This window comes from Talpa occidentalis, unplaced genomic scaffold (genome assembly GCF_014898055.3).
Source record: "Talpa occidentalis isolate TD23 unplaced genomic scaffold, MPIMG_talOcc4v2.1 talOcc4.11, whole genome shotgun sequence".
Lineage (NCBI taxonomy): Eukaryota > Metazoa > Chordata > Mammalia > Eulipotyphla > Talpidae > Talpa > Talpa occidentalis.
The window spans coordinates 69387969-70541401 of record NW_023601104.1 but is presented as its reverse complement, the minus strand read 5'-3'; the positions used below and the strand labels follow the sequence as shown (position 1 = coordinate 70541401).

Genomic DNA, 1153433 nt, shown 5'->3' with positions numbered 1-1153433 from the left:
CTAAATTTTTGGAGATCTGAATTTTAGAAAAATGGTATCTAGCAATGTATAAATATGTATAACTAATGGAGACATTTTATTTTCTTATTTTTTTATTTACCATGTTTCATACAATAATAGTTAAAATACATTTTTAAGTTTGTTTAAAGAATGACTAAGATGTAGGATAAAAACCTCTTCTTTTGACAATCTACTATACCATTTCTTTTAAGAATCTTGATTTAATTTTTTGATTTTTATGTTAATTAAAGTATTTAATTTAAGTTTAGCTTTACTCTTCTTCTAAGCTTTTGCAACATTATAATGTAATGGAAGTAAATACCTAAAAAGAGTGATATTAATCAAATATTTACTCTGTGTTAATGTCTCAGGTCCTTTTCACATAAATATACATGCACTCTAACTTATATTTCAAATAATATGACTTCTAGACAAATATTAATGGGATAAATAATTTGTCAATGAATTTATGTTGTAACAAACTCAAATGTGAAATGCATTTATTAAAGCTGAAATTAAAGTATTTATAAATAGAAACAGATTTGCAAAGAAATCTATACTTTTCTGTGGTATGGTGAGGACAGTAATGATTTCCTACTAATATTATTTAATTGATTATATCTTAAGTGATTTTTAGATATGAGCATTTATATTTTTGTCTACACAAAGAACCAAAAAATCAGAATGACAGATGTTTCATTTTATTCTTTGTTGAACTTCATTAAGTTGCATCACTTAAAAATTAGAACTCAAGAGTTTTGCATTTTGATGGTTATTTTTTGAGACCTTGAATAAATCACCCAGTCTTCATGGAATACATTTGCCTTATCTGTAAAATGGGACATTGGACTAGAACCAGTGGCTTTCCAAACTGTTACTGACTGGCAGTTCTAGGGAGGCTGGCACTGTGAGTTTTTTTCATGGGTCTGGAGAGCTGCATGGAGCTTGCATGTAACTAGCACATAACCAAAACTCAAGAGCTGTGAATTTAATGAGTGGCATGAGAAATAATAGCTGAACATGCCCTGTGGAACCCTGGCTGGGAGTCTGCCTTTTCATCAAAACTTCACCCAGCACAATTCTGTGCACACACATACACACACACACTCACATCAGACAGTAACACCACTTACTCTCATTTCCCCTTATGTACATTACCAAATTTTATGTATGTGTGTATATATACATGTGTATATATCTTCTGCTTTTATCTACCATATAAAAATAAAATTGCACACACACATATATATATATTATTTACATGCTGTATTGTAATACTCCATATGCTCATCAAGCCGTCTCTCCGGGTTATTAGATCCTTGATAGCAGAAATGTGTCTTGTTAACTTGGCCTTCCCCATGTCTAGTGCAGTGTGTTAGAGACTTTGTCACAGTCTATAAATTTTTGTTGGGTGAGTTGTTTTCTTTTTCCTGAAATAGCCCCTTTCTCTTCTCACTTATTCATCTTTCACTTTTCAGGTCCTCTCCATCTGTCCCAAAGACATGAGAGCGGATATCTGTGTTCATCTAAACCGGAAGGTTTTTAATGAACATCCTGCTTTTCGATTGGCCAGTGATGGGTGTCTGCGTGCCTTGGCGGTGGAGTTCCAGACTATTCACTGTGCTCCTGGGGACCTCATTTACCATGCTGGAGAAAGTGTGGATGCCCTGTGCTTTGTGGTGTCGGGATCCTTGGAAGTCATCCAGGATGATGAGGTGGTGGCTATTTTAGGTACTGTGAACTTTCCTAATGTAGTAGCAAACACGTAACAGTTTTAGAGATTTTGCTTCTCAGGTTTCTTTTTTTTTTTTTTTAATTAATAAATTTTATTTTTATATTCCCCATACAATTGCAATCCCCCCATTCTGACCCCAATCCCTCTCCTCCCGCCCCCCACCCCCCAAAAAGTGTCTCTGGTTCATAGTTTTTGTTGATTTTGATTTTCACTTTCTTATAGTTATTCATTTTCCTGGTCCCTTATTTAAGTTTTCTAGATTCCTGCTATGAGTGAGACCATCCGGTATTTTTCTTTTTCTTTTTGGCTTATTTCACTGAGCATGATCCCTTCCAGCGTCATCCATGTTGCTGCAAATTGCATGTGTTTATCTTTTTTGAATGCTGAGTAATATTCCATGGTATATATGTACCACATCTTCTTGATCCAGTCATCTATTTTTGGGCATTTGGGCTGTTTCCAAAGCTTAGCTATTGTAAACAGTGCTGCTATAAACATAGGGGTGCAGGTGTTCTTTGGAATTGATGTTTCTGTGTTCTTTGGGTAAATACCTAGGAGTGGAATTGCTGGATCCTATGGAAGCTCTATGTTTAGTAGGTCCAGAAATCTCCACACTGCTCTCCATAGTGGTTGGACCAGTTTGCACTCCCACCAACAGTGCAGAAGAGTTCCTTTTTCTCCACAACCTCGCCAACATTTGTTGTTGCTAGTTTTTTTAATATGTGCCATTCTCACTGGTGTAAGATGGTATCTCATGGTAGTTTTGATTTGCATTTCCCTGATTGCAAGTGATGTTGAACATTTTTTCATATGCCTGTTGGCCATTCGCATTTCCTCTTCAGAGAAGTTTCTTTTTAGTTCCTCTGTCCATTTTTTGACTGGATTATTTTCTTTGTTGTTGTTGAGTCTCATCAGCTCTTTGCAGATTTTTGTGATCAGTCCTTTATCATTAGTGTTGGGTGCAAAAATTTTCTCCCAGTTGGTGGGGTTTCTCTTTGTTTTTGTTATTGTCTCTTTTGCTGTGCAGAAGCTCTTTAATTTGATGTAGTCCCAGCTGTTGATCTTCTCAGGTTTCTTAAGAGACATTTCCTTGGCTTAGTGATGCTGGAAATTGGGTCACTAATGAGATGATGAATCTGAGTGAAAACTAGTCATGCTGCTTCAGCAAGGAACATTAGTATTGGTCATAGCTTAATGCGCTGCAGGAGAATTTGAACTTCCTTTGGCAGTAGTTGGTCATTAACTTTAGACTAGAGTTGATCATGGTCTAAGATGATTCACCTTCATAGTGGTAAGTGCAAAAATGATTTGTGGAGTGATTTTCAGGCTAGTAAACTATAGTGTTGGTTTCAGAGAAACAAAAGAACCTGCCTACTTCAACACTTTCCTTTTGAGAATTGCAAAGTGAGATCCAGAAAGTCTAATGACTTGCTCAGTTATTGTAGATAGTACATTAGGTAGGGCTTGAGTGCAGGTCATCTTATTCTAAATTGTTTTGCCTCATCATAGTGAGCTCAATTGACATGAGGAGGTAAATGAATTTGACTCACTACATTGGAGTAATAACACTGCAAGTAAATTTAGGTTTATAAAACTGGTTATATCCATTTATGAACCAACCTGGAAAATAAGTTGGCTGTTAATAAGTGTGATGCAAAATTCAGAGACCCAGTGGATAATTGTAGTAATTTTAAAAGGCTGAGACAGTGCATGTGAGTGGCAAAATAAAAAAAAGAATAATTAAATGTTTAGAGACAATGTAATATATATTATTGATGGTAATTTGCTAAATAATCCTTGCGATCATTTTCCACTCTGCAGCAGATTCTAGAAATCCACATAGATGTTAAATGAAGAAATAATGTGGTCAGAAGAGAATCATCCTGTTTTTTTCTCAAGTAAAATAAGTCAGAATTGCAGGATGTCAATTCCATTTGATTGTATTTTTCATGGCTTGTGTCTCATGAAAAATAAGCCCAATTTTTAAATTATTGGATTTTTTAGCTACCAAGATCAACCAACCATAGCTTGAATGCCACTTATTCTCCTAAGTAAAAGATTAACTGATGTATTTTAGAAGGTGTGAAAGCAAAATCCAGCTCAAAAATGAAGAACTGATTTTTAAAAGCACAATACTTGAAAAGACAGAATTGAGAATCAATGACCCTTTGTAGGAAAACAAGTTTTATAAAATGTATGCATTATAGAAAATGGGTCAGAGCTGCAAATGACTGGACACATTTGTTTGCAAGCCTATCTTTAACTGTTTAGAAATAATATTACAGTTCTGATTAAGTTTAGGTGCTATTTTTCTTTTTGGTACTATTTCTTTTAAGTACTATTTTTGTTTTTGAATTTAGGAAGAAAAAGTTCATACAGTATTTTACAATCAGCACTCTGAGTATTTTTAATGCTACTAAGTGCTCATGCTGCTTTGTTTATTGGAGTAAAAAGGAGTTATATAATCTTTCATAAAAAGTGTACATTTTGCCAGAACAATCCTTTGTGGTAAAATGGAGCAAACACATTTCAACCAATCTTATTTGCTTAAAGAAGATGATAAAATACAAACCCCCAACAGGTGTATTTTCTTTCTTGTACTGTCTTTTTTCTTTTTATTGAGGTACAGGTGTATTTTCTTTGCCTGCATATCTGTGTCACTGGTGGGTGGGAGAGCAGACATCAAATATATTACAGTAATGTGAGCACCATGGTGATAAATTACCTCAGCTGTGTACTCATTGTCATTTGCTTTGCCCCATTTTTTTATTACAGTTTCACCTTGGTAGCTTCTTTTCTGAAAAGGATAGCAAAAACCTCAAGTGCAGTGCCTCTGGCTTAGCTTGCTAAACTAGAATCATTTGCTCAGTCAGTGAGACAGAAAAAATGCATTTTCTTTTTATTTAAAAATAAAATGGAAGGTGGTTTTGTGCAATGACACAGTAAAAATGAACACAGCTCTCACAGCGATATTGGACCAATCTAATTATGTATCTGTCATATTTTATTTGAGTATGGGGGTTTTTGTTCATCCTCCTTAAGTCTAGGATTCTGAGATTTCACCTCTTGGATTAATGAATCAAATTATATGAACAACTCTTTGGCAACCTTTCTTTTTTTCTGAACAAAAACTAGTTCTACCAAAAGGGAGTCAGATGGTTTTTGTTTAAATAATAGCCCCCCAAAATAAAGTTTTGACCTAGAAATGATCTCTCAAGGTAGAAGTAGACTGCAGTCTCTGGGAAGTGGTAGTAGTAGCTATAACTAGAAGTTGGGAGAGGATACAAGCCCTGCCGGTGGAGTTGCCCAGGCACCATAGAGTCTGCCAGACACACTACATGCAATGAGCCTGTAATCTGGATTATCGAAGACAAGGCAGACACATAGACTGGTACTTTGGGAACTGGCCTGATGGTGAGTCTTGAGGCGAGGCAATCTGAGGAGACCATGACTTTCTGTTGGAGATGGAGCATGAATGGCTACAGTGGAGGTTGTGCACCGAGGCCCTCTCTCACCTTTGTGTTCATACTGTGTTTTTAGTCTTGAGGCAGCTGAACTGAGAGGTGGTGGCCACTGTAGCATGTGCCCCGCCCAAGGGACCTGGAACTGCCTTTTCTTGATTTGGGGATCTCCTGGATGGCCAAACAACTCCATTTTGTGGCTCTCAGTGTGGGTTCCATATTTTCAGACGTTTCAAAATGAAAAATACTTTCTTTTCTGGTTAAAAAAGTTCTGGTTTGTTAACATTAGAAGTGTTTTTAAAAAAAGGATTGGAAAAAGATAACTCTTCCATGTCCCTTCTCACATTTTGGTAACGCCCCATTCCTTTTCTGTTCCTCCTCTTTTATCTAGTCCTCGTCTCATTTTTTGGGTAGCTTAATTTTTAAAACATTTACAAATTTAAAGAAATGCTTCAAAAAATCAAGGTATGAAGATTGATATAGATCTTTAAGTTACCTACCTTAATGGCTAGGTCTTCTATATATTTTTTGTCTTCTTGTTAGATCTGAAATATGTCCTTTCTTATTATGTCTTTATTTTTTTGCCTTAAAAGGGTCAGGCAGAAACAGTATCCCTCATGTCTGAGTTCACCTTGGAAAAGTGAGAATTTGTCTAAGTTTGTCTGGAAGGAGAAATAAACAACCTTTCTCTAGCACTGATTCATGTACCTGCTGAAAGGTAGAGAAGGGAGGTCATTTAAAATTAATTAAAATTCCTGAATCCAGAAAACAGGTGTAATTCCATCCTCTTGAATCCTTGCCTCTGAACTGTCTTGGTATGAGCATAATTCTTTATGTGTCAAAGTGCTGTGGTGTCTAATGAGTAAGTTCTGAAGCATAACTAATTAATGGAAAGATAAAAATGTAGTCAACAAAAATATCTTTCTTTTTTTTACACTGAAAGATGGTTTCAAGATGTTTTTCTAAATAGGGCATATGAACATAATTGCAGTTCAAGTCTTATTCCAATTTGAAGTTCTTTCAGTTCTTACACCTCCACTTTTTTTTTGACCTTCCCACTTTTTTGAAACACAAAGAATTCCAAATTAAGTTCATGATGCATACATAATATTTTATATTCTCTAATATCTTCTTGGATTTTAGTTCCTGCTCTATAATTACTTAATGTGAACAGATTTATGGGGATGGTTAAAAGAACCAGGTTACTTGTGTCTTGATAAGGTATATAGTATCTTTTGGAGATTATAGAAAATGGTATTTCCTCACCAACAGTAGACCTGACTTTTAAGATATTTTTGTTTTGCTGCTTTTGGTTGGAGTTATTAATCTAAGACACTCTGCATCTAAGTCTCAATTGCTACTTCAGTTACATTTTCAGGAGAAATGCTTGTTCATGTAGTTTTGATGGAGGGGTAGAAATTGTTATGGGGTTGAGGGAAGGGGCATAAGTAAGGAAGGGAGAGATAGAATTCAGTGAGCTTAATATTAAAATAAAAGATGATTTCTAGTACTTGGGTTAAGTTTTCGTTTTAATGAGAATGAGTTTTTTAGAATCAGCCCTTATGAACATTTGTGTATTATTAAAGGAGACTTGTAAATTGTTCTTAAAATTCAAATTCTGCTTCTTATTTTCATTCCAAAAAGTAATCTGAAATGTGAATGAATAATATTTTTCTATTTTGAGAATCTGTGAATGTGACTTTTATGCTGCAGTTAAGATTTCTTCCTGTATACTGCTATTAGAAGTTAAGTGTTTCACACTTTAAATCCTTAAAAGGCTTTTCCGAAGCTTCGAAAAATTATTTTCTTTTGCGTTCACATTTCTGTGTTTGAAATGCTGAACTATGAACCACTAGATTTGCTCTACATATTGTGATGGTGAGTATAGTTAATTCAGACATTTTTATAAAGGGCAAACCAGTTATTGCTTAAAAAAAAAAAACAACAACTGCACACTTATCTTGTTTTAAACTTTCTAAGTAGTGATCATAGCATCATTTATCTATGGTTCAAATTATACATTTTCACAGTTCCTCAGGCTGTGGGTTTTTTTGTTAAAATATGGATCTTTACAATTTTGATAGTTTAGAATCAAATAGAAACCCTCTTGTCAGCAGCCTTCAAAACTGTCTTTTGTATTCTCTCTTTGGTGTGTCTTTATCCTATCCTTAATATCTCTTCACACAGCCACTGCTCTTAAATTTTTGGTCCTGGACCATCTGAAAGACCAACCTGCTCAAAAACTATCATCAACTTTAACTTCCAATTGTATGTGACACTGCCACTGCTATAATATTTCCAAAATATCACTTCTCATGCCAATTTCCTGGTTGGGAGTGACTTATTAGCACCTTGAGGATATAATGTAGCTCCTGGAAACCAATTTAGGTCTTAGTCTGTCTCCCGTTCCATTATGTCCTGTGTTACTCCCACTGTTTTCACCATGATGAATTGTAGGAAGTATCCTGACTGTCATCAAGTTCTCTCTTACTGGCAAGTTTTTTGCATATACTGCTTGCTTCTTTGTTTAAAACACCCATTCTCCTCTTTGTAATGTTAAGTCTGTCTATTGTTTCCTTTTCTTTTCTTTTTTCTCTTATGACCCTAGTCTGAATTAGGCAACTCTATTCTGGGATTAATCCCTCCTACTTTTAGCTTTTATTTTCCATCCTCCTACTACATTGTGAGACTTGAAATGTCTTGCTAATTTTTGCCTCACTGTCATTTGTGATAAGACCCCTTATTTGGTTCCCTTTGCTAGCACTTTATTTCACCATTAAATTGTTTTTATTATTTTTTTAATCTGAGTATCCATGAAAAATATGTTGTATTCTGTTGAAGTTGTCCTTTCCTCTGTGTTTTATCTTGAGGTACTGACTGCCCTCTGCTTTACCTAGATGATTATAATACAATTCGTTTTCCCGAGACTCTAGCATTAACACCAATCTGCTGTGGCTTGAGAAGATATTTTCCTACTCTTCATTGGGTATACATCTCTTTTGAAAAGGAGAATTAAAAAATAATTAAAGGTGAAAAAAGGAGAATAGAAGAACTAAGCATCATGTATCTCAGGCCATTTACAACTCTTCAATAAACCACTCCTTCTTTGTTCTTTGTCATAATATTCCAGTGTAAGAAATAATCTAAATTATACCCCAATAACTGGCCATGGTTGGAATATGAAATTGTATCTATGAAAGGTGATTTAGCTTTAATTGCTACAGGTTGCATTACTTTTTCTATAAACTGGAATAGATAATTCTTCAAATCAAAATAAATTTTACTAGAAAATAAACATTTAAGAGTTAAAAGGAACTTAAGGAAAAGTCATATTTGTAGTTAATAAATGAGCCCCCATGCTTACGTAAAATTTAAAATATTTTGTTGTACTTTTAATATGTGCTATTAATACTTTAAAGTGTTTTTCTAAAAAAAAATTACTTCAGTCACCTTCTAATGTCAGTACTTATTATTTTATATTTATTACTGTGTTTTTGTAAGTAACACTGATCTGCCATGTGCCCCATTCTGAACATGGAGTTTAATTTATCTGTTATGTGCACTCCTATGTTCACTGTAGTCCTATTTACAGTAGCCTATTTATGGCATCAACCTAAGTGCCCAAGAAAAGATGAGTGAATTAAGATGTGCCATATATACACAATGGAATACTACTCAGCTATAACGAAGATGAAATGTTGTCATTTGTGACAGCATGGATGGAACTACAAGGGACTATGCTAGGAAAAATAAGTCAATAGGAAAAAAGACAAATACCAGATGATTTCACTCACTAAATGAATATAGAGAAGTAAAAAGGGTCATACAAAACCAAACAAATAACAAGCCCTAGAATTTGACTGTAGAATTGAGGCTTCCAGAGAGAGGGAGAGGGCAGACAACAAAGTATGGAGAGTGCCCAGTGGTCAATGGAGGAGGACAGTGGGTGTCTAGGTGGTAGGAGTGATCTGGTATCTAGTCAGAACTGGTTTTGAACAAGTTTTATCCAGTCAGAGCCAGTTTTATCTGAGCAGGTCCACTTTGAAACTGTGAGATTGGTTTGAATCAGTATTTTCTAGTCATAATGAATTTGTGCCAGTTTTATCCAGTCAGAACTGTTTTTTCTAGCCAGAACCAGTTTGAAAGTTTTTTTTTCCTGGCCAGAATTAATTTGATCTGATTTTTACCTGTTCAGAACCGGTTTGAGCTGGTTTTATTCCCCAGAACTCTTTTGAACTGGTTTCATCCTGCCAGAATTGGTTTGAGCAGGTTGTATGAGACCAGAACTGGTTTGAAGCTATCAGAGATGGTTTCTACTAGTTTTATCTAGTCAGAACCAATTTTAAGTTCTCAGAACCAGTTTTAACACTTTGGCCAATTCTCTGTGTGTGTAAATAAAAATCTATATAAGATAAATTGGTGATTTTTTTTTAATACATAAGAACTATTTGCTGCTCTAAGAGTGTCTTCAAGTTTATATCCATTATAATTTTTTTTAACAGAATGACTTTGAACAAATATTACAGAAGAAACACAGGCATCATTTCTAAATTCTTTAATCGACTCTATTTTAATATACCTATATACTTTCTTAATATTCACTGTCTTTTTTTTTGCTATTTTCCTTTAAAATATTAATTCATGAAAATTGTAAGTAAATTTCATTTAAAATAATACATTTTAAAAATAGCATTATTCATTTATGAATGAATATTTTGCACAAATGTATTCATAATAAAGTTTATGAGCTTACTGTAATAATTATAGTGAAAGCTGATGACATGGACTAAATTCATTGTAAAGAAGAACCATCAAATAAAACCATCATTATACTTCCACATACACTCATAAGAAACTAAGTAAAATTCAGATACTTTAATTTTGCAATCCATTGGCTATGCTAGATAGGTATAGTCACTGATAAGTAACTGAAAGAATTTTTATGTATTTATTTTATCCATGTCATTAACCCACTAAATAATGTATCTCATATACTTAAAAAAAAAATTCTGGTTATAAAACTAGTGCCTCAGGGGGCCATAATCCCCCAAGCATATCTTGGTCTGTATTGCTCCTTCATTGATGCTGTAACTCTTTTTCTCTGTTTTGTCTTTTTATTTTCCAGTTTCTAACTCTATGAATCTTTAACATTTACTTCTATTTTACATTCCTCTTTCTTGTGGCTTAGAAGTGAAATACTTCATAGGACTTGATGCAAAGAACTGAGAAAATATAAATAGACCAAACAACAACTTTCATGTTGAGTGTGAGCTTTTCTTCTAATTTTAGGGCTTTGGGGGAAGGTTAGTTTTCTCAAGCTCTAAAATGTTCATAGCTAAGACTACTTGCACCCAGTGGGAGTTGACCTAAAAACCGGCATCAACTATTCTATAGTCATGAAGATGAACAGGAATTCCCAGCCCTGAAAGTGTACAAAATGTTTGAGATGAAGGGAAAATGCTCTCTATTGGATATTCCATGCTAATCGATTCTATGTCGTGCAGTCTGATTTCTGTGGATTACTTTCTGTAGATATGCATGACATATCTTGAGATAGACATTAACCAATACACTGTGGCTGGTAAATTAATTGATTTACTTGACAACTGTCCTCACAACCATGCCCCATACAAAGTTTGTAAATTACGTGACTATTATGTGTTATAGAAAGCTGGATCAAGGAAAAACATTTTGAGGGCCTCCCTGGTGGCTCAGCGTTTGAGCGCTGGGTTGCGAAGCTGCCCGCAGCCTCCTCAGCGCTGGTTTGATCCCTGGCCACCAGGTGAGGGTCCCACATGGCACGCAGACCTCTCCTGCCACCCGCTGCTCCCCTCAGCAATGTACTTTGGCCTTCTGCCTGTTCTGCTCCCCGTTCTGGCTCTGGTGAATTCTCTCGCCCTTCCGCGCTTCTGACTGTACCCAGTGCTTGTAAAAATAAATAAATAAATCTTTTTTTAAAAAAGAAAAAAACATTTTGAAATGATTAATATCCAATTTACAATTATATATCCTAGTGGAAATTCTGTTATAAAACAAATAGTATTGCTTATTATGTAATGTGAATTCTGATGTTGGGAGCAGCAGCATTTACTTTTGTTAATTTTGTAATGCTTTCCTAAACTTTTTTAGGGAGAGGAGTAGAGGATGAGTTTTACTTTGGCTGAATCAGTTCACTTTTCTGTTGATTTTCAGCCTTGTAATGGGATTGGGAGTTGAGGTTCTAGATTTTAAAATCTTTTTTGTTTGTTTGTTTGTTTGACCATGAGACACAAACACATGTCCATGGAATTATAAATGTAGAGAAACCTGCAACATTGCTTTTCATTCATCTGGTTCCATTTAGAATCAAGACCTGGTAGCATGGCCACTTGTCTGGCCACACTCTTAGTGTAGAGTCTCAATTCTCACTCCTGTTCTACAGTTTCCCAACTGTCCTTCTTTATCTTTCTTTGCTTTCCTTTCTTATTCATGTATTTTTTTCCAATAAATATTTGCTGAGCTCTTGAACTGTTTGAGATTTTGGGGTTAATGGCACTGGATGAAACAAAGAAAATTTCCTCCCTTCCTGAGTTTATATTGTAGTTTGATGCTATTCTTTCAGAGCATAGATTTTATGATTGAAATATGGTAAGAATTTTAATTTCTTCAGCTGAGTAAAATAAAATATATGAGATATGTTGACACCTCCACAATTAAAAATAGCAAGGGTAATTCAATTATATCTAGATTGTCTTTTTTATCTATTGACATTGCACTTATCAGTGAATAATTACATACTGTTCTGCAGATCTGCGTACATATTTTATTAATTCACTTGTATTAAAAAAGTGTAAGGAAAGACTTATTTAAAAAGTGTTCTATTTTATAATAAAAGTCAGATTCACAACATAAAAAATACTTTGGAAAACAAAGTAGAAAGAAGAGAAACAAGAAACATCATTTGAAGTCAATTGCCATATTTATCAAATACATTTCCTTTTAGTCATATACCCCTTATGAACACAATTTATTATCAGTTGACAATAATACCATAATATACTATGTATAAAAACAGAATAAAACATATTTTCTATCAATATTATTTTTCTTTAAGAAAAAGGAAAAAGTAGGCTTGAAATTTCTTTTAGTCTTTGAGATTTCATTTCATTTTTGTGTACTTTACTGTGGCTCTTACCATAGTCATATTATTTTTTGTATATTTAGTCACTTAAAATTATCAGGTATTTTTGCATGTTATTTTTATAAATCAATTTTAATTCAGTATGAGTTCAGTTTTTTTTGTACATTTGTGTTCTTTCCCGTTAATGTTGGACATAAAATTTATAAAATTTTAATTTTTTCTGATTGGAGCTTGTGATTAATAGTGCTACAGTGAATATTACATGTGTTGGATCTAAATCTTTTGATTGATTCCCAGAAGTGAAATCATTGAGTCAAATGCATTGATTATAATTGTAGTTATTAAACATGAAAATTAATAGTTGAAAAGTAATGAGCACTTATAAATGGGTTAGCATTTGTATTATGTGACAATTTGAAGAAGAATCACAGATAAATCAGAAATGTAATCCTCTTTCTGTTTCATCAAGGAAAAGTCCAGTATAGAAAGAGTAACAATGACAAAAGAAGGGAAGAAATAAGAAGTAGATTAAAATAGTCCTTTGAAAGCCCTGTTATTTTCATGGGACAAGAGACTATCATAATATATCATTTGTTGATCTCTTCTGTTTCAAAAACAGAGTTATAAACTTTAGGACAAAGTAGAACCCATTCATATCCCATAATGCAGAGAAGAAAACTTACTGTTTTGATATATTTGCAGTATGTTCACATGTGGGTGTTTCTGGGGGACATAGGGTACATGAAATAAAGTCATACTGTATGTATGATTTGACATCTTGCTTTCATTATTTTATGTTATGTGAACATTTCTCTGTCACTTTGTTTCAATTAATGATATTTAGTGGTTGCATAATATTCCATAATTATTTATATTTATCTTGTTCTGTTTTTTGGACTATTGTAACTGTCTCTCCAGTGAACCTATCTTAGTAAAATTGGTATATCTCATAGTACAATTAGCATAAAAATCTATAATTTAAAATAGTTCAAAGAGAATACCATTTACAGATTTCTGAAATTCATCTCTGCATGGTTTTTCTTACAGTTTTTCTTTCAAAATTCTATAACTAGTCTCACTTAGGTAATTATGATGTTATGTGCTTGAACAATTTATTTGGGTCACTAATTATTTTTCCTTTGGCAAATATATGGCTATCAGACAGCTGAGTCATGTCTTTTGACAAATTATTAACTAAAAGGAATTGGGGGGGTTGTCCAGAATCATATGACATTGCTCAAGATTAGTTAAATATCCATTATGGTTATTCTGTGCTGATCATATGCTCACATAACCACTTCATGTATAAAATGCATATTTTCTTTTTCTACTCTGGAGTGTCTGGGGTTCTCTAAGAAGTTGCAAATTGCCTGTCTAATCAGTAATGCCACTCAGCGCTCCCCCCTTCCTTCCTGCTCTTGTTCTTACTCATCTTTTGTCTCTGGTTTGACTGGTTTGAAAATTTACAGGAAATCTTTCTTCCTTTTCCTTTACTCCTTTCAATTCTGACTTTAATCCTCATGATGAGGCCAGATATTTGCTCATCTTTGAGGTAAGGGTGCAGAAAGAAGATTTGGCAGAGTGCCTCAAAGGTTTTCCCTACTCGGATATATTCTGCATGTTTTCCACTCTGAGAAAGGACAACTTTTCTTTCCCACAGAACAAGGAATGAACAGGGCCTCTGATATAACTACCTCAGCTGAAAGACCTTTAGTTCCTTATAGCTAACTATTCCTTGCTTGGGCAAATATCCCATTATTATTATTATTGTTGTTATCATCATCATCATTGTCATTATTATTAAGGTAAAGTTGATCTAAATCATTGTATTTACTTTAGGAGTTATAGGCTCAAACCTCTGCAAATGTATGTTTCCACAACATGCCATGGACTCCTTGACTTGGAGTGTCAAACAATTGCCTCAGGCTGTCAGTGGATGCTGCTCTGAAATGACTAGGTGACTTGTGTGTGGTTTTAGAATGTTAAGGCAACATACACTATGGAATAAAAAAAATCTCAGCTTCCATGTTTTACTGAGTTCAGTTCTTCAGACTTTTAAATACTAAATGGAGAACTCTCAGGCTGGGCCCCAAAACTCCTTCTAAGATTTGGATCAGTGGTGAGGGAAGGGCATACCTGGGTAATAAGTCATGATAAACTTTAGACTACACAGGCTTACAAAGTTGCTGAATAGTGTTTAATATGTTTTGAATCAGTTCTAGATTTATCAAGACTGTAAAAGTAGGTCATATATTGTATTTTACTGTCTTCTTTCCCAGAAGAAACTGAAGAAGGGATGAAACTAGGAAGACACCTTTGCTCTTTCCAATCAGTCAGGGAAAAGTTAATATGGCAGAAGATAATGAAACTATGTATTAAAGTGAGGACTTTAACTTTTCTGTCGGAGTTCCTTTATTTTTACCACTCCACATTTCCATCAAAAACTCAATTCAAGTTTATGTTGTAGTACTGGATTTATATAAAATTTAACAATTAACATTGTTATATGTAAATACATTGTTATATGTATTTACATTGTTATGTGTATATACATGGAGGGATATATTATATGAAAGTTAACAATTTACATTGTTATATGTGTTTACATTGTTATATGTATATAGGGAGGGTTACACATTCAGGCTCTTAATTTTGCTAGAAGATCGATACCATAATGTGGAGCAGAATTAAAATAGTGGTAAAGTATGAACTGTTGTAGTTACTTGAATACCTATCTTATGCTATTTTCCAGGGAAAGGTGATGTATTTGGAGATATCTTCTGGAAGGAAACAACCCTTGCTCACGCATGTGCCAATGTCCGGGCACTGACATACTGTGACCTCCACATCATCAAACGAGAAGCCTTGCTCAAAGTCCTGGACTTTTACACGGCTTTTGCAAACTCCTTCTCAAGGAATCTCACTCTGACGTGCAATCTAAGGAAACGGGTATGTTGTTTGAATCCACTTCCCCTTTTATTATCTGGAGGGTTGATATGCTCTGCTCTATGAGCTTAGGATGGAAAAGCTACTTGATTTTACAACAGTTCATTCCCATTGATGTGAACCAAACAATTCTCTTTCCTTTTCTTTATATTTCCTTTACTTTGTAAAGGAAAAAAGAACTGCTGAGTACATTGATAAAGATTTACATCATTACATTTAAATGCAAAATGAAAAATGGATTTGAGGAGAAACAAATTGTAGTATAAAATAGAAATAGTACTATAATATAGTTACTTGTTGGGTTTTATAACACGGTCATAAAATTATTATCAGTGCTTCTTATGTGGATTTTTTTACACTGTTAAGGTTAATTAAACTGGTTACCTTATATATATTCTTGACTTTCTTTAAACTCTCCTCATTTAATAATCAATTCTTGAAGCTTATCACTCATTAATTCTGTCAAGGCACACTATCTCAAAAAATTAGTCACACTAATATAGCCTAAAAATAGGTATAGGAATTCTTTATCCTGCAGCTGCAAATTTAATCTCTATTACCATTTTCTTTTTCTTTCGATGAGTGTATCACAAATTTAATTTGCATAAAGAAATCTCCTAGCTCTGACTTACAGGTCTGTGGACATTGGCTAAGGCTCTTTTATTACCAAAAATTAAATAGACATTTGGATAAGAGCACTTAAAGAATTTCATCTAAAATGATTGCCTGTGATGAAGTATTTTGAAAAACAAGCCTTCTCTTCCCCAACTCCTTAAATAGAACCTTCCTTGTGGTTAATGTGGAGGGAAAAAAAGCCAAAAGACAAGCTGACATCTATATTGTAGCAACATAGAAATGGATTTAAGCAAATCAATATAATTTCCTATTCTAGATTCCAAGAGAACAAGATTGCAGGTGTCACATTTATATTAGCTGTGTCAAAACATCTGATCTATATTTGAGTTGCATTTTCAGTTTATATTTTTTTGTTTACAAACAGTTATTAAGCATTTGTCACCTGCAAAGACAAATATAAATTGCTGTAGAGAGCACAAATAAATACAGAGTTCCAGTGCTCAAGGAGCTTCCAGTCAAGTGTGACTCTTATGTGAAGCACAGATATGTGAAACTTGTATTTGTGGAAGTAATTGAAAGTTAAGCTAGTGGTGGAGGTGAAAGAGGGGTGTCAGCTAAGAAGTAAATATGGGACTTTCTTGCTTATTTACTAGGGAGTTCAGAATCCCTTTTATATTAAGCAAAAATATATGTCCTCAGGTGAGTGTTCTACTTTCTGCAACAACAAATTGCTCTCTAAGGCAGACTGTTTGATATTTGAAACTCCTAAATTGTGTTAAGTCTTCTCCATCTTAATTTTGCCAGTTTTGGAAACTCCCAACCTGCTGCAGGATTATGGAAACCCCTGTCATCATCATTAGCTTTAAGACAGGGCTTATTTGTCATTGTCCTTCTCAAAACATGTTGTTTATAAAGTATCTCAGTGGATGTTTGTGGCATTCCTGTGAAATAAACTGGGCTCCTCTCTTCCTTCAAAACACATGAGGATACCCATGTCTGGGAGGATTAAAATCAAATAACCAACTGGTATATTTGCATTGTAAGGTCTCAAACAGGAACAATTAAGACAACTTACCAGTAGAAAATAAGATTTGGGTTCTTCAAAATAAGTTCCTCATAAAGCTCAATCATCTTTTTCTTACACATTTGAGCATGTGCAACACACACAAACACACACACTTAGGGAAAAATGCATGTGCTCTAGTTATGAAAGCTGAGTACACATACCAGTGTGGCTTGCTTTGACAGGAAGAGAAACTATAGACAGAAAATTCATGTGTTTTTTCACTGGGATCGGCACTGGTGTGCCTGCTCTGTTGGTGCCACTGTGCCATTTCCATTAAATGACTTCCCCTTTCAGTCTCTTCTCAGTTATAGTTTCTATTGTTATAGTTATAGTTTTTTACCCCGCAGAGAATTGTAAATTTATATGTGAAATCACATTAATTGGCTAATTGATTTGTTTTTTAAATACTATAGTCAAATAAAATAAGCCTGCTTATTATTAGTTCAACAGTTTTGTCAACTGAATGGGGTTATTTAATGAACCATGCTCTCATGCTACTAGAAGCCTGAAATTTTTACTTGGGACCTGTTCACCTGAATGAGAAAAATAATGTATCTTTATTTTCTTTAATTTCTACATGGCATTTAGCTTTTCCTTCAATTATGAAGGTTGGTAACAAACTATACTATTATTTTAAGTACCAAAGTAGTTGTTGATTTTTCATATTTATTGAAGATATCCTGAAATGTCATCTTTACTCATATCTACTTAATAATTATGGTCATTATTCAATCTGCTGCTAGATAATGATGTGATTACATTAATAAAGAAGCACATAGATTACTATCTTTTAATTAATTTTAATATTTTGATAACTGTATTTCAGTATAATATACTGTCCTTGCAGTACTATGCATTTTATATTGTGAATTTAAATCAATTCTTCTGAGATGATTAGTTACTATTTTGTGAATTTAAAACAGCTCTTCCACACGTTTTTCTAGATTACAGCTGAAGGTCTGTTGGCTGGGGGGGGTGCATCAGCAGCAGTGTGCAGTATCATTTTTCATAATTTCTAGGCAATGCATAATTATTCTAGCAAAGTATTCTTGCACTCATACAGTGATTTAAGAAAGAATTCCTGTTTATACTTAGAAAAACAACACCCAAGAATGACCAATACAAATTGAAGTTTGGAGGAATAGTGCATTGAGGTACTTGTAGCTCCGCTCACAACCCCAACTCTGAGTCTTTACCACCAATGACATTGTCCTTGAGTAGAGAGCAATTGAACTCAGCAACTATATGGAAAAGAATACCACTGATCTTATACCTTAATGTTCCAATAGTAAGAAATAGTGGCTTAGGACCTGTCTTGCCTTAGCACAGGGTCAGAAATCAGCAACTGTTTTTATTTCTTCCAGAAAGTCTTCTTAATCATAGTGAATCCAGCAGCACAAAGTGTCTTTATTTCTGTGAGCAATGAAGCAACTCTATAGCAATTACCTTTCATGGTTGGAAAACATACTAAGATTGGATATCAACCAGGCCTAGAGTACCTGCTTGGTCTGCACAGCCTGCACACTGCATGCATTTCAGAATTCAGTGCTAGCATCTTTGAAGGAATGGCCTAGAATGTGAGGAGAGGATACGTCCCCCTCACCTGGTATATCAATTACACAAACTATGGTAGCACATTTATTCCATAAAACTGCATTTCTTTTTATTCCATGAAAAAGATATCCCTAAAACATTGTCCACAGTTGGAACAAAAGATAACATGGTCTCATAAAACTCAGAAGTATTCCATGGTATCGATGCTTCTCTTTTAGCACTGATTGTGGTACTTTGGTATCCTACTTACATTTTTGATTTTACAGCCCAACAATGGACTCTATAAAATAGGTATGTTCTGTAACTCTTTGTTTCCAGTGATCAGAGAAGTGTCTGCTATGTAATTGCATAATGAATCAGTGAGTGAATGAAACTTGAATCATACCTGCTGCCCAGCACAGTGGTTATCCAGAAGAATAGATGATATCCTTGAAAACTTTGGCAAAGAGCCTTATGAAATAGGGTTATGAAAATGACCATTACTAATTAGTGTTAAATCGCAATTAAAATTCACTTCCAGCTGCAGTTTCTAACCATTTCTGCCTGCAGATTCTGTACAATGCAGCAGCTTCTCTATTGCTTTCGGAGTAGGACAGCAATTTTGACATCACTGCTGAGTGAATTAAGATCACCTGATGCCAGGGGCTGTGATGACCAGAATAGTATCTTAGTCTCAGTCTAAAGGACTTTGAAGAGCAGGCTTTTTTCCTACAGTCTCTTTTTAAAAATCTACACACAGTGCTTGAATGTGATCAGAGTGTAGTTTTAACACATTACTCTATCCTATCATCAGCGTTACAAACCCAGTATGAACAACTGACATCGCAAACAACTGCTTACTTGTTAAAGTTTCTAAAACTTTCACCTCCTAATTGATTAAGCTTGCTACCTTGTAGTTTATACACCACAAGCATCATCTCGTTTGTGCTTGAAATCAACACTATGAGGAAGTGAGCTAAGCTCATGATCGCACAAAATGGTAGCTGCTCAGAGGCTCCAACTTCAGTCCCCAACTTCGTGCTGGATCTCATTCCACTGATAGTGTAGAAAGAGGGAGACTTTCAGCAATTCCACATATTTTTCATGTGCATTTAGATGAAGCAGAGACCTCATTATGTGGTCTTTTGAGCCCTTAAGCTGCTGCTATTTAGAGCTCTCTGTTGGTCCTCTTCCAGACAGAATAGAAACTTTTCCACATTTAGTTACCAGGACACAGGTTCACATATCCCTTGCTCTTCAATAATGCCACCAAAGCAGTTATTTAAGGACAGGGTTTCCTAAGTTTCAAAATAGAGACTGGATTCAATAATTTACCAACATCCTTGACAATAGATTATACTCTGTTTGACGGCTTCTCTTTTCTAAACCAGTTTACTTGTATTGCAAAAAAAAAAATGTATTTTAGTAGTAAGCAAGAAGGAAAAACCTTTAATAGAGTATTTAAAGAATATAATATAGAAAGGTTGACATTTAATCAATTATTTTATTAGGACTCCTCCAACCCATTTGTGAAAAACACTTGTTTTTATTTTTGGATTGAATCTTGCCTTATAATGGTATCTTTCTAGGGACATCATAATTAAATGCCAGACCACCCAATATGTCTACTACTTCTTAATCCTCAACAATTAATATTTGATGAGATGCCACTGGTGCAATATCACACCATCTTCATTTAAAGGAGAATGCTTTTTTTGAATTGAACATCAAGGCTTTCTATTAATGTTAAGTCTGAAATGAATGTATTATTTTCTTCCCTATCGCTTGTTGGCTTTGATTTGAATTTGGAATCCATGTAGTTTTTCCTGTCCTAAATTCTTATGTCTCTTTTTCCTTCTCTGTTGTGGAAAAGAAGTCAAAGGATAGTCTCTGTGGTTAAACATATAACATATGCTATATAGCATATATCATGCAATATGTGTCTACAATGTGTACAATGTAATATATAATACACAATAAATAACAGTACATTTATATGCTATTTACGTAATGTTAAGTTTGGATATGTCCATAGACTTGTATTTTCACATATTTTAAGGTAGAGTTCTTTCAGAGGAGTCCTTCCTTCCCAATCCCCAAGACAACATTTAAATTTGATCACATGTTGTTTGTTATTCATGTTTTATACTGAATTGGCTGACTCAGCTTTTTCTGTCTGCTGAGATTTCTGAGAAAGTATAGAGACCAACAACTTGTGTTCAAAAGGCTTCCTTCCATGCTGATTCTGAGGAGTAGTAGCTTTGTGACATTTTACAACAGGATGTGTTTTGAGAAACACTTGGTTATTCAAAGGAGGGATTCTATAATGTTTGCAGTAAATCCACACTATTGCTAAAAAATTAAAGTATTATAATAAAACATATCAGTTTATACAGAATTGCTTAGAAAGTGCTTTAAAGCATTATGTGTACATTTTGCAAATGAAAAAATTGAGAACTGCTCTGGGGGAGTTTGAGTTCTTAGTAGGTGACTCTTATGACCAAAGTAGCATCTACCTTCCATTTTTTTCCCCAGGTGGGAAGTACATCGCATAGAGTTGGACATTCCACTCGAGTGATCTTTTTCCAAAGGAACCTATCAAGTCATTTACTAAATAGTGAGAGACACTCAGATAACCCCAGGGGACTACAGTAATCTCTTGAAGAAAATCATCCATTTTCTGCATCTTCTTTCTGAATTAGAGTAAACTTGATCTACACAATGCTGTTAGAAGTTGGCATTTGATTTCACTGGGATTTTGCCTGCAGTTTAATCCTTTAGAAAGTGATGTCATCTATGGAAATTCAGCAGAGGCACTATCCCTTCCAGACCCACAGTCTGGAAATGGCAGAGTAAAAACTTTAACTGCTAGTTCTGCCGGGGCTGGAATGAGGGGCGTAGCCACTGTAGAGTGTGCTAATACACAGGGGAGGTCTGAACATGAGCACCTAGGTCTGGCCTACTGGAGTTATGACTGCATAAAATGGGCTGACTGTCTGCTTGTTCGTAGTAATATTCCCACACCTAAAAGTGGCTTCTTACTGAAATCGTACACTAGGAGGCTTTCTTTGTAAGCTCTTTGGAGTAGGATTGAGGGTAAGGGCCTGCCAGGGCCACATCGCCTTCATTCTAACGCTGTTGATTTCTCCAAAGGATTCTTGAAAAAGGTCTTAATATGGATATTTGCTCTGGTGAGAATTTATAAACGTAGATTTGGATTTGACAGTTTTTCTAAGCTGAAATATCTGTTGTTGGTTTCCTAGATCATTCTACTTGGCAAATTTCTTTAGATGAGTGATTTTAATTTCGAATTTCAAACAGTGTTGGGGGTGGTGGTGGCAGAGAGCACATTAAAATTTAAATATCAATCAGGATGAGCCTGTCAACAGAAGACTTGTAGCAAATGTTTACTATGCCAAACAGAACATCCAAGATTTGAATTTCCAGCTTTTGAGCAAACTTTATAAATAAAACATGTCAATGTATTTCTGAAGCCCTGGCACCTCTTTATTGTCCATGGTCAAATATCCATCACCCAGAAGTAAATTCATATTTGATGCTATAGAATTATCCACATTTTCTCATTTGTCCAGATTATCTTCAGAAAAGCCTGCCTGACTTAGAAAAATGCTACTGTTGTCTAAATTGCAGGTAGTGTGGAATACCCAGCTATGTTCTGGTTTGTAAAAAAATACAGCTAATTAATTTTGATTAAAGAAGATCAGAGATGCATTCCCTGTAGCACTAAAATGAAGCCAAACTAATCTGAATGACCAGAGCTATAACAAAGGAAAAGTATGGCCATTCATACAGAGCAGTAAAAGTGGTTGGTTATTTGAGAACAAGAGCAAAGATATTCCTTTATTGAGAAGGAAAAAGACTTTTGTTCTCAAAACTTAAAATTCGAGTTGGCGACTGGTTAACAGTAAAATTGCCAGGAAAATATTCCGTGGAAAAAGATATGTGTCAATTGAATTGCTATTTTCGGAAAGAAACCAGCCCTGTAACTTCTGCTTCCCCCTCAGGGATCAGCTTTGACCCCACCTTTTCCATTTGCCTCCCATGTGCTTTAGTTCCACATGCTGTCCCTTCTTCTGTACAACTGTGCCATTTGTTTGGTATTTACTCTATCTTGCTTTGTAGGGTAATATATATATATAATGAATCAATGCTATTGCATCATATGCTGGAAAAGAGGAAAAAGAGGTTTCAGATTTTTTTTTTTTAATTCTGAAAATTACTGGGATCATTTTCAATATGACTATCACAAATTTGCAAAAAACACATTTTTGAAGAAGTAGAAAATTCTTTGCATTACTGAAGATAAAAATTTAGACTTGGTCATTGAATTGCTATGAGCTAATACATTTTAGTTGGTTCAAATTTATTCAGGGGAAATAGTAATATCTGGAATTCTCCAGGAGGAACCTGAATTCTTTCTTTGTTAACATTAGGTATTCCATTCAGAATGAATCCTTGATGGTTGTGTTGGTGAAGAAGAAAAGGGGGAAGGGGCCTACATGCATTGCTCCTTAGAAAACTACAGGTAGAAGTGGACCATAGCTTCCTCTTAATTCAGAAATAAATGCTATCCTATTTAAACCCTGTCAAAGAGCGTCTATACTCTTACCTAGGGAGTGTTCCCTGGCATCACTTTGTAAGAACTAGATCCACAGCTTTGGATTCATCTGTACACCTTGGACACATGAGTCATGTTCATTTATAGTCAATAAGTGCACAGGGAATGCCTCCTAAGTGCCAGGCACTTTTCTAAATGCAGAACACCTAGAAGTGAATAAGGCAGTTATGTTCCCTAGCCTCAGGAGATTTAGGATCTCATGCCTACCTCATAGAGTTATGAATATTCCTAATGCCACATACTTCAGAACTGTTCAATATTATGAGCTGGTCTTACTGCAATAAAAGAAAAAAAGCTATTCCAGGTGAGGGTTTGGTGAAAGTTTGCAGGGATGATGGCAGTGATAATGATGAGAATGGTAACAAAAATGTGTTTCATAAGTGACACTACCAGATAGATACCCAGAACCCTTTCCTAAAATTTTAATGGGAAGAGAAAATCAGACTATAGTCTCAGTATTACTGAGGTCTGTCAGTCTCTGGTGACAAGAGAAATGTTAACAAGGAACCCAGTTCTGATGTTTTTAGAAGGTGGAATTCTCCTCTATGTAGTGGCAATGATTTCCATGAGCAGTGGAATATGCTGAGAAGTGCAGAACCAAAGACTTCTACACTTGTCCAGGAAATGCTGACTCTCTTCTGTTAAAAGCAATATCTACCTTCACTTCTTTCTAAACTCTCCATATTCAGCATAACCTCTATTAGGGGTAACCTCTCAACTGTGATCTCTAAAGTTTGATGAAATGATTTGGCTGATGATACATATTAAAATAACTGGCAGAGGTTGTGATGTCAAGTCCAATTCTTGGCACTTCAAGCCATGGATGGTATCTTTCCAAGGTAGGTTAATGAACAAATTCGCATGCTCTGTTTTTCTATGATTGCTAAGACTAGCATTAGCCAATTTATTTTTTTTTTCCTCTATTTAAACCTACTCAAGCAAAGTCTGGTTCTGGTTTCAGATAGTGAAGTAAGGGGATCCTAAATCCAATTCTTCCCACAAACACACACACCAAATCTACAGCTTCATATGGAACAACTTCCTCTGGGAAAAACAAGACAAAGAAAAAAAAAAAACCTAACTTGCTGGATGCCTATTTTTTTTTGTTTGTTTGTTTGTTTTGTTTGTTTTAATTTTATTTTACATATTTTTAGATCATTTTTCATTTTTGCACAATGTATGCATTTTTATCTTGGTTATATTCCCCATACAATTCCTACCCACCCCTTATTTTGACCCTACTCCTTCTTCCCCATCATTACCCACCCCCAGCCTGCAGGAACACATCCTTGCACAGTTTAATTTGACCTAAAACTTGCACTTTAACTGTAAGTCCTAAACTCATCCTGAGTTATACCTGTCAAGTTTGACTGTTTGAGCGCTCTGCTGTCTCTGAAATGCTGTTCTTTTACCCATGCCCCTGTGGCTATAGGACAGAGTTATTATGTAAATGTTTTCCTCTTAATAGGACACACTCAGGGAAAGCAAGGAGAAAATGGAAAAGAGCTTTTCCAATCTGTGCTTAGTATTAACCCAGGAGTTTGGTAAACCAAGTGTTAAGTTCCCTTTTTTATTTATAAATTCAAGCTAACGCTGAATTGCTTTTTTAGAAGCAAGAACAATGGCACTTTGCCCTCACAGATTTTTTAATTTCACCTACCCTTAACACTATGGAAACTTTGATGACTTTATTAAAAAATACTCTTTGCTTATGAAAGAATAGTGATAGAGGCCACTGGTTTGGGAAGAAAGGAATATTGCCTCAACAAGCTCATTCCAGTAGTCAAATTTGTCAAAGGAAAGGTGAACTAGTATCTTTCCTTTTTATAATATTTTCTGCAAGAAAAAGTTGCTCATTTTATTCATATTTGACATTTCATAGTAAAGGTAAAATTCATTTTTAATGAAGACTATTCCACAGTTTATAATTAAAAGAAATGTAGGAAAGAGAACAGTCATTTAGAAAGAGCAAATCATGAATTAGAGAAGGTTTCCAGTCAAAAATAAAGCTCAGTGAAGTTTTCTCAAAATCGGTGATCAGCCAAGCAGTAAAAATGACCTTGACCCTATATTCTGGATGCCACTTATGTGCTCTGGGCATGAGATCCTTTTGCATCAAAGCTTTGGTAAACTTAGAGAAGTAGCTCATTTAGCTTATTGCTTGAATATTTTATTACATTTCTTATTTTTGGTCCATTGTTCTCATTACATTGTAAACTATTGACATCACACTATATGAATAATATAATCATAGCACCTGGAGTAGTTCTTTGTACTATAATGTTAAAAAAATGTTTGGCAAGTGAACGAATCAATATTTGAGTGCCTCATATTTGCAAGAAGACTGAATATAATTATTGCATGGATTTATATCCCTTAACACAAATAATATCCCTAAGAAAAGATCAAAGTGACTAGAATTATTTAATTTGTTAAAGAGAACCTAAAGCTATAAAAATCTACAGTAAATCCAGTGGTAGGAAAACTAATGTTAATTTTCCCTTTGATGAGTTCATTCACCTCCTGATTCCCCACTTGTCACTGCTAGGACTTTCAGTCTTGACTACATCTCCTCTCCCTATATTTTATTCTTCGTTCAGTTTTTTGGTGCTTAAAAGTACCCTGTCTTCTGTTGACCCTAACATGGATCTTTTGGTGTGTTATAGAGGCTTTCAGGGTCCAAGAAAATAATCCCTAGTTCCACCCCTTATTTGGGATCCATCAAGAGATTAAAATATGATTTTATTGATAAAGCTGATTGGAGGATATGGGTATAAGGCTTTATTGAGTGGATTTTTTTGAGCTTTATGTCTGAGTCAGATTTACTACCAGACACTGGTCTGGTGGGTTAACAGCAGCTCTCCCCTAAAAGGGCAGATAAAATCATCCCTTAGCAGATAGGTCCAAATACTACTTCTCTGCAGGAAGGACAGCTTCTAAGGGGTACAGGAGTATCTAGGTACAGTTTTTAACTTCCAGCTTCATCAACTAGAGAGGTCACTCCTTTCCTGGGGGTAAGGAAGTGAAAAATGGAAGAAAATGATGGAATATTCATCCCAAGGAACGCTTACCATTTGAATGAATAGTAAGGGGAAAGTAAGGATTCTCTCCTAATGAGTCAATGGAATCACAGTATTTAGGAATTATTTATAACATACAGGTCACATGCATGTGTACAAAATATATAATGTCTGAAACATGCTACATTTACAATGTTCAACATTTTAAACAAATTTATAAATATAATACATATATGTTTATAGCACATATATTTACATTTCAGAAGATGAGTCAGCAGAATTCCAGACCAAGGGATTGTGCTCAGAAGGATTGCAGGCAACCTGGAGGAGATGCCATAGGGTCGTGAATGCTTTGCGGGACCTCTTAGATCTGACTAATGGGAAAACTGAGGATCACAGACTAAGTAGATCAGAATCACCTGGAAGCTTTTTCAATTTGCAGATTCCTAGGTCCTACTTCAGAAATGCTGAACTGTAGTTACCAGGTGGTAGGGCATAAGAACTCCAGGTGATTCTCATGGACATTGTTGGAAAGCCCTCCCTAAAACAGCAACAGTTTGACTGAAGGTAGTGCAGAGAATTGTCTCCGGCTATTAAGATTCCCTATCCCCTACCAAAAAGAGATAGAGAAAACAGCTTAGCTACATGGTGATTTATTTAGCTTACAAGTGAAGACTAAATGACAAGGGAAATTACTGTTCTTTTTGGAACTTGGGAATAATTCTAAGTGTACAGCATTTCCTACTCAGAAATTCCTGGCACTTACCTGCATGCCAGGGCATATAGTCCATGTGGGAAGCAGGGAACCTACTATTATCCAGTCAGTCTGGCATTTATGTGCCTCCATAATAAATACCCTAGCCTCTCACCAACTCTCAACCCACCCCTATAACCCCACTCAGCCTTTACCAAACTTCCTCTTCTAAGGATTGTTTAAATAAAAATTAATAAAATATATGTGATTAGTTCTCTGAAAGTTTTAAACCATATAATGTATAGGTAGTAAATTTATTTAGAGATTTGATAAACTTAGTACTTTTGAGCCTTTCCATACAATTTTAGAATTTCTGATATTGTTAGAAAGCTCGACTCAACTTCGATGTTAGGTTAAAGTTGCCTTTTTCTAGGATGTTGAGCTGAGGAAATCATGTTCCTTAGTGGTGTGGCTCCTCTCGCTGGCGCAACACCTGAAAGGGGAGCAAAGAGGTTTGGGGCCAGGATCAAATGACTCAGACTTTCCACCTCATGAGCTTATGATCCATATGGACGAGTTCAGCCACTGCACTAATTTGCTACACACGATTACTTTTGTGTCTGGAGATTTAACCTTGCTGGCAGCTTGTGTAATGTCAGGTCCCACAGGGAAGCAAATGGTAAAGAAATCTCTGGGCCTCCCTGGTGGGGCAAGAGGTTAAGCACAGCCCTGTGAAGCAGTCTGTAGTTTCTGCAGCACAAGTTCAATCCCCAGCCTGCCAGGGAGCTACCCACATGGTGCAGCCTACCTCTCCTGTCTCACCTGCTGCTCCCCTCAGCAGTGTATTTCAGTCAGTTTGCCTGTTCTGTTCCCCACTCTGTCTCTGGTGAATCCTCTCACCCACCACACCTCTGGCCTGTACCCCAGCTCTTGTATGCCTAAATAAATAAATCTTAAAAAAAAAAAACAAAACTCTCTTTGCTCAAGATCAGGTCAAAGCAAAATGTAGACACAAAGTTTCAATTGAAGAAGTGTGCTGATGTTTCCTCAGAAGGATGGCCTTTTATATTCTCCTTGGATACTTGTCCCAATTTGTTGCTTTCTCCCTTTTTTATACCTTCTTCCCACAATTATTTGGATTAGAGGAAATTCTAAAAGCTATGTTGTCTTATTTCATTTTTAACCAAAGACTCTGATTCTCTAGTCCTTGATAATAGACATGTAGTGCAGAAAACCTCTGCTGTCTTAGTTATTTCAAATTACAGGTTTATCCAGAGGCTTCTGAATGATTGGTTTGGTGAGGTGGCAGGCAGATCATGGTTTCTGACCATGGTGTGTAGTTTGGTGATATATGCAAAGGGACTGAGTTTTCATTTAGGTTTTCTGCTTGTTACTTTGAAATATATAAACTCATGTGGTTATACTTCTTCTCCCAAAGATATGGTTGAGATATGAAAGCTCTTTTTTCTCATTGCTTAATTTCCCAGATCATGATAAGTTCTCATTTTTTTTATTTGATTTGATGTCACGACATCTTTTGGGCAGTATTCTGTAACTTTGTGATAAGAAAAAAGCATATTGATCAGGAATTAGAAAATCTATATTTTAACCATGGTAATATTTCTTACTTAATTCTTTACCTTGGAGGACTAACTTAGACTCCTGTGTCTCACTTTGATCATCCTTAAAGTTGGGTTAATTATAACATCTGATACTTTCATAGCTCTTCCACTTAAGAAATCTGTTCAAAATGCTCTATCTTACATGTTTTTCAAAGGACATATTATTTTCTCTACTTTATAAGAAAAAAAAAAAAACCCAGAGCCAAAAAAAAGGGAAGTAATTTGCCAAGATCCTTCATTATGAAAGGGCAAAGTCATTCCTGGAAACAAACCCCAAGTCTTCTGAACATACACTAATTTCCCCCTGATATGAATATGTCTGACAGAGTTCAAGGAATTATTGAGAGAAGTAAGTGAGTTAGTAGCAAAAGGATTTTTTAAAAAATCAATAGTTACACAAGAGCAAGTTAATTTTTTTTTTTTTTTTTAAGATTTATTTTTTATTTATTTATACAAGCATTGGGTACAGTCAGAAGCGCGGGAGGGTGAGAGAATTCACCAGAGCCAGAGCGGGGAGCAGAGCAGGCAGAAGGACCGAAGTACACTGCTGAGGGGAGCAGCGGGCGGCAGGAGAGGTCTGCGCGCCATGTGGGACCCTCCTCCCGTGGCCGGGGGATCGAACCAGCAGCCGGGGATCGAACCAGCGCCGCAGAGGCTGCGGGCAGCCCCGCAACCCAGCACTCAACCGCTGCGCCACCGGGGAGGCCCAGAGCAAGTTAATTTTTAATGAAGCAGAGTTGTCATTATTAAGGAAAGCTTCTTCTTCAATACTCTTACTATTCTCACTTTTCCCTTTAGTTTCCTGAGGCTAAAAAAATTCAAAGCTCACATGAAATAAATTAGTATAAAGAGCAACCTCTGTATAACAGCTTAAAAATGTAACTTGATTTTTCTTTCCTGTGTTAACTAGTCATTCCCAACCAGGCTGAGACCGTTACTTGGCTTTTGCAGTGGCGAGTCAGTCCTGACAGCCCCTAACTACCCAGAGGTTACTGGGAACCAACTTTCTCTTCCTTGTTGAAAGAGTTTTCTCTTTTAAAATCTGTATCATTCCACAAATTTCTAGTGGTTTCCACAGTTGTGCTCAGGAGAAACATTTGCTGTTGTTCAAATTGATATCCATTACTGCTCATCCTGAAACCACCTAGAATTGTCTAGATGAGGAAAGAATTTCTTTGCTGATTGAGCCTACCATTTAAAGCGCCTGCCCTTGTGTGTTTTGATTTTGACCCATATTTGAACCACTCTGTTTCTCTGACTACAATGTCCTAATACATATAACCCATTCTTCCCATGTAGCAGTCACATGGGCTTCTGATTGCATCTCAGGTGCTCTGGAGGAAGCTTGTAGCTCTTCACGATGCTCCCCAATTTTTGAGTTTCATGTAAACCACATAGTGAGTATAGATCTCAAATATACCTTCCAAATTTGGTGAAAATTATTTCTAATCATATAATGGTAGATGAAAAGATAATTTATGTAGATGTAAAAAAAATAAAACTGTCAGTAAGTTTTTAAGTTGTAACTTCACCTAAGGTGGTATGGTGCTTCAGCTACCATTGTGGCTTTACATTAGAATAGAGATATAATATTTTTAGTCTTTTAAAGACATAGAGACTGCTATGGATTGAATGTTTATGTCACAGAAGGTGACGATATTAGAAGGTTAGGCATTTGTGAGGTGATTAGGTCATAGAGAAGAGCCTCCAGATGGAATGAGCACTCATAAAAGAGGTCTAAGAACCATCTCCATCCCTTCACAATAAGAGGGCACACAAAGAAGGTGCTATCTATGAACCAAAGAATAGGTTCTGACCAGATATGAAATCTGCTGGTGACTTGCTGTTGGTGTCCTCAGTCTCTAGAATAAGAAATAAATTTTGACTTATATCACCCCAGTTTATGATATTTTAGTTAAAAATAGACTAAGGTAGAGACCCATATTCAATCAACAAATGTGTACTGAGTTATGAATTTTGAAGTTGTAGTGGAATAAAGAAATAATTATCAAGTGAAAAATCTTTTGAGTATCAGTTGTATTTGGGGCACAGAATTTCCCACAGTGGGTGTGGAGTTGAATGGAACACATTTAAAGATTTGATCCTCCATGGATATGGGCAACACAGTGAGTGTGGGTGGTCGGGGGCCATCCTAACCTCAGCAATAAGACCCAGCTGGGCGTTTACATATAAAGGCAGAATTATGTTTTGATACAGATTCCTAACCTTTCCTTGACAGATGAAGCAGAAAATCCTGAAGTGCTTTGAAGCAATGGTTCAAACTTCTTCAAAGAAGCAGATTCTACACTTTAGTCAATTGGGGAACTTTAAAACAAGTATAATGTTGGACCTCACCTGTAGGGATTCAAATTTAAATTGGTTTGAGACATACACATATATGTGGATATATTCATTATATATTTTAATTATATAAATTATAAATATAATATATATATTTAATTTTAATTTAACTTTTAATGTTCCCTGAGTGCTTGTAATGTGTACACCCAGGGTTAAAAGCCATTGTCCTAAATCAATTATGGGTCACAAATCAGACCCTATAAACAGATGTGAGGAAGAGCCCAAAGAAAGGCAGACCCCTCCAGCTTGGTTGGTAGCAGTTTAAGTGAACAAGGGAGGGGACTTATGAGGTTGAATCTTGGGTGTCCAAGTAGGAGAGTTCCCCCCACAAAACTGCTCCCCCAAGTCTCAAAACTTTATGTAGAAGCTTTGTCTGTATTTGCTCAGGTATGCAGTCCAGATGGGGCCAACAATATATTACTCACTACAACACATTTTTCCAAGGCTGTATCCTTGGGATAGCTTTGGGGAAGCACGCTGCAATGCACAAGGCTACAATGCACATTCCAAGGGGTGAGGGTTAGCAGCACAAGGCTACAATGCACATTCCAAGGGGTGAGGGTTAGCAGCCACTGATCACCCAGGTTCAGCACCCAGAGTTAGTAGGCAGACATATTCTTGTGATTGTCTTTCCGAGGAGTCAGGGTTTGTAAAACTGTGTGTAAGAATCACGAATGGGGTGTTGGTTAACCAATTCCTGGAGTTCAACCTCAAAGAGTTTGATTTGATTGGTCTGAAGTAGAATTTTACCTTGTATGATTATAATTTCAATACTTCTTTGAAAACACATGGAGAAACACTACTTGTGAACTTCAAGTATTTATAATCTGGTTGACTGTCCTTATATGAAGCAGACTAGATATTTCAGTCATAAAAATGGGTAAACTCAACCTTTTCCTCTAGCTAAAAGAAAAGACTAGAACCTTTTATTCCTTCTTATCTTTTAAAATTTCTTGCAATCTTGGGTCTCCCCGGTGGCGCAGTGGTTCAGCGCTGGGCTGCAAAGCTGCCCACAGCCTCTACACTGCCGATTTGATCCCCGGGCTGGCTGGCCAGCGAGGGTCCCACATGGCACACAGACCTCTCCTGCCGCACCCACTGCTCCCCTCAGCAGTGTATTTTGTCAGTCTGTCTGTTCTGCTCCCCACTCTGGCTCTGGTGAATTCTCTCACCCTCCCGCGCTTCTGACTGTACCCAGTGCTTGTATAAATAAATAAATAAATCTTTAAAAAAAAATTTCTTGCAATCTTCTTCACCTATAAAATGAGGTGTTTGCTGTGCCAGAAATTTTTACCTTTCATACATATGCTTAATATATAAAATCTTTCATAGTTTCAGCTTTTAGTTTTTAATGAAAATTTTAATTGAATTATTTTATTCAATTTAATATAATAATTCATTAAAATCTAATAATAAAACCTTAAACAATGAAGATTTTTTCAAAAATCTAAAGTAAGCTTAATCACATACAATGGTGTGCCTTATACTCTTTTGCTACTTATGATAATTGCTGTCCTAAAGCTTCTGAAACATGCTGTGCACTCTTTAAGCCACCAGCTTTGAAATGTTATTTCATTTAATCCTACAGGTTTTTGGGAAAGATATTACTGTTCCACTTCATAATCCAGAAAACTGAGATGTATAGAACCTAAGGCTAAGAGCCCCCCAAGATAGTAACCCTGTAAACAGCAGAGATGTAATTTAAACCTCAGGGACTCACTTTGAGACCAGTGGTCTTTATTTTTTATGCTAAACTGTATTTAGGCACAGAAAAAGCATAGAATTTTTTTGTAGAACTAACAGATTTATAGTGCTTTTCATATAAGCCACTAATGCTCTTCTTTCCTTGTCTAGATATGTGTTAAAACATAAATGTAGAGGTTATTATAAAACAAAAGAAGAAAACAAAACTATCACTGCATATAGCTAGGGAAGGATTGGTAATGAATTTCTTAGAAAATATCAATTTATATTAGTCAAAAGTTTCTTACTTTCTCTTTCTCTCTGGTATTAAACTGAAAAGTCATTCCACATAAATTTCAGATGTCACTCAAATGGTTTGATCCTCTTTCCCATGTCCCATATTATTCTTAACTATCATTGGGAAGGGGAAGGAACTAAAATCCATGTCTTTCAAAATTTGAGAAAAGATGCAAGGGCTTTATAATCTAAAATCTGGATAACTCAATCATAATTTTAGCTGAAAGTTGCCTTGGCATTTTCAATTCATTAAATGAGTGAGCCGTGGTATGCTAGTGAGTAGCTATCTGCAGGCAATGTGTACTACAGAGTAAGAAGGTCACTTTATCCACACTATCATGAGCTTTCCCCGAAAGCTTATCTCCCATCCTAATCTAGCCAATTGATAGAGCAGATCCTTGTATTGTCAATCATCTTCTCATTTGAAAATATAATACAGTATTTACTTCCCAACATCCAAAGCATTAAGTACCTTATAAAAGTTCTTAAGGAATAAGTAGAAGCCTCTTCATCTATTAGTACATTTATTTTGCTGGAAAACACTCCTATGAGCCTTCTTCACATAGCAATCAATATAGTTTAAGATTATAATGATTGCCCTTAAAGATGTGAGGGGTGTCTTATATTCTTAGCCATTTTCCCTTCTTCCTCCATACTCAAAAAAAATCAAGGCATGTGTTTAAATGACTTTTACTTAAAAATAAGACATGTCTGGAAATAAGCAGATTAAGTTTAGTAAAGTAAGTCATGGGAGCCAGAAATGAGACAATTAAAACCTTCCCATGAGTTCTTTGTTTTAAATTGCCACACAGAGCTCATCAGTCTGTATCACTCTAGAGAGACAAGGGGAAGGCTTTACATGTTAGTGGATATTAACTCTGTTCTTACTAAGTATTATCCAAAAAGTGATTTTTGACTCTAAACAATTTGTTTTAATGGTAGAATTGAGAATTGAGTACACTTCATTTCTACCTTGATATAATATTCTGTATATGCATATCTACTCAAAAAATATGAATGGCAAGACCACATTAATAAAAATATACAAAAGAAGAAAATTAGTACGAGGTTAAAACATGGTTGTACTCTCCTTAGAGGTTAGGTCTCTTAAATGCCATGTTTTTTAGCCCAGGAAGAATTATGTTAGGGTGGCATGAAAGCAGGGGGTAAACTTAAGTGTAATGTGAGAGCCTGTAAGGAAACAAAATAGGATAGCGGGCTGCTGAGCAAAAGGAGAGCAATAGATTAAATAGCACCTAGAACAAGGCCAGCTCTGCCTGACCACCTAGGTAAGCAATATGATGGCCAATAATTAAACAAATAAATCAAAAATAAATTGCAGTAATGTGTTTATGAGATTACATGAGACAGAAACACACAGGGGCGCACACACACATGCACACACACACTGAGAATGCACAATGAACAGATGGGGGAGGACAAACTGTGTTTTTCTATACTCAAATATATCCTCACAGATACCCATATATAACCATCTATATGTTGTGGCCACATGATTGTTTAATGACATACATTGATGTCTTGGTTCATGTAATGATTCTATCACAGACTGACTTGAACCTGATCTTCCTTCTCCATTGAATTTACCAAACCTGACTTGTTGAAATGTGTGTTCTACAGGATGGAAAGAAGCTTCACTATCATCCTTTGTGTGTCAAGAAAAAGGATTCTAACAGTGCTGATTCAGATGTTAAAACATTCTCATCCCACCCTTCTAAAACATACCATCTACTTTGCTACAAAGGTTTACATTTGATTATGTTTTATGTTTATAGACTATCCTATAAAAAGCTATTAAACTGCAATGTAAATTAAAGATAATGTTCTATTGGAATCCTTGAGCTCTGCAGCAAAGTTTCCCTTTAATTCTTCAAGCTCCCTACAGGTTAATGTGACAAAAGAGTAACACTCAAATCCCATGCCCTGGGTCTATAAGAACCTAAATTTTTTGTTTACTTGTAATGTTTGTGCAGAACTTTCTCATAGAAGTATTTCAGTCTGTACAACAGCACCATGGTTGAAGCTGGCTGGCTTTGGGAATTTATTGTTACAGTGGGTCACAGAACTCCCTAGCAAAAGTTTTCTTTGTTAAGATAGCAAATGTTGTCATTCAGTAGACAATATCTTAGACATTCTTAACACATTGACAAATAATTTCTCATTTTTTTGAATGAAATAAGTGTTCTTTTAGGACTTCCCTCAAAACTTTACTACTTGATACCCTGGAACAAAAACAAACACAAACTCTCCAAACAAATAATCTTGTCATTTTGACTAGAGGTTCTGAGTCTGGGTCCGAATGCAGATTTCAAAGAAATCTATTAGACTTTAAATTAAGATTTAAAGTTTTCTATATCTGGATAGCTTGTACTCTAGAAACTTCTGCAAGTTTTATCAGATCCCAGAACAAGTGTGTGACTCCAGAAAAATTGAAGACTTCTGATTTAGTTAATAAGTTGTCTCTGACTATAGGACTGTAGTGTAATTTGTATTGGAGGGACCATTTACCATTGACATTATGAGTTTCCACAGATTAAGGATGACCCCTAAATATCTAAACTGCCCTTAAAATCTGCTTATAGATATAAAGTTATCACAAATCTTTCTGTATTCTCAAACCTTCTTATTGCTCCTGGTCAAGTTATTCCCTCTGCCTGCATGACATTCTCTGTGCCCCCATTCTCTGCCCATGGAAGTCCTTTAAGACCCAATAAAATAGCAGCCTTTCTAAATACTTCCAGAACCCCTCCATCAGTTTCTCTCTTTCATAATGTTCTTTTTTTTTTTTTCCCTGTGAGGATTTCTTTTACTAATGAGCCTCATAAATGACTTGTATTGAGGCCCTGCATGACTGTGTAACTAACTAGACTGTATAACTGGTCTGTCAACTACTATAAGAGAGTTATAGCCTGGGGTATTGTTACAAATAGATACTTAAGAAATGCTTCCTCTTTAACTGATGAATGCTAAGTTGATACCAGACACCCTAGGAATGATTATATGCTCTGATAGAGAGCTGAACACAAATATACTATCTTATCCACGGAGTACTTCAACTTAAGAGGAGCATATTAGTATATGTAAATCATAGTGGGCAAGGTAAATTAAATAAACCATAATATACATTGAAAAATATTTTCTCCTGGTTTTTTTGAAGTGATACACTTCTAAGCAATCATGCTGAGTCTCATTCACGCATAATGAACTCTTTGTGGCACCAAGAAAGCTTCAGTGTCCAGAGTTCCTTTAAGTATTCCTCTCTATCCATGCAATTCTATTTAGTTAGAAATATTTCAGAGTAATAGTTATTAACAATGAACATTGCATTTCACAGTTTTAGTTTTTTTAAAAATCTGTGCTCGACAAGGATTCCTTTTACTTTTTCTTTTTTAAGACTTATTTTCAGGAAGCCTAATTCTTAACAATTAAGAGTGTCATCTTTTATTAGTTTCTTCTTAACATACAGAATTCCTTTCATTTATAAAACTGAGTATGTTTATTTTAATAATAGCTCATATTTATATAACTGCACAGATTGCAGATGTACTTTTATAGCATCCGTTAACTCAAAACAACACTGTGAGGTAGATACAGTGGAAGCTAGTCTGCTCATGAATAAACAGACTCAGAGGTTACCTATCTGGGCCATTTAAGACCCAATAAAATAGCAGCCTTTCTAAATATTTCCAGAACCCCTCCATCAGTTTCTCTCTTTCATAATGTTCTTTTTTTTTTTTTCTGTGAGGATTTCTTTTACTAATGAGCCTTTTATAAATGACTTGTATTGAGGCCCTGCATGACTGTGTAACTAACTGACTATATAACTGGTCTGTCAACTACTATACGAGAGGTACAGCCCGGGGTATTGTCACAAATAGATACTGGTAAGTCATTCAGTGGGGTGTACATTCCAGGAATTCTGAATCAGCACAGAAGACAGCTGACCACTTTGCCCCAGCTTTCCCAATTAACAGGCCATGATCATCTGCTGAGAGTGTGATCTGGGTGATTTTGAGGAGTGTTACATTTCCTTGAGAATCATTGTAGGAGAGAAGTAAGCAGAAGAAGGAGTTGTCCAGGAACAAGAAATGTCCATTGAAAGCCCAGTTGATATTAGAAATTCTGAGCTATAATGTGCCCTAAATGCATGACTAAGGGATTTTCTCAATTGGCACGTGTGCACAGCAGCCTGAGTAACTCAAGAAGGCCAGTTGAAGGGATGAATAAGGATCATAGTTTTGTCAGATTAGTTCAGGAATAGGGTAGAAACAAGGGAAATGAGGTCACGATCAGCCCTCAAAATCCATCTTACACAACTGAGAATATTTATTTCCTTCTTGTTCTTTGGGGTGTATTTTTAAAATACTTTTTTGCAACATATTTAACTCCTTGATAATGGTAACATTGTAAAATGAATTTATAAAAATTTAGATGAAATCCCTGCAAGTATTATAATTAGCATTTCATACTCTGTATAACACATTTCATCTTAGGGTTAAAGCAGAAGGTTGCTTTTCATACAGTGCCCTTTCCTACTGGTAAGGACAGATTTTAATTGTTGATAAAGTCATCCCAGTAGAAATGAAGATCTCTGTAAGTCTATTATGTTCTCAAATTTATTTAACAAATAAATACTCCCATGTTGTTATTCTTGATTAGATGTGGAAAGAGCTTTCTTGATTCTTTAATATTAAATAAGACAAAACAATTTGGAGAGGTTTCTTTTCATATAGTGAAGAGTAACAAAAGGAAAATAAAAAGAGGCTTGTGAGTCATATAAATTGATTACTATGCAGTTGATTATAGTAATTGAGCCATGGTGGACAATACTGCTATAAAATTATTGATTTTGAACTCTTGCAAGCATTTTCCCTCTAACTATCCAGGAGGTAGGGTAATCCTATCTATAGAAATCACTAACTCTAAGGCAATGCATAAAATTAAATAGCTATATTTTAACAGCTATTTTATTTTGTCCTTAGTAAAATAACCATCAGAAGTTAATAATTCATGTCAAATTATAAAAGTAAATGACTAGAATAGCTACACATCTTGAAAAATCTGAAAAATGTGAAGACCTGATTTGCATGCAGGGTATAGATTATTTTAACTTACTCTTTGACTATATGTTATATATGTGTGTGTATGTGTGTCCACATGGAAACTCAACTTATCCAATGACTAAATCAAAAAAATAATTTCCCTCCACTGAGCTGCAATATGACCTACATCATAATTCAGTGCCAAAATATGTATGAGTCTATTTCTGAACACTGTGTTCTATTCATTTGCTTATTTATCCATTCTGTGCTGCAATAGACTGAATGTTTGTATCCCCTTAAAATTCATATGTTGAAATCTAATCCTCAATGTGACAACATTTGGAGGTGAGGTCTTTGGACGGTGATTATTTCATGAGGGTGGAGCCCACAAGAATAAGATTAGTGGCCCCAGAAACTTCCCTTTTCCCTATCATATGTGAAGATGCAGTGAAAAGAGTCATCTATGAGCCAAAAAGTGGGGCCTCACCAGATACCAAATCTGTTAGTGCTTTATTCTTGGGCTTCCAACCTCAGGAACTCTGAGAAATAAATATCTGTAGTTTCTAAATCATCTATTCTGTTCTATTTTGTTATAGAAGCCTGAAAAACTAAGACATGTCCTAATAGCATATTATCTTAATTATGTAAAAATACCTTGTTAATTTCTTAAAAAGATCCTGCTAGGATTTTGATTCGTTATAATCTATGAATTAAAGGAAAGAGGCTCTTCCATCTTAATAGTAATCAGTCTTCCATACATAAATACGATATATTTATTTAAATCATTACACTTTGTGTCCCTTTTGCTTTGTATAGGTTTAGAACTTAGCAGAGTTAAAAATATGAATTATCATTCTTTCCTCCCACTTTTGTGTTCTCAATCAATTAGGAGCTCTTATACTTTCAGCTTTTATACTATGTGATCACCAACTAAAAAGATTCAGTTCTCTCCTCAGCGATTTCTTTCCCTCAAGCCAAAACCCTGAAGTGTAAATGGAGCTAGTGTAATCTGTGCTTTCTAGGAAAACACATCAAAGACTCTTCTCAGGTTTCCTATATTAGTTATTTTAGTAGGAGACAGTGCCTCCAATCATAGTAATAAATGAAATGTGAGATTCTACTTGCTAACACAAGAAACTAATGATAAATATTCAGATAAGTAGAATATGATAGTGGGAGATCTATCTTGACTGTACAATGACACTTCAAATAGGCTACATAATAGACACTTACATTTTAACTAACAATTATTAAATTTGCCACCAATTATATAAATGCACTTAAATAGGAAGCTGCCAGTAAAGTTATCATATATTCTAATGCAATATTGATGTATAATTTTTCACAATTTGTGCCCTAATAATTTCCAGAGCTAAGATGTCTTTATCTAGACTTTCCAATGATGACAGCTCAGACTTTTCTTCCAAATATATCTGCTGACTTTTCTGTGCGTGTATGTTGCTTGCATGGTCGTTGGCATTGTGCTGGCATATCTCAATTATTTCAACAGCTCTACTCTTTTTAAAATTGTAGCTCCCAACTTCTGTCAATTGCAACACTAAAGAAACAGCCTGCCTACATTCTCATACTCTAGAATAACTCATTACAGTTCAACACTGTAGGGACTGTAACTTATTAGCTAATATTCAACTCTAGACACTGCAATTCAATTATTGGCCAGTAATGTTTAGAAGCACAAACCTTGGTAATTAGCAACAAATTCTCATCTTCTTTCAGCACAGCATGTGAGCAGTTGCCTCCAGAAGAAGCAGATAAAACATAAATAAAAGCAGCACCTGTATCCTAGATCTGTAATTGTTACTGAGGGTCATGGAAGACTCAGCAGGCTTTGATGCTAGGAACTTTTGACACCTGAAAAGTGGGGCAAGCATGTTATCGTCTAGCAAGAAATTATATTAGGGATAATTCAAAGAGCATAATGTATATTTAATGTATATTGTCTTTTTCAAAGTGTTTTTTTTGTTTTTATTTTTATTTTTTTAGTATCAGGTACTGATCTCTTATTTTACCAGTTGGAAGATAGAACTGAAAAGAACCAACTTCAGCCAAATGAGCCAAACTCTCCAAATGACACATCATTGTTCTTCCCATTAGACCCTCAAAACATCAAATTTCCTGCAAAGGAAGTTTTTAAGTTGGAAATGACACTAATTACCATTTCTGTTTCTACTAACCTTTTGCTAAATTAAGCCTAAAAGATTATATTTGGTACACTACCTTCTAATTTGTGAAAGGCAAGGAAGGACTGTTTCCTTTGCGTTATCTATGTGTGTTGAACACATCCTTTCACTGAGATAGAGTATAGATGGTCCAAATAGGCACAGATCAGTCACTTGCATGTCTTGTTTTGTTACATTAGAAAGTTCAAAAATCCAAGTAGTAAATCAAATAGAAATTTTTCTGTGGAAGAATTTAACTGTTTTGCAATTAACAAATGCTTATGTAACCCATTGTCAATATTGGATCTGTGTGAACACATGCTATACTCCTGCCATTGATTAGATTCAACATAAACAGTTGAGATCTATTTTATATTTACATGGAATAATAAATGACCCTGATAAAGTATAAAACTGTTTATCTTAAAAAGATCTTTAAGTATATCTGATATTTAGAAGGGCTGTGTGACTTGGTTAAGTATATACAAGTAATCAGTGTCAGAATTGGTATTTAATCTCTTGTCTCCTGACTTACAGAAGTCTTTTCATGGAAAAGAGAATGAGAAAAACCATTTAACTACTCACTGTATACTTCTCAGCAGTGAAGAATTTGTGATAAGTAAAAGTTGCATTATTTTTATAGAAATCAAATGCAAAATTTGATAAATATACTCATGCTGGTTTTCCCAACAGAAGCTGCAGAAAATTTCATTCATTATGAAAAAAAAATCTTTAAATGTATTGTAGCTTGCCTAAGTTGTAATTGTTCTCTCTAAGCTCAGCAATTATCTTACAAGGCAAATCTAAAGTCACATATTAGATGTATTCCTGGGGACAAAGGCATGGTATCAAATGAAATCTTGTAGGGTAATATAGTTGAAAGTGCATTGTAAATTACAAAACAAAATTATGCATAACATTATGAGTGTCAGCATGGAATAGTGGAAGGAACACTGGAGCTGGAATCAGGACATACATTTTAGTCCCAGCTTGGACATTTACTTACTAGGTGAGCTTAGGCAAATGGCGTAACTTCTCTGACCCTCATCTGTCTAATAGGGATGGTTATTGCCTTGCCTGATTCATAGAGCTGCTGGGGAGAAAATAGGGTAACATATGCTAAAGTTCTTTGTAAAATATATTACATTTGCTGAATGTTAAATAATGTTATTTTCTATTTATATGTTGAAGAGTCATTACATATTCATATAGTGTTTAAAACAATGTTACCTCAATTTAAAAAAAAAAAAACAGTTACTAGAAAAAAACTTACTAGTATGTGGAGGCTGTGATTGGTTACATTTTGCAAGATATGAAAAGAAAAATGTGGCCTCAAAGGAGAGTTGACTGATTTTTAAGAACATGTGGAAAGGAATAACAACAGAGAAAAAGTGAAAAGAAAATTGAAAAGTCATTCTACAAGAAAATCTATTTAGATTCAGTTTTGTGAAAAGGATCAGATAAGAGATGAGATGTCCTACATAGTCTGATGTCTTCAATGTAGTTGCCATTAGGAGACTGGAAGAGAGAGGGAAAGAGAGATTGGGGGGGGGGGATGAAGGGAGGGAGAGAGAGGACAGGAAAGGGATAGGGGAGAGGAGCTCAAAGGATTACACCAGATTAATCGTTTCATTTAGGACAGAAGTTTCTTGTGAGATGTGTTTTAGCACATGAAATTAACTGTAAATATATTAGAAACTTACTAAAATGTTTGGGAGAATTATATTGCTGAAGAAACCACAAACTTAAACTTTAAAAAAATCTTTTCTCTGCGGGAGCCCCAAACCAACCTTAGACCCTCAATTTCACACAAACAGGAAGTAGCTGAGGAAGCTCTACTTCTGAAATTCAAGAAATTCTTAGATATTCTCTCTTAAATCACACCTGACTATAGAGGATCACAGACAGAGAACCTCCAGGTAGATGAATCAGGAGCCACAGAGAACAACAGAATGGAGAACTTATTCCAAATAACAATATAGAAATTTACCCAAATGTGAGGTCAAAGGGTCCTTCCAGAATCTGCCTGTCAGATTGCATTATTGCTGTGGGCCAGGAACTGTCAAGTTTCACAATCATTATATCCCTCCCTTTTGAATGAGAGTGTTTAATTCATTATCCCATATCTGCTGCGCTTTTGTTTGTTGTGACTGAGTGATATATGCAGGCCTGTGTGTGTTTGTGTGTGTATGTAGATTCCTTAGGGTTTTCCATGTACTTAATTATGTATGTCTGAATAGACATGATTTTAATTCTTCTTTTGCATGCTGCATATCTTTTATTTCATTATCTTGGCCATTTCCTTGGCTGTTACCTTCAGCATGATGTTGAACAGAATGGCAAGATGACTCATGCCTATCTGTTTTCTGATTTTCGGTCAAGAGCTCTCAATATTTTACTTCTAAGTATGGAGTTAAAAGGCTCTGGGATTTTGTGTTAGATGGGTCCCACTCATTATGCAGTTGGTCCCACCTTCTAAGGAAGAGCACTGTTGAACTAAGTAGTAAAGGATAAGTAGGTATTCCCAGCAGGTGAGGAGAAGAGAGGAGTATGTGTCATACCACAAATAGATTCTGAGCTTCAAAGTGATTCACTGTGGCTGATGTGCAGTGAGGGGTCCAGTGAAGAATGAAGAAAACAGTGAGGTAGATTGAACTGGGCCACAGTAAAATTGCTGACCTGAGAGTTATAATTTTTTTCTTTGATTTTGTTAACCTAGGACGCTGTCATATTTGATACATACTGGCAAAGAATGAAATGAAAAAAAAAATGAGACTAGAAATTGAGGCATGGCAATCAATTCATGAATTAGTGTAATATTCAGGTCTGTGAATACCAACCCTGACAGCTTTACCGTGGCATAGTTCTGTTTTTAGTTTGAGGGCTTTGTCTTCCTTGTCATTATTTTTTAAATGAAAAACCTTTAGTAATAGAAGTATTGAGCAACTATACAGATGTACGCTAATATCAGTAATGGAGTTTACAATCTATGTTTTGTTCCTTGTGAAAATGTATTTTCATATTAGAATTGAGATGAGTGATCTTTTATATGGTTAAAAAAATGGTGCCTAGACACATTTTCATTATATGTAGTAATTGTATGTGAAATGCTAGATGTTCTGCATTTGTAACTTATCAGCCACCCTTGTTCATTTTAGTCATTACCCAACACATTAACAAATCAAAAGATATTCCTTTCATCCTTCCTTTCTTTTTCCTCTGAACCCTTTTTTTTTTTCTTACATTAGTCAATTAGTTCCTTCACTCCTCAAATTTATTTAGGAACTAAGAAGCTGAGTTAGATCTCATGCTTACTGACTGAGCTAGCTGGTTCCTTTCTGAATTAGATCTATATCGCCTTCCTTGCCCCTGAAGAGCTTATAGATTTATGAGTGTCCTCAGTAAATCAAGGCAGTTGTATTTCAAAACAGTGTGATGTGTCATCACTGCCCTTCCTTTACACATCTAAATTTGTAGAATGGCCATCTGCCACAGCCCCGTCACTGTGGTCTTTGTTAATAAGAATTTATAATCTCAGATAGATAGATGATGTGTTTAATAAATATCACTTTGTTATATTAGTATGAGTTGGAATGGAAGGAAGGACTAGAGTTAGAATTATTGACTAAGTTTATAGAACCAAAAAAACAAACCAGCTGGATCCCATGACCTGAAACTACAGTCAAGTTGAGTCTGCAATTCACAGATCTGGAAAATGATGGACATCTAGCCTCCTTCAAATTATGTAACATTAAATCCATGTCATTAAACAAATGATTCTAACCCTTTTTTCTCCTGCCTTTATTGGATTTCAAAGTTCAGTACACATTCAAATTATTCAATTTTGATATCACTTTTATGATCAAATGTCCTACTTTTGAAACAGAAAGCTCAGTTGGCTGTGTTCCCTGTTAAGTTTAAGAAGCTTTTATCATTTAAATAAATTAAACCTTCCAGCACGGGCTCCGCAGAACATAATGAAGCACAAAGAAGAAAAGCTTAAATGAAATAAACCTCTTTGCTGATAGAAGGAGTACAGACTATTGTGCATCCCCCACCCCTCCATAAAGGTATGACTGAAATCAGCCAGATTCATGATTTTTCATTTTAAAGTTTGTCCTTAATTTTTGTGATATTCATTTGCAATCTGACTTACCACTGAGCAAAATATAGAGCCCGAGTACACCAAGTGCCAGGAGTTCTGGGTTAGTAAAACCAAGAAAAAAACAAATATTAGATTTTTAAAGCTGATTTCTTTTAATACCACATACACAGTTTTCTTTATAATCATGTATATCCAAGATGTACATTTTTTGTATATCCATGTTTTTTTTCCTTTATATGATTTAATTCTGAATATACTTTTTTTAAAATATGGTTTAATACATATAAGGTCGTCCCCTGTGAATTTCACTCAGATCCCTCACTTTCTAAAATTATTTCTTTGGGGATAATTCTTAATGTCTGATTTCTGAAGAAAAATTATAATTTCCAAATACTGATGAAAAAAATTAATCTATATTAAGCATATGTATTGCACTAGCAGAAACTTTTTACTTTCTGTATGACACATAGTCCAGATAGGAATAGTTTATAAAAACTCCTGTTGCTCGCATCTTATTTCAATTGTCAAAGAGAGTAGCATACAGATACTTGTAAGTTCTAAATTAAAACTAGCTATTTTCAAAACTAGCTGTTTTCAAAGGCTTGACCTAAATAAGATAAGTCAATCTTTCCATCATGTTAAGTTGAACCATTTTATTATATGCATGATTAATAAGTTAAAAAGGTATAAAGCACTTCTTAAAAGGAAAGATTCAGCAAAATTTGCTTAAGAATAGTCATGATCATAATGGTGAAAAAGAATAACAGCCACACTATTTTCATGATGACATGCAGTCTCCTTGGTAGTTAAAATACATTGTTGTTCAAACTTAGACTGTAGGGTGATAAAACTATCTTAAACACTATGAGGACTTACAGAAAGGACTTATAGAAAAATTGTATTTAATGTATTTGAAATACCATGAGTTACTTACATTAGAAAACCCTGCAGCTTTGCTTTCTTATTTGTTATATAATGCATTCTTATAACAAGACAAATAAAAAGCTGTCTATTGCTTTATATGTAAAACACAGATCAACTGATTCTGATGCCTCAGTTGATTATTAGTTTTGTGAACCTTATGAACATGAGAAAATCATCTCTTCATTTTTGTTTTGTTTTAACTTCAGTGCCTGTGTTCTCATACTCTGCATTAAGAAAGTTTTGCATTGTCATCATCTGGAAAGATAAATACTGGATGGTTTCACTTATTTTTTGGAACCTAGAGAAGCTAAAGAAAGGATTTGACAAAGACAAACTGTAAGACTGACCCTTGCAAGCAGACCTTAGATCTGAGGCACTCAGGAGGGAAGGGGAAGAGGGACAGAGTGTGTGGGGGTGAGTAGGGAATGAATGGGATTTGTGGACGGGGAAGGTAGAAAGAGCAGTGAGGTGTGGTGGAGGACCGTGGGCACTTTGGTGGTGGGAAAATTGTTGACTGCACCTCCGGGCGGGGGGTGGGGTGGAATCCTACATTGTGAAAAAATAAACAAGGATGTTTTAAAGCAAAACAGAACAAAAAAATCTTAATGATTGTTGCTGTATCCTTATAAAGTATTTGAAGGTAGGTTCTGATTCAAATTCTGTAATTTGTACAAGTTTGATTTGTTGGTCAGAGTTTGATTTGAAATTCTTTCTATTTGGCAACCATTTCTTCACTGTATAGTTGTGCCTGGCACTGGGTTAGCTGCTTGGGATGCCAGAAGGTAGATGATAACATGTTTGTTTCCTAAGGAGGAAACAGGAGTAGATAAATATTGACTATCTGTGATAGTAATACAGGTAATGTTCATTGTTTGAAGAGTAGAAAATAATAAGTAGAAACATTTTCCTCTTTGTAGTTTTCTCTTCATAGATCTGCCACAGAGATATATTTACAAAATATATGAAAAGTTTATTAAATTAATAAGTTATTTATTGAAGATTTACTCAGTGTAGAGGACACTGTTGTAGAGACTGGAGATAGACAAAAATCTCTGTCTTCATAACCAAACAAATTAGGGGATCAAAAATGATAGTAAAGGAAAAATTACATTTTGACCCTCCCCACTTACAGGTTTTCAGTAAATTTAACATATGGAGAAGCAAACTAAAAGAAGATTTAAGAGCCAATTGGAAGAGAACCAAAAGTTACAAAATGGTGATATGTATTTTGACAGGAAATAGAGTGAAGAAAGCCTACTTTCTGATTTTGCCATTGAAAGTGAGAAGAGTTTAGAGATTGCTTCCCTTCAAGCTTTCCCCCACTTTTAGTGAAGGCTACCAATTACCCAACTAGCATAGAACTTAAATCATTTATTTAAGTCACTTCTTTCAAGGGATGGTTCTCTATGACAAATGCTCTGTGAAGAGTGAGTTACCTGTTGAGTACCTGTTTTTTTGCTCCCTATTTCACCTACTCAAATATCCAAGTTTTCATAAGGTCCAGGAAAAGTGTCAATGTTATCCCATGAAGTTGCCGTGCTATGAACTGGTTCCAACTGTTTGGTATATGACTCCTGGGATTTGTATCCTGACTGCGTGTTGGTTGTATAACCCAAGTCAAACAGCTTGAACTACATTTTAGTCACTCCATAGAGGGATGGCCTTTTTAGCTGGCTGCCCCCAACTGCTGGACTCTAATTTTTACATCACATATTTAATGACCTGGGAGAGGTACACTGTAGGATGCTATAACTTTTCCCACCTCATAAAATACCCTTCCTTCGTCTTTTATGGGATTGAAATCACAAAGGGCTACCTTCTGTGGCATCCTGGGCCTGAGAGATCCTAGCTCTGCACTTTGGGGCTACACAGGAAGTGAGGATAGGAACGGGGAGGGCAGCTGCCTTTCCATTACTCTTTGTGGGTCTTTCTGCTCTGAAAAGTCCAGGTCAGGGGGTTCATAAGTACCCCCAAAACTCAAGGAGTCTATGTCTAATATCATTTCATCCTCTATCCCCCTGGAGTAGGGAGATGGGAAGAAAGAAACAGTATACGAAATTCTTAGAATCACATCTTCAAATATCCAAAACCTCTATTCTTTCTCTTTCCTAATTCCTATTTTCATCTTCTTAGTGTCAAAATATGCCAACCCTGTTCTATCTTACTTTTCCGCTGGCAGCCAGTCCTGTGACAGGCCCTTTATACTAGGTAGTTTGGCATTTGTTCTCAGCTTAAAGTAGCAATTCACACAGATTTATTTGTTCTTGATTGGTGGAAAGGGACTAGGACAGATCAGGAAAGCTGGAAAAAGCTTTTTTAAAAAATTAATGCCTCATATATTACACTCTTTATTTTCTACCTATCCCAAACTTGGTACAAAGAATTTAATTGTAAGAAATTAGTAGCTATTATATTGAAATTCTAAAAAATAAAATTCTGACCTAACATACCCACAAATTCTCAATCCCCAGGACACCAACTCTTTCACTATAATTTCTGTGATTTCTACAAACTGTGAACTTCACATGGTAGCACACATGGATGTTACAAAGAAAAAGACATGTCTGCTGCATGCCAACAGGATTGAAAGTTGAGCAAACCAAAGTGCAGGACACCCCGTGAAATTTGAATTTCAGAGAAGTGGCAAACACTTTTAACATATAACTCATTCATATACTATCAATATATGATTTTTCAGTAAAAGCATGCCCCGCATATTGCCTGGATGGCCTACATTTTATCCAGCATTCTTACGTGCCAAGCCCCTGCCCTCCTGCACCTGAGAGATTCCAATGGACCTTTTCCCTAATGTGAAGGCTACTTTCAGTTACCACACTGCACCCAAGCTACCTCTAGCCAAAACTCAGTCACTACTTTTATAAAAACAAACAAACAAAAGGATCAGGGGTGAGTGGGAAAGAGGATGAGGACAATCATTTCTCTTGGTCCTCTCATGTCAGTTCATAGAATGAAAGTGTGTTCCTTTTCCATGAAAGATGATGAAATAGGAACATGGTATCTGTGTTTCAATGTGTAGAACTGTGTGGACCCAAAGAGTGTTAATATTTTAAAAGCTTGTTAGCACAAGCCCTGTTTGTTTAGGCAGCATAATATGTCAACCTTTGAAAGACTTCTAATTAAACTGTTGGAACTTTGAAGTCAGACTTTGAGATTAGTATTGCATCTTTAAAAAAGATCCAAATCGTGTGCCACTAGAGAAGGGAAAATACGATGATCTTTACAGACACCTATTGAACTTATGTAATTTTTTAAATAAAAATATGAGTCCTGACCCCTTGATAAGTTGCATTTAGTGCATCAATCTGAATTTAGAAAATATGTTGGTAGGTGGAGCATTGCCATCCCCCTGATGTCTATGTTACCAGTGACCATCATTAGTGTTGGTTTCTGGTATAAAATCATGATTATATGTTACTCCTGGATGCTGCTGGATCATCAAGAGGCCATAAAATGTTTTCAAAAAGAAAGTATTTTATGTGAGTTCAAGAGAGGGAACCAACATATTTTTGAGTGCCTATTATATGCCAGGAACTGTGTACTTCACATATATTTCCAATATAACCAACAATTTAACAAGAGGTGATGGAGGTAAGTAATGTTGCCAGTGTCATAAAATTGTCTGATTCTAAAAGCACTCTATCTAATAACTCCCTTTTGAATTTTTCTGACAACCCTCACCTGTAGTTATATTGCTCTTCAGAAGGACTCTGAGCAAAATTCTCACATTTACTAGATTTACATCTCATTCTAAGAATGCAAGTGGTAATTTCTTACATAGTCAACATTTTCATTTCTCTTAAGAGTTTTATGTTCTTCCCAATACTATTTTGAAAGTACATTTTCCATGAAATTTCTACTTAATTATTTGTATATACCCACCTATATGTAAATATAGGTATACTCACTTAAAATGTTAAAATTTTTGGAATTTGAAGAGTTCAACATTCTATCAGTGCAGCTATTACACAAACAACTCCCCTAAATATTTTGATGGTATAAGATTTATGAATTTTTATGAACGTTTATTCAGTTAATATATCAATTTGAAATGAAATTTGTATGTTGAACTGGTATTTTCCTCCTAGAAGCTTTCATATATAGATCCTCATTATGGTCTCTGGAGACACATAAATAAATTTAATCCCTCCTGCCACCATAACTAGATGCTATGTTGGTAAACTGTCTAAACAGCCTAGAGCTATTACTCTTTGACCCATATGGAATTAAAAATAAAAAAGGAAAACATACAAAAAGTGATTCATTACAAGGAAATGAAAAAAATATTTTCTTACGCATGTATGTATCCGCACATGTTTAATGCACTGGATTATGTATATTTGCATATTAATATTTTCTATTAAGTGGGAACATAAACTAGAAAACAAATAGCTCTATTCAGTTGTCCCTTTTCTACATTTACCCTCTGATATGCAAGTGATAAGCTTGGTCAATGTTGTTCCATCAAATTTTAAATATTATCGTTCCTGTTAAAAAGTATTTTAACATTTTTTCCTTTCAGAAATGACCTTATCCTATGTTTAGGAATTTCTTCCAGTTAAACATAATATCTATAGTATACTGTGAGGCAATTATAAATTCCTCTGTATCTTAATCACACTTTCACTATCCCTCCCCCTCCACAGATCATATTTCGTAAAATCAGTGATGTGAAGAAAGAGGAGGAGGAGCGTCTCAGACAGAAGAATGAGGTCACCCTCAGCATCCCCGTGGACCACCCGGTCAGGAAGCTCTTCCAGAAATTCAAGCAACAAAAGGAGCTGCGGAATCAGGGGTCATCGCAGAGTGATCCCGAGCGGAACCAGCTTCAGGTAGAAAGTCGCTCCTTACAGAATGGAGCCTCCATCACGGGCACCAGTGTGGTTACCGTGTCCCAGATCACACCCATCCAGACATCGCTGGCCTACGTCAAGACCGGTGAATCCCTCAAGCAAAACAACCGTGATGCCATGGAGCTCAAGCCCAATAGTGGTGCTGACCCCAAATGTCTCAAAGTCAACAGTCCCATACGGATGAAGAACGGAAATGGGAAAGGGTGGCTGCGACTCAAGAACAACATGGGAGCCCATGAGGAGAAAAAGGAAGATTGGAACAATGTCACTAAAGCTGAGTCCATGGGGCTGTTGTCGGAGGACCCCAAGGGTAGTGACTCAGAGAACAGTGTGACCAAAAACCCACTAAGGAAAACAGATTCTTGTGACAGTGGGATTACAAAAAGTGACCTTCGTTTGGATAAAGCTGGTGAGGCACGAAGTCCACTAGAGCACAGCCCCATTCAGGCTGACGCCAAGCACCCCTTCTATCCCATCCCCGAGCAGGCCTTACAGACCACACTACAGGAAGTCAAACACGAACTGAAAGAGGACATCCAGCTCCTGAGCTGCAGAATGACTGCCCTGGAAAAGCAGGTGGCAGAAATATTAAAAATACTCTCAGAAAAAAGTATGCCCCAGACCTCATCCCCCAAATCCCAAATGCCACTCCAAGTACCTTCCCAACTACCATGTCAGGATATTTTTAGCGTTTCAAGGCCTGAGTCACCTGAATCTGACAAAGATGAGATCCACTTTTAATATATATGCATATATATTTGTTAATATATTACAAACAGTATATACATCTATATACATGTGTGTATATATGGTATATACATATATATATTTTCACTTGCTTTCAATATGATGAACACAATATGGATTTTGATATGTAAATATTGCATGTCCAGCTGGATTCTGGCCTGCCAAAGAAGATGATTATTAAAAACATAGATATTGCTTGTATATTATGCAGTTGACTGCATGCACAATTTACATTTATTTATAATATCTATAATAACAAAGGTAGGATTTTTGTTAACCAAGGCAATGTAATATTTGAAGAATCAGGGTCCAACCTGCCAATGTTGCCATGACAAATTTGATCTCAGGCTGAGTATTTCGAGCTGTCATTTCCTCACTGTTCTGTTAAGTTCAAATTACAGATTAATATCAAGGAAAAGTTCAGCTTTTCAACTGTTAGTACCATTTTATGATCTCTTTCCATGGGGTGTTTTTCTGTAACTTAGGTTGTTTTCCCCAACTGGCAGTTTGTTCCATTGAAATGACTGTTCTGTTAAGTCAGATAGCAGTGTGGGATATTGAGAACTTAGTGCTGTGGATTTTGTGCATGAATTGCATTTTTATTCAACTATACCTCTCATTTTTTAACATTATACTTAGATAATAATCATTAACTCTTCTGTAAGGAAATCCCCACTCCCTCCGTCTTGGAGAGCAGCTACCTACCATCTTGTATGATGATTTTGTCAACCCCATAAATATTAAAATACTAATATAGTGTATGTTATTATAGAACTACTGCACCACAGGGTAAAAAGGCCTTTTAACAATTCATGTTGAAGAAGCTGATTTTCCAAAGATAAGAATGTTCTAAATTTGTGTTTCCAAAACTTCTAAAGGGTGAAGTTGAATGACTCAGCAAAGAAACAAACACACATGAAACATTTAAGTAATAATCATGTCAAAACTTAACTGCAATGATGTGAAAGGGATAAACAAGTAATTTTTTTTTTTGGGGGGGGGGGGTTGGTAGCATGTCTGTATTAGAAAGAATGAAAAAACAGGTCCAGGATTATTCACACATGATTCTTACTGTTTATAGAGATAACATGTGAAATGTGGTTTAGAAAACAACTAAGAAATAGATGTTAAGTTGCTCAATTCAGATAACTGCTTTTCTATAGTTTTATTCTGGTTACCATTTTCTGAAGCTTTTTTGCACACAGTTCAATTGATGGACTTCTGCTGAGTTGATACAGTAGACCACTACGGTTCAGTTAGCTCCATTTATGAAAGAGGGGTACTACAGACTGAATTTCAGAGTACTTTGGGTCACAAATCCTCTTAGAAAGTGCCTATTATTAACTGAAAAGAGTAACAAAGAATTGTGTATAACTAGTTCCTTAAATGATATGTATCAAGAGCAAAATACATGTATTCATTTCCTTTGATTACCTTTTTAAAGACATTGAAAAGAGAGGCATAGTTCTAAATTGGTGCAAGCATAACATTTAATAAATGGCACAGAGCAGTGAGTGTTTGAATCAAATTGAAAATATATACCAGGAATTTGTACATTATAGGATCATCTGTGTGTGTATGTATGTATATGTGTATATTACATATATATATATATATATATACCTGTGTGTATAGGAAATCTTTTGATCAAGTCTACCCATTTTTATGAGCTTTCTAATTATCTCCCAGAACTGAACATCAATTTATCACAATCAAACTGGAGAAGTTCAAAAAAAAGTAATTTATTGAAACACTTGATATTTTATAATTTTTATTGTAACTTCTTCATATGCCCACAAGATGTGCCTCATTAATTTAAGAGCCTCAGACCAGATGTTATGTATCTGGGGTTCCATTTTCCTTTCTTTGTGCCCATAGCTTCGGTTACCCACAGTGGAAGTATTCAGGGGTGCCTAAATGCCGTGCTACAATATCTACCTACCATAGGCACATGAAAATGAGGAATCATGGAGTAAAATAATTAGCCTTGAAATTGGAACTTTGTTGCTTTCATGGTGAGGATGGTACCTTTTTCTTGACCTCTGACATTTGTTGAAATTCAGGGTATTTTTCTATTTAATCGTATATGAAACAAATTTGGCCAAGCTTATAAAGGCTAACAAGTAGTAAAATAATCTAAGCATAGAAATGGTCAGTTTAACTTTAGCCACATGCTTCAACAGTAACAGTTGCTGTAAAGCTATAAGAGAATGACCATGAAACAGCAGGGCGGTTTGAAGTTACAATCCACACCTTTGTTTATTACTGGTGCAAATAATACCTGTGTTCTGACATCGATTCAGAGCTTCACCTAATTGGCCTACAGTATCATTGTTTATATATATGTGGGAAAGAAGTATATGGTTTTGAGCTTTTCCAGTTTGCCACAAAGGGGGAAAAAGTATCTGTTGTTTATTTATGGTGCAGTTTTCTTTTCCACCCACCTCTATTCCTGTGTGCATGACTGACCAGGTGCTGAATGCACTCTGCTGTTTTCAGCAGGATTGCATGTGTTCAGCAAACATTGTATATAGAATAGTCTTTTAGGTTTCCAGATTTCACAATTCTTACCAGTTGAATTTGAATAAAAGGGTGAGCACTTGCTTAAATACATGCAATAATGATATAATTATGTTCTGTGTTGCCTCTACCAGCACATAAATAGTAGATTCTCTTTTGGGGGACCAGATGACTGCATGTTTTATTCTTACACTGCATAGATGTTCTCAATGCATCCAGAATAAAATTTTTATGATTATATTTCTGAACAATGTAATAATAGAAGTAAATAAATATGTAGTTAAAATCCAAATCTTTTCCAAAGAAACTTACACACCTTCAGTATTTTTCTATAACATACAAGATCAGATGCTGGAGCCTGGTCAGGTGGCTATAATGTAATAGCAAAAGTAAAAATAAAAATAAAATGGAAATGCAAGCCTTGCATTTTAATGGCAAGTTTTTTCAGTCTGTATCAGCATATTATTGCCCTAAATGTGATCTAGTAGAAGGAGGGAACTTTGATAAAAGGCAGATAGGCACACAAAGGCAGATGATGATGCCAAAGTCACCAGTGTCCCATATTGATATAGCTAATATTTAGAATGGTTTGGGCACAGACATTGCATAGAGACACATACTTTATTGTTACAGTGGAAAATTTTTATTATGTCTCTGGTCTCATTTCATATTGAGTACAAGTATCACAGATACCCAGTTTAAAAATTCTGTAGATCTAGAACTAGAAAATTTGGGATTTTGAATTGTTCCTAGGAATAAATATATACTTCTGGAGTACCCAGCACTTTAATAAGAATAGTAGTTATGAGCACAAACTAAAGTGCCATTTTGAAAATTAATCTTATCAGAGCCCAAATACAAGTCATAGCTTCTCTTAAATTTAAGGAGATTTTGTTCTCCTGTTGAGATCTGGCCCATTTGCCATGCTAATAATGAAATTCTTTTAGAAATCTTAAAAAAAAATGCCTTTAGAGCAGTGACTGTTTTTGAAGTATGCTGTGGCTGGTCCTGGTGAAATTATGTGTCATATTCCTAATGAATTCTACTATCTTGTATAATTTTTACCTTTAAGCTATTTTCTGAGTCTTTTCCAAAACTTTATGTAGGTAATGAGAAAATTTATCTAGAATGTACATATCATACACAGATACTTTAAAGTGTGAATATTTTATAATTATCTGAATGTTCTGTTTTACTAATTTGTTACATAAGTATTTATCTTGTGGTCTTGATAGAAAGGGAGAGAAGATGATCTTTTTGGAAGACCCCTAGGATGCATATCTGAGCTCTGTCTGGTTTCTGAATCTAGCTTTGCTGCTAGAGTGTAAACCTTAGGCAAGTTAACTATTTCTGGTGTAACTGGGGCTCAAATTTCCCAGCCAATAAATAATAAAATGAAGATAAGAGCTGCTCTCTTCTTATGTCACAATGAGACTAGGTAACTGGAAAATGAACTTTCAAATTAAAATTTCATTGAAACAAATTATCTTTTTTTTTTTTTTCTAGTTGAGATGTGCTCCTTAAATATTATCCTAGGTTTTAAAGATTTCTCTGGTCACAGGTTGGTAAAGAAATAGTTCTAGGCAATAGCATGTGAGTATAAGACTTGTAAACAATCTGGGATTTTAAAACTATTAATCAAATAAACTATTAATCAAATGAAGGTCTGTTGGGGGAAGAGGAGAAAAAGACATGTTTTACAGTTTTTCTTATTCTTCTTAATACTACTACTCAGCAGAAATTCTCAGCTGTGTTAGAAAAAGTACACATTTTGGTGGATAGTCAAGGTATAGATAGTTTATCATTCAACTTTTTTAAGAAATATAATCATGACTTACTCAAGATTTATGACTCCACATGCAGAGATGTCTTATAACAAAATTCTAAATTATGAACAAAACCTTTCCAATGATTTTTCAATGTGTATCTTGAACTTGAAAAAAATAGGTTAAAAATTATATGAATTACATTGCAAATCAATAATATTATGTCCTAAGTGAGATTGCATTAATTTAAAAAGTTTCTTTTTATAGCATATGATTAGTAATGTTGGTAATTCAGAAAAGTGGCATGTGGCATTAAATGCTTTTTTTTAATGAGATGCATTTTTTAACTATGTTCATTATGCAGAGAGACTTGTGAGAAAATTAACAAGAGCACATAAAAACAAGGAAAATTTCATGCACCACCAGAGATATTTAGTTCTTGTATTGAGTTTTCTAATCTTTTGTCAAATCCAAATTTTAAAAATTTGCAAATTTGTTGCAAATTAGGAATTAGGCATTATTTTGAAAGCACACTCAATTTCTCAAAGACAGGTTAGTTATAAATGCTAACTATATTGAGAAGAATTAAAGGAGATTTAAGGGGCTTGGTCATTCTTGATGATGACTTTAGTACCCACTGTAATTCTATTTATTTACTAAATGGTTATATATTTTTCAACTGTGATAGGTCCACTGCATTCCAGGTCACAGTTGCATTGCATATGTATCTACACATATGTAAATAAATATTTTCAAACAACTTGCTTTCAGTGTAAACTTTGTATTTACAGCTTAAATGTTGTTAGCAGATTAGATAATAGAAACTCTTATGCTATGGCATGACTTTTATTATTTTGGAGGGGGTTAATGGTGATCAATTTGACATTTTAGGAAACATTCACCGTATCTTGGTCTAGGATAAGTAAACTGAGGTGTTGTGCTTGGGGCCTCACAATCAGAAAGAAATTTGTCCAGTTTTTAATAGGTGAGTGGTGTAAGGCTATAGGAGCACATGGTATCCAAATGAGAATATGTATTTTCATGTTGGAATCAAATCCACAAAGAAGAATAGAAAGTAGGTAAACTTTAGATGCACATGGACTTAAGCATGTTTATTATTACTCATGAGGACAATCAGATCTACTCTGGTGAGTTTGTATAGATTATTCTTTTTATTACCTTCCCTTAACTTTACTGGCATACATTGCTTTACAGGAATTTTATTGACTGCTTTGTATAAGTATGTTCAGCCTTCTTAATGAGGAGAATTCATTAAGTCTGGACCAGCCATTAGCCATTAAACAAAGTATGGATGGATGGGGTAACAACAACAGGGATAACTGAACAAATACAGTTATAACATCTACATTTCTATAATTATGATTATTTTCATATTGTTATATCACCAAGTAAAAGAAAAGGACAAAGTCAGGTGCATTTCAAAGTGTCAAGAAATCTTTAAACAAAATAATGAGAATTACTAACCTTTGTTAATCTTAGGATTTGATAAATAATAAATTCAGAATTCAAAATGTTGTTGCATGCAATTAAAAAAATTAATTGAGTTAACTGGTCTGTATCATTGTTTGTATACTAGAAGTATAGGGTCTTCCTTCCTCAGGTGTTGTTAATGCTGCACCCATCTCCAGCTCACCCATGTTCTTCTACCTGTCCATTGTGTTCCTGACCCACCTTGTTTTCCACCTTCTCTTCTTCACTCCCCTCCCCCACGAACTGCCCCAACCTGGATTCCTCAGGTCTATAGTCAGCTTTCTGGGCTTATGGTTAGTTCTTAGTTTGGCTTTATCTGACCCTTTGATTGATTTCTTTATGTCCATCCACATGTAAGTGAACCATACAGTATATGTCTTTCTCCTTCCATTGCATACATTCTAATTTGGTGTCAGTTGTTCTCATTTGTAAGTAAAAGATTGCTTATATGTAATGTTTCTAGTGCCCCAAAATGAATTGTAAAAATTCAGTTTTAACAAGTCACAGAACCACCCTCATTAAGAGGGATAACATGCCCAGCTTTTCCAATCTCTGTTTTGTGAACTTAACCTTCAATGAAACACTTTTCCCAAACTTAATTTTCATAGAATCATCACCCACAAGCATAATATTAGTTAAAATTTGCATTCTTTTTGGCATTTGCCGGTCTCCTTCCCCCCTTTTATAAGGATATTTATTAATATTTCATAGATTTTAAAGTCTTTTGTCTACTGGATTTTATTCAACTTTTATCATTTAGATTATTTCTAAAATAAGTGATTTAGATGCAAAAAATAATGACTTTGCTAGTAGTTTCTTCCTGGAAATATGAGCTATTCATTATACTTAACATTTAAAAATCAATACTCTTATATTGGAATAAAATGTTTGCTCTGAATTTCAAAATATCTGGTGATGTTTTCAAATACTATTGTGAAAAGTAGTTTGGGGTCATAAAGATTAGAAGTGCTAAAAATGAACATTCTTTATTAACAAAGTAACTAATGGAATTAAGATTCTTAATTATATCCAACTGTTAAAAAGTGCCACTGCTAATATTAATAAGTTTAATCTTCAAAGCATTTTATGTAAAATAATTGGTTCTTAGCCATCCAGTGAGGGCAAAAAGATCTCTTATCCAAGGTCAAAAGACACTAAAACATAATGGAATTCCACTACCATGCTACATAATTACTGGCAAGCTTCACCTCTCAAAACACTTGGGTGTGCACATACACATACACACAAACACTGTCATACACAACAAGCAAAACATCATCTTTTTCTCTGTAGAGGAAGGCAACTAACTTTTTCACTGCATGATGGAGTTTGAGTGTGTTTAATTGAGAAATTATTTAAGAAAACATTTATGTTGATACAATTGTTTGGATGTGGTTGGTCATAGATCCTATTTAGAAGTCTGAGTCATGTTGTAAAAGGAAGGGGGACAAGAGCTAGAATTCTTTAATGCGTACTAAGTGCTCTAATGCCTATAAATGTTATGAGAATACTGTTCTGGAGGGTTTTTTATCTTGATTTTTATGATGAGACCAATGCGGTACATGTTTTGTGAGAATTTAGACTGGGAGACAAGATGGTGAGGACAAAGGCTGAGAGAAATTTATCTGCTTCTTTACCTTCAGGTTTAGATATTAAATAAGTTAATTCATTTTATATTTATTGAATATTTGCTCTCTATATTAATACCAAGACATTATTTAGATTATTAAACTTAAGTTTTGTAGCATTTCTATGAAAGACCAGCTTAAGTAAATTGTCCAACATAGCTTTGTTCTTGAGTGGTAAAGTTGAGACCCCAACACAGGCTGTCAGACCCTAGAGACTGACCTGCAAGGGCTGGCTAGCTCATCCACACATTCCAAATCTTTCAAGATATGTATTCTTAAAGGTTCCTGAAAGTAAAAATAATCTAAAAAATTAATTCTCTAATGTAAATGTAAATGGTTGATTTTTTTTATGGTAAGTTAGATTAAATGACAGAAGTTGAAGTTATAACTTACAAGCAAAAGGTGCCTTGTCCCAAGAATAGAATTTTCCTTCATTTCTTCCCCAAATTGAAAGGCATCATGGGAGGAAAATTGCCAAATGGAGTCATTAATGAGAGGCAAAGTATGGTGGGCTGCATCAGTGTTTCCATTGTCATTTGAATTTTAGCCTAAATAGATAATGCATCATTGTTAAGGAAATCAAGAGTTATCTGGGAGTTTTTCTTCATTTTTAATATAAATATTTGGATGAAAATTCAGTAAGATATAATTTTAAAATTTTATTTTTTTTATCCATTGAGTTTTAAGTAAATCAGGCATATCTTTTTGTTGATTACATTGATGTTGGCTTATTAGCCAAACCACTATTAAAATCATTACCCAAATGACCTATTTCTCTTTAGATGGCAATTTGTATTATCCAAATTTAATGAGCCCATTTATGTGTCTGTGTGTATATATATTTACATCAGAGAGTTTTAATAATTTTCTCTAGTAAAAATGTTAATTTTATGAATGCAACATTTTTGTTGTAAACTTTGAGTTTTTTAAAAACTTAGATATTGAGATGAGGAAAAAAAACCCACCTATTACAACATTACACTATGGTATCCTCAGCCAAACCACCTTGTTTTCACTTTGACAGAAACATAGCCAGAGGTAACAAAGTAGAGTGAAACAAACCATTCTACTTTTTTTTATAACAACCATAGAGGAACGACCCCAGTGATACTCTACAAACTTATTATACTTAGTGTGTTTTCTTCTCTGGCTTTGACATTATCATTGCATTATTATTTAAATGAGGTCATGACTTGTACTATATCTCACGTCACTTGGCCAAAAATAAAATGACAAAAAAATGCAGCTTTTGATCAGAGTTATAATTGAGAGAAAGGAGAGAGAAGATGGTTGGGGAGAGCAGTTGCTTTCTCTTAGTGTGTTTTCTGTGTGTGATGCTTTGTAACAATGTTTAAAAAATAAGTTAGTGTTCCACACCCAATTATAGAACCTCTAGTTCTGTCCTAAAAGTTTTAGAGACCTAAGCTCTTGGCTTGTTGGGCCTCCTCTTGATGAAGTAAAACCAAAGTATAGAATCACTGTTTCATTCACACAGAATCACAGAACAAAATATTCACACTGATGCTTGAATAAAGCACACTCATACTATCTAATTTAAGCGATTCATTCTTAAATATTTTATTCTTCTATGCTAAATCATCTGATAACCAAGTGTCACCTCTTCCATTATCTCACGAGGGAAATTGGACTCTGTGACTAAACCAACATCTAGAGCATTGCTTGCTGAACACAAAGCTGCTGATGTCATGATCTCTCTTTTGCTATTCAAGTTTTCCCAACCAAAGCTTGGTGGAAAAGCTACCCAACGAGGCTGTGAACAAACAGGAAGAAGAGCTAGCGAGCTATGCAAATCCCAGTCAAGATTCATTTTGAATTCCATGTCAAGAACTTGATCAATCTGAGTTGTGAATATTGGCATATTATGTCACAGTCACCAATTATCTGTATGTACAAAAGCCAAATACGCTTTCACTTAAAATTAAGATGACAACACATTCCATAATTGAAAAGTAGTGTTGATAGTTACTGGAATGTTTTCTTGTGATTCCTGAGATTCTTTTCCAGAGAGAGGATGAATGCAATGTTTGCTTACATCTTGCTTTTGGGTGGTGGCACTGGTGCCTTCCAGTCAGCAGTCATATTTCACCTCAGGATACATTCATAGTTAGAGCAAAACAGACATGCATCTCATATTAGCAACAGTAGGGTTGCTATCACATCAAAATTAGAAATTAGTTTAGAACCATTTTGATCCTGAAAATTCATTGTAGTTTATTGAAATAGCAATGATTCCTAGAAGTGCTTGGTACTCAGACAACACAAACTAAAATGTATGTATTTATCATATACTGAAAACTATAGATTTCTTTTTATTCTAGGTTGTTTATACTAGTTGAGGCATTTTGTATACACGAATGCAAATTCCTGACTATAACACTAATGTTACTATGGGAATTTATTTTTTTGCAAATTTGTAAATGTTTTTGCCACTGCAACCATATTTGTGAAAATTTGAGGTAATAAAACTGTCCATAAGGGTTATTTCACTCAAAACTATTGATTCATGTAGTAGCCAAGGAAACAATGCAAAAACCTCATGTGATTTTTTAGTACTTGCTAAGTAGTACTTGTTTGCTCTTTTCAAAATTGAATTCAAGCTTAGCAAATCATTTTTTCTACCTAAGCAAAGGTATTGCAATGTGTAATATAGAAATTTTGTATGTACTGTTGACCCATTGCCTGGTTGCCAAGAGGATGTATGAAAATTTTTAACTCTGTGACTATAGGGTCAATTCTGGAATATTTGTGATCAAAATTTGATTGCTGCTGGGAAGTTTGTGGTGATTATCACTTTATTTAAAATTTGTTCTCAAGAAATAGTCATTTAAAAAAGTGAATTGGCAGATAGAAGTTTCTAACCCAAAAGATTTCTGGGTTTCAGCACAATAAACTGTATTTCATCAGGGAGGATTAACTTTGATTTTTTTTCACACTTTATTTAAATGTGAATATTTTTTCATGATGCAGAATAAAATGTGCATTTTATGGAACTTGTTTGAATCGAGTCTTTGTTGAAAAATATTGTTTTGAATTTTGTTTAATAAAGGAAAATCTCTCCTTTACAAAAACACAAAGCAGTGGGTTCAGAGAAAACTTTTTTGATATATTAGCTTTGGTAATGTTACTTTAAACTTATATAATTATTTTTCTCTGATAAATGGTGTAAGTAATATTATTACAGTAGTGTCATATCAGATGTTAAAATTTTAAACTCCAGAAATAAATGTCTTTGAAGTCTTTGGTTCTATGAAAGAGAATGATAAAATCTAGATCAAATTTTAGTGAAAATTTTATTTTTAAAATGGGATTTTTAAAATTTTCTTTAATTCTGCTAAGCTAATAAAATATTATTGTTTTCCCAACATTACAGATTTATCTTAGTCTGTGGAATTTAGAAGCAGAAGGGAGAAATGTTCATGAAACAATAAGTACTTTTATTTTGGGGAAAAATTCTTAGATGGTTTTATCACTAGCCCTTGACACATTGAAAGGCAATAGCTGAATATGTAATTATAGGAAGGCTGCTTATGAGCACTTTTATTTTTTCTAATTAAAGAAACAAATTTAAATGATGCATTTTTGGACATCATTGATAAGTTATTCATATCTCTTGTTTTTCTGTGTAGCAACATTTTGACTGGAGGATAACTAAGTAAAGCTTTGTCTTTGCTGTAGAGCATATTAGATTATATTTACTGAGGAAGGAGAATGTAGAATCAGCTTTCATTTATACAAGGGTCAAGAATATGTTGGTCACATATAACTAAATGGGTCATCGATGTGGTGAAATACTTTCTACACAAACGTTCAGTAACTATTATTTCCTCCTCTCTGCTCTGCTTTATCTTCATTCTTTCCTAGTAACATAGTTGAGAAAGAATCTAATTTTCAAAACATGATAAACCTTGTCATAGGTTTGTATGAGTAAATACTGAAGTTCCAAATACCACTAAGGGAAGGATGAGACAGAACTTTACAACCCATAGTATATTTTCTCCTGAGATGGTGATGAAGAATAAAACATGCTGGATCGCTCCAATCCTTAGTCTTCCTGTGTCAGCATGCTTCTCACCAGCAAGAAATGTTTTGTGTTTTTTTTTCTGTAAGATTGTTGAGACACCTGCTTGATTATACGATCAGATCCAGATCCATTTTATTTAAACTGGGCAAATGAGCATAATCTGGTTTGATTGGATTAAATCAAAATGTGCCCCAACACTTTATAGCTGGAAGAGACTTTGGAAGTGAATCAGATCAGTACCAGGCCTACTCTGAGGAAGACAGAAAGCAAGAATTGGCGATGGTAAGTGATTCTCCTGTTATATGTTTAGTTACTAGAGAAGCTGGGATAAAATCCAGTTGTCTGGGTTCCAATGTTTTCTTCACTTTAATACACTGATGTTTGGGCTTTCCACAGTGTAACACACACTGACACTCACACACTTCAGACAAAGTCACTGAAAATGTGTCTCATTGCTGTTCCAAAAGGCCAGTTGTATTTCCAAATATTCTTTTTTTATAAAGATGTGTGTCCTTTATTTTAGTTTCCTTAACTTATAAAAAAAATACCATCTCACAAAATGTGCTTTCTCTCTTTGATGTTAAGGTTGCTATTTAGTTTCCTGCAATCAAAACCGTTTGTACACCTAAGAGTTTTTGATACAAACAGATCATCAATGTATTTTATCCCCTAAGCCTGCACAATTGAGTCAGAGTTCAAGAAGACTGAAAAAAAATTTTGCTGCCTGTTGACATCAGGTCCATGCTTGAGGAGCAGAAACTGGGACTCGGGCATCTCTAAGCCCCTATGGGCCCTGTTGGGTCACAAAACACTACTTTCCCTCCCAACTGACTCTAGTGTCTTCTGGTGCTCAAATGTAAGTATTTCAAAGTGTGTGTGTTTAGAAAAGATATCCTCCTTGGTTTTTAAAATTCACCATTCCTATGAAATTGGAAAATGTATGTCTATGATAGCGGTTTACAAATAGGTGTTCAGTGTGGTCAGTGGTTGCAGAAACGTGCTGGCATCTTGTCACTTGAGGTCATTCTCCCAAGCCACCCACATTGCTACATGTATGCTACAATGACACCCGACAAATTCCGCTTCCCCTTCAGGGCACACCTCAGGGCTGTCTTCCACATTTCTAAATATTCTGTTCTAGACAAACAGCAAGAATTTGAGGATATCCCCTTCTTGCTAATGACATTTGAGCTATTAATTTACTGAATAGAAGGCATGCTGGGAATAGTACCTGGGTTTTAGACAGAGGAGGGATTCATATCTCTCACACTTTCGTTAAATTTCCATGTTCACCACTCTTAACACCCCAAGTCCTAATAACTTGGGAAAGTAGGAAAGGGAGCAGATTCAGAATCCTGGATCTTTCCCTGCTGCGTGTGTACACTATCTTCTGTTCCCTGTAGTTTTCCACTGGGCTCTAAGCAGATTGAGGGAAGAAATACTCCGTAGGTGACCTTAAACTGGTGGCTTAGTGGCTCCCTGCCTGTCTAAAGAAAAAAAAGAGGGCACTAAAGACAGACATCCCACAATCACTATTAACCCTCTGAAAGGCAGGGTCTGGGAGAAAGGAGGGCAGGGAGGGGTTTGGTCTTCAGCACATCAGCCACAAATAAGACACTTCTGTGCTGGTGGAGTTGCCAGGAGTCTCTGCTTTCCTTTGCTAGGGTACTTTATTCTTTGTAGGTTGATCAGATCAAATGAGATAATAGCAGTGAAAGTGCTTTGAAAAATACAGTGGGTTATACAAAACTCTGTATTTGCCATTGATTTTCTCAGTAGTCAAGATTCCAGAATTTATTGGGGAGTTATAAATATTAATAACATGCACTGGCACCCACCTTTTAGTAATTCCCAGGCTTTTCTCAGATAGAGAGAACATCGGACAGGATCAAAATATGTTTGGGCATGGCACGTGGCTGTATGGCTTTTACTTCCCTGCCAATCATAAAGGCAAACACAAATGTTACACATATCTTCTCCTGTCTCCTCTTTACTTTAAGAAATAAAATATTTAAAACTCAATAACATATTCACTATCATAAATATAGCTCTAGCTTCATTAGTTTAAAATTCTCAAGAAGGCGCTATCTGACTTTTTCACTTTCAGAGTTAGTTATCAGTCTACCATGAGAGTTCTGTTAGGTAAATAAGCAATTAGATACTATTTTAGAGTTCTTCCTAATTTATGATTCAAAGCAGTAAGACAAATTCTCCAAGTCAATGTTAAAGCTGTCAGGAGGCTTCTGGCTATTGAGTTAGTTCAGGACTCACCCAAGTTATGTATATACAAGTGAAGATACAAGGGTGGAGTTGACAATATAAAGTGTTTACACCAAATTTGAGATAGGGACCAAATTCCATCACCCACAACTTCATCCTTACACCAAAGCCTCCTTTCTCTACGCTGACAGGATATCTGTATTTTAACAGATCAGCATCTCTTATATTTTTGCTGCTGTTGTGTTTTTTACTTGAATTTACTTTGAGAACCAAAACTCTTATTATTTTGTGTTTTGTAAATGAATGGAAGGTGGATAGTTATATAAATAGAATTATCTGAATTCTAGATGCTCTCAAAGCTCCCATTAGAAAGACAATGTCACAGACTCTGGGGTGACAGTCTTTTCTAAACTCATATAGCCTGAAATACTGGAGAAAGTTTTCAAACTTGACCTCCAAATCGGGTATTTCTTTGTCTCAAAGTAACTCTCAGAAATGCATGTGATAATTGGTTTCCATATCAACACTTGTAGAAATAAAATATTAAAATTACTTTTGAGAGGATTCTTTATTGGTCCAGGGTCTTCATTACAGAACGTCGTGGTCTGACCTTGTGCTGGAGTTTCCAAGGCAGAAGAAATGCTAACGCTGACCTTAACATGTGGTCTGCCTACTTACAAATAAGGAGCATTGAGGTTCATGCCCTCACCTTAGCTTGCCTTTGCACAGTGAGCTATGTGGAAAAGCGTCACAGGACCTTCGAGATCGGTGCAGGGCACTCTGGTAACAGAAATGGAGCTACTTAAAGGAGATGTTGTCGTTTTTGGAGTTGGTGCAGGGTCCTTGGGTTCACTCTGGGACAGTTTTCACCAGTACTCCTGTTTCAGCGACACACGGCGAGTTTCCCAGGCGAGTTTTTCCATGAGACAGAGACGTTAGTTATATTTAAAGAACAGTTTCATTAGGGAAATAGAAGAATAAAGGAAACTTGCATAGACACAAGCGTGCAGAAAGAGCTGCTAAGAGACCTGCATGGTTGCAGGCAGGCAGCCTTGAGGAGAGCGGCCTCCACTGAGGGAGGTCAGTGAAGAGAAATCCCAGCATGGGGCAGGTCACAGGCAGGCAGGAAGGCTGCTGCCCTGCAGAGGATAGTTAGTGAAAAGAAGCACCTGCATAGTCACAGGTGGGCAGAAGGATTGCTGCCCAGAGCCAGTGCAGAGGCTGCACTGATTTAGTCTTTTTCTATTTGGGAGGGGCTCACTCCTTGTGAGCCTTCTGGTTAGTTCCTGATTTTGGATAACCATGCAGAATCTGAAAGGGACTAGAGATTCCACAATGGACTCAATCTCCATATCTTTACCTTTGGGGTCTGTTGGGCTCAGTCTCCCTATCTTTACCCTTGGGCCTGTGCTCTAGACAGCAGTCTGATACCTGCTTGGATGCCATGCTTTGTAATCCAGGCATGGGCCCTAAGGATCTTGGTTTCCATAGTTGTGTCAATGGTTATGTTAATCCCTTCTGCCCCCACCTGTGTGAGTGAAGTGGCAGGAAGGCCACTGAGCAGGTTTTCTGATCCAGCAGACCAGGTAAAGGAGGAGTCCTGGAGGCCTCAGTGGCTTTTCAGGCTTTGGGATTTACCAGGTACACCGCAGGTAGGGGTGCAGGCCTCCCAGCTCCCAGCAAGTCTTCACTCTTTCTGAGCTCTCTGGTGTTCTCTCTTTCTCTCTGCTTCTCTCCTGGTCCTGCTTCTAGCTGGTGATCTCATGACGACGCCCTTATAAGCGCAGTCTTAGCCTAGGTGATTCCCATCTACATAGGTCCACACCCTGTTCCAGGTGCCCGCCATCAGGCATGCATTCAGGATCGCACAGGGATCCATCATCAATCCTAATGGCGGGAGGGCAGAAAAACCTGATACTTTTTACCTTACCCTACAGTGAGCCAGGTTTCTGGTCTTGTGGCACACCTCCTTTTCAGTTTTTTTTTTTTTTCCCCTATTCCTGTCCTCCATTAGAGAGCTCTGAGTTTCGTTCTTCCTTTAGAGCTTCTGACAGTGTTTAGAGGAGTGCGCTGTTCCCTGTATAGTTACAACAATTAAAAGTCTAGAAAGAATGCTTGACAGGACCTCCCCGGTGGCGCAGTGGTTGAGCGCTGGGTTGCGAAGCTGCCCGCGGCCTCTGCAGCGCCGGTTTGATCCCCGGCTGCTCCCCAGCCACCAGAGGAGGGTCCCACATGGCGTGCAGACCTCTCCTGCCGCCCGCTGCTCCCCTCAGCAGTGTACTTCGGTCCTTCTGCCTGCTCTGCTCCCCGCTCTGGCTCTGGTGAATTCTCTCACCCTCCCGCGCTTCTGACTGTACCCAGTGCATGTATAAACAAAACAAACAAACAAACAAATAAATAAATAAAACATGCCTCTATTAAAAAAAAAAAATTAAAAAAAAAAAAAAAAAAAAAAAAAAGAATGCTTGACAGAGCTCACACATAGTTCTTTCAGATTTGGTTCTAGCCAGAGCAGCTTTAACACAGCTAACTCATGCAGGAAAGCTAAACCTGCCATTGGACTTCTCTTTGACTTCAAGGTGAGGGAGACGAGACATCACACATCACTTCTGTCTGTCAGAGAATGTGTATTAAGACCAAAATAAAATTCCATTGCTACCTTGATGTCATATCCCCCAGAAGGCTGCATGATTTCTCCAGTTCTTGCTCTACAAGCAACCCTCCCACCAGCAGGAGAGGCTCGACATCTGACTAATTCATTGCACCTGGTCCTCAGCCTAACAAGATTCCACTCCCTGCCAGCTCATGAATTTTCTCCAACATGTCAACACATCTTCATCTGGGAGCTGAATTTCATCATATCCTCCTGGTACTACAAAGTCTTCTCGTAACCCCTCATGTTCTGTCCCTGAATACAAATCCAGTGAGGCCCTGGCTGCTATGTGAAGTCCTTTTTCCCTATGCCATGAGCACACGAGACTAAAACCGCTGTTTATTTCATCTGTCTGGTGTTTGGGGCTTCACTATCTTGTGCTAATTATAATAGGGGAAATCCCCCACCACACACACCCCTAGCAAGGTGAATAAGAGTCAATTGGACAGATCAACTCTATTGGAGAGAATTTTAATGTCTCTCAGCTAATACTACTTACTCATCAAAAGTAAGCACATTATATCTCTTTTCATTTTGACAGTTATATAAAGTGGGGCTTTTTAGTCAAATGCAATAAAATTAGTTTAGATATAAATTTTGGATTTTGTTTTTTGACATGTTGCTAATATTTCACAATTAAAACAATTTGTTTAGTGTAGATGAAAGTCATATGGAAATCAATCTCTAACCCATTTTAATGATTAGAAGAAACTTACTGGACCTAAGCATATGCCTTATAAACATTGGATTTTTTTTTTTCATTTTGATATTTAAGTTTTCATATATTTACACTGGTTCTTTGAGTTGAAATTTACAAATTGAAAAATAATTCATGACTTCCTAACTTGTATTTTGTAAGAATTTCTCAATAGTCAAATGACTCTTTTAAGTGTCTATCAAACTACAAATGAGCCTTTTAAAAAATAGTGCCCAGAACATCACTGCTTCAATTGTATGGGATAAAGTGTCGCAACATGACTTCTCAATCTCATTACAATCATTTAAAAAAGGGAGACACCATAACTTAACCATGGCGAAAGTGCTTCCCTTCCTGCTCCTTCCCTTTCCAGGTTGTACGAAGCTCTGACTGACTCATGAACAACCTTTGGAAGAAAAGTCTGGCTTAGAGGCAGAGATATGGGCTTCTCTGTACACGTAGTGAAAAAGCTCATTGAGAGCCCTGTTCACATTCATGTTACTATTATTGCAAATTTTGACTGACCGTAATAACCCGTATGTAATGACCACCCATATACAGCACATTCATGTGAATAGAAGTCTAAAAAAAATAATCTCAATTGAATAGCCACCATTCTCATTCTGAAGCAAGAAACTCCTCTTGGGGCTCCAGTGCTTGACCCCAGAGCACTGCTTTCAGGCAGTGCAAGCAGCAGCAGGTGTTGGGCATTTTACTGCTTGCATCAGTGGCCCCACGGGGGCTCAGGTTGCTGGCCAGGATGGTGGGTGGCGGTGGTTCCCCAGCTGCACCATCCCAGGGCATGCAGCTCCTGGGGCCTCAAGGGGCCAGCTCCATTACTATGGCTCCTCCAGCTGCAGGCAGTAGAGAGGCCCGTGGACATGGTGCTTGGACCATAGAATGAACTGGTCAGGTGTGAGTTGTGAGCTGGTTGGTAAATGGTCCAATTAGCAGTAGGATTGAAATTGGTCCAATCAGACTAGTAGTGGGGGTGGGAGAAAGAACGAGGCCATAAGGCGTGGAGTCATTGGGATGGCCTCTGAGTGTCTCACTTGCTGCCCGAGAGGGATTCTAGGTTCCTGGCCTCAGAAGAGAGATGCTCAGATTCTCAGACTTTGGCAGACACTCATGCTTACTCTGGGAAGGACGTTAGTCCTGACCTCCAAAGAAGAAAGAAGTCAGAAGAATCCAGCAGCTGACCTCTGAAGCAAGAAGAGAAGCCAAAGAGCTTTGCAGAGACCTGGCTGCCCATACCTGCCTCCAGCCCTGCCTCTGACACCACCTGAAAGGAGTAGCTAAGTCCTAGGGCCCAGTGGCTGAAATAGCAGCTTGTTGTTGGTGTGGGCCAGCCCCTCACAAAGCACTGTGATGCTGGTGACCAGGTGACCTGCACAAGTGGCTGTGCTACCCAGCACTGTTGGTGGGTGACTGCACTCTGTGTTCTGGTCACTTTTGAGAACTGTTAACTTCTCTTGACTGTCCAGCACTGCCTCCTGATGCTGTTGCCTCCACTGCTGTCTATCCAGCATCCATCCCGACCTCCAGACTGTGGCTAGGGCTGCTGCAGCTTCATCTCAGAGGCCTGACCTGTGAGCCTATCCAGTTGCAGTGAGTTGGGATCTGGCCTGCTGCCGGCTGCCACGAGCTCCAGGCCCCCGTCGGGGGGACAGCGCCATCTTGGATACAAGGCCTTTTGTTTAGGACTTCTGGACACTAACTGAGGTGAGACAGCTGACCACTTGTGGCCTTAGACATTCTTTGTTTCCCCTGTTTGTTAAATAAAACCCATTGTTGTTCCTTGAGCCTGAGTGGTCTTGCAATTGTGCACATTGGTGAGAACCCACAGTGACCTGCTACCGGCTTTGGAAGCTATAGTCCCCCCAGAGGACTGTTTCAATTTCTTTGTGAATGATTCCTAAAAATATTTCTTGACTCCAGCAAATGTGCCTCCCTTAGCCCTGCTAGTGATTCAGTTTGTTTACAAATGAGTTTGCCCATTATTAAAACATTGTTTACAGGTGCAGATCGATGGAGAAATTTTCATTGGAAAAGCTTCATTGCTTCTTTGCAAATAACTTTTCTGGAAGTACAATTTAAACAGCATAAAACGCATAAAATTCATTCATCATAAGTGTACAATTCAATGATTTTTAGTGAATTTATAAAGTTGTGCAATCACCACCATGATCCAGATCTAGAATATTCCTGTCCCCTGCCCCCAATACTGTCTCTCGTGCCCATTAAGTGAATTTTCACTATCACCCCAAGCTGCAGGCAATTGCTGACATGTTGCTTCTGTAGATTTGCCTTTACTTGAAATTTTATTGAAATAGAAACATACAATATTTAGACTGTTTATCATCTCACTGACAAAATGTTTTGGAGGTTAATCCATGTTGTTGCAGGTGTTAGAGATTCATTTTTATTGCTCAGTAGTATTTTAATATATAGTTATATCCCGTTTTACTCACCAGTTTATAGATATTTAATTGGGGGGTTATTATGAATAGTATTGCTCCAAACATTTGTATACAAATCTTTGCGTTGACATATATTTTTGTTTCTATCATTTTGCATTCTTACCACCAATGTACGTGATGGTTCTAGTTTCTCCACACCCTGGCCAATGCTTAGTATTAGCAGTCAAATAGCAGAAAGTTTTTTGAGGGTGGGCATTGATTTTGAAGTTTTTGATTTTTTTTAAAGCAAAAACATGTTTTGTAATTTAAACATTTTTACCTTTTCATTACTTCTTTGTTAATCAGTAAATTTATGCTTTCTTATAAATTCTCTTTGCCAAAAGTTATCAAACATTTCCATTGTAAGAAAAAAACTTCTATAGAAATATCTGTTAATGTTTGAAGAGATTCTTTAGACCAAATCAAGGATAAGTGGTCAAGAGAAATATTTCTAAATGTCTTATAAGATTGACATTAAATATTTAGTACAAAAAATTTCTGCTGCTTTTATTATTATTATTTTTTTAAGATTTATTTATTTATTTATACAAGCACTGGGCACAGTCAGAAGCTCAGGACGGTGAGAGAGTTCACCAGAGCGGGGAGCAGAACAGACAGACTGACGAAACCCACTGCTCGGGGGAGCAGTGGGCGGCAGGAGCGGTCTGCGGCCATGTGGGACCCTTGGCCATGTGGGACCCTCGCTAGCGGCAGGGGATGGAACCGGCGCTGCAGAGGCTGCCGGGTTGTGGGCATCCCGGCAGCCGGGCAGCCCAGTGCTCAACCGCTGCGCCACCAGGGGAGGCCCCCTTCTGCTGCTTTTATTTAAGAGTTACATAGGATGAAAATTTTGTCAGATATTTAAAAAACAAGCAAATAATAGACAATCTGAAAAATGGGGCTATAGTGAGTAGTTGAAGCATCTTTCTGCTAAATCATGTCATGAATATTTCCTTCACATGCAGACTTAGGGGATTTTGTTGTCATGACAACAAGTTTTACAAGAGCATTTTTAGCTTCTGTAGTTAGAATTACACAAAAAGAGTTTGTTACAATGAAAACAGGTGAGCTTTAGTTATTATATTTGGATAAAAGCCTCCTTCTTTGTGACAGGCATATCCTCAAAAAAATTAAAAATGTTACACTTCTTTCCTTTTGAAAGAAAGGTCATTTTACTATTAAGGATTTTTTTTCCCCTGAGAAAATGAATTTAAAAGACTACAAATTTTTCTCAGTTTAAACACTATTAGATAGAAAGGTAATTTATAATGAATAGGACATGATGACATTTTATACATAAAAGGACTTTGAAGCTATAATCTATTATGGAGATGAATTTTGATGGGTACTAGTAGGCCAAATGAAATTGAAATTATAGGTTGAACAATAAGTTACTGTTAAGACTGTGATGATAATAGCTGGGTGTATTATTTTTCCTTATTTGAAAATCTCTTTAACATAAAAAACATGTTATATTTCTCTTTTACGAGAAGCTTAAAGAAAAATGGTAATTTTACATTACAGGTAATCATCTTCAAAATAATCTACACATGAAGTTTTATCTTTGTCAAAATAATTTTATTTATAGAGAGATAAAAGATGGCAAATCAAAATTGTGCTTTTGAAAAAAGACATTTACTATTCCTGCTTCTTGAATAATCAAAAATTATTTAGACCATGAGTGTCACTTTATCATAGCAATTTAACTAGATCTAATTTTAGTACATTTTTTCCTTTTCCAAGTCACTTTAAGAATGCTTCATCATATTTTTTTTCTTTTTATTGCAGTAACATTAGTTTGTAACACTGTACAGGTTTCAAGTGTACAGTTTCTCACTTCAGCCAGCACCAAATGTTTACCACCATCCACCACCATCCTATCCCCTTGTCCCTACTTCCCTCTAGTAACCACCTTCTGTTGTTAAGAGTTTAAAGGTTTGTTTTTATTTTCTTTATAGTCCACAAATAAGTGAAATCATATAGTATTTCTTTCTCTTTCTGACTTATTTCCCTGAGAAAAATTCCTTCCACCCATGTTGCAAATGGCTGTGTTTCATTCTTTTTATGGCAGAGTGGTGTGTGTATGTACACCACATCTTTATCTACTTGTCCCTCATCAGACCCTTGGGTTGTTCCCGTATTTGGGCTACTGTGAATATTGCTGGTAATGAATCTGGGGGTCTCTATATCTTTCCAAATTAGAGTTTTCCTATTCTCAGGTAAATGCCCAGCAGTGGGATTACTGGATCAGATTTTAGGTCTATTTTTAATTAATTTCAGAAGCCTCTCTACTGTTTTCCATAGTGCCTGCACCAATTTACAATGACACTGACAGTGCACATGGGTTCCATTTTATTTATATCCTCTCCAACATTTATTCTGCACGGCAGGAGAGGTCTGTGTGCCATGTGGGACCCTCCCTGGCCGGCTGGGATCGAACCAGTGCTGCAGAGGCTGCGGGCATCTCTGCAGCCCAGCGAGAAACAGCTGCGCCATCAGGGGAGGTCCTATTCTGCACTTTTTGAAAATAGTCATTCTAACCAGTCTGAGGTAAAATGTCAGTTTTTTGATTTGCATTCCCCTAATGATAAACAATGCAATGACCTAGAATATCTTTTCCTGTGTCTTGGTCATCTATATATCTTCACTAATAAGATGACAGTTGGATCCTCTGCTCATTTTTTAATTGGACTGTGTTTTTGTTATTGAATTATACAAATTTTTATGTATTTTGCATATTAACCCCTTGCATCAAATATGGTTTGCAAATATCTTTTCTCATTCAGTAGGCTGCCTTTTAATTTTAAGGATGGTTTCTTTTGCTGTGCTGAACTTAACAGTTTGATGTCTCATTTGTTTAGCTTTTTTCTCTTGCTGTTGGAGATGAATCCACTAAGATACCACTAAGGTCGATGTCAAAGAGCTTGTTACTTCTGTTTTCTTTTTCATATATTTTATGATTCCAGGCCTTACATTAAAATGTTTAACCATTTTGAATTTATTTTAGTATATGGTATAAAATAGTAGGCTAGTTTAATTCTCTGTGAGATTTAGAATTATTTGATTTTGTATGTTATAAAAAGGTGATGAATAACTATAAGAAAGTGAAAATCAAAATCAACAAAAAACTATGAGCCAGAGACACTTTTTGGGGTGGGGGTGGGTGGGGGGCGGGAGGGGCGGGATTGGGGTCCGAATGGGGGTTTGCAATTGTATGGGGAATATAAAAAAAAAATTATTTAAAAAAAAAAAGGTGAACCTATTGTTGAAGGAATGTTTTATAGTGTGAGCCTTTTGCAAGGCTCTGGAGATGCAATTTACAAGAAAACTTGGGTACACACTCAGAACTTTTTTTTTTTTGGTGGGACCCTCGCCGGTGGCCGGGGATCGAACTGGCGCTGCAGAGGCTGTGGGCAGCCTCGCAACCCAGCGCTCAATCGCTGCGCCACCAGGGAAGGCCCCACAGAACTTTTTTTAAAAAAAATCTCATTTAGGTGAAAGGCACAAATAACTGGAAGCTTGCGGTAATCTTTTGAAGTTTCTGCATGTTTGACAAGTTGTTAATCTTTATTTTCAACAAAAATTGAAAACTTTTCAACAAAAGTTGTTAATCTTTATTTTCAACAAAAATATCATATTATTATATGATAATCTAGCAGTTTTCAATTTCCACATTTATTTTTCATTCACATCAACCAATAAATGTTTATTGGTCCTTTACTCTGTATAGGTAAAGCTGGCTGCATTGGGAGACATAAAGAAATAAAGGATTTCTCTTTCATTGTGTGCATGAGACAGCTGGACTGTGAGTAATTTAAATACATTTTCTAAAACACTGGAGAAATATACCTATGGCCTTTTGAAAACATAATTTGTGCTACTTTAGTAGAAAGTACATCTTATTTGCCTAAAGACGTACTTTTTTAAGTTAACATTTGTTTACAATACCATATGATTCAAAAATACAGAATCTTTCAATTCCTTGTTTTCAGAATTGTTCAGTGATATCCTTATTTTCAGCTGATTAATTTACTCCAAAAATTTCAGAGTGCTACAAATGGACACATATATACACCCTTGAGTTATATTAATTATTTGGAAAATATTCTAGTGGAATTATATCATATTTTAAAAACTATATTTTCAAATAACTTGAGATTGCAATTCATTGTTAAATATATAAGTAAATGTTACATCAGGCTCATTTTTTAAAAAAATTGTGACTTAATGATTTTTATTTGTAAATAGTTTAAGGCTGAATTACAGAGCTACAAATATGAACTTATTCTAAGTGACATCTTGCTGCATGTTGATATATGGAAGAAAAATATTGTGCTTTTTTTTGTATCAAATAATGTCTAATGGTCAATAGCATCTGTGTGTAAGACTGTGGCTGAGAGGGTCGATACCACATAGCAGGCAGCATCACTCTAGACCCATGTGGCAATGATCTTTGATTTGTGGTTGAAACCATTGTCCATTATAATTTTTCATCAGATAGATTTCATACATTGTGTTTGAAAATTACTGGTATTTCTTATTCAAAGTCTATATTCTCAATATTTATGCAGAATAAATCAATTTGCAATCAAAATAGTCTCTTCCTAAATATTTCTTATAACTTAATGAGGAATGAGGCTGTTAGGAAGAGGGGATATACAGGTCTTATTAACACTGTAATTACTTACCATCACAATTCTTATAGGCTTAATCAAGACCTGAGATCCTATTCTTCTAAATCACAAACAACGTAAACCAACATTTTCTCAATTTAAAAACAAAGGCCACCTTCTGTCTGTTCAGTTGGTTACCTGTGCTGTTTCTCTACCAGAGCTGAGTCCAGAGACAACTGGTAAATAAGCAGAGTATGCCTTTGGTTCTCCAGAACTTTTCTTTTCCTCCTCATACCCCATTCTCCTATCATTGTCCAAGGGCTTAGTATCTACATAGAAATTCAAACCAATATACAGAAGCATATGACTTCTTAGCAGATAAGATCTGTCACATCTCCTCTAAAAACTATACCAAGCCAAATAAAACAAAGCAAAAACTATTCTTGCATAGGCTATAGTTTTCTACAGCTGTATATGTTATGTTTTAGTGAGTTGATACATTCCTTCTTAAATTGAAAGAGCTAACTTCAAGTTACCAAATCTGTGTGCATCAGTATGGAGACATCTGAATGTCTTCTGACACCAGCTATTTTATTTCCAAGAAATTTCTTCCCTGAAGTAGCAGCTCATTTCAAAAGATGCTTCAAAGCAGTCATTTGAGAAGATGCGATTGATAACTGTATTCCTTCCTCTCCATTTTCAAATAGAAACCATCTACATTGGATCATCAAAATATATATGAACATTTCTCTTCAGGACCCTCAATTCCTCTCCAGGACTTTAGGGTTGCAAACCTATCTTGTTTCTGGATACTTCATTCTTCTTTCACTCTTGGTGAGCTCCTATAGTATAAGAATGATTTCCTAGTGTCTAGGATAAACTTTGACTTTTGCAACAGATATTTGGGAAGCTTTAAGCTACTGTCATGGGAGACATATGGTGGTCACCTAAAATTTCTCTCTGACCTTGTGTGCTAGTTCATGTCTCTCATTGTTTCAAAGTTTTCATTCCTTAGATCTAAGTCCTGAAATTAGTTTCATGATGACATTCCTTCCTCGATGTTAGCATTTTACTTCAATTTATTGCTGTCTTCAAACTCCAGGCTACTCTAATGATCCTGTTCTCTCCTCACAAATATCCCAACTTCTTCATACTTTAAAGGCAGATTAATATGTGAAACCCCGTTGTCATCGAGAGAGAAGCATTCTCGAACAATGCCAACTGTTAAGAGCTATGCTATACTGTAGGCAGCAGATGGAGTCACTCTGTAGTGCTTTCAATATGTGTGAATATAATCTCTCAGACATATTATCCACCAGACTATGCTATCACCAAAACCTGGTGATATATTTATCTACCGCTTATTGATTTATTTGATTAGTAAAAAATGATAGTTAAGGTCTAAACACATTTAGACCCTTCTTGAACTCAGGCGAGGCATCAGAAAAGATTCTTTTAAAACACCTTGTCTCTTTCTACTTTCAACTTCATCTGCTCATTTGTAAAGTCATGGAAATTTAAGTGTAGATGAAAAGAGGGGACAATAAAAGCTGAGTTCTTATCAGCTATGATCATGACTTGCCTTTGAACTTTGTTTTTTCCTAGGGTATCACACACCCCTATTCTCATATGTACAGGTGAAATATTAAAAGGTTTTTGGAATTTTCCTAGTGGCTATGCTTGTGTGTAGCAACCAGTTGTAGCTATATTTATATATTTTGTAGCGTTAAATAAAGCAATAACAAAAATCAAATTAAAAACTCCTGAATTATATATTTGCCTTATGTTTATATTTTTTGGGCAGGCATGCCCAATTTTTTTACATCCTTATTCAATGCTAAAAATTTCCAGTGCAACAAAACAGTTGTTTTGAATGATTATCTTTTATTAGTTAAGTACATACTCTGCTACCAGGGGAAAAAAAAATGTCATGAAAGGGATGGGGATAAAAATCACAGATGGTATAACTTAGGTGTGTACCATAGGTACTATTAGCAGGCAGGGTGAGGGGTACCCCACAACCCCAAACCTGCTCACTTTAGTTTCTAACATCCTCTGCATTAAGACAAAACATAATCTAGTGTGTGAGACCTTCAATGGAAAAGAACTTGAATACAATTAGTGTGCAATAGAGAGACAATTAGTATGCCGCAAAGAGAAGACAAAGAATATAGTTAAAATAATTTCCAAATGAAACATGCACAGTTATCCATCTCCTCGTGGGTAAATGCCCTGCCAAATGGTTGGCCCAAAAGCTTGCCACAAGTCTAAGGCATCTTCTGGTGGGGAACCATAGAAAAGGGGCAGAAGGGCCCAGGCAAGATTGGAAGGAAAAGAGCACAATCAAAATCCAGGTCAAGATAAAGGTTGGCATTGTCAGCTTCCCCACAGATCTCTCACCCACATCTCTATCTCTTTTAAGTGTCTCCTCCTGCTCTGTCCCCCAAGTTCCTGGTACAAGTCCAATGTCAAAAAGCAGGCATGGCTTCTTCACAAGTCTCTGCTCCATATACCTCTTCCAGGTCTTCTCCCTTTCCCTTGCTTCTTCCTTCTCTGCTTGTTCCTCCTCCCAGTCTTTTCTAGCTTTACCTCTCTGCCCAAATCCACCCTTCCTTAGGGTATGGCAGGGAACCCGGAACTTCCCCTTCCCCTGGGATTACCCTGTTACAGAACCACTGAATCAGCGTTCAAGCAAGGGTTTGGGCAAGCAGGAAGCTGTTCTCTTCTCACTAGCTTCAGAGAATCCTGAGTCATACTTCACGGTCTTCACAAAGCAGTCTTGTAAATTGTTCACAAACCAGAATGTTAGATGGGGATTGAAAGGGGATATCACTCTGCTTTTTGTCCTACAAAGGCAATGAAAAAACATTATTATTTTAAGAATCCTGTATCTTCTTTATACAAAAATCAAATTATTGATCATTTGGGATAAGCTATTAAACATAAGTTATTAAAAACGATATTGATCACATCTATACATTTGAGGACTCTGTGCAAGTTCCTGCGACTTTAATTCTCTGGAGGATATAACTTACACAAGGTGTAAACCATTGTATCAAAATATGGGGCCTCCCTGGTGGCCTACGGGTTGTCTCAGCACTATTACCACTATAGCCTGAGTTCAATCCCCAGCCAGGAAGCTACCCACATGGTGCAGCAGACCTCTCCTGTCTCTTCTGCTGCTCCTCTCAGCAGTGAATTTCAGTCAGTCCACCTGTTCTCCCCACTCGGTCTCTGGTGAGTCCTCTAACTCCCCTTCCGCACTGCCCCCACCCCACGCCATACCTATGGCCTATAACCCAGTTTGTCTACATAAAAAAGACTGACTTTAGTCAGTGTATTAGAGTATTAGATCCCTGGAGCAGACCATTTCCTTAGTGTCTCTTTCCTCTGTATAATAATATGTATGGTAATAAAAATTTAATCAGAAATAATCATTATTTTCATATTTCCTTTTCAGTTTTACAACAGATAATTAACATTAAATTGAAAAATAAAAATAAAGGAATTGTTCAAATTCAGTAAAATGTTTTATCCATGAATTAAAATCTGCTCTTACCAAAGAAAAATTTAATACCTCACAGTTCAGACTTCATTGCACTGTTTTAAATTATAAACACAAAACCAAGTTTGATATATATATATATATACACACACACACTAATATATACTTGTATATACTATAGTATTTAATTATATATTATAATTAAAGGTCAACAGTAACTGCAGGATTTGTTTAGAACTTAGATGAACCAAAATTTTTTTTTTTTTGAGAGGAGTGTCTGTTAAAAATTGCCAACTAACGGAGCTTATAAAATATAAACCCTCTCTTAGTTTTATTATTCTGTTCAAAGCTGTTCAGTAAAAGCATGTCCTCATCTCTTTCTTGTTGTATCAGGACAGACTCCAGCCCCAGGACCACTCTGTTTATGTTAGATTCCCAGCAGCTGACGTTAGCATCTCCTATGCCCTTCCGCATGACTGAAAGTACTTTAGGTCAAATGTGTACATTTTGGTGCACAGCAGCCAGCTGTTTTCTCTTCTGGCCAACATAAATCTATCCTTTCACATGGCAATATGAATGATCTTCATGGGATCAGAACTTTTACTAGAGAGGTGTCTTTCTGAAACTCCCTGTGAGAACTGGAGTTCTGTCCAATCTAACAGCCAACCTGAGGATAACGGATAATACTGGCTATGATAGGATTTATTCCCACATTTTTGCTGGAAATCAGTCTAGTCCAATTCTATACTGTGCATCATGCTTCTGTGCTAAGAAACCTAGAAATGTCTTCTCTGCTCATATTCAATTAGAGAACAGTTTTCCTAGCCCAGATTAAATACATTAAAATTGTGCATAGATGAAAGTATAATCAGCTAATATTCATTTTAAAGCTGTTACCTCCAGTGAAAGGGAACAGGATGGATGTAGAATATCTTTAAAAAGGAACATGCATGAATATCATGTTAATAGCTTTCTTGCTGGTTAGAATGGAGTGAGCAAATAAAAGTAAGTGTAATAATTCAACAAATCAGTGGACACAAAATGAGTCATTATTGAAATGGGGCTTAAGTCAATATTGCTGAAGTAGATTTCTTTTGAGAACTTTATCATGCGTGGACAATGAGAGTTTTTATTTGCTGAGTCTTGAAGATCTGTATTTGCAGAAATTGTTATTAAGCAAGGGATCTAATAATTCAAAAACCAGAAAGTTGCCATTGTCATAGCTGAATGTTTTACAACTATGTCCTTTCTGGATTTAAATAGCAGGTTAGCTGTGTGAGAGTCCTTTTTTACTTCTTTGAAAAGGAACATATGAGTTCATGAGTGTGTGTGTGTGTGTGTATATATATATATATACACATATTATATATGTGTATATATATATATGTGTATATATATATGTGTATATATATATGTGTATATATATACACACACACACACACACACATATACACATCCATCTCATTAGCTTAGAAATCCCTTTTAGAAGTATTCGACTCCCAAATGCTAAGTTTAATCAGTATGATTGAAATTTCAAGAAACTGGAAAAGCAAAATCTAATGTGAGAAAATGGATCTCTGTAACTACAGAAGGAAAAAATTATACTCATGTAGATAATATTTATGAAGTTATTTCACCCGACTGTAAATAGTTCAGGAAAGCTAGCTGTTCTTTGATTTCAGGAAATTGAGCTAATCATGAAAGTTTAACTTATGCTCAACTCTACTAAATATAATGTTCATGAAAATGGGGTCAATATATCTTCTTTACATGTATAGGAAATGTGCATAATTTCTGTTATGTATGTCATATATCATATGCAAATATATATATATATGAAATTCAATTAAGTCACTATTCATTTTGAATTTCAGGATTTATTTACAATTTACAGATTTATTCATTTGTAGCTTAGTTTGTAAGCTTTGCAGCTTTCCCCCCCTTTGGGTTCCCTTGTTTTTCCTAGTTGCAGGAATCACTTGACCTCAATGTATGGCACTGAAGAGCCCAAATCTGACTTCTCATAAGAGGGACAGAATCTCAGAATCTCAGAGCAAATTCTTTGAAAATTCAACATCAGGTCCCCTGGCTTGCTTCTAATCTGGCTTTGAGCCTAAATCCTCATGGATGAGTGGATTTTCATCTTGCTTCTGATACCTAAATCTCAAAATCAGACATGGGCTTAGATAAAAGTGAGTCACTGAGTTCAGTCACATTTAATAGGAGATAAAACTCCACTGAGAATGATTCTTGGCCTCAACCCAAAATCCCCGTGTTTGAGGCAAAAAAGGCCATTCTCTTAATGCATCCTTCTGAACATTCTCCTGCTCCTTCAATCCTTGCAATCTGATCCTCAATTATGAGTTTACTTTGTTCTGTCCTTTAAAGTGCCTGGCCTCCAAATTTACAGAAAGTAGCCATTCATAAAATGTTTCATCTCCTGATTTCCAAAATTCTATGCTGCCTTCTTGGTGTATTCTCTCTCTTACTGCTTTAAGCTGAACCCTTCTCCCATGCTGTGAGGGTGTTTTTCCTGGAGAATCTTACTGAGAATCCTTGCTATCCAAAGATTGAGAACTGTTTCCCTGATCCTTAATTTTACCTTGATTTCCTTTTCAGTTCTGCCCTACTCTTTTTAAGTTTTAATATAAGTGAAAATTTATTAGGAGAAAGCTGCCCAAGTATTTTGACTATGTGAAAGACAGGAACATGAGTTTATTTTTATTAATATTATTAATTTTAATTCTCTTAATATAGATTTTAATATGAAATTTTTTTAAAGATTTATTTATTTACTTATGTAAGCACTGGGTACAGTCAGAAGCACGGGAGGGTGAGAGAATTCACCAGAGCCAGAGTGGGGAACAGAACAGGCAGACTGACTAAATACGCTGCTGAGGGGAGCAGTGGGCGCGGCAGGAGAGGTCCGTTGCGCCATGTGGGACCCTTGCCAGTGGCCGGGGATCGAACCGGCGCTGCAGAGGCTGTGGGCAGCTTTGCAGTCCAGCGCTCAACCTCTGCACCACCAGGGGAGGCCCAGATTTTAATATGTAAGTATTTTTAAGTAATTAAATATATGACTGCTATTATAAGGAACATCCATAATTTCTGATAATACAAGGAACTTCTCACTATTAAATTTTAGATTCAACTGCCATAGGATAAAAGACTATCTGAAGATAATTTAATTAGAATAGGAATCAGATGTTGAATCCTGAATTCAACATTACCTAGTTGTGTGGCCTTGGGCTAGTCATCTAAAACAATAATCCTAATTTCTTAAACTGTGGGAATAGCATCTTTTACCTTTGTGCATAGTTTAAAATAAGGAACAAATTAGCGTATGTGAAATCATTTTAAAATAGTATTGAAAATATGATTCAAAATTATTTTCATTGAAGTAACATTGCACTATAACATTATTTTTCATACTTTCATCATTGTGAATCAACACGCATATATATTATACTGTTTGCCTCAAAAAATCCAAATCTATCCTTAACCATACCACTGTCTCCATTTCTCCAATTTCCCCACTGGTTTCCCCTCTCTGGTAAGCACTGATTGGTCTTTTTTTTTTTTTTTTTTTCATTTTTTTTTAAGTTTTTTTTTTTTTTTTTTAAGATTTATTTCTTTATACAAGCACTGGGTACAGTCAGAAGCGCGGGAGGGTGAGAGAATTCACCAGAGCCAGAGCGGGGAGCAGAGCAGGCAGTACACTGCTGAGGGGAGCAGCGGGTGGCAGGAAAGGTCTGCACACCATGTGGGACCCTCCTCCGGTGGCTGGGGAGCAGCTGGGAATCAAACCAGGGCTGCAGAGGATGCGGGCAGCTTTGCAACCCAGCGCTCAACCGCTGCGCCACCGGGGAGGCCCAGCACTGATTGGTCTTAAAGTTCAAAGCTTATTTTTGTTTTGTTTTCTCTATATCCCACAGATGGATGAAGTCATATGGTGTTTATCTGTCTGGCTTATTTCACTCAGTATGATTCCCTTTAGATCCATCCATGTTGTTGCAAAGGGCAAGACGTCATCAACTTTTTGTCATTTTTTGATAAAGGAATATAGATGAGACAAAATAATTCATATCTGGATTGTGCAGATTAATTTTTAGTGCTTACTAGGACTACAGACATGCTTTTCAGACTTTAGCCATTTAATATGCTGCCTTGGTTATCAGTTTCTGTGTAACAACCATTTATCCCATGACTTAGCAGCTTAAAACAAGTATTCGTGATCTTACTGTTTCTCAGGCTATATTGTACATTATAGCCCTAGTGCTAACTTGTGCTGTTTGCTACTTTTGACTACCTTCCTCCAATTTTCTTTCCTACATGCTCTGCCTCTGGTGAACACAACTCTGGACTCTTTCTTGTTTTACTTTTAGATTCACATATAAATGAGATTATATAGTATTTCTTATCTCAACTTGCTGACACCTGGGACTTTCCATGAAGCAGCTCACAACACAGCAGGAGCTGCCTTTCCCTCAGAGCCAGAGAATGAGAGAGCTAGGTGGAAGTCAATCTTTTGTTACCTGATCTTGGGCTGCCCCATCACTTTCATGTGCTCTGTTCATTAGTAGTGAGTCCTGATTTCAGTCATCAGTGGAGTCAGAGGGGGACTTGGGCTATTTAACTATGCAGCATAACAACATCATCACAAATTTAGTAGTTTATACACCAAATATATATCCCAGTTTCTGTGGCTTAGAATCTGGCATAGCTGTTGGGCCCCTCTGTTGTGGGACTCTCAGACTCGCTTTGAAGGTGTCTGTCGACCGCAAATGCAGTCTCATTGGAGGTCTGACTGGGAAATGACTCTTTTCCAAGCTCACCCAGATTGTTAGCAGAACTAATCCTTGTGGTCGTAGGACCCAGAAGCTGCTTGTTGCCTACTGGGGTCACCCATACATCCATGTCATGTGGGGTTGGCTTGTTCCCCCAATGCCATCAGAGGGGAGACTCGGCAACATTACATGATGTGGTCCCAAATACGCAGTCATCTTAGTTGTGTTCTGGAGGTCAGAAGCAAGTCCCTGCTCCCACCAACACTCAAGAGGGGAGGATCACACCTCCCAACACCAGGAGGTGGGGACCATGAGGACTACCTGCTGACTCTGCCACAGGTTAACACAAGGATACAAAAATATAGAGGTAGGGATTATTGGGAACTCTCATGGACTGAATTGTGTCCCTACAAAACTATGGTTATGTTGTAACCATAACTCTCAATGTGACAGTTTTTGGAGATGGTCCCTTTAAGGAGGCGATTAAGGTTAAATGAGGTCATAAGGGTGTGGCGCCAGCCAATAACTCTAGTATCCTTATAAGAAGAGGAAGAGACTTAGAATCTCTCTGCCAGGGAGGATGCAGCAGGAACGTACCAAGTATGAGCCTAGAAGAGCAGCGTCACCAGGAACCAGCCCTGAGTCACCTAAATCTTGGACTTCTGGCCTCCAGAACAGTAAGAAAACAAATGTCTATTGTCTGAATTTCCCAGTCTGTGGTGTCTTATTCTGGTAACCTGAGCTGACTCAAATGGGCGCTATGTCAGCACTGATTATTGTTTCTTATGAAATGATTTTAGATATATAGAATAGTTGTAAAGTCATAAAAAAATATATGTATACTCATGCCCTAATATTAAACCAAGGTATCCTGTTCTTTTAGACATGCTTTTTGTTCTGGTAAAATTAAGCAAAACTTGATACTTTGTTTGCTTGGTTTTGTAAGCACCTGTCACTAATAAAACACCAAATGCTTTCATCTAAATATCCTCTTAAGACAATTAGAGGCTACAGGTGTGCTATCATTCCACTTTCCTAAACAGCCCTCTACTGAAACTTCTAGCCTGTGCCAATCCTTTGCCAACTGAATTCCATGTTGGGGGATACAGCTGGCATCTTGGAATTTCTCAGCACGGTGATCCTGGAGTGTCCACATCTTACTCGCTCTGATGTAGGCTCATTTGTTTAATTTTCCTGACTTCCTCTTTCCCAACTTACTCTCACTTTGGTGGAAAATTCTCTGATACAGGTTTTCCCTGCTCTCCAAAAGTAGAATGTTCCTACTCGCTGTGATTTGATAGGTTATTTTTGGGGTCTGGAAATGTTTTTGCTGGTAATTTATATAGAATTTGTTTTGAGTATTTCCATACCCAGAAAATAACAGACCCAATTATACAAAATAGGGATGTTCTACTTCTGGGTTGCAAGAGAAAACCCCAGTTTTGTACCAGCTTTACTGAGAAATAAATGGCATACATTGTTGTATACATTTAAGGCATAGAGCAGGATGGTTTGATGTATATGTATTGTGCAGTGATTATCGCAATAATTTTAGTCACCATCCTTTTTATATAAATACAATAAAGAGAAGGAAAAAAGATACAAGGGGGAAAAATTCTCCTTAAGATCCTTTAGGATTTACCCCACTGCCTGTCCTACATATCATACAGCAGTGTTAACTGCAATCATCATATTGCACATTATAGCCCTAGTGCTAACTCACAGTGTACTTTTGACCTTCTTCCTCCAGTTTCCTTTCCTACATGCTCTGCCTCTGGTGAACACAAGTCTGGACTCTTTTTCTTGTTTTACTTTTAGATTCCACATATAAATGAGATTATATAGTATTTCTCGTCAGTTTGATTTGTTTTACTTGCCATAATGCCTTCCAGGTATATGTTGTCACAAATAGGATTTCCTGATTTTTATGTGGCTGAATAATAATCTGTGTGAGAAACACACATATACACACATGTTTTTATATATTATGTATATCACAACTTCTTTATTCATTCCTCAGGATACTTAAGTCGTGTCCTTGACTTGGATATTGTAAATAATGCTGCTATGAATGTGGGGGTGCAGATATCTTTTTAAATTAATGTTTTCAATGAAATACCCTGAAGTGGAATTGTTGAATCATATGGTTGTTATATATATGTTATATATAAATGTTATATATGTTTTATATATATATATATATATATATATAGAGAGAGAGAGAGAGAGAGAGAAGAGCTTCCATATTGTTTTCCATATGTACATATATAGAGAGGATTTTCCATACTCTTTTCCATAGTGGCTATACCAATTTACATCTCCACCAACAGTACACAAATGTCCTCTCTTCACATTCCTGCCAACATGTGTTACCTCTTATATTTTTGACAATGACCATTCTGACAGGTATGATGTGATATCTCATTGTGGTTTTAATTTTTATCTCCCTAATGACTAATGATCTTGAATATCTTTTCATGTACCTGTTGGTCTTTTGTTACATCTTTGGAAAATTGTCCATGCAGGTTCTTTACTGATTTTTTTTTTAAATTATGATATTTATTTTGTTATTAAGTTGAGTTCTTTATATATTTTGGATATTCATCCCTTACCATATACATGGTGTACACACATTTTTTCCCCACTCCTTAGGCTGCCCTTTTACTTTGTTGATGGTTTCTATTGTTTTACAGAAGCTTCTTAGTTTGATATAGTCCCACTTGTTTATGATTTTGTTGAATGTGCTTTAGGTGTCATATCCATAATCTCAAAGCTAAGCTATGTGTGTTAAGAAGCTTTATTCCTTATGTCTTCTTTTAGAAGTTTCATGTTACATGTAAATCTTTAATCCATTTTGAGTTAATATTTTGTACATGGTGTAAGATATGGTTTCAATTTCATTCTTTTATATGTTATTCAATTATTCCAGCACCTTTTATTGAAGAGACTGTTTTCTCCATTTGAATTTAAGTGGGTGCCTTGTCAAATATGTTGCATTTATTTTTAGGCTTATAATTCTTTTCCGTTGCTCTATTTGTTTTTAAGCAAGTATCTTACTGTTTTGATGAGTACAGCTTTATAGCATAAGCTTGAAATCGGGAAGTGTAATACTTTTTGCTTTGTTTTTCTTTCTCAGAACATTTTTAAATATTCAACAACCTTTGTGGCCCCATATAAATTTAGGAGTATTCTTTCAATTTTTGTAAATGATGACATTGGAATTTGGATAGAGATTGTACTGAGTCTATAAATGACTTTTGGTAGTACTAACATTTTAATAATATACTTCCAATCCATGAACAAGGCTACCAGTCCATTTATTTGGGTCTTCTCTGCTTTTCACTCGCCAATGTCTTGCAGTTTTAAGCATGGAGGGCTTTCCCTTACTTAGTTAAACTTATCTCCAGGTATTCTATTATTCCTAAGTATTCTATATGTTTAATGCTATTGTGTGATCCATTTCTTTTTATCATTTTCAGAAATTCATAATGTATAGGAATGCTATTCTTGTAGCATTTCTGTACATGTGTGTTAACTTTGTATCCTGCAACTTAATTGAACTCAATATCAGATCTAATAGGATTTTGGTTTAAAAGTAACTGGTTTTTTTATTGAGTTTCTAGGAATTTGTATGTATAAAATCATGTCATCTGTAAAGAGACAGTTTCACTCCTTCCCAAAATTGTTACTATCTCATTGTTTTCTTACCTGGAGACTTGAGCTAAGACTTCTGGTACTATGTTGAGTAGGAGTGGTGAGAGTGGGCACATTTGTCTTGTTTCTGATCTTAGAAGAAAATTGTTCAGCTTTTCACCTTTCAGTATGATGTTAGCTGTGGGCTAACACAGTTTCCTTTGATAGTGTCCTATTTACCTGCTTTTTTGTAATTTTCAATTTTTTTACTTTGACATTTGAATTGGGCTTTTCTTTCAGACCTTACAGGTTTGCTTTAGCAGAGACAATTCTTCACTAGTCCAATTCTTCACTAGTCAGCTCAGTTTGGGCTTCTGGGTATGTCTGCTGGTAATTTCCTTAGGCAGGTGGTACCTGCTACTATGGCTCATTTGGGGCAAGGCAACTATTTGAGCTGTGAAGGCAGGGATGGGTATAGTGCTGTGCCACTGTCTAAACACAGTTGGAGAGGACTGCTGGCTTGGCTCCCTACCAAGTGAAGATGTAGAATGAATTATGCAGCTGCCTGAATTCTCTGGTCAGGTTTACTAGGTGCTTGGGACTGGGTCCTGCGTTAGTAAATGGGGCTGTGAATTAGCTTCCTTGTCCTGGCAGGGCTTACATAGCACATTGAGGGCATGAATCGGAGTTCCCTGGTTAGAGTGGCCTTCGACTTCATTCTGTAGATGAGCAAAGCTGCTGGTAGGGATTACAGCTTAAGCACTTTAGACATGAGCTCATTCTGCTGAGATCTCATGCCCAGGCTGTTGCAAGGCCCTTCCCCTTTTCTCAGATTCTCAGTGTCTGAGCCCTACGGATTCCCCTGTGATCCCCATGGTACAAGATCAAAGTAGGGGCTCCCACAGTATGGTCCATACTTCTGGGACTGGTTGTCTATTCTGGGTACTCTTTTCTCACTGGAGGAATTTGAGGCTGATAGGAGACCTCTACACATGGTGTGGCCCTGGCCAGAGGGAGGGGCAATGGTTAATGTGGCTTACCTTTCTAATTTAGTCTATCTTGGTCTCTGAGATACAGGGTGTAATTCAGCCTCTCTCCCCTTTTCTGGAATTCTCTTAGTGGTGTTTGTTCCTGAATTGCTGTAAGGTTGTTTCTGATTTTGTTCCTTCTCATGAGAAGAGCAACTAAGTCACCATCTTGGTGACATTACTCTTATTCTGCTCTACTGTAATCAACTAATTTCCTTCTAGATCCATCATTCTAGCCTTGTTCTTTGCTTTGAGTTCTTTACCTTATTGTAGACATTCCTAAAACTGATGTTTAATGTGCTTTGACTGGAGATAAAGTGTCTTCATCAAGCTTATGTGACCCAGGAAACTAGCATAAAGCTTGAATTGGATGCCATCGAAACTTGTATGGCTTTAAGCATTTCAACAATTTTGGTTTTCCAGTTTACTTTAAAATGGAGCTTTGTGAGAGTTTGTGAGAGTTTAATTGCACAATGTATAGCAATGCACCTATCACAGGACCTGGCATGCCTTCTGTGCCACTATGGATTTGATCAGTGCAAGTAAACCATCAGAAGAAAGATAGAAGAGATTTATTAGAGGAACTTGATACTGTGCAAGCAGAGATTTATGTGTGTCAGTTGCTTTTTAATTGAGTGCTGGGCCTGAAGTGGATGGAGAGTTGGAAAGAAGAGATAGGTATGAAATATGGGAGAACAAGACAAAATGGAATGCAGGATATTCCGGATCCTACAAGGTTGTGCTGGAAACAGAGATGATCTGTCACCACCTCCAATCTTGTTATTTGGTTAGACAGGTGACCTGCAGGGAAACTTATACTCTTTCAGAATTCTAAAAATGTACCTGGACTGGGAGTTGGAGAAACCCAGGGAGGAGATGAGACATAACACCAAGGTAACCAGCATATCCACAACATATGTGAGCTGTACTGTGGCTCATGCTACATGCAAAATAAGATCCCTGATTTAGATCTGGAGTCTATTTGTCTCACAGGTGTCTCTCTAGTCAGCCTTCATCAAGAATCATACAGAGGGCCTCTCCTGGTGGCGTAGCAGTTGAGCACTGGGCTGAGAAGCTGCCCGCAGCCTCTGCAGCGCTAGTTTGATCCCTGGCCGCTGGCAAGGGTCCCACATGGTGCAACAGACCTCTCCTGCCGTGCCTGCTGCTCCCCTCAGCAGTGTCTTTCATCCGTCTGCCTGTTCTGTTCCTTGCTCTGGCTCTGGTGAATTCTCTCACTCTCCCGCGCTTCTGACTGTACCCAGTGCTTGCATAAATAAATAAATAAATCTTTAAAAAAAAATCATACAGAAAGAGGAATTGTGGGAAACATACCAAGTTTAACTTAGTGGCATAGTACAGAGAAACTAGATCTCATTGGTCCTAAGTCTGTGGTTCAAGTCTATAGCTTAAAAGGTGTGTTGAAAATTATATATAAATTTAGATAATTTTTCTTTAAAATGCTTTATTTGACAATGAATAAAAGGAAAACTAAAGTATACTATCATAATATCAAAATACCACCCCAAATGAACACATTAACATTTCAGATTAAAAAAAAAAAAATACTGATGTACCATTCATTGTTCCACATCCTTGCCAGTATTTTGATGGTATAGGACTTCACCCCTTAGGTGTAGTCCCCATAGAACTCTGACCACTGAAGCACCCCTGGCCCTCCACCGTAGTCCATTGTGGTCTCCCCTCTCTTCCTCCCTCCCCCTTTTCCCTTTGAAAGCCACAGATCTATGGTCAGATTTCAAGGGTTGGTTTTAAGTTTATTTTTGTCTGACCCTTTTTATAGCATTTCTATATTCTACTTATAAGTAAAACCACCTTCTGTTTATCTTTTTCTGACTTACCTCACTTAGCATAATCCCTTCCTGTCCCGTTCATATTGCTGCAAATGGCAACATGAGTTGATCTTTTTTGATTGCTGATTAGTATTCCATTGAGGATATGTTATACGTCTTGATCTGGTCATCTGTTCTGGGGCATTTAGATTGTTTTTATATCTTGGCAATTGTAAGTAATGCTGCTATAAAAATAGGAGTGCAGGTCTCAGATAATGTTTAAATGACCTAATTGAATTAAGTAGGGTTGGTTTATTCCATTTTGCAGGAAATTGGACATCTACTTACCTCTAGTTTAGTCTTTGCTCTTTAAGCTGGACCAACTCATTTAATTTCTGTTGGCCATGTTAAAGTCTCTAGGTCTAGGATTTGACACTTACCTTCATGGGTACAGCTACAACAATTTTGTACTTCTTTCAGGCATGATGGGAGGATAATTGGCTTATGACATTTGAGGCCCTTTTAAGCTTCCTGAGTGAGGGGGGAGCACCATGCCACCAAACTTCATAAAACGGCTCACTTAATTGTTTTATTCATCCTGGCTCACCGCTGGCAATCCTGGCATGAGCACCATGCATCGTTCTTCCCAGGGAAGGGTTATTTTAGTTTCAGAAAGGTTTTACAAAGCTTTTTAAACCTGTTTGAGTTCTGAAGGTCTGGAAGAGCAATGCATTTTTCACCATGTTAAATAATACATTCAAGTGTAAGTGGCTTTCAAAGTAAGGTACTAAAGAAAAGGGCACTGAATGAAGCCACTCTTGCTGTGTCTCCAAGGTGACTGTTTGTCATGTAGCAATAGGCTTACCCCCCCACAAGGCTGGTAACAGGGATGTGGTGGAGGGACTATGTCATCAATAGAGCCCCCTTCAAAGCTGGTTGTCCATAGACCAGATCTTACTAAATTCCTCAAAACATTGAGTTTAGGTTTGGGGAGAAACAATATTTCCATGGTAAAATAGGAACTAGCCCTCCACATTTAAAGTCAGAGATGGTATATTAATTTTCTGTAAACGAGCCTTTTAAGAACTTAGATTTGCAACGTTGGTGAGTGCCTACAAGAAGAATGTGGCTAACACATCCTTAACCAACCTCTAAACAACAGAAGGATAGAATCTCTCATTCCTGCTTCAGTCACATATCTCAGTATCCTTTTTCCTGAAAAATAAATGAATTTTTCTGGGAATCCTGGAATGTCTAATAAAAGAATTTATCTGCCAGCCCTCTGAATACTGAATGTAAGTTTAAGCACCACATGGAAATGAAGCCAAGTGCTAATTTTATTTCTAGTTTCTAAATTAATAGTTTCTAAAGCTTTTTAGCAACAAGTCTATAATGTGTCATCTCTAATTTATTAAAAAACAGAATACTATATTATCAATGAGTATGGCCAAAAACAAGTCCCATTCAGGGAAACTCGAGGTGTGGAAACAAAGGGAGGGCACTGTCTGCGGTTTCCAGACTTCGGCGGGTGGGAGCACAGAGAAAAAACAATTTTGTAGATGGTAATGACATGGTCTGAGGAAGAAAATGCAGGAAGAGAAGCAGGTGGGAGGTGAAAAGATCAGTTTGGAACTAAAATCTGGAACTAACTGCGGCATTACTCTGCACATCTGCTCAAGTTCTTGGTGATGGTGCCATCAGCAGCCGTCCTGAGCACCAACTAAAAGACTCACTTTTCACCACCTGCATGTAGCGCGGGGAATCGCAGCTGCTTTCTGGGTCCCCACAGTCAGAAAGCCCCGCGATGCTGTCAGCGTTCAGAGAGGTTGGCTGGCATGCATTCAATTTGTGGGTGGATTTCATTGTTTATAATAATAGTTGTGTTAGCTGCTTTTAGGGCTAGTGATTTGTCCGCTGTTTGGCATATGAAGCAAAACTGCTGAAATCAGGGCACCCGGGGGAGCATCTTAAAATCGTGTCCTTTTAAAATGTTAACTAATGAACTGCAGTTTGATGTGTTACCAGAGCCTGTGGGATTATGGGTAATAAAAACTAAAACTGTAAGGCTGATGTGCTGGAAGCAATGATAAAATTTGCTTTTTATGCACTTTTAGAAAATGCATAAATGTTCCAGGTCAGGCGGCACAGGAGCTGTCACAATGTGTTGGCATCTTGTCACTCTGATGCTTTATCCCCCGCATAGGACTGTGTTTGTTCAGACTCTGAATTGCATTAAGCTGCTCCGTATTAGAATAAAATATACTCAGTTCCATAAATACTGAACTAAATCCATTTGGGTATTTTAAAGCTGATTTTCAGTCCAACCTCTTTCTTTTTATGCACAGTCTTAATAAACTTGGATGCATTGAGTGATAACTGAGTTGTTCCTTACGTTCTTGTGTAATGAGTAGAGAATTTGGTGTCAAGAATATTGACTTACTTTGTGGGTGTGTTATAATGGACATTTCATTTTTGTCCTGTCTACACAGGAAAAGTATAACTTTTAATAGTGTGGACCTTGTCTTCACATACTTTCATATATTCAGAATACCTGCCTATATATAGTATGCATTTAGAATATCAGCTATGTTTCTATTTGAAGAAAATATATTGAGAAAGAAAATAGGGCTTCTAAAACACCAAGTTGGAAAAATTAAGTGAAATTATACCTTTAAAAAATATCTGACCATGTCATCTTTCAAAACCTTTCATCAGCTCCCCAGTTCTTCCCAAAATTAACTTATAATAAATAGAATTTTGATTTACTTATCTTTAACATTCTATTTACTTTGATGCCATGAGCATCCCTTTGCATCACCCCTGGACAGTCACTGCATATTTAATTCCTACTTCAAGTGCCCTTTCTTATCCATCCATGGTTTCCCTAATCACTGCACCATTGCGGCTGTGTCACATCATCTCTGGGATACTGAAAGGCTTGTTAGCAGGACTTCCTGCTATTTTTCTATATATTCTTTATCTTATAACAAATTGATCTTTGAAATAAAGATCTTTATACTATCCTTTTCAGAAACCATCACAGGGTGTTCCTATTTCTTACTACACAGATATGAAGTTGAAAGCTTCCATGATCCAGAGCTATCTGCCTAATTCAATATTTGAGTAACTCCTCCATTACTCTTATAAACTCATGTTGTTATTATGCAACAATGTATCTCTTTGCCTTTCCCCATCACTTTTCCTTGCCTAAAATGCCCTCCCAGCTACTCTGCTTACCTAAACTGTACTTCACTATCCTGCTTTCAGTCCCATCTCCTTTTTGACACTCCCCTTGAATGTTCTCTGACTTAATAATCTCTACCTTGCAGTTTAGTACCTAATTAAATGCTATTTTAACACCTAACACTTTGAGGCAGAAATACACTTTCAGCTTAAAAAAAAAAAACTTTTTAATTGTGGGAAAACATTTCAACAAATGCTAAAGTAGGCAATTTGGTAAAACAAGTATCTATTTTCTGGCTCAACAATGATCAAGTTAGACATCTTCATGTTTGCCCTGTGTCCCACCTGTTTCCCTCCCACAATATTTCAGAGTAAATCTTGAAAGTTATGTCATTTATTTATAAAACTCATAGTGTGAAATAAGGTTTTTGATGGCACCTCTTAACATAATTTTCATTGCCCTGGGTACCTGAGTCCATCCTGCAATAGACAAGAGGCACCTACCAAATCCAAACATCTGCCTCTATTCATAACCATGTCTACAATCATACCCATATCTGTATCTATATTCACACACATATCCACGCACATTTTTCACACTGATATCTTCATATTTACCTATGTAAATAGATATATATGACTGTATCTCTATATTTTATATCTATTTACTAAAAGGAGTTTACATCCAAAAGATTTAACAAACTGGAACTGCCTTATGGAATAAGACCTCATGTTCTACTTTTTATTTGTCACAACATAATTAGATATTATAAATGACACCTTTGCCGCAATCGGTTTCACATATTGGTTTGCTTCCTCTTAAGGAAGCAAGTTCATTCTTTATTAAGTAATTAGTGAAAACTTTTCTATCCAGTGCTCTGCTTCTGGAAATGTCTAATTACCTCTCCTCTTACATTATACAAATTGTTCAGATCCTCTCTGAGTGTTTTGTGCTGTTTTTATCCCATATAAATCTATCCTTGGATGCCTAGCAGTTTATCAGGGTTCTTGCTAGGTATTCTTAACTGATACATCAGTAAATGCTTCAAGTTCACTTTTACACCCCTAATATTACAAAAAACTCAGGTCCCAGTAAGATGCACTACACTGTCTTGCACTGATTACTCTTATTCAGGGAATGATTCTCTCCATGCATCTCACTGCAACTAAGGTTGACCTGAAATCTATGAAATCTTTGTCGAGTGGCTTCTTTGTTCCTCCATTTTGTTTTTTGTAACTATCTGCTCTGATTGGCAGACAAGAAGCCACATGAATAACTTTGGAGTCCCTCTCCAACAACAGTTCTCCCATTTATTGGAAGGTAGACATACAGTAGCCGTGGCCCAAGCACGCCTGTTCCCACCTAGGGGATTCCTGTTAATTCAGGGGTATTTGGTATTTGGACTTTCCTTAGTGAACCCCTGTCAATGATATTATTATACCCCCAACTCCTTTTCTGGCAGCAAACATGTTTCATACTTCAATCTAAAGAACATTTCTTAGTACTTACCCTGTGGCAGATATTTTATTAATCTGGATAGTTTGGATTTTAAATTATCAACAGTATAGTTTGTTTCATTGTCTTACAGACAGTTAAAAGAATTTGTTTAACATCATATTGCTTATACCATTTTTCTTCCATTTCTCTCCATCCTACCACTCTTTGTGACCTCTGCTCCAGCTTCTTCTAACCTCTTTGATTATTCCTCTCTTGTTCCAGTGCAGGATCCTCTTTCTGTTGAATTCCTACTCGTTAGTGTGCTGCAATGCTCTATGTCTTTTTATTGTACACATTCTCCTAGAGTGATCTCCTGTATTCCATCCTGCTGATTAACAGTGACACTTCTCACTAAAATGTCTTTGTTGCACTCCAAATTAGTACGTATCCAATTTACGGACAACCCTTCTTTTTCCACCAATTTTTTTACTCCTCTTCTGTTGTCCCATCCCCCCCCCCATACCTCTACACAGTGTGGCTGTTAGCCCAGCATCTCCTTCCACCTCTCCTCTGACTCTATGCATATAACTAATGGTAAAATCCTACCAATTCTTATTTTTCAGATTTTCAAATCTTTCTCCCACTTTTCCATTACAATACACTTCCATTATTCTTTTCCATTTTCAATACAATTTCTCTAGCTCTGGCTTCCTCCTCTCTCCTGGGATATTATCCAAATCTTCTGCATCCTTTTGCTTTCTTCAGTTCACTGCTAACACAAGAACATACTCCATAAAACAAACCACAAAAATAAAAAATAACATTCCTCTGATTAAAAACTAATGATTCCCTATTAACTGTATGATAAATTCAAATTCCCTATTTGGGACAGGTGTTCAAATTTTGATAACTTCTCCAGCTTTGTTTCATGATTCCGCCTCTCCCTACTCTCACCTCCTACCTCTACCAACACATGCACATTCACCCATTTCCAAATCACATGCAGCTACTAGTCTTTATTCACACCTGAAAAGCCATTCTCACACTTTCCCAAGAGAATCTATCTTCATTCTCTAACAGTGAGATTTTTTTTTTTAATTTTCTTTTTGCTTGAATCGGCTACTTCCACTATGCTGTGTACAGACCTGCACAAGGCACCTCATCTACTCTACTGCATTGTCTGTTTGCACCTGCCTTCTTGCACTGAGGACAAGAACAGAGTCAAGTTCATCTCTTGAGTTCCCATTACCTAGCAAGAGTGTCTGGTCTATAGAAAACATTATATAAGTGTTTATTGATGGACCAGATGGAAGGATGATAGATTTCATACTTATTTAAGGGAAATTTTTCATGTTTATAGTATTTGCATGTTTCAAACACATTTATGCTTGCAAACATTTTAATACTATGTATTTTATTTTATTTTTAAAAGATTTATTTATTTATTTATTTATTTATTTATTTATTTATTTATTTATTTATTTACACAAGCACTGGGTACAGTCAGAAGCACGGGAGGGTGAGAGAATTCACCAGAGCCAGAGCGGAGAGCAGAACAGGCAGAATGATGAAGTGCACTGCTGAGGGGAGCAGCGGGCGGCAGGAGAGGTCTGTGCACCATGTGGGATCCTCCCCAGGCGGCCGGGGATTGAACCAGCACTGCAGAGGCTGCAGGCAGTTTCACAGCCCAGCGCTCAACCGCTGCGCCACGGGGGGAGGCCCAATACTATGTATTTTAAACATATTTGTATATGTATAAACTTTGTGGGTATAAATATTTACCCAGATTCTAAGTAGTATCAGTTTACTCTCCTTAAAACTACTTATTATGAAATGATTTCAATAATCAATGTTACTTTTTGTTATGGTATAGTACATGTTAAAAATTAGCCATTTTTGAGACGATAGACTCTGAAGAAAAAATAATTTAAACATTGTCAGGTCTCACCACTAGTGTAGAGGTCACTGAAGGATCTTTTGACTGCCCAGGATCTGAACCAATTCCTATGTCTTCACACTATGTCTTGGTGAGAGGTGTCCTCTGAATCCCACTCAAGGTCTAGAAAGCCCAGTTAATTCAGAATCAGGCTTGTCTCATGACATCTAGGCTTGCCAGTTAAGACTAAAATCCTCTTGGCATTTTAAATTTGAAGGAGTGACACAAAAAGCAGAAGTAGTCACTATTCAGTAGCCACCCCAGTTTCCCAGGGTGGGTAATGGTGGCTATGTCTGTTCCTCCCCAGTGGCAGAGGAGGCATTATATCTTCACAGGATAGTTCCTATGGCCCTGACACCTACCTGATATTTCCTGGTTCCAGCTCATTTACCAGACCTCACACTCCTAAGATTTCTGAGGAGTTTCTGAATTGTTCCAATCCTTTTGATAAAAATCTGTCAGCTTCAATTGGCCAGAGTCAGCTTCTGTTTCTTTCCACTATCCAAATTAACTAATGAATATTGATGAATTTTACACAGTTGTTTTAAGTGGAAGGCTGTGTGCTAGTATACTTTTAATTTAAAAATGGATTGCTGAATTCACTAAACACATTGGGCCCAGCCATCCCAAGTAATTCATAAAGAAGAAAAATATGCTTTGCACAACACCAGGGTAAACAGCGTATGTAATTTATGGGCAGTAACCACTGCTTGGCCTTCAGATATTTATCTCGTTTGCATGCCTTTCCCAGGTGCCATCTGAAAGGGGACTAGTAGGAGGTTAATGAAGGTGTTCTCAATGTAGCCTTCAGGATAGGGAATGGAGCAATTGTCTGCAATCAACCAGATGTTGCAAAGCTTTATAAGTCTTAATAACTATTGTTTCAATATAGTTTTTTTTTTAAAGAAAAAATATCAAAATCAATTATGGGAAGTGTTTACTGGGTATTTTTCATGAGAAAATTATGTAGAGACTTGTGTCCTGTGGATATAGTTTGGAAGTTGAAAAGCCGAAGAATGTGGCTTTTGTAAGAAGTTTTATGATTACCATTGAGACATCTATAGAGACTTTACTACTGAAAACTCTGCATGCTGTTGGGTTTTAAGCAACTTAAGATACATGAAAGAAAAATGATATCCTATTGAATTGCAAACATGTAGTACTAAATGGAACAGATGTGGGGCCTCAAGATTTGAATATGTCAAAACTATAAATTCTTCCCTGCCTTAATTGGACCTTTGGTGGCAAACAATAATAGTGAGCAATCTGTGGATGAAGCCACCCAGATATTTTCCTCCTACACAGACACCAGATTCATGGACAGGTCAGGCTGTATCTGAGCCATATTTTTAAAAGTGAAACCTTCAAATATCTCCTAGTGTTTCCCAAAGGACAGCTCTTAGGCTACCTGTGTTAGTCACTTAGAATGCTTAGTACATTCCTGGGTCTTATTCTACATGCTTAAATTATAATCTCTATTAGTATAGTCTGTTCACATCTCTCTGATGTTTCTTGGGTGATGGATCTATAAAGTATTGACTGTTAATAATGTCTCCTCTTAGAAGAAGTAGAGATTTATATGTAGAATCTTCTCTCCCCTGACTTTCTTCCCACATTCTCTCTCCCCTTCCCAATTCACTTTAGCGGTCATTTTCTTACTCATCTACCTTTTATACATAATCCATTATCTGCTGCCTTGCTGTCTCACTGATAACTCCTAATGCTGTCTGCTATCCCAGATACTCATAATTTGGCCATCACATTCCTCAAGATTTATTTTGCCATTAAAATGATTATCGTGGATTTATCCCATAGCCATATCAATTCAAAGTATAAAGGAACAATTGAGAAGCTCTTCTGTCACTAATAGGAGAGGGCTAGAGAAGATTCCCAACATTTCTTGAATGATACCAAGCATTTAGCAGGATCTCTCCTGTGCAAAGCACCTCATTATCTTGTCCATGTCAGTTCTTAAATAAGATTTTGCAGATAAAAAATTTTTAAATATTTATTTAAAAGAATGGTGGACACTTCAATCCAGGTTACAGGGAATGATAATGTGATGGAGGTCAATGAGAGAAATGAGGTTTAATAAAGGCTATCAGGGCAGATAAGTGATTTGATAGATGTGAAGTGAGAATGCACTATACCAAAAGCTCCAAAGAAGTCATTAGCCAAGTAAAACAGAAGGATATAGTACAGTGTGCAGCAGGTACAATAATTTTTTAGGTGTGTCTTAAAGGAACAAAGGTAGGATTGTAATATATATGCTTTGAGGGATTCTAGATTAAGGAAGTAACATGAACAAAGGCAGAAATAGGAAGGGTCTGAACTTGGACATCTACAGGTCTAAACTGGAGATAGAAAGGATGGAAGGGGGCCTCCCCAATGGCGCAGTGGTTGAGTGCTGGCTTGCGAAGCTGCCCGCAGCTTCTGCAGCACTGGTTCAATCCCCTGCTGCTCCCCGGCCACTGGAGGAGGGTCCCACATGGCGAGCAGACCTCTCTTGCCGCCTGCTGCTCCCCTCAGCAGTGTACTTCGGTCGTTCTGCCTGCTCTGCTCCCCGCTCTGGCGCTGGTGAATTCTCTCACCCTCCCGCGCTTCTGACTGTACCCAGTGCTTGTATAAATAAATAAATCTATCTTAAAAAAAAAAAAAAGAAAGGATGGAAGGAATTGATGTTGGAAGCAACAAGGAAGAAAACTCTGAAAGAGACTAACTAGTGTGTGGGAAGGGAGACTGCTTTCAAGTTCAGGTGACACTAAATATATTTGTAATTTAAGTGTGATATTAAACCTTATCTTTCATTACATATAAAAACTGTTCTCTCTGAAACCCTTGCCTATGTAGAGTTTGGCTGACATCTTACTCATGTAACTGATGCATTACTGAATGTGCAGCTCCTATTTTTCATCTTTTACTTATTTGTTGCAAGTATCAACATGGTGATTGCCTTACTACTAAAATTGTACAAGTGCAATTTTTAGGAAATGGAGAGTCTCTTTTTTTCTTTGAAATGCAAAACATGACATTCTCTATGATACTAGAAACCAAAGGTCCTGCATTTGATTTCTTTCCACTGCAGACAAAGAAAGACCTATTTTGTGAATTGGCAAAGGAGGAAGCATTAGCCATAGGCAAGGAACTTCAGGAGAAAAAGGCAAGACAGTTAAAGAAAGAAGGCAAACCACATTTGGAGGCATCATTCCCTACCCAGAAAGCATTTAGTGCTAAGCAGTAGAATCTGTTAATATAGTTAAAAAAAAAAAAATCTTAGGAAGAATAAATCCTTCTCCCTATCAGTTCAATTAGCATTTCATATATTTTTGCAATTTTTAGATTTTAAAAATATATCTCCAAATTCTTTGCTTTTTTGAGGCCTGAGAAATTTTCTCAAAAAAAAAAAAAAGGGGGGGCCTCCCCTGGTGATGCAGTGGTTAAGCGCTGGGCTGCGAGGCTGCCCGCAGCCTCTGTAGCGCCGGTTCGTTCCCCGGCCGCTGGCAAGGGTCCCAGAAAAAAAAAAAAAGGGTGAGGGGTTATCTATTGGGTTCAGTGACATTTGTTCTAGGATTAGATTCTTTTCAATATGAAGAGTTTTGCATGAACAAAACACACCTGAATACTGATGAATCCATCATATCAGTCACCAGACCTTCCTCATTTCAGTTTGACCTCAACTATAGTCTCCTCCTTGCCAGCCTGTCTTGCTGTTTCTTTAGCTCCACATAAAGAAACACATTTTACTTGAGAATGGAAGAGATTGTTTCTGAAGTGTGTATATTTTTAGTTCCTAAATTGCATAGGAAATAAGAAATTTGATTTTGTTTCCCCATAACACAGTTAACCATGTCTCATAAACAGTGAGATCAGACTAGGAATACAGAGAAAGCAGCCAGTTGTAGTCAAGATTTTCAACTGCCACAAAAGTAGATTAAAATTTTAATACTATATTAATTATAATTAAAGCAAATTCTTTACTCCAAAGCAAGGGGAGGACCTCATAATTAAGCGTATTGATAGTTTAAGCTTCTATAAATGTTCAGAATTATCAAACTATATTTTATGATTATAAACTAATCTTTACAACACAGGTTAGGTAAGACAGGGCAGATATTATTTATTATTGATGCATGTTAAACTGAGCAGGCATATGGCTAGGCTTAAGTCCTAAAGCTAGTAATTGGCAAAGCCAGAACTCAAATCCTGATGATTTTCTGAATTTAATGTATCAAAAAAGTAAATAAAGTTATCTCCTGATTTTGCAACTTGATTTTTTTTAAATTTTATATATTTTTATATCATTTTTCATTTTTGCACCATGTATGCTTTTTCATCTTGGTTATAGTCCCCACACAATTCCCACCCCCTTAATTTGACCATAATCCCATCTTCCTCCCAGCCCTGGTAGTGTGTCTCTGGCTTATAGTTGCTTTTTGATTTTGATTTTGATTTTACTATAATTAGTCTTTCTCCTGGTCCCTTATTCAGATTTTCTAAATTCCTGCTATGAGTGAGACCATTCGGTATTTACCCAAAGGACACAGAATCATTAATTCAAAAGGGCACCTGCACCCCTATGTTTATAGCAGCACCATTTACAATAGCTAAGCTATGGAAACAACCAAAATGCCCAAAAATATATGACTAGATCAAGAAGATGTGGTACATATACACCATGGAATACTACTCAGCAATCAAAAAAGATAAACTCATGCAGCAACATGGATGGAGCTGGAAGGGATCATGCTCAGTTAAATAAGCCAGAAATAAAAAGAAAAATATTTTCTGATTTTTTAATAGAATTCAGAAAAGGCTATCACTAATGTAAAGGTGCAATTGTATTTTAGCAGTAACTCTTTCAATGTATTCTTTTATGAAATACCTTATGAGAATAGATTTTTTTCAATTGTAGATAAAAATTCATTTTTTAAATATTAAAACATTAATGTTAGGCAATTTCTTTCCAAGTTATCACAAAATGTTTTGCAAATTTAGAAACTGGAAATGAAAATAAAATTGTACATAGTAAATACATAGTATTTACATAGAGGTACATAGTAAACCATTGTTAAGGAACTGAGTAGTAGATCGTAGTAGGACAGATTTTAAGTATTCGCAAATGGGTGGAAGTCAGGTAAATGAATTAAAAACCCATGTATTTCAAAGGAAACACTGCAGTGAGTCTAAAATAACTTTATTGTAACTTTTCAAAATTTCTGACAATATCAAATTCCAATCCTTTGAAATATACTAAATTAAAAACTCAAACTGAAGCCAGTAATCCATAAAAATTTGAACAAAATCCTTCACATTTTAAAATCATGATATATTTTAGCAGTTCTTGATCTAAAAAAGGAAAATTATCACAAGAGATTATTTGCGTTAAGTCACTTGTATCTTTTCATTTGAACATTTCAAGCTTTTATGCCAAAGGTATAGAAACAACAGATTGAAGATATGCTAATATCTCAGGAAAACTACCAAAAAAAGATAAGAGGTTGGTAGGAGTGTATGGGAAGCTTCCATTCATTGTTTCATGATCAAAAACGCCAAACCACCATTTTAATATGAGAGAACAAATAACATAGAGTGATATTGGTATCAACTTCCAAATTTTTTGTCTAAGGATACTTCAGTGTGTTTGGGAGAAGCATGTCTTCAAATCTTATCAGTCATCTCTTCATGGCTTAATTTTGAGTTTCAGTGTTTCAAACGGACTTCTCTGGAAACGCCAGTTACTTGGATAGTGTGAGCACAACAATTTCAAGAAAACTCTCTGCATTTTCAAAAAGTTTACACTTTAAAGACATTATCTGTTTTGTATTTTGCTTTTAATTTTCTCTATGCAGTTCTGAAAAATAGTTTAACTTAAGGTGGTGGGTAATTGAACTCCTTCACAGTTTGTTTTCTGTAAAATTGTCTGCAGAGGTTCTAGCCCAATGAGTATAAATAGACTGTCCTGTCTTTTGGTGAAGAGTGTAAAAATTCCATCTATTTCCCCCACTCTGCCATATTACACAACTCATGGAGACCTTATTACCTCCCCTGGTGCAGTTCAGAAATCCCTGCTGGCACAATCGGCTTGGGAGTACATCATGATATTATTTATGTCTCATGATATTAGCGTGCTTCATGTCCGTCTTGAAGAGCGCCTTCCCATTATTTCTTTAATTCATACCAACATATTATAAAAGGTACTGTCCTTTCAAGGGAGGGAAGGCTTAGTCTGAAAAAAATGAAAATGAAATTTCAGGCATCAAGGGCTAATAAGAAGATAGTTATGAACAAAATGAAAGAGCTTTGCCTCATGTAGAAAATGATTCATTCTTTCTCTAAACATCATCTTTAGAAAATCTGCCAGGTTTCCATGATTTGCCTACTTAAGGCTATATTTCCTCCTATGGCTGTGAAGAGGAATATGATAGTATTGGCTTCTTCCAGTCAAGTACTTTTTTCCATGGACAAAAAGCAAGATCAAACTTTCTCACTTCCTTTGGAAAGAGGAGGGATCATATGACTTGCTTTGTCCCATAATCTATGAATGAAAGTGTCATGAATCATCTACAACAGGTACTTTGAGTCAACACACTAGCCACTATGCTTCCTTTTGGCCACCCTTGTAATCATGGAAACACGGAGAGATAGAGTACCCTTAGCCTGGGTCCCAAAGAGTCAGTGATGTCGCTCAAGATTTCCTCCCTAGATGGCCCATGGTAACGAGTAACATGACCAAGATGTTCCTTTGTTGTTTGAAGCCAGTGATGTTGTCAAGTGTTTTGTTACAACAAAACCTATCTTACCCTGGCTACTGTAAGAATCAAGTTAAATAAAATCAAAAATTATTTCAAAAAGTTTAAAATCCATAAACCTTCATTTCCATGTGAGATATTTATTATCCATAAGACATGATCTAAGCTTATTTGATTATTGTAAGCAATTTGAATTATTAAGTTCAGTCTTATTTATCAATCAACAAGTTTTCTGCTAGTAAACATATTGAAGAGCAGAGGTGTCTGGAAGCTGCCTATGTAGCTTTCTCTGAAAATGGAACATCTTCTCTCAGAGAAGCAGAAGCAGAGTAACCCATTGGTGGAAATAGGTAGTTATAGGGTAAGGTAATATCCTTATTTTCCATTCCAGGGAGCCATTGTAATTCATTAATGGAGATGGATGTAGAAGTTATGGATAGCTTTCCTCTCCATCCCAGAATCCAAAGCCATTTGACCTTCATGTGTCTTAGTTTTCCATATCATTGTCTTCAGGTTTGTTGTTTATAGTTATCCAATGTGTGCTCGCACTATGCTGGAACAGAGTTTAGGATAAAAAGGAGTTTCAGTGAGTAGCAGAACTGCCATTCTAAGCTATATTTTAACTCACAGGTAAAACTATTTGGAGGCTAAAGAGATGAAGAAATGTATAACAATATAATGATTGAGAATCTAATGAATTTTAGAAAGCATTAAATGTCAAAAGGATAAAAGACTATATAAGATGCTTTTCCAGTATATACTTCTGAAAGGCTAGTATTTTCTCCTTTCCTCATCCATCATTATAATTCTCTTCACGTAATTGAACTCCATTGTTCTGCTCCATTAAACTTCAAGGAAACTCTGCAACTAGTATTCAATTCAAGTAATGTCAGGGCCCCAAAAAGTAATGCATTAAGTAATTAACAAACACACAAAATATGTTAACAAAAGATTTTTTTTTTATTTTTTTATTTTTTTTTTTTTAAAGAGGCATGTTTTATTTATTTATTTATTATATTTGTTTGTTTGTTTTGTTTATACATGCACTGGGTACAGTCAGAAGCGCGGGAGGGTGAGAGAATTCACCAGAGCCAGAGTGGGGAGCAGAGCAGGCAGAAGGACCGAAGTACACTGCTGAGGGGAGCAGCGGGCGGCAGGAGAGGTCTGCGCACCATGTGGGATCCTCCTCCGGTGGCCGGGGAGCAGCCGGGGATCGAACCGGCGCCGCAGAGGCCGCGGGCAGCTTTGCAACCCAGCGCTCAACCGCTGCGCCACCGGGGAGGCCAAAAGATTTTTTTTTTTAAAGAATGGCTAATAATTGGGTTTTTTTCCAGTATTGTCTTACTTATTTAATTTTGGGTCAATATATGATTTCTCTCCTGTGGTCACTTAGTTCTCCCACCACCAAAGCACCCCTAATCTATCACCATATTCCCTTGTGCTCTTTCATCCTGTTTTTACCCCCATATACCTAATATTTATGGTCAGCTTTCAAGGTTTTTCTTTGATCCTTTGTTTGGTGTCTGTATCTATATGCAAATACATATATATATATATATATATATAAATAAGGAAGGTGCAAAATATTTTGCAGTGTGAAAAGCAAAGTACAAAGTGTTTGTTTAATGGGTCAATATGTCTAGAAAAAGTTCAAAAAGGATGAGATAGAATATCTCTAGGCAAATAAGTAAGTAAATGGTAACAATGACTACTTTCTGGTGGATCTGTGGGATGGGAAGGAGGGGTGGAGATTTATTTTCCACCATAGACTTTTGCATTTTTAATTTTTTATCAAAAAATGCATATAAAATTATGAAAATACACTTAAAAATTAAAACTGGTGATGTTAAAAGTTCAGTACATAATGACAACTGTACTTCTTATTATACCTTGAAAATAAGCAACATATTTATTTTACTAGAGTAAAATATTGATATAATACATTAGGTTTAGGTATACACCATAGTGATTTTGCATTTCATACAAAGTGAAATGTCACCACAGTGTCTATATTTTATTAGCCATGCTTCAAGTTTGCACTGCCCTCATTGCCTATGGCTCTCATGATACTATATTCCTGTGACATTTCATAACTGAAAATGTGTACCTCTAGATCACCAACTTGACCTAACCCTTCCCCCATAGCCACCAATATGATTTCTGTATCTTTGAGTTTTATTTATGTAGCCTTTTACATTCTACATATAGGGGAAATCATATGGCATTTTTCTGTATCACAATTATTTTACTTAACACCCTCAAAGTCCATCCATATTGTTCCAAGTAGTGAGATTTCATTCTATTTTTGGCTGAATAGAATTCTGTTTGTGTGTGTGTGTGTGCGCGCGCATGTGTTTCATCTTCTTTACTTACCAACAGACACAGGTTGTCTATTGTGAATAATGCTGCAATGAACATAAGGGTGCATTTATTCTCTTGATCTAGTATTTTTTTTTTTTTTTTCAAAAACTGGGGTACAGGCCAGAGGTGCAGGAGGTGAGAGGATCCACCAGAGACAGAGCAGGAACAAACAGGCAGATAGACTGAAGTACCTGCTGAGGGGAGCAGTGAGCAAGCCAGGAGAGGTCTGCTGCGCCATGTGGGTAGCTCCCTGGCTGGGGATCGAACTCACGATGCAGAGGCTGGAACAACCTCACAGTGCTGCTCTCAACCCCTTGTACCACCAGGGAGGCCCAATCTAGTATTTTAATATTCTTTGGATCAATTCCCAGGCATAGAATTGCTAGATCATATGCTAGTTTTAATTTTTTAAAGGAATGGCCATACTGTTTTCTGTAGTGGTTGTACCAACTGACATTCCCACCAACAGTACATGATAGTATTCCCTTTTCTAGAGCCCTTGCCACTCTTATTATTTCTAGTTTATGCTTGCTTCTTTGTTTTAGAGAATAGCCATTCTGACAGCTGTGAGGGGATGTCTCATTGTGGTTTTGATTCGCATTCCCTAAGAATTAGTGATGTTGAGAATTCCTCGTGCCTGTTGGTCATCTGTGTGCCGTCTTTTGAAAAATGCCAGTTCAGACTCTGCCCATTTAAAGTAACTTTTTTTATTGAGTTGCATGGGTTATTTATACATTTTGGATATTAAACCTTATTACATATATAATTTGTGATTATGTTCTATAATTCACTAGGTTACCTGTTTCTTAGGCTGATGGTTTCCTTCACTGTACTGAAGGTTTTAATTCTGATGTTGTCCCATTATATTCTTGCTTTTCTTGCCTTTACCTTTGGACTCAGACCCCAAAAAACATTTTCTAAGACCAATGTCAAGGAGCTTACAATCTATAGTTTTTGTTTTGTTTTTTAAGGAGTATTATGGTTTTAGGTCATATTTGTTTTTAACCTATTTTGGGTCAATTTTTGTGTATGAATTGAGGTAGTGGTGCAGTTTAATTCTCTCGCATGTGGTTGCCTAGTTTTTCCACAACCATTTATTGAAGGACTTTGTTATATTGTTATTTTCTTGGCTCCCTGTTGTAATTAATTTACCATATATACCTGGGTTTATTATTTAGTGCTCTATTCTGATCCAGTGATCTAAGTCCATTTTTTTTTATCCACTTCCATACTGTTTTGCTTACTACAGTTTAAAATCAGGATTTGTGATAACTCCTTTATTTCTCTCTCCTGATTACTTAAGCTATTTGGGATCTTTTGCAGTTCCATACAAATTTTAAGGTTTTCTTTTGTTGTTCTGTCAGCATGACATCAGAATTTTGATAGTAGGTACATTCCATCTGTAGGTTGTTTAGGTAGTATGTGCACTTTAACAAACGTAATTCTTCCAGTCCATGAGCACAGAATGTAAATAACTTTAGATTACTACCTATCTCTTCAATTACTTTCTTGGTGGAGTTGTTAATACATAAACTGATGTTATCTTGAACATCAACAGTTTTAATTCTTCCTTTCTAATTTCAGTGCCTTTTATATCTTTTTCCATGTTAATTGCTGTAACTAGGACTTCTAATATTATGTTGAATAAAAGTGGCAAGAATGGGCCTCATTTTCTTTTTCCTGACCTTAGTGGAAAGGTGTTGATTTTTTTTAAAATATTAAATAGAATGTTAGCTGTAGGCCTGTTATACAGGGCTTTATTATGTTGAGAAGCTATGTCTGATCTTATAAAGTTGACTTATTTAGAACAACAATTTTGACACAATTGATATGTTTTTCTGCCATTATTTTTAAGCTGTGGGACTTTTTCTAAAAAAAGATTTATTTATTTATGCATACAAAAACTTGGGTACAGGCCAGAAGTGTGGGGGATGGGTACGAGGATTCACCAGAGACAGAGTGGGGAACAGAACAGGCAGATTGACTGAAACACACTGCTGAGGGGAGCAGCAGGTGAGTAAGGAGAGGTCTGCTGCACCATGTGGGTAGCTCCCTGGCCAGGGATCAAACTCGTGCTTCCATGGATATGGATAGCTTCATAGGTTGCATCTTAACCCCTTGAGCCATGAGGGAGACCCTGAGGGACTTCTTATACTCTAATATAAATTGGCACTTAAACTATAGGTAATTTTTAAAAAATAGATATTTCTAATATGTAGATGTTTCATTTCTATAGTAGTTCATACAGGAAGAAAATGGTAATCTAGCAAATTCTTCAACTTTTGATCAGAAAAGCAATCACTATATTTTTGTCCTTTTAAAAATTTTAACCACACTCTGATTTCTTTTTAAAAAAAGAAAAAAGACGTTTTTGATTTTTTTATTTTTCTCCAAGGGAGATTAGCAGAGCACTTATCATGGAGAGGCACTATTTTGATACTTGTTACGCACAATATTCTGATCTCTTAGTTTTAACAAGCAGTTATTTTAAAGCTCGACCAAGCAGTAAAAGCATTTCTTCACTAGGATGCCTGGGAATCTGAATCTAATCTGAATAGATTAGAGGCATTCTGCCAAACCTGAAGTAAAATGCAGAATCAAGAAAATAAACCTATTGGTTGAATTGTAGGAAATGTGACATGAAATGCTTTGCTAAAAAATCAATAGGAGAAAACATTTTCAAATTTTACTATGTTTAGTGCTTTATTTTTATTTACCGCAGTGCCACTATGGGTGTGGAAAGTATATGGACAGACATAACCAACTGCTTAGAAAATTTATTTAAAATACAGATAAAATGTACAATGTTTACCTATCAAGGCACACACTCACATACACAAGATTGATATAATTTAATTTTCTTATAAAATTTAAATTTGTAAGTCTTTCTGATCCAATAGCTGATAGTATTTTATTTAAAATATTTATGCATACAAGAACTGGGGTACAGGCCAGAGTTGTAGGGGGTGAGAGGATTCACCAGAGACAGAGTGGGGAGCAGAACAGGCAGATCGACTGAAACACACTGCTGAGGGGAGCAGTGGGCAAGTCAGGAGTGGTCCGCTGTGCCATGTGGGTAGCTCCCTGGCCAGGGATTGAACTTGTGCTGCAGTGGCTGCAGATAGCTTTGTAGTGCTGCAACTTAACCCCTTGTGCCACCAGGGAGGCCCCCCAATTGCTGATAGTTTTGATTCCATCTTCCAGTTGATTTCCTTTCCTGGTATTTGTGCTTTTCTCACCTTGAAGCAAGTCAGGTTTTGCTTAGATAGTCATTCTAGTATTTCCTTTTCCCATTTTTAGCGCTGAAATAAAAATTGGGATGTGGCCAAGTTTGATGATTCAGGGAACTCAGAGAGAGAGATTCTTTTACACAAAATGGTTATACTTCTTCAAAGAAATCTGGTGGTTTATTTTTCAGTATGTTTTCAGGTTGTTACTGTCTTCCTTATCAAAATTCAAAATCATATTTTGAGATGGAAAAAGTATCTAATTTGGGTCCACAGGAAAGTACAATAATCACAACATCAAGAACATAAGAACATCATGAGAAAGGAGTTATAATTAATGACTGAGTAAGTCAGCTAAAAGATTATTAACAAGTCTTTTCATCACATCTGTTCAGAGTAGTTTTACCTGATTTTTATCCCAAAATACTGTTTTTCTACTCCAGTAGTGAAGATATTGTAAGCTTTAAATAGTGAAGGATCAATGTGAATAGTAGGATTTATAATAGCTCCACTAATTGGAAAAATAAAAGACCAAGACATTATTATACTTATCAAATTGTAAATGTGTACTAAAAGTTATTGCAAAAAATGTTTAAAATTGACTTTTCATAGTAAGTGGGAATGATAAAGATATTCATTTAAGTGCATTATTTGATTATATTTGTAAAACAATGTGCAAAGAACTATATGATCTTTTACATAGACAAATAAAACCCCATAAAAGCAATATAAATGTTGGATAAGTTTACTAAGAACTTCACAATGAGCACTGACACAAAATTAGTATTTATTCAAATTCTCAATCAAAAATTTTTCAAGAAATTCTTGAGAGAGCCAGAAAATAAACTTATAAGAAGAGAATAAGTGATTCTGTGGAGTAAATCTATAAAATTTAATATAATGAAATGGTTCAGATTCAGATAAGTACTGTTGATCGTGACTGAACTTAATCACAATCATTATACCAAGTAGTCAGTAGAAACCCCTACTATTTACACTGATGGATAACGATCATTACCTTCCAGATACTAGTTGTACACTTACCTCTGAGCATCATTTTCTTCATCTCATATAAAGACTTTATATGAGGACTGACTGAACTAGTACACATAAAACAGTAAGTCAGGTATCAAGGCTATTGGAAGTTCTTTCAAAAATAGAATTCATATCACTTCTCTGCTATGGTTTCCTAATTGCACTGAGAATAAAACCCAAACACTCACCCTGGCTGTTTAGGTCTCAAACATCGGGCACTGACCTGTATTTCTGTGCTCACTTTTTTTTTTTACCAGGTTCTCTTGGCTCATTATGTGCTAGTCACATGTTCTGCCTTCTTCTGGAAGCTTGAACACATCAAAAACATTCTCAGTTTGGGACTCATGTCCTTCTCACTAACTCTTCCTGAAATTATCCTAATCTTAGCCTCAGAGTGCTCCATTCATTGCCCAGGTCTCAGCTCATTGGCGAGAGGTCTACAGCTGTCCAGCCCCTCCCTCATCCTTTCTCATCTCTCTCTGCCACATTAAGCTGGCTTATTTCCTTCAGGGACGTGAACCATTATTCAAAGGTAACTTTCAGAGAAAGGCAAAATGATTAACTTCAGGTGGAAACAAAAATTAGTATTTTAAACAGTTCAAATGATAATCTGCATATCATAAATTTATAGATCAGGAATATTTAAATGAATATGCAAATAGAAACAAAATTGGCTTTATTTTTAAAGGATTAGGGAAAGATGGAGACATCAATTTCACCTCTTCCAGACAGGGTAGAATTTTCAAGTGTATAAGAACTATTTTGCATTGCTGAGGTAAAGCTCAGAAACCAATCAGATTCAAGCACTTGTTTTATGAATTACAAAACTAATTTTGTACAATGATATGCCAAAAGTTTTCAGTACTTGTGGGGTCTAAACCTTACTCTCCTGATAATCTATCAAGGATTTATTCCCCAACAAAAGTTTTTTTTTTTTTTAAGATTTATTTATTTATGCATATAAGAGCTGGGGTACAGGCCAGAGGTGGGGGGTGGCAAGAGGATTCACCAGAGTGTGGAACAGAACAGGCAGAATGACTGAAGTACACTGCTGAGGGGAGCAGCAGGCGAGTCAGGAGAGGTCTGCTGCGCCATGTGGGTAGCTCCCTGGCTGGCAGGGGATCAAACTTTTCTGCAGTGGCTGCGGATTGCTTTATAGGTTGCATCTTAACCCCTTGTGCCACCAAGGAGGCCCCTCAACAAAAGTTTCTTAAACCTGAGTAATGTATAATCCAATAGTAACTTCAAAGTACTAAAAGTTACTTAAAGAGCTCAGAGTCTCATCAAAATATATTTTGGTTGTTTATTATCACTCCCAAAAGGCAAATTTGTCTTTATAAGTGAAAATATTATTTTTAGATAATCATCAAAATAAAAACTACAACTTACAAGAAAGATCCTCTTCTCAAAAATCCTTGAGACTCTGTGCATGGATTCTGGACTAATGAACACTACTAAATTATGACCCTCCAGGATCTGATTTTATAGCTTTGTTCTTTTTTTCACCACTATTTCCTTCAAATTTATTTTAATTCTACAAAAGTCTGTAGTGCTTCACTAGTAAAAATAAGGTACTATGAGACAACAAACATAAAAGTAAAGAAGTTATAGTTATTATCTTGAAGAATTTTTAGTCTGATGAAAGGGCTAAGACAAATATACTGTAGTAATAACACCCAGCAAAAATGTCCATGAGTCACGGTTGTCCACAAATGGAATCAGCAGAGTGTAAACATAAAGATTTATCATAAGGAATTGGCTCACTCATTATGGAGGGTGAGAAGCTCCAAGAGCTAGAATCTGCAAGCTGAGGACCTGAGCTGAGAGTCCAAAGGCCAGAGAACCAGGAGAATCAAGGTGTAAGTTTCAGTCCAAAGGATGACAGGCAGGAAACCCATGGAGAGCCACGTTTCATTTCAAGTTGGAAGGCAGGAAGAGACTGATGTTTGACTCAAGCAGTAAGCAGCTCCCTCTCGCTTGCTGGAGGCTTGGTCTTTTTTGTTCTGTCCTGACTGACTAAGCCTTGCACAGTTTAGAGGGCAATTTATGTTACTCTCTCCACCACTACAAATGAAAGTACCACCCAAAACATTCTCACAGGCTCCCATTATAATGTTTGACCAAATATCTGCACACTCGATAGCCCACCCAAGTTGACAGAGAATTTACCAACACAATTTGTACATGATCAGAAAAAGTAAAATTTAATTGCAACAAAGATTTAAGGTTTAATTAAGTCCACTTCAGAAAAACACTATAGACTTTCCTCATCTATTCTTCAATACTATTGTTCACTCAACAGATATTTATTGAATCTTTTCATGGGAGAGGTGCTATTTTAAAGGCTGGGATTTGAACAGAAAGCCTCACCCCCACAGAGAATACATGTTCTGGCAGTACAGACAGTGCTCTCACTGAGAATCAGGCACATCCTTCCCTGCTTTCCTGCTAAGACCTTCACTGTGGTGTCCCAATTCCCACACTTTCCACAGCTCTAACCTATGCTCTCTTGCTTTCAAATGATTGATGCAAATTAGTCACTCCCTTCCTCCTCTGCATTCACTATTACAGCATATTCATTAAAAAAATCTGTGATTATCAACCCAGTATGGGTCTGTGGTCCCATTGAGCCTTTCCAATTTCCCCTCTCCTATCTATTGTGGCTGCTGTGCCATGCCTGCATTTTCCTGTCAAGTCTTGCTGCATCTAAACTGCAAAGGACCCTCACAGTCACTGTGGAAGACACCAACTAGTAACACTGTAAGCACCTTGCTGTCCATCACCCACTCAATACTATTTTATCCTTTATGTACTTAACACAGGCCCTCTTTGTATGCCTTTTAGGCATTGTCACATTCTCATATCCTAGGAACTTCCAAGGATGAGAGTTATTATGATCTCCCTTTTGCAGATGAGAAAATGGAAACTTTATGTGATTTTAAAAAACCTTCAAGGTCACACTTCTCATAAATGATAGATCCAGGATTTAAAGTCTCATAGCACAGTTCTGGATTAAAATTCTTCCAGCTGTGCAATTCTGTCTCCCCTATTATTATCCTCCTCACAGGGCAACCTCTGGCTTTCACCTTGAGTTTCCTTTCTATGTGCCTCCATTCTCTTTTTATTAACTCTTTCCTCACTCCAAACCTTTACAGTTGCCTTTACTTGAAGAGACAAAAGTTCTAAGTTAAACACTTATTTGTTCAGCACGGCATTCAATAAGACACTGAACCCCACCAAATATCACCTACTTTTGCTTCTAGCCAACCTGCAGAAAGGCAGCTAATCGTTAGGGAGAAATGTCATTTTTTCAAAAACAAACATTGGCTCCAGCCTTTCTGCTGGTTGGCAAAAAGCAAGAGAAGTAAGTGATATTTGGTGGAGCTCAGAGTCTTTTTCCTCTCACTCTGCCAGAATTAAGTCTTTCCATCTTACAGTGTCCACATTGTCTGACAGAATGACTTTTACTGAGCCTTTGTTCTATATGACCCCTGTGAACTAGTCATTTGGAATATTTTAGCAATTTAACCTCTGAATAGGTGTTTTGCACATGGGCAGAGGTGGAGGGGAGGCAATTTCCCCCCCAGGAAAAATTTGGCCACCCAGCCCAAATGTGACTAGTAACAAAGTTGAGACTCCTCCAGAGAGATGATAAAGGGATGAACACGCTTGAAAATTTTTGTAGTTTAAACTTCCAGCAGATCCTGGTTTAAACTGCCCTAACTTGACTATAGCAATGTTCTTCTACCTTGGAGGACCCAGAAGTTTGATAAAATGGTTAAGGCAGCAGAGAGGACATTGTGACCAGCTCCGGGTATGTGTCAGACTATAATATCAGGTGCATATGTAATATATATGTTATTATTTAATAGCATATAATAAAACATTATATATAAATTAGCATATAATATAACACCAGCTACAAATTCCTAAGAGGTTTGCAGCCTGTATGCCTTTCAAAATCTACCTGTGGGTATGATATTCATGTCAGTATAGTACACCCATTAGCAGAGCTCTAAAACTAGCTTCATGAAAATAATGATGGAATTTTTTTCGCACAGAGACTTGTTCTCCCTATTTCTCCTCATTGCTGAGTTGATTTGAAAAAATAGAGCTTTAGTTTTCTGGACATCACTGCTCAGGGATAAGGAATTATTAGTAAACATTGGTTATAAATAAGACCTTATTATATTGTGGAATATATAAAGAAAATTCAGCAATGTTTAAGAAACTTGCTTAGTTCCTAATACAAGAACTGCAAATGTCCTATACAGTTGTAGATTCTCAACAAATATTTGTTAAATAGCTATAGTCTTCCTATTTTGATTCCAGAGATTGGTATCAAATCCCCATGCTGAACTCCAGGGTGTTTTCAATCTCAGAAACTCTTCAGTTACATCACAGCCTGAATCAAACTACCCAAACTACTTGCTAGTTTTATCTATAAACCTCTATCCTATTCAAACCTAGATAATTAAAATTTCAAAAATACTAATCTGTTGCCATGAGTCTTTCAAAAGAATAAAAATCATATAAACTTTATGGAAAGAAATTCTCAAGGAGGCCAAATATTTTTTTTATTATTTTTCAGACAGATTTCCAAAGTGTTAGGTTTTACTAATATGATTTACAGTAAGAAATTACATTGCACAAATTGGAAAAAATTAAGAACAAAGATGAACTTTATTAAAAAAAATACAATATATGTAACAGAATCTGTTACCAGGAATCTGATGCTAGAACACATGGAATTTGCCTTTTAGATATTAGACAAGTCAACAAAGTTTGCCAAAATGTTGAAGTATGCTAACAACCCCCCTTTTTTCCATCTATTTCGTGGCTTTCTGCTAGAAATACACAATGCATTTAACAGTCTCTATTGATATTACTTTACCTGTAATTAAAATAAGCTCTACAGAGTTGATTTGTTTGTTAAAGCTACCTAATCAAATTACCCTACTTCCCTTTGTTTTTTGCCCTGTTTATGGACACACCTTACTCTCCTAAATATCTATTGTCCTTCTAAGTTCATCACTTCTCAACTCTCCCATTGCCATTGATTTTTTTTCTTTTATGTGAAATCCTCTCCCTCCCATGAAGTTCATTTCAAAACAGTTATGCTGAGATAGTATACTACAGTGGTTAAGAGCATTTGGTTTTGGCATGAGATATTTCTGGAGCTTAGTCCCTGTCTTGACACTAGTTGGCACTTGAGACTTCTCAGCCTCAGGCAAGGTGGTTACTCCTTTAAGCCTCCATCAGTATTCCAAGTCCTAAAATTAAAGCTCCTTTTCTAACAAGCTGTTATCTTGGAAGGGATGCATTCTCCAGAACCTTTATTATATCTCATTGGCTAGAACAGGGTTATAGGGCCAATTCTACATTAAGAGCAAAACTGGTATATTTTGTTCTCCCTGTTATATTAGAGGATGTTGAGGGGTTGAGAAAGAAGGCAGCTATAATAATGCCCACTGAGCCACCCTTCAATCTGCCATGGTAGGTATCCATCAATAAGTGTGGGAGCTGCACCCATATAGGCTTGATTTAGTGCCTTTATTCAATTTTAGCATATTAAGTATACACATTTACATACTCTTGGTAGGTGGATTTATGAGTTTTATTATCTAATTACTGAAAGAAACTTCACATATAGGCCAGAGGTCTTAAAAATGATAGTTGCAAGGAACCTATGATTTCAATATATTAATAGAAATCAAATAATCACAAACTATGTCAGTATCACACATATTCTGCAGTTAAAATGATCAAACCCCAACAGATCAGACTAAAAGTAGCCCTAAAATGTTGATTATCCAAAAGATTTAAGGCTGAGCCTCACCTGCATTGTATACTAGCATAAATCATCATTTTCTCTGGAAAAACACTCAGAATTTAAAATATGAGCACCAAGCATGTAGAAATGAAAATAAACTTCTATAGATTTTTAGCAATGTTTAAATTAATGAAATTCTCAGTTCATTACTTTAAATTTTTCAGTGAATTTGATAAATATTTAGAGCTTTCCTATGAACTTTTCTTATCTAGGAGGGAAAGAAATGAGACGTCAGTAAGGAAACACTTAGTCCTTTGTCACAGAAAAGTTGGCTGAAATGATACATAGAAAATAATGTGATAAACTAAAATGCATATTTCTATCAGTCAGTACTACTGGAAGATGTATGGGTGGGGCGGGGCATCCCTCCTGTGGTTTGGAGAAGATAGTATTTGAATAAGTTACCCAGGGTGAGAAAATGCCTGCAGAGTTGGAGAAAAGTAAAAATATTTTTAACCTCTCCCAGCTTGAAGCATTTTTAAGATTCTTTTTCAATTATAACTATAGAATAATTGCATCTTTGTGAACTACTGAAGGATAAATGTACTAGAGATTAGATGGTCTCACCATAAGATGAATTATTTAATGTGTTCATCAGAAGAAGCTGTGCTATAATTTGGTCATAAATTAACTCAAGAATTTCAGTGGCTTAATATATTAAATGTTTATTCTTTTGCTCATACTAGAGCTACAATGGGTCTAATGGCTTAGTCTTAAGGGATCTATCTTTCAAGCAATGACCTAGAGATCCAGTGTGTTTCCACTTTTGTCCTCCATCTCAGCACAGGGTTGCCAGGTCACTGTAGCAGTGATATAAAGAGCTGGATCTTTTTTTTTTTTTTTTTTGTGGGACCCTCACCGGCGGCAGGGGAACAACCGGTGCTGCAGAGGCTGTGGGCAGCGCTCAACCGCTGCACCACCAGGGGAGGCCCAGTGCTGGATCTTTATGCAGGTGCTTCATACTGTATTGGGCAGGAAATGACTGCAATCACTTCCACTCATTCCATTGGCCAGAATTAGTTGGTGACACCATCAGCAGCAAGATGATGTGAAGTATAGTTTCCTGTGTTGCTTAGGAAACAGAGGGGAAATGAATCTCAATGACCACTAGTAATGTTTTCCACATTTGATAAATACATGTTTTTAAGGAAGGAGTGTGTGAGCCTCAGAGAGCAACTTCTTTGAGCTGTAAGATCTTTCCCAGAAATTATGAATTAGATGTTTAATAAGTAGGAAAATTACTTTTGAAAAAATCATGTTATAGAGAGTACTTTGAAGACTGATAGAAATTCTTTGTTCATTATTAAAAACATAGGAATATTGCCTACAAAATCAAATATATTCACATATACTTGTGATATATGTGTACATTATAGATTGGATAATGACTAGATGCATTATCCAATTCATTATCAAACTCTTTTCTTTGGAACTTCATATCTATGTAAGTATCTTTCAATGCTTGGTAATCATTGAAACAAAATGTCTAAAATCTAGAACTCTTTGTACTTATATAAAAAACATTTACTAGAAAGCAGTGGTGGTAGTCAGAAACCAATAGGACTGCTTAGTTTAGTTACAAAAGTCCATCTAAGCAAGTGGGGTTGCAAGATCAGAAATAGGAGCCTGGTTATTATAAAGGTCAATCTAGGGAGAGTAAAATCACAATTATGACAAAAAAAAATTCAAGCACTCAACAAGAATTTATTTTAGGGATTTACTTAGATATTAACAATACATTGTGACAATATTGTTAACATTCCTGAGCATTTATTATATGCTTAGCACTTACTTCTGTGTGTATGAACTTATTTGTTGACTCAGAGTCCAGTCGTTTAATACGATTTTTGTCTACATGTTTGTACGCCAAGGTTGCAAAATATATCCTTCAGATCCAGCATCACTTTTTTTTCAGTGTGCAACAATTGGGTTTGTTAACAAAGAGGAGATTGGGGAGCCAGCATCATTTTTATATTCATCATAGGGATAAATGGAGGTACAAATAATCAGAGTGATCCTATTGTTTATAAACACACACTACCTTTGTGTAGCTTCAAGATGGCAAGGTGATTACATTTTTTTTCCTTCCCAGATTTCCTTGTTGGTATGGTAGCATGTAATCCAGTTCTAGCCAAAGAGATGAAAGAGAAAATTTAGAGTTAAGCTTTAAATCAAGTCCTCTAAAGACCACTTCTATCTTTCTATTTTTTAATTGAATTTTTTATTGAGGTAATGTATTTTTTTATTGAGGTAATGTAGGTTTACCACATTATGAACTAGAGGTATAGGTGCACAAGATATGAGATATGTTATCACACCACACCTGCCACCAAAGCACCCATAATCCTTCACATTAACCACTGGATTCCTCAGCCTTTTGTTCTCTGCTCCCACACATTTTCCCTCTAGTAGTCTCAATTCTAATTCATACTTCTAAGGATTCCTTTGGTTTGGTTAAGTCTGTTCTTTGTTTCTTTGTATCTAAATTTGAGTACAATCACCTAGTATTTGTCTTTCTCTTTCTGACTAATTTCACTTATCATAATCCTCTCCAGTTCATGAAAATCAGAACCGCAATGAGATACCACCTCACTCCTTTGAGATTAACCCACATCGTAGAAATCCAGAAACAACAAATGTTGGAGGTGTGAGGAAAAAGGAACCTTTGTACACTGTTGGTGGTAATACAGACATAGGTAATCAGAACCTATGGAAAACAATATGGTGGATACTTAAAATATTAAGAATAGATATATCTTATGGGCCATCAATTCCATTTTTTGGCATTTATCCAAAGAATAAAAAAAATGCTAATTTGAAGGGACATATGCACTCCTATGTTCATCACAGCACTATTTATAATAGCTAAGTCATGGATACATCCTGAAGTTTTAAATGCACATTCTACATTATAGATACAAATTCCTTGTCAAGATATGTGCAAATTTTTCTCTGTAGTGGATCACGCTTTTTCTTCATTTTGATGAAGTGCCTTTTGAAGAGAAACATCTTAAAATTTTGATAAGGTCCAATGTATCTTTTTTATGAATACACATGATTATTGTCATATCTTAGAACTTTTTTAAAAAAAGATTTATTTATTTATTTTATACAAGAACCAGAGTACAGGCCACATGCATGGGAGGGTGAGAGGATTCATCAGAGTCAACAGGGAACAGAACAGGCAGAGTGATGAAATACAATGCTAAGGGGAGCAACAGGGGAGACAGGAGAGGTCTGCGGCGCCATGTGGGCCCCCCGATGGCCGGCCGGGATAGAACCGGTACTTCAGAGGCTGCTGACAGTTTCACAGTGCGGTGCTCAACTGCCTGCGCCACCAGGGGAGGCCCCATATCTTAGAACTCTTAATCCAATCCTACATTAAGCTTTCTTCTGTGTTTTCCTCTAAATGTTTTAATTTTATTTTAACATTTGGATGCATTTTAAGTTAATCTTCCATCAGGTAGAGCTCTAGATTGAGGTTTATTGTCATTATCATTTATGAATATCCAGTTATTTCAGCACCATTTGTTGAAATTACTTTCAATGTTCCATTGAATTGCCTTAGCACCTTTATGGAAAATCAGTTGATCATATTTCTGTGGGTATATTTCTGGACTCTTTATGCTATCCCATTGATTTGTGGGCATTTATTCTTTTACCAATATATGGAAGCATAATGAAAATAAGTCACAGAAATAGGGGGCCATATAGAATATTTCAGTAATTGAGGAAATAAATGATGTTGTCTTGATATAGCTGGTAGCAGCCAAATGGGGGGGTGGGTTATCATACTCTAGTATAGCCAGAAGAAAGCTGTTGCTGTTCTCTGAGACTAAAACACCAGGGGGGGTAGATGGTTTGAGATGAATAAAGAGTTTTGTAGAGGGCAAATAGCATTTCAGAGTCCAAAGAGTGGAGGGCAGATGTGAAGATGGTTATGTGTATGTAAATATATGTGTGTGTGTGTGTTTATTATGAAAAGGGTACCTACACAGACACAGATGGGCAGTCTTGGGGCCAGAGTTGCTTACTTTTATATATTTGAGAAGAAAATTCAGGGTAGAAATTGATGCTGAAGATATGCATTTGGCTGTTCTCATAAAATATTAAGATTCACAGGATTGGATGAAGTAATCTAACATGCTTATACAAACTGTATGTGTGAGACCAAGATGTAGGGCACACAAACATTTGGACATCTAGGAGAAAAGGGATATAGAAGAGCATAGAGAAGGTTTTCTGGAGTCCAAGTAAAAAAAAATTCATCACTTTTCTATTAATGGTTTCCGATAGGATGATAAAGATCAGGCCTGAGAAACCATAGTGAAATTGATAAAAAAAAAAATTTTTGGTGTGGTGGGTTGATGAAAACATACTTGGGATTGATTTGAAAATAATAGGAGGAGTTGTTTTGTGAGAGTAACTCGTGATTTGCTGTAATAAGTGGATAGTAGCTGGGGTAGAAAGTGGGATGGTAAAGGCAGTTTTATATTAAAGTGGGACAAATTAGAAGTGTGCTAGTGTAATTTTGAATGATCCAAGGGTGAGGCTGAATTTGTTGCTTGCAAAAAGTGACTACTGTGAAAGGATATGAGATGTCATGCTCCAGCGCAGGTGTTGACATCAGGTCTTAGAAAAGAAAGGTATGCAGGTGAGTTGGAAATTTTGGCAGCAGAAGTATTGATATTCTCTCCTGGTTGCTCTTATTTTTCTCAGTGAAATAACAAGGAATTTATAGAAACTGAGCTTGAAATAGGCAGCAAAGGTATTGAAAGTCCAGGAAAGAAGAGAAAGTATGAACTCATCAACATGGAGAATGAATGTATTGACAATGGAATTCAGGAAATGTCTGGTTATCACTAAAGATCTTGTAGACTATTTAGCTTGGTTGCGTTTTTTCTCTTGTCATCTTTAACTACCCAAATGCAGGTGCAGAGTAAGTGAAGAGTTGGATTTAACCAACTAGGACAACCACGATGGCAAGAATCAAAAGTAACAGAGTAAGGGAGATAAAAGGGAGTAATTAAAAAGATATACCACATACTCTAAGCCAGGCAAAGAGAGAGGTGAAGGGGTTCATGAATGAAAATGCAATTCACTTTGTGAAGATACAGATTAGTAATTAAACATTTGCAAACTACTAGAGTATGAAGGCAATTCAGTGGATAATGGCTGACACTTTAAAAACAAAATAGAATAGGATAAATTAGAATTACAAAATACCAGAATGCATCACAAGTAATGTAAACATTGTTTAATGAAGTATTTTAGTTCTATATATTCTATACAGAACTTTCTAGTTGTATACAAACATTTGTTACACATACACACATTTTATATCGCAAAACCCAGCAACATGTTTTTGAGTGTGGGTCCTGCTTGTAACTCTTTGTAATCTACCTAGTTAAGGGGAGGAGGTTGGTAAAGTTCTGGGCATATCTGTTACTACAAATGCAGCTTTGCTGCTACAGTTTATAACTCTTCAACTCTATTAGGCTCCAAATATTGGCACTCTCATTCAATTTAGACCTATAGGCAGGGGTAGAAAGTATCTGTCTTAGCAGTGCCATCTTCCTTTCCATCTTAGCTTTCTTATTGCTGAGGTCAAGTTTCAGTTTGTATTTCTCTATCAAGACCTTCTTGTTGAAAATGACAAGATGTGATCAGAAACTACCAAAAAATATCTGGATTTCTTGTCATTTCCCCTACCATTGCAACTGCAGTAGAAACATGGCTTATGTTTCAAGATACAGCAGGTGAATGCTTGGCTAAATGTTTCACCACCACATAATAAAGATCAACAGGACTCTAGTCTATGACACGTGTGTTCTCCTTCCTAAGGTCCTGCTATGTTAATTCCACATTGTACCATTCTACTTCCCCTTACCAAATTCTGTTTGAGGCAGATAGTAATCAGCCAAACACAGCAGAAAATATAAAAAGCAGTTGCTTAAACAAATGGGCATTTTTTCCCCATGAAACAAAATAGACCCCAGGCTGCAAAAGCACCTCCTCAATGCCACCAACTTCCAGAAGTCATCTTTCTACTACTGCATGCATCTTTGGTTATCTGTTTTCTATCAGCGTTATGCCTATTTTTTACTCTTCATTGAACTTCTGGCAGTGGGACTCTGAAAACTGTTTTCCAGACTCTTTTGGCAGCATACTTCTTGTTGAATTCTGCCCAAAAGGAGACACTGGTAGAAGATTTTAAAGTGGGAGGAAGGAAGAATAATTCTGGCTCTGAAAATATTGGCTGTTACTCTAGCAGCGGGTGGTTGTAAGAGTAGTGAAGACCAGATGGCTGTGCATTTATTCCAGTGGCCAGCTCTTTATGGATCCCAGCTCTGGCATGAGGAAGAGCTCTTTGGATGTTCTAGCTACTGCATGCTAGAAAGTGCATGCAAATAGGCTCCATTATTGACATAACAGTTTCCTGATTTCAGAGTGACACCTTTCCTGCCTGCTGGCCCTTCACTCAGATTTAAAGTTTTCCTGTATTCTCTCTGCTTGAATACTTAAGTTTTTGTTTGTTTTTGTTTTCTTATATAAAGCCCGAGTGATCATTGATAGCAGTATATGTATCTCAGCAAAAATATGATTAAAAATAAGAAGCTGAACTGACTAAACAAAATGATGAGAGCATTACCAGTGGTATTGTTTCTTTTCACAATTACTTTATTTTTTTAAAGATTTATGTATACAAGAGCTGGAGTACAGGTCAGAGGTGTGTGTGTGGGGGGGGGGAGATGGGGGGGTGAGAGGATTCACCAGAGACAGAGTGGGGAACAGACCGGCAGATTGACTGAAAGACACTGCTGAGGGGAGCAGCGGGCAAGTCAGGAGAGGTCTGCTGCACCATGTGGTTAGCTCCCTGGCCGGGGATAGAACTCGTGCTGCAGTGGCTGTGGATAGCTTCATAGGTTGCATCTTAACCCCTTACGCCACCAGGGAGGCCCTTCACAATTACTTTAAATATTATCTGTTTAAATCTAGGAGAGTATGCCTTGGAAGACAGAGCTTGGGAAACCAGTTAGACACTGATTCAGACCATTATGTGGTAATGATGGTGGAAGGAGGATGAGACGATTTGGGCAGGTCTGATAGAAAATAACATGCTGAAGTCATAAAATTTTCGTAGGAATGAGAGTTGAAATTTGAAAGACTCAGAATTTTTTACTACAAACTACAGTATCAGTAGCATTCATGGCCCTCCCTGGTGGCTCATGGGGTTAAGACGCAACCAGTGAAGCTGTCCGCAGCCTCTGCAGCACAGTTTGATCCCAGCGCCCTGCTGGCCAGGGAGCAACCCACATGGCATAGCAGACCTCTCCTGACTCATCCACTGCTCCCCTCAGCAGTGTAATTCAGTCAGTCTGCCTGTTCTGTTCCCCACTGTCTCTAGTGAATCCTCTCACCCCCTTGCCTGCCCATGCCTCTGGCCTGTACTCCAGCTCTTGTATGCATAAATAAATAAATCTTAAAAAAAATAAGTAGCATTCATACACTTTCCATTTCTCTCATGTGCAAGATAGGATCTTTCTCCATCACAATTAAGGCCCTAAGAATTGGAATGGAGTACATAGGTACAATCTGATAACTGTGAAGCTCCAATTTGCTGAGTAAACCTTGGAAGTAGAAGACACTCTCCCTCCTCAATTAAGGGCACTAATTTACTTGCAGATTCCCTGAAACAGGTGTCTTGCAAGAAGATTCACTTTCTCCCCAATACATACTCCACTACTTTTAGAATCATAACAAGAGCCAGAATTAAGAATGCTCTAGAAAACAGGAGAGTAGAGTCTGAACTGTAGATAAATGAAAATTTAAACAGTGGAAACCTGCATGATGTTCTGAATTCTAAATGTCTTTAGTCAGATTTTTACAGAGATCCACATAAATGGAGTTGCCCAGAGTCTATCTCAATGTAAGCCTAATGGATAACTCTTTGTTGATTATTTCCTCCATTCCTAAATACACAATTTGAATAACATACTCAATCAACAGCAAAGTCATCACATTGGTTCAAGGACTTCCCCTCTTTATGAGCATGTAAACGGGAATCTAGTTTTTATCTTTGGGAATACTACAGAGACTAGCACCCCTATCAAAGACTTGAGGGTTGCGGGGGCAAGGATTTCTATCACATTCTTATCTGACTGTTCCATTTGGCAAGCAGTTTATAAAGAATGACTGTAGAGTATCATAGAACAAACAAGGTGGTGATTTCATTTTATAGCTGCTGTTGAAGCTGCGCTATATTCAAAGCATATTAATACAACCCTTGACAACTGATATACATATTGAACAGTCAAGTGCTTTTTTTTCTCCCTATCAACTTAAGGACTCTAGAAGTAGTTCATTTCACCTGGGGAGGGCGAGATTTGTTCACTAAATATCTGGTAGTGCATCCTGGCTATCACCTCGAAACTGCTGGGGTTATATACTGGAACACGTACGACTGGCCTTTTCATGGGGCCTCAGTTACATTACAATATTATGGCTTCTGCCCTGGGTGAGCAAGATAAAGTAGAGAGACAGGTGAAAGCTGTATGGTCTTTGGTTACCCAGTCTTAGAAAACACAATTTTCTGCAGCATTCTATTTATCCCAATTTCAATAGGAAGAAAAATAGATTATACCTCTCGGTGGTCCAGCATCAATTTTCTAGAAGACCACATGAGACCAGAAATATTGCCATTTTTGGAAAAATACAATCTGCCACACTACAGTAAGCTAATTAAGCAGTAAAACTAAACTTAGTGGTTTATATTCCAACTCAGCCAGAGTTAATTCAGGAACTAAGGTGGTTTTTTAAGTCCATGGATACAGGAAGCTGAGATGATGTCCTGTTTCTTAGATATAAGAAATTCCTTCCTGGTTCACCATCATTAAAAAGAGCCCATTTTATTAGTTTATCACAACTGTGGAGCACCATGCCCAAGCATCTGAGTGGAATAATACCAAATGTTATGAGGATGAGTTCTATGAGGAAATAGCATTGTGTCCCTACCCTGTTGTAATTACCAAGTCATTTAATAGTTACCTGACCATTTAATAAAGACATAAAAGCTAAGAGAAAATATAAGGAAATTGTGTCATGTACAGAGAGTAAAGGCCTGTCTTATTATCCATCTTTATTTCCTCCCAGAAGTTGAAGAGAGATGTAATCGCTTGATACATGGCATGCTCCATGAGCACTGACATACTAAATAAGTAACAGGGATGGAATGGCAGTAAAAATTGGGGAATGACACTCAGTGATAACTTGAATAATTCCTTGACCTAGTAAAGCCAAGTTTCCCCTGGACTCACTAGTTCAGTGGTTACTGCCCCATACAACAACCTAACCTGCTCCATCATTAGCCTAGTATCACAGGGGGCCTTACAAAAGAGCATGGAAATCTCTATAACTTTTGACATTTTACTTATGTATATATGTATATAGAAATATATATATACACACACAGATACCGACACACAAATATATATATTACTATTACTATATACAATTATATATGTACTATATATAATTATATATATACTATACATAAACTATAACTATACTATAACTATATACTATATATACACTAACTATATACTATAACTATATACTATATACTATTACTGTTACTGTAATATATAATTACTGTATATTACTATTATTTTGGAGCTCTCTGCATTTCCTGTTGGATAACTATCTGTTTCCTCAGGTCCTCAGGTTAGGGACGTTTGCAAACACAATTAATTTCTTCAAAATAATTTCTGCTGCCTCCTTCCTTCTTATTCTGAAACTCTTCTAGTTTGCTCATTATTTTTCTTGATGTTTTCCCATAAGGATGTTTTCCCTTAAGAAAATTGCAGTTCTTCTAATTTTGTTTTTCTTTTTGCTGCTTTATTAGCTGAGCAACTTTGCTTTATATTCTAGCTCACGTAGTTGTTATTCAGCTTCTGCTAGACCAAAGTTAAATTTCTTTAGTGCAGTTTTTAGTCCAGGAATTACAGTCTTCAGCACTGTGACTACTGCTGGGCATTTTCTTATCTCTGTTCAAGTTTTTTTTTTTTTTTTTTTAGAGGCTTTTTTTTTTTTTAATTTTATTTGTTTGTTTTTTGTTTATACATGCACTGGGTACAGTCAGAGGTGCGGGAGGGTGAAAGAATTCACCAGAGCGGGGAGCAGAGCAGGCAGAAGGTCTGAAGTACACTGCTGAGGGGAGCAGCGGGCGGCAGGAGAGGTCTGCGCGCCATGTAGGACCCTCCTCCGGTGGCCAGGGAGCAGCTGGGGATCGAACCGGCATGGCAGAGGCCGTGGGCAGCTTCGCAACCCAGCGCTCAACCGCTGCACCACCGGGGAGGCCCTCTCTGTTCAAGTTTTCACTTTGCTCATTTATTCTTTTCCTGAGTTCTATGAGCAACTTAATAACCATTGCTTTGAACTCTCTGGTAGTTTACTTATTTTTGGTCCCTTAACATATTTTTCTGAGGCTTATTATGTTCTTTTGTTTATAGTAGATACATCTGTTTCCTCATTTTGTTTAATTCTCTGTACTTGCTTTTGTATTACTCAAATGAGCTGCATCTCTCAGTCTTGAGGGTATTGCCTTGCATAGGTGATGATCCATTCTTTTCAACCTAGCCTTTGCTCTTGGTTGCCTCTCAAGTCTTTGTAGTTGACTAGGCAATCTGATTTCTTGATATGTCTCAGTTGTTGGCATCATTGATATAAAGGAATACACCTCCAACAGCACCTAATATCAGGTTTTGAAAGCATGCAATTGTATGGTTTTATGGAATTACGATCATAACTCATTCTGGCCTTAGATCTGGAGGTGGCCTCTGGGTGACAGCTGCAAAATCAGAATTTCTGACATGTACTTAGCTCTGTACTAGGAGGTACTAGCAAGCTGTGTGGAAGTCCAGTAAAAGCACAAAGATGGTGTCTCCTGTCTGTAGTCTGAAAGCACCCTGTTATCTCTAGTTGTGTAGCAAATATGAAGCCCGCACCTTGGGTTGTAGCTCTAGCACAGGTTACTAGAGTTTTCTCACAAAAACCTGGAGGTTATCTTCTGTCTCTGTATGAAACTCTTGGCAGTCTGCCAAGAAATCTCCCTCCAATTGTTAAAAATCTAGTGGTGCCCAGAAATGCAAGCTCCCCTGGAAACCAGGGTCACATGATGAAAGGGCCATCCCCTCTGTGGCTGCCAGCCACAAGGCTTTAGTTAAACTGCAGGAAAGCATAGGGTATGAAGCATGACTAAACGAGGTTTTCAGGCTCATAGAGGGCATGGCTTGTCCTTGTCTTTAGCAAGACTGTAGTTAAGTGAATACATAAGGGGCTGTAACATGTCCATGATTTTAATTTTGATCGTGCCCGTTAGCCTTAGCATCTGCACGCTAGTTCTGGTCTTAGCAGTTAAAGGCAGTGCCACTTTGTTCCATGCTCTGTCTCTGGTGAATCCTCTCACTCTCCCATGCCTCTGGCCTGTATCCCAGCTCTTTAAAAAAAAAAAAAAAAAGTAGTGTCACTTCTATACACATGTATCCTCCCTCAAAGGCAAGGTGTAATATTAATATTATTTTTTAATACAAGAACTGGGGTACAGGCCAGATGTGCGGGAGGGGTGAGAGGATCCACCAGATACAGAGCAGGGAACAGAACAGGCAGACTGATGAAATATACTGAGGGGAGCAGAGGGCTAGGCAGGAGAGGTCTGCTCGCCATGTGGGTTGCTCCAAGGACAGCAGGGATGGAACCAGCACTGAAGAGGCTGCAGACAGCGCCACAGCGTTGTGCTGAACTGCCTGCGCCACCAGAGAGGCCCAGGTGTAATATTAAATGTTTCCTATTAGCACCTTCTTCCTAGACAGAGTTCCAACTGACCCCCATATCCATAGCAGTCGCCCCAACATTAGCAAATGAATTTCCTTCATACATAGTCCTGGTACTTTTCAAACTGCATCTCTATTTTGGGTACCAGGGTGAGTGATCAATGCTCAAACAAAAGTAGTTTTAGTAATATTTGTAGTAACTGTCAACTACGTTATATGCCAGTCAGTATAGTGTTTCACCTATACTTTACTGTTTCTTGCAATTTTCCCCTTTTATCTGTCAACATTCTTAGAGGAAAGCAACAGAGCCCAATTTTGTCTAACTGAGGAAAAAAGGTTAAATAGACATGGGGAATCTAACAGAGTCTGTCTGAAAGATGGAATAGAAGCCCTGACCCGATGGTGGTCCTGAGAGCATGGGACCAGGTCAGATGTTGTTTTTGACTCCACTGCTCCTGGATGCTCCCTGCTGTGCCCTGGGCTGCATTCATTTCTCATCTCTTACTTAAGTGCACATCTCCCTTCAGGGGAAAAGTCTCAGCAGGATTTGTTGGCTGAGAAGAGGTCACACACTGGAGCCTTAGCTATGGTATTGAGAGGTAACTGGGCCAGACAAGTGGTGGATTTCCTCAAAAGGAAGTAAAGGAAAGTTGTGTGTGTGGAACTAGTTAGGAAATGGGGGTGGGAGAAAGAAAGAAAAAAGGAAAAAGAATAGAAAAATGAATCATTTATTCTCATTTAATATAACTTCCTCTAAGACTTATAGATAAGGAGTAGAGCCAAGATTCAATACCAGGCGGTCTGATTTCAGATTTTGTGCTTTTAATCATGCTATGTTCCGGCACTCCAGACTCTGACAGGTCAGAAACATAGATGCGAATGTATTAAATAAAAATTTCTTCTGCTTTTCCAAGGTTGTCTTACTGCTTAGACTCCCTGGCATTCCAGACTGAGTGTACAAGTACATGCTGGTTTGATTTGAGCACTACCTCTGATTTAAAAAAAACAAAAAAAAAACATACTAATTGAGAAAACAAAGCTCCCTGAGTACATGATGCAACTCAGAAAGAAAATACTCTGATTCTAACTTTAGTGTGAGATATCTTAAAGTATACTTGCTTGTAAGCAAACCACAACTTCTGTTTCTATCAAAAGAGTATGACTCTCCTTGGGAATTTTTTTTTTTTGTCCCGCACATTGATACAATAGTCTACCTTCCTTAAGTGTTTAAACTAAACACTCAATTTTCTAAAATGAAATCTGCCAGTAGGACAGTGACTTTCATGGCTTAACAAAAATATTCCTCATCATTTCACTTACTCAACTCTATTACTTCCTATAGATTTTTTCATTCAAGTTCCTTTTGTCACTCTCAGCTGTCTGGAATTTCATCTCATAAAGAGTCTGGCCATTTGAATTTCCTTTTCTTAAGAGACACATTTTCCATTTTTGTTCAATGTGGCTCGTATCATGTTAAGTTCCAGAAAAACTAGAATTGTTTCAGAAATGTTTGTCAAAAGCCAGAGGAGAACTGAAATCAGGATCTAAGTAATCATCCTAGGAATTGAAGTCATGGAGGTCTTGAACGGGTGGGTACCTTGGTGTAATAGAAAGAGCTCTTTCCTGCTTTGAATTCAGGAGATTTGGGTTTGAACCCCAGTGACATGGTCAAATCATAAATCTTTTCTGAGCCTGGATTCCCTTATAAATGACAAAACTAAACTGTGTTTCCTGGAGTGGATGTGAGAGGTTCAAGCTGCCCAGTGTGGGTGGATGAATTTATAACTGGAGAGTTAAGTACAAATGATGTTTCTTTTGCTGTTGTGGACCGTCAGGAAGGAGTCTCAGAAGCTACAATAATAGGTTTTGAAAAATAAAGATAAATGAGCATTGAGTCATCCCAAATCTGGGTAATATGCGACCATTGCCTGGAGCCTGTGGCTCAGGTGCCAGACACACCCAGGGCTGCCCATCCTGCATGTTGGGGCACACACAGATATAGCCAGAGCTCAAAAAATGAAACCAAACAGGCAAGTCATGTCCAGGATTGAAATATGATCAATCACCACTTGGCAAAATTTCTACCAAACCAATCAGAGCTCCTGATTAAAAATCTCATTTGCGTTCAGTGAACCTAGCCCTACCCCCTTCACCTATAAAAGTACACTCCCTGCCAGAACTCCTTGGGCATTCAGCTCAGTGTGCTTGAGTTTGTATCCCCAATAAAGCCCCAGAAACTTTTGCTGAGCTATCACTGGGTTGCCATAACTTGATTGGTGAAAGAATGGTTGAAACGTTCCTTAGGTTTCCTGTAATAGATCTGAGTTGGACCTTGCTACTTGGTGGCCTATTATAGGTAGTTCTGAGCCAGCATGGGATGGGGGAATCTTTGACTTGTAGATTGTGGAGTTCTCCCCAGTTGATTCCTGGCCTACACACTAATGGACCTTCACTCAAACAAAAGAGTGGGCTGCTCTGCCCACACTAGGGCAGAGAAATTGTTAGTTGTGCCATTTCTGGGAGCACTGTTCAGTACATCTGTGCTGGGGTTGGAAGAAGAGTGGAAAAGAATACTTGATGTACTCACATTCTGCTCTTTTTATTCATACCCTTTATCACAAATCAAAATTATATTTACTTATAATTTATTGAAAAATTTGTGTTATGAAAAAATCTAATGCTGGTCTCTATTTGTATATTATGATTATTGAAAGCACTGGAGGTGTCTTTTTTTTAACAGTTTGGGGTTCTTAGTACCACATTAAGTGTCTGTCATAAAATAATAACTTAAGCCAAGTTTACTGAATAAGTGCATCAATAGAAAATGCATTAAGTAATTTAGTAATCAAGTGCAGTGCCACACTGACTGTATCTTATGTAGGATTATTTAGCTTTCCTTTTAGCATCCTGTAAAAGTGGAATCATGGGGGGTGTTTAAAAATTGATGTGGATACAATATTCAATGTAAAATTGTATTTTATATAAGTATAAAACACTTAATAGAGAAGCAATCAATTATTTGAGTGGCTAATATTGACTGGGAGACTATGTGAAACGTATGGTTAGTTTTTCCTTTTGTCTGTCTCCTTTTTTTTTTAACTTCTAAAGCATGATACATCAAAGAAGTATTCAAGCTTGGTTTATTCTCTTCAGAGACCCTTTGGGAATACTGTACTTTTCGATAAGTCCCCACAATCTTGGGGACGCTGTTGCATAAGCATGTGACTGGCATTCACCTCCTTGCTGAAGAAAGAGAGCAGCATAAAAACAACCTGAAGCCATTTATGGGGCTTGCATAGATTGTTCCCAGCTCACATTCCTTTTTCCATGTGCAAGTAACTCATGCAGTTAATGACAGACATAAATATTGGTGAACTGCTTTCTGTAAAACATTTCTTGAGAATGCCTACAATTTACTCTATCAGGGAAGAAATAAGATTTTTTTTTTTTTTTGTTTTTGGTTGTTATAAACAAAAATGCTTTCTCAAATTCATTCTGACATTGATTGGGAACAAAAATGAATTTTAGTAGCTCTGAGATACATTCCCCTTCAACTATCCCTATTAAAATCCTATCAGAAACTCAGAATTATGGTGGTTGCTTGAACTGGACTAATCACACTATCACCGTATAGAGCTTTGCAGGCCTTCTGCAAGCCCAATGACTAATGGTTTACAGCTGTCATGGTGCTCCAGTGGGGGCTAGTAAGGAAAGCTCTAGGATGTGTGTTAGAGCAAGTGGAATGCAAAATAAGAAAACCAGGTTGAATATTCAGTTAGAGACAAGGGTCTGATTTAATAGAAAAGCTGGTGCTTTAATGCCACTCAGCCAAGGCATGTACCGAAAGGAGGCATTACATAAATAATGCCCGCGTGCAGCCTGGGTTTCTGCCAGAATGCAAATGGGTGCAGGGAGAAGGGAGATAGAGCAGCATGTCACGAAGAATTTTACCACAAATACATAAATAATATCCCTGCCCATCTGCAGACAGGGATGCTTATTTTAGGAATGATACACGAATCGTTAAGGCCCCTGGAAAATAAGGGTAAAGCTGAAGCTATTCATTTACATGTTTATCAAGTATATACAGTGTGCCACATACTATGGTAAACACTGGAGACTAAGATTTCCTGGCCTCAGGAAGCTCTTCATATAATGAAATAGATGTAAACAAACACTACACAGGATGCAAAAGGAACTACACTAAAACAATACTTCATGAAGGGAAGTGTTTGTGTCGTCATCTTTCATATGTATAGCTCTTAGCTCAATGCCTGCTATATGTATTCCATTCCTAGTAAATACTGGAGCTGGTGAGAACTGACATGCTATTACAGAGCTTCATAAAACAGGGGCTCAGAGGAAGGGCACTAAACCCTCTGTCAGGTGGGAATAAAGAGGATCAGAAACAACTTTCCATTCAAAGTCACAATTGAACAGAATTGTAATGACAAGTGGGGTTAAACAATCGAAGAAATGGATTGATAATATTCTATACAGCAGAGAAATTTTGTCCAAGAGATAAGAGTGATGGGAAGCAGGCAGTTTCCTAGAATTGCAAATACAGTATCTGCAGTAGAAGATGGGAGGCAGGAAATGGACATGAGTTGGACAGGGACTAGACCTTGAAGACTGTCAGGCTAATCAGTTTGAATTTTAACCTTAAGGCAACTGAGAATCCACTGAAATATTTTAAGTAGGAAATGGACATGATTAGATTTAGGGTGTTGAGAAAGTATGATAGTTTTGTGGTGGCTCACATAGAGTGACAATAAGATTATAGGCAAATTGTGACTAAGAAGTTTGGGAATTATCTAGACAAAAACTGATGGGACTTGTGGCCTCCCTGGTGGCACAGGGTTAACATCTCAGCACTATCAACCTATTGCTGCCACTGCAGCATGAGTTCGATCCCTGCCAGGGAGCTGACCCACATGGCACATAGACCTCTCCTGCCTCGCTCGCTGCGCCCCTCAGCAGTGTATTTCAGTATATCTGCCTGTTCTGCTCCCCACTCTGTCTCTGGTGAATCCTCTCACCAGCCCCCACACCTCTGGCCTACAATCTAGTTCTTGTATGCATAAATAAAAATAAATCTTTAAAAAAACTGGAGCTTGATAAAAGGTAGTGGCAGTGAAGATGGAAATAAGTGGACTTAATCTGAGAGATATATAGGAGGTATAAATAGAAAACTTACTGATTATATGCAGAGGTGAGAAGGAAAGGCATCAAGAAACATGCTCAGGATTCTAACTTGTTACCTGGGAAAAAGACAGCACCATTTATTGCAGTAGTAAATACTGGAAGGGTGAGGTCTGGACAAGGGAGAAAAAAATGGGTTCTCTTCTTTATGTGATGAGCTTGTGGGTATATGAAAATTCAAATTAAAGTACCCAATATGGTTATGAATATTTATGTCTCTAGATTATAGCTTATAAGAGAATTCTATTATGTAATGTTGAGGATCATTGGCTTAAAACTTGTAATTGTAGCAGAGACTAGATGAGGAGTGTGTAGAATGAGAGGTAAGGCTGAGAAAAAGCTTTGATCAGCAGAATGAAAAGAAAAGCTCCTTGGAGTAGCTGGTATGCACATAGGGAACATATGGTCACCTGCATAGCCATAAAAGGAAATAGCACTACAAAAAAATATGTGAATCAACAGTTTAGCTTTGAGGATATTGCTTAATTTCACACTTATTATCTCCAATATCCAGCCTTCCACATCATAGATCAAACATGTAAGAATCACAGAGTCATTTTGTTTTTCCACTGCAAATGGCATCAAAATATACCCGGTAGATGACAGTGGCGTGAGAGGAGACTCAGAAGAACAGTGTCTCCCACTTGGGAATCGGAATACAACACCAACTCACTCCTAGCTTTCTGATAAAACTCTGGTTGCTTATTTTAGGATATGTGTTGCTATAGTGATGGAGGTAGAGTGAATGGAGTCTAAAAGGAGGGAATTGTAAGAGATGCTATGAAGTGTAGAAATGTTTAGCTTCTATGTCTTAAAAAATGTACACCTTGTCAAGGCCATATTGATGGTTGTTTCAGCTGTGCTTGGGTGATGCTGAGGACTTGTCTGAGTAGCACGGTTTCTGTCATCATTTCAGATGCTGGGGCTTCACAGCTTGTCTGTAAACGTGTGTTCTGAGAATATCTTTTTAGAATACTCTCTCTAATTAATTTGGATATTTTGATGATATAAAGCCTATTTTATTTGTCAGGCTTAGGCCCTTAACTTGATGCCTCCATTCCCACTGTGAATGATAATTGGCCATGACCTTTACAATGGTAATCACCAAAATGAAATTGAAAGTATTCACCTAATATAAGAAGCTCGGAAACTAAAATAGCCTAACTTCAGGAAGAACAAGTGTTGATTAAAAAGGATATAATTCCTGCCTTATTCTATAACTATGTTCAATACTATAGTTATCTTTGAATATAAACACTTAAGAGTATGTTTTACTTACAATGAAAGTAGTATGGGCTAGAAATGCACCAGAATCGAATAGTGAAACAAGAATTGAAAACAAGAAGGAAACAAACTTACACACTATACCAAGAAACAGACTCAAAAGTTGAAAGCTAAAAGAAATGACAGCAATATTTTCAATCAAAATCACTTTTTAAAAGTCCTTTTACTATCACTGTTTTCTAGGCAAGTATTCTCCATACTGGATAGATGCAGCAACTGAAGCAGGGATATTAACTTGACTAAAGTCAGAGTAGAGATCAGAATTCAAACTCAGTTCTTTCACAATCACTGGCAAGTCATGATATGCAATCTTGTTATTCAAGAAAGGATGGGAAATCATGCACTTCCAAAGTGCATTCAAAGTCTCTGAATTTATCATTCTTAGGAACAAATCCTGTCCAGATGAACACACGTTTAGGTGTGGGGGGGTGTGTGTTCTGCAGCTGGTGTAACTCATATATAATGCATACATGCATATTCTGCACATAATATATACATTTTTATATATTTATACATAAATAAGTGAATATATATAAAATATATATACAGAGAGACAGACACTCAAAGGGTAGAAGATTCTGAAGGATTATTCTGAACAGCTTCTTAGTCTTCTAACAAGTTATTTAGATCAATTATAGATCAAGTATGAATTGAAAGTCTAATCAATTTTGTATAATACTGAAGATTGATATTTGTTCATTTCCAGGTGAAATGAAGTATCTATTTTAGAGCAGGTTTTGTAATAAACCTTTAAGAGTTTAGCATTTAATTCATATTGTTTAATAACTAAATCATGCTAAATTTACTGCTTATTCACTTGATTCTAGCTGGCCAGGCATTTTCACATTCACTTGTTTTTCAAGTCAATATATAAACCAGGAAAATGTTTCAAACTTAAAACACATTTGTGTTACTGTGGCATTGCAATGTTTTAGCAAAATTAGCAGGTCAAGCATTATATATATATTTCTAATGGTTTAATTGTGGAGATATTCATGTTAAAATATTTCACTTTGTATATTTTATATTGAACGTTTATCAATCCTCCATCCTCAGAAATGCAGTTTAGATGATATAACAAATGCCATGGTAACACCATGGATTTCAGTTCTAAAAGACCAGCATTTGGCATGTTATTGTTACCCTTATATTTCAGAATTTTCCTAGATAGATTTACTTCTCTCCAGAGTTCATGCTATTACTTTTTAATTTTAATGATTTAGAGTGTGCACTGATTGTTTTAAAATTTATTTATGCATATAAGAGCTGGGGTACAGGCCAGAGGTGTGGGGGAGGTGAGAGGATTCACCAGAGACAGAACAGGCAGATTGACTGAAGTATACTGCTGAGGGGAGCAGCAGGCGAGTCAGCAGAGGTCTGCTGTGCCATGTGGGTCACTTCTCTGGCTGGCTGGGGATCGAACTTGTGCTGCAGTGGCTGTGGACAGCTTCATAGGTTGTGTCTTAACCCCTTGTGCCACCAAGGAGGTCCGCTAGTGTGCACTGATTTTTAACTGAACAGTTTAGTTTTGATAAATATGCACAACTACACATTTCCTCCACCCCACAAAGCTCCCTCCACTCTGGACCCCAGCAACTATCAATCTGCTTTCTATCACTACAGATTAAAACTTCCTATCAGTGGAATCATGCTGTGTATACTTTCTGTGTAGCTTATTTTGTTCAGCCTAATAGTTTTTGGCATTATGTTCTTATATATAAAGTAGTTTGTTTCTTTTTGTTCCTAAATATCAGCCTAATGTAAAGAAGTCACTTTCTTATCCATCTTAGAAACATAAGACATTCTGTTGTTACTAATTCTTAAAAAAAAAAATTATTCATTTACACAAGAACCGGGGTACAGGCCAGATGTGTGGGGGGGTGAGAGGATTCACCAGAGACAGAGCAGGGAAAAGAACAGGCAAACTGACGAAATACACTGCTGAGGGGAGCAGCAGGCACAACAGGAGAGGTCTGCCACGCCATGTGGGACCCTCGCCAGCTGTCTGGGATCGAACAGGCGCTGCAGAGGTTGTGGACAGCTTCACAGCGCAGTGCTCAACCACCTGCGTCACCAGGGGAGGCCCTGTTGTTACTAATTCTTAAGCCAGTCTATACTGAACCTCCAGCAGTTCATCAGAAATGACAGTATTCTCACTTGATGCTGGCACAGCTGTGAGCTTATGCTGTCTGCACATTTATTCTATTTTTCTTTCCAAATTTCAGACCAGCAGTTTTCCCTGTGACCTTAATTATCTGATAGATGTAAGAATTGTTAATATCCCCAGTTTGTTCAACTTTTTACTTGTGAGAAAGGTAATGACAACTTCTAAGGTCTGTTATCTTGGAAATGGTTCCACAGTTCTCTTACATTCACCTGGTGATTCTAATTTTCTTAAAAGTTTTCATAACATAACTCTTAAATTGGTATGTTTAAACTGTTTACTTATATATAAAGATTTTTTTATAGATGGCATAATAAGGCCATGTCTGCACACTGACAATCTCTGTCTTTTAATTTGAATATTCAAGATATCTACATGTAATACAATTATATGGCTATGTTATGTCATCTTGATAAGTTTTTTTCTGTCTGGTCATGTTTAATATCTTTCTATTTTACTATTTCTCTCCTTTTGGTTTAGTATCTGTATCTACTTGAACTTATTTTATTGGCTGCTCTAGGGTTTAATCTATGCCTATTCAACTTATGATCTACCTTCAGAGAATACTACACCATTTCCCAAGCACGCTTCCACTAGCCCTGCCAATTCACTTTTGAAAATGTTTTTATAACTTTAATTTCTATATATGGTTATATAGTTAAAACATACTGATGAGGTTTGTAGTTTCAAACAATTACCTTTCAAAGACCTTTAGAAAGGAGAAAATTGTCTTTTATATTTACCCACACAGTTATAAAACTCTGTACAGATCGAGGTTTGCACCTAAAATCATTTCACTTCTCTGGATCCTTTCTCTTTATCATGACTTTAGTAATTTGATAACATCCCTTAATGAGTTATTTTTTGTATTGTTTATGTATACAAGGGGTGGGGGGGTGAGAGGATTCACCAGAGACAGAGTGGGGAAAAGAACAGGCAGACTGACTGAAATACACTGCTGAGGGGAGCAGTGGGCAAGACAGGAGAGGTCTCCCTTGCCATATGGGTTGCTCCCTGGCCGCCTAGGGATAGAACTACTGCTGCAGATTGCTCCATAGTGCGGTGCTTAACCCCTTGCGCCACCGGGGAGGCCCCAATGAGTTATTTTTAAAATGTGTGGAGTTCATTGATGGTTTTAGATATTTAGGATTAATCAAATTTGAAAAATTTCAGCCATCCTTCTGCTTTTAGTGACTCCAAGTAACCTAACAGATAAGCTACAGCTATTTTTCCTATCTTTGTGCTCATTGTGCTTCAGATCCTATACAAGTCAGTCATTCCAAAATGTATAGAAATTTTTTATTAGTCTTTTGTTTCTACATATTGAAATTTTAAATTAGCAATCCAAAATATGTATTTGATTTTTAATTTATATAAGTAAAAATATGAGGAAAAAAACATTTCATATAAGCAAGAAATAGTATTTCTAAATAGATTTATGATTATAGCATCTTTCAGAATATTGCATATGCATGCCAGTTATCTTTCATTAATTTAATATCATTAAATCAAAAGCAAATATTTGAGGAAAATAGAGCAAATGAAGTTCAATGTGAAGAAACAAAATAAATGCTCCTGACAAAATGAGATCTCTATGAAAGAAAGAAATGTAATTGACATGAAATTTAACTGATATATAAAGTTAAGTCTAATTACCATCAACTACCACACAGAGTTGCAAATGTTTATGAGAATTTTTTTTTTCACTTCATGGTTTGTTTTTTAGGTTCTACATGTAAGTAATATAGAGCTAAGTGAAGTGAAATAAGTCAATGTCCTTAAGACACTTCCATGTTGTCACAAATGGGAAGATGTCATTCTTTCCCATGCTGAATTATGTAAATATAGTCAGGTATCACTTCTGTCTGGGGCTACAGACTAGGAAATGGTTCATTACATGATTTTGTCTGGTTACTTTAAGTTTTTGAGATATTTTCAAAACTGTTTACCACAGTGGCTTTACCTACTTAAATTCCCATCAAGAGTACACAAAGGTTTCTTTTTTCTGCACCCTTGTCATCCTGATAATAGCTGTCCCAATATGAGCAAGGTGTTATTTTATTGTGGTTTTAATTTGCATTTCACCAATGATCCATGTTGAGCATCTTTTTAGTGTGCTGATCATCTATATGACTTTTTTGGAAAAATATCTATTCAGCTCCTCTGCCCATTTTTAAATTGGATTGGGTTTTGTTTTCCTGCTATTGAGTTTTCCCCTTTAGGTTGCTACTTCACTTGATTTTGAAGCTTTTAGTTGTGAATATAGTATTCTGACTACAACATAGAAAGCAAATTAAACAGATTAGAAAACAAAAGAAATTAAACTCATGGCGAAAGGATTCTATAAGATGGGATTTAAAATTACAGATAAACTACCTATGGTTCATTTCAGCATCCTAATTAATGCTCGTCACCTACAAATATGACAAAATGATAACAAAAGGAGGAAGAGAGATTAAAGGATCATATCACAACTCAATGTAATTTTAATATTACTATAAAAATAACCATAAATCTTCCTTGGTTATCCAAAATATTTTGGTGAAAAAAAAAGATGCTACATTGCAATGTTTTATGAATGGTGATAGTTTTTCTTCTTTTCCAATGCCTTTTATAGCCCTTTCTTGTCTTATTCCTTATTTTTCAGGTAAAACAAATGAAGCTAGCCAGACAACTGACTCAACTTATACTATCAAGAAAAGATATTCAAATAAGGTACGTTGGGGCATGGGGTAAGTGCTTTGATCCCTACCACTTAAAACTATAATGTCCAAAATGATAGCCACTAACTTCAGGTGCCTTTTAAAATTTAAACAAAATATTGTGAAAATCTAATTCATTGCAATCACCATGTTTTAAATGCTTTACATGGGCATATGTCTCCTTTATTGGACATAAAAAATTGTGTCACTGAAAAAACCCGTATTAGATAACACTGACCTAGAAATATGAATTAATGCCTTCATCAAGCAAAAACTAACAATTCTAACTAAAAAGCAAAAAAAAAAAAAAACTACTAGACTACTATCATAAACAATCATAAAACCAGGCAAAATGCTGAAGCAACTGTATTCAGGCACTGTACACAGGTAATGCAAGAGAACAATCACTGAGGACAGAAAAACTGAAGGTGAAAGCCATAAGCCTGGGTATATATATTCTGAGTATAGCACATGGGACAGAACGATGAAGAGCATGAATTGATAATTGTGCTGAACTGAAGAGTCAGATGTCAGGTCTGACTACCTTATTAGAGATAAGGTAGCTGCACAGAGGATTTTCTGGTGGATTCTTGGCAGTGGGTTACAAGTGTGTTTGGGCAAGACAAGCAACTAGGACTATCATAGAGCAGTGGCTATGGAATTGAGCCCAGGTGGAGCATAGAAAACTTGGCAACATCCTTTTGGTAGTCAAACACCTGAGAGATCAGAAAACCTCCACTGGAAAAAAAAAAAAAAATGACCTAGTCTAGATCCGCCATAATAAAGTGTAAAACCATATCCTGGCCAGACATGCAGGGGAGACAGTTTACATGTTGAGTCCTATCAAGTTAGATGGGAAATGTAATGAGATGCTCAGATCTCCACTAAAAAAATTAAGAGCACACACAGGTCACACGCTCCATCCAGGAACTGAATGTGAACTCAGACAATAATTATTGTTTTTCTGGGAAAAGATAACAGAAATCAGAGCTTCTTGAATGTATCATTGACAATGTTCAAACTACAAAGTAAATCAATAGATATTCAAAGACACAAAATTGTAGCCTGTAGTCAAGAAAATAAAACTAGTCAATAGGAGCTAACCCATAGTGGTCAGATGTTGCATTAATCTGACAAAAATCTAAAAGTAGCTATTATGAAAAAATATGTTCAAAGAAGTAAAGTGAGGGAGTAGGGCAGACACAAGATGGTTGAATAGGGAGAACCTGTGCTTACCTCCTTGAGGAACAAAGACACGGCTAAATGCACACTAATCTGCAAAGAAATAGACCTGAAACCCAGATGACTGGAGCTTCCCCAACAAAGGATAAAAGGGCAGCATCCAGATGTATAGGAGAGGTGGAGTGTTGCTCTCACCAGAAAGTAACCCCATTGTGTGGGGCTGGGGTGGGGAAGAGATGCCAATGGGAAAGCTTATCTAAAGTGTGGAACTTTCCCTGGGGAGCAGGAGGAGGGTTTTACCTAACACCTGGTACCCCAATCCTGTGATTAAACAGAGTGGATATGAGCTTCTTGAACTCTTGTAGGGAAGGTCAGAGGGAAGTGAACACAGGAAAGTTGAGGAGAAAGTAGCAACAGGAATCAGACTTAAGAGGGCCAGGAGCAGACTCACTTGCCCTGGAACCCAAAATGGTAACACCCGTCTGACAGTGCACAGCCCACAGGTGAAGAAATGTGATACCATTCTTATAGTTCTTGCCTGGGAGGCAAGGGACAACGGGGAATACTCCAGGGTCAGAGGCACCATCTTGGCAACCTTGCTGCTAAGAGTGAGTTGGTACCGTTTTGGAACCCATTCACTATACTACTGAATCCTGAGGACAAATCCCTGACAGAGCTCCACCCAACCCTGGGAAGTATCCAAACAGGTTGGAGGCCAAAAGTCCATCCCTGGTAGACAAACAGCTACCTACTTCCCTGAATGCAGGCAAGCCACACACCTATAGCAAGAGAGCACCCAAAGACCTTCCAAAGCACAGATGGTTAGCAAGCAACTTCTGCTATCAGTTGCATTCACCTGAAGCCCAAGGCCTATCAGGCACTCCCACCTCGGCCAGGCCCTGAATGTGCTTCATCTCTGAAAAGCTCAACTCCAGCCCTTATGCCCCACAGCAAAAGCTGTAGCAGTACAAGTAGCAGCAATCCTTGGTCAAAACACCCATCAGCAGTAGGGATGTAGGTGCCTGGCCTTCATGCCTCCTAGCCAAAAGTGGCAGCGACCCCAGATCTGTACAACCCACAGCAAAATTGCCAGGGGCCCTGATCCATGCAAAATGGCCCCTGGCTTCATAGTCACAATGCATACCTCTGAGGCCTACCCATGTCTACCAGGCCCCGCAAGGGGTACAGGCAGAAGCTACCCTCCCAACCATCCAGTTACCCCAGTACATCTCCTGTAGCCTACCTGGCTAGCTGAGGGCCATGCCTCTAACAGGTAGCCCCTCTCTGACACAGTGGGCTGATGCTGACACTGCCACTTCTGCTGACTTGGCAAACATCAATGCAGCAGGAGGCCCAGACACAGTGGTGCATATCATGTAGCAACTCCAGGCAATCAAGGCTTGACTCACAGCACCTGCCACTGAAAACACCTGAGTCCAGGGCTAGTGCCAAACCCAACCTAAGCACCACTGTCTGGCAAGAATGATACCCATATCCACAGAGCTGTCCCCAAAGGGGATACACCTTGAGTGATGACTAACTTGGGAAAGCAGGGTGATGAGGCTTCAGGACAGCATAAGGCATCACCTGCATGAGACCAAACCCTCATTATTAGAACAGGTAGCACCATTACCTAAAACACAGAAGTAAACACAGAGAATCAGGCATAAGATCATGCCCAAAGGAAAGAGCAAAATAAAACTTCAGAAAAAGATCCTAAAAAAATAGCAAAATTCCTGAGAAAGAGTTCAAAATTATGGCTACAGAGATGTTCACTAATCTCAGGAGAAGAATGGATAAAACAGAAAAATGAAAAACCTCCAAACACAAGTCACAGAGCTGAAAGAAATATAACGAAAATATACAGTACAGGAATACTACTCTCGTATCCACGTCCAAGCAGCACAGAGAATTCCATATAAGAGAAACCAAATGAGAACTGCACCAACACACATTATAATTGAAATGTGCCTGAAATTTTAAGAGTTCACAAAAGCACATATACGAGTGATCACGAGGCACACAAGATGCTTGATATAACTAGTCATTAGATAAATGCAAAATAAAACCACAGGACAGCTAAAGTAGTTCTAAAAAATGATGATCTCAAAGGTCGGCAAGGATGTAGAAGATTGACAACTCTCATAGATTGCTGGTTGGAGTGGAAAAGCATCCAGCACATTAGAAAACAGCTGAGCAGTTTCTAATACAGTCCATCCTACACATACTCTGTGAGCCAGGAATTTCACCCGAGATAGTTATCCAAATACATTCAAGATATATTCCCCCCCAAAAAAAACAAAAACAAAAACACATACACCAAACCAAAGAACATATGCACACAAATACTAACAGTTTTATACCTAAAAACTAGAAAGTATCAACAGGTGAATGGATTTTTTGGTTTTGGGGAAGCACCTGTAACATGTAGAAGGGAGAAGGAATAAGATAAAAATCCTTGAGATAGGGCCTCCCCTGGTGGCGCAGCAGTTGAGCGCTGGGTTGTGAGGCTGCACCAGTTCGATCCCCGGCCACGAATGAGGGGCCCACAAAAAAAAAAAAAAATCCCTGAGATAATGACACAGGCTCACATCTGTAAAAAGCCAGGGAAAAGGAAAGAGGGTTGGATCAGAATCTCAGTATAGTGCAATTCTGAGCAAGTCTTGGATCATTTTAGCATAAAAAGCCAGATCCTTGAATGCACTGCACACAGTCATTGCCTGGCACTGCCTAGAAAGAGCATGTGTCGCAAAAGACCTCCAAAGACCTCGAAAACTTTGCAGCAAGTCTGTCACTTAACTGCATTGATCATGACTGCATCTTGAAAAAGATCTAAGGAGCACGCCTCCATGGTTGCCATTATGGGTAAACTGATATATTCATAAAATGGATTACTCCTTGTAATAAAAAATGATATATATGCACAATCATGAATGTAATCTTAGAAAACATGTAAAGAAAATGTTAACTTTCCTAATTACAAAAGCATGAACTAACAAAAATGTTAGTGGATTTCTTTCCTTTGTGTATTTTACATAATTACAAGATTGCATTATTTCCTTGGCCTTACATTAATATTACATGTATTTCTCCACAAAAATCAAGGTTATTTTAATGTCTTCATAATTTATTTACACAACAATATGTATTTAATTGTTCTGAAACTCAAAAAGACGTTCTCTACTATAAAAGGGTTTAGAAACTAGTGGGGAGGTATAAGTGGATATTAAGATTTCCTCCTATTTGTCGATACTATAGATAATACTATAATGAGACATATTGCTTTATCTTTGTATTTGATTATTTCCAGAGGGTAGGCCTAGAAGTGTAATTCCAAATATGAATACTTTTAAGTTTTTTGGTATATTTTTTAGATTTCTTTTTAGGGGTATTATACCAGAATATCTGAGTCTATATTACTATATATTCCCAATCTTAGAGAAATCACGTCTTCCTTAGTCACCTACTAGAGCATTTTTCTCTCTTTTGGGGTCACAGTTTCAATGTTTTTCAAATTAATTTCATGAATTTTATGTATTATGATGTTTTAGCATATGTCCTTATATATTACCAAAGATGTTTTGATATTGCAATGTTTTATCATATATGATGCATTGTAGGTCGTTTTTAAAACTACATGTTGTATAATCAGTGTCAATGGCTCAAAAATAAACTATTTCTTGACTCACTTAGTCATGGAATTGTTATTTTTATAACAGGTTACCCATAACCTTATCCAAATGCTTGCACTTGATATCTTTGCAAATCTTTGAGGATATTTATTATATAAAGCTCAACATTTGTAGTTGTCATATGAATTCCACTGGCATGTCAAGTATTATTTACTCAAAATGTGTTCACTCTTCTTTCCATGTCCTTTTCTCTCTGAAAGTCCCACTTTCCCTTTTATCCTATAGACAATAACTTGTGTAATATTGCTCAAAATTTGTTTGACCTTTTTTATCTCATTACATTAATTCAGGCCCCATTACTTTCTGTTTAGACCCAAGCTACCAAATGGTCTTACTTCCAATCTGCTCATTTCATATCTTTCTCTTTCTGGATTCATCTTCCTAATGCACACCTTAAGTCATTGGAGAAACTGACTAGTCTATTTCACTAGATTCCGTATGAGATAGAGTAAGGAAAGAGAAGCCATTCCTATTTCTCCAAGGTACGTTACATGACTGAGTTAAAAAGTCAACAAAAAATATTTAGCCAGGTATATGTACATATTAGTACAGAATGCTTTTTCAATGAAATTTTTTATAATTCTTATTTTTTAATATTTTATGTATGTTTGGATTATGTATTTTTGATTGTCCAATGGATAAAATACAAATTAGTCCAGAAATAGGTCCTTGCAAATATGACCAAATGATTTTTGACAAAATTACAAAGAAAACAAAATGGGGAGAAGATGGTCTTTTCGACTTACAGTGTTGAAACTGGACATGCATATGCAAAAGAAAATAATCTCAAGAAATACTGTCTTATACAAAAATTGATAGATCTAAATATTTAATTTCTCATTTTAAAGAAGAAACCATAGGAGAATATCTTTCTGACCTAGGGTGCATGAGGGTTTTGCAGACATGATGTTACTGAAAGCACAATAAAATTATGATAAATTGGACTACATCAAAATTTAAAACTTGTGGGCCTCCCCGGTGGCGCAGCAGCAGTTGGGCGCTGGGTTGCAAGGCTGCCCGCAGCCTCTGTGGCGCCGGTTCGATCCCCGGCTGCTCCCCGGCCACCGGAGGAGGGTCCCGCATGGCACGCAGACCTTTCCTGCCGCCCGCTGCTCCCCTCGGCAGTGTACTTCGGTCCTTCTGCCTGCTCTGCCTCCCGCTCTGGCTCTGGTGAATTCTCTCACCCTCCCGTGCTTCTGACTCTACTCAGTGCATGTATAAACAAACAAAACAAACAAATAAATAAATAAATAAAAACATGCCTCTATATTAAAAAAAAAAATTAAAACTTGTGATCATTAAATTTCATCACTAACTATATAGCAAGATATAATAAGAAGGTATATTTGAAATGTACTGGTGGTGTTGAAGATATATAAAGGAATGAATATATATATATCTACAATTTTAAATGAAAATACAAATTGACAAAGTTTTGAACACTTCAGAAATTATGCACCTGAAAAATGCTCAATATCATTAATTCCTGAAAAAAGCTCAATTAATTTTCATGTCATGGAAGTAAATATTAAAATCACAATAAGACACTACTACATACCCACTAGAAGGACAATATAAAAGTCTTGTATAGAATAATACTGAATTTTATCATATAATCAAACATTAGAAAGAGTAAGTTTTCATCACAAAGAAACAATTCAACAGCATACTACTCAACAGTAAAAAGAACAAACTACTTAAACAACAAGATAGATAAATCTCAGACACTGAGTGAAGAGGTATTACAGCGTGTGTACACACACATACACAGGCACACACACACACATTATGACTCCATTTATATAAAGTTCTAGAACAAGCAATGTTAAGCACTGTTCAAAAATACACCAGAACAGGGAAGAGAACTTCCCTCTAGAAACTGGGATTAACTGAGAAGGCATGGGGAAACTTTCTAGGGTTTCCTTATCTTAAAAGAGAAGTTAGACAGATAAATATTGCTTTCAAAATTCATAGAATAGTATACCTAAAAAGTTCTCATTTCATTTTATGTAAATTTTATCTCAAAAGAAATGAAAATGAAGATGGCGCATTAGTTAATGTTTGCACATTGAATGTATCTTGCACTATGGGATAACTGTATTAATGCTTACACTGACAACACATAAAAATTAGATGGAATGATGTATGGATAGAGGAATACATATATGGGCAGGTATATAATAAACTATAATGTATAATGTTAATTACAGAATATAATTGCTGAGTACATGGTTTTTACACTAATATTCTTTCAAATTTACCTTTGGATTTGAACATTTAAATAATTAACTGTTGGGCCTCCCTGGTGGCGCTGGTGGTTAAACTCAGCGCTATGAAGCTGTCCTCAGCCTTTGCAGTACCAGTTTGATCCCCACACGGTGGCAGAGCAACCCACATGGCACAGCAGACCTCTCCTGTCTCACCCGCTGCTCCCCTCAGCAGTGTATTTCAGTCAGTCTGCCTGTTCTGTTTCCCGCTCTGCCTTTGGTGAATCCTCTCACCCTCCCGCACATCTGGCCAGTACCCCGGTTTTTGTATAAATAAATCTTTAACAAAATAATAATTAACTGTTGGTGGAAGCACTATTGATTACACTTCATTAGACACTGTAAATACATTACAAAAGAAGAGCTAAGATCTGAGAACTTTGTTAGAATACTAGTCAGGGAAGAGATTTCTCTAAAGGAGAAAATATTAAGATGACTGGCATAGTCCTGCATTGCACTACCTAAAGGGGATATCTTTGCAACAGGCAGTCAAGATGGAGTTAGAGTAACTATGGAGCATTCATGCTCATGTGCATAGTTTTATACCAGTAGGTATATTTATTTCCATAAGCATAATGCCACTGCTTCATGACAATACCTTTCCATAAATTCGACTAAAAATCAACTTTTGTTTCCCCAATTTTTGAAAATCAGAATTTTGGAGAGGTTTACAATAAGGGCATATATTCTATTATGTAGCTAAAGGATTTTAATATTTATGGAACTTTTATTTAAATTCTTTTAATTCAATACATATGTGTAACAATAAATAATTGAGTGACACCTTTTAATTTTTTGCAATATTTTGCAACCATCATGAATACTTGATTTTGGGACAAGTAAAAATAAATATAGTTTATGTCTGAAGCATTATTGGACCAGAAGTTCTAGAAGATATATCTGTAATCTTCTAGGAAAAGTGAAATTTCAAATTGCTTATGATATATATTCTTTGCTTGTTTACAAGATTTCAATTCACTGCTTTATTTCATAGAAGTAAAGGTATGCACCCTTCAAACTTAAAAGGATACACCAAACAACTCTTCTTTTTCTGGGCTCCTTTCATGAATAATACATTAATAAGTTTTCAGAAGTTTACAGTCATGTCTTCCACTTAAAAGTAAGAACAGGATGAACTAATTTGTAGGTGGCAGAATATCTGGGTTCTTTGACTCACTTTATGGATTCAAATGTTTGCAACTCTAGTTGTACAATGTAATGGCATAAGGCATATACTATCTATATTACTATGAGTATAAAGCTTTAAAACTAAGAGTTTGGCTTAAGGGATGCTTCGTCTTCAGGGAAACCTAAGTCTGTTGCACAAAGTGATAAAGATTTTAAAAGATGTGTATTAACATTTGTATATTTTTTGAAAAGTATGATGTATGTTGTAGAAACTCATTATATTTGTACAAATAAATTACATGGGATAACAATATAGCACATTTGCAGAGCTATATATAAATAGGGTTATACATAAATATAAATCTGTACAAAAATATGTTGACAATGATATTTAAGAGCTTATATTTTTCTTGTCTCTCTCCCCCATCCCTAGTGAGCTAAGTGAGTCAGATAAAGCTAGTTCCCTGGGATAACCTGAAAGGTCTCATCAAGCTTGGCATGTCTGGGATTAGATACAGGGAAGGGAACTGACTCATGGGAGAGAGGGAATACTGGGAAGGAAAGAACAACATTCAAGGCAAAGTAAGCAAAAAACTGACATAATACTATGTAGCCAACAGCTCTACTATGAGACCCTTTTGATCTTGCTAAGGATTTAGGTCTTTGTCTTAAGATGAATGGGCAGTCCTTGAAATAGGATACAAGATACAACAGGACTTGATTTCTGTTCCAAAAACATCACACCTATTATAATACAACATATGAATTGAGTGAAGAGGGTTGTCAGAATGAAAAATGAAAAAAGAAAAGATGATGAACAGTATAGGAGGAAATGGAAGGAGCAATGGATTTGGAGTTAGCTGGGCAATTAAATTTGGTAAGTTTTAATAATGAACTGATTATAGCCAATAAGGCTGAGATCCGTACTACAAATGTCCTTCAGATGTCTGGATGGATGACAGAGACTTTTCTTAACATAAAGAACACCAGAAAAGGTCTTATAGGATTTGGGATAGAGAATCATACTTCTATCTTGGATTTTCTGAAGTGCTAATATGACATCCAGTAAGAGATATCAAGTAGCTGTAGATATATAGACTCGAGCCAAATCTACACTTTGGGAGTCATTCCTATCAATATAATGGGAGGATTTGGAACTGTGGAATGAGAGAAAATGCTTAAAGCTGTTAAATTTACAGTGAAATGAGAAGACAGCCAAGGGCCTATCCTTGGGGAATTTTAACAATTGAAGGCTGGGTGAAGGGAGACAAGCCTGCAAAAAGAAACTACAAGGGAGGAGGGATATGAAAGAAAGGAGGAAATTTAAAAGAATATGGGGTTATCAAAACCTATAGAAGACAGTTTCAAAAGGAATGAGTAATCAACTGTCTCCACAAATTAGATACAATGAGGAATTCTTTAAACTGATCTTTCAAAGAATGTGCAGGTCATCAACAACCCTCAAAAGAGATTTTGGGAGGGTGGATCAACATGGCGGCAAGGAAACGCTGAGAGTAAGATCTCCCATTAAAAAAAAGTTAATAGGGAGGAAAAGCAGCAGGTCCCAGTGAGAACTGGGACACGTAAGATAAACGGGCAACTCTGGCAAACTGCCCGAAGAAGAAAGTTGCCATAAAAGAGGACTGGAAGGGAGGAAAGCTCAGAACCCTGCTACCCTCCCCCACCCACAAAGTCGGCACTCTCCGACCAACAGGAAGGAGGAAAAAACAAAAAAACTAAAACAACCAACAAGAACAAACTACGCATCAAGCGGGACTGTGAGTGGAAAGGAACTATTTCAGCCACCACAGCCCGTGAACTGGAGCTGTGGAGAACCCTGCAGAATTAGCCACGGAGGTAAGCAAAGGGCTCCAGGTGCCAGTAGAGAAAAACAAAGACTCCCGGGGACCTACAACAGTCCCAGGTCAGCTGGTAAGCTTGTGCGGAAAAGCTGTGCTCTTGAAAATGATACACAGATACACGGATCTGATCGTGGCTGCCCTAGTCCCTGCACCTGCGACCTAAGCTTGCGGGGAGATGCGCGGGGGCCCTCACTGAGGTGAATGTCCCTCACTGAGTAATCAGAAAACCAGGCCCCTGGACACGGGAGTGGGGTGCAAAAGGCAACATTTCTGTGGCCACTGAAGTGGGCTACAGCCCGCATCCTGGACCTGAGGGCTTTGGAACTGAGACCCAGGGCACAAAATTCGGGGCATGGGATCCCCACAATGGTGGGGCACAAGGCAGACACAGCACCCCAAAGCCATTGAGGCTTTCCCCACCACTCCCACTCTGTTCTCCTGTCCCACGGGGTTAAAAAAAAAAAAACAGCTCCCCAAGGACACTAGGCGAGATCTCTGGCGCCACCTAGTACCCAGAAAAAAAATCACCAACAACCCATAGAATAGGTACCTTTCTTCAGTAATGACTGCTTGAAACCAGCAGAAGGCTCCCGGAGGAGTCAGAGGTGAGCTGAAGGCCCCCATAAGCCCTGTCCCACCTGGCAGGAAGTCGGAGCCCAGAGGAGGATCCAGAGATTTGGAACCCAGAGTGCAATCCAGCTGCCCCACCTCCAGGGAAGTCTGTGGGACTTCAAGACACACATTTGTAACTAAATACAGAAAGAGGAGAGATTCTGTGACAGTGACCATTAACAAACTCAAAGTACCACTGCCTCACTAGACTTCTGGCATAATAGTTTTTGACTTATTTGGATTGCAAGTTTCTGAAACTCCCAAGTGAACACACCAAAAAGATGCCAGCCAGTACCAGCGGCACAGTGTCCCAACGCATAAGGCAAATAGGAAGACAGGCAGCAGGGAGAAGAAAAACTACAAGTAGCAATGCCTCAGAAAAAAGACACACCACCAAAAAAAAAAGAAAAAAGAAAAAAAACAAAACAAAACACCAAACACCAAACACCCACCAGCTTACAACTACGGTGACTTGGAAGAACTTCTGAGCCTTCCAGAAAAAGAATTTAAAATTGCCATGATGAAAAAACTGATAGAAGTCATAAGGAAAACAATGCTCAGAAGAATGAAATTGAGTCCCTAAAGAGGGAAGCAAAGGAAATGCAGGAGATCAAAGAATTAATGGAGGCGCTAAAGAACTCTGGGAAAAGCAATGAAAGCAGAATAGATGAAATGGAAGAACGAATAAGTACTCTTGAAGACACAGAAATAAAAAGAACCAAAACAGAAAAGGACAGAGAAGTATGAAGGAAAAAGACCGAAGAAAGACTTCAGGAACTATCTGACTCCATGAGGAAAGGAAATACAAGAGTTATAGGAATCTCAGAAGGAGAGGAGAGAGATGTAGGAACAGAGAAAATATTCAAGGAAATAATTGAAGAGAACTTCCCAAACATGAAGAAGGAGCTGAAAAGTGATATACAAGAAGCAAGAAGAACACCAAATGTCCATGACAAAAGGAAAAATACAGCAAGACACATAATAGTAAAGCTCCCAAGAATCCAAGACAAGGAAAAAATAATGAAGCTGGCAAGAGGGAAGAAACAGATAACATTCAAAGGAAAACAATCAGACTGACATCAGACTTCTTTGAAGAAACACTATGGGTGGGCAAGGAGAGAGTGGAGGGACACAGTCAACAGACTCCAAGAAAACAGATGCCAACCAAGAATACTCTATCCTGCAAAGCTCTCCTTCCTGTATGAAGAAAGAATAAGGACCTTCCCAGACAAACAAACTCTGGAATTTCATTATGACTAAACCCCCACTCCAAAAAATACTACAAGGAGTCCTAAAGCCAGAACCTCAGAGGGACGAATAACAATGAAAAAAGGCCAAAAAAAAGTTATTGAAAGAATAAATATAATCAAAGGAAAGACAAACACAATGGCAAATACAGATGCTAACATATCAACATTAACTCTGAATGTAAATGGACTAAACTCTTCAATAAAAAGACACAGAGTCGCAGGCTGGATTAAGAAACAAAACCCAACCTTTTGCTGTCTTCAGGAAACACATTTAGCTACAAAAGATAAAAATAGACTCAAAGTTAAAGGATGGAAAACAATCCTACAAGCAAATGGGCCAAAAAAGAAAGCATGAACAGCTATACTTACATCAGATAAAACAGATTTCAAACTCAAAAAGGTAAAAAGAAACCCCAGTGGTCACTACATTATGATCAAGGGGACAATACTTCAAGAAGAAATAACATTCATTAACATATATTCACCCAACGAAGGAGCACCAAAATATATCAGACAACTGTTGTCCTCTCTGAAAACAGACATCAGAGAAAACACATACGTAGTGGGGGACTTCAACACACCACTATCAACAATGGATAGATCAACGAAACAAAAAATAAGTAAAGACACTAAAGCTCTAAATAAGGATCTAGAGTGCTTGGGCTTAACAGACATCTATAGAACAATAAACCCAAAAAAATCTGAGTACACATTTTTCTGAAGCACACACGGATCATTTTCCAGGATCGATCACATACTGGGACCCAAGACAAACATCAACAGATACACCAAGATTGAAATCATACCAAGCATCTTTTCTGACCATGAAGGCATTAAACTAGAAATAAACCATAAAAAGAAGGCAAGGAACTCTCTACCTCATGGAGGTTAAAACCCACACTACTGGAAGACAACTGGACTAATGAGGAGATCAAAGAAGAAATTAAAAAATTCTTTGAACTGAATGACAAGGAGGACACCAATTTCCTAAATGTATGGGATGCAGCAAAAGCAGTAATAAGAGGAAAATATATAGCAATAGAGGCTCACATTAAGAAACAAGAAGGAACTGAAAGAAACAACCTAATCTCGAAGCTCAAAGAACTAGAAAAAGAACAAAAAAAACCCAAAACCAGTAGAAGAAATAATAAAAACCAAAGCAGAAATAAATGAAATCGAAACTAAAAAAACAATCCAAAAGATCAATGAAACCAAGAGCTGGTTATTCGAAAAAAATAAATAAAATAGACAAACCCCTAGCCAGGCTCACAAAGGAAAAAAGGGAGAAAGCACAAACAGGATCACAAATGAAAGAGGAGAAATCACAACGGACACAGCAGAAATCAAAAGAATAATCAGAAACTACAATGAACAGTTATATGGAAACAAGTTCAACAATCTAGAGGAGATGGGCAAATTCCTACAACTCTACAATCACCCAAAGCTAGATAAAGAAGAAATAGAACACCTAAACAGACCAATTACAAGCAGCGAAATTGAAATGGTAATCAAAAACCTTCCCCAAAAACAAAAGCCCAGGACCTCATGGATTTACAAACGAATTCTACCAAATGTTCAGAAGCAAATTAGCTCCTATCCTTCACAAACTCTTCCAAAAAATTGAGAAGGAAGGGATAATACCAAACACGTTCTATGAAGCCAACATTACACTGATACCAAAACCGAACAAGGACAACACAAAAAAAGAAAACTATAGGCGAATCTCGCTAATGAACACTGATTCAAAAATCCTCAATAAAATTTTAGCTATAAGAATCCAACAATGTATCCATAAGATAATTCACCACGACCAAGTAGGATTCATTCCAGGGTCACAAGGATGGTTCTACATTCGAAAATCAATCAACGTTATCCAACACATCAACAAAAGGAAATATAAAAACCATATGATAACATCAATAGATGCCGAGAAAGCTTTCTACAAAGTGCAACACCCATTCATGATAAAAGCCCTTGAAATTCTTGGGATACAAGGAACATACCTCAACATCATAAAGGCCATCTATGACAAGCCAACAGCCAGTATCATTCTCAATGGTGAAAAGCTGAAAGCATTTCCATTAAGATCTGGAACAAGACAAGGATGTCCACTCTCACCACTGCTTTTCAATATAATACTGGAAGTCCTAGCCAGAGCAATAAGACAAGAGAAAGACATACAAGGAATCCGAATAGGAAGAGATGAAGTCAAACTATCACTATTTACAGATGATATGATAATATACATAGAGAACCCCAAAAAATCCACAGAAAAACTAATTCAACTCATCAATCAGTTCAGTAAAGTGGCAGGATACAAAATCAACGTGCAAAAGTCAGTAGCCTTCCTATACACAAACAATAAATCTGAAGAAGAAATAAAAAAAAATCCCTTTTATTATCAAAACAAAAAAAATCAAATACTTGGGAATAAATCTAACAAAAGAAGTAAAGGACCTATACAAAGAAAACTATAAAACACTGTTAAAAGAAATAGAAGAAGACACAAAGAAATGGAAAGACATCCCCTGCTCATGGATTGGAAGAATAAACATTATTAAAATGGCCATCCAACCAAAAGCAATATACAGATTCAATACTATTCCAATAAAAATTTCAATGTCATTCTTCAAAGAAATAGAACAATTATTGATGAAATTCCTATGGAATCACCAAAAACCCCGAATAGCCAAAGCTCTCCTGAAAAAAAAAAAAAAAAAAAAAAAAGAAGGGAATGGAGGCATCACACTCCCAGACTTCAAATTATACTACAAAGCCATAATCATCAAAACTGCATGGTATTGGAACAAGAACAGACACACAGATCAATGGAATCGAATAGAAAATCCAGAAATAAACCCATAGATTTATGGTCAACTAATCTTTGACAAAGGAGCAAAGAATATGTTTTGGAGCAAAGAAAGTTCGTTCAATAAATGGTGCTGGGAAAACTGGGTCGCTACATCAAAAGAATGAAGCTTGACTACTACCTAACACCATGCATAAAAAACAACTCAAAATGGATTAAAGAACTAGACATAAGACCTGAAACCATAAAATACATAGAAGGAAATATAGGCGAAACACTACATGATATGCACATCAAAGACATCTTTACAGACACATCATCCAAAGCAGTGATGGTGAAGGCAAAGATAAACAGCTGGGACTACATCAAATTAAATTGCTTCTGCACAGCAAAAGAGACAATAACAAAAACAAAGAGAGGGGCCTCCCCGGTGGCGCAGCGGTTGAGCGCTGGGTTGTGAAGCTGCCCGCGGCCTCTGCAGCGCCAGTTCGATCCCTGGCTGCTTCCCGGCCACCAGAGGAGGATCCCACATGGCGAACAGACCTCTCCTGCCGCCCACTGCTCCCCTCAGCAGTGTGCTTTGGTCCTTCTGCCTGCTCTGCTCCCTGCTCTGGCTCTAGTGAATTCTCTCACCCTCCCGTGCTTCTGACTGTACCCAGTGCATGTATAAACAAAACAAACAAACAAGTAAATAAATAAATAAAAAACATGCCTCTATATAAAAAAAAAAAAAACAAAAAAAACAAAGAGAAACCCCACTGGCTGGGAGAACATTTTTGCACACAACACTAATGATAAAAGACTGATGACAAAAATCTACAAAGAGCTGATGAGACTCAACAAAAACAAAGAAAATAATCCAGTCAAAAAATGGGCAGAAGAGCTAAAAAGAAACTTCTCTGAAAAGGAAATGCAAATGGCCAACAGGCATATGAAAAAATGTTCAACATCACTTGTAATCAGGGAAATGCAAATCAAAACTACCATGAGATACCATCTTATACCAGTCAAAATGGCACAAATTAAAAAAAACTAGCAACAACAAATGTTGGTGAGGTTGTGGAAAAATAGGAACTCTCCTGCACTGTTGGTGGGAGTGCAAACTGGTCCAACCACTATGGAGAGCTGTGTGGAGATTTCTTGACCTACTAAACATAGAGCTTCCATATGATCCAGCAATTCCACTCCTAGGGATTTACCCAAAGGACACAGAAACATCAATTCCAAAGAGCACCCGCACCCCTATGTTTATAGCAGCACAATTTACAATAGCTAAGCTTTGGAAACAACACAAATGCCCAAAAATAGATGACTGGATCAAGAAGATGTGGTACATATACACCATGGAATATTACTCAGCATTCAAAAAAGATAAACACATGCAATTTGCAGCAACATGGATGGCGCTGGAAGGGATCATGCTCAGCGAAATAAGCCAGAAAGAAAAAGAAAAATACCGGATGGTGTCACTCATAGCAGGAATCTAGAAAACTTAAATAAGGGACCAGGAAAAAGAATAACTATAAGAAAGAAAGTATCAGAATCAACAAACTACTATGAACAAGAGACACTCTATGGGGGGTGAGGGGTGGGGAAAGGAGGGATAGGGGTCATAATAACAGGGTTGTAATTGTATGGGGAATATAAAAATAAAATTAAAAAAAGAAAAAAGAAATAAAATACATATTTTGAAAAAAAAAAAAAACCCTCAAAAGAACTCTTCGGTGGATTGATGGAGGATAGATTGAGGAATGAGTATAAAATAAGAAAATGTACAGAAAGTAGGTTAATCTTAAAGAATCTGTGAAGGGGAGAAAAATGTGGGGTAGTGAGTAAATTTGTGATGGAAGGAAAGTTTATCTGTGAGACCTGAACATGTTTTTAGTGACCTTTAGAAGGATCAATATAAAAGAGAAAAAGGACAACTGGTATGAATCCTGAGGAGGCCAGAAAGTGTCAAATCCAAAGCACTGGCTGAGGAAGAAGATTTAGATAAGGGGGAGGGACACTCATATGATGAAATGGGAAAAAAGGAAGTGATGAAGAGATGTGGGCATTCTCACAGGTGTGAGATGGTACCTAAGTGTACTTCTGATTTTTTTTCCCCTGATGATAAGTGATGAGTATTTTTTTAAAGATTTATTTATTTATACAAGAACTGGGGTACAGGCCAGATATGTGGGAGGGTGAGAGGACCCACCAGAGACAGAGTGGGGAGCAGAAAGGCAGACTGACTGAAATACACTGCTGAGGGGAGCAGCGGTCAAGACAGGAGAGGTCTCCTCACCTTGTGGGTTGCTCCGAGGCTGGCAGGAATCGAATCAGCACTGCAGAGGCTACAGACAGCTTCACAGTGCTGCGCTCAACTGCCTGCACCACCAGGGAGGCCCCTATGAATATTTTTTCATGTATCCATTGACCATTTGTATATCTTCTTTGGTGAAGTATTTTTTTTTTTTTAGTTCGTAAGCCCAAGTTTTAATTGGGTTAATTGTTTTCTTTTGTTGAGTTGCATGAGTAATAAAAGAATCAGTTCAGTAAAGTGGCAGGGTACTATGAAATCTACAAGAATTAGAGTTGTGTCTTTGCATGTAAACAACTTTGAAGAGAAAGATATTCAGAATTCAATCCCATTCACAACAAAAAGAATATCCAGGAGTAAACTTAAGAAGGAGGTGAAGGTCCTATACAATGAAAACTATAAAACATTGTCAAATAGAAGAAAAACCAAAAAAAAAAAAAAATGGAAAGATATTCCCTGACCATGGATTGAAAGAACAAACAGAGTTGAAATACCTATCTTACCCAAAGCAATATACAGATTTAATGGAATCTTGATCAAGGTTTCAATGTAATTCTTCAAAGAAACAAAATGAACAATATTGAAATTCATATGGAACCACAAAAGACCCCAAACAGCCAAAGCAATCCTGACAAAAGCAAGGAAGGGTAGCAGTATCATATGCCTAGACTTTAAACTATACTATAAAACTATAGTAATTAAGATAGTATGGTACAGAAACCAAATAAGACAACCAAAGTAGAATTGAGAAGCCAGTAATAAACCCACACCAATATGGACAGTTAATCTACAGGATAGGAGCCAAGAGTATACACCAGAGAAAGGAGAGTCTCTTCAACAAATGAAATTGGGAAGTCTGGACAACCGCCCAAAGAATGAAACTAGACCACTATGTCACACCTTACATAAAAATTAACTCAAAGGATATTAAAGACATGGATATGACCCAAAACTATAAAATACATTGAAGAAAAAATAGGTAAAACACTCCACAGCATGGGCATCCTTGGTGGTGCAAGGGGTTCAGACACAACCTACGAAGCTATCCACAGCCACTGCATCAAGAGTTCCATCCCCAGCCAGGGAGCAGCCACATGGTGCAGCAGACCTCTCCTGACTCACCTGCTGCTCCCCTCAGCAATGTATTTCAGTCAATCTGCCTGTTCTGCTCCCCACTCTGTCTCTGGTATCCTCTCCCCCCCCACACCTCTGGCCTGTACCCCAGTTCTTTATATATATATATATATATATATATTTAGATTTATTTATTTATTTATTTTATACAAGCACTGGGTACAGTCAGAAGCGCGGGAGGGTGAGAGAATTCACCAGAGCCAGAGCAGGGAGCAGAGCAGGCAGAAGGACCAAAGTACACTGCTGAGGGGAGCAGTGGGTGGCAGGAGAGGTCTGCGCACCATGTAGGACCCTCCTCCAGAGGCCGGGGAGCAGCCGGGGATCGAACCAGCGCTGCAGAGGCTGCAGGTAGCTTCGCAACCCAGCACTCAACCGCTGCGCCACTGGGGAGGCCCTGTATCCCAGTTCTTGTATGAATAAATAAATAAATCTTTAAAAAAAACATTCCACAACATTGCTTAAGTGGTATCTTTGTGGACTGGTTTCCAGTGGCAAGAGAATCAAAAGCAAATATCAACAAATGGGACAATATTAAAACAAAAACCTTCTGCAGAGCAAGAGAATTATCAATAAAATACAAAGAAATCCTACTGAATGGGGGAAAATATTTGCACATAAAACATCTGACAAAGTGCACATACCAAATCTTCTTAGTCTCCCATCTGTCCTTGGGTACTTAAGTTATTTCCATAACTTGACTATTGTGAATAGTGCCACAATGAACACGGGAGTGTATAGATCCCATAGGTCCTAAAAATTCTGCAACAAAACTGGATACCATAAAATGTAGAACCCACATAAAATTATATAAAATGCTCTGCAGGTTCTAAGTTACAAAATTTAATTAATTGGTCATAACTGAGCACTCCAGTAGATAGTCCTTTCAAAATAGTAGTTGATAGCTGATTAGAAAACTTCTTTTGTTTCTATCCTTACAAAGCCAAAATCAGTGACAAAGGGAATAGAGTGAGGAAAGACTTAGCTCTAAAAACATATAACTTTTAAAATGTTTTTCAGAAAACTTCTTTAAGTTTGAAACATAAATTTATGTATTGCTTGCATGTAACATATATAGTATGGAGAATTTTAAAACTGAACATTCATGAATTTACCATCAGCTAAAAAAATAGAACATTCCATTTTTTCTGTGTCATCACTGAAGATAACTTCAGAGAAAGGGAAATGGAAAAAATAAAAAAAAAATGGAATTACTTCAGACCAATTCCTGCCCATGTGAAGGTGACCTCAATTACCCATTACAGCTTAACCTCCAAAGTAATATGGCAGCCTTCTTAAATTACATGACTGTGACAGAACCTTGGAAAAAGAACCAGCCACAGAAAATGGGCCTCTTGAAGCTGCAGAAAGCACTGAGGTGCTCAGTCTCACTATTTTCCAGCTCCTAAATAACTTGGTAAAAAATGTTTCAGGTGAGATAGAACAGAAGCTGTCCCTTGATAACCAGCTGCTGAAAGAAGCAGAATGATGGCTGAATGACTTTAACATTCCTTCTACAGAATGTTGTTTTTATTGCTGCCCAACTGATGACATATTCTCCTTCCCATAAAATGAGGAAGAAAACATGTCAGAATTTAATAAACGTTCCTCTTGCTCTCCCATATACTATTCTAAACCAAATGAAACAAGCATATTCTAGCAGATGGTATAGCAACTCTTTAGCAATGGTAACCCCAAAGCGCTCACAAACCAATTTTCAAAAGAAAAGTTTGTATTTTAGTTGTCCATGTAGGACTGAGTCATTAAACCCCAAATTAAAACATGCCTCAGGCAACAAGAAGGATTGTGTTGCTACTTTCTCTCTAATGCTTGACTGCAATGTGGGATATGTCAAAAGATCTTTGACTATCCAAACTGTAAGTTTCCACTAAATAATTAATAGTATCAAAGTGTGGTTTCTTTTCTCTCCAGTAATTCTTCTCAAGTCTCCACAGTGTACATATTTTGTACAAAATAGGAGTTTAATAAATGTATTTTGTTGGAAATGTCACTCTTGGGATGGTTTTTCATACCCCTGAGTTATACCAACAAATCAGCTTAGTTAACATAACAATCGTCTCTTCACATGTGTAGAAGTGCTAAATTCAGAATGAAAACCTTTTGGTTATGGGCCATCCAAATTTCTTTAACTTATGTAAAGCTATTTAGTTTGCTGGGTTTATGAGCACTGCCATTAATATTATTATACTAATAGCTCAATAAATATTTGTTGAGCAAATGTCAAACAAACATATTGGCACAGAGGTTCATTTTGTTTTTGTTTTTGAAAGTGAAGAATTAGATTACCTTAGAGAGAATTTAAAGGAAACTTTTCAACCCAAGTTCTAGAGGAGGCTGTTTTCCTTTCACACCTGCCTGATAAAGTGCTCCAGGGCTAGTTTCCAAGAACTGCTTTCCTTATCCCACAAGGCAGCTGCTCTCCAGAGAATGGCTTCATATTCTCACAGCTGTCGTCCTTCAACCTTATTTTAAAAAGTCAGTTTTATGGGGAAAAAAAACACCTGCTTTTCCTGCAGGTGCATAGTGACAGCCTTTAGTAGGAGCTAGCAGGAGTGGCTTCCCTAACATGATCATTTCACATAGATCAGCCAAGACTGCAGATTGGTGCCTTTACCATTCAGGTGCACTTAATCGAGTGTGAAATTCATAGCCACTGCAGTGTAACAAACACTGCTTGTGACATCTCATATCAACCTAATTATCAGGTTGGAAATGCACCGTATTTTGAGATTCTGGTTAAGTCCAAGTCGTTTTTCTTTTAGCCATGTACTGTTTGACAGCAAGGATACATTTCATTAGCAATAAGAATGACTTTCACTTTTTCTTTCATTTTCAGCTTTTTGAAGAATTCTTTGAATGGAAATGCTAGCAAAACTTGATTTTCATTTCAACTCATTGTCACTTTGATTTATTTCTCCAAGCAGTCAGTGAATGGGAACACAGAGCAAGCAATAAAAATGGCATCCCATTTTTTATTTTCCTTTTTCTTTTTTAAAGGACACTCTCATTTGCCTCTAAGGAAGCTGCTTCTTCAATAAACCAAAGTATTGATCTACTTGGGCAGATCTGAAATCAACAAAGTCACCAAGGCCAGAGGATATTTAGTACTGAAATTTTCTATTCAGAATGCCTCCCTCTCTATATTTATATACACATATATACATATGTATACACACACTACATATGCCCATACACATATATAGTAAGCTATGTATCCTATACATGTATGTAATGTATGCATATGAGACACTAAACATTTATATGGTCCATATTCTGTACAAATTTTGAATAAACTAAGGCAAAAATAATTTTCAAATACATCTTATTTTTATTTTTTTTTTTTACTTCTTAATTATTTTACTCTGAAGTTGTTTATAAATGATCTTACATCTCTGAATCATATACAGGTTTTTTTTAAGGAGCATAACCTTGAATTTTTTTTCCCTTTCTATGAATATATATGTGTAAATATATATATATTTTTCATATATCTGATTTACAACTCTGTATATGATTTAGAATTATGGGATCATACCTGCTCAGATATATGTCATCACATAGCACCTATCACCAAGGTACATGGTATTATAAGCCAATGTTACCTTAATTTAAAACATTAAAAATGGAAGATAAAAAATAAACAATTTTTCTTTATCAAAAAAGAGTACAAAATTGGGGTCTTAGAACTTAGAAAGATCTGGTAAAAACTCTGGTTATGTACTTCCTAGTTCTTAATCTTGTCCATTTTACTACCTTCTCAGAATCAGGTGCTTAATCTATAATAGTAGGATAAGTTTTCTTACTGTGTGACATTTTTATAAACATCATGTGGTAGCATATGTAAATCATTTAATACTGAATATAGAACACAGAGGCAACTAGAAAATGGTGATTGTGATTAATCAAAGTATTGACATGTGAAATAAAAAATTGAAAAGGTAGCCTGCGTAAGTGGAGGCTCCATTGTAGTCACAACCCACTCTCTCACTGTGTGGGCTCAATTCCTGGGACTGATTAATAACAAAATAGCAGCTCTGCTCTCAACTTTAGGAACTCAAGATTGTAAAACAGCTTAAAGATCACCTTGCCCAAAGAACCAGTTAGGGTACCCTCTTCTACATAAATTCTTCTCAATTAAGAATTGTCATCCAGGGCCTCCCCGATGGCACAGTGAGTTGAGCTCAGCACTGTGAAGCTGTCCGCAGCCTCTGCAGTGGGGGTTCGATTTCCAGCCAGCCAGGGAGATTCCCACATGGCGGGGCAGACATCACCTGTCGCACACACTGCTTCCCTCAGCAGTGTATTTCAGTCATCTGCCTGTTCTGCTCCCTGTTCTGTCTCTGGTGAATCCTCTCACCCTCCCATGCATGTGGCCTGTACCCCAGCTCTTGCATATAAATAAATAGATCTTTAAAAAAAATTGTCATCCAATCAATGTAGTTGGGATTTACTTTGCAAGAGATCATGAATAAACCTATGATTAGTCCTAGTTTCCTATTTTCTAGCATCTCTATTTCCCAGCCAATGATTATTTTATTAGCTATACCTCCAAAATACATCCAAAACCTGCACCTTTCTCATCACTTCTACTGCTACCATTCTTGATAGTTCCACAACCACCTTTCATATAGGTTCCTGCAACATCCCCCTAACTAACAATTTTGCTTCTAATTTTAATTCCCTACAGTCTTTTTATCACATTGCATTCAGAGTGATATTTGTAGAGAACAGTTCAGAACATGGCAGACTCTTAATGGCAAACTCCTAACGATTTCCCCTTCTGCTTATAATAAAGTCCATATCTTGCCCAATGCTTACCAGGTTCCCCTGCCCCCGCCATTCTCACTTGAAAGGTCAAACACCTGTCACCCTCTTTCTCATTTCCATTCATTGCTTCATTCGGTTGATCTAAATACTCACCTCAAACTAACTTAGTTTATTCCTGAATCACCTTCCACATTAATAAAAGGAGAAAAATCATATGATCATATCAAACTATGTTGAGAAAGCATCTGATAAGATTCAACACCCATTTATGATAAAAGTCTTCAAAAAACTGGGGATAAATGGAACTTACCTCAATATAATAATGGTCATATATGACAAGCCATAGACAACACCATACATAATGGTGAAAGAAAAGTGTTACCTTTAAGATCAGGCACATGATAAGGTTGTTCACATTCACCGCTATTAAACATAGTATCAGAAGTCCTAGCTAGACCAATTAATTAAGTACATTACTTTTAATAATACCACCACATTTATAATGAAGAATAAACATTTTAGGGCAAGATTTTTTTTCCTTTTTTGGACCTTCCATATCATAACAGTCTCAAGTGGTTATCTTTCATAATTATATCAACAAACCAAATGATGACAAACACATACTTTGTTAATAGTGTTTATCCTAGATCCCTGCTTCCAGTATCTCTTCTTTCATTAACATCACATTCCACATATAAGACATCTAGAATGAACATATACCTGGAAGTGGATAGGCTATTTTTGCTAAAAAGCCAGGAAAAATAGAAATGAACTTGTTATTTTTATTAGAATGAACAGATATTTGAAGATACCATGCATTCTCACTGTCAGCTGACTTAAGAGGAGTTGGAAATAAATTGTTCATTAGAGGACATGGTATTCTATGGCTCAGAAACTTGCTATAAACATATCATAGCATACAATATTAGATGTTAGGAATAGTCACAGTGGGATATGCAGAATAAACTTGACAAGTGGAGCTTTCATGCAGAAATCAACAAATAAAAACTTCTTAAAAGGACACTGAGTATCTTTGACCTTTCTTTCTCTCAGTTCACTAACCTGATTAGGGGGTTCTGCTGTGTCATGAATTTGAGCTATCTTGGAGTAATCTGCCTGATCTATGTTTACCCACCATTTCTCTGCACTTGGTATACTTCTGGAGATGTTTGGAATGACCTTTACCAGAGACAGATTGAGAGGATGGGGAAATGGGAACACCAAAGCCCTAGTGACTGGGAATAACATTCTGGGAACAGCTTTATTCTTTCAGGCTCTCCTGTGACAATCTACAGGGGACAAGCACATTAACCACAGAATCATGCTGCTGGAGAGTGACTGTTCCTGCGCTTGCTAACTGAAATACTTAAACTCCAAAACTCAAACAGTATTGTCAGTTGACAGTCCAACCAGGTGTCTATAAATCTGAAAACAGATGACTTATGCATGCAGTCATTTATATATTGAAAATGCTCTTCATGACAGTTTATATATTTGATTATGTTTTCCAGACTTTATGGATCTTCTGTGTTCTGGTAAAATTTTGTTGGGTTTTCCACTAACTTACAGAGTAGAAAGTTCTTAAAGAATATTAACATTTTTGGTGCAATTCCATTTTTAATGAGCTTCCATCGTGTTTACTGAATCCTAACTTTGAACTATCTTTCTTGAGAGTAATTTGACTACATATATAAAAACACTTAGGGTTTTTCTTCTATGAATTAGCAATTATATTTTTAGAAATTTATCATCAAGACATAAGAATGTGAAAAGATTTAGCTATATAAATGTTAAAGGTTTTGTTTATAAGAGAGAATGATTTGAAATATCATAGGTTGTATTTAGCTGTAAGACACAGAAAAGCATCACAATCTGGGGACAGTCTATTTCTAGTTTGTTTCTATGCTCTCTTTGAGGAGCCAGATTCTTTCTCTCCTCTGCCATTCTCATTTGACAGAAAATGCCTCATGTCAGCATTTTGTCTTCTCTCAGTCATAAAATTATGGTTATAGATCCAAACAACACATAGAAAAGAGAAGTAAATGGTAAACGAATCTCTTGATCATCAAAAGGGGTGACACTTCCCAGAGGCCCCCCTAACCCAGCAGCTTACCTTGACCTCTCATCTGTCACAAGTGGGTCACATGGGAAATTCTGGTTGCAAGGAGGCTGGCAACATGGGTACCTGAAAAACAGAGGCAGAATTTTCATGATGAATTTGAAACACTGTTGAGTCATTTTCTAGGGGCAACACACAATGAAAACCCAAACAAAATCAGGGTTATAGTATCTGGAAAAGGAGAAAGTGGCCGCTGGGTAGACACTAACACAATTTGTCACTCATGTTTCTAATAACTACACCCAGACCCAAAATCTCTGCAAAATTATGTTATAAAACATATTTAATAACTTGGAAAGAAATTTTATATTAAAGTATAAATATTATAAATTTTTGCGTTATGGAATATTAAGGAAAAAAGTCTCCCTGGCCCAGTGTCATGAAAGGAAGACAGAAAGGGTCTTATCTCCTCTCTCCCCACTATTTCTTTGATGAGATCTTCATTCAAAATTAGCTATCCAAAAATATTCTGCCCTTTGTAAAATAGAGAATTTTGGGCCTCCCCGGTGGCGCAGTGGTTGAGCTCTGGGTTGCGAAGCTGCCTGCAGTCTCTGCAGCGCCGGTTCGATCCCCGGCTGCTCCCCGGCCACCGGAGGAGGGTCCCACATGGCGCGCAGACTTCTCCTGCCACCCGCTGCTCCCCTCAGCAGTGTTCTTCAGTCCTTCTGCCTGCTCTGCTCCCAGCTCTGGCTCTGGTGAATTCTCTCACCCTCCCACGCTTCTGACTGTACCCAGTGCATGTATAAACAACAAACAAACAAACAAATAAAAAAAAAGTCTCTATTAAAAAAATAAAATAGAGAATTTTAAGCTTATGCAACAGGCCTCTTTTCTTCTGGGGTAGGTTTCTTTTCTGCCAGCTTCTTTTAAGCTGCTGGTTTCTCAGTAGTTACAGTCATCTTTCCACCAAAGGCTTTTCTTGTTTCTTCATACCAACAGCCTAGTTTCCTTTCATTCCTACCACAGGCTTCTTTTGTGGAATCCCCTTCTCATATGACTTCACTTCTAACTCAGCTGTTGTCTTATCCTTCTGGAGCTAGTGATTCTTGGCTTGAAAAAGAACATAAAGAACATAAAGCATATGGCTTTAGAGTCAACATGACTCTCAGGTTCTTCACTGGATTCTTCAGGACACTGATGAATCTTCTGGCATGATCCTCAGAGGGTGTTTTGGATTTCTGGGATTTCTGAAATTCTGGTAAGGTCTGTAATGGGAAAGATGCTTCCTGAGGGTGGTAGTGTTAAGCCAAATGCCAAACAGATCATCTAACAATGCAAGACAATACTTTAATCCACATGCAGAAATGGCCTCCGTGCCCACCAAGAGCAAGTTTCAGGAGGCTCAGTTTGCTTAGGTTAAGGAAAGCAATTACAGGGATGTTTCCAAAGGTCTCGATGATACCATTGTCTTCTTATAGATGAGACAGAGTCCCCTGCCCTGGATATGACAATGGTTTCTCAGAAGCATAGACCTTTCTGATATTATTCCAGGCCTTAAATTTTTTAAGAATCAAAACATCCTCCTTGATCCTTTTGTATCAGTCATCTTTATCTTCAACAACTAATGGAAATTTGGGCACTTCCTCAATATGATGACTTTAGTCATGACCAGAGTTGGTAAGGTCAAGGCAGCCAGGGCAGAACTCATGGCATATTGTTTTTTGTGTAGTGTTCAATCTGCAGTGACAATGGCCCCAGGTTTCGGTTGGTGCAAACATTTGATTTCCCCTCCTCCCAAGACACATTATTTCCAAAAGCAGGTGGCCAGAATGTTGAATTCCACCACTGCAAACACTGGGACTAAAAGCCACAGTGATGCTAGTACCTTAAGACTCAGTACTAGTTTGATGTCCTGATAATTCACTGAAAGCATAGGGCTGTTATTTTCTGCCAAGTTGCTATGAACAAAGTTCACTAATATCTCGTGAAATGGAAGCCTTGAACAGAACAAAGTTTGTTTTGTTTTGTTTTTTTGCCAGATGACTCCCCTTTTATGGAGTACAGAAATACTAGGGCATGAGCATATACTATATGGGGAGAGAAGACCATAATCCTCTCTCACTGCAAAGACTTTGCACTAAAGTATGTCAGCAACCATTACTGGACAGAGGGAATTTTTAGGAATCAGAGTGAGAATATGGTATCAGTAGAGAGAATTTGACCAAGTAATCAAATAATACCAGACCTCTGTCCCATTTTATACCCATTCTTTTATAAATGTCTTCCAAATCACAAATGAGACAACTGCTGGTTTACCTGAAAAAATACCAATAGGCTGGTATTCCTGGATAGATCTAAAGTATCTATTAAAACTATGGATACTAAAGTATCCATTCTAAACCCAATGTCCACTGAATCCTCTCTGCTCTCTACTTCAGAGCCCAACCTACATCTGAGGACCTTCTGGGTATGGTGACAGAAGAGAGAGGGTGAACGTTTGGGGTTCATAGAAATCCTGAGTTTACTTACTACTGCTGCCTCCTGCCTGGAGGTGTGGGGAGAAAGAAAACCACATCCAGGGCTTAAATTTTTTTAAAAACAACTTTGAGAACTAGAAAATATGACCTAGCTGCTTTCGAGAACATAGCCTGTATATTCAGGCAAGAAAGTGAAATGGAAGGAAGAAAGGAGAGAAAAAATGTTCCTCTTCCTTGGTCCACAGAAATGATTTACATTTCACTTGAATCTTCTAACTTTTCTGCAATGAACATATTTTAATTATATAATAAGGAAAACATTATAACAGCATTGAAATTTTGGCACAAGTTGCATATTTATGAGATGCTATCTCCTGAAAGAATGCCTGTTTCCCAGTCTTGTATTTTCTTAGTCATAATTTTTCCTGCAGTAAATAACATGCAATAGTTACAGATGTAATGATAGATTTTGCAATTGATATTTGTAACAACAAAGGGAAATAAATGAATTTTTTATAACTGAAAGGAATAGAATGAGGAAAAGCAATACAAACAAAGGAAATTAAACATGACAGAAAACTAACACCTTCTATTTGATATGAAGTTTAGAAACCTTCTACTTATTCTAATTTTTCACTCTCAAAAAGTAAACACTTCCACAACCCTAATATAGAGTTATTTAACTTTGCTTTCAGTAGGATACTATTCACTCATATTTACATCAATATAACTTTTATTTCCACTATTTATTACCAAGTTATTTCTTAGGTTGTCCCAAGGATTTTGCTTCGAGAGATGGTCCCTCTCCATCTCTGCGTCCAAACTTGCAAAGTCCTTCCTAATATATTTGGTGAAATGGATGCAGATGGATACTTTTCTAACAGTTTTATTTTTGTTTAAAAGGTCAACATTTCCATCTTTGACCCTAATATAGTATATAAATCTTATTCTCAATGTTACGTGCAATCCTAAAATCCCTACTGATCCATTATTAGATCATTTTTCTCGATTTTCTTCTTATATGAAGAACTTTTTTTTTTTTTTAAAGATTTATTTATTTATTTATACGAGCACTGGGTACAGTCAGAGGCGCGGGAGGGTGAGAGGATCCACCAAAGCCAGAGCAGGGAGCAGAGCAGGCAGAAGGACCGAAGTACACTGCTGAGGGGAGCAGCAGGCGGCAGGAGAGGTCTGCGTGCCATGTGGGACCCTCCTCCGGTGTGGGGAAAGCAGCTGGGGATTGAACCGGCGCTGCCGAGGCTGCGGGCAGCTTCGCAACCCAGCGCTCAACCGCTGCGCCACCGGGGAGGCCCAGAACTTACGTTTTTATGTGTCTTATAAGGTTTGTTTCCCTTTTTATTGTCACCCTTTTGGTGACATCCTCCATATTTTAGATATTATATTGTGAGACCATGGATTATATTTTTACCTTCTTTTATTAATAGACAATTCTTGCATTGAGCTGTAGCACTAGGGCCAACTGAGAATACATATTCAGGTCCTTACCTATGGATATCAAAGAGGGGCGGGAGGAACAGAGTGCCAAGTACCCCTGTCTCCTCCCATCTCCTTCTACTTCATGCTGAATGGGGGCTCTCTGATTCCCCTCCTGGGTGACGGTGGTAAGTGTATGAGGTGATCTTCCATCCTTGCTGGTCTAAGCAAGGCTGTGATCTAGTATTCCCAGCAAGGGCAGTGTCAGCGGAATTCACCAGCAACTGAACTTCACTCCTACCCAGTAGTAAATAGAGTATTGTGGGACTAGGCATCATCAGGCTTCACTCCCCTGCTCTCTGGTGGACTCAATAGGGTGACTGATATTCTGCCCCCATTTAACCAGCAACTGAACCCTCTGGGCCCTTCCCTCACCCCCAGAAGTGCTAAGTATTGGTTAGTTTTCACTGACACCTACTGGAAAAATGGACGCTCTAATCCTTAATGCTTAGATAATAATGGGGAGATAGAAAAAATACAAAAAAAAAAAAAAAAAGGCAACTGAGTCCTCAGGGGACTACTGCACCACACACAGAAAGCAAATCTCAAAAATTCAACCAAAAAAACCACGACAGATCTTTAATAAAGGTTTATTTGCATTTCCATTTTCTCAATAAGATAATTATTTAGCTGCAATGTTGTAAACTCATTACTTGAGAGGATCTCAAGGCCTTTTAGTTCTAGGAATCTTAAGCAACCTATTATTTTCTGTTTTCAATCCTCATAAATATTTGTTGTGATAACCAGCATTGCAACTTCTCACCTGCGTATAATTCAGCCAGATTTTATTAGAACTTTTAAGTATCAATGTAAAAATTGACTGTCAGACAGTCACTTGAGACCAAATAGCACACTGGAAGTTCATGAGAAACACTTCAAGGATCAATATAATTTTTTGACATTGCTTTAAATTCTTCTGGTTTTATGCATGTCCCTCTAGTCCAAATTAAAAACTGAATCTTAAATATTTGTAATTACTATCAAATTGTTTTTGATATTAATCACACAGTTTTGCCCTCTAAATGTGCAAGTTGTAATTTTACCCTCTGAATGTGCTACTAGCAAGAGGAAGGCAAATGTTGGTGGTCCCTGAAGGTTTTTTTGTTTGTTATGCTTTGTATTATCTGTTCTTACACAGAACTAAAGCTCATTAATGGCAATAATAGAGCACTAGATGAGACTGAAATTCAACTTTCCATCATATTCCCATTAAAAATGACAGTTCTAGTCAATTCTTTGTTCTTATGAAGCCTGTAGTATTTATAAGGATGAGCTTAATTTGAACTGTTATAGCACTGTTAACATTTTCACACTGCTAATGATTGTAATGGTAACTGCTATAACCTCTTATAATTTTTATATTATAGTTAACTGCTGAACCACAAGCATCGGATAGATCATAAGTAATAAAAATTTGGATCGTAGGTGTAGTTATTATTATTTTGCTTTTGGGAGAATCAACTTTGTAATATATGAAATTTATTTGAATATGAACTTGCAGTGGTAACACACTCTGCTAAGGATTTGAAATGCTGTTATCTAAAGGAGCTTCACAAATAATTTAAATTATTGGACACTCTTAAAGCAATATTTTATGTTTTAATATGTGAAAGTAAACTTCTTATGATGGAGTGCAGCTCATTAGAAGGAGCTAAATTAATGCAGATTTCATGAAAGATTTTAATCTGGCTCATTGCCTAAGCCTCTGCTTCAGAAAATGCTGGAAGAAGACAAGGAAGCCAGACTTCACTAAGTCCTAAAACTTACATTCCCTCCACCGGCTAGAAGCTTCAATTTCTCCCTCTGGTAACTCTGGTTTTCAGCATGAATAAAGGCAGAGTTTTTCTTGTCAGCAGTAGAGGAACATTGTTTACGGAATTTCTTTTGCTTTTATATATTTTGCTTTGAATGTCATAAAAAGAGTAGTGGATTCTAGGTTTCAGGCATGAAAATAGCTATGGAGGAAATTACCACTATAAGATTTCTTTTCTATGCAGCAAATCTAGAACCTACCAATCCGTATCTAAACCAGTGATATTACAGTCAACTGATAATAATTCTTGAAATGAATGTTTGCCACTAGATTTTTTGATTTTGCAGTATATTTACCTGTATAATAATTGTGACAACAACATGAACAAAACAGAATAGAAATGAAATAACATAATAAACTATAACAACACTTACTTCAATGTTGTAAGTAGAATTAAAATAATGGCATAGAAAACCTAATTTATCCAGCAGCTTTCTTAAACTTGGTGGAACAAAACTCGGTTCTCTTGTAAAGGGTAGACCCACCTGATGGGAGATGCTTTTAATTAGATCTAGTCACAAAGTGGGTCACTACAAAAGGGGGCCTAAGAGAAAAAGCATATAAGCTTCCTCAGAACCCATCTTCCACCTCTGCTCCCCTGAAGAGGCCTAGGAAATAGTCCAAACTTTCTCCTTTGGAAAAAAACAACATATATTCTGTTTATGAAAATATTGCATGGTTGGGCCCCCTGGTGGCGCAAGGGGTTAAGATGCAACCTGTGAAGCAATTCACAGCCACTGCAACACGAGTTCGACCCCCGGCCAGGGAGGAACCCACATGGTGCAGCAGACCTCTCCTGTCATGCCAGCTGCTCCCTTAGCAGTGTATTTCAGTCAGTCTGCCTGTTCTGTTCCCCACACTGTCTCTGGTGAATCCTCTTACACCCCACACTTCTGACCTGTACCCCACTTCTTGTATGAATAAAATTAAAAAAATAAGTTTAATTTAAAAAAAACGAAAAAAAAAAATTGCATGATCGTAACATGATTTTCAATTCAATTAAGAAACACTCACTGAGTGATATTCTATGTTGAGCATAATTCCGAATCCTGGGCCCCCATATAAATAAGGCACAATTCTAGAACTTAAAGAATCTAATTGACTATGATAGAGAAAAAACTTTTAGCACTAACCAAAAAACAAAGTGACACTCTGTTTCATGAAAGGAAAAATTCATATTTATGGTATCCCAACTGACTTCATCAGCTGTCACTCATTTTTTCTTTGTCATATTGTTTTTATGTTAATAGAAGGATTTAGGATGCTGTGCTAGAGAAATAATATATAGTCAAACTATAAAAACTAGCAATATCTCAGTAATTTTAGATCCTGATGATCAATTATACAAAAGGAAATTGATAACAAACAATATGAAGCACATATATAAACAACACAAAGTGACTTAGAGATAGAAATGGAGCAGATTACTCAGCTTTCAGATGGGACTGTTAGAAAGATGGCTTTGGTCTCTTGCCATTTCCTTTAGAACTAGGGAGTAAAAGGTTATTTGAAGTATTGGAAGGATAAATTCCTTAAGTAGAGATGTTTTTCCTTTTCAATCTCTAATTGAATGAAAGGGAAACTAAGCCAATCTAAAACTGTTTTAAAAACTTGAACTCGGGCCTCCCCGGTGGCTCAGTGGTTGAGCGCTGGGTTGCGAAGCTGCCCGCAGCCTCTGCAGCGCTGGTTTGATCCTTGGCCGCCAGGTGAGGGTCCCACATGGCACACAGACCTCTCCTGCCGCCCGCTGCTCCCCTCAGCAGTGTACTTCGGTCCTTCTGCCTGTTCTGCTCCCTGCTCTGGCTCTGGTGAATTCTCTCACCCTCCCGCACTTCTGACTGTACCCAGTGCTTGTAAAATAAATAAATAAATAAATCTTAAAAAATTTAAAAAATGAAAATAAAAATGTGAGCTCCCTGTTATCTCATCCTTGACCTTCACTAGTTATTGTTCATCCAAATTCTTGATTTAGATGGTTTTTCTGGACCCTTTTCCTGCAGTTTGATATGACCTTTATTTTTCATTTTTAAATGAATTGACTTATTGGGAGTCATATTAAATTGAACACAATAAGAATGGAATTCTACATAAAAGATTCTAGATTTCTGAATGGGCACTAAGGACAATGTCATTTGAAAGAATTAACTGAAAGTAGATTTTTTTTTCAATAAATCTACCTTGCAGATCAAGTGTGAAAATGGTTTTTGTTGCAGCTGTGACTAAGGGAGATATTTATTCCCTCTGAAGATTCAGGGTTGCTTAAGTTAGGAATTTTAAAAGTATTAACATTCTGAGAGAGAAGCATGTCATTGTCCATATTACACAGATGACCAACTGCAAATCCAACCTAATTGGAAGCAGAGTTTTTGTAGATGTAATTAGACTAGATGAGGTAACAATGGAACAGGGCGAACCCTAAGTCCAATGACTGGTATCCTTAGGAAAGCAGGAGAGGACACACAGGGGCTTGCTCAGAGGAGAATGATGCCATGTGTAGAGGGCGGCTGAGACTGCAGGGAGGCTGAGGATGGCTGGCAACCACCAGACACTGGGAGAGAAACTGGGGACACTTCTCCCTCAGAGACTCCTGAAGTCACCAACCTATCAACATCTTAATTATGGACTTTGAGCTTCCAAAACTGTGAGACAATGCATTTGTTGGTAGTAAGTTGTTACAGCAGCCCTAGGAAACTGATACAGTTCCCAGTTATCTGTGCAACCCAGATCCCTCAAGCCTCATTAATATCTGGGTAGGTAAAGAATCACCCATATGGTAATAACTCAGATTTAATTGGACTTTTCCCCCATACTTTTTGTAATAGTCTCCCCTCCTCAAATTAAAACCATGTTTTATTGGGTATCTCTAGGGAGAGTGTCAGGTATGTATGGCTAAGTCTGCTCGGATAGCTCCTTCCACAGCTTCTGGGGACACCATGCTCTGCAGGCACTGTAACTGAAAGACGGGAGAACACAGGATGTCAAATATCCAGGGCAGGTGACACAGGAGGGTGGCAAGCCTTTCAAACCCTGCTGTCAGCACTGAGATAAACAGGTCCCACATCATTACAGAGTTGAGGAAATCACCTCCCTCCCCACTTCTCTGTCAGAAATAAGTTTTAGTTCATGTCTATATCATTCAACAGCTGAACAGTTGAATTCTTCTGAATAGTTAAACAGCTTTAAAATATTTTAACGTTCCTTTCTCTCTCCCAAGAAAGTAGGCAAACATCTATGAAGAAAATGGGGGGAAATTCAAGTAATACCCATCATCCAAACCTATCACCGCCCTTCCCATCAGTTAAGGAATTGAACCTGGCTCAACTCATCATCCTTCTCTTGGATATTTCCCTTAGGTTTTTGATGTGCTAACATATGGGCCTTGGTGAGTCCAACTGCCAATTCAGGGATGTCCAAATTCTAACAACAGATTAATGAAATAAAGGCCCCATTGATGTCTGGGTGATTCCAAAGCAAAGTTACCTTTTCCTTTCCCTCCACAGAAAATATTTTCAAGACTCCTCTGTTACAGTCCATGTTTTCTCCTCACATGAGATTCTGCAGAGGCTCTGAGACAATACTGGGAAAGTTTTTTTGTACCTACATTTTTCCACACACACACACACACACACACACAAATAAAGCTGAATAAAGAGAACAAAAGTAGGCTTACTCTAAATAAAATTGGTAGCAGCCATTATTATCAAAGCAAATATTACACCAGCTACAAGCTCAAGTACTGACACTCCTATCAACTACTCCCCTGTCAGCAAATGTATAATTGCAGCCACTGCAGCACAAGTTTGATCCCCTGCCAGGGAGCTACCCACATGGTGCAGCAGATCTCTCCTGATTTGCCTTCTGCTCCCCTCAGCAATGTATTTCAGTCAGTCTGCCTGTTCTGTTCCCCTCTCTGTCTCTGGTGAATCCTCTCACCCCCCCCCCATACCTCTGGCCTGTACCCTAGTTCTTGTACACATAAATAAATAAATCTTAAAAAAAAAAAAAGAAGAAGAAAATATGTCCAGTGTAATAGCCATTCTGGCTGACTTGCTCTTTTACTGGGGAGAACTAGCCCAGAAGTGGTAGAAAAGGTGCAAAAGAGATCACAGTTATGTATTGATCAAGTGCTTTATAATGTTAAAAAATCCAGCTCAGCATTGTAATGCTTGAAAAGAATAAGTTTTCTATGGTCATGGTGGGTGACTTTGGGAGAGGATGAAAAGCCTAAATTACAAACGTTAGGCTCTGCATGGCAATACAATGCTTTTCAGGATTTGTCTCATTTCTCCCTATTGTGGCCACATGGTCCTTCCAAAAGTTGATGGCATGGGGGCCCTCCTTTGGACACCTAAAGACAAAGTTTACTTGAAGGGTTTTGGAACATGTCTCTCATTTCTACCTTCACCTCCATTCCTCATCTTGCTTTTTACTTATTTTGGGGTGACTGAATTCTAGTTTTCCCTCTTATCCCTTTGATTCATCTAGAACAACCTGGTTGTTTTTTTCTTTTCCCAGGACATGTCGTCTTATAGAGCTGCTCTACACTCCATATACTGCAGCCTGGAAGCAGTAAAATACTCAACATTGAGATTTCCCCATGGTTACTAACATCTAAGTTCCCCTTAACAGGGAGGTGTGGAAATCGTACCTGGGAAGTTACAACAGCTGAAGAAATTTTCATAATGTATTGTTTTCTAACAGTGTTTTCATTTACTAAGCTTGCTTAGTAATCATAAAGACAAGTCATAGAACTAGACAAATAAAAAAATAATGGGAACAAAGTTCCTGCATATTTAAAATACTGCATAGTATTTTATTTCAGGGCCAAGAACTGCTTTACACATGATCAGAAGTCCAATGACTCAATACAGGAATATAATTACTTTCACTGCAGCAAAATAAATGATGACTATTAGTTAATCTGTCACAATTATTTTCATGATTATATTTCTTAAGAACTGCTTAAAGAAAGTATCTTTTTGAAACAATAACATCAATAACAAAAGGTAGTGAGCATCAAAGCAAAGGCTAATTTTTAATTGAAATGTATGAATCAAAATAAAGCGTGGTTGAGTTCATCATATCACTATAGAAGTCATCACATCTCAAGTGGTTTAGATGTGTGTGTGTATTATCTTCTGGGATCCACTTCTTCTGTGGCTAATGGTGGACAACAGCCTTTACTTGGGCATTAGTCCCAGCAAATGTAGTGACAAGAAGTAACTTAAACCAGGAAGCCTGAATTCTACCATATATCTTTCTGCAATATCTCTGTGCTAGATCAACTTAGCAAAGCTAGACTGTGTTTTCTGTAACTCCTCTGCATAGTTATAGGTTTGCATGGATCACAGAAGATCTTCTGTACAAGACTTGAAAGATGGAAATAAGACAGCACTGAAGGCTGGGGTCGAGCACCAGGAATTTGGGTTATGCACAAGTTCAAGTGAAAATTTGGTGAAAGCACCAGCTTCACCTTTATACCCATGGCATTGTGGCGGATATGGTAAGAATCACACATGAAATTCAATTTGTCTTCACTAATTCCAGTTGCTATGTGCCTCTTTCCATCCTTACCATTTCCAGTTTGTCCCTGCTCTCAGCCACACCCGGTTTTCCGAAAGCCCATACCTATAGTGACCTGAGACTCAACATTTGACACAGAAACTTCCAAAAATTGCATAGCATCCAATTCCTAAATAAATTACTCATTAACAGCAGTTCTGCTTCCATGAAATAACCTTGATTGATAAACCCTCTAATTAGGTAAATATAGGTATGCCTTAATTTCTAAACTAAGGATATATGTTTACTTTGTATTTACCCCAACTCTTGTGAGACTAGACATCTCATATGAAAAAATTGTGAAGAATATATAACACACAGGTGAAAAATATTACATATGCATATACTTGTATACACATTTTAAAATACAAATTGGTGTATTGTCTGTGAGCTCTCTTATCTAGGAATAAAATAATCAATACTTTAATTGACGCGATTAAAGACACAAGCTAATTTTTAGCCTTCCCAACCAGTGCCCTGAGCAATCCCATGACATATGCAAATAATATTGAAGATAATTAAGGAAGATAATGAAAAACTATGAAAGTATCTGAAAATGTGAAAGATTATTCAGTTGTAAGATTATTTTTTCTTTTTATATCAAATTTGTCTTTGCAAACTAATTGCATTCAGGTTTTGATTTCTGACATTAAATGCTACTTTCCTAATTTTTCCTCCAGGACTTTCATTTGATCTCTCATCTGTCATTAATGAAGATATGAGATCTTTGTACTTGTTAAAATCACCATAAACACTTATAGAAGTGCTGGCACATGATTTATATTAAGTAATGTTTGCCAAATGAATGAACAGATCAATCAGTTAATCAGATTATGGTCTGGTCTGCACTTAGATCCTTTCTTAAATTGTTGACGGAGAGGAAGCACCTAATTGCTGATAAATTCACACATCATTTTCCAGATATAAAATGTGTCTCTTCAGATGTGCTTTAGGGTACTGTGGTTGTGTAGTTCTCTGGTGAGCAAAATAGACAATAAGACAGGGAGAACTTGGTAAAAGCAATGTATTCTCTTTATTTTTATCCTTAGGTACTTATTTACATCTACTAAGATTCATCAATGACTTTGGTTTGATAATATAAAATGCCTAGAGGAAAGGCCAAATTATACAACTTTGTGTACCTTAGATGCTGGAAAATTTCATGAGTATGAACTAAGAGTAGTTGAGAATCAGGTCACTTTTGAATGAGAAAGATAAAGTTCATCTAAAATATCACCTCCTCCTACTTTAAATACCTGGATTTTTTCCCTTTTTTTATGCAGCATGAGAAACGCAGAGTAGCAGAAGACTTCACATCCCCTTTAATTAAATATGTAGGTAGATCTGTCTGGTCAATTGTGTTAGACTAGTCTACCACAATTAGCACCAGCAACGAAAGCATGTGGTCATTAAAGGGGTTAAAGTCAAGGTAAGAACCTTCATTTTAAATTCGTGCTCTTTGCTTCTTTTGGGATACCAAGATGGATGTAATGGATGAGGGGATAGTAAATGAAGTTGCCATGCACATGTTTCCCAAGAGTTTTATGTAATGACATGACATTTAAAAACTTAAGCATGGAGCAATACTTCAACTACTTAAGGGATTTATTTTCATATAAAAGTTTGAAACTGATCAAATTTCAAATAAAAGTGACTAGAGTTAAAAACTAAATTTTTTATCTTGATGACCTTGGTCTGAGTGTTATAATAAATGTTTTAATTTACATATTAATGCTGACTCTGCCTTTAGGTAAAATTAATATAAAGATCCCAGGAATTTCTTAGTCAACAGGATTACATTTATAGCCTGTTAATATTAAGCAGCTACAATGTCCCCTTTCACCTGTTATAATGAAAACAATACCTTAATGAGAGAGATATTTGCGCTGAATGATAGTTATAATGAAATGTCTTCAATTTTAGGTTCTTTAGAGGGGCAAAAAAGTCAGTTGGATAATGGAAAAACTCCTCAGACAGAAGGTCAGGTTGCTTATTCAAAGGTCATACCATTTAGTATAATTGATTTAAAATATCCCTTGTTTTAGTAGGCATTGGTCAGAAGTGGGAACTGAGCAGAAAAGGGAGATTTTATGTACAAGGAAACTGGATCATTAAAGCCTGATGTAAAATGTTATTTTAGGAGAGTAGGAAGGCCAGACAGAGGGTAGTTGACATATCCTAGTACCATGTTACCTGACACTTCATAGTTCATTATATAGCTATTCAAATTAATATTATAGTATTTTCATTCCAAAGTGAAAAATTGGATTCCTAAAGAATTTTTGTAGGAGACTTAAACTTCATGATTAAGAAACTTAAAGCTTATTTTGTAAGACTAATTTATTAAGCCAAAGTTATTGTGGGAGTTTTTTTAAATATAGCCCAAATTCATTGAGAGCTAGAGTCTATGGCCTCTCCCCTTGAATTTGGGAGAATTTGAGACCACAACAGAAAAAAATATGATTGATTCTAGGTCATAAAAAGAAGAGAAGCTATTGTCTTGCTCGCTGCAGCACTTTCACAAGCACTCCAAGGTTGCCATGCTGTGAGGAAGTTCAAACTAATTCATGCAAGAGTCAGCATGGGTAAGCCCCAGCACTGTGTGAGTGAGAAGACAGACTTCCAGCTGCCAAGGCCCCATCTCTTCCAACTCCATTCAAGTACAGCTTCGTGAAAGACACCAAGGTGGAACTGTGCTGCCTTGCCCTTTCAGAATGCTTCACCTCAGAAATGATGCAGCTCATAGCAAAACGATTGTTATGTTATGACATTAAGCTTTGAGTTAACTTTTCATGAAGAAACCGATTACTAGAACAAAATTTTCTCTCTGGAAGTAGAGTGTGTCTGTAACACACATCTAAAACAGCTGCTGTTGCTTTTGGCCAGAAGAGAGGGTAGAAGTTGAGCTGCTTGAAGAAACTGATCATGGAAGCTAATGGGCCTCAAGGAGGTTGTTAGTGAGGGCTTAAAGAAACTTGGGGAACATGTTACTTGAAGATAGAGAAAAGGAGACACATTTTATGTAGGACACAAGGAATGTTTTGTGATTGAGGCTAGTTCCTGAATGGCTTCTGCTTTCACAGGAACCCTCAGCTACCATATAACAGGCCTGAGGCCACCAAAGCTATGAGGAAATCCAAGTTAACTCTTATGACCAGACAAAATGGAGATGCTCTGGAACTACATAATGAGCAAGAGAGAGAGCCTTGGCAGACCCTAGATTTCTCCACTGTTGCAGCTCCACCACTGTCTAACAGCTACCTCATGAGAAACCTTAAACTCAGATTGCTCAATCTAGTCCCTCCCAAATTCAAATGTCGTGAAATATAATTGCGCAGATGTTGATGTTTAAATCATGGGTCTTGGTTGATTTCATACATGGAAATAAATAACCATAATGGCCATACTTAGATGAAATAATGCCCTTTTGTTTGTTACCCACTAAACATGTGGAATAATAGCCTATTTAATAAAAGACTATCAATTACATTATGTACATCTTAAATTAGAAGTACTAATTATTATCTATTGCTTTTCATTTATTATATATTATTCACTAAAACTGCAAGATTTCCTCTCTACTGTATTTCAATGTGAGGCTATTAAATGATTTTGTACATTTGTAGAAATATGCACGAATAGACATGCTGTTCTCTGAGCAAACAGTGCATTTCTTTCTGACTTTCTCATTCGGAGACATTAATGTCTGGCTCAAGTTCCAGTTTTCAGAGATAGGAACTTAGAGGCTTTTAATGGATGACACATTAAAATATTTACAAGTACTATCCCAACAGGAGTGTCCTGAATTTCAAGTATACTAACTAGAACTGAATTCTTGGAATGTGAGAATAGTTTTACAGAAGTGTGTGTGTTTTCATTTGTTTTGATTTTTTTCTTTGCACAAGCTAGATTTTTGCAAAACAGAAATTCAAGGTTACAAAGAGACTGAGAAATAATACTAATAAAGTTTCCAAAGTTTATCTTTAAATTGTGAAAAATAGTATCTCCAAACTGCAATCTCTTCCAACAACCCCTATCTCCCCACTCACTACCCCAGAGCCAACTGGGAGACAAGTCTCAGGAGGCTATGTCAGCCCTGCAGGGATGAGAGGATATGCAGTCTGGAGGGGCTAGGGTGGCCATGTGCTTCACCCCATTTTGCAATGGTGTGACAGCAGGTGATGCTGGCTCTCTTCCCTAAGGGAAACATGGAAAGAAGCAAGAGCAAAACATTCCCAGTGGCACGATTTTAGCAGGCACTATGACAAAAAAGCACTGTGCTGAGCGTAACAAAAGTGTCAGCAGCAGCAGTGAGAAGAGTTATGGGTAGGAGTGCACCTGTGTGATGCCTGTGAGGTCAGTTTGAAGCAGTGGGAAGACAGGAGGTTTCTGAAGTCCATAGTTGTCTGCCACTGCATACAGAGAGTATCAGGCATGGGATGAAAGTGGAGGAGGGGTCTTGACAGTTCTAGCACTGAAGCTAAACATTACCAGGGGGGAGGAGGAAGAGAGAAAGGGTAGAGGACCAAGGTTTGCTCAAGAGGAGAGATGGCTTACAACCCCTTGACTTCCTTGCTGGTTTAGGAAATTATTATACTAACATAGAAAGAAAATAAGTGTTTTTCCCTCTTCCTTTCTTAACAGAACTAGAAAGCCCATGGGGGAAAAAAGAGAGAAAAACAGAAATATTGGGAAACTATCCACCCACATAATGGCTCCTTAACATTAAAATTCATTATATCAACTGGACTGAAGGCCAGTGAGGAGACTTGCTTTCCTGTTTGGTGGACATTTCTTTTAAATTATATTTATTCTGTGTTTTCCCCCCCCCACTATTATTCTACTGTATTTGGGGTATATAAAGCAGTTTATGTCCAGACAGCTCTAAATATTATACAAGTCATCTAATTTATTTTCAATCTCTGGAATTTTATATCCATGTGAAAGTTTTCTAGTCAGATCCTATAAATTCAAAGATGTGCATTTAGTACACTTACCCCAGGGGCTTTTAGATGCTGAGAACTGTCAGGGATTATTTTTAGATGGAAGGCAGGCAGCATTTCTATAAATAGAGATGCCACAGAGTGGAGCCCTCTGCATTGCTGAAAGCAGCCTTTGGGGCAGAAGTCATGAGCCAGAACTCAATAATGCCTGAATGAAGGCCATGCAGAGGCACAGGAGCTGACATTCCCTCCTGGGAGTTGGTAAACGAGGCAGATGGCTCTGCTATTAAAGACATATTTTGCCCTACTTTTTTCTGTAGTGATGGTAGAAGAAAGTGAGTCTATCACTTTTAGGACAGCCTCTAAAGCAGACATACACCATAATTAGATTTCAGTTAGCCAGAAGGAATCTAGATGTGTTGGGAAGAGTTTGGAGCTTAATGAGAATTCAGTCTTAATTCACACCAGCTTTTTTTTTTTTTTCAACAGCGGGACAAAAGCAGAAAAGTGTGCACCTAGAAGTTACTGCAGGGAACCTTAGTTTTTAGAACATGGGGTGAGCAGGTGCATGGAAAGGTGGGCAGTAGGTAGTGACAAAGGTGAAAATTCTGGATTTTATTCTGAAAGCAAACTTAGGAAAGAGGTTTGGGCTAGGAAATTCCAGTCTAACCCCTGAAAATAGAAAATATAATTCTGAAAGTCTGCTGACAAACACTTCTGTCCAATGATGAACATCTTTACACATCTCCCTGTGAAACATACACAAATATCCCACTTCAATCTATCAGGTCTCTTCTCTTAGCTAAGTAGGTTCAGTTCAGTTCATAATATTTTTCTTAATTAATGTGGTTTTGAATTCCTTCATTTCCCCAATTTTTCTTCTTTGAATAACGCTAGTCATTGGGCTTCAGTGTGAGCATCGCCCCCTCTGCTGCAGGCCAGCTCTGTGCCTTGCTCTCCTCGGGGCCGCTCACCAAGGCAGAGCAAGAGGTCTGCAGCCCCATCCCTGCCACCTGCAATCTGGTTATCCAATTAGGTCACAATCTCCAGTGGTTAATTCTCCTTTCTGTGGTCTCCAAACACAGTTTGAAGTTTCAGAGGGAAGTGGAGATTACTGCCCGGCCCAGCCACACCCTATGCAGACAAGTGAACTGTAGAGAGAGCCATCACTCCACCCAGAGTTCCCCATGAGAAGAGGTAATCTGTATGTTGATTGTTAAATTAAAGTCTGTAAAACAGGGCATCCCTGGTGGCACAAGAGGTTAAGCACAGAGCTGTGAAGCTGTCCACAGCCTCTGCAGCACAAGTTAGATCCCTGGCTGGCCAGCAAGCTACACACATGGCACAGCAGACCTCTCCTGTCTCGCCCACTGCTCCCCTCCCCAGTGCATTTCAGTCAGTCTGCCTGTTCTGCTCCCCACTCTGTCTCTGGTGAATCCTCTCACCCTCCACCTCTGGCCTATACCCCAGTTCTTGTATGTATAAATAAATACATCTTTCAAAAAAAAAATTTAAAAAAATCTGTAAAACATTTGCCAAGAGTATCAGGTAAGTGGGGCAGACCTCACTCTGCTCATCATCTTTTGCCTCAGTAATCCTGAAGGATTACTGCTTCTTAATAGGAAATTCATGTTGCTGCCTTACTTCCAGCTTCATCTCAAAGCACTCAGGTTTTCTAGTGGGGTATATTGAAATAGACCTCAATTTTTTTTTTTGCATCATTTCTGGACTCCATGTTTTAAGTTCTTTCATAACCTTATTAGGTATTTTTAGCTAAATTAATATAGTTTGAATAAGCTACCCAGGCACTGTGGAATTCACATAAAACACCATGATATTTCTTATTCTATATGATCCAACCAACGCAACTTTAAATTTATAGAGAAATTCAAGGAGTTATTACAGTAGTAAGAGTATGGGAAGCACTGCCCCGGGGGAGAGAGAAGGCATCTTGTTCACATTGACCTTTTTATGATGGTGAGCCATCGTTCAGCCAGATTGCTTGATGATTGGTTAAATCTTATTAAAGAAATTCTTTTGTGAAGAACCTGGATGTTTTATTGCTACTGAGTTGTGGGTCTTGGCAGAGTTAAGTGCTTGTTGTCCTAACATTAACTGCAAGTGGAATGAAATATGAAAAGTCAGTATTGTTCACTAGATAAAAATATTGTGGCGCTTTTAACAGCAAGCAACTTTTGTATTTGGAAAAGTATTATCCAAAAATGAGGCTGTGTTTCAAAATTCCAATGGCTGTTGAAAATAGCTGTGGTATTCAATAAATCTGGGGGGCCTAATGTCACTGCCTTGAAAGTATAACTTGGGACAAGATATAATTTCGCTCATATTGGTCAACATAATTGTTTGGTAATTAAGTCTAATGAAGTTTCCATAGGAGTATTGAAAACCACTTTTACCAGGTTACAAGCTTAACATAATTGCAATTTCTATGTTTTGGATACAATCTACCTGTTTGGATACTTAACCAAATTTTTCTTTTTGTTGCTCATTTAATATGTATTTATCATTTGTATTTATCATCTGAATGCTTTTTTCCTGAAATTAAACAGGGTTAAATTATAAATCTTCTTTAAATCTATCTCATGTCAGAATCTTATCAAAATACAAGTTAGAGATAAAAGTGCCAAGATATTCAACACAATAACCTGTATAATTTTAGTATCATAGCTATGAACATTCTAGACCTTACGTGATTTTTTTCCCAGACATTTCAAACATTGAAAGTAGGGTCCTATAAAGTATAACTATTTGTCTACTCATTGAATAGTTCATATCACATTTTTGTACTAATACAGATGAGATTTGCACAACCATTGATTTTTGTTGGATTTCTACCAAAGTTATGATTATTTAATGCCTTTATATTAATCTCTTTTTGTGCTGTTATGGAAAACATTCATTTTGAAAATCTATATTGTATAGAAGCACATGTCTTTAATGAGTCCAAATAGAACAGTCTTACAGTTCATCTAACACTTGTACTTTGTGATGTAAATTAACAGGGAGAATCTGAAAAGAACAGAACTGTATTTCAACTATTTTTCATGAAAATGTAGTCTTTGTCTTGTGCAGACCATGTAGATATGTCCTTTTATTTAGTAAATATTCTTAAAAGATAGATATGCTTTATTATAGTTAAAATAATTTTCAATTATAGTTTCTGAAATTCTTATAATTTTTTCTATACATATTGAAAGTTGTTTACTGACTTATTTTTATTTGAAATGTCATTTTCTTCCTTTTTTGCAAAAAAAAATTCTTTCTGCTCATGAATTGAGTGGACATCTAATATTTTCATATGTAACTTAATATTTGGACAGTCCAAGCATTTTTCATCGGATACACTGTAGTTATCATCTGTAAATGTTTAATTTACACCTTTTTTTATGTCTTCCCCGTGCTTGAACATTTGGTAATAATTATAATAACTGCTTTTAGTTTCATCTCCTAATCCCAGCAACTGAATCAGTTTTGGATCTGTTCTGATATTTAATTTTTTCCTCACTATGGAATATAAAATGCCTTTTGCTCATGTTTAACAATTTGTGGTTGGGCATTTAGTGAGAATTTTACCTCGCTAGGTGCAGCATATTTTTGTGTCCCTTTGAATCTTGACTTTTGTTCTGAAGTACAGTTATGTTATTGGGAACCCTTTGATCTTTTCAGATTCTCATTTAAGACATTTATGTCTATAGCTAAATTATTACCCATTATGGAGGAGTCAAGATATGCCTGACAACTTTACCCAATGACCTATGAAGAATGCTATTTCCTGGTCTGATGGATGGTAACAGGCACTATTCCCGATGCTGTGAAGGGGCCACACAGACTTCCTTCTAATACTTTGGATTATTTGGTTTTGGACTCTTGGATTTGGTACTTTCCCCAGCCTCAGGGAGTTTCCTCACATGCATGCATATTCTAATCAAGACTTGGTTGAAAAAATGGGTTGACCTTCTGCAGATTATTGGAGTTCTTTCTCTCTGCTACCCTCTCCTCTATATTCTTCTTTCCTGTGAACTGCAATTTTAGTTTCCTGGATTCTCAGTTCCATTTCAATTTCAGTTCTTGGTGAGAACCAGCTGTCCAGGTTGCAGTAGTGGGGATATCTCACAACATGAAAGTGGGACAACTTATGGGGTTCACCCATTTGTTCCCAGTGTCTCAGGGATCACTGTCCTGCATTGCTTAATAGCCAGTGTCTCAAAAATCACTGTCTCCGATTCCATCGTTTTCTCTCCCTCTATGACTTCAAGTGGAATGATAAATCTTCCATCTTGGCGAGCAAGTGAATCTCATTCTGTCTTGACTTACCAGTTTCTCTTTTCTGAAAGTGCTCCAATCAAAGTCACCCATAGGCTGCACATTGCAAAATCCAATGATGAGTTCTCAGGTTTCATTTTACACAACCAGTCAATTATAGTTCGAAGTTAACTCATTTTCTTTAAAATGCTCTTTTCACTTGTCTATAATTCTCTTGGTTTTCCTTTAACAATTTAGTCCTTACACATCTCCCTTGTATCTCTACACTCAACCCCCAAGTGATGGTACCAAGTTTCAGGTTATTTATCTTTGGATACTAACTCCTAACATATATCTAGTCCTCCAAATATGAATACTCAAGTGTCTACTCAAAATTTTACATGTGGAAAGGCATCTTAAACTTGATATTTCTGAAACTCAACTCTTAATTAGTCCATTCCTCTTCGTAGAAAATGGCAGCTGTTTTCTTCTGAGTGCTTAGGAGAAGATTTTATAGCTTAGGAGTGCTTTGATAGCTATTTTTCTCCAGACATCTACTAGCATGTAGACAACTCTATCTCACAGTCTCCATCTGTTTCCACCTAATCCAAGTCATGAACACCTCTCGGCTGCCTGATTGCAATAGTCTTCTAGCTGGCCTCTCTGCTCAAGCTCCTGGCCCTCTAGAGTATAAATTTCACATGACTTCTTAATTACTAATTTCAAAATGTGGATTGGATGGTGTCAATCCTACACTTAAAATATGATGGTGTCTCCCATGTCACATTAAGATAAAGTTTTAACTTTTACCAGCAAGGGACTATATGTCACTAGGACTCAGAAGCTTCCTTATTCTCTATTTACAATGACCTCCTTATTTTCTAAAATATGGAAAGCACACGCCTGTCTCCAGATCCCACTGGAACTTAGTCTTCCTTCTGCCTGTTCACTGGACCACTGTCCTCTGACATGGCTGATTGACTTAATTGTTTCTTCCAGGTCTCAGCTCAAATGACAACTACTTATAGGATCTTTCCTGATCATCTAATATGAAAGCACACTGTCCATTACAGACCCTGCCATGTCACTTAACTCTTTAATTGAGCCATATTTTTCTTCACAGCACATATCTTATCAGACATCTTAAATACTGGTGAATTCCCTGCTTTTTACTCTGGATTGTTCTAAGAAGCAGGGCTGTTTATAGATACATGACTAGACCTGGCACTCAGTAAATACTCAATATATATTTGTTCAGTGAATGAGTGAAAATCCGTAGTCACAGACACTTACGATCAATGCAGCTGCTGCAAGTGAGACAAATTACCAGGTAACTTTTGAAGCTGGATGTAGCAGCTTCTTTTGAGGTTCTCTAAGGAATTCCTGAAAGATATCAGTTAGTGAAGCCATATGTGAACATGTCTTCTGTTACTGGCACATCAGAGTATTTGAAACAATTCAAAGTCATCATATAGAAGTATTTTCTTCTCATGATTTCAAGAAAATAAAACTTTTTCCAACTGAGTAAATGTCAGCCTTTAAGTCCAGGGGAGGAAAAGAATTATTTTCAGCTACTTTCTAATATTTTGATTAGGTCAAAAAGGTCCTATTTTCCTTCCAAAAGAGTCAGTCACCTGGGCACATGATGAAAATATTCTTTCAGTGTTATGAAAATTCACCCATTGTCCTGACTTGATTTCAAGCATAAAAGAATGTTTTACTTATTCTATTGCAACAAGCAGCTCATCAATCTATTCCATTCTTTTTATCCCTGATATTATTTCCATTTAGGACATAATTTATGTAACACTTAAGTTTGAATATGTATTATTATTTTTTTGTTGTTCTTAATGAAAATCTTTCTCCTCAATTTTGGCAATTGAAGATTTTTTTTACCAAGACAATGTTTAAATGAAAGTTCTCTGTGTCTCTGATATGGCTCCTTCCATTGAAATGGATGATTTTTTTTTAATTGACAAACCATTGATGTATAACACTATATAAGTTTCAGGGCTATAACTGATTTCTTGCATATAAAAAAGGAACTAAGTAGGGGAGGCAACTTAATATTTTCTTATAATATTAATGACTCTATATATCTGGGAAGACATGCTAATGCACAAAAATAGGGAGAGTATGAGGCTATTAAGTACCTAGCACATCATTTTTAAAGACCAGAAGAAGAATTATAAAGGGTAGTGAGAATGTATATCAGAAAGGGACGGCAAAATGTGCAAGAGACATAGTAGCCCAGTGACAAAAAGATACTCCATGTTTAAGAAAATGGCAAAAATAAAAACACTGCAATCTTTAGTTAGATCTATGTACCACCAAAATATTACCAAATTATATAAGGACATATATGCAAACCAACAACAACAACAACAAAAGCTTTAGTTAATTGTCAGGAGGCATTATAGTCTTATTATTACAAGTAAACATCCTTTCAATATTGAATTATATCTTTAGAAACTGTATTTTCACAAATCTTAATCTTTCTAAGGAAGTTAGCAAAGTATATCATTCCTATTTTACTGATAAGAAAACAGGATCACTTAGGAAAAGTGATTCTCCCATGTTATGTAATTAGCCCCTGTTCTTTGCAAATGGTTATAGAAGAGGCTTTCCTGCTGTAATATGCGGAGGAAGACGCAATTAGAATCGTATGTAATGGTACACGTCAGGGTCCGCTTAATGAATTGCAGAGCCAACAATCAGACTTTAGTTATTAATCAACAGGATGATCTTTTTGCTTTGGGGAAAATAGGGAAAACGTTTGCAAGACCTTTCTGACCTGCCTCAATCAGACAATGAATCACCTTAGCTTTATGAGTGCTTGCCTCTCGCTACTTCCCAGCCATTTCTCTAGGAAGAAAACAATCCCACTTAATGAGACCACTTTCCTCTCTGCTATAGATTGTAGGTCTGGAAGCAAAAACTGTAGCTCCTTCCAGGATAGTCCCCAGAGTTAGATGTTTTGTGCTTGTGGTTTCTGCTCCTAGGGCTCCCTGTTACATTACGCCCCCTGCTTCACCAATGGACTTTGCCCGGCTGGCCTAGGAAGGCATTTGAGTCTGACCCAAGACACTCAGACTTTCAACACTGCTGCCCTGCTACTCCTTACTGGGCTGAAGATGATGCCTCCCTTACCTTTATTTCACCCTTGACCAGAGTTAATGCTAGTTTGTTGACTATATCAATCAGGAGACTCCACTGCCACCATCCACACACATCCCCTAGATCACTTCCTTCTAGCATTACAGAAAGCTCTTTTTGAACAAGATTGTTTTTAGAAATGCAACACAGTGATTTTTTTTCTAAAAGTAAAGTTAGAATTTCCATTTTATTTAAAAGCCTTAGGGACATTGTAGCTGAGGAAATGCATTCTTCAGTCAAAAGACTTGATCATACTGTCCTTAGAGATGACAGTGGGTATTTTGCTAGAGTAAAGATAATAAAATTAGACCTATAATTTTTGCTTAGATATGTGGGAAGTAAATGTATGGCACTCACAGTGCTGGCTCAGGCTCTTAGACCTGAGCCAAAGGAGCGAGGACTCCATTTTCAGTAGCAGACTCTCTGATCTGAGTGCCTTCTGGGGAAGGTCACGATCCAAGGTCACAATCTCAGTTTTTCCTAAAGAAGCACATTGCAATATGTAGAGGTTTTAGCATCTTTTTTAGGTCATTCATAGTTGTTTTATTCTATATCCAAGTGCCTAAAGCAAAGTCCTGGATGACCACTGGTTCTAACTTTCCTGCCAGCAAACAACCACTCATGATAAACCTTGAGCCTGTCACTCTAGACAGTGCCTGGATAAGAGGACTGGTGTGCTATAAGAAAACACCAGAATTTTTTTTTTAAAGACTATTTATCAAGCAAGACAAATAATTCAGGCAAGAGTGAGACCCAAGCAATACTAAGCTTCAGAGTGCACCCTAATGTACATGTTTCAACAACAAAAAGATTCATGTTTGATGATATGTATTTTTGTTCATTTCCATGGTTTGAGTTAATTTCATCATAAAGTGTTCTTTCTATATAGATGAATGATTTTCATACTATAAAATTTTATATTTATTCATACTCTATTATCCCATCCTCAGGCATTTACTCAAGTACACAGATATATAAAAAAGAGACTGGAACACAAAGGGTAATATGTTCAGTAAACATAACCCTCACATTTTACATCGCACAGACTGTGTTTGAGTTCATGCTCTATAAGTGGTGTCATTTCTTAAGAGATTGTGGCTTCTTCTATTATACTTCAATGTTTCTATTGGCTCATACATTTGTATATTATAATTCTTTGCACCCAACTATTAAATTATTAATTGTCATATCTTCCGATAGGTGTGGGTCTTATTTTGCTAGAGGACTGGTTTATTTTGTCTATCAATTCCGAGGAATAGGAATTTCAAAAATATTTTATTTGCATCTGCAACACTTAAGATTTTACTTAAAGGATAGCATTTTAACTTAATACTGTATAAAGATAGCAAGTGTTTTTAGTTAAGGTAAACAGAATTCACGGCAGAATCTACAAGGAAATTTCTGGATATGCATATGTACACACAAGCGAACACAATAAATATGCAGTGTGGGAATTCAAAATTAACCACAATTCTCTCTTCACTACAACATTAATGAATCCCTGAATATCAAATGTGTAAAGAAAATTACATTTTCCTCATTACCCTTATTCTGGTATCTATTAACCTGCTTCTCTGTAGCCACAGAAGTCCTAGTTAGATTTATAACTTCTTTGCAGTAGAAAATAAACATTAACTCTATGGTTGGTTAGTTTGTTACAAATGGTTAAAATTTAGAATTCTTAAAGGCAAATTATTTAAAAAGTTCTATTTGTGTTTTGTTTGATAAGGCATGGATTTCAATAAATGCACCAAATTCAGGTTGTAAGGCTCTCTCCTACTTACTACAATGTCTTTTTTCCCCCCTTCTGTCAAGCATTGAGAAGAGATTCAGAATCTTCCCTGGTTCTTTACAGAAACTGGAAAAATACTAGTTTTAGTGTTCTCAAGAGTATAGTTACCCAGTGTGTTCATTTTTTAGAAAGCTCTCTGTTTTATAATTATTTCCATGTATTTCTTATACCACCTCCTTCTGACAAATCAGTAGTGGGAACTATAAAATAAAACTATCAGTACTATATAATATTGAGCATTTTACATTTAACTATTTTGTTACTGGGAATGCTCAAAATTTTTTCCCCACATAAATTAATGGTAATAGTACATCTAGATCCAAAAAATAGCCTACTAAGTAATACCAAATAGGAATGTTCTATTTTCAGATAGTAGGGGGATCCTATATATTAGGAGAAACCTTCATTCTTCATCTTATCTATTATTTGCATACAGGTAACTTACTACAAGAGATGACTTCAGACTCAAAGAGAAACATTCTGAAGCAATTGACTGGAAATAAGATGATAGGATGTCCCTGTTTATAAGGCCATTAGTCTTTGAGGAGCATAGGAATGGACAGATCCCTGAGAAAAGATGGAAAACAGATTCAAATGTTTCTCTTCTGTTTGTTATACCTCTCATTCTATTTTACTCTCCTCATGTGATTTGAATATACTTTGATTTCTTTGCAGTAGTCATTACACTTTTGACTACTACTCATATATCACCCACTTAAAGCCTTGCTTATTAGGAGCAATCCCTTCTTGAAGAATGGTAGCAAGCAAGGCAGCGGTCCAATTTGTCTGAAAACAAAATCAGCTTACCTTTCAGGATAATCTTTTAAAAATTCTCTTACTCTGTATTTAGTAGAACTGGCATGACCCAACTTTATACCAACGAAGGCTGTACTAGTGCTTTAGTGACTGTTTCAATTACTTTCCAAAAAGTTCATGTGCCAGAAATACCCATAATGATACTCACTGTGCAGCTCTCACAAGAACTTTGATATCACAATCACCTGCCACTGAAAATACTTCAGCACACAATGCTCCATGCACATCTATAATTTATATCCCCTGCATTGAGCTGCCTGTTTTCTGTATTAGAGGCATTTTCCTTGAGCATGCCCATGTTAGAACTGATTAAAGCACTGAGACAAGGACAACTTCCCCAAAGTCCAAGGTATGGCAAAAAATGACAGGAAAGTTCTGAGAAATCAATGTGGACCTTCAGTCACATAGCCACATGGTACATGTTTAACAGAGGATTTGTCAGCATTCTAATCTTGGTTGTATTCCTAGTTCTGGACAAGAAAAAAAGATGCCATTACAACATGAACTGCTAATGAGGAAAACTTCCTATCACACCAATGATCTTAATTTACTTTCGTGATTTTATAAGATACAGTAGGGACTAAATGCAAAACATTTCTGGTAAAATAGAACATCATCAAAACAAGGCCAATCTCCTTTAATGATTTGTTTTATAATGAACATGGAGGCCATTTGATAAGACTGGAGCTAACTTAAAAATTCTCAGGCAGGGCCTCCCGTGGTGGCACAGGCAGTTGAGTACCATGCTGTGAAGCTGTCTGCAGCCTCTGCAGCACTGGTTTGATCCTGGCTGGCCGGCGAGGGACCCACATGGCAAGCAGACCTCTCCTGTCTCGCCCGCTGCTCCCCTCAGCAGTGTATTTCAGTAGATCTGCCTGTACTGCTCCCTGCTCTATCTCTGGTGAATCCTCTCACCCTCCCGCACATCTGGCCTGTACCCCGATTCTTGTATAAATAAATAAATCTTTAAAAAAAATTCTCAGACAGATTCAGTGTATTCTGAGAAATCTAGCTTCAAGAGAGCTATACAGGCTACCGACCCCTCTCTTGGGGATTCTGAATTAATACAATGAAAACTCTTTTCATAAAATCTGATTCACTACCTTTTCTTGACCCATGCCTTGTCATTTTCAAGTACTCTCATTTTAGCTTTGACTTTGACGTCATCCTTCAGAGATAATAAGATAACTCACAAGTAATTCCCTTGCCTTAATCTCTAGACATCTTGTTGCTTACTTAAGTCTAGCAGGTATAAAGAGGTAGATTAACTGAAAATACCATCTCGTTTCTCTCTGTATATCAATACCTTGTCCTAAGGCCACTATCCTAAGCATTGTTTCTGAATTCAACACTCTAAATGGAGTTAAGACAGAAGCTGAATGTCTAACACACATGCATTTTGTTCATTTGTTGTCAACATTGCATTCAAGTATCCAAGGAAAATAACTACCCCATAGGAGTTGAAAGCGTATACTCCAAGGAGGAAACTGTCAGTCAAACTGATGAATACATTAATAGGACCCACGGGTTTACTTAGAATTTTGAATTGGATTCATCTTTCCATAAAAACATTTCAAAATCCAGTTAAGATTAAACCACACTTTTCTCAACAGGAGTCTTTCACCTACTCACTGTTCTTTCACAAAGATCTAGACAATGAAATTTCAGCTTTAAAGATTTCTGAGGTATCTTGTGGGGGCTCTCTAGAATTAGAGGAGTGGCATGGTATTGACCTAATAAGATCTACAAATAATAAAAGACTTCTCCAACTGTGGCCCAAAGACAAATATACAGATATCCACTGGAATAAAGGGACACACCGGGACAAACTTCCACAAGCAAAAGGGGAAAAACAGGACAGGGATATCAGTATCTGTGTCAACTCTATCACAGGACCCAAAGAAACCACATTTCCATGACATACCTTGGAATCCGAAAATTAGGTATCAACTAAGTACCACTTTGGGTAGGAAAAAGTCTTGGTATTTGACACTGGTCAGGTATGTAACAAACAGCCTTTCAAATTTATTTTGAAGACTTGTCCTTGAGCTTGTTTGCACTTTTTGAGAATTTTCAATGCCCAAATGATTTTTCTTTGGATTTATAATTAAAATCATTATAAGTGATTATAGATTGAAGACAGGAATAGTGTAGATCAGTACCAATAAAATGTATTGATGTTGAGAAAACACTGCAGTTGAAGTACAGTATGGATGCTGATACCAGTAATAGTGTTATTATTATTAAAATAATTTGAAAATTAAGTGATTTGTAAAATGCAGTTGGTTGACTTTTCTTAAAAGTTGCTTATATTACTATAAGTAAAACAAATCAACACAGCATCTTAAACATTTTAACTTGAACAAGCTAGTCAAGTTAAAATTTTGTTGAAGTGACTTCCTTAAGTGCCTAAGCCCATGCGTATCAGATTGGTGCTGATTTCTAAAAATTTGATGGCAAGTGCCTTTCTCCACATCCCTATATCATTTCAATATCATTAATGGTTTCTTTTTTTATCTAGAGATAAAGGCCTAACAACCATCAGAAGTGATTGTTTTGAATAAGCCTTTCATTTTAGTTAGAATTCATACTGTGAAACAGGCATTAGAGTCAGGTAATGTGTTGCTTATTACTTGTTGGAAGATCAGGTTCTTTGCAAAACAGTATGTTTCATACACTATTGGTTTCTCTCATTAACGTATGTATCATCTCAGAGAGGAGAAGCAGGGTTCTATTCTTACAGAAACAGTGCTGAGTGTTAGCTGTAGTTCAGTTTAACTACCTTTTCAAATTAAGTTGCAATGATTGGTATAACAGAGTATGATATGTAGCTTATACTAAGGGAACTCAGAAGTTTGTTTCCAAAGATCAACTGTAATAACAATGCTAATTTTTTTAATCTTTTGGAGGCTTTTAATGTGGAGGGTGTTACATTTAATGACTCTCATGATATTAAAGAGAAAGATATCTAACTTAATGATTGTTTTTGCTTTGCTCTACAACTTTAGCTGTGTCATATTCAGTTATCCCATGAAACTTGAGACTACATTACACAGTGGTTTTCTCTTTCAAAGAAGTATCAAGTGAACAGATGTACCTGACACCACTGTTTACTTACCATTCCATTTCACCAGATGAAGGTGCAGTGAATGTTAATTGTGAAGGTGAAACAAATGAATTATCAGGTGGAGCAAATTAGAAAATATAGCAGATATTTATAAGAGACTTCTGAGAGTAAGTGGTCAAATGCCTCATTATATCCTAAGGATTGCTGGTATGCTTTGGAGCAAATGACAAAACTGAAGAACAGATGACCTAATCTTGGATGGATACATTCAAGTACTCATTGAAAAAAACTTCTCCACTGGTCCATAAAAAACTCAACCACACAATTTAATGAGATTGAGTGTTTTCATTTCTAGTATTTTCACTCACTTTTCTTAAATTATTTTGACAATATTTTTTACATAATGATGTTCACTGCATTATCTTCTCTTATGAAGCATGACTTGTTGATCAAATTTATCCTCACAATTTCAAATTATTGAATTTCTAAGTCTATTACTTCAAAATACAATTTACACCCTTAACTTCTGCTAAACACATGGATAATCTCTTGCCATTGCAAGCATGAAAATAAAATGGTACAAAACTAGGAGTGGAAGTCTTCTGCTTGGAATTATTCCAGTGGTCTGGAGGATGATAGCATCAGAACCATGGGAATAGAATGTAAAGGAAGACACAGAGGAAAGAGATATTTCTAAGATTTAAAATCTTAGGACATTGAAAGCTCAACGTCATAGATTAATGAAATGGGAAGGAAGATGAATGGGCTTATTATGACTCCTAAGTTACTGACATATCAAATTGCAAGTGGTACAGAGAATATAGGAAATAAAAAAAGATGCAAGGGTATAGAACAGATAATGAGAACATTTCTGGAAGTGGGGATTGAGAGATGTTGAGGAAGCCTAGGTGAAGATACCATTTAAGGAAGAAAACACAGGAGTGTGAAATTCATGACAGAATTTTAAGCTTGAGTTGAAAACCCTGTCATGGATAATATTACCCTGAGAAAACACATATTGAGAAATTGACAATGAATAGAACATTCAACACAGAATCTCTCATTTTACTGTTCCTTTATAATCATGACCTAAGAGTTTTATCATTTGTTGCAATTGCCTATAGCTTTCAAAATATCACAAATGCTTTATAAATGTATGACTAAGAAAGAATAACATTCACTCTATACTATTTCATATTATTACAATTTTGTAATATGTCTACATATTGCTTATTTAATAAATCACTTAAGAAAAAAAGAAAATGAATAAAAATAATTTAACCTTTGCAAATGTTACATTTATAATATGTAATAAGGTTATATCAGAATTAGACATGGCACCTTTTACCAATATTTTATATCCATACTTAATGTTTTTAGAAGAAAAATGAAGCAATATATTTACATACAGTTTAAATTGCTAAGAGGTGTTTGATAGGCAGAAATTAGTTCATAATTACTTGTTTTGAAATTTTGCTAGGCAACTAAAGTTATCATCTCATTCATATACAGGGATTCATCTAAACTATGAATATCAGAAGTAAAAACAGTATACTATTTTCGGGATCTTCACAGTAGGCAGCCCTACTGCAATGAGTCAAGGATATGAGTTAAGTTAAATGCAAAGGAGGCTAACTAAAAATTTTGAAAACATCATTGTTCAAGCAAGTAATTTTTTTGATTTTTTAAAAATATTTTTTATTTTTATATTCCCCATATAATTGCACCCCCCTTATTTTGACCCCAATCCCTTCTTACCCCACCCCCCATAGTGTCTCTTTGGTTTATAGTTGTTTCTTGATTTTGATTTTTTCTTTCTTATAGTTATTCTTGCAAGTAATTAATGTTCTTCTAATGTTAACTTTCTGAAAGGCTGAAAGAAAAGTTGGTGTTCCAATAACATCTACTTCTTTCCATCTATAAAGTCATTAAGAAAAGCTCTATCATCATTCATGTGAGCACATGTATGCCTGAGGATAAATGTGCACTTTTAGGGAAAAGGAAGTGATCAGCATTTTTCTCATAATTATATATGCACACATTGTCTATTTTGTATTGATAATTAGTTTCTATAGAGAAAAAATGTATTCAAAAGTCACAATGGTTTTCATTTGATTAGACATAAAATATATCTGAGATTAGTAATGCCAAGTTTGATGTACTTTGCACAATAAGGAATGGACACTGATTTTGAAGAAACATAATAGTCAAGGTAGCTTACTTCAATGCTTTGCCTCTTCCAGATCTGTGGAATTAAAACCTCACTTGACTTAGTTCCTGCCATGTGTATATTACAATAATGGTGTCCTTGTTAATTTTTCCCTCTATGCCATGAGCAGCTCAGATGGGAACTATGTCTTTCTCTTCTTACTTCATTAGAATGTAGAACTAGAATACTACATGTGTTAAGAAGGTGCTTGTTGAGGTGAAAAATGAAATGCATGTTCTGAAATGACATTATAAAGTTCTATCATGGTATTCACATTTGCTGTTTCTTTTATAAGCTTTCCCCCAGAAATATGTAAGGGTCACTTTTCAACTGCTCTCAGGGCACGGTTCTAATACCGTCTCTTTGGTGAGACTGTCCTAACAACTACATGGAAAACAGAACCAACACATTACCTTCTATCCCTTACCCTGTTTCATTTTCTTTCATAGCTGTATAATCCCTATGATACTGCATTATGTCTTAAATAGATTTGTGAACAAAATACAAGTTATATAAATACAGAGAATTTGCCTTTTTTGTGTGTTTCCAAACTTATCTTCAGAACCTAGAATAAAACTTAACACACTATTTAAAGAATAAACAGGTGATAAACATTTTGAGTAAAAACTGCAGGTAACTTAAAAATGTAAGTGAGAAGATGGATTTATAGATTATTTTGTAAGCTCAAAAATCATGGGGGTACTGTCTGTGAGTGTAACTATTGTGACTATGCATTAGAGTTTGAAAAAGAATCTTGTTATATATTGTAGTCCTAAAAATTACTGACATTGTTCCAACACCTAAAGGCAAGTTATAAACTAGTTAAAGAATCAATTCTTTAGCCATTGAAACTGCAAGTGACTTTACTGGAGGTCAATCTACACTGTAATCATTACAATCCCAAATGTTCCAAGAGCCAGGTAACAGGAGCGTGTGGATTACTTAGAATAAGAGTAAAGAGCTGTGAAGACTAGAAAGGTAGGTTTCCATGTCTCATCTATAGGGGACATTTGCTATGAAATCACAGTCAATTGTATCACCATTTTGAAAAATAAGCCCACTGGTGCAGTCCCAATATATTTTTCAAAAACTTTAAGTCTAGATTTTTTATATAAAATCTCCAAAATTTTAAATATTGACAACTAATTGGGATGGGAGTTTTGATATCCTCTTAGTGGCATCACCTTTATCAAAACACAGCCAAGATGTGAAACTAAAATCATAGTTATCTTTATTTAAAAATTCTAATAACTACTCAAAATTTTGGGGAAAGGTTGTCAAATATTACTCAAGCAAAACAAATCACATCTTTTGTCAAGATACAATCTTGAGTTTCTCCTAATTCCAAAAAATTACCTATGAAAAGATCATGGAAATATATTTGAGGTTCTCATTTCATGCCTATGAATGAGGAAACTGCACTTCAAAAGAATCACATAGGTTATACTTCCCATTTAAATTGATTCTTTTCAGGATTTCCAGATTTCCTTGTCTGTATGGGCAATATAAAATTTTACCATTTCCTTATAAAAATCTTTCTTAGATGTTTCAAGGATGTAAGCTTGACATTATTTTGTTTTAGATTAAAAAAACACAAATTTTGGAAGCATTTGACCAGTAACTTCTCTCCACATTCATGGAATGTTGAATAATCAGCTTGGTGCTCAACTGCCTGCGCCACCAGGGGAGGCCCTCCTGTCTCGCCCGCTGCTCCACTCAGCAGTGTATTTTGTCAGTCTGCCTGTTCTGTTCCCCGCTCTGTCTCTGGTGAATTCTCTCACCCTCCCACACATCTGGCCTGTACCCTAGTTCTTCAATAAATAAATAAATCTTTTAAAAAAAAGAAAAAATAAAAAAATAAAAGGCTGAGATATTTCAAGTCAGTGGAACAATGTCACAATATAAGAAGACAAGAAACAGAAGGATGAAAAGGATGACAGGACAGGAACATCAATGAAAGAATAATGGAAAATTATGACACAGAAAGGAGTGCTGTAGTGACTATACCTGAGAGAGGAAAGCCTATACTTCCAAAAAACACTAACAAGGATGTAAACCAAAGGTACTTCAATAAAAAATAATACAGAATAAGTGATATATGCAATACAGTTATAAGATACACAATATATTTAGTTGGAGTCCCAGAGGATTAGGAGGCAAAGAATGTAAAAGCAGTATTGTAAAGACAATTGCTAAAAATTTCTAATAACTGATGTATTCAACCATTCACAAGTACATACATGCATGCACACGCATGCGCACACACACACACACACACACACACACACAAAAGCTGCAAATACAGATTGGAATAAAACTTTAGAAAACCAGACAGAGAGAAATCTTAAAAGCAGCCAGAAAAACAGATAAATTGCTTACAAAGGGATGACTGACTGACAACTGATTACTTTATATCATCAATGGAAGCCAGAAGACAATTGAAAAAATACCTTCAAGCTAATAGAAAGTAGCTGATGAGCTAGTTTTCTACCAAGTAAATATACCTTCAAAAAATGAAAGCAAAATGTAGATATTCTCAGAACCAAAATCCAATCAACCAAACAAATACTAAGAACGTCTCATTAGCAGACTAACCCATACTGAAATTGTTTAAAGTTTTAGGCAGAAGGAATATGATCACAGATAAAAATTGTTACAGTATATGGATTCTAGAAAATTTTGTGTCAGTTAAAATACTAGCTTTATTAAGTTTGAGATAAATACGATAAACTATAAACAAATTTTGATCAAGTACAATAAAAAACATTTAAACTTTAAAAAACACATTTGGTTATCTTACTTGATTCAGGAAATTTCAAAGTATAAATCATAAAGCTAGAAGTGGTATTGCTACTGACAATAAGGATATTTTGAACCCCAAGTGTCTATTGATCACAGTCATTTTTGCTATCGATGTTCTTGCTCTGAACTGTTTCAGAGTAGGAGAAAGTTTAGGAAATGAGAGGTTTTTTGATTTCCAAAATAACTCTCATTATCCAATCTTCCACATAGCTTAACTTAGCTAAATATATGTAATTTGAATTTGAGTTTGAATGTGGGATATCCAGGACAGGAATCTTCAGGACATCTGTTCCACCAATATAATTTCAAAGAGACTAAAAACTGAGATAACTTTTAAAATTGCATAACTACACATATTTCTAACCTTCTAAGTTAGAATATCTAAAGTTAGGACCCAAAAATCTGTCTCTATAAAAATATCTCAAATTCTCAACTCAACATTAAACTGACAACAGGTATTTGAGAAACATAATTCTATACCCATTCTAACAAAATCTGCAATTTGGGGACTTTGATTAGATCAGAACAAGGACTAAAAAGAGGAAGCAACCAAGACTATCACCCTAATGGAGTTTTTAGTCTAGTTGGAAGTTGGAAGAAAGATGTATAGAATAATTTATATGCTTATAAAGACTATGGGGCCTCCCTGGTGGTGCAGCACTGTGAAGCTGTCCATAGCCTCTGCAGCACAGTTTCGATCCCCGCCGGCCTCGGAGCAACCCACATGGCAAGCAGACCTCTCCTGTCTCGCCCACTGCTCCCCTCAGCAGTGTAATTCAGTCACTCTGCCTGTTCTGTTCCCTGCTCTATCTCTGGTGGATCCTCTCACCCTCCCACACATCTGACCTGTACCCCGCTCTTGTATAAACAAAAAATAAATCTGAAAAACAAAACAAAACAAAAAACCCTTCCTTTAAGAGATAGTAATGTTATGGATGGATACATGAGGGTGGTAGCACCTAGTAAATACTGAGGAATGAATCTGTGATGGGTAGAGGTTGGGAGTGAGGAAGAGACCAGAGAACATTGTAATAGCTGGATTTTCAAGACAAAAAAAAAATACAATATAAAAGCAATGTTATTTCTTAAGATATAATCTTTCTGTATTTTATAAGCCTTTTAAACCTGGAGGTAAATAAATTTCCTCAAGTGCAACATTAAGATTTTCAGTTTTAAGTGAAAAGTTAATGCATACTAAGAACTCATGAAACTCTATGCATTTGGCAACTTGTAATAAAGTTTAGAGCCTTCTCTAGTGAAATACTTTGTTAAAATACTCTCTTGCATGCACTCTCATTGTGACCCATCTGTCTTGCAACTCAACTTCTTATTATAGACAATTTGAGGAACAAGAGAAATTTACAAGTTCAAAGAATAGGGTGCTGCTGTGGATGCTGCTGTTGATCAGATCTCACCCATGAATAACATTGCCATCCCTTGCTGCTCTGTCTATAAAACTGCCCAAGGATTCAGGCAGATGGGAGGCACTTGGAGAGATATTGGAATGAGCACACAACATAGCCTGTATCTGATGAGTTCCACAGCACTGTACCTGGGATCAACACCACATAAATCTGAAAGAGAGGCATTGTCAGTCTTCACTCCATGGGTCAAAGAGTTATACATCTATTTCAAAAATAAGATAAAATAAATTCTCCCACATTGATTTGAATGGAGCTCTTGCACCAAGACTTGGCAATTTCAGTGTTACAGAGGAGACTGTTGCTGTTGCTATGGTTTCCATGATGTGGATGCTGTAAACCCATGTAACTGCACCAGTATAGTTATGCAACACTACTGCAGCACATCACAATTAATTATTTTTCCTGCATTTTTCTTTTACTTTGGGCATCAGAAAAGCTCAAACCCACAACTTATAAATCAATGAAATCAAAATAAATAAATTCCTTTATTCCTGTGATCCAATTACAATTTCCCATATACTTTAGGGAAGAACTGTAAAATGTACAATTAAACAAAACTGTATTTTCACATATTCTACATCTTTCTTGATACTATTTCCTTTTTCCAACTTGAAGGGACACACATTTTAATATCAAAGTGAATGTTATCAATATTTTACATTCTGTTGGAATCTGATATCATCCTTCATTGTAAACTAAGATATGTTTGGGTATGTTATGTTCTTTCCTAATAGATATAGGGATATATAGATAAAGTAGTTTTGTATATAGATAAGGTAGTTTTAAATCACTATCAGGCTCACCAGTAATTCATTAAGGTTTAACATTGTAATAATTAAGCAGTAAGAGTTCTTGCTTCCGTTACCTTTATGGATGTTTAGGTGACTATAACTTAAGTGTTATCTGTCACTATACCTTATTTCATTTGCCATAAAAGTGACCATTGGATGACCAAGCTCATTGGTAGTGGTAATTAGTATTTATTTAGTATTGTGATACTCATACCTATTTAGTATCCCAGAAGTTTAAGTAACTGTTTCTCACCCAGGAGAAATAATTTTCAAGTACATCTCATGGCTTCCTTTTAGATTCTTTATTATATTCATGTTATATCTATTATATTCATCTTCATATCCATGTATTCACATTTATGATTATTTCTTTGCAACTAACCAGTAGCAGTAACCCTTTAATAAAACTAGTGCCATTTAATTCAGTGGACATTGTTTTTTTTAAGATTTATTCATTTATGCATACAAAAACTGGGGTACAGGCCAGAGGTGCAGGGGATGTGAGAAGATTCATTAGAGACAGAGTGGGGAGCAGAACAGGCAGACTGACCAAAAAATACTGCTGAGGGGAGCAGCAGGTGAGACAGAAGAGGTCTGCTGCACCATGTGGGTATCTCCCTGGCTGGCTGGGGATTGAACTCATACTACAGAAGTTGCAGACAGCCCCATAGCACTGCACTCAAACCCCTGTGCCACCAGAGAGGTCCTTCAGTGGACATTCTTTAGAAAAAAAAAAAACTGTTATGGAAATTATGCATTGTTGGGTGCTGTGGAATACACAAAACACATATGTAAACATACTGTCATCTAGAACTTGAAAGAGCTTATGATCCAGTTAGGAAAAAAAGTGTAACTATTGAACAAGATAAAGCAGATTATTATCCAAAGTTGAAAACATTATGTAAGATAATGTACTTTCTAGATTTATGCATTATAGCTTTGTTGGCATTACTGCTCAAATGTTCTATTCAGATAATACCTAGAGTACTAAGAAATAAAGGCAATGATTTGGGAACTGGTGGTTTCATGCTACAAAGCCATTTTTTTCTTTTTCTCCTCAATTTGCACTAATTATTTCTTTACCCTTGTGGATATTTCATCATCTCATAAACTTCCAACTTGTCATAGAATAAAAGACTCTCCAAACAGATTTTTAATAATCTGAAACACCTATTTTTCTCTTATATTGGCTAAAACATGTACAAAAATGCTGATTCATCTATCGGTCATTTCTTTTCGGAGGCAACATGACTTGCCTCTCATTACAGTTTGGTAGGACATCGAGTCACTTTAAATAAGTGCTGATGTCTGGTTAGTGTCTCTTGGGACCTGCAGCCCTCAGTCTATGTGTTCCTTTGATTGTGCTATGTAGCATGAGCAGGTATATTTCTCTGCAGGTGGGGGCACTCATGCCATAATACAGTGCATAACCCAACCTCCAATTTCTCTCCTTCCTAGTAAATACAGTATTGATGAAAATACAAGTATGCTAATTCTCTACTACTAATACTTTTCTTTTGCAAAAGAAATGTTAACAATGTGCTCTTTAATCACACCAAATATACTGCACTCTTGAATTCCAAACTTCCACTTAATGTCCAGAAACTCACTAAATTCTATATACTGCAACCTCTGATCCTAACCCAATTATTTTTATTGTGGTAACAGAGAATCACAACACTATATAGGTTTCAAGTATGTATCATTATATTCTTGAGATGATATTATCACCGAAGTATAAAATTCATTTGGTCATAAGTTAAAAACAAACAAACTGGTGGCTCTTCTCTGATTTTAAAGATGGTCCAGATTACATTTTGCAAAAAAATAACTCCCATTTAGAATATGCTAGAATGGCAAACACTTATTTTATATGTTTTAGTTATGTTTATCTTCCCAGCATCACATAAACCCCTTCAGTAACATTTAAGTAAGTGCCTTTCATTTCATGAGATTTTGAGAGTTGTAAAAAAAAAGTTGTAAAACAACAAACCACATCTATAGGAATTAGTATGTAAGTCAGACAAGGGAGATAAAAGCTCTGCCTTAATATTGACATACAACTATGTAGACATATAATTGTTAAAATACACTGGATGTTGTGATAATAGGGGCCTGGGGCATCCAATGACCATCCTCACTGCCAATAAGGGGGAAAAAGGGTAGAACCACAATTGGAGAAAAGGAGGTAAGATGTTATGATCTGAGTTCATAGAATCAACTCTGCCAGATAATAGATCCACTCCTCTCTTACACTCTCGAATGAGAATCAAAACATTTCTTTCTCTGTCTAAGCTAGTTTGAATTGTGTTTCTACCAGAGGTAAATTCAAAACATTTAACCACTAGTCCAGCAGCGGTACCAAATAATCAGAACACCACCAATGAGTTCAACTCATTGAAGCTAATAATAATAATAATAATAAACAACCAGAAGCACAAGGCCTGTGCACCATGAATGCACCCCATCTGACTTCCAACAGAATCAGTTCTGTCTAATATAGATCAGGGGTGCAGGACCAAAGGGAGTTAACATTTACGCTATACTTACTATGTAGCAGATACCATGCTAAGGTCTACAGATATTATGCTATACACTGCTCACAGTGGCAGAGTGAAACCAGATATCCCCATTGTACAGATAGGTAATTTTCTTAAAACCATAAACCTGTAAACTGGTGAATTTCAGATTCTCTCCCACACTGTTCAGTCTCAAAGTCCAAAGTGGAGAAATGTGTAAATATGGTAACTGTATAATTTTCATGGCTCTTAAATTCCCTGTATGTGAAAGACTTTACTCTGGGACACTAATAATTCTAAGCTCCGTGATTAATTTAGTCTCTATGTTCCCTTTTAGTCTAGGTTCCCTTTAATATAGTCTCTTGAGAGAGCAGCTTTGATTAAAAAAATGTTGCATAGGTCACTTTGGTTTTTGGTTAGTATCAAATGCTAAATACAATTCTGATTTCTTCAAATGACAAATATTTCCCCCATTTTAGTCAAGCTCACTTACAGGACAAATGTCATGTCATATAACAATGACATAAAACTACTTCCTAGTTATACATGCTATAAAAAATCTAAGTGCCTTTAATATTGTTGAATATTGCATTTACTACATATAAAATAGGACTAATTATATGTAGGAGATAGAGGGCTTAATACAGGCAAGGGTTTTGTCAGTTTTTCCACTGACCATTTGGAATGAAAATTGCCTATATTCTTCCACTCATATTTTCTGCTGGAAGTGCCTCTTACCTATACCAAAAAAATCCAGTGCTCTTCTGTCCCCCCATTTGATAAAATGCAAGAGAGAGAGAGAGACAGAGACAGAGAAATGAACTAAGAAAAACCTGAAATCCCAATCCTATCCACATTGTCTAGAAGTGATCACACACATAACTCATTTGTGTGAATGTGTTTAAATACCTCATCTGAATTTAAAGATTATTAAACACAAATTATTCAATAGACAGATGATGCATTTCTCAGTCTTAATAAAATTTTCTAGTTGAGCTAATCATAGTAAGAAATTTCTGTAGTGCTTTGTTCTGCAGTTAAGACACTACAGACCTCTCTAGTCTGTCACTCTGAAGTGCTATATCAGTAAAAATGTCCCAGTTTTAACTAAATTATTTTTCCAGCATAACTAAATTCTCTAAAAATTAAAGATGCCCTAATAAATGTACACCTTTGTGCACAGCCTGAATTTTTATGATGTCATTGTGCCAGCAGGACCTGCTGGGAGACTGGAACCATTTAGATTGTCAGAATTCCTGAATGATATACTTTCTGGGTTCTTTTGGCAATTAATGGGCAGATTAAGAGACAGAGTTGGGACAGTATTCTAAGCATGACTGAATTCATATTCATGCCATTACATAAAGACCAATTTGTTCTTTATTGCTTAACCAGAGCAGCAATTAGGAAAAGTTAGAATCTCTATGAAACTCATCAGAAGATATATTAAATAATGCATTGGATAGCCTTTCAGTATTCATAAGAGGTTTCAAACCTCCTACATTGTATTTAAAATAAACTGAAGTCATTAGTTACATAAGCATCTATCTGAAAATATTATGGAGTCCATAATGTGTTCTCAGCACAGCAGTCTTGGTTCCTATGTTTCCCATTACAAAAGGGCTTGCAGCTCAATGGGTTAAGTAATACTGACCTTCCTGACTCAAGACTTGACTCTGCACAGACTCTGTGATACATGGTAACATTAATCTACTTTGGTAATGTGACACAGTTAATATTCAGGAAACAGAAATTAAAATTTCAGTCCCACCATGCAGATTAATTAATTGGCCTCTCTATATCGAAGGTCCTTCAGGTCTAACATCAGAATAACAGCACCAATTTTATAGGATCATTGTGAAGAATAACTGAATTAAAATATGTGAGGTACAGAGATTATCTGGTTCAGAATAAGTGCTCAGAAATTGTCAGTTGTTACATTATTAATTGAATACATTTTGTTTGACATGTATTTAAGCTACTTATTTATTGTATCTCATTCTATATTCTCAAAGGCCCTGTGAGGTTTAGATGAGGAAAACAAAAATAGAGAGATAATGTAACTTTCCCAAATTTACGAAAGTGTCTAAATTAAGGTTTGGATGGAGGCAGTTTGAATAGAGTCCATGCTCTTAAATGGTATACTTTGTAATATGTTGCCCAGCTTCCTTAACTATGTCACTTCTTCCTGCAAGCATCCAGAACAAAAAAACAAGAGAAATCTAGCTGATAGTACTAATAGTACTAGCAGTTGTTTTCATAAGAACACCATCAGTGGTGATTGCAGCCATAAAAACTAGTTTTTTCATATTTTTCAGTTATATTGTCTTTAGGAAAGGTTATTTGTAGGAGCAAATGACACAGTTTCCCACTAGGAAACATTTTTGGCCAAGAATCAGGATAGAGGTTTATTTAGAGATAGAGGACCTGTGACATCCTCTAGTCAAAGATGTCAGTGGTCACCACAGGGAAAAGTGAACAGGAATGTCTTGACATCTAAATAGGAGCTACAGTCAGAAGATTAGCCAAAGCAGGAATGATTAAGCACCCTTCCAGATCCACGAAGATACCTCACAGTCACTGCTAAAAATACAAAATAGCTGCAACTGAAGAAAAAGTGGGAAGGGCTAGGGGACCAACAGCAGGCTTGATAAATAATACGATGGCAAAAGCAAAGCCCCAAACTCTGAATATAATCCTTCAGCTACATTTAAAATACACTGGACTTGTCATAGTAAAATAATTGTCATATATATAATACATATACTATATCATTCATGGGTAGATCTAAGATCCTGGATAAAATTTAGGATTTTTTTCATTTTCCAGATGAAACATCCACAATCAATCTCCAGTCATTCTCAACCTGTACCTCTTCCCCAAACTTACATGCACAATCTAGTTGACTTTCCACATTTCAACAATACCAGAGAATGTTTAACATGTAGTCTGTATAAATAAACATGCGAACATAGACACAAAACAAGATTATGTCAGAATCACTAAGAGTTGCCCCCATCTCTACCCCAAGTGATAAAAACAACTTTAGGTAGGAGCTTTCAAAAATTAATCTAATCAGAAAATATTTAGCAGTCTGATATGATCCATTACAGTTGCTTAAAGGTGTTTCTTTAACCCTCTTTGAACACTTGAATAAGACTTTTATCTATGTCTACTGTAGGCCTCTTTAAGAATAAACAGAGCACTATGATTTTTTAAATCATATATTTATAATAACATTTTCTATAAATGAAAGGAAACTGGGAAAGGTGGCTAAGCACTCAGACTGAAATTTGGCTGTGGTAGGAAGTCATGAGAATTGGATAATTTGATGCCATTTGAATCAGATGAATACAACATTTGAATCAGAATGGAGGGAAGGAACTGTTGCCACTGTAGCTAGACAATGAAAAGTCTTAAGTGTTGTGGCAAATGTTTTGACCAGTTGAGTCTCTTTTACTGATAGAAAATCAAACCCATTTCTTTTATTGACTCATGACTGAGCTGCTCAGTGATAATAACCCAAAGTCAAATAGAGCAGTTACTGCTATTACTATTAAAATTTAATCAAAGAAAGTTTTCAGAAAATTCTTAGTTGTGGCGGTTCTGGACAGGAAAAGCAAATTGGTACTCAGTCTAAGAATTTAACATATATGATGACTTGCATACTTAAAGGTTTTTCATGACACTGAAATTGGGGTCTTGTTGCTATGAGGCCTATGTTTGAGGTCATAATTTGTAATATATTCTATAGTCCTCATCACATTCATAATGGTGGGAAGTGAGGTGTTTCTATTGTAAGCAATAGAAAATTATAAAATTCAAACATTATTATGTCTTTTTATATCAATTTTTATGTCCATTTTACAAAGGAAACACTAAGACACAGGTAACTTTGCCCAAAGGATACAGTTATTAAGTTGCAAACCAGGATCTGAACTTAACAATTTTGGCTCCTGAAATACCATCTCTTGTCCACTACATTAAGGACTGTTGTTTTCTTCATATTGTACAACAAATCAAACATTAACATCAACTCATCTACCAAAGGAAATACCTATCCAGGGACATTGAAATTTTGATAGTGATTGCATTAAATCTGTACATCATTTTGGATAGTACAGACATTTAAATATTCTTCCATTTCATGAACATGGTATATCTTTCCATTTATGTGTGCCTTCCTCAATTTCTGTCACCAATATCTTATATTTTCAATACACAGATCTCAGCTATTTGATTAAGTTTATTTCTAAAATTTTATTGCTTTTTTATGCTTACTAATTTTCTCAGAAACTGACAATATGGAAGAACAGCCTGATTGTTTACACTTGTATTACTAGTGCCTACTACACCTATTTTAAGAAATATGTGCTAAATTAGCAAAAGAAAAATCAGAATGCTTTCTCTTGACTTTCATGTCTTAATGAGTTCACTAATCTGTATTTCCCTAACAGACCTGCCTACTTTACTAATATCACTAATCTCATATAAATGCCTATTAACTTACTTGGCTTCCTTACTTGGGCTTTATGTTCCTTAAAAGGGAATGCAATATCATCTATTATTTTAATTCTACCATTTTATTTAGTTTCCTGAATCCAGTAAGTTCTTAGGCATTTAGCAGATAAATGAATGGATAGTTGTTGCTAAGGGTCTGAAGACAAATCTAAGATGTTTTCTAGGAGCTTTGTTTTATTGAATTCTGCTTATAATTGATTTTTGTCTAATTAGAGACTCCTTTATTAGTACTGCAAGGAATACCCATTATCAAGAGAGGAGTTGCTACCTCAGGAACTGCACTTCCCAAGATGTTGCAGATGGCAGAGTCATGTGTAAAGGGGAGAAGGTATATGGCAGAATTTTTCCATATAGAAAATGTCATGCACATAGCTCTCAGACTATGTAGTTTGCTAATCCTAATTGTAAAAAACTCCATGGAGAAGATAAAAGATTCTTAGTTGAAGTCATGGATGAGAAATCATGAGAAAGGGTTATTTAAAGTATTTTTAGAAAGTCATGTTACATGGTGTACTGTATAAAATTATTGTCACACTTCAGGATTTAGTAAAATTCTGCAATATTCTTCACAGTTTTAAGAATCAGATAACTATTTAAAGGGGACATACTGACAATGGGCCATGAGCATTATGGAGTTTACAACAATAAGTATTTGAATACTTGCTAAAAATGTAGTTTGAAGCGATTTTTATTACTAAAAAACTTCACAAATATCAATTTATTAGAAAAACTACCAAAAAGCATTTCATCATTCATTTATTTATTCAATAAACATATACTTGGTGATCAATATATATACAGACAGCATGCTGGATACTTTGAGGGATCTGATGCTCTAAGAAAGGTAGTGGTATTGTTAGAGAATTTAATGAACTAGTGAAGGAGATTCCACATGTTTTTAAATAAGTATTATAATGTGAATCAGGATGGGTGCCATAAGAAATGAATAAATCAAGATGTGTGAGAATCCAGTATATGGAAAATGTAGCTATGGTCAGAGTGTGGAGGTTTTACGAAACAGCTTTATCAGAACAAATGGATGGAATTAGGATGGGCAGAAATGGGAGTGCAATGCAGTTCAGGGTTCCTAATTCACAGAATCTGACAACTTTCCACCACAGAAAGTAGAAACTGGCCTCCACTGAGATATAAGTAACCACATTTACTATGAAAGACAACTATTGCCTCATCATGTCACTCCAACATCCAGGCATTGAATGATGCAAGCTATAGGACAAAAATACAAGATCCAGATGATCTAAAATACAGTATAAGAAACCTAGGCCTTATTTTATCAAAGGAATGTTTAATGTACTGATTATTAAAGGCTTAGAGAACTGAATACGAAAATGAGTCTGTCCTGGATAAGTAATAGAAAATAAAGAAAAGCTGCTCTAAGAAAAAAAGAGAGCACAGAAGAAAATGCTTGGAGTATAACTTATCTATTGTGTCTTTAAATTATGCAACCAGAAGAGAAATGAAATCATAGAGTACCTCTAGGCACAAAAAAATATTAAAAAATAAAAGATTTTTGTTGTAAAATAATTTCTCGGGTACTTGTAATTCCAACTGGAAAATAAGCACTTGAGCCAATGAAATTAAGTGTATTTTTAAATATAGAAAAACCTAAAGAATTACAGATGTATGCTAAAATTTGCTCAAAGTACTATTAAGATATTTCTCATCAACAAAAAGATAAACACACACACCCGTAAATCTAAAACAAATGAGAGCTTCAATAATCAGATTGAGCATAACAGTGAAAAATGAAAGGTATTTTCCATTATTTGTATGAAAATATAGGTAAATAATAACATTATCATTGTGAACTAGTATTTCATATTTTATAAAATGCATGTGCAGCTTGTAAGTTGACAGCCTTAAAGTATTTTACACAAGTGGCAGAAAATAGGGAGATCAAGGACCTAAATAACACAAAGGTCATTTGAAACATGACATATTCATTTGTTTAATCATTATTTAGGTATTATATATTTTCCAGAGTGGTGACCAACTAGCAAAATTTATCAAGGTCTTATTCATTCTAGGACACCAAATTATGGACTTACTATAGTAAGGAAGGAATATACAGGAGTGAATAATAAACCTAAAATATTCCCTATGACACTAATTGTTTTTCACTTTGACAATAAAGAGTTCATAGATACAGTTATAAGATATTCTAAGAAGTTGCAAAGAGGACTTTTATACTCTCTGAAAATTAAGAATAAATCACTCTCCAATCTACCTGGGAAAGTGGGGCTGCCTGTAAAAAGAGGATTTATATCCATTAGTGAGAAAAAGAAGGTAGCAGGAGAGATTTAGAGCTATTCTCTGAGTTCAGCATGTTTTCAAGTTACCACCACTCCTTTTATGAAAACAGCATAACTGAAGTGTGATTTACATAAATAAACACGTTTTTAAACTGTACATCCAAGTGCCCTACAGGATGTGAAGTCTTGCACAAATGCTTTTAAATCACTATCTACAGCTGGTTCCTCTAAGTTTCTACTATCGACAAGGCATGAAAAAGGTGTTGGAATGCTGATCACCTAAATTCTTACCTCATGGCTTCACGTTTCTTAGTTCCTATCTTCCTAAAAGCAACCTTATGTAAACAGCATTATTGCACCCATTTTGATTACTTTAGAAAATGGCATCTCAAAATGCATGGATGAATTTTCCAAGTTACTGAGATAGTAAAGTGGGACAGGGCATGGTTTGAACCCAGATCTGCCTAGCTTTAAAACCACTGCTATTTCAAAATAGCAGTGTGGTCACCACATCCACCCATCTCCCCAGTTCTCATAAGAGACAAATTTCCACAGGGATTAAAATTAAGATGGAACAGAGGCGATTCATTGGTGAAGGGGCTTAAGGAAAGGAGATACAGAAAAACGGTTGAGAATGTGGGGCTCAGACTAATTAGTGGATAGGCCAGGAGGGTGGCAGTGACATCATGAGTAGTGTGACAGAGAAGGCTGGGGATGGCCTTCTTTCATTGAATTTGATTGTAGAAGATATAGGATTATTGTGCCTGTGAATGAGTTCAGGGAGGAGTTTTTCATGGATTAAACTCATTGGAGCAGTACTCAATTTGCAGCAACACAGATGGCGCTGGAAGGGATCATCCTCAGTGAAATAAGCCAGAAAGAAAAAGAAAAATACCGGATGGTCTCACTCATAGCAGGAATCTAGAAAACTTAAATAAGGGACCAGGAAAATGAATAACTATAAGAAAGTGAAAATCAAAATCAACAAAAACTATGAACCAGATATACCCTATGAGGGGTAGGGGGCGGGGAGGGGAGGGATTGGGGTCAAAATAAGGGGGTTGCAATTGTATGCGGAATATAAAAATAAAATTTATAAAAATTAAAAACAAACAAAAAAAACAAACAAAAAAAGAAGTAAGGTGGAAGTGTCTTTCATATGCTGGTACTAAATAGATGACCATGTCAAAGTACCAAATAGATGAGCTACATCCATTCTCTTTAACCATCATTCAATCATCCTATGTCAATGGAAGATGAGTTACAACATATGGTAAGAAAATATATTTAAACAAGGTAAAACTCACAGGCATTAAAACATAGAGACTTGAATGCATCCATTTTAATGTGAATCTGGATTTATGAAGATATCAAGTATATGTCTGCAAATGAATTTGGATTTATCTCTTCCTATTTACAGTTTATATTAAATACTATAAACTATTTTTACCAGCTTTTTAATGAATTTTATATTACAGATTGTATCAGTAACTATGACATGGTCACACAGGTAGTTATGTAGTTACTAAAAGAAAGAATTTTGTTAAGGAGAACTTTATTTAATTCTATAATCTGCTAACATAACATACAGTGGATTATCATCCATCTAAAATTATTTGGAAGTTTGAGGTCTTAGTTGTATGCAGTTTCCAGCCTTTCTTTTAACTTTAGTTGAAAGGGAACCCCAATTTTTGGTCTTCAATGAAGACAACACAATATTAGATTTTTTTCTACTGGAGCACCAAACATTTTAGCAAGTCTGTAGGCCCAGATAACTATATATAACTCCAAATTATTTTCAAAAACACTTCTGAAGTCTGCCTGTTTTCATGTACCTAATTAATACAAATGGCCTGCTCAAAAGTATTCAGTTGATTTCAACATATTTATGAAATTATCTAGTTAATTTCTCTCCAATTAGACTATAGGTCCATAACAGAAAAACCTACATGTTTCATAAAATTAATTTTCTAGAGAACATAATACCTTGAGAAAATGTCTTGATGAACCTTGAAAGATGACCTTCTTTGATATGAGACATCCTATAGGAATGGGGGAGGAAGAGGAGAAGGGGCAGGTTGGATTGTTGGCGTGTTTGGACCTAAGGGAATATGGTGATGGACTATGGGTACTTTGGTGGTAGGAGAACTTTGGGTGACTACACCTGAGGGGAGAAATCCTATATTATCCAAATATTAAATTAAAAAAAGTCTTGAATTAAACATTTGCATTTGAGCTTTATCATATTATGGAAATTACCATCAGAACAGACAATCCAAACATTCCAGCACTGCCCAAGGAATGAGAAAATAAATAGAATTTTGAAAAAAAAAAAAACCAACAACTAGATTGAGATATAATCAGATTCTTTGTTCTTTTTGGAGGTAAACAACTATTCATTAATGGTTTAGTTGTATTTATTGGAGACCAGTTAAAGCACAAGGCTTATCCTATCAGTTTGGGGAACTTCATGAAAAGGATCCTAGAGTTCACCTACATCAAAAGTGTCTGGGGAAGAAGCTACACTTCTGAGAGTAAAATGTAAGTAAGAGTTCCTTTCATTCCTTTGGCAGCCACAACATAACTTAATTTGGTTGTCCGCTCTGAAAAGAAGCCAATAATAACAAGATAGATTGAAAGAAATTAAAGAAGATCTAAAAGTTAGCAGCATTGCAAGTTGATATATTAAAGACTTAACATTATTAACTTAAGCAATTCTAAAAATGATTTACAGATTCAACATATTCACTTTCAAAATTCATGTTATTTTTTTGCAGAAATAGATAAGCTAATCCTAAAATTCATAAGAAACGCAAGTGACCCAGGATAATAAAAATAATCTTGAAAAACAAAATCACAAAGTTGGATGACATACACCTTTAAATTTCAAAATCAATACAAAATATAATAAAAATGTTGTGCTATTGATTTAAAGATAGACCTATAGAGCAACAGAAAAGAATTAAGAGTTCAAAAATAAACCCAGTTCATTTTTGACAGGCTACCAAGACAACTCAAAAGAGAACAGATAATCTCTTTAGCAAATATTGCTATAATATCTGGATAGGAGCATGCAAAAATGAATTTGGACCCTCATCTCCTATCAGATAAAAAAAACTCAAAATATATCAGAGACATAATATTAAGAAAAAAACAATAAAATTCCTAGAGGCAAACAGGAGTAAGTCTTCATGTCAGTGAGTTAGATAACATTTTCTTAGATATGACATCAAAAGCCAAAGTGACAAAAGAAAAATAGATTAGAGAGCTAAATCAAAATTAAAATTTTGTGTATCAAATTAAAACATTGAGAAGCAAAAAGACAACTGGCAGAAAGGAAAAAAAAATTTACAAATCACATAACTGACAAGGGACTTTATGGCACATACAAAACTTTTACAATGCAGCAATCAAGGGACCACCCAATTAGGAAATGAGCAACAGATTTGAAGATGCATTTCTCAAATAAGATATAGACATGGTCAATAAATACATAAGATGCGCAACCTCAATAGTAATTAGAAAAGTCTAAATGAAACCATAATGTACATCACTTCATTCCCACGAAAATGCATAAAATGAAAAAAAAAAAGATTATAACACGCTTTGGCAATGAAATAGAAAAATGAATACTTCATAAATTACTGGTATGAATATAGAATGGTGCAAGAAATATAAAAAGTAATTTTGCATTTCTTCTAAATGCTAAACATACAATGACTATGGTTTAAAAAATAGTACACATAAATTTGCCATGTGATCCAGAAGTTCCACTCCACTCCTGGTTATATACCTACACTATGTCCACAGAAAAATTAGCAAATGAGCATTCATAGCAGTATTACTCATAATAGTTAGGGAGTGGAAATAATCCAAATGGCCATTAATTGATGAATAAATAAAATGTAGTATGTTGCTATTGTGGAATATTATTTGTTGATTAAAAAAAAAGTATTGGTGTTTGGTGCAACAGGAATGAACCTTGATAATTATTTTAAATAAAAAAGAACATCACAAAGAAACGCAATATGTGTGGTTCCATTTATGGGTAATGTCCAAAACAGGCGAATGCATAGAGAACATAGATTAGCAGTTGCCTGAGACTGAATGGAAGTGAGGAAGGAAATAGGCATGGGGGCTGACTGCTTATGTGCACAAGGTTTCTTTTTGAACTATTGCTATGTTTTAAAATTAGATTTAGTGATGGTGGTACAACTCAGAATGTTCTTTTAAAAGCAAGAAACGGTAGGCTTTAAATGAACACTGTTTATGGTATATGAAATATATCTTAATAGTTTCTTAAAATGACACAGAAAGAACAAAAATGAATGATGCTAGATCCCAGTGAACATGGAACAATAAGGCTGTTATAATCCAAACTGTATAAAATACTGTTTATTGAATCAATGTTTCTGTGTCCTTTGGGTAGATCCTTAGGAGTGGAATTGTCGGGTCATATGGTAGCTCCATTTTTAGTAGACTGAGGAACCTCTGACAGCTTTCCATAGTGGTTGGACCAGTTTGCACTCCCACCAGCAATGTAGGAGAGTTCTTTTTTCACCACATCCTTGCCAACATTTGTTGTTGCTTATTTTTTTGATATGTGCCATTCTTTTTTTTTTTTTTTTTTTTTTTTTTTTTTAATTTATTTATTTATTTATTTGTTTGGTTGGTTGGTTTATACATGCACTGGGCACAGTCAGAAGCACGGGAGGGTGAGAGAATTCACCAGAGCCAGAGCGGGGAGCAGAGCAGGCAGGAAGACCGAAGGACACTGCTGAGGGGAGCAGCGGGCGGCAGGAGAGGTCTGCGCGCCATGCGGGACCCTCCTCCGGTGGCCGGGGAGCAGCCGGGGATCGAACCGGCGCCGCAGAGGCCGCGGGCAGCTTCGCAACCGAGCGCTCAACCGCTGCGCCACCGGGGAGGCCCTGATATGTGCCATTCTTATTGGTGAAAGGTGGTATCTCAATGTGGTTTTAATTTGCATTTCCCTGATAATAAGGGATGTTGAACATTTTTTCATATGCCTGTTGGCCATTTGCATTTCCTCTTTGGAGAAATGTCTTTTAAGTTCTTCTGCCCATTTCTTGACTGGATTGTTTATTTTTGTTTTTGTTGAGTCCTGTGAGTTCTTTGTATATCCTTGTGATCAGCCCCTTATCAGTTGACTGGGGTGCAAAGATTTTTTCCTAATCAGTGAGGTGTCTCTCTGTTGTGGTTAATGTCTCTTTTGCTGTGCACGGGTGCACTGGTGAAGGAAACTCTATGGGGACTACACCTGAGGGGGTGGGGAGAAGCAGATATTGTTTAAAAATGAACAATTATGTAAAAAAATAAAAATATTAATATTAAAAAAAGAAAGAGTGCAGTAAGGGAAAAGTCCAGCAGATCTGCAATTCAAGTTACATGAAAACATTTCATTTAATACATTAATGCACTGAATTTGTGTAAAAGTCAACCTTTTATCCAAATGTATTTGGAAAGGTACAAAAATAAATTTGAGGTTAAAACTTTAAAAAAATAAAAATAAAATACTGTTTAGTGCAAATCTGTTGTCTAATGAAAATAATATCCAAAATACATAAGGAACTTCTACAACACATTAATAAGTAATAATTGTAACAACCTGGTTAAAAAATGGACAAAAGACTTGAATAGACATATCCCCAAAGAAAACAATCAAATGGCCAACTAGTATATGAAAAGGTCGCTGACACATCATGAGCCATCAGAGACATAAACATTAGAGTCATGAGACAAAACTTCACATCTGTTAAGGATGTTATTACTTAAGAAGAAAAAGGGAAAGATAACAAATATTAGCATAGGGAAACAGTTGACACTATCTATGGTAATGTATAATTGTACAGTCACTGATAAAAGTATAGAGGTTCCTCAAAACACTGAAATAATCCCACTTATAGGTGATTATTCAACAGAATTGAAAACAGGGTCATGAAGGAATAAATACCTGCGCTCTGTGTTCTATGCAACATTTTTTCATAATAACTAAGATATGGAAGTAACCTAATTCCCAAAGATAGGTGAGTAAACTAACAAATGCAGTTTACTTTTGTTTGCTCCATTGTGTTATTTATTTACATTTCACATGAATGAAGTCATCTGATATTTATCTTTCTCCTCCTTATTTCACTTAGCATAATCTCTTTCAGTTTCATCTCTGTTGTTGCAAATAGCAATATTTCATTGTTTATAGCTGAATAGTATTCCATTGTTTATCTATACCATGTTTTCTTTATCTACTCATACAGTGCTGTAAACCAACATTACCTCAATGAAAAATAATACAATTATAAAAAAAAATGCAGTTTATACATACTATGGAATACTATTCAGCAGTAAAAACAGAAGGAAATTCTACCATATGTGATGATATGGAGGAACCAACAGGACATTATTCCAAGTGAAATTAGCTAGACACATAATATTACATGATTCCACTTAGCTGAGGTTTCTAAAACAGTAAAACTTGTAGAATCAGAGAGTGGAATGGTAGTTGCTAGGAGCTGGTGGCAGGAAAGAGGGTCGGAAGTGAATTGTTTTTCAATGGGTATAGAGTTTTAGTTATGCATGATAAAGTTGTTCTAGAAATGCACTGTACAACATGGTGTATAGTTAACAATATTATGCTGTACACTTAAAAATATATCAAGGGTAGAAATCAAGGTAAGAGTTCTTCCTAGAAAAAGAAAAGTAAAACATGTGGTCTTAGTAAAAATAAAATATCAAATTCTCTTGTAAAACTAAAAATGCAAGTGTTGTATTACTCAACAGTTATATTCTTGGATGTTTAACCAAAATAAATAAAAAAATATGCTCACATACACTAAAAAAACATGCCAAAGATGTCCACAGGAGTTATATTTATCATAATCCAAACCTGGACATTCCCAGATGTCCTTCCATGGAACTCTCCTTAGCTGTTTAAAGGGGCCTACAACAAATTAGTGACTATCCAGGGAATAACGCTGTGTGAAAAAAAAAAAATCTCAAAATGGTGCATACTGTATTATTTATGTAACATCTGGAAATGACAATGCTTTAGAAATGGAGGATAGGTTAGTGTTGACAGCATTAAAGAATGCAGGGTGGACAGGAGAGAAGTGGATAAGGGTTATTCAAGTTAGTCAGTATGTGAGACTGTGGTATGGAAACTATTTAGTATCTTCACTGGAAAACAGTATGCAAATCTATACAGGTGATAATACTGTATATAACAATACACACATGCACACACACAAGCACAGAGAAAACTGGGGAAGTAAATCTGAGTAAAACTAGTAGATTGTGACACTGGCTATGATATTATAGTTCTGTTTGATATATCTATCATGTTATATAGTGTCCCTATCTTGGTTGTGATATTATGCTATATACACTTCAAGAAATAGTTTTAACACTGATGTGAAGGATATAATTGAATATTATGAGGGGCACTTATTTGTAGTCAAATAGTAAGTTCTGTTGTGTGTTGTGGACTCTGAAAGCTGGAACGATAAGTTAAACATTTCTTTATATTCTTATAGCTTCATTACAAAATGGTATCTTGGTCCTCCCTGGTGGCCTAGGGCTTAAGTCTCAGCACTACCACAGCAAAGGCCCACCTCCATAGCGTGAGTTCGATCCCCAGCCAGAGGGAGCTAACCAAGATGGCATAGCAGATCTCTCCTGTCTTGCCAGCAGCTCCTCTCAGCAGTGTATTTCAGTAGATTTTACCTATTCTGTTCCTCACTCTGTCTCTGGTGAATCACCCCACCACCCCATACCACTGGCCTGGACCCTGGTTCTTCTACCAAAAATAAAATAAAATCTTTAAAAATAAAAAAAATCTTGAATTCTGCTTTTAAAAATATTATGTTTAGCTTCTTGCCACTCTAATAAAAGGGATAGATAATTTTAGTCCCTTCTTGTCGCAAGAACTTCTTATTTCCCCCAATACTTGTACAATTTCAAAGCTGAGTCTAGGTGACCTTTATTCTAAGTACTGGGTTGTTCAACATGGAAAATTTCTGCTGCCCACAGATTCATCTCAAAAATACAAAGCAAGAGTGTTGCAGTCCTCTGTTGCAGCAATTGTGTGGGTGATGGATGCTGTGGTTTATCTTGGCCTGGAATGGTATTGGACAACTCTGCCTGAAAATACAGCACCCTGTGAGATGAGCAGGGTTCATACAGTTCTTGTTATGGCACAAACTGGGGTATGAATATGACAGAATAAATCACCTATGGAGCATACACATTTTCTCCTATTTATGGTGTTAGTAATATTGCAAAATATATGTCTGTCAACAGAAAATAAAGTTAGGCAATGTTTGAAATCCCTCTATGGAACAAAAGAGATCTGCTCACAGTATCTTTGTAATGTTTATTGCTGCATACTCCCAGTAAGCCAATTCAGCCTGAGGTCCTGCTGACTTGCTTTCATTACTGAGCTTCTCTTCATAAAGATATACTACCAAGCCTTGTGTACCCCAGAATGTCATTAATTGGGACTGAGAGAGACCTTCAAACATAGTGCAATAAGAACAAGTGTTTGGGTCTTCATACAAGCAGTTGTGTTGGAAAGTGAGGCTCTTTATTTTTAATGGTATTTTTAAGGTAACATTAATTTACAACACTGTATATGATTTGGAAATATAGGATTCCATCCTTTCTGGAGTATGATACACTTCTGCTCCCACCACCCATGCTCTTTTAAATCAATGAGATGATGGTCAGCTTTCAAATCCAGGGCACTATGGAAGAAGCTTCCCTTGGCAATTCATAGATGTTCCTTTTGTTGTTTTAATCACTTTCTTATTTTAATAAACTATGTCAGTAAAAAAATTGGGCTGCCAATTAGGTGATTTTGGGCTTTCTTTTCTTTCTCTTAGGGTCTGGTACTCTGCAGATGTAAGTTCCTAAGAGTAGGAATCAGGCTGGCTTATCCACCTGGTAGCACCAGCACCTGTCATGGTGCCTGGAGTCCAGAGAACACACAAAGAGCTCAGTGAATGTGGGCTGCTCTGGAGGGATTTAATTTTGTTTATATTTTAGTTCATTTTGTTCTTTCATTTTCATCATAATTCCTATTTTAGACTCTATATGGTGATGGTGGTTCTCTTTTCATAGCCCAAGATGACACAAGGATTTTAAGATGAGGGAGATAAAAGTAACACTGTCAGGGTCACCAGCTATGTATTGGCAAAAAAATCATGCCATTTCATTCGTCAGCTGCTCTCAATGAGTATTTGAGTGGCAACCTTCAGGATCTCTTTAGTCAGTGCAGTATTTTTGTAAATTAAATTAAATAAATCTCTGTGGGCTAGAATATCAATATCTTGGCCACCTGAACAACCTAGTTCCTAGAAGATGGCATGTAGCATTATGATTCTGTGCTTCTGAAGAATCTTTGACCGGTGCATTATGCCTAGCCTCACCCAAATTCTTACCAACTAGATCTGCAATTTATTAAATTGCAGAATATGCTTGAGTTGTGTGATTTTTTCCATCTGGCTTTTAAAACTGCATTTTTGAGGAAGAACATCTGTTACTTCACATCTCAGTTTTTACAGTTGGAACATCAGATCACTGTTGGGATGTTTTCTTGCTTGGACTCATCTACTGTCCTGGGAACTCTTACAACTTTTATAATCAGCTATCTGAAGTGTTCTGCTGGAAGCTGCATTCTGCCAAGGGTAAATGAACTGGGCACACAAAGTTTGGTGCTTAATTAAAATTTTTTTTAGCGCATGAATTATTGTAGGTTCTAAACATAGCATAATGTCTTTCTTGAAACCTAATATGAATATTAATGTGGGACAGACTGGGAATGCCAGATCAGTTAAGGGTGGGTCAGCTACTCCACAGAAGCTAAAAAATTTGAATGTGTATCTACTGATCTATGAAATGCCTTTATATAAATTTTCTGCCAGTTTTTCATTAAAAGGAAAAATCATATCTGCATTGGCTAAATCCCATGTGGACCATTTTGCTCATCTTTGTTAACCAACCAGTGACTTTATATGACACAAATTTTTTTTATGTAAAAAGAGAGACCTTAATATGCACAATTTCATATTATACATAAGCAACCTAATTTAACAAATATTTTTTGACTCTGCTATGATGGATCAATCATCAATAACTTGCTTAACCACTTACTAGTTTTATAATCGATAACATATTATATGACATTCTTAAGCTTCTGCTTTTTATCAGTTAATTTTATGTACACACATACATATGCACAGTCTCAAAGGGTTGTTCTGAGAGTTAAATGAAACATATATGTATGAAAAATCAGCCATATTATTATCGCCAGCCACTTCAGAAAAAAATGAACATGATCCTTGTTCTTTGTGAGTTAGTCTCTCAAGGGGAATGCAGACTTTAGATCATCAAAAAATATATATAATTTTGATCACTGGTACTTGCGTAGCAAAGGCTGGTGACGAGATGACCATGAGGACATATGCCATGTGCCAAGGATGACAGCAAAGGCATCTTGTTCCCCAATGGCTACGCAATTGTCACCTCCACCTTGAATACCTCGTGTCATTTATGCAATAGAAAAACAAAAGCATCTCTTTAAGCTACTCTACTTTAAAAATTTATAAATAAATCAATTCACTTTGGCCTCTGCAAATGGAGCATTATTTGAAAACAAGATCTTTGCAGACTTAGTCAACTTAAGATTAGCTCTAAATCCAGTATGGCTGCTGCCTTTACAAGGAGAGATAAGCATGGACATAGAGACATTAAGGAAAATAACTACATGAAGATATGGGAAAACTGGAGTTATGATACCAAAAGTCAAAAACACCAAAGATTTCTGGCAACGACCAAAAAAAAAGAAGGGACATGGATGAAGTCTTTTCTGGACACTTCAAAATGAGCAGTGGGAAGGAAACAAGGGGCAGAATGAAAGGGATGTAAAGAAAGACAAAAGAAAGGCGGAAGAAGTAAAAAAGAAAGAGGGAAGGAGGAAGGAAAGGCAGGCGAGCTAGAGGGAGGAGGGAGGAAGGGGAGGGGATGAAGGGCGTGTACAAAAAAGACAGAGAGAATCAAGGTCATGACCTACATCTAGAACAAGTTTCCTCTCTACTTCAAAATCCTGGTATGTAATAAGAAGTAATAAAACATCACCTCCTTCTCCCTTTTGCCTAGGGACAGGGGATGAATTTACAAGCAACACATAGAGCGTATATGAGAGAATAAGTGAATCATTCCCGTTTAGTCTGGATGACAATGTTTAGGAATCTAGGAAAAGACCATGTTGAAATCAGAGCAACGGGACCAAAGGAGAATATCCTTTGCCTCTAGGGTGTGCCTCATCGTTCCTCAACACAATTAAGATAGACACTGCATGGCTAGAAAGTCCAATAGAGCCTCCTTCAGGGACTAATTTCTCTTTATAAACTTATCAGTCTTGGCTATCACTTGTGATATAAATGCATTAAAGAGAATACAAATGTCAGCCTCCAGATTACTTCTTATCCAAATCAAGTACACTCCTTTTTAAAAAACAGATCCTAAAAGGAAAGCAGATAGAATTCTAATAATTTCAAGTTATATGCCCAAAATATTTATTATTTAAAAGAAACACAGTTATGTTAATATAAAACTAAAATATTAAACATACTGAGCACTTTTTTCTTCTGCTTTGCCTGTTAACTTTAGAAACTATTTTATGTGAATGAAATATCCTACCTACAAAGAATGAACTTGAAATCCAGTTTTGATCTAATAGCATTATATTGGTGAAATAAATCTCTGGTGTGTGTGTGGTGCCCTATAATGTTATTGTGTTTGTGGTTACTGTCACGCTCCAGGGGAGTGATGGATGGCAGTGGGGCTTAACCCAATTTTACATCAAGTTCTCACTAATCTCACACCACCCCTTCATAAATCTGAATAATTTGTTACTGTTCGGCAACCCTCATGTGAGGTGGTTTTGGCCTGAAATTACGCATTATTGCAAACCCCTTTGAAAACGGTGAGGACTTTTATTGTTTCCATAACTGAATTATGATTTCATATCTTTTACACTGCTGTAGTGGGGATTGCTTAGCAACAAGTCTCTGAGACCCTGGGACATGAGCACACCTCCTTAACATGCTAATCCCCAGTCTCTCCACCACCTGGGTGAACTTACTGCTGGCTCCTCTAACTGGTCTAGCTCAGCAGAATGGTTCCTTTTAACCTCCTAAAGTAAGTTTGTGTTTCTGTACGATGAAACATAGCAACTCTTGGTGATATGGCAGCAAGTATTAAATATTAAGCAGTGAAGATCACCCAACGGGGACATACTATACATAAAAAGCTTTTTCACATAAAAACAGATTTGTTTTAATTCGTATCCACAAATGCTACTTAATGAGAGAAACCCATGCCACAGCACTGCATTTTGCTACCCTTTAAGAAAATGACACAAACGTAAACTACAAATAGAAAGTGCTCCCTGGAGCAGTGGCTCAACTGAGAAATGTGGGCTATTTCTTTTGGCTGCTTTGTGTATTAGAGTACACTTTTGGAAGACACTAGATTTTAGGGTAAGCCCAGGGCAAAGAAAAATAAGTTTCCGTTAAACAAAATAAACAACTCTTTCTATGTAGATTCATTGTGACTTTGATCTTGTTAGAACAGACGGAAATGCTTCTAAAAATACTTACCAAGATTCACAGCTCATTTTAAAAACAATTCTGCATCAACCAGAAGTTGTGTAGGATAAGCACGCAACATGGACCTTTCCCACGAAGGATTTAGTTCACAAGCTGTGCAAACATATTATGATAATTTCTTGGCATAATTTCTTGGTTAGCTATTTTTATCTTCTGTTTGGCCCAGACATCATGTGGTTCTGTAGGGAAGATTGCTCAGTCAGTCCAACCTGCGGGCCTCCCGGGTCACATATGGAGAAAGGCAAGATGTACTTTTCTCAGGGGGTTAATTTTTTAAAGTGGGTAATGTGCTTTAAAACCTATTAATCGGAGAAGGGAAGAATTGTGTGAGACATTATGCTAGCCTCAATGGAATATGAGAACATTTCAGAAGTCTGGAAGTATCACTCCTATGAATTTGCCAACTTCTTTTGAGAAATTTTGTTAAATAGCATATCACAAGCGTGGATCTCAATTCTACTGTTTTTTTTCTTTCAAAGTACTAAATTTCAAATTTAAAAGTAGTTAATTCAGCCTTCACAGGAATTTATATAGATGTATGTACCTACAAAATGGTTCAACCAGTCCCTCCCTCTGCACCAACAAATATTTTGGAAAAGGTAATAAATTGCTTAAGCCAATTGTCAACTGAAAATTAAGTTTAAAAGACCACTGGGACTTTAAGATAAGCAATATTGTAGAATAAAGTAAAGATTAATTAAAACTAAAGTATGAAATGTCAAAATATGGCTATATTAGGCTCCTATAATTTCTGATATTCTAAAGTTTTTAATGGAATTCAAAACAATCCTGTGTTGGTTTCCTGTATTAAATTATACATATGAATCCACTCTGAAGGAAATGTAATTTCTTCCAAGCTCTTGGATCCTGCCATCCATAATGAATAAAATATTGTGGCATGCTTTTATAAAGTTAAATGATTTTTTTTTATGAGGATCATTTATCACTTAAAATCAGTGACGGATTTGCTTTCCTTCTCCCACTTTGTCTTCATTTAAAATTTTTTCCTGCTGTTTTCTGGTTATTCCAGTCTCTGTTGTTAATTACATAGGATTATTGACAGGTTATCAAATCACTGAATGAAATTTCTACTTTATTTTGATATTGACTCTAATCATTCCACAAGCCCATAAGAGTATTAACAAGAAGTCCTCAAAAAAGGTTTAAATATATGATAGCCAAGTCATTTGGTCCTTACCTTCTTTCCTTTCAAACCTCAAAGATTCATCACTATTCTAAAAATCATGTATCTATCTATCTATCTATCTATCTATCCATCTATCTATTTATCTATCTATCTATCTACCTACCTACCTACCTATCTACCTACTATCTACCTATCAATCAAGAGAACAATAGCCACAATGGCAAAATGTCACAGTGGCTATATGCCATTATGTAAAGACAGATAAAAGATTAGGATAGAATAGGTGGCAGTTAATGAAGATTTTTTTTTTCTTCTGAAAGAGAATGGGGGCCTCCCCTGGTGGTGCAGCAGTTGAGCACTGAAGCCTCTGCAGCGCCGGTTTGATCCCTGGCTGCCTGCGAGGGTCCCACGTGGCGCGCAGACCTCTCCTGTAGTGCCTGCTGCTCCCCTAAGCAGTGTATTTCATCACTCTGCCTGTTCTGTTCCCCACTCTGGCTCTGGTGAATTCTCTCACCCTCCCGCACTTCTGACTGTACCCAGTGCTTGTATAAATAAATAAATCTTAAAAAAAAAAGAGCCCTTCTTTTATTGAAAAAAAAAATAAAAATAACAGAATGGGCTCCATTTTGAAATGTCAAAAATATTATGTGGGAGAATTAAATTCCACTGTAGACAGGGATCATAAAGGAATATCTTCAAGTTATAAACTGAACTAGGACAGATTATATCCTATAGCAATGGTGATAGAAAATATATATTTTTTTAAGATTGATTTATTTATACAAGAACTGGGGTACAGTCAGAGGCACAGGAGGGCAAGAGAATTCACCAGAGACAGAGCAGGGAGCAGAACAGGCAGATGGACCGAAGTCACTGCTGAGGGGAGCAGTGGGCGAGGTAGGAGAGGTCTGCTGCACCATGTGGGTTTCTCCCTGCCCGGCAGGGAATTGAACCTGCACTGCAGAGGCTGCAGACAGCTTCACAGCACAGCACGCAACCCGCTGTGCCACCAGGATGGCCTGATAGAAAATATTTCAACAATTTCATGTAGCATCATGTAAACACTCAGATCTCCTGTCACCAGGAATGTAAGTGCCTGATGGCCCAGCTACTGTTACTCTGGATCTCCATCTATGTCCATGCTAAGCCACTCAATGCTCAACAGAGGAAGAAGACATCATTCTGAGTGGAATATGTGTTGTTTCTTAAAAATCAGTTTTTTCAATTGCTAAAAATTTTCCTGGTGGCAACTTAGGAAAACATTACAGTGGAGGAGCTATTGCTTTTCAAAGTCTATGCAGTTGAAATGGCTCAGGCAATTGAAGGTCATGCAGGGCAAGGTACTGGAAGACATAGTAGACAATGCATATGATAACATCAGAGATGGCTGGTTATTACAATGTTGTATTCTCCTCTTAGAGGGATAATCACAAACTGGGGAGTCATTAACAGATGAGGGCCTCTTTGGTAACCTACAAAAATGTTATTTCTTTGGTAGAAGAGGAGATATTGCTGAAGAACTTACTCAAGTGATGATAGATCACAAAATACAGACATTTGAATCCTCAGTCAAGGTAGGTCCGCAATGCCATGAATAGGGTCCTTGGTTGGGAAAATACAGTCTTGAAACATGGTATAGTAAGAATTGGTAGGTGGTCCTGAGGAAGCTGGCTCTGAAGAGCTCACAAGGCTTACAAAGGGGGCCAACATTACTACAATAAGGACACCATTATAGAAGCTACAGAGACCTCTCTGCAAAGGAACAGGTGTTTTCCCTCAGAGATATCTACCAGTTCTCTTGATATCTAGGATATAATAGTGTGAAGTCCCAGCATAATCAGATTAGAATTTTTTGGGTCTGTAGGGGAGTGAGAAATCCAATAAGCCAAAGGAGGTGTACTGGTAAGGTACATACTAGAAGGAGGCAGGTGAGAACCCTGGGATCTGATTTTGAGGAAGCGTCATCAAGAGGTCCAGAATATAAGACAATATAAGCAATAATTCACTGATTTTGAGGTACTTCTCTAGGACTTGGCCTGAGGCAGTGATCCTGAAGCATCAAGCAAACTCATTATTAACATGGCTATTTGTGGCCTGGAAAAAAAGCAATGAATGATGCTAAGTGGAAAAGATCAAGCTTCCCTGTCAGACAGTGAAGAAAAGAATCAAAAGGCTGAAGAACATATGCATTGTGGATGAATTAATTGTGTCATCAGAAGACTGAATAGACTCACTGTGCTCCATGGAAGGATACAGAAGATGCAACACTCACCAAGGCCACTAGGATTCTGGAGAAAATCAGAGAATTATATGCCTTTTGAGGAGCAGTTCCTGCTATATTAATTCAACTCTGGTAAAGATAAGACGGTTGGCCATGGGACCACCAACTGACTGGGAATCTGGACAGTAATCATGAGTTGGATCTATCCGACCCACCGAATCATAAAATTGGATGGTCACAACAGTTTTTCATAAAATGGAAATATGCATCTCAGAGTAAGCCCAATGGGGGCTGAAGGGTATGAGTAAACTGCCTAGACAGGCACTCAGGACCCTCTATCAGCTCACATATTTGGCTGACTTGGTTAGGGGTATTCGTCTATGATGAACTACAGGGTAAGGAGGGAAATGCCTAAATTTCATTTAGAATAGTTTAACTTAATAAGTGAGCATATCTGAAAATTGTCAGTGTCTATATAAAATGCATGTGGAGGAAGTGGCTCTAGGTGAGAATGTACAGATTTCTGGTCTATGGTAATGGTCTGGCTGAATGTTCAGAGACATGGAAAGTACTAGATTTAAGAAATAAGGAATTATTCTAGGGAGACATGTGGGTAAATAGGGTATGGATACAAAATTATCAACATCCACAGAAATCATCTGTCATGAAAAAGGCAATGATACCCACACAGTAACGACCTTAAACTTATGGTTTATCTTAATGTCTTAGATTACCAATGTTAGCTTTTGTGATTGCTCATCTCAGAACTGCCACTTCTGGGCCTCCCTGGTTGCCTACTGATTAAGTGCTTTAATCACGATGGCCTGAGTTCCATCCCTGGCCATGGAGCGAATGCATTTACGGCACAGCAGACCTCTCCGTCTTGCTACTTCTCCCCTCAGCAGTGCATTTCAGTAAATCCACCTTCTGCTCCCCACTCTGTCTCTGGTGAATCCTCTCACCCCCACACCTCTGGCCTACACCCTAGTTCTTCTGCACATACACAAAAAAAAAAAAATATTAAAAAAGAACTGCCACTGCTGGTACATGAAAGTAGCAGCTATGGAAGCAGAAACAGAGGCTATTATGGAGCCAACAGTATGTATCCATTACCAAAGCAAATGCAGCTATTCATGCTTCCAAACATCCTATCCATTAGCAAAGAGACAAATGCTGACTGACCCTCCAATATGGCAAGATTCCTGGAAGAGACCAGTGGATAACCTGGGGATGAATTGACTACATTGGGCCTCTTCCAACCGGGAAAGACCTATGGTTGATCTTTTCTTTTTTAAAAATATTTATTTATTTATGCATACAAGAAGTGGGATACAGGCCAGAGGTTTGGGGGTAAGAGGATTCACCAGAGACAGAGTGGGGAACAGAACAGGCAGAGTGACTGAGATACACTGCTGAGGGGAGAGCGGGAGAGTCAGGAGAAGTCTGCTGCGCCATGCGGGTATCTCCCTGGCTGGGGATCAAACTTGTGCTACAGTGTCTGTGGAAAGCTTCATAGGTTGCATGTTAACCCCTTACACCACCAGGGAGGCTCCCTATGATTTATTTTAACAGAGGTAAATAAATATCCCAGGTAGATATTTTCCTTTCCTGTCCATAGAACCTCCGCCTGTACTATCAGTTCAGGGTTTTATAGGGATGCCTAATCACAGGCATTGAACCCCACAGCATGTAGTATCCACTTTATAGGCAAGATGTGGAAGTATGCCAACTCAGAGTCACATTCATCATAGTTCACACAATTTAAAACAACAACAAAAAAGGTCCATGTTTTAAGATTCCCTAAGTCATTCAGATGATGCGAAGCTTGACTGCATACCATTTCAGGGTTTGTTTATTCCCATTCTATTATTTTTACAGCCTAGCTCTTCAGGACCAAAGGGCATTTAAAAGAATTGTACTACAGCTGCATCCCAAGTATAAGTTTTGTCTCCTTGTAATTTCTAGGTCCCAGAAGCACAGTTCAGCATTCCAGCTCTCTCTTACTGATTGATGAGTAATCTCAGATATAAAGGAGATCAAGCACTTTATTATTACTTTATTTTTACATCCATAGTTCCTTTGTTACTAGACTGATCATTTTGTTAGTGTTTTGAAAAAGATGATTTTTTTTTTGCCCCAAAATGATTATTTTCAGAGACAAGTTTAATCAGAATTGCCTAATCTAACACTGGTGGAAGTGGAAGTCCTGTGATACTTCCATCCTAGGAAACCAGTCGATATCAGCAACATTTGAAAAAGAAAAGAAAATGTGGTTTGACAATGCGAGAGAGGAGTGTTTCTGATTTCAATTCAAAGCCATAAGGCTATTATGTGAATATAATAATCTATACTTTTCCCAAGTGGCTCCAGAAGATAAAACAAAGAAAAACAAGCTATCTTTCAAGGAAATAATTGAAAAAGAGTAATGTTAATGATTAGACTGTCAGTCTGGGGAAGGTCGCTTTTGGAGTTAGTGAGCTACCTAACTCTGGATAGATCCAACTAGGTACCCTTTGTGAAGGACTCAGACATGTCCTAGCTGATCTCCAGGGTGCCAAGTAAGTGAGATTCCAAGATCATCTCCAGGAGATCATGGAAATGGCCTCTGAGTTATATGGACACTCTTAGTAGTCCAGAAAACAGTCAGTTATTTTGTAAGGAGTAACTCATCTCAGACTTGGACTTCAAAAGTGTAAATTTTAAGACCCTTGTTTTGCACCATCTCTCTGATTGATATGTCTCACAGGCAGAGTTCTAAAAACAACATGCATTCTCTCTGCTTCTGTGAACATTAATTTGCATGTATATTTGTTACAGTTCAAGACCTGGAATAATGTCCTATAAACAAGGAGTAGCTATTAGCACATTAATTTGAATTCTCTTTAGAGTTCTACTGAGAAATACAATTATTTGTTAGATTAAATCCTTTTCCTTGAGAACTCCAATTTTCATTTGGAGCCAGAAACCCTGTTACAACTACAAACTGCAATTCATACACTAACACATTTTTACACACTTTCTATTTATTTCAGTACTATCTCTCCTAATAAGAGGTACAAATGACTGTAAAGGAGGAATGAACCTTAAATTCATGCTTTGGGTTGGCAATACTCTCTGGGTTGGTAAATGTGACCCAAGTAAAATTTCCTAAGTGATATTACTGAATATCTAAGTGCTTGAAAGCAAGTCACTTAATTTACTTTTCAAGTATATACAAGCCAGAGTTTATTCCAAATTGTCTTAATTCTCTCAATTACTGTTATCAGAAATAGGGAAAATGAAAGCTCTTTATTTCTTAAATTAGAATGTACATGTGTACATGAGGAAATATTATTCCCTGGAGTTATTTTAATGGGCAGAGTCATCTGGAAAGAATTCTGATCTCTTTATTCAATGGGAGCTTCTGTTGACACATGTGGAAACATTATTTCATCCTAGGCTTTTAAGAAAATAAACTGCTGAGAACTGATTTTTCTTAGACAGGTTTACCGAGTTAATCAGAAGGGAAAGTTTCAGGTTGTCATTCAGCTTTCTAAGAATGCATTTGCACATTATGGAGATGTAAGGATTTATGCAGTGCTTTCTCTAGATAAAGTGTTTCCAGTTTGAATGGAAATGCATTGCTAGTTCTGTCCAGCTATATTGCTGATGAACTACTCATTAGCAAAGCTGCAAAATATATCCTTGCCTAATTTTTATTTCCTTCTCTTTTCTGGGGTTTTTGTTTTCCTAGCAAGAGAGACCTCTCAGGTGCAAAGGATATGGTTTTGCCCTTGTCTGACAAGAATATATCATCTGAATGGTGTACTTCAAATGTGGTCGCTAGTAAAACATAGCTTAGTAGTTTTGGAAACAACTCAAATGCCCAAAAATAGATGACTGGATCAAGAAGATGTGGTACATATACACCATGGAATATTACTCAGCATTCAAAAAAGATAAACACATGCAATTTGCAGCAACATGGATGGCGCTGGAAGGGATCATGCTCAGCGAAATAAGCCAGAAAGAAAAAGAAAAATACCGGATGGTCTCACTCATAGCAGGAATCTAGAAAACTTAAATAAGGGACCAGGAAAATGAATAACTATAAGAAAGTGAAAATCAAAATCAACAAACAACTATGAACCAGAGACACTCGATGGGGGGTGAGGGGCAGGGAAGGGAGGGATTGGAGTCAAAATAAGGGGGTTGCAATTATATGGGGAATATAAAAATAAAATTTATTTAAAAAAAACATAGCTTAGTAGCTGTCACGACAACAACAGTAAAAGGAAGTAGGTGGGAATGAAAGACATACAGGAGAGAAAAAACAAATACTGCATATGCACTAAAGTCCTACAGTCAATGATTTTGTAAGAATAGAAGGCAATAATAAAAAGTTAATCTCTTAAATATGTAGTCTTTTATTTTGTGATAGGTATTCTAACCAGGTAATTTCAAAACAATCTTTTAGTCTTTGGACTACTTTTTTACAATTGGGTGATAATATATCCACTTTATACAGAAAATAACTGATTCAGAAAGAGTAAGTGATGTTGCCAATCACATAAGCAGATGGTGATAGTAAGCACAGCTCTTGTACACCCGGAATTCCATCCACCAATTCCTGCTTCGATGCTTCATTATATTTCATTCTACATAAACAGCAGTGAAATGAGAGATAGAATGAGATCCACAACTTCAGCCTTCAGCAACAAGCCAAAAAAAAAAAAAAAGTGAATCTAATTTATCAACTGTGCTATAGAAATCATAATGATTGTATGGGGAATATAAAAATAAAATTTATTATTAAAAAAAGAAATCATAATGAGACTCTGCTTGGAATGTTTTTTTTTTTTTTTTTTTTTTTTGTGGGACCCTCGCTGGCAGCTGGGGATCAAACCGGCACTGCAGAGGCTGTGGGCAGCCTCGCTACCCAGTGCTCAACCGCTGTGCCACCACGGGAGGCCTGGAATGTTCTTATATAAAAATAAAGGTATAAGAGAAGTAGCTTACTATGTGGATGGAACTAATATACTATAGTTTTAAGAGTCATTCTCCCATAGGGCTGTACATTCTATCTTCCTTGATAAATTGTAGATTTCCCAGCATCTTATCCCTCCTTAAGTTTAGAGATTTTTCCATCTTAGGAACCTGGTGGAAAGTACAACCTGCTTCTCATAATAGAAGCAATAAAAGATAGACACTATTTTTCCAGCTTTATTGAAATGTAATTGTAGATGACATGAGAATATACACATTGAAAACCCTAACATTATAACTAAAAATGTTTATTACAAACTATAAATCAGTAAAGTTGCAGGCTACAAAGTCAATATTCAAAAGTCTGTTGCATTCCTATATGCAAACAATGAACTAGAAGAAAAAAATTTTTAAAAATTCCATTTACAGAACAATCATAAAATTTGTACAGAATCACAAAATACCTTGAATAACTAAAGCAACACTAGGAGAAAAGAAGAAAAAAGAGGTATCACACTGACTTCAAACTGTACTACTCTGCTATAGTAATAAAAAAAGTACAGTATTGGAACAAAAACAGAAATACAGACCAATGGAATAGAATAGAAAGTCCAGAGATAAACCCAAACAAATATGGACACAATCTCTGACAAAGAACCCATGACGATATAATCAAGAAAGGAGGGCCTTTTTAACAGATGGTGTTGGGAACATGGATAGACAAATTAAAAAAAAAAAACAAAAAAAACCAGAACTGGACCCATACTTAACTCCATACAATAAATGAATTCATAGTAAGTTAATGATTGGGGTATAAGAATTGAAATAATAATTTTTTTTAAAAAAAAAAAGCATAGGGGATACACTATAGAACAACTACTGCAAAGATGTATTTGGGGCAAGGGAAACAAAAGCAAAAAAAAATCAACAAATGGTGATTACATCAAACTTAAAAGCTTTTGTACCTTAAAATCATCACAAAAGCAAAAAGGCACCCTACAAACTGGGAGAAGATATCTGGATATTACACATCTGACAAGGGGCAAATTTCTAGAATATACAAAGTACTTAACACAATTGAACAACAAAAAGAAACAGACTACCTAATAAAAGAATGGACAAAGACATAAACAGGCACTCCAGATGCATCATTGTGTTTAAAATATTATCAGGAACTTCATAAGAAAATTGAATACATCTTATTAATTGCTTTTTCCTCTTTGATTTTTCTTCTCCAAAGCACCATTATCTTACTTTTTGATAAAAGTGCTAAAGACGTCTTCTTTCATGTTCAATTTCTATAAGCTGACTAGGTATAAAGACAATGGAATCACTCTTGCTCTTCCTTCCTCTGTCTCCAATTCCCATTAAAGGTTATCAACTCCAACTTCATCCCATATTCCATCCAAAATAGTTCTAATTCTCTGTTGCTATCCTAATCCTTTCCTTTCTCTAAAATTGGGGAAATTATGCATGTATTTTTCTAAAACCCATGTCCCCATAAGACTTCCAATTGCTTTTTTTTTTTTAATGTTACTCTCTTTTTTTTTTTTTATAGAGGCATGTTATTTATTTATTTGTTTGTTTATACAAGCACTGGGTACAGTCAGAAGCGTGGGAGGATGAGAGAATTCACCAGAGCCAGAGCGGGGAGCAGAACAGGCAGAAGGACCGAAGTACACTGCTGAGGGGAGCAGCGGGCGGCAGGAGAGGTCTGCACGCCATGTGGGACCCTCCTCCGGTGGCCGGGGAGCAGCCAGGGATAGAACCAGCACCGCAGAGGCTGCGGGCAGCTTCGCAACCCAGCGCTCAACCGCTGCGCCACCGGGGAGGCCCCCAATTGGTTTTTATCACGGTAAGAACTTACACTATGGAGGAAAGGGAACTTCTCTCTGACATTTAGAAGCAAGTTCATCTCTCTGAAGTTCAGTTTCATTTAGAGTCTAGTCTAGTTCAACTGCCATATAGAAAGACATAAGAGTGTGTGTTTTTTGGCAATTTCAGTATTCCAAATCACATGACATTCTACTTTTGGTAGATGGATATATCATTGTGTATGCAGGAACTTTTGAAAAATAATCACTCTGTACTAATATCTTCAGAATTACAAGGTATAATTCCTCTATTTTCTTTTTTATTCTGTCTCTGGTTATATACTCATTTTGGAATTTGTACCTGTTTTATACCAGAGCAGTCAATCAAAAGTGATCATTTCATTTTATCTGCATATATATTTATCAACATCTTTCTAAGGGAAAAAAGTTTCAGTTCCCTCTACTGGGCATACTTCTGCTAAAAGGAACTGCTTGGAGATGTTCAATCTTGTCCATGAAATTCAAATTAGGTTACTTTATTTCAGGATCTTTATATATATATATATATATATATATATATAGAGAGAGAGAGAGAGAGAGAGAGAGAGAGAGAGAGAGAGAGAGAGAGCGCGCAGGTGGGGGGTAGATCTGTGATTGGCAGAAGGACAGTAAAGAGAGAGAAAAGATAAAAGAGTAAGTGGTGTCCTAAACTGTTCTTATTACTAATCATCTAAATAGTTTTTGACAGACAAATCAGATACAGATTTTTAAGACTGAATGTGAGAAACTGAATGTTAGTGAAAGGTGGAACTGATCTATTGCTTTCTCAAGGTCAGGAGCGTATAAGAATGAAGTAAAAATGATTACTCACTTCTTCAAGAAGGTACCTAAAGTACATGTGATAAACTAGGCTTCCTTAAACCCCGGGGATAATAACGCCTTTCTGTTTCTGCAGCATTCATTCATTAGTTGTAAGTTATAGGAAGCAAATCACACCTGCTTAGAGAAAGAGGGGAAGTTATTAGTTCATAGAACCAAGAAAAGATGAGTATTGCGGAAAAAGTCTAGAATTAGGGACCTGACATGATTCTTCTCAAAGCACCCCATCTCTATTTCTTGTGGACAATATATTCTCATACTACAGATCAGCTTCAATAAATGATGTGAACATTTTTTTAACTTCTCTTTATACTGAATAAACCAGAGTCCAATGTCAATCAATTCTATGCTTTACCAGGTACAAAAAATACCTATTTGCATAACTATAAAAATCACCTCACTGCGGTTATCTTAGAGCCCTAGAATAATATTGTGAATGATTAAACAATTATATAATATGAAATAAGAACATTTTTCTGACAGTTTCCCATATCCATGTACTTAGCAAACATTAATAAAATGTATATGGATTCACAAATGCCCATGAATAGTCAAAGTAATTCTGACAAAAAATAAAAATGGAAGCATCACACTTCTAGGGGACATGGAAAAAATGAAATTACACAACTATATCACATCATACACAAAAATAAACCCAAATGGATTAAGGACTTATATGTGAAACTTGAAACCATAAAATATACAGAAGACAACACAGGATAAACACGGCACAACACCGACCTCAGGAGTGCCTTTGGAAAATCCATTGCAACAAGTTAGGGAAACAAATAAAACATAAATGAAGATTACATCAAACTAAAAGCTGCTGCACGGTGAAAGAGAACATCATTAAAACCAATGACATCCTACTAATTTAGACACTTCTTTATACATTGTACACCTGACAAGGGGCAGATATTCAAGACTTAAAAAAAATCCTCATACAACTCAACAAAAAGAAAACAACTCAATCGAACAATAGGCGGAAGAGTTAATAGACACTTCTCAAAAAGAGACACACAGATGGCCAACAACCAAACAAAAAATGCTCGTCATCCCTTATCATCAACGAAATGCAAATCAAAAGCCAGTAAGATACCACCTCATATCTTTGAGAATGTCTTACATCAAAAAGACCAGAAACAAGTGTTTGTGAGATATTTAAGAAAAGGGAACGCTCCTACACTGTTTGTGGAAATGTAAACTGGTTCAACTCCTATGAAAATCACTAAGAAGGTGTCTCAAAATGTTAAAAATAGAGCTACTATTTTATCAAGCAATTCTGATAATTGATATGTATCTAAAGAATACGAAAACACTAATTCAAAGGGATATATGCACTACTATGTCCACTGTAATACTATTTTCAGCAGCCAAGTTAGAAAAACCTAAGTGCCCAAGGACAGATGAGTAGATTAAGATGATGTGGGATCTCTACATAGTAGAATACAACTTAGATATTAAAATGAAAATACAAAATCTTGTCGTTTGCGGCAACATGGATAGAAGTGGAAGGGATTGTGCTAAGCAAAAAAAGTTAGAAACAGGAAAACAAGTATCAGATGGTTTCACTCTTATATGGAATATAAAGGAACAAAGCAAAGGAACAGGGCAAATTAAACCAAACAAACCCAGACATATGAGTGCAGAATTGAGGGTCAGTGGTGGGAAGCAAACAGGAGGGATGTACAATGGACTATGGTGGAGAATTGCGGGGTTGGTTGTGGGCGTGGTGAGGTAACATACATCTGAAGAGCAGTGTATCTGTACCCTGTAAACAATACCATCTCAATAAAAAATAAGTAAAATATAAATAATTGATCTTCACTCCTACTCATGCACAACAGTTGAGATTTATCAAGTGTTTAATTTCTGGTTTACTTGTATTATCTCACTAAGTAAATCCTCACAACAATTCAATGATTAATAAATATTATTCCCATTTTACAGATAAGAAATTACAGCATGGAGACCTTCAGTATCTTTTTTCTTTAGTCCACAATGCTAGTAAGCGATAGAGCTGGGATAATAGAAGCTTTTTTATAGAAAGTAATTAACAATAAATGTCATATTCGGGGGAGTTTTTAAATTATAGCTACTCCATCAGAAGCTAATTTATGTTTTCCTCTACATTCCAGTCTGTTGTCTTTTCAGTTCTAGAATGTTAACCTTAAAAGATGAAATCAATCAGGCATGCTCAAAATAGTACACTTTCAACACTAATCTCAGCTTTTAAAAAAGCACAACAGAGAATAAAGAAAACAATGAAGATATTAACATGACCTGGTGGCAATCATAAATATAACATAGAATCATGAAAAATAATGGCATTTTTTCATTTTATATTGGTGTCTTTCATGCATGTTTGTTAACAGAAATGGTACATGATTTCTGGCATACCAACAGGGCGTCAGCTCAAGAAATTTCAGTTGTTTACTTGTCAGTCATTACATAGTGAAAACAAAGTGGTCCTGGGCCTCCTGCTGGTGGCACAGGGGTTAAGTCTCAGACTATGAAACTATTGGCAGCCACTGCAGCATGAGTTCAATCCCTGGCCAGGGAGCTACCCACATGGTGCAGCAGACCTCTCCTGTCTCACCCACTGCTTCTGTCAGCAGTGTATTTTAGTCAACCTGACTCTTCTGCTCCCTACTCTGTCTCTGGTGAATTCTCTCAGTCCTGCCCCACACCTCTGGCCTACACCCCAGCTCTTTGATGCATGAATAAAATAAATCTTCTTTAAAACAAGTGATCTTCTCTCTAAGGCATAAGCATGCCACTATCCTAAGCGCTGAGAGCAAAGAAATAATTATTTTAACCCTGATAAGAAAGTGGAAAAACAGTAATTTTCCACTGATTCTTCTGTAAAATTTCTAGTGTTCACCATATTATAGTGGAAAAATATCTTCCGCTGATTGACTCTTTAAATATTAGAAATGAATAAAGCTCCTAATAGTATTGTGCTAATGTTCCCCTTTATTGTGATAAAGTGTAAGAGAGGCTACCAGAGTGAAGATGTTCCACATTACACCTTTACTCTTCCCTTCTTCACCATGTCAAAATATTTTGTCATGCAACAGTATTTCTTTTGTGAATGAGTACAGCATTTTTTCTCTTAGCTTATCACAGAAGCAGTTTCAATTAATAAAACAGCCGCCTTACATTTGCAAATGAAGTAATTCAAGCTGATGCCACCAGCAGAGCAGGAGCGCCATGGGACCAAGTGCTACATGATTTAACAAAGTGTTGTAATTAGAAGTGTATCGTTGGGGAAATTACCTAGAATATTCTCATGAACTGGCAACCACCTTTGCTGTCACCAGCACAAATGAAAATTTAACATACTTTTAATAACCTGTGCATACAAATTTAGAGTGTATTATTCAAAATTCACTGACATGAATCACATGCCATTATTTAATCTACAATGCTTACTTTTACTTTCATCATTTCATGCAGTCAAAAGGATAGGATGTACTTCTAAGTATTTTAAATAAGCTTGATGGAAGATTAAAAATAAAAATGTTTACATGCATGTGTGTGTATCTATCTTGAAATAATTTTTGTCAAAATTTCAATGTATATTTCACTAAATTCCTTCCTTTTACACAGGCCTGAATTCAAAAATTTCTTGATCCTTCATTCTTTGACAAATAAAACTCAAACTCAAAAGTAAAAAAAGTAAAATAGTAAACATTATATTTACTTAAGTTGGTTAAGTAATTTCATTTAGGCTGATCATTTTTAAAATTAATATCAGGCAAAGATAGACATATGGTAAAAGCCAAAATCCATAATGGAGATCCTAGAATCTGAGTATCATTGGATCATTGCTTAAAAGGTTACTTTTAAAGTACATTTCTGAACAGATATATCAGATGGCATTGATACATTAGGAATTTTCAAATCTTCTGCTAATTTTGTTTTTATAAATTTTCTAAAATCCATAATGGTACAAGGAAAGGAAATGAGAGAATAGTGATGTACTAGAATTTTGGTGGTGCATGTGGTGTGGTACCTATATTTATAGAGGTCTTAAGTTGAACTCCTAAACTCCTAAAATTTATATACTATTTGTAAACCAATGATATATCATAAATATTTAAATGTTAAAAAAAAATCTGTACCTCAGTTTCTTTTTTTTTTTTAAATCAATCAGTCATGAACTAACCCAATAGAGTAACAAAAAAATCTTTCCAATAACATGAAGCATTTGGTGCACATTTCTTAGTGATGATTGAGAAGACCAAAATAGTCAAATCTTGGGGTAGTTTACTGCTAATATTGAGAAAATTAGTAGAGCTCTGATACTTATATGCAAACGTTAGCAAAAATTGTATATCCATTATTTTTTTGTGAATGGAATAAAAAACAACTATGGCTGTTAAAACACAAATGCAAAACTGGGATATTAATAAAGTTTTTCCACAAAGATATCTTTTTTTTTTAAAGATTTATTTATTTTATACAAGAACTGGGGTACAGGCCAGAATCGCGGAAGGGTGAGAAGATTCCCCAGAGACAGAGTGCAGAACAGAACAGGCAGACTGACAAAATACACTGCTGAGGGGAGCAGTGGGTGACACGGGAGGGCCTCCCCTGGTGGCACAGACGGTTGAGTGCTGAGCTGTGAAGCTGTCTAGAGCCTCTGCAGCACTGGTTCAATCCTGGCTGGTGGGCAGGCAAGGGTCCCACACAAAGATATCTTTAATGCTATTATGCACTTTTATGTATCAAATCAAGGTGGATTATTTTCATTACCAAAAAACGTATAGTTGATTTAACAAAGGATTTAGTGCAAATTTTCTTCCTTTTGTATAAGACTATTTGTTTTCAAATAGTAACATAGTCACAGACTTTGGAAGTCACTACCAAAGAAATACATTATGAAATCTAAACAAACTATTTTATCATACAAGTTGGTAAAACAAAATGGTCAACGAAGCACACAAAAGTCTTTTGCTATCTCTAAGCTGAATAAAAACACAGCATATATGTAGTAAGATGTTTTGGGGGATGGTTTGTGACACTTGCTGTAGGTTATGTATCTGATGTGATAGCAAACATATGAAGAGGTGTGATCCTATACCTCTGAATCATCTACAGTGTTGTAAAGCAGTATCACCTCAATTAAAAAAAAAAAGGAGTCAGATGATTTTCTGGTCTTTAATTTTTCAAAGTAGCCTTAATGACCTGTTATTGTGGTGCTGATTTTGCTGCTTTACTTCATATCCGACTAGCTAAAATACTTAGATTTCCAGTGAATGATTTCCACACCAATGATTCCTACAGTATTTAAATTTTAGTGTTAAGTTTAAAAACACACTAGCTGGATGAATCCTGTGTTAAGCATCATTAATACTTCTTATAGTCCCTTGATCTGTAATTATTTTGATAATGTAATATTTTCTTCTTAGTATCAGATATTGTCTAGTAGTTAATTTTACATGCAAATTATTAGAAATATGAAAAATTCAAAATCAAAGAACTGAAAGAATAACAGTATCAAATCTTACATTGTTTTTATTTACCAGTAAAATTTTATTAATTTTTAAAATTATTTTTGGTCTATGAACCAAGTTATTTGTATAATCTGTTTCAAAACACAAACTTCTGGAACAACAAAATAGCTTGATGTTTAAATTTATGGCAACATCCTAACTGTGAGGGACAGAGCTATTTCCAATGAGTACTATACAACTACTATCATGTAAAAGCAATAAATGACACAGTGGTCAACGATAAAGTCTGCATATACTCATTTTCTCACCACATGACCCTTGAGAAACAGGTTCCATGAATGGTCAGCACAGATTTGTCAGGCGCCACATTTGATGCTCTTCCAGCTGGACACACCTGAGTCTGAGCATTCTTATTTTCTTTAAAGTCCATTTTACAATAGGCTTCACTGTGCTGTCACTAGTATCAATTATCCTGGTGGCCACTTAAAAGTTCTATAATTACACTAACCTGACTCCATTTGATGTTGACTACAGGTAGCTTTGCAGATGCATCTTCACCCTCACATCTAGGCAGACTGCTAAGAAAGGTGCTCCCTCCAGGGCCTCCCCTGGTGGCGCAGCAGTTGAACGCTGGGCTGCAAAGCTGCCCACAGCCTCTGCAGAGCCGGTTCGATGCCCGGCCACCAGCGAGGGTCCCACATGGCACGCAGACCTCTCCTGCCACACACGCTGCTTCCCTCAGCAGTGTATTTCTTCAGTCTGCCTGTTCTGTTCCTTGCTCTGGCTCTGGTGAATTCTCTCACCTTCCCGTGCTTCTGACTGTACCCAGTGCTTATGTGAATAAATAAATAAATCTTAAAAAAAAAAAAAAAAAAAAAACACCTCTTTAAAAAATAAAAAGAAAGGTGCTCCCTCCTGTGGCTTAGGTGGGAAGTCCTGTCCTACATGCAGAGCCCCCCACCCCAGCCTCAGTCTACCTCCTAATTACAATAAAACCAAGGTGCTCTCCTTTCCCTGCTCTCTCATGTCATTTTTGAACCTGCTTGGGAGTCCATCCAATTCTCTTCATTTATGTAATTAACTTTTTCATAACCTCTGAGTGTGAAGCATGGCCATCAGCCTCCACACTCAAACTCATATCTGTGTGTAAGTCAGAGTCTATCCTGCCTCTGTGAGGTGTTCACAGCAGAAACACAATTTTACCATCTGTTATTTGCAAAGCCAAGAAAGAGATGTCAAGTATCGAATAACCTGAGCAGTCTTGGGCTATTACATTAACCAGGCCTAGCAAAGATCTTCTATCACTAAGAGGTAGACTCATTTTATAGTGAATTGACTTAAAGTACAAGCAAATTGTGATCCAAGGTAAGCCTTCTCTTAACAATTACTGACTAGCAACCTCAGAGACTTTTGGGAGGTAATATAAGAATCTCTAGATCTAATAAATTCTAGCCTAACTAACAGTAGCAGCTTCAGCTACACTTGTATCAGCAGATTGCTTTGGGAAAGGAACATGTGGTATTTAAAAACTGTCAAAGAATTACATATGCTTTCCCTAATCAAAAGCCTATGATTTAGTTCTAGGAAGCCTACTCCCAAAGCAGGAGTAGACTCATTATCTCCAGATTTGCCATTTCACCTTTTCTAAACTTTACCTAGAGATTCTTAGGTGCAATATAAACATTGACATTAACCATCATCCTAAGTGATGCATCTTATGGACCACTTGACACTATTATTTTAGAACTAGCAAAATCCATACCTTACAAACTGTTTGGTGATATGAAAAGATCAGGAAATAAGGTCTCTTGACACAGGTCCTGGACTCTCCCTCTTACTCTCCCACACTAACCAATTTTAGGCAAGCTTGAAAGCATTATTTAACTTTTCTCTAAGCTAATCTGTGATGTCTCTTCCATATGCAAAAATCTTCCATCTTGACAAATATAAACTGGCCACAAAAATGTGAAAGACAGGGCCTCCCCTGATGGTTGAGCGCAGCGCTGTGAGGCTGTCTGCAGCCTCTGAGAGTGGGTTTGATCACGGCTGGCAGGAGAGATACCCACATGGCACGGCAGACCTCTCCTGTCTTGCCGCTGCACCCCTCAGCAGTGTATTTCAGTCAGTCTGCATGTTCTGTTCCATGTTCTGTCTCTGGTGAATCCTCTTACCCCCCCCCCCCCGCCGCACCTCTGGCCTGTACCCTGGGTTCTTGTATGCATGAATAAATAAATCTTTAAAAAAATGTGAAAGATAAAAAATACTGTTGTAGTATAATAAAAACAAATGTTGATCTTACATCAATGGCAATCTTAGGTCATTCAAATTTGAGTTGAAAGGAATCATAGCAGGCACCGCACACCTTCTCCCTTCCCATTTTCTCATGATATCAACTGTCCAGGGTGATACTTCTAAATAAATAGAGACCAGAATTGTTATGCAGCTAACCTCACTATTGAAAAAATGACTTATGGATATGGGTCTTATATCATAACATGGTTCCTCAGATGTTTTCCTTTGTGGTCTTTGAGAAGTATCCCAACGAGTCATAAAATACTATTTCCTGGGTTAACTTCTTCCTTGCTTGTTGATTCTCCTCTTTTTATTTCAAGTGCTTCTATGTTTTCATCTCTTAACATTCCAAAATTGTCTCTAGTTTAGTACCATTTTTAAGCTATTTTTTTCTGCTTCAAATTCCCTCATCAGATGTATAGAAAACGTTTGATTTTAAATTTGTATAAGGTGCCAACTTTTTGTTTCCTTTCCTCATGGCAAACTTCCCCTACTGTAAATTTAAGCAGAGAGCAGGGATTTTGTCATACCTTCAATTGGTAAGAGTATTTTTTAAATTATTTTCCACATCTTTCCCTTTAGGCACAGCCTTCTGTGAGGTCTACCTAACACAAGCTGAAGCCTTATATCTGATACCAGGGTGTCTATTTCTGGGTGTTTGTTCCTAGCAAACCCCCACATTCTTCCTCATGCTAGCAGTGTCAGCTTATCTGCCTCATTTGCCTCCCTCTTCATTTCTGACACCCATGAATTTCCTATTCTTTCATGTGAGTTCACCAGAACTTAAAAAATTAGAGTAATTTATGCAAGAGGATTTCTGTGTTACCTGATCCTAACTCTACAAAGTAATAGATGAAAATCTTAAAAGGCATATTTATCCTTAAAATAGATTTTTTTCCCAGATTCTGTCAAGTGTTAGGATCACTTTCATTTTTCTGTTACATGGGTAAGATCTTTTCAGTCTAAAAATAACCTTTTTTACTGAGGTCAAGTAAACTTTCTCTTGCTATTTCTTTGCTTATGTTCTCAAAGATTTGATCCACGGTCAAGAATTTAGACAGAACATTGTATGAGTGGATATCTATGCTTCATGCTGTCTGGAATCTCATGCAGAAAGACCTGAATGCCTGGTAATGAGGCAAGTAGCTGGACAATGAAACCAGCAGAAGTTTTCTCATTTATGTATCTGGTATCTGGGTGGGAAAACTCAAAGACTGGACTTTTAGCAAGATAACCTAACAGGTTTTTCCATGTGGCTCCCATAAAATGGCAGACAGTTTCCAAGAAAAAGAACTCAGAGGGCAAACATTCCAAGTAACTGTGGTAGAAACTGCAAAGTTTCTTTTCAACCCAATCTCAAAAGTTTGGGAGCATTACTTTCACTGGATTCATTTACTACAATTTTCCACCGAAGGGGCCCCCAATTCAAGCATAGGGAACTATATTCCACCTTTTTATGGAAAATATTACATCAAAAGAAAAAGTGGAATGGGAGAAATTATTGTGGCCATCTTAGTAAACACGAATTCCCATAGAAAACAATGACACCAATGATTCAAAATGACTCTAAAAGTTACTGGGCATGGTCTTGAATTGGAATGCTGAAAAATTCACCTGATTTGTCTGGATAACTCCCTGATATGTGACACAATTCTATGTCTTCACATTGTTTAAAGAAGATTCACTGTCCAGTATCATTGTCCTTCACCACAAGGGGATCTTGTACACCATAGAAATACCCTGATATTGAACCAGGGCAGGGGTGGAGCAATCACTGAGTCTATTACTTCTTTCTTTAAGCATTAAATTCCGACAAGGTTCTCTTTTGTCATTTCACAGAATGAATATTGTTCCATTCCTTTGTCCCATGTGGTTGAATAGAAAATATCCTATGCATTGTATAATTTCCATTGTAATAAATGACAGATACCCCCTCAAAAAAAAAAAAAAAAGAAAGGTGATATAATTTTGGATGCAATTATTTTTCCGTTACATCATACCCTCTCTGCAGGCACATATTTGTGGATTAAGTAGGAAGGCAGAAAAAAAAAAGTATGTGGAGATTTTAACCAGACTAAAAGAATCATTTTACAATGAAAAAGAAAGGAAATAAAAGAATGTGCAGCAACAGAAATCCCAATTTGTGCTGATGGTAGTTTTCATTTTAAAAGGAAAATTTTTGTCCAAAAACAGTTGACTTGAAGCAATTTCGTTAACATTTAGAAAAAGAGCACAAATTGATCCTCAGTCAACTGAACACAATCCCAACCATGGATCAGTTACTGCAAAACATGTAATATATTCACCTAAGGGCAAAGATAGAGAAATTAGCAGTAACACTGTGGAACTCAACTGCCCTTTTAACTAGTGCACTAACCTGTTCATTTAGAAGAGAACACAACTTGATGTAAGAAAAGGTCAATGTAATGGAGCATTATGACAGTAATGACGTACCTCCTGCTATTCAAAGTGTCAGAGTAATGCTGAACACTGTGATTTGATAATTAGAAGGAATATGATGACCAGATACTATTCTGCTGCAGTGACGATGTTTACTATATTCTACCTAGTTAGTAATATACTTTACCTCCTTGGTCAAGAAGCATTCCATTACACCCTACTCCAGTTCATGAGTAAGTTGTTGAGATGTATTTCTAATGTTATTTGACAACCACCTCTCCTACAACCCCAATCTCCAAATAAAATGATGGAAGTATATATGTAACTAAAATTCTTGGCTCACCAGAGATCAATAGAAAACAAATATTATGTTCCATATGTTGACTATACATCAATCAATATAATATAAATATCATTGATTAATTTGGGAGGTTTTAGATAATTACTGGATTTCATAATACAACAGTGGGACTGACCTAGATTCAAACCCTGGGTTCTATCTATTTGCTATGCAACCATGGAGAAACTGTTCCATATTTCTGTGCTGTAAGATCCTCATCTGCAAATTATAATAATATATTAACCATATGTTTTTGGAGGGACTGTTGAAAAATATAATGCATACAAAAAACAGTATATTTCCTTGCACTTTTCATGCACTCAATAAATTACATTTGTTATTACTCCTGATGGAATCTGTAGCCCATAAAACATCATATTTTACTAACAGTTTTTAAAAATTTAGAATAAAACATTTCTACTTAGAATATAGAAAACTGAGGAAAGTTTCATACCTACCCACTCCCCTCAAAAACACCTTTAAATCACAAGACTAAATCAACATTATTTATTGAACCCGTAAGAGAACAAAAGTTAAGAAACAACAAAGTTGGGCCTCCCCATTGGTGCAGCAGGTTGAGCGCTGCGATGTGAAGCTGTCTGCAGCCTCTTCAGCACACGTTCGATTCCCAGCCAGCCAGGGAGATACCCACATGGCGTAGCAAACCTCTCCTGCTTCATCAGCTGCTCCCCTCAGCATTGTCTTTGGTCTGTCTGCCTGTTCTGCTCCCCACTCTGTTTCTGATGAATTCTCTCACCTCCCCCGTACCTCTTACCTCTACCCCAGTTCTTGTATAAATGAAAACAAATCTTTAAAAAAAAAAAAGAAACAACAAAGTTGACTAAAATTCAAGACAAAAATAGGCTTCTTCAGGAAGACAGCTGATGTGAGCACTGGATTACCTGTGACAGAACACTGGAAGCACTAAGCACCCCACAAGTAGGTAAGAACAATCAACTTACAATATGAATGAATTTGTAAAGGATGAATATAGTGAGTTAGTGTAGCAGTCAGAAACAAAAGGAGAATTCCAGCCTTGTGTGTGTGTGTGTGTGTGTGTGTGTGTGTGTGTCCATGCATCCACCAGGCACAAATAGGAAGCAAAATAACTCCCTTTGTCATAAAGATCTCCATAAGAAGTGTGGAGGTTGCTTTGAGAAAGGTATGGTAGACTTAAAAAATTCTTCCCTGAAAATAAAGTAAAAAGCTTATACCACTATGGAGGAGTAACAAACCGACTACCCAGGGAACAATGCAGCAGAAAAAAATTAAAAGGGGATAAAAAGCAACCATCATACAGAAAAAGTCTTAGGTAAACAAAACCTGACTAATATCAAGGCAGGGCAAGGAAAAAGGGGACTCCTATTAACCTGCTCTCCATAATCCTTTCAGTCCTGCCATCATCAGTAATAAACATGTGGAGAGAGGCAAAATTTTAGAGACTCACTTTGTGGTGAATATTCACAGGAAAAGTTGGAAGTTGTTCAGTAGAGTGTGGACAAAACCCTCCTTCCAAGCTCCCACCCAAAGCACACATTAACACTTGAAAAACTGGAATCCAGTTAGGTGCTGAAAAAAAACAATATCCATAAAAAATTCCAAACTGACATACTCCTGGTTAGATTGACTCCAAACCCTAACACTAATGGCCTACTGGAGGAAATGAGGCTATTTTTCTCTACTTCCTACACAAATATCCAACTTCAATTGCAAATGAGATAAACAAAAGAATAAAGGAAAAAAGCAGTCAAGAGACTAAATAATTTCCAAAAACAAACAAAAAACCCTAAAACTCAGAAGAGATGACCCAGATAATGGAAAAATAGGACAATGAATTGGAGAGAACTGTGATTAATATGCTAAAGGCTCTAGCGGAAACTGTACAACATGCACGAAACTATGAGATATTTCACAGGTTCATCAAAGCAGTGACACTACTGGCGGTGGTGATGGGGATGATGGCGCAGATAATGTAAAAAAGAATTCCTTCTACTGACTAGTCAGCCAAGGAAAGAATCTGTGGACTTGAGGGGAAAAAGGTCTTAAATAAAAAGTTGAGATCACTCCCGCGATGTGGAATGATAGATAATCTAACAGGTAGAACTGAAATCCCAAAGTAAGAAAAAGGCAGAAGTGACCAAGAGATTTATTTGAATCAACAATCACACAGTATTTTTTAAAAGTAATGAAAGAACATAAATCATAATAGATCTCAAATAACAAACACTTAGACATAGCATATTTGAACAGTTGAAACCAAATGAAAATCACGAAAACAATAGAAAAATTACATTAAAATGGAACAAATGTAAAAATTACAGCAAACTTACAGTCAGCACTTCTCTCCCCAGGAAGTCATTGAAATTTGAATGTTCACAAACCCTTGAAAAGCAGACTTAACTTCCCTAATCAGCACCATTTTTCAAATCTTTGTTTTTGTTTTTTTGTAACATAAGAAGCCCAGACCAAAAGCAGCCATGCCTTGCCATCAGCCAGGCTTCAGGCTTTAATATTTAATTAAGGATGAAAAGAGAATCCTATGATTCCTCATCCCATCAATTATTTTTGCTTCAAACTGCGAGAGAGCTAATGTACTTCAGAAGAGGACCCTATTAGTTAAATCGCATAAATATTGAACAATTTGCACCTATTTTCTGTAATCATTGCCTACACATAGGTCACAGTCTGCCCAGTGGGGTGGAGGAAGATGGATACTGTTACACAACACAGATGCTGCAGAAAGGGGTTTGCACAAATACTCCTATTGTACTAAATAAAGCCCACAGGAACAACACATTTGTACTTAATAATTGCTAATAACATTTATTGCTACATATGCCAGGCACTTGCATTTCACTAAGCATTTCAATTGTATATTATAGTCCCCATTCCTACTCTTTGAGCTATTATTTTTTATTGGCATCATAACCTTCATTTTATATATAAGGCAGCTAAAACTCAGAGGGCATAAGACACTTGCCTAAGATCACAGAACTTATCAATGAGGAATGGGTCACATTTCAAACCCAAATTTGTTTTGATTCTATTGTGGGTAAGCTGAAGTACTACATAGTATGTCCTCCCTATTTAGTGTTCTATCCTGTTCTTTGAAGGATCCTTTGCCTAAATTTCAGTTCTGGAGAAGAATCAAAAGAATGCCAGAAGAAGCAAGCACACCTTGGTGGGAAGAATATGAACTCTGAGTAAAGGTGCCACATCTGTGTGGGGTTTTTTGTTTTTTTTTTTGCAAACCTTTATTTTTAGCTTGTAGTTTTATGCCTGGCATATATTAGGCACTTAATATTTGCTGAATCGAATTGCTGGAGTACAGTCTTTCTTTATTCTCTTTGAGCTCACAATTATTTTATTCAAAATCATGAATATGCAGCACTCTTTATAGGAGAAGCAGGCAAGTATTAAATGTGTTGTCCTGAGCTGCACTTATGGAAGACATTGCAGTGGCTGGTCAGCTGGAAGAGGTGCAGATCCCCAGGGATGCCTCTGTATGTGGGTACAGTGGCATAAAGGACTGCAAGTGTGCCCCCAACACAGTCAGCTAAGGGGTCTTGCTGAAATGACAATTTGATTGTCAGTTAGTGGGAACGTGTCACAGTGATTAATTCAATCACGCAGTCAATTCAGTTAGAAAGTTGATGCTGTGCCCATGCGGAAACACAGTGGAGACCCTTTCCTACCATGGCCATCACTCACCCTCAGCTCTCCTCCTGCTGCCTCTGAGGCACTGCTCAGTCCTGGCCCTTGCACAAATACAGAAGCAACAACTTCAGCCTACAATTAAGCTGGCAGTAGAAGCGCTCAATCATTTTCAATTAGTTGTCAGATCAGTTCTTAAGCTACCAAACACTGGAGACTTGCAGGATGGCACATCACAGGGAAAGCTGTGCCCAAAAAAGGATCCTGTGGGATACTATCTGCCTCTGGCAGAAAGATTCAATTTACTTGGTTGGTAGAGAACTGAATCCTGCAAGAAAATCTCAGGTTGTGGTGATATACAGTTGACTCACCAACTACAGAACTGACGTGCTTTGAGAAAATACACACAGACTTCATGGTTACTAGGGCAGTGGGTATGAGCCCCAGGCCATAGAACTCACATCACTAAACTAATTGTACTTGAAAATTAAATTTACAGTACTCATTAACCAGCAAGTACTACAGAGAGCTCCTACCTGACTAGTACTGTGACGGGTTCTGGAACAAGTGAAAGAAAAAAGATGGTATACTGTAAAGAACAATGAACATTTTTTTTTTTTTGGCAATTATGTTTATTGAGGTAAAGCTTGTTTACATCAATGTATTTGTTTTAGATTTGGATTTATAAGTTCAAACCTCTACAAATGCATATTTTCACACCGGGTCCACCGCCAAAGACCCAATAATCCTTTACCACGCTCCATTTGGCCTCCTTCCTTGCTCCTACCCCACCACCTTCCCCTTCTGGTTGCCTCGGTTTTGCAGGAATTCTGCAAGGGTTTGTTATTGTTTGGTTTTGCCTGGCCCTTTGTTTTATTTCTCTTTTATTTGTCTTTCTCCTTCTGACTTATTTTGCTTAGCATTATTCTTTCCAGTTCCATCCATGTTGTCACAAATGACAAGAGCTCATACTTTTTAGAGCTGAGTAATATTCCATCATGGATGCATATATTTTTCTGATCCACTCCTCTACCCTTGGATACTCAGTTTTCATAACTTTGTTATTGTAAACAGGGCTGCAAGGAACATAGGAGTGGATATATACCTTCAAATTAATATTTTTGTATTCCTCCAATATATACCTATGAGTGGAACTGTTGGGTCATACGGTAGATCTATTTTTAATATTTTGAGAAACCTCCATACTATATACTATTTTCCATAGGAGCTGAACCAGTCCACATTCCCACCAACAGTGTACATATCAGACTAGGTATTGAATCTTGAATCTACTAGTAGCAGCTTTTAACATTAGGAAAGGCATCTAACCTCTCTGAGCCTCAGTTTTCTTATTTGCACAATATTACAGAATTTTTTAAAATGACATTCAGTAATGAGTAAAAAATACCCATTTTTCAGTGAAGAGTTAACAAACATGGGTTTGAACTTTTTGGTCCATGTAAAATACATATAAAAGCTATGAACTCAATCTCAGGAAACTACCAGTTCATGTGGAAAGATAGCATTATTTGGAGATTTATGAGTATGAAATCATATTTTAAGTTGAACTGAATTTTACCTAATCTGCATGTTATTATTCACATTGAAAATGTTTATCTTGGGCCTCCCCTGGTGGCACAGTAGTTGAGCGCTGGGCTGTGAGGCTGCCCACAGCCTCTGCAGCACGAGTTCGTTCCCCAGCCACTGGCGAGGGTCCCACAAAAAAAAAAAAAAAAAAAAGTTTATCTTATTTTTGTTTTATAATCACTATTTTCTCCATGAGTTCTAACCAGCTATTTAATTTACAAGGTATTTAACATATTTGTAATCCCAGAGCTAGATTTTGAAATCTAATTTGTCTATCATTAAAGACTTCTTTTGGTTAAAGTACTCAAATCTAAGAATCAGCCCTTAAGTAATATTTTCTTAATTTTCTATACCTTTAGATTATTCATATAATTTTCCTGCATATAAAATGTTATATTACTTTATACTTTAACAAATCTACATCACCTTTAAGTCGTTTTAGCTATTCTTTTTTAGTTTATAATTAAATTTACTTTCTTACATTGCTGTTAATTTCTGGACAGTACGTGATTTCTCCCCTCGGGGTAGTTTCTTTAGTTCTCCCACCACCAAAGCACCCATGATCCATAACCAGACCTTTGTGTTCTTCTCTCCCATTTTGACAGCTCATCCATGCTACCCCTCCCCTGCTGTATTCCTCAGATCTATGATCAGCTTGCAAGTTTTGTCTTGACCCTTTGTTTTGTTTTCTTGACCCTTTGTTTAGTTTCTCTATATTCCACATGTAAGTGAAATCATCCAATATTTCTTTTTCCTTCTGACTTATTTTGCTTAATATAATCCCTTTCAGCTCTACCCAGGTTGCTGTAAATGGCATGAGTTTGTATTTTTTGATGCTGATTAGTAGTCCATTGTGTATATGTACCATATTTCTTGATCCATATTTCTTGTTTTGAGGTATTTGGGTTGTATCCATATCTTAGCTATTATAAATAGTGCTGGAGGAAACTTTAGTGCAGATTTCTTTTGGATTAGTGTTTTTGTGTCCTTTGAGTAGATTTCTAGGAGTGGAATCACTGGATCATATGGTAGATCCATTTTCAGTGTTTTGTGGAACTGCCACACAGTTTTTCATATAAAAATAAAACTTAGCAAAACAAAAAGGAAATTTATTGATAAAAGACCTACTCTACAATAAATATTAAAAGAATTTTCTCAAGTAAAAATAATTTGAATCAATCAGAAATATGGATCTTTACAAAGAAATGAACACTGGTTATGGAATAAAATAACAAAATAAAAATCATTTAAAATGTATAGTTACTCAAAAAAGATAACTGTCTAAATAAAGAGTACCAAGGTACTGCATGATGATAGCATAATTAAGAGTAATATATATACAACAAGAGCACAAAGAATGAGTGAAAAATTGACAATATACTGTTGTAATCCCTTATAATTGAAGGAGCATTATATTATTTGAAGGTAGACTCTGATTATTTAAAATGTATATTTTAAACCCAAACTTCAAAAAGAGGCAAGATCATGAGTACACAAGCGAATAAATTGATTCAGAACAATATGCTCAGGTATCCCAAGACAAGACAGAGAAAAAAAAAAATTAACAAATGGAGAAAAAAAAGTAAGATAGTAATGGTATATTTTAATCCAAACATATCAATAATGATTTTGAATATGAATAATCTAACCTCACCAAGAATAAGAAAAATCTTTTCAGATTGAATTTTTAAAAATCAGGACCTAACAATGTGCTTTTGACAAGAAACTCACAACTATCAAAAGGTAGAGAAACAGAAAGAATGAAATGCAGCCAGAAATAAGGTGAAAGACCTATGTCAGTACCAGCCTGAGCAGATTTAAGATAAGAGAACCTGGGTGAGATAGAAGATGGGAAGGTAGTTAGGTCTACGTCTGATATTTTCCACCTTGGCCATAGCCAAGGGCAATTCAGCTGAACTGGGTAGTTATAGGGCCAAGATTGTCCTTACCACTGCCTGTTAAGGAGATATAACTTCCCAACTAAAGGCAGAAACTTTCTCTTTTAATTGATCAGTTCTTCTGATAAAACTGAGGAAATGAGAGATTCTGAATGTTTTGTGCAGAGTTAACATAGTCTGGGTTGTCCTTGTTCCAATCTGAGGGGAGTCACCCAAACTCAGCTTTCTACAGGATTGATGTCTCTTTTTTTCCCAAAAAGGAGATTATAATTTTCCATGGATCTCAAGTTTTCCTTGTCTGGCTACATAAGCTAGTCCTGTAAAGTTCAGATTTCTGGAAAGTTTCAGATCCAAACCCAGATGTCTTTCATCAGTCTTCTCCAACAAGGTTATTATGTTGCACTGACTGTGTAGGGGTTGGGAGAGGATGGCGGTCTCATCTGGTGGAACTGACTCACAGATCAGGACTCACAGAACCCTGGCCTCTCTGTGGGGTGAGAAGATGCAGGGTAGAGGGGGCTTAAACTTTTCCCCCTCCTGCTTACACTTGATTTACTAGTTTCCACTTTTCCAACAAAATCTATTCTTAGCCCATATAGCCACTTATGTTGTGCAATACACTTCTAATCATGGTGCATGTAGATAGACCAGCCCAACATGGAAACCTCAGGTTATATTTTACTGTGTTTTAATCATCTACTGCCTTCATTGAAGCCATCTGAACAGCACCTTACATAAGCAAAGTAAGTATACTTAAGAAGCTCTGAGCACCTTAAAAATATCACATAAATATTTTAGATGTTGATGGATGTATTAATTAGTCTATCATGGAACTTCCCTGTGCTTATGGTAAAATTGGGAAGCCCTGGCATTTAAATTAAATGGGAATGTGATAAAAGGGAAGGGCCCAGGGCCTCCCTGGTGGTACAAGGGGTTAAGCACCATACTAAGAAGCAATCCGCAGCCTCTGCAACATGAGTTCGCTCCCGGCCGGCCAGGGAGACCTCTCCTGACTCACCAGCTGCTCCCCTCAGCAGTATACTTCAGTCAGTCTGCCTGTTCTGTTCCCCACTCTGTCTCTGGTGAATCCTCTCACCCACTGCACCTCTGGCCTGCACCCCAGCTCTTATATGTATAAATAAATCTTTTTTTTAAAAAAAAGAAAGGGTTCAATGAAGATGTGAAGGGCTAAGAAATTCAATCTCATTCATAGATCAGAGTAAAGGTTCCCAAATATCCCTGATTAAAAGTAACATACTATGGCCAGGTAATAAATGGGATTAATATTCCTGCTCTACTGAAGGATTAGCAATCAAAGCTATAAATATTAGGAAGAAGGCTTAGAAATTTCAGATTTGTGGTGATGGTAACCTTTGAACTCAGAGAAGGAGAATAGTGTATAAAGTTTTACTTCATTTTATTTCCATAATTCCTATTATGAAGTCGATTTCTATAAACCATAACGTAGCAACAACTTAAAATGCAGTTGCATTATAAAGGGCCTCTGGTCACTGAGAATCACTTAGAATAAGGTGTCAAAGTTAATGACAACTTCACCACCACTTCTACTTTTTTTTTTTAAAGATTTATTTATGCACAGGGTATAGGCCAGAGGTGTGTGGGGTGAAAGGAGTCACCAGACACAGAGTGGGGAATAGAACAGGCAGACTGACTGAAATACACTGCTGAGGGGAGCAGCGGGCGAGACAGGAGAGGTCTGCTGCACCATGTGGGTAGCTCCCTGGCTGACCAGGGATCGAACTCGCACTGCAGTGGCTGTGGACAGCTTCATAGGTTGTGTCTCAACCCCCGTGTCCATACTTCTACTTTTTTATGATCCATGAGGATTTCAGTTCAAGATGAGTTCATGAAAGTCATAACTAAAATCAATCCCATGTCTTCAACTGAGTCAAGAGAGGAAGAATCTGTGGCAGAGCATAAAACAAAAAATGCTTCCCCCTATAAATTCCAGTAAGAACAAAATCAAGCATATTAGGATCTAATGCAATTAGATGCATTTAGATAAGGCCAGGCTGAAGCTAGGAAAAATTTATGAATGTATTAGAGAAATTGTTTTATAATTTCATTATTTTCAGTTAATCAGATAATGATAAATATCCAAATTGAGAAGTAGCTTATTTTTTATTCTTCCTGAAAGCTGAGCCTGAGACCAGGCCTTGTGTGTCAATAGTTTTGGGGGAATTGATTCCAGGAAGGAACACGCTGGGAGAATAAGATGGGGAGGAGGAGGAACAGACTCCCATGGCTTCAGAGAAGGCTGTGCAGCAGCAAGTATGAAAATACATGAAGCTTGGGATATGGGATGCTGTCAGCATGGAACTCATCTAAACTGGTACTCTGGCTGAAATGAGAAGCGGGTGGAGGGGTTGTAACTGGGGCCCCAGAGGATCCACTCCAGAGCTTCATGAATATGCTTGAATGAATAAAACCAAGCATTCTGGATATTTGTATGAAATGTTGCTGATGCTGTGAAGGTTTTTCATAAGGCAGTGACTATGTTAACTCTTTCAGCAGTATGCTTAAAATCAAGTTTGAATAAATATTATTTTGTGACTTCTGGGTCTCCAGTAAATTGAATATGTCCACATGATCACTGAAACCAGATTCATTTATCAGAAGCCTTCTTGTACTGGGAATACTCAATCTCTGGTGGCCTTTTTAAGAAATTGGGGTGATGAGAATTGCCTGAGTGGGTAACTCTGCAGATGGTGGGAATGTAACAAAATAAAAACTCAAAAATATATTCTATTTATTTGCTGGTGCTATAATCAGAACAGAGAGAAAAAGAAGGTAGCACCAACAGGGCCAGGCTCACTATTTCCATGGCCTTAGCATGCTTGTGAGACTGAGATGAGAGTTGCTCCCCACCTTCCCAGAGCATGCTGTTTATCCTCCCACTCCTACCTCTGACCACATCAGAGTGTGAAAAGGAATAGGGATCACACACACGCCTCTGTTCACGTCTCACTCATGGGGCAGCATGGGGCCTGGATGGAATAAACACCCAGTACATTTGTGTTTAGGAAATTCTAAGAATTATCAAAAGTATTCCAACAAAAACAGTCTCCCCCAGGTCCTCACAGGTCATATAGGGATGTGCAGAGATAAGAGATGTTACAGAGAACACGCTGGCACAGTGTTGCCCTTGAACTCAGGATAGGTGACACTGACAGCTGAGCCTGTAGCAAAATAGTATGTTCTCACATCAACCTGCATTTCCCCCAAAGAACTGCATTTTCCTCTGAAGAACATCAAGGGTAAAGGTATGAGAATTAAGGAAAAACAGAACAGTTCCTTATAAAAAATACTTGCAAAAGAATAGCACAAGATTATACAAAACCGTGTACTTGCATTAGTAACACTGGACTGGGATATTAAAATTATATATTTGATTAGAGATATGTTGGTATTATGCATTTTGGGTGTTGTGTTTTTGGAGTAGTTGTAAAATCTGAACAATAAATAAAACGTTCTAAATTATTTTAGAATGAAAATAACCTCACTCATGACTCTAAAGATGTAAACCTATCTGCTATAAATATATAATGCAAACAGGCATTGGAAATTTAGCATGAATATTTACTATTCCTTCCATGGTTTAAAATAAACATGAAGAACACACTTATAGAAAGAAAAAGAAAAGACAGTCCCTAGCACTCTTGATGCAATTCTAAGTCAATTTCAGCTCAACCTTCTGAAATTCCATAAACAGTCTAGAATTACCAACAGTAATCATTTTATCATCAGCATAACAAAAAGGGACTATCTCTGGGTACAACAATAGTATTGCCATTTCTGAGCCAGGAATGGAATCATAATCAGCTCCAACTCTTAAAATGTGTAGACACTGTTCTTAGAATGACTCACTTGCTACTGTTTCTCTCAATCTTGACAAGAGATTTTTAGGCTCACCATTTATTCTAATTGCTGGAAATTAATCAGGAGTGATTGAAGCCAAGTGCTACCATGGTAACCTGGTTCTTAAGGAGTAACTCTTTCCTATTTCAAAGAATTAAATCTCTGTTAATAAATTAGCGCTGAAGTCAACTCCATCTTGATACCTTACCACCCCCTATGCCTCTGACCCAACCAAACCAGCTTCTACCTAACCTACTCATGAGACTAAAATAATTCACAAGCTATCCTTTCAACATTGGTCAGTGGTCAGTAAATGGGTGGCTCAGGGATTTGCTTTCAGAATTCCATCACTTCTCCTAAATAAAGCAGAGTTTTTCACCCTCAGCATTTTGGGTTAGATAATTTTTCTTTCTTTGGAAGTGTCCTGTGTATTACAGAATTCCTGACCTCAACCTCCCAGATGTCAGTAGATGTTTTGTTTCTGGAGTTGATGCAAAATCTCAATAATAAATATTTTTTAAATGCAAATCACCTTACCTACAGCACTGAAGATATAAACCCATTATCAGGATTTGGCATTATGTTATAGACACCAAATAGGCATTGAAAATTTACTTGCAATAACCAAAATATCTCCAGAAATTGCCAAATGTTCTCTGGGGAGCACAATCACCTCTGATATGACCCACTGAAATAAAGGAAGGTGCAAGGCATGAGATGCTTTTATAAGAAATATAGAATACTGGTATGTCTGTGTGTGCACAGGTTAGGATCCTAAGGGAGTTTTAAAGGAAGTACATGTTTAATTTATATTAACTGTATGGCTTGTTTCCTAATCATTGGGTCTGCCCACCTTTTAAGTCTATTCTAACTTGATGAAAGGCCAAATCTAGGTATTCATTCTGCATTTTCTTGAATTAAAAAAATATATAAAGAAATTTGAACCCAAATTAGACCTTTGAAGGCATCATTTAGATGTTAGAGTCCTGAAAAGAGAGGATGTTTGTTCATTCTGTATTTGCTCATTTATATTATACTCAGCATAGTGCTTCATAACACCTGGCAGGACATTCTGAAAAGGCTTTAGGACAAAAACAATAGAGCACCTAAACTAACCTGATGGCCTTGCAGATTAAACAGCTAAGTGGCTCAATTCCAAAACCATCTATTGAAAAGGACACTTGTAGATACTGTAGACAAATGGCACACTGAAAAAAAGAGACTGCTCCATTTAACAAAAGAAAAACCAAAACAAAACAAATTAAAATCCTTCTATTTAGATCAGCGAGGGTTCTCCAAAGTAGAAAAGGACACATTCAATGGGTTCAACCTAACCCTTAAACACTCAAAGTGAATTAACTATGAAAATAGGTGGTCAACCTTACCAAGTCCTACTATATATACAAGTGCTATTCTACCCCTGACACCTTTGCTCAAATTCTTCCTAGGAGTAAATATAGCAAACAGGTAATGGGTATTTCAAATAACCCAGATTTTCACTTTTCTCAAATCTTAATTCTAACCCTTGTGACCATGATTGAAAAACATTCTTTTCTGTTTTGTGATTCCACACCTGGCAAAATTAATAGGGACAGACACTTTTCAAATGAAACTGTAATATTAAATACACATCAAAGAGAGATTGTTTCTAGAGCTCCAGAGGGCTTCTCCATTTATAATCAAGTTGTGCTTGCTTTGGATATTTTGGTCCACTCTGTTATATCAGATGCATATTCAAAATAAATATGTAGACACCATACCTCACTCTGGTATGGTGTGGTATAGACTATGGTATTAACTAAGGTATGGTCAACACAAACACCTTAATTAAAAATACCTTATTGCTAAAGAATGCTAAGCATCATCTCAGATATTGGGAACATGGTGCCAGTATAACTGTGACTTGGGCTGGCCACAAACCTTCAATTTGTAAAAAGTATACTGTCTGAGAAGCACAATTAAGCATGCACAACAGAACGAAGTGTTCCTGTACTCAAAGGAACACTTGTACTCAAAATGTTGCTTTCACTTGGATGACTTATGGCTTACTCAAGGTGGCCACTACCTGGTACCTAATATTCCAAAATGGGTATGTCTTCATGAAACTACTCATCACAGTACAGAAAAAATTGGTTACCATCTTAAGTCAACATGGCTTGCAAAACTTCATAAATCCAGGTGAGGATATTTGTCAGGTAATGTAGCATGGCCGACATTATAATCTAATCCTAAAGATACTGTCAAGAACCCAAGCTGCAAGGGCCCTTTCAACATCTTCACCTGATTTTATTCAAATACTGTATCTAAATATTTTTCAATTATTTTTTGTCTTTTCTTGCTCAAGAACTCCAACCTTTAGTCAAAAAAAAAGTATGCCCTTTTTTTTGTGTTTCCAAACTGGGGATATCAACTTTTATAGGAAGTGACTGAGGCTCATACTTTACAGGAACTACTATAAAGGAACTCTAATATTATTTTACCCTTACTCAAAAACTATGCTACCCTTATTATCAACTGCAGTCTTCTGGAAAGGCTGAAAAGAAACAAAGGGATCCTTAGATTAGAACTGGTAATTTCTCAGGAAGCTCCTTTATCCCTACACCAAAATGGCCCCTAGAGATACACAGTAACCTTCCAACAAATTGGTATTTGGATGGCCCATATGTTCTGCAGGAATCCTCATCCCTCAGTAGTATGAGGTGGCTGAACACATAACATTTGGACCAAACAGATGGGATTTGCAGCAGTTCATTAGTCAGGTGTAAGCACAACCTGGAGAAGGAAGGTATCTCATCCCATGCAGGGCCACATGGGGACTGTACTTGGGAATTAAGTAAATCAGCAGAGGCTGTGGGAGGCAAGCTTCGCTGTGGAAAGAGGGTTAGGTGACCCTTGGTTCCTGCAGGAGGAGGCGATTAGCATATCTGAATAATTTCACAAGACATCAAGGGAGGTGAAACTCCAGTGGAGAACTGAATGGGGTAGAGCTCATCTGGCATTTTTTAGAGAACTTGCTGGGTAGAGAGCGTTTCTGCTATATGAAGGGGCATACCCGACAGGAGCTGGAGAGCTCACAGCCAAGCATTTGAAGTTCTGTTAGGCTCAAAGATGTAAAAGGGAGTATGTGAAATTTTAGGTCTTATGTTTAGTAAATTAACCTGCAGTGCTACATTCTTCCCTACTACATGCAAACATGGCAAAAAATTATAAAAGACTCATGCACTTTCCCATTCCAATCAACAATAGATTTAGGCTAACCTCCCACATCTTCCTAAACCACCTCTATGTGGTCTTGAAGCAGATTCCACCTACTTGGAGAGACATCAGAGAAAAACTGTTCTTGAACCTTTTTGAAAATACTGTTGACAACCAATATAACAGCGAAATTTCAGAGGCAATCCTGGAATTCAAATTGAAGAGACAATCCATAATGCCACACATTGAAAGGACACGCCAATAGAGTGTTGAAACTCAGGATTCTCCGAATTCTTAAGAAAGAATATGGTTTGGGGAAGTGATTTTTGAAAACAGCACCTCTGATAGTGGATTGCTTCTGCCCAAGATAGCATACTGAATTCCTGCTTTGCTTTCCATCTGTTTGCTTATAATTGTTCTTCTCATTTAATAGGTCTCTTTTTATGACCACTTTTCTTTCCCTTTATGACAAAAGTTAAGTTGAAACATAATCACTGTAATGCCTTTCTCAGATTGTTGCAAACAGTAGCCACTGCCAACTGACAAACTGCTGGTTATGTCATTTATCACCAGACTCTAATTATAAAAACCTCTGAGTAATTTCAGTTTCATCAAATGAAGCCATAGGGAATTATAACAGATAGTATTTTCTGCTTGTGCCTATATGGGCAAAAGGCCTTAAATTATTAATTTGTGATTTTCCTAACATCACTCTGAGAGAAAAATCAATTATTACAATCTATTGATCACACCACAGGTAATTCTAATTTGAATTCAATAACTTTTACAGGGCAATAAGCCAACTACTTGCCACAAGGGAAGGAGAGACTCAAATGTGTAACCCACCTAGACAGACCTCATGCTGTGAACAATTGCTATTTTTCCTGGTTTTCACAGAACTATCAGGTACTAAATCCCTTATGGGTAGAATGCCTGACCCTGTTTGTCCCACACTAACACTTCATGTACTTTAGGAAAGCTATTCTAAGATTTGTCTGTACACTTGTCTGAATCTATAAATCACCAGGGCTGGAAATTCCAAACTCAGACACAAACTCCAAAATAGGAACAGCTTTGTTTATTCAGATACTCACCTAGGGGACATACTGATTCACAATTTATGCAAACAATTACAGCAGTGTAACCAAGAGTAGGAACCATTTTAAAGAAGAAACATTCTCTAGGAAACTTATCACTAACTGACAGAATTTATTGTTGATACCTCTCCTTCTCTAGTTTGCAGGTATAAGTAGTGATGGACAGTCAGAATGCTCTAGATTTATTCTTGGTTAGTAATGATGGCATCTATCCAACTGCATACATATCTCACTCTACTTGAATCACTGAACTAGACAAGAAAGCACAACCCATATATCACCTTAAGGAAAACACTACTTGGCTAAAGCTGGACCTGATGCCCTACCTGATTTTTTTTTTTTTTTTGACCTGTATCGGGAAATTCGAGTTCCTAATTCTCAACCATCTAAAGGCATCTAGTTTCTATAATGGTGGTCATGATGCTCATACTGTGCATTCTATTTGGGGTTTTAATTTTTTAAATTTATTATTATTTTTTTAATTTTATATATTTTTATATCATTTTTCATTTTTGCACTATGTGTGCATTTTCGTCTTGGTTATAGTCCCCATACAATTCCCCCCCCACCACGTTTTGATCCTACTCTCCCCCCCCAACAGTAGTGTGTCTCTGGTTTATAGTTGCTTGTTGATTTTGAGTTTTACTTTATCGTAATTAGCCTTCTCCCTGGTTCCTTATTTAGGTTTTCTAAATTCCTGCTATGAGTGAGGCCATCTGGTATTTTCCTTTTTCTTTCTGGCTTATTTTGCTGAGCATGATCCCTTCCAGCTCCATCCATGTTGCTACAAATTGTATGAATTTAACTTTTTTGATTGCTGAGTAATATTTCATTGTGTATATGTACCATATCTTCTTGATCTAGTCATCTATTTTTGGGCACTTGGGTTGTATCCACAGCTTAGCTATTGTAAATAGTGCTGCTATAAACATAGGGGTGCAGGTGCCCTTTTGAATTAATGTTTCTGTGTCATTTGGGTAAATACCTAGGAGTGGAATTGCTGGATCATATGGAAGCTCCATCTTTAGCAGGATGAGGAATCTCCACACAGCTCTCCATAGTGGTTGGACCAGTTTGCGCTCCCACCAGCAGTGCAGGAGAGTTCCTTTTTCTCCACACCCTCACCAACATTTGTTGTTGCTAGTTTTTTAATATGTGCCATTCTCACTGGTGCAAGATGGCATCTCATTGTAGTTTTCATTTGCATTTCTCTGATTATAAGTGATGTTGAACATTTTTTTCATATGCCTGTTGGCCATTTGCATTTCCTCTTTGGAGTTTCTTTTTATCTCTTCTGCCCATTTTTTGACTGGATTATTTACTTTGTTTTTGTTACATATCATCAGCTCTTTGTAGATTTTTGTGATCACTTCTTTATCATTAGTGTTGTGTGCAAAAATTTTCTCCCAATTTGTGGGGTGTCTCTTTGTTTTGGTTACTATCTCTTCTGCTGAACAGAAGATTTTTAATTTGATGTAGTCCCAGCTGTTTATCTTTTTCTTCACTATCATTGCTTTGGGTGATGTGTCTTTAAAGATGTTACTGAGGTGTATATCATGTAGTGTTTTGCCTGTATTTCCTGCTACATATTTTATGGTTTCAGGTCTTACGTCTAGTTCTTTAATCCATTTTGAGTTAGTTTTTGTGCATGGTGTGAGGTAGTAGTCAAGCTTCATTCTTTTGCATGTAGTGACCCAGTTTTCCCAGCAACATTTATTGAACAAACTTTCTTTGTTCCATTGCATATTCTTTGCTCCTTTGTCAAAGATTAGTTAATTGACCCTAAATCTGTGGGTTTATTTCTGGATTTTCTATTTGGTTCCATTGGTCTGTGTGTCTGTTCTTGTTCCAATACCATGCAGTTTTGATTATTATGGCTTTGTAGTATAGTCTGAAGTAGGAGTGTGGGAGTGTGATACCTCCATTCCCTTCTTTTTTTTCAGGAGAGCTTTGGCTATTCAGAGTTTTTGGTGGCTCCATATGAATTTCATCAATATTTGTTCTATTTCTTTGAAGAATGTCATTGAAATTTTTATTGGAATAGCATTGAATCTGTAAATTGCTTTTGGTAGGATGGCCATTTTGATAATGTAATTCTTCCAACCCATGAGCAGGGTATGTCTTTCCAATTCTTTGTGTCTATTTCTATTTCTTTTAACAGTGTTTTATAGTTTTCTTTGTACAGGTCCTTTACCTCTTTTGTTAAGTTTATTCCCAAGTATTTGATTTTTTTTGTTTCAAATAAAAGGGATGGTTTTCCTGATTTCTTCTTCAGATTTATTGTTTGTGTATAGGAAGGCTACTGATTTTTGTGTGTTGATTTTTTATTCTGCTACTTTACTACATTGATTGATTAGTTTGATTAGTTTTTCTGTGGAGCTTTGGGGTTCTCTATGTATATTGTCATATCATCTGCAAATAGTGATAGTTTAACTTCTTTCTTCCTTATTTGGATTCCTTGTATGTCTTTCTCTTGATACTATCATATGGTTTTTATATTTCTTTTTGTTGATGTGTTGGATTACATTGATTGATTTTCAGATGTTGAACCATCCTTGTGTCCCTGGAATAAATCCTACTTGGTTGTGGTGAATTATCTTATGGATACATTGTTGGATTCTGTTAGCTAAAATTTTATTGAGGATTTTTGCATCAGTGTTCATTAGAGAGATTGGCCTGTAGTTTTCTTTTTTTGTGTTGTCCTTGTTCGGTTTTGGTATTAGTGCAATGTTGGCTTCATAGAAGGTGTTTGGTATTATCCCTTCCTTCTCAATTTTTTGAAAGAGTTTATGAAGGATAGGCACTAGTTCGTTTCTGGATGTTGGGTAGAATTCATTTGTAAATCCATCAGGTCCTGGGCTTTTGTTTTGGGGGAAGGTTTTGATTGCCATCTCAATGTCACTGCTTGTAATTGGTCTGTTTAGGTGTTCTATTTCTTCTTTAATCTAGCTTTGGGTGACTGTAAAGTTGTAGGGATTTGTCCCTCTTGTCTAGATTGTTGAATTTGTTTGCATATAACTGTTCATAGTAGTTTCAGATCCTTCTTTTGATTTCTGCTATGTCTGTTGTGATTTCTCCTCTTTCATTTGAGATCCTATTTATATGTGCTTTCTCCCGTTTTCCCTTTGTGAGCTTGGCTAGGGGTTTGTCTTATTTATTTTTTTGAAGAACCAACTTTCGGTTTCTTTGATCTTTTGGATTGTTTTTTGAGTTTCTATTTCATTTATTTCTGCTTTGATTTTTATTATTTCCTTTCTTCTACTAGTTTTAGGGTTTTTTGTTGTTCTTTTTCTAGTTCTTTGAGATGTGTGATTAGGTTGTTTCTTCGAGTTTTTTCTTGTTTCTTGATGTGATTCTGTATTGCTATATATTTTTCTCTTATCACTGCTTTTGCTGCATCCCATACATTTAGGAAATTGGTGTCCTCCTTGTCATTCAACTCAGAGTATTTTTTAACTTCTTCTTTGATCTCCTCATCAGTCCAGTGGCCTTCCAGTAGTGTGGGTTTCAACCTCCATGAGGTAGGAGGGTTCCTTGCCTATGGTTTATTTTTAGTTTGATGCCTTCATGGTCAGAGAAGATGGTTGGCATAATTTCAATCTTGGTGTATCTGTTGATGTTTGTCTTGTGTCCCATTATGTGATCAATCCTGGAGAATGATCCATGTGCACTTGAGAAAAATGTGTACTCAGATTTTTTTTGGGTTTAGTGTTCTATAGATGTCAGTTAAACCCATGAGGTCTAGATCCTTATTTAGAACTTTAGTGTCCTTACTTATTTTTTGTCTCATTGATCTATCCATTGTTGATAGTGGTGTGTTGAGGTCTCCTACTACATATGTATTTTCTCTGATGTCTGTTTTAAGAGATGATAATAGTTGTCTGATGTATTTTGATGTTCCTTCATTTGGTGAGTATATGTTAATGAGTGTTATGTCTTCTTGAAGTATTGTCCCCTTGATCATAATGTAGTGACTATCTGGGTCTCTTTTTACCTTTTTGAGTTTGAAATCTGTTTTATCTGACATAGGCATAGCTGTTTCTGCTTCTTTTTTGGTCCATTTGCTTGTAGGATTGTTTTCCATCCTTTTACTTTCAGTCTATTTTATCTTCTGTAGTTAAATGTGTTTCCTGGAGACAGCAAAAGGTCAGGTATTGTTTCTTAATCCTGCCTGCAACTCTGTGTCTTTTAATTGAAGAGTTTAGTCCATTTGTATTTAGAGTTAATATTGATATGTTAGTGTCTGTATTTGCCATTTTGTTTGTCCTTCTCTGGTTTTATTTTTTTTTTTTAATATTTTTTTGGTCTTGTTTTGTTTTTACTCATTCCCCTGTTGGTTCTGGCTTTAGGACTCCTTGTAGTATTTTTTTGGAGTTGAGGTTTAGTTAATGAAATTCCAGAGTTTCTGTTTGTCTGGGAAGGTCCTTATTCTTTCTTCATAGAGGAAGGAGAGCTTTGTGGGATAGAGTATTCTTGGTTGGGATTTGTTGTCTTGGAATTTGTTGACTATGTCCCTCCACTCTCTCCTTGCCTGTAGTGTTTCTTCAGAGAAGTCTGACATCAGCCTGATTGGTTTTCCTTTGTATGTTATCTGTTTTTTCCCTCTTATCAGCTTCATTATTTTTTCCTTGTCTTGGATTCTTGGGAGCTTTATTATTATGTGTCTTGCTGTATTTTTTCTCTCATCAAGGAAGTTTGGTTTTCTTCTTCTTGTATGTCTATTTTCAGCCCCTTCTTCATGTTTGGGACGTTCTCTTCAATTATTTCCTTGAATATTGTCTCTGTTTCTATGTCTCTCTCCTCTCCTCTGGGATTCCTATAACTCTTATATTTCCTTTCCTCATGGAGTCAGATAGTTGCCAAAGTCTTCATTCTTTTTACTTCTTTCTTCATTCTTTGTACTTCTCTTTCCCTTTCTGTTTTTGTTCTTTCTATTTCTGTGTCTTCGAGAGTATTTATTCACTCTTCCATTCCATCTATTCTGCTTTCATTGCTCTTCCCAGAGTTCTTTAGCTCCTCCATTAATCCTATGATCTCCTGCATATCTTTCACTTCCCTCTTTAGGGACTCAATTTCATTCTTATGGTCCTTGATTAATTTTTCTCATATCATTGATTATTTTTCCCATATCGTTTTTGACTTTTTTCAGTTTCTTAATCATGGCGACTTTAAATTCTCTATCAGGAAGATTCATAAGTTCCTCTAAGTCACTGTTGTTGCAGTCTGGTGTTTGATTGTCTTTTGAGGTGTGTCTTTTCCCTGGGGACATGCTTGGTTGCTTGTAATTTTTCTTCTCCCTGCTGCTTGTTTTCTAATTTGTCCTATGCATTGGGACACTGTGTAGCTGGTACTGGCCAGCATCTCTTTGGTGTGCTCCTTCTGGGATGTTGGAAACTGGTGGTCCAATCATGTCCAATGCTGTTATGCCAGAAGTCCAACAGGGCAGTGGTACTATGGATATGTTAATGGTTGCTGTCCCAGAAAATCTCTTCCTTCTGTATTTGTTTTAGTCCAGAGGTGGATCTTGAGGTCCCACAGATTGTTCTGGCAGTGGCTGGATTGCCCGCTGGGCTCCAAATCACTGGATACCCCTCTGGGTTCAAACTCTCTGCCAACCATGGCCTGGCTTGTGGGGGCCTGCAGCTCACCTCTGGCTGTGGGGACAGCCCTTTCCCAGTTCCACACAGTCTAGGTGGGCTCCAAACACAGAGATCCCTGTTCTAAAATGGCAAGTCAGGAGAGCACACCTATTTGGGGTTTTAAATGGTTCTATACAGCTACTCTCTAATTAGATGATCATCATGGTAATGCAAAACAACAAAATTGACCTTCTAATACAATTAACTCTGGAGATATCGTAACAATTCCTGAGTAATAAAGGTCTGAGTCTGTAGCATTTCCTGAATTGGGTCTAGTGAACGACACAAATGGGGACAACGACTGAATATACAACCAACCAATAGCCACACAATAAATGACAATAGAATGCTACACACAATCTCTTCAACAACCAACTTGGGAAGCTAAACCTCTGCTGCAATAGTCCCAGTATAGTCAGAACTTAGTCAATGACTTGCCTATGTTTTACTCCATACTCTAACACAGGACCAACCAGAGTAAGTCAACTGTCTTTCCCAAACAATCTTATAAGATGTCCTCCTGCTAATTAGCCCACAATTAGCTTTCTTCTGATGACATCGACCAGTTCATGCTTGAAGCTTTCCATTTTTTATCACTATAAATCTCTCCCACAGCATTGCCTGCCTTTAAATCTCTGCTAAGTATGAGAGATGGTGACTTGTTGCATTGACAACACTACACTGACAATCAGTTGTGAAAAGCATCAGTTGTGAGGGGAAGGAGGGCAAAAAGAAAAGGGAGGGGTGAAACTAGAAAGTGTGCTCTGTCATCCATAGTATCAGAGTCTGATAGTATGTGAGTCTGCCCTCCAAGCACTTCTCATCTGCTTGATGACTTTGTTCTGTAATTGAGATCAAGCCCTAGATCCCCAGCCACAGTTTCAATCTTATCAAAAAGGCTTTCCACTGATCAGCTACTGAGTCCCTTGTCATACATTGCCTGTGCCCTTCCCCTCATTGCCGATCATACACCGTGATGTATAAGTCCGGAGTAAGTTTATGCATCAGTCTTTAGCACCCGGATGTTCCCCATCATACCTGAGGATGCGATGCATACCCTTCCCTAGGTGATCAAGCTTTATGCTCTTGATTGATTTGAAAGGCACCTTATAAGCTTTAGCTATGACTGATTAGGAAGCAGTATAGGAATGCAGAACTGCAGGTAACAAAATGGTGGCCAAACAGGCTGCTTAGGAGTAGCAGACACATAGTGACTAATTCCATTGCTACAGTAAATTCTAAATAAATAGACTATTAATAAGGACATCTTATTTGTTAGTCTTCCCACAAATAAGAGGTGACTAGAGAAAATGAGAGTCACAGACAAAGGAAGAAGCTGTTGCAAAGACCTCGACATATAAACAATTCTGAAAGTGTGAATGATTAAAATAAGACCATTATGATGGAACAGAAAGAGGTATAAAAAGGTATGTTAGGTGTCCCACAAGCAAGGACCTTGCTTCTTCCAGGGCTTAAGATAATGGCAACTTAAGCAGATTCTTGTAACTTTTAATTTTGACTCAAATTTACTTTAATTTTAGTATCAAACTTAATGAAAAGTATAAAATACTATAAGGAACTTCTGAATATTCTTTAATTGCATTCACCAATTATTTATATTTGCCACATTTGTTTTTTTATTCTTTATGTGTTTATAAGCTTGACAATGACTGGGATAGGTCATATGCCATTATTACTATGCATTCCAGTGTGCATTTCCTAAGAAACAAGTTTTCTTAAATAACTATGGTATGAAGACAATAATCAAGAAATTTACAACTGTTATAATACTATTATCTGACCCCTAGTCATTTCCAAATAGCCTAAGTTATCCCAGTAATGTTCTTTATAACTTTTTCTGAATCCAGGATTCAATTCAGAATTAATCATTACATTTAATTTTAATATACCTTAATTCTCTTTAAATTTGAGCAGTTCCTCTGTCTTTTCTTAACCTTGACATTTTTGAAGAGTTTAGGTGAATTACTTGGTAGACAGCCTCTCAATGTGGTTTGTGATATTACTTTATGATCAGATTCATGTCATAAATTTTTGTTATAAATAGCACAGAAGTGATAATGTGTTCTCCTTCGTATTGTATCAGTTTGTCCTTATGTTGGTAATGTCGTCTTTCATCCTTTGGTTAATATGTGTCTGCCATATCTCTTCCCCATAAAGTTACCATTTTTCCCCTTTAATGAATAATAAGTAATTTATGGGAGACATTTTTAATATATAAATATTTTCATCCACTAGTTTTAGCATCTATCAGCGACTTTCTAAATCTATCATTTCCTCTATATTTAACAGTTGTCATTTTACTTAGTAAAAAAGTTCCAAACACTTGAAGCAAGAAACGATAGAACTAAAGGGAGAATAGACAAATCCACAATAATAAAAGGAGATTTCAATACTCTAACTCAATTATCAATCAAATAACTAATGAGAGGAAAAATCAGTAAGATAATGTATCTTAAAAAGTATTATTCACATCTTGACCAAATTAACTTCTGTTAAAAAGTACATTCAACAGTTGCCAGTGCAATATTGCAAGTGTATAAGTAATTTTCAACAAGACAAAGACATATACTGGGTCATAAAACAAGTTTCAATGAATTTCAAATAATTCATTTTATTTTTTTTTTAATTTTTTTTTTTAGAGGCATGTATTTTTTATTTATTTATTTGTTTGTTTTTTGTTTATTACATGCACTGGGTACAGTCAGAAGCATGGGAGGGTGAGAGAATTCACCAGAGCCAGAGCAGGGAGCAGAGCAGGCAGAAGGACCGAAGTACACTGCTGAGGGGAGCAGCGGGTGGCAGGAGAGGTCTGCGCACCATGTGGGACCCTCCTCTGGTGGCCGGGGAGCAGCCGGGGATCGAACCGGTACCGCAGAGGCCGCGGGCAGCTTCACAACCCAGCGCTCAACCGCTGCGCCACCGGGGAGGCCCCTCAAATAATTCATTTTAAATTAAAAAACTTAGTGTCTCCCTGGTGGCGCAAGGGGTTAAGACACATCACTCTGAAGCTATCCACAGCCACTGTAGCATGAGTGTGATCCCCGGCCAGGCAGGTGACCCACATGGTGCAGCAGACCTCTCCTATCTCACCCGCTGCTCCTCTCAGGAGTATATTTCAGTACATCTGCCTGTGCTGCTCCCCACTCTGTCTCTGGTGAATCCTCTCACATCCCACACCTCTGGCCTGTGCTCCAGCTTTTGTGTGCATAAATAAATAAATCTTTAAAAAAAACTTAAGTCTTACAAAATATACTCTTGCCACAATAGAATTAACTTAGAAATAAGCAATAACTGCATAATAGAAGTAGTTTTTAAAAGTATGTCCACAAATTTAATAATACTCCTCACTCCTGGTGGGAAAGCCTTAGTTCTCTTGCCATTGACTGTGAGCTGCACCAATGATTCACTTTAAAGGGCTAGGATTTGGCAGAAATGCCACATTTAAGCTCCCAAAGTAAATGACAAAAGGCATTGCAGGTTTCATCTTTTGGATCACTCACACTGGAAAACCAACCACCATGTCACAAGGACACTCCAGCATCCCTAGGAAAAGATCATTCAGGCAAAAATTGAAACCTCCAGCCAAACACCAGCACTAACTCGCCATGTTTGTGAGTGAAGCAAGTTAGAAATTAATTCTTCAGTAATGAAACCTTCAGGTATCTGTACCCCAGTTTACAGTTTGACTAGAATTTCATGAAAGACCCTGAGCCTGAAGCACCAGATAGTCATCTGAAATTCCTGACTCATGGAAATTGTGAGAATGTTTGTGTAATACTAGGTTTGAGGTTAATTATTGTGTAGCAAAGGATTACTGTATCCAGAAAATTCTCAAATGCTTAAATACAAATAACATTTAGCGAAGTCACAAATATTTGAATATTGAAGCATGTAGTTCTAATTAAAAAATATATTTCTAATTAGAACTACATGCTTCAATATTCAAATATTTGCAGACCTCTCCTGCCGCCCGCTGCTCCCCTCAGCAGTGTACCTTGGTCCTTCTGCCTGCTCTGCTCCCCGCTCTGGCTCTGGTGAATTCTCTCACCCTCCCGCGCTTCTGACTGTACCCAGTGCATGTATAAAACAAAAACAAACGAACAAACAAATAAATAAATAAAAACATGCCTCTATAAATAAAAAAAAATTAAAAAAAAAATATATATTTCTAAGCTTTCCGGGCAGCAGACATCTGAGGCTTGCCTGGACTAAAAGATTCACTTCCATGATGACTCACTCACATACCTAGCAATCTGGTACTGGCTTTAGACCAGAAGAAAAAGTCACAAATTATTTCATGTTGTAAATAGCATGGGATAGAAAAGCCAATGTATCAGAATTTGTGGTATGTAGTTAAGCAGTCTTAAAAGATATAGGTTATTATTTAGTCAACATGTTTCCTTAGACTTCTCTTGGTTGTGAGATTTCCCTTGTTCTTGATAGTTTTGAGTACTGCTAGTCAGTATCTTGGAGGATTTTCTACATTTGGGCTTTGTATGTTTTCTTCATGATTAAACTGTGGTTGTGGGTTTTAGGCTGGAAAACCCAGTAAGAAAGTGCTTCTCACCACATCACATCAAGAACATATCCCATCAACAGGACGTATCACTGTTGGTGTTGACCTTGGTCACGTGGCTAAGATGGCATTTGTCAGGTTCCTCCAGTGTAAAGCTATTCTTTTTTTCCCTTTCTATACAGTTTTCTTTGGAAAAGAGCCACCACATGTAAACCACACTTAAGGAGCAGAGAGTTGGGGCCTCTCTGGTGGTGCAAGGGGTTAAGTCAGAGCACTATGAAGCTATCCACAGCCACTGCAGCACAAGTTTGATCCCTGGGCAAGGAAGTGACCCACATGGCACAGCAGACTTCTGACTCACCTGATGTTCCCCTCAGCAGTGTATTTTAGTTGATCTGCCTGTTCTGCTCCCCACTCTGTTTTTGGTGAATCCTCTCACCCTCCACATCTCTGGCCTCCACCCCAGTTCTTGTATGCATAAATAAATAAATCTCTTTTTTTAAAAAAAAAGGGAGCAGAATTATCATGTACATCCCAGAGGGCAGAATATGTACATAAATTATAATTCTTCTCTAGTGAAAAAGAGAACTTTGCCAATTCTTCCCCATTTATGTATGCATTCAATCATCTGTTGGTATCATTGTACATACAAGCATAGTTTGTACTTTGAGTTATAATCTAATAGTATTTTATTTTGTTGTGAAAATTTCCCTGCTTTGACCATTGGGAATTCTTTCTATTGACCATGTGTCCCTCTAAAATACCCATGGGTATGAGTGTAAGAGAGAGAAAGAGAGCCAAAGATGGGAGGGGACCTTTGCCTGTTAATGGAATGTATAAACTATTGAAGAGTAAGAATAGCACTCCTTTAATTATCTCAGAGCTCCTGGAAAGCTGTCATGCCTCCTCCAAGCAGGATGGTGAGATGTGTGACCTTAGTGGTTAACTTCATCACTGTCTGGTGGTGTTTTGCAACAATATGACAAAAGCCAAGTGTTACTGCCACAGACAATAAAACATGTCTGAGATCTGGCATTTAATGAGACTCCTCTTCCATTTTTGCCATTTTTAAATACTGTCATATACATTAATAAGAAAAAAAAGTGAATCAGGCCTCTTTGGATCTTGCAGATAAAACATTTTTTTTTCTATTTGAAAGAAAAAGTCATAACATATCCAACCCTAACTAGACAAAATTCCCAGCTTTCCCACCTCAGGTAGGGCTCCCTTATTCACATTCACATTTTCCTCTCGGTAATCACCACATCTTTCAACCTCAGCATCTCCTGCCTCCAGTTCCTTAGTTCATTAACTGGATGATTCTGAATAGACTATAGCTGAGAACTCCTGCCCGAACAGATCCCTGTCATGTTTGTCATTAGCAGTAACGCTAAGAGCAAGTGTCAGGCAAATACAGCACACAAAACAGCACAGAACCGGACGCAGGACCTGCCCAATGGAATCAGTATCAGAATTAAAATACTAAAAAGAAAAAAAAAAACCCAAAACCTATGGGGCCAAAATGGCAATGCCCCTGTGGAGAAAGGGGAAATTCTTTGATGGGGCAGAGATTTCTGGGGGCTCTGTCAAATTGAATCACTCCTAACTTGGAAATGGTTTGTACAGATTGAACTGGTGAGCACTTGCAGGAATAGAACAATAGCTAGAGTTTGATTTGTTCTTTTCCTTGTGTTAAGTTCAGCAGTAATGGGGGAAAAGATGTCACTTACCCAAGGAGATGGCAGGCATTGTCATGCTAGGAGTTTCTTGCACAGATCACAGCCCAATGACCCGACCTGAAGTAGCTCCTAGTCCCGCCACTGTACCACTCACCCTCGCTCCTCCTCAGCTCCCTCTCTGCTCTCAGTTCTCCCCCTTGGGTTTGAAACTTTAAAGCAATTTTGAGATCATATTCTAGCATTTTACTTTGAAGTAGTTAATATCACCTGGGAATTGTTCCCTACAGCAGCCTCTCAGACAATTACTAATCTTTCTTGGGGGTTCAGGGTTGCACAACAGGTAAATGTGAAGATGAGCATCTGAATTTCCACAAGCTGCCTGTAACCTGGGTCCCTGTGTGAGTCCTGATGTGCCCGGTCAGCTTTGACTCTGGTCCAGCTAATTATCACAATTTCTAGCCAGTTCATAAATGAAGCTTGCTGCTCCCCTTTCATGAACATGTCAGAATATATATGAGATAATAAAATGTCCTGATCAGAGAAAAATAAGTCCACTTAATAAGCTTTGATTATTCTTATATAAATCTGGACAACTGCAATCTCCTGACAATCTGTTGTAAAACTTTGACAATGCTGAAGACATTTTTGTAAATTAAATAATGGTATTTAGCATTAAATTTAGTCTACTTGACATTTGCATGTACTATTATTGCACCACAGCATGAGAGAAACTACAGAGTATGTTATTTTGGGTCATGGGTCTTGAGGACTTAAACTTCAGTCCTGCTAGTATTTCTGCATTTGATCACAGGCTAACACTGTCCCGAATATGTTTAGACTTCCAATTATCAGAGTAGGTTTACACTGGTGAAGGGAAATGGATTCCATTAACATTCACAGAAAATGAAATTTCTGGGATACTTGGAAAAAATGAGCTTAAGAGGCCATGGCATCTTAAGAAATATTATAAACACAGCTATATGATTTAGGGCAAGCCAGTCTATTCTCCTTCAGCCCCAATCTCTCCATTTTTCCAATTTCTATTTAAAATGAGGCTAAGATTTTCTGTACACACATATTCTCACATATTCTGTGAGAATAAAATATGTATGAAAGAACACACCAGTGATATAACTTGATATATCAACAAAATCCATTCACTTATCACAGGGTGCTGATTCCAACTTTTTCCCTCTACCTTCTCCCATTCTACCCAAGTTCCTCACCATTCTACCCAACTTCCATGTTATTCAAAAATAAGCATATTCTTTGGATTCAAAAGGTAAACCCCAGTGCATACTCAAGGCTGTCCTTTGGAAATGTTCTTTTCTACCTGTCCACTACCTGTACTTTCTAACTCAACAACCAAACTGCATACCCTATAGGTCTATTCTAAAATGTGTAGCTTCTCCTGCTTTGAAAGTTATTTTCTTTAACCACATCCAAGGATTCAGTTTGCTCTCTCTGCAACCACTGAGCGCTTTGCTGCCTGCACCGTGTCACAAGAGCACCACTGCTCACCACCTTGCCCTAAGGAGTTCTTCTGAGGAACCCACTTCCCAGATGTTCATTTCCTCCTTGTGGCACTGTGGTGGAGGAGAAGACACTGTTTTGCACACATCAACATGACACTAACAGACATCTAATAAGTTCCTCAGAGCAACAAGGAAGGCAGATTTGTCTGAGCCCTGCTGCCACCATCAATTACACTATTGAATAAGGACAGCACCGTCAATAGCAGTGTTGCTTTATTAGTTCCCTAATGAGAGCTGCTTAAAGGGAGTCTCTAAATGGCTGCATTAATGAAGGCGCCCTCCTGTCATGATGATGGAAGGGCACCAGCAAGACCTTCTCACATTGGAACTTCAATTCTCTGTCCAAAATAGAAAAAAAAAAAAAAAAAAAATGTTGAAGATTAAAATATAAAAATCCTAAACTAGGCAGAGTTTGTTTTACCTAGGTGCACAGTTATTAATAGTTTTGTTGAAGGACATCTTTAAGGATCAGGGAAATTTAAACATGTTTGTAGATTTGAGGGATAATGAAGGAGAGAGGAAGAAAAAAATACTGGCAGGAATGACTCCAAATACTTGTGTCAAAATGGAAGAATTTCATTTGAATAGAATAGTGGGTAATCTGCTCAAAAGACTCAGTGTCTTGAAATGCTTCAGTCCACTGGCAATATTGTGTGAGGTGCAGAAAGGTTAGAAGCAAGCACTGGGATTGAGCTAGGGAAGTTCTCATTCCAAGTCTTTCCCTTATTAGGGGAGTGACTTTGCACAGGTCAGTCCACTTCTCTGAGGCAAAATGGGGATGATACGAATCACGAGATGAGAGGGATAGTCATCTCATAAAGTTGCCAGGGAGTGACTTTGCACAGGTCAGTCCACTTCTCTGAGGCAAAATGGGGATGATACGAATCACGAGATGAGAGGGATAGTCATCTCATAAAGTTGCCAAAGGATGAAGTGTCATGCGTCATAGTGCAATTATGGTTAGAACACACTGTGACTTTGTGAGGAGGAGAAAAATACTGGCCTGGGTTTCTATGCTCATACTATGATCATATAAGTTGAAGGTACCACTTGCTTGAACGCTCCTGAATCTTCGAGACTGGATCCAGTAGAGACCAACAAGTAAATTAACATCAATTACAGTGGGATTTGACTGTGAGCAGGCATTCTACAAGAAACAAACAAAACATACTTTGAAAAATTCTATGGCATTTCAACAGGAGAATCTTGAGTTGATGAGGGAAAACTACTAGGAGGTAAATTACTCAGCAGTGGCATCCGACAGTTGAATTCTAGAGCAATATTAAGACTTGGGTCTCCAATTTTGTTTGTAACTTTTCCATATTTATGGGGTGTTTTTCTTTTTACTGATACTGGTGGAGAAGTGCATTAAAGGTGAGAGAAAAATGCTGATTAGAACATTGGGCAAACTTTGAGTTTTATTTCCTCTATAATGGTTTTCCTCTCCTTATAAGAATGAAGAATGACCTAGCAAAGTCACTATTTTTGGTGATGTTGTCTTCTCAGCTGCATCCCAAACCTGACTCTTTATCCGACTATTCCACATAGACATGAAATTCAAAACTTGCTTTTTGATATATTAATGACAAAAGTTGATCCCCTGCTAGAAATCTGAGGACTGCTATTGTATTGCTAGATTAGCTAGGGGTGTATGTGAGCAGGCAGGAGCCCACACACTGTGGTCAGGACATTCCTGGTACACAGTTAAGTAAGCACAGATGCAGCTAACTAGAACTTCACGCAGACTTTCTCCATTTAAATTCTACTGAAGAAAACATAATTTGTTATCGTGTTAATCTCATCCATACATTCCCCACAACGATCTCTATTTACTTTATCTTATTTCATTAGATATAATCACTTCTCTACACTCCCATTTAGTCAAGTAAGTACAAAACATATGTTTCTGCTGAAGAAATTATGATGTTCATTTCATTTTTATCACAGATTGATAGTTTGGGGGAGAAGTCTTTATTTTAAATATACTACACTGATTTTCTTTGATATTTTTCTGCTGGTTGCAATTTTTATCTCAGAGAAACATTAATGAAAATAATTACAGCAATAGCTCTTTCAATAAATTGTATTCCTCTCTTCTTACCACCCTTCATAATCTCTTAAACTCAGAAGTAACTGTTTCAATGATCTTAGAACAATTTTCCAACAGGGGTTTCTAGTTAAGACTAGGAAACTTCTCCTTCAATAAGCTTGTGAATGGGCACTCACCAGAGAAGTAACATGTCATCTAAATATACAAGATGTTAGGAGAAAAACAAAATAGTCAGCTATTCCTGTAATTGACACATGACATGCTCCTACAATTGTCCTACTAGAAAAGAAAAACATCATCCTTCTTGACTCCTATTTCTATTTATTTCACTCCTTTAAGTAGGTTCAACTTTCCTCGGTGACAAGTGGCAGAAAGAGTTATTTGGGCCCTTGAATCAATGTCTAGTAACCCAATCCAACTTACAAAAGTCACAGCAACCTGGGCAATGAGCAATATTATTTTCTAGACCTTGGTTTCAATCCTTAGAGTCCTACCAACCAGGTAAAGGAGGAAAGAATATGCAAACACAGTAATGCCTAGTTTATTTACACACTATGATCATGTAATTTAGCCATAATATCTATCCACAGAGCCTAAGACTTTTCTCAAATCTACTCACTTCATTAATTAGCCAAGACTACCACTTTGTGCAGGTCTTAAGGTCAAATATTTAAAAATTATTTCAGTTAAAGGCACTGAAACCATCAAAATTGAGCAGGAGCAGAGAATTTGAAGGCTGCTATGTTAAGACTTGCTAGTTTATGGATTAGTCCAGGATGTCCCTTGAAACAAAAGCTCTTCCTTACATTGCTAAAATGGCCATCTTACCCAAGGCAATATACAGGTTCAATACAAACCCTATCAAAGTTTCAGTGATATTTTTCAAAGAAATAGAATGGACATTACTGAAATTCATGTGGAATGCTAAAAGAAACTGAAGAGTCAAAGCAATCCTGATAATAAAGAACACTGGTATCACACTTCCAGACTTCAAACCATACCACAAAGCTGTAGTAAAAACAGTACAGCACTCAAAGGAAAACAGACACACAGACCAATGGAATAGAACGGAGAGTCTAGAAATAAACCCACACTATATGGACAGCTAGTCTACAAAGGAGACAAGATAACATATTGAAAGAAGGAAGAGAGGTAGTAGGAAAACTGGGCAGCTACCTGCAAAAAAATGAAACTAAGCCACTATTGTATACCATATATACAAGGGAACTCAAAATGTATTAAAGACCTGAAACCATAAAGAAGACAATGCAGGCAAGACACTTCACAACATTGGCTTCAGCAATGTCTTTGTGGGTTCATCTACAATAGCAAGAATAACTAAATACAATACAAAGCAATGTGACTACCTCAACTGAAAAAAACTTCTGCATAGCAAAAGAAACTATCATTAAACAAAGACACCCTACTGAATGAAAAAAAAAAAAAAACCACACATCCAATGGGGGAGCTGATATCAAAGGTCTACAAAGAACTCACATGACTCAATAAAAGAAAACAATCCAATCAAAAAATGGGCAGAATAGCTAAGCAGGCACTTGTCCAAAGAAGACATATATGTGGCCAATGGACCCTGAAAAAAATGTTCACCATCACTTACCATGAGGGAATGCAAAGCAAAACCTCAATGAGAGCTCACACCTGTGAGAATGGCCCATCACAAAAAGACCAGAAACAAGTGTTGACAAGGATGTGGAGAAAAAGGAATCCTTGTACAATGTTGGTGGGGATGTAGATTGTTCTAGCCCCTATGAAAAATAGTAAGGTATCTTCTCAAAATATTAAAAATAGATTTTCAAGATGAAGCAGCAATTCCACTCCTTGACATACTTCCAAAGAACACAAAAACACTAATTCAAAGGGATATGTGCATTCCTATGTTTATTGCAACACTATTTTTTTTATGTTAGTCTTTTATTAAATATGGATGATTGGATTTGATAATTATAAACTCTGATAATGTCAAGTTTTTTTTGTTTGTTTTTTTTTTAAATAATAAATTTTATTTTTATATTCCCCCATACAATTGCAAACCCCCCATTCTGGCCCCAATCCCTCCCCTCCTGCCACCCACCCCCACAAAAGTGTCTCTGGTTCATAGTTTTTTGTTGATTTTGATTTTCACTTTCTTATAGTTATTCATTTTCCTGGTCCCTTATTTAAGTTTTCTAGATTCCTGTTATGAGTGAGACCATCCGGTATTTTTCTTTTTCTTTTTGGCTTATTTCGCTGAGCATGATCAGTTCCAGCGCCATCCATGTTGCTGCAAATTGCATGTGTTTATCTTTTTTGAATGCTGAGTAATATTCCATGGTATATATGTACCACATCTTCTTGATCCAGTCATCTATTTTTGGGCATTTGGGCTGTTTCCAAAGCTTAGCTATTGTAAACAGTGCTGCTATAAACATAGGGGTGCAGGTGTTCTTTGGAATTGATGTTTCTGTGTCCTTCGGGGAAATACCTAGGAGTGGAATTGCTGGATCATATGGAAGCTCTATGTTTAGTAGGTCCAGAAATCTCCACACAGCTCTCCATAGTGGTTGGACCAGTTTGCACTCCCACCAACAGTGCAGGAGAGTTCCTTTTTCTCCACAACCTCGCCAACATTTGCTGTTGCTAGTTTTTTTAATATGTGCCATTCTCACTGGTGTAAGATGGTATCTCATGGTAGTTTTGATTTGCATTTCCCTGATTGCAAGTGATGTTGAACATTTTTTCATATGTCTGTTGGCCATTTGCATTTCCTCTTCAGAGAAGTTTCTTTTTAGCTCTTCTGCCCATTTTTTGACTGGATTATTTTCTTTGTTGTTGCTGAGTCTCATCAGCTCTTTGCAGATTTTTGTGATCAGTCCTTTATCATTAGTGTTGGGTGAAAAAATGTTCTCCCAGTTGGTGGGGTTTCTCTTTGTTTTTGTTATTGTCTCTTTTCTGTGCAGAAGCTCTTTACTTTGATGTAGTCCCAGCTGTTTATCTTTGCCTTCACTATCACTGCTTTGGGTGATGTGTCTGTAAAGATGTCTTTGATATGCAAATCATGTAGTGTTTCGCCTATATTTCCTTCTATGTATTTTATGGTTTCAGGTCTTATGTCTAGTTCTTTAATCCATTTTGAGTTGATTTTTGTGTATGGTGTGAGGTAGTGGTCAAGCTTCATTCTTTTGCATGTAGCAACCCAGTTTTCCCAGCACCATTTATTGAACAAACTTTCTTTGCTCCATTGCAGTCTTTGCTCCTTTGTCAAAGATTAGTTGACCATAAATCTGTGGGTTTATTTCTGGATTTTATATTCAATTCCATTGGTCTGTACGTCTGTTCTTGTTCCAATACCATGCAGTTTTGATGATTATGGCTTTGTAGTATAGTTTGAAGTCTGGGATTGTGATGCCTCCATTTCCTTCTTTTTTTTTCAGTAGAGCTTTGGCTATTCGGGGTTTTTTGTGATTCCATATGAATTTCATCAATTATTGTTCTATTTCTTTGAAGAAATGACATTGAAATTTTGATTGGAATAGCATTGAATCTGTATATTGCTTTTGGTAGAATGGCCATTTTAATAATGTTTATTCTTCCAATCCATGAGCAGGGGATGTCTTTCCATTTCTTTGTGTCTTCTATTTCTTTTAACAGTGTTTTATAGTTTTCTTTGTATAGGTCCTTTACCTCTTTTGTTAGATTTATTCCAAATATTTGATTTTTTTTGTTTCGATAATAAAAGGGATTTTTTTTTTATTTCTTCTTCTTCAGATTTATTGTTTGTATATAGGAAGGCTACTGACTTTTGCGTGTTGATTTTGTATCCTGCCACTTTACTGAATTGATTGATGAGTTGAAATTAGTTTTTCTGTGGAGTTTTTGGGGTTCTCTATGTATATTATCATATCATCTGCAAATAGTGATAGTTTGACTTCTTCTTTTCCTATTTGGATTCCTTGGATGTCTTTCTCTTGTCTTATTGCTCTGGCTAGGACTTCCAGTATTATATTGAAAAGCAGTGGTGAGAGTGGACATCCTTGTCTTGTTCCAGATCTTAATGGAATTGCTTTCAGCTTTTCACCATTGAGAATGATACTGGCTGTTGGCTTGTCATAGATGGCCTTTATGATGTTGAGGTACGTTCCTTGTAACCCAAGAATTTCAAGGGCTTTTATCATGAATGGGTGTTGCACTTTGTCGAAAGCTTTCTCAGCATCTATTGATATTATCATATGGTTTTTATATTTCTTTTTGTTGATGTGTTGGATAACGTTGATTGATTTTCGGATGTTAAACCATCCTTGTGTCCCTGGAATGAATCCTACTTGGTCGTGGTGAATTATCTTATGGATACATTGTCGGATTCTGGTAGCTAAAATTTTATTGAGGATTTTTGCATCAGTGTTCATTAGGGAGATTGGCCTGTAGTTTTCCTTTTTTGTATTGTCCTTATTCGGTTTTGGTATTAGTGTAATGTTGGCTTCATAGAACGTGTTTGGTATTGTCCCTTCCTTCTCAATTTTTTGGAAGAGTTTGTGAAGGATAGGCACTAATTCATCTCTGAATCTTTGGTAGAATTCATTTGTAAATCCATCGGGTCCTGGGCTTTTGTTTTTGGGGAGGTTTTTGATTACCATTTCAATTTCACTAATTGTAATTGGTCTGTTTAGGTGTTCTATTTCTTCTTTATCTAGCTTTGGGTGATTGTAGAGTTGTAGGAATTTGTCCATCTCCTCTAGATTGTTGAACTTGTTTCCATATAACTGTTCATAGTAGTTACTGATTATTCTTTTGATTTCTGCTGTGTCCGTTGTGATTTCTCCTCTTTCATTTATGATCCTATTTGTGCTTTCTCCCTTTTTTCCTTTGTGAACCTGGCTAGGGGTTTGTCTATTTTATTGATTTTTTCAAAGAACTAGCTCTTGGTTTCATTGATCTTTTGGATTGTTTTTTCAGTTTCAATTTCATTTATTTCTGCTTTGGTTTTTATTATTTCTTTTCTTCTATTGGTTTTGGGTTTTTTTTGTTGTTCTTTTTCTAGATCTCTGAGCTTCAAGATTAGGTTGTTTCTTTGAGTTCTTTTTTGTTTTTTGATGTGAGCTTCTATTGCTATATATTTTCCTCTTATTACTGCTTTTGCTGCATCCCATACATTTAGGATATTGGTGTCCTCCTTGTCATTCAATTCAAAGAATTTTTTAATTTCTTCTTTGATCTCCTCATTAGTCCAGTGGTCTTCCAGTAGTGTGGTTTTTAATCTCCATGAGGTAGGATAGTTCCTTGCCTTCTTTTTATGGTTTATTTCTAGTTTGATGCCTTCATGGTCAGAAAAGATGGTTGGTATGATTTCAATCTTGGTGTATCTGTTGATGTTTGTCTTGTGCCCCAGTATGTGATCAATCCTGGAGAATGATCCATGTGCGCTTGAGAAAAATGTGTACTCCGTTTTTTTGGGTTTAGTGTTCTATAGATGTCTGTTAAGCCCAAATGCTGTAGGTCCTTATTTAGAGCTTTAGTTTCTTTACTTATTTTTTGTCTTGTTGATCTATCCATTGTTGATAGTGGTGTGTTGAAGTCTCCCACTACGTATGTGTTTTCTCTGATGTCTGTTTTCAGAGAGGACAACAGTTGTCTGATATATTTTGGTGCTCCTTCGTTTGGTGAGTATATGTTAATAAGTGTTATTTCTTCTTGAAGTATTGTCCCCTTGATCATAATGTAGTGACCATTGGGATCTCTTTTTATTTTTTTTGAGTTTGAAGTCTCTTTTATCTGATATAAGTATAGCTGTTCCTGCTTTCTTTTTTGGTCCATTCGCTTGTAGGATTGTTTTCCATCCTTTAACTTTGAGCCTATTTTTATCTTTTGTAGCTAAATGTGTTTCCTGGAGACAGCAAAAGGTTGGGTTTTGTTTCTTAATCCAGGCTGCAACTCTGTGTCTTTTTACTGAAGAGTTTAGTCCATTTACATTTAGAGTTAATATTGATATGTTAGCATCTGTATTTGCCATTGTGTTTGTCTTTCCTTTGATTTTATTTATTTATTCTTTTAATAACTTTCTTTGGCCTTCTTTTGTTGTTATTCGTCCCTCTGAGGTTCTGGCTTGAGGACTCCTTGTAGTATTTTTTGGAGTGGGGGTTTAGTCGTAATGAAATTCCGGAGTTTCTGTTTGTCTGGGAACGTCCTTATTCTTTCTTCATAGAGGAAGGAGAGCTTTGCGGGATAGAGTATTCTTGGTTGGCATCTGTTTTCTTGGAGTCTGTTGACTATGTCCCTCCACTCTCTCCTTGCCCGTAGTGTTTCTTCAGAGAAGTCTGATGTCAGCCTGATTGGTTTTCCTTTGAATGTTATCTGTTTCTTCCCTCTTGTCAGCTTCATTATTTTTTCCTTGTCCTGGATTCTTGGGTGCTTTACTATTATGTGTCTTGCTGTATTTTTCCTTTCGTCATGGAAGTTTGGTGTTCTTCTTGCTTCTTGTATATCAATTTTCAGCTCCTTCTTCGCATTTGGGAAGTTCTCTTCTATTATCTCCTGGAATATTTTCTCTGTTCCTACATCTCTCTCCTCTCCTTCTGGAATTCCCATAACTCTTATATTTCCTTTCCTCATGGAGTCAGATAGTTCCCGAAGTCTTTCTTCGTTCTTTTTCCTTCGTACTTCTCTTTCCTTTCTGTTTTGGTTCTTTTTATTTCTGTGTCTTCAAGAGTACTTATTCGTTCTTCCATTTCATCTATTCTGCTTTCATTGCTTTTCCCAGAGTTCTTTAGTTCCTCCATTAATTCTTTGATCTCCTGCATTTCTTTTACTTCCCTCCTTAGGGACTCAATTTCATTCTTCTGACCATTGTTTTCCCTCTTTAGGGACTCAATTTCCTTCTTCTGATCATTGTTTTCCTTTATGACTTCTGTCACTTTTTTAATCATGGCAATTTTAAATTCTCTTTCTGGAAGGCTCAGAAGTTCTTCCAAGTTACTGTCGTTGCAATCTGGGGGGTGGTTTTCTTTTTGTGGTGTGCTTCTTTCCTGAGGAGTTGTTAGGTTGCGTGTGGTTCTTCTACTCCCTACTGTCTGTTTTCTAATTTGTTGTATGCATTGGGACACTGTGTTGCTCAGACTGGCCGGCATCTTGGGTGAACTTCTCCGCTCCCCTCTGGTTCCTCCAGGAGCCATCTCTGGCTTCTAGGGGAGCTTTCTGCTGGTTTTAGGCAGTCTTTACTGAAGAAATGTCCCTGATCTAAAATGGCCAAGCGGGGCGCAATCCCTGTGCATCCGGTCCCAGGCACACTCTTCTGCGCGCCCGGTCTGCCCCGGACGTGGGTGCCTTCTCCCTCTGTGGGCTCAGACTGCTGGTTGGAAGGGGCCTGGTGTGGGCTAACTTCCCAGCTGGCCACTGGGTCCTCCAGAAGCCTTCTGCCCTTTTCAAGAAGTCTTTTCTTAAGAAATTTCCCTGTTCTATGGGGTGTGACTTTTTTTTGTGGTCGCTAGGTGGCGCCAGAGATATCTCCTATTGTCCTTGGGGGGGCTGCTTTTCGACGCCCCCCCCCTTGGGACAGGGAACAGAGCGAGAATGGGAGGGTAAACCTCAACGGCTTGGGGTGCTGTGTCTGCCTTGTGCCCCACCGTCATGGAGAACCCACGCCCCGAATTTCGTGCCCCGGGTCTCAGTTCCAAAGCCCTCAGGTCCAGGACGCTGGCTGTAGCCTAGTTCAATGGCGCGGGAATGGCGCCTTTTGCACCCCGCTCCCGTGCCTGGGTGCCTGGTTCCTGCTTACTCAGTGAGGGACTCTCACCTCAGTGAAGGCCTCCGCACGTCTCCCCGCAAGCCTAGGTCGCAGGCTCGGGGACCTGGGCAGCCGCGATCCCGATCCGCATTTGCTTTTCAAGCGCACCAAGCGCGCTGCTTTTCTGCGCAAGCTTACCAGCCGGCCTGGGACTGAGTGCAGGTCTCCTCCAGAGTCCCTTTGTTCTCTAATGGCGCCTGGAGCCTTTCGTTCACCGCCGTGGAGAATCCTGCAGGATTCTCCACAGCTCCCGTTCATGGGGTGTGGTGGCTGCAATAGTTCCTTTCCACTCACAGTCCCGCTTGCTGCGTAGTTTGTTCTTGTTGGTTGTTTTAGTGTGTTGTTTTCCTCCTCTCTGCTGGTCGGAGAGTGCGGACTCTGTGGGTGGGGGAGGGGAGCAGGGTTCTGTGCTTTCCTCCCTTCTAGTCCTCTTTTATGGCAACTTTCTTCTTTGGGTAGTTTGCTGGAGTCGTCCGTTTATCTTCCGTGTCCCAGTTCTCACTGGGACCTGCCGCTTTTCCTCCCTATTAACTTTTTTTAATGGGAGATCTTACTCGCAGCGTCTCCTCGCCGCCATGTTGCTCCGCCCCCTTGCAACACTATTTTTAATAGCCAAGTTATGGAAACAACATAGGTTCTCAAGAAGAGATGAGTAGATTAAGAAGATGTGGTGCATATATATGTGTGTGTGTGTGTGTGTGTGTATATATATATGTGTGTGTATTTATATATGTATATATGTATATATATATACACACGCACACACAGTGAATGAATGCTAATCAATTATAAAAAATGATGAATGCCTACCATTTGCAACAACATGAGTAGAACTGGAGGTAATAATGCTAAACACAATGAGTCAGAAGTAAAAAAGACAAATACTGGACAGTTTCATTCATATGTGGAGCATAAAGAAACAAAACAAACAGACAAAGCCAAAAGAAGACAAACTCTGGAAATATGAGTACAGAATTTTAGCAAAGGTAGAAGAGGAGGGTGAGGACCCAAGGCAGGAGGGGGGACAGTGGACTGTGGTGGAGGACTATGGGTGTCTTGATGGTAGGTGTGATATGTAACAGACGTTTGAAATGTATGATCCTATACCTCTACAGTGCTGTAATACAATGCTACTTCAATTCATAAAGGGAGAACAAAACTAAGCATAATTCTGGCTTAATGAAATTTAAGTAGATTATATTTTCAATAAAAGAAACATTTTGGCTCAAAAAAAAAAAAAGTCAAAGGCAAGAGCCTTTGTTCTGTCAGGGACATAAGCATTTTAACAATTTGTAGATTACAGTAATGGAATACTAGACCTCTTCGTGATCTCATCCTTCATTACACAGACTCTCCTAAGTATTTTATCAAACCACCCACTAATTCCTGTGGGAGAATTATTCACAATGCATGCTAACCCATGTCTAATTGCTGTTTCTTGTTTGTATGTGGATTTTCTCATTGCATCATTGACCTAACAAGAAAAGCCCATTAAGTTCAGTGTGTGTCAAATCCACATGGAGGAATCAGCTCACTGGCTCATTTCTATTTTTCCATTGCATAAATATAAATATGGCCTAGGTATCACTCTTGAAATTAAGACGTTAGCACACTGCAGTTTTTCTAACTTCTTATAATAATGTTCTTTATTCCACTACTTTGTTCTTTCTTCTGATAAAAACTGGATAAAAATACTCCTCCAGATTTCCTGGTTTTGGTGCATGTATCACCAAAACATTCTTGATATCTGTTGCATCATACTGCAAGGTGATCCCCATTACAATCCTGGCACTAAAATGTTAACCTTAAAACAAGAAAATTTAACTTTCAATGATATTTACAAATATATAGTTATATATACAAAACTTGCAATACAAATATACAAAATATAAAAATATATATATACACACACACAGAACACAGTACTACCGGTTTTCAATTTTTGTATATCCAATTAAATGTTTTTCCAGATTTATCGAGATATAATTGACATATGGTATGCATATAATGTGTTTATAATATGTAATGTACATTACGGTGCTTTGATACAAATATTACAAAGTGATTATCACACTAATAGTAGCTTCTGCTCCATCATCACCTCACATAATTGTGTGTGTGTGTGTGTGTGTGTGTGTGTGGAGAGAGAGAGAGAGAGAGAGAGAGAGAGAGAGAGAGAAAGAGAGAGAGACTATATAAGATCTATTCTCTTAGAAACTTGAAGTATATAATATAGTATTGGAGACTATAGTCACCATGTTGTTTGTGAAATCTTGGAAATGATTCAGCTTTTAGTGGAAGTGTGTATCCTTGACCAGTATTTCCCCTGCTCCCCGCTGGCAACCATAATTCCTTTTTCTTTTTCTTTAACTCTTGATTCTTTTAGCTTCTACATATAAATGAGATCATACAGTATTTGCCTTTCTCTGTATCTCTGTATGAGTTATTTCACTTAGTAAAAGTTCAATTATCTTTCTGTGCTAAAACAACAAATACAATCTTAGGAAGTAATTCACACATTACTTGAAAATGTACTCCAGGCATCTGGGGAAAAAAATGAAAACTTAGAGATGGCAAGGTCACCAGTATTTAGTTACACTTTAACCCATTATATTGTTATGCCAAGTAAGCTTGGGAAACTCTCAGGTTAGTTACGGGTCAAATTTTAGAAATTCACACCTAAAATTGGTCTTCAAGCCAACAGACAGTGTGAGTTGAGAGCATTAAGAGGTATCAACAACCTAGGCCCTGTGCAGAATGTGGTTCCTCTGTGCATCCTGGGGACCCCTAGAAAGGGGGACATTGTGGAGGGATGTATTGGAAAGGGGTATGGAGTCCCTGGGTCAGCTGATCTGTCTACACAAACTCAATATAATGTATCCCATGTATGTCTACAGCTGTTTTTCAAAAGTGTAGAGATGCTTCTATCTTTAGAAAAAAATAAAAAATACACTCAAAACCAAAAAAAAAAGAAATCCTTAAAATTCAACAACAAAAAAGGCAAAACAAAACCCTGCTAGAACCAAGTTAATTTGGCAAGATCATAGGATTCATGTCTACATAAAAATTAATTTCATTTCTATACATCAGAAATGAACTGGAAATATAAGACACAAAATTTAAAGAGAAATACACTATATTTTAGTATCAAAATTATGAAATAATCAAATATAAGTTCATCAAAAGATAGACAAGTCCTTTATATTAAAATCAAGCATAAAAATAAATAAATATTTAAAAATAAATAAAATCAAACATCATAATTAAAAAAACCTATATAATAGTCATGTCATGTTGAGTAAAAAGTTAATATAACTGACAATTCTGTATGAATTGATATTTTTTTATTTAATGTCAATCCCAATAAAAAGGCCTTTTTTTTTTTTTTCAAAGATTTCTTTCTTTCTTTATATAAGCACTGGGTACAGTCCGAAGAGCTGGAGGGTGAGAGAATTCACCAGAGCGGGGAGCAGAGCAGGCAAAAGGACCAAAGTACACTGCTGAGGGGAGCAGCGGGCGGCAGGAGAGGTCTGTGTGCCATGTGGGACCCTCCTCCTGTGTCCGGGGAGCAGCCGAGGATCGAACCGGTGCTGCAGAGGCTGCGGGCAGCTTCGCAACCCAGCACTCAACTGCTGTGCCACCCAGGGAGGCCCTAAAAAGGCTTTTTTGCAATTGGTAACCTAATTCTATAATTTGAATGGAAATTTTAACAATCTAAACAATCAAAATGATTTTGAAAAATAACAAAGGACCTATACTATCTTTTTAAAAAACTTTCTATTATGCTACATAACCTAGAGTGTAGTGAATTTGTTAAAACTCTTCTAACCATATTCTTCAAACTGTGCATGCTTGTTTGTAAATTACAGAATCACAAAATTCACTGAAAAGGCCAAAGTAAATATAGATTTCATAATTAGTAAGACTTTTATGATTCATGTTGAAAACAGTTCTTACAAGAGTATATGCCATATAAAATTATAACCCAAGTTTAAGTGTCAATATTAAGAAAAATGCTAACTTAGCTAATTACTGTTATATTAAAACTGTTAATTTCCAGACATAAGATTTGAGAGGGCCCTATATAGGTAATAACTAGTAGTGTCATACCTCAGATGTAAAGTTTCACAAGATGGAAATAGATATTTTTTCTTTTGTGAACAAAAAAGAAAAGAACTCTTAACTTGAAATTTAAGACATTATCAAAATATCTTTCTAGTGTTAAATGTCAGCAAGAACAATTTGGAAAACACTATCTGCATTCTTCTGAAAGTGTCCTGGACTCTAACTTTGGTAAATGAGTTGCTCTGTGCTATATGTACATAGGATTCTCACACCTTCCTCATATCCCCTTCCCTGTGGGAAGTCAAATACCTTTCTCAAAAAGCACTTTGCTTCCAACTTCTTCTCACAGGAAGAGGTCTGTTTAAAAATGCAGAGTAGCTTCATAGCAGCAAAGAAAGTGGTAGAAGTCTTTCTCAAATTAAGTTATAACTATTTCATTAAAGGACAGTATCGTAGACAATTAATTTCTCTTTATTATAACATTAAGTCCATTAACGGCACTTCTCTCAATGTAGCAGCTGATTAGAATGCTTTTGAGCATTCTACAGATCTTGATAGGTTAAGAAAGCAGCAGGATAAATGTTAAAGGTGAAACTGATTTGCATTTATCCCTATAGCTAAAGGAATAACATTTGGTAGTCAGTTTAAATATTACGATCTTTTAGATTGTCCTGGTAATATTTAAAAGGTATGACCCAACATCAACATGGTAAATGCTAAAGGCACTTTCATGTATTAAAGAAAGAAAATTAACTGCACAATGCTTCACTTGATGTTTAAAACCATTTATTATTTTCTCTCTTGATGTTGCAACTTTGTAAATGTAATAGAAAAAAAAAGGGGGGGAGGCTCAAACACTAATAATAGAAAGATCATCAGAGGCTTGAAGTTCAAGATGGTTTGCTTAGTATTCTCTCTTCCTTCCAAAAGAAACACTAAAATGACAAAAGGAAATTTTAAGAAACAATACTATAGTTTGGAAAACCTAATATAGTGGTACCATCATCAGACAAACCATAATATCATGAATTGCAGAGAGATAATGAGATGGAGTAGGGCCTCCCCGGTGGTGCAACAGGTTGAGCACAGCGCTGTGAAGCTGTCTGCAGCCTCTAACAGCACAGGTTCAATTCCCATGTAGGCAGGGAGATACCCACATGGCGCAGTAGACCTATCCTGTCTCGCTCACTGCTCCCCTCAGCAGTGTTTTCAGTTAGTCTGCCTGTTCTGTCCCCCACGCTGTCTCTGGTGAATTCTCTCACCCTCCTGCACCTCTGACCTGTACTCCCATTCTGGTATAAATAAATAAATCTTTAAAAAAAAAAAAGATGGAGAAAAAGTGGTAGTTTAGCCACACAGGGCTGGAAGCCATGAATCCATAATCCCTAACTGTCCAAGAGAGAACTGCAAAAAAGAGTGAATTTTTCGGGCATAACCTTAGACTAGTATGTCACCAGGAATACCTACCCCAGTCATTACTGACCCACAGTTACAGAAGGACAAGCCACAAAAGAAGTGCAGACAATACTATTTTTTCTCATCACCATTACAATAATCTCCCCTCATGCCTCACAGTCCGATTTACCCCATAACTTCCAAAACCTAAGTTATCCAGGTTATCCTCTACTCTTGTCCCATACTGCATGGTCAGTGCACATATCCTATAGGGCTGACCCAACAACATTCTGTATCTCCCTCCAAAATCTTTCATTGTATGCAATGCTGTTCCTAATCTAAAATAAGCACTCTCTCCTACTAGCTTCAAGTGCTAAATAAAATGTCCTTCACCTTCTTTCCTTAAAGAAAACCTGGAAGCCTCCTAAGCACAAGATATCTATTAAGTCTCTCAAGAGAGGCTTCTAGAACAGGACATGAGTAGATGTTCCCTCTCCTTCCTTCTTCCCTAAACTCACCTCCCTTATTGGAGCTCATTCGAAGAGCTTCAAGTAGTTCTTTGGGTCTACAACCAAGCTACTTTATTCTTATTATGTGCAGGTCGCTATGTCCTATAAAGTTACAGCAAATGATGAATTAGCAATTATCGAACCATCGCTCCTAGGGTAAACTTGCAGTTAGGTTTCCATAAGCCTCTGGTCACATTTTCAGTCTTAAAAAAGAAAATACCATATCTGTGCCAAATAGCAGAGTGGCCACATCTGGGTAACCAAACTACTGAACTGGAAAACTGAATTGAAATGTTTACTCAAAATATAATTCCATGGGCACAAAGGGGAAAAATACGAAATAACAAAGATAAAGAAGATAAATTTCATATTTTCATAATTCAACCACAGAGAAATGGGAGAAAGACATAAGAAAATATTTCTAATCTAAACAAAAGCATGCATCTTCAGATTTAACGAGACTATAAACACATGATTATAATAAGAAAAGTATGAAAGTTAGAAACATCCCAATGAAATTTCATTTCCAAACATAAATTCCTCTAGAGAAATACAGGTTTCATACAAAAAAAGAAAACATCTGATATTAAGTCAGCTTGTTTGCAAAAAAAAAAAAAAAAAAAGAATAAAAGGCTATTAGAAGACTATGAGCCATTCTTCGAAGTGCTGAGAGAATAATGTTTAATCTCCTGTAACAGGCAACCACTGAAATAATCCCCAGGGATTCCCCACTCCTGGTATTCAGGGTCTCTGTAATTCCCCTGTCCTTGAGTGTCAGCTAGACTTAATGACTCGCTCAATCAAGAAGAATACAACAGATTGATGGCATGTCACTTCCAAGATTAGGTTACAGTCTTTGTCTTCAGTCATGAAGTACACTTTCCCTTTAATTTCCCCTAGTTCTGAGGGAAGCCAGCTTCCACGTTGTGAGAAACTCTATAGAAAGTCTCACGTAGCAAGGAAAAGATGGAGGTATCCAACCAAGACCCTCATGGAACTCAAGAACCACATCGCTGAGCTTGTAACTTGGTCATTCCCTTGGTGATATATTTGCATATGACCACAGTCCAGACTGCCAGCTTCATTACAGCCACTTTAGGACTTGGAACTAGAGGCAACAGCAAACTTGCTCCCAGATTCCCAATCAATAGAAATTGTGAAAAACAAAGGTTTGTTGTTTTAAGTCTCGATTTATGGTAATTTGCAATAGGGCAATAGATGACTAATAGGCAACCATGCATAATCACATAACAACAGGATTGCAAAACTATAACTTCCCACAAATCTTTTTTTAATTTTTTTTAATTTTTATTTTTATATTCCCCACACAATTGCAACCCTGATTTTGACCCCAATCCCTCCATGCCAACAAAGAGTGTCTCTGGTTCACAGTTGTTTGTTGATTTTGATTTTTTCCTTTCTTATATTTATTCTTTTTCCTGGTCCATATTTAGGTTTTCTAGATTCCTGTTATGAGTGATACCATCTGGTACTTTTCTTGTTCTTGCTGGCTTATTTCGCTGAGCATGATCCCTTCCAGCGCCATCCATGTTGCTGCAAATTGCATGCGTTTATCTTTTTTGAATGCTGAGTAATATTCCATGGTGTCTATGTACCACATCTTCTTGATCCAGTCATCTATTTTTGGGCATTTGGGTTGTTTCCAAAGCTTAGCTATTGTAAATTGTGCTGCTATAAACATAGGGGTGCAGGTGCTCTTTGGAATTAATGTTTCTATCTCCTTTGGGTAAATACCTAGGAGTGGAATTGCTGGATCATATGGAAGCTCTATCTTTAGTAGGTTGAGGAATCTCCACACAGCTTCCCATAGTGGTTGGACCAGTTTGCACTCCCACCAGCAGTGCAGGAGAGTTCAAAAGAGACAATATCCAAAACAAAGAGCAACCCCACCGACTGGGAGAACATTTTTGCACACAACACTAATGATAAAGGACTGATCACAAAAATCTACAAAAAGCTGATGAGACTCAACAAAAGCAAAGAAAATAATCCAGTCAAAAAATGGGCAGAAGAGCTAAAAAGAAACTTCTCTGAAGAGGAAATACAAATGGCCACCAGGCATATGAAAAAATGTTCAACGTCACTTGTAATCAGGGAAATGCAATCAAAACTACAATGAGATACCACATCACACCAGTGAGAATGGCACATATTAAAAAAAAAAACTAGCAACCACAAATCTTTTTGAAAGAATTATTGAGAATATATTCTAGCCAAGTGAAAAATTAATCACGAAATGGGGCATGTAAAAGTAAATATAATGAATTTTTAAACAATAAAAGATACAGATAATTCTAAATGCACAACTGCTGAAAGATGAAATGCTGATGAGCATTTACAGCACAATGAGAGTAGTGTAAGGGAGTTAAGTGTAGTAAAGCCAGTCAGAATGACAAAGGCCAATACTGGTATTTTCATAGCAAACTATTCAAATTCTTATAAGAGTAAGAGACAGTAATAAATGAAATTTCTGAGGATAAAGAGGTAGGGGGAGAAGGGGCAAAGTGGGTATAAAGTATGGTGGTGGGAAAAACTAAAATTTGAGGAAATACTACAAAGTTTGATGTAGAACAACTTGTTGGTGACAAATATCTGAAAACTTTTACCATAGCAGGATGAAAAAAATTAAGGTCAGAAAAATAATCATCATAAGCATTTCTTTGACACGACCAAGGGCCTAGGCTCTTGTCCCAGGGTATTTATTAACTTTCACTTAATAATGAACTGAGTCATCACACGCATCTCAGGCTTCTCAGTTGTTAAATAATCATAATGTGAGCTGTCTTGTCTATCCAACAAGGTCACTGGGACGGAACAATGAATGGCAACATGCTTTCAAAATCTGCAAAACACAGTGCAAATACCAGGGATATAGGAAACTGAAATAAAAAATAGGAAATACCCTCAAGAGGAGATAAAATATTATATGTCTTCCTTCACTCCACTCCTTGTAAATAGACACTGATTTTTCTGACAACTGAAAATATTAAAAAGAAATGTGCAGACAGAGGTAGAGGCAGCAATAAGTTTGAGAAGCAGCTGCTGGAGGAGATGGTCAGAATCAGTCTTTGAGAAGACATGGGACAGAGAAGGCGTGATTTAACACCTGCAGAAATCAATCAACTAACCACCATTATTTTAAGAGCCCTCTTGAAATACTGTATATATAATTTTCCCTGTTGAGTAAAGGTGTTGTTTTAGAGTGCAAAGTGTCTCAAAAACATCATTGTAAGAATTTTTCATAAATATCACTTTAAAAGTCTTCATTTTAGAAGGTCAAAGGTGGATCCCAAATACCAACTGAACTTTGTTATTGAGATGAAATTCAGTTTTAGAATCAGATTCCAAGAAATGCAAAAGTGAGTTGATGACTCTATTTGTGTGCAAATTTTCCCTGAAATTTATACTATAGAGAAATCTCCCACTAGTGTCCTGACAGCCCATAGCAATAAATACATACAGAAGATTAATGTCCCAAGAAAAAGTAAGTAATTGTAAACCTACATATCTTGATGAACACCTTTATTTAAAACAACCTTTTATACTTGGCTGCAGGACATTAAGCTTTCAGGTAGAAAGAGACAGTAATATGTAATAGATGGCAAGCTTATGAGGCAAAAACTATCATTTTTTTTCCATTTTCTGTACCACCGCCAGGCCAGTGGTGCTAAATAAATGTTAAATTATTACAAAACTTGGCCTTAAAGGAAAGACCTGTAAGAGAGAATACATATCATCTTGTAAACTTGAAATTTACAAGACTTCTGGTGTTTAGTGGAAGCATTTGAATAAAAAGAAAAAGAAAGAACCTCCATTGTGGGAAGATCTTCCTCAGTTCCTAAGCCAAGCTTTCAGGTCTTCAGATGAGTGGGCTATGAACACATCTTTACTGTGTTGCTGTTGGAGCTCCCTTATCTAACACAGTATGTGTCATCTAACTAGCTCACAATAGCATTTGTTAAATGAACATACAAAGAACTCCAAAAATCAGGATTTATAATATACATATGTTTTATGGTCCAGATATTTGTACTGCCATAGGCAATGCTAGATATCGATCTATTACAAACAGAATCCTGACTTTATATCTCACACAATTCCCAGCAATCACTGTAGCTGATGCAGACACTAACATTTTCTATTCAAGGATGTATAAAAAAGAAGTTGTTACGGGGGATTTCCATAAAAGCTCTTTAAAAAGGAGACAGCACTGCTAAAATAACATTATACCCTTTTACCCTGTCCTCATGATTTGGTATGAGGCCTTGATGCCCTAGGTTTTTCTTGATAGACTGTGAGACAAGAAGACTTGGTTATGCCAAGGGTGGCTAAGCAGAAACACAGAACAAGCTTCTATCTCTTATGGAACTATAAATTTGCTCCACTAGCCCCAGCTTGCCAATCTCTAGATTCCTCATAAATGTTAACTTCATTTTAAACCATGGTTCATTCAGGTTTCTGATACTCACAGCCAAATATGCTCCTAACCTACTCATCTGCCTTTCTCCCAAGCTACCTTTGTCACTAGTGAGGTGGCCTCTTCGACTGTCAAGCTCAGCTACTTATTGTCACCAGAATGTACCATGATCTCTGTGCTTTTGATTCTCTTATCCTTAATCCTGGATATAAGTCCCCTCTCCTTCCTATCTAAATATCTAATTCCTTCCTAGTTTATTGTGTAGGACTAAGGTTACATGCTAGAAAGAATGTGGGGTTTCCCAACAGCCTAGCCTAGATTTAAATCCTAGCTCCACCACTAACCAATATGATGATTTTGGCTCCTACCCATCATGCTCCTTGGTTCCTACCCATTCTCTTAGTATCTATTTCGTCAGATGTTTCTGAGTACAGGTCTGCAAACTATAGCCTTTGAGCAAAGCCAGCCTGTTGTGTAAACAAAGCTTAATAGAAACACAACCACTGTTTACGCATCATCTATGACTGTGTCCATGCTACAAAAGCAGAGTTGAGCTGTTAGGGAAGATTTGATGGCCTGTAAAATCAAGAATGTTTACTCTCTGGCTTGAGAGCTGAGTATCAAGGACAGAAATGCGTGGTAAGAGCGAGTCTAATATCAGGCTGGAGTAGAATGCTCAGGAAAGGCAAGTGAGCTCACAGACAGAGGCGACGTGTCAATGTGCTGTCTAGAAGACGGAGGCACCTGTGGCTGGTAGTACTTCTGGGAAGTCTTTAAAGATACAGAGTGGGGGTCTCAACTTCTCAGGTCTACAATGTGGTAAGTGCCCTAGGGAAAGGATTTGGTCTCAGTGTAGATAAAAAAAAAAAAGCAAATATGCTCACAAGAGACTAATGCATACAAATGATGTAAACTTGCTACAGGAGGTTCTCGCCATTCATGAAAAGTTCTTCCAACTACCTAAGTAGGGTTACTTGAGAGACAGTAACATGAAATAGCAGAATTTGCATCCCCTCAGCATACAGAAACAAGATACTTGGCTAGTGCGCAAATCTACCAAGCACTGATGTGCATCTTGTGTGTTCATTCCTCTATGCATCACCACCGAGTTGTTAAGTCCGGGGATGTTCTGTGATCAAGACTTTATTTCTAAAGTCTACACGATGTCTCCTGCAACCTAAAAATAAACACAGAAACCAAAACCAACTGATCATGTTGTGACAGGAGTAAAAAAGAAAATAAAGGAAAATCAAGTAAAGTGAGGTTTCATAACCAAGATAAAAAAATTTTCTGTTACCTAATAAGTAGAACTTCCTAACATATAGGCTCATTATACTTTTTTCTAATGGGAAAAATATAAAATATACAATCGAGAAATTCCTTTGTTTTATAAGAAAAACCACATTATAGGATATTTGCCAATGAAGGATGGCAGGGAGAAAGCGGGTGGAAGGAAGGCCTAACAAATACCTGGAGCACGTTCTGATACATGTCACCCCTGACCCCGCATTTTTTCACTCAATTGTAATCTTTAAATATGCATCAACAGGAAAGGATCACTTAATCAAAGACATTTGGAAATGCTTAATATTTGCCTCTCTTCAAGAATCTCCATGAATATTAGCAGATCCAACGAACTGAAAGGCCAGGAGGAAAGAATTTACATATTTGATTTGACCTAGCATTTTTCAAATTTATTTCACCACAGTAACCTTTTAAAGCTAGTAACATCTAAAGAAAGAGTTACGTAAGTGTTTTAAGTATGTATTGGTAATTTAATCTTAAAATGTATCCAGACTTCCATGTGATTCAAAAATCATGTTCTTGTGAAGAATTGATCAGGTTTGAATCCAATGAGTATCTAATTGAGATTTGAGTGTTCCCATTATCAACAAACACACTTAATAAAGCTCAACATGGCCTCAGAGAAGTTTATATAAACCACTCTTTCCATTTTTTTTAATCTTCCCATTTTCCTCTCATTTTTATAAAGTGGTAAGTACAAAGAAAACAAAGTAGTGAAACCTTGGCTCAGACATCACTATCTAGCCTAAAATAGCAGCATTTCAGAAACTGAACTGTTGGCAACACACACTGACAAGCCCATTTCTAACTGTGGTGTGAAAATAAGAATTTCTCGAAAGACTAACATACCAACATCGAGAAACTGTATATAAGGTAAAAAAGGCGCTCAAACAAAGATGTGGTCAGTGCCTCCTAGATGTTACCAAACAATAAAAAGGTACCACTTGGGCTGGTATCTGAAGATAAGCCAGAGCAGAGAGAGTGAAGGAGAAGGGCTCTGCAGTGAAAGGAGTAAGGACAAGGGTCACAAAACAATTGGATCCTTTCAAGGAATGGCCGGTTCAGGTACATAGATCATATCAACCCTCCATCCTGACAATGTTGCATTAATGGTTGATGTTGGCAAGTGCTATTTTGATGGTCCTCAAGCACAAGCTAGTATCTAGCTTAGGGATATATTCTTCATTTCAGAGGAGTTCACGATCAGTTTCATACTGAAACTACCCTTCCCCCCAGGCTCTGTTAGATCTACTCATCCTGTTTTCTTGCATGGTCTCTTCCTCTTCTGGACACACAACTCCATGGCCACTTGCCTTTGGTGCTGCTTTCCTAAACTGTACTCTGGCTCTCTGCACAGAAATTTCCCAAAAGTCCCATATTGATCATCTCCTCTGGGAAATACAGCATTTTCATTTTCCAGGACCGATTATCTGCCCAATATAACCAAGTTTTCTCCATGAATCGCCAAGTCAGATGCAAACTAAAATAATTTAAACTAATTTAATGTTTTGTTCACAAAACTGTTTCTGGAATTCGATCCCTATCCCATACCTCCATTCACTTTTCTTTATTCCTTACCCAGTAGCTGTTTCCAAATCTCTGGGTAGCCCCTCACATTGCTCTAAAATGCTCTATCCCTTCAAATAGCATATAGGATATATTCTTTCCCATAATTAAGCTATTGTCTACTTCAAATTTTCATAGTAAAATAATGTGGGTAAATAGTACAAATTCTAGCAAAGACACTGAAACAATTGAGCTTCCCATGAGGTTTCATCAAATCTGCACTCCACCCTTTCATGTAGCATAGTAACAGACATGGAACGATACCAAAGGGTTGTGATGATCCAAAATTGGAGAAGTAGATATGATTATCAGTGGCTGTGTTGACAATAGGATTTCACATGAAATAAACTACTGATGCAAAATAAGCACTGAAAATACCCTTGAAATATCACATTAGATTAAACTGAAATCCATAAAGGTTTTAGTGAGAGATCTACATAAGCCATGGTTTCTCAATCTGAGCATTACTGACATTTGAGCAGGACAATACATTGTTTGGTGGGCTGGCCTGTGCCCTGTAGGTTATTTCCAGCTCCCCCTGATCTCAAACCACTAGATGCTAGTAGCAATGACAGTTCTCCCATCGTCACTCCAAATTGTGTGTCAAAAATATCACCTAAAGACTTCACGATAATACCTGAAATCGTGAAGTATATAGAAAAAAAAAATGGTGATAAGCTCTTCAACATCAGCCTTATCATTATTTTTGTGGATACATCTCCAATGCAAGAGAAATAAAAGAATAAAAAACAAATGGGACTATATCAAACTAAAAAGCTTCTGTAAAGTGAAAGAAACCATCATTAAAATGAAAAGCAACTTACTGAATGGGAGAAGATATTTTCAAATCATTTATCAGACAACAGGTTATATCCAAACTATGGAGACAATTAATATAATGCAACAACCACCAAAAAAAAAAAAAAAAATTCCAAAATCCACTAAAAAATGGGCAGAGAATCTGAATAGACATTTCTTTAAAGAAGACACACAGATGGTCAACAGTTACATGAATGAAAGATGTTCACTTATTATTCAGGAAATGAAAAGCAAAACAATGAGATACCATACTCATAAGAATGGCCATGATCAAAAAGAAATGAAAAACAGACATCGACAAGTATGTGGAGAGAAAGGAACCCTTGCACACTGTTGGTAAGCATGCAAATTGATACAGTGATCATGAAAATCGGTAAGGAGACGCCTCAAAAAATTGAAAAAGAAATAGCATATAAAATACAATGATCACATTTCTGGGTATCTGAAGAATATGCAAACAGTAACTCAAAGAGATACGAGCAATAACATGTTTTTCACAGCATTATTCATAATAATCAAAACTCAGAAACAACCAAAGTGTCATCAACACACAAGCTGGTAAAAGCTGATGGGCATTTATACACAATGGAACATTACTGAGACATAAAACAAAAAGATGACGTTGTGCCATTTACAACAATGTGGATGGAAAAAGAGGCTATTATGCTTAGAGAAATAAGCCAGATAGAGAAAAACACAGTAGTAGTATTTCACACATGGTGGAAAAAACAAACAAATGAACTAAATAAAACAAAAGCATACTTTTAGACTTCAAGAGCAAAACTGTTGCTATCAGAAGGGAAGGAGGAGGCACCAGGGTAAATCAGGTAAAAGAGATCAATTGTACGGAGATAAATAGAAAATAGCATTCTGGTGGCATACATAGAATTTAATTTAAAAAGCTGAAGCCTAAATAATGTTACAAACCAATATTCTGTCAATAAAAAAAATTTCAGTGATTGCCCAATGTCGTCTGGGAGGCAAAATTTTTTCTGGTTAAGAACACTGGGATAAGAAGTTGCCTATAGGTCAAATAGCTACAGAATTGTGTAAAATCCATAATCTCTCCTTAAATAAGAGTTCACAGGTATCTACTGAGCACCTACTATGTGTAAGATCCTGTTCTAATATGGTGAGGGGCGGGCCTAAAAAAAACAAATGACTCCTTCCATCAGACGTTAAAAGATAATTGATTTTATTTCTGAAGTATCTATTTCAATGCTCTATGTGTTTAATTTTTCTTATATTTTTAAACTTACATTTTTTTTATTTTCTTATATCACTATCCATTTTTGTATATTTGATTTCTCCCCTCAGGTGTAGTCCCTATAGTTCTCAACAGATGCTACGGAAACATTTGATAAAGTTTAATATATGTGTTTATTTGACACTCTTTGAAAAAGATGCTGAACATCAAACATCTTTTGAGTAATAAAATGTTGGTAAGTATTCTAGATAGAATGGTCTGAAAAAAATCAAGTATAAGCACAGGTCTCACAGATATTATTCTACTAACAAATATTTGATGAATAGAGGAGTCCATACAAATTGTGAAAGAAAGGCTTCAGAGGTGCTTTAGAGGAAATGGATTTTTTTTTTTTTCTGGGTTAAAGCACACGACAGAGAAATGCTGGTCCTTATCTGGGGATCAAAAAAGGACTTATTGAAAAGTCCCTACTTTAGCTTCGGATTTATTATATTTTTCTTTAGAGCTTGGGATATTAAACATGCACAAGTAGGAGAATTCTGACACAAAGCCGGAGCCTAACTAGGTGGAGAGCTAAGTCTAGTCTTTGAACAGAAGGCCCGAGACACGCTGCTCTGGGTCCCAAAGAGGTAACATACAGAGGATGAGAACTGGCCTGGACAAGGGAAGACCTTGTTTCTAAACTTGCTTCTGACACTAATCTGCAGTCTCATAGTTGCACGTGTTTTTTGGTTTTTTTTTTAGGTCATTTGAACCCTAAAATGTGCTTTCTCTGTATGCGATGAGAATTGTATCTTCTCAGATCTCAAATTAAATTTTGTACATAAAAACATGAGCTAAAATTGGCTATATACACATCAGCGGTTCTTAATGATCTACAAAATGGACGATTGTGCTGACTATCCTCTTAGGGTGCTCCCAGCTCTGAAAAACATACAGCTTTACCATAACGCTGGCTCAAGTTTCTAAGATAGTATGTGTAATTTAGAGGTATCAGCCTCTAAATACTCGCTCGTCAACTCCTCTAGGCAAGCTAGAATGAGATCTATGTAAAATTTTCCGGCAACTGGTATTTTTGTAAAGGACAAAAGAACTACAAATGGCCAGGTTAGTCACAGGGTGTGGGGAAAAACCCCGTATGAGCTTCAACATTTAGGAGGAAAATGTGCTCATATGGTTTTTCTCTTTAAGAGACAAACTTGCAGGCAAACTATAGATCTGAGGAAAATGGGTTAAAATAGGGGAGGGTAGAGCACAAGGGATGATGGTGGCTATTTACCGGTGATGTGGTGGTGAGAGAATTATGGAGGCTACACCTGAGGGGAGAAATCAAATATTGTACAAAAATGAACAATGATGTAAGAAAATAAATAAGTAAATAAAATATTTTCTCTTTGTTCTCTAACTTCTAAGTACGAGTAATAGTAAAGAATCATAACTCAGGTCTTGGAGGCCTGAGTGGGGAAAGAGCCACGAAACGTATTTTAGCTCCTCTAAGAGGCACTTTGATGAAATAGAAAAGCCCCACTGATTTTATTGCTGAGGTCAGAATAGCCCGAACACTCGAGAGTCCCAGGTGTCGTCCATGCCCACCAAAGTCTCAGTATCTCTTCTTGGGTAGTAGAAGATTTTGTGGTCTGGAAGAAGGAAGCTACTAAGTCTTGGCTTAAACCGAAAGCACAGGACATTCTATTTACAGAGCAAGAGGGTCTACATGCATTTGGCTGCACATTCTCAGGAGACCTACTAACTAGAGCAACAGCATTACTGTCACCTGTGGGTATTTTACAGTCTCTTTATACACGTTCATGTTCCCTGTCACTTTTAATAAGTGATTGAACTCATTTGCTGAAACTGATTTTTAATTTTTACTTTTTTGCTCCCCATTAAAAGCAGACTCAGTTTTGTGAATTTTTCTTCATTTTTCCTGAGAGAAACCAGCCGACTCAAACAAAAGCATCAGAAGCTAGTGGGCTATTGATAGCAGATTTTTAAAATTATTCCTAACTGAGTTAAATCTCAGTCAAAATCAGGTTTCCACTTCCATCTGTTCTTCAGGATTCATGGGAAGTAGGGGTGCCAGTTGGATCAAGAAGTTCTAGTGTGAGATGAAATTTTCTTGTAAAAACCCTAGACTTCATAGCCTGTCTGCAAACATAAGGTTTAGTTATTTTGTGAAAATATTTCCTCAAAATAGCCCATAGTATGTTGCTTGGGAAATGTTTGAGAAAGAAGGCAGAATTTAGTAAGGGAAGTTTGGGACCACAGAGGACAAAATGCTCTATCGAAGTTTCTCCGTTTGACAGATCATACATCAAACCTGTTTCCTTCTCTTACGCGAATATTCTCTTTTCTGATGCAGCAGCTCAATGGGGGCACATCTATATTTAGTGTTTTCTTTGTAAAATGGGAATTTGTAATCTCTTTGTACTTGGCAAGGATGATTCACTTTATTTTCTTACTGTTGTTACTAATTGAAGAATTACTTTACTGCAGCACAGGGCACAAAGTAAGATTCCACTATGGGTGAAATCTTAGTGAGGTAAGAGATACTGGGGACGACAACTGGGGAACCACAATATTTAACTCAAAACATTGAACTAAAAACACTTTGCAATGAAACCACCACTTGGCAATTTTTATAGAAGCTTTTCAAAACACAAAACACTTAAAAAATAAACACCTAAAAAAAAACAAACCCACGCTTATTTTAAATACAGTCACTATGTGAATATTTGAGCATTAATTTTACAGATGGGCAAAAAACCTCACCACCAAATATTTTATTGAGCTTTCATTTGCCAAGGAATAGTGTCCTGAGGGATAAAATTCTGTCTGCTTACAACAATGGTGCTATGTGGTGGTGAGAATTCATATAGCTCAGAAAGTTTAGGGAAAAAACCAGAACTAAAGAGCAAATTAACCAAAATTATAAGAGCTACCTAAAATACTACTAGAAGAAAGTCTGCAACTGAGTTCAGGACTAGATGAATTCTTTAGACACCACCCTCCATATGGGGAATATGGGGAAAGCAGCACAAGAGGAGGACTAAAGCTGGGTCTTGAAGTTGGTAAACTTTGTCCAGGTAAAGTCCATCAGTCTAATTCTGTTCACAGTACTCTGGGCACACCATTCTGTAGGCCCCAGGCTGACAACAGTGCCTTGGAGGATGTAGTTATCTGGCCCCATAAAGCTTACCCAAGGCAAGTACTAAGGAGGGTGAATCCACCAGCAGACAAAAGTAGATATGGTCTCTAGGGACAAGGTGGGGGATGACCTACAGGAAGCAGGAGAGAGAATGCTGAAGATTATGGCAGGAGACAACAGCTGCCAAAGGACTGTCAGATTCTTGCAGTTGTACTTCCTCCTGTTCTTGGTTTAGGAACCATCAATTTATCACTAAGCACTTGAGGGTAGTTAATAATTAATGGGGCTTTTAAATGTAACTTTTCAATATAAGAAGTACATTTAGAAGCAGCAGAACCTAAAGCCTCTTACTCCTCAGGAGAAATGTGAAAGTGATGGACATACACTTGGAACTTCAGCGAGTACTGTTTTCCCATGTATGTCCAAAGAGGAACACAGGCTACAGTAGAGAAAGAATGGAAGCAGTTAATAGTTTAAGAACTATCACTATCACTAAAATACAGACATATGAAATTACAACATTGAATGGCTATTAGCAATTGTCCCAGTCATTGGTTTTCTAACTCTTATTCAAATAAAGCTTTAATAAGCATCCCAACATTCTATACAATAAGAAAAGTTGCTCTGGCTGAATTTGTGGGAGGGATCTGAAATTCTGCCCAAACTCCAAACTTTGTCTCCTACCCGCAAGCTGTCCCTGGGATATTGCCCTAGAACCCTAGGGCTCGGAAGAATTTAACTTGAACATCATGTGGTTTTAGGAATGAAGGCATAGGCCTTTAATTTTTTATTTACACATTTAATTTCATGTTTAAGAAACTGAGATCTAGTATGCCTAAAAATGAACTATGCCAGGGAACTTTTGTCCGACTATAAACATTCCAACATTCCCAAAATAATGAGTTCATTGTCAAATGTCTCATCCTTACCTGGAGAACTAACCATGATAAGGAGAGACATGTGCATGAAATCCAGATCTCCTGGCTGAGGTCACTGAGCTCTGTTACCTCTGCCCCAAAATAGAAACCAATCACAGGCAAGCCCATTAATCTGCACATTGGAAGCACTTTTTTTTTTTCCTATTTTGAATATCCTTTGCTAAATCAAAAACTGGAGGATTCCATGATAGAATTATTGGCATGGAGCTTCAAGCTGAGCTTCAAGATGGGCAGGGTATATGGGGATGGGGGATTAAGGGAAGACAGTAGCAGTCAACAGTCACTGTCACATTTCTGCTAAGAATGCTAAAGCAGATTCACTGTCCTTAAACAATACAGGACACTAAAGCAAATGGTCTAGAGTTTTCAACTAGTCAGTTTTTGCTTATATGTACAAAAGAAAGCATTGTATTATCTGAATTAAAACAGGAGGGGTATTTATTGAAAAACATAAGATTTTGGATGATTCAGCTTAGAAATAAGAAGGAATCAGATTAGTCACTACTAGGGATATTTATAGTATCACCATTTCTAGATGTACCCAATTACAGCCCTACCCACCCATTCTCTTTATCCTATACACTCAAGATTCACCCTCCTGAGGCAGAAATATCTAACTGGTTAAGCTGCAGTCATATGCTCCTACCTTGCTGCCCTGGAATATGGAGAGAAGGAGAATTCCAGGTGTCTCACTCATAGCCACCTCATAGGGAATCCCCCAAAGCCAACAAAGAAATTACATAGATTCCAGGCAGCCAGAAGAATGGCAAGTGCCCCACTGTCACTTTATCCAGACAACATGAGTCAAAAGATTGCATTATTAGTCATAGCCATAACAACAGAGAAAGAGATAACATTAGAAGTTTCAATTCCAGGAAGAATGAAAATTCTTGGACCATAAAGAACAAGATGAAAGAAGTTTTAAGGCTTCAGTACATCCATTATTTTAGTGTGTGTGTGCGTGTGTGTGTAACACTGCATCATAACATTGCATGTTTCAGATGTTAATTGATGAGAATCAACTTGTGTAGATACTACGTTAAGTTCATGACAAAAGTCCAAATCTATCCTTTACCATAGCACAGTCTCTCTTTTTTCCAATTTACCTTTCTTCCTCCTTTACCTTCTGGCACTGATTAATTGGTCTTATAGTCTGTTTTATTTTTCTATATATGCTACATATGAGCAGTATCATATGATATCCTTTTCTGTCTGCCTTATTTCACAAGTATACTAAGGATAATATATTTGTTCTGTAGAATAATTTTATCCCAAAGTTTGTCAAATAATATATACGCCTCATGAAATATATATTTCATATATTTCTATTTTCCAGACTCAAAGTACTAGTTAGTTCATTAAACATTCTAAGAGTTTATTTCATTCAGTATTTTCCCAATTTCTTCACCATGGAGCCCTCAGAACCCCAAAAATCAGTTTTCCACAGAGCAAACTTTGTGAAATGCTGCTTCTGATGAAAAAAGAAACCCTTTAAGCCACTTTAATGCTAGGAAACATTTGAGGTCATTTTATGGGAGTTTAGATCTTCCTGGCTATGCAGGGAGGACCTTTCAAGTACAGAGTTCTTGAAGTAATTTAATTGACATTCATTTTCAATCTCTGAGACCATGAAAGTAATAGCTGCTTGCTCGAAGTTGGATCACAGAACTTTCTCAAAGATAAGGCAGGTAGAAGGGCCATCTCTCATGACCAATGGGTAAGGGGTGGATTCTTCTCCACAAACTAAATTAGCAGAGATTGACAGAATAACAGGAGACCCTTGAAAAGGCAAGTAAAGATGACAGGTAAACACCAGGATGTCTGGCTTCATGTGAAAGTCCTGTCCTCCATTCCTTTGTCTGCGGTAGTCCTGGGTCCACCTTCTCGAGCAACCCACACACCACGTGCCCTATTCAAATGCTTTGCCAGCCTTCATGTGGTCCATTTCTTTGTGATTACAAACATGACAGCTGAGAGCATGAGACAACACTGAAATCACTTCCTTTCATTTTTACTCCCTTTAATTAAATGGAGATGAAAAAAATTAATCTTCATCATGAGTTGAGTCCAAGACTGAGAGGTATCAAGAGTGTTGTTATCACATCCTACCTACTCGATACTTGGCTTCGTATCCAGGCTGCAGATTACTGAAGCTTGCCCATCAAACATGATTAATAACTCAGTCAGAGGTTTTGCACTGGACATAGTGTTTGCCAAAAATGGCAGAACTCAATGGAGCAAAGGGCTCTGTAGTGACAGTTACTTCCCTGACACATGACCCTTCTTTGTAATTAAAAACCAAACTCAATTATGCAGCAAACATTCAATGACATAAGTCTTCTCCTCCCTCCTTTAAGTGATAATTGCTGATACTGAGATAATTTTTGTAGCTTTAAAAATGAAGCCAAAGAAAATATGGTGATTTTTCAAACTATAGTTTGGACAATGTCTGCAGCCCCAGAGACCCATCAGCCTCACAGCTTCTATAGCCTCACAGAGATGTGGGATGTTAAGTGCCTTTGTTGGGGAGAAAAGAAGTCATGACTCTGCTCTCTGTGCCCCATTTCCTGGCATTGCTTGAAAACTTTATGTGGCAGAAATTAAGGAAAATCACGAGGCCTTACTATTCCCAGACACTCTGCAAATGAGGTGATACAGTCAGTGATACAGTCCAGGTTCTGTGGCTATTTCCGCTGCTGAACAGTTTTGTCAATTGTATCATTTTCCCCACTTTAGCACAATTTGTTCCTGACTGTTTAGTGTGGTTTCTTCCCTGCTGAGGCAGCTTCCAAACAGCAGCTGTGATACCACCCACCAGCATCCCAACAATGTCACCCAGCTCAAGTAAACAGGTTGTGCGATCTGACCCTCCTACACACACGTGCAAGGAAATGCTCCCTGATGCAGATTTCAGCTGGGGATGCCTCTAAGGGAGCAGCAGACCCACACAAGGGAGGCTAAATCTTGCCCCGTTTGATTTTGAGGGAATAATCGCTTTATTTATAAAGTTCCCCTCCTACCATTGCCCTGGAAAGCAGTCACAATAATGACTAGATAAAAACGTTAATTAAGACATCATAAGCCACCCTGAAGGCACAGGAATAAAAATAAAAGAGGAGGTTTCAAAAGGGTTGTCTAAAGAGAAATAAAGCAAGGGAGATACATTGCTGAGAGCAAAGGGCCCATGATGCGAGAGAGCTCTGAAGTATAGCACCAAACCCCCAGGACCTCGGCCAGACAGCAGAGAGGCGAGAAAGAGAAGCCTGGGCTGGCGTAAATGGCAGGTGGGGCATGGCGAGCTCGGCCATGTCTCCTGCAAAACTCAACCAATGGCACACCAAACTGGATGGGTCTGAGCACCCAATTATTTCCTCTAAAAGTTAAAGGAACTAAGCAGGAAAACCAGTCCCATTATTTGCATAATTCCTGTGTAAAAATAATTGTCTGATTCATGCTAAAATATTGAGTCTGTAATTTTTCAACCCTAAACTGACAATCATCAAATATCCCTTCCAGTCTTCAATGATGATAGCGATTTCCCAGCAGAAAGATAAAATCCATCTATAATCAGATTTGTAAGAAATGATATTTAGGAAAACTGTGTAATTAGAAAGGGTGATTGTCCATGCACACAAAAAAATACAAGCAACTCAGTCTCAAGATTTGTTCTTGCTTTGACTCATTAATATTGGAACCTAAAAATGTAACCCATCATGTTCAGTCAGGGGGAAATAAGTGACACATCATGGAGAAGATCACTGTCCGGCATTTTTCCTTACCTTCTTCATCCTGCTAGGAAAAAAAATTCTAGTTCTCTTGAATAAAGCAATGACTCATGTTTCAAGTACCTCTAGAAATAGGAAGCCATCCAACAATTAAGATTACTATAAATTGTCATAATATAAAATTGTGTATTATGCATTATAACACGTTAGAGTCAGCCCACTAACCGTAATAGGTAAAAGAACAAAATGAAAACTCTCCATCATGTTCGTACTGATTTGTGAATGCACATGCAGCACGGACTTCATGAAGACGCTTATGCAAGATGACCTCTTACTTGATTTGGCCAACTGTAGGGACCCATAATCTTGATGCTAATTATCAAGTAGGAACCACCCAGTCCAAGTACCTATACCAAGGGCCTAGAATGATTCTTGGAGAATGACAATCTCTCATTCTGTAATGGCATATGAAAGGCTAGTATATGTACTTCATATACAGTGACCTAAACAGTTTAGAACAGATTCAAACTTCAGATTGCAGCCCATCAGTACTCAGGGACCATGCCAGGGTAATCATCTCTGTGTTGATCCAATCTGTGTGTTTCTCATTAGTGAGTCCTGATCTTTGTGGAGATGCCAATTTCTTACATTGAGGCCTCTATGATTACATTCAAGTATTTGCTTATACAGTTACTCAGTGAATAACCCTTGATTATTGAGCAGTTAAAACTAAAAAGAGAGCGCCGGCCTTGCCTCCTACCTGAACTCCCTCTGCTGGGGTACTTGCTGTGGAGAGTAGCATCCTGGACTCAGGTGGCTGCAACTGAAAGGAAAAAATACCTGCTTAGAAGTCTCCCTGAAGATGCATGCCCTCACGAACCCTACGAGCATGGCCTCTGTGACCATATTGTGAGAGTACAGTCCACGGTGATAAGAGGTCCACAACCTACATAAAATTTAAATTTTAGCTTATGCAAATTAGTCCCCAAGTCTAATTTCACAGAATTCAAAAAAGGCAGTTGTCTAAGATAAAAACCTATTCTTGGCTTTCACTTACTCAGATTTCTGCCAATATTTACCTTCTTAGATTCAATAATGATGGGTTTCATATAAAATTAAGGCTGGTAGTAACACAGATAACACATAAAAATCAATCCTATGAGTTTAAATTTGTATCTTATTACAGTGAATTATTCTCAGCTACTTGAGAACCATGGGTTTTATGGACATAAGTGTAATATTCATAATTACAGTTATAATCATCAGCAAAGAGAAACTGTCTTTTGTATTAATACTACAAACCTCATAAATTCAAAAATAATGTTTTGATCTTCTGCTGTGTGCTAAAGAGCAGGCTCAGTGCTGGGAAAACAAATGAGCAAAGTGTTCCCTTATCTCAGACTAGTGCTGGGAACTGAAGAGTAAGCAGCAATTAAAAACAGTGACAAGTATGTTAGTGGTCAGACATGAATTTGACAGCAAGAAACAATAACAACAAAAAATTAATGGTAGCTTTAAAAGAAATTTATTTATCTTATGTAACAAGAAAACCAGTGATAGTCCCAGGGTTGATTCCACAGTTTAATCATGGCATCAAGGTCTTTTCATCTCTTGATTCCATGATCCTTTGTGTGTAAGTTTCATCTTCATGGTCACAAAGTGGCATAACTAGCACTCTGCATGCTATTCACATACAAGGACAAAAGAAAGAAGGGAGAGAGACCAAAGAGAAACATACCAGTCAATTTGCCCCATTTGGAAAAATTTCCTAGAAACTACCCAGAAACGCCTACATTTCAATGATCAGAAATGGATCAGCAACCTATCAGAAGAGAGTATGGAAAGATACGTATTTTAGTTGTACCTTGATATTCTCTAATTAATGAGGAGGATGTGGAAAAGTACAACTGTAGACAACTAGCAGAGTCTGCAACAAAAACTATGGAAACACCAAGGATTACCAACCTAGTCCAGGGTGGGTTTTTTTTTTTTTTTTTTAAAGGAAAAGAGAATTAAGTTTAGCACTGAAATGCCAACAAAAACAAGTGAGGTCTGCACACTGAGAGAAGCACTGATGGCAAGGAGAGATAGGAACAGCATTCCAGCCAAGGACACTCAGGTGCTCCTAGCAGGGCAGGCACTTCACCATGACCTGAAACACAGTTCCTATCCAGAAGTGGACAAGACAGAAGCAGGTGAAAAGACCAGATGCAGGGAGGCATATAAAATATTTTGAAGAGCCTGGTGGACTGCACCTCACTAAGTAGTTTTGACTTTACCATGGAGTTTAAAAGAGATCATCGGGCCTCCCTGGTGGCACAAGGGGAGAAGCACCGCACTATGAAGCAACCCACAGCCTCTGAAATACATGTTTGATTCCCGGCCGGCCAAGGAGAAACCCACCCACATGGCGCAGCAGACCTCTCCTGCCTCACCCGCGGCTCCCCTCAGCAGTGTGTTTCAGTCAGTTTGCCTGTTCTGTTCCCCACTCTGTCTCTGGTGAGTCCTCTCACCCCCTGCATCTCTGACCTACACCCCAGCTCTTATATGCATAAATAAGTAAATCTAAAAAAAAAAAATAAGAGGTCATCATGTCCTGATAGGCCTTACAGATGTGTTACAATCTCACCTCATGTCATCCTGCAGTGCAACCACTAGTGAGAGCACATTTTCTCCCTCTCTTCCTCCCTGCTTCTCTCCCTCCACCCTCTCTCCCTCCTTCCTCCTTAGTCACTTCCCTAAGAAAAGAGAAACTGACATGGTTGGAGAGTAGTTTGGGTGAAGGAAACAGAAAGAGAAGCTTGGGCACCTCTCCCTCCGTCTCTCGCTCTCCACTACCAGCAGAATGCTGAGACCATAGCTTCTTCACTTGTTTTGTGTATACCTGTTCTTATTGAGATCACTTTGGCTTATAATACTGTATATGATTCAAAGGCATGGGCTCACACCTCTTCAGATGCATGTGACCTCACTATACCCCCTCACTATACCCCCACCAAGGCACCACAGACCTCCACCACAGCCTCACCCCCACCCATTGCTCTCCTCCCATTTCCTCCTCCCCATCTGTAGCCTCAATTCTACAGTCAGATGCCAAGGGTTTGTTTATAATTTGGTTCTGTCTGACTCTTTGTTTTGTTTCTCTATATTCCACATATGAGTGGCATCATCCAGCCTTTGTCTTTCCTGGCTTATATGGCTTAGCAAAATTGCCTCCAGATCCATCCAGATTGTCACAAACAGCAAGATTACATCTTTTTTAGAGCTCAGTAGTATAGTTTTCTTTTTTTTTTAAAGATTAATTTATTTATACAAGAACTGGGGTACAGGTCAGATGTGCAGGAGGGTGAGAGGATTCACCAGAGACAGAGCGGGGAACAGAACAGGCAGACTGATAAAATACACTGTTGAGGGGAGCAGCAGGTGAGACGGGAGAGGTCTGCTGCATCAAGTGGGATTCTTGCTGGCTGGTCGAGATCGAACCCATGCTGCAGAGGCTAGGGACAGCTTCACAGTATGGCGCTAAACCACCTGCGCCACCAGGGAGGCCCTGTTGTATAGTTTTCTTCTGTTGCCTATCATAGCTGAGTCTCAAGCTCTTTCTCTAAAACCCCAACTGTTGTTGGTGACTTTCTCTCCTGCCCCAGTATCTCCAGTCATGCCATTTTCTCCTGATTCTGATGCTCTTAAGCCACACAGCTTCTCTGTCTTTCCTCCCCTCAGTGAGCAAGCAGGTGCAGGGAGACTGGAGCTCCTCCAGGCTGGCATGTGAGCTTTGCTGTCCTCTGCCTGATGGCTGGGTGGCAGGCACTCTTCACAGGAGCATTTTGTACGCCTAGTTGTTATTTTTCATTAGAAATAAACTTGGTTGGAAACTGAGCCTGGCATTCTCATCCTGCAGAATTTTGGCCAGAACTCTCCAGTGTTTCCCAAACAAATCTCTTCCTTAATTGTCTCTGGCAAAATATGTGAAAGTAAAATCCAAAAACAAGGAAAGTCTATGACATTGACAGTACCCAAATTGACACATTTGCCTGGTTCAAAGAACTTGTGTCAGAAAAAAAGGGAAAATAGAAATTGAAGCCACATGATCCTTACCTGGGCATGTTCTCTGGGTTTGTGTGGAAAGCTCATTAGTATATTCCCTAGCCTCTCTTGATTGGAAAACAAAGGCTACAGCTGTACAAACATTGCTCCAATAGTTTCCAAGAATATCAGTAGAGAATGGCGATGTCAAATAGCAGCTTTAATGAGAGCACTGCTGCGCAGAGATAGGAAACTTGCAAATGTTGGGTGTGAGGTGGAAAATATAGAATCACACAGAAAAGCTGAATGGTCAAGACAAAGGTTGAGATGAACCAATTCCAGCTCAGGGATGGAAAACAAATGGAACCTCTGGATTTCGCCTAACCAAAGATGCAAAACATGTAATCTTGGAAACATTTCCCACCAATGAGTTATAATCCAACTGCATATATTGTAACACCAAGAGTCCTGAGAGTTTCTGTTAATAGCAAGATAAATGAATCTGCAAATCAGATGTAGCTCTGATGTCACCCACTCTTCCCTTTGTCATGTCATTGCACCGCATCCCTCCTATTGAATTGGCAATGCATTTATCTACTCACATGGATAACTGGCGGTTGTTCATACCCAGTCAGAAACAACACTTGGTCATAGGCCAGGTGTGTTCTAGTGAGGAATGTTCACCAGCAAGATTTTTATTCCTGCACCTTTTTCTCTTGATTATGCCTCTTCAAGAAGAAAGAGACAAAACTAAATGTTCTTTTGTCTTTCTCTCTAGCCAGAATGCCTTAAAACTAAATTTCAAATAGCTATACCATAAATCACTTATACCATACAGAAAATATAGTCACCAATTACAAGGGCTGGTATGGTAGTGTAGACTCCTAGTTGAACTCCAGTTTGCTATGTCTGCATGTATGATTTGGAGCAAATTAGTCCTCTTCTCTTGGTCTCAGTTTATTCATACAAAAGAGTGAGGATGGATAATCACACACTCTTATAAGAATTGTCATGTGGATTAAAGGAATGACTAGAAAACAGCCTTGCCCAGAATAACCCCAATAAATTCTCATGGTATTAGCATTAGAAGTCTTATTTAATATTGAGGGTAGAAAACTAGGCTTTGTTGATTAAATATGTTAAAACAAAACTAGAAATACAACCAATGCTATGTAACTGCTATGGAGTTTGTGATGACTGTCTAAAAATGGAATTTTTCAAAGGCATGTGTCATATTTTAGGACCCAGCATCAGTTCATGGGTTGACCTCTTGCTGGGTGCTCCAGGGTGCCTAAAAATGACTACGAAGACCAAGGTTGAGGAACAAACACTTCAAAGGTCTAGATTGGCAGTTGTTAGGCAAGTATAATGCAATTTCTACAATTGTTTTTAATTAAGTTTTTAAAAGACTACCAGCTAACTAGGTAGAGAATTCAGCAAAATGCATACAACATTCCTTCAACAGATCACTAACATGAGGACATTTGAGAAACAAGACTTACCAAAACCATTGCTTGCAGAGTAAATAAATGCTCAGTACATATAGAAGGAAGTCCAGTCTCCCCCTTGCCTTGTGTCAGATAGAAAGAATAAAGGATTTGAAAAGGGTCTTCCAAGATTTTCAGTTTAAAAAAAAGTTGCAACACTTTAATTTTAAAAAAGGTTTTTGTTTTTTTTTTTTAACTAGAGAAGTATCATGAACATTAGTTTTTGACTGCAAAAAAAAAAAAAAAGTAGAGATATTTAGGTTGTGCAGAAACAGCAAGTTTTGCCTGTGGCAAATTCACAAAATTTCATAATTCCACCAGAGGCAAAGTGTCAGTTTTCCTCAGAGGAGCTGCAGCCCCAGTTGGAAATGTGAATTTTTAGCTCAGAAAGAGAACTGGGTACGTTTTGCAAAAAGTTAAAACTAACTCACTTATTTTGATTCAAGATGAAGCCAAGATAACCCAAGATGAGGAAAGTAATCACGAAGAAGTTAAGGTCTGGAATCAGAAAAGGCAGAAGGGGTGGGGAATGGAAATACTACTTGGCAGAATAGATCCAAGAAAGATAAAAAGGGAAAAAAGGGAAAGGAAAGTACATGATAATCAATACATGGTGGCCGCGTAGAATTTAGGTGCCTAGAATGTTGTTTAAAGACCAGGTTCAAAGGATCAAATCCTTCAGCCAAGACCCTAAGACTAACATTTCTTTTCACCTGCCCTATTTCTATGAAATCCAACCTCTTCTCTCTGTTCCTGCCTCTGGTATTTTCCTTTGATGAAAACTGTGCCAGGTTTTATTATATAATTTCAAAGAGAAAGGATTTTGCTTTTGTATTTGGACTGAATTTTCAAGATGTAATTTCCTAAAACGAGCTTTGAGAAAGAGTATGAAAGTAAAACTTAAAGATGTTTCACAAACATCTGATCCTTTTTTCCAAAGGATTGCAAAGCCTCATAAATCTTCAGCTTTGTTTTCTGGGCTCTGGCTCTTTGTCTCACTCCACATTGTATATATGGCACAGAAACTGGACTGGGAAAGGTTGTATGTTTGGGAAATTTAAATATATGATTTCAATCACATCAATAAAGTACCATTGCTAGAGGTGGGCTTGAGATGTTGGAAAAGACAGTAAAAATGGTTTCTTTATTAAGATTGGCCTTTCACTATCCCTAAAGACCCTTTTTACATTCAGTCATTTTCTTTCTGACCTGGACAGGATTGCCTCCTTTATTCTTCAGGTAGAGCAAATAATGTGAAGACTTTTAAGCATCAGAAGATTCAAGAGTTCATTTGGAGTACATGCAACCTTCTCAGGCTACAGCTAGAAATAAGAGCCCATACTAAATACAGTTCCGCTTGTCAAAACTGAACTACCTCTGACATAAAGAAGACTGGGCTCATAAAACATTCAATTTACTTCCCCTCTACCCCCCTGCACAAACTACCTATCGAAACCAAGAAGAGACAAGTCTGGATGGCCCTGACAGTTCTCGCACAGAGGACATTTCAGGACACGCAGAGGGGGCAATTGGATACAAAGATGGAAGTCCATTCTCTGAGAGGTCTGCAATAGGAAACATTCACCAGGAAGTTAGAAATGAATTAAGGCATTGTCCCATCTCACAGTTCAGTAGAGAAGTTAGATAAATGCTCAGCTGCTTGAGACCATAAATCATTCGAGAAACATGGAGAATGCAGGCAGCATATGTCACACCCTGAATTAGATAAAAGAAATGAGAACTTAAACTAGGATATTAAATGCTGCTGAAGTTTGTAAATAATCACTTTAAAACTCCTCAGTAGTGAACCTTGAGTTATTTCTCTTTTAAGAGGAGGACTTTCACTGATGAAGAAGAGTTGACTGCTGAGTTTGAGGAAGGGAATTTTCATAGGCATGGTAAGTGGTCAATTTAAAGAGAGATCCCAAATTACTCATGATACATAAGAACACTGGAGAAAAAGAATATGCAGCAAGAGTAAGTGTGAGCCTGGGTACCTAGAAGGGGCTGCGATCCAGAGGACATTCACAGAAATGACCATTTTTGAGAGAAGTCATGCACAAATATACTGGTAGCTTACTGAAAAAGCTAAGTAACAGAGGGTAAGATAATAAATGAAAAATGCCAGCAACAATTCTACTGAAAAAGGCAACCATGTGGGCCTCCCCTGGTGGCTCAGTGGTTAAGCGCTGGGCTGCGAAGCTGTCCACAGCCTCTGCAGCGCCATTCAATCTCCGGCCCCCAGAGAGGGTCTCACATGACACACAAACCTCTCCTGCTGTGCCCACTGCTCCCCTCAGCAGTGTACTTTGTCACTCTGCCTGTTCTGCTCCCTGCTCTGGCTCTGGTGGATTCTCTCACCCTCCCGTGCTTCCGACTGTACCCAGTGCTTGTATAAATAAAGAAATCTTTAAAAAAAAAAAAAAGGCAACCATTGAAAATTGACAATGAGCAAATAAAAAAGAGGTGTTCCTACATGAGTTAATATTAATTCAGACCTGTTGTCACCTGATGCTATCCTAAGTGTTCCTGAAGCTAGAGTGTGTGAGTGAAAGTGTGTAAGTGTGTAAGAGTGTATGTGAGTATGTGTGTGTGTGTGTGTGTGTGTGTGTGTGTGTGTGTCACTTGAGAATCTTGTCAATTACAGGTTCTGATTCAGGAAGTCTAGGGAGAGGCCAGAGATTTTATTTCCAGGTACTGCTGGTGCTATTAATCAATAGGACATGCGTTGAGTATCAAAATATTCACGTTTGAATCTCTTGAGATTAGTGAAGTCATCACAAACCAATAAAGGAGCCCTGAAAGGCCTTTAAGATAATGAAGCTGATATATACACAATGGAATATTACTCAGCAATCAAAAAAGATAAGCTTATGCAATTTGCAGCAACATGGATAAAGTTGTAAGGGATCATGCTCAGTGAAATACGTCAGAAAGAAAAAAGAAAAATACAGGATGGTCTCACTTATAGCAGGAATTTAGAAAACCTAAATAAGGGACCAGGAAAATGACTAATTATAAAGTAAAAATCAAAATCAATAAGCAACTATAAACCAGAGACACACTATTGCTGGGGTGAGGAGGAGGGAGCAGGATAAAAACAAGGGGGGTGGGGATTGTATGGGGACTATAACCAAGATGAAATGCATACATTGTGCAAAAATGAAAAATGATGTGTGTATATAGATATAGATATAATGATAATGATAATGAAGCTGCCTGGTCTCTGCAGTATTTCTGGATCTGGTCCACTTTCTGTCCATGTGACTTGATTATCTTCTTGTAAGGGTATGAGACTGAAATTGCGATGAAAGTGGCATCCAAATTTTCTGAGCCTGAATTCTATAAAATGGCAACACATATAATCCTCAATAGGGCTATTTTCAATATCAAAACTGGACCAAAATATTAAGTACAGAGAACTCAACAAATAGCAGTTCTTCCTTCTCTCCTCTATTAAATAATGACAAGAATAATTATTGCTAAGAAAGCTGACAATGGAAAAAACACTTTTATTGACATTTTGTCCCTTCAAATTGTTAAACAAGATCCATGTTATCATTGACTAGACTGAAGCACAAAGAAGTGTAGTGCACTAATGAAGAGTCTAAAGTTTGAATGGAGCACATGTGAATTCAGATGCTATGTTTATACTTTGTGGAAATGTTATTATTTATAGATTGACACCTCCATTATGTAAAATAATACAGGTAAAGACCTACTAGAACTTCCTCTTAAATATAGATTGTCCCTGTTCCTTTCTAAAGTGTCACAACAAAGATGATAAATAATTTGTTTCAACTGTCATTATATTATTTCATAATGACATATCTTATGCTGCCATAGGACAATGCTACAGACTGGGGGAATAAAATAGAAATTTCACATTTCTGGAGACTCTGAATTCAAAATCAAGGTGTTGAGTGAATTCTTCCTTTTCAGGACGTTTAGCAAAGGATCTGTTGTAGGTGTCTTTCCTCAGCATTTAGACTGCTGCCTTCTCCAAGTCATATTGGACTAGGATCCATCCTAACAACCTAATTTTAACTTGACTATTTTTATAAACCATATCTCTTAGTTCATATTTTGAGGTGCAGGGTTAGGACTTCAAAATATGAATTTTGGGAAGACCCAATTCAATGCCAAAATTCAACCCAAAAAGACATAAAATGAAAGTGGAAACAAAAGTCAACAGGGTTTTGGAAGATAAAATATGGACACAAGAAATGTGAATATCAGCTGTATAAGAGGCAGGAGATAAAAGCAAGAAATAAGTCATTTTATAACTAGAATACCAGAAGTCTGGGGAATAGTATTAAGTTGTTCTCTCAAACAGGAAAGAGAAACAAATACCTGAAAACAAGGTATTTGTTTGAAAATATATATTAGGCACAGTTATATCCCCAGGCATTCTCTCCTCAACAAACAGGAGATTTTTTGGGGGAAAATTAAACTACACACATCCAAAATACAACGAGGATTGGGATAAGAGAAGCATCCTACTGAAAATGGGCAGATGAAGTGGAAATTGGCATACTGAGTGACAAGATCCTCCACCCTTTTCTATACTCTGCTTACGACTGCTGGCAGTCTTGCAAATACTGCCTCAGGCAAGCAATTGCTAGATTGTTCTCTAAAATAATTGAATAGCTCAAGGAGGAAAAAAAGATGAATAATTATTGACATTTAGGGTTCCCTCAGGAAATTTCTAGATCCCTGTCCATTAGCCTTCAGTGAAGATTATAAGTTGCCCAGTTTTGACCATACACATAGAATTTCCAACTATTTTTAATTTTTAATTCTTTAAAAAATGTTTGTTGTAAAATATAACACACATATAGATTACCTAAAATAAATGGAAAAATTGAAATATAGGTTTTCACACAGTGAAAACCTACATAGCCACCAGACAAGTTAAATAATGGAATACTTCCAGAAACCTACCTCCCTCATGAATTTTCTAGGACATCTCTCTCCTTCTCCTCAAATATAATTAATATTCTGTGTGTTAACACCATGGTTTAGTTTATTTTTATTAGCCTAGTTTTGCCTGCTTTGGAAACTTAAATAAATATAACATGTATACTCTTTTTTGTCTTTATCCCCCCAAATATCATCTTTGAAAGATTGACTTGTAAGTGTGGAAGCCTCTAGAGTTCATATTTTTACTTCTACATAATATTCCTGTGTGTCAATGCCATCATTTAATGTGGCTAATGGCACATTATGGCTAATGGCAATGATATATATTATACACATTAATATATTTGTGATTTATTCATATATTTGTACATAACTATAGTTTTTTCAATGCTGTATAATATTCCATCATAAGAACAATTTATCAATTCTATTACTGATGGACATCTCATTTGTTCCACTTTCTATATATTATGAAAATTGATCCTTTGGACAGTTTTACATCTGTCTCTTCATACACATGTACAAACACCTCTGTTGGATTTCACCTAGCAGTAGAAGCACAGGATCACAACCCAGGTAACTCTATAGATAAGCTAATTTTACCAAACCATTCTGTACCAATTTACCTTCCCCAAGAGTCAAAGGAAATTCCTATTTCTCCATCTCCTCACCAACATGGGCAGTTACAATCTTTTTTTAAATTTGGAGCAAAGTGCCTTCATCTTAAATAAGAAAGTAGAACAAAAATGAATAGTTATTACAGGAAAAACTCCAAGATAACAGATTGATAAAGATAAAGAAAAGCAAAAATAAAAACGCAGATTGCAAAATGCATAGACAATAAAGAAAGTAAATGAAAGTATTTTTAAATATTTAAGTAGCCTCAGAGACAAGAGAAGCTAGTAATTCCATATAAAAGCAATGCTTCTTATTGAATAGAGGAAAAAGCACTAAAATTCAACAGAAGAACTGAAAGATAAATTTTAAAGATTTCTTCCAAACTGGGGAAAAAGAAAGAAAATAGTTGGTAAAATAGGGAGAAAAAATAGATAGGAGTTCCAGGAAGAAAGCAACACAAAAACCAAAAGCAGAGGGGAGGAAATGATCAAAGAACATGTGCAGGGAAGATTCCTAGAACTAAAGAACATGAATTTCCATAGAGAAGAGGCTCTCTAAGTACATAGCACATGAATTGACACTAAACAAAAACCACACCAACCACGGTGAAACTGAATTTCAGAACACCATGGGTAAAAAGATGCTAAAAGATTCAGATCATAAGTTATAGACTATCTACAAAGGAATTGGAATACAATTCCAGGGACTACACAAGGGCAACATGCAAGTTAAAAGACAATGGGAAAATAACTTCAGAATTAGTAGGTTAAATAATCAGCTATCCAGGGGAAAAAGGAAGGGATCAAACAAAAAGATCACACACACAAAAAGCACACAGGGTTTCGTCATTTTGATATACTGAGGTCAAAATAACTGCATGGGTGTGTTTGTGTATATTTATGTATATTATGAAAACTAGTAACATTTTTAGAAATATGCTGAGATTATTCTAAGAACTCTCTATCTGGCAAAGACACCAATCATGTGAGGGTTTAAGATGTTTTCAGAAGATCAACATCTTGTAAACTACATCCCATGTATACCTTCTCAGCAAGTTGCAACAGGAAATTCATAATCAAGCCAAAACAGAAAGACAATCAAGCCAGGAAAACAGAGATGAGTGGAAGTCCTAAGACAACATACATGTAGCAGGTCCAGAAAACAACTAGTCCAGGGTTAAAGAGGACAGAAAATTCCAGAAGCATACCCCTAAGAAAAAAACAAAACTTTATTAGCTGGTATCTTCTCAGAGGATTTGTGAAAAATTAATGATAGTTATATGCATCGAAATCTAAGCTCACTAAAATGAAAAAAGAGATACAGAAAAGAGATACTTTATAACTTCAGCAGAAAAAAGAAGGAAAAAGTAGGTGATGACTGAGCAGGTGATGATCTCTACATAAGTAACAACACTAATATAACTATGTTGGGATATGTACTATTAGATAGAAATGGAAGTGCTGGGAGTATCCAGGAGAGGTGGGGGCTGTGGTGTGGGGGCGGGAACAGACTTACTAAGATCCAGTCTAAAGATAATACATAAAACCATAAATCAAAAGACAGTGCAATATTTCCATACTTGAAAATAAAAACTAGAAGAAACAAGTTATAAAGCTGAAAGTGAATGTCTCTAGGGGGTGGAATTGAATGGGGTGGGGTGGGAAGAAGAAGTGAGAGCAAAGGATTTTGTCGCTGTCATATGCCTTACAGCGCTTGAACTTTTAAACTATATATATGAGCTACTATGAAACTTGATTAATTAGGGAAGTAAAAATACAAATTAAATGTTTAGCATAGTACTCTGCATATAGTGAGCACCAATTTTGGCAATATTGAATATTTATTCTAAGCTATACATGCTATGTGCATTACTTGAATGAACTAATTTAATCCTCTTAACACATTACTAGTTTATAGGTAAGAAAACAGGGTGACTGAGAGGTTCTGTTACTTTATCAGGATGACATAACTAGCAAATGGAGCTGCCAACATTTGAAAACATTCCATCTGAAGGATGACCCTGCTGCAAAGCCCACTGCACACAGAAATGAAGGTGCCCACCATGATCAGGCTGAAACACCTGCTAAGAAGTGACATGGCCACAGCTTCTCATTCTAAATCCTGTGTTATAGACTATTTCATTTCAAAGATCACTTTTATTTTCAAATTAACTCTAGTGTCAATTTGGAAATGAAATATCTTTTTTTATTGATTGACTTTTTTTTAATTTTAATTTTATTTTTATATTTCCCATACAATTGCAACACCCTTATTTTGACCCCAATCCCTCCTTTACCTGCCCCCTACCCCCCATAGAGTGTCTCTGGTTCATAGTTGTTTGTTGATTTTGATTTTTACTTTCTTATAGTTATTCATTTTCCTGGTCCCTTATTTAAGTTTTCTAGATTCCTGCTATGAGTGAGACCATCCGGTATTTTTCTTTTTCTTTCTGGCTTATTTTTCTGAGCATGATCCCTTCCAGCGCCATCCATGTTGCTGCAAATTGCATGTGTTTATCTTTTTGGAAGGCTGAGTAATATTCCATGGTGTGTATGTACCACATCTTCTTGATCCAGTCATCTCTTTTTGGGCATTTGGGTTGTTTCCAAAGCTTAGCTATTGTAAATTGTGCTGCTATAAACATAGGGGTGCAGGTGCTCTTTGGAATTGATGTTTCTGTGTCCTTTGGGTAAATACCTAGGAGTGGAATTGCTGGATCATATGGAAGCTCTACCTTTAGTAGGTTGAGGAACCTCCACACAGCTCCCCATAGTGGTTGGACTGGTTTGCACTCCCACCAGCAGTGCAGGAGAGTTCCTTTTCCTCCACAACCTCGCCAACATTTGTTGTTGCTAATTTTTTTAATATGTACCATTCTCACTGGTGTAATCCCCATCAGGTATTACCACCATAGTGCACCCACCACCACAGACCACTCACTGGAGGCATTTGCTAAAACCACAAAAAATTGTTAAAGAAATTACCACAACTTTCTCCTTGGAAATCCTTATTTCACTATAGCCAGAATGTCCTATCAACTTTCCTCAATCAAAAGTGCCCTCCAATTATGCTAAGTGAAGTAAGTCCTACAGAGAAAGACAAACACCAGACAGTCACATGTGGAGTGGAGATCTTATACTTCTAATACACAAAGATGTAAAATCAAGTTACTGCAATTAAAAATATAATTTAAAAAACCTCCAACACCACAGCAAAAATATATTTGACCATTCGACACAGTTCCATTCAACTTGTCCCCTAAAATGGAAAGGCGCGGGGAGCAGGAGCATGCAGAATGCTGGGAACAACTTAAAGCAAGTTATTTATCTAAAAGCACCTACTAATAAAGACAGAGTGCCGTTTAGGAGATGATACAGCTAACTAAACAGATTGCATAAACAAAAATAATGAAAAGTAATTCAAGTCCTTTCAGTTACCCACATGATAGAAATTATGATTTAAAGGAATTCGCTAATTTATGAGGTCCAAGTCATCTGGACACTCAGACATCTCCCCTTCTCCCACCTGCTGACACCCTTGTTGTCCCCCAACTATATCAAAATGTCCCCCACCTCACAGTCTTCACATTTGTCCCTCCTTTTGTCTGAAACATACTTTCTCACCTTCATGTGGCTCATGTACCAAGCAGGGGTCATGGATACCATCTCCACAGTCAAGACTTACCTAACCACTCTCCATCAGTGAGACCTGCCTGTTCCAACTGATGTGTCTCACTGAACCCAGTTTTATGTTTCTCAGAACTCTGAGTGAACTCAGTATCTCTATTTAATTATGTCTCTGTCCTCTACCAGAAGATAGGGCCCATAATTTTCAACATCTTGTTCACTGATGAACCCCTGGATCTGGCATACAGTAAGTGGTAGATAAAGGTTTAAGGAGGGAAGGGGGGGGGGAAGAAAGGGGTTCAGGACCTCCCTGGTGGCGCAGGTGGTTGAGCGCAGCACTGTGAAGCTGTATGCAGCCTCTGCAGCACGAGTTCGATCTGGCCGGCTGGGAGCTACCCACATGGCGCAGCAGACCTCTCCTGTCTCACCTGTTGCTCCCCTCAGCAGTGTATTTCAGTCAGTCTGCTGTTCTGTTCCCTGCTCTGTCTCTGGTGAATCCTCTCACCCTCCCGCACATCTGGCCTGTATGCTGGTTCTTGTATGCATGAATAAATGACTCTTAAAAAAAAGAAAAGGGGTGCAGATGTGAATGGGAGGAAGGCAACAGGAAGGTGTATATCCTAGTTAGCATTCCCCAGGCTGGGACTTAGTCAGCTTATATCTGAGGACTTCCAAGGGCATTATCAATGTTAAAGCAAGCCCACTCCAGATCTTCCCTGATCTCAATGTGGGCAGAAGGGAGATTCAGAACTACAAAAAACCCCAGGTAAGTAAAATGTGTCTTGGCACCAGTTAGAGACACAGAAGCTAATGAAAATGGTACTCATTATGTTTAGTTATTGAGCACAAAAGATATTTACAGAAGAAATATGTCATTGTCTTTTAAACAAATCAAGAGAACTTAGAAAGTAGAAAATAGTAGTTAGAAACAAGCAACCATTTGGAAACTAGAATTTCAGATTCAGCTTCTTGATGCTAGTGTCCAGGAATATAGCTGATCTCTATTTTAAGAAGTAGAACTGTCAGAGAAGTGATCCAGAATAGTAATTTAATAATAGCACTTCGGATGAGAGGAACTATAAAATCACAAATTTCTCTGAAGAATACCAAGGCTTAATTTATATCAGACACCTTAAAAGGACTAATTCTAATTTGGAAAGACATACAGTAACTCCTTCCAAAACTGAAGAAAGTTTTTCTAAGTCAAGAAGTTAATGCCCAGACTACTCCAACAGAGTGAACAAGAATCCTTTAAACTTCCACCTTAGGTAAAGGACTATAGGTGCTTTGGGGGTGGGTGTACTGACTAACATCTGAGGAGATGTGTACCTACACCCATGGTAAACCAACGCTACCTCCATTTAAAAAACAAACAAACGGGCCTCCCGGTGGCGCAGCGGTTGAATGCTGGGCTGCGAAGCTGCAGCCTCTGCAGCGCAGGTTCGATCCCCGGCCACCGGCGAGGGTCCCACATAGCAAGCAGACGTCTCCTGCCATGCCCACTGCTCCCCTTAGCAGTGTACTTTGTCAGCCTGCCGGTTCTATTCCCTGCTCTGGCTCTGGTGAATTCTCTCACCTTCCTGCGCTTCTGACTGTACCCAGTGCTTGTATAAATAAATTTAAAAAAACAAACAAACATACCATACCACTAAGTGACAGTGAAACTTAGGGTGCTGTGTTACAGGTGTGGCCAGGAGAAGACCTGTGAGTCCCTCACCTCCTGTGAGGTGCAGAGGACCTGCTGGCTTCTCACTGTTATCCAAGACTCAGCAGCATCCCCTCTAATGCAGAGAAGGTCTCCAGGCTGAATGCTCCATAGAGGCTTAGACCAGCAGCTTTCTCTTTTAGGGAAATGGAAGAGCAGAATGAAAGGTGGAATAATTACAAAAGTTAAGAACCAGGATCAGTTAACTCACTCCTCTGAGATGAAGCTTGATGAATTTTAATTCTCTTTTCTGGATCCATTTTAGTACTGAATATAGCAGCACTAGGTAAAATCAGTCAATACAGAAGCACCAAATGGTCCTTATTACAGTTGAATTTCACATTTTTGAGTCCATGCTATAACTATAGAGATCATGAGCCTCCCTACCCTCTCATGGATTATCAAAGTGCAGTTCCCACACTAGCAACAGCAGAATTATCAGGAAGCTTGTTAGATATGAACATTTCCAGGCACCACCCCAGATCTACAGAATCCAAAACTGTGAAGGTAGTACCAAGCAATGAGTGTCTTAACAAAGCCTCCCGGTATTAATCTGTTTAGGCTGCAGATTCTGATGCAGCCTAAAGCTGGAGAATCTGAGTTAGAATAACATTAGCCATTCTCATCAATAAACTCCACTACCGCATTTTCAGTGACTTTTTTTCGCATGACAGCTCAGTGTGTGTCATGGCCAGCGTTGACAGCACGTGACGACTCAGGTGCAAGGCTCGTTCCAGCTTGAGTCTCCTCTCCCTACAATGACCTCAGAGTGCTTTGCATTTTTCTGATGGATAGAGAAAAAGGGCAGAGAAGCCCAATTCTCATCTTAAGATCTCTGGCTCAAGAGTAGCATAAGTCACTTACACTCACATTCCATTGGTGATAAATAGTTAATGGGTGACATCTAGATCCAAAGGGTACTAGAAATATTTTCCCTGGCTCCCCATCACAATTACCTTAGTGTCTCCAAATAGTCATATTAAGAGTTGGACTCCAACATAGGAATTAAGAGTGGGGGGGGGGAACACTGTGCAGACCAACATACAAATGAGGCTTATGGGTGGGCATGCTGAATGTGAACATGTGCAAGTATGTTCTCTGGCTCCAAAATTGTTAGGTTTATTTTTAATTACACTTATGACACATTTTCAAAATGAGTTTCTTTGTCTTTTACAGGAGCCCCACTGCTATCTTCTCTCATTGTGGTGATGAAGTTTCAGGGTGCGAAGTGTCAGGGACTGCAACAGAGAGGATGACATGATTTGGGGGGAGGCAAAAAAGTCAACATCTACCCTTACACTTTGAAAATATAAGGGTCTGCGGTTTCCCCTCAGCTAAACAGTTTTCCTGCAAATAGACTGTCACTTATAATTCCATCTGAAAATGTTACCAGTTAGGAAAATATGCTAAACTATAAATATTTGTAATCCTACCTCCCTCCTCTTTGGTGGGGAGAGGGATCCTTGGCTTCTATAAATGTCAGACTTTCATTGTGCTGTGGGAAGTTAGAGACGGGGAGAAGCAAGGTGGGGGTGGAGGCGCTAACTGTCCAACTTCAGAGAAGCTGCTATCAGGATGGGAGGGGGTAAGAGGCAGATGATGGGAACTGGGGGTTGGAGATGTAACAGTAGAAGGGACAACAAAAGAGGTAAAAGGTACCCATGAAAAGTTCAGAGTTGTGATAACAATTTTTGAAAATGGACTTTGAGGGAGGTTTAAAATGGTTTATTAGGAAATAACACTCTGTGAAAATTAGCACTCTGTCTTCCAAAAATAATCTGTCCAGTAAATATTTGCATTGTGCCTTGGGAGTGTGAGCTGACTTGTTTTTTTTATTAAACATTATCAAATAGCTACTTCTGCAGATCAAAATTGCTTGATAATCAGCAATTTTAAATGGTCAAAGCCAGTATTTTTAGCTTGTAGTGATTTTTATAATTCAGCTGATGGCAAGAGAAAGGGGTTCCAGATATGCTACAATCTAATGCTCCACAAGACAGGCCACAACATATGGCTTAGGATAAAGGCCCAGATATATCCTTGTTACACTCCAGCCAAAAGCCAAGTCCCACCATATTCTGCTGTCCCAAAAGAAAAAACTGAAAATAAGAGTCCCATCTACCCCTGTTCCTCCTCACAGAAGAGGGGCATGGCGAGAGAGGCTCACTGACAACTGACAACACTGTACACATGGAATAAAGCAAGGAGAAGGGGCACGTTCACATAACACTTAGGGGATATGGTGGCATGTTGGAATCTGATGAAGCAGATGAAAGGTGCTCCATTTAAGGACATAAATAATGAAGGAAAAGCTGAGATAGGATTCTTCTACAGCTCTGGCAAACAAATGTCCCCATACACTGAACATAAGAATAGTAAACTAAGCTCTTCACATAGCCATTCATTCATTAATCAACTCAATGAGCATGTTCTAGTGCTTATTGGATGATATATATGCCAATAAATTATCACATCTATGTTTCACATCACCCCAATAAAAAATTAGCCCTCATTTATCGAAGAAATCCCAGGTCTTCCAGCAATGGATGACTCATTCACTATTAGTTGGGATTTGAAATGATTGCTGCTAGGAACCTCATTCTTTTCACCAATGCTTAAACTTTTTCCAGTTCAAGTCTCTGGAACGCCTATTCCACTGCCAGCTTGCACTGTGCTCTACCTTTGTGGGGTGGCTGGAGAAACTACTGCCAGAAGCACTTGCTGGGCAGAAACTGCTGTTATCCCCTCCTGAGACAGTAATGGTTCAAAGCTCCAGAATTCTGCTTCATTAACACAGAACCACAGGTATAAATAAATCCCAATTTCTATTCATTGTCTTTTGCTAGTTTCCTAGACTAAAGCTAGGGGTGGGACTAAGACTCAAAAAATGAATTTAAATAATAGGTCAGAGAATATTATCTAATTCAAGTCTTTAAGTAGAAGAGAGGGCCAAAAGCTACAGGAGAGGCAAGTAGGACGACTACAAAAATTGCATAGGGATGGCTGTTTAATTTTTCCTTCATTTACTGTTGTTCTCCCTAAGGGAGTTTCAAAATCTTTGATTAATATATCTGCAGATCCTTCTGAATATCTGGTGAGCACACCAAAAATAAATGGATACTCATAACAAGGGGTGTGAAAGATAAAAGAAGATTGTTTTTACAGGTAATTCTTTTTGTAACAAAGTTTACTTCAGTGATTTGGTAGTTCCACTAATTTTCATGCTTTTACAGATGCTTAACTAAGGAAGTTGCATTACTGTCTTTACATTTTCCTGTATTGCCTCCCCCAAAAGACTTTTCCATTAGATTTAATTTTCTGTGTCAATTCTTAGGTTAACTTTCTACCACTGTGATCCAAAGGTAAAAGCCACTAGATGCCTACGCATTCAAAGTCTCTTATAGACTAAATGTTTGTGTTTCCTCAATATTCATATACTAAATCTCTACCCCCCAATATTTGTAGAATCTGGAGATGGGGACTTTGGAAGTATCAGGCCATGAGGGAGGAGTTATCTCTTTTTCCCCCCATCCACCTCTCCCCCTCCTTCACAAACCTCCCTCCCTCCTCTCTCTCTCCTCCCTCTGTCTCTCTCATTCTCTCTTTCTTCCCCCACCCCTCCCCCGCCACATCGGGACACACTAAGAAGGTGGTCATCTACAAAACAGGAAGTAAAGTCTCACTAGAACCCAACCATGCTAGTACCCTGATCTCGGGTACTAGCCTATTTTAGGAGAAAAGTTTATAATATAAACCTCCATCTATGGATTTTGTTATGGAAGCCTGAGCAAACTAAGACAGTCTCTATTTAACTTTTCAGTGTATCATCAATTTCTATGGTGTGAGAACTTCATGCAAGTCACCTTATTCGACACCATGAGCTAATAAACATTAATCAAGAAGGGGTCTTGAAATGCTACATAGTTATTGAGTATAATTCTATACCTATCTTAAAGGAATTAATTGAACTAATGCATTCCAAATGCTTATGACCATTATTAGTGTGTGCCAAGTTTTCAAAAATATTATTTTTTAAAAAAGTAAAGGGGAGGCAATATTTTGGAAGCATGGTATTGCAATCAGCTTTCTAATTGCAAACTATAGAAACTGCATCTATTTTAAGCTGAAGGGAAACATTAATAGGTATTAAATATCTCTCAGAATCTCAGATGTACTAGAACATCAGGCTTAAGGGCTATCAAACCAGTAATAATGTCCCCAATCACATTTTAGATCAGTCTGTTGGCGATCTAAGTGGTCTTTGCCACCACTGGGCAAAACTATTTTAACCTCCTTTTCACCTTGGTTAATGCTGCTAGAATTCTTATATAAATATATAATTGTCACCTCTGTACATTGCATGTAGCCACCACCACCTTTGCCAGAATGAATGCCTCATAGTGCTAGTTTCTTTGTACCCCAATTTCCAATTCAAAGTTCAACATATACATATGGATCTACCACCAGCATCCTAATTGCCATGAGCACAGTGCGGTTTGTCCTGTTAATTTTATCAGAAGGTGAAGATATTACAAGTCAAAAATGCATTTAACATACCTCTCCTACCATGCATCATAGCTTGGCCTAGTCTATATTAAATGTGCTCAGAACACTTAACAGTTGTAGAGGTAATGAGATGGGAAAATACATTATCCAAAAAAACACTGACAACACAGTACACTCTATAGTGGAGGTCATTTACCCTTATGATTGCATGACTGACAGAGAGCTGTGGCTCATTGCCACTGCTGAAGAGTATTGTACCATGTAATAACAGCCAGAAAAAGATCTAAATTAAAAATTCAAAGTTTAGTACCTACTAAATATATAATGCTTTTGCACTGTAGAGTCAAAAATCTTAAGTCAAAACTTCATAAGTCAGAGACCTTGTAGTAGAAAAACAGATTTTGAATATCACTGAGTCTGAAAATGTAGTAAGTTTTTAAAGGTGGAATGAGTAATCAAGTATCTGTAAAACCAAGAAAAATACTTGGTTTTAAAACACTTGGCACTATATGGGAGTGCCAATTGGGCTGATCCTGGATCCACCTGATCCATGGCAGCTTCTGGGAGAAGAGTCTTCTAAGCCAAGTCCATTTTCACCATTTTACCTTCTTGGGATGCCTATTAGATGATTTTTTGATATTATTTTATCTTCCATAACTTTTTTTTTATTTCATAGTTTCTCATTTTCATAGTCATTGACTCTTTGTTTTACACTGCTAAAATAAAAACTATATATACCAGTCTTTCTCAGAAATAGAAGGGTCCATGTTTCTAAATGTTTACCAAAAATATGTGAGAAAGTAGACATGATACTTCTGGGTTTGTATACTAAGGAGCTAAATAACAATGTGTCTGCATCCCAGCTTCACTCCTACAGGAGAAAAAAATGCACTATGGACTAGCAGAGTAATGAGGTAGGAGATATGTGGATCTGTACCATGTAGACCAAAGACATGTGCAACCTGATTCATTATAATTTTAGACCTGGTTGTTACAGCAACATAATTTCTACTCTAAATAATCTTTGGCTATTTAGCTTATTTGTTAAAATCCATGTTTGTCCAAGTGTCTTTTCTATTGAATGAGTAGATCTTAAAATAGTCAATGTAACTAGTGAATTATATCGAATGGTTAAAAAAGAATTAACACCAGTCCCTCTCAAACTCTTCCCAGAAATGTAACAGGAGGGAATATTTCCAAAGTCATTTTACAAAGTCAGCAGTACCCTAATGCCAAAACCTGACAAGGATGCCACAAGAAGACATGGATACCAATAACCCTTATGAACATTGATATAAAGATTGTCAGCATAATATCTACAAACTGAGTTTAACAATACTTGAAAATGATCATATGCCTTGATCAAGTAGAACTCATTCGAGGGATGAAAGGATAATTCAACAATCACAAATCAATGTGATACACCAGATTAACAAAATGAAGGATAAAAACTATCTGATAATTTCAATAAAAGAAAAAAGCATTTGACAAAAATCAAAAGCTGCAACAATTCAACAAGGGCCTCCCTGGTGGCACAAGGGGTTAAGTCTCAGCACAATGAAGCTATCCACAGCCACTTCAGCACAACTTCGATCCCAGGCCAGGGAGCTACACACATTGGGCAGCAGATCTCTCCTGACTCGCCCGCTGCTCCCCTTAGCAGTGTATTTCAGTCAATCTGCCTATTCTGTTCCCCACTCTGCCTCTGGTGAATCCTCTCACCCCCCCCCATACCTCCAGCCTACACCCAGCTCCTGTATGCATAATCTTAAAAAAAATTCAACAAAGGGGGTAGAGGGGAGATGTACCTCAACATAATAAAGACAACAGACATATATATTAGAAATCCAGCCATAGGATAAGGTAATAAAAAGCATCCAAATTGGAAATGGAATGGTAAAACAGCCATTATTTGTAGATGACATGATTTTATATAGGGAAAACACTCAGCCAAAAAAAAAATTGTTAGAATAAAAGATTTCAGTAATTTTGTAGGATAAGGAATCATAAAAATGTTGCATTTCTATATGATAAGAAATTAGCATAAAGAGAAATTTAAAAAATTATGTCATTACAATTATACCCAAAAAAATTAAATACATAGGAATAGAATTAACCATGGAGGTGAATGACCTTTTATACTGCAAATTATAAGACACTGACAAAACAGTAAGTGGGAAGATAACCTGTATTCATAGATTGGAAGAAATAACATTGCTAAAATGGCCATACTCCCTAAAGCAATATACAAACTCAATGCAATCCCTACCAAAATTCCAGTTGCATTTTTCACAGAACTACAACAAACAATACTAAAATTAGTATGGAACTACAAAAGACTCCAAAAAGCCAAAGCAATCTTGAGAAAGAACAGACTAGAGGCAAAACTCCCTGATTTCAAGCTATATTACAAAGCTATAGTAATCAAAATTGATTGATATTAGTACAAAAGCAGACATAAGATCAATGGACCAGAATGGAGAGACCAGAAATAAAATCACAGAGTCAATTTCTGACAAAGGACTCAAGATATACAAAAGGATGAAACTATACAATTATCTTCACACACACACACACACACACACACACACAAAGTCAAATGAATTAATGACTTCAAGATAAGACCTGAAACTAAAAATCTCTTAGAAGAAAACACGGGTAGTAAGCTTTTTGGCAACGGATAATAGCAGCAATATTTAGGACATGACAGAAAAGGCAAAGGCAACAATGAAAAAAAAATAAACAAGTAGCTATAAATAAAATTAAAAATATTCTACAGTCAAGGAAACCATAAACAAAAATGTAACTTACTCAATGAGAGAAAATATTAGCAAATCATCAGATAAGGTTAATAATCAAGATATATAAGGAAAGCATATAACTCAATAGCAAAAAAATCAATTTAAAAAATGGGTATAGGATCTGAATAGATGTTTTTGCAAAGACATAAAGATGATCAGCAGGTACAGGAAAAGGTGCTCGACATCATCAGGCTTCAGGGAAATGCAAATCAGGTCACAATGAGACATCACCTTAGACCTGTTAGAACGACAAGAAGGAAGGAAGGAGGGAGGAGAGGAAAAACAAGTGTTGGTGAGGATATGAATAAAAGAAAACCCTAGTACAATGAACATGGGGGTGGAGATGTCTTTTTGAGTTAGTTTTTCAATTTGGGGGAGAATAAATATCCAAAAGCAGAATTACTGAATCATATGGTATTTTTAAACCTTTGAAGAACCTACTTACTTTTTTCCATAGTGAATGTACCAATTTACACTCCCACTAACATACAAATAATAGTATTCTGAATCACACCAATAAAAATGGGATTAAGTTAAGGATAATTTCATGACAGAGTCAAGAGAGAAGCTATAGAATGTGGCACTGAATAGGGAAAGTGATGAAATACTTAAAACCAGACACTTACCTGTTTCCAATATACAAATAGAGGATAGGTATACGATAGAATTTCTCATTTCAAAAGTGAGAAGTAGGAAAGAAGAAAGGAGATACAGGTCCCAAGTAAGTAATCAGGGAAAACTACATTAGACCTAAAGCCTCTAAAATAAACCTCTTTGGGGCCTCCCCAGTGGCGCTGTGGGTTGAGCGCAGTGCTGTGAAGCTGTCGCAGCCTTTGCAGTGCTGGTTCACATGGCATGGCAGACCTCTCCTGTCTTGCCCGCTGCTCCCCTCAGCAGTGTGTTTCAGTAGATCTGCCTATTCTGCTCCCCACTCTGTCTCTGGTGAATCCTCTCACCCTCCCACGCCTCTGGCCTGTACCCCAGCTCTGGTATAAAACTAAATCCTTAAAAAATAATAACAATAAATAAATAAAATAAGACTCTGGCTTAATGCTTTACCTTTCAGACCCATGGGGACTTCCTGTCCCTGAGCCTGTGCTAGGCAGCAGCTGCGTCCCCACGGCTCTATCCTGGTGCGCCTAGCCTGCCCTGCCTCCAAAGCTTTCGGCAGAGGTCTTCTGACCTTTTGAAAGTAAGGTGAGAATCCCCATTTTTGAAACCAAGGAGGCATTTCCGATAATCTCTGAATCATCTTTAGGGTCATTCCCCTCTTGTCTTAAAGAATATCAATTATTTGGAGTTGAAATGTTCTATGGTCCTGCCCATAAAATCCAAGAAGTCCAACAGTCTTTCTTCACCCACCCCTATCTCTCCTTCAATCTGAATGAAAATTTTCCTCCTGGGGTGACAGGTTAAGGCTAGGGATCATATCTATCCAACATAGACTCATGGCCATATATCCTCTTTCAAACTTACTTTCTCGTTTTATAATATGGATAGGATTTAAAAATTCCAACTTTTAAGTTCTAATATCTTTTTGCTTAATAATTCCTTTTTCAAGTCATTCCTCTTCTGCATTTTACTACAAGCAGTATTTCAAGATACAGCTTAGAAATAACCTCAGCTAAATATCCAATTTCATTGCTTGCAAGTTTTACTTTCCGCAAAACACTAAGACACAAATATAATTCAGTTATTTGCCACTTTCTAACAAAAATCCCCTTTCCTCCAGTTTTCAATAGCATGGTCCTAATTTCTGTCTGAGACATCATCAGAATGTTGTTTTTTTATGTTAAAGAGAATTTTTATTTTATTGTGTGCATGCTTAATACCATATTTTTATTGAGGTACCACTGGTTTTCAACACTGTAAGGCAATACTTATCAGAATGGTCTTTAGCAAACATATTTATACAAACTACTGTTCAGGACTTGAGTAATATATAAAGCTCTCTTCTCTTTCTGAGCTTTCACCATAGTAACATTTAAAGATCTGTTCAAGGCATCACTGGCCTTTTTTAGCATGTACCTCAAAACACTCACAACTTCCAAGCACTACCTACTTCCAAAACTGCTTCCACATTTTTCAGTATTTGTTACAGCTGCACCCTCACTCCACAGTACTAACTTCTTAGTGAAAACTGCTATAACAAAATACTATAAAGAAAATACTATAAACTGGGTTACTTGTAAACAACAGAAATTTATTTCTCACAGTCCCAGAGGTCAGAAGTCTAAGATTAGGATGCCAAGCACAGTTAGGTTCTTCCTGGATTGCCAACTTCCCCTGATCCTCACACAAGCACTTGCATCCTACAGTATCAATATCCCATTCATGGGACCACTGCTCTCATAACTTCATCTAGCCCTAATTATCTGCTATCTGTATAATTCCTTGCTAATACCATCACAGTAGTAGATAAGGTTTGTCATATGAATTTGGGAGTACATGAACATTAAGTCCATAGCAAGCACCTATTACACAGGGCAGTTTAATATTAGACAAATGTACAAATTTAATTTACCACATTAATAGGTTAAAGGAAAAAAAATCATATGACCATTTGAATAAGTGTCAATTAAATTCAATGCCATACATGCTTTGGGGAAAAACAACTATCAGGAAACTAGGAATTTTAAGGACTATGCTTAAAGTCATCTATTGTGTCACCAAAAAATGCCTAAATCGCATTCAGAATTATTCTCTTGAAGACTATGAAAAAGATAAAGGTGCGTTCTAATCACTTTCATTTAGCATTTTACTAGTGATCTTAACCAATAAGACAATGCAAAGTGGCACAGTCACTTTAGAAGGCATTTTGGCAGTTTCTTACAAAGCTAAACATAGTCTTACCATATGATCCAGCAATCACACTCCTACATATTTACCCAACTGACTTGAAAACTTATGTCCTGCACACAAATGTTTATAGAAGCTTTAGTCATAATCACCAAAAACTGAAACAACCAAGATGTCCTTCAAAAGGTGAATGGATGAACATTGACATACCCATACAATGGATTTTCCAGTAATTAAAAAGAATAAGCTACAAAGTCACACAAATACACAGATATTTCTTATGCATATAGCTAAGTGGAAGAAGCCAATTGTGTACTATATTACTATAATTATATGACATCATAAAAAAGGTGAAACAAAAGATAGGGTAGAAAGATCAATGGTTTTGAGAGAAAGCATGGATTAACTAACAAAAACAGAATATTTTAGGGTGATGACATTAGTTTATATGATACTACAATGGCTGATACATGAAAGTATGTGTTAGATAAAACACAAAAGAGTGAAATTTAATACATGCAAATATTTAAAAATAATTTAGGAGGTCAGCAACCAAGGATAGAATGAGGTTGTGACAAAATAATCTAATTGTATTACAAATATATGGAAAACTTCATTGAAGAGAATAGGAGTAAAAGGTTTTGACCTAAATAACTTTGGAAAATATGTGGAATCTACCAGACTAAAACCAAAAGGACCTGTCCATTAGCACTGTATTCTAGTTAATAAAGTTCTTTCCTATAGGTACACAAAAATAATTGTTTAGAACTAGTGTTATCTGTATGAATTCAAGTTCCACTTAATATATCGATATATATAGATTCAATATAAAACATTTACCCTTGTGTATGTGTATTCACTGATTAGTATGTACACCTATATTCCTTGTTCTGTCAGCTGACAGCATCTACAAGCAATGACTTCCAGTAGCAATGAGCATTAGTGCCTAAATCTTGGTTTCTAAAGTTATTCTTCAATAAAAAGGAACCAAGATCCCTTGGAGAAATGCTAGTTCTAGAACCATGGCAGCTAAGTATTTAAGATGAGCTTAGAGTGCATTGTAGTGCCAAAAGGCAAGAAGTGGTAAAAATAAATAAAAGTGTATCAAAGGATGCAGCTGCCAAATGGAAAGCTCTCCATGGTTAAACTTGAAAAATTTGAGCAACAAAATGAATTGATTTGTGTTGGTTTATGAGACAAAGTACAAAATAAGTATCTACAAGTCCACAGTAATGACTTGATTTTTTTAAATCAGTGGGGGAGAAGAGACTTCCTATGAAGAATTTCAAATAATGTGTGTAGATACTCTACCCTAGATGAAGGAGTATGCTCTTCATAAGAGTGAAGTGTATAACTGCACAAAGTGATTTCCTTCCAAAGTTTACAGCAGGGGAAAGTGAAAAAAGGTAAACCGACAGTGCAACAACCTGACAAACACTACCTCAGTCAGGTGATCAAGGTCAACATCAACCAGAATAAGTGTTATTACCAACAGCATAATCTAGAAATGGCATGGTGTGATAAAATGGTACATGACATCTATGGTCTTCCTCCAAAATCCCCCACCTGCAATCAAATCATTAGATAAACATTATATAAATTCTAGTCAAGGAAAATTCAGAAAAATACTTGACAAATATCCCTCCTGTCAGTCATACAAAACAAGGTAGGTCTGTGAAGGTAGGTCTGTAGCCTAGGGATGCTGTGGAGACAAAAAACTAAATATAAGGCATTATATATTTAGTATATGGATGATATACTAGAACAACAACAACAAAAAAAAAAACCCACAATATTATTTAAGAAACTTAGATGAAGTATGACCATTCATTAATAATACTTATTTTGGTTCATTAATTGTGACAAATGTTCCATACTAAGGTATTAAAAATAGCAGAACATGAGTATGAGCTATATGGGAACTCTGTGCTATCTTTGCAATTTTTCTGTAAATCTGAAAATATCTAGACTTTTTAATGTCTTAACTGAGAAAAAATGAGTAAATTTAACATGCTTAATATAGCTTGATTCTGGATATATCCTGAAGATGTACTAATACCATTTCCCTAAGGACTAAATGTAGAGTGGGAGAGTTAGAGAGAAGTCAGGCTGATGCCAATGGCTCTGGCCAGTGTAACCAAACTTATGGCATTGGTATCAACCGAGATGAGAAAGACAGTGGGGGTACAAATTCAGAGAATACCTTCAGCTTGGACAAGTTAGCTGTGAAATGTTTATGAGCTATTTAACGGGGAGAGTGAGCACAGCATTAAACGCTTCTATTAGCCCAGTACTTCACAGGTCCTCGGGCTGTGCTGTGTAGAAGAGCAGGGGACAAAAGGCAAAGATGTGACTCCCATAATAACAAACTGAGACCCATAAACATGAAAAGGATATTTACTCCACTCAGACCTTAATCAAGCATGTGACCTCCTGATTCTATTTGCGGCTATGTTTCGATCAGCAGGCTTCTGTGGGCTCTTAAACCTTCCAGTGACTCTTCACCTATTTCATAATAACTGAGAGTGTCAAACTAAGCCACTGTCCATTATTCCACTCTAGCAATCCAGACTAGAATTAAATGGTTTGGAAGTTATATTTTGGAAGTTGCTTTAATTCCTCTAATAGTGAAAATCTATTATGACCTTACTAATGTCAACTGGGCATGCTGATATCTTAGTGTATATATGAAGCTCAGATAAAATTAGTTCAGCGTAGAATTAAGTTTATCATAAATTCAAACCTGTCATTTTTATTTTTCACATGACTGTTTCTAATAAAAATATTGTTAACCATTCAGTATATTTTGCAGTATGAAATAGCCGAATGGATTGTGGCATTATATACTTCGAAGTGCTCCACTGTAAGCATACACTAGACATTAATTAAATATATGACTTCTTGATACTTAACAGGATTATCTGTGGACTATGGCTTATTTAAAAGAAAAACAAAAAGACAAATTCTTCCAAACAGAGCCTAGTATGGTGACAGAGACTTGTCTGGCACCTCTGTGACATGTAAGTATGACTTCTTTTAATGCCCTTTGCCAGAAAGGATCTGGAAATTCAACAAGCACACTCAGTATTTTCACCAATCAAGAAAATATTTCCATTTTTCTTTTTCTTCTGTGCTTCTCATTGGCCATAGTTTTGGATTCTAAATTAGCCTTTATAGGGGAAAATGTTCCCAAGGAATCAATGTAGGTAACTATTTTAGTTGTGAGCTGAAGAATATTCTCAGTATGGTATAGTTCTAAAATAATGGACATATTCCAAAGATGCATTCACAAGCCTCACTCTTGCTGCCCTGGTATATCTTTGTTTAAAATGTGTTTAAATATTTGCTCTTTGCTATCTTAAATTTGTATAACCCAAATGGCTGTCAGAGTTCCCTTGCCCCTTAGAACTCCAGATCTGATTAGCTCAGATGTCACCAATTCTCCACTTTGTAATGACCAAAACCTTCATTATAGACACTAATTTCTATGGGGTTTAATTTTGCCTATTGTTCTCTGACTATAGCCTTTGCATATAATTCTACTCAATTTTTAGGCTCCTCACCAAATCCTACGAGAAATCTACCTACGCTGAGCAGTGACCAACATTAAAAAAGTGGCGAATGGAAACATAAACCTGATGGTTTGGTTTTGGGGCAGTGAGGGGTAAGGAGAGGGGGAAGTTAATAGTGCGTGTTTAACAGAGTGGAGGTAGCCTGAAGTTTGGGGCAGTCCAGAGTAGCTAGTATGCTCAATGCAATGAATGTGCAAAATGAAGCATCCAAAGGATGCTAGTAGAAGGAAGGCAGGAGGGAGGGAAGGAGAGAGGGGGAGACACAGAGAAGGAGGGTAAAGAATCAGATAATGGACAAGAAAAAGGGCACTACTAAGATCTGTAGGCAGAATACAAAAGTTGTCATATCATAGCACAGGACAGTAAGTTACTGCCTGGCAGCACTGAGGTCCCAACAATGTGAATTAAGGGCATGAAGTCCCAGATCCTTGGTGGGGAAGGATTTATGATCAAAGATAATTTCATATTTATGTAGAGAGTTTATGACTAATTCAAATGTTTAATATAACCATTTAGTAAATTCAGTTGTTTGAAGTCTACAATATCTATCCTGCTTGTTTGAAGATCTAATAAATACCCCTAATTAAAAACTATACACATAAAAAATAATTCTACCAGTCACTGAACTGGAACGTAACCAAACGTAAACCCTAACCCAACTTAGGAGGTAAAGTAGCAAGGCTGGACATTTTATAGAATCTGAGTTTTCCATGATTGCTATACTAGCAAAATGCATATTAAATGTAATTTTCTAAATACAGCTCCATAACATTATTTTCTCTCTCTGGACCACACACAGGAATAACTGCTGCAGAAGTCTGAAATCACATCTTCCCATAGCACCCTTGTTTCTCTGTTGCCATGACAACTCCAGAGAGAATGAAATGAGGTTTCAAGATATGATCAAATTCATTGATTTTTTTGAAAATCAGGTTATGTATTTCATGAATAGCAAATGCTGAATATACTCAGTTAAAATTAAATTAGAGCATATTGCTTGGATTATCTTATTATACATATTCAAAATAAGGGAATTTACAATCTAGAATTCAAAAGGACAGCATCCCTAGAGTAGCTGAAATAAATCTAGTATCATCTCCATTATGTTTTTACAATGAACATTGAATCATCTGAATGGAAAAGATGAAGGGCCTCTGCTGTCTGCAAAGACAATGAGTTGTCACTTCCTATCACCAGATGCATTCTAGAAAACAGGTGTTCAATAACCAGCTATCACAGCTCAGTGTTTTGATGCATTATTTACATGCAGATTGGGAAAGCTGATAAACAGTGCTGGAATATTTAGCAAAAAAATAAAAAATACACAGTACAAATTAGAACAAATCATAAGTAAATAATCTTGGGAAATATCAATTAATACATAACAATTAAATACATCTAGACATAACCATTACTGGTTAAGGCCACCTTTGTTAGACTTTGGAGAAATCTGTGGAAAATAACTGAACTGAAAATTTTGTTTTCTTTTTTAAAGATTTATTTATTTATGCATAGAAGAAATGGGGTATAGGCCAGAGGTGCAAGGGTGTGGTGGTGAGAGCATTCACCAGAGACAGAGTGGGAAGTAGAACAGGCAGATCTACTGAAATACAATGCCAAGGGAAGCAGTGGGCAAGACAGGCAAGGTCTGCTGCACCATATGTGGGTTAACTCTTTGGCCTGGGATGGAACTCAGGCCGCAGCAAAGGCACTGAGGCTTAACTCCTAGGCTAACAGGGAGGCCCTAAAAATTTCATTTTGCACTTAGAAAATATTGTGTATTATCTATTAGCCTGTAGAAGTTTTAATAGTAATTGACATTTTAAAAATTTCTGTCTAAACTTACCAATATCTGATGTTACATCTAATGGCAACAGTTTAATAGCTTAGACAAATGCTGTAAATTTCCATTTTAAAGTCTGGGATTTTCAGGGTTGGACTCAATTCCTCTAGACTTAGTCTCATTCTTTTGGTCAATCTTTTTCATAGATTAGGTATTGTGGGACTAGTGACAAATTAAAGGTTTTTAGCTGGCCCATTTCATAGCTGAGAGTTTTATTTGAAGTGTGAAAGGAGGCTAGTTTGCAAGAAGCACTTATGAGGATTCAAGTGGGATGATGTGTAAGAGAGCTATTCCCTGGTTTTTTATAAAATACTAATGAGGTTTTATTTTTGGCGTGTGTATTTATGGATCATGGTAAAATGAAATAACCATGGGTTCCTTATACTTTGAAAACCAGAATAGTACCTAAGCCTCAAAATCTGGAAAGAATACGGTTCTGATGGTCTCCTTCATTGCTCATTGTAACTTGTGAACAAGGCAAACTGCCTGTAGCTAACTGTTATGGAATTGTGTCTTTTCCCCCAAACCCAAATTCACATGCCGATGGCCTATCTCTCAGCACCAATGACTATGACTGATTATATTTGGAGACAGGACCTCTAAAGAGGTAATTTAAAGAGAAAAATTTAGTTAAAATGAGTCCATTAGGGTAAGCCCTAACCCAACCTTACTGGTATCCACATAAGAGGAGGAAGAGACACTAAAGAGATTTAGCACAGAAGAAAGCCCAAGTGAGAACAAAGAAAACACAGAGGGATGGTCATGTGAGGACAGCAATGAGGCAACTGTCCGCAAGCCAAGGAGAGAGACCTCAGGAGAAACCAAATCTTCTGACACCTTGATCTTGGACTTCCAACCTCTAGAACTGTGATAAAATTAATCTATACTGTTTAAGCCACCCAGAATCTGGCATTGCATTATGATAGCCCTAGCGAAGTAATACCAATTCTGAAAAATGAAAATCAAGTCAGTCACTTCAACCTGGGAAACTAACGTTCTGTTCAAGCATCTCAAGTAAGAACACTTGACTGCTGCTTACTAACCTCTGTCAAGTTGGAGGAATAAAATAAAAAACAAGTGGGTTATCTGTTTTAAAAGGTAAAAAACAAAGGGTCAGATTAAAAACCCTAGAAATCTGACTGTAGAATTGAGGTTACTAGTGGGAGAGCAGAAAGGATAAGAGTAAAACTGGGAGGGGGCACAACGGACTATGATGGAGGACTGTGGGTGCCTTGATGGTGGGTAGGTGTCAGTCCAATCCCACAAATATTAATTCAGAAATTTCCTTCTAAATTCCCACTCTATTGTTTTTTCTCAAATTCAATCAAAAAGAGGGTGAGGATATGCACACTAGATTTAAACTGCCCTCTAAATGCGATGTAGCCAAGGACACACGTGGTCATGCGACCTGACCGGCCCAGACACATTCCCTCTCTCAAATGCAGTGACCATGGCAGAGATCTTCCCTTATCCACCAGGTCAAAGCAGCACTAGCGAGCCACCAAGCCCCGCAGAGGATGTCCCGGCAGCTGCTGTTATCCCCAGCTGTTACATTTGAGACACAAGAGGGGATGCGGGAAGGAGAGTGAAAGGAAGGAAATCATTCAGAATGCGCGACAAGGCATTGGAATTAAATAGCCTTTTACTTGATGGTTCACTCATTAATTTTACCCTTTTAGAAATCACGTGTGCCACCTATTTTAGTTTTTAGACTAAAGGGAAGCAAAGGCTCACTGGCATCCAATTACTATGGCAACATTTCTATCCCTGTTAGAACTTTGATTTAGGACTTTTTGTGCATTACTCACAGTGCTTAACATAGGTAGGGGGGCTGCCTGAGCAAGAATTTTCAATCTTGCCTGCCTCTCTCACATTAGTTTAGTGCAACAAACTAAACTACATACCTACAAACTGAACTACATATTACCTACAAACTCTGCTACATACCTGGATTACATTCTAGGGATGCAAAGATAAAGAAGACAAAGCCATGCATGCTGAAAGCCAGCCGGCTGCCAGGCCCATTCCCCTGGAAACAAACCGAGAAAGTATTACTCTCTGCATCTTTCTTCCAGACTTCTCAAATCACTCTAATCTATCCTTTCTCTAGTTCCTTAGGATACACATACTAAAATTTCCCGGGATGTCAAGTCTATACTTAGTATATATATTTAAAATATCAATTTAAGTACTGAATCACAAGCCTCACTAATATTCAGTCATGACTTACTAATACAGAACACAGCATAAACAGCTGACTTGTGCAAGAATGAATGCAGTAAAAGGATGCATTGACAGACTTGGGAATCATCTCTACGTAGATCAATTCCTGAACACCAGACCCCTATTTTGGTTCTTCTTAGCTTCCCTGTGAGGATCAGGTATTCAGCTTGATCCTAAATTGGGAGAGGCTGATGGATAACTGTATCTTCTTGTTGACAGTGAACCTCTTCCAACAACTTTGGACTAATTTAAGAGTGTGTAGGAAACCAGGACCTTTGACTAATCCCATTGTACTACCCAAAGGGTATAGGAAAACATGAACTATGCTAAAACACAACAGAAATGGTGTGGTGATTTACAATAGCCAGTCTGGAGAAAACACTGTATTTGCATCTTGCGAGTCACAGGGGTGAAAAGTTGAAAAAAAAAAAAAAGCTATTATCTTAAGCTTACTCTTAACAAAAAGAAATTATTTTGTTAATAAATTCCTAGATGTGTGGTGGGTCAATCATGTGCTCATAATCATATTCAGATCATCCAGTTCTCATAGAATAAAATCAAGACAACACTCCCAGCTTAAAGTCTTCCTCAAACTGGCCCTCACTTGCTATTTCCCCTGCTCTCTCCTTACCTCCACCAGCAGTTTCGCCCAGCTTGGCTAATACATTATTCTTGTTCAGTTCTGCTGACACCATTCATTCTACCTGGAAGGCTTCCCTACTCCTCTGCTCCTATTCCTGCAATAGCTGTTCTCTGAAGATCACAAGCATTCTTGCCTCCCAGTGACAGTTCCCAGTGATGCTCCAGCTCAGCTCTGAACTCAGAGTCTCTCTACTCTCCAAACAACTCTTTTGACTAGCATATCATCCTGTCCTGTGACAGTCTAGTTTCAAAGCTGCATAGAATTATTTTTATTTCTGAACAATTTAGTCTCTAAAATGTGTATGTCCTGGCTCTCCTAAATTAGTCCAAAACTTTTAAAAATCAATGGCATTTTTATGATTTTCCACAATAATCAAACACAGCACTGCATCCTAGTTGATTGATTGATGGACAGGCTGATAGATTTTTAATGTGTGCATCATACAATTATGAGGTAGAAAGAATTACAAATTCATTTCCTAAACACCACTACTTAGAGGTGTCTTAAAAATCACATCATTAAGGACCAAATATAAAATATTTAGAGGGAAGGGATACTGTTGATTTTTCATGTTTTTTTTTTAGCACTATCCATTTGGAAGTGGATGTTTCATAAATTATATGAGGTATTTCATATTTTATGGAGACTTAACAAAGGGGTACACAAAAAATTGTTTGCATGTAGAAGCAAATAAAAGTATTCATGTTATTTTATCTTGAAATAAGGAAAACTACCACTAGAGTTCTTAAATAAGAAATAAGATAGTTCCATCCTTTGAAGAATCGTTACAAGGAGATAATTGGTAATTCTCCTATCACACTACTTATGCTAAACTTATCTACCCAACACTGTATTCCTTTATGGAAATTTTTTATGAGATTTTCAAGGGTCTCCATTAATGTTTTTGTTTTTTTTTTTTAAATAATAAATTTTATTTTTATATTCCCCCATACAATTGCAACCCCCCCCCATTCTGACCCCAATCCATTAATGTTTATTTGTTTCCTTGAGCTCAATATCTGAAAACTCGTTTCTTTAAATATCACAGAGTGATACACAGTAAGTATTCAGTAACTACTGACCCAGTCAAGTAATTAAACCATGAAATCTGCATTTCCCTGTTTTTAAAATAGATGATAATATGTAGCTCAAAAGAACAAGAAGCATTGCTTGAATATCATTATGTATCTGGCTCGTAACTTGTACTCAAAAGATATGTGCAGAAAGGTTGTAGAGCAAGCAAGCAAGTCTCGGGAGGACAGAAGAAGAGGATAGAATGTCCTATAGTCTATGGTGCGGAATATAAACTATACCTTTATATTACTAAGGGTAGTATGGCACAAATAGGGTAAACAACATTTCCAGAGTCAACAGATAAAGTCCCTTTACTCTTTTATTCAACCAATTATTATAGAAACACATATCAGCTTTTTGCCCAACACCTTTCTATCTACTTAGATATCAGTTATTTTCTTTCTACCTTTTCAGTAGCAGAAACAGTATTTTAAATAACTTTAATACTAGCAAAAAGAACATTTAACAAATAACATTTGCATTGGGGGAAAAAATTGACAACAAAAACACCAAATTGCTGAATAGCTGACATACAGCATTAGAAGCCAAACACACGCTGAAATGTTGTAACTGTGCCCAGAGCTACATTTAAGCAAAAGAATCATTACTTCTACTTTGAAGAAAAAGCTTCCAAATCAGCAAAGCAAAGAAAGTCAGCAAAACCTTTCTCTGAATTATTTGACAAGTAGTACATCTAGTAATATTTTGTATACACCACCACTTTTCTGAGGTGCTCAAAATACTTTGCAAGCACCTAGCCATCATCAGAGCATCAACCAGAGTATTTGTACTTTTTCACAGGTATGAGACAACACCCATTTTAAGCAAATTGTGTAGCAAGCAAGGCCAGAGCCCTTCTCATACCCACTTCCTTTCTACACACCTATGACTTGGTCTGTTTCCAGATCCTGCACTAAAATAGAAACTGATTTCCCTACCTGGGACTTCTCACGAAAGGTAAAAGAGCAAACCTAAGCATCTCTGGCTGCCACTCAGGAATAGACTGACTCCAAAGGTGAACTTAAGGACATTTTCAACTGGAACAAACTACAGCTGGTTTTATAGATAAAAATTACTTACTGATAATTGTGGTGTTTGCAAATAACTACTGCTTCCAGGGATATCCACAACTCCCCAGAGCTTTCCAGGTCTCAGAGGAAATATTTGGCAGTCTCTTTTCCAGGACATGGTAAAACAGTTTTTAAACATCACTCAAAATTAGACACTGATAGTTAAAAAAAAAAGTATATGAAAAGATGGCCCCCACATCATATGTCACTATGGAAATGCTAATTAACTATGTGATGATGCCACTGCATACTAATTAGAGCGGTCAAAACCCAGGACACTGAAAAAATAAAATATGCTGGTGAGAATGTAGAGCAAGCTATAGGAACTCCCATAAATTGTTGCTGAAAATGCAAAATGATACATCCACTTTGGAAGAAAGTTTGGTGGTTTCTTATAACACCAAACATGTTCTTTCCATATAACACAGCAATCAGGCTTCTTGGTATTTCCCAAAGAAGCTGAAACTTGAGTCCTTGGTCTTTATCTAAAGAAGCTGAAACTTGAATCCCATAAAGAAGCCTGCAAAAGGATGCTTATAGCAGATTCATTTATAATTGACAATAGTTGGAAGCAACCAGTAGGTGAATGGATTAATAATCTATGGTGCAGTCAGACCGAGCAATACTGTTCAACACTAAAAAGAAAGGAGCTACCAAGTCATGAAAAGACATGGAGGAATAAAGAATGCTTATCACTAAATGAAAGAAGCTGACATAAAAAGGCTTAAGTATTATATGATTCCAGCTTATGACATTCTGGAAAAAGAACTAAGGAAACAGTAAAAAAAAAAAAAAAAAAAAAAATCAGTGGCTGCCAATGGATGGTGGGGAAGGAGGGATGAATACGTGGAACACAGTTGTTAGTACCACGAAATAATCCTATAGACACAATTTTGGCAGATTTGTCATAAATTTATCAAGATGCATAGAATGTACAACACTTGGATTGTGGGTGACAACTGATATATCAGTGTAGGTTCATGGACAAGAATGGTAAAAAGTTGCTATGTGAGTGATGTTGATAATGGGAAGGCTTTGTCTTGAGGTGAGGGCTATGTAAGAGATCTTGGTGTCTTCTGTTCAATTTTATTGTACACCTAAAACTACTCTAAAAACTATTATTTCAAACATTTTAAAAATATTTTTAAATATTTAAAATAAATTATTTTATGCCCACCATCTTCATAGAAGTCACAGAGACCAGTGATTGTGGGAAGACAACCACTCTTTCCCCTGCAAACATCCACAGAGACCCTTGTCCCTGGTTACACCCGTATGCTCCCCTTTTCATCCTAGAAGACCCCCTGTAACTCTTTCTTGAGTTCTTCTTAGAGGGTGCCTTTTCCTATCACTCACCTAAAGATAAACCATGATGCCAGCCACCCGACACCTCTCAACCTGTTCATTGATTTTATTTCTGAGATTGTGGCAGGGCAATATAGTCTTCCAACTTCTGTGTTTGGATTCTGGAGATAGTTTTTACTTGTGAGGTCATACTCTTCTGAGGTGAAATATATCTATGCATTGCATTTCATTGCCCATTTTGCTACTGAAGTCTCCCTTTTATTGTTTTAAAAATATCGTTAGCAGTAACTTATATTTCCCACAGGTGATGCCATGGTTTTGTTTGATTGTATTTATTTTGACCATTTCTGTATCTATACCACATCGTCTTTATCCCTTCCTCAGATGATAGGTATTTCTGTTGTTTCCAGTTCTTGGCTATTGTAAATAACACTGGAACAAACAAGAAGGTGCATCTATCTCTTTGAATTAGTATTTTTATGTATTTAGCTAAATATTCAGAAGTGGAATAACCAGATTGAACAGAATTTCTACTTTTAATTTTTGAAGAATTTCCATACCACTTTCCTTAATGGCTACACCAATTCACATTTCCTGTCAAGGTATACAGCGTTCCCTTCTCTCCACATCCTCTCCAACACTTGTCTTTTAGGTAATAGCTATTTTCACAGGCATGAAGTGATGTGTCATTGTTTTGATTTGCATTTTCCTAATAAAAGATGAACATCTTTTGTGTGCCCATTGGCACCTGCATGCACTCTTTAGAGAAGTGTCTGTTCAGAGCCTCTGCCCATACTTTAATTGGGTAATTTGTTTTTTATTTTGAGTTTTATGAGTTCTTTGTCTATTTGGATATTAACACATAGGATGCAAGAGGTAGGATATGCAAATACCCTCTCCCATTCAGTGGGCTGTCTTTTCATTTTGATACAAATTTATTTCATTGTGCAGAAGCTTTTTAGTTTCAAGTAGTCCTGTATGGCTAGCTTTGGTTTTGCTGCCCCTGATGTTAGAATTAAGGCCTCAAACATCTCTGGCTGATGTCAAGCAACTTGTCACCCCTGTTTTCTGGTATGTATTTTATGATTCCAGGCCTTACACCCAAATCTCTAATCCATTCTGAGTTGATTTTTACATATGGTGTTAGATAATTTAATTATTTTTCATGTAACTGTCCAGTTTTCCCAACCATTTATCAAAAAGATTTTCCTTGTTCCACTGTATGCTATTGGCTCCTTTCTTATAAATTAGTTGTCCATAAGTGTGTGGTTTTATTTCTGGGCTCTCAATTCTGTTCATCAATCTATGTGTCACTCATTCCAGGTGAATTTTGTTCACTTTTTTCTCAGGATTGTATTTGTTACTTCAGGTTTTTTTGTAGTTCCAAACAAAGTTCATGAATTTTTTTTTGTTGTTGAATTTCTGTGAAGGATGTCATTGGGATTTTTACAGGAATTGCACTGAAACTGTACACTTCCTTAGGCAATACAGTCATTTAAAAGTAAACTTCAGACTTTTCTCCTTACAAACAGGCTAGTACACAAGGTTGGTTCTATTTTAGGATATGAGTAAGGGGAGGCTAAATTATTTCTCAAAACCTAACCTTTATCTCTCAGCCTCACGCTGCACAGGAATTTTCCAGTTGCATTTCTAATATTAGAGTAACACTGTCATTATTTCAATTTGCTATAATATCTTACGCTTATCTCCCCCTTACACACCCACATTGTTTCAGAATTGTCTATAAGTCTCTTTCTTTTTCTTACTTTCTCCTCTCCATCTTGACTCTGATCTCCCAAGGACAAACACATTGTGCTGCTCTCATCTCCAGACCCCAAGCAATGCCTGGGACATGGTGAAAGTTGAATAGATATTTGCTGGTAGACTCAATGTGTGAGTAAAAGGTTAAAAGAATGAATAACATTTGCAATAGAATATTCACTAAACACATGTCAACTATATATTTTGTGTGTGTGTGTTTTGGTAATTATTGCCAAAACATGTAGGACACACAGAAACAAAAAAATGTAGATAATAGTGATTGAAGTGAACAATGCGGGTTCCACAGACACCAGCAGTCTTCTCCTTGGTACACTTCTGTGAAGTCCAAAATGAAGAGGAGGGCAGGACAAGGATTGACTTGTATCCCCAACGTGCCCCCCTGAAAAAAAAAATCGTATATATGTTGATGGCTGACCCCAGGACCTCAAGAAGAGCAAATAGTGTATCCTTTGGAAATAGTTAATCAAGTTAGAGTGAGATGATTAGAGTGACCCTAATCTAAAATGACTAGTGTCCTTTTAAGAAAGGGAAATTTGGACAAAAATAATGAAAAGAGAGAAGACTATGTGAAGACCCAGGGATAAGTCAGCCATGTACAATCCAAGAAGAGAAGCCTTGAAGCAATCACCTTGATTTTGGACTTCCTGCCTTCAGAACAGTGAGTAAATAAGTGTGTTAAGCCACCCATCCTGACACACTTTGTTATGGCAGAATGAACAACTAGCTCATCAGTGCATGGGGCTAGAAAGCACCAGAACTTCAGATGACAAGAAAGAATATTTCAGACAAGAATATTTCAGAAAGTAGAGGTGAAGGAAAGCATGATGGTTGCTTATTTTATGCCAGGGTATAGTGCTATACTCTGTTTCTCACAAGAATCACGCTTTAAACACCCCTGTCCCCCCAAAAAAACTTATGATGTTATTAAACCAGTTTTGACATTTAGTGAAGCTCACAGATTAAGCAGCATTATAAGGACACTTGGCTGATTTATTTTAGAAGCAGCATTTTTGTACGTGCCTAGCTGACTCCATACTCTATATCCTTTTATAGTACTATGACCCCCCCAGGATAGACGGTGTCTCAGAGTCTGGACATGTCCACAGGTCAAGAGAATCTCCACACACACTCGGGAAGGGAAAGCACGTAGATCATTATTTTGATCACATATTTTAATTTAGTATATTTGCCAGAATATATGATTCATTTTCCCACACAAGAAAGAGAGAAAGTAGCCACGCCATGAGCAAGACCAGGGAAGGAGGGAAGGATCCAAAGATACTTTGCACCGATTGAGTTATTATTTTGGTAGTTCCTTAAGATAAAATAATCTTAAGATAGAATAAACTAAAAGCAAAACACAAAACCTCACCATTATACAGTTCCAATTTAACAATAATTTTCTTAAAATTAGAATCATGTCAACTGAAATGGAAATTAGGTTATCCCTGGGATATATTAAATTTAAATCTATTCCCACATAATCCATGAGTCAAAAATGCAATGGAGACATAGCTATATTTTTATTCAAATTAAATTTTCTGTCATTTATTAAGTACAGACAGGTAGATACAGAGACAGACACATGGGTTGTCTGTCTCTATTTCTCTACGAGTTATTTTGTCCCTAGGAAACATCATGTCTCAAGACATTCAACGTCGTCAGCTGACAGAGGGATACTCTGATCCCACATCACACAGGACAGCACCACATCCCACCAACCACAAAGAATTATCCAGTCCCAAAATGCTGACAGTACTGAGGACTCTTGCCCAAGAATTCAAACTTATTATCTGTGTCACCTTACTTTGTATTAGCCTTAGTGATATATTAGTTTTGAGTCTAATTAACGTACTTAATATAGATTTCATTAGATGTATTTATATAACTTGTTTGCCTTCTTTTTCAATTAACCACATTTTCAGCATCATATTACCAGTATTTGTTTTCACAGAATCAAACGCATGTATGAAATTGCATTTACCAGTTAATATTATGATATATAGTGAATACATTTCTTTTCTATGTGATTTTATTTTTTTTTTCAGGATTAGTAGAGCGCTACTAGCCATAATATCATATTCAGAAAATATGACTTTTCATGTGGATTTCAATATATAATATGTAAAAGATAATCTATTACTTAAAATAGATTTTTATGACTTAAAATAGATTTTTGACTGTATAGCATGAAATAATTTTTTCCTCAAAATTAGCTTTAAAACATTGACATGTACCTTTATATATTTGTGTCTTATGTGATAACATATATAATATGGAAAAAAATTAGGGATATTTAAATTAAAATCATTTTTCCCCTTTCCTGAAATGTACATCAACCAGTTTCCACATACCAATATTTTTGTAATGCATATAGCACTTTATAATTATAATTATCCCAAACTAAATTATCCCAAACTAAAAACAACCAATCAACCAAATACTGAAAAAATTCATATAATCATAGTGGAGTACTAGTCAGCAATGAAAAAGAATGAACTACTAATATGCACACACAACCTTGTTGAATTTTAAAGTGTTAATGATTATTGATGTTAATACTGTTAACATTATATTGAGTCAAGGTTCAACATTTGCTAAAGTAAATTTTAATCATTTAAGACATTTTGATTATTTTCTATTGTTCTCAATAGAAATGTTAGAAGTATGTGGAACTTACTTTTCTTTTAGAATATTTCCTAAAAACAAATAGCAGAGGAGTGGGACTGCTGAGGCAAAAAAGTGTAAATATGTTTATGGCTCTATAAGTGTATTGTTACCTATAATACCACTGGGCCAAATTACATTGCCCTTAGAGGATAATAGTGAAAAAATGTCATTGCATACTTTTCAGCATTTAGTTTTACAATGCAAAGGAATGTTTTTCAAAAATAAGCTTTCAGTCTGCAAGAACAGGTTACCAAAATGGAAGAGGTTGGGTAAATCAGGTGAAGGATAGAACTTGACTTTCAGTGGTAAACTTAATTAATATAGATAAGTGTTGATTTGCACTGATTCACACCTGAAACTTACATAATGTTATAATGCAGTGTTACTTCAATAAAAAAAAGAAATTATATTTTAGAAATATGGACAGATGTAAAGCAGCTACATCAAAATAAACACTTTCCTGCTGCTATTTATACTTAAGTATTTTTAAATGGAGACGTAGTCTTTCAAAATGCTAATAAAACAGAAATGGAATAATTTCACAATGACTGCAGAAGAATTATATGAAGAAACTAAAAATGTTAAGTTTGCTTCTGGAAAGACAACCATTTAAATAATCTGTAATAGCTATCATTTTTCCGGATGAATATCCTCAACATTTTAATACCAATTTTTTCATATTTATTTTATTTTACAATCAAAATTCTAGTTGGATTTTTCTGAGCTTGATAAAAACTCAGAACTCTAACAAACCATACTGTTAAGAACCGGAACACACTGAAGGTGAACATAATAAGAATTACTACCTGTGATGTTAAAAAAGCAAGTTGACTTAAATCAATAAAACAAAGTATTTTGAAGTAATTCAGTGGCAGACCAATGGAGAAAAGGGGTGACTTTTTTTAAAAAAAAAAGTTCCAATGAAGTATGGATCCCAGTTCATAATTATGAATAATTGTTTTTTCATAAGTGATGATAAATGTATCACATTAATGACAGTTGTTAACAACAGGGGGAATTGAGTGTGGAGTATACCGGAACCCTCTGCAGTCTCCTTGCAAATATCCTGTAAATCTAACACTCTTCTAAAATAAAGTTTCTATTTTAAGAGAAAGAACTAATTAGTTTGCTTAAAAGAGGCAAGACATAATTTTATGTAATACATGTTTTGTAACTGAATGACATTTTAAATACACCTTAAAATTTGTTTAAATTTTAAGTCTCTGATTATTGATATGGAAGAAATGTTTCTACACTGATATTTGCATTTTTTCTGAAAAAGAATACTTATGTCCTATACTAATTTATCCATTAGAGTCCTAAGATTTTTCCATAAAATTAGACATAGAAATATTACTTATTAATCAAATAGTCCTAACGCTTGGCTTATTACTCTCCAGACACTATTGTACTGATGACACATTTATTAGGTTTTGAGTAACTGAAACTGGAATCCTGAGAATATTCAATACTTTCCACAAAGAGATTAGATGGGGGGTGGGAGTGTTTAATAACTATGATAACAAAGACAGTTAGTACCAGTTATTGCCTTACCAAAGAGGCATGGTTTGGTTTCAAAATGATTGTAGTAGTCACATTTAAAGCACATAGGCAAGGCGGATGTGGGGAACGGATAACCATCTGCTGAGAAATTTCTTTATTCTTGTCTTTTCCTCCTTTCTGCTTTCTCTGGGTGAGTAGTCTAAGGGGAATAATGCAACATCTGAACATGCTGTTTTGCATTGAGTTCTCTTAGTCTTCTTCTCAAGTCCTTGACCCAGATAAAGAAAGATATGATTTCAAAATTCAATGAAAGCTTATATTCACAGGAAGGGGAAAAATGCTATCTCAGGTGAAAGTCTGATTTCTCTGCTGTCCTACAGTTCTAATTGTAAACTAGAAGTTCACTTAAAAATACGTCCCTTTGTTTAGTCAGTTCTCACAGAAATCATTACAGGGCAAGGGATTAAGGGGATCCCTTGTGATCAAGGGGAAGCCATTTGTGATCAAGGTCCCTATATCCTGAACCAAAACTCAAAACAGGCCAACAAAGGACTTATCTCACTTTTTTTGCCAATGTATTTTTAATGATCTTTAAAACGCTAACATCAGACAAATGTATACACAAAAATCACTGCCTAAGCCTCACCCATTCCTCTTAATCTTTAGGCAATCTCTTCTAGCATCAAAGCCTCAATAAGTATGTGCTGTGTTATCTCCAACTGTGTTTTCAGCCCTTTTCTCTCTCCTTGAGTCATTTTACTCAAGGCTCTGTCAGCATCTCTTCATGTACACCCAAAATGGAAATTCTCTTCCTTTCCAAACCAGTTTCTCCATCTCCTATCCCCAGAAACACCACCACATCATTCTTCCTGGCATTACCCAAGCCAGAAAGCTGAAAGCCCACGTCGGCCCCTTTCTCTTGTTCATACTCAGTCATTGAATACTATCAGTTCTATCTAAAAAGAATAAAAGCATTTCATTCTCTTCCCTACCAATGGTGCCTTAATGCACATATGCATAAATTATTGAAAGTATCTCCTTGTTGATATTCCTGCTGCCAGGGCTCATCACCAACCAACCACCTGCTTCTATGTGCCACCCATTCACCTATAGAGATCTTTAGAAAATATACATCTTATGCCCACTGTCGTCACAGCTCATCCAGATAAGGATGGAAGAGTCAAATCCAGGAAAAGAGCAAACAAATTATGGGCAACTCAAAACTGTGTCTATTATTATAAATATTACCCACGGAGTCACTACTCCATGTGTACAGGTTTCTTTTGAGGGTGATGCAAATGTCCTTAAATGTATTGTGGTGATGGTTGCACAGCTCTATGAATATGATAATCTCACTCAATTAGACTTTAATTGAGTAAACAGGATGGTATGTAAACTGTGTCTCAATAAATCTGTTATTTGGGGCCTTCCTGGTGGCCAAGGGGTTGAGCACCGCACTATGAAGCGATCCACAGCCTCTGCAGCATGAGTTTGATCCCTGGCCAGCCAGGGAGCAACCCACATGGCGCAGCAGACCTCTCCTGCCTCGCCCGCTGCTCCCCTCAGCAGTGTACTTCAGTCAATCTGCCTGTTCTGTTCCCTACTGTCTCTGGTGGATCCTCTCACCCCCTGCATCTCTGGCCTGTACCTCAGCTCTTGTAGGCATAAACAAATAAATCTTTAAAAAAAATAAATCTGCTATTTAAGATAAAACCATAAAAAAAAAAAAGAATATATACATCTTAGGTGACTGGGACCTCCACCCTTGCTGCAAATCTCCCATGATTTGAAGTAAACACAGTAGTCAACATGCTTCATGAAACTGCTGTCACTTGCCTTCCTACATTATTATCCTGCCATATCCCCTCAGGAGCTCTAGTCCTTAACTTACATAATGGAATTCCAACCCTTTCTGTGAAGATCACACTTCAAGTTTCTCTGACTTAGCAAGCATTTCCCGTGCCCAAAACGACCTATGCATTGTCCAGGATGGTTGTTCTATCAGTCCCACCTAAAAGAAGTTCCCCTGATATCTTTCGCTGGCCTCACCTCTGCACCTCAGTACCGCTCTGCACTCAGCACATTGCCGCATAGTCTGTCTGTTAACCTGTGTCTCCTCACTGAACTGTGTAGAACAAGCCCAGGAACTGGTGCTCTGTTGCCAGTGTCTAGGCCAGTGCTGCGCCGTGGGACTATGTCATGAATGAATAATTCTGTAGCAGGGTCTTGTTAGGTTAAAGTGGAACTTTTCTTTCTCCCCAAAGAGAATTTCATTTTCCAGGTAGAGAACTTTTGGCTGCAGGGGCAGCCACTTCCCAGCAGGGATGATTAGTCTCATGATGCCATCACACCAACACTTCTCACCCCAACACAGGGGGAGGTGGCTGATTGGAGCACGCTGGTTTTTTAGACTAATGATAACAAAAAGAGGTCCCCCCTCCCCATGAACTATGCATGTCAGAGCCTCAGGCATCCATGAGAACAATCACCTGAAGTTTGGGGACCTGAAAAACGGAGATTTGATATTTCTTTCCATGACTGGATATTTGTCAAACCATAAGGCACTGGGGAGAGATCCCACCCACAAGTTCTTGACGGATGAGACCCTGAAAACTCTGAAGGCCAGATCTTTCCCTACCCACAGGCACCAGACATGAAAGCCATGTGAAGCAGAATACTAGGGCTGAGGCCTCCTTCTCACAAGGTTACAAAGAGAAGTCAATGTTGGAAGAATGTCATGTGATGCTGCCACTCATCTGGGACACCCAGATGATTCCACAGAACAAAAGCATCCCATCAATCACCAGGGAAGTGGGCACCCCTGCCCATAGCAAAAGGAGAGCTTGAGCATTGGCTGGTTATGACAGAAACTTCACTGAGCTCTCTCTTCCGCCACCACCAAGCCAGAGCAGAAGAGAAGATTGAGTGTGTGGCAACAAATATCTAGCCTTCACTGGGGTGGGGAAAATGTTGAATATGAAATGTAAGCTTTTAAATGAATAAAATTAAGCCTAAAAAAACTAAAGTAAAACCTGACAATCATACATAACTGAAAAGTTAGGGAGTCAGATTTTGATGCTTCATGATGTTTAATAAATACAGCTGGTCCAGTAGTTAGAAAAAAATCTTTTGTATTCATGCACTAATAATTCAGAAGCCTCTAGCAGTTATAGAGGGAGAGAAGGTAAGAGGGAGAGAGGAAACAAAGAGAAGAGAGAAGAAAGAAGGGGGAGAAAGAAAAGAAATAGATCACAATAAGAAAATCCATATGTAAGAGATCCCTTAATTGTTGGTTTCTTTTTCCCCCTCTTTATTAGGGTGACATTGGTTTACAGCATTGCATATGATTCAGGGGAGCAGGGTCATATCTCCGTGGATGTGTGTTACCATTGCACCCCAAACATCCAAGCAGCCAGAGACCTTAACTCTAGTCCCTTGTGCCCCCTCCCTTCTTGTTCTCACCCCATGTTCCCCTTCTAGTAACCTCAATTCTTCAGTCATATTTCTAGGATGTACTTTGGCTTAGTTTTGTCAGTACCGTTGTGGTTTTTGTTTTTTTCCATTTATTCCACATAAGAGTAAAAGCACTTGGTATTTGTCTTTCTCCTTCTGACTGATTTCACTAGCATAACTGTCTCCAGTTCCACCCATGCTGGCTTCTTGCACAGTCCATGATAAATGTTATCACTGTGCTGGAACATATCCTATGTACTGTATCACTATTATATATGTTGGTGATGTAACAGAATCCAGAACATAAAATGCTGGCTCCAAAATCCTGTAAGGGCTCTGTTTTCATCATTTTTTTTTTAAATTCTGTCATGTGATATTAAGGACAGGATTTGTGTGTGTGATCTCTAGCTGTAGATTAGAAAGACTTTCAAAACACCAGTTCCTAAACTCAGTCTTTATGAATCTAATTTTAAAGATCTGAATTTTCCAATGTAACCATGATAAGTTATGAGTAAATCTCAAATTTGCCACAACAGGAAAAAATATGAAATTTTGCATTTTTATAAAGAACAGTTGCCAGGCTGATATTCTCCCTAAAGCAGGATTTCTAGGACTGAACATTGTGAAACAGCTTTGTGATCCTGCTTGTATTCTCCCCATCCTGCTCCATGCCTCAATATCACTTCAGAGAGTCTCTCACCTTCAAAACACAGTTCGTGAACCCAATGATAAAACAGACAGAAGCAATGAAAAATATGTGCAGACTTCAAAAGCTACAAATAGGGTCCAGCAAACAGCTATAACACATAATTGTTCAGTTATAGAAACTGACAGATCCTTAAAGAAAATCCCCCTAAACTAGTATCAATCATATTCAATGATTCTTTCTCCTTTGAGGTGCTCTAATCTTTTTATAGAAACCCACTCTTGGCACAAGTTTGAATACATAAACAGAGATCACAGGAATAGTGAATATATTTTTAATCCCTTTTTCCCTTTTCCATAGCTAGAGAGAATGCCTTAGGTATTAACAACCAGGAGATAGGAGACTATTAATTATTGCTTCACTCACATATACCTAAATTTTTCCAGTGGTACTTTTTGAACTCTAATGGGCGACCCCATTAGTGCCAGAGAGCATCTCATTTTTTCTAGGAGTTTACAGGGGCAGAGACTGTACCTGGGAATCCAGGCCTGACACCAAGCCTGGATTTAATGTAAGTCATTGGATGAGTATGAAAGGAAAGTAGTTGCCAACTGGTGAGCTAATGCTGGAAAAAAGGCAGGTATTAAGTGCTGATCCAACTGACAGTGAGGACATCTGGGGACAGGAAGGCTTCAGGACAGACTGTTCTAGACATGGCTTCAAGTTACAAGATAGCTCGCATTGTTCCCATTTCTAAAAATGCCCTTACCTATTTCTTTACATACTAAACTCTTACTCATCATCCAAAACCTAGATGGAGTCTCAACTCCTCCGTGAAGCTATTCTGAACCATGCTCTCCCTACTGAAATCTGTGCTCTGAGTTTTCTGGAGTGCTTTATTTATATACATGTTTATATCCAAGTCCCCACACTATGTCCTTTGTACACATCAATGCTTTTTTGCTTACGCACACAGCACTTACAGTACCCTTTGTAATACTGCCTCATGTAATCGTCACAGCAGTTCAGAATTTTTCTATAATCCCCATTTTACAGCTGAGGAAATAAAAACTCAGTAGTCATTTTGGAGACAGTTTATTGAATTCTCTTTTATATAACCTCCCTCAACAGCAAAAATGCTTAGTGAATTATTTCTCTCTCAGAAAAATAAGAGAACCAATAATTAGTGACTGTTAATTATTGTTCTCAAGCCTGTCAAATAAAACTTATCAAGATCTGGTTAACCCATTTACTTCAGAAAGACAAATCTTACTTTGGCAAAAAAGAGGGGGCAGGGAAGAGTTGTAGTGCTTGCAAATTTTCTGTTAAGAAATGTCTGTTCGAAATTGTGCCAGTCTGCTCTTTAATGTACTATTGAGAAAATGGAGGTGCTCTGATTTGGGGAAGTGCCAAGAGAACACGTAATCATATAATATATAAAATATATAGTACACAATGCTGAATCTATTACACCCCTTTCCAAGATTATAATCACATGCATTTGGGCGCAAGTCCCTGTTTTAAAATGTCAGTACCCTAAAAGGAGGTAAATTTTAAGTCATTATCAGCTCACACATTGGTTTCTCCATTAAATCCTTACCAGAGCTAAGGAAAAGTAAAGAACCTAGAGTAACGCCAAGGGAAAGGAGAAGACTTGGAGGTGGCTGGAGGGGTGGGAGAAAGAATTATGACCACTGTTAAGAATGAGGAAAGTCCAAAAGTTCCACATCATGCATCGCCAGGACAGACCTGTGCATGTATCTAGGGCAGTTTTCTACCCAGGAGAGAAAAGTGCTTCCCTTTTTGTGCCTATCTAAAAATAAATAAATAATGGATGGATGAGGTCAAGGGTTACTGGACCAACACCCATCATGTATGGAGAAAAATTGAATATCCAGGAGAAAGTACGAAGTTCTGACGTGAGGCTGATGGGCAGCATGTGGTGAGACAGAATTCAGAACTGGTCAGCGACTCAGTGTTGATTCTGTCTCATAGTAAGACAAGATGCATTATCGTTTCCTGTATATCCTGATTGGAAAATGCTTGTTTCATAAATGCTATGAATATATCATTGAGACACTGTGCATGGTTTACTTCTGTTCACACAGTGAGATTCAAAGAAAAGAAATGCAGAAGATGGACTTCCCTGTCACATTCTGATCATCCAACTAATGAACCGAAGCTGCCCACTAAAAGGAACTTTTAAAATGACTGAGTGTGGGTTTGGGCCCCAGCGCAGAAGTGCAAGAAACTTTCAGTTTAATTGAAAATGAAGAGTTGAGTAAGCACGTAAGCACTACTTTTAGGACCCAGGACATAGATGCTGTATGTATGTGCTGGGTGGGGGGTGAAGAGGGACAGATTTCTAGTCCTCCCCACCACACAAAGGCCAAGAGCCAGGGCTATTCTGAACTGCTGTGCAGGCTGTGGGCCACACAAGCGCACCAGTCCCAATGGACATGAGTGGGAGTGCCACTCCTTACTGCAAGCCAAGCAACTGCCTGGGCAGGCGTGTGCCCGCTCCAGGAGAGATACCGTTTTCATACCTTGCCCTGTCCAAGGTGGGTCCTCTTTTAGGTTTTTTTATCTTAATGGGACCAAGAGCATATGCCCTTTCTAAAAACCAGGATTATCCTGCTTGGGGATTCTGTTCTGATTTCCTGTGTTCATCTCCTAAGCCTGGAACTATCCTCAAAAGGCAGGAGGAAAGCACATGTGGTTTCTCCTCCTTGCTGACAGCAATCCCTCAACCCCCAGCTGGCATGCGGAAGAGTCTAGCTCCCTAGAAGCCCCCCTCACCTGAGCCTCATTCTTTTGGTCTTGAGAGCTAGCTCCATTGGAATAAAAGTATTTATGGTATGATGTAGCTAAGGTCCTGAAGTGAAGGCATCAGCCAGCTTGCCTGTGAATTTTGCATTTTAAGCACCTCAGATCTCAGCTTAATTAAGAGCATCACTGCTCCCAGAGTGATCTGGTGACAGAAAAGCAGGCTAGCAAAAAAAAAAAAAAAAAAGCATAGCAGCTCAGCAACCTGAATTAAATTTCTTCAAGCAAGCTTTTCAGAAACTGCTCCTTCCTACTAGGGCACATGTGCTGCCAGGGAATATGGAAGGACAAGACAGAGTCAGGAGGCCCAGGGCCAGTGCCCACATGTACACAGATCAGCACCCAGAGGGCAGCTCTGTGAACAATTTATAAGTGTGCAACACTCGGTTTCTGCCTGAGTGCAGAGGGCACAGAGGTAACAAAGTTTCCTAGGGGGATAGCGCTAAAAATAAGTGAGACAATTAAATGGGCCAATGTCAGAAAGTACTGAGTGCAGATTTGGCACATTTGATTAGCAGCTACTACATCTGTTATTACTTGCCCCTTAGCCTCACCCCACTCTGTTCCAGAGATCCCAAAGGAGGCCTCCAGAAAGGACTATGCTTGTGGCTAACAACTTGGTCTTCTTCTGTGGGTGTGTTTGGGATTGGGGAGAAAGAAAGTGGTGGTAGAGACGAATGGACCAGCCACTTCCCTTCTAGAAAAGCTTAGCCCAGGAGAACTGATAGAAAAGGTTAAGCTGTGCCATGATATGTCCTTTCTCTGACAGCTGACACTGAGTTTGGAGCATTCAGAGCTGCATAGGGTCATGTCTGGGAGTCAGAAAACTGCTTTCTCTTCCCCACAGTTTCTGGATCTGTGTAAGTAGGCATGCATGCCGAACACACTTTTCTCTGTTAGCGAGATGATATTTTACCTACCAGCAACTAAACTGCATTCATCTGAACCTAAAAGATCGGAGAAAGAGCTAATGCTTTATTGGCAAGGCAGAGTAGCAAAGGAGTGATGTTGGTGGACACTGGAAACAACCCACCCAGATCTAAGCTCCATCCTTGGCACTGACTAAGCAGGGGGGCTTGAGCAAATCCTGACCTCATTTGTCCAATGAGAACAACAGTACCTACCCGATAGGGTTGATAAGTATCAAAAGAGCTAATACATAAGAATGCTTAAAACAGCAGCTCACACAGGTTCTTTCTATACATTATAATCTCTATATTCCTTCGCTATTATTAACCCATAATGAAATTAAGAAGTAAAAGCTATGACTGCCCTCACTTGCACAGCTAGTAAGTGGAGGGCCTGATAAGTGAACCCACTGCCTGCGATCCCCATGAGCCACATTGGTCTTCAAACACTACATTTCACATCTTGAACATATCACAGTAAATAAATTTCTCCTCAGGTACCAGAATTGTAATTGTTATTTTATTTCCTAGTATCAAACTCTGCCCATAGACATCAAATCCTTTTCACAAGTGCTTAGCATCCTGTTGGTCTAGATGCAGGCCCCTTATCTCCCATGAATCTGATAGTAAGCACAATACCTAGAGCCCCACCCCAAATCTGTCAAATCTGACTTTTTTGAAGGGAACCTAGGAATCTTCATTTTATCTAACATCCCCACACATACACAGCCATCTGTAATACTCCCACCCCTTGGGTCCCATTGCACCCTGAATTTGGGTAGTTTCTATTTGGCTTTGTTTTGTTTACACATGCTTAATCAATACCTGAAATGTTCCTAGATTTCAGAACATCAAATGCAAAGCCTGAAAAAAGATCACTGCTTTACTTGTCTTTTACAAATATTGAAGTTTCACATAAAAGCACAAAATCTGTGAAGATGCAGGTTGGAGGAATTCCCATTGCTGCCATTTATCCAGACCATTTCCATTAGGAAAGAAAACATTAACTTCATAATTATCCCCACATCTCCAGGTCTGCAGTGGTTCTTTTAATTGCTTGTTTTAGGTGGAAAAGTTAACCCTCTCCAAACTCACTTGCAGTTTCCAGCTAGAAGGAATGAAAACAGACTTACCCCTTGTCAAAATAGGGCTATTTTGGTGATCTAGGAACAGATCAACTGTTCAAAGAAGAGTGAACACATTTGCCACTGATAGTTTCTTTTTTTTTTAATATTTATTTATTTTATACAAGAACTGGGGTACAGGCCAAATGCATAGGAGGGTGAGAGGATCCACCAGAGACAGATTAGGTAACAGAACAGGCAGACTGACGAAATACACTGCTGAGGGGAGCAGCGGACAAGACAGGAGAGGTCTGCCCTGCCATGTGGGACCCTCGCCGGCCTGCCGGGATTGAACCCACGCTGCAGAGGCTGCGGGCAGCTTCACAGTGTGGTGCTCAACCGCCTGCACCATTGGGGAGGCCCAATTTCCTCCTATCCCTCCTTAATTGAAATATCACCATGACTGGGCCTCCCCGGTGGCGCAGTGGTTGAGCACTGGGTTGCGAAGATGCTCACGGCCTCTATGGCACCGGTTCGATCCCCGGCTGCTCCCCGGCCACCAGGGAGGGTCCCACATGGTGCGCAGACCTCTCCTGCCGCCCGCTGCTCCCCTCAGCAGTGTACTTCAGTCCTTCTGCCTGCTCTGCTCCCCGCTCTGGCTCTGGTGAATTCTCTCACCCTCCCGCGCTTCTGACTGTACCCAGTGCATGTATAAACAAACAAACAAACAAATAAATAAAACATGCCTCTATAAAAAAAAAAATTAAAAAAAAAAGAACTATCACCATGAGGAGCATTTTTACGCCTAATGTGTGTATTACCCCAAACAAGAATGTATTGTTTAAATCACTAAAAAACTGCAAAGACAAGCTGACCCATTACCAAGTCTGTGACCTCCTACCAAAGCTCAGCCATGCATGTGGATTCTGGGACACTGAGTGATCACGTTTTGAGAGATAAGTACTGTTCTCATAAAATCATAGAAAAAAGTAATAATTAGTATTCAGTAAGCACTTAATTCCTAAACTTTGTGCTCAGCTTTTCATAATAAACTGACATAGGGGCAGGGGAAAGAAAATAGAAGAAGGATAAAGCAGGTCATATTTGAAAAATTACAATGAGTTCACAACAAATTTTTTCTAGTGAAATGTATGGTATACAATTTTTCAGTTGATATCCATAGCCTTGTTCTCCAGTGAGCTGTTCCTATGCCCCAACCAGCATGTGTGTGATCTTCAGATAGCTGCCCTGCTAGATTGTCTTTGCTGATCAACTAGCAGACATGTGAACAGATAATACCTTCAGATTATGAGAAGTTCTCTGTGGGACTTTTTTCCAACACGACCATTTATGGGACTTTAGTAAGAGGCTTGTGGGCTAGGGAGAGGGCAGTGGAATTACCTCACATTGAAAATGAAGAGAAGCAAGATATGCAGAAGGCCAGCCCCCATTAAACAACAGTTCTTTGGTTAGCAGCAGTCTGAGTCTTCAGCATTTAGGTGAAGAGCAACTGGGGTGCTCATTATTCAAATAAAAATTTGCAAACAAGCTGCTAATAAAGACAGTCAATGTGCTTCTCTACCAAACTGATTGTGGAGCATTTTTGATTTATTATCTGATTTAATTGTCTAAAGAAACTAATTGTCTGAGCTCATTTGCTGAAATTTATAAAACTTGGATCCTTTCCTTTGTTTGCAGAGCAGGCCAGAACATTTTGGCACTGAAGAGTGTATATTTGATCTATGAAAATAGTTTTTTGAATATGCATTTTTACTATGGTGGAAAATTTATTTATGCAGAAGCTCATTAGTTTATATTGGAATGTCCTTTGGATAGGGATCAATAAAATATTTATTCTCTAATCAGAGGTGTCCAACTCATTGGATCAGGAAACTACTTTGCCTAAGAAGTAGATTCTTCATCGACAGTACTGTGCCTGTAAATGATGATGACTATGAGGAAGAAAACAAGCAAACAGGATTTTCCAGTCCCTCAGACCTATGTTCAGACCTAAATTCTGTTACTGAGCTTCATAATTTTTATCTATAAAGTGATTGTTACCTTACAAAGTTGTTTCAATAAATATATTTTTAAAGATATATTTTTATTTATTTATGCATACAAGAACTAGGATCTAGGCCAGAGGTGCAGAAGAGGAAAGGAGTCACCAGAGACAGAGTGGGGCAGAACAGGCAGATCTACTGAAATACGCTGCTGAGGGGAGCAGTGGGCGAGACAGGAGAGGTCTGCTGTGCCATGTGGGTTAGCTCCCTGGCTGGGAATCTAACTCATGCAGCAGTGGCTGGCAATAGCTTGATAGCACTGAGACTTTAACCCCTGTGCCACCAGGAGGTCCTGTTTCAATAATTTAAATTGTTAATATATATAAGGTTTTTGACCCATAGTAGAAACCTAACAAAATTAGTTCTTTTCATAACTAGAGTTGCCAGGGAAAATATAGGCTACAGGTACATTAGTTTCCTATTGCTACTCTAACTACACATACTTAGTGACTTAGAAAACAAGACAAATATATTATTTTACAATCCTGGAGATTAGAAATGTAAAATAGAACTACACGGCTGTGTTTCTTCTGGAAATTTGAGGGGGCAATCTATTTCCTTGCCTTTCCTAGTTACTAGAGGCCACTTATATACCTTGGCTCATGGTCTCTTCCATCATCTTTTCTCCCTTTTAAGTACCCTTATGGTCATAAGGCCTACCAAGATAATTTGAGATAATCTCCCCATTTCACAATTCTTATTCATATCTGCAAAGTTCCTCTTCCATATAAGGTAACATTCACACTTCTGGGAATCAAGACACGGACAATTCTGGAGGCCACTGTCTACCCTAAACAGTTTATCCTCTGTTTCCCAAGGTATTACAACCACTTTTATGCAAAATACATTTACTCAGTTACAATCACAGAAGTCCCAACTCACTTACAGCATCAATTCAATTGCAAAATCTCATTTTCAACCCGAAAGTCCTAAATCCCATTATTTAATTTGTGTTTGTGGCATAACTCTCAATAATATTTGCCTGGGGTGAAATGCCTCCTTATCTGTTAAAAATAAAATACAAGTTATTTGATCCCCAAGCTACAGCAGTAGGACAAATAGATAGACATTGGATAACAGTTATAGTCATTCCCATTCAAAAATAGGGGTGTGGGATAAAACAAACAAAAAAAAATAATCACTGGTTCTAAGAAATATTGAAATCCAACTGGAAAAAAAAAAAAAAAAACTTGCCAAGTTTTAAGGTCTGGGAATAATCTTTGTAACTGCAGCTCTGCTCTCCGGGCCCGCAGTCCCATCCCTGAGTATGAGACTCTACCCTTTGGGCCAACAGCTGGGCTGCCTGAGCCATCCTTCCTTCTTCATGAAGAGGAGAACATCTTTGCAGCTGAGTAATTTATAAGCCAATTTTCTGTACATAGAATTTTTGGAGCCTGACAGGTTTCTTCCATTTCTACCTTTCTCTGTTCCTTCTAGTCCAAGCTGGCAGTGCTGCTGCAGCTATAACAGCCTCAAGAATACTGTGAACATATAATGTTTCAGAGACCTACTCCCTTAGACAACAGGTGTCTCCACAGATTGTTCCAGATAATATCATCTCAATCTCTGACTTCTAGGATGGTGGAGAGAATGTGAGTCACACAGAGAATCTCTTCAAAGGGATGTTTACCAAATGATTGAATATTTCAGTCTTTAAACCCTTCAGAGGTTGCTGAGCCACGCCTTTCCCTCCAAAGCAGGAGTCAGTCTGCTGGAGTCAGTCTCCTAATTGCAGCATTTCTGAAGTCTGTATAGGCTAAAATTTTCCCAAAACATCAAGTCTTGGTTGTTGTCTGCTCAGTTTTTCCCTCAAGCTCTTTCATCTTACATTTTATTATAAACAACAGGAAGAAACCAGGCTATATTGTCAACTTTTTGCTTTGAGATCTAGATAACAGAAGTATAAAAATCAGCTAAATTTTCTTTAACTATATAAAAGGGATCCCCTTTACTTTACTTCAGTACTGCACCTAAATTCATTTTTCAGTTGAACAATGAATATTTGGTATAAGGATGTCCTAAATATGACAATGGACACACACACTAAAAAAAAAAAAAAAAAAAAAACACTACTTAAATGAAATTCAAATGTAACTGGGGCAGTCTGAATTTTTATTTGCTAAATCTGATGTCAACTAGGTGCCATGAGGATGCTGGGAGAATAGGATCCAGAAGGAAGAGATGCTGAAAACAGAGATGAAAACAATAGAACAAACGCATGGCATAAAATTTGTGGAAGTGGTGGGCAGGGAGGATAATCCTTACCAAGGAGTGAGGGCAGGACATCTTGAAAAGTCAGGGAGCTCACTCTCCTGAAAGGACCAAAGAAGGTGAAATACTGTGGTGGAGGATAAATCCTGAGAGAGACGAAGGTCTCAAGGATGAATCGTTCCCACATCATTATTTTGCTAGAGGTAGTACTGTTAGGGGAAAAGGATGTCCTACAGCTAATTCCATACAGGCTTTGTGGACTCCACCCCCACCCCAGGCCAAAGCCAAAGACACTGGGAACTCCAAATCCCATCCCCACCAAAGGGAAGGTGGCTGGGACCTGAGGGTGGGGTTAAGCAGCCAGGTGGGTATAAAGCCAGACACGTGGGCTTTGGGGGATTCCCTTTTTGGCTTTCAGCAAGCTCGCAGCACTTGGCCAGCTCTGAGAGTACTTTTGGGTTTCCAGGTCAGGGGATCGGGTAGGACGCATTAAAGACTTTATTTCCCTATTTTCTCCCTGAGTTGCACATTTCATCATTTCCCTTTCCCTTGTAAATAAACCTTTTATTAACCTTTTGTGTGTGCCTGTAGTGGAGTATTAATAAGTCCCTTGTAAGCGCGCGGGTGAGGACCCACAGCCAGGCAACCAGTTTTATATCGGGGCTGCTCCGTTACACTACCTGTCAAGAAAATCTTATTTTGTCAAAACTTTGGTCTAGGCAAAGATATTCCTTATTCTCAGGTCTCTTATGTAAGTGCATGTACATTCACACTCACACAGTCTATGTACATGCCAGCACCATGATGATTGTGGTTAAACATTAAAAAAAAAAAAAAAAAAACTTTTTTCCAGTGGGAAGTCAGCATCTATACACAAATCTGTGAGCATGGTGAGTATATTCTTAAATGAATTGCTTCCAAGGATATAAGTAGGGGTCAAAAGAAGTATTGCTAATGCCTCTTATTTATATGTGAGTTTTCCAAAACAAAGGGGATTTTCAGCTTATCAATATCATCTATTACACTTGTTTGTTTCACTGTCCTTCCCCACGCCTAGTAAACAAGGAAAATCTTTCCATTTATAGCATTTCAACTTCCTTACTACTTAAGAAGAGATTTATAATCCACTTAGTTGAGAGTGACTTTATAGCTATTTCACATATGACCCACCCCTGCCTGGTGGCCTTCAAGGTAAAAATTGAAGGGAAGTTAGGATGGAGAAATAAGGCCACCTTCTCTTGCTTTCTCCTGAACCCAGCGCTCAGGGAAGCTTTCCATTCACAACAGTAACAGCCACACTTGCTCAGTGCTGGCTCAGGTGCTCTTCTAAATACTTTACATGTATTAACCTACTTAATTCTCACAACAATCCTATAAGGAAAGTAGTAGTGTCGTGCTTATTTTATTAATGGGAATGCTGAGGGTAGCTATCTGGCTCTAGAATCTAAGCTCCTTGCCACTCTACACCTTGTCTCTCCCACTATTTGAAATGAATCCCTAAAACATCAGGCACATCTGGAGTCAACACTGGTGCCAAGCCTTCATCCTGCAGAGGTCAATGGAAAGAAGACTTAGGTTCAAGTTCACTCCCTGAATTAAGATCATGAAAAATTTCCCCAGTTGGTAAAGAAATGGAGTTCTGGAGTGACACCTACCACGCACGATTCAGTGCTGGTTCTCCCCAGTCATGTGACTTGGGCCATCATTTAACCACTCTAAAACTCAATTATCTCATCAGTAAAATGGAATAATGAAAGTAAAAACTTCTAGATTGAATTTAAAATGACGTATTATTAAGAACACAGTTATTTTTTTCTAACATACATCAAATGAATTTGTATGATAGAAGAACAACCAACTTGTTTCATAAGACAATGTTAGGAGCAGTTATGAAGCACAAGCAACAGCCCCTGCTTCCATGACTTCACATTCAGCGCCAGCATTTAGAGAATCCAAAGGTAGATATGAAGGTACAGATATGAAAGAAGATAGAGACCCTCAAAGGAAAGATTGTAAAAAGAGCTGCAGTGACTTAGCCTCCAGAAGGGGAAAGGATGACTAACAGTGTTTACTCAAGGGCATGAAGGGTAACTATTACAAGCTGCTTCTCATCACCATTAAATCCAGAAAATTTAATCTACTAGATTAAATTATAAAGCATACATTCTTGCTAGAAAAAGTCCAGGCCCACTGATAAAAGAACGGGTCACCCTGGGAGATACCTTTCTTGTGGAAAATCTAAAAGAGAAACTTCACATCTCCCTGGAATAATGAGCTCATGCTGGCCTAGAGACAAGGAGCTACATGAGCCTGAGGATTCCTTGAGAATCCCACTCAAAGAATAACCACAATACAGTGGTCAGTAATTTCCTTTGAGGGATAAAGGGTTTTTTATTACAGTTTATTTTTCTGGGAATATTATTGTGAGCCTATTTATTTCCTTTTCAGTCACTGTTTAGCTAGTAGAAATATTTTTTAATGTAATCAGTGCATCCATCCCACAGCTCATATTCACTCAGTCTGAATACCACATACCACTTGGACATGGTTGGATTTATTCTGCCCCTATGATTGCAGGAGAAATTTTTCTAAGTATACTTTCACTTTTATGAGTAGGAAAACATATTCCTTCACTATAAACATTTTTAAAAATAAAACCAAAAGAAAAATGAAATGACCACAATGCCAATTAAAACTTCTGACTCCTCAATGATTATACAAATAATTTTTTTTTCAGAAGAATGTTTGGGGGCCTCCCCTGGTGGTGCAGCGGTTGAGCTCTGGGCTGTGAAGCTGCCCACAGCCTCTGCAGTGCCGGTTCGATCCCCAGCCACTGGCGAGGGTCCCACATGGCGCGACAGACGTCTCCGGCCACTCCCGCTGCTCCCCTCAGCAGTGAATTTCCTCAGTCTGCCTGTTCTGTTCCCCACTTGACTCTGGTGAATTCTCTCACCCTCCCACGCTTCTGACTGTACCCAGTGCTTGTATAAATAAATAAATAATTAAAAAAAAAAGAAGAATGTTTGGTATCAGCAAAAATATGGTAGATGAGGCAACATGATCTACTGCTGATCAAAGTGCTGACAGAAGAGATCAGATCTACCTTTCTGAAAAGTACTTTGCCACAATGACTCTAGAGAACTAAGATTTTCATACCGTTTGGATCCAATAATTCTAATTTTTTTGTTTTAATTTTTGTTTTTAAACATTCTTGCTTATTTTCTCACAATATAGGACTTCTCCCCTCAAGTGTGGTCATCATAGTTCTCTGACCACCAAAGCACCTGCTCCACTCCACCTCAACACACTGTGCTCACCTCCGCCCCTGTTCTCTACTCTTCCCCTCCCCTCTTGATTGTCTGAGATCTAAGGTCCGCTTTCAAGGTCAGTCTTACAGTTTGTCTTTGTGGGATCTTTTGTTGAGTTTCTCTAGATTTCACATATACGTGAAGCCATCCCATATTTTTCTTCTTCTGGCTCACTTTGCTTATAATAATCCCTTACAGTTCCATCCATGTTGCTGCAAATGGCATGAGTTTCTTTTTTGATCACTGAGTAGTATTCCACTGTGGATATAAACCACATCTTCTTGATCCACTCATCTGTTCTGGGGCATTTAAATTGCTTCCATACCTTGGCTAGTGTAAATAGAACTGTAAATATAGGAGGGCAGGTTTTCTTTCAAATTAGTGGTATTTTTCTCTCTGGACAGACACCTAGTAGTAAAATTGCTGGGTCATATGGTAAATTCATTTTTAGTCTTCTGAAATACCTCCACATGTCTTTCCATAGGGGCTGAACCAGTCTACATTCCCACCAAAAGTGAAATAGTTCCTTTATTTCCCACACCTTCACCAGAAGTTGTTGTTTGTGGGTTTTTTGACATGGCCATTCTCACAGATGTGAGGTGGCATCTCATTGTGATTTTTTTTTCTTCTTTAAAAAAAAAAAAAATAGCTAGCGTACAGGCCAGAGGCATGGGAGGGTGAGAGAATTCACCAGAGACAGAGCTGGGAGCAGAACAGGCAGATGAAGCGAAAGCACCGCTGAGGGGAGCAGCAGGTGAGGCAGGAGAGGCCTGCCATGCCATATGTGACTCTCCCTGGCCGGCCAGGAATCGAACCCGCGCTGCAGAGGCTGTGGACAGCTTCACAGCGCTGCTCAACCCACTGTGCCACCTGGGAGGCCCCTCACTGTGGTTTTGATTTGCATTTCCCTGATAAGTGATAATGAACATTTTTTCATATGCCTATTGGCCATCTGCATGTCTGCTTTGAAGTGCTCAGTTAGCTCTTCAGCCCATTTTTTTTGTTGTTGTTGTTGTTGAGTTGTGTAAATGCTTTGTAGATACTCAGTACCAACCCTTTGACATATTTATGTGCACAAATATTTTCTTCCATCCAATAATAAGGAGTCTCTTTGGTATTTTGGTCACTGCCTCTTTTGCAATACAGAAGCTTTTTAGTTTGATATAGTCCCAGTTGTTTATTTTTCCTTTTTTTTTTTTCCTTGCTGCTTGGGATGAGTCCACAAATATTTTTCTGAGGTTTATGTCATGCAGTGTTTTTCTATGTTTTCTTCTATGTTTTTTTATGGTTTCAGGTCTTATATCCAATCATTCTAATTCTGAGATTATCCTAGGAAATTACCTTATTGAGCATGCTTTATACAGAAAAATGTTCATCAAAGCATTATTAAGGACATTGACTATGACAAGTGTACAATTACAATATTGTGTATATTAATTTAAAATCATGAGTTCTGATAATACCATGAAAATTGATCTAAAAGTTTAACACCATTCCAAGGCCTTCTCAATATTACTAAAGACCAGAGCTCATTTCAATAAAATAGTGATGAACTGGCAGCCGCAACTTGAGTTGAAGAAACAGATTTGTTCTTTACTTCTTTCACAAGGGAGAAATTATTAAAAAAACAAGATCACATGAGGAAATCTGTTTTCAAAAGAACCTCTTCCCTAGAACATTCTGGTGTCACCAGTTTCACCTCAATCTTCTACTCTGCTTTTATCTTTGTCCTGGTACCAAAGACCCTGCTTTTCGAGTGATGACAGAGGGCAGCTCTGTAAGAATTGCCCTCATCAGGACAGAGGACACCCTACACACCAGGCACTCCGAGCAGAACAGCAGGTTAGTCAGCTCTGTAAGGATTTCCAACAGCCACCAACATTTAACAAGGTACTCCAGTCAAGTCAGAGGGCCAAAAACACTTTTCTAAGCTGTTCTGATTTCTTCTGACTTGAATAAGGGAGGTTTGTAATTGGGGGTAGTACATGCTTAGAAATATTCTGAGAAGAAAAAACACAAATTAAAAATTGACACTTTAGGTTATTTAAACCACTAAATTCATATTGCCAACAACCCCCTCCTATCTCTTCAAATGTGCAAAGTACCTATCAAAGAACTGAGAGGGGCCAGTCATCTGAATGGTAGTTGGACAATTAGCACTTCAAGAGAATATATCATATCCAGGCAGCAGACTGTAAGAGAAAATCTCTGTTTTTCCTCTGAGCATCGGAATATTAGCTGTTCCTGCCACTTAATCCATGAAATTAAAGTTAATGATCCCAGAATGGGCATCCATACCCTGGGCTTAATTATAACAGGAAAATTTATTAAAGATTACTGTCTCTGCCCTGTGAAATGTACCATGTACATTTTTCTAAGCTACAAATTTGTTAACTTTTACACACAGACACACACAATGTAAATGTTGCTGTGGAATTAGCTTGGATTCTTCTTTACCAGGAACCAGTGAAATTCATCAAGAGAATTGTCTCTACCTAGACATCATCTGAATCCTCTCCTTCCCTCTTTCTGGTTTTACTTTTATCTTTACTGACCCTTTCACTTCTCCCTCTCCATTATAAATTGAGAAAAACTTACTATCCTTGGTATATATCCTGTAAGAAGACCTGCCACAGCCAGTTATCTAAAATGGTTTCCTCCACTACCACCACCAAGATGGCAGGAATTTGTCATATAAACTTTTCAAGCCAACTGTTCCTTAAATTGGAGCTGTACTTAATTTTAGTGACACATTGGATTTGTTCTAAACAAAAGTTTCATGCAGCCTGAGAGTTGGTAAAATACAAGTAAGACCACTTCCAAGGTAGCCCCATAATAAATTGTCTAGTAAGAATTTTCTCTACCAAGGACAACATAAGGAAAATAAAAGGAAAAGCTGTAAAACTTGACCCAAAATAGAAAACTTCTGGTCCCTGTGCTCTACTCTAGCAAAGGAGGGATCACCCCTTGCAAATTATTTGGCATCTGCCATGATGCAGAAAACAATTAACTGATTTGATGATCCCAGGGAATAATATAGTAGTAACCATATTAATAATAAATGCCATTTATTTAATTCCTGTCTTTCACTGTAGATTACTTTTACAACCAAGCCAAATGGGTATCATTTATTTATCACTTATTCAACAAATTCTTACTGATCCTTACTGTGTTCTAGGCACCGAGCTAAGAGCCAGGTTGCAAAGGGGACCATAAAACAGACATTGATGAGAACTGGTTGCTCATGCGAGTTGCAGACACAGGAAGATGTAGAAAGTAATATGCTAAGATCAAAAAGGACTTCCTTAAGACCTCAGCATCTGAGATACCAGAGGCAGCATGACCACAAAGAGCCTATTGCAGAAGTTCAAGCAATGGTGACTAAAAGAGGTATGAAAACATTGTCAGTATGAACCAATAGTTCATGGTGTTCAACTGGATTTAAGGAATAGAAGGGTAGAGAAGCCTTGGCCTGTGAGATGAACAGCAATACCAGTATCCAAAATAGGGCCTTTTTTTAGCAAATATGGTAGACGGGGGAAGAGAAATTCATCCTCCTCATTTTACACATGAACAAACTAAAGCTCATATTGGCTAAAGACTTAACATGCTGTTAATGGCCAAGTTAGAATTCAAATATGTTTTGGTTACCTGTATTCAATCATCTGTCAATGAGAAACTGTTTCCAACTCAGACCTCTCCTGCCTCACCTGCTGTTCCCCTCAGCAGTGTCTTCATCCTTCTGCCTGTTCTGCTTCCCGCTTTGTCTCTGGTGAATTCTCTCACCCTCCCATGCCTCTGATCTATACCCTGGTTCTTGTATAAATAAATCTTAAAAAACAAACAAACAAACAAAAAACAAAAAAACACCATAAATATATGGGGGTGCATATAGCCCTTTAAATTGTTTTAGTACTCGTACAATATTAGTGGTAAACTGTACATTCATTATAGGAAGCACTATATTGCCCAATTTTAAAGGCTTGATAATTTTATTTTTATGCTGCTTCGTTTGTGGTATCTAAAAGCAAATGCAGGTTGTAAAGTCAGCAGAAGAGATCACACATTTTGCTGACAGTAGAACTCACTCATAAATCTTACATAGTGAGTGGAAGACTAAATTTAGGCTTTAAATCAATTGACTTTTCCAGAAGGTTGGAATTATTGACCAAGTGAAATAAGAGGTAACCCCTTTTGTCCCATTTTAAAAAATATTACAACCACTTACACTTTTCTAGGAAATAGTACACCACAAATATGGAACTTTTGCAAGATTTTATATTGAATTATATGTGTAAATATAAAATCAGAGGATAAAAATGCTCAGAATTACAAAATTTTCCCTTAAAATTAGGGAAAATTACTTCTCAGTGTCCAAGGGAAACATAAAAATTCAGGATTTTACTACCTAAAAGTTTTAAAATCATCTGAAATCACTAAGGAAACCTCTTAACCCATTATGTTAGAGGAAAATTTGCAGTATCAAGATTCTCTGGCACTTAACATGAAATGATATATAATAATAATATCCCAAATTAAAGAATAACATAAATTCCATCCATCAACAGGCCAAATGAAATAACTAATTTGCTAAAGAGACAAACACCCAATTATACAAATATAAATTATACTATTCACCAGTATAAAATTCAGCACAATTCACTTACAGGAACACAGTGCAAAAAGTACTATCTTTAGTCACCTAATCTACTGATACTGATTAGTATAAATAGTTGATTGAAAATGTATTGCAAAGGAAATGCCACAAAGAAAATTACAGTTATTTACTGAGAAACTGACCCTTTTCTCCAGAGTTCTGAACAATTAACAAAACTAAAACCTTATAAGAAAAAAAAAAAAAAGTTACAGCATACCATCTCCTGAGTCATTCACCAGGAAAGCTACATCTGACCCTGAAAGCTACATTCTGAGGTTAGATCATAAGATGAAGAGACAATCAAACTTAAATGCGAAAAAGGGACTTGCTCTCTAGTCATCCAAGTATGTTTCTGCTTACTGCTATCCATCATTCATTCACAAATACTTACTGAGTTTAAACTTATTTTGCTAAGTACATCGAGTTCTTCAAGAAATACCCAAGGAACTCCCTGGTGGCGCAGGTGGTTAAGCACCCCACTATGATGCTGTCCGCAGCCTCTGCAGTGCAGATTCAATCCCCGCCGGCCGGCAAGAATCCCACATGGTGCACAGACCTCTCCTGTCTCTCCCGCTGCTCCCCTCAGCAGTCCATTTTGTCAGTCTGCCTGTTCTGTTCCCCGCTCTGTCTCTGGTGAATCCTCTCACCCTTCTATGCATCTGGCCTGTACCCTGGTTCTTGTATAAATAAATAAATCTTTAAAAAAAAAAAAGAAATACCCAAAATGATGATTTGTAAACTAATTTGGGATATTTTGCCCAAATACTGTATTTCTGATATTCACATAAGATGAACATTAAGTATTTGGCCATTGGAGTGCTTGAGCAAGTTTCTTCAGCAGAGTGAAAAAGACACACACATGAGGGGTTTATTGTCTAATGGAGAAAAGAAAACTATAATGGAAATATAGATACGGTACTGTAGTTCAAGCTGCTTGCAGTTCCCTCATGAATTTGTTCAAGGACTCTTATGGAAGAATTGAATTTTAGGCATTTGACCTGAGCTTTGGAAAAAGTACAGGGTTTGAACTTCTAAGGATGGAAGAAGAAGATACAGAGCGGTCTGTCAACATTGACCCCTTGAACATGGGGGTCAAGAGTGGGAGAGGAACAAAAGGCAGAGCCTGAGGTTCCCATAGCAGTGACATCTCCCAGGATGGAAATTCGTGAATGAGGACCATAAATGTCATTTCATGGCAGAATCTGCAACATCCAATGTAAATGCTAAGCTTGTTTCTGAGGGTTGTTGTAGCCTTTTTTTTTTCTAGGAAAGAGAAGCTAAAATTAATGGCCTCAGATTTTTCACAGGAAAACTTTGTCAGTCAGGCAGATTATCTTGAAACTATGCTGTCAAGCCCTTAGAATTAGCTTTTATAAAACTTTAGTCCTCTGGAACAGAACAGAACTTCACTTTCTGTACAAACTTAAACCAAGGATAACAGGTGTCCAAAATCACCCAGGGATTCTAGAAGAAATGCTCCTAGGTAAACAAACTTCCCACTAGAATACTCTCAGAGGAAAAAAAGGGGGGGCGGCTTTTTGAGAGACAGTTGCTTCTTGTGATGTTTCATTGGCTGAGCTCCAAAATCTAGGCTAACTTCTAGCGAAGCCCAACCCTGGGTAATCAAATATTAAAAGTGATGTGAAAGGTGGTGTGAACAAGTGTGTTGATAATAGTATGTTACATTTCTATCTCACTCCTAAAATGCAACTAGGAATAGACTCATTATTTGCTCAATACACTACTCACTACCAATATATATTTTAAAATATTTAGATAGGAGTACTGACTACCAATCACTGCTGCATCAGAAAATCAAAAAGCATGAAGATTTGAATACCCTTGTTCAGTGTGTAGTCAAATTAAGAGACTTAAGGGAGGAAGCTTATTAGTGAATCACTGCTCAGCTCATGGTAACAACAAAAAGTACAAGTCCCAATATAAAGCCCGAATGCAATGCTAAAAACAGAAATATGACACTGACCACTCTTGGAGATTTGGGTTCTGCAGTTAAGCACTCAACAGGTGCTAGAAGCTGTACTTTAATGGTGACATGATTAACCAATAATGCCTATGTAAATTGCATACTGACAAATCAAGATGGTCTACCAAAATATTTTATCAATGATAGCAAAATTAGTGGGGTAAGAGCCTCTCCATTCTGCATCCAGCTGACAGGTGTTAGACTGGATTTTAAGGTAACTACTACAGACCCCAAGTCACTATTCTATTATGCCTTTTAGGAAAGGAAGGTTTAAAAAACACTTACAAAAACTAGGAAAGGTGTTCCTGAAGAAATTATGTATTAAAATGAATGAAACTATGTCAAGTGATTTAATGATTGACTTAATTGGGTTATAGGACCAGATCACACCGTGTGTGTGGGGATGGGGTAAAGCTAAAATAGATGTCCATTCTGGAAGAAGTACAAATAAATCAAGCCAGCCCAGTGAGAACTTGAGTATGGGTATTAATAGGGTGGTAATTATTAAGTTCTAAGGCCAGATTGACACATTAGGAGGGACAGTTAATGAAAGACAGATACCATCTAAGTAGGGCATGCTACAATCAAGGATGCAATAGTTACAGAGACCAGAGTAAGCTAACCAAAGTAATATTTTTTTTCATAAGTTCATGTGAGGCAATAATTTGCCCAAGTAAATTCTCAGAATAGATTCTCAGAATCTAGATCATGGGACATAATAGAGTATCTTTTCAACAAACAGTGCTACAGCATCAAGATTTGTTGGAAAAATGAAATTGAACATTTACCTCAAGTCATATGTAAAATTTAACTCAAAACCAATCAAAAATATAAATGTGAGTTAACACTTAACATTCTTAGAAAACATAGGAGTAAATACATACAGAAAAGGAAAATGCTCATCAGCAGATAACTGGATGAATTTTAAGATATCTGTACAGTGGTATACTATTGATACTACTCATAGGCAACAACAGGAAAGAATTTCAAAGTCATTATGCTGCACAAAAGAAGCTAGAAACACAAAAATGTATGCACTATATAATGTAATTTATATGACAGTCTAGAGCATACAAAACTCTGCTTTGATAGAATTCAGATTAAGGTCAAAGTGGGAATTGCAGCATGAGGAAATTTAGGAGGAAGCTGAAAACATTTTATAATCTAGAAGGACAACAGCTGCATGGGAAAATGTTCAACACAGCTTTTAATAGGTTAGATGTAGGTCAAAAAACCACAATGAAGTATCATCACCCCCATGACAGTGACATATTAAAGACTCCCAATAACAAATTGCAGATGGGATTTGAAGAAAAAGGAATCTTAATACATTATTGGTGGGAAAGCAAACTGATACAGCCATTTGGGAAAGTAATAAAGATTTATCTTAAGAAACTAAAAATAGAAATGTATAGGGCCCAGCAGTCACATTTTGGGGCATCTAGCCAAAGAACATGAAACTATCAGCTCAAAAAATTATATGCTCTACAATGTGTACTGCAGCATTATTTACAACAGCTAGGACATGGAAATAATCTAAGTGTCCATTATAGAAGAGTAGATTAGGAAGATGTGTTATATCTACCCAATGGAATACTATTTAGTCATAAGGAAAAATGATTTATTACCATTTACAACAAAATGGAAGGAGTTCAAGAACATTATGCATCACAAACCAAAGAGACACATAATTATGTAACACAAGACAATGAGACATGTTGGACATTTACATAGTGAACAATTCAACAAAGCAAAATACTTAAAAGCACTAATGGAACTAATAAATGAAGTGAGGTTTTGGGGGTTAAGAGGTAAGCGTGAGGGAGAAAATTTCCAAAGTGTATAAGGAAAAATGGCTAGAAAAAGAAATTAACAATGCTTCAGGTATCTGACTGCAAAAAAAGATAAACCCAAATAAGTTTCTTCCCAGTAACATTATAATCAAGCTGTTGTAAACTAAAGGAAGCCAAGAAAAATGATGCATTCCCTATAGGAAACATGAAATTGAGAGCTATAAATTTTTCATCAGAAATAATGGAAGCCAGAAAGAAAAGAACATTGTTAAATTGTGTTTTAAAAAGGAACTGTCAACCCAGAATTACACATGCAGCAAAAATATTCTTCAGAGATTGTAGTGAAATAAAGATCTTCTCAAATGAAGGAATTGGTTGCCAGAAGATCTGCTTCAAAAGAATTGTTAAAGAAATGTTTTCAAACAGTGAAGTGAAAGGAAATGGAAATGTGGAACATGAGAAAAGAAAAAAGCAAAGACACAGTAAATACCCTGGTAAATATAAAAGATATGGTCTTCTTGAATTCTGTAAAATACATCTGATGGTTGAAAGGTATAACAGAAACACTGACTGGATTTTCATTGTACTTAGATATAATTCATAAGAAATTATAGTATATCATAGAGAGGTGAAAAGGTCCTATGTAGTATTAAAATACCATCGTTTCACTTAAAGTGGTAAAACATTGATTCTAAGTATATCATGAAAATTCAAATATCTAATGTGTAGATTGAATTGATCACATGTTTGTTATTGTATAAAACAGCAAAGCTAAAGTCGGGTGCTAAGGAAAGTTCAAATAATTCTAAAAGAAATAGAAAAGGGAAATAAAAATGGAGGGAAATAGGGAAAACAAGTACTAAAATAGTAAACCAAAATCTAAACTTGCCAAGAGAAAAAATACACCTGAAGATAAAAAATACACCTTTTTTTAGATGCATTTAGACAATTCATTAGAATAGAGTATGCCATAAATCATAAAATAAATTTTAGTGAATTAGAATTTAATTCATACAAAATATAATGGAATGAAACTACTAAGAAAAAATAGGAATACCTCAAAACAACAAAAATTAAGTAACATGTTGAAATAATCTGTAGGTCAAAGAGGACACCTTAGGGGAAATTAGGAAATATTTTGAATTGAACAAAAATTAAAAGACAGCATATATCAAACTTTATGAGAAGCAGCCAAAACACTGATCACAGGGAATTTTAGAGCTTTAGATGTTTATGTCAAATTAATAAGCCAATTCTCCACCTTCACTGGAAAAAGAGAAAAACTGATTTAAAGGAAATAATATTAGAACAAAATTAATGAAAATGAAAACAAAAACATAAGAATCAATGAATCCAAAGACTGCTTATATGAAAACATCAATAGAGGATATCATTAAAGACTGAGGTAATATACAACTTACAATTAATTCCTCAAGAATCAGAAACTACCAAGAAGAAATTCAATCATGATTAAATATATCCTGAAAAGTCCTACAACTATGACAGAAATTGAATCCATAATTTAAAAGTCCCCCCAATAATCTCCAGGCCCATGACTTTAATGGAGAATTCTGTGAAACATTAATTTTTTAATGTGTATTACTTTTTTTATTCAGATAACGTTGGTTTACAAGGTATGAGTCAGAGATACAGGTTCAGTTTGCACCTCTTCAGAAAAATACCAATTCTTTACCAAACCTCTGGCATCATTCTCAGTAAACTTGAATGGGACTGAATAGCTGGTCAATGCTGTATGCAGGAACCAGATAGTGGCAGACTGGCACAGAACCTACCACATTACTCATTGATACTTTATTAGTTATGAATGTTAAAGAAAGTAGGGTCGGGGACTCCCCTAGTGGCGCAGGCAGTTGAAGCTGTGAAGCTGTCTGCAGCCTCTGCAGCATTGGTTTGATCCTGGACGGCAGGCGAGGGTCCCACATAGCAAAGCAGACCTCTCCTGTCTTGCCCACTGCTCCCCTCAGCAGTGTATTTCGGTCCATCTACCTGTTCTGCTCCCCGCTCTGTATCTGGTGAATCCTCTCACCCTCCCGCACATCTGGCCTGTACCCCAGTTCTTGTATAAATAAATAAATCTTAAAAAAATAAAAGAAAGTAGGGCCCATATTCTCGTTAAGCATTCAAAATTCACTGTGAAGAAGGAAAAAAGAAAAATATCAAACAGTTTCACTTATAGGAGGAATATAGGGGAACAAAATAAGGGATCAGAAAAAAAATAGTATTAAGTAAAGTTAACAGGCAACTATAAATCAGACATTCTGCAAGGGAGGAGGAGGCAGAGGGATCAAAACAGGGGAGGGTAGAGCACAAGGGACTATGGTGACGATTCACAGGTGGGAATTCTACGGGGACTACACCTAAGAGGAGAAAGCATACAAGAATACATTGTACAAAATGTACATCATTGTACAATGATGTAAATGTTTTTAAAAAATCATTGTGAATATAATGGCTTGCCAAGCAAGAGTAAGCCATGCCAATAGGGATAAGATAGTAGAAGGCTAAGAGGCAGTACATTGTGAAGTTTCAATTTTCAATAGCCATGGATTGGATGAGTTTATTGGAGAGAAGACAGGCTGTTAAGGCATATAACACAGAAATCATTTTTTATGAACATACTGGTCAAGTTCTCCCACCACATCTAATTAAGGAAGGAAAGTGGTCCATTAGCTCTTATAGTATAATCTTGCCTCCAAAATAAGAACGGCTCTAAGATCTCAAAAATATACTTCAACTGTAATGTTCTTTGTTTTTTCAGTAAAGACACTTCTTTCCTTTCTATAAGGAAACTGCTAGAATAATTTAGCCTGCTGAGTTCTGCAGTTTTGTTGACATAAACACAATAGAATAAAACAAAGTTTTGCTCTGCAGGAAAACAAAACTCTGACCTTATCTGTAGTCATGTGTTACTGAGACCAGGAACACACAGGTTACAAAAAAGAAAACAAGTAAGACAAATACTGTCTTCAAGGGCTTAGCAAAGGACAAATACATGCTCCAGACAGAGTATAATTAAGTGCCTTGAGAGAGGTATGAATTACTGCAAATCTCAGAAGCAAGAAAGGTTCATCTGGAGGAGGTAGGTGGGGTCAAGGGAAGCTTTATTGAAGATAATCCCTTTCAGTCTTTCTTCTGTTCTAACAATTGTCATTTGTAGGGTAGTCTCTTGATCTTTCATGAATTTAGCAAATAAGGACTTCCAGTGTCCACTCAAATTATATTTTCATTTTCCAGAAAGTAAACTGAAAAATTCGATAAGCATATCTATGACTTGTTTAACTGCCATTTTTCCAGAGATGGAAAACAACTCCTTTCCTTTTCTTGCAGTGATACACAATGTGTTACATTCCCACTAAGTATCAGGCATGTATTATACTCCCCACAAAACCCCCCTGAGCTAATTATTATCATTTTACTGATAAGAAAACAAAGACTTGGAAATAAAGTCACTTGGTATATGGTAGAGCTCTGATAGGAACTCAGGTTTATCTGATCTCAAATGCATTTATTAACTTGATATTTGAGACTTTTCTTATTGTCTAAAGACCAATATTGAAAGTAATAATTAGTGATTCTAGGAAGAATTGCTAAACATTTCCACAGAACTAATAAAGCTCTGCAGAGACCATCACTTCATCAGCCACTTCCAAATGACAGAAGTCAAAATATGAAAAAAGAATTGCTATACAAGTGCCACCAGAGGCAGAAATGGAGACAGGGCAAGGGACAGTAACACAGGTCACCTTGACCAGGGTAGGGACTCTAGTGTGCAACCCAATGCATGTGTCTCACAAAGTCAGCCCCAGAAGGCTCCAGCCAGGCAGCATTAGTCAAGACTCAATGATAGGGGCCTCCCCGGTGGCGCAGCGGTTGAGCGCTGGGTTGCGAAGCTGCCCGCAGCCTCTGCAGTGCCAGTTCAATCCCTGGATGCTCCCCGGCCTCCGGAGGAGGGTCCCACATGGCGCGCAGACCTCTCCTGTCACCCGCTGCTCCCCTCAGCAGTGTACTTCGGTCCTTCTGCCTGCTCTGCTCCCCGCTCTGGCTCTGGTGAATTCTCTCACCGTCCCGAGCTTCTGACTGTACCCAGTGCTTGTATAAATAAATAAATAAATAAATAAATCTTAAAAAAAGAAAAAAGGACTCAATGATAGGACTAAAGAACAACAAATAAAGAGTTTGCCTTTCTTCTCCTTCATCCTGTCAAATACTGAAATGTCACGTAGAGGGAATATAGGAAAACTGAAGCCCGACATGTGTGCCCTCTGTAAGGGCCCCAGGTTTAGCTATGATCTGGAGTCAGAAGGGATCAGAGAAGCTAGAAATCAGGTGTGAAACTCAAGCTTTGTTTACGCTGGGTAGGAATGTAAACACATGAAATCAAGTCTTAGCTGCCGAAAGTAAACATTCTTACAACTCAGTCAAAGCTACAGGATTTGCCCAATGTATCATCAGAAAGGAGTGGCCAATAGAATTTGTTATAAGATAATGTTGGGGGGAGGATGAGTCCAATATGCCTCCTCCAACAAATATACTTAAAAAGAAAGCAGTATTTGACAAAATGATACTGATTAGTGCTAAAGGAAACCATATAAAGTGGTATGAAGGTTTTTAAAATATGTAAAATAATAAAAGCGTTATTTTTAAAGCAACATGATAAAGTAGAGTGCTAGTAAGGAACGGGAGGGAGAAACACTTTCCATTTTACACCTTCCCACCCTGTCTGGAGTTTTACCATGTGCATAGGCTGTATTTATAACTAAAATATCAATGAAAAGCAACAATTCCATTTATTTCTAGATAAATATAAAGGAATAAAATATAAAGGAATCTTTCATAACATAAAATTCAGCCAAGCTTCTTGCTTTGTTATGTGCTTCTAAAGAATCAGAACCTATATAACAGACACTGTCTTCACAGAACAATTGTATATTCTTACTCTTACTGTAAGTAGTTAGAGAAACCACTCTGGTCTGTCATGGAAGCCCCCTCTGCAGTGAGTTGTGTCTAACTGCAGCGTGTGGCTTATGCAAGGCTGGAACAGCCAGCGCTGTGGCCACACTTGGGGTGAGGGCTGCAGGAGGCAAATTGCCTGGTGAATGTGCAGCAAGTTCCATCTGCTGACAAAGGAGTTCCGGAGAAACGCCAACGCTGTCACTGAAACCTACAACACAGATCCTCAAACTCCAATTATCACTCATTTTCTCCACCTTCTTATCATTTGTGCTTGACAGCTGTTCAGTGACAATGAAAGAAAGGTTTTCCATCTCCAGGAATTATGCTGGTTGGCCAGAGGAACCCTGGAAAGATTTCATTATCTTGGAGAGGCCAGCCCTTCTAACAACATCCCTTTATCTTGTCCAAAATGGTATTCGCTTCAGTGATTCTCAGCCTGCGACTCTGCTCCCCTGGCACCATCCACTGTGAGTGGGCTTTGTCAAACACCAGAAACTTAGCCTCTTTTCAAGGAGCCACAATTCCCTGGCTGCCAATTTCCAGCTATATCTTGATACACCAAAAATAGACTTGAGCTTGTCTATCAGAGTAAGCATTAAAATTAGGTCACAAACAAACAGGTTACACAAACCCTTAACTTCTGACAGCAAAACTGAGGCAACCAGAGGGGAGGGTGGCGGGGCCTCAGTGCAGCACAGTGGAGGGGTACTGGGGCTTTGGTAGTGGATGTGGTGTGGAAACATACATTTGTAGACGTTTGAGCCTCTAAACCCCCAAAAATGAAAAAGATTACAAAATAGTCTGTATGGCATGAGCTCTATGGAAACACACAGCAAAGAAGTCTAGAAAAAATGCATCAAGATATTATCAGTGGTTTTCACTGGTGGGGTTATTGATTATCCGTGTTTCATGCTGATGTATTTTGTCTTTTTCATTACACATACATTGCTCTTCAATCATCAAAATTATTGATCTGTATCCAATGTTTGCTACTAGAGTTAGGAATTTTAACTTGAAAAATAGCTCAAAAACCACCTTATTTTGACATTGGCAGACATGACACTCTACCAAGTTCTGATTCATTTGATTGCTGAATTGTTTATTTGAAGCAGTCAGCTTCCTGGCTTTCTAATTGAATTTCTTAGCAGAAAGGAATGGGAAATGGTGGGGCCTCAACGATTGAACAGCAAGTCAACCAGGTACAGAGCAGAATCTCTGTGGAGAGACTGTGCGAGTGTGTGTGAATGTGTGTAAAACCTTCTCAGTGGGCAGGGATGGCAATCAAAGTAAATGAACTCCTCCAGCGTCCTTAGCTATAAACAGCAGCAAGCCCAGGAAAAGCAGTTCTCTCCAGGACCCATTTCTTTAGTAGCAGAGTATTTGTTGAGTCCAGAGCTTTCAAAGCAGGAATGTCTTCTCATGCTGGTGGCCCATGACGTTGCCCAGAACCAGAGCAATGGTGGGAAGAAATGGTCACAGTTGCCTCTGGCCAATCCTTCTAAAACTGGCATTTATTTTTTGCAGTATGTCTGGGGTATTTTTCTTCCATCAATATGCCAAGGATTATTGTTCCTTCATAAGACAATAGACTGATACCAGAGTTTGGAGGGACCCAATTAGTAGTCTGATATTTCCTGCCTGAGTTTAAAGTCTAGAGTAACTGGGAGGCTAAAAAGATGAAAATCAAACTATTAGATTTTTGTGAGGGCTACTGAAGAACATGGCTTAGATGTGTCAATACTGAACTACCTGACACTGAACCCAAAAATGTAGATAGTTCTTCACACCCAGACATGGGCAGTAGTGACATTGCAGTCTTGTGGGTTGGGGCACCCCCCCAAAGTCCACACCATGAGCACAGCAGATTGCTTTCTCTCTACAGGTAGGCAGACACCCACTTTATTAGAGAACAGAAGAGGGAAAGATGACAACTTAAACATACATAGCTTCTCCACACACAAATTCAATAATAGAAGCTATCCACAGCCACTGCAGCATGAGTTAGAGCACTGGCCAGGGCCAGGGAGCTAACCACACGGTGCAGCAGACCTCTACTGTCTCACCCGTTGCCCCCCCCCCAGCAGTGTATTTCAATGGATCTGCCTGTTCTGTTCCCCACTCTGTCTCTCTGTCTCTGGTGAATCCTCTCACCCCCATGCCTCTGGCCTACACCCCAGCTCTTGTATGCATGAGTAAATAAATACTTAAAAAAAAAAAAAAAAAAAAAACAGAAGCATATGAGGAGGTTAGGGAGAAAGACTAGGCATGACAGAAAATGAAGGCCCTCTGGATAGAAGTCAGAACACAAAAGAATAAACCATTCCCCAAAGTGTGTGGTCTTATCTGGATTCTAATACTCACCACAAAGATGGCAGAGAAGAGGTTCATTTAATGAGGAAACTGAGCCTCAGTTTTCCCATTTTTACAATGTCATCTTGGTCCAAATCAGTGATGCCTGAATAAAACTGTTGTGTTGTAATCATCAGGGGAGGCCTTTGCCCACATTCGGAAGTGGCTTGGGAACCACTGGATTCATTGACCTCTGGTTTCTTCCAGGACTGAAACTTTGTTTTTCTCTATTTTCTTCCCTAAGGTATCACCACCCATTACATATGTTAAGCAACTTTGAATATAAACTTTAAAAATATTTGATGAAATATAGGCTAAAACATTTTAGAGCAATTTAGCATCATTATTAACTCAAAAAAATGTGAAAAGCTAAATGCTAAATCATTTGTAAAAGTTGATTAATTAAACATTCAAATAAGAGCAACATTAAAATGTGATTTATAATTCTCTTCTCTATGGAAACACAGTGGACTAGAAGATAGCTTAGCAATTTTATCCATATCCATATCATGTAATTTGCTCATATCTATTACTCTAATGGATTACTCACTTTGAAACTTGACTCATATGGGACTGAATATAAATAAACAAGACCCATGTTAGCTGCCAAATTTGAAGCAAAATGCAGATATATGAGCCAAGCAGAGGTGGCGGTAGCAGGGATATTTCCTATAACAACACCTGAATCTTTCAGAAGAATAAATTTCCCATTGCTATAATCTAAATATGTGTGTCTCCTAAAATTTACATGTTGAACTGTTAATACCCAGTGTGATAGTTTTAGAAGGTTGGATCTTTGAAGGTGATTAAGTCATGAGGATAGGATTCTTATGAATGGGATTAGTGCTTTATAAAAGTGGTTTCACACTTGATGGAAACAACCTAAATGCCCAAGGATAGATGAATGGATTAAGATGATGTGTTTTATATATATATATATATATATATATATATATATATATATATATATATACTACTAAGCAATAAAGAAGAGCACAAAAGAATAAAGCACATTTTCATTTGCATGAAGGGGTAGACTATTTCAACAGAATTTGTGACATGGATGGAACTGGAGGGTATGCTAACTAAAGTAAGTGAGAAGAAGAAAGACAAGTATTGCATGGTTTCACTTACATGTGGAATATAAAGAAACTAAACAAAGGGTCAGTCAAAACCAAACTAAAAACAAATCCTAGAAATAGGACTGTGAAACTGAGGCTACCAGCGGAAGAAGGATAAGATGGGGGAGAAGCACAAAATGGATTATGGTGGAAGACTTTGGATGCCTTGGTGGTGGGTCCAATGTAGCAGGGTACACATGAAGAGGGGGATCCTGTATTCTAAATCATATGTAGTGTTATAAATCTATGTTACCTTAATAAAAAAATACTTTTTAAAAAGGCTCCAGAACATTCCCTAACCCCTTCCACCAAGTGAAAATAAAGTCAGTCACCCAGAATATTCTTAGTACCTACCATGTGCCAGGTAATTTCTATATTAAGAATTAGGGGCCAGGAGAATAAGACTTAGTTCTTATTTTAGATTTTCTCCCAAATGAGACATTTTAAAAACTAATGAAATAAAGTGAACTATTTTAATCAGGACCATGATATGGCATGAAGGGGTAGACTATTCCAACAGAATTTGGTGTATTATTGATTCATTATCATTTCCCAGACTCACAACAAAATAAAAAATCAGATATGTGTGATGTGTGTATGTGTGTGTGTGTGTCAGGTAAGGTGACCTCCTTGAAAGAATTATTCTTTAGTCTAATCCTGGGGTTCTGAATTTTTGTATAAAAAAGGTCTTTATAAAGTGTGATAATAGCAAATGGTTTATTTTCTCTTTGATGCCTTTATTTTGCAAACTAAAAGGCTAACAGTCTTAAGTCAGTACCAAAATGTTTTAGAATTTTACTTGCTCCTGATTACTAAAGGTTTGGGAATTCTATGTTAAAAAGGTGGAGGAAGATGTGCTGGCTGAGTTGGCAGATGTAATACATCTTAGGGGAAAAGAGAAGCTGTTAGACTTCAGATTAATGGATGTTGACATGGTAGGAATAGCAGGTTGACACACAGTAAATGTAAAATCATTTAGCCAGCTTCTCTCGGGTGTGTTGGTTGACTCTCAAGTCTTAGTCAAGACATGATCACATCACATGCTCATTGTAATATAGGTTACATTTTTCTTCAAGAGCTCAGCATGCCCTGATCATTCATGGTCAGTTCTTATTGTCTGTTCTTCACCTACCCTTGGGATAAGACATGGGAGAGAGAAACTAGCAAAATTCTTAACAGGAAATACACAAATCTTGCTCTGAACAGAATAACCCTACTGTGCTATTACTGAATAAGCCCAAATTAAGTAAATTATAAGAAACTAGATACAAACTTAACAGCAGAAATCCAGAGCTCCTGTTTGAATACCTTCCTTATGGACTAAGAGTCCGTAAGACTTTGGGGAGATCTCCTACAATGCACTCTCTCCTGGACTATGCACAGTCCTGGTACTGATAAATGTTCTCTATTAAATGTGATAAGAATGTGAAAAAGAGAGAAAATACTACCAGTGAATCTGAGGCATCTGAGTAAACCAAAAGTAACAGAGCAGGACTTGAGACTCAGTGGTCTTAAACCAAATATCTTATATGCTTAATACCCCTCTCCCCATCATGCACATTATGACCCTACATTCAAGCTCACAATTAATTCCTGCTTTTCAGGTGCAGCTTTGCCATTTTTCATTTAGCCCCTTTCCTTTCTTCCCTCTTCCAAGTACATTAGTTGCCATGGGAACCATGATGCTAATCCTATGGGTAGAGTCCAGAGAGTCTACAAACACAGAGGAAAGAGATTTAATCTCAGGGTTTAAAATCCAGATCCAAAGTTGGAAAATTGTACAAGTTAAATAAACCATATGTGACTTCAACCTGGCAAATACATCTTGCTTAAATCAATTCACCCTTTTAGGCACATGAATCAATTAATAAAATCCTCACAGTAAAAGCATCAAACACAGGCAGAGGTTTCTGTGCTACTCTTCACTGGGGCTTTTTACATGAATTAATCTATCAAGGGAAATGGTTCCCATAAAAGCATCTGACTGAAAGATTTATGTTTCCTTATTGGTCAGGTGACAGCAAGAATCATGCTCTCACAAGCCACTGCCATCTTTTCTATGGACACCAATGTTATACATTGTCTTGTGCTAAATGCTATCTAATGGGAGCCCTCAAATCCTTCAAAATTCCTCAGTCACTAAGAGAAGGATTCTCCTATGAAAAGTGACCTTCTCAATGGTCAAACTCAGCCATGCCTCTCTCTCCAGGCTTTGCCTCGCCTGTGAGCTCAGGGGTTCAACCCGGCCATGTCACCCTCACCCTCTCATACTAAGGCATCAAGTGTTTGTACCAAAACAACAGCCTCATGTTGAGAAGTTAGTTTATAACCCAGTATGTTCTAGAGTCATAATAAACTTGTGTACACACAAATTCATTTAATTTCTCTTTGGGGTTTTTATACTAGAAAGAAAATTTAACCATCTAGTAAATTTGTGTCCTGTCCTTCAGCAAACTCTGCATGTCATGTGGACCTGAACTTGGAGAAGGCTGAATCTGAACCTCGTGATTGTAAGATCAGGTTGAAAATCTCCCAGTTACTTTCTACCAGTAAATATGTAGGGAAGCACCCACCTTGTCCATGTGCATGAGCGACAAACAGTGCACTTGAGGGAGGGAATTAGAAGCCAGAACTGCAGGGGGAGGCAGCAGGTATCGCCACTAGAATCCCAGTGATCTTTCTCACCACTCATAATAAAAATTATGGAATTCAGAGCATCTGCTAGGGTTTGCTGGAGGAAGTGACCACTGGTGTTTTCACAGTTGGCAATTCAAGACGCACAATTTCCAGTCCATGGAGTTTATCCAGCACAAGCAAGGACCCAATTTAGAGGGAAAAAAATGCTGTTTTCTAGAATCCTGAGAAACTTTGAAATTTGAGATTTTGTGGGACCAGATTGTGGTTTTAGCCCTGTAGAATAGGGAAATGTAATAACTTTCCAACTGAAAGGAGATTTTCTGAGAGGGTAAAAAGCTAACTCTTCACCTGGAAGAATGTGCTCCTGTATTTGTGATTCACACAAAGGAGCTAAGGAGAGCAAAAAGTCCAGCTTTGTTCTTGCTCTGTCGGGCAGGGAAGCCAGGCAAAGGGCAGTCAAGCTGTAAGTATTCCTACTCTTTCTTCTATTGTCTCCAGAGTAAAGCACCCTCACTAAACCTGTCACCTTCTCTCTCTAGACCTTCTTTGAAACTCAAGTTACTTCGAAGATAAATTAGTCCTCCATGAACCCTTCTCTCTCAAATTCAGTTTCTACCTCTACCAATTCCTGACCATCGCAGCCTGAGCGCTCAACCCCATCCTACCCTCCACCACCTCCTCATTTCTGATAATGCCATCTCCTCCAATGGAGATTGGCAGCTGCACCTCCATGCCACACTATTCCATACACCTCAAGGGGGCAGGGATGAGACATTCTTTTTCTGTGTATCCCATAGTGCCTCAGAGATTAATATGTTTTCATTCCATAAAGAGAAGAGAGCAGATGATTAATAAAAGGCTTCTCAATGTTTTTATATTTGAAGCCCCTGGTCTAGTGATTTCCACTATCCACTGAAAAAAATGACATCAATTTCCAGAAGTGCTTCTGTGTCAAGTGAGCCAGGTGTCTGCTTGGGTATAACAGACCTCATAATCTCTGTCCTATCTCTCTTAAAAGCTAGGGCAAACCCCGTTTTGAACTGCTGAGCAAAAGATTCCATTGAACAAAGGGTGAAGGACCAATTCCTGGAGTTCACCCATTACTCACTGATCTCAAACCTAGCTTGGTCGCCAGGGTAGCCATCTGCAGACGCCCCTGTGTAACACTTACAGAGGCACACAACAACTCAACCATGGTCTGTGCAGGAGCCAACAGCAAAATCTGCACCTGTCCCAAGCTCCTCATAAACCTCCCCCTCATAACCCATTCAGACTCATGAAAACCATGTGTTTTCATGAAAACCACGAATGATTAAAACATTGGGTCTTCTTTTAGGGGACAATTGCAGACACATTAATGAGAATACCTAGCAGTCAAGGAATATTACTAACTTGTCAAGATTTTATCCCAACCCTCAGCTTCTAGGTGAACATGAAGGAGGATTTTGCCATTAACACTTGGAGGAATTAGATCCGCTACTATGAGCATATAAAAAACAGACTTAAAGAGTAAATCATATGTAACCAATGACTGGGAGCACCAGTGTGGGGCCAGGTTAAGAGGAAGTGAGCTCTCCTGTGGACAGTGGGGCTCACAGCCAAACTTCGGAGGGGGAGTAGAATTCTGTGCTAAGGAGAGGAAGCAAGAAGCCATTCAAAGTAACTGATGGCTGGGGAAATGACAGGATATGAACCAGAGTGTAAATTATGCCTTATGGCTAAAGAAAAAGCTCCCCAATGCTCATCAAGTCATAAATTTCTGTATTAGAAAATTATGTGTGTGTTTCTTAAGCCTTGACTTAGCTGGTACAATTATCACCTGGGGAGCTTGATAAACTCAATCTGTGAGGGAAACAAGTCCCTTGGAATCTTCCATTATCACCCCCCACCCCCACACACATGCCCTGATGGTGCAAGTCACCTAAGGACCATGCCTGGGAAAATGTCACTCTCGAGGGCGGGGAGGTGCTATGTTATCAAAAAGACAGATTAGGGACCATCCACCCAACAGTGCACCAGAAAAGCAGGGGCCAAAGAGGGAGAGGAAGAGGGGAAAAGAATGTAAAGAATTTGACTTTTGACATTTGAAAAATGTCAAAATAGTCTTATGTGAAAATCAATATTGTTTATCTTAACTTTCTTACACTTACATTTTGCTTACAATTTTTTTATATTATTTTGAGCTGCATGACAGGGGTTGGCACTGTCACCTTTCCAGAGCTTTGAGTCTCTAATGATGTCACTCTAGCCCTCAGTGAGAATGAAAAGGTGGCCCCAAATACGAAGGCTGTTCCAGCTGCTTGTTCTGTGGGAGCAGAAGGATACACACACACACACACACACCCCTGTGGTGTGTGTGTTCATCTTAAAAGACAGAAAGTCTCACCTTTTTGTTTCAATGTACTGAGATTTGGCTAATCAGATCTTGCTTTTAATGAGGAAAACACTATCTTCAGAGCAAGGTGGATCTTCTGGTGGGAAGCAGAAGGCCTTCTGCTCATGAACTACTGCAGGGTGGGTCTCTCAAGGGCTCACTGGTCAGTGTCACAGCACAAGAATCTACTTCCTGTTGACAGAGTGTCCTTGTTCAAAGACTAGCTTCTAGTACTAGATGGTGGCCCTCCTACCTTAAGCTGCCAGAAGGCAGGTCCACCATTCCTGCTTTCTAATAACCTGCAAATCACACCCAGAGCTGGAGGCTTTTAAACAAAGAAAACAGATTTTTTAAATGATTTGATGTGTTTTGTTTCTTCCAACTGACAAGTACCTAACCTTTAGTAAGAGAATATTTTGGATGAACTCAGACTCCTAAGGATTAATCAAATTCCCACATTAGAAGGTCAGCATATTCTGAAAATCAGACAGTAGTTAGCAGTGGTGACAGTAGTTAGCCTCTGGATGATGGTGCTCCCCTTTCCACACCCAGGTAACTGCAATTGGTCAGCCTTTGAGCATCAGATGGCCCCTTTGTTCATCTTCCTGTTCCCCTTTAGCAGTCATGATTCTATGGCTAGATACCCCCTACTTGCACAGGTATGCTTCTTTGTGCTTGCAGAACACAAGTCTCAGGTCAGAGAGACAATCTTGAAACACAAGGAAACTAAGCCACAGAGGGAACCAAGTCAATGATCTCAGCTTCTGCAATGCCAGGCTCTAACAGACTCAACTAGCCAACCAGCATAGGGAACAGGCACAACTCTAGACTGCATGGCAGTAGCTTATGGGGTAGGTAAGCAGTAGGACCAAAAATTGCAGAAATAGTCATCAGGCACTTCATGTCTGCTCTTCAGGTAAAAGACTCAAGCCTGGAGAAGTTCAGGGGCTTTTCAAAGGTGCTACAGCCATCTAAGAGCAGATCTGGGAACAATGCCCATGTTCTGGTTACTAGGTTTAAACTTTCTTTATAACTTATTTATTATGAAAGTAATTAAGAACTATATGCCTTCATCAAAAATTAAAATATCACATATAAAGACCCTCTATTTCATCCACATGCAAAAATAATGACATCATTAATTCATTTTAATTTTCCTACAGGAAGAACTTTAATAATAACAAAACTAATTCAATATTTACCACATGTACTTACCACTATGTTAAGAACATGGACATTATTAACTCCATTTTAGAAATAAAGACACTGAGGAATTACATATTCATACAACAAATAAATGGCAGAGCCTAAATTCAAGCTGCTCTTCTCCGTCTTCAAAGTCAATCCTTCTAACCACGCTACACCTCACAGAACCACATTATCCTCCAAGGACAACTGGACTTATTTAGCTTCTCGCAGCTCGCTCAGGTTCCTGCCAAAAAATGGATCCTGTCCTTATTACCCACCTCTGACTTCCCCGCACACACACTGGTGCCCATCAACAATATCCACTCTCAGTTCACCAAGGGAAAGCTCTCTGCACGATCAAATCAGTGTAATCAGTGTCAGCAGAACCCTTGCTTAAGGGCCACTTAATGCTACATTTTCCCCAATAGCATGAATATTCCTTGAGACTTGAAGTGTAGATATTTAAAATGGCTTCAGAAGGGAATGGGGGGGGGTCTCCCCTGGTGGCGCAGGGGGATGACCATCGCGCTGTGAAGCTGTCCCTGTCCGCAGCCTCTGCAGCACTGGTTGGATCCTGGCCGGCAGGGGGAAGGTCCCACATGGTGCGCAGACCTCTCCTGCTGCCCGCTGCTCCCCTCAGCAGTGTATTTCGTCAGTCTGCCTGTTCTGCTCCCCGCTCTGGCTCTGGTGAATTCTCACCCTCCCGCGCACCTGGCCTGTACCCCGGTTCTTGTATAAACAAATAATTTTTAAAAAAAAAAAAAAAAAGAGAAGGGAATGGGGAGCTTTAGAGCATGTTGGAGGATTAGGCAAATGTACCACCTCCGTCACTACCTTGCTACAAATCAGCCCAACTTGGGAAGACAACAGAAATGAAAGAGTCAACCCCCCAAAGTTCTGGTTTATTTAGGAATCTCACCTTCCTACCTTTATTTCGCCTTACTCTCCTCTCAAGTCTTGGGGTCTTTCTGACTCCTTTCTCCATCTCAGCAGTTGACCTACCTGGAGACATTAGGCCACTCAAACTCTCCCATCTAACCAAGGAAATTTTGATAGTTTAAGGAGGCACTATTAATAAATACTTCGAGACCTCAAACATAAAACAGGCTATTCTAGGACAACTCAATGAATGGTCACCCTAAAACATCTCCCAGTTCCCTTCTCTGCTGGACCCATTTTTAATGTGTAGTCCTTCCGCGGAAGTAGTGCTTCCCCAGCGGGGACTGGGTCCTGTGTTTCTTCCCCAGGGGATCTCCCCAGGCAGCCACTGTCACTGGCACAGAACTGATAAGGGCAACAATTGACAAAGGAGGCTGACTCATTTTAATTCGACTTCATTCCTTCTACCTAAATCTAATTTCTTCTGAAGGGGGTGCAAGTTGAAGATAATGTTTATGGAGGTGAATCACTTAGCAAACTACATTCAAAAGGAGTCAAAGAGAAAATGGGAGAGGAACAAAGGAAAAGATTTGCTGCCACCTGCTGGTAAATATGAGTCCCTGCCAACAAGGGACCACAGCAGGGCTCAAGAAGTTGGGGTACTTGAGAATGTCCCTAGGAACCCAGAATCCTCAACTCACACCAGAGTAGAGTCGAGGGCTAGCATTCCAGCATTATTCAACAAGAATTTACCATGGTTATCTGTATCCTAAGCCATGGAGAAACATAATGATTGAAGTAAGAAGCCTGCCCCTGATGAGCTTAAATTTTATTATAAAACAGAAGGTTGAGATATTGTCTAACACACCCATCTCTTCCACAAAAAAAAAAAAAAAAAAAAAAAAAAGCTGAGACCTTGATAGACCAAGATAATTAGGAGTTTTCCCAATGAAGATGCATATTGTAGTAATTTCTCTTTCCATTTTGATTAGAAGACAAGGGATATGGCAGTTCTCCTGCCCACCTGTGACTATCCTGGTATCTCTTTTTCTTTCTCCCTTTCCTAATAAATTTCACCTTTTCAAAAAAAAAATCCTAGAATTTTTGATGCTAGAAAAATTTGCCGAGTTTAGGTTTTATTTATTCCTACCTGTTGCTTTTACTTTCCTTATTCCCTCTCTTCTTTGTCCTATTTCCATCATATCTAGGTACCCAGGGGTCTGAGATTAAGAGGAGAAAACTGATCTAATAAATTTATTTCTAAATTTTTATGTTAAATCTTTTCCAAGCATGTTTGCATTAAAAATAACTTGGGGGAGAACAATTGGAAGGAGGAATAGAGCAAACACAGTATTTACAAACTGGTTAAAGAACAAAATGCCATGAGGTATCAAATAGCTTTTTGCTTTGTTTTTTCTGGGCTTTTCTTTTTACCTCAACTACAAATTTTGCAGCAGAATTTGGCATGCCAAATTGGATTATGTCATTATCAGTGGAGTTTTTAAGGCATGAACTTGTATTTGATTACTTAGTGCCCAAACCTGGTAAGAAGATACTTGGAAAATGTAACATGCTATATTAATATTAATTTTATAATGTTATTATATTATTATAATTATAATCATAGTATATAATTATGACATAATTAATATAATATGGTATGATTTTATAATAGTAATATTAATTTTATAATATTAAGTTATTAATGAGCTGTATTAATATTCTGTTGTTATCTCCATGGAAATAATCAGAGAATTAGAAGGATTAATATATATGAAACATAAGAAGAGTGTCTGGCATGTAGTGGGCACTCAAACTGTTTCTGTATGGACATGCCTGATGCTTTACTATGCCTATTCTGTCAGGGACCTAAAATCAGATAATCGGGGAATGAACCAGAACTTCTATTGAGGGTTCAGTAAGTTGATATTACCCAATGGCCACGCGGCTCCTGGAGCTGTGATAGTTGTCATCAGCAGTCTATAATCTAGAATAACCTCCATACTATTACCTGCTGCTTACCTTGTAGGAGATCACCATCTTGAGCATTTGTGAGTCAACAAATATAGGCTACAGGAACTGGTTAAAAAGCAAAGCCCTATAGAGCACCAAATGGATTGTTTTAACTGCTGAGATTGGTCAGGAAAACTGGTAGAGCAAAACAGAAATAACAACATCAGGTTTTCAGCAGTGGGAGAGATGAGTTAGAATGTACTTTAGCTGACAGTCATTTTCTCCTTCCCCAAAACAACAGGCTTATAAAACCTGTCTACCTCTGCAGCAGACAGCACTGGATACAAGAAGCATTTTCAAGGAGCTGCCTTGAAATCCCCAGCTCTGTTTCAATACTAACAGAAAAACAGCTGATGAGAAATGAACTTAAAACATATGTCCTGAACAACTGAAGATGGAGAAACTGAGACTGCTCTGAAATTGGTAAACTGACCCAGCAGAGGACCTGCTGAATGCCAGTGTCCTCAAATCAGACGGCAAAGCAAGCAGGAGAGGTTCTTAGAAGCAGGGGGAGCAGACAGGTCCTGGCAAAGGAAGGAGATGCACAGGGAAACAGGGAAAGGCCCCCTCCCCTGGCCAAGGGCTGGCCTGGCCCTTAATGAAGGATCATATTTAACTACAGCCGTGTGATATGTATCATGCATTTTGTTGGTATATTTAAACCTGTTAAGAAAAAGAAACATGAATCTTTCCAAGATCTCTTTGGCTCTCAATTCATTATTTAGTGGCCTGTGTAAAAATTCCGAGTATAAATTATTTTTAAAGTGCAGAAGATGGTTACGGAGAGGAAGGGAGAGAGATGGAGCCAAAGGATAAAAGGGTCCAAGGGACTATGATAGACGGTCACTGGTGCTTTGGTCGTGGGCGTTGAGTGTGAAGTTGCACTCATAAAACATATACAGTGCTGTGAACCAATGTTACCACAATAAGAATAAAATACAAAAAATCTGGCAACATCAAAGAAATTTGATTTCGTAGTGATTATGTGACATGATGACAATGTTAATGGTGAAGTTAAAGTGTAATCATTTTGTTATATAGGTGTATCAAATCAACATTTGATCTCATTTTACACCTTAAACATGTCATGCTATACATCAATTATATCTCAATAAATCTGGAAATAAATTTTAAAAGACATTAAAAATAGTCCGTTTGTTTAAGGGTATATGACATGTTACATTTGCCTTTTATTGGTCATTTTTATGCCCCAAATGTAATTTTTGGACTGTCAGACTGGTAAACAAATCTTAAAGACCAGTAAGAAACTATTTCTATGATACTGGTCATCAAAATGTTAGGAACAGAAAAAAATAAGAAGCCATGCCTAAAAATATCAACTCCACACCTTCAGACTCAGTATTAATGACCTGACAACTTTTTCTGATGTTGCTTTTATGCAAAATAAAGAAACAAATCTCTTCTCATCTCACTTGAAGGATAAAAAAGCAGAACGAATTGTTCATTCCCAAAGATATAGCCATTACTCACAAAACAGTTGTCAGTCACCGACCACTTGGTGAATGTCATCAAGTGGTAGGTGACTGACAACTGTTTTGAATTTTGATATATATATTTTCATATTATTTTGATATATATTTTGATATATACTTTTGAATTGAATGTTGAATATATATTTTTGATTTTAATATATACATCAAATTTTGATAATTTTGATATTTTCATATCTTTGAATTTTGATATATTTTCATATTAAATTTTATATTAGAATACATTTTTCATGGCTCTAGTAATGTTTCCATTGAAGGCAGTTACTAGAAATGGGAGGAAATGCCAGATTCCATTCTCATTTGTATCATAAAGAAGAGTTGATGTGGATGGTGAGGACAGTTCATCCTGCCCCATGATCATTTAAAATAATGCAGCTTTCAGAAAAACCCAGCATCATTTTATTTATTTATTTATTTTTGTGGGACCCTCGCCTGCAGCCAGGAAACGAACCGGCGTTGCAGAGGCTGCAGGCAGCCTCGCAGCCCAGCGCTCAACCGCTGTGCCAGCAGGGGAAGCCCCCAGCATCATTTTAGACCTAGCAAGAATTTCCAATTTAATAGTGTGAGGTCAAAAGTGTCCACTATTTAATAGTGTGAGGTCCAAAAGTGTCCACTGCCCCATCCAACTTCGTTGGTGAATACTCTTAACCTGTGACAGGACACCTCAGGCTAACGTTTCTTTCCTGACCTAGAGTTTAGCTAATCACCGGAATAACTGTCCTGCACGTGATAGATCAATCACTCAAAAGCTGCCCTTCAGCACCCACCTCAGGGCTGAGATGCCTCACCTCACAATGTGGTTATTACAGGTGAGGACAAAGGGAGATGCAGAATCTTCGATCCAATATTGTTTCTTTCAGAGGAAAGATGGGGAGGAAAAGAATATGTCAGTGGAAGGAAAACAAGAACTTTATTGACTTTTCTTTCCATCTTATCAAAGAGCACAAATCATGTCCTTGTGATTTCAGCAGTGACCCCATATTGTGCAATGTGACTATTTCCTCAGCTTCCACTTCTACATTTTTTTAAAATTCTTTCTATGTCCTATTTTCTAATCTCTTAATTATTTCCTCTAATCTGTAGAAAAATTGATAAACTAGGGGTGATGACATGAGGAATTAGCAAAGTATACTGATGTTCCCTTGAGACACACACAATCTAAGTGCTCAAAGTTCAGAAGAAGTTCCTTCTTGCTCTAGTGAACACGCATTTAACAGAAGGAAGAGAATGTGCATTTGGCTATTAGAGGCCTGGTAGAGCCAAAAGATGGAAAAAAACACTCCAGACTTTTAAGAGAGCATTAGAAAGCAAGCGAGGAATTTGCCGTCTTTAACAGTTGGCAGTAAATGAAGAATCCTACAAAGAGGTGGTATCTCTAAGCTCACAGTGACATTAATCAAGTCAACCAACTGGAGAGTTCATTGATAGCAGAGTGACAGTAGCTATTTGGTGCCTTGTTCATGTGAACTGGAGAAAGAAGACTCCTGGCCCCATCTAGAGGAGGAGTCAAAAGGCTGTGAGCAGTGCTCCCTAGGAAGGGGAAACGTTTACTGATGGTGTATGCAGCTGGCATGCACTAATAACTAAACCACTTGCCCTATATTTTTATCCCCGGTAATGGCTATTTTTTTTTTTTTTTGCCTAAATGTCCCTTTGGTCCTTGTACTCTCCAAGCTTTTATCCATTTTTGCATTTATTCACTTAATCAACAATTGTGCAAGATATTGTGAAAGTGCTGGAAAGTACTAAAAGATCCAGAGCAACATACCCTTAAGTATCTCCACCTACTAGACAGCTCTACAGATAATTCCACTTTATAAAATCATTTCAATCACAGATTATAAAGATGATATATATGCACACACATGTGTACACATATGTGCATGTGTACATATAATTTTTTTTGAGAGAGAGACAAATACACTAAGAGGCAAACATCTCTGTCAGTCTGGGAAATTCAGAGGGCATCACAGAAATGAGAAGGGATATTTGAGCTGAAACTTGAGGACTGAGGAGATTTTTGTCAAGTTAGCAGTGGCAGGAGCAAGGCAGGCTGCGTTCAATCAAAGATACATCATGTGCAGAAAAACGAGAGCATGAGAGCCGTTCTCCTCCGGGAACAACCAAATCTGTGACCACCTGACATTTCTCTATCTCTTCTTTGCTTGAATGATGATGAGCAACAATCAACTTCATAGAATATCCTAAATAAATTCACCTATTGTGAAAAAGTAAATGCCCTGGACTTTCAGAAGTCTCTTCTTGAGCGCATTATCAGTAGCAGCTTCAGTGATTCAGTGAGGACTTGCCAGACGAGCACATGGGCCAGTGGAAGGAGACAAAGTGGCAGGGCACTGAGGTCACTGGGGCTGTGAAGTCAGGCTGCCCTGAGGTCACTCTGCAGGGTAATGAAACAGACCCTGAACACAATGTCTGCTACAAAGAAGCTCATGATAAAAGCCAGATGTTATCACTGTTACTGATATTAATAAAGTTTTCATTATTTGGAGATTGACACTACAGTTATACTGTTACATATGAATTTTTGTATTTAGCAACACATGTAAATTTATAGGACATGAGTATGACTGAACAAGATGAGTAATATGAAATTAACTGGTGATATCTCAAATGAACTTAAATCTACAAATCTCTGCAAACTGTCCTAACAAACTCCTAGGCTCCATATTATCTAAGGCATATTCACGTGTGTGTGTGTGTGTGTGTGTATTTCTATCTGCAGCAGTTACTCATAGCATAAATGAGAAAAATAGGGATAGATCAGTCTGATATTGTTAAATGACATCGATGAACGGTTTTTAATGGTGCTTCCTAAGGTATTTTTACTTTATACTCTATTTCCTTATTAGTTTGACAATATCTAGCAGAGAAAAGACAGTATATGTCAGCTTATTTGTCCTTTTTTTATATATAAAATGATTGCTATTATTAGAGTCTTACCCAAAAAAAAATTCTGAAGAGGTCAGATATTTTAAGGACAACATAACTTACATTTTCCATTTTGCATGCATTATCCACTCTAAGAAACAAAACTTAGCCACATGCATGAAAATGAATTTTAAGTTGCCTAGTAATTTAAGATGAAAAATGTGTCAGAACATTCTCTAAGAAGCCTCTTAATATGCCTTTCTCTTGCAGTTACATTCAGGGACCCCAGCTGGAAACAGTTACATCAGGAGTGAGAAGGCAACAGCAAGATGAGAATTGCAAACTGAATCACCTGCCCAGCTGCTGGCAGTAAGGACCCTCCTGGGACAACAGAAGCAGCACAGACATCCCTGGTGGGAGTGACCGAGCAACTGCTGACACTTAATAGCTGGTGGACAGAACCAGAAGAAGGGAATGCACTTGCTGGATTTTGAGGGGAAATAACCACGAGGACAGTGGAATAGGTAACTATTACATCTGTTGAAATTCAGGGAAGATAGCAAAAGCTGAGATAAATTGGCAATTAAAAGCTAAATATAAAAGGCTGGGTATTTGTAGTGGAAAGTAAAGGGGTTCTTAGCACCTAAGCTTGAAAACGGAGATATCTGTGGGCCCGTAAGAACAGCCCAGTGTCCTAGATTAAACCCCCAACCAGGGCCAATCAGCTGTGCCAAAGTCAGGTCCTCATTTAAAAAAGGCTAATGACACATGTAGGGGAGCATCTAGGATGATGGTCTGAAATCTTGAACCATGAGATGGCCACCAATTCTCTAAATGTGCAGAAGTGACCCCTCCTCCCTTTCTCTCCCCAGAGACCTAGATTCTTCTTTTGCTCGAAGATCATGCAGAGACCCCGCACACGCAATGGAACACTGCCCACTCCGGATCTGCCCTGCTTTCCATCCTAGCCACCAGACCAATAGCTACAGTCAAAATACAACATAACTTAGTTGCAGAAATGCTGGACAGAGAGGTACAATACAAACTCCCCTCCCCTCAAACACAACCTTTATGATGCAGTAGTAGCCAGAAAATATAAAGGCTAAATAAGACTGGATTCTGAGTGTGCTGGACAAAGGCAGGTAAAATAAATTTGAATAAAAGTCTTCTTTTCTGACACAGCATTCTTCACTCGCAAGGACCCTTGGAAAGGGCACAAACACAAGGAGCATTAATAAGGCGATGGTCCAAACTAAGTGAGAGAAATACCAGAATTACTGGGCCAGACATGGAAAAGGTGGTTAAAAGATGGAGACAACTGGTTGTGGCCACACAGGCGCCATAAAGCCAGAAAATCTGCCAGACCACACTGCTCACACAGGAGCAACAGGAGATACCCTCTGACAGAGCTTTCAGGAATGTCTGGCGAGAGAGGGCAAAGCACGACTAGAGGCTTGATGGTATTCTCCCATGAAGCCCAGGGCAGATGAAAGGGCGCACAGACACAGCTCACTTCGGACAGCAATGGGCCTGCTCTGTCCCCCAAACCATCAAGGCCCTAAGTCAGCACTTAACCACAGCAGCCAGGTGGGTGGAAGTGCTGTAATGAGCAGCAAGGCCAAAGCAGAAACAAGGGGAACACCGAGGAGCTGGGTTATGAAGATGGTTACTAGAAAAGACTTCAAGGAGGTTACTTTTCAAATTAATATTAAAAGAAAGTGAAGGTGCTAATCAGGAGCCTGAAGGCAATCATCCCAAAGTCCTGGTTCCTTTATCAGTTTATAGACCTGGTCCAGGTTTCAGAACCATAACCCAGTGACTGAAGGAGAAGTCAGCACTCCAGGGAGAATTCAGCCAAAGCACGGCAGGCATACAAGGAATAAGGCCCTGTCCCCCACGCAAGCTTTCCCCCGACGAGCCCAGGCAATTGAGTCTGCAAATTTTACACGCGAAAAAGGGCCACCCATGACAGTGACACGTGGATTCAGAAGTCAAGATGCTGGTTCAGATGTCCAGTTAGGTGACCTGAGTCAAGTGACTTCACCTCCACGCGCCTCAGTGTCCTCATCTAGCGGGCGAGAACAACGATACCAAACCCTGCTTCGGTGCGCGTTCACTCTAAGCAACAGAAAATCTGAATCAAACTGGCCAAAACAATAATCACATTTACCTCCTTGTGCAGGAAACTCAGAGGCTGTGAAAACGCTGAGGGAAGCACAGTCAGAGCTCTGGCACAATTTATCCACAATGTCTTGCTTTGTTTGGCCTGCAGTGCCGCAAAGCTTTCCTGTGTGGGCTGGTATCCTCCATTGTTGGAAAGAAAACCTTGAACAGCACCAATGGCAGGGTGCTTTCTGCTTTCCGTCGAGGACACGAGAGCGCAAGGCTCTTTCACCTGAAGCCCGTAATGATTAGGTGCTGCCTTTGGCCTGATTGGGCTAGTCGGACAGCTGGACCAGTGAAGATTGCTCTGATTGGCCAAATCCTGGGTTCAGAACCAATCACTGGCAAGGGGAATGCAGTCCCGTGGTTGACCCAAACTCATTAGGATCCTCCCGACACCTGGCGTCTCAGGCCGCTGCACTGAGGGGCTCAGGTGAGCTCCATCCTGTGGCGAGCTGGGGGCTCCGCACCTGTGTGCAGGGGGCCTGTGCTCCAGGGAAAGGCTGTCATTCCCTGCTGTTCATTTTCATAATCAAAACCAATTGGGTTCGGTCTCCACCTTGTCTGAGTTGAGCCATGTATTTGTGATGTGTGCACCTTTCTTAGGTACGCTACTAAGTAAATACAATTACAACTCAGCTCCCATTCCCCAGCCGCTCCTCTCTCATTTGCTGTTCTCTGGGAGCCTATCCAAGAAGAATGTGCCACCCCCGTTCTCCATCTCCCACTCTTTCCTTGACCCACACTTCACAGGCTACTTGCTCCCCTGTTTTCTCATAACTGCTCCTGCCGTGATCACCAATAACATTCATTTTGTTAAGTCCATGGACTCATTTCAGTTTTCACTTTGACTTGTGAGAAACATCCCCCACAGTCGACCTCTTCCCCAATTTGGCTCCATGACTTCAGTTTTCCTACTACAACTCTTGTCCTTCCTTTGCATCCTTTGATGACTCATCCTCCTCTACAAAACTGGTACATGCTGGAGCTGCATTCTAGTAGTCCACAAACTAGCATGAATCAGAAGCACCTGGCAGCTTGTTAAAGTGCAAATTTCTGGACCCCACTCCGAGAGTTTCTGACTCACTATGTCTGACCTGGAGCCAAAAGAATATGCATTTTGGAGAAGTTCCCAGGTGGCTGCTTGTCTAGACATCACGCTTTGAGGATCACTGACACCCTTCCGGACTCAGGAATTACGTAGTTGAAAATACAACTTAGAGATTTCCCAGGCATTATAGATGGTACTTGTCTAAAGTCGACCTCATAATCTTGTATCCACACCTGTTTCCCTTTCAGTCATCTATGTCTTAGTAAACACAACTACAAGCTAAAGTCAAGATATCTAATGCGATCCTTGAGTATTCTCTCTTATCCCCCATTTAATCACATCCTAACTCCTGGTTCTTCCACCACTTACATCTCTCAAGTCCATTCACTTTATCCCCTTTCCACCGCAACCCTTTTCAGGAAGCCTACCTGCCTTTCCAACCAGCCTCCCAATATTTGTACAGGGAGCCATTATCCACATATCTTCTAGCAATCTTCTCTCAATCAAATTTGTTTCCAAAACAAAACTGTAAAGTGAAGAAATTCTCTATTAATTTATATGGGGAAAATGGTTGCATTCCAAGACCTAAAAATATAACCTATTAAATCATGCCAAACAACACATAAAACCTAAAATAACAGTATATAGTAAGAACGGCAATGCTATGATTAATACCTGGCCTGTCGAAAGCAGGGCCCTGGGCTGGAGCTTGGGGCCATTCTCCCTATACAGGGTACAACATGCAGCCTAGCTGGGGCCTCCCCGGTGACACAAGGGGTTAAGATGCAACCTATGAAGCTATCTGCAGACGCTGCAACACGAGTTCGATCGCCAGCCAGGGAGCAACCCAGATGGCACAGCAGACCTCTCCCGACTCGCCCGCTGATCCCCTCAGTTCCCCTCAGCAGTGTATTTCAGTCAATCTGGCTGTTCTGTTCCCCACTCTGTCCTCACCCCCGCCCCCACCTCTGGCCTGTACCCCAGTTCTTGTATGCATAAATAAACAAATCTTTAAAAAAAAGCAATAACATGCAGCCTCTGGATCAGCTGCTATAAAACATTGAATGCTGTTTTGGTTTTCATTTCCGTTTATCATGAAAGTGAACATCTTCTTCTGATTTCTTCTGGTTAGCAAAAACAGAATCTACATTAAGATGCAGATCTTAATGCAAACTTTTGAAAAGCATGGGAAATCTGCACTTCCTTATTATTTTATTTTTAAGCCTTCACATGGTTTTCCAGATGACTTTGGGTAAATTGAAAGCCAGAAAGCAGAAACCATGTCTATCTTGTTAGCTGTGAACCCCAAACACAGCCAGCACTCAGTAAATATTTTTGAAGGAAGAATGAGACCCTGTGCTTGGGAACATAATGGAGAGGGTTACTATGTGAATGGAGAGGAACAAAGAGAAGTGGTGCAGGGACAAGCTATTTGAGCAGAATAGAGACCTGAAAGAAACACATTTTACCAGGTGAACTAGAACTAGGGCAGTTTTCTCAGTGTCCATCCTGAAAGAGTAACAAGAGCCTTCCTTACCTTTCCCATCCAAAGCACTTTTTCAATGACCATAAAGAAGCCTCAGGAGAAGCCAGTAGTTTTCATAGTAAAATTCAAATTCTGCTCTATTTACTCAAGAGAGAGAGAGAGGCATGTGAGTGACTTGTCGGGCCATGGATCCTGTCCTAGGAGAAGTAAGATTCGCTTGCTTGCAGATCACTGGAGCCCAGAGGCGAAGACCCTCCTGGGGCATCACAGCTGGCCATAGGGAGGGAAAGGAACACTGGCAAGTTCCGCTGAGAAATAAGTTGTGCTAGGGCAAGAGTTGAAACCACCTAGTGAGTGGGAGTTTCTTTCCACCTTTTTTAAACAGAATCTGCAGCATGACTGCAATTTTGTAAAATATTTACACCTTTCCTCAGAGGCATGTCACCAAAAGATAATGCTAAGAGAGAACTGGTTGAGTCTTGGCCTAGAATAAATAATGCTTTAAAGGCAAGAGTTATGTGATCACTCCATTGTTGTCGCCTGTTTTAGTAAAGCCACAACATACCTGCAAAATACTGCTATCCACGCTGTGTACGAGAGCAGGCCGCTAACATGAGACAACATCGCCACCTAGCGTGCGAGAGCCCGTACTGCAGCCTGCCACCCAAAGAGACCGCAGAAGCCTACACCGCCCCCCGCAACCCCACCCCAGGCCCCCCGGAGGCAGTAAGGACTGGTGCGAAAAATCTTACCATCTGGGTACCCGAGCTTTCAATGCCCCTCCAGGAATTTATTTTGTAACTGACGTCAACAGATCACCAATAATCATTACAGAATTATAGGTATGCAAATTCTAAAGTTTGGGAAACGATCTTAAACGCTAATTAAGGATACACATTTATATATTTCTTAGCAGCCAGGTACTTGTAATGACAAAAGAGTTGAAAGATAATAATGGCCAACAATTGAAGTTTGTAAAATAAATTATGGAACATTTTATAACCACTAAAAATAATATTATGAAAGAATATTTAATGACTTAAAAACATTTTCACAAAATACAGTGTTTGTGTGTACATGTAAAAACTCCAGTTAGAAAAAAATAAAAGCACATCCAGTATCACCTACTCCTGGGAGGAAATGAGGTGAGGAAGGAGAGAGAAATGGGGGAAGCATGGGATGAATCTCTGTTAAATGCAGATTGTTATTATCTCAGTGGTGGATTAAAAACAATTTTTAATTCATTCCTTATCGTTACTTGCATTTCTCAGATTTTATACTATAAACATCAGTATTGTCACTGAATGGTTTATGTTTTTATTGACAACAAAAACAGTAATCTGACAAAGATTTTATGAGCACAGACAGGTTTGTGCAACAATGGCAACAACGCTGAGCCCGCATGTACACCCAAAATGCTAATATAGAGAGGAGAATTCAGTCTCAATCATCAAAGTAACTGTAGGCCCTGGGCTAGAAATACTCTTTAGGAGGCCTCTGTAGCTCCAGCAGAGATGTAACTGGATTCTGTCAGATGCTTCTCTTTCAGGACAAGGTAATGTTTGAGCTAGCCAAGGGACCCCGGGCTCAGACCTGCCACACATGATGTACATTGTACGTGATTTAGAGGAACAGGTTCATCCCTCTTGGGAGGCACTTCACCGAACCACACCCCTTCAAAGCACCGCAGCCCTCGCCACAGCCAGTGGGCCTCTTGCCCTCTGCCCCCTACCCTCTACCCTCCCTCTCTAGGAGCCATAGTCCAGCAGTGATCCCCAGTTTTGTTTTTTTTTTTTTTTTTTTTGGTTTAATCTGGTCCTTTGCTTTTTTTCCTTTGAGTGAAATCATCCTCTTTTCCAGTATTTGTTGGAATTTCTAATTTTTTTGAGGAACATCCATATTCTTTCCCATAATGGCTGCACCAGCTTACATTCCCACAAACAGTGCATAATGTTCCCTACCCCTTAGCCCCCACCCCCAGGCTCTAATACTTGTTCCTTATCTTTTGGATAACATCCATTATCACAGGTGTGAGGTGATAGCTCATTGTTGTGTTGATTTGTATTTCCCCAATGATAGATGAACGATTTTTCATCAACTTTTTAACTATTATTTTATTGTTGTTGCTGAGTTTTATGAGTTCTTTGTATATTTTGGATATTAATTTCTTTTCAAATATGTGATTTGCAACTCTCTTCTCCCATTCAGTAGGGTTGCTTTTCATTTTGATGACAGTTTCTTTTGCTGCGCAGAACTTTTTAGTTTGATGCATCCTAGTTGTTTATTTTTGCTTTTGTTTCCCTAGTTGTTATATAATTGAATCCCCAAAGACATCTATAAGGTTTATGATTTTTTTTCTATTTATTTTATTGTCTCAGGTCTTACATTCAAGGATTTCACCAATTTAATCAAAGCATTGAATAAATTTTGTGATGGTATTTGTGGTTCCATTTAATTATTTTGTTTCTGGTTATCCTGTTTTCCACTTTTCCCAACACCATTTATTGAAGAGATTTTTCTTGCCACATTATATGCTTTCATCTCCTTTGTTGTAAATTAGTTGTCTGTATGTATGTGGTTTTACTTTTAGGCTCTCAATTCTTTTCCACTGATCTGAGTCTTTTGTTCCCAATACCATGCTGTTTGGATTACTGTCACTTGTAGTATATAGCTCGAGGGAGGGAGTGCATGGTACCTCTATTTTTGTTCTCTTTTTCTCAAGGCTGTTTTACAGACCCTGAGTTTTCATTGGTATCTAATCCATCTCACATTTCAAGTCCAAGGGTACAACATATGACCTAAAGCCAAGTCAATCAGCTCATGTTGCAATTCTGTTTAGGAATAGGTTTTGAGTTGGATTCATAATGCAGGAAAAATAAATAAGAGCTAATAAGGAGCAGTTCCCAAGCTTTTATTTCTAATCTCAAAGATGAGGAAACCCTCTTTTCCTGCTGGATTGAGTGAGGAAAAATATAAGATGAAAAGTGCAATCATACTGCCACTACAGAAGGAGATGTCAGGGAGCAGAGACAGCACAAAGGAAGCCTGATGTGTACAGACAGAAAAACTGGCACCTGCAAGATTGTCTGAGCCCCCATTCATTTTCCCTGAAACGAATTCTAATTCCAGAACCTTTGTGTTGTTTGAGTCAATGTTTTCCCTGTTTGAATTATGTTTCTGTCACTAACACCTGAACATGTGCAAATGGATAGATGAAGTTCAGCAAGTCATGGAGATTTACAGTCACCAGGAAAAGATCCCCCAAAGTATGAATGTGGTCACCAAACTAAGTGAGGAGTGGGAGAATGATCTCAGGAGAGGGAATGGCATACACAGGCAAAAGGGCCATGAAAGGAGGTAACCTGCTATGATTTGTCAACTGTTACCTACTTCCTGCAACTGTTTGATCAATATTGTTACTAGGAAGTGATCACTGTCTACATTCCTCAATTTCAGATTAAAAAAATAAAACTTTTCAAAGACCCTAAACAACTTCATCATTTTTTATTGAAATGCAGTTGGCATAGATGTTGTATTAGCTTTAAGTATGCAACATAGTGATTTGACAGTTGTATACTGTAAGAAATGATCACCAAAGTCTATTTCCCATCTATCCTTAGCAATTTTTTGAATTTGCAATACAGTCTTATTGCCTATGGACCCCATGCTTCCACTACATCCCCATGACTTACTTATTTTATAATTGGAAATTTGCACCACATGATCCCTTTCATCCATCTTGCCATGCCCTTAATCTCCTCCCCTCTGGTAACCACTAATCTGTTCTCTATGAGTTTTGTTTTTTAGATTCCACATGTAAGTAAGTCCTAGTAAGAAAGAATGAAGAAACCTATGCAGTAAAGAAGGAAAAAAAAGGAAACAAAAGAAATCAGGAATAAGGCATACCAAAATTGTGTGTTCCAGAATCCCCTGCAGAGCCCCTTCCCAGGAATAAAGCAGACAGACAGACAAACACTCTGTACCACACATGCGCACATGTGTACACGCTCCAGAGGCTTGTCCAGCTATAATAGTGATGGCTTACTATGCCATTTTTCACAGAAATATAAAGAAATTGTGTTACTGAGATGTGGTGATAATGTGCATTTTCAGATACAAGCATACCTGGACCATAAATAAAACTTTATTTTATTTATATCACAATAAAGAGAGTCACTGGAGTTTTTTGGTTTCCTAGTGCATCTAAAGGTTATATTATGATGTTTACACAACAATGTAGTCTATTAATTGTGCAGTAGTAATGTCCTTAATTTAGAAATACTTTACTGCTAAAAAATTAAGCAATTCTCATGAGCTTCCAGTGAGTCATATTGTTTTTGCTGGTGGAGCATCTTGCTGCTGACTGATCAGATGGTTCGGTGAAGGCTGAGTTGACTGTGGCTATTTCTTAAATTCAGGCAATAGTGAAGTTTTTCACACGAATGGACTCTTCCTTTCACAAAAGTTTACTCTGTCACTTGTGATGCTGTTAGATAGTGTTTTACCCATAGCATAACTTTCTAAATTGGAGTCAATCCTCTCAACCCCTGCTGCTGTTCTATCAACTAAGTTTATATAACATTCTTCATCCTTTGTTGTCATTTCAACAATTTCCACAGCATCTTCCCCAGGAGTGGATTCTGTCTCAAGAAACCACTTTTTTTTTTTGCTTATCCATAAGAAGCCACTCATCATCCATTTACGTTTGAGCATGGGAGAGCAGCAATTCAATCACATCTTCAGACTCTACTTCGAATTCTAGTTCTAATTATTCCCACCACTTCTGTAGCTACTTCCTCCATTGAAGTCTTGTGCTCCCCAAAATCTTCCATTAGAGTTGTAATCATCTTCCTCCAAGCTCCTTTTCATTGTGATATTTTGACTTTCTCCCATGAATCACAAATGTCCTTAATGGCATCTAGAATGACCCAGTAGACTACCACCAGCCACCCACATAGGGGTCTTTTTAGCACATGCAGTCTTTCTTGTGAGAAAGTAATGACTCCAGGTGTCTGGCAGACACGTCATACTTGTATTTTTACTACAAAGATCAATAGAGTTGTGTGTAGACCACGAGTACACATTGAAGAAATTGGCTACTCTCCCAGAGTAGGGCAAGTATAAGACACAGGATAAAATGGTGCTGATACAAGATGTAATCACCTTGGTTTTCCCACACATGGGAATTTAATTAAAGGTAAAGGTTGTACTTCAAATGATAGAACTGAATGCCTTGGGGGACACCGGTGATGGCTGCAGAGTAATCAGATAAAGAAAGGCTCATCATCTCTGTGCACCTGACTCCCAACAAAGAGAATTGCTAGATTTCTTTATTTAGTTTATTCCACACAGCTCAACTTAAAAGCAGTAAAGGAATGTTTACAAGCACCAGAAATAAAGAACTTATTTCATTAACTGGGAGTTGAAGGTCCAGAGAAATATTTAGATTTGATACATGCTTAGGAATTTTAATATTTGTACCTGAATTATTTAAGAATCAGAAAAATATGGATCTGTCAGGAAAATAATGCCTGCCAACACACAACTACAGACCAAAAACCTCATGGTTATTGTTGGAAGCACAGCAGACCTCAAAGTCCTTCCATCTATATTATCTTCCTATCAGTAAGGAAGATGCAGCAGAAATCAGTCTGTGGACACTATACAACTGCCAATGATGCCAATGATGCTATTCTTGACTGGATTCAAAAACTGACCAAGGTATATGTCTGCAAAGCTCTTGCTTTTCCAGCTGAGTAATAGCTCTAGTTTAGATAATGGTGATGATATTGATAATGACAGAAAACCAATCTTGATTTGTGATTCCCAAATAAAGTTTCAGTACTTTCAATCATTAGCTCAGCTTCTCCTCTTTTAGAAGACACAGGTGAAGGCCAGACTAATTAGCAAGATTGTGTATTGTATTACTCATTTCCTCAGATTTGAAAATGCCCTGAGTACTGAACTGAGAATTCCTAACCAATCCCCATATCCACTTCCTTCTGCACACAAACGCTGCCAGAAATTTCTGCCATAAATGATTGACTATAGAAGAGTGTACTAATGGATAAGACACTCATTCAGTTGGCTGAATATCACCATCATCATGGTGAACACACTTTTTGTTCTCTTGTGTTGGGTTGTCTGATGCTCAATAAAGCCCACAATGCTTCTTTGCTGTATCAAGGTCAAGTGCGGCTTGCAATTTATAGGTTGATGCACCAATAGTTTTAAAATTGTCCTCTATACAAAACAAAAACAAGCTTTTGGACTCTTACATTGATTAATGGTTCCTGGAAGGGAAGGGGAAAAGAGGGTGGTAAACTGAGTAAAAGGTGACAATGGTAAGATGATGAACTTTCAGCAGTGAAACTAATATGTTATATTCACATGTTGATCCTCAAAGGTGTGTGTTTAATATAATGTTACAACCAAAAAAAATCCATAAAAATTGAGGTATCCTCAATTACCAGCTTCCCACTATACTCCCAGATGAAGAGCTGCTCAAAGTTACTGAAAGACATATCACATCAAGCAACAACACCACAGCTGTTATTAAGGACATGCCTGGATCACACTTGACTGATGTGGGATACACATGCAATTTGTCACTTATGCAATGATAAAAGGTTAGAGGCACATAAAAACATGAATCATGAATGTTCTAGAAAGATTTTTGAGGAGACCCCAGAAGGAGGCTAAAGGAGAAGACAAAGCCCTATCATATTATCTTGCCTCCGGTTAGATTTACATTCTACTGTCTTAACTGAGTTATTTCTCTTATCTATGCAACCATGCTCTCTGAAATAATATCTGAAAGTTATGATTCCAAAGTAAATGTTGGAAGATAATACAAACCAACAGAACAAAACATCCATGAGGTCAATCAGGAAGTTCCTGTTTTCCTGGAATAGAAGAGGAAAAAAGGCAGCTGGCAGAGAAACTCCAGAACATAGATGTCCTTAGAGGGGACCCAGGAAACGCACTACATTACCAGAAAGTACCTTCAGGTGCACTCTCCAGAAATGTATCCTGAAATGAAAATAATTATTGGGAAGAATGTTCAGTAAAAAGGGAGTGAGGGAAGCAGGGCAGTTAGGGGAAGGTGCTGAGCCAAACATAGTCTCCGCTGGACACGTCTCAGCCTGATCCCCCAGGGAGCTCTGGAGCAGAAATGCAACCCCAGAATTTTTCCCCACTTTGAAACAAGGGGGCTGGATTTTTGTGCACCTGAGTCAGAAGGGTGTCAGCTTCCTGGATGAAACAGCTAATGTCCAGAGGGCTGTTGTGAGCTTTAACCACTGACATTTCAGCATCTGGAGGGTGAGCGTCGGGTGATGGAGACCTGAGGCATCCACTGCAATTGTCAGAATTAAAGGACTATGAAATGACCGGGGGTGGTTAACAGTGCCCTGTCTTTAGCATTTTCTGCATAGTTCTTCTTCTTTTTTTTTTTTTTGAGCTTTCATATTCTTTTTATTTTACAGTTATAGGAAGATACAATTAACTTATCATGTAGTGCATCCACTTACAGTTATGATTCAATGGTTGTATGATACGCATGGAATTGTGCAATTATCACCACAGTCCATTTAAGAACATCTTCATCACCCCCAAAACATAATTTTAAGCATTATTCCAATCAATTCATTTCCAAATTATTGTCATTTATTCACAAAACATGCATAGCTCTTTTTAAACTAAAAACTGGACCTTGACCTAATGAGCCTCGCCAATGATTGCTGGACCTCCAGAATGGGAGAAGCACAAACCCAGGCCAAGAGAAACAGAGTCTCATGTCTAGTGGGAGATGAACAAGAATGGTACCTTGAAAAGTAATGTTTCTCCTTTATTCTCTCTTATAGAAAGTCAATATCTGAAATCAAGTAAGACTGAAAACAAATTTATTCTTCCATTTTCCCAACTGAAAAACATCTAACAGGATGGCCTATGATAAATGTGTAGCTCTTTTCAAAAGATTATAAAATTAGATATTTTCAGTGAGGTCCAACTGGGTCTGCTACAATACCTGGCATACAGTGAGCACCAAATAAATGCCCAGTGGCTTGTCAGGTGATTACATTTTAACTTTCACCACATGCTTAAATTTAACCTCCTAGAGCTTTTTTAGAATGGTAGGGACTCTCATTTATGGGTGAACTTTGCCATAATTACTCAATACTGCATCAGTCACATCTTGATTTTTCAAGGAAAGAGTTTTGCTGTTCATCAACAGGTGAATGAATAAACAAGACGCATTTTATCCATGCAATGAACTATTACTCATAAGAAGGAATTAAGTGTTGAGATAGGCTTCAAGTTTCATGGATAAATTTTAGAAACATTATATTAAATGAAATAAGCCAGCCACAAAGGACTACATACATATATTATGGGTCCACATATAGAAATGTTTAGAACAAATATGTAGAGATGGAAAACAGATTAACGATTTCCTAAAACAGGGGAAATTAGGTGGGATAGAGGTGATTCTTAATGGACAAATGGTTTCTTTTGGGGTGATAAAATTATTCTACATGAATCGTAATGATGCTTGCACAACTCCACAATATATTAAAACCATTGAATTGTATACTTTAAACTATTGACTTAGAGGATATACAAGTTATATCCCAATAAAGCTATTATTTTTATTAAAAGATAATACAAGACTTCATTTTCAATAGTTTATCCAGGTTTGTAACCACATTTCAAGTTTCATTTATACTTCATTTGTGTTGAATAGATTTCAGTGCTCACCCACTACTTTTTAATGCCAACTTCCCCATTCTAGATTTCTTACATTCGACTTGGAATTTCAAGTAATTTTTTGTGAGGTTGCATTATATCTATTGTGAAAATATACTCAATTTTCATCCCCCCTTATATACACATATTCCACAACATGTTTTACAGACATTCCCAGTAAAAGCAGAGTCTATTTTCCAACTTTGTGTCCTTGTGACTTACTCTGAGCTAATCAGTACGTGGAAGTAGCATTGTGTCAGCCTTTTAGGCCCGAAAAGACCTCATGTGCCTCCACTTTTGGAACCCTAAAACTGCCAGTTGAATAAGCCAGGAGTAGTCTGCTGAGTGTTGAAATATTCAGCATTGCTGAATATGTTACTCCCTTACCACAGATGTCTCACCTAGTAGCCAGCCAACCATCAGACCTGTGTGTGAGGCCATCCTAGCCTCAGCCAACTCATCAGCTGTCTGAAGAGACATTATCAAGGTCATCTGAGACAAGCTCAGCCCCACAGAACTGCCTGGCTGGGCTCTAAAGTTAAACACAATAATTAGTGGTTTTGGTGTTAAGACATCGATTTTAGGGTGATTAATTAAGTAGTAATCACTAACTGATCACTAAAAGAGAATAGGGTGACAGTTTCTAAGATTTTTTATACATGAGAATATGTTTATAACTTGACACTCAATCTAACTCACATTTGAAATTCTTGACATGTGAAGTTCTTGTCTCAAAACTCTATTGCTCTGTAATCTTCGGGCGTTACATTTTGTCGGGTTTTTAGTTCTTTCTGTCTTTATACTTCATGTCTGAATGTTCATGATATTTTTATGTATCATTGTAATGAAATATGTTTCTGTGATTTGGCTTTTTGTCAACATTTCCTCATGATGAACTCTTTAATGTGTATGTTGAGAAGTATTTTCCACAGTGATTTTTAAATATCACTCCTGTTCCAACTGCATTCCTCATTATATAAACTTGTTAAAACTTCTCCATTATATATCCTTTATAAAAATTCTTATTCATAAAATTTAAAACTTTAATTTTTGCCTTTGCATTATGGGGAAAATCACTAAATTTACTTTCCTATTAGTATTCTTATTATTCATTTTATATTGACTCTGCTGTTTCCCATAATTTTAACCTGCATTGTATTTTTAACTGTTTTGCAATCTTTTTTTATCCCACCCAACTCCATCTTCACTTTAGCTACTGACTTTTGAGTTCATCTGGCCATCTTTTCTTTGCAAGTTTTTCGCCTTTATAGCTTTCTGTTCCTGTCCTATAGATGCTATATCTTTCCATATGTGACTATAGAAACTAATTTTTCTAACTTCAGAGATTAATTATGTAAAGAGATTTCTACTTCTCTGCATTATAAGGATTATGTAACATTTGTTTTATTCTGAAATAGTTTTGCATGTTGAGCAACACTCCAGCTGTTGTTTTTCAGTTCCTGTCTTGTGGAATGAGAAAAAAGCGGTTTAAACTCAATGTTTGCCAATACATAGGGATTGTGACTTAGTTTGTAGAGCTCATTTCCATAGAAAATTTTATTGATATACACAGTATCTAACTCAATTTCCAGGATGAGGAGATATTCCTCTATTATGGGTCTCCTGGATTTCAGTGAAATTATTAATGAGCCCCTATTCTTGCTATTTAATTTCTGAAATTATGAACCATTGGTGTATTAGTGCTGTTCTGTTTTCACTTATTTGGACTACATCGATAATAACAGAAAGCAAAACATTTTTCCATCTCTCCCTCATTTCTTGTCCCATTGCTCACTGGAAGTTTCAGCATCCAAATTAGTGTGTAAAAACAAGTACTAATGAGGGAACTGAAAATAGGAGGAGAGAGGAATTCAGATAAGAAAATAAGGTAAATAAAAGGAACATTATGCCAAAATTAAATTATTAAATAAGGAGAGAGCAGTATATACTAATTTTTTGGTAACATTACAAAAGCTCATAGTAATAGAAGGATCAGGATTGATATTACTTTTGTCCATAGCCAGGAAAAACTTCAAAGAAAAGATAGGGTTTTAGATGCAATCCATTGAAGTAAAGAAACTTACACTGGGCATCAGTAATAAGTAAATATGCAATTTGGGGTTGTTAATTTCATACCCAGAAGAAGTTCGTTGCCCTTGTAGGTAGACCCTGATATTGTATATTTAATTATTTTATTTACCTGTTTGAAGATTTTCTCTAGGTTTGACCACATCAGCACCAGCTATTCTCCACAATGTGCCTATAAAGGTTAGAAGTTAGGTCTGTTTACTTTACCTGGAAAGCAACTTTTCTAGCAGCAGATGCATGTCTTTATATTCCATTTTATGTTAGCTGTCCATTCACAGTATTGATTCTCCTCAATTATAAGTATCTAATGAACAGAATTTGTGTGTTTTGTTCCAAGAACCCACTTTCACCATTATTTTCACCTGGAAAGCAACTTTTCTAGCAGCAGATGCATGTCTTTATATTCCATTTTATGTTAGCTGTCCATTCACAGTATTGATTCTCCTCAATTATAAGTATCTAATGAACAGAATTTGTGTGTTTTGTTCCAAGAACCCACTTTCACCATTATTCTAATAATGAACTTTGGGCCTACTTGAGTTTTACTATGTGGGATGTGCTCTGTATTAGGTTCATGTAATTAGGGTCTCCTCGTTTACTCATATCTATTCATTTACTCATTTAGAGACATTTATTTAGTTCCTGAGAAGAAAAACAAAAGAAAGGCAGTCTTTCTCTTGGGGACCTCGTAGTCTAGAAAGGGAGAGAGACAAAAATCATTCAGGGTAACAGGGTTATAAAACATGCTTAATGCTAAAGCATAACACTTAAATTCTCTAGCATGTATTAATGATGTTAACGGCATAAAAAGATTATCACAATTCTGAAGAATGTTCAGATCTGGTAAAGAGTTGAAATTTCTGGTTTCAAATACAGTTCCAATCATGAGTCACTTAACTTGGACTTGATTCTCTCTAGAAATGAGAAAGCTAAGTGAGGTGACCTCCACAGGTCTATTGTCTGTAACAAGCTACAAATCGATGACTGTAAAGGTTATAGAAAAAGCTCTTCTACAAATAGCCCAAACTGTAACCTCTGAATAATGTACTTTTAGCACACAGCTTTGAAGTTCTGATTCACTGCCAACCTGCCTAGCTGTGTTTATCTCCTCTCAAGATGAATTATTGGAGTGGGAATTAAAATTTGGACACATCATTGGTGACCCTACCACATTCCTGTGAATCAGACCAATAGCCATCTGGCTCTTGAGTGTGTTCGAAAACACTGCCAAGCTTGGGGAAGGGCCCTCACTTGGGCTTGTGGCCACAAATGTTGAGACTCTGATTGGAGTCCTTTGTTGGGAAGAAGCTTTGTGTCTGAGTGGGCTGTGGTGAGGACTGCGTGATGGTGTACATCATTGAGTTTGTAGAAACGTGGCTTGAAAAAGACACAGGAGGAAATATTGCTTTGATTTTTGCCCTCCTGAATTGGTTTCTTTCATTCCTGTGTGCTATGTGTGCACATAATATGTGGTGTGTGTGCACATCATGTGTGGTATGTGTGTACATTATGTGTGGTATATGCACATCATGTGTGGTGTGTGTATGTGCAGATCTTAGGTCTCTTCAGTACATCATTGGCAGGAGAGAAGACCTTATCTTATTTTGAAAGCCTCCTACATAGATAATTAATAAATACACATTGACATAGAACAAAGGATCTTTAACAGAGAAGAAATAACTCGTGCTTTGAGAACTGTCAGAATTATTTGTTTGGAACCTTTTATCCTTGGCTTTTTGGAAGAAGTAGGGAACCCAGGTTACCTGGAAAGCTAAAGATTATTCCTGAATTATTAACAGAAATTTGCTTAACTGGATTATAGATTAGCATTTTTATCTGACACTTTATTTGCTAAATTTTTATTGAGCAAAAATCTCAAGCTGGCCTGGTAAGAAGTGGTGTGTATGCATTCACTCTTGTGATTCAGACTGGTGAAATAATTTTTCCTACTCTGTAGGAATGTACGAAAACCAAAGTTTAAAAAATCTTAGAGGGGAACATCCCCAAAGTCCTGCAAATGTAGGAAATGGAATTAGGCCTTGGAATGGGGTCTGATTCCAAAATCTATTTTCTTACAAACTATAATATGGTCCCTCATATTGAAACTCTAGAAGTTCCAGTTTTGGCTCCACCACTTGCTGGATAGCATTGGAGAAGTATCTTAAATTCTCTGTGCCTCAGTGTCCTCATGTATACATTGGTGAATAATAAAATATAACTCATATGGCTAGTGAGAAGTTAATTAAATACTTACAGAACAACCTGGGAGGTTCTGATTCAAATGGCAAGGTAGGAAGATCCCAAACTCACCTTCTCTCAAGGACACACTGAACCTATAGCTACAAATGGAAAAATTTCCTCCGACAGAAATTTAAAAACTGGCAGAGTCACTCCTTCACATCTGACAAATGAGAAGAAAACCACATCAAAGTAGGCAGGAAAGACCAACACACAATCTCACCATAAATCGCCCCTCCAGCCCACACAACCCCATGTCCACCCTAAACCCCACCCCCACATGGCAACTCACAATTGGGAGAGAGCTCAAAGCCTGCAGCTTCTCCCTGAGGAACAAAGGATTCTATACTCCAGTAGGGCACTCCAATTTTTAAGGCCTTCAGCTGAGCGACAAGGTCCCAAAGCATCTAGCTTTGAAAACCAAAGGGACTTGCGTGCGCACCAGACTTGCAGATGATAAAGAACTGAGAAACTGAGTGTTCACCCACACCAGGGTACAGCGGAAGCTGCTGTCATAAAGCATCCAGGCTTCCTGGAAAGAGAAACCTTTACTAATCTGAAAGCTTTGGCCTAGAAAGCAAACATTCAATAATAGGCTCTGCAGGGATGAGGCTGGTGGATGCCACCTTCATACTCAGCTGGTGCCATCAATTTTTCTCTCTTTACTATAGACTTTTATTTTGCAGGTACCACAATCACACTCTTCCTCTACCTGGTTAAGCCAGTAGGTGTCATCACTTTTTAATTTTTTTTTCTTTTATTGAGATATAATTGACATATAAGATTATAGTACTTTTAGGTATACAACATAATGAGTTGATATTTGTATATATTATGAAATGATTGCCACAGTCACCCATCACCATATGGAATAACATTTTTCCCCCTTGGGATAAGAAATTTTATATACTGTGGCAACATTCAAACATGCAATACAGTACTATTAGCTGGAGTCACCACATTGTACATCACATCCCCTCTGCATTTACTAAATAACTAGAAATTTGTACCTTCGACCAGCTTTACTCATTATGCCAATCCCACGCCTCACCTCCAGCAACCACCAATATGTTCTTTATATTCTTAGTATTCAGTTGGGTTTTCCTTGATCTTACCTGGAAGGCAGCTCATAAAGCATTTGTCCTCTCTGATTTATATCACTTAGCATAATGCCTTCAGGGTCTTTTCACATTGTCACAATGGGTAGATCTCCTCATTTTTATGACTGAGTAATAGTCCTTTGCAAACAGATAACACTTTTCATCACCTATCGAGGGTCATGGATTGTTTCCATTTCGGCTATTATAAATATGCTGCAAGAACACAGGGGACATATATCTCTCCAAATCAGTGGGTTTTTTTTCCCCTTTGAATATGCACCCATAAGTGGGATTACAAGACATATGGTACTTCTTTCAATTTCTTAAGGAATCTCTACACTGTTTACTGAACCAATTTACCTTCCCTGCAACAGTATACAAAGGTGTCCTTTCCTCTACATCTTCATCAACACCTGTTATTTTCTGTTTGGAGGTTTTTGGTCATTCCAAGAAGTTTGAGGTGATATCTCATTGTGGTTTTGATTTGTATTTGAGTTGTCTGCAATTATTTTTTACCACTTGCCAATGTTTCCTTATTGACATCATGCGTGGATGTCTGTACAACCCTGTGCTCGCCCCACCTACTTTATCCCAGGTCTCCTGCACTTTGCTAGTTATTTCCATCTGTGGGAATTTGAAATTTAAAAATTTTTAAGGATAAACACACATATGGAAGGTCAAAGAGGCCTGCCTATGCCATACCAGACATAGAAGTAGGCAAATGATTTCTCATGTACTCAATATTATTTTGGGTCATTTCCACCAATTCTACAAGAGCTGACAATTCATTTTATGACTGCCTCACCCACTCAAACTTCTCCCAATTCCAGATTTATCTTTTCAACTGCTTGACATTCTGCTTGTGTGTCCCACTCTAAGTACAAGTGTTAATATTTAAGCTGGTGCTCATTTCTCCATGTGCTCTATCCACTATTGACCTAGCTCTCTAGAGACCAAACAAGCACCATCCAACAGAAATATAATGGGAACACAGGTGCCATTTTAAAATTTCTAGTAACCACAATTAAATGTTTAAAAGAAACATTTTAAATTGATTATTAAATTTAACACAGTGTATATAAATTAGCTGTTAAATGAGTAATCAATATAAAATTAGATATTTAAATTCTTTGATGAAAAATTCGAAGAAATACAAAATGTATTTTCACTTAAGTAGATCTTAATTTAAACTACCTATAGTTCAAGTGCTTAATAGCCACATGTGGCTAGTGACCTAATGGACTATGCAGGTCTGGATCTTGGACTTGCCTTTCACTCTCGCCTTTCTTCTTCCATATCCAAGCATTTACTGTGTCTCTGCAATATCTCTAAGAATGATCTTGCCATTTCCATTCAGCACATTATTTCTACCTACAAGCACCTAATTATCTCACAGGTTGACCATTTTATTCCATTTCCCTGTTCCAACCCATCAAATAAGCTTTTGATGCACTAACCTTCCCAAAGAGCTCCCAAGAAACCACCAATGGCTCCAAATTAATAACCAAATACCATTCAAAAGCCTCATCCTGAAGTTCAAAGTGCTCCACAAACACCCCCTATTCATTTCACAGCCTTATTATTTTATTGTTCTCCTTGTTTTTGCTCATCCAGAATGCAGATTGTTCCCAGTCATACCCCAAATCTGTCCCTTTGGTCATCAATGCCTTTCTCCGCCTATTAAAAATTTTAACCTTTCTTCAAAGTTGTTGTTCAACTTCACTTTTTAATTAATATTTGTCTTCCTAACAAGATAGAAAAGTTTTATTCTTTGATAGCAAATCCTGTATTTCTTATGAAATTTAGGCAAATCTGCTTTGATTTAGAAACTTGAGTGTGTTTTATTTTTATCCCTTCTGTATTTTAGCCTGTGGGCCAAGATAGTATCCTTAAAATTTCAATATCCCAAGCAGCACTCAATGGGTTCCATGAGTTTATAAATAGATAGCTAAGAGAAGAAAATCCCTGAGTAGCAAATCTACTGATGGCAGCAATCAAAAGAATTGCTTCTCATTATCCAGACAACAATAACTACCCAGAAAGACAAAATATTTAATGTGATAAGTTGTTCCTCCAAACTTGAACTGGAAGCCAAGATTCAAAATCAACACTTAGCCCACATGCATTCTTGTGGGATGTGTTTTCTAGGTGGAATTGTTTTCAGAAGTGTTGAGTATGAGAGAAGGGATTACAACCATGACTGAAGTGTTGCCATATTATAATTCAGATACAAAATATATGTTTCCTCACTATGTCCAGGAGCATTGTACCAATACTTTAATCTTGATTTTGGCTAAAGATATCACCTAATTGTCCCAGTGATGTCAAATGCCATGTCCAGAGTTTGGGTCTTTGTTCTGGAGCAACAGGACATGAGTTTACAAAGTAGGGGGCAGTGGTATGTAAAGACGTATTAAAGTTCCTTCAGATGAAACCAAACCAATGAAAATGATTTAATGGTGCAATATACAAGTTAGAATAACAATCATTTCAGCCATCTGTCTGAAAGGCACTCTTACCTTTAGAGCAATTTCAAAGAAGGAAAGACAACACCACCAAATTTTGAATCCATGCCCAGGGTCCTTTTCTTCTAAATATGGAAATAGATATTTAAGTCCTGATGCAATATACCATTTATACCCTCTGTCCAGGTTGCTTCCATCTTTCTGCACCCACCCCCCACAGCATAACGGCTGCTTATCCCCAGGCGGAAAGCTCTCTGCATCTATGCCAACTGCATCAATTCAATTATGCAAGGGTCCAGGAAAGTGGACATAATTCAAGCCAGACACAGTGAACTACTTAGTGTTTTAGATTTTTCCAGTTCCTAATTGCCTATCAACTAGAGTAGAGTGAAGAGTTTTTATCGTTCGCTCATTTTGAAAACTAAACAGAGGCAACAGTTGCTGGTTTATTTAGGTCTCTTAATTATTTAATATTGACAGTGAAAATTTCCTTAGGGAATTTGACATGAGAAAAAATTTAGCCTGTGTGTGTTCTATAAAAATAGGGCAATCATATAAGGTTTCACTGCAAAGAGACAGATTCCCTATTCACTGTAAAGAGACAGATTCCAGGGCCTAGCCCTAGATGGTCCTGGTTTCCATGGAGACACCATGCTGAACTACTGCAGCCTCTGTGGTTAGATGAGCCTCCTTAGAGGGCCTTTCTTTCTCTTGATGGACTGCAGCTGGCAAGAGACCAGTGAAAAAGGCCCTGGAGCACCTTGGGAAAGCCTTTCCCAACAGAAAAACTGGACTTCCTGCCAATGAGGTCAAGTGGGAATAAAGTAACTTTATTTTCATCATTAAAAAAATTGTGACCTATTTTATATCACAAACCAAAGAGAAGGGAATAAGAGACCTATAGATAAAACTTCCATATTTGACTTCCTCAAAACTCTAACAATGCTATATGCCTGTAATTGGTCAAAGGGTGTTATTTTCTACTTGGCCATACAAACCAATAATAGTTTGCTAAACTGGTCCAGCCCTTATGGAAAGCAGTATGGAAGTATCTCAAAATATTAAAAATGCATCTGCCACTCGACTCAGTAATTCCACTCCTAAGCATCTGCCCCCCAAAATTCAAAAATACTAATTCAAAAAGAAAATTGCACTTCCATGTTTACTGCAGCCCTATTTACCATAGCTGAATTTTGGAAACAACCTAAGTGACCCCAAACAGATGAGTGGTCAAGAAGATGGGGTATATATACACAATGGAATACTACTGAGCAATTTAAAATGATGGATGGAGCTTGAAGGAATAATGCTAAGTGAAGTAAGTCAGAAGGAGAAAGAAATACCGGATGGTGTTACGATTATGTGGACTATAAAGTAACTACACTAAGAGTCAGGTAAAGACAAACTTAAAAACTAACCCTTGATAGCTGACTACAGACCAAGGAAGGAAGTGTAAAGGAGGTACGTGTGTGTGTGCACATGCACACACATATGTAGTCTATAAACCTTCAAATAGGAAAGAAAATCACAACCACACTTTGGGAGCCAAAAGCAGAACAACCATACTTTTGGAGTCAAAAGTAGAACACAAATGGGTAAAAAAAAATATTTATAAAAAAAAAAAAAACTAAGCGTCACTTGGACCTCAGCATTTATTACCACAAAATACATACCAGACACTGTTCAAGGCACCTAGATGACATAGAAGGTTGTTTTTTTTTTAACTCCTGTAAAAGGCCAATTGGTTCTTTATGTTACTATCTTAGATATATTTGTCTGGATGTGCTTAAGTTTCTATTACAGTGATGTCTCTGTAATTGGCATGGGTTGAGTAATTCTTGTATCTTTAATCAAATAACTGTATCTTTAATCAAACTGTATCTTTAATCAAACCTATGTCTTGCTTGGATACACAGGTCATTAAAATACATACTAAGTCAATGGATGATAGGGGACTTCACAATCAGTGATTTGTTCCTACTACAGAGAATCTATCTCCCTGGTGAGTTGCAGCTGTCCACCTTACCTAACAAACCCGTGGAGAGCTAGTAGGCACACCTACTGCTGTTTCCTGGACAGAGAAATTATCTTTGACTATGAGACTTATGTTTATGACATTTGAAAAAGGTCTAAACAGGGTGAGTTATACTATGTTTTCTTATGACTGATACTAACTAAAACATTTCACAATGAATTTAGTGAAGAAAATTTACCAGGAGATCAGGAATATCTTCCAAATGCTTCAGCAAACTTTGTGTTGAAAACAAAAAACTGAAAGAAATAAGACCATAAGCCTCAAAAATCAAATCTCTGACACTGAGGGTCTTAGAGCAACTGCCAGAAGTTTAAGATCCCTCCCTCCCCGATTTAATAAAGGCATCTATATTTCACCAGAAATAAAATTTTATTAGTAACATGTCAAATATATTTTAAAATACAGTTACCTTTCTTCTTCCTCTCAGTTTAAAAAACAATCCAATAAAAACTCTAAATCATGACCCAAATATTTTTAAATGTGAAAAAGACATATTTTAGATTATGTAACAGATACACATTTTCCCAAATAAATGCTCTAGAACACCATCTGCTTGATATTTGGGTGCATTCCCACAGAACTAAATTTCTGCTTTTCTCCCTTTGTAATGGTTTATGACAAATTTATGACACTATATTTCACAATAGCTATACCAACAATTTATGACCCAAGGAGAGCCTCACAAAAATCACTTGGCATGCTCAATTAGACAATTTATGTGACTCTCTCATTTACACCAATCCTCCACCCCTCTCTCGATGCCGACGGTGACAACTGAAGAGAAATTGGAAGTCTATAGCCAGGGGAGGATGTCTTATGTAATAAGCTCAAAAAAAAAAAAAAAAAAAAAAAGAGTTCAGAACAAGAAATTGAAGATCCAGGTGCCATTTTTCAGCTCAAGTTTACCAAAATCTTCAGTCCATACAGTCACCCTTTATCTGAATTTAACATAGAATATTCTTAAGACTTTCTCAGATTTGACCAAAGGAAGAAATTGCCAAATTCTTGTTAACCATGAATGAAATGTCATCTTTGTTCTAATCTTAGCAAATGGAGCTCCCTGACAGATAAGAATGGTACATGATACACCCATATTCCTTTCCGCACTTGATGTAGACAATATTTTTAAGATAAATCATTTTCTATATATTTTACTAAGTAAAATACTGTAACATTTGTGGTCAATTAGAAATCAAGTTTGACATTTAATTTTTGCCTGTTATTCTTTAAAAAAAATTCTATGGAAACAGACATGAAGACATATTCTTTGAAAGTAGCAAGAGTATAGGCTTGAGTATATATTTTGATTTTCAAAGTGACATACAGTCTCACCACTGGTCAATGAACTGGCAGCACTCACCAGCAGGGAGACTTGAGAAATGCAGAACTTTGCGCTCCAATCTAGACCTACTACAGGGGATCTGTGTTTTAACAATATCTCCAGTGACACATGAACAAGAATATTTAGAGAGCATTAATGAAAAGACATGCTCTTTATCTACCCATCTATAGCATGGGTAGATACAGAACTCAGGGAAAGACAGAACTAGTTTAAAGAAGTACTTGTTCTAACAACTTTTAGATGATCCACTTAATAAACAACAACCCCAAAGCATGTCATATTGCTGATGTAGTGGTGAAGTCTGAGAATAGGAAAGGAAGTTCAAATGCAATATATTACATATATGCTTGAATTATTACACGTAACCTTCCATCCTAAGGGATTTTCTTTAGCAAAAACAATACAACTGATCATTTTCCCACTGAACTGTAGAAACAAGGAGATAACCTTAGACCATTATTTAGTGGCTAAGTAGTTTTTAAAGGAATTGTATATACTCTGGAAATTCTCTCAAAGGAGTTCAACCAGTACAATCAATTACTGCTCCCTTGTATCTATGTCAATGGTGGGGGAAGCGGAAAGGGTGAAGAATTAGAGCCATGAGCTCCAGTTACAGTGAACTACAGAGGCTGGGGGTCCAGAGAGAAAACCAATGGGAAGGGAGCGGGAAGAGGGCTCCAGTAGCTGTTGTGAAGAAATTTAAGCAGCTCACCAGCACAGGGCAAATTAAAGCCAGCTGCCCTTCCAGCCTCGAACACATGGTATACAACTCTCGTGCTTCAACGGCCCTCCTGTTTCTTCTCTCAAGGCTCTCCTTGACATAATATTAACCCAATTTTCCCTGCAACAAAACATGAAAGCTCGAGAGGTTGGGAGAAGGAATTGCTTTGTCCTTACAAGTATCTCCCCACCTTCTCTGTGACCTTCTCTGTGATCTCCCCACCTTGTCTTCTCTCATGACCCAGAGAAGAGCTAAGGCCAGTCATGCCTCCCTCTGCACCATGGCTTTCCACTACGCGTGTAAGTATAAAATATGCTGCCAAGCAGAATGTACCCTCCTGCTATAAGATCAGGGCCCAGAGTCCTTCCTTCTCCCTGTGCATCTTCATGGCTGCAAATGCCTTTAGAGATAAGTTTGAGAATCACTTCATGGTTTGGGGGACAAAATGCGGTTGTTACAGCAACTAAAGTGCTCTTCCCTTTTAAAGCAAAACCAAACATTTCCAAGTTCCTTCCTTGTCAATGAATACCTTGAACAAAGGGGCTGTGTTCCATCCACCTCTATAGCCCCAAGTCCAGTACGTAGCAGACGGTCAGTAAATGGTAGGGGATTGCACTTAAGTCCAAGTCCTCAAGCACAGAATAGATTCAGTCTTGGGCAGAACATGAAATCTTATCATGTGCTTGGATTTATCCATGTACACACAAGCTTACCATTTAGTCTTTCTCCCAAGTTAATAAATTTCTATTTTTCCTTTTCTCATCTGCCTAGGGAGTTCAGTTTCAGGAATATTTCACAGTAATACCACATTTTAAATAACACTTTTGCTGAATGTAATCTAGTCATCATTGGTGAAAAAAAGAAAAGATCAACATATTATAGATTTCGAGTTTTGAGGTGTACACCTGACACAGGTAAGCAAAATTGAGTATAGCAAGCAAGCAGCCCAATAGCATATACAACTTTCTCTTTCACTTACTAATCCTATTCCTTATTCCTCTGTCTCCTTCCCTACCTCCTTCCTATGCTCTTCATTCTTCTTATTTTTTTAAATTTTTCTTTTTTACTAGGTCTTTAGACTATATGGATACCACAGAAGTGATCAGCATTACCAAAGGCACTCAGATTTTCCACCCCACATCTCTCATGCTAAGGATGGTTTCTGTTATTAGAGAGAGGATGCCCAGTTTCAAAACAGTAGTAACTGGTACCCCACTTTTTTGCGTCTCCCATAATAGCATGTGGGATGATATAAAAAGAACACATCTATGCAGGATCTACCTATCAGTTTGCCATGGGAAAAATGATACCAATCTCATTGGTTAACTCATACTAGTTTACATCATTCAGATAATTTTTTTAAGTCAAGATAACATTAGTCAACTACTTACATATGAATTGTTCATTGGAAAAAAAATTTGAAATGTCCTAAAGGATATTTTTAAATAAACTGTTTTGAAATCAGCACGTTTTTAAAAAAAGCTTATTCACAAATACCATTTGTTTCTAAGACAATTTCCCCCCTATATATGAATTACTATAGAACAGAGAGCTCAGATGAAGATGTCACCAAATAAAATAAACTATCACCAGTTACTGGCCCAGAAGTTCTTGCTTTGTTTAAAATATCTGACCAAAAAAAATTGCAATTTCACACATCTTTTTTTTTTTTTTTTTTCATTTTCCTCCTTCCTATTCCAAAGTATGTGCCTTTCTAGCCTTATACAATTTCAACCTGTGGCATTTTAAGAGACTTCTATCATCACAGCTGTTTCTCTTAGAGATACTGTTCTAAACCAAGCCAAACGTTCCTTTCAGTAAAAGACTTAAAACTATTAGAGAGCTAATTCTATTTTTAAATCATATGATAGTGTAATTATCCTATCAAATTTGGACAAATTAATTCAGTTAATATCCCTAGTGTTTAAGAAATCTGCATTTTAAAAGAAGTACTCTGAAAAAAAATAAGGTATTTTTAAGTAGTAAAAAAACTTTTGAACTTTGGTGCCGAATTTTCCCCTTAAATTAATTTTTAAACAGTAATATGCATACTTCAAAACTCACTAACCATTCACACCAAGTTGCCTTTAAAAAGTAGTCACAATTAAAATTTTCCAGTTCATTTATTTATTTTAAAGCCTAAGTATTTTTTCCTAATGCTGACTGAATAATTAAATATAAATCTGATACTCTCATCAACTATATAGTTAAGTCGTCTTCAACATTGCATGCTAATTGGGGCACCAATATTGTTGATACTCAACACATCCATGGTAGTCACCCTAATGATTCATTAGAGGAAGCCAATAGAGAATCAATGCTAAAAACAAAATTCTCTGGAACAGAGCAGGACCTTCTTGGCTCCAAGATGGTGCTCAACTTGGGGAGCTAGAATGTCGACAGGTCACCATTGTCAAATTTGCAAAGGCATATGATCATTGAAAACCAATACTATCTTCTTTTAAAGCAGTGCCCTTGGTCATCATCATGTATAAAGTGTTCTGAAAGCGCATTAGAAAGGGAATCATTCCACAACTCCTTAGCAGTCATGTGCAATCCTTATTTTAGATTCTTCATTCTCATAGTTGCTCTAACACTTGTCTTTGGTCTTTGGTATTTTCTTGAATATACCTTTGGCACCTAGTTTTCCCAATATGTTTTCTCCATTAATGTCAAGTCTTTAAATAATATGCTTCATAGGTCACGACTCTGGACATTGAAATCAGACATCTCACTCAAACCTCAAAGAACCACTTCAAACAATTCCAGGAATCTACCCAACTTGTTAAGTAATTATCTTTCAAAGTGCAAAATACAGGGACTTATCTAAACTTCACCACCAAAGGAATTTAAAACATTTTGTCAAATAGTGAATGATCAACTACTATACAAAAAATCAGTGCAGTTTCACCCAGGCAGCCCTAAATACACTTTTAGAAGAAGAAATAACATCATGTAGAATTTCTGTTGCTCTCACCCATTTGTGAGAAGAAAATTTTTCAAATGACCAACCTACTATAAGCAATTTTCACCTGCCTTTTTCCTGAGCTTCACAGTCTATAAAAATGACATTACAAATAAATTTTTAACTAAAGGCCCACCACACATTTTCAACAACCCCTAGAATTTACCAAGAAACCCATTTGCAAGACTATTTTATTAAATTTCATGTTTAGAAGAAAGTCTAGCAAGCCAAAAAAAAAAAAAAAAGTCAAATGGGTCTGTTTGTGGCAGTCTGCTCATTACACTCAGCAGTGGGCTTGGTGTGCTTGCTGCCTTGAGCTCCACTCGTGAGAAAGGAGAATGGTGTCAGACAATAATTTGGCACAATGCTTGATAAGCCAAAGCATTTCAGAAAGAGCCTACCCTTCTCCTCATCATTCAAGAAAATTAAATTTGCTCTGAATTTCATCCTCAGAGATAAGACATTATCAATTTAATCTGTTGCTTTTTTTTTTTTTTTTTGGTTACTTTCCACTCAAAGTGGCAGAATTTGAAAATTTGGGACTTGAAATGTTTAAATCTATATAAGAACTTGATGTAAGTCTCCTCCTACATTCCTGATCTTTAAAAAAAAAAGTTTTTGCTCCTAAAGCATTTATTTGCTGCTGTATAATATGTGGATATATTTTCAATTTGACTTGCTATATTAAGGACTGCTGAGTGATAGCCATGGCTTTCTCCACTCAGGTCAGCATGCATTCCGTCTGTGATCTCAGCGCACTGTTAATTAGTGCCTTAGGTTAACATCTTCACTATAAACAGTTCAGGCATTTAGAAACAAAGTATCAATGGACTTAACAATTACTTTAATTCATTTTATAAATAAGCAACTGAGAATTTTGCTCCAAGTGGCTGCCAGTGTAGCCCATTCCATAAATGGCATTCTCCGAAGCATAAGGCACAATATGATACGAATGCAGCTCTTCATAATAGAGAGACTGAGAACAGCATTCCTGTACCATAAACTTCAGCCGTTTTCTTGTATCAGAATAAGCAGTCTTATAACAGGGAGCTTCTTTAAAGTATTCATAGCTCTCTTTCTCCGTCTCTAGATGTATCTTCCTCAGCAAATTGTTAATTAACACAGACCTTCTTAAGTAGGTTTCTGGGTCTTCAAGAAACCTGAGCTTCTCCAGAGAAAGTTTGAGAATGCAAGTCCTGTCCTCAGGCAATATCAGGTGCTGAAAGCAAACACAACATTAAATTTCCATCTTAGAAAAATGAAATCTAGAGTCTTTGGCAAATGACAAAAAAATAAGTAGATCCTTACTTTTGGAAAATACCCATGGTAATCTTGATGTAAATCTTCTTCTTCTGCATATTTTCTCTTAAAGTAGGCTACTTTCGACGTTGTTAATGAATATGTTAATACTTTTGTTGGATAAGCTAAACAAAATAAAATAATTGAAGAAAAGTCAGATTTTATTGTGGCAAAGAGTATTCTACAAGTCTAACTTGTAAAAATAAATTGGTAACTCCAGATATTATTATTCTTTCTTTATTCACTAAGAAACATGGCAAAGCAGTGAATGGCTATTGTATTACAGCTAAAAAAGCCTTTTTTTTTTTTTTTTTGTGGGACCCTCGCCGGTGGCCGGGGAACGAACCGGCGCTGCAGAGGCTGCGGGCAGCCTCGCAGCCCAACACTCAACCGCTGCTCCACCAGGGGAGGCCCTAAAAAAGCCTTTTTACAGAAAAATGCCACCATTCATAGATATCCTAGATTGGAGGTTTATATTTATTTCCTTATTTAGTCCCTCAGAAATAAAATACTTACCAATAATCTACTTAATTCCAAGCCATTGAATGGTGGAAAGAGATGTTATTTTTCATCATTCTTTTAATGAAGCTGCCTGATTTACAGAAGGCATTTAATGTTACTGGGTTAATCAAATCAAGTGCAAAATATTTAATGGCCCAGCTATACCTTAAGGAAATAACTTTGTGCTTCTATACACAGACCCAATGATATCATCAGGTTTAACCATCCCCATAACATATCACTTAAAGGAGGGTAATCAAAAGTAGACGGAAATTTTAAGTAATATTATGACCAGAAAACTTGACTTTACTACAATATCTGAAATCTTTGTTCACGCTTGTGAAATATATGATTGCACTGGAGGTTTCTGACTTGCTTAAGGGAGGAAGGACAGCATTCTAAAAGCCAATTTTCAGGAAAGAAATGGTTTGTTTTAAAGAGAGTTCCTAGTGTGTACACTAGGTGGTGCTCAGATTACAGAAAAAAGGCAAGTTCAACCTTAAAGACAGGTAGTTCCTAGTAAAAACATTGAAGGAATTTAGAATACATGTTGAGTCCATTTAGTATTCATTCAATCTCAGGGTGCCAGGCCAGAAAGATCTTTAAACAACATCATCTATTCTACCCTTAGTTCACACCCTCAAATATGTCTAGTTATTGAAACCATTTGATTGATGTAAGTAATTTATTAATGTGTTGGTTAAAAAAATTTAAGGTTAAGATATGTGATGTTCATTTTTGAAGGCCATAAATGTTTTAAACCTTAAGTATTAAAAATGTGCTCTTTGAGAACGTGCCTCTTCTAGTCTCTCCTCCAGCTGGGTGCCCTCTTTCTAATGCTTCCTCTGGATTTTTGTAGCTGGATGGTTTACCTAAACCTGTAGGAGAGGTTACAAAAATCACACTAAAACATTCCAAATTTTTACTGGTATCACTGTGTATGATAACCCCAACTGAGCCTTAAATTAGATTCAGCATGTTTTGTAAGGATGGAATTTCATAAAAATTTGAAACCACTGAGAATGTCCGAGATAAAGGTACACACAGAGCCACTACTCTATGTGTACAATCTCTGAATGCAATAACAAAACTCAGTTGATATGGAGTTTTCACAGATTTCAAAATGTTGGGGCCATCCTAAAACCCATATTTCTGGGTCCCAAACCCAGAGTTTCTAAGTTAGTAGATCTGGGCTCAAGCAGAGAATTTCCATTTCTAACAAATTTCCAGATAAACCTGTGCTGCAGGTCTGGGGTCTACATTTTGAGCACATCTATGTTGTAGATTTGGCAGCAGTGGTGGTAGCACGCCACATGCCAAGTTAAAAAGCAGAATGTCCAGCCAATCGACTGATTGCCTTATCATTAGAATGCCAAGCAATTGGCCTGATTGAATTTTGTTGTCATTGCTACTGTAACATTGGCTTCATCAGCTTAGCTGCCTTAGCCTCATGGACAAAGCCAGAGTGCCTTTTAACTAAGCAGCAAAAGAGAATGAGGTCACTTCTCCACATAAATTCCTAGGTTCACATTAAGAAATATCACTGATGTAGTTAGCATTATGGTTAGACAGGTCACTGTTTCTTGTTTTCTTTTTTAGTCAACATCCATTGAATTACTGCAGTGCAGGAAAGACTTGGAAATGAGAAGAGTGATTACAGATAGGTGAAATATAGATAGATAGATAGATAGATAGATAGATAGATAGATAGATAGATAGATACATAGATACATAGATACATAGATACATAGATACATAGATACATAGATAGATACATAGATAGATAATGATGGAAAGTTATAGAGAGATGACTAAATATATATACATAAAATTTTTTTAATGTCTGCTCATTTTCTTTTCCAAAGTGTCTACAGCATTTATGGCCAATTAAAAACCCTTTAATGAATGGCACAAGTAAGGGCTGGTGGCAGCTTAGAGAACCAAATGGTCACATAAACTAAGTGATGCTCTGGGGAAGATATTAGTATAGATTGAAACCAAAAAATTATACTAAATATCTCAAGGTTCATGAAGACTGCTTGACTGTATTCAAGCAATTAGGCTAAGGTACAGAAATTATCTGATATAGAACAAATCAGATCATGAAAATACAGAGTAAATTCTCAGGGGTCTAGATCTGAGTCTCATCACCAAGAGCAACACATTCAGTCACTTAGTTTATTGCTCTTAAAAACACCCCCGTGGGTTATTGAAATGCTGAAAAGCTTTCACAGCTGGTATCGGTTTGACAATCACCTCCTTGCAGGCTGTTTAGCTATTTGCAATGTTTTCAGCATCAAATCTTGGAGAAGCTTTTAGCCACTTTGAGACTAAAATATATAGCAAACACAAGTTCCTACATCTGGCTTATTGGCTGGACTAGAACTCAAACAAATCAGAGTTGGAAACTTTTGATGACCTGATTTAATCTCCAAGGTTTACAGAAGAGAAACTATAGCCCAGAGAGGTTCAATGGTTTACAACATATTGTGTGGCTCAGTTTGGGTTCTGAAATCATAAGAAAGAGGATTTGAATTCCAACTCTGATACTTCTTTTATGTGACAGTGAGGAAATCATATCAACTTGCTATAAATCTCATTTATAAAGTGGAGATAGAAATAACACTGACACGAAGGATCATTGAAGTAATTCACGAAAAGTGTCTGGCTCTGTGCCCGGCATATAGTAAGCACTCAATCAAATTTTACTTCTTATTATTGCCAATAGGTCTATCACGTGGAAGCAGATGCCAGACTGGTCTCCTAGCTCTGACACTAAAACTCTTTCACTACCCTACCTCCCAGAGGGACTGTGTTATAATTAGAGAGTTAAAAGATAGTGGAAGACTCTTTCAAATGGCCAAGTTAAAAATATATAGTACACGTGCCATAAAGACTCCAAGAAAACATTTCTGGATTTATTGTCTCTGTTCTTACATATGGATGAAGGAAATATGAATTGTTTTGAAATAACCAGATGGAGAGTTAAAGTTACTCTGAATATAAAGACATGTACATGTTATAATCCAGTAAATGTGTAAGTAAATTTGTTTATATCATCCTCCTGCAACTAGGAAGCCAAACTCAACCTAACCTGTGATTCAAATAAAGCAGATGATGAAATAGATATGAAAAAACTTTTTTAAAAAAGAAAAAAAGACCACTTTGTCTTCATACTCAATGCTCTGTGCTCTGAAAACAAATAAAGATTATAAAACTGAAGTATACTGAACTTATATTTATCTCTGAAAGTAAGATGGCTAATGCTGACTTGAACATTCAAATTTTCTTTAATGCCCTAACTTCTAGGCACATGAAATACCTGTAAGGGACTCAATGCACTTGAGAGGGTAAAATTTCAACAAGCAACAAATTAAGTCACAGAACAGAATGACCGTCCTTGTCATTAGGGTTCTGGCAGTACAATTTACACGTATATCTTCAAATAAATGTTTAAATATAATTACAAACAATTGCTCAAATACTCTTCCTTATTGTTCTGCTTCTGCCTCCAGACAACTAAATTCTATTATTGTGCGAGTGATTTCATTTGGTACATGACCCAGGGGCAGTACATTAAGGAAAGATCATCAGCAAATTAATTTACAAACACTTTGAGAGAACAGACAACAATGAAAGAACAACTTCTGTCAGTGTCATCCATTCATTGTCCATGACTGTGAAACAGTCCAAGAGAGGATGAAGTGACTAGGAGTTTAAGGGATCTTGATTTGGGTAAGGTTTTCATTTTCTTCCCCGTGACACATTAATCAAAATACTGCAGAAGCAGAGTGGAGACCATCATTTTAGACATGTGTATCTGTAGCCACAGACAAAAGGAGAGTTTGGGAGATGGGGTGAATGAGGTGGGTTCTAGTCTCAGATGGAAAATGCCTCACATCACAAGCAAGTCATAGACCTTGGCATCCATGCCTCACTCTTTTCCCTTTGTATGGTGTTAGCCTGGCTTGAGCCTTAAAAAGTATGTGTCCCTTCTATATAAATGATGCTTTGTTGGTAGCAAAGCTAATGGACATGCTGCCTTAAAGGCCATGACCACTTTTGTTTTTCATCGAGTTGTCTCACCAGTCACTGTTCCCCATGTGCTACAGTCTTGCTAACTGACTTAAATTACTTCATATGACTTCTAGTGCTGGCCCACAGTACCAATTTCAAACCCCAGTTCTACAGTTCATTTACTTAGTGACTTCAAGTAAAGTAGTTAACCTCGAGGAGCTTGGGTTTTCTCATGAATTAAACAGGAAAACAATATCCAACTTATTGAATTATATGTGAATTAAATAAGATGATGTTTAAAAACTACAGTGACTGTCCCATATTCACGTATTTTCTGCTCAGTAAATGTAAGGTATTTGTATGGCAGTGAGCTCATTGTTTAAATCACAAATATACATCCTGCTCAGCAGTACAATCTGTATGTAGGACACTGTCCTCTCTTTAGAGGGAAGCACAGGGTACATTCTGAGTGTGTCCAAGAAAGTAGACAGGTGCCAACCTTCAAGGCCATGATGCTGTGCCTTCTGTAAACTGTTAGCTTTGCTGATGTCTAGCAATAGTCCAGCAATCTTAGCCCTCATAACCCCTTACCCAGTACTTTTCTGGATAATTTGCTCTATGGAGTAGAATACAATACCAGCTTTTAGCTATGAATCAATGGAATAATCTATTTCTTCAGATTTATCACCCAACCCAAACACAAGATTGAGTCTACAGGCAGTTTAATATTTCCTGTAACTCCAGGAAGACTTTCTTAGGAACTTCCAGAGTTACTGACAGCTGGTGAACTAGGAAGGTTTCTCAAAAGACCAGCAGCATTGGCTAGCACTAGGTTCCACTAGGTTCCATAAAATACCACCAGTCCCACAAACCTCTCCTATTCCACTAGTGATGGGCTCTGAGGTAAAAAGGACATCATGGAATAGCACCAGCCACGTGATCATGAAATTACTGTAGATGCTACACCGAACCCTGACTTCTCCCATAATCTGAGCCAACTTACTATAAAGACCCCCCTTCACCTTGGTATGTGAGAATAAATCAGGAAAAAAAATGTCAAAGCAATCAAATTGCTAAACATAGATTCCAAGAAATGACCATCAAAAATATCAAGGGAGATGTTATAACTTCCTTATATACCAGGTCTGTTGCTTAGAAAAGAGGGTTTGTGATTCTAATAGGTGGGAAGCAATTGTCTTTCAGAAAGTAATGAATCTACATGCATCGTCTTCCACTTTGATACACCATTGGATTTGGGTGTATCGCCAGTGTCGGGCACATTTGCCAGGTATCACAGAAAGGTTGTAGAAAATCTAATGGCACTAATCAACAACTTCACTCCCTAAGAATATATCTGAATGTGCTCTGGGGCTGGGTGATGGTGCCTGATCTGTGTCACCACCTGAAGATGCTCTAGCAGTGAAATATTCTTCATTCACAGGATACCCATTTTCTAAAGAACTGTATGTGTTTCATTAAAAGTCATTGTGTTCAAACTCAGGAATGGAATTTAAGTTAATAAATGCTCTCATCCCCATGTCAGATATATTTGTGGTCAGAACCACAAAGTGCCTGAGAACGAGCTTAACACTATGCTTTTTGAGACTGATTTCTCTTTTTAAGATCCCCAAATTTTCTTGCTGTTTCTTATCTTTTAATAATCATTTGTAAAATAATATATCCACTGATGCACCACTGTAGGGGGATGTATATCCCACTTCAAGCCTGTTGCTCTGCCCCTTGTAAGCATCACTGGTACTTAGAAGATTCTTGTATCTCTAGCAGGCAAGATTTTTTGTTGCACTTTTCCTAATTTTAATATGAATATTTTTATTTTCTAAAATTAAAACTATATTACATGCTGAATAGAACCTTTAGCAGAACTTTAGCACTATACATTAATATCCTTTATCACCTCCAATGAGAATTACTTCTGTAAACCAGATGGCTGTATTATTAGGCTGATTGTGTAATTGTAGTCATGTAATCAGGAAAAAAAATTAATAATTGTTAAGATTAAAAACTCAAAATATTAAAACAAGGTATTGACACTGTTTAGACAGCCAGCTTATTCAACTTGAGAGTGGGAGAGTGAAAGATAAGAGCTCTTCCTAAAACCTGAAGGTATACTTATTTTTCAGTTTTAGTGCTGAGTGATTGTGGTCAATTTACTCCTTCTGAAATCATTATTTTACTTGAGCTTTTTTGGGGTTTCTGAAGCATTCTGTTTGGCAAACAGAGCAATCTGAATTGCTTACACCTTGGCTTTAGCGCTATTGCTGGGATGTTGGTGTTTTGACAACGAAAGCCAGCTGGCATGAATAAGTCCTCAGTGTAGAGTCCAGATGTGGAGGAAAGGGCCTCAGCATCTTGATCAAATCTTTCAATAGTTCCCTATTTCAAAACATTTTCTAAATCTCACGAAAATAACGACATAAAATTGAGCATGGAACACTTAAAATCTTTCAAATAAAGCCTATAAGGAAAAACAGAAATTAGAACTTGGTTTCAGCTATAACCTGCTTGATCTCAGCCTTACTGTCCTTAGTGCAACCCCCCTCTTTATAACCCATGATACCTACAAATATTGCTGGTGTTCAAATGATAAGGGCAACTAGATCCTTAACTACAAATTGTTGGAATTTTATTACACATTCCAAGGATCCACCAATATCTCTAGGATTGATGCTTATATTATAATAATACATTTGATTATTTTATTTAAAGTTAAATACTATAGTACATTCTGATGAATAAAATGAAGCAGATATATTCATGCACTGTATGTACTCTGCATATTATGCATTCATGATAGTGTCAAAATTAGAATTTTAAGACCATTCTTCACTTGACCTTTTTTATTTTAATGGTGGTCTCAATGAAAGGGCAGTCTGATTCATATAAATTAAAGGGCTCTGAATGATTTCAAACTTCTATGCATATTACATAAGTGATAGGATGTGTATAAATTGCTAATGCATAAGATTAATGCATATACATGAACCAACATTGTGGTCACTTTACTCCAACTTTCCTCAGATTGATAACATGAATAGAATACTATGTACTATCTCATGGTAGATGACAATAGATCTTACTAGTCTCCTAGGATTTGTTTTTCACCATAAAACATAGTAGCTAATGATGGAGGAACACAGGAGGGTTGGTGGTGCTGAAGACAAATGAAGCCAACATTTTAATAGCTCAAATGATCCTCTTTAACCCTTAAATTAATTAAACTTTAGGTATTTCAGTAAGTAATTATAAAGAGTGGTACTTTTAAAGCCTATTAATATTCATAAAAACCAGATCAGAGGAAATTTTCAAAGAAGTTTCTGAAAATGTTTATCCAATCTATTATTTTCATAAAGGGAGGTAGAGGGAAGAAAAGAAGCCTGGTATATCTTTATGAATTTAATTGTAGTTTGCTCGGCTGTTTACCTACAGGACCTGCACATGGATAGCTCGGTGCATGTGAAAGTTACACAACACTGGGGGCTGAGCACTCATTAAAATACTTCATTCTGTTTTGAAAATTGAGTTAGAAATGCTTAACACTAGTAGTTTCTATCATCATGACCTTAATGTAAATGAAATGTTAAGCACCAGCACAATCTTTTTTTGCTACTTGGAGAGTTCTCTTCATTTCCTTCATTCAGACATGCACCTCTGCACCCAAAAAGCTCCCACTTGATATGTTCCCTGAGCCAGGTTACCTAATTTGGTCCATCCTATTCACACGGGCTTTAGAGAGGAAAATATGCCAGCCCACAAATGTCCTTTCTACAGAAAACCTCTATTAACTTCTACCCAGCAACCATCTATATAAACAACCCCTTATATTGATCTTGTAAGTTATGGTAATGCTACATTAGCATTTATTTTTCTGGATACATATTTAAACAGTAATTTCTTTTCAGCTAGTGATTACCTGGTAATGCTGAATCAATCTGAAAAATGTATTTCTAGGAGAGCTTCAGAATATCTGGTGAGAGTTCCCCTTTGCACAGAGAGCATTTCTCACAGCCTCAGGCTCATGAATGGTTACCTGAGATTTTGAAACAAGGAGACATTCACAAATAACATCAAAATACTGCCCAGACTTGAATTGGTTATCAAGTCAATAGAAAGCATGCACTAGGAAGCCACTAAGATGTTTGAGGTGGGGTTAATCTGGACCAGATAGATGAATAGGTAATTAAACAGATAAACCTTCCAACACATAAACACACTTTAACGTCTCCCAGATTTAATTTTAAACATAAGGAACCTTAACTATCCTAAGAAATTTGGAAGTAACTGAATAACTGACCTCACTAATTATTTACAAGATGATTATTTTAAGATTATCTGTAGATTGATTTTATTCAGAATCAGATGTACTTAATTTGTTCTTAAATGCCAGGTCTTGGATAATTTCAGAAAATATTCCTTCTAAAGTTAACAATCCAGCAGTTAACTCAAAACAGATTAACTCAATCATTCTCTGAAATACACACTATTTCTCACAAGATTTGAAATAACCAAATGGTACTTTTTCTGTGAAAATGTTTTTTTCTTTAAAGGACCATGTTTAACTGTACCCTTTCTGCATAGATGTATGCTTACAGATCTCATCATCTTCTATATTTAGAGAGATGAGCTTTCCAAAGGAAGATAGGCAGCCAATGAGGAGGATCCCATTAAAAGAGGTGAGTTACTATGGTTACTTTTCAGGAGGTTGAGTAACATTGAAGGGCTGCTCCTGGCCAAATGGACCTTTTCCAGAGCAGGACCTAAAAAGACTGTCACTCTCCATATGTATTGATTCAATTAGTCAAGATTATACTGTGTCGTTTTAACCTTAGCCACAGACTTTCTATGGTGCTTACAGCTTCCAGATCTCCTAGCGCACATTAGCATCTAAGTCTAAGGAAAAACAAAAAGGGCTGAAAACTTCCCAACAAACCTAACAGCAGCGGCCAGGGGAATCCTCCAGAACCAATCTCAAGATTTAAAAAAATCAAATCAGGCTACCAGGAGTCACCAGCACCCCACTTTTCAATAACTAGGGAGGGCTGGGGTGGGATCCCAAACATGTCCCTATGCTCAGCCTCGATGATGAAAGAGTCTTTGCTGAGCCTCAGAGGAAGGTACCTAGATGGATGAGTCCAGAAGTACCTTGTGAGCTGGGTCTACTCACCAGGCGTTTGGCGCATGCACCTGTTTCCTAAAGGCGCGGAGTTCGATGCTCCCTCCAGATTTTGCAGCGCTGTCACTCTTCAGACCCGCGCTGGCAGCGGCGGCTGGGAAGCAGCGGCAACTGCAGCTCAGCGGGCAACCCAGGCTCCTGCAGGTCTGTCGCTCCAGTCTCTGAAGCGCCTTTCGCTCGGGTTCCGAACGCGAGGCGGGTGCTTAGCTGTTCTCGGCTCGCATTGGACCAGAGGGAGCAGATGTTACCCGGTTGCTAGGAGCGTTGCTAGGAGGCGATGACGCCCCTCCGCAGCTCAGGAGCAACTTTCCTGTAGGTCGGGTGCGCTAGCGGGGGCTGCTGGGAGCGAGGTTTGAGAGCGGGAACCTGGAAGGATTGGCGAACAAAGAGTCCCAAATAAGGGGGTCCTGTGCTCACCCCTAAGTTGGGTCCCTAAGAGCGGGAAGCTGGGGGTAGGTGAGCGCTGCGGCTCTCTCCTGGGCAGCCTGAGCGGGGGCAAAGTCTATTGCTGTAGCCCCTGGCTAGGAGTTCCCTGTTGGAGGTTGAATTTGAGGACAGGAGTGGGGTGGGTGGCACTTCGAATAGCTGTGGAAGCAGTAAGACTTGGCCTGTGCCTTTTAGACTCCAAGACTTTTGCTAGGATGGTCTTGCCTTAGGACAGGGCTCTGATGAGTGGAGATGCAGGAGGGTACCTGTGACCTGGGGTGAGGCAGAGCCGTGAGGAGTATAGGATCTTCTGTTCTCTGAAACTGTTTTCCCATCAAGTTCCTGTTTGTATCTGCAGGTTTGAGCGGTTGATAGATTTTGAAGGGGAAAATACTAATCCATGAAAACCAGACTAGCATCTAATTTCTCCTGGCACTGTAGCTGCTGATTGTTAGGGTGTCTAAGATTTCGGAAAACTGTCCTTTATTCAATTAGAAAGTCTTCATTTTGATCCAATGGTTAATTAAAACCTCAGGCTAATATGCAAATGTCTTTAAAATAAAAATACACAAAAGTCTTCACAAAGGAGACTGGAAAAGTATGCATGTTTCAGTCATTTACATGTTAGTATAATTTCACTCAAAATATTGTATCATTTCTGATATTTAAGTTATATTTTTATTTTTAACCACTGCTTGTTGTTGCTATTGTTCAATGGGGTGGTTATTTCTGGGAGGGGGAGCTGATGAGGCTATCAATGTGGGTAAAATGGGTAGTCAGTAAACCAAATTTAAAATCGAAAGATGACAAACCTAGTAGAGAAAATTTGCCCAAAGCTATTCTTTAGAGACAATTCTCATTGAAGGAGATACACCACTTGCCTGATCTCTTATGGGGTCAGACCAGGGCCTGGAAGGAAGAGAGCACCCCTGGGATTCAATTAAAAAGAGAAGTTGCTGTCTTCAGAGCCAGGGCAGGCTGCCATGCAAGGTTCATGTTGACTCCAACAGTGGCAGACATTCTGTGAGGCTGAAGGAAATACACAAAGCGGCCCTACAAATCCCAAGGACCCCTGTACTCTCAGGCACCCAGTACCAATTTAGCAATACTGTGACTGAGTTATGACAAATTTAGTTAGCAATTTGCTAATGTTATAAACCCTAAGATTTATAATTTATAATTAAGATTTATAATGCTGAAATCTTGTGTTAATTAGTTTCATTGTGAGTGGGTCTCCTTTCATTATACCTATGTCCATCAAGTCTTCACTTTGTATACATTAAAAACCTTAAAATTTTTTCAATTCTACCTAAATCAAGCTAGGGAAAAAAGTTGATAACTTAAAATCTGCCTGGAAAAAGTAGTAACAAGCCAAGGTAGGTTGAAGATCTGATGGTACAATTTTAACTGTGAGGTATGAAAGGGGACTTTGAGAAAGGTCCACTTCAAAGCTAGGAGATGGTCAAGCCAGAATTACATTGCTGCTACTTCTTATTCAAAGTTAGGGAAGAAAGTTGTTGACATCTCAATCCACCTTATCTTTTTGGCTAGTTTATCTCAGGTTTTCCTGTTTGCTCCTAAGGGTCCTGCATGCTGGATGTTTTTCAGTTTCCTTGAATGGGAAAGATTCTCATTTATCTCATATACTTTGTAGATGCTATTTCTTCTTCCTCAACACACCCCTCTTTCACCTGGTTTATTCCTACTCATCCTTCAAGTTTCAGTTTAAATGTGTCTTCCTCTTAATGGCTTCTCCTTGTAATCTCCACTCACTAGATTAAACAACTAATTACAGTCCCCAATCAACCTGCTGACTCCATTTCACATGAATCCTCACACCAGGTTTTACTCCAGTTCCACTTTGTTAATATTGTGTCCCCAGCACCTAGCACACAGTGCCTAGTAAATCAAAAGCTTAGTGAGTGGATGGAGCATGGGAGTAGGTGGAGCCCCCCTACCTGGCTCGATGTCCCTCTTCTCACCTTAGCCATGTAACTGTCAGTGAAATTACACAGGCCTTGGGTGCAGTCACTAGTTGCTGTTTTGTAATCAAGTAGAGGAGAGGACAAAAGTCTATTATCCAGATAATTTTCTGCCCATAATGAGATATTATGTTGATGCAGCAATGTCTGTCCCTTCTCAAAGCATCTTATAAAGGTCAGGACTTGGATTTTAAGTACAATGAGAAATAACCTAACAGTCCTTTATATATTTTCCTCATTTCCTTTCTCTCCCTGGAGGCGTTTGAATTCTCTGAACTCACCTTTCATATTTCCTTAAAATACTCCTCCTCTTCAGGTGAAAAGCAACCTCCATTGTTAAGTGTTTCATCTCTATGGAACAACAATAACAAAATATTTATTTATAAAAACACTAGCTAACTTGACTAATATGGGTAGCACTTACAGTATACTTTAGTGGAACAGATGAGAAAATCTTCTTTGTTGTTGTCAATATAATTCACCAAATAATTGCCAAATCCCTCTTTGTCTGGGACAACCCTCAAGGAAAAGACATTTGAAGACGTAAATGAAAGGTTTAAGTAATCTCGAAATGAGAACTGTTTGGTGGTAAAGCCAGAAATAGAACATAGGTATGAGTTTAATCTTCCTGGACTATGAATGCAGATATAATTTTATATAAATTCTTCAATTCTCCTTCAAGTGATTAGAGCAAGTCTCTCAAAAAGCAATTTTAGATTTTAAAATTAACTATCAAAATACCATTTAATCTACCTTAGCATTCATCTGAATTCTCATCTCACCAATGAATCTTGTCCCTTGTTGAGACAGCCACAGATGTAATACTAATCCTGTCTCCTGCTTCTTATCTGTTTGCTAAAAAAGAATCAGATGTTTTATTATGTAGTAGAATGCACATTAAAATTCATCAAAACTCTGAATTGTCACTGAAGCTGCTGCTTGAACCATGTCTCTAAATGTCCCTGGAGAAACTCTTGAGAAACTGTAAAGTGACTATGAAGCTTATAAGACACATAATGACATAATGTGATTTGATTCATCAATAAAATGTTAGTCAAGTTAGTTATGATTTTTTTAAATCACTACAAAAGATAAGAACCAGAGTCATAAATGGTTGTCTCAATAATTTTAACATTTAAAGATGGCTAAGTCTCTTTTGAAGCAATGTCAGAAGATAGCAATCATTTGTCAAGTTTTCGGTTCTGCAGATGGTTTATTCTAAGATTAAAATACTGGAAAATCTGTTCCCTCGGCAATATTGTGCTTTGCTCATTTATATTATCTGCTTTGGTGTCTTCAATATGTTACATGTGTACATATTTACTAGTGCACATCCACATGTGGAAATGCTCAACCTTGCTCAGGCTCCCAGCTCAAAGCTCTTGGGGGTGCCCTTGGAAACGTAAAGTCAAATGATCTTCATTTCTAATAGCAGCTGTCCTTCTCATGAAAGTGTGGAGATGCTGTGGACTAAGGTGAGCAATTACTACAAGTCTTAATTGGTCCATAATGTTGTAATGCCACCACTGAGTGTTAAGAACTTAAACACCAAATGAGCTTGCAAGTTAGCAAATTCTTAAGTAATCACTACTACTACAACATTTGATTTTTTTTTTTTTTCAGTGAATGTGTTAGATACTACCTGGGAGGTACTCAAACAACTGATGCATTTTTCTATACATACAAATAAACTACAATTCCCAGCCTTCTTAAAGCGGATTTATGTTATTAGTTCTGGACAATGGAATCGAACAGAAATGAACATGGCCACCTCTAAGCCCAACTCAAACACACATTTGATCCTTATGTCTTTTCTTCTTCCTTCATTTGCATAGCAAAATATTTCTTCAGCGTCACTAAGGCTGGGCTTCAATCCCTAAGATGCTAAGAAAGAAAGCAGCATGAGCAAAAATAGATTATGGAGAAATAAACCTTTTTGTGCTCTCACTGATATTTAGGATTGTTTATTATAGCAGTATTATTACCTCAACTAATAAGCAACTAGTAGACAAACATGATAAAAATGGATTTTCCCAGGAACAAAATTTTTCTGATTTGTTTCTGAGGCATGTCAGTCATTTGTTTACTGCTATGAAGGCCTCTGATTAGAGCCCCTGTTCTCTCTACTGCCTCCTGCATCTCTGCCATATAAACTTGTTAGAACTGGGTGGACATAGAAGGGAAAGACCCTGACAATTCTCAGTGATGAGTTATTATATACACTTAAGTGCACAAATACTGACATTTTTTGCCTTCTCAGAACACTTTTCAGATGTGATTTAGTTATTTCAAATGATATTTATAGTCACATGGCTCCTTACTTGTCCAATATTCTTATTTTAAATTCAACATTTAAGCTAGCATTGGAGTTGATTTGTATACGTGTCCACCATGAAAGCCTATGACATCCTAAAACCAAAATAATTTAGCTGGATCATAAATATAATACTTCAAGTTCTAACATCTATGTCTGTAGTTGGTATGGTTTTGGAGTTAATGGGTTTTGTATATACTAAAATAAGCAATATCATTTGAGCCCATAAAATTTGCATGTTGATGCTACAAAACTGTATCTTTTTTTAACATAAAAAATTTCACACATATACATATAAGCCATCTGCTTAAACTTTATTGATAAAACCAGTAGCAGCAGTTTTACAAAAAGGAATGATTTTCAGCTTCAAACTACCATGAGTTCAGTTGCAGTAGACATTTTGTACAAACTGGGACTAATGCTTCTTCTATGTTTCTGTTTTAAACAAAAAGCAATTAGAATGTATCCTCATGCATTTAAATATCTAATACAGAAATAGTTTTTAGGCTGCATAAAATATGCTTCCAACATCACTGTGAGACCGAACTGCCTTAAGCGTTATTTGCACAAGAAAAACAGTATAATTTTTCTAATCATGTACTTATTCTTTATCACAGGTAAACAACTTTTTATGTTCTAACATAGTTTCAAAGGGTTTTTCTAACAGGAGTTTATTTCACTGACTTGCCCAGTTAAAACACAAGACATAACAGTGCAACAGTGACACACTGAAACCAGCATTATGAAATTTTGAACATTACAAAAGGTAGAGAGGTACTCTGGATTTTAAGTGTAACAATTTAAAAATTTTCCAAACCTTTTCCCACATGCTGATTAGTTACTGGTAAAAGTAATTTTAGAAACAGGTTGGCCATTGCATTTTATAGCTGTTTGCTCTGATAACAGCAAGAAGATACATTCATGCTTCTTAAAGAGGAGACAGCAGAAGTCAGTAAGTCATATGGCGAGAAACACAAGGACACTTCCATGAAATGCTCTGGAGATTTTCAGAAGTTGCTTTAAAAAAAAAAAAAAAAAAAAAGGCTCAACTCTTTGGAGGAGGCTTTATGTTTCTTTCTTGAATCTCTGGACCACCCAGGGATTCCCTGCTGGAAAACTTGCAAGGAAGAAATAGACAGCAACCAGGCCTGCAAATGCCCAGGAAGCAGTGGGAGAGGTTTGGGAAGCTCCTACCTTACACTTGACAAATCTGACCTTGAACAATGATTTTGCCCAAGAATGACTTCTAGTGACTTAGAAATCTGAAGAACAACTGGGTTTTATACTAAACCATGTTACATTGAGCTGTCTGCACAAGTGAAATTCATAAAACTGCTGACCACCTTCACAACCACCAAAAATTCAGAACAGTCAAGTACACATAAATAACTCATTAAAGTAAACATAGAATACAAAAAGTACAGGTTTGCAATATTAATAATTCCCAGCATCCAGCTGTGATTAGAACAGAAGTACAAATCACGCTCCTCGGTAAAAACAGGATGCTCCATGTAGGGTAAGATTTCCCCAAAATAGTTACATATGTTCAAAATGAATGAATCATTCACATTTACATTTTTTTCATGCAAGTTCTTCAAGGACACCCATCAAAAGTTGAGATAAAAAGGAGAACCAATAAAATATTTTAAAACAACAGAGTTGCACACAGTATGCATATGGTGGAACATAAATGTGTGAATGCGAACAACTGTTTCGGATGCCATATGAAGACCAAAAAATCAAGAAAGAGTCAGATTTATCTTGCACTGTGAACACAAAATATTGCTATGAAATCTTGGATGTACCTTGAAAATGATTTTTTAAGTCTCTGCTTTTTTTTTTCTGTGAGATAATAAATGGTACTCAGGAAGAAAATGATTATGAGAAAAATCACTTAAGAGGGAAGGGATGGAAAAGATAGATTCTTCAAAAGAAGAATAATAATGGAGACTGAAAGGCCTTTTGGGGGGTGAGATACATTTTACCAATACTGTATTAAAATCCTACTTTATGAAAAAAAAATGCTATTCAATGTAATATTTCTCTTGTACTCAAAGTTAATTTATTCTAAAGAAGAAAGGTATGTGTTCAACTCAAGGACTGGAAAGCCTGCTGAAAAGATGGATTTGTAATTTGTTCTATGGTTGGGGGGTCTGAACAAAAGAATTAAAACCTATCTTCACAGAGACAAAAATGACATTCCAAATGTAACTTTTAGTCAAATTACTGATGTATGAATAAAGCACAATGGTTGGCAAAGACCTGAAAGTGTGGATTCCTTTCCTACAGTAACATAAAGAACTGACTTGATTTTAACATAAAAATAATTAAATACCTTTAAGTCCTCAAAAACTCTTCTGCAAAATGTTTTCCCATCTGTTACCTTGTCATACCTATGACCTTGGTACAAAATGGATGCAAAATAAAGGCCTGAAGAACCTGTGACTTGACATTCATTTTAGAACTAATTAGGGGAAGACCTGTTACTAGACTATCAGCCTCATTAATTCTCATTTAAACCAATATTTTTTTCCACAGCCATACACTCATCTCTGCAGTAATGCTAGGTACCACAGGTCACTGCAGCTATAACACAAAAGGCAGTCAGTCCACATATAAATGTCAACAATTTTACTGCATCTTGCTCATCCTCATTCACCCAAAGTGACTACCAACACTGTCCCTCCAACATCCACACTTGCTCATTTAGTCTGCGCATTGTCATGGGTCATCCTTCCATTTATAATGTAGAGTTGCTGTATGACCCACATGCTTAGACACCACTTTCAGTTTATTTGTACAATTAATTGGCTATGACAGTGTGTGATCACAAAGCTTCCTTTCTTTTGGCACCAGCGGTAAATGTAAAGTCACATACACTAGTAACAGAAGGTGGTTTTCTATCATGAATCAGTAATAACATAATTAGCACTTTTTAATCAATGTATATTTAAATCATTTTTCCACAAGAGATAACACTATAGAGTTGCTAAATTTGGAGATCATCATCACATGGCCATCAGAACTTTGTTGAGATTCCAACAGAGAGGGGGAAAGCTTAGATAGGTTAACATAAATTATGAAAGACTGTGCTAGTTCACATGAATATTCCACTCAAATGTAAAACCAGTCCAGTATCATAGGTGGAACTGACTCCAGATTGGAAGCTGCTAAATTATAGTTGATGAATCATATCAATTAATCCATCTGTTTTTCTTGAGAATATGCACATTGAAAAACATACCATAGCAATTAAAACTAGAAATAAGACAGATAATAAACTGATACATTCAGACAATGGGACATTATTCAATGCTAAAAACAAATGAGCTATCGAACCATGAAAAGACAAGGAGAAGCCAATCTGAAAAATCTATATTCTATATGATTCCAACCATATGACATTCTGAAAAAGGCAAAACTATGGAAACAATAAAAAGATCACTGGTTGCCAAGGATTATGGGGTGGGGGAATGAAGATGGAGAGTGCAGAGGGCTTGGGGTAATGATCACCAAGAGTGAGCCCTAATGCAAACGATGGACTTCGGGTGATAATGATGTCACCATTGTGGGTTCATCAAGCTCCCACCCAGATGTCAAGTCAATGGTGTGGGGAAATGAAGGGGTGCAAGTCAGGGCACTGGGACTAGAAGGCAACACTCAATATTTTCTGCTTATTTTGATTGTGAACCTAATCATTGTTTATTTACTTTTTGAAGAGTAAATAGATCCCAAAGATCATGATGCTTTTTCCTGAAAATGGAAGTCAAATCTTACTCCCATAAACATTGCTGCAGAAATGTTTCAGTCACAGTAAAGTATGCAAGTACTAATTCCTATTCACTAACAAAACAATAATCTGCAATAAAATTAAAATTTTTAATTCTGGAAATGACTTTCTACTTTGTAATAATAAAATTTAATTTGTAGCTGCATTAGGATGATGCACAGTAAAAGACCATGTTATCATTTGGTGTAGCTGTGACTTAAAGATTATCACGCCACACAAGGAAATAGGGAAAAATTAGTCAGCTTTACCTACGGTGCTAGTTATAGGGTTTTCACAAGGAAATTCTTGAGACATATGACACCCTAGAATTGATTCTAGTATACAGAATAACAAGTGGAAATACTGTTCACTTAATATACATGTTCCTCACCATCAGAGTTTTGTTTGGGTAGTCATTCACTTCGCTACCTTTTCCCAGATATCAAGGGCTTTACCACATACAAGATGTGAACTTTATTATTAGGTGCCATCCACCAGGCAACACTAAAGGGATGTCTTCAGTAAAAAATGTTAGGTCACAGAAGATTCTGACTTAACTTACATGGATTGAGATGTGTTCCATAGATATTTGATATAGGTTATTACAATGACAAGAATTATAAGCATTAAATCTATTGGGAAAAACTCCTGTTATCTCCTATTATAAACTTGAAATAATTAAGAGTTAGATTCAAACTGATTTAAAATTGAGACTAGAAAAGAATTAGAATTCCATCCCCCAGGTAAAGACACTCCTGATAGTGATGTTAAGTCATTCTTTAGGGATATTAGTTTATAATATCTAAGACAACGTTTAATCAAGAGGAATAGAGGGGTAAGCAGGCATTTTTGTTCATACCATCACCCCTTTACCTGCTAACTACTGTCTCCAGTTCACTCTTTCTAAAGCAAAAGGCATTCCAACCACTAAAACACAGAGCTTATAAAAATTGTATCATGCTTGTTTGTACAGATCTAATATTCCAGGATCTAACTTACTGCTTTGCAAAAGCCATTCAACATTCAATAATAAAAGTAGAAAATAGTAAGTACCTAGCTTCTACTTCATGCTAGAACTCCTTTCATCACTAGGATGGTGGCTGCCATTCTTCCCTCAGACATTAGACATACCCATTTATTTTGAAGAGAAGTATAGACTGACACAGTATATTTCTTAAGGAAAGGCAAAATAATAACTTCTAATTTCCTTAAGTTCATTTCCTTTCAATTCTGGGGAAAGAGACCATTACAAAATATATTGACCCAAAAATAATTTAAGGGATAATAAAAGACCTTATTCTTTACCTGCAGCTTTTATCAGAATCTAGTTGCTGTTGTTGTTTTTAAAGGACTATTAAGAAACAAAAATGGTGTTGACCTCAAAGTATGTTATTCATCTGCTATTCTCCAGGCCCTAGCCTAGATTCTGGGATATAACATACTTGATGTCTTTTGAATAAGTAAATTTTGTATAAAGGCAATTTTAAAAAACAAGTAAATATTTAAGTGGAAAATGAAGCAAACAAAAACAATGCATAAATAAGGGGGTACCAAATGGGAAAGCAGCCTTATCTTCTGGAAGGTAGAATTGGGAGGACAGTGGCTCAAAGGCATGAAGTGAGAACTCCCATTGAGACACCTGCAGGCAGCCACGAGTGAGCACTGGAGAGCAGTTAGATATATTAAGCAGTGGTTTTATTCTAAGAACATCCACACACCTCCACAACGGCCTCGGAGTTCGTTCTATAAAGCCTCAAGCTGTTTCACAGGTTCCAGAGTGACTATAAATACAGCTGATTATTGTCTATGTGTCTAGGATCCTGCTTTGTGACCCAAGGGAAACAAAAGCAGTGAAAGCACCATAGGAGAGGAAATTCACTTGGAGCCCGCGGGCATCCCCAAAGTCACCGAAACATAGCCGTTCCGGGCTCCCCAGGGAAAGCCTTCTGTGATGAAGAGAATAATCAACGTGGAAAAAAAGTCTAACAGGGAAGAGAAGAGGCCTAACCTTTGACTATTGATCCTGTTTGTGGGTTACATACACATTACACTTAGAAGAAATTTTATGAGTTATCTTCCTGGGAGGTCTCCTTTTCTCCTTTACACAGAGCCCACACCTCGTGCACACTTTTCTATTTTAAAAGACTTCCATGGGGACAATTCTGTGATCTCCCATGGCAATTCCCCCCTTCCAGGTGACCAAGCCTCACTTTAAGTGCCAGGCTTCTGACACACTCTCTCCAATAAGTGCAACCAATATGTTTCACCTCCCAATAACCCATAACAAGGAACTGCACTTTTTATGGCATGTAATTAGACTAATTTAACAATTGTTGGTAAGCATTGCTGTTTGTACTATGATGACTAACTGCTTCAATGTGTAGTCACAGCCCTGCAGAAAGATTTTAAATCCTCTGCTGACCCAAATAGCCTGGGGCTCAACACAAAGAATACCAATGGCTACATTCTGAGTTAATGCAAAACCACCATCATACAATTCTTGTTATATCTAAGTTAAGCCCTCCTGACTTGATCTAGGAAGAAGCTGGGATTCTGTTCACAAGATGAAGAGGAGGAGAGAGCCAACCTCTTGGTAAGCATGCTCTTCACTCTTGATGATTGTCACAAGAAATCACTCCACTCCTTCACAATCCTTTAATTTCTTTCCATGTTGAATTAGTCCAATGAAAACTCCTAGTTAAGTGACTATTCCCCAATTTTTCATGTTTCTCTTGATTTTGGAAGCCAGGAACTTGAGTCAGCATTGCGGCAATGTTGGGAATGTACCCTCACGCCTCCCCACCCCACAGGAAGCACCCACTGGTGCCCAGCACCTGGCTACAGTCAACTTGAGGCAGTTGGTTGCCATCCACTTCTCCAAATCGAATGTCTGCAAGATTTTTCCTAATTCTCAGGAAATGCTCCCATTTCCTCAAGGGTTGAATACTTAAGAGGAACTGAGCATGCTTTCTTCTAGTTCTTAAAAATCTATTTTTGAAAAGAAGTATCAGCTCTGACAGAAGTTCTTTCATGTTAACCTCTTAAGGGAAACAGTGATAAATAACTGGTCCAGAACAGAACTTTCCAGTCTAGTAGATAAGTTTTGATAGCTATATTATTAGATATTTAAAACTTTTTGCCTGCGAGGACATAATGAGAATATGTGATACAGACCCTATATAATGTTATGTTTCTTAAAAGTGCCACAGAAGTGTACCTTTTCAAATCAAAGTTTAAATAACTACTCAAGTTGGCATCTGGACCAGCTCTTAGTGGGAACAGGTGTTCTGCTCATGGATGAATAGTAGAGAAGAGCTGGGGCTGAGGAAAACCCTCTATCAAGAGGTGTACACCAGCACCCCTCTAAATGAAGGGAAGAAAAGACACATATTTGGCTATTGGGATGTACTGACTCAGTTTCCTCCACATGCCTGGCTTTTCTCTGTTTAGATTGCCCCTCCAAAAAAAACTTCCTTCCTTTACAAAATCAGAGTAGTTTCATGAGCTTGTCCTTTTTAAGGTATCTGGAAATAGTTTCTGCTTTTCATTGGAAAGAGAAGCAAAGCTTCAATGATTTTTTCTTTTTTTAACCATGATTGTGAGGGACAATATTAAACGCTTATGATATACCAGGGTCTATGCTGTTATTTCCTCAATGTCTTCTTTAAAATAAAAACTAAAAACCTTATGAGGTAGGCATTATTTTCATTTTCCAGTTCAAGAAACAGGGACACAGACTGACTTATTTTCTTAAGGCCACACAGTGAGCCGAGCTCCATCCAAACCCAGACTCAGACCGCAACAGCCTGTGCCAACCTCTCCAAGCCATGTTAGAGCAGTTTCATTTCTGCCATCTGTAAAGATTTTCCAGAATTCCACAAGTGTGAAAAGAGGACAGCTACTCAACCTGAAATGTCTTCCACTTATTAATTACTCTTCTGGGATACATGCTGGCAGTTGCTACAAGTATCCAGGTACTTATCTGTTCTCTAATCCTTCCATGCACACACTATGTGATTTTTTTATAGTTTTGTTTAGCTTTTTACTTTAGAAACAACTGAATTATTTTTTAATAAAAATGCTTTAGCCATCTCAGGATTATCTTTCATTTACTTTTATTGAGGACAAGATAGAATGGAATATCTTTTAGCCACAGTTCCCTCAAAGGTAAAAAAAAAAAAGTATTACAAGTATTTTCTAGTCCTGCTTTTTATTATTAAAGTATTTGCCTCTTCTTGGCTTTATGTCATCTACAAATAATGCTTTCCTGCTCACATTTCCAATCTTAATGTGCGGTGTCCTGTCCTGCAAAAGGGCCACCAGACTTGGGGGAAAGTAGGGGTCAGTGTCCATACTGAGACATTAATGTAATTAATTCATTGGCCATCAGAGAAACACTGTCAGTTAGCCTGGTGGTAGTTTTTCCTTAATTAACACTTTACTTGCAAAGAGTTTTGGTTCGTAGAGAAGACCATTTAGTAAAGCGAGGATGTAAAGCACAGTGGTTGATCAAGACTATGATTGACCAATAATAATAATTTGCAAAATATTGTGAAAGTTACAAGTTACAAAGGCAGAGGCTGTGTTTCAGCCTTGCTGTGACACCTAGTATGACAGAGAATATCAACAACTGAGGTCATTCAGCTACAGTCTTTGAAGGAGGAGCAGGGTGAATGGTGCGGAAAGTGAACGACAACGCAGCGCTACCCGCGGTTCCTCTTGCCATCGTGGTGAGGATTCTTTCTCAAATTGTATGCAGGTAGAATGCCAAGCAAAATAGATGCAAAGGAATTACAAATTCTGTTAAGAAAGGCAAGAGTTCCTCTCCCAGTTATGCAATATCAGCAAAAGCAGGGTCCAAAACAAACGTGCGTCACACTGGGAGCCAGCGAAGGAGACAGAATTGAGAGCAGGTGCCAGGCTGCCTGGTGAATGGCCCATTTAACAAATCAACAATAGCGAGAGGGGGTCAGGAGCACAAGAGCCGCCACTGGGATTGGTGAAACCAGCACTTGTGAATTCAGTGTAAACCCATGCCAGGAAAGAAGGCACACTATAAAGCAGAGTCCCATAAACCTAGCACATTATTTACCTTCCACAATATTAGTTAAAAAGCATTCTCTTCAGGAAAATCCATGGAGAGAACCACACAAGCAACAAACCTGGGTGCTCCTTCAATTTCCAATGTCCCTGTGAGGTATTATTTATTAGCTAGATAAAACAGACAAAACAGTCCTTTCACTGCAGATCCAACTAATTATCTTTCATAACTCCTTTGAAAAGCAAATGTAGATATAAAAGCGTGAGTGAAAAACATGTTAAATGCATTGCATCTAGACTTTGCCAAGAAAATAAGGGAGTTTAAGTGCACAAAACTCAGAGATCTCACTAAACCAGAACCTGAAATTAATGTAAAAACATTCAGCTTCATATTTTAATGTCTCTTGTCATTAGCATTTTATATTTATACCATCAGTTTTAAGGAATATGATGATGCCCATTCAAGATGCACATGCCTCCTCCATGGCGAGTAGCAAGTATCCCTTCCCTTTAAAATGCTGCACATCCCTGTAAAACTATTATAAGCAGACTACTAGAAAGCAGATCAAACACACAAGGATACTGTCCACATGCCAGCCAAATACCCTGAAAGATGGGTGGGTTAGGGCAGCAGGAAATGAAGCACAGGTGATTCTTCGGTACATGGGAGTCAAGGAGTGCAGAACAGCATAGATGGGGAAAATATGAGGGAGGACCCAGGGCTGTCCAATATATGCAGCTTTTTTTCAGATGTAAATTTTTATGTGAATGCTGCTTTTATGTTACTGCATAAAGGAAAGCATCACACGGCTGCTCTGTTTCCCTTTAAACACAGGCGCATAAAGGGAGTAAGGATGTGAAAAGCCAACTCTTTGTGCCACGATTTCATCAATCGCACTCAGTTCTACTTGAGGACACAGTCACACTGCGAAGACCACTCAGCAGTTCATGGATATCATGTCAGAGAAGCACTTTGAGGTCTTCCAGGGGCAGGTAGAGCAAAAACCTAAAGGAGCATGGTTTTATTACTTATTCCCAATAACTGAAGTGTTATCTATAAAACCTCCATGCCCTGAAAAATTATGAATTGATTTTGCTCATTCTGATTCTTGCATATGAAAGCAATTCTTTCAAAAGTTAGAATTAGAAATCATAGTAGAGTTACCCTGCGCCCTTGTCTGGTCTTGTCAGGATAACCATTCCACACTGTATGGAATAAATATGCTCCTCAAATGTTACAGCCTACGTTTACAATCTGACAGAATGAAGAGATGAGGAGGAGTTATGCGTTTTTGACTGTACACATCCATCACTATCTATCACTCTTCCCACAGACAGCAGAAAGTCAACAATGAAACAGAAAAGCTAAAAATAAGTGACTGAGCCATTGCTCAGGGACCTGTACATGGAGCAGTGTCACACATACACATGCTCCTTCCCTTTTAAAAAAAAAAAAAAATCACTGCCCATTTAAAGTAATTAAAATTATGGACTCAGCTCTAACAAAAAGAAAAAAATCATGCATTGCACAAATATGTAAAAGTTGGTTAGAAGTAAAATTTCATGCTCATAACCATGTAAGCCCAGTGTTCTGAAGGGCAAAAGCCCAGAATGGAAGTAGTGGCTGATAGATGTCCCCATGAGAAATGACAATTAGAGGCACTTCCAATGCTCAAAGGAGAAGGTAGTGTCATTCCGTACAAGCTGAAAATATTTCTTCATTCACAGGTATTATATCATGTTTATTTCTAAGAGTTAATCAAATCAATATTTATTAAAGACCCACTGTGTACAATATACTACACTCTACTGATGAAAAAATATTGCATAAAAAGAGTATGGTTCACATGCAGGAGTACATTCAAAATATGAGCCTCATCATTCAATATAGAAAAAGTATCTCAAAGAACACTAGATTCAGAAAAATCAATAAATCCATGACATAGATTTTTTGGTTTTCTTCTCATTCTGTAATAATTTAAGAAAAAACAGCATAAAAACCTTAAAAGTTACAACTTCAAAATCTTACATATTCAAAAGGAGACAGTCATCTCTCAACAGTATTTGTTAAACTCCATTTTAGCTTCAAAAAGATTCATCTAATCAAATCTCATAGGAAATCACAACATATAAGTGAGACAAACAAAGAGGTATTTAATTAATGCAATTTGTTTTTTGAGTGCAAATTTATAACATTATTTGTTAGGTAAATAAATGAGTGCATTTTTTGATAAAGAGAAAAAATGAAGTAGGGTATTATTAATGGTAATCACATTCTTCTATGAGCCTGGACATCTGATTCATTTCTGTATTTAAGAATTCTTTGCACATATAATTAAAGTCTGATTCACACAAATAAATGGCTGCAAATAGTAACATTTAAAAGCTCCCTGAAAATCTCAGGGTACTCTCCAAGTGAACAGAGACAGCAGGAGAAGCTTCATTCCATAGCCTGAACCAAAACTCCATAACTTATGAACACAAACTAACTCATCATCACTGTTCACAACTATGGTAACATTTTCCATAGAATATACTTGACTATGTATGCATGGTTGTTTTTTTTTTATTACAACAATTAAGCCCAAATCAAACTTTTGAGAAATTTAAGTTATCTCCAAGAATGTCCTAGGAGCTAGTAGACTCCAATGCCTATTTGAAAACCTGACTTTAAAAAGTATGTGCTGAGTCAGCATCAGTTGTTGACAACATGAGCCACCAGGGTGCATGGAGATCACAAATACCTGTTAGCACACCTAGGACTCAAGCAAGGCGTGCCATCTGCAGATCTGCTGACCTTTGGTCTCCTTCATTTCTTCCCAGTGGTCTTGTTCCTCCTCTCCACTACTGTTTTGGCCAAGAGCAATCCAACCAATCATCTCTTTACGCTTCATAGTACGCCTGTTATAAATGGAAATCATCAATGTGACATCAGAGAGCTGGAAAAGAGCCACCTGGAAAACAAAGGTCTCCTTGTAGACAGGATTGGGCTGAGCACGTCGGATGGATGTCTTGCAGCGGGACATCTCTTGACCCACAGAATTGAGTAGAAAGAGTTTTCCGTATGTATCTAAGAAAAAACAGTGTAAATGAGAAATCATTGATGCTTTCTGTTTTGCTAGTTTAGTCATTATATTTATATGGGTAGATTTTTCTCCTCTTTAGTGTACCACTTAAGCCTGTACTTGCTGTAGGACTAACACATCTTATCTGAGTTATTAAGGAAAAGGGTTATTACCTTGATGCTAAATGATTCATGTGACTTACTACTGGGCCTCTTGATAACATTCATTAGAAATTCAACATGGGGCCTGCTTGGTGGCACAAGGGGTTAAGCACAGCACTGTGAAGCTAAGCACAGCACTGTGAAGCTGTAGGCAGCCTCTGTAGCATGAGTTTGATCCCCAGCCAGGGAGTCCATATGGTGCAGCAGACCCCTCCTGTCTTGCCTGCTGCTCTCCTCAGCAATGCATTTCAGTCAGTCTGCCTGTTCTGTTCCCCACTCTGTCTCTGGTGAATCCTCTCATCCCCCATATCTCTGGCCTGTACCCCAGTTCTTGTATGCACAAATAATCATTAAAAAAAGAAAAAGAATTCAACATGGACGAAGCTAGTAGGCATATGTGCAATGGTGTTTGTTGACATGCATAGTTCTTCATCCATATTTAATTTACATAACAAGATAAATGTATACATTTTGCTCTATGTTTGTTTTCTCTCTTCATAGTCAAATTTCTGTTTTATCTCTGGGTGAAAGAGTCTTCTGACTCCCAATGTACTCTTCGCACCATATCAACTACTTAAAGATGACTACCAAATCTGGCTTCAGTGTCAACTACTAAATCTATATTTCTGCCTGAAGTTCTCTCACAAGCTCAAGATTTAACTGAATATATTTCTTTGCCCCATCTCACTTGCAATATGTTTCCGACTCTTAAAAACTTGCTGCTCTAGTGCTCCCCACCTCTGTGAATGGTAGAATCATTCATTAAATATCCCAAATTAGAAATCCAAACTATATTTTTGTTAAGACTTGCTTCCTCACCCAGTCCAGCCATTCAATCACCAAGTTCTGTTGATCTACTTCCTAAGTATCTCCCAAATCCTCCTGCTTCTTTCCATCCCCAATGTACTTGACTATCATAAACACCTCTCACTTGCATCACTGCAAGTTTCATCTTCAAACTCCAGTCACTAGATTACCCAATCTCAGTCAGAGAGCCTTATGAAATATAGTCCTAGTCATGTCACTCAACCTAAAAATAAATTGAAGTCTTCAGTACTTCCCATTAGTCTCAGGATAAAAACAAAATTATTCAGTACAGATAACATACTCTGACCCTCTTTATTTCCCAGCCTCATTGGGAAATAAACAGTTTTGCCACCTTTGCCTTGATGCACTGCACCCCATTACCCTAGACGAATTACCTTCATCCCTTCAATTCACCCTTGTTCTCTCTCCCTTTCACTTCTGCACAAGATATAGAGCCCTTCTATCCCAAATGATATCAACCTTCATAGGGCTTCTATTCATCAGTTCGGTTTGAACATCACTTTATCCAGGAATTTTTATTTACCACTTCTTCTTCCCCACTGCTCTAACTCCAATAACCCCTCTGTGGACTCCATCAGAACTTAGTTTTAGTCCTTCTTGCACTTCACACCCAGTATTATCAGTGCCTGTTTACTTGTCTGTAAGACTGTTAGGTCCTCAATGGTGAATAAAAAAGGGACTTCCTTCTTTATCATTGTACCCCTGATGTCTAACCTAGTGTCTAACATGCAGCAGACATTCACTAAATAGTAAATATTTTGTAATGAATTCTCATGACTAGCCAGGAAGCTCAACTCACTTTTTCTTTTGGTCTCAAGTTTTCAAACTTACAAAATAAAGCCACACCCCTCATTTTAGAATACCTGCACTGGAATGCTATAATATGGGGACTAGTAGCATCATATGTTTAGTCATTTACAGAGAGGAAAGAAAATATCTAAATTTTACTGGCAGAGTCTACAACTTTGCTAAAATTTATGAATGGATCATTTAAAAACATCTCATAAGACATTTATATTTTTATTAAAATCACTATTAAAATCTTGACTTTTAATTTCATTAACCATTAACTTATAGGTGTTCAATTCTTTCTTAAAAATCTAAACTTAGGGTGTTTTCCAAATTCTGTCATTCTGTACATTCTATTCAATGCAGGCTGAAAGCTGAAAGTGTTTACTGCTCACTTTCCCACCTAACAACCAGTCAAACTTTTAAAAGTGTAAACCTAGATCTCTGTAATTTACTGTTCTCTGCAAGAGCATTGTAAGATAGGAAACAAATTACAACCTGCAGTTTTCTTTCAATGTTGATCTTTTTCTATTCCTGTTTGATGTGTTATTTTATGCACTTATCTGCTGAGAAACACAAGGTGTGAAATTACACTTCAGGTGTGAAAACACTTCTCTGTCTTAGAAACAGTGCTCTCCACTCTCCAAACTGCTCTATGGAAAAAGCTGTCAGAAAACCGACAATGGGGGAGTAAATGTGTGTTTCCACAGCTGTACAGTTACATGATTCCTGTAGGAAAAGTACAACAGTCACCAAACTGCCCTAGCAATCTGGCTGCCAGTTATGGCAATGGGAATTGAGTTTATCTTGCAAACAAAAACCTGCTTATGTCAAAGAGAGCAATTTCAAGCTTTCTCCTGATACAAGGTCATATTCTAATTACAAGAAAGTCCACTTATGTCAAATTTTTTTTAAAGATTTATTCATTTATACAAGAACTGGGGTACAGGCCAAAGATGCGGGAGGGTGAGAGAATTCACCAGAGACAGAGCGGGGAATGGAACAGGCAGACAGACTGAAGATACTGCTAAGGGGAGCAGCAGGCGAGACAGAAGAGGTCTGCCACACCATGTGGGCATCTCCCTGGCCAGCCGGGAATCAAACCGGCACTGAAAAGGTTGTGGACAGCTTCACAGCGCGGCACTCAACCGCCTGCGCCACCAGGGGAGGTCCCCTTACTATCAAATCTTGACCACTAAAGTTGAATTGTAAGTACATGACAAAAAGAGAATGTAATAATCTTATAAACAATCCAGTGTGAGGATATGTGACGAAAGAAGGGAAATTTTGCTGATTATTCCCACTCAAAAGGGAATCTTTTATTAGCAGTAATAAACAGCTTACATTTTTTTGTGTTCTGAGCAAAGAGTTAAGTAAATAACTAGTTAAGTAAATATCCAATTTAACTAGTTTCTATTTTAATTTTTAGGAATTGACAGTGTTCACTACAAAGCAAAACAGAGACAACATGATAATATATATGGAAAACCCAAAAGAATGCACTGAAAAACTTACTGAAATAATAAATCAATGAAAACTATAAGCTATAAACTATAATAATCAAAATAGTATGCTACTGGAATAAAAACAGACACACAGACAAATGGAATAGAATTGAAAACCTAGAAATAACCCCACGTGTATATGGAAAGTTGATCTACAACAAGGGAGCCAAGCCATACACTGGATAAAGGATGGTCTCTTTAGTAAATGGTATTGGGAAAACTGTATAACTACATGAAAATATAATAAAACTAGACCACTATCTCATACAATACACAAAAATTAACTCAATATAGATAAAAGACTTGGACATAAGACCGGCAAGAATAAAATACAAAGAAGAAAACAGGCAAAATACTCTATGACATAGGCTTCAGTGATGTCTTTGTGGATTCATCTCCAACAGCAAGAAAAACAAAAGAGAATATAAACAACTGAGTCTATATCAAACTCAAAAGCTTCCACACAGCAAAAGAAACCATCACTAAAACAAAAAGACAACCTACGAATGGGAGAAAATACCTGCACACCATATATCAGACAAAAGGCTGATATCCAAGATCTACAAAGGACTCACACAATGTAACAAAAAGAAAATAACCCAATCAAAATATGAGCTGAAGAGCCAAATAGGCACTTCTCAAAAAAAAAAAAAAAAAACCACAAAAAAAGCCAATAGGCACACACAAAAAATGTTATTCATCATTTAGTGTCAGAGCAATGCAAATCAAAAGAACAATGAGCTGCCATCTTACAGTTGTGATAATGGACCATAACAAAAGAACAGAAATAAGTGTTGGTGAGGATGTAGGGGGGAAGTAATTGTTGTTCACTTTGGTAAGAATGTAGACTAACCAGCCCCTGTGGACAACAGTAGAGATTTCTCAAAATATTAAAACTGAATCTCCCACACAACCAGTAATTCCACCTCTAGGTGTCTATCTGGAGAATGCAAAAACACTAATTTAAAGGAAGATGAGGTACATAGACACAATGGAATACTACTCAGCTATTAAAAAAAATAAACTCTTGCTCTTTGCAAGAACATGGGTGGAACTGTAGGGGATTATGCTAAGTGAAATAAATCATGCTTAAACCCTATAATAAACAATCTCTGCCTCAAAATACCTAAAATCTTTTCTGTTTTCCTGAAAAATGTTGACTGATACAGTAATTGGCAATCTGAACTAAAATGTTATGAGAATTAAAAAAATAAATAAGAACGGGCCCTGGCCTAGAAGTTGGGTGCCAGGTGATGGAGAAAATAATATCAGATAATAGAAAAGTGGAGATCTTTAATCCACAGTTATGTGATGGTACAAGTGCCATCTGCTATAACTTGGAAGCAGGAGCATATGCCTAATGAGTTTGTTGCTCTAGGGAAACAGATTGAAAAACAGAATGTTAGAAGTGTGTATCCAGCACTACGGCTTCATTTTAGAAGGTGAGGGTATGGGGGAGGAAAGGTTAGCTTGGGGAAAAACTGACCAGTGTAGAAGAAAAATAAAAAGAGAGAAAGTAGAGAAATTCAGACTTTTTATGACTAGCCAAACTGATTGCTTTCAGAACTCCAAACTGTAAGAGAAGGATTTGAAAAGGCTTTGAGCAGCAAAGACACAAAAACCTTCTCAGGAGAATAATACAACAGAGATTTAGGTCAAATATCTAATCAATGTTGTAGCCTTCTTACCAGATTTGAGTTGACCGGGCTATGTAATTACTTTCTGAATAACAGAATATGAAAAATGATCATTTTTACCTTCAAATATGGCTAAATTTAACCACTCCCACCCAAGCAAGAAATTTCCCTGCTATATTTTGCCCTTCCATGGCAACAATCAAGCCCCCATTTTGAATATAACATTTTCATTGCCTCATTAAATAAAAGGAAACTGCATGCCTTAGTTACAGCTTAGAGGAGAGTTACTTGACTCACATTAGACTATAATACAGGGGAGAAATAAAGCTTTGCTCTGTTAAGCCACTGAGACTGCAGAGTTTGTTATTGCATCATAGCCTAGTCTACAGTAATAAACATTCTATTATTCATCTGTTGAGTTCATTTTATCAAAATGGATAACATTTTATCAAAAGCTTCTTCTGCACCTATTGAGACATCATGCTTTCTCCTAAATAATTTAATATGAATTACACTAGCAGATTTTCTTATTGTCAAAGCATTCTTGCATTCCTGAGGTAAGCCCAATTTGTTGGCAATTAGCATATTTCATCATTTATGAGTCTAGGTGGGCCCAATATTAGTTGCAGCATACGAGAGGCTGTAGGGAGAGGAGAGAGGGAGAATAGAAGAGAAAAAATAATTTAATTGTATATCTATCATTTATATAACAATTTTAGTCTTTTTACATTTATTATGATCACTGGTCTATTTTGATTTTTTTTGGTTTGTAGTATCTAGCCTGCGATTTCTATGCTTATAAATTTCTGCTTTCATTGGATGCACAGAATTTTCCTTATTCTAATTTATTTCCTCCGCTGGTTTGAAAAGCAGAATTAAAATGCTAATATGCATACTTGATTTAATGTCCAAAATTAATGAATAGCTTTACCTGACCATTAGGCAATATAAAAAACTTAGAATTCTTTGATTTTCATCTCCCTTCCCATCCTTCATGTTATGTCTGCCTAGAACTTTATTTCTGCTTTGCAGTTGTACTCCCAATATTAGTCACTTTCCCTGCTGTTGCTATTTTTGTTTCATGCAGTCCAGACATGCTTATATTTACCTATAGGTTTACCATATTTTTTGTTCATTAGTCTTGAACTCACTCTTTCCTTCTATCAAGGTTTTCAGGATATTCTCTCCATTGACCCCTGGTTTCTAATGTTACTTTTTTATTGTTTATTTTATTGTCTTTATTTTTTTAATTTCATATAATTCTTACATCATTTTGCATTTTTGCACAATGTATGCATTTTCACTTTGGTTATAATCCCCATACAATTCCCACCCCACCCCCTTATTTTTACCCTAATCCCTCCTCTAATGTACTTTTGAGAAATCTGTCCTCACTCTTTAACTGTCGTTCTTCTGCAGGTAACTGTGGGTTTCTTCTAGAACAGACTTATTGAGATGTGACTTATATACCAAGGTAATGGTATTTTCTCCCCTGTTGCTTTTTGGATTTTCTAACTTTGATATTGCTGTGCAAATTAAATTAGTTGAGATAAGTAAAGGAATATAACATATGTATTTCATAATTTAGTGCCATATATTAAAGCAATATGAATTCATACAAATGGGTCATAATTCTATGGAGAGCTAATAATAAACACTACATTTAACTGATAATTGGACCAAGATTTTAAAAGAAGGTAATATGCCCACTCTCTGCTTATTTCACTTAGTCCTTTCTCTCCTGCATGCCTTCTGCAGCACACCCCTGCACTTCACTTGTTCTTTACACTACAAATGGGGCAGCTCGATTTGCTTTGCTTTTCTGTGGCCTCTGCTATTGTGAATGCCTAACAAGGTTAATATGCTGCTGCTACAAGTATTACCATTTAGGATGTAATTATCATACGTGGCTAATCATATACATGCCAAGAAACTGGGGGACTAATTTTTAACTGGAGAGGATATCTTGATGGTGTGTGACAAGGACTATTTTGTGTGTCTACATATACACAGATATACACAATGCAGTAGAGCATTGTAGAAAGAGACATAGTGAAGTTGAAGATGGCAAAAGATAACCTGCCAGTAGAAAAGCTAACATTTTTTAACATAGCATTTGTATCTGCAACTTTAGCTTGTTAACCTCATTTAGTAGGGAAGGAAATGAAATTCAGAGAGGTTAAATCAAAAGTTGAGGACAATACAATAGGGTGGCAGACCTAGAAAACAGACAACAGAACAGAGTTGCTAGATTGTTAGTGAATTGCTCTCCCATGAAGTCAAATTGGAAAGATAATCAAATGATTCTAATTTCCAAAGGCAAAGTTTTCAAAAAACATTTGTAAATGAATATCAATATTTCCATTGTCTACCAGCCACTGTAAGTAACTGTTAAACCTGGCCAATCAGTCATGTATAGACAGGGAGACCATTTCTAGACCTTTGGATGTGGTTTATAAAGGGTGTTACAAAAGACGTCTTTAGGTTCAGCTGCTTTGTATCCCTTCCCTCTCCCCCACTATTTTAAATTTTTTTAATTGAAGTAATATTACATTGTAGAAGTTTCCAGTATGCACTATTGAAAATCAACATGCATATATGCTACATTAATTTCTCCACTAAATATACAATGCCATCCTTCACCAATACCATTGACCTCTTGTCCAACTTACTTACTCTTTTTCCCCCTTCCTTTCTGTTTGTTTTTTAATATATATATACACTACATATAAGGGAAACCATATGGAGTTTTTCTTTTTCCATCTGGCTTATTTCATTAAGTACAATAACCTCTAAGTTCATTCACGTTGTTCCAACAGGATGGGGTATATATATATACAAATGGAATATTATTCAGCTAATAAAAACCATACAATTTAATATAGAAAGAAAATCCATTTTTAAATGGATCGAGGACCTGAATAGACATTTTCCAAAAGAAGATACATGGATAAAAGGACAATAGGTATTTGAAACACCACTAATCATCAGGAAATTGCAAATCAAAATCACAATGTGCTATCAACTCATCTGTTGGAATGGCTATTATCTTAAAGACAGAAAGTAAATGTTAGTGAGAACATAGAAAAAAGGGAACCCTTGTGCACTGTTGGTGGGAATGTCACTTGGTATAATCACAATGAAAACAGTGTGGAGGCCCTTAAATAACTAGATCTATCATATGATCCAGCAATTTCACTTCTGAATATTTATCCAAAGATAAATACAAACACTAACTTGAAAATAAAAACACTAATGCAAAAATATACATGCACTCATTGCATGTATACATTGCAACATTATTTACAATAGCCAAGATAAGGAAACAATTTGTCCATCAATGGATAAAGAAAATGTTTATTATAGTGTTTAAGTATGACATTTCTCTTAGCACAATCCCTCCAGTTCTACCCATGTTGTCACAAATGTCAAGAATTCACCTTTTTTTTTTAAATAGCTGAGTAGTATTCAATTGTGTATACATACTACATCTTCTTAATCCACTCATCTCTCCTTGGGCAGTTAGGCTGTTTCCATAGCTTAGCTATGGTTAAATGAGCTTCAGTGTACATAAGAGTGCATAGACACCTTTGAATAAGAGTTTTTTCATTCTTTGGGTAGATGCCTTGGAGTGGAATTGCTGGGTCACATGGAATACCTATTTTTAATAGTTTTAAGCACCTCCTCATTGTTTTCCATGGGGATTGGACTAGTCTACATCCTACCAACAGTGCAGGAGACTTCTTTTTTTTTTCCGCACGTAGGGTGACATACGTTAACCAGACTTATTATGGTGATCATTTTACAATAATCATTTCACAATATGTTAAACATCAAATTATTTTGTAGCATACCTAAAACAAATAAAATGTTATTTGTTGGTTTATATATTTATTTATTTGTTCATTTATTTATTTATTTATTTTAAGGTTTATTTATTTATTTATACAAGAACCAGGGTATAGGCCATAAGTGTAGAAGGGTGAGAGGATTCACCAGAGACAGAGTGGGGAACAGAACAGGCAGACTGACGAAATACACTGCTGAGGGGAGCAGTGGGCATGACAGGAGATGTCTGCTATGCTATGTGGAACCCTCGCTGGTCGGCCGGGATCAAACCCGCACTGCAGACGTTGCGGACAGCTTCATAGCGCTGCGCTCAACCACCTGCGCCACCAGGGGAGGCCTGTTATTTGTTGGTTTAAAAACAAAACTGCTTAGGCCCTCCCTGGTGGCCGAGGGGTTAAGTCTCAGCACTATTACCACCATGGTCTGAGTTCAATCCCTAGCCAAGGAGCTAACACGCATATGGCACAGCAGACCTCTCCTGTCTCACCTGCTGCTCCCCTTAGCAGTGTATTTCAGTAGACCTGCTTGTTTTGCTCCCCACACTGTCTCTGGTGAGACCTCTCACCTCCTGCACCTCTGGCCTGTACCCCAGTTCTTCTATGCAAAAATAAATAAAATCTTAAAAAAGAATTAAACTGCTAAATTTTTGGTGCATTTTTAGTTAAATAGGAAATTATTAGACCTTTCCCCACACCCTTGCCAACACTTGATGGAATCCACCTTTTTTAATTTAGCTACTGGGGGGAGGGGCCAGAAAGATTTGTATCTCTCAAAGTGTCCCCTTCTAGCTCCTTAACAAGAGAGCAAAACCTAGTTCTCACTAAACCCTCTCCCCAAAAGATACCTCAGAAGTTTGGGGAGGTAGCCTTTTATTTTAGTCATTTCTTCTTTGACCCTAACAGAGAAGAGAAACTTGATCAACTATTTGTCCAACTTCTCTATCTTGCTTAGGAAGAAAAGTTTAAAATATTAGAACTGTCATATGACAGAATAAAGTTGGCAAGTTCAAAGGTATCTTTTGTTTCAATATATTTTGAAGCAAAAATATTCTTACTTCTAAATCACAGCCTTGTTTTTTGTTTCTAGTAAGATTAAAACCTTTGACACATTCTACAGATGAAAAATTCCCTACTCAGTCTTAACTTTTTTCCTTTCCCACTTGCCTAAGAGCCATTCTTCACAGTATCACAGCTACCCCACAAGGGAGGATGGATGTCTTCTCTTCACAGGGGAATAACTGTACCTGAGCAGTATGTCTCAGGCACAGAATTTATGACCTTTGCACACATAGCTCTATACATGTCTCTAGCCTGACAGCCTCCCTCCTGGTTGACTCTTATGCAGGTCTATGGGGGTACCCCTCCCTTTCCTCACTTGGCATGCTCCCTCCAACATTCTCCATTCCCCACTCCAGTCCTATTTATCCCCAGCTTATATCTTCTCTCTCTTCCCCCTTTTTCTTCCAACACTGCTCAGTTACATCAAAAAATTCTTATTCCTTTCTTGCTCTTGTTCTCTTCCTCCTGGAAACTAAAAATGTATCTTAAGGTTTCCTGATGACGGTCAAAGTATTGCTAGAGCCATAATGAAGTGAGACATAATGAAGAACCAACGCCATCAGCACCCAAAGTCCTTGAAAGTACCAAGAGGTCCTTTCAGAATCACCACAAAGAAACATTCTACTTTCTCAACCCCTCCTAATTAAACTGGCTTTTCCTCAAGTACCAGCATTCTACTTGAACAAAAAACTTTTGTCTTCACTGTTGGGTTTCTGTTTTAATTAATAGTATCACAGTAACATTGTCTTCTATTACTTTGGCTGCAAAGATACAGCATGTCAGTTACATTTCACATTAACTTGCAAAACTAAGCTTATGAAAAATCATGTAATAATCGCCAAACTGACTTAATCTTCTGGAGTAAAATTAAGGTATAAATTAGAACTTGCCCTTTTTTCCCTACTCTGTTTTAAATATTTTTTATTAGAATTTCCTCTATGGGCATCATTTCTTTTATACAGAAATGTGTGGGGAAACCATAGTACCTCCTCAGCAACACAGCTTTATATGGAATACTCTGACATAGAGTGTATAATGATGACCCTGTTTCACAGAGGAGCCTCAGATTCTGAAGCTTTGGTAACTCACAGCTAGTAAATAGCAGAGCCTGCATTCACACCTTAATTTGTCAGATTCCAGCTGATTTTTCCTTAGCCACCATGCCATCCTTCTTTTCTGGAATGCCTGCTTCCACCCAGCATACAAATTAAAGTTTCCCAGCATGGGCTGGAATAGGCCACAATGCGATCAACCTCCCCATCATTCCCAGCAGCTCCACCATGTTCTCCCTAAAAAAATTGTTTAGAGGACAGGGAAAGAGAGCAGCAAAAGCTCTGAGTGAAAAGCAGTAAATCCAATTCTTTAGTAAATCCCAGCTAATTTGGAAAACAAAGCTGTATCTAGCAAGTAACTCTAGCTGTGCAATTAATAATCAGCACTTACTGTGCATTTTGAATAGCTCTTACCTGGCTCTGAGTGTCAACACAATATGGCTTACGTGTCTGGTTTCTTCTGTAGTCTAGAGTATTGAATACCTTACACTAATGGCATTCATATAGACTGTCTGATAAGCTACTATGAACAGAAACTTTGTGAGTTGCATCACAGTTAAAGTCTAAAAAGAATGAGAGCCCAGATGTGGTTGTAGAAGTTGACCTTTGTTGCCAGCTTGGCTGACTAGTCAATTGATGGCTTCATGTAAGGCCAGATCCTCTGAGTCTGGCAGCCTACCATACTGTTAGTCACTTCATCCTTAATCCAGTAAGACCTTGGGGCCTGTGGTAGACAGGCTCACTTCACCTCCACTCTACTACCTTTTAGTTAAACTTCCTGCAAGAATGGAAACGCAACATTTTCAGACTCTCTTGCTGCTAGACTTCTAGGTATGAATTTGGTTCTTTTGATTAGATAGAGTTGTACAAGATCCTCAAAGCAGGATGGAGGCAGCAGCCATCTTCCTGCCTCCTTTCAACTATTTTTTCTAGCAACAATATCATCAAACAGCAAGCTAATTTTTTAACAGTATTATTCCATTGTTCAACCTCCTAGAATGTTGGAAAGAAGATGAGGCAGTTGGCAGCAGTTTTGTTTTGTTTGTTTGTTTGAATTTTGGATTCCTGAGCCCTGAGAGTGTGGTTTTCCAGAGGTGATCTCAGAAGCAGTAGCTGCTCTGGTGAGCGATGCTTTTATTATCCCAGACCTCCCTCCTCAGCATTCTCCTCCATTCATACCATGGCCACTAAAATTTCCTGCGTGCTTATTCTATGCTATTTAGGCACTGTTCTAAATACTTTACATAAATTACTATATTTAAACTCCAAAAACATATGAGGAATGTGTGTTAATATCTCTTTGCCCTAAATGAGCCTATTGGGATTTAAAAAGAGAGAGATTGCACGGGATCAGGGCAAAGAGCGTTGGCAAGCAGGTAAAGCTGAAGTTCAATCTTGCATCTGCCTCACCCCAAAGTCTGACTTCTCCTTCTCCTTGAGGACCTGGGACCTATAAGCTGATTCCAGTTGTCCATATGCAATACGTTACTTTTTATTTTATACAATAAAATACCCTATGTGAGGTATTTTTTGCCAAGAGTCATCTAGATATCAAGGTAGCCTTCAATCTAACTAATGGAAAGCTATCTAAAAGATATTCTAAAAATCCAGAGATATAACTTTGTAAAAACTTGTCTAACCCATACTAAGATTACTTTATTGCAAAAATTAAAGAATTAAGATGAAAGTAGGCACAGCCTTCTTCGTCCCCCTGCAGGATGAGAATTGGGAGAACAGACATGCTCTTACCAGGCGCTCTGTTAACAGCGAGGTTTCGGAAATGGCTGCCTTTGATCATTTCCACAGATAATCGCCCCGTTGTGGCATTATAGGAGAGCCCCACCAGCAGCTCTGGCGCCCCTCCATGAGACAGCGACTGTGTGGATGAAGCACTATCACTGTGAGAAACTGCAGATGGGCTGAGCGGAGACTCTCCACTCTGGAGGGGAAGAACAACAAAGAATCCATTGGCCCACACGGCACTACTCCCTCTTACAGAAAGCCGATATTATGTTTGGTGAAATTGTGGACCAATCTCAACTGCTGCCAAAGATTACTAACGGCACACTCGGCATGAATGATAATGGGCCTGGGAGAACAGTCATGGATGGGAGCCCCCGCAATATTAGTTGACGTATTTGTTTCAAGAGCTGTCTCCATTCAATATTTCCTCTCTGAAGACAAAACGGACAAAGATGTTATTACTAGTGTAAATCAAATCCTCCAAGATACATGGAGAGTTAATAATACATTTAATATAGACCAAAATTCCCTCCTGTGTAATTTGTGCTCCAATGTTTCTATGGAACCCATCCACTGCAGGCATGGGCTTTGTTTCTGTTCTCTGCAGCTTCTTGATGAATGTAGCAACACAGGAGGCATTTTGTCCTTACTAGTAAAGAAAGACCACTGGACAGCTAGCACCATGTAGAACACTTGGCACCTCATCCTGCTTCGGAAGGTTGTCAGGCATACGCTCAATGCTAAATTTTTCCTCCTAAGGAAATGAATTGCACTGGAAATGAACACATTTACAACTGTTTGATAAAGAAGCTAACACGCAGACTATGGATTAGAGCTCAGTGACCATGCAGAAACTAAGTGAGCTCAGAAGAATCCATAGTTTCTGTTAAGTTTATTCCCCCACACTTCTCCAAAGTACCTGCCCTTATGCTCCAGACACATTGGGAAGAGGAGAGCAAAATAGATCAGAATATTGACTCTCACTTGGAAAACAGGAATTGGATTTGACTCAGTAGGGACAGGCCAGCCAGCCTGCCTTCCAGAGCTACCACCTCCTCTACCAGAAACAAGCGGGGCTCAAACCTTTCTTCTCAACAACTGAAATCATTCCCTAGAACCTACCAGGAACCCTGATAAGTAAAAATACTGAAAGGATTTAAATAGTCTCACACCTGTGGGGAAATAATGGGAACGGTCATACCTACCCCTGCACTTTCCTTCCCGCCCCCTGTGACTTCTGTGTTCCATTTCAGACAGACTTGACTCAAAGCTTAAGGGGATAAAAAGGTAGCTTGAGAAGAGACAAGAAATAGTCTGACTTACGTTTGGAACAGCTCATTCTGATCCATGTGTGTGACAGTCTGCAGGGGCAGATAAACAAGCAAGGAGACCACTAGGAGGCCATTTCAATAATCCAGCAGAGACTCAGCTGCTGGTTGTTTTGGGGAGATATGGTCAACAGGGATTCAGGTAAAAAAGAGAAAAATCACAGGTGGCTTATAATATTTTTGACCTGCACATGTAAAAGGGTTAAATTGCTTTTTCTCCAAGATAGTGAATCCTGCAGGAGGAATAGTTTTAGGAATTAAAAAATCAGAATTTGAGTCTGGGTATACTAATTTTAGGGCATCTATTCAAAATGGAAGTGTCTAGATCGCCCATTACCACACTCCAGACTTTCTGGCTCCTTTCCCTTCCTGAAACATGACAAGTTCTTCCCACCTCCTGACACTGAATATGTCACTCTCTTCTCTGTCTGGAATCTTTGTCTTCCGCATGTCTTGCTCCCTCAATTTCTTGACTGTTGTGTTTTATTACTGCCACAAAGAGACTTTCTCTGACCCTTCTAAACAAATAGCAGCCTCTGTCACTCTTTCCACGCCTACAGTGGATTCTCTCCTGTGGCTCTCCTCCGGTAGATTGTAAGCTCCCAAGGACACAGACATCTCCATGTTATTTTTCCTGTACCCCTTTTTCCTAAACAACACCTGACATAAAGTAGACACTCAGTAAACATTTTTAAATGGATGGCTGACTGGCCTAATAGCCCAGGATAGCTACCTGATCTTTCAATGTGGTTTTTGAAACCATCTCACACCAGATCTCACACACATACACACACACACATACACACACACACATATGTAGAGAGGGGGGAGGGAGAGAGAAAGGGGGAGAGAGGGAGGGAGTGGGGGAGAGAGAGAGAGTTGGCAATAGTCAGCTGTCTATCTTATAGACATGCAAGTCGTCTTTCCTTGAAACTCTGAGGCACACAGAGGATGGGGCAGATGAAAGGAGCCTGGTCAGCTAAATGGAAGGTCTTAGAATTGGCTGGAGTTCAGGGCTTCAATTGCAAATGTCTCGGGCACACTTGCTAAAGAACCTCACCTTCAAAGTCTCATCTCTGAGGTTCATCCTAAAGGATATGGGGGGAGGGGTTGATAGTACCACTTATCCACTAACCAGAAGGCCAAGCCATCTCTCCCAGTTTTTCTATGCCCTCCATTACACTGCTGCTGTCATCTCCTAAAATGAACAGGGAATACATCCATCAAGTTACAGGAAAGACGAGTGAAAAAAACCCATTGTACCATGAAGTGCAAATCATGGCTTATAAGGATGAGAAGAGCCAAATGGAAAATTAAATTAAGGTGTTTGAATTCACAGGCTGAATGTACTAAATCAAGGGCTGACAATTCCAGATCCTCAAATACACCACGTCATTAGCAGCACCATTTAACATACTCACACTGATATTACTTCTTGGCTCCAGGACCAGAGTCACTTTCATTTCCCCTTCTGGGTGCAGGTGGCTGAGATGGAACAGCTTCTCTCCCATCATTCTCTCACGGGTCATCTTGCGGGCAGCATACAGGCGGAAGCGGACAGCACAGGCGGCCACATCTCTGGGTTCCAGCTTGGCAAAGGTGACCTTCTCCTTGAAAACAGGGTTGGGCCCTCTCTGTATGCATGTCCTTCCCCTCTGTTTCCTACTGGGTAGCAGCACTACATGGACTTGCCAGGAGTTGACACCACTTCGGTCCTTATCTGGGAGGCCCCGTGCTCTCACGATGGTCACTGTGAGTTTTTGACTGGGAGCTCTATACTCGAAGATGACATCTAGGTCCCCACATTTTGAGATGGGCTCTGGGACCCCAGATGGTACCTGAAAATTGGTCCCATCATGTTCCTGTTGCAGGTAGAGGAAAAGATTAGGCATGGAAGTGAAAATTCCCAATTTCATTCAGGGGAGATGCCGTCCCTCTGTGCTCCTTCAGAACCCCAGCTTCTAAATGCCAGGACATAGCCCCCTGCATTAGAAAGGTCCATTTACTGGTGCATCTCTCCATTAATCTATGGATTCTTTGAGGACACAGTGCCTTGCACGTGGAGAGCCTTCACAAGTGCTTTTGGAATGAATAAACAAAGCTTTTAAAGTTTGCAAAGTATTTTCATATACACTGTCCCTCAAAAAGCACAAGTGATCACCACCATTTCAATCTCTAAGAGAAGCTAAGTCAACTATGCAACAGCCAAGAGGTGATTTTTCCTTGATTCTCCAGGAGAAATGACTCCTCCACATAGGCCCGAACTCCTCAGGCGAGAACCTCTGGCAAATAAGAATTCCATAGGGGGTTAGGGACAAATGATCGTCTAGTTTATTGCCAAATTATGTGGAAGAAAATGTTTAGGGCAGTGCTGCTCAAATGTTCATGCACACTTGAATCATCAAGGGATTATGATATAGTAGGACTGGGGTGGCATTCACAGGAGATGTCCTGCTGAGCTCAAATCACATTTTGAGTAACTTTGAGTGGCAAGGGTGTCATCAGCCATTTAGCAAGTAGCAGCACTAGACCTGGAGACAGGATGCCTCAGTTGAAATCATAGCTCTATCACTGACTAGCTTCTTGACTCTCACCAAGTAGGCCAGTCTCTTTGACCTCTAGCTGAAAATGAGCATTAGGATGCCTAATTGATAGAGTAGTGTTGTATGGTTTTAATAGATGAGAAAAATACCTGGCTCAGAAAAGACCCTATAAATATATTTTTCCATCACTGGCTTACCTATTTTCAAATGTGGCTTCTCTCATTATGAACTATCACCCTTAGACAGCAATTTACCTGTCGTCATTCAGATCTGACGACCTCACTGAGAAAACTGAGCTGAACTGCAGTAACTATAAGGAACCACGTTCTAACAAACTATAAATAATGTCACATAATGTTATTTTTCTTCTGAAGGTATGACTTTTACCATAACTTCGGTCTGATTCTATTTTATTTTATTGCACTAATGTTTGTTGGCAACACTGTACATGATTCAGAGGAATATCACACCTCTTCTAATGTATGTCACCAGACCACACTCCCCACCAAGGCACTCATAACCCTCCACCATATCCATTGTGCCCCCTCCCACATTTGCTCTCCTCACACCCCTCCCCACTCTGGAAACTTCAATTCCAAAGTCAGATTTCTAGGGCTTGTTACTGGTTTGGTTTTGTCTAATCCTTTGTTCTGTTCCTCAGTAGTCCACACATAAATGAAATCATCTGGTATTTGTCTTTCTACTTCTGACTTATTTCACTTCACATAATCCCCTCCATTTTCTCCATGTCATCACAAGTGGCAAGAGTTGATCTTTTTTTTTGTAACTGAGTAGTATTCCATTGAGTACATTATCAATCACAATCAGTTCTTATTTAAGTCATTTAACACCAGACTGTGCTAATTAAAAAACCTCATTATTTTAAAAAATATAACAAAATGCCCCAAAATGTGCTCTTATTGACAAAAATTTTGCACAGAGTTCAGGTGAAAATGCACAGTGCTCTGGAATCAGACATCCTCAGGAATCCCAGTCCTGCCATGCACTACCTCTGTGGCATAAGGCAGGCTATCTCATCTTTTCTATGGCCTGTTGTCTTCAACCAACTTTAGAAGGTTGATGCAAAAATTAAAGGACTTGACACAGTAGAAATCTAATAAATGCCCTTCTCTTTAAAGATTCAAATTAGTCTCCCAAGAAAATTGAGGCTTTTTGTAAAGTAAGGGAAGTTTCTTATATCCTTTCCTCTGAGTATGCATTCATGTGTGAGAGTTTCTATTCAGAGGTACTTAGTTTTGAGTGATAAAATGGTTGCTATAGAGATTTTTGAATACAACTAACTAGTGTAGATATAATATTAGAAGCAAATCTCCAAGGAGTTAGGCCAACTCAAAAATCAAGTCACAGTCGTCTGTTAAAACTCCCATCTATTTTAGTCCACTTTTGATCATCTGTGTTACTTGCTGGACCAAAAGTAATGTAGCTACATTACAAAAGTAATACAGCTAACATTTATAGCTATGCTAGCATAGCTCCATCAGCCCTACCCTTATGACAGACACCAAACTAAACCTTTCAAAGACTGTACAAGCCAGTTCTTATCTACAGATGTTGGCCTCACCTCTTGTCCCATCTTTCTCTACAGGTGCAACCTGCTTGGGCTCTAAGTGACTTTAGCGTGGCACACCTTGACAGGTCTTATCTCTGGCCCATGCAATGTAACTCTCAGCTCCCACCACAGTCCTCTCCATTGATGTCAAAGCTTGGAAATCTACAGAATCCTGTTTGGCACCATGCAAAGTCCAGAGAAGCTGGTGGGTTCATGCCCCATCTCCCTTGGATAGATATCCCTAGAATGCAATCCCACAAAATCAAGCTGTGATTCTCACAGGGTGGTCACTCATTAACATTTTCATACCTGCTCTCCCTTCTTCCCCACCCGACTCCCTGGTCACTTACTTTTAATCTCAGGATTATACTTCCCAAGAAAGTAGAACAGAAGTCTTGGCCTGAGGCTCTGCTTTTTGTGGAGTCCAGCTAAGATACATTTTTTTAAATATTCCTGTGAACCTAACAAGGTAGATATTTTAATATCTTCATTTTACAGAGGAGAAAATTAGGCTTAGAAAGGCTAAATAACTCACTCCTGATCCCCCCCATCTCCATCATAGACCCAGACAGGACTATTCAGGATTTTTCAGTATTCAATACTCAATATCCCAAACCTTATATTGAGTCTCCCTTCTGCTCCCCCAAACCTTTCATCATGGCTATTTGTGTCCAAGGTCAATGTGTAAGGTCCTTGCTCTTAATACTAGTTAACAGTCCTGAGTTTTCATCAGCTTCAACATCAAGGTAAAAATATCCTAGGACTCCACATACCTATCAGACCATCTTTTCAAATAAATACTCACTTCACCTACAGTTTTTTGTGAAGCCCCAGGGAGAACTCTGAAATGACTGTCCTAAAAACTCTGAAGAAGACACAGCCAGGTCTAGAAGGGGTCAATCCAAGCTGTGGCCCAAGAAACCAGCTTTGTGGCCCCTTCCTGGATTGTTCTGTGACAAAGATTTGTGGAGGCAGGTATTTCATAGCAATTAATTATTTCAACACACTTTACCTATCACCAGGCAACTAAAGGCGCTCCTCGTGTGGGTACTGTTAATACCACTAATCCAGCTGACTTTCCTGTGAGGTAAAAATCTCTTCATTTTTATCCCCATTTGGCAGATTTTAATTAACTTCTCAAGACCAACCAGTTAATCAGTAGAAAGCAGAAATGAAAAGTGGGACACCTGCCTCCTTGTGTGTTCAGAATCTCCAGGCACCCTTCCACTGTCTCCTCACCCACCCTCGGGGCTGCAGGTAAACATCATGACCTCTTCCAGCACAGAGAACAGTGAGTAGAAATCCATCAGCCTCACAGGTAGGCAGGCTGCATGGCCAGTTTCCTTCTGAGGCAAAAATAAGTGATTCTTTTAGCTCTAATATCTTGAGTTTGTTTGTTTCTTTTAAGGATGGGAGCACTTGCACCCTTGTCAAGACCCACCTAGGTTTATAAAGATTGTCTGCCAATTGAAAGCCTTTCTGTGTTAGTAATACACTGCTGATGTCGTCTGTGTGGCCCAAAGTAAACATCCCCACAGTCTGTTCCCAGTGCCAGATACTCAGGGGAAGACAGGTTCTTAAATACAGCTCAGGAGCAAATAAATAAATTCTTAAAAGGTGAGCTAAGCCTGCAAAGCAGACAGGTACATGAACTGCCTCCGAGCTGTGTTTGAGGTTCTACTGTAGGAGCACCAAATTACAGTTTTTGTCTCAAAATAGATAAGAAGTTGAATGGAGCACACAGAGATGTCTGGGTATTTTTGGAGTCTGAGAACATTTAGTACCCTCAACACCAAGTCTTCTATTAAAACTCCATGAGGCAGGCAAATAGGAGGTTACCTGGAAAAAGTAATTCCAAGCCTAAAGGCACAGTTATAAAGAGAAAGGACTATGAATAGGCAGGTAAACAGTTATGTTTTGTTTTTGTGGTGAGCAAACCAAAAAGAGTATTTTTCAATGTTAAATGTTATTGTGTGGGATTTGATATGATTCTTAGAAGTAAACTGACAGGAAAGAGCAATTTTTTTTTCCCACAAGATGTACCAGGTTAATAGCCCCGGCTGCTGCTTTCTGAAGGGCTGTTTTTAACAAGTCACAAACAGCATTATCTGCATTATCAGTGCTCAGCAGTAACACCAACACAAGGGCACACACACATGCACACTCACATGCACGTCTCCTCATGGACCCTCCACTGCCCCTGTGCCTCAGTAGTCAGGCTTTGGAACATGATTTTCTGTGTTTTCATTCCTTCTTCTCCTAGATGAGCATTTAGAGTGTCTGACAGTCAAGGTCTGAGTGAGAAAGTCATCCTGTATAGTTTCTCCTCCAGGCTGATGCTTACAAAATCATCTTCCTTCTTCTACTGCCTCAGTTTCCACAAATTAAAGTTTTATGTACTTATACAACTCAATATATCAAAACTAGATTAAAAGAAGTAGTAGATACCACTATTTTAAATTCCCAAATATATGGATCATAATAGGTAATAACTAACAAAGAATAGCTATAAATACTTGTATGGAAAAATAAAGTTTTTAACAGCCTTATACCAGTGCTTAGCACATAGTAACTGCTCAGTAAAAGGTAGTTTCTATCATCATCACCTTCAGTCATAGCTCTGGATGGTTAGGAACATTCTAGAGTAAGTTTCAATCGAGAAAGAATTTAGAAGAACCATCTTTGATCAGAGATTAGTTCCAAAAGGCAACAGAATTTAAAAAAAAAAAATGGCAAGATAGGACCAAAGGGTCATTACTGATGCCTATCATCGTGGGACCCTCGCCCGTGGATGGGGATCAAACCGGCGCTGCAGAGGCTGCAGGCAGCCTTGCAACCCAGCGCTCAACCACTGCACCACAGGGAAGGCCCCTCATCATAATAACTTGTATCGTCTCATCTGGAGGACCGTTTTATTTAGTTTAATTTTCAAATAATTTTCCTATTCAAAAAGTCATATCTCAAAGTTTGGGGTTCATAAGAACATATTCCTCATAACTGAAATCATGGAGGAAATAAACCAATCTCTCTATGGAATTAAAAATACTTTGTATAAAAATCAGACTGTTAAAAAAAGGCTTTTTTTTAAAAAAAAAAAAAAGAAGCTTGATTGTTGCTTTCTCCCATTATTCTTTTATTTTCCATTTTGAAAGAAATTTACCTATGATTCTTTTATAAACACACATAGCAGTTGTGCCTTATTCATCTGAACAAAAATTTATTTCAAATTAAGGCCCTTTAGTTTTTTGGTTTTCAAGGTTGCAAGACAATTCTTCCTTTTGGGGAATTTTTTTCTTGGGAGGAGGGCATGGAGAAGGAGAGCAGGAAGAGGGAGAAGAACCAGCCAGAAGGCACACACACCCCAGCAAGGGAAGAATGGAAACAACTTGCCTCTGGACTCCACGCAGAGGAGCTGTCTGTGGCATATGAGTCTTCAAAGCCCCGGCTATTAAAAGCTGTCTCAGTGTCCAAGCTGCCCTCGGTGGACTGGCGACTGAGACTGCGGACCACACTGCTCTCCGGGGAAGATGTGTCATGGCGCCGAGCATCCGCCTTCTCACATATGGACCGGGAGTGGGCAGAGATGGGGCCATCTTCACTGTAAGACAGGTTCTCAGAGTAACTCAGCCGGCTGGCTCCATCCAAATCTAAATTGGCAATAAGGAAACTATTTCAAATGTATTGTTTTTTACACTTTTTACCTAGAGAAATTGAGCAGTCGCAACCACACCCATCAAGACTTTAAAAACAAAACCCATCAAGTAACACCTGTAAAAGTATAATTCCAATCATATCGTGAACTTGGCCCATATCATCAAGAACACCAATAGTTCATTATGTGGGATACAAGAAGACTTACTATTTTCTAGTAATATGCATATAAGGAATGTGTATTTATGTCTCAGGACTAATATAAACATATTAGCTAGTGCTAAAAGAGCAGACAGAGCAAATTACCGTGGAGGTCATTCTTTCTTCTTGCTCCCTTATCATTTCATCCCCTGCCCAAAAGGCTCAGTGGTTCTCTCAAGTAAAAATGTTTCTATTAGCTCTATGGCAAGAACATTGGAGGTAGACTCAGCTAACACAGGTTTAAATCCTAGCTCTACATTAAGACTGGAACAACATTTGAACTGTCTGAATCTTTGTTTTCTTAACTGTACAATGATATGGAAGCCGTCAGAGAGTCACAGAGTAAGCCTTGCTTACCTGTGTGACCCACACTGACCTCACCCCAGCAAAGCTCATTCATACTGCCGCCCAACTGGCTGTCACTCACGGTCTCCCTGACTCACGAAAATGTTGTGTGTGTCTTTTCACAGTTCTTCTCAGGCCCTTGTCTTTTTCACCTTGTCCATTCAAAACCCCACCAACACCAAAATTTTCCCTGACTCCTTCAGACTCAGTGGTTTTCTTTAACCTTAGTGTTATTCTACCTTTCTACACCTTCCACGTCTATCTGTCTATTCCCTTCCCTTGTCCCCTGCCTCTTTCATGTCTAGGTTACCCTGGGATGGTAAAGAAAAACTGGCAGGCTCTTCTTAAGTAATAACTTTCACTGTGATTTGTTTCCCACACCCAAAGCAGCCAAGGTGTGATCCTATAATTCTGAATCATATACAGCGTTGTAAACAAATGTTAGCTTAATTTATAACAATTAAAATAATAAACTAATTGAGGTATGAGGGGGGAAAAGTAGCCATAGAAGTCATCTCTTGGGCTACCAGTATCCTCCAGCAGCAACACTCCCACTCAGAATGAGAGAAAATTGAAGAAACAGACAGGATGAGTGAGTGGGATGACAAAGTGCATATCACAAGTCAGCTCTTATTTACACACTGGATGGTAGCAATTTTTTCCACCATTAGTTTCAAAACCTCTGCTAGAATATAGGCTCCAGAATGGCCCTATGTCTACTGCATAGTCTTCATGTACCAATAGGTTTCACTAAACCCTCAAATAACTCTAAAGCCTAGGCCAATAACAATTTGAACCAGCCAAGTTGCAACATGGAGGTGGTGACAGAGGTTTCACAGAGAAGTATATGACCTATTTATAGTAAACATGCAATCTTTAAGATATATTATCACCCTATGCAGTCCATATAAAAACATCTCCAGGTAGGTTACTCAGAGCACAAGTTCAGACTCCTAATTTAGAATTTTGTAAAACTATGACAAGTCAGTGAGAAGTTCCCCTATCTGCCTTATTCTTAATATTTTAGTTCAGGCCCCTTGGAAACACTTTCATATGACACTACAAAATTTTTACATTCATGCTTACAGTTATTTGGCAAACACACTTTTGAAAAGCCACAGAAATGACAGAACAAGGGATATTCTATATGCAAAACCCTACAACATAAAGCAGAATTCTTTTCTACAGTTCTAATTAGCACCTCCATTCCTCACTTATATGAACACTAAAATGTTCTATTAAACAGTGGGTCATCCATCAACATGTGTAGCACCCAGCAGGATTTCAGCACAAAACCTAACTTTGCCAAGAAATTACCCCCATAAAATTGTCTCATGACTTTAACTCCTACAGTGATAATACCTAGATCAGTAATAAGGGAATTTTCAAAAGCTACATTAAGCCTTGAAAAGCTATTCATAACTGAAAAACATAAGAACTATATTAATGTAACAAACCATTTTCCTTGACAGACAAGCAAGGAATAAATTAGAAAAGCAAATCTAGATACAAGTCAAGCTGCAAAGAGGAGGAAAGGGACAGGTGATTCACCATTACATAAAGCATTCTTCCTGGGCATTAAAGATCATATCACCTCAAACATACAGAAAAGTAATTTTTTGTTGTCAGAGAAATGTATCCTGCCTTCTTAGAAATTATAGGACATAATTATGTCACATCATGCACATTAATTTTAGTAGAGCAAGTACTGAACTTGCTTATTCCATATCTCACTTTGCTGGCGTGTAACCCTCTGATTCAATTTCTTTCTCATATACTCCCAAACCCCTCCCTTCTACCACCATCCATGCTTTTGCTTACCATCTATAATGGTCATTTTCACGTGTCAGCTTGGCTAGACTCTAGGCCTCAATTATCCAATCAGACACTAATCTAGCTGTTGCATAGAGGTGCTTCGTTGATGCAATTGAAGCCTTTAAGGGGTTGGTTTTAAATGAAGGATGTAATCCTACATAATAGTTCCACTGAAAGAATGTTAACAGGAAAGGTAAGGGGTCCCTGGAAGAGCAGAAATTTCACCCATGGACTCAGCTCAGACATAAGCCCTTAGCCTGCACTTCCCAACAGCCTGTCCTGTGGCTTTCACAGCTGTGTGTTCTGCTGCTCAGCCAGCCTCCACAATCACATAAGTCAATTCATTGTAATAAATCTCTCGAAATATAAATACCCACCCTGCTGTTTCCATTCTTTTTTATTATTATTAACTTTGATACACTGTCCAAAACAAAACTGAGCACAGATTCTGGGGCTAATTTAGCTGATTTTAGTGACAGTAGGAAGGTAAGTTCTGGCTTTTATGAAATGTCCTAAAGATGAAGTGTTTCACAAGCAAAAGTAAGGTTTTATTCAAAAACAAAAGAAAGCCCCAGTAAGTACACTGCTGTTCTGTGGCCTGTTTTCATGTTATGCAGCCACTGATCCTGGTCACTAAGCCCAAACCATCCCTGACAGTAGTGCAGTGATACTTAACACACAAGGATAATAAACTACACACAAGACAAGAGAGACTTGCCTGCATCACGAAGATAGATTTATCATCTTGCTTCTGACAGACTCACATCTCTTCTAGCAGGATGGATCTCACTTAAGATGAAACAAGAGACAACCCACCAGCAACTCCTTCATGGTTCAGTTTCACTTGGATTTGAACCTTTGATTTTACAGGACCAACATTTTGAATACAGTTTTAAAGTAGAAGAATTATCTACAGTTAAATTTGATCTTAGGAAATCTTATTTGAGGTAGCGTAAAAAGTAGCTAATAGAAAATGGTCCAAAAAATCCTCCCTGGGATGCTTACTTAATCCCTCTATTATTTTTTATTGATGGAACAAGTTCACTGATCTAAAGATGAACAAAAAGAAATGACACAGTAAAAAAGTTCATGCATTAAAAATTACATTAACATTTCCATGGCATTTGCTAACCTAAAATTTAGCATGCAATTCTTCATTGTTATGAAAACTGCTAATTTTCTTCAAAACCTTTAAAATCTATGGGTAATTTATGCAATGAAGTGGACTTTTTCCTTTCTCAAGTTAAAAAAAAAAAAACACCTAACTTTTCTATCACCACCTGTCAAAAAAAAAAGTCAGACTCACCTGTTAGGATAAAAGCCGTTGCTCACCCCAGGAAGGGTAAAGGTTAAAATGTCAGAAACCAGACACTGAGTTTTGGGGAAAATGGGGCCATTAGTTTTAGAATTAAACAAGCTGCTCCTCGGGAATCAACTGCTATTAACTTTCATTAGCTAACACTTGCCCTCCTGACGGAGACAGAGGAATGCTGGGCGGTAACACCACAGAAAGAGGAAAGCAAGCAAGGCTATGAGGACATGACAGAGGTCAGCTATTACTGATGTCATGCTTTGGTTACATAAAGCATTTATTTCTTGACTTATCTTGGTAGAAAAGAATAGTAATAAAATGTTATGTTGGCCTATATCAACAAGAATAATTACATGGTGGATACAAATTATTATATTTCCCTAATGGAAAATAGGGTTCTTCTCGTTAATTCTATCCTTTTTCTGTTTGGTTCTTTTTCTGCTGGCCTCATCCACATCATCAGTTCAGAAGACAAACACCTTATAATTTCACTCATGTGTGGTATGTAGAGAAAGGAAACAACAAAGTGGACTAAATGAGACAAAAATAAACTTTTGGACCATAAAACCAATTAGTGGTCACTGGAAGGGAAGGTGGGGTGTATAAGCTGAAGCAAAGGGGACAATGGTGTGGAGAAGGACAGAACTGAATGTTTAGCAATGAACTTACTGTGTTATACACACATGTTGGTGCTCAGTGAAGCACAAATAAAACTTATGTAACGTTATAGAGCAATGTTACTTGAATTTAGAAAACAGAAATTTCCCCTCTGTTAGCTTTTCTCAACTTATGCACACTCCTCTTTCCCTTCCTAGTGCTGGTGTTGAAAAACATGAAAGCTCTATAGTCACGCTCCCTTTGGCTTGACTGGCCACCTGTCCCAAAAGAAAGGAGGAAAAAATGAGAGAGCCTAGGACACCTAGGCCAGCTTACTCAGATGGGTAGCAGGGCACTTGCTCTAGCTTTTCATCAAATACACTTCACAAATCCTTCCCTATCTGGATTTCTGTGACTATTCGGGGTTCTGGGCACAGAGGAGTCAGATGCCCGATGTTCCCTTGGGAAAGCACAGGAAATACTGTACCAGTCTCTTTGCATCCCATCTCCAGATTAGGGAAGGAGGGAGACTCCTGACAAGGTCTACCTGTCAGCACAAGACAGGTTATCAGTTATTCTGCCTCCAAATATCTTCCCTTACCCTTTGTGAAAGATAAAGTTAGTATGAAGTTGCTAAAGGATGACTAAAGACCTGGCTCTTGCCCAGTTTGTCACTGGGCAGGAGAAGTGGCTTTAGAAACTATAGGAAATGAGGGAGTGTTGGGCGTGTGTTGCTTGAAAGCGGTTATTCAATATTATTATAATATGTATTTTTTATCTGGAAGATTAAACAATGCCTGTGACTTAGTAATACAAAGCACTAAAAGAAAGGCTTCAAAAAGCTTCTGAAGTTATGTAGATATAGGAAAAATAGAGTCTATTATTCCAAATGGGAGAAAAGGTGCAAAATCTCTATGTTAGCAGAAAGGTATTTTAAATTTTTGTCCTTATCAGGAGGATATAAGATTTTATAGAGCTTGATAAATACCATTCTAATCATTAGTGTTCAAAATATTAGAAGGGGTGCCATAAATCTGGGGTGCAGACTTCTGTACTTCTGATCCACTTCCTCTCCCTGTCCTCTGCTCGACAGGCCCCCCTAAGGCGGGAAGCAGCCCTTGTGCCTGCGCCAGACTGAGTCCTGCTCCATTTTCTTTTCCTGTCCGGACTTGCAGATACAAGCACAGTGACTCAAAAACACTTTTTACATTGGTCATCCCCAGTATAGACAAAGGCTTTGACCAAAGAATACCTTCACAGGCAGACACTTCAGTGCTATCTTCTTCATGGGTTGATAGTAAGCGGCTGAATTTTGGTTTCTGCTCCAATCCTGTCTGCTTTCCTTTCTCAGAAGCTCCTGATCGGAAACTCTGGGACCGGGACACCGAAATTTCAAATTGTTTGATCACCTCCTCGTCACTGTCGGAAGATGTGGACAGTTCTTCATCCTCTCCAAAGCTGTTAACTGGGAGCAAACAACAAGAGTCATGAGACTGGCTCCTGGGGCTTACAAGAATACAGAGACAATTTGGAGAAATAGAAGAGAGGAAATGAACCATTAGTCTGGATCAACGCTGACACAAACTGGATGGGAAGAAATAAAGGCCTCTTTGAAATACAAAATTTGGTTCCAAGGAATAAAACAAGAAAAGGTTTATGAGGGTAATTCAAAATATGTGAGTGGCACCCAGGAGGAGCCATTGAAACACCCATAGTCAAGCTAATGAGTAAAAGAGTACACTCCTGGAGCTCCACAGCCCCGCTGGCTTGTCATGCTGCGTCCCTGAATTCTAACAGGGAAGGGAACAGTGATCTACACAGTCGCCTTACATGCAGCTCCAGTCAGTGATGATGGAAATGTGGTCCTTGCCTCATCTTATTTATTAAAACACACAGGGCCAAGCCCCACTTCAAAGAAGAAATAAATATTTGAAACAGATTTTCCAAAAGTTTCCTGATTTTAAAAAAGACCTTCATACTGTGTGCATATTTTAAAAAAAACAAAACAAACTAGTTTATACTAAGAATGCTCACATGTCTTCCTCAGTACCAACAACCCAGCCCAAAACCCTATGAATTATTCACTCTGCTTTTCCCATTCCCCAGCACACTGCTCCTCAGTTTCTTCATCCTGCTGAGATGGCTCCTTCCTTTGAGGTCTCTGCCTGTGCTGTCCCTTTGCCCTGGAAGTGCCCCTGTCCCAGGGGGTTATACATGGCTGATTCCTCTCACCACTCATGTCTCCGCTTAAATACTGCTTCTTCCTCAATGCTTCTCTCACTTCCTACCTTAAAAAGTTCTCTTCATAGGAGTTTCCATCTTTCTCTCCTCTCCTCTATAGCTTCTATGAAAATAAAGAGAGCACCTGTTTTGTTAACTGACATCTACCCATTGTGTAGATGGGTATAACATTGTATAACAAAACACATATAGCCACATAGCAAGTGCTTCAGAAATATTTGCTAAAAATCGAATACATTGAGGAATTCCTAGTGTTTTCTTCTGAGCACCCTCATGTACATACACTCACACATAGTTCCTTGTGCCTGGGACATTCTTCTCCAGGCCCCATCTAGACTAGTCATGAATCTAGCTCATCTAGGTCTCAGCATAGACACCACTTCATCCAGGAAGCCCTTCCCTGACTCCTTAAATGAGGTTCAGGACTCCTTCCAGGTGCTGTGGACCAGCTCTCTATCCTGCCCTGCCAGTGCTCCTGAGTATTGTGACAGAATCATATATTTAATTTCCAGTCAGGCTGAGTGTGGTAGCTGGTACAAGGGTAAGCACACAGAGCCTTGGTCTTTGAGACCTATGTTCTACCTAACCTGACAATCATGCATCACTTAGTGACTTTTTGGTCAACAAAGGCCCACATGGATGATGGTGGTCCTGATAGGCCACAGCAGATAACCTAGGTGTGTGGTAGGCTATCCCATCTAAGTTTATTAACTATCCTCTGACATTCCCATGATGATAAAGTTACCTAAAAAATGTTAGGCAATGCCTGCTTGTATACACCACAACGGTAAAGGGCACAGCAGATTCCTGCCTTCATGTCCTCCAAGCTCCAATGCTGTGCCAGGCACATGACAGACTACTCAGTAAATATTTGCTGAAAGTGAACTGGAAATGATACTTGGGTAATTATTTTTTAAAGATTTCTTCTTTCCATCCAAGAGTCACAGAGTGATTCCAGAGAAGAATATGGTTGCTAAATCACAGATGGGTCCTGAAGATCACTTCTAAACCAGAAGCAAAGAATAATCAGAAAACAATATTTCAAGTGAGAGAAAATACTTTAAACACCAGTTGGGAAAAACATTTATTCTCTGGCTTCAGAGGCAGTATGCCATTTCTGAGATTCTTTAGAAGACTAGCAATAATAACAACACTTGTTGAATGTTATGTGTGTTGCACATATTATCTCATTAATTCACGTGAAACCCCATTTTTGTTCCCATTTTCAAAGTAAGAAGATCAAGGAAGAGAAATGTCTATAACTGATTAAAGATTATTTGGTCAATAAGGAGGAGAACCAAGATTTAAATCAAGACAGCCTGTCTCCAGAGGCTCAGGTGGTAGAAAGAACTCTCATTCTATATATTCATGTCAATTAGCTGAGTTCATGTGGCCGGACCTAACCCCTCTGGCCCAGTTTCACCATTTGTGGATCAGTTCAAACACCTGGATCACTTTCCAGGTCTTTTCCAAATCTCAGTTCTCAACTCTACACTTTCTGTCTGACAGGCATCAACATTTTTTACGTGTGCATTTTCTATGTGTGTCCCGCTTTGTGCAGTGGCTGATCAAGAATCAGAGATCACAGTTCCCAGCTCATTCAATTCTGCTGGTTGTGTCCAGCACCACAGTAGGAGCTGAAAATTCAAAAGACACTAGATATTCCACCTACACTGAGACTAAATTTTCCACAACTACTCCCAGGCCATCCCAACAGAAAATCATCACAGTGGTTTTTATCATATTGTCTTGACATGCTGGGCTGAGCACACAGGCGTGGGGTGGCCATCACCTGTGGGAGACCCAAGAAGAGCAGCTTCACAGACCTTCCATTTGGAGAACTGGGTCATTTAGAGTTAAGTACCTGGTAGGTTGTCAGGAAGAAATATGCACAGGACGGCAGAGGGTTGCATTTGACATCCATGGGAGAGCTTTCCAACTCTGAGATCCCATCCTATTTGTATTATTAGGCCAGTTTCACACATTTCAGTAGTCATATGTCATCAATTTCCAATTGAGTCAGTCCATAGATGCTTTTTGATCCATAAAATCGGTAATTATAATTCATTATTTTTAGTTTGTGGTACTTGACTTTTTCCCCCAGTGAGTTAATGATCATCCACAGAACAAATATTCCCCTCACTACATAGACTAAGTAATAAAAGTAATAACATTTCTTGTTTAGTAACCATATACTACTGTCATATGTCACTTAATGGTATGCAGATATATTCTGAGAAATGCATCATTAGGTGATTGTGTCATTGAGCAAATGTCATAGACTGTGCTTCCACAAACCTGGATGAAAGCCCACTGCCCACCTAGGCAATATAGACACTGCACACCATCCAATATGCAGCCCGCCAAGAGAAACTTCACTATGAGGCGCATGACTGTCCATGCCATGAGCCATCTTGGAACTTTGCATGTTAGTCATCATTTTCATTTAATCATCACAGCCATACCATGAAGTAGATTATTATTACTACTATTCCCATTGCAGATATTGGAGAAAGAAGCATGGAGAGATTAAATAACTTGCCCTAGGCAACAAAGTTGGCAAAGTTGACAAAGTGAATGTAGAACTTATATCCTTAGCCACAGGGCATATTATCAGACATCATTGCATCAGGACACTGGAGCCACATTCAGTTTACTTTCCATTGTGGTGAGAGACAGCTCTGCCCCTTCCACCAAGAAACCGACCAGGAGAGTGCTACCTTTGTGAGAAGAGCAGAGCAGTGGGAAGAGCAGTCAGTACTCGGGTGTGAACGCATACAGGAGAGACTGCTTGCTGTAGAACTGGACTACTGCACCTCATGGGATTAGAGCTACAACAACTGCCACACTATTCTCACTTCCCTCCCCAAGAGGCTCAGGGAATTCTAGCTAAGAAGGAAAGCTGCCATCCCTCCAAAAGACCACTGGGCAGCAATAGAAGTCAGTGCTGGTGCTATCGTTAGGGAGAAATGATGTCCTGAGCTAATTCCATGCAGGCTTTGTGGACTCCACCCCCACTCCAGACCAAAGCCATCAAGACATTGGGAAAGACAAATCCCGTCACCACCAAAGGGAAGGTGGCAGGGACTTGAGGGTGGAGTTAAGCAGCCAGGTTGGGTATAAAAACCAGACACGTGGGCCTTGGAGGGCTCGCTGTCGCTCCCCTCCTGGCTTCACGGCTCCTGGCTCGCGGCCAGCTCTCAGAGTGCCATTTGGGATTCCAGATCTGTGGATCGGGTAGGACTCATTTAAAACTTTGTCTCCCACTTTTCTCCCTGAGCTGTACATTTCCTCATTTGCCCTTCCCTTGTAAATAAACCTTTTATTAACCTTTCGTGTGTGCCTGCAGTAGAGCATTGATAAGTCCTTTTAAGCATGTGGATGAGGACCCACTGTCAGGCACCCCGTTTTGTATCGGGGCTGCCCTATAGCACTATTACAATAATAAAGGTAATCTGTAGGTAGCATTTATCATGTGCTAGACACTATCCTAGATCTTTGCATATATTAACTTATTTATTCCTCACAAGAATCAATGAAATAGGAAATTTATTATCCCCACTTTATGGGTGAGGAAACAGAGGGAGAGTGAAGTTTGTACTTTGCTACAGGCTAACAGTTAATAAATTGCGGAAGCAAAATTTCAAACCCAGGCTGCCTTGTTCAAAAGTCAATGTTGTTAATGACTAATGCTCCCTCTACCATCTGCTGTCTCCAGGGAAAAAATTTCTTAAACCGGGTCAAAATCAACTGTGTTTAATCATGAAGAAGAAAAAAATCATGTAGTTAGACTGCAAAGGATTTTCATGAATACCTATTCTGGCATCTTCACACAGAGACACCAAAGCCAAAGAGGCATTATATTTGCCCACGTTTATACCAAGTCACAACCAAATGCAGATCTCCAGTGTTCCAAGTCTATGGTTTGGCAACCTCATTTTCCCAGCTCACTCCCCAATTTATTTTTTCAAATTTAAATTTTGATTCTTATATTTTTGAAAGATTCCAGCCACAAGTTTTGTAATGAACCTATTGTTATCAGTTAAAGACCTAATCTGGACTTCAACTGAAATCTTTGAAAGTCACAAAGGCTCATCTAAGTCGTGGCACTTGTTTCAAGATAAGGTAGCATTTTCTGAAGCAACACACAAATACCAACCTCAAACCCTTTTCAAACTAAGTACCTTGGAAATAGTACAGTGGACATTTTTATTAAAACCTTTACCCTTTATCCAATTTACTTGCTAAAAGAACAAGGGACAAAGTTGCACAATTACTATGGCAGTAGACGCACCTTGAAGTTGAGATTGTTCATTTCACTCAATCACAGAATACATACAGATCTTGGATATCACTGAAATCTCCACCACCAGAACAGAAGCAGACTTTTCTGTGGTCTCTCTGATGTCTGGCCACTTGGGCTTGAGCCTTTGTACACCTCCTCCCAAGGTGCTACTGTGGACTTCTTGCACTGGCAGAAGTTCATGACTTTGACAGGTAGAAAGAACTACTTCTTAATATGACAATATCAGGACCCTTTTCAAAGGAGTCAGAATGTCCCCTCTCCCTAACTTTCAATGATGTTTCTCCTAGTTTAAGTAAGGAGAGGTAGAGGAAATGTCTTTCACGTTTAGGAGACAGAAGCTGTCTGTCAGGTGCAACATGAGTTAACGATGTCAAGAGTAAGAGGACAGAATCTGGCATCAAGCTGCCTGACATTGAATCTGGGATCTTCCATTTGCTAGTTTGTGACCTATGCAATTTAATCTTTCCAAATTTCAGTGTCCTTATCTTGACATTCCTTCCTCACTTCTTAAAGTTTTTGAGAGGACTAAATTATATAAACTATGTAAAGGTATGTAGCGCATGCCCGGCATATGATAAGCTCAGACGTGTTAACTATTATTATTACCTCCCAACACAACCATGCCCTGTGTGAAAACCCTTCTATGAAGCCTGAGAATGCACGCGAAGGAAAGAATTGCCTGTTCTTGCAGAGTCTAACTTGAAAACTCACCATCAGGATGGTTGTAAGGGATGAAACAAGGGCTGGGACAGGAGAAGATTAAGCTGACACTGTGGGCTGTATCGCCCTCCTTATCTCACAATCCTTTTTCCCAAGTCTGGAGGTGGAGCACACTGTAAGAGCTGGCAAATCTGTCTGGATGTGGGCAGTGCCCAACACCTGCTCATTTAGTTGTTTCTTGTAAGGCAACAGAACTACCAACTGGTGATGCACAGAGGATTTCTTAAGGCTGTCTGCTGCTATTTTACAGATGGAGAAAGAATTTATAAATGATCAGTGCAGTTCCAAGCTTATTAATTCCTTCCCACCCACACAGGAGCAATTAGGTAGAGGGAAGGACTGTTCACATCTTATAGATGGGAAGCGGAGACAGGTGGGGGTGGGTTGTACTCAGTGATGCCGTACCTGGGTGCTACTTTTGGCTACCATTGCAGGATATCCCTGATATACCAAATTTCTCAGATATCCACAGAAAATGACTGTCCATGGTACTTAGATAAAGATAGAAATAAGAAAAAGAAGTTGGTTAAAATAAAAAGCAACAGTTTCTCACTTCAGATTTCAGGGAAATGGTCACATTTCTAGAAGCACAATCCAGCCATTCTTGGATGCAGACACAACAGGAAAAGATTTTTTTTTGGCAGCTCTCGTCCCAAGACTGCCCACCTGTGATAATGCAGGTGTTTCTTTTCACAAACCTGTCCCTTTCAGGGCAGCTCTTTCTGCCTATGCAGAAGCATCCTTTCCTCCTCTTTCCCTTTTTTTAAATCTAGCAAACCTTCTCTTTTAGATATATAAAAAAAATTTTAATTGCCCCATTTTGATTGTTTGTATGACGCCCTATGGAGGTCTAGATTTCCCAAAAGAACATCAATATCACTGCAGAAGCAATGGTGGGGGTTATACTAGCAGACTGGGCTCTCCATTCTTCATGATCACAGGGCTAGTTTGCTTTAATATGATTTATATTTTTATAACACTCTGTTGGGTGGAGGAATAAGAGTCCTGATACATTTAAAAAGTTTGAAAAAGAAAGATATAACCCAATTCAGAATAAAACCCAAGGTTGAGACTACATATGGGACTTACCTAACCTCAAATAGCTAGTGGTAGAGGAAGGATTAGCATCCTGTTCTCCTGTGCACAACTACTGTGTCACACTACACCTTGCCAGGATGTTTTGACACTCCATTTCATATGTGAACAAAGAGATGGCACTTTAATAGCTAAATTCAAGTGAGTCAAATAGGAATCTTTTATGAAATTCAGTAACACACAAATCATTATACGAGGGCAAAGTAAGTTACAATATAGGGGACTCTGGTTCTGATAGCAGCAGCATAAGAGATTTGAAATAACAAACTAATAAGTATTATAAATTCATGGGAAAATTAAACTACTTGAAGGCATACAGAGTGAGCAAGAGCAGGAGGAAACTGGAGGGATGCAATTTTGAAAGAAGGAAATTTCGCTAGCTACATGGTTATACTGCTTTTCTGCTACAACTGCTCCGGAGTCAGTGAGGCAGGGGCAGCAAGTTCTCAGGAGTCCGAAGCCTTACTGACTTGAAAGGTCAGAGGACAGAATTCAGGGCAGCCAGAGCAACTGGACATAGAACATGAAAACTAACACGTTGTTACAGAAAACATGTCAACAGCTACCTGGATTGAGAGAGATGGAGTCCAAAAGGGACACAAGAAGAATTCTGGAGTGATTTGGATTTTCTTTTCTTGGTGATGATGATCATTTTACATAATATGCCAACTTCATCAAATTGTATACTTTGTCTACATGAAACTTTTTGTATTTCTATTGCACCTCCATTAAGTTTTCTTTTTAAAAGTGAGTTGAAATAAAGTATATCCCATTGCAGTCTTACCTCTCCCCTGCTACAAATTTCTGAGGACTTCCCCTTATTATCTCAAACAGTCCAGCCTTTCTGCACAGTTGAGAAGATTCAAAGCCAGTGAGGCTAGAACTTGTTGTCCTGCTCCGATCCTAAGCAAGAAGTCTGAGCACCAGAGTAGCTACCAAATGGAGCATCTCTTTACTCTCCACTGTATCTACCTACTAAATTCTCCTGGCTTTCTGATATATATTCTGAATTCTTTAGTAGGCCTTTAAATACAGCCAACAAGTTAGTTATTGACATATCTACATCACTAGTTAAAGACCCTATTCCAAACTGACATCAGTTAATTGAAGTCAAATCTAACTAACCTTGAAGAAAGATAACGCTGCTACGACCTGGACTCCCCTGCTGCCGTTGTTGGCCCAATGTATTTATTGCCATGAGCAAAAGCATTTGCCTAGATCAGTTCCAGACTTTCCTGATATCTCTTGACAGGAATATGTATTGCTAGTTATTCACTAAAGGGATCAGCCCTACATCCAGGGTTATCTTAGCCTCTCTGACACTTATTTTTCTTCCCTGCCAGGCCAAACTCATCCAAGATAAGAGCAGCAGCATCCTGAAATCATTTGAGGTTTAGGGTGACTAGTTCTGGCTGGGAGGATTGTCAAACAAGCCGGCAATATAAGCAATATTCTAACAGACCTGGGTCCTCACTTCTCACTATCTTCACTCTCTCAAGTACAAATGTTTTCTGAACATTTGGCTTTCACAATGTCAACAGCTCTAAGCTATTTTCTCAATGCAAGAAGGCTCACCTGAACAACAGCAAGTACTAACCTACCAACCTTCCGACTTTTTTAAGCTCTTTTCTCTAATATGTATGTCTCCTACACAGGAATTTCTTGATGGAAACCTAATATTGTGTTGTTTTCCTACTATGCTGGCATTACATACAAGTGATGGCCATGTCTATAAATTACTTTGTTGAGAACTGAGGCGACCTGATAATTAAATTTCTGCATGTGCAGAGAAAACAAAATAATAGTTGTTCTTCTTGCTTTATTCTTCCCCTTCCCCCAACAGTTCTCTATCACCCCAATGAATCCTTAAAAGAAATGTGAACCAATATTTCAATTTATAAATGTTCTGATTAGAAAGACAAAAAAAAACCCATTGTCATGGATACTAAAATGAAGGGTCTGCAATACATAAACAAGGCTGAGAGAGCTAATGAACAGATCTCATAATTTGCAAATGATGTGAGTTTTTGAATTTCTGTCTTTTCATTCACTCATCTACCTACCCAGTGCTGCAAATCATCCTCCAGGTAGTTTCCAAAGTTACTGTTTAATCTTGCAATAGAGTCCAGTAAAGTTACACAGATAATTTCTTTATAAGGCAATTTCAAAGCCTCTTCAGCACCAAATCTATAGTAAATATACCCAAATTTATCATGACAAATGAAAGGAGGGCTAAAAACACTCACTTAGCTAAGTAAAAGCTTTTTTAGAAGAAAAATGAAAGCTATATTCTAAAAACTCACCTCATTTATACATCAGATCCATTCAGTGGGGTATGCATATATTAAAATAGCATTCCCCAATGATGTGATAAAATCAGATAATGAATAACTTTTCTCTGTTTGCAGAAAAATTAATGGAAAAAAATCCTAAGTATTCCATTTTTCCCATAAAGTTTCAGTGCCTTGGGTGCTGTTATTACACATGCTGACAAGCATAAGCAGGTAATAAAACAAATGAATATTAACAAAGAAATGTGAAAATAACTAATTATACTTATTCCCTCAGCTTGTTTTGTCAGGGGTATACACACTCGTGACTGTGACTATTATATGGCTTACATAATCATATTTTCCGCTGGTGAGATGCTTCCTGATGAAAACAAATACATTAAAATTTCATGGAGTGCCACAAAAAGCACCTTGACTTCCAGTTATTGAACCACCTGAACATCTTGGCGCCATTGGATTAGAAATGTGTTCCTATATAATGTATAGGTATAATAATGTCCCTTGTTCCATCCATATTCTAACTGTCATGCAGAGTTTCCTTCTATTACTTTTCTTACCTACATTTTCTAAATGGGTTTCTGTAACAGTGACCCCCCTAACATCAAAGAATTTGCAGTCTTAATTCATTATATCCTTAATGTCCAAAATACTATTTGGAAGGAAGCAAATGCTTCAATAATGAGTGAAAAAAATGAATTTAAAATTAGTAGTGTACTAGTCAGTGTTCTCCAGAAAAGCAGGACAATAGAAGATGGTGTGCGTGTGCACACACAGAGAGAGAAATAGAATTGTCGCACATGACTATAGAGGCTATAATGTAAGCTAGAGAGCCAGGATAGTCAGTGTGTAGTTTCAGCCCAACTGAAAGCCTATGAAGCAGGAACATTAGGTTCTAGACTGAGTGCAGAAGACCGGTGTTCTAGTCCAAGCAGTCACACAGGCAAAGTTCCCTCTTTTTCAGCTGCTTGGTTGTATTCAGCTCTCTAGTTAATTAGGTAAGGCACACCCACATTAGGGAGGGCAATCTGCTTTAGTCAGTCACTAATTCAAATATTAATCTCATCCAGAAACACATGCTGAAGACACACCCAGAAAATTTGACAACAATCTTGGACAAATTGAATCATAAAATTAGCTATCACAAATACCATGCAAGACAAATGCAAAACAGAAAGAACACCAATAAGAAGCAGCTCAAACACAAGTTTTAATCCCAGTTCTAACATAAATTTGGGTGGTTTACTTCAATTAACTCACTTTTAAAAATTAAACCAGCTCTTGGTTTTGGCTGTATAGAAGTCTGAGATCATATACGAGCCCTCTTGCTACAAACTCATAGAAATACTGATACCATTAGAAGAACAACTGATGCTAGTCCAGAGGGACAATCGACTTGTGTATAGTCCTCATAGGCTGATACATAGGATATCAGTGCTTTAAAGTTCATACAAGGCTGGATTCAGGACCACAGCATAAGATTACAAATCCTTAAAAAAGGTTGTCCTTTCTTTGAAAAAGGGACTAGTAAAATTCCATCTAATAGTTTGGACCTAGAAAAGTAGCAAACAAGCTTACTATTTGTTGGGGTTGTGAGTGTGAAAAATTGTATCCTATGAGAAATAAAAAACATCAAGCTTTTTCCTCTCACAGAAATACAGCATAGTGCAGACATCTGAGGATGAGAAATTAATGAGAAATGGCTACACATTTATGAAATCCATGAGACCCAATAGAAGCAAGTGCAAAATTGCTCTAAGGAATACTTCCATAAACCAACGTAATTACACTCCTCACCAAGCACAGAAACACCCCTTCTGAAGATGAGCTCACTCCACAAACACACAGAAGATAATACACAGTGAGATTAAACCAGTATGAGGTGGGATAGAAAACAATCTAAAAACACACAGTAATTTCAAGCACATGTGGACAACTTAGAAAAATTAGTCATGTTATCAGGCCACAGAGGAGGCTTCAAAAATACAATTAAACCTCACTCCAATTTCAATACAGTTAGAAAGAGGAAAAAAAGACCCTTTAAAATTATAAAAATGCTTCTGGTAACCATATTTTTAAATAATTGATGGGTCAAAGAAGAACCCCTAATTGGAATGATGAAATATTTATAACTGAAAATAATGAACACATTATATATTACACACTTGTGGAATACATTAAAAATGGTGCTTAAAGGAAATTTATGGATTAATTTATGTATGTTTTTAAAAGACTAAAAAAATAGTATGATAAATCACCAGTTTTTAAGATGTTAACAATCAACAGTTTAAACCCAAACAAAATATTAGGGAAAAAAAGAGTGTTTAACAAATAAAGTACAGAAGATAAGAACTGTGTCTTTTAAAGATAAATCACTAACAAGATTGAGAGTCAGACAACAGCAACCCAAAACAAACCCTGGAAATCTGATTGCAAACCTGAGGCTATGAGAGTGGGTGGGGAAGACAGTGAAGAAAAGGAGGAAGGGCAGCACGGCTATGGTGGAGGTATATGGTGCCTTGGCGGTGCATGTGGGGTGTGAGCATACACTTGAGCAGGTGGGATCCAATATTTCTGAATCTTATATACAGCGTTATCCATCAATATTACTTTAATAAGAATAACTATTTAAAAGTTTAAAAAAGTTTGAGGCATAGAATATATTAACCATTATGGCCATTTAAGTCACAGAGGAAAATAACAAGTTAAAATAATTTTTTAAGAAAAAAGTGAAAACACATAGACCAATAACCATGAAAGAAATAAAATTTAGGAAAAAATTTCACAGAGACACTTCACATCCAGATGGTTTATATGACTTTTTCTAACCTTCAAATAATAGGTAACTTCTTTATACAAGCTGTTCTAGAAGGAAAATTTTCCTGCATCACTTTATGAAAATAGCATAAACTCTAGGAAGGTACTTCATACAGTAATTTTACAATCGTTGTTGCAACTATTCTAAACAGCAGCAAACCAAATTGATGATACGTTAAAACCAAATACATCAACAATAAGAATTTATAGCAGACACACAAAGAAATTTAAGTATCAGGAAAGTCTTTTAGAGATAATCTGTCATATTGACAGATTAAAGATGAAAAATATAATCATTTCAGTACATGTGTAAAATCATCAGAGAAATTTCAGCACCCACCTGTGATAAAAACTCTTAGCAAACTAGGAATTAAAGGAATAGTTTCTCAATCTGATAAAGAAAATCTACCACTCATCACAGTCAAACATAAACATCATTCCTTATAGTACAAGACAAGTATTGCTCTACTTTGCAATATTCATACTTCCTTGCAATTCCAAACTGGAAGTCTTGAAAGTGCTATATGACAAGAAAAAGAAATGAAGGGTGTGGATTTGAGAACAAGAAATGAAATTCCAAAAGATTGAACTTTCTACATTAAAAAAAAAATTAAAGAGAAGTCAACATCAAAATTTAAATTATTAAAAGTTCATTAAGGGGACCTCTGCCTCTGATCAAGATGGAGTAACAAGTACAAAATTCACCTGCATACATGAAGCAACTAAAAACCCAAACATAAAAAAAATACTTCTCAAGATATAAACATCATGCAGCAGAAGAACAGGGAATCCTGAGAGACACAAAATAAGCAAATCCTTCTGTTGTCCAAACTGACTGCTTGGAGAAAGTCAAAGTCACTGTGCAGGGAACTGGTGCAGCCAACTTGGTGGTCTCCCTTATTTGAGGCAATGGAAGTAGGAGGTGGTGAGGCCTGGGCTGTGAGAACTCACCAAAACAGTGTTGAAGAGAACTACAAGAAGAGAGGAGCTCCAAGACCTGCTGTATTTGACTCTTCAGCTGATTCTGCCAAGTGCATGCATGTGAAGAACTAGATGAAACCATGGGAAGAGCCACTGGAAACAATCGGGGGTAAAAGTACTTGGAGCTGACACAGAACCAGGAAAGGTGCCGGGTTCAACTAGCTGGAATACAGAACCTCACAATCAATGGAGCATCGGGTATATTACAGTAAGTTGTTACTTAAAGTCATGGGTAGGTTCTTGGAAACTGCAACTTGAAATGAGGCATATCAAAACCAACTTTGTGTAAGTTAATTGAAATAAACAAGAATTACTTTTCTAGGGTGTATTTTTGGTCACACACACATCATCAAACTTTCAAATAAAGACCCAAAAACTTCTCGTGTTCAACAGTAATCAGTTAGTCACTTATTACAGTTTAGGAGGTCAGCACCCATCCTGACAGCTTGGGTATAATACTGCAACCAGCTCTGGACAGGATGCTTCCACACACACCCTCACTCAGATGGGAGCCCCTCAGACATGCCAGTTTACCTATGTGTGTATATCCTTGGGCTGTAAGAGGAAACCACACGACCCAGAGAAAAGCCACACAGACATGGGGAGAACATGAAAACTCTACAGACAGTGGCCCAGCTGGGAATTGAGTTTTTCTAATCAATATTATAAAACATTGAGTGAAATGATGTTACAATAGGACCTGCTGTACTCACAAGGGTTTTGCCTCAATAGGGAAGAACAAGCCCCAGATATAACATTACTTTAGGCCTACCTGACAAAGCTTAAAGCTAAGCTTTGTTTTAGTTTAAGGATTAAGCTGCTTCCAACTAACATCTCAGGGCAAAACTCAAGAATATTTATACATCAAGCATGGAACAAGGTAAAATTCACAGTGAGTGACATCCAATCAAAAGTTTCCAGGCATATACAGAAGCAGGGGAGAAATTACCCATAATGAAAGAGGGAAAGGCAATAAATTGAAATGGAGTAAATAATTACACAAATAACAGAATTTTAAGCAAGCAAATTAAAATATTGTATTCAATTATATTCTGTATTCCATATTATTACTATAAAATATCACTGTTTTCCATATACTAAATAAGCTAGAAGAAAAATTGATTAAAATAAGTAGAGATCTGAAAGATTCTATTTATTTATTTATTTATTTATTTATTTATTTATTTATTTATACAAGCACCGGGTACAGTCAGAAGCACAGGAGGGCGAGAGGATTCACCAGAGCGGGGAACAGAACAGGCAGACTGGCGAAATACACTGCTGAGGGGAGTAGTGGGCATGGCAGGAGAGGTCTGTCAAGCCATGTGGGACCCTTGCCGGCGGCCGGGGATTGAGCTGGCGCTGCACAGGCTGCAGGCAGCTTTGCAGCCTAGTGCTCAACTGCTGCAGCACCAGGGGAGGCCCGAGATCTGAAAGATTTAAATGAAACTTATGGAGATGAAAAGGACACTATCTAAAATGAAAAAAAATAAAATAAAAAACACAGCTTGGGCAATGAGAAGAAAAGCCTAGTGAGCTTAGAAGCATAGCACAGAACCCTATTCAAAATAAAACATGTAAGTAATCACTGTAAAAGAACATGAAGTAAGCATGTCTGAGGCAAGATTAATTACTAAAGACCCTGAAGGAGGGAAGGGAGCAGAAAAAATATCTGCAGAAATCATGATCAAAACTTTTCATAGTCAGTGAAAATTATAAACCCACCAATTCAAATCCTACATCCAAAATATAAAGTAAAAACTATACCAAAGCTCATCATAACCAAACTACTGAAACCAGTTGGCTAAAGTCTGGGACAGAACAACAGAATGAACCTTAATGTAAATTGTGGTCTGTAGGTAGTAATAATGCATCAATATTGATTCATCAACTATAACAAACATACCACATCAAATCCAAGATATTAATAATAGGAGCAACAGAGAAGGCGCTCTCCATTTTTCTTCCCACTCTTTCTATGAACTTGAAACTGCTCTCAAAAGTAGTCTAATAATTTTTTTTAAATAGAGGGAAAAAGACACATCATGAACAGAGGAACGTAGATAAGGATGACAGATGTCTCATTGTGAACTCTCACAGCAAAGAAATATTTTTAAAGTGATGAAAAAAACTGACAGAATTCTATACCCAGAGAATATATCTTTCTAAAACAAAGGCAAAATAAAGACTTCTCAGAAAGAATTTATCACCAGATAACAAGATATTAAAAGGAGTTCTTCAAACAGAAGAAAAATGATGCCAGATATAAAGCTACAACTACACCAAGTATTGAAGAACACCTGAAATCACTGTGCAGGTAATACACAGGTATTATACATAAACTAGGTAAATGCATAAAACTTGGGTTATTATTAAAATTTATTTTAAATTATATATATATATATATATATATTCTAGGATACAGATGTCAATTCTGACCTTCTAACATCTTTCCTTCTTTTTTGCTAATGACATCCTGTTTTCTTTTAGGAAACCACTCCTATCCAAAGCCATAAAGTTTGGGCGAGGCTGAACCCACATGCCTTCATTTTAGGGTAAGCAAGCAAGTCAAGTCTGGCCAATGACAACCAGCCTCAGGACTTGGCTGGAAATATTGGAAAAGCATTGTCAACCCCAGAGATGGGGTTGAAGCTAGTGGGATAAAACCTGTATCTGCCATCACCTAGGTGATAGCCTGCCTGAGAAAGCAGCCAACACAGGAAAGGCAGAACCAAGAATTACAGATTCTTGACACGAACGCCCACTTAGCTGGACTGATCATTCTCATTCCTATACCTAGCGTAACCCACTGGGCTTTGCATTTTCATGAGTCAATAAACATGTGTGTGCATGTGAGTGTGTGTGTGTTGAATTTCTGTCACTTAGACCCAGGATTGTGACCAATCTGACTAATATAATAAGAAAGTACAGAGTATTATGGATGAGAGTGAACCAATCTCCATTCGAGACTTGTGTCTGTCAATACATAATTATGAAACCTTGACCAAGAAATTCTCTATCCCTTTCTCCTCTGAAATCTTACTACAAAGGCTGTCTGAATAAGTCATTAAGTAAATATGTGTACTACTTTATGTTATATCTTCTGTCTTGACTAGCTACACAAAACTTCATTAACATTTTATTCACTTACATCTCATCTTCCCAGCCAGGTTATATGTCCTTGATTCCTCCCACACCGTGGATGCTGTTTCCCTGAACCCCAAGGCACATAGAGAATATTCATACAAGTGAGCTGATCTCTTACAGTCCTTTCAGCTTAAAATATATTTGTGATTCTGTGAGAATACCGCAGCCACAAATATCTTGACTGTTCTCTGATTCCATGGCACTTTATTCATATTACCCAAGTCACCCCATGACTGGTCCTGACATACCATGACTCCCAAAAACAGTCTGCCCTTGGCCTTTCCAACCCCAGGATGGAGCACAGTGTCCTTGACACTGAATAACAAAAGCATTGGCTGAATTGAACTAAACTGCATCCAATTTTCCTTTCTATCCAGAAATACTTCCTTTCACTGAAGATGAGCAGAAGTGAAGATTTAGAAAAGGATTTAGAATCAAAAGACTCAAGTTTTAGTCTTGGCTCTGCTACTTGTTAGCTGTGTGACTTGCCATTTTTTTACTTCTATGAGTTTCCATTTCTTCACATGTAAATGGAAATAATGGTCCCTGCCTGGACTTTTAAAATTGTTAAGAGGGACAAAAGCAACAATTTATAGGCAAAAAAGGACTCTAAGCACTCTTTACTAAGCACAATGATGTACTTGCTACATTACATAAATGTCCCATTTAAAACATATAATATCCTTGAAGATAGCTATTATATCCTCGGCTGATAGATGAAGTTACTGAGGTCCAGAAAAGTAAACTATAGGTTCTGACTCCCAAGTCTATATTCCTTTCATCACACAACTCTAGCCAGTATGTGCAAATTGATGTACAAAAACCAGGTACAAATTCCCTAGGGGTCAGGGGACTAGGAAAGATCACCAATGGGCAGGATTTCAAAATCAAAATGACAACAAACAAGAATTAAACTAGGACACAAAGAATTCTTACCCATCACAGAGGCTAGGAATTACAAGACCCACTCACGTGCCATTGTAACTTTTTTTTTTCCATACCCAAAGCAAAGGCTTATGGGACTCTTTCCTGACAATCTGGGATGAGAACTCAGAATCTGTAAACTGCACTTCCAACAGCATAACACCGATCAGAGCTGCCTTCAGGGTGAAGATATACTTGAGCTCTGTCAAAACCCTGCCTACATCCTGTTTTGAGACTTCAGAGTTACAACCAAGTCCAGATTTTGGATAAGAAAGAAAATAGAAGGAAATTCACTTATTTAAAGTCCATCTGCTTAATAAATAGTATTGACTCCATGACACAACAGGTCCAGGGCTTCATGTCAGGCGTACAATGGTGAACAAAACCAGACCCCTGCCCTCCACTGGCAATTAGAATCCATCCCAATTCTCTCTCCTATGACATCAAAAAGGTGTTCAGCACCAAAAAATAGGGAGGAAACATGGGCCCACTTCAGAAAGCAAACACAGCTTAGAAGTGTCAGTACCTTAAGAGACTACCAAGTCCATTGCTGGAACCCTCAGTGTTAGATCTATTTCAGAATTGGGGTTCTCTTAGATTTTAAAATGGCAATATGGTAGACTTTGTATATATTATTTAATACACCCGTGGCATCTGGAAGAACACCTCACAATAAGGCACATTAATAAGTAAAATACCTGAATATTCACTCTCTGAGAGATAATAACTTTATCTTAGTTGAAGTTATCCCACATCCTATTTAAAAAATCCAGTTTTACATGCTTTACATGATCCTGGGATTGCAAATATGAGTTTGTACACTATATTAAGGATAATGTTAAAAATTCAATTTAAGATAAAAGCTGATTTTGTTTATCTGATTTCTAGACGAGACATCTCAAACCATATGCTGGAATTTAATAAAGCTATGAACACCCTTTATACACAAGATTTTTATTGATTTTTACATCAATTTAATATATTAATTTTAAGATGCAGGAATCTTGAATATTCTAAATACTTATTTGAAGATATTAAAGAAGGTCATCTATAAGATAGGGTCTGGAAAAGCACAGAATAGATGCAGAAATTACACAAATACAATGAAATCACTAGAAAACTAAAAGGACTTTGTAGACAGAGCTCCTGCCATGACTAATCTAAGGAGCAAAAGCCCACATGTTTTCCTTCTGTCTTCTCTGCTCATGTCTTGACTCCAATGCTCAAGTTTCTACCCTAAGGCTTTGCTCAGTCCACACACTCTGCCTACAGATCTCAGACCAGCCACAGCTCCTCCTACCCTCTCCACCTGGTGATCAGGAGAGAAGCTCCACCTTCTTCCTGAGCACTGTACTCACGCATTAACCCTTGCCTGGAGCCCTGCTCTTTCCGTGACCCCTATCTTGCCCATCCTGCTCCCATCTATTCCCAACTAGTCCCTTTATTCACAACCTTGTGGCTCTATGCCCAAAATGACATGTGCTCTCTCCCTAACTCCCATTCCCAACTTTAACCTCTTTCTTTAAAATGCTTCCAACTTTACCTTCTATGGGATCTATTTTCTGCCACCTACTACACAAATCTGAGCTTGGTTCTTTCCCTTATTTTAGCTCCCCCTGCCCTCTGTGCTTAACCCTAAGGAAGCACTTACCAAAGTAATTTAGAACATACCATTTTCTTGTACATGTTCCCTTTAAAATGACAGCTCCTTAAAGGTAGGAGCAGAGTCCCTCTCTTTGCATCCTCAGCACTGAGTTAGAGTAGTCTCAGACCCACAAAAGCTACTCAATAAATTTTTATTGAATGAAAACCCTAATTAATTAGCCCCATCCTACTGTACTGAACGATGTTGGAATGCTAAAAGCATCTAATATGGAAAAGCACCTAGCACCATAATCAGGAATAGAGTGGGTGCTTAATGCAGCTGTGTTGAATGAATCAATTATATATTTCATTATATACAAGGCTCTTCATCTTATATTTCAGAAACACACAGATTAGATATGATTTTGTGGTCTGGACTTTAGCCCAATACTTACAGCAAATGCCTTTCAAGTTTCAAATTGTTTACAAAGCAAGCCTTGGACTAGAACCCATTAGTAAGCAGGGGCTGTGTGTACAACAGGAAAACAGCTTATCCAATGTAGCTTTTAGTAATCTATTTTCATTTCTTTTCACTAAACCTGCAAATTGATATCTGTCTCCTTAATGAAATTACAAATATTTTCTCTCTGTATTTCTTCCCTCCTTTTTCTTTTTTTTTCTCTCTTAATTAGACAGAGTCAACATTGTTCAGAGCTATTATAATATAATAAAGAGATGAAAAGAATCATCTGACGAAATAATTAGGACAAGGTAAAAATCAAAGCAGTATGCAGCACAAGGAGAAACAATTCTTTTCCAAAATAAAATGTTAAACAATTGGGCTATGTGTCCCTGGAACTACTACCCACTGAGTTCAAGAACATCTATTAAACTGGTCATGATGAAAATTAGATCAAGAGGCCTACGGTATGGAGTATCCTGTCAAATAACCTGCATCTAGGAACCTTGAGCCAACAGTGTCATAGGAACAATTTGTGTCTAAAAAATTTGAAACTCTGTACTCAAAATATTGACTTTGCTTACCCCAAAATGACCCACCTAATGGACCCAGGAAATCAGACACATGTGTGCACAAACTCTTGAGGTCACTTCAAAAGACACTGCATCATCTGTCACAAAAAAAATAAAACAAAACACAAAAACCCACAAGGCAAACTAAGACATCTGTGGCCTGTCCTTATTTTGTTCCATCAAGGCCACCTCAACAGTAAAACCTTTGTCCTTTTTTTTGAAGATGGCTTTATAGAACAGTTTTTGTTTTATTTTGTTTGGGAAAAGGGTTGTGCTTAAACAGTTGATAGAGATCATTTAAATAGTGTGCAATTCACCAATTTTTAGTGTACAATGATTTCCAGAACTATGCAAGCATTTCCACAATTTGAGGACATTTTCATCAAATCAAAAAGAAACCTCACAGCTCTTCCCCATCACCATATGCGCTGACACCTCATTCCCTCAGTTCCAGCCAACCATCCATCTTTCTCCCTCTATGTATTGGCCTACTCTGGACTTTTCCTACAAAAGGAGTCATCAATATATGGTCTTTTGTGACTATCTTATTTAGTATAATTTTTTACAACATTCATCTATGCTGTAGTGTGATTCAGTATTTCATTTCTTTCTATGTTCAAAAAGTAAGAATATATCATATTTTGGACATCTGGATACTTTTCACCTCTTTGTTGTTACGAATAATGCTGTTATGAAAATTCATGTACAAGTTTCTGCGTGAACTTGTGTTTCTGTATCTCTTGGATATATACCTAGGAGTAGAATTTCTGAGTCATATGGTGAGTCTGTGTTACCAGAGAGGCTATACCATTTTACATTGCCACCATCAGTATATGAGGGTTCTAATTTCTCTATATCCTTACCAACAGATTGTTATTACCTGTCTATTTATTATATCTATCCTAATAGTTAAGAGGTGGTATCTTATTGTAGTTTTTATTTACATGACCTCGATGGCTAATAATGCTGAACATCTCTCCATGTTATTAGCACATGGAGAAATGTCTCTTCAAGTCCTTGGCCCATTTTTTAACTGAGTTGTCTTTTATTACAGTTATAAGAATTCTTTATACATTCTAGATATACAACTCCCTTTTTAGATATATAATTTACAAGTACTCTCATTTTTTAGGTAGTCTTCTCACTTTGTTGATCGCGTCATTTGCAGCACAAGCATTTTAAATTTTCATCAAGTTCAATTTACATAGTTTTGTCATTTGTGTTTTCAGTGTCATATCTACTCAAGTTTTGGCTAAGCCAAGATCATTATTCCCATGTTTTTTGCAAGAGTTTTTTGACTTTTATAGTTATGTCTATGACCCATTTTGAGCTTATTTTTGCATATGCTATAAGGAGGTTTTGTTTTTTAATTGGACATTACATATCCATAAATTATAGCATAATCTACTCCTTCTCTCTACCTTGCCCATAGTCTCAAATACTCTCTCTCTTTCTTCATATTGGCTTACGAACTTATTCTTAGTAGGTGATTCATTTGGTGTTCACTCCAGAACATGTGTCCTTGCTTTGAAATTTTTAAAATGAGGTATGCTCTGGTAGTGTCTATGCGTAGTGCTTTAGGGTGGAAGAGGGATATTCGTGGTTTAATGACCAACGATTATAATTAGTGCATTTATTTGTCATACTGTCAAGACATTTATTTCTACTTTTGATTGGCAAGAGTAAAACTTATTTTCTTAGTAGAAAAATCTGAAGATATATTTTTATCTTTGATTTTTATAAAATACAGCACCTACTCTTTAATTGTGTTACGTTTTTGTGAGATGAACTTTGGGTCTAATGTTTTTTTAACAAAATTAATATTTAGTCTTATATATAGTTTTCTGTGATATATTCTCTGAAATATTTAAAAATAAATATTTTTCCTAAGTTTATCATGCTAACAAGATCAGAGATACCACTTCTACCACCATCCCTTGTGTTCCCTTTTCCCTCTCTCCCCCGCCTCCCCCCTTAACTTCATAGCCCTCACTGCATTTATTAATGCCTACTAGTTCTTATAAGTGTTTTATTTTGTCAAATTGCCCATTATGTAAATGTCTAGTATTTGTCTTTGTCATTCTGACTAGATTTTTCTCTAAATGACTGCACTGACTCTTTCTGATCACTGAGTGGTAGTCCACAGTGTGACTAGACCACACCTTGAGCCAAACATCAATTAATAGGTCTTTAGGCCACTTCCATGTCCCAGTTAGTGTAAACAGTGCTGAATATCCGAGACCCTTTAAGATTCATGAAACGTAACATCTTTCAAAGGTTGTTATGATAATGTGTAATCATATTAGATTTATATTTAATAGTTGTTTTTCTTAAACTACAGAATTTAAAATAAACCAATTCAATCACTAAACCCAAAATAATTTGGAATAAAAAATTCTTTCATTCCTTGCGATGACACTTTTATTAGATAAATGAGCTGGAAAAATTCTGTTTATCAAATATTCCTGGAAAGACCCCAACCATCCCCACTTTCTTTCCTCTTCAAATAAGTTTTTTTAAACCATGTTATCTTAATGGATTTTTTACTAAATTTGGGGACTCCCCAATCTACCAATATGATGTTTAAACAAATTTTAAAAACTTCTTTGCTTATAAAACTAACCAGACATTTAGAACTAAGAGGTCATTATCATTATTCATAGCAGGAATTTAGAAAACCTAAATAAGGGGCCAGAAAAAGACTAATTATAATAAAGAAAAAAATCAAAATCAACAAGCAACTATAAACCAGAGACATACTATGGGGGAGGGGGAAGAGAGGAGGGACGGGAATAAGAGGGGTGGGAATTGTATGGGGAATATAACCAAAATGAAAACGCATACATTGTGCAAAAATGAAAAATGACATAAGAATTACATAAAATAAAATATATTTTTAAAAAGTCATTATCATTATTCAGTATCATTACCCTATGTGGATTCATTTTACACAAAAACACAACATATTTATAAACACAAATAAGAACATGCTGTGTGCTGGGTAAATAAAATGTCTTCATCTAGTGGATATTACAAAATAATATATTAGAAATTGTCACTATTTGGAGGAATTTTTAAGTAAATGATCCTTGATTCTTCTAAATGTCATGGAATAACAGAACTTTAGCATGATAAGCTATTAAATTCTTACCTTACACAGGAAGGAAATAAAACCCACAAAGATCAAATGACTTTTCCACAGTAAAGAAAATGACAAGAGTATCTTAGTAGCATCCTATATTTCTATGAAATTTTCAACTTGATGAAGATGTTCTTTGCTGGCAATAATGCCAACTGTCACCCTCTAATTTTAGGATCCTACCATTTTTCTTGTGTAACTTGACTTTCCTTCCACTTCACATGTTCTAGCTTTCTTTCAATTTACTGGGTCATGAATCTCATTCTTGTTTTATTCATCTACGCCACCAAATTCCCTTCTAACCTCTCTAGCCATTGCCAAGGTAATTCACTTGCTATCTTGCACTCCATTAAGTTCCCTTCTACTTTTATAGTTTGAAAATTGTGCTGCTCTCTTTTTCAGATTTTAGTGTCACAGTCTCTTACTTTTAGGGTTCAGCTGAAGTGCATACTTCCTGAATAGGCCTTTCCCATGTCCTAAGAGCCTTTCATTAACCATTAAATCCAAAGTCCTCCTCTTTGAGTCAAACATCAACCCACTCTTGTCTTCATAGTATCTTCAAAGGTGTCAAGGATAATTCAATTAGAAGACACCACGTTATCAAGATTTTCCTAGGAGGCGCATCTGATACTGTCATTGTAGAAGCTGTGTATGTCCCTGTCACCACCTTGTCATATGAATTAGAGCAAGACCACCAAACTCTCTGGGTCTTTTTTCCCCACTGTAACAAGAAAGGGCTCTTCTGCTTTCTAAATTACTTTTAGCCATAAAACACTACCATTCTTTGCACTTCTAAGTTCATATTTCCCTTTATTATTTTCATGATCAGTGGAAGTAAAAAGATGCCCAAAAGTTCAACTACCTGTTCATGTAGATTAGTAACTATTTGCCTTTCAAATGAGGTTGAACTATTTTTTTCCACCTTTAAAATATACTGTGAACATCATCTCCATTTCTGAACAGCTCCACAGTGTTTTTCTAACTATAGTGTTTGTGCTAAATGTGAATAGACCTGCAAATTAATGCAGTTTAACTCACTCGAAACCCAGATTGGCAAGTCTCTTTCTCTGAACTCAAACAAACATGATTCTAAGTTTTGAGGACACAGTTGTATTTAATCTAGAGGGACCAGAACTTATTTGTGCATTTTTCCTTTTAACACATTACATACATCTTCAGAAGCATTCAGTTAAAGCAAACTGTCAAGTTAGTAAGCAATTTCAATAGTTCAAAAAAATCTGTTCTATGTAGCTTGTGAGCTTTTCAATACCGGAAGTGTTCTTCACAACAATGCTATGAGACAGGGACTATTGCTTCCTCAATTTTATAAGTAAACTGAGGCACAGAGCAGTTAACATGCCTAAAGCCACCAAGGCTTCAATCTCAGACAGTCTGATTACAGAGTACATGTTCTTCAACAAAAAATCAAGCGATAGGCATCACTGAGGCTTATTAATAACCAAATGCAACCAATGTAACAGATAAATCATGACCTTGGTATTTTTTCCTTGGAGCTTTCCATTTTGTAAATACAAAAGGCCACTACCTGAAAATCAATTTTATTTTACATGTTTAGCTTTAATCTATGATAATACGCTCTATTCGCTGAGAAAAGGTTAAAGCCACCTTAGAAATTGATTAACAAATAGCAAAAGGAAAATTTCCATAATCTCATTACAGATTGATCAAAGCTGTGTCTGCTCAGGGAAAGAAGAGGAACAGATAATTCAAGTGTAATTGTGTGAAAGAGAAAGTGAGAGTTATAAGCAAAATTGACAGCCCCAAACCTGTCAGGATTTGGATTAGTATTGAAATGGCCTCTTTGTATCTAGACTTTATTTACCAACAAATTATAACAAACCAGAGTCACACTGAGCTCACTAGAAATCATCATTCAAAAACATTTCAAAATGATTTCTGTGCAAGGAGTCATTCCCTTTTGCAATGGTTGAATTCTCAATATTCTATGAGCAAGTTGTGTTTGTAACACTTCAAAACTATTTTTTCAAAAGCATCACAATATAAAGTGAACAAATCTACCATATTATTGAAAAGGAGCTGATCAGAAAGGGGGGAGGGAAAACAGTCACAGAAAGATTGGCCAAAATGCCTTTACTCCGGTTCCATTGGCTTTGTATTGAATCTTTCCAAGGATGGTCAAACTTTCCTACTGTCTGAGCCTCCTGAACAAAGCTAAACATCCCAAACCTTTTCTGCACTATCTGCTGATGCCCCACAAGGAAGAGGGTGGGAGAATGGGTGGTGAAGGGCGGTCACCAACCAGCTGCTGTTAAAATCTGTCAACTGGCAAGTGAAGCCTCCTGATTTGTGAGCAATTTCCAAAAGAAAAAAAATCAGAACTACCATCTGGGAAGTGGGAAGAAGATAACACTTGGCAAAAATGTTTCAGAAAACACAGGCAAACACAGAAACACACACAAGCACACCAACGTGTACACACATACACACTCAGCAATGCAATGCCCACAAGCTCATAAAACCTGCAAACCCTCCCTACTTTGAAACTGTTTTCCCAATTGCCCTAACATTCACAGGAGAGAGGAACAACTGGATTCTATTGGGAGTCTCACTGCTGATGCACTGCCCGACTTCAAGCAAACCACCTGTTATAAATTTAGGGCATAGTTTATCAATTTACAAAGCAGGTGTGAGGATTCTCACCTTCCACAAATCATGAGGCTCATTTAAATGAGGATTTCAAAGAACTGTACTATTCTGGAACTAGAATTCCCAAAAGGAAGTGTAACATATCATTTTTAGAATTCCACATGATCTCCATATACTCAACAAGACTTCACAGTCAAGATAAAACCACCGGTGGGCATTGCTGTTTGTTCACACAGGTGCAGGGGGAAGCCTGACTTCTTTTCCCAGTAAGACCTGGCCATGCCATATCAGGAAAATATGATGCCCTTTGTAGCTCCTTTCCACTTCACATTCACCCAAGACGTTGCTCCAAGAAGACCACTTTATTCCTACTAGTCCTCAGTGAACCATCCAGATGAAAAGTGGTGCCCTATGGCAACCCCTCAGAAGAAAGTAATAGTGCAAAGCATCACACACTGCTTGAAATTCTGACGGCTGACTAAATTGTTCACTGGAGTGATGTTACTTTGGCTTTAAGAAACAGCTGTCAGAATCTGATACTGACATGTTCTGTATTTGTTTTTTGATTACACCTAGTAAATAGTTCCTCTAAGCTACTTTGTTGTCTTGAGTAAAGTTCAAGATACCTACTGGTACTTTCAAATTCACATTTATAAATTATTAATTTCCCTTTTAAAACTTTCTTTTAAGCCCAATTTCAAGATGATTTCTGTGCAAGGAGTTGTCCCTTTTTGCAATGGTTGAATTCTCAATATTCATTTTAAAATTTCTTTTAAATCCAATGAAAAATAGAATATTTCTTTCCACAATGATTGAAATAACAACATGAAATGTTAACCTTTCAGAAAGTTAGTACATTGGTGATTTTCCAATTCAAGTAATTCTTAATTCTATTTTGATGACTATAATTAACATGTAATTCAATATAAAAGTCTCCAATTTACCTTAAAATTTAAACAAACAGAGCGATGCCATGGGTTATTTACAGAGGAAATATCCATCACATTGTTGTTAAGAGTCAGACTGTATTCAGATTCTGTTTGGTGATATACTAGCTATGTGTCCTGCATTTAAATCCACTGTGCCTCAGTTTCCTCTTTTGTAAACAGAGTACTTACAGAATTAGTACTTACAGAATTATTGGAATGATTAAGTGATTTGATACATATAAAGCACTTAGCACTGCTTCAACAGAGTTAGCTTTCAGGAAACATAGATTATAGTTCCCATTATCAACACCACCAACATTGCACTGTTCAATATTATCCAATATATACACGACTCACACAGTGTTTGAGGTGCTGATCAAATAGTTGTACTACAGCTAGTTGCAGGCAGAAGCTAAACACAAATGACTCTTCAGGGCATTGTATGGTGGCAAAACCCAATTCAGCAATTTTTTTTAATAATAAATTTTATTTTTATATTCCCATACAATTGCAACCCCCTTATTTTGACCCCAATCCCTCCCCTCCCGCCCCCTAGCCCCCATAGAGTGTCTCTGGTTCATAGCTTTTTGTTGATTTTGATTTTCACTTTCTTACAGTTATTCATTTTCCTGGTCCCTTATTTAAGTTTTCTAGATTCCTGCTATGAGTAAAGAGCTGATGAGACTCAACAATTCAGCAAATTTTGCCTTCCAAAGCAGGCATGCCACAGTGATGGCCCCTGAACAAGGAAATATTTGCATGGAACTTTAAGGAGAAAAAAGATAGCATGTCTTTTTGATGTCTAAAACTTCAAAGCTTCTCATTCCTAAAAATCATATCCCACAATCCCCAGCAGTGAAGAAGGCTGCAATAAATACAAGCAACTTTTCACTGATATGTGTGAGAAAGAGTGGAGAAAATATTCTGACTTGTATAAAATAATCTGGATACAGTGTTTATGTCTTTTTATCACTATTGGATCTTGATTTCTCCAGGGGCTGAATGAATAAACCTGCAGCAGAAATTCATTTCTGGCACAATATACTTTTTGATTAAAACTCTTCTGTTCATATGTAAAAACAAGTCAGTGAGGAATATTATAATCTCCATATAATATAGGTATTACATATCATAATATTATAATCTCTCACCACTTAAAAATAGATAACTAAAAAGTTGATGGTAGAAAAAAAAAGTCTTAATGAAAGTATTTGATTAATTTAAAAGGTTAGAAAGGAAATAAAGGAACAAAACACACAAGATGAGAGGATGAGTCTAGAGAATAGTTAAGATGCCTCACACTCAATTTATTAATAACCATATTACATGAAATGGACTGCATACTCTACTTAAAAGATAAATACCATCATGCTAGATAAAAGTAAAGAAAATTCAACTACACATATTTATGAGAACTTCTTTAAATTTCTACAACTAGAGGGGGAAAAGATATAGCATGCAAAGAGTAACCAAAAGTAATATGGCATAATATACTAATGTCAGACAAAATAAGCTTTAAGGCAAAAACACTAATTGAAATGGATACACATACTCTTATGCTCATTGCAGCACTAGTTAAAATAGCCAAGCTATGAAAACCACCAAAGTGCCCAAAGAGAAATAGAAAAATCTATGATCAAATGATCTATAAAGCTGAAAAACTTGAAATAAACCAGATTGCATAAAAATTGAACATGGTTAACCAAATTTCCTTAATATAGAGATACATATATATACACTCACACATACACACATATACATATATATATTATAGAGTATATAATATATGTGTGTGTATATGTGTGTTTATATATATATATATATATATATATATATAATGCATAGCCCTTCATGATATGCATTCCTTCCAAGTTTGCATGGGATGTTTAACAAAATAAACTTTTTGCTGCATCATAAAGCAGGGTAAATGTCAAATTTCAAAGGATTAAAGTCACAAGTATATTCTTTGACCATGATACAGTTAACTAGAAAACAGTGAAAGAAAGATAAACACAAAGATACTTGGAACAAATTATAAAATGTGTTGAGCTTAATTATAATGAAAATACAACACATTATGTTTATGGGAGGAGCTAAAGCAGTGGTTTTAAGGAAATTTATAATTTTAAAATAAGTATTTGGAAAAAAGTCAGATATTTGAAAAGATATAAGCCTCATTGTTGAAGAAATTTAATCAACTATTAATTAATCAACTCCATAATTTAACTTCTTTTCACAATGCAAACTCTAAATCCAGATGATTTCACCGGTGAAATCTGCTCTTAAAAGAAGCAATAATACCAAACTTACATACTAAGAAAATAGAAAAAGAGGCAAATATAACCTTGGTAGTACAACCTGATCAGGACATTACAAGAAAGGAAACTGACAGGCCAATATTTTTCTCGAATAAAGGTGCAGAAACCATAACCAAAATACTTGAAATTCAAATCCCTCAATATATAAATAAGAACATATAATAACAAAGTGGGGTTTATTACAATAATATAATGTAGCTGAACATTTAAAAATCAACCAATAAGAATCCAAGAACAATAAAAAGAGGGGGGAAATCACATGGTTATTTCAATAAATGAATAAAAATAACATAATAAAATTTATCTTCTGTTCCATTTCTAAACAAACCAGGCATACAATGAAATTTCCTGTAGCTGTGCCAATAGAACAGAGGTTACCTTAGGGAGCAGACATGAGGGAGTCATCTGAAGTAACTAACTTGATGTGGGTAGTAATTATTGAGTGGAAACATAAATAAACATTCTTCAAACTGTATACTTAAGACTCCCACACTTCATTGGATATACATTATATCTCAACAGAAGAGAAAATAAAAGACCACAAAAAACTATATACTATAACAAAAATTAATCAACAGCTAATAGATATATAAGGCATACCTTAAACAGATTAGCAGACAGAAGAAGTTAATAAATGGCAAAAGATGATCTATAGATTTACAAAAATCAGTGGGGAAGGAAGATATCATTCAACCAATGGTACTAGAAAAAAAATATATTACCCATTGGGAAAAACTCCAAGTTAGAACTTCACTTTATACCATAGACCTAAATGAACTCCTATGGAATTAAATTGTGAAATATAAAAATAAACCCCTCCCCACCTCCCTATCCCTATCCCAGTGGGGAAACATGTAGCTGAGCAGCCATTGTATGCTCAGTATCAGGAGGAAACATTGTTGGGAAAGCCAAGCTCAGAGAGTCCAAGCTATTTGCCCACAGGTCACACAGGAAATAAATAAACGGTGGACCAGAATTCCAATCCAGATTTCACTGGCTAATTTTCACTGTGACTTCTTGCTGCTTTGTGGTGATACCTTAGGAAATGGAACTTCATATAAAATTGTTTGAGGTTTTGATTTTTACATTATTATAATTAGTCTTTTTCCTGGTCTCTTATTTAGTTTTCTAAATCCCTGCTATGAGTGAGACCATATGGTATTTTTCTTTTTCTTTCTGGCTTATTTCGCTGAGCATGATCCCTTCCAGCTCCATTCATGTTGCTGCAAATTGCATGAATTTATATTTTTTCATTGCTGAGTAATATTCCATGGTGTATATGTACCATATCTTCTTGGTCCAGTCATCTATTTTGGGCATTTGGGTTGTTTCCATAGCTTAGCTATTGTAAATAGTGCTGCTATAAACATAGGGGTGCAGGTGCCCTTTTGAATTAATGTTTGTGTCCCCTGGATAAATACCTAGGATTGTAATTGCAATAAAGTAAAAATCAAAATCAACAAGCAACTATAAACCAGAAACACTGGTGGGGGGAAGGAGAGGAGGGCTTAGGGTTAAAATAAGGGGGGTGGGAATTGTACGAGGAATATAACCAAGATGAAAATGCATACATTGTGGAAAAATGAAAAATGATGCAAAAAATATAAAAAAATAAAAAATAAATAAAATAAAAATGAGGAAAAAATTGAAGTTTTATTGTTGCCTTCTAGAGTGATTTTTAACTTTAGAACAATCACAATCATCACCCCCAAAATGACTAAGTAACATTATATAAAATCATATTTGGAAAGTTATTGGCAAAACATGACTACATCTTATAATAAACGCTAGGTTTTTTGGGGGAATAAGAAGAAAACTCCCAAAAATGAGGGGAAGGCCTATGGGAAAAGCGCCCGCGCTGGACAGCTACTAGACACATTTTTTAAAATCTCAAACAGCTCACACTCCAATAAAGCATAAAATGTCGCCTCTCGCGAGTGAGAACCTTTGCAAGTTTCCTTTTTCTCAAATCTCTTGCATCCTGAGAACCTCAGGACTCCAGTTGCCAGTGAAGACCCACGCTGGTCGCGTCCATGTGAATTTCTGTGCCCGCGGTCACCGCCAAGGGGCGCACGATGCCCGCACCAGTGCTGGGCTCCCGGGTTCCCTAATCAGCCTGGTGGCCAGGCTTGCGAGAACCCGTCAGGACCGAATTTCCAGCTCACAGAGTAATGTCCAGTTTAATTCGGAGCGGTTCCTAGTGTCCACGGGGAATTTTAGCTAAGCTTCGCAAGACTGTTACATGCTTTAATAAGATCACATCCCGGCTGAACAGAGTCTACCGCAGATGAAGCCAGAGTTGGCAGTTCTGATGGGATTCAGGGATGCTGGTTGGTGTGAATAATTTGCGGAGGGGAAAGTGAAAACAAGGAAGCTTTTCTGGAAGATGGAGAATTTCCATCGCTACCTACACCATTCTTTCCTTGGAAAATATGGACAACTCTGAAACTGAATCCTCCAAATTCAGTGCAACAATTCCAGGGAGAATCATTAAGTAAACTTAGCAACTCTCCAAAGATCTGAAGAAGAAGAAAAGAAAGAGAGAGAGCGCGCAAGAGAGAGAGAGAGAACAAGAGAGAGAGTTGCTAAGGTTTTAGGTTGTAGAAGTGCTCCTAAAAATGAAATAAAGTGATAGGAATGTATCTATAAAACCTGTTGTAAACCTGAGTGAGAGCATATGTTATTTACTTTTACCTATCTAGTGGGGGAGGGGCTGCTTTAAGAAAATGAAATCAGTGCAAGTTTTAAAGGTTTTAGAATCTCTAAAATTGTTTCCAACTCACTAAAATAAGGAATCACAAAAAAGAGAAATCTTCATAATTCAACATGAAAATTTCAATATAGTCAGGCCAAAGTCTTCAGAAACTATCAGATGTGATTTATAAAGTGACCTAGATATAATTGACTGTCTTTACTAACTAAATGTATATCTATTAAGTTGGGGTGGGGAGAACTAAAGGGATTTATTTAATTTTTAATCTTTGCACTAATTCCCAGTGCTGCCTATCACCAAGATTTCAAACTCAGCAATAATGGTCTTTGGTGGGGTGGTGATAAGGCACCATTTGGAACAGGGTGTCAGATCAATCCTTTTCAATGAGGCAGTGACAGCCTCATCTTCATGAGGAGCCCCAGGATGAAAGGCTGGTGCACCCCTCCCCTGTGCATACTTCTCCTACAGAGCAGAAGAGGCCACTCCCTGTAACCTAGACTCTGTGCCAGTCACAGCTTGACAATGGAATGGAGTTATCAGCAAAAGAAGACTCACTGTGTTTGCAAATGTATCACACGAAAAAACATCTGGGAACCTGCAGCATGTCCTCCGATTCCAGGTTACACTTTAATATGCGAAAGGCCATAAAGACAAAAAGCAGGAATATTTGAGAAACAGAAAATGTATTTGTTACATGCCTAATTCTGTGCCTGGTTTTGTGTCATCTCTCACACTAAAAGAGCATCCTCCAGGTTAAGTGATTTGCACATACTTAAACAGCAAGAAAGAAGCAATGTTGGCCTTTGAGTCCAAGTAGCTCCAAAGACCAGAGAGTTCATACACATGGTTCACCATGATAATTCAAAAATGGAAATGCTTTGTTCCATGGGAAAGTAGTATAAAATATTTTCATTTGGGTGATTTCTTCCAAGTTCCCAGGTTCTTTTAACAAGCATATTTTAATTCAACTTGCTCAACTATTAAAATATAGGCCTCAAAATAAAATCTTTTGCTTTACTCCATGTGGATTATTTCTTCTATTAAAGTGTTAGTGTGGATTATTTCTTCTATTAAAGTGTTAGTCTAGTCCTTTCTAATATATTGTGAACAATGAAGAAAAGTAAACCGCCCTTACATTTCAATAGCTATAGTTCTCTTTACAAATCCAAAAGGATCTCACAACAAATTCAACCACTCAATTTGTGGATTTTATTTGAAAATAGGACATGGCAAGTTTTTTTTTTTAAGTACTCATTCATTTATTCACCAAATATTTATTTTGTTCCACCATAAAGCAAGCACTTCAAGATGCAGGGAATATACAAGTGAAAGACAAATGCCTATTCTGAACGAGACAAACAAGAGAGTAAAACAGGTCAAAATGAAAAATGTTACAAATAAAAATATATAAACGAGATGGAACATCTGGAGAGTAGAGGGATACAGTTTAACTTCTTGTTATCGGGAAGATCTCAGACAAGGGCCATTTGTACAAAGACCTGAAGGGAGTGAGCAAGCAAACTCCAGAGACATCTGGAGGACAGGTTTTCCAAGCAGAAGAAAGAACTCACAAAAGACTTCAAGCAGAAGCACATTTGTTATTTAGAAGCATATCAGGGGCTGGGGTTGTTAAAGCAGAGAGAACAAGAGGGGGAAATAGAATGAGGTCATAACAGAGGCATGGGGCTAGCTTACAGGAACTTTCTAGATACAGAAAGAGCTCTGGCTTTTACTTTAAAATGGGATGGACACTTTTGATAGCAAAGTTATGACACAATCTAACTTTTTAAAAGTAACACTGAGGACTGTGTTGAAAGCAAACCATATGAGAAGAAAAGTAGATATAAGAGATTAGTTAGAAGGGAAGATGGTGGTTGCTCAAAGTACTGTGGTAGCAGTGGTGGTGGGAAGAAACAGCATGATTCTAGATATACTTTCATGGCAGAACCAACAGGATTCGCAGATAGAGGTACGTAGGAAATAAAAGGGAGAGGTGTGAATGATGACGCCAAGATTTTTGGCCTGAGAAATTGGAAGAATGAAGTTGCTATTTAGAGATAGGCAAGACTGTGGGAAGTGCAAGATTTTGAGAGGAGACTGCAAATCCAGATTTGGACATATTAAATTTGAGATGTCCATTAGACATCCAAGTAGTTACAAGCAAGCACTGACTTAGTTCAAGAGTAGGCTGTAGACTCATTAGCATATGCATGTTATTTAAAACCTTGAGATTTGATGTGATTAGTGAGAGAGACAAATCCAAAGGCTGAGCTCTGGATCATGACATTTAGAGGTCAGTGATGCTGAAAGATCAAACAAAGGAAACGAAGAGAAACTGAGCAATCAAGTAGGAGGAAGCATTTATATTCCCATACCAGCAATGTAACCTTTGGACCTTTAAAGAATTGTTAATAAAACAGGTATTTGATGAAGATCAGCTTTGCAATTTTTTTCTTTTTAAAAAATCCCATTTCAAAAATTCCTGAATACAGAATAGGCCAAAAGAACAGGTCCCTAAGTATTCTTTCAGCTTGTCCTCCAGAATTTTCCATTTTGCCTGACAAAGCTATGCCAAAACCTTGACAGTGCCTAACATTCCCAGTTTTTAATTGTGAAACATTTACTGCAAATTTAGCCTATGACAGGCACAGTGCAAAATACAGTGTTGATGAGAGCATTAATACATGGTCCCTGTCCTAAGGAGTTTACATCCTATCAGGGGAACTCAAATATGTATATCCAAGAAAAAAACAATACAAAATTAGTATAGATAAAATCATAGCAGTTTCAAAACATGTGGAGTTTAAATACTTTATAATTTGACAAGAATTCCATCAAAATCCATGCTACCACTATAAACTTAAAATATAACTTGAATAATTCAAAGACTCAGTGATAACCAGCAATATAAATATTCTTCTGCACTGATAGTGAATGATAGCACCTCTCTAGGATGTAGGACTTCGCTCCCATATCAACTAAAGAAATCTTTTGACGAGGAGACACCTCTGGTGAAAATAAACCTTGGGACTGTGCCACTGGGAACTGAAATATCATGACTTTATTTCCACAGCTGGAGTAACAAGGAAGAGTTATTGCTCCCTTGGTCTTTTACCCCTGGCACATGCTCAGGAGATAATGCCAGGATCTATCAATACTGTGGCTTGTAGTGCTTTTACTATTGCCAAGTTGTCTGAGATGGGCCCTTTCCCAGCTTCCTATATGGTGACTCCTCAGTAACCTCCCCTGTACAACCAAAGCTCCCTGTTGCAACGGTAGAGGCAAAACTAGTGTGCCTTGCCTGAGATAGTCTCATTAGTGCTAGATAATGAAAGTCGAGATACTTTTCACTCATGTGCACTTCAACACAAACTGTCAAAAGTGTTAAAGAGGTGGAGAGTGCCATTGCACAAATTTTTCCAAAAATCTGTAATCATTAATTACTTGTTGAATATCTTCAGGTTAATAATTTTCGTGAAGGTGATAAGATATGGTCCTGACAGCTCAAATTTGGTTTGTGTTCATTCATTCATTAGTTTTTTCATTCATGAAACTGATACTGTGCTAATTTCTAGGAATGTGAAGACAAAGCACACACTCCTGCCATCAGAGAGCATACAGAGTTGGGTACATATACTTATTTTTTAAGGCATATACAGTATACAATAGATATTTTTGGGAAATGTGATGTCACTGGAAGACAAATGAGAAAGTAGAAAGCTGTCAGAAAAAAAAAGTGCAGGGAATGGGAGCAGAGGGTGGAGCATTGGGGTGTTGGGAATGTGAAGGAACTGGAGAAAGGTGATATGGAAGCCTTCTGTTTGAATTGAATGTTTTGCCCCCCATTCATATACTGAAATTCTAGCCCCCAATAGGACAGTTTTAGGAATTGGAGCCTTTGGGAGGTGATTAGGTCATATCACAGAGTGCACATAAATGGGATTAGTGCCCTCATAAGAGAGATCAGAGTGCTCACTCTCCCTTTGCCATGTGCAGACACAATGGAAGTTGGTCATCTATGATCCAGGAAGCAAGCGCTCCCCAGACACAGAGTCTGCTGGTACCATAAACTAACTCCCCAGCAGCCAGGACTGTGAGAAATCTGGCTTAAGCTACTCCATTTCTAGTGTTTTTGCTACAGCAACCTGAATGGACTAAGACAGTCACCTCGAGAAAACAACACTTTTGACAAGTCTTGTAAGATGAGCAGTTTTTAACTAGGCAGGTACACAAGTAGGGAGAAGCCAAAAGTTCAGGTGTGAAACATGCTTAGTATTGTAGGATGCTGGAAGACAGTGCCTCATGAAAGAGGCTTCTTTCAAAGGAAGGAAGTCTTCCTGGGAGGCTTTTTGTATGAGAAGATAGGAAATCTGATGCAGAGTTTAAAATGAACATTCTGGGGAAAATCTGAAGAATGGCAAGAGATGGAAGGAACATAGAAACAGAATAGTTAAATATCAAAATACATCAAGCAGAAGAGAACATATATCTGAATTTAGGTAGAGATTTTGGACAGATATAAGAGAAGTAGTGGCAGAATCAATAGGATTTGATACATCCTGGAAAAAATATAGGTGGGATTGGGGAGTTGTGATGAATAAGGAGCTGAGAAAGACATCTATCTTACTTTGATGACTCACTTTCCATTCACTAAATAACAGAGAAAGATGGTTAGTTATGTTTTAATTATTTTTTAAGATTTTTTTTTTATATACAATAGCTGGGGTACAGGCCAGAGGTACGGGAGGGTGAGAGGATTCAGCAGAGACAGAGCAGGGAGCAGAACAGGCAGATGACCTAAAACACTGCTGAGGGGAGCTGAGGGGAGCTGAGGGGAGCAGGGGGCGAGGCAGGAGAAGTCTGCTGCCATGTGGGAATCTCCCTGGCCGGTGGGGAATAGAACCCACGCTGCAGAGGCTGCGGACAGCTTTACAGCGCTGTGCTCAACCCGCTGCGCCACAGGGGAGGCCCTGGTTAGCTATGTTTTTAATCAAGTTGAGTGTGTGATACCACCCAAGCAAAGGTAGTTCTACATATGAGCCCAGAGCTCAAGAGTGAGGCCTGCACAAGAGACAAAGTTTTCTATCAGGAACAATGGGAGAGTGTGTATAAAGGGAAACTAGTACTGAAAGGATAGGCTGAGGAGGGTGAATGAAAAGAAGCAGCAAGGGGAAAGCCAAGAATAAGCAGAGTCCAGAATCCAGATGAGGAATGAGTTTCAAGGGAGAATATCCACTGCCAAAAGTTGTCAAGTGAAATGCAGAGAGGAGGCTGCTGGAGCTATAACGAAGTGCAGTTCATTGACTTAGCAGATAGAAGCCAAACTGCGCTGAGAAAACCAGCAAGCAGGAACTAGGAAAATGGAGAGTGCACACACAGCCCTTTCCCACCAATTCCTTAAACTCAATGAAGGGACATTTAAGCCACCTTCAGAAGGTGCAATTACTAGTACTTTGCTGCAGTCACTGCTGTTGAGTTGGACTCCTTATAGCAGAGGTGTGGGATGGTAATGAAAACACTTCAAGCCACTTTGGGGCCACGGTACCACGAGCAAAGCACTTTGATGTTCTGAGTTAGACTTAAGTGGTTTGGAAACCCAACGTTAGTGCCAGCCAGAGACATTGAACAAATTACTAAATCTTGTCCTTTCTTTAAAAATAGAACATTCACCTACCCTCCTACTTGTAAACATGCATCACAAAATTATTGAGGTGATTAAATAATACATCTATATAATATCTACCACATAAAGATACAATTTACTGAATATCTGTCACTGTTATATTTATTATCACTGATACTAGCTATCAAGATCTTCACCTGGAGCTATCTCCAAAGTCAATAAGGACTCTTGGCAAGGCCTCCTGAGCACTGCCCAAGAGAAAGCATGTTCTAGTGGTGTGTTTTCCTGTGAAGTCTGTATTCCCTTTACACTTCTTTACCATTTCAAAATTGATTCAGTTCTATAGATTTAGCTTCTAGACAAAATCTCTTTATGAAAAATTCCTGGATGTACCATTTGCAGAGTAGCCAAGATAAAGGAGCAGCTGTTTTTTAAGACAAAAAAAATTTCCTGATTTCAAAAAAGTCTAAGGGTAAATAACTCATGTGAAGGCATGTAAGCAGCTGCCCCTTTGGTGCAGTTTATCTACTTATTAAATGATGACTCTAGAATCCTATAGTGGACAAACTCTAAGATGCTCAACCTCTCCATTCCCAGTATACTTCTTTGCGTGTTCACACCGTCTTCTCTCTCCAATAGGAACAAGAGTTGTGATTTCTAATCAGTAGAACATGATGGTGATGGAATTCCATGCCCATGATTGCATTACATAAGATTTCTGTTGCTAGAAGGTTCTCCTTATCAGTTTAATGTGATAAGAAGACATATCAGGGAAGCCCAGGTGGCAAGAAACTATGGGCGGTCTCCAAACAATAGCCAGCATGAAGCTGGGACCTTCAGTCCTACATCTGCAGGGAAACCAATTCTTCCAATGAACAAGAGAGCTTGAAAGTAGGTATTTCCCAGTCCAATCTACAAGTGAGACTGCAACCCAGCTGATATTTTGCAGTCTGTGTTGCAGGTAACCCAGCTAACTCAGGTCTGTATTCCTAACCCAGACAAACTTAGGAGTTTGTGTCATTTGTAGTCATCAAGTTTGTGACAATTTGTCAAGCAGGAATACTAATATGGATTCCATACAGTTATGTGTGCAGTTAAGTTAGTCTAAAAAGATCAGTTAGAAAAAATTTTCTAACAGGAGAGGAGCCATCATCTAAATCACCAGTATGAAATGAAACATTGCATTTCCCGATTTATAGCAGATGTGCCTCTCTCAGCACCAAGAGGCAGGTGTTCATGGCACCTGTGGTGACATATGGCCTGTGTAGTGACAGAAAGAATCTAGACTTTATCGAATCTGAAGAAGAAATCAAAAAAACCATCCCTTTTATTATTGAAACAAAAAAAATCGAATATTTGGGAATAAATCTAACAAAAGAGGTAAAGGACCTATACAAAGAAAACTATAAAACACTGTTAAAAGAAATAGAAGAAGACACAAAGAAATGGAAAGACATCCCCTGCTCATGGATTGGAAGAATAAACATTATTAAAATGGCCATCCTACCAAAAGCAATATACAGATTCAATGCTATTCCAATCAAAATTTCAATGTCATTCTTCAAAGAAATAGAACAATTATTGATGAAATTCATATGGAATCACAAAAAACCCGAATAGCCAAAGCTCTCCTGAAAAAAAAAAAGAAGGAAATGGAGGCATCACACTCCCAGACTTCAAACTATACTACAAAGCCATAATAATCAAAACTGCATGGTATTGGAACAAGAACAGACATACAGACCAATGGAATCGAATAGAAAATCCAGAAATAAACCCACAGATCTATGGTCAACTAATCTTTGACAAAGGAGCAAAGACTATGCATTGGAGCAAAGAAAGTTTGTTCAATAAATGGTGCTGGGAAAACTGGGTCGCTACATGCAAAAGAATGAAGCTTGACCACTACCTCACACCATACATGAAAATCAACTCAAAATGGATTAAAGAACTAGACATAAGACCTGAAACCATAAAATACATAGAAGGAAATATAGGCGAAACACTACGTGATTTGCACATCAAAGACATCTTTACAGACACATCACCCAAAGCAGTGATAGTGAAGGCAAAGATAAACAGCTGGGACTACATCAAATTAAAGAGCTTCTGCACAGCAAAAGAGACAATAACCAAAACAAAGAGAAACCCCACCAACTGGGAGAACATTTTTGCACCCAACACTAATGATAAAGGACTGATCACAAAAATCTGCAAAGAGCTGATGAGACTCAACAACAACAAAGAAAATAATCCAGTTAAAAAATGGGCAGAAGAGCTAAAAAGAAACTTCTCTGAAGAGGAAATGCAAATGGCCAACAGGCATATGAAAAAATGTTCAACATCACTTGTAATCAGGGAAATGCAAATCAAAACTACCATGAGATACCATCTTACACCAGTGAGAATGGCACATATTAAAAAAACTAGCAACAACAAATGTTGGCGAGGGTGTGGAGAAAAAGGAACTCTCCTGCACTGTTGGTGGGAGTGCAAACTGGTCCAACCACTATGGAGAGCTCTGTGGAGATTTCTTGACCTACTAAACATAGAGCTTCCATATGATCCAGCAATTCCACTCCTAGGTATCTACCCAAAGGACACAGAAACATCAATTCCAAAGAACACCTGCACCCCTATGTTTATAGCAGCACTGTTTACAATAGCTAAGCTTTGGAAACAACCCAAATGCCCAAAAATAGATGACTGGATCAAGAAGAAGTGGTACATATACACCATGGAATATTACTCAGCATTCAAAAAAGATAAACACATGCAATTTGCAGCAACATGGATGGCGCTGGAAGGGATCATGCTCAGCGAAATAAGCCAAAAAGAAAAAGAAAAATACCGGATGGTCTCACTCATAGCAGGAATCTAGAAAACTTTAATAAGGGACCAGGAAAATGAATAACTATAAGAAAGTGAAAAACAGAATGAACAAAAAAACTATGCAACAGAGACACTTTGGGGGGGGTGGGGGGCGGGAGGGGAGGGATTGGGATCAGAAAGGGGGTTTGCAACTGTATGGGGAATATAAAAATAAAATTTATTATTAAAAAAAAAAGAGTGAAGACAACACAAAAAAAAAAAAAAGAATCTAGACTTTATCGTAGGAGCAGGCTTGCAATCCATGTACAATGTGAACACAGAGGAGATGCCCATGAGGGCACTGGCTACTCTGGGAAAGCAGCTGTTTTTCGCTATCTAACATAACTTCTTCCAACTTTTGGAATCTTCCAGCAACCATCTTTCCTCCATGTTTAGACCTGGAGTAATATGTGACTTAGGCTGTCCAATCAGAGTAAGGACTTCAGTGACTGTTGATGTTTGCCATATAACCCAAGCCAAACTAAGCAAACCATGCAAAGCAATTAGTACTCACCCCAAGATTTTTTTTTTAGTTGCCAGAAAGGGTCTTTTTTTTCCCCACTAGATCATAACCTGGGAGGATATTAACTTGCATCTTCTGGCAACAGTCTCATTACACATGGGGTCTAAGAATAGAACCAGCACAGACAGAAGCAGAGACAAGAGGCTGAGGGGGTCAAGGGGAGAAGAGAGGCCAGGTCCCAAAGATAATCTTTGAACTAATGGATAAAACTCCTCTTGAAATCAGATTTACTCCCAGATTTATCTTGAATTCACAACCTTTTTTCCTTTGCTTAAAATAGATTGAGTAATTCCCAGTATAATTTAAGTTCAGTTGTGTGATTCCTGGTACCTCAGCAGCTTTGCCTCAACTATGGCTAAGAGGAAGCTCAACCTTGCAAAGGTAAGTATCAAGGGCAAGAACCAGTGTTTCATGCACAAACTATCTAACATGGACTCAAATGAGAGTAACTTCTTGTCATTAAGGATCTAAATACAGGGGAACAACTTTCCAACTTTCATATGTAGTTGGCAGTGGCTGCTTTTTGCAGCATCAAAGCAAAATAAATACCAGGTAGCCCCAGGAAAATCTTACAGTCTTATTTTGGTTATGAATTAAGTTCTGATATTATAGCTTAAGAAGATAACGCTTGAGCTTTCAACTTCAAAATTGCATCTTCCCCCCCAAAGAAAATGATTTAAAAGTCTTGAAGTCTTTCCATAAACAAGAACGTCTCCTCTGATAATCCCAAATCAGACATTTCAAGCAAAAGATTTATAAAGCATCAGACAATTTCAAGAACACCTGAAAATTCAGGCTAATAAATGGGCAGTATCACTGATGACAAGATGCTGATAAGCTTGGACAAGTCATACTTTGCAATGACTCAGCCAAACATTCTCCTCACCCATGCCATCCCTTGCCCACTTACTTCTCCCTCAGCAGGCAATGTTCTCCCCTTGGACATTTGCATAGCCCACTTTCCTCAGGTCTCTAATTAACTGCTGCCTTTTTAGAGAGGTCATTCTATATAAAATAGAGTACCACCTTATATAAAATAGTACTCATCCAATTAATTTTTATTCCCTATCCTGCTTATTTTGTAGGAATATGGCACTTACCACCTGACATATTATATTTATGTTAGCTGGTGAATATAAAATATGGGTAATATTTAGATGTCTATTTTACTGGTTCCCTATCTTCTCCAGAAATTCTCCGCTTACCTGTAGATTTTAGCTCTTGCATAATTTATATGTACTAATTCAAAATCTATGCACATGCTTTAATAATACTTTAATTACTATATAGGTCAAGGCCCAGCCAGGAAAACAAAAACCAGCACAGGTATTTCACCAGAGGAAATTTAATATAGTGAGTATTGGTTCTACAGGTATTGGATACTGAATGAATAGAAAGAACATGGAAAAAGCCCAGGGTTGTGACAGCAGGAAACAGCTACCACCCTTCAGGATGCAGAAGCAAAGGGAAGCAGTTGAGGTTATCAAAAAATTGAAGCTCAGAGGAAAGGCTTTACAGACATGAGGCCCAGATACCTGAGGAAGAAGCATCACCTGGCAGTAGCCAGTAGTTTGGATTTCAGAAGAAAAATTCAACAGTTTAGGCTCAGAATCTGAGAAGGGAAAAATTACCTGTCCAGAGCTGTCACCTGTGAGTGAGGTGGAGTGAGGCTGATTCTGGAATGCTGAAAGAGGCTGAGAACCAGAACCCAAACTGCTGATAGTGATGTGAAGGGCTATGTGGTAGTGCCAATAATAGGAACAGTGGTAAAAGCAGAAAAAAGTAAATCCTTTCTTCCCACCTCCATCTTGCAGTATCTCTCTAGTGCCCCTTTTGTCACAACACAGGAGAATACTCCCTGGCAAAGATGACCTGTTGTTTACAGAATTTCAGCCCCAACAGTCACAGCAGGATATATTAGAATGGACTTTAACTGAGATAGTGGTTTGAAAACCAGCATGGATCCTAATGCATTTCTCCAATTTTATTTTATTCAGAGGAAAGTCCAATGAATTGATACAATGACTGTCTTGCTACTGGCTGTCTTATGAATTTTGTACCTGTTAATCTAAAGTATCACGGATGAATTTTGGGTGGTGCCTGACACCGTGAAATTTTACTACAAATTTTTTTATGTATAGTCAATGTATTTACCTGAAAAAGTAGGTTCATAACTTGCATTAAAGTTAGTGTTATACAACCTAAGTGCCCCAAAATAGATGAGTGGATCATGAAGATGTGGAATATAGATACAAAGGAATACTACTCAGAGATCAAAAAAGATAAACTCTTGACATTGGCAGCAGCAAATGGAGGTGAAAGGAATTATCCCAAGTGAAATAAGCCAGAAGGAGAAAGATAAATACTGCATGGTTTCATTTATAGGTGGAGTATAGAGAAACCAAACAAAGGATCAAAGACAAACTTTAAAACAGACTCTTGAAAGCTGAACATAGGTCTGAGGCATCCAGAAGGGGAATGGGGAGGAAATGGGAGAAAATGGGGGATGGAGAACCCAATGAACTAAGGAAGAAGACTATGGATGCTTTAGTAGTGGGGAAACCATGGTCACCACACCTGGGGAGAGAAATCCTATAATGTTAGAAAGTTAACAAAGATGTAAAATAATGGTACTTCATTAAAAAAATATTTTAAAAGTTGGTGTTATAAACTGTTACCTCAATAAAAAAATACAATAAAGTTTTAAAGGAACTTGTAACATCCCTAAAATTTAGTGTCACTGCTCCATGTCACTGCTCCATGTCCTCATTCATTCATTACTTAAACTTGTTATGGAAAACAAAGACACCTTTGAGATTCTTTTACTGTCTTAAATATACTATTAGTTGTGATTCTTTTGGTTATAGGACAAAGAAAGCAATTTGAACCACTTCAAGAAAGTATGGGAGGGCAAGGGAATCTATTCAAGGGACCTCAACTAGGAAAGAAATTACCTAAAAAAAGACACTCAAAAATAGGATTCTTTTTGATATGTCCTATTTATATAATCTCCAGTACATATGCTCAAAGTTACATTTACATTGCAGAATTATTTGTAACAGTGAAAGTGTAAAAAATAGACATTCATAAAATTGACAAATTTGATTCATATAAGAATGGATAATAGGATACTAATTAGTAAAATAGACTACTATATAGCAGTTAAAACAAACCAAATCTACATGTATCTTAATAACTTCAAAGTATAATACTGAGTGGGAGGCAAAAACAAGTTGTAAAATAATATGCTAAAAATCATAGCATTTGTATAGTTTTAAAACATGTAAAATTATGTTATGTGTAATTTACAGATACATATGCTTGTAACAAAAGAATAAAAACACAATGGGAATCCTAACCCCAAATTTGGATTTGTTTCACTCCTGGAGAAGAGAAAAAGGAAAGAAAACAGAGGAGCTTCTCAGAGAACTCCAATTATATGTGTGCTAGATGGTTTCTTTAAATGAATCTGAGTTAAATACAGCAAAATGTTAAGATTTGGCAGAGTTAAGTGGTGGATTTGTGGGTGTTTGCTATACACATTATATTTTTCTATGTTTTTAGATGTTTCATAAATCTTAAAAAATAGGAAATGTAAAGAACACTAAAAACTCCATTAGCAATGGCCTTGGCCCCTGAGCATAATTAACAAGAGCTCAAAGAGAAGAGGAATTTATCATCAAACCTCATAAACTCTCTCTAATATGAGGCTGCTTTTCAGAAATAAGACTGTTTCTCCTCAGGGGTGGATACTGGAAAAGAGTATAGGGGAGGAAGAGGGAGGACATGTCAAAGAAAGAATAGAAAAGGGGAAAAAGAGAAGATGATAATGTCTCTGTGGTACAAAGATAAATAAACAACACAGGTAAAAATCTCACCCGGTAAGAACAAACAAAATAAATGGGAAAAAAAGGCAATATTAAGCGTGTAGTTCCAGCCTGGTTCCAGCTATTTTCCCATTTAGCTAGACAACTGCAGACAAGACACACCTGGCTCAAGTCGTATCTGAGTTTCAGGACAAGGAAAACTCCTGAGCTTTTTTATTATCAAGTAACTACATAGTTTGAGACAATTTTCTGGGTTCTTGGATAATTAAAATGGACTTTAAACTTATTTGGAGTCTGTTCTTGATGATAACAATGGAAAAATTAAGAAGGTACTTTATTTACTCATTTTAAACCTATCCTTCAAAATGCTCCAGCATTCTATTCTAGCAAGACACAGAAATCAAGGTAAAAATTTCACCCATATTTTGATTAGGTACAAGGTAGATGTTCTAACTTCTGTTCATATAGGATTTTGTTTCATACCTGAATTTCCCTTTAAAATTACCAAAAAATGCAAAATATATAACAACAGCAGTAACAACCTGTTTGCCTTAAAAGTCAAGACTCTGAAAACACTAAGTCAGCTTCTAGCATTTCAAAAATCCTAGTTATTCTAAAACATGCAAATCAACATATTAGGAAAATTAAATTTATCATGTGTTTAGAAAACAAATTCTGAAGGTTTTGAAGAATACTACACCTTTTTAGTGAACAATTTTGGATAACCTAGGAATGTGAAAGTGAATACTATTAAGGATCAACAAATGAAAAGAAATTTAACTAGGGACAAGTTTACTTTCAAGAACACACTTCTGAAATGAAAAGCAAAGTTCCAGGGTTACAAATAACACTGGGCAAGATGCAACATATCACAGATAGTAATGTATCCTATAGAAAAGTGAAGCTGGTATGACTTGTAAGCCAACTGCATTATATTGCCTGATACCATGTACTCTCAATTGCCACAAGCAATCCCAAGAACACTGACATAACAAAATACCTTCAACCCATAAAAGCTCCAAACCAACTAGCAACTAAGAATGCTAGGATTTTCCCTTCCATGGTACATTAGCCTCAGAGCAATCTGATTGAAAAGTCAAATTATATCACCATGATTTCAAAGCCTGCTGTTCTATTTTTTAAATACATTCCATCAAGCCAAAGAGTGTTTCTAAAGTTCTATATGCCAATGTACTTGGAACACATTAATTCCATTAGCAGGCTATTTCAGGAAATAGTGAGCATATTTCTTGGAAACAAATACATGTGGTTAAAAAACAGCCTCAATAAAAAAAAATGAGGTGAAAAACTGAAAACAGAAATGATTTTTAAACGCAATTAGAACTCCTTCCCATCACATATCAAAGGTGTCATAACTGCTTCTCTACTGAGAAGTTCGTTCTTTTAATTTGGGTCTTTAAACCAAAAAGCCTATCTTGAGATGGCACTATAAGGAGTCTATCTGCTTCTTAATCATAGGCAACTGCTAAATGAAGTGTATCTATTTTCTCTGTTACATTACTATTGGCAACCAGGTCCTCAGTAAGTGCCCAGAAATGTTTCCATGGTTACAAAAAGCATTCAGCATCCCTCTTGTTTTGGGCCAATTTAGCTTAAAATCTATTGTGGAGAAAAATATGGCACATTAAGGAACATAAAATCAAGATACAACGTTATGAAAAGAACTCAAGGTTAAATGGGAAAAGCAGGCTTGACAAGGCTTTTTAAAAAGCGCATATAAATCACTGATTAAAATGCTTCCTTTTCCTAGTGTACCTCCAAATACATCTCTTTAATAGAGTGCAGAACAGTCCATGTACTACTGGTGTGATTGCTTGATATAAAGGAAAAAATGAACATATTAGGATAATTTAAGGCTGTTAACCAGCAAGTAAAATTCCAAAAACAACAAGTGTTTGACTATTCATACAGCTGGCAGTCCACTCTCTTATCCTAGTTTCATAGTACCCTTGGGGTATTTAAGTATTTTGAGGAAAGAGGAGAATAAGAACTTTTGTTCATTGGCTATAAGGCATTTGAAGTAAATTAGTGAGCTATATCTCATCAGGGAGGGAAAGATGGAAGCTCCCTAGAGGCAACTTAGCAAAGCTCTCCATCTATAAAACATGAGTGAATTGGGCCAACAAGACAGTCTCATTCTAGATCTGTGCCACATTCCCAACTCCCAATGCCACCAAAGAGCCAGGGCATTAAAAATATGTTTGCAACTTCTGGACCATATTAAACAAATGGTATAAACTTTTCAGTCATTGGCAGGAGGTTGTACTGTGTGTATGTATCTGTTCCTCACGGTGCTTTGTACATGGTAGGTAGGAATTCAACAAATATTTCATTAGCTGAGAAGGGCAAGGCTCCCATTATAAAGAAATGTTGTCCTTCATAACTACCTACATATATATGATCCCCTTTGCTCTTGCTGTACATTTGGCTATCTGGAAGATTTGGAGGGAAGAGGTGGTATTTTAAATCATAAAGCTATTAAGGACTAATTTGAAGGCTTTCACTTCCAAGTAAATAGAGCAGCTGTCCTTTTTTCCTAAATCCCCAGACATTGTACATAAACAAAGAAAATGGAAAGGCTCATAGAAGTCACCCCAGCTAGAGACCATGAGACACAAGGAGCAGCATGAGGGTGAGATTCCTGGGTTCTTTTGTCTCATCCCCCAGACTTGAAGCTGAAGAAGCTGGCAATCCAGAAATGCCAATGAGCAAGGGCATTGACCAAGACTTCAAGAAAAGCCTGTTCTCTCTGCCCAAATGACCAGGAAAGGGCCAGCTTAATAAAACAGGAAACTTTCAAACCAACTCAAACAGCAAAGAAAAAAACAAATCTGTGTTTCCCACCTTCATCCCTGCCAGCAAAGGCCAAGTGGGGAGCCTAGACTTCCAACCTCACTGTGCTTTAATGATGTACCTTAACACCCCTACTTGGGGGTACAGCAAAACCAAATACAGATCTAAAATTTTCATGCTTTATGACCAACAATGAGCATTTTGCACTCCCAAAGTATCTGTCAAGACCACATGGGAGGGCCTCCCCAGTGGCGCAGCGATTGAGCACTGGGCTGCAAAGCTGCCCGTAGCCTTTGCAGTGCCGGTTTGATCCCCGGCTGCCAGGCGAGGATCCCACATGGCGCACTCACTGCTCCTGTCAGCAGTGTATTTCCTCGGTCTGCCTGTTCTGCTCCCTGCTCTGTCTCTGGTGAATCCTCTCATCCTCCCGTGCTTCTGACTGTACCCAGTGCCTGTATAATAAATAAATAGATAAATAAATAAATAAATAAATAAATAAATAAATAAATAAATAAATAAATAAATAAAAGACTGCATGGGAGCCTGGACCTCCCAACCCCAGAAGTAATGTGTTGCTCCTATCCTGCCTACTTAGGTGGTCTCAAAATGTGTCTGGAGAAGAATCAGTAATGACATTAGTTACACCAATTTGGTGTCAGGAGAGACCACATGGGAGGGAACACACCTCCTGACCCAGCATTAATGAGGAGCACTCACTTTAATAATTAAGGGGGCTGAGAGGTAAACCTGGATGACTGCCTCTCCCAGTATAAGATAGTGCCTGATGGCCTGTCAACGAATCTGAGATGACTTGTGGGGGAGCCACATCAAAATAATGAGAACTCTTCTTCTCTATATGTTCATATTTAGCTTACATATTGCTTCTTCTTACAAGCTATAAACAATAGCTCCCTAACAAATACCCTTTCCTTCAATTTAGCCTCCAAACTGATGGTAGAGTTATCCTTCTAAAGCAGAACTATTTGATATCACCCTTAAGATTTTTTTTTTAAATATTTATATATTTATTTATACAAGCACTGGGTACAGTCAGAAGCACGGGAGGGTGAGAGAATTCACCAGAGCCAGAGGGGGGAGCAGAGCAGGCAGAAGGACTGAAGTACACTGCTGAGGGGAGCAGCGGGTGGCAGGAGAGGTCTGCGCACCATATGGGACCCTCCTCCGGTGGCCGAGGAGCAGCCAGGGATCAAACTGGTGCTGCAGAGGCTGCGGGCAGCTTCGCAACCCAGCGCACAACCACTGCGCCACCGGGGAGGCCTTTAAGATGTTTTTGAGAGTCCCAACTGCTATAGGATAAAGCTAAATCCCTAACACAAAAAAAAACTAAGAGCTTCCCAGGTGCAACTTAATCTTTAGTCTCCTGATTCACCCTTGAAAATGTCAGGTTGTTCACATGTCTGTGTTCATGACATTGCCTCTATCTCTCCACTTACCTGTTAGATTCTGCTCATTCTCAGTTTTGCAACCCTATATCATCTGCTCCACAAAACCTTTTCTGATAACCTCCGGCAAAATCATCTCAAAAGCTACCATGTACATAAATGTTGTGACTTAACACAATTTAAAATAGGACCTGTTACATGTAATTATTTCTTAGTCATTAAGAAGTCTTTCAGGAAAAACCTCTAACTTATTTGTACATTTTTCTCCCAGTCAAACAGGCTATCCAAATTAATGAGACTGTCCAATTAAATTTTAGAGAACAGTGTTAAGTGTATACAATCTATGTTTCAATTTCCATTTAGGATATAGAAAATTGGGAATAATGTTCTCACTCTTTAAACAAAAAAAAAATCTAGGTAATTTATAAAGTGACACATTTTCTTAAAGTTATGAGATAGTGGAGATCATAAAGCAAACAACTAATCCAAAAGTTAAAAAAGAATATTTTTTAAAGATTTATTTATTTGTGCATAGAAGAACTGGAGTGTAGGCCAGAGGTACAGGGAGTGAAAGGATTCCCCAGAGGCAGAATGGGAAGCAAAACAGGTGGATCTACTGAAATATACTGCTGAGGGGAGCAGAAGGCAAGACAGGAAAGGTCTGCTGTGCCATATGAGTTGGTTCCCTGGCCAGGAATCAAACTCAGGCCATAGCAGTAATAGCGCTGAGACTTAACTCCTATGCCACCAGGGAAGCCCTCCAAAAGAAAATTTCTTTCAAGGGGAGAAAGGACACAAGTATTTGGCTACTTGGGACATTACTGGATTCAAGTATGTTGGTAAGAATAATTAAGCCCAAATTTCAAGGGTGTTCTAAAGGTCAAGTGTGAACTAGCCAGCAGTACAGAACCCATGGGAGCCAAATACACAGAGGAAATTGAGATCCACTTAAATGTTTTTCCCCCATCAGACTCACATGCTATTCACAAGAAAGATGGGAGCAAGGCAGGAATGGAGAAAGCTTCTGTCATGATACAGTCTGGAAGTAGGGGGAAGACAGCTGCTACAAGAAAGGTAAAATGTCTTGCCAAGATGCCATTCTCACATTTTTACTATGGAGCCACTTATGGAAGGGCAGTAAATCCTGTCACCCTCACACCACAGGTAAATACACATTTACATGGGTGAATGGAATAAAATAAAAACTTCCACCAACCTCTGCAGAAGGGTCAAAATAAAGTCTTGGTGTCAGAACATTGGAGATCCCTATCTCTGAGGATTCCTAAGACATGGGAACAAAGCATCTACCTAAGACTAAGGCTACCCCAGAACACAAGAAAACAGAAAATATTGTAACACAACCACATCACATTAGTAAATGCCAATTAATGAATAATAGCAGGTTCCTTTTCGGAAAGGGACAAAAGCCTGAAAAGAAAGACACACCCCCTCCCCAGCTATAGGCTAAAAAGAAGAGCCTCAGAATTGAATATGATGTCAATTCTGACAAAACTCTGTAGCACCTACCCTAAACTCAATGTAGTAATAAAAGATTTTGAAATCTATATTGCACTGAAATTATCACAACAGACCAAACTCAAATTCTGATTGACTTAACCTCTCAATGTAAAGACCCAGCATTTGAAAAGGCTAACCCATTTCTAAGAAGAAACATAGCATGTTTGATTTTTAATCAAAAATTACTAAAAAATGAAAAAATGCAGTCAAGAAACAAACCAATCAAGCAAGTTAAACTCAGATATGACTCAAATGATGGAACTATCAGAGAGGGAATTTAAAATAACTATGATTAACATGTTACAAGTCATAGTAGGAAAGGGGGAAGACATAAATGAATTAATGAGGAATTTCAGCAGAGAGATTGAAATATTTTTAATCAAATCAAGATGCTAGAAATGAATAAAATGGTAACAGAAGTGAAGCATGTTTGTGATGGACTCTTCATCAGACTTGAACAGGCAAAGAAAGTATCAGCAAACTTGATGATTATGTCATTAGATACTAAACTAAATATAGTTAAGAATGAAAAGTAAAAGATTGTCAGATTGGATAAAAAAATCAATACCCAATTATATGCCTAGTATAAGAATCCCATTATAAATATACAGACATTTAAAGTTGAAAATGGTGGGCCTCCCTGGTGGTGCAGCGGGTTGAGTGCCACGCTGTGAAGCTGTTTGCAGCCTCTGCAGCGTGGGTTCGATTCCCGGCCAGCCAGGGGGAAATCTACATGGTGTGGCAGACCTCTCCTGCCTCACCCGCTGCTCCCCTCAGCAGTGTCTTCAGTCTGTCTGCCTGTTCTGCTCCCCACTCTCTCTGGTGAATTCTCTCACCCTCCCATGCCTCTGACCTGTACCCCAGTTTGTGTATAAATAAATAAAATCTTTTAAAATAAAATAAAGTTAAAAATGGAAAAGAAAGCATGATGCCAAAACTATCCCCCCACCAAAAAAAAACAACTAGTGTAACCATATTAATATCAAAGTGGACTTCAGCTCAAGATATCAAGGTTTTTCTTTAAAAGTTTATTACATAATGAACAAGAAAGCAATTCATCCAAGGGGACATATTTTTAAAATGTGTATGCACTTAATAACAGAGCTTCAAACTACATTAAGCAAAAACTAATAGGACTGAAAAGATATTAGCCATATCTACCACTAGAGTCAGAGATTTCAACTTTTCATTCTCAATAATCAACAGAACAAAGTCAGTAGGCAAAAAAATAAGTAAATATATAGAAAATCTGAAAAAGAGCCTCAAACTACTTGAACTAATTTATAGAACATTGTGCCTAATAATAACAAAGCAGTCTTTTTGGGTACATATGAAATATTCAACAAGTTAGAATGTATTTCAGGATGACAAAGAAAACCTCAATTTTCTAAAACTAAAACAAATGTATTCAGACACAATTAGTTAATATAGGAATTGGTAAGCAAAAGTTATCTAGAATATTCCCAGTATTTGGAATTTAACCAACATACTTTAAAGTAATTCATCAAGGAGGGAAGTCAAAGGGAAATTGGGAAATATTTTTTAAAGAGGGAAAATAAAAACAATGTATTGATATTTCTGGATGTAGGTAAAGCTGATCTTAGAAGACAATGTGTATATTAAATTTTTCCACTAGGGAAAAAGAGACTAAATTATATTCAAGCAAACAAGAGGAGGAAAATAATTCATAATAGCAGGAAGCAGTGAGATTAGGAAAAGAAAAATAATAGAGAAAAAATAACATTTAAAAGGCAAGTTCTTTTTAAAAAGATGATATAGATTAATAGATCAATGATAGAATAGATAATCTATCCAGTGAGACCCCTTCCACATAAGAAAGGAAACCAAAAAAAAAAAAACACGACATCAGGAAATGAAAACGGAGACTACTATAAAGCCTACAAACATCAAAAAAAAAAAACCACAGAAATACTATGTCCATAAATTTAACAACATAGACAAAATTTTTTTAATCCTTGAAACGCACAAACTGCCAAAATCATTCAAGAAACACAGACAACTTGAATAACTATGCATTTTTTTAATTAATCTTGTATTATATGATCTTCACACACACACACACACACACACAAAAAAAAAAAAAAAAAAAACTCCAGGTTAAGATGGCTTCACTGAAAAACTCTAACAAACATTTAAGAAATAAATAATACTTAACACAAATTTGTCCAGGCTGTAAGAAGGAGAAACATTTCAGAGCTCATTTATGAAACCAACATTATCCAAATACCAAAAACAGCTTAAGATATTGCAAGAAATGAAAATTATTAAGACTAATACCCCAAATTAAAATAGATTTGTAAAAAAATACTCAACAAAACACAAGTAAATCAAAAACAGAAGCATATGAAAAGAATAATATACCATGATGGAGTAGATTTTTATTCCAGGTATGTAAGACCAGTTCCACACTCAAAAATTAATCCATGTTATTCATTCAACAAATTAAACAAGAAAAATCAATCTTCTCAATAGATGCAAAACAATGTTTGGCAGAATTCAACATCCTTTCTGATAAAAGCTGTCAGCAAATTGGAATAGGAAGTTCTTGAGTATTGAAAAGAAATGTTACACAAATCCGTACCTAACTACTAAGTAATAGTGAAAGAAAAAGTTTTCCTGTTAAATTTAGGAGAAAGGCAAAAATACCCACATTCCTTCCCCTTTATTCAACATGATAATATAGCATAATCAGTCATGAAAAATAAATAGTATAATAGAAGACATGAATATTGGAAAGATAGAAATAAAGTTATCATTTTTCTCAATAATTATATTTTTGTCTATAGAAAACCCCAACTTAGCTATTAAAAAAAAACTATTTGAAACAGTCAGTGAGTTTGGGGATGTTGCATAATACAAGATTATACATACAGCAGTGGTATCATTATATAATAGCAAGTAGCAATTAGAAACTGAAAGTTATAGAAGTACTATTTAAGATAGTATCGGAAAAAGGAAATACTTGGTATAAATTAGGCAAACTATGTTTGAGTCTTGTATGCTAGAAACTATGAAGTCAATGGGGAAGAAAATTAAGAACTAAATACATGAAATGATACACCATGTTCATGAATTGAAAAGAAAAGCACTATTAGCCTACTTTTCTCTCTAAACTGATGTATAGATTTAATACAATTCCAATCAAATTCCCAGCATAATTTTTAACAAAAATCAATGAAGCTTATTTTTTTAGATTATATGGAAAAGCAAGTAAAGTAGAATGATCAAAACAATTTTTTTTTTTTAGAGGCATGTTTTTATTTATTTATTTATTATATTTGTTTGTTTTGTTTATACATGCACTGGGTACAGTCAGAAGCGCGGGAGGGTGAGAGAATTCACCAGAGCCAGAGCGGGGAGCAGAGCAGGCAGAAGGACCGAAGTACACTGCTGAGGGGAGCAGCGGGCGGCAGGAGAGGTCTGCGCGCCATGTGGGACCCTCCTCCGGTGGCCGGGGAGCAGCCGGGGATCGAACCGGCGCCGCAGAGGCCGCGGGCAGCTTCGCAACCCAGCGCTCAACCGCTGCGCCACCGGGGAGGCCCCAAAACAATTTTTTAAATAAAAAAGTTGCAGGGCTCACAGTACCTGATATCAAGAGTTACGATATAAAGCTGCAGTAATCAAAACAATGGATACTTGAGACAGAACACAGTTATTGATTAATAAGATGATATACAGAGTTTAGAAATTGACCTACACATTTATAGATTGAGATGTCTGACAAAGATATCAAAGCATGTAATATTTATATCAACAAATGGTGTAGGAATAATTGGACATCTTTGGGAGGAGGGTACCTCAAATCATATCTTGTATCACATTGAAAAATTACCTTAAAATGATAATATCCCTAAATGTAAAACTCATAACCCTAAAATTTCTATAATAACAATGGGTAAAATTTTTATCCTGGTTAGGAGAGATTTCTCACATATGATACCAAAAGCACAATTCATAAAAGAAAAGCTTGTTAAGTTGAATTTTATCTAATTAAGAATCTCTGTTCTTTGAGGGATACTGTTGAGAGAATGAAAAGACAAGCTACAAAATTGGGAAAAATATATGCAAATCATATACCTAAAAAGTACCTCATACCAGAATATAAACACAACTCTCAAATCTCAAAAATAAGAAAACAAATCAATAAAATGGGCAAAAGATTTGAAAACTTTACCAGAGAAGCTGTACAGGTAACAAATACATGAAAAGACACTCACTGTCTCAAGTTATTAGGGAAATTTCAAAGTAAGATTTTAAAACCTACAACAAATCTAAGATTTTACTCTACTTGCATGTTATCAAGTTGCTGCTATCATTTTATGAACATTGGCAAAGACACAAGACTTCTGGATCAGAGACAAAGGACCATTTATTAGTCAAGGTATCACAAGTAACACAAGCTGGGCTGCAACCAAATCTTCCCTCTGCTCTTGGGAGACACACTCCCTCTTATCTCCCAAAGCTCTTTGTCACACAAACATCCTTGAAAAGATCATTCAAAATAAAAGATTTTCTGTGGCTCATGGGACACACAAAATGTAAGAGACTAATGGAGAAATGTCTTCCAATGATGAGTTACCATCACACACCCACAAGAATGGTTTTTAAAAGTTTTCTCCTTTTTTTTCATAATGCTAAACTACAAAGAGGATATAAGTGGAAATCTCATATATCACTTTTAGGATGCGAAAGCAAACTTTTTAAAATAAAGTTAAACAGGGCCTCCCCGGTGGCGCAGCGGTTGAGCGCTGGGTTGCGAAGCTGCCCGCAGCCTCTGCAGCGCCAGTTCGATCCCCGGCTGCTCCCCGGCCACCGGAGGAGGGTCCCACATGGCGCGCAGACCTCTCCTGCCGCCCGCTGCTCCCCTCAGCAGTGTGCTTCGGTCCTTCTGCCTGCTCTGCTCCCCGCTCTGGCTCTGGTGAATTCTCTCACCCTCCCGCGCTTCTGACTGTACCCAGTGCATGTATAAACAAAACAAAGAAAGAAAGAAAGAAAGAAAGAAAGAAAACATGCCTCTCTATATAAAAAAAAAAAAATAAATAAATAAAAAAATAAAATAAAGTTAAACATATACTTTCTATATGACTCAGCAATCCTACTTATAGGTCTTTACCTAACTAACATGAAAATCTTATAGTCACATAAAACACCTGTTTTATAAATGTTTACAGGAGTTTTATTCACATTGCTAAAATTTGGAAACAATTCAAATGTTGCTAAACTGATAAAATGATCAAGCACAATATGGCACATTAATGAAATGGAATACTATTTAGCAATAAAAAGAGCAAACCACTGAAACACACAGCATAAATGAATCTCAAATGCATCATAATTGCATGATGAAAGAAGATGGACTTAGAAGGCTAAAAACTGCATTATTTCAATTATATGACATTCTGGAAAAGACAAAATAATAGAAACCAGAAATACTCGAGCAATTCCTAGGAACTGGAGGTAGGGAAAAATACTGGATACACAGGAAATTGGTAGACTATTTTGAGCTGATGAAACTGTTTTATACCTGGTGTGATGGTGGTTCTAACAGTGTTTGTCAAAACTTACAGATCTATACGCTTAGAAGGATGAATTTTATTGCATGTAAATTATACTTATAAGAAGGGGGTGTAGGAGAGTATTTGTGTTACTCTAGAGTCAGAATACCTGAGCTCTGTATCTTTCTAATTGTGAATCTTGGATGTATTCTCAAATTCTCTAAGCATCAATTTTCTCATGTGAAATAAGAATATAATAGCATCTACCTCTGAATTGTTAGTTTTCCTTGTTGCTGCTCCATCATTAATTATTGTCTGATGTCCTATTAGATACCTAACAGTCTGCTTGATGTTAAGGATAGAGCTATGAATCAATGACATAGTCCCTGCCTTCTAAGAGGTCACAATCTAGTGAATAAACATCTGAACTGACAAATGAACACAACTGTCTTATTGTTTTAAGAGTATGGCAACAATTACAAAAATTTTTAAATTCTAGTTTTAGGCATCTATTAAGATAAATCCATATTAACAATCTGAAATGCAACTCAACTTTAGCAAGACTTTTATAAAATAGGAAATTTCAAGTCAAATATAAGAAACCCTATTGGTAGCCCAAATATTCCTAGAATTATCCTATAAATAATGTTCAAAGACTTGAAACTGCTTCCATAGTTTACCAGATTCAGAAAGAATATCAGCTTATCTAATTTTCACTAATTTATTCCAACATGTCATTTTTACTTTAATTTGACCAAGAGATCAAGAAGACATTATTACAAATAGTAAGAATAATGTTTCCCCATTCAACAAGGCTTCTGTGCCTAGATAAAACATTTCCCTAAAAAATGATAAAGCTAAGAGGAGTCATTAAAAATTATTATTATCAAGTATTCCAGAAAAGTCTGCTCCCTCCAATAAGTAGAGAATTAATGACTTTTCAAGACCGTATTGCATAAATATGATCCAATAATCCGCATGCCTACGTATGCATTACAACCACACATCACATTTACACACAAAACACCTTTCTTGGCATATCATGCACCTCTGTCCCTGAAGGAGGTGGAATGTTCTAATTCGGTCTTAGAGCATTATAAGCATGAGAAATTCAAGCCAGAACATACTACAGCTACTTTTACAGAATTAATTACATTTTCACACCATATTCATTATGCATCTATTGAAGGCCATTACATGCTGCGTTCTGACAGGATAAAGCTCTAAATGCAGTTTGTTTTAAGTATGTCCTTTCCATTCAAGGCTAAAAGAAAATCAAGTTCTCATTTCAGAGATTTCCTATCTACTGTCATCTCACATCATGTCCCAGTGAAACACTGTGAGAAGTGTTCTTGGAGTGTTATCAACTAAAATTTTGCAACAAGTATGGCTTTTTGCACAGGATTTCACACTGAATAATATAGTAACATCTAGAGATTTTTAACCTAGTGAAAAAAAAGAGAACATTTTAAAAGATATTTTTAAACATGACATATGTACAAGGGTCTTCTCAAACAGTACCCACAGAATTATTTTCACCATTCCGCTTGCTCAAAACTGTTGTTTTGGAATATGGAGCCCATAAACATGAACCTTCAAAAGTTTTATATATTGAAAATATTCCTAAGGATTTCATTTCTCAATAAGAAGCCAGTATATAGAAAGGTGTAAGAGAGAGAAATATAAAATTCATATGATAACTAAAACAAGTCAAAATAAAATATATAGAAACATCCTTTGGGAAGAACCCGGAGAAAATGATCACTGGCTAGCTTACCTTGCTTTTTTCCATTAATATTTTCTAAAGTACCAGAGAGCTGGCTGTCAAAGCCGTGTTGAAGGCCACTCCTTTGCTTTTCAAGGTGATGTTCTTCCTCAGCAATAGAAGAAAGCACATGTGGTGGCATTTGGTCATCAAAGGTCTGATTGGGCCACTGGGATATTATAGAACATGAGTCCTTTGCATGTTGGCTAAGTCTGGGACTTGAACTTTGGGCAGAGTCCTGCAAATCACTATTACAACAGGAAAAATGATCCACTTCAAAAAACAAGGAATTTGCATCCTCTTGAGTCCAAGTATTGCCATGTTCTTCATCTTCAAAGTAAGTTTCCTGAATCTGAATATCATCTAAGTCCTGGTCTAGCTTGTCACTCAATTTAGAGTCTTGTTTGTTTAAGTTAACCAGCGAAGCAGATAAGGTATCTCCTGCTTGCTGGAGAGCTTCATAAAGCCGAGATATCCAGGAAGAGAAAGGTTGGAAGAAGTTCTGAGCATCCTTAGATGCCATGGCCAACACCATAGCCAGCTATCTGATGTCTACAAGTCCATTTGTTCAGTTCCTTCTGTACTCTGGACTTAATGTGAACTACAGAATAAGCATGATGAGAAATTAAATTGGAGGTCTCTTAATGGCTGTGAATATTTCACTCTCAAAACTTCTCAGCTGAAACAGAGGAAAGAAATGCTTATACCTGTTAAAGTTATAACCTTGAACCCATCACCCAGCCCCTTTTGGAGGGCAAAAAGAGATCATCATTGAAATCTTAAGGCAGCTAAATAAAAATGTCAACAAGTAGATAATTTTGATGACTTTCACCTTCACAGGCATGTGCAAAATTTCCATTAACAGTAATGGGCTCTACTCATGTGGACTGAGAGAAGTGTATCCTCCATAGACCATACTTAACAGTGTGAAAAGGATAAATGAATCTTCATTAAGAGGCAGTTGGACATGGCATTTCAAAATATAAGAAAAGTTGGATGCTTCACCTACAAACCTGCAGATCCCAGAGAGCAGGATAATAAGCATGCCTGCTTTGTGACACAAAAAAAATTATCCTTTCAAAGGAAATGTGAGCCTAGAATAAAAAGCTTTTAACAAATCTTAAAATAGGATTTTATATTTTTTTTCATTTCTAGAAATTATATCTATTCTTGCAAAGCAAAGAACCACTGAAAAACTGAGGGTGGCAAGTTAATTATGCAGTTAACTGGAGACAAGTCCCTAGCATCTCATTGTCTTTGTAAGTGCACCAACCTCCCAAAGACAGCCTTTATCAGTCTGCAAGATTCCTGAGAGATATATCTTTCTGCAAGATCTACAGCCCATGGGGGCAGCTACAGGCCATCAACACAGCCACAGGACATGATGAAGACTCTGGAGCTAAATATCTACACATTTACATGGATGTCTACACATAAACATATATATTTATACATGCATATGTATGTGTCTTATGTGTGCATATATACCTTATTACATTTACAGCTCAAGATGAGTGTTTGCACTTAATTATTCCATCTCTTTTATAGCCATAGCTTCCTTCTAAGCCTACTAGCGATCGTTAAGTTTCAGCCCTCTTGACCTCAGGCTACTACATTTGTTAAGATTGCCTATCATCTCCTAAAACTTTAACTTTTGTTGATAACTACCCATGTATGCATTGACTCATTCAATAAGTAAATACAGATTAAGTGCCTACTAAGTGTAGGCATAATGTCAGGTATAAGCTAACTCTGAGGTTTCTGTCTCCATGGAGCACACATTTTAGTCAAAGGGAAATGAGGTCTCAGTATTTCCCTCATGCTCAATAATTTGTTTTCCTTTCAGGCTCTTCCTGTCTTCCCACTAACTACATATATGTAACTGCTCATAGCCCTATGGCTCTTCTCCTCCTTTATATTCATGAGCTGGGAGAGTTGATCTATCCAGAAGTTTCATTCAACTTTTTTTTTTTAATACCACAATATATATTCCAGCCTTTATCTCAATCCTTCTTTCCAAGTATGTATCTTTGATTATCTAAGTCAAGGGTCTCAAACTTTGCTGTGTCAGAATCACCTGGTGATCTAATAAAGAACACAGAAGCCCAGGCTGGGTGAAGAAATAGGTCCTGGACCTCCGTATGTTTGTCAAGTTCCCCAAATGATTCTGACACCCTACAATGTTTGAGAAATACTGACCTATGAAAATAGCTACACTTGGATGTCTCACCAAAATCTCAAAATCAGGAGATCAAAACCTAGCGAATCATTTTTGCTATAACGAGTGTTCAGCACTCAACTCTCAACCTTCTAGAGATTACAAATTTCTCTCTTCACCACTTGCTCCTCTCATTCCAAGTTCTGTTAGTTTAAGAACTATGAAAATTCTCTTCCTTTACGTTTTGTATAATGGTCTCATTTCCCCATACTCTACTTTCCTCAGATATTACATACTCATTGGTTTCAAACACTATTAAAGTCCCAAACTTTAATCAACCCTCTAGGTTTTCTCATCACCACCTGACTTTACATCATGTGTAATACCTGTCTCCTCACCTACAATGGAAGGTCCATGGAGGACAAGGATTTGTCCTTATTCCTCCAACTTATCCCCAGTGATTACAGGTACACTAAATACATAGTAAATTCTCAATTAATGAATTAACTAATCCTATTAAAATTGTACACAGAACAATGTCTAACATGTAGTATGTACTCAAATTTATTAAAATGATGACTAAAACCTACTCAGAATTGTTGAAAAGATCATAATGTTACTACACAAACCCCATGTTTGGTGACATAAAGGAGTTCTTTCCGCAATTGTTCCGCCCTCCTCTCACCATTCATGGTGTTTTGTTTGTTTCTCCATAAATATTTTTGCTTAAGTTAATATTATTCAGGGTCTCACAGAACTAGAAAGTTCCCTGAAATATCACCACTGTCATTTTGGCATTTGAAGCTTTTTAAGAAGTGATGTATCTTTTTTAATGATTCAATAATCCTTTATATTATTTCATTATACAGAAAAAAACTTTGCAACACAAAATCTTTTAAGTCAGCATTTTCTTGTCCAGTCTTTGAATAATATTTATCACAAATTCTTTGTCTCATATCTCTTTGTCTTCTATAATCTCTGTTCATCAAACCTCATGGAGATTTTTCTAAAAACAAATCTGCATCACTCCCCTATGTAACAAACAAAATCCACTATGTCTCCCTCCTACTTATACTACAAATTTGAACATCTGTCAAAACTATTATTTATGCTTGTTGACATGGAGGTTTAAAAAAATAATTTTAACGTTTCCAACACACTATAGTCCTCACCTCTCCCTATTGTTTCATTCATATCTCTGTGGTCTGTTTGACACCTACAAGTAATTTAATTTTAATTTTAATTTACTCCTATAGAGTAAAAATCACATTCTTGCCTACAGGCAAATAAAAATGAAGATGCTAAAACAAAAATAAAAAAGACCCTAATAATCAGCACCCTTTAGTAGGCCTTAGCACTTGAAGTAGACTAAGGCCCTCCTGTGAGGGAGCAACTCTTCAATTGCTAAATTACTGGGTGTGAGGACAATTGGGCCTGGGAGTGGACTTCAGATCAGTGGTTATTTACCAACCAGTTTGCAATTGTTTCGATTTATTCCCCAATCAGGAGCTCTTCCTTTTGTCCTCGCTGACTATGTAACTGTTCATGAGCTGTTCCCTTAATACTACCCTGCCTTGAGGATTCGGCCATACACACCACTTCTCCCTGCAAAATTCTATGTGCCTGTTGCATTAACACACTAAGCATTTTCTAAAATGACTGAGGTCTTGCCTGACGTGTTTGCTCAGCCCAGAAAGCCTTCTCTCCCTAGCCTGCCTGAGAAACCTTTCCTTGCTCATTATGATGAAATCCCTATCACTTCCTATGTCAACTTTTCATATGCTATTAAAGGTATGACCTCAGAACTGCTTTGAATATGCCTTTATGATATAAGGTTTCACTTCATGTGGTAAATAATTATCAATGTTCCTCTTCCAAGCAACTGTGAGACTGTAAGAGCCACGAGTGGGTTTATACTTTATAGCTCCAGGACCCACACCAGATAGGGACTCTGTAAATGTTTGGTGAATGAATGAATAAAGTTTTTACTGAACATTGTAATGTTAATTGAAATTGTAATGCTAAGAAGTTATGTTTCCTGCATTTTTCTTTTTCGGCAAAGTGGAGTTAACTCACTAGAAGATCTCTAGTAGTTCTTTTAGGCTTTAAAACCCAGGAATATACCGATGTGGGAGAAATATCACTGTAACATTGAGGCTAGATATATTGAGCAGTAACTTGCCTTTTCAGGGATTGGACCTAAACTTTTCTCAATAACCACTGTCAGATGAACTCAGAGTGAATGAAAAGACATCAAATCTCAGCCTATATATGAAAGAATGTCCAGTCATTCAATTTTAAAATATTCAAAAAGGATGAGAAACTACAGAAAGAATCTGAAAAACTATGTAGGCAGCAATGTTGGAGGCCTTTCATTTTATACTAAAACATTCTAAAGCCAAGAGGGGTAAGTGCTGGCAGAGTAACCATGGAGATATATTTGTTGCCCAGGTAAAGCTCAATTTTTTCTCAGAGCAAGAGTAATACCAGACATATACCTGCTATCCTAGGTTTAGGGGTGTGGGGCTGTCTTACAGCTGAGAAGACAAAGTGGCTTCTGCTGTTATACTAAAAAATATATATATATATACCTAAGGAAAGAAAAATAGAAAATATAGTTCAGTTCTCTGAATTATAAGAAAAAGTACATACAAGGTCTGTGGCAACTGAGAAGTCATTATTTGAAGTAAAACAGTTTATAATACTTCATTATTAAGAGAAGTATAAAGCAAAACAACAAAAAAGGTGTGAGTGTTTGACATACAAGTTCCCATCACACACATGAGTAGGGGTGGTTTATAACCTCTCCAAGTCCTTAAATTAACAATCTAATAAAGAATTAATAACAATTGATAAATGCAAAATGGAAGTCATTGATATAGTCTTAAGATCTGAATTTCTTTAAATTTTGTTCTAAATAGAATAATATTTTAATTATAACTGTTTAAAGTCACTTAAAATAAAGGAAGTGACTAAACAGTAAACATTAAAGAGTTGTACTTCTGCAGCAGTAAAAACTATCAAATTCCTGAGCCATATGCTTTATCACATATTTTGATCATCCTCACCAAGAGTAATTGTGAACAGAAGTGTTCCCTACCCAGAATAACACACATGGTCCTTTAAAGGCTGTTAGTTAAATCTTTCTGACCCCATTTTTTATCTGATGACAGATGCTTGGAAGGAGCGGGACAGTTATGTCTTAAGAAGAAATACCAGCTTACATGAGTTGTACCTTAAAAAATCTATGAAATTTTGATAAAAGCTGAAGTTAAAGTCTATATGCACACACAATTTTTAAAGGATAATCAGTTCCTGGAGAGAGTCAAAATACATTCTGAGAGAAAAGGAAATGTTTCTAATAATATGGTCCCTGGATAACCAAACCCCAAATCAAAATTTTACACAAGTTCATCTACTGAAGTATGTCACTATTTAGCATTTTTTTCATGGATAAGTTACCTTTGAGAATATACTCTTTTTATTCTCAACCAAGACCTGTAGGGCAATCCTAAATTAAAGTGGGAAAACTGGGTTTATTTAAAGTGTCTTCTCACAGCCATCAGATCATTTCCTTGTGTCATTTATAAGATGTGGGTTATTTATTACTGAGTTCCTAAAGTGGTCATGAGGCAAATTTGGGCTATAATTCTTTCATAATTATCACACCTTTTGGAGAAAGTCATTTTGCATTGCCTAGTGCAAACAAGAAAGATGAATAAGGCATGGAACTAAATAAGAAGTATAAAAGGGCCACAATCCATCTTTAACACAATTCGAAAGCATCTACAGGTATTTTCTTTTAAGAGAAAATGTGTTCCTTGGCTAGAAATATATGCCACTGAAGTGAAATATCTTGTTGCATTTGTCCAAAATGGCATGTTAAATACAAAAATGGGGTCACATTACAGCCACAGTGTCACTGCTGTTACATGGGAAATCCAACAGACCCTTACCACTGGGTTTAGGAAGGGGGCAGGGCAGGCAGTAAATGTAAGTGAAATTGCCCTATAATTAAAATATACTCTCATCAGTAGATATTGAGAAAAATAAGTCAGTGTAAAGAAAAAAAATCACAATGGCTTTGGGATGACACAAAATGGTTCAGTGTTGGAACTTCCTTCAGCTAGGCCACAGCATGGGACAAAACCTGTTACCTGTGTGCACATAAATATACTCACCTATCTGAGGAGCATATAATTCACTTACAATTCACTGTGGAAATCAGGCTACAAAGTGTGTTCAAAGCACCTATAACAGGGCCCAGCACATGACAGGGACTCAAAATCAATTATTCACTACTAAGCTAAAATGGGAAATTTAAAAGGTAAAAATATATTAAATTCCTGCAATCTTTTCTCTAAGTGTTAATACCTCAGAAAAATTATACTTTCATTATAGCTATCATTTGCCAAACACTTTACAGTTTACTATGCTCTTAAATAGTTAATAATTTTAAATAGTTAATAATTTAACTTAATAGTTAATAATCAACTTAAATAGTTAATAATTTTGTAAACAATATTAGCCTTATATTTTATAGTTGAAAAACTAAGGTCAGAAAGGATAAGTGACTTGCCCCCAAGGTTTACATGCGTAGGAGAGTAGAATTGATAATTCCAATTCTATTTTCCTGAATTCCAAATTCTTGCTTTAACCACTGCTTCCATCTTACAAAATGCTAATAAGACAGTGACAACACTAAAAACCTAGTAAGTGGCTGATGTGAGGTTCAAAGATAGGTTCTTCTGTCTTCAAAGTTTATTCTTATTCTGTTTCCACTCCACCATAGCTGCCTATTTCACTAATAAAACTCTTTTTTTTAATGAAAACTGTTGCAATTATTTTCCCAACATATTTATAATAAAGTAAAAAATTAAACAATAATTTAAGTCAAGGAAGCTTCATTTTAAAAAACATTTTTCAAACTCTACCCAACAACAGCTTTGTATTAGCACATGTTGATCTCAAAAAGGATAAGGTTGGCTTAACAAGAGTTTTAAATTGCTCAAGGTCTTTGCTATTATAACTATCACACCTTTTAAACATTCTTCAAGTTTAATAAGCCCATTGACTATTTCAAAGCATCTATTATATCCAAAGCAGAGATATAAATATATTCCACAAATGCTCGGTGATTATATAAACACATCAAGTCTTCAGCATTTCCAGAAGGACTATTTAATGTGACTTTAATGACACAATTTTCTTAAGAGACTGTCACAGTCCTTGTACAGAAACTCATTTTCAGACTCACCTATAATAAAATTTGTGCAAAAAATTTTAAGAATGAATTATATGTAATTTTTATCTTTTTAAAGACCCAACCAAAATGAAAAAGGATCTCATTTCACATTATGCTAACTAAAATGATCACAAGTCTCCTGATGATAGTCTGTGTTGCAGGATCATGGGCACAAACCACTGGCCCCAGCTGAAGGAAATTCTGAAGTTTCAAATAATATCTGCAGTATAAATGAATGTAATTAGAAGGGAATAAAAATAAACTGAGCAAGGCAAAAGGCAGGAACAACTAATAGGATTACTCCCAGTCTAGGAGATTGACTAGATTGGTGATTTTTGTCCCAAGAAAAAATGCACCCCTCTGAAGGTAGATTACATAATATTGGCAGCCACTCAGTGCTTGTTAGCTTCTTTATTAATTGCAGAAGCAACATGATCCCTATAAAAATTGGTAAAAGAAAAAAGAGGGTAAAGCAATTTATAATTTCTCTGCCTTAACACAACTCTAATTATTTTTGCACATTTCTTTTATCATTTTCCTTGTAATGTACATAGACCTGTAATTATGTTATATGAGTCTAATAATTATCTTGAACAGTTCCTTACCCTTCATCTACAGTTTATCACCTAGGCTACCCATTCTTCCATCTAAATAATTCAAATCTTAGGGCCTTTTTCCACCTACATAGGCAATACCCAAATCCAAGTCACCATTATTTCTTACCTAAACCACTCAAGAGCTTCTTAAGTAATCTCCTTGCATTCACTCCTACTCCCGAACAGTCTTTATGATCTTTTTAAGCACATATTCAATCATGTCATTAACTGTTTAAAACTACTTTCCATTGCTAATAGGATAGTCCAAAATTCTCCCCAGGACTTAGAGGGTCATGCAAGGTTTGATCTTTCTTGTCTTTAGCCATTCTTTATTTGATGTTTATTCTTTATTCACCTCCCCCTTTCAGCATCTTATTTCACCAGGATCTTCTGACCATCTGAGAAAGCTCTACTCACTCTAGGCTATCTTCATCTTCACCTACTTTCAGTCTCAGTTTACACTTTATTTTTCAAAAAGATTTTGCTGATCACCAGTCCCCATAATGCACACTCAATTACATTCCCCTGAAATAGTCTCTGACAGCACTTCTTATTAACACTCATTATTGAGCTTATTGATGACTCTCTAATTATTTTTACTCACTAAACTAGAAGCTCCATGAGATCAGGTAGCAAGTTAATTTTTTTTTACTTTTCCTTCTTGTCAGCATCTAGTTTCATGGCCACCATGGATAGGCAATCAATAATTTTGAATATTTGAATAAACATACATAATATTATTTACTACTTCATTTAACAGTTTAATGTATTTTGCTTGTTTTCAGTCTTCTGTGTTTACCATTGTCATTATTTAATATTTTAAAAACTAAATTTTCAATTAAGAACCAAAAATGTTTCCTAAGTCCAAATTAGTGAAATTATAATAATATGCAATCCTTTATCTCTCAAGAAAAAATATCTAGTATTCTCCCCAAAATGAGAATATAAATTATGAAATCATAAATTTGACATATGAGAGTTTTGACAGAAGCTTAGGCTAAAGCTTACTTCTATATTCTCTGTCAAAATAAAACAAAAAATGTATTGCTGGCTAAACAAGATGATCATCATCATCAAAATATTTCAGGGGACTATTTACAACTATTTATTTTTTCATTAAGAGTTTAGGAGGACAATAAAAACATTTCTAATCATCTCTAAACACTGCCGGCCCATCAACACACAAAGAGCAGCAAGGTTTTATTGAGGTATGATTTACAGATCAAAAAACTCACCCATTCTAAGTATACTGTATAGTACATTTTTGTAAGCTTATTTAGTAAGTTGTGCAAACCATGATTCTAACCCAGTACATTTCATCACCCCAATAAGATCTCTCATGATCATACACAATGAATCCCCATTCCCACTGCTAGCCGATGGCTAATAAGTTTGCTATCTTTATAATTTGCCTTTGTATTTATGTTTATGTAAATGAAAAAATTTAAAGGCTATGAGGGATGATGGAAATAACACTAAAATGGATATGAGTTACCATAAGTCAATTCCATTTCTACAACTAGCTGTGATCTTGGGGAAAATATTTAATTCCCTGGGCTTCCATTTCCTCACCTCTAAAATAACGTAATTATACTTGGTAAACCATCAATATTCCATGCAGATAACATTCTAAAGCAAGATTTGGGGAAGCCTCCCTTAGCCACCCTCCTTTGGGTTTTTCACTATAGTTGGCATTTAACACACATGAAATCATTTTGCTTCAAACATATCGATGATACAAACTTATCACAATTTCTAGAATCTAGCAACTACATCAAGCATATAGAAAATAGTCAAGAAATGTTGATTGAATCAAACTGGACTAAATTCCATTGGCCTCCATAAATTAGGTTTGCTTAATCTAGAGGCTAACATCCTAGGTCTAGACATAGTTTTCATACATTTTAAACTTCTTTCAAAATGTTGGATGATGACCTTATATTTTTCTAGAAAATGATGATCTTATCTTTTTCAGTCTAGAAAGAGTACTATTCCCCATTGCCACCAGTGCCACAGGACAAATTGGTGAGGTTAGTCAGTCTGTGAGAGATCCTGCAACGAACAGTGACACAAGCAAGCTTTAATCCAATTCCCAACGTATTTGTGATTAGGGAAATATGTAACTTTCATCTTATGAAACATTTATATTGAAAAAACATTCTAGAAAAAATCATCAATACATTATGCATGTTTCTGTCAAGTCCTAGGAAATAGCCCCACGTCTTTATTTATTTGGGCCACCTTTTATGAATGAACATATCAATACTCTTAAGTTGGAACTCTAAACCTAAATCAATACTAACAACTGTTCAATATTTTTTTCTTATGTTTTCCATACATTTGTTTACACAAGCCTCAAACTAAGCAGATAGTAAAATTGTTCATTACTAAAATGACTATTGCTACATGTTTTATCTCCTTCATTAGTGGTTATCAAAATGAGATCTCTTGGGGTCCTTCATCACTGAGTTCTTAGAATAGTAATGTTAATAACATGACAATGTCAATACTGCTGTGTCTGGCAAACATTAATAATCAGATCCCCTGGGATCCCATCAAAAGCAGCAGCCTTAATGGGATCTCTGTGGTTGCAAATGTAAGTAGGTTAAGGGAGGACTACATGATGGCTCTCAAATCTGCCCAGCCAAAGTGGTCCCAACCAGAGAAGATCTGAAAACAGGCCATTTACATTTCCTTTTCCATTGGCAAGGGGATTTGACATAAGCACTAGGAAGCACTGCTTTCTCTACATGATACTAAATCTAAACATTCTTAATTGAATCTACATACATGTGTGACCTACTTTATACCACTATGTATATACAATGGTATAAATATATATAGTTGTATAAATATATAAATACATATATAGTTACACAGATTGTGTCTATTTGGTTAAACAAAAATTTTAGTTATATTTCTATTTTAAGCCAACAATGCCTATCTTCTATTTTTTCTTCTCCTTCTCCCTTAATCCTCCCAATTTCTCACTAAGAGATATTGTAGCTTTCTCATTGAGGAACAGCAACTACTTTTACAATCTTCTGTTAACACAGTTCAGTTCAACTAGGATTTACTCCTATCACTCATGATGAGTGGGATTCCTAGTAGCAAAATGCTAGCATTTCAAGAACACCAGTATAAATATGAGTACTGCAATAAAGCATTTACTGGAAAGGAAAATCCTCCAGCTGATATGGAAAATGACATTTCACACTGGCATCCCATTTCTACATAGAGTCCCACACAAAATATACAGTTAGGTTAGTTTCAGATTCTTTAGAGAAATTCTAAATAGAACTCTAGCTCTAAAATGTTCTTAAAACTAACACAAAGGAAAGAAACCCTAATGACGGCTATAATTAGAAAGTCAACCCAGGGGCAAAATAAAAATGTACGATGACTCTGACATGTTTCTAACATAGAATGGTGAACTTCCAAGTACAGGTTTAATCAGCATTCCTCATTTAGGGGAAGAAAAGTGATGCAAGGACTTGGGAAGATCAAAGACCAACTTTGAAAAAAACAGTTTTCTGTGTAAGAGTCCAGATAAGACAGTGAGTGCTTCACTATCTTTCTATAGTGTTCCTTACAATATCATGATTTCTATTTTGCTTCTAAGAGTTAGCACCCTAAAAGTAAGGTTTTCTCCACCAGCCTCAATCACATCAAGTGGCCTGCACCTTTGTGGAATGACAACTGTAAATTACCACTCTGTAGTCAGTGTTCACTGAGGAGAAACAAAAAAGAAAAGCAGTTTTTAAGCAGACAGCAATTTCATTCCATAAAAATGACATTAATTGTTCCTAAGTATTAAGAACTGTTTTGAGGATCCAGAGTATTGAAACTAAGAAAATACGATTCAAAATGTTTTTTTTTAATTCCTTAATTCACACATTTCAAATAACACAATAATACCTGTCACCTTGTCATTAAGCCTCAATCAGAAAGCCTGGAATAATATATGCTTGCAATGATTATGAGTTTTCATGAATAAGACATTTGCTCTTTTAAATGGGTTTTAAAAGAATGTAGATACTCTAATGGCTCTTTTTATTTTGTTTTAATCTGTAAGACAAAGAAAAAATGATGAGATTTTTAAATTTATTACTCCAATAAGTACTTTAAAACTGATTACTCAAATAGCTAGCTAAGTACATGAACCCGCACTTTCAACTGACATACACTTCCATGCAGAAACAGTGATCTCTTCTACTAAAATTTTACTAATACTATAATCTTTTCACCTTGCTGCCTACCCATCAACTGAACTTCTTGAAAGGCATGCATCTCTTTCAAGCATAATGAGCAATACTTTCTTCCTGACCAGAGAGACACAAAAGCCACCTCTTTTTTAGAGACTTAATTTAAGCCACACCACCCATGGTATCCTCTCAGTAGGCTCTGTCTCTGGAAGACATCACAGAGAGAATGACTATTGTTAGTGATGCCATTCTTTCCCAGATGCAATTACACAAGCCTTAGACTTAAGAGCAATATACTCATCTGTAAAGAATAGTGACATGTTCACCTCTAATACATTAAAGTCCCTCAAAGCTCACCAAAAAGTTAGTGAGATAGTTTCACCTATCTCCAGCAAAAGAATATGTGTTTAAGATCTCTCAGATCACCCAGGGACCCGTACTGCTTAATACCTTGAGAACTTCAGTCCTCCAAGCAATAAACATTTACTGGGTGCTTCTACATGGCTTCCCAGGTTTATCGAGATCTAGATGGAATTCTCAGTCATAAAATTCCACCATATAGTTGGAACACAAAAGGGCTCTAGAGTTTCTGCTGAAAATTAAGACTTAAGACTATAAATGTAATATACATAGACCCATATGTTATGCAATCATTGGTGAAGTGAAAAATCATGAAGAAAATTATCTGCAGTTTTTGAAATAGTAAGGTATATTTAGGGAGTTCTCAAATCCACGTCTTAAACATTTCCACAGCAATTCATACTAAGGGAGAGCTTCAGATTTGTTTTTATTAATAGCCTAGCATCACAGAGGAAGCTCAAATGCCACTAGAAGAATCTGTTTCTAAGGTAACTCACATGCACCATTATGTAAATAGCTCAGAAAGCAGAGTTGCGCCTATTCCAACTGTAAATCTGCCCAGATCTGTCAAAGGACTTTCATTTCCTCCCAACATTTAATGTCTCCCATATCCAACAATCAGCTAGCTGTGCAACATGTTTATTTCTGGGTTCAAATTCTTGAGTAGGGGGCAATAACCCATCCTGAGAGTTGCAAGGAAACAAATAGTAAAGGATGGAAATTTTTAAATATCTCTTCCCTCTTGAGCAAGGAAAACAAATAGAGACAAAGGGGTATAATTTAGAAATAAACTGTCTGATAATAATTGTCAAATCTGGGTTATGGGCATATGGAATTCATTATACCATTCACCCTCTACTTTCCTGTATGCCTGAAAAATTCCATAATAAAATGTGGAGCTTTTTTTTTAATGTGTGTGTGTGTGTGTTTTTTAATGAAGATCTCTTCCCAAACTCTCTACCACAACATTTTTTTTTTCTACCATAACATATGAAGGAAACAAGACCACAAACACAGATGCTCAGTCAGCTCCCATGGTAGTTAATTCTGTGTGTCAACTTGACCAGGCCACAATGCCCAGATGTTTGCTCAAACATTTTTCTGGGTTTTTTTTGTGTTTTATGGATGAGATTTACATTTAAAATGGCAGATCTTGTGTAAAGCAGTTTATCATCTGTAATATGTGTGGGTCCCATTCAAGTTGAAGATCATCTTTTTTAAAGATTAATTTATTTATGCATGTAAGAACTGGGGTACAGGCCAGAGGTATGGGGGGAAAGAGGATTCACCAGAGACAGAGTGGGGAACAGAACAGGCAGACTGACTGAAATACACTGCTGAGGGGGGCAGCAGGCGAGACAGGAGAGGTCTGTTGCGCCATGTGAGTCACCTCCCTGGCTAGGGATTGAACTCAGAGTGCTGTGCTTAACCCCTTATGCCACCAGGGAGGCCCTCAAGTTGAAGATCTTAATAAAACAAAGAGTGATCTCCCCCAAGAGAGAAGGAATTCTGCTAGCAGATGACCTTCAGATTTCAACGGAAACATCAACTTTCCCTGGGTCTCTAGCCTCTCTGCCCACCTGCAGATTTTGGACTTTCCAGCCTCCATAATAGTATAAACAAATTCCTTAAAATAATTATTCTCAGTAGTTAAATGATACATAGATGGATGAGAGAGAGTGAGAGAGATAACAAAAAGAGTACGATAACTGAGTAGTACTTAGGAACTTTATTAGTAAGGGTTCTCCAGAGAAACAGAATTGAGAGAGAGAGAGAGAGAGAGAGAGAGAGAGAGAGAGAGAGTGTGTGTGTGTGTGTGTGTGTGTGTATCTATGTCCACCCAGAAATTAGGAAGAGGGTCAACCCTATCCAAAAAAAAAAAAACCTCCATCCTGTCAATTAGTCTTTTTTAAAAAAAGATTTAGTTTTATTTATTTACGCATAGAAGAACTGAGTTGTAGGCCAGAGGGGTGGGGAATGAGAGGATTCACCAGAGGCAGAGTGGGGAGCAGAACAGGCGGATCACTGAGATATACTGCTGAGGGGAGCAGCAGGCGAGACAGGAGAGATTTGCTGCGCCATGTGGGTAGCTCCCTGGTGGGGGATCAAACTCATGCCACAGTGACTGAGTGGGATAGTTTGACAGTGCTGAGACTTTAAGCCCTGCTCACCAGGGAGGCCCATATCAATTAGTCTTTGTTTTAAGCTCTTATGACGTTTTAACAATTTATACTTATTTGCCTTTTTACTTTCGTTTTGTCTATTTTTTTTCTGTCTTTATCCAAAAATGTAATTTCCAAGAAAGTAGGGACTCTGTCTCACTTTCTCACCATTTTATTGTCAGCACACTGGGAACGTAACAGACTCCCAATAAATACTACTGAATGGATGAATAAGCACTCTCAAACCAAAAATTTCTCAACTGTGTTCTTTAGAATTTAGACCCATCAAACAGTGTTCAATTAATCATGCTTTCATAATCTCATTGAGAATATTCTTAGTATTTTTGACTTAAGATAACAATGAGACTTGCCTACCCCTTCTGTCAGTGGCACACTACCTTGGCCACACTATTAGAACACATGGCATTATTTTTAATGCTATATTGTTTGCCCTGCCATGGTCACTCCCATTACTGATTTAATTCCTTTGCAATGGGTTTGGACACTGGTACTTTTTAAAAGCTTCCCAGGATAGAAATCCAGTGTAGTTCAATGGGACTTACAGTTGGAGAGCACTCTGGCTGCTGACAAGAACCTACAGCAGAAATGGCAGATGCACTTTTGTTATATTTCTTTATAAGAATCCTGCTAATGCCAGTCAGGGAATATGGAAGTAGCACGGTTCAAAGAAAATGGAGTAAGGGGAATCTTGTATCCAACTCTTTATCAACTCTCCTAGTTTCGAATAACCAGAAAGCATTCCAGGTGATTTTTCCACCTTCTTCTCCCCCTGCAGCAGGCTGAAGACTGGCCCCCAAAAGATATGTCCATGTCCTAATCCCACCTGCGAATGTCATAAGGGTCACTGCCAATGTAACTAAATTACAGATCTTCAGGTGAATTTTCCTGGATTATCAGAGTAAGACCTAAATCCAATGATAAGTGACAGTGTGAAGACGGAGGCTGAAATTGAAATAGTGCAGTTGCAATTCAAAGAATGCCAAGGACAGTGGACACTAACAGCTAGGAAAGAGTAGAGACCTGCTGACCCTTTGAATTTACATTCCTGGTCTCCAGAATTATGTGAAAAATAAATTTATATTGGTTTAAATCACCAATTTTGTGGTGATTTGCATGGCAGCCATAGAAAACCAAACCACCAATGCCACTTTTTCCCTGTTTTTTTTTTAACTTACTCCAGAACTTCAAAAGCATAAAATAGTGGATTGCATTGGGAAGATTAGGTGAACAAACCAAAAGTGCAATGAATATCCTGGTGTCAGGCATTAGATCGTCTTGAATGTGAATCCCAGCTCTGCTACTTAACTTGGGGAAAAGTCCCTTCCTATACTCAGTTTTATTGTCTGTGAAACTGAAATGATAATAGTACATACTTCATGAATGGTATAATGGGAAAGCTGTACTTGAACAGATTCTGACTAAATGCAGAAGAGAAATAAAAAATATTTGACAACAGTAGTCCTCATGGCCCAATTTGGGAATTGGGGCAAATTGGAGGTCCCTGTTGATCAGAAACTAACCATCTGGTTGTAGGTAAAGAGACAGGAGTTGTCTTGGAAGGAAACTGTGGTTTCGGCCTTTATACCAAATGTGGAGAGAAGCCAGCTCAGTTCAGTTCTTGTCACACCTGAGCTCCGGCTCATAGGTTGACTGCAGAGTCCTGAGGATCAACTACGCCTAAATGTTCAAACACCGAGTTCACATTTTCCAGGGTGCTCTCCTCTTCCTCTGGAGCCCTCCTTTCCTTCCTCAGCATCAAGAAACTAAAATGTGCTCACTAAAAGTAATTTGGTCCATTTCATTTGAGATAATCAGTCTTTCAGATTTTCACTCCAACTCCCATTCCTGTACCTCAAGGATCGTGGCGCGTAGATATACAGTTATTTATCATGATGTGTTGTTCTTGATTTGGTTCCCCTGATTTCCAGAGGAACTGATCTCTGCCCCTACAGCATTCCCTGTGAAGTGTCCATACCTGCAATACCTCATGGTGACCATTCTAGGCAGCATAAGTTTGATTTGCAAGATCCAACACAAAATGAAAATGCAGAGCCCATGGTTCAAAATCATTAAAAGCCAAGCATAGGGTCCCTGCTAATAGTGGGGTCCTGTGCAATGGCACAGCTTGCATGCCCATGAAGCCAGTCCTGACTGCAGGGAGCCTCGGCTGTTCATCTCCAACCTTTGATACAAAGGTGCCCCAGCCCAGGTTGCAACAGCTCCCCAGTGGGCATATCAACTCATTCCTCTGCTGTTTTTTCTTCCCCACAGAGTCTTGCAGAAACCTCTAAAATCCTTGGCTGCCATTAACTTCTCCCATGAAAAACTCCGGGACAGTCTTTTCAAGTTCTCTCTACTTCTCTCCCTTCCAGGACATTCTATGCCACTGTCCATCCCAGGCCCACTCTCAAAACATTTGAGATAGACTCCTGCCACAGCTTCAGATGGGAAGCACATGGTTCTCTGCCTTTGCCTTGTCTTCAGGCCCCACACTGGATTCTAATCTTCTCATCACAACCACTCCGATCCCGCCCCACATCTGCCATCCTTCCCAAGAGCCAGGCAATATTTCAAGTCCTCTAAATCTCTTTCCAAGCCATTCCTGCTTTCTTACCCTCCCTGGCTGTGAGGAAATGCCCTCATATCCTCCTTTCTAAATGCTCTCTCCTTTCTATATTGTTGCTTCTTAACATGAAGCTCTTTGCCCCACTCTTGAAATTATGTCTTTGATACGTAAAGAAAGCTGGGGGTGGGGAACAAAGCAACAGTAATAAAAAAACACAATTCTCTCTCCACTAGGCTTCCTTAAAAACTTGTATCTCACTGCAGAATTTTTATTTTTACTCATTTGTTTATCTCAAAACTGAACAATGGCTTCTTTGTTCTAAGAGGTATACACCTCTCACCACAACAATCATTACCAGTGAACAAAACTACCTCGTATAAAGAAATCAAATAATGCAGATAACATACTTAGCAGGTGCATGGCAAGAGTGGATGTTATATGATAGTATCCATTATCATTATCTAACTATTACTACTACCTGTGTTATTAGGAAGAAACAGTTTCAGTTTCTTTTTCCCCTTACTGAAATAGAAAACATTACCCACTATAAGATTTTTTAATGGGGGGAAGAGAGAGGAGGAGGAAAAACGGTGGGGGGGGGCCGGACAAGACCACATTCACATAATTTTTATTATAGCATGTTGCTACAAATGTTCCATTTTATTGTTATTCGTTGTTAATTTCTTACTTTGCCTAATCTATAAATGAACTTTATCACAGCTATGTGTATACAGAAAAGATTTAGTACTATCCCACATTTCAGGCACTCACTGATGGTCCTGGAACATATTCCCCATACCAAGGATAAGCCTAAAGAAGGTAAATTATTTTCATCAGGTAAATTCCTGACAACATGGTTTCAGAAAATAAGTCCCCTCTTGCTTCTCTTGTGCTAACACACAAACAAACGTAAGTAACTTTATTCCTTCAAACCTCACATATATTAGATCATAAAAATTATAATTGCTGATATTTGGACAGTTTTTGATCTATAAATATGGCAACTCCATATGGTTCAATTAAAGAGCAAGATGGTCTAATTGGTTTTAAGTCACTTTTAATGTGGCCTCTCCCCTTCATAGACTTAAACCAAAAGAACAGATTGTGATGGTCAACCCTATGAAACAAAAAGATCACACAACAGGAATCAGGAGAATGCTCTTCAAGACCCATCAATTCACAAATTTGGACTTAATGCCCAGAGAGAAATGATTTTCCCAAAATATCAGGACTGATTAGTGACAAAACAAGTTCTCGCTAGCTGTCTGCATTGTGCTTCTTCCCACCACACCAGGCTGCTTTCCTTACTTCTTTACATTTGTCAAAATACAGTTAAGAATATCCCAGTTCACAAAGAAATTAACGCTGTAAGGATGATAATTAAGGCAAATATCAAAAGTTAGATAAAATCTACACATTTTTCAAAGATTTTTGATCAAATGATAATCAAACTTTTAAAGGGAGAATGTCAAAATGAAGGTGTTTGCTTCTTAGACATTGTAATTTAGACATTCTTCTGATTAAACTATTTTTAAAACTCCCTTCATATGACCCCACTGGTATTTTGAGACATGGATTTTTCAGTATTTCTTGAACTAACAGCTTCTGGTTCATGCTTTATTGTTATTGTTTCGACATTATCTTCAAACCTCAACTTATTTGCAAGTATAATTCATAATTGTCTCTAAAATACTCGGATAACATGTCAAACATGACAAAAAGGAAATATCTTAAATAGCTCTAACTTTAGTTCCTTGTACCTTTTATAGTTTGCAAAGGAGAAAACATCACCAACTTTAATCTCCCAATTTAAGAAATGATATAATGTGTTTGTGTGTATACCTGGAAGCCATTATTTGACTGGTATTTTGTTAATGCTACACAACCAAGGCTAAAGGATTTGGATTTAGGCACGGGCACCATGCTGGTATCCTTACAAAATTAATTCAGTTACTCTCCATCAACTCTGGAAAGAATATATTGCAGATAAAGAAAATGAAGCTCAAAATGATTCCATGGATGGAGCAGGAAGAGATTATGCTAAAGCGAAATAAGTCAGAGAAAGGTGTCACTTATGTGTAGAATATAGAAAAAACAAACAAAGGTCAGAAAAAGATAAACTTTAAAACCTGCTCTTGAAAGCTGACCAGAGGTAGAGGCGAGAACTGGGAGGGAAGAGAGCGCTCTGGACCTTTATGGTGGAGGAGTATGAGTGCTTGGGGGTGGGTGAGGTGACTACACCTGAAGGGAGAGATCCTGTACTTCCAAAACACTAACGAGGATGCAACCAATGGTATCTCAATTAAATAATAAAATCATAAGGAGAAAAAATATTTACAGTAATATACTATATTTACCAATACCTTAATTTTACATTGTCCATTTACAGGAAAAGCCAAGTATATAAATGGATTTGTGCATGTATATAAATGTTGTTCAAGGCTCACATACCCATGTGTATTTTAACAATATATTATTTCAATGTGCAATCAAAATAAAAGCATATTGATGAAAAACAAAAAATGGTCCTATCATTTCCAAGATCACACAACTGGTGACAGTCAGCTGCTAAAGGGTGTAATTGCTATAAATTGCAAGAATCACTATGAATCCTCACTCTAAAGCATCCCATGACCAAGCAGAAGTGAGTTCATGCTACTTACCTATGTCTTAGCTAGAACATTAGTAGCTAAACCACTTGTATGTCCCAGATTTTATCTGACAAACTAAGACCTTCCATCCCGTTTTCAAGTGATGAGTCAGATGTCCCAAGCAGAGTTCAAAAAATAAGGCCACAGAAACAGCAGCAATGCCAAATCAGTTGCCAAAATTGCAATTTATACTCCTCTCCATTATCATCTCCTATGGTGATTTTAAAATATGTCCCTGCCCTCTTTGATATTCTTTGCTCCAAAAGTTGAACCTAATTCCCTTTCCCTTGAACGGTGGGCTATATTCCATGAATAACTAGAATGTAGTAGAAATGACAACATGTGACTTCCCAGACTGGGTCATAAAAGGCACTGGAGTTTCCTTCTTTGCTCCTCACTCTGGTTTCTCTCCCTCTGGGGGAAGCTGGCTACCAGGTCATAGAGATTCAAGTAGCTGGTGGAAGGCTCCACGAAGACAGGCTCTAAGACCTTTTGCCATGCTGACGTGAGTATGCACGCCAGTCAAGCCTTCAGATGGCTGCAGCCAAAATTCTAATTGCAGCCCCGTGAAAAACCATACTCTATAACCAATCCCAAGTCAATCTCAAATTCCCGAACTTCGGAAGCTATCAGATAATAAGCACTTATTGTTTTAAACTCTCAAAGTTGAGGGGGATTTATTATGAAGAAACATATCATCAATACACATGCATTCCTGAATTATGCCTTTTCTTAAAGCAAAGCAAAAACTGAATCATGGCTAAAAAAACTGCTGTATCAAAAAAACAAATATTGCCTACATCCAGGATCACTTAGAACATACCAAGGAAGTAGAATGCCTAGAAGGTCTGCCCCTCAAGGCCTTGCCTTTGCTCCATATAATAATGTAAGGTTATTCCTCCACTAGTTGCCCCATATTGGAGGGGAGGGTGAAAACCAGAGTAATTTCTTTAAAATAGAGCAAAGCTATTACGCAATAGGTAAGAGCACTATCTCTAAATGCCCAGTTTCTGTGTGGTTATAGACATCATTCTGTAATACTACCCTTTATCGCATAATTCTACACTGCCCCAAGTGAAAATAGAATTTGTCCTGTAAAAGCAGGAAGCCAATTATTCCTTTAAGGTTTTTTTTTTTTTTTAAGGCAGTTAGTAAATGATGTAGTATATTCAGAAAGCTTAATGAGAAAAAAAACCTCCCTTCGGAAAAGTAAATGCTGCCACGTAAGATGAGAAGTGGTCCTGAGCACCGAAAATCTCAAAAACAGCTAACTGAAGTGAAATGTCAACACTGTTCCAACATAACAAGACTAAAACATAACAAGGTTCTTGTCAATCAAAAAATAATTTTTTCCTTCCAGCATTAGTCAGAGGGAAACTCAGCACAGACATCTAACAAGCTAAGAAGACGGGAAGTGGCGGTCAGCCTTTTCCCATCTGCTCTTCGAACTCTGAGCAGCGCGTTGCTTTCATAAAGCTAATGTACTCTTCAGTAATAGCCATTCATCATGTCCGCCGCTGTGGCTGCCGAGCAGCTCATGTGTGATTTCTTAATGGCCCCATCCTGGAAACAGTGTCACTCCTTCCCCAACCTAAACCAAAGCAGGTTGTCAGTCTCAGAAGACTGTGAAGCAGAATGCTTACCCAGCCCTTCGTGGATTCCAGTTTTGTCTTTAGAGTACTTTCTTTTCCCGTGTTGCTCCAGACAAGGGAGGCCTCCTATGGTCTCAAAACACAGCTTCTTGTTGATGAAGAGGAAGAGGACGGCCAGAAGAACAATAAAGACCCCAACTGCAGACAAGAAGCCAATGGCTTCAGGAGGGACTGAAAAGATAAAAAACAGCATCACAATTTAAATGACCCAATTTTTAGTTCAAATAAATGATCAAAGTTATTGGAAATCCTTACATTTATTAATTTGCATGGCAAATTCTCTAAAGTCCTGTCTATTGCCAGCATCCCCTGTGAACAGGGGAAAGGATAAAGACTATTGGCCGGTACATCCCACTAACATGGGCTACTCAAATGATAGACTGACACACCTTGACACACATGGCTTCTACCTGGACTACAACTCTTCTTGCTCCTCTCCTCAACCTAATTTTCAACTTTAAACATGCAACCGCTAAACAAGAGGTAATGTACGAGAAAAAAAAAAAAAACAGGCAAGATAATAGCTTTGTAATGTGCAGTATTTGCCATCAAAGTTAAAATACACCAAAGTACAGACGCACTGATTATGCCTCTCCCTTCAAAAGGAGACGTGGTGTTGACATGGCTTGTTGACACGGGTGCAGCAGTGTCACTACCTGGGAGGAAATCACACTCCACTATTTATTATCTGCATGGCAAATTACTCAATCTGTCTGTGCTTTAGTTTTCTGAGCAATAAAACAAGACCATAAATATAGCTATATCAAAGATCAAATGAGTAACTCACGGAAAATAATCTGTGTGGCACCTGTCACTTGGAGAGGCCTCAAACAGGAGTAACCACCTTCCTCAGAGTCACCATCATCATATTTACAGAGCTGCTAAAATGTCTAGAAGCCATCAGATATATGTATTGTCAAGTTCAGGCTGCGCTCTGGACCTCATTCCCCACCCCTTCATCAGAACACAACAATTATCTCCACCTTTTTGCCCCTCGTTCTTATATTTTCAACTACTTCCCTTTGTGGCACAAGGTCTTTCTCATTTGCATGAAAAATGTTCCATGTCTCCCATTATTTAAAAGCCTCTCCTCACCACCAGGTTTGTCCTCAGTCACCACCTGCTCTCTTCACCCCTTGACAATAACCAACCATCCTCACAATACTTTCTCTACTTATCTCTGCTTTCTTTCTCTGAAGCCACTAATATCCCACTGATCCATATGTGCTCAGTTTTAGCCCCTCAAATCCCTTATCTACATGGTAGACAGAACAATTAATTCCTCTGAATATAAGTCTAACTCATTCAAATTCCCTGTAATATTGAACCATAGTCCCCAAAGGATACATACACCCTGAAGTCAAAATATGACCTTAATTATAATAAAGGCCTTTTCAAGCTTCTGTACAGCAAAAGAGACAGTGACCAAGACAAAGAGACAACCGACAGATTGGGAGAAAATATTTGTACTCCATAAAACTGGTAAGGGACTGATATCAAAGATCTACAAAGAGGTTACACAGTTCAACAAAAACAAAATAAAGAATTCAGTCAAAAAGTGGGCAGAAGAGCCAAAGAGACACTTATCCAAAGAGGAAATGTAGATGGCCACAGGCACATGAAAAAATGCTCAATATCACTTATAACAAGGGAAATTTAAAAACCACAATGAGATATCACCTCACACCAGCAAACTAACGACAGCAAATGCTGCCAGGATGTGGAGATAAAGGAATCCTCTTACAGTGCTGGTAGGAATGCAAACTGGTCCAATGGAAAGCCATGTAGAGGAAACTTAAATTACTAAAAATTGATCTGCCATATAACCAAGTGATTCCACTCCTAGTAATCTACCCAAGGACAAAAAAACATTGAATTCAAAAGAATACTTGCACTCCTGTATTCATCGCAGCACTATTTACAATAGCTCAAATATGGAAACAACCTAAATGCCCCAAAACAGGTAACTGGATAAGAAGATGTGCTATATATGCACAATGGAATACTACTCAGCAATCAAAGAAGATAAATTTACGCCATTTGCAGCAACATGGATGGAGCTGGCAGGGATTATGCTCAGCGAAGTCAGAAGGAAAAAGAAAAATATTGGATGGTTTCACTTATAGGAGGAACATAGGGAAACCATACAAGGAATCGGGGAAAAAATACAAATCTAGCAGTCAAACTATATATTGAAGACATTCATGGGGGGTGGTGGGAAAGTGGGATGGAAGCGCACAAGAGTCTATGGTGAGGTTCACAGGTGTCCTGGTGGTGGTAATTTTATGGGGACAACACTTGAGAGGAGAAATCAAATATTGTGCAAAAAATGAACAATGATGCAAAAAAATTTTTAAAATGCCAATAAACCACTGTTGTATGACAGGGAAAAAAAAGAATAAAGTCCTTTTCAGATATAATTAGAGTAGGCACTCAATGTGAGATTATTCTAGATAAGGGCAGGCACTAAATACAATAAATGCCCTAGAAAAAAATGGAAAAAGAAGACACTGAGGAAAGATATGTTAATGTATGGGAATTGAGAGTAATAAAGCCTCTGGCTGAAGAATGTCAAGAGTTGGGAGCAGCCACCAGAAGCTGGAGAGAACATGAAGTCAATTCTCCCCAGAGATTCCAGAGGAACCAACACCTTAATTTTGGACTTCTGGCCTCCAAAACTTTGAGAGGATAAATTTCTGTTGCTTTAAGTTGCGAGATTTGTGGGTAATTTTTAATGGTAACCCTACGAAATTAATACGCCTTCCAATGGTTTCTCATTATCCATAAGACAAAACTTGAATTCCTTAGCCTATTGACAAGGTCTTGCATGTCCAAACTACTGATTTCAGCCTTTATCATACATCACTCTGCAATAGCAAACTTTGTTGCTGGTGTATTCATCTGTTCCTGGTTCCCAAGCATAGATCACCCCTGATCTCAGCAAAGACTATTTCAACTTCATGGAACAATGATTCACTAAATCTTCTGACTAACTGTGATACTGCACTTCCTCTGAAAGCCCTCCTAGTTCCCCTTGACCAGGTTGGTCAAGAAAAATATTGGATGTTCCATCCAATGTTGTGTACTGTACGTTCCATCCACTGCCTCTTTGACAGCTTTAGCAACGGTTTTCAAAGTTTCAATTTTAAACTGCATAAGAATGGGGACTATGTCTTAGTTATATGTCTTAGTTATTCACTGTACTCTAAGCAGCAGGCATAGGGTAGCCACTCTTTAAATATTTGATGACCACGTAAATGTTGAATTCTTCCATGTTTTGCAACACTTTAATAAATGTATCCATCAAATGAAAATTTCTGAATAGAAAGGATATATTTCAAGTGGGTCAGATCCATCTATCATTCATAAACAGAAACATCTGTGCTTTCTAATGTCATTAATTAATGAAACCAAATTTTTATTTTTGGATAAGGTACACTTTCTATTATAAAGCAACATGAGGCTAATTACATAAAATCTGCAAGATAAAAAAAGAAGGCAACCACTGTTAAGACTTCATGCTTTTCCTTCTAGTCATTGTAACTACAGGACAAATACTAAATTGTCTATATTGACTTTACCTTTTTATGGCTTATGAAATATTTTAATTAGATAAAAAAAACTATTTTAAAAACATTGAAAACTAAGTAGCTCCTACGTATAGTAGAGCATTTTAAATAGAAAATATTTTTAAAAAGTCATGTTGAGTATCACCACCCATCACTTTTAATGTTTAATATTTTTTTACAATTTTTTTCTTAGCTTTTATTCAATCATTGGGATACTAGATCATATGCTAAATGTTTCTGGATTTTTTTCATTTTAACATACAATTTTTACTCAAATAGTCTTTTTTTAAAGTATCTTTTATTGATTTGTCCTGGAATCCAAAATTTTCACTAACATATCCCTGGCTTTTCTAGTGCTCAGGAGAGTTTTCTTCAATTACGTCTTTGGTAAAGTTTCTGTTTCAAAGGTTCTTGTTTTTTTCTTAACCGGGTTATCATTTTTGGCAATCAAGTATTATTTTTCCCTTTCAGTTTTTTTCCATTGTATTCTGACAGATCTTCTAATATAATCTCAATTTTCATTCAACTAAATAGATGGCACCACTATATCACACTTACTACTATAAACTCTGAATTATGAATTCCCTGAATACCAGGGAAGGTACTCTTTCTCCCTCCTTTCCGTGGGTGGTGAAAACTAGGAAGAAGCACAAAATGTAACTAAAGCAGAGAGAAAAGCTTAGTTTGGCAAATTTTGTTCTTTCAACAGAGTTCATGTCCCTCCCAGAATTTATTGATTCCATCTTTTTCTATATATTTATGGGTATTTAATGGGAAGTCTGAAGAGTTGCATAAGGGACTATTATCCAAACATATTATGTAAAACTGCAAGTTAAATATTTATGCACTTTCTACATGAGTAGAGTACCATGGAAATGGTACTAAGGTTGGCAATGACCACATATGTATAAGGGTTGCACACAAACTATAAAAACTGTCCTTACTTTAAAGCAATGTAAAATTCCAAATATAACCAGCAGCAGAAAGCCCCTTCTAGGTATATATCCAAGAGAACTGAAGATATATGTTCTCATAAAAAATATGTTTGGATGTTTATAACAGTATTATTCATAATAGCCAAAAAGTAGAAATAGCCTAACTGTGCATGCACTGGTAAGTGGATAAATAAAATGTGGTATATTCATATAATAGAATATTATTCCACAATAAAAATTACTAGTACAGGGCCTCCCTGGTGGCACAGGTGGTTGAGTGCAGCTCTGTGAAACTGTCCGCAGCCTCTGCAGTGCGGGTTCGATGCTGGCCAGCAGCGGAGCTATCCACATGGCGCAGCAGACCTCTCCTGTCTCGCCCACTGCTCCCCTCAACTATGTACTTCAGTCGATCTGCCTGTTCTGTTCCCCATTCTGTCTCTGGTGAATCCTCTGACCCCCACCACCACATCTCTGGCCTGTACCCCAATTCTTATATGCATAAATAAATATTTTTTTAAAAATTACTAGTACATGCTATAGCATGTGTGAACCTTGAAACCATTATGCTAAGTGGTAGAAATCAAACATGAAACCACATATTATATGATCCCATTTATATGAAATGCCTACAGATAAAAATTATAAGCAAATACTTATACACAGAAAGCATATTAGTGGTTCCCAGGAAATGGAGAGAGGGAGAAATGAAGAATGACTGCAAAGTGGTATGGATTTCTGTTGAGGGTAATGAAATTATTCTGGAATTAGATGTGATGATTATGCAATTTTGTGAACATACTAAAAACTGCTCAACTATATGCTTTATAAGAGTGTGAACTTTATGGAATATAAATTTTATCTCTATAAAGTTCAATTCCAAATATATCATTTTAGTAAAGTAAAAGAAAGTATGTGAAAATAGTTCCCTTGGATTTGGTTTGAAAGTGATTTCCTTCATGTTTAATTTAAGCATTCTATAATTTTATTATTCAATATTTAGAATTTTTTAAAAGTTTAAATTTTCTAGGTTATGAGTATTAGAGTTAGCACAGTTCTACCATCAGCGACTACACTGAACACAGCAAGCCAACAGCTCTGTCAGCTAAAGTCAAAGTGGGTTTGATGCTGCATTTGAGTCTATACAAAATTAGAGATTTTGGCAGGAAGGCTTAAAGTCATTTTTTATCCCCTATATACAATTGCTGTAGTGAAGAACAAGCACTACATATATCATCTGCTATAGATGACAAGGGCACATGTGTCAAGAAACTTAAGTGCCATCTGCAGAGGAACTCATCTAATTATTCCAGTAATTACTAAATTGAAAATAAGATGACTGTGAAGTTTGGTCACATAGTTCATGCTGAAAATGTCCTCAATGTTAAATATATCTCTCACATGCTACTGGATAGCCCCATCTGTTGCTTTTCAAGCAATGGCTCAAAGAAAGAATATAAAATGACATAAATAGAGAAACCTCTACATGTCACACAGTCACTACATGTTTGTAAATTTCTTTCCATGGTTGGTGAAGAGGTAAAAGAAAAAAAGGCAAACCAATGGCAGCCATCTGACTCATAACAACAACCAGAATTAAGCAGAGAGAAACTGAAAATCTAACAATGGTAAAGGCGGGAGTGCCAGGATTAAATGAGCAATGACAATGGAAATAATTAAAAGGTAAAGTTATAATTTCTCAGGAATAATTTTTCTTGGCAACACTCTGGGAACTGTGAGGAAACTCAATAAAAACATGAGGGACGCCTGAGTAAACCTATAACTACTCTCACTTTTACACTCTGTCATCTCTGAGTCTCCATCAACATGTAGGTCCCATGTTCATTGATAACCTTAATTTCATTCATGTTTTAAGAGGCAGAATGAATTTGAAATTGTTTCAATAGAGTTCTCAAGCATCATCACACAGAAGTCCTTGACTTGGCCCTAAGCTTTGTTTGTCTTAGAATTCTGGGATGGATCAGATGCATGGCACAGTGATTAAAAACAACAAAACTCTATTATCAACTTCAAAATTAGTAGAAGATGAGACCTAAATTGTTCTCACCACATACCAAAAAATGATAATTATGCAACTTGACGAAGGTGTTAGCTAACTTTATAGTGGTAAACTGTGAATATAGCAAAATTTTCTGGGGACCTGTCCCACCTCTCTCCACAGTCTAGCAGACAAGAGAGCAAAACCATCTTCACAAATTTAAGTGTGAACAGGCTTTCTCCTGAAGCTTATGCAGGAATTCCACTGCCTAAAGGTAAAACCAGTCTTTTCACACCCAAAAAATCAGATGGAGAAAAGTTAACAATGGGTTTCATCTTGCATATTTGCAGTGCAATCTTTGGAAAGAAAGAAATTAAATCCTGCATTACTCTCCTCAAGTATCAGCATATCTTCAGGTTGGAGCAACTTAAACTAGATGTCCTTCCTATCAAGAGCAATTACATTGTTAATGTCAATGCCTCATTGTTTCTACCTATGTAAGCAAAATTCAAACTGGTGGTTATTAGAACAGCTCACATAGAGTAAAATCTGTCAGACTGCTTCCCAGGCTCAAATCTTCAACTATCAAGGAAACTTTATTCCCAGTTTACATATGCAAATGTAACAAATAAACACATTATGCATATTCAAATTACACAATGTTATATGTCAACTATATCTCAAAAATAAATTTAAAAATATACTTCATGAGGTCCTCCCTAGTGGCGCAAGGGGTTAAGTCTCAGCACTATCAAGCTATCAGCAGCCACTAGAATATGAGTTCAATCCCCGGCCAGGGAGCTAACCCACATGGCACAGCAGACCCTCAACAGTGTATTTTAGTACATCTGCCTGTCTGCTCCTCACTCTCTCTGGTGAAAACTTACCCCCCATACCTCTGGCCTACACCCCAGCTCTTATATGCAATAATTGATTAATTGAAGATTTAAAAAATACTTCATGAATTGTCTGGGCTTGTCTACATCCTCTTCCAGTGATGCATCTACCTGAGGACACAAGAAACCTCCGAGGAAGGACAGTGAAAAAGGTCAGAGTGGAGGTGACCAAAGTACAAGGTTTTATCACTCAAGTTTACCCAAACCCAGACACCTTTGGTCCCAGGACTATGAAAACAATTGCATTAGATACCATAAGTTTTTGCTAAACAAGAACATGTTTTCAAAGGCAATTTCTACTCAGCAAGAGTTGAGGCCATTGACCTCAGAAATCAGCAGGACAAAGCAGAAGCAGAAGTTGGCTTGAGCAGCAGAGTTGGTAACTTTGATTGTCACCAATAATAAAGAAGCTCAAAGAGGAACAGATAGTCAGGGAGAATGATGAGAATCAAATACATGGTCTATGGGTTACATGATAGATACTCCCTGGAGACCACCAGGTCTGCTTGGCAGGCATTGCATGAATGTTGAAGTTTTCACAGAGGAGATGAAACCAGAATTACTGGCCCTTTTCTCAACTTCTAAGCCAGCATGATACAGAGGCTATAATTTATTGCTCACACTTTCTTTGCAACCACCAAAAAATAAGCAAAGATAAGAAAATGACAAACTTTTAAGAATTGAACACCAATGCTCCCCTTTCCAGAGGCTGCTTCAGTGCACAAACTCAAAATACCTGTAAAAACAATTATTTATACCACTAGCTGGATTTTTGCAATCAACTACAAAATTAGTCACTTAAGTACACCTAAGTTAATCAGAAAAAGCTAAATGGAGATTTTTTTTTTCCGACAGTGATTTGTAAAACTAACAGAGTCCTTGATAATTAGCAGCATATTACTGTACCAGTGTCCCAAATTTAAGCCTAGTTATTATTATTATAACCTCAATAATATTCATGTTGTTCTAGGACTATGAAATGTAATGATATATAACTATGAAGTAAAGGGAATGGCTACTTCCACTTAAATTTTCTTCCTAGTAATAGCTAACAAGGATATGTAAGTAGAACTTCAAACAAATTCTTTGGAAGGAAAAAATAGACCTTTCAAAAAAATAGGAGGAAAATGGTTTAATGAAACCTAAGTGAGATTTTAACATGTTCCAAAATAAAACATAGCAACATATGGAGTCACTAGCAACCAATCATTTTTCAAAATACTTGACAACATAGCATTTGGGGGTATACATGGGGTGCTATCTTTAATACGGTAATATATGTATGTTGAAATGTGCCTGTCTTCTGGGAACTTAGTAACTTAACCTGACTGCTTTATATGTTTAAAATATAAATAAAAATTCTCCCACAGCATTAAGACACACACACACATGCACAGACATTTCTAGAAGCCAAGAATTATCAGCAAGCTTGCTCTCCTTTCCCTTAATACTCAGATTAGCTCAAAAGTAGCTTTGAATGATTAAAATGGATGAAAATCACCAATAGCTCCTTGAATGGAATCTCTAACACTATCTTCATGTGTCTAAGTTTTCCTGAACAGTTCAGCTCTTCTCCCCTACCCCCAGGCAGCTCCATTTTTCTATAGCTTCCCATATGAGGAAGAGGATAGAAAGAAGCAAAAGGAACTAGATGTGGATGATTACAAAACCCTTTTGGACTGTTGAGTTTTTAATGACATGTTTATAATGCTAAATATAATCAAGCAAAATATGGGGATAAAATTAATGAGTCAGCAAGGGTATTATTCATAATTGAACACCAATGAACTTAATAAAATTAAATAAATTTATAAACACATGCCAATAAAAGCATGTCAGTTGAAACATCAGACCATATACACTTACATGACTTGGGTGGAATGGTTGTTGAACCAACGTAAAAAAATTTAGCTTTTAAGTAAAGAGAGAAAATCAGAGACAAATCTACTTCAGACATCCAACTCTGCAAAACAAATGCATTTGGAGAGCATTTGGAGTGAAAGATAATTTTGATTTGTTTATAACTTTTTTTTCAACTCACAGAAGACTGCCCACACAGTGAGACTGAAATTCTAACAGAATTGTTTTTCACCAAGCCAATACTCTCAAAAAAAAAATTTCTGTAGTCTAAAAAATTAAATATTTTTGAGATTAGACTCATCAAATTTTAACTTTTGACCCCAAAATGCAATATGTAGAATTTATGCTCAAATTCTTTCCTGAGTAGCATGTGGGACATCTAAAAACAAGATTTCAAGGGTCTCTAAATCCCCAATTTCATGGACAATAAAAATATTTTCTTGTGCTCAAAAAGCTATCTGTCTATACTGATACAAGTTAACCTTTACTAAGATTTTGTTGGGAACACTCAAAATCCACTGACATTTCAACTAAGAACATAATGTATAGCCCTAACAGTAAAATTGATTAGTCTGTGTTATCATCCCTTTCTAAAGTTCAGACCACATAGCAACCATTTAGGTAAGAACAAATAAAAAACTATCATTGTATTCAAATAAAATAAGTAGCTGTTACCTATTCTAGTTCCTTACTAAAAGCTTTGCCTGAAGAAGCTTCTTTGGAGTTAATTTCTGAATAAAAAACCCCTTCCAAACAGATGGGATTCTAATCAATTCTCAGATTTCTCTACTGGAAGTATTTACTGGTTCTTTTTAATTACAAAAAAAAAACAAACCCAACACCATAAATTGTCTGTTTTACTGTCTGTGCTAATTTCATTTCATTATATCCTTGGAGTAAGCTATTATTTTCCCACTGGTTCCCATGGCATTCTTCATTATCAGCTGCTAATTGTCTAGCATTCACATAGGACTGTGAACCAAGTAGGCTGCTGCGTGGGCTGAAGTTATAGGGGAAGCTGAACAGCAATAGGATTCTGCATTGTTATTATTGTGACACATTAGAAAGTTTCCACCCACCTACATGCCCACATCACTCTGCTGCACAGCATCCGCACGCAGAGGGGCTGCGCACTGAAGCATGGGAGGCCATCTGCACCAGGCATTCCACTTGGCGATTATCATCACACATGAAAGGAAGATCATACAGGGCCAAACAGTTGCAGCCATGAGAGCCAGAGGTCTGGCTCCATATGGCACACATGAGTATTGATCTTAAAATATAACTATGACAGGGCAACCTAAAAATGTTATTTCCAACCCTTAGCACAAGTACCTGACTCAGCCCAATTACTCCCTCAAATTTCTCCCCATTTACTCTTCCAGATTCAAGGCCAATTTAGAATGTTAAACATTTTTTGAAAGACGCAAAGAGATTGGAGACTTTTAAGTAAATTTTGAGATGTACTCCTCCTTGAAAGGATTCCCAAACAAGAGATGGATATCTGGATCTAATTACATTTGACCTTATAAATCCAGAATGTGCCAAACAAAGCTATTAGAAGAGCCAGAAAATATGCAACGTTTTACACATTTAGGTCAAGAGGGAGTTGTGAAAGTCTCTTAATTAGCAAAGCAAACAAAGACTATAAAAGTAGAACTTTGAGGCACAGGGTAGTACTTTTATTCAAATGGTTTGCAGGCACCATGTGGCAAACTCTCGTGAAGCAAAGCTCTGATTTCATGGTTTGCAATGTGCTGATCGCTTTTACCAGAAAACTGTGCCTCTGGAGACACCTGTGCCTCCTAGGGGTACATCTCAGGATACTGAACTAATACACCAGATCAGAGTTGCAGTGAGCTAGAGTTCTTTCCTAGATGAACCATGATCGTTCCAAGCTGTAAAACATGAAAGATGTCAGATGATGGCTTCATGCTGAGCTTCACTGTTGGTGCATCCAGATGAGGCCACCAGAGTCCACCTACTCTTCCAGAGCTTTGAAACTTAAGGCCTTAAGAACACTCAAAGTTTACTAGAGATGATCAGATTTTTGTGGAATAGTTAACTCTAATTAAACCAGTCAGAAAGGTCTGAAGGCAGAGTGGATCTAATAAGAGCACTTGGCCCTAAGGTAGAAAGTTTAAGTTAGCAGGTTCAAGGCCAGTTTAACCATAATCCAGGGTGATATGAAGTTCTGAGGGAAGGGCTGTGTCCTGACTACTTTACTTCTGTGTGCTTTTCCTGCATTAATATATGTAATAAATCAGGACCCCAAATTTTGTAATTATTATTCATATTTTAGGAAAACTTTTGAATCTCTAGAACTATATCCATCCTTGTATCTGGGGTTTGCTCCACTTAAGATGAAATTATCAGTCAAAGGCTTAAAGCAAAAATAGTTAGAGCTTCTGTAGTCTACTTCCACCCATCTATGGGATAGATGACTCAGCTCTCTCTTCCCAAGGACTCTTTCTTTCAGATCTCAGAATGGCCACTTAAAATCAGAAAACCCAAACTTGTAAAGAGTGTTAGAACTCGTGTCACATATCCTTACTCTTCAACTTTACTATCTATATGCCTAAGTCATCACCAGCAACTTCTGGTTTAAGTTTCTCTTCCCAGCACTTCAATGACTATCTCAAAGTTCCATTTCTCTTCTCACCTCTCAGAGTGTTTATATTATTGAAGATTCTGTGTTGCGTCCTATTCCCACTTTTACAAGCATTCCTTCAGATATTTTATGAATTCTCATGGCATCACCATCATTGAGGGCTACTAAGTGAATGCCTACAAGTCAAAAAACTAGTCTCACACATGTCACTACCAGTATATCCTATCATCACTGCCAAAATTATCGCACTTAGGACCTTTCTCTCTGGTAGAAAGAACTTAGCGAGACAAAGCTACTTTAATAAATTTACAAGATAGTGAGTTTCAGAGAGATCATTTTATGAACATGGTTGAACCTTGATTATTATACACATTCGTGCTCACACTGGATACACATACCTATCCATTCTACTAATCCTTTCTAGAGTTAGTCTTATAAACCATAGATCCATTGCCATACATAAAAAATTCTAAGGATTAACCTGACACTTGAGATCTTTTCCAAACCAGCCCAAACCACATTTCGAGTGTGGTTACCAAGCATATCTCCCAGGTTCTTTGGACATAGCTTTACCAGATACTTACTGTTCTTTAAACATACCACGTACTTTCAAAACTCTGCATTTCCTCATAATAATCCCTCCTCCAGTAATGAACCAACAAGCCACCTTATAAGGACAACCAACTCCTTTGCAAACCTATCACTGACCCAAAAGGCAGACTATAGTACATCACTTTGCACAAGTTTTTATCTTTTCACTTAACTTGTGATATTACATCATTTTTAGTTTAATTCAGCTGTGATCCTCACTAGACTGTAAATTCACTATACCTAAGAAGGTATCTTCTTATTTATCTTTATTTTCCTAATGTCTTGCTCATAATAGATCCATGATGCATACTAGTTTAAATTTAATATTACAACCTCCAAGGTTACATTTTATTTTAAATTAGTTAAATGCAACAACCAATCAATGAACTATCACTGAATTAGAGTACAGAATGAGATAAGTCTCTGGACGATTCCTTACAAACAAAAATTCCATTGTCCTTGTTGGCCTCAACAAGCTTGTGGCTCTGCCATTCTTGCTTAATCAATGGCTAAGGCTCTTCAGTCAACTATCAAAATGTCCAGGTTAGGAATACTATTATCTTGAAAATGCTGTCTAAAATAACCTGAGGGCTTTGATTAAACTCTTCATTTTACAAGAATAAAGACTAAAAACCAAAAAGGCCAAAAATCTACCCCCAAAATACCCAAAGCAATATTGGCAGAGCTGAGACCAGAGCCCAAATTCCCCCATGCACCCTAACAGTGCTGACTGCCCCACACTCTGTACTTCTCTCTGAAATCTTTACAAATTCAGTCACAGATCTTTGCAATAGTGTCCTTTTCCCCAGCAAGAACCTCCAACACTTCACTAAATAAGAGAATCCAGAAGATGCCAACCCTGACTGATGATCATCAGCATGTATTTAAATACTTGCAGTGACTGGGAAGCTCACCACTCTGCAAGCAACCCATTCCTCCTTAGTCCATGTTTCTGGTGACACATTCTTTTTCACAGACAAAGCCGGTATCAACCCTGCCAAAAACTAAGGACAGCAGTTATGCCTCTCAAAATTTTTCTCTAGCTGGGAAAACTGTAATTTCTTCAACCACTTCTTAAAACATATAGTTATGAGTCCTCAGTTTTACTGGTTGTCCTCCTCTGCCCCCCAAAATATGACCTAGCTCTAAACAGCTTTTGTTTTTGAAAAGAAAACAGAAATAGTCTTAAAAAGAAATTCAGCGATTGTTTCTCAAATTTTCCAATGCAAAATTGCCATTTCCATCATTTCTATGGGTCCTGAACTGTAATACGCAGGACCCTTCAAGAGAAAATATTCCCTGAGAATGGTCTGTGTTCAAACAAATTTACATTTGGTAGAGAACTAAAGAGTGGAAACTATTAGCATTATGAACATATCTGGAAAAAAAAAAAACTAGGTCCACAATACCCTAGAAATACCCTAGTCCACAATACCCTAGTCCATATTAAACTAAAACTCTTCAGAATGAGTCAAACTATTTCAAGACAATCTCCCCTATTTTTCCCCTTTTAATCCCAATCCAAGACTAGGAAAGCACTCAGTAAAATCCAAAAGGCAAAACCAAAAATATGGAGCATATAGCTTTGATAAGAATACAACCATCTAAACTCCTGCAGATTGTTTCAGAATCCCACTGTGAGTAGAAAAATAGAAGGAATATATCTCTTAGCCCATCTAACATCTCTCCAAGCTAAATCTCATTATTTAAGCCTAATAAAGTCCCATTTTGATAACACCACTGATCTCTCCTCTGAAGAGAGTAAAGATTGAAGAGTCTATTCTGCATGGAAAACCAACCTGGAACTCTCCTGTCAATAACTTCCTTGCATTCTGAGCACTACCGCCTGACTCAACTTGATTTCTAATGCCAAGAAGTTTAACAAAGATTTTCAAGAATGGCTTCATACATCAAAAATTTATTCTATACCATACAAGACTCAAATACTGGGATATAAGTATCAGTTGTAAAAATTAAATTAAAGCAAGTTGAGAGACTTAGCAAGAAACACTCAAACAACCTGATTTAAGAACATCCCATTCTTGACATCTGCAAGTGATGTTTTATCTTATTAACAGTACTAAAGTGAAAAATAAGATCAATGTCTGAAATTTATAATTTATATATCTTTTCATATTGCAGGAATGTATATACTCTGCCAATATTTTGGACATCTTTAATATTGGTAAATAAATTAGTTTGATTGATGAGTAATATTTTTTATATATGGCAAAGAAGCCTTGCCTGGCAAAGGCAAAGGACCTTCTCAGCTCTTGAATCAATATCATCTGGCTCCACATACTTTCTGAAATTTGTTGACATGACTTTAGATTTTTGTCTTTAAGGCATTTCAATTTTCCACAAACTGGAAATTAAAGTCTGCCCCACAGTTCATTAAGCAGAAACATAGGAACTTACTGCAGGGGAAGGGACACAGCTGTGGCCCTGGTAATGGAATTCGTCCATCTAGGGAAAGGATGGAGACTGTGGAGAGGACACTGATGTGAGCCACAGAGCTAAGAAGAGAAAGGAGATATTTCGTCTGACTCAGAAAGGGGGACACTACGGGCTGGAGAGAGAGAGGCTGCAGAAGAGGCTTCAAACAGAAGACTATCTCTGGGAGGACAGGAGTCATCAGAGAAAGAGAGGGATCAAGAACTTCTCACAAGGAAAAAGATAAATACTGATGGTCTCACTTATATGTGGAATATAGAGAAACCAAACAGAATGTCAGGAAAAAGGCAAAGCCAGCAAGCTGACAATAGAACTGAGGCATACAGCAAAGGAGGGGAAGGGAGGGGCTCAAACTAGGGGCGGGAAGAGCGTAATGGAATATGGTGATGCTCCGTGGGTGATATGGCAGCAGGAGAACTATGGGGACTATAATGATGTAAGACAAAACAATTTTAATAAAAAAAAAAAAGAAGAGGAAAAAGAACTCATAAGTCACTGAGAATTGTGAGAAGACTCTCAGATTATAGGAAAGAAGTAGAGGTTTAAGAATACAAATTTCAAAGATTGGGGGAAAAATTTCAAACACCAGCTCGAGGCCACTGGTGTTGATTTGAAATACTTCTAACTTACTTACACATGAGTGGTTGGCGCCTTGCTGGGGGAGCTGTGACTGTCAGAGCATGGGGGTCCTGTGATAATGGAATATCTCACTAGGTTCAGTAGTCAGTGACCCAGAGGTCCCCAGCACTGGTCAGCCCAAGATAGGTCCCCAGGACAGGCTAGGAGGAGAGAGTGGTGTCCGTGCAACATGACGGTGATGGCACAGCAGCCTGTTTGACATCAGAGTCACAGAGGACCTGATCTCCGGCGGCAATAGGGATGTGTTTGCTCTGTAAGATCAAGGCCCCCAGATGGCATTACCATCCCTGCCCATTGTGAAGACCATTCCAAACTTTCTCTTGGATCTTAGCCGACTCTTGACTCCAAAAAGGCCATTCATCTGCAAGGGGAAAAGGGCAAATATCTGCCAAGACAGAGAGGACTGGAGACAGCGCCTTCTGACAGAGACGCCTTCTAGGACCCATAGTAGCTGTATAGGGAAATATTCTCCAGGCATCATCCCAAGGGGAAGGCAAGGTCTAAAGGAGAACTTGTCTGGTTGTTCCCAAAGAACTGAGCCCTGGGAAGCACAACTCATAGACCTTGCCAATTGCTTCTGGTTATTGGTGGGAGGCATGGACACTTGGTCTGAGGATTCCATGGAAGTCTGCCCACCCCTCCAGTTCAAAGGGAGATAAGATGGGGGGGACAGAAGGAGCCAAGCAAGTTCTAAATCTCCAGGAAATCTACTTAGAACAAAGCATCATAATAATTATTATATTTCACACTTGCATGGCATTTACTATGTGCCAGGCATCTTACACTATTTAAATCGCACCGCATTCCTCTGAGGTTGGAACTATTATTATCACCACTTAGAGATGAGAAAAAAACCTGAAGCTTGGAGAGCAACTTACCCAAAGTTGCAGAGTAGTAATTGTCAGGGCCAGGCTCTGTCCCTGGCAATCTGGGTGGAGTTCCCCATTTTAACCACTCAGCTATTGTGCCTCCCCACAGGATTTTTGAGGCTGGAATGTAGCAGACACTGTTAGTAGGGGGATACGGTGACTAGGAGGAAAGTAGCTTCGTTTTCCAGAATAGCATAAGAGTCTAGAAGGGAGGACATGAGGACCTGGGCCTTGCTCTGAGCCAGCAAAATGGAAACAGAAATGAAAAATATGCCCTCCGAGGTTGAAGTTAAAGAGATTAAAAATGATGTTCTAACCCTATAAAGAGGACAATAATGAAATCTCTGTAGTTGCAACATATACATCAGTTTATTCTTTATCTTCTGTTCATCTTCAGAGATTCCTTCCCAACATTATTATAATCATGCACATAATCAGATGACTGTAAGAAATTAGCATTGCCGGAGAAGTTTAAAGGAAAAAAAAAAAAAAAAAAAAAGGAGAAAGACTGTTAATCCTAAAATGGGAGTTGAAAAACCCCCAGATGGCATTACCTAAATTCTCCTAGAAAAGCATGACAGTGAGCTGGCTCAGGGAACTTTCTGGGGTTTTTTTTGTTTGTTTGTTTTTTTTTTTTGTGGGGGGGAGGGGAGGGCAGGGTGGCATTTTACCATAAGGGATAAAGAGCAAAGGCTAGACAAGGGGTCAGGGAAAGTCTCAATGTATATGTTCCTTTTGCTTCTTGTCTTCTTCCTTGGTTTCTGAATCATGTCCCCCAAATTACTTGAAATTCCAATGCCCTGTACCTCAGAATGTGACTAGAATTAAAGATAGGGTCTTAAAGAGAGTTAAGCTAAAATAGTGCCTTTGGGGTGCCCTAATCCCCTATGATTGTGCCTTAGAAAAGGAGGAAATTTAGACACAGGAGTGTGTGTGCTCAGAGAAACAATGACAAAGAGAGAGCAAAGGCTGGAAAAGGGGTCAGAGATTATGAGCAACTAGAAGTCATAGGGAGAGGCTGCAGAGTGAGTGCAACCTGCCAGCACCTTCTCTGGGACTTTCAGTTTGTAGAACTGCAAGAAAAATTAATTTCTGTGGTTTAAATCACCCAGCCTGTGGCACTTGCTATGGTAGCCCTATCAGACTAATAGTAGGTGCCTTCCCTAGAACTGCAAGTGTACATCAGAGAATTGTTACTGTCTCACTGGATAAACATTTATGTTTCCTGACCTTAATACACACTGACAATCAGTGTGTAGAGGGGATTATGCATCTATTGGGGAGAGAAGAGAAATGATACCAGACCCTCCAGGCTGCGGCTGCTAAATTTCTAAGCACCACAGTCTCTTCATTCATGTCCTTCATATCTCCCTGATGAACTGCCCCAAAATCCCTTTAGATTCTGCTTCCATGTACTCTCAGACCCCTAAACTCAACCCTGTTAGTATTATACCTAATTCATCTTTACCAAGTACTGTCTTTAAACTTGTCACTCTCCCTCAACTGGGGTTAATGGTTCCTCATTAGGCACATGATAAAGCCCAAATTCCTTTGTTTATCTCTTAAGGCTATTTGGGATCCAACCTGAAGCAACTTTTCCAAGCTTATCTCATTATGCCCCCAAGGCAAGCTTCTTGCTCAACAAAATTAACATCCTCAGTTCACTGCCCCTGAACAGAGTGGCACTTACCCAGTTCTAGACCACTGAACCTGTAATTCAATCCCCTCCCCAAGGATGCCTTCCCAATCAAATGCTACTCCAAGGACCGTCTTACATGACTCCTTCCCAACTCAATTCTCAAGGTAATACACTATATAGCATTTCCACATCACTAACCTGGCAAACATTTAATACCCAGCAGGTTGGGCAGCTTTTTACAGCTAGAATATTTCTGCATTGTAAAGACCTTGAAGGTAAATATCACATCCTTCATACTCTAGCTCACCCTTGATCTATGTAGTGCCTGTCATGCTGTTTGGGTACAGTACCATCCACTGAATGCCAAGGAAGGAGTAAGGAGGACAAGGTGTAAAGACAATCTTCAGTAGTCTTTGACTTATTTAAGCTTCTCATTTCAGAACGTTTTCTTTATCCCTAGGGAATTAATTGATACTTCAAGTTAAATTTCCCATCTAGCTCTCAATCCATGTGTGATTGCTTCCCTTCAAGTTTCTTCCCTAAAGCCCCATATGTGTGCGTATAGGCAGAGGATGGGGTGGCTCAGAACAGACATCAGACCAGAGTTAAAGTGAGTATTCTTCATGTAACTACCAGATTCCTGAAGGTAGGACACTAACGCATCAAGCTTACTCCTCTACTACCTATGCGAGCAGGTATTCCTCCAACACACTTTGCATGGACTTGTGGGTAAATGGATAGATTCTAAGCCTGACCATAAACATGTGACTTGCTGGGGTTTTGCACTGTCACAACAGGGAGAAGTTCCTATGCCTCCTCTTTCTCCATTTCTCTGATCCAATCAATCCAAAAGCCACATCATATCTGGGAAGTCTGGTACCAAATATGGGCTTCTATTTCTCTCATTGAAACAACAACAATCTGCTCTTCCTGGAAACAGTGCCAAAACTCCACAGGTCTGCATGCAAAGGCGAGGGAGAGCTAATGCCCATCTGAACAGACGTAAGCCAAGACAATTGCCTGACTGGCCCCAAGGTCATCAGTGACTTTGTCAGCAAATGCTTCGGTGATCTTAACCAAAAGAGAAGAGAAAGGTAAAACATAGGTAGGGGTTGACACCTGTTCATATAAAATCTAAAAGCTCAATAAATCTTATAGTTCATAGACATTACTTTCAAGGGACTTCCCTTCCCTGACAACCGTGAAGGTCAGGATGTTAATCTGCTCCTAAAGCAAAGGATCACCTTGACTTTTCTAGGACTTATTAAATCACTTAATTCTGTTAAATAAGCAGAGGAAACCATTTAAAGCAGTCAGGTATGGTTGTTATTCAGTGTTTGCCCTAGCGATTATGAATCATAACCAACTTTAAAAATCATGATGGGACATTATTTCAAAACAGAACCAGTTCAAACCAAATGTAAATTTAGAAGTTCTTGGAAATGAAATAACAGAGACATCACTGCCCACAAGGAAGTCCCCTCCCAACCGCCACAGAGGTGGGTGATAACAGTGTTCCTGGCACAATCGATTTTGCTGGCTTTGCTGTCTATAATACAAGTCCATGCTTGTCTGGATGGCTGCTGCTGAGGAGGCTTTTTAGTGCTCTAAATTCACCAATGAGAACAAATTGTTCAAATTTTAACAAAACAGCAATGTGCAGGTACACCTTGTGACATGAGGTAAAATGTTGCTGTTTTTAGAAAGCCTGAAAACAGGCTGAATTGTTACAAGGAAGGGAACGCGCTAGGTCCAGCAGCCAAGGAAGATCAAAAGATGCCAGGGACAGTGCCCAGGTATGACCCCTTCTCTGAGGGACTTAACCAGCATCCCACTCTACAGGCTTTTGCCTTCAGGACAGCTGAGACCACAGCCATAAGGGCAGACTCAGAAAAGAGATGGGGAAGAGGTGGGGCAGGGAGCAGAAGAGAAGGTCCAAGGAAGTAAGAGATATGGAGAAGGGGAGAAGATGGAGGTGGTGCAGCAACATCAGTGTTTTCTCAGTTGCAGATGCTGATGCGTCTCAGGGCCAATGTGGCAGCAGGGTCTGAGCCTGCGTCAAGTGCCTAGTATTTCTTTGATATTACCCTTGGATGATCAGTAACACATCATCTGCCTTGTGGGGCTGAGAGTCAGCCACCTTTTGTGGATAATACCACCCCACCCCACCCTCAATGGGCAGAACAAATTTGGAATGATGTACGTGCAGCATTTTCATTTAGACTGAACCATAGTTACCAGTGCTCTTCTCTTTGCAGGAAAATTATGGCAGAAAATGATGACTCCTCATGTATTACTATGGAAACCTTAAAACTTCTAGAAACCATCAAAAAAGGCAGCACATAACCCCACTCTGACTTTCAATCACGATTCTCTCCAAGGAAGAAAACTGAAAATTAGATGAATTCATTCCGAGTTCCCTTTTCCAATCAAACAGATGGGATTTAGATAAGCTCTTAAAGCAAATTGTGATTCATATAATAACATGTAAACTTATTTCAAATCTCAGAGGTTTTTTCTAAAGAAGATTCCAATAATTAAAATGTTCCTGTAACAAATCAAATTCCATTAAAGTGATATAGTTAAAGAGAGGCTCTCTCGGTCAGACTATTCCAAGTCCTGGCCAAAGGGCTTAAATATGTGTTCCCATTATTCAGTTCATTAAAAAGCTGATGATTGTGAAAAAGTGTAATTCTAACTGGACCCCTATAGCAAATTTTTCCTATGTACTTATTTAATTGTTTCAAAGATCACTCTAAAGAAGTTGTATTTAGAAGGCACCACCTAAATGTAAGAAATAACAAAAAAAATGCAAAGAAAGATCAAGAACAAACTAGGCACGGTTATCAGAAACATCCTTCTAAGTATGTGAATTTCAAATCCATTGGTGACAAATCCAGATGAAGGTACTAAATTCATAGGCCAAGCACTTTGGAAATGAGATGTCAAGAGTGTTCATTCTTCTCTCCAGGCATGTCGACCTGGTGCTCACGCCATCATGTGCTCAGGCTTATCTCCCCCAAACAACCTTGCAGATTGGCTCTATGACTCACTGACTTGGGTTAGGACACACAGGCTTAGAGAGCTGAGGCACCTGCGCATAGGTCAGAAAACCCTGTCAGTTGCAGAACCAAGACTGGGGCAGCACAGGAATGAAGGTTGGGGTTTTTCTGTAACAGATGGCACGAAAGTGAAAACAAAGTGTGATGAAAAGACATGTAGAATCTACAGATTAGAAAGAAAAAGGAGCAAGTTAAAGACCAGAAAGTGAGGGCAGTTTGGGTACGTGAACAGGAAGGATGAGTGGAGCTATCATTGGCCTGAATTAGCTTTGACTGTTAAGGGCCTGAGTCTCTGCTGAAGAGAGATGAGACCTCTTCACTGGAGGGGCAGGGCCTGATTGATAGTAACACCCAAATAGCTATAACAGGGAGTGGTGGCTCCCCCAGGCAGAATTAGGAGGAAAAATGAAGTGGACACTGGGCAAGCAGAAATATTCTTTCACTACTGAAATGGAGTTCATTATAGTCATTTGCCCAGGCCAGTTTTAAACTCTTGGAGGTACATTAAAAGCTCATGCTGTTTTCTCCACAGGTTACTGCAAATGAATTAAACAGAGCAGAGTCAGTTTCAAATGACTGATTTTTAGGTCTAAAAGGGACCTCAGAGGTCAGTTAGAACAATTCTATCATTGTGCAGTAAAGAAACCAAGGACATATACAAAATTCTAGAAGCTCATTAGTGGTAAAACCAGAAAAACTGAACTTGTCCTACTCCCAGGCCAGTTTCTGTCCTCATCACGCTGCATTACATGCTGTGGGGTCATCACAAAAAAGTCTCAACACAGTAAAAGAACATGGTCATCAACTTGGCATCGGATATGGTGAAACTGAATATACCTTGCAGCACATTTTACCCACCAGTGTCATTCTAAACCATATCATCTCTTCCTAAATTTCCCTTTACATGATCCAGTCTCAATTCTGGAGCTAACAAGGCAGCTTCAGGATTTAAATGTTCGTAAACTACTCTATGTTTTCAGTTATTACAGACTTTTTCCCTCAGGTTGATTAATCAGTTTTAAAGAAAAAAAGAAAATTTAGGTAACTAACATTGAATGGGCACTTGCAATTTGCTGAGCACCTTTTAAAACCATTCACACATGGGTGTATTGTAAGCCCAGAATTGTTTAAAGAAATAATCAGAAATATCCTAAATGCCAAACATTGCAGGAAGGATTGAATTAACATAGTAGGTCTACATTGATTTTTAAAAAGGTTAAACAATCATTAAAGTTATAGGCATGGGAATATCTGATACATGGTTGAATAAAACACTGATGCAGGAAAAGTGTAGGTAAAAAAATTCCATATTTCTATAAAAATGATAGGAATGCATGTATACCTGTGTGTATACACATGTGTGTATATGTATATATATTTCAAAACAAAACTTGTTCCAAAATGTTAATTTGGGGTATGAATGGATGGAATATAAGTGATATTTAAATTTTCTACCATAGACATATTATATCCTCCATAAATAGAAAAACTTGAGGTTTCTTTTGGACCATCAAGGCAATCCTAGATAATCTGATAACCTAGTCTTCACTATCCACATCAAGCTCACTTGTATTAAAGAGATTAGGACCCTCAGGCTGTGCACAGCCTGCTGTTTGCTCTGGGGAAGAACACCTGGAGTCTCTGCCTTCTCGGAATACAGGCAAGAAGAGGTAAGCTCCCCCATTCTGAAAAGACCAACTTTGTTTTGCTTCTGCCAATGACTCTTTAGTTTCAGAGTCCACAGATTGAGGAGAACAGCTCTTGCACCTTTTGAACTTTTAAGAGAAAACAACACAACTGCCTATTCCTACATCCAGGTGGAGGTGACATTGAGGTTGGGAAAACAGGAGAAGAAAGACAGGCTTGGAGGTTCCAACTTTCAGTGATTTTCTTTTGTCATTTTAGAGGTACTGAGTATTACATCTTGCTCCAGATACAGGTGCATTCTTTCCAAAGCCAGCTTCTTTGTGAAAGGAAACAATGAGGAAGGAGCTTTGAGGCTATGCCTTTGCCTTCTCCCAGCTCTCATCTCTGACAGGCAGCATGGTGATTTATCTGTCAAACACTAAACAGCACATCTTTTTTCAAAAGGCTCCACAGACCACTCCAGAAATCAACAAAGAATACAATAAACAAACAAATGCCTGAGAGCTTCTGTGTTGCCATGGAAACTAGCCTAGCTTATTCAAACTCAGGGTAAAAACTATTCCACCAAAAAAGACAATGCAACTAATAAACTCAGTATTTTATAAATTCTTCTGTACATACTAGATCAATGTTTTCAAAAACAGCCACAGCCAAGGCTAACTGCCAAAAGTGTCAAAGATGACCTTGATTTAGAAGTCTAGCAGTAGGTTTCTGCTGTCAGTGTCAAGTGAACGGATCCACTCAGCTGGCATTTATGGGTCTAACACCCCACCACAACAGGAGGCTTCTGCACTACATTACATGCAGCGCCTACAGTCATGAGTCTTGAGAGGCTCAACTTCATGAGTAAATAAGGTCTAAAGCAAACATTGGGTAGGTTGGAAGCTTCAGGGAGAGAGGGTCTCTGTGTCTCCATACCAAGTTTCTAGTGCAGACTCCTGTCAGAGATCAAAGTCCATAAAAACTAAAGAGGACATGATCCCACCCTTAGGTTCTGGCACTTGCTGTAGTAGGAAGGGGTAGACCAGTCCATAAATTTTTCTGAGTAGGGATGGAGAAATGACAGGCGGATGTCACAGTTATAGAGGAGCTGGGTGTACGGGCAGCTGACCACAATGCCAAGCCTGTGTTCAGCTTGTTAGAAGTGCCCACATCCAGTGCAAAAGTATCCTCTATCACCTTCCACATCATGTGTCCTAGTCCTCCCACAGATCCAAAAGGTGGCAAGAGCACAATGGTCAACAAGGAAAGGATGTGGTGGTACCATTTTCCCAGAGGGCAGTTTTGTGCTACTTGTCAAAGATAGCCTAGAGTCTTTGACCCAGCTACTACACTTAAAGAATTTATTCTAAGGAAACAGTCATGGACAAACACAAAGACACTACAAGGATACTAATGGTAATGTGTTTCATAATAGAGAATATTGGAAAAATCCTAAGGGTTAGATAATGTGAGAAAGATGTTAAATAAATTTCAGGATAGTCACACACAGGAATTCTGTACAGCCATTACAAAGACTGTGGGGAAATGTTTACATTATACTAAGAGAAAAGTTTTTAAATATGTAAATGGTGATCCTTTAACAATATATGGCTATAAGATAAATAAGAAAATCAGGAAGTTACATAACAAGATAAGAACAGTGGTCATCTCTGCGTGGATTCATTATGGTTTATAGTTTTCATTTATCAAGTTGGTAACAATGAAATGCTATTTAATAACTTTAAAACAAGAGAGGCTTTAAAGAAAAGACAAACAGAAAGGACATAATAAATTTTGACTTTATACCCTTCCCAGAAAAGAATGTATAAATTATATGATAAAATAGATTTTAAATTTATCTCCTCAAAGAAAAAAATCATGAACTGGACCAAAGTGCTGGGAAAGAGGCTGCTTTCATTTGTTTACTCAGTGTTTATTCATTGTCTTGTATGTACAAAGTATTGAGTTGCTGAACAATGTAGGTGTGGGAGCCACTGAAAGGTTTTAAAGACAAGGGCATAAGCATGTGGATGAGATGGTGGTGCACAGAGAGGTCAGCAAATCCTGTAATTTGTGTGCTGCTGCCACAAATTATCACAAATTTAATGAATCAACAAAAATGTATTATCTGAAGTTTTTGTATGTAAGAAATCCAAAATGGATCTCACTGTGCTAAGATCAAGGTGTGAGCATGGGCTGCATTCCCTTCTGGAGGCTCTAAAGGAGAACACATTTCATGTTTTTTCCAGCTTCTAGAAGCAGCTCAAATTCCTTATTTCTTAGCTTTTTCCTCCACCTTCAAAGCCAGCAATGGTAGGTCATGGTCCTCTCCCATCACACTCTGACCTCCACTTCTAATCCCTTTTCCTTTTGTATGGATGTTCATCATTACTTTTGTCCTACTTATATAATCCATGTCATTCCATATTGTAAGGCCAGTTGATTTGCAATCCTAACCCCATCTGAAACTTAATTACCCTGTGTTATAGATCCCAATACATTCACAGCTTCTAGGGAGTAGAATGGAAATATCTTTGGGAGCCCATTTTTTTCTAGCTACTACTACCAGTTAGGAACTCATTACAGAAATCCAAATGGGAACCTGAGGAATGGCAACAGCAACAGGGATGGGGAGGAGAAGGCAGATCTGCCAGATACAAGGTTGAGAACTCTAGGACTTGGTGGCGTGTCAGATATGGAGAGTGAGTTGGGGCCTACATGCCAGAGAACAGCTGTTACCACTCACAAAGGCAAGGAACACATGCAGGGGACCAGCTGGAAGTGGTATAAATTCAGAATTTGGGGGCCCATGGGACAGGGCTATGTGAGTGGGTAAAAGGTCTTAACCAGTAACATAAAGTTTCTGAATAAACAAGGAAGACAAGCAGGCTATGCTATCATGCTCTAGTATGAATCACATGGAAAAAACAGAAAAGCTTTATATGTGGATATCGTCTATCTGCACTTAGCATCCACAGGTTGAGAAGCCCTAGGTAAAATGTGAGCACTTCGGGGGAAGGAAGGATTATTCTCTAGTTGGATTAAGCAAGTGTCCCCTTTCCTACTCAATTAAAGCAACAGGAAGAAGTGCCTTTTGTTTCCAGAAATTGTCAAGTATTTCTCGAAGTTAACCATCACACATACCTACCTTATATGTAATTCAGTCAGGTGAACTGTATAATATAAAGTCTTTGGTATATTTCTGGCAGTTGTAACTACTTTTTTGAGTTAAAAAATAAAAGCAATTGAGCAATATTTAAAAACCTATTTAAACCACCAGAAGTTTTAAATAATTTAGTGAATTTTGGGAATGCCTTTGCTAAGACACTCTCTTTTTAAAAGAGCTCATGGAGAAAAACTTAAAATTCCATTTGACCACTCAAAGCCCCATTAAAGTTTCTCACAACACATATTCTCCAGACTTGAATGATCAGACAATATAATAATAACATAAACCTAAGATATATCAAATGTGGGTGTGGTAAACTCAGGGACCGAAGACAAGAGAAAAAAATGTCATTTGTATCCATTTTGTTTGTTCCATTACTACTCAAGCAAATACTCTCCCCTGAAACATTTAAAATCTGGAAAGAGGGATGGGAGCAGTAGTTAGATCCAGAAGGGTCCTAAGAGATAATCTAGACAATTCACCCACCTTATAGGAAGCCACTGAGGAAGAGAGAATTAAGGACTTGCCCAAGTGGCATCTTCAAAGACAGCATCAGACCAAGATGCTGCCCCAACCCCACATTAGTATTCTTCCCAGGGCCCTTTGTGATCTCTCTCTCTCACCTGCCCCCCTTACATTTTTCCCTACATGCACTCTTCACCTGCTCCCACCCTCCATCTGCTCCTGCCCACCTCTCTGTAGGATTTATAAATGGCTAGGATTGCCTTTATTTCATCCCTATCACTCCAACAATGTTTCTCTAGGCTGCCAAGCTTGCTAGTGTCCTGAGCAAGCTTAACAATCAAACTTCACAGAATCTGCTCCTCCAGTTCCCACAGATGTGCGCTGAGCAGAGCTGGAAGAACTGACTGCATAAATAATAACCAGAGTCTTTACTAGCAAACCCTAGATCACTATCCCTTTGGGCTCAGAAAAGCAGAGGTAAGAAAAGCAGAGGTAAGCCAATGCCAAAGGGGCAACCTATCAAAGATGTGTATAGTAGGCGGCTTTCTCAGATTTGCGTGATGTTTTTGCTCCATGATACAAAGTGAATTACCTTCCCTCACAGAGTGTCACTAATGACTACGCACACAGGAAGTGTCAAGCTTATGTCTGTTAAATCACCGTTCTTCCTGCTCCAGTCGGTGCTCTGAGATGTGCTTTTATCCTTATTTATGTACTTATCCTCATTATCGCGTTCCTGATAACGAGTTGTATTCTCTGCTCTAGCTCCCAGAGGAAACAAGGCTCGGTTACTAACCCAGTTTATTAAAAAATCAGTAGACACCTCCAGTGTGCCTTTGAACACAAGAGCCAACATCTGCAGACATAAGCTGGCCTTACAGCAAAGACAACTTTTGCAAACCAGAACAAAATGTTACTGCCCCCACCTGCTGCTGCCAATTCCCAAAAGACTGGGCCTCTCGCTTAGACGTAAAAGAATCGGGTGTCCACAAACGCCGGTGTTGCCACGGGATTTCTGAAGACAGATGACTAATCTTTGTTTACAACCCCACGTGGTGAGATATTTAGACACACAGAAAGGAAGCTGCACATAGGCCACTCAGTTCAGAGCTCTGTGCCAAGGTCAAGACAGGCTTGGAGAGTGAAACGTGGGTTCCAGACTTACCAAGTGCTACACAGCCAACACCTTTCTCTACCTAGTTCACTTTGGGACCCTCAGTTTCCATTTCTCTCTCTGGCGATGGTAGGGAAAAGCAGAAGAAACCCACCACTGTTCACTTCCACAAGCCCTCCGTCCTTCCGAGCACATGTCCCTCAGCTCCAGCCTGTCTGACCCCAGCTCTCAAGCCCCTTTCCTGTCCTAGTCAAATGAATTCATGATCCAGATCTCTAAGTTTTCAACTTCCAGCCCTAAAAGATTCTCAAATGAATTTAAAACAAAGTTTCAGATTTACAGCTATTACAGTGTTCATGCCATTTTTAAAGAAAACTGTCCCTTTCCCTCAGAACAGCAAAGTTAACCTGCAAGTTGTGCAGAACAACCAACTCGCCAGCTCTGTGGAATTCTCCCCACGGCACAGCCGGTTAAGCCAGGCTGGTGGTTCCTAGAGAGAGCTGATTCAGTCATTGCTCCGAGGATACCCAAATCTTGCTTGAAAAAGCATTCCATGTCCCCTTCTCCTAACTCTAGGTTATTAATATTTTTCTCTCTCTGGGTCATAATGAGATTTTACCCTCCATGGTGTTCATAATATGCATTACAACCGTGTAAAATGCAATCGTTATCAAAAGGGGTAAAGGAAAGCTACTTGCTTACTTGAGTATGAGAATCACCAAAGGAATGTTTGCCAAAGTGGAGGTAGAGAAACCAGGCTGACTCACCATAATAGCTATTAGAAACTTCTGCCTTCATAGTTTAATCTTTTGTTTTTTCAGCAAATATATAGCCACCTGTTCAGTGGCATTACTAGTTCTCTTTTATGGGCAAAATTATCTTCCTGATAAATTTGCTACAAATTATTACTCCTTTGCTATCAAGCTGTAAGTAATTATTCCCTCTAGGTAACAAATGTAATTCACTGCCCTAACTAAACTCAGACTCTGGCCATAAATATTTTGGTTAATCATAAAAGTGCTTTGTTTCTCTTATTTGTGCCTACATCCCCCATAATAAAAAGCAAGTACAAAATCACAGCTGGAATTCTGGTGGAGACAAAATACCTACTCTCTTGTGAATATCAAACCTTGGAATAAAAATACAGTATATTCTAAGTATTAGTCACTTATTTCTTCACTGAACAACTCTATAGAATATTAGGATGAGATGAAGCCATGCCTCCTAGAATTTAAAGCCTGCAGGCTTGCAAAGTTCACAGAAAAACTGTGAAGACAAAAGAAAAAAATTGTGAGCTGTTACTCCAAGAAAACTAAAAATGTAAAGTTTTAGGGCATGAAGGACCACTTCTGCTGAGTAATAACAGATTTTAGCTACTCCTGCCTCATAATTACCACTAAGAAATTGTCACAGAATGACTAATTAGTCTATTTTCCCTCTGTATAAAATAATTGGCTTTTTATTTTTGTAGTTATTTTTCAAAAAACAGCATAGAAAAATCACTTATAGAAGAGGTAACTTCGTATCTCTGGAGGCCCTTGAATTGATGAAAGTTCTGAACTCTCTTCCAGGGAAAAATGAACAAAATTTCACCAATACACTCATAGAATATATTAATGCTTCCTCAATAGCCACCCAGAAAATGCTCTGAGGTCGTCAAACTCCAGTGTAAGACTTTCTCTGTAGAGGCAGTATCTGGCTCATGCTTCAGTCCAATTCTCCCGCTAAGTCAACACAAAAAAGCAATTCCTTTTCAAAAGTGAGAAAGCTGAATTCTTTCTATATGACCTTAACTAGATATTATTTTAATACTCCTTTATTCTCCTGGTCACACTTGTCTTTTCCCAACACATAGAAGCAGAATATTCTAGAAAATGAAATGGTATGCCTCAAACAGAATTGAGTCGCCCACTGGAAATATGAAAAGACTTGACTCTTGTTTGTTAGGGGTGTGGCAGAGATGCAAGAATCAGGAGAGATGGAATAAATAGCTTCTAAGGTCCACTCCAATCTGAGATTTTTATGATTAAGTTGTACTCCAGGGCCTATGTGCTATGTCCTTCACGGAGCAGCACTAATAACTAAATACTGTACTTCCTGAGAGGGTCAGCCAGGCAGGAACATACTCTTCTTGAGCCTCCACATTAATTGGGACAGAATTAACCTTATTTGTAGCCACAAAATAAACAAACATCTAAGGTTTTATTAATTTTCCATATGTCACAATTTGACTCCTTCTTAGTTCTAAGTAGATTAAAACTTATGTATCCTCAGATGTTGATTTAAATGATACATACCTGAAGCATATAATATTATAATGAAATACTACTTCAATAAAAAAATTTATCTTCAAATTTTTTACACATTTGTTAAGTCACATCACCCACCGTTCTCAGCAATTCATTTATTCAATTTGTTCATTAGACAACATATTTTTTTAGCAACTGCCTCCTAGGTACCAAGCATAATCTAGAAAATATTGCTACGTTTGAAGCAGAAAAGTCCCTGTTCTCCCAGATTACATAGAGGTCCCACATAGTCTGAGCCAAGACACTGGTCTGAGAATGTCCAAGTTTTCTTTTACCTTTACATTCTTGTGAATCATACAAAAGAATAAAAAATAAAATACCTCCCTTTCCTTGAGGGCAAAATAGCAATTATATGTTTACTTGGACTTCACCTTCAAGGTAAAAGATTCTGACTCATTCATTTCAAGTAAAGAGCAAGAGGAACATCACTATTGCATCATAGAAGGTTAGAAGAAAATACAGCAAAAATGTGAAAGACAGTTACAATGTAGGCTAACCTTGAAATTCTCCTACAAAGAGAACAAATAATGTGTGCACACAGGAAAACTGTAATTATGTACTCCTAAAAATCCTGAAGAATCTCTTCCTCTTTATATATTAATTACAATAGGTCTATGCAGCGCTAAATAGTTTTCGAAGTAATTTTGGAAAGTGTTTGTTTTCCACATTTTTGAATGCTGAGAATATAATTAGCTGCTTAAATGCAAATGCTAATATATCAGTTTGTGTCCACAGTGAACACTCTTTGCACAACACATGATTTGATATTATTCTATGCCAAGATTTTCTTCCATGATCACAAATTAACTGAAACTGGCCACAGGAATTACTTCCTTACTGCCAAAACGCTGTCTTTCAAGCTTAACACTTTCCAGTATAAACATGAAGACTCATCCCAGGTGCAAAAAGCTGAAAGAAGGGAAAAGGAGAAGGAAATGAGCAATTGAGGACATCATAGGTCTGACACTTTCCTAAGCCACCATGCCAGGCTAACTACCATGCCCCTACTCTCTAGTCTCTCCTTTGGAGTAGATCCACCAATTATTAGTTAGGCAAATGGCTGTCCCTGAATACAAAATGGCATTTTTCAGGACCCCCATCAACTAGATGAGGCCATGTGACCGAGACTGGCCAAGGAAATAAAAGTGCAGATATTATGGGCAGCTTAGAGGTGTTGACAACAATAAAATCAGAAAGATTAAAAAGCCTATGTCCCTAATGACCAAGAAGCCAACACAGTGGCCCCAAACTAAACTGCCTGTGCATTTTGCTTATATGAGAGAGAAATCAACTTCTACCTTATATAAGGCAGTATTATTTGGGGGTTTTCTGTCCCTTGTAGCTGAATTTAGGATGAGCAACTTATTTAACCCATACAATCCTTCTTCTGGGTAGGTATTATCATCACCCTTTTATGCAAGAAACTGAATCTATTGCTGCTAGGTCCCTTGTGAGCAAGAGAGTCCCATACATGAAAAAGTATATGGTATGGCAGAATGAGAAGAAGCGGCAAAATGGATAACAGCACAAAATAGACCATGATAGAAGTTTTTGTGTGTGGAATTTTGAGGGTGAAATACCCCAAATCAATATTTAATTCAGGTATTTAATACTGAAATGAAATACACACTATTTCTGAATGTGTAACAAACTAGTTGTTTACACACTAAATTGCTGCTGCTATTAACACCTTTACTCACAGGCTAAACAGCAATGAAGTTTCCAAATTTTGCTTTACAATTTCATCCAAATGATAACTCTAAACCTTACCTATCATAGTGAAATATTCCACATATAGTGATGATGTAAGGAAAAAATAAATTTTTAAAAGTTTTTTTTAAAAGTCTCAAATTCGCTCAAATATTTTCCATGACCCACCAATCATAGGTGTCCTGCAAGGATTTGGTTTCATCATCTCAATAAATAAGCTACACCCAAATTACTCCACCCTAAGCCCACTCTCTTATATTCTTTCTTTCTCTCCATGGCTCCTGCAATAGTGCTAGACATATCAAGGTCATCAAAATAATCATTTGAAAAAACTATCTAATATGCAAGTATCATACCTCGATTTTTAATATCAAAATTCTCCAGTGACTTTACCTCCCTTTCTCCCCACTCTGATTCAGTGATCATTAGCATCCAGCATGGTATAGCTGTTAACTTTGCTTGAGTGAGATGTAACCTTAAGGAAAACTATTTCTCCCTCAAAAAAAAGTCTGAGAGCAGTCACTAACTATATTGTAGTCTTAAGAATGTAGTCTTGTGATTTTTTTTTGTCAATATGATTTTGAAAGGAGGTCAAATTACTTCCAAGTAATAGTGTGATGATTTTGAATCTTTATAAATGAGAACCTGATTTTTAAGAACCTTAGAAAAGATTCTAAATACGAGATAATTAAGCTGTGATGGTCAAACACGTACCTTGAACACCCATTTCCATTTTTTCTGGCCCAGCATGTAACTGTATGGCACCCCAGTAACTGCATTAGGGTGTGCAGAGGCAACAAATAAAGTTTTGCTCCTGACACAACTAGGACACCTAGTAGGATACAACTTGCAACCATTAGCTCAAAAGTGTTTGCTCTCACTCAATGGCCAAGGCACAGAGTTGTCATGTAGTGGTGAAGTCAGGAACTTAGAGAGTTGAGGAAGAAATGTTTGGGGTCTGTGGGATGGTGGCTTCACTCTATGCAATAAGCCATTGCAGTAAGAAATCAATGTAACTTATCACCCAGATCGATACAGTTCAAACCACATGGCCCTTTTTTAAAAAAGGTAAAATTAAATAAATTATTTTGATTTCATTGATATACTTCCTATGAATGAGTTTGGTATCAGAGTTCCCATAATTTGTGGACCAACTAGTTAGTATATTTGTTACCTAAACACATTCCACATCATTGAAAATTCTCAAAGACCGCTCTCCAAGCATGCCAGAATGATCAGGAAAAAACAACACAAATAATAACTCCAACTCTTTCTAACTTTAGTTTCATCACCACCAATAAGTGTTCATAAAGCCTGCCTACTTCATTCTACATGGTGCTATGCTGGGCTCTCAGGGTGTTTTTTCTTTTGAAAACATGCATTGATATTGAATATGTGTCAGGTAGACTTATTTTAAACATAAGAGCCTTAGGTTTATATTAAAGTCAAGGGGAAAAACTCATAGAAGTATTTGCTGTGGGTAAAGCAACTAGTATTTTATAGAAGCTCAGACTTGAGAACAGTTTGTCTGCTCCAAAATCCTCTCTCTTTCCCACTGGACTATTACTGATTCTTCGATCTCACTTCCACTAGGACATGCATTTGAAGTTGTTGCCCCACAGGTGACAGACTGGCAGTCTATCTTGCTGTGTCCCCCAAGTGGCTATTAACATCTTCAGAGCTGCTGGCTTGCATTAGACAATATTGAAACAGAAGAGGCCAAACAAATTTGTTCTTCTATGGCTCCAAGTCCCTTAACTCTAATCAACAACAAAGCTATCACGGCTCAGGGAAGCAGCTCACAACCCACAGTGACACTACTCAACATGGAATACAGACACCTAAGGAAAGAATCGAAGAATATATACATAGGGCAGAAATTAAATTAAATACTGACACTGCCTCTAGAGCAAAGGTTATCAATACAACAGAAACATAGAAGTTTCCTGCTAGAGAGAATGGGACTGAAAAATCGTCCCTCGCTTAAGCTTCTCAGAGGAGAATTTCAGGTGCTGTAAAAATGAGTAAGTGGCTAAGTGACCTTTGCAATAAAAGGTGATGATGTTGAATCTCATTCAAAGGGCAAAGTGACAGCCTGAGCATGAAGAAAAGATTTTAGGATAACCCACTGCTACAGGAACATGAATTATGTGATAATAATGAAGCAAAATGGGAGCACTGATTTGGTTCAACAAACAAGTTTCTGATGCTTCCAGTGCCGGGCTTTGTGTGAGAGGCCGAGGGAGCAAAGATAAATAAATCACTGTATATTCTCCAGGAAATGACAAGAGACAAACACAGGTTTAACTGTCACAGGTAAACTATTGGGCAGGAAGTGAGCACCGGGGCTCACAGAACATAGTGGGGGCACTTTTTAAGTGGGGGCACTTTTCAAGCTTTGAGCAGTTTCCTGGAAACAAGTCTGAAGCCAGTAAGCTGTTTAACCTTGGAACTGAGAGCAGGAGACACAGACTCACACTGTAATGGTTAAAATCCTAGCTCTACCACTCACTGCTTTGTAAATAAGGCAGATTATTTAACCTTTCTGGGTCCAAATTTTTTTAATCTGTAAGATTAAAATGAGAACAAGATTTCTTCAAGAGGATGTCCTGAAATTAAAACTGAGAAAAGTCAGGCACATGCAGTAAACAATAAAAGCTACCTAGTTGTACTACAGAATAATGATATTCATTCACCAAATGAGTGAATGAATTCAGCAATATGGGGGTGAGAAGAATCCATAGGAAGTCTGTCTTGAATGCCAAATGTCTAAAATGCTTATGGAAGGCCCAGGTCAAGATTTCCATCAGGCAGTTGTCTATGCAAGTCTAGACAGAAGGTCTGGGCTGAAGATAAAAATATGAGAATCCTCAGGTGGTTCAAGTCATGACAATGGATGAGATCATCTAAGGAGAGAGAGAGAGAGTGAGAGAGAGAGAGAGGACAGAGAGGAAGGTTATGACCAAGCTGTGAAGAGCTCAAACATTTATAAATCAGGAAAGGAAGGAGAACCAGCAAAGGAAAATAAGGAGGTAACAAGAAAACCAGGTAACTGGTAACGAGATGAAGTGGCAAAGGGACCAGCAAGAGTGAAAGCACAGGGCTATGAAACAGCAAGATGTGGAGATGAGGATGGAGAGGGAGGGAGAAATTACTATGATTTCAGTACTGCCAGAGAATAAACTGAGAGACCGAGATACAGTAAAATTAGAGGGTGACAAAGCTTGTATGTCAATGACTTAAAACCTCTTTGAGGTTTGACCAGAGAGAGGACAGAGGTCTGACCAGGTGTGTATACTAGAGAGATTATTCTGGTAGTTATGTGGGTGATGGCTGTGAGAGACAGCAAAATGGGCCCCCAAAGATGTCTATGTTCTTAACCCCTGGAACCTGTGATTATGTTAGGCTACATGGCAAAGGGACATCAAGTTTGCAGGTAGAATTCAGGTTGCTAATCAGATGACTTTATAATAGAGATATTATCCTAAATTAGCCAATGGAATCACAAGACACTTTCCCTAAATGTGGAAGAGGGGATCAGAAGAAAGGACCAGATTAAAACAGAGAGCCAGGGGAAAAAAAATGATAGGCCCAGAACTCAACCTACTGTTCCTCGCTTTGAAGACAAAGAAAGAGGGTCCTGAACCACAGGGTGTAGACAGCCTCAAGAAGCTGGAAAAGGCATAGAAAATTATCCCCTAGAGTCTCCAGGTGGAAATTCAGTCCGCTGACATCTGGTTTTATTCCAGGGGAACATAATTTGCACTTCTGAACCATGATACTGAATATTAAACTTGTATACCTTTAAGCCACCAAGTTTGTGGCAATATGTTAATAAGAAACTACTACAATGTCCTTAAAGAGGTAAAAAGATTGGAACCCAAAAAACCAAGTAGAAAGCTGTTACATTAATGCAGAGGAGGTCTATCTTAGGAGAATAGAAAAGGGTAGGAAAGAGTAAGGGACTTCTCTGAGCCTCTGTGATACTCAATACACCTCTCTCCGAAAAACAGGTAAGTCTATGCATGGAAAAATTTATCTCAGGAATCAAATATATCGTCATAGAATCATCTTCATTCCCATTTTAGGCAGGAGAAAAGACTTTTAAAAATTCAAAGTACTGCCAAAGGAAGGTTAAAATAGTGGTGACCCATCATCACACTGAAACTTTAAGACTGGACCCAAGGATTTGCCATTTTTTCCATGAGACCTACTCTTATGTTGAATTTTATATTATTTTCAAAAGTTAGAAGTGTTTTTATGATTTTCAATTCTCTCCTCCACATTTCTCTATACCTAGAAATGCCTCCTTTGCCTACAAGCTTGCAACATTAATAATGTTCTCTCTCAGGAACCACCTTCTGCTTCTGTTTTTTTACACAAGTAATTCATATTCATTGCAGAAAAATTAGAACACAATCAAAAGGAAAAAAGTAAATCATTCCAATCCCACCCCCTTGAGATAATTTTTTGCATTTTCAGAGGTACCTTTGAGAATGCAATATTAATATTTATACATATTCATGTATTTTGTTAAAAAATGTAATAAAAAGGAAACATACTCTTCTAAAATGTCATACTTTTCTTGCCAGGCAATATATCATGAATCTTCCATGGATGTAAATAAACATTTAAAATTCTCCAAGTCTACCTGGAATTTCAAAATAAGAAATATACTATATTTACTCAGTCCCCTTGTCACTGGACATTGGGTTTTGTTTTTTCTTGAACACCCATCTTCTGTGATCTCCCCTCCTCATCCTCTTGGACATGACTACCTGCTGCCTTCAGTCAGTCTCTCCACAATGTTCCTGCTCCCAGGACTGCTCCCTGTAGCTGCTGTATTTTCCCCATCTGATTGACTTCTCAGATCCCCTGGACCTGTCTTACAAGCATGGTACGGGGTAATATGGAATTAAAAGTGTGATTAAATCAGAACAACAAACACAGCTTTTGTCATTGATATTAATAGTGATGGGCAATATACACCAGTCTGAAAATTGCCTTGGTGTCAAAGTCTTGAGGCTACTGAGACCACAAATTTTCCTACTTTGTTATGTTATAGCTGACAGTTTCTAGTTTTATGTTTATTTACAATTAGGAAAGTCTTGTTACATAGTAGTCCTGACTCATTTGCAAGTGACAAAAGGAAAGCCACCTTAAGTAGCTTTCAACAACAAAAAAAGGTTGTTTCATATAATTTAAAAATCCAACATGATCAGAATCAGATAATCAAACACTATCAGGAGGCTGCCCGCCTTGACCTCTTCCTGGCGCTGCCATCATTTGTGCTGGCTTTACTTTCAGGTTGGGAGGGTTTCCCTTAAAGAAGCCGCAGTAGTTCCAGATTTCTATCTTTGTAGCTCCAAGCCCAATAGTGGACTGATTCCTTCCTCAGTATCTCCAAAAACTTGTTGGAAAAGGCTCTAATTGGAACACATGTACTTGTGCATGTGGCCTAAAGGCTGAATTGGCTCACTGACTTAGAGATGGGTCAAAGGCTTCCCACACTATGTACTAAGTATGGCCAACGATACCAAGTACAGTTACCAGAAGGAGGGAAATGGATGCTGTGTAAAACAATACAATAGAATTCCGTGCAAGAATGACACTCTCTAGAATTGTGACCTTATCTTTTTAGGGTCACAAATTCCTCTGAGAATCTAATACAAGCTTTCTAAGCAAGAAAATGAGCAAAAGCACACACCAGCATATTTGGCACAGAACACACTTGCAGCCTGCACCTTGACTTGCTTTATATAGGCAAAAATGTAAGCAGCCTTATGGCATGTTTCTCATTGATTTTTCAGGCACACAAATTAATGGGGTATTTCCTGAATAATAATTGAAATAAATACAAATTTCACCCCTGAAAAAATAAAATCTGCTCAAAGGTAAATTTCAACAAGAAGGTTGAAGTTGTTGAATAAGAAATTGAAATTATGAAATGGTTTCCAAATAGAATGCAAGTCATCTTTAATATTTAAGCAACTTTTCATTTTGAAAGCAAGTAATCCTGAAAAAAAAAAATGATTCACAAAGACACACAGTAGCCAAGAATCAAAGCACCTCATCTTTCACCTTGACAGACAGGCTGGTATCAAGGAACACAAGAATGCTCAGAGATTTGGGCTGAATTCATATTGTACCATTTTCTTTGTCCTCAAGTCCATGAGATCATCTTTGGCAAAGATTGTATTATTGATGCACTGATGTCAGCAGGGAAAGAATTAATAATCCATGCTTTAATATAAAGGTCTTCCAAGTAGAAGCAACCTTCAAACAAATCTGCACTGTTTCCAGATGTCTGCACATTTCTACCCAAAGAAAAATCAACAGACAAGGCAGAGTCACACTATGAGATAAAGGAACAATTTCTCCACCCATAGAATTCACATGGTTATACACTCCTAATATAGTGGCAACCTGATCAAAAAATAACCATCTATCATAGTGAGTTGGAAAATAAAAATATATACCTAATTCACACATATGACTATATAATTCATATGTATAATAAGATCTTCACAGAACTGGGAAGTTCCGATTTCCTACTTGGATGACTTCTAGGTATGCACTGAAAGAAGTAAGAAAGCAGCAAAGGTGCAAAGACTGTCTAAGAATGACATACTCGTGGTGAACGTGGGATCCCTGTCAACAGGAGGAAGAATTAGTGCAGTCAAGGCTGATGCAGGCAAAGTTGTTTTGACTAATCCCATCTGCAGAGAAGTAGAAGAAAAAATTGCCCTTGAGTTGAGAAACATTGGCATTTAACTGGTCGGAGTCGAAGAAGAAGAGGAATGACAATCAAGCCAACAGTAGCTGATAACTAAAGAATTCGAGTTAAATCATACATTTGGATGATGTCGGAATTTCTCTTTTAACAACCTAGGGGTATATTTTCAAAGCAGTACTGGGAAATTAATTTCACAGCTCATTACTTAGTAGGAGCTGTAAGGTAATTCTCATTTTTGGTGATTTTTAACCTCTAGTACAAAAATAGGTCTACAATAAATGTAAGAATTGGTGTGATGTTGAATTGAATCAACATTTTAGCAGAAATTAATTCATTTCCAAACGTTTAATTTACACATCAATGCAGGCTTAAAATGAAACTGTTTGCTACAACCAGCCTTTGCTGTAGCATACATGCCACTGAACCTGCTTAAAATAAAGTTCATCTTATTTTCATGATGGGTCATGAGTAGCTCCAGGCTTGAGGGACTGTCATGTCAGTAAAAACTTGAAGACACAAAATCTCCTTGAAGGCTATCCCTCTTTTGCCCCATATTTTATGTTGCTTTTTCTTAACCGCTTAATTGATATGATTACAATATAGATTCTAATATTAGTAATCTGTGGACGTTTTCAGAGGTAAAGATGTTATAGAGTAAGCCCTTTGATTTTAAACTTACTCATGTTCCTGTATATTTCCTGTGCTATGCTTTTAAAATCTTATTTTATTTTAGGACTCTGTTGGGGCAGTGGTTCCCATTCAGGCTGACATTAGAAGTGCTGCATAAGCTTTTAAAAAAGGTGGTCCATAGACATTCTGATTTAACTGGCTTGTGGAGCCCAGGCATTAATATTCTTAAAACTCCCCAGTGTTGAGAAACATATTGAGAGAGTTGAGGAGTAGGTATATCAAATAACAAAGATTCTTACTGAGTTTCAGTAGTGGATCATACTCTAATTTGCTTTGCTTAAATTTGCATTTAATGAGGGATTTGATGCCACAATCATCATATTGGGTCTTTGTGTTATAGAAGCTGCCTTGTAGAAGTGTAGAAGCTGTGACTATGAGTTGTTATTTAAGTCTTGAGGAAGCATGTTAATGTTGCATACTTGATTGATTTTTGAGGGTTGTGTTAAAGCATGAGGAACATATTCAAATAAAGCAAGGCTGTAATCCAAACATTAAAAAATGAAGGAAAAGAAATTGAAGAATGAAGGATAACTCCAAGGTTTGGGTCTCAACAAACAAATGTCGCCACTTTACACAAGTGGAGGATGCTAGGAAGAACAGGTGGTGGGCAGAACTGTAGCAAGGTGTTGGTGACTTCTTGTCTCATGCCATGAAAATCAAAGACACAGACCATGAGGAGTGAATTTCAGAGTTTCCTCACTGATAGGAAAATAGAAAGTTTGCTTTAGTGACAGGGAGGGGGCACTGGAATAGGTACCCCCCAAATGTTCATTTCTAGTCTCTTATACAAAATATAGCTCACTAAAGGGCCTCCATCTATCGAATGTACACGTGGTAAGGTAGCCCAATAAAAACTGACACACAGGCAGCTAAAAACATGAGAAGTTGCTAGAGATTAATACTCTCAACCCAAAATACAGGTTCATCACTCCACTCCCTCCTGCTTTTCTTATCAAACATTTTTGGTGGTATCCTCTCACAGATGCAGTGCCTGTAAATCTCCATCTTTCTGTAATTTTCCTTCCTCCACCGTGGGGCCTCAACCCTGCCTACCTAGCCAGAATCTGTCTCATAATCATAAGTCTGTCTTGAGTGTGTCCAATTAGAGATACCTGCTGGACACCCAAGCGAAGATGTAGCTTGTAAAAAATGAGTCTGGATTTCGAGTCAAGACTGGATAGAAAACAGGGAATCCTCAGAATGTGCTAAATAGTATGCCTGGGGCTAAAGGAGATGCTTTCTTATGGACAAAGAAAGAACTCAGCAACAACACAAAATGTGGAGCTTTTGCTTCTCCAAAACAGCAAAAATAGTTATGTTTCATCTGTGCTTCATCTGAAGTCAGTGGCCAAGCTTATCCTTTTACTTGGAGTTTTGCCTACCCAAGAAACTTTGTTTGGACCTGAGCTTCAAAAGTCATAAGGCTTCTCCAGTTCTGAATTGATGCAAAAAAAAAAAAAGCATTAGTGAGATTTATGCTATCCCAAACTGAAAGAATTATAACTCCCTATGGCATTTCAAATTAACTTCTAAAGTTTCTGAGAAGGACTCACCAAATAGGAAAAGCAGGAAAGACTATCCCAAGAGATCCCAGTAATTTCTCCCATGTCTTTGCTAACAGAGATGTGACCTAACTGACTGTGTGTGTGGCTTCTTCTCCTTGGCACGGCAAGAAGTAAATATGTAGACAAGCCTGTTGTGCTGGGAAAATCAAAATTTTGGCCTCCTTTCATGAAGATCTATTTGCCTGGTGAATTTTCAACATGCACAGGTATAAAGTCCTCCCTTCAGCTTTATCACCTCAAACTTTCTTCAGGAAAAAAAATTAAATAAGCCACCCAAAGAACGATGATCTTATTTTCCTCTCTGTCACTTTTGGTAAAGGATAATCCCAGTGTAAATGCATTCCTGTGTCCATAATCACACCACAGGGTATATTTTCTTTAATTTTTATCAAGAGGAAACTTTAATATCAAAACATAATAATGGCAATAATTGTATGTCAACAATATCGGCATTTCATGCCTCTCTGTTTCTAAAGTATTATATGACATCAATTTTTTTTTTTCTGAATGGCAATTTTAAGGGTAGAGGAAAAAAAACCTTTTATTTTTTTTGGCCAGCTCACCATTCTCAACAAGACCATAGACTATCTATAGTCTTTGAAAACTAAAGTGTCAGGTAAGTCCTCATCCTTTCACAAGAGCAAATTTTATTTCCAGAGCCCATTATTCAGACATCCTTCAATGACTATTTGGTGAGCACATACCATGTGCTGGGCTGGATGTAAGGATATAGCAGCAAGTCAGACACAATTCCTATACTCGTGAGCTCACATTCCAGTAGTAGAAATAGATAAACTAGTGAAAAATAAATGTGTCATATTTTCTCGTTCTAAGAAGAAAAATATAGTGAGGGAAAGAGATCAATGGATTTGAGCTATCATCAGAGTAGAGGTGAGGAGGAAGAGAAGATATTAAATGGTTGTCACATTTGAGCCAAGATCTGAACGAAATCAGGGAGGACAAAGAGTCCTATAGCCCCAATGGAATTCATCACTCCCTATTTCATGTTTCTTTTGCATTTTATGTCTCTATTCATACATTTCCTGAGAGCCTGAAACATTGCTGGCACTATTCTCTGAGCTCTAATGTAAGTTTACAGTTCATCCTGTCTCTTTGTGCCCCTATCAAGAGATTACAGAGGTGGAGACTAGTCTTAGTAGTTCCTTTACTGCTTTTTATCTAGGGAAATGAAGCTTTTGTTGAAGTGATGCATAGTTGGATAAATGGATGGAGAGACCAAAACTCAAAAGACTTCCAAGAGTCCAAACAGTTATTTTCTATTGCTTCTTCCTCAGTCATTGCTCAGCTTCTCTCAGAAGACAAGGCTCCATACACTCCTTCTAGAGAACTAGCATAATAAATCAGGTTAAACCTTCTGGGAAATAAAGGATTTGAGTAAAAGGAAATTTTTGATTAAAAATGTAGTTTATTATTCAACACTCCTTGCTAGACAGCAAATATAAAGGCCATAAACTTTGTCTTAACTCAATAATTCAAAGAAGTCCCCAAATGCAGTATAATATTAACTGACTCTTTTGAAATCATACCCAAAAGTGACTTATTAGTTGTAAGTACATGCAATGTCACACTGGTGTGTCATTCTATCAGTGTGACAACAGTATTCAGAAGTCAAGGTAAACTGAAAATGAGTAATCATATCCAACTCTCCAGTTTTGAAGAAACGTGCATATTCCCCATTTTTCCTGCATAATGTTATGTCTCTCAGTGTTTAAAGAAATTTTTTTAGATCAGAGGTGAGGTTTGATAAATTCTAAGATCCAGTAAAGTGATTGATCAAAATTACTTATAAAATGGTATTAAAACCGGAAAATACATCACTCCCATCATCATACTAAAAAGAACACGACATTAATAAATTTGAAGTTAAATTTTTGCCAGCATCTTTGGTAAGGTACAACCAAATGCCTTCCCAATAATTTTCTGCCTTTATAATCATTTGATAAATTGCAGCAATAATATGCTTGCTTCCTCCTAACTGCACTTTTTGGGCAATGCAGATAATATTCTTCATGTAAACCCCTGTTTCTGTTGTTTTAAAGATCAAACATCCTTTCACCTGAGAAGCACAGAAAGGCTGGTTTCCCTGGCAACATAATTTGCTTCCAGTTCAATTGAACATGGAGTTCTCTTTCATGGGTTCACTGCATGGAGCGGCCAATCCCAGCCCAGAGAGCCCCACTTCCTTTGCAAAGCACTATAAAAAAAAGTCTGTTGCTAAGGTGGTTTTGTTATGGTTAAATGAACCTCTTAAATATTGATTTTTAATGCTTTCAATTTTTTAAGCTGCTCTGCTTTCAGCTTTTTCTTAAACACATAGGACACAGTTCCTCTGAGCTTTTTATTCATCTGCTGTGGCTCTTTTATTTCAGTGATGCAAATCCACTGGCATCTTCTTTTGTAGATTTTTCAACTGAAAGCAACAATCATTTGACTGAATAAGGATGGGTTTCAGAGAGCACCTGCTTCCCCAGTCCTGGAATGATACAACCATAACTGGAACAAAGTGAATGCCTCTCTAAATTGGCCAAACTTTGACTTCTAAGATACTAAAAGGTGCATTTATCAAGACTGAGTTTCTGTTAAAGGTAACAGCCTTGAACCATTATGGTAAATGCATAGTTCCAAGAGCATATCTCTAAGCCTAATCTGCAGCCAGTCCTTTAAAATTCAACCTCTGTACCTATTTCAGGGGTATCTAGTTGCCCAGTTGGAATTCCTGTGAAATATTTGTCCATCAAGGATAAAAGAAATCTATAAAGGGAAATACTGTACAAAGTTAGGAAAGTTCAGGTGGGTAAATTCAAAGTGCTCTCCACATACATAGTAAGTAGCCCAAAAACTCTTCACAAGTAAATTCTCAGTGAAAAAGCATGTTCTTGCCAAAGGACAAGCAGCAGCTCAAGATAACACATGAAAATGAAATAAAACAAACAGGAAAATCAGCTTCTGAAAAATGGTGCAAGTCATTCAATACTCTCTCTGTGTTGAAGTTTATCACCTCATCTCACCATTGCTAGCTTCAAGTTTTGGAACACATATAAATACAGTGGACACTCTCACCACTGCTTTCAATATAATACTGGAAGTCCTAGCCAGAGCAATAAGACAAGAGAAAGACATACAAGGAATCCAAATAGGAAAAGAAGAAGTCAAACTATCACTATTTGCAGATGATATGATAATATACATAGAGAACCCCAAAATCTCCACAGAAAAACTAATTCAACTCATTAATCAATTCAGTAAAGTGGCAGGATACAAAATCAACACGCAAAAGTCAGTAGCCTTCCTATACACAAACAATAAATCTGAAGAAGAAGAAATCAAAAAAACCACCCCTTTTATTATCAAAACAAAAAAAATCAAATATTTGGGAATAAATCTAACAAAAGAGGTAAAGGACCTATACAAAGAAAACTATAAAACACTGTTAAAAGAAATAGAAGAAGACACAAAGAAATGGAAAGACATCCCCTGCTCATGGATTGGAAGAATAAACATTATGAAAATGGCCATCCTACCAAAAGCAATATACAGATTCAATGCTATTCCAATCAAAATCTCAATGGCATTCTTCAAAGAAATAGAACAATTATTGATGAAATTCATATGGAATCACCAAAAACCCCGAATAGCCAAAGCTCTACTGAAAAAAAAAAGAAGGAAATGGAGGCATCACACTCCCAGACTTCAAACTATACTACAAAGCCATAATCATCAAAACTGCATGGTATTGGAACAAGAACAGACATACAGACCAATGGAATCGAATAGAAAATCCAGAAATAAACCCACAGATTTATGGTCAACTAATCTTTGACAAAGGAGCGAAGACTATGCATTGGAGCAAAGAAAGTTTGTTCAATAAATGGTGCTGGGAAAACTGGGTCGCTACATGCAAAAGAATGAAGCTTGACCACTACCTCACACCATACACAAAAATCAACTCAAAATGGATTAAAGAACTAGACATAAGACCTGAAACCATAAAATACATAGAAGGAAATATAGGCGAAACACTACGGGATTTGCACATCAAAGACATCTTTACAGACACATCACCCAAAGCAGTGATAGTGAAGACAAAGATAAACAGCTGGGACTACATCAAATTAAAGAGCTTCTGCACAGCAAAAGAGACAATAACAAAAACAAAGAGAAACCCCACCTACTGGGAGAACATTTTTGCACCCAACACTAATGATAAAGGACTGATCACAAAAATCTGCAAAGAGCTGATGAGACTCAGCAACAACAAAGAAAATAATCCAGTCAAAAAATGGGCAGAAGAGCTAAAAAGAAACTTCTCTGAAGAGGAAATGCAAATGGCCAACAGACATATGAAAAAATGTTCAACATCACTTGTAATCAGGGAAATGCAAATCAAAACTACCATGAGATACCATCTCACACCAGTGAGAATGGCACATATTAAAAAAACTAGCAACAACAAATGTTGGCGAGGATGTGGAGAAAAAGGAACTCTTGTGCACTGTTGGTGGGAGTGCAAACTGGTCCAACCACTATGGAGAGCTGTGTGGAGATTTCTGGACCTACTAAACATAGAGCTTCCATATGATCCAGCAATTCCACTCCTAGGTATTTACCCAAAGGACACAGAAACATCAATTCCAAAGAGCACCTGCACTCCTATGTTTATAGCAGCACTGTTTACAATAGCTAAGCTTTGGAAACAACCCAAATGCCCAAAAATAGATGACTGGATCAAGAAGATGTGGTACATATATACCATGGAATATTACTCAGCATTCAAAAAAGATAAACACATGCAATTTGCAGCAACATGGATGGCACTGGAAGGGATCATGCTCAGCGAAATAAGCCAAAAAGAAAAAGAAAAATACCGGATGGTCTCACTCATAGCAGGAATCTAGAAAACTTAAATAAGGGACCAGGAAAATGAATATAAGAAAGTGAAAATCAAAATCAACAAAAAACTATGAACCAGAGACACTTTTTGGGGGGTGGGGGGGGGAGGGGAAGGATTGGGGTCAGAATGGGGCGTTTGCAATTGTATGGGGGAATATAAAAATAAAATTTAATATTTAAAAAAAAAAAAATAAAGTATAAATGGGAATAAATTCCAATAGCCAAACCAAAAAAAAAATAAAATAAAATAAAAATAAATACAGTGGACATTTTGGAAAACATTAATATGTCACATTTGAAAAAAAATAATAGAGAGTTGGAATGCCTGTATTTATAGGGATATGTATGCATGGTAACAAACAGAAATAGAAATCGCTATCATAACAGAAATATATTCAATAGTTGTTAAATTTGGGGCAGACATTGCCTCTTCTGTAAGATTGAATTTTAAGAGAATGCAAACAGATCAAAGACTCTCTCTAAATAGCGTAACAGTCACTATGTCAAAAAGCAATAAAACCAGTGTGATACACTGTCTAACACAGAGTGTGAAAATGGACAAGGCACATCAGAAAATGATGCAGAAGTAGCCTAGAAGAAAAAAAGATGCATCTATGAATAAGACCAAGGACATGGCTAAATGCTGCCTCAGCCATTCTGTCCCCATAATCTCAAAATTATAAGCCCATAAATAATCTGGTAAAGAAAAATTGGTAACTCCAGATATCACATCATATATTATATATAGTTTGCTTTCAGTTTTGCAGTAAGTTAGTAGAGTGGGTTAAATGGTATCTCCCAAAAAGATAAGTCCTAACCCCCAGGACCTTGAAGACGACCTTACTTGAAATAAAAAAATTAAGGTCTTTGCACATAAAACTTTACTTTGCAGATGTAATTAAATCAAGGATCTCAAAATAAATTCATCCTGGAGTATCCAGATGAGTCCTAAATCTAATGACAAGAACCTTCTAAGAGACCCAGAGGAGAGACACAAAGGATGAAGGGCCATATAAATGCAGAGATTTGAGTAGTGCAGCCACAAGTCAAGAAGCCCCTCCAGTCATCAAAAGCTGAAAGAGACTAGATTCTTCCCCAGAGTTTTCATGGGGAGCACAGCCCTGCCACACCTTGATATTGGCCTTCTGGTCTCCAGAACTATGAGAGAAAAAGTTTATATTGTTTCTGTTGTTCAAGGTTGGTATATTATGGCAGCCATAGGAAGCTCAGCAAGGGCATCTACCCTTCAATCCAGTAGTATCCTTTGCGGGGTTTAAAGTTAGAGTGTAAAGCAAAACCTGCTTCTAACCTAAATTACCTTGAAATTTCCTTGTTATTGTTCTGAAAGTACTCTCGAAAACATCCAGTATAGTTCATTTTTATATCAGTGTTTGAAATGGATTGCTGCTTCTTGGATGAGCACCAGATGCAGAAGCTGGTTGAGTTTCAAGAACACTTCCATATTTTTTTTAAATCCTGTATCTCTACACAGTAGATTTTCAATATGGTAGATACTCACAATCTAGAAGGCACTACAGAAACCAGACTACCCAGAGCAACCTTTCCTGCTCATTTGAGAGCACATTTCATGAAGAAAAAATAAGAAGGCTAATTTCCTGTTTATTAAAATTGCTCTCTTTTTAATTTCAATTACCAAACACATATTTGAACCCACTCACTTGACTGCCCTGATTGTCACTTAACTCAGTTTTTTAATCTGTGGGGCCTAAAAATTACCTGATGTGCTTTAAAAAAAAAAAAAAATTCAGGTCTCTCCTCAGAAGATCCTAATTCAAGAGGTCTGGCCAAGCTGAAAATCTGTTTCTAACAAGTGGCAAGTAATTCTTATGATCAGGCAAGTTTGTAAATAACAGATTTAGTCTATGCCATATGCTTGATTCTCCTCAGCTTGGTGTTATTGTCTCTATCAAGTTTCAAATTAAAGGAACACTTTAGGTTGTACTACATGGCTAAACTGCTATACCCAAATCAACTCTACAGCAGCTTGCTGGTGGTAAAAACAAACAAAATAAAGACAGGACAATCACCACCTTTAAAGACCAAAGGCTAGTCTGGTCCTGTGGGGGTTTCACAGCACCTTACTCAAGTGGGATGTGACAGGAGGGGACCCATGTTAATTGATCAACCAGGACTTGAAGTCACAATAAATTTGACAGAAGAGGCTACAAAATCAAAATTGTATGGCTAGGCACATGCTTCCACCCAAGACAAAAGGCGTCTTTCACACTCTCTGTCCTTTGTATGTGGTCCCACGTGTCCTCGGAAGGCCTGACTCTCTTGATAAGAACATGGTGATACACTCACTTTATTGAAGTGGTGTTTCTATGAGTGGAAAAAAGTTATGCCCTCTACATCCTGGTATTCATGGCCACTGTGGTCTCCCCACAGGTGGTCTCCCCATCTGTGTGATGAACAGAATATAGGAAAGAGGGATGTATGTCTGAGGCAAGGTAATAAAGGATATCGTAGCCTTCCTCTCTCTCTTGGATAGGACACCAGGAGGAAGGGGAGCAGCCACGTTGTGAGCAACCTTATGGAGAGGTGACAAACCACAGGCAGCAGCCAGGTAAGTGAGCCTGCATGGAAGTGACTCATCCTGCCCCAGTCAAGGCTGCAGATGTCTGCAGTCCCTGCTGACATTCTGCCTGCAGCTACATGAGGGACCCTGACACAGAACTATGGAGCAAGTCACTCCTGCATTCCTGACATCAGAAACTGTGAAAAAATGTTTGTTTTTTAAACTGCCAACTTCTGGGGTCATTTGTTACAAGCTAAAAGATAACTAAGGCAGATTTCATTCATAAACAAAGTAAATTTTCACTGATAATATTTACTCATAAGAACAACATCTCTAGTTAATGTATAAGTCTTACTCAGGAAGTACAAGTAGGTGTTTTACTGAAAATACACAAAGCAGCGATAATCAAGACCAAAAGGATATGATATTTAAAAGTCATTTGCAAAGGGCCTCCCCCAGTGGCACAGCGGTTGAGCAGCTGGGCTGCGAAGCTGCAAGCAGCCTCTGCAGCGCCAGTTTGATCCCCGGCTGCCAGTGAGGGTCCCACATGGTGTGCAGACCTCTCCTGCCACGCCCACTGCTCCCCTCAGCAGTGTACTTCGTCAGTCTGCCTGTTCTTTTCCCGCTCTGGCTCTGGTGAATTCTCTCGCCCTCCCACACTTCTGACTGTACCCAGTGCTTGTATAAATAAATAAATCTTAAAAAAAAAAAACTTTAAAAAAAAAGCAAAAATAAATTCTTTAAAAAAAAAAAAGTCATTTGCATGGTACACTTGGATTTAGGTCTCCACGTATCAGGCAACTATTGTGGGAACTGAGCCACTCTGTTCAGTTCCCATCATTCGTAGTGTTAGTTGAAAGAACTCTGTCTCAACCAGGTTTTTAGGGCAGAAATTTTTTGTGCCAATATCCACCATAACTTCTAGCCCAGGGTACAGGTAATAGGCATTCAAAGTAAACATTTGCTTCTAAAACGATTTCTTATATCTGTAACATGAACTTCATGTGACAAGAGGTGCTGTGTGTCTCATTTGTCACTGTGTCCTCAGGACCTCACAGAACTGCTGGCACATAACGCGTGGTGAGCATGTGACAGGGATGGATGGGCGAGGGGAAATGACTAGATGGATGGGTGAATAATACATCCAGAGCTATGTAGTGCAATTGTTTTTCACAGAAGCTTAAAATTTTGACATGGGAACCAGGAGAAGGGAAATTAAAATACTTGTGCTTCAACGGGCTATTGTGGCGGACTATGGGTGATTCAGTGGTGGGTACACACAGTGGTAATAACCAATGGGGGGGGGTTCTAATGTTATCTCAATTTTAAAAATAAAGAAATATATATTTTTAAAATTCATGCTTACAAATACAGGAGATGATTTACAAATATTCACGCCAAACTATAAATATGCTTTTCTTCTCTTATACTCAGTGGAGAGTATACTGAGCATTCCTGATGCTGAGGCGAGGAAGAATCTTAAATGCTAGCTCAGTGAGAAATCCCTTTTAACCCATATGCCACATGCAATTCACAGTCCTCACAAGGAAAATCAGAAAAGGCAATTTATTTCGTGGCCCACTACTTGCCGTTCCACGCATTTCCATCTTCACCAATAGCCACAACTTCCTCCCTCTTATTTCCTGAGGAACTTGGCTGTCTCAAATTATCTATCAAAAGATATTATTAGAAAGTGTTTTACCACTTTATTTGTTAGGGCAGCACTAGCTGAGATAATAAGGAAACCCCAATCCTAGTGACTTATCACAACAGAAGTCCGATTGTATAAGAAGGTGGGGGGGAAAGGAGCTGTTCCACATAGATACCCAGGGAACTAGAGTGATGAAGACACTGTTGTCATCTACTCTTAGTTGGTGGACAATCAGCCACACCTTATCAGCATGTGTGGAGAGGGTAAGTTGATAATTACATAAAAGGCTGTCAGAGACTAAGCCTCCAAGCTGCTTACATCACTTCCACCCACATTCTGCTGGTCACCCCTCAGCCCATGGCCCCAGATAAACACAAGGACTGGGAAATGTAGTTTCTGCCTAGGCAGCCACTTCCCAGCAAGTCTACACTATAAAGGGAGAGCATGAATCTGTGGAATACAGCTCTCATCTCTTTTGAGCTCAGAACTCACTGATACAGAGATGTTCATCCTTGATAACAAAGCTTTCCAAACATTTATTAGCAAAAATCAAAACTTGAAGCAATAGGGTGATTCGATTAGAATTTTAGGCATCAGAGAATAGTATTAAGTTTCACTCATCCTTCTAGCCCTGAGGTATAATAAATTGGTGCTGGTAGGTACTTTAATTAGGTCTTTGAAGGAACAAAGTCGAAATGCAATGGAGACCTTTTCGAAGTGGATGATCAGTAAATGCATGGCGCGCTCCTTTGACCCCAACTGTCACAGAAGCAATTAGATGGCATCATGAGTCTGAGGCTGCCGAAGAAAATGTGTTCATGGCTATTCCTTCATCTCCTGTAAATGAATTTTAATGATGTCCCTCTTTCAATAATTGCTATGTTTCTAACCTCCCAGTGGTACCACATATTCAAGTGATTTATGATTAGGAGCTGCTAATTATAGTAATGAGGTATAGGGAAGAAAAGACAAAGAGAAAAATTCACAACATAATACATGTGACAAAAGTGGGCCAAAGCCTCAGTTAATCAGCTTTTGGAGGCCCAGTGAGAAGAACATCAGTGACATTCCCAAGCTCGACTTGCCGCAGCAAGGCATGCACTGGAACTTAAAGGGCACACGGATTTCCTTTTTCTCCAGTAACTCCTCTTAATCTGAAATAATACAACTATGGGCTCATGGTATCTCATCAGTCACTCAAATGACCACACAGCACATAGGAAAGAGCACACTTTATCAAATGAGACACAGCCTAGCCATGAACCTCTGAAAGAAGGCAAGACATTTTCTTATGTTCTCAATCCTCAGATAAAAACTAATTTCTGCACTATATTCCAAGACGCAAGACTCAAACAAGGAAATATAAATACTCAAGTTTTCTTCATAAAAGTCTGATGTAAACATAAAATGATTATTAATAAACACATACCTCATAACATCAAAGAAACCTAAGAAATTGAACCTCCACTGCCTTTCAGGCACAGGGAACCCCAGATTTGCATTTCACACTATACTGAGCTGCTCCCAAGGAAGTCCTAAAAGGAATTTTGCATCCTGCCCTCATTGGTGTGATGTGGGGTGGGGTAAAGACCACACAGCTAAAGAAAAGGAATACAGTGGGGAGACAGGGAAGAAGGAAATAAAGAAAATATAACCTCCTCAGGGTTGATAATACTAAATCAATTCTCAAAATGTAGAATAACCAAGGGCTCCAGAGTACAAACCTACACAGAGGTGGGGGCCCCAAAGAAAAGTCAAAGGTGGGTGACTACAGAGGGACCAGGCAATTATCATTTATGCCAGGTAATGGATAGGGATTGAGCTAAACATCCAGTTTAGAAAGTACACGGGAGTAACTTTGGGTTTCAGCCTTCTAAAATTAGGAATTTTCAGGAATAAACTGAAAAGGGTCACCTTCTCTCAGGATTTATTGGCAAAATTTCCCTAATTGGAGATACCCTCAAAGGACATAAAGAAGCCCATAAAGTCTTCAGGAGGATGCTAATCTACAGGTTAAAACAAAAATCAAAAAATCATATGGAAGTTTCTATAAATATTAAAAAGAACCGCCAGATTCCTTGGTATCAATCTGAAGGATGCACAGAGCACTAATTCAAAGGGATAGGATAACTCCAATGTTTTTTGCAGTGCTATTCACAATAGCAAATCATGGAAACAACCTAAGTGCCCAATGACAGATGAGTGCATTAAGACAACATGGTATCTATACATAATGGAATACTACTCAGCTCTAAAAAAAATTACAAAACAGACTCTAGAAATTTGACCACAGAATTGACACTACCAGAAGGAAAGGGTGTGTGGTGAAGAGCAAAGGGAGAACAGGGCCCAATCAACCATGATGGGGATTAGGGGTGTATTGGTGGTAGGTGGAGAGAGGTAACATACATCTAAAGAGGTGTGATTTTATGTCCCTGAATCATACACAGTGTTGTAAACCAATGTTACCTAAATAAAAAATGATACAATTTAAAAAATAAAACTATTAAAAATCAAATACTTTAAAAATAATAAAAATTATCTCATATTAACAGTTACATCATTCTTAATGATTGAGCAAAAAGCCTTTTGTTACCACTATTTTTTATTTGTTATTATTTAATAGTATTCCAGATCAATGTAATTAGAAATAAGACAATAAAAGCTAGAAGCTTTGAAAGAAAAATAAATAATCCAATGCCTTTAGCACCCCAGCAGTGGTTACCTTTATACCAGGTACCTACCTTCTGGCTGTCAATTAGCAAGAGACAGATTTACTTGCTAAAGGTTTTAAATTCATCTAAACAACCACAGCCAATATGCAGCTGAGACAAAGACAAAGTGTTTCTAAAATTACTGTGTTTACTTCCTATAATCTTAATCTACTCATTCAAGAGTTTTTGCCCAATTCAAAATATATAAGTATTTATGGTGAGGCAGACCTCTCCTGTCTCACCTGCTGCTCCCCTCAGCAGTGTATTTCAGTCAATCTGCCTGTTCTGCTCCCTGCTCCGTCTCTGATGAATCCTCTCACCCCCTGCATATCTGGCCTATACTCCAGTTCTTGTATAAATAAATCTTTTAAAAAAAATTCTTCAAAAAACTATATGCATAAATATTTAATAAACATCTATTCAGTGCCTACTCTATGCTGAACATGTTCCGAGCACAAAGGAAATGTTAGTCAACCAAACAGAACTGCTCTCATGGAACTTACATGATAATGAGAAGACATCCTAAGTCACCTTCTGCTTCATTCATTCCCAAATGAAACACAACTCCTCTCTTTCCGTCACTCGCTGTATTATCTCATGTAGGGAGATAAGCACTTACCATACATTTAATAATGAGGGCCCACTAAGGAATAGAGCACCTAACACAAAGATGAATAAGAAATGCTCCACAGTCCATCAGGAAAGCCCGCACATTCACCAAAGGTTACAATGGAGCCAGGTGTGATGGGTGTGACCCCACTCCCAAAATGACATGTGACATCCTGACCTCCAGTACCTCCAAGCATGACCTTATTTGGAAACTGGGTGATTGCAAATATAAGTAATTAAATGTGGTCATACTGGAGTAGGGTGGGCCCCTACTCCAGCATCCTTTTAATTCGTATCCTTTTAATTATCATGTGAAGACTTTTACGCAGGCAGAATGTCATGTGACTGCAAAGGTAGAAATTAGAGTATGCAATGGCAAGCCAGGGAATGCCAAAAATTGCCAGTGAACTACCAGAATCTGGGTTTCAGAGGAAACATGGCCCTGTGACATCTTGATTTAGCACTTTCAGTCTCCAAAACTGTGGGAGAACTTTTGTTGCTTTCAGTCACCCAGTTGATGATACTTCATTATAGCAGCTCTAGGAAAGTAATACACCAGGTAAATGTTGTAACACAGCTAAGGACAGATATGATAGAAACACTGTACCTGTGGATAGGGGCAGAGCGGAGGCTTCCCACAATGCTATTTGCACAGGGCCTTGGAATATAAACAAGACTTTTGCCAGTTACATGGGGGAATTCAAGGCACAAAAAGAGCCTTTTAGGTTGTGCCAAATGGTAGAGCTGTCAAATGATAAAGCACTTATTATGCCCCAGTCTCTCCCCTAAGCAACATGCAGAAGATGCATGGAGGTAAACTAGAGACAAGAGTGGATAATGCAACCGGGAAGTAAAGTTAGACACAAATTACGTTATTAAAAGCATATGAACAATCTGATCATGTTTAAATTTCTGGTAAGACATCTTTGGCAACAGGGTAATTGAATACACTTGAAGAATTAAGACCAGTTAACACACTACTCAAGCAGATCATAAAGGAACCAACTAAAGCACAAGTTGTGATATAATTATATAGGTAGAATAATCAGATAGATAGATAGACACACACATACACACAAACACATATACACACATATTCGGTCTTTGTCCCATTCCCTGGCAAAGAGCCTCTAAGACCTTTGATACAGACACCATGGAAAACAGCATGGAGAGCCCTCAAAAAATTAAGGACAGGAATACCATATGATCTGGCTATTCCACTTTTGAGTATTTATGCACAGAATACAAAAACACCAATTGGAAAAGACATATGCACTCCTATGTTCATTACAGCATTACTTGTAATAGCCAAGCTACAGAAACTACTTCAGTGTCCACTGACAAATGACTGGTTAAAGATGACGTCATACATATATACACACACACAGTGGAATACCACTCAGCTGTATGAGATGAAATCTTGCCATTTCCAATAATATGGGTGGACTGTGAGGGAATTATGCTAAGTGAAATAAGTCAAAAAGAGAAAGACAAACACTAGCATGATTTCACTGCTGTGGAATGTGGAGAAACAAAGCAAAACAAAAACAAACATTTAGATACAGAGGACAGATTGAAGGTTTCCAGAGAAGGAGAGAAGTGGTAAGAGGGTAAAATGAGTAAAGGGCGTCAATTGTATGGTGATGGATAGAAACCAGACTTCTGGGGTGACCATGATGTAGAGCATACAGATGTTGAATGATAACACTGACAACCTGAAATGTAATGTTACAAACCAAATTTATCTCAATAGTTATTGGTGCCTGGATGGCGGGTGTGGTGTGGTAATATACATCTGAGGAGGTGTGAACCTATACATCAAAATAATACAGTGTTGTAAACCAATGTTACTGCTATAAAAAGCCATAATACAATGCAAAAGCCAAAGCTATTTCAGTAAAAAAACGATTATTTTATTTAAAAACGATAAAAGTCTCAGAATTTCCTGAGTGATTAGGGCATAGGGAGTGTCTTTTATTGTTCATAATAAGCCCCTTTCAACCACACCTGAGTTTATGCTAATGAGGCTATTCTTGGTGACTGGTGGTTGGCACCATGGTGGTGGGAGTAGAGGAGGGGGAAACAGAATTAACAAATTAAGAGATAGAACAGATGTTGAACCAGCAGAGGGCATAGGAAACATGAAAGAAGGTCAAGACTAAAACAGACTCTGCAACCAGAAGACAGATTTCAAACTCTGCTCCAGTTATTTAGCAGTTGTTTTGAACTTAGTTAGCTTCCTTTGCCAGTTTCCTCATCTGTAGAATGGAGATACTGACCGGATAGGACTGTTGGAAGGATTCAAATGAGCTAATGTATAGAAAGTGCTTAAGAAACCCCTGGGACCCATCAAGTGCTTTGTCTAAATTTGCAATAGCAACAGCAATACAACATAGAAAATGCTTGCATCACAAAAATGGAGATAAGAAGATTTCCAAAACCAAAAACTTGTTTTAGATTAATTTATTTATGCATACAAGAACTGGGGTACAGGCCAAAGGCATGGGAGGGTGGCAGGATCCACCAGAGACAGAGTGGGGAACAGAACAGGCAGATAGACCTAAATACACTGCTGAGGGGAGCAGCGGGTGAGTCAGGAGAGGTCTGCTGCTCCATGTGGGTTGCTCCCTCACCGGGGATCAAACTCATGCTGCAGTGGCTGCAGATTGCCTCAAAGGTTGCATCCCAACCCCTTGTGCCACCAGAAAGGCCCCCCAAAACCAAAAACTTGTATGAGAGCACAAATGAGAAAGAGCCGAGTTCCAGAGGAGAAGCTGATATTAGAGTAGATGGAACAAAGACAAACAAATCAGGTAACTTAAGTCACAAGAAGGTGGCAAGACCCTGAGAAGGCGCCCCCGCAGGTACATCCAGAGAAGAAAGTGAGAGCCAGGTCACAAAGCCCTTCCAGAGCCTGCAAAAGACTATACCAGAGTCAACAGAGCTTTGGGAAGTGGGTCCCTTCCAGCCAAGGAGCTCCTGGGGTTACCACACCTTCTTGTGGGAACCCTCCTTCATAGCAGAGTGACTCGCCCTGGGAGTCATCTTGGGTTAGAGCTGAAGCGTAGCCCGTGGCCCAATAGACCATCCTTCTCTGAGACAGAATTGGGAGGAGAGTGCTGAAGAGACTGAGTAAGCCTGGAGTTAACTGGCTCCAGCAGCAGTGCCTAGAGAGAAATGTGGAGCTTTTCCTGCCTCAAGACCTCCCCTGCTTCCTGGTGCTCACATTTCCAAGCAGCTATTTCTAGCCTGTGAGCTCTCCTATATTGTCCTATGAAATTCCCCTTTGACTTAAATTAACCAGAGCGCTGTCTGTTGCAAATCACCAATCTGTAACACCCTAATATAAGCTCAACAAGTGGGCCTCCCTGATTCTTCCTCGCTTTCAAAATTGCTTTTTTCCCCCTTTTCACCAACAAAACAACAGCAAAATTCTGGAAGATGATGTCACTGGCTGGCAACTGAAACCATGACTTGGGGTCTGCCTAAGGTATAAGGTCGACACCAGCTCACATCTCTCCCTTAGAGAAACCTGCTCTCATTGTATCCTGTATTCAATGGTATATCGCATGTGCCATGAGAAGTTATAATATGACCAAGATTTTCTACCTACCTCAATCATTTTATTAATCATTTTATTAATCATTTATTAATCATTTAATTAATCAATCATTTAGTTTTGTGGAGACCAAGAAGGGATGTGGTTTCTGGAACTGGGTCCTTCCCCTGATCACAGTTCCACCCTGGGACACCCACCTCCTGACTTCCCTCATCAGCACCTCACTGATGTTAAGAAGAAAGGCATGTGTGCATGTGCTGCCTTATTTGCTTACAGGACTTCCCAGATCAAATCAGCCCACCTCTCTGCTCTGAGCCTAGCTGTCCCTAGGGTTCTGTTCAGGTAGGTTTAGGTCACTAATTGGCACCGCCTAAGGTAGAGACCACTGAGGTCAAATCCATATTTCCTCCTGAATCAGTGTTTAATTCTTTCAAGTTATCTTTCTGTAAGTGGAGTTGCAGTATTTCTGGTGGCACATCTAAAATTAAACAATCTTCCCCATACTGATACTTAGTACCTTTCAAATTTACCCAGCCACTCCTTACTACTTGCACATGGTACAACCAAATGTAGGGAGACTGTTACAACTCTGGAGGGAAAGAAGGTTATTCACTTAGCATACAGTGCCTAGCAGAGCACCCAGCACAGTAAGAGGCCGAGGCAGGATTCCTTGTCAATGGAATGGTTTGCTTCCTAACAGACATGTGATGTGCAAAGCAGATTTCAGTGGCCTACCATGGGGTGCTATCTGACCCTCAAGTATTAGGGTATGTGGAGCAGGGGGTACTCCAGAGTCATACTGCCTGGCCCAAAATCATAATTCCATCCCTCCTGACTACATGACCTTAGGCTAACTAAAGCACCTCTGAAAGCCTTAGATTCCTCTATAGAATGGAATTAGTAATACGTGCCTCCCAAAGTCATTAAAAGAATTTAATTAGAAAAGGCATGAAAATCACTTAGTGCAATACCTGGCACATAGCATTTCATAAATATGACTATATCTGGTACCAATTTTATAATCACCAATTCTGATGGGCAAGAAACAATTTTATTTCTTGTAACTCAATTTAATTTATGACTTTGAGCCATGACTCTGCCCTATATGAAAGATAAAACTCAGTTAAAAATGATCTCCTTTGTCCCTCTCCACTCTGAAATTGTCCCTAAATTCCAGACGAAGCCACCTTAATGGTGGTAGAATACAAGGTAATGGCCTCCTTTTCAGGATTTAACTCATCCAGAACACAACATAGAAATGGGAGGGGACTGTGCATTCTTAAATGGTTCCCCACAGCTAGTGACCCTCTGAGCTGCTGCAACACCATGGGCAGACAGTCCAAGTCACATCTTTCCAGCATACATCCCCCTGTACTACCTGAAAGACCCTTTCTGGCCCTGAGCATACACTCTCTTTGATGCCTGTGCTCTGCTGAAGGAAGCCATATGACTTCTGGTATGGCCTGAAGTACTGGTAAGAATCTGCAGGGATCTTCCAAGGCTTTCTTCAGCCTAGGGACATGTAGCAGTTGGTTCTCCATGAGATGAACCATCTTCCTGAGTCTCTCCGAGAGTGCCAGGTACGGACCCTCACTACTCTCATCCTTAGACAGGAGGCAGAAGCAGGTGTAATTGTGTCCCCAAAATACCTGGACTCTGCTTAAAGTGGGGGGCAATAACAGGGCACAAATATGGGACAGAGGAGTAGAGGGGAGAGAGAAGAGAAAGACAAGAGGGAGAGAGGAGAGTTAGGAGAGTGAGAAGGGTGAGAGGTAGTTTAAAGAGGGAGAAAGGAAAGGAGGAAGAGAAGGGAGAGGAAAAAAGAGGTCTCTCTTGCTTCTTTCCTACCTCTCGCTCACTCTTTTCCCAGTCTGGAGGTATTTATCTACTGCAGGAGGATATCAGGGATGGGATGAGAGAGGAGAATTTCAGGGAGAAACTCCATTCTAGAGAATTGTTCCAACTCATCACATTTACTTCCTCAATCTTTCACTCTTTGCATGCAGAAGCTAATAATTGCCATAGATTCTGCAATTCGCTTCTGACAACTCCTCTAGGGGGGTAAATGTTGGCTAAAAATGGTTAGGGAAAGGAAAAAAAATAAAAGATTAATGCAATCATTAACCTTTGACATAATTAAGATAAATGCATCCCCAAAAATAGACTTGACTCCAGATGTTGAGTACCTCTCTGAACTGAGTATCTTTAGGGAGCTCCTGTGCAGAGGTGCAGCAACATGAGAGGTAAAGTTCTGTAACTTAAGAAAGTCAGCTAGAAAAAAAAAAAAAAAAATGGGCCTCCCCTGGTGGCGCAGCGGTTGAGCGCTGGGCTGCGAAGCTGCCCGCAACCTCTGCAGTGCCAGTTGAATCCCCAGCCACCAGCGAGGGTCCCACATGGTGCGCAGACCTCTCCTGCCGCCCGCTGCTCCCCTCAGCAGTGTACTTCGGTCCTTCTGCCTGCTCTGCTCCCCGCTCTGGCTCTGGTGAATTCTCTCACCCTCCTGTGCTTCTGACTACCCAGTGCTTGTATAAATAAACAAACAAACAAACAAACAAACAAATAAATAAATCTTTAAAAAAAAAAAAAGGAAAAGAAAAGAAAGTCAGCTGGACTCCAGAACAGAAGACCCAAAGCTTCAGGGGTAGAGGATTCAGGAGAAGACAAGCTCTGGCCCAGTCCTAATCAAAGGGTGCGGATGGATTTCAAATGGCTCTCAATTTCCCTGTATCTTCCAGATGGCTCCCGCCTGCCTCCCTTATCCTGTCAGTACTGAAATCTCTTCAGTAGTTTCTTGACTTAGGGAGCAAATCAGCGGTTTGACTCTTCTGCTGTGTGCTAGCTCCCTCAATCACATATTCCAGGACTGTTAGCTGCTATTTATTTTTCATCTGCAGATGGCTTCATAAAAGCCATTCTCCTTATTCTGAAAAAAGTCCAAGTGGTGGCTGAATATTCATTTAAGATGCAAATCAGGTTATGCAGGTGGCATAAAATAACAGCGGGCTTTAAGAACCACGGATGAGGGGTGGAACTGACACAAACACCATGCGCGGCTCCATGAAAGCATAACTTCTCTTGCCTGCTTCCCTGAAGTTCAACGCCTCCTCAGTGGGCTGTTTTGCTCTTACCTGTAGACACTATAAAGAGAATTCTAAACAGAAGTCCCCCCTAAATTCCTCTCCCTGTAACCTTCTCACCCTAGACCAAGGGTCAACAAACTTTTTCTGTAAAGGATCAAATAGTCAATGTTTTCAATTCTGCAGGCCATATGGTCCCTGTTGCAACTCCTTCACTCTGCCAAAAGAGTGAAGCAGCCACAGACAATAGGTAAACATTGTCTGAGCATGGCTGTGTTCCAATGAAACTTTACTTATAAACACTGAAATCTGAAATTCTCATGTCACATAATATTTCAAGATAAGTATTATTCTTTTGATTCTTTTCAACCACTTGAGACGGTAAGAACTGTTCTTTGCTATCAAGCTGTACAAAGCAGGCAATGGACTGGGTTTGGCCTGCAGGCCATAGTTTGTCGATCTCTGGCTCAGATTTTCACAATCTAGTGGGATATATCTTAGTCTAACAAACAGCTAATTCTGGTTCCAAGTAAGTCATGGACATTTTCTCAATCCATCTCTTTTTGGATATATGATAAGGGAGCAGGGAAGCTAGAATTTACATATTTTCTTATAAATAAAGCAAAATTAGGGCCTCCTCTGGTGGCGCAAGCAGTTGAGAACCACGCTATGAAGCTGTCCGCAGCCTCTACAGCGCCAGTTCGAACCTGAACAGGCGGCGAGCAGCAGACCTCTCCTGTCTCGCCCGCTGCTCCCCTCAGCAGTGTACTTCGTCAGTCTGCCTGTCCTGCTCCCCGCTCTGTCTCCGGTGAGTCCTCTCACCCTCCTGTGCATCTGGCCTGTACCCCGGTTCTTCTATAAATAAATCTTTAAAAAAAAAAAAGGTATTGTTAAAAAAATAAAGCAAAATTATAAGTGAGCATAAACTGCATGCAACAATTTTCAAGCACAGTCTGTAAATAGAAATTCATTCTTTTTTCTTCATTAAAAGAACTGTGACAGGGTCTCTATTTGGCAGTATTTTATTACCCTGTGTTGTTGAGTGGGTTTGTATTAAGTCAAAGAAACTGTACTGCTTGGTGTAGCCTATAATCCAGAATTCTCACTTGTTCAGTTAACCTGGCCACCACCACCTATCTTCAGTTTGAATTGGTAAATTGTCCATAAACAAGAGTTTTGTTCTAGGGCCTCCCTGGTGGTGCAGGCAGTTGAGCGCAGCACTGTGAAGCTGCCCGCAGCCTCTACAGCGCAGGTTTGATCCCGGCCAGGGAGATACCCACATGGCACGGCAAACCTCTCCTGTCTGGCCCACTGCTCCCCTCAGCAGTGTATTTCGGTCAGTCTGCCTATTCTGCTCCCTGCTTTGTTTCTGGTGAATCCTCTCACCCTCCTGCATATTTGGCCTGTACCCTGGTTCTGTCCTGTACCCTGGTTCTTGTATACATGAATAAATAAATCTTAAAAAAAAAAAGAGAGATTTGTTCTATTACTATGGCTGACAATATACTTAAGCCCTCACTAGTCATCTCTGTGCTATGATATCAGAGGCAATGGTTAAGAATTTGTCCTCCTCTCAATGCCCTTCACACACACCCCCCCCCCCACACACACACACACACTATTTCCTGTTCCACATTTGAATTCCCTCCCTTTGATTTGGGAAGCCGGGAAAGAGGGAGAAAATAAAATTTGGAGACTGCTGTATTTGTGCTAGGTTGTGAGATGAGGGAAATGCACAAATGAAACAAGGAATTATAAAACCTTCCTTAAATTTGGGGACCCCAAGACAAGACAGTTGTGCCTCATTTCCTGGGCTAGAGCCCAGACAGTCTGCAGTCCAACTTGATGCCATCAGCATATGCTGGGGCAAGAAGCCCAAGCTCAGCCTTGCAAAGCATGAGGCCTGTGTGAAGCCAGAGAACATCTGAAAATGTCTCATTGATGTCTGTCCATCCATCTCCACCAGGGCAAACGTGGCTCATAAGAGACCAGCACACACCTCAGAGATGTGAAAGGACAGAGGCCAAAGAACAAACTTCAGTAAAAACAAGATTCCCCAGTAGAGATGGAACAAGAATGATTATGAACCATACTGTCCTGCCCCACAGCAGGGTCCACAGCAAACACCTGAATGATTGGTTCATCCTCTGAGTAAATGGAAAGTGGCTGAAAGGAGAGTCTTCCAAAATAGATGATATTTATTTGAAAATCCAGAAAAGAATAAATTTATCTCACACTGAGATTTTCTGCAATAAGGAGAATTAGGGGGAAAAAATCCAAATTAAGTCATAGAAGTGACACAGTAGTAGGGTAATGTGCTAGCACAATGGTGACAGTAGAGTGGCAGTGACAACTGGGGAGCAGTGTTCATAGTCATGGTAATTCAGCAGTAGTAGCAGTAACTGCACAGTAGTAGGTAGTGGTGCTAGTGGTGAGCGTACTAAATAGCAGCTGACATTCATTGAGTAATTTCATGTTTGACAGACCTTGTTTTAAGTGTTGTATATGAAGGTGCTCACTTGTCCAACAACAATCTTTGAGACAGACCTTGATCCCCATTTTACAAATGAGAAAAATCAGGGACACACACACAAAAGATAAAATCTTGAGCAAAGACAAAGAATTATTTGTTGAGAAGATGAATTGGTTAAGAAACATAAACAGGAAGTAGTTACCATATAAAATCAAAAGGTTATGGACATCCCAGTCACTAAAAGAGCCTTTGACAGCTCTGGATTTGAAAGCCAAAGGCAGGGGAAGAGCCTTTAAAAATAAGACTACAGAAATAAGGACAAGTAACCATCTCAGGCTCGCTTACCAACTCACCTTTTTTATTTTTATCATTTCGTGTCTCCCTTCACATTCATTCACAGTGGATTCCTTATTCTTCCTCTGACAACAGCCACACCAACTTCCAGAATGAGATTTCCAGAGTCAGTGTTTCTGCTATTCTGCACTGCAAGGAGCCCGCGCGGCTGGCAGGGAGGAGATGCCTTTCAGCCCAGATGCGCCCGTGATTTGAAAGAGAATTGGAGCCCCCCACAACACCCCCACTCCCAAATCAAGGCCCATCTCTTTAGTGATTTGACCCTATCATTTGATTGCCCTTCTTCCATGTAAAAGGCCTTCGTGGTATTTATTTATTTTATAATTAAAGTGATTTTAAGTTGTTTTTAAAAATGGTGGTTTCCTACTCAGCCATAAGGAAGGCTTGTAGTCCTGATTAGGAATGAATTGAAGTGATTCTGCAGCGTACACAGAATCCAGCCTCCCTTGCTGAGAGCCAGGCGCCGGCCGGGGTGAGCGCGCCACCTAGCGGCCCGCTGGCTCTTCTGCACGCCGCCCTCTGTCTGAAAGCAGGGTGCCCAGCCATCAGTTAAACTATTCCCTCTCACAGCCTATGAATTTCAATAAATATACCATCTGTTCACCTTCTGTGTGGGAGTTCAATCATCTTCCTGGCAGCAGTATTATTCTCCAGCAATTACCTATGTCTTTATCACCTCTCATTGAGCTGCAGCAGCATCTCTATAAAAATGACAAGTTTTAAGCCACAGCTTCTGCAGAAGGACAGTGTCTCTGGTTAGAACACAAGAAAAATGTCTACTTTATTGTGGGGAGCCCCGCAACCTCATGGAATGAGCAGGCTTCCCTTGGAGTCATGCGTAGAAGACCTGACACGACTTCTATTCAGGCTTGATAAAATAAGACTGGAGGAAGAGGAGAGGCAGGTCTGGAGAGAGGCGCCTCGTGCTGTAGACCTGGAATCAGGAGAGTCAGGATCTGTCTCCCACCCTGCCACCCACCAGCTGTGAGCCTCGTGTCCTCTCTGAGTCTCTATTTCCTGGGCTGACAAATGAGGACTATGGGATGAGTGAGCCCTGAACCTTGCTTTAGCTTTGAAATTGTAAGATCCTAGAGGGTGGGTGCCCCCAAGGGAGCCCACATCCAGGTGTCCCACTGAATTGCTAGGCATCACTGAGCTTCTAGTTAAAATTATGGCTAGAAAACAAAAAACCACATCCATCAAACTGACTTGCATGCTTTTTAAATTTGGATTATTTTTGAATATGTGTGGTGGAAAAGTAATGGGTAGACTGAAGGACAGGAAGGGTAATAGTGTCTTCATTTTCACCTACCCTGTCCCCTTTCTTCAGAATCTCACCCCCAGTTCCCTCTCTCCAGCACCTTGATCTTCCTCAACTTCAAATCACATGGTTCAAAAAGGGAAACCACCCCCTCTCCTTAGCTCAGTCCTATCAGCATATTCCAACCCCCACATCAGCCAAATGAGACACAATCCTGGCACTTTTTACAGGAATTGTTGTGAAAGAGAAATTCTTTTTCTACTAGGAAAACTAAAGTGAATAATGTAAGTCTGGAGCTACAGGGAGGTGACCATGGAAGAGAACCCACCCTAGAATAAAGGTAGCACAGGGGACAACGGAACAGGCGTGACAGGAGGGAGAGGAGTAGAAGCAGATCAGGGCTCCCCCTGGTGGAGCAAGGGGTGAAGATGCAACCTATGAAGCTATCCCCAGGCAGGGAGCAACACACATGGCACAGCAGACCTCTCCTGTCTGGCCCGCTGCTCCCCTCAGCAGTGTATTTCAGTGGATCCCCCTGTTCTGCTCCCATTGTAACAGGGTGGTCCCCAGGAAAGAGGGAGGTTCCCTGCCCCACCCAAGGGAGGGTGGAGCTGAGCAGGGAGAGGAGAAACTGCAAAAGAGACTGAGGAAGGAAGCAGGATGGAGCCAGGAGACCTGGAGGAGGCACATGGAGCCTAGAGACATGTGAAGAAACTGCGCTTGTCTTTTGGTCGTGGACTGGGTGACACAGATGTGGGTGAGACCCGTGGAGAGGTGACCATGGCAGCTTTTATCTTGATGTTGATTTTGCTCTTTTCCTTCCGGGCTTGTTTGGTTGTTTCTGACTCTTTTCTGTGGGTCCCCACTGGAAGATGCTGTAGACTTGTGGCAGGTTTTGGAGCCTTGCTCTGGGCCAATCCCATTTGGATGGAGTTTTACCCACGAGGGGACGGGTAACTTTGGGTTCTTGATTTAGAAACTAGACTCTTTGCCTTTCCTGTGTTGTTTCCTAGTTTTATTAAAGTTCCTTCCCATTAAAGTCTCCTATGTTTTGTGTTGATGCGGCGGATGGCAGAACCCATTTAGAATAGGCAGGTTTGCGGGGTTTGGGCTGCCCCTCTCCCTGTCCTATAACACCAGCTCTGTCTCTGGTGAGTCTTCTCACCCTACCAGCCCCACCCCCACCCCTGCCCTGCACTTCTGGCCTACACCCAGTTCTTACATGCATAATAAATCATAAAAAAAAAAAGCAGCAGCAAATCCAGAGAGAAAATGAAGGCAGAGAGGCAAATGGTGACCAGAGGTGCAGAAGGTAGCAGAAGAGAAAGGGGTGTGAGGTTTGAAGGGTAGGAAAGTGGGGAAGTTGACTGGAAAGTTGATGGAAAAGGAGAGGACGAAAGTTGCACCGGAAGGAGAGGGAGTGGAAGGAAGAGGGAGAGAGGCCGGCACCAGAGAGGGAAATTGGCAGGGACTCCGGAGAGACTGGCAGACACAGAGAGAGGCGTGCAAGGAGGTGGGGGTGGCACGGCGGGAGGGGGGATGTCAGAGAGTGAGAGAAGGTCCAGGGAAAGAGAAGAAAGGAAAAAGAGGAGAGGATTAGTGGTCGGAGAATGGGAGCTAAGGGAAAGGGACAGCCAGCCGAAGAAGCAGGGGACTAGAAAGGGGGAGAGGAGGAAAGAGGAGAGAAGAGTGGGGGAGCCTCCTTTGCCTCGACGGGTCCAGTCACACCTAGTCAAGCCTAATCAGCCTGACCTGGCCGCCCTCTTACATGCGTCAGATTCTCTTTTGCCTTTATCCATTTTAATTGGGGTCCTGCCACTTGCTACCGGGATTTTTTCATATTTTCCAAAACATTCTTAAAAATAGATGAAAGGAAACTGTAAGTGTCAAAACATAAACACACAATTATAAAATACATTGGACAAAAAATAATTGACTAGCTTCTACCACAGTGAGAATTTTCAATATGCAAATCATCTCTATCAACTTGTCCTTTTGGCTTTCCCAGTTGACTTCTTCAGTCCACTCCCAGCCTGGGAGTACATTCTATTATGCTTGCTGGCTTGATTCTTTTCTCTTTTTCTCCTTTCATCTTGTTCCCAATCCTAATAACATGTTCTGTTTTTATTACCTTTTCCCCATGCAACTTGCATGGTTTCTGTCTTTCACATAATCATTTGGAATTCTGTAAGGGTCCCAAGTATGGGTCCCTTCAGTCCTATCTCTATTCTCAGCACTGCAGTGGCAGCTTCTAAAGCACATGAACTTCATCCCACAGGCTGCCAGCTCTAGCTGCTGCCATTCAAATCACCCATCATGTCAACAGTGAGCTGAGAGTCATTGTTCTGTATCTCCCTGAAGTCATATTCTCAATAGCAGGAGCCAAAGACAACCAGCTTGAAATACAAGTCAATGCTGAAATCTGCAAGGGTTGGGGAAAAAAAGATACAAAGGCTCTTGCTATAAGAGCCAATGTGAGCGAGAAAGAGACAGACACACACACACAGAAATTATGTATGTCCACACAGAGCACATATCCTAGAAGGAGTGCAAGCCACACCAAAGGATCCTGTTCTCAAATGTTCGCCCAGGAATACAACACTGGCTTTCTCTAGAGCCAGAAGAAAAATAAAGTGATTAGTGGAATTTTTAAAGGCAGAGGATGGAAAGTCCTCTAGACAAAAGCCAAAGTTTTATAAGTTGAGGACAAATATCACTCCTCTCAGTGGGAGAACCCCTGAAGTGGAGTCGCCAACAGGGAGTCCCTACGTTGCAGGGACTTATTTTCTTGGGATATTTCATATTCATGCAAGCAAAACAATAAGTGGGAAATTTGGGCACAGGGTCCTTTTCAAAGAGAAAAATCAACCAAGTCAAGCTCGTTTTTCCCATTCACTGGCCACAGCCCACCCACCACCAGCCTGCCTTTCCCTCGAAGAAGCACAGCCAGGAAACTTCAATACAATCGCAGAGACTTGGTGTTTTTCTGCTATTCATGCATAATTAACTAACGTGCACAATTACTGTCAGCAGTGGCCTTGGTTTTTCATGTATCAATGAATTTCGAGGCTTCATAAAAATCTGGATCTAGATGAAAAGATACTGTTGATGAGGAGCTCACGTTTTTGTTTTTGTATTTTTCTAAAAAAGGAGTGGGCCTCCCCAGTGGCACAGCAGGTTGAGCGCCACACTGTGAAGCTGTCTGCAGCCTCTGCAGCGCGGGTTCAATTCCCGGCCGGCCAGGGAGATTCCCACATGGTGCAGCAGACCTCTCCTGTCTCGCCCGCTGCTCCCCTCAGCAGTGCTTTTGGTCCATCTGCCTGTTCTGCTCCCCTCTCTGTCTCTGGTGAATCCTCTCACTCTCCTGCGCCTTTGGCCTGTACCCCAGCTATTGTGTAAATAAAAAAATATAAATATAAAAAAAAATAAAAATAAATTAAAAAGGAGTGACAATTGCATTTTCTATAAAAGGTTAACTGTGTTATAGTTTCTCATTAAGAAAACTCTCCTGACCAGATTTAAAACTACCCAGCTCCTTCCTTTATCTGAAAATTCACTTTAGAGATGTGAGGGATAAATGTAGCCCCTCCACTTTGGAAAGGGTAGTGAACCTTAATACTTGACCCTCTTTCTAATCTGTGAAATGATTTGCACAACATGAGAGTCCCCAGTCTTATCTAGTGGTCCCAAGCATCTGCACCCACAGATCCGGACCAGCCCCAGCCCCTCTTATGAGGGCAACAGCACTCCCTCTCCTATGCCCAGCCCAAATTACCCACAGCTACAGGTCCCACCCCCATTTCTTCTATCATCTACACTTCCACCAAAGGTACCTACCTAGTCTTGCAACATCTGATACTAAAGCAGGGAGAAGGACAAGGAAGGCTTGCCTGTGTCCCTCCTCACCTCATCCTGTTCTTAATCTGTCCCCACTTGTAAGAGGGTGATGCCCACTCACTAAATGATGGCCTGAGTTCTATGACCCCTGTGGTGTGAACCCTTTGTTCTCTGCAGTGGCTACCAGATCCTCCCCATGGACCTTCTAAGGGCAGTGGGATCCTAATGCCCTGTACCAGTGCTGGCAAAAACTCAAATGTGAGTACTACATGAGGTCAGGTTATTGAGGGAGCCATTAGCTTTATTCTCATCACTGCAGATGATAGGAAAAACAATAGGTAAATATAAGATCGATCTTCCTACTAAGACACAATAAAACACAGATTCCATTTTATTCTCCAAATATTTGTTAGTTTTGTCAAATCTCAGGTAATCATTTACTATAGACATTAGCCTGGCAGGCAAGGATTCATCGATCCACAGATATTAGCGCTACACTGCATTTGCTTTTGAAGGAGAACTTCAGCTATTCCCCAGTAACTGCAATAACAAAAGTAAGAACCATCACAATCAACCACACATATTTTATGAACTTAATGACCACAAAAACACTCTGTGGGTAGTACTGTTATTCAACTCCATTTTATAAAGAAACCTAGCAAAAAGTAGATAAGTTACTCATCCAAGGTGACACACACAGCTAAATCAAGTTTCCAATCCAAATCTTTTGCTCAAGAGCCCATGATCATGAGCATTCCACTCTGTTACCTCCCTGTGCCTATCTAAAATAAGGTATTCTGTTACAAAATATAAGAGCTAATGCTCCTCTCGTGATATTTTATGAATCAATAGCATCTAAAAAGGAAAGAAAGCTGAGTGTGATCCCTCCAAAGAAGTCAGTTGAGACTATTTTGCTCGAATCTTTCACGGGAGAAATCATTCCACTATGTTTATGGCTGATGTCGAAAGAGAACAATTTGACTTTAATTCCTGGGATCTGCTGGTTTTTAGTGGGTCCCAAGTGAGAAATCTGCTGGAGACTTTCAATGTTGCATAATACCGCCAATCACATTTATTGACTTTCTGCCCTACAAGGAGTGAGGAGAGTGACTTCATCCCCAATCAGCGTAACAGATCTTGACATGGAATGAGCAAAAGCTTTTTGCACTCCAGAAAAGCAATTATTTTCTAAAAGAAGAAAAAAAAAATTCAGTCCACTTCTTAGGCATAATGAACCTACCTATTAATCTTGTCGTGCTACTCTTGTTAATTCTGCAAACAGGAACATAGTCACGCCATGTTGCCCTCAAATTTAAAAACCATGCACTGTCATCAAAACAAAGGACTTTCAACTTTGTCCCTCAACTGGTCAAGGTTTTTTGTAAGAAACTACATTGGGGGTCTTCCAGGTGGCCTGGGGGTTAAGTCTCAGCACTCTCACTGCTGCAGCCTGAGTCTGATCATGGCCAGGTTGCTAACACACATGTCAGAGCAGACCTCTCCTGTCTCACCCGCTACTTCCCTTAGCAGTGTTTTTAAGTAGATCTGTCTGTTCTGCTCCCCACTCTGTCTCTGGTGAATCCTCTCACCCCCCTCCCACAACTCTGGCCTACACCCCAGTTCTTCTATGCGAAAATGAAAAAAAAAAAAAAAAGAAAGAAAAAACTACATTGGCACCAACTGAGAGGGAAGCTGCTGCATTATCACTTTGAACCTAGGTTTTGGTTGATGTAGTAAGGCATCTAAGTATCACTGACTAAGGCGTAGAGCCCTTTAGCAATAACGAAATATACTTCCTTTACTAGTTGAAATCTATCTCTTAGAAAGTAAGGAAAACAATAAATTGACTTTGGATCACCTTCAACAATCCTAATGTTAATGTAAAGAGCCTCAGCAGTTTTCTTTCCAATGTTTTACAAACCCATTAATGTTGATGAATGAATTCCCAGGTAGTGCATCAGCCACAGACAGCTATTTCTGCTCATTCATATCCTCCTAATGATTACTGCAGCTCTGGCCTGTGTTATTAGAAAAGAGCCGACAAGCTTTAAGTACAAGAAAAGGTAAGTACAAAAAAAGAAAAGTACCTGATGGGTCAATATGTATAAATGGTACAATAGTTGTAGGGAAATCCAAAGGATGACTTGAAGATATGAAAAAATAATATTAAAATTAAATAGCAAAGACTTACCAAGTCCTACACTATTCTACTTACTCTGTTAATTCTTTTTGTTTGTTCATTTTGCATTTCCCTAATGACATATGATATAAAGCATCTTTTTGATATGATCATTTATCATCTGTATGTCTACTTCAATTTTAGGTGTTTAAGGCCTTTAGGTTGTTGATTTTCTTATTATTGAGTATTTAATGTTCTTTGTAAATGTTGAATAACTGTCCTTTATCAGAATGTATCCCTTTTATTATTGAAGCATAATTGGTGCATAACATTTCAGCAATGTTAGTTTCAGGGATAAAACATAATGGTTTAATATTTGTATATACTGTAAAATGATCACCACAAAAAATTGAGTACCAGTCAACATGCAGAGTTACAAAAATATTTTTCTGGGAAGAGAACTTTTCAGAGTTACTCTCTTGGCAACTTTCAAATATGCAATTCAGTATTATTAACTGTAAACACATGCTATACATTATATACTTATGGCTAATTCATTTCATAGCTTTTGATGCCTTTCACCCATTTCACCCACCCTCTGGCTACCAGAGGAGGGAAAAGGTAGAGAATAGGGTGTGAAGGGGGCCCTGTAAGCTGTGGTAGAGGACTGTAGGTGGCTTGGTGGTGGGTGTGGGGTGGTCACATACATCTACAGAGGTGTGTCCTAAAACTGAATCATGTACAATATTATAAATCAATGTTATCCCAATAAAAAAGAAAAAGAAAAACAAAAGAATTTCTCACACACAAACACAAATGCACTTGTTTTTTTATCTATGAACTTCGATTTTGTTTTGTCTTTTGCCCTCCATATATAAGGGAAATCATACAGTATTTATCCTGTCTGACTTATTTCACTTGGTACAATGCCCTCATGGTCTGTGCATGTTGTTGCAAATGGCAGGACTTCATTTTTCTCTATGACTGAATGTTCCATTACATGTATACCACCATATCATCCTTATCTATTCATGCACCTATGCACACTTTGCTTGTTTCCATACATCTTTATGTTTTTGCTGAAGTAAATAATGCTGCAATGAACATGGGAGTACGTATGCCTTCTCTTGTCAGTGTTTTTCTTTTCTTCAGATAAATGCCCAGAAGTGGAATTGCTAAATATAATGGTAGTTCTATCTTTAAATTTGGAAGAATCTTCATACTGTTTCTCACCTTGACCACACCAATTTACATTCCTACCAATAGTTTAAGAGGGTTGCCTTCTCCACACATCCTCACCAACACTTATTTCTTTTTTGATAAAGCATTTCAACAGGTATGAGGTGATATCTCATGGTTTTGAGTTGTGTTTCCCAATGAGTAGTGCTGTTGAGCCGTGACAATGAAAATGTGATCGGGCCATGGATCAGATGCCTGTTGGGTCACAGTCCCAGAGTGGCTGAGCTGGAAGGATGGGATGGGCAGCAGAGTATATGTTTCTTAAAGTTGAGATGTTAGTGATGCTGCCATTTTTTGTGATAAAAGTTTAAGGGACCATGGAATGGGGGATCTGGGGATCATGTTACTTACGTCACAAGATCATGGGTAATAAAATATTAGAGCTGAGATACAGAGAGGGAAAGTGGCTTGGCAAAGGTGGTAAGGAAGAGCACAAATTAAGGTTTTACAATTTTCCAGGAGCAGAGATAAAGATGTGACTGGCATCCCTGGCACATTACTGGAAGAGGTTCTTTACTTCTTGAGAGTTGCCATCTGTCTGTTACTCAATTTATTAACTTGCAGCTCCATTAGGAGAGGTCTGAAAAGGCATACTTCTCTTTTTTCAATTTTAATTGTGACTTTTTTTTTTTTTTAAATATTAAATTTTATTTTTATATTCCCCCATACAATTGCAAACGCCCCATTCTGACCCCAATCCTTCCCCTCCCGCCCCCCACCCCCCAAAAAGTGTCTCTGGTTCATAGTTTTTTGTTGATTTTGATTTTCACTTTCTTATATTCATTTTCCTGGTCCCTTATTTAAGTTTTCTAGATTCCTGCTATGAGTGAGACCATCCGGTATTTTTCTTTTTCTTTTTGGCTTATTTCGCTGAGCATGATCCCTTCCAGTGCCATCCATGTTGCTGCAAATTGCATGTGTTTATCTTTTTTGAATGCTGAGTAATATTCCATGGTATATATGTACCACATCTTCTTGATCCAGTCATCTATTTTTGGGCATTTGGGTTGTTTCCAAAGCTTAGCTATTGTAAACAGTGCTGCTATAAACATAGGAGTGCAGGTGCTCTTTGGAATTGATGTTTCTGTGTCCTTTGGGTAAATACCTAGGAGTGGAATTGCTGGATCATATGGAAGCTCTATGTTTAGTAGGTCCAGAAATCTCCACACAGCTCTCCATAGTGGTTGGACCAGTTTGCACTCCCACCAACAGTGCACAAGAGTTCCTTTTTCTCCACATCCTCGCCAACATTTGTTGTTGCTAGTTTTTTTAATATGTGCCATTCTCACTGGTGTGAGATGGTATCTCATGGTAGTTTTGATTTGCATTTCCCTGATGACAAGTGATGTTGAACATTTTTTCATATGTCTGTTGGCCATTTGCATTTCCTCTTCAGAGAAGTTTCTTTTTAGCTCTTCTGCCCATTTTTTGACTGGATTATTTTCTTTGTTGTTGCTGAGTCTCATCAGCTCTTTGCAGATTTTTGTGATCAGTCCTTTATCATTAGTGTTGGGTGCAAAAATGTTCTCCCAGTTGGTGGGGTTTCTCTTTGTTTTTGTTAAGGTCTCTTTTGCTGTGCAGAAGCTCTTTAATTTGATGTAGTCCCAGCTGTTTATCTTTCTCTTCACTATCACTGCTTTGGGTGATGTGTCTGTAAAGATGTCTTTGATGTGCAAATCCCGTAGTGTTTCGCCTATATTTCCTTCTATGTATTTTATGGTTTCAGGTCTTATGTCTAGTTCTTTAATCCATTTTGAGTTGATTTTTGTGTATGGTGTGAGGTAGTGGTCAAGCTTCATTCTTTTGCATGTAGCGACCCAGTTTTCCCAGCACCATTTATTGAACAAACTTTCTTTGCTCCAATGCATAGTCTTTGCTCCTTTGTCAAAGATTAGTTGACCATAAATCTGTGGGTTTATTTCTGGATTTTCTATTCGATTCCATTGGTCTGTATGTCTGTTCTTGTTCCAATACCATGCAGTTTTGATGATTATGGCTTTGTAGTATAGTTTGAAGTCTGGGAGTGTGATGCCTCCATTTCCTTCTTTTTTTTTCAGTAAAGCTTTGGCTATTCGGGGTTTTTGGTGATTCCATATGAATTTCATCAATAATTGTTCTATTTCTTTGAAGAATGCCATTGAGATTTTGATTGGAATAGCATTGAATCTGTATATTGCTTTTGGTAGGATGGCCATTTTCATAATGTTTATTCTTCCAATCCATGAGCAGGGGATGTCTTTCCATTTCTTTGTGTCTTCTTCTATTTCTTTTAACAGTGTTTTATAGTTTTCTTTGTATAGGTCCTTTACCTCTTTTGTTAGATTTATTCCCAAATATTTGATTTTTTTTGTTTCGATAATAAAAGGGGTGGTTTTTTTGATTTCTTCTTCTTCAGATTTATTGTTTGTGTATAGGAAGGCTACTGACTTTTGCGTGTTGATTTTGTATCCTGCCACTTTACTGAATTGATTGATGAGTTGAATTAGTTTTTCTGTGGAGATTTTGGGGTTCTCTATGTATATTATCATATCATCTGCAAATAGTGATAGTTTGACTTCTTCTTTTCCTATTTGGATTCCTTGGATGTCTTTCTCTTGTCTTATTGCTCTGGCTAGGACTTCCAGTATTATATTGAAAAGCAGTGGTGAGAGTGGACATCCTTGTCTTGTTCCAGATCTTAATGGAATTGCTTTCAGCTTTTCACCATTGAGAATGATACTGGCTGTTGGCTTCTCATAGATGGCCTTTATGATGTTGAGGTATGTTCCTTGTATCCCAAGAATTTCAAGGGCTTTTATCATGAATGGGTGTTGCACTTTGTCGAAAGCTTTCTCAGCATCTATTGATATTATCATATGGTTTTTATATTTCTTTTTGTTGATGTGTTGGATAACGTTGATTGATTTTCGGATGTTAAACCATCCTTGTGTCCCTGGAATGAATCCAACTTGGTCGTGGTGAATTATCTTATGGATACATTGTTGGATTCTGATAGCTAAAATTTTATTGAGGATTTTTGCATCAGTGTTCATTAGGGAGATTGGCCTATAGTTTTCCTTTTTTGTGTTGTCCTTATTCGGTTTTGGTATTAGTGTAATATTGGCTTCATAGAACGTGTTTGGTATTGTCCCTTCCTTCTCAATTTTTTGGAAGAGTTTGTGAAGGATAGGCACTAATTCGTCTCTGAATGTTTGGTAGAATTCATTTGTAAATCCATCAGGTCCTGGGCTTTTGTTTTTGGGGAGGTTTTTAATTACCATTTCAATTTCGCTGCTTGTAATTGGTCTGTTTAGGTGTTCTATTTCTTCTTTATCTAGCTTTGGGTGATTGTAGAGTTGTAGGAATTTGTCCATCTCCTCTAGATTGTTGAACTTGTTTCCATATAACTGTTCATAGTAGTTACTGATTATTCTTTTGATTTCTGCTGTGTCCGTTGTGATTTCTCCTCTTTCATTTATGATTCTGTGTATTTGTGCTTTCTCCCTTTTTTCCTTTGTGAGCCTGGCTAGGGGTTTGTCTATTTTATTTATTTTTTCAAAGAACCAGCTCTTGGTTTCATTGATCTTTTGGATTGTTTTTTTAGTTTCAATTTCATTTATTTCTGCTTTGGTTTTTATTATTTCTTTTCTTCTACTGGTTCTGGGGTTTTTTTGTTGTTCTTTTTCTAGATCTTTGAGCTTCGAGATTAGGTTGTTTCTTTGAGTTCTTTCTTGTTTTTGATGTGAGCTTCTATTGCTATATATTTTCCTCTTATTACTGCTTTTGCTGCATCCCATACATTTAGGATATTGGTGTCCTCCTTGTCATTCAATTCAAAGAATTTTTTAATTTCTTCTTTGATCTCCTCGTTAGTCCAGTGGTCTTCCAGTAGTGTGGCTTTTAATCTCCATGAGGTAGGATAGTTCCTTGCCTTCTTTTTATGATTTATTTCTAGTTTGATGCCTTCGTGGTCAGAAAAGATGGTTGGTATGATTTCAATCTTGGTGTATCTGTTGATGTTTGTCTTGTGCCCCAGTATGTGATCGATCCTGGAGAATGATCCGTGTGCGCTTGAGAAAAATGTGTACTCCGTTTTTTTTGGGTTTAGTGTTCTATAGATGTCTGTTAAGCCCAAATGCTCTAGGTCCTTATTTAGAGCTTTAGTTTCTTTACTTATTTTTTGTCTTGTTGATCTATCCATTGTTGATAGTGGTGTGTTGAAGTCTCCCACTACATATGTGTTTTCTCTGATGTCTGTTTTCAGAGAGGACAACAGTTGTCTGATATATTTTGGTGCTCTTTCGTTTGGTGAGTATATGTTAATGAGTGTTATTTCTTCTTGAAGTATTGTCCCCTTAATCATAATGTAGTGACCATTGGGGTCTCTTTTTATTTTTTTGAGTTTGAAGTCTGTTTTATCTGATATAAGTATAGCTGTTCCTGCTTTCTTTTTTGGCCCATTTGCTTGTAGGATTGTTTTCCATCCTTTGACTTTGAGCCTATTTTTATCTTTTGTAGCTAAATGTGTTTCCTGGAGACAGCAAAAGGTTGGGTTTTGTTTCTTAATCCAGGCTGCAACTCTGTGTCTTTTTATTGAAGAGTTTAGTCCATTTACATTTAGAGTTAATATTGATATGTTAGCATCTGTATTTGCCATTATGTTTGTCTTTCCTTTGATTTTATTTATTTATTCTTTTAATAACTTTTTTTTTTTTTTTGGTCTTCTTTCGTTGTTATTCGTCCCTCTGAGGTTCTGGCTTTAGGATTCCTTGTAGTATTTTTTGGAGTGGGGGTTTAGTCGCAATGAAATTCCGGAGTTTCTCTTTGTCTGGGAAGGTCCATATTCTTTCTTCATGGAGGAAAGAGAGCTTTGCGGGATAGAGTATTCTTGGTTGGCATCTGTTTTCTTGGAGTCTGTTGACTATGTCCCTCCACTCTCTCCTTGCCCGTAGTGTTTCTTCAGAGAAGTCTGATGTCAGCCTGATTGGTTTTCCTTTGAATGTTATCTGTTTCTTCCCTCTTGTCAGCTTCATTATTTTTTCCTTGTCCTGGATTCTTGGGAGCTTTACTATTATGTGTCTTGCTGTGTTTTTCCTTTCGTCGTGGAAGTTTGGTGTTCTTCTTGCTTCTTGTATATCAATTTTCAGCTCCTTCTTCTCATTTGGGAAGTTCTCTTCAATTATATCCATGAATATTTTCTCTGTTCCTACATCTCTCTCCTCTCCTTCTGGAATTCCTATAACTCTTATATTTCCTTTCCTCATGGAGTCAGATAGTTCCCGAAGTCTTTCTTCATTCTTTTTCCTTCGTACTTCTCTTTCCTTTTCTGTTTTGGTTCTTTTTATTTCTGTGTCTTCAAGATTACTTATTCGTTCTTCCATTTCATCTATTCTGCTTTCATTGCTTTTCCCAGAGTTCTTTAGTTCCTCCATTAATTCTTTGATCTCCTGCATTTCTCTTACTTCCCTCTTTAGGGACTCAATTTCCTTCTTCTGATCTATCACTTTTTTAATCATGGCAATTTTAAATTCTCTTTCTGGAAGGCTCAGAAGTTCTTCCAAGTTGCTGTCATTGCAATCTGGGGAGTGGTTTTCTTTTTGTGGTGTGCTTCTTTCCTGAGGAGTTTTTAGGTTGCGTGTGGTTCTTCTACTCCCTACTGTCTGTTTTCTAATTTGTCGTATGCGTTGGGACACTGTGTTGCTCGGACTGACTGACATCTTGGGTGAACTTCTCCGCTCCCCTCTGGCTCTTCCAGGAGCCATCTCTGTCTTCTGGGGGAGCTTTCTGCTGGTTTTAGGCAGTTTTTACTGAAGAAATGTCCCTGTTCTCAAATGGCGAAGCGGGATGCAGTCCCTGCGCCTCCGGTTTCAGGCACACTCTTCTGCGCACCCGGTCTGCCCCGGACGTGGGTGCCTGCTCCCTCTGTGGGCTCAGACTGCTGGTTGGAAGGGGCCTGGCGTGGAATAACTTCCCGGCTGGCCACTGGGTCCTCCAGAAACCTTCTGCCCTTTTCAAGCAGTCTTAAGAAATTTCCTGTTTTATAGGGTGTTAGTGACTTTTTTTTTCCTGGTCGCTAGGTGGCGCCAGAGATCTCTCCTATTGTCCTTGGGGGGCTGTTTTTCGCCTCCCCCCACCCCGTGGGACAGAGAACAGAGCGGGAGTGGTAGGGTACACCTCAACAGCTTTGGGGTGCTGTGTCTGCCTTGTGCCCCACCGTCGTGGAGGACCTACGCCCCGAATTTTCGTGCCCCGGGTCTCAGTTCAAAGCCCTCAGTTCCAGGACGCGGGCTGTAGCCCAGTTCAGTGGCGCGGGAATGGCGCCTTTTGCACCGCTCCCGTGCCTGGACGCCTGGATCCTGCTCACTCAGGGAGGGACCTTCACCTCAGTGAGGACCTCTGTGCCTCTCCCCGCAAGCCTAGGTCGTCTCCCCGCAAGCCTAGGTCGCAGGCGCGGGGACCTGGGCAGCCACGATCCAGGTCTGCACTTGCTTTTCAAGCTCCCTGAGCGCGCCAAGTTTCCGCGCCAGCTTACCGGCAGCCCGGGCTGTGTGCGAGTCTCCCGGGGTCTTTGTTCTTCTCTAATGGCGCCCGGAGCCGTTCGCTCACCGCCGCGGCGGATCCTGCAGGGTTCGCCTCAGCTCCCGTTCACGGGGTGTGGTGGCTGCAATAGTTCCTTTCCACTCACAGTCCCGCTTGCTGCGTCGTTTGTTCTTGTGGGCCGTTTTGGTTTGTTGTTTCCTCCTCTCTGCCGGTCGGAGAGTGCCGCCTCTGTGGGCGGGGGAGGGGAGCAGGGTTCTGCGCTTCCCTCCCTTCTAGTCCTCTTTTATGGCCACTTTCTTCTTCGGGCAGTTTGCTGGCGTCACCCGTTTATCTTCCGTGTCCCACTTCTCACTGGGACCTGCCGCTTTTCCTCCCTATTAACTTTTTTTAATGGGAGATCTTACTCGCAGCGTCTCCTCGCCGCCATGTTGCTCCGCCCCCCTCCTTAATTGTGACTTTATTAGTCTTTTCTTTGTTCAGACAGGGGTCAGGGGAAAATGTCCACTAGGGGGCTCACTTCTCCTTTTTTTCTTTTAAATCATCATGGAAGCCAATGCTGGAAAATTATCAAGTTACTAAGCATTAGCTAAGTGGCAACACTGGTAGCTGCATTGGTAGTGTCCTGAGGTGAACACAGTTGATCTCCTCCTTAGAGGCACATTAAGACCACTGGAAGAAATTGACTCACACACACACACAAATATATATTAGTAGCAGGAAATGGTGGGGGAGAGGTAGTGAACACTGTATATGAAAGATTACTAGTAGCTTACTTGGGGGTTATCAGGGAGTTTTCAGTCAACATTCTCTTGATTAATATAAAATGTGTGTGCTACACAGACAAAGCTTCTAGACACATCCTCCAAAAGTTCCTTGACTGCACCCCAAGCCCTTCTACTCATCAGTTCTCCATCTCCCAGGCTGACTAAAATCCTCCCCAGGGTCTCTTTGACTGTTCCTAATCCACATACCCCCCCCCAAAAGAAAGAGCATCAAATTCACTTTGACTTCTATGTTGTTATAAAGGAAGGAAGTGGGGAGCTGGGGGAAAAAAATGGAAAATTCCAATGACTTTGAAACACAGGTTTCATTGTGAACCTCACTGACATTTCCTTTTTTCTTCCTCAAATCATAGTCCTTCAGATCCCGCAGGGCAGTGTGCGAGGGTGAGTTTTCCTTCAGATCCCACAGGGCAGTGTGAGAGGGTGAGTTTCTTCCAAGTGTGGCCATGCAGCCATTGAGACTGATTTCAAGGCCAGATACACCTAAAAATCAGACCTGTGATGTGTGCTTCACACTCCTGCCTGAGGTGTGCAAGCTAGAGCTGCTGGCTGAGTTCCCTTTATGCACGTGATAACAGGGCTACATCTCAGCTCTCTTTGAGATTTCTGGATCAACACTGGTGTTCCCACAAACCGTCGTTTATGTAACTGAGCAAAAAAGTGCCAAGAAATAACTGCCTTTGGTTTGTGGCTTTCTAAGAGGAATGCTCAAAACTCCTATCATATTGAGAATGTTTTAAAGATTTTATAATCGCCTTCATTTTCAAATGAAATAATAATCACTGACTTTCTTTCTTTGTGAAGACCCTCAGAAGAAAGGTAAATAGAAACAACATCTCATTCCTTCCTTAAGCTATTTACTACTGCAACTATAATATTCTTATTTCAGCTATTTGATTTTCCTCAGACCTCTAGAGAACAGTGAATGGAGTTTAGTGCTCACATACCCTGAGCGTCCTGCTCAGGCCTCCTGATACATTTATGAAGTGTGCTAAAATGTTCGGCCCTTATCACTCTTCTTGGTCATAAACACTCAGGGGTTCTACTAACCAGTTTCTCATAATTTAGATATCTCCTCAAATTTTCCAGTTTCTACCCAATTACAAGACTGTTCTTTAAGTGCTCTTGAGAAAGTGTTTCCCCCGCTGGTAGGAATGTAAACTTGTCCAGCCATTATGGAAAGCTGTGTGGAGGTTCCTCAGAACACTAAAAATGGATCTACCATAATGATAGGGGCTAGGGAGGGGGAGAAGATCGGGTGAGACACTAAGCTGGTATAGTAGGAAAACGGCATACATATATTGCTTATGGCTTGTGTGCTCTGAGTTAATTTTCCAGCCCAAGGACACATCCAGGGGAGTGCAGGGAGCCAGTGCTATCTGAAGACCAGCCTCAGCACACTGGGACAAGCCTGAAGTCAGGTGTCCAGAAGGACGATAAGGAGCTCCAGGGGCTGGACATCACAATCTCCTGGCAGCAGTGAAGGCCTGCTTACTGCTGAACTCTCTTTGTTCAACTCACTATAAAAGGACAGCTGGAAATGAAATGTTAAGGGGGTTTCTTTAGGGTGTTAACCCCCCATTTTCCAGATTGCCAGCTATCTGGTTAAAATGCACTTTAAAGATTCAATTACTGTCTCTACTTTATCGGCATTTGGTGGTGACAGGTGGCCCAAACTCCGGTCTTCTGGTTACAATATGATCCAGCGATACCACTCCTAGGAATCTACCCAAATGACACAAAAACACTAATTGAAAAAGAAAGCTGCATTCCTATGTTTACTGCAGCACTATTTATAATAGCTAAGATGTGGAAACAACCTAAATACCCCCAAATTGATGACTGGATCAGGGAGATGTGGTATATATACACAATGGAATATTACTCAGTGATCAAAACAGATAAACTCATGCCATTTGCAGCAATATGGATAGAGCTGGAAGGATGCTAAGCAAAATAAGAAGAAGGGAAAGGATAAATACAGGATGGTCTCACTTATATGTGGAATATAGAAAAACTAAACAGTAGGTCAGGACAAACACAAAACTTGCAAGCTGACCATAGATCTGAGGTATGCAGTTGGGGAGGGTGTGAGAGGGGGTCAAAACAGCATTGGGAAGAGCACAAGGGACTGTGGTGATAGCTCACAGGTGATGTGGTTGTATGAGAAGAATTATGGGGACTACACCTGAAGGGAGAAATCAAATATTGTACAAAAACAATGATGTAAGAAAATAAATTCAATTATTAAAAGAAAGTGTTCCCACCTACACTGTGAAAACCAAGGAACCAGCCACACAGGAACCATGTCAGCATCACTGCCCAGGGCCTTCTGGGAGAGGACACAGGGCAGACAGGAATAAGAAGCCACCAAGTTCCTGCCGCCAAGGTCATGCCAGGCCTTTCTGTCCCCAACCTGGCTCTGGAGGTCCAACACTCTTTAGCAGGGGATGAGCAAGAGGAAAACTGAACTGACTTTTAAGTTGTTCATTACCTGGGAAATTTTTTAAACTTCCAGAGGCCAAGGTTGTACCAAAGACCCAGTGAATCAAAATGGGCGTGGCAGTTTAAATCTCAGGAATATAGATTGTGTAATGATCCAGAAGGGGTTCATATACACAGATACGTCTTCAAATCTTTGCCCTGCCTTCCTACTAACAGTACTTCCTACTAGGAGGTAGGACCCTCAGACTTCACAAAATATCAGTGTTTCTGCCTCCCTGCTTGGCTCCAGATCTATACGTGGGAATGTGTGAAAACAACCCTCCCTGGAGGTGCAGGAAAGGATGCTGACAAGACATCACAAGCCACACGCCATTTAGATGGAAGGCTGAGCACTCCACTCCACTCACATGGGCACCACTGGCTTCCTGGTAGAGAGAAGCCCAATGGCCAGCTCCTGAAGAAAATCTACTGGGGTCCCCACACCCTCCCCAGCTGATACAGACTTTTGATTGGAAATTTTGAGATAATACACTAAGAGCAACAGAGAAGTTTGCTGAGTGAGAAAAAACATGGGGGTCTAATGCAAAACCCCTTCCCACCCCTGAGAAGCCAAGGAGAAAGGAGGGCTCACTTCAGCTGTTTCGATAACCAATAGGTGAATTCTGGAAGTAAATGACCTGGTTTCTCCAGCTAAAGCAGAGACACAAGATATTTCTGTTCCTAAGCAACAGACAGATGCCTTTATTTTCACATCATTGCTCAGGCTGGAATAATTCAATTCCCTGTTTCCCTTACAGCACAACTTCTGCTTCCTACCTGCCTGCAAAACAGAAGCTGGAAATGGGGCCTTGCCCCTCCCTGATGTGCTCTCACACACAATAATTTTCTGAGAGACTCGATCCTGTTCTTTTTGGGTACAAGGAAAGGAACATAATCTAGAACACCATCTGTCATCCTGAAATAGCCAATAGTGGCACTATTTTTACCCAGCAATTATCAAACAAATGTAGTCATTTAAAAGAGTCACAGCTGTTCCTCGGTGTTATCTCAGTACAAATATGAAACGGTGCATGCTGATTTTGTTTTCTGCTTTGTGTCTCTTGTATACTGAAACAGTGATAATTTCTCAGCCTCCCATCAGAACACAAGTCAAAGTGTGTACTCCACAACTGAGTGACTCAGGCTAATTAAAAATCCCTTGTTACCTTGATTACATGGCCAGGGTTTTGCTAAATGTGGTTCTCATTTAGAAAGCAAATACAGTGTACTCCGTATTCAGAGTGAGTGGTAGGAAGCTTTTTAATCTTACTAAACACATTGTTTGCTTCTGGTTAAATGCAACCTAGAATAATTGGCACTGGTGATTTCTATCTATGTTAGCACTTTTAACAAAAAAAGCAAAATTCTGCATAATAGAATCCCATTTTCCCATTATTGACATTCATCATAAAATCAGAAAGATGTCTATTGAAGTAAGTGTCTAGTGAATTGAACACACACATTCATTCACACACACACACACACACCTCACAGGCAGGTCCATCAAACATCTATCATTCTTTTGGTCAACCTGCATCTCAGCCTTGTTCCTATGTACAGAAGAACTCCCCCACCTAATGAGGTAAGGCTCACCTCCCATAATAACAGTGAATATGCCAAAGACTGACTTTCCTGGTTTCTCCTGCAGTGGGACAAAGGCACACGATCCAAGCAGGCACCAACGACCAGATACAACCACCTATAGACCTCACCCAGTGGCCCCTCTGGGAACTGAGATGCTATAAGGAATAAAGCTATCCTGCAGAGCAGGTATGGTATGGGTATGCAGTGTCCAGTAGCAGTGGTGCCAGGTTGCAAGCTGCAACCTCTAATGTGCTTCAGTAATAGTAATATTCACCAGACCAGCTCTGCAGGCTGACTTGGGCTCCCTCTCTGGTTTTATAGCCACAACCTGACTCTCCAATCCACCCAGAGACCCTGGGAACAGGCAACATCCTTTCAAACAACTGACTTGCTACACAAATGAACCAGTACTGGCTTATGGTTACAACAGAGAACTGTAAGTCAATAAGCATTTTTTCTTATATTTCAACCATGGTAAAACCAATAACATGCTTGAAGAGTTTGCCCTTCTTCAAAATTCTTCAGAATTTTCCAGCTCTTTTCAATTCTTGAGTTTCTAGTCTTTATGTTATATACACATAATCCACAGAAATTTCTCTAACTTTCATCCCCAAAAGCCCTTGATTTCTCATTTTCAACTAGGAATATAACCAAAAGTCATAGGAGGAAGATGCAGGTCAATACACTTTCTTGAAGACTTTTCCCAAGGGAATCAAGAAGAGTAAATATCTAACATGCTAAAGCCACAGCCTACATGGCCATCAGGTGACACCTAGGTAGCAGGTACCTACATCTTCGAGCAGTGCCTCTCTGACTTTAAGGTGCTTGTGAATCTCAAGGGGATTGTGTCCAAGTGCAGACTGATTCTGCAGCCCTGAGGCTCTGCAGCTCTGAGCTCCTACCATGATCCCCAGTGAAGCCCATACAGCTAAGTCTACACCCACACTCTGCACAGCAAGCTCGTCGGGTCCTCAGGCACTACTTCTGACTCACCAAAGGAAACTTTCCCAAACAAACAGAAATTTTCAATATGTTCTCTATTTTCTGGAAGGCATATCCTCTATTTTTCCTTTTAATGTTATATTTAGAATAGATTCTAAAGTGGTGATATATTCCATCATCTGACGCAAGATTCACACCAAATGGAAAATTTCTTATGTGCAAAGTCTTAGAACATATAAAACAAATTCTATCTTGCTTCATAGATTAAGTTCTACAAAACTGACCTATGTAATACAAAGGCCATTTATTCAGTTCGGATTCTACAGAGCAAATGGGAATGAGGGACCTCTGCCATTTCATGGTTCCCAAGAGTCTCACACTTGGATTAACTTTAATTTTTAGATCAAATGTAAATTAGTAGTATAAAGGGTTATTTGAATCATAAGAATTCCTGGACACAAAGGTGTGGGGACACAAGGAAGAAATATTCTTTGTACTTCATCCCAATGTAAAAAGCATGTTTCGTACTTTCTTGTCTCATTTTCTTCTCATGCATTTGATGGAGTTTTCCACAGCAATGTCTTTAAAAGTGGGGGCTATTTCTTTTAAAGTGTGAACAAAACTGTCTTGCAACGTGCCATGTGATTGGCGTTTGTATCCACCACCTTCTAGAGAGCTCACGGAACACTTCAGCATGGTATTGTTGATGAGAGTTTAATTATATGTTGCTGAATGATAATCAATGCAATTTCTGAAGGACAAACATATTCTGTTTTACTTATAACATTCTAATTCTTCACCAAATGTGTCCACAATTTCACAATACAGAAGAATATTAAAAGGGAGCCAAAAGAACTTTTTTATACCTCTAGAAACAAGTGTAGTCAGTCTATCATTTCCTAGAAAGCCACAAGTTAGTTAAGAACATCACATTACTTTTAGCTACCCCAACATAAAATTGTTTTTTATGTTTTGATGGATAGCTTGGATTAATGGTCAAAATTAGGAACTAGTTCATAAATTGGGGCCATCTTAGCACTTCTACTATGAATATTAACCCTTTTTGTGTTAAGGGGAGAATCTCTGCCCCTTTGCCCTGACCCTAACTCAGATGAGGGTATATTTTTAGAATAAAAAGTACATCAGTTATTCTATGAGTAACAATTATTCACAAAGGAGATTTGTTCTCTGGTAGATATTTTAAACAGAATTTTTTTTAAGATTGATTTATTTATTTATACAAGCACTGGGTACAGTCAGAAGCGCAGGAGGGTAAGAGAATTCACCAGAGCCAGAGTGGGGAACAGAACAGGAAGACTGATAAAATACACTGCCGAGGGGAGCAGTGGGTGGCAGGAGAGGTCTGCTTGCCATGTGGGACCCTCACCTATGGCCAGGGATCAAACTGGCACTGCAGAGGCTGCAGGCAGCTTCACAGCCCAGCACTCAACTGCTGCACCACCAGGCCCTCTAATAGATACTTTAAAATGTTAAGGTCATCAGCAATGAGACGGATCAAAAAATACAAAGGAAGGAAGACAAGTAGCAGTCAGGACCCTGGGGAGAGGGGATATACCCGGAGGAAGGAGAGGGTACACTAATGAGAAGCCAGGCAACCCCTACTCTGACAAAGGGAGTGGAGATAAACCCGCAAGAAACGCCTGTCCATGCTCTTCATCCCAAATTCATTCTTGCCTGTCTGTGGGCATGGTAGGGTCCTTTCAGATAATGTCCTAAATCTTTGATTTTTTTTTTCTCTCCTTGGAGTATAATGTCAGACATACACTTAACCAAGGATTCTGCAAGTTTACAATAGCAAACATTAATGTGCATCACTTACTGAAATGTCTGGGTTTTTACAATTCACGTGTTCTCTTTCCCCAGGAAGGACTTATCTACAGCCAATATTTTAGCCAATCCATTCTAAGTAAAACTGAGCCTTCCTTAACAAATAATTGCCTTTCCCGAGAAAACCAAACACATAAGGCTATAACCTGCTAATGGTGCACCTTATCTGGAGACACACTACAGGTAGGGGAGGAGGGAGTAGGATCAAAACAAGGGGGGGCAGGAATTGTATGGGGACTATAACCAAGATGAAAATGCATACATTGCAAAAATGAAAAATGATATAAAAATATATAAAATTTAAAAAATAAAATAAAATAATTTAAAAATAGTACACCTTATCTATGAATATAATGCTATAGTATATTTTCTTCTATGTTCTATTCAAGCATCAGATTCTGTAAACTTAATTTATATCAGAAATGACCAATGAGGACTTTTTACCAATATGTACATGAATTGTGCAAAGCTAAAGGCAGTTCTTAGATAATAACACATCCAGACAGTCAAAAACTAAGTCCTCTCCTGAAAGAACAGTAAATAAGGAACATGCGCTGTGATGAAGGCGTTTAAACCAAAGTCATTCTTTGCCAAACCTCAGGATAGAGAGCAGAGAGAGTTCAGAGTTAAGAGTGGGACATGCCCGTGGTCCCAGCAACCCTAACCCTCACTGCTCAGCCCTTCTTCTCAATGACCACAGAAAGCAGTGAGCAAAAAATTTTTTCTGTTAAAAAGAACAAGGAAGGGACAGGAGAAGCAACAGGATGAATTGGAACTGCTGAGAGTCAGTTAATTTTAGGTGAACTAGTATTGGGAAATTGCTTGTAGAGGTTTCAAACTGAAACTGATGTTCGAATTGGCCATATGAAGGATTTCTTACTTAGTTAAGACCGCTATGGGTATGAAGATGCATTATGTTCATATGAAAAATTATACATAACCCAGACATATTTTATCTCAATAACCCTATGTGTGGTTATACACTTGATAATCCATTATGCATAAGTACTATGAAACAAATTATCAAATGTTTATAATTGGATTTAAGGTCAGGATTTGGAGTTGTATACATTGTGTAATTATAACTGTTAATAATTACTATTTATTGAAAATTTCATATTTTATTTTCAACCCATACATATTATATAGGTTATTGCAAGCATGTTACAATTTTTCAGACATCTTACAAGCAAGTAAACAAGACCTGAATAAGTTAAACAACTTGCCCAAGATAAAGAGTAAAAACAAAAAGCTGATAATGGGAGGATAGAACAAGTCCAAGTCTCATTCCACTAACAAAACAGCCTAAAATTTTCATAGGGAGAAAAAAAACTAGAAGGAAATGCACTAAAGATGATAGCATTATTTATAAAATAGCATTATATTACTTATCTTCTATCATCTGTAAGTGGTATTAATACCATTCTATATGGAAAATATGATTTAAGGAATCCAGTTTGCCCATAATGTAGAAATAAGGATCAAATGTATTCTCTGCCTTAGTGAACACTAGACAAAATAAATGAAATCATGGTTTCAAAAAAAAAAAAACAGGTTTCATAAAATCATGGTTCCATAAAAAAACAGACATTATAGAAAAGTGATCTCTGACAGAAAGGAAAAGTATGAAGTGATCCCTAGACAAGTCCCCCAGCACGTTCAGAACCCAAATGAGCCAGAACTCTGGTTGCCACATTATTTGGGGAAGGCAGGGTGACTAGAAGTCACCTATAGAAGTCACAAAGTACTACAGAAGAGAGATCTTCATAGGCAGTGGGCTCTGGAGATCAGCTAAGAGTTTTCTTCAAGTCTCTGACCCAGGCATGTGATGACAAGACTATAAAGACCAAGGAAAAAGCCTCCAGAAAGGTACGGTCAAAAATAATCCCTAGAGTTCCCAAAAGACTGAGAATAATATGTATTCAAATTAGCCAGTGTATCAAAATGTGAACACAGAGGATGAGGTAGCATCCTTTGAAGTAGATTGCCTCAATAGGAAAGCCAAATTAGCAATACATAAAAAATTTATCTATAATGTGTAATAAAGATTCGGAGCAAGTGTCATAAGATTAGACTAATTTGAAATAACTTAACTGCATTCCAGGACAAAGCCAAATATATTTCATGAAATGTACTACTGCCCAATGATATAAAATTCACAATGTTTGATATCTACTCAGAAATTATCAAACAAACAAAATAGTATAATCAGAGGGGAAGCCATTACACAGAATCAAACCCAGAATGACAGAGTTCACAAAGAGGTTAAAACGACTATTTTAAGTGCACGCCACATGAGCATAGTAAGGACAGAAATAGGAGATAAAAAGAAACTTAAATTTATGGAGGCAAATAACAAAGGGCTTAAATGGAAGTAGATCGGGTAAGATTACCAGAATATTACAGTGTAGAAGAAAAGATTAGTGACTTTGAAGATACAGTGATAAAACTATTCAAAATAAAACACACAAAGAGAACAGAGATTCTGTGGCCGTGGACAACATCAGCTAGAGATGAGCTGGGCAAGAGAAACAGTTAAAGAAAAAAGTAGCTAAGTGATTTCCAAATTTGAAAAAAATTATGAAGTCCATAGCTCTAGAAATAACCTCACACATGAATTGCCCATTAATTTCCAACAAAGTGGCAAGACACTTCAATGGGGAAAGAATAATATTTTTCAACAAGTGGTGCTAAAACCATTAGATGTACATGTGCCCTAAAAATGAACCTTGACCCTTCACTCACAACATAAAGTATAAAAAGAATCATAGATTTAAATGTAATATATAAAGCCATAAAACTTTTATTTAAAAAATTGAAGAGGGCCTCCCTGGTGGCACAGGGTTGCGCTGGATTGCAAAGCTGCCCGCAGCAGCCTCTGGAGCTCCGGTTTGATCCCCGGCCACTGGGAGAGGGTCCCACATGGCACGCAGACCTCTCCTGCCACCCGCTGCTCCCCTCAGCAGTGTATTTCGTCATTCTGCCTGCTCTGCTCCCCGCTCTGCTCCCTCCTCTGGCTCTGCTGAATGATCTCACCCTCTGCGCTTCTGACTATACCCAGTGCTTGTATAAATAGATAGATAGATAGATAGATAGATAGATAGATAGATAGATAGATAGATAGATAATTGAAGAAAACACTTATGACTTGTGCTTAGGCAAGTTTCCCTAGTAATCACAAGGTATACAATTTTTTAATTGAAAATCAGATTTTGTAAAAATTTAAATTTTTTTACTCTTCAAAACACAAGGAAATGAAGACAAATGACAGTCTACAAAAAAAAAATTTTTTCAAAGTGCACATCCAACAAAGAATTTATATACAGAATAAACAACCTTCACAATACAATAAAAAGAAGACAAGCAATTTTTAAATGGGCAAAAGATTTGAACACACACTTCACCATGGAAGATGTACAGATGGCAAGTAAAGATATGAGAACATGTTTAACATCATTAGTCGCTGAGAAAATGGAAATTGAAACCTCAATGAGATATCTCGTGCCCACTAGAACAGTTAAATTAAAAAATAAATGGAGAGTATCAAGTGTTACAGAGGATGCAAAGCAAATAGAAATCTCATAAATTTCTGGTAAGAATATAAAATGATACAGTCACTTTGAAAAAGATCTTGGCATTTTTTTATAGAGTTAAATGTACACACAATTATCTTATGACCCAGCAACTCAACTCTTAGGTTTTTGCTAAAGAAAAATGAAGGCATACATCAAAACAAATGCTCATCTGTTAGCATTAATAGTAGTTTTATTTATTCATAATAGTCATAACTTTAAACAGCGCCAAGTTGGTCAGCCAACTAGTAAGTGGTATGTCTACACAATAGAATATCCCTCCACATAAAAGAAACAAACCACTGATTCATGCAAGGACAATGATGAATCTCTGAAGCACAGTGTTAAGGAAAAGCCAGTCACAAAAGACAACATACTATAGACCTCCACCTATATGAAACTTTAGTGATATTTGGGGGAGGAGACAGTCAGCCCAGGATCACAAGTGAAATTTGGGTGGTAGGGAAAATGTTCTAGATCATAAATGTGATGGTAGCTATAAAACTGCATAAATCTGTAAAAACATATAAACTGGTGCACTAAGGTTAATTTGATTGCCCATAAATTACAGTCAACAAAGTTATAAGAATGTAAGAATGAAACATGATACTATCATACTAAGTAAAAAAACAACAATAATTCAACCATCCAGACACTACCATGATTAAGAATTCTGTACATTAAAATGTATATACACCTGTGGCTCCATGCAAAATTATAGTTTAATTAATCTACCGACAGGCATATGATAAACTTGCTCCTTGAACTCTCCTTAGGAAACTGACTCAGGGTCAGATAACATTGGAGCGAGGGTGGTAGTGCAAATATGCCTTCCGCATGTTGCCTTTTGAATTGAAGGTCTTTGTTTTGGATTTGCAATGAGTGGATTATAAAAAGAGGAAAGCATTCTGGACACCAAGCTAACCATCAATAAATTTACTTGTGTCCCTGCCAAGAAGAATATTTATTCAATAAAGTGCTCAGAGTACACATAATCTTGCCTCCTCCATTTCTTATAAAAGCAAACGTGATGCGAGAAGAATCCAAGAGAGCCTTTAACTTAATAACCAAGGAGCTAGAATCACCATTACTATGAGGTAAAGATACCGAAGTCATCTGCATATACCAGGGAGCCAGGGTGGGAGGTACTTGCCGCATATGTCATGGATATGCAAGTGGGGTTAAACATGAGCAACAGTTTTTATAAACCTAAGGTAAGTGTGGAGAAAAACATACTTCAGAGAAGCTGCTGCTGTGTGAATGTGTGTACACATACCCCCATGATGGGAAAGCGCGCGTGGTGCGTATGTTTCCGGGAAGTCAATCAAATTTGGGTTCCTCTCTTTCCTCATTCTGCTAAATTGGTCAAAGGAACCCAAGGAAACCAGTTTTCTCCCTAAATAAATCCACAAGGACTCCCAGATGGACTGACTTGGCTGGGTTTGCAAACCAAAGCAGTGACATTGTAAACACTGAATATGTGAAACGAGGAAAGGCAGAAGCACCCGCCAATCAACGCAGTGCTTCTCACCAGCGTCCAGGGCCGCCCAGACAAGGGGCAGGCTGTGTGCTGTTTTGTTTGTTTTGTTTTGTTTTGTTTTGTTGACATTGTATGTGTTTTCCTGGCATCTTAAAATATGAAGAAATGCCAAAAGTTTTTTAATTGTATTAGTTTTACTATTTATTATTATTATTATATTATTTATGTAAAATTTTCTCATTCAACAAATTATACCCTTTTGGAAAAAGGTGGCAAGATTATGCTATTAAATAAAAATCCACAGATTTATAAACATATTAATTTACAGTACAACTGGAAAGGTATGATGTGGGCCCCAAGTCTGAGGCTGTAGGAAGAGTACCAATACCTTCTTTCAATCTCATGAAGGTGTATTGAGAAAGGGTACATACACATACATACATACACATACACACACACACACACACACACACACACACACGTCATTTGAACATAACATCAAAGTTCTAAATTTGATGCTTTTGGTAAAAAAGAGATCCGTGAAAAATCCTAATAACTTCAAAGGTGATCACAAACCAAAGGCCCTCCAGAAATAAATTCTGGAATAGTCGGCTATCATAAAAAATAGTCTTGCCATTCGCAGCAACACAGATGGAGCTGGAAGCAATAGTGCTAAGTGAAATCAGTCAGAGGGAGAAAGACAAAACAAAGGTCAGATAAAGCCAAACTGAAAAACTAACCTTGAAACTGACTGTGGAAAGGGGGCAACCAGGGGGAAGGGGGAGAAGAGGGAGGAGCAAAAGCAGGGAGGGAGCACCAGGGTCTCTGGTGATGACTGTGGTTCCTCGGTGGCCGGCACACCATGGCAGTCATGCCTGAAGGGGGATCCTACCCTTCTACGGTGAAAAACAACAATGTGAACCAATATTAATGCAATAAAAATTATTAAATAAAAAAATCCTCTCCTGATACTGGGAAACTCCTAAAGGACTCATTTGTTCTTGGTTCTTAAGTTTCTTCAATTTGCAAAATGCAGGCTTCCTATTGTATGTTAAAACTTGACCCTGAATATAGTGAGAGAGACAGATGCAGAGTCTCAAGTGGGCCCACAGAGGCATAGTCTCAAATGGTCCAGAATGATTTCTATTCTTCTGCCTTTAAAGTTGTGTTTATTCAGGACAAATAAAGGACAACAAAAAGTCCAACTCATCCTTTAAATTATCAATAATTCAACAGGCAATAAAACTCTGTATTTATAATATCAACTGACAAAAAAAAAAAAATCCCAGTTAACTCTCATTCAAGTGAAAAAGATGGCTTGAGCTTTCAAATAATGCTTCAAAGCAACTGTCATTTTCATTACAGCCAGTTCAGCCCCTTAATCCTGTCACGAAGTCAAAAAGATGACATAATGTTGGCCTCACAAGTAAGCAAAAGAACATTCAGGTTCACTAACTACCACCAGCACACACAAGAGCAACAGAAGGACTAAAGAATGCTCTCATTCAAACCAAAGCAACAGATTTTTGTCTGATGCGTCTGGTGTAGACAATACCAAAGGAGTAAACATAAGAGAATCCTCTTCTTCAGAGCGTTTACAATTGAATTATACTTGGTAGATATAATAACATTAAAATATATTTTTTCATTCTAATGATAATAAATTAAAATTAATTTCCAGTTAAACAGACTTGGATACTCCACAAAAACTTAAATGGAAACTGCTAATCTTGGAATTTCCTATCGCTTCTAATTGCATGTTGAGTACAAAAACAATGACACAGGATAAAGTCATTCCTTTTTCCTGTAACCAGACCAGATTAGTTGGGGAGCCACCAAACCTTCTCAGTCACATGAAACAGAAATCTGGGATGTAAGTGTGTCCCAACAAAATGGCTAAGAAGAGTGATACTTGTGAGTCTGACCTTTTTTTTTTTTTTTTTACTTGAATTACCTATGGCTCTCCCTAATAGCATCCTGATGGTTCTGGGAGGCCAAATAACTACCTTCAGAAAAGCTTAGTAGCCAACTTTGGTTACATCCTGCAGTAATTGAGTTCAGGACAATGCCAGGGGGTTCTGCCTTACCCCCTGGGTAAGAGAATTAGTAGATTCTCAAGCCAGTTTGGCCCCTGTTCCCAACTCTGTTTCTAAATAACAGAGAAGCACGGGGTTAACCTGATCTCACTGCTACCTCCCACCTGGGTGACTGTTCCATTAATTATCCCTCATTTTTCACATCTCTTCCCCTCCACTGTCTTTTCCACAAAGCCTATAAATACCCTCAAGTCTTTCCTTCTTAAATAGAATCTTTTATTGGAATGCTGAGCTACCCTCTCAAATTCCTTGACGGAACCCACAGCACCTCCTCATCTCAGTGTACCTTAATTACCCTGATCCAACTGCTTCAGCTAAAATAACTCACAAGTCTCCAGACACATTGTTTCTGCTGCTCTGAAGACCTTCTGCACTTCTCCCTGTTAGAGCTCTCTCCTCTCTCCTTCATGACTTCAAAATTGCCCTCCTTTGGCTTCTCATGACCACATTTCTCTGGGCTTCACCCTCTACTCTAGCTACTCTTTTCTGCTCTCATGTGTCATGTTCTCGTTGCCCGTCTACACACGAACACGAGGCCCTACCTCTCCTCCTCTTCTCTCACTCCCCCAATGGTCTCATGTGTGTGGCCGCTCTAAAGCTCAGTCCCTCATGTCTGCCGCATCTAAAACCACCAACTCTGTCCCAAGTTCCAGACACATCTCTCCAATATCCTGCTCTTCCCTCCACCGACCTGCCCCACATGCATCTTAAATGTCCCCCCAAATAACTCATTATCTCGCCCTCCAAATGTGACTCTTCTCTTACCTTCTATCTCATACAATGAGATTTTCATCTAACCAGCTGTCTAATCTTGAATTCTCTCATTTTTCACTTCTCCTTCACCCTTTATATCTAATCTAAGATCTGGAAGCCCTTGATTCTATCTCCAAAATGTCTCTCACATTGGCTGTGCTCAGCCCTAATACTTCTTGCTTGGCCTGGTCCAGCAACAGTTAACTCATATCTAAACCTACCCCCTTCCTTATGCTCCCCCTTTCCTTCCTCTCTTCTGTCTCCTCTTCTGGGCTCCACAATGTCCCTCCAACAATTTTTTTATTGAAGCAACATTGCAGTATAACATTATGTTTCAGTGGTCTTGAGCATTAACGTCTGTATATACTATAATAAGCTCAACAAATAGTCCAGATCTATCTTTCATCTCATCATTGCCCACTTCTTCCCCATTATACCCACCCTCGTTCCCCTTCCCTTCGGGTAACCACTAATTGGTCTTTTAGTTCAAAAATTTGCTTGCTGGCTTGTTTGTTTTCTCTATATACCACATATGAGTGAAATCATACAGCATTCATCTTTATCTGTCTGGCTTATTTCACTAAGCATAATTCCTTCTAGGTCCATCTATGTTGTTGAAAATAGCAGGATTTCTTCACTTATAGTTGCATAGTATTCCATAATGTACATATACCTCATCTATTAGTCAATCAATGGGCACTTAGGTTGTTCCCAGTTGTTAGTTCCTATCAATAGTACTGCAGTAATCCCTGCCATATCAATGATAGTTTCTTGAGCTGGAGAGCAAAAGGCAGAAGCACAGTTAGCCTTGAGGGACTGGCATTTCCCTAAGTAAGCCCATGGGAGTTGAATGAAAGAGAAAATAGGCTGTGACTTGCTGATCTAAAAGATTAATTAAAATTTTCTTAGTGGAATAAATGAGGTCCTCTGTGACTAGGCCCCACCCAGCTCACCTTCCTCACACCTTGAACAATTCCTACATGCACATCATAGGGGGGCCACAAAGCATTACCCCCATGTAGTTCCCATGGCCTGGGCTGTGCTGGGCCTCACTTCTTTCCCACCATGTGGAAGCTTCCAGGCCCAGCTCAACGCCACCTCCTGCTGACATCTCTTCCTGACCCATCAAGCAGGTTGCCACTTCCACGGGACTCTGGGGGTGCCCCTCTCCCAGCACTTAGGACCGACATCCATTATGTAATTGTGACAGTGAGGCCTCATCCACATTGCAAGAACCCAGGATAGTGGTTCATCTGATGCAAACTCCATAAACAAACACCTTTCCCAGTGCCAGGGCTGACCCAGGTGAGAGGTGACTTCAGCTGCAGCTGCCTCACACCTGCTGCCTCCACCAAATACAAAGGAGAATGACAGAGATACTAACTTGTGCTTTCTTCCTATCGTTGTTGCTGCCTCAATCGTTTCTCTTCTCCCTCCCAAGCAGGGGAGTTTATTTTGGGCTTTCTTTCTATTTGGAATTCTGAACTCCTTGGCCAGAGTCACAAGAGATTTTTAGTGGCTTTGTGTAACTCAGGGTCATAAATGGAAGTTGCACAGTATCCACTTAAGTTTCCATCCAGAAAGCAATTTTGGAAGACAAAAAGGGGGAGGATGTGGATAGTCCTCAAGGCCAGAAAAGAAATGCATTTGAGAACTTGTCCTCTGTCAGCTGCTCGCTCAGGCCCCTTCCCACTGAGCCTGCATGGCAGGAGTGGGTGCTGCTCCCAGAAGCCTAAATAGACAGGAACTATGCATGGTCCCCCAGAGTGGCCAGTGTGAAGGGTCATGTGGATGTTGGTGATCCAGACTTCAGCTTATGAGCATATATAGTCATGATGGAACAGACTATGGACAGCAGACTGGGCCCCACCTAAATTATAGTCCTCCTTAGCCTGAGATTCCTGTATGATTCAATGGGGTGGGCGAAGGTACCTCATAAATGATTAAGATTTAATTTCCCTCTAGTCAGGCAATGAATTCAATTTAATCTTGAGAGATAAACCTAAAATAAGATTGTGATAAAATAACAAAAGTAATAGCTACACAGGAGCCTCCCTGGTGGCCTAGGGGTTAAGTCTCAGCACTATCACTGCTATAGCCTGAGTTGGATCCCTAGCCAGGGAGGTGACAGCAGACCTCGCCTGTCTTTCACATTGCTCCCCTCAGCAGTTTATTTCAATAGATCTTCTGTTCTGCTCCCCACTCTGTCTCCAGTGAATCCTCTCACCCCACCCCACCCCCAACCTCTGGCCTACACCCCAGGTCTTCTACAAGAGAAAAAAAAAAGCAATAGCTACACAGTGATCATTCCCATACCCAGGAAAATCAAAGAAGCTCTTGGAGAATCTTTGTAACAATTTTGGGACATCACATTGGCCCATATTTTACTTTAAATATACATTACCTAACACGCCAAGATGTTATTACACAGGAAATGAAATTTCTTGCATACTTATTTCTATCTAAAGCTACTAAAAATATTCTCTAGGTATGTGCTCTGATAGATCTCTTCAAATCATATTGATTTCCAAAGTCAAAGGCAGAAACAACGCAGGATGACCAATTCCCGCTTTGCAGGATACTCGATCTGGGAAGGAAGCCCACAGCTGCAGTTCTCAGACATGGCCACACGGTGGCAGAACGACTCTGCACACCAGAATCACGTCCTCCACCTTTAACAGTTCCAGCACCCAGGGTGTTAGAGAATCTAGGAGACCTTTAACATAGAATTGCAAAATCTGTGCCTCGAGGACTTTTCTGCTGCGGGATTTATTCTCATCTTATTGGTTCATCACTAGAAGTAAATAATAAGGTGGGGTAAAAAGATCAAATATGTTCATGGTAGTATTTTTGTAATCCTAAAAAAAAAAAAAATGCCTTGTCCACCAGGAGGTGTTTGGTAAAAATACATCACAAAGTCATCACCTTCAGGAGACGACGTCCAGGGCGTGCTGTGCGGCGAGGCCAGGAGCACAGTGCCTGTGTGTGTGTGTGTGTGTGTGTTTGTGTGTGTGTGTGGCTCTGCGCTGCCAGAGCACCAGGCTATGAACCATGGTGACACGTGTGACAGGCGAAGCCCACGCACTCGCTCCTTCATTGAAAATCTTTTGTCACGACAGATAATGTGGCAATTTCTTCTCATCTCAGTATCTCCATATGCTCGATAAAGAGCAGACTTTGTAAAACGTCAGTTTCTTAAGACCTTAATGAATAAGAGATGTGAAAGGGAAAATCATCGCCAAATATGGGCGGGTTTGGGGCGGGGAGTGTGTCACTGCAGCGACACCACCTGGCCTTTCCAGGTAAAGGTGAGGGGTGAGGAGGCGGAGCAAAAGGAGCTCACACACTGCTGTGGAAAGACAAACTAGTACAGCCTTGGAGGACAGTTGTGTGGCTTCTTACAAAAATAAACGTGTTCTTACCACGTGACCCAGCAACCACCGACCCCTCCCCTGGTATTTAGCCACTGGAGCCCAAACACAGAACTTCAGGGTGTTTCCAGCTACCTTGTTGGTAGCTGTCAACATTTGTAACTGACCAAAATTGTGTTTTACTAAGTAAGTATAGCCAGAAGATGGAAAATTATTCCAGGCAAGCAAGAAATAAGCTGTCAAGTCTTGAAAAGACCTTCGTAGATGAAACTTAAATGTGCATTTCTGAGTCAGCCAAGCCAATCTAAAGAGCTCCATGCTGTATGATTTCCACTATAGGATATTCTGGGAAAGACAAAGTTATGGAGCTAAGATCAGTGGCTGTCAAGCAGGGGCTGGAAGACTAACTAGGTAGATAATTTGGAGGCAAGAAAAATGCTCTGTACAATATAATATGCTATTACATATTTATCCAAACTCACAGACTGTATAAGACCAAGAGCGCTAATGTAAACTGCAGACTTTGGTTGATAACGTTGTGTCAGTGTAAGTTCATCCTTGATAACAACTGCACCCTTCTAAAGAAGTTGATTACAGGGAAGATTGAGGTGTGGGGGCATGGGGTACATAGGGAATCTCTGTAACTTCTCAATTTTGTTGTGAACCTTAAACTGATTTAAAAACTTTGGAGAAAAATCCACACCTAGATACATAATAGGGTAACTTAAAAGAAAAAGAGAAACTCTTAAAATTAACCAGAAAGGAAAGACAATTTAGCTTTAAAAACTATGTTATGTGTGACACCAATGATAGATGCCAAAGGACTTTTAAAAAGTATCAATACATTAAAATGTTTGAGGAGACTTTCATTTCTGGACAAGAAGGAATAAATGCTTTTAAAACTAGAAAAGAAAATGACTTACCCAAGAAGTATCTACTCTCTAGTTTAAGGGTTCTCACCTTGGCACTATTGACATTTGGGGCCAATTTGGGGGGTGAGTGCAGGATACTCTGTGTTGTACATATTTAGCAGCATCCTCTTCCCATTAAGTGCCACTACAACCTCCCAGCCATTACAAGAAATGTCATCAGACATGGTCAAATGTCACCTGGCCACCACATCATCCCCAGCTGAGAGTCACTCTTGCTAGTCATAGGACTTAAAAGAGAAAATCCCTGGGGACAGAGTCCCTTTTAACATGTCCAGCCCACTCCAGGCAAGCGCTATGGAAGAGACTCACCCCTCCCCAACAACCAGGCCATGTGGAAATGGAAGGCAGGAGCCTGCTGACTGTCCCCACCTTATACTAACAGAGCAGAGGCCACATGTCTGCTCCCCAGTGGGTGCTGCAGAGACAGTGGGGTAAGGCCTGCTGATCCCCCCTGCTCAGCACTGAGATGACATCAGAAAGAAATAAAGCCCCTTTCTCTCTTAATGGGCACTGACCACAGAGGCCACATAGTTAGAAGCACTAGATTGTCTACTTGCACTGTACTAAGTGGGGGTAGCAGAGAGGCAGCTCCCAACCCCCCTCAACCAGGGCAGAGAGGGTTGAGAGAGAAAAGGAAACTGGATAAGGAATCTTGAAATATGTGCACAAAGTCCTGAGCAAAACCCTCAGTGGGTCCATGCATAAAATCAATCTGAATCAACACGGGAAAATCTTAAAAACTGAACCATGGTTTCCAGGTAGCCTCTGAGTAACCAAGTAGGCCCGAACAGAATGGCATTTCAAAGGTTATGAAAACTAAACTGACATGCAAACCACAGCCCACAAAAGTAGATGAAAGCATGAGTTTTGAACCAAAACAGATTGTCTCCAAAACTGTAATATTGAAATAGGAACCAGAGTCTCATTATGTAATATTCAAAGTGTGTAGGATACAACCTCACATTATCATCCCAGGAGCAGAGAGGGGGGTGGCGAGGGATGTGGCAGGGTTGTGGCACTGGCAAGCCTGTCGTGTGTACACACAAAGGCGTGACGCTGTAACCCCCAAATTATAGTTATGTAGACTAGTGGGAGATCAGTAACACTTGGGAAAAATGAATAAAGTAATACATCCTAATAATAAAACTGAAATGAAACCAAATACATAAAAATAAAACATTGAAAATATGAAAGGAAAAAAGAAGAAAATCTCCATTAAGAAGACAGTAACACCAAGATGACACAATGTTGGAATTATGTTGTGATGATTTTAAAACAATTATCATAAAAATGCTCCAACATAAATTATAAATAAATATAATTATTTTCCTTCTTCAAGGAAATACTCAGAAGTCTCAGAAAAAAAATATGATGATATACAGAAAATGGAAATATTAGTACTGAAAAATACAATAACTGAACTAAACAACAACAACTCATTGGTTGGGCTTAGTGCCATAGTGAAGGGGTAGGAAATAAGCAGAACCTCGGGAAGCTATGGTGCAATAACAAAAATCTGACATCTGTTTCACCAGAATCCCAGAAGGAAGAGAGAAAGAACACAGGACTGAAAAACTATCTGAAGAAAGAATGGCTGAAAAGATCCCAAATCTGGAGGAAGTCACAAACCCAGAGATTCAAGAAGCTCAGTAAATCCAAATAGGAGAAGCCCCAAGAAATCTACACCTAGGTATATCATAAATTAAATTTCTGAAAAACTAAAAAAGATAAACCTTGAGAAAATTCAGAGAGAAATGATGCATTATTACCAATAGTTGGATAACAACTGAAACAATAGGCATTTCTTATCTGAAATCATGGAGGTTTCATTAAAGACCCTCCAAATACAGCTACCTCCTGAGGTCCAGGATGATAAGATTTCAACATATAAATTTGGTGGCAGGGGGATGAACTAAATGTGAACATAAAATAACTAAAAGATATGTGCATCTCGGGCCTCTCCTGGTGGCGCAGCGGTTGGCATTGGGCTGCGAAGCTGCCCACAGTCTCTGCAGCGCCGGCTCCATTCCTGGCCTCTGGGCAAGGGTCCCACATGGTGTGACAGACCTCTCCTGCCTCGCCCACTGCTCCCCTCAGCAGTGTACTTCGTCAGTCTGCCTGTTCTGTTCCCCGCTCTGGCTCTGGTAAATTCTCTCACCCTCCTGTGCTTCTGACTGTACCCAGTGCTTATATAAATAAATAAATAAATAAATAAATCTTTTTAAAAAAACCATAGCATTTAAAAAAAAAGAGAGAGAGAAGTGCATCTGGGGTAGGGATTTATATAGTGTGAACATTCCATTGAAATGGTAAAATATTAATTCCAAGTGGAGTAGGAAAAAGTTTGTGTGTATATGTAAGTCCTAGTGTAAACACTTGCAGTTTAAAATATAGCAGTAGATAAATTTAAAAGGAATGCTAAAAAAAGAGCAAATAATCCAAAAGGGAAAACAGTACCAAAAAACTATCATGACCAACAGACCAACTATCAGGTCCCAATCATGCAAGTTTGGCTTAATTAGAATATCTATCAATAACTCATTTCCAGTTCAAAATGGCAGATTAAATACATTAATTTATCTTCATTTCTGCATCTCACTGCATTTAGGAAAAAAAAAACATGGACAAAAAGAGTCAGGTAGAAACAATAGCAAATGAAAAAAGATCAACATATTTTTTGGAAGATTAGAAGGAAATGGGGAAAAAAAAACCCAGTCTTTCTCATCTTTCTCCACTCAGCCACACACCTACATGGGAGATGCCACAGCAAGCTGATTCCTGCTTAGGATGCGAGAAAAGCTCTGCAATTGTGGGCACCCATTACTCAGAAGGTAGAGAAGAGGGAATGAGGACTAGAAACAGGAGAACTGGCTGAAATACGGATAAAGCACTAAACTTCTAGAAGACCTACCTTCACGAATGGAGCCAGAAGACTATTTCCTTCCTCAGTGTTATAAACTGAATTGTATCTTCTCCCCCCAAAAAAATTCCTAGGAAGAAGCTCTAGTCCTTAATAGGACTGAATTTACAGCTAGCACCTTTAAAGAGGTGATCAAGATTAAATAAGGTCAGTAAGGGTGGGGTCCTAAGGACTGATGTCCTTATAGAAGAAGAAGTCCTTAGAGGAAGAAGAATCTAGGGGTAGATTTCTTGGGGCTTCTCCTGTTTGGATTTACTGAGCTTCTTGAATCTCTGGATTTGTGACTTTCTCCAAATTAGGGATCTTTTCAGCCATTCTTTCTTCAGATAATTTTTCAGTCCTGTGTTCTTTCTCTCTCTGTTGTCTTGCAGACAACAGAAAGCAAGTTGTCTGCAAGTTAGGAGCAAGGCCTCACTAGAAACCCACCCTGCGGGTTTCTTGATCTTGTACTTTCAGCATCCAGAATGGCTAGAAAGAAAATTTCTGTTCCTGAAGCCACCCAATCTGTGAAATTGTCATGGCAGCCCAAGCTGACCGAAACCCTAGCTGTGGTGGGGACATCTGTTTAGTGGCCAAAGAAACTAAAGCAGAAATGTACTGGTGCAGGGACCCCTCCTCAAGGGAGAATGCAGATGTGTGATAAAGACAGAGCATTAGGGGAAAGCCCATTCCAGGTCTCATCGCCTCCTGGACTCTCAGCCATGATAGCTTGGCAGCACACGTGTGTGCTCACAGGCAGAGAGCTAGCTGAGGAGGAACCACAATGTATGTCCATGAAGACAATGCCTGGACCCAGGAAAAATGTCTAAAACCCAAGAGCTGGTCCACACTCAAAAGGCAGCCTAAAGTGAGCCAAGATTAAATAAGATTATTTATTTAATAATCTTATCCACAGCCATCCACAGCCCACCTGCACAGAGAGCCATTTCAGTGTGTCTCTCCAGGGGAAGCTGACAGCCAAGGATCACACCTCCTTTCTCAAGAAACTTGTGGGAGCTTTGTTTCAGCAATACCTACATAGAGCAAGATAGTGGTTCTCAAACTTTTTGGCTTTGAGCATTTTCCATTACAAAAATTGATGGACCTCCAAAGACTTCAGTTCACAAGTTTTGTTTTGCAAGTTTTGTTTATCAATATTTACCAAATTCAAAATTAAAAGTGAGAAATTATGAAGACAGAACAACACGTGGCTCGCAGGCCACTAGCCACAGTGTGATGATGTCACTGCTGCTCCTGTATCCACAGCAAACTCTGATGTGGCAGGAAACCCAGAATAAAAAGATAAATACAATCTTGGAATTATTATGAATGTAGTTTTGATCTTGCAAACCCGCTAAAAGTCTTAGGATTCCGTCACCCTGGTTCCTACCGCCACACTTTGAGAACTGTTGGAATAAAGAACAGAAGCCAAGAAAAAGGAGAGCCTGAAAGTAAAGAAATAATCTGAACTTGGCAAATGTTTGCGTGGTTACTAGCTAGTGAGTCTCCATGCTTATTCAATAGAAAGACAAAGTTGAGGAAATACTGTAAAAGTAGATCGTTCTTTCAAGGAGCATATAGATTACAGAGAGGCCAAAGATAGGAAAAAATAACTTAAAGGCTATGGATAACATCAACAATTGATTCTATTTGGGAAAGTTGATAAAGACTTCAGGGGGGAAAGGCATGTTATTCAGATACAATGGCGAAAAGTGTCCTTTTTTAAGAAAATAATTTCAGGCTCTTCGCTCTCTCATTTTATATAGCCTGATTTTATAAGATAAAAAGAAATGCTGTCTCTGGGATCCAGCTCAGCTTATAAAGATGAGGATAGTCTTACCTTGATCGCCAGCAGCTAGTGACCCTGGTTACCTCTTTCACTACAGAACAACTGGCTTTCAGGTGTTCAGAGTTACAAGAGAGAAACATACATTTAGAAGTCAGTATTTATCCATTAAGCAAACCTCTTTAGAATAGTTTCATAGTCTAAACTCTGTAAGTCAATAATTTTAAAGTTTGTCATCACACAGAACAGTATTACCAGACATCAGAAAGTGTCCAGTTTCCAGGCATCTGTCATCCTCCTAGTGAGTCAAAAACAATAGCTTGAAGTGGCTAAATCATTATTGAGTATACAACACAAGCACACAGGGCCTTCATTTAGATCACCCCATACCCCCCTACAGCAACTCACACATTGGCAAATCACATTAATATAAAACCACATTAATAAAAGCCACTTGCCCGCACAAGGGAATAGCTTCCGCTTGGTACCATCTAGTCTCATCACCCTTATTTTTCTCACTGTGTCCTTCATCAACTTTCAACCCTAATTTCATAACTTTGCCCCAACTTCGTTTATTTTTTAACTTTTTAAAAATTGAGACTTTGGGTGTTTCATTTTTATAAATTTGTAAAACTTTTCATACAATTTACAACATGTGTGGTCTTCCGCTTATTCACAGCAGCATCTCCTTCAGACATGGCTTTACCAGTAACAGCACAAAGACCAACCATCATCCTTCCCTGGCCCCCTCCCACTGCCATCATTTCTGTACCATGACAGCTCTTGGATGGCAAGAACAATTTATTTTCCAAGCGAGGCAATTATCATTTCAGCCTTTATCATCCCATTGTTATGTAAAGTTTTAAAGAAGAATGTGATAGTCCCAACAAAAAATCTAATTGAATAAGTAGATACTAAAAGTTTCTTGGGGAATATGGAAGACACTCCTAGACCATCTCAATGGTCCCCACCTTCTAGTACTCAGGCCCTTATTCAAGCTCTTCCCTTTGAGTTTAGGTAACTGTCTACTTTAATCCTAACCAACAGAATATGGCAAGAGTGATGGGATGTCACTTCCAAGATCCTATCACATCAGATGTTAATGCCTATCAGACTAGGAGGCTCTACCCTTTGCTTGCTTTGATGAGGTAGCCATGTGGGGCAGAACCATGTATTAAGGAACTGAGGGGTGGCCCCCAGCCAAGAGTAGAAATTGAGGCCTTTGGTTCCTCAGCCCCCAAGTGTCTGAATCCTGCCAACGTGGCATGAGCTTGGAAGCATATATTACCCCCCAATCAGGCCTCAGGTCTTCTGATAAATCAGCCCTGGCTGTCACCATAATCATAGCCTCACAGAGTGTGACCCCCAGAACTGTCCCTAGATCCCTGGCCTACAGAGCTGTGAGATGACACGTATGTGTTGTTTTCAGGCACCAAGTTTGTGATAATGTGTTATTTAGTGATAGATAATGAATATGGGGTGATGGGGGGGACACATAACAATTATTGTGATTGTAATTATCACCAATGAAATCTAACAACCGATTTTATTCTAATGGACTGGTCAGGCAACACATTACAATGCATCTCTAAAAAACCTGAGGTCAAGATGATATTTAAGGGGTGAAGGTTTGTCCTCTCCCCACTCCTCAACATCCACCCAGTGGAGAAGCCAGGCAGAACTGTCGAAAGCCGCCTAGCTGCTGGAGATTACAAATCTGAGACTGACAGAGCTCAGCTAAAACCTGAAACCACAGTGAAATAAAAGAAACAAGCACGTGGGCAAATATACAGATTTAGAACATGAAGTGGGAAGCAGAGAAAGAGGGAATGTCAAGATGGACAGTGGGAAGGCCTCGGAGCGCAGTAGTGTGAGACAAGAGAGGCTACGCTCAGACGGATGGCCAAAGTAAAGACCTGACAGAGCAGGCAGATGAGGCCATTAATGCATGAATGTTACTAGAAGATTAACTCAGTGATGGACAACCAGTAATTCCCTCACTTACTGACATCATTGGACAGGCTTTATAAGACTTTAGAACCAAGACGGCATGAAACTTTAAGAGGCACCTGAAGTCACATGCACCCCATGCTACAGGCACCCAACAGTCATGGCCAAAACCTAGAGAGATCACCAAGAGCACGTCAAGAGAGAGTTCCAGATTATTCTTGGATTTTCAATAAAAGCGGCAGCTATTGTAGCCCCTCCAAGAGCCTATCACTGAAATCTTCCAGGTTTATTAAAAGTTGTATTTGTGCATTTGCACACCATGCCCACATATTTGTGGTAAATGCTTCAAGCACACTTGTGCAAAATGTTGAACATCGGGGAAGAAAACACCATAGTTAATGCTTTCCTTTGAAATGTGAGCTCTGCACCTTTGGGTGATTTCTCCTAGGTTGTCTTCCCTAGAGTCTTACATCTCTAACCAGAACATTTGGTTTTTATTTATATATTCTTCACAAAAAAAAAAAATGAAGTGACTACAGACCCCATTTCTGAAGGTCAGGTTGTGCTTGTAACATAAGGCACATAGCACAGGAAGGATAGTGTAGGGAGGAAGGAGACAGACATTTACTTGATGCCTACTGTATACACCATCTCATTTAATTCCTGCAACTTTTCAGAGTGCAACAAGCCAATGTCTCAGGGAAGCTAAAAAAAATTTACTCAAGATTAACCAAGTCAGTGAATGGCAGGGTCAGATTTCAGGACCCAGGTACTTCTGAAACTAAGCTTGCACTTTCTTCCACCATCCACATTGAGTTCATCAGTCTTTCAAAATTTCTATTGAGCTAAGTCCACTGAAAAACTGTGATTGTAATAGACTGTGTTTAAAGCAGTATGCAAACATACTTGGTAGCTAACTGGGGGATTTCCACATAGAGTAGGTAAAATCATTTTATGTCTTTTAACCTCTCCACTGCAAGTCAAACTAGAAAATACAACTTATTGCATCTCTAAAATTCGAATTTTTAAGAATATTGCACTCTAGAAGAAAATCTATTGCAAAGGTAAAATATCTATGTGTAAATTGAATTGCCTAAAAAATCAGATATGTATAATCCTTAATGGAAGGATTTATGATTGCCTCTGAATTTTATTTGCTATATATGCTAATTTGCTAGAAAAAGCTGTCAGTGAGTTTTATCGTTTTAATATACAAAAATAAACATTGTTAAAGTGTGCAGAGGGCATCTTTTTATCTATCCATAACACTAAATATGCTCTAATTTCTGAATGATATCCTGATGACCTAAAAGAATGAATGCCATCCAAACCTGCCATACTAGGGGGAGGTTTATTCCTAAGAGATCTGGCCTATTTCTATTACAAAACATATAGAACAAGTTTTATACACATTTACAAAGTCAGCTTGGCCAAGAAAAAGCTTCACTGGGTTTACTATTTCAAAGATGTCACTTTGATATTAAAACATGAAATTCTACTCAAAGAATATGAAATTGGTCATTCTGACTTTCAGAATGTTTCATTAGGATACCACTGAACAAGCCAGTCTGACCAGAATACTGTCTCCATACCCATTTTTATATACTCTTCAAGAATTTAATTCTTAGTTTAAAAACAGGAGGAGTTTGGAAAACAAGAACCAGCACCTTTGCAGACCCTTTCTTCTATAAACTTTATAATTACCAGGTTTAGTCAGCTTTTCAAACTAAAACAAGTACACAACCCATGTATGTCAAATCAAGGCATTTCTCAGGACCTGATTACTATTCTATACCACCAAAAAAATCTAAATGCCATCATATCTTACTGCAGAATTGTTACTTTTCCCAAGTGCAACAGCAGCCCTACAAATTAAGAGAGGAGGAAATAAATGCACACAGCTGAGGAAGCCATAATGTCTTGGATTGGCTTTCAAAATACCTCCTCCCAAATAAGTAGGAGCCAGACAGATATAATAAGACTGGCAAAATAATATTAACTGTTACAGCTGGGTTAGCTGAGTACATGGGGTGGGGGGCCAGTTATTAAAATATTGTCTTGTGTGTGTGTGTGTGTGTGTGTGTGAGAGAGAGAGATATGAAATGTTCCCAAACCCTAAATACTTCATATATTGCCTGCTAAACATCAATAAAAAAATCAAATTTAGGAAATTTAACATTGGCATAAGTCTATTTTCCACTGTACAATCCATATTCAAACATCAATTATCACAATATTGTCCTTTGTAGCAATTGTCCCCAAGTCAGGATCTGATCCAAAAATCATCCATTGCATTTAGTTTTCTCCTTAGTCTCCTTCTGAAACAGTGGATCTGAAACACTGCCTCTGCCACCTCAAGACAGACATTTGTGGTGTGTCTGTCAGTCTGGACTTTTAATGATATTTCCCCTTCATTGGAACGTTATACATTTTGGTAGAACAAGTGGCATTGTGTCTTTCTCAGTGCCTCATATCTGGAAGCACAGGATATTAGTTTACTCCACTACTAAAAATGTTAACTTTGATTATTTGGTGAAGGTAGTGTCACCCAAGTTTTTCCATGTAAAATTACCACTTTCTCCTTTGCAATTAATAAGCAACATGTGGGAAAATTCTCCAAAGTGTAAATACTCCAAGTTTCATGTTTTCACATACTAGTTTAACATCCTAGATAATTCTTGCTTGAGTCAGTTATTACTATGATGGGTGCAAAGTAGTGATTTTCTTAGTTTGTCTATATTTTTTTAGTTGGCATCCTTTGTAGGCTTTTTAATAACTACTACAATTGGAAATAATTTTACTCAAGAATTTGAGCCTGTCAATCAGAGTCAAGAAATTTTCTTTTAAATTCTGAACATCTCAAGCAACTGCTTGGCAGAGGGTCCTCATTTTTCCTGTGCAGACCTACAGATCATTTTCCTTTTCCTGCTCTCTCCTGCATCTATCCAGATCACTGAGCTCACAGAAGAGATTACTGATGCTGATGTGGTTGGTAGGATGGGGAGAAGAAACTACACACTGATGACCAATAAGAAGGGCAGGAATGACCTGTGAGGTAGCATCAATCAGCTTAAGTGTGGGCCAGGCAAAAATGAACCAAAGTCAATCAGTAAACCAGGAACTACTATGTGGGGGCTGGATGTTTCCTTTCAGACCCAAGTGATCATCAACAACATCCCCAAGACCCAAGCATCTGAAAACTGCCCAAGATATCTAAGGCATAATACAGCTGCTTATTTCCAACATTGCCCAAATATGCCTGGCTGTTCCTGAGAAATTATTCTTATAAACAGATCACAGTGACTTCAACAGTAAAGACCTATAAAGGGAAATATTAATAATGTTAACAAATGACATAAGTGGGAGGAAAAATACTTCACTATGATTTGGAAACACAAAATTATCTGGAATACTAGTGACTAGGGAAATTATTAAATATAGTTCAAAGACCACTGCTTTATTTAATAAACAGGGCTGTTCACAGTAATAGGGCTGTTTTTCCTACTAATTTTTTTAATATTACAATCCCTCCCAATTTTTCAACCTTTTAAAGATCTTGTAAATATGAATTATCCAAATAAAAATATTAATAACTCAAGGAGAACTTGGTTTGAGGATCTCAGATTTCCTTACCAATTCACAGTAACTCACTGGAAACCAAATGGAGGCTGTCAGGCTCCCCATTCCCCCTCTGGAATCTGCCTTTACCATGCTATCTGGACATAAGGATATTTTCTATTTGTTAATTTCTTCTTTTGTGTTTGTTATAAGCAAATCAGGCATTGGCATTTGTAGCAATTGTCCCAGAGTTAGGATCTGATCCAAAATGATCCACTGCATTTAGTTTTCTCCTTAGTCTCCTTCTGAGGCAAATGTCCAGCCAAATCTTTTTAAAATACCTCTGTGTTTTATATACATTTACATACCACATTCATAAAGAAGGTCCTTCTGGATTCAGTCCTTCAAGAAATGACATTTTTCTCTCAAAGGGAAATTTCTTGGGGGAGAAAAATGGGGAAGGCTATGGCTCACTGTGCCCAGGTCTGCTATATATCAATAAAGCCATCTACTCACTGCAGCACCCTGGCAGGTCAAGACTGATGAAGAAGTGTCATTCTGTGCTCCCGTCACCTATCATTCCCTCAACTTCAGAAATAAGGACAGAGAGCGCAGTAGTTTAACATCACCAGGTGTTTGTTAGAAATGTAAATTCTCTGAATCATAAACTCTGGGGCTGAGGTCCAGTAATTGAAAAAGCATTCCAGGTGATTCTGATCCACATTAAATCTGAGACTTAAGAAAAACACTGTCTGTATTCTAACATTCAGCCACTTGACAACTAACCAAAGAACGCTTTTTGGAAGCAGCCAGTGCCCTGTAGTTTCAGGATCGCTTCTATGTTACCCGTAAGAGGGCTGTGGGTCTTTAAGATGGAGATATGGTGAAGATTTGGGGAGAATTTTTCAAGACACAGGCTAAGAATACTTCCTTCTCTTTATTTCCATAGCAGGAACATATAATCTTTCATATTATTTCTGGATAAAAATAAAGATCAAGTAATCATCCTCAACATGCTGGAACCCTTTAGATTTCCAGTTGCATCCCAGCTGAGAAGAAACATAATTAAAATTGTGCCTAAAAATCAGCTCAAGAACTAAGCTGGTTGAATATCATAATTTTATTTTATAAACAGAATTAGTGGGCTAATGTTTGGCTCTTCACTGGAGTCAAATATACCATGTAAGGAAGTGGAAGAAACATTTATCTAAATAAATTGGAGCAGAGACATGGCCAATTATTTTCAAAACAACAAGTACATCATATTTACACAAAATAAAAGAAAATGAATAAAAGATTAACTGCACTTTTGTGCTGTACAATTTGCCAGTAGATACTTCAAATCTCTAAGCATTTATTTTTCTTTTTTGAAAAACGAGGTCAAATGTAATTATCGTCCTCTTTGTTAAGTCTGACTTTTTAATCAAAGCCCAATCCATAATTTCTTTTCCTCAGGAAAAAAAAAAGTTTAGTCAAACTACACTTTTTAGAAATGGGCAAAGAAGAGTCTAGTCCAGATATACAGATTATATCATACACATCTGATCTACGTTTATTTAATTTTAAAAAGGGGGGAAGAGCATGTTGGTTTTCTCCACTTACATAAAATGACAGCAAAGAGGGAGGGAGAGGAAACTACCCATTATTGATGGCTTTCTGGGGCCCATTACTGTACGTAGGACAGTTTTGTCCTGATTCCACAGATAAAGATGCTGAGGACACTTTCCATGTCCCATTGCTAATGAATTTTAAGAGGTCTAAAATAAGTTTTGTTTGGCTGCAAAAACCCATGTACTCCGCACTGTATCAAAGCTGTGTCTTGGCCGGAATAACAGTTTATTTAAAAGAAAAATAAATTATTACAGATATGTTGACAATAACCCTATTTACCCATTCTGTTCCTTCTCACCTCAAAAATGCCCCCAAAAGGTTTATAACCATGACTCCTGTGCTTCTCACTTCTGTTGTACTCCATTTACTCATTCATTCACTCATTCACTGTGCCAGGTCTGGGGTACAGAGGGTCCTCCGAGAACCTCCCTCCTACATGTCAGGTATGGGGCAGGTGTGGCTGGCGGTTTTTACTCTGCCCTCCTTTTGACGCTCCGCTAACAAGCATCTCGGCTTCCCATACATCTAACTTAACCCCTTTCATCGAGTGTTTCCATTTCCAAAAGCGCCGAGCCAAATAGCAGTGGCGCCAGGATATCAAAAGCAGGCCAACCCAATGCTTTCCAACACTTCCATTCAGTAGTTTTAACCTGGCATTTTCACGGGCTGACCTCATTCTCTGTCTATGGTGGCCAGATGCACCCTCCCACTGGCCCGCAGCTGCCCACTGACAACATGGCCCAGGCGGGGCCGCCAGGCAGTCAAACAGTCAAGCCACCCTCATCCCCAGATGGCAGACAAGCAAACCCAACCCAGAACTCGAGGCGAACCTTGAACTCACCTCGCCAAAAGCGCCCCCAAAGGCTGGCTCTGGGCCTGGGGGCACTGTCCACCCAGGCTGCGATGTCAGGCCCTGCTGCCGGTGGCATCCAGGGTGCCCTCCACTTCAGTGCCTTGTGCACGCCCTCTGCCCCATCCCTCCCGGGCGGGCGGCCAGTACCACCTGCGCCCCTCACGTGCTGCCAGGAGAAAAGGGTGATGGGAGAGGGACCAGGGCCCTCCCAGGGACGAGGGGGGACCCCGGCCTCTGGTCCCGCGAGCCTGCACAAAGGCAGGCGTCGGGAAGAGAACTTCCCAGCCCTGGGCCGCGCAGCCTCCCACCCGGCCTCCCGGGTAGGGGCGCACTTACTGTCAGTCGCCATGGTCCGGTGAAGCGCTGCCGGGCGACCACCCGGGGCCGGGGTACTCGGCGCCGAGCCCGGCCGGGCGCGCGCTCCTCACCAGGCCCCGCGCGCTCGGGGGCCGCGCCGCGCACAGCCGCTCCCGCCGCGCGCCCCCGCCGCGCACCGCCGCCCCGCGCCCGCGCCGCCTGCCGCCGCGCAGCCCCGGCCCCGCGTCCCGCGCGCCCGGCCCACCCGCCGCGCGCCCAGCCCTCCACCCCTGCCTCCCGGCATCTGGGCATCTGTCCTCCTCCTGTCCCCTCCCCCCGAGAAAAATGACCGCAGCAACTTGGAAACACGCTCCTGGCCACGCCAGGGTAGCCTAGGCTACCTTTCCTACTGTATTCTTTATTTTCCAGTCATCTTTTCCAATTTCCACTCCACCCTTGCCTCAAGCTTCCTACCTGTGGCTTTGGATGCAAGCGTGGGTGCTCAACCCCACCTGGAAGGTGCAAAATAGGATCAGAGGTGAGAGTAGGAGTAGGCTCAGCCAGGTGGGGGACGTTAATCCTCCAGGGTTTGAGATCTCCCGGGAAATCATCTTAACACAGTCCTGGTGGGTTCCCCGGGTTCTGTGCTCCGCACGTTACCTACCGCCTGTTTTGTCTCCAATGTGAAAATGGCTGTGGCACTTAGTAGGCTCTCTGTGGTATCTGTTAGGTGGAGTTTTGGAACCATATCAGTAGGTTCACTGTTGGTTGTAGCGATTTGAAGAATTTTGGAGCCCTTGGCATCATTTTCACAGGTTTTAATGGTAGCAGGGCAAACAAGCCAGAGGGGGGACAGCAACTTGAGCCCCAGCAACTCTCTCTGTAAGCCCTTTGCTCTGAGCGCTCTCTGGTGTTCCCTTGGGGTCTCTTTGTAGCTGATCTCTCATAGCCATTCAGCCTAATTGTCGCTAAGTGACGACGTTTACTGACCTCTAGGCCTCAGGTGTGCACATTTGCACATGCGCACACACCCATGCTCAGGTGTCCATAATCAGACAAGTGTGCCCCATGCACGCTCCCGCCCTCTACATTAACAAGATCAAGGCTGCAGGTGATGGCCAGAGGCCAATGGGGTAAAAACGGTGATGATCTACATTTACCCTACAGGTGGTTAATGGCTGAATGGACGACGACTGACTGACTGGCCGCTACATTAATAAAGGATTGAATTAACGGCAAACTGACGGGATGCCCACTAGAGGTGCCACTGACAGATAACTACAGGCCAAACCACAACCAGATTAGCTCGCTAGGGTTGGACATGGAGTAAGTGGATTAGCCTCAATGAATTTCTTTTTCTTCACAGGCTATCACGGTTCAGGAGGGCTCAGAGCTGAAGATGGCTTAAATTTTTACACATTTTCTCGAAGTCCAGAAACCAATTTCAGAGGGAATCTTGGTATGTCGGGGGAGTGGTGCATAGGCCCCAAAAACCCTTGTAGAAAGGATTAAATGGCTCGAACATATGTCCCAAGGCATATGGCGTGATATTTAGTTCTTACAGATAAAAATCTATTTGATGAATTTTGGGATACACATTCACTACACTCCAACCAATGGTGATTGCAGCAGGACAGTGCAGCCTCAGCTGGACACTGAGAACACACCCACGTAAGTTAGGGTCTGGGAGCAAGGTGAGAACAGCCCAGTTGGCCTTTCAGAGCACAGATGAGGGAGGCCTTGATGTTCTGATTGGGGGCCACATCCAGAGTGTGTACATCTGCTGTGGGAACTGGGCACTGATTTTTGTTTGTGTTTAATCTTTGTGTGTTCACCACAGATGATTTGGAAGCACACATCTAATTAACATCCAGACCCCTGGCTTATTTGTCTTTCAGAACACCCCTCTGTGGTAGGCCCAAAAAGCAAAATGACTTCAAATGGGTTCGGTAGGGGAAAAGAATAAAAGATGACTCTGGAGATTTGAACCTATGTGAAGCCCACAAACCAGGTTAAGTAGTCTGAAGGGGAAGGTGGTAAGTTGGTTGGTTTAAACTCATGTGAAGAGTCAGTAGAACATGGAAGATTATTTATTCATTAGTCAAAGTTACTTTTCTAAATCAGAAAGAGAAAAAATAGTAATTCAAAGTATACAAGGTCAAGAAGTATTTTCTGAATGATTGAACTGTTAGATAACTAGTTTATCAACCTGGAACTAGGTGACAGATGAGAAGGGATTAAAGAATAAGTAGATTTCATACAGGTGAAGGCCCCAGGTATAAATAATTCTCTCAAAAAGGTTGACAGTGTAGAAAAAGAAGGGAGATGGAGAGTTTTAGGGAGAAGGATTGAGGTAAGACTCACTTTTCGTTGTTTTTTTTTTTTTTTAAACAGGATTCTTCAGCAGGAAATACAGCTGTATCTTTCACATATTTCATATATTCAAGTATGTGAAAGGGATAATCTTCGCTTTTCTATAACTAAAGTAAGGTTTTAGCCCAAGCGCCCATTCCATCTATAGTTAGGAAGGTTGGCTGTAGTCAGTTCAGGGAAAACTCCATCCATTCATTGGCAATTCAGAGCTTTCCCTCCCCCTTTTTCCCAGGGTTGCACCCAAGCTTGGAGGAAAGGGCTGGATCACAGCAGGGAAGCTGAGGTATCTGGCCTCAGCCAAGGCCTCCTCACTGTGATGGGCCTCTTCTGTCTGGACTCCAGGGGCTCATGTCTCCTCAGCCTTAGTTGTCACCCACTACTCCATGCTGTCACCCACACACAGAGCCTCTCCAGGTCTTTTTCTCGTAGACATTCCCATAGCTCTTGAGGGGAAGTGTGGCCATTTGTCCAGGCCATTCTGGGGAGACAGAGACAGAGGACTTTGTGAAGGAGCCTCCATCCTTTTCTAAAGGTTACATAACGTCTCCTTATTTCTGTACCATGGTAAGGCATGCTGTGCCAACAAACAAGACGATCAATGTGATGTGAGACAAAGGTCCACTTGAGTCCCAATTCCTCAAAGCTATCTAGAAGTTCCGTCCCCTCCCTCCCCACACACACACACTCATGGCAGTAGGACTTTCCTCCAGAAGGGAGTGGAGGAGTGGGATTAGGATATTTTCTGTATAGGGCAAACTTAAGCAGAACATCTTACCCCATATAACAAGGAATCAAAGGTGAATGACGTGCTTGCTGTAGCATCTCCACAGTGTCAGTGAAGACTCTCCATCTTCCTCATCCTCCATCCATAATTTGTTTACAGCAACCTAACTGCCCCCCTCCCACTGCCACCCCTTGATCACTGTTACAGCTCAAGACCTCATATCCTCACATGACAACAGCCCCCAAGTAGGGAGGGATATTTCTTCTCATCTCTCTTTTTAATCAGTGAAGACAATCTTTATAGAAGCTGCAAGAGCCTCCCTCGTCAAGTCCAGCTAAGTCGAGGCTGGAAAAGCAAGTGTCTGTTGTTCTTAGCTTCTGTGACACGAAGTAGTCTCTGCCAGCAAGGAAAGAGGTAGGGAAGTGCTGTTGGACACCAACATCAACATCTGCCCTTGGCTTTTCAGACCCCTCAAGTATCCCTCTCACTGTCCTTCTCTATGACCCTTCACCTCTCCCTGGCCATGGAAATGATCCCCTAAGGGCCTGGAAAACCAATGCTTAAAACATCCTGCATTCTTGCAAATCTGTGTATCTCATTTGTGGACCTTAGCTTTAAAAAATCTAAAGCCAAGAGTCTTTCCTCTTTTTCTACACAACCTAAGGTCGTAAAAACCTAGGTCTAGTTAGAACTGAGAAAACCCACATAGTAAATGAAATGACATAACAGGAAGGAAAAATACATGTCAAAACCAAGAGAGGAAAGGGGAAAGGAATCTTTGGAAAGAGCTAAAATAGAGAATCAGAAATGGGTATTGGGCAAAGGTGTGAGTGGTATCACCAGTATACGAAGGATTTCATCTCAGAGAGGAAGACTTCTGTTCAGTCTCAGGAATTTCATTGAGAAAGGATTCTGTGGTTGAGAGAGGAAGGTCGAGGGTGCTTAAGCATCTATATGGTCCAGGGTTGTCCACATTCTCCCAGTTCCTCTGCACTCCCACTGTGGCTTCACTTATCACTCCAACCCCTTGCCCCTCCTGTCCCAGGACCTGAAGAACAAAGGAGGGCAAGCAGGAGGATATGCTCCTTTGACTATATATACATGAAAGGGTCAGGACAGAGAAAGAACAGGACCAAGCAATTTGCCTTTAAAATGTTTTAGCTCCAGCAATTTTTGATTATTGCCAGAATCTTTTGACAAATTATTTGCCATAATTGTGATTCAATTGTCCTCAGCCACCTTGTTTGATTTCATTTCCAGAAGAGAATAGGAAAAATATTTCATAAAACACTGTGCAGAAATTACCCTATAGGTCCTCTGACCCTTGGCCTCTGACCACATCCTGTTGACATTATCCATACTCTGGCTAAAAACAAGAAATAAGAGCAGGAAAGGGTGAGGGGTTGTCGTCACATGCTAAGTGGGTCTGCATCTCTGCGGAGACTATTTTTGGCTGACATAGCTATTGCTTTGTCTCTTTGTTAGAGTAGGTGAAAATAGAAAAATTATTTTAACTACGATTTGTGCCTACAAGCAGCTGAGCATTTTGTGACGAGAGTTTTTGATTGTCTGTATAACACCTGCCTTTGATTTTCATTCAATCTTTGTATCTAGCCTAAGCCTCTGAACTCAAATGTTTTAGAACATTCGGATAGGAAAATAGGACATGGATAATAAAAAAAAGGCTTTTAGGAATAGCCACTGAGTAGTAAGAAGCATCATGTTCTGATTTAACTCTTGCAAGCTTGCAAGTCACATGGGGATGGGCAGCATTAAGGCAGGGTCAGTTAGGTAGAATCTGATCTGAAAAAGAGGCAAGGCCTGTGTCCTGGCCCTGCAGTTGGGGGATTCGAGTTCCACAGTTCCCTGGACAGAATCAATGACTTAAAACCAGAAAACCATAGGGTTGAAGGTTGCCTGACTCACTGCAGGTTGCCCCTTAACGTGTCCATATATGATGCAAGGCAAATGTTAAGGAACCTGTAAGGCAGGAATATAGAAGAGGTAAGGAGACTAATCAGTCTCAGGAAAAGTAAGAGAGTTGCAGACCAAGCAAATAGGTCAAAATGATGGTTTTAGGGCTCAAAACCCTATGTGAACATAGCATTCGTTTCTTTTTTTTTTTTTAAATAGGGACTAAATGCAGTCTATTTTTTAAAGGACTTCAGCAGTCATTTTTTTTAATCCAAGAGTATTACCAATCCATTTCAGAAAGTAATATACAATTATAGAAATAACAATAAAAATCTCAAGCAAAACATATTCACCCTGGGATCAAGAATGCTTGGAGGGGAAGAGTGCAAGAACCAAGGGAAAATTAAGTTTTAAACTGGCATCTTAATAGCTCGCTCTGTATGCCAAAGTTTGCAAGTTGAGACCAGCTCTTACCAACAGTGCACCTCAGATTGCCTCTGCAAGAATCTAGGGAGCTTGTAGAGAGTGCAGATTCTCAGACCCCAACTAACAGATCGGAACTATAGCAGTGGGACCTTGAATATTCATATTACTGAGCTCCCCAGGTGTGTATACAACCAAAACGTGAAGAACCTCTGACCCCATGAAACAGCAGCTGTGTTTTTATTACAAGATAATAAAATTGCTTAGAGACCTGAAATTTCAGATCTCAGAGTTTCTGGTTCCGTTTTCTTCATCTACAATACAGAGTAAAATTATTAATAAGCTACTAAATGCTGAAAATTCAGCCATTGGGAATCAAATTCAGTGCTAGCAAACTTTTTCAATAAATGACTCTTAGATCTTACTAAAGATATCCATTAAGAAAGAAAGTCCATTCCTTCTTTTTATCTTTCATAAAGACTTTGTCACAATTCTCTGTCATTAATACCTCATATGGTGATTAAAAAGCTCAAAGAGTTCATAGGTCACATAGTTGCTTTCATTTCTCTGATAATTTCAATTCTTTGTCAAAGTACTTGTTTGTTTACCTAAAATAAAAGAATATAATTTTTCAAAGCTCTGTTTTATTTTAGGAGTAACTCCTAGACAAGGCGGGCCTTATGGGTGTCAAGAAATAAACCATTCACTTTACCTCCAGGTATTTAATATTTTTTCTTTCTACTCAACACAAGATTGGAGTTGGAAAACTATAAGGAGAAATGTAATTGAGTTTTAAAACACTGCTCTGCAATATTATTTCAAGCTAGAATAAAAGTTATGGAATTCATAACTTGCATCACTAAGGAATTCATTTCTTGCATCATTCTCTTTAGTTCTATTTTCTCAACAGTTTGACCTCTTCATTGTGTACTTTCTTCTCACTAAACAATTTAGTTTCCCTTCTCATGCAAAATTCTGAAAAGAACAATCCATACTTTCCATCCACAGAATATCATCTCCAATGTAATCCTCAACCCACTACTAAAATTTGCCCTCCATCTGAAACCATTTGAGCTGCTACAGCAAGAAATACCATAAATTGGGTGGCTTAAACAACAAACATTTATTTCTCAGTTTAGGAATCTGGGAAGTCAAAAGTTCAAGGCAACAGCATGTTATGTCTGGAGAGAAGCCACTTCTCTGCTTCACAGAGTCATCTTCTGGCTATGTCTTCACATAGCAGAAGGGACAAGGGAGCTCTCTGGGGCCTTTTTAAAAGGATGCTAATCCCATTTAAGGATGTCACCCTCATGACCTAATCACTTCCCAAAGTTCCCACCTCCAAATGCCTTCATTAAGATTCAGCATATTAATTTAGGGGAGATACAAACATTCAGTTTATTATACCCTCAAAGTCTTTATTGTATCATATTGCTGGACAGATGACACTAACCACTTCCTCCTTGAAATTCTATTCCCTTGGATTTTTTTAACACAAAATTTTCCTAAACTACCTCCTGCATTCATATCATTATCAATAGCTCTTCTCCAAGCCTCCTCTTCCCTTCCACTTACTCTTATATATGATGTTCCTTCCACCTTTAGTTCACTGCTCCATCTACCAACTCTCTGGCTGTCCTAGATCTCTCATGATCTTAACAACCAATTCTTTGCAATACTGTGCAATCTCCCCTGAGATTCACACTCACATATGTGAGAATTACAAGTGTAGACACTGGAGCCAGACCACAGCTTCTGATAACACTTGGGCGACCTAAATAGATTAATAAACTCCTAAAGAAAACTAAGTGGAAACTTGGTAACCTAAAAGATACTCAGGGTACAGATTCAGCAAGGAACTTTTGATTAAATAGAAGCATACAGTCTCATTCCGTTTTCTAACAAAAACTGTGGGGACTTCAATCCTGGAAAGAGAGAGCAATCTGTGTTTACAACTACAACCCTGACTGCAGGTTCTGTTCATGGAACAGGGTAGTAGAAGTCAGGCAGAAATCCTGACTCTTACTGACCCGAGGAGTCAGAGAATGAGTTTTGGGCTATAGTGTGGTTAGAAACTGGGATGGAAAATCTCAATTAGAGAGAGGCATACTCCAGATGTGAGCGTAAAACCCCCTCAGATCTCAGGATACAAGGAGGGCAAGAACTCCAGAGATTCCAGGGCTTATAACAATGGAGAGCTGAAAGGGTTGAGCGGATATTTCAGCAGCTGTCACTCAAGGATCTCCTGACATTAAAGTTTAAGCCCTGGGCCTCCTGGGTGGGGCAGGCGGTTGAACGCCGCACCGTGAAGCTGTCCGCAGCCTCTGCAGTGCAGGTTCGATCCCAGCCACTAGCAAGAGCCCCACATGGCGTGGCAGACCTCTCCTGTCTCGCACGCTGCTCCCCTCAGCAGTGTATTTCAGTCTGTCTGCCTGTTCTGATCCCTGCTCTGTCTCTGGTGAATCCTCTCACCCTCCTGTACATCTGGCCTGTACCCCGGTTCTTATATAAATAAATAAATCTTAAAAAATAAATAAACAAATAAATAAATAAATAATAAAGTTTAAGCCCTGTCAGGACAGAGTGATGTGGCAAATACTTTAGGCTTTCCATTAAAATTTCAGGAGGGCCACACCTTAGAAATAAGGGGCACATACTTGGACTAAGAGATTTGCTCTAAAACTACAGATAAAACTAAAATAGACGTGCAGTAACAAAACCTATAATCAAACCTCTATAAGTTCAAGTTAAACTGCTACCTAGAACAAAACTCAGTACTCTGGAGGGAGTTCATGGAATCCAGAGTCTCTATCATGTATCATCATACAATAAAAAATTACCAGAGAAATGTGACCCATAGTTAATGGAGTGGGGGGGGGGGGGTAGAGTCAGTCAACAGACAGATATGCACACTGATGACTGCCAATGTTAGAACTAGCAAAGATTTGAAAATAACCCGGTTCACTTGGAGATGTGATATTAACAATAATACGTAACATCATTATCATTTTAATCAAATCCATGATTGTACTAAGAAATACATGAAATTCTAAAAACTTGTCCTGCTTCAACCCCTTCTAAGAAAAGCTGCGAGTTGGGTACTTTCACATTATTTGTGACTTGTGACCCTGCTACACCTGTCACAGTTGCTTGTACCACAGGAGTCTATGTTCTAGTTAAGGGCAATAATCCTTTGGCTAGACATAAGGGAGGCCAGACTGACTAATTAGTAATCTCTGCCCAATCAGGGGACTCTATTTTGAACAGTAGTAGAATCAGAGATCTTTCAGGGACAGAAGTAGCAGAGGGAGAAAAGCGCAGAGAGAAGTTGGTAAGCACATTAAAAGCATGAACATTGTGACTTCCAGGCTTGTGACCCAGTCATATGAGGTGCTGTGTTCATTATGTGGCAGTCATTTGTCCAGCTCCTCAAGAAGCTGTGCTCTAAGGAAATGGTCACCTTACTATCCTCTGTATTCTTAAAATAAGCCTCCAGGATTTAAGATGCTGTGAGTGAGCCCTTGTTCCTTGCAACCTAAAGGAGTCTATCCAAACTTACTTTTAAGAATTGACACCTGCAAAATGCAGTAAATTAAACCAAATAATCAAGAATAAAAATGACTACACAGAAAGGGATGATACATTTAATACTTTTAAAAATGTGCAATGAAAATTACTACATAATTGTTTGAAAGATTAATGAAAATGTGAATAGTTAAGTACCCAGAGTCCTCTGAATGTCCTCAAAAAGTTAGCGTTCTTGGAACAGTAATTTAAGAATCAAGTGTGGGTTGGAACGATGTTAATAACTCTGCCTATTTTCCTAGGCTCTTTATGTCAAAGCAAAAGTAATTTTCAGCCTATACTATTTAATCTCTATATATGTGAATTTTCTATAACAACCCAAATAGGTTATTAGGAAGAGTATGCGTATTGGAACTAATTTGACTTGAAAAAAGAAAATAGGCACTTTCATGTTGTCAGCCATGAGAGCTTTGTCTCATATAGATCTCAGGATCTATGTAAACACATAAGCTCTCAATTATGACTTGAAAAAAATCATATAAAGCACTTACGATACTTTCTTCGGCATCCAAGTACTTCCCAGCAGTAACTATTGTGAAGCTTAGCATTCATATTTTTGCATTTTCAAAGCACTATGCAGTTTTTCCTATTTTTGGACAAAGCTATAAAGTCAGTCTGCATTATCTTGAATTTACAGCTGAGAAGGATTAAAACAAAAAAAAGGAAATAGATTAAGCATATACAGTAAGTCAATGACAGGTTGAAAATACAATTTTTTTTTCATTTTTCAGTTCCTAGGTCATAAAATTACAAGTACTTAAACCATTTAAAGTTTTTAATACATTCCACTATTATGTCACTGTTCTGCAAATCTCTGTAGAAGAAAGTCTGCCCAAAAGTTGGTTCATTAACTCTCCTCTGGCAACAGAGGACACCTGGCAGATGTTACAACTGTGTCTGTTTCAGAGAACAAACACTTTAATTGGGTTTTTAAAAGACTGGGAATGATTCCTCACATTCATATATCCACTCACATTTAGGAAACCTTTAAGGCATTCAGAGAAAGGGGTTATAAACCCAGAGGGGATCTCAGGTGTGCTTACAGTATCATAAACCTGTACCACCACCAATGAAGAAAACAAAGAGAACACACTATGATTTCTCAGAACAGCACATTTCCATGGTAGTTTTCATCTGCAGAAATTAAATTACAATACTTTATTTTCAAGGTGAAAAATATTTCCCTAATAAACTTCCATACAAATTTAATTTTCTCTTCAAGGTTTGTTTAGCTACCTCAAGTAAACCTAGCATATATCATTAAAGTTAACCATAATTCCAATTCTCTAATTTGAACAATACTTCACATTTCTCAAAGTAGCATTTTATTTTTTTTTTTTTTTATAAATTTTATTGTTATATTCCCCATACAATTGCCGCCCCCCATTCTGACCCCAATCCCTCCCCTCCCGCCCCCGCCCCCCTAAAAGTGTCTCTGGTTCATAGTTTTTTGTTGATTTTGATTTTCACTTTCTTATAGTTTTTCATTTTCCTGGTCCATTATTTAAGTTTTCTAGATTCCTGCTATGAGTGAGACCATCCGGTATTTTTCTTTTTCTTTTTGGCTTATTTCGCTGAGCATGATCCCTTCCAGCGCCATCCATGTTGCAGCAAATTGCATGTGTTTATCTTTTTTGAATGCTGAGTAATATTCCATGGTATATATGTACCACATCTTCTTGATCCAGTCATCTATTTTTGGGCATTTGGGTTGTTTCCAAAGCTTAGCTATTGTAAACAGTGCTGCTATAAACATAGGGGTGCAGGTGTTCTTTGGAATTGATGTTTCTGTGTCCTTTGGGTAAATACCTAGGAGTGGAATTGCTGGGTCATATGGAAGCTCTATGTTTAGTAGGTCCAGAAATCTCCACACAGCTTTCCACAGTGGTTGGACCAGTTTGCACTCCCACCAACAGTGCAGAAGAGTTCCTTTTTCTCCACACCCTCGCCAACATTTGTTGTTGCTAGTTTTTTTAATATGTGCCATTCTCACTGGTGTAAGATGGTATCTCATGGTAGTTTTGATTTGCATTTCCCTGATGACAAGTGATGTTGAACATTTTTTCATATGCCTGTTGGCCATTTGCATTTCCTCTTCAGAGAAGTTTCTTTTAAGCTCTTCTGCCCATTTTTTGACTGGATTATTTTCTTTGTTGTTGTTGAGTCTCATCAGCTCTTTGCAGATTTTTGTGATCAGTCCTTTATCATTAGTGTTGGGTGCAAAAATGTTCTCCCAGTTGGTGGGGTTTCTCTTTGTTTTTGTTATTGTCTCTTTTGCTGTGCAAAAGCTCTTTAATTTGATATAGTCCCAGCTGTTTATCTTTGCCTTCACTATCACTGCTTTGGGTGATGTGTCTGTAAAGATGTCTTTGATGTGCAAATCACGTAGTGTTTCGCCTATATTTCCTTCTATATATTTTATGGTTTCAGGTCTTATGTCTAGTTCTTTAATCCATTTTGAGTTGATTTTTGTGTATGGTGTGAGGTGGTGGTCAAGCTTCATTCTTTTGCATGTAGCGACCCAGTTTTCCCAGCACCATTTATTGAACAAACTTTCTTTGCTCCAATGCATAGTCTTTGCTCCAAAGTAGCATTTTAAAATAGATATTTTATGCTTATGCACACTGACAACCCCTATACTCTACAAAACATTACTTAAAGTATTTAACATTAAAATCATGCATATACGTGTTGCTAGTTATTTTATTATGATCAATTATCAATTTGACAATACAAACAGCTTAACAAAAAACTAGTATTTGAACTCATTTTAATTCTGAAAATCTGTTATTAAACATGATTATTTTCTATTAAATTCTGTCCAGTATACTTCAATTTCACATGTAAAGCAACCTAAGAACTAATTCATAGCATATGTTCAAAATATATTCATGAAAAAGGTGCCATCAGCTAAAGTGCTCTGTCAGATGTAACCATGTGACAGCTCACAGCTGCTTAGTACAATTTTATTAATTTTAACTCTCTACATTTTTCTGTTAAGATTCAGGCTATATTCGATTAGCAACAATTACAAAATTGATATTCAGTGCAATAGACATGTAGGGATTATTATCAGTGGGAATGTAAATTGGCCATCTTTTGGAGTTCGGTTTGGCAGCAAGTAACAAAATTTTATATATACACAGTTTGACAAGCAAACAATAAATGAGTAAAAATATACACATAAAGGTCACCAAAACATTGAAATAGTGAAAATGAAATAAACCTATACAGGGAAAAGGTAACATAGAAGTCTTGAGATTGCTTACTTGCAAGGTTGGCCTTGATCCTTGGGAACTGACTGGTGAAGAGTTTCCTATACAGCTATTAAGCTTTCCCTAAAGACTCAAACCTGTGTACATGAATCCGTGAGGAAAATGATATACTACACAACCAGAGCCACCTGACACTGATACGCAACTGAAAGTCTTAAAATAAACTTTACCAATTGTTTAAGTCACTTTGAAGTGGGGTTTTACTACAGGCAGTCAAGTCTCTTTGAATTTCCATTTCTATTGACTTATGTAAACTAACCCTGAGATTATGGGGCAGAGCTCTCTGTCTTTTTATTCCAGATGCATCACTTATTGATTTTGTGAATATGGGCAAGGCACTTACCATTCTGAAGTAGTTTCCCCATTGTACAAGTGAAATAATACCTAGTATTTTGTAAGAACTATTGGGGAAAAAAAATAGTGAATTTTCATGATCAGACAAATTCTAGCAAATAATCTGGCATACAAGTAGTAGCCAACGATGTATCCATACCCCCAAGTGCACCAACCCTAGAATATTCAAATCCCAGAAGCTCTGCTCAAAATGTCTACTTTCCAAAAATGCCCCACCTATTACCAGAAACATCTGCATGTCAATCAAGGGAAACAATATTGTCTAGTAGCTATGTGGTAGCATAGATTCAAATAAAGGAAAGTTTTATGTGGATACCATAAGCATTTTGATTTTACAACATTATAGATATCACACCATTTTCATACACAAGATATTTACAGAATTCCTAAATATACAATGCTGGAAAACAACATAAAGTGTAATCAACTGTTAAGACAGGATAAGCCAACCAGATGAAATGTAGATGGTCTGCTACTGAGAGCAATTCAACAACATGGCTCACGTAATTTCCATTTAAATGTCTCAAATGAGAAATTAATGGAGAAAAACATTCACAAAGGCTCAGCATTTTTTTTCTGTGGGTACCAATTCTATACCATTCTAGAATTTACATTACTACTCTTAAGGTTTTATTAGAAACAATATTTAAATGTTGTACTTACAGAATGTATTACATGTATATTTAGGGATGTACATATTCATGTATATATACATGTAAATATACATATACAAAAAGGTTAGGCCAAAGGGAACTTTAAAACAAGTACTAAAGATTATTTAATTGATTACAGAAGTAGAACACAAACTACCTAAGTTACTGATCATATAAGTTACTCACCATATAAGATTCATATATTGAAAAAACAAAGCAAATAAGGCAAAAATTTTATTGCACTTAGAGTCATATAAAATAGTTAAAATAATATCGCTAAAAATGATAAAAAATAAAATATAAATGAATCCATTATCAGGCTATAGATATAAAAGAGCCATTGACATGTAATAAACATTAGTATTTCAAGAAAAAAAGATTTTAAATACAATAGTTAATATGACCAGAACTATAGTAATCAGTATAATAACAGAAAAAGTTGTGGGAGATAGTAATAATCTGAAAATTACAGGATTATTTCTATTATATTCTAAATCCAAATTTATCTCTATTTGTGCAAATGTCATAAAAGAAAATGCTGAAATTAAATTCTGGAGTAAACCCTTATTCTAAGTTTTTGTACTTTTATTCTAGAACCATATAAATATTGCCATTTCAAAGAAATAGCCTACTTTCCCAGAAGAATTATTTTTAATACTGGCAATCTTCCTGTACAATACACAAAATATAAATCTTTTCTTCTGTCAGAAAAAGTTCAAAGTTAAGAACTCTATACCCGGCTCTTCATTCTGTGCTTTCTTTTCCTCTTGGGTGCAGTAAACTCTAAAGACATAAAATTAAGATATCTGTTAGGTCTTAAAAAAAATGATAATATGTCTTTCAACTATATAGATGTTTAATTTGTATACATAGTAAGAATGTCTTCATAGCAAAGATACAACAAGAAATCTTAAAGCAGATATATACATAATTTTTTTTTCTTCAAAATGATATTGCACTTGAGAATTTGCTCATGGAGAGCCCAGTCATCTAAATCCTGCTTAATAAGCTTTTATGAAGTTGTTTCATGTGTGCACACCCTCCCCATAACTAGCATGGACCCAGTGTGCCAAATCTTTAGGCATGGAGGTCAGTGCCAAGAGAGGTAAAGTGACTGAGATTTCTAGTTCCTTTCAATTAAGCCTGAAAACATAGCACAGCACTGGTACCACACCTCTCTTTGCCTACCACAGCAGATGCCATAGCCAACACACAAATGTAAATGCCTGTCTATCTAAAAGTGAACCTAAAAGTTAATATTAAAAATAAATAATGGAAGATACAAAGACATGAAAATTGTGGAAGATGTAAAGATAAACTCCCCATCAATGAAAAACAAAAAAAAAGAATGACAGGGAAAGGGACAAGAAAAGACAAGAAAAAACTGATAAGAAAAGGGAGCGTAGCCAGCACAGTGAGCGATAGGCTCAGAGAACACACCATCCAGGTAGTGCAGGGCAGGGGCCTGGGAGAAACTCCTTAAAACTAATAAAATACCTAATGTGTCTGAAGAGCCAAGAGATTTATATAACTGAGGAATAGTTTGGGGATAAGTTAGTGATAAGTACATGGAAAAAAATTGTAAGGCAAAAAAAAAAAGGTATTAGCTATTAAGGAAAACAATAAATGTATACAGATAGTATATTAAATGGTTCTGCTATCAATGTTTTATGCTGTAAATGCTGATTACTGGTCTAACTAAAATAATGATTATATCTGGAAGGCAGGAGATGAGAAGTATATAACTGTTTGGGATAGGAAGCTAAGGGTATATTAAAAAGAACTGAATCCTTGCCTTTCTAAGTGGGAAGTCAACAGATAATCCACAGACTGAAATATGGAGTAGTAGTAATACTACTGTCAGAGATGTGGAGGTAAACACTTAAATAATTAGTAAAGAGTTAAAAGCAGTTGTCCCTAAGGAGTAAGAAATGGGAGTCACAGAAGAATTCAGCTTCTTATAATGAGCATTATAAAAATTGTTTGAAATATTAAATTATATACATACGTAATTATGACTTAACAAAAACTAAATCTTTAAATTTACCAGCTGACAGATTTTGGAATGTTATCTTCCAGGTAGCCATAAAGGTGGATATTAGTGTTTTAGTTGTTTACTCATAATAAAAGTCACCAACCAAAACCAAAAATTCTAGTCTAGAACTCAACACAAAACTGAAAAGGGCTGTTAAATGCTGACATACGCAAACAAGCGCTCCGATTTCTGAAGGAACAATAAATATTCTCCTTTACTAATCATCTGGCTTTTGGCTTTACTATGCTTCTATAACACCCTATTTCTCTTCACCATCATGTACTGAGTTGGTTTTCTCTTTGGCACAGACTAGTGTGATGCATTCAACAAATATCTACTTGGGTCCACTATGGGCCAGTCACCATGCTCAGATCTGTGATCAAAATTAAAATGGTTCTTATATTCCTGTAGCATATATCTTTATATCCCTATCCCTATCTAAACGTTTGAAACCCTGCAAGCCCTCAATAAACTTACTAAATGAATATAGAACCAAAATGAAAAAGAAATCACTAGGCAGTATTCTTAAGATATACTACATTCACTATCATTTATGGGTTCCCAATTATCAAGTCTAGCCTGCTATAAATGTAATTTATTTTCTCTACTATTATAATTATTACTAAAGATAATAGTTATTTAATTTGTAGTTATTGTTACAAATTATGAAAATCACAACAATGAAATGTCTATTTCCTTTAATTCATGTGCAATTTACTACTACTTAGAAGTAAGCTGTTTTAGTTGTTTTCATAGATGAAAATTTTACATTTTACTTGAATTTAAGATAATTTTAACGTTAAAATCTTTTTGAAATTATATGCAGAAATTTGTATTTTGTGAACCTTGTCCTTTATTAGAAATACTTTCTAGGCATCCTCATGATTAGAGACACTAATATTTTCCCTATCTTTTACCTCTCACCTCTACCATCCCTTGCCTTCCCGATGCATCCATTTATTGTATTATCATTTACATTAAAGTGCTAGGATTGACAGCATGATTAATACTAAAATTCTGCCAATATGCTAAAAATAAAACATAGTCAACCATCATGCTTTTAGTGCTATACAACATAACTTTTCCTTGAGCAGTTTGATAAAATTTTATCTGTACCTGGTTCACTAAAACTTTCATTCTCCTCTTCCTCCTCTGTAATTACAGGCATACTCAGACTTAAAGACTTATCTTCTTTAGGGACATTCTGTATGTCATCTGGAAATAAATGAAAAATCATTTTACATGAAAATATACACTATAGTAACCCTTGAGAAAAATTTGTGCAAATAATGTCATCATTATAACAACATAAAAAACACAAAAATATTTAAAATGAAAGCCAAAATTAAAATGGTAAAGAGAAATATACATTTTAAAATACATATTTTTTAATATGTATTTACTTTGAAAATAGTCTCTTGATCTAAAGTAAATAAAACAGAGGAAAAGGGAAGAAACAAAATTAGCCACACAGACATCGCTGTCAGTCTTTACCACACATAGTACAGGTTAAGTCAACAGGCAATAATCATGTGTCACTTCAACTTTATTACATTAAATAGTCAAACGTAATTTAAAATTTAATACCCTTGTTTTTAAATGCAGATACATTCTCTTTTACCATCACATAATTTCCACAAGGTTTATTACTTCTCTAGTCATTTACTTGTCAATTTCCAAAACATTGGAGGCTTCTACATCAACCTTCTGTTGTTGAAGAATTGAATGTGTCTGTTCTCACTGAACACATACCTTCCGTATCTCAACCCCCTGTATTGCTAATGCTGCCTTATCTTCTCCACAACACTGTTACCACTAATATGTTATATATTAATTTGTTTCTTTATAGTTAATTTCCCTCTACTAGAATGTAGGCTTCAGAATAGCAGATTTTGATTTGTTTAAACTGGTGCATCCCCAGCTCTTACAAAAGTGCCTGGCACTTTTGTAGAGCCTCAATAGAAATTTATTAAATAATTAAAAGTGGATTCAACTATTTTAAAACACAATATTTATCACAGAGTACTTAAGTTAACAAGCACCTGTCAGTATAGGAAGAAAGACACTAAATAAAAATGAGTTTAAGCTTTCTGCTCTCAACGAATGTGTGCTAGGATCTTAATGGGTGTGCAAATTTTAAGGCATGATGGCTTGCTATAAGGAGTTGAGGGCCTCCCTGGTGGCACAAGGGGTTAAGATGCAACCTATAAAGCTGTCCTCAGCCTCTGCAGCACGAGTTCGATGCCCAGCCGGCCAGGGAACAACCCACATGGCTCAGCAGACCTCTCCTGGCTCACCCGTTGCTCCCCTCAGCAGTGTACTTCGGGCAATCTGCCTGTTCTGTTCCCCGCTCTGTCTCTGGTGAATTCTCTCACCCCCCACACCTCTGGCCTATACCCCAGCTCTTGTATGCATAAATAAATAAATCTTTAAAAAAAAGGAATTGCATAAACTGTAGCAATCATCTTCCATTTTAAACAGTTCAAACATAATAAAACACCAATTTCACATTAAAACAGAATTTTATCTTTACTGCAAGTCCCAACTATTACAATTTTTTATATTATTTTCAAGATGACAGATATTCCTTTAGAACATCTTTCCGTATCTAATCACATTTTTAGACTTCAAATTTCTAAAATTTTTCAGTTCACAAAATTATAATCACTACAATCTATACAAAATCACTAATATTGCTCATCCATATCAATTATTTATGATTTTTTAAAGCCATATTTATAACCTAACAAGATCTATCCAATAATATCAAGGGCAGGATTTCTTTCTCTCTTTTTTTTTTTTGGTGTAGAAGAACTGGGGTGTAGGCGAGAGGTGTGGGGGAGGTGAGCGGATTCACCAGAGACAGAGTGGGGAGCAGAACAAACAGATTTACTGAAATACATCACTAAGCAGAGCAGAGGGTGACACAGGAGAGGTCTACTGTAACATATGAATTTCCTCCCAGGCCAGGGATTGAATTCAGGTTGTAGAGGTGATAGAGCTAACTTAACCTCTAGGCCACCAGGGAGGACCTCAAGGATAGGATTTCAGAGTTAAAAACTGACAGTTGAGAAACGACCCTTCATGAAGTCACATGATGGTTAATTACGATTTAGAGATCTGTTTCTACATTAAATAAATTTTTAAAAACAAAGCAATATTCTTTAAAAGGTCTTAAAAAACAAATGCAAAGCCACATAGTCAGAACACTTAAAATTGAGTACACAAAAACTTCCGGCTGTTAACCTCTAAGTCTACATACTAAAGAAAGCTCATGAATTTCAGTCACAGGCTATGCTTCTCAGACCTTTATCCAGAACCCAACCCAATTATATTTATTTTACATAAAACTGAAATGAATGGCCAGCTCATTTTCTATACCATTAGTTAGTAAGCAGAAAAAGGGCAAGAAATATTGCTACAAGTCTGTACACTGAGAACAAAAAGAAGATACCTACTACAAACAAAGCGACAGAAAAACTATTTTTAAAAAAGACTTATGAACTAACAAAGTACTGCAGCACAAAAACAAGTTATAAAGATAAATCGACATATATCCTTACAGTATTTCTTGATGGGTTCATTAAATTATAAAACTCAGTCAAATAATAAGCTCATGATGATAACCCTGAGTCATAGGAGAAAATTAAGTTATGTTCAGGATACACTGTTCCAGAAAATGGGAGAGCATAAATTACATTTCAGTATTTTTTTTTTAATTTTTTTTCTTAAGATTTACTTCTTTATGTATACAGGAACTGGGTACAGGCCAGAGGCGTAGGGGGTGAGAGGATTCCCCAGAGTGAGGAACAGAACAGGCAGGTTGACTGAAATACACTGCTAAGGGAAGCAGCGGGCGAGTCAGGAGAGGTCTGCTGCGCATGTGGGTAGCTCCCTGGCCAGGATCAAATTTGTGCTGCAGTGGCTGTGGATAGCTTCATAGGTTGCATCATAACCCCTCATACCACCAGGGATGCCCTCAGTATTTTTTTTTTTAATTTAAAAAATGATAAATGCACATTGTACAAAACAAGAAACACATACAGAATGTATGTTTTAGAAAGACAGAGACCCGAAAAATTAAACTTTTAAAAAGTATAATTTGACATTTAAATCATTCACCTCAGTTATCCACACAATGAATTCCCTAAAGCGCACCATGGAGATAGTTTTACTGGACTCATATATAATCATGTGGGATGCATTTATCAGTAACAGACCACTGCTCAATCTCAAAACAAATGACTATTAGATGTGCAGCTGGAATACAAAGAACAGACTTAAGTGCATGTCTTATTAGAGTATCGGACCCATATATTTCCCTGAGAGGTAGTATAGGATAGCAGCTAAAGATTCAGGCTAGAATTCAGATAATCATTCAAGTTTCAGCTCTATATATCAGCTAAGTGATCTTGGACAACATGGAAAATGTTTGGCAGATATTGCTACATAAAAACTACGTGTTGTCTTCACCATCATATCATTTTTACCATCACTGATGTTCTTCCAGACACTTGCATGTAATATTCCAGAAGTGATGAACAGGTATAGTTGAAGTTTAACTAATGCAAGCTTAGATAAATCCAATCATTATAGTATGAACCTATTTATGTGCTGGACAGCTATTATAGGAATTGACCCAAGAGAGGCAAAATCCTTCCCCCAAATGAAGACTTTATCTTGTGATTCTTATTTCTGTTAAAAGCACTAGTATTCTCTTAGTTACTTAGGCATTAAAAATCCTTGTCTTATCCCTCCCCATCAGCCTTTGTAGACAGACACTGATTGGCCCTCATATCTGTTGGTCAGTTTGACTAACTCCTACAGACCCCTGGCCAGACACTCACTGCTGCTAAATAGCCTTCACTTAGGGTTCCTCCTCCAGTTCGTTCCCACCTACCTACCATACTACTCCCAGACTGATTTCTTCAAAGAAAACCAACAATGTCATTTTCTTTCTCAGAAGTCTCAAATGATTCCTCTGCCTAGAATATAAAGTTCCCCTTTTTTAAAAAATTATGAAATTGAAAATACCTTTCAACTTTAAAGAAGTGAACTTTTGATTAAAGAAACTATGAAGTAACAATGTAACAAATTAACTCTGCTTTAGAGTATTTACAATATCTTCTAAGCCACAAAGTTGATTAATTGGAATAACTGAGCTATGATCTAAGATCTAAATCAGATCATATTTTAGCATACTCTCATGGGTTAAATTCTCCGTGACACACCCAGGTAAATTCATTAACAAATTCCAGATATGCTACAGAGCTGGTCCTTCAATGTTAATTTCAGAGTTTATGAAATGCTTTAGGCAATTATATTAAGTAATCAAACACCCCAAATGAAGGACGTGATAGTTTGTAAACTATAATTGTTAAGTATTTAAGATACAATGGAACTTCCATTTCTTTCCTATCTTGCATTTGCTCCTCCCTTGTTCCTAGACCACACTGAAAAAAGTAAAAAACACTTGTTTTTTAGATGTTAAGACAGTTTAATCAACTTATCTTTTCTGCTACACTTGCATAAAGTAAAGCTGATTATCAATAAGAAAAATGCCAATAAAAAAATCTAACTATCTTTGACATTTTAGTAAAAAATTAACATAACAGAAGATTTTAAAATATAATCTAACTAATCAGACTTTTCCTCAAATTCTCTGGTTTTGTTTTGGTTGTTGATAAGACTAAGTACTGGTAACAAAAAATCTGCATTTTAACATGCAAATCAAAGGGTTGGACCAATACACAAATGGGATTAAAATATAGAATTGTTCTATCAGGCCAAAAATTCCCCCTGGGCCCCAACAGTCAACACCTTCCAATACCCGCCAGTTCCTAGTAACTAATGATGTGTTTTCTGTCTCTATAGATTTGCCTTTTCCATAATGTCTCTTACAAATGGACTCATACAGAATAAATGTAATTACACAGTATGTAGCTTATTGTGCCTGCCTTCTTTCACTCAGCACAAATTCATGTGAGACCCATCCATGTTATTACATGAATCAGTAGTTCCTAAATTGTTGAGCAGTATTCCACTATACAGTTATACCAGTTTGTTTATTTAATGCCTTTAATGCCAGCTGAAGGTATTTATGCTATTAGTAATTTTCCTTAATTATATTTTAAATAAAACCAGTATAAACTTTTGTATACATATTTGTGTGGATTATAACTTCTTATTACTCTTGGATAAGTATCAGCAACATTTATTGAAGCTATCCTTTCTCCACTACATTGCCTTTGAATCTTTGTGGAAAATAAAATCAACTACATGGATGCACCTATTTTTAGACTCTACTCTTTTCAACTAATTTAGAGTCTCTTTTACACTGTTTTGATTTCTGAAGCTTTATAATTATTTTTCAAAACTATTTTGGCTACTCTATTTTCTTTGCATTTCCCTATTTATTTAGGAATAACTTGTCAATTTAAAACACAATAAACCTCTTAGGGTTTTTTTGGACTGCATTTAAAGTATAAAACAATTTGGGATTATATGACAACCTAACAATTTTGGATCTTCCAATGCAAGAATTCATTCATTTAAATCAACTTTGATTTCTTTCATCACTGTTTCATAGTTTTAGCATACAGATCCTGACAATATTTAGTTACCTACATGCTGAAATAATTTGTGAGTTTAATGTTACTGTACTTCAAAAAGTTTCAATTTCTAATTTTTCATTGTCAGTATAGAGAAATACTAACCCTGCATGTGATAATCTGTTAGAACTCATTTATTCATTGTGGTAGATAAAATCTAAATAGATTCTTTTAGATTTTCTGTGTAAAAATGTCTCTAAAGCTATTTTCATTTGCAAACAAACACAGCATTATTTCTTCCTTTCCAATCTAATTGTCTATTATTTCCTTTTATACCAACTAAGACCTCCAATATTTAGTGTAATAGGTGCCAAGAGAGCAGGCATTCTTGTTTTGTCCCCAATAGTAGTGGGAAAGCATTCATTCACCATTAAGTATATTAGTTGTAGTTTTCCACAGAAGTTCTTTCTCAGTTGAGGAAGTTCCTTTCTAATCCTAATTGACTCATTTTTCGTCCTGAATAGATGCTGGATTTTGTAAAATATTTTGTTTACATATTTTGATATAATTATACATATTTTTTCTCCTTTATTCTGCTATTATGGTGAATCATACTGATTTATTTTCCAAACAAGTCAACCTAATATTCCTGGGATAAACCCTACTTTTTCATAATAATTATCCTTCAAACATATTTTTGGATTCAATTTCCTAATATTTGGTATGGATTTTTACACTTATGTTCATGAAGGATATTGGTTTTTAGTTTTCTTTTCTTGTAATTTTAATAAGCTGGAAAGTGTTCCCTCTTATATTTTTTGAAAGAAAGGGACTGTCATTAATCTGTTCTTATACATTTGCTAGAATTCCCAATAGAGTCATCTGGGAATTTAACTTATCTAGTAAACATAGCACTATCCAGGTTTTGTTTCTTCTTATGCTTTTAGAAATGTGTGTCTTTTAAGAAATATATTTTACTTAAGCTATTTAATATATTGGCATAAATCATTCTTAATTGTTCCTTAATATCAATAATTTTTATAAGGTGTACAGTGGCATCATTTAGCTTACTAAGTTTTATTCCTTTCAGTAAATTCTCTTTAGGATATTTTCTAGGCTTAAAATCAGTTTATTTGCAAATCATGACGACTGGGTATCATTTCTTTTTGAAATTATATCATACCTCAATATGGGGCCTCCCCAGGTGGTGCAGCGGTTGAGCTGGGCTGCGAAGCTGCCCACAGCCTGTGCAGTGCCGGTTCGATCCCCAGTCACAGGCGAGGGTCCCACATGGCGTGCAGACCTCTCCTGCCATGCCCGCTGCTCCCCTCAGCAGTGTATTTCGTCACTCTGCTTGTTCTGTTCTCCGCTCTGGCTCTGGTGAATTCTCTCACCCTCCCGCGCTTCTGACTGTACCCAGTGCTTGTGTAAGTAAATAATCTTTAAAAAAAAAAAATTACATACCTCAATCTGCTAATTACCTGATAGTCATTTTCAAGAGCAATGGCAAGTAAGATTGTGATACTTGTATATGTTACCATCAAACATGAGGTGGTTTTTGGTCTAATAACCCTCACATACTTTATAAAATTAAAGATATAACCATCTATTTCTCCTATCTGAAGCAGGGACTAACAAACTATTGTCCCTGACCACATCTGGCACACCACCTGTTTGTGTAAATACTATTTTATTGGAATGTTTTCTCTATGGCTGCCTTCACCTTATAGTGGCAGATCTGAGTAGCTGTCACAGAAACTACAAGGCTGGGCCTCCCTGGTGGCCTAAGGATTAAGTCTCAGCACTCTCACTGCGATGGCCTGAGTTTGATCCCGGCCAGGGAGCTAACTAACATACATGGCGCAGCACACCTCTCCTGTCTCACCCACTACTCCCCTCAGCAGTGTAATTCAGTCAGCCTGTTCTGCTTCCCACTCTGACTTTGGTGAATCCTTTCATCCGCCGCACCTCTGGCCTACACCTCAGTTCTTCTACGCAAAAATAAGTAAGTAAAAATCTTAAAAAAAAAAGAAATCACAAGGCTCATAAAGCCTAAAATACAGATGATCTGGTCCTTTATAGTAACAGTTTGTTGACCCCCCTAATCCAGAACATTTTTTTTAAAATCAAGATTGAATGCTGGATTTTACCAAATGTCTACTTTGATAACTAATAAAATGAATTCATGCTTCCCCTTAATCTGTTTATATGGCAAAGTATATTCAGACATTCCTAGCTTCCCCATCCTCGCATCCAGGAATGAATGCACACAGTCAAGCTATTCTATATCTGGGATCTTTTATATACATATATAATTTAGAATTTTTTCTATAACACCTCTAAGTGAGACTGGCATAATAGTTCTCTCCACATTGTCTGTTAGCTTTGTAAAAGGAATTAGGCAATTCTTTGGAAATATTTCCAGACTATCCTTAAAAAAGTTAGTATCTTCTACTCTACATTCTCAGTGTGCTTCAAGTAACTGTTAAGGTACATAATCATAACTGTAAAATACTAAAGGTATTTAAATTCAGTTTTTCTTCTACTATATCAATATGGAAAAAATAAGTTAAAAGACTGTAATATATCTTCATATACCACTGCAGCAGCTAGGTGTCTGTCTTATATCAGGCATTAATATTTTTGTTAAAGATTTATTTATTTATGCATACAAGAACTGGGGTACAGGCCAGAGGTGTAGGGGTGAGAGGATCCACCAGAGACAGAGTGGGGAACAGAACAGGCAGATCGACTGAAATATACTGCTGAGGGGAGCAGCTGGCGAGACAGGAGAGGTATGCTGTGCCACGTGGGTAGCTCCCTGGCCGGAGTTCAAACTCGTGCTGCAGTGGCTGCGGATAGCGTCATAGGTTGCTTTTTAACCCCTTGCACCACCAGGGAGGCCCTATCAGGCAATAATATTTAATCTTGTTTCAAAGCTCATTCCCCCGCCACCACCACCCCCAGCCTGCTCATCACATTCCTACTTTATAATAGTGAATAAATATTATGTATATAATTTTTTAATGATACATTTAAAAGTCATTTCTTTAAAAACCAAATGCCAAATATTTTTGACAGATACACTGTTTCAAAAGAAAAGCAGGGGCCTCCCCGGTGGCGCAGCGGTTGAGCGCTGGGTTGTGAATCTGCCTGCAGCCTCGGCGCCGGTTCGATCCCCGGCTGCTCCCCGGCCACCTGAGGAGGGTCCCACATGGCGCGCAGACCTCTCCTGCCGCCGGCTGCTCCCCTCAGCGGTGTACTTCGGTCCTTCTACCTGCTCTGCTCCCTGCTCTGGCTCTGATGAATTCTCTCACCCTCCCACGCTTCTGACTGTACCCAGTGCATGTATAAACAAACAAACAAACAAATAAATGAATAAAAATAAAACATGCCTCTAAAAATAAAAAAAAAAAAAAAGAAAGAAAAGCAGGTACAACTTCATTAGTGTAGCTAATGGGAAATGCAATTCATAGAACGTATTACTTATACTTTATTGTACATACAATCTGGACTCATACACAAAAATTACTAATAAAATTTGCTATGGGGGTCTCCGTGGTGGTGCAGGTGGTTGAGCGCAGTGCTGTGAAGCTATCCACAGCCTCTGCAGTGCCGGTTCAATCCCCGCCGGCCTCGGAGCAACCCATATGGCAAGCAGACCTCTCCTGTCTCACCCGCTTCTCCCCTCAGCAATGTATTTCATCAGACTGCCTGTTCTGTTCCCCACTCTGTCTCTGGTGAATCTTCTCACCCTCCCGTGCATCTGGACTAAACCCCGGCTCTTGTATAAATAAAATCTTTAAAAATAAAATAAAATTTGCTATGAAGAATTCTAGTCTGACTCAATAACTACTTACCTATATCACTTTTGGACAAGTTATGTAATTTGTATGGGCCTAAATCTCATCATCTACAAAATGATGAATTTATTACAATGCCTAGGGTCCTTTCATCAATAAATCCCAAAAATTTAAGATAATTTATTTTTAATGTTAAATCTCACTAGGTTCTCCATCAAACAATATATAATCTTATTTAACAAAGACAAAATGGTAATGGGAGGTTGAAAGTAAGACTCATCTTTTCTCAGAAAGACTTTTAAAAGTTACCTCTGGTGCCTCCCCGGTGGCGCAGCGGTTGAGCGCTGGGTTGCGAGGCTGCCCGCGGCCTCTGCAGCGCCGGTTCGATCCCCGGCTGCTCCCCGGCCACCGGAGGAGGGTCCCACATGGCGCGCAGACCTCTCCTGCCGCCCGCTGCTCCCCTCAGCAGTGTACTTCGGTCCTTCTGCCTGCTCTGCTCCCCGCTCTGGCTCTGGTGAATTCTCTCACCCTCCTGCTCTTCTGACTGTACCCGGTGCTTGTATAACTAACTAACTAAATAAATAAATCTCTAAAAAAAAAAAAAAAAAGTTACCTCTGGAAGACATCTTTCTTCCTGCTGATTTCAATGTTTCTTTATTTCTTTTTTTCCTACTTGCTTTAGTTTGTCCTTGACCAGAAGCAGAATCAGAGTCAGAGGAATCAAGTTTGACTTGACGATGCCGTCTTGACTTGGACGCCTTAAGAGTTAGAAATCCAGTCAAGCACAATGAACCACAAAATGAATCCAAATGACAGATCGTTTTAAAAAAAAAAAAGGACAATCAAGATAAGATTTACACAAAAAGATTTGTCCTAGAATACTTTTCCATATTGGTTTGCTTAATACATGTCTTATATATACCCTCTCTTATCTTTATAACATGAAAAGTTTTCTGTATCTGTCCTCACCATTACTTCAACTGAATTAAAATGTGGTTGTTGAATTAAAATATAGACATAGTTGCATGTGAAACTGAGGTGTAAAGCACAATTGGTGTTTTTTACTTCCTAATAACGTTTTCTCTTTTACTTCTAATAATATTTTATTTTCCTCAGATACCAACATGTTTTTTGAGTGGAATTCCTTACACCTGGCTCCAGGCTATGTGGTCCAGATATGATCACAATGAGCTTTACATCCCCATGGCCACTGTGATTTGTTCAAGAGTGCAGATATGATCTCTATAATAGAATTCTGTTGACCTATTAGGAAGAAAAATTCTCCCTTTCCTAAGGCCCTAAAAGCTGGCAAAACACAAGCTATAGCTATCATGAATAGCACTTGAAAAGAGTGAAAGCAACTTAACATTGAGAAATGGAAGGACAGTCCAAGGACTTTCAAGTCACAGAGTCAATGTATTCCCTTGTTTGTTTAAGCAGAGTGCTGACTAACGCAGGAGTTTTCAGTTAATGTGACATGTACAGTGCAGGTATTAACAACTGTTAAAAAGTTTCCATGCAATGACATACACTTACAACTTAAGAGAATCATAACTTAACTGCTTAATTAATTTTAAAGAGCATTTCAAAATGCCTTAATATATTATACAATGAGTGATAAAAATAGTTTAAAAATCATTTAGTGCTTTTATTCAATAATACTTTGTGCTCAAGCAGATATAACACTAAACAACAGTCACTTTCAATATTTTATTTCTTTTACCAGAAAACGATAATTTCCCACAGGAAAAATGTAAAATATTCAGGAAAACATTTGGGATTAAGCAAGTTAACTCACCAGTGATCCCTCTTGAAACCCCATTAACGTGTATAAAGGAGTGAAAGACAAAACAGAAAAAATAGGAAACGACACAGCTGTAAACAAAACAAAATTCTGGAAGATGGAAAGTGGGAAAGTGAACAGTAGCAAACTTAATGCAATGAAGATAGCTGAAAACTAACTGAATATTACCACAAAGCAAGCTGATCCAAGTGGATCAGGAGCTGGGACTGAAAGAATGAGTAGATATGTTGGAAACCCCCATGGGAAGTAACAGAGTTCCAGCCTCAAAGCTAAACTACTGACCTTCCCTGTAGCAAACAAGAGGTTCGCTCTCTGGAGAGGCTAAACCAAGAAAAGTTAGGTTTGAGGAAATTGTATTGTGACAGCTGAGGAGGGAAGCCCTCCTAGTGAAAATAGGAAAGGTGAGTGAAACCCATATAAGAAATGGTGCACCTCTTGACTGATTTTCTGTAGGCTCCCAAAACATTAGCAGCCAGACTATTTGCCACTTTCCTGCTCAAAATAAAGGATTGCTTTCAGGTAGAAATTACTGGATCCAAAATCAAACACACAAACAAAAATAACCAGTGAATTTAAAAGAGAGAAGGTTACTGTATTCAGCAAAAAAAATAAGAAGATGCATTTTTTTGTAAGAAGAGGTTCAGAGAAGGAAAAAATATTAGTAATAAAAAAGTGAGCAGAAATTAAAATTCAATGTAACGGTCCAAAAGTCCAAGTTAAAGAGATGTCCCTGAAAGTAGAGATTGAAAGCAGGAAAGTAAAATAAGAAAGTTTCAAGCAAGATAAAAAATACTACCAAAGAAATAATGCAAAATATCCCTCAGAATGAAGATTATCATGTTGAAAGTAAGTTCACCATGAGAGCCTAGGACAATGGCTGAAAAAGACGTATAGCAAGTTACTTGATTGTGAAAGTTTAGACCTCCAGGGGTTAAAAAAAAACCAAGAACCTCTCAAAATTGGAACTACTAGAAGCTGGAAGACAAATGAAGAATAGGGCATCAAAAGTCCAGATAAATACCAGGAGAAAAAAAAAGTTAAGATGATGCCGCTGGAGATTAGGAATGCAGGGGTGGGAAGGGGTGGAGCAAGGGACTGCGTGTTTATATAACCTACATGGTGTTACTGGACTTTCTTAACTATGCACATGTATTACTTTGAGGAAAAGCACAAATTGAATTTGAAAGCAATGAGTTCAATCCCAAATTACCTTATTAAAGAAATAACTTACCTGAACAACAACTGAAAAGGCCTTTGATTTTATTTTCGCTAATGATTCTGCCCTTTCACATCTCTGGAAGTAAAATAAATAGAAAGAGTGGGGGGTCAAAACACATAAACATTAAGTGAGATTATGAATTCCCAAGTATCTGTTATCAGAAATAAGATTTGAGAAAGATGGAATAAAAGAAACTAACCTTTACTGGATCCGTATTGAGTACAGACACACACACACACATGTCTCCAGCAGGTGCCAGGATACCTTCCCCATAGTTACTGGCTGTTTCACTCAGAATTTAAAGAATATGAACAAAAAGCTTTGGTGATCAGGCCATTCCCTCCTTAGGCGCCTACACACACTATCTCATCCACAAAGATGGATAGATGGGAGAAGCAGTAAATAGAAGCTTGGGCTCCACAAAGGTCAACAAGAAGAAAAACTAATTATAAAAGCCTTACTCTGCCCCTGTCAGGACTAAGGCACATTCCATCATCCTTTCCTTTCCCTGCTAAACACAGTTAACATCCTCACACCCAATCTATAGCTGATGCAGTCTTTCACAAGGCCGCCAGTAAAGCATGTTTCAAAACTTTCTGAGATATTTATAATACTGACCAAGACTCACAAAGCTTAACATATAAAATCAGTCATACATAAAATGAAGGAGTTAACCAAACTATTACTCCACAAGCAATTACAAAGCAAATTTTTCTGACCTCTGATTTTTGGGAATTCTTGTCCCTCTTTTCTTCTCCATCTTTAACCTTTGATTTTAAGGAAGGATTCTGAAAGAGCAAAAAAAGTTATATTTATCTATACACACACACAATTACAACTCAAATGAAGTACAACTACAGAACAATGAGAATCATTTACTTTTAATTACTGAAACACTGAAAGATTGTTTGAAGTTAGTGCTGTTCACCACCTGACATTATTAAGATCACAGCTAGGTTTCAGAATAGTCCTAATGATGAATAACATGCAGATTATGTAGTAGTAAGAAAATTAGTTTATTCTCCTTTTCTTTAGGTTTTCAGAAACCTGAGTAGCAATGTTCATTAAAAAGCCTTTATTGGGCCTCCACGGTGGCAAAGCGGCAGACCTCTCCTGTCTTGCCCGTTGCTCCCCTCAGCAGTGCTTTCCGCCTGTATGCCCGTTCTGCTTCCCGTTCTGTCACTGGTGAATCTTCTCACCCTCCCGCGCCTCTGGCCTGTACCCTAGTTCTTGTATAAAAATAAATCTTGTGTGTTTCATCAGTCTGCCTGTTCTGCTCCCCGCTCTGGCTCTGGCAAATTCTCTCATCCTCCCGTGCTTCTGACTGTACCCAGTGCTTGCATAAATAAATAAATAAATCTTTAAAAAATAAAAAATCTTTAAAAATATAAAAAGGAGATTTTTAAAAAATAAACAAATAAAATAAAAAGCCTTTATTTATTAAAGGACAGCACTCTGCCTATGAATACACAGGTCATTTGTGTGACCCACTTGTAGCACCCCAACATCCTAATATGTATTATCTCATAATAAAATAAATGTGGGTAGAGGAAGCAAATTAGTTCCTTCTTTCCAAGATTATCAACATCTTCTCATTTTCCTTATTTCTTTTCTAAAATTAAGTGTTTTTTTTTTTTAATTTATTTATGTAAACAAGAACTAAGGTGTAGGCCAGAGGTGTGTGTGTGTGGGGGGGGGTATGACAGGATTCACCAAAAAGGGAGCAGAAGAGGAGAATCTACTGAAATATACTGCTGAGGGGAGCAAGGGCAAGACAGGTGAGATCTGTTGCACCATGTAAGCTGTCCAGGGGTCGAACTCATGTAGCAGTGGCTAGAGATAGCTTGAAAGCACTGAGATTTTAACACTTGTGCCACCAGGGAGGCTTCTAAAATTTAGTTTTAAAGCAGCTGCCTTTATATAATGAAAAGCCACAAAGTAGCAACACATCTTTCAGAAAGACAATATGTAAGATAATATCTATCTAGCATTTTCAAAAACAGACACACTATCAGACATAAAAGTAATCAGAAAAATGCCTATATCTTACTTTTTTAAATAGAAGTATTTACTAAATTATTTGACAAATTTAGCAAGACTAGTCTTTAGGTTTCCAGAGTAAAAAAAGGCTAATGTGGAATACAGGCAAATGTAACATCAATATTTGAATCAGAAAATTAAACTGAAGATCTGTGTTGCTGAAACGTGTAAGTCTGGGAACCAGTCAAGTAGAGCATGTGGTGAACAGAGAAGCACATGCCCTGTCACCACTTCCCCTGCTGCTGTTGCCATGAAGCAAAAGCAAGACTAGTGGCAGCAGACCTCTGATTTTAAAAGAAGCTGAATATCTAGACTTTTTAGCGATGTCCACAAATACTTAAATGCTGGTAATTAAGCCAATTTTTTAAAACAATATTATGATCAACACTGAGTCAAACAAAACATGTCTGCATGCAGGACTTGGCCCTGAGACTGCCAGTGTGCAACCTCTTAGAAAATGCTAATAAGTTATAAAGATTCTAATAAATCTGTGGTACACCAAGATTTTTATTCCCCCAATTACATATATTAAATATAATGAACATAATTATGTAATTATTAATAATCGCTTAATTACATGTTATGTAATTTTATGTAAAAGCCACTTGAAAAGTTAAACAACATTATATACTAAGTAGCAAAGTCAGAACTGGATTCACATATAATGTAAATCAAAGGTGAGATATAAATCACATACTTTTCTGTCTTTGTGCCATTGCTGATGCTCCAAAACTATGTTCTTGATATTGTCAAAAAAATCATCCTTTATCAAACTGAGGGCTTTGTCTGGATTGGATTTATCAGCTGAAATTATATGTTTCATGTTCTGATAGTGATCGTGAACATTCAGCATTTCCTAAAAGTGAAAAGATGAATCCTTCATTTCAAGTTTTGAGGAGAAACGTAAAAGCAAAACAAAATAATATCACCTTCCAAAGTAACTGAGTTGATAAGGAATAACATGTTACAGTATCTTGAAAATAACACAATCGTAACATTATTAATGAAGAGACAGCTTTCCAGAGGTATGAAATGAGTTCAATTCAACAAACATCAACTAATAAACACGGTACAGAGAAACAGTGGGTAAAGACCAATCAACACAGGGCCTCCCCGGGTTGAGCACAGCACTGTGAAGCTGTCAGCAGTCTCTGCATTGCAGATTCGATTCCCAGCCAATCAGGGAGATTCCCACATGCGGACCTCTCCTTATAGCGCCTGCTGCTCCCCTCAGCAGCGTTTTCGGTCTTTCTGCTTGTTCTGCTCCCCACTCTGTCTCTGGTGAATCCTCTCACCCTCCTGCACCTCTGGCCTATACCCCAGCTATTGTATAAATAAAAAAATAAATCTTTGAAAAAAATAAATAAAATGTATCCCCCATTAACTTTTATTAAAAAAAAAAAAGACTAATCAACAGAGGATTGCATTCTAGAATGTAAGAAAATTTAACTGTAGTATATCATTAAATATCATGACTAATAACTAAGATCATATTTTCATTTCATATGATCACATCAAGGATATTTACACATTTCCTGATGCTCAGCTGAAAATTCCTATAAAATGACTCTCATTTATCCTCCACAGAGATGTGCTGCCTTTTACAAGTCCTAAAGTTCATCTGCTATTCCTCATAAACTTCATCAAAGATTCAGCATTAAATGAAATTGAGGGTGATGTATGACATCAGTTGAGGTATCACCTAGGCGCCAGGACCTTCATCCCCCAGAAACCTCCAGGCAAATGGTCAGGTCGATGGGGTAAGGAAAAAGATAGTACATTGCAGGCAGACTTAAGAAATTATACAAAACCAACATTGGGGCTTAGTGTGAAGGTCAGCAGAAAGCTACGGACACATCTGTTACAGATCATCACTGCAACACCTGAGTCAGGCCTAAATTAGGCTATTCAACTCATTTCTAGTGGATTTCGATGGAACTGACTGACATCTGTCCAAGGAATCAAAAAAGACTAAGTAGGGCCTCCCCAGTGGCGCAGCGATTGAGCACTGGGCTGTGAAGATGTCAGCAGCCTCTGCAGTGCCGGTTCGATCCCCGGCCGCCAGCAAGGGTCCCACATGGCGCGCAGACCTCTCCTGCTGCCCGCTGCTCCCCTCAGCAGTGCATTTCGTCAGTCTGCCTGTTCTGCTCTCTGCTCTGGCTCTGGTGAATTCTCACCCTCTGCGCCTCTGACTGTACCCCAGTACTTGTATAAATAAATAAATAAATAAATCTTTAAAAAAAAAAAAAAAGACTAAGTAATAGTGCATGCTCATGCTCACACATGCTGGATCTTCAAAGGAGAAAGAGTATCCAGACATGGGGATCACCTAACTTTTTAGTTTATTGTGTGCTATACTGCCATTATCTTATCATAGGCAACAAAATTCAGGGGAAAAAACACTAGCTAGACCAGGTTTTAAGTTTCACTTCTGTCATTTGCAAGATTGTGACCTCTGATAAGCTACTCAGTCTGAGAATCACATCCTACATTTGTTTAAAATGAAGTAATGCTAAACTAACCTCCTTTAAAAGTATTAAGTGAGCTTGTACAAGAGTTCTAAGCAATGTCAAGCACTATATAAATTAGAGGATTAAGGAATAAAAGACAGTGCTTTACCAACCTGGACATCCAAATCCAGTGTCTGCACCTTAGTGCATCTTACTTCATGCAAATTTAACTTCTCTGAGCCTCAGTTTCATCATTTTTAAAATGGGGGCTATATTAACTCCTCTGCAGGGTACCAGGATGAGTGAGATAACACATGTAAAACAACTGAATATTCCACATAGGTCATTATCATAAATGTATAAATGAAGAAACTGAATCGGAAATGAAACCATTTGCTGAAGGTTATATTTAAGTAGCAAAGGTAGAATTAGAAATCAAATGTTTCAATCTATCAGTCAGATGAATCAGCTGATTCAAGACCTACGTCCCCTCATTTTATTAACCACAGACCTAGAACTAATAAATGCTAGTATGATAATCAAAACTCAGGTCTGCTGATGGAGACTTAAAAGCATCTTCAGGCAGTAAAAGAAAAGCAGAGAAGTATTAAATTTAAAGAGTATCAATGAGAATGGATCATAGTCTATGCTAGAACAGGAGAAATAAGGTCAAAACGGTATTGAACGAAAAGCTCTCAAAGCAAACCTGTAGCAAAGCAGAGCTTTATCAAAACAGACTCATTGTTTTCAATGGTTTTTAAATAAGCATTGTAAAAAGAATCTTAAATTGATAAATGCTGTCTTAAAAAAATTAAAACTCAAATAAAATGGTGGTTTCAGTAGTCCTGAGTTCAAGGGCAGCCTTCTACATCTTTCTGTTTCTCATTGTGTGTAAAGATTTATTCCATAAATCTCAATACATTTAGGATGTATTATTTCTTATAATACCTGAGAGAAAATAATAGTATTCTGTAGTTGGTTAAAATCACAAAAATTTTCAGTATCCAGCAAGTGACAGTATAACCTCAATATATAGCTAACAATAAAACTTCTTTTAAATTTAAAAGCATAAAAGCATATTTACCTCTAATACATCAGAAGTAATAAGTTTCATTACACGATCATTTGGATCTTTAAATTCTTCAGTAACTTCAGTTCGTTGAATTTTTTTCTTCATCCTATATGACAGCTATATAATAAAAGTCTTTTAAAATTGATGCCTTTTAAAGGACAGTTTTTAAGTGTTGAAATATAAACCTGCAGTAAAAATGGTCTATCACTAAACAAAGGCAGCTCTGAGTGTATATTTATCATACAACTCATTTTTTAACTGAAATAACCTGTAAGATGCCATACCACCTGCATGAAAATTCAGATAAGATTCAGAGAAGTTACATGCTTTGCCACCTAATGGCAGAACGAAAACTAGAATCTTATGTACTATCAACCTAGTATCTCAACTGTCACAAGACTGAAGAAATACTGTATTTCATTAGTGGAAGTTTCAACTTGCCACCAACTGACATTAAAACTCTTGGTCCCCTTTCAGTAACCTCTCTAAATGTTTGAACAAAGGAATGAACAAATGCATCGGATGCTGAATCTAATTTTCTCTCCTAACAGCTTTCCTAGCAGGCAGCATCCACAGTCTCTAAAAATAGAGACTGAATTTGCAAACTATAGAATATTCTTTGCACTTTGAGGAGATTGAGGTAATTAATGCACATTGAAACAATTTCTCATTTTGAAAAAACAAACAGTTGAAGTAACATACCAATTTGGGCATTGCTGTATAGTGAAATGCTCTGTCTACTCGTAACTTCCTGAAAATATAAGCTGCATCAAAATGTTGCGCATTTATCAAATCTTGCTGAAATTTTAAAACTTCATCCCAGTCCTTCAGGGCAACTCTAATCTGCAAACAAAAAGTAAAAAAAGTTGTCACTAAATGTAAATCTTTTTGCACAGGTATACTTTTAAAACAAATTGCTATTTGTCAGTTTGTCACAAAAATATTGTACTTATACAATATTTTTTTGTATAGTAGGTACTTGTACCTACTATATAGTACTTGTACCTGCTATATTTCTGCTGGGGTAAAACAAGTCACCAAGTATTACCTTTTGTTTTGGTTGACACAGTTGGGTGTTATATAATCCATACAGCAGATATAAAGCACCGACTCTGATCTGAAAGGTATATGGAGGTAAAAAGTATCGCCAAGCCAAAGCTAATGCTTCTTTTGTAAATGTGTTCTTTTCTAAATTTCTCATTCTACCACTAGAAAACAAAGAGAAAATATATTATGACTCTAAGTAAATAATTAGAACAAAAACTATAAAAGGTATATATATACTTGCTTAAATAGCAGTTGCTAGAAACTGGATGGACATTTCCACCTGATCCCTTCATGAAGCACAAAGACCTAATTTTCTGCCAAGCTACTTACACTAAGCAGAGGCATTTGTTAAGAAAATATGAAACATCCTTCCAAAGCTTCAAGTTTCCTTGCTGAATTGGAAAGTGAAACAAGAGGGTTTACAAATAATTACTAGTTAAGAATGTAAAAGATTTAACATATTAAGGTAACCAAATAAAATACAAAAATGACATGCATTTTAATATAAACAAGATTTTCCCCAAGACTCAAGTTACCTACATCACATTTGTCCTCAAGATACGTAGGTGAAAAAATAAGAGAACAATACAATGAAACCCTCCCACCACCATCACCCTAGCCCTGGGTCCTCCCAAACCTGCAAGGTAAAGTTTATCAAAGTGAAAAAAGAAGCATGGTTGGGAAGCAAACCCCCTTATACTCTAAAACCTTGGCTTTTCAAATAAAAATATACTGAAAGAATGCAAAATACCTACTATAATACTGACAGCAAATGCAATCTTTAAAGAAAATCCACACTCTTCAGTGGTCTCTACTTTTTTCTAATTTTAAATTTTCTTCATTAGGTAAATATCTGGGTAATCTGAGCAAAATTTCCTTGAACTGCCACTTTTCCCAAGAGGGATACAGTGAAAGATCTTGGGTTTTGGTAACAGGCAGAACTTAGGTTTCTGCTCTACCACTTACAAGTTATGTGATCTTGGAGAAATTACTAACCCCCTTAAGCCTCAATTTCTTATCTATAAAACAAGGATAATAATACCTGTCTTTCAAAGTTGTTCAATCCACTAAATACATTAAATTGTAAATGCATTACATTTAGTAACCAATTACAAAATTAGTTCCTCTCCTTTCAGTAACTGTACAAATAATTTCCATCCTTCATCCCTGCAATATACAAACTATATAGGTAATTATTTTATATCTACATGGAGGAAAATGAGAACTTTTACATTTTATTAAGCATAATACCAAGGACTATACACTTGATTATTTATCCTTTTCAATAGAATACATACTGTGCTAATATGGGTACCAAATTCATCTAGAAACTACCCCTAGCAGAGGGAAAGTTAAAAAGTACAATAATAAGAAACATTTATTAAGCATTTAGAGTGCACTTAACATATACTAGCTCATTTAATTCCCAAACTAAATTATAAGGCATTATCAGTCCTTTTTTTTAACAGACAAGAAAACTGAGGCAAGTAACTTGTCCAAAGTCAGACATTCTGCTTCAAATTCAGGTAGTTGGAGGCCACTATCTGTTCTTAACCACTACACCGTACTGACTTTTGAACTACACACTTATAATAAAATGTGTTAAGTTGATAAAGTAAGCATAAAGTGCTCTAGGGGGGAAACAGCAAGAACACATTATAAGCCTTCCCTGAAGAATGTGAGCTGAAACCTGAGGGAAAAATACAGCAGATGCTGGAGCAAGAAAGTGAGTGCAGGGAGACCAAGCTGCAGATTAAAGGGCCCAGTCACAGGAAGGGCTGGAGAGCCACTAGCATTATTTGAGCTTTATCCCCAGGGCAGGGGATACCACTGAAAGGCGAGTAAGCAGGAAAGTGACGTGATCAAATGTGCACTTTGGAAAGATAACTTTGGTTGTTGCATGAAAAATGAACTCAGTCGTGCCGGGTGTAGTTCTAGGAGAACAAGGCCGGAGAAGGGCACAGAAGGGCGACCCAGGTGAGGGCGCGGCAGAGCAGACCCGGAGGCCATCAGGCAGGGACACACTGGAGAAGAGGCGGCCAAAGGATGCAACCGAAGCCGGTACCACCGCCGGGGAAAGCGCGCGGCGTGCACGCCAGTGAAGCCCCGGGGAAGGAGGAGGCAGCGCTCGGACTGTCGCTCTCCTCAGTCCCACCCGGGTGCGGTGATGGAGGGGGAAAGGCAGCCACTTGCGACGCCGTCTCTGAGCCGGGAGACAGGCGGAGAGCAGACCAGAAACACCCACCAGAAGATGGCCCCGAACTTCATGCTCCTCCAGAGCTCGGAGAAGTCCTCGAAGCGCACGCTGTCGGTCTCCTGGAAGCGGCTGAGCAGCGCCTCGCAGTCGGCCTGCAGGCCTGGAGGAGTCCCCATGCCCACCCGCCGCGAGCGGCCCAGCCGCGGGACGCGGGGGAAAGGCGGCCCCGGCGCCCCGCCCCCGGCGTGACGCACGGAGACCGCGACGCGCTTCCGGCCTCTTTCGCTCCTCCTTCTGCCCCCAGCGCGCGGTGCCGACTGCGCCTGCGTGTGCCGACCGTTCTTTTCTACAGGATTAAGCTGCACTTAATTTCTTTGAAGAGATTGATTTATCAAGTGTCCCAGAGCCCACAAAGGATTTTGGTCTTCATTTTTCGCTCGTTTATGTAATTGGTCTATCCTTATTGTCATTCTCTTTTAAAGTGATCCCAGAGTGACATAAGCCAACTTTGATGGCTAGGGAAGAACTTTCCCCTCCACTCATCCCCATATGAAAAGAGGATTACAGAAGAGTTTCCTAGGAAATGGACTGGATTCGTTCTTACAGGTTCCACCCACATAATATGGTACTTAATATGTGGCTCTTTTATAACCCTGGCAGCCTTCTACAATCTTTCTTGAGAAACTGTTGTAAATATCATCCCACCACTAATCCAACATTTCTTCACCTAGACTATAATCTAGCACAGTATAAACAAAATGCATGCACTTAGAGATCTAATTAACTAGTGTTAGGACTGTGATAAGATATCCAGGTATCTCGGGAATGAAAGATTGCAAGGAAGATGGTCCTCAGTTGTCAGTGTTGGGGATTTTCTAGACTGAAGAAGTCAACCTTACTAAAGGTCATGTCTTTTTCTGTGGGCAGCCCACATAAAAATGACTGATTGGTGTAGGAGTGTAAACACCCCATCCTTCCCTATAATTTAATTCTCAAGACTTATCCCAAGTTGAGAGCTCACCATGTAACTACTAGGGGCCTCTGCTGGGACTCCATCTCAGCTCAGTTTTTCCCTCTGCCCACTTCTGCCCTTCCCATATATTGTTCCTTAAAGCACTCCCTAATAAATCACCTGCTATCTCCAACTCAGAGTCTATATCCCTGGGAACCCAAACTGCAAAAACATTGTGTCATCATTATACTATTCTCTTTACATTTTAACATGTTCTAAAATTTCCAGCATGAAAATTTAAGGAAAGAACAGTGCCAGCCTGGACTTGGTAGATAAGGGCATGAATGAAAACCAACCTCTAGAGTTCTGAATTTTTAGTTTTTCTGTTTGTATTGATATAAAGAAAGGAATTTAAAAACCCAATCAAGGATTTGAGCAAAGAATTGGGCAACTGACCTGAGGTACACTCTTGGCATGAAAGTGGTAAGGAATCATTGTTTTATAGAGTCATTCACCAGGCAGAGTAGCAGTCAAGCAGGATGGAGAGTCTATTTCTCACTGGTGATTGGCAACAAGAGGAAGATAACAATCAAGGATCTGACTCTAGGGTCCCTGCAATAAACTCAGTAACAGGGAGGTCTCAAGTTCCAGGTACCCTATAAAGTTTTGGATGGTGCCATTCACCAAGCTGGGTGTGCAAAAGGAGGAGCCATTTGAAGGACAAATTAATTCATTTTGACAGGTCAAATATGAGGTGCGTGTGGGGAGCTGCCTGGTCTCGATATAGATTATCAAGTTAGAGATAACTCATAAAAAGGAAAGGTCATGGTGACTAAGAACATCTTAAATGATCAATAAAAATTCTATTTAACTATCAACTGTATTTGCCCAGTCACAGCTGAATGTGTACACACCTTGTATAATGGAAAGTTAGCTACACTATTGATGGCAGACATATTCTAGAATATTTCCATTATCCACTAATATTTCCATTAGTCCATTCAAGCCAACAGCCTAACAACAGACCTTAATTCCTCACAGTTCTGAAGGCTGGAAGGCCAAGATCAGAGTGCTAACATAGTGAGACCAACATTCTGAGACCTTTCTTCAATTTGCAGAGTGCTGACCCTCTTCTTATATCCATGAGCACAGGAGCAGTGGATCTACCTAGATCTTTTATGAGGGCTCCACCCTAATGACCTAATGACCTCCCAAAGGCTCACCTCCAAATACTATCATTTTGGAGTTATGTATCAACATATGAATTCTGTGGGGACACAAACATTCACTCCATGGCAAAATATCTTGGACTTAATCTGTAGTAATTGCTTACTGAATGAATGAACTTCAAAGGAAAACCTGGAAATAGGTCCTGTTTTCCCTGTTCCATTCCTCCCAACATAATTCTTCTCTAGTACCATGTCACAAGATTCTCCCCCACTTTCAATCATGTCAACTGTCCTAGTGCAAGCAGGGTGGGAGATTTTAGAAACCATCAACTATCAATCAAAGAGATAACTGCTCTGAAGGAACTAAGAGATTAACTGAGAAGATAAGACTTGCATAAAATATCATAAAAGGTAAACAACAACTGAAAAAGTAAGGTAAGAAAGATGAAGGTGACTTGACCTGGAAGTTCACAGGGGTGGCAATTATTTGCAATTTAGTCTTCCAAAGAAAAGGAAAACCGTCCACCCAGGCTGTGATGGATTTTCTGATGTGCTGTGCTGTTAGTAGCTCACTTTGGTTAGGTTTTTGCTTTAAATATTCTTCACACCACACGAAAATTAAAAATAAATAAAAATATTGTACCACTAGACTGGGAAGTTCAGCAACAGTTTATAATGTTTGTCTCAGTTTGTCCAGTGCTCCTATAAAGATTTTATCAAAGCAGTTACATGTAGAACCATTTTAAAAAATCCCTTTCAATGAGAAAATATTATCTAGAAGGATTTGGAAAGAATCTGTACATGGTGTGTATAAATGTTTAATATTTCCAAGATTTCTAAAAAAAATAGACTCATCAGAGTCCTAATCTACTTGTCAGGCTGTTTCTCACTCTTTTCAAATGCATTGCCCCTTATGAGAAATATTACAGGCAAGGCCCCTTCCCCTGCTCTAGGCCCCTGCCCTTCTTCCTGGAGAATCATCAGTTTATGATTTATTAAACTCCTCTGGAGCCAAAAGAATTGTAGCTTTCTCCTGAAATGACACTTTCTAATTAAATGCAGACACAGAAAATGACTGGAGCTACAGATCAGTTTTATTAGAAAAAGCTTTTTTAAAAAACGTACCTCATTTAATAAATTTTTTTTTTTTTTTTTTTTTTTTTTTATAGAGGCATGCTTTATTTATTTGTTTTGCTGGTTTCTTTGTTTTGTTTATACATGCACTGGGTACAGTCAGAAGCGCGGGAGGGTGAGAGAATTCACCAGAGCCAGAGCGGGGAGCAGAGCAGGCAGAAGGACCGAAGTACACTGCTGAGGGGAGCAGCGGGCGGCAGGAGAGGTCTGCGCGCCATGTGGGACCCTCCTCCGGTGGCCGGGGAGCAGCCGGGGATCGAACCGGCGCCGCAGAGGCCGCGCGCAGCTTCGCAACCCAGCGCTCAACCGCTGCGCCACCGGGGAGGCCCTCATTTAATAAATTTTATTCGAAAACCATAAACAATGAATTTTTCAAAAGGAAACAATTTTTTAAAAAGTGTAAAATGTAGTCACCTGTGGATATGTAGATGTGAGGTTATTCATTCTAAGTAATACCTAGCTTTGCACTTTACATCAAACTGTACAGTCATAACATGCTAATTACAGATTAAATTTAAGGCTTTAAGCTTTTCCACATTCCGTAAACTCACCCCTCTTCTATCTAAAATGATTATCTTCTCCCAACGAACTCTCAATAGCTGGCCTCAAAAGGTGTAGGTATACTACAAATTTAAAAACACAACAAGCAAAGGAAAAAGAAAACACCAAACCACTTGGGGTAGGTCAAGTTTCAATTTAATTAAGTATATCAAAGCGCATTCATTAAAATAAACTAAGTCTTTGGGTGCCTTAAAGGGAATACATATATTATTATATTTACACATATATTTAACTAGGTCAGTAGATGAAGACTAATTTTAAAAAACTTATACAGTTAACCACGTCCAACCAGCTAAGAGATCGGAGGTATTTTTTCTATTCTACAAAGCACACCAATACTCCAAATCTTATTCTTGGAATTTGGGAAACAGTTCTACTGTTCACAGGGGGCTGTTTCATTCTCCCAGTATCTCCCCCACTCCATCTAAAAGTTTGGGGAAAGGCCAGATGTCCGAATTGAATATCACTAAGACAAAGGGCAGTGCTGAGCCCTGGCATACACCCGCCCAGCCCATTCAAAGGCAGGCGTGGCCTCGCTTCCCACATGCGCTCTCACACGTAGGCGGCAGCCGAGAGCAGCTACCCGGCAGCCAGGCGCGGCCCCCTGCAGCGACGGAGCTCTGAGCCCAGGGGCGGAGGGCGGGCCGGCAGTAGTGCTGCGCCAGAGCACGTACCGGGGCGTGGTCTGCTGCACGGCGGGAGGGGTTTAGGGAGGCATCTTCAGGCCGCGGTGTTTCGCATCCTTACCGTGTATTAACAGCAGCACCAGGCACAGAGGGGTGCCGGGTTCCTTTGGTATCCCTGGTATTTTTCCCCCCCGCGCTGTCGGTCTGACCACTACTGCTCTCAGGCACCTGTTTTTCCTCTCCATCCCAGAAGGGAGCCAAACAAGGAAATAAAGGAAATTAAATAGTACCAGGAGATCGGGTGTCTGGGCAGCGTCTTGGATAAAACCTTCTACTACAGGTAAGAGTAAAAATTACGACCAAAGCTTTGAAAGGTGTGAACATAACAGATCTCCAGAGGCGCCCGTAGGAGGAGGATTTATGGTAAGGTGTAGCTCTTATCTTACAGGGGAACTCTTTTCTACCAGATTCTACAGATTGCACTAATTCTCTGTGAAATGATCTGAGACAGCAGGTTCAGCGCTGTTTAAAGGGATGAAATATGAACACAATGATTAGTTGCAGGCTTTGAAAACCGAGTAAAATATTTGTTTTTACGTTTTTGATTCCAGCTAGCAATGTTTGCGAAGGTTTTAACAAAACCCTATTGTTAAAACAAACAATTCTTATTTGCAACTTTTTAACATTGCTGTTAAAAAATTTAACTTATAGAACGCTTAAGTTTCTTCAAAACGAGCAACTTTAAGTTCATCTTTTCTGTATTTTTAGAGACTTTAAAGAGGCTGTATGGGAAAATTAAGATTTAGAATGGTACTTGTGAGGTTATACAGACTTAAACGAAAAACATGTCTATTATGTCATTAAATTAGACAGCTCTGGGATTCACCTTTCTTGCTTTATTAATGTTTGTTTCATACACCATCTCATTTACATGTGATGGTAATGTGAGGTAATGTCTCCATTACCAGAGACATACTCTCTAGTTCAAACTCCCTAAATAGCATGACAAAACACCACTTTCAATCATTTCCTTTGCCTTGTCATTACTTTTTTAGAACCTTCCCTCAATGTCTTGTATTTCATTTCCTTCAAGGGACACCCACTTTCAGTTCCCACCCCAAATGATTTCTCCTGTTTGCCATTTAAACAGTTAACTCTGGGGACAGGGGTTAAGCCCTGTGAAATTGGCAGCAAGGCAGGGTAGTTAGCACCAAGATTATGGAGCTACCAATGGCCAGTTCAAAACTGAACCTTAGGCCAACTCTCTAGAAAGTTTTCTCATCTACAAAATAATGAGATAAAGGTACTAATTAATTCATAGGGATTTTTTTTTTAATGTTATGAGATACATGCAAATGTTGGGCCCAAAAGACTAGCATACAGTAGTACTTGATAGATGTTAAGTTTATCTTAACTCCTAACTTAACTCCTAATCGAAGGGTCATTGTACCTAGTGGTAGCTTCTCAGGGGAACTATTTGTAGCTCCAAAGTTAATAGTAAGGTTTAAGGAAAAAAAGAACAAAATGCACTAAGTTTCAGTACTTTCTTCAGATGTGAAAATAATAACTGTGGTCATTATTCAGCAGCACTAAAGAATGGGAAAGTATATGCATGCAAAGGGAAGAAAAGCTAATAAGGATTACATTTCTTGGAAAAAAGCATTAAGAAAGGGCACAACACTGGGAAGAGCTGGTGGTGCTATTTTGAACAGCTTCAAAGCTCCAGGGGATTTTGTTTTCTGAATGGCCAAGAGGTAGGTGCTGGTTTTCTTCCAGCTCTCAAGACTAAAGCAGCTTTCCTCTTTAAATCATTTTGCGCACAGATCATATTCCTAGACTCCTGCTCATTACATAATCTGACCATTTACTAGTATTTGAAAACTATAAACAAGTTTTCTAAAAGCCAGTTTGCTAATCAAAATGAGCAGAAATTTTAACATTTCGACTTTGGAATAATAACCATTATTCTAAAACACCACCTCTAGGACTATCTTTAATTAAATGCAATTAAATGTAATTAAATGCAAAAGCATTTTGGTCTTAGTATTTGCACTGTACACGTGCCCCCAATATCTTAGACTGAGTATAGAACTGAAAAAAATTTGTTAGCAAATTTTTGTATACTCATAATAAAAACCTCTTCATTCTAAGATAAAAACAACCACCTAAGATCTGTGGCTTGGTTCCTTTTGTTCAGAAAATTTTGTTGCCATAACCTTAGGCTGTTACATCTAAGACTCTGGTACTATCTATGTAATTGTCCATAAAAATTATCTGCTGCTATCTCTAAGTATATGGATTCATAGTGAGTTTTTTATTTTTCATCTTTTTTCATCATGTGCTGATTTAAAAAAAAATAGCTAAGTATTATTTTTGATTAAAAGTACAGCTATTTCATTCAAAAAGACAACATGAATAAAAATTTTAAATATACATTATTATTAAAACAAAGATATTACTGCCTTTAGGGTATATTATGTAAAGTCTTTAAATTTCTTCATCTATGAATGGGAAAAACTAAAATCTTTAGAGGGATTTCTAGTCCTTATAAGATAATTATAATGTTCAGGATTTACTTCATTCATCCCATTCATATTAAATTTTAAGATTTTGTTTTACCAAAAAGGCTCAAAAATTTATAAATGACAAGTTTCCTTTCTAAAAGCATACTTTTTTATAGTAGGACATGGTTTTTTTGTCACTACATATTACATTTAGGGACACATTCACATATATTTAGGTGGTGGCAATTAGATAAAATATGTAAATTGTCAATGATTTTATGAGATAAGGTATTGAAGCAAATATTTTAAGCTGATCAAAGGGGACCTGGTCCACAGAAGATGTTTATTTGATATAACAAAACAATACAGTTTAGTGTTAGATCCAACCACAAAAAGCAAAAGGAATGAAAAATTTGTACAATGCACATAGAAAAACAAGATGTTTACTGTGACAACTATATATTTCTAAAATAATGCTTCTAAAATTACTCAATTATTGAAATCTATATGAAAACATAAGGATGTTAATAGCGACAAAGTGCATAAAACCAAACAATCAAATTTTGAGCAAATTAACGTACTAGGCAATTCTGCTAACAAAGCATGATTTTTTTTTCATGTTCAGAATCTGCTCAAAACATTTTATACCAACAGGGTGGGCAGAACATTTAGGTTTAATATCAATTACACAATATTAGCATAACTTCCACAACTACAAATAGGGTTTTTTTTTTTTTTTTGAGCTGGCAAAGTGACTACAGAACATCAGATTGTTTCTCTGAATTGAGAATTTTATCCAAATAAATGCCACATACCTTCCAGATATATCTTTCTATATCAATGTAAATGGCTTTACCCATTTAAATAATAAACCATACAAGCATATAAGAATCATTATTATATGATTAACAATGTCATGTTCCAGGTTTAACAATTTCATACGCCAAAAAAAATTTCTTCTTAAAAACTAGTTTTATAAATGCAGAATATATTGCATGAGTAACTGCTGGTATTTTTTAAGAAAATATATTGTGCAATTGTGGCTACCATGTACTGCTGGCAAATCATTATTTATGTAAAATGTGAAAAACTGAGTAAAAATTTTTCAAACTGATCATGATGAAAGGTTACTGCCTTCTTTAAAAAATTATATTGGCATTTTATTAAAAATAATCCAATAATGGAAAAACTCCCTAGCCCAAAATAAATAAATAAAAGGTGCATTTTTAAAATGAAGCTATTGCATTGCGATGGTTTAAATACCAAAGAACTGTGAAAATGTGGTGTCTGTGATCTGGCATTAAAGAACATACTTAAAAAGAGCACTAATGTAAATTAAGTACAAAGGGGATCAAAGTTGAACTAACCAAGTTTGTGCAGTATTGTAGCCAGGCTTCTAAAATTAGATATAGAAAATATAAATAGACTGCTTTAGGTAATGAGCCACCAGTGTCCAAAATAAGGAATGAGATTATGAAAAAGCTCAGTTAACTTGATCCAAAGCTCTGAGTAATTCTTCACCCTGCAGTAGGTTTCTGCTGCCTTGTACAGGAGCATTAACTTCACAATCATAACTGGTCAGCTGTGGTAATCCACTCTCATCCATTGATTGCCCCAGCAGTCTACATGCTAAATCTGAAAAACAAAGAGATGCCAAGTATTCATTCTTCTAGGCGATAAATATTAAATACCCACTATGTGCAAGGTATTAGGGAAAATAAGGCAAACTCTGGAACGGTTTACAGCTATATGCAAAACCACAGCTATGTGAATAAATAAATGCAGTTTAAGTGCTACTATTGCTAAGTCAGAAGTGTTTATAGGATATAGTAAAGGCAAACTCAGTGAAAAATTTGGAAAAAGGCATAAAAATTTACCAATTTCAGCCTCTATTCAAGATAGGTAGCACACAGCCATAGATACAGCAAAGATAATTACTAAAAATATAAATTCTATCTTGAAACACTATCCCTCTGTTACACCTATTAGATGAAAGAGATTCCTAACCTAGCTAGAATCACTCTTTCATTTGGAGTAAAGCTCCTAAATAAAAAGGTTTGCTATATTTCAGCTGTCTCTGTGGTATTCAAGGAAATAAAAGAATAAACTAACCGGAGGGTATTAAAATAATTGTCTTTTGCTCCACTCCACTCTGTTCACTAGATTTGCATCCTTTAACGCGTTTCCAAGAGAGTGATGTAGTAGTTGCACGATCGTCTGACTGCTGTAATAATGTTCCCTAAAAACAGATAAAGTTATTTCAATTTACTATGGTGAATTTTCTTAGATTAAAAATTAAAATAAGTGTAGTAATAATAAGTAAACAGTTTTCTTAAGTAAAATACTACTCTCTGTTAAATTCATTCTCTTATGATCAAGTTAGTTAACATTCATGACTAATGTATCTATAAATGCTTTCCAATTAATCTGGTCTGAAAATATCAGAATGAATTATAACAGCCCTGACTTATCCCCCAAAACACGTACTTATGTTAATAAGGGAAATTAAAAGAGAAATAAGACTAGTGACAATACTAGGAGTGTATTAAGGGAAGAACTTCACTTTTTACTCTGTATTATTTAGATTTTTATATATTAAATATATGTATTTATAATAAATAGTATGTACAAATTAAAAACCCAACATGTAACCTGAAAATCTAACTTTAGTAATTGAATGGAAGCAAGGAATTTTGTTTGTGTTTGTGTGTATACATATATAAAATGTATACACACATACAGAAATATAGCACATTAACTAGATTGAAAAGTAAACATACTCTCAAACTTACAATTCCTACTGCTTGAAAAAGTGAACCATCATGTTCTATTTTTCGTTTTCTCTGAGCATTTTGCAAAGCTAGTATCTTTGGATTTAGTTCTTCCTCAGCAACGGTAGTTCTAAAAAAAAATGTTCAATAAAAATATAGTCATTATTATTTAAAAAAAAATAGCTAGTTCTTAAAACTAGTATTTTAAAACAATGCCTGTTTTCTAACATTACGGAATATAATATACATAAGAGAACTTTCCTAAGCTGCATCACCTTAAAAGCCAAAGGTCAATTTTTAAAACAGAAAATTTCCCAGTTTCATAAAATAGAACTGACATTTGTATAGGTCAAAACCAGATAAATATTGATCTTTCATTCTACTTAAAGCAGTAACATACAGATGTTCTTGGGACTACTGCAATACAAAATTCATTTGATATTTATATAGCATTTTCAGTTTGTAAGACATTTCATTAGTTAATTTTAACCTCCAGTTGAAACCTGTTGGGTAACCTGTTCAAAGTTCTACTAACTGTTGCAGACAGGGAAGATACTCTCTCAGTGACCTTCCCATTTTACCATCAATATTGACATGGCTATGAAACTCAATCTATCCTGCATCTAAAATTAATATTAAATAGTAAGCAACTGTTTCATGAGTCAAGTACACTAATTTTGTTATATCTACATTATCTTTCAAGTACCATAATCACAGTTGATATATGCTCTATTTAATATAGTTAGAATGCCATATATTACTTTTAAACTGTTCTACATTTAGTTTTGTTTTATATTAAAAATTCTATAGACCTCTAATATATAGATAGGTTTTAAACTCTTACACAAATATATTACCTTTATAAAGTATAACTCAGTCTAGTATATAAATACTATCTTATTAGCAAACTTTTAATGGTTTATCTTTGCTTTAAAGCTATAGGTAAATCTTCTGGTTTAGTATCGCACTTTGATTTTATAAATCATTACCTAGGGAAGTAGGGGGGCAAAAAGTCTACATAAATTTCCAGAAAGTTAAGTTCATCCTTTAAAGTGTCCAGTGAATGCTATTGATTTTTAGAACTAATGAAAAGAAATTGCTACTGTGATTATTAGATTTTTGTTTTGACACATACAAGGGGACAGCTGTTCAAAAAGCTTTATATCCCACGGTCTTCTATAGCTAATAGTAAACTATAAATTACAGGTTATTGCTATTTTTATTACTATATTAATTCATCTGTCCATCTAGTTACCACTTATTGAGCAAGTACTACATGTTAGATACTGAGTTAAAATATCCAAGACATGTCATTGCCCTAGGAACTCAGAGTCTAAAGTCAGTTGGTGACATAGTAAATTTAAAAGTAATATAAAGCACATCTTTGTTAATCTAAAGCATAAAGTTATTTTCTTAGCTCTGTAAAAAGGCCTTTCCCAGAACTCGAGGTCAAAGTAGTAATGCAGGGCAGGAGAAACAAAGTCATAAACTTTGGCTATGGCAATGCTGTTTCCAGTTGATAAGGATATCTGGGCTTAGTATAGTCACCAACAGTAGAGAAGGCATCACTCCTCTTCTCCACACACAGCTACACTGACCACCTAAAATGTGTTTATCTCTAATTTTAGCCTTAGATTTAAAATGCCAAATGCCATTACAGATTACGACCTAAAAATTGGGTGGTCAGATGTCTGTTCCAATGAATTCAGCAGCAGTGTTGTAAATTGTGCTTCGATTCCTATAGTAGTTCTTATCCTAGTTAACTAAGAATATAGCTTATGTTCTATAAAAATGTAATGAAAAATAAAGGCAACTGTAACACAAGTAACCACATAAAATTTAAAAAGAAAGCGTCTACGTATGTATTGAATATTAAGGATTGAAGATTGAAGCTCAATGTAAGGAAAATTGGGAAAGCCCTTAAATTGGGAAGAGATCTCCAAGAGATGTAAAAAGTGAGTTAACTAGTCTGATTTAAACAACTGCAAACTGGGGTGATTCTTATACAAAAACGAACTTACTGGTGGTATTTTATTTTTCAAAGCATTATAAAGGCCCTCTGCCTCCTACAGAGGGTAATGATTAGATAGTGGTAATGATTATTAGATAGTGGTAATGATTATTTTGGAAAAAATATACAAGCTAATCTACAAACAATTTCTGGAGTGCCTGCTTTAAGTTCAGAATTTATGTCAATTTCATTTCATAAATTATATTTATATCAGAAAGTCTGCTATAATTTCTCATCACACACATTTTTCAACAATAAAAACTATAACTTGAAGTGTTACACATAAATACCTTTGACTCAAAGTGACAGATAACACATTAGGGCTTCTTGGATGAGATTTTTCTGTCTGTTCTATGACTCCTTTTCCTGCTCTGTCTGGTGAGGTGGATCGACTTCGAGTTTCACTATATGGTGATGTGGCATTAGTAGTTTCTTTAGAAACGTGGGTAGACGATGGAGATGCAATCAATATTTTAATGTCTTCCATACCATCTTTTGTCAATGTTTTTAATTCATCAGCGGTGGCAGTGGTAATAGTAATAGTAGGCTCTTGGATTTGGGAAGGCTGGAATACTGGAATTGTGCTTGAATTCTGAGGACTTGTAGAACTGCTTTCCAATGGTGACAACTGATCGAAGGAACGCAACTGGAAATCATCATCCATTGGGATATAGGGGGCTAACATCTCCAAGTCTAAATCAGTATCCTTTAAAACAACAAATATATGAGTTTTTATAGTGGCCATACTTTATAAAAGAAAAACAAGTAAAACCTAAAACTAAAACCTAAAACCTAAAAACTTTGTCTAACAATTAAATACAAAATATAATAAACAAGTTCATATACCTGAGTGGAAAATGGATTCTTTGCTTCTGTGTCTTCAGCAAAAAGTTTCTCTACTAATTCCAACTTGAATTCATTGACCATATCACTATCCACATCAAAAGAATATTCATTGGGACTGGTAGGCTATGAAAGGAATGAAATGTGTTTACTTTTACCTAAAAAAGCTTCCATATGTTTTACTAGTTGTTAGAATTATCAAGCCAGATCTTAGGGAATACATAACAAAGTCCATTTGTTCTAGATAGTTATTTTGAGCTTACACCTGTAAATAATTTTGTCAGTGTATATATTTCTGACTATATATAACATCATTTGTAAAATTAAAAGATGTCCTCATCTGCTTATTCTAAAGAATAAAACTTACCAAATAATTCAACTCTCACATGGTACTTCATTGGTCTACTAAATAGACCACATATATAATGGAATATACCTTTGTACTGACAGGACACACTCCTGATCTACCAAAAAAGTCTCACAGCTGTTCTGGAGGGTAAAGGTAAAGACTGCAGTTAGTTTACTTGCATTCACCTTACTGAATGTATTACTATTTTAGGAGTTCTGAACAAGAATCCTAATAAAAGGGGTCTCCCTGGTGACACAGGGGTTAAAATCTCAGCGCTATCAAGCTATCTTGCAGCCACTGCCACATGAGTTTCATCCCCAATAGGGAGCCAACCCACATGGTGCAGCGGACCTCTCCTGTCTCGCCTGCTGCTCTCCTCAGTAGTGTATTTCAGTATTTCTGCCTGTTCTGCTCCCAACTGTCTGGTTAATCCTCTCACCCCCGACACCTCTGGCCTACACCCAGTTCTTATATGTGTAAATAAATAAATGTTAAAAAAAGTAAAAAGAATTCTAATAAAAATTACTATAGTTAGGTATTCTAAGCATAAACTTCTGCTCTCATGTTAATCTTTTTGCTAGATTTACTTTTCTTAGTTTAAAAAACAAAATGCAGGGTCTCCCCGGTGGCGCAGCGGTTGAGTGCTGGGTTGTGAAGCTGCCCACAGCCTCTGCAGTGCCGGTTCGATCCCCAGCTGCTCCCCGGCCACCGGAGGAGGGTCCCACATGGCGCGCAGACCTCCTGCCGCCCACTGCTCCCCTCAGCAGTGTACTTCGTCAGTCTGCCTGCTCTACTCTCCGCTCTGACTCTGGTGAATTCTCTCACCCTCCCTGACTGTACCCAATGCTTGTATAAAATAAAAATAAATAAATATTTAAAAAAACAAAAACAAAAACAAAATGCATCAAACATTTTGTGTCAGGAAGGTATGCAATTTAATCATTCTAGATTTTTTTTTTAAGATTTATTTATTTATACAAGAACTGGGGTACAGTCAGAGGTGCCGGAGGGTGAGAGAATTCACCAGAGACAGAGCAGGGAGAACAGGTAGATGGACCGAAGACACTGGTGAGGGGACCAGCGGGCGAGGCAAGCGAGGTCTGCCCCGCATCATTCTAGATTTTTAAGAGACCTGCATGATGGTACTTTTCATCTTGGTCCAGCCTAGCTTTTTATAGACTTTGTTTGCAAGACAACTGATAGCAAGATAGAACTAGAATTTTAAGAAGTTATTACTCTGTATTAAACTTGTAATTTCATGTTACATTTTCCTACAATTTCAAAACAGTGATAGAAACTGAACTAAAAGTGGGCAAAGAATTAAAAAGGCCCCTTCCCATGTAAAACTTGTCTGGCTTTTTGCCACTGAACAATTATACAATTCAAATGGTGAGAGCTATTTTAGGCACATATAGTATTGTTTACTGAGGGAAACAACTGATACATAAAGGAACAACAAGTTTTACTTTTTGCTTTATGTTAAGCCAGTTCCTTTCCATATTCTAGCCTTTGAGCATAAAACATGCGCTGTGGTCTAAGTTAGGCTCATAAAAAACTTTTTAAATAATTTTAAATCATGACATGTGGTTCAAATTAAAGTTTGAGTCAAATTTACAAATACATTTCTGAATATTAAACTCTAGAAGTTATCAGTTTTTTTAATTATATCTTGATACCTACCTCAGGTGAACTTTGCCTAGTGCTTCCATCAGAAGGACTGGCTGGCTGATCCTGAATCTGAGGCATGGTAAAAGAAAGTTCCAGCGACTCTGGATTTGGTTCTAATTTCAACGCGACTTCCTGATTGAGTGCAGGGTCAGCACTACTTCGAAGTGGCTTTGGAGATTCAGAAGCAGGTAAGGGAGACATTGCCAAATTTATATTCTGTAATTTTTCATTGGATGAGGGAAGCATTACATCATTATACAATGGTACTTCCTCAAGTTGTTGGTCATCAGTTTCTGTGTCTATAGGTGGGAAAAAAGCCAATTAAAAGATTATCTAGATCTTTATATCCCCCTTTACAAAAGGTTTGTTTACTTCATGCAAACAACAAAAACGGCACCAAATTTTTCTTAATGCGGAAAAAGTACAGATATGATATAACCATTAAATCTGAGTTATTGTTTCAGCCCACTACTAACAGTTCCTATTACTTTATACAGCACAAAACCCTGAAAATCCAGCCTTTTCAGATCATTTATTCTTAAAATTTAGCCTAGTTAAAAACTAGTTTTTATTTTCAATGTTTGGTATCATAGTGTGGCTGTTTATTTCTCCTTTATTACAATTTAACTGAAACTATGGAGAAAATATGACAGGACATACAAATAGCAGAGCTGAGAAAAATTAAAGTGGAAAGAAGAAATACCTTAAGGGTATTTTGAAGCAAAATTTCTAACAATGTGACAAAAGTAGAAATGTTGAGAAATTATAGGGGTGAAAATATTTAAGCAATTATTTTTAAGATGATGATGAAAAACAAAATATATAAGGCAACAACATCAAATGACTTCCAACAAAATATGGTATAAAAAGTTCAGCTTACAGTAAGCTGATAGCAATAGACATAGTTTAGGCAATTAACAAAATAAATATTCACCATTACTGCCAAAATCTAAAGATATGATTGTGTCTCCAGCAGCTGGGGCCAGTAAAGTTAAAGCATCAGGTTCCTTCTTAAGTTTATCAAAGAGGCTACTTGTATCTTCTGATCCAACTTTGGTGAATATCTGAGTCATTTTCATATCTGAAGATTCAACTGGTTTGAGGATACATTCTGTTTGTTGAAGGGAGAAAATCAAGTCGTGCTGAATAATACCACTGTCAAAAAAGAGAGATTAGCAATTCTTAAATGAGTACTTCACAGGGGAGAGGGGAGGGGGACTATGGAATGCCTTTATCTCTCAAAAAATTTCTGCTTTTTCAAAAGGAACATTTTAAGATTTCTTGACGTAAAGACATTATAAAGTCTATGATAAAAGATAATTCAAATATTTGGATTAATTTCAATTAAGAACCTTCAGCTATCCCTTCGCACAAAGTACTGGTGACAAAGAAATGTAACAGTCAGATACCTGAAGGACATAAACAAGAGCTTCACAATTTTTGTGTTCACTTACATATCATAAGTTTGGCACAGAATAACTCTTGGCACTAATATATGAGGCATGACCTAAGGATGGTCCTAGAATATAGATATACATAAATGACCAAGGTATTTCTAAAAAGACTGCCATATTTTCTTTTATGGTAGGAAAATAATATGGTGGCATTACCTATAGGGTAAAGCTGAAGAAGATTTATGAACAATAATTTCAGCTTCATGTTTGGCATAAATATAAATTTCCTTTAATCAACAAATGTATACTAAGTGTCTACTATGTGAAATGAACTGAGAACACAATGATTAGAATACCTAACCCATGCCCTCAAGAAGTTTTAACCCATGTGAAAGCAGACACGCAAATAATTTTTTAAAAACTGATAAATGCTAAATCAGGTTTTCTTCACAGAGAGCTCAACAAATGAAATTTAGGTTCAAATAGGATTTCCTAGGCATATTGGTGTGGGGGGGAAGGATATTGCAAGTTGGTGATTCTTATATCATGGCAAAGTCACAAAATGGTGACAGAAGTGGGAAAAAAAAAAAAATGACCAAAGTTTTCCTTAAAAAGGGTGACCACAGATTTTAGAATAAAGGCCAAAACTATGAAAACATGGGAGTAAGGAAAGTGATGGTAAGAAGCGAAGCTATGCAAGTAGGATTTAAAGTGGATAATAAAGGCGTCTTTGAAACAATTTTAAAGAAAATTAATCAGATATGTATGCAAGAAAATTTAAAATGGTAGAAAATGGACTAGAAGAGGGCAGGAGTCCAATGAAATACATTACAATGACAGATTAATATTCACAAACCAATCAACTAAGAGAAGAGTTAATATATGAGACATATGTCACATTATAGCCTTTTATAGTAATCTCACAAAGAATTTCATGGAATCATTACTGTAACAATTTTAAGCTGCATATTATCTATATAACCATTTGAAGTATTAGTCATCTCTGCTGTACACATGAAATTCAGAGAAATGAGAAGACTTCCCCAAGGCCAGGGAGCAGATGAGTGACAGAGCTAATAAATCCATCCCAAGGCCAATATTCTACCTGCAACTGAGATAATTATGTTTAAGTAAGACTGGAACAAACTAGTCCATGAGATTTGGTATTTTTTTAAGATCTTTTTTTTAAAGATGGGGTTGTAAAAGATGGGATACACAGCTATTGACAGTAGTTATTGGACAGTGCAATATGTGGCTTGAAAATCCAGGTCAGAAAACTGAAAAACATAATTCTAAAGAAATGTGAAACTAAAACACTATTTAGCTAATGTTTATAATTTTCTCTTCCTATAAAAAAGCAAAAGTATACAAAAAATGTTATTACTGCTTCCCCAAAATATATTTTTCCCAAAGCTTACCTCACAACATAATTTACACATACAATACACTGTGGTTGAGAGTTCTTATTGTTATATATGACCGTTGCTTGAGTTTCAACCCAGACATATCCACCTCTCTTGGCAAGCATCCTGTACTGCCCTGTGGTGACTTGTCCTTTAGTAAACACTAGGAATGAAAAGGAAAAGTCATGCAGAGAAAATAACTGAATTTTCAAATGAATGGATATTAAATATTAATCATTGTTTTAGAAAAGGGAAGAAATGCTGATTTTAATGGAATCAGTTGTTAACTGTTTAAATGAGGGAAAAAGCCCCAGCATAACTGAAAATATAACCATTTCATTCTTCTAACCCCCTCCCCCCAAAATAAACACCTTTCCTGCTAATTTTGACTTTAAATAAAATGAAGGTAAGGAGTGAGGGAAACAGTAACAAAAATTCCTTTTTATAGTTGAAAGTATCAGAAAAACTAAACAATAATCTTGATTGTAAAGAGAACATTCAAGAAAGTGGTACTGTTATCACTCCTTTAAATTCCTACTAGTTTCCAAAGAGCCAAAGATGCTTCAAATATCCGTGCTAGAATATGTGAGTTTTGACTATATTCTAAATAAGATTTCTGGCAATTTAGGCAATCTAAGTTATTTATTTGGGAGAAGGTACTGCATAAATATCAATAGTAATATTGTCATGAGTTCTAGGGCCCGAAATACAGACTTGGGCCACCACTGCAGTTCAAAGCAAATCACTCTGTCCCCATTCGCATTAGGAAGTTATGTTTAGGTACAGATATAACAGGCAAATAAGAAATTACAAAGCTTTACTTACCATGGGACACTTAAGTAACATTGATTTGTTAAAATTCAGAATTATATTTTAGGTTAAAGGTACCTGTTACCACTAGTACATGAGGATTGATCCCCTTCATGTCCACAGAGCAATTATTTTCAGAGTGCCTTCTATCTACCAACCAATTGTGTTTTGTATTGCCAACCACTGTTTTCATTGCTTAGGTTTGAATTCTGAAATGTTATTATAGTCTATGATTTTTTGAGTCTTTGTATTTAAAATGCCAATAAAGCTTCATGTATTATTAAACAATTCTATTTTAGTGGTATTGGTTGTAACAAATACAAAATACAGATTTAATGATCAAGATTCCATATGAAAAGTTCTATTAAGATAAATTTAAATCTAGGAATACTAGTTAACTATTACCAAAAAGTCAGATGTACAACCAAATAGTAAAGAGATGGCAAGAGTTAAATAATTAGACTATGTATGAGTTCTTTCATTGTACTTACTATCATGATGAGTTTTGGTCAGGTGATCAGAGTCCAAAGCATGATAATATTCATAAATTGAGCGGCCCAACAGTTCTTCCGGCTCATATCCCATCAATTCAGTAATTCTGATAGGTAAAACATGAAAGAAAGAGACTAATGAAAAATTCTGCTTCTACAGAGTAATTGATATGTATTTTTTTATAGACAAGTGAATGTTCAAAAATAAAGAATGCCTTTTTCATGTACAGTGAACTTATATCTCACCACCTTTAAGTATTTCTAGCTACTAAATGCAGTGCCATGTGTATCTTTAAGTCTCTGGGTTCATCCCACTTTTCTGACCCTTTGATCCCCTTCAACCAATTTTTTACCTGTTCTTACAATACCTTACTGTATACACTTTTGGTAACAAGACAGGATATAAACAGAGGAGAAGAAATACTAAATTAAGTTATAAAAGTAATCATTAGTAATTAACTTAAAATATAGATTAAATTCCTAAGATTACTTTCATCATAAAATCAATTCTTTATATAATGGTGCCCTTAGGCAAGGCTTCATTTTGGGGGAATCAATATCTAAAAAAAATTTTAGAATCATCAACCAAAGAGTATTCACACTAAACAGAAACTAAAGAAATAATTCTTATGTTGGTTTTAGAAGATGCTATTGTACTTAAGTTTCTGAAATTATATAAAATCATAGGAGTTCATGTGCAATGAAACAATGTTTCCAAATAGCTGAACTGGAAAGTAATCCAGTTACCCCATCTATTACCCGGAAGTTCCTTTAGGACAGACACCATATCTTATTCTCTGTAACATAGTCTGAAATGGATCCCATTTCACGAGGAAGAGAAAGCTATCTTCTTAGTACGATACTAAAAGAAATATTCTCTTTCTTTGTGGGAAGCAAAACATGAGTTAAGCTTTTATTTCTCAGTCTTAAATTTCAAAGCACTTTATAACTGAGATTATGAGCAAAGTTATGTAATATACACCCCACCCCATCACGCTCCAAAAAACTACAACTAACTCTATACAGGAAGTACATGGGAAAGATTTGCTTTCCCTAGAAATGTATAGAAGCAACACTATTTGTGTTGTATTCCAAAATAAATATAAACCTTTGTATTTGTAAAAGACCAAAAACTAAACCAAGCCAAGCCCAAATCCAGAATATTAGAGCTATCCCTAAACACACCAACACTAGGTGGCAGTATTACAAAGGAAACGTTAAAAACCAGTACTTCTTTTTAAAGATAGTTAATTGGTTTTACAAAAGCCCCTCAGAATTAATTTTTTGTCATTATTTAAATTTTCATATGCTTATGTATGCCTATTTTTGTTCTAGGAGTGAAAATGCAAAGACAAAACTCAACATATGGCTAATCTGGTCAACATCACATTACTTATGAAAGAATGTGGTTACAAGCAGTGATGAGAATCTACTGCAGAAATCAGAGGAAACACACTGTATCCATGAAGAATGACAGGATAAAGGATAGCTTCTTATAGGAGACTTAGAAGTTGAGTACAGGAGAAAGTAAAGAGAGAGCAAAACCATTTCACAAAGAAGGTATGTTACAAGCAAAGACAAGAGATGATAAAAAGTTCAACACTGTACAGCAACAAATAGTCTGTTGTGGTCAGTGGGAGCAAATGAAATGAAGCTAAAGAAGTAGGCAGGAGGACCAGGTTAATGAGGGTTTTGTATATCATAAAGATTTGATCTCAGTCAATGCTTTTTTCTTTTAAAGATTTCTTTATTTATACAAGCATCGGGTACAGTCAGAAGCACGTGAGGGTGAGAGAATTCACCAGAGCCAGAGCGGGGAACAGAACAGGCAGGCTGACGAAATACACTGCTCAGGGGAGCAGCGGACGCGGCAGGAGAGGTCTGTCACACCATGTGGGACCCTCGCCCAGCGGCTGGGGATCGAACCGGTGCTGCAGAGGCTGCGGGTAGCTTCCCAGCCCAGCGCTCAACCGCTGCGCCACCAGAGGAAGCCCCTCAGTCAATGCTTCTTAATTTGAGCTGTGGTATGTCTACCAATATCAGATGCAAGACATCAAACTATAAACTATGTTTTCCTGGAAGATCATATTTACTCATATTTGAAGAAGATAAAGTTAACTTAGAGAATCACATAGTTTATATTCTGTACCCAAAAAAAAGGAGTGATCCAGAAAATCTGATCAAAAAGTGTTTTTAACAGATAAGGAAATATATGATCTAAAACAACTATGCAGCCCACCATTACTTTACTGTGTCTCTGAGGGCAGGAAGTACTTACCTTTATTCCTACTTTAGTGTCAGTTACCATACCACAAATATAGAAGAAACTCAAATGTACTGAATAACTACTAAGTGGAAATCAGTATAATAAATAATAGTAGTTTTTAAGATATTCTGTATGTTATAAGATTTTCTTAAAACTGGGCAAAAATTTTTCTGTATCTTGGCTCTTAGGGGTTACAGACTGAGAAGGTCCTACAAAGGGTTCTAACCAGAAAACAAATCTGGTCAAATTCAAAACCTTTAGTTGATCGCTAAAGCTGGCTTTGTACTTCTGTCATGGTCATTTTGTTAATTTTTTCATATAATCCAAAAGAAAAAGATCACTTTTCTCTTTTTCTCATTCTAGCTCCATCACTTTAATCCAGCCTACTCCTATACTTTATCTCAAAAATTAAAAAATTCCTTAAAAAAGAATGGGTAACCCTGTTCTGTAATACATTCGTATGAATAGGACAAGAAATACTTCTTAGCTTTCCTATCTTCATTTTTCTGAAAGCTGACACCAGTGATAAAGTACTCACCATGTGCACTAGACATTCAACAAACTCCTTTAATTCTTGTTGTAGTCTTCTGACCCTTATTTTACAGATAAGGAACATGAGATTTAGAACAGTTAAATTCTGAGGCTAAGGCCACAGTGCAAGAGCCAGAACTGCAAGTCAGGATTATGTGTGAATCCAAGGCCAGTGTTCTGTCATATTTTCTTGTCTGATAGGGTGGCAAATTCTTATCTACTGTATTATGGCTAGTGCTTAAAATTGGTTTCCCCATATAATCTTCAAGTTGTTATTAAAGATGAAGAAACTGATGCATACAACAAACTAATGTATCAAAGATCATATCCAGCTATAGCTGGATATAGGCAACTAAGTCAGGATTTGGTAATCAGGTATAGAATCTATGCCCTTAGCCATTATTACATAGCCTTGAGGCAAAAAAAAAAAAAGGGAGGGGGGAACAAGCAAGCAATTATAATAGTAGCATAAGTGCTATGACCATAGGTATGTATAAGGAATAGTGTAGTTTTTTTTTCTTTTTTTCAAGTTTTATTTATTTATACAAGAACTGGGGTACAGGCCGGAGCCGCGGGAGGACGAGAGAATTCACCAGAGACAGAGCAGGGAGAAGAACAGGCAGAAGGACCAAAAACATTGCTGAGAGGAGTACCAGGCAAGACAGGAGAGGTCTGCTGTGCCATGTGGGTATCTCCCTGGCCAGCTGGGAATAGAACTGGTGCTGCAGAGGCTGCAGACAGCTTCATAGCGCTGCGCTCAACCCGCTGTGCCACCGGGGAGGCTCAGGAATAGTATAGTTTCTTTAACAGGGAAAGTTCCACAAAGGAGCAGATAAGGTAGGTGGTTCTTAAAAGTATGTGTTAGGAGGTGAAGGAAAGGTCAATGCAGAGTGGAAACATACACAGAGTGGAAAGGAACGAAGGCAATAAACACGTGGAACTCTCTGGCTATAGGTGTTAGGAACCACATTAAAAGGGGTCCCCTGCTTCTAATTAATTTGGGGAAATGTGCAGGGTCTACATCACAAATATCTTCGTTTGCCATGCTAAGAGATTTAGATTTTATTGCATACACCTATTTTTCTTTTATTCTATCAAAGTGCACATTCTTTTGGTTAGTAAAAATATCCCACCTTCCTCTAATATCTTTATAAACAGAACAAGTTTCATTGTACATGCAAATGAGGGGAATCAATGGAGTCATTTTCAATAGGAGAATGACATGATCTGATTTTCACGTCAGAAAATCCACTTTTTGGAAAGCTGGATGAGAGATTGAAATGGCTCAAATCTGGAAGATGCAGTTTAAGATATTGGCAACAGTTCAAGCCAAAGGTAATAATGAGCTGAGTGGCAGGAGTACAGGATGGAAAGGATCAAAATCTGTATGTAGATAGCAAATCTGTAAAATTTTTAGATCAATGGAGTGTAGCTAATGTGGGTAAAAGACAAGTGAAGGCAAGTTTTTGCTGGAATCATGTTAATAGTAATGTATTAAGCATGATAGATATTACAAGAAGAAAAGCAGTTTTTAAGTTGTCATTTTGGACCAATAATGGTATAGTTTAGTTACATAAATACTTAGTTTATGATACAGAAGATTATCCAGATAAAAATATTAAATTAGCCATTATATAGAAAGTGTTACAGATATAAATTTGGGAGATGGTAATAGAAACTACTTAAGGAAAATATGCAGGGAAAGGTGATGAACAAAGACTTTCCTTCCTTTCTAGTCCTTAACCAAAAGTAACCTATCCTTCCTCAAATTATGCAGTGTACATCTTTGAGCTATATTTATTCTCTCTTTTAAGTATATGAGAGCCCCCAAAGGAAAAATGCTTCATACATAAGTATTCAATCAATGTCAAAATTAATCTACAGAGTTAATATTACTGATGTATGAGTCAACTGAATTTAGTGGGAGAGAGCATATATAGTTCTTACTATAGTGAACAGCAGAAAATGCTATGGACCTATTAAAAATTTTAAGTCATATTTTATATCTAATTTACCTTTCATCACAATAAGAAAATTTCATGTCCAGGCTGTGACGACTGAGAAAAGTCTTGCTATCTAAAGGAATTTCAATATTTGACGGATGAGGAATGGGTTCACAAATCAGCACCAGGCATGTCATGGGTGGTTTCTTATATCCACACTGAGACTGGTTACTGTTGGTGTCGTACACATGAATATGGCCTGTGCAGTGAAGAACCTGTGTAGGAACAAAGCAGTTTAAAAAATATACAAACTGGGAAAGCAAGATGTAGATAAGTAGTTGAGTCTGGCATGTAAGTGGTAAGTGTTTGTTTGTTTTTTTTTTAAGATTTATTTTTATTTATTTATGTATACAAGAACTGGGGTGTAGGCCAGAGATATGGCAGGGGAGAGGATTCACCAGAGACAGAGCGGGGAGCACAACAGGCAGGTCTGCTGAAATGCACTGCTAAGAGAACAACGGGCAAGACAGGAGAGGTCTGCTGCACCATGTGTGTTAGCTCCCGGCTAGGGATCGAACTCAGGCCACAGTGGCTGGTGATAGCTTGGTAGTGCTGAGACTTTAACCCCTGCACCACCAGGGAGGCCCGGGCATGTAAGTTTTGAGAAAATTTACAACCATTTATAGATTAACCATATTTTTGAAAATCATCAAAGTTCTCCCTAGGACACTACCCTCAGGAACTATACATCACTGTTTAATTTACACATTTTAGTTTGTGTCTCAAAGTTTGGATTTTAATTCTGCAAATGCCAAAAACCACTGTAATTTTCCATCACAATGTTAAAATGTATGAATATATCTATAAAGCAAATGTATCACCATTCACGAATCATTTTTACTTACCTTCCATGTTGCTGACTTTATGTTCATAGTTCTCCCCCTGCTAGTTAGGGTACATTTCATTCTGAGAAAAAAGCTTCTCTGTGTGTTTTGTTCTTTACCCTTTTTCACAGGTCCTAATGAAAGCATGAAATAAAATTTAAAAACATGACTATATATTCAAGTTTGTTATAGTAAGAGACACACAGGACCTAGATGCTATTCAATTAAAAGTTTCAGCAGCATGAACGCAGTGATTCCCAAGTTCTTTGCCCACTCCAACACATCCAAGAGATCAACACACTCCAATCAAGAACAAGGGTTCATGACTGCAATGATCCTGAGTTGTCAGGAGAGAATCCATATTTGGGACAACAGTCAGTCATTTTTGATTCAAGACAAAAGGCTTTGTGAAATTGCAAAGAAACATAAATTAGTATAACTTTGCGCCATAAGTGCTATCAGTGTACAAGCACACCTCCCAAAAAAAGAACTTCTGCAAACTCTTATGAACCTTTACTAACTGTGTTAGTTCAATTTATAGTAAGCATTTCATGTATTTATAATACTTTTATGAGAGCAAATTTCTTTTCAATGGCAAGTAATATTTTTTTATATCTGTTCTTTCCTTAAATCGCCTTGCAAAGCAGGCAGGAAATTAGTTCCATTTTGTTACTAGGATTAAAACAAAACATTTGCTTTACAAAGCAAAGTTAGGAGTAAATAAATTCAAGCCTCTATTCACCCACTCCAACCTTAAATAACTAAAAAATTAGATTACATCAAGTGACAAAGCAAATAGCAACTTGATTTCTTATCTTCATTGATCAGTATGATTCAAAACAAATACAAAAATATTCATTACTCAGAAACTGAACTACATATTATAGGCAACACAAAGATGAATAAGTCACACTCTCTGTCTTGATAAAGTTAAAAAAATTAGTAGACATAGAAAGGCCAATGACAATGCAAATGCAGAGGAGTATGCAAGACTTACAAGAACACTTAAAAGAAATACAGATTAGGAGAAAATGTCTAATCAAGAGAAAAATCAAGAAATGCTTCCCAGAAAAAGACATTAGAATTTCAATGAGTAGAGATGAGTTAGAAGGGTATTCCTGGCAGGAGAAAAGCATGAAAAGCAGAGGTAGGCAAAATAGCACATGTTGGGGGAACAATAGACAATCGGGTTTGGCTGCAATATAAAGTACTTGCAGAAGAGCAATGAGACAAAGTTAGAAGGGAAAAGTTAGGACCATGAGGGCCTTGGATGCTGAAATCAGTACACCCATATATAACATGAAGACTCTAAAAAATCTGAGTTGGGAAATAATCAGAAACTTATGGACCTTAATCTAGTGAAAATATATATCATATGTTAGAATAAGAATACAATGGTGATAATGAGGGGCTGAGCAATAGCAGCAATGAAAGACTGGTGGTAAAAGACAAAGAGAATCCATAAATTGATGGAACTGAGGAGAAAATTTTAAGTCAGCTAGAGATTTTAAGGCTAGTACAATGACAAAACTAGTTAGTTTCAAGTAGAAAAGAAAGGTGATTAAGTTCAAATTTAGCTAGAAATACTGTACTGTGAGGAGGAAGAAGATGAGTTCTACTTCATTCTCTTATTTAATAATGAAACTAGGGTATTTGGAGGGCAGTTTTGGTGTTGATGCAAGTTATTTGGTTTACTTAAGGATGAAATGAATTTGCCTTCCTTAGAAACATTTGAGGAGGGATTTTTGAAAGATGTCACAAAAACCATACTGCTCTTGATGATAGTACAGGAATACATGTGGTAGTAGGCATAGTGGTAGGTGTGGGGATAATAGTGGCAGCAGAAATCCACATGTAAACTATGGAGTATTTTCAGTGCTTCATAACCTAAGGTTGAATTCAGCTGAACTTCAGAAACCCAAAGTCTTTGAATTGAGACATGAAAATAAATTTAAAAACCAAGGGTATTGACATTTTCCTAATGAAAAAAATTTTTTAAAGTACTTAATTTTATGTCCCAAAAAATAAAATCATAGTTAATAATAATTGAACATACTTATTAAGTCATTTTTTATAGAATTTAAATGAAATGATCATATATTGTGTAAATACATAATGGCTCTCACTGTATCAAAATGCAATGTATTGCAGCAGCTCATTTTTTTTAAATAAATTTTATTTTTATATCCCCCATACAATTGCAACCCCCTTATTTTGACCCCAATCCCTCCCCTCCCCGCCCCCCACCCCATATAGAGGGTCTCTGGTTCATAGTTTTTTGTTGATTTTGATTTTCACTTTCTTATAGTTATTCATTTTCCTGGTCCCTTATTTAAGTTTTCTAGATTCCTGCTATGAGTGAGACCATCCAGCATTTTTATTTTTCTTTCTGGCTTATTTTGCTGAGCATGATCCCTTCCAGCGCCATCCATGTTGCTGCAAATTGCATGTGTTTATCTTTTTTGAATGTGCAGCAGCTCATTTTGTCTCAAAGTGAATATATGCACTTTTGTTTCCCAATGAAACATCAAAAAAATCATTAACTGCATTAGGAATGATTTCAAAAATGTTCATGTGCTTAAAAAATCATTTGGCTAAAAACACACATTTAAGCTGTATTAAGTAGACTGTATGTGAGTTAGTATATAATGCATTATCATTGTATCATTGTTACAAATCAAGATTTCCTAATGGTCATCCATTCATTTATAGTTTAGCCCAGGGAAAGCACTGAACAGACAATATAAACCTCCAAGTCTAGATATTAGAATTCACATTAAACTCACTGACAATTCAGACCTTTGCTCATATACATTAAAAAGTAAGCATTTGCTTTTTCACAGTAAAAATACCAGTTTGAAATTAAAAGACAGGAAAAGGTTATTACTGACAAGGTGAAAATGGCAGTTAAGTGTAGTAAGAGTTGAAGAACATGAAAAGAGTTAACAATTGTGGACTCTGTCCCTAGTCTTCTACCTGGGCTTAACCCACACTACGCAATTTACTAACCAACTATTCTTGGGCAAGTTACTCAATAACTCTGTGCCTCCCTTTCCTCAGTAAAATAGAAATAGTAACTTCACAGAGTTGTGAGAAATAAAGGAAATAAAGCACATAAAATGCAGGTCTAGACCTCTGTCCTGGCACAGAGTGATCACTCAATAGAGGTAAATTATTACTATAAATGAGATAAAGAAAATCATAAAAGAAAACCAAAAATACTCTAGACCTGAGGCTGTTTAATACAGTAAGCATACACATTTAGACACTTAAATTGGATACCTGCAAAGAACAAGTGCAGAGCAAGATGACAAGCTTTCAATGTAGTAACTTTTAGTCATGAATGGAAGGTCAGATTATGAGCAATATACCCTGTTTAAGAAGGTAAAGGAGTGAAAAGACTTTAAGTGTTAAGTTTTTATAATTAAAGAGGTAATCTTCCAAAATCTTAGAGTATCTGATCATGTTTAACAATTCATTTTGGAGAGTAAGAGGTCTTATCAGGTCATTTTTATTATTACTAATATTGGGGCATCCATGATGTTAACACTTTGTTATCTAATACTTTGTAATAGTCTCAGATGATCATGAAAATCCTGAGAAGTCAAATAAGCAGATGATCTTTAAATGCTGGTGAACATTCACTTTTCTTTTTCTTGGGTCTTAAGAAAGCTTGACCTCAAACTGGCACCTCAACTTTAATAACTAAAATCCTACTACCTGCCATTTGTATTATGACTTCCCCTTGCCTTTAAGCTGTATTTTTATTTATAATTTCCTTGATGCTGCTTTTTATTTTTCCATTTTATTTCCTCTATTTTTTATTTGCATAATTATTTATGGATGAAGTAGGCTTTAAAAAATTTCAGATACTTTATGAAATGTCTAAAAAAAAGAATATGAAAAGATTTAACAAAGTACTGAGTGACATTTTATTAAATGTGGAATGGTATTATTGCTTAGATTAGAACAAGAGCAAAATTTTTAAATTCCTAACCATATCTGGTTAAGTAAAACCATCTGTCTCATTAAATTAAACAAAAGATTTTTCTTCTTACCATTTCTGTGTGTAAGCATTTCTCTCATTTCCTCATGGTCACATGGATGAGTAAAATCAAACACACTGTGTCCAGTTAGTTCAAACTGTAAACACATTTTAAAAAATTAGATCTACATCATCTATATTGTAAAAATCACAAAAGCATACAGAAAAGTTTTGTGTGTGGGTATGTGGGTATTTCACCTGAGTTAATCCCATGTATTTGTTCACATTATCAGAAATGTAAATCATGTCACCATCATCTGTGAGAACCATAACAAAACCATCTAAGGCTTTCAAATAAAAGCAATTCATCTGTGCCTTCATTTCATCTTCAATATCCAAATCACCTTAAAACACAAGAGAAGCAAAATAATTAAAGAATTATACTTAAAGAACACTAGTATTTAGATGTTTTTACAATTTTTTCTCCACTTAAATATACACGGTATCTATTTTTTCTGTGTATTTTCTTGTTACTCTTTTTAAAATACGAAACAGTCAAGGCCAGAGAACAAAACTAAAATTAGATTTACCAGCTGTTTCTCCCTGCTTCTCATTAAAGTAATGCACCAAGGAAAACCATTGAAAAGAGAAAGGATCATAGGAAAAAGATAGGTAGGCAGGCAGGTGGGAAAAAAGCCAGTATCTTAAAAAAGTCCTGGTTTAATTTTAAGTTTTAAAAACAGGTATATCATATTAAAGAAATATGAGCACCTTCTAAAAATAATTTTTAATTATTTCAATTCTAATTTGCGGGACTATTTGTCCTTGTAAAACAACTCACCAGCATCCAAAAGTTTCCTCACACGCAAATAGCTGATGGTAAGCCTCATAACAGAAGCCTTATCAAGATGAGAGCTCACATTATGAGGAAGGGGCAACTGATGAGCAAGCTCATAAAAAACTTCAGACTCTTTACTTCGACGAGATCTGGCTGCATCTCTAGATTTTTCTTTTCGACGTTCAGAACTTATCCTATTTAACAAAAAAAGAACAAGGAGAGAAAAGATACAGAACATTTACATAAGTTCGTTTGTCTCTGCTTGAACACAACTAATTTCACATTTTTCTGCTTACGATTAGAAAATGACATGTACTTAAATAGAATTCTGTCTACTACGTGAATGCGTTTTTATAAAAGTCAACTAAACACATTTTTGGATTACTACAGACATAAAGAATTCTCACAAGAAGTCTGAAATGAAGCTTAATTTAAACCTGTCCAAAGTAGGTTTTTCTTCCTTGGCATGTCAAATTGAAGAGGATTTTTTTTTTTTTTTAAAGATTTATTTATTTATTTATTTATGCAAGCACTGGGTACAGTCAGAAGCGCGGGAAGGGCCTCCCCTGGTGGCGCAGCGGTTGAGTGCTGGGCTGTGAGGCTGCCCGCAGCCTCTGCAGTGCCAGGCCACCGGCCAGGGTCCCACACACACACACACAAAAAAAAAACCAGCAACACGGAAGGTGAGAAAATTCACCAGAGCGGGGAGCAGAGCAGGCAGAAGGACCGAAGTACACTGCTGAGGGGAGCAGCGGGCTGCAGGAGAGGTCTGCGAGCCATGTGGGACCCTCCCAAGAAGCCGGGGATCGGCAGCTGGGGATCGAATCGGCGCTACAGAGGCTGCTGGCAACTTCGCAGCCCAGCTCTCAACCGCTGCACCACCTGGGAGGATGTTTTGTTTTAACCAGAATCTTAAGGAAGTCTGTATATTTAAGGCTGCACCTTCGCAGAAATTCAAAAATAGTCTCAATATAAAGTCTAGAGAACCTGAAGTATACATAATAAAACAGTTGTTAAAACACAACAGTAAGAGCAACAAACTGATTAGTTTCTTTTGGCTCCAGTATTTTTCCACTCTCTTCTCTACCATATCAGACCATTAGCTATATGAAATTATATTAGGTATAACAAGCTACTGTTTTGAGTTTACTCCCTAGCTGCCCCCTTATCTATTACAGGAACAGGTAGCAAATAAATGCAGGATTATGGAACAAAAAGGATGTGGTAGAATACTAAGAACTTAAAAGAACAGGTTAGCAAAGATTAATAAAGATATCAATATAATGATATAACTTTAGGGAACTCTTCCAAGAATAAAGTCAGTCAGATCTTCATAAGCCATACCAAGCAGAGCTATTGTCCTTTGCTTAACTGTCTAGCAACATCTAATTCTTTTTTTTTTCCCAAAGATTTGCTTATTTATTTATTTATTTATTCGAGCACTGGCTACAGTCAGAAGCGCGGGAGGGTTAGAGAATTCACCAGAGCCAGAGGGAAGAGCAGAGCAGGCAGACTGAGGAAGTACACTGCTGAAGGGAGCAGTGGGTGGCAGGAGAGGTCTGCGCGCCATGTGGGACCCTCGCCCGGCAGCAGGGGATGGAGCTAGCGCTGCAAAGGCTGTGGGCAGCTTCACAACGCAGTGCTCAATCGCTGCGCCACCGGGGAGGCCCTCTAATTCTTCTTGACCAAGTTAAAGGTAAACAAGGTTAAACTTCGTCCTAACATTAGCTTCTTCTTTAATAGCTATTGTTTATTAAAGCCTACTACGTGCCAACTACTACCTTGTAATCAATGACTATTTCTCTCATAACAACATATAAATAGGTTAAATATTATTCCTCTTTTACAGTGGAGGAAATATTATCCCTCTTTTACAGTGGATTCAGCAGAGTGAAAACAGTCATTATGTAGCAGAAGGGATTTGAATTTGGTATTTCTTTTACTCCAGTTGTTGCTATTCCACAATGTCTTGTCCTCCAGAATGGAAAATACTGATTTTACCTCAAATACTCAGCTGCTCTCCTATGCCCCTCAATTCAACCTATTAGGTCAATTACTTATTAAATGTTGAAAATAGCTGTATACCATTTGTGGCACATCATGCTAAGAATTTTGCCAGTATTATTTTACTTAATCCTTCTTACATCCTATGAAGTACTTAAACTGTCTCCGCTTCAAATATCTCCTCCCTTCAAATGATCCAAAAAGTTGCAAAGTTCCTGGCCTCCCTGAGGGTGTGCAGAGGTTAAAATCTCAGCTCTATCAAGCTATTGCCAGCCACTGTGGCATGAGTTCCATCCTGGCCAGGTGGCTAACCCACATGGGCAGCAGACCTCTCCTGTCTCAAACACTGCTCCCCTCAGCAGTGTATTTCAGTAAATCCACCTGTTCTGCTCCCTACTCCGTCTCAGGTGAATCCGCTCACCTCCGGTACCTCTGGCCTACACCCTAGTTCTTAAATGCATAAATAAATAAAAACAAATCTTTGAAAAAAAATTTGCAAAGTTCAAAGTTCAATTACAGAAGCAACATTCTCCAAAAACAAGCACTGTTCTCAAAGTGGGTGCTTGGTATAGTGTATAATAATAACAAGTAAATATTAAATAGGCATCTTGTGATTTGTGACATTTATTTATTTATTCATTTATTTACTTACTTACACAGAAGAATTGGGGTGTAGGCCAGAGGTTTAAAGGCACAGTGTGTGTGTGAGAGGATTCACAAGAGATACAGTGGGAAGCAGAACAGGTGGATTTATTAAAATACACTTTTAAGAGGCGCAGCCGGTGAGACAGGAGAGGTCTGCTGTGGCGTATTTGGATTAGCTAGCTGGCTGGGGATCGAACACAGGACATAGTGGGGATAGCACTGAGACTTAACCCCTAGGCCACCATCATATTTTTAGCACTTAAGTTTCTGTGCTTATCTGACTTTTATGCTTAAATGAGAAATGTTAACAATTGTTAATAGCCAAAGTTCAATACAAAAATTTCAAATCAGACACCTGAATCAATTTAAGCTGCTTAAAAAGAACTATTAAAAGCTATTACTACTTATAACTACTTTAAAAAAAAGGATATGAAAAGCTTTTTAAGCCATCTACTTTTCAGACCACAGTAATAGAAATACTTTTAAGAGAGTTGGTTTGTTTTAAAGTCTATTCCATGAACAAGGGCAGTCACAACTTCTAAGAGGTATCAAAACATGTTCTGGTGAAAATATTTTCACTTTCCTAAAATTATAGCCTGTCTTCACGTCCAACTACATTTTACACACACACACACACAATTTGATCTTTTTCTGTCAGCAAAAAAAGGGGAACAATTTTAACTCCAAAACTGATTAATATTAGAGTAGAAGGAAGGTAGAATTTTTGATTGGTTGTTTTTTATAATTCAGAAGAGAGATGAAATCAAAATATCTGCAACTGTCCCTAAATTCACATCTTTAAAAGGTCCTTTTCTCACTCACATAAGCTCATCCAAATCACTGACATCCTGGATTGAAGTAATAGTCTCAACTTTGATTAGAGATGAATAGATCCTAAATTTATCTATTTCCTTCTTCTTCATCTCTTCCTTTTCATTTCCTGAATTTAGGCTTTTTTCTTTCCTCTCTTTTTTTTTTTTTTTTTTTTGTGGGACCCTCCGGCACTGCAGAGGCTGTGGGCAGCCTCTCAGCCCAGCGCTCAACCGCTGCGCCACCAGGGGAGGCCCCTCTTTCCTCTCTTTACAATCCCAACTTTCTTCCTCTGCTGTTAGATCTGGGAACTACTCTGTTTTGGTTTTTTCGATCTAGTTCAGGATGTGACTCACTTTCTTCTTCACAGTCACAGTTTTCACATCCCTCTACCTGTGAAAGCCTATCTGTCCCACATCCATGTCAGCTGTTTTCTTCAGGTTGGCCAGGGACACACAGACCACAGTGACAGTTGTTCCCTTTGCAACCATGAATACTAAAAAGTGGTCACAGTCCATCAGCACTTCCTTTGGAATGTCTATCTTCTCTTCTTTATGCTACTGAAGATACACATGAGTTGAGGAGAGTTTGTCCACATGAAACCAAGTATCTTCAGGCCAGCCATGCTTTATTAAGATCTTCACTTTTGCATTTATCCTTTCCCTGTAAATTATGTAAGCAGATGGAATGAACACTGCTGCCGAAGTAGAACATCAGGATCTAGCTTGAAGCAGCAGCTCTCTACTCCCAAGCTCCTTATCTACTGCTATTACCACTTGTAACTACTAATTTACATGAATCAGGACTTCCTTAGTGCTATACAGCAGAACCTTAAATAATGTTTTATTGTAACACTGATGAGAAAAAAAAAAAAACAATCCAGCCAATATTGAAAGAAACTGTGTTACTCTACAATGTGATTTCATTATGGTCATTTCGTTTAAAGGCACAGTTTCCAAGAACTTATTGACCATGTTTACTACTTATCTGTACAATTTTCTAAAAAGCATATAAGTAAATTAGGCCCTTAGGCTACCATGAAATGCAACAATGTCAATAGTCTGTAACTTTATTTTCGATGCGCATCAGAACTGCCTTATTGACTTCAAATGTCTTAAATTTGAATGTATAAAAGATGCATGATATTAAGTCTGAAAAAAAATCTGTACTATACATACATTAGATTTTCTGGAAATGGTATGAGAGATCCAGTGTGTCCCCACAGGCCCTAAAATGTCAAATACTGTTTCTTCTCACATGTACCCCTTTTGAATTGGCTAGCAGGAAGCCGTGGGACACAGATCCCTATCTGATTCAAGTAAAATCACCAAAAAAGAATGAGCAATGATTTCATGATAAACCTGAATATTAGTTAAAAAGCTACAATTAGTCTCGGTATTCAGAACTGTATCAGCAACTCTTCCATCCTTCTTTCTCTTAATTATGCAACCAAATCTAAGCTACTAACAAATGACTATCCAAATGAAACATTTGGTAAAAAATTCAAATCCTTACTACCTGCTGTATTCTTTTAAGGGTATCTAATCAAGTTAAGAATAGCTCCATATCTTTAGAAACCTTGTTCAGACTTTGAAGAAAATGATTATTCAAAGTTTACAACCAAATTTATAAGACAAATTAACAAGAAATTTGAGCTTGGATAATAACATTTAAAGGAGTAAAGAGTGAGAGAATAAGAATTTGAGCCTAAGGTAGAATTTGGGGGGAAAAATAAGCCTTAATGAAATAAGTAATATAATTCAAAAGCTGACAAATCAAAATTATAGAAGTAATGTCCTTTATCACTTTAACCTAGTCATAAAGGAGAACTGTAATAGAGATTTAATGAAGTTGTTTAATGATATTCTTTACATGTGATTATGGAGTTCTTAAACATTTCTTAAATTTAAAGCCAAAGGTTCCAAAGTTCTTAAATGTTTTATCATCTGACTGTCTAGCCTATCTACTCATGGGGAAGCTATTTTTATCAGATCATAGCCCCACTGAATTATAGTACTAACCAAGAATTATTTTCATTAGACCACAGGCCCACAGAGATGAATCCTGCATTGTTTTTTGTTCTTCTTAGAATACATAATAAAAAGTTTTGTAGACCAGAAGGAAACAGACAGGTTTTCAGTGTGCAAATAAGGTCACTTTAATTGATCAATTCCAGTTATGTTGTTTTTATTAAATACAGATCAAGTGATGTTCTGGTATTGAAATGTCTACAAAAGATGGTATTTCAGAGTCTGTAGTCAAACTGGAAGTCAGCTAAGAATATGGTCAAAATTCTGTCTTTTGGATAGTTTACTTAACCATTTCCATGACTGTTCTAAAACTAATGTTTAAGTAAAGTAGCAAAATAGCTCAATTTCTGATATTGTAGTTTTCACATTATTTTATGATTATTTAACAAACCATTGGACAAGAAGCTAACAACTGTATCTTGAAATTATTTTGTGCAGGAAATATATTTAGGAAAATAATTTAGAGTTGTTCATCATATGCTTTTTGTGTACAAAAATCATGAATAGTTGTTTTACACAAAATGCTTATTATCCTTTAGATTAACTAGAACACAAAATACAGATATTTTAAGTCATCTATTTGTTGTTTACTAATTGCACAAGAAAAGCCTGTTAGCAATCTTGATTGTAAATATGTGACTTAACTAAAATTAGGGCCTCCCTGGTGGCGCAGGCAGTTGAGCGCCATACTGTGAAGCTGTCCGCAGACTGCAGTACGGGTTCGATCCTGGCTGGCGAGAATCCCACATGGTGGGGCAGACCTCTCCTGTCTCGCCCGCTGCTCCCCTCAGCAGTGTATTTCATCAGTCTGCCTGTTCTGTTCCCCACTCTGTCTCTGGTGAATCCTCTTACCCTCCCGCGCATCTGGTCTGTACCCCAGCTCTTATATATATTAAAAAAAAAAAAATCTTAAAAAAAAAAATAACTAAAATTAGATCATAACCATTCAAAAGTTAACAATTGGACTTCTTTATAATAAAATTATTGTATAAATTTTTAAAACTCTCTCAAGTACTATTTGGCAATTTAAATTTTGTCTTGAAATTTTTGGGGTTTTTTTTTACAATTCTATGATACTATCTCTATAAGGTGTATGTTCTGAAGTGAAATTCCATGATCTAAAAGATGTAGCATTTAAATTTTTCTCTCCATTGACGTGTGTGCCCATTTTTGTCTTCACCCATCAATGAATATGTATAGATAATTCCTCATGAACCCCATCTATAGCGGTATGGATTATCATATGGTATGGATTTTTAGTATATAGTAGCATGGATTATATAGCAACATGAATTTTTAAGATTTTTTTTTTATTTTTGCCAATCTGACATGTGAAAATTGTATTTCACTGTACCAACTGCCCTATACCTCTTAAAATCACAGGTCAGAGGAAAATGCCAATGAAATTTGTCTGCAACTTTAAATTCAAACATCTATACATGGTATTTACTAAATACACAGTGTATTATAAACATTTCTGTTCTATTAACTTTTTTAATCTTTATTATCAGCACCATGTTACTCTATAAATAACCTGGTTAAATAGCTTGCCCAAGATAACACAATTAACAAATGGTAGAGCATGCATTCAAGCTCAAGCAATCTGACTCTAGAACCCATGATATAAACAATGACTATGCTGCCTCTCGGGATCTCATTCTAATTACCAAGATAAGTATTCATGAGCTCAGGCCATTATTATAGAGCTCAAAATTTGTCTACTTTATATTCAAACACATAAAGGAGAGTTGAAAAAGTTGGCTTAAGAATTTAAGGCTTGCCCCTACCCTATTCAGAATCCCATAGGGAGACTCTTTCCTGGAGCTGGCTTGTAAATTAAAAATTCTAACTGAAAGGCATCTACTCTGCTCCACTGTCCAACCACTAAGAGAGGAAATGAGAACAGTAATTCAATTTAACCCATATATTCCCACTAGGCTTTATCTGAATATTTTAAGTTAATATTATTGGTGTTTTATTTGCTTAACATATAGATCCAAAAGTAAAACCAATCTGCATACCCACTTCAAGAGATGTAGCTAAGACTCTATATAAGCCAAATGTGAATATAATCATACAATGTGCCCTGTGAGCAAAGTGTGTTCATGTATTAAATCATTTAAATATCATAACTTTATAAAGATCCAAAATACTAGATAAGATACTATCCTCAGAGTAACTTCCTTCAATCAAAAAACATTCATTATTTATTGAGCGTCTATCAAGCCATGCATTGTGCTAGGAATATAGAGATAAGCAGAACAGACCTCACAGGTCTGAGAAAGCATCCCACTTAGCTTACTGAAATAGTTCCCTAATGCTATAATTTCAAATGCTCCAAATGCTCATAATCACTTAGCAACAGTCCCAATTTCTGGGCTCCATCTTTATAAATTCTAATTCAGTAGATCTGAAGCAAGGCCAAAAATCTGGATCTTTAAAATCCCAAGATGTACATGATCTAGATAGTAAGATTTGGGAACCACAGACTAAACTAATTTTCATTGCCACTTTAATTCTCCCTTTAAGTTAACATAATTATCATTCTTAAAAATAATTCTGATATTATGTCCTGCTTAAAATCCCATCAAAAGTACACAGGACAGAGCCTATTTTTAAAGGGGAATTCTTCCTTAGTTGCCCGTCCATTTCTTTATCCTCATTATTTTTTACATTCTTTGGTCATGCTGCAGTTACTCAAAAGCAAAATATTTCACTTCTTTCTGGCTTAGTCACCTCACTTGCTCTACACCTAGGCCACCCTTTTCAATGCATGGTTTGAAAAACTACGTGGGAAATGTTCAAGATTCAACTCTAGCATTGTTTTGTCTTCCAAAATGGCTCTTCTCTCCTATATCAGACCACTCTGGTTATTTTGCTATATTTATTTTCCTCTACAATACTTAATATCTCTGCTGGTCCAGAAACGGTACAGAGTCTCTCAAAAAATCTTTAACACCCCCCCACCCCACTTACTATATAAAGTATTGGATAAACGAAAGAAAAATGTACATGTGAAGCTTTTAAGGTAAAGGCTGCTCAACCTTGGATTGAATCACAATTATCTAGAAGGGTTCAGGTTATTATGGGTCTTATTGCCACAGCTTCTGAATCCAGAGAGTTGGATATAGCCTGAGAATAACCATTTCTAACACATCAGCATGATGCCGGTCTGGAGAACACTTTGAGCCCCTCTGCTCTAAGTAAAAGACTGCTCATCAATACCCAAAAGTAGTTTAATAAATACTTTCTCTTAAAAAATCTACCCAAATGCTTCACAAATACAGGAAAACATTCAACCTCTAAGACATTAATACTGCCACATACTTAGAACTCAGTAACTATAAAGTACATGGACTAAAACTAAACTGACTAGTCAATGGTTGACCCATGTACACCATTATCACCAATGGAACTTACTTCCCTCCAGACATATATACCTAGACCCCAACTGGTTTAGCAGGTTATTTTGAAAAATAAAAAAAGTTTACCTTTAGTTGCACCAACATACACAATGACAATATCCTCAGTCATTCTATATCCTATGACTATGCCAGCCTGCTACCATATGCCTAAACTAGAAATAAAATTTTAAAAAGGAGTGGGACAGTTGATGGGACAAATGTGTTGGGCTAGGCCTGTCCTTCACTAGCAGATAAACTATCCACAGAAAGAAGGAGAATCTAAGTACGTTGATTTGTTAATACTGGGTTTTATTCAAAAGAAGGTTGGAATAAGAAGTGAGAAGTAAAACTCATGGTAAACCAGAAATAAAAGAGTTCTTAATAAAACATAGTAACTTTGCTTCAAAAATATAAAAGTATAATTAGACTTCAAAGATGTGATTACTACAGAATTTTTTTCAAGTCTTTAAACAATTTTTTCATCTTTTAATTTCTTTATGAGTGCCATAAACATCAACAGGTTCAGTCACTGTCCGTGAGCAACAACTATGTGTTACTGGCTTCCCCCATATCACATTACCTATTCTATCACTTTTCTCCATTTGCATCCCCTCATCCTCAATTTGAAAATGTTTTCTGTTGCCTTATTATATGCTATGTTATATCACACATAGTAACACATATGTTATATCTGATCAAATAGGATTAGAACTGAGACTGGAACTGAAGGTAACACTAAACTCTATAAAAGTGTATGTTCAGAAGAATGTACCTTTAATTGGAGATATGTAAACTATATTATCAAGTAATTCTCTAATAGGAAAAAAAAATCACATGTATCAGAATAAATGTATATGCACAGAAATCAAATCCTTAAGACTTTTCTGATTTAGTTCTAAATCCTGACCGTGATGAAGATTCTGTAAACCATAACAATGCTGAAGTTCTCTTGAAACAAGTATCTGGTTTTCTACCTACACAAATCCTTTCTAGACAATGCTACCAAAAAAAAAAAAAAAAAAATCCCCCAAATAGCTCTCTAATTCTTTTTTATTATCTATTAAAAAGGGATAAGTAACACTATTAATAACTGCCAGGTGTCAGGTGCAACTAAAATTGAAGCCCTTCCCCCTACTTAATTATACAGTTCATGCCTATGAGCTCTACACTCTTTAAATTAAAAAATTAAAGAAATTTGGGGATGGTTTAAATCAGAACAGAAGGAAAGGTCATAACAGCTACCTGTAGATACTGAAAGGAATGTCTTATGTAAGGCAGATTTGATATTGAAATTGGGAGTTACAACACTGCAGGGTTTTGTTCAGTAGTTCAAGCAGTGTTGCAGGTAAACTGAGAAATTAAAAATTGTGCTCTTATTCTGGTGAAAATGTAAAAAAAATAAAAAGCATATTCTGGATCATCTGAATGATCTCTGTATAGGTTTATATTCTTGCTACAAGTTTTCTGTACTTGTGGCTGCATTTGTTTAGAAACAAGTTGGTACCGAACGACCAATAAAAGGATCAGGGCCTCCCCCGGTGGCATAGATGGTTGAGCACAGCGCTGTGTAGCTGTCCGCAGTCTCTGCTGCGCGGATTCAATCCGGGTTCAATGCAGGCCAGCCAGCGAGAATCCCATATGGCATGGCAGACCTCTCCTGTCTCACCCGCTGCTCCCCTCAGCAGCGTATTTCAGTCTGCCTGTTCTGTTCCCCACTCTGTCTCTGGTGAATCCTCTTACCCTCCCGCACATCTGGCCTGTAGCCTGGTTCTTATATGCATGAATAAATAAATATTTAAAAAAAATAATAAAGGATCGGAGTTACTTTTTTTTTTTTTTGAGAAAAGACAAACTTCAATTGCATGCACACAGAGGCCCACACATAGACAAGTGAACATCCAGAGCAATGCTTTTAAAATGCGGCATATAGCAGGTCCTCAAATAATGTTGTGTTCAGTGTTGTTTCATTATAATAAGAAGAGAAAAATATTGACTCCCAGCTGGGCCACCATCATTGTGGAGTTTCATGTTTGCCCCATGTCTCTGTGGGTTTTCTCCAGGTACTTGGTTTCCTCCCATTTCCCAAAGATGTGTGAAGATTAGGTTAACTGGCTATCTCAACTATTCCAATCTGAAGCAGTTTGGAGCCAAGTGCACAATGTGATGGATGGGCTGTCCAGTATTGATTTCTACTTTGTACTCTGAGATGCGTGGGGTAAAATCTGACTACCCATGATTCTGAAACAGAATAAGCAAGTGTGAAAATGAATGATTGAATGAATAAAACTTATTGTTTAACATTACACCTGATTTAGGTCTTTATTTAGAAGTTCAGTGATTTTTTTTTTTTTTGACCAGAAAAATGCTGTAGGAACTTACCTCCTATCTATATTAATTTATGTATCATTTCACTTGAAGTTACAATCTTTTTAAAAAAAGATTTATTTATTTACATATTCATAGAAGAACTGGGGTATAGGCCAGAGGAGTGGGGGATGAAAGGATTCACCAAAGACAGAGCAGAGAGCACAACAGAGACAGCGAAGAGTGGCAGCTTCCCTCAACAGTGTATTTCAGTCAGTCTTCCTGTTCTGCTCCCCACTCTGTCTCTGGTGAATCCTCTCACCCCCTGTACTCTGGCCTGTACCCCAGTTCTTGCATGCATAAATAAATAAATCTAAAAAAAAAGTTATGGATGAATCAATTAAAAACAAAAACTGAATATTCAATTGTGGCCTGAGTTATCAGTAATTCAAAGTTCTGCTTAATAAATTAGATGCACAAATACCTGTTAAATAAAGGAATATACAATAATCTGTTACAGGCCATAGTTAGTAGATGCTAAAGCAGTGATGTGCAATTGAAAAATTTTTTTGAACCACTAAAATAAACAACCTTACATATTACCCAAGAAAATACCCTTTCTTCTATTTACAGTGAAGTGAAGGTTTCAACTGCAAAGACAGGCAATTTTCAACTTTCCTAGGCAAACAGGGTTAAGAGACATTTAGTGAATTCTTGATACCAAAAGCCCTTAGAAAAGTAGATTTTCTTAGTTTTCAATCCTTTAACAGCCAAATGAATACTCTTGGGAATATTTTTCTTCCTTTATTATCACTATGGAAAATGATTATTTTATAATATGCTTATACAAAAAAAAAAAAAAAACACCCATCTTTATTTAACTTGAAAACATCAGACATTCATGGAGGGAAAAACCAAAGTTAGATTGTTCCCAAAAAAGGAGAGAGTGATTCTAGAAATATCAAGAGACATCAACTGAGTGCAAGTCTTCTTAAAACAGCTTAATAAATATTATAACATGAATACAATGACAGTCTTTATTAAGCCCTTACTTTGTGTCAAGAACTGAGTGTTCACATGGGTTATTATCTCACAACAATCCTGTAAGGCAATTATTTTCATCAACCTAATATACAGATGAAGAGAGACCTAGAGAGGTAAAACAACTTGTGCAAGATCGAACAGCTAGTAAGTGGCAAAATGAGCAGCCAGCCTCTAGAGCCTAAGCTCTTACTCATTAGTTATTACAACTTCTTTCTTAAGCAAACTGAATGAAAGCTATAATCCACAAAAGAGATTGGAAACTTCCCAAAAGGCATGAGAATAGCTGAAGAACTATGTAGAAAACTTTGCAAAAAATGTCATAAAATATAAATTCAGGTGATTTGCAACAAAAACCATAGCCCATTACAATACCAGCATTGATCAAAGTCCCGGATATGTGAGGAGATGATAATGTATAACAAGATAATCAAATAATCTACAATGAGGCATTTGAATCAGGTAGTTATCATGTAGTCAAGGAATACCACTGACATGGCTAAAAATAAATGTCCAAGGTCAAAACGGTGTTCACTCAGGGAAGGGATATATGAGTATTAGGAAAAAAGAGGGTGTTCCCTTCCTTCCTCACTTCATTTTTGGGAAAGAATTACCTTTTTTTCAAAATCACAAATTTCCTGAATGCACAATGCTAGTCATGATCTCTCAAACTATTAAGATAGCATGTCAGCATATGAACAAAGTAATAATTAAGAGAAAGGCAGGGATTACACTTTGAGGATGTCATTGCTATTGTTTTGAATTAAAAACAAACTTTAATGATGATAAAGTACAAGAAAATAGCATTCTCAAATGTTGTCATCAAGTATAAACCAGTTCAAACTCTAAAGGCATGGAGGCTGATGTTTTTGAAAGCTTTAAAATTTGTGGTAATTCAATTTTTCAAGTTGTATTACAAAATAATCAGTAATATAGATAAAAAGCTATTAACTACAACAGTGGGATTAATAGTGTGATTAGTAGGGAAATAGCAGATTCAACCTAAGTATCCTAAATAGCAGAATGATGGAACATTTATATACACTACCATATTCAGCCTTTAAAATTGTTATAAAATATTTTAATGATCTCAATAATATTACTTAATGTTACGATCTACTAAATGTTAAGTACATACTGAGGGGTAAAGACTTTTAGTTAATCCTTACAACCCATGCAAGTAATAAATTACTGATTCCTTATTGAATCACAAAAATCTCAGGAAAAATATAGTCTCAGAATTTCTAATAAATGTGCTTATCTTTATTGAAGGCAGGTTTTAACTACGTAATAATGGTAAAATAGTCTATGCCCAATACGCAGAGAAAATTAAGAGCCATATACCCCACACAATTGTCTTCTCATTTTATCCTCACAATAATCCTATAAAATTCTAAGAATTCCACTTTTATACAGAAAAAAAGATAAAAAATCTTAAAAGGTTGAAAGTACACTCTAATCCTACATTTGCTAAAACACACACATCTCTATCATCTCTACACAAAGAGCAAGACAGAATAACTGCACCAAAATGCTGACAGTGGTTTCTAGGTAGTGAAATAGGTGACTGTGTTGCTTTGTGCCTTTCTCAACTTTTTCCCATAAATAAAATTTCAAAATCTCAAAAAGCATTTTACAAAGTTTGCTTATAGAAAGCTTAGCCACATCAAATGATTTTGAATATACCCAGAGAACTCTTACATAAATACCATAAAGCAATGAGAATTATCAAGCCCCAACTTTAGAGCAGGTTTCATTAGAACAGAATGTTAAATGTTAAAAAGAATGTTAAAACAATGTTAAAAAGAGTTCTTCTAAAATTATTATTTGTATTATCATTGTATGGTTGGGATGGATAGGTTTCATTTTTTGGCCAACTCCATGATTGCTATAGGTGCTTGGAATATTTTACTGAAGCCTATTGTGGTACCAATGGGAAAAGGGTGATGCTAAAGTCCATAAGGAGTGTGCAAGAGGTGTGGTGGCAGGTTTACTCATATTTACGGCTCTTAGTAAGGCTGAAGTAAATGTTGTGGGACGTTACAAAGTAATGTAACATACTAAGAACAGTCACAGGAGATTCTATAACTTTCCTCTATCAATCAAAATATCTGAGAGAAAGATACTGAATTATAGGAGAAAATAACAGTAAATACAATATTAAGAAAAATAAAGATGACGCAAGAAAACACTCAGACGTAGGAGCTTGATGACTAAAAGAAGTAAGTAGGTCAGGTGGGGTAACATGACACAAAGGTTATGAGAAACACTGAACGAATCTAATACAAAGGCTCTGAAGTAAGCGCCAAGGATCCTGGAGTTGGGGTATGGCTCATGGACTTTGCATGGAGATAACATAATCACAATTAAAGGAGAACAAACAGAACACTTCCTTATCCCCAAACTCCCATTTTCAAGCAGTAATCAGGTGTCTTCACAGCATTTGAAACAGTTCATGTTATGTTATACATCTCACAGACTTTAATAGTCTTAAGGAATTTTAAAAATTATTTCCATCTTGGACCAGCTGCACCAACTGTAATTTACAATCTTTGTCAACAACGAATTGGATTTCCAGCTAATGATCACCAATTCTGCTTCAAATTATAACTTCAACATTAAATAAAGTATACATCTTAAAAATTCAAAATCGGAGAAGTCATACTTTCGTATTAGATAGTAAATGATACTCATTTTTACTACTTAAAAGCACAGTCATTTCTTCAAAAAGATATTCCCAAAAATGCATAATATTTAATCAGGATGATTAAATATCCATGCTAAGAAATACTATGAGTCAAAGAAAATGAAGTAGTTCTGGTTTCGGGCAAGGAAAAAGATAACCAAGTTATAATGCTAAAGGAAAAGGACTGAATGTATAAAACACTCAGAGCTATGCAGGACACATATGTACATAAATTGTGTAAATGCAGAGAAAAGGGTCCATGAAAAACACAAACACTATGAAGGATGATTACCTAAGCAGGTTGGTGAAGGGAATTTTGAGTTTTTACTCCATATATACTTCTCTGTAGTTTGACAACTTTCACAAGAACAGATTTATGTATTATTTGCATAATTTAAAATGTCTATCAATAAGAATCTTAAACACTAACCTATTTTTTTATAGACATTAGGAATGCCGGTGCTTATGTATTCACAAATGTGTAAATCACATTCTCTGAGAAGGGCTGGACTGCAGTCAGTCATACGAAACGTAAAGGTTAAATCTGAAGTATATTTAAATTCTCTGATATCGTGAAACATTCTTGTTCTACTATAATAGATTTTTAACTACTAGACACCTTCCTTAAGACTGTAAACACTCTACAATAAAATAAACTATGGTTGTATTTAGATTAACTGCCCCATAGTCTAGACTATGAACTTTTTGAAGGCTCTATCTTAGTCATTATTACAGCACCAGCACCAGGTACCTTCACACAATAATAGTTATCACTTATATTTATTATGTCACATACTGTTCTAAGTGATACACACATACAGTAAAATCCTCACAACACCGAATACTGAAGCACACAGAGGTTAAGTCTTTTATCCAATGACAGAATAGTGGAATTGCTGGCAGTACTGCAAAACTATGTGCATGCTGGTGTACGTGTGCATGAGCGCTTTCTCTCTCTCTCTCTCTCTCTCTCTCTCTCTCTCTCTCTCTCTCTCTCTCTCCCCCATATATTTTATATATATAGTACATATATATGCTAAAGATGAAACAAAAATATTCCTACATATTTACCTAGCTTATTTTCCATAACCATACTCATATGCTTTTTCAATAATTTTTTAAAGTCAATATTCTGAATGTATAGAATTGGCAGACACTGGCTTTTTACATTTTTTTAAAGATATATTTTATTTATTTATGTGTACAAGAACTGGGTATAGGCCAGAGGTGCAGGGGGTGAGAGGATTCATCAGAGACAGATGGGGAGAACAGGCAGATCTACTGAAATACACTGCTGAGGGAAAGCAGCGGGCCAGACAGGAAAGATCTGCTGTGCCATGTGGGTCAGCTCCCTGGCAGGGGATCAAACTCAAGCCACAGTGGCTGGTGATAGCTTGATAGAGCTGAGACTTTAACCCCTGTGCCACCAGGGAGGCCCTTTTTACATATGTTAAAGGAACACATCAAGTTACTTTTAAGACCTAGTACATGTCACATAGCTGTATTTGTTAACAAAATATGTTTTTTATCCTGATTCTAGGATACTATAAATATTTTAATGATAAAAAACTAAATTTCAAGAGTCAAGAAAGTTTTAAAGTAACACAGAGGATTCCCAAGCTTAAGAAAATTTCCTATGAAAATTGGAACATAGAAAGGAGACCATAATGACTTCCAAAAAAGCTTCCAAAAAAATCTTCAAATCTTTTTCTGTTGTCTCTTCTCAATTATTCTTTCATTGTTTACTCAAATCTTAAGAGCTCACTGTGTCCCATCATTCTCTTTTATAGCACAAGTTTCAAATTTGGTGCGTTTGTGATTTTGCTTATTGAAACATGTATCCAAATTTATAATGGAAAAAAGGGTAGGAGTCATTTAGAGAAGTTTATTCAGCATCTAAATTTATAAGGAAATCTGTATGAAAAGAAATACAGCACAACCTATAAAAATGTAAAATGTTCGGCCTTTATACCTCCTGGCATTTTTTTTTTCTTTCTGTAGTATATTTTCCGCTGGAAAAACAAATCCTCACAAAATATTAGGAAAACCACAGAAGAACAGTCATTGTTAATTAGTAGACACTTTTAGTGTCTAAATATATTGTGACTTCTAAAATAACTGGGTGAAGAACTACTATAAGACTAGTTCTACAACTAGATTTTTGCTCCATTTACATTTTGACAATCATACTTTGAAATAATCTTTATGTTTAATATAACCAATCAAAATTTTAATGAAGATTAATAAGTGACAGCTGAGATCACCAGAACAACTACAAAGATAACATCATGGGGTTAGTTTTCTTAAAAATAAGTCATCTTTTTCTGAAATTGTACAGGCATACAAACTTTTAAGTCACTAATACTAATTATTTAAAATTTAATTCGTTTTAGAAGTGCTTAACTTCATTTTTTATAAGGATGTCACTGGCAACAGTTTTTTATCACTCACTTTAAGTTGCTTAATTATTTACAAATTCTTAAAAACACAACATTTCAGCACACTTATTGACTACTATCAGAAAAGCAGAAAATAACTGTGTTGAAGAGGTTGTGGAGAAGTAGAAACCCATGTGGATTGTTGGTGGAAGTATGAAATAGTGACGCTATTATGAAAAACTGCATGGTGGCTCCTAAAAAAAACTAAAAATGGAGCTATCCTATGTCCCAGCATTCTTGGGTATAGGTTAAAAAGAACTCAAAATGAGTTCAAAGAGATGTCTGCACACCCATATTCATGATACCCAACAGATGAAAACAACCTAAGTGTCCATAAAAAAAATGAATGAATAAACAAAATGTGGGGTATATGGTGACTATTATTCAGCCTTAAAAAGGAACCTCTCATACATGTTACGATGTGGAATAATCTTGAGGACATTATGATAAATGAAATAAGACAGTCACAAAAAGACAAAAATAATGATTCTACAAGTATGAAATATTTATAATTCAGTTGCATAGGAAAAAAAAAATAAAAGAATGATGTTTGCCGGGGAATAGGAGGAAAAGAAAACTGGGAGTTGTTTAATGGTAATAGAATTTCAGTATTGCAAGACCAAAATCTTCTGGATAGTGGTCACACAATAATGTGAATATACTTAACACTATTAGACTTAGAAATGACTAAGGTGGGAAATTTCATGTTACATGCTTTTTTTCTAAACCACAAAGAATAACCACATTCACTTCAAAAACCATAGGGAAGTCATCAGGTAATCATTTAATACATTGTTATACATTTTTCTAAAAGGGCCCTGTCTAGCAAATGGATAGGGGTTTACTATTTTTTCTTGTAGAAAATACACAAAATAGGTAATTCTTGATGCTTCAAAAGACAGAGGGATACAATTATTTTCAAGATTTTAAGATCAAAAGTTAATTTTAAAATTCTCATAATACTTCTACCAAAAGTTCTGAGCAACAAGAAGACTATCTTACCTCAATTTTTTTCTCTACCTCCCTAGTTAAGCAAAAAAATTTTAAAAATATGACCGTACATAAAACATACAAGTAGAAGGCTTGTTAAAACCCACCAACAGGACAATTAAACCCAACATTAAAAAAATAATACAAGAACATTCTTATGAATTAAAATAAATTTCTTAAGAAAACTAACCAACACATTTAGATTTTTTTCCTAGTTCCTATGTTACAATCTTAGATATGAGAAGAGTAGTTTTTAAGATTCATCTAAAATTTAAAAATTGTATTTAAATGGAACACTTGGAACACTTGTATGAACAAGGATAGTAACTTAACACAAATCTTTAACGTCCATGCATGACAGGTTTTTAATTTCACCACCAAACAGCATAAAGTATTACAAATTCTTCGGAAAAAAAAAATCAGTCAGGAGATTAACTCCCCTCAAGCTTCCTACACACACCATTCTTAACATAAAGCAACAGATTGTAACCACAAAATCTTAACCTTGAGCCCAAACACCATTAGACCTGCAAAGATAATGGAAGCTAACAAGTAGAAAGATTGGATGTTGTCCAAACTGCACAATATGTTTTGTAGTGGACCACAGGAATGAACACTTTAATGAGTCTAAAATAATATGATAGTTCAGTGAACACATAAATATGGAAGAGTGCTCTAATAAAGACTTCATATAAACTGAGCCACAACAATCAGACTAACAATACAGGCTTGAAGCCTTGCCTTAAGCTGGAAGCCAATGGTATTAACTCTCAAGAAATCCATAAGCAGAGGGCAGTTTTTCTACCATGTAGGTAGAGTTTTACTGAGAGTATTTCATCAACACATCAGGCTTAGCAAAGATTAATATTTATAAAACTGTCTACTCTAAACTGTAGGATTAAGACAAAAAAATGTTACTGCCAGTCCTAAGACTACAGTGCCTTGCACATACTGTGCTGAAATGAACTGTATGACTACTGTATGTTTACGACTCTAATCTATATAGAGTCCAGGTTAAATATACTGTGTGGCCTATTTGGGGAGGAAATAAAGGGGTAGGAAATTGCAAAAGGTGGTTAGCCAGTAGATCAATGCTCACAAAGAGCACTGATCTAAATGACATTAGATATGTCAGCATTACCAAGGGAAGTATTGTTTTAACTAAAAAGAACCTCTTTTTTTAAAGCTTGAATTCAGGGCCTCCCTGGTGGCCTAAGGGTTAAGTATCACTGCTATAACAGGTATGGCCTGAGTTAGATCCCAGGCCAGAGAGCTAACAAACCCACATATGGAGCAGCAGACCTCTCCTGTCTTGCCACTGCTCCCCTTAGCAGTGTATTTCAGTAAATCCACCTGTTCGGCTCCCCACTCTGTCCCTGGTGAATCCTCTCACCCTCCATACCTCCAGCCTACACTCCAGTTCTTCTATACAAAAACAATTTTTAAAAAAGTTTAAAGGGCCTCGCTGGTGGCGCAGCGGTTGAGCGCTGGGTTGCAAAGCTGCCAGCGACCTCTGCAGCGCCGGTTCGATCCCCTGCTGCTCCCCGGCCACCTGAGGAGGGTCCCACATGGCACGCAGACCTCTCCTGCCGCCCACTGCTCCCCTCAGCAGTGTGCTTCGGTCTTTCTGCCTGCTCTGCTCCCCGCTCTGGCTCTGGTGAATTCTCTCACCCTCCCGCGCTTCTGACTGTACCCAGTGCATGTATAAACAAAACAAACAAACAAACAAATAAATAAAACATGCCTCTATAAAAAAAAAATAATAAATAAATAAATAAAAATAAAAAAGTTCAAAGCTTTGAATTCCATGTCAGTCTTCATTTTTTAAGGATATAGAAAAGATGCACAAAGAGGGAGGAGACAAAAATCTAAAAGTATTTGAAAGACTTGAAGCAAGTTTTTAAGTGTTGTAGAAATTTAAACCAGAATTTTAACAGATAATGCCAATTTCAAGTATACAGTATTACCAAGACTCCTAAACCAGTCCCTGGACATTATCTCACTGAATCTTCATGATACCAGCTAAGATGGGTGCTATTATTATCATCATTTCAAAGGAAGGAAATAGGCTCAGAAGCAGTCAGTAAGTTGCCCAAACTTAAAATGCAATAAATGAGAAAATGAACTCTAACTCACAAGTATCTGGCTGGAGATACTATGAGCTTCTTCAAATAAGAGCAAAATCAAAGTAAAACTGTAACAAGAAAAAAAATTCACTAATAAATGAGAGAACCTCGATTTTTAATGACCAAAGTTAAATAAAGAAGTTAAGGGATGTCCATTCTCAGAGATTTTACTTTAATGATACAAAACTACTTGTTTTGAAAATCTTTGAAGGAATTTAGCTTGAAAATTGAAACATAACAATGAACCGCCTAAAATTTCTTTGAAATCTAAAAATCTACAGCATTAAATCCAGTCCCTACCACTGAGGAATTAACATGAAATGTGCTATGCTAAATCTATTATAATTATACACCTAATTCTCTGTTCTGATTTCTTCTGATCTTTTAAGCTTTTTAGTTTCCTAGACTTTCTTTTAAAAAGACAAGTTTATCTACCCCACTTGGACTCTTGAAGGTTCATTTAAAATGGAAAATTCCAAGGACAAAATCACTGCTCCTCAACCTCTCAGTTTTCAAAAAGTTTATAATTCTTTAATTATAAAAACCAGACACTGAACAAACATCTAAAAGTTGCTGAGCAGCCACCATTTATAGTCTACCCCAATATTTCAATGAAAATCTTTATATTAAGAGCTACCATTAAATCTGACACACATTTGGTAAATTTTCAAATGAGAAAATGGGAAACAAATGATGGGATAAACTAAATGCTAATTTAAAAACTGGGGCTGATGCACACTATCTAGTTAATTCATCTATATTAAAGCTGTTTATAGTATTTTCGACTGACGAACTGCAAAGGAGAAATAACTACAACACTACATATAAAAAGGAAGTGATTGGTGCATAACTTGATGCACAGTATTAAGTATGATTCAGCATATAATTAAGGACAGAAAACTGGCACTACAGAGATCATCTGCTTTAGATTTACAATCTAGTAGTCCCATTTTATCAAAAGCATTGCAATCACGTCTACAAAATTAATTGCAATTAGTTCTTGGCAACTCCTGGAATTCTATCTAGATGTGTTTACTCACTTTTTGAATTTTACAAGTGCTTTCTCTGGCTTCTACAAACTGGGACTATAAGAAGGAACAAAAAGAGACCTACAAAATAGCAAGAACATAAACAAGTTTATCGTCTACTGATAACTGATTAGGGAAGTTAATCTCCACCAGCAGAGTGGAAGGACTGAACAGTAAAGCCAGTCTACCAACCACAACTCTTACTATACATCTTCAATTCCTTAAAAAGATTTCCTCAAACTACCAAAATGGATCAAATTGAGTGTGTATTGGGGGAGGGGGGAAGGGGTGCGGTGGCAGGGAATCCCTGGATCCCACTGATTGAATTCACAGTTCCTATAAAGTACCCCTTAGACTCCAACTTCAAGGTGTTTTCACGACTTGCATTAGTTCTAACAATGATTATTTCGGATATAGGCTGAAGGTTTTCTTTTAACATGTTTCAATTTCAGGAAAATAAGAAGTCTAGAATTCTACAGTATTTTAGCGTTGGCTTCCTTTACTCGTCTCACATACTTTCATTTCAATCTCATTAAAATGGCTTGGTTAATTTAGTCAGTCGCTATGTTTACACTATAATATTGTCAAAAATGAACGAGGCAGATTTGCACTTAGAACATAGCCTGGGCTCTCTTGACAGATGATAGAATCACACGCATCTAATTCCGATGTTCTATTTAAAATGTTGCTGTTTCTCCACATTCCCGTTACTCCGACTGACAATCTAGGCAAGTTTTTCAAGGCGATTAAAACAAAACAAAACCTGCACGTGCAAATTAAAAAAAGTTCACATCTGCAGGTACATCCAGGCAAAGCCCCAACGCACAAAGGCAAACACACCCGCCGCGGCCGGACCGGCGCGGGGCGAGCCCGCCGCGGACCACGCGAGCCTCTCGGCCGGGAAGCGGGGGGCCTGGGGGCCCACAGGGCAGCCAGGACCGGCGCGCGGGGTCCGCCCCGGGGCCGAGTTTTCAATGGAACCGGAGAGGATGGGGGCGGGAAGGAACTGCAGCTCGGGTGCCAACCGCGGCGACGGAGCCGCAGCTCGTTTCAGTTCCCGGGGTTTCCAAGCGAGGGGAAGTCCGCCCGCACCCCACCACCCGCCACCCGCCACCCCGCAGGGTTCCTTCCAGCGGCGGAGAGGGAGGGCGCGCGAGGCCAGGGAGGGCGCGCGAGGCCTGGGCGGCCGCGGGGGAAGCGAGGCCAGCGCTCAGCCCCCGGCCCCTGAAAGCACTTTCGATGGGTCTCCCACCCCCTACGACAAGATGGCGACGTGGACAGAGGGGGAGCCCCGCCGGCGAGGTCGGGGGAAAGCGAGGGGAGGGGAGAGAGAAACAAAAAGGCGCCCCCCACCCCCCGCGGACGCCCAGGCCGGCCCACGAGCCCCGGGCGGAGCCGCCGGCGGGGAACGCGGCGGCGGAAGGAACGGGGGGAACGGGCTTACTTTTTCTTGTCGTTCGCGCCGCCGGCGCCCTCCATGGCGAATCGGTCCCCGCGAAGCCTTCGACGCCGGAGGCCCCCAGGCTGCTCCGGCCTAAGCGCAGGCTCCCTCCACACGCGGAGAGCGGAGCGGCACGTCCAGAGGTGGGGGCGGGAGGCGGGAAAGCCCTCGTGAGGCCAGCGGCAGGGGGAGCGGGCGGCAGCGGCCGGGGTCCAGGTCCGGCTCCGAAGAGCCTCTGCTCGGGCGGCTTGTCAGGGCCCGGCCCGAAGCGGCGGGGAGGGCGATCCTCGCGTCCCCTCAGACGAGGCGGCTCTGTGCTCTGAGGAGCTCAAGCAGCGGCAGGCGGCGGGCGAGGGCGGAGGCGCGCTCGGGGGCGCGCCCGCCCGCGGACCCGGCGCGCGCTCTTGCAAACCCGCCTCACCTGAGGGGGAGGCGGGTTCCTCGAGGACCAATGGGGAGCGACGCAGGCGGCCAGGCCCCACCCCAGCCCACGTCGCTCCGAGCCAATCAGGGGGCGGTCAGCTGAGGCACAGCTGGGACGCGCTCACGTGCTGGTCTGTGTGCTGCTGCGGAGGGAGGAGAAAGGAGCTGGGCCGTGGCCAGCCTGGACGCTGTGCCTTCTCCTAGGGAAGGCTGCGGCTGGCTTTGGGAGGCGCTGCCGAGAATGGATCTCGTTTGGGGGTCCCAGAGGCTGCATCACATTTTCTGCTTTCTGTGCACTAAGTCTTCCGCACTCCTTCTTCTCGGCGGCAGTGCTGTGTAGGATTGCTGCCAGCTCTGTTGAGTCCCAGTTCAAAAAAAAAAAAAAAAGCAGACTTTTCCAGTCGTGGCAGTAAATTGTCCCTTCGCTAGGCTGTATTACAATGGGGTCTTTCTTGTCGGGTTACCTAACCATGGTCTGTGTCACCGACCACACTCTTTGCCAGAGAACTCAAGGGTAGGCTCCTGGTACACTAGATTTTTCTGTGATGAAGTTTGATTACAAATCCAAATTTAAAAAGTACAAAACAAACTCTTGCTGTAAACCTGTGAGGGAAGTACTGAAGGTAGAAAGGAAATCTGAAATAGCTAAAGTTAATGGTAGCATTTACAATCGGTATAAGTGACTTTAATAAAAGAGCATAAAACTCAATTTCAGGGAAAGTATAGGAAAAAATGGATTTCCATAGACTTATATTTACTCTCTTGTGGCTCTCAAAAGAGCTAAAGATAATCTTTGATTGGTTTGGAAAAAGAGGAAGGTGACGCTTAGTTTGAGACTGACCTCCTTGACTTGAGTCTGGACGCGAAGGAGGGATTCCTGAGCAGAGTGTATGGTGACAGCCCGTATTGTCTGTTTGCTGACATGACTTTGCAAGCTACAGAATAAAGACATCTCTTTTCGAATGTAGAAGCATACCTTTCAATTTCATTAATTTTTTTAATATTTATTCATTTATGCATAGAACTGGGGTGTAGGCCAGAGGTGCAGGGATTCACCAGATACAGAGTGGGGATCTACTGAAATACACAGTTGAGGGGAGCATCTGGCAAGATAGGAGAGGTCTGCTGCGCCTTGTGGGTTAGCTCCCTGGCTAGGATGGAACTCAGGCAGCAGTGGCTGGTGATAGCCTGATAGCCTGAGACTCTAACCCCTGTGCCACCAGAGAAGCCCTCATTAGTCTAATAAATGTTTTTAAAAAATATTTTGAGCTCAACAAAGGATTATACATACTTTACTTGACACTAGATTCTTTCACTTCTCACCTTTGTCTTATTATAGTGTTACAATGTAGCTTTGGGTTGAATATTAATGTGGATACCTGTAGATTTCAATTATATTGTTTTGTAAAACAATGGTCTAGATAACATAGCATTAAACTCTGATAAGAGGACAAGTGACTCACAAAGTACCTGTTTTTAAACTGATCAGTAGACCCATACAAATATGCGTAAAGAGTGGTTCTACTTTTACTCCCCACCCTCAGATCTACAACACTAAATAACGTGCTATTAAAAAAAAATGGGAAATGCCTAAAAAGAGAAATGAACCCAAAACAATGATTGTTTTTTTAATTGCATAAAAAATAACAAGACTTTTAATTTAGTATTTTGAAAACTCAGTGTTAAGAACACTGGCACCAGAGTCAAGAGTAAGTTTAAATACAGGTTCTGACAATTTCTAACAAGTCATCTAACCTCTTTGTGCCTTGGTTTACTCAAATGTGTCTATGGCGTGGTTAAATAAGATATAACATACAAAGCACTTAGAACAATATCTAACATGTTGTCAGCAATCAATACATGTTAGTATTGTTGCTGGGCTTGTTATCATTATCTTATTTTTGTAACCCCAAAGTATGTGCTGCTTCTGGCAGTAATTACTTGGGCTTCTGCCACAGTTTAGCCACTTTCAACTATCCAAAAATGCCAATTATGTTAATATAAATTTACATATACTCTCTATTTTCAACTTTCAAACAGCTCACAGAGTACCCACCTCATATATGAGCATGGTTGCAAAGATCTTTAATCATTTTCTTTCTATTATATTTATAAAAAAAATTCTTTGGTCTATGATTATAGCTAAAGAATAAAATGTTTATGACATAAATGAGCATTTTATAATAGCAAATTAATTCATTTTTAAGTTTCTTAACATTTCAAAACTTAGAACTAGAAGGATAATTCAATCAGCAGGAGATATTTTTGAACATTCATTAAATTTGCCCCCAAATTAAATTTTCCTTAGCAAAAATGAATAAATGATATATATATACATACATATATGAACATGGAAGCAGTTATGTTGAACCAAACCTTATAAAGTATGCTGTATGCTTAATTACAAAGGAACCAAATAGTATTTTCTAATTCAATCAATCCTTGTTAAATAATAGAATCCTAAAGAGCAAATTTTCTATGTGATAAAACTTTAAATAATTTTCTTTACTACCACCTATTAATAGATGAATTTAGGTTGTTAAAATATGAGTAAATTTTATTGAGCTGTCTCATTTCTAATCTTTGTAAGTGTCCAAATTTCATTTGAAATCACTTTGCAGAACTTTCTAATGAGACTGAAAAATTACTTGCAAATGACTTGGTTGATACTTAACCCATATTTAGTAGAAAGTTGGGCAGTGATTCAGGAGGAAGAAAGGTTAAATTTGAAATATGGATAATTACTAAATAATATAAAGTACTTAAGCTTTTAAAGAGTGAAACATAACCGATGTGGATAATCCCAAATATATCAAACTATATAAAAGCTGTAGTAGTCAATAAGTGATTGCTGCTTTATTATTACCCTTTATATTGTTCCTCTTCTCTTTGACCTATGTATAACAACAGTAACCAAAAAAGCACATCAATTTGAAGGAAAGTGATTAGAAGATAACTTACATTAAAATCTTTTTTCTTTTAAAGATGAAAACAGAAAATGTGTGTGTTTTATCTGAGTTTATAGAAAACATGAATTGACTGAAAATTTAACTTTTCAGTTATAGATATTTTAAGCATAAATTTACAAAAGAATGCTGAGGGATTTTTCCGGCCCAACTTAGAAAGAACTTGGAAGTTGTCACTCCCATCGCACAAGAAGAAGAAAAACTGAACAAACTGAAAACCAATAAGTCTTAAATCCAACCATTCTCAAATCCGGATAGTTGAGGTCACAGGGCAAACTGCTGCCCCCACAACTGGAGAGACAGACAGTGGTTATGGAGAATCACAGCTTACCAAAGGACCATGGTTTACCAGGACTGGAAACCAGCAGCTGAAGTCAACATCACAACTGGAGCCAATATGACTAGGACTGCTTTAAAGTTTAAGTGAGGAAATATGGCAGACTCTGTGTGGACTAGTTTGAGAGTTAAAATCTCCAAGAGGACTCAGCCTTAGAAAGTCCCACAAATTTCCTGAGTTTTATTTCTAGGAACCCCAACAGATTCTCACTGTTAAGATCTGAGAAAAATCCCCTATAGCTTTTAACAGTAAAAGAAACCAATTTTTAATTACTCCCAGAGCTCTCTATTCTTAACAAGTTCTTTCCTCAAGGGAAACTATTTTATCAGAACCTAAACAACTGGAGCTTACCAAAGCCTAACCAAGCTGGGCAAAGGGAAACACCCAACTCCAGCTCCCTCTTGTCTTCAATAAAGTGTAAAGGAGGGAAAACACAACTCCACTTATATTAGCACCCCCAAAAGGAAATAGCTATAAATCTAACTTAATATGTACAAGACCTATATGAAGAAAACTATAAAACCCTCATGAAATAAATCAAATAAGAACTAAATAAATGGAGAGAGATTTCATGTTTATGGCTAGGAAAACCTCTAGTATATGGAGACTCCTGAAAAAGAAAGAAATAGAAATGAACAGACCAATTACAAGCAAAGAAATCTAAAGTCTCCCCACAAACAGTAGTCCAGGAACAGATGGTTCCACTAGTAAGCTCTACCAAGCCTTCAAAGATTAACTAACACTGATCCTCAAACTCTACCAAAAAATTGAGAGATTTTATGAGGTCAACATTATTCTGCTACCAAATGCCGATAAAGTTATCAAAAAGAAGAGAAGAGTGGGAAGGAAGGAAGGAAGGAAGGAAGGAAGGAAGGAAGGAAGGAAGGAAGGAAGGAAGGAAGGAAGGAAGGAAGGAAGGAAGGAAGGAAGGAAGGAAGGAAGGAAGGAAGGAAGGAAGGAAGGAAGGAGAGGGACAAGGAGAAAGAGAAGATTACACTAATACCACTAATGAACAAAATCTAGCACACCAAATTCAACAATGCATTAAAAGTATGATACATCATGACAGAGTGGGATTTATTTCAGGGAAGCAAGGATAGTTCAATATCACAAAACTGATCAATGTAATTCACCAAATCAACAATAACAATGATAAAATCATATGATTATATCAACAGGTGTAGAGGCTGTTTCAAAGTCAAACAGCATTTCAAAAGATTCAACATTCTTTTTTATAAAATTAAAAAATATATAAAAAGGGTTAGAAAGAATATATCTCAGCATAATAAAAGCCATCTATGATAAAACCTCAGCTAGCATCATACTCAATGGTAAAAAACTGAAAGTTTTTTCACTAAGATCATATACAAGACAAAGATGTCCACTTTACCTACTATTCTTCAATGTAGTATTGTAAGTCCTAGCTTAAGCAAGGCAAGAGAAAGATATAAAAGGAATACAAATTGGAAAATAAATAAAAATATCAATCACTGTTTGCAAAAGACATGGCAATATACATAGAAAACCCTAAGGACTCCACTAAACTAAAAATTAGAAACAATAAACAAGTACAGTAAAGTGACAGGTTACAAAAATTAATTTATAAAAATCACTTGTATAGGGCCTCCCCGGTGGCACAGCGGTTGAGCGCTGGGTTGCGAAGCTGCCCGCAGCCTCTACAGTGCCGGTTCGATCCCCAGCTGCTCCCCGGCCACCGGAGGAGGGTCCCACATGGCGCGCAGACCTCTCCTGCCGCCCGCTGCTCCCCTCAGCAGTGTACTTCGGTCCTTCTGCCTGCTCTGCTCCCCGCTCTGGCTCTGGTGAATTCTCTCACCCTCCCGCACTTCTGACTGTACCCAGTGCTTGTATAAATAAATAAATAAATAAATAAATAAATAAATAAAATCTTTAAAAAAAAAAAAAAAATCACTTGTATTCCTGTATGCAAACAGGAATCAAGAAAACAATATCCTGTATAATCACAACAAAAGTATTAAATACCTAGAAATAAACTTAGCAAAGGAGGTAAAGGACCTGTAAAATGGAAAGTATAAAATATTTCTAAAAAGAAATAGAAAACAAAGTAATGGAAAGATAGTTCCTGTTCATGGATTGGAAAAATTAGCATTGTTAAAATGCCCAGCCTATGCAAAGAAATATATAGATCGAATGAAATCCCTATCAAAGTCTCAATGGCATTCTTCAAAAAAATAGAACAAACATTAATGAAATTCAAATGGAACCACAAAGACCCTGAATAGCCAAAGCAATCCTGACCAAAAGAGTAGACGAATGGAGATATAACACTCCCAGATTTCAAGCTATTCTACAAAACTATAGTAATCAAAACAGTGTGGTATTGAAATAAAAAATATACATATCAATGTAGTGGAAGTAAGACTTCCCCAAATAAATCACATTCAAATAGATAGTCTACTACAAAGGGTTTAGGGGTATATATTGGATAAAAGAAAATCTCCTCAATAGTTTTGAGAAAACTGTATAGTCAGATGCAAAAAGAATGAAACTAGACCACTGTCTTATACCATATATAAAAATTTACTCAATTTGGATTACAGACAGATGTAATACCTGAAGCCATAAACTGTGTAGAAGAAAACAGGCAAAACATTCCATGACGATGGCCTCAGTGACGTATTTGGGTACTCAACTCCTACAGCAAAGGAAACAAAAGAAAAATAAACAAATGTACTACACAAAGTATATTTCACAGTAAAAGAAACTATCATTAAAACAAAATGATGCCCTACTGAATGGGAGAAAATATTTGTTCATCACACATCTTACCAGAGCCAATATCTAAGATCTACAAAGAACTCATGCAACTCAACAGAAAGAAAACAAATAACCCAATTTTAAAAATGGACAGAAGAATTAAATAGCTATTTCTCCAAATAGCACCTACAGGTGGGCAATAGGCACATTAAAAAATGTTCATTATCACTTATCAGGAAAATACAAATCAAAACCATCATTAGATACCATCTTACACATGTGAAAATGGCCTGTATCATCAGAAAGAAACAAGTGTTGGGAGGACATGGATAAAGGAAACCCTCATACATTGTTGGTGGGAATGTAAATTGGTCCAGCCCTATGGAAAACAGTACTGAGATTTCTCATAACATTAAAAATAGATCTCTCATACAATCCAGCAATTCCACTCTTAGATATCTATCTGAAGAGTACAAAAACTAATTAGAAAGGATATTCATTTCTATGTTCACTACAGCACTATTTATAACAATAAAGTTATGGAAACAGCATAAGTGCCCAATGACAGACAAATGAATTAAGAAGATGTGGTATATCTATCCAATGAAATATTACTCAACTACTAAAAAATATGAATTTGGCTTATTTCACTGAGCATGATCCCTTCTAGCTCCATCCAGGTTGCTGCAAATTGCATGAGTTTATCTTTTTGATTGCTGAGTAATATTCCATTGTGTATAAGAACCACATCTTCCTGCTCCAGTCATCTATTTTTGGGCATTTGGGTTGTTTTCATAGCTTAACTATTGTAAATGGTGCTGCTATAAACATAGGGGTGCAGGTGCCCTTTTGAATTAATGTTTCTGTGTCCTTTGGGTAAATACTGAATGGTCTCACTCATAGCTGGAATTTAGAAAACCTAAATAAGGGACCAGGAAAAAGACTAATAATAAAGAAAAAATCAAAATCGACAAGCAACTATAAACCAGAGACATACTATGGGGGGTGGAGGGGAAGAGAGGCGGGATTAGGGCTAAAATAGGGGGTGGGAATATAACCAAAATGAAAATGCATATATTGTGCAAAAATGAAAAATGATGTAAAAATTATATAAAATAAAATTTTAAAAAATTAAAAAATATATAAATTTGTGCTATTTGCAACAACAAGGATGGAACTAGGAAGAGACTGTGCTAAGGAAAATAAGCCAGAAGGAGAAAGACAAATATCAGATGGTTTTGCTCATATGGAGAAACAAAACAAAAAGGCAGACAAAGCCAAACTAAAATCCTAGAAATCTAACTGTAAAACTGAGGCTTCCAGTGTGTGTGTGGGAGGGGAGGGGGAGCAGTGGAGAGCAAAGGTGGGAAGGGAAAAATGGAACTAAAAAAAATTAAAAATAATAAAAAAAATCTGAACACAAATATAACAACTCTATCAATAATTGCCAAGTATTGGAAGCAATCAAGATGGAAGCAACCAAGTATTGGAAGCAACCAACAAATGGATGGATTAAAAAAACTGAAACATCCAGACAATGGAATATTATTTACCAATAAAAAGAAATGGGCTATCTAGTCTCTAAAAGACACAGAGGAAACTGAAATGCATATTGCTAAGCAAAGGAAGTCATTCTGGAAAGGCTTCAGTATGACATATATGGAAAAAGCAAAACTATGACATTCTGGAAAAGGCAAAACTACAGACACAGTAAAAAGATCTATGACTTCCAGGGACTGGGCAGAGGAGGGCGAGGGATACTCTAGTGGAACTATCCTGTATGATGTTCTAATAGTGGACATAAGACATTAAGCATTGGGCAAAATCCATAGAACTGTATGGCCAAAGTGTGAACCCTAATGTAAAATACTGACTTTATTTAAAGTTGAATTGATATTGTTCAGCAATTATACCAAAACAATGCATTATGTCAATACTGAGGAAAACTGTATTTGAGGATGAGGGAGCAGACCCGCCACTTTATTTTTTTTGCGAACCTAAAACTACTTTAAAAATAAAATCTAAGTCCTCCCTGGTGGCGCAGGGGTTAAGTCTCAGCACTATCAAGCTATCGCCAAGCACTGTGGCATGAGTTCAATCCCCAGCCAGGGAGCTAGCCCACTTGGTGCAGCAGACCTCTCCTGTCTCGCCAGCTGCTCTCCTCAGCAGTGTATTTCAGTAGATATGCCTGTTCTGCTTCCCATTCTGTCTGGTGAATCCTCACACACACACACACCTGTACCTCTGGCCTACACCCAGTTCTTGTATGCATAAATAAATAAATAACATAAATCTTTTTAAAAAAGAGAAAAAGTCTATTAAGTTAAAAAGAAAAAAGGAATACCCTCCCAAAATCAAGTTTTCCTGTCTTCCTGAATAAAACAAGAGCTTAACACTTGTAGGAATGAACCTTGGTTACATATCCCTTGCCTATACAGGAAAATGATACATGGATATTTTTCCAACATCAAAGTTCACTAGAAGATTCTCCACACGATTGTCCATTTCCAGGAAAGAAAGACCTAAGAGATAACAAAGTCTCGTTTTTGAAAATTAATAGCAATACTACCTCATTCAAACACTTACAGAATTTCAGCTGCTTTCTTCACCTGTAAGTTGGCACATTAATAAACTAAAGTAAGATGATTCTTAAGAATCTGCCTTGCCCACTTCCTAGCTCCCATCCCAGACCACAGCAGTGTGTTAGCATACGTTACACTGTATCATTGTATCATTCACTAATTCAATTTATAATGTGTCCTTTCTATTATGAGCCAGACACATAAATTTTGTTTAATCTGCACATCCTTGTGTTTTTGTAGATTGTGAGCTACTTATGGACAGGAACACTTGTATTTGGCAGTTGCAAACCCAGAATGGTGCCCAATACACAAGAACAACCATCTCTTGAGCACCCGCCATAGTCTAAGCACTGGGCTAAGCATTATATATGTGTACTTTTAGGTAAGCTCTGTGACAACCCGAAGAGGCAGAATTGTGGTGACCATAATATGAATTATTAAGTTAATGGTCAAAGAAATAAAAATACAAAGTCACAAACCTGGAAAGCAGGGGCGTTGGAATTACAATCCTGCCACACCTTCACATTCCTCAAACCATGGTGTATGTGTCCCGGAATGCTCAAAGCTATGGAAGGTGAGGGTGGGAAGGACAGAATAGAGTTCATCTTCCTGGATAGTCAATTTTGGAATGAGGAGAAGTTGAGTAATATGACTGCATGTATGTGTTTTGTGGCTATGTTATACATTTGGTTTAAAAAATTCAAGTACAGTAAATAAGCAAATGTAAAATATTCTGATTTCCCTGGCCTCTTCCTTCTCTCTAGAGGAACTACTGTTACTAATTATTTGTGCATCTATCCAGAGATATTCAATTAGTATACCAAAAAATCTTTTTGTTCTTTCCTTTTTTGTAAAAATGATAGAGTTGTATATACTTTGTCATACCTCTAAATTTATTTAATTTAATTTATTTTTTTAAAGACTATTTTTTTTAAGATTTACTTTTATTTATTTATACAAGCACTGGGTACAGTCAGAAGCACGGGAGGGTGAGAGAATTCACCAGAGCCAGAGCGGGGAGCAGAGCAAGCAGAAGGACCGAAGTACACTGCTGAGGGGAGCAGCAGGCGGCAGGAGAGGTCTGCGTGCCATGTGGGACCCTCCTCCGGTGGCCGGGGAGCAGCTGGGGATCGAACCGGCGCTGCAGAGGCCGCGGGCAGCTTCGCAACCCAGCGCTCAACAGCTGTGCCACCGGGGAGGCCCTCTAAATTTATTTTAATGTAACAATGTTGTTTGGAGGTTATCTCATCAATTTGGGGATATATATATAATATTTATAATATTTTCAATAAACCCATGTACAAATGAAAAAGTCAAAAAAAACATGGATTTTAAAATAAAATCAATGTAACATTGATATCTATGTACAGAGATCTTTTAAATTTAATCACAAATAAAATTAGATTTCTTTAGGCTGGTTAGAAAAGAGACATGTAACAGTCAGAAAGATGAGCTTTCATTTTATACTTTATTTTGGGAAAACTTCACCACATCAATTTCCTTACCTGTTTGAAAACAGGTATTTACCCAAATGAGTTGAAAATGTATGTTCACATTAAATCTGATTAAAGAATTTGTAAATGAATTACAAATAGAGAAATTTGTTTTCTATTTATGGTCACCACTTTAACCTGTTTAAAAGTTTTTCTTTGTTTTATCCTTACTCTCTTTAGAGCAACTATTCTGATTTTTCATGTTATGCATAATTTTTTTTCAGCTGCAAGGACACAAAATCTCTTCGTTGTAAGTAACAATTTCAAAATCCAGTTCAAGCTAGCTTAGTTTCATCTGTTTTTCATGAAAATGAAAAAAGTGGGCCTCCCCGGTGGCGCAGCGGTTGAGCGCTGGGTTGCGAAGCTGCCCGCAGCCTCTGCAGCAGTTCGATCCCCGGCTGCTCCCCGTCCACCGGAGGAGGGTCCCGCATGGCGCGCAGACCGGTCCCGCATGGCGCGCAGACCGGTCCCGCATGGCGCGCAGACCTCTCCTGCTGCCCGCTGCTCCCCTCAGCAGTGTACTTCGGTCCTTCTGCCTGCTCTGCTCCCCGCTCTGGCTCTGGTGAATTCTCTCACCCTCCCACGCTTCTGACTGTACCCAGTGCTTATATAATAAATAAATAAAATAAATCTTTAAAAAAAAAAAAAAAAAAAAAAGAAAATGAAAAAAGTACACTATGAATCAAAGAATTCTGTAGAAGGAGCTTTAAGAATTTACTTGCTAGAGTTTGAGCATTTATGGTTGTGATATGGATATATAATTATTCTTTATTTGGGGTCACAATTCAGATTGGTCTACATATCACCAGAGAAGCATCTTCAAGTTCTCTACACAGCCTGCTGAAGTTCTGCCTAACCACTGCTAACCAAGAAATTCTTGCTACAATGTAACATTCCAATATTTCCATCTATTTCTAGCCAACTTTGTTTCAATGCTATAAGGAAAAATTTTATTTACATAAAATTATACAGGCAATCAGATGATGAAGGATAGGTGAGAGAAACTCAAGATAAATCTTAGGACAGAAGTGTCTGCTTTTTTAAGCTGGTTGTCGAGATAGTCATTCTCTCCAAAACAACTATGTTTTCTAAAAGGAAGAAAACACTAGCAGACATTAAACTTGTCAGTGAACATTAAATGGTATTTTTCCTCTGGAAAAATTAGGTATATTTTATCCAGGAATTTTAAATAACCATTTTTACATGAAAAATGATAGAAGAATTAGAGCAGAAACTAAAGAAGGATCACACACTACTTAATATTTATCTTATTTTGGGTTTCGTTCCAAGTGGACTAACCACTGGCAACTCATATTTTCCAGATTTGGGGTGGATAATATTTTCCCTTTGATTTTTTTGTGGGTAGTGCAGAAACACTAGTTATTTGGCTCTTAAACTGGAAAACTTTAAAAGGTTCATTTGGTTAAGTGTGTCAGAACTTGCCTATAAAGAATGAGAAACAGTCATAAAAAGTTGATAAATTTTATACCTGAACCTGCAAAGACAGGTTAACTGCTCTCCATGGAAGTGTAAATTACATGGCAATACTAAATTAGCCAAAGTTTCACAGTATTATCTTATTATCAGAGCTCATGATACTAAACATGTACTAGGTGCCAAGGTTTGGGGTACACCTTGGGAATTGCAGACATTATCTATATTTACTTCAACCAACACCTTCTGGTTTAGACTATACTTTCACTCTCCATTTTCTATCCACTCTTCTGGGACCATGAGGGACAGAAAGAAGACAATCCCCTTGTTACAAGGTTTTGCATTTGAACAAAGAATCATGTGGACTGTGCACTGACTGTTCCCTCCACATTTCCCATGTCATCATCCAGGCAACAGAACATCTCTAATCCTTGTTGCATGGACATTCTCCAAGCCCCTTCAGATTCTGTTAGCAAGATCACTGACAAGTGGGTTAAGGGACAAGTTTATTTCAAGGTCTTTTTGCTACTGGTACTTATTGATAATTTCATGTGGCACAAAGATAAATCCCAGAGCTTGCCTACCCTAGGACCTACCAAAGGAAATAGCTGAGGAGATCATGTTATGGGCAAACAGGAGTCCATCCTAAAACACTGTCATATTGGTGTGGTTATGGATGAGTGTGCTCATATTTCAAAACACACTGAGCTCATGAAACATTTTTTCTTCTATGTAAATACAGCTCAATAACATTGTTTTAGAAATGACACTATCATAAAGAGGTTTGCCACCTGTTCACTGTACCACACTTCTCATTTCTGACTCTTTCCTTGGTATCATCCTCTCCAGGTTACATTTCCACTAATACTTGGTTGATCACCCAAAGGTCGTGTATAGCACCCCTAAACTGATTGTTCATCTTGGCTCTGTTCATCTCGACTCTGGGTCCTGGATTCAGAGCTTTACACACTCTTTTCTTCCTAACTGAACCAGGGGTGTGTGTGTGTGTGTGTATGTACACACACACACACACACGGCAGCTAATTGAATTCCCTGTGCTCCAAAATGTGGAGGGAAAAATGAAATGACACCACACAGATGTTAAAAGCTGGTTCTTTGTGACTCCCTGCTCAACCAAGAACTTCTCTGTGTTGAACTTGTATCTTGCAAGTATATATATATTTTGCGTGTATCTGTGTGTGTGTGTTTGAATAGCCCAGTAAAATCTTTTACCTCTAATTTCCTTTGAGAATATAATATAGGCCATCTTAGCTTGGCCAAAACTGAGATTTTATTACATTTATAGGCAGAGACAAGCAATTTGGATCTATTCCATTTGACTTCTATGGATGCTGACCAGTCTTTTGGGAATCTAGTTGGAATATCATTAATTATTGGATTTCAGGCATATAGGCACCTATACATTATGAACAACCCAATGAGAACAAATTACAATAAAAGGACAGCTGAATCTTAAAGAGAGTTTATCTTATAGGGGAATAGTCTGGCATGGATTGGATTTAGCAATGTAAGGTAAGATATTGAAAAGCAGTTCTAATTTAAAAAAAACACATTAGAGCTTAAAAGTTTGCTGTGAGAACTTCTAAGAACTAACAGAATGATATAAAAGGGGAGAAAACTTTCTCAATTTGCAGCTCACTCTGCTGTACTATATATGCAGCCAGAGTTGAGCACACTAGAGCTGGAGCTGTTGACAAGGATTTGTAACTAGTGAAGACATCAACAGGGCAGAAGCAAGTACCAGCACATAAGCAGATCTCCAACTGGCTTTTAACCACAGCAGAGTCCAGAATAGCAGAGATTAGCTGTAGCAAGAAAGGTAAATAACTTGGGCCAAGTAGTTAATGAATGTAATACATTACTCTGGAACTCTCAGAAATACTTTGGGGGATTGGAATTCCTGCCTAAATCAATGGGGATTTCTACTAACAAAATGTCATGTGGGATTATAATAAGTTTTTTTTTCCCCTGGGGATTTTGCCTTTTAAGCCATGCTGTTTTAACTTGCTTTCTGATTAGAAGTTCGATGTCTTAAACTAGCTGAAAAATTCTTAAGCTTATTTTCATTGAATAATCCATTCATTTCCGTTAACTCCTGAATACAGTGAAATCATTTTCTCAGTAAATTGCTTCAAAATATTTACAGTATTTCACTTGAAGTCAAAATTACGTTTCATTAAGTTTCTGAAAAATTCAAACCATAGTATATAAACTTTTTGTGTTTGCTGATGCCTTTACTAAATCTGTTATATCTGCTTTCTGAAACATGAGTTAAAAGATTTATAAATCTTGTTAATTTCCTTCAGAAAGTGAGTTGACTTCTGTTTGTAGAAGAGATCTCACTTCTGTTTGTTCCTTATCAACATTACGTTTCTGAAATATAACCCTATTTTTTCTGGGTGACTTTATTTTAATGATAGCTATAATTCCAATAGTGAGATAAATAACTGGACTTTTTACAACCATTTGATGTTGATGTACAATGCAGTTTGTTACAAAAACTTCAGGACATATTCCCTTATGTGGGCTATAAATCTTCATGTCTCTCAACCAGGCAATTTGCTACATCAGAAGCTGGGAAATGTAATTCTCTTCTAAACAATTTATCAACATCCTTCTTACAACTTACACTCATCATAGAAACAACAAATTGTTGTCTTTAGAAGGCTTTATTGTCAATAAGGATGCTTCATCAATCTGAATAGAAGTTTTTCTTGTTTTTAATGTGCTAGTTAATAGCTTTTCAATGTTAAGTGACAACTATTGCATACATCTTTGAATTGAATCATTGCTCAATTCTTTTAACAGTGAATTTTGCTACATCACTATTGAAATTTCAAGCTCCACACTCACAGGACAATCTCAGCAATTAAATGAGTTCTACCAGGTTTTTCAGTGATTGCTTCAATTTTAGAAGACCCAATCATTTTTATTGTCACTGGTTTGTGTGTTCTTAACTAAGGTGGTAGCAGTATTACAATGCTCAAAAGTCTGCTTTAAAGTTTTGAAATATTTTAGAACTTTACTTACCTTATCAGGATATTTCCTTTGCAAGTGATACAAAAGTCTTAATGGTTTGATAACCTCAGGTAAAAAAGATATATTACAATAAAAAACACATAGACTATCTTGAGTTAAATGGGCTTTCCACAAAACCACAGACTGATAGCAAGATAATGTCTACGTCTTTTCTTTTTAGCATTTGGCATAATTTAAAATGCGTTGAAGGGATTTCATAGAATTAAATAATAAAATACAACATATGTTTACTTAATTCTCAAAGTCCAGGTTACACATATACGCACTGAGTGTCAAACAGACAATATCCACAAGGTGGCTAATGGTAGCCCATAGACACACAATTCACTCTTTGTCACATGATCTTCAAGATAGAGCCATCCATCAAGAGAAAAGTTGCCTATCACAACCTTTAGTCACTAAAGGTTTATGTATCTTTTGTGCCTTTTTTGCGAAGGGAATTTCAGTGTTGTTCATGTGACAACATGAAAATTCAATAAGAGTAGAAATATTAAGAAACACAATTTTTAGGTAGAGTTGAGTTTTGGAGAATCAAAAACTGTTAAAATATCTAAAATATTTTTCCACCCGAGAATCAACATTTGCTCTCTTGTATTCGGTATCTCCCATGTTCTACATGCATATACTAGAAGTACAGTAACAGGAAGACATTATTTTGTAGTTCATGGCAAGTCCCAAAAGCACAATCACAACATAGACCTCTGGGTTTCTGGCATAATGCCATACCTTCTTCCTCAAAGACTATAAACCATTCAAAAAGTATTTTGGTGGGTTATTGGGTCATCATAGAGAGAGCATATGCCTATTAGACATCAAATAGCCATTTGGTTAGACCTGTCCTTTATAAGCTGGATTCTTTCGGATGCACCTAGGGCCCCACTTTTCATAAAAGTAATGTAGCAGTGGCACATGGCCATGGGCACATTAGTCTTATCTCATGTTGTATTCCCCAGAATCCCACGACCTGATAACAGGAGGTAGAACCTCCTGTTAAAGATGCATCAGAAGCTCCATCCTGGAGATTATATCATCTCTCAGGATGCTGTATAAATCATAATTACACACATAATATAGTACTTGTATACTGCCAATAGGTATAACACAAAGGCCTGAAAATCAAGGAATGGAATGGGGCTGTCCTTTTATATCATCACTCCCAGTGACCCAACTGAGAAATCTGTATGCCTCATCTCTGTTTTGGGTACTGTGGGTCTTGAGGTCCTGTTACTAGAGCCCCTGTTACATTTTAAGTTTCAGCTTTCCCCTGGTCACTTTGGGTTCCACATGCCAAGAGACTAGCAGACAAGGAAAGGAATCTGTGGCCTCTCTACCACTTGGGGCCTCTGCACCTGTGTGTATGGCCTTTCTATGCACCTGTGTGTGTGTGAAAGAATTGGATGAGGCATTCCTGCATGACTGCCTGAAGACAATGGCCCACGTCAAGAGAAACAGGTGGGGATGCCTAGGTAGCTGTTGACTGATTGTGCAGCTATGGTCTGAGGTGGTCTGGGAGTAGCTCAAAAATTACACCAAGTACCTGCACGGCTATGTATACATGCTGACATGTTCCCTCCTGTTCCCCATAAAGTTGATTATCTTTTGTCTCCCTGGACCCTGCTCCTCCTGCCATTGTCACATAATCAATCATGCTGGTTTATTACTGCTAATAAATAGCAAGAGGAATGCTCACTGAGCAGCAGAGTCTTGCCTTGCAAGCCTGCTCCATGACTTATCCCTCAGCGTGTCCCTAGGGACATGCTGGTGCATTCCTGACCAACAGGAATCTCTATCTTGGCAAGAATAATTGTCCCTAATCATGAGGAGGAGGCAGGTTCAAGAAAGAATATGTTTGACACTTTATAGGTGATCTGCTGGAGCCCCTCTTGGTTTTCTCACACCCTCTTACTGAAAGGAAATGGACATCACAGCAGCCACCATTTAAGGAGTGGTGGTAACTAGAAGCTCAGTTTCCTCAGAGATAGGAAGTAGCCTAGATCAATAGTGGTGCTAGTGAGGGTGGATGGTGTAAGAGGGAAATGAGTATCACTCAGGACCTCAAGATCACTTGCCACAGCAAAAAAGTTATACATTATCTCACCAACCTTTCCAAATTGCCCAGAAAACAAGGGGTTTCCCACCGAATTCCCGAAGAAGCTATTCCCAGTTGGAGCAAACTTGTTAATAACAAGTGCACTGCTTGTACACTGGTGAGTTTTAGAGAATTCTGTGGCACTCCATCCAAGACCTCTCTTTAGGGCAGGCACATCCAATCCCAACTGTTGGGAATGTCAACTAACAGTTTTCAACTAGTGTCTCAGTGGGCATTGCCCTCAGTCACAGAGAATGGTTTTTGTCACACATTGAACTACTTTTTATGGACTGGCCTGTAGTCAATACCTGGTTGATGTCAGCATACAAAGGTCCACACCAAGTGCCTGAATTTGAGACAACTCTAAAGGGCTATCCCAGTTCCAGAGCTCACTGTTGGATTAGCTGAAGTCTGTATGAATGCTCTGTGGATAGGACTTTCCCTCTGCCTAATACTGTATTTCTCTGTTTATTGCAAGTATATGTCCTGAGAGTTCACCCCAGAAGCCTTCTGCATGCAACTTTTGGTTTTACAGTATGTGTCTAAGAAATTCAATCTCAGACACTATCTTAGAATGTAACCCCAAATTTCCCTATTGACCAACACTTAGTAGTGTTAGTACCTAGTTACCATCAGTTGCAACTAAGTGGACAAAATCATAAACTTTGCTTCTGACATTATTAATGTTGACTTCAGACAAACAAATGTTTATTGTTTCATTGATATTTTAAGAAATCTGTTTTTAAATGTACTTTATGTGAACAAAAATGACAAATATTTCTAGAACATAGCAGAGCTTTCGTTTAAAGTATAAAGTATAAGTACTTATCATTAATAGGGTGAGATGGTGGTGGTTAAAGGGCAGAAAGGATTTGTCCACTTTCATCTATTTATTTAATGTATGTTGCTTTTAAAATAAAGGCTTTGGCTGCCTTTAAAAATAAAGGCTTTAGTTACTGGTTAAGTCACATTAAAAATAAAAGAGATCCCCTTAGATGTATAGTAGTCTTAGAAAGGTTTTGTAATTAAAACTTGTGCCAATTTTTAAATTGAAGACTTTTAGGTTTGTTGTTCATTCTTCTAAAATGAGCTTTTCAACTTCTTATCTCATATCTACAATAAAGAAATGAATTTTCTTAAACTCAATCTGACTTCTATTTTATGTTGTGGTATTTAGGAGCTTGATTACTAGGTCACGTACACTGTCATGGGTCCCTGACCCAGAGAAGGTTTATGGCATGCTAAGGGGAAGGTGTGTTAATTCAAGAAATTCTTTGAATACTTGTTAAGAAAACATCATCAAAAACACTGCTCTAGGGCCTCCCCAGAGGCGCAGTGGGTTGAGTGCAGTGCTGTGAAGCTGTCTGCAGCCTCTGCAGTGCGGGTTTGATTCCTGCTGGCCAGGGAGATGCCCACATGGCACGGCAGACCTCTCCTGTCTCGCCCACTGCTTCCCTCAGCAGTGCTTTCGGTCGGTCTGCCTGTTCTGCTCCCCACTCTGTCTCTGGTGAATCCTCTCGTCCTCCCGCACCTCTGGCCTGTGCCCCAGCTCTTGTATGAATGAAATAAATCTTTAAACACACAAACAAAAAACACTGCTCTAAGACCAAGGCGTCCTGTCCATCGCATCAGTGCAGCAAAGGTCTTTAACATCTATGAACCATGAGAATTAGACATGATCCACCTGGCTGTGGGCCAAATGTTTTGGTTTACAGATGATTATCATGAGGAGGCAGAGGGAGGCTATTTCTATTAACCAGCACTTCTTCAAGCAGACATTACTGCATTTACAATTGATAGTTGTAAAAATAATTCTCGGGGGGCCTTCCTGGTGGCTCAAGGGGTTAAACACATCACTGTGAAGCTATAAGCAGCCACTGCAGCACAAGTTCCATCCCTACCCACATGGCACAGCAGACCTCTCCTGTCTCACCTGCTGCTCCTCTCAGCAGTGTATTTCAGTCAGTCTGCCTGTTTTGTTCCCCACTCTGTCTCTGGTGAATCCTCTCACCCCCCACACCTCTGGCCTGTACCCCAGTTATTGTATGCATAAATAAATAAATCTTTAAAAAAATAATTCTCAGGCAATGAAAACCTTAAAGAAAGATTAAATTGTGTTGTGGATAGTTTTGTATCACATTAACTACATTTTACCTTACAGTTTTCTCATTGCACAGCACATATGGCAACTGCTAAGCAGATGGTTCCAGGCCCTCACATTCTTGTTTGCATTGTTGTCCCCTCGCCATCCCTCTCAGAAAGCAAGTGGCTGTGATTCCACAAGAACTCTAATTCTTACATCCTCCCTGACAAATTTATCTCTATCACTCCCATTCTTATCTCTTTGTGAGAAGAGATTTCTCTCCTGATGCTCGGAGCTTATCTGTGCTCTCCTGTTTGAATTTCATCACCTGCCTTTTCTTCAGGAATCTGGAAAGAACATTTATCTCCTCTCTCACCTGTGTCTTTATCCTTCACCCTAATTATTTCCCCTCAGTATATAAACAAGCTCAGATGCCTCCCATCTTAAAAGGAAATGCTTTCAATTGTATAGTCCACTCTAGCTGATATTGATTTCCCTTCACTGCCAAATTTTGTTAAGAGTTTTCTGCGCTCATTGTCTTCGCTTTTTACTTCCAGATCACTGCTGATTCCCTCTGCCTTCTATTACCATCACTTCATGAAGCTGCCTTTACCTAGATTTCAGTTGCTTAGTTCAATAAATGACTTAGAGTTCTTATTTCACTTTACTGATCTGAAGATTTTGACCCTGTTCATTACTTTCTTCTTGAAACATTTCCCTTCAGTTTTTAGAAATGCACTCGTTGCTAGTTTTCTATCTGCCTCTTGAGAAGCTTCTTTATTTTGTCTTATTTTATTCAGTTCTATTCTATTATTTTTTTAGCCTCATCTTACTTTTTCTCTGAAAATTTTATTATGAAAAAGTTTAAATTAGAGAAAAGTTGGAAGAACTGTGCTGTGACATCCATATACCCATCGCTCTCTCACTTTATCATTCCCATAACCCTTCCATTCCTTAGCTGCAGTTTAGACCACTCTGAGTTCACATCTATATAGTCTACATGGACATCTCTATTTTGATGTCTGGCCCAGCGTCATCTCATACCCAGTATAGTAAAGTTGAACTTTACCAAATTCTGTCACGTCTATGTCTTTAATATCTTGTCACTCTACCCCAATTTGGGCCCTAATTGTTTGCTGTCTACAGTCAGGCTCGCTTGTCTCTAATTCACTCATCACACTGTTGTCAGTGTGTCATTTGTACCTACAGGTGTGATCATCTCAATTTTTTGTTTGATATCTTTCAAGAATTTCAGTTTGAGCATTTAATCCTTCAGCAAGGTCCTTCCTAACCCCTAGTTAGCCTGATCTTTTACTATCTTCCCTCTCCAACTTTGTGAACCAGGCTACATAAAGCTACCTAGAGCTCCTGGAATATGCTTCTGTGTTCGAATGATGTTCACTTTTGTCACTAGCATGCTTTTCCTGACTTTATCATATCACTGTCATCCTTCACACTTAAGACAACTTTTCTAGGTTGTCGTTAAAAATACAGCTTTATACTACCTTCTCTTCCACACATTTCCCTTCCTACCATTCTAACCCCCCTCAGACAGGGCGAGACACTCCTTATGGGCCCCATTCTCTAGTCCCTTGTGTTTATTAATTAATGAAGTGAATCACTTCCAAAGACTTGAGGGTCTATGATGTGCTGGGAACTGTGTGACATGAAGCAAAAACAACAGTGAACAAATAGAAATCCTGCTCTCAAGGAATCGACATACTATTTGGGGATTTAGAGCAGTGAAAGGATAATTGTGTTAAAGTGTGGCTTGTTCTTGAAAGAAGTTTGCCTAAGAAACTGTAGATATTTCAAGAGGGAAAGACTTGGAGAATGAGGAATGGCTGCTTGAAAGAAGATTTATCTAAGACATGAAGGAAGAATAGAAATAAGTGAGAGGAAGGAAATGGGTGAAGGAGGAAGGAATGAGGAAGAAGATACATGACTCAGGGGGCTGGTTAGTGAGCAACTGGCTCATTCAAGGCGGTGTGTGCCTTTAACTTGGCCCAGTGCCTGACAGAGATTTACTGCATGAATGAGTGAGTGAGTGAGTGAGTGAAGGAAGCTGAGGAAGGAGGATCCAGGGAAGGCCCTCATATGGAAAGAACTTTGAATTTTATTCTGAGTATACCCCACTGGTACCTGACAGAACAAAGATTTTATTTTTTAAAAAATTTTAATTAAAAATTTTTTTCTTCATGAAACAAATTTTTTTTCTTATATGTAATTCTCCAGGTCATAATCTGAGGTTTCAAAATTGTACTTTATCAAAAGTAAGAAGGAAGATTTTAAACAAGATGTTGACCATCATATTTGTGCCTTATAAAGATGACTCTGGGTAAAAATGAATGGAAGAAGAGCAAGAGGAACATCTAGCAGTCAAAGATTAGTCAGAAGGTTGGTGTGTTTATTAATATCAAAGAGGATAGTGATCTGAAAGAAAGATGTGCAGATGGGATGGAGACCAACAAATGTTTTGAGAGATTAAGAGGACAAAAGTCAAAGGATTTGGTGACTGATTATTAGAATGAGGATGAGAGAGCAATCAGGGATGATATTCAAGTTTTTTATTTGGCAAAACTTGCTAGCAATCACTAAATTAGGAAAAAGAGGAGGATAAGAGATTTCTGGGTTTAGGGTTGGGTTTTGAAGGAGATGCAAAGGTCAGTTTTGAATAAGTTTGGGCATTTATTGATCCTGGACTCACTTGCCCACAGACCATTTTCCTTGCGCTGCCCTATTCTGTTGTGTGTGGCCAGGGGCTGCTTGCTGGTAACAATCCCCAGGCTCCCATGTTGACTGGCTTCTGACTTGGTTTGGACAAGGGGAGGCACTGGCAACAGATTAGAGAACTAGAGGAGGGGACACTGTTCCTCTTCTCATTCCGCCTCTGGCAGTATCTCCAGCAGTGGTTGCATCTGCTCTCTGGCCACAGTTCCCTCCTGACAGGCTCATTCCATTTCCTTCCAGTGACCACATATCTTATACTCCAGTGACACAATCACCTTCCTTTGACTCCTGTCTAAGGGTAGTAGTGGCTTCCTTCCTTCACCAGACACAGGATTACCTCAGACTCTTGTTCAGATTCAGTTCTTCTTTTCTCCATCTAATGTTAAAATCTCACTGTTTTAAAAACCAGAGTGGTTTTATTTTGTTGAGAAAATTCTACATGGAGATATCCAAAAAAGCAGCTGAGTATGCGGAAGAGAGCTATAGGGCAAGAGTCATCAGTACGCAGATAGCTGGGGTACTTCTCATAGTGCTTACCTCTCTGGAGGACAACTATTTCCTAAACTGCACCACACTGAGAGATCCTTAAGTGCAGAAAGATTTTATCTCTGTCTGTATTTCCGGGGCCAACTCACTATCTGATCTGGAATAGGAACTCAATAATATTTGTTGATGAAATGAAGAAACAAATGTATAAATAAGCCCTACATATTATTTGTAGGTGATATTACTTGGTAGAATATATTTTTACAATAAAACTGTTTATATATTTTTACAATGAAACAGTCAGCCTGGTGAATGCCCACTCTGAATTAGTAAGAAATCAGAATCATTGATAATTGTTAACATATACAATTTTATTACCTTCATTACCTGTCATAGTACAAATAAATGAATAGCAATATGTTACCTGTAGTTGTTAAAGTCTTTATTGATTAGATAGGAATAATTATAAATCATGGCAGTTGTATATACATCTTTGTATATAAATGGTATCTAAATAAACTGAAGATAGCAGGTTCATTAAAAAAGATTAAACATTCTCCTGTATTTGCTAATCTTGCACACACAATCAATTTCCCTGAAAATAATCCGCAGAAGTAACTTCAGCCAACTCTGAGATGTGGCTGAACAACTCAGATGTTGCAAACAGGGCATTACAAAGTACAGGTGTTGATTTTGGCCCAGAAGAGAGTCAGGCTTGTCCTTGAGAGATATGGATTGTGGGTTTTGCTTCTATTGCCAGTGGGAAGGCCATGCTGGGTTCCAGGGGCCATGCATCTGTTGGATGCTACTAGATCTGTGGTTGGGAGGCAGGAATGAAGCCAGTGACTGCTTCTGTTTGTCCTCTGAGTTCTTAATGTTTGCGAACCCATCAGAAATACTTCCTCCTGCAGCAGAGACTTAGGCCCTGGCCTTACAGATTTGTTCTCTCTGATGGCCCAAGGCCTCTTAAATCCTGTCAGGCTAAGCAGCATCCTGGCTTGATACCCACTTTGTATTTATTGGAGCTGGAGGCACTGGAGGAGCCTGTATGTCATGCATTTGATTGTTCAATCCAGTTGTCAGTTGGGACAGAACAACCTAGAACTCTGTAACAAACTGGGTCCCAATGATCAACACAAATTCCACTCAGTGAATGTTGATTACAACAAACTGAGGAAAGAAGGTCTGGACTTCTAAATGAATTATTTTATGTTAGAGCTGCTTGAAATGAAGTTCTAGAAGCCATCCCCACAATTTTCCACTTACCCAGGAAATATGTCTCCTCTAAATGCATGAAATCATGTTGGTGTATTGTGTAGGGATTTTCACTGATTGATAATTATCTGACACTTGAAAAAAAAATATTTTCTCCTGCTTCATTAAATATAGAAGTGGCACTGAGAAGCTAGGGAAGGTGAATTCTGGCTACATTACTTTGAGTAGCCATGATGCACTTTGTATTTTAGAAACATTTTAATTTTGTTGAAAAAAGAAACAGATTTATCACAAAACTAAAAATTACATATAAAAATGAAATTAATCATTTCTAATTCTACTAAGTAGAGGCACTCTCTTCTGACAGTGTGAAATAAATTCTTCTAAACCCACTGCAAGGCAAATTGTAATAGGCTAAATGTTTGTGACTTCCAAAATTCATACGTTGTACCCCATTTTGTCAAAAAATGGTTGCACTAGAGGTTATCTGATATTCCATTTTATAAATTTACCATAATTTATTTAACCAACTAAGACATGTTGAGAGACCGTTGGGTCAGCCCCAGTTTTCACTACTGCAAACATACGATGAATTATTAGCAGTAAATTTTTAGGGTGAATCTTCAAGCATTTGTAACAAGATGTTTTGGAGTAGGCTGTGGAAAGGATGGACCAGGGATGTCAAAGAGCCTGGGGGTAGGAAGTTTTTATGAAGTGACATTGTTATTGGTATATATAGGACATATGTATACAAATGAGGTGGGAAAGGATAGTATGAAAGGAAAATGAGAGGTATGGAGAGAGGGGCAGGGGACAGAGAGAGTCAGACAACAGATTGACAGACAGACAGAAAAAAGAGAAAGAAAGAATGAGACTAGAATAAATAGAAAGTCAAAATTATCAAGGCAGTTTAAAGGGGAAAATGTAACAATTGCCAAAAAGGACAGTGACAGTTACACCTTTCAAGTGATGAGTCATTGCAAGAATGAAAAGGGGATTCTTTTGTGAGACAAAATTGCTCAAAATCTGAGGGGGACATTGGTTATCAGGATAGATACAAATAGCCTTTTTAAATCTCTGAAACAAAGGAAAAATAATTAAGAAATCATACTCTACTTCACTTAATTCAGGGCTCCCCCCCCCAACACACACACACAGAAAATATGTTGAACATTGTCTTTTCAAAAATAACTTTTAAAACCCCTGTCTCTGATACTTTTGTGTTTTCTCTTATGGTGATTGACGGGGTTAAATTATTTTGCATCACTGCTTTGCATCACAGCTCTGGAGAAATTGAAAGAGGAAGGAGTTAGCTCCCTTTCCCCTACTGTCACGCCTACTTCCTGTGTCAGAGATATAAAATACTGTGTGAACAATCACTTTCTCTTGTAGAGCATTCTCTTGTATATTTTGGGGGTAGGGTGGGGTGTGTATTTTGGGAGTTTATTACAAAACTCCCAATATATACTTGCAGGGAACAATGCAAATCATTCATATAATGTATATCACATGTACATATATTACTGTTAACTCAGTTTTTTTAAATTAACATATAAAGGGAACAATTCTGATTTATCTCATGGTAAGCTATGTGGCACAAATGAAATTATTTATGAGAAAATGTTCGGCAAACTTTATAAGTCTGAGGTCTTCTAAATTACTGGAGATTCATCGTACTCTGCCATCTGCAGAATCTTATCAAAGACAGAAATTTCTGCCACTTTCTCACATCTGGAGGCATTCAGATGGGCAAATATATCCACAAATATTTGTCTTGTCCTTCATCTTTTCCAATGTGACATTTTTCACATATAGAAAAATTAGGAAAATGTCTTTTCCTTTGTCAAATCTATTAGAAGTGGTTAGGTTTCCCTCCTTTAACTGAAAAAAAAAAATCTACTAAGACTGGCTTATATTAATCATATCCTGTGTAAAACACTGTCCTGTGTCACTTACACACACACATTGAGCAAAGAAGAGGGCAAGTACTCCTACCAATGTCCCTACGGGTGCTTTAACTAAAGCATGTTAGACATGCTACATGTCTAACAAGTTTACTATGACTCAGTAAGGTTAGTCACCTACACCACCCTGCCCAGGAGGATATGAGTATGTTCAGTCACATGACTTTGGAGAATAGGGGTCTGCATCAGACAGATTTAGCTCTTTCAAGTTCCTCCTGGAATCCTCTTCACAACATTCCTCTATCCCACAGCCTCGTGCGTGCCCTAAAGTGTGCCAGCCACTTCCGTACAGGGCGCAGAGGCAAAGCTCCTCAGACAGATTCTGATGTTATCATCCACTGGGAGAGGCCTTTTACTTTGTTCATATTTGGGACTTTTTGTTGTTCCATTCAAGACTGATGCATTGCACACACAAATGAAGCCAAGGTATTTTAAGTGGAAAAAAAAGCTCCAAGTCTCACTTTCATCGACTCCCCTACTTCATTTTTTCAAAGTTGCACATAATTTAGTGCTTTCTCAGCATTCTGTTCTTTCTGAAAGCATAAGCCCATATGTATATTGCAATTTGCTTATTATTCTGAAATTTTTTTTGTGCATAGGATTGAGACATCCTGTTTGTTCAGTGTGTAAAAAGCCAGCTTATTTACTGTAAGAGATATGCTTCTCTGTTCTCCAGGAAAAAGGAAAAGTAATGTGACACCCATTTAAGCTGTTCCAGTGTTCTGATCTATTGTAATAGAGGCTGCGGCTGAAATACTTCAGCGTCATTTCAGGGAATTCCACAATCCTGTTTCCTTTTTAAACATGGTGCATTGTTTAATTACTATAGCACAGGATAGAAGGACATTTTTAGTGTCTGAATGATGCATAGTTTCTTCACTTTGAAAATTTCAAAATTAGTCAATTCTGAAAACGAGAGGGATCAAGAAAACAAATTGCATGTGGTCAGTTGTACTTTTATGGCTCGGTTTTGTGTTTCAGAGAGATTATGGACTCAGATGAAAAACAAATGTATCTGCTACTGCTTGAAGCAGTTCCTATACGATTCATACATATTTGTGAGTTTAGCTGTGGATGTGGAAAGGAAACCGCTCAGCAGAATTTGTTTTTCTTTTGCTTCTGGGAATTTTTGTATTCAGCTTAAAAATCACTAATATCTGCTCCCTTGGGCTTAGGTATCTCTCAGACTCTACTATGACATGTCTCCCCCCTTCTCCCAGTCAACACGATGGATGCTTTGGAATGTTCTCTTTATGAATTCCAGTGTTCTGATCTAATAGAGATTTTGCTTCTTTTTACTCTTTTCCACTAGATTGTCCTTAAATAGCCTAGCGGCTCATCCCCTGACATATGCAGATCTCAGAGTATAATCACTGTGGTAGATAATATCTGAAATTATATATATATATATGTGTGTGTGTGTGTGTGTGTGTGTGCGTGTATATATATACACATATTGATTGTATATATACATATACATGTTGATTTCTGACAGCTTGGAAAACTTGGTCCTTAAGAAGTTCAGAGGTTTTCAAATACCAGATGGTTTCAAATTTAACATCATTTCCTTTGAGGTTTTTGCTAGGAACAATTTGAGTAACAAGTCTAGTCATCACCATATCCTGATAACTACCAGAATAAATTACTTCCTGTAAAGTTACAACATTTCATCTCTACCTGTGGCAGTTCATTATATTACCAGTTGTCTTCTAAGTAAGTGATATTTCTGAAAATTGGTAAAAGGAATCCAATTTAAAATATACTAAATATTTGCATAAGCACAAAAACAGATAGTATTAAAATAATATTAAACAGTCTTTTTGCCCTTTAGATATGTCAATTGCTAAAGACTTCTATGGCATGTCCATCCTAAAAGGTGCCTCAGAAGCCATTTCATGCATCCCCGGAGATCCCAACAGTCCAGCTAGCACGATGATCATCTTCCATGCATGTAACCAAGGTTCCTTGTGTCCTTTATAGTTTTGCTTTAAGCTGTCTTGGTGTTTTCTTTTTTTTCTCTCTCATTTGAATATATCTGGTTGAGAGTATGGAGCCAATAACAGGTCTCACCTAAAAGAGTGGAAAATTTTCCAGGGCAAACTTACTTGGAACAATCACCATATTTTCAACTGGAGATTGTTCTCAAACCACATAATATATAACCAGACAATGACATGCAAACTATTATAAACAATGTAAGTGTGGCCCTGAAAATGTTTTCTAATGGTTCCAAAACCTGGTTGGTGTTCCCTTTCCACCCTTCTGGAAAACTAGCTCAGAAATAGTGTTTTCACAGCTCCATCCAAATGCTGAGGAGTAACCTGATAATCTATGTCACAATGACCCAGATGGGCTATATATATTAGGAATAGAAGAGACAGTTCATTAAATATATAGCAAATTTGTTCCTCTTCTGGTCCAACCTGTCAGGCAGGCCTGTGGCTACATCATAACTGTGTGTGCTTCTTGTCTCATACTTTCTTTTTGGCTCTTTGATGCCTTTTGTGACTTTTCAATGTTCAAATGTAATTGAGCTCTTTCCAAGGATTATACTTTTTAAAAAAACCTCTATTTTTTGTGCTTGTTGTTTTCTGTAATGTAGTTGCTCTGTGATCAGAAAATCTTCTACAATGTTTGAACAGATACTTGACTTATTTAGGATTAATTGATTCACTTTGAATTTTTTTTAGTATTTGTGTTGTTTTCATAAATATATTGCATTTTTATCAAAAGAGACTCTACCTAATCCATTTTTTTTCTCATTCAAGTTTGAAAACACCCCACCCAGAGAAACTTCAAGGTTAGTAGACCCTGGGGGTGTTGACAAGAGTTGAGAGTATGACCTGAGTTCAGGGATTTTTGTCATAGAGGGAAACATTTTTCACCATATGATATTCCTTGTCACAGAGAATTCAAAAATCCTAACAATATTTTAAATTAGTGGCTAATTTGTGCTCTAGTAATTGAGATTTTTATAAGCAATTCTTTAATGATTTAAAATTTAGCACAAATGGGACTTCCTCCCATTTGAAAGGAGGTACAACACTAGATCCACCAAAAAATATGCAAAATATTTATACTTAGATGGGTATAGTGTTGAACCATTTAACTTGCTAGTGATCATTCTGGTCCGGAACTTGGAATAGCTATGTTCACATTTTATTTTCCACTCTAAAGAATACAAAGCAATGTCTACCATCTCCTTGCTTAAATATCACTATAAAGAATTTCATAAAAAAGCTCTTCAAATATATAGCATTGAGGAATTCAAATTACATCAGCAAATCTATACAACATACCCTTCCATACCATCACTCTCAGAACATACTTTTTTATGTGTGTGCAAATATTCCACTTAAGAAAGAACTCCACCTAATTTAGTGTTCCATCTAAAAACAAAGTACTGTGTGAGTCCAAAAACAACCAGGGTGAACATCAATAAAAACATCTAGAAAATATAAATGGGAAATCACTTCCAGAGACCATTTGGTTCTGAATAGAACTCTGTGAATATCCTGAGCACTGTTTCTGCCATCTGATAGTTCTTCTGAAGAGACTCTTTGAATTAAAGTTCTCAAAAGCAGCTATTTTATTTGGGGGTGAAGTATCACAGACTGGTGTATTTGGATGTTTTTGAATATAGATTCACTAACTTGTACTCCTCTTAGGAATCAGAAATAGGGCTTTAGTGGATTCAGATTCATCTCTAGGGAATTTAGGTGAGATGGGCTTGAAGTGAGTTTCTCAAACTAGTCATTTGTCAATCACCTTTATGATTCTTGCCACTTCTAATTATATGCCACTTATACATTTCTCACAGATATTTTAAAGTTGTTTTAATTTAAAACTGAATAAACGGGTGTTTATTTAAAAAGAAAACTGTCACTCCTACAAATTGGAAACTAGCATCACTTGTCATAATATATAGTATTTGTGAAAATAAATAAGATGAAAATAAGAAATTATTTTATTTTAGCTTAATATTGTTGCCTCAGAAGTCATTATGCCCAAATCACAGATAAAGTAGCAAATATCAGAGGAATGTGAAGAATGAATTTGCACTGAAGTGAGACATTTTTCTTGAGACAATCGGAAGGATGGAAGAAAACAGGAAAAGGGAAAACCTACTTCTGAAATGTCGTCTCCTGTCACTTTCCTACTCCGTGTCCTGAGGCCTCCATACTGTTCAGACCATTTCTAGAGCTTACACCTGTCTCAGTGCTGGCAAATTTGCTGTTCTCTTCCACTGGAGAGAGTTCCCCTAGATCCTTACAGAGTTTTCTCTCTCACTGACCTTTCTTATAGTTGACTTTTCAGAAAACTTGTGTGATTGGCTACAATCAATAAAATAGTCATCCATTCATCCATCATCTTATCTGACTCAGTTATTCTCTGAATAGCTGGTTTAACCTTTATGTGTAACCAACTCCAAAAAGTAATTTGTTCTCTTACTAATTAAATTCTATTATTTGCCATGTTTAGTCTGATTAATTTTTTTGTAAAAAAAAAAAGAGACATGCAATATAACAAATGTAGAAGACTATATATCTTAACTATTTAATCTTCAAGTAATAGAAGTTATGGTGATTTTCATTTCCTTTGTTATATTTTTCTGTGTTGACTGATTTATTCCCAGCAAAACCAGTCACAAGTGACAAAATCTCTTTTTATAATCAGAGAAAACAATAGTGCTAGCTCCATGTGGAACAATAACTACTGTTTAACTTAATTCTTAGCACATTAAATTAAGGAGCCAGTGAGAACAAAGGCATAGAATCAAGTCTTGTTTAGGTGAGTAAATTTAGGGAGAGAAACATCTAGTCTACAAACTACAATTTACACTCCTTACAACCATTTCCTAAATAGTTTTCTTTGGTTGCATAAGGTGACTATAGGTCACATGGGGTGAAGTTAGAAAAACAAATCAGGGCTCTAATTAATGGTATCTTTCCCTACCATGAAGAAAGGCCAGTCTAGAAAGCCAACAGGCTTGTTAAGTCTTCAGCAATTAGCACTTCCTATACTCCAGCCCCCTAGATCTATTTGTTGCACTGTAGGACAAATGAGTCAAATAAAGTTAAAATCTGCTATATGAACATTTCCATTTTCCCAATTAAAATTTTATTTTGTAGTTTTGATTTGCATTTCCTTGATTGCAAGTGATGCTGAACATTTTTTCATATGCCTGTTGGCCATTCGCATTTCCTCTTTGGAGAAGTTCCTTTTTAGCTCTTCTGCCCATTTGTTGACTGGATTATTTACTTTGTTTTTGTTGAGACTCTTCAGCTCTTTGTAGACTTTTGTGATCAGTCCTTTATCATTAGTTTTATGTGGGAAAATTTTCTCCCAGTCGTTGGGGTGTCTGTTTGTTTTGGCTACTGTCTCTTTTGCTTACACCAGTGAGAATGGCACATATTAAAAAAACTAGCAACAACAAATGCTGGTGAGGATGCGGAGAAAAACGAACCCTCCTGCACTGCTGGTGGGAGTGCAAACTGGTCCAACCACTATGGAAAGCTGCATGGAGATTCCTCAACCTGCTAAAGATGGTGCTTTCATATGACTCAGCAATTCTACTCCTAGGTATTTACCCAAAGGACACAGAATCATTGATTCAAAAGGTCACCTGCACCCCTATGTTTATAGCAGCACTATTCACAATAGCTAAGCTATGGAAACAACCCAAATGCCCAAAAATAGATGACTGGATCAAGAAGATGTGGTACATAGACACAATGGAATACTACTCAGCAATCAAAAAAGATAAACTCATGCAATTTGCAGCAACATGGATGGAGCTAGAAGGGATCATGCTCAGTGAAATAAGCCAGAAAGAAAAGAAAAAATACCAGATGGTCTCACTCATAGCAGGAACTTAGAAAACCTAAATAAAGGACCAAGAGAAAGACTAATTATAATAAAGTAAAAATCAAAATCAAGAAGCAACTAAGCCAGAGACACACTATGGGGCAGGGGGAAAGGGTGGAGGGAATACAGTCAAAATAAGGGGGGGTGGGAATTGTATGGGGGCTATAACCAAGACAAAAAAGCATACATTGTGCAAAAATGAAAAAATGATGTAAAAATATATAAAATAAAATATAAAAAAATTTTATTTTGTTCTGACAAAGTTGAACTTTAGACTTATTTTTTTTTAAAGCAGGAACATATCAGTGAAGAATATTTGTCTTTTCCATTTATGCATTTTGGAGCTAAGTTTATTTATACTCAGTGAAATGATGGCTTTCTGGTAATTTTTCCTTTCCCAGCAAAGAAACCTTAATCTCCTTTCTGAAAATGATTCTATCTCAGCAGAAAATCCTACTTTGAAAATTGCTCCAGGTCTCAAGTTACATAACATGAACAGATGGCATTCATATGGCTTTGACATGTCAGGCTGCAACCACGGGACAGGCTGGAGAAGCAGCTCAAGCCTTCCAGTGGACAGGCAGGCAGCCTCTCATGAGTGAGCAGACATGTGTGACTGTGGCTAAGGTTAAGAGCTGCATTCTGGCTCAGTTTCCCATGTTCACAACCCAGGAACAAATTCCTCAGGGTGCTGAAAGAGGTACAAATAGTCTTAGAGAAAATAGTGGTAAATGTGGTTGAATCATAAAAATAAGTAAGAAGTCCCTCCTGTGAGAGAAAACAAAGTCTCACAGGGAATACTATGCCAAAAGAGTGATTTAGTTTATGATAATAGCTGAAATGTCACAGGCAGGACACTGAACTGTATAATGTTAGGTTGCACCCTAGGTTTGAACCACAGAGGAGCAAAATAGATAAAAATCCCCCTCTCTATAGAACTTGCAATTTAGTGGGGGGAGAAAGACAGTCAATCAATAAATCAATCAACAAATGAAGAAACACACACACACATGAGAATAACAAGTATCAAGGATGAAAAAAATGTAGAACAGGGATCAAAATAAGTACATATGAAATTTTAGGTGGTGTGGCTACAGAAGTCCTCTTTAAGAAGCTGACACTTGTGTAAAGACCTGAAGGAAATAAGAAAGCAAATCATGTACGTATTGGGCCTCCCTGGTGGCACAAGGGGTTAAGTCTCAGCACTATGAAGCTATTCGCAGCCACTATCACAAGAGTTCAATCCCCAGCCAGGAAGTTAGCCCACATGGCACAGCAGACGTCTCCTGTCTTGCCTGCTGCTCCCTTCAGCAGTGTATTCAGTAGATCCACCTGTTCTGTGCCCCACTGTGTCTCTGGTGAACTCTCTCCTCCTCCCTGCACCTCTGGCCTACACCCCAGCTCTTGTATGCATAAATAAAATAAATCTATTAAAAATTATGTACATATCAGGAGAAGAATATTCTAGAGAGAGGGAAACAGCATGTGCAAGTGCCTGGAGTCAGGGGGCTGTCTGGAGTGCCCAAGAAACTGGGAAACCCCAGTGTGGATGAAGTAGAGCACAGCTCCAGCATAGTACAGCAGGAAGAGCTATGCAAGATGAGTTTGACCAGTAAGGAGAGAATCAGATCATACTTTTAAGATCTTTCTTTGCATTTTCCTTTTCTTCTGAGAGAGATCAAAATCATTAGGAGAGTTTTGAGCAAAGGTCATGATCCAAAATAGTATTGTTAGGCTCAGTCTCTGTAGGAAATAAACTGTACAATATTAAGGGCACATGCAAGGAGTAGGAGTAAGGGGGCAGGGAGTAAACATTTAGGAGTTTATTAAAAGATAATGAGATGAGTGATAATGGTGATTTGAGCCAGTGTGGCAGAAATGGAGGTGTGAGGAAGTGGGCAGACTTGGGCGATATTTTGAAGGTAGAGCCAATAGTTCTGTTTAATGGGTTCAGTGTAGTATGTAAGAAAAAGGAGTCTAGGATCCTTCCAAGGTTTCAAACAGAATGATGGGATAGAGCTGAGGTGCTTAATTAGAAGAAGGATGTGGGAGGAGCAGGTTTAGGGGATATCAGGAATTCAGTTTGGGATGTATCAATTTTGAGATATTATTCAACATGCAAGTGGAGATGTTCAGTGAGCAATTAGATGTAAAAATCTGATGTGTCAAGGAAATATTTGGACTGGATATTTATAAATTTGGGAGTCAGAAAGATACACAGTATACAGTATTTAAAACCACAAGGCCTGATGAATTTATCTAGAGAGTGAGTACAGAATTAGGTAAGTATGGCTACAGTGACCATCTATATGGTATGTGGCTGATAAGTACCACAAGGCAAGCTCACTATTTGGATTTATTCATAGCAGGTCAGCAAGCAGCTATATAGAGTCGAGGGCTAAAGCCTTGTTGGAGAGAATGTAGCTCAGAATAGAGATATTGGAAAGAGTAAACCAAGAACATTTTTAAACATATTTCTTCAAGGAGAGAAGTGGTTGCTGGATGAGGATGGGGTTAAAATGGGATTAAAAATTTTTTTTCATTGAAGTATAATATACATGGTAAAATGTATGTTTCTTAAGTGTATAGCTCTATAATTTTCACAACCAAACACATGGAGTAACTAATACCCATTTATCACTCAACAGTCCCCCAAGAAGCCACATTACTGGCCCCCCAGTCACTGCCCCACCCCACAGAAGGGCAATAACTATATCACTTCAGAAACCATAGATACTTTGTGCCCACCCTAGACACCAAAAAAGAAAACAAAAACCACGAATTCATTTTGCCTGCTTTTTATGGCAAAAGGGGAATCGTGCAATTCAAGCTCTTTTGTGTTTGATTGTAAATATAGTTTCATCATCCTTTTGCTGTATAATAACCCTTTCTGTGAAATAGATGAAGTATATCTTTTTTACTCTTACTGGACACTTCGGTACTTTCCAGTTTTGTAAATAGTGTTCTAATGAACATTCTAGTCATGTCAGTTTCCCTGATCCGGATTCCAACGTGTGTGGACTCCACACACCAACAAGCAAGCCATTCTTGAACACCAGTAGGGGGCCTGAGAATTCAACCCAATTCTGACACAATCTACCTGGAGAGATATTATTACATCAGATTACACAAGAATAGGGCTCAGCCTCCCAAGACCACCCTCCACTTTAGGCACCAGTCACAAGTCCAAACCATTATTTGTGCTTTTAAACAATCAGCTACAGATCGAACGTTCCTCTGACCTTTTCCCAGACTTGGAGGGACACTCACAAGCCCAGACTGTTACCTTTTCTTCTAACCAACTGGTTATGAGCAGAGATACCCAGGAAAACCTCCCTCAGGTTAAATTAACTTGCTAGAGCAGCTCACAGAACTCAGAAAACCTGTTTACTCACTAGATCACTGATTTATGACAAGGGCTATAACTCAGTAACAGCCAGACGAAGAGCTGCATGGAGCAAGGTATGAAGAAAAGCCCTGAACTCCCATGACCTCTCCAGGTGTTTTGTTTTCTCCAAGTCTCCACCCGTTCACCAGCCTGGAAGCTCTCTGAAGCTCCTCCTTTTGAGTTTTTATGAAGGCTTACTTAGTCACAATTAATTGAGTCATTGACCATTGGCAATTGGACACACTCTCTAGCCCTCTTGCCTCTGGAAATCACAGGGAGGGACAGAAAGTCTCACCTTCTATTTCAGTTGGTTTCCCTGGCAACAGCCTCCACCCTAGGTGTTTTCCAACTATTACCTTAATTAATACAACAAGAGGCATCTTTTAGTACTCTGAACAAAAGAAATCCCAAGACTTTTGGCATTTGTGAGCCAGACATTGTGAAGACCAAATAAACAAATATATATTTTGGTGATCTGAGTGACCAAAATATACCTATTTCTTATAAATCACAATATTGCATGGTGTACATGTGTACATATTTTATTGGGTATAATTTGGTGAGTGGAAGTATGGTGCATAAAATAGGGATGTGTTTAGCTTTGGTTTTCGAAAATGGATGTATCAATTTATTCTATCTGTGCTATAAGAGAGATGATCAGTAATAGGAGTGATATTATTTCCATCTGCCCTCTTTTGTCTTATATCTCAGTTTGTTAAGAATTAAAATAGCGAAGAGGGGGTGTTGCTACCTGAACCCGCTCAAAACCTTAAGCATAAGACTCCACTACTCACGGATAGTCATGATGCTTGACCACCAGCAAAGTGCCTGCCTGGAGCCTGATGCGGATCCAGTATGTTAGTTGTGACGCTTGTTTGTACTCAACCTCTCAGAACTTCCTCCAGTTAAAACTCAGGTAAAGCACTGAGAATTGCAGGCACCTTCTTCTCCAACTCACACTTACCCATCTGATCTTGCTTTATGGAATTGGGGAGGGGTAAAGACATAACATATTCCACTGGCTATATTATAGGACCGAGAATAACAGAGAAGCTCAAATACTCCTCTCCTTAACACCCACTGCAGCCTTTTATCTGTGCCCACATTTCACCACTTGTTGGAGGGGCTTAAGAAAAGTAGTGAGCTGAAGGAGTTAGGATACATTGTAAAATAATCATTTAATAAACCAACTCTAGAAAAGGATACTCTAGCAAAGCACTTAAAAAAAACACAAACCCATTTCCAATATCTATATCCACCTGAAAGGAGTATGTGTGACTAGAATCATGTCCTATTTTGCCTTCCATCACTACATTGAAACATTTTAGAGTTGATAAGAAGCAATATCTCTAAACAAATTTTTACTGGGAATCAGCATTGCATTATGTAAGAGGCAGGAAAGGACCACAGGGCAGGTGATCCAGCAGACCGGGTAAAGGAGGAGTAAGAGTCCTCAGTGGCTTTTTGCAGGCTTTTATTGGGGTTTACCAGGCATATGGCAGCCAGGGGTACTGGGGGGCCGGGAGGCTGGCAGTCCTCCCAGCCCCCGGCAAATTCTCACTCTATCTGGGCTCTCCCGCCTTCTCTCTGCTTCTCTGTCTTCTGTTTGTTCTGCTGCTTCTTGGCTTCTTCTTTCGGCTTCTGCTGGCGTCCCCGTGACGCCGCCCTTAAAAGCCCAGTCTCAGTCCAGGTGAATCCCATCTACCCATGCCCACACCCCACTCCAGGCGCCCGCCATCAGGCATGCATTCAGGACCTCAAGGATCCATCATCTATCCTCATGGCAGGAGGGCAGAAAAGCCTGACATTGTTCCTTACCCTACACATTATAACATTCTATGAATTCAGGCGTGCATCATTAAATATCAACATGACACAACACATTAAGTTGACCACTAAAAGTCTAATTTTATCCTTCACCATTCAGTTGGCTCCTTTTACTCCTTGACCCATGCCCTCCCCTGGCAACCACTAATTCGGTCTTAAAGACTAAAGCTTTTTTTTTTATTATTATTTTCAGTTCATTTGCTTGTTTTGTATCTTTATGTATCACATGAGTGAAATTATGGTGTTTGTCTCTCTCTGATTTATTTCACTGAGCATAACACCATCTAGCTCCATCCATGCTGCAAATGGCAAGATTTCATTTTTTTTTTTTTTAAGTAGCTGAGTAGTGTTCCATTATGTATATACAACAACTTACTTTCCCAAACATCTGATGACAGACACTTAGGTTGTTTCCAGCTCTTAACTTTTTTTTTTTTTATTTTGGGGGTAAATACTCAGAAGTGGGATAACTGGGATCACCTGGAATTTCTGTTTTTAATTTTTGAAGACTCTCCATACTGCTTCCCATAAAGGCTATGCCAATTTACATTCCACCAACAGTGTACAAGGGTTCCCTTCTCTCCACATCTTTCAAGGCTTGTTTCTTCATTTTTTGGGAAAGATTTATTTATTTATGCATACAAGAACTGGGGTGTAAGCCAGAGGTGTGGCGGTGAGAGGATTCACCAGAGAGAGTGGGGAACAGAACAGGCAGTTCTATTGAAATACACTGCTGAGGGGAGCAGCAGGCAAGGCAGGAGAGGGCTGCTGTGTCATGTGGGTTGCTACCTGGCGGGCCGGGAATAGAACTCATGCTGCAGTGGCTGGCGATAGCTTGACAGTGCTGTCTTTAAGCCCTGTGCCACCAGGAAGGCTCATCAAGGCTTGTTTCTTTTAGATAATAGCCATTCTCACAGATGTGAGGAGATATCTCTTTGTTTACTTTCATTGCATTCCCCTAAAAATAAGAGATGATGAACATCTTTTCATATGCCTATAGACCATCTATATGTCTTCTTTGGAGAAGTGGGTATTTGATTCTTCTGCCCCTTAAATAACAGGTTTTTACTTTTTGTGTGGATTTTTATTAGCTCTTTATACATTTTTGATATTAATCCCTTGTAAGCCATACGATGTGCAAATATGGGAAGCAATATCTTTTAATGCTATGATCTTCAAGGTAAATCCAAAACTTGCCCCATTTTAGAAAACTATCCTACATATGTAAGAGTAGTTTTGCATTTACAAAAATTACAAAGATAGTACAAAAAGTGCCCAATACTCCAAATCTATTTCTCCAACTATTAACATCTTATATTAGTATGGTGATTTTGTTATAATTAATGAATCAATATTAATATAGTACTATTAACTAAAGTCCATACTTTACTCAGATTTTCTTAGTATGTATCTAAAGTTCCTCTTTTATTCTTAGGATCTTATCCAGGATACCACATTACATTTAGTTGTCTTGTCTTCTCAGTCTTCTCTTGACTGTGATAATTTCTCAGACTTAGTATGTTCCTGAGGGATATTGATCAAGTATTTTGTAGAATGTTCCTTAATTTTGATTCATCTGATGTTGTTCACATTATTAGACTAGGTTATGGATTTTTAGTAGGAAGACCACAAAGATAAAATACTTTTTATCACTGTATCAAGCATCCATTCTATCAACATTACCGACTACTGTTGATGATGATCTTGATCACTTGGCTGAAGTATTTCTTATGTTTCTCCATACTGCAGTCATATTTCTCACTATGTATAGCCCCCCCCACCAAAGGAGTGGGGCAATATGCTCCAGTTTTTTGAGGGTGGAGTGTCCACATAAATTATTTGGAATTCTTTTGCATGGGAGATTTGTTCCTTCATCCCCTTTTACCTTGTTAATCAATCATTTGTTTATATTAGTATGGATTCACAGGTATTTATTTTTATACTCTGAACTATAGTTCTATACTACATTATTTTATTGCTCAAATTATTCCAGGTGTAGTTGTTGGGAACTCTTTCAATTGAATTTTGTATCCATTTGACAATCCCCTATCATTGTGTGTTTTATTTATTTGTTTTTAAATTTTTAGACATTTATTTATTTATTTATTTTAAACGATTTATTTTATTTATGCATCCAAGAACTGGGGTATAGGCCAGAGGTGTGGGAGGGTGAGAGGATTCACCAGAGTGGGGGGCAGAACAGGTGGATTGACTGAAATACATTGCTGAGGGCAGCAGCAGATGAGACTGGAGAGGTCTGCTGCACCATGTGGGTCAGCTCCCTGGCCGGGGATTGAACTTGTACTGCAGTGGCTGCAGATTGCTTCATAGTGCTGAGATTTAGCCCCTTTTGCCACCAGGGAGGCCTTATACATTTATTTATTTTGGAGCAAGACTACTATCTCTTGTGATTGCTCTTGAAGGAAAGAAACAAAAACCCAGATGATCATAGATGCAATTTCAATACATTAATATCCATACAAAACAAAGGTGACTGTAGAATTGTGGTTGAAAGTACAAATAATTAGACTTACAAGAAAGAAGTGACTCTGTTCCATTCTCACCCCTGCCAGAAGGCCTCAAAGAGACACAGCTACCAATTTGTGTGGTGTGAATGTGTGTGTGTGGTGTGCATGTATGTGTGTGTGCATCTGTATGTGTTTTCATATTTCCTTACTTTCTGGTTCTATAGGATCCTTCAGGACCATCTTGTATGTTTCCCGATCTAGTCCTAGAATCATTCATTTCTCCAAAGATCCCTGGTTCTTTTCATTACAAAATGGTATTAGAAACCAAGATCTTGGAACTAGAAATCCTCCTTGCTACTGGGGTATCATTGCTTTTAGGCTTTCTCAGTTGACTGAAAAAGGAAACATTTCTTTATGAAATCATATGTATCTATGTTAAGCTAAACATGAGTTCATATCAATAGTGCCAAATCTAATCCATTACCCTGATAGGCCATTCTAATCTACTGCCATCCTTTATGAAGGAATTCTCATTCCAACAGTGAGAATCTGACTCCAATCCACTATCCATTTACTTCACTGTTTGATGCCAGTATACATGTAGAACAGTATTATAATTGTTAACCTGAAATCCCATGGAAAACATCTTTACCCAACAAGTGTGCAGCTTGATATACATTTTCTCTTGCCTTTAGTCTTATAGGATCTACCCAGACCCGCACTCAGGTCAGGAATTTTTCCCTTTACTTACTTCAGTGAAGTTGTTTTATATATTTTGGACACAGTCAGATTACTCTGTCACTTCCTGCATTCCACCCTAAGATCCTTTCACCTCCTAAATGATTTTTAAATTTGCATACACTTAGGTTCACACTGTACTGTAAAGTTTGGTTGACACATGCATAGTGTCACGTACTTATAATTAGAGTATCATGAAGAATAGTTTCACAACCCTAAGAAATTGCCTATGGTTGCATTTTACCTCTTTCTCTCCTCTCCCAGACATTAGAAATCCCTGATCTTTTTTACACTCTCTATAGCTTTGCCTTTTCCAGAATGTCATACAATGGAAATCATCAATATTAGCCTTTTTGGGCTAGCAGCATGCATATAAGATTCATCCATGCCTTTTTGTGACTTGATAGCTCTTTCACTTTTAGATCTGAGTAATAGTCAAGGACATGGATGTACCACCATTTATTTGTTTACCAATTTGTCACCTATTGAAGGATGTTTTCATTGTTTCCATTTTTAAAAAACATGATAAAATATGCTATAAACATTCATGTGCAGATTTTTATGTGGATGTAAATTCTTGGTTGGGTAGATAAGTAGGGGTACTTGTTGAACTGTATGGTAAGTTGAACTGTATGGTAACTGTGCTGATCATTTAGCTAACATGTGCCACTCCTCAAAATCATGGGGTGACTACCCCTGCAATTGTTGACAAATATCACCATCGGCAATCTATTTTTCTTTTTATGCTAATTTTCAGTACGTGAATATACTTACTAAGCTTCCCTCCTATGTCAGAATAATCATTCTTTATACTTTACAAAGTCCTTTCACACATGTGATCACAGTAGTAGTATAGTAATCTGTTCAAGGCTGTGCTCCTAACCCACTACCTGAATCAATATCCTTTCATCAGTAAAAGGGGATGTTGCTAGCACCTACTTAAATCTACTTCAGTGTGTTGTGAGGACTTAGTAAGTGCTGCAGAGCAGTGTCTTTCCGTGGACAACTGCTGTTTGAAGGCCTGGCAAGATTAGATTATGAATGTGGCTTCCTATTCCTATGCTTCTTCCATTTGAGCTAACATCCCAACTTTATTTTCCTGCTGCATAACCAATAAGTAAACCTCATTTGAGCAATTGATTTAACCAGACAATTTAGGAAAACTTCTAGTAATTTTTGTGTATATGCACGGTAGGCAAGGAATCTGTTTTTAATTAAATAAGATGATCCAATAAACATTGGCAGAAATAGTCTTTTCTCATCTTCAAATGAAAGAAAAAGAAGAACAGATTTCATTTTAAAGTATAGACTCTTAGGTCAATGAATGAGCTAAGCACTGAAGTAGTTTAAAGATCCATCAATTAAACTGAATCAACATGAATTAGTGCATTAAATTCTATGGACATAAAACGAATCTGTTCAGAAACAAGTTTAGGCAGTTCACATCTGTTACATAGTGTTTTCAGAGTAAGGTTTAATTATTTTAAGCAGTTTTAGAGCTCTGTACCCCAGCCAGAGAATGCTTATCTGCTTTATGCTAGTTTTTACCTGCAGAGTTTTTGTCTCTATGACATCATTTATTTGCTCCTGTATTTTTAAATGCATTGCACAAGGGTGGGAACTGATCTAAGAAGGTTAATCATACCTGGCAATCCCTGAGCATACTGAAAGTTACTTAGAAAATTTTAAGAAGATGTTATTTCAAGATATACTATGCATCTTCAATGTGGTCAAATTAACTTCCTGTGATCATTTGCTTATGTAAACAGTGAATGTGCAAAAATCTTCAAGAGCTTCCAGGCAGAGATTAATATCGCATTAGCAAAATAAGGAAACACAAAGGAAACACAAAGAAATCCACCATGCTTTCACAGACAAACACATGTGCATACAAATATAAACATACACACATATGAATGCACAAACATACCTTTGCTGCAATCTGTTTGGCATGGACTAGATGTATGTGTGAGACGTGACTGGCATTATCAATGAGGATCATCAGGTTTCCTAATAACTTGCAGTGATTGGAATCTGTCATAAAAATGCTTGAATTATCCAATTGGTCAGCGTCATAGTCTAGCTCAGAAATCATTTATGGGTAAAATTATGCTCTAGATACAATTGAAAAATTGAAATACATAAATATAGTTATAAAGATATAAGTATTTAAACTAAATACTAATTATACCGTAATGTCTTTAACAGGGAAGACTAATAATCACATCACCCAGTGTTTTGTTTACAATTTGAATAAGAAGGATACCGCTCCATTGGGTGGGTCAAATGTTTGTACAGGGATTGTGTCAGAACCTAAAGGAATTTACTGACCTATATACTCCTATCAGGAAAAAAATGGAGGCATAGATTTTTTTGTTAATTTATTTAGTTCATTCATTTTACAAATATGCAGCATTTACTGTGTCCCTGAATTGGGGAACAGACATTCCAATGGTGACTGGGGAATTGAAGCCATTATAGAGTCAAGTGATTTAAATGGTTAAATGTTACTATTTAAAGTTGAAGGCTTATGCAAGTCAAAACAACCAAAAAGTTTTGACCAGATCTACTTGTGCTCACCCAATTTCCCACACCCTCCTTCCACTAAACAGCTCTTGGAATACTTGCCCACTGCCTAATGGTTTTCACTCCTACAGGCATATTGCCTATAATCGACAAAATTGAAGGCTTATAAATGTAAACAATCTTACTCCCTTCAAATACTCTTCAAGTACAACGAAAGTTAAACAAATGTGTCCTTTCATACCATGAATTCAGGTTTCCAATGTTCACTTAAAAACATCAAAATAGACCCAGAGATGAGCATAATAGAAGCATGTAGATGATCCTTAGAACCTTTTCCTACTGACCATTTCCTGGCTCTATTTTCCTATATCTTATTCCTTCATTTTGTAACAAAGATGACTATTTGGTAACTGTTTAATTCCCCTGCAATTAGATTTTTAGAACATATTATTTGATTTTAATGAAAAAGTTTTTGAACAATAGCCAAATTGCTGTAGGACAAGCAGATTTTGTTTTCTTACAATTTCATTTGTAAAAAATGAGGATACCAATATTGAAATGTCAAGAAGATGGAGTTTTAAGTCAGACATCTGTGTTCCCTGAAAGAATATCCTTTCTGAAGCCTAGGAGTGCCCATTAGTTAGTAAATTAAACAGACATTTGTCATGAAGGAAATTTCCCATTAGCTTGGCTGACTTCTTTTGTTTTATTGCAGATTTATTCCATTATTATAAACTTAGAAAATGATAGGGAAAAAATACAGAAAAATAAGAAAGAAAACAACCAACTTTGGCTCCATTATGTAAATGATTCAGATGTGCTTCACTGAGCACAAGATGTAACCCGAGCCCCCAAGAAGCTGGTTCCTCTCCCAGGCTTGAGAGAGCATCTGTTTCTCACAGATGCCTGAAAAAATACCCCACTTCTCTGGATTGTTGGCACTCATTTCTGGTCATCATATTACTATTAGTAGAGTGTATTCTGTAGGTAAGGAATGGAAGGCTGTAAGTGATTGAACTGAATGTACTTCAAATTCTATGGAAGCTCAATATAATGAACTGACTGGCTCCTTCCAAAATTCAGATATTGAAGCCTTAATCCCCAACATGGTATTTAGAGGTGAGGCATTTGGAAGGTAATTACCTTATGAGGGGAGAACACTTATGAATGGGATTTTGCCATTATAAGACAAGACTGAAAAGAGATGATGTCTCTGTTTCTACCCTGTCAGGAAAAAGCAGGAAGTGGTTCCTCAGCAGAACCCACCCAGAATGGTTCCCTTATCTTGAACTTCCCAGCCTCCAGAGCCATGAGAAATTAAATCTTGCTCTTTAGCACACTCAGACTATGATATTTTGTTAGCCCTAGCAGACTACCATTCTCTAGTAGCAAAGAAGAAATAAAATCACACTTAATTCAAGGTTGTATGAACCATGAATCAACCATGGCTATGTGAGCAATACAGAATGCTGTCTCTATGTCACAAAAAAAGTGAAAGAAAATAATCATCTGTTATTTATAGTAGTAAAAAGCTCAGTTGCAGTACAAAGGAAGGGATATCTGCTCATCTTAGTACTGTCTTTAATGATGTTGGAGAGTTACTAACACTCTGGATGGGGTGTACATGACGGTCGTGTTCCTTCCTCAGTACACAGCCCTGGCGCAGGTGCCCAGTGGGCACTCGTAAAAAGCCTCTGGGAGAGTGGAAGGAGAGCAACCAGAACTGTGGTGGAAAACAGGCCATTTGATTAAGAAAATGAAGATACTTAGCTGGGGAGGAGGAAATTCAAGAGGCACAATTGTTCTCTTCAAAATATTTGAAAAAATTTCAGTAGGAGAATCATTGAGCTCAACTTAGGGACCAAAATAAATGATTGCATAAAGAGGAATTTATAATTAGCTGCTCCAAATGAAAGAGTGACTGCTGTTAGAACTCTTGGTAAATCTTTTTTTTTTTTTTAAAGATTTATTTATTTATTTATACAAGCACTGGGTACAGTCAGAAGCATGGGAAGGTGAGAGAATTCACCAGAGCCAGAGCGGGGACCACAGCAGGCAGAAGGACCAAAGTACACTGCTGAGGGGAGCGGTGGGCGGCAGGAGAGGTCTGCGTGCCATGTGGGACCTTCCTCCAGTGGCTGGGGGAGCAGCCGGGGATCGAACTGGCGCTGCAGAGGCTGCGGGCAGCTTCGCAACCCAGCGCTCAACCACTGCACCACCGGGGAGGCCCTTGGTAAATCTTGACCATCTTAATCCTTAATTTATTCCCACAACTTCCTGTCACTGGGATTGCTCACTCATTCAAAAATCTATACTGAGCGTCTTTGATAAACCAGACACTCTAGTAAGTGCTGGGAAACAACTGTGAAGACCACAGACACAGCTCTTCCCTCATTCAGTTTTATAAGCTAATGAAGGAAACAGAAACTAGTGAAAGCAGACAGTGCAAAGCGAATTGCTTAAGCTGAAGCTGTATGATCATTCCTTAAGGATAGAAAAAAGAGAAATCCCAAATCACAGGTAAGGACTGGACAAAATAATCTTGCCGTTTCTTCCAAGCCAGCAGATTCCTGGGATGTTCCATTTCCTCCCTGTATTTCTGTCTTTTAGGAGATGCCATATGACACCTTCCCCTTCATCTTCCTCACTCCCACGTTCAGGTCACCACTGAGTCTTAACCATTTTCACTCCAGTTCCCACACTTCCATCACAGGGTCATTTTTGTGGTCACTGACACTTCCTCACTGGGCCCATATTTCTGGTCCAGTGGTGTGACAATGACAAAGTGTGGTATTCTAGGAGATCCCAATGTAGCTGGTCTGCTGACCAAAAGTTGAAAACTTTGATTTTTCTGTGCGGTGGAATGAATGATGGCTTCCCAAAAGATCCATCTATGTCTAAATTCTTGGAATCTATGAATGTTACCTAATTTGGAAAAAGGATCTTTGCTGACATAATTAAGTTATGGATCTTAACTGGTATCATCTCATACACCCCAAATGGGCCCTAAGTGCAATCACAAGTGTCCTCAGAAGAGACAGAGGAGGAAAATACAAACATAGGAAGAAGGCCATGTGAAGGCAGGCAGAGATTAAAGTGACATGGCCACAAACCAAGGGTTGCTGACCGTCACTTAAGGCCAGAAGAGGCAGGGAAGGATTCTCCAGAGAGTCTCCAGAGGGCTGCCCCAGTAGCCCTCTAGCCTGATGATATCTTGATATTGGATTTCTGGCCCCTGAAACACTGAGAAAATTAGTTAGGGAGTTTAAAGTTACCTGCTCTGTGGTATATGTTACAACCTCCAGAACAAACAATTCTTTACAATGCTGTCAGGGGCATCGTGCTAAAAGCAAATGTGACCCTATTGCAGCCCTGTTTTAAACCCTTGGTGGTCTCTCTACGGCTGGTAGCACCACTTCCTTCCCTTGGCTTGAGTCCAGGAAAGACAGTGTCCTCATGAGTGACACACACCCCTGGGGCACATGTGTCATTATGTATGACAACACGAATGAATGGCGCTTTCCCTGTCATTCAAGAATCCCTATCAGAATGGAACTGAGATGGAACTTGCACAGGGATAGATACTCTGATTTGTTATTAAACAAATTAAAACCATTTTCAAGCTGCTTGCACACCTTTAGATTGCTCAGGACACACCTGTGCTGAGTCACTTGGTGACAGCCTGGCGTCTCCTGGTCTGGTACATACTTTTCCTTTCAGCTCCCCCCACCCCCCCATGTATGTCATGCTTAAGCAGAGCAGACTCACTGCTATTGCCTCAGATAATTTACTTTTTTGTTCCTCTTTCCCTTTGCAGGTTGTCTTCCCTTTGCAAACATTGCCCACCCACAATTAGCCACCTCAGACTCCTAGTCACCTTTAAAAGCCAAGTTCATTTGCCATTTACTCCAGGAAGCCTTTATGTTCACATCAGGTTTGACTAATCCTTCTTTATACAGTTACCTTATTTTTATGTAATAAAAAGTCATAATTTACTAATGCTATGCAGTGATCCTTTGTTTACAGGCCTATTTCCTTGAGAATCTGCCCATTTAAAACTCATCTCAGTATTCGTAGTGTCTATCACACAGAAGAAACTGAGAACCGGTCAAATGAATTATATCAATATCAGAACTTACACTCTGGAATCCATCATCATGTTTCCGGCTTTTGATTGTTCTTTTATGGTGAAAACAGCACAAATATCAATACTTAATGGACTTTTTCATGATTTTAAGTCATGAGAGGTTGGTAGAAATAATGAGGAAAATGCATTTATTTCTCAGAACAGTCAATTACTAGGAAGTCATGCTGGGTCAATGTGAGAATTAATGTGAGAACTGAGAACACGATGATCTACTTTACCCAGGCCTGGTGATAAAATGGAAAAGGAGATACTTTAATGCTCAACAAAACAAAAAGCAAAACAGAGTTTTGAGGGGAAATGGTATTTTTTCTTCATGCTTTACATGCAGATTTGTCCCGGGCCCCAATTCTCCTAAACTACCATCTGCCTGTGTCCTGGCGTGCAGCGATCTCAGCGCTACCAGAATAGCCCTGTTTTCCTCAGAGACAGAGAAGGGCATTATAACCCCAGGCAACTTTGGGAATGGATGTTGAGAATAAATATAATGCAACAATAAGATTTCTACAAGTCTTCTCTAAATGGCTTAAGAGGAAGCCTCTTGCTAAAAGCACCATTTCTATGCCCATCCTAAAGCTGGGCTGCGGCTTGAGCTATTCTTGGAGATGTTTCCAGTTGCCTCTGGCCAGTGGCAGGATTTCACACTTGGCTGCCACTTCTCATTACTGCCCACTGCTCCCTTTCCTGTTAAGGCGGCATCTCCCAAACTGATGCATAGGCAGATTCAGGGGCCAGGCACTGGCCCTGCCAGGATCCTGCAGGAGGATGCCATGGGCAGTCTAGTGCGCTTGACTTGCTTAGGCACAGCCCACACCTGACCTACCAGAAAGACAGAGCTTTCTTCCCTAAGGTTGTGAGTATAAGAGATTGAGTCACTTTCTTAAGAAGTTGTGTTCAGAAATTTGTGTATATAAATGCACAGGAAGCAGATGTCTTTTCGCTGAGACTTGGATCTGTGTGGACAACTTTGGTAGTTTTCCTGGCACTCTGGTTTCTGGTGGGACTCTGCCAATGGGGAGCCCCAGCTGGACCCTGGAGGCAGGGAAGTGAGGTCAGGATATATTTCACCTCCCTCTGTCCCTCTGAGATGGCCTTACACTGCTGCATTTATGACCTAAGTCCCTGCTCCCCTCAAGACATTTTTCTACACAGCACTCTGCCCTGAGTTGCCATAACGCTTCCCTTCCTCTGTTCTTGCAGGTGTAGGTGTGGGAACTGCTCTGCAGCTACTAACCTGGGGTTTGTGCACTATCCCCTGTGGCTCTGCTTGTCCCCCTCCCCACATCTTTGTAAATCTTCAAGTTGATTGTGTCTTCTGTTTGCTGTTGACGAATTTACCGATACCCTCACCTAGGCTGGCATTATAGTAAAAGGCTTAGTGAACAAGGGTCTTTTTGATTTAAAGGGATTATTAGGTTTCAGGAAACAGAGACTCAGACTTTTAATGAAAAGAGCATTGATTGAACAGATACAAAGGAATTGAAAAACACATGAAGTACAATCAGGGCGGGTCATCTACTCAGAGAACTAGAAAGGCTATTCCTGGAAGTCATACCTTGCAGTTTCTTGTTTGTGTCATCTGCTCCATTTTCTCTATAGAGCAGCCTCTCTGTTTTGTTTTGACTCTTCCTTCATACCCCAGCCCATAACTTCACCTTTGCCTGATTTTGACTTGGTAAGATACTGTCTTTGTTTTCACCACTGACCTGGCAGCTCCCCTTATTAATCAATTAAGAAATGATCAGATAATAAAGCAAATAAATAAACTAAGAAGATTATGGCTATCAATGATAACATGAATGAAAACTCAACTCCTTTATGGAAGAGCTAGTATGTAAATGATGGAAACTTGAGTTGATTAAGACAATCACTTTCCTGTTTCAATAGGATCATAAATGGTGGCATGTGGCTACTGTGTACTTGTTTTTCTCAGAAATGAAATTTAACCCTTACAGGCACCTGAAGTGAACATTGTTGTTCTCAGACACAATATTTTAGGGACAGGGTGGGATGGGAAGCTAGAGTTGTCTGTACATAGCAATCTAACAACTGCCTTTCTCAAGCTGATCTAAGTATCTCTGGGAGTTAAGGATATATTTGAACTTCAAAAATGGCGATAAACCTAATAATCCCTTTAAATCAAAAAGACCCTTGTTCACTAAGCCTTTTACTATAATGCCAGCCTAGGTGAGGGTATCGGTAATTTCCTCAACAGCAAACATGGCTTTGCAATGGTTGAATTTATTAGATTTCAAGAGAGACTTTGCAGAGACCATGAGAGGACAGCCAATCCTTCTTTAGAGTGTGTCCAGGTCATAGGGCAGAATTAAAGAAAAGAGTATAGGGTTAAAATGGGGTTGGTTTCAGCAAAGACAACATTTATCGCTAAAGATAATTTACTTTAACTCTCTTATCTTACATACGTGAGAAAATTGAGACCAGGAAATTTACATGGCCTACCTAGAGTAACAGAGAGTTGATGTATACTGTTCCAACTGCTCCTCTTTAGTTGGTTGGCTGAACTACCAAACATATTTTCAAATCTGTGATGTCCAGGATGATGTCAGATTTCAGTGTTCAGGAAAACCTTTGGGAGAATAACTCCCATAGGAGGTTAATAGAAAGTGGGATAAACAAATAGTCTATTGTTCAAACTGAGACCATTTTGAGAGTGAAAATGAGCACTTTTAATCATTGGGGACAGAACATCAGGAATAATCTGAGACTGTCTCTCTAATTGATAGACCATTGCAGAGAAACTTATGCTAATCTATGAACCCAGTTATGCCTATATGGTCAAGTCTTTGCAGCAATGTGTGTCAAGATGGACTCATTCAAAACATAGAGCCTTGGGCTGAGGTTCTTTATATAATTGGGGGTTTACTGTTCCCTTTGATGGGAAAGGAGAACCATTTATCTCTCAAATTATAGACCACTAGTCTGTTGGACAGCTCTCAGAGTATACATGTCTTCTCAAATTATAGAGTCAAGTTTTTCAGTCGGTCTAATACTTTGTGTGAGGAACAAAGAGGTTATAGTATCAATTCGACTACTGATTTTACTCCGTTCTTTTATTTCATAAAAAAAAATACGTAAGAGTAATGGAAGTCCTTTTATAGAGCACATCAATTCCCTGATTTATATCACTCCATAAACAGAGACCAATGTATATAATCTATCTCCAGTCACTAGTCATTAATGCTTCTTTTATGTCATGGAACCACTGTCAAAGTTTTGGCTAATTGAACTCTAGCTCTAAATTGTAGAAAACTGAACTGTGTTCTAAATCCTCTATCTCTTCACTGTATATTTAAATAACTTGCTACCATTGTGCAAAATAATTGGATGTATGCCTTCTAAGTAGAACAAAAAGGAAGACAAGTTCCTTCTTAGGATTTGGTTATATTTTTTCAAAATGGAAGCAATGAACTTACTGATTAATAATTTCCAAAATAAAGCCAATTTCCAATGTAACTGAAACAAAGCTAAAATCTGTTACTGATAGACAATCTTCTGAAATATACTGATGGAGATATTAAACAATTCCATCAAATAGATCATTTATTCATTTATCTGTTCTTTCTTCCCATCAACAACTCTTGAGCACTTTTTGGTCTGGCCCTGAGCTCCATACTAGGTGTTAGTTTTATTTATCGTGCTAAATTTTTATATATTTTTCTTCTAATCTATCCTACTTAACAAATCAAGGGAAAATATTGTGGAAAATTATTCCCCAGAAGACTTAATGTAGTTCCTTATGATCAAAGCTATCAATTCTTAACATCTATTTTTTTTAAAGATTCATCTATTTATGCATACAAGAGCTGGGGTACAGGCCAGAGATGCGGGGGGTGAGAGGATTCACCAGAGACAGAGTGGGGAACAGAACAGGCAGACTGACTGAAATACACTGCTGAGGGGAGCAGCGGGTGAGTCATGAAATGTCTGCCACGCCATGTGGGCTGCTCCCTGGCTTCTGGCCGGGGATTGAATTTGTGCTGCAGAGGCTGCAGATTGCTTCATAGTACAGTGCTTAGCCCCTTGCGCCACCAGGGAGGCCCTTAACATCTACTTTTAATATTTTTTCATATCACAATTACATTTTCCAAGTTGGCACCAAACTCTACAGTGTTAATCAAGTACCTGTCAAGATGCATGGATTGATTCAAAGGTTTCCTTTTGGAAAAACATTAACGTAACTGCCAGGTATCCTCATAATTTTGCCAAAATTGAAGAGAAATTAAATTTTCTCTGTCCATCTCTGAGTGACAACTCTGCTAACCTCATTCTTGCTTTCTCAAGTACATGAATAAACTTCCTTGTAGTCAAAGATAGTGTCTCTAAACTTTCCAGTGTTGGAAAAATGCCCTTTGACATTTTCCTTGAGGCACCTGATACTGAAAAGGTACCATCCAAAGGACATTACCTTGCTCTCCCAGGTTGTCTAAGTTCTTTCCTGTGTTGACCTAGAACAGCTCCTCAACCACAGATCACACATATATACCCTTAGGAAATTTGCAGGGTAATCTAAACCCGGAAGGCATTCCAGGACCATTCTAAATGATTTAATTTAATGAAATACACTTTTAGAAGATATTTAATGTTTAAATACAGTTATATTGACATAATTTTATATCCTCTATGAAATAAAATAAATCATATTTCTGTCATTTACTTTTCTACTGAAGAAAAGAACATTACTCCCTCCTAATCCTCCCAAGTCTAACATGAAGTCAGGCTAGTTCATATTTTAACACCACTAGGAAAATATCCAAAGGAGGAAATCATGGGGAAGGCATGGATTTAGGATTTTTTAGCTTGTGACACTATTAGGTAAACTGTAGTTCTTTCTGAGTCATTCTCTCAAATCCTCCTACTTTGGGGGTGAAGTGGGTATCAGTGGGCCACTCTTTGTGTCTTAATTCCTACCAAAATTCAAGTAGAGAATCTAACAAAGCTGTCATTTGCTATAGCTCTACTGTGAGTAGAGAATCAGGTAAAGTTTAAGACAAGAACACAATCAGGTAAGGAGTTTCTTAGGGGTAACACTTGTCTACTTCTTATGATAAAACATACAAGTTGTACCAAGAAATTAAATTGTCAATATATTTTGGGCCTCATTCATAGATAGTAAATAATTCTGTCTACTACATGATCATCACTTAAAAAATTAAACATAGATTCTTTAAACAATTCAATATTTAAGTTGAAAAAGATCATTGGAATAGAAGAAAGGAGGACCATTTTGGAAAAGATCTCATGTTGCAATGTTGCAAGTAATTTGATATTAATAATTAGGCAGCTGAATTTTGCCAATGGTATGTCTCCTTTTCTAAGTTAAAATAGTATTAAGATTATGTCCATAGTAATGTCTCCTTAATTTGCTGTCATATGTGCTTTCTTAAATGGGGACAAGAGAAGGAAGTGATGCAGAAGGAAATAATTATTCATAACTGTAGAAGCTTTGTGACAATAAATTATACTTGTTTTTTTAAAACTTTTTTTAAAGATTTATTTATTTATGCATACAAGAGCTGGGGTACAGGCCAGAGGTTTGGGAGGTGAGATGATTCACTAGAGACAAAGTGGGGAACAGAACAGGCAGATTGACTGAAATATACTGCAGAGGGAAGCAGCAGGCAAGTCAAGAGAGGTCTGCTGCACCATGTAGGCTGCTCCCTGGCTGGCCAGGGGATCGAACTCATGCTGCAGAGGCTGCAGATAGCTTTATAGGTTGTGTCTTAACCCCTTGCACCACCAGGGAGGCCCAATAAATTATACTTGTAAGCACATATGTACTTCTGTTATGTTAGAATATAGAATTAAACCATTAAAAATAAATTTCTTAATTAATGTCATATAATCTTTCCAATAATATGCTTTGACTGAGTTACAATTCAATTTTATAATGAAGTATCACCAGTTAAACTGTGGGGTTGATGGGAAGTTAAGCTGCTGTTCTTTGTTTTGTTTTGTTTTGTTTTGTTTTGTTGGTAGTCACGCCACTGAGGCTTGGGCAGTTAAACAGCTGGCCTCTGGACAATTAAACCACAGGCCAGGAAGTATATCCCTGAAGAAGCTGCCATATATGTGACTACGGTTTAGACCTTGGTCTCTGCTCAGAGGATGCTGGTCAGGGTAGGTCACATGCCAGCCTATAAATTCCCTTTTTAGGGTTTATATAGGCTCAATAAATGAGAGTTCTCTAAAACACTTTCACAATCATATAAAATTGTAGTTGAAGACATTGTGTCCTAAATGCCTAAGGACCACACAGTAATTCATATTTGATTTCAGATTAATTTTTTTTAATTTTATGAACATTCTGTTTATTTATTTTAGGTAAAGGTACAATTTATCTCAATATGTTTTTATTTTTACCAAAGTTACTAAAAATCTCCAGAGTCCAGCTGCAGCAATTCATTTAGTTCAAGTGTGCTTGGTAACTTTTATTTCTCTCATTTTAAATATTGGGAAGTTAAAATATAATTTAATTTGCCATTGAAATATACTTATTTCATTGAAATGAAAAAGGTAAAAATGTGAAATAGAGTAGACATTTATACTAATAAATTGGTTGCTTTAAAAAATTCTCATTCTCCAAAAGTCACACTGTTTTTGGCAACATGCATTACTTAAAAGATAGAAATATTATTTCATTAATATTGTAAATGGGGGTCATTATAAACATGCATTATAAATATGAAGTTTTTTAAAAAATACAAAAATGGTTTCTCTGACCTAACAGTTATTAGAGGTGATCATAAAATTAACTGACAATCTTTTGCCAAATTGGCCAATGTCAGGAATAAATAATGATTTGTCAATTTTTAGGCCTTTACCAATATGGTTTGCCTGGCTATTGTTCTTAAAAATAATTATGAATTTAGATTTTGTTCAACACTTCAGAATTCACATTGACAAATGAATACATTCTTTCCTTTACCATGTCTTTAAGGAATAGGAATATATTTGCACCAAAAAAGTAGCATATTGCCTAGAGAGAGATAAGCCTTGACTAAAAAAATAGAATTAGTTTTATGTGACAACAGCTGTTTTGCATTATGTGTAGCAACCTCAACTAATTTGGATCCTTGGAAAAAGTATGCTCCAATTCCTCCTGACTTCCAACCACAGTCATGTTTAAGTAGGGGCTATTGTTCCCAAGAGTAGTCACTTCATCAATATTAAATTTAATAACTATAATGAAAATACATGTTTAATTTTATGGTTTACAATATAAATGGATAGACAAGCAGTCAAAATTTGTCAGCTTTATCAGTTAGTATTAAATTTGGCCACATAGACAACAATATTATAGGAAAACACCCATACACACATGCACAAATTTAAAAGCAACGTATCACTTGCTGAAATAAACAGAAGGGCAATTCTCTCTGCCTAAAAGATCTGAAGTAGGTTGTCTGCAGTCCCTGTACTGACCAATTCCACAACATCTTGCTGCTTGGTCATCCCCATTAAGTCACTTTTTAAGTCCATACTAGCTACTAGCACTCCAGTCTTTCAATTTATATCCCAGTCAGAAGGAGGAACAAGAGAAGGATATGTCTCCCTTCTTTTTTTTTTTTTGCTTGCCATTAAATTATGTTTTTCTTTTATTGGGCTTTACAATTCTATAAAATAATTTGGTTTCGTTTATTTTTTAATTTTTTAAATTTTATATATTTCCTACATCATTTTTCATTTTTGTACAATATATGCATTTTCATCTTGGTTATGGATGAAGCTGGAAGGGATCATGCTCAGTGAAATAAGCCAGAAAGAAAAGGAAAAATACCGGATGGTCTCACTCATAGCAGGGATTTAGAAAACATAAATAAGGGACCAGGAAAAAGACTAATTGTAATAAAGTAAAAATCAAAATCAACAAGCAACTATAAACCAGGGACACACTACAGGGGGGAGAGAAGGTTGTATCCCTTCATTTTAAGGCAACTCCTTGGAAGTACCACAAAACTGTATCACTTACACACATTGCTTAGAATTTAGTTTCATGATCTAGCTGCAAGCAAGGCGAGGAGCTTTACTCAATGGGGGCACATTGTCACCCCAAATATGTGTGGCATTCTGTTATAAGGAGGTGGGAGAGAATGCATATTGTCCCAGGCACTGTTTTGTTCCCTGGAAGAAGAGTGTGATGTAATGAGTGGTTAAGGGCAGAGGTTTGGTGATCGGCTGCCTGGTTTCAGGTGCTAGCTCCACCCATATATTATACCTTTGTAGCCTCGAGCAAACAACATAATCTTTCAATGCCTCAATTTGTAAAGTGCAGTTGACAATGGAACCTAACCCTCAGGATTATTGAAAAGAATACAGATCACTTAATACAGTGCTAACGTATAAAATTATCAGGGACATCTATTTAGGTGCTTTTTGAGGTATATCATTAAGTCTTCAGAACTCTATGAAGTACAGATTTTTATCCTCATTGAGGATAAAAGTCATTGAGTTTAAATAATCTCTCTATGGCATTAGTCGGCAAATAGCAGAGACTAGACTGGAGGCCAAGTCCCTTGACTCCAAATATTTATTCTTTCAACTATGCAGACTGCTTCATTATTAGATATCAGTTACATGATATCTTAGCCTGTGTAAGTTACCCAGAAAGCAGATTGCATTGTAAAATCTGGATAAAACTTGTTACCAAATGCAACTGATTCCTTAATCTCCAAGGACTGTCTCATGAAATGTCCTATGAATTGTTGCATCTAAGGAGAGCCAATGAAAGAGGTAGAAGAGAAAAAAAGAATGTATTCAGCAGTGCCAGTCTCCCATTGATGAAAGGTTTGCTGCATGTGTAGGTAGTTAACTGGTTTCACAGCATCACATTTCAGCAGCTGTAAAAAGCCCCCAGAAGAAGTTCAGAAACATGTACTATGGACACAAAGCAAGGAGTTGTCATGTTGTTTCTGGGCAAAATTGATTAAAGCCTGCATAGAGTTGGTCCACAGAAGTGGCTGCAGCAGAAACAGTGTCCAAGGAAACGGGTGAGGTCAAGAGGATACAGGGAGTGCATATGAAGTGTTCAACAAATATAGCAACTGATACTCCCTTCATAAATATTTTACAGCTCTTAGCTTGTAGCTAGGTCAAACAGGATATTGCTCAGAGTAATTGTTTAGTTTATGCTTACCCTTGGGGGTTAATAACATGTAAATTAAACAACAGTAAATACATAGTTTAAGGCACCATGTAGCTGGGGTTGCGAGTAAAGTAGAGGATACCCAGTTAAATTCAAATTTTGGACAAACAATGAGCACTGCGATATTTCATGGGCATCATATTAAAGCTGACTTTTAGGTAAACAAATAATTTTGTAATGTAAATATGTCCTAGAAAGTACATAGATACATTTATATTTTAAAAGTTCTCTTTCTCTATCTGACATTCAAATTTAGCTGGGCATCCTCTATTTTTTCCCCCTCATCTTTATAACCCTAATGTTAGCTCATGTGATCATTTAGGATTCTAGCTAAGAGCCTAGACCTGGCTTGACGAAAAAGTAAGCAGACATAAAATAGATGTGATTGAAGAAGGTAATAGACCTTTCTACATAAAAAATATCTCTTCCATTAGTGTGCAATACAGGAACTGAAATGTTTATCATTTTAAATCTTTTTGTATTATGACATTTTGTCCTCAGAGGTTTTAATTGAAATGTAAAGTAACACAGAAGGGTTCCTGCCATCTGCCACCTACTACCACATTAGAATGGCTTAGTTATCACCATGTAGCCATGAAATATGTAATAAGTTGATTTCCCGTTAGAGGAGGAGAGACTGGAGAACCAGGCATGGAATTTACTCTCCTCTACATTTCAGTGGCTAGAACAACTCACAGGGCATGAAAGCTGAGCAATAGTCTTTCTGTGTCCAGGAGGAGAGGAGAACTGGATGTTGGTGTCTCACAGAGCTCTAAAAAATTAGCAGAAGTCCTGTAAAGTTAAATTAATTATTTTTATTAAAGTAATGTTCATTTGGGCCTCCCTGGTGGCGCAGCCGTTGAGCGCTGGGTTGCGAAGCTGCCCGCAGGCTCTGCAGCGATCCCCGGCTGCTCCCCGGCCACCGGAGGAGGGTCCCACATGGCAAGCAGACCTCTCCTGCCGCCCGCTGCTCCCCTCAGCAGTGTACTTAGGTCCTTCTGCCTGCTCTGCTCCCCGCTCTGGCTCTGGTGAATTCACTCACCCTCCTGCACTTCTGCCTGTACCCAGTGCTTGTATAAATAAATATTTGAAAAAAAAATGAATAATGATGTAAAAAATATAAAAAATTTAAAAAAATTCCTCTGGTAAGGATTTCTGAGTAATATTGTTTTCTCTGCCTTGTGACATTTCCTGAAATGTTTTATCAGTCCAGTGATGTTTTAATGTCTTTGTAGATTGATGATGTCCCCAGAAGGGCCCATTATTTAGCTGAAGGGAGGGTACCTTAGTTCTAAGGACATGAGTGCACATGCATGAATGCCTTCCTCTTAAGTGATTAAAAATCTGAGACAAAAGATTAGATGAGTTGCCCAAAGTCGCAAAGCTTACGCAGCAACATGGATGGAGCTAGAAGGAATTATACTCAGTGAAATAAGCCAGAAGGAGAAAGAAAAATATCGGATGGTTTCACTTACAGCAGCAATATAGGGGAACCAAATAAGACATCAGTGTAAAAAAACAGTAACAGTACAAAACACAACATTGAGGATCATTATGTTGGAACTAGAGAGAGGTAGCACATCAAAACTCCACAGGTGACCACTCCAGACTATTGTCCTATAATACTTACTGGGACTCTTGTGCACCCACAGGTTGATGCAGTTTGAGCAAATGAATGTGAGAGTTGTGGGTGATGGTATAAATAGAGTAATCCTCCTTGTTACCTCCCTAAACACCCCGATCATGTGTAATCACCAGGATATTAGGCATTCAAACTGAATGAATGGGGACAGTTTAATGAAGAGTATGTATACAAGGGCGAAGGCAGGGCTGAAGGATAGTGGAAATTTTCTGTGCTAGTAACAGCATTGTGCTGTTACTACTCCTATGACTGCCAGTCTTTGGCAAGAAAAGTAGTCTACTCAACAGAATCTGTGGTATCTGGTTGAGGAATGCAGCCACCACCCTGATTTGCGAATAAGCAATCTCTGTCTCCCCTTACTCCTTCTGATCTTTTCCTGGTGATGCTCACAAAGACAACTGAACCAGAAATCACAAGGTTAAGGAGCAGAACTGAGGCAGTTCACAGAGCTCAACCTCTTGGGGGCACAGTGCAGGGTAGAGAAGGGTGGAGTATAGTTTTGAATCAGGCAAAAGGAGAAGATCCAGTTCAACATATATCACCATCAATACTGACTGTATTTTGCAATGACTGAATCCACTCACATCTTAAACAGAGAGTGTAACTTTAGAGTCTAACAATTATGTGCAGTCACTTATGAGTAAGTATTAATTGTACAACATGGTTGAAGTCACTTGTCTTGTCTATACATATTGCAGATATTTTCCATAAAATTTCTGAATTCATCTTTCAGGAAGAGCTGTACTTTTTACACAAGTTTCTTAAAGGAATCATTACCACATCAAAAATATATACTATGGTATGTTCACAAGAGGCTGTAATTAATTTTAGATGACTTACAGGCTTCAAAATGCCTTGTTGAAAGGCCAAAATTTCTAACATTTTCTGGGATGAACTTTGCCCAACAAGCAAGATAGGGAGATATTGTGGATTAATAATCATCTGTGTAGTAGTGTGATTCATCAGTATCAGGAAAGTGTCTCCCATCTGGATGCTAGATAGAATATTAAATAATTAGAAATTCCTTTTTATTTTTTAATGGTTTGTTACTGCTTTTTTTTTTCAGTAAAATGCAAACATTTGGGGTGTTAGCATATCATCTATTCATTCATTTAACTCTTGCTTCACCAAACATCTACTGTTACTACTTGCCAGCAGTTGGTTAGACATTGGAGTAACAAACATGAACCAGAAAGTTCTGTCCTCAAAATGCCCAGAATCTGGTAGAGAACTCTAGAACTGGGTGTTCCTATGGTAGAGGTAACACAAGATACTGTGAGGGAATATCTCTTCCTTGGAGGATAGAGGAAGAAAAGGAAGATGGTGAAAATAAAGACTCTGCAATGCTTAACTAATACCTGAGCTCAAGATAAAAGAGAACGCACCAGAGGGATGAAGCAGAGTGTGGAAATTAGATTTTGCAAGGAAAACAGGCCCTTCATCATTTGAAGCTAGAGGATATGAAATAGAAGAGTACTCTGGGGTGAAATGGATGCCATTCAGTTCCTTGAATGCCACTGAAAGGGGTCAATGAAAGTTTAAGTGGAGGAATGGCTTTTTAATATTTGACCTTCAGAAAATCATCCTTGAGGCAGGGCAGAGGATTAAACAAAGGAGGCAAGTTAGAGAATAAGTCAGTTAAGAGGGCCTTACAAGAGGTGCAAAAGTGAATGAATGACATGGCAGTGAGAGCACAGAAGATGGAGGGATTCTAAAAATATTTAGGAAGCTACTGAGCATTGGTCTGTAACCAACTAACTGGGGTGAAGACTCAGAGGGTAATTAATTGAGGAGGAAAGATTAGAATGACATTCACATTTTTGTCACAGGTGACTAAGTAGAGGCTGTACCATCCACTAAGATGAAGAATACCTCATGAGTATATTTATAAAGGAAAATGATTGAGTTTAGTTTTAAATATCTTGATTCAGAGCATGGTAGTGAGGTTTGAGGGCCCTGTCAGAGCATGGGTGGTAATTACAGCAGTGGTCTTGGGGGAATTTTGCTCAAAGACCACATTGGGTAAGCAGAGAAGAACTTTAAAGATTAATCTTTTGAGAAGCATCTGTATTTGAGGGATCTGTGGAGAAAGAGAAGTACATAGGTGAGAACCAGAGCTGCTTAGAGAAGTTTTAATGGAAAAGTAATCAACAATATTAAATGTTCCAGAGAGAGCTCATACTCATTAGGGTACATTTGGCTAGAAGCAACTGAATAAAAGTGACATGTGATCTGTCACTAGAAATGATTCATCAAGAAGTCTGAGGTAAGTGATTTCTGGATGGGTTTTGTGACCCAACAATTTCATGGAGGACACAATTCCTTTCCATCCTGCTCTGCCACCTTCAGCATGCCACAAATGTTTTTTCTGGTCACATGCTGGACACTCCAAGCAACTGAGAGCATCTAAAGCAGAAAGAAAGGGGAATGGAGACAACAAGACTTTCTCTTTCCATGACTCACTCTCTTCCAGGAGGAAAATCTTTCCCAATTGTTCCACCAGACTTCCCCTATGTCTCATTGACTCATTCTCACTCTGCGATTAATTGTGGCAAGGTGAAAGGTGTTGCCATTCCTGGCTTAGATCAAATCATGACTCATCCCTGGGGGCTGGGCAAATAAAAGAGGAGTTCTGTTAGCGCAAAGGATGAAAAAATGGCTGTTTTCATTGTTGTCTTCTATGGGAGCAGAGAGAAATAGGACTGAGGAGAAGTCATCAGAGTCAGCAATTCTGAGTTTCTTGGTGGCCTCAGAAACTGAAGTTTCAGTGGGGATTTGGATTAGGGATTGATATTGGAACTAGACTATGATGGGCTGAACAGTGTACAGAAGTAGGCCATAGACTTCCCTTCAACTAAACGTAACTATATTTATCAATCCTTTTTTGAAAACCTATCTTGATGAATGGAGAGATGACAAAAGTTATCCAAGGGTTCAGAGAAAGAACCCCAGAAATAAGAAGTTGGAACATGAAAGACAAACTTTGCCTGATTCATTGAATAAGGACCTCTGTTTTGGCAAGGAAGATAGCTTTCTCTAAATTTCCCCGAATTTGAATTTCTCCTCCTTACTAGGAGCAGCCACAGGCTGTAATTTTTAGAAACATGAGTCAATAACGTGAAAGAAAAGTTGCTTTGAACTCTAAATAGAGTCTTATTATTCCACAGTTGTATACAATTGGGGGAAAATGTGATTAAAAGTTTTCTGCAAAGTACTTAAATTAGCTTGGAGGAGATTCGATTTTGAGCTCCTTCCAGATTTTCAATAGAGAGATTATATATTTCATTTTAAAAATAAGGCAGAGTGGGGAGTGATACTTGGGTAAGAGCATAGATTTTTCTGCTAGGGCAAGGCATGATATTTTTTCCTCTGGTACTTACAAATAGTTTGCATGTGACCCCACTAGCCTCAAAATATATTGTTCACTGTCAACCCAACACTGAGTAGACTGGCTATCTTTTCATATCAGCCACTTCAGAACAGATAGGACCCATTAATCTTTTTGGTTGATGAATCTCATTCTTGTCTCCTTTTTTAATTGAGATATAATTGATTTATAACATGATATTAGTTTCAAGTATATAACAACAATTTGATATTTGTATATGCTGCAAATATGTACACAATAAGTTTTGTTAACATTATGTTTGTTTTAAAAGACTATTTTTCGATCTATTTTAAGTTCACAGCAATATTGAGTGACAGATGCAAAGATTTCCCATATACCCCTGTCCCACACATGCACAGCATGCTGCATTGTCAACATGCCCCACTGGAATGATATATTTCACTATGGATGAACCTACTTTGTTATACATTATCATCCAAAGTACACAGTTTACATTAGAGCTCAGTATTGGTGGTGTACATTCTATGGGTTTGGGCAAATGACATATATATCTATCATTATAATATCTTACAACAGTATTTCTGCCCTAAAAATCCTCTGTGCTCTTCCTATGCTTTTCTCTTCCTACCTCTACTAACTGGCAATCACTGATCTTTTGACTGTCTCCAGAGTTTTGCTTTTTCCAGAATGTCTTATATAGTTGGAAACATATAGTAAGTTGCCTTTTCAGATTGGCTCCTTTCAATTACCATTGTGCAATTAGGGTTATTCCATGCCTTTCATGATTTGACAGCTCATTCCAGTTTAGTGCTGAGTAATATTCCATTGTCTGGATGCACCACAGTTTATTTGCTTACACACTGAAGGACATATGCTTCCAAGTTTATAGTTATGAATAAAGCAGACCAAAACAAACATCATCAGCCAATTTTCTTAGCTCATGAGTTTCCTCTTATAAGGCCCTGGTCACTAGAATATTAGCCTTTGAAATTTAAAAAAAAAAAAAATGGAAAGCAGTTGGGGCAAGGTTGTGGCTTGTAGATAAATATGCTGGTCAGACTGAATAGAAGACAACAGATGATCTCTTTTCCTAGTTCTATGCATTATATCTAAATATGCATTTTTAGTGAGTCTTAAGTACAGAGCAGTAAAATACATGGTAAATCAGTCTGACTACTGGCTGGCGCCATTTGAGCTGCTTTGACCAATTTGGAACTCTGGGATTTAACAATTTAAAAGTATAGAGTATCAGAGATGAGGGAATCTGAGCAATCACATGATAAATATACTAAAACAGAGATCTACTAATCTCTGCCAGACACAGCCCCAAACCAATTCAGCTTTTGCTCTATTTTACCTGGTCTCCTGATTTCAATTTAGCTTTTGCTTTATTTTACTCGGTGGCCTCATTTTTATAACATCTTTTTTAATTAAGACAAAATCCTAGGAAAATATTAAAATCTAAATCATTGTCAACTCACTTTAATTTTCAGGTGCTTCAAATTGCTTCAAACCCATGTTCATCTTGTACCTCTAGTCCTAGGCAATGGCAAACTGCCAGCTCTGGGAAGCTTTATACATTGATAAAGGAAAGTTAAGCTGCTATTTATTTATTTATTTATTTATTCTATCCCTCAAATTTCTTTTTTTTTTAAATTGAAAGTTAAGCATTGCTTCATCTAGTCCTTGTAACTATATTTTTTGCAATACCAAACAGAAAGCTAGGCATTGATCCAGTTGGGGTCCTTAGCTGCAAGCAACAGATACCAAACTCTGATTATTATTTAAGCAGAACATGCAACTTAATAAAAGGATACCGAATGGTCCAAAGCTCTCCACAGGGGTAGGAATCTAGTTTAGGGGATACAATGACCAAAACAATGCTGAAAATCATGGCATGGAACTAGTTACAAGCTGCCACTGCTGCTGGGTGGTAAACATTGCCAACGACATTCTAAAAATCACCAGAATTGGATGCTGGGTGTTGCTACTTTCTCTGCTGACTGTAGAAATAGCTGCAATTCCTGCCACCATCTATTGCCAAAAAGGATTTGGTTCATCCCTTCTTTGTATCTCCAGTTTTGAATTTAAAATCTGGGGCAAGTGCATTTGATTAGCAGAACCTTGGTCATGTGCCAATAGCCTAGCAGCAAAGAAGGCAGGAAAAGTATCTGTGGTATCATATTCAGTTTCCATAGTGGGAAATTAACTCTTCCTGATCAGGTGAGTGGTTTCAATGCAGGGCAGCCAAAAAGAACAAATGTTGATTTTAGAAACCTGTCCATTACAATAGTTTTGTTGAAATATTTTTACTAGAATTTGTTATTTTGTTATTTAGTATTTACTAGCATTTATAATTTATAACATTTATATGTTGCAAAATCCAAAAATTAAGACAAGTAAAAAATAAATCTTACTTTCCTCTAACTCTCAGCCATCTCCCTTGTATGGAAGAATTTTTATTGTCACCAATATTCACTTCCTCTCCCTAGAGAGGGATTATATCCACGCTCCCATCCTTTTAAGTCAGGCTTGGCCATGTGACTTGCATAGGTCAATGACATGTAAGCTGAAGTGGCTACATCATTTCTGGGTAGATCCTTAAAAGCCAGTTTATATTTTGCCTCTTTTTCTTTCCTTCTACCATGTTGACTGGCAATATTCCAAGTGGTACTAGTCTGGGTCCTGGGTCCTGGAGTGTATTAGATATTTACCCAAAGATTCCATCCTTTCTATGAGCTCTATGTCCAGGGTAGCTGCTTTTTAATGGGATATAGCAAAGGACCCCTTTGTCCACTATCTCTGATTAGGTGTGGCCAGAGAGCAAGAGGGCAGAAGGGGAATGATGTTGGCATGTTTATCCTCTTCCTCTTTCCTTTTCAGGTCTCCACAGACTGGCTGCACCAGAGATCCTCCACTCCAGTTGGGTGACACCTACTCTTTTCAGGTTCTGGAAGAGGCTATTGCTGGTCCTTCCTGGGGTACTGCACTATGTTTTGTTGATTTCCCTCAAGCTTAGACGTCACCTTTGCAAAGGGTCCTTTTATTAAGCTCTCCATTACTTATTTGAATATGCCATCTATTTTCTACCAGAACTCTGACTAATACAAGAGCCAAGGACAAATATTGTGACCAGACGACCCTTCACTATTCATGTAGCATAGACAGAAGACCCTTCCCCATCCATGTAGCATAGAAGTGACATTTCTGGGTTGTTTATTACCACAGCACACCTAGCCTGCAATGACTAATACCCTGTTATTCTAGCTTTTTATAACACAGTTTTATTTTAACCAGCAATTGGTGTCAACATCAGCATGGAGCTTAATAAAAGTAGACATTTTCAGGTCCTATTCTTGGAGAGACTAATGCAGTAAGACTTAGGTGGGGCCCAGGCTTTGAATATTTAATAAGCTCCAAACCATTGTCTTGGTGGATTTCAAATGTCAAAAAAATATATCATATTGGCCTATAGTTGTTCATATATGCGCGCTCTGACTTGTAGAATATGGCAATGTATTAGTCAGGGTTCTTTAAAGAAGCAGAATCAATAAGGTATATAAATATATTGAGAGAAAAGGAGGAAAGGAGGGAGGGAGGGAAGAGAGAGAGAGAGAGAGAGAGAGAGAGAGAGAGAGAGAGAGAGAGAGAGAGAGATTTAAGAAATAGGTTCATATGATTATGGAGGCTACAAGTCCAAAATCCGACATTTAAGTCTGAATGTTGTCTGCTGGCAGAATTCCCTTTTGCTCAGTGAAGATTAGCAGTTTATTCTTTTGTTTTATTCAGGCCTTGAATTGATCAAATGAGCCCCATACATATCATGGAGGGCAGTCTGCTTTACTCAACAGCCACTAATTTAATCCTTCCATTCTGCCTTCCTTCCTTCCTTCCTTCCTTCCTTCCTGCCTTCCCTCCCTCCCTCCTGCTCCTTCTCTCTTTTGTTGTTTTATAAATTTGTCACTCATTTGCACATCTACATAACTTTGTTATTACATTTTTACTCCATATGTGCACATGCTTCACTCACGCTTCACCAAATCTCCCATGCCAATGCCCTATTCCCACCTCCTCCCCCATGTCCCCTCTGGTTACCAGTATATTTTTCACTAAGTCTAAGACATGTTTTTGCTGTATTTTGCCAGCATTTTTTTTTTTTTGGTTAGCTATATTCCACAGGTAAGTGAAATTGTCCAATGTCTGTCTTTCACTTTCTGACCTATTTCACTTAGTATAATCACATCAAGGTGCATCCATTTTATCCCCCAAAGCACTATTTCATCTTTTAAAGTAACTGATTAGTATTCCATTGAGTATATATTTCACAATCTCTTTATCCAGTGTCAGTCATGGGGTACTTAGCTTGGTTCCATGAGGAGGTAATTGTGGATTAGTGCTGCTATGAACACATAAATCCTTTAATTTTAGTGTTTTCATATTCTTTGGGCAAATGCCTAGCAGAGGTATTGCTGGTTACATGGGATTTCTATTTTTATTTTTTAAGGTTATCTCCATGTTGTTTGTCATAGAGGCTGCACCAAGTTTTATTCCCATCAACAGTGGGTGAGTGTTTCTTTTTCTCCAGATCCTAACCAACATTTGTTGATTTCATTATACACACACATATTTACATACACATGCCATTCTCACAGGGGTGAGATAATATCTCATGGTGGTTTTGATTCGTCTCTATCACTATTCACAGATGACATAATTATATACATAGAGAATTTAAAAACACTCTGCCAAACAAGTATTAGAAAAAACAAATGAATACAGTAAAGTAGCAGGATAAAAAATCAATACACAAACAGCAGAGGATATAGCTCAAGGTTAGAAATCTTGGTTACAGATGAAAATCAATAGACAAAAATTAGTTGCATTTCTATATGCAAACAATGAACTAGAAGAGCAAGAAATTTGAAAAACAATCCCATTTACAATCGTACCAAAAAGAATGAAATACCTGGGAGTAAACTTAACAAAGGAGGAGAAGGACCTATACATTGAAAACTATAAGACTCTGTTAAAGGAAAGAAAAGAAGCCATAAAGTAATGAAAAGCTATCCTGTGCTTATGGATTGTAAGAATAAACATCATTAAAATGGCCATCTTATCTAAAGTAATTTACACCTTCAACATAATACCTATTAAATCCCAATGACTTATTTTTTAAAGGAAATAGAACAATTATGAAGTTCATATGGAACCACAGAAGAGACCCTAAATAGCCAAAGTAATCCTGAGAGAAAAGAAGAAAATCAGAGTATCCACTTCCTGACTTCAAACTATGCTACACAACAGCAGCAATCAAAACAGTATGGTATTGAAACAAAACCAGAACTGTAGACCAATGGAATAGAATAAAAATTCCAGAGATAAGCCCACAAATAAGGACAGTTAATCTTTGACAAAGGAGCCATGACCACACATTGGAGAAAAGAAGTCCTTTTTAATAAATGGTGTTGGGAATATGGATAAGGACATTAAAAAATCAAACTAGATTCACACATAACTCCATACACCAAAATTAATTCAAAATGGATTAAAGATTTGGACATAAGATATGAAACCACAAAATGGTTAAAAGAAAACAGAGGATACACTACTGGATAGTATGTATTTGGAAATACAACTCCAATGGCAAGAGAATCAAAAGGAAAAATAAACAAGTGGGACTACATGAAACTAAAAAATTTTTGTATCTCAAAAAAAAAAAAATCACAAAAACAAAGGGCAACCTTCAGACTGGAGGATATCTGTACATCACACATATGACAAGAGGCTAATTTCCAAAGTATATAAGGTACTAATCCAATTCAACAACAACAAATATGCACAATTCATTCAAAAAATGAGTGAAAGACCACAATAGACACTTTTCCTAAGACAATCACATGACTTACAGGTACATAAAAAATTGTTCAATATCACTTATTATAAATTAAATCTTAACTGCATCCTAAAGCACCCTTACAGAAACATCCAGAATAATTTTTGATCACATACCTAGCTACTGCAGCCCAAATAAATTAATACATTAAATTAATTATAATAGGGGGTTATGTGACATGTGCATAAGTTATAAAGTATTACAGGGAGTGGTTACCTGATTTCATTGGCAGATATGACAAAAAAATTAGATACTTGTATCAGTCAGATTAAACACTGACTAAAGTCTAAGTAAAATTTCTTGATTCATTATGTGTATATAACTTCCTTTCTAACCTGTACAGAACAACTGTAATTGAGTAGCTAGAAGGATGGGTTTTGGCATCAGACTAAGCTGCTTTTGAGCCCTGGTTTGACTCTTGCTGTGTGGATTTGGACAAGCTCCTTGAATTGTTTTGGCTTTAGTTTTCTCATCTATAAAATGTTCTCTTTAATGTGAGGTTTAAATTAGAAAATGTGATAAAGCACTTTGTGCAGTACCTGAAACATAGTTGATGTTCAGTATGGGTATTATTAAATAACAACTTCAAAAAAGTTTGAGTGCAAAACTGTATTTCAGTTCATATTCATATAAAAAGAGACAAACCACTCTAAAGTGTTTTAGACATTTTTTATCTTTGAAACATTAATAAATTGTAGTAAATGTAACCCATCACTTTCAGACTTTTCTCTAACATGCACGCATCATAAGAGATTCCTAGAATTGGGGCTTGGTTAAGTGGGTGGGAGAATAGCTCAGATGTCTTCGCATTCACAAACCTTATGTCTGGGAAGAGTTTCAGATTTGGGAGAGTGGATATATTGGCAAAGAAGGCTTTTCTCCTTTAACTAAGTACAAATTATTTATTCCTGACCTTAATGAGAAAAATGAGAAAGTGTGAGTCCAGTGTTGGCAGGAAAAGTCAAAAACATTGGTTTCTGCCTTCCAGCAATCAAGTCTTTAATGTATTACATAAATCTCATCACTTTTTGTTTTCAGGGCAGAGAAAATGGATGCTCATTGAACTAGGGATCTATTCAATTTGACACAAAGGGTCAGGGAGATCAGCAGCAATCTTGTGGCTTTTATAGATAGAGGTAACCAGAGTTAATGATGCACTCTCCTGGATCATTTTCTCGACCTTTGCCTTGCCATTTTATTTATTTGCATCTTATGGGCATATTCTGAGATCATTAGTCTGTGATCATCACAATGTCTTTGTTAAATTGATTTAATTCCATGGTGCTTAAGATGGTGGATCCGAAACAGCAGTCTTGAAACTCTTTGGGTAAAATTCCATAGCTTCTTCCAATGCTCTGCTACTGTATCTAAGAAAGCTTTGGCTAAAACAGTCAATAAATGTTTTCTCCTTTGTGTGATACTCTCAACTTTTCTTTACTTATCACATTTTCTTTGCTCTGTTGATTAACTAGGTCCTAGGATATGGCATCAAAAGATTCTGGTGAGAACAGCTTTAGATCTTTTGAGTCATCTTCTAAATATATCCACAAAAAAAAGATAGGATTTTTCAGAAATTCTTCTGTTTAATGTTTTCCCACTCTTTAATTTAAAAACACAAAGTAATGATCCCATGAACTTAGTGTGAGAGAATGTCAGCTGGTTGTAAATATTTCACATTATAGTATTCTATTATCCTTTCAGAAGGAAATTCATTATATTTTTGAGAGAAACCCTTCCTCTGGAAGCATCAACACTTCACATTTGATTTATTGTTAATGAGGGTCTTTCTTCATTTATTCCTTCCTTTCCTCTACTACCTATTCTTTCAACAAAAATGATGTTGTACTGGGGAAAGGAAGAGTTGGTGGAGAAGTTGGGAAGGCAAGGAAAGCTGTAGGACTTAGCTTTCCTCCACCACATAGTTTGGCATTTCCTCCACCACACACTCTGATGGATTTTGTGAGACAGCATAGAGTGAAACTACATCACCTGTAAGTCTCTCCAGTTCTTTATTTCTATGAACCCCTTGAGATATATAAACAAGAACATTACCCACATTAAATGAAAAATACATTTCATAAGATGTTGCTTCATCCAAGGCTTAGAGTGATCCCTTAATGGTACATAATTTTATCCCTGAATTTTAAAAACAGGGTATTCATTGACATTTAAAAAATATAGAATATTTTAAAATATTGATATATGAATGGTTAATATTTTACAAGTTTATCTTTTTTTGCATTTTTTTCAATTATGGTAAAAAATACACATAACATAAAATTTACTATCTTAACCACTTTTAAGTGTACAGTTCCATAGTAATAGTGTGAAGTAAGCTCACATTGTGGTGAAATAAATCTCCAGAAATTTTTCAACTTGCAAAGCTGAAATTTTATACTCATTAAATAACAGCTCCCCCTTTCTCCCTCTCCCCAGTTGCAGGTAGCTGACATTCTACTTTCTATTTCTACAAATTTTACTACTTTAGACATCTGATGTGAGTAGAATCATAAAATATTGCTATTTTTGTAACTGGTTTATTTTATTTAGCATAATGGCCCGATGGTCTAAAATGTGATAGAAATTCCTTCCTTTCTAAGGCTGGATAATATTCCATTGGTGTGTGTATATCAATCAATTCTATTTTTCTTATTCATCCATTGGTGGACATTTTGATTGCTTCTACCTCTTGGCTATTGTGACATCCCTTTAAAAATATTGGAATTTAATAGATTTTTTTATTTCTTTGGGCAGATTTAATAAACACAATATCATCTGTAAGGCACAACTGACAATGAGGGAGAGTATGTGCCAGGAGAAGAGAGTTAAAGACAGAATCCTAGGGAGGCCAATTTCTTTAAGATGCCAGGAGATAAAGAAGAAAGAGGCTGGGGAGTATGTATCAGTGGGAAAGAAGAAGCCAGAGACTGGGGTGTTTCCAAGAAGAAGTAGACAAATATCAGAGAATATAGGGACATCAAGTAATATAATGAAACGAGGGTGTTAGCAATAACAAAGCTGACAGGAATGCTTGAAGTTTCAGAAGACTAAAGTGGGTGGAGGAGTGAGTGGGAGGTGAGAAGGCAGAGAAATCTGTTGAAGACCATTCAAAGAATATAGACAAGAGCAAGAAGAGAGAGATTGCTAGTAGCTGGAGGGGATGTGGTGTTTGCTTTGCCATTGTTGTTTCTTAAGCTAAGAGAATCTTGAGAAGGTTTAAATGGTGTTTTCATTTATATTTAAAAAAATCTTAAAACTGAATGGCTTTAAATATCCATTTAAGTTTGCCTCATGATTTTGTGGGTCAAGAATCCCCACTGGATGGTTTGGTTTTTGATCCATATGGTGTCAGCAGCAGTGACTGGTACTGTGAGGTCCACTTCCAAGATGGCTATGTACCCACACTGTGGAACACTGTGTGTTCCTTGGTATCTCTCTTTGCTCCACAGCCTCTGAGTGAGGGTGATCTTCTCACAGAATGGTGGTCTTAAGGATAATTACACTCATTACCAGGCAACTCTCTTTCAAGATTAGTCCAAGAGACTCATATGGAAGCAGACAGGCTTCTTGACCTAAGCTTGAAAATCTGAGAATTTCACTTCCAATTCTTTCTACTGGTCACACAAGTGAGCTCCTGATGGGACATGGCATAAACTCACTGAGAGGGAAGGACTTGAGGACAGCCATCTTGGAAACAAGCAGAGAAAGAGGGTTTGAAGTTTCGTGGGTACCTGTGGTTGTAGGAGTGGATGAGTCTTTTGAGATTTTAATGCTAAGATGAGTAGACTGAAAAGTGTGGCAAGAGGAGGGTTGTCCTTTATGACCCTATAATCCTCTATAACCTGTACACTGGAGATGCTTTTCAGTATGCTGCAAATTCATAGACTTCTACTTACCTTTTCCATGCACTTGGCACTGTCTGAGAGGAAGTTTGAGTGCAGAGGAAGCCCTTTTCTAAGCTGAAAGGTATTGCCAGAGGATCACAGGTAAATATACTAAATGGCCCAACATCTTATGTTGATCTTCCCAACTCTCCCACTTCAAGTACTTGCTGAGGAAATCTGTCAAATAGGCACCAGTAATTTCACAATAGCTTCAAAGGACTGCAGTGAGAATAAAATGGTGTAATTCATGTAGCGTGGCATTTGGTAAGCTTTTGGTAAAGGTTAGGTATTTTTATTATTAAAACAGTCTATCCTTCAGATGAGTTCTTCAGTTTCATGGGATGGGAAGCAGAAGTTTAAATCATTAACATCCAAAAGCATGTGCTGGACAAGCTGGAAATCATTGTGACTCATTCTTCACAAATGGTGCACTTTGAACAGGAGTGGAATTTTACCGCGTGTGCCACAAATGCTTTACAAGCTTCTCCAAGGGTAGTTTATAAGGAGAAAGTATCTTGGACATTTATATAAGATAATAAAGCTCTCTGAATCAGAGAGGTAAGAAAGGGACTTTGAGTGTCTAGTTTGATTCTACCTAAGCCATCATAGACATGTGAGACTTTATCTTTGTGCAAACAACTCCTAAGGCTTACTAATTCCACCTCCAGCTCCCTCCTCCCCCAGCCAGCTTGCCCTTCCTGAACCTAGTCAAGCTCCTGCAGCCCCGCTTAGCCTGGGTTTGAGCCCCAGACTTCCTTCTAACTCAGGAGCAAAATCGGAAAAGTGGCATTCACCAAACTTTTGTCTTATTTTAAAATGAGCTATGACACTCAAGCATACGAACAAGCATTTTAATAAATGCTATAAAGGCAACTCTTCCTTGGGACAGTTTCAAGAATTTAGGGCACTGTACTGGTAACCAAGGATGCAGACTGACTTGATCTCTTTGTTTTGGCTGCCAAATACCCAGGGCTGCTATAACCACCTTACTGGTTCCTCAACCTCCCAGGGCTGTAGAGCTACAGTGGTTTGTGCAGTCAAGTGGCTTCTAACCAAGGCTTCTGAGCACTCCCAGGGCCCACCATTACTCTCTGACGTCCATCCTAAAATGGCCTGGACTCAAAGCTTCCTGAGCCGTATGGGGACTATAACCAAGATGAAAATGTATACATTGTACAAAAATGAAAAAATGATGTAAAAAATATATAAAGGAAAAATTAAAAAGAAAAAAGCTTCCTGAGCCTGCTTTCATAGTCTGTCTTTGTCGTGAGAGTGCAGGGGACTCAGGTGGGTCCTGGATGACTCCTCTCCAGCCCGTGTGTGACCAGAATCTCTCCCTTTCTCAGTTATCAGGAAGTTTCCAGACCAACCCTCTGTTCTTGTGCTCTTCATTCCTCACAATGCGGGATCTCTTCCCAGTTTACTCACTCTCAGAAAGACAAGAGTTTCTGTGTATGCTTAGCTTTTATTTTCTTGCTGGAAAAAAAATTAACAAAAATCCCGATTCTAGATTATAATCCAAAGTGATTCTTCCCAGATTTTCAGGAAAGGGAATGAGATGAAGGAGGTGGGCTGGAGAGAGCTCTGGTATGTGGGGTGGGACTGAGGTGGCAGGACTCCCCAGTCATGTTGGAGATTGGGGTTTGTCCTGGGGTCAGAAGAAACTTGCTGGTTGGGTCCATGTCTGTTTTTCTAGTTTTCAAAATTTATTATGTTATTATTGTACTAAGTCAGGGGGAAAATTGAGGTCAAAATTCATATTTGATTAGTGATTTTTACAAACAAAATATATTTTCAAAGATTTATTTTTATTTATGCATATAAGAGCTGGAGAGCTGGGTGTAGGCCAGAGGTGTGGAATTTACCAGAGACAGAGCAGGGCGCATAACAGGTGGATTGACTGAAATACACTGCTGAAGGGAGCAGTGGGTGAGTCAGGAGAGGTCTGCTGTGCCATGTGGGCTAGCTCCCTGGCTGGGGATGGAATTCGTGCTGCAGTGGCTGGTGATATCTTGACAGTGCTGAGACTTACCCCTTACTCCACTACCAGGAAGGCCCCAGACAAAATATTTTTGTCTGAGGGAGAAACAATAGTATCTCTCAATTTTTTTCATGAGCCCCCTACGAAATCTTTTTAGAATTTTTTTCTCTTAATCTCCCTCTCAATGAATTAATACCACAGATATACTGCAAATTGTTTAGGGCACTGTTGTATATAGCTGTGCTTTATATAGGAAGAGTAAGATCTCTTACTCCACCCGTGTAGCCAAGTGTCACCTCATGGGGTTACATCACCCCTACTGAGAATATATGCTCCAGAACCAAACCCACACAAGGCAGGTAGTTTATTTAGGAGATGAGGGAAACACTGGAGGGGGTGGGAAAGTCAGACAGAGAAGGCAGGAGACCAGTGTGGTGTGACTTACAGCAAGTTGCCACAGCGAGCAACTGGAATTTAACCTAAGTGGGGTGCTCTGGGAGCCAGGGTGGAACACCGCCCCTGACATGTCTTGCCTGAGGCCCTGGTATGTGTTCAATCACTTTCATAAGTCAAGGCTTGTTCCTTGGAAGATATTATTTCTACAGCCATTTTATTTTGTCCCTCACTTGGGGAGAATGGGCTATGGAGGACTGAAGGGTCCTCAGGAGGTCATGGGTGCTGGCAGTGACTGGCTTAGGTGCTCATCCAGGGACATGAAATAATTCTGGGGGATGGAGGGAGGCATTGACATTTGTATTATTTTTTAAATAGTTTCTTTTTTTAGAGGAGTTTTAGGTCCACAGCAACATGGAATGGAAAATACAGAGTGTGCCCCCCCCCCACACACACTATCTACAGAGCACAGTTGTTGCTGTCAATGAGCTACATCACATCATCATCACCCGAAGTCCATAGCTGACTGTAGGGCTCACCCTCGGTGCTGGACAGTCTATGGATTTGGGCAAGCGAGTCATGACAGGTATCCACCATTAACTATCATTCCATTGCCCTAAAAAGCTCCTGTACTCTGCCTTCTTCCCTTCCTCCTGCTACCTCATTTTTTGTTGTTCTCCAGTGTACATTACCAATGACATGTTACACAATTTTCACATAGTTGTAATCACAGTGAGGAGGTACTTTTAAACGGTGCTCTTTTCACTTCAAATATTTTCTCAGATTGCTGCAGTTTTCATACAGAACTTTATAAGGCTGAATAATTAGGCTTTACATATGGACATTGTAATTCCTATAACCACCCCCCTACTGTTAAGTAGTTAATATCATTTTTCCTGCTATTAGAAATCACTAAAATTCTAGAAAAACACTTATTAAAACATGACAAATTGTTTATATGGTTGTCTCTGTGATAAAATTCTAAGATTTTTGTTTGCCTCTCTATTTTTCTATAATTGTTATTATAACAGGAAAAATAACAGCTTTGTGTTAACTCGGCTAGATTAAACCCAGTTCTTCAAACTAACATGAGGTGAGGTGTTTCTGTAAGGTGTTTTGTGGATGCGAATAGCATCTACAATCAGTTAACTTTATGTAAAAAAGATAATCCCTCATAATCTGGGTGTGCGTGATGCAATCAGTCCAAGGTTTAAGAGCAGAACTAAAGGTATTTGGAGAGGAAATTCTGCCTTGGACTGCAGCCTCAGCTGCTGAGTTTCCAACCTGTCCTTTGTAATGTTCTATGGGTTTTGGACTTGCCCTGTCAGTTAGTCCTCACACTCACATAAGCCAGTGAGTTACACCCTTCTCTCTCTGTCTCTCCTAAGTATAGAATAACCTCTCACTGCCCATAACACCTTAATGTGTGTGCATTTTTTTTCTTCCTTTGTGCTCTTATGTCTTCTGAGGATTGACATTTTTGGATGTGGTATGGACATATTTAACCAACATTCATGTTCTTTATTATGAGCCCCAAATAACCCAGGAGCCAAATTAGAAGATAAGCCAGATTGGCAGATAATGAGGTTCAATGTAAAATGCCCCGTAACATCTCTAGAAGTATAATAATATGGGAAAAATTGTGTTTACCAGGAGCCCTGTCAGGGAGATTACTGTGTGTGATTAGGAGGAATAATCTGATAAATTGCTTGGGCTGGGAACAATGAAACTTGCAAGGAGAATGTGCAAAGAAGCAGGGGACACTAAAATGGGGTTCCTATTAACTGTGGGAATTTTTTTGCTGGCTGGGGTGTGCCAGTTTCAGACCAGAACAGAACAGGAAGGGACAAGAAAAGGAAGGCAAATCTCTGTTCCAGTGGTGAATGTGCTCCCATGAAATGCTTAGCTTTCCCTCCCTAAGAAAATGTGAACAAAATGCCTATAGAATGGAGTGTAGAATATTAATTGGTTTGATTTGCACACTTGCATAGGCCATTCCTTATGAAACTCAAGTTGCTACCTGAACTAAGTGGATTCACTGCATGCAGTATACATGAACTACTTTGAAAAAGTGAGAGACAAATGTTAAGGGTTTGGAGAAGAGAGGTGCATAGTGTTGGGGAGAGGAAGAACATGAATCCCAGACGGTCTCAGTAAAGACAACTGATATCCATTTGTTCCCCAATATGTTACCAGTATCAGACTCCATACCAGTACTAAGGACTAGAAGAGTCTGGGGAAAAACAAACAGAGATTGCATAGTGATTACATGCAAAAATATTTGGTAGCAAGCACAGCGAAACACCCATGATGCTGTGAGGACACAGAATAGATGGAGCAGATGACTCAATGAGTCAGAATGGTTGAGGCAGCTTTGCAGAAGCAGAGGAAGAACTTAGACAGAAAGAACTGATAGAGGATGTTGACATTTCTAAGTTGTACCTAAGTCCCTGAATTAGAGGAGTGTGTGTGTGTGTGTGTGTGTGTGTGTGTGTGTGTGTTGAGGGAGTGGGAGGGAAGAGCAGACAGGAATAGGTTGCAGAAATTGGTACTTGTGGTTATTCATCTTAGTCGTCAGAAAGATGATCTAATCATCACCTCTGAGCAAAGCGGCAAAAGGAAGACACAGCAAATGCGAGTAGTTTTCCAGGACTCAAATAGTTTCCTTAAATAGTTCTTGGTCCTTTGCAGATGTTTACTAAAGACTAAGTGAGGGGAAAATTGCTTAGGTGTTGCACTATGTGTCGGGAACTGTATTTAGGTACTTCACAAACTTCCTTACTTAATTTTCCCATAATAACATCATTATCCCAATAGAAATGGAGGGAGCCTCAGTCATGAAATTTTAAAGAACTTGTTAATGTCACAGAACTTAACACAAAAGCAGGGTTTGCTGTAGCTACAATGGATATGAGGATCATTTTGGAAATGAATTCATAGACTGAATTTTACTCCGTCTTGTCATGTGTGTTAGAATGAATGTTTATCTGTTGCTTACAGATGAGGTTTCCATTCCTTTGATCCAAGAGTTTTCAGAGTAGGGTAAGCAATTAAGAAAAATAAATGGTTGAATGAGACATGCTTAATTTGACTTTTAGACTTTTGTTGACAAGTTACCTTCTGTTTCTCTTTTATTTCTATCATTTTTGCCTTTTTCACAACTCTTACTAGATGTTTTGAAATTGGTTTTTGCCTATTAACGTATTTCAAATGGAGTAAGGTCTATGAAAATCTCTCTAGCCAAAGAGAGTCTCTAGCTGTTGTCTTGCTGGATCTACTAAGATCTGGCCAGGATGGTCAGGGACAGTAAGTGTATGAGATAGTCTTGAAAAATTAGGAGATATGCTTTGACATTGCCAGTAAAGTTAATTAGATTATTATTTGTTCCAGCAGCTTCTATTTGGTCATTGTCTAGCAAAACAATTATCATGGGCTTCAAAATTCACCCTCAAATTATTCATATGAGTTAGGAATACCATAATAATTCCTGATTGCAAATAACACAGACTCTATCTATTGAGAAGGAATTTACTAAATGAGTAGCAGGGAACTCAGATTGTCAACTACAAGCCCAGTGAACCAGGCTTGACAAACAGGCAAAAACTAAGGTACCTAAGGACAAATGTACAGTCCATATCACATGGCGGAAGGGTCTGGTTAGATATCTCTACTGCTGCAGGACACTATTCCACACCTTGCACCATTACCACCCATACAAGAATGGATTTCAAACTGTCCTTGTAACTTTGAGTCACTTGCTCCAAATTCAAAATTTCAGGTGGAATTCTGCTATCTAGTGGGCCAAGCTTAGGTCAAATGCCAATACTATAGCAGCTGCTGCTCAGAGAGCATAAGCATTTGTATATTTTGGACATACATAGTCAGAGGCACAGCCAGGAGAAGGGTGAGGCCCAAAATGTAAGGAAGCACTCACTTTCAGGGTTGTTAGTTATAAACAATAAATACATTTCACCAAAGAATAAATTTTAATTCTAAAGATTCAAATTCATTAAAATAGCTCATATATGAACTGAAATTTGCACAGAAACAAAAATATTACATCATACAGCTTGCAATCTGTTTGTCTTGAATTTAAACCCAAATGAAAAACCATCCTGGTCAAATATAGACATAACTCGTGTTCTCTTTCCTTTTGCGATCATTACTTATTTTGAATCTGTTTCAGTTCAGGAGCTGGAGACAAAACATGCTGAAGGGACCTTGAATGATTCCAGCTCATCAAAACTTACTTTCAAAAAGAACACAGAGGTCTGGCAAGACAGTGGCAGAGCAAAGACCCTGGGTGGGCCTGCTCCAGATACTCTCAACTCAGTTGCAGGAAAACAAAGCCAAAAACCCAGAGGGAAAAACAAAGGACCACACAGCACCACTAGGAGCCACAGGTGGCAGAAAGAGGCAACAAAAACTTCCTGAACTTTGTTTAGAGTGATAATGAGGAGGGTTCTACAGTTCCCAAGAGGGGAGTGGCTGGGGTGCAGCGCTCCCTACAGCTAGTGACTGCAGCATACACTGACTTCCAGGCTCTAAGACCTGGCACTGCAACTGGACAAGGGGTTGCCTGATCTGGCCCCTAGGGTGCAGGGTGCACTGTTGGAGAGCTGCAGGGTTGGGAACGCAGAGCCTGGACTACTGGCTTGAGCTTGAGGCTCTCCCTATAGAACAGCTGGAGTCTGAATGGGCAAGAGAAGAAAAGTCAGAGCATCTGGGCCTCTGGACAGGAGGCTAAACTCCAAGCCCAGGCTGAGCTATCCAAATATCTGCACCCCCCCCCACCCGCATCCCAGGGCTCAAACCAAAAATGAAGAAATGCTTGAACAAACTAGTGCTCAAGTACCTGCCAATAACAGAGGCAAACACCTCAGGGTAAGACTGGTGGAAAAGAAGAGAAAAAGTCCTTGCTGTGACCCCCATGTCAGCTACACTGCACCCAGCACTGCACCTGGTGCTCACAAATAACCTCGAGTAGAAGGGGACATGGACTATCAGAGATGCTAAGACCGAGGAGCTGGCCAGGAGGAGGGTCACTGTGGACCTCGGCACACATCTCTGGCAGCTACAGCACAGGAGGACAGCAAACTCCTGAGTCTATTGGAGGCAGTCCTTCGGTGCCCTTCTGCCCGGTGCTCTTCATACCTCAAGAGGAACACCTAGTCTGAGCCCACCTGTGTCAGGGGCAACAATAACACAGCATTTGTAGAGAGCATTTTTACCACAACACTGTTTAAATTGTCAGCATGGTGACCATAAGCAGCAGACTGACATGTCAGTTTTACTGCTGTTGTTAAGTACTCTGCAGCACTTCACCCCTTATTGCCTGTACCTGCTCCCTCCCAGAGCCCTGCCACTGTGCACCTGGGTAGACCACTGCAGAGGAAGATGGCAATAGATAACCGCCTCCGAGGGAGAGCACTGGAGTACAGCAGCAGGAAGGACTGGTTTGTGCCAGTTCTGTGTATTGCTTACCCAAATGATGGCTTTTGGGGTGTCCTAGTACTAGACCTTTCCTCTGCTGAAGCCCAGAGTTCATGAGCCAGCAGGCAGGTTGTGAACCCAGGGCCATGTGACCCCGTTAGCTGCCCTGGTTCAGCACTGGCCAGCTGCCTGGGAATCGGAAAGGCCTCTGGCCATGCTGGCAACAGAGGCAGGGGAATCATCAGTTCAGTTCATGCTCATTATTATAGTGAGAAAGACAAGAAGAAACACACTGTCTGCCATGGTGTGTCCTCATCTCTGAAAGATGGGACACTACTGATTAAAATCAGATTTCTACCCCGAAAGCAATTCTTCCGCTAATTAGGCACATTAGCTTTGTGCAAGGTCAAATGTAAAGTAACTTTCATTTCACTCATTGCAGAAGACAGGGCTGATGAGAGCAAGGGGATATGCCCCACATAATAAGAGCTACGGTTTAATTCTCCAGGAAGGCATTCCCAGTGCAAGACAATAGGATTTTCACAGCTGGACAAACTCCCAACGATAATTTATAAATCGTATTCTTGTTTTTTATCTTTTGCAACTTCATGAGAAAAAAACCAGAGTTCCCTAGCCCTAGCCCTACCCAGAGACAAACAGACAAAACTGATTCCCAGACGCAGAGACTTGGCAATGTCTGCTTCACCCCTGAAAGTGTGCTTTGCACTAAGAACTTCTGACACTAATGTTCATGCTTAAGCAAACAGATTACTGAGAGAGAAGAATGGCTCTGTCAGCTGCCCCGACGCACAGCGCCACGGGAGCTGCAGCTGCCTGGAGTTTCATGCACACAGGTGCAAGGAGACTGTCCCCTCACACACAGGGATCCTCAGATACACACACATTTGCTTACACACCACACACCGTCAGCAACCAACAGTCACTTCAAGAAGTTCCTAAAGAGAAAAATATCTGTGGCTATTAATAAGCCAAAAATATTTGCATTTCTCTATTCTCTGCCATTAACTCTTTCTTTTCTATTTTTCATGAAAATGTTCAGATTTGTGTAAAAAAAAAGCCTGCTGGAGAATCAAATGGCTTCTAGACAGCTATATTTGGGGCCTTTTCATAATTTTTTCCACTGTAGCTGCTTCCTTGGAGTGTCTGCATTCACATTAGCATTTCTGTCTGGGGCTATGAATTATGCTGTCAAAAGGAGTTTCAAACTGAGTTTGTTACCTGGATACCCACAAATATGCTTGGTCTGTTTGTATAAATCTGAAAAACCTTCCTTGTCCTTAGGAAACCAGGACATTCTGCATATTAGGAAGGGGACAGTGAATCCAAGTTCCTGTTGGCGCTCTGGGCCGACAGGGGAACAGTGCCTGGATAAATAACCTAGGAAGGAGCCCAAGGTCCATTCTTGACTGGGGTGGTTGTATTCCGCTCACAAGGAGGTAGACTTTTCTGTGGCCAGAGATGCAGCATTGCGGTGCCAGTCAACTTCCCTAAAGTTAAGCTTAAGATCAAGCCAAGCCTGCCTGCCACCACAGCAGTCACTGTTGAAAAATCTCCTCCACATGGTTCACACTCTGCCACAAAACAGCCTGAACCAGAAGCAGGGACCCAAGGACACGTGACAGAGCAGGCACTGATGGGATAACAGGACCCCTGGCTGCAATCCTGGACCATTTTCAGGAAAGAGGCCACTTGGAGGTTGGCTGAAAGATGATGCAACTCCTCCTCTCGTCAGGCCAGACTCATGTATTTGCACTAACAATGTCCCACATGTGTCATTCTCACTTCTGCAAAGTCCTTTAAATTCCTCTGCAAACTGACTATAAGGGGGATTATGTCAAGTTCAGGACTGCAGGAGGCACGATGCCCACAGCACCCAGGTGAAGGAGATGGCTCCAGGGGCTTCCTGTCCACAGATGCACTCCCAGACAGCTGTTGTCAATTTCCATCACCCAAAACCCTCCAGGCCAGCCCTCATGGGACTGGCTCACAAAGAAGGTAGCAGAAGGCAGGCGGTCCCTGCTGACAGGTCCAGCTGCCTGAGCATCATTCCCTTGCCTCTGGTACTGGCCAGATGTTCCAGGCTATTCTCCTTGCCTACTTGATGCTTTTCACTGAAACTGAGTTTACCTAGTTTAGGGCATCTCCAAATGTGGCTCATTCCACTGACTGGAGAATCATCTAAGAGATATGTCTACAATGCAGGTTCAGATTATCTGGCCCAAAATTTGTTCTATTAGCAGCCACTCAGATGATTCTTGTGCATGTTAAAATAAGAGTTACTGGAGTTCTTGCCCACTGGCCTTATGTGTGTTTCTATTTTATTTAATTCAGGCCTCAGGAAAATGGAATCCAGTCAGTCACTCATCAGTGTATGCACAGCTGTCACTTAGTACCCTCTTCACTCAGGTATGGTTGACATGAAAAAAAGTCACATTTAAATGTACAGTTTGATAAGTTTTGACATACATGTCTCTGTCAAGCTGTCACCACAATCCAGGTCTCTATTCTGTGTCTTCCTGAAGCTCTGTAGCCTAACTTGAGTTTCTCCATATCTTCCCAACCCATGTCTACATGTTAGATAACTCTGTGGTGCCATTTTGTGTGTGTTCTTACTTCACAAATATGCTTCTGTACTGTGGACCCCTTGTGCTTCTTCCCTGTCTTAGTCATCATTAGGCTGTGGAGGCATCCATGTCACGAAATCTCTATCTATAAATCTCTATTCTGGTTAGCCTGGTGTCCATATTGTTTAGTTTAACCAGAGGATTGTCTTATTAGTAAACACCAGGTTGCCTCCAAGTCCTTACCCACCCAATGCATCCCCCACCCCCAAACACACACATGCTGTGATGACACTTTGCACATCCTTATGACCTGCACACTAGAGTTTCCCTGGGCATATACTCAGGACTGAGACTAGTCCTTGATTTCTCCCAGGACAGAGAGCTCTGCAGAGGCTCTGCCAGTTCATGCTCCAGCATTTGGGCATTTTTGCCCTGTTTGATATTATCCAACTTTCTTTGATATGATTTTTCATTGATGTTTTAATTTACATTTTCCCAAGGGCTATTGATGGTGAGCATCTCTACACATAACTATTGGCCATTCAGAGGCTCCTCTTCTATGAATGGCTATTCATATATTTTGCCATTTTTTCTTCCTTTTTCCTGTCTTTCTCTTACAGTTTACAGGATTTTCTAGAATTTCCATGCCTGGGTTTGGGATGTTAATAAAACATAATATCTTCTTCCACTTCACTATCTACTTGTTGACTTTGTGGGATTTTTTATTAGTATAAATCTTCCTAAGATTTGCTTTGTAGAAAAATCCATCAGTTTTCTTCAGGGTTATGGTTTGCATCTTTGGGTTTTCTTTAAGTTACAGGTTTCCACTCAAAAGTCACAGAGATAATCACCCATAGTTCTTTCTACTACAATACAGTTTTACGTTTAGCATTTGCATTTAACTTTATGTCTTTAATACATTTGGGGATTTTTTTTAAAGGATTCTCTGAGGTGGCATTAAATAGAATTAATTTTCCCAACACTCACCTCCTAATCTATTGCTTCTCCAGTAATTTACTATGCCCTTCATCATGTCAATTTGACTTTTCCTTTCCCAATTCCTCTGTTATTCTCATTTTTGATGGCTATTTGATTGGACTTTTCCACCTCTGGTGTTTTCCTCCTTCCGGATTTCTTGTATCTCTTTGGTTTTTATAGCCTCTTGGTTTTACTTTGCCTTCACGGCGTCAGCCCTCATTCTTCTGCCTCTTCAGTTCAACCTCCTCCTAGAATTTCCTTAACCTATAGTTACCTGTGTGCCCATTTAGATGTTCTTTGTTCAGAGAGCTTTAGAGATATTACCTAAAGCCACATCTGACATGTAGCCCAGGATGATAATGAGACATGTCTGAGAGTAGACTTAACCTTCATGGGGGTGAAACAGGACCACTGACCTCCTTACTCAGTGTTAGGTCACAGAATGCATAGGAAGTTGAATTCATTCCAAAGTGTAACAATTAGAGAAAATATTTTGGCTCCTAACATATAAAATTCAAATAATGACAGGGCTAAATAATGACAGTATTTATGATCTCACAAGAATAACAAGAAGTTTAGAGATAGTTCAAGGTTGGGAAAGAGGTTCTGTGAGGACATTTTGATGATCTAGTTGCCAGGGTTCCAAATGTAACATCTGCATCTTACAACATTGAGAAGGGAAGGTTATGGGCAGAGGAACCATAAAGAAGCCTGCATCATGTTCTTTCCACCAAAAATGCTCCCCCAAAACCCCTTACACTTGTCCAGATATCCCCCAGAAGAGATCGGGAGGGATGTGGAGGATGCAAGGACTATTGCTCCTCTGCTGCCACAAGAGCCCCAGCTAATCTCCTCATATATCCAGATACCATCTTAGGGGACCTGAGAAATTTAAAGAAATATTCAAAGTATTAGGTCATTAGAAAATGAGTGGCTTAGACAAAAATTAAGGTTCTTCCCACAGTACTCAGTGGAAGGAGTCTGTGAAGAAAACTAGAACAGATACTAAAAATTAAACTGTTCACTACAACTGAATTAGTATAGTTGAGTCAGTTTATTTGAGTCCCCAAAGCAATTATGTGAGGCGAATACTGTATCAACTTCATTTTATAGACAAGGATATTGAGGCTCAAATAAAATAACATAAATTACTTGGATAAAGTAATTTATCCAAGGTCATTAACAGATGATTGATTTAGATTTTGAACCCACTGTTGTTAGCAAATGATTGAGAGGTAACCAGAGGCTCCCAAACTTGCATGCTCTAAAATGGGGTCCTGCCATCTACCACATCATTCCAGAGCAAACCCTGAGTATAAAAGAACTTTAATGGAATTAATGTACATTGAAAGGGAAGAGAGAGGATATTTTTCCCAATAAATCACTGAAAATTACCATGTCCTTGTAGGCAAATACATAGCTGAGCAGGATCGCCCCAAAGCAAGGCTGCTGAGGTCCAAAGTCTTGCCACAAGTCTAAGGCACATTCTAAGGGAAAACCACAGGAAAGGGGCAGAAGGGAATCAGGCAAGTCTGGGACAAAAAGAGCAAAATCAAAGTTCAAATCAAGTTAAAGCCTGCCATTGTCAGCCTCCCCATGCATCTCTTGCCCATGCGTCTCTTTCAAGTGTCTCTGTATGTCTCTCCTCCATGTCTTCCCCTCCATGTGCCCTTCCCAGCACTACCAGAGTACATGTTGGGCTGCAGGAACGAGAGCTTTCTCCTCCACGTGTCTGTTTCCAGGTCTCCTTCATGGCAATACTAGGGTACAGGTCAGGCCACAGAAGCTACAGCACTCTCCTCCCTGTGCCTTCTCTACAAGGCAGCCGCAAGTGGCCACTCAACTCCACCCCATGTTAAGTGGTGGTAGGGAGGTACTTTCCTTAACAATGTGATCTTAAAACCTCCTTGCTTGTAAGCACTTACAACTACTTTATGAGGTGGTAAGTACAATAAGAAGTACAGATAAAATTTCAGCTTGTGTAGAAGAGAAAAAGATAATTTCTAAAAATGGATAGCCAAAGAAAGCTTCATGGAAGAAGTGGCGATTGATGCCATCTTTTCTATCTTATCTTTTTTTTTAAAAGATTTATTTATTTATGCATACAAGAGCTGGGGGATAGGCCAGAGGTGTGGATGGTGAGAGGATTCACCAGAGACAGAGTGGGGAGCAGAACCGGCAGACTGACTGAAATACACTGCCGAGGGGAGCAGTGGGAGAGTCAGGAGAGGTCTGCTGTGCCATGTGGGTAGCTCCCTGGCTGGCCAGGAATCGAACTCATACTGCAGAGGCTGCGGATTGCTTCATAGTGCAGTGCTTAACCCCTTGAGCCACCAGGGAGGCCCTTATCTGTCTTTTTTTTTTAAAGATTTATTTATTTATGCATACAAGAACTGTGGTACAGGTCAGAGGTGTGGGGGGTGAGAGGATTCACCAGAGACAGAGCAAGAAGCAGAACAGGCAGATCTACTGAAATACACTGCTGAGGGGAGCAGCGGGCGAGTCAGGATAGGTCTGCTGCACCATGTGGGTTGCTCCCTGGGCAGGGATTGAACTTGTGCTGCAGTGGCTACAGATAGCTTCATAGGTTGTGTCTTAAGCCCTTGCACCATCAGGGAGGCCCTCAGTCTTATCTGTCTTTTACTCTTTAAAACACAATGGTAGTTAATTGTCAGCCCTTGTCAGTTAACTCCAACATTTGGATAACCTGCCTGTTTCTAGTAAATCACATGATTTATTAAAGACTTTTTTCATTCCCTTAGTCTTTCAGTCATGTGATGCTGTCTTTTTGGTGTATTTAGCAAATTTTAGTTGAACGCTGGACATCCTGTATATGAGGTTGAAGAGACTCCAGATGGCTTCTTTAAGAACTTACCACTACCACCCCCACCCCTTGTGCCATGATGCCAGAATGGTGGCTGATCATGCTGCTCTACTTGGTGATTTGCTGAGTCAAGATTGAAGTACAGCTCTAGTAAATTCCAAACTTCCGCTGGTTCATCTCTGACTTGAGTTTTCAACAAAAAGCCTATTGTTTTCTGCAAGGCACCTCCCCCTCTGGGTACTAAACTATAATGTTCACTTTTAAGACTGTAGAAAATTCCACTCTGCTTTTCATAGGCAGGTTTTCCACTTGTATTTTAAAACCCCTGCACTGAACAGCCCCAGTGTTTGACAAAAGTTCTTGGAGGGAAATGGTCCTCTGTTCAGATCTCTCCCAGGTCTTTCACCCAAATTCTGCTGGTATCTCTCTCTCCTAGACTGCTGTCTATCAGACTGCACTGCCAAAACCTTTGGGATTCTGAGGGGAAAAGTTCTTTCCTTTTTAGGACCATGGTTCTTCCAGTTTTTCTTTTTTGAGCAGCTCTCAGCTTCTTTCAAAGAGATCATTCCTGCATTTTATTTTGACTTTTCTAATTGTTCTAGTTGGGAGTGCCAGTCTATTGATAGCAAGTCCACCCACCCAGAAGAGGAAGCAATCGAGATGGGAAGGCCTGGTGGGGCTGAGTATGGGAAGGAACCTACTCTCTAGAGCAGCTGTGATCTCCTGTCACCAAATCCATTGGTCTTCCCCTTATCCTCAGTCTCATAGACTTTTCTGAGTTACTTGCCCCTCCTCAGAGATTCTCCACTGTCCATTTTCATTCTTCTGTTACTCCTCCTGTAGTTTCCCCTCCAGCTCCTCCTCCACACTTTTCTTTGTTGGTATAATGCAAACTTCAGCATCCATGACCCTTCTTCACACATTCTTCCCCGTAAAATGGTCTTCAGCAGCCATCTCTACGTGGATAACCCCTGCCCTATCTCTGAAAAACAATCTTACTTTCATAGCCTGGAGAAAAGTGAAGATTTACGCGTGTGTGTGTGTGTGTGTGTGTGTGTGTGTGTGTGTACTTGTAATCTCTTCTTAACAGGGAAGAAGAACACACCATCTTAAACGTAGGAGCATTATCTCTGGGAAAACAGAATGCTAATGCCAAGAATATGAGAACAGTTTAGGAGAAACTGACATGCAGAATATATTTTTTAAAGACTTAATTCTTTTATAGAAGTTTTAGATTCACAACAAAATTTAGAGAAAAATAGAGATTACCCTCACATATGGATAGCCTCTTCCATTTCACGCCATCCCTGGACAGAGTGGTACATTTCATACCCCTACAGAACCTACATTGACATCATTATCACCCAAACTCCATGGTCTATATTGACATTCGTTTCTGGTAGTATACATTCTATGGGCTTGGACAAATTTATAATGTCATGTCCATCATTTAGTATCATACAAGGTATTTGCACTACTCTAATAATCCTCTGTGCTCGTCCTATTCATCCTTCTTCCCTGTCATCACTTCATGGCAACCACTGATCTTTTTATTGTCTCCAAAGTTTATCTTCTCAGAATGGAGGAATCATAAAATATGAAGCCTTTTCAAATTGGCTTCTTGCACTTTGTAATATTTACGATTCCTCCATGTCTTGTCATGGCTTAATAGTTCACTTCTTTTCAGCACTGAATATTGTTCCATTGTTTGCATTTATCACAGCTTATTTATTCACCTACCGAAGTACATCTGGGTGGCTTTCAAGCTTTGGCAATTATGAGTAAAACTCCTATCAATATCTGTTTGCAGGTTGATATGTACACATAATTTTTCAATTCCTTTAAATAAATACTATACTATAGCCATGGTTGGATCACATGGTAAGAGTATGTTTATTTTGTAAGAAACCATCAAACTGACATCCAAAGTGGTTCCATCATCTGCATTCACACCAACAATGAATCAGAGTTCGTGTATTTGCTCTACATCCTTGCCAGCATTTGTTGTTGCCAGTGTTCCAGACTTTGGACTTTTTAATAGCGGTAATATTGGCATCTCATTATTGAGTCAATTCGTATTTCTCTATAACATATAATGTGGATCATCTTTTCAGATACTTAATATTTGTATAGTTCTTTGGTGAGGTCTCTGCTAAGATCTTTGGTCCATTTTAAAAATCAGATTGCTTTCTTTTTGTTGAGTTTTAAGAGTTTTTTTGTATATTTTGGATATCAGACCTTTATCAGATATGTCTTGTACAATTATTTTTTCCCAGTCTGGTTTTGTCTTCTCATTTTCTTGATACTGTCTTTCACAGAGCATAAGTTCTTAATTTTTAGTAAAGTCCAAATAATTATGGATTGTGACTTTGGTGTATCTAAAAGCTCATTGTCATGCCCAAGTTCATCTAGGTTTTCTCCTATGTTATCTTCTAGGATTTTTACTTTTGTATTTAGTATTTAGGTCTACGACATATTTCCAGTAAATTTTTGTTTACGGTATAATATCTATGTCTAGATTCATATTTTTTTTTTGTATCTGGAATATCTAGTTGTTTTAACCTCATTTACTGAAAAGAGTATTTAACTTTATGTGAGTTTATTAGTGAACACTCTGTTCTTTTTCATTCTTTGTCTCTTCTTCAACCAATACAATATGTTTTTGACTTCTGTAGCTTTATAGTAAGTCTTGAAGTTGGGCAGTATTAGTCTTCCAATTTTGTTCTTCTTCAACATGCTCCTAGCTATTCTAGGTCTTTTGCTTCTCCATATAAATTTAATTTGTCTATATACACAAATAACTTTCTGGTATTTTGATTGAGATTTTATGAAATCTGTAGATGAAGTGGGAAGACCTGACATCTTAACAATATTAAGTTTCCCTATCTGTGAACATGTAATATCTCTTCATTTATTTTGTTCTCCTATTTTGCTCATCAGGTTTGTAGTTTTCTATGAAATTACAAAATGAGATCTCCTATAGATCTTGTACATATTTTGTTAGATTTACACCTAAATAGCTGATTTTTTTTTACTAATGCATGCAAGTGGTTGTGTTTTTTTATTTTAAATCTACTTCTATTTTGTTGCTCTCTAGGAAGGCAAGGAGGTTTGTATATTCACCTTGCATACTACAACTTTGTTAGAATCACTGGTTAGTACCAGGAACTATTTTGTTGATTCTTTCAGATTTTCTACAAAGATAGTCATGTTACCGGCAACACACCTATTTCCTTTGGTCTTACTGATTAGCTGGGACTTCCAGCATGGTATTGAAAAGGTGTGGGGAGAGGTAATGTCCTCGTCTTTTTCCCTTGCTTGAAAAGCCTTTAGTTTTTTACCATGGATTATGTTGTAGGATTTTTGTAGAAAATCTTTATCAAGTTGAGGGAATACCCCTCAATTTCTAGTTTTGTTTTATCTTGACAAAGTATAAGATTTTAAGGCAAAGCAAAGAGCAAAGAGAAAATTATGAAATTGGGCCTCCCTGTTGACACGAGGGGTTAAGATAAAACCTATGAAGCTCACCACAGACACTGCAGCACAAGTTTTATCCCTGGCTGGCCAGGGAGCTACCCACATGATGCAGCAGACCTCTCCTGACTTGTCCTCTGCTCCCCTCAGCAGTGTATTTCAGTCAATCTGCCTGTTCTGTTCCCCAATCTGTCTCTGGTGAATTCTCTTACCCCCCACAACTCTGGCCTGTACCCCAGTTCTTGTATGTATAAATAAATAAATCTTTTTAAAAAAAGAAAATTATAAAATTGTGATTGTCCAGTGGTGGTAAGAAATCATTACAAGATTTGTGGAGCTTTTGAGGGCATTTGTTATGATAGGAAAAGTTTTATTATAAATTCTAATGTGAATGCCTTAAAAATAAAGATATTATTTAGTTTTTCAAGTCAGCAGGAAAAGAAAGATTATTTAAAATATAATGTTAGAGGGGGCCTGCCTGGTGGTGCAAGATGTCAAAATGCAGCACTGTGAAGCTTTTTGCAACCTCTGCAGCACAAGTTCAATCCCTGGCCAGGGAGCTAACCCACATGGTGCAGCAGACCTCTCCTGTCTTGCCTGCAGCTCCCCTCAGCAGTGTACTTCGGTCCTTCTGCCTGCTCTGCTCCCTGCTCTGGCTCTGGTGAATTCTCTCACCCTCCTGCGCTTCTGACTGTACCCAGTGCATGTATAAACAAAACAAACAAACAAATAAATAAATAAATAAAACATGCCTCTAAAAAAAAAAAAAGTTGATAATGCTCTTTTAGTGAAGATGTGAGGAAACAGGCTGTTTCTACATGAATGGGAGGTCTTTAAATTGGTGCAATCGCTAAGAAGGGAAATTTAGCAACATCTGCCAAAATTACAAATGCTCATGTTGTATCCAGCATTTCCCCTTCTAAAACTTTATTTTTTATATAAATTTACTGCTGTGCAAAATAATTTATTAATTACGATAGTCTGTGTATTGGCAAAATTAGGACAATAAAGGTCCATCTATAGGGGCTCCAGTTAAATAAAATGTATGCTGTTCAAACAAGAGAGTAGAATGAAATGCAGCTGTAAAGAATGAGGAAGCTCTTCATGCATGGACACGGAATATCCATAAGATGTATTGTTAAGTCAAAACAACAGGATGCGGAACAGCTCACAAAAGAACATATGTGTGGACCAGTATTTTTAGCTATGTCTAAGACAACTCTGGAAGGGTATATAAGAAACTAGAACTTGGTTCTCCCTAGGACAGGGGACCAGGTAGTTGAGGACCATGGGTGGAAGGAAGATTTCTCAATATATATCCTTTTGTACATTTTGAAATTTAAGCCATATGAATATATTTTCTATTACAAAAATAAGCTACAGAGTATCTTTAAGAAACTTAACATATCTTTTAAACCTCATGATGTCAGATGGAAGATTATTTTCTAGAGAATAGATTTCCATAAGGGATGATTGAGAGCCTGGGTGACTTTTAAAGAACCCAGTTTGAGAGTTTTCTCAGCAGAGAAAAGAAAACACAAACATATGCACCACCCTCCTCAGATTATCAGTGTTTCCTCCCATGCCTTGACTATAAAAAGCTTTTCTCCTTTGCTGTGCTCCCAGAGCCCCACACATTTCCTGCTTCTCAGCTGCCTGCACTTGCTGGTGTCTGACCTAAATGACCTTCACAAAGTCACCCAGGCTGAGTTGAGAGTGGCACTTCTGAGAAACATCTGAAACTTCTCTTGAAAGTTCAAAACTGGGAAAATTGCTACTATTGCACATGTTGCGTGCTACGAGCTTGCATGCTCTCTGTTTTGAACATTTATGGTATTTCTTTTTTTACTCAGTTTTCTAAGGATTCGGTCAGTTAACAGCAAGGGCTCCCACCCATTTAACTCACCTGTCAAGTGGTGCTATAGAAACAGCTTATTTCGCTACAAGTGTTAGATACCGGAGATCTAGAACAAAAGGCTCATCCTTTTACCAAATCTGTTGTCCTTGCTAGACCCTCACTGTAGCCATTTTTATCCAGTATGGTTGTAGGGGAATATACCTAATTAGCTTTGTTTCTGGTCCTAGTTCTTGTCTCAGATTTGTGCTGCTAGTTGTGTTCATCAAGAATGAGTCAATATTTCTAGCATACACCTGTGAAGCTAGGGGAATGGAATAGGTCTTCAGGTTTTTTTCATATCTGAAACTCTGACCCAGGGAAAATTTCTGTCTTCCACCACACCTCCAGAGTGACTAACTACACCTTTTTATTTCTAGTGAAAAATAGCAACCATTATTCTAAAAGCTTGAAGGGTTTAGAGAATAAGAATTTATCAATCTGGACAATTAAAATAATAGATAGTTCTAAAAGACTAATAGACATGGATTTAGGGTTTCAGAGAACTATAAAAAGGCAAGTAACAGAGAGCTCAATATCTGTAAGAAATGTGAGGATGGCACTGCAGTCATTAGAAACAATATAGACTCGGCCTCCCCTGGTGGCACAGGCGGTTGAGCGCAGTGCTGTGAAGTTGTCCGCAGATTCTGCAGCACCAGTTCGATCCCAGCCTGGCCGGCGAGGGTCCCACATGGTGCAGCAGACCTCTCCTGTTGTGCCCGCTGCTCCCTTCAGCAGTATATTTAATCAGTCTGTCTGTTCTGGTCTCCTCTCTATCTCTGGTGAATCCTCTCACCCTCCCGCAAATCTGGCCTGTACCCTGGTTCTTGTATAAATAAATAAATCTTTAAAAAAAAGAAATAATATAGACTATTCATTCTAAGTGTTAATGAGACAATTTAGGAACAAGGGTGGGGGTGAAGGGGGGTGGAATTTAGATCCCCACCTCACACTACACATCAAATAAATGCCAGATGCCTTAAAACATATAAATGTAAAAAAAGGATAGAAAAAACCACAGGATTCAGAGGCAAGAAACAAGAAAATTATTGATACATTGGTTATTGATACAAGCAAAACAAATGAAACTGCTGTTTAAACTACATCTTCAAAGTTATGAAAAATTAACAAAGAATTTACAAGACAGGGCCTTCCTAGTGGCCTAGGGGTTAAGTCTCAGTGCTATCACTGTTATAGCCTGAGTTGATCCCTAGCCAGGGAGCTACCCACATGGTGCAGCAGACCTCTCCTGTCTCACCCACTGTTCCCCTCAGCAGTGTATTTCAGTAAATCTGCCTGCTCTGCTCCCTACGCCGTCTCTGGTGAATCCTCTCGCCCCCTGTATCTCTGGCCTGTACCCCAGTTCTTCTACACAAAAAATAAACAAATATTTAAAAATTTACATTTTTTATGACAGCATGCCAGCAAAGGGTTAATATTTTTGAATTATGAAGAACTTCTTAGAAATCAATGAAAAGATAAAAAACACAATAAAAGTATAGTTGAAACATGGTCAGGCATGTTACACAAAAAAGCAGAAATGCAAATGGCCAATAAACATGAAAAATATTTTACCCACCAGTAATAAATGAAATGCCAATTAAAATAACAATGAAAATTCCTTTTGACATATAAAACTGGAAAAGTTTTAAAGGAATGATAATAACTAGTGTTGATTAGGGTGTGAGATAATAGATACTTTCATATACTTTAAAGGGGATGTAAATTGGTTCAAACTTTCTGGAGGCAATTTGGAAAACTGATAGAGTATTTTAAAATGCGCATACTGATATTTTAATGTTCACATCTAAGGGCTTTCCCAAAGGAAATCCAGAAAAAGTGTACAAAAATATCTGTACAAAAATGTTCTTTAGTATGTCCTTTATAATAACAAAAGATTGGCAAACCTGAATATTAGTCAATAGGGAAAGAGAATGCTATGAGATAATTTTAAAAGATGGACAGAAATGTCCTCAGCCTATTAAGTGAAACAAAGGATATGCAAGAAGGATATAGAATGATCATATTTTTTTCCTTTATGTTTATAATAAAAATGAAATCTAAATACCACATACTAATAACATTATTTCTGGACGTTCTGAAGAGTAGGTAATGTTTACTTTCTTGTTTAGGTTTACCTATAATTTCTGATGATTTAAAAAGTATGAGAATTTATTAAATTTATTGCTAGGAAAAGTAGTAAAACTATGGCCCTCCTTCCAAATTCATGTATGATGCTTAGAGATGAAAAGTAAACGGCTGTAGATGGGTGATGTGTGTATTTCCATGACATGAATTTTGTTACCATAGCAAAGTAAATATAGCAGTAATGGCCAAGACTGAACAACTCTGTGTCTGTCAAATGTCTCAGCAAGATTTGTTTCCTCTCTTGCAGATGGAAAGCTGAATTTTCCAGTGAACTTCCTACAAAACTGCCACTTCACCAGGTGGGTTCCAGCAATATTTTGAACAAGATCTGCCATCGAAGTGGTCTTTGATTTCTACTTTTTATAGTGAGAAGATGTCTAAGGCAGAAGCAACATATGGTTATTCCTTCTGCTTGCCTCTTTCACTCTCTATCTACTCTGCCCCAGTCTGATCCTATCCATTTCTCCCTTTACCTTTCTCTCTATACTTTCATCTGGTTCTCATTTCCTTTTCTCCCTGTTTCTTACCTTCTTCCTTTTTAGTGATTCTCTCACCAGACACTGCCTGAGACATTTCCAGATGCTAAGCATTGGGCTAGGTGCTGAAAGCAACTTCAGAATCACCATGGGATCATGGACAGGAGTACCTTGCCAGCTACCTGCTGTACCAGCAATTCCAAGCAAATGATATTACCAGGATTCCCACTTTACTTCATTTAATGGTGAAATACTGGGATTGTTACCATTGTATTTTTAAATATTTAGAATTCATAAAATTTAACACATCAGTAAAACAATGAGTGAAGCAGTTTTTGAAAGCACACATTTGTAAGTCTGCTTCAAAACATTAAGCAAATGTGTAAGTTATTAAACATTAAATATATAGTATTCAGCTATTACACATTAGCTTTAGTTTAATGTTCAAATATAACATTAAAAAAAGGTACTTGTAAAATGAAAATTTAATTAAATTCAAAAAAAATTATAATTGAAACACCTTAGTAAGGTTACAGGAATTTTTAAGTGATGTCATTGTTGAATTGCAATGTATTTTTATGCAAATTTCCCTACTTATTGAAAATGCTCTTACGAACTCTATGCTAGGGATAAATAGAAAGGACCTATTATAGATTAACTTTAAATTAGTTCCTTCTGAATCATTCACCTTCAAATTAAAGGATTTGGAGTTCTGAGCACATGTGTGGTGTGTATACATGTTTGCAGCATGTGTATGTAAGGTGTGCCAAGGGTGTGTGTACACATGTCATATGTGGTGAATGTACAAGTGGTGTGTGCATGTGAAGTGCATGGGGGTGTGCATGTGCATGTGTTTGTAAGTAGCCTGTGTGGTGAGTTGGGTGTGGTATACGTGCATGGGTGTGGTATGGGTGCTGGGTGGGGAGCAGGCAGAGACTAACCAAATTCTCTAGCATTGCAGTTTGACTATGGGTCATTCTCCACCTAATCTAGGTTGACCATGACCAGAAAGTCGTGTTCTGGAGCTTTGCTTATCCATGCAGAGACAAACTGCCACAAGACTGATGCGGGTTTGTGAGTCCAAAGGACTGATAGGGAGCATCAACCTCCAAGTCACCCCTCACAGCTGCCAGGAAGGGGCAGGCTAGACACTTGCCCTGCTAGAAGGAAACCTCAAAGAGACTCCAGGCAGCCCCAGGAGTGGCAGAGAACAAGGGCTGAAAGGTACCTTGGAGGGTGTCCTGTCCAGCATTTGTCAACCTAAGGATTTCAAATGATAGTGGATTGTAAAATCAATTTAGTGGACTGCAAAGAGCTTTTTCATAGAGTAGAATAGAAAAAATGTTTAGTACACTGGGAAGGAGAAGCACAGATTTTTGGAACTTTTGTTTCAATTCTATGTGTGTGTGTGTACATGTGTGTGCTGGATGATAATGTAAGATGAGTTTATTATTATTAGTTGTGGGCCACATTCCAGTTTTAGTTCACAAGGAGAAAATAGAGGGTACCCGAAGAAAGTGGTCTGCTTTTAAAGGTCACAGCTACTTAGTGACAGGAACAGTCTTTCCATTACAGCACATGTGATACAGAGCCAGCAATGAGTCACTAGAAAGGACCCAAATAATGACTACTCTTCTGTTAATGGAAAATAGTACTTTATGTCTTTTTTTTTTTAATAATGCTTTTCAATTTTTTCAGAGTTCCTGCAATTTCCCAATAGGAGGATCAAACAAACTAGCTAATATTTAAGATCCCCTTCAATTTAGAAATTTCTGAAGTTCTATGGTTTTAAGGAGGTCAGAGAGAGAGAAAGAGAGAGAGAATATTGGGTGACTCAGTTGTGGTCTGTGGAAAAAAAAAGTTTTAAATCTAGAAACAGTGAATGTACATTCACGTGTCCCCTCTGTCCCTGTGGGACCTGGAGCAAGTCATTGGACATCTTTCCCACTGTTATAAAGGTCTCTCTATTTCACAGCTATTTTGTGGGAGTCAAAGGTGATTGCTGTGTGGGATTGCTTGGGAAAGCACAAGAGGTTACAGAAGTGTTGCTCTTAGTGACCCCCTATTTCCTGGCCCGTTCTTTGCTTGCCATCTTGTACCCAGTTTGCAGGTCAAGTATGGACGCCTAAGAACAATCTGGGCACCTTCATCCCTCTACACAAGATAACTGAGTATGCCTCTCATCCTGGTAAAAATCATGCCATGTAATAGCTGATAATACAACATCTAGCTGTTAAAAGACCTCCCTTTGCTTTGCATTGGCTTACAAGTTGTTCTAATAAGATCTCATGAAGCTTTCATTCCTCTAAATTTATTTATTTTCTTATATCATTGTCATTTTCATATTTTAAAGATGTTTAGGTTATCAACATGCAGTGATAGCATCTCCTAGGGCCATCACAATTGAAAGAAAACCTGGGACAGAGTGAAGCTGTGCCTGCCTACCTAATGACGCTTGAGAATGGCACTACCCTGTCCACCTCAACAGTCTGCATGGTCACCACTGTGCCCCACACTGGGTTTCTCTTAACTCTTCTAATATCCCACACTTCATCTTCACCTTTGCAGATTGTTTCCTCAGCCGGGAACATTCTTCCTTCCATGTTCTCCTAAATCTACTTGCTCAGGCTTCAGATCTCAATGCAATTCATAGGCCAAGTCAGGGCACTGTTGGGAATCTCCCACAGCACCATGAGCCTTGCCTTTGAGGAGTTTCTGCTCATACATGAACTTTGAGGGCCCTCAAATTTTTTTATCTCTAGGTTTCTCCAAAACCTTTGGACACAGACTTTGGTTCTTACAGAGAAATAGAAAAGCCATCCCTGAGGGCCAGGACCTCACTGTCATTCACAGCCAGACCGTGGTGTTCTCCCATTGAACATAAATATTTCCATAGAACACTGATGTTAGACAAGGCCACTCTGTGACCGTGATGGAACAAAACAAAAACAAGATTATTCCACAATCACGCCTGGGCCCAGACAAAAATAAGAATATCCAAACCACAAAAGTGACTGAAGACACCGCTTTCTTGAATAATATGCTACTTCTTAATTAGAACTTTAGTCTTGCCTCATTCTACCTTGACTTCTAGGTAAGAATTAAGATACCCAATCATAGAATTACCCTGCTTCCTGATAACATGCAATCTAGAGCAAAGTGCCGCTTCTTCGAACCCTCCCTAACTCATCTCCCAGGCCTAATGAGTGACTCCTCTGTGATGGTCTCTCACTGTGCTGCCCCTCTGTGATGGTCTCATCACTGAGCTTCAACTGGTTGATAAACCCAACATTGTTCGATTCTAGTGATCCTGGGGGTCTGGGGCTGCAGTCCTGCAGACTGGAGGGCAGGCCCAGTTTTGCCATCTGGAGGAAATACTTAGTTGTGCCTGCTGGTTGGCTAGAAAATCCTGAACCACCCTTACAGTGCGAAAATAATGTTGCATGCATCCTGGGTGATATCACCAACTTGTGTAAGACAAGGGCTGGTGGGGTTCCCGGTGGAGCTACTTCTGTGTAGGTGCATGACCTGAGGAGTTCAGCAGGTACACTCTGGGTCTGCAGCTTTCCTCAGGGATGCTCACTCAAAGTCCAGCTGCTCCCTATTACCTGTCTATACAAGTCAATCTCTTCAACACAGGTCCAAAAGTCCCTCACATCTCCCCTCTTTTACTTGCCCCATTCCCCATGTTTCTTATAGTCCACCTTAAACTCTATTCCCTGCCTGAACTAACCCCATTGTGGTTCCCCGCCATGCCACTGCCAGCTTCTCTGGCATGGGTTTATGCTTCTGTGCCAGCCAGGTTCTGACCTCTGGGGCCACCCCTCTGCTTTGATGATTGGGTTACCTCCTCCCCAAAGCCTTCTCAGTTGAGCCCTGCTGGCTACCCAAGCCTACAGCTGCTGCTTTCTACACTTACCAAGCAGGCTCAGATTACAGTAGCTGGCTGGGTTGATTCATAGGTTTGGGATAATCATGTGGACAGTGAGTGCTTTGATTTTGGTGGGGTGGAGGGAGCAGGATTCATATTATTCATCTCCCCTTCTAGAACCTAAACTCTCCCAGGAAAGAGGCCATGCCTACTGGCTTCCCGCCTTGTTTTTCCTTATTTTTTTTTTTTATTTTTTACATCATTGTTTATTTTTAAACAATATTTACTTCCCCCCCCACCCCCTCAGGTGTAGTCTCCATAGAATTTCCTTCACCAATGCACCCGTGCACCATCACCTCAGTCCCCTGTGCTCCTCCCTCCCTCCCTCTGATCCCTCTCCCTCCTCCTCCCCTGCAGCATATCTCTGGTTTATAATTGTCTGTTTTTGTTTTGTTGTGTTTTGTACTGTTATTATTTTTTTACACAGATGTCATATTTGGTTTCCCTATATTCCTGCTATAAGTGAAACCATCCGATATTTTTCTTTTTCCTTCTGACTTATTTCACTGAGCATAATTCCTTCTAGCTTCATTCACGTTGCTGCAAATGGCATGAGTTTATCTTTTTTGATTGCTGAGTAATATTCCACTTTGTATATATACCACATCTTCTTGATCCAGTCATCTATTTTTGGGCATTTGGGTTGTTTCCAGATTTTACCTATTGTAAATAGTGCTGCAATAAACATAGGGGTACAGGTGCTATTTTGAATCAATGTTTTTGTGTCCTTTGGGTAGATCCCTAAGAGTGGAATTGCCGGGTCATATGGTAGCTCCATTTTTAGTAGACTGAGGAACTTCCTGACAGCTTTCCATAGTGGTTGGACTAGTTTGCACTCCCACCAGCAATTTAGGAGAGTTCCTTTTCACCACATCCTCGCCAACATTTGTTATTGCTTGTTTTTCTGTCATGTGTCTTTCTTACTAGTGTAAGGTGGTATCTCAATGTGGTTTTGATTATGTGCATTTCCCTAATTATAAGGGATGTTGAACATTTTTTCATATGCCTGTTGTCCATTTGCATTTCCTCTTTGGAGAAATGTCTTTTAAGTTCTTCTGCCCATTTCTTGACTGGATTGTTTATTTTGTTTTTGTTGGGTCTTGCGAGTTCTTTGTATAGCTTGTGATCAGTCCTTTATCAGTTGAATGGAGTATAAAGATTTTTTCCCAATCAGTCGGGTATCTCTCTGTTGTGGTTAATGTCTCTTTTGCTGTGCAGAAGCTTTTCAGTTTGATGTAATCCCAGGTGTTTATCTGTTCCTTGAATATATTTGCTTTTGGATGATGCATCTTTAAAGTTGTTATTGCGATGTATGTCTTGTAGTGTTTTACCGATATTTCCTTCTATGTATTTTATGGCTTCAGGTCTTATGTCCAGTTCTCATCCACTCTTCTCCCCAACTACCTGAGCTCAGAATGGGGGGTGCCTAGCATTCCACAAGCTCTCAATGCTCATGGGATGCAGGTCAGGAACTGGTATTCTTCGGGTTTTAGAATGATACCTGCTTCTCAGATGATCCTCCCCTTCCCACGCTGGCCAGCATCGGACAGGAGGAAGGAGCCAAGGGAGACTTTACAGGGACACAGCAGCAGATGGACTTTCCTGTTCTGACTAGCCCAAGTTGTTTATTTCAAACACTTAGCCTTATGCCTTTCTAGCCACAAAACATTGATCCTAGAATATTTTTCTTCCTAGAACTGGCTGTTTGCCAGCTCAAGACTCCAGGGTTAACTCGTTTCAGTTGGAGGTAAAAGTTAATAGCTGACCCTTTTCATCAAACACCCCTGGTAAACACCTGATGACACTTTACAGCTCAAGGTCAGAGATACAGCCAAATAATTTTTTTTTCAAAAAGGGAAGCACTGGAATAAAGGCTACTCTGCTACCTTAAACAGAATGAGGTTACTCTAAATATACATATGTGGGGAAAATATCCAAGATATGATGGAAAGAAAAGAAAAGTTGCAAAATATACCTATATCATGAACTCATTCTTATAAGTCTATGTATTTAATATAGTTTTTATATGATAAAAAAATTGAAAGGATATTCACTAATTTGTTATATAGAAATAGAGGACTTTTACTTTCAATTTTTTGCAGTTATGTTTGATATTGTTGCAATCAGTAAAAAATATTTTTTGAAAGAGATTTAGGACAGCAACTCTAACTATCACACTCATGTTTTCATTATTTCCTACAAAAATGCATTTAGATTTTTTTCACCATTAAAAGAATTTACTTAAGTGAAGTTTTATGTTGATCTTTCTTTTAAATGTTATTATCCGTCATTTTCAAGATACTCTCTTTTAATAGCTCAAAGCACTCCAGATTTCCTGCAACTTTCATTCTGATGCTGACCTAGTGGAATCTGAGAAGAGGGATCATTCTACAAGCCCTCAGAGAAACAGTTCTTGGGGAAATGCTTGAGAGGCAGTTCTATTCATTGTATTCTTTCAACCTGTATTATTGAGTGCTACTGACTACCCAGCCCAGTGCTAAATGCCAGGGCCAAACAGCTGACAGAAAGGGGATTAACATTTCAAGGAAACACTCTAGGCTATTCAATTGCACCAGGGCCACAGGCTTGTCCCAACAGTATAGGTTGGTGAGTAAGAATGTGGCTACTGGAATTTGGGTCCTAGCACCACCACCTAACAGCCTCCAGGGTTTGTGCTGGTCAGAGACTGGGTCAGCCAGTGATAACTAAAACCAGAAATAGCACAGACCTAAATAAGACAGCAGTTTGCTTTTCCTGTATTTAAACAAACAAGTCTGGAGGTAGGCAGCTCGAGGCTGCTACAGCATGGGCATGAGGGCCTAAGGCTCCTGCTGTCCTGCCTTGCCATCTTGAGCTTGCAGCTTCCTTTCTTGAGGTCACAAGTCGGTGCAGAAGCCTTAGCCAACAAATCTGCATTTCAGGCAGGAAGCAGGAAACAAGAGGGGAAAAGAGCAAGAAAAAGCCCATGTAAGCACTTATGCCCTTTGAAAGCAGCTTTTTTGAAGTCTAGCCTGGTGAACTCTGCTTCTGCTTCATGGGGATAGCTGCCTGCTAGGCAGTCTGGAAAACAGATTTGAATTGGTCATGTTACCTCCCCAAGTCACGTTGGGCTTCTAATAACAGGTGAGAAGGGGAATTTTGATCCTGGCTGGGCAACCAGCTGTCCCTGCCACCGGGTAGTAATATTGTCTACCTCCTCAAATACAAGGAGACTGAATAAAATAATACTTGAAAAGCCCTCAAATGTCACCCTCATTTTGAAGTCTTCCTCAGGTACAGTTGCTTACAGATCAAATAGCAGGTTCTTTACTCCAAAATCCTGATACTAAATCCTAATACTGTAATTTTACATGACTGTCTCCCCCACTGGACTTTGAGGTCAGGTTCGAGGTGTTATTCACTAGTGTGCCTGGGGAGGCCTTATTGCCACTCAATAAATCTTTGTGGAATAAATCGAAGAATTTCCCTCTCTTTCTTTCTTGGTATAACTTCCTGAAGCATTTGACTTCCAAATCCAAATATCTTCTAGGCACTAAGTCTTCATCTTTGCAAAGTCACCTTAGCTTTTAGTCTCCTCAGGCCTGAGAGAGAGTAGTTGAGTCATCTCTTTTTCATCTCAAGTATCTGCCTTGTTCCTAATCTGCTGTGTGACATTAGGAAAATTTCTTAGTCACACTGAGCTTAAGTTTCCACTGAGATATAGGGATAATATTGGTAACCAAGTGTGTGTAATGTAAAGTTTAAATGAATGTATATAGCATGGACCTGGATTCAGTAGGACACATACATTTTTATTCTCATCTCCTTTTGATATTTTTTCCTCCCACCATAATAGAGCTAGCTCAGGCTAGTTAAAAATAGCTAACACTGTTTGAGTAATCTGTGGTAGGTGCTACCTTGAGGGACATACTACTAATACTCCCATTTCATAGATGAAGATACTGAGGATCAGGGAGTCACTCAGCTAGAGGACAGAGGCAGAGCCAGGGCATTCTGGCCACAGAGCTCATGCTTTATCCTTTACACCAAACTGCTTCCCTGTTGCATTTGGTAACATTCAGTCTCAACACAGCCCCTGCCATCTCTTCCACCTATATCCCTTCACTGACAACCTCTCTGGTACCTCAGAGCTCATGACACTCTGGAGGTGAATCAGGAGGATTTCAGGTCAGCTTACCCACAGGAATAGTTTTCTCAGCTTAAAAGTTCCCACAGAACCCTGGAAGCTACTCATACTTCCCAGAGAACATTATGAAAAGTTCAGTTTAAGAGCCTGAGGACAGTTGTGACCTCAGACCAGCCATCATTGTAAGTAAGAGGCACTCCTACCTCATGAAATTTCAACATGTGAAAAATCCAAATTTATAAAAAGATCAGTGTGTATGTGTGGGAGGGATGGTGTGCATCATACAAAGAGAATTTATAAAGTGTTGACACTCCAGGCTTCCTATACTTAGCAGTCTTTACCCGTGCATTTGCAGTAATTTAATTTTTAAAATTCCATTTATATGAAACTTTACAAGGACATGGCTATTAAAGCAAGATACACTCATCCAATTCTAAGATCTCGAGGTTGCCAATAAGTTGCTACAAATCTTGCCCTATCTGATCCTTTTCCTTGTAATGTTTCTCTTCTAAATTTTCCTCTGAGGAGATACTTTCTGAATCCAAGTACAGGAAGAACATCATTGAAAATTGCTCATAATTTAGAAAGAAGTAAATTTTGGCTGTGCTAGGAGATCCCACTAATCATTCCCACCCTTTCCCAGCGCTGGAAAATTACAAAGTTTCTGTCCCTAGAGTTTAAAACTTACAGAGCCTCTGGGAATCAGCATCTAAGGGTTTGGCCACCAGCCAGGGACAGTGAGGCAACAACAGACCACCAGTGAAACCCCAGAACTCGGAGGCCAGGGAAGGAAGAGGCTGTCCAAGGAGCTGGGCGCTGGAGGCTGGCCTTGGCCTTCCCAGGTGAGCTGTTGTGGTCATGGCCTCTCTGGAGAGGGCCTTTCTCACCAGACTGCCTGCAATGGGGCAAAAAATCACCAACAAGAAAGGGAAAGAGCAATGAGGAGGAGAAAGGGGAGTGGGGATGAGGTTTATCAGGCCTTGGAGGGAAAAGTGAAGCTTATGCTGTCAGTTAAAATCATATTTGAATATGAAAGAGAAACTTTGGTTTGCCAGAGACTAGAAGCTGTTCAGCTATCACCAGTTTGAACTGAAAAAAAACATGCTTGGGTCCTTCATTCTTTAATTTTTTATAAGTGGCTTTCTAGAGGGAATTTGGTGCCAGCTGCAAGTTTTCATTTCAAGAAACCTTGGCCTGGTGAAGCCTCTCCTGACTCACGCTGATGAGCTGGGGCTCATGTCCATTGTTGGAAAAGTTGATATTTCCTTTGTAAAGCAACAAAGGACAGAGATGACACCCAGGGCTGCTCAGAAATCCCCTAGAAGCTCTTTTCTAAGATTCTGCACTGGGCTGACAATGTGGTCAGAGGTATGTGGACTAAGAATTAAGGAGGCTTCTCTCTCAGGGTCTGCAAGTGTACGGTCGACCTTGAGAGTGAGGGCTTCCTAAAATCTGGCTCCCCAGATGCTTCCCCTATTCTGCCATTCACACCCCCCATTAGAAACCCCTCCCCCATTATAAGTTCCTTGATTTGGGATAGAGGGTGCATTTTTACAAGCTCCTCAGGTGATTCCAAGGTATAGCCAGGATGGCGAGACATGGCTTAAGTGAATAAAGGTTGATGACAAATAAAGCCAAGAATCAACCTTGATTTTATCTTTTCCTCGAATGTTCACTGGGGGATAGGGGTGAGGATGGGTGGGAATTCTTATCAAATTCATTTTCGTTCAGTCTAGTCACTCTATTATAGGTCACAAAGAATTCTGTTTAGGGTTGCCAGATAAAATACAAGAAACTCAGCTGAATTTGAATTTCAGATAAAAAAATTCAGATAAACAACAAATGATGCACATAGTTAGGCATCCTGTAATTTGGTTTGCTAAATCTGATTACCCTCAGCCTGCACGACAGACCAAACAATGTGAACTTGACAATGTAGGGCAGTGCTTCTCAATTTGTATTACAAAGCACAAGATTGGATTCTATCATTGGATTATATCTAATACAGTGGATATAATCTGTACTAGACTGAGAAAAAAATTCTACAGTCAAATAAATGTGGCAAACACTGGGTTAAACTAGTTAATCAGGTGTTTTGATTATAATGTTTATAGAAACATTTCATATGCACATATACACCTGACCCCTCTCAGGTTGGAGATTTACTGAGTCCCAAACTTACATAACTAGGGACATCTTATAGAACTAATGTTCTAGAACTCACTACAGTGAGAGGTGGGGTGCTAAGCAGGGAAATGACAGTCACACTAATGCTTGAGATAGATAATTCTACTTTTAGAAATGTAGATTTCAGAGGTACAGACTGAAAGCAGGAATCCAGATAGATGATTATATATTATTAGTTTGCTGGGGCAATCATAGCAAGTACCACAGACTGGGAGGCTTAAACAGAAACTTATTTTCTCTCTGGATCAAGTTCTGGATCAAATCCAAGATAAGGACTCTGTTGAATGGTTTCTTCTGAAGCTTCTCTCCTTGACTTGGAGGTGACTGTGTGCTCCCTGTCTTTGGGTAGTCTCCTCTCTATTAATGTCTGTGTCCTAATCTCCTTCTCTTCTAAGAACACCAGTTACACTGGATTAGGGGTCACCCATAAGACCTCATTTTAAATAAATTACCTCTTTGCAGGCCCTATCTCCAAATATAGTCACATTCTGTGGCACTGATAGGTAAGTCATCAGCATATGAACACAATTCAGCTCAGAAATAAGCTACTGCAATAATCCTATTGAAAGATGATGAGGTTGTAAATGAAAGTAGGAATGCAAAGAAGGGATTTGATCCCAGAAATATTAAAGAGCCACAAGAAAAAAGACAGATGAATTGATCAGGTGTGGTGAATAAGCAAAAAAAAAGCACATTTCCTAGCACTGAGTAGCATTCACATATATTTTCTTTCAACTCTTTACTTGTTCCCTAAATAGAATCTTTCATGTAACAAAATTCATATCATAAGCAGTTTGGATTGAATTTATTTCAGGGATAGAAGCATGAACAACACAGTTATTAAATATTTCCTATTTTTTTCCAAAATGTCCACTACTTTTTATATTGGGATGATTAACTAATCTCTGTGTCATTTCTCTCCACTCTCGGAAAGAAATATCGAGGAGGGAATGCCTGGCTTACCCATGCCAACTTTTTTCTGCTCCAGTTGGAGGAGTCCTGGTGGTTTACAAGGAGAAGAAAGTCTTGGTTAGGCGCACTGGCTTGGTCAGACCTGGCTCCCTTGGGGGCGGGTTCCTCATTGTGAAGACACAATGAATTCAAGCCCCTACCTTCTACCTAGCAGCCAGAATAGCCAATAACTTCAGGGACTTGAAATCTTAGTCAAATTTTAATAGTGTGAAAAATTACTGGGTTGTGTAGACAGACAAAAAAGTAGCCAAAGACCATTTAAATGGGGGCCTTTAGTTCTTAGGATCTAGAGAATAAGCTAACTCCACAAAAAAAGAAAATCTTGGGACTGCTGAATCTGGGCTAAAGAGGGTGTGTATTAGTCATTGGGTTCCTTTCTGGCTGCAAGGAGTTTCTCTGACTCTCCCCCAGTTCTAGCACCTTCCTTGATTATAGTAAGTAGGCAAGTGTGTACCAAGAACACCAACTCAATGACTATGGTATGAAGGTGGTATCCTGGTTATACCATGAAAATCTGCCAGAGCTACCAGAAACTCGGACCCATCTTTGCTGAGGCATTCAGTATTCTTGTTGATATGAATATTCTTTAAGTTAAAAGCCACAAATTCCCCCTGGTTGAAGAAAGAGCTAGGAGAAATTGAACTCTTTCCTTTGTCTCCTCAGGATTGGTGCATGCCTCACCCTTTGGGATTCCAGCCAAAATGCCAATAGTCTTTTTAGTCTTTAAACTTTCCTTAGCTATTTCTTTTAGTCGACATTTAAAGTCCACCAATTCCAAAGATTTCCCTGGACCAGTCATCTCATAGCATTACTCTTCTGCCTTGTTGTAGAGTTGGAGGTGTGCCCTGCACTCTCTATTCAAGTAATGTCTCTTTGAAAGGCAGGAAGGAGTTTCTCTGCCTCTCCCCAGCTCTAGCACATAGCTTGATTATGGTAAGTATGCAACTGGTTGTCTTGAATCTGACGCAGAGCCTCTACACTACCTCCTCTAACGCAATGCTCAAAAACTACATGGATGCACTAGTGTTGACAACTTTTCTCCTTATATCTAATTTAAATTTAGCCTACAACAGTTTAAGTCAATTTCATACCTCATTTGTAATATATTATTTGCAAAAATGGCCCAAATTATCCATGCTCCTTTATAATGTAGCTCCCCATCTCCTCCCATAAAGAGATAGAATCTCTTTTTCTACCTTTTGAATGTGGGCTGACTGTGTGACCTGCTTTGACCAATAAATCACAGCAGAGGTGACTGTGCCACTTCCAAGCCTAGCCTTAATAGGCTTTGAGAATTTCTGTCCCCTCTCTTAGAACTCTGCCCAGCTACCATGTGAGTAAGCTTGAGCTAGCCTGACAGATAGCCAATGACCACATGGCAAAGTCACCCCCGTGGCCCCTATTAGCTATAGCTGAGAATCAGTTAATCCCCGGAAGCAGAGCTGCTTAGCTGACCCGTAGCTGACCATGGATGCATGAAAGAACCCAGCAAAGAGCTGAAGAATGTACAGCTGATCCACCCTAAATTGCTGATTTGCAGAATCATGAGTTAGGTAAATGATCACTGTTTACAGCTACTACTTTTAGAGTTGTTTGTTACCAGCAACAGTCACCTAATACTCTGACCATCCAAAATGTTCAGGTGTTTGCAGAGCGTGTTGAACTTGCAATCCATTAAAATAGCTCCACAAATTTATTCTTTGACACAATTTTCGTGCTCTAAACTCATAGTAATAAGTATAACTGACTCAAGGATAAACATTTCCACAAGCCAGAAATCTACTGTGCAGGGAGAGGTCACTCCACAAGTAAAAGGATTAAAGAGCTCCACTAGAGGCAAAGTGCGAAAGTTATTTTAATGCTGGAAGCCAGTTGTTGGTGAGTAGATAACATCCCCACTTTTGTCTGCTCAGAAAGAAGGCTTAAAAGTAATTACTGTGCATTACAACTCTAATCAGGCACACCTCCCCCTCCCCCCTTAAGCCTCCTCCATTCTTCAGACTTTGTTTAAACCAGTGATCAGATCTCAGTCACATTTTACTAAACTGACTTTTGTAGACTTGATCCTTTTAGATGGCCTTCTTTTCTACGTGAGGATACACTTTCCTGTGCCCCCCCACCCCTGACTTTAATAGTCACTTTTCTATTTCTTGATGGTTTCCTCTCTTCTTAATATTGGAGAATGTTCAAATTCAGTCTTTTGTTCAGTTCTTTATCTCTATTCATTTCTAGTGATTTCATCCTTGCTTATGGCTTGAAATATCATCTGCATTCTGACCACTTCCAGTATAAATCTCCAGCCCAGACGTGTCTTCATACTTTACGTCCATATATCCAATAGTCTAGTTATTATCTCCATTTTGAAGTCCAACAGAAATCTCAGACTCAAATGAATTATTCCTGATATTCCTCTGTCCTAATATCTGCATCCCCTTAACCTTCCCCACCGAGAGTAATGGTTCCTCCCTTTTTATATCTGAAGCCCCAAAATTTGATATAAACATCCTCTCATATATAAAATAATGTTGGACTACCTTCAATGTTTATTCAGAAGCTGATCATTTCTCATTTGGGATCATGTCTTGTGGCACACTGGGAGCTTGGGGAAGTAAGAGGACATGGACAGTCTCATGACAGAAAACAAACAGAGCTACCTGCCGGCTCAGTGAAGTCTCCAATCTCATGGAAAGACAGGAGCCCCACCTGACTCCTGGTCCAAGTGAGGCAACTGCAAAACTACTTTTGGGGGAGGTAGAGAGAGAACAAATAAAAATCTTCTCAAATAAGATTTGGAAAGCCTGCACACCCAAATTCCAAATGTTAATAAAGTTAGTCAACAAGGTAATTAGTACTTGAACTCAATCCAAATAAAAATTTTTAGAACATTTTGAAAGATATTTTAAAAATATATTTGAGTATTCAACGAAATAAAATGAAGCACCAGCTTTCAAATTAAAAAAAAAAAAAGCATAATTGGAAACAAGAAGGCAGAAGTGAAATAAGATTATGTGAATATGAAAATAATTGAGCTGTCTCTGAACTAAAGTTCAATAGCTAGGATAGACTCTGGACTGAACAATCCTATAGAGAATTAATGAGTCGGAAAATAGCACTGAAGAATTCACCCTTACACAGTCAAAGATATAGAGAGATTAATTAAAAAGAAAAACTAGAAGGACTACAAACATAGTTTGAATACAGGGCAAATCAGAGTTGCAAAAGAAATAAAAAGCAATATTGAAGGGATAAACTTCAGAGACTTTCCCATACTGATAAAAGAGAAGAATCCTCACACCAAAGCAGCATTCAGAGTTTTGACTTGATTACTAAGGAGCATCCACACCCACCAGACACACTGATGGAAATCTGTGGAGCACTAGCATTAGAGGGAAGAGCTCAGAGACTTCACTGACAGTACATTTCTTAGAACAATAACATAGTCAAAAACCCTGCTAAAAGAAATATTAAAGAATGTTATTCACTAAGAAAAAAAGTGAGCCAAAGGCGTGAAAAATAAGAAATAGTAATACAAAGATTGATAACATTCATCAGTAAATTAGTTAATTATTGACTATAAGGACATACATATGGATCATTTGTATTTTAGAATTCAGGCTCTCAGGCCTCTCTGGTGGTGCAAGGGGTTAAGTCACAGCTCTATGAAGCTATCCACAGCCACTGCAGCATGAGTTCAATCCTCCGCCAGGGAGGTGACCCACATGGCACAGCAGAACTCTCCTGTATATTTCAACAGTGTATTTCAGTAGATCTGCCTGTTCTGCTCCCCACTCTGTGTCTGGTGAATCCTCTCAGCCCCTGCACCTCTGGCCTGCACCCCATCTCTTGCATGCATAAAAAATCTTTAAAAAAAAATTCAGGCTCTCTACAGCAATGATAAGATGGAGGAAGAAATGCCATGTTCGGTCTCTGAGGCTTATGCAACAGTAAAGAGGACAGACATTTTGAATAACTTTAGCCTTTGTTAGAAAAGTTCATGGTTAAATATGTTTGAAAATGAAAGGGAACAACTGAAATCAATAAATTTGTATTAATTAAAATAAGCATATGGAAACTTTACATAGTAGAGTGCAGAAAAGGAGAAATTTATGAAGCAAAGAAAAAATTATGGTAATGAAAAACCCCAAATAAAAAACCCCAAATAAAAAATATTGTATATTACAATAAATATACATTGCTTGAGTAAAAATGGTAGAGTAGACTTTCATAAAATACAGTTATATGCATTTTAAAAGAAGACACAATTAAAACCAAAAGAGAAAGCTTGCATATATGTGCCTTTTATAAGGAGACAATTAAAACCAAAAGAGAAAGTTTGAATATAAAGGAAAAATGATGTATCATGAAAATTTAATCTGACTAAATGGAATTTAAGGCAAAAAGAAAAACACTACATAAAACAAACAGTCCCCCAAGATGTACCATTTGTGAATCTGTATGTTCTTAATAGTATAACTGAAATCTATAAAGCCAAAATAGAGAGAATTATAAGGAGAACTCAACAGATATGCAATCATAGTGAAGATTACTGAGATGAAGTAAAATCAAAACTTAGCAAGAATTTAAAAGGTTTGAATGACAACAAATCTACATATGTATGTACAAAAATGTCCATATTCCCAACAGTAGATTCAAAGCCATAGTTAAGTAATTTTACCTCTTATTGAAATCACAAAGGTCGTCTCAATAATTGTGAAAAATATCTTAGAGACCATATGATCTGACTAAAGTGCAATTACATTTGAAATCTAAATTAAAAGAAGTTAAAAAATACTTACAATACATAAAAGCAATACGTAGTTTCCATGCTTGGAAACTAGTAAAGCAACTTTCTAAATAATTCATGGATTAAAGAGAAATATATTGATATAATAAAAATGATAAAACATTTGGAAGTAAATTATAATTACCTATCATAACCTGGAAGAGGTGTACTCCCTGCCCCCCTCAAAAAAAAAAAGGCTATTAAAGATATCTTTGGAATAACTGGTAAAATTTAAATAAGTTCTGTAAATAATGGTATTATATTAAGTCTCCTGATTTTGATAATTATACTGTGTTGTCAGTGAATGTCTTTTTCTTAAAAAATTACACTAAAATAATTTGGGAAAAAGGCACACAAAATTTATTCTCAGCTAGATATGATGATGGCGATGAGATTCAGAGGAATAACGAAATGTTGAATGGTGAATTTGGATGAATGGATACAGGAGGTTTTTAATATCATTTTTGTAAACTTCACATTATTTCAACATATAAAATTTATAAAAGGAAAACTCTCTAAGATGCAGTTAAAGCCAAAGGAGACTTTAAAAATCTGAATAGTTCTATCCTTTTAAAGGGATAATAACTTGCTAGACTGATTTCCCTTCTGAAGGTTGTTTCACTGATTGGATAAAACAAAAACCTGTTAAGTGAGAAAACTGCATGTTCTACAAAAGAGCAAAGCTGACCACCTTGCCTGTTGAGTATGAAATGGCATCTCATAGTGCTGGCACATTAGTTAGGAATTGCCTTGGGGATAAACATAGACTAGTGACTCAACAATGATGTCACACAATTGTTTTAAAACAAATGAACCAAAAGGGCAACTTGTGCCACATTCCAACTAGGTCATAAAACTTTATTTAAGCAGCTCCAGCCCTAGGATTTCTCTAAGCCTTTTATACATATAATTTTTTTTGACTCCTCTCTCCATCTGCCATAATTCAAAACAGTGAAACCAACCTCCTGTTAAATGTTTCCTGAGAAACCTGCCTCTTAGCTTCAAGCTCTCTATAGAACTCCAAAGTGCTGAAGTGTCAACACATTACTGAGAGATTGTTTCCAGATGCTAAGCATTAAGTAGAAAGGTTTTATGCTGGAGGACAAGAGCAGGAATATGTGAAACATGGGGGGCTCCCAAAGAATAAGCTTGAGGATGGGAGAAGAGAGAAGGAGAAGAGAGGATCAACATGTGATTTGAAAAGAGCTTTAAGGATACATTTGGGAAAATCTACCAGCCCCTACATGTTCACAAGATCTCTCCACTGCCAGATAAACCTTGGTGAGTAAGGAGAAAGTTCTAGAATGAAGGCCTTAGGAAGATTGCACGGTAGAGAGTAATTGCTGGAGGAGGAACAGGAGAATACGTGTGGGAGATATGCTATGTCATGGCGTTTGCCCTCAGCTGATACTGGTGGGCAGGATGGACATGCCTGGTGGATTGTTTTGGAACTTCACTTGTTTTACACTAGACTCACTTTGGGGACAACACCCTGGGATACCACAGTCCCAGGCCCAACAGACTCAAACTCTAGATCCTGCAATACTCGACAAAGTCACAGCAACCTTCTTCTCAGTGGCACTCACTGTGTTTTGACAATGAGAAGGAGACAAGCAAATTCTAAAAGAAAGCAGTTTACATTGTCAAGGAATTCTCTATTTTTTTATTTTATGTCAAGGTCTGTGTTTTAATTAAAATTACTTCAGAAGACGAAACATGGAACCAAATCCTGGAAGTATACATTGCATTAGTGGCAAAGAGAGGTTCAGGCGCTACAGGCAAATTTCTAAATTGTGCCTAAGCAGCATCCTCCCTTGGGAAATGGCCATGCTTGGGCCCAGCACTGGTGCCTACTCCATTTGACCAAACTCCCACAATAGCCATTTCCTCCAGAAAACCTTTCTGGACTGCATGGATCCAGCTGAGAACTCCGAATCTACCAGACCTGAGAGTCATGGCATCTTCTTTACCATTGCTCCCCAATAGGTATTAGCTTTGAACAGAAAAAAAAGAAGAAAAATCTGGCTGGATGAAAATAGATAATTTATAGCAGCAATCAGTGAGGATTCTAGTGGACTTTCCTGCCACAGAAAGTTAGTATTAGATGATAGCAGTGTTCAAACTTTTCCTATTAGCCCACATTTTATAAAGATGCCTAGCAATAATAATACTAATGATAATGATAACAATAGAGCCCCTCTCTATTAGCCCCACCAACGTTTTCCATGAGCATCATTTGAAAACCTCCAAGTTCAGAAAACAAGACCCAGAGAAACTGGGCCATGCTGCAGGCATGTCAGCAAGCTGGTGACAGCACTGGGACCACAGCCCTCAGCCCACAGAAGCCTCTACTCACTGCCTGGAAGTCCCTGCTGCACAAGAATGGATGGAAGAAACTAGTCTCTGCCCTCAGTAATTTTCAATGGACCAAAGACACTGTCAGAGTTAGCACACACACAAAGTCCTTTGAGAACAAGCAGCCAAGGGCCTCCCTGGAGGCGCAGGCGGTTGAGCGCAGCACTGCGAGGCTGTCCGCAGCCTCTGCAGTGCCAGTTCGATCCCCACCGGCCTCGAAGCAACCCACATGGCACGGCAGACCTCTCCTGTCTCACCTGCTGCTCCCCTCAGCAGTGTATTTCATCAGTCTGCCTGTTCTGTTCCCAGCTCTGTCTCTGGTGAATCCTCTCACCCTCCCGCGCATCTGGCCTGTACCCCGGTTCTTGTATAAATAAAATAAATCTAAAAGAGGGCCTCCCCGGTAGCGCAGCGGTTGAGCGCTGGGTTGCGAAGCTGCCCGCAGCCTCTGCGGCGCCGGTTCGATCCCCGGCTGCTCCCCGGCCACTGGAGGAGGGTCCCACCTGGCGCGCAGACCTCTCCTGCCGCCCGCTGCTCCCCTCAGCAGTGTACTTCGGTCCTTCTGCCTGCTCTGCTCCCCGCTCTGGCTCTGGTGAATTCTCTCACCCTCCCGTGCTTCTGACTGTACCCAGTGCATGTATAAATAAATAAAACAAATCTTAAAAAATAAAAATAAAAATAAATAAATCAAAAAGAAAATAAGCAGCCAAGCTAAAACCTTTGTGGTATTTATGTTAACATTCAGCACACTATGCCTCTGGGAGTTTGTATTGACTTCTCCTCTACCCCAACATGAAGCACAGGTCTTAGAGAGAGTGTAAAAAGGTTGACAAAGTAGAGAGGCAGGGTCTGTGTGTTTTTAGGAACTATGGATGGGTCCCACGGTACTGCCAGTCATCTACACTCCTGCCAGGACTTAAATCAGGCACGCCAAGTGCTAGCAGTTTGGCAAATTTTGTTTCTTTGTTTTTTTTCCCAGGGAGACAGGGAGAAAGGATGGGAAAGCACTACTTAACGTAATTGCATAGTTACGTGATGAACTATTTTAAAACTTTGCACAGTTCAACCACGTGTTGCCCATTAAATAAATTTCACAGTAACTCTGTGAGAACATAAAGCAGTATTTCCCCTTACTCTACAAAAGAAGGAAAGGTAGGAGAGATGTCATGTGTCTTACCCAAGGCTACTCCACCAACAGATGGGGTGATCAGTCTGTCAGAAGGACTGATCCCTTCAGTACATTTGTTTTCCAATCAAACTCGACTGGATTCAGAGTCTGCCCTTTGGTGAACATGTCATAGAGCCAACCATTGGGACCATTCTAATTGGGAGGAGCAAATAAAGAAAACATTCTAGTGGTGCCTGGATCAGAAAGAAAAAAAATCAAACGTAGAAAGATGATAGCAGACATCATAGAATTCCCTCTGACCTGTGTATAAGAATTGCTTATAGATCACTGATCTCCAAACATAAATTCGTGTATGTGGATTCACACATGGTGGATTAGTTCTGGCACCACAGATTCACATATCCTTTGAATCTATTTACTGGTTGAAGCCATCCTTTCCTATGAAGAGTTTAAGTCAGTTTATTTTACCCTTCAAGGAAGCCTGAAAATTTTTTTAACGAAGAGTGGATTTTGAAAGGAAAGATTTGTGGCAGTGCCAAAGCAAGTCCCAGGAGTAAGGGAGCTAATTTGGCAGCTGATAGGACAGATCAGCTCATGGGGTGAGAAGTGGGTTGAAGGGAGGGAGCTCTGCTTGCAAGACAAAGCTGGGGGGTAGACCCAATTTTTCAAGCTGCTTTTTCTGGGGAAGCCCACCCATAAAATCCCACATGCCTTGTCACCTAATCTAAAAGAAACAGCAGTGTATTTCAGTCACTCTGCCTGTTCTGTTTCCCACTCTGTCTCCGGTGAATCCTCTCAGCCCCCCACACCTCTGGCCTGTACCCCAGTCTTGTATGCATAAATAAATCTTTACAAAATGATGTTAAAAATAATAAAATAAAAGAAACAGAATGTTACCTTGCTCACAAAAGTCATTTCTAACTTCAGCAGTATTACTTGGACATTAAACACCCTTGTTCGGAAGTCATTAAATAACATAGGTTTTTCAATGGCTCGTCTGAGCACTCCTGGAATTCTAAAGTGCAAACAAATGAGTAACCCTGCATCTATTTCTGCACAGCCTGCCAACTGCAAAATTTGTAACGGAAATCTAATGAGCAAATGATTACTTTTCAGATCAAACCTGTTGTGGATTAAGATGTCTTTCTGGCAAATTGGGTTTGTTCATCTGCCTGCTTCAACTGTACCAGGAATTCCAGGAAATGGCAAAGTGGGGCAGCAGCAAGAAAGCCAGCATCATCCACAAAGGATGATTTTTCTCAGGCAGAACCAAATTTGGTTAAAACAGCTTTTCAAATAAGGAATCACTTAAGGAAAGTGTCTAACCACCTCAGAAGACGATCTTGGGGATTTCTGAATCTTAGAAAACCAGATTCAAGTGTTTTGGGAACACAAATTCTATCTCTTTCTAAATGGCCCATATTAGAAATCTTCCCCAGCCCCCTCCCATTCTGGAGGAGCACATCTGCCTTGCATGCAGGCAACTGGAAAACTGCTCTTCTATGGAGCTAACTTGCCCACTGACCTTGGGCTAATCATTTAATTTGGGATTGCTGATTCACAGTGGAAACCATGATCACTGTGATCCAACAGAAGTGAGCTTGCCTGGGCATGAGACCCAAGAGTTATAATTTTAAGGATTTATTCCATGGGAGTAAGAACAAAATGCTGATGGAAAGAAAGCGGCCCACATTTGAATGCATTAGTAGTAAATTTTACCAGCAAACTCCTCCCCACCCCCACACCTTTTGCCAAGCCCTCTGGGCTTTTCAGTGGGCCTGGGGAGTCATAACCCACTTTGGCTCAGAGGTATGGCTGGTTCATTATACCAGACATGAGAGACTTGGAAGAGACCTGAATAATGATGTTTCCACTCACCATTGTCTCACCAGAGCAATCTTTTGGCAACATAAATATAAAGTTCTCATTCCCTGCTTAAAATGGATTTCCTTTGTTTCAAAATAAAAGCCCAAATCCACAATACCTTTTATACATTCCCACCTGCTTCAGTCCTGCCTCTCTTCAGAGCCTTGCTTCCTTCATTCCCTTTAATCCAGCCATTAGTATGTTATCTAAACTAAGGTCACTCTATCTAAAGCACTCCTTTAGGTCTCTTTACTTTTTAATTGTTTTTCTTTCAGTGCTCAGCTCAAATGTCACCTCCTCTGAGAAGCCCTCCCTCCATCTTACCCTCTCCAACACCATTAGATCAGATAAAACCTCTTACAATGTTCTTACAGAGCATCTTATTCATTTCCTTAGGGCCCTTATCACAGTTGATAATTATATACTGCTTATTGGATTAATTCCAGTCTCTCCCACTAGATTGTAAGTGATGTCTATTTCCCATTGTGTCGCTAACATCTACCAGCATGCTTTGCATAGAACACAGCGATCTCATTAGGACGCAGGTGATGTCAAGTGAAAGAAAGCAACCTTACTGCAGAAGCCCAGCCTGCTGCTTTGATGCATGCTTGTAGGCCCTGTTGGCCAGTGACCACCATTGCTCCAGCTAGCCAAATGATTGTTTTTTTAAGGAGCATTAACAACTGTGAATTGAACACATTAATTCTTTTTATTAGTTTTGACCCTGCAGAACACTAGGCTAATTTCAGAAGAAATGGACTCCCCAACTGTCCTGTTCACTTTCCTTAAGCATATAGACCCTACTTGAACACAATCCACCACCTGTCCCAGCTCTGGGAGCACCAGGACAAAGCAAGGGAGTCTTTCTGTAGGGACTCTGGCCTACAGTGGGAACCAAGACAAGCAGATGCTTTAAACATATGCTGACGAGGGGGTTGTGTCTCTTCAATGCATTGGAAGCAAAAACCCTTGTTTTAAAAACAAAGCATTTATCCAGGGCCAAAATGTCCCTGAGCCAATAGTCCTAACCTTTTCTCCATCTGCCAAAAAGGCCCCAGGTCTCAGATGGATGAGCCAAGGACCTTACACTTAAAGATTACCATCTCAGTAAACCCAACTGACATTGGTCAAGCACAGACTGTGTGTAATAGGAGCCTAGGAGATAGCAGGAGATGCCAAACATAGAAGGTTACTGCTCTATCTGTGCAGACAGACAAGAACAAAATAATTAAGGAGTAAATCCAAGCTTGCCCAAAAACAAAAGTGTGATTATGTGGTCAACTCTTTCTGAGCAATGAGTTTCCTCTGTATTAAAGAGGAGAGCCTATGAACTAGATCATTAAGAAAGTCTTCCTAGAGGAGTTCAGTTTGAATATTAAAGAAAAGAAAAAATTGGGTTAGCAAAGAGAGTTAAGCACTGAGTAGCTGGGACCTCAGTAACTAAACTGCCTGGACCTAAGAGGCTGTATTAGAGTTCTGATTGGAATGCTTCTATTAACCATTTTGGGGAAAGTAAATCCCTTTGCAGCATCTATAATAAACTGCCCAAGATGAAGGTGATGGGCTAAAGTTTTGTCTTTCTTTTCATTTGGATTATGGAATGCCATGCAGTCCCTACTAGCTCTCTGATTCTCTCACTAATTGAGGATTCTAATAATCACTTTGTCCCACCTGCTGAATCAGGACCAAAAGAAAAATCTTATAAGTTGCACTGTGTACTTCTGCCTGCAGTTACCTTTTCTGTTTTCTGAATCAATCAATCTCTATGGAAACATTTAAGTCCTACTGAACTTTAAGCAGCAGTGTCCTCTTAGCTCCTGATAAAGGCAAAGGGGCAAAAGTAAAAGGCACAGGCACAGCCACAGCAGCCATTACTGTCCACAAGGAGTCAGATCGGAAGTGAGCCTCAGCACCTTCAGCTATGAGAGCAGCTCTTTTAAGGCAAGCTGTTTCGCCGAGAGTCTGCGGTTCTGAGCAAAGGCAGGACAATAAAAGATCAAGGATGTCTTTCTAAGGCTGCATACAGAGCAGCTGACACCTTGATGTTGGTCTTCCTTTGACCCCTTTGAAAGCCAGGAAAGCATCAATGTACCCACATCACATTTTCTATAGGCTGGCAAAACGTCTCTTCAGTCATAAAACCCCAGTGTTTGTAAAGGCCAGGCAGGGAGGGACACCAGGAGGTCAGGCCCCTGTCTCAGCAGGGGGCACTCAAGTCTCTCTTCCCTTGAGCAGTTTCTGCACTTCCCTCCCAGCTTTCTCTTCTCTCTGCCACTTTGGAAGTCACTGGCCTGACCTTTCCTCACCTCCCATGGTTTCTGCACCTTTATTCCCAAAGGCCAGTGAAAACAGTGCTGGCTTGTGTGTAGGGGCAACTCCAGGATTTATCTTCCCCCTGTTTTTCCTCAAGGATTTGGCACTTAGCTCTTGGATGTGATTTCAGCAGCTCTGAGAACAGAGCTACTGCTAAAGCTAAAGCCAAATTTGATTTTGTTTAGGAGGTGGCCCCTTGTCATCTTCATCTCCAGATAAAGACCATTTTCCCCAAAAGACAAAATAATAAAAAAGAAGTACCTCTGGGTGGGTGGTTCTGCAAACAGGTGGGTGAGGTCTGCTCTATGGTTGGTGAGGAGTGGTTTATGTCTCCCCGGTCCCCCTTGTGATGGTGGCCATCATCTCCTGCAAGCAGCACTTGGCGGAATGTGGTGCACCTGTCGTGATTTTCCCAGGTGCAGATAGGGCTAACAGGGGCTCTACTAGTGACGATTATCAGCAGACTCTCAATTAGGTTTCTCAAACTTTAACATGCATGCGGATCCTCTCAGAATCTCTTTGAAGTGCAGATTGCCTTTCAGTCAGGCTGGGCCAGAGCCTGCATTTCTACCCAGCACCAGGTGATGTTGGTGCTGCTGGTTCCCTCCACATTTTGAGTAGCAAAAGGTTAGGTTTTTATTTACTGCCTTCCTTCCCTGGCTGGGCTGTCATTTTATCAAAACAATGTGGTAGGAGTGAGGGCCAATTACTAGCTTCCTGAATCATCCATTGTTAGAGCAGTTTCTTGCAGTTACATTAGAAAGGTTCCTCCCTGTAGTTTCCTATTGCGCAAGAGGCCCATCTGTAAGAAGACATGTGGGCAAGCAGACCCCCCTGCAAGCCAGCCTTGGCGGCCTGGCCCCTGCCAGGTGCTGCTGATTGATGTTAGAGTAGGAAGCTTTACGTGATAGCAGTGCTGATGGTGGTAATTCTGAAGGGGGGGGTACTCTGCTGCCAAAGCTTCAACCCCCACTCCCCAGTCCTTCACCCCCACACTTTTCTTCCAGCTTGAGGTGGAGACTGGGAGGGAATCATCCAGTGCGGTTCTGCAGAGGAGGGGGCAGGCATTCTTTTTCACTTTCTCTGCTACGGGAGCACCCCATATCTTCTATAAATATTTGTAGGACAATTTCCTCCTTGAGGGTGCCCAGTCATGGGGGGGTGGTAAGCAGGATGGCTGAAGGGAGAAAGGACAAAGGTGGTGCTTTTGGGGGATGAGGATGCGAAGGTGGGGAAAACACTGAGGGCTTGTTAGTGTCTCCTCACATCTCAACGTGAGAGAAGTTGGACTACACAGGCGATGGTAAACCAGGGGTCTGCGGTTTAAACCAGTAATTCCTGCAGTTGTAAACAGGATGTAAATTTTTCCAGGGCAAGAGTCCATAAACGTCAACAGATTTAATAGGGTCCATGATTCACACAAAGTTAATCAGAATCTCTGCAATCAAGATCATTTTCAAGTCTTTCCCAGAATGGATATCTGGAGCACTAGGTTTCTAGAAACAGCAGGCATCATATTCAGGCCACCACATTAGGAGGGCAGGGCAGGGCAGCCATTTAGAATGATTTTCCGGCAGAAGAAGAAAGGGGTCAGCTCTAAACAGCCCCATTTTACAGAGGGAAAGTTGTTGCATCAATTCAAGTGACTTCTCTAAAGCATGGAGTGGCTGAGCCTGATCAAAAGCCCAGGTCTGACAGAAACGGCACCGTCAATCAGTCCCTTGCTTGGAAGAGCAAGATATTTGTGGCCACCATGCCAGGAGTCCAGCTGGTTATTTCTAGCTCGCTGAATGTCAAAAATCCAGGCCGCTTCGCACAGCGGTCTCCACTTGTCAGACCAAATCAAGGCATGAATGCGTCAAGCAGGCAAATCAGCTGCCTTCAGCGGCCACCTCTCTGCACAGGAGTCCCGCCCCTGCGCTGCACCTGACCAGTCCTCCCGCACCCCCACCGCGCTCCGCCCCCCGGCCCACTCCCACGAGCAGTCCCACACCCTCCCTCGTGCGGCTCATCAGTCTTCATCTGTGTGAAGCCACGTGGGCAAGATACTCCTCCCTTGTCTGAGTCTTTTTTGGGCCCTTCCATTTTCACATGCTTTTCTCCTTCTCAGCAAATCATCCCAGTTCTTTTCTAGAACCAGATCTATGAGCTTGTTTGTGTCAGCAGAATCCAGCTTTACAGGAACACAGACAAACACCCGTCCTGAGTGACTGAAGTCAGTTTCCAAGTCCTGCGCATAAAACAGTGGCATAGGAGACAGACACATTGGCCCCCCAGGGAGCTGGCAGTCTCCTGGGGGAAGAGAAGGCTTTGGTTTTAAACTGTGATTTGATGGCCGGTGGGAGTTTGCTAGGGGAAATAAGGGATGTATCGTGAACCTTGCAGACAGAGCACCAGGACGGGCAAGACGGAACACCTCAGGGTGTCAGACCAAGAAAGAAGGCAGGGTGACCTGTGTGTAGAGATGGGAGCGGTCACAGGTGATGAGCTGCGCCCCAGGGAGCCAAAAAACAGACTGTGAGCCAGAGAAAGGGGCAGAGACTTCATCCTGACAATGCAGGATTTAGGAGGTTTTTGCTTTGTTTTGTTTTGATTTTTGCTTCGGAAGGTTTTGAACAGGAAAGCATCCAATCAGATTTGATTTCTCAGGTGAACTGGAGGGAGAACTCCTGCAAGTTCCAACACAGACAGCAGCATCCTTTAAGGGAGCAGCATTCAAGGGCAAGGGCCCTGTTTACCCATTTGGGGCTCAAATGAGCCAGTGTTCATCGGCTCATCCCCTGCCCAGCAGCTTTATTCCCATCCCTAGGCCCACCGTGCATCCCCCTGGCCCTTACCTTGCCTTTAGGTGAGATACTAGGTTGACCGTCCTTTCAACCTACCACCCTGTTTTCAGCCATCCATTGGTCAGTGACTCAGCACCTGCAACACTCATGACTCAGTATTCATCCAACTTTGTAAGTGGTTGCAATGTGCCAGGTATTGTGCTAGTCATTGGAGGCAACAGAAGGAAGATTCACATGTTTCCTGATCTCAAAGAACTCAGATTTTGTCCAGTGCTTCCCATTTTTGCCCATGAGAATCATCTGTAAAATTTTAAAAAATGCAACTGATTAAGCAATACCCAGACCAAGTAAATCAGAATCTCTGAGTGTTTGTTTCAGAGAGTTGTATTATCAAAAGTCTCCTCCAGGTAATGCAATTGAACAGTGAGAACCACTGATTCTTAGAGGGATACTGAACTGGAATTTCTCTGGTGGCTGATTCTCTGTATGATCAAGAGAGGAAATCAGGGTCTGAACCCTGGTCATAAGGGAGTTAGGGAGCTCCAGAGAGAGAGAGATGGGGATACACACAGCCTGCCTGAGCTGTAAGCCTAGGTCTGCTCACATGCCTTCAAAGAAGCTGGAGGCCAGGAGGGATGGCCGGCTGGATGGAAGAGTCAACAGTGGTATGGGCTGTACCTGCCTGCAGTGGAAGGTACCTCTTTCTGGATATAAATTATATAAATTGCCCAATTAGAAAGCAGGAGACCTTACACCAACACTCCTTTCTCCTCTGTACCACCTTCCTGCGAGTGCTCAAGAGCTCAGGATGATTGCATCAAGGTTCCAAATGGTGGCTATGATGAATAATCAAATAAAAATCTCATCAAGAGCATTATGTACAAGTCCACAAATCTCCACCAATTAAGTCTGAGTGCCGGTGCAAGAAAAGTGAGTCTGTTAGCTCAGTGTCCCCAGCAATGACCCCACCTCCACGTATATAATCACTCTCTGAAAGACTCCAGAAGGGGTGAACCTGATCATGCCTGGAACCTCACACCCTGGAGGATGGGACGTCAGGGGGCTTGACAGGATTCAATTTCTGGTTCCATTTTTTTGTCTCTCCTGAGAAATCTAATTTGTTGAGTATTTATTGTTGAGAACTATAGGCCAAGTACTAGGAAGCCACAAACAGGAATATACGTAGACAGGATACAATTGTGTATAAAAGCAAATATAAAGCTTAGATATTCCCAGACCATTCTAGAAAAATTGGTTTTGTGGGTGAAATTCTGTATGCCGACCACTTGTTCACACAGCATGTGTCTCAGTCAATGTGCTCTGCGTAAGGCATACTCTGCCCTCAAGAACCTGAGAATCCTCTAAGGATTCTAAGGATAGATAAGCATAAAATGTAAACGGAAGTAGTAGAGACTGGGGCAAGTGCACCATGATTCAGTCAGCATTAGCCTCAATAAGTTTTGTCCTGAAATACTCCATTCTTTTCACACCCTGGGTATATTTCAGGATGATGTTCTGGTCACTTTGGTACTCATCTCATTGGAATTGTTGGACAAAAGCTACAGCTTCTTATGGCAATATTATCAAAAGCCACAGTCTAGCCTAGTTGCTGACCCTTTCTTACCATGCCTGAGCATCACCTCCATTTCAGTTATACACCCATCTTTTCTACAAGGAGCTAAATCATAGTTGGTGGGAGAATGAGAAAGAAAAATTAATACATGTCCAACTCCAGAAAAGGGGTCAAGGGAATGTTACTTGACTTAATACAAATGGCCTTGGATATGCTAATAATGGGAGCCTTTCAAGGGCTTTTGCATGTCTCAAATACCTCTTAGAGATAACTCTGTTTAAAATAGCAGGAAACAAGAGCTTTGAGCCTAGAAAGACGATTGACACCTGAAGAACATCACTATCTCTCTGCAGATGTAGGTTCCTGATCCTTCTCTGAAAGCTGGAGTTGCTGGGTCAGAAGAGGCCGGTGGAAAAGTAGGTCACTTAGTGTTTCCCAGGGAGAAGGTGAGGAGTCTAGCTCCTGGTTTAAAACCTGTGTGACTTTTCAGACCCAGCCACAGGCAACTACAGAGGTTCTGCCTGGCAGGCCTGGGGGAGAACTGCCCTCCCCACGGCAGACTTGATGCATTGCAGTCTCTGGAGGGAGGTGTGATCAAGGACTCAGCAACCCCCCTTACCCCCAAGACACCAGTCACTAGTCACTGGTCATGGTCTTTAAATATTTACATTCCTAGCTCAGAGGTGCCTTCATTCCTAGCTATGGCCTTGGGCAGAGATCCTCTACAGCCACCCCCCTCTTCTCTCCTCACCCCTGTGGCCTCCTCATGGGGTGGGGGGTGAAGGGGGGAGGGGAATCAGTGAAGAGACTGCTTCCCCCACCCCTTAGTACTTTTCCACTCCTGGCCCCTGCCCTTCACTCTCTTTCCAACCTCAGGGTTCACAAAACTGCTGAAGTCTTTTGTTCTAAGATTCACTCAACAACTAGACAAACCCCATATCCGTGCTGATCCACCTGACACTGGTGGATGTGCAATTCCGTGGAGGAGGGCAGGGGTGAATGAGAGAGTGGTTCAAGACTTTGCCCATGTTTGGCTGTCTGCCACCTGAGAGCAATGCTCAGCTCTTCCTCACCCAGCTGAGCTCAGTGACAGGAGGGCTCCTGTTCCCCCTCTGAGGGGGCACACTCAAGGAATGGCCCATTTCTACCAGAGACTGTGGCTTCTACGTGTTTCTCCTTCATTCTAGATTCAATTTCTGTCTCTCACACATGGACAACCAGTAGCTGAGGACAAGAAGAACCCCAGGGTTTCAAGGGAACAGGATAGGGAGGGAGTCAGCAGGAACAATAATAACTTGGGAGCTGGCCAGATGCAGACTTAAAGAATGTGAAAACTCTCCTAAACCTCAGAGGTCCAATTTTTTCCACCTATACCAAAGAGTTCAAGAGGTAAGTAAGTGATTTGGCCAGGGTCTAGACCCCAGTCCTGGTTACCCCAAGACTTCCTCCCTTAGTCTTCCACATTCTGGTTATAGATTCTGTCAGGACCGTGCCCCTCAGCTACAAGGCCACAGGCACCACTTGTGCCCCCAGATGCCCAGAATCATGCTAAGCCCTCTGTAGCGAGAAGCTCGTGGAGTCTGCAGCCTCGCTGGGAAGAGACTAGAGCAGTGTCAAACCTGAGCTCACTTTAGAATTAATTGGAGAGCTAGTTAAAACAGGCTGCCCCTCTAGGTCTGGGGAGGCGCCTGAGGAGCTGCATTGCTAATAGCTTTCAGGTGTGGCTGATGAGAACCAGTGGACCAGAAGTCAACCGAAAAGAGAGAAAGAATAGAAACTGAGTAAAAACAACAATAACAATAACAAAAACATAGGAAGGACTTGAGGGGGGAGGTGTCCTTGCTCTCTAGAGCCAGTAATGAACTCCAGGGGCTGGCCCTCAGGAGGGTCTTTCTCTTCCACCCTGACTACAGGCTTATCTATAAGTTTTCCAGAAGCCTTTAAGTCCCACCTCCCTCCCTGCTGAGAAGCTCTGGCCTATAGGGCTGAAACAGGGCGTAATAGTGTTATGGGGGGTATAGCTAGTCAAAAGTACAGTGCCAGCTGAGGACAGGGACTGTGAGTTCTTCACCTGTGCACAACTGCACGACTACTCAGGTGCAGGGAACAACAATAATGGGGCTTATTTAACAGACAGGGCATGATGGACGGCACCGGACACTGGATCCAAGAGCAACGGCACAGCACTGGGAGATGGTACCAGACATCCAAAAGCTCTCAAAAGGTGATCGGGACACAGAGTGGGCAGTAAAATGCCCACCACCCACTGCCACTTGCACTGTCCTCAAGTCATGATACCAAGGAGGGTAGTCTCTGGTTTCAAAACAAAAACCTCCACTTAGATTTGATTCCTTAGAGCTACTGCTAAAAAAAGAAAGAGAGAAAGAAAGAAAGAAAAGCCCAGATCTGGGTTTTCTTCCAATAGCCCTCTTTTCCAATTTCTGTTTCTCAGGACGTTGGGCTGCACGGCTGCCTGCCTCCCATGAGGCCTGGGGGCTTATGTTCCTAAGGCCATGAGGAGAAAGTCTTGGACGGGTTGTGGCCACCTCCCTCTGTCTTCCCTGCACACTCCAGGGGTGCCCTGGTGACCCAAGGCCACTGACATGCAGAGAGAGGTGTGTGTGTGGTGGGGGGGGCACCTTTCAAAAGGATGGGTGGGTGGATTAAAAACTCCATAGCTCAGAGTGACTCAGCTCCTCTTTCAAGTTCTCCTGAATCATCAGGGCATATGGACATGTTCCCATGATCATTGATTCTGAATACAGGTCACTGAGTTCTGAGTTGGGGTTTGAATGGATCAGTATAGAGGTGAGCCACATATGGAGGGGTGAGTATGGAAACCCGCGAGTGGCCCTCTTTTCCAAACCCACACCCCGTGTCACGGGTTTCCTTTCGCTGTGGAAAAACCAAGGCATAGATGGTAAGTCCAGGGTCCCAGTGCTGTTCAAGCAACAACAGTATTTGGGAGGAAAAGGGAGATTGGCCAAGGCAAAGGCAGGGAACAAAAACCCACCGTCTAGAGTTGAAAGGCCAGAGGGGCAGGCCAGGGCACGGGCAGCTGGGGCTGTGTTCTCACTGCCCACAATTTCCCCCAAGACCTCTCGAGCTGCCCAGTGTCCTGTGGAGAACTCACCCACCGCTTTGTCAAGCTTCTCAGGCTCTGGCTGACTCTGCGGGGGAGAGACTGACACCATGTTTGAGGCAAATACAAACCAAGTCACTCAAATGTACAGATTTCTGCCTACTTTGGTGGTGGTTGTGAAGGCCAGAAAAGGAAAACAGAAACCTCAGTGAATGCATTTTCTGACCCAAAAGTCTGAAGATGTTTCCAAAAGGCCTAGGTAGAGTCTGGGATTTAGTGGTCTCTCATCTTTTCCCTTTATTCCAGCCCTGGTGGTGGGGGAAAAGGAGGGGCTGCCTTAGGCCCCCCACAGGCCCTATGACCCCCATCAGTCCCTCCCAGAAGAGCCTTATGTGGTGGTATTTTTCCCTGGAGAGAAGGTGGGTGAGGCCCTGGATGTGTTTCCCAAAGCCACAGGGAAAGGGGAGGCTGCTGATTCAACACAGCCGCTTCCTGGAACGGCAGGCCCAGTTGGCAAACGAGCGGTATTTTTCCAAGGTGACCCAGACCTGTTACAACATTCTTGCTCTATCCCCATCAGACCTTCCTGTAAGTCAAACCAGAGTTGCCCAAACCATGCATTCCTGAGCAGTCAAGCACGGGAGAGTCCAGACACAGGGTTTCTAGCATGCCTTAATCCTCCTCTCGCAGCCTGGGGTCCAGCCCCAGCCCCTAGACTTCCTTGGAGGGCCCAGGGGGCTGTCAGCCTGGCATTGGAGTCACATGGACACAGGCAGGCAGCTCTGGGTCATCTGGGAAGTGCATGACTGGCCTGATTACCCTAACAGGCTCTCAGCTGAGAAAGGAGCGGAGCCCTGAGCTCGCTTTGTCCTGCCTTTGACAAAGACCTTTTCTCTGCTCCCTTGCCCTGCTCCTCTGCCCAGCTCTCCTGCTGGTCTGAACAGAAACCTACCACGTTCACACCGAATCCGTCTTGGCTTATTCTCAGAAACACGGAAGCACCCCTGCCTGACCCTGCTGTCTGCTTTTGGCCACTTGTGCCCATTTCACCCACTCTCCACCCATGTCTGACACCAGCAATCTGTTTCTGTGTAAGTTCAGGTTTTTTCAGGTTTCATAAAAAAGTGACATCATACAATATTTGTCTTTGACTTATTTCACTTAGCATAATGCCCTCAGGGTCCATCCATGTCACAAATGGTAAGATTTCCTTCCATTTTATTGGAGCAATTATTATTTTTAATGACTGAATTACATTCGCACGCATATGTGAGTGTGTGTTATGTGTGTGACATCCTTATTCACTCATCTGTCAATGGATACTGAACTTTCCATGTCTTGGTGTAAAGTCCAGGAATGGACACAGTGCAGGTTTTCTAGGATCCCATGCAGACCGGGTAAAGGAGGTGTCAGAGTCCTCAGTGGCTTTTGCAGGTTTTTTATTTAGATTACCAGGTACACGGCAGGCAGGGGCGCTGGGGGGCTCCCAACCCCCAGCAAGTCTTCACTCTGGGCTCTCCGACCTTCTCTCACATTCTCTCTGCTCTCCTCTTAGCTCTGCTTCTCTCTCGGCTTCTGCTGCTGCTGGCGTCCCCATGACGCCGCCCTTAAAAACCCAGTCTCAGCCCAGGTGAATCCCATCTACCTATGCCCACACCCTACTCCAGGCGCCCGCCATCAGGCATGCATTCAGGACGGCAAGGATCCATCATCTATCCTGATGGCGGGAGGGCAGAAAAGCCTGACATGTTCCTTACCCTACACTTGGCTATGGCAAACACACTGCCCTGAACATGAGATTGCAGATATATATGCAAGATAGCGATTTTGTTTCCTCCAGAAAAACACCCCAAAGTGGGATTCCTGGATCATATGGTGTTTAATTTCCTGAGGACCCTCCATACTCTTTTTCATTGTGGCTGTATTAATTTATACTCCCACTAACAGTGTACACACACGTTCCCTTTTCTCCACATCCTCCCCAGCAATTGTTATCTCTTGCCTTTGATGATAATCATTCTAACAGGTGTGAGGTGTTATCTTACTGTGGTTTTGATTTGCATTTCCCTAAGGATTAGTGATGTTGAGCACATTTTTCTGTACCTACTGGTGATTTGTATGTGTTTGGGAATATGTTTATTAGGATCCCCTGTATATTTAAGAAATCTGATTCTTTTCTACTAAGTTGTGTGAGTTTTTTACATAATTTGATCTTTGCCCAATTCCTGGCAAATATATATTTTTCATGGCTCTTTCTATTATCTTTTTTCTACTAACTTTTGCCTTTAGAACTTTGTTCTTTTTCCAGTTTTTTTTTTTTTTAAAGATTTATTTATTTATTTATGCAAGCACTGGGTACAGTCAGAAGCGCGGGAGGGTGAGAGAATTCACCAGAGCCAGAGCGGGGAGCAGAGCAGGCAGAAGGACCGAAGTACACTGCTGAGGGGAGCAGCAGGCGGCAGGAGAGGTCCGCGCGCCATGTGGGACCCTCTTCCGGTGTCCGGGGAGCAGCCGGGGATCGAACTGGAGCTGCAGAGGCTGCGGGCAGCCTCACAACCCAGCGCTCAACCGCTGCGCCACCGGGGAGGCCCTCTTTTTCCAGTTTAAAGTAAGGTTATTTACTTGAGATCTTTCTTGTTTCTTAAAGTAGGCCTTTATCTCTATGAAAGTCCCTCTTGGAAACATATTTGCTTCAATCTATGTTTCAATGTATTTCCATTTTCTTTTGTTTCAAGGCATTTTTTGATTTCTCTGTTCCATTGGTTATTCAGAAACATGTTGTTTAACTCCACATATTTGTGAATTTTCCAGTTTTCTTCTTGCAGTCGATTTCTTGTTTCATACCATTGTCATTAGAAAAGATTTTTGATGTGATTTCAATCTTTATAAACGTAGACTTGTTTTGTGCCCTAATGCATAATCTATGCTGGAGATTATTCCATATTCACTTGAGAAGAATGTGTTTTGTTGCTTTTGTCTAACATGTTTAAGCCCAATATTTCTTTTTAATTTCTGTCCCAATGTATCTATTGATGAAAGTGGGGTAATGAAGTTCCCTACTATTAACTACACAGTTAATCTATTTTCCTTTAGATATGTTAATAATTGCCTACATGTTCCTATGTTGGTACACAAACATTTACAAATGTTATAGCCTCCTATTGATCAAATCTTTTATAATCATACAACAGCTTTTTTGTCTCTTGTTAGTCTTTCTGTTAAAGTCACTTTTGTCTGATAGAATATACTATTGCAGCTTTCTTTTGTTTTCCATTTGAATGGAATATTTTTTTCCAGACTGTCACTTTCAGTTTGTATGTGTCCTTAAAGCTGAACTGAGTCTCAAATATGAAAGCAGCATATAGTTGGATCTTAGTGTTTGCTTGCTTTTCATCCATTAGATCACTATTTGTCTTTGATTCAAGAATAAAATCCATTTACATTTAAAGTAATTATTGATAAGTATAGACTTACTGTCATTATGTTTTCTGGTTGTGTTGCAATTTCTTTTTTCCGTCTCTTGTTCTCTTCCTTTGTGATTTGGTGATTTTCTGTAGTATGTTTAGATTCCTTTATCTTTTGTGTGTTTACCATATGTTGAGTTTTTGCCTTGTGATTACCGCGAAGCTTACATAAAGTAGCTTATATTTAATTACAGTCTGCTTTAAATTGATAATATAAAATTTGAATATATTCTAAAGTTAGACATTTCTATGCTTCCCATATTGTATGTGTTTGATTTCACAATTCACATTCTTAAATCTTGTATATCCATTAACAAATTATTGTAGTAAGACTATTTTTACTCCTTTTTTACCTTTTAAACTTCATAGCAGATTTATAAGAGATTAACATACCAACATTACAACACTAGTTGATTCTGAATTTAACCATACATTTCCTTTTACCTGTGAAATTTATACTTTAATATGTTTTCCTGTTACTAATTAGCACATTTTCACTTCAGCTTAAAGAAGTCTCTTTAACATTTCTTATAAGGTTGGTAATGAACATCTTTAGCTTTTGCTTGTCTTGGAAAATAATTTTCCTCTCTCCTTGAATTCTGAATGACAACGTTGTCAGAGTATTCTTGGTTGGTAGTTTTTTTTTTCTCCCCCAGCACTCTGAATATAATATGCCACTCCCTTCTGGACTGCAAAACTTCCTTTTGAACAATTTGCTGATAGTCTCATGGCATGGAGGTTGGGGGTCTGAGGGATGATGACAGGTTCTCTTGTATGTAACAAATTGTTTTGCTCTTGCTATATCTAAGATTATCTACTTCCCTTTAACTTTTGAGAATTGAATTATAATGTCTTGGTGTGAATCTCTTTCAAGTCATCTTATTTGGAATTCTTAGGATTCCCAGATACATATATTTCCTTACCCATGTTTAAGTTTGCTGTTCCTTCTCCACCTCATGTATTCATTGTGCTGTTGAGCCTTTCATGTCAGTGAATTCTTCACCTCTTTGATTTATTACTTTCATACATTTTCCATCTCTTTGTTTTTATCACTTTGCTCATATACTGCTCCTTCACATTGGAGGGTATATTTATGACTATTATATTGAATTCTTCATTAGGTAATTTGTTTACCTATAAAAAGTTATTTATCTCCTTTTCAGTAAGGCCCTTTTCTGGAATTTTATCTTGTTCTTTTGTTTAGAAAATATTCTTATTTGTTTATTTTCCTTGGCACTCTGTGTTGGTTTCTATGCATTTGACAAAATATCCATCTTTCCTAGTCTTGTTTTTTTAAAGGTTTATTTTTTTAAAGATTTATTTATTTATTCATTCATTCATTCATTCATTCATTTATACAAGAACTGGGGTACAGCCCAGATCCGCGGGAGGGTGAGAGGTGAAATACACTGCTTAGGGCAGCAGCGGGCGAGACATGAGAGGTATGCTCACCATGTGGGTTGCTCTGAGGCCGGTGGGGATCGAACCGGCACTGCAGAGGCTGCGGACAGCTTCACAGCACTGCGCTCAACAGCATGTGCCACCAGGGGAGCCCCCATCATTCCTAGTCTTGAAGGAGTGATTTCATGTAGGAGATGAGACTTATTTTTAACTCTGCCTTAACTCTTTGTTGTCCTCAAACCTTTGTGATTTTCCAATCTCAACTATTAGGAACCACTATTGGGTGGCTACGATATACCTGTCAATGTCAGCAAAGGGGGAGGACCTCTGTCAACATCTGGATATAGGCTGATGAGAAACCAGACCCTAGGGTAGCAGCATTTAAAAGATTCTAATATACATCTTTTGCGGGGAAGATGGGAGATGGGTATTCTGTCTGTTCCCCTGAATTCTGTCCTGGGGACGACAGACAACTCACAACCATTTCTTAGCTTGGTACTGTCCTATTGAACCTGTAAACACAGTCCCATGGCCACCAGAAGCATGATATCAAGGGATGGGTCCTCTAGACAGTAATCACAAAAGCTAAGACACCAAATATATACACAAACTACTTTCTTAGTGACATTGGTGACTTGCATTGGGTCAGAGGGAAAGCATGAAGATGGTATGCTGCAGCCTCCCCCATCTCTGGTCAGTACAGCATTTGGCCCTTAGAAGTGTATAAAATTAGAAGCCTGTTCCTTAGGCAGGAGTTTTAGATCTCTTTCAACTGGGAAATGGAAAAACGGGGCATTTCATTCTCCTGTTTCTGCACTGTGTCCTGGGGGGGCTGGTTTGGGGAGTCTATGGGGCCTGTTTTTTAGTTCATTATACTGTTATGGATATAAGCCCCGTTGGCTTTCAGAACTAGGTGTTTTGGGGGCCCCACCTCTTAAGTTGGAGTACCAGATGGTGGATCCAAACCTTTCACTCTTAAGGGAAAATCTCCCTCCTGTTTGTGTAGAATCACACTAGGTGTGGGATTTAGAGTGATTATGTCCTACTCTCCTACTTGTTTTAATGGCATTTTTTTTCTAGTTCACTCAGAGTCTATGAGTCACTCAACTTGTTTTGGATTTCTATCAGAGCAAGTTCTATATGTAGCTACAGATTTGGAGTGTCCATGGGAAGAGAGGGTTTTGGGAGCCTCCTTTAGCACCATCTTGATCTTTTCTGTCTCACCCATAATTTTCTCAAATCTTAATCCAATATACTGTTTTCAAATGGTAGAGTAACTCACTCGTGGCATTTCTTAATGGCTGTAGTTTTCCCCACTGGGGGAAAGAAGACTACAAGAGAATGGAAACTGATGCCACTACTTGCTGGTTATCTGTTCTCTTCTACCACTCCTATACTCCTGGAAACCTTCTGCTGCTTTCTATACTTGTCCTTCAGGGGAGAATGAATTCCTTGCTAGCCCTAGGGGGATAAGTCATAATTTGTTTAATACTTAGATTCCAAGTCACTGGTTCTATATATTCTAATTGTACCTTGGAAACATCTGGGGTGCCTTAAAAATCCCACCAATCTAATACAAAGTAAAAAGCAAAATCGACAGGCAACTATAAACCAGAGACACACTACGGTGGGGTAGGGCGGGGAGAGGAAGGATTAGGGTCAAAAAAAGGGGGGTGCAATTGTATGGGGATTATAACCAAAATGAAAATGCTTACATTGTGCAAAAATGAAAAATGATGTAAGAATTATATAAAATAAAATATTAAAAATAATAATAAAATAGCAAATGTAAAAAAAAATATTCCCACCAATCCCACCTTGGATGTCAGGGCTTCCCCAGGAGCTATAGCTTGGCTTCCATATCCCTTGTCAAGTTTTATCTATATTGGTCAATGGGATATGAGGCTGGGAATCTAACCTTGGGAGTTGTCTGGTATGCCCTAAGGCGAAGGAACTTTAGTTAGTGATCTGTGGACACTATCTCATTTGATTGCCACACTACCCTCTGAGCTAGTTAACAGGCTGATTTTCATTATCACCCCCATTTTATAGACAAGGAAATTATGATTCAAATAAGTTTTAATACATCCTTTCCCATAGCCACATTTAGCAGAATAGAAGCACAGCCAGGATAAAACCAGCTCAGCCAGGCTCTCAAGACCATGATTTTCTCATTATTCCCAGGGGTATTCTGGTAGGCTGTCAAAAAACAAAAGCAAAACCCTGATTTGTAGCATTTGCTAATTTCATGGTATAAATTCTCCTATTGAGGCCAATTTTAAGCTACCATTGTGAGCTCCCTGGACCCCACCTTGGGAAGAGATGTGTGTAATCAGTTTTTTTGTGCACCAGCTCCAGCAAGCTGCTAAAAAAAGGGGCCAGTGCTCAAACCCAGTGTTTGATGCTAAAAATCACATTTCTCCCCAGCCTTCCAAACAGCTTTCTTTCAACAAGTATTTTTCTGGAGCAGATCTTTAGGTTGGAGTTCTGCATTGTTGGGAAGATATTTAGCTCTTGTTCCTGGAAGGCAGAATAAGGATGATGAGAGGGACAAACAAGTATGGGTGAACGTCAGAGATTTCCTCATGCCTACTAATGATGCAGACGGGAGTCCCGAGGACTATTTATCATTCTGCATGAGGATCAGCCAAGAGTGCCTTTACCATTTGCTTTGTCTCTTTGCCATCTGAGCAGTTATGCATTTTCTGCACACTTGCTGAACCCCATGGCAATGCTGAACACAGGTGCTTGACTGTGTGGTACGGTGAAAAAGCAAGGGCCTGGGCATGTGGCCAGTGGAAACATTAAGGTGAGCCAACTCCAGCCCTGCCCCAGTGGGCCAGGGAAGCAGCACAATTACAATGTGTTTGCAAAACTCATTTCAGACTGTAGTATGATATTTCCTTGGGATTAGAAGACACTGCTCTGTGATCATGCAGTCTGACCTCCTGTCCATCATCCAAGGGTTGTGGACTGTTTGGAGATTTCCAGTGAATTCCTTCCCACTCAAGAACGTTGACTGCAGATTTGAGTATCTTGTGGAAAATTGTTCATTTTTATGTTAAAACAAATTCCACAGCCCCGGTTATAGTCTGACATGGCCCTACTTCTAATCTTAAGTGCTGGAAATTACCAGAAAGTAGTCCCTCCCCTTATGGTAGGGATGTTAGTCAGGATGGACTAGGCTATGCTGTAGTAACAAACTGCCACTATAATCTCAGTGGCATTAAACACCAATACAAATAATAATTTGCTGCTTGTGCAAAATGTTCATTCAGGGTTGTCTGAGGATTCAGTTCATGCTGACCACTTAGGGACCAGGCTGTCAGAGCCCAGCCATTATTGCTCCACCTGGTCATTTATTGTAGTTTTAAAAGTCTCTAGCAGCCCTGAGGTTTTCTGGCTTGCACGTGTTACACATCATTCTGCTCTTAACTTAACTCATTGTCTAGGATTATTCGTGTGGCTGCACCTGCCCATTCACTCAGCCACCGATGGACTCTTTCTACATGTCCAGGAGACAGAGAGCTGGAAATATTAGGAGAGTAGCCTTAATGGCCACAATAGCTCTTTGTGTGTTTATACTGTGGTTGTGATGTCATCCACCTTTTCTTTTCAAGTTGATGGCCAGTTTACTTACTAGATGCTGTGTTCTGTGCTTGTTACTCCCTTCATCACTCAGTTCCCTTTCCTTTACATACGATCGAGTTTTGTATCTCTGTGTGTTGGTGTCTAGATCCGAGTTCAGCTTCCCAGGTACAGTCTAATTATGGCACAGTTCAGAGGGACTCATTGTCCCCATGGGAGATACCTCAGTTGGAACTCTAGAGTCTAAGATTACGTGTCTATTTGGGGGCGGCAGTAGCAGTGCTCTGATGCTGTTTGTCGATTAGCCTGTAATGCAAGGATGGTGGGAGTTGTTCCGTTGTGGTGTTCCCATCCCTTGGGGAAAAGTCTGATCAATCCTAATATTTGCTAGATGAATATATATATTGAATTTACTCTTTGCCTCTGCCTAAATTTTTAGTTGCACTGTCAAGTCCTATCACTTCTGTCTTTTCTTGATATAATTAGCTTTTTCAAGCACAAGCAGAAGTTATATTTATTTTTTAAATTTATTCTAGCATAGAGCTGTTCAGTATTATTTCTGGAATCCCAAAGTATGTGTCTGACATCAACTTCGATTGTATCACTCAGCAGTACATATTCAAAATGCCTACATTGTGCAAGGTGCCATGTTATAACCCTCTAGATTAGGATGTACATCACACAAATGTAGGTTTCTTTGGATATTTCTTCACTCTAGTTTTTCCAGCCAAGAGAACATGCCTGGCATACAGTTGGTGCTCAACAAGCATGAGTTTAACAAGTGACTGGATCTTTAAGCTCCAGTTTTCTCTATTGTATCAGAATGACTAGGGAGGGGGGGTGGTTACATTTTGAAAACAAGGTGGCATTTTGTCTCATTGTCTGATTTTTGTGTTTGGTCATGATGTTGCGTGTTGGGAATTTAAATAAGATTAAAGGAAGATGTGAAAGTTGTCTGCTAATTTTAGGGGAGCAGTGGTTACCCAAGGTTATAAAACACTATTCTAGATTTATACTAATCTGTTAATCACCATACTTTGGGTACCATTGTTTACCAAATCCAGCTTGGTCCCAGGGAATTGCAACTCTGTCATGTATGTGGTCGAAGCTCAGATATGTGAAGTTCACCACATATTCCTAATCAATGTAGTAGCCATCAAGAACCAAAATTAGACTTTCCTGACTTATGAAGCCCTGTGCAGACTTAATGACCAATGCCCCTTCCCATGCTCACAAGTTACTGCTTCATTAAGTCTGTTCTGCTATTTAGCTTGTGCTCATCTGAATGCTTTATATAACCTCTTTACCTATCCCAGGCCACAATTCATTTTATTAATGACCACTGTAACCTTTTCATTTTGAATCATTTTCTTTGAGGAAAAAACTGGGGTAGAGTTGAGAAATTCACAAATGCTTTATAATTAGTGCTAGAAGGGAGTTTGTCCTGGTGATCTTGTGCAATTCTTCATTTCAGAAAGCCTTTTCCTCTCCATATATGAACAAGCATGAGAAATATGAAAGTCAACAAGATTTGAGATATCAGAATGCGGTTTTCAGGACAGGTGATATCTGAGGACTGAAGGGCACTTTCCGTGGAGGGGAACAGGAAGGATGTGCAGGTGAGACAGGGTGTGAGGGCTGTGCAGAGAGGGACAAGGAGGAAATTCAAGTGATGGCGCTGTGTGTGCAGAGAGTAGTTTGGGGCTGGTGTCTAATGTTCAAACCTCTGCTCACTCTTAGTCATGAGAGCACAATCTTGGAAGAATTTTAGGGACCATCCAGGTTACTCTGATACTGTCGGGTCAAATGACAGCTAGACTAGCCCTGGCTTCTGATTTGAAATGTCTTGGGCCTCCCCTGGTGGCTCAGCAGTTGAGCGCTGGGCTGAGAAGCTGCCCGCAGCCTGTGTAGTCCCACATGGTGCGGCAGGCCTCTCCTGCCTCGCCCGCTGCTCCCCTCAGCAGCCTGTTTCGTCAGTCTTCCTGTTCTGTTTCCCGCTCTGGCTCTGGTGAATTCTCTCACCCTCCGGCGCTTCTGACTGTACCCAGTGCTTGTATAAATAAATAAATAAATATTTTTTTTAAAAAAAGAAATGTCTTGAGAGAGTTTCTTATCTCAATCTCCACAACCCACTTGAATGTCTGACTATACCCGGTGCCTGCATAATCATCACTTTGCCTAGACTCTTCTGTTATGGTCCCAGCCCCTAGAAGAAGGAAGTCTCTGTGAGTTAAGAACTGACAGGTGGCACGAAAAGAAGGTTGCATATAGACAGGGGTCTCTGGTTCAGTTTCTAGCCAGCAGACACAGGACTATCGTGGTCTCCAGTTTTACTAGAATACTTATTCAGTTTTCTTAAGAAGAAAGAAGCCCTGGGTTCTCCCACTGGCCTCAATTCCTCAAGTATCCAGGACTCACTGAGCCTCTTGAGCACCTGCCCTGTCTCTGAATTGTTCCATCCCACACTGAGGCACAGAAGGGCTCCACCAGGTAGCAGTGGTAAGATGTGCTTCCTGGGCCTCCCCTGGTGGCGCAGGCAGTTGAGCACCGCGCTCTGAAGCTGTCCGCAGCCTCTGCAGCACTGGTTTGATCCCCGCCGGCCGGCCGGTGAGGGTCCCACATGGTGCAGCAGGCTCTCCTGTCTCACCCGCTGCTCCCCTCAGCAGTGTATTTCGTCAGTCTGCCTGTTCTGTTCCCCGCTCTGTCTCTGGTGAATCCTCTCACCCTCCCATGCATCTGGCCTGTACCCCAGTTCTTGTATAAATAAATAATCTTTAACAACAACAACAAAAAAGATGTGCTTCCTCTGTTGTTTGGTGAGGAGTTAAACATACCTGCTGGCTAAATCCAGAACAAAACAATTCCTAAAAGGCTTGAGAGAAGAACCTTTCAGGGGAAACTATGGCTATATCTTCGCCTCTCCTTTTCTGATGAACTGGGGTGTGAAGCTTGCACTGAATGGACTGGGACAAAATCCAAAAGATAGTGTGGGGAGTGGTGAGAGGGGTATGGAGTTCCAAGCTTAACTGATCCTGCATGTCAATCAGGGCAGGCTGGGCTTAATACATCCTAGGAGAAATTTTGAAAAGAGTGCCCTGAGAAATGTTTGCAGTCAATTTCTTAGAAAAGTAAAACTCCTCCAACTTGGAGCTGGCAGAGCATCCCCCTCAGGTGAGAAAGGCGGCATAAAGAACACGGTGTCCCACCCTGACCATTTTCTGGCAGGTATCACTTGCAACCTTCCCCCTGCCCTCTGGAATAGCTGACAGTAGTAACAACTAACATAGCTGAACATTTTCTACAACCCAGGCCTGTGGTAAGTGCCTGACATAGGCAATCACGGCTAATCCCTGCAGTGATAGCACCAAGCAGACAGGTGCCATTCCCATATCCAGTTCACCGTTGAGAATGTGGCGATCCCTGAGGGTGACTACCTGTCCTCAGCAGCGGACAGTAGGTGGCAGATGCAGGGTGAGGTCTGCACTGTACTCGGGCCCCCTGTGACCTCTCGCCTCTCAGAGCTGAGGTGGCAGTGCAAGCACTATGGCTGCTCTCGTGGGTAGCCTTAGTGGTTTATGCAGCTGCTACATTCCCCAGATGCCTGGGGAAGAGGCAGCTATACAAGGGAAAGGAGCTGCTGTTTATATGCAAATCAAGATTTTATGACATCTCGGGTGGCTGGAAAACTAGCTATAGCATGGCTGGGGCTCTGAGAAGCAAATGCTGGAGGAAGGGAGAACAGAGCCTGTGTGCTGCACGGGGGCATGAGGAGTGGGAGGTAGGGGGAAGGGAGCGGAGGTGATTAGGGGGCAGGGACAGGATGAAGCTGAGAGTGGCACCCTTGGTTTTGGTTCCAATTCAAGCCAGGAAGGCAAGGAGACTGTGTAGTCTCATTTACAACTGCACTCTGACCCGCTCTCAATTCAGGGCAATCTATGACCACAGGGCTCATTTCGACTGTGAAGTCTAAGGCTGTGTCTAAGTCTTATCCTCAGATGACGTCAAAGGAGAAGTTATGGGACTCGGTGTGACTAAGCAGGGGCAATCGCAGTGTGCTATCTAGTCACTTTAAGTCAACACGGCCTGATGAGGCAGTCAGGTCGGTCAAGCCTGGAAAGAAAGGCATAGGGCTTTACGGCACTGGCCTGTGAAATGGTCACAGCAAATTCAGGGCTAGAATATTTGCAAGGCAACACGTACCCAATTAAGATCAACAAATGATAAACAGGGAGTTTTTATTTTTGCTCATTTCTTTGCTGCCAAGTCACTTCAGCTCTGTAGCTGTAAACACACAGCAATGGGTAGGCCCTGGACTAAGTGTTCCCTCCTTGGTGATGCCACTTGAGGCGGGGGCATGAGGGGTGGAGGAGAGGAGTAGGCTGTGAGGAAGTAACTGCAGCAACAACAACAAAGAAAACCTCCTTTAGGAAAAAAGAGAAAAGGACTAGAACCCCCTCCCCCAAGGCTTAGAGGTTACCATAAGGCTTCAGATAGATTTATAGGATCCAGTGTACCCAAACTATTTCCTTCTTCTTGGGAGGCCCAAGTCCAGCTTGCTTCACTCTGGCCTGCCTAGTCCCCTTAAGGGGGGTTGGAAGTGCCAGGCGCTTGACATGCAAATCCCATAATCTCACTGCTGATGTCTCTACAGACAGTGACTAATACTGTCCTGCCCTGTTGGCATTTTATCTTGTGCGCCTGCAAATCTTAGTTTCTACCCTTTTTTATTTACAAAATCTGACAAAAGTAAGAAAAATAGAATTGACTTTAATAGAATCTCACCAAATTAGGCTAAACAGAGACTCTGGAATTAAACTGTCTGGTCCAAACCTACTGTTGTAGTTGTGTGATTTGGAACAAGTTAATTTCTCTATACCTCGGTTTTCCACATTTTTACAATGAAGGATATTGAATGAGTAAAAACCTCTGAAGTACTTGGAACACGGCCTCACACATGATAAGAATGCAACAAATGTTAGCCATTATTAAGTGAAACATTTGCAGTCAAAGCCTGACGAGAAGCTTAGCGCAAACCCTTTGTAGTCATTCTCCTTTCCAGTATTCAAGACCATCTGCCCTAGTTTAGTCATCTAGGTTAGCACGGGATGGCTTGGGGAGTAGGAGGTGTGGGGGTCAGGATTAGGACTGGTTGGGAAGGAAGACAGGGTGACAAGGTCTAAGGATTTCTCAAGATTCCTTATCAAAGAGGCAAGATGGTCCTAAAAGAAGGAAGGATCAGTGTGACCTCATCTTGACCTCCATGCTACCCGCTGATCTCAGGGAACTGGCCAGACCCTGCTGATGGAATGGCTTGCCAGTCTGCCAAGGAAGAGCAGGAGGGCAGCCTTGTGAGCCTCAGAAGATGCAGAGTTTAGGAGATGATGGAAAATGGAAGGCAGAGCTCTACCCCAGAGATGGAGACTCTTTGGGTAACAGGTCTGTACCTCCTCTCTCCTCACATATAAAAGAGGGACAAGGAAGGGGCACTAGAAATCCTATCATAGTAAAATTGCTGGTCATCAGATAGTCTGTTAGATATGGAGTTACCTGAAAAGAATGGACTTAACCCTAACTGGGGGCCTGGATGGCGAGCTTCAGACAGACTGTGAAGATGGAAGCTGCTGAGTGATTATACAGCCTCATCAAAGCAAACATTTGGATCCACTGCAGGGTGATGGTGATGGATTTTCTAAATGAACAGAGGTGTACTTTATTCTTCGTGGTTTTTTGCCAGTGTGGAGTGAACCATGTCAATTAGCAAATCAACCCCAAAGAGAACAGAAGACCTCAGGAGCCAAGTGGCTCCAAAGGTCAAAAAGCCTGAACAATCTCTCCTTTTCCGGAAGTCTGTAGGATTAGAGCCTTGAAAGATTTAGACTCCAGATCTACTGCTTACTGAGTCCCAAACCTTTGGGCAGCCAACTTGGTTATAAATAAAATGTACCACAGCCTGCCCACTGGACGTCTGGTGGAAGGGTATTGTGATGGGGGAGTGCCAGTCACAGAGGTGAGAGAGCCAGAGTTAAACACGTGCACAAGGGGGCTCCCTGGGGCTCTGTGCACGCCAGTCACTTTTCACCTTGGAATGCAGAAAAGAACCCCTGACAGAGACTGACACGACTGGCTAGTCCCCAGGCCTGCTGTGTCGTGGAGGGAGGCCAGCCAATGTGAGCAAAGTCATGAGGTGTGATCACCCCACTCCTGGGAGAGGTAAGCAAGCAGCAAGCACCTCTTCATGCTCTCTCTTCCTTTGCTATGGCATCCTTGGGAGCTACAAGAAGAAGAGGGCCAGCGGACACGAACTATATGTGAATGAGAAACATGTCTAGCCACTGAAATTTTCAGGCTCAGTTTGTTGCAGTAATGCTTAGCTGTCACTGTCCTGGGTTGGAACAGAAGTTTTGGTCAGTACAAGACAAGCGAAGTCCAGTCAGGGGATACACACAGAAAGGTATGCCAACCTTTCCTCTCTGGAATTTGCTTTAAGTCAACAGTTCTACCCATTCTGCTCAAAGCTTTTAATTTCATTATATACTCTTCCAGTGGGGTGGGAAAAATTCTTCTAGACAACCAGTTCCTTTTGCTACAAAATGCATTTATTGCCAGCCAGTTAAAATCCTCCCTCTGCATATATGGGTACATATTATACAGTCTCTCCATGTTAAATGTACTGCTTACAAGAGCAATGTATTTTTAAAATGCATACCAAACAAGTATCTTTGTCTCTTTTAACATATAACTTAAATAACTGCTAACGTATAAGCTGTCAGTCTGGTCACTGAAACGAATGGCATGTGACTCTTGGCTGATGAGCCCAGAGCAGAGGGACACCCCACGAGGAGCTCCCCTGATCCCAGGAGAAGAGTTCCTCCTGGTCGCCTGCTGGTTGTGCGGATAGAGACTGTGTGGCAGTGAATCTTCTGTGGAAAGTTAAGTGCAGACAAAGAAGTATGACCTGGGCAACATGGAGAGGCATTTCACAGAATGCAAACACCGTTCCAGTACATTAATGGATCCTACGTGGAAAGCTGTGAGAACACAAATCTGTTTACACTTGGTATTGTGGCACCTTCTTACCGGGCACTCAATAAATATCTGTCAATGAAAGAGGAATAAGAGAACAAGCAATAGCAGTCGTCCTGGTGTCCAACATCTGTTTTCAAGACTGGGCTTGAAGATGAGTTTTGTGGATACCATTTTTTGTTTCTTCGGCATAAATCATTCTACTTGGCCAACCATCTGTTTCCTTATCTGTAAATTCTTCATGAGTGTTTAGAGACATCCTGCAGTACTACATGTATTGGGGCCCATTGACTTACAGGAGAGCACAGAAAGATCCATACAAAGTTTTGATTGTCTCTTTAGTAAAAAGCCTGTTTGGCTCAGAATTTCTAGAATCTAGTTTTGTTCTTCACATCTTTCTTCTATCCTTTTGGTGCCTGTCAATATCCTAAGTCAGAAACGCCTAGGTTGAGCAGTACATTCCTTCATGAAGTCTCACTTCGGTATCAACTATTTCCAGTGCCATGCTGCTCAAGATTTGAAATAGTTGATGTCATGAAGTTCTGTCCTTCAGAGTTTTCCATCTGCTCCCTGAAGGTAAGGGTCTTGTTCTAAGGCTGATGTTCGGGAGTTCCCCGCAAAGGAAAATCTCTGGCCCCTTTTGATTCTCATAACACCTCTCATTCCTCATAAGGCTATGGTTGTAATTCTGGAGACACAAAGGAAAAGTTTCTAAACTCATCCTGGTTAATCATAGGGAGATGTCCCTCATCAATGGGAGTTAAGACTGGCTCTTCCTTTATGAAGTCAGGGTCAAAGTTACTGACATCTTCTCGGGATTTCTGTAAAAAAGAAAACAAGGGTCACACTTTCTGTAAGACTTAGCCCATTCCAGTGAGTTCGGAGAACTTCTTTGCAGCTTGTTCAGAAGCTTCTATTTTCTTAGAGTTATGAGTAAACGGCATGTTTTCATAATTCTGCATTGCGAATTATTATGGAATCTGGTAACCAACAATTCACTAGTTCCACAAAAATCCTGTAGAGCAGGCCAGCCACAGACTGAAGACGAAGGCTCTGGTCAGCTGCAGCAGCCAGCTCGCTCACCCTTGACACTCTACACTCACTGTCAGTAGAGGCTGAGTTTACACTTGCCCCACCTGTTGTTCATATCCAGGTTGACATGACTGAAGAGGTTTTCTGAAACACTTCTTGGAAACCCTGAGTTTAGGAAACAAGTCGCTCCCAATTTACTCACCAGATTCCTGACACTGTCTGGCAAAGCTTTCCCTAATCCCAGAAGAGCTGGCAAGGGGGTTCCAATGGAAGGAAATGGCTTTACAATAGGCTTTTACCGGCACCTAATGTCCAACCTCGCAGGCGAAGATGGGCCAGGCTAGCTGTATGGGAGTGCTGCTTGCTTTACATCTGTAGATGCTAATGCTGAAAAGATCACTTCTGCCAGTGTCATGCAGCTCTTCCTTCTCTTGCCTCAGTGAAGGATACTTCACTCTCCATCTCTGCTGTACCCATTGGCCCCCTAACTCTGGGTCTGCTGTCAGACCAGCTTCTCTGGCCTCCCAGTGTGGATCTCTTGACTCAGAGATGAGAAGGGGCTCAACTCTCAGACCGTGATCACCATCAGGAAAGTGACCCCACTAGGCTGCCTCATGGGAAGAGGTGCCAGGAACATGCAGTCGTCTGAGCTCTGTGCTGCAGCAGCTGTGACCTGTGCTCTCCAAGCCCAGGAGTCAGGCTCCGTGAGATGAGTAACAGTTCATGCCCTTTCTCTACTTTCCCGGAGGCTTGGGGGAAAGCTCCCTAAGAAGTGTGAAGAAATTGGTCAGGAACAATGAATTCTGTTAGCCAAACTCTTTTGGGAAAAAGTAGAAAGTTGCAGGCCTCTCAGACCCCAGGAAATTTTAACTTAGTGTAGAAAGTTGCAGGCCTCTCAGACCCCAGGAAATTTTAACTTAGTGTAGAAAGTTGCAGGCCTCTCAGACCCCAGGAAATTTTAACTTAAGGGAGGACGGGGCCAGGGTGAGCGAGAGGTGAAGACTGCGAGAGTAAACTGAGCACATGGAGAGATGCTGCCTCAGCAGCCAGCAGAGAGGCTGCCCTGCAAAGGGTCAGGCTGAACTTTTGGTGGGGAACACTGCAACATTTTAAGAAAGAGGGGAGTGTTGGGATGGATTAGACACTTACGATTCTGGGTCTGAAAGGTGGTTCCAGTTGGCGATGGTTCAGTTGAGTCCAGTCGATTTCCTTGAAGAAAGGATGTCTCAGGATGGCATGCTCACCGCCCTGACTCAGGCTGCCCAAGCGCATGGTGGGGTTTTTGGTCATGAACTGAGAGGGGGAAACAGAGGCAATCACTCAGTTATACACAGTGTGTCACAAGATGGAAGGCTTCTGCTCTGGCAGAGAAGTAGTGTGAAGTTTTCTGGCTGGTCTTGCTTAACTTGCTGCATTTTCCAACTAGGGGTACGCGGCCAACATGAATCACCCCTCAAGGGCCGCAACTGCCCGTGTTGTCTTTCTGGCCTTCCCCACTTCCGCTTTAGACGTGGCCTCTCTAATAAAGCAGAAGGATCTAGTTCTCTTTTCTGTAAATACCACGTATGTTCCTTTGCTTTCTTAAAGACACCCTTTATGAAACAGTGTGTCGTTCTCCAACTCTGCAGTTGGAGAATGTTGACATCTTAGGAGCCAGAGCACTTTGAGGAACAACAGGGCCGTTTTCTGAGCCATCTGACTAGCCAGTCAGGATTCCTAACAACGCAGAGAGCAGCATGCAAATCATTATTCTGAAGATGGGTGAGAAGCAGCATCACTGGTGACTATTTACTTCAGTGTTTGGCAATAGGGAAAACTAAGTTGACCACTTTTGTTTGTTCTTTCACACAACAAAGATAACCTAATTTTAGGTGAAATGTTTTGCAAGATCCTTCTTTCTCTGCACCCTTTCATTTTGAAATGTTTAATGACTAAGACTCTGTAAACTACCAAAAAATTAAAATAAACACTGCCACATATTCAAACAATCTGTGTATATAAATTCTCTATAATCATTTGGGGAATTTCCCTGGGACTGAGCTCCAATCAAGATGTTTTGGGTTAACTTCACTTTTACAAAATGGTCAATAAAGATTTTCTGCTCACATCATCGCAAGGACTATTCCAGGATAATTCACTTTCCATGGCCAGAATGTGATTTTCAATTTCAAAGACATTCAATTTAATTTCCCATTTATCAATAGAAAGTTCCCTTGGAGAAAAAAAAGTTTTATTTGGGTTTTCATTTCAAATCAAGTTACATTTAAACAAATTTCCAACAACTTATAGTCTCCAAAGCCCCTTTGCTATGCTGTGTTCATAGAAATTACTTTGGAGCAGAATTTCCAGATTAAAAGAAATCTTGTTGAAGGTGCAGGCATGAAAAAAGAGCACAGAGTTTAGAGGTGACCACATGCCACCCAGGGGCCAGAGTGGCAAAGCCTCCATTATTGCTTCAAATGAAAATGATCCTGTGGAGGAAGTGGGAAAACCCCCCCTAAGCAAATCTAAGAGGCTATACCTCATAAAATGCTTAAACAAAACAAGGCTTCAAAGGGAAGTTAATGAATAATGAAGACACAATGGGGTCATTAAACTTCTCTCTCCTTTTGACAAGGAGTGAAAGACCATAGGGGGTGCAGGATTGGAGGTGGAGCTGAACATAAATAGAACATTCAGAGCTACAGAGGTCCCACTCCAGTCACATACAGTGGTCAACACAGATTTAGAAACAACACATTTCATAGATGAGTGAGTTCTGTAAGTGCTCATCATCTCTGCTGCTTGGGCTCTCTCTAGAGAAGCCTGTGCAACTCAGAAGAGGGGAAAACATATATATATATATATATATTTTAAAGATTTATTTATGCATACAAGAACTTGGCCAGAGGTATTCACCTGAGACAGAGTGGTGAGAGGATTCACCTGAGACAGAGTGGGGAGCAAAACAGGCAGACTGACCGAAGTACACTGCTGAGAGGCGCAGTGGGCGAGACAGGAGAGGTCTGCTGCGCCATGTGGGTAGCTCCCTGGCTGAGGATCAAACTCGTGCTGCAAGGGCTGCCAATAGCTTCATAGGTTGCATCTTAATCCCTTGTGCCACCAGGGAGGCCCAGGGAAAATATATATTTTTTTAAAAAAGGAGATTCTCTCCTTCGGAAAGTCAATGGGACACAATTCCTGATGGAATAGCAGTGTGCAGGTTAAATGCTAATTAACAAAAACCAATGCTGCAAAAACTAAGGATATAAGGATGGCAGAACAGGCCCAGATGGCTTGTGGGAAATTCCCAAGCCTGCCAATGATGTGAGCAGAGGACATCTTGTGAATGTGTGGGTACAACTTGTTCTTCTGAACAAGAGGAATAGTTGTAGGGCTCTGGATGCCAGGGTGGCAGAAGCCCTGGTGTCCAAGAGACCTTGCCCGTTCTTCTTGGCCCTTGGCACTGAATCTAAGCTTCCAAGGGGCACTGAGGAAAGGCTTGTCCAAAGAAAAGCTCAAATCACAGCTGTTCCTTTTTTAAAAACTGCATCCCTGGAAATGGAGACAGCTAGTGAAATAACCCTTTCACTAGCTTTGATACTTTTTCTTAAGTCCTGATAAATCCTTTAAGTTTGTTTTGACTTCTATTTTATTGTGGTAAGATATATTCAATATATAACATAAAATTTGCCATTTTAATCATTTTAATTGTAGATTTGGCTTAAAACATATTATTTTACAATCATCACCATAACAAAATAATGTATTTATATTTTTGACTATAGTTCTGAAGCTCTACATTCCATTCCATGATTACATATTCTTATAACTAGAACTTTGTATACCTCCACCACCAGCAGCCACCAACTTGTTCTCTCTCTTTTTTTAATGGGTTTTGGTTGGTTGTTTGCTTATTAGATTCCACATATAAGTGAAATGGTATGATATATCTTTCTCGGGATTTATTTCACTTAGTATTGAGATACCCACAATGTCCATCTATGTTGTCACAGATGGAAGCTGAAATCCATTCTTTTTCATGCAATTGTAATGGAATTTTTTAAAAATTTCTTTCAGATAGTTTGTTGTTATTGTAGAGAAGTACAAATACCTTTTGTATATTGATTTCGTACTCCACAGCTTCACTGAGTTTATTAGATCTAACAGTTTTCAGTGGAATCTTTTGGGTTTTCTCTGTATGAAATCATGTCATCCACAGTGACAGTTTTATTTCTTTCAGTTTGCATGCCCTTTATTTAATTTTCCTGCCTAATTGCTCTGGTAAAGGAATTCAAATACTACGTTGAATAAAAGTGGAAGAATGAGCATACTTGTCTCATTCCTGATCTTACAGGAAAAAGCTTCCACCTCCTCATTGTGGGATGTGATGTTAGATGTAGACTTGCCATATGGTCTTTATTATGTTGAGGTACATTTCAATCTATACCCATTTTGTGGAGGATTTTTTTAATCACATACAGGTTGAATTTTGTAAAATGCTTTTTTTCTGTATGTATTGAGAACTAGCATTTTTATTCATTTTACTAATATAGTATATAACATTGATTCATGGATGTTGAGTTATCGTTTCATCTCCTGGAGTAAGTCCCACTTGATCATGGTGTATGATCCTCTTAATGTATTGTTGAATTTGGTTTGATAATATTTTGTTAGATGCAAAATCGTATGTTCATCAGTGATACTTATCTGTAATTTCCTTTTTTGTGATGTCCTTGCCTGGTTTTGGTAACAGGGTAATGATGACCTCATAAAATTAGTTTGGAAGCATTCCCTCCTCTAATTTTTCAGAAGAATGGAGAAGGACAGGAATTAAATCTTCTTTGAACATTTGACAGACTTGCCCAGGAAAGCTGTCTGGCCCTGGACTTTGTTTGTTGAGCGGTTTTTGATTACTGAGTCAATCCCCTTATTAGTAATTAGTCTGCAGAGATTTTCTATTTTTTCATGATTCAATCTGGAAAGATTGTATGATTCTAAGTATTTATACATTTCTTCTAGTCCAATTTGTTGGTGTGTAGATGTTCATAGTAATTTCTTTCTGCTTTCGTGTCCATTCTTTTTTTTAGTTAAAGGCTCATTTCTATTTTTTTCAAAGCTTTAGTTTTTAGTTTCACTGATTTTTTTTTTTTTAGTCTCACATTTATTTCTATTCTGATTTTTATTCCTTCCTTCTATATACTTTGGTGTGTGTCCTTTTATTCTAATAGCTTTAGGTATAAAGTTAGATTATTTGAGTTTTGTCTTGCTTCCTAAGATGATGGTTCTACAAATTACTTTTGCTACATCCCCTTTTCATATTTGAAAGTATTAATTTCTTAATATAAGCATATCATAAATTACATAAAAATATTTAATTATAAAAAGAGGTATTTTAAAATTTCTTCTTTGATTTCTTTGTTGACCCAATAGTAGTATGTTGTATAGTCCTCACAAATTTGTGATTTTTGCAGTGGTCATTTTATAATTGATTTCTAGTTTTATAACACTGTGGTCAGAAAACATGTTTGTTTTTAATCTTCTTAAATTTTTTGAGACTTTTATGGTTTATTGTGATCCACCCCACACATTCTTCCATGTGTGAAGAATGTATATTCTCTTTTTCGGTTGGGATGTTCCATCAAGACTACTTGGTCTAAAGTGTCCTTGTTTCCTTGTTGATTTTTCCTGTAGGTTATTTATCCACTGATGTTAGTAAGGCATTACAGTCCCCTACTTCTATTGTATTACTGAGTTTTAATGTTTTCAGCCCCTCAGATACAGACATCCACCATTTGAAAAAATGTTTATTTCAATTTTCAAAGGCCAACTATATGCAAGACAGCACATGAGGTTTTCTGGAGATACCCAGATAAGGACAGTATTTCCCCTGATCAACAGATGGCGGGGATTGGTGGAGAGGGTGGTAGAAGGAAAGCAAGTATTATTTTTTGTACACCATGGCTGAATGACATGAAAGGAGGCAAAGCAAAGTGTGTGTGTGTGTGTGTGGAGGGGGGGAGACTGGGCAAATGCACCGGGGCAAGAAGGCGAGCAACAATCTCAACAAAGAGATGGTATTTGGTGAGAGAGGTGGTAGATCAATATAATTAAAGTAGGTATGAAGGAACAACAGTCGTGCCTGACAAATGCACACAAGCATTTATTTGTTTGTAGAGGAGAACAGAGCATGGATATGGGGGTAGCCAGAAGAATCCCTCAAAAGTGTATGAAGAGACAAATGAAAAGTGTGATGTCATGATTCAGGAGATGACCTAGGCAGTGTGGTGAGCGAGTTTCTAGTGGAGAGGTCAGCGAATGGTGGCAGAGATTGGTGTTCACCAAGATCAGTGAACAGTTAGGAGGTTGACACAATAGCTAAGAAGACATGACAATTCAGAAACTAGAAGAGTTTCTGGTTAGTTGGAGGGAGAAGTTGAGAGTTAGTCCTAGAATGCTTATAGGAAGAATGAACACAAGTCACGCTACCTGAAGCTGGGATAAAGGAATAGGAGTGAGAACAGGGCACAGGGTCTTCTCTGGCTGTTAAGTGGTGGTGTTGGTTAATGGAGACAGGTAACAAAAGAGGGCAACAGATTATCATTGGTAGTACTAGTACAACAGTGAGGTGGCAAGAGCAGTAACAGCAGTGCAGAAACACCTTGTTTTATCACAGATACTGTGCTTTTTTTTACAAGACCCTCCACGGGCAAAAAGGTTGTAACTTGCCAAGGGCACAGATAAAGTTAGTATTTTTTTGCCAAAGGCACATATAAAGTTAGCAACATTTTTAAATTAAGGAATATGAATTAGTCATAATGGCATATCACACTTAATAGACTACATTATAGCATAATCATAACTTCTATATGTACCAGGAAACCAAAAAATTTGTGACTTGCTTTATTGAGATACTTGCTAGACTGCAGTGGTATGGAACTGAACCCGCACTATCTCTGAAGTGTATGACTGTCAGGGAATGAAAACAAAACAAATTCTAATGTTTCCTGAGATTGGGGGGGTGGAGGGGAGTAATGAGCTCAGCTTTGCATCACGGTGTGTAGACATTCACATGGAGATGACCAGCCCATGTAAACCTGGGGCGCAGGTCAAGGTTAGACATCTAACTCAGAGACATCAGCATTTGGTGACAAGGTGAGAAGAAGCTGCAAGGGGAGGTAAGACTGCCGAGAAACAGGGCTGAGACCAGCACAGGCACATTTGGCCTACATAGTGTATTATAAATTTATTTCATTTACTTGTTAAGAAAGTCACGTTTTTCAACTTTCTTGGAAAATGATATTCTGGAGCACTGGGCCTGCCCAGTTGCTGAGCAGCAGCTGCCTCTCTGCGGGCTTAGGCCCTGGCAGTCATGTGTCCCATCCCTCCAGGGCCTCCTGACATCATGAGAAGAAAGCCAGAGTGGCAGAAGGAAGGGCTCATGAAGAAGACAGGAGGATAAGTATGTTGAACCGGGACAGGGACTATACCAAGGAGGAGGAGGGGGCCATCGGCAGTACTAAGGAAGTGAAATGTTTGGGTGACAACCCCTTTTCCAGAGAGGGAAGAGGGGAGTTAGGGAACATTAAACATTAGTCCAGGTCTGAAATCATTCATAGTGCAATGGGTGGAGATGTGTAGGGTAGGGGGGGCAGATGGTGCTTGCTGCCTAGGCCAGGCCTCTCCTTAAACACCCGCTTCCTGCTATTGTGAATGGTGATGGCATGATCCTTTTGCAGAAGATAGCCTCTACTTGCCACCGTACCTACTGGGATCCACATGCTAAACAAGCTAGTGACAGTGCAGTTTAGAGCCATCATTTGTCCATGTCTAAAGTCACACTGGAAACTTGCTTCACCTCAATTGACCTTCTTCCTGACTCTGGTCCAAAGGAGGAAGTCAGCCAAGGAGAAAAATAAAGTGATTTCATGATAGATTCTGGATACATTTACTGAAGGAAACAGAATGTTTTCTAGAGTCAATAAAAGTACTTTATAGATGGCAAAGTAAGAGTGAGGAGGTCAGGGTGGAAAATTTGATTCTATCCCAAAATAAGACTCAAGTAAACTGGCAAGCAGGGCCTGGGGAGGTGTCAGGAATTCATGGACTCATTTCATATTCCCCAACTTGGCTCCATTAAATGGAATTTAACTAGAGGACACTGAAGGAATCAAGGCATACCTGCCCTGAGAATGAGCAACGTAGCAGGTCTCTAAGGCTGCAGAGACGGTACCACTGCTGGGCAAAGCCACGAGCCACGAGATCTAATATGAAATGCAACAGATTTCAGGCCAGGTTTGCATAAGAATGTCCCATAAGGCCTCCTGCAAGCCAGGGAAAGATATATAAAAGATGTCAAAACCTCCTCTGTTACAGAAAGCACAGAAGTTAACAGGTAAGGCCGTGCAGTTCAACTACCTGAATGTCAGTTATACCACTGATAATCAGGGTGCCCTTGGAGAGTTTCCTGTACTTCATAAGGTTGTTACAGTGAGATAATCAAATGCCTGACAAGGGCCTCCCCGGTGGCGCAGCGGTTGAGCGCTGGGTTGCGAGGCTGCCCGCGGCCTCTGCGGCGCCGGTTCGATCCCCGGCTGCTCCCCGGCCACCAGAGGAGGGTCCCACATGGCACGCAGACCTCTCCTGCCGCCCACTGCTCCCCTCAGCAGTGTGCTTCGGTCCTTCTGCCTGCTCTGCTCCCCGCTCTGGCTCTGGTGAATTCTCTCACCCTCCCGCGCTTCTGACTGCACCCAGTAAATGTACAAAACAAACAAACAAATAAATAATTAAAAAAAAATACATGCAAATGCCTGACAAACATAAAGCTCTCCACAAATGTTAGTATCAATATCTTGTTAGACACTTGTAGTCCATCCCATTTGACCTGAAGGCAGGGGAATGGACTTTCTAGTTCATTCTCTGAGTGACTGAAATCTGAGGTCACTCCTGACCCTGAAACTCAGCTGGCTCTCCCTGCTATATTTGTTTCACCCTCCCAGGTTCCAATAGAAGGGGTTACCGATAGTATCAGGAAAATAATTTTTTGAACAGCAAAGATTTCTAAAACAATCTTAAAAACAAGAATACAAATCATGTATCTGCTTTAACAGAAAGGAGATAATGAATGCAAGATGAGGGGCATGAGGGAACCACCTCTGGAAACCCAGGTGAGGTGAGGTACTGCCTGTGTTACATCTAATGGGCTCTGTGACACACGAGGCTTGGAGAGTAAGTTTAAACTAACCCTGTGCACTTACAAGTATTGAGATAATAGGAACTAAATATACCTTGCAATGCATTAAAATGTAGGCAATGGCTAAAAAATATTTTTTCTGTTTTCAAAATATGTCTGATTCATAGGAAGAGGACTTGTTGTCTAAAGAAATCTGCCTAAAAAGTGTTTCTTTCAGGAGCAAAATAACACTATTTTTACCTAATAGTTGGATTAGACTGTTGGACAAACAAAATGACCTTCTCCTTTCATTCAATTTCAGACTAAAGGGCAAGAGAGAGTTAGCAGTTAGTGCTGGCAAGCCAAAAGGGGAGGCAGCCACGGCACAGCACATTTCCATCAATATCCCAGGGTGACAAGTCCTAAATGGAAAGAAGGCTTTTTATGGTTCTAGAGAACCCTGGGGACGAAGAGCAGAGAAAGAGAGTAGGACACAGAACAGAGTAGGTTTCATGGCCATGATGGACAACTTCACCTTGGGGGTTGCGCCAGTAAGGACCTTGGGGTTGAGAGATACACACTTGCATGTCTTTGTACTGGCTTTAACCACTGTCACTGGTAGAGTCTGACCTACTTACAAAGTCCAGTTGCCAAGCTTCTCCTTTCACACCTCTTCACACTAGCTGTGGTGCTGAGGCACCAACATTCCAGTGGCACCATCCACTCAGGGAGGTGGTAAGAGGGACCAGGGTGAGCAGGGAAGGAGAGAGACATTGGGGCTTTGACTTGGCATTGATAAGCCACTTTCCCATAGAGAAGACAGAGACAGATATTTAACCTGTAATGAGGCAGATAATACTTCACTGGGGGTGGGTGGGAAGCACACACAATGGATTTTTTTAATAGCTTTGGGGAAACCAATGATAATCTTCCCAAGTCCAAGTTATTTTACAGAATGGTATCACTACAGACTATTAGAGCAGTCCAGTTGCTTTAGCTGTTTCAGATTGGATCTGAGTGTAATTTACCAGGCAGAGCTGTAACTACAAAGCTGCACCCCTATAGCAAGGCCCCTGCATTCTCAGGACACAGGGGTCCAGACTGGTTTGGGCAGAGAGAGGGCAAAGAATGGTACAGTTTTTTGTACATGTTATAGCTTAATAGGTGGTAGGTATTACTGTAAGCACATGCTACATACTCTGGTGTTGCATCAGGCATTGACTTAACTGTTTCAGATTCTTTCTATCCCATTTTACAAATTAGGAAACTGAGGAACAGACTGAGCTATAACCATGGGAATGGTGGAGTTGGGAACTGAACCCAGGTCTGTCTGACACCAGATGTCTTTAGTCTGTCACTGAGCATTCCTCCTCTTGAGGTGAACATCTTCTCATTTGAATTCAGGGACAGTGTGCATGGCACTTGGGCTGACAGGCCAGGGGGAATCCTGGGACACCATCAGGACTTTATCTCAGGAGGATTGTAGAGTGCCTTGTGTGTTTTCTCACACTTCCTTTCCTGTCTCATGTGACATCCTTTTTCTGACTGTAAGGATGGAGAGATGGCTGAGGAGCGCGCCCAGAGCAGGTGCTCAGAGAAGGGAGAGTCTTGAAAAGAATCTGAGTAATCCTCCAGTCTTGGTTTTACTTCAACTGGGGTTCTTCATGTGGGAAAAGAAAAGATAGGAGGACACTGCTGACATTTTGAAATAGCTTAAGCGTTGTTGGCCAGAAGGATTAGATGGTTCCAAATGGGAGGAATAAGTTCAAGGAGACCCATGTAAGTATAAAGAAAATTAAATACGAGTTACCACTAAGTGAAAGATAGAAGGGGCCTTCTTGCAGGAACATGACTGTCTTAATGGAAATGTTTGAGGAAGAACATGAATACTGGTCATGGGTGACAGACTACCTGTCCCAGGGAAGGTAAGAGGGGAGACCCAAAGCCTCCATGGGCCATGCCAATAGCAAGAGTCTATAATTTTATGTTCTTTCTCTCTTTGGATTAAAATTCTGGGAGAATTTCAGTGCTCTTAACACTCCATCTTTCCTATGTGTTGTAACCATTACTGTGTCCATCTTAGTAGCTTTACTCAAGTTATTTAACAATGTTGGTTAAAGTAAGATATGAATCTCAGAGATGGAAGTCCAAGTACAGGCACTTATGCCAATGCTAACATTGTTAGTCAATATGCTTTTATTGCTGGCAAACCAATCTCAAGCAGCTCCAGTAACACCCAGTGCTACAGGGAAAGGTGGATCAAATCACTATTGCTACCCAACATACCAAGCTGCACAAGCTACTCTTCAGGTGCAATCCCCCAAAATGTAGCTATTGAAATTAAGTGACCACTTGCATAACATGGATTCCTTGAGGGTATTATACTAAGTGAGAGAAGTCCAACAGAGAAGACAAATACCATGCCATCACCTACACATGAAATCTTAAAACAAAAGTCAGGAAACAGACTGGTGGTTACTGGATGGGTACAAATTTCCAGTTCTAAGTCATGGGGCTCTAGGTGCAGCATGGGGTCCACAGGCAACAAGATCGTATCACAAATTTGGGAAACAGACATATTATGTATGGTGACCATTTCACACTGTATACAAAGGCAAAATCGTTGTTGAACACCTGAAACTAATGTACAGTGCTCTAGGCCAAGTGCACATCCAGGAGGATCACCCAGAGGCAGACGCCCCTGCGCCCTTAATTTCCTCCAGGCCAGTGACCCTGAACACACAAACCAAACCTGCACATCAACAGCTAAATACTATTGATCTTTAATGTGGGGAAGGACAAATGAGAACTGTGTCCTACTTCTGTTCACCATAATTTTTCCACTGTAAGACACAAAGCTCCTACTACACATATTGATTAGCAAACCTCCAACAGAGGAAGTTTCCATGCTTATTTTGCAGACCTCTGATATCCTTATCCTCTTTGCTGAGACTTGCAAATTAAAGAGGTATGTGATATTAATACTCTATTATTAAAAAAAAAAAAGAAAAACAGGGTCTTCCCAGTGGCGCAGTGGGTTGAGCAAAGCGCTGTGAAGTTGTCCGCAGCCTCTGCAGCACGGGTTTGATTCTCAGCCAGTCAAGGAGATGCCCACATGGTGCAGCAGAAACCTCTCTTGCCTCGCCTGCTGCTCCCCTCAGCAGTGTTTTCGGTCATCTGCCTGTTCTGCTCCCTGCTCTGTCTCTGGCGAATTCTCTTACCCTCCCGCACCTCTGGCCTATACCCCAGCTCTTGTATAAATAAATCTTTAAAACAAACAAAAAATCCTTCATATTTTTTAGCCACAAATAAGACATTAGAATCTCTAACCTTAGAAATCTTACAATCCAAGAGGAGAAAGGAAGTTGAGAACAATAACTTTAACAAAATAATATTAAAAACACCAAATATGAAGTCACTGAGGCAATCTACACTAGTGTTTTTGTTTTCTGCCAACACTAGTCCTGACCTGTCTGAGTATATGGTGCATTTCTGAAAGGAGTTAATTGTACTAGGAGCTTTAGTAAAAGACCGGGGGAGTAGCTCCATTACCTTATGTTGGAACTCCAGGCTGCATGTTAAGCATCCTTCTCCTTAAAGGATTTTTCAGTAACTTGAAAAATCAGCTCTAAGGGTCCAGGGTGGGTCCTCTGCAGTACCTGGAGTACCAGTTTATCCCCTACTTCTAACCTTTGGATGCGACTCAGTCCTGCTCCAATCAACTGCCTGCTGACAGTTGTAGGACCTACTCCTGGCTGAAAAGAGGCCTCAGAATTACCTGCTATTCCCCTTTTGTGTGTAGAAGAGGCAAATAGGCCTCCTGCAGAAAAGGCACAGATGATGAAATCTCATAGGTCTGATGAAAGACAAACCCCCACACATACACACTTCAATTTCCATAGTTTAGGAACAAAGGCATTCTGAGGCCAAGTTTACAATGGCTCCTGAGCTGACACAGGTGACTCAGGAGAACGTGCCACCTCCTCTCAGCATCTATTTAACCCAGTGACCTGTGTGAGCTCAGCGGCAAGGGTGCTGACTTCACCTGAGTCAGCACTGTGCCAGGTGATCTCTCACAGGAGATGATTTAGCACAAAGAAGCACTCACCTCGGAGAGAAGCCATCCCCTCCCTAAATTCTGTGGACTTGTGAGGTGTTTCCTCACAAGTATCCTGGAGATAGCTGAGGGCAAACTCTGCCGAAGGGCTAAGAAAATTGTTTTGTCATATCAGCATTTGGGGCTAATTTGGCGCCATCTTAGGAAATTTGGTCACATAGTGGCCAAGAGAAAATGCATTTATTACAAACCAAGTAAAAAATATTAAATATTTAAGGTTAGCGATGTGGGAAGCCTATTATGTGTTCTTTACACAAGTGTGTATCTCCATTTATCTTTTCTGGGTTAGCTTTCCTAATTTATTCTCGGGGCAGGTAGAGACGAGAAATGAGCTACAAATGGGCAAGTAGAAAAACAGTCCTTCCATGCGTGTTTTAGGTGCATACCATGGTTATTTATTTTTTTTTAATAGAGGCATGTTTTATTTATTTGTTTGTTTGTTTGTTTGTTTTATTTATACATGCATTGGGTACAGTCAGAAGCGCGGGAGGGTGAGAGAATTCACCAGAGCCAGAGCGGGGAGCAGAGCAGGCAGAAGGACCGAAGTACACTGCTAAGGGGAGCAGCGGGCGGCAGGAGAGGTCTGCGCACCATGCGGGACCCTCCTCCAGTGGCTGGGGAGCAGCCAGGGATCGAACCTGCGCCGCAGAGGCCGCGGGCAGCTTCGCAACCCAGCGCTCAACCGCTGCGCCACCGGGGAGGTCCGTACCATGGTTATTTTTAATTGTAAGGATCACTGGTTTAATGATTTAGGATTTTTTTTTTCAGGTAGAAGTCCTGGGCTAAAACTACATATGCTCCAACTCTCCCTCTTCCCGAGTCAGTACTCCCACAAGCAGTAAGTCCTCTATCTAAGTTCTATGGGATCTGTGGACATCCAACCCAAAGACCTCCACGTATGTAATTGTGGAAGTCAAGGTGATGATGTGAAGTGGTTGGGTAGAAAGTAACCCTGACTTAGGAGCCACACAGGGTAAGGTGTGGGCGTCCCTCCTGTTCAACCTCTCGCTTCCTGTAGAATGCTGGACAATGTGCCAAATTCAGGGGATTCACTAACACTATTTCTATCATCTGAAGCCCTTGGGTCTTTGACTATGTTCTAAATGGGTAGCCTGTTTCTACGTGTATGGAATCATGATTTAGAAGGAAGAAGGAATTCAGAAGCCATCTTCCTTTTGAAGAAAATAAAAAAGGGCAAGTAAAATATCGAGGAGACCCTCATGTTCACTGTGGCATTATATGCAATAGCCAAGAGTTGGAAAGAACCTAAATGCCCAAGAACAAATGACCTCATAAAGATGTGTGTGTGTGCACATGCATGCATGTGTGTGCACACACATGATGGAATACTAATCAGTTATTTTTTATAAACCCCACCATTTGCAATGTGAATCGACAGAGTATTATGCTTAGTAAAATAATTCAGATGGAAAAAGACAAACACCTTATCATTTCAGTTATGTAACACATAAAGAAACAAATGAATAAAACAAAAATAAGCTTTTACACTATAGGACCAAGTTAGTGGTTACCAGAAGGGAGAAGAGATGTGGTTTGGGTAAGAAGGGCCAATCGTATGGTGAAGGATGGATTAGAATTCTAGTGGGGAACACAATGCATTATAGACATATGTTGATTTATAATAATGCACACCTGGAACTTATGTAATATAATGTTACTTCAATTAAAAACACACTCTCTCTCTCTCTCTCTCTCGGCCTTGACCATAAAAAAGTCCAGCAGGCACCAGCTCCCAGGATTGGTGTTCTGACCTATGTTCCAAAGAAAAGATGATCAGGAAATCGCAGGAAGTCAAGTAGGGGTGACCCACCATGTGAAGCGGTGGTGAGAGCGGATGTGAAGGGCTGGCCCAGAAATCTCAGCCTTTCCTGCATCTCTGGCGGGAAAGGGCAGAACCAGTCTGGTGGGAAAAATCACTCAGGGTCACAAAGGCAGCAGTTTGGGGGCAGAACTCACCAATGAGAAATCTTTCCTTTTCTGTTCTGTTAAAATACCCTTCTTGGGGCCTCCTCGGTGGCACAGCAGTTGAGCCCTGGGTTGCAAAGCTGCCCGCAGCCTCTGCAGTGCCGGTTCGATCCCCGGCCACCAGGTGAGGGTCCCACATGGTACGCAGACCTCTCCTACTGCCTGCTGCTCCCCTCAGCAGTGTATTTCATCACTCTGCCTGTTCTGTTCCCTGCTCTGGCTCTGGTGAATCCTCTCACCCTCCTGCGCTTCTGACTGTACCCAGGGCTTGTATAAATAAACAAATAAATAAATCTTTAAAGTTATTGTGTTTTTAAAAAAATACCCTTCTTGGGGGTAAACTTAAGTCCGCAACTTAGAAGTTGGGGGACATTTCTTGAGAAGGTAAGGAGACTGTTCATGGATGTTTCGCGCCACAAAACCCTAGAAAAAGTCCTGATGGCTGTCATTTTAAAGTAATGTACCTCACCTTGACCTGGAATGGTACACCAAGATGAAAACTTAATTGTCATTAAAACGTTTTCTGCTAACTCCTGGCACACACTCCTCAAGGCCTTAGTTGTCAGCCCTAGACCATTTGTTCCTTCTTAGAACCACTCAAAAGGTACTGCAGGCACCAGTAAGTTACACTGCTTAACCACTGGCCTATTTCACCTCAAGTAAAACGTGCAGATTCAGATGTTCACACTGAAATCATCCCTTCCTAACCCTCTCACTGGCTCTTCTTCCACTGCTGCCCCTTAAACACTGAGGTGCCCAGATCCCACCCCCTATCTTCCTTTCACCCTCATCCCTACTCCCATTCTCACTCTCATGCGACAGCGAGCATCTCTAACCTCTCTCCTGAATTCCACACCCATGAAGTCAACTGCAAGGCATACACTACTTTCTGAATGTCTCCCTGACCCTTCAAAGTTCACACACCCTAAAATCATCCTTTGCTGCATATCTCACACTCTAATAGTACAGAAATGGTAACTGCAGCTCTTTGCAAATGCACATTTCTTGTCACCTCTGAAGCTCTATACAAGCTATTTCCTCTGCCTAAATACTCTTCTCCCCTTTGTCGACCCTTTGTTGTTCCTTCATGCCCAGCTTAAATGCCACTTCTTCCGTCTTGTCCTTTTGTTTCCTTCCCTGTCCTTGGCCCTTGAGAGGGTCATTCATTCCTCCTTGACAGTGAGCTAAGTGTTCATTTACATGTTCCTTTCCCACCCTGAATAACACAAGAGTCCTCATCTTTTCATCTTTGTATCTGGGACACTTAGCACAGGTCAAGCAAAGGGAAAGCATCTGACAAGTATTTGCTGAGTTGAACTGTAAAGGAATTTTAATTTCCTCATCTATCAGTTTCTCCTTCCAGCATCACAGATGCATCTTTGGTGAATAATAATTATTTCTGATATTGTGACATTATTCAAATAAGCAATTTTTAAAAATAACATGAAAACTGATTATCATAATCATGTTTTTTTAAATCTTACTAAGCATCCTTATCTTTTTTTTTTAAGATTTATTTATTTATTTATATAAGCACTGGGTACAATCAGAAGCGTGGATGGGTGAGAGAATTCACCAGACAGAGCGGGGAACAGAACAGGCAGATTGACGAAATACACTGCTGATGGGAGCAGTGGACATGGCAGGAGAGGTCTGCGCGCCATGTGGGACCCTCGCTGGTGGCCGGGGATCAAACTGGAGCTGCAGAGACTGTGGGCAGCTTCGCAGCCCAGCGTTCAACCACTGCACCACCGGGGAGGCCCCATAATCATATCTTATGTTACTTGATTTATGCTGCTATGTGGGTAGGAAATATATAGCACTCTGGTGTGCCCTCCCATTGCTGGTGTTTCTGTCACATCAGAATAATTTGGATGCTAAAAATGTGGGGTTCTGAGGGTAAAAGTCACTTGTTAATGGGAAGTAGGAGAAAAATGGGGAAAGGCAAGATGTTGTCTAGCTCAGAGCCCTAAACTGGGAGTCAGGAAAATCTGTATTTTGTTCCCAGGGTTTCTGTTTTCTGATTTTGTTTTTTAATTGTGATATAAGATAGAGAACATAAAATTTATCTTAGCCATTTTTAAGGGTCCAGTTCAATGACAATAAATACATTCAGGTGTCTGTGCAGCTGTCCCCACCAGCTATATCCAGAACATTTCTCGTTTTCCAAAACCAACCCCATACCCCTTACACACCCTCTTTCCCCCAGCCTCTGAAAACCACCATTTTACTTTTTGTTCCTATGAATTTGACTATTCTAGATATCTCATCTAAGTGGAATCATACATGTGAACTTTTGTGTTTGGCTTATTTCATTATACATGTTTTTAGGCTCATCCATATTGTAACATGTATCAGAATTTCCTTTCTATTAAGCCCAGTAGTATTCCATTATAGATACATGCCATATTTTCTTTATCTATTATCTGTTGATGGATACTTCCACCCTTTCCATATTATGAATAATGTTGCTATGGACCTTGGCATACAAACATCTGTATTCAAGTCACTGCTTTAGATTCTTTTGGATACATATCCAGAAAAGGAGTTTCTGGATCACATGGTGGTATCATTTTCCTCAAATTTTTTACCATATTATTTCCCAGATTTTATATGCCCACAAGTAATATACAAGGATTCTAATTTGTTTGTTTAAGAAAGGTGCTAAATGGGCCTCCCCCGGTGGCGCAGCAGTTGAGCGCTGGGCTGCGAAGCTGCCCATAACCTCTGTACCGCCAGTTCGATCCCCGGCCACCGGCGAGGGTCCCACATGGCATGCAGACCTCTCCTGCTGCGCACACTGCTCCCCTCAGCAGTGTATTTTGTTGGTCTGCCTGTTCTGTATCCCACTCTGGCTCTGGTGAATTATCTCACCCTCCCGTGCTTCTGACCATACCTAGTGCATGTATAAATAAATAAATAAATCTTTTAAAAAAAAAGAAAGGTGCTAAATGGCCTTTAGTGAGTCATAATTTCTTTGGGCCTCAGTTTCCTTACCTATAAAATGAAAATATTGTAATGGATAATCTTTAAGGTTTCTTCCAGCAATAAATTATTATATTGGTCTAATTAAATCAAACTGCAATTAGAGCTGGAAAGGAGTCAGCAAAATCAGTTGGGGCAAATCTAGGTGAGCACACTTCCTTTCCAGAAGTTAAGAAACGTCAGGACACAAATCCACAGACAAGTCCTTCCCCTGATTTCTTGTTCACAAATTAAAAAAGCCATATTCTTCATTTCTTCAGTCTAAAATTTTCTACTAAATATACAAAATGTTCTTATGAAAACATGCTAGACAAGAGACATTTGGTAGAATTCAAATGTACTTCACTTTAATTCTATATGAAATTAGTGTTTCCTCACTATCAGGAGATAATTGGCACTTGAACTTGAGAATCAAGTTATGTTTTATGTTTTCTGTTGCCTAAGAAGGCTTTCTATGATTATCTCTCTTTTTGTGATGTGGAGAACTGTCAGGGACAATCGTGCCTTTAGCCCTAGTACACAGAGATCCACAGATAAAATGTTCGTGAAATGGCACTGACTGTATGACTAGAGATTTCTACAGAGAGAAATCTTTCACCAAAACCTACTCAAATTTAGTGTTTTTGTCTCAAGACACAGAAAAGGATAGGACTCAGAGAAAGTAATTCTTAACCCTAGAAACTATCCAACAGAAAGTGTATTATTCTGATTTTCCCTTCTTGAAGAGCTGAACTTTTGTTTATTTCTATCCCCCCTGCACATACAATAGGTGATAACATATGATTTTCAAATTCAACCAGTATGGTTACAAATTACATGGGCTTTCTTCTTTTCAACATAAAAGCATCAAATTCATGTTTCTTCCTCACTTCAAATAAGGCTTCTAGCAATATGCCTTAAATGCATGCCAAAAAGATTTTTCAACATCATACACTACCACACTACACCTGCTATCTGGTTTGTAGAAGGGTAACATGAAGCAAAAGAATTCAGCAGAGGCTTGGGAGATCTCCCTCCTCCTCTCCCAGCACAAAGGGAAAGGCCCTTCCTCCTGATTCTTTGACATCACTGATAGCAATGCAATATGGTAACAAGCTGAGAACAGTGTTTACCAACACCCTGGTGTCTCCTAACTGTATGAAGCAGTCATATCATTTCACATATATTAAAGCCACAAGTGCTAGAAATAAAGTAAGTCCTCACCTAACATCTATGACATGTTCCTGGCAACTAAAATGCCAGCAAACACACAAGAAGACCAAGGTGGTTTACTGGAAGTCAAAAGCTGGCTGGATAAGCCAACTGACGGATTTCAGAGGAGGCAAAGTAAGAAGTGCTTTGTGCATCTGATTAACTTTATATAAAACATCACAATGTATAATGAAAAAACCAGGTCTTTGAATAATATTTCCGTCAATGTCAGTCATGACTTTTTTCCCTCATCAATATTCTAATAAAACAATGTTGAATGAACTGATGTAATGTGAGCACCTACTGTGTTTGGTATTTGGCAAAGAAAGCTTTGAATTGCTATCACAATTGGTTCCAGAAATAACCATTGTGCAAGAGAAGAAAATTGCCCAAGAGAACGCTTATTCTTTGATTTTACAGATTAAAACACAAATTTCTGATAGGGCTATGAGCTACGTGGTGGGAGCAAATACAAGAAGCCCTAGAGGGTTTACAGGAGGTTAAGAGGCGGCTGGATAAGCCAAACTTACGGATTTCAGGATGTCGGTGGCATCTTCGTGGAGCCATGTGGGGTAGACCACCTCATCGTTCAGGATGGCCTCAAAGAGGTCATCTTCATTCTCGGCCTCAAAGGGTGCATGGCCACACAGCATCTCATACAGCAGCACACCCATTGCCCACCAGTCCACTGCCGGCCCGTAGAGCATCTCCTGGAGGATCTGTGCAGTGGAGGCAAAGTGAGAAGTGCTCTGAGTATCTGATTAACGAACGTGTCCTAGGGACTAAGGAAAATGATGGGTCAGGGAATAAAATTTTGAAAAAAGGAATTTTCTGTGCTAGCTTGGGTATCCCATTCCATTTCTAAAGCGTGGTCTCTTTTCCCTGTGATCAACCCAGAGGCCTTCTACAGCCTGCTTAGGTCAAACTAATGGCCTGCGCAGATCCCAAAGAGAAGGGCTTCTGCAATTACATCCATGCAGACGAGAGAGGTGGTTGGACTCGCTCATTTGTGAGCAGAGACAAAGAGGAAAAGAAATTAAGCCTTATTCAGGACAGAAACCTAAGGGAACTGCAAAGTTTACAAAAAGTTTTAACTCAAATTCTTATTTAGTGGAACCTAGGACATTTCCAGCCAGCAATCACCCAATGAGTCATAAAGGAGTTTGGTGGTGTCAGCTTTCAACGCCATGCACATAGCTGCCACATGAGAAAGCAGCCCGTGGCAGCTCTGATTGGGGTTACTGAAGAACTGGGGTTTCCAAGGCAGCTCCAGTGGGGGCGCTCACCTCTGGAGCAATGTAGTCGGGCGTGCCGCAGAAGGTTGCTGTGGTGATTCCATTACAGATCCCTTCCTTGCACATTCCAAAGTCGGCCAGTTTACAGTGACCCTCGTGGTCCAGCAGTACATTGTCCAGTTTCAGATCCCTGGAAGAAAGAAAAAGCAGCGCATGGCAGGGCAGCCCAGCCCTCCCCCAGACAGGCTGGCCCACAGGTAGGTGATCAGACCACGGGGTATGCACACACTTCAGAAGAAACAGACTTATGGTTATTCAGATGAAAAATTTAGATTGACTCTTTAAAATTTGCCTCATGGCTCCCAGATGATGGTTCCATCCAAATGGGTTAACCACGTATACGCGTGTCGGCTGTCCTTCAGCTACTGAGGGTCCAGGCGTGGGCCCATAAAGCCTACCCCCATGTCCACTATCCTCCATCCTGCCATCTCTCTCTGCCCACTGGAATTCAGTTTGTAGATATCGATGAAGTAAATAGTCACTGTGTGCCAGGGACTGTGATAGGAGCAAGACTACAAATGGTCTTTATCCTCAAGGAACTCATAGTGTAACTGGGAGGTGAATATTCACTAGACTATATGCTCCATGAAGGCAAGATCATGTTGATTTGTTTGCCATTGTGGCTAGCATAGAGCAATTAATAAATGTTCAAAATAGACACACACACACACACACACACACACCACCCCCCACCCACCCCCGGGAAGGGAGGGGAGAGAGAGAGAACCATTAATTCCTTCCAGTGGGAGGAGACAGAAAAGGTTCTACAGTAGAAGTAGAAATTGAGCCGGTTCTTAAAACATGAGTCAGTCTTCCAGACGGGGAAGGAATATGAGAAGGTCACCGTGGGCAGATGGCACATAGAGGCAGGGATAGTGATGTGATGTGCAGATGAGCTCAGGACCCCCATGTGGTGCAGCAAGGCTAGAGAAGGGGACCAGCATGGGAACAGTGGGACCATCAAAAATGTCAGGGCTAGAAAGGAACTGAAGGTACCACGCTAAGGAATTTTGGTATTTAGATATCAGGCAAAGGGAACCCACTGAAGCTCTCTAATGAAGGGAGTAGCAGGTTCCCAGCTAGACAGAAAAGATCAAGTAGGGGCAGCTGAAACTGCCCAGGGATGTTTCACACCTGAAGTAGGACAGTGACAAATGGAATGAAAAATAAGGGGCCAGTTGGCAGCTCTTTGGTGAAGACACAGGGGATAACAAGGCTGGGGGCTCATTTAGAGAGGGAGATAAAGAGCAAGCAGGTCGATGAGTCCTGGGTTTCTGTCATAAATTTAGTGAGTCAGCGGGGACATTAATAACCAGGACAAGAGAAAACAGGAGGAAGAACAGGTCTTATTTGGGTGCATCCCAGGTACATAGAAACTTCAGGAAGCCCAGGGAACCATGGTGAGACCAAACAAAGTATCTGCCATCACTCCTTTAACCCCTAGGAGCAGAATTCACTGAAGGAAACAATCTCCAGAAGCAGAGCTCTTTGGTAAAGACCTCAGTGTAGGCAAGATGATCAGAAAATGATAAAACTGTCTGCCCAAATAAAAGGCAGTGCTCTCCTAAAACACACCCTTCCCCAAACAGGCTTCTAGCACCTGCTTCTGCCATATCTGGGTATGGCTACAGAGACTGTCAACAGGGCAGGCTGGGGAGAGTCCTGTGCACAGACATGCTGGCCGGCCAGCCAGACTCAGCCTGGAGAAGACAGAGATGCAGCCTTGGGAGGGAAGCTTTCATGCTCTGCTTTCTCAGGAATGAGGTGCTCAAAGGCAAATTACACGGGCTTGTCATGAGGAGTTGCTGCAGTTGGCTGCAGTGTGTTAGGCTCCATGGTGTGGCCTTCTCCAGCACATGGGGCTTTGCTGCTGAGAGTGATGGTGGCCCCTCACCATGGCATCTTCACCGAGGCTGCTGTCCTGGGGTGTCACACCCACAGTGGCCTGTGTCGGGGTTCTCATAACCCTGCTCTGAGAATAGAGATCTGTTGGCCTGCTAGTCCCAGTCTGGTCTCTGTCCAGCCCAGGATCCAGAAGAGGGAGGTGATGACAGAACTGGCGTGGCCAGTTTCCACACCGTGCCCTGTGAGTTGATACAGCCTGGCCACACAGGTCTTACAGAAAGTGGTCACTGGAAGACATCCAGGAATGAAAACAAAGTCCTGTTTTCCAGGAATCCCAGATAAGTGACGCTAACGCACCACTTTCCTTGGCACAGATCAATGGGACTCAGCACAGAGCTTCTGTGGGTTCTGGTGCTCCAGGAGTCTCTCCCTGTCCAAGGTGAAGGTGTGCTGAATACCTGTGCAACCACTACAGAAAAGCAAGCCTTTTCCATCTCTGAACCAAACCCAGCTTACCCCTCAACCACCTCCACCCTTCTCCACGCAGAAGCCTATTTCCCGCACAAGCCACAATCTGCTGTTTTCAAAGGGCCACGGTGCATGCAAACTGTTTCCTCTGCCACTGCCCCCACTATTCACACAGCATTTAACCCACAGGAGCACACAGTGGGGGGTGAGGAGGAGGTGGCCATGGACACTGGAAGGAGACATTGCCAGGGACTCAGTCTCTCACAGTTCCTCCAGACTTGGTTGCACCCCCGGGGGGCCCTATCAGTGCCTATTTGTTTGGCTCCTCTGGGACTGACAGCAAAGGGGAAAGGCTGCAGCCAAGGCTACAGATGGGAGTCTACAGCCCAGGAAAGAGCAGGGCTCTGGGGAATCGGAACCAGGGGGGGCTGGCTTTCTCAGCATAAGGTCTAGCCCAGTGTCAGGCCTGCATGGACCTGTGCCCACAGCACTCTGGTGCTCACATTTCCAAACAAGGTTATGGGATATTTGAATTCTCCTGAAGCCGTTATGCCTGCAAAGTGCCCAGAAAGGATTTTCGTGGGTAACAGAAACAAGTACTAACAGAAACCCACAACAGTCTAAAGAGCTGACCTGTGATTGCTCAAGTTTGTGACTAATATGCTAGGGAAGTTTTGATTGTTTATTACTCAGGTCCTGTCACAGGCAGCAAGAATTGTTCCAGAAGAGAAAAGTGCTTTGCTGTCAGTTTTGCAATTCACCCATCCCAATGCCCTCTGCGCAGAGTAGTCTTGGAATGCAGCCCAGGGCTCAGAGACAGACCTGTGCAGCACAGGGGATGCCCAAGGGCACAGAGGCAGGTTTTACACCTCAACCCGGACTTTTCAGTCTAATTTTAGGCATTCTCAGAAGCCCCAAAGGAAATGCTGGTTTACACCAGGTGCTATCTAATAGGACAAAATTCTCAAATTAGGTTCCCAAAGGGGTTCAATTAAGAGCATGATAAAATCCTGGCTATCAATTCTGTTCTCAGCCCACACACCTCCTGCCTCCACTGAGAAGTCTGTTCTGATGCTCCCAAGAGTCAACTCTGCCCCTATAGCACCAAGTTCATACCTCAATGAGCTACAGCACACCCTGTACTATACTCCAGAAGGTTCCGTCTATTTACCTGTCTCTCCTGCTTATCTGGGGCTGAGTCTTACTCCTCTATAGTTCCAGGTTGATCCTAGTAGAAGAGGCTGGTCAAAGAACTCAACAGAAGCATTTCAGATGGACAACAGTGAGCTATTCTGGCCAATTCAGGGCTTGTCTTATTTTTAGGGGAAAGAAATAAGTTTCATAAACCTCATTGGGACTCTTGTTCCAAAGTAATTAAACTTATAAAAAGTCATGTGCCTTATCCTGTACTGACAGATTCCAGAGGGAAAAGGAGAATTCTGAAATAAATATATGTTCAAATTCCTCGCTTTAGTGAAGCTGCAGGAGAAAACTGATTTTTGAGGGGCATTTATAAAACAGAGATGGCCCAAGCATAATATTCTCTACTGGCTGGCATCCAGTTGGTAAAGCAGAACATTGAGAGAATTTGCCAAACATATCCAAAGGTCATAGAGCCATTTATGGCCCTGGTCAGCTTCCACTTTAAGGGCAAATCATTATATCTATTTAAAAAATAATCAAAAGCAAAAAAATTCACCTATGACTCCTGACTCTAATTTGAAATACACAGTAGTCAGTTTTTAGCTTTAGAGTCCCTTAGCCTCCTATGCCAACATGTAACTCAGCAGCCAAACTTAACAAGGCCACACAAATGAAGATTACAAGTTCATACAGGGTAGAAGCTTAGAACCCAAAATGCCAAATACACAATTACAGGCTCATCATTCATTAGCTCACTTAGTATTTAATAGCTATGCCTTTGTCATGCAAGCATAGGAGGGTAGACAAGAATTATTTTATCCTTTCTAGGTGCCTGAAAGGTACATTGTTCTTGCTGGGTAATCAGGGTTACTTAAAATGCCCAACAGTAGTTTCAGAAATGATTCCCAAGAGGTTGAAGACAAAGGAAATTCAGAAATTGTATTTATTTAGTTTCTACAATGAGCTATTCTGAGAGTAATGAAATAGAATGGCATGAGTCGTACTGCTTAGATCACTAGAATCAGTTACTCTTCCAAAAAAATAAAAATTGTTGACAGCCCACTTCTTAAACAAGAACTAATTGAAGAAGCTGTTCAGTAGTCATTTACAGTGTATTTTAAAAACATTTTACCATGGAACATTTTAAAGATAGACAAAAGCAAAGCGACTACTCTAACCCACAGTGATCATGCAGCACCAGCAGTTATCCACACAGACCCCAGCTTCTTCCACTTAGATATATACTCCTTCGGATCCATCTATTCCACACATTTTAGAGCAAATCCAAGATGTAAAATCATCTCTATAAATACCTTAATATCTGAATCCAAAAGACAATTATTTAAAAAAAAGACAATTATTTGATATTAGTTATCAGAAAATACATACAGTCAATCCACTATTGTTAAGTATAGTGATTTTTATCTGTTTGGTCAACTGGGGGGTTAAGTGTGTGTGTGCCTCTCCAAACAAACTAAAAGAAGCTTCACAGTGTCACTAGTAGCTAACATACATTGAACATTAACCAGATGATAAGTGCTTTATCCATATATGTACATTTTATTATTATTGTTAAGGTAACATTGGTTTACAACACTGTATATGATTCAGAAATATAGGATCCCGCCTATTCAGATGTATGCTACCACACCACACCCACCACAAAGACTAACCAAGTAATACATAACAATGGAGTAACATGCAGATGCCTTTTTTATACTTATATTTATTCATATTTTATCCTCAAAACTACCCCGTGAAGCAGGATCTAGTTTAAGATCATACAGTTATTTAGCCAGGGGTAAAGTCTAGATCTGAACTCAGCCAGCTCACCTTCCTCCAAGACCCAAGCATATAACCACTGTAGTAGGCACATGCTCTTCTATGTAGTAGTGGGGTATCACTGGCTAATCTTCCTGGAAAGATTGCGGATAACTTCACCAATCAAAACAAGAACCATCTGAGAGAATCAATAAATTTTTGTGCAAATCATTCTGAAATTCATAATCAAAATTCTGCAAACAAGTTATTTTTTGTTTTGGTATTTAGCTTCTGCATGGAGAAGGGGTTTTTATACAGTCTTTGAAGGTAGAGTAGTAGGGAATGCACAGCAAGTTTCTCTCTAGGGGCTGAATATTTAGAAGATACTGTCCTCTAAAGAGGACAAGAGAGGTTGGCCTTTGGGCAAGTGCTAATAGGTGGCATTTGCTAGAGAGTGAATTTAGAGTATGATCTTCATTTCAAAACAAAGCCATTTAGGACTAGTTTTTGTTTTGAATATCTGGATTTATGTTAACCTGAATTTTTTTTCCAAGCAAGACTACTTGTGTCAAACTAGTAAAAGACTTTAGAAAAGTCACTGAAACAGCAATAGTCTAAACTTGAGCTTTATCATGAGTTACATGGCAGTGCCATTCATGTATAATCTAATGCAAGACATTCATTCATTCACCCACCCGATGAATCTCTGAGTACCATCCATGAGCCAGGCAATATATAAGAAGCTCAGCACACTGAAAGAGATGGGAGAAAGTCGGAGACTAATAAAGCAGGGAACAGTGAGGATTTCAGTTTTGGCCTAAGAGGAAAGAGAAACCAATGAAAAGTCTTACACAGGAGAGGAAGGTATTATTTTGTGATTTTACAACAGGGCTGCAGCTACAACATGCGTAATCGATCAGAAGGGATGACAAAGAACATGAAGAGACCAGTTGGAAAGCTTTTGGAGTATCCAGAAAAGAAATGATGGTGGCCTGGACTACCATGGGGCAGTAAGGTAAAAGAACTATTATGGGGAAAAGGAAATGGGATTTTGTAATGGAAGGCTATGGAGGGTAAAAGACAAGGTATTTTTGTGTTCTGGCTCACACATTTATCTTGGAAATATTGTTCTATTTTTTAGACATCCATGTTGAGATGTTTTATAGCTGAATATACATGGTTAGAACTCAGTGGAAAGGCTGGGCTGAAAAAATAAATTTGGGAGTCATTAGCTAGGCATGGACAAGTTCACGTGGAGAGAGGGAATGGAATAAATGACAAGAGGTCTTGGGACTAAGCTTTGGGAAGGGCATCCTGGGGATAAGATCTCTGCTCTTTTTTTATACTCAGACCATGAAAATTAGCAATAAATTTTACCAAGGTGGTAACATAGCTGAGTTACCTGGACTCGATTTTTTTGCCTCCACATGAGACACCTATAGTCTCAGTAAGGTTTAAAAGAATTCAAAAAACAATATTTTACATCCAAAATATTCCAATGAATTCTTTCTAGGTCAAATGCTCAAATTCTGCTAGATGTGAAACTCTGGTGCAAACTTATTTGATTTTACAAAGGTGTGATGATATATTACATATAACAGCAAAAATGGAAAACAAGTTACTTATTAATAGGGGAATTGCTAAGCAAATTATGGAATATCCATGATAATTTTAAGAAAGCTGCTAGAATTTTATGAAGGACAGGAAAATGTTAATGATAGAACTTTTATGTCTTTTGAAAAGTATTTCTTTTCTGAATATGAAAGTATTATTTCCATCATATAAAGTTCAATCATTCCTGAAAAAATTCACTGCCACACTAACATGGTATTATGAGGTAACTTACTTTTCTCACTCAAATAATTTGGACAAATTTCTCCCACTTGTTGATCTGCCTCATTCTCTGTGATAGGTACATAAATTTCCATCATAAAGTTGTAGCTAATTTAACTAGCTCCTCCATAAACATTTAGATTGTTTTTAACTTATTGCATCTTCAAACAATGGAATAGCATTTGCACATTTGGAGTTTTAGGATAAATTTTTAGTAGTGGAAGTGCGATGTTTAAGGCTGCACATGTTCAAAAACAGATGTTGTATAACTGCTCCCCCAAAAGGCTGCATTAATTATACTAGCAATAGTGTACAACAGTGTCTACTGGCTCCCTTAATTATCCTCATGTCCTTGCCGATCACTAGAGAAAAGTGATCTCATTGCTTTAACTTCACTTCTTTACCATAGATGAGAATAAATTTAAAAAAATATATTATGTTTAATGACATGTATTTCTTCGGCTTGTTGGTTATTCACATTTTACCCATTTCAAAATTTTTGAGTCATTTGAGTCATTTGTTATATTGGTTACAAATATGACTGCCTGGTTTGTTTTTGAGCTTTGTTTATGGTAACTTTCATATTTTTATATAGTCCAATCTATCAACTTTTCACATAGAGAAGCTGGGTTATATGACTTATTTATAGGCTGATACAATTCTAAACGAAGAAGCAGGCTACAAAATTGTATTTTCAATATTCTCATAATTATGCTACAATTATGGGGGAAGGCAGGAGGAAGACAGACAGACATGAAGGGAAAAGGAGAGTGGGGAAATATAAAAGAGAAAGGTTAAACCTCTATTTCTAGGTGACAGGTCTAGGAATGATTTTTCTTTTTTGTATTTTATGTATTTCTTCCAGGAATTATGCATTGCTTGGATAACCAGGAAGAAGTCATTACAAATATGTTTATACATTTTGACTTTAATCCTTTTCTTTTTGGAAATTTTAATAATTTAATCTTTTTCTTCTAACCCTTTTACATTTAAGACCCTAATTTTCAAGGAAGGAGGATCCATGGGTAGGACTGGAAAGGAGTTCTTTTGGAATCCAGGCTGTCAGGTCATTTCGAGAGAAGTCACTTTGCTTGTCTAGGGAACCTAAGTATTTGTGGAATCAGCATTCTCAACCTGTTGTTACAAGTTCATTATTCACTCCCCACCAAGTTACCTAAAGTGTCCACCATGTACAGGATTTTCAAGGGTGGAATTTATTATTTTCAACGGCTCCACAATATTTCCCTGTCATCTGAACAAACTTACATATGAAAATGGGGCCCCTGCTAATAGAAGCAACATTCCTAACTATTAAATGAAGTTCTCTGCCATTTCTCCTCATGAAGTGACAGTTTATCTGGTGTTTATGGTGCTGATTTAGTGGATTATCTGCTTAGGGACAAATATATGACACATGAACATTCATCATTAGGAAGCTGATATAAAAGAACTCATTTTCTATTGAATGAAGAAAGTCAATAAAACAATTTCCAACCCAGGAAGTATTATTAAGTCTCCTCTGAGGCACCCTGCTCCTTACCTTTTCATATTTCTTCCCAACATCTTCTTGAGATGGGAGGTGCTCATTAAAATGACTGTGCAAGCCTCGCTGTTACCCTTTAAAACAGGGCCAAGGACTCACAGACTAAGTCCACAGGTGAGGCTTGGTCTCTAGCCCTCCCTGGTGTTAGATGTGCTTGATGCGCAGGCACATGGCTCCCCCCTGCACCACTGTGTATACCCAGGATCAGCTTAACCTGCGCAAAGGGATCAGACATTTCCCCTTGTCTTGTCTGATGGTAGAAAAAATGAACCAAGAAAACAGCACCGCCTCTCTGAGCAAATGCAAGAGACAATAAACTTGATTAACATCCAGCGTCGTGGGTTGACATTTCTTAGGACCACCAAGTAAATGAGCGTTTAAGCTGACAGTTGAGTCATCTCTCTATTTTCACTTCACACCCCTCCTCTTACCCCCTACTCCCAGAAGGGTTGAATTCCCAACTGACGTGGCGCACATTTATTTAGTAGCTCTTTATAGTACTTTCATTTTATTGCTGCCAAGAAAACCTCTCTGACTGCCTGTATGCCAGATCATTTCCTGCGTGGTACCTGGCTGGGTTAGCACACAGATGCTCCTGGCCAGGGCAGCGAGATGGAGGGCTTCACACAAAATGCCAAGGAGATGGAGACGCTTGGTGGCTAGGGGCCTCCTGACCACTGCACCTAGCTCTGACAGGACACAGGGGCACACTTGGACTTGATAGCTGTAAAGAAGTCAACATGCAGAGTCCTGCTTACCCCTCAGACTTCCTGAGTGCAGCTGACCCACCTGCCAGCATGGCCTCACTGCCCGGCTGCAGAGCTCCAACAAGGAAATGAGTATGTTGTTAAGCAAGACCACAAATAGGTTCAGTGAGTCAGGGGGATCCTGAGAGCCTGCAAGCTAAGAGCAAGATAGGCAGAAGAGCTCCTTACTGGCTGACTGCTTGCAGGTCATGTGCATGGAGATGAAGTAAGGAGGATTTCCAATGAGGAGGAATCAGAACATGATTTCCCAGTTAGCAATAAGATCTCAATGTCAATAGGAGCAGCTGTGGAGTGCAATGGGGATGGGCAGAGGCAGATGGATCCTGCTAGATTTATGTCAGACACATGGCACCATTACCAACAAGTAGGTTCAGAGAGTGAAACTGGTAAGGCTTAGAGGGCACCTGGCACTAGGTAAATGCCAGCAGTTGTCATTGTTGTCATTGCTGAGCGGATAAATACTATGGCTCTTGTCCTCAGAAAGATAAGCCAGATTATCAAGCTATCAACACAAATACACAGAACAACAAGCAAAAGGACAAAGAGACTGCCCTTTGTAGCCTGTCTAGCTATGACTGGTTCCATCTAAGGAAACCCAGAGCTGTTCTGACGAGGTGTGCTAGATACTGCCAATACCTGGAGATGTGCCATTAAGAGGAAACAGCCATGTCCTTGCTTTACCAGGGTTAGAACTTCTCTTAAATTTGGAGAAAACGAGCAGTGAAAGTTGTAGCTGACAGCTGTCCAAGCGTGCATCCTTGCAGAAAGCATGAAGTACCCTTCCTGCATGGGTGCTGCAGGAAGGGGGTGATGAGGAATGCTTTATGACAGGAAGCAGTGGAGTTTATAGCACCACCTCAGGAAGGGACATGCAGGTTGATGTTGGCAACTGGCTGAAGACAAGCTTTCACCAGCATTAGTAATGCCTTATGTGCCTTATTGGAGCAAAGGAGGAAAGGGAATCTTCTGACCTGAACCAGAACTTCTGGCCACATCAGCAGGTCTAATCTGGTTACTTGCTATCCCACTGGAGATTAAACTGGAGCCATCTAAACAGAAGTCTGTGAAATTCAAGAGGACATCTGTAGTTCAGAACTACTCCAGAGCCTCGGAATTGAAACAAGCGCCACATTTAATACTGGATTAGAGTAGGTATTGCTCTGTTATCTGATATATTTTATATAAAAAACTGTATTTTCCCAACTGGGTCACCAACTCCAAGGGTAGGCCTGGGATATTTCTCAGACCATTTCTAGAGCATGATCACAGGCTGGTCACATGACAGCAACACACTTGAGACCCCTTCCAGGAACTTTATGCTTCACTGATTTTCTCCTAATGCTGGGCATATCATAGCAAAGTCTGCATATGATGTCGACGTTTCTCTTAAGAAATTCCCTTTGGGATAACTCACTTGACAATTCCTGAGCACTACTCTTCCCAGCACTTGGTTTTGCCACTGAAGTGCCCAAGTTCCCCAAGTTTGTCATTTAGTTGTTCATTCTTTAAACACTGGAGTACTTTTCTTAGAAACCTTGTTCAAGGACTATTTCTAACTTTATGTAGTAGTATTATTGATAAAAATAATATATTAAATGTATAAATATGAGCTATTATAACTTTCTAAGTTCTTAAAAGTAAATAAAATTCATGAATCGGGGAAAATTAATGCTTAGCCTATGTGCCATGTTTTTAGGTTAACAGACCTGTATGTAAAAGCAGTAGATGAAGAGACCTTTTGAGAAGTGACTAACATTCTTTTCCCCTAAATGCTGGATTAATCTTGATCTAATAAATGATAACTATTTCAGTTTGAACAATTTTCTAGAACCTCAGTTTTCTCTGTTAAGTCATTAAGATTGAAAAATGATAGACCCTAATCTAACTAGTCACAAACCTGGATTTCACTTTGTAAGTAACCTGGGTGCAATAATATATGCTCATATGCACAGTACAGAGGTAATTAAAGGCCTTTTGCAAATATAAGGTTTCATAAAGCAGTAACAGTGAGGTATAGTTTTTTACAATGCTGAGGGAACTAGAGTTCATGTTAATTCTTATCTGGTAACAAATCCAGAGTTAACAATTATGGAGAGAGAGCAAATCCAGAGGCATGGCCAAAAATGGATTCATATACCCCCACACAGATAGAGGCCAAGGGCAAACTTTCTATTGAGCTCTTATGTAGCAATTTAGTTCCCATTTGCCTCCCTCAATCTGTTTCCTTTCCCAAATCCTAATTGACCTTGGGGAGGGCATTCAACCAATTTATCTGTCCTTCTGATTCTAAGAGATAGTATAATCTAAGGTTAAGGGCATGGACACTGAGCCAGGTTGCCTGGGTTTGAGTCTTGGTTCTACTAGTTACTAGCTGTATGATCTTGGGAAGGTTATTTAACTATGCTGTACCTATTTCCTCATCATGAAATGTAGTTAACACTACCTCCTGACTCATGGGAAATATGAATTACTGATGTGAGTTGCTTAGAACACTGCTAGAATGCACCAGTGCCATGAAAGTCTTAGCTCTTAGCTCCTTTTCAGTAACAAATAATGCCCACATTGCCTATTGCTTAAGATTTTTAGAAGAATCAAAACCAATAGAGTATACATGAATTTTGTAAATTCTAAATAGCCATTGCAAGTTTTTGAGTTTGGGGTAAATAGGTTTATTATATTATTAAGTGATACAACTTATAGGCAACAGAGCAAGGAGTCAAAGTGGTTTGGTCATATGGAGCCACAGACTGGCACCAGGGAGTGAGCAAAATGTCTCAAGAACTGGTTAAGCTCTATCAGCCACAACAGCTTTGTCTACCTCACCCTGTTGAGGTCAAATTCTTCTGTTTTCAGATAATGGAATAAACATCTCTACTCAATATCAGCAGTCCTGCTCAGTACAGTAAGAGAAGGCTGGTTTTAGCTGAGGATCATCCAGTTCCACCCCAGTCTGTCAAGTGTCCTGCAGTTCACCCCAGGTGGCCCATTCTTCTAAGCAGAAAAAAAAAAAATGGAAGGTGAATGAGGGAAGTGACTTGAGACATTTATTTCCATTCTGGAGAACTGAAATTCTCCAGAGATAAAACACACAATTTCCAAGAAGTGGCACTATCTGTACCTCTCAATGCAATCAAATAAAACTCAACTGGTACAGCCAGTCCTCCTTTTCTGTGCTCTCCCTTCTTAATTATTTAGGGCAGAAACCCAATAGTGGATGTGGGACTCATACATATAATGATATGATAATACCCAGATCCAGCAAGGCCACTTTGGAGAGATGTTTCCAATTTTTCACTGTTATAAAACATACTATGATAAATGAAGCTCTCTTATTTCATGTTCAAACCTATTAATATTTTTAATCAGGTGTTTTCACAAAAAAGCAGTTAACACCAGGTACCATGTTCACATTTAAGAATGTCTATCAATACCACCACACTGGTAGTGTTCACCTCTCTTTACTGCAAAGCCAACAAGGGTCATGGGCAATCAGAATGTAGGGCACAAATCCCCAAATCTTGCCTGGGACTGCTATTTTATGAGTCCTAATTTCCCAAATAAAATGTGATCTCTATGAGGAGAGGTGTCTCACTCTCATTTTTTATATTTTAGAGTTCCCTTTGTGCCTATCACAATGCTTTGCACATAGTACACACCTAAAAAAAAGACTGTTAATCTGAACAGTGAGTCTTCTTTCTGCCCTTTGGCACTGATTTGGTTCTGAGATGCCAGTAAGGATGAATTAAGGAGGGTGTGGGGCACTATTCAGAAGTTAGGTGAATGCTGGTTTGTGCTGGTATCATGGTACCTGCTGGGCACCTCTGGAGCCAATATGAAGAGCCATTGCCTGCTAGGGTCCTCTGCCTGGGGTGGGGGGGTGACCCAGGACAAGGAAAATGGCCCAGGAAATTCTGTGGCTCTAAACATAACCTCAAGTGCACTCAAGTCCAGATATCATGGAGGTCAGTCTGGAACCAAATCAATTGCAGGAAATACAAGAAAAATTTGTCCTGCTTGGTGACTGACTGTTCATTTGGTTTATAGGTGGAAGCACCCTTTGTTCCTATAAAAGAAGGATATTAAACATTCCGTCAACTGCCTAAACAGGATTTGTATGGATTTAACTGGCTTCTGCAGAACACAGTGGACCTTGGAGTGGCTTCTGTCATTAAGACAGCCACTGTGAGCACAAAGCACACCAGGGCCAGCTGGCCGGGTAGTGAGGGTGGAGGGGTGTCTGTGTGCAGGCTGGCATCGATGTGCTCCTTCTCTGGAAGTGACCTGGGGAAACAGGGGCAGCTGAGGGTGGACAAGCTGGACAACTGGTGTTATCTGGTACACTGTCTGATCAGTTAGTCCAGTGAAAAGAACGCTTGTTCTAAACCCTAAAGAGAGCTCCTGGCTTCAGTTCTATCACCTCTCTGGACCTCAGTTTCTTCATTTGTAAAATGAGATGGGAGCAAATTATACACACTCCCTATTCCTCACACCCAGTCAATCACTAAGTTCTAACAGTGACTCCTCCTGATTCTATAGATTTCAAACTGGATGCCTTCTCTCCCTCACAACCCACAGCCTAAGCCCTTTCATTCCCCACCTGGATTAGTGCATTTCTTAACCTGTCTCCCCACTTTTTTCTTCCTTATTCTCTATGATATTGTTTTTCTGTAGTACAATTCTAATCCTGTCCTTTCAGAATCTGAACCTATAAGAGGCCCCATCAAGATTTAGCCCCCAGGGGCCCTGCCAGCCACATTTCTGCTGTTCTCTGCCTGCTCCCTATTCCAGAGGAGCACCAGCTCTCCAGGGCACCCTCTGCCCTGGTGTGTGTTCTCCTTTGCCAGGGGCGGTGCTATTCAAAGTGTGATCTGCAGACTAGTAGCCACCTGCAAACTGCTACTGACCTGCCATTAAGTAGAAATACTGAGAGTTTAGAAACTTTTCTGTTTGACAATAATTTTTAAACTACTGAATCTAATAACAAAATTTGAGGCATTGTTTTTGTGCTTCTTAAAAAAGTTTCACTTTTGGGCCTCCCTGGTGGCGCAGCGGTTGAGCGCTGGGTTGCGAAACTGCCCACAGCCTGTGCAGCGCCAGTTCGATCCCCAGCTGCTCCCCCGCCAGTGGAGGAGGGTCCCACATGGCGCGCAGACCTCTCCTGCCGCCCGCTGCTCCCCTCAGCAGTGTACTTCGGTCCTTCTGCCTGTTCTGCTCCCCGTTCTGGCTCTAGTGAATTCTCTCACCCTCCCGCACTTCTGACTGTACCCAGTGCTTGTATAAATAAATAAATAAATCTTTAAAAAAATAAAAATAAAAAAAGAATAAATAAATCTTTAAAAAAAAAAGTTTCACTTTTCTAGTATTTCCTTTTATTATACTTTATAAAAGTATCGGTCCTACATGGGTTAAAAAAGGAAAAGCCCCACTGGTTTCCCACCACAGACGGTTTAAGGAGGTCAGGCCAGCACTTTTCTTTCTTCCTCCCTTCTGGGCTGACGCTAGTCTCAGGAAGCCTTCCGCACCCTTCCCAGGAGGAGCCAGTGTCTCTGCTCCAGGCTCCCTGGTATTACAGCACTTACTGTAATTGCTGGTTTCCCTGCAGGCCCCTCCCTTGCTTCTTTTAGCTCTCTGACCTCAGAACAAGGAGGCTGGCCCAGTGCTGAGGGACAATTAAGCACTGATTCAACTGAACTAGCCCTAAGTTTCTCACCCTAAACTTTGGTCGCATTCCCTCTATCCATACACTCCTGGGGGGTAAAATCCTTCTGGCCAGTGTATCTTCCTCCCATGCCTTATTGTTTTCTGTTCATAAGGGTACTGAGGAAATGAAGAAGTGATGAGAACAGTTTTCTGCATCTGGTGGTGAATTTTTTATGCCATCCACCCAGTCACATTCAATTCTCTAGTGCTCAATCGGGTGCTAGAGTTGCCAGCAGAAAGCTGGGCTTGCAGGTACAACAGCAGGTGACTAATGTGGGTGCCTGGGGATTAAGCATCATTACAATACCTTGGTGATTATAACCAGACAAGATCAATCACTCCTGTACATCTTGCATAAAATTAAAAGGTCAATCCAGGAAGAAGAGAAATAATGAGATTCCTGAAGTCCTTTATCAAGTTGAAAAGCTCATTTGATTTTTTTTAAAAAGCCATTTGACTGGATCAAGAAGATGTGGTACATATATTCCATGGAATATTACTCAGCATTCAAAAAAGATAAACACATGCAATTTGCAGCAACATGGATGGCACTGGAAGGGATCATGCTCAGCGAAATAAGCCAAAAAGAAAAAGAAAAATACCGGATGGTCTCACTCATAGCAGGAATCTAGAAAACTTAAATAAGGGACCAGGAAAACGAATAACTATAAGAAAGTGAAAATCAAAATCAACAAAAAACTACGAACCAGAGACACTTTTAGGGGGGCGGGGGTGGGAGGGGAGGGATTGGGGTCAGAATGGGGGGGCTGCAATTGTATGGGGAATATAAAAATAAAATTTATTATTAAAAAAAAAAAAAAAAGCCATTTCATGGAAAACTCCCAAGCCAGAAAGATGGAATATTGGATAAGAAATAACCCAAAAGTTCAGATAACGCTTTAAGCCCAACTTGAGAACATAATCCCCATCATATGGAACTAATTTCTTTTTGAAAGTTGATAAAGCAAAATTCTCACTGGGAACCAGTTGGTTCCCTGCCTTACTCCTAGAGTTTTCCTCTGAAGCCCATGGCAAGGTTTTCTCCCCTCCTCTTTGCTTCACAGTGCTTTCTTTTAAAATGGGCAACACAATCACCTGCCTATGTATAGGATATAGCGTGAAATCTCCCTGAGGGCTCCCCAGGGCACTAAAGCACCAAGCCAGGGTGGCTGTGCTCACTTCTAGTCGGAAAAAAAGCAAGCAGGAGACAGGACAAGAGATCTTTCTTTCTCATTAGAAAAGTGACTATTTATCATTCAAATTAAGACCTAGTCAACAGATGGAAAAAAGTCCCAAAATTAGTATGTGAAAGAAAGTGTATTATTTTACAAACAACATTTTGATTGACTGATCTAGGTCATGTCCCAGCAACCAAGTTCCAACCACTCAGATAAACTCCAGTCTCACTGAGTTCCATGGCCAATTCCGAACAATCTTCTATCTACCCAATCTACAGAATCTTCTATGTTCTGTAAGCCTGGCGGCCACTGACAAGAGGTGAACTTAGGATTTTTGATCTGGGTCACGTGACACATTCCTGGCCAGGAAGATGTGATGTCTCCTCCTGTAACTTTCCACTGATGCAAAAGAGATCACAAGTGCCAAGAGGCAGCAATGACAGGTCTGTGTGGGCAGAGGATCACGGGCCAAGGCAGAGCACATGCTTTCTCTTCTGCAAGAAGCATCCGGACCATCCTGTTGGCACACGTGGGTGAGGCTGTAAGTAAGCCTTTGTAGTTTGCACCACAAAAGAGGCAGGACAGCCTCCAAATCATCACTCTGCAGATGCTGCTTCTTTCTTTTGTGGCTCAGGAGCTTCTCTGCCCTGCCAGGCGCTCAGAGATCAGGACTCAGAGCCACCTGAGAGGCTCTGCCTGTTCTGAGCTGGGAGGTGCGTGAGTAAGCCCTGGCTGGCCAGAGCCAAATGCAACAATCGTGAGCGGCTTTTCCTAATGGCCTGCCCTTTGGGAGCCCGCGGGCAGGTTCTGGACCTGGCATTCTGGAGGGAGCAGCTACTGATACGTAATGCTCACCTGCCAGTGCTACTCTCAAGGCTTTAGCCATGGGTTCGATAATTCTGTGCCTAAACTAAATGGATACAGTCTGCTTGGGGTCAAGGCAAACCCAATGGCCTTGTGAAAAGGGAGAATGGGTAGATATTATTAGCAAAGGCTCTAGCTGAGTCATTAAACCAAAGTAAGATGAGAGTTCACCGTGTGTGGCTATGTTTTCAGGTAAATTCCAAGGCAACTAGACACAATCCTACTTAAGTCTTTAGCCACTCCCAAGTGTCTCCTTTGTGGGCTCCTTCTCCACCACCCTCCCTTAAAGGGTAGGTGGTTCCCTGAGGTTCTGTACTTGGCCCTTGCTTAGGTTTATTTCCAGCACTACTGCTAGACCACATGGCGCCTTTGTAAAATTCTCAAGACATGTTACCACCATCTCCTAGAAAATTTATAGTCATTATACCAACCTACAAAGTCTATGATGGAATGGCACTCCCTAGAGTTGCTCTATCTGCCCAGTTAGCACAGGCATCTTGCTTGGTTCTGTACCTGTGCAGTTTAAACCCATTGATAAGAACATTACCCCAGATAGACGTTTCCCAAATCTAAGTCTCTACCCTGACACCCCACTCCAGAGATCCAGAACTGTGTGAGCAATTTGAAATTAACTGCTTTGGGGGCATAGCTATGAGTGATGTATCAATCCTTCAGATACAAAAGGATAAAAAACTGGACTTTCCTCAATCCAGTCAGTTAAAAGCTTTAGAGTTCTCTGCTGAAATTTTCGAGTCTTCTTTAACGGCCACCCCTTGAGCCCCACCTGCAATTCCTCACAGAGTCCTCTCAGCTTTTCCTCCACTGGGTCACTTTTCCTCCACTGGGTCACTCTTCCCACTGTCAAAGGCTTGCTTAAACCTATGACTACTTCTTGACTGATTTATTCTAAGGCTTCCTCTCTGAATTCCTCTGCACTCTATTAAACACACTATTCTTATTTCCTGTTTGTTTTGTTCTACTGACAAGCAAGTAAAGTCCAAACTTCCTAGCCTGGCATTCAAAATCTTCCATGTTCTCACCCCAACTTCCTTCAATTACCACCTCCCCCTGCTCCAGTTCACTGGGTCTTTTCAATTCTTTAGCACAGGACATTTTCCTGTCCTCAGGCCTCTGTCCCTATTGTTCTATCTGCCTGGCATGTATTGCCATATTTTGCTGCTGCAAACCTGTGCCTCAAATACTATCTCTTCTCCAAAGCCTCTCTGACCCTCTCCATCAGATTTAGTCTTCTCCTCTCCCGTGCTCTCACAGTACTGTTTATATTTTACTTTGGGTATTTAAGGTAAAGTATCTTAAATTGTCAATTTATGTATGTTTTTGGAGCTTCCAAGAAACTAAACCCTCAAGCACAAAGATCCTGCTTCAGTCATCTTTTGGCCTCAAAGCCAAACCCAATATGAAACAAGTGCTTAAGAGATGTGGAATGAGTGACTTGAATGGTGGAGGAGTCTCCTTCGTGGTCAAAAGGCGTCTATTAATAATGTACCAATGATCTACTCTGAGCCTGGGTCATTCAAAACACCAGCCACTCAAGGGCAAAGGAGTGCACTGCGGTATGGCAGGTGGGGGTGAAAAGTCCACTTAACATACACAATTATGCCACAACTCACAACTGCATCAAACACCATCCCCAGTTCTGACAGGGGACTTGGCAAAGGGTGGCAAGATTTAGGGCCTCTTTATAGAGTCCTCTTCTGCCTCTGAACAATAGTTCAGGCCCTTGACTGACCTGGCACCCACTGCCCATGTGATAATTAACTGCAGGAATCTGCTTACTCAGAATAACACCCACCTTGGGAAGGCAAGAAACTGGATGCGATGAAGTAAAGCACGTGGGAAGCTCACAAATTCAGTTACTAGCATTTTTGGGGGAATAACAAAGCACTTGGCTATAAGCTCCAAATATCCTCAAGCTTTGTTCTTTGAGACACATTCACAGAGACAAGCAACATAGCAAAAAAGACCATTTATAATACAGGACCTCATTTGCAAGATAAACTCAACTACCTTATCATCATTTTTCATCTTTACTCCAGGTAATACTGGGATATTCAGCTCATTTTTCTGGGAGATGGGATGCCCCAGTTCCTGGTAAAGAACTGACAAAGAGCACAAATCTACCTAGATGGGAAGAGGGGAGGGGGAGACTTACTTTGCTTTTCTGACACTATGGAAAATGTGGGTGTCTGAAAATACTGTTTACTCTTTCTATAAGCTCCTTCTCCAGAGGTCTGACTGGGAAGACATAAAACATAAAATAGGGAAGAGCATTCAAATCCAGCTAACTACCATTTTTCCAAATATCTGGGCTTCTGCTTTCACTGTCTCTAGGATAACCTTAATAATACCATTCATCTGGCCACCCTCTAGCACCATGCCTAGAAAAAAAACTCTACTGCTCTCTGGATAAAAGAACTCCAACTTCTTTTTTTCCCATGATTCTATGATCTGTGCCTATTCCCTCCACTTTAGTGTTTCTGAAACAGGGAAATCATTAAAACCAGTGACCAAAAAATCGGCAACTACCAATACTCACATTTTTCTCAAGCCAGACATCATCAGCACCTTGTGCTTTGCTGGAATAAGGGAAATATGGTCACTATCAGTACACACTCCGCTTGTCCATTGCTACGTTAAAGACTGGGGACCCAAAGGGAATGCAATATTTATAGGGAAATGTGGGCGTATGCATATAGATTTACCTTCTGAGAAAACAGAGTCTAGATAAATTCATTTGAAGACACCAATGCCTTGTACGTAGCTTTGTAGAAGTCCACTGCCTCAGAACTTTCTTACTCTAGTAAGGCCTCACTATTTCAATAAAAGGTCTGTTCAGAAAGAATCATTTCCACAGGGAAGAAGAGTCAGTCAGGAGCCCCCTTCTGCGGGTTTCTTTTTTTCCTTTCTCATTCTGAGGTCAGAGAGCTGCAGTTCAATGACTGGGAGTCTTTCCCATTATTGCTGGAAGTCTTGGGAAAGAAGTGTGTCTGCTACTCTAGGAGATTCACTGTGCACTGAAGAGAATCTTTCTGGGAGGGTGGAGAGAAGAAAGAAGATGAGCTTTCGAGAGAGAGCCCAGGGACTTCAAACTTCCATGTCCTGGGCTGGTGTGGACAGTGCCGCCACTTACCCCACAGCCCCAGCTGGAGCTGGAACTTGGCCACAGCCCCACTGATTTGAGGCTTGAGGCCTGAAGCCACAAAGTGGTGACGTGCCTCCTGCCGACTCACAGGAGCATGCCAGCAGTGTGTAGAAATTCCATGATGAAAGACCATACTCCTGACATTTCTCTAAGCACTCAGATTTTCCAGCAGATTTCCTTAGCACAGTCTTCTGTAGTCCAAACTGCAGAGAGTTGGCTCACTGTTTCCAAAGTGAGGTGGAAAAGCTCACTGTGGTTGTAAAATTCTAACAGTGCCCTCATTTTCTCTGAGAGAGCCCTCAAGGGATCTGAAAAGGAAGATTAAACCAGGCCTGATGGCTGTTTTGGCATTTTGGGGATGCTGGGGACTTTGGAGGAAGTGAACTGGTGACCAGGGTCTTCCTGCTGGTCTGGCCTCAGGCTCGTGTTTGTTTTGAACTGCACGTACACACCTGTGTCTGTGCGCATGTGCGTCGCTTACACATAGGAAGTCCATTTGGTCAGAACCCAGAATTGGAGTGTTTCCCTTGGTCCCCATTCTGAAGATATTTGACTTTGAGACGCCAGGTAAAATGCTGTAGACAACCGAAGACTGGGGGAGAGAGGTGAGAGGAGGAAGGAGGCTGGCTGTCTGTCACCTCCACTTCCTTCAGTCTGTGGAGTGGAACTGAACCTGGCAATTACTTTCAAGTAATTTTCACAACTGGTACTTTTACTTCCTTACATGTTTACATTAATACACATGCTTCCTGCAGGCAGGGCCCTGGCTGATGTTTGTCACTATTGCATCCTCAGGCACAAGGATGTTTCAGTGACTATTTGTTACCTGAATAAATGAATGAATACATGGGTAAATAGATGAATGTGGTCCCATAAATTTGGGGCTAAAATTTAACTCTGTAAATATATTTATGTGTCGTGCAAAGGAAATAAAACATGGGACTCAGGGGAAAGGCAATTTTCACTAGTATGTCTTTGAAATTATGATAGTGACTAATGCTGAAGGAAAAAAAAACTATTGGTCTAGTAACTCAATTTTCAATCCATGAACTAGGGGAGAACAGTCCATGAAAGGAAAACTGGGAGAATTCCCTTCCTACCGGAGACCCTTCTCAATTTGTAAAAATACCGTTTTTCCTTTAGTTCTACCACCTCACAGAAAAGCAGCAGCAGAGCACAGACACCTCTTTGCAGGATGACTATGCAAAGTTCTGTCCAAAATAGGACTCTGGAAGGGCAATGGCCGCTGGAAAAGGGACCAGGAGCAAAGCGGGTTTAACCTACACTTCACATAAATGAATCCAAACCTATTCTGAGTTAGAGCAATTTCTTGAAATTCTCATCTGTTCAAAGTGTTTGATCTTGATTGAAATCTTCTCATCCTAGACTGCTTGATGATGATTTTTTTTTTTTGAGACTTGATTCTTAGAAAGTCTTGAGCTTCACTGACTAGTTATTGGTTTTGAAGTTAATTATTTAAAGGCAAAATGTGATACAAGCCATATTTCTTCATCTATGTATCGAGGGAAAAATTATGAAAATGCTCTGCATGGTAAGCCCTCCATTTGAGTTCTTCCTTCTTATGAAAACAGAATATAAACACATACAATAGCTGCAGCCAATCAAACAAAGCACAGCAGACCCTCTCGGGCCTGGAGCAAAGTGCTTTTTAACATACACACTTCCTTGGGCAGAGCCTCAGCACAAAGATTACACTCAGTCTTCCTGGCCATAAAAACTTCAGTTTTCCCATTCTTGCTGCCAAAGCTGAAATGCCAAGAAATGCTGGGAACTGTGATTATACACACTTCATATTTTATATTCTGAAACCCCAAGGAATAAGCTGTGGAGAACAGAGTCCTATTTCTTAAATGGCAGCTGAACAGACACCGCACTCAGCTCCCCTGAGCATGGCTGCATATTTGCATAGGGAGCAACAAACAAAGACCTCACAGATTCTTCCAGTCTGTGTGTACCTTCCTGGCATCTGTGGCAGACCTGGGCTAACTTTTCTCATTTATTGCTCTTCAGTTATTTTTTTAACTTTCTGAATTACTCAACCAGATTTTTACCGGGGGGTGGGGAGGAGAGGAACATCACCACCACTTGTATAAATCAGTAATAAGGAGCTCAGTTACCGCTTATGACAGGTTTGAACCTGTCTGTCACAGATGAGAACACAAACCTTCACTGTTCTTTAGGCCAAAATCCTATCCCCTCCTTTGGCTACAATGTATTTTTCTCAATTCCATCCTTTAATGTAGAAGTTTGAAAAAAGAAAAAGGACTTCCTTCAAGAACGAACACCAGAGTCACCGGCACTTCAGGAAGAGCTCGTGACAGGACCTGTTTCTCTAAAGGGTGAATTTTGTGACTCACTGTCACCTGCCTTCCTCTATTGCTCCCATTTCTTTCTCAAAGGAGTGATAAAATCCTCACTAGGCAAACTTGGGAGGGGCACACTTCTCATTGCCTGGCTTAAATTAAGAGTTAATGCCCCTTTCTTGCTCACTGCACAAGATATGGGCTGTTCTCAGAGGATAGGCTCCTCCTCTGAGGAGGGGGGCCAGTGGTCGTGCTCCAGGCCCTGCAGAGAAAGGGTGTGAGCTCTGAAGCCAGTGAGCTCGTGTGCTGTAGCAGGCACTTGCCGCCAAGGTGGACGTGTGCGCTGCGCCTTCAGTTATACATGAGGACTGATGCAACTTCTCTATGTGTTGGGCTGGAAATAAATTTCTCTTTGTAGCTATGTAGCTGCAATAAACTTTTACAAACCGGTTACTGAGCTGAACAAAACTGCACAGTTTCTCCAACAAGAGCAGAATTCTTTGCAGTTTGAACCCTCACCCACAGGCCTTTCTCAGGAGAAGAGGTTTGATTGCTACCTTTTTATAGGAGTTTAGAGCTGGTCTTTCAACAGGCAGAGGAGAAACCTCTGTTTTTCAAGGGTATCCTATATTGCCATTTGTTTTCAGTAGGAGATACATTCCAACACAGAGCTGATGTATGCACACACCATTTCTGGAAGGACATACACAAAATGGGTAATTGGTTGCCATGAGAAACAGGAATTGGGAGATTGAAGACAAAGAGGGACAAGGAAGACGTAGTTACACTGTAATCTTAGAAGAGCTACACATTTCCCTTTATTAGCATGTGTATGCATTAATTGATTTATTAAGTTACAGTAACATTGCTCTTTAATTAATAAGCAATTAATTTAGTTAGTTAATAAACAATACCCTGATTTTACCCAATTGCACATTACATCTCTCCCAAGGTGTTCCCCCAGACCAGAATTAGCTCAGTTGCTAGAAATAAAGCAGACATGAAGAGGAAAAAAAGAAATGTTGCTATGTCTTGTGCCAGAAATTGAGGGATACTAGATGAAAATGAGTAAAAAAGCAGAGTTCTCAATATGAAGCCCAAATGAAGCTATAACAAAGGAGAGAAAAGGGCAAGTTTCTTAGCTTTTCATTCTGCACCTTATAATATCTCTTCCCTTTCTAACAACCCTTTCTCATGCCTTATGATTACTCCTCTTCTGCCCATTCCCAGCTCAGTTCACTTTTTAAAATTTGTTTTCAAAATTCACAAAAGTAACACATTCTTACCACAATCAGTGATACAATATTAACGTACACAATGAAAAATCAATAACTGTCCACCCCATCCCAAACTATGGGTTTTTTTTCACCTCTTCCCGGGTTTCCCTACACACACATCTATGTACAGGAGGCTTTTGCTAATTTTTGACCACCCCGGTCAATAAATGTAGCTCTAACTCATCCTTTCTTTTAATAGTTTCATAGTGTCCCACAGGATAGGAATAACCATAATTTATTCAACCATTTTTTTCATTAAATCTGTCTACCTTGTAAATGGATTCATTGTTCAAGTTTCTTCCCTGAAACAATTTTCTGCTTTATAATTGTTAATGTGCATGGAGTTTTAACTGAAACCAGTCACTAATAAACAAGTCACATGAATTAAATCCCCACCATAGCCCCACAGGACTGGGAGTACTGTTATCCCCATGTTGTAGATTAGGAAATCAACACAGAGAAATTAAAGAGTTTATCCAGTATCACAGAGCTAGTACACTGTGGAAGTAAGTTTCAATCCAAGTTTGGTTCCAAAGCCTTGCTCTTAACAATAAGTCAATACTGCCCCACTTTCACACTATTGTGCAATAGTTTATGGCTGCTGTCTTAACATCAGACTGGTATTTACAATATTGAGAGGGAACATTTGACCTGAGGTTCCACAGATACCTGTAACAGTAGGTGTTCGTCTTTCTCACCCCATCCCTTTGCGCATCCTGTGCCTCATTTGGACAATTCACCTTGGAGCAAGTCACTAACAGACTAGAGAGACAAGCCTCTACTTTTTCAGTGTGGACAGTGGACAGACATCCCTATTTCTGGAGCTCAGGACCACCTTCTCTGTTTTCATGTGCACCCAGAGGTTGAAGCTATACTCAGAAATTTAGGCACAGATTACATCCCTCTGAGTTCCACACAAAATGAAACTTTGAACTCCCTATTTTGATACTACACCAATATACCAATATCTAACTTCCCACTGCCCTTGCTATCTCTGATTCAACAGCAACAAAATGAGATTATAGCCAAAGTCTTATTTGGAAGAGCTAACATAAGCTACTAACAACACATATCATATTAATTTACTTGGCCAACAAGTAAATACACTTCTGATTTTACAAGGGAAGAATGTAACAGGTCAGCTGGATAGCAAGACAAGAATCTAGAACAAAAAGTTACATGGATGACTAATAATTGCTCAGAGATTGGTGATTGCAAAACGACAGCCAGAATGAACATCATATTAATAGTATTTCCTTCTTTGATAGGCAAATGAGATAGGAAGATCCAGATTGCCTCCAAGAATATGAAAGCTTACTGGTAGAAGATTTGCATTTTTTTTTTTCCAGTCTGTTTCTTAAGGGTGCCCAATACCAGCACAGACAAGCCAGTGTACAGCAGTGTCTGGTTCAAGACAAAGGTACAATTTTCAGTAGTCGAAGATGCCTAAAGGTTAAGCAAACAAGTTTCTCTTTGCTTGGAGCTGTTTAACCACAGTAAGAATGACTGCTCAGCAGGTTGTTAGGTACTCATGCTTTGAAAGAGAAGGGTTTATTTTATACGTTTGAATCTGCTTCCAACCCTGAGTCTCTGGAATTTTGTCAGTGGCACATAGGGCAGATAAGTTTTGAGGCTAGTACCAGGAATGTTGTGGAACAGTGAATCTGTACAGGAAATAGTAAGCTAGATGGGTAAAATGGAGGTGGGAGAAGCAGTGTCAAGGGAAAGCAAGCAGAAAGGAAAGATCACACCGCAAAATCACCACCTCCCACTGGGTGCACCATGCACAAGCCTCTGGGGCCCGATCCCTCCATGTTGTCCTTCTCCAGGGTACAGAGCAGCTTCCCTGCCAGGTTTCACTATTCTATATGTTGTATCCAGTTTTTCTAACACTTATCAAAAAGAGTATTCTTTCCCCACACTATCCTTTGAATATTCTTGGTTCCTTTGTTGTAAATTATTTGACCTCACATGCATGGACTTATCTTTGGGTTTTCAGACATAGAGAAAGGAGTTAAAAAATGCATGTCATCACTTATATGTGGAATTAAAAACGAAAAAGGTGAACTCATATATACAAAGCATAGAAGAGTGGTTGCCAGAGATTGCTGATAGAGGAAATAGGAAGAATTGGAAAAAAGTTACAGATTTTCATTTATAAGATGTATTAGCTCTGGGGATTTACTGAATAACATAGTAATGACCATTGATAACTGTATTGTATAACTGATGTATACTAAGAGAGTAGAATTTAAGTAGTATTCCTCCCTGTCCCCCAAAAAATAAATGTGAGGTTAAAAAAAGGCAATGTAAAAGATTTTCATGATAGTGGAAGAAACACTGGCAGACAAGTCTTTTTCCTCTGAAGTATCTTTCATTTGGGAATTACAGTCTAAGGAAGAAATTGTTGTCTTTATAGCAGATGGAAGCTTTACATTATCATCAGAATGAAATCTAAAATTAAAAATCCTTGAAACAGCAGAACTACTACTAGAAATACCACTAAGGATGCTCCAACACCCTTTCAGATGATTAGGAAAATATTCAAAATGTTAGTGATGTACCCTTGTGAAGGGGATGTGCCATTTTCCCCACCCCAACTTATAGGCACCTGCCTTGAATTATAAGTCCCAGCATGCCAGGAACTGGACTTCCCAAGCTGGACAGCTACTGGGTACTAGGGACAGAGCTGAGTGACCAAGTGGATCCATATAACACAGGAGGCAGGTGGGTCACTCTTGCTTTCATGGCCTGACTTGCTTTCCTGCTGTGAAGGAGAGCTGGAGGAGACACATAGAGGAGAGACATATAGAGGCATCTGGGGTACTTGGACAGACACATGAGTGAGAGCATGTGGGAAGGCTGGTGCTGGTCCTTGGTAGAGACAGCTATTACCTTGATTTGTACTTTGATAGTAAACTTTCTCTCCTTTGGTCCCAGCTCGAGAAACTACCTAGCCCTGTTCTTGAGGCTGCCCTCTAGAAGGTAGCTTAGAGTTGTCACAAGCTTTCAGGTATCAGAAATGCAGCCCCAGGCTGAGCCTGTTTGATTGGTCATTTGCCCATGAGGAGATGGATAATTTTCAGAGTTTCATTAGGAATGCCCTTACTTCTCTCTTTTTGTGCACACCAATACTATTAAAAATCTTTCAGACTAAGAGTCTGCTTCCTTTGCCTTTGTACATTCGGATGGAAGAATCATTTTTAGAGTGTGTACCCCTTAACAGTTTGGGGTCCCTGAGTATCCCATGGTTTTCCACTAACAAAATGGCTTTTATTTATTTTAAAAACACTAAATTTTGAGAAAATCAGGGCTTGGATAAGGATAATGTTGGGATGGACAGCAATGGGCCTTGGTTTATGAGGCAGTCCACATATGGAGGGGCACAGGCCAAAAAGGTGCCATGTGAAGGTCCTTACAGGATGCCATGAAAGCAGAGAGGATGGACATTCAAGCTAGATTCAGGTTGGGTGTGTTAAAAAATAGAAACAGGCCCAAATGGAGTGTTTCAAGCTGGGCTCCCACCCAGACTTCAACTTACTTCAGTTTCAACCTTTCTCCAAAGTGTCATCCTAAAGTAATCAGTCAGAAGTCTCCTAGTCAGCACCAGTGAGGTCATCTGCAGGACAAGAGCCCCCTGCCTTCCCCTAAGGGAAGGTAGCTTTACCTAAAATCTATCCTTTTGTGTATAACCTTGTCCCACCCTCTTTCTGTCTATAAATAGACAGGGTTTTTGTGTAAACCCTTGCAGTATCTACATGGGATGCCAATTCATGAATCATTTAATGAAGCCAATTAAATCCCTACATTTGTGAATTTTGGTTTTTTAAATGGGATTAGGGGGTGTCAGGCAAAATTTCCCAGAGAAGGTGACAATTAAACTGAGGCTGCCTGGATTAGCAGGAGTTAGTTTGACAACACAGAAGTGTTCCAGGCAAAGGGAAGTGTTTATGCAAAGGTCTATAGGTAGAAGGAACTCAGTGGTCAACACTGAGGTGGAATTATAGAATTCTACCACATAGTGTTTGCCCGTGAACAAGTTATTTTACTTCTCAAGCCTCAAACTTTCTTATGTATAAGAGTAATACCATTTAAAGTGTAGAGATGTCATGACTGGTTAAAATTGAATCAGTTAAAAATTTCTCATGGAGAAGTTTGTCCTTAAGGGATACATGCTCCAAACATATAGCTATTGTTACAGAATCAAAGTGAATGAACTTGGATCCAGTCCCGCTCTCTGCTTATGAGCACCGTCCTCAAGCCCACTGTTCTTTTTGCCAATCCTTAGCGAGTACACACAGTTCCCAAAGACTGTGCCACTGTCATTCCTTCTGCCCCAAATGGTCGCCCCCCACACTTCCCCCAGTCTTCCCACAAAAAGCTTGCTTCCTCTTATGCTCAGGTTCCTGCACTTAAATTTCTATGTAAAAGATAAAAACAAAACAGAAATGCATGCATTGTACAAAGATGAAAAAAGATGTAAGAATTATATAAAATATTTAAATAAAAATTAAAATAAACAAATAAATAACTGGATACTACAGTCAAGACAACACATAAAGCTAATCATCATACCAAGGAACTATTTATAGGGAAGTGGTAACCATAGACAAAATTTTATGTTCTAGAGGTGCTCATTGCTCTTTGGTTGATATTGTTTCTTAGTACTTTCAGCAGATTTGGGGTGGGGGGGAAAGAGTCAAACCATTCTCCCCAGCCTAAATGTTATTTTCCTCTCACACAGCTCTTTCTCCACAGAATTCTCCCAAATTCAATATATTTCCTTTTTGTTTGTCTGATTACCTGCTAGAATTTAAGCACTTAAGGGTAGGAGTTTTGTCTGCTTTATTTCTTGAATACACCTAGAGCTTAAAAGAGTGCATGGCACACAGTAGGTGCCTCCCTACATATTTGTTAAAGGAATGAACAAATACCCCAAGCAAGGGTAGGACCTTTTTTTATTCTTTTACTCTCTGAGGGCCTGACATAAAGCTTTGCACTGAGTAGGTATTTCAAAAGCATTTGTTGAACTACACAAGTAAATCATTTCTTACAACAGGCAATGTTCATCTGATACCTAAAGGTCAACTGACTGTATTTTTTTTTTATTGCTTAGCAAATATATCCAAGACTGTGCTTAATTACAATGAAGTAATAGTTTGCTTCATCAATTTGGTGGAGAGAAGAGCAAAAGTGGTGGTCTGATTTCATTAGCCAGTGAAATCCAGTGCCCCATTTATCAATTACTCCCAAATAACCACTGTCTTTGTTGATGCAAAAGGTCGAACACTGATGAGAATCAGTATTCTGATTTAATAAATGAGGAACAGAAAAACAATTATAGTGTTCCAGGCCTGAAATTTCCTTCTACCTGAAACTGTGATGCTAATACTCTAAGGGTCTAAAAAGGTTCTTGAATATTTCCTCAAGTTGATAATCAAAAATGTGCTTCAATTCCAGAAAAGGTAAACTCAAAATGGTGTGTAACTACTTCCCCAAACATTAGAGAGACAGCTGTAATTAAAGCAAATTTCAAGTTTTACAATCAGTGCACTTGGACTTCCTAGGAATTTATGATAAACACATGCTAGCTACATTAATTACACAGTATATCAAGGTATTGCTAAAATGCAAAGAAAATGATCTGATTTGAAAGGAAAACAATCAGATTTCATGTACCCTGAAAAGACTGGTCCTTAGAGGGCTGAAATTACAAGCTAAAACTCCACTTTCTATGAAGAATTCCCTATTTCAGAGGAAGAACCTTGAGGATAATTTTAGCACAAGCCTAAGCTACAAAGAAAACCCGAATCATCCGACAGCATGCAGCAAAGAATAATCTCTTACTTCGACATGGCATGTTTCAAAGAGCTTTCACATTGTCGCTTCTCTGATTTGAGAGTCACCTCTATAGGGAAGCTGTGGCAACACCACCCCCAATTGTGCAGCTGGGCAAGCAGGCTTGGGCATCAGTTCTCAGGTCCACACCCTGCCCAGCATGGAGCAGGGCTGGGTCCAGCACTCAGATCTTCTATTCTGCCACTCACACTTACTTAAAATAAATGACCATTCCCTACTCTTTTACAGCATTATATTTAATGTTATTACATTTTTGGGACACTTACTCTAAATGATGCAGTTATCAATTTTTTTTTTCTTTAACCCCAAAGTCAAATGTAGGCAGATTTATAACAGACCCTGGCTCTCTGCCATTCTGTCTTTGGCTCACTGCTCCAATTAAGATACTCATGTTAGGTGATCTCATCAAGTTCCATGGCCTGAACTAGCTATATTCTGATGATATCCAAATATTTTGTTACAGTCCATCTCTCTTCCTTTTTAAAAAGATTTATTTTTATTTGTTTATTTGTAGAAGAACTGGGGTATAAGCCAGAGGTGCAAGGATTAGAGGATTTACCAGAAACAGAGTGGTGAGCAAAACAGGCAGATCTACTGAAATACACTGCTGAGGGCAGCAGCTGGAAAGAGAGGGGAGGTTTGCAGCACCATGTGGGTTAGCTCCCTGGCTGGGAATCGAGCTTGTGCTGCAGTGTCTGCTGATAACTTGATAGTGCTGAGACTTTAGCCCCTGAGCCACCAGGGAGGCTCCCTACAGTCCATCTCTTTATTGGGCTTCAGACTCATATTTTCCTGCCCACTGAGCATTGCTGTTCTACTGGCATGTGTGTGAGATACCTGACATGCTGTTTCTAAATCTCAGCATCTTTTTCTTCTGCATAGATTGCTTTCTAGGTATAGTCTCTCTCCCAGCTAATGGGACCATCATCCATTTAACCTTCTAACTAGATACCCGGGCAACTCTCTAGGTCCACTCAGTCAGTAGGTGCTGTCCGTTCCACTTGCTACTATCTCTGGATAAACATACCTTTCTCCTTAGCATCACTATCGTAGTTCAGGTCCTTTTTACCTTCTTACCCAGAACACTGCAACAGCCGCAGATTGAACCTCCCCCTGCCAGCCACATGCCCACACATTCTTCCCCCAAATAAATATAAAATATAAATCCACTCACATCATGCAACATGATGACAATTCTTTGAAGATTTACCTTTATTTGGTACATAATGCCCAAACTCCCTGGCATGGAGTTTTATGTTTGACACCATGAACTTCCTATCAAATAACTATTCTCCCCTTTTTTTCCTTAGGAAGAGAACCCTGGGCCTACCCTGGTGGTGCAGCGGTTGAGCGCTGGGCTGCGAAGCTGCCCACAGCCTCTGCAGTGCCGGTTCGATCCCCGGCTGCCAGCGAGGGTCCCACATGGCGCGCAGACCTCTCCTGCGCCCGCTGCTCCCCTCAGCAGCGTACTTCGGTCCTTCTGTCTGTTCTGCTCCCCACTCTGGCTCTGGTGAATTCTCTCGCCCTCCCACGCTTCTGACTGTACCCAGTGCTTGTATAAATAAATAAATCTTAAAAAAAAAAAAAAGAGAGAGAGAGAGCCCTGATCTTCAGCTGAACCATTCCCTGGTAATAATTTCCTAGCCTCCACTGCACTTAGGTGCAGCCATGTAACCAAACTGTAGCTAATTTCACAGTAGATATTGTGTAGAATTTCAGGAGTCTCCTTAAAGGGAGCTGACTACTGGGAGGCGTTCCCTTTCCCCTTCTTATTGCCTGGAACTGGAATACAGAGATGACCCCTGGAGCTGCAGCAACCATCTTAAGACTATGAGGTGACTTTAAAGATGACAAAACAGAAAATCTGGGTTCAGATGACTGTATGGAGCTTTTATAGCAGAGCTGGATTGCCTACCTCAGGACAGTTTACAGAACAGAATTCATTTCTATATGTCTTAAGTCACCATCATTTTACAGTTCTTATGAAAGGTAATGGTATCAAACTAAGTGATACAGAATTCAAAAAGCTCAAGAATGCTAAGTCTTTCATAGCTTCATTTCTGCCAAATTTTCTAGTTCTATTTCCACCATATTTTCAAACTTACATTCTAGTACTACCAAAGTTTTTGTAGTTTTATGCTCTATCCACCCACATATTCACCATGAACTTTCATATTTCTCAGCTTTTGTTCAAACTTGCCCCTTACCTAAATACCCTTCTTCTTTTCCTTGTTTTTTAAAAGATTTACTTATTTATATAAAAACTGGGGTATAAGCCAGATGTGCAGGAGGGTGAGAGGATTCACCAGAGACAGTGCGGGGAACAGACCAGGCAGACTGACGGAAATACAACTGCTGAGGGGAGCAGCAGGAGAGACAGGAGAGTCTGCTGTGCCATGTGGGACTCTCGCTGGCTGGCCGGGATCAAACCTGTGTTGCATAGGCTGCAGACAGTTTTGCAGTGCAGCACTCAACCGCCTGCACCACCAGGGAAGCCCCCTCCTTATTTTCATTCAGCTTTAAACTTTCCACACTCAGCTCAGGTGTCACCTCCTCCAGGAAGTCTGCCTTAACCTATATCTCAGGCTAAGTGGCTATTCTCCATGTTCCATGCCAGCTACGAGAAGACAGGTTTCTTAGATTCTAACTGCACTGTCAAGTTAAAAGTTTTTGAACTTTCCACACCACTCCAATATTGGGCATCTTCATTGGCTGTCCTTTCTGTTGTGAAAGCCCTCCTCACTAGTTAACTCAGTTTAAGAGTCACTTCCTTAGGGAAATCTTCTGCCTTTCCCTGATGAGACTGAATCACTATGTTAGAGATTCTCATTCACTGTGTCACATTCCTCTTTTACCTCACATTGGTCACAGCTGTGAGCTTCCATGAGCATGATCATTTGATTGATGTCTTCTCCTTTACAAGGGGACATCTTGTTTTTGTTCATTCCTGTACCATATTCTTGGCAGAGAGTAGATGCTCAATAAACATCTGTTCAATATCTCCGAGGGCTATGCCAGGGAGGAGAAAGTGGCCAACTAGTTTCATCTGGGGGAAAGTCAAGCTATTCTAGTGAGTTAGAAATGCCTGAGCTCTCAATCATGTCCCTGAAAAAATCATCTTAGGTATCTGGGATGGGGACCACTTTTCAGTGACAGTAGACAAGCAAACACTAAAGTCAGCCATCATTTGGCAAAACAATCTATGTCAGGCTGAGAAGAGGAGAGTGAGGAAAAAGACTAATAGGTTCCGATTTTCAGTAGAAATCCTGATTAAGTACTCACAATTGAAATCTTATGTGAATGTTACTAACACCGAGAATCCCTAGCACATCCTGAAGAAAGCAAAATTATATAAAAATAACAAATTACAACTTCAAGTTGTCTTTGCAGCAACAGATTAAAGCAGGTAGAATGATGATGGCAAAGTGAAACAGCTCCTAAATTTGACTTTCACCTTTACCTAACAAGAAGATTTTTATCACAAATGACCAGAATAAATATAAATAAGGAATCATATTCCAATATAAGTGAGGTAACGAGTCCAAAGTTCCAGGCTCAAATGCAAGACATTTGGGGACTCTGAAAGTCTGCTGTAATATAAGAAATACTTCTAAATAAGAAAGATCACAAAAAACCCCGAATAGCCAAAGCTCTCCTGAAAAAAAAAGAAGGGAACGGAGGCATCACACTCCCAGACTTCAAACTATACTACAAAGCCATAATCATCAAAACTGCATGGTATTGGAACAAGAACAGACATACAGACCAATGGAATCGAATAGAAAATCCAGAAATAAACCCACAGATTTATGGTCAACTAATCTTTGACAAAGGAGCAAAGACTATGCATTGGAGCAAAGAAAGTTTGTTCAATAAATGGTGCTGGGAAAACTGGGTCGCTACATGCAAAAGAATGAAGCTTGACCACTACCTCACACCATACACAAAAATCAACTCAAAATGGATTAAAGAACTAGACATAAGACCTGAAACCATAAAATATATAGAAGGAACTATAGGCGAAACACTACGTGATTTGCACATCAAAGACATCTTTACAGACACATCACCCAAAGCAGTGATAGTGAAGGCAAAGATAAACAGCTGGGACTACATCAAATTAAAGAGCTTCTGCACAGCAAAAGAGACAATAACAAAAACAAAGAGAAACCCCACCAACTGGGAGAACATTTTTGCACACAACACTAATGATAAAGGACTGATCACAAAAATCTGCAAAGAGCTGACGAGACTCAACAACAACAAAGAAAATAATCCAGTCAAAAAATGGGCAGAAGAGCTAAAAAGAAACTTCTCTGAAGAGGAAATGCAAATGGCCAACAGGCATATGAAAAAATGTTCAACATCACTTGTCATCAGGGAAATGCCAATCAAAACTACCATGAGATACCATCTTAAACCAGTGAGAATGGCACATATTAAAAAAACTAGCAACAACAAATGTTGGCGAGGGTGTGGAGAAAAAGGAACTCTTCTGCACTGTTGGTGGGAGTGCAAACTGGTCCAACCACTGTGGAGAGCTGTGTGGAAATTTCTGGACCTACTAAACATACAGCTTCCATATGATCCAGCAATTCCACTCCTAGGTATTTACCCAAAAGACACAGAAACATCAATTCCAAAGAGCACCTGCACCCCTATGTTTATAGCAGCACTGTTTACAATAGCTAAGCTTTGGAAACAACCCAAATGCCCAAAAATAGATGACTGGATCAAGAAGATGTGGTACATATATACCATGGAATATTACTCAGCATTCAAAAAAGATAAACACATGCAATTTGCAGCAACATGGATGGCGCTGGAAGGGATCATGCTCAGCGAAATAAGCCAAAAAGAAAAAGAAAAATACCGGATGGTCTCACTCATAACAGGAATCTAGAAAACTTAAATAAGGGACCAGGAAAATGAATAACTTTAAGAAAGTGAAAATCAAAATCAACAAAAAACTATGAACCAGAGACACTTTTAGGGGGGCGGGGGCGGGAGGGGAGGGATTGGGGTCAGAATGGGGGGGCTGCAATTGTATGGGGAATATAACAATAAAATTTATTATTTAAAAAAATAATAAAAAAAATAAAGTGATTGTTGAAGGTATATACTTAAAAAATAAATAAATAAATAAATAAATAAATAAATAAATAAATAAATAAAGATCTCAGATGACAATCAGACAATTTTCAGACGGGGAAGAGTAGACATTAGAGAGTAATAATTCAAGCATGTGCTCATCATCACTGACACAACAGACAAATTGAATTGGGACCAGGTGACTTGTGGATTCTTGGACACAGCAGCAATGCTCACAGAGATGGCCTCCCCAAGGGCTTCCCAAGCAAAGCCCTGCTCAGATAACTGGTATCTGCAGTCAACAAGGCACCTGATGGTACCTTATAAAACTCTTCAGAAGCAAGAGTCAGTGATATAGAGATAGGTATATTCAAGTAGATTGACAGCTGTGTTCAGAGACAATTTCATTTTGGAGGGAGATTAATACTCTTCCCAAATTCTAAACTTAAAAAAGTTTAAGTAAATTTAGATTTTCTCTCAATTTGATGAGAAATCAGAGGTGATTTTTAAAACAGTTAATGTACTACATAAGGGTATGAAAACTATAGACAATATCTGAGGTCTGGTTGTCAGCTTCTGTGGACTGTGAAAAATAGGAGAGCAAAACACCACAGTCCAGACTTGGAACTTCAGCAGAAATGACTGATTATCACGCACCCAAGGACTCAGCAGGCCAAGACCTGCATATGGCACAAAGCAGTCAGATGCATGAGTTGGAAAGTCAGTGCTGAAATGCGTGGTGTGTTCAAGTGTGACATGGTAAGAAGAAGCAACATTTCAACTGTGCTCTTCTATAAATCATTCTGCTTCAATGTATTTTAGATACAGTCCAAGCTTTGTCAAAAAGAGTAAATCCAATGTTTGCTAGCTTGCTTTAGGAGTTTGAGGTTGAAATGTCCATGATAGCTAAATTCTCTCTAGTACAGCTTATGGAACATGAAGAAGAAGCTGGCTGGCAGGTAAATGGGATGCATGCCCTTTTGTTTCCTCAACTTTTCTGTGGCACTTGACTCTGGAGAAAAGTCAATGCCAGTGTAAATTATTCATGAGTACTATGGGGCTTCCCATCAGCCAACAAGCCCAGGACAAATGAATGAATACTCTTTTTTTTTCCTCAGCAAAGCAACTCATTGACAGCTTACTTCCCAGCCCTTGGTCTCTGGACCGTGGCAGGCTCCAGACCTTCCAACCAAAGGCAAAGAGGCAGAGCCTTCCTTGCTGTATCTCCTAGAAACTGGGCTTCTGATTTGCCAAGAAATGCAAGTGAATATATCTGAGAACTAGGATCAGACATATGCAGAAAAGCTGATAACTGTAATTGGCCCCTCTCTTCTCACACACAGCATAGTAGGCTACGGGAGAGAGGAGACTTGTGTCAGAGGAGGCCTAATACTCTGCCTTCCTACATCCTACTGGACAATGACCTGCAAATGGTTCCATCTTTATAACTTGCTGAAAAGTAAGCACCTGGAAAACTAACAAACAGCCAACAACTTTGTCTGGATAGATCAGAGGCATCACCTGGGAGATAATTTAGCTGAGAGAAGGCCATTCCAGGACATGTATGATAAATGAAGCTGCTGAAACTCCCAACTTCCTCACTATGCTCTCTGGATCAAATTCACACCCTCCTTGACCCAAATATGCCCTTTACTGTACACGAATTCCAAGGACTTGGCTTTCAAAGGCTTATCTTTAAGACTTGCTTTCAGGCCAGAACCCTGAATGGAATTAAATTATCCTGTGAAATAAATCCACAGGATAAAAATAGCATTTTAATCTACCCTAATTAAATGTGTTCCTTTCAAATTCAACCTTATCAGTTAGAGCTGGCACATAGGATTCAAGCTGAAGAACAAATTAAAATAATTCTCAGAAATGAATCATGGACACCAAGAATTGAAATAAAACTTCTTAAGATATGGGCAGACAGTGGTTCATTAGCAATGACACCATGTTCCAGCACCCACATTTCAAGACAAAGGTTACATGTGTATGGGAAGATGGTCATATCCCACACAGGCAAGTGTGGTGAAAACCAGTTTGAATTTTGGCTTCCCGATAGTTAGCAGACTGGTTATAAAGTCTTTCTAAGACTCAGTCATTCATCTAAATACTGCAGATCCTTGACAAATGCCTTTCTGTTCAAGTTGTTTTGCTATAATGTTGATGAGGGGAAAAAAAAATCCCTTGACACTGAATGATGTTATTTGAGGACCTAGATTCATTATATACAATTTGAAAGTCACATTTTTTTAAAGAACCTATTGATATTGATGATGTTAGGTGAGGATTTTCTGTGCTATGAATACCATGATTGTTATAGAATGATATTGTTAGGAAGGTAAAGGGAGCAGTGGAGGTAAAGGGCTGGGCTGGTACTGATGCTCAGTTTTGCTCTTGCTGCCATCATGTTTTGATTTGCAGCACAAGTGTCCATCAAGCAGGGACATCATTCTATGAAATGCAATGAATTAAATAGGGGTAAGACTCTCTCTGGGGTAAATACAGCAGAGATGGATGGGAAAACAGTGGAGGGGAACAAAAGCAGGAGCTCAGGGCTCAGAGTCTCTGACACCACCACCAGGAAGGACCCTGGCCTCCTTCCTCTATGAGAGATTGTGTCACAAAGCGCTTCTGGTCAAGCACTGGACAGAAAGCTAAGACAGGAAAACTGTGCAGTAGGGCCACGAGAATATCAGAGAGCCTGGTTAAAAAAGCTCACATCACAGGCGTCTAGGGCACCTGGTGGCAGGTTTGAGAATTCAGAAAGAACAGAGACAATTCTTGGTTACCTTCAGGTTAAAGAGTGCAGCTGCTGGTGGTCCCAGTTCCCAGCCCTGTACTCTCCTTCTCGACCTCACAGCTGTATTCCTATCAAATGGGTTATATCTGGTTGAGGTTTTAGGGCTCTGAGCTGAGAATGAACTAGAAGGCATTTCTGTATCATGCCTGGCAAACCTCCTGTGCCTCCCCAACCTTCCCGGTGTCTGTGACCAACCCTGTGCATTCCTTACTTCTCGTGTTCTCGTTGCCCACTTCCTATTTTGACTCCCAAGATAATTAAGAATATGCACTTTTTCAAGTTCTCTTACATTTTAGTAATGATGTCAATTGTGTCATAAGCTCACAAAAGGAACAGTATTTAGCAAGGTTAGTCAACAGTATATTTCCACCAGGAAATTCCTTACTTCAACATTTACGTTCCCATTATGGAAGAGAATTGAATTTTTTTCCTCAAAGGAAAGCAACAATTGCATCTCTGGAAAAAGAAAGAATATTTGTGGCAACGAAGTTATAACATGACTTAAAGAGTAGGAGGACATTGACAACAAGGGAAAAAGGAAATTTTAAGAATGAAAACTGCCTAGTACTCACACTTACATTTCCCTGTTCACCCCCTGCTCTCTGACTAAGATCCTGGCTGAGAGTCCTGGAGCTCTGGGTTCTAGCAATGTCAACCAGTAGAAAGGTCTGTTATGATCAGGAGATTGAGTGTATTGAGATGGAACCAAACAGTATTTGGGAGGGGACTGAAATAATAAATATCATTAGCTCATCAACAGTTCAACTCTTCACTTCCCTCTGGTAAACTGCAGCCCCTTGTGACTGAGTGTTATTAATGGCATCTTAGGGCAACAATTATCCATACTCTTCAGTCTTGGTAGGGACATTAAACATGGAAGGGATCGCTTTAAATGTCACAGCAGGAAAAGAGAGCAATGATGTATTCAGTGCCTTCCAGGGTTTGGCTGAAACAGGCCCTTAGTAACTCTGGCTGATGGAGTTCATGAATAGCCTCTTCTGAACTTCTCAAGAACACACAAGGGCAAGTAACAGTTTGCAGGCAACGTTAATCCCTGTTATTCATTTATGTTAGTGGACTCAGGTCTTTGTGAATTTAATTCTAAAACTATTTCAAGTGACCATCATGAGCGAATGAAGGAGGCACTAAGTCAGGCACTAAATGAACAGGGGATGGATTATGAGAGTAGTTTCCGGTAACCAAAACTCACCTATAGATTATTCCTTTCTCGTGGAGGAACATGAGTGCTGAGATGATTTCTGCTGCATAGAAACGGGCTCGTGCTTCATCAAAACGACGAGACTTCTGAATGTGAAACATCAAGTCACCCCCATTCACAAACTCCATAACGAAAAACAGCCGATCCTGGATACAAACACAAGAGAGGATCCATTGTGATGTAGCAATTGGCAAAGTTCAGTCAGTGTCTTATATCACCTTGGCTGCGGCATGGGAAGAAGGGATTGTCAAGTGTTAAGAGACATCCTGACAGCAGATCTAGGCAAGGTAGGATGGGCCTGGGAATTAGATCCCTGGGATACAGAAGGGGAATATCTGGATCTCTCTTTAGGTAATCCCACACAGCCTTGAATGTCTACATGAGAAGTTTTTGGTTCTAGTTCTAGCTGTGTGATGAAAACACCATGTAACCTTGAACTTAACACTTTTTTGATGTTCAACATTAGAAAAGTGAGAACCATGATATTATCCTTCCCCAAACCTCAGGCCTTTATAAACTGGAGGAGAGCAACTTAATTCCAAAGGTACATGCTTTTGTCTGGAATACGCAGAGCTAACCACAGAATATGGGACATCTGATATATGCGTTAGTCCTCACACCTGGCAGAGAGCAATCTCAGAAAAAGGAAAACACTTTAATCAGCCAAACAGAAGTATAATGACAGCCAGAGTATTTGAGACATTAGAAATTCCACCTGCAGAATATTCTTGAGTCAGGAGTGGGAATGTAAAAAGGCAAGTGAGTTGCCATCTCTACCCTGAAGGACCTCACCACACAGCATGTGAAATGAACTCTTGAAGTTACCCATGCTCTGTATTGAGTGCTGTGCAAGTGATGTGAATAAGAGCTGTGCAAATTGAAACTACCGAATGAAAGAAATATATAAATCTCAATTAAAAACTGATTTAGGCCTTTCCCATAATGGCCTAAATATCTAAAAAATACATAAAACTCATACAATTTAACAACAAAAAAATCATGGCACCTAACCAAAAGATGGACAGAGGGTTTAATTAAACACTTATTGGAAGAAGTGATAGAAATAGTTAACGTGAAAAAAATGTTCAACTTCTCATATATGAGAAATGCACATCAAAATCACAATAATACATCACCTCACATTTTTAAGAATAACATATCAAAAAAGCTGTAGCAACATATGTTGGTGAGGGTGCGGTGAAAAGGGAACTCTCATTCACTGTTGGTGGGGACATAAATTGGTGCAGCCTCTCAGGAAAATGGTATGGAGATTCCTTAGAAATCTAAAAATAGAAATACCATATGACCCAGCAATACCTCTCCTAGGTACTTATCCAAGGAATATGTAAACACTGATTCAAAAAGATTTATGCCCCTCCATGTTCACAGCAGTATTCACAATAGCTAAGACATGGAAACAACCTAGCTGTCCATGGGCAGGTGAGTACAGAAAGAAGTGGTGGGATAGTGCTCACCTATTAACAACAGATGAAACCTTGCCTTTTGTGACAACATAAATAAATGGAATTGGAGTTGAGTATGCTAAGAGAAATATGTCAGAAAGTGAAAGACAATTACTAGATGGTTTCTTTCACATGTAGAATAAAAACCACCAAAGCAAATGAACTAACAAATCACAACAAAAAGAACTCATAGATTCTAAGATAGATGTAGTGGCTACCAGAGGGGGTAGAAAAAGAGAGGGGATAGGAAGGATAGAGGGCACCAACCCAATAGGGGGAAGGGCACTAGAATGTTGGTGGCAGGTTAGGCTTATATAGACAGAGACGTGAAGATATACCCAAAAACGCATATAGGTGTGTGAATCAGTACAATTTAATTTTTTTTAAAAGGTGATGCTTTTAAGATTGACAGTATAAACTGCAGTAAAAAAAATGCAATTGATTTCCTTACTCCCTCCCCTGAAAATTCACTAAGTCCTTGTTTAGCCAGGTGCTGAATTAAGTGCAGGGAATCTAATAGAAAGCAAAACAGGCATAAGCAGGCCATGGAGAGTCTGAAGTAGGAGACACACAGTATTTTATGAAAAATCATTAACAAGAAAATTTACAAATTCTGTTAAATCCTGTGAAGGGAAGTAAAGAAAGCAATGACAACTGGTTACCTGCTTGGGCTCAGAGGTGGTCTCTCTGAACAAGTACTTGCAGGACTTTTGGAGGGTAGGAGGCTGGGAGGCCATCTTGTAAGGAGGTGGTGTTTTACAAAAGATGTGCACATGCAGAACCCCTTTATTTGTGGTTTTCAGTGCCACCAGCTTTGCTCCAAGGGTTACCATAAGTTTATGGCTCAATAATGAACAGAGCTCATGTGTGTTCTCATGTACTTCCCAATTCATCACAGGGTTAATCAGACCCATTCTCTCAGAATACAATATAAGTGATGAACTCCCATTCCTGAATTTAAGTAAGGCTTTAATTAGAAGGGGGGTAAAATTCCCTCTATCTGTGAAATGTCTCTCTCTGCGAATGAGAAACAAGAATCACGTGAACAAGGAATGGCAAGATTTACATATACAGAATCAAACAAGCAGCACACAGCTCTTTTGGTTGGCCAATATAATCCAACAGAGAATGGAACACAGGAAGTCATGTGAGGGCCTTTGTGTGTGATGGTGGAACAAGCTTGGGGAGCGGCAGTGACCTGCATCTTCCAAGTGGGAAGAACTCAGGTGACAAACAGGTAAGCAGTGGGGGGCTGAGGGGAGAGGGCCTGTATGTGACAGAGACACATCTACAAGCTCCATATGTCTGCACAGGAGTTGTGTGCCAATGCTGTGTTCATTGGGGGGTGGGGGCTGGACATGGATGGGAAGCAAAGAAGACTCAGACAGTAAAGTCACCCCAAGCCATCATTTGCAAGTAGGTCAGCCTTAATATGTTTTTGTTAACTGACCTGTTCACATCATAGATGTGACTGGCAGTTACACCAATCCCAAAAGCTTTAAATACCTGATTACTGGAACTAGGTCAGTAGGTAAGTGGCTATTCCTCAGGCCTTTGGAAGCAAGTTTACCTGGAAAGAGTTTCTAAGGCTGTAGGCATTAAAAAGATGAGGGTGTTTTTAGGGAAATTTCTTCCATTTCAAATCCCCCTATTTACCCCGTTATTCTCATATCTAAAATCTGAAAAGCCAAACCCTGGATTAAATTCCAGATCTGGAGGGGCAGAAAATACAACCTTCTAGTCTCCCTCTTTCTCCTCTTCCTGGGCCCCACCCCCAGGCCTGAAAGCTGACTCTCAGATAATGGAAGGGGTGGGGAGCAGTGCTCCTGTGATGCACAGCCAGGAAGTCATAAGGTTTATGACTCTCAAAACAAGGTTTCTTTTCATTCAGAGCTCATTTCCAACCTCCTATATGGTCACACCTAGCACAGAGGGTACAACTCCTGAAGCAAAAGAACGGGTAACGAGGACTATAATAATGTCAAAAGGTGGAAATATTAAAAAGCATGTTTATCCACTAGCAAAATATTTTTGCTATGGGAATACCTTCTGTTTATATCTACTTCTGTTCAACCTATTTTAAAGCGTCTGTTGCAAAGGCAGTTAAATTTTTTTAAAGATTTATTTATTTATGTATACAAGAGCTGGGGTACAGGCCAGAGGTGTGGGGGGGGGGTGAGAGAATTCACCAGAGACAGTGGGGAGCAGAACAGGCGGATTGACTGAGATACACTGCTGAGGGGAGCATCGGGCGAGTCAGGAGAGGTCTGCTGCACCATGTAGATTGCTCCCTGGCTGGCTGGGGAATCGAACTCGTGCTGCAGAGGCTGCAGAGGCTGCGGACAGCTTCATAGGTTGTGTCTTAACACCTAGGCCACCATGGAGGCCCAAGGCAGTTAAAATTTGGCAGCAATTTCTCTAAGATTTCTTTTGCAGAGGGGGAGATATATGACAAAAATCTCTAGCTTTTAGCAAAGATGACCCACTCATCATTAGGTAGCAGAGGGAAGAGGAGTGAGAAGTCATCAGCAGCAATAAAATTTCATTAAGCATGAGTGCAGGTGAGGCTTCTAGAAAGATTGTAATCAATAGTTTCTGCTGGTGACTGTGACAGTAAACAAGTTTTCAGTGAAAAAAAGATTATAAATGTGTATTTATGTATATTACATATCTGGGTATTTGCAGAATATGAAAACACCAAAGAAATATCTGCATGCATGTGCATGAACACACACACACACACCCTGCTGTGGTTCAATGCAGTATTTGTTACAACAGCCAAGATCTGGAAACAACTTGTGTCCACTGGTGAATGTATATGTACAAAATGGAATACTACTCAACTACAAAAGAAATTACAAGAAATCTTGTCATTTGCACCGATAGACCTAGAGGGGATTATGCTGAGTAAAATAGTCAAAGACAAAGACAATTACTGGATGGTTTCACTCTTATGTAGAAGATAAACAAGACAAACATACAACACATAAACAAACCCTTAGATTCTGACAACAGAATGGAGGTTACCGGAAAGGGGGATGTGTCAGGGCAAGGAGAGGATAAAACAGGTAAAGGGTCAATTGCATGGTGGTGGATGGAAACTAGACTTCGGGTCTAGTAAGTAGCATGTGCAGATGCTGAGGTACAAAGCTATACACCTGACACTTTAAAAAAAGAGAGATCATAAGCATGAATATGCACAATGATGTCCATTATCGCCAGAGATGCAGATGTGCTCGGAAAGGACACACAGACTCCCTGTAGAGTGGCAAGTCAGCTTTTGGTTGCAGATACTGGGGTGACACTGATCCCTCCTTTATCCTTTTAGGTATGTCTAAAAGTCTCTACAGTGAAAGGAGATACTACTTTTATACTTGGAAACAAACCAATCACACGTTTCCCCCCTATTTTTCAAATTTTCATCTAAAAGATGGGACACTGGTACAGTGCGGGTTTGAGGCCATAGTAGACAGCATGTATTTAGTGGGGTGGGTGAGGAGGCAGCCACAGACAGAGGCACCTTCACGTCCTTTGCTGCCCACTAGTAAGTAACCACCTGCTTCTTTAAATGTCTTTCTGATGCTTCAAGGAACCAGGCCATCTGGCTTGTTGGAATGACATCCAAAATGAGACTCGGTCGGCTCCAGTCTGGGCCCCAGGATCCTACTGAGAGTGAAGGGTCTGACTTCTGGAATGCAGCTTTAAGAGCTGAGGCTTTCAGAGATCATTTACAGGCTCTCTCATAAACTCCCTCTTAGGTTCTCAGCAAGAAGGAATGTTTACTGAGCACAGACTATTCCAGGCCCTGGGTGGGGGCAAGTGTAGTGGCACGAATGAGCCCCATGCTTGCTCTCTCCAAGCTAGAACACATCACCCCGTGCACTTAAGTGCTGTGGAGGGGCACAGAGGATGTATTCGGTCACAGAGCAGGACCCCTGAGCAGCCTGGGGGCTGGGGTGGGACTTAGTGAAAGCTTCTAGGATAGTTGATTCCCTCTTCTTGAAGGCTAAGAAAGCAAGAGTCAGGCTAGAATGAGGAGGGAGGAGGTGATAGCACAGTGAGGCAAGAGGAGTGACTACAAAGGGAGATAGTCCCAAGCGCTGAGGCAGCTGAGCTCAGGCATCACTGTAACACACACCATTACTTTCTAACCAAGTGTTGGCAGAATAAGCAAAAAGCTGGGTGTGCCCCCTCGCCCCGCTACTGAGAATTGCAGGATCTTGGTCCTATAAATCCACACCACCACTCACCTATTGGTCTCTACCAGAACTACAGACTTAGTGCCTGGGTTAAAACAGGTAGCAATGATGGCACCTGGCTTAAGATAACCTCTAGCAAGCGTGAGACCTGCCACATGTAATAAAACACCAGTAACTACAAAGGCAAATCTACTCCAGCTAAATTTTACCCCTATGGGAGGAATTCCACCAACCTAAAGGAAATCCTTCACTTTTAGCCAATGCTCTCTTCAGAGCAGAGACCTGAATATGAAGTTCTGAAAGGAGGAGGGAAATAACCTCCCACCTACAACCCCACTGGCCATCTGGGCCATTGAAGAACTAGTCTCATTAATGAATTGATAGACATTGTCATGCTCCACAAACTGACTGGGGAGCAATGAGAGGAAGCCTCTATTGGGCTCCCTGCATTTGGGAAGGTGCACACGATGTACTAACATTGCCCTGAGTCACTCTGGAGCAAGGAAGAGCTTCCCACTCCTACCCTGAGCAGTGATGGTAGAGGCGACTCTTCCTATGGTTAAGCTGTGTAGATAGACTTTCCAGTTGTTCTAAAGTCTCATTTCCTAGAAACATCCTGGACACCTGCTCAGCTTTCCCTCAGGCCTGTGGCTCCTCTAAGGTAAATTTTGCCCTTACCTGCTTGGCAGCAAACCTGAGGTCCAGGAGAGACCGGTTTAACCTCAGTCTTAAAGCCAAGTGGCCCAGCCCTTTGTGCCTTGTTCCTTTCTTTCGTCCCTGATTCAAACAACCACAAATGCAAGCCATTAGCACAGGGTGAGGAACACCTGAGGGAAGAAAAGCAACTCAAAAATCCCTTTTTCCCACACCCTCCGCTGGTGTGAGTTACAGGAGAGGGGGGGCTCAAGAACTGGGGCCTAGTTAATAATAGAATTCCTGTCATCGCCTGCTTGGCTCCATTAACCCACTGCAGCCTGGGCCAAGTCTGCCCTGGCTATCAATTCAGAGCTGCTACTTCCCCAGACCAAAAGGGATAAAAATACCCGTGACCTGGTTGAGGCCTTCAGATTAAGCAGTGTGCATTCCCTAAAGCCCTGTAAAGACTGTTCTTTGGAGTTAAAATGCACCCTTGAGGTACCTATTCAGCTCACGGTGAGCACGTCCTCTGAGAACCACCTCGGCAGGCACAGTGGGTAAAGGCTGGACATCCCGTACACAGGGAGTCAGACTCAGAAAACTGGAACTGAGATAGAGAGGTTTTAATTCAGGCCGTGCTATGATCAGGAACTGAGAAAAAAGGCCTTGTTGCAGACACATCTCCATCAAAGGGGGAGGGGCGCTAGAGCAGTGACCTGGCTTCACTTTCCCTGGCCCCACTGCAGCCACTTCTGATTCCAAGTCCCAGGGTGTCTCAGACAGGACTTCCTGATCCTGGAGCTCACAGAAACCAGGAGTAGAGATGAGCAGACTACATACCATCAGTGGGACTGACTCTGCCTTGCTTCTGCAGCCCCAATTTATACCCTGGTACTGCTGGAAGGGGACCTACAGGAGACACATGGAGGAAAGACATCCAAAGACATCTGGAAGAGACGCGGGTGAAAGACCCACAAGAAGGCTGTCCTTGGGAGAGTCAACGGCAGTTGTGTTTCTCATTTGTACTTTTGCATCTCTGCTTTTGTCCCAGACTTGACCGGCCCCTTTTGCGCCCTCCTTGCTGTTCCCTACCAGAAAGTACCTTAGACTTTTGGCAAGCTTTGAGGCCTCCATGGCCCCATGTATGGCTGATCCTGTTTGGCTAGGCATTTGCCTACAAAGAGATGGGTAATATTAGAAGTTAGATTGGGAAACCATTAGTAGGGATATCCTTTCTTCTCTCTCTAGGCACACTAATTCTGTTAAACATCTATCACACTAAGAATCTATTTCCTTTCCTTCCTTTGTGTGCAGACAGCAAGATCCCTTCCCTGGGTACCCCTCAGTTACAAACTAACAGAATTGAGGTACTGATACTGCCTTTGTGGTGTGAATGTAAAATGTTCTGGATAACAAGAGTAGTGAGAGTCTGAATGGACAGTCGGAAATGGGAGGAGAATGAAGCAGAAACACAGAGCGAGATGGAGATAAGTGGTAGGGAGTGTGAGTCACTGAGCCAGACACTACCTAGGCTCTTCATGGGTTTCCATTTTCAGACCCCCAGGAGTCCTCACCAAGTTCTGCCCAAGGGTTACATGTCATACCTTTGGATCTCTGAATCTTTCTTTTCTTTCCCTGTGATTATGCTGACATTGGTTTACAGCTCTGTATATGATTCGGGGAACTAGATTCCACCGCCTCAGAGTACATGTACAGGCCACCTCCACCACCAGAGCATCCATGCATCCATGTCTGAATCTTTACTTTCACTTCTTCTTTTTTTTTTTTTTTTTTTGGTTAAACCATTTTCAGTTACTAGCTATCAACCAAGCACACCATTTTTATTTTTCAATGTCTAACAATCTTTTTTATTTCAGGGTCCAAAAAACTACAAGTTAATGTTTCCACATGTGCATTTGCAATCATAAAAGCTTTTTTTTTAAAAAAATTTTTTTTTGTTGTCCTTACATCACTGTTCTCCCCTCAGGTATAGTCCCTGCAGTTCTCCCACCACCACCCATCAACCATATCCACAGTCCCTTGTGCTCTTTCCTCCCCTTTTTGGCCCTCTCCTTCCCCTTCTTTGCTGTTTGCCTTAAATCTATGGTCAGTTTGCAAGTTTTGCCTTTTTCCTGATCCTTTGTTCAGTTTTCCTAAGCTCCACCTATAAGTTAGACCATTCAATATTTTTCTTTTTCCTCCTTATTTTGCTTAGCATAATAATCCCATCCATGTTGCTACAAATAGCATGAGTTTATCTGTTTTGATCGCAGAATAATATTCTGTTGTGTATATTGTGTACCACATCTTCTTGATCCACTCATCTGTTTTGGGCATTTAGGTTGCTTCTTTATCTTAGCTATTGTAAATAGCTACTATAGTAAACATAAAGAATGCAGGTTTCCTTTCAAATTAGTGTTTTTTGTGTCCACTGGATAGATTCCTAATAGTGGAATTACTGGCTCACAAGTTAGATCCATTTTTTAATGTTTTGAGGGTCCTCCAAACAGCTTTCCACAGTTTGCTTTCCCTCCAGCAGTGCAATTTTTAAGGGAGAGGTTTTCTTGTTTATAAATCTGGGTAAAAAAACAACAACTACAGTGGTCATGTCAGGATTAAATCCAAAGCAAAATGCCACACACGGCCAGCCCAGAGAGGAATCTCAACGAAGGGCAGCTATGGTTTTTAACTCCAAATCACAAAGAGATTCCAGTTAAATCTAAGAGACCTTGGGCCCAGCACCCAAGTTCCTAGTGGCACTAAGAGGAACACAGTGTGGTGGTGAGGGGCTGTCGGCTCTGGAGCCAAGATACCTGACATGCAAATGCATCTCTCATCCTGCTGTATTTATCTTCTAACTCCCAAAACACTCATCTAAAAAATGGGCATAATAAGACAATCAAACTCACAGGTATTGAGAATGAAAAGACTTAAGCAAAGCATTTCGAACACAATAAATACTCAATAGATGTTAGCGACTATTAGTATCCTCTTCATCATTACCAGCTCCCCTTAGCTTCAGCCACCACGGGCGTCTGCTCCCGGGGCCCTGGTCCCTGGAAGAACAGAAGCATCCTCAGCAGTGAGCTGCCTGCCAGGGATACAGAGATGGTGCCTGACTCACGGAGCTGCTCAAGGAGTCAGGCACCTCCCTAGACCAGCTGCGGGATCCCAGGGCACTTCTTGATACCAGAGGGTCACAAGTTTGACCTGGAAAAGAATTTTCTTTCATGGAAGTGACTACTGAACAAGAGGTTACAAAAGCAGATTTGATAACCAAAACATATTAGCCAAAGTTTCAGTTCTAGTATGTTTTCTAATATCAGATACTTCATACTCTATTTTAAATAAAGCTTCATAATAATAACCATAATTATTATTGTTGCAAAGCAAATGTGTTCCCCATGGGCTACAAACATAGGAGGTGACATTTTTTGTACCAACTATTCTCCCTTCCTGTAAAGATGATTCATTCTTACAAAGAGATTGAGAAAGATTTTTCTTTTTAAAGCCAGAATCTATAGACATGGCCATTTATACATGTTATATTTACTTGAAGACATTGCAAGGTAGATGCAGATTACCTTTTGGAAATATTCCAAAGAAGGGAAACAGCATTTAAAGGTAATGACCAAGACTAATAATATATACAGTTTTGTTTTAGGGTGATGAAATGTTCAAGAACGGGATAGTAATAAGTGTTGCACAACATTGTAAATGTACTAAATACCATGGAATTGTGGTTAAAATGGTCAACTTAATTAATATATATTTTACCATGCTGGAAAAAAAAAGAACTTGGAAAAAAATAAAGTTAAAGACTAAGTTATGGGCGCGCAGACCTCTCCTATCGCCCGCTGCTCCCCTCAGCAGTATATTTCGGTCCTTCTGCCTGCTCTGCTCCCTGCTCTGGCTCTGGTGAATTCTCTCACCCTCCCGCGCTTCTGACTGTACCCAGTGCTTGTATAAAGAAATCAATCAATCTTTAAAAAAAAAAAAAAAAGACTAAGTTATGACCCTAAGGCAATGGAGAACAAGGATTCACATAGAAACTTATTGACCCACGCTACATGCAAAAGAATGAAGCTTGACCACTACCTCACACCATACACAAAAATCAACTCAAAATGGATTAAAGAACTAGACATAAGACCTGAAACCATAAAACATATAGAAGGAAATATAGGCAAAACACTACGTGATTTGCACATCAAAGACATCTTTACAGACACATCACCCAAAGCAGTGATAGTGAAGGCAAAGATAAACAGCTGGGACTACATCAAATTAAAGAGCTTCTGCACAGCAAAAGAGACAATAACAAAAAAAAAAGAGAAACCCCACCAACTGGGAGAACATTTTTGCACCCAACACTAATGATAAAGGACTGATCACAAAAATCTGCAAAGAGCTGATGAGACTCAACAACAAAGAAAATAATCCAGTCAAAAAATGGGCAGAAGAGCTAAAAAGAAACTTCTCTGAAGAGGAAATGCAAATGGCCAACAGGCATATGAAAAAATGTTCAACATCACTTGTAATCAGGGAAATGCAAATCAAAACTACCATGAGATACCATCTTACACCAGTGAGAATGGCACATATTAAAAAAACTAGCAACAACAAATGTTGGCGAGGGTGTGGAGAAAAAGGAACTCTTCTGCACTGTTGGTGGGAGTGCAAACTGGTCCAACCACTATGGAGAGCTGTGTGGAGATTTCTGGACCTACTAAACATAGAGCTTCCATATGATCCAGCAATTCCACTCCTAGGTATTTACCCAAAGGACACAGAAACATCAATTCCAAAGAACACCTGCACCCCTATGTTTATAGCAGCACTGTTTACAATAGCTAAGCTTTGGAAACAACCCAAATGCCCAAAAATAGATGACTGGATCAAGAAGATGTGGTACATATACACCATGGAATATTACTCAGCATTCAAAAAAGATAAGCACATGCAATTTGCAGCAACATGGATGGCGCTGGAAGGGATCATACTCAGCGAAATAAGCCAAAAAGAAAAAGGAAAATACCAGATGGTCTCACTCATAGCAGGAATCTAGAAAACTTAAATAAGGGACCAGGAAAATGAATAACTATAAGAAAGTGAAAATCAGAATCAACAAAAAACTATGAAACAGACACTTTTGGGGGAGTGGGGGGCGGGAGGGGAGGGATTGGGATCAGAAAGGGGGGGTTGCAATTGTATGGGGAATATAAAAATAAAATTTACTATTTAAAAAAAAAAGAAAAAAAAGAAACTTATTGACCCAAATTCTAAGAATTGATTTGGAATTTTTTTCAGCCCTGTATCAAAACCTGTAGAGTACACTGAGCACCTGTGTCCAAGAAAAAGGAAATCTCCAGTAGTAGACAGCATTGTGCTGCATTTTTCACAAGGACCCTTCCATTATGAATTTTCTCCAATGAGCAGTTACCTATAGGGCGAATATGGAGTTCAAGTCAACAGGAAACAGTTACTGACGTCAAAGAGGTCACAGTGAAAAAGCACCCTGGTGAGGAAATCTGATTGCACCATGCCTGAACTGCAACCAACGGAATTTAACCACATTAAGAATGATTACCAAGGCTTCAAGGCAGACACAAAAAGGGAGGACCTATTGGAACCTTTTTTTTTTTTTTTTTTTTGACTTATCATTTCACACAGCCTAGAAGGCACTGCAGGTGAATCCAATCACCCAGCAACCTCTCTGTCAAGCCCACAGAGAGGATATGTCTGTCTGAGGTCAGACTAGTCTCTAATATAACAAGTTTGACCTGGAGGGACACCGAAAACTTTTCACAGACCAAGTGTTTTCCTGGTAAATGAGAAACATTATGGCCATCTCATGTAATGAAACTCAATGAGGCTGACTGGCACCAGACTAGGGAAATGTCACGGTCAGCACATGGGCAGGCTTCCAACTGACCATATCTCTTGCGCTCCTCTCCCTTTTACCCTGGAAAAGCCCATCAATTCCACTTCCTTAATGTTTCCTTGCTGCCCTTCTTTGGAGTAGGCAGGCCAAAGCACTGATTCAGCTGCCTCACCTGTCCAGCACACTTAGTCTCCTCCCCTGCAGGCATCCACCAGAGAGCACCTCCTCAATTGCTGCTCTTAATGTTGTTTCCTGACTTAAATCCTTTGCAAGTTCTTTTACCTCCATGACAGACTCAAAGCACCTTTGCAAAGCATGTCAGAACCAGTATGACTGCCTCTTCTTCACTCCCCAAGTTTCTGCTGTGTCAAGAGTCCAGAAATAAATCCACACTTAAATGGACAGTTAATCTATGACAAAGGAGCCAAAAGCATACAATGGTGAAAGGAAAGTCTTTTCAATAAATGGTGTTGGGCAAACTGGTCAGCCACATCCAGAAAAAATGTAACTAGACTACTCTCTCAGAACAATCACAAAAATTTATTCAAAATGGATTAAAGAACTTCGATGTAAGACTGGAAACCATAAAATACACAGAAGAAAACACAGACAAAACACTACATGACAGTGGCATCAGTGATGATTTGGGGCCTTGACTCTAACAGTAAGGAAAGCAAAACCAAAAATAAACAAATGGGACTACATCAAACTAAACATCTTCTGCAGAGCAAAGGGAACTGTCATTAAAATGAAAAGACAACTAACTGCCCATACCAAAACGATCAAAAACAAGTTGCTGGCAAGGGGATGGAATAAAAGAAACCCTTTTATACAGCTGGTGGGACCGTAGACTGGTCTAGCCACTATGGAAAGCAGTGTGGAGGATTCTCAAAATAATAAAAAATAGATGTACCATATGAGTCAGCAATTCTACTCCTTGATATCTACTCAAAGAACACAAAAACACCAATTTGAAGGGCAATACGCATCCCACGTTCACTGCAGCATGACTTCTAATGGTCAAACCATGGAAACAATCTACCATCCAAACAGATGAGTGGCTCAGGAATATGTGGTATTTATACACAATGAAATACTACCTAGCTATTAAAAAAGATAAATAAACTCTTGCCATTTGTGACATGACTGGAACTATAGGGGATTCTGCTAAGTGAACTAAGTCAAAAGGAGAAAGACAAACACCAGATGTTGTTATTTATATGTAGAATACAGAGGGGGGAAAAAACAAAGGAATAGACAAAAGCAAACCAAAACAAACCCTAAAACTATGACTGCAGAATTGAGACCTACCAGAGAGGGAGGCTGGGGTTGAGGGAGCAAGGGGAGAGGGGGCCCAATGGTCTATGGTGAAGGACTATGGGTGCTTTGGTGGTGACTGTGGTAGGTAATATACATCTGAAGGGGTGTGAACTTATTCCCCTAAAACATACAGTGAAATAACCAATGTTACCTCCGTCTCCTCCCCTGTGGGCATCCACCAGAGAGCACCTCCTCAACTGCTGCTCTTACGTTAAAAAAAAAAAGAAATTCTGCTACATAAAGTTATTTGGGGTTTCCTGGGCATGTCACACATTTCAATCCTTTGTGCCTTTGCACTGCTTTCACCTCTCTCCAGGAGGCCTGTCCCTCATGTCTGCAAGGTTCTTCACTCTCAAACACAACACAGACAGCTTCCCTCCTAGATGCCCCTCCCCTCTCCAGGACCAGGTGCTGATGGCCTTCTCTCTGCCACAGGGTCCTAGGCACCTGCGCTTAGGGTGGTGCGGACTGTGCACAATCAGGGAGGTTTACCTCTGTCCTTTCAGTCTTCAGTTCCCAGCACAACATGTGTGGTCAGTAAACAGTTACTGAATTGAATGAAGAAGGCAAGATAGATATAATATTACCATTAAATGTAGAAAATATATTTCTATTGGCTAGGGTCAACTTTCAGTACTGAAGTAAGAAATCACTTAATTTTGAAGAGGACATGTAAGTTAAAAATGACATTTACTTATATAGAAGATAAAAGAAAGAAAATAGAAATCTGTTTTCCCCCAAAGCATACTAGCATTGCTGTTTGAGAATTTTTTCTATGCTGGTTGAGAAATCTTCTTCAGGTTTTGATTATCTCTGTTTATAAAACTGAAACATATGCACCACAAGCAGGATGGGAATCTGACTCACAGATAGGAATCCCTGTAAATTGAAGGGGATTACGATGATTTTCATAAAATGACACTGGCTGGCATTGCAGGAAACATGGAAGTATACTCATTAAATGCCAAAATAAGAGAAGCTACATGATTTCAATTGCTTTCTTTTTAGCATAATACATTATAAGAATATGCACAAAGAACTAACCTTCTGCTCCCTAGACACCCCCAGGCACTGATAATTCTGCCTAATCCCAGAGGCTTCCCTGTTTCTGCTGGCAACCTATAAGCCTCACCCATATTCAGCAGACCCTGTACTTCTGCTGTCTCCTCCCAGCCCAGGAACCAGCCCCTGCCAAGGCCACAGCACAGCCACTGGAGTGGCCCCAATTAGGAATTATGCATTTTTTCTTCAACCTCAGGGAAAAAAAGAAGGTTATAATTTTGTAGAGATTTGACACACTTTTGCCCTTGTAAAAAGTAAAGTTCTAACCCACTTGACTTCTCACATCTGGGACAGACCGCCTGACATTCACGGAACGCAGCGTATTCAACTGGGGAAATGCCCCCACTGTGGGACATCTGGCATTGTCTGGAGACATTTTTTGGTTGTTACATCTAAGAAGTGCTACTGGCATGTGCCAGTGAGCAGAGGTCAGGATGCCGCACAGCACAGCACAAAGGGTTATTCTGGCATGAATGTTAGTGGTGGGTAAATGACACTGCACTATGCAAATTTTTTTTTTTTTTTTACTGGGAAGGTTGAAAATAATCAACCACTTGGTTATGACAACTATTCAACATGTTGGTGAGGTTCAAAGTGCTGGGCACAAAGTTTCTTCCTCCTGCAGTAAGTAGGAAAAGATTGAGGTAAAGGGCAGACCCATAGTCTACAGGCTTCCAGAAGAGAAACTGAACCAGCACCTACATCAACACCACCACATTTGTTCTTCACTTTGTTCCTTGTGTCTCTCTCATCCTGAACTGCCTTTCGGCAGGGGTAGTAGCGTAGCAGGTCTGGGTAAGGATATGGACCCGTCCTCATTTCATGGCCTGTCTGAGGACAGCAGGAGGCCACCGCCCAGCACTCCCTGCCATGGAGCAGGTAAGCGGACAGGAAGAACAAGGACCCAACAAAAGTGCTTCCACGGTCCACAGCATAGAAAGGGAGTAACATGTAATGCGGGAGGAAGGAGTTTTGCTGCAAGGTCTTTCCACTTTTGTTTTCATTGAGAATCATATATTATAACATTTTAATATTTAAAATAATCATACACCATAAGAATGGAATTAAAGGCTCTGGGAAGAGTTCCAAGACTCCCTTGCTAACACCTAAGTGATAAATCATTAACAGACCATCCTAAAAGTGTGGGTAGGAGTCAGCTCAAAATACAGTGGGACCTTTTGCTGTACAAATACACTGAAAATTGGATGCTTTGCAGAGAAAGGAAACAGGAACTCTCTGGGTGGCCCTGAAGAGAAGACAGAGCAAGCCAAAGCTCTCCAGCGGAGCCCAGTGGGTCTGCGGCTGAGATAGAGCCAAGGTACTAACAGAAGGCAGGAAGAGGTGCCTGCAGGAGGTTAGTCAGTCTTGATGGCTGATATGGGGAGGCACCGTATCCCTGCAGCCTTGTCCAGGGGCTGTCAGTGAAGAGACCAAACCACCTTGTGGGATGCGAAGACCATGCAAATGGCACCGCCGAGTGAGGCAAGCAAGCAGGATGGCCTCTGTGCCCATGACACTTTCCTGCTTTCGGTCCCCAAACCCCACGAAGTAAGAACGTACCAACAAGCAGAGGCAGTAAGGAAAGTGTAAGCCACCCCTCCCTCAGTAACCCCTACTAAGTCCCAAATTCACCCTGCCAGGTGCACTTCATATGTAAATGTAACTTCTAGACAAGCCTCCTCAGGCTCCCCTCCCAGAGGTGGTTCTGAACCGGTTCTATATGACCAGTTCATCCTGGAGGTCACAAGCTGATTCTACATTAAGTGAAATAAGCCAGAAGGAGAAAAGATGACCTCATGCATGCATGGAATGTAAAGACACAAAGCAAAGGAACAGACAAAAGCCAACCAAAAGATACCCTGGAAATATGACTTCAGAACTAAGGGGGTAGGACCAAAGTGGGGGTTCTAATGGATTATGGGTGCGCTGGTGGTGGGTGTGGTGTGTAGCATGCATCTGAAGAAGTGTGAACCTGTACTCCTAAAACATATGGGTTGTAAACATCACCTCAAAAAAACACACTTAATTCAAAATATAATGAATGATAAAAGACCTTTCCTTTGCACAGCGCTCCATCAGTGTGGTGCTGAGCTGATGGACTTTTCATCTAAATGATGTGGCGGAAAGTCCATCGCATTCCCATCCCTGCCACTTCAAGTTCAGGGCCTCCTTCCAGGGCCCTGGGGAGGCCGAGGATCTATAATTTGGCAGATTCCCCATCACACGTCACAGTAGGGGAAACCATAACCATACACTCACCATCTAAAACTTCATGAGTCATTGGGCAGTGCAGGGTCAAGTGTGACCCAGGCAGTGTTGGGTACATCTAAAGACATCACACACAATCCGTGAGCTACCTTACCCAGCTAAGAGCTGGCAGGCGAGACCTCTAGGTCATCAATGCTGACGGCAGCTACAACAGGGCCAGCTACAACTGAACAACCTCGAACTGAAAAGCACGCCTACTCTTTTCAACCTCTTGTCACACCGAGCTCCTGGCAGTCCTACCCAAATGCAGAGAGCCAAAGAAACAGCTTGACCCTCAGTTCTCTTTTTCCATTCATTTTCATTCCCCTATTTAGTCACATTAAGTCAGAAAGCTTGGGAGCCCAAGAAGCAAAGCCCCAAATAATTTCCTCAGAAATCCAGAGACTGAAGATCATTCCAGTGCATTTTGCCCCCAAATGGAGCATGAATAATAAGCTGGGAACATGCCCAACTGGGAAACACCATGTTCTGGCTCCCTTACTATTTTGGTCTAAGCCACAGGCAAACTACAACCAATGACCCACAAGCTGACCAAATCGTCTTGGTGGGGTCACAGGTCAGGAAAAGCTCCAGATAGAGAAGACACATCCTCAGGCATCTCATCAAAGGCTGCGAAACTGTCCATTGTGAAAACAGTTCCTTCAGTTCCTAATGGCACTATTCAAGCTGTCCTCATGCCAGAGGGAAAACATTTCCATTTGTGGTATAACGGAAATGGGAGGGATTATTAAGCTCCATGTCTTGGTTAAGAATCCATGGTCTTGATGGATTTACAAATGAATTCTACCAAACATTCAGAGACGAATTAGTGCCTATCCTTCACAAACTCTTCCAAAAAATTGAGAAGGAAGGGACAATACCAAACACGTTTTATGAAGCCAACATTACACTAATACCAAAACCGAACAAGGACAACACAAAAAAGGAAAACTACAGGCCAATCTCCCTAATGAACACTGATGCAAAAATCCTCAATAAAATTTTAGCTATCAGAATCCAACAATGTATCCATAAGATAATTCACCACGACCAAGTTGGATTCATTCCAGGGGCACAAGGATGGTTTAACATCCGAAAATCAATCAACGTTATCCAACACATCAACAAAAAGAAATATAAAAACCATATGATAATATCAATAGATGCTGAGAAAGCTTTCGACAAAGTGCAACACCCATTCATGATAAAAGCCCTTGAAATTCTGGGGATACAAGGAACATACCTCAACATCATAAAGGCCATCTATGACAAGCCAACAGCCAGTATCATTCTCAATGGTGAAAAGCTGAAAGCAATTCCATTAAGATCTGGAACAAGACAAGGATGTCCACTCTCACCATTGCTTTTCAATATAATACTGGAAGTCCTAGCCAGGGCAATAAGACAAGAGAAAGACATCCAAGGAATCCAAATAGGAAAAGAAGAAGTCAAACTATCACTATTTGCAGATGATATGATATTATACATAGAGAACCCCAAAAACTCCACAGAAAAGCTAATTCAACTCATCAATCAGTTCAGTAAAGTGGCAGGATACAAAATCAACACGCAAAAGTCAGTAGCCTTCCTATACACAAACAATAAATCTGAAGAAGAAGAAATCAAAAAGACCATCCCTTTTGTTATTGAAACAAAAAAAATCAAATATTTGGGAATAAATCTAACAAAAGAGGTAAAGGACCTATACAAAGAAAACTATAAAACACTGTTAAAAGAAATAGAAGAAGACACAAAGAAATGGAGAGACATCCCCTGCTCATGGATTGGAAGAATAAACATTATTAAAATGGCCATCCTACCAAAAGCAATATACAGATTCAATGCTATTCCAATCAAAATTTCAATGTCATTCTTCAAAGAAATAGAACAATTATTGATGAAATTCATATGGAATCACCAAAAACCCCGAATAGCCAAAGCTCTCCTGAAAAAAAAAGAAGGGAATGGAGGCATCAGACTCCCAGACTTCAAACTATACTACAAAGCCATAATCATCAAAACTGCATGGTATTGGAACAAGAACAGACATACAGACCAATGGAATCGAATAGAAAATCCAGAAATAAACCCACAGATTTATGGTCAACTAATCTTTGACAAAGGAGCAAAGAATATGCATTGGAGCAAAGAAAGTTTGTTCAATAAATGGTGCTGGGAAAACTGGGTCGCTACATGCAAAAGAATGAAGCTTGACCACCACCTCACACCATACACAAAAATCAACTCAAAATGGATTAAAGAACTAGACATAAGACCTGAAACCATAAAATATATAGAAGGAAATATAGGAGAAACACTACGTGATTTGCACATCAAAGACATCTTTACAGACACATCACCCAAAGCAGTGATAGTGAAGGCAAAGATAAACAGCTGGGACTACATCAAATTAAAGAGCTTTTGCACAGCAAAAGAGACAATAACAAAAACAAAGAGAAACCCCACCAACTGGGAGAACATTTTTGCACCCAACACTAATGATAAAGGACTGATCACAAAAATCTGCAAAGAGCTGATGAGACTCAACAACAACAAAGAAAATAATCCAGTCAAAAAATGGGCAGAAGAGCTAAAAAGAAACTTCTCTGAAGAGGAAATTCAAATGGCCAACAGGCATATGAAAAAATGTTCAACATCACTTGTCATCAGGGAAATGCAAATCAAAACTACCATGAGATACCATCTTACACCAGTGAGAATGGCACATATTAAAAAAACTAGCAACAACAAATGTTGGCGAGGGTGTGGAGAAAAAGGAACTCTTCTGCACTGTTGGTGGGAGTGCAAACTGGTCCAACCACTGTGGAAAGCTGTATGGAGATTTCTGGACCTACTAAACATAGAGCTTCCATATGATCCAGCAATTCCACTCCTAGGTATTTACCCAAAGGACACAGAAACATCAATTCCAAAGAACACCTGCACCCCTATGTTTATAGCAGCACTGTTTACAATAGCTAAGCTTTGGAAACAACCCAAATGCCCAAAAGTAGATGACTGGATCAAGAAGATGTGGTACATATATACCATGGAATATTACTCAGCATTCAAAAAAGATAAACACATGCAATTTGCAGCAACATGGATGGCGCTGGAAGGGATCATGCTCAGCGAAATAAGCCAAAAAGAAAAAGAAAAATACCGGATGGTCTCACTCATAGCAGGAATCTAGAAAACTTAAATAAGGGACCAGGAAAATGAATAACTATAAGAAAGTGAAAATCAAAATCAACAAAAAACTATGAACCAGAGACACTTTTAGGGGGGCGGGGGTGGGAGGGGAGGGATTGGGGTCAGAATGGGGGGGCTGCAATTGTATGGGGAATATAACAATAAAATTTATTAAAAAAAAATAAAAAAATAAAAAAATAAAAACAGAGACTCTCAAAAAAAAAAAAAAAAAAAGAATCCATGGTCTGACTCTTGCTTGTTGTGTGATCTGGCAAATTCTTTAACCTCTCTGGGCCTCCATTTCCAGACCTTAAGAAGGAAGAACATAGTACCCACATTTCCCTGGACTGTTTTGTGTTTTTTATATGAGATATTGAATTCAACAGCTATTTATAGTGAAGACCACAGCATATAGTTGTCTAGACACCAGTAATGGATACAAGCACCTAGGACACAGGCCAGGTCTCAATCAACAGTCAGTAGCTGCTGTTTCATTCTGAAAGCACCTTCCCTTCTGCAAAGCCGGCACCAGTTAGGGTCCAAGAATGGACCCAAAATCTTAAGGTATTAACAGAGTCCTCCGCAGAACCCTCATCCACCCCTCCTATGGAAAGAAGTCTTCCAGTTTTTTTGGCTGCACATCCCCCTCCCCGCTTCTCACCTAACCCACACCACAGGACCCCTTGTCTGAGGTCACTGCAGCTCAGAGTACATGGGTGATGGTGCTCCAGAGGCCAAGTGGCCTTCTCCCACCCAGGGGTATGGGTGCTGCAGCCACATGCTCACTGAACACTCCAGAAAGACAGTGGGGCTGGAGGGCTTCTTGGTAGGGCCAGACTGCAGGCACACTAAGATTATCCGAGGGTCACTCTCTGGAGGTAATTCTGCCCACAGGTTTGTGACAGAAGGATACAGATTTAGCTGGAAGGACTACCTCAAAGAAATCAAAAGCAGGGAACCCCTCTAAAAGATGGGAGGGTTGAGGGGCTATGAGTTAAGCCAGTGTGAGAACTCAGGGCTCTAGCACTGAAGGTCGCAGTGTGATCACCTACTGATGAAAGGCTGAAAGGTTCATTCCCAGGGCAGGTGATTATCTGGCTGCCTATCTCGTCTGCATGCCTGTCTCACACACTCCTTTGCTCCTGTTTAATACAACAATGCGGAAAACAATACAGAGAAAAGAGTGTTCCCTGGCACTCAGTTGCCAGATGATTTCTGTAACACATGTAAGTCTGATTTAAGCATCTAGTACCAACTGTGCAAACTGATGGCATTTAGGCATTAAGATTCCTAGACACCCTAACTTCAGAGGTAAGATTTCTGCTTTTCTGACCAACATTCGAGGAACGGCTTCTTATAGGCAGCTCTGTGGGACACTCAGGCAGGCTGATGCCCTGGGGACACTCCATCGGTGGCCCAGGCTCCTGAGGAAAGAACCAAGAGGCAGAGGACTGGGCCCCTGCCCCGGCCAAGGGAAAGCCTGCATGCTGCAGCCCACCTGAACACAGCAGCAGATGGCAAAGGCAAACTTCAGCATGCCCCAAGAATGAGGCTGTGCTGTGGCTGGGCTCTCTGGCCAGACCTAGTCCTGCTGGCGAGAGGCAGCTCTTGGGCGCCGGGCACAGTATGTCTTTGTCTTATTTTCCAAGCAGAAACCTTCGCTTTAGGAAACTGGGTCTCGGAACAAAGACTAAAGCATCTGACCTGTATTTGCTTTGCGACTCCCCTCCGCAATGGGCTTTGTTCCTCTGGGTCTTGGGTACTCAGCTGGGGGCTCCAGGAGGGAAGCCAAAGCAGAGAGCCCTCCTAGAGGGGTGAGGGACAAGCAGATCCGGATTCCAGGCCAGCAGGCTCAGCTGCTTACACAGTGCTCACTGATTAAGATGAAAGGAGGGTGAAGGAAATTTAACCTGAAAGAGGGGGGAAGGCAAGCACTGCCCAGGGACTCCCTGGTCACTTAATGGCTCCTCCTGCCCCACCGATACAGGAATATAGTCATTGCACCAAAAGTGGTAAGTATACAAAATAAGAAAAAAATCATCCACAATGCCACTACCTTAATACTGTCCCTGAGAATTGATTGGCATAAATTCCTTCCAGTCTTTTTTTTGGAGGAGGGGCTGGATTTGCCAATTCACTGTCCGGGGCAGAACCTGATGTGGATATAGGCCACTAATCAAAACCCTGTATTATTTCTTGGGCTCTAACCTCCCAGTCCTACCGTTCACTGTACTGGATTTTGGACAAATGACTTCACTCCTCCATCCTTCACTTTATCTCTCAGCAAAATGATGATTAGAACTGTACCTGTCTTAAAGGGTTGTTGTAATAATTTCCTCCAATAAGTAATACACCTAAAGTGCTTATGATAGCGCCTGACAACTCACCAGTTAACTGCCTGATATCCAGTTATCTCTTCAGTGGCTGGAAATCTTCACCAAACAGTGAATTATATAAGTAAACACCTATTGCTGAATTTGTTTCCAAAATGTTCCTATTTATAAACAATGCACTGAAAATTAATCACCATTGTGTGTAACGTTTATTTTATTCTTCATGTTGTTTTCTTAAGTTAGATTATAAGAAAGAAAAACAAAGATGCCAAGAATATAAACTTCTTATGGGACTTGATACAGATCATCAAATAATTCACAATGGATGTACAAAGGATGTATAATGCAAGCAGAAATGTATGAGGATGCCCACTTGCAAGTAATATGTATTATTATGAAAATTTGGGGGTAATAATTTAGGCACAATCTTATGCATATTTGATAAATCATTTGGTATTGGAGGTTTTTTTATTTTTTTTCTTTGTATCAAGAACAAAAGAAGCTCAAATTTTCTACTTTTGGGGTGTTCACCCTCCAGGTGGGGTGTACACTGGCCACTGGGAACCCCAGGACATTTTTCTTTCTGTTTGTACACCTCTCCACTTATCAGAAATCCTTGGTGACTATCCCTATTTGGTTTTGGGAAACTAACTCTAAAGAACAGAAATGTTAGTTACTGGGCAAAATGTATAGCAGGTCAATTTTTACTGTTTCGCTATTTGGATTTGCAGGCCATGGTATCTCACATGAGATGCAGAAGGGAGGCGAGGTATGAGGACAGAGGTGTAGTCACAGTGAATCCACTCACTTCCCAGAGTGCTACTTGTCCTGCAAAGCACTTCTGCTTGCCCTCCTTCTCCTCACAGCAATGCTGCTTTCACCGAACACTGAGAACTTGAGGGCTCCCAGGACAGGACACTCAAGGTAGGCTCACACCATTCCAAGCGAGGAAAGCAAAGTTGGAAGAGAACTCAGGTCTGTTTACAAGGGCAGAGCCACTTCCTATCAGCAGCTTAGAGTGGAGCCAAGGCAGACAGGAGTGGCTCAGGCAGAAGAGGATGAACCACCTAAGTGTGGTCTGAGACTCAGCCTGACCGGAGCTCAGACTTACTCTAAGGCAACTTACTCCCTTTGGGCTTCAGAAACACTCATTCAGAGGGGCCAGATGAGAGAGGAGGGCTATTGGAATGCAGAACTGATGCTGGGGAGTGACTCTAACACCTCCCCTCGGCTTACTTCTGAATTCTTCACGGGACACTGTCACGGTTCAGCATCACATGCTGCTGATTAGTAACTCATTTCAGAGGCCATGACCTGCCAAACCGAGTAGCTAAAAAGCAATATTTTCACAGGAACTAATATTTTCTGTCCTTTACAGCTAGTTTTACAAGAGTAAACAGGGGTACTCATTGAGGACTTCTGACAGATGGACAGATGCACCAAAAGCGAATGTCACACATGCTATAGGGCTTAATATCGTCCAAACCCAAGAGAAGACATAAGGTCAGGAAAATGTAAATTGTGTTTCTTATCTCAGCACAAGAAAAACCCACTTGACTCTTTCAAGTTGGTTCCCACCACTTTTTTCATCTAGATTTAGGGCAAGGAATAAGCCCTTTTGTCCTTTGCTCTGGAGACATCTGCTGCAACACGCCAATTTCAAACCCCAAAGCCTGTTCCTCTCTGGTAAATAAAAATCATCTTGCAGTAAGGACTGCCACCTGGTGGCCACACGTGAAAGTGTCACTAGAGAAAATGGACTGCCAGTGCTAACAAAGGTTTCATTTCCATAACAGAGGAAATCTTTCTCACGTGCCCACTAATATTTGGGTAGGCTGTATAGTTTATACATTTTCCTGGAAAACTGCACTGCATAGGATATCTTCATGGGGCTCCCAATCTGTTCCAGGTTAATTTCTTGTTCTACTTGACCATAATAAGATCTGATTGCTGAGAAACATGACTGTGTCCACAGAATTGAGGGAATTTCCTTTTGTTGGTGAAAGTCCCCTGGAGTTGGGTCTGACACACTTTATTTGTTCATTATACCAACTTGAAACAACAGCTGCATGGCCAGACTTAAGTTCACGAACTGCCCGCTGAGGGTCTGACTCAGAGGCCATCAGCTATAAGGCCATCTACCCTGGTGTCACAGCTGCTCTCTGGCTCAGACCCTGGACAGACGAGCTGAGCATAGCTCTGTTCTGCCACTTGATTCATGGTCTAGCTGGAGCTTGAGCTCGACACTACGGTGGGTGACCAGTCACATTGCCAGTCACGGCATCTTCACAGGGTTTCTTGGCTGCACACTCATCCCCCTCCTCTCTGAGAAGACAGCTGGGTGGGGGTGATATCAGCAAAGCACAGAGCACAGAAGAGAGTTTTTCAGGGGTACTACAGGTAGCAGAGGAAGATGAGCAAAACTGAAGCTCCAACAGAACCACGGATATCTACCCAGAGAATACATAAACACTAATTCCAAGGGACCTATGCACTCCTGTGTTCACTGTAGCACTGCTTACAATAAGTAGCTAAGCTATGGGCCCAACCTAAGTGTCCAACGACAGATGCATGGATTAAGAAAATGTGGAATATATATATATAATATATATTATATATGTGTATGAGATGGAGTACTATGCAGCTGTATAAAAAAGATGAGCTCTTGCCATTTGTGATGACATGGATGGAACTGGAAGGGATTATGCTAAGCGAAATAAGCCATAAGGAGAAAGACAAATACCAGATGCTTTCATTTACATGTGGAATATTAAGAGCAAAGCAGAACTGAGGCTACCAGGAGAGGGTGAGTGCAAAGAGGAGAGGGGCCCAGTGGACTGTGTTGGTGGACTACTGGTGCTTTGGTGGTGGGTATGGTAACATGTATTTGTAAAGGTATGAACCTAAAATATACACAGTATTGTAAATCAATGTCATCTTAATAAACATAATTTAAAAAAATAGGACCCCTGCATTGGACGCAGAGGATTAGGGCAAGGTGGCAGGGCCGCATGAGCTCCTGGGTCCATTGGGCCCCTGCTGAGGCCTGCTCACAGCCCTGTCTCCCTGTGGGACCAATACCTGTGCTCAGCCCTATATGACAGACTCACCCACATTCTCTCTTTTAACTACTTGTCACTGGACGTCCTAGTTTCAGCTGAGCTGTTATTTCCCAGAGATACAGGGCAATATCCCTGGACCCTTGGGACACCAACATGCTTCTACCCCTCCCTCAGCTGACCCCACAGCAATGCAGACAAGGACCTTGTCCTGAAGTCACTCCCCCAAATGACTTTGCCATCAAGGAGATTCTGAATTATCTGTGGCTGACCCCCTCATGCCTTTTCGGGAGTCATCTTCTCTCTTCACTGACAACAAAAGTCCAGCTCTGAGGCCAGTCCAGGAGATGAGTCAAGCTTGGTGACTGCCAATGCCAGCAAACCGGCTGATCATGTCTAGACATTTGCTCTCCTAACTCTTGCAGCAAAGAGGAACAAATGACTCAAGACTAGGGAAGATTTCTCTCCCTGATAAAAAGCCTACAAATCCCTTGGACCTCTATCCCTGTGCTTCCCACTTAGAATGCTGTCATCTAAGGGGTGATGCTCAGGGAGGTGGTAGATATCTTAAGAACTGCAAAGGGAAGAAATGCCCTGAGCAGCTAATCCAACTATGACATTGCTACCATCAGACAGTTTGAGAAAAATTTGTACTCATCAACTAATTCCATCCCTTATTGTCTAAACCACTCTTGGGTAGGTATTGCAGCCCAAAGCATTCCTAATTGTTCACCATCATAGGGTAGACAGACTTGAGTTCCCAAGATCAAGCCAAGGGTCCATGATTGAGGCCAGGAGCAAGGCCTTGGGGTGTTACAAACCAAGGTGCCCTCTCCTGGGGCCTCTCCTGCTCTAAACTCTTGTGCCCAGGTGAGAACCATTTCAGCCTTTAGAAAACGCGCCAAGGCCAAATCCACCAGGATATGCAGACCTTGACTTTCACTCTAGTCCTAAACTTTTTAACCTTCACTCCACTAGAGAACCCTTGGGTATGAAAACCTTTCCAACCCTGGGACATACAACCTTAGAGAGATCCTTCTCCAGGATAGCATGAGAGGGAGTGGCTGTTTTGTGGTCATGACTGTCTCCCAGAGGTCACAAGAAGTCAGCCTGCGCCTTCCTCTGCTCCTGCACCAGGAGCATACCCCCCAGTGCGTCTGAGGCTCTGCTTTATGAAATCTCCAACATCTCATGGTCTCAACTCTTAAAGAATGGATGCCACTGACTGGTGATGGTGAGTCCTACTTACAGGGGTCTGGAAGCAGCAGAAGAGCTGCGTAAGAAAGGGGTGGTTCCGGGCCAAGGATAGGATCCGCTTTTCTGTCATAGTGCACTCCACGTCGTCGTCCTGCAGGATCACGTCCTTCTTCAGCACCTTCACAGCATAGAGCTCTCCCGTTTCCTTTATTCTGGCAAGCATCACCTGTGGCACCACAGAAGGGCATGGGGTGAGATCTCTGTGGAATCAGGGTGAGGGTGCACACAGGGCAGAAAGGGAACGCCACCCGGCTTGTGAGCGTGTAGACATACACAGCACCGGTAACATGCTTATGTTAATCCATGCATCTAAAGCCAAGACTCACCTTCCCAAAGCTCCCCTTCCCCAGTACTCGGATGAACTCAAAGTTGTCAATCCCAGGTCGGTTGGAAGAATTCACCTCAACACCATTTCCTTCTTTGGTGCCCTCCTTCCCCTGTCGTCTTAGAGTCGATCTGGAAAAGAGCTTCTGCAAAGAGTAGGCAAAGGTCAATTCAGGATGGTAGGTGGGCAAGATTCATGTGCTGATGGAGAAGACCTCATTGCAACCTCGATCCTTGTGTTGGTGTGGGGAAAGGTCAATTCAGTCTGACGTGTGTACAGACTCTGCCATTCAAAACTACCTTGACACCAACTCCTGACCTGTGCTTATTGTATTCGGCGCGAATATTTATTTAAAAAATATATCTAAGCCACAGATTTTCGGTTTGAGCTTAGGTGGAAGTGCATAGAACACACATGCCTTTACCTGGCATCTGGGCTTCTCGCTGGTGGCTTTCTACAGAGGTTGGATTTCATGAGCGCCACCTGCTGTCAGTTTCTAAAAGAGCAGTTTTCACATTTGCCCAGAGGATCAACTACCACTTCTTACATAATATATTAGGACAGGGATGAAGCAACATCATACTACATTTTAAATTATAAAAGAGATATAAAATTAATGTAAAAACTGGGACAATGAGCCAAATTATGAAGAATAAAATTTAAAATACCTATAAGCTCACCATCCTACTGAAATACAAACAATGGGACATATACACACACAGCTTACCTGGTTCACTTTTAAAATAGAATTAATTGCTTCATCACACACACAATTTTATTTAGCATCTTGTCATGTGTATTTTCTATACCTTTACATGTCCTTTGACAACATGAGTTTTAACAGCTGCCAATGTTCATTTTATGGAAATATCATTATTGATAATTTCCCTGCAATGACACAGATTGTCTCCCATTTTTCACTTGTATAAACACCACCACAGTGAATACACTTGCATGCAAATCTTCAAAGCAGGGTTAACAGGCATTTAGGTTCTGATGCAACCCAAGCCATAGCTCTGCAGCCTTCTGCAACCTCACCCTCTGATGTGGGCAAGTCACCTAGCCAACCTCTCTGCGCCTCAGTGTCTCCTACAAGAAAGTGAAGGCTTGAGCACCTGCCACATGGGAAATGAGAAATGAGCAAATAAAAGCACATAAGGCACTTCACTCAGCGTCTGTGCTCAGTAAGCGGAAGCTGAGCAATTGTCAATGCCAAGGTTACCATCATTAATAGTCAGATGGCACTTAATGATGGCAGATATTCTGAGAAATCTGTGGCGCCATGATTTCTCAGTGACATCACGCAGTGCCAGCATGCATGTCAATGTGTTGCCCCCTCACACCTGACTGCATGGTGTAGACCTTGGGGCCGCTGTAGTATGTGTGGTCTGTGGTTGAACATGTGGCTAAGTAAAACATGGCTGTATGCTCTTTAGATAACTTTCTGGAAATGGTCTTATTTGGGTCAACATGCTGATTTTGAAGACTTTTGAAACACCATCCACTTGTCTTCTGTAAAGTTGAACCCATCGGCCCAGCGACAGCTCCAGTTTCGCCCTGCTGAGCCAGGTGTCAGCGCAGCCTCTTGGGTGGGTAAACCTTCCCCAATCCCACTGGCATGAGTCCCAATCACAAGGGACATTGCCTAAAGGCAAGGTGACCTGCAGAAGATCCCCCTGGGGCACTTCTAACACAAGTCACCACCAGGCAGCAGATCAAAGGTCTAACTTCCTGGAGCTTTGGCCTATTTAGCTAAAATCGAAAAAAAGAAACTTTTCTGGGGCAACATTTGCATTCAACAGCTGTGCAATAGCCTGAAACTACAAGGATTTTACTTACTCAATCCCATAAAACAGTGATAGCAAGATAAAACTGGGACCGCCTTTACAGTCCAAGTGTGTTAATAGTTTCTCCTCCAGACCTCTGATCATAAATATTTCAAAGAACATTTTTATCAGCATGAATTTCACTTCCTCCACTTACATACTTCCCTTGGTAGGGCTGGTACTGGCTAGAAAACTCTAAGCCATTGTTTCTCCAGCTTTTATTTTTTTTTTTAACTTAACCCATTGTGCTTTTAGGTAGACTTAAGGGTCCCTGTCTCTTTTTTAGCATGGTACTATCAAATAACAGGCGGTTTTATTTTCCCACTATTAAATATCATAGCATGAAAGGTATTCTGTTCATATGCCTATTCCTAGAGGTTGTGTCACCTGGTCTCTTTTATTCCCATGGAAATTTAGGAGTCCTGGTACAGGCAGAACTCCTTGCCTAAACCCTTCAGGAACAGCTGTCACATGCTTAGAACCCCCCTCCCAATGTCAGCATCCTGCCTGTGTTCCTGCAAGAGAGACCTGAAGGACACGGTCAATGTGAGATAGATGGTAAACCCTGTTCTACCAGGCAGGAGCCTTTAATAGAGAGGAAATGTGGCGGTGAGTGCAAACTCTTTATGGGTTACCAAGAACATGGCCATAGTGCACTTGCCCTTTGGAAGCACCCCCAGATTTTGCACCATCAAGTCTAGAACCTTCCTGATACAGACATCAAGCCACACCTCTCAGGGATCACAGCTGTGGCCATGCTCTTTCTCGACTCTCTGCAGACCTTCCAGGGAGGCAGGGAAGTGGACAAGGCTATAGGTGACAACAGCAGGTGGAGATCACTCAGGAGGTCGAGAAGCAAAAAAGTCCCAGGGAATGATCCACTCCACCCACTCCCAAGAGCTAATAGGAAGGAACTACCATCTGTCGCTGAACTAGAGAGATAAATTCACAATCCATAAACAGAAACTGCAGGGACTGCTAGATTCTTGGGCTGTGGAGGACCTGCGAGTCCAGGCCTTCATGAAAGGAAACGTAGGCCGGCAGCTACCGGTCAAGTACACTGAGGGCCCAGCCTGGAGCACAGACCAGGCCTGGGGCTTCAGGGTTGCACCAGACCACACAGACAGGAAACTGATTTTTAAAATACTCCTTCTGCTTCCTGGCATATTCACATGCTTTTTTTTCTTTTTCTTGTCATATAATTGTGTGAGGAATTTTATTTGTGAAACAAAATGCTCGCTATAAAAGCAACAAATCTGTCACCAAGATTAGGAACTTTGATTTTGCCAATGCACTCACTTGGGCTTACCACATCTGAACAGGTTCTCATTCTAACACAAGAAAGCGGCAAGAAGGCTCACCGAGGTTGGAGAAATGTTCCCGGGCTGGAGGCCCATCCCTGCCAGCGTCTTCGCCAGCTCCGCCGCGTTGACCCCGCAGTTTGGGGCCACATTTGCCTGACATCGAATGTGTACATTCATCTTACAGACTGGAGGGGAGAGGACAAGGGAATCCACATTCAGAAAGGAGTCAACAGGTGCTGCAAAAAAGAACCTCGACAACTGGAAAGATTAGGGCAGAGGGATGTAAATGGGGGAGCAAGCCAGCTCATGCAATTCAACTTAAACCCCTAACACTCCCAGCATTCTATCTGTTTTTTGCAGAAGCACAAGGCCATATTGAACAGTAACACATTTGGAATACATATTTTTTCCTTGTGACCCAATGTGAGACAGTTACCTAAATCACATGTAGCAGTCATTGCTGATTTAACTGTAAGACTCAATATGGAGATGAAAATATCTGTCACAGTGACCAAAGCGACAATCAGGTAAGAAGAAATCGTGCCAGCTGACGCTACACTCTGCCTCAGCCCTCCACCAAGGTAGCAGCCTACAAGCCACACGTAGATCACTGCTCACACAGGATGGTCATGGTGCTTCTGAGACGAAACCCTCCAAGCCAAGCTTTCTTTCTGAGCATTGTTGTGGTTAGGCAGAGCTACAGCAGAACGCAGCATCCTGTGGGGCTGTGGGTTCTGTGCTCACAGCATGTGGTTCTAACTGCTTCATGGGGGAGGAAAAAGGCAACTATTTTAAAGGTCAAAGTAAATGGCAGTTGGGCGATGAGACCAAAGCAGACTAAGCGCCTGGTACACAGGAAGCTGACTAGGGATGATGAAGGACCCTGGGTTTAATCAGCAGAACGTTCTGCTAGAGTTCCTTGACCAGGGCCCTTTAATGGGGGATAGAATTGAAGCAGCGAACAATCTTCTCTGTAGTACCAGTTCCCCTCTGGAAGCTCGCCCAGATTCATGTGATTTAGGGCGCCCTCTTTAGGCAAAAGAACACCCAATCAAGTAGAAAGCTCCGGAAGATTATCTTGCATGGGATGGGCCCTGAGGCTTAAGCTTCCTTTAGTTTCATGGGAAAACTACTTGTCTCAGGGAGGCTAATACAGGTGAAGACACACAAGCTAGAGTGGACTTTCAAAAATATGACAATAAAAAAAATTATGAGTCTAAACATTGCAAGTGCACTACCCTCAGGCCACGAGGGAAAGAGCAGTGCACTGGAGCCCGGGTGCAGGGCTCAGCACTCGGCCACAACACTGCTAAAGCAGAAAGTGACTTTCGTGCTGGAATCCACACCCGGGTGAGACCATGCAGTGTCTGAACCAGACACGTGCATGAGTGAGTGAGTGAGTGAGTGAGTGAGAGTGTGTGTGTGTGTGTGTGTGTGTGTGTGCATGCGGGCACACTGGCTGCTGTTTTGGTTATATGGGGAAAAAATTATGAAACAGCATTCTAGCGAGAGGAAAGAATTTGCCTTCTTAAAGATAAGCAACTTGTCCATCTTTGCTGACAGAAACAGGATTGGTAAGTCCAGACAGTCGACAGCGGCTTTACAGCTCCACTCAGGCCACCTCTGCCTCCCCCGTCACTCAGGATGTGTCTAAGGCTTCAGACTGAATGCCACCTGCATTTCAACAGGTGACAGTGTAACCCAACAGCCAGATTGTTACAGTAACACCCAATGGGAGATGACTCAAAGCCAACAGCGTCCAGCTGGGAACAGTTAGGGGCTCAGCCCTTATCCCTAGTGAAGGCAAGGATCCCAAACTCAGGCTCCACTGGGCACAGTTAGTGATGTCCAAGCCTAAAGCCAAAGCTTAAATGTCCTTCCTCCAAGACCTTACCAGTCTCTACCAGTCACTTTGAGAAGATTTAAGATAGCGTTAGCTATGCTTTTACCCAATTCCTGCTCTTTTCTGGTGGGGTCCTCAGACCCACTCTCCTGTCAGTCTCAGTCATAAGCCAACCTTCTCCCAGTCACCTCACCTCTTTTACCATCTCCCATTTCTGATCCACATTCCATTTTCCCTCTTTTGAATGCCTATTAAAATACAAAACGAGTGGCCTCTGCTCAGCACTATATAGAGGCTAGCCAGCTACTTGCTGGCACACTGAATTTAGAAACTGATTTAATTTCTATGTTTAGGAATCTTTGGAACAGATGGAGCTTTCGATTTGCAAAGTATCTAAAACCTGGGTCCTAGGTCAGATTCTGAACCTATAGAACTGTGAGGGCTCTCATCATTTCCTTGGGGGTTCTGATGGAGCAGTGGGTACCCGGTGCCCCAGCCTCTCACTTTTGCATTGAAGTCCTTGCCGCATTATCCCCCAGAGCAGGGAGCCGCAGTGATCGCAGAATGTGGGCACTTTGTAGTTGTGGACGTTGAACTTGTGTGGGATATTGATTCCAAACCTCTGTTCAGCAATCTGTAAAAAGGGACAGGAGGACAAGAGCTAACCATCCATAACAGCATTTTTTGGTAAAAACTATAATAGAAGCCCACAAATGCAAAGTGTGACTACACACCCGAGCTGGATATATTATTTTACTTACCCAGCCATGATTAATTACTCAGGCCTTACTAACCAGACTCAGCACACTTTTAATGAGCAAGACTGGACAAAAACATGTGGTGTGCAATTAGGCTGTTCATCATTTGGGGAGATAAACAAATTAAAATTGCCATCTCATCCTTTATTTCTCTCCCTGCCAACCCCTTCACATCCAAGTCTATTTCCCAGCATCTTTTTATTTTAGAATTAAATAGGTCTTTTATAGACTATATGCACTTGCTATTGCCATAAGTCTTGCAGAAACTGTGTGTGGGGGTGGGGAAGGCGGCACCCAGAGGGCAGGAGCCACATTCCAAAGTGACAGGAAAGTGGCTCTCTTATTTAGCCCTTCCAGCCTTTGCCTGGCATTTGCATCCCGACAATCTGAGTACAAAGGTCCTGCTTTAATCTCACATGTTGCTTCCAGCAAATAATTAGACCTGGCATCTGCTCTAAGGTCCACATCACAATGTGAAGCAACAAGGACAGATGTGCACATGACAAAGGGCAGGCAATTATTACTCCTCTTGAAATCTTTCTAGCCTCTTTCTCCTAAAAGGCAGGGTTGCTACCCCTACATGTACTGCTTTGTAATCCTGCATATGTTGTGTAAAGAAATACTAAGGGTCAGAGTCAGACGTTCCAGTGCATCTGTAAATCCACTGCTAATTGCCAGCACTACTCCATCTGAATTCAGAATGTATGCCCATCCCAGCTGAAGGCAATGCAAGAGCGAGGATCCAGCATTTATGTACAGATAAACATCCTCTCTCTCAAATTTCTCCAGCGGCTGGAGGAGGTCAGCAGTCACCTTATCTAGGAACAGTGAACAACTTACTTGTCATATCAACTCTCTCTTGTTTAATGCTCACAAAAACTGAGGAAAGCATTGATCCCATTTTAAAATTGAAGCTCAAAAAGGTTGTGGGCTGTGTCTGTTCCTAAGGAAGCTAGCTAGCAGAGGCTGGATTCTGCATTCACTCAGGCTACCTTCTGCCGATCTCAGAGCTCCTTTCACTTTTACAAAGCTCTCTCCAAATTAACAGGACTGGTCCTTATAGCTTCTACCCAGATGATCACCAAAGGGGTTATGTCAGGAGAGCTCATGCTATATGAGCACAGAAATACAAGTGGCATAATATGAAAAGGAGATAAATTTCTATTCGAATATCACTTTCACCTTCCAAGAGCATGGTGAGGACATTGGAAGAGGAGAGGAGGAGAAAAATGGCGAGGAATAAATGGAGAGAGGGTAGGAGGGAAGGAAAGTGAGAGGCAGAGCCAGGCACTTCATCAGCAAACTGCTATCCTCTTACCTTTGAATCCACTTTGTTAATATTGTTTTGGCAGGTGCAGGCTGTAACAATTAGATGATGGCAGCGTTTATGGACGACACAGGTGCACACTAGGAAATCAAATCCAGCCATCACACAGTTATCAGAGGCTCACAGCACAGCAGTTACTACAGAGTCCACCCTCCTGGCGTGACTTGATTTAGAAGTGAGGTACACATGATGGTGCTAGTGCCCCCATTCTTCATCCTTCACTAGCATCCTAACCCGGGTCTTTGCTCGTGTTCAAAAGTGTTTGTAATCAAGTCCTGAGTTTATTTCATCCTTCCTGGCTTTAATACTTCCTGCCCCATCTCTAGAGGAATCTTCTCACAGTAGGATTCTGGTCAGCTCACATCATGAGCCCCAAAAGTAATATTTCAATGGCATCTCACTGCCAACCAATAAAAATCAAATTCCCCAGTCAGGTTCCGGGCTCTCCACTGGCTATCCCAAGCTTATCTGTCACCTTCCTTCTACGGGAGCTCTTTGTTCCAATAAAAAGTAGACAAGTTGGGCCTCCCCTGGTGGCGCAGCAGTTGAGTGCTGGGCTGTGAGGCTGACTGCAGCCTCTGCAGCACCCGGTTCTTTCCCCGGCCGCCAGCGAGGGTCCCACACACACACAAAAAAAGTAGACAAGTTGCCCTTCCTGGAGCAAGACCTCAACTTCCCACACACACTATGCTTGTCCTTCTCAGTCCCTGGGATATATTCTCTTTGCCTATCATTTAACTAAATCTGACCTTTAAAAAAAAAAAACCAACTTATAAAAATGTCTCTTCCACAAAAACACTCTCCCTGGCTCCCCTCTCCGTCCTCTGACCTTGGAGGACCCTTAATCTGCACCCCTCATTTTAAATCTTCCTCTTAAGGCCCTCAGAGTGCCCTGCCAGCATGATGCCTTGAACAAGAGAGGCATTCATTAAATATCTGCAGAATGATTCAACCATTTGAATATTTAAAACTTTCTGAATAACATCTTCATTTTTCATCTAGATCGCTGAAAGGTCAGTCCAGTATGCCATTAAACATGTATATGTACAATGAAGCAGTATGAAACCACATCATTTAGACTTTTCAAGGTATGTGGAAGTTTTTAGGATTAAGTATATAAGACAGACAACATGTCAGCAAATACTATACCTTAGAACAAATCTAGTTTTCAACAGATTGAATTCTCAGGAAAATTTATCAATAATTGAATGTAGCCAGATCATTTTGTATGAGAGGATTCTTCACACAGAAAAACATCTCATATTCTGAAGCATTTGATCCCCCCCCGCCCCACTAGCTTTGCTAAAGATTTAACAATTTTATGGATCTTTTCAAAGAACCAGCTTTTGATTTAGTGAATTTTCTGTTTTCCAATTTCACTGATTTCTGCTCAAAATCAGAAATCTTTATTTTGTTTATTTTAGGCTTAAATGTCTGTTTTCTAGTTTCCTAAGATGAAAATTTACATTTTTTTATTTTTAGAACTTTCCTGTATTCTAACATATTCATTTATAATGCTATAAATATGTCATTGAGCACTGCTTCCACCAAAACCTGCATATTTTGATAAATTGTATTTTCACTTGGTTCAAAATACTTTTTATTTTCTCTTGAGTCTTCTCTGATCCATGTGTTATTTAGACTGTTCTTTTAATCTCCAAATATTCTGTTATTGATTTCTAGCTTAATCTACTGCCATTTATGAAGATACTTTCTATGATTTCCTTTAAATTTGTTAAGGTTTGTTTTATGGCTCAGATGCGGCATATGTTGGTAAAAGTTCCTTGTGAAATTGAGAGAAATGTGCATTCTGTTGTTAGATGAAATATTCCATAAATGTAAATTTGATCAAGTTGTAATAGTGCTGATTAGATCAACTATATTCTGATTTTCCCTACTGGGTCTATCAGTTGCTGAGATACTGAAGTCTCAAATTATAATAGATTTGTCTTTATCTCCTTACAGTTCTATCAGTTTTTGCCTCAGGTATTTTGATGCTCTGTTGTTTGGTGCATGCATGTTAAAGGTTATTAGTCTCCTTGGAGAACTGACCCCTATATAATTACATAATGCCCCTCCTTTTCCTTGATAATTTTCCTTGTTCTGAAGTCTGCTTTGTCTGCTTGCTTTTGATTAGTGTTAGCATGGCGGGTATCTCTTCCCAACCAGGCATTTGGTTTTATATCTCTTAGCAAGATGTGAATCAATTAGTATCATCACATCTTCTTTTCCCTGTTCTTTTAATAAGTGGCACACTGAAAATCAGCCTATCAAATATCCTGTTGCTACAGATGACAGAGAGTAAATAACAACAGATATAATTTGTAAATCATGTATTTTTACACAAAATTGACTTGTTCACCAAAGGTTTCTCAATTTATCTTTGTACGTATGAGATGATCACAGCTGACTGCAGGGCATCTCTCTGGCTTAGGAGGTCCAAGCCAAAAAGGGATATTGATTCTGACCTGTAATTCATATCTTCATTTGGGGCTGAGAGTAATAGCATCAAGTCAATTATTGCTCTCCTATTGATTATATATTCAATTTTTTTCTAAATTTGAGGACTCAGTAAATAGTTTATACATATTAAAGTCAAAATTATAACCGAGAGCATGTCTTATTCTGTCTTTCTAAGGAAAACCATGCTTTACTTCTCTTCCAGAAGAATTCCTTATTTACACATTCCACTCTAGAATATGTAGTGCTATTGTACCCTTCATATGTAGAATGCAAATCAAGAAGACAGGTACTATGTATATAAATTGTGTGATGGTGCTCTAGGTAATAACAGGGAGGTCCAAGTAAAAGATAAGCCCAATCCACTCTGACTAAATTTCCTTCGTTCACTACCATTTTTATTTCATTTTGAGTCATTTCAATTCTAGCAAGTTGGATTTATTTTAGAATTGTGAAATCAAAATAAATTTATGGTAACATACAAGATTGTTAACAGCTAGATTTTGAGCATTTCTCACAGCTTTTTAAAAAAAAAAATGCGAAAATAAAAAATAAGTGCTTTCATTCCCCATGTCACTAGACAGAAAACAGCACAGTGAGACTTCTCAACGCCACTGACAATGGGATCATAAAAAACAAAACTTATCGAGATTCAAGGGTGCTATTCCCAAAAAAGCATTACCTGTTAGTATGTTCATGTTGTTGCAGAGGCAAATTTTTTAAATATTAAGCTTTATTAGGCTTAGAAATAAAAATGCCACCTTTGCGCTAACTAAAATATAGTCAAAATCCAACCAACACCGAAGAGCTGTAATCCTATGAGGCCTGATTTGACCTACAGAGTTATTTGCTACCATGATCATGGAATGTATTCTGTTTTCCCTAGGTCTAACCATTTTGTAACATAGGAACAAGAATAAACATAGGTTTAGAAGAGTTTTCTTACCTTGGCATTGATAACCCTGTTTCCCAAAAACTCCCCTGTTCAAGACAATAGAGAAAAAAATCACTGTCAGTCAAATAATACAACAACAATGCTCCTATACTTTAGGAAAACAAATTTTACTCTGGTCCTTTATGAAAAACACAATCTCAGTGAAGAAGCAAAGAGTGTGCTTTTGGAGTCCTTGTCTGTTACCACAGGACACAGACAAAATAGCTGATGGATTAGAATACTCCATGTAATATAAACAGGTGGGCACTGGTGATTCCCATACCACCTACCTCTGTGGGCATTTTACAAATCCTCAATGATAAAAAAAAAACCCTCCTCTGTACATGTGACTGAGGCAGCCTGAAGCATCACTCCATCGCCTTGTTTAGCACCCTCTCACATAACATGAAGATATGCAGAGTGAAGCAGATACATACAGAGATGTAACAAATGGAGTCCACCGCCTGACCTGAGGCCCTTTCCCTCCTCCTGTACCCCTAGGTCCAAGGGAGAACAGAAATGGTACAAAATATGACCATCACACACACAGTTTTAGCTGTCTCTCCCTAACAAGTCCCTGGGTAGTGGGGATATTATTCACGTTCTCATTAACAAAGACCACTCTTTACTAAGCCCAGAGACTATATGAACACCAAGCCAGACAGGTGACCTACATCATCTCATTTAATCCTCACAAAAGCCATGAGAGGTGGCAGGCAAGGCAGGGGGGTTTAGCACAGACTGAGCCAGATGGCCTGGCTCTGATTTGGGTCCAACTGGGAACTTCTTTAAACCATAATTTCCTCATTTATAAAGAAGGATAATAACAGTACCTCTTCAAAGGTTTTCATGATGGTAAAAAGAATTGAGAATATAAAATGTTTAGATTAATGGCTGGCACTTTATGCTTTGTTAAAGTTCATTGCATAGGAAAAATAAAATTTTGGTTCCAATTTGCAAATGAGGAGACACTCATGGGTTATTAACTAGTCTGGGTTCACAAATCTATCTGGGGTTGAGACTGAATGCCAGAGTCCCTACTCTTAATCACATATGTGTAACATAAATACCAAACATACAAATGCTCAGTGTATGTGTGTATGCACCCACACATGTCAAAGCTGGCTGTGTGGGAGTTAATTTTTCCTTGTAGGAAAAAGTGAGTGAAATTACCAGATAAGTTTCCATGAAGAATTTTAGTTGAGGCCACATGTCATCATCACAAATGAAATGCCTTAGGGACAGGAAGGTCAAAGAAAGGAGGAAAACAAAATCTTGTGACATAAAATATAAAGCCAAGACAGTCCCTCTTCAGTTCAGACAAACCACAGAGAGATGTGGGATTACAATTTACCAGCGAGAGCAGACCACAGCAAAGAAAAGAAAATAGGATCAAAGATGACACAGCTTCTGATTTTGTTCAGTAGAAAGTGTGACAATAGCTATTCCTGAAGGCTATGGTTCTGGCATCTCTGTAGGTATCATATCAATAGCTAGTTTAGGGCTTTTGGTTTAGACAAAATGATTCTCGATGAAAAATGTTAGAAAGTCTAAGCCTGGATTCTCAAAGATATAAAACTTGAAGTAGTCTCAAATATATATGAATTGATCAATATTCAGAAATTACTCTTGCACTAAGAGTCTTTGTCTTCACTAAACAAAATAAAGGCTGAATAAAAACACATTTCTTTTGATGCTACAGATACTAATATGTTGCCTCCTTCTGAATGTGTGTTTGGGTAAGGGAGTAGTTGTTGCTTCATTCTCCAAATAAATACGTTTAATGTTGCCGCTAATTGAGGTAACCATTACTTAAATATATTTCATAATAAATTTAAACTTGGGTCACATGTATACATGGTTAGATTGCTCCAAATCATCTGGGGTTTCTCAACTATTAATTATCTTGTCTTCTAAATGCCAGAAATCACAGTATATGATCACTGAAAGCTGTTACCTTCATCTACATACAAACACACTGAAGACTAACAATTTCCATTAATTTCATAATTGTTTTTTCTCTCTTTCTCAGGAGCTGATTGTATAATTTACTATTTATTGACCAATTAGCCTCTCTCTCTGATGAGGGCATTATGACCATTATGACCATGGTTCATTAGCACTTTTACTGAAATGGTTAGAAAAAGAAATAACATCTAAACTAGGAATTGTAAATTCTCTTGATTTTTTTTTCCTCCATGGGAATCAAAATTCTGGGTCAACATAATAGTTAAGAGACAAAAATCAGATCTTAAAGCAATTCTTAATAACTTTGCTGAAATCACACACAGGCAAAGAAGCCTCAATTAGAAAGAAGCTCTTAGGAGATGAGCAGCCAGAGGACCCTTACCAGATAAAGTCCCTGCAGTGAGAGCAGTAGGTAGGCTGCCTCAGGTATGTGGCCATGAACTTGTGTCCGTTGACCTGGTGGACTCGCCTTCGCATAGCCCTCTGGCGCTTCCTGGTAAAATGTTTGAAGATTCGGTCTCTCTGGAGAGTAGCTAGGAGAAAAAAGGAAAAAAAAAAAAAAACGTGATGAATCCAACTGAACCTTTGTATGACAAAGTTTGATATTCAAATACTCCCCAAATTATTTTTTTTCTTCACAATGCAGAAAATCATCATGCTTTTACTATTAACCTTATAACTTAAAGTTACTATTAACCTTATGACTTATAGTAACCTTTTGACTTAGTTTGGGGTTAGAGCTATGTGATGCCTGAGATTCCCACCACATGGCTTTAACTGGCTCTCCCGGACCTGTCTCGTAGCACAAACCATGGGTCTCCTGGAGTTCCGATGCTCCAGTGTCCGACATCATCACGGTCTCCTGGTCCCAGTGCAGCTGCTGGGACTGCTGGCCCATTGATTGGCTGTAACTACTGACAGGGGAAGCAGGGTTTCTTATTATCCCCTTTTAGGCTGCTGTCCTCACACACCAAATAAGGGAAGTGGCCACAGCACAGACAGTGAGAGAGCTGCCCAAGATCAGTCCCAGCTCCACCCCTGCTGGCTGGGAATGGAGAGAAATTAACCTGGATTAGGTGCAAAGTTTATTTTTTAACCTCATATATATTTTTCCAATGTATATAGAGACTGGTGATTGATAAAGATTACATCAATAATGCTTTTCAATTAATCACTGAGACAAACAGACCACCAGAATCCTAACCCACTAGACCATGAGGCACAGCAGATATAAAGGAAATTTAAGGAATCCTATAAGAATAATTTGCTAATAAATTTTAAAACCTAGAAGTAGAATCTCCATGAAAATACAAATGTATAAAATTAACTGAAGAACTACTTAAACCAAATAGAGCATATTTGGGGAAGAAATTGAGAATGTTTACTAAGGACTGCCTCTTACAAATCACTCAGGCCCAGATGGTTTCACCAGTGAATTATTTAAAGCCATTAAAGGCATAAAAAATGATAGTGTTTAAACCATTTTAGAAGAAAGAAGGCACCCATTTTTAGAAGGAAACTATGTGATACAATCTTGGAACTAAAAGATTAAACAGATATATCTCAAGATATAAAAAGAATAAGAGCTTCATAATCATTTTTATGTCATGGACCCTTAGTTTAATGTCTCAGAATACAACTTTATAATCTAAATACAAAATATGTAAGATTACAAAGAAAGAAAAGTATCAAAATATATTTTGAGAATATTATTTGATCTATAACTTAAACACTAAGTGACAGACCTAGACATTATCCTAATTTTAAAACAGTAAGCTGCATTTCAAAATACCTGTAAATATTTAAAACTTAATAGGAAAATATGTGATTTCTATTGCAACATTACAAGTACATTATAAGTACAGCTAATATTACTGTAGTTTGTTTATAAATGGAAGAAAATGCTACTTTTATCCTACAGATTAATGAAAATATGTTTTCCCTTCAAGTTTCTGGATCATCTAAATTCTAATTATATACATCAGAAAAAATAACCCTTTGTTTATACATCAAGCTCACTCAAATACTGATGCAGGGGTTTTCTTTTTTCTTTTCTTTTTTTTTTTTTTTTTGCAGGGGTTTTCATTATTGATATTTGTGTAGTTCAAAATTAAACAGGAAAACAAGATAGAAAATAGTAGTGAATGTTTTCATTTTATGGGTCTCTATTTTCTTAGTCCTTTATAATTAGTCCCCAACATAAATATTCCTTCTACTTAATAAAAGAACTCAATCCTGCCCACCACATTGGCTTCCCAGTTTCTTGGATGCAAATAATGGTACACAGTGAATGTCTTAACATTCAACATCAACTAACCACAAGGTAAAACTGAAAGTCTTGCAGAAGTTGAGGAATTTGCATGCAGTCTATAGAAAGTGAAGCTAGAATAGACTATCATGAATAGAGTATCACCCAGGGTCCATGGCAGATAAGGCTCGAGCAGAGTTAGATCAAATAACAGCTGAACAAAAGAAATTTGATGCAGATAATGACACAATAGACATTTTAACAAAGAATAATTTGAATATCAACATAGTAGGAGATGCGACTGAGAAACAGGTGAGGCAGCAAACACTTGTATAAAATATCCTACTTAAAACTGTACTATAAAAATGATAAAATCAAATATATAGCATTCTACTAAATTAAAATTTTGCCTGAAAGTTATTTGTTCTGAAAATAAGAGCCTATAACAAAATAGCAAAATATGTCTAGCATAAAATAGCTTTTATAATCTGATTGCATTTTCAAACTTCTTTGCTCACTTTTTAAGTATTAATAAATTGAGCATTCATTTTGAAAGATTCACTTTATGCAGACTTGTCCCAGTTAGCAATTACACCCAAATAACCAGGAACTCCTATACTATCCAGCATTATCTTAAAAGAAAAATCCACTATAACTGAGTAGGAATTTTCACAGGAACTTAATCAATATGTGTATAAGAATACAATTATTATATCTTTTTCTATTAATAGGTTGAAAAAAACTAAACATGGTAATTTCAACAAATATTGAAAAGGCACTTGATTAAAATTTAACTTGCAATGCAGTAAAAAAAATCCTTTTGAAAAGTAAACCTAGAAGACTGTTTCTTTAATATGAGTAAAACATTATGCTCACATGTCAAAAGCATCAAGCTGAATGGTAAATTTATAAAAATCTATTGAAAATAGAAATTAGTAAGATAGACTATAATAAATCACTAAAAGTCAACAGATATCTAGTATATTGAAAGAGCCAATTAGAATATACAATTTAAAAAGTCCCACTCAGACACTTACAAAAACCAAGCTATCTAGGAATAATGGATCAGAAGTACAAAAGGTTTATGATGAAATTATAAAAACCACTGAAGAACATGAAGAGATATGTAAACACAAAGTTCTTAATTAGGAAGAATGCATAATATTAAGATGTTTTTAAATTTGATAATTCTTTTCAGTTTATCTGGTATCATAAATATTAAAAAACTGTCCAAAAATGTCAATAAGGGAGGACTTGCTTTACATGCTAAAACATATTCTAAAGTTAAAATAATGAAAAAAGCATGCTACCATCTCAAGAAGAGTCCAAAACTAGAAATCAATTTGGCTGAAAGAGGACATATTTCAGTGGGGAAAAATGGTTTATTCAATACATGGCATTCAGACAACTAGATAGCCTTTTGGAAAACATCTCTCTATACAAAAACAATTTCAGAGATACACTAGGGGGCAAATAACAGAAACAAATCCAAAACATAGTGAAACATATATATTCCTAGGATGGATTGAGGATAATAAAACTCTAAAGCCATAAGGGTTACAGATTTGCAACTTAAAATTAAAGTTCTATCTGACAAAAGATACAAAACAGAAAACTGAAAGACACAAACTGAAGGAAAAAGGATTTGTAACACAAAAGGATTACTGTTTATAATATGCAGAAAGCAGTAAGTAAATTAGATGAACAATCTAGTAAAAATGGGCAGAGGATGTGAACAGGCAATTCATATAACTATAAAAGCAAACAGACAATGAACACACCAAGATGTCCTATCCTATTTGAAATGGACATGTAAGAACAAGAAGATGATTCCTTCCTTCAATTGGCAAATCTTTATAAAGATTGCTTTAGGCGCTCTTTCTTATTAGGGTGTGGAAGTAAGCGCCTCCATCCATACTCTGTTAGTAGGAGTAGAGCTGGGCTCCAGCCCTGACCCCCAACTTCTGGCTGTTTGCCCTGTTAAGACTCAGCATTCTCATTTATAAACCAAGCAGTATTTTCCTCATAGGGTTTTTCCGAGGACTGAATGAGGTAATGCATTCAAAGTGTTAACACAGAGCTAGACACATGGTAGCATTCAACACATGTAGGTATTTAAAAAATAACCTTATTTTGGAGATGAATTCGACAATATATGCCCAAAGTTTAAATGTGCACTTCCATTTTTATTTTGAGGAGACACTGCTTCACAATACTTCAGAGGTATAGGACATACCTCCTCAGATGCATGTTACCACACCACACCCACCATCAAGGCACCCACTCCCACCACAGTGCACTGGGCCCCCTCCATATCCTGCTCTCCACCCTCCCCTCAGGTAGCCTCAATTCTACAGATTTTTAGGGTGTGTTACTAGTTTGGTTCTGTCCCACCTTTGTTTTGTTTCTCCATATTCTACATATTAGTGAAACCATCTGATATTTGTTTTTCCCCTTCTGACTTATTTTGCTTAGCATAACCCCTTCCAGTTCCATCCATGTTTTCCCAAATGGCAAAATTTCACCATTTTTTAGTAATGAACAGTATTCCACTGTGTATATATAACACATCTATCTAATCCACTCATCTGTCATTGGGCACATAGGTTGTTTCCAGAACTTGGTTATTGTAAACAGTGCTTCAATGAACGTAAGAGAGTTTATATCTCTTCAAATTCGTCTTTTTGTATTCTTCAGGTAGATAGATACCTGGGAATAGAATTGCTGGGTCATATGGTAGATCTATTTTTAATATTTTGAGAACCTCCATACTGTTTTCCCATAGGGGCTGGGCCAGTCTACACTCCCCACCAATAACACACACGGGTACCCTTTTATCTACATCCTCACCAACACTTGTTTTTTTCTGGTCTGTTTGATATAGGCCATTCTCACAGAGTATGGTATTGGAATAAACACAGACACAAAGAGCATTGGAACAGAATTAAGAGTCCAGAAATATAAGCCTCACTTATATGGACAGATCATCTATTACAACGAAGTAAAGAGTATACACTGGAGAAAACTTGACCCACATGCAAAAGAATGAAACTAAACCACTGTCTAAAACCATATGCAAAATGGATTAAAGATTTGCATGTAATACTTGAAAGCATAGGGAAAAAAAAAGAGAGAGAAAACACAGGCAAAACACTGCACTGCACTGGCTTCAGTGTACTTCCTTTTGTTCAGCAATTTTAACTTCCAAAATTTTTGCTTCTATGTATACACCAGAAACAAGAATGTGTACTATGTGGATATTAATTGCTACATTCTTCTAACAACAAAAACTAGGGTCTAGACAAGAAATCTCAAAGAATGAAATGCAGAAATAGCCAAAATGAATTTGTTTGGACACCAGTGCCCTCAGAGTCTCACTCACAGTTAAAACTGTATTTGCTTCGCTTTTTGGTGTGTGTGTATGTGTGTGTGTGTAAATCTTTGGCAAGGAGCGAAATTACTTTTATTCTCAGGTTTCCCATCTGTCCTCAACCCTCATTCCTGTGGGCATACAAGTTCTTTTAACGCTGGACATAAGCACAGAAATCACTCCATTATACCACTTTCTTTCATAATACTTACAATAAAGTGATAATACTACAATAATGTAGTAACAATAAACTGAATGTATTTTAAGGTTCCTTTGTTGACAAGATGATAAAATTTAGCCCAAAGGTATCATCTGGTAGCTAAGGTATCACCAACCTGAGACCCAGTTCTATACTGGCCAAAGCAAAAGATGTATTGAATTACTAAGCACTTATCACATCTAGATGCAAATTAAATTCTCCCAGGAGGTCTAATTACCAAGAATTTACTTATTTAATCCCTTAATACTATGAAGATTGATTAAAAGGTCAACTACTAGCATTTTTAATATTGCATGAATTGAAGCCTACTTTCCCCCTCAACAGTTATTACCATAGCAGCAACACAGGCTATGATTTTTTTTCTAGATGATTCCTTATACCCAGAAGGATTTAGGAAGAAATTTCTTATAGCTGTCCACCCCTTAGTATATCTCTTAATGCCTCTTCTCCTGCTTTTCACTCCCTGGAATGCCCCTTCCCTTATGCACCTAAGTGGTCTCCCTCAAATCCTGAATCAAGACAAAATGGTCCTTCCCTCTGTTCCTGGGAGTGAGCCCCAATCCCTTCCCTTATCCAGGAAATGCACAAGCACCTCAGGTGCTGTTATCTCAACCAAATTTCACTTTTTGCTTTTCTGCATTCTTTGCAAACATGCCCCTTTTTGTTTAAAGACCATCTACATGCCCATGCACACCTCACACACCTGGGAATATGCAAGGTGTTTGACCATGGAAGAAAACTGGGGCTTTGAGTGGTGTTCACTGTCACCATTCCCGTGAATGATGCCACCCCCAGAAATAAATCTCTGGGTGGATACTGTGTTCACCTGAGCACAGACTGGTCCCCCATTGGACAGAGCACAGAGGGAGCTTCCTCCTTGTTTGCTTGGCTTCTTGCTGACTCATGCATAAGTTAAAAGCACCCCAAAAAGACTATTTAACCCTGTTGTGCCTTAAATCAACCCTGGCTTTCAGAAATCTTTCAGATCATATGTTAGTTGAACATGTCAGGCTACCCTAACATGTTCTGCAGCCAAAACTTGCATCACAACTTCTGTTTTGCTCCTGAGGTGCTCAGGGCCTCTAAGTAAATAGGAAGCTGGCTCAGGGCTGAGCATGGAAATTCACATTCCAGTCTCCAGAGGTGAGCAGGGCCTTGATCTCTTATTGGGAGTCGCTTTTGACAAGCTATCCCATCAAGAGGGTGGAGAGTAATTAAGTCAAATATAATGAAGATTTAAATGAACTATTTTGAAACAAAATTCCATTTCATAAAATCTCATTGTCATCCCACATGATCTTTTTGAGAATCTTCAAATGCACAAGTGACTAGGAGCCACCAAACCACCCCAAGGAAGTCTTCATTGCAGAAAGTTGTGCTGGACTGAAACTTGTGCTGCTAATGTGAGGCTCTGCAAGGAAGGAGTGTCTCTAAAGCCTGTAAAACTGTTTCAACTTTATCTCAAAAAGAGCAAATGTTTCTTTGCCTTCCTAAATTAAAGTTTTATGTTCCATGCAGAAATAAGATGTGAGCCAAACCATATGATGTAATTCCTAATCTTCAACTGATTATAAACATATTAAATCAGAGAAAATCGATAGGGCAGCACCTTTTAATTTTATATAACATGCATAAAGGATAGAACTTTGAGTCAGTGTAAAATAAAATTTAACTTTGTTAAATTGAATTAGCCTAGTAGCAAAGGCACTGTGGTTTCCTAAATCTGTGGCTTGTCTTGAAGAGGCTGTTCCTAGGAGTTGAATGGCTTTCTATACAATGGGGGTGGAGGGAGGGGGAAGGTTGAAGTGTGAAGGGGTGTGAGACCAGGAATCCTACTTCTCCCCTTTATAAGCTGGGTGACCTTGAGCAAGCTGTTTTATGTCCTATACCTGCTTCTTCATCTGTTCAACACAAAGCGTATGGAAACTCTCCTCAAAGGGCCATAGCGGGTGTCTGCTGAGTTAATGAGAGCATCATAATTAAAAAAGTACCTGGCAAGTAGCAACTAAGTATCACCTATAACAACCAACCACTGTTAAAATCCTTACTTCAAACTACCATATTTCACAGAGCCTAGGAATAGGAAGGATTTTTAATTCAATGACTTAACTGCTAGAAGAATCAATAGCTACAGAAGTGAAATGATGGACCCAAAGTGGCCCCTGCTAGTTAATGCCAGAACTACCATTAGACTAGAATCCTCCACTCTTGATTTTATCCCAGGGCCCTTGAGTAATACCACACTGCACTGCATCCTTTATTAATTTGGGTCTCCTGCAATCCCTAGAAAGTAATAAATTTTCTGGTGAGGAAACAGAAACTAACAGGAAGGTTAAGTGAGGTCAAGCAGCCAAGGCAGAAGTGGGGACGCCAGACTGTTTACTATTGTTGAATTACCAAGTAGTACTATCAAATGTCTTTCTTCTTCTTCCTGAGATATTTGTGTTATCATCAGTGCATGTGGAGGGAATAAGTGTGAGAAAAACAAACAGGAAAACCTTAGACTTAACCAAAAGTTCCTATCCAAGAAAATACCAGAAAGTATTACGTTGTGTATGTCTCTAAAATCTACCCCAAGAGGTAATGAAATAAGGTAGTGAAAGAATTTTGTTTAGTCCATCAAACACACTACAGAAGCAACTATCCAAACATACACAATACATATGAACAGCAATGCACAAGAATTTAAATTTAGAAGATCCCTGCCTGAGACAATAATGATAGGGACAGAGAAAAGTCAGTATATGCACTAAGCAAATACATAACTTTAGTGAGTCTTTACAGGAACACACCACCAGTGGGTGAGAGCACTGAGTGCTGAGTGAGGGCAGAATTACAGGAGTTGCATATCTAGTCCTCTTGTTAATTAAGGAAGACATCACACATGGGCTGAGATTAGCAGTTGTTTAGAAAAAAGGAAGGAGAACCTGGTGAACCGGGAGAGGGAGAGGGTTCCCGGATTTCCTGCCAGGAGCAGGGACAAAGCCTGCCACATACTGTTGATATTTTAAGATGGCAAACACCCCCCACTGTTAGGGGGAAAGGATGTTCTGAGCTAATCCCATACAGGCTTTGTGGACCCCACCCCCACTCCAGACCAAAGCCATCAGGACATTGGGAAAGACAAATCCCGTCACCACCAAAGGGAAGGTGGCTGGGACCTGAGGGTGGAGTTAAGCAGCCAGGTTGGGTATAAAAAACCAAACACGTGGGCCTTGGGTTCTCTCGCTCTGTCGCTCACCTCCTGGCTTCACGACTCCTGGCTGGCGGCCAGCTCTCAGAGCGCCATTTGGGATTCCAGATCGGCAGATCGGGTAGGACGCATTTAAAACTCTGTCTCCCATTTTTCTCCCTGAGCTGTACATTTCCTCATTTGCCCTTCCCTTGTAAATAAACCTTTTATTAACCTTTCGTGTGTGCCTGCAGTAGAGCATTGATAAGTTCTTTTAAGCGCATGGGTGAGGACCCATAGTCAGGCACCCCGTTTTGTGTCGGGGCTGCCCTATAACACCACCCCCACCCAAGGCACTGTACAATGTCAGAGTCTTCTCTGTTTTTTGAAATGAGCTTAACTGCATGACTCATAGCTATTTCCAAATTCAGATAGAGTGATTAGACTTGATGTATTATGAGGAGGAGTTATGCACATAGTTTACCACAGGTGTGTCTCAGGGGGTTGGCTCCCTCTGAAGAAGCTCAACCTATATAAACACCTACCATGTACAAACTCCTGAGGATGGTATCATCAACAAAAAGAGGAGAGAAAAATAATTTGTTCTAGACTGTCCTAGTCCTGAACAGGACTCAGGGTTCACAGCAGCAGGGCAAGCTGAGTCTGTCCTCAGCCAGGACTCTATCATCTCTGTCAGCAGAAAGGGGATCCATTAGGGGCCTCTCACCCCATTGTTTTTTTTTTTTTTCTTTTTATTTATTTATTTATTTATTTATTTATTTTTTTAATCTTAAATTTTATTTTTATATTCCCCCATACAATTGCAAACGCCCCATTCTGACCCCAATCCTTCCCCTCCGGCCCCCCACCCCCCAAAAAGTGTCTCTGGTTCATAGTTTTTTGTTGATTTTGATTTTCACTTTCTTATATTCATTTTCCTGGTCCCTTATTTAAGTTTTCTAGATTCCTGCTATGAGTGAGACCATCCGGTATTTTTCTTTTCTTTTTCTTTTTGGCTTATTTCGCTGAGCATGATCTCACCCCATTGTTATGCAAAGAGATTCCAGGTCCCCAGTCATCCCATAAGCTCCTTCTTGCCTTTTGGCATCTTCTGGAATTTCTACTGTCAAAGCACAAACTCTCGGAACTTTGATTCCAACAGGAGTATCTTGTTCCTCTCCATCTACAATTTCTCCTTGTCTCCTTCACCAGCTCTTCTCTTTCATCCAAACTGTAAATCTGTGTGTCCCAAGGCCCTTTTACACATCATTCTTCTGGTTATTCTAGATGCGCGTTCATTTCCTCACAGACCTCATATACTGAAGAGTCCCCGTCACAGCTCTAGTTGTGGCTTCTCACTACTGAACTTATTTCTTCTTTTTAAATGAGATAGAATAATTGATTATAATGCTTTCAGGTGTACAACATTATGATTTGATAGTTGTATATGCTGCAAAACGATCACCACAGTAAGTCTAGTTAGCATCCATCCAGAGCCATGATATTTTTTCTTGCAATAAAATTTTTAAGATCTGCTCTCTTAGCAATTTTCAAATAGCTAATACAGTACCATTAACTATAGTCACCATGCCGTACATGATGTACCTGTACTTATTTATTTTATAATTGGAAGTTTGTAGCTTTTGGCATCCTTCCCCCTTTTCACCCCCTCTCCATCCCCACCTCTTAAAATTACTTCTAAGTAGCTTCCCAAAATGAAGATATCCTCAAAGTACCTAAAACTTGACATTTGGAGGCTGAACCCACTTCCCCATCTCTTCAGCCCACTCTTCCTCCTAGATCATACCACTATTCTCAGAGGTATCAGAAATAAACCTAAGGGTGTCTTCTGATCCTCTTTCTCCACCCACAAACAATGAATCGTCAAGTTCTATGAAACATACTATGATCTGACTGTTCTCTCCCTTTGGATATAGCTGGTGCCTCCTCCTTATCTAGACTATATGAAAGTCTCCTAACTCATCTCCCTACATAACTTACGTAGTGTGTTTATGTAATGTGGGCTGGATCATGTCACACTCTGCATGAGGTGGTTCTCCTGGTATAATCTATGTGAAACTCCTGCATGGAGTTAGACTTACTCTAGTTGTCCCATTTAAATCATTGGAAGGTCCACGCATGTGGGTTTTCACCAGCACGTAGTATTCCCACAGCTTCATATTCAAGAGAAAGTTCTCAGATAGAAAAATGACTTTCAGGAGGGCCTTAGTTAGGTAGGAGACTAGTTTTTTTCCCTAGTCCTCATGCTCTGGGGTCTGGATTTGAGGCCCCAGGAACAAAATTTCCATGAGATTCTACAGAGGCAAATAGAGGTAGGCTAGGAGTAAGTCCAGAAGTGACAGCTCACAGATAATGAGTCAGCCATTCCTTGTAAGACAGACCATCTACTGTGCATTATTCTGTGTACATTTCAGTTTCTGCCATTCGGCATGGTTTACATGGTCCAGAGCGTGCACTAAAGGGGAGCAACCACCTCTGGGACTGCCCTGATAGGTAGTGCTCCCTAGCGAAAAGTAAGAGTTCTCAGGGGAAAGTGAATTCTAGAGCCAAAGAACTTGGGCTTCAAGCTCTAGCACATCTCCCAGGCAGCAGGGTTCCCCAGTCGCTGATTTGAGAGGACCTGGGCTCCTTTAATTAAGTCAGTAAACCTTACATTACTCTATTGTGTCCAGTAGACACCAATGCCAGCTTCCTAACCCAACGTATGTGGTTCTCAGAACTCATTCCATATCCTCCTCCTTCTCAATCCTCCCTCAAGGGTCCCCTTGAGAGACCTCAAGGAAATGGCAGAACATCCTCAAGGGAGGAGGAAACTAGGCTATTTCTCCTCTAGTTCTCATCCATCACTGGTTGGAGGCTGCTTATAGAAACAGGCATTCATTAATTCCCCAGCATTTCCAGTTTTCCTTTGTAGACTGAAGAAAAATCCAGGCAGAGACCTGTATATAGCATGTCAAAGAACTTAGTCCTGAGCTCTTTCTATCTTTTGTTGCCATATATATTTCCTAACAAGCTCCTTCAAACTCTGTGGAATGAGATGAAATATAAATAGAAAAGTCTTACAATAATCATCTTCAACTATTATTGTGCCTACTCCTTTCTGAACACATGATTTAATGACAGAAATTCCCTCATGCTCCCTAGGATCAAATGTAAGAATTCTGTAATTCCCTTCTTAAAAAACAGTAAGAATTTCTACTCTCGCTGTAATTCTACAAACATTTTACTCCCCCCCCCACTAATTTCATCCATGAATAGTCTTTGAAGTGCCATTTCTTCATTCTTTAGTTTTTTTTTAAATAAAAATGAAATAAACCACCAGGTTTGGGGATCAGGAAGAAAAGTGTTTCTGTTCCATCAAATTTGGACTGGGTATGTCTCCATCGTTACTGTCACAATCATCCTGAATATCTAGAAAATCTCTCAATATGGCATAATCTTCAACTCCATGCTTAAGTATCTTGATTTTACATAAAAATGGAGGCCCTTTTCAATAATATAGCAATTTTTCTTTCATCTTTCATTACTAAATTTACCTGGGGAGAAAATGTCCCACTTACAGTATCTTCAGTTCTCTGATAACCTTTTGAACTTTAACATAAGAGGACAAGGAATGTAATGTAAACCCTACATTCCTAATGGGCAATTCAGCTGTCTGAGCAGAAGTGAGATGCAAAATGTCTCTTTCTGCTCTGATGTTTATAGGATCACTATAGAAAATATAAATGTTAGGGAAAACTATTAAGGAAAAAATTTCCTTTAAAAATCATCTCAAATTTTGCTATGTAAATCATCACTGTGAATATTTTGGTGAACACGCCAAATATCCTATGCATCATATATGGTGTACAGGCATCAAATCCTACATAAAAGGTCTCATGCTGTATAGTGCTATTTTGAGACTTACAGTTCTCCCAAAACATCTTTCCATATCTTTTCTTTTAAAAGACTTTATTTTCTTAGAGCAGTTTTAGGTTAACAATAAAATTGAGGGGCTGTACAAAGGTTCCAATATATAGTTCTTGCCCTCACGTAAGAATAGGCTCCCCTTTCATCAACATCACTCACCAAAATGGTATATTTTTTAGTCAAAGACAAAACTGCACTGGCATGTCAGAATCAACCAAAGCCCATAGTTTATCATAGGAGCCACTTTTGTTATAGTATATCCTAAAGGTTTAGACATATAATGACATATACCTACCATGATATCACCGAGTATTTTTACTGTCCTAAAGATCCTTTGTGCTCTGCTTATTCATCTCCCCACCACCACCACCTCTGACTACCACTGATGATTGTCTTCACAGTTTTGCCTTTTCCAGAATGTCATATAGTTGGAAACACTGTATGTAGCCTCCTCAGATTGACTTCTCTCCTTTACTAATATGCACTTAATTTCCTCCATGTCTTTTCATGGTTTGATATGATTGATGGTTGTTTTATTTTTCAGTGTTGAGTAATATTCCATTGTCTGGATGTACGTTGTCTGGATAAATGTATTTATCCATTCACTTACTGAAAGACATCTTGGTCCTTTAAGTCTTGGCAATTATGAATAAAGTTGCCATAAACATCTATATGCACGTTTTTTGTGAACTTAAGTGTTCCATCATGTTTTTAAGTTACCATTTCTATTTTCATAGCAATTAATGCTAAAGTTACCATTTAATCTAATAAAAATGAATATGAATTACAACTCACTGGAAACTGAGCTAATACCATCCCTGTGAAAGCAGGGCTTTCCTGTTTGAAATCTCCATGTTTTTCCTCATTTACTTGAAGTTTAGAAACTGCTCTCTGCACCTGCCCCCCCATTCCAGCCTCCAAGCTCAGGTTGGTCTTCCTTCCTCACAAAAAAGATTCTTATACAAACAACCTGTCCAACCAAAATCTTTTCCAGATAAACATGTGTTTCCTGCTGAGGACTAAAAGAATCCTGCCCTGTAGTTTGGCTTATTCCATTTCCCTTTCCTTTTTTTTTTTTTTTTCTTTTCCACTAGTAGATTTCTGAGGGTTCTTCAAAACACTCAAGTTCTGATTTTATGGTTTTAGAAAATCCGTACAGGATATCAGTCACAAGAAGTATGATGCCTGATCATTTCCTCCTCCAGCTACATGTCTGGAATGAAGGCAATGCTGTCTCCCTCACATTGCTGACTCAACAGGATTTTTTAAACTGCTGCACCATTGCTCATTGTAAACAGGCTAATTAAAAACCTAATACTGAAGGCAAAATGATTTTATCACTCAAATTTCCTGCAATGCTAATGCAATGGTTTTTTGAGCCTCAGCCAGTTTTTTAAATATATATATATTTAAAAAAAATATATATATATATACACACATATATAAAATTAAAAAAATAGCAAGGAGACAGCTATTTTAGTCAAATGTCATTTACCTCATATGGTCATTTCCTGTTGGAGGCTAATAATTTAGAAGCATGTATCTTGGCTACTAGGCAGGTTTTGGGTTTGTTTTTGATTATTATATTTTGTCTTAAACAGTAACAAAAGAAAATTTAAAAGAGATGAAGACATTACACTTGTTTTTTTTTCTAAGACAGTATAAACAAAGGTTTGGTATTAACAGGAATTGAAATGTCTGATGAAAGTAGAATTTTGGATCAACAATGACTCCCCTCCTTTATAATCCAGGGTTGTTATCCTTATGCTGCCAGAAAGAGAACATCCCACTTGTCAAGAACACATGAATTCTCTTTTCTTAAAATCTCTTCCACGGGTTCTTTCTTTGAATTACCACCCAGTCTGTATTCTTGAATATGAGTTTTACACTTTTCCAGGAACAGCAGAGATGTCTGCAAGAATATTCCAAGGAGCTGGATAAGATATGATGAAAGTCCCCATCTTCTGGAGTATTTAGTACCAGCACAACACACCACATTAACAACACACTGGATGTTTTAGTTTTAATTCAGATGTTTCTCATAATCTAGTAAGCCTATAGTCCAAATATAAAACAGTTCAACACACCACTGGGGTTCATGCTGAAATGAAGAGTAACAGACCTCTCAACCCTAAGCTGTCACTCAATTCACCAATCACTTTTGAGACAATGGAGTATTTTGCCCTGTTTTGGACATAGCTTGCATACCGTCTTCCTCTGCTATGACCTTGGTACCCATCTGGGCTCTAAGGACACCCAATCTCTTCCTTTCCTCTTCATCACATGCTTATAGAGCAGACAGTTTTGAACATTTATTAAGTGCTGAACATGGTGATGGAAGCAGAGCCACCAGTGTGAAGACAGAAAATAACCTTCAACAACACAAAATCTATCTTGGATACTGACTGCGAATACCTATTACTATATGTAATACAAATTCCACGAGTGTTAGAGAGCGCACCTGTACCAGACATGGGGAAATCACAGCCACTGCTCTTAAAGATTACAAAGGTAAGATTTTTCAGAACAAGTGAAGGGGAGGTGAAGGAGAAAGAATGGGAAATGTGTTATAAGAAGAGTAAACAGTAATATACCAGTGTTCAGGTTGAAGAGACTAACATTCACCTTCCTGACCATGTTACTTTAACACTGAGTAGCTATGCCATCACCATTATCAAACACTTTACAATATCTACTTATGCACTAGGGTCAAGAACAGCAAGCAGCAGTATTAAGTAAACTCCAACAAGGTCCTAAAATCATTATGCTGGGTGCAGGAAGAAACCACTGGACTGTCAACTTATTTGTTTCTAATGTTCTTCATTTCATTTTTGTGAATATTTTACAGTGTTTGTAACACAGTACTATATACAATACATTTAATTAGATGTATTTATAGAAATTTTATAAGGAAATATATATTTGGAGTATGTGCTCAATATCAGTTCACTGATATCTCCATAATCAAAAATGTTTGGCGACCACTGGTCTAGATGGGCTTACATTCTAGTTGAAGTAACAAGCTACACAAAGAGGTGAAAAGCACCAAACACTGAGGCTTAGTGCTCTCTACAGGTGTTAGAGAATAAGGGGCAGGAGATGCCTGCGGGCTGCAGTGGTCAGAAAAGGCTCCATGGCAGAGATGGCACTTAATTTACGCTTTGACAGAAGAGTAGAACCTAGACCAAAAGAAGTAGAAAGATTAGGGGACATTTTATGTGGAAAGAATGACGTAACCCCAGGCAAAAAGGTATAAGTCAGCAAAGAGAAAACCAACTTTTATAATGCAAAAGGATCTCCACAAGGGAGCAGGATGGAGGTGGGAATCCTGGAATGGAGACAAATGGGGACAGAACAGGGGACATCTTCAGTATCAGACTAAGAAACTGTACTCTATCTTGCAGGCTATAGGGACTCTGGAAAAGACAGGTATTCCTTCTGGGCTCAGTGGCAGGCTTTCCTGGGAAATAGAGCTAAGCTTTTTTCCTTGAACTCTTAAGAGTCTATGTCACCAGTGAAACTTTCAAAAATACAGGGAAAATAAAGATATTTCAGAAACACTGAAATCGTTCACCACCAAATACTTCATGAAATAAACTTTTAAAAGATAAACACTTCTGGGCCTCCCTGGTGGTGCAAGGGGTTGAGATGCAACCTGTGAAGCTATCTGCGGCCACTGAAGCACGAGTTTGATCCCCAGCCAGGGAGCTACCCACATGGCGCAGCAGACCTCTCCTGTCTCACCTGCTGCTCCCCTCAGCAGTGTATTCTCTCTATCTGCCTGTTCTGTTCCCCACTCTGTCTCTGGTGAGTCCTCTCACACCCCAACCGCTGGCATGTACCCCAGTTCTTGTGTGCATAAATAAATAAATCTTTTTAAAAAAAGGGTGAGCTGAATGATAAAAGAAAATGGTGAATAAAAAAATTATAAATATGTAGGTAAATTAAAGAAACAACACTGGAACAATTAAGAAGTAATATCCAGTTAATGAAAACAGAATAAAAACATTTTCCTAAAATATTTAGAAAAGAAAAATAAAAAGACATCTAAATTTAGAAGTGGAAAATAAGATACTGAAAATACCAACTAATTCCATGTGAGCCAGGAGGACTGAAGTTAAAGTTCTAAGATCTTTAAGGGGTTGGGCTGTAGCTGACTTTTCTGTGCTACAGAGATATATCACAATTCCATGTATAACCACTTTTAAAAAGAGGTTTTATCTTCCAAAACAGAAGATGGGGGAAATGAAATTGGTGGAGATGGTGATGGGGAGATCTCAATTTGCAGAGAGAGAGAGAGAGAGAGAGAGAATATTAAACTACTTATTGTTTACAAGACAGAAACCTAAGACATAATTACAAAAAAAGTAGAAAGTAAAAGCATGAAAGAAGATATAAGGCAAATACTAACTAACCAGAAGAAATGTTATATTAATGTAGCTATATTAATGCCAGATTAAATACCCTGCAGGATAAACAGTATTACTAGAAATAGAATGAAGTGACCCCATGATGATAAATGGTTTGTTTTGCTGGGAGGACATAAAAGTACACTCATATATATCTAATAGTATAGATTTTAAGGCGCTAATAAGCAGCATTTACTCATGACTAAAAAGTTGTCTTTTTTTTTTTTTTCCTGGAGCTAAGTGGTATGATAGGATTAGAATATTCCCTTTTCTAGATGTCCACTCTGGACCACTCTAAGGAAAACACTCCAAACCTCAAGCTCAAAGACATTCTCTATTCTTTTACTCCATCTGTCATTCAAAATCACAACATGGTTGGCCCCTGCTTTGCACTTAGGGAGCCATGTTTCCATTTTTCTTGGGTAAATATCTAAGAATTGCTGGGTCATAGATATGTACACTTAGTCCTGAAAGAAACCGCGTACACATTTTGCACTCCCACCAATAATATGAAAAGATTCAGTGCTTCAGCACATCATAAACACTTAGTGTGGATGGTCATTTTAATTTTAGCCATTCTGGTGGTATCATACTGTGGTTTTAATTTGCATTTCCTTGCTGCCTAAAAATATTGAGCATGCTTTTTATGTGGTTATTGGCCATTTGTATTTTGTGAAAAGGTCTGTTTAAATTTCTTAACCTTTCTTTTCAAATTGTTTTTTCTTGTATTTGGACCATGACTTTCTGGCAAAGCTGATTACTTTTGGAGGGAAATTAGCAACTGTTTTTCCTAAAAAGAACAATTTCATGGACTTCACCTGAGAATTCTCTGCCCAAGATTGTGTCCAGACTAAAGATGGTAAAGAAGGTTTCAGCAAGGTTAGGGCTCATGTTTGCTTTTCATACACACGTACTGGAGAGAAGGTAAGGAGGGAGAAAATCTAGACTTAGGTTTTAAAATTCCATGTCTATAGTATTATTCTGGCCAGAAGCAGAGATAAACAACAACAACATACTTCTGCTCTTTTTTGTACCATCTCTAGTTGAGAAAATTTAGTTAACTCTTAATATTTTAAAGTTTGAATAAAAACCAAATTATACTGATTCTACTTCATCTTCATGTACCATCCCTAGCACAGAGATTTTTTTTTTCTGGCATTTCTAGAAAGAATCTTGTGAGCATCACTGTCAAGTTCTTTATTAACTGAAATACATCTGATGTTAGCAACTGCCTCTGAGCAAGGGCACAGTCCATAGGACAAGTACTCCAGGATTCCCCCAGGCTCTGAAACCACCAACCATGGAAGGACTGCTCACCTTCTTTGTTTGGAAGAAGCATACTTAGCTACTGTACAGACTGACTAAAGAAAAAAAGAGTTCAAATCCATCTTTGATCACAAAGATCAAAACCAGTGGGTGAGAGCTGCCCTCTAACTGTAAAGCCCTTATAAACCATCATCTGCCCTTGAGAAACTATGTTGACTCAGTTGTACAGGTTTCTATTTGAGCTGTTGCCCAAAGCTTACAAATTGGTTCCTTAATGTGACAGTAATGCTGATGAAAGAGGCCTAAAACACCTCTAAGCTTTCTGACCTTAAGACTGATTTTTTCTCAGCTTCTTATTTGTGTTGAATGAGCAGACAGGAGCTGGTTGCACTTGATCTGTAAGGAATGAAGCTTTTCATGTTTCCCTCTGTCCTCCAGATCATCTCAAAACTCTACATAAAAGTATAGAAGTTCTCTATAACAATTAAGGGATAATGCTCCCTTGCTTTAATTTTGCTCCTTTAAGTACTTATTTTTAACCTTTGGCCTTGAAAGGTGCACATGGGGTAAGATAGAATGTGAATGGTGGCATTCAGAATCCTTTAAGTCTTCTATGCAAAAAAAAAAGGGGGGGGGAACTTGTTGCTAGAAGTTTGAGCCTTGTCCTGTCCTCAGCCCTCCAAGAACGGGTCCTTTGAAGAGACATTTGGGAAAAAGTTTGACTAGGGAAAAAACTTTTATAGGCAATGATTAACTCTAAGAATCAGACCAGTGGGGAGGTTGTCTGTGATTGAGAGCCATGTAAAATTTTCACCTATCCAAAATAAGAGCTCCTGCTAACATAAATAAAGCATTCATTTATGCACACCCACCAATAAGTGCTTAAGTGTTTAAGGGCCAGGTTAGAGCTCTACTTATAGAAATAAAGTGGACAGATTCTCAGTCTCAATGAGAGCCCATGACAAACAGTCCTGGCCTCAAATCAGAGAGTGAAGAGGTTTCATAATTCTCAGCACCCTGTATAGACTGGTCAGGAGGTGGGGACCCACAGAGGAGAGCCAGGAGCAAATGCTTTTGTGAGCACAATCACTTCCCCATTACAATGTCTCTAATCCACTTTGGTAAACTGCATTCCTGAAGCAATAACTCACAAGAGATGAAAGAATCAAATTTCCTTAAACAAAACTTTGCGCATTTTCTTGAAGTTGTATGAGAAAATTCCTCTGTGAACACAAGGGTGGGGTGCTCCAGCTTCATACTATAATGGTATGTAAGAGACTGATCAGATAGCACTTTAAAATAATTACTAGTCTTCACTAAAACTATATTAATAATAGTAACAAAATAATAATGATAATAGAAGAAAATTGATTTTAGTATTTGTGACAAACTCTAATCAAGAGTCATGCAAGACCGACTAGTGGTTACCGGAGAGAAGGGGGAGAGGAGATAGGTAAATCAGGTAAAAGGGGTCAACTGTACAGTGAAGGATGCATTAGACTTTTAGTGGTGAGCTTAATGTAGTGTATAAGGATGTTGACTTTTTTTACAGGCTGATTTTTAAAGATACATATCTGAATCTTATATAACATTATATTGCAATGTCACTTCAATTTTTAATTAAATAAGAATCTTCACAGAAGATCTCTTGGTCTTCCTTGGGGCAAAATTACCCTCTGAAACGAAAAAGAAATTATCTTGGATCAAAGGGTTATTAAGAAGTGACACCTCTGGTGAAAATATTCTTAGCGAGGCTATTTGCCCAGACTTGTGGAAGAGCTAGGACTCTTGCTTCAACTGCAAGTTTTATTCTAGATCATGTGTCTGCTGGTATGAACACTATGTTTTGGGTTAATAACTAAGGAAATCTAGCTCTGATTTTTTTAATGTTGTCATTGAAGTCACTGGCAAATGCATTGCGCAACAGGGAGTGTGACAGCTCAGTGGTGTGTGCAGGGCATGGGCATGAGGGATAAGCAGGGACATGAAAACATTCCTCGTATGAAAAAGCCAAATTAAACTGCCCCAGTGCAGCTTAACCTGCTAGAACTCAAGTGTGGCCAGGCCTCTCCAAAAAGAGGAGCACATGGTTCTTATCTTAGATTCAAAAACTCATGACTTTGCTTAATAAGATGAGTGGAGTTGGGAACAAGGACAACAGCCTTTTGAAGAGCAGACTTTGCCTGCAACTGGAAAGGTTCACCCTACCTTCCATGCCCACGTTTCAGCGAAGACCCTCCCAAGCCCAGACAGACACCTTCCCCATGAACCACCGTCTAGCTCTGCCCAACCCGGTACTCCAAACTGCTGTCCTGTCCCTGAGGGCCGTTCCTTCTGCAGAGTCAGCACAGGTCACTCCCGTCACCAGGAAGAGCTTCTCACTTTCTCAAAGCTCATCCTCATAAACATGCTTCTCATCCAAGGTGTCTGCAGATGCCTTGCTAACAGGCCTCTGTCTCACTTCTCACCACCACACAGCTCCCACGCTCTTCCAGCCACAGCACTGCCATCGGCCTCCCAGTCTCCAGGGCCACTCAGTTCTCTGCACAGTTTTGCCTCTTGTCTCAAACACACCTAAAAGGTCTCAGATGTCAGGACTGGACTTTATATCTTTGTTATAATTTTTGTCTAGCACTCATTAGTAGGTTATACTAAGCAGGTTATACTAACATGCAAGCAAAAATTATAAAATGCAAGTGAAAGATTCCTTGTTTCCATTTTCAGATCTCTGGGACACTGTGGTTCAATGGGACTACCTACTTCTCAACAGCCATTTGAATGTGGCAGCTGTGATGCAATAATCTGTAAAAGGGCTTGGTTTTCAGTTAGGCTCAAAATCTGAGCTTTAATTTAGGCTAAAAAAAACATAAGTATATATATATGTATATATATATGGGCAACTTCATTCATTCACTAAATCAAACATTTGTACACAACAGATGTGTAGGAGGCACAATGAAAAGAAATACAGGTACAAAAATACATAAGAGAAGGTATATGAGTGTGTGTGCATGTGTGTGCATAAGAAATGCTAGGACCCTCATTAAGCTCACAGTCCACTGCCATATTTCTGCTTTTGAAAATGTGGAGATTCCCTGACTATTCCAAACTAAATCAGAATATCTTGGATGGGGACCAGCGATGTACAATTTAAGTTCTAAGAACCAGGGGACTAGCAGGACGGATCCATCAGGAAAGAGACAGTTAAAGTAGAAAAGCACTTGTTGCCTTATCTCTAGCCTGCAAGTCCAGGGCACTGCGAAACCAGAGGAGGCTCAGGGAATGGATCACACACCCTGGGTGTGAGGCCTGCAAAGAACCGAAAGCCTGAGCAGTTGTGCATCATGTGGAGGGGTAGCAGAAACAGGAAATACCGAAGGAAGGTCTTTTCGAACAATCCCTCCCTGCCACACTCCTACTTAACCCTTCCTTGGCTGCCTATACACCTGAGGACAACACCTGACCCCAGCACACCCCCAAAACCTTATTACCCATGCATATCTGCATTGCCCGGGGTGGCAGAAGCACATGTACCTCCCTAAGTGTGAAGGGCCATGCGTGATACCCCATCTGCTGATTTTGAAATGATGGCAACCCTAACTGGAATCCAGCTGTAGTGTGGCTGAAAGAGGCTGTAGGCAGAAGCCGACCCTTTAAGTCCCCTGTGCGCACAGCCATTCTCCTGAATAGCATTTAAACTAGGATTCATGCAGCAAAGGTGGGCTCTGTCATAGACTGAGACCCACAGGCCTTCAGCTGGTGTCTCCAGCAGAACAGGGCAAACTGCAATAGCCAGACCCCAATGCATAAGGAGTCAGGAGCACATCACCCAACCATCTTTCTTCTAAATATACCTACAAGGTACACCTACAAACACATACAGAAGTATTCAATATACATTTTGGCTCAAAATTCCTATGGTTTTGTCTTATTTTAGCTTTTCCAGCTTCATTTATAACCATGTTCCAGATTATTACAATGACAACCTAAGCCTCAGAGATAGAGCTCATAGTCCCACACCAGTTCCTCAAAACTACCAATGAGAGTCAGGGACACTGGGCAGAGTTCTGAAGGAGAAACTCAATCCTATTTCCAAAGCACTGCTTCCTCTTATTAAAAAAATAACCAATGGCAGACAATTGCATTGTGCTGGTCCTCAAACAGGTATGAGTGTCCCTCAGGGGGGTATTTAGCAATGTCTCAGGACATGACTAGGGTGCAGAAAAGGAGGGGGGTTGCTGGGAGCATCTATGGGGATGCTGCTTAATAGCAACTATGCACACAACCGCCCCCAGACAAAGAATTATCTGACCCAAAACATCAATTGTGGGAGACTAAGAAGCCCCACAGTATTTGGATTCTATAGGATATTTCATTTGGGGAAAAGGTATTTGTTGCTTAAAAATAAATTTGAAAACTTCTGCTCTAGGACACCTGCCTGGACACAAACTATTCAACAACATGATACAGACTCTTTTTTATTATGCTTCAAAGTCCTACAATTGTGCAGATGGCTCACATCAGACATTTGCTTTTAAATGCCCATAATAGGTCTTATGGAGACTCTCTAGCTGCTATAAAGAGTTAAGACCTTGCCTTTTTCCCCCCTACTGAACATGCAGTGGGAATCAAGGTCCGAATGTCACCTAGTAGGACAAATTGCAAGCCTCCTCCTGAGCTGGTATAGAATCTAAATCATTTCAATCAGATGGGGGCTGAACATTTGTCCTGATGGGAAGCCACGGGTGTTTGCTTCGTAGAGATCAACTCTCCATCAGTCAGGCAGAGAGCCAGAAGTTAAATATATTGCTTCTTTTAGGAAGGAAAGTGAACAATGGCCTCTTCATTTGAAACCACAATGGGAATTTAGGAAGGGGCGGAGCATAATTCCCAGCATGGAAAACAGCCAGTTTCAGAGTTAACGTCCTTGGTCTTGCAGGACAGCCTGCAAGAGATTTTCGGTCCTGCTGATGGACACTCTATTTACTAATCCCATGTGAAACCCAAGGACTAAGTGGCACCTTTTGATACCAAACTAAGGAATAATTCTGATTCTAGAGTCAAGGGGATAATAAACAATCAGTCAACCCATTATAAAGACTTCCTGCCATTATGAGGTTTGCTGAGACGTCTCTCAGCAAAAGACACAACACCCAAGCTTAGGGCTATCTTTCTAGATATAAAGACAATCCACACCACACATCCTGCATTACATTCTCTTTGAGCCTCACTTCATCTTTACCCCCACTGTCCCCTGAGGTCCTCAGGCCTCCTTCCAGACAGGGCCCAGGTCACCTCTGCATTTTGCATTGCACATTGTGTTGAACTGTGTTTCAATAACAACCTTCCTCTTTAGTGTCACATTCACCTTTTTGTCATCAGGACACAGCCCAGTGCCTGGCACATCAGGGACTTTGTATTCAATGCACAAATGAATGAGCTTGAGGTGAAACATACAACATATTCCAAAGCATGATCTACCAAAACTCCACACAGCAGGCCGGAACCTCCGCATGAGGTACGTGCAGTTTGCAGTGTGTGAACGTAAGCCAGAGCTGGCTTCATAAACACAGCGAGGAACAGGATAGACCTGTGCAGATGTTCAGTCTTTCTCCAGGAACCATTCCACATGTAGAACAATTGCAGGGTGGAGAAATTCAATAAACAGTTGCCCTTTGAGGTGGCAAAAGACACACTCTCCCTTTTCAAGTGTAATCAGCAGGTCAGATGACCTGGCCTCTAGGCTTTCAGCAGATAAACAACCCAGTGTGGCTTCCTGGTCAATCCTTAGAAGCATCCACCAACAGGCCTTGGCCACAAATAAACGGCAAGCACAAACACACTTTCCATCTAACTGTTTTCATTTAGAGCATCAAGTCTTGGAAGACAGACATTCACAAGACTCTTTTTCTTTTTCTTTTTTTTTTTTTTAAAGAAAACTGGATCAGAGACCATCCTAAGCTATGGATCCATAACTACTGGTGTAGACACCTTATAAGGGAAGATGAATTTACAATGCACCAAGCCATCTCAAAATGAAAAAAAACATGTCTAACATACATAACTAGTGTTTACCTAGTTTCATGAATTAAAAGAAATCCAATTAAAGACTTCACTGGGTTTACTGAATTTTGCTATTAAGTATATGATTACTTCAAGAAGACACATAGAATAACTAGCTATGCTGATGTGAGGGATCTGGAAAATTTAGTAAAGGTCTTGGTAACCAAAAGGGTCAGAAATCACTCAGCCAGCTAACATAACATTTCCTCTGCCTGCTGTGCTAACAGTCCTGGAAATGAGGTCCTTGCAGCTAAAGTGATAATGAGAGATCAGGAAAGATTAACAAGAAGGGGAAACTAATAAGGGTTCTATATGGTAAGGCAATCTGGGTGCAGACAATGGGAGAGAAGCACTTTCAAAGAAGTCTACCCTAAGGACTGGCTTTTGCCTCTAGAGGGACTGAAGTTGCCTTTAGTGATTAACAAAGGGCTCTAAACCCAGTCCTGTGCAGGCCCCAGCACCCCCCTCTCAGGTATGAGCATGCGTAGTGTGTAGCTTTACAAATGTCATATACAACTAGGCCCCCTTTAACATTTCAGTGTAGCAGGATGTTGGCGGGACTTTTTCTCTTGTCCCAGAATTTTAGCTGGGAACAGAAGGCACCAAGTATCCACAATGTAAGTTCTGAGAGCTGCCTGCCAACAGGGTCTCCTGGAGTCAGGAACACTACCCCATGGCCACTTCTGCAACACTGCCCCAAAGCCAGATCCAGCCTGAGGACGGGAGGGGGTGCCAACATCAGAGATATGAAGAAGGAACAGAGGGAAGGGCAGGGATGATCATTATACTTCAAAACTGTCCCCAGCAGGTGTCGGAGGTATATGGACAAAAGAGTGTCAGAGGCCAAGGAGAAAGTGACTGGTGAGAAGCAGATATAGAATATTTGTGAAGATAGTTGGCCATAAATGGGGGCAGAGGGGAATAGGATGGTAGCTAAGGATGCCAGGATTAAGGGAAGACTGACTTCCATCAGTATTTTCCTATTGATACCACCAAAGGAGAAGCAACCAGGGCAGAGTAAGGGACTGAACAAAGAATAGTCAGAGCAGATAAGTGAACAAGCAAGCAAACATGAAGAGACCAGACAGGATGGATCTGCTGAGGAAAAGGGTGTAACCTTTGTAAGTAGAGAGGTTTCCCTGGCAACCAGTAGTAGAGAGGATGAAAGGAGATGGCCACACAGAGGGACAGTGGGTATAAAGATAGATTGCAGGATTTTCTCAACAGAGTGTGAAAACCAGGCTTTGGGTGAGGCAATAAAAGGAAGGGGGGTGGTCTGCAGGATGAGATTTTGGAGTTCCTTAAGTACTAACAAGAAGCACACCTGGATTTTTGCTGGGTATCTAGTTATATACCAAAAACTCACGTGCCAACCCATCCAGCATCATCCTTTGCCCCAGTAGGAGCACTGCAGGATGACTGCCAGGTCAGGCACTGGGCAGTGAAGGAAGGTTAAAGTGTGCACTGGGTTCTTGTCATCACTGTTAGTGCTGTGGTGATGGTCTCAGGGTCTGGGCTCAAGAGAACATTGAGTGGACCAGGAGGGGCTTAAATATCAGATAAATTAGTGGGGTCCAGCTTGCGGGCATGTGACTGCGGTGGATGTCACAGAAGGTAATGAGTAGCATAAGGATTGATGGAAAGGTACACCATTTTTGCGATCCAATTTGGGTTCCATTTTTTTTCTTTTATTAATTTTTTATTATTTTATTTTTATTTTTCATGCCTATACTTAGCTATTTGAACCTGTTGAACTTAGCTGTCATAAACATCTACCAATTCTAATATCCATGCTAGTTCTGGGTTGGTTCCACTTGCTTTATTTCTCACCCATTCTAGGTTGTATTTCCTTGCTTTTCTGTCTTCCTCGATTCCTAGTAATTTTTGATTGGATGCCCAAACATTGTGAATTTACATGTTGAACACTGGCTACTTTTACTATAAATATTCTTAACCTTTATTTGGCGACACAGTTAAGGTACATGGAAATAGACTGATCCTATCAGATCTTGCTTTTTTTAGATTTGTGACTCAACCCAGTGCTCCATGAATCCTGTTTCCTAGTCCAGCTGGTAGGAACAGGCACTCCTCTGGCCCCTGTGTGAGCACCAGGCACAGCTACATCTAACCTTCTGGATGGCTCTTTCTCTCCAACCTCAGGTAGTTCCTTACTCTGAAGTACTAGAGCTGAACACGTCACTACCTATCTCTGGAGTTCTCTCTGGGTAGCTATCTCCTCTCCAGTTCTCTGCCTGTGATTTCTAGCTGTCTTAGTCCCCCTGGATTCTCAGTCCAGCTCCTCAACTCAGAAGGTCTACTAGGCTCCTGCTGGGGTCCCTATTCCTCTTCCGTGGCCTGGAAACTCTCTCACAGCAGTTTCAAAAGACCCACAGGACTCACCCCATGTACCCTGACAATCACCCTCACTTCCAGCAGAGCTCTCTCCAGACCCAAGGAATGCAGCAGTTCACATAGCTTGGAATGAGCCAGGCATGCTATTCGGTGTCACAAAGGCAAAGTGATCAGAACAGTAAGAAGTGCGACTATCAGAGGGGGCCAGCCCTGATCCCTGTATTCACATACATGTACTGTAGCCAGGAGAAAAGTCAGGTTCATGGACTACAGGTGATTCTAGTCTTTGAAATGGCAAAGGGAGCTCTGGCAGAGGGAAAGGAGAACATCGAAGACTACCCTGGGAATGAGGACTACAGAAAGAGTAACCTGACCACAAAAGTCTCCTCTGTTCTAGTCCTTCGGCCAGAAATGGTGCTAGAAGCAGGAGGCAGGCACCCAGTCTAGACGCTGCTCTCCCCCAAAGGCAGCAGAACCTCCCCAAGGCCCCGGGAGAAGAAAAGCCTTTAACATACCTTGATGATGCCTGTCAGGTGACCCAGAAGCAGCATGGCCTACCCCAGCCCCTCAGACACAGACCACCCCACCTACAGGCACCACCAAGCACAGTAAAGAGGTTGACTCAAGTCCACACAAAAGCAAACTGATTTTCAGCACATATTCCTCCTCCACATGCAGCAAAATTCGAAATTTGCCTCCAAATACACAAGATTTTAGTTAATCATCAAATACTAGATTTAAAGTGGGATTTTACATGCACACCATTTCTAAGGAGGAACTGGGTGGTGGGTAAGCCCTGAATAAAACAAGCCAGCAGCAAGCAAACAAACCCTGTGTGTGGACTCAAACAAGAGACACCATCTGGTAACACAAGGACCACACCAAGCCTGTAAAATTAAAACCACAAAAGTCAACACACACTTTAACTTATAAATGAGAAGTCAACTTAATAAATGAAGGCAAATATTTGGAAAAGATCAAAAGCTATAACAATATCTACCTGGTGTAAGCCAACTACAATTTGTGAACAAATCACTAAGCCACGAGGGCTCCCCAAGTTTATGGACAGCCCCTGAGCAGGTCATCAGGCTGGTGACAGGGCATAACAAAGTCCTGGCACAGAAGAAATGGCCAGTACTGTCTGCCAGGGTGGGGTCCACCCCAGCGCTTCAAATTTGATCGTCTCGAGAGAAGAAATTAACATCAAGTCACCCATACCTTCTTCTTTTAAAACACATCTTCTTTCTGGGAACTGGAAATGCCTTGTAAACATTAACTCATTCATCTTAACATAGTTCTTACTGCAGAAGGCATTCACAGCAAATTCTGTGCTAAAAGAACAAACCAACTGTGAGAGCCTATTCTCAGTATGATCCCAAATTGCAATTCCGTGGGCCTACTGCTCCCTGGGTCATGCCAGATGGGGGAGTAGGACTCCCAAGTCCTATTCTGTTATTCTACCAACATTCCTCTGGAGCATTCATGGCAGGAGGGCTGCCCATGAATAGATTTTGTCTATACACACACACTCTCTCTTATTCTGTATCAGTCTGTCTCTCCACCATCTCCATTCTGGGGCATAATCAGCTCTTCCCAGGAGAGGCAGTGCCAGCAGCATCACCCCAGGCAATAACCAGATCCTTAAGTGGCAATGTGGGCAAAGGCATAGTACTGGCTCTGTGGGTAGATGTAGGAACAGGGGCAACATATGTTCTCTGTGGCAGAGCAAGCAGAAACTGGCAAAACACTGTTCCCCTCCCAGATAATGAATCTTTCTAGCACCTTCCTCCACCCTTCTTTGGAACACATCTCTCCCACCCACTGCTTCACCGATGGTAGCTCCTAACGCAGACATTGAGACACACAGACCTGGCACCTACCTCACACCCTCCCAGAATGTGACATACATGTGTTCCACTGCGGTCAAGATTTGAAACAATGGTAGGGAAAGGGGATTTATATCATATTCTTCCCAGTGCCTTTTAGATGATTATCACAAAGTACATGGATGTAAATGGGGTGCAGATTTCCTTCCAATATGGGTTGGTAATGTAAACTGCATCAGTCCCTACAACATTATCTTTGTGGGTCTATTTACGTGGGTACAACCTCATGCAATGTCACCACTCTCTGGGGGTAGATACCTTAGCCTCAGGTGTCACACAGGCCTCCCACTGCTCAGAGTCACGTGACTGTGGAGTACAGGAGGCAGAGCCCAATCCCCATCAAAAGTTGATGCTCTTCTGCCAGCGCTCCACGTCTCCAGCAGAGTAAGAGTTTCCCAACAGCAATTTCCATGGAATTTTGTCTATAATGTTCTGTTAAGCAGGATTAACACTGACACAAGACACCAACTTTTGGGCAGACTCAGGAAGCTGGAGGCGTGACTAAAAGTGACCTATTATTTGAAAATCTGATTTCCAAGACTTTAAAAAGTTCCTGAACATTGTCTCACAAAAGAATTTTGTATATGTTTAACCTAATTTTTATATCTTAGCTCTCTGAAATAAATTTCAACAAGAAACTATATCTTATGTTCCATTAGGCTTAGTATGTGTTTTCAAAATATTTATTTCAAAATTATGTTGACTTGAAATATAAAACAGAAGACACACAGAGTTATTTTGGTCATTAAGTACATCCTGTTCTTAAAGTTTGCATTCTCTTTCTGCTCAGCATCTATCTTGTGTATTTTTTCAACTTTCTAATATTTAATTACATACAGATATAAATTAAGTGAAAAAGCTGTTTCCAGACAGTCTGATGCACCCTGGAACCCAGTGACCTCAAGGAAGTAGGTGTCTGGCCATCCTGGGGATGGCCTGGGGATGTCACCACATGAGGGTGACAAATGTAACTGGTGTAACTAACCCAGAGACGAAACAGTGGCCTAATATAAAGATTCCTTCTAGAGTCACCTTGATTTATGTCATTCAGAGAGCGTTTATGACAGGAGGAGACTTGCATGTTATCTAGTTTAAATCTAACCCCTTTATCTGAAAGTTATAAGATCAGCCCACTGGTACGCTTCTTTGGGAATCTACCACAGATAAAGCAAATAGCCTGCAGATTACTTTAGACATCCCACATAAGCTGAAATCATGGAGCAGTAAAAACCACTCTGTACTTCAAACTATAGCTCTGCAAATATTTTATGGGGCACCACTGGGGTAGGTGGGGATGCAGAATAGTGCAGGAGAGGGGCTTTATAATATTCGGTGAAGGGAAAGTGGGTTTGGGTGGCTGAGGCAAAGAAGTGATCCTTTTTCTTAAAAGACATTAGTCTCTTCAATGACTACCACACACTGCCAAGTAAGCACACTAAAAAATTATTCAGATTCAGGCTACGAATTGAGAGTTGGAGCATGGAGATGCAAAGTCAGAGGGAATTCAGAAGAGAGGGGATGCTGGGGAAAGTTGGGCCCTGATGAACCCCACCCTGTCTTAAGAGTTCCGGTTGAAAACTTCAAAAGCATGTATTGTGCCGCATACAAAATAATACAGTCTGTGCATCAATTTCAGCCCATGAGTAATTCAAGACCCCTGGTTAGAGAGAGAGAGAGAGGAGAGGGCCACACAGAGCTGGCCAGCACACAGTATTCTGCTGATTAGAGAGCAGACCAGAAAGTCTGCACTAAGATGGACCTCCAGCATTCAGAGACAGAGGCCAAGAACACAGGCTCAATGAGAGCCCACCACACCTGAGGCAGAGGTGTGGGAAGGTGATGGGTCAGACACACTGGAGCAGGAAAGTGAACTGTTCCTCTGCATCCAGGCTGAGCATTTCTACAAGTTGTCCCTGAGGGGCTAGCAGGAGATATCTGAGAGCCACAGAACTGCCATTTATTAATAGGTTTGACAAAACCAATGGATCTCCTCCAGAGTTAAGTTTCAACCTCTGTCAATGAATCCTTCCTAATGTTCGCTATTGGACAGAATTCCTCCAGGAATTGTTAGACACCTCTTTCCTTGGAGGGATTCCAGGTAAGCAGTAAATAAGATGGTGGTACCCAGGTATGCAATCCCTCATGCAGAAAGGATAGCAGAACACTGCTGACACATACAAGTTATTACACTTTTCCTATGAAATAAATTATTCATTTTACTGAGCCACACAAACTCACCATCTGAGTTTTCACTATTAAAATCTCTATAAGAGCTAAATCCATAGAGGTAAATGAAGTGGTTAAGGGCATAAAAATAGCTATCATGGAAAGACCAACCACTTTTAAATTAGTCCCTTCATTGACATCCCTCCCTGCTTAAAACTACCTTATTCTTGCCCACCTTGTAAATGTCTGCTATTCTCTGTTCTTAAATGTGTCCCCTGGTATAATTTTGCAATCAGAATTAGGTGCAGGATAAAAGGGCTATCTTGTAGCTGATGCAGGTCATGAAATTGACTGACAACATACTCCAATCACAGCAAAGCCCCTGAAACAATCAATCAGGCTTCAGGGTCCATCCCCAATAGAGAAGAGGTAGAGGCTGATGGCACCCTGCCCAGCCTCTCAGAAAATTGATAACATCTTCAAGTATTTTTACAAAAATAATGCTTTTCAGCACAGTGCTGAGAAAGTCAGCAGTGTAGGGAAAAAAACTGGAAGACATTATCATGCCTTTAAATCAGTCAGAAGAGTACATGCTGAGATATTTGATCTGGTTTGGGCCCCAGGAATTAGTCTACAAGGGGCCACTCTAACCCAAGTGCTGATAAATACGTGATGAAAGAAACTTGGGCTTATAATTTTTGTCATCATTTTTAAAGACAATACTAACCAACCTTTTAAAAGTATATATGCTATAAAAAATATTGGTTACCATTTTAATTGGAATCACTTTCAATTGCCTTTACCTGCTCCCAGTTACTTTAAAGAGATGGGGAAAGCTGTAACTTGTGTCCGGTTTAATAGCTGAGAGGCAGCAAAGTCAACAGTCCCATACTGACTTGCACCTTCTCAAGCCTGGTTTGAGTCAGCATTAAGCACCCTGTGTGTGTAGACACTAACAAGGTCCTCAGCCTTTGGGTTTCATTTTTCTCTTCCTAAAAGCACAGAACTGTAACCTGGCCTGTCTAAGCCTACGAAAAGGCTCTTAAAAATGCATTTGGGGTTTTATCAGCTCTAAAAAGGACTACACCAAAGTGATCCACCCCCCACCCCCGTGGGTATTTTTTCTTTTTTTTTTTTTTCCAATTAGCAAACCTCCCAATCACCAAGACATTCCATTAATCAAATTAGATATGTCTAAGATACAACAGGGGTGGGCCTCCCCGATTGGCACAGCGGTTGAGCGCTGGGTTGCGAAGCTGCCCACGGCCTCTGCAGCGCTGGTTCCATCCCCGGCTGCTCCCCGGCCACCTGAGGAGGGTCCCACATGGCGCGCAGACCTCTCCTGCCACCCGCTGCTCCCCTCAGCAGTGTACTTCGGTCCTTCTGCCTGCTCTGCTCCCTGCTCTGGCTCTGGTGAATTCTCTCACCCTCCTGCGCTTCTGACTGTACCCAGTGCTTATAAAATAAATAAATAAATAAATCTTAAAAAAAAAAAAAGATACAACAGGGGTGTCCAAACTTGGCTAACCATCAGAACCAGTCACAATTATTATTAGAAACCTGTTCCCTTGGCCTTTCCTGCAGGATTCTGATCAGTCTGGGGCCTGAAAATCTGTACTTTTGGAAATTCTTTAGCGATTTTATTGCTCTAGAACTGATCCTTTCTTGCCAGATCACTCATATATCCACATATACAAACGTAGGACATCATCATCTATATAAAACAGGAAGTGTCATCAAAATTCAACAAGAACCAATCATCCAAAGGCTATAAACGAAGTCCCTATGATGTGCTCAGACTGAGTTCCCATCTATGCCCCTCCCCAGGTTATCAGTAGATGTGTCACTAATATTTATGAAAACTTTACAACTCTTGACAATTCCCACCAAGTTCAAGAAGAGAAGACTCCAGTTGAGCCTATGTTTTCTGACTTAGTTTTAGATGGGTGAGGTACACTAATAAGAGTAATCTCTTAATAACCTGTAACTAGAACTGAATTATAGCTAATTACATTTAGCAGTGCATGGACTTGTTAAATATCCTCAGATGGTCAATTTGAACTTTCAATGTTTATTAAGTTGTGTAATGGATCCTAATTTAGCTTAGAACAATAAGAAACCATGATGGAATTCACAGAACTTGGCGAAGTATTCATGATGAACTTAAAATAGTTGTTGCTTTATCAACTTACATTAAATCAGTGTGAACAGAGGTAACTCTCAGGCCCCTAGCCAAAGGGCCATGCTCAGCCAGCCAAATGGTAAGGCAGCATCAAATAAGGTGAACTTCACATAAGTAACAAAAGGACAATAATGATCCTAGGCACCTCCCCTGGACCTAAGGGCCACGCCATGTTCCTCCCCCTGCTGCACCTCTCACTCATCAACCACGCCCCCTAAGGTCTTTATACTTCCTGTTCCCTCTTACCCCAGACACCCCCATGGTCTGTTCCCTCCCTCCCTTTAGGTCTCTGGCTCAGTGTCACCTGATTTTAACAGAACAGCTCACACAGCCCTCATCACTGTGCCCTTTCTCTGCCTTATTTTTTCCATAGCATTTACCATGTGACATGTTAGGATCCTTTGTCTAATTGTGTGTACCTCCACCCACCCACACACCCAGTTTGAATCCTGTGAAAATAAACCCAATGTCATTAGTAAGTACATGCATGCACACATACAAGCATATATGCATCACAACATTACACATAAATACTGTGGGCGCATATATAAACAGTTCTCTTGATTCACTGGACCCAAGTGGTACTAATTTAGAAGCATTGCTCAATCCAGTACATTTTGTAACCGAATGTAAATTCACAGAGGCAGCAACTGATTTTCTCCAAATCAATGTGAGAACTAAGTTCCCACTCATAAGACAATTCCTGACATATACACAGAATGTACCTGGAACCCTGGGCCAGTGTGACAACCCCTCACCATCCCTCTTTCCTGCAGGGGTGTCAGCAGCACTAACTTGAGACTCAGAACAAAAATCTCAGACATCAGGATGAAATCATGTTATTTGAAGACTAGTTTCAGGAGAGAAGGGAAGAAACAGGTCTTTCTACTTCCCTACCTGCCCGCTGGCATGTGGTGTTACTGGGGAAACCCTAAGAAAAAGAATGTCCACATAACTGGCCTGGAAAACAGAACCTCTGTTTTCTTTTTCACTTGCAACAAAAAGAGCAGAGAGATAAGGGGTTGCTGGAAAGTGAAAATGAGGCATACTGATATCAAATCTGGAGCAATTAATTTTTCTATCAAGAATTTAAATTATTTCTGTTTTACCCAAATCTCAGTTCCACTGAGAGAGAATACGTTAGTGAATTTCAATCAAAAAAAAAAAAAAAAGCATGGAGTTTGAGAAAATTAGAAAACTAGTCAGTCTGTGTTTTGCAAGAACCTTGATTTCAAAGGAGCACACTAGTTAATCAGCCAATGCTACATGAAGTGAATCTGCTGATGCTTCTGTCTACAGATTTCTGAGCTATTTTTGAGGTTCAGCTTTTAGTGCTTTACAGCTCTGAACACTTGGTCAGAAGTGTTGTGACTGCCTTGTTCTGCTCAAATCAAGGAAGGGCTCAGAGTTAAGCTGCCGGTAACAGGCATCTCTAAAGTTAGAAACCACCGCCGGCTTCTGGTTGTTTCGGTGTCACTTCCTGACCTTCCTATTTTTATGGGAAAGGCTTTTTTTTTAAGTGAATGAAAAGTGACTGCACAGTAAAAATAATTAGGATAAAAAGGATTACAGTTTCCCAAAAATGACTGAAATGATGTCACCAAACCATCACCTATAGTCATAACCCAGGGTAACACACACAAATTTGTCCAGTCCCTTCTCTAAAAGTACTGGACTCTAGACCCATGGAATTTACATTCCAGGGAGGAAGAGAGACAGGCATCAAACAAGTAGTAAGTAAATAAATACATATATGTGCTGGACTTTTGAGGGAAAGGCGAAGGGAAATATTAACCTAGAAATTCTAAAAATATTTTGGTCTGTTATGGTATTAAAAATCATTGCGAGTTCAGAGTATTGGTTTCTCTAGGTTTTCACCATTGGCATTTGCCATATTAGACATTACATTGGAGACATTTAAAATATTCATTCATTGAAAACAGTAACAAATACACATATTAACATAAATAACATTTTTACGAGAGAGAACCTTTTTTTCCAAAACAAAATGAGGGGCACTTTTGTACAATTTTGCATATCTGACTTAGAGACCAACTGAATTATTTTATCCACTTCTATTGCCAATCTGTTTAGGTATTTTTTTTTTTAGTTGAAGTATACGAATAGAATCCAGCCTCACACAGAGAATAGTTTAAAAAGGGAGAATGTTTTAATTGCCTTTTCAGATAATTGTGAATATTCTTCTTTGATACTATATCATAACTCTACAAGTGGCAATTTCTTAAAAATTAGTCATAATGTGGAATCTAAAAGCATAATCAGTGAACTTTCCGTGAACAGTTCTGTTACATGAAATCCATTAGTCTCTCTTACACTCTCAATGGCTCCTGGATTATTTCGTGATTTTGTAGCATCTTGCATTAGTCATTTTGAAAATAGGGGTTGACCGAGTTATGCAGATTTTCTAAACATTGACATATTTCATTACATAAGACTAAAAAATCACAACTGTTCATTAATAGCAACAAACTCATGAAAAAGGTCCTTTCAAGTGTTAGGAAGATGTCAGGCTCACAATGGTGGATATAAATTTTCCAGAAATTTAATGATGATTTGAAGGGTTCAGTTTTTTCATTGGCATCAAATGCTCACAGTTGTTTTCCTAAAGTAATAGGCTCATTCATTTTTAAGAAAATACATGACAAATCCCCAAGTCCATAAATAGAGTTTGTCATTCTTTCAAATGAAAATGAATGGCTAGCTCAGCTAACAACTCAATCATACAAGTGCTTTTCCCTGAGACACAATAGTATTTCAGCATGTAGCAGAAATGCCAATAGTATTTCAGCATGTAGCAGAAATGCCTCACTCAATATTATATAGCTAGTCAAGGCTTGAGCTTTAATAGCATTGATAATGTTTACTGCTTCATCAAAGACACTCTAAAGTCAAACTACATTTATTTCTCTAATTGTCTGGCAATGAAGAATACGACAACTACACTAACAACCATACAGTTTGGGCTTAATTTATCCTAAGGCACCAGTAGTTTTGCCAACCATCCATTCTGCACCATTTGTACAAATGTCAACATATTCAAAAGGGCAAAGTAACATCTCCATATTATAAGGAAAATAATTCAAAACTAAAATTCCTCTGGAACCCCCAGGGGTCTGCAGGATCACACATCAAGAACCAGTTGAAAACTTCTGAACAATACTATTATTTAAGAGTTTTTTCAATAGTCAATGAAAATAAGAGAAGTAGTCAGGGTGAAGCCCATGATGATTGGAGTATAATTTGGCAAGTATAGATAGCACACCCTAAGCTGATGTCATTTTATTTTTATTTTCTTCTTTAGGTTAGCTTAAGGTCCACATTAAAAGACCCTACAGAGGACAGAAGTAAAACCATGTGAACAAACCTCAAGTTCAGTCCCCCAGAGCTCTCTGATACATGCCTCTTATCTGTTGCCAGTAACACATCTCCAAAGTTAGAAGTGAATGCCAATCTTTAGGTTGAAGACTGAGGGACCCAAGGGGAACCTTGTAAAAAGACATCATTGCAGAATACAACACTCAAGGTAGGATTATATGACCTACAAGATACTTTCTCCCAAGGTAGAACAAAGAGAAAACACAAAAACACGATGATGACCTAGAAGACCCTGCGCCCCTACATCCCCATCTGAGCTTATATACAAGCTCCAAAGCTTACCATCCAGGAAACCACAGCAAATAGCACCTCTGAGCTGGATTCACCATTTCCCTCTGAGTATCAAATTAGCCTCAAAAGTTTGTTGTGAGGAGCAAATGAAATGATATATTGGAAGGTATGAACGTGCAGAAGTAATCACTAAGGTAAAAGGTGATTCTGCTACCAGAAAGAAAATAAAGAATGCTGTTGCTACTTGCTAAATTACAGGCCTGGGAGAGTAATTGGCCCTCAGAACGCATTCAATAAATGGATATTATAGAGAAGAGGAGCAAGCAAACTAGAGCATGGGACAATTAATTTCAATAAAAATATCATTTCTTCTTTTTTAGTTCCCCTTTTCCCATCTCTCAGTATCTCTTTCTTTCTCTCCTACCCTGTCTTCAACCTGAGAGTCATTTGCAGTGGTCTCCAAGGAACTGCTTGGGCCAGCAGGCAGTTAGGAAAGTGAAGTGGGCACTGACTCCACAGGCTGAATAAACTGAAGGAATAAATTTTTTTAAAGCTCAATTTTTTTAATCAAACAAGCTTTAAACAAGCTTTCACAGACTTGAAACGAGAGAAAAATACTGAAAATCAACTATCATTAGAGATAATTTTTTTCCATTTAAAAATGACGTGCAGCAAGTATTAGCGCAGTAAGAAGCTGTGGGTTTCAGTGTGCAAGCAGTAATACACGTCTCATTTGCCTCAGTAGATGTGGTCACCAGGATTTGGCAGAGAACATAATTACTTATAAATCAGTGGTTTGACACAGGAAATTTTAGCTCAAAACTGAGGCAATGTACAAAAAGAAAAAGATGAGACGCTTACTCTACACCAAAATGTACACCTTATAGTAGAAAAAATAAGCAGGTATCAACATTCAAGTGCACTTTACATATTCTCTGCAGGAGAAATGTGCACTGATTCCAAGTAACAATAAAAAGGGGGATCAATTCATCTATTTTGGGACATTTGAGTTGTTTCCATATCTTAGCTATTGTAAATAGTGCCGCAATAAATATAGGAGTGTAGGTTTCTTTTCGAATTAATGTTTTTTAGTACTTTAGGTAGATTTCTATGAGTGAAATTGCTGGATCATATGGTAGATCCATTTTTAATGTTCTAAGGAACCTCCACACAGCTTTACATAGTGACTGGACCAGTTTACAATCCCACCTGCAGTGAAAAGTAGTAGTATATTATATTAATATAATGGAATATTACTCAGCGATTAAAAAAGACAGATTGATGCCATTTGCAGCATCATGGATGGAGCTGGAAGGGATTATGCTAATTGAAATTAGTCAAAAGGAAAAAGATAAATAATAAATGGTCTTTCTTACATGTGAAATATAAAGAAACCAAGCAAAAGGTTAAGAAAAAGTCAAAACTAGTAACTGACTATAGAACTGAGGCATACAGCAAAGAAGGAGGGGGTGGGGAGCAAAACGGGGGAGGGATAAACACATGGGAAAATAGTGATGGTTCAGGGTGAAATGGTGGAGGGAGAACTATGTGAGGAAAAATTAATTAAAATATAAAAAAATAATAAAATAAAAAGAAGGGGGAAATCAATGTTTTAGCAGAAGAGAAAGGTTTTTTACTAGACAAGCTTCAAATCCACAAATGACAGGCTGCTTTTGTTTGTTAAGAAATTTTTTCCCCTGTACACTGGTACAGAAGACATCCAAATTTGCTTGGGAACTCTATGGGGAAGAGGCACACACAAAGAACTTTGTCTTACAATCTTCATAAAGATCCTTCAAACATTAATTCCTTTGATTTACTTTATTCTTTTAGGAAGCAATCTTAAAATTAAACTTTGCAAGTACAAAATGTTATGTAATTGTTAGTAGGAGATGATTTGCTTGTCATTCATTGTAAGTGTGATCTTTCTGATGGAATGATAGGAATTAACTTACTCATCTCTTCCTACCTGCAGTTTTTGACTCACAGCTTAGTACTTAGCACTTTAGAAAATCTTTCTGAAGTACTTTAGTAATTTAAAATTTTTAATGTGCCTTTTCATTAAACATAAAAATTGGGAAGGGTAAAAGTTATACAGACAAAAAAATAGCTCAAATTTATAAATAAAACTAGGTAATATTCATTCAAAGTTAAAGCATCATTTTGATGTCATAAAGGTAACCTAGATTTGGGGCTTTGTCAAGGAAATTGATGTATTTTAAATATCTCATTTTAGTTTTTAGTTTCTTATTAAAGACAATTTCAATAAAGTAAAAATCAAAATCAACAAGCAACCATAAATCAGAGACACACTACAGGGGTGGCGGGGGGAGGCGGGGAGGAGGGATTAGGGTAAAAGTAAGGCGGGTGGGAATTGTATGGGGAATATAGCCAAGATGAAAATGGGGAATATAACCAAGATGAAAATGTGCAAAAATGAAAAATGATGTAAAAATATATAAAAATAAAATTAAAAATAAATAAAGACAATTTCAAACACATGCAAAAGCAGAGTGAATAGTATAATGAACTCACATGTAGCCATCCCCCAGCTCAACAAACATCTTAGAGCAAATCTGATTTTATCCATACCCATCCCCTCCTCCCACCTCTGGGTTACTTGGAAGTCAATCTCAAATATCAGTAAATACCGTAAAATGTATCTCCAGTAGATACCCTTTTAGTTATAGCTAAGTAACATTAACAATTCTTTAATATTAATCATGTATCCTGTTACTGTTCCCATTTCCTTAGCTGGCTCTTGGGAGTTGTTGGCTTTATAATTTGCATTTCAACTGGGATAAAACAAAGTCCACATGTTGCAATGGGTTAATATGTCTTCATTTTTGCTATTTTTTTAGTTTTCCCTCCTAATTTCTTTTTTCCAATTTCTGGTCAAGGAAACCAAGTCTCTTGTCCTGCACATGGATTTTGCTGATTACAACCCATGGTGTCATTTAATACGTTCCCCTGTTCCCTGCACATCCTCCAAACTAATGGTCAGATCCAGAAAGACCTCACCCACCTCACATACAGGGTGTGGGGGCTTTCAGGAGGAGGCAGGTAATGCCTGGTTTTCTCTCTGTGGGCCAGCCATTCAAGCCTGAGGCACCTAAGTCCAGGCAAACCTCATTCATGTAAAAGCTACATTCTCTTTCAGTCTTAAAACCCACTGCCAAATATCTTAATAGCATAAAAATGCCATAACATCTTTTTTGGTTTCTCCTCATCTGAAGAGATAGCAAAACTTTAATTTCTTTCAATTTCTCTTCCAGAGCAGTTAGGAATTTAGCTTGATGCATTTTTATTACTTTCCTTTCTTTCAACCTGTTGTTGCTATTTTCATTCTGCTCTGCCAGATAAAAACAAGTCCAACCACATGGCCACCATGGAGAGGGCCACAGTGACATCATCTGGAAGGTGCACTGAAAAATTCAGGTCTGCTTGACCCCTTTAAGAAATTCAAGCATGCAAAAATGAAAAATGATGTAAGAATTATATAACATAAAATAAAAATAAATAAAAAGGGAAAAATTTGAATCTGCATTTATCAAAAAAAATGCTAATTCATGAATAATGTTTGTTTGAAAATTAACAATACTCAACTTACTCAACTTGTCATTTTCTTGTAAGGAAAATAAAGAGCATATTCTTTAAAAAAAAAAAAAAAGGAAAGAAAGAAAGAAAAAGAAATACAAGCTTGTGAGCCTCCCTGGTGGTGCAGAGGTTAATGGCTCAGTGCTATCAAGCTATGGCCAGCCACTGCGGCCTGAGTTTGATCCCCAGCCAGGGAGCTAACCCACATGGCACAGCAGACCTCTCTCCTGTCTTGCCTGCTGCTCCCCTATTTCAATAGATCCGCCTGTTCTGCTCCCCACTCTGTCTCTGGTGAACCCTCTCATCCCCTTCACCTCTGGCCTGTGCCCCAGTTCTTACATGCATAAATAAGTAAAAATAAATCTTTTTTGAAAAAAGAAAGAAATTCGAGCTTGATAAGATTATAGACCTGGTTGCATGACCCACAAAGGTTTAGCCAAAATGAAATAGAGTGATATGGGCAGCTTTTTTCAAAATACTAAATCACTTCAACTGTATCTACTTCAGTACCAGTGCTTAGGGGAATTTTGCATCTGATCAAGAGTGACAACATCTTTCTCAAGATAAACAATGGAGACAGGTTTCTGATCCTGTTGATAAGGTTTTGCCTTGGGCTCCGTGAGACTTCCGCACAGAGTTTTTCTTGTTCTTAGTCCAATGAAGAGCCCTCCCTGTAGGTTTCTGAGCAGGTTCATCTGTTCTCATCCAAGCATTTAGCATAAACCTGCACATGGCGCGCTACAGCATCAAATGCTGAGGGCTACTGTAAATGCCAATTCAAACATTCCTTTTCAAAGCCTTTTACGTTCTGTTCTTTTTCAAACTTCATTAGTGAACATCTTGGTGCCAATTTGGAAGATGTTATACTATCTGGCAAAATCATCCCTGGCATACAGCAAGCACTCAAGTTTTACTGAATGAGTAATGAATATATTAACAAAATGGGTATTCATTAAGTAAACCTTCAACATAGTTTGGGCTACACTGACGAATTACAATCTGTGATCCTGTCTTGCTATGCAGCCGGCCTTGGTTTTCTCCCTAAGTCTTCTGGGCCCCCTCATCCCTGTACCTGTCTCACACTGACAACTAGACCTTATCTCAGACCCACGTCTCCGGCAAAAGTCCATCTTTACCCACAAGGACATCAAACTCCAGTTGTTCAAAGCTGAGTTCATCATTTTCCATCCCTGTTTCTAGTGTGATGACTCCACAGCATCATCTGAGATTCATCCATCTTCATTCCTAACATCCAAACGCAGTGTTGGTTTTACTGCTTCTACATCTCTTGTGGATGTTTCCCCATCTCCATCCATCCACACAGATTCCAGCTTAACTCTAACTCTACTAGTCTCTCCCTTAGACAACATCACAGTCTCTTAATGACTGTCCACAACCTTGTCTCCTCTTACACTCTCACACCCCCCGCCCCTCACCCCTTGAACCTATTGCTATCAAATCAGATACCAATTCTCTCTCTCCTGAAAGCCCTTCACTGCCATCCCATCACTTCCACAAGCCTGGAAGTGGCATGACCATGCAATTTATCATCTAACCTGATGATAAATTGAGAGTGAAGAGTAGCACTGTTCAGCATGAACCAGCACAGCAGACAGACAGGCTGTCCTGCGCAAGCCTTAATGCAAAGCCCTCCTGAGCCTGCCCACATTTCCCACCACACTCCCTGACCTTCCAGACACCCCCCTGCTTTCAGTTTGTCCCTGCCCTCTCACCTCTGCCTCTCTGTAAACTGCCGTTCTCTAAGACCTTGTGGCTAACCTGATTATATATGCCTGTGGTCCAGCCTTAAGCCTTGGACTTCTTCCTGTCATAAACTTGGGCCCCTGCACTGCACATATGGGGTATATCTGCCCTCTCTCCACTGAGCTCCCTCAGGACAACATCTTGTTCATCTTCATCGCCCCTGCATCTATGATGAGATCACAGGTCTGCACCAGCAGGTATTTCTCATATCATTTCTCACTTCTCTTATATTTAACAAATCCTTTTTGCCTTAGCTGCTATTTCAGTATAATTAAAGATAAAAAAAAATAAGACAGGAGTCATCAGTAGTTCCTAATACTCATCTTGTATATCACAGCCTACAGCTCCATTAAAGTAAGTTTTTTTTTTTTCCCCTGTATTTTTTAAGAAGATCTCTGGGACTGCAGATTCTAAGCTAATGGCAGAACTCCTACAGGTAAGCATGAAATGATCAGAGACATGGAAAGAAACTCCTAATTGTCCATTGAATTCTCGAGGGCTCTAAGATAAAACAAAATCAGTGTTGAAAAAGAGCAAAATTGCTGAATATATAAAGGTTCCAGGCAGGGGTGGGGAAAATGACAAGAATCTTGTTGCTATGACAAGAGGAACATGGAGACAAGGATTCCACCACCATCCTTCACACCACACACTACACTCTGTAACACTTCCTTGTGCATAATGTCATTTGGGCTTCAGAGCAACCCTGTGAGAGGGATTAGATGCCTCCTGAAGCTCACCAAACATTTATGGTGCTTTGCCAATCCCTCAGAAGCCCAGGTTAACACACAGTCCAAGACACACAATGCAGGCCTGACTTCACACTGCTTCTTTATGCAAACTCTTTAGCACCCAAGAGAGGTAACTGAGCTCTAAATGGTCTGTCAGTCAGCCTGCCATTTTAGAACGTGGGGTAGTCTAGGGTGGCTGGCAGAGAGAAACCAAGTTAGGGCCATGCTCACAGTGCCCGGTCCAGGCTGCTGCCAGAGCTGCATCTTGGGAGAAGGGAGGGGCTCTGCACAGAGCCCTCCTCACGCACAGAGAGCAGCCCAGCATAGCCTTTGCAATGGATAAGGAAGCTGTGACTTAAAGCAGCGGCAGCAACAGCAAGCTCAAGCTGAGCCCCAGCCCAGGAGTCAAACTGACAAGACAATTTCCCATATATATAGTGAGAGAACAGATCTGAGGTTCTATACTATGCCCCACACATAGATGCCACCATTCCTAAAATTTCAATATTAAAGTCTATTTCTCATTGACAAACTAGCTCTTTTAACATCTTTTAAAATATGCAAACACACCTAAAGAGGCAGAGCACTAAGATATTGATCACTATCACTTTAGTGTGAATTAGTTCATGAATTCTTTATCTCTCTCACTGGCAACATTTTTGGAGAGAAAAGACCACTGGACATCTTACTGGAGTAAGAGACATTTGAAGGCATAAAGCAGGAAGGACTAACCTCAGAGAGGAGGTGGAATTACCAAGGATGAATTCAACCTACCTCATAATTTTACCCAAGGTCAGCTCTGAAAGGAAAACAATTGCTAAGACCTGGTAAGAACTCATTCCTAGTAAGAATTTATATCCCTTTTGTCTTATCACCAAATCTACTAAATGAGAACATTGAAGAATATTCTAGTGTCAATTTTCTGATGTGTCTAGTATACAGTTGAGGAAGACAGAATCTTTTATAAAATGTAGTCTTAGAGAGCTGGCATACTTCTAAAAAATGAAGTCATGCAGTGGCCAAGGTACAACCAGACCTGGTCTTACATGCATCATTTTCTCCATCGGTCCCTTACAATTCAGTGCAGAAAGTACTGCAGCACATTCCAAATCTCCCCATGGCTCTTCCCACCCCTTGGCTCTGCCATGTTTCATGTGCTATGAAAATACATTGTTCCCTTGTTCCTGCAACAATATTCTATAAAATTATATTACATTTTATTCAACTGAGCTATGAGCAGATTCATTATTTTTCTCACAAATCATGCATATCCAAAATAACAAGAGAAATAAAAAGGGACCAATGATCAGGGAGAAGAGCCTCCAGTTTTCTTCATGTTCAGCTATCCCAAATTTCTGCTAATTTCAGTGTCAAAGCAAAAAGGTAAGGTTCAATAATTGAGAAAACAGATTGAAAAACATTAATAAAATCAACTCACCCACATAAATAAGGTTTAGTTGAGAGGAGGAAAAAATCATTTCTCAAAGTTGTGGCCAATTTGTAAATAACCTGGGCTAAGTGGACAAAACATTAAGCTATATGCTCAAAGATCTTCATGTGAATTAGTAATAGTGCAATAACTTATACTGGCCTAAACCTCCCACCAAAAACAATCAAAATCTCTGGGAAATAAATTTTGAAATAATTAGTTGAAGACACAGGAGAGCTACCCCAAAAGGGCAGAAACTAGAGGGAATTTGACAGGTGAAAGAAGGGCATTGCATTGGGTGAGACCCATTTTCACAAGCCATTTCCCAGGATGCAAGAGTTGGGAGAAGAGAATTAAAACAGAAAGCTACAGTTCCACTGGCTTTAGGAGTGAAATGACAAGATTGATATATACTAGATGTTGGAAATTGAGCAAAGAAATCCTGGAACGGATGGGGTCACAGAAAGAAGAATCTCCAAATACGTGAACTCCTCAAATCCATAACCCTCTGAAACTATGCCTATACAAGGGAGACTCAGAGAGGGCTAGAAAAATGTAAGAACTAGAATGCTAAAAGAAATAAATTCATATTTCTGCTGTTTTACACTGTAGAGAAAGTTTAAAACTTAAGTCACTTTACCCTTGTGGGACTCAAGACCTCTTGGGCTTTCCACTGAAACCCCAGACTGGCTACGTCTTATGCATGAAAACTATGTCCTAGGACTATGGAATTAGCCAAAACACTAAGGAGGAAAAGTAAAAAATTTTTAAAAGTCCCACTCAAAAAGCCTTCATAATTTTAATGGAATAACCAGCAATTCAACGGCCTGCTAGAACTAAAGAACCATCACATGATCATCTCAATAGATAAGGAAAAAGCACATGCCAAAATTCAAGTTACCTTGGTGGCCGGACGTGGTGTAATAACATACATCTGAAAAGACATGAGTCTATACCTCTGAATCATATATAGCGTTTTATACCGATGGGGAAGGACATTTCATAGAGATGGAAATGTTCTATATCTTGGATTGAGCTACTGGTTACAAAGTTGCAAGCATTTGCCAAAACTCGAAATTCCTCATTCCTGATATGTTCATCTCACTGCATATAAATCTCACCTCAATATTAAAATAATCAGGGAGTGGAGGTGCGGGTGGCAATAGGGGATGAGAAACAGAACCCCTTAACGAACAGAATAAGATAAGGGATTCTAAGGAAGAGAACATGATCCTTAAAATATTTTTAACATATTCAGGAGTGAGCTAAAACACTGGCCCAAAAACAAAAATCTAAAGTACATTTTAAAAGGCATGAACCAATAGAGGCAAGAACCAATTCAGCTAAGATGATAATGAATAAACACAAAAACTCAGTGAGTATGTTAAAATACAAGATTGCCAGCCTTGGCAAAGGGATTGAATCTGGCAAACCAAACCAACAGACCATTAGACAACAAACAAAATACCAGCGAGTATAACTTAAAACAGTGACTTTTAAAAAAATGTCTTTTACACAATGCTCTTTTTATAGTTTCCATGATAGAAATTCCTGTTGCGTATGAACTATGATCACATATACCAGAAACCACCGAAACTCATTCTTACCTTCTGTGAAGCTTCCTGTTAGGGTTATTACCACAAATACTTTCCCCTCTGGCTCCAGATCCACCTAGAAAGAGAAAAAAAAATGTACGTTACATTCTAATTTTAAAGTATCTTTTGTAGGTATCAAAAATTCTTAAGAATGCCAAAACATACAAATTAACAGTAGAGGGGCAAGAATTGAGTGATTTGAGTAAAAGCACAAACATCAGCAGTGTACTTCGGTCAATCTGCCTGTTCTGTTCCCCACTCTGTCTCTGGCAAATCCTCTCACCCTCCACACCTCTGGCCTGTACCCCAGCTCTTGTATGCATAAATAAATAAATCTTTGAAAAAAAATCTGTATGAGTTGAAAAGTAAATCTAAAAGAAAGAGTTCTCCCAATGTTTCCCTTCTCTTGAATTTTATTCTTTTTCAGCTTTGAGAGATCAAGATGCACCTAAAATTTCAGTCATTATTTTGAGACATCCTTATTTTATGTACACCATGTAGAATAGAAGTGTTAAGGCTGAGCAGTGAATGGAAGCATTTTGTTAAACCATATGGTAAGTGTATGAAATAGAGAAATAATAACAACATACAAGGAAGTGAGCCAGTGGGCATGGACAACTAACTGCAAATGTTTAATTTTAGGAAGAAAATGTACCAAGAGGGGAGTGCTGTCTCTATACTGTTTTCAGGACCCACTAAGGAAGGCAGTGATGTTCCATTCACTGCTCAGACTGTTCACGGGAGTGTCAATATCCCTCAAAGCTCTCATCTGTAAGCTGAGATATCAAGATTTGCACCCACAAATGAGGCACCCAGAGTCTCCTCCTAGATGCCATCCTCTGCATATAGTCCAGGTCCCCAAAGACCCTCGATCTGGCCCCAGGATGGGCAGCACTATCTGGGCTGCTCAGATCACTGCCTTCACTTGGCATGAGCCTTGAACATCTCTAAGTCTTGGATTGTAGATTTCTGCAGACTCCAAATACATGAATTGGGTCTATGGTCCCAGCTCTGCCTTTGACCCTTCATCTACAGGAATGAGGTCAAGAGAAGCAGAGTCTGCAACAGAACAATTCCATACATCACAGAAAAAGCCCCAAACTAGATCAGGACATGAAAGGGACTGTACAGCAGGCTCCAGACTCTGGGCAAGACCCTTGCCCACCCTAAGCTTTAGCCCAACTGCCTGCAAATCCATGACATCATTCATGGATGTCATAGATTCTGACACAGCCACATCAAATGCTCTCCAAGAGCCTTAACACTTCTATTTAACGTTGTTATTATACCTACTGGAGACAAAGACTGGAAGGAAAGAAAACACACTGACCTTACCCTAGCTCACACCATACCTGATTATACACTTTTTCCAAATAAAAGATGCTTGCTTCGTACAGGCTGAAAAAGTTTTATCTGTATTGATAGTCTATTCTTACCAACCCTCCCTTTCTCTGCATAGAATCTGTTATCCATGTGGTTGCCACACTGTAAGTCACCCCAGTGTTCAAATCTGCTGCTGCATCATGACTACCACTAACTTAACAACATCCCCCTGACTACCTGAACACTACTTGTGAGCCTTTATAGAACAGTTCTGAAAATAGAGCTCTCTGGAGAGATGACTAAACAGGATGTCAGTCTCTAATTGTCTCCGTTCTCTGCCTTGACTTGTTTCTAGCCAAAAATATGTTATTTTTAAAAGCCACTCCCTCACCTTCAACATAAACGCCGGCAGAGAACACACACATGCACTCCCATTCGACCTCACAACGTAAACTGGCACAGAAGGCAGGCCGCCTGCCTCAGGACAGACTGCCAGAGTGCCTCCAACCCTGCAGCCCACGGCAGCTAAACTCCTGCCAACACTGCCCTGAGGGCCCTCGAAGGAGTAGGCACTCCTCAGACCTCATGAGATGCCACTGCTGAGAGGCAGAAGTTCTCACAAGTAAACTCATTTGCTTCCTCCTTTTCCTCTGGAAAAAGCCAGGTTCAAGCCTCACCCTTCAGTCTAGCTGAGACCTCTGACCTTAGAACTGGGATTTACACATGCAGATGGAGACACATCAGTGGGACATGAAATCTTAAGGGTGAGGTCGTATACAATAGGTTTTTAGGCAGAATAAAATGGACCAGAAAATATGAACACACCACGCTGTAAGGAAAAGTGCTATGCCCTGAAGCCTCTGGTGGCAGTCTGTGTGCATGTGTAAGTAAGAACGTCCTGAGTTTTAATGTCAAAAGGCATTCCTTGTGGTCTAACAGAGAAACAGTTTTTAAAATGTGGACTCAGAGGTCATCTGTTCCTTCCACTGTGCTGATGGGCCCTTATCATCTCTTCATACTGGTTGTGTGCAAAGTCCTAGGGGAAGTCAATAAGGCAACCTCACAACTGGCATATTTCACTCCTATATTTCACAGAAAGGTCTTTCTCTAAGAGCAGAAATGGAGCAAGCAATAGTTTCCACTCATTGGCCCTAATTCTTTCCCCTTCAGCTGTAGCTCTAGATAGAACATCTACCCCAGCATCTGAAAACAGCACTTGAGCTTCGTTCAAGAACTATCCCTTCCCTCACAAGTAGTCCAAATGGTTCAGATGCAATCCAACCCTACTTCCAGAATGGACAGGTGACCCAGGCCTTGCCCTTCACAACACTGAAAGCTCCCGGCCAGGATGAGTGGCCTGGAGTTGACACTTTTGGAGTAAGTGCAACTCCATACCCTCAGGAACTGGCAAGTTATTTCATTTAACCTGAGAGATCAACAAAACTTGTTCTGGGTCTAGAAGCTTAATAGGGAACGTAGTCAAAATTATAGACATAAATACACATGACCTGTCTGAAGCTTATTATCTAGTGATTTGGGGCTTGCAATCTTTCTGCCTGGAAAATCTTTTTTACTTGTCAAACTCCTATTGGTTCAAGACTCAACTCAAAACACCTTTACAGGAGCCCTTTCCAGACTTCTTTTAGTCGTTTGAGCAACTCTATGCCTCTCTGGGACCATTGCTGGGATCCCTCAAGTGGTAGTTATTATGCCCTGTCCCTTAGAACCCTGCCTGGTACATCAGAGGACTGAGTTCTTGGAAGGAATGAGTAAATAAATTAACAAGCATGAACATCCCAAGCTCCTTCAGCAGCTTGACTTCCTCCTCCTTCACCATTTTGATCAATTTCCTCCAGATATGCCACAGTTTTTCCATATTCCCTTTAAATAATATCAGTCTGCAGTTATAACCTGACTCTCACTGGGGAGAGCAATATCATCACCAACCTTGACCTTGACCGCACGCGCCCTTTGCTGATAGAGCTACAGACTGCATGAACTCATTGAGAAGCCCCACTGACCCAGGCTGAGTTTGCCATCAACTAAAACCTCTGCCCCTCTCTGTGTGCTGCAGAGCTCTGCTTCTCATATCCTGTGCATTGGCTCAGCCCCAAATCCTAAGAGCTTCATTTTTTTGGCAGAATATCAGCTTGTTGTTGCAGGCCTCCAGGTAGACTAGATCCCAAATCCAATGGGCTCACTCTCTTTCTCAGCTTCATGGCCTCCAATATCAGGGCCTACGTTAGCTATGTCATCATCTAAGGACTGACAGAACCTCTAACAAAACAGGACTGGGGCCAGAGTGGAGGGAGGGCCAACTCAGGAAAGCACACACTTAACACTCTTTCTGTAAAAGTCATTCAGAGAGGAATGACTATATTTAAGCCCCTCTCCTATATACCATTTCTCTTGGCAGAGGACAACTCCTGGGCTCTGTGGAAACCCAGAAAGGAACGGTCTCTTAAAAATGACATTCTTATGCACAAACAGGTAAATGAACAAAAATTCAATGTCAACAAATGATGCTACAGCCACTGGTGTCCAAGTACAAAATAGGGAACTACATCTCATACATTGCAACCTAGACAAAAATTAAAAATGGATCTAGACCAAAATATAAAATCTAGAATTTTTATACTTGAAGGAAAATACATGAGAGAAATCTTCAGGACCTTGAGTTAGGCAAAGATTTCTTACATATGACCCCAAAAGCAAAATCCATGAAAGAACAAAAAGACAAATTGGATTTCATTAAAATTTAATTTTCTACTCCTTAAAAGACAGAATCAAAAGTATAAAAGACCAGCTATGAATTAGGAGAAAGTACTTATAAATCACATATGATAAATATTTGCATTCATTTACCTGATCGCTTCAGAATAATAAACTCACAAAAATCAATAAAAAGAAAACAATCGAACTTTTAAAAAATGGGTTTATCACAATGTTTCCAAAGGAGAACTAGAGATGGCAAAAAGCACTTAGGAACAGTTCAATGTCAGTAGAGAAGTGCAAATTAAAACCACAGTGCAACAACAATACATACCTATTAGGATGGCTAACACAAAAGTGCTTCACCAAAAGTGCTAAGCTTTTCTAAGAATGTGGAGCAGCTGGAATTCTCATACATTGTTGAGAAGATTGCAAAATGTGTCTATCACTTGGAAGACAGTTGGACATTTTCTTAAAAAGTTATACATACACCTCCCATTTGATGGAGACATTCCACTCCTAGGTATTTACCTAAGAATAAAGAAAGCATATATCTATACAGAGACATGTACACAAATGTTGGAGGAACTTTTTTAAAGGCAATATTGCAGTGTACAATGAACTAGTATTCAACAAAAATAATGAGCTATTGATCATGCAATAACAGAAAAATACTGAATGAAAGAAATACTATACTCCCCCCACAAAAGAGTATATTCTATATGATTCTGTTTATATAAAAGTCAGAAAAGGCAAACTAATCTATAGCAGTGGAAATATATCAGGGGTTGCCTGGGGATAGAGTAAGGGAAATGAAATAGGTGGTGGGGAGGGATTAAAAGAGGGTAAGAGAGTACCACAGCAATTAAATGGAGAAAGAAGACTATTTAACCAATTTTTTTTTAAAGGCACTAGGACAACACATGCAATAGAACGAACTTGGACCCCTATGTCTTATATCATATGTGAACCTGAACTTCAAAATGGAATCACTGAATTAAACATAAGAGCTAAAACTCTTAGAACATAATAATTTGCTTGACCTTAGGTTAGGCAATGGTTTTTTAGTTAGGACATAAAAAGTACTAGCAGTAACAACAAAAACCTGATAATTGTGATTACATCAAAATTTAAAACTTTGTGATGTAAAAACAAAAAAGGGTCTATAGCTGGCTGCCAAATAGCCTTCGCAAAGGCCACTTTCATCAACTCTCCCCCTTGGAAGCCTGGGTGGCTCCCCAGTACCTTCAAAATAAAACTCACTCTGCTCCTCCTGACTTTCCAGGTCATCTGGACTCCCCTTTTACTGCCTCCCCACTAATTCACCCAAACCTCTATTCTCTAAACCTGCTCTTCTAGTTAGACCTGTCTCCTCACTCCATTGCCCAGTCACACGTTTGCTCAAGCTGTTACCTCTGCTAGGAAAAGTCTTCCTCTCGTCACTTCACCTATCCATTCATTCGAGGCTTTTCTGAAATATAAATATTCTTCATACTGGGATCATTGCCAGTGCTCAGGATTTCTCAGGTGCTGAGAGTAACTCCCCAGGGCTGCAGGTGTGGTGGTTAATGGAGTGTACCTGTGAAGATGGCTCTGAAAGAAGCAACTTTTGCCAGGAAGATCCTACCATAAACATTGATCCCTGCAGTCTCAAAATTCCCATCTCAATTATTCCTGTAATATTTATCCATGCCCTTGAACAATTCCATAAAATTTCCCATACTTACACTTCATCATTTTCAGCAGTTCTGTAAGCTCCAGTCCAACAGGAGCTGACACTTTAATATTCCCCAAGGGGGCTTAGCAGCATTCCTTAAACCAATGAACCTTTCAACGATTATCTGTTGTTTGGTCTAATGAGCTGGAACCTAGGGGTTCTCCTACCTCCTGCTGTGAAATAGGAATAATATTTGCTACAGGATAAAATACTTATGTGACCAAACTTTGTGAAACATAAAACACCACAAGGAGTCTCTGAGACATACCAGTAGCATATAAACTGCATGGGGACTCAGGCCCTGTTCACATGCCATGCCCACCAGGAACCCAGCACCCCTGCCTCCATGCACATACCCTTCGCCAATGTGTGTTCTCCTTGGCATCACTTTGCAGAAGCTGGGCAAGTCCCATTTCCTCTGGCTCCATCTCCTCATCCATGAAACAAGAGCATTGTCTAAAAACCTTTCTAGCTCTATGTGATTCTAAACAGGCTTAGATAAAATCCTGCAAACAGGTCTCAATGGAAACACTCATTTAATTAACTGGTAATATTTCATAACCATTTCCCTTCACAAAAGGCATTAGAATTGATCATGATAGGAAACTTCTGGCTACTTAATATTCATCTCAGCCTGGGGTAAGCAGAGGGATCTAGCATATTAGAAGAAAACAACATCCTTTATTTGGGCAAAGGTAGAAGGTTCACCCGGACTCTACAGGCCCAGAGCCAGACATTTGTGCTATTCAGGTTCTTGGCTCTGTGGCTTGTTTCTGACTTTCTAAGTCTTACTCTAGGGATAAGTAACAAAAGAACCAAAAAAAAAAAAGATAAAGCATTGCATGCTTCTCTTACAATCCAAACTGTCAGGTGTAAAATTGAAGGCTTAAATTTCTAGAAGAATAAAATTCCTACAGGATTGTACCAATCACTAATAAGGACACATGTGGCTGTGTTCTTTAATAATAAAAATAACTGCTACTGTGTCCTGAGCTGCATCAATAGGCATCAGCCCTGCTAGGAGCCCGACTTATATTATCTCTCCCCTTTACCACCTGCAACTAAGTATCACCACCAATTACACAGAAGAGAGAATAGAGTATCAGGGGGGTTATGGAATGGTCCAAGGTCACCAAGCACTGAAGATCAAGCCAAGATCCAGACTCAGAGAAGATCCCACCCAGGTTCCAACCAGCCTCCCCCAGGGCTGCTGTGACTACATCCGCCTTCAGGTCACTGCAGGTTTGCCCACTGCCCGCTGCTCCAGCCCTCTTCTGGCACATTAGGCCAACACATCACCTGTCTCCCCTGGGAACCTGGGCAGGACTCATGCCCTCAGCACTTGAGGGAGCTCCCTGCCAAATGCCGGTCTTTGACATTCCAGTCTCATCTCCTTCTGTGAGGCCAGTGGAAGTGGCACCGGCCTGAAGGTGTCTCTCCATGGCTCCTGATGTGGGCACCAGATATGATGCTTATGTTAAGCACAGCATGTCTGTGCTGGGGCTGGTGAATGTGGTGGGCAGCTCAGGCAAGTTGGTGCCGTGTGCTGCAGACACACAGCACATCCCTAGCCTGGGAAGGAGCTGAAAGGAAAGGGAGGTAAGTGATGCAATCCTATCTCTCTGCTGATTTTCTACTTTCATCCCTATACCAAGTCAGACAAGGTTTGGATATTAAAAACCCACTAAGAAGTGCAACAGATTACCAACTTTCTCAGAAAGATGATAGACAAAAACAGAACAGACAAGTGAAGCTTTCCAATCTGAAGTTTCAGGTGAAGATATCATTGTTTTAGGGAAGACATCCTTATCTTGCTAGGGCTGCACCCCATTTGTGGTCAGAGATGGCGGGGGGAGTAATGGGGGGCCCCAGCTGTGACCACCATTCTGGTATGTTCTGCCTGCCACTTGGTAGGCCTTCTGGCTTCTGCACCTCAAAAGTGAGAGTAGACAAAACCTTTAAATGATTTTCATATTTAATATTTGATGATTCCAAGTCAAAAATAGTTTCTGAACTCTATAGAAGACATCTGAAGGCTACTACAGAATATCTCTAAAACACATCCTTGGGGCTCAAAATAACTTCCTCACCCCCAAATAAACATACCCACAGCGTTACTATTCACTTAACTTTAGCATTATTTCAATGCAGAGCCCATTATCCCTATGTTCTAGATGTGTATCTTCTGGAAAAAAAACAAAAACAAAAACACTTTTTTTTGCATTCAAATTTTCAAAGTTTCTCTGCCCATGTGAAAAATCAGGAAGAAACAGTCAAGACTGGCTATCTTTCTGGACTAAAATATCTTTTCTATACCAAAGAGAAGATTAAGAGTAGAAATGATTACTGTGTGCTATGAATAGTGTGTGTGTGTGTGTGTGTGTGTGTGAGAGAGAGAGAGAGAGAGAGAGAGAGAGAGAGAGAGAGAGAGGGAAAGAGAGAGGAGAGAGGAGAGAGGAAGACTTTCCTTTGACTCCAGTATCTAAGGGATTGAAGTGGAAATTAAATGAATGATGCCTTAAGCTCTTCAAAGCAGTCAACTCAAATCCCTCTCCCTTTCCCTCCTTGGTAGTTGAATTCCATGCCTGAAGACCTAATTGACACCCACTTTGTGAATGAGGACCCTGGACCTGAGGGACCTGCCCTGTCTGTGGAGAGCTCCAGAACTGCCACTCCCTGATGGACCCGACAGACAGGCTCAGTTCTGAAGAAGAAAAAGCTCCCCCCATTCCACAAGCCAGCAGAGGCCTCTCAGTAGTGCCCTCTAGAACAGAAAAGGCCTTCCCTCTCCTGCAGGAAATTATCTCTAAGGACCTGATAATGGGGCCAACATAAGTGAGAGTGGAACACAAGAATGTGTTCCCTCTCCATACTGCACATCCTCCACATCGAAGGATTCTTCAAAAGGGTAACTTCTGCCTGTTCCTAACCCGTCTCTTTTCTACTTGGCAGATTCTTCCAGAAAGAGCATGCTCTTGTCCTTTCTGAGAAGAGATTTCAAGCAAAAGGCGCTGGTGTCCGTCGTCTGACCGTGACTGGAGTTCTGTGCTCACTCCCCACTCCGTGTCACGGTCCCCATCTTTGGTCACAGCTTTGGTGAGTGGCCTGGGGAGAACTGTCATGCTCACAGCGAGTGCCCTTCTCTGAGGGAAAACTTGTGCCACAAAGCAAAGTTGAATAGATGGAAGGGGAGACCACCGTGAGTCAGGAGCACATTGTGAGCAGAAATATGACCAATGTCAGAAATGCAACCAATGACCACCCCAGTGTGGTCAGAGAAAGTTCACACAGAGCAGTGAGAGAGAAGGAGGGAGGCAGAACCCAAGGAAGAACTGCACCTTGATTAGGCAGCCCAAGGGGAGTGACTAGAGGATTTTGTTTATGTAAATTAATGGAGGTAATGTAAGAGGGACATTTTTTTGGTACCAGACCACAGAATGGGGAAGAGCGATGGTCTAGACATAGAAAAGGTTTCATAAGGATGAGATAAGCAGGAATTAAAAGGCATGTGAAAAGTGCAAACAAAAGCAGTAGCAAGGCCAAAGGACTACTGAGTTTGGGGCCTGGTGATTAGGGCTTGGCAAACTATGGCCCATTGGTCAGTTTCAGCCACCGCCTGTTTTTGTTTATACATTATCTCTGGCTGCTTTTGTACTACAATGGCAGAGATTAGTAGTTATGAGAGACTGTATGGTCCACCAAGCCAAAAATATTTACTATTTGGCTCTTCACAAAAAAAGGCTGCCAACCTCTCATTGCCATTAATCAACTAGGGAACTGAGTGGGAAGGAACATGTTTTAGAAGGAAGGAAATTAGTTCAAATTTGGACACAGAGATACCCAAATAGAAACATGTAAAATAATAGGGGGAAAAAAAATATATATATATATACACACTGGTCTCTGCCCCAGTTCCTAACACAGAACTTCTGAAACCCTTGCCATGTCAAGTGATAAGAGCACTGGGAGCATCTCCTGTTCTAATATTTGCCTTTGACCCTTGCTCTGGACAAGGGCTCCTGAAACCCCTTGTAATTTCCTGGTTGTTAGAAATGTCTTTTGTCCTAAGACGAAACTCCAATTGGACTCCTGGGTGGGGGCTAGCCTCCAGAAAGACCAAAGCATGGTAGGTATCTTGCAATTTTCAGTCCCCAGCTCCATTCTCTTGAGAAGAGCTGGGGACTGAAAAGTGGAGATAATGACTGATCATGTCCCCATGCAGATGCCTCCATAAAATCCAAAAGTACAGGGTTTGAAAAGCTTCCGGGATGGAGAACAAGTGGAGGTGCTGGGAGAATGCGGTCCAGACAGAACACGGAAACGCCGCGCCCCTTCCCACACAGCTTGCCTCTACATTGCTTCCATCTTGATGTTCTTCTGTATCCTTTATCACAATTCCTTTATAACAAGCTGGTAAGCAGAAGTGAACCATCTTCCTGAGTTCTGTAAGTCTCTCTAGCAAATCAGCCAAACCTGAGGAGAAGGTCATTGAAACCTCCAATTTATAAGCAAGTCAGACAAAAGTGGGTGATCTGAGGCCTAGTAATCTTATGGAACTGAGACCTCAACTCACAAGATCTGGTGTTATCTCTGGGTAGACAGTGTCAGAATTGAATTAAACTGAAGGACATCCAGCTGGTGTCTTAAAGAATTGCTTGGTGCGGGGAAAACACCACAGGGAAGAAGTGGGTTTTTCCCAACAAAGGAGGAGAACTGTGGGTTTGCTGAGTTTTGTTTTGTTTTTTGTTTTTGTTTTTGTTTTTTTCATTTTAAAACATCTGGCAAGAAATTAAAAATAAAGGTAACTGTGGAATGACGATAGGGCCGGGCTTCTTATTTAGGAATCTCTCAAAAGGTGATCACTAGAACACATGAAAAAAATCACTGGAAAGGGACAAATGAGAAATCAAATCCATTCAGGGGGTTCTTTTTTTAAAAAAGAACCTGAGAAGTAAATCCAACAGGTGGGAGGAATCACCCAAATGCTACTGGTATCGTGGGCATGGGAGGAAGGAGCTTCAAAACAGAGGAAAAACCACATATTGTAGCAAAGGAGGGAGATCAGAACTCTCAAGGGGTCCCGAGGCATGGGAGCCAGGAGGCGACCAGCAGATTTCCTCCATGGCACTCACCCCATCTTTAGCAGCTCTGTTGGAAAGCCCCTCTTCATACTAAAGTCCATCCATATCCTTGTACCTTCCTAGCAAGTTTAATTCCACCTCTAAAATCTACCCTGCCAAGATAAAGACACGTTGGGGGGTGGGGGAGAGAACATGCAGTTTAGCTAAATTGTGTGTAGTTTAAATGAGTTGGAAGGTAAAGAGAGAGAAAGGTAAGGTAAGCCGGTCTTTAGATGCCAAAGACTTAAATTTAAGTCCAAAAAATTAAACTAGGAATAGTAAAGGACAGACTGCAAGACATGCTAGAGAGGGCTACAACGCACTGGAGGGAGTGAGTACAGGCAAGAAGCTATTCGTAGGGTACAGGTCTGCAGTGGAAGAGAAAGAAAGGAAATATTACAAAACAAGTTCAGTATGACTTGGGGGCCAAGGGATAGGGATAATGGAAAGTGAAAAAGGCCTTTAGTATCTGGAAGTCCATAAGATTTACCCTTGAAGAAATAAGACAACCTAAAAGGTCAGTTGGTTTAGCATGATTCTAATTTTTAAACATTAATTTTATAGGGTGTCATTCAGATAGAAAGGCTTGGCAAACAAACAAACAAACTAACAAACTTGAAACACAGGCCTAGCAGAGTTGTACAAGTCACCCAGTCAAGGACAACTGAACCACAAGACAGGAGACCCCAGGAGCAGAGGGTATATAGTTCAAAGAGCAAAGGTTCAAGGACCAAAGTCATTGGTAGAAGATGAGAGGAAGCAGAACCAGCAAAAGAAAAGAGTATACAGAAAGGCATTATACCTATGCCATGGGTCCTGAACAGTTTCAACATTTTTTTCCCATTTATCTTCACAACTGCCTCTGAGTGAGGAAAAGCACCGCCGTCATCCCCTGTGTTGTGCATCAAGCGGAAGGAAAGATTTTATAAATTGGAGACAGGTACAACTAGGTTTGGCGTGAGGGCCTGAACCACCATTCTCACCAGAACAGAATATCCTAACACATTTATGGCTTTTACTAAACCCAATGAATGCATTTCATGAAGTTCTCCTGCCCATCTCTCACGTCTTTGTAAATCAACTTTTGCCTGCTCTCAGAACCTCGTTCCGTAACCACAGAGGCAACCCAACTAGGGTTTCAGTCAGGTGACCTCCTTGCTACCAGTTTCTGAACATCAGTTGGAATAAAACCGGAAATGCTTCCAGGCAACAGGCTGGCAGCACCCTTAGCAGGATGTCAAGCCAAACAGCGAGTCAAAGATATGTGGGGCTTGGAGAAGGAGCAGAGACCTGAAACTGAACGTCCACCACCCACTTCCCAGGCCAAGTCCAAACCAGAGGTGCTAAAACATCTTTAGAGCCTTCTTTAGAGGTTTTTCACTCAATGAAAATTTCTTCAGTCACATCACTTCATTATAACTTAAATACCTCCTCTGGTCCCCAAGTCCTGCTTTCTCCTAAAATAGCTAACCTGCTCCCCAATCCCCAGTTTTGTCTTTTCCTGTAATAAACTGATTTGTAATATTTATTCCTTTTTTTCCCATCTAGCAGCCCTTAAAATGCTTTCACTAAATAGGGGATATTTTACGGCAGTAAAACTATTCCACATGATACTGTCATTGGCAGGTGCACTAAGCATTTTTCAAAACATATAGAACTTCATGGCACTGTAAATCTGAATGCATCCAATTAAATAAATAAAAGAAAAGCAATTAGGGGGTCGAGAGGTACCAGATTGGAATCCAGACAGCAAAACAAGAATCCAGTGTATTATAAGTGTGAAACCACCTCACTAAAGGTAGTGAGGGAACTAAGTAACTTTGGAAATTAGTGGAGACTCTAAGACTAAAGGCAAAGGAACTTCACATAAGCACTGCACTCCATTTAGAGAACCACCCTAAAGCCACTATACAGGCAGGGAAGCCGTGTTGCACTGGAGCAGGGCTTTGCAGAGAAGCAAGGAGGAAAGGCTAGAGCAGTGAGCTGGGGTTAGGGGCATCAATATGAAGGCACTAGATATATAAATCTTGTTTTTTGTTTTCTCCACTGAGAGGACATAGAAGCAACACCCCGGTAGCAAAAAGGACCCCCAACAACTTGTTCTCTAATAAAAGGAACCAAGAGTCCGGGGCCTCTCTGATGTGCGAGGGGTTGAGACGCAACCTATGAAGCTATCGGCAGCCACTGCAGCACGAGTTCAATCCTCAGTCAGGGAGCTACCCACATGGTGCAGCAGACCCTCCTGTCTCGCCCACTGCTCCCCTTGGCAGTGTATTTCAGTCAGTCTGCCTGTTCGGTTCCCCACTCTGTCTCTGGTGAATCCTCTCACCACGCACACCTCTGGCCTGTACCCCAGTTCTTGTATGCATAAGTAAATAAATCTTTTTTGAAAATAAAGGAACCAAGATTCCTTGGGAAATGACTGATTGCAGGACTAGGGCAAGGAATATACAAAATGACCCTGGAGCATCATATAGCACCAAAAAATAAAGAAGTACTAAGAAAAAAAATTACAATGATGCTGTTATGTCATGTCACCAAAGGACACTAGAGCCACTGGGAAGAGCTCCCAAAGGCCAAAACTGGAGCAGTTTGAACAACAAAATAACGTATTAGATTATAAACTAAGGTGTAAAAAAAAAAAATCCATGAGGCCAAACTGAGATAAAGAATGAATAAATGGGGGAGGGACCAATCTCCCAAATAATTTATGTACATTCTTCCACCCTCCAGGAGGGGGGGCCTACTGCACCACACCTTAAGAACAGGCTATGCACAGTGGCTTCCTCTGGAAGAGCACTGCATGGGGGAGCGGGGAGGAAGGGCGAGAAGTCTGACAAACACTAGCCCGTATCAACTGCTCCTATCAACAGTAGCGTCATGTTGTTAGTACGTGTGTATGGAATGTGTAATGACATAATTGATGTGATGTAATGAAATAGGGCGCGCTGCCTCTGTGGTCTTCTCCAAGGCCCCAAAGTCTTGTCTAACCACAAGAGAATTATTAGACCAACCCGCACTGAAGAATAGTCTATAAAATACTTCTCAAGCTTTTAAATTCACCCAAAACAATTCATCCAAAACAACACAGTACTTGGATGGGATCTGACATGGACAGGGATGTTGGGCAAAAACTAAAGAAACATGAATAGACTCTGGAGTTTAGTTAGTAATAATATATTATTATTGGGTCTTTAGCTATGACAAATATACCATATGAATATAAAGTATCAATAATAGAGGAAACTGGGTGTGGGGTACCTGGAAATTCTAAACTATCTTCATAATCTTCCCATAATCTGAAATGATTCTAAAATAAAGTCTATTGAAGAACAATGCCTTTCAAACCACAAAATTGCCTCCAGTGAGCCCAAACTCCAGGTAACTCTTAGAGAAATTAAAATCTGAATTAGTAACAATACTATATGTGATAAATGGGGGGGAGGGGGCAGAAGCCAGAAGCAGCGGTGCAGAATACCTGACCTTTTCAGACTGTGTAAGTAACACTGCCATATTAATGCTAAATCGCCCCTGCTCCCAACTTTCCCCATCTGGCAGTGTTAGCACACCCCAGTCTGAGTCAGTTTTCTGCAGCAGTTAGTGTTACTCTACCCAGAGAAAACTCGAGATTTTATTAGCAGTATTCCTTTTCCCTCTCTTCAAATTGTTTTCAGGCAAGCTGTGGGTGAAATGTCTTCCCTTCAGCTAAAAGTAGTAGTGGGGAAAGCAGGGGAGAAATAGGGGAGAGAGAGAACAGAGAAAGGGTAGAGAGAAGAAAGAGAAAGAAATCAGCCACACGCTGCCAACTACTAGCCAAATCATGAGTAATTTTTTTTTTTTTTTTGAGCTCAGAGACTGTAACGCAGATGACATCACGCCGATTACACTATCTGATTTCATAAAGAGCTACAGAAAATCTGAACAGGAGCTCCGCATCCAAAAATAGGATAAAGACTTGGAGTAGGTTTTCAAGAGAGCCTGGCCTTTCAGTTTTCTCCCTGATGCCAAGGGAGTAGAGGCGGAAGAATCCCAAGCTGATCCAAAATACCCCAAGTCCTGAATACAAACGCAACTTCCAGCCCAGGTCTAGTAAATCAGCACATTTAATGAATTCAGATGACTGCCTCTGTTGCCCACTAAAGTTTGGTAACCACTGTAATTATCCCTCCTTCACCGTTCTCACCGCTCCATTTCTTAGGTGCATCCAACAGCCTAAGAAACTGAACAATTTGTTTTCATATAGTAGGGTTTTTAATTTAAAAAAAAAAATTGAAATTTTTCCTTACAGAATACATCATCGATACACTTTTAAAAAAAACTGAAGGAATGTTTTTACTAGAACTTTCTCTCTTACCTTCTTATTCATTTTTTTCTTTTCAATCCACTTTGGCTACTATGTATAATCTAAGCCTTCTGGAGAAACTACTCCCATAGCTAATGCATTAAAGAGTTAAAAAGTATTATTTTGGAGTTGATTTCAAAGTCAAATGCCCAAGAAAAGAAGACTACAATCATGGTTATCTATATCTATGCACTACATGCCACAAAACAGAGTGCATTGACAGCAATTTACGTAATAAAATTGTGAAGTATAAACAAGTGAAAAACCAGAATGGGGAAAGTGAAATAGGAAAGCAAGGCTGTGGCCAAGTTGGAAGGTAAATAGCTTAACTTTTGTTAAAGTTGAGCTACAAATTTGAATCTAAACTTTTGAAGCAAAGCAAAAAGGGAACCAGTATGACAGACATAATTCATGTTAACCGTCACTGAACCGCGTTCCCTTTTCAGGAAGAGAACTTCAAGGCTCTGGGGTCTAAAGAAATGGCTCTACTGCAGTGGCTCTCAAAGCCTGGTGCCCAGACCAGCAGCATCAGTATCCTCTAGGAGTTTCTTAGAAATGCAGATAAGTCCCACCATTCACCTAATCACTCAGAAACTCAGGCTGGGCCCCAGCCTGCTGGGTTTTAAGAAGCCTTTTAGGAGATCCTGTTGTCTGGCTAAAGTTTAAGAACAACTGCTTTAGGGAGTCTTTTTATCAGGCGCATTCAAAGTGGTTATAAAACTGCTCAGATATATCCCAACAATATGTACAACAATGTATTTTGTACAGCAAATTCCAGTCATGTTCTTCATGGTAAAGAGGGCAATGTAGGTTTAAGAAACCCAAAATGACACAACCTTGGGTATTGAAAGTTAGCAGGAGATATTTCCCAGGGACTGGTATATATCAGATAGACGTCTACATATTTTTGGGTAATTGAATTATGAATGAATGCATGCATGTCTGCATTGCCAAATGTCCTTCAAACAATTCCCCATAAATACCAATATTGTCAGCTGCACTTTAGATGCTTACACACACTTTCAAAGGCTGCAAAAAATTTTATGAAATAAATTACCATTTATAATCAAACATCTTTCAACTTTAAAATTTTTTTAAGCATTTGTAAAAAATGTTCCAACCTCCACAGCACACGCCAACTATCTGCCCATTTTAGCTACACAGTTGGGAGGTAATTAGTACCAGCTCTAGTATTACAGAAGGAAACAACCTATAGGAGAGTTATAGGAGCTGCCAAAGGGCACATCTGCTTGAAATCCTCTCACCTCTGGCCTAGATGTTCCTCTGTTATTTCATAAACATCCTCGTGCTTGCTGATCAGGGACTCCACAAAGTTGGCATTGCCTTTAAAGCCTTTCCTTACTAATGGATCAGGAGAAGACATCTCACCTCAGGCACCAGGCAGAAGGCTGGTGAGCATGAAGCAGCCAGAGGGGCACAGAACTCCAGCCTTCTCCCTATGTGATGGACACATGGGGGGCTCAATGGCAAGGTCATTGAAGCAACATGGTTTCTCTTTTTACAATAACAAATGTTGGCAATAGAGAGCTGTGAAGAAGAGCACTGTGTCAGGAACCTATGGCAGATGCAGACCCACAGAAGAGGAGGCACTGCTGCTCAGCCTGCTGGATCATAGGCTCCACTGACTCTTTCCCTAGAAAATCTGAACTTTGCATGCCCTCTCACAAGCTTCTCTGTCACACAGGCTCCTGCAAGGAGCCCAGGTGAAGAAGCTGGAGTCCACCTGGCTAACACAAGATCTGCAGTCATTACAAGGAAGTCACAAGCAGGAGACAAACCAGCTCTGGGCACTCATCCCTTCTAGAATGATTTTAGGTGACAGCACCTCAACGGGGGTCAGAGATATCACTCATTCAACCAGTTATTCAACCAGCAGACATTTTTTTGACCACCTACTGTGTGCCAGTCACCATGCAGGGTGCTGAAAGTGGGGAGATCAAGATCAGCCCATGTGCCCGTGTCTCCTGCACATGACTTTGCCCACAGCGACCTCACCCACGGTGACCTCAATAGTGGTTACAGCAAGGCTGACCTCTGACACACACAGCCACATCACCACATCTTGTATTTGTTTTCCTGGGTGTGTGACCTCTCAGGAGGTTGAGACAGACACGAACATTCAGATTGGGATAGTGGCAGACATGACCTGCTGGCTGTTTTAATGCAGGCTTTCTTCATCCTCTAGTGTCTCTCTTTTCCAGTTCTTTGTCATAGCTTTCTGTCATAACTTCTGGTTTCTCTTAGCTCTACAGAATCTGAGATTCTCTAATCCTCCAAGCAGGAAAGGTTTATGATTCTTGGAGCATTAGTTCCAGAAGCAGGGAGAGGATGGGGCAGTGGAATATGTGGGACAGTGGATATATTCAGGAAAATACAAATAAAACCTGCTTCAGGAATTACACATTTAGTGTAGCTTACTGCTGCTACCTTAGAGAAGACCCCAGCAGAAGGGGCCACCTCCCAGGATACACAGGCACTTTCAGTGAACTTAAAGGTGGAGAGGCCTCAAGTCGTTGGTCCAATGTTTTTCACCATTATAAGAGCTCCTGAGTCCTGAATGCCTCAAAGTCTTTGGAAATTGAGGAGGTATAAATAAATGCATAAATATGGAATGTAAAGGTGCTAAATAATCACTGGTTGTATGAAAGGGCCCAGGTTAGTTCCAATTTGGGTATAAGCTTCTCTGACTAATAAATACAATTCATATTTCCAAAGCAATTAACAACTGAAGTGACTGACTCTCATGATCTTATATCCAAGAAACTTGTCAACTCTGAGGTGGGGGCCAGATTGGGGTCCACGTGATCATCAGTTACTCTGCAACTTCTACTAACTTCCTTAAGGATGCCAGGTAAACAAGAGAATTACTAAACAATTTCCTCCTAACTTGGAATCTGGCTCCTCTCCTGTTTTGTTTTCTTATTAATCATTATCTTTTCTCAAATAAGTAAAGCAAATAAAAAAGATTCATAGCCACAGAAATCATTTTCCCAAAGTAATCATTTATCTAGTTGCTTGCTTTCAATATTTGCAGAGCTTCTGAGTCTTTCCTTACTGGGGAGAAAAAAAAGCCAAACTTTGGCAATATGCTAATTCTTTTCATTTTAGGTGTCAAATATGAACAGAAAGGATTCCCTAGCAAGCTAAACTTCACATACCTTCCAGAGGTGTGTGATCTGGCCCTCCTACACGTTATGGAAGGACCAGGCCTTATTTGCAAAGAGCTCTGCTATCACCGTCTTGCCTTCTGACAGTCCTGGGAGGCAACACATTATCATCCCTTTCAGGAGATTGAGAAATGGAGGCAAAAGGTAAGGCAGAAGTTGTAGAACAAGGCTGTGGTATCTCCTAAGTTTCAGTCCCTCTACTTAACCCTTTTTTCTCCCCTTGGTGTTTTAGTCATTACACCCCTCCTTTCCTGCCACCGCCTGAAATGACCTTTCTTCTGAACGCCTGTAGAAATTGCTGCCTGAACAATGCATCTGTCCATTAGTCATGTAATGCCTTGCTATTTAAATCCTGCTTAATTATCGAACTTTTCCTGTGTTTATGTCTTGTTTCTCCAACTAAATTTGAAGCTCTCTGGGGGCAAGAATCAAGTCCTATGCATATTTGTGTCCTCATACCACCCAGGACATGGAAAAATAGGTCCTAATATAATTTATTTTCATTTTTTATCATTCGAGAAAACAGATGCCTGTAATCTAAAAAAATAAAATCACATACAGAAATATATAAAGTTGACATTGAAACTTTAGATGGGACTGAACAGAATACATATAATTCAGCATACACCTATTGGTTCCCTCAGGACCAGAAAATACTTAAATTTACTAGAGTGTTTTCAGCTCTTTTATTAGTAATCATTCTTTTATTCAATGAAATACACGGAGTATATATTCTTTCCCCCCTCTGGACTGAAAGCAAAAACTAAAAATAGACTTTAAATAGATCGCTCAGTGCCACCAAACAAAACTGCACAGCAAACACAATAATTCTGAAAACGCAAATAATTCAGAGCTTTATTTCCCTCCTTAAAGAGATGTAAACTGAGGGGCCTCCCCGATGGTGCAGGGGGTTGAGGGCAGTGCTATGAAGCTGTCCGCAGCCTCTGCAGTACAGGTTGGATTCCTGGCTGGCCAGGGAGATACCCACATGGTCCGTCTCCTGTTCTGCTCCCCACTCTGTCTCTGGTGAATCCGCTCACCCTCCCACGCCTCTGGCCTGTACCCCAGTGTATAAATAAATAAATCTTAAAAAGAGAAAGGGGGGTGGGGAGGGAGAGAGAGACATGTAAACTGAGACTTTTCTCCTACACCTCAAATAAATAATAGCAGAATCACAACAAGAATCTTGGAGATACTTAGGTGAGAGGCCCCTGCATCCAGGAAGAACACTCAAAGCATTTAGCACCCACCCATGTTTTGAAACATCCAAACACAGTTTTTCATTCCACACATTGTGTCTTATAATTTAGTGTAAATTCTACAAGTTTGCCCAAGTGGAATGAATGCTGCATTTCTGCAGTTTTCCCTGCAAGTCATCCTGCACACAGCCACCTTCATGCCAGGCCACTTCTGCTGCCCACTCCCACGGCCACACCCAGGAACTGCTCCATCTGAAATCCACCCCACCCTACAGCCACCTGCCCTTCTCCCGCCACACCTGTTCCTGACCAGACAGACCTCTCCACATCCACAAGAGCCTTCCTTCCAGCCTCTGAGACGCCTCCTACACACATTTCCTTCTCAGCTCTTACCAGGACTCCTCATATCCTTACACCTTGCTTCTCTGCCACATCTGAGGGGAAAAACCCTACCTGGACCAATCTCATCCCACTCTGCCTCTGCTCCTGCCTATGGGCTGGGAGCCACATATGTGGAGGCCACTGCAAACTCTGTTTCTAATCTCGCTAAGCCTTAGTACCTCTTCACGTTTCTTCCCTTCTCCTTAATCAGTTCATCTCCTATTTTCCTTCAGTGACAGGAAAGTTCCAAATAATCTCCCTTCTCTTCATGCTCCCAACCCCATTCTATGGTGCCTGTTACTTCAAATATTTATGATGACTTAGGGTCAGCTACCTCAACTACGGATCCCTTTAAAGGCTCCACTCCCAGTTTCTATGACACAACAGATCCCACCTTCAGATCGTTCCTCTATTTTCTATGACTGTCCTCGCTCATCCACCCCTCTGCTTCTGTCTAATGTTCCCTAGGACTCTTTCCTCTGTTCGCTGCCTTCCACATTCTGTGTTCTACGTGGACATCAAACTTCTCATATGATTCTAACTTTCCCCTCTATGCAGATGATGCCCAGATTCATATTTCTATCTACCCTCTTCCCAGAGCTTCCCACTCATATCATTTGGCGGATGGTCACTTTAACATCAAGATATCACCTTGGGGGCCTCCCCGGTGGCGCAGCGGTTGAGCGCTGGGTTACGAAGCTGCCCGCGGCCTCTGCGGCGCCGGTTCGATCCCCGGCTGCTCCCCGGCCGCCGGAGGAGGGTCCCGCATGGCGCGCAGACCTCTCCTGCCGCCCGCTGCTCCCCTCAGCAGTGTACTTTGGTCCTTCTGCCTGCTCTGCTCCCCGCTCTGGCGAGTTCTCTCACCCTCCCGCGCTTCTGACTATACCCAGTGCATGTGTAAACAGAACAAACAAACAAAACAAAGAAAGAAATAAACATGCCTCTATAAAAAAAAAATAAAAATAAAAAAAATAAAAAGATATCACCTTGGCCCCCATACCAATTCTTCCTCCTACATTCCCTAATGTAGAAATTCCATTCATTCCCTGTAGCTAATTATACTCAGTCGCACGGACTTCACAGCTTAGACACTTCTCAAACCTATCTTTCTCCTCCAGTCCTTTTCACTGCTTTCTTGCCTGCTTGATATTCTGTCACCTGGCCTACCATGATAGCTTCCTGCCATTCAGCCATTCAGCCTCAAAGCTATGCTCCCCCATGCTGCCATAACAACCCATCCAAAAGGCAAATCTGGTCATTTACACTGCTGGCTTAATTCTTCAATAGCTCCCCATCAGCCAGAGCACAGACTCGAAGCCCTCGCATAGCAGACCTTTCAGGGCCTTACCCTCCAACTACGCACTTCCCTTGTAACTCATAACTCCCAAGCCCGTGCTTTCTACCCTATTAACACTGAGAGGCTTGCACTGACAAGCACACACAGACCATTGCATTAACACTCATGCTATTCCCTTAGCCTGCAATGCCCTTTTGCTTCTCTTGTCCATTCATTAGGTAAGTCCCACCATCACCCAGTATTCAGTTCAAGTGGCTTCTTCAGGAAGACTTGTCTTGATCTCCCTCCTTCTTACATGGGGTAAGAGGCTGTCTTAGATGATCTCTCAGCTTCCTGTCACAGCACTCATCATTTGACATGCTCACTCATCATTTGACATGCCTGTGCTCACTTCCCCACCCCCTTTTATAAGGTACATCTCCAAGACTGGGACTTTACCCATCCTTATGCCTTGGGGTTTTACCCAGTATCAAATGCAAAGAGGGTCAACTACACATGTCCTGGCTTCAACAGAACACACATCTTTTGGTAATGCTGGCCCTAGCAGCCCAGGCATTAAGGAAAAAAGGAACTTCATTTCCTTCCGTGATGATCACTGCATAGTGTTCTAGGGAGGAACACTTGATTATTCCACCTCCTCTGTGTCAGAGTCACATGAAACCCAACACTTACAAATCTGTAATAATGTATGGGATCAGTCCAAACTCAGTGGCAGATAAGTTGGATTCATTATTTCTCTCCAACTGGATTGAAATCAGTAAGCAATAATATTACTCCAAACAGCCAAAAGTTCAACTATAAAAGGCTTTTTTAAAATGAATAAACTTTGAATTTCCTAGTTTCCTCTTTTCCCTCAACCCTTTTGTTTTAAGTAATCCAGCAGGGTCTTAGAAAGGACTTAGCTATTAAAACAAATTGTTGGATCACATTCATCTTCTAATTCCCTAGTAGTAGCTCAGATTCTAACTGCCTCACTGATTTCACTAAGACATCTTTCTCCTGATAATTTTATATCACTAAGCAGATATGCATGGTAAAACCTAAATCTGTGAACAAATGTGGTCATAAAAATAATCAAGGAATAGGGCATATATATTAATTTTTAAAGGTCTTTGTAAAAAGGAGTCAACTGATCCTTATTTCATAGCTCTGTCAAACTCCTTCTATGATAAGGCAGTTTGGTTTTTTTTTTTTAATTGTATTATTTTTAGTGAGGTAACATTGATTCACAACACTGCATACAAATTAGGGGGTAGTTTTATATATTCTCCACTGAGACTCATATTTACACACACAGCTTCCCCAAAAGCTTTCTCTAATGATGGAAATGTTCTATATCTGACCATCCAGTATGGAAGCCATTAGTCATGCAGGGCTACTGTTGAGAAATAAAATGTGGTTAATGTGACAGAGGACCTGAATTTTTAACTTCATTTAATTTTAATTCAATTTAAACTTAAGTAGCCACATGCGGCTAGTTGGGGTCACTGTATTAGAAAGCACAGGCATCATCTTTCAGAAAAAAATTTAAGAGCTAGGCAGCCTCTAAAGTAGGTCAGTCTACTTTATATCTTGAAAGAAATTCTGTCTCATGATGATGGAAAGTAGTTGTACCGTGGTGTAACACTACTCAGAAAACGCTACCCCTGCAGTATCTCCCATCAGTGAAGCTCTCTTGCAAACAGAAGGTGTTAACATTACCATAGGTTTTAAATATATTAAAGTGGTCTCTGGGGAAGGGGGCACATAAGGAGCCATAATGTGAAATATTTCATTCTCCATGGGAACAATCTCAGGCTTACTCTGAAACTCCTGTGTTGACAGTCTCACTCCAGGATCCAGGACTAGGGACTCCAAAAGGTCTGCTCTGATTGTGGCTACCTGGCCATAGCACGAACGGCTGATACCCAGCCCTGCCCCAGAACACTCTGGTCCACACAAACAGGAAACCAAGGTCATCTGGAGGTTTGTTCCTTTTCGAATTTAGTCATTCATTTAACAAACATTTCATGAGCACCTATCACCTGTCAAGCATCAAGTTAGGCACAAAAAATATAAAGTTGAATGACACATAGTTTCTGCCCTTCAGAACTTATGTTAGGAAGGAAGACACACAAATAGTTACCCAACATTGTAAGTACATGATGAGAACAGAGAACGACAGGATTCTATGGAAAGTTACCTAACCTATCCGGGAGGGTCAAGGAAGGCTTCCTGGAGGAGGTGACATCTGAGCTAAGTCTTCAGAATAAGGAGTTAATAAGAAAAACACATAGAAGAAAGCATGTCAAGCAGTGTGAATATTAAAGATAAGAAACAGCCTGAATGTCATGGCATGTGCAGGGAACACAGCAAGAAAGTGTTGCTCAAAATAAAAAGTTGGAATCAGAGAATGGTGGAGGGAAAAAAGGCTAAAATGCTAAGCACCAGGGGAGAGCCAGGTATTTCACATGAAGAAGGTTGCTCTTTTATTTGCATATAATGGGACTCATCAGAGGGCCCACTAGGGGAGTGGTTCTGTTTAATAGGTTGCCTGGTAGTATACTGTACCTCAGGAACAAAAAGAAGGCAGGAGTCTGTGGTTTTATTTTGGAGAGCAGTAATGGGGGACTGCATACAGGTAGTGTTTGTGAAAATCAAAAGAAGAAACTCAGAAATTTCCAGAACTAGGAAATAAATAGTAATTAGAAATCAGCTCTCTGTGATGGCTGGCTGGATGTTGAAGTTAAAGAAAAGAAGCATTAAGAATGCTCAATGGCTTCCATATGATCCAGCAATTCCACTCCTAGGTATTTACCCAAAGGACACAGAAACATCAATTCCAAAGAACACCTGCACCCCTATGTTTATAGCAGCACTGTTTACAATAGCTAAGCTTTGGAAATAACCCAAATGCCCAAAAATAGATGACTGGATCAAGAAGATGTGGTACATATATACCATGGAATATTACTCAGCATTCAAAAAAGATAAACACATGCAATTTGCAGCAACATGGATGGCGCTGGAAGGGATCATGCTCAGCGAAATAAGCCAAAAAGAAAAAGAAAAATACCGGATGGTCTCACTCATAGCAGGAATCTAGAAAACTTAAATAAGGGACCAGGAAAATGAATAACTATAAGAAAGTGAAAATCAAAATCAACAAAAAACTATGAACCAGAGACACTTTTAGGGGGGCGGGGGTGGGAGGGGAGGGATTGGGGTCAGAATGGGGGGGCTGCAATTGTATGGGGAATATAACAATAAAATTTATTAAAAAAAAAAAAAAAAGAATGCTCAATGGATGAAGAAAACTGAAAGAACACATCACCAATAGCAGCTAATATTTATTGTACTCTTAATTCTGAGCCAAGTGCTGCACAGAGCCTGCCACATAAGAACATTCTGAGATGGCAGGACTTGTATTGCCATTTTAAAAAAGAAGATACTTAAGTTTGTCAATTAAATGACTTGTTCAAGACCAAATATCAAAGTGTCAGAGAAATCACTTGAATCCAGGTCTGTCTGATTCCAAGCACCACATCGTCACCAGCTTGTAATACAGACTCTAAGGAAAGGAGATGTTTGGCAGGAAAGTGGTGCATTCAGCACTGGCACATTTAAGGAGTCTTTCAGGTAGACATGACAAATGGCAGATGGCTGGACACCAGGCTGCAAGCTGGGGTTAATGGCACATAGATGGTGATGAAAACCTAATGAGTAAATGAAGTCCTGAAGCCAGAGAACATGAGAAGAGAGAACACTCCTAGACCCAAACTCCAAGACCAGAAGAGAAGTCCACAAAGCAGAGAACAATGGAGAGGCAACAAGCAAACCAGATGCTGAGACCATTGCAGAAGCCATAGACTTTTCAGGAGAAAAGAGTCAAGAAACCACATGGAGCACAAGAAGGAGGTCCAAAATGTTAGTCTCTAAAGCACATCTGCTGGATTGACAGAGAGATCATTAGTAAGTACAAGACGTACAAAAATGGGAAACACTGAACACTTGACAGCCACGGCGAAAGAGACAGTAAAGACACAAAGGTTGAAAAATAAAGAAAGAAGAGACAATGACCATCAGAGTAAGTCCCAGGAAGAGGCAGGAGTGGGTCGGGGGAACCCAGGGCAAAGCAGGTGAGGATACCTGTGACTATATGATTTTATAACAGGACAGGAAACTGGTGAAGATCATTCGAGGAGGTTTGGATTTTCTTCAGGAAGTCAGATCAAGCGCATCTATAAAGAGTGAGCAGGTGGAAAGGCCTCAGGGAGAGCAGTCACTGTCTGGAGAAATCATTCAGTAGAAGCAGGGAGAAATGGGCAGCCCATTGGTGACTCTCCCCTGCGTGACTTGGTGGCCTAGGTGCAGGAGTGGAGATGGCAGTTCTGGCTTTGGCCTAACCTCCAGGCTGCCAGCCATGAATGACAGAAGTGCAAATATACCATATAACTAGGGAAACTGACCCCGTTTATCACTGATCCACCCTTTTTCAGAAAGCCGCCTCACCACCGGTTCTCTGAAGTCTTCATTCTACTCCTGACCAGGTTCCAGCCATAGTAACAAAGAACTAAAGAAGATAACTCTCTTTCCCCCAAATATCTCCCAGTGTAACACTAATAAATTATCAAAAATAACACCACTGCTGCATTACATCCCTGGACTCTTACTAAGTTTCTCAACAGAGACAAAAATCAACTAACATTCACAACATGTCCGTGACAAAGCCAGAAACAACCTATAAAAAGTATTTTGTTTCTCAAATTTCTCAAAAATTTGGCATGGGAGAATTACAGTTTTTAAATTGATGTTAGAATTGTAATCAGTAGAGTCCAGGGCTCAGAGGGAGGAGACTAGCAGGGATCATAAACAACCTGGACACTGAAGCCATGGAGCCCACAAGAATAAAATTGGTACAAGTTCCCCTCCCTGACAAAATGGCACAGCACATGGGCTTAGGATAGATACACAGAGGTACATGATTCCAACGACCCCCCCATGCGCACACACACACATACCCAAAGAACCACCGCACTAAAGCAGGCAGTCTACAAAATAATGGAAATGTCAGGTCACCCTGCTGTTCCTTGCCCCCCACTTCCTCTTTCACCCTGGATGAATTGTCATCTTTCCATGAAGGAATGCCAAGCGTCCAGTCAGTCTGACTGGCAGTTCCTGCTCTTCAGGTTCTCTGGATGCTTCACAGGGTGGCGACATGTTACCGGAAAGACTACCCTCCTCTGCAGGCTGTTTTCCAGGTTTCCACCCCTGATGAGTCACCTGCCAGTTTCTATCATGTATAAGGAGATCTAGGATCAAAGGAAACTTCACTTGAGTCTCATGAGGTTGCTTCTCTTGCAAGTGACAGTTCTAAATTCAGACCGGATTATACACGTGTTTTGGTGGAGATCTTCCAGATCCCAGGCCAGCTAGAATGTGGAAGTGACAACAAGTCAGATCATGATGTAGCAATAACTTCAAAGCTGGCTCTGACAGTAACATCCCAAGAAATGAATTCAGAAGCTACCCATGAAGCAAATGATAAGCCAAGGCAACAGTACTCAAGAGATTTTCATCTTGAATGTGAGTCTACAAAATCTTCCCTTGAGATCATTTAGTGTGTGTTTTTAGTAAAAAAAGACAAGATGATAAGTTTTGGTCCAATTACTTAAATGGTTATTGGATTATTATCCTTAAAAAAAAAGACCTCCAAAGGATACATTAGAATATGCATAAGAAAATGGATCTTCTAAATTCTCCTACCAAAATTTCATTTCAATCCTCCTCTTCATGAATCAATACTAGACACTATTGGAAACCAAACCATTCCTTCCCTTCTAACAGTTTTTAGAAGGGCATAGATGTCAAAAAAAGTATGCCTAGATGATAAGGAGAGTGAAAGAGATTGAAGAAGCAGATTTGTTTTAATAAGAGAAAACAACCAAGATGTCAAATTAAGTCCAAAAAGTGAATATTAATGTTACACCAAGCAATGACAGATGAAAGATTTGCATGAAAAAATAGCTTTAGAGAGAAAACCTTAAGATGAGTCCATTCCCACTGCAAGTACAGACAAAAGTGAGGTTATAAGATAATGAATAAGATCTTGACATTAAGTCCTCCTCAGGGAGGACTTCATTACAAAAGGGTGAGGGGGGAGTTTATATTCTATAAAGCACTGAAATCATCAATTGAATCCACTGCTTTCTTCTAATATCCTAAGTTCCTAAAAGTAGGGATCACATTCGAAAATTCGTTGATTTTATTCATTTATTCAAGCATTTTTTTTTTTATTGGCAAGAGATATGAGTGCCTGGTATATGCCAGGTATAATGTACTAAGTATAGAGGGCCCGAGGGGAACACATCAGGCATGGAACCTGTTCTCAGAGTTTATGGTCTAAGAAGGAAGACAGAAACGAAACAATTCCTGAATAACTACATTTACAACTGTGATTAAGTGAGAAGGAAAAATAAAAGCCTGGATTGGGGGGATGGAGACTCATAGAAGGCCTCCTGGTCAAGTGGAATTTAAAAGAATTAACCAGGTGAAAGGGAGGACAAGGGGTAGGGATCTTGGAAGGGAACACAGTCATACATAGGTTCTACAATTCATCTTTGGGTCTTCAGAGCCTCACACATAGTAGGTGCTCAATAAATGCTTATGCAATAAACATTAAGTTCTCACTGCTCTCAGAAAATCTTTCCTAAGAAAACCATCCAAGATAAATACAAGGAAAATTTACAGAGATGTGCTGTGTGTAACAAAAAAATTAGAAATACCAATAAGAAGACATGCATGTAAAGCACTGACTGAATTATTGTGTAACTGTTACACAGCAATGCACAATACTGCAATTATACAATTGCATGGGAAAAGGTAGCAAATGAGTGCACTTTGATTTAAAATATGGAAAAGTATAAATATTAAGAAAATATGGGTCCTTACATATCAACTGAAAAAACTAAATAATGAACTATCAACTATCCCACTTATGTTCCATACATAAATTGCAAGTTCCTTCTATTTGGAAGGAATTCTTCCATCTTTTTTCAGACCAAGCCATCCCTGCCAAGAGTTACAATGTTACTTCACTAACATATTTCTGTAAGGCCTTACATTTTCATAAAGTGTTTTTCCAGTACACTGTATTTTGGCTATATCATTTGCTTCTTCCACATGACTGACTATTTAATAGACTAGCATAATGTACAAAGCAGTAAAAAAGAAGTGCCTCTTGATTTCTCACATGGAATTCTAAGGGACTTATTTTTCACCACTGACTTTTTAATACTATCACATATTCTTTTGTTTGCTCTAATTTTTTCTTTAAAATAATTTTAATTATATGTGAAATAAAATTACATTGACAGATGTTGAAAATTAAGAAAAATTACTCAAATTTCAATGTTCTAACATAAACATTACTATAGGTTTAATGTCCTAGTTTTCATTCATATAATCAATTGCTTTTCTTATAGAAAAACTAGTTTTATTTATATTTAAAATTATTTACTTATAGAAAAATATACAATGTGGAAAAATAAAAATGAAAATAAAAACCCAAGAAAACCATGGGTAAGAGTTTGGTACATAACTTTCCAGACTTCTCTCTGGCTATGCAGGTCTAAAGTCCCTTAACCACAATCCTGACATTGAAAAAAGCTCTAAAACCCACCAAAATCATGTAACATTTGTTGTCATAATCTGACAGGAACTAACATTAGGCAGTTGGAGAATTTATCTATCTCACTTAGTCAGGATATTCATATTTCACTGCAAAGGCATTATATTTGTCCCCAGAGAGGTATTTTTTAATAGATGATACATTCCACTACGTAAAACTGAACATTCTGAAGTAAGAAACTCATCTGGCTGCAACAGCTCAAATAAAAAATATAGACTTGTACCAATATTACAATTATTATCATTATTCCAGAAATGGATTACACCATGCACAGTTCTCTGCAAGTAGACTGTTATTCAGTAATATACCAGGGCATCTTCCTACAGCAACTCGCTATGTTCTCTAACAGCCACGTGTGCATAAGGGAGGGGGTAAAAAGACAAGAAGGACAAGGAGAAGCCTGATTTTAAGCAAAGGGCAAATAATTCAAAAACCTGACCTACTATCTCAGTCGGGAAGGAAGTTTACAGGTAAAGAGTAGGTATTTCAGAATTCGGGCTCAGAAAAGACTTCAAAGATCATGGCCTGATTCTTTTATCAAAAGATCCTCTCAGTGTAGACAGATGTGATGTTTTCCTTGAGCTCATGCAGCAGTCTACCTGGGACTCAACCTAAGTCTTTCTTCCCCGCTCTTTCTACCACATGCAGGACTACTGAGTACATCATGGCTGACCCTGACCATGAAAAGGGAGGAAGCAGCGACCCTTGTGAGGGCACAGGCTGCTCCCAGGTTAGCCCAAGCTGTTAATGCAAAAGCCTGCTCGCCTACCAGTGGGCATGTAGCCATTCAAACTTAGCAGCGGGCATTTTTGTAGTTTTAGAGTTGAAGACAAAGAGATATGAGAAGCCATCTCCGATTATTACGAATTCGAGTTGGTTGCTCAAATCTGTGTCCATTAGATCATTGGGCCCAATGAACTAATCCTCCATCAGAAAAGAGAACCATGACTCTATCCTACCAGCTGGAAAACCACGGACACTGAATGGGTCTCCCCCATAATCTTCCCACCCCTCACCGCGCCTCAGAACCACTTAGTTTAAATACGTCCCTCTCCAAAAGCAAGTAAATCTTGAATATACAAAAGCATCCAAATCGTAAAATTCAGAATACAAGAAAGCAGAGAAGAAAGCTCACTACACCTGCTGTCAGTCTGCCTTTCCCGCCCTCTCCCTAACGGGCCGCCCCCTTCCCTCCCCAGTCTTTCATGCTCACAGCCGGAAGGGTAGCAGAATGCAACTCTGGGGGACCTGAGCTGGAGGACCTGAGCTGGAGGCCCCATGGTGATGCAGCAACACATTCTTCCAGAACCCAGTAACCCCGCCCCACCCCACCGCACCCCACCCCACCGCACCCCACCCCTCCCCACCCCACCAGACAGTGGAAAGCAATTACAGAGAAGCAGCCCTCTCAACACTCCCACTCAACAGCCCCATCAGTAGCTGAGGGACTCAGTAGCTATCTTACAGCTTTTTAATATAGTTAAAAATTTAATTTCATGAAACTGTGGCAATGTCCTAAATGAGCATTGCTTCAACTGTGTAAACTGAGAGATTAAAAATAGATGAAATGTGGCAATCAGCTCCCTCGGATACTAACACGCAAAGCAAAGTGATGCTTCCGCAAAGTCATGGTGTGAAGAGGAGACCCCAGAACCTGCCCACTTCCTTGTGAGGCCCCAGGAAGCAGACTGGCTCTTACAAGGATAGTCAGAACTAACCTCTAATCTCTGCACAAAATGTCTGCCGTCCCTGGAGACTAAAGAGCTGATCTGTAAGGCCCAAGTCCACAATGTTATTTGGGAATTACACAAGGGTTTGAGGGTGGACACTAAGAGGGGGCCTTTATTAGGCTGGCACAGTCAACATGTCCACCCTACAAGGGAGCACTGGCACTAATTCTTCCCCAGGATGATGGGAAAAAGTACAGTTGTAAAACACTGTGAGCTCCCAGTTATAGCAGACACAGGTGTTACTACACTCTGTGGAGGAGAGAGGACATCCTTTTAGTGTCTTCACAAGGCATAGGGCTCTGATGAGGAGGTGAAATCTCCATTTCAGAAATGATTCTGTGAGGCAATGAGATGTTCTCTGTCCTCCTATTCTCAGAGGAGCAGCAGAGAAAGCATAAACACTGACCAAATAAAAGGAAAGTAATCTGTATCTTCTCTAAATGTTCTCTTTTCTCTGTTCTTGTGCCGTGTGTGTGTGCAGAGCAGGCCAGGCAAATGCATGTGCTGGTTCTCTGCACCCCAGTCCTGGCTGGGGCAGGAGGGAGATGGGAAATAGAAGGGAGTGGAGAGAAGACAAGTAGGAGAGAAGGAGAAAGCAGAGACAAGGTGGAAAGCACTATACAATGTCAATGATCCCAGCCCTACACTCCCACAACACTTTCTGGAGACGTGGGGGTGCGGGGGGTAGGCATGTATAACATTCCTTCATCATAGTTCCTTGACTTATTCACCTTTGTAACCACCATATCACTGACACTTGCTAGGTGCCACAGCATTTGTGGCACTCCATGGACATGGGAATGAATGCATACTTGAGCATCAATATTGTATCACTCCCCGTACCCTACCAAAAGGAGTGGGCTGGCTCTCACAGGCAACAGCCGTGCCCGCTGGCATTGGAGAGCTGGGTTTGAATCAATATTCTTCCTTTCCCTTTTACTGCTTGTGTCTCCCTGGGAAAGTTACCTAATCTCTGGGAGTCTCCATTTCCTCCTCTGTAAAAATAGAGATAGTAATATCTACCTCACCAGGACCAGTGGAGATAAACGTGATGAGAAACATTAAGGCTGGTACATAGTGGGTGCTCAATCAACACACAGTGAGGAAGGCAGCATGAGATGGTAAAAAACACTGAACCTGGTAGAGTATCTGTCAGCGAGTCCCAGCTACCCACACCCCACCCCCCACCCTTAGGTGATAGACTGTGTAATGTTGTGTTTCCTCAGCTGAATGGAAATGATGACCCACTGCCTTGGAGGACGACTGCAGGGTCAAGGTAGCAAATGCATGAAGGGACACAGGGAAGGCATGTGAAACCTGTACAGGGCTATGCACAGTCACTTAGAGTCTCAAGTGCAGACTTTTAAGAATGTCAACTGATCATCGTTTTATCAAATTTTCAAAATGATCCATTTCCCAACACTTCCAAAGGTCATCTCTGTGTCAGTCTGCTGTCAGTCAGGCAGACACCTGACAACTACAAAAGCTAACTGGGTACCTACTGTGTGTCCCGCGTGTGCTAGCTGTGGAGGATGCTGGTGGGCTGCAGCATTGCCTTCATGGAGCTTACTCTCTGTGGACCAGCTAGTCAATCTTAAATAACTATGTGCAAAATGCAGCAAGCACAAGTGCCAGCTGCTATGGAAGCATAAAATAGGGGGTAGAGAGGTAGGAGGGGTGTAACCATAACCGAGTCTGGAAGATTCACAGAAAGATGCTACTCACTGAGGACTCTTAAAAGTGGCTTTTGGTGAAAGCAATATACAGATTCAATGCTATTCCAATCAAAATCTCAATGGCATTCTTCAAAGAAATAGAACAATTATTGATGAAATTCATATGGAATCACCAAAAACCCCGAATAGCCAAAGCTCTACTGAAAAAAAAAAGAAGGAAATGGAGGCATCAAACTCCCAGACTTCAAACTATACTACAAAGCCATAATCATCAAAACTGCATGGTATTGGAACAAGAACAGACATACAGACCAATGGAATCGAATAGAAAATCCAGAAATAAACCCACAGATTTATGGTCAACTAATCTTTGACAAAGGAGCAAAGACTATGCATTGGAGCAAAGAAAGTTTGTTCAATAAATGGTGCTGGGAAAACTGGGTCGCTACATGCAAAAGAATGAAGCTTGACCACTACCTCACACCATACACAAAAATCAACTCAAAATGGATTAAAGAACTAGACATAAGACCTGAAACCATAAAATACATAGAAGGAAATATAGGCGAAACACTACGTGATTTGCACATCAAAGACATCTTTACAGACACATCACCCAAAGCAGTGATAGTGAAGACAAAGATAAACAGCTGGGACTACATCAAATTAAAGAGCTTCTGCACAGCAAAAGAGACAATAACAAAAACAAAGAGAAACCCCACCAACTGGGAGAACATTTTTGCACCCAACACTAATGATAAAGGACTGATCACAAAAATCTACAAAGAGCTGATGAGACTCAGCAACAACAAAGAAAATAATCCAGTCAAAAAATGGGCAGAAGAGCTAAAAAGAAACTTCTCTGAAGAGGAAATGCAAATGGCCAACAGACATATGAAAAAATGTTCAACATCACTTGCAATCAGGGAAATGCAAATCAAAACTACCATGAGATACCATCTCACACCAGTGAGAATGGCACATATTAAAAAAACTAGCAACAACAAATGTTGGCGAGGATGTGGAGAAAAAGGAACTCTTCTGCACTGTTGGTGGGAGTGCAAACTGGTCCAACCACTATGGAGAGCTGTGTGGAGATTTCTGGACCTACTAAACATAGAGCTTCCATATGATCCAGCAATTCCACTCCTAGGTATTTACCCAAAGGACACAGAAACATCAATTCCAAAGAGCACCTGCACCCCTATGTTTATAGCAGCACTGTTTACAATAGCTAAGCTTTGGAAACAACCCAAATGCCCAAAAGTAGATGACTGGATCAAGAAGATGTGGTACATATATACCATGGAATATTACTCAGCATTCAAAAAAGATAAATACATGCAATTTGCAGCAACATGGATGGCGCTGGAAGGGATCATGCTAAGCGAAATAAGCCAAAAAGAAAAAGAAAAATACCGGATGGTCTCACTCATAGCAGGAATCTAGAAAACTTAAAGAAGGGACCAGGAAAATGAATATAAGAAAGTGAAAATCAAAATCAACAAAAAACTATGAACCAGAGACACTTTTTGGGGGGAGGGGGGCGGGAGGGGAAGGATTGGGGTCAGAATGGGGCGTTTGCAATTGTATGGGGGAATATAAAAATAAAATTTAAGATTAAAAAAAAAAAAAGTGGCTTTTGGTGACTGACAGGAGAGAATAAGGAGAAAGAGGTCAGCCACAGAAGTTACAAACTGAGGCTGGGTACCAACTAACTCAGCATACATTTCTAGAATTAAAAATACAAGCAATGAAAGTTCTGCCCTTTTATTGGACTCAAAGAACTAGGACCGCTTCTCTCCATTTTCCTAAAGCCAAAGCAGAAAAGTGGCTTTCCTCATCCCCAGCCCAAACACCAGAGATAGAGGCAAATCTTCGGTTTCCCTCCATCTGTCAGCAAACCTTGATCTGCCTCCTGCCTCTCCAGAGGCCACACAAAGTTCAAATGGTCCCAGGTTTTCATCTGTCCAGTTCTTTCCTTAGATTCATGCAAAATCCTCTTTCTGGCCACACACCTCCAGAGTTTTCTAAAGCAGGGTGAGTCCGAGGATTCGCCCAGGGGGACCATTTGGACATCAGCCCTTCTATGGCATCCTCCCCTAGAAGACACCCACCCTACAGTCTGCTGTTTAAGAGGATGTAAAAACAGATCAGTGCTGACAAAACTGGAAGGCTGGCCAGAAAATTTTAAAAATTAAAATGCCTAAGATCATTATCAAAAAGAGAATGGAAAGGAACTGGGGAATTACCCTGTGGGTTTCCACAGCTTGGTTGGCACCTGGATGAATCAGCTTTGGGAAATCAGTGAGATACTCTCCTCCCCAAGCCTATTAACCCCCTCTCCTTACCTCTCTGCCCCAGCCAAGCTCATTAAAGTGCATTTAATCCCTTTCCCTAACAAAGCTGGTCCTCTCTTCCTTTCTGTTTTCATAGAAGGTGACTGAACCCTCCCTCACCCCAGGACACTTCACTGACTGAAGTTAACACTCATGATGTAAAACAGTTTTAATATCTAACACTTCAGATCTGCCAATATAAATTACTAATGAGGTTCATTACTAGCCACATTAAGCTTCTGGTGTGTAAAACAGGAGTGTTATTAGCAAAATCCTGATGGAAAAAAACTGAGTACCTTGCAAAGGGGCCTCCATTAGGTTTCTTACCTCCCCTGGCCTCTAGTAAACAATGAACACTACTTAGGGCCTTTGAATCCAGGCTAAGAGCACAAACCTCCACAAAATCAGAACTTGGGAATGAATAACAAATGTTCCAAATGCATGAGGCCCAGAAGCAGCACTGTTTTGCCAAAAGGCAAAAGGTTCTCAGGCAACCACCTGGAGAGGGTAGATGAAGGCAAGGGCGGGGAGGGGTCAGGGAGGAGTGGCAGGACAAACCTGCACCAGAGCTTCCCTTTCATGCTTGAAGATAATCAGAAAAATACGACGCTCACAACAAGATTGCTTTAAAACACAACACCCATCCCATGACTCCAAGGTAAACAATAATAAGAAGTGATATTTTTCAAAGTAGCTACATCAGTTTTCTCTCCTTTAACTTGGCACCAACCAAACCACCTCAGATATGCAGTGGCATAACAGCCTCTCCTGAATTTTCACCAAATCCCCGCCTCGATCATTTCAGGAATGCCTATCACTGGTTCCTCTCCCCATCCGTCTCTCCCTCTAACCATCCAACTTCAAAGAGACTCGAAGAAACAAGAGTCAGTGGTGAACAGATGATAAAGCAAGGGGCAGCAGACAAGGCCAAATAAAAAGAGCAAAATTGCCACCCCTAAACTATGATGAAAACTGTGCAGATGTCACCGTCATTTGGCTAATGATGGAATGAATAATGGACAAGAAGAACTCTAATGCTTAGGAAAAGAAACTCGTTACAATGTTCACTCCTATGATGGTTGCTTGGATTGAAGTCCAAGAGTGAGGACAGACTTTAACTCAAGTCCACCTAAACAGGCACTTCAGAAAACACAGGTAGGTAGATGCGAAATGTTTGTTTGTGCTTGCTTTGCTCATGACAGTGTTATTCCTTACTAGAGTGGCACATGAAGACCATCTTAGACACAGAATAAAATCTGTGGCCCCAAACAGTATTTATGCATCTGTTTCCCCTACCAGAGAAGCTCCCTGAGAGCAAGGCACCTGTCTTTTTATTTCTGCATGACCCATGTCTAACATAACACCTGACACACAAAATTGCTCCAGTAAAGGATTAAACCTATTGGCAAAGTAATGGTTAGTTCTAAAATAGCTCAAAAAGGAAAAAAAGACCTGAAGCACTGGGAGATTTCACCGACTTCTTCAAGTCAGTCTGTCAGCGTACCTAATGTTTTATGTGACGTGCTCATGCTGATAAATGCCATAGTTTTTATCTAGTAACTGTGCTATTACTGTATAGAACAATATAATAGGACAATCTAGTAATTGTTTCATTACCCATAGTTTTTATCTAGTAACTGTTCTATTAAGAGAGAATAAAAGATGCTGGTCCTATTCAGCCTATAGACTCTTAATAACTTCTTTACCACTTTACCGAATTAAGAGACATATACTCCCTAAAAGGCAAATAGGCAGCAGTTCATCTTGATCACCTGAAGCAGGTGTAATGCAGACTAATGGCTCCACACAGTTCAAATTCTAGCTCCATCACTTACCTGAGGCAAGTATCTTCCCCACTCAGCTGCCTCATAACACAGGGTTAAGATGAGAATCTACACCTCTCAAAGGTATCCTGAGGATTGAGCATATTAATGCATGTGCAGCACTGAGTCCAATACCTAATTAACCTTTACTGAGTGCCTACTATTATTATGCACCAGCCCACCTCCACCTACTCCATCATCGCTTCTCTGCTCCCCCTGGACACTGCAGCAGAACTCTAAGGTAAACAAACAAGTTTAGGACTATGGTGGAGAATCACTTGCTCTCTTTGGTAGGCTCAGTACATAAATGACTTCCACTGCCACCAAGTCACTGTTTGAGGCTCTGTCCATGTGGTCTCCAAATACAAACACTAAAAGTGTTAGTCCATGGGTGGGGAAAAGATACAAATGACATAGCCCCCTATGTGGTTGCCAGTGCTAACCTGAAGCCATGAGAGGTAAGGCACCCAACATAGGCCCCTCTCTAACTTGTAGGTCTAAACTCTACAAGTCTGGAAAAATGATTAATTGAAGAGTCACAAAAGACTTGAAAACACCTTGCTCACTCTAGCCTCAAGGGAACCACAGTGACTGAAGACCCTACAGGGGGACCAGCATCCATAAATGTGCTCCCTAGAAAAGGGCTGGAGAATGGAGGCCATCCCTCTTTGAGTATCTTGGGACTTGCTAGCCTAAAAACAGTAGAAAGGGGAAAATGGGTTGTGAGGAAATATATGAAAAAGGGGAATTGAGTGAGAATGAATATGGAGACTAGTATTGTAACAGGAAGAGAAATGAGCCCCGAACAGAGCTGAAGAGGTCATTCTCTCAAAGTGGAAGCCAGAAAACTATGGTGTGAAGTAGGAGACGTGTAAGCAATTCAAGTCCGACCTCAGTCACTCAACCAGGAGTCTAGGACAGTCACTGGGATTCAAAAAAAAAAAAAGACTTTTGTCCTGGATGATCTGTAGGTTCCTTGGTTCCTTTAGCTTCAAGGAGGTAGCAATCTGGCTCTGGTGAAAACAGGCTACACAGATAGGCCCTGAGAGGAAACCAAGCAAAGATCAGCAGGTGAGTACTTTCCTCAGAGCCGACCTGCAAGTGACACTCCACCCTGCTCACCCACAGTGAGCCTGTGATTACGGGCTAGGGACTACCCCAGCAGAAGCGACAGCTGTCTGGCTGCCCCACCACTGCTCTGTACCTGCAAAAACAGGGCTAGTCACACAGCAACTACTTATAAACATCAGCAACTACTTATAAACCAGCAACTACTTATAAACATCATCCAAAAAATCACCAACACAAAAAAATAAGAATTGTATTTGTCACAAAAACCCTGCTTGCAGCACACTGTACCTGCCACATCACAGTGTATTCTCATGGGAACACCTGGCACACAGTGGACCCTTCAGCTGGGAAGCGCCATGCCCTCTAACTCAACTTCTGACCCACTTCCCAGCAGTTTGGTGGAGCTAAGGCTCTCATATTTACTTCCCTTATTTCTTACATATCCAGGGTCATGGATGAAGCAAGGTGACATCTGAATGTCACGATGAAGCAAGGTGACATCTGAATTTTCAGAGCTGGGAGATTTACAGTGATCACTCAGTTCATCCACAGCCTGAACCAAGACTACCTCTCTTCTTTTCCAAGCCCACAAGCAAGCCATGCCCTTCAAATGGCAAGTTCCATGGTGTCCAAAAGGCACACTGACATCATGTTAGAGCAAAGAGGGGAGATTACTAGAATTAGGACATCATTACCCAAAAGAGCAGCCATTACAAAATACAGGTCTTATAAAGCATAAAAGTGAGCGATTCCAGGGAGTAGAAGACTTAAAAACTAAAGGTGAGGTTTCTGAACCCAAAAGGAAGTCAAGGGGTGAGGCAGCACTTTCACACAGAAGACAGGAAATTGGAAAATACATATTCTAAAAAATCTAGTTCAGTTTCCTGGTGCCAAGTATAATTCTACCCACTTCAAGTTTAACAAAGTTAGAGACAAACCTTTTTAAACATCTTCACACTTACAATTTTCAAACCAATTTTTACACTTTCCCAGCATGTCACATGCTATTACGCAATGAATATTACTCAAAATACTACTTGATTACCAAAAAGTCCCCTAACTTTGCATTTAGATATGTTCTGTGTTTAAAAATGAAAAGAAATGAAAATCTCACCCATAAATCCAAGACCCTTTTTTCCTTGCAGAGTCTAGTCCTTCCAAGGTTTTTTTGGTTTTTTTTTTTTTTTTTAAAAAAAAAAAAGAGAATTCAGCATATTATGTCTTTTCCCTCCAGTCTAGTGTCTTAAATTTTCAATAAGTTGGTCACGATGTGCCTAAAGGATCATTCTTTGAAAGATCTCTGACTTGGGTTATAATCATTTGAGATTCATTAATTTCTTAGAGTTACATTAAACCTTTCCTTTTTCCAGAGAAGACACTGGCCTCCAAGCCAATTCCTTTGACTTATCAATCCAAGTAACCACATTACTTTGGCAACATCAATAGTCCATAAACATGAAATCTAGTCAAATATCGGCTGTTCCACGCCACCCAGTAAGCTCTCAGGGGGTTGGGCGGGGGGAGGGGGGAGTAAAGGCAAGAAATCTACGGGAGAGGAATCAGTAGAACAACTGATTCTTTCGGAACAATGCCTGCTGATACAGAATTGTATTTTCTCAACAGAGAAGCCGAGAGGGACAGCTTTGGCTTAGCCAGGGGTGACACACCCTGCTTCTCTTATGACGCGCTAGTGCTCAGACCTTAACAGCAGCTTCCACAGGGCACTGTCCAATGTCAGCTGGTGGCAAGAAAGGCTAAATGACTTTTCTGGGTGTTAGCCTTGAATAGATCATTTTAAGACACGTAATTATCAGTTCTCATGTGGTGATCAGTAAACCTGGTTTTAAGACACCACAGTGGACCAGAACACACTGGAAAATTTGCGGTGAGAGATGGAAAGATCTGTTGCATTTTCAACCAGGGCTGAAACACCTCCGCTCTGTGGGTTCTGCCATACGGCCACAACAATGACACTGGTGAAGGGCAGAGTTCCTGTGGAAACACTTACGGTGCGATTCTTCTAGTGGAAAAGGGATGCTGCAAAACAAAGGCTTCACACCAACAGTGCCCAGTGACGAAGCCCAGTGGAACAGCAGGTCTGGGGCAGATAACTCAGAGGCCCAGCCAAGATAATCATTAACTTCACAGATATGGAGATAAAAATCTGTAATTAATTAAAGGATAAAGCCTACAGATATGACCTGTTTCTGGTATTTTCAGATATTCAAGCAGCTGCTCATTGACTAACGCATAATCAAGGGCATCTCTCCAAGGCTTTTCTGCAGTTAGGAAAGGACAAACCACAATAATCTACATTTATATGAGTTAGGTTGATCATATTATATGCTAATAAATGAGTTAGCTCCACCTTCACCATCCTCCTGCTTGAATTTAATTACAAGTTTAGAATTTAAAAGGGCACTCCCTGCACCTGCAAATGAGCCTGGCCCTAGTTTTCAGAACAGAGTTGGACATCTAGACTATACTCAGCCCCTCCCATGAGATAGCCCATCACACCTGAGATGCAGGTCACCTGGCTTAGGGCTGGCACAGGGCCACCCCCACACAAGCCTCAATGAGCACAATGACTTTTTCCACCTTTGGGGTAAAGAAGACCCTTTCTCACCCTTCACCTAAAGGTAACCAATTCAACCACTAATGCAGCCCCTACTAGAGGCCATGCACTGGGAATAAACAGGGACCAAGATACTCCCTATTCTCATGAAGTTATTTCTAACAATGGTGTGAACCAAGTTAGTTTGCTCTTTAAAAAGAACCTAAAGTATTTTTAGCCCTGTGTAAAACGACCCACAGAGGAAAATTTCCATGGAAAAAAGTACAAATCACCAAGGGGTAAATGGAACAGGAGTTTGTGCCTCCTTAAATCAGGTTCATACTGACTGTTCCTGAAAACTAGGATATCACCTCCTCCAGGAAGTCCACCCTGAACCCACAGGCTTGCAATGCCTGAAACATTCATTTCCATTCCTACACATAATCCAATTCCTATACCCACCTACCATCTGGCAAAACAGTGGGCTTGTGTAGTCTCCCCAACTTCCCCAAAGGGTGAGTTACTTGAGCTCTGCACCCTAGCACCTAGAATGGTCTCTGGCCATAGCAGATGCTCAGTGACTACCATGAGTAGACACATGAAAATGTGTATTGATATTGTGGATGTGCATACTCAGGACTCTCTCAACACATACTGAAAATGAAATGAATTACACATGAGCAGATGCAAGAAAACCTAATTTTCTAAATTTGTACCTAGTTCATGAGCTGGGAGATAAGGAGCAGTGAGAGGTGGAATGGGGAATGTAAACAAGGGCCCAACTATCTTCCCAGGAGTCAGAATTTTACAGGCAGTGGGAAGCCTTTAAAAGATTTCTAGTAGGACAGAGGCCAGGGTCGAGTTTTAGACAGCTCATCCAGGCAGATGTGCAGAGGATGGATTTGAGGGAATGAGACACACAGAAAACAACTAAAAGGTTATTGCAATAATCAACCCAACTTTATAAGAGAGGGCCTACATAGTATGGTGATGATGGAAAGGAAGAAAGTGAATCAAGAACTGTTTAGCAGGGCCTCCCTGGTGGTGCAAGGGGTTAAGCACAGCACTATGAAGCTGTCCTCAGCCACTGCAGCATGAGTTCCATCCCCAGCCAGTCAGGAAGCTAACCACATGGAGCAGCAGACCTCTCCTGTCTCGCCCACTGCTCCCCTCAGCGGTGTATTTCAGTGGATCTTCCTATTCTGCTCTCCACTGTCTCTGGTGAATCTTTACACACCCCCCATAACTCTGGCCTGTACCCCAATTCTTGTATGCATAAATAAATAAATCTTTTTTTAAAAAGGTGTTTAACAAGCTGTTTCAGCAGAACTTGGCAATTGACTGAAATGGGGGAAGAGGTGAGGGAGAGAAAATACCATGATGATGCCTAGTTCTGGTGAGACCAGTTCTGGCTGGGGAAATGGACAGAGGAGTAGGTCAAGTACAAAGATAGGATGTTTAAGTTTGAACAATATAGACTTGGAGATGTCTGAAGGATGTTCAAGTTGGTCTGTCCAGCACTTTGACAAGAGCCTTTGGACCTATTCTTGGTCCTACCTAAGTCACATTTTCTTCAAGTAGGAAGTGCGTGTGCCACAGTACCGGCTCATGGGTCGCCGCAAGGATTAAAGGAGACAGAATAGAAAGCTCTCTGCCCTGAACCTGCCCTAATCCTGGAAACAATAATTAGGCTCAGGGGCAAAGATGAGAGAGCTTGTCATATGCACAATATATGGTTAAGACCATGAAAGCTGAGGAGACAATCTAGTAAGAAAGACAATATAAGAACAAAACCCCCAGGAAACACCAGGATCCCAAAAGGTACCAGAGAAACACACAACTGCGGCAGGAGGTGGGGGTGGGAGGGGGAAAGAGACCAGAGTCTCCAGGCATAATTGCATGGCATCCCCAGGCTTCGCCAGAGCAGCACCGAAGCAGTGATGGAGGCAGAAACCACCTGCATTGGGACAAAGAGGGAATGAGGCAGTGGGGACAGATGCTGACACTCCTGTGGGGAAACGGCTGAGAAGGGAAGGGGAGACAGAGCCCCACCTCAAAAGGGAAGCAATTAAGGCCAAGAGAGAGCTGGATGGTTTGTTCCGTTGGGGGGTGGGGGAAGCTGAATGTTTAGAGAGATCTGGGTCAGTTTCCAGGGGGAAGGTGTTGAGAGGAAGGGACAGGATGAAGGTCCAGGGGAAGGAAAGGCCTGAAGCAGGCAGAACACAGAAAGGGCCGAAACAGAGAAACAGAGCAGGTTGAGTGCTGAGCCTGAACAGGAAGTTCGCTTCATCCCAGCCCTGTCAGCAGCAGGAAAGTGGGGCCATGCAGGGGGATGTGCTGAGTCCAAAGCAGGAAGTTCACACCTTCAATTTTCTTGGAACACTCGTGCACTTGCCTAGAGAATCGCCTGGGTGCTGAGAAAGAAACAAGCTCTCCCTGATTAAAACACTGACTCCAGCCTGAGCCCTTCCAATTAATGGCTCAAGCGGGAGAGGGGAGGAAGCGGGTCCTGCTAAGGAGAGGGAAGGGAACGAGGTGGGAGGGCCTTGAGGAGGGCAGTGAGTCCTCATTATTTTTTCTTCCTAATTTCTCAGCAGGTTTCTGCCTTTTGATGTAATCTTCACCAAAGTAGGGCTGTCAATGGGTAATTTGACTTCAAAATACCAGTGCAAATAATATTAATGGACTCATTTAATAACTTGATAGGAACAGTTTTTCAGAATCATTATTTTTCTGGGTTTAAAATGAGGTTCTACAATACATAAATTCACTGGGCCAAATCACAGCAGAAGAAGCCGCCACAAGCCATCAGAAATTCAGTCCAGGGAGGAAAATGCACACTGGAGCCCTAATGATGCAATTTTAGTAGTCACACATTTACTCTGCCACAACAGGATATTTTCAGGAAAATAAGCTTAAGTGGCAACTGTTAGTTCAAGGTCAGAATTAAGCCCTGATCTAGTTTATGATCCTTTTCTGGTGTACTACAAGGGCAGGCTGTCATTAATACGTTTCTCGGTTTTTCCTATTTTGAAAACAATCTCTTTTCAGCTAAATGAAAGTTAACATTTTTTGGGAACCTGGAATTCAGCTGGTCCTTTCACACATAGTTATATAATCAAGAGACTGAAAATCACATGAGCATATTCATTCTCCTGAAACTACTGATGAGGCTGCATTTAAACAGCATGCAAGGTATGAATGTCTATTTCTGAAATACAAAGTCTTTCAAGAGAAAGTCTTTTTAGCAAAAGTAAATGACAGTGTTTGAATCCAGAGCCAGACTCAAGACATGAGAACCACAGGACATTTCTTCATTCTATCAATGTTTTTGTAGAAAGTTTTCCTGTTTAGTAGAATGTTTACCAATGTTTTCCTGACTCCCCCCCCCCATTTTTCAGGGGGCATTGAGGGTCTCTAGTGTTGCACAGACAGTGGCACTAGGGGGTTGAAGGTACTAAGTCACAGGCAGAAGTGCAGGTAGACACCCACAAACATTCTCACCCACCTCCAGATACTTGCAAAAACTGTGCCCCAGCAATCAACACAACCACAACCCAGAGACAGGATGTATACTAGGAGAGGCGGCGGCCCAGCAAGGAGACCAGAAACAGAACGAGAGAGCAGAGGAAGGCTTCTAAGCAACCCAGACCAAGGCTACATTAAACATCAAATGCAAACACTGTGGGGCTTTACTATGAAGCAAATGACACCTATACTTCAAAAATCTTCTAATTTAAAATCAATTGTAAAGGATCTAGGACCCAAAATAAGTATCAGTCAACAGATAACACTAGAAATAATTACCTTCAAAATGAGTTAATATGGTGAAAATAATTCATATTTTTCTGCAAACCAAATCAAAATTGTTGGGGCCCCTGATTTCCTCCATAAAGCTACAAGTTCAAATGACACACTTTTAAAACCGGAGTTTTCCTCCTTGAAAACATGACAATTCACATCCGATGACTAGATACTCAAGCTTAAATCAAGGAAATATCTTTTAATGCCAGTTAAAAGAGGCTATTTTTCTTCACTGCAGCAAGAAAAGTGCTCACTGCAACTGAAAACTGAAGAACATTTTTTGAAGCCTGTTGCAATTAAATATTGGCAACTTTAATTCTTCCTGGTTTGTTATTCACACTCAGAATCTTCTAATTGTCTAATACTGAATGAGCAAACTAGTAGACTCAGTTTCAAGGTTTTCTATAAACTAAGTTAGCCAACATTGTAGGTATAATTATTCCAACTTTATTTTCCATATTGCTTTGCAAGATTTTGCAGTATAGACATATATACAGAATTTACTCCAAATCCTATGATATCAGGATAAGGAAACTATCTCCTATTCCACCAATAACCATCCTATTAATTTACATGCAGGCTTTCAAATAAAAAGAAAAACAGTAGGAAGGCTGGACTAAAAGAGCCCTTCTAAAAAACTCTAACCTCTGAATTCCAAAAACTCTATATTCCCTTAAAATTAAAAACTAGTATACATGGATGTCAGATTATAAAACTATAGACACCCGAAACCTATGTTATAAACCAATATTACATTAAGACAATTTTTTTAATTAAAATAGGAATTCTAAGAGTCTATGTAAAAACAGGTCTTACTATTTTCAAAGTTAATTTCAGACAGGGAGGGCTCATGACTTCATAGTTAAATGATGTGATTGTGTGGTGGTGGTGATGGGGACACTGATGAAACTTTTTCTGTAGTACTAGATGGTTTACATAAGCCCTCACTATATTCTCACATAACCCTATGAGGTAGGTACTGTGTTACAATGAGAAAGAAGTTAAATGACCTTTGCTAATAAGAGACAGAACTAATAGTTGAATCCCAATCTGGCTAACACCCAACCATCACACTATGATGCACTGATAATTATAGTAGTTGTCCAATAAACAGTCCTCAAAGCCTGTATTTGTGTACTCTGAGTCCATAATTGTAGATTCTACATGCTAATTTATGTGGCTTATGCAAATACTAATGTCTCTGCTTACACTGAACACAGACCAAATGGATATTGGAATGAAGGTTAGAAATATTCTGGAGATGCCAAAATAGGCATTATCCCAAATTATGCAAAATTACCCAGTTAATTCACAAGATTATAATGAATAAAGCAAATAAACTATCAGTAGTAAGCAAGAATCAAATATATCTATTTAATATTTTTTGAGGTTTTATTTCCTTTATTATTATTGGTATCTTGCTGATTCTCTTTCAGAAATCTGGCTTTTTAAAAAATAAAACCTATCAATTATATCACTGCAAAACAATCATCCTTCTAGAATCTTGAAAACTTTCCATTAATTCTTATGAACCCATAGAAAATAAACCCATGATTCAGAAATTTAAAAATCTAAAGAATAAACTTCAGTCTTTGTTTCTTTCCCGTTCTCTCTGAAGAAAACAGTGTGCCTGAGGAAGGAAGCTGAGCAGAAGCTGATGCTTCTCTGTCACATGAGGGGCACCAACAAGAATCCCTGCTCCCTCTCAGGAAACACTCACAGGGCCACCACTCCCATTGTCTCAATGCAGACATCAGAGTATCTTTCCTTGGCCAATATGATTCTTTTCAGAAAGCCCTTGTCAAAATACTGATTTCCTTGGGAGATTATCGTGTTTCTTAAGGGTTTATCTTGTCCCGGGCATGTTTACTTATTAAATCTAGTCTTCACAGCAATCTTCTGAGGTAGCTGACATTAACACCATTTTTCAAAGAATAGTGAAGTTTAAAGGGCTGGCTCACTGTAGCCCAGCAGTGCCGAAAACTGGCTACCACCAAAGCCACCCTCTTTCCACCTTCTGTTTGTTCTTCCACATGTCCAGTCTGTTCCCACCTTCAGGCCTTTGCCCACGCTGTTTGCTCTGCCTGCCTGCTCTCTCCCTAGTCTCCATGTGGCTGGTGGCTTCCTGTCACTTGGGACTCAGCCAAAATGCCACCCTCTCTGCAAGACCTTCTCTGTCCATTCTAGGTGAAGCAGTTACCTTGTCACACTCTGTCATAGAACGCTGATTCAACTCTCCACATAGTACCTAACCACCATGTGTTCTTTTCTTTTTTTTTAAAGAAGTGGGGTACAGGCCAGAGTCACGGGGGCTGAGAAGATCACCAGAGAGAGTGGGGAGCAGAATGGGCAGATGTACCGAAATGCACTGCTGAGGGGAGCAGAGGGCGAGACAGGAGAGGTCTGCCACGCCATGTGGGTTGCTCCTGGCCGGTGATTGAACTCCCGCCACAAAGGCTGGGGCCAGCTTTACAGCAAAGTGCTCAACCCCCTGCGCCACCAGGGAGGCCCTATTTTCTTAATCACTTGTTTGCTCACTTATTACCCACCTCTCTAAGCCAGGGCAGAAGCTCTGTGAGGGCCAAGACTACAGTGCTAATTTCTCTACCCAGTACACAGTGTGTCTCAGGAAATTCATATGAATGTGAATGGCTTTCTTGCAGCCTCCACCTAACACGGAGGCAGGGCCCAGAGGAAGGAAGCCACTTCTAACGGTCAGGGGCTGTGCTCTGGAGACTTCTATTCAGTTCACTTTCTACCATCATCAGGTTGTTTTCAAACAACCTGTGTCAATGAGGTGAGGCAGAACTTGAGAGAAATTCAGGAAATCATGTTGGGTTTGAGGGACCCAGGTCTTAGGAGACTGGGAGCCAGAGGTAAGAGGAACAGCAAGCGCTGATTTCTTCATTTGGTCTTGAGCTAACACAGTGGTGCCCAGTATGGTTCAAAAAGAGGTAAAAGTCTGATCTCTTTTTATAGGAGAGAAGTTTATATTAACAAAAGAGAGCAAGCCAAGGTCACTCTAACTGTCCTAGTTTTGTGTGTTTCTTTAACTTTTCATCTCCTGCAAACTTCAAAGAAACCCCTCCAAAACCAGAGACTTTTGAAAATACCTAAATAACACAACCAAATAGGTCCTAAAATGGGTCATCACCTAGCATATTTTCCCAGGTGCCAAAAATAAGAGAAAACACATTTTAAAGTACATTTCCCTCAAATTTAAAGCCTCTGTTTTCTGCTAATTGTTTCCTACAATTCGTTGAAGTGAAAATTTCCTCAAATACAGGGAGAATTAGGAATTAATAAAACTTTTTTTAACATCTTGCAATAAGGGCTTCCTAACCTGAGATCGTGTTCACAGTCAGGATTCAGGGGACCATGAATCTGGCCAGGGACCAGACTCTGGCCAGTCTATTGCCAATATGTTCACATGTACCTTCTTCTAGAAATAGGATCTGTAGCTCTCATCATCACTGAAAGGATCCAGGGTCCAAAAACTGTTTGGAAGCATGACTACTACCATTTCAGAATTTGTCCCCAACTCTTCTGTCCTATCATGGTGCAAGAGTGAAATATATAAAGCACTTAAGAAAAAAATGAACAATGATGTAAAAAAAATAAAAATTATAAATACAGATTTCTGAAAAAAAAATAAAGCACTTAAGAGGTCCTCAGTTCACATATTACTTAATGCACTCTGTTTAGGGATTTATGCTTATTTATTGCATTTGTCTGTGTGTTCTTCCAAAAGCAATTTCAGCACCTAAGAGGAATCTGCGCATCAGTAAACAATGCAGACCAATATGCTCATCAGTAGAACAATGCAGAAGACATTTCAGAAAGCAGCACAACTTCCGTTGCCCCATGGAACCATAACTACAACCACATAACTCTGAGGCTGAAAAGGGGCTCGGAGCTCAGGCTGACACACCCTCTGACATCACAGAGGAGAAAACCGAAGCTCAGTGTGAGGACCAAGCACATCATCCTATTTAAGTGCTACCGGAGAGAGGCAGAGCCAGAGTTTTGCAAGTACAAGGGGTAAATATGACATACAAATGAAAATGCAGCTTTGTGGTTTGGGTTTAAGCACTTGGAAAACGGGATCAATCTAGTACATGCTCACACTGGCCCCAAATAACTTATTTTATGACTGTAATTATGAGGGGCTCATAATAGCCATGGATCTATCCTCTGGCAAATTTCTCAGTTTTTCACCACAAATACAAACTAAACGTCTTTGGTTATCTTTTAAAGCTTTTCTCTCTCTCCCTCTACAAGGTGAAAGTCATGCAAGGGTGTAAAACAATTTAAATCAAAGTAACTTTTCAGATAAAAGTTATCTGAAACACACAATGAAAAAAAACAGCACAATAAAAGCACCGCTGATAAGTCTTCTACAAAGGCATCTTTCTGCTAAAAAGCCTTATCTACTTTGACAATCACTGCTGCAATTCACCGGGGCTAAAGAAACATACTCACACAGTAATCTTGATATATCTCTCTGGTTAGAACCAAAATTCTCAACAAAATTTCTCATCTCATAAAATTCTTCACCACGGCACTTAAACACTATGATAGCCAATACTCCTGGGCTCATTCCTCCATCTAATTAAATTGTCTGCCCTACAAGTGATTTATATTATTTGTCATCACCTAGGTTGGATATATAGACACTCAGGGACTACAAAGCATTAATTACCAAGTTAGTGAGAATGGCTTCTAGCAAATGCTCAGGGGGATGCTCAGTCTCTCTGACACAAGGTAACCAGGACATAACTCACCACCATCCATGGAACAAGGAGCCCATTAGTGTAAATCAAGAAATACAACCGCATGACTTGAAATGAGGACCCACTGCAGTTCCTGAAGAATGATTCCAAGCCAAGGAAATAACACCAACATCACCACTGATGCTTTCAAAGCCACTGGGGTATGGGCTAAATCTTCTCTAAGCCTGAATGATTTGCATTTGGACCAATTTAATTTCCTCAGCATTACTACCTTTGCTAAGACAATTAATTTGACTGCTGAAAAACAACCAATTATTCTAAAAGAGAAAGAATAATGCAACTGCCTAAAATATGGCAAAAGCCTGAGAAATGCACAAGTCCTTAGTGATATTCCCATGCAATCCCCTCACCATAGAAACTAGGGAATTGAAACCTTGATAAGTAGAGGCTAGCCAGAGTCACAGCTGAACTGACGGCAGGCAGCTACCCTCAGCCAGCAACTCTGACCCCCAAGACAGCACAGCACTTACATGGTACTGAAAGTTCTATTATGAAATAGATTTTTTTTAATTGGGTAGTTAGTGAAATACTAATCCGCAGTTAAAATTAACTCCCCATTATTTGCTAATAAGCTTTCTGTAAAATTTCAGGACACAAACATATAAATATCTAAACATATAAATTACTAACGATTACTAAATCAGCCTATCATCACATACAGATAGATGTTAAGAGTGTGTGTGTGTGTGTGCACGCGCACACACACACACACACGCAAAGGGCAGCAGTAATGATTTGGATCTTTGTTTTCCATATTCTGAAAACAAAGGATTGAGCTACAGTAGAAAAACTTTCCAGAACCAAACAGGTAATGAGTCAAGAGGGCTGCTTTGTCACAGGCAGCAGCAGGCACCACAGAACTGAATGTCTTCAGATTCAATGTTTCAAACAACTCTGTCCAGTGAGCACATCTGCAGGCTCAGTGGTCTAAGAGCTGGCAGGTCCCTCCCACTTCAACATCTGTGATTCCTTCATGACCTACACAAAGCATAGGGTATTTGATGGTTCAAATAAGGTCTTAACCGTTTTCCGCCTTTCAGAGTCAAATGTTCTTTCAGGTGATCTGTTCATAGATCTCACAACATAATCCCCCTGAAAACATTCTATGGGTGAGAACATCCATTCTATGGATGAGAACATTTCTATGGGTCAGGAATATTTATTTACCTTTCACAAGTGCATCTGCGGTATCTCTCTGGAAAAACATTATCAGGTCAGAAGTTCCTCCTCTTTTGAGGAATGATTTTTTCCAGCCATTTAACTGAAGCAGGCCTCTGGTTATCTATGTTAAAGCCTAAAAATGAGTTCTCGTGTCCAAGCCCCCCCACCCCGGAAAATGTTTCTAATCTCCCAAACCAGGTGCTCACCTTCATAGCAGTAGTTACTTCTGTTATAAAATGCCCTGCTCATTGTTGTTTCCCACCCTCCCCCCATCATGGAATGACAAGGTCTGTGAAGGAAAGGCCATGTCTGCTTGACCACTTGTGTCTCCAGGGTAGAGCAGAATATGATCAAATGTGGGTAAATGGTCACCCAGGGCTTAGCTTTTCATTTAGAAACATGGATTAGAGTAACTGCCCCAGGAGCAGGGAGGAGAGCGGTGTAGTCAATCACTCATTCTACTACCAACACCTCACACTTTCAGGAGGGGCCAAACCATTCATATGTTCATGCTTCCAGGATGGAAATGAGGGGGCCTTGGAGATTCCAGGATGCTGAGCGATACTACAGAGGAGGCGCAAACCCAGATTTGGTATGTCCTGGAAATCTTTCTGGGCAAGTTGTGTCCACCACGAGACCAGATTTAGTCAACTGCTTTATAAAATAGGGGTTGGGGGTAAAGACTACAGGAAAGTCAAGGGATATTCTCTTATTCTCAGTGAATGCTATCCAGCTTCACAAAAATGTACCACACTTCTACTATCATAACTAGTCACCGCTCTGAACTCTTGCTAGATACCAAGACTGTACTGAGCTGCATAAGATAAAATGATTCACACTCTACCCACCAACCTCATTAGATCTCCAAGGTAGAACTACAGCGTTTAAATGCTGATGTCTGGCTTCTGCCCCAAATTGAACATGTTGGACTCATGAGTTAGTAGTGAAAGAAGTTACAACATGTTACAGGTTTAAAAATCAGTCATTTAAAATGAAGCAAAAAGCAAGGAATTTTCCACACAGAGCTCTCAATCCATTGTCATATTGGAAAGGCATAAAAATCTGGCACAGTCTTTCAATTATGTCAATTTAAAAGAGGGACACCACGATAACGGTAATAATTAGCCACTCCCCAATGATTTGCCAGTATTTCTTTCAGAAAGGTAAACAGAATGTTTAAAGAAAGATGTTTGCAACGTACTTAACACTTTACTTTTCCCTAAATCACATCAAAATGCATTCTTTTGACATATTTAGTACATACTATGCACTAGACACCACTGACAGTGCTGAATTAGAACAGTGAGTAAGAGAGGTGGCGGTTCCTATTCTCAAGGTGTCTACGCTCTAAAGGTGGAAGGTGCAATAAGCAGGTTGGTTAACAAAATGATCTCAGGGAATGAGTTCAATGAAAGGTGACAATAAAGATAATAATACGCTCCAGAGAATGCTCTCTGAGGGGCAAACTGCTGAGCCACAACCTACATGATGAGAAGCAGCAGCCCCACCCACAAAAGTTTTACAATGAAACAGAAGACACAAGAGAACCAATATAATTCACATACACCGAAATATACCTCCCTGGAGAGGCTAAAATGTGCTTTCCCCCAAAACTATGAGTTAATAATCAGGTACTGTTAGGCACATCTCACTAATTCACTTATAAAAAAATAATTGTAAGACTAATTACTACAAAATACAAAAGAGGATGAACCCCTAAAAATGGATATGAAAGAATTTTGAAGCTATAAATTCAAGCACCTGGATCCAGGAATCAAGGGGAAAAGATAATCGACAACAGCACAGTGACAACCTGGCCGCTTCACCTGACAGGACTATCAAGCAGGTGCCTCACTGAGAAGCTGAGAGAAAGTAGTCCATCTGCACTGCGGGAACAGAGTGTCTTCAGGAGGGCTGAACCAGGAAAACAGCCTGGGCCCCTGCCAATTCGGTCCTTCCTTCCTGAGGAGATGCCAAGGCCTTTCCATGACGCAGCCTCCGGCCTCTCTCCATGTCCCCTTGCTCTGCTTTAAGGATTAGATGCCGGTCCCCATTGGGATAATGGCAAATCAAGAGCAGATATATTCAAGAAGGAAGTGGGGTTTTATCTTAGACAAACCTTTGGTTTTCAAAAGTCCAAGAAATTATGCAAAATAAGCAAGTTCTAGAAGAAGCAGAAAAAACAGTGATAATTTAGAAAATTAGACTGTTCAAAAGCCATAAACTGTATTTAATGAATTTGTCCTTTTTTTTAATGTACCTTCTGATGAATATCTTCTGCACTAAAGAGTGAGCTGTGGCTCAAATTTTAGTCAGCACCTTAATTAACATTTTCATCAATAAAATCAGGATAGTAAATCTTCAAAGTATTTTTCCTACTGAGGTATTAAGGTCATAGAAAACATGCATAAACATAAAAGGGAACTAAATGATGAGCTTGAACCTAACCTGTGAGACCATCACCATAACTGACATAGCGAATATATCCATCTCCCTCAAAAGTTTCCTTGAGGAGGGCCTCCCTGGTGGCACAAGGCGTTAAGACGCAGCATTATGAAGCTATTCGCAGCCACTGCAGCACGAGTTTGATGCCCAGTCAAGGAGGTGACTGACATGGTGCAGCAGACCTCTCCTGACTCGCCCACTGCTCCCCTCAGCAGTGTATTTCAGTCACTCTGCACGTTCTGCTCCCTACTCTGTCTCTGGTGAATCCTCTCACCCCTCCACACCTCTGGCCTGTACCCCAGTTCTTGTATGCATAAATAAATCTTTTTTAAAAAAAGTTTCCTTGAGGAACGTTGGTCATCCATGCCTCTCTCGCCTCTCCCCCTTCTGTCCCCAGGCAACCACTGATCTGCTTCTGTGACTACAAACTAGTTTTCATTTTCCAGAATTTTGCACAAATGAAGTCATATTATGGACTCTATTTTGCCTGGCTTCTTTCAGTCAGGATGAATTATTTTTATTTCATCCATACCGTTGCAAATATCAATACTTAATCAGTTTCATTGCTGAGTAGTACCCCACTGTGTACACACACAATTTGTTTAAATTGTCACCTGCTGATTGGCTGTTGTTTGATAGAAACTGTTTCCAGTTTAGAGGCTATCACAAATTAAGTGATTATGAACATTTGAGTTTAAGTCTTGGTATAGATGGCTCTTGGTAAATACTTAAGAATAGTTAGGTCATATGGTAGACAGATGTTCAATACTTCAAGAAACTGCTAAACTATTTTCCAATGGGACTGTACCATTTCATATTCCTCACAGTAGTTTCAGAGTTCCAGTGCCTCAACTTCCTCACCAGCACTTGGTGATCATTCTTTTTAATTTTTCCCCTTCCAGCGAGTTTGTTTTTAATTTGCATTTCCTGATGACTAATGATTTTGAGTATCTTAACGTGCTGTTTGTCATGAAGGTGCTTTTTCAAATCTTTGTCCCATTTTTAAATTGGGTATTTTTCTCACTGACTTATAAGTGGTCTTTTTTACATTTGCATTGCAAGTCTTTCTCTGATTTACCTGTGGCAAATTTTTTATCCCAGTATGTGGCTTGTTTTCATTTTCTCAAGTGTCTTTTGAAAAGTAATAGTGTAATAGTTCTTATATGTGATAAAGTCCAATTTTTTTTTAACTAGGTAGTCCTTTTTGTGTCCTATCTTAAAAATACTTTCTGAACTCGAGGACAATAAGATTTCCTTCTATGTTTTCTTATAGAAGTTTAAAGGCCTACATTTAGGTCCAAATCTTGAGTTAATTTTTGTGTATGGTGTTAAGGGTTAAGGCTCATAATTCTGCATATGGCTATCCAATTGCTCAAGCACCACTTGCTAAAAAGATTATCATCTTCCCCCCATACACACACGAAAACTGCTTTGGCATTTTTGTAAAAAAAAAAAAATCAACTGATCATATATGGGTGGATCTAATTCTAGACTCTCTTCTATTCCACTAACCTATATGATTCTTCAATACTACATTATCTTTATTATAGTAGCTGATAGTGTAAGTTCTCCAACTTGCTCTCTTTCAAACCTATTCTTAAATGAGTCTAGATCCTTTACATGCCCATCTGAATTTTGCAATCAGTCTGCTGATTTCTAAGACTGTTAGTAAATGTATGGAAAAATTTGGGAAGAATTGAGGTGTTAATAGTTATTGAATCTTCCCATCCATGAATACAATATATTGTTCCATTTATTTACATCTTTATTATTTGTTAATTAATTGCAATATTATGATGGTACTTTAGGTTTTTCACACATGGCCTTTATCAGGTTAAAGAAGTTCCCTCCTACTACGAATTTGTTGAGAGTTTTATAATGGATATTGACATTTGTCTAATATTTTTTCTACAGCTATTGAGATCATTTGGATCTCTTTTTTATTGTTGATATAAAGAATTGCACAGATTCTTTTAAATGTTCAATAAAACTTGCAGTACTGGTTATAAGCCTCACTTGGTAATGATTTGCTAGCTTGTTGGCTTTGATTTGCTAATATTTAAGAATTTTTATATGTATGTTCCTCAGGTACACCAGTCTATACTTTTGAGGGTTTTCTGTAGTGTATTCATCAGGTTTTGATAATAGGCTTAGCTTCATGAAATGAGTTGGGATGTGTTTCTGTCTCTTCTATTTTTCGAAATAGCTTGTGTAGAGTTGGCCATAGTTCTTCCTTAAATGTATAACAGAATTCATGAGTAAAGCCATCTGGGACCTGGCTTTTGCACTGTGGAAGGTTTTAAACTATAAATTCAATAATTTTGTTAAAGATTTATTTATACAAGAACCGGGGTACAGGGCAGAGGTACAGGAGGGTGAGAGGATTCACCAGAGACAGCGGATAACAAAACAGGCAGACTGACTGAAATACACTGCTGAGGGGAGCAATGGGCCAGACAGGAGAGGTCTGCAGCACCATTAGGGCTGCTCCGCGGCAGGTCGGAATCGAACCGGCACTGCAGAGGATGTGGACAGCTTCACAGTGCTGCGCTCAACCCCCTGTGCCACCAGGGAGGCCCTAAATTCAATAATTTTAATAGACATAAAACTACTCAAGTTATTTGAATGAGTTTTGAAGTTTGTATCTTTCAAGGAATTGCTAAATTGTGAAATTTATTGATATAAAATTGTTCATAATATTCTCACTACTTTCTTACTGTCTGTCCAATCTACAGTGATGTTCTCCCTCTCCTTCCCATATTGTTAATTTATGTTGCCTTTTTTTTTTACCTCAATCATTCTGGCTTGAGGTTTATCAATTTATTCTTTTTTTCTCAAAGGGCTTTTTTTCATGTATTTGCACTGATGGTATAGCTAAAGAGTTTCCGGTATAGCTAAATATACTGATTTGTTATCTTTATAACTCCCTTCTACCTGCTTACTTTGGTTTCAACTGCTTTTTATATAATTTCAGGTGGAAACTTAGGTCTTCAATTTGAGATTATTCTACTTTAAGTGTTAAACATTATGAATAAATATCATGTTCTTAAAATATTATGAATTTCCATTTAAGAACTTCATAGCTGTGTCCCACCACCTCCTAGGGTTTTATTTAATTAAATAATGAAAGTATAGTCAAAACAAGTAGTTGAGTGCCTACTCTGTGTCAGGTATGGTACACAAAGAGATTTCTCTTGTCAAGCAGAGAAGGTAATATCAACCAAATTGATACAAAAATAAATGTTAATAATTACCTTCTTGCTATGGAGAACACATACTATGAAAAAGCATCATAACTTTCATTTAAAGACATTTTGTTTTTTGATTCTTTTCATGTTCTAGCAAAAATTAGGTTGCTAGAATTTTTTTAAAGTTCAGCAACCTGTAGTTCCAATTGCAATACACGTAAATTTACTGTGGTATAAATTCAACTACTCCATTTGTGACTGAATAAACTGTACATTTTAATTTAATATACTAAAGATAAATATTTCTAAAATTCTAAACTTCAAAACCATTTTTTGGTCTATAAAAGATCATTTTAAAGACAAACATTCCCTATGTTTTCAAATATATTCTTAACAAAAATTTTAAAAAAGAAACATTATGAACACTTATGTCCTCTTTCTTTCCTTAGTTTTAAAATATCCAGAACTGGAAGAGAAAAAAAAAAGTCTCTGACCCTCAAATTGAATACAAATGCATGACAAATCATTGGTTTCTAGGTTATTTAAAAGCTGACCTATTCTACCAAACACTCACGTTTTCTAAAACACCACCAGCAGGTTTATTAAATTCAGACACTTAAAGAGAAATTTCTTTTACACTGAAGTCTGTTCATCTGGCAGAACAATAAGCAGCTCTGCATACCTCCACCTTGTCAGGTAATCTGAATCTTCCCACCCTTCTGCTTCTTCCTGTCTTCATCTCTTGTCTTCCTTTAGGCCATAAGTTCTCAGCCTTGATTGTGCATAAGAATCACCTGAAGAGTCTAAAACTATTGTCCCTGGGGTCTCACAACCAGAGATTCCTGTCTAGGATCTTAAAAAGTGAAGATTTTTTTAAAAACTCGCCAGGAGATTCAAATATGCAGATTAAGGGTAAGAAGGACCAGTCTAGAATTGCTCCAGAAGGCATATTCTAAAGGCCACTGGCCAGTGTGTACCACCATACTCCCCTGGAGCTTTGCCCAAACTAACTCTTAATGAGACACCAATTCATCCTGTTCAGATTCCCAGGCTTACCTTGGTTTCCTATGCAGAAATTCACAGGATAAAATATCAGTTATCAATCTCTAACTGTATTTTAGCCACTCCTCTCCAGCTCATTTCTAAATTCCACAAAGTTCAGCTGGAGGGGTGTTAACTCACTATAATGTGGTGATACAGTTAAGTAGTCATTTTGACTGTTTACTTATATTTAAAAGGCTAGCTCCACAAGCCATCTGTCATTTTGGAGAACATATGATAAAGTTATTAATTTCTTAAAGTGTAAAGGAAATATCTAAGTGAGTCTTCATCTTACCCATCTGATTCCATCACTTGTTAATCTCAAACAGGTTTTCAAAACTGATTTCACATTCTAGGTTTAATACTGACATCCTCCAGAGCCTCTTCAAACAGTTTACTCCATTTTTGCCAACCCCAACCACTTCATTATAACTATCATTTCATCATGTAAAAGTGGAAAGAATAACAACTGCATCACAAAGGCAGAATGAAGATAAAGAAGCAAAAGCACTTCAGCACTGTGTAGAGTGCCCTAGAAATTTTAATTTATTTAAGCAGAAAGTCTGCCGCCTGGGAACTATGTGAAAAGCGAAGGCAAGTGGGAAGTTGTGGGTAACTCCACTTGTCAATACACAGAAACACCAGCAGGTGACGGAGTGGGGGTAGGGTTGGGGTGGGGGAGGGGGGAAAGGGAGGGTCCTGCACAAACTGCCAAGGAGCTCTCGCAGCTCTTAGACCAACACAGCAGCAAAACCCAACAGCAGGGCTCACCCCTCTCAGGCTGAAGCCAAAGTTACTTGCAAACACATATAAACCTCTTCTCCTTGGAATACTGCTAAACCATAAAACTGCCAAGGTGAAGACCCAGGCACTGCCATCCCTGCCAGGGTAGGTTAATGTACCTCTGGGATGTAATGGATGTGCATGCCGAAACACGTGTGCACGTCTGAGCTGCTGAACCGACACGTATCCATAAACATTATGAATAATACTTCAGAGAATGTATGGCTTTTTCCAAAGAAACTCCTGAAGCCAAATCAACTCCTTGGGTGTCAATATACGGCCCTTGTCTTTCCTGCGTGTTACTCTCGTGCAGAGAATTGGGGTGCCTTACCCAAAATCCCAGGCAGAAGTGTGTGGGGGTGAGGAGGGAGGTGACTGCCCCCTGCCCAAAGACTTCCCGTTAATCCAAAGGGCCATCCCGAAAGGAAACCGTGTCCAGGCGGGTCTCCTGGAGACACACCTGCGCCCTCACACACCCACCGCGGTCGCGTCACCAAGTGCCAAGGCCACCTGGGCCAGGACAAAAGTCTGCAGGGAATTCCCTGCCGCGGAGCTCAGGAAGACGATGGGAGAGCGGGCCCCGGCGAGTTTTGGAAAAGAGAGGGGACAGAGTGCAAAGTGGACACCCATGGGGAGGGTCGCTGCTACTCACCCAGCCCTCGAAGGTGTCCGAAGCCCCCGCCGTGCGCAGCAGCTCCTGGAATTGCAGGGTGCAGTTCGCCACGAAGTGGTCGTAACCCAGGGGCGTCTCGTGGAAGACGGCCAGCTCGAGGTGGCCCCCGTCCGTGACATTGGCACAGAACTCCTCGTTGTACGTGGGTTTGTTGGTCTTCTGCTTGGTGCTGGTCTGGCCCACGCGCACCTGGTCCACGCTCACAGTCAGGTAGGGGTCCAGCAGCTGGTAGCCCTTCTTGAAGAGCGAGTGGCGCAGGGACCAGCGGGTGGGCTGCAGCCCCACGGCCTCGCCGATGCGGACCCTCAAGTAGCCATTGAACTTCATGGTGCCGGACGACATGCCGGCTCCGCAGCCCCGGGGGCGCGCGCTGGCTCGCGGCGGGAGAGCCCGGAGCCCCTGCTCAGGCGAGCCCTCGCGGCTGCCTCAGGAGCCGAGGCAGTTCCTGGGAAAAGCAGCGCCCAAGCCCCCCGCGCCCGGCCATTCCCTCTCCTCCGCGGGACCTTCCCCTCCCCTCCTTCCCGCCCGCCCTCCCTCGCGAGGTGGAAAGGAGGGGAGCCCGGCGCGGCGCCCTCAGCGGGCCGGCGTGGCCCGACCGCCCCTCTCGAGCGCGCGGCGTTTCTCGGGGGCTCCCACGGGACTCGCCCCTTTTCCAGGGCCGGGAAGCGCCTCTCCGCCGAGAGCCGGAGCGACCCGTCCGGTGAGCTCCAGCCGGCAGCGTCTCTCCGCCCGCCTCCTCCCGCCCGTGCCGCCCCCGCCCCGCCGGCTCGCGCTCTCCCCCCCGCGGCGAGTCGCGAACCAGGAAGCAGCCGCGCCGCATCCCCGGCGGGAGCCGCGCGCCGCCGGGCTCCAAGTTCAGAGCGCGCAGCGCGGCCTCCGCGCCTCCGAGCCGCGGGGGCGTGGCGCCCCCCAGGCCCTCCCCGGCGGGCGGGCGGAGGCGCCGCCCGGGGACCCGGCGCCCACCCGCGGCTCCGCGCGGTGCGCGCTCCCCGCTGCGGGGGTCGAGCCGCGCGCCGGGAGCCCGAGGCCACCAGGTGCCGGCCCTACACTGGGGGGGTGCGCGGCCCAGCCCGAGCAAACACCTGAGGCGGGGGAGACGGACCCCGAGGGCTGCGAGGTGCCCAGGGGCTGGGGGCGGGGGAGCCAGGGGCCCACGAGGCCGGGAGCCGCCCACGCCCTCCCTCCCCGGGTGAGAGGCGGGCTGGCGACCCCGCCGGCCATCTAGGAGAGGCTCTGGCCGGAGGCGGGCGCAAGGTTCCTTTTCCTAATCTTTACTGGGATGGCTCATCCCGGGTTCAGCTGCGGCCCATCCTGTTTGTGCGCCTTTCCTGCAGAGAGTAATTACACGGTTGGTGGTGGTGTGTGCGTGTGTGCGGGTTTTTTTTTTTTTTTAATAGGGCAGTAGTAATGATGGAAATCCTGTCCGCCTCCTTCCCAGGAGAGGTGTGTCTTGTTGCACAAAGAGCAGGAAAGATCGGTTTTGAAGACAGTCGTGGCCAAGACATTAGGCTCTTCCTCTGCGGAGGGGTTCCTGGTCCACCCAGCCCTGCACGGCAGGGGCAGAAGATGTTCACACGCACACTGTCCCTGGCACACGTGCGCTGAAGAAACCACCTCTTCTGGGACCACGCGGGGTCGTTGCTATGTTTGCCAGTCAGAGTGGGCAGCTGCTGCTCCTTCCTGCCCGTGGCTCCTGAAAGGGTCCCCAAGGAGACCCTTTCCTTCTGCTCTGCTCTACTGCAAAGCTTGCGCCCAGAGTGCCAGCCACAATCAGTTTGTCTCCCAAAAATCCTAAGCCATTGTAAGATACTTAATTACATTCTGTCCAGCAAGTCTGGTTCTCTTGGGAGCAGGTTCATCTTTCGAGACCCCTTCCTCCCGGTGCCCTCTTAAACTGGGTATTCTGCAGGACTGAATGGAGAAGGCACACTAAAGAATGAAAACAAGAACGGGCTGCTGGAGCACCTGTTTTAAAATTACCAAAACTTCCTTAGGAGCAAAGAGGCAGCACATCATCCTAATGATACCTTTGCTTCAAAAAGAGCTTGTAAAGCCAGCTTGCAAACATCCGGGGAGCTCCTATCTGCCTCAATGCTCCAAGGGGAGAGGTCAGGTTCACCATCTGGGTCAACTTTGTTGCCTTTCTCCTCCAAAGAGCAGGGCTTTAGCTAGAAGAACCACTGAAGGATTTGCTGCTGTTGGGCTTTGGCATTTAAAGAAGACAGTCCCCAAATGGTGGGCAGCTACACAACTGCCCTGGTATTGGGATGTGTGAGACACCAGACTCTCCAACTTGGCCCTATCATTCTGCACCAGGCACAGGTGAGCAGTGCAGCTGTGGTACCTGCCCTCCTTGGGTTTACAGTCCCACCGGAGAACAAACAAACGGAAGTGACACGTGGAGGGTGCAGTGAAAGAAAATGATGGGACAGTGGAAGGTGTTAGGGAATGATTAGGGGAGGGGCCCCTGGAGAGGCCCACAGAGGAAGTAGTCATTTATTCAGGATTCCTTGGGAATTAGGGCAATTTGGCCTACTTGGGGACTAGAGCACCATTCTCTGAGATAGGAGGTAAAGACCGTGAAGGTGTTATAGGACAGGGAGAGGGGTAGCCCAAGCCCCGCAAACCTGCCTATTCTAAATGGGTTCTGCCATCCGCCGCATCAACACAAAACATAGGAGACTTTAATGGGAAGGAACTTTAATAAAACTAGGAAACAATACAGGTAAGGCAAAGAGTCTAGTTTCTAAATGAAGCACCCAAAGTTACCCATCCCCTCGTGGGTAAAAGTCCATCCATATGGGATCGGCCCAGAGCAAGGCCCCAAAGTCTACCACAAGTCTAAAACATCTTCCAGTGGGGACTCACAGAAAAGGGTCAGAAACAACCAGACAAGCCCGGAAGCAAAAGAGCAAAATCAACATCAAGATAAAAGCTGCCATTGTCACCTCCCCACGGGTCTCACCCACATCTGTGTCACCCAGTCCACAACCAAAAGACAAGCGCGATTTCTTCACGTGTCTCTAGGCTCCATGCGCCTACTCCAGGTCTCCTGGCTCCATCCTGCTTCCTTCCTCAGTCTCTTCTGCAGCTTCTCCTCTTCCTGCTCAGCTCCACCTTTCCTTGGGTTGGGCAGGGAACCTGGAACCTCCCCCTTTCCTGGGGACCACCCTGTTACAAAGGGAGAGTGACTGAACAAGCCAGAAAGGGTGGGTCAGGATCCAACACTAAGCAAACTGGAAGGTCATGGCAACTCTCTGGACATTATCTATGGACACAGAAGGCCTCTGAAGGGCCACGAAGCAGGGTCATGACAGGACAAGATTTGTGTTCTAAAATATCTCTCTGTGAAGAACAGATTGAAAGCACAACTACAGGACACCAGTTAGGAGGCTGTCGTAAAGTCCAGAGGAGAGAACACAGCGACTAGGACTCAGGTGGTGGTAATGGAGATGAAGATAAATAGATGGATTTGAGAAATGTTTTTGGCGTAGAATTGACAGGTGTTGGATTGAATGGAAATAATGAGGAAGAGGAAAGTATCATGGATGACTTGCAGGAATCTGGCTTGAGCAACTGTGTGCATTGGGGAACCATTAGAGATGAGGAAACACAGAGGAGCAGATTTGTGGCGGGAGATGAGGAGTTTGATTCAAAACATGTCAAGTCTGCTATGTCTTTCATATATTAAAGTGGCAATCTGAGGTGGGCAAATGGCTTTGTGGAGGTGAAGTCTGAGCTAAAGACAGAAATTGAGGAGCTCTTGGTAGACAGATAGTAGAGAGTGGATAACATTGCTGTTAAAGGGAAAGATAGGCATAGAGAGAGTATCATGAGAAAAGAGTAGATCTAAGACAGAGCCCTCCAGAAACCCATATTTATAAGTGGAGAGAGGCAGGCAAGAGGGCTAAGAAGCAGCAGACAGGGATTTGAGAGAAAAACCAGGGGGATATCCAGATATTGTAGAAACCCAACTCCAGAGTTTTTAAGCAGGAAGTGTAACAGGGTGGTCCCCAGGAAAGGGGGAGGTTCCAGGTTCCTTGCCCCACCCAAGGGAGGGTGGAGCTGAGCAGGAAGAGGAGAAGCTGCAGAAGAGACTGAGGAAGGAAGGAAGCAGGATGGAGCCAGGAGACCTGGAGGAGGCGCATGGAGCCTAGAGACACGTGAAGAAACGGTGCTTGTCTTTTGGTCGTGGACGGGGTGACACAGACGTGGGTGAGACCCATGGGGAGGTGACAATGGCAGCTTTTATCTTGATGTTGATTTTGCTCTTTTGCTTCCGGGCTTGTCTGGTTGTTTCTGACCCTTTTCTGTGGGTCCCCACAGGAAGATGCTTTAGACTTGTGGCAGGCTTTGGGGCCTTGTTCTGGGCCAATCCCATCTGGATGGACTTTTACCCACGAGGGGACGGGTAACTTTGGGTGCTTCATTTAGAAACTAGACTCTTTGCCTTACCTGTATTGTTTCCTAGTTTTATTAAAGTTCCTTCCCATTAAAGTCTCATATGTTTTGTGTTGATGCGGCGGATGGCAGACCCCATTTAGAATAGGCAGGTTTGCGGGGCTTGGGCTACCCCTCTCCCTGTCCTATAACAGAAGGAATTGGTCAGCTATGTCAAAGGATTCTGACAGTAAGTAAACAAAGACTCAAAAGGCCCTGAGGAGTTGGCAAGGTACAGATCCTTAACACCCTTTGACAACTTCAGTAGAGATGTGGGAGTGAAATTCTGTTTGGAGCAGGCTGAAATGAAACTTTAAAGAAGTAAAGAGAATGAGGATAGACACTCTTCCAAGAATGAGGTATAATTGGAATGAAGTGGAAAATGATTACTAAGGGGAAAGATGGAATTGCTAGATGGAGGACTTTTTTAGTAAGGTTGCATCATGCAAGAAAGGAGAGAGAAGACACAGTTCTGAGAATGCAAGAGGGGGCGGGTGGATGTCACCCTGACACAAGTGAAGAAATGGACCTGACCTTTTTTTTCTTTAATTTTTATTACCCAATCACAAGTGGCTCTCCAAATCTGGGAGTGGCCAACTCTATTTCTTTTTTTTTTTTTTTAAGATTTATTTATTTGTGCATGCAAAATCTAGGGTGTAGGCCAGAGGTGTTGGGGGGGGTGGGGGAGTGAGAGGATTCACCTGAGACAGAGTGGGGAGCAGAAAAGGCTGGCCGATCTACTGAAATATGCTGCTGAGGGGAGCAGTTGGCAAGACAGAGAGGTCTGCTGCACCATATATGGGTTCGCTCCCTGACCAGGGATTGAACTCCTGCTGCAGTGGCTGGGGATAGCTTCATAGTGCTGACACTTAACCCCTTGCACCACCAGGGAGGCCCCTGAACCTGACTTTTAAATGAAGCATTTATGTTTATGGCTTTCAGCCTGCTACCCAAAATTGCCAGATTTAAATCATTAATTTACAGTGAAGTATTTGAACACTCAAAAGCCTCAGGTGAAATGCAGGTTACTTATCACATTGGTCAAGCTCCTTTCTCACTCTCGAACTTCCCCTCCACCCCCAATTTCTTGCAGGTTTTGCTTTCCTTTCTGTTTTCCTCATTTTCTATTCCTGCAACTGGCTCCTCCAAATGCCTAAGTACAGCAACCCCGACTTCCCAGATTCCCAGTTAACAGTCCCAGAGTAAGGATTTTTTTCTACAGTGTTCCAAATTCAATGTACAGGAAGACTGATTGTCTCCTGCCCCTAACAAGTGTCATTAGGTAGCTTTTGGAGGACACTAGACAATTAGTAGATAGCATGCAGGACAAAGTCCCTGTGGAAGGGATTCCCTGTCAATACAAACTTCACCTACTTAAAAGCCTTTATCCAGAGCTGGCCCTGGATAAGGACTTATCCTTATCTTTTAAGGAAGTCAGGGAGGTAGAAGCCCTCTCAGTCTATACATCCCACCCAGCTCACTGGTGGCTCATACACAATGCAATATAGCAACTTACATATCTGTATCAATTGCTTTAAAATCTGTTTTCTAGGGCCTTTTATAGCCTTGAAGTTTGTTTTGTTTTGTTTTTCTTATCACTACTACTGTTTCTTGGCTTAGTCACACTACAAACTTTGGAATTCTTTATCTACTAGGGATTGATTGATTGCTTATTTGAGTTACTGCCATTTTTCTAATTTCTTAAGGAACATTTCACACAATTCCCAATTCACTATAAAAGAGACTCTGAGAATAACACAAACAGGTAAAAAATCCCATGCTACAATAAAACGTCACAGCCTTTAGAGAGAAACTTGACAGCATACATCAAAAACTTCAAAGTAAGAAATCAATTCTTTGCCTAAAGAGGTTCAGCCACAGTAGAATGGTTAATTGTAGAACAACAACTCAGTGGAGTATTATGTAGTTATTAAAGTGATGTGACAAACAACATCAACATAACTATTAAATAACATTTAAAAGGTAGAATAAAAATATAAATATGCTATGAAGTACATAAAATACATATACCAGTGGATAGAGATCAGAATGTAACAAGCAAATAAAAACAGTTCTTAGGGTGTTGAACTTACAAATGGATAATAAAAATATTTCTCTAAAAAGGCTCTGATGACAACAATAATTCACATAAAGCACTAAAGGTATTGCTAGGCACATGGTACATTTCATCTGTCACCTTGGCAGCTACTAAGCATCAGTTATTGAGCATCCACCATAACAAACACTATTTCATTTGATCCTTATGACAACCATTTGATATCAGTGTTACCATCTGTAGTTTATAAATTAAAAAACAAGGGTCAGAATGGTTAAGTAAATTGTATCACATGGTTAAAATAGGACATAGTTGAGATTTGACCCATTTTTTTAAAAAAGGGATACCTAAGTCCCATCAAGGGTCATTTTATGGAAATGGAGAAGCTTTAATATCTGAGAGTAAATGAAACTGTCATATTCCAATTATGGTCAAGTAATCAATGTTTTTAGTCAAGCAAGAAACAGCCTGTTGTAGTATTTCCAATTCAGGTGTATTCGTGGCAAAGTATCTGAATGACATTTAGATAAATTGTGAATTTTGTCAGACTTCTATTGATTTTCCTTGTGGTATTCTTCCATACATATTTCTCTTTTACTACATATTGAAAGTTTCCAACCACTTTTTAAGAATATCTTAAGTACAAATTTTTATTTGATAAAAATCTCATAGTAAGATTGAAAATTACTCCTAATACTGAGTATGAAGAGGGAGAATATGGAGATTGCAGCAGAATGCAGGTGGGAGCTACAGCAAAAGTGTTCCTTTTTGAACTCTCCTGCACTGTTGGTGGGAGTGCAAATTGGTCCGACCACTATGGAGAGCTGTGAGGAGATTTCTGGAGCTACTAAACATAGAGCTTCCATATGATCCAGCAATTCCACTCCTAGGTATTTACCCAAAGGACACAGAAACATCAATTCCAAAGAGCACCTGCACCCCTATGTTTATAGCAGCACTACTTACAATAGCTAAGCTTTGGAAACAACCCAAATGCCCAAAAAGAGATGACTGGATCAAGAAGATGTGGTACATAGACACCATGGAATATTACTCAGCATTCAAAAAAGATAAACACATGCAATTTGCAGCAACATGGATGGAGCTGGAAGGGATCATGCTCAGCGAAATAAGCCAGAAAGAAAAAGAAAAATACCGAATGGTCTCACTCATAGCAGGAATCTAGAAAACTTAAAAAAGAGACCGGGAAAAAGAATAACTATAAGAAAGAAAATATCAAAATCAACAAACAACTATGAACCAGAGACACTCTATGGGGGGTGGGGGGCAGTGGAAGGAGGGATTGGGGTCAAAATAAGGGGGTTGCAATTGTATGGGGAATATAAAAATAAAATTTAAATTTAAAAAAAAAGTGTTCCTTTTCTATTTTCAAATATGCCAAGTTCCTTATAATGGTATGTGTACACAGTATATGTAGTGTGGCAAAGGTGAATCACAATTTCCTATTATAGATGTCCCCAAAAGGATGGAAATAGGTAAGATATTCACAGATAGGATGACATTTCTCAGATTGGAAAACAGACACTAGTCTCATGTTGAAAGGGACATAGTGTGCTAAGCAGAATAAATAAAAGTCAAAACTCATCATCGTGAAGCTTCTGGATAACAGGCTGAGGGGAAGATCTTCAGTGCCTCGGGCAGGATGAGGTTAAGGCAGTGGGGTCTTCAGCGGCCAGAGGGCTCTGACACACTGGTCAGCATCAATGGAGGAGCTTCTGAGTGAGGAAGTGAAGGGAGGAAGCCTGAAGGGGAAAGTGTCCTACAAGGGCTGATGGAATGGACCAGCAAAGCCTCTCACACTTCTTCAGGCCTCCTCAAAAGAAGGACCTTAAATTACCATTTCCCTCCAAAGCCCACTTAAGTAAAACAGATTCCAGGGATTGAGAGCAGAGCAGAGGGACAGGCATAAAAGCAATATCTCCATAAAATGCAGTCAAGTTGGTAACACCATGTTCTGATAATTGCCTAGACGTAGGCTGGTGATCAAGAGCAGTGACTCCATAAAACGTTCCTGCCATCATTTTCTAACAGGAAAATGGAATGAGGTTAAATATTTTATGTGTGCTGGCGCAGCAGACCTCTCCTGACTCACCCGCTGCTCCCCTCAGTGGTGTACTTCTGTCGATCTGCCCGTTCTGCTCCCCACTCTGTCTCTGATGAATCCTCTCACCCACCACACCTCTGGCCTGTACCCCAGTTCTTGTATGCATAAATAAATAGATCTTTAAAAAATATATATTTTGTGTGTGCAAAGAGAACCAACACAAATCTCTCCATGGCTGTTTTATATTTTGACGTAACTCACCCAGTTTACTCTATCCTTGTTAGAATATTTTGATTTGGTATCTTTTCTATTACCTAAGTGCCTTTCTTAGTAAGCCTAGGCAACCTACAGGCATTCTATTAAGAAACAGATTCATGAATGTTCTCAGTCTGAATTTTAGTTTTGTGGGCTGAAAAACAAAGACACCCTTCACAGACAGTAAGAAGATAGTTTAGGGGAACCAAGGTCAATTATATTTAGTTACCTCAAATATTTCTTTGTATCCACTTTGGTAATAACAATGTAAAGCAGCATGTCACCAAATGAGGAAACACTGTCTTTTCAAACTAAAAGTGTTTAAAATGTCTTCATTTTAAATGCACAGTTTACTATGACTCCTCATTTTTAATATTTTTCTTGGTATTTCAAGAAAGCTCTAGTGATAGAAGCAAGGGAATGTGGCTTAAAATAGTTAACAATTTTCTCAATACTGATGATTAATGTAGTGAATGGTAGGATGTTCCATTAATTTTTCTTATTTGATTCTGATCCATTAACAATCACAGTGGTTATTAATGATGGATAACAACCAAGCTATTTGAGTTTATGGATTGTGTAAGAAACCTCTGAGAGAATAAATGATTATTTTGCTCTAACAGCATCTTTCTCTCTCACCCTTTACTGGGTTTTCTCCACTCAGTAAACCATCTTCCTGAAGATGCTCTCTGGTTTACTCAGGACCACCCAATCAATAATTCTAGTCTGACCACTGGCCATGATATTCAGACATTTCAGAGTCCCCTGGAATTGCCTTTAGGTTGTTTGTAAAGTCCTCTACAACGGTTCTACGGGCATAATATTTAACCAGAAACTGGTTTGCATCAATTCAGATGATCTTAATATTAAGATTACTTGGGTCTTCTTGGCTTTTTTTCATAACTATAAGAGGGTGGGGAGGGCAGAAGGCGCCTCCCTTTAAATAGAATATTTTGCCAGGATGTAGCCATAACTATTTACCATAGTAGCCATTATATATTTCATAATCTATTGTTACTTTAAATATGCAGACCATCAAATTATAGTTCAAAGGGATCCTATTTGGTATAAAATATGCAATGTATGTTGTATGAGTTTGTAAATTTGGAAAGATATAACCCCCGAAATTGTGAACAACATTATCACAGATGATAGATTACAGTGCAGAGTCAGGATAGTGTAGAGGTTGAATGCAGGGGCTCTGGAGCCAGACTATTTCCACTTAAATCCTATGTCTGCCTTTGCCCAAATCCTCTCTCCTATTGCTATAGGATGTTAGGCTCTACCTCCCCTTACTATAACTCAGGATTCTCATCTATAAAATGGGCTGCTGTGAGTATTACAGAAGTAATTTTTTTGGAAAGCACTTTGTAAGTATTGATTATTTTTGGGTGATAGTATTAAAAAAATTACTACAATGTTGTTATTATAGGTGGCTTTTTCTTTACCTGTATTTTGTCATTTTATCTGTACTAAAAATTTATTTTTTTAAAAGATTTATTTATTTATACAAGAACCAGGGTATAGGCCAGATGTGCAGGAGGGTGAGAGGATTCACCAGAGACAGAGCAGGGGACAGAACAGGCAGACTGACTGAAATACACTGCTGAGGGGAACAGCAGGCAAGACAGGAGAGGTCTGTTGCTCCATGGTGGGCCGGGATTGAACCCTCACTGCAAAGGCTGTGGACAGCTTCACAGCACTGCACTCAACCGCCTGAGCCACCAGGGAGGCCCTGTAATAAAAATTTAATAGACATTTTTAGCAATTTAATCAACATTTTAACACTAATATTTAAAAAACTAAACACCAAATCACAGATAAGCTTGGCTTTAACCCTTTCAAATTATAATCATTTCCTGTCTTTCTGGTGAAACTTGAACGTTTTCTGATTCTTGGAAATGAAAAAGCAGTTTGGGGCCTCCCCGGTGGCACAGCGGTTGAGTGCTGGGTTGCAAAGCTGCCCACAGCCCCTGGAGTGCCGGTTCGATCCCCGGCTGCTCCCCGGCCACCGAGGAGGGTCCCACATGGCGCGCAGACCTCTCCTGCCGCCCGCTGCTCCCCTCAACAGTGTGCTTCGATCCTTCTGCCTGCTCTGCTCCCTGCTCTGGCTCTGGTGAATTCTCTCACTCTCCCGCGCTTCTGACTGTACCCTGTGCTTGTATAAATAAATAAATAAATAAATAAATAAATAAATAAATAAATAAATAAATAAATAAATAAATCTTTTAAAAAAAAAAAAAGCAGTTTGGTGCCTGTTCCTAAGAGTTTATATTCATAAGAAGGAGGCATTAAAAAAGATCTCCTGTCTTTGAAATCCTGTTAACAAAGTGTAAATTTTCCCATCAATCATTAACATCTTTTTCAAGCAAGGAGAAAAAGTTAACTTTCTACAAAACTGATCTACAGTGAAATCCCCTACTTCCTTCCCTTTATCGCTTTCCAGATGCTGAATTCAGGCATTTGTTTTGAACACTGAAAGATAGCAAATGTTTACTCTAGATAATATTTTAGAAGAGCAAAGTAGGTAAATCAAGATATTACTGATACTCAACAGTTTTAATGAAGTTCCACTGTGCAGACCACATAATTTTAGCTTTGGAAACCAAGAAATGGTAGCAAGGCATTTCAGACTTTCTGACTTTTGGGGCAAAGTAAGGAATGGGATGGTCTGTGATTTGTTATTTTTAACAAAATTCAACAAGCCCAGGAGATACTTATTCACTCAAGTTTAAGAACCCCAGCATGAGAGTCAATAGCATTCAAAGATTTAGACTTGCATCCTCCAAGAGCAAAAGATAGCCTCAGACAGGTCACAGAATTAAATTAGAACCAAATTAAAAGCACATCGTGAAGTCCTACAGCATTACAGAAATGTTGTCAGGTCTTCCTCATCCTGCTGCTCACCTTCCCTTCCCTCTGCTTTATCCTTCTTGCTTCATACTCTGTGGCCCTCTGGGGTAGGGTATGGGTGTTCACAACCAGGCACAGCCCCCACAGTCATGCAAGAGCTGACCCCTGCCATTCAGAGAGCACCGCCTCAACCCACAGGCAGAATTTTCGACACATTCTTTTAGTTCAAATGTAATCACTTAAATTGGGATCCTACATATGAAGGGCAACTTGAAAAAATAACACCAATTATAACAAAACAGAAAGCAGTCTGGTGGGTATAACATTAGAAAGAGAAAATAAGTTCATGGACTAAATGGGCATAGAAATACAAAACCACATATAGTACTGAGATGAAACTTGGGCTTGATACAGGAGAAAGGAAGCCAACAAAGGAATTTTACACATTTCCCCTAGTTACTCATTTTTTAAGTCCAAACAACTGAAATCAGGAAACACCTGTGCTTGTTAACATTAGTTAGGAAATGACTCTAAAAACTTGGACTCAGTTTGAGATAACTGATGGCAGGCAGTGATATCACTCCAGCGTTTGCTTCCATGTAAATGTACAAGTTATTTCTCTTAGTTAGGGTCCGTTTTTGTAAAGCAATCAGAGACTTAATATGTTACATTTACGGGATAATTGTTTTACTTTTTAAATTTGGAAATTACTTGGCACTTTGCCACATGTTTGTTTTTGTTCCCATTTATAATTATCTGAAGATTGTTATAACCAAACAGAAATATGGCTGTTATTACCTTCAGATGAAAACAAATATATGGAACAAACATTTGAAGATAAAGGACAAAAACACAGCCTTGTAATAAGAAGATGTGTCTAAAAAGTAAAAATAAAAACACAGAAAGGAGGGGTCCTTCAATCTGGAAAACATACTAAAGAATACTAAATCAAATCTTTGTTTTGCAAATGAGCATCCAAAAGCAAAAGTTGAGTATTTTCAGGTTGTTTCTTACACATTCCCTGGGTCTTGAGAATGTGGCCCAGCTCTTCAGAGCAGAATCTAAGCTCGAGTAAACTACTGACTCAACATGCCTTTCATTGATTTATATAAACAGCAGTATCAGTAATATTGCTTTGACATGTTTTGTTAAACAATAAAATAAAACAATAAATTATGATGCAGTTAATGATTTATATCAGTTATCTTAGAAATACAGTGTGAGGCAAATTTGCTCTGACATTTTCTTTTGCTATACCAGTTAAATTATAACCAGTGAAAAGATTATTATAGTTGTTTTTAAGAAGTTCCCAAATTGAGTTTTGTGCTGGTAAGCAACACAATTTGCATAGATCATTTTATTATCTTATAATTTTATTGAGTCCAGCTTTTTAAAATAGAAGGATATTCAAGTACACTTTGTTTTACATGAATTTTGTTTTAAACTCTTGAAAAAAATGTCTTTTCAATATTTGATAAATGTTATAATGAATCTTACAGATATTAATGATTATTATTAGTCATTGTGATTTTGGAATGTTCAATATAAAAAATGAAAGAATAAATAAAAAACATAAAATGAACAAAAATTAAATTTTTAGAAGAAAAACTTGAAATATTAATTATAATTATTTAAATGAACTTCAACTAACTGATTATTGAAGTTATAGCAAGAGTAGATAGATATCGGGCCTCCCTGGTGGCATAGCGGTTGAGTGCTGGCTTGCAAAGCTGCCCGCAGCCCCTGCAGAGCCGGTTCGATCCCTGGCTGCTCCCAGGCCACTGGAGGAGGGTCCCACATGGCGCGCAGACCTCTCCTGCCGCCCGCTGCTCCCCTAAGCAGTGTACTTCGGTCCTTCTGCCTGCTCTGCTCCCCGCTCTGGATCTGCTGAATTCTCTCACCCTCCTGCGCTTCTGACTGTACCCAGTGCTTGTATAAATAAATAAAATCTTTAAAAAAAAAAAAGTGTAGATAGATATCATTGAGAACAATGATCTAACACAGAAATGAATCAAAGATCTTTCAATAAAAAAAGAAAAGTCATTTCTTGTTTTAATACTTTCTTAAGGAGTATACACTACAACAAAACATACATAAGAGAACATCCACTTTTTGCCAAACAGAGCAACTGATACTGGACTTGTCCTCCCACTAAAAATAACTACAAATATCTGATATAACTGATTTCAGATACATGATAATAAACACTTTGGGCTATGATCCTCTAGTGAAAAGAAACATAAAGACACCTTCCCCCTCTTCAGTTTTCTGTCTAGGGGCACCAACTAAAAGGAGGCAGAATCTAGGAAACACAGAAGTCTTACTGAGCTGAAGAAGTACAGAGTTAAGGGTGGCTGTGGTCTCTGGACTTCATAAGGCAGGATATCAGAAAGGAAGGAGATGTGCAGAAGAGGGGTGCAAAGAAGACTTTATAAATGTCCTCTGTAGCCTGTGTGCAGTCTGAGACTTTATGAGGTCTAGCAGAGAATAGCTGCCATAAGGAAGGCTGCTGGGCCAAGATGTCACAAGCTATGCAGTGCTGGGAACAGGAGAATATTGGACTAGCCAAAGTGAAAGACTTTACTAAGCACCCCAGGCATTCAACTGAAACTCCAAAGAGGCCACACCTCAGGAGTAGGTGCCATGTCCCTGGGAAAGCGCCATGCCCCAGAAGAAAGAACAAAACTGAAGTAGAACTGCCATAACAAACAATTTTTAAAGGCATAAACAAATCAAGAGCATTTTCCAGTAATTTAACAGTCTAATAGCAGAAACCTCAACATCCTTTAAAGGAAGATAATTCAGACTGTATTTAACTTCCTTATAACAACATTCAAAAATAATTTTTAAAATATTGGATACATGAAGAAAACAGGAAAATGCAGCCTATAATAAAGAAAAGAGAATAAAAGCAAAAATCCAAGGTGACCCAGGTGTTGTAATTAGTAGACAAGGTCTTAATAACAGGCTATTACAAATGTGGATGCATGGGATAAGATGGATGTACTGAATAAACAGATGGGGGTATCAGCAGAGAAATAAACCAAGTGGTTATGTTGGAAATAAAAGGTAAATAGCTGATGCACAGACACACAATTTGGAGTCCTAGTAGGAAAGAATAGGGTAAAATAAAATTTGAAGAAACAATGACGGAAAATTCCTCAAGGGGCCTCCCCTGGTGACACAGCGGTTGAGCACTGGGCTGAGAGGCTGCCCACAGCCTCTGCAGCACCGGTTCGTTCCCTGGCTGCCAGCGAGGGTCCCACAAAAAAAAAAGAAAAGAACAGAAAAGAAAATTCCTCCAGTCCGGTAGAAAGTTTAAGCCCAAAGACAGAAGAATCAACAATAATTTTTTTAAAGATTTATTTATTTATGCATACAAGAGCTGGGGTACAGGCCAGAGGTGTGGGGGTGAGAAGATTCACCAGAGACAGAGTGGGGAACAGAATAGGCAAATTGACTGAAATACACTGCTGAGGGGAGCAGTTGGCAAGACAGGAGAGGTCAGCTGTGCCATGTGTTTAGCTCTCTGGCCGGGGATCAAACTCGTGCTGCAGTGGCTGTGGACAGCTTCATAGGTTGCATCTTTTTTTTTTGAGGCATGTTTATTTATTTATTTATTTATTTGTTTGTTTTGTTTTGTTTTGTTTATACATGCACTGGGTACAGTCAGAAGCGCGGGAGGGTGAGAGAATTCACCAGAGCCAGAGCGGGGAGCAGAGCAGGCAGAAAGACCGAAGTACACTGCTGAGGGGAGCAGCGGGCGGCAGGAGGGGTCTGCGCGCCATGTGGGACCCTCCTCCAGTGGCCGGGGAGCAGCCGGGGATCGAACCGGCGCCGCAGAGGCCGCGGGCAGCTTCGCAACCCAGCGCTCAACCGCTGCGCCACCGGGGAGGCCCCATAGGTTGCATCTTAACCCCTTACGCCAGGGATGCCCCAACAATAGATTTTTCTGATGAAAAAAATAAATTAAAAAAAAATAAACCTAGGTACATTATAGTCAAAAGACTGACAACAGGGCCTCCCTGGTGGCACAAGGGGTGAAACACAGCGCTATGAAGCTATCTGCAACCTCTGCAGCACGACTTCGATCTTGTAGGGCTTTTAAACTATGTTAAATCATCAGACAGATCATGAATTCAAACTTCCTCTTCCTTTTTATCCTATGAATGAATTATATGAAACCCACATACATGGGAGATAGTCATCCAGTTGACACAGCTCACCAATCAAATGCCAATCTCCTGCAGAGATTGTCTGTGAGGATTCACAGACATACCCAGATATAATATTTAACCAGATATTTGGGTGTCACTTAGCCTAGTCAAGTTGACACTTAAAGTGAACCATCATGATCACCAGGATAGATCTGAGGCCAAAGCATAAAATATGACTCAATGAATTTTAAAAGATTTAAAAATACAACATAACATAATGAAATTAGAAATCAACAATAAGATAGCTTAAAACTTCCCAAATAGTTGGAAATTAAACAACGTAATTCTAAATGACTTATGAGTCAAAGAAGAAATCACAGGGAATTTAGAAAATACTTTTATGTGAATGATAGTAAAAATGAAATTGTCAAAATTTGTTGGATACAGCTAAAGCAGTGTGTAGGGAGAAATTTAAATATTTATATTTTTACATTGGTGAAAAAGAAAGTTTTAAAAAGCTAGGGCACAGAAGTAAATTAAATACAAAATAATTAGCAGAAAGGAAATTCTGAAGAGCAGAAATGAGTAAGATAGAAAACAAACAAGAAAATAAAGTCCAAAGTTGATTCTTTGAAAATTAATAAAATTTCCAATCCCAGAGCAAGGCTGAGGGGGGGAGAAATCACACACAAATTACTGATTTCAGGAATGAAGAGGATACCTCACGCCAGATAATAGAGAAATTGATAATAGAACACTAAGTGGGTATTATGTATCATATTATGTCAAAAATTCAAGAACATATAAAAATTGAGCAAATTTCTTGAAAACACAATATAGAAAAACTGACACGAAAAGAAACAGAAAATCTGAACAGTCCTATCTGTTAAAGAAATAGAACATGCACTACTCTGTGGTGATAGAAACCAGAGCAGTAGTTGCTTATGGAGTAGGCAACTGGGAGAGGGTTTGAGAGAACTCTCTGGAATAATGAAAAATATCCATATCATAAACTTTTTGTGGTAGTATATAAAATGTGTCATTGGCACACTCATAAAATTGTACTCTGAAAAGGTATACACTTCATTCTAGTACTCTTTACGTGAATTAAAATTTGCATCCCTAACATATTAAGCAAACCTATAAAAGTTGAAACTCTCTGAAATTTTAAATATAATTGACGTTAAACATTCCATAAGATGTGTTAGCATCATGCCAAAATGATTCTATAGCTTTATCTGGAAAAGGTATCTTCACATTCTGAATAAAAGTTTTAAAGTTCAAATTATGCCTTTTTCTTCTTTTGACACTTCAAAGTAATTGTTATGGAACCAGCAAGAAGATGTAAGATCTTTTTCTCTGCTCCCTTGCTTCCCAGGGTGGCTCTCCCCTATTTCACCTAGACAATGTATTTTACTTGTTTAAATAAAGTTAGTCTTCCCTACTCTATACTGTGAATCCTTTGAAGAGAAGATTGTATTTTTGTCTCATTTTTCTAGTGTCTGTCATATTGCCAGATTTTGTAGATGTTCAATAAATGCTGGTTGATCAACTAGTCGAATGATAATCATAGGGAAGGTCTTTGAGCAAGAATATACCATTGTTCTTGAAAAAAGTATTCAAATATTTTCTCTTTAAATAGGATTCCCTTCCTGTTGCATGTTATCTAAGGAAGCATATTCTTCCTATTATCAAATAGGAGATAATAAATACAATGCTCAAAAATGCCCCAATTCAGGACTAAATGAAATATAGGGAGAAAAGGAAAACTATACTGTGAGATAAAGTAAAGTGGGGAACTAAAACCAGGGACATATAGCTCACAGACTTTGAACTTATAGGTGGGATGTTTTCTTAATAAATAATTTTTCAAGAGGTAAGATAGTATCCAAACTGTATGAAATATTTATCCTTGAAACATTGATTTTTTATTTTATTTTTTTTAATAATAAATTTTATTTTTATATTCCCCATACAATTGCAGCCCCCCCATTCTGACCCCAATCCCTCCCCTCCCACCCCCGCCCCCCTAAAAGTGTCTCTGGTTCATAGTTTTTTGTTGATTTTGATTTTCACTTTCTTATAGTTATTCGTTTTCCTGGTCCCTTATTTAAGTTTTCTAGATTCCTGCTATGAGTGAGACCATCCGGTATTTTTCTTTTTCTTTTTGGCTTATTTCGCTGAGCATGATCCCTTCCAGTGCCATCCATGTTGCTGCAAATTGCATGTGTTTATCTTTTTTGAATGCTGAGTAATATTCCATGGTATATATGTACCACATCTTCTTGATCCAGTCATCTATTTTTGGGCATTTGGGTTGTTTCCAAAGCTTAGCTATTGTAAACAGTGCTGCTATAAACATAGGGGTGCAGGTGTTCTTTGGAATTGATGTTTCTGTGTCCTTTGGGTAAATACCTAGGAGTGGAATTGCTGGATCATATGGAAGCTCTATGTTTAGTAGGTCCAGAAATCTCCATACAGCTCTCCACAGTGGTTGGACCAGTTTGCACTCCCACCAACAGTGCAGAAGAGTTCCTTTTTCTCCACACCCTCGCCAACATTTGTTGTTGCTAGTTTTTTTAATATGTGCCATTCTCACTGGTGTAAGATGGTATCTCATGGTAGTTTTGATTTGCAGACTTCAAACTCTACTACAAAGCCATAATCATCAAAACTGCATGGTATTGGAACAAGAACAGACATACAGACCAATGGAATCGAATAGAAAATCCAGAAATAAACCCACAGATTTATGGTCAACTAATCTTTGACAAAGGAGCAAAGACTATGCATTGGAGCAAAGAAAATTTGTTCAATAAATGGTGTTGGGAAAACTGGGTCGCTACATGCAAAAGAATGAAGCTTGACCACTACCTCACACCATACACAAAAATCAACTCAAAATGGATTAAAGAACTAGACATAAGACCTGAAACCATAAAATATATAGAAGGAAATATAGGCGAAACACTACGTGATTTGCACATCAAAGACATCTTTACAGAAACATTGATTTTTAAAAGTCTTTCTAAATAATGTGTAAATATATACGACCACATTTTATTATACCAAATAACAATGTGGTTAACTTCTAAATCTGTATTGTGACAGCAAAGCTCTAGTTTGATTTTGGTTTTAGTGGAGTGTGCTCAAATACACATGAATTTCTAGATACAAGACTTGTGATATATAATTGACACTTGAACATCATGGGTTTGAACAGTGTAAGTCCAGTAATACATAGATTGTCTTGCCAACAGACAACCTGAACTTAAGGTATCGATACAGTACAGTACAGTAGATGTATTTTCCTTCCTAATGATTTTTTTGTAATATTTTCCTTCTCTACCTTACTTTATTGATATATTATATATCATATATAATATGTATGAGACATACAAAATATGTGTTAATCAACTGCTTATGTTATCATAAAGTATACTACTACAAACAGTCAGCTATTAGTAGCTAAGTTTTGGGGGAGTCATAAGTTCTACATAGACTTTCAACTGGGCAGAGTCAGCATTCATAACCCCCATCTGTACTATTAGCACAGTATATAATATTTAGCAAGAAGTCCTATAAAACTTAGGAAGTCTCTAAATTAGTAGGATGGAAGGAAACTAACTTAGCAGTTAGAGATATATGATGAAGAAAAGCAAGAAAGAAGGCTCCCAGTATATAGAGAACAGAACCAGAAAACGTGGTATGGGAAATGAAAGAGAAAAGAGAGTTAAAATCCTGAGAGGCAAAACTTTGCCAGGGAATATTCTGGAATACTCTGGACTGAGGCAGAGGAGAAAGTAAGTTTTGGTAATAAACTGCCCACTTATTCATAGATATCTCTATATTGAAACAGATCGACATGACAGTGTCTAGTAAATGGCTGCTAGTATCCTCAATGAAAACAATCAAAACATGTATTTCAGAGCTGAGTTTTCTCTACAACATAGTACATAAATCATGATCTGGAGTCAAATGGCCTGTGTTCAAATGGCAGCTGGTCCTCTCATACCTGGCAAGTTACTAAACTTCTCTGTGCCTCAATTGTCTCATCTATAAAGCCAGAAAGATAACACTTGATGGTTCCTGTCCATAAGGGTTATTTTGAGGATTAAATGAGTCATTGTATGAGGAGGGCCTATAATAGTGTCTGACACACAGTATTTGTTCAAGAAATATTTTGTATTGCTATAGAATGAATAAGGATTCTCTCCCTCTGAAGGAAGTGAGCACACCGAGTGGTTAGAGGAGAGTAACAGGAATCAGAACATGTACACACATTCTTTACACAATCTGAAACTTAACAACCACACTTGACATTATGGGACTTAACATTCTTAAAAGATTGCATGAGTAATTTTCACCAAGCAAATGTTTGAGGTTTTCTGACATGTTCTTTATTACTTCTTTCACAATGTTCTCTCAAATATTTACTTAGTTAAGTTAAATGATTTTTTTAAAATGAATATTGAAAATAATAGTCATATAAACAGAATTAGACCTTAAACCCCAAATTAAGTGAACACCATATTATCTTAACCATCATTTGCTGCATGATCTTCGGAAGCAGAAAAGTTTGTTCCTTTTATAAACACTACCAGGGAACACCTGATGAGGACACTACCTTGGCGGAGTCTAATGGAGAGGGTTTGTACAATTTCAGCCTCTTATTGAGCTATATGCTAAGTGCCATGGCAACCAGTGATGAAAGGGACTCACTCCTGCCTGGAGGAACTGAGTTATAAAGAATGAGTATAGGGAGCTCTCCAGTCTAGTCTTCATGCATTCATTCAGAAGATATTTACTGAGCACCGAATATATGTTAAGCACTGTGCTGGATGGTGAAGTTATTAATGGAGAGTAAGGTAAATTTTTTCATTAGACCTGAAAGGTAAATACACTAACAAACAATTACCACACAATGTGCTAAGGGCTGTAGTAGTAACCAGGAGAGCCCATCCCACAGAGGCAATGACATCTGAGATGATTATAAGAGGAATTATCCAAGCAACAGAGTAGAGAAAAGAACTGCCAACAGAGACTGAAGGCCAGACACCTGATTTTCCCATTTGCCAGGCTGAACGGTATGTCTAAGGACAGTACAGAGTTTGAAGCAGAGGAGATGAGGGCAGAGAGGTAGGAATGACACTAAATCTTAAGTTGAGCTCTTAAGGAGTTTGGACCTGTCTTAAGAGAGATGAGAGGCTATCAGGGTTAGGAGCCAGAAATGATGAGATCCACATTATCCCAGAATCACTCTGGCCAACAATGAGTTGATCGGGACAAAGACCAGAGGAAAGTTAACCAATCATCTGAATGAGAGACAATCCAACTCATGGCCAGGACAGTGGTGATGTGAATGTCAAGAAGTGGGGGATGTGAAAGTCAGATAGGATGTGGGGCATGAGGGCAAGAGAGGGTAGAGCCTGACTCTTAGATCTCTGCACAGGCAAGTGCATGTGCTAGAGGCATCCCCCAAGGGGACCCTGGTTTGGGTTGGGGATGTTGAGCTCTATTTCAGACAAGTTAAAATTAAAAGCGTCTGGGTTTTCTGTTTGGTTCCATTGGTCCGTGTGTCTGTTCTTGTTCCAATACCATCTTACACCAGTGAGAATGGCACATATTTAAAAAAACTAGCAACAACAAATGTTGGTGAGGATGTGGAGAAAAAGGAACTCTCCTGCACTGCTGGTGGGAGTGCAAACTGGTCCAACCGCTATGGAGAGCTGTGTGGAGTTTCTTCAACCTACTAAAGGTAGAGCTTCCATATGATCCAGCAATTCCACTCCTAGGTATTTACCCAAAGGACACAGAAACATCAATTCCAAAGAACACCTGCACCCCTATGTTTATAGCAGCACTGTTTACAATAGCTAAGCTTTGGAAACAACCCAAATGCCCAAAAATAGATGACGGCACCAAGAAGATGTGGTACATATACACCATGGAATATTACTCAGCAATCAAAAACATAAACTCATGCAGTTTGCAGCAACATGGATAGAGCTGGAAGGGATCATGCTCAGCGAATAAGCCAGAAAGAAAAAGAAAAATACCAGATGGTCTCACTCATAGCAGGAAACTAGAAAACCTAAATAAGGGACCAGGAAAAAGAATAACTATAAGAAAGAAAAAATCAAAATCAACAAACAACTATAAACCAGAGACACACTATGGGGGGGGCGGGGAAAGGAGGGATTGGGGTCATAATAAGGGAGGTGCAATTGTATGGGGAATATAAAAATTAAAAATTGAAAATAAATAAAAAAAAATTAAAAGCATCTGAAGACATTCAGGTGGAAGAAGTGGTTATGTGGACTGAAGACTCACAGTGAAAAACATCGACATCAAATAGGTAATTGGAGTCCAGGCCACAGGTGAGACTGACTGCTCAGGGACAGCTGTGGGAGAAAGGGAGAAAGGGGAGGGGAGAGAGAGGAGGGGGAAGAAGGAGAAGGGCACTGGAGATGTTTGTAAGGGAATTTGCATCCTATTTGTAAGCAAATGTTTCCAGGGATAAAGGACCTACAATGAGAAAATATGACTACACTCTAACAAGTTCATCAACATTATTAGAAAATTAGCAGCAGCGACTGGAAAGGGAGGGGCAGGAGTCATATTATCTCAATTGACTTAGGAACCCCACACCCAACCCTAAGTCTGAGAGGCATGATTCTTCTGTCACATAGGAAGGAACATTTTCTTAACGCAAGGGGAATTTCACATGGGGTCCTGGAATTATGTTCTGAATTTCTGTTTAGCAAATTATCCTACTGGCACATTTTGTGTGTGTGAAAAAAATCAAATGTTTCTGCTCTCATTGAGACAAAAGTGTGACAGCTTAAACTAAGACATCTTAACTCTCTTCTGCAAAGCCTAGCATTAGAATGTCAGTGCTTTTCTTCTTTGAAATGCACAGTGCCATCTAATGGCCACAAATCATAAATCCAAAGAGACTGGGGAAGGATCAAAACTGAAATACTACTTAATGATAACTCTACACCCACCTCCCTCCATTCCTCTTTCCACCCTCATTCTGTGCTGCTATAATGGTGCACAGATGTCGTGGACCATGTTCTCAAGAGCATCAACAGTGCTGGAAAGAGAGGGAGACCCCAGGTCCAGGTTCTTTTTTTTTTTTTTTTTTAAAGAACAGATTTATTAGGGAAAGGAAAGACGCTTGCACAGACACAAGTGGGCAAAAAAGAGCTGCACTTCAAAGGATAGGTTTGTTACAAGACACCTGCACAGACAGGTGGGGAGTCTTGGGACTGAGAGCTGCCAACCCCTGGTTCTCACTAGGCCGTGTTCCCCGGTCATAGTCTGGGTTCTCACCATGATGATGAAATGCGGTGCTTACATTGGCAAATTTGAAATCATTGATGATCACAGGGCTGGGAAAATTGTCATGAAGACCACAGGCAAGTTAAACAAGGTGGTGTGATCAGCCCCACACATGCAACTCAAAGAGCTAGGAAAATGGCTGGTTACCTGCTCCTGTCCCGTCAGCCCCACTTCACTGTACTGACAACCTCGGCTGGCATGAACCATGAAGAAGCAAGAGGAAAACACACAGGAGGGGAAATCCAGGGCTTCGTTATTTTTTTTTTTTTTTTTAGGAATGTAATGCATACATCCAAATAAAATGCCTCAGTGGGGCCAAAGTACACACACATAAAACCCCCTATTACTAGTAATAGTAGTAAAATAATAACAATAATAAAGTAAAATCCAATAAATTTCAAGATCCAAGGTTGTTCAGTCAACTGGTCTTGCAGACAACAATTTTATCTTCTCCCTGAGTTACAAATGATTGTACTGTATAGTTAACCATGGATTACACTCAAGTGAAACATGATAAAACTATAACCATAAATTATATGCCTTTTTTAATTACAAAATCACTAAAAATACTTTGGATGAAATAATACGTTCAACAAGGGCAAATATATTTTTGAAAAAGAGATAAAATTTGGGGCATAAATAGGAAAACTTGTTTTGATTTCTGTAAGAGTGATGTATGACTGTTGTTCTGTGTGGAAAATAATGATCCCAAGCATTCTCCCTGCAGCCCTTCAGGCCTTAGGAGATGATGGGACTACAGAATGAATCTTGGATTCTAGAAAAAGAAAGTGAAGCTGGCATCCACTGATTATATTTTAAAGCTATAACATGGTACATGACCTTCCACAGCCCAGCTCTGGGGTCTAAGGAACCTTCTGTTGCTCCCACATGCCACCCAACTCTGGCAGTATAAGTGAGAGAAGGGGTGGGAGCAAGCTGGCCATGTACCACCTTAGACAACCTCCTTTGAAGAGCAGCCAAGAACAATACCTCTCAGACTTACACTTCAGCCTAGAGTTGCTGAGTCAAATTAGTCACCTTCCCTTCTAGTTCAGAGGCCTCTTCAAGGCCACATCCCTTTGATCTTCACTCTTCTGAAGCACATATTATAGAAACTGGGAACTCCCCATAAGATTTGCTTTTAAAATATCCTGCTCTAATTGAAAAGGGATTGAAAAAATATATATATATAATATGCTGTTTCACTCGTCTTTCATCAAGTAGGATATTTAAAATGACAAATATACCACTAAAATGGCATGATGTGCAAAACTGGTATTTTACTGTCTGGCTTTAAGTTCTTTGGGGAATGAAGATGACACATTGCCCTAGTTGATTGCCTTATACAAAATTGCAAATATTTCCTGAATTAACTTCACACACACACAAGCAGCAAAGTGTTTAAACAGAAGAGTTAAAACACATTATTTATCAAAGGTTTATTGTTCTAGATAGAGATCATTAGCAATGATTTTTGCAAATTGGCAGCAACAGTACTTCAGTACTAAGTTACTACTTTCCTTTCTTGTTGGATACAGATAAGACCTACAATGTGTTGGAAAGGGAGAGGAGGGAAGAGATGTGATAAGAAATGAATTACGGATAAGGCTGAGAATGTGGGCCAATTGCTACAGAGACCAACAGCCCTGAGCAGGCTTGACCACGCACCAGAGCTGGGTGGGGGTTCTGTACACATACCTCCACTGAAGCCTCACCACCACGCTTCAAGACAGATGTTAATACTCTATCTTGCAGCTCACAAAAACATAAAAGAGGGGCTTGGGGCATTTATATTTCATCCCCTAGGAGAACCACCAGATGGTGATGTTTTCAAAGTTCTCTTCCAATAATTCTGCTCAGCAGAGTAGTCTGAAAAGCCCTCTACTGGACCTGGAGAAAAGTCTTTAGAGATCTGATATAGAACTCTTTATTTTTTCTCCTTATTTCTTTTGAAATTTTTTTTTTTTTTTAATAAATTTTATTGTTATATTCCCCATACAATTGCAGCCCCCCCATTCTGACCCCAATCCCTCCCCTCCCACCCCCGCCCCCCTAAAAGTGTCTCTGGTTCATAGTTTTTTGTTGATTTTGATTTTCACTTTCTTATAGTTATTCATTTTCCTGGTCCCTTATTTAAGTTTTCTAGATTCCTGCTATGAGTGAGACCATCCGGTATTTTTCTTTTTCTTTTTGGCTTATTTCGCTGAGCATGATCCCTTCCAGCGCCATCCATGTTGCTGCAAATTGCATGTGTTTATCTTTTTTGAATGCTGAGTAATATTCCATGGTATATATGTACCACATCTTCTTGATCCAGTCATCTATTTTTGGGCATTTGGGTTGTTTCCAAAGCTTAGCTATTGTAAACAGTGCTGCTATAAACATAGGGGTGCAGGTGTTCTTTGGAATTGATGTTTCTGTGTCCTTTGGGTAAATACCTAGGAGTGGAATTGCTGGATCATAAGGAAGCTCTATGTTTAGTAGGTCCAGAAATCTCCATACAGCTTTCCACAGTGGTTGGACCAGTTTGCACTCCCACCAACAGTGCAGAAGAGTTCCTTTTTCTCCACACCCTCGCCAACATTTGTTGTTGCTAGTTTTTTTAATATGTGCCATTCTCACTGGTGTAAGATGGTATCTCATGGTAGTTTTGATTTGCATTTCCCTGATGACAAGTGATGTTGAACATTTTTCATATGCCTGTTGGCCATTTGCATTTCCTCTTCAGAGAAGTTTCTTTTAAGCTCTTCTGCCCATTTTTTGACTGGATTATTTTCTTTGTTGTTGTTGAGTCTCATCAGCTCTTTGCAGATTTTGTGATCAGTCCTTTATCATTAGTGTTGGGTGCAAAAATGTTCTCCCAGTTGGTGGGGTTTCTCTTTGTTTTTGTTATTGTCTCTTTTGCTGTGCAAAAGCTCTTTAATTTGATGTAGTCCCAGCTGTTTATCTTTGCCTTCACTATCACTGCTTTGGGTGATGTGTCTGTAAAGATGTCTTTGATGTGCAAATCACGTAGTGTTTCGCCTATATTTCCTTCTATATATTTTATGGTTTCAGGTCTTATGTCTAGTTCTTTAATCCATTTTGAGTTGATTTTTGTGTATGGTGTGAGGTGGTGGTCAAGCTTCATTCTTTTGCATGTAGCGACCCAGTTTTCCCAGCACCATTTATTGAACAAACTTTCTTTGCTCCAATGCATATTCTTTGCTCCTTTGTCAAAGATTAGTTGACCATAAATCTGTGGGTTTATTTCTGGATTTTCTATTCGATTCCATTGGTCTGTATGTCTGTTCTTGTTCCAATACCATGCAGTTTTGATGATTATGGCTTTGTAGTATAGTTTGAAGTCTGGGAGTCTGATGCCTCCATTCCCTTCTTTTTTTTCAGGAGAGCTTTGGCTATTCGGGGTTTTTGGTGATTCCATATGAATTTCATCAATAATTGTTCTATTTCTTTGAAGAATGACATTGAAATTTTGATTGGAATAGCATTGAATCTGTATATTGCTTTTGGTAGGATGGCCATTTTAATAATGTTTATTCTTCCAATCCATGAGCAGGGGACGTCTCTCCATTTCTTTGTGTCTTCTTCTATTTCTTTTAACAGTGTTTTATAGTTTTCTTTGTATAGGTCCTTTACCTCTTTTGTTAGATTTATTCCCAAATATTTGATTTTTTTTGTTTCAATAACAAAAGGATGGTCTTTTTGATTTCTTCTTCAGATTTATTGTTTGTGTATAGGAAGGCTACTGACTTTTGCGTGTTGATTTTGTATCCTGCCACTTTACTGAACTGATTGATGAGTTGAATTAGCTTTTCTGTGGAGTTTTTGGGGTTCTCTATGTATAATATCATATCGTCTGCAAATAGTGATAGTTTGACTTCTTCTTTTCCTATTTGGATTCCTTGGATGTCTTTCTCTTGTCTTATTGCCCTGGCTAGGACTTCCAGTATTATATTGAAAAGCAATGGTGAGAGTGGACATCCTTGTCTTGTTCCAGATCTTAATGGAATTGCTTTCAGCTTTTCACCATTGAGAATGATACTGGCTGTTGGCTTGTCATAGATGGCCTTTATGATGTTGAGGTATGTTCCTTGTATCCCCAGAATTTCAAGGGCTTTTATCATGAATGGGTGTTGCACTTTGTCGAAAGCTTTCTCAGCATCTATTGATATTATCATATGGTTTTTATATTTCTTTTTGTTGATGTGTTGGATAACGTTGATTGATTTTCGGATGTTAAACCATCCTTGTGCCCCTGGAATGAATCCAACTTGGTCGTGGTGAATTATCTTATGGATACATTGTTGGATTCTGATAGCTAAAATTTTATTGAGGATTTTTGCATCAGTGTTCATTAGGGAGATTGGCCTGTAGTTTTCCTTTTTTGTGTTGTCCTTGTTCGGTTTTGGTATTAGTGTAATGTTGGCTTCATAAAACGTGTTTGGTATTGTCTCTTCCTTCTCAATTTTTTGGAAGAGTTTGTGAAGGATAGGCACTAATTCGTCTCTGAATGTTTGGTAGAATTCATTTGTAAATCCATCAGGTCCTGGGCTTTTGTTTTTGGGGAGGTTTTTTATTACCATTTCAATTTCGCTAATTGTAATTGGTCTGTTTAGGTGTTCTATTTCTTCTTTATCTAGCTTTGGGTGATTGTAGAGTTGTAGGAATTTGTCCATCTCCTCTAGATTGTTAAACTTGTTTCCATATAACTGTTCATAGTAGTTACTGATTATTCTTTTGATTTCTGCTGTGTCCGTTGTGATTTCTCCTCTTTCATTGATGATCCTGTTTATTTGTGCTTTCTCCCTTTTTTCCTTTGTGAGCCTGGCTAGGGTTTGTCTATTTTATTGATTTTTTCAAAAAACCAGCTCTTGGTTTCATTGATCTTTTGGATTGTTTTTTTAGTTTCAATTTCATTTATTTCTGCTTTGGTTTTTATTATTTCTTTTCTTCTACTGGTTTTGGGGTTTTTTTGTTGTTCTTTTTCTAGATCTTTGAGCTTCGAGATGAGGTTGTTTCTTTGCGTTCTTTCTTGTTTCTTGATGTGAGCTTCTATTGCTATATATTTTCCTCTTATTACTGCTTTTGCTGCATCCCATACATTTAGGATATTAGTGTCCTCCTTGTCGTTCAATTCAAAAAATTTTTTAATTTCTTCTTTGATCTCCTCATTAGTCCAATGGTCTTCCAGTAGTGTGGTTTTTAATCTCCATGAGGTAGGAAAGTTCCTTGCCTTCTTTTTATGGTTTATTTCTAGCTTGATGCCTTCATGGTCAGAAAAGATGGTTGGTATGATTTCAATCTTGGTGTATCTGTTGATGTTTGTCTTGTGCCCCAGTATGTGATCGATCCTGGAGAATGATCCGTGTGCGCTTGAGAAAAATGTGTACTCCATTTTTTTGGGGTTTAGTGTTCTATAGATGTCTGTTAAGCCTAATTGCTCTAGGTCCTTATTTAGAGCTTTGGTTTCTTTACTTATTTTTTGTCTTGTTGATCTATCCATTGTTGATAGTGGTGTGTTGAAGTCTCCCACTACGTATGTGTTTTCTCTGATGTCTGTTTTCAGAGAGGACAACAGTTGTCTGATATATTTTGGTGCTCCTTCGTTTGGTGAGTATATGTTAATGAGTGTTATTTCTTCTTGAAGTATTGTCCCCTTGATCATAATGTAGTGACCATTGGGGTCTCTTTTTATCTTTTTGAGTTTGAAATCTGTTTTATCTGATATAAGTATAGCTGTTCCTGCTTTCTTTTTTGGTCCATTTGCTTGTAGGATTGTTTTCCATCCTTTAACTTTGAGCCTATTTTTATCTTTTGTAGCTAAATGTGTTTCCTGGAGACAGCAAAAGGTTGGGTTTTGTTTCTTAATCCAGGCTGCCACTCTGTGTCTTTTTATTGAAGAGTTTAGTCCATTTACATTTAGAGTTAATATTGATATGTTAACATCTGTATTTGCCATTGTGTTTGTCTTTCCTTTGATTTTATTTATTTATTCTTTTAATAACTTTTTTTTTTTTTTGGCCTTCTTTCATTGTTATTCGTCCCTCTGAGGTTCTGGCTTTAGGACTCCTTGTAGTATTTTTTGGAGTGGGGTTTAGTTGCAATGAAATTCCGGAGTTTCTGTTTGTCTGGGAAGGTCCATATTCTTTCTTCAAAAAGGAAGGAGAGCTTTGCGGGATAGAGTATTCTTGGTTGGCATCTGTTTTCTTGGAGTCTGTTGACTATGTCACTCCACTCTCTCCTTGCCCGTAGTGTTTCTTCGGAGAAGTCTGATGTCAGCCTGATTGGTTTTCCTTTGAATGTTATCTGTTTCTTCCCTCTTGCCAGCTTCATTATTTTTTCCTTGTCCTGGATTCTTGGGAGCTTTACTATTATGTGTCTTGCTGTATTTTTCCTTTCGTCGTGGAAGTTTGGTGTTCTTCTTGCTTCTTGTATATCAATTTTCAGCTCCTTCTTCACATTTGGGAAGTTCTCTTCAATTATCTCTTTGAATATTTTCTCTGTTCCTACATCTCTCTCCTCTCCTTCTGGTATTCCTATAACTCTTATATTTCCTTTCCTCATGGAGTCAGATAGTTCCCGAAGTCTTTCTTCGTTCTTTTTCCTTCGTACTTCTCTTTCCTTTTCTGTTTTGGTTCTTTTTATTTCTGTGTCTTCAAGATTACTTATTCGTTCTTCCATTTCATCTATTCTGCTTTCATTGCTTTTCCCAGAATTCTTTAGTTCTTCCATTAATTCTTTGATCGCCTGCATTTCTTTTACTTCCCTCTTTAGGGACTCAATTTCTTTCTTCTGACCATTGTTTTCCCTCTCTAGGGACTCAATTGCATTCATCTGATCGTTGATTATTTTTCCCTTATCATTGTTTTCCTTTATGACTTCTGTCAGTTTTTTAATCACGGCAATTTTAAATTCTCTTTCTGGAAGGCTCAGAAATTCTTCCAAGTTATTGTCTTTGCAATCTGGGGGCTGGCTTTCTTTTTGTGGTGTGCTTTTTCTCTGGAGAGTTGCTAGGTTGCGTGTGGTTCTTCTCCTCCCTACTGTCTGTTTTCTAATTTGCCGTATGCGTTGGGACACTGTGTTGTTGGGACTGGCCGGCATCTTGGGTGGGCTTCTCTGTTCCCCTCTGGTTCTTCCAGGAGTCATCTGTCAGTTTCAAGCAGCCTTTAATGGAGAAAGGTCCCTGTTCTAAAATGCCGATGTGGGGACACACTCCCCTGTGCGCCTGGTCTGCCCCGGCGGTGGGTTCCTGCTCCCCTCTGGGCTTGGACTGCAGGCCAGAGGGGGTCTGGCGTGGGCGAACTTCCCCCGCTCACCTCTGGCTCCTGAGGAAGCCTTCTGCAGGTAGTCTTTACTGAAGAAATGTCCCTGTTCTAAAATGGTGATGTGGGACACACTCCCTGCGCGTCTGGTCTCAGGCACACTCTTCTGCGCGCCTGGTCTGCCCCGGCTGTGGGTGCTCGCTCTCCCTGTGGGCTCAGACTACTTGTTCGGAAGGAGCCAGGTGTGGGCTAACTCCCCAGCTGGCCACTAGCTCCTTCAGTAGCCTGTGCTGGGGTCAAGTCGCTAGGTGGCGCCAGAGATCTCTCCTAGAGCCCTTGGGGAGCTGATTTTCCACCCCGTGGGACAGGGAGCAGAGCGGGGATGGTAGGGTACACCTCAACGGCTTTGGGGTGCTGTGTCTGCCTTGTGCCCCACCGTCGTGGGGAACCCACGCCCCTAATTTCGTGCCCCGGGTCTCAGTTCCAAAGCCCTCAGTTCCAGGACGCGGGCTGTAGCCCAGATCAGTGGCGCGGGAATGGCGCCTTTTGAATCCCGCTCCCCTGCCTGGGCGCCTTGTTCCTGCTCACTCAGGGAGGGCCTCCGCCGTCTCCCCGCAAGCCTAGGTCGCAGGCGCGGGGACCTGGGCAGCTGCGATCGGGTCTGGATCCGCGCCACTTTCCGCGCAAGCTTACCGGGCGGCCGGGGCTGTGTGCTGGTGCTGGTCTCCTCCTGGGGGGCGGGGCTCTCTTTAATGGCGCCTGGAGCTCACCTCCGCGGCGGATCCTGCAGGGTTCGCCTCAGCTCCCGTTCACGGGGTGTGGTGGCTGCAATAGTTCCTTTCCACTCACAGTCCCGCTTGCTGTGTCCGTTTTTCTTGTTGGCCGTTTTGGTTTGTTGTTTCCCTCCTCTCTGCGGGTCGGAGAGTGCCGACTTTGTGGGCGGGGGAGGGGAGCAGGGTTCTGTGCTTCCCTCCCTTCTCGTCCTCTTTTATGGCAGCTTTCTTCTTCGGGCAGTTTGCTGGAGTCGTCCGTTTATCTTCCGTGTCCCAGTTCTCACTGGGACCTGCCGCTTTTCCTCCCTATTCACTTTTTTTAATGGGAGATCTTACTCGCAGCGTCTCCTCGCCGCCATGTTGCTCCGCCCTCTATCTTTTTTGAAATTTTTAAAAAGCATAACATTCTTTGTTGTTTCCTCTGTTTATGAAACAATTCAGGCTCATTGAATTATTTTTCAGAAGATACATTCACCTATGTAAAGGTAATGAAAAATGACTAGTTGCCTGCCCATGCAGATAAACATTCTAATGATTCTTGGTGCATCTCCTTCCAGGCTGTTTCTATGTTTTCACACACATACTCATTTGTAATGGTAATAGAATCAAAAGTGCACACGATTCCATGACTTATTTGCAGTTTGCAAAGTCTTCTGGCCTTTTCCCACATGACAGAAGCAGAGCTGCAACAGCACTGTGAATGTTCATTTACACTCTATCAATAAGCCTATCACCACAGATCCCATCCTTGTCAGTGACTTGAATTAGGGGGTATGCTCATCATATATTTGAGTGACACAAAGTTAGGAGTGATTGTTAGGATTCATAAAGAAATCAGAATATAAATCATATTCATATATGGGAATTATGAACCTAAATTAACACAAAACTAACAAATGTCAAACTTCCAACAGTGTCTATCTAGAGTCTCTCTGACAAAACCCCAGATTTCCATTGGAGTGGGGAGCATACTGACCCTGGGAAGGAGGCGAAGGTTAGGCAGGCACATTGACTGATCTGCCCACCTCAGGCATCAATGAAAAAATAAAGTATAGCCAGGTTTGGGGCCACATAAGCAATTTTGAGTTATAAATGGCCCCATAGGAACATATACAATATAAGACTCAGTATAAACATACCATTACCTGGGAAGAGCTTGGTTATCTTCTCCATGAATAGGCAGGTTCTGGGGCAGTTTCCCCAGGAAGCTCTTCCTGGGATAAGCGCTGGCATTCAGATCATGGGTGCTGCCTGGGAGGTTGACTCTTCACAGCAGCAGCAGAGGTTGCCTCCAGGTTTGCAGAACAGTCAGATAGGGACCTAGTAAGACTATCTCCTATCATTTAGAACATTTTGTTTTTTTCAATGCTTTTTTAAAGATTTATTTATTATGCACACAAGAGCTGGGGTACAGGCCAGAGGTGTGGGAGGGGTGAGCGCATTCACCATGACAGAGTGGGGAACAGAACAGGTAGATTGACCAAAGTACATTGCTGAGGGGAGCAGCAGGCAAGCCAGGAGAGGTCTGCTGAGCCATGTGGGTTGCGCCCTGGCTGGCCGGGGATGGAACTCATGGTACAGTGGCTGTGGACAGCTTCACAGGCTGCATCTTAACTCCTGCGCCATCAGGGAGGCCCCATTTAGAACATTTTAAAAATCAAACTAAATAAAACTCTTGGAGAAGACTCATTGCCCACAAACCACTTCTGAGACCTTTGATCTTAGCTAACTTATTCACTAAAAAATATTTTATTTTCAGGTGTTTTGAGACAAAGTGATTTAGTCTCCTAGGCAAGTGCTGGGTGTTTGTACAGCTGGGCAGGGCAAGTCTGCCACTTTATTGTTGGGTGAAAAATTCATGTCCCCAGTTGGATAGATGGACAGCCCAAGGTGTGAGGATGCCCCTGCACCTGGAAGGAAGATATGGCACCAATCCTTCACAAGCCTGGCCTTTGATGTGTCATCTTGTTCCCCAATCTATCGGGCTTTGGAGATCTGGGTGCTGTCCTTGCCACTGTGATATTAAGATATTCTATTCTGTGGGCAGGCAGAGCTTCTGTTTTTGGAAGAAGACAGTGCATATAGCTGCAGTCAATCAGGCATTTTAGATTCCTGTGTCATCTTGGGAGGTTAATAAAGATTAGCTTATGTTTAATTTTCAACTTCCCATGTTCATTCTCATATCATCTGCAACTGTCATACAAAGGGATTTTCATATATGTACACGATTCCCACTTGTTGGTGGTATTTTAATGAGAAATTTCTCTTTTTTGATCGGCTCAGAGTTCAGTCTATCACATTTTGCCTGAGGTTAATGACTTAGTCTCCTAATTTACTAGGTATTCTATCTAAAGTACGTGTTACTTTCCTGTTTAGGAACTTGCTAATTGTAGCTTCTGGGGCTCTTGGCCAATGCTCTATACAAAGTCAGCTACAGGCATAGCTACCCCACCATTGAGCATTATGAAAGTGTTTGTCAACCTTGTGGAGCAATCTGATAAGAAAAACCTGAGAGTGTTTGCCACTTTATCAATTTTTTCATAGTTTTTGACTCTAAGAACTGAAATCAGTTATAGGCAGAGCAACATAAGCTTAATATTGACTGCTCAGGCCCACCTTCCCTCCCTTTTGCTATAAGACTCATAAGGAAATAACACTCAACCCCACTGTGTTTCAAGGTCATAAATAATGTCTCTCCGATACAGTTTTCATTCCATTTGCAAAGGATAGGGAGATGGGCTTTCTCTGGTGCACGCTTTTCTATCAAGAACAGGTAGGGCATTCATAGACAACAGATTCTATTTATTATCCAACCATCAACTTCTTTCTTATATATAAATATGTATTATATTTTCAAGCTTATGTATACCCTTCTCAGTATAAAAACTACATAGTCTATGAAAGACCCAGTGATAGTTGTTCCTGGATAAAATAGATATTTGTTCTTCAGAGATTTAAGTTTTTTCAGTTGTAAACCAACACTATATCAATTTTAAAAACCTGAAGAAAAATGAATAATAAAAAATAAACAAATATTTTTCAGGCTAAAATAATTGAGGCTCTACTTATGTATCATTGTGTGATACACACACTGCAATTTATTTCTCAAGGAGAATCTGAGCACGGACAGACGGTCCTTTCTTTGCCCACCTCCACATGGAGGGACAGTGGCTTTCTGCCCACCATATGTCCTTGCTAGGTACCTCAGATTTCATTAGAAGTTGTCAATCCCTCCCTAGCCTGCTTGATTATTAAAACATATGGCTCTGAGTTTCACCAGCAACACTGAAATTCTGTGCTTTAGGGACTTAGCAGGATGTTTCCCCTTGAAATGCACTTCTATTCTTTAACTATTGCAAATTTTGGGAGATGAATAATACTTATGGAAGACAGCAGTGCTCCCATTCTTTTAGATCAAATTTCAAACTTCTGTTTTCACCACAGACTCCTTGTTCAAATCATGTTTTTATCAGAAGCCCAGAGTCAGAGAAGGGAGATTGGGAAGCTTAAATGCCACCACTGAGAGGCCCCAGAGCCCAGCTGAAAACCTCCTCTAGATCCTCTAAAGCCCTTTCAGTGACTGTTCAGAGACAGCCCGGGCCCTGCAGTCCTCCAGTGCTCTACAATCTCCAGACTGAATGCTAACAAGCCAGTACTGATCAGCACACAGGGCAAGTATGGGTTCCCCAGGGGCTGGGCCAAGGTAGTGAAACATTTGAATCAGTGACCTAGATCATGAAATTGAAAGTATGTTTATTTAGTTTGATGCTATCAAACAGGGACAGGCATCTAAGCACCTCTTTGTTAAGCATCTCGGTTTTCCTGAGATGCCAGCCCTCCCTCCTCGGTGTATGGATATTCATGTGGCAAGAGACAGCTAGTTTGTTCCATTCCAAAATCTGATAACTTTTTGATAAGTTTTAAATGTTTAAGTATTTGCTCCTAATACAAAAATAAGAAATTCCTAAAGTTTCAAATAGATACTATCACGTTGTGAAAGGGAAAGCCAGCACATAAATTGGGTTCTCCACTGGGCCTTCCCCATACAGGGAGTTTACTGCCTGGGAGACAGGGATAAGGGTGGAGGGGGTGGTGGGGGGAGAAGAGCAGGGGGAGGAGCATGGGGGAAGGGGAATGAGGGTGAAGGGGGGTCATGGCAGAGAAGGGTGGCCTATAGCTCAACAGATGGGCTAGTTCCTTGGACTCCGCTTTGTGTAGGAGTCCCCACCTCCTCCAGGCCTCACCCACAGTATATTCCTCCTCTCACTTTTCACACTGATAATCCAATTCAGTTTGCAACTTCCTTTCATAGATCCAGTCACAGAGATCCCCTTTTCCCTCCATGACAACCTCACCTCCTCACATTTTAGGTGTTCCTGCCGACTGAGCAAGCACAGCTACCACAACTAAACTCCATCTACAAAGTTCAGTCCACCCCCATTTTTGCTGGTTTATCCACGCACTGTCTTTTAACCTGACCATTCCATACCCAATGTCGATGCCACTTGAGACCCACTGTTACCTATCTCCCTCCCATTTTCCATTTTGACTGATCCCTGTAGCTCAACTAACCCGACTCTCCTCATATGTGACAGCACTTGTTTTCACTAAAGTCAGCGACAGAACCGACAGGCTGCAGCCAAGAGCAGAGAGTGCCTCCCTGTTTCCTGTGCCTCCAGAGCTAACGTACTCCATCACAGAAGTTTCTCTGCACCTTCCACTAGGGGGTACCACCCCATAATTTTTGAAACAGGAAGTCTGCTGAGCACAGTTCTTAATGAAAAATGAAGTCCAGGCAGAGTGACATTTTTTCAAACTTTTCTGAACACATGCTGTAATTTTATGAAGCAATTTAATTTGATTCCTTTTAAATAAAAGCTGGCCCATGGGCAGAGTAATAGGCAACAATCCCAAGCAGTATAAATGTATATAAGGGAACGCCAATTAAAAACCCTGGCTCTATTACAGTAAGATAAATAGTCATGAATTAAATGAAATAAATGAGAAAACAGAGTACAGCCAGACAAGCAAAGTTATTTTTCCTTTAGTGAAAGAAATGGGCATGCTAAATAAAAGCTGGCTTCAAAACAAAAGGTTTTGTTATACAAAAATAAAGGTAACTCAAGTTTTGGGCTCCACATATGGAGTAGACTTCTCTTTGGGGTATGAGAAGAGATCTGCAGCACTCAAACCTGTTTCAAAAGTAAGGTCTTTGGTTCTTTTTTTTTTTTTTTTTTTTTTTTTTTTATAGAGGCATGTTTTTTGTTTATTTATTTATTTGTTTGTTTATTTGTTTGCTAGTTTATACATGCACTGGGTACAGTCAGAAGCGCGGGAGGGTGAGAGAATTCACCAGAGCCAGAGCGGGGAGCAGAGCAGGCAGAGGCGAAGTACACTGCTGAGGGGAGCAGCGGGCGGCAGGAGAGGTCTGCGCCATGTGGGACCCTCCTCCGGTGGCTGGGGAGCAGCCGGGGATTGAACCGGCGCTGCAGAGGCCGCGGGCAGCTTCGCAACCCAGCGCTCAACCGCTGCGCCACCGGGGAGGCCCAGGTCTTTGGTTCTTTTAAGAGGAAATATGCCACAATACTACAGTCTAGTGATGAAAACACAGGGCCCTAGAATTAAGCTGGATTTTGATTCCCTGATTTCCCACTTACCTCTCTGAGGCTTTCACCAGTCTGTTTCCTTAGCATAAATCTTAGTTCTGTATCAGTTCAATGTCAGCAGTACCTACTGCCTAGATTTATGGTGTGAAAAAGACAAAATAATGTATATAAAAAGCCAAAGAGTGATTGGCCTATAGTAGGTACTCAATCAATGCTATTTATTCAATGAGTCTGTGTAAGAAAAACCTCTTGGGATGACTAGAAAAAAAAATCTTGGCATGGAAACAGATATTCAATATTATTTTGGTAAACATACCCAGAGAGATAGATAAATAATCAGAGATTAGATAAGTTAAAGCAGTTTGACCAAGGTCACACAGTCATTTCCTGATGAAGTCTAAAGTAGAACTTGGACTTCCTTAATGTCAGGCAGCATTCTGTCCTTATGCTGCTTCTCCTAGTATCTGCAAGCTTATTAGCATAACCTAGATATATTCTGTGGTTAAAAATCGGTTACTTGGCAAAGTTTTGGTGAAAGCGGCAAAATACACACAATTGTGCAACGTCAGATGCTAGCGGTGTGTATATTTAAATAACTTGGTTGTTCAGCCTCTTTCCTGCTCTTAGAAATTGATCCTAAAAAAATAATCTAAAAGAAACGACTATATGCAAAAAGATGTTCACTAACATATTCTTTGGGATACTGAAAAATTGGACATAATCTACATGCTCCAAATAGGAGACTAGTTAAATGTGGTCTTCCCATGAAAGAAATTACAGAGACTATAAAAAAACACAGAAAACATTTATTTTCTCCTTTACCTCATTCCAAAGAGAGGTAATTTAATAAGGAGAATGACCATAACTGTACTTCTACAACCAATTAAAAATTAAATATGTAGGGCCTCCCCGGTGGCACAGGGGTTGAGTGCTGGGTTGCGAAGCTGCCGGCAGCTTCTGCAGTACCAGTTTGATCCCTGGCCACCGAGTGAGGGTCCCACATGGTGCACAGACCTCTCCTGCCACCCGCTGCTCCCCTCAGCAGTGTACTTCATCGGTCTGCCTGCTCTGCTCCCCGCTCTGACTCTGGTGAATTCTCTCACCTTCCCGTACTTCTGACTTTACCCAGTGCTTGTATAAATAAATAAATAAATATTTCAAAAAGAATAAATATGTATATGTATAAAATCCAGAAGACAAAATGGAGAAATGAAGTGATTGTTAGGTGTATTTGCATTTGGGGTGTATTTTTCTTTTATTCTGAGATCCCTTCATAATAAAGAAACATGATAAAGAATTGCTTAGAAAAAAAAATGTTTCTTGATTTGTTCTGAGAAGAGTTTACAGGATCCAAGTCTCCTTGCCTGCATCATGATAACATGAATAATTAAGTGAAAGACTCAAGGTCAGAACTCTTGTTAGACAATCAACTCTGTGGAACACTATGATGTCTCTCAGTCCTTGGCCCCACAGGACTTACTCCATGAGGAAACATGACATGTCCGGGGGTCTCAGCACTGGCTCCAACAGTCCATCTCATACCAGAGCTGCTCCCTCCCAGCTTTCATGCCACCTGCTTGTTACCATCCTTAGAATCACCATTGTACTGGCCCCTTCATTTTCTTCAGATCCACTAACTTGCTTGCATTTTCTTTGCCATTTGCCCTCAATACCTTAGCCACCTTCCCCCACAAGAACCCAAATCATCCTGAACCTTTATCTTACCAATTCACCCATCCCGAAGACCCCCATCCACCAAACATGTTCAACCACTGGTGGTCTTCCAGTGGGTGGCAAGGCTCCCAAAGACAAAGTCACCCAATGCCCCTTCCTGTGTCCCTCCTTGATCTTCCCTACATGTCACACTAGCCTTTCTCATCTGCCCCTCCCCCTGGCCCCATGTCAATGATCTTGCCTTTTACTGCATAGAAATAAATTCTTACATAAAAATTTTCTCCTTTTGAGCTGAGCCCAAAGCCAAGTTGCATTCTGTACCCATCCTGACTCCCTGCCCACCAATTTCAGAGGTGAGTGACCCTACACCTGTTCTCTGGACCCAGTGCCTCCTGCCTGCTCCTGCTTTGTTACCATTCACAAGCTTGTCGTCTCTCTTCAAACTTACTTGAACTTTTATCTTTCTCCTTCAGAATAAACATTTGTCTGTCATCTGTAAAGAAGCCCTTCCTCTAGAATACATGCTCTTTTGCATGATCACAATTTGGCTTTCTCCTCCTCACCCCTCCCACTCATTTCTGAAGAGTCAGCCTACCTTGTCTGCCTCCACTTCCCCTTTCCTTTGCCTGACTAAAGCTGGCTCCTCCCACCCCACCACCAAATTCTCTCCACAGATGTCAAATCCAATGGAACCCTCAGCTGTGCTTAACCCTGACCATTCTCTGTCTTTGACATTTTCTTGCCTTTTGGGATACTCTGGATTTATCTAAAAGAGTAGAATAAACAGATGTCTTCAGGTGATGTAGGGGTAGGTGAGCTGAAAGACTTAGTTCAGGAGTTTGCATTTGGGGAGTGGTAGCATGACAGTTGTTAGAATTAAGATCTACTAGATTGAGTTTTGAGAACTGAATTCCTCTCTCAAGACTAATTTTGTGGACCCTATATCAAGCCAACTGATGACTTAATGATATATAGAAACAACCATAACAATACAGAGAATTTTTTATGATTTTATCTTATTGAAAAAAGTGCAATGAATACTGGATCACACTTTATGAACTTGTAGACAATGTTGGCATTTCTTCTCTTAGGTTATAATTAGAATTGGTGAAAATAGAATTCAAGTCAGGTGGGTCTCCCTCAGTATTCTCTAACAGCTAAGGCTTCCAACCTGCATTCATTCTATTCAGTAAAATGGAATTAATTTTTCATTACTAAAATATTACTTTTAAATTTTAGTATTATGCTTTTAAAGCACTATTTGGTGCATGGATGTATACTACCTATTGGCTATTTTCCTACTTTTGTACTCTTAAATATGTCCCCTGTCACCCTGCAAATGCTTTTAGGTCAAGACCCTTTTTGGGCTTCCCTGGTGGCGCAGGTGGTTGAGTGTAGCACTGTGAAGCTGTCCACAGCCTCTGCAGTACGGGTTCGATCCCAGCCAGCTGGTGAGATACCCGCACGCACGGCGTGGCAGACCTCTCCTGTCTTACCCGCTGCTCCTCTCAGCAGTGTATTTCAGTCAGTCTGCCTGTTCTGTTCCCCGCTCTGTCTCTGGTGAATCCTCTCAACCTCCCTCACATTTGGCTTGTACCCCAGTTTTTGTATAAATAAATCTTAAAAAAATTTTTTTAAAGAGCCCTTTTTAGTCTAATTCTCTTCTGTCTCCTACATTGCCTAGCATGGCATTGAACACTTGGAAAATGTTTTTTAAAAAGTTATTTAGTTAAGCAAGCATTTTAACTTTCCAAATTTCAATGGGATCTGAATGACTCCTGAATGTAATATATTATTCTAGGTGCAGAAGTGTAATATAGAAACTATTTAAGTTAATTGGATTTTATGAGCTGGAGGAGAAGCAGGAATACCTCAGTACCTAGTGAGGATTTAGCACAAAATTGAAATGGCCAGACACTCTCTTGTGTATGTTGTAGCAACCTAGATATAAAAGCCATAATCTCAAGGAATGTTCAGAGCTAATTTGGGCTTGCTTTACAGTAAGTCCTATAAACCCCTGTAGTTCAGTTCCTTTGCCCAAACATTCCCAACATTCTTGACTAGGGATAGCAGCTAGGTCTTTTGGGACCTTGGGTCAGGCCTTTCTCCAGACAGGTAAATAATCTGAAAAGAAAAAGAAATCTCACATAGGCCAGTGCCTTTTTTCCTACGTGTGTGGTTTCTCCACCAGCAAGAGTGATATTTAAAGGCTCCGACTCTCTTAGAGTCCATGATTCTCCTTCCTAAGGGTTATTTTGTTTCAAAAGAAAATTTCCACTTTTCTTATATAGACTGAGACACCTGCAGGAAAACCACTTTCTTTAAAGAAAATATGCTAGACTTTGATTGTAGGCATTGACTTCAAAACCGACTGATTAGAGTAATTCCTTGTTCCTTACAAATTGTGGCTGAAAGTTGACTGAGAGGGGGGGTCCATAAGTTAACCTACAAAGACAAGAGGGTCTTGAGCCCCCATTCTTGTCGTCGGTCTCCCCCCATCCCGGCCAAAAGAGGAGTCAAAATCTGAAATCTTCGCGTCTTCAGGACCCACGGTGCAAGTCCTCTGTGGGCCTCTGTGCTGGAGGCTGCGCCTCCCTTGATTTCGGAAAAGACTGGCCCAGGCGCTCTGGAGGGTAGTACCTGAGCAAGGTATGACCCACTCAGAGGCAGCCTGGGGCTGCCACTCACTTGGGGGAGGAGCTGACACCCGAGTCACCCCTCCCAAGAGGAAACCTGAGCCGGGGTGCGCCAGGTGAGGCCAGGCACGCCCACCCGGCTCACCTCGGAAGAGGCGGGGATCCGACTTCCATTACCGGCCTGGGCGGAGCCGGCTGGGATCACCTGGGCCGAGGCGGAACTGCCGGGTCCGGCCTCTGCGACGCACAACCAGAAACTAAGAGTCACCTGTGCGGGGGCTGGAGGCGGGACCACAGCCAAAGTTCACCTGGGCCTCAGGGAACCTGACCCGGCGTAGCCCCGGAATCGCCCAGTGCGGAGGGGTGGGCGCCCCACGCTGGGCCCAGCCGAGTGACCCTCCGTCCGTCGATCGGTGCGTGAGTCCCGAAGCTGCCGCCATGACCTGGAGCGCCACGGCGCGGGGCGCGCAGCAGCCGGACAACACCGCCTTCATGCAGCAGCGCCTCCCCGCCTGGCAGCCGCTGCTGTCGGCCAGCATCGTGCTGCCGCTGTTTTTCTGCGCGGGCCTGGCCTTCATCGGCCTGGGCCTGGGCCTCTACTACTCCTCCAACGGCATCACGGAGCTGGGGTACGACTATAGCGGCTACCCCGGGACCAGCAACTGCACGGTGTGCGCCGAGGCCCCCCAGGGCCGCGCGCCGCCGCCCCGCTGCACCTGTGCCTGGTACTTCACGCTGCCCGAGCTCTTCCAGGGCCCCGTGTATCTCTACTACGAGCTCACCAACTTCTACCAGAACAACCGGCGCTACGGCGTGTCCCGCGACAACTCGCAGCTGAGTGGGGTGGTCAGCTCGTTGCGCCACCCGGCCAACGAGTGCTTCCCCTACCAGTACAGCGCGGCGGGCCTGCCCATTGCGCCCTGCGGTGCCATCGCCAACAGCCTCTTCAATGACTCCTTCTCGCTGTGGCACCAACGCTGGCCCGGCGGGCCCTACGTGGAGGTGCCCCTGGACCGCACCGGCATCGCCTGGTGGACCGATTACCACATCAAGTTCCGCAACCCGCCCCTGGTGAACGGCAGCCTGGCGCTGGCCTTCCGCGGCACCGCGCCCCCGCCCAACTGGCACCGGCCGGTGTACGAGCTCAGCCCCGACATCAACAACACCGGCTTCATCAACCAGGACTTTGTGGTGTGGATGCGCACGGCCGCGCTGCCCACGTTCCGCAAGCTGTACGCGCGCATCCGCCATGGCAACTATTCAGCCGGGCTGCCCCGAGGCTCCTACCGGGTCAACATCGCCTACAACTACCCGGTGCGCGCCTTTGATGGCCAGAAGCGCATCATCTTCAGCAACATCTCGTGGATGGGAGGCAAGAACCCCTTCCTGGGCATCGCCTACCTGGTTGTCGGCTCCCTCTGCATCCTCATGGGTTTCGTCATGCTGGTCGTCTACATTCGCTACCAGGACCAGAACGACGAGGACGAGGACGAGGAGTGATGCCCCCTTGCTTTCCTGCAAACTTCCTGCTGGCCAAATTCCAGGCGTGTCCTGCTTTCCCTGGTGGTTGTGGATAGGGAGGCCAGGGAAAGGAACTTCACTCAATTGGGGGTACTTACTTGCTCGGGTGTTTGGACTGCAGAGGGAAACATCCTTGCAAATTCCCCCCATGTCCTTCAAGACTTAATCAAATTGACATGTTAGTCTTGAAAAGGCTCTAGCATTTGAAAGCAGAAGGGACGATAGAGACTTAACCAACCCTTATCTGATGAACAGACTGAGACCTAGGGGTGCTAAAAATCGCATTCAAGATCCGACTGTCAGTCATTGGACTCGAGAGCCATTACCACTGCAGTCCAGTGATTTTCTTTTCTTTTTTGGGGGGAGGGCTGTGCGTGGCAGAGAAAAGCCCACAAGTAGCCTGCTGCTATCTAGAGGGGTAGGAGAGGATATATTTGTTTAAAACGTGCATTGACTAGGAGGCATCACCCCCCAGCAATTCGAACACACAAGAAAGGCTGGATCAAGACCTTTGAGGCTGCGTTTAACCATCTGGAGATCATGCCGATATTCCCATCAATTTGGGAATCACTGCCCTGAACCAGGGAGCATTTTAGATTGTGAAAATATGATCAATATATGTATGTGGAGTAATTTTATTTAGTATGAATGTTTGATTGAGCAGCTCAACAGCCCAACCGTTCTTCATGTTGGATAAAAGAATTCATTATTTTTTTTTTATTGTGTACTTGAGAGCAACCATGTATTCTGTCATTTTTACAGTATTTAGTCCACTGCTATAAGACTTTAAATGAGACTGTGACCTCTAAGGTATTCTGATTAAATCAGTAAATATGGCTCCAGGCCCTATTCTCTGGATTTTTTAAAGAGAATAAAGGTTGTGTTTGTCTTACCTTTGTTATCATGTTTGCTTAATTCTTCTGAACCTTGATCTTAAAGGCACAAGCATTATCAACCACTTTGCTCATTTGTTATTACCAAATTTATATTGCAGTAAGATAATCATCTTTCAGAGTAAGGCTCAGTTAAAAAGTGAACTCAGTCTTTCACTGTTAACTTCTTAAATCAGAATTGGAACTTATATTAACATCAACATGTAGTGTGAATTAAACAATCTTCACCTATTGTTTGAATTTGGTAATATGGAGTAAATTTAAAAATTTGAATACTCAACGTTATTACAGAATGTGATTATAGCAGTCAGCAGTTTTCTCCTTTTCCATATTTTACTAGGAATGTAAATTTAAGTTATTTGTTGGATACTTTGGCCTACAGAGCGGTATAAGATTTAAAAATTAAAAATGAAAACATTTCCCTATATGGTAGCATTTTGTCTGGATTTTGTCTGGATTCTAGCTGGGCTTGAATTTCATGGTGTCCTGTAAGTGCTTCCTAACTAATGTGTCTTCTGGAATGAGAAAGAAAAGGGTAAACTTCAGTGATCAGACTAAAAATGTGCTTTGATCTAACTTATAAAATAAACCACAAACAAAAGAGAAATTAATGAGGTCAGGAGTGTTAGGGGGAAAGGATGTCCTGAGATAAGTCCTTTTAAGCGCGCGGGTGAGGACCCACAGTCAGGCACCCCGTTTTGTATCGGGGTTGCTCTACAACAGTTGGGTTGCTCTACAACAGGAGGAATATTACAAGAATATTACAAAGCAGAATATTACAAGAAAGATTTTCCAGGTATCTCCACAATCATATCAACTAAACCGTTCACTAAGAGATCTTTAAAAATCAGAGACAGAATAATCCGGGATTTCCTTTATAACCACAGCCCTTTCTGCCCTACTTTAAGTCTGTTGCCCTCTTGCTGTCACTGGCAATCTTGACAATCTTAAGTTCTCAAAGAGAGCTATCAGTAGAGTTGCAATGTAATCAAGTTCTTACGCCCTTGCATATAAGTCATCAGTTACTTTAATAATAGTAAATTCCCTCTTCATTTTCATCAGGCATTTCTCTGCACCCTAGTTTCACTTTCTGTAGCTAAACCATAGCTGATTGATTTTACATAACAAAATTTTTAAAAAGTTTCAACTTCAATTTGTTCCCTGTGAGAATTTCTTGGTTCTCTTCCCATGAAAACAATAGGTTTAAAAATGTCATGAAGAAGATCTTTGTGAATCTGACCGAAACACATTAAGATCCTAAAGAGATCTTACCTGAGAGCAGTACTTTGTATAAATAATCTGCTAAAATTGTGAACAGTGTTGAATCTAGGTATACAGCCATAATTACTCTGATTAAGACTAACATGTATTCAGGGAAAAATTCTTCCCCACTGAAATGACACCTGGCATTATGGTTGCCACCTTGATGATACTCATGTAAATTAGGTAACTGCAATGTTCCTTTATTTCACTCATGGGGCAAGCAGCTCACCACAGACTGAAAAATCCTGAAGTCATGAAACCGACATAGATGTATGGGGGTGCAGAGATAGGAGGAGGAAAATTAAAAAAAAAAAAAAAAGGATGAGGTTTGGCGCCTGGGCCACCAAGATGCCCTGAAGGCAGGGTCAGAAAGCACTGGAGCCCGCCCAGGGCAGAGCTCACTCACAGAACTCTCTGATGACAAGGGCTTTGAGAAATCCAGTGAGCGGATGGTGGCTCACCTCCTTCTGAACCCCTCAGCTTGTCTTTTTGATCAATCTGAGTGTGATTTATCTTTTTCCTTAGAAGCAAAAGGTATTACTGTCAAGAACTTTTGCTAATAGCCTTGGCTTCCACATTGAGCTCTTAACTAAGTTCCCATTTAAGTGGCTGAAACCTTACATTACTGATGAAAACTGTAAATGATGTGTCATTAATAATGATACTTAGTTCTTCTAAAAGGCCTTTGTTCTGAAAGTCCAAGGTGCTCACCACTATGTGGTCTCATTAATCTTATCCATCAAAATGCTTGTACTTTTAGAAAGTCATCTAGACTGAAAAAGCAGAGATAGTTTCCTTTCTAATTTGCTCAGTTTTGTTCAGACTTCTCCAGAGTAATTTCAAATGAAGACTTGGTTAATTTTCATTATGATTTCACTAAGTAAAAGATATTTCCCATTTTTGATAGACTCCAAAGTGGAAGATGCAATGCTTTCTAATCATTGTTAGGTAACAGAATATAAAAGTCTTATAAACTTTTCCTTGTTTTACTCTTTTTACTCTGATTTTTTTCCTACAGAGCTTTAGGGTTAAGACTTATCTGTTACATTAATTTACAAATAGCTGAATATATTTCTTAAATTTTACTTAGAGGTGGCAAATTAGCATATAGAATCACTTTCATGAATTTTTAAAAACAGTATTAAACATCATATATAAAAATGGCATAATCTCCATATCCAACCCTAACTTCTCTCCAAGCTCACATCACCTCTCTGACACACCTCAATGTCCTGCAAGTTGACACAGTTTGGCCTTTTCTCCAAACCCATTCTTCCAAAAGTCCCAGATGCTGAAAATGATTCCTCTGTTGCTCTCAGTCACCCACACCAAAAAATCTGAAGTGCCTCCTTGAATCCTCCCACAGCTTTTTGTTCATATCAAAATGACTATCAGATCCTATTGCTTCTCTATCCCAAATGCACTTTTAATCAGGTGTCTCTTTGTCATTACCCTGGCCCAGGAGATTGTTATTTCTCATGTGGAAGCTGGAGGAGTCTCCAAACTGAGCTTCAGTTTATTCTCCACAACTCACTCTGAAAGAGCTAGGCAAAACACTAACCCCATCACATGATCCCTCAACTTAAAATCTCTCCTGCCTATACGTAGCTTGCAGGAGGAAGTCTATATTCCTCACAGGGCATTGAAGACCTTCATGGTTGACTCATTCTAAATCTTCATCCCCTTTTGCTCCAAGGCCCCAACGAAGTCCAGCCATATTGAATGATTTGAGGAGGACTGAAGCGACATGCTACACGTTTGCCCTGCTGGTCCTGCTCCTGACCACCTGAGTCTCCATCCTTCCTCGAGAGTCAGCTCCATGTTTGTGCCCTCTCTACTCTGGCAGGTCCTCTCCATGCCCCCTGTGCTTGCTTCACTCCCTGTCTCCAGCCTGGCCTCGCCTTTGAGCTCATTTCATTTCTCTCCCAGAGCACTTACTGTGCTACCTAGAAATAATTTATTTGCTTATCTATCTCCACATCCAGACTGTTCTTTGAGGGCTGAGTATCTTTTTATCTCATTCACCTTGAGGATCACCAGTGTCAAGTTGAGTGACCAGCAAGCACATGGTGGGTCCTCAAACATGTGTTGACCGACTATTAGGAAGCCAGTGATTCCATCATTTACTACCATTGAACATATTATTTCCTACCATACATTTGAATGCATAGGAAATAATTGAGGAAACAAACAGGAAGCAGAGATGGTCCCCTAAACATCTGAAAATCTTAGAACAGGGAGCATGGTGGACACACATATATTCTGTACAGCACGGAAACACTAAGCTTAGAGACCCATTTGGATAACTGAAATGTGCAATCAGGTTTTCCTCCATAAACTGATTTGCAGAAATGAGTAGCAGATGGGTTACATTAGCCCATTGATAGGGGGATTGTTACTTTCTACTCAAAAGTAATCAGTGTCTTTCCTGTTTAACAGCAGTCATAGAATGTTCACATTTTACTTCCTATAGTATCCTACAATAAAACGTAAACACATATTGCTTTCCCCTGCCATGCAATTACCCAAGAACCCATTTAAACAAAAATAGCATTTCTGGAGAAATATCCAGAAAGGAAAGCAAAATTAAATGGAATCATAGTTGTCCCATTTGCAGGCTGGTGTTTGATTTATAACATTTGGCACATCTTGATATCTACATAATAGTAGTTTTAAAACCATAAATAATATTTTACAGAGGTCACACCATAGTTATTTAAGTTCAGGGGTTTATTTCCCTGAGCACTAAGTAGCTATGAATGAATTATGTTTAGTCTGATCTGCCACAGAAGGGCCATAAACCTCCAAGTCATAGCAAACAGTGGAATATTACTTCAATACGTCAGGAAAATTGTACATGTAAAAGAATAATGTATGATAAGGGAGAGGGATTTTTTTTTTTAAAGTAATATATGTTACCAGGCAGGAGCTATAAAATTTTGTTATGTTAAACTTTCCTCTGATTCTGGAAAACAAGTTAAGTGACTGCTTTGCACTGTGGACTCTACGGCAGCAAAGCTGGTTATGGAACCAGAAAAGGGTCTGGAAAGGTGAGTCTGGCCCTGAATCAGGACATGCGTTTCCTCCTCAGCTCTCCACCCTTCGAAAAGATGAAAACAAAGAAAACCTGCAAGATCACAAGAGGTGGTTTTGCAAACTTCTCTTTTCTGCCAGCATTCCTTCCCAGTGACACCCAGATCAGAGTTTTTATAGCTCCTCAGAAGTGGGAAAAGAGAAGTTTTTAGTCCGAAGGTGAATTCACTTTGAAAACGAAATCTGGTTAAAACGTGCCCATGAAACTCTTAAGCACTTACAAAGTACCAGACAACATGCCAGATGATTTCCCTGGCTTCTCTCCTTTAATGTTTACAACCACCCTAATCTTATTCCCATTTTACAAACATGGAAACCAATTTGGAAAAAAATAAAGAAACTGGAAGATTTGGTGGTAGGGAGGGGTGACTGTCCCAGGCTTCTGGCTGAGGTGGGTACTTCAGAAGCCCCCTGACTACTCAAAATCGCTAGTGCTGTTTTCCAGGCAATGTTCTAAGCTTTTCTACCTACACTACCACATTGTAATCCCGTGATCTAGTGAATAGATGCTCATGTGACCAGCATCTCACAGATGGGGAGCTGATACTCAGAGAGGTAGAGTTAGCAGCCTGAGGCAGCAGAGAGAGGACCACCGAGCCAGGATTCAAACCCACCAGCCAAAGGGCCTCAGTAAGGCCCTTGACTTCTCATCCTCTGCTTTTCTTTTAGTTTTGGGATTAATAACGATTAATGGTGAATATTAAGACTAACCTAATGAAGGAACAAGATTAGTCCAGTCACCCTGAAAATGAAGTCCACGGCTAGAGGAGCGAAGTGGAGGAGGGGAAATCCCCTGGCATGCACAAGACATGGAATTGTAAAGCTTCAGCAATTTAGACAGGATTCTCCAGCCGGGACACACAACTAGACCAGGGGAGCCGAGCAGTGAGGGATTTACACTACGAAGAACAGCACAGATGGGACTGCCATTTAGAAGTGGGTTAGCTCCGAGAGAGAAGGAGCAACTTGGAGCAGGGAGGGGCAGGACCTGCCCATAGGGGCCACGAGAAAAGGTTCTAGGGCATTTGCATGACAATTTTAGAGTCCACTCCTTTCCGTGTTCTTTCTGATGCTGTGACCAACTCAAGTAAGGCACAAGGTTAAGATAATCCATTATCTCCTTGAGGAAGTAAAAAAAAAATTTAAATCTAACATTTTTATTTGACATGAATAATCAAATTACCAGAGAGGCTACTGCCCAAAGCGTTGTATATTAATTGAAAGCAGGAAGGAACACCCCTGCTAGTCCCCTGGGAATTCGGGGTTCTGATAGTCCCAGTTTGACCAAACACTGTGTGAAAGAAGCAAAGCTCTGAGTGCTGTAGAATGGAGAGGCAGTTTTGGGGATTGGAATTTGCCCCTACAAAAAACAAAGCCTCCACATCTCCTCCTTGTTGTCTTCGATCAGAGCAGAAGGAATATATGCAATCTAAGTGGAAATTAGCCCCAAGACAGAAATCTTGGAAGGGATTGAGTCCCAGTTTAACTGCCTTGCCTCGAATGTGTCACCAAAGTTAAACTCCAGGCCCAGACTCTGTGCCCTTTGCGGGCCTGAGTCGAGCGTTTTCCCTGCATTGCACATTCTGAGGCTGGGGAAGAATATTCCGCAGAACTGGGAAGAGAAGGCTTCAACTCTGCCACCCAGTCCCCCCAGACTTGCCTGTCTTGCCAAGGACTGTCACCAGAGCCAGAGTCCAGAGACACTGAAGGCAGCAGAGGTTTTTCAGTTGACGCGGGTCCAATCCGAAATGGAAATCCGTAAAGATGTGCAATACTGCCCTCCTCTGGACAGACACGGAATCACCAGCACTTTACCTCAGGGCTTCTCTGGAGGGGGAAGGAAATAAATCTGCTTTTTTGCGTGATTTGTATGCACATGTGAAGTATTTGTTTTAAAGATGAAAGTTCCAGAGAGTAAATAAATAGAAATGCTTATAAATTGTGTAAAAATTCTATGATGTTTAATACCTTCTTATTAATAGAAAAGGAAACTGCTATGAAAAAAGACTGCCATGTTTTTCTTTCATTTTGATTCAAATGACGTAGAATATTTTCTTCAAATATATTTCTAATAGTTACTTCCAATTTAAGTTTTTTCCTCTAAAAAGGCTGTGTTTATTTTCAATCTATGTCATAAAGAAAAGATTCTTGGTCCTAATGTTGAAAAAGAAAATACTGTCTACTTTGTTGTAAGCTTAGTCACACAAATAGAAAAAGACTGCCACTTTTCTTATTTTCACTAGCTAACTTTGCCAAATAGGCATGAATATGTCATTTTACATTAGAAATGTGGGGCTTTTTTTTAAGTGAAAACTGATAAATATTGGCAGCTCCCTCTCCCAGGAACTCTATGAAATTGCCTCAGAGACTTGACATTCAGATAAATCCTGTCAATACCAGCACTTTACCAGCACATGTATGCACTTCTTTCACCAGAAAGCCTGCAGAGTCTCTAAAAGCAAAATCAGTGTGCTCATGTAGAATCCCATGAATCACTTACACCGAAGCTAGCTCAGGTGTGGATGACTTGAAACTGCATTCTTTTCTAAGACAGATATTGAACATAAAAATAGAAATGTTTATAAAGTCATTTTGATTTTGAATATGTGAATCTTGTACCATGCTTCAATACCAAAACACATCCACTTTCATCCTAAGATACATTTTTTCCTCCATGTCTTAACATCTCGAAAATCCAGATGTGTCTCAAACTCCTGAGTTCTTACAACCATGGAATCTTAAAGTTACTGTCATTTAGATACCATCAGTCAGGCAAAGGCCATGTTGCTGCTCTGCAGTATCTGGGGGCAAAACAAAGCATTGTGTACACTCACACAGACATCAAAGATTCTGTTCTTAGAGGGATTTAAATGACTTAAACTCTGACTATGAATACATTTTAGGAGAACCTTAGCCAATTGATTTTACATGTATTTTCCCTTTTTGATGTCTGTGCAAATAGGATACATAATAAAATCTAAATAAATATAAAAGAATCCTTTTAATAAGGATAAAATATAGTTTTTATTATAAAAATTCCTATTTTTTACAGAGCACAAAATTGTTAATGTAAGGAGTTGTTATGTCCTATTTTAATCAGCAGCATTTTTTTTCTCTTGTTGGTACATAAAATACAGTAACGGTACATCCTGTGATTGATGGCATCTTAAATTCAATAAATTATATGGTATAATAACAAGGCAGTGGAAAGAATGCTTCTGAATTCCAAACCAGATGACATAAGATGGCATTAACTGAAAAGGCATATTCACTCAATTTCCACTGTCTGCACCATCGATCAATTTTGAGAAGGAAATGGAATTTTTAAAATTCTCTCACTCCTCTGATGTACCCACGTATTAGAAGAATAAAACAATGTGCAGATGCCAGCATAGATCAGCCCCTCAGCCTTCAGCATCTCACTGTAATTATTGGATACAGGCCAACCAACCTTCTGGATCACAAAAAGGGTAGGTGAGAGGCCCGAAGATCAAAGCCGACACGTAGCTCATCTGAGGCCCTTGTAATATACCTCACTGGAAGGAGGCACAGGGGGAGAGAGTGTCAGAAGAGTGCGAATGTTGAAGTGTCTTTCTCAGTCCCTGAGGCCTCCTTTGGACCAGGAAGCTTTGCTGGACAGGCATACATCACGATTTGTATATTACATCTCCCTGCTCTCTCAATATGAGTTGTGTGTGGGTGTGTGAAGTTGATGACCAAGTATAAATCAGAGTTATTTCTGTTGACAGGAAATAAAGTTAGACCATCAGGCATCTTCAGAGTCTATATCTGCTTTCATGTTTTTCAAAGTTATAGGGAAAAGATGGCTTCCATTATGATGACTGTCTTGTCAGAGCTAAGACTGAGCCA

General features: G+C 38.9%; 6 protein-coding genes, 4 long non-coding RNA genes and 1 other non-coding gene across 17 annotated transcripts in view; 4 read left to right on the top strand and 7 right to left on the bottom strand.

Moving 5' to 3' along the window:
- KCNH5 (potassium voltage-gated channel subfamily H member 5) overlaps nt 1-51555 on the top strand; it is a 234971-nt gene extending 183416 nt beyond the window's left edge. The window contains exons 9-11 of the mRNA XM_037501979.1: nt 1479-1731; nt 15069-15265; nt 49690-51555. Of these exons, the coding sequence (XP_037357876.1) occupies nt 1479-1731; nt 15069-15265; nt 49690-50637 (1398 nt within the window). The 3' untranslated portion in view covers nt 50638-51555. The remainder of the gene's footprint in view (nt 1-1478; nt 1732-15068; nt 15266-49689) is intronic.
- Nucleotides 51556-117337: 65782 nt separating this feature from the next.
- Nucleotides 117338-306081, bottom strand: LOC129145098 (uncharacterized). The gene is made up of 3 exons (XR_008550155.1): nt 306024-306081; nt 163557-163628; nt 117338-117364 (listed from the first exon to the last, which is right to left on the bottom strand). It is a non-coding gene; the product is annotated as an uncharacterized LOC129145098 (long non-coding RNA).
- On the bottom strand, nt 172385-172453 carry LOC119239665 (small nucleolar RNA SNORD5). The gene has a single exon (XR_005123942.1). It is a non-coding gene; the product is annotated as a small nucleolar RNA SNORD5 (small nucleolar RNA).
- Nucleotides 306082-425288: 119207 nt separating the features above from the next.
- Nucleotides 425289-435898, bottom strand: LOC119238291 (uncharacterized). The gene is made up of 4 exons (XR_005123528.2): nt 435689-435898; nt 434438-434554; nt 425998-426113; nt 425289-425908 (listed from the first exon to the last, which is right to left on the bottom strand). It is a non-coding gene; the product is annotated as an uncharacterized LOC119238291 (long non-coding RNA).
- Nucleotides 435899-435969: 71 nt separating this feature from the next.
- Nucleotides 435970-440000, top strand: LOC129145095 (uncharacterized). The gene is made up of 3 exons (XR_008550153.1): nt 435970-436009; nt 439433-439580; nt 439729-440000. It is a non-coding gene; the product is annotated as an uncharacterized LOC129145095 (long non-coding RNA).
- A 722-nt stretch (nt 440001-440722) lies between these two features.
- SYT16 (synaptotagmin 16) lies at nt 440723-668879 on the bottom strand. 4 transcript variants are annotated; one of them, XM_054690927.1, is made up of 7 exons: nt 668823-668879; nt 558607-558786; nt 479530-479742; nt 473747-474003; nt 467665-468105; nt 464922-465111; nt 440723-452298 (listed from the first exon to the last, which is right to left on the bottom strand). In XM_054690927.1, exons 1-7 carry the CDS (start codon nt 668833-668835, stop codon nt 451985-451987), a joined length of 1608 nt encoding a protein of 535 aa, XP_054546902.1. In that variant the 5' UTR covers nt 668836-668879; the 3' UTR covers nt 440723-451984. The 4 variants fall into 4 exon arrangements, with proteins under 4 accessions (XP_054546902.1, XP_037359371.1, XP_054546908.1 ...); XM_037503474.2 differs by lacking the exon at nt 668823-668879 and adding an exon at nt 537012-537678 and having other exon boundaries at nt 558607-558645; XM_054690933.1 differs by lacking the exons at nt 464922-465111; nt 668823-668879 and adding an exon at nt 537012-537678 and having other exon boundaries at nt 452072-452129; nt 558607-558645.
- An 11273-nt stretch (nt 668880-680152) lies between these two features.
- Nucleotides 680153-706516, bottom strand: SNAPC1 (small nuclear RNA activating complex polypeptide 1). Its single transcript, XM_037503473.2, has 10 exons — nt 706351-706516; nt 704107-704266; nt 703761-703901; nt 703071-703175; nt 700234-700392; nt 698216-698284; nt 697509-697571; nt 695087-695231; nt 685236-685334; nt 680153-682867 (listed from the first exon to the last, which is right to left on the bottom strand). The coding sequence occupies exons 1-10, from the start codon at nt 706476-706478 to the stop codon at nt 682815-682817; spliced, it is 1122 nt and encodes a 373-aa protein (XP_037359370.1). The 5' UTR covers nt 706479-706516; the 3' UTR covers nt 680153-682814.
- Nucleotides 706517-714903: 8387 nt separating this feature from the next.
- On the bottom strand, nt 714904-918664 carry HIF1A (hypoxia inducible factor 1 subunit alpha). 4 transcript variants are annotated; one of them, XM_054690902.1, is made up of 15 exons: nt 918628-918664; nt 764701-764782; nt 735439-735629; nt 734856-735001; nt 734671-734755; nt 730634-730746; nt 729801-730003; nt 724989-725095; nt 723703-723850; nt 721825-722045; nt 720903-721189; nt 718877-718999; nt 718321-718736; nt 716041-716149; nt 714905-715487 (listed from the first exon to the last, which is right to left on the bottom strand). In XM_054690902.1, the coding sequence occupies exons 1-15, from the start codon at nt 918662-918664 to the stop codon at nt 715356-715358; spliced, it is 2400 nt and encodes a 799-aa protein (XP_054546877.1). In that variant the 3' UTR covers nt 714905-715355. The 4 variants fall into 4 exon arrangements, with proteins under 4 accessions (XP_054546887.1, XP_054546877.1, XP_054546882.1 ...); XM_054690907.1 differs by lacking the exon at nt 918628-918664 and adding an exon at nt 862264-862326 and having other exon boundaries at nt 714906-715487; nt 716029-716149; XM_054690912.1 differs by lacking the exons at nt 764701-764782; nt 918628-918664 and adding an exon at nt 758386-758618 and having other exon boundaries at nt 714904-715487; nt 716029-716149.
- Nucleotides 897170-1102524, bottom strand: PRKCH (protein kinase C eta). The gene is made up of 14 exons (XM_037503471.2): nt 1101646-1102524; nt 1043650-1043713; nt 998013-998163; nt 995675-995709; nt 992260-992348; nt 990688-990817; nt 988398-988525; nt 985212-985355; nt 984878-985051; nt 958225-958379; nt 919384-919522; nt 918628-918816; nt 899817-899960; nt 897170-898456 (listed from the first exon to the last, which is right to left on the bottom strand). The coding sequence occupies exons 1-14, from the start codon at nt 1102006-1102008 to the stop codon at nt 898310-898312; spliced, it is 2052 nt and encodes a 683-aa protein (XP_037359368.2). The 5' UTR covers nt 1102009-1102524; the 3' UTR covers nt 897170-898309.
- On the top strand, nt 958430-965810 carry LOC119239163 (uncharacterized). The gene is made up of 3 exons (XR_008550149.1): nt 958430-958520; nt 960725-960933; nt 965406-965810. It is a non-coding gene; the product is annotated as an uncharacterized LOC119239163 (long non-coding RNA).
- A 40697-nt stretch (nt 1102525-1143221) lies between the features above and the next one.
- On the top strand, nt 1143222-1145190 carry TMEM30B (transmembrane protein 30B). The gene has a single exon (XM_037501978.1). It carries the CDS (start codon nt 1143232-1143234, stop codon nt 1144291-1144293), a length of 1062 nt encoding a protein of 353 aa, XP_037357875.1. The 5' UTR covers nt 1143222-1143231; the 3' UTR covers nt 1144294-1145190.
- The last annotated feature ends 8243 nt before the right edge of the window (nt 1145191-1153433 follow it).

What these genes read in the sequence shown, in the direction of transcription:
- PRKCH (XM_037503471.2), bottom strand. Translation starts at nt 1,102,008, where the DNA reads ATGTCGTCCGGCACCATGAAGTTCAATGGCTACTTGAGGGTCCGCATC. An exon ending in GCAAGGACTTCAATGCAAAA is followed by an intron (nt 988,526 to 990,687) that starts GTGAGAGGCTGG and finishes TCTCCCCTCCAG; the next exon opens with TCTGTAAGATGAATGTACAC. An exon ending in CCACCGACATCCTGAAATCC is followed by an intron (nt 899,961 to 918,627) that starts GTAAGTTTGGCT and finishes TCCCCCTCTCAG; the next exon opens with TTCATGACCAAAAACCCCAC.
- SNAPC1 (XM_037503473.2), bottom strand. Translation starts at nt 706,478, where the DNA reads ATGGGGACTCCTCCAGGCCTGCAGGCCGACTGCGAGGCGCTGCTCAGC. An exon ending in AAGTTCGGGGCCATCTTCTG is followed by an intron (nt 704,267 to 706,350) that starts GTGGGTGTTTCT and finishes TTTGTTTTCTAG; the next exon opens with TGGTAGAATGAGAAATTTAG. An exon ending in CCTTTTCAGTTGTTGTTCAG is followed by an intron (nt 695,232 to 697,508) that starts GTAAGTTATTTC and finishes CTAACTCTTAAG; the next exon opens with GCGTCCAAGTCAAGACGGCA.
- SYT16 (XM_037503474.2), bottom strand. Translation starts at nt 537,534, where the DNA reads ATGGTGTTGGCCATGGCATCTAAGGATGCTCAGAACTTCTTCCAACCT. An exon ending in TATTAATGGAAAAAAGCAAG is followed by an intron (nt 479,743 to 537,011) that starts GTAAGCTAGCCA and finishes GTTTGCTCCCAG; the next exon opens with TTAACAGCTTTGGAGAGGAT. An exon ending in CGCTGTTAACAGAGCGCCTG is followed by an intron (nt 452,299 to 464,921) that starts GTAAGAGCATGT and finishes GTTTTTTCTTAG; the next exon opens with ATACATACGGAAAACTCTTT.
- HIF1A (XM_054690902.1), bottom strand. Translation starts at nt 918,664, where the DNA reads ATGGCTCCACGAAGATGCCACCGACATCCTGAAATCC. An exon ending in AATGCTTACACACAGAAATG is followed by an intron (nt 730,747 to 734,670) that starts GTAAGAAGAAAA and finishes TGCTTTCATTAG; the next exon opens with GACCTGTGAAAAAGGGTAAA. An exon ending in TTTTCTTATTGTGATGAAAG is followed by an intron (nt 725,096 to 729,800) that starts GTAAATTAGATA and finishes TTTACCTATCAG; the next exon opens with AATTACTGAATTGATGGGAT.
- TMEM30B (XM_037501978.1), top strand. Translation starts at nt 1,143,232, where the DNA reads ATGACCTGGAGCGCCACGGCGCGGGGCGCGCAGCAGCCGGACAACACC.